Raw genomic sequence first — 1,078,641 nt, forward strand, 5'->3', positions numbered from 1 at the left:
CGCAGAGAAAAATGAAAAGCTCTGTCCCTTGTTACAGGTATTTTATATTATCAGTGGTGCCAATAAAGAAGGTGTGTGGGTGTCTGTGCACACATGCATGTATGTGTCTGTGTGTGTGCACACACGTATATGGGGGTGGAGTAGGAATCAAGCAAATCAACCTCATAGACCTGTTCCCTGTTTCTGGGGTCATATGTGGCTACAGTGGCTATGTTTCTGAACCACAGGCCAGGCCACATGTCCTGACAATTGCAATGGTTGTTAAGGGGATGATATTACAACAATGAAACTGATACCTGACCACGAGATACAGAGGCTGTTGCATAACAGTTCAGCAGATACACTGTAGTGTGCTTTGGAGACATTCTAAAGACCTCTGAGAGAGACAACATCTTGCCAAGAGTTGAGGCCTGAAACTTGACAGCTGCCCACAGCCCATTTAAGGGTTAGTGTTACTCAACACAATTTTAAAGACATTGTCATGGAGGATCTGATATTCTCAGAACATTCAAGAGAAATGTTATAGCCTAAAGCCAGAGGGGAAGTCTGAAACCATATCTTGTTTTAGGGGCTACTACAGAATTCATTAAATTAATAATGAAATCTATGTATGTACATACAAAATGTCATGGACAACTGAGCCAGCCCTACACATACACAAGATGTCAAAAAGATTACCTCCGGCCGGGCACAGTGGCTCATGCCTGTAATCCCAGCACTTTGGGAGGCCAAGCTGGGTGGAACACCTGAGGTCGGGAGTTTAAGTCCAGCCTGGTCAACATGGTGAAACCCTGTCTGTACTAAAAATACAAAAATTAACCAGGCGTGGTGACTTACGCCTGCAGTCCCAGCTACTCGGGAGGCTGAGGCACAAGAATCACTTGAACCCAGGAGGCAGAGGTTGCAGTGAGCTGAGATCACACCACTGCATACCAGCCTGGGCAACAGAGTGAGACTTGGTCTAACAAAAAAAAAAAAAGAGAAAAAAAAAAGAAAAGAAAAGATTACCTCCATTGAAAATACGGAGTGGAGATAGGAACCAATTTTGGGTTTGCATGACATTAATTCAACAAGCATGTATTACTTCCTACCTTTTAGCTCCCAGATACTTGGTACCAAGCCCAAAGAAGACTGGGCCTGGGACTGCAGTGACAGTAAGGTGGCAGATGTGTGTGGGATAATAAGTATGGTATGTTGTAGGGAGGGTTATAATACTGATGAGTGCAATGTGCTACAGAGTCTGGAAGATGAATTCTTGGGAGGGGTGGTGGTATTACTTTCTACTACTACGTAATAAATTACTACAATTTAGTAGCTTAAAGCAACAACAATGCATTATCTCACAGTTTCCATGTGTCATGGGTGCAGGTATGGCTGAACCGAGTCCTCTACTCAGGGTCTCACAAGCTGACAGTCAACCTCCAGGTTTCTTCCTGGAGGTTGAGGCCCTCCAGGAAGGCGTTTCTTCCTGGAGGTTGAGGCCCTCTTCCAGGCTCACGTGATTGTTGGTAGAATTTAGTTTCTTACATCTATATGATTGAGGCCTTTGTTTTCTTGGCAGATGTCACCAGGGGCCACTCTCAACTAGAGGCTTCCCTCAAGTCTTTGTCACATGGCCCCCTTCACAGATCCTCTTATAAGGTGGCAGCTTTCTTCTTCAAGACTAGCAGGAAATTCTCTTTGACTTCAGGGAGGATCCTAGTCCCTTTTTGTTTTCAGGGTTTTATTACTTATTTAATTTGAGATAGAGTTTCGCTCTTGTTGCCCAGGCTGGAGTGCAATGGCGTGATCTTGGCTCACTGAAACCTCCACCTCCTGGGTTCAAGTAATTCTCTCATGTCAGCCTCCTGAATAGCTGGGATTACAGGCATCCACCACCATGCCCAGCTAATCTTGTATTTTTAGTAGATACAGGGTTTTACCATGCTGGCCAGGCTGGTCTCAAACTCCTGACCTGAGGTGATCCACCTGCCTCGGACTCCCAAAGTGCTGGGATTACAGGCATGAGCCAGCATGCCTGGCTATTTATTTTTGAGACAGGGCTTCACACTGTCACCCAGACTGGAATGCAGTGATGCTATCACAGCTCACTGCAGCCTTGAACTCCTGGGCTCAGGCCATCCTCTTGCCTCAGCCTCCCAAGTTGCTGGGACTACAGGCACATGCCACCATGCCTGGCTAATTAAAACAATTTTTTCTTTGTAGAGATGGGAGTCTTGCTATGCTGCCCCAGCTGTTCTAAAACTCCTGGGCTCAAGAGGTCCTGTTGCCTCCCAAAATGCTGGGATTATAGGCATAAGCCATCATGCCTGGCCCCTAGTCTCTTTTTGAAGGACTCCTCTAATTAGGACAGACCTACCCAGAATAAACTCCCTTTTGATTAACCCAAAATCAGCTGATTAGGGACCTTAATTACATCTGCAAAATGATTTTTACCATAATCAAGGGAGTGACATCCCATCATATTCACAAATCCTGCCCACACTCAAGGAGAGGGGATTATGTAAGATGTGTACACCAGGAGACCGAAATCTTGGAGGCCATCTCAGAATTCTGCAAACCATGTGTGAGAGGGCGAGAGGAAAGGGAAGGGGAAAGTGCCAGGGTGGGTAACCTTTGAGCTGTGTACTGAAGAATGAATTTAAGTTCTCTAGGCTGCCAAGAAGGGAGACAAGTGGGTAGGGGAAAGGGAAGAGAGAAAAGAACATTATGGAAAGAGAGAAGGGGCCTGGTGCGGTGGCTCATGCCTGTAATCCCAGCACTGGAAGGCTGAGGCAGGTGGATCATCTGAGGTCAGGGGTTCGAGACCCCTCATGGCCAACATGGTGAAACCCTGTCTCTACTAAAAATACAAAAATTAGTCGGGCATGGTGGTGTGCGCCTATAATCCCAGCTACTAGGGAGGCTGAGGCAGGAGAATTGCTTGAACCCGGGAGGCAGAAGTTGCAGTGAGCCAAGATTGTGCCACTGCACTCCAGCCTGGGTGACAGGGAGAGACTCCATCTCAAAAAAAAAAAAAAAAAAGAAAGAAAGAAAGAGAGAAGGTCACGAACAAAGTTTCTTCATGAACAAAGGGCATGAAGAAACCTGTTCAGTAGCAGTGGAGCTATCCAGTGGGGCCAATGTTCAGTGGGGATAGTGAGATCAGAGTTTGAAAGCGGGTAGGGAGCACAGAAAAGGTGGACATAATACTAAGACAAAGTACTGTGTACTTTCAATAAGCTCTTGGTCTCAACTCTTGGTGACTGTACGAGGTAGGCCAAAGACGAAAACTGTCAAACGACAGAAATTTCACTTTGAAGTTCCCTCCACCCCATTTCTCCACCCCATCCTTCCCATCTCCTTTAGCAAAGTCCTTTCCTCAGAGATCTCCCTGACCCCACCCAACACAGCACCACAACCCTGTTGGTCTAGCAGGGCGAGTAGCCGCCCTGTCTCTGAACCCTTATGCCTAGACTTTGAAGGGGGAACAGATTCTTGCTTACTGAGTCAGCCTCAGCTGCTTCCTTTTTGTGCGTGAAGAAGCCAAAGAGTGAGCAGATTGGAGAGGACTAGAAGAAGTCAGAGATGCTGGTCAATGGACACAAAAATAAAGAGCTAAAGGAGAGGTTGAGAGAGGGAGAGCAATATCTAAGGGTATCTGGAATTTTTAGAGGGCTCAGAGCAGCTATAAGACTTGGAGGAGGGGGCCAGGCATGGTGGTTCATGCCTGTAATCCCAGCACTTTGGGAGGCCAAGGCGGGCAGATCACAAGGTCAGGAGTTTGAGAGCAGCCTGACCAACATGGTGAAACCCCGGTCTCTACTAAAAATACAAAACTAAAAATACAAACCACACCACTGCACTCCAGTCTGGCGACAGAGCAAGACTCTGTCTCAAAATAAATAAATAAAATAAAATAAAAATACAAAAATTAGCTGGGTGTGGCAGCACGCACCTGTAGTCCCAGCTACTTGGGAGGCTGAGGCAGGAGAATTGCTTGAACCTGGGAAGCGGAGGTTGCAGTGAGCCGAGATCACACCACTGCACTCCAGCCTCGGTGACAGAGCAAGACTCCATCTCAAAAAAAAAAAAGACTTGGAGGAGGGAAAAGGGAAGTTCAGAGTGTGGTTTTGCTTGCTGTCAGATCCTTTTTGTTGCTTTTCTCAACATTTAAATAAAAATGGGAATTGTTTTAAAAATTATTTTATTTTATTTTGAGATGGAGTTTCGCTCTTGTTGCCCAGGATGGAGTGCAGTGGCTCGATCTCGGCTAGCTGCAACCTCTGCCTCCTGGGTTCAAGTGATTCTCCTGCCTCAGCCTCCTGAGGAGCTGGCGTTACAGGCATGTGTTACCATGCCCAGGTCATTTTTTGTATTTTTAGTGGAGACGGGGTTTCACTATGTTGGCCAGGCTGGTCTGAAACTCCTGACTTTAGGTAATCCACCCATCTCGAACTCACAAAATGCTGGGATTACAGGTGTGAGCTACCACACCTGGCCATTAAAAATTAGATTTGTGTGTGTGTGTGTGTGTTTGTGTGCTTTCGCACATGCGTGTATGTTGTTTTGTTTTTTGAAAATGATACTGCACAGATTCTGGGCTGTATGGGAATCCAGGATTTATGTGGGTTACCTTAAAAGGAAAAGGATAAATTATGGATACCTCCATGTGAAATAGTTGAATATGTTACCACTCACTAAGGTATTTTTTTCCTTCTTAAATTTTTTTATTTTTCTTATTATTGTTATTTTCTTTTTGAGATGGAATCTTGCTCTGTCACCAGGCTGGAATGCAGTGGCGCCATCTCAGCTCACTGCAGTCTCCGACTCTCTGGATTAAGTGATTCTCCTGCCTCAGCCTCCTGAGTAGCTGGGATTACAGGTACATGCCACCACACCCGGCCAATTTTTGTATTTTTAGTAGAGATGGGGCTTCACCATGTTGGCCAGGCTGGTCTCGATCTTCTGACCTCGTGATCTGCCTGCCTCGGCCTCCCAAACTGCTGGGATTACTTTGAGCCACCGCGCCCGGCCCCCGCAATTTGTTTTTTGGTTTTTTTTTTTTTTTTTTTTTTTTTTTTTTGAGACAAGGTCTCACTGTGTCACCCAGTCAGGAGTGCAGTGGCACAGTCACTGCTCACTGCAGCCTCAACTTCTTGGACTCAAGTGACCCTCCTGCCTCAGCCTCCCAAGTAGTTGGGACTACAGGTGTGCACCACCATGCCTGGCTATTTTTGTATTTTTAGTAGAGATACGGTTTTGCCATGTTGCCCAGGCTTGTCTCAAGTTCCTGAGCCCAAGCGATTCACCTGCCTCAGCCTCACAAAGTGCTGGGATTACAGGCGTCAGCCACTGTGCCCGGCCCATATAAATTTTTATTTTATTTATTTATTTATGTATTATTATTATTATTTTGGAGAAAGGGTCTCACTCTGTCGCCCAGGCTGGAGTGCAGTGGTGTGATCTGGGCTCACTGCAACCTCCGCCTCCTCGGGTCACGCGATTCTGCTGCCTCAGCCTCCCGACTAGCTAGGATTACAGGTGCCCACCACCACGCCTGGCTAATGTTGTATTTTTATTAGAGACGGGGTTTCTCCATGTTGGTCAGGCTGGTCTCGAACTCCTGAACTCAGGTGATCCACCAGCGTTGGCCTCCCAAAGTGTGGGGATTACAGGCGTGAGCCATTGCACCTGGCCAAAAAACTTCTGTAGAGAGGCAGTCTCGCTCTGTCACCCAGAGGGCTGGGGTGCAGTAGTACGATTGCAGCTCACTGTAACCTTGAACTCCTGGGCTCAAGCAATCCTCCCACCTCAGTCTCCCAAATAGCTAGGACTATATGCCTGTGCCACCATGGCCAGCTTCTAAAGTATTTACTTCCGAGGGAAGTCCAAGGACATAAACTTCCCAAAATGAATGTGTCATAGTAGAATTTCAGAGGCCATAGTGTGGGATGATGGCTTTTTCCTGAAAACAAAACAAAACAAAACACAGTCTTGTCTCATTCCATCTAGTTTGTACCTATTTATCTGGTCTCTGGTTCCTGGGGTCAGCCATGCTTCCTCCTTTGAAATTTGTATCATATCTGGTATGTACTGACCAAAATAACTAACCTTTAACTGTGCATCTTTTGGGGGGAATATTATTCTGCCTTGTTTTCCCTCAAGCAGAAAAAGAACAAATCACCTGCTGCCTCAGGAGGACAGGATTTCTGCCAATCCCACATGTGAGCGGCGTTCATGGCTTCCAGGCAAAGTGGGGTCCTGGGGCCTGCAGAACATTCAGCCACATTCACCAGCCTGTCTCTCTTCCGGACCTCTTGGCACAAGCTTTTACTCTTCAGACTGTGTGTGTTTGGTTGAATCGAAATAAACACAGTAGGATTTTGTTTTAGTTTGTTGTTTGTTTTGCAGAACGAGGTCTTAGAGGGAGGACGTCCCAGGCAGAACGAGGTCTTAGAGGGAGGATGTCCCAGCCAAACTTGACCCCACATAGGCCAGAGAGAAGTGGTAGGGAGGGCAGCAAAAAGGAACTATGAAGTAAAATGGAGACTGGATGTGGGGACTGACTTCTTCCCCAAAAAGCCTGGAACATTCTTCTCAAAGCCCCATGCTGCCAAACTTCCCCGCCATTCCCTTGAAATGTTCTCCTCAGAGCAGGGCTCCACATGGCCCGCATGTACACCCATGCGTGCGCGTACCACACACACACGCATACACGCACACGGTTCTGTCTGGTAACAGATTGGGTCTGAAAAATCTGGCAGTCTGCGTGGCCGATGGCAGAGTGTCGAGCCTGTTCTCACTGTCTCCCTGGAGTCCCTGTGCAGACGCAGGTGCACGTCAGCGCCTGCTCTAATTTTATCCCTGGTTGATGGAGGAGACTAACTGAGCAGCAGGGAGGCTGCTATTTTGGGTCTCTCCGTGGCTCTGGGTTATATAAAGCCTATTGCTGTGACCTGCATTGCTTTGAGGCTGTGCCTCACTGTCTTGCGTCCTCTGTCACAATATGTCATCAGTTCAGACATTCACACACACACCCCTGGGTCTCTGGAGAATGAGAAAGGAGGTGTGTGCTGGAGGAGTGTGTGTGTGTGTGTGTGTGTGTGTGTTCCTGCAAGTTCCCTGAGGAATGAGGCCTACATATGCTACTGGGAGGGATATTGTACGTGAAGGAGGTTTGTTCTTGAAGGAAATGGAAAGATCTTTCTGATGGAGGCACGTGAGGGTATGTGCTTTGGGCTTTAGCACAGATTGTGTTTGTAAGCTGAGGTTGTGGGTCTGCTGTTGGCATGGCAATAAGAAAAACTTCTATTTCAGTAACTCTTTTCATTTTGATGGAACCCAGGGGTTGCATAAATCACACACAAACGGCTCTGCCTTTGAACGACAGGAAATTTTCATCTGGAATTAGGAGTAGCAGCTACATGAACAAACATGAGTGAGAATTTAGAGACGGGCTGATGGCAGACGATGGCGTTTCCTACATCACTGGGGAAATTTTTCACCTGGATATGTTGTCTTTCTGATTAAAAAACAAAATAAAACAAAACTTATGTTTCCTGCTATTGTGATTATTGTGTATTATGTTAAGATATGTGTTTTCTGAACAGGCATGGTGGCCCACACCTGTAATCCCAGCATGTTGGGAACCTGAGGTAGGAGAATTGCGTGAGCCCGGGAGTTTGACACCAGCCTGGGCAACATAGTGAGACCCCTGTCTCTTAAAAAAAAAAAAAGGATATGTGTTTTCTAGAGTTGGTCATATATGGTATCTAAATTATCTTTGTATTTCCCCATATTGAATGTGAATATTTTAGGTATAAATTTTGATAGGTGAACATATAATAGAATCCTAATATAACACAGCTCATTATTGTATGAATTTGAAAGTACTAGGTGTCTCGAAATATAAATTATTCACAGGGAACAAGCCTAACAGATCTCAGTGAGCTTAGCACACAGATATTCATCCTGTCCCCCCAATACCAGCCGGGAAAAGATGTCCCGTACTTGTTGAGCTACGTGTCTCCCAGATATAATCTCCCAGGGTATATTCTGGCTAACATGATGGAGCCCTTAAGGCATCACCAGGGGAATGAGGACTTGGCGTGGACACCTCCTGGCTCGTGGAGCCTGCCAGAATGTGAGGCCTGCGGCTGGGGCTCATCTTGCTGATTTGGGCTTCCCGTCACTGGCAGCTCCCACAGCAGGTGGCGTTCCCATAACTAGCAACTTCACTGAGCCACTGTTTCTTAGCTGCTCCTTGAAAGGCGTTGAAGACCCCTCTCTTCCACCGGCCAAAGCACTTCTAAGGGATTTTGGAGAGAAAAACTTGGGAGCTGTCCATGAAGAAAACAGAAGAATCTGGCAGCCGTTTCCATAGGGCTGAACAGGCGCCTTAGAGATTTCCAGTGAAGGGAGCAGCTAAGGGAAGAAGGAAACAGAAATGAACTAGAATCGAAGTCAGGGCTCGTAGGGGCTGGACGGTGAAATGAAGCTAGGAATGGGGAAAGTATAGATGAATCACTGCGTCGCTTATTAATAATTGATTTAGGCAGAATCTTGCTACTCATGCCCTCCCCCAACCATGGCTAGGGGCAGGAGCTCACCATTCTGGGTCTTTGGTGGTCTGCTTGTTGCCTTCCAATGCCCCTCCACTGTGCTGTCAGTGTCCTTTCTAAAACACAAATCCTGTGATCCCACTGGGTTAGCCTGTTCCGTGGCCCTTCGTTTCTCTCTCTAGAGAAAACCTAAATGCTTTAGCAGATAGACAAGGCCCTCTGCAACCTGGGACCTGCTTATTTCTCTGGATCAGCTCAAACTGCAATCCTCTCAACCCTTCACACCAGCCCTCTCCTCTTTCCACTCCTTGGCATCTTTTTTTTTTTTTTTTTTTTTAATACAGTGTCTCACTCTGTCACCCAAGCTGGGATGCAGTGTGTGATCTCGACTCACTGCAGCCTTGACCTCCTGGGTTCAAGGGATCCTCCCATCCTCCCACTTCAGCTTCCCCAGTAGCTGGAACCACAGGCATGTGCCACCATGCCCGGCTAGTTTTTCTACCTTTTTTTTTTTTTTTTTTTGTAGAGACGGGGTTTTGCCATATCGCCCAGGCCGGTCTTAACTCCTGGGCTCAAGTGATCCACGTGTCTCACCCTCCCAAATTGCTGGAATTATGGGCATGAGCCACTGAATCCTGCCCTTGGCACCTTAAAGCTAAATGTGCTGAACTCTCCCATCCTCTGTGTGTTAGCATGCACCATTCCATCTGCCTGGAATGCCCTTCCCCATCACTTTTTTTCCCCTGAAAAACTCCAAAGCTTCTTTCAGGCCTCAACTCAAGCAGGCCGTGTTAACCCCTCCACACCTGGATCAGGTGCCTTTCCACTCCATCTTTGCTCCCCCTTGCTGCAGTGCTTGAATGCTCTGCAATCTTTCCTGGGGTTCTACAAGACAAGACTTGTAGAGTCTTTTTTTTTGGAGACAGAGTCTCACTCCTTCACCTAGGCTCAGGTGCAGTGGCGCGATCTCGGCTTACTGCAACCTCCACCTCCTGGGTTCAAGCTATTCTCGTGTCTTAGCCTCCTGAGTAGCTGGGATTACAGGTGCATGCCATCACGCCCAACTAATTTTTTTTTTTTTTTTTTTAAGTAGAGATGGGGTTTTGTCATGTTGGCCAGGCTGGTCTCAAACTCCTGAACTCTAGTGATCCCTTGCCTCAGCCTCCCAAAGTGCTGGGATTACAGGCATGAGCCACCGCACCCAGCCAAGACTGCATTTCCTTACTGGGCCTACTGCTCAGCCTGCCCAATAAGTATTTGCCGAATGAATGAATTGGGGAAGAGGCCACATTTTTTAACTAAACCTTTCTCAAATGTTGTGAGGGATAGGGATTGTGGGAAATGACAGTGACATTGAAGAGGAAAGGCCAGGTCCTGGGAAGTCTGACCATGAGTAAAACCAGTGGGCCTGCAATCGTCTGTCTCCAAAGCCTCAAACAGTGGGGCATAGAACAGACCTGGCCTGTCCTGCCCACCGTTGTATCATGCAGGTAGCACTATTGAGTGGATTGAACCATTAGCAAGGTACCCATCCCACCATGGTGATCAACCACAATGGATCAGCATCTTTCCAGCATTTTTTCCCATCATCTATGGCAGGGCCTGCCTTTTCTGCACTCCCATGCCACCAAGCATCTGTGGGGTAAGAGTAGAGAATTTGTATACGGACCTCCGTGTCCTTCCTGGAGGACCACATGCCTCCATCTATGTCTTCCCCTTGGTCCCGCCAAGAAACTGCCAAGCCAGCTGTGATTCTACAATGACCATCAGAACCTTGCAGCTCCATTCCACCGGGCAGGTTGCCCCCTCTGCCCAGGCCACACCCTGGTGAGACTGGCCTTAGGGACCTGGGCACAGGAGAGGATTCAACAGGCTGAATGCCTAATACTTGACCGAATTAAACTGGGCCACCTTGGGTCAGGGAATTCAGCTCAGCAATTCTGGTGGTAACTGATATCAGTATTTTTGAGGAAATGGAGATAGGATTAAAAGAGACGTCATGCTATAAATCAGGTTCAAATGCACTGAGAGAGACTATTTAATTACATCCCTGATACTGCCTATGTATACAAAGCAATTTTTTATAAGACAGTTAATCACCATTTAATTCATCCATTTTAATATTTACATTTTCATTTATTAGGCTTCATTAAAGTAGGACCTAGCTTTTGTATACTCTGAAGGCATCACTGCTCAAAATATTTTCATTTAATACTGTGTCAAAAACTGCCTACTTATCTTGCAAAGATAGATCTGTGTGTGTGTGTGTGTGTGTGTGTGTGTGTGTGTGTGTGTGTATACATGGACTGCTGTCCTAAGTCCTTTGTCTCCTCTTCTCAGAGTCTGCCCCATGATAACAAAATAATAATGATGTTATTCCAGAATAAACTTGCAATGTGGGGGCTGGAAGTGGTGGCTCACACCTGTGGTCCCAGTACTTTGGGAGGCCGAAGTGGGTGGATCACTTGAGGCTGGGAGGTCCAGACCAGCCTGGCCAACATGGTGAAACCCCGTCTCTACTAACAGTACAAAAACAAAAATTAGCCAGGCATTGTGGTGCATGCCTGTAATCTGAGCTACTTAGGAGGCTGAGGCATGGGAATTGCTTAAACCCGGGAGGCAGAGGTTGCAGTGAGTGCAGATTGCACCACTGTACTCCAGCCTGGGTGACAGAGCAAGACTCTGTCTCAATGAATGAATGAATCAATCAATCAATAAACAAACTTGCAATGGGGAAGGTGGGTACATAACCGGCATTTTTGTGAAACTTTCAGAATTTTATTTTATTTATTTTATTTTATTTTTTTGAGTCTTGTTCTATGGCCCAGGCTGGAGTGCAGTGGCACAATCTTGGCACAATGCAACCTCTGCCTTCCGGCTTCAAGCCATTCTTCTGCCTCAGCCTCTCGAGTAGCTGGGACTACAGGCACCTGCCACCACGCTTGGCTAACTTTGGTATTTTTAGTAGAGACGGGGTTTCACCATGTTGGCCAGGCTGGTCTCGAACTCCTGGCCTCAAATGATCCACCCACCTTGGCCTCCCAAAGTGCTGGGATTACAGGAGTGAGCCACTGTGCCCGGCCAGCTTTCAGAATTTTAGACAGTGCCTTCTTAGGCTCATGGATCCTGACAGCCCGCTGTGACAGAGAGGGAGAAGGAGAGAGCCTGCGTGAACAGGAGCCTGAGGGACTAGAGAGGAAAGGAAGATGGCTGTTGGCACACTTGCAATTTTAGAACAGCTGCAGTGGTTAGAGTAGCTCCCCCTGAATGTGATGACGCTGGGCCACTTAGCGGAAAGGGAGAGAAGATTCTACAGCTAATGACAAGGAGGAGGGAGGACTCGCTATACTCAGTGGGTGGGTATTAAAGGGATTATGTGTATTAGGCAGTATTACCAGAAAGGCATGTGCTTTAACTGCCAAGAAACTATTAATGAATTGGAACGCCTTCCAGGGATGAGAACAAGTTAAAACAATATATTCTGTGCTCAACATGTACAATATTTCAAAATCAGTAGGACATTTGGCTTTATGGGACATGATGAGGGAGAAATTACAGAAGATCTCATATCATCATTTAATTTGGTCTCTTTTTAAAAGTCAAGTAACAGGGCTCTCCATAGTAAGGGTACTAGCTAACATTTATTGAATGTTGACTGCATGCTTATTGCTCATTTAAAGGTTCTATATCCAGGCTGGGCGTGGTGGCTCATGCCTGTAATCCCAGCACTTTGGGAAGCTAAGACAGGTGGATCACTTCAGGTCAGGAGTTCGAGACCAACCTGGCTAATACAGTGAAACTCCTCCTCTACTTAAAATACAAAAAGTAGCCAGGCATGGTGGCATGTGCCTGTAGTCCCAGCTATTTGGGAGGCTGAGGCATGAGAATCACTTGAACCCAGGAGGCAGAAGTCGCAGTAAGTTGAGATCGCATCACTGCACTCCAGCCTGGGCAACAGTGTGAGACTTGGTCTCAAAAAAGAAAAAAAAAAAAAGTTCTATATTCATCAACTCAGGTAACCCCACAACTCTATGAGGTAGGTACTCTTATAATGCCCATTTCACAGATGGGAAAATAAAGCCACAGAGAGATTAAGTAACATGCCAAGACCACACAGCTACTACGTGTTAGAGCTAGGATGATTTGAACCTAGGCTGGTTGACTCTAGATCCCAAACTTTTTATTTATTTATTTATTTATTTATTTATTTAAGACAGAGTTTCATTCTCATTGCCCAGGCTAGAGTGCAATAGTCTCACCACAACCGCCGCCTCCTGGGTTCAAGCGATTCTCCTGCCTCAGCCTCTCAAGTAGCTGGGATTACAGATGTCCGCCACCACGCCCAGCTAATTTTTGTATTTTTAGTAGAGATGGGGTTTCACCATCTTGGCCAGGCTGATCTTGAACTCCTGACCTCGTGATCCACCCACCTCAGCCTCCCAAAGTGCTGGGATTACCTAGATCCCAAACTTATAACCACCATTCTATACCACCTTTATAGTGGACCAGATGCTTTTTTTTTTTTTTTTTTTTTTTTTTTAAGATAGAGTCTTGCTCTGTTGCCCAGGCTGGAGCAGTGGCATGATCTCTGCTCACTGCAACCTCTGCCTCCTGGGTTCAAGTAATTCACCCTCCTCAGTCTCTCGAGTAGCTGGGACCACAGGTACGTGCCACCATGCCTGGCTAATTTCTGTATTTTTAGTAGAGATGGGGTTTCACCATGTTGGCCAGGCTGGTCTCAAACTCCTGGCCTCAAGCAACCCACCCACCTAGGCCTCCCAAAGTGCTGGGATTATAAGCGTGAGCCCCCATGCTTGGCCCAGATGCCCTTTTAAAACTGTCTACTGATGGTATGCAAGTTATTTGTTTTACTTCAGTGTATAAGAATGAAAAACTACGTAGAAATCCTATTTGAACATCAGCATGACATCATTAATAACAAATGCTTATGAATCCATGTCAGTTGTGTTCACCTTTAGGGCATAGGAGCCTCTCCACAGAGGACTCAGCATGAGTCTCATTTCTTGATGCCCCGCACCAAAGTGATTTTCAACAAGTGGTCTCTTTATCTATTCACTCAATAAATGTTTCTTGAGCACTTACTCTGTGCCAGCCATGCCAAGCACACTGTGCTAGGCTCTGGAAATATACTTGGGTCTAAGGCATAGTCTCTGCCCTCAAAGGGCATGTAACACATGGACATCTCTCAACCAATGACCAATAGGTTTAAAGCTCAATATCCTACGGCTGATGCCCACCTGTTTTCCATTTGTTACCTGCTTCAGACATGAGGGTTATTACTATTTGCTGGAGGCCTTAGGGAAAGCTCAACTCCCAAATGGATGGGCTGCCATCCTGAAAGTCATCTGTGTCCAGGAAAGTTTTCCTAGCCAAGAGTTCGATGTTCTTAACAGGAAAGTGACATTGAGTGATGTCAAAGATGACTGTCAGTTAAAACAGATGATTGTGAACAGAATGTGTAACATGAACTCATTGTGGTTTAAATATGTATATATATTTATGACTAAACATCTAATTGTAGGCAGTGTAGTCTGGTGGCTACAAATCTGGGTTCTAGAGTCAGATTATTTGGATTTTATTAGCTTTGCAACTTTAACACTTCTATGTCACACATTCAATGTGAAAACAGATGTAAAGTACTTACAGTGATGCCTGGAACACAGGAAGCTCTTTATAAACATTAGCGATTATTCTCATCAATATTATTACTCCCCAAAGCTACTTCTAAAACGTGGCTCCAGGGGAGAAGGCAGAGAAGACTTTACTTTTTTATTAGTGTTACTTACTTCTTGATTATTGGAATTTTAGAAACATGTATTACTTTTATAATTAAAAAACAACAAACCTTGATTAGGAGTATCCAGTGCAGAAAAATAAAAACAAACTAAACTGGCCGGGCGTGGTGACTCGAGCTTGTAATCCCAGCTACTTGGCAGGCTAAGGCAGGAGAATCGCTTGAACCTGGGAGGTGGAGGTTGCAGTGAGCCGAGATCGCGCCATTGCACTCCAGCCTGGGTGACAAGAACAAAACTCTGTCTCAAAAAAAAAAAACCAAAAACAAAAAAACAAAAACTAAACTAAACTAACCATTTATTTTGGCTCTCTGGAGGCTCCTACTGAAACATAATGAATCACCTGAAAGGTACATAAAAAGAATACCTCTCAGCCAGATGCAGGGGCTCACGCCTGCAATCCCAGCACTTTGGGAGGCCGAGGCAGGTGGATCACTTGAGTTCAGGAGTTTGAGACCAGCCTGGCCAACATGGTGAAACCCCATCTCTACTAAAAATACAAAAAATTAGCCGAGCATAGTGGCAGGTACCTGTAATCCCAGTTACTTGGGAGGCTGAGGCAGGAGAATCGCTTGAACCCAGGAGGTGGAGGTTGCAGGGAGCCGAGATCGTACCACTGCACTCCAGCCTGGGCAACATAGCAGGACTCCATCTCAAAAAAAAAAAAAAAAGTGTACCCCTTTTCACCCTCTCCCACCTGGTGCCTGTTTTTTAGGGAAAATTGACTTCAGGTAGGAAACTTAAAAACATTCTGGTCTAGTTTCTCTAGGGAGCAGCTTGTAGAATTATAAAGTACAAGGTAGGCTGCACCAGGCAAGGCTTCATCTAGGGCTCCAGGACCCCATCTCTGTTTATCTTTAAGTAGGGCTCTCCTCCACTGTCGGTGCAATTCTCAGGCTCCTCATGTAAGGTGGCTGATAGCAGCTCTAGGTCTGTATGTGGTCAGGTTCAAGTCTAGTGGGAAACAGCACATGCTTCTCTCTGGGCAATCCCAGCAAAGGTCTCATTGTGTTTCACTGGGGTAATGTGCCCACCTCTGAACCAATCACTGTAGCAGAGGAATTGAGCAGTGCTCTGATTGGCCAGGCCATCTATGGAGGGAGAGGTAGAGTCAACTGCACTTAATACACAGAGATTAGGAGTGGGGAAGGGTAATTTCCTAGATGAAAATAGGAATCCAGTTGCCAGAAGAAGCCTGAATGAGTGTTGGGTGGCAAAGCAAGAGTTCCAACACATCAATGAAGGAAAATGTGCAGTTTCAGGGGTGACCTGATGATGTTATATCTCCTCAATTGATTTGCTTTTCCAAAGCTTCCTTGTAGATACCTCTCACATACAGACCTACCCTGGGGTGGAGCAAAGAAATGGCAAACTTTCCTTATGCCTAGGCTAGGCATCTGTCCATCTCTGGGGTTGCCAGGACTAGTGACTTGGAATCAGGAGACTCACGCAGGGAAGAGAAGGTGAAAGCGAAAGATTGAATATACAGAAGGCCAGGCTTGAGGTGTCAGGAAACTATATCTGTCTCCTAGGAGTGGCAGATTTGTGAATGCCTCTCATATACACAAGACATAAGCCTGGAATCTCAATTGCCCTGGGGGCAGGCAGGTGAAGCAAATGAGTTCAGCAGGCTGCTGCACCAAACCCAAGACACGTGCCCACCTAACAGTGGCGTCTATAACCCACTATCGCTATTTTTCCACAGGAGAGTCTGTAAATCCAGAATGGATGTGTGTGCATGTGCACATGTGTGCAATCTCCCTGTTTTTATTCCTATTTTATTTTGGGGGGACAGGGTCTTGCTCTGTTGCACAGGCTGCAGTGCAATGGTGCAATCACAGCTCACTGCAGCCTTGACCCCCTGGGCTCAAGCAATCCTCCCACTTTAACCTCTCAAAAAGCTGGGACCACAGGCGTGTGCCACCACATCTGGCTAATTTTTTAATTTTTATTTTTTGTAGAGATGGGGGAGGTCTCCCTATTTTGCCCAGGCTGGTCTCAAAGTCCTGGGCTGGTCTTGATCTTCCTGCCTCAGCCTCCCAAAGTGTTGAGATTTCAGTGTGACTTAACATGCCTGGCTTCTCTGTTTTTAAATGTTGCCAACTGAAACAAATGTTAAAATACACTATGTGGTCAGGCTCGGTGGCTCGTGCCTGTTGCCCCAGCAACTCAGGAGGCTGAGGTGAGAGGATCACTTGAGTCTCAGAGCTCGAGGCTGCAGTAAGCCGTGGTCCTACCACTGCACGGACCTCCCCAGCCCCCAAGTTTGTGACATGTGATACAGCCATAAGCCACAGAGCCAATGGAAGACCCTTCTCAAGTAGTACAATATTAAATCTGTGTGCTAATCTATGCCCAAATCAACAATTACCCAATGACAGCCCACTGCCCAAAATTCAGCCCTTTAATCTACCCTATCTAACTAAAATCTGAAAAATACCATGTGGGCCATGAAAGGTGAGGGAACATCACTGTGAGAACTGTACTTTCATTTCCTGGCGGGGGTGTGGTTAAATTCACAACTTTGGTGTGATACTAACCGTCGGAGGGTTTTACATTCGATTTCCTGTTTCCTTTTCTTAATAAAGAAAGGAAAAGTGGGCCCCCGCAGCAACGGTAAGCTGAGTTCCATAGGAAGACACCACGGGGGTTCCAACTTGGCCACAAGCAAAAACAAAGCGTAACCCCGAAACCTGGTAAATAGCAATATGCAGAAAACTGTGGGCCATGTGGTTGTTTAGGGGTGTTTTGATCATCTTATGCAGCAATTTTCCACCTTAAAGTCATCAGACTAGTGGCTATGTCCTTTATTTTCAAGTTGCTGGAACCATTTCCCATGAGAGATTTAGAATATAATAACAGTGATGATAACTATGGTAGCTCTCATGTGCCAGGGACAGTGAGAGATGCCTCACATGTCTCTAATTCTGGGGTAAATGCTCCAAGAATGATTCCCATTTTACAGACGAGGAAACTGAGGTTTGGAGGAGTTAAGATAGTTTGTCCAAGTTACTTTAACTGACGGAGATGGGGTTTCATTCTTTCTTTCATCCATTAAATATTTATAGGTCGCCTATTTATTGGGCTAGACACTACAGAAAGATTGAGGGTTGAAGGCAGCTGAGCTCAGAATGAATCCCACTTGCTGAAAATAACTTCTGTGGAGAAGCCACATTTGGAATATTTATTTCGAGTTTTCTTCCTTTCTTTTTAGAGACAGGGTCTTGCTCTGTCGCACGGCAGTGATAAAATCATAGCTCACTGCAGCCTCAGACTCCTGGGCTTGAGTGATCCTCCTGCCTCCGCCTCCGCCTCCCAAAGTGCTGGGATTACAGGCATGAGCCACGGCATTCGTTTTCTTTTATTTCTTCAGACTTTAAAATTTGTATTGCATTTTATCTTTTCCTGTGGTGCTCCTCAGCAGGATCTAGACTGTTACTGAGCACAGTTCTATGCTGAGTGCTGGAAGGAATACAAAGCTGCATGAAGGCCGGGTGCAGTGGCTCACACCTGTAATCCCAGCACTTTGGGAGGCCGAGGGGGGTGGATCACCTGAGGTCAGGAGTTCGAGACCAGACTGGCCAACATGGTGAAACCCTGTCTCTACTAAAAATACACACAAAACAAACAAACAAAAATTAGCCGGATGTGGTGGTGGGTGCCTGTAATCCCAGCTACTTGGGAAGTTGAGGCAGGAGAATCGCTTGAACCCCGGGGAGGTGGAGGTTGCAGTGAGCTGAGATCGCGCCACTGCACTCCAGCCTGGGCGACAAGAGTGAGACTGCATCTCAAAAAAAAAAAAAAGGCTGTATGAAAAGCTGATCCTGACTTCTGGGGGCTTGTAATTTAGTTGGGGAGACAGAGCCTATGCAATAAAACATTTAAATAATAACACAAAATAATGCATAATTAAGTGCCAAAGTAAATGGTCCAGGTGAAAAAGTTCAGAGGGATGAGAGGCTACTTTAGGCTGACACAGGTGGGACACTGGAACAGAGGAGGCAGTCTTCGAGGGACAGGCAGAGTAAAGAAGACATGCTCAGTTGGTGTGTAGGAGAAAAGGAATAAAGCACAGTATAAATGAAAGTGTAGAAAGAGGAGGAATATGGTGTTGCAGTATGCTCTGGTGCATAAAGTCTCAGTTTCAGCAGTTACCTGGTCCTGGTTGTGAATCCAGCCTCAGCACTTTTCTACCTGAGTGGCCCTAGATCAATTATTTTACTTGTATTAAGCCTACAAAGATTGATACGATCCTTAATACAAGGTTGAAGTTTGTTTCCTGATCTGTAAAGTGGGCATAATGAATGAAAACATGCAAACAACGCAGTAGCTGGCATAGGGCCAGGCCTCAGTGGCAGCTACGGCTATTATGATGTCTTTGCAGGGGGGATCCCTTGCAGCTGTTCCACCTGAATAGTGGAGAGATGTGTGTGGCCACACTGAAACCTGAAACCATAACGTAAGAGCCCAAGGGAGACTGGAAACTCGACAGCCATGAACTAAAAGCAGCGTGTGTCAGCCGCAGAGTCGGATAACACAACCAAACCACAAATGTGCCTGCTGCTCAGGCTTTAAAGTTCTACAGCAGAGCGAGACCCACCGTGACTTACTTTGTGTGATGGAGTCAAACCACATTTTTTTCTTCTTTTTCTCATCAGACTTCACAGGAAATACACATCTTTGTTCAGATTTGAGATAAGGTACCCCTTCACCTTGACTCTCCTTTGCAGCATGAACTCACCATTAAGTTGCTCACTTTCTATCCTAGGCCCGTATCATCACCCACTTATATTTGGTAGGCATGTGGGTTTGTATTGCTCTTATGTTAGAGGTGGAATCAAAGCTTTATCTGTTAAGACATGGTTTGTAGTCAGACTGAGACGACAATCTAAAAAAAGGAGGTGAGAGTCTCCCGGAGGATACAGCCAAGGCGGGGTGGGTTCTGTTGAAGGTTGTTTATTTTGCCATCAGTAATCCCCTACAATGTTGTTGCTCAATAATTATTTTAGGTCTCATGACTTTCAACCTAACCTCTGCGCTCACAGAGAGAATCTATACTGAGGTGTTGACATGATTTCTTAGCAGCTGTTACAAATTAATAGCCTTGGCTCCCTTCCCATGTTGAACCATTAAAATTGTGAAAAAAATTGGCATTAAGGAATTTCCTAAAGACCCCTCACCCAGTCTAATGGGACCTCTGTTCCGTTCTAGGAGTGCCTATTCCTAGATTTCTTTTTTATTTCTTTTTATTTTTTCCTTTTAAGCCCAAAGCTCACCACCAGATCTCTTTAAAAAGGACTAACCTATGGGCCGGCGCAGTGGCTCACACCTGTAATCCCAGCACTTTGGGAGGCTGAGGTGGGTGAATCACCTGAGGCCATTAGCTGGAGGCCAGCCTGACCAACATGGAGAAACCCCATCTCTACTAAAAACACAAAAATTAGCCAGTCATGGTGGTGCACACCTGTTATCCCAGCTACTCGGGAGGCTGACACAGGAGAATGGCTTGAACCCAGGAGGTGGAGGTTGCAATGAGCTGAGATCATGCCACTGCACTCCAGCCTGGATGATAGAGCAAGACTCTATCTCAAAAAAAAAAAAAAAAAAAAAAAGGACTAACCTAAGAATTGATGGTAGGAGGGCATGGAAGGAGGAGTACAAGCAATAGCCCAGTAGGTTATAGCTTATAGCCAGTGTTCAATAAACTTATCTCAGAATCCTGAGAAGGAAAGAAGCAAATATATAATAAACTACCACCACGTTAATGCCTACTATTTGTCAAGCATTTGCCATACACACACCTTATCTTGTCCTCCCAACAACAGTATAAGGAAGGTAGTATTGGTGTGCCCATTTTGCAGAGAAGGAAACTGAGGCACAGAAAGATTAAATAATTCGGAAGATAGTTTGCAATGAGTAGCAGAGCAAGGATTTGAACCCAGGGAGTCGAGCTCCAGGGCTGGTGTTGTCAAATGCTACTAAGATATGTGTATTTTATCAGGAGGAGGCAGAGGGAGAGGAGGCACTGTAAAGAAATAGAAGGGTGTCTTGGGAGCTTCAGCTTTGGCCTATAGCACGATGCTATACCAGTCACAAACAGAACCCAAGCCCAGATGGACAAGGCCATATCCTGAAAATACCCAGAGGTAAGACAATCACAGTTTTGTACCTACTCTCTGTCCACATCCTTTGCTGTTCTTGTGGGGCCGGCCAGGTTCCAGCTGAGTTGTAAACTTGTAGTAGGGATCTAGCTAGCCTAAGGGATTAGTGGAGCCATCTCTGGCTCATTGAGCTCCAGAGTGGCCAGTGAGAGCCTGGGAGTCGGATCAGATGACACTTCTGGAGGCATAGGCTATGGTCCCAAGGGTCCCCAGTAATTGGACAAGGGACTTGGACCCCCAGCCTAATATGGAAGCATCTCAAGACCCTTCTCTGGTCCTGTGTCTTCACTGACCCTGGGGAAAGGGCCTCCATTTTGCTTTAGAGAGTTGAGCACAGTCTGGGAAGTCAGCCATTTCTGGATTTGACTCTCATTTATTGCTTGTGCTGAGTTGGGAAATTTAACTTCTCTATGCCTCTATTGCTGTTTTAAAAAATTAAAAATATAGAAGGCTGGACGCAGTGGCTCACACCTGTAATCCCAGCACTTTGGGAGGCCGAGGCGGGTGGATCACAAGGTCAAGAGACTGAGACCATGCTGGCCAACATGGTGAAACCCCGTCTCTACTAAAAATACAAAAAAATTAGCTGGATGTGGTGGCGGGCACCTGTAGTCCCAGCTACTTGGGAGGCTGAGGCAGGAGAATTGCTTGAACCGGGAGGTCGGGGTTGCAGTGAGCTGAGATTGCACCACTGCACTCCAGCCTGGTGACAGCGAGACTCAGGCTCAAAAAAAAAAAAAAAAAAAAAAGTGCTTCCATCTCTTCATCTGTCAAAGAGGATAGTATAAGAACCTACCTCATAGGGTTGTTTTAAGGACAAAGTAAACAAATTCGTATCAGTCACATAAAGCACACTTGGCACTCCGTAAATGTGGTAATGAACTACACCTTGCCTCCGTTTAAGAAGTCATTCTAACTGTCTCAAGCCCCACAATGCACATTATCTCATACAGGTAGGGAGTGGCCCCAGGAACAAAGCCTATGGCTTTGCCAGGCCCTGCAGCCATGTGCTCAGGCCTCTCTTGGAGAGGAAATGGTTTCATCATTCAGCTGTCTAGGTCATGGCCACTTTCTTCAGGGCAGGGCTCTCTGTGGCCTTGCCTGCTCGACATGCTTGGTTATGCCCAGCATGCCAGCCTGGCTCTGCCGGCCCCCAGCGTGAGAAGGAGCACAGAGAGGCATACGCCTGCCTGCCGGGAAGAACGCTCATTCATGACAGGTCCATAGTGTCACAATGCTTGTTCTTGCCCCTGGAGCAGGTGAGGAGCCCATGGATGCTAGTGCACTTCTGAAGACCCTTTCGTTGAACCGGCTGGATGACCATGACTGTGACCTTCAGCCAGGAAATCCCTGTACTCAAGGGAAGGCTACCCCAGGGTCCAGGGCAAGGGCAATGTTTAGGCTGGTAGAAAGGCCCTTTCTGGCTGGGTGCCGTGGCTCACACCTGTAATCCCAACATTTTGGGAGGCTAAGGCAGGCCATCGCTTTAGCCCAAGAGTTTGAGACCAGCCTGGGCAACATGGTGAAACCCCATCTCTACAAAAAATACAAAAATTGGCCTGGTGTGGTGGCTGGCACCTGTAGTCCCAGCTATTCAGGAAGATGAGGAGGGAGAATCACTTGAGCCTGGGAGGTCAAGGCTGCAGTGAGCTAGGATCAAGTCACTGCATTTCTGCCTGGGAAAGACAGCGAGACCTGTCTCAGAAAAAAGAAAGGCCCTTTCCAAAGTTGACTTGGGAGCCTCCGAAGGGAAGCGTAGAGATGACAGGGCGGGTCTGGGGGGCTGTGTCTCTGTCTGCTGTCTAAGGCATCTAGCCACCGGCACAGCAGGGCTTTCCAGGAACATCGCTACCATTCTGGTTCTGAGATGTGTTCCAGAGGTTCTGGTTCGCTTCATATGGGTTCCAGACTTCCTTTCATCGAATCCTAGCACTGTCATTTATCAGCTGTGTGACCTTTGGCAATCTCCTTAACCTCTCTGCCTCCATTTCTCATCTGTAAGAGGGGATGATAATAATCTACTCACCTACTCACCTCTTTATGTTGTTTTGAGGCTTAAACGAGTTTTTACAAAACTGCTCAGAACAATGCCTGGCATGTCGTAGCATAAATATTAACTGCTATTTTTCACATGCTAGAGATTTTAGTTCTGGACGGAGGCTCATCTAAGTAAGGTGGCAAATCCAGAGTTCTAGACTAAGTCTATTTGACCTTGAAGTCTATTTTCCTTGAAAGTTACTATCTTGTATAAAAAGAACCCCTACTTTGCATGCTTTAGGAGAAACCATATTATAACTTTGGGGACACCAGTCCTCCAAGGTACAGCACAGTTATCCGACCTCAGAATTTTTTTTTTTTTTTTTTTTGAGACGGAGTTTCGCTCTTGTTGCCCAGGCTGGAGTGCAATGGCATGATCTTGGCTCACCGCAAACTTCAACTCCTGGGTTCAAGTGATTCTCCTGCCTCAGCCTCCCGAGTAGCTGGGATTACAGGCATATTCCACCACACCCTGCTAATTTTGTGTTTTTAGTAGAGATGGGGTTTCTCCATGCTGGTCAGGCTGATCTCAAACTCCTGACCTCAGGTGATACACCCACCTTGGCCTCCCAAAGTGCTGGGATTACAGGCATGAGCTACTGTGCTTGGCCCAGAATTTTTTTTTTTTTTAACAAACAAGGTCTTGCTCTGTCTCCCCGTCTGGAGTGTAGTAGTATGATCATAACTCACTGCAGCCTAGACCTCCTGGGCTCAAATGGTCCTCCTGCCTCAGCCTCCCGAAGTGCTGGAATTACAGGTATAAGCCACCGTGCTTGGACAGATTTTTGTTTCAGAAGCAGGAATTAAGTGTCCATGGGTAGTAGGAACTCAGGATAATCCAGCCCAAATGGACTTGATCAACCGTCCCCTGATCCCGGATCTCAGGATGATGGCAGTCTAGGAAGCACGCCCTTTGACCTGAATCTGGATGACGTTAGTAATACAGGAATAGGTGAAATGCCAGCCACACCTGGCTGGCCCATAAAAAGGAAATACTTCCCACGCTTTGCTTTTGCACACCAAGGGCCCCCAGGTAAAGGCATCCAGGGTGCAAGCCGCCTGCTTTAATGCCTGGGTGTGGCTGCAGGAACAACCCAGTACAAACTGGAGTGAACCTGTTGCCCTCTTCCTTCCCTGCTGCCAAGCCAAACAGAACCCAGGGAACACAAATAGAATCATCACAGTAAACCGGTTGTTGGAGCCAGACACTGGGAGAACCCACTCCCTGGCACTGCCACCCCATTCGCGGGTCCAGACATGATGAAGTGCTCTGAGGGCTGAGGAAGGTGTGGCCCGTGGGCATTCCTGCCCAGCAAGAACCCCTGTGGCTTGTCTGTATTCACTGCCACCCACATGGGCCTCTCCAGGGTTGCTTGCCAAAGCCAGGAGGGAGAAGGGTCTCCCCTTCCTCCAAGCCCAGGATCACCGGGAAATGCCCTTCCCACCCACTGGACTTGACTAATGCTGCTTGTCAAGGAGGGAACTCTTCAGACACATAAAAATCCTAAAGGCAGCTGAGCTGAGGTTTGAAGGAATTCGTGCTAGACGTGCTTCCCTGCAGGGTCAGGCTTGGGGGAGGAGAGAGAAGAGGAAGAAGGAGCTGGTTGTAAGTGACAGCTGCAGATAAATCTGTGCAGAGCTCTCCAGGGAGCTGGTGAACTCAGGTAGTGCCCTCCCTAGCCTGGGGCAGGTCAGAGTCTCCCCAAACCGCCCAAACCTTTCTGCTGCGTGTGCTCTGGGGCATGTCTCTCTTTGCCTCCTTGGATCTTGGGCCAATGAGGAAATATAGGCTAGTCCCAGGAGGCAGGGATGGATTCGTGTTCTTTGTGGTGTCAGCACCTTTTCATGAAGCTCTAGCAGATCTCACAATCTTCTCTCCTTAAAAAAAAAAAAAAGTTTGGAAAAGGGGGCTAGAGTCTCCCCATGGAAAAGAAAGCTTGTGGAATGATCCAAGTGGAGGTTTTCCATGCATTCCACCGCATCGTTGGGGATGTCCTGGCTCTGTACTGCATTCTTGGGCAACTTATTTAACTACTTGAAGCTCAGTTTCTTCCTTTGTAAAAGTGGGCACATGAAGACCTAGTTCTCATGGATGTTAACGGGATAAAACAAGATAACATATAGAGTACTCTCAAGTATTCTACATAGTCCTAGCATATCAAAAGTATTAGATAAATCTTGCCTTTATTTTCTCCTTCTCATACACTGTGTGAGTGGCTTGCTGGGTCCTTGATTAGCCTGAAGAATTGAAAGAGAGACCTCAAGAGAGAATGGCAAAGTAAATACAACTATCTTATTCGAACTTAACTCTGAGTTTAAAGTAGGGAAATAAGAAAGACTGCTGTTCCACTTCTTTTCTAGATGACAAGATGGGTTATTTTTATTTTTTATTTTTGAGACAGAGTTTCGTTCTTGTTGCCCAAGCTGGACTGCAACGGCATGATCTCGGCTCACTGCAACCTCTGCCTCCCGGGTTCAAGCGATTCTCCTGCCACAGCCTCCTAAGTAGCTGGGATTACAGGCATGTGCCACCACACTTGGCTAATTTTGTATTTTTAGTAGAGACGGGGTTTCACCATGTTGGTCAGGCTGGTCTCGAACTCCTGTCCTCAGGTTATCCGCCTGCCTTGGCCTCCCAAAGTGCTGGGATTACAGGCATGAGCCACCGTGCCCGTTCCTGGCCTAAAATGGGTTATTTCTGTGCCTAGGGGTAAACTGCATCAATGCTTTTCCATCTGAAACAAAACACAAACCACTTCATTTCCATGTCAAAAACTGATTCAATCAAATCTACCCATAAATCAGGCTTTCCCATTAACCTGAATTTGAAGTTTCTCTCTTTTCCATCTGCTGTTATGTTCTAGGTAGAGTTTAGAAAAGAGAAGTCTAGCTTAACCATTCGTTGACAGAAAAAAGTAGAAATTGTCATTTCTTCCCTGAAAATATCAGAATTAGTAAATTGCTACCTTGCCCATAATCCTGTAATAAGCAGAATCTGCATTATGGTTGAATGAATTATAGCATGAATCTCAACTACTATCTGGGTTTTTATTTTTATTTTTATTTATTTATTTATTTTTGAGACCGAGTCTCACTCCATTGCCCAGGCTGGAGTACAGTGGCGCAATCTCGGCTCACTGCAACTCGGTCTCCCAGGTTCAAGTGATTCTCCTGCCTCAGCCTCTTAAGTAGCTGGGATTACAGGTGTGCGCCACCATGCCTGGATAAAATTTTTTGTATTTTTAGTAGAGACGGGTTTTCATCATGTTAGCCAGGCTGGTCTCGAACTCCTGACCTCAGGTGATCCACCCACTTCAGCCTTGCAAAGTGCTGGGATTATAGGCGTGAGCCACTGCGCCCGGCCAATATTTTTTTCTTTTTTCTTTTCTTCTTTTTATTACTTTTTTCTTTTTTCTTTTGTTTCTTTTTTTGAGTCAGAGTTTTACTCTGTTGCCCAGCCTGGAGGGCAGTGGTAGGATCTTGGCTCACTGCAATCTCTGCCTTCCAGGCTCAAGCAATTCTCCCACCTCAGCCTCCTGAGTAGCTGGGGCTACAGGCCTGCGCCACCACATCTGGCTAACTTTTGTATTTTTAGTAGAGATGGGGTTTCACCATGTTGGCCAGGCTGGTCTCGAACTCCTGGCTTCAAGTGATCCGCCTGCCTCGGCCTCCCAAAGTGATGGGATTACAGGCACCAGCCACTGCGCCTGGCCAGGGTTTTTTTTTTCCTGAAGTGCTGATGATGGCTTTGTTCCACTCACTGTGCCCTGCTTCCTCTGTTTGGAACTAGACAGCAGTTCCAATAAGCTACTGTCTTTTCTTAAGTAAGGACCAGACATGAAAAACACTATGGTGGGGATGAGTGGATAGGGCAAGGGTTTGGGGAGCAATGATCAACTGGGTAAAATCCTGGGGAGTGGCAATTGAGTGGGAAGGGAGTCAAAGAAAAAGTGTTTAGAGAAGGATGTCAGGGAAGTGAGTAATAGGTAGGTCAGAGGATGGAGCAAGGGAATGTTGAAAGGCAACGGATATGTTCTGTGGGCAGGTGGTAAAATATCTGAATGGGGGCCCAGGGAGGGCTACTATGGAGTAACAGGGAAGGGACCCTGAGGTGCTGATTTGTCAGAGATAGACAATGGGATTGGATATGTGTTGGTGGAGGAATGGAGAACGCCCAGGCCAACTCCGAATGCCATTCATTTTCATGAAATCCCTCTTTATGCCTCCACCATCTGCAACAGACTATGTGCTCACCCCAATGGCTTGCTTTTAATTCCGGCAAATAATATCCCCTCTGCTTTTCCCCAAATACAAAAGACACCATTTAAATTCAGCCAGGATGGAAGATCATGGTATTTGGAGAAAATTCAAAGTCTGGACTGCTCAGCTGTGCCTTATCATTCAAAAGTTACATTTTGTTCAGGTTGACTGGCTTCACATGGTCAGCTCAACTTTTTTTTTTTTTTTTTTTTTTTTTGAGACAGAGTCTTGCTCTGTTGCCCAGGCTGGAGTGTGCAGTGGCTCGATCTTGGCTCACTGCAACCCCCACCTCCTGGGTTCAAGTGATCCTCCTGCCTCAGCCTCCCGAGTAGGTGGGATTACAGGCACCTGCCACCACGCCTGGCTAATTTTTTTGTTTTTTGTTTTTATTAGAGGGGAGGTTTCGCCATGTTGCCCAGGGTGGTCCCGAACTCCAGACTTCAGGAGATCCACCTGCCTCAGCTTCCCAAAGTGCTGGGATTACAGGCCTGAGCCACCATGCCCGGCCCTCTCCTCTGTTTCTTGACCTGGTTTTGTTTACAATTTGTTGCTGCAATCTTCCTATAACTGTTTCCAGAGTTGCGTGAGGAAAAAGGAGGCTGGCACGCAGAGAGATTTCTCACACTCTGTTGGCTTGTGCAGTCGAGATGAAATTAAGCAACGTAGAAATTTAAGCTTCAGTTTTTATTGACTTAGGTTTTTCCAGGCCTTCCCATTTTTGAGTATCACAGTACTCAGGGATTTCTGAGTTTTCTCTCCCTTCGAGAGGAACTATTCTTGAATGGGATTATTAAGCACCCCTTCCTCAATTCTTCAACAAAGCTCCAAGGAATGAATGTCTCAAGTGCTGCTGCTTTTAACGTATAAAAGATAAATGCAAAGTTCCTTATGCTTCTCCTTTCTGGCAGAATTCTGGGGTTTACTCCAACAGTGGGAAAATTTCTAAGCTGGTTTTGCTCCTGTCTCATCAGCAAGGCAGTTTGGTCGGTGGCTGTTCTGTGGGCTGCTGTCTGGAGGAGACGGTCGGTCGGGGAGGTCACCCTGACAATTATGGTCAACTGAGGGTGGAGGGAGTGGTCTCGGTTTGGCCCTCAGTCTGGAGTCACAGGCAGCGCAGAGAGATGTTGGCTCAGGACCTGAGGCTGAGGCGTGCTGGGACAGCCTAGGGGGTGTCCTGGCTTTCCAGGGGCTGGGGAACCCTCTCTGGCCCGGAGGCTGGAGAAGCTGTTCCAGAATCGGTTCTGGCTCTACTGCTACTTCAGCACTTTCTAATTGCAGCTCCAAACAGCCGCAGCTGCAGTCATAGCAACAGGCCCCGCCCACCCGGCTTCGCTCCCGGCGTCCAGCACGTGACGGCAACGCCTGCGTCGCTCCCTCCGCCCCTGGCGCTAAGGGAGGCGGGGAGGTGTAGGGGGATGACGTTTACTCTGTCGTCTCCATGGATATAATGCATAGACGTCAACGTCGCCAGTGTTTAGTGTGTAACGTTCTTCCGTCTCCATGGGAACGTCAGGCGGCCAAACACCGGGCCCCAGCAACAGGCTTCTGATTGGCCCGAGGCTTCCAAAGGCGGAGTTTCGTCTCCCGCGCCCGCTCGACTGTGTTGCTGTTTTGGTTGTTGTCTCCCACTTGTTTATTTCTCTAACAGATCCTGGAGGCTGAGGTCTAGATCGGTCGCCAAGGATGTGATCCAGGAGAAAACGTGCTGCACGTGCAGCTTGCTCCTACCGATTACAGCCCAGCAGATGACATAGTTCCACTGTGCTCTAGTCCATTGTAGGAATCATGGCCCTCATGTCCAGCATCTGTCACAACCCAATATTTGGTGTTATAACCTCGGCTCCCACCCCCCAGCACATCTCAAGAAGTGCCGTTACCCTCTCAGCCACATCCCAGAAACTGTTGGTTTCACGGTTACTCTTGTTTATGCTTGAGAGCACTCGGAGGCCGGCATTCAGTGCTACCCCCTGCAGGATTTGGATACATTTCCCCGTCTGGTCCTAATTCTGTTGAATGACATCATTTATCCGTATTCCCACCCAGAGATGGGCAGATTTCTTGTAGCCTGAATAGATACCAAAGAATCCCAAAGGACCTGGGTGGGTACTTCTGTTTATGGGCTCATTGGATCTTATTATTTCCTCTCCGCCTGTTTTAATTCAAATCGAGGGGACCGTTTGATTTCTCCAATAGAAACAAAGAAATTGAGGACAGAGATGAACAGAGTATTACAGATCAAGAGCCCAGGTTTCTTGAAATCAAATACTAATATACTGATGGAGTTAAACATTCCAAGGTATGAATGTGTCCAGAAACAGTTTTAACCTTACCCTGGGTTTCCATCAGTGAAACCAAGTTAACATCTGGCAAAAGATAGCGATCTAGCCTCAGGGGTTTCAGTCAAGTTGTGCTTACAAGAATGCCTTAAAATCTGTAGTTATGGTGTCAAATATAATAAATCTTCACCAGCTCATGCACGTACAAGTCTGAAATGTTTCATAAAAGGTTTAGATGACCTGATAACATGTTTTTAAAAACCAGAGAGAGAGAGAGAGACTGATACAAACGTCAAGTTAAAAACAAGAAAGTAAAATTAGTTTCATTGATTGGGGTTGATAAGGAGAATATCTGTCTTCTATGCTTGCATCTTAGCCCACTACCTCCTTTCCTCTATCTCCTCTGGTGGATATCCTTGCTATGTGTCCTCGCCGCCGACTCTTTGGCTAGCCTCATAGTCTATAATTTCCTTCGGAGATGTGAGTGAAATTAAATGAAATTGAGAGCCTGTTTAATGCAAACAGGACCAAAGGGCACAGCTCTTTATCGTAATGAACTTCATTCTGATTAAGTCAGGGACTGCAAGTGCTTACTATTTACCCAGTAAATATATTAAATTGCTAGGCTAGTCTCCTTTCTGTCCTGACACTGCCAGGGAATATTTGAAAGTCTGATATAAGATCCTTTTTAGACCATCAAACATCCCTTTCTAATTCTATCATCTCGCTTTACATTTCCAGGAATATAGCATGTCTTGGTCTCTGAGAGCCAATATATCTGGGTTACACTGAAAGAGGGATAATGAGATAATATTTACGCTGTACATTGAAGATGACCTGAAAAGCTGGAAGAGGTGAATGAGGGCATTTTCTCAGTGTAGATGAAGAAGAGGGGAGGAAGGTGAAAGATGACAAAATATCTAAGTGCCTAGATTTGATTCTAGTATATGAACTGATTTTATGACTCTGTCCAAGGGCAGCATCAGTTATAACCTCCAAACTTCCATGTCCTTCTCCATTTCCCATTCTTAGTTCTTTTTTTTTTTTTTTTTTTTTTTTTTTTTTTTTTTTTTTTGAGACAGTTTCGCTCTGTCACCCAGGCTGGAGTGCAGTGACAGGATCTTGGCTCACTGCAACCTCCACCTCTCAGGTTGAAGTGATTCTCCTGCCTCAGCCTCCCAAGTAGCTGGGATTACAGGCACCTGCCACAACGTCTGGCTAATTTTTGTGTTTTTAGTAGAGACAGGTTTCGACATATTGGCCTAGCTAGTCTTGAACTCCTGATCTCAAGTGATCTGCCCACCTCGGCCTCCCAAAGTGCTGCTGGGATTACAGGCATGAGCCACCGTGCCTGGCCAGTTCTTTTTTTATTTCCTTCCTTCTTTTCCTTCTTTCCTGCCTTCCTGCCTGCCTTCTTTCTTTCTCCCTCCCTCCCTCCCTCCCTCCCTCCCTTCCTCCCTTCCTCCCTCCCTCCCTCCCTTCCTCCCTTCCTCCCTTCCTTCCTTCCTTCCTTCCTTCCTTACATCTCCCTCTCTCTCTCTCTCTCTCGATGGAATCTCACTCTGTCGCCCAGGCTGGAGTGCAATGGCGCAATCTCACCTCACTGCAACCTCCATCTCCCAGGTTCAAGCAATTCTCCTGCCTCAGCCTCCCAAGTAGCTGGGATTACAGGCACACACTACCACTCCTGGCTAATTTTTTGTGTTTTTAGTAGAGACAGGGTTTCACTGTATTCCCCAGGCTGGTCTTGAACTCCTGAGCTCAGGCAATCCACCTGCCTCAGCCTCCCAAAGTGCTAGGATTACAGATGTGAGCCACCACACCCGGCCAGGTCAAACAGTTTCTTTGTTTGACCCAAACATGGTCATGGGCCGTGGTGTGGGACCCAGGGAATTTTTAGTCTAGGAAATACCAGATAGATATCGTTTTGATAGTATCGTGAGAAGCAGTTTGTTTCATATATGCTTGCATGCACACACACATGCATATTCTTTTGCTGCCCTGTGTTTCGGCTGAGCCTCTCTGTTTAGATGACCAGATTCAACATAAGGACCATGATATCCTTCTATGTTGCTGACTTCCTTAAACCACAAGATGATTAATATCCTCAACCTATTTCCTCATCTATAAAATGGGTTCTGGCAAACTCACTGACCCCACACGTTTGCTTTAACTCAACAGGATTGCAATGATACAGTGATTATTAGTGGGTGGTATGGAAATACTAAATGCTGTATAAATGCCTGATTATTCTTTGTGGGTATATTTTCCCTCAACACCTCTCCATCTTAGTGCTGAGTGAAGCCTCCACTTGCCAGGTTTCCCTGGCAAAGAAGAGGCCTTGGCCCAGGCCAAGATGTGTAGGAGCCGTGACCTACCTGGCCTTTCAAGGTCCGGGTGCACACTATCCTCCTTTACATCTCAGTCATGATGGAATTCACTCTTCCACTCATGCTCTTCAAGTCTGGCTTTCCTCAGATATAAAAATGGAGATGTGGCCAGGTGCGGTGGCTCACGCCTGTGATCCCAGCACTTTGGGAGGCTGAGGCAGGTGGATCACCTAAGGTCAGGAGTTCAAAACCAGCCTGGCTAACATGGTGAAACCCCATTTCTACTAAAAATACAAAAAATTAGCCACGTGTGGTGGCGCATGCCTGTAATCCCAGCTACTCGGGAGGCTGAGGCAGGAGAATCGCATGAACCCAGGAGGTGGAGGTTGCAGTGAGCCAAGATTGTGCGATTGCACTCCAGCTTGGGCAAAAAGAGTGAAATTCCTTTAAAAAAAAAAAAAAAAAAAGGAGATGTTGCTACTTGGCCTCCTTACCTCTCAGGACTGTTAGGAGGGTCATACTAGGTCACGCTGTGGAAGGGCTTCAAAAACCATAAATCTGAGGGTATTTTAAAGTTTAAAAATGTTTTGCAAGATGAGGTGGCCTGTAAATGGAGCAGTGTCAAGGTCAAGTGTCAAGAGATGTAACTCATAGAGAGACTGGATAAATGCCCATCTATGTGATTTGATATGCCCTATGCCAAGGAATGCTCCCTCACTGTCCCTAAAATTCCATCATCAGCAATATATTTCTTTGGATTAAGCATTTGCCATTCCCTTTGGGTCTTACTCTTAAAAGACAAATTCTCTTGTGAGCAGTAGTCTCCTGAAATTTATTGTAAATTACATTACCAGATATGTTCCTCCCCGACAGGTGAGATGGCACCAGACAGGTGCACTGGGCTCTTGGGTAGGTCTGAGAAATGAGATGCTGGAATCCTAGAGATTATTCATTTTAGTCAAAGTCAACCCTCACGGTGTACCAGTTGCTGACACAGGACTCTCGGAACCCACCCAGCAGACCCATAGTTCCACTCACACATGATGGGGGAAACACTTCTCCCCATCCTCATCTAAAACCTCTGAAACACCACTGCAGTCATCCAGAGACTCCCATATACTACAGGGGCAAGCAAAGTTTTTTTTACATGTTTGGGAATTGACACAGGTTGCCAACTTTGAATTTAACCTAACAACAAGTACTACTTATTATCACTATCATTTCATAAATGAGAAGACATTTTAACACTAAAAAAGTCAAAAGGACATTATCTGGCCAGGTGCAGTGGTTCACACCTGTAATCCCAGCACTTTGGGAGGCTTAGGCCAGTAGACCTCATCTGAGGTCAGGAGTTCAAGACCAGCCTGGCCAACATGGAGAAACTCTGTCTTTACTAAAAACACAAAAAGTAGCCAGGTGTGGTGGTGTACGCCTGTAATCCCAGCTACTTGGGAGGCTGAGGCAGGAGAATTGCTTGAACGTGGGAGGCAGAGGTTGTAGTGAGTCAGTCAAGATCGCACCACTGCACTCCAGCCTGCACAACACAGCAAGGCTCTGTCTCAAAAAAAAAAAAAAAAAAAAAAAAAAGGACATTATTTAAAACTGAAGGACAGCCCTTTTAAATCAAAGACATGCAGCTTTATGCAAATTCCCTGCTTTGTCTTTATTTTTCCTATCTTCCTTGTACACTCCTGTTTCTTTTTCAGTATTTATGGGGTGGTGCTGACAGTGACAAAAGCAGATAGAGAAATCAAGGAGAGGTAAAAATTTAACTCAAGAATTAATGTTCCTGATAAGATGACCACTTCTCATACGATGCTTCTTTGGGTCACCAGTTTCTTTGTTAAAGGAGAATAACATAATCTCACCAGAATGGGTTCCGATATGGGGAATATAATACTTTGAGTAATTCTCTTGGAATAACTCCTACTCTGGGCAGATCAGTTTGTTTTCAGTGAGTCCATTCCTTGCTGGAACCATGCTGTACCAGCTGAACACTTCTGGTTTTACCTGGCGAGGTGGGATTATTGACTTCCCGAAGCCTGATCTAGCCGGATCAGATGGGGCAGAGTGGTAGGGACTGGCATGGTTCCTCCCAGAGGAGGGAACAAACCTGCCTTCCAGCTGGTGTCCCAGGTAGGTACAGGAGACACTGGCAAAGCCGGTTTAACCAGCGTCTTGGGCAAGATTTGGCCCATACTTTTTTCCTGCTTCCAGTGTCCCCTAGCAAAACTGGAAGTGTTCTATATGTTCTGTGGCTGTATGTGAACCCAATGCAACCAGCACAACATAGATAAATTTTTCTTCAAAGCCCAATGTCTCTAGAAGCTGAATCTATATTTTAATTCCAAGCAACATTAGCATAATTAAGGCCCATGAAATTGAGTTTCTCTCTTTTTTTGAGACAGAGTCTCATTCTGTTGCTCATGCTGGAGTACAACGCCTCAATCTTGGCTCACTGCTGACCTCGGCCTCCCAGGTTCAAGTGATTCTCCTGCCTCAGCCTCCCAAGTAGCTGAGACTACAAGCACGTACCATCATGCCCAGCTAATTTTTGTATTTTTAGTAGAGACGGGGTTTCACCATGTTGGTCAGCCTGGTCTCAAACTCCTGACCTCAGGTGATCCACCCGCCTTGGCCTCCCAAAGTGCTGGGATTACAGGCGTGAGCTACTGCACCTGGCCCTGAGTTTCTCTCTTATTAGTCATGCCCTGGTAGGTACTTAGGGAAATAAATTTACTTATGCAGGTCACCAGAGCACTATCAACTACACTGGGGAAATATTTAGCCCAATTATGTTGGTGTGGATTAGAAAATTATAAGATCATTATTTTAAAATTATATTGAATTGGCTGGGTGTGGTGGCTTATGCTTGTAATCTCAGTACTTTGGGAGGCTGAGGTGGGAAAATTTGCTTGAGCCCAGGAGTTTGAGATCAGCCTGGGCAACGTAGTGAGATCCCATCTCTACTAAAAAAAATATTATTGAACCTATTCAACCAAACTAGCAGAACAACATACCTACATCATCGAATTGTGGTGAATATTAAATAACATAACAAGGCTGGGTGCGGTGGCTGACACCTGTAATCCCAGCACTTTGGGAGACCGAGGCAGGAGGATTCCTTGAGGTCAGGAGTTTGAGACCAGCCTGGCCGACATGGTAAAACCCTGTCTCTACTAAAAAAAATACAAAAAGTAGGCCAGGTGTGGTGGCTCACACCAGTAATCCCAGCACTTCGGGAGGGCGAGGTGTGTGGACCACCTGAGGTTGAGAGTTCGAGACCAGCCTGACCAACATGGAAAAACCTTGTCTCTACTAAAAATACAAAATTAGCCAGGTGTGGTGGTGAGTGCCTGTAGTCCCAGCTACTCTGGAGGCTGAGGCAGGAGAATCGCTCGAACCCGGGAGGCAGAGGTTGCAGTGAGCTGAGATCGTGCCACTGCACTCCAGCCTTGGTGACAGAGTGAGACTCCATCTCAACAAAAGTAGCCAGGCATTGTGGTGGGCACCTGTAATCCCAGCTACTCAGGAGGCTGAGGCAGGAGAATCACTTGAACCTGGGAAGTGGAGGTTGCAGTGAGCTGAGATCGTGCCACTGCACTCCAGCCTGGGTGACAGAGTGAGACTCCGTCTCAAAACAAAACAACAACAAAAACATAATAATATTTGTAAAGCACTTAGCGTAATTCCTGAGCAAGCACTCAATAAATATTAGCTATCATTATTTCCCTTTATTCAAGAAGTATATTTTGAGCAGCTATTATATGTCAGATACTGTGTTAGGGGCTAGAGTGTCAGTGATGAGTAAAATAGGCAAGGTATCTGCCTTCCCGGAGTGGGGAGATAGACACTAAATGAATTCATTCAACAATTAACAGCTATTAGGATCAGGCTTCTCTAACTCCTTGGGGGTACATCAGTGAACAAAACAAAGATTCCTACTCTTGTGGAACTTAATTTTTAGAAATTAGCCCAAATGCTTTCTAAATAAATGTATTATTAGAAATGGTGGTAAGTGCTAATCATGAAAAGCCTAGGGTGGAATGAGGGCTTCTAAAAGGTTCCTAATTCAGTCTGGCTGCTGGGGAAAGTCCTTTATGTGGATGTGACATTTTAAGTTTGAGTTCTGGATAAAAAGTAGGCTGAACTGAGATGAAGAGTGGGAGGTGGAGGCAGAGAACATATGTATAATGCTAGTAGCTCATATTTAATTCCATGTTCCATGCCTTTTCACAAATGTTCTAGAGGCCAGGACTGCCAAAGATGAGAGGAGATTCCTGCATCCGAAGTTTGCAATCAGGCCGGGTGCAGTGGCTCATGCCTGTAATCCCAGCACTTTGGGAGGCGGAGGTGGAAGGATTGCTTGAGCCCCGGAGTTCAAGACCAGCCTGGGCAATATAGGGAGATCTTATCACTCTCTCTCCCCCAACCCCGCCTCTTTTTAAAAGACATTCCCAATCAGATTGAATTTAATCCTCAGCTCCAGGAGGCATGGCAGCAGCTGCCTAGTTTTTGCCTTCTCAGGAACCACTGACAGTTGGCAGTTGCCACCTCGGCTTCCCTTGGTCCCCATTACCTGGAACAATCAGTCCCAACTACGCTAGGAATGACCTCTCTGTAGCTAGGTGTGGTGGCCTGCGCCTGTAATCCCAGCTACTCAGGAGGCTGAGGCACAAATAATTGCTTGAACTTAAGAGGCAGAGGTTTCAGTGAGCCGAGATCACGCCACTGCACTCCAGCCTGGGTGACAGGGCGAGACTCCATCTCAAAAAAAAAAAAAAAAGGAAAAAAAAAAATGGAATCATCTCTCTGGGAATTGACTTCAGCTTCTTTTACTTGCCTTAGTAAGTGTCACCCCGGTGCCCCCAGAAATAAGCCAGTATACATTTGCTGCTGGATTTAAATAATCTAGGGTGGGCTGGATAATCAATCTTTGAGAGTTGAACTACCTTCTGAGCTACCAAAACATGCACATATCCTTTAGCCCACTTTTCCTTTGCTACTGAGTTTTCTCTCATTTAAGTTTTAATGCTCTTCTTATGTCATTTCCACCAGCAAGCTTTCATATTCCAGCTTAGAAATAGTTCACATAGTTCTGTGTAGACATAATATTTACGGGAACCAGAGATGGGTGGATTCTGATAGTGGCTTGTGGAATAGTCTCCAGTGCAGTCAAAATAACAAAGAATTTGAAAAACAAATGCTTTGAGAGTCTAGTTCTCCACAAACTTCTCAAATGTACCAGCTTAAATCCTGTATAAGGCTCACCAGAATCCAGGGAAGTGGGGCCTGGGGTGAGAAAGCCTTGGTTTGTTCACTGTGTGCTGTTTTACAGCACAAATTCTGAACTCTGTTTATTGTCAACAGCTCTCTAACAAAGGACACAATGGAATGTGCCTGTTTTCAAATTCCTGTAAAAAAGGGCCCTGGAAGACCTCCAAGCCTGGTGTTGGTGATTTACTTCACTATTTTTCAGTTATTTCACTTAAGACTCTAAGCTTTTGAGAGAGGTCTTATCAATCATCAACATTAGTGTGGAGCCACGTATAAGAAGGATCTAGATGGGCTGTAATTGAGGGAGAATAAAATACAACTGTCCATATCCTGTTGGAAGTGTAGGGACAGCTAGGGAGGAAAGTGAGCTGGGAGTAGCTGGGAACTTTTTACATTTAGTAGCACTGATCCAAAGATCTGGAGGGAGACGGAGATTGTTGTTGGTAAGTCAGACAGTAGGGTTTGAGGTGCACCTTGCAAGGACGGCTGATTTCAAAGGTGTAGGGGGATTGGCACTTATGGTTTTCAATACATAACCTTTGGGAAGCATTTCCTCTGCCCTGAATATCCTGCTCCTTGTTCTTTCATGGCTAGTTCCTTGCTATCATTTGCTTCTCATGGAAATTGTCACCTTCTTCTACTCAGTCCAAAGTAGCAACACACTTGTTCACAACATATTCTTCCATTTTAATTACTTGCCCAAGGCTGGGCACAGTGGCTCACACCTGTAATCCCAGCACTTTGGGAGGCCAACGTGGGCAGATCACTTGAGGTCAGGAGTTCGAGACCAGCCTGACCAACATGGTGAAACCCTGTCTCTACTAAAAATACCAGAATTAGCTGGGTTTGGTGGCGCACACCTATTGACCCAGCTACTCAGGAGGTGGAGGCACGAGAATTGCTTGAACTGGGGAAGCAGAGGTTGCAATGAACCAATATCGTGCCACTGCACTCCAGCCTGGGCGACAGAGCAAGACTCTGTCTCAAAAAAACAAAAAAACAACAAAAAAAAATTACCTGCCCAGCACTCACTTTTATCTATTTTTGTTTTCTTATTGATTCAATACTGGACTATTAGCTTCATGTTAGTAGGAAGTTTGTCTGTTTACTGTGGAGTCTAGTGACTGGCACGTAGTAGGTACTCAATAAAAGTGATGAATGAGTAGCAAGGGATAGGATAATTGACTTTGTACAATTTGAGTTAAGAAGGAATTACCTTTGCAGGGTCCATACAAAGTAACTGTAGGTAATTGGTTTTTTCTGACCCTTGTACGAGGTAATAATATTTTGAGGTATGTGAAAGTCGTTTCTTTCCTGGAAAGAATTGTGAAACCAATGGAGAAATAGAAAGCAGGCTAGAGATATCTGATAAGAATACAGCTGAATTAATCTCAAACTAGATGTGTGATATAAATGCCTCAGGGCTGCTCTTATCTAAATGTACAATCTAAAACATCTTAATCTGAAATTCCTCAGCTTTCTGCATTATTTTCTGGCCATTTTACCATATGGGCCAGAAATGGGTAAAAAATGTAGAAATTATGCCCTGGGGCTTGGAGCTGTCGTTTGGTGAAACCGTTGATTTCGCAGACCAATGAGTAGAGTGCTAGTTGAAGAACTTTTTTCCTTCTTTCATTCCCCAGCCTATTTCACAACCTCTCGCTTCCTTCTTTCCCAAATTCTAAGCTCAGACAGACATCAGCTGGATGAAGCCCCAGGTTCAAACAAACTTGCCTTGGATGTCAAAGTACTAGAAGCAAATGAACTCCCAGTTCCTCACCTGCTGTGAAGTTGCCCAGTCACCGCAAAGCAAACTCCAGGTGAAAGCAAAGATTCTTCACCCGCACAAACCCTCTGGGCAGCTAACCCATGATTTATTCCCAGCCACCTGATGAACCTGGAGAAACGAATAGAATGGTTCTGCCAAATGATTTAAATGAAGAATCCTGTGGGCCCAGCCCAGCCCAGCCCTCCATGCTAACCAATCTGAGGCTGGCAGGAGTGTGGTGTTCTGTTTATAGCTGCCAGATCAGCTCCTGTTGTAGGTTCTATATGCTGGCCTCAGCTGAGCCTGTGGTATGTGAGAACAGTTCTGTGCAATCCAAACAATTGACAAATACTGACCTGGCCCCAGCCACGTGCCCAGTCACTGCCGGGTTGCCCAAGAAACCAAGTAAGCACATTCTGGGGTGGGGGTGGGGGGCGTTCAAGAAAGAAATCAGAAAGCTGTATTCATTATTCTATTTACTGAGGGCTTAGTATTATGTCAGGCACTGATCTGGCAGTGGGGAGATAGCAGTGTCTCCTTCCCTCATGGAACTTACATCCGGGCATTATTTTAGCATACTTGTGAGTTTTCCTTATTTATTATTTATTTACTTACTTACTTATTGAGACAAGAGTTTCACTCTGTCGCCCAGGCTGGAGTGCAATGGTGCGATCTGAGCTCACTGCAACCCTGCCTCCTGGGTTCAAACGATTCTCCTGCCTCAGCCTCCCAAGTAGCTGGAATTATAGGTGACTGCCACCACGCTGGGCTAATTTTTTATATTTTTAGTAGAGACGGGGGTCTCACCATGTTGGCCAGGCTGATCTTGAACTCCTGGCCTCCAGTGATTCACCTCTCTCAGCCTCCCAAAGTGCTGGGATTACAGGCGTGAGCCACTGCACCCGGCTGAGTTTTACTTTTTTAAATAAAAATGTATTTTACAATGCAGTGTTGCTTTTGTTTTTAATTACTTGAAAGGACACCATTATCACTTCAGTATTAGGGCCATAAATGTCTACTGTGGCCCTGTGGCCAGCACTTTTAAACTAAAAATTGGTTAGATTTTTACTTTTATGCATAAATATTTTCTAAAAAGTTTCTTGGCCGGGTGTGGTGGCTCATGCCTGTAAAGCCAGCATTTTGGGAGGCTGAGGTGGGTGGATCACCTGAGGTCAGGAGTTCAAGAAAAACCTGGCCAACATGGTGAAACCCCGTCTCTATAAAAATACAAAAACTTAGCAGGGCATGGTGGTGTGCTCCTGTAATCCCAGCTACTTGGGAGGCTGAGGCAGGAGAATTGCTTGAACCCAGGAGACAGAGGTAGAAGTGAGCCAAGATCGCGCCATTGCACTCCAGCCTGGGTGACAGAGTGAGACTCTGACTTAAAAAAAAAATTCTTTTTGAATTAGGCTAAATTTGTATAAAAGAAGGGATCTGGGGTGTAACCAACCTTAGGTGAAGTTTCTCACTGTGCTAATCATTGTTTTGGGGTGGGGGGGCATCCCATACCATCTTGTTCAGTAGGTAGTGGAAACATTTACTACATTTGATCTTAGCCAAAAGGCCAAGAAGTGATTATGTGGAAACATTTAGACAGCAGGTATGATGGGTCTTTGTAGTTCTAAGGATGGGTATACCCCTTGGGTTTATAGGCATCTAAATTATGCCCGATAAGAAAATTGCTGACTAGGGGCTGTGCATGGTGGCTCACGCCTGTAATCCCAGCACTTTGGGAGGCCAAGGCAGGCGGATCACCTGAGGTCGGGAGTTCGAGACCAGCCTGACCAACATGGAGAAACCCTGTCTCTACTAAAAATACAAAATTAGGCTGGGTGCGGTGGCTCACGCCTGTAATCCCAGCACTTTGGGAGGCTGAGGCGTGTGGATCACCTGAGGTTAGGAGTTTGAGACCAGCTTGACCAACATAGTGAAACTCCGTCTCTACTAAAACTATAAAAAACTAGCCAGGCATAGTGGCGCATGTCTGTAATCCCAGCTACTTGGGAGGCTGAGACAGGATAATTGCTTGAGCCCAGGAGTCGGAGGTTGCAGTGAGCCACGCTCGTGCCACTGCACTCCAGCCTTGGCAACAGAGCAAGACTGTCTCAAAAAAAAAAAAAAAAAAAAAAAAAAATTAGCTGGGCATGGTGGCGCATGCCTATAATCCCAGCTACTTGGGAGGCTGAGGCAAGAGAATCGCTTGAACCGGGGAGGCAGAGGTTGCAGACTGCACTCCAGCCTGTGTGACAGAGTGGGACTCCGTCTCAAAAAAAAAAAAAAAAAAAAAAATTGCTGACTGGGATTTTGGTTTCCTAACCTGAGAAGGATACAGGTAATAAACCACCCATCAAAGCCCTCTGTCCAGAAAGGGAATCCATGCTGCCTTGTCCATCACAAGGACAATAACTGATGAACCTCTGTTTAACATTTATTCATAGGCCAGGTGCAGTGGCTCACGCCCAGAATCCCAATACTTTGGGAGGCCAAGGTAGGAGGATTGCTTGAGTCCAGGAGTTCGAGACCAGCCTGGACAATATAGTGAGACCCCATCTCTACAAATAATAAAAAAAAATTAGCCAGGCGTGATGGCCCATGCCTGTGGTCCCAACTACTCGGGAGGCTGAGGCAAGAGGATTATCTGGTTTGATTGCCTGGAGGTCGAGGCTGCAGTGAGCCACCGCATTCCAGCCTGGGTGACAGAGTGAGACCCTGTCTCAAAAAAGTAAATAAACAAAAATAAAAATATACATTTATTCTACAAGGATTTATTGAGTGCCTTGGTGTCAGGAAGCGTGGTACTGGGGATAGGTAACTGCTAAATAAGATGGATAAGGTCCCTGCTCTTGTGGAGCTTATGGACTAGTAGAAGATGGCAATGAAACAGTACATAAATAGACAGAGTAATGTAGTGATAAGTGCTAGATAGAAAAGAAAACCAGGTAACATGACAGAAAGTGACTGAAGGGCAAAGGGGGTTGCAACATTGAATGGGGAGGACAGGAGGGGCTTCCTGGAGAAGGTGACATTTGAGCAGATGTTGGTCAGGAGGAAGAGTCAACTTGTCAAGGTCTGTGAGGAAGAGGGAAGAGTGGGTACAGAGGCCCAGAGGCAGAGGCAGCTTGGCATATTTGAGGGAGAGAAAGGTCAATGGAACTGGAGTGGAGTGTGGGAAAATGGTTCAAGGTAAGGTTGGAAGGCGAGGCGGAGGCTGAAGCCTATGGACTGGGAATTTCCATAAGGAGTATAGATTTTTAGCTAAGTGTCATTCTGTAAACTGACCTCTAAACAGGCTTGGGGGGACAACAGTTCTGTTTGGTGTTCTGATTTAATTCAGAGCCCCCCTAGGTGGGACAGTAGACTCTGCTAGTGTATAATCTGTCCTTGTCCTAACTGATTACCTCACAGTCTGGGATGGGCCAGAATTTAAAGGTGGAATTCTTCAGAAGAGTCATTCTGGGAATTTCACCATCGATCTCTAACTCAGTACTCCAGAGTAATAAAACATCCGTGGAGAAATCAGACCTCACCTGGGAGTTACAATGGCAAGTTTTCTTGTAGAACACAATCATGTACTAAACTAAGACAAAAAGTTGTCACATCTGAGGATGAAATTATGAGTTCTAGATTAGAGGGCAGCCTAACTGAATTCCTACATAAGATTTTCCTGATTTGTTAAGATTTTCCTGATTTGGGAAAGGGGAATTTCTTTGGCATTACAATGGCCAAAGTCTCTCTTAAAGATCTGTCCTTTGTGGCCGAGTGGGGTGGCTCACACCTGTAATCCCAGCACTTTGGGAGGCCAAGTCTGGCGGATCACCTGAAGTCAAGAGTTTGAGACCAGTTTGGCCAACATGGTGAAACCCCATCTCTACTAAAAATACAAAACTTAGCCAGACATGGTGGTGGGCGCCTGTAATCCCAGCTACTTGGGAGGCTGAGGCATGAGAATTGCTTGAACCGGGGAGGCGGAGGTTACAGTGAGCCAAGATCATGCTGCTGCAATCCAGCCTGGGCGATAGTGTGAGACTCAGTCTCAAAAAAAAAAAAAAAAAAAAAAATCTGTCCCTTGCAACTTTTCAGTACAGGGAGAGAGAAAGAAAAAAAGATTTATCTTGTTGAGTAAGAATAAGGTCGTGGATGACATGGTGTGACCTCTGCTGAATATGTCTTAACACCTCGAATCACGTCATATGGCAGCTTCTTCTAGCCACTCCTGGCCCTGCCCATGGTGATTATGAGATTTTTCTTATTGGATGGGAGCCCTGCAGTTGAGGTTTCTTGGGGTGTGTTTTTGTCCTATAGGTTTAGTGACGTTGATGGGGTTCCTTTGGAATTCCAGCAGCTAAGTCCGCCAGAGCTGCAGAAGGTCAGCTCAGGACATCAGAGGAGCTGACAGCCTGGAGAAGCTGTGCTTATCTGCTGGCGGGGAGCTCTTGTTTCTAAAGCAAGATTCCGCAACACTGACAGAACCAGTGTCCCATACTGCTGGTGGCTGCAAAAGATGTTGCCGGCTTGGGCTACAGTGTGCCTGTCTTTGGCACTGCCACTGTTCCCCAGTTTCCTCAGCTCCAGATGGAGCGTGTCTCAGGGACCATACAGAGCTTTGTTTAAATGCTCACATTAGCAGAAGGACGGGGATCCCATTGAATCATCCTCTCCTGTCAAAAAGCCAAGAGTTGTTCAGAATGAAAAAACAGTTTTTCTCAAAGAGGCTAAATCTCTAGTACCAATTAGTTGCAGTGGTGGCATGTGTGGGGGGTGGTGTGGTACTGTTGTGCCTCCAGTGTTCTAAATAGCGGCAATCTTTTTGCTCACGGTCTGAGCCATAGAGTGAGTAACCTTGACCTCCTAAGACCCTTCACTGGGCTCATGTGTGTGTGAGTCCCACAAGAATTGTGGAATGCCTCTTTCTCTTGTTGGGTCCAGACATTTAGAATGAATAAATTAAAGGGTAGTGGTAACATGGTCATTGTCATTGCAGACAATGTGGTATTTATATATGGGCACTAACTGTCTTTCTCATGGGGCTCAGTAACAAGGGTAAGTTTGATCTTTCATCATGAACCACTGGGGTGTTCTTTATACACAGAGGCTGTATCAGCTGAAAATAGCCCAAACATCTTGTAATTTTGTCTTTCCCAATTTTTGCCTATTCATACCCCAGAATAAAAGAGCCTGTTCAGCCTTTCCAAAGATTTAAAGAACATTATCTATTTGCTTTCTAAGTACCCAAAAAGCACAACCATCTACATTCACCTTGCCTGGATGAGGACATGCATTCATTCATCTATTCAAGAGATATTTATTGCCAGACATGGTGGCTCACACCTGTCATCTCAGCACTTTGGGAGGCAGAGGTGGGAGGATCACTTGAGGCCAGGAGCTTGAGACTAACCTGGGCAACATAGCAAGACCCCATCTCTACAAAAAATAAAAAACTAGCTGGGCTTGCTGGTGTGTGCCTGTGGTCCTAGCTACTTGGAAGGCTGAGGTAGGGGCATTGAGCCCAGGAGTTCAAGGCTGCAGTGAGCTATTGAGCCCAGGAGTTCAAGGCTGCAGTGAGCTATAATCACACCAGTACACTCCAGCCTGGGTAACAAAGTGAGACCCTGTCTCAAAAAAAAAAAAAAAAAAAAAAAAAAAGACAAAAAGAAAAAGACAAAGGGATATTTATTGAACACCTACTATGCACCGGGCCCTGTGCTAGATCCTAAGTGAATATCAGCATATGAAAAAGACAAGTGAAAAGTTGCCAAACAAGTCTAAGTTGATTTGGGTATATGCATCTTCCTGACTTCTGGTCCCGTGCTTTGACCACAACCCTTCACCACTAGACCACACTTCCCCAAATAAACAACTACTTCTGCATGCTGGGGATGGGTTGTGTGCGGCAGCATTTACGTAGGCGGTATAGACAGCAGCCTTGCACTTAATGTTGCAACAACACCAGGCTAAACAATATGCACTGACTTCAAAAGTGTGGGTCAGGTCTCCTCCTTCAAGTGCCACAGAGAGAGTGTAAAATAGGAAAAGTCTATCAGATAAGGAAACACTGTGGAGGAAAAGTGAGGTTTTTTTTTTCAATTTGGGTTAACATTCAGATGTGGAATTCTGTCCTCCTTTTCACTTTTGGATCCCCAGATAGGAGGAACTCAGCACGTAGATAATCACAAACTACATACATTTTGGTTATATATGCTCAGACTTGTCCAGAACACGAAATCCCTGCCCTGTTGGAAGGCAGCGCTGTGCTCATGGAGGCACATGAGCACCTGTCTCAAAGTCACCCTGACCTCTGCAAACGGCAAAAATAATTTCACATGTTTGTTCTCATTTGTCTTTATTTTTAGGCTACCTTGTGTGAGCTCCACTTTTTAGAATGTGATTTTGCAGTTCTGAAATGGATACCAGGAGCAGATTGAGATGTGAGAATATGTTAGAGTGATCACAGGTTCGGATGTTAGTGGGGCAGGAGATGGAGTCTGAGATTGTATTGGCCTATACTGCGGCTTCTGGTTGAGCTCTTCCTTTGCCTGGATGATGCTCTGGCCTTACTCAATCCTTATCATTCCATTATCCAGAGAACAGAGGATCCGAGCCCCATCTTTGTATTGCAGTCACCTCCTCTGGGACCTGTTTCCAAGCCTTCTTCTGTGTTGCCTGGCACCCCTTTCTTACCTCTATCAAACCACTTACTGCTGCCCTGTAAGCTCTATTGACTTGTTGGTCTTCCTATGAGACTGGAATCTCTCTGAGGGTCGGGACAGGTCTACCCTCTTCATGACAGTGAGCACCAGCCTCCAGCCCAGTCAATAGTCTTTTGTTAAATAAATAAAACAATAAATGGACATATGGTTTGTCCTTCCCAGAGGATGGATTTATTAAGTCTCCAACTCTGGTCATAATGGTGCCAGAAAGGAAACAGTTAAGCTATTTGGAGGAAACAGGCTCACTCAAAGACCTTTCTTTTTTTTTAATTGGCAAAGGCAGGATAAGTGTATTTGAGATAAATCCTGGATATAAAATCTTGATACATCTTTCAGGTATTGACTGAATTACTTTAGACCTGAAAGGGAAGTAAATCAAATCATTCTAGGTTTTCTTTTCTTTTTCAGACAGAGTCTTGCTCTGTTGTCCAGGCTGGAGTGCGGTGGCATAATCTCAGCTCACTGGAACCTCTGCCTCCCGGGTTCAAGCGATTCTCCTGCCTCAGCCTCCTGAGTAGCTGGGACTACAGGCGTGCCTCACCACACCAGGCTAAGTTCTGTATTTTTAGTAGAGACAGGGTTTCACCATGATGGCTAGGCTGGTCTCGAACTCCTGGCCTCAAGTGATCCACCCACCTTGGGCTCCCAAAGTGCAGGAATTACAGGAGTGAGCCACCGCACCCAGTCAGGTTTCCTCTTAAGTGGCCCGAGATCTAGTTGTAAATGGCAGGCACGGCTAGACTCAGGAATTCAAAGCTTGACCTATTTTGTCTGAAGCTAATATTAATAATAAGAGAGATGTATTTGGCTTCATAACCCCTTTCCCTCCCGTCCCCCTCTTTCCTTCTGTAATCAAGGATAGAATTAGAAGTACCGAAGGCCGCAGAATTGCTTTAGGATTCAGAGCAGCTCCAAGGAATCTGTGTTTACGCATTATGTGTGTTTTTCCTTTTCCCTCTCTTTTTATGAGTGAGAAAGAAAAGCGCCTAAATTCCCACCAACATAAACCAATGACATACAATGATGAAATTCTGTTTTCACCTCTGCCTGTGACAGGGAATGCAAAAATAGCAAGTGGCCCAGTTCCACGAATCCCCGCCTCCTGCCCTCCCCGCTCCTGCCGGGTTGGATCTCTAAGAATGGAGGTTAGCGCACAGCCCCGCGCGGGCCGCTCAGCCCCCGGACCCGGCGGATGATGTCAGGCGACGGGAGCGGCCGCAGCCGGGCCGGGGAGGCCGCGGCCCAGGGGAGCTGGGAGGGAGGGCGGCCTCGCCAGGCGGACGGCGCGCCCGGCCGCGCGGCGTTGCCTGGAGACGGCCCTGGCGGCGCTGTGTTGCTGTAAACAGCCGCTTCCCTGTTACTATCTATAGCAGGATCTCCTGGCTCCCGGGCGCGGCGGCTGGAGGCAGGTCTGCGGTCCGGCTCACCGCGCGCCCCGAACTATCCCCCCGCCCGCCTCATCCTGCCTCGCCCCTCTCCAGGTGCTCACCGCGGGTCCCGACCCCCGGGCCCGAAGAGTGGGGAAGGGGAGACCGGGGCTGTGCGGGGACATGCGTCTTCGCACCCTGGAGGTGGCCGGCGCGCTGGGGCTGAGCCCGGGCAGCGTGACCCCGGCTGTCCTACGCAGCAGGGCAGGAGGCTGGGGGGCGTGGCACACTCTGGAGCACCTTGCCTCCCCAAAGCCCGGTGTTCCAGGACGTGGAGCCGCGCCTGGGGTCCCAGCGGTGGAGGTATTCCGCCTGGGCGCTGCTGGACACTGTCCTTCCAGCCCCTGTCCTCCCCTCTCCAAGTCCGCGCTGGAAAATCACCCGCTGCGGGCTCCCGTAAGCACAGCTTCCTGGCGGGACCGAACCAGCCCCCCAGTTCAGATTTTAGTTCCCCGCAGGAAGCACACCCCGCCTTGTCATCCCGAACTGACCACCCTGCCCACATAACCACACCCCGCACTCCCTACCCCCGGGGCCCAGCTCAGAACCGGGCAGACACCCCCTTCAAATGTCTTCGCACGTAGGTGTCGCACAGTGTTTATCTGCTGGTGTCTCAGGGATTTGACAGTTTCCTTAATATTCCCACACATGGCCGAGAAAAATAAATAAATAAATGCGCTGTCTTCCTTAAAGAAAAAATAAGTAAATAAATAAAGTACCCAGTATCGTAAAGTAGGTTATCGTATTCTGTTATTTTGGATCCACTTTCTGCTTCCAAACGCAGGAACAGTGCTAGCATTGCTCGAGCCCGGGAGGAGAGGGGTGAGGGTCTGCTTCCTCGTTTTGCACTGAATTAGGGCTAGAATTGGGGATGGGGGTAGGGACGCATTCCTTCGGGAGCCGAGGCTTAAGTCCTCGGGGCCGTGTACCCGAGGCCGTTTCTCCTATTCTTGAGCCTCAGAACTGTCTTCAGTTTCCGTACAAGGGTAAAGAGGCGCTCTCTGCCCCATCCCCCCCGACCTCGGGAACAAGGGTCCGCATTGAACCAGGTGCGAATGTTCTCTAGCATTCTGCGCCGTTCCCGCCTCCCCTCCCCCGGCCGCGGCCCCCGCCTCCCCCCGCGCTGCACCCTCGTTGTTGGCTGCAGCCCGCGAGCAGTTCCCGTCAATCCCTCCCCCTTACACAGGATGTCCATATTAGGACATCTGCGTCAGCAGGTTTCCACGGCCTTTCCCTGTAGCCCTGGGGGGAGCCATCCCCGAAGCCCCTCATCTTGAGGGTCCCACGAGACCCCTGAGACAGGAACTGCGAAATGCTCACGAGATTAGGACACGCGCCAAGGCACAGGCAGGGAGCTGCGAGCGCTGGGGAGGCAGCCACGCGGCGGCAGAGGCGCTCAGGCCCGCGCGCCACCCCTCTGGCGCCACCGTGGTTGAGCCCGTGACGTTTACACTCATTCATAAAACGCTTGTTATAAAAGCAGTGGCTGCGGCGCCTCGTACTCCAACCGCATCTGCAGCAAGCAGCCGAGAAGCCGAGACTGAGCCGGCGGCCGCGGCGCAGCGAACGAGCAGTGACCGCGCTCTTACCTAGCTCTGCTCCACAGCGCCCACCTGTCTCCGCCCCTCGGCCCCACGCCCGGCTTTGCCTAACAGCCACGATGATGTTCTCGGGCTTCAACGCAGACTACGAGGCGTCATCCTCGCGCTGCAGCAGCGCGTCCCCGGCCGGGGATAGCCTCTCCTACTACCACTCACCCGCCGATTCCTTCTCCAGCATGGGCTCGCCTGTCAACGCGCAGGTAAGGCTGGCTTCCCACCGCCGCGGGGCCGGGGGCTTGGGGTCGCTGAGGAGGAGACACCGGGCGGGACGCTCCAGGAGATGAGTAGGGGGCTCCCTTGTGCCTGGAGGGAGGCTGCAGTGGCCGGAGCGGTGCCGGCTCGGGGGCTCGGGACTTGGCTCTGAGCGCACGCAAGCTTGCCATAGTAAGAATTTGTTCCCCCTTCCGGAGGCAGGTTCGTTCTGAGCAACGTCTGGTTTGCATTCCAGGACGGATCTCTGACATTAGCTGGGGCAGACGTCTCCCAAGCACAGACCCGCTAACTAGAGCCTGGCTTCTCTGGGGAGGTGGCAGAAAGCGGCAATCCCCCCTCCCCCGGCAGCCTGGAGCAGGGAGGAGGGGTGAGGGAGGAGGGTGCAGCGGGCGGGTGTGTAAGGCAGTTTCATTGATAAAAAGCGAGTTCATTCTGGAGACTCCGGAGCGGCGCCTGCGTCAGCGCAGACGTCAGGGATATTTATAACAAACCCCCTTTCAAGCGAGTGATGCTGAAGGGATAACGGGAACGCAGCGGCAGGATGGAAGAGACAGACACTGCGCTGCGGAATGCCTGGGAGGAAAAGGGGGAGACCTTTCATCCAGGATGAGGGACATTTAAGATGAAACGTCCGTGGCAGGATCGTTTCTCTTCGCTACTGCATGCGGCACCGGCAACTCGCCCCACCTGTGTCCGGAATCTGCTCGCTCACGTCGGCTTTCCCCTTCTGTTTTGTTCTAGGACTTCTGCACGGACCTGGCCGTCTCCAGTGCCAACTTCATTCCCACGGTCACTGCCATCTCTACCAGTCCGGACCTGCAGTGGCTTGTGCAGCCGGCCCTCGTCTCCTCTGTGGCCCCATCGCAGACCAGAGCCCCTCACCCCTTCGGAGTCCCCACTCCCTCCGCTGGGGCTTACTCCAGGGCTGGCATTGTGAAGACCATGACAGGAAGCCGAGCGCAGAGCACTGGCAGGAGGGGTAAGGTGGAACAGGTGAGGAACTCTAGCCTACCCTTCCTGGGAAGGTGGGGGCTGGGTGGGAAGCGGCCCTGGAGGTGGAGGAGCACAGCAGAGAGGATTAAGCCCCTGACGGGGCTGGCTGCACATCCCTAACTGGGAACCCTGGCTCCAAGCCCATTCCATCCCAACTCAGACTCTGAGTCTCACCCTAAGAAGTACTCTCATAGTTTCTTCCCTAAGTTTCCTACCGCATGCTTTTAGACTGGGCTCTTCTTTGTTCTCTTGCTGAGGATCTTATTTTAAATGCAAGTCACACCTAGTCTGCAACTGCAGGTTAGAAATGGTTTCACAGTGGGATGCCAGGAAGTAGGGAAGCTGCAGGAGCCAGTTCTACTGGGGTGGGTGAATGGAGGTGATGGCAGACACTTTTACTGAATGTCGGTCTTTTTTTTTTTTGTGATTATCCTAGTTATCTCCAGAAGAAGAAGAGAAAAGGAGAATCCGAAGGGAAAGGAATAAGATGGCTGCAGCCAAATGCCGCAACCGGAGGAGGGAGCTGACTGATACACTCCAAGCGGTAGGTAGACTTTGCGGGTTGCTCCTTTTTAAAACTTAAGGGGAAAGTTGGAGATTGAGCATAAGGGCCCTTGAGTAAGACTGTTTCTTATGCTTTCCTTTCTCCCTCTGTATACAGGAGACAGACCAACTAGAAGATGAGAAGTCTGCTTTGCAGACCGAGATTGCCAACCTGCTGAAGGAGAAGGAAAAACTAGAATTCATCCTGGCAGCTCACCGACCTGCCTGCAAGATCCCTGATGACCTGGGCTTTCCAGAAGAGATGTCTGTGGCTTCCCTTGATCTGACTGGGGGCCTGCCAGAGGCTGCCACCCCAGAGTCTGAGGAGGCCTTCACCCTGCCTCTCCTCAATGACCCAGAGCCCAAGCCCTCAGTGGAGCCTGTCAAGAGCATCAGCAGCATGGAGCTGAAGGCTGAGCCCTTTGATGACTTCCTGTTCCCAGCATCATCCAGGCCCAGCGGCTCTGAGACAGCCCGCTCTGTACCAGACATGGACCTATCTGGGTCCTTCTATGCAGCAGACTGGGAGCCCCTGCACAGTGGCTCCCTGGGGATGGGGCCCATGGCCACAGAGCTGGAGCCCCTGTGCACTCCGGTGGTCACCTGTACTCCCAGCTGCACTGCTTACACGTCTTCCTTCGTCTTCACCTACCCCGAGGCTGACTCCTTCCCCAGCTGCGCAGCTGCCCACCGCAAGGGCAGCAGCAGCAATGAGCCCTCCTCTGACTCGCTCAGCTCACCCACGCTGCTGGCCCTGTGAGCGGGCAGGGAAGGGAGGCAGCCGGCACCCACAAGTGCCACTGCCCGAGCTGGTGCATTACAGAGAGGAGAAACACGTCTTCCCTAGAGGGTTCCTGTAGACCTAGGGAGGACCTTATCTGTGCGTGAAACACACCAGGCTGTGGGCCTCAAGGACTTGAAAGCATCCATGTGTGGACTCAAGTCCTTACCTCTTCCGGAGATGTAGCAAAACGCATGGAGTGTGTATTGTTCCCAGTGACACTTCAGAGAGCTGGTAGTTAGTAGCATGTTGAGCCAGGCCTGGGTCTGTGTCTCTTTTCTCTTTCTCCTTAGTCTTCTCATAGCATTAACTAATCTATTGGGTTCATTATTGGAATTAACCTGGTGCTGGATATTTTCAAATTGTATCTAGTGCAGCTGATTTTAACAATAACTACTGTGTTCCTGGCAATAGTGTGTTCTGATTAGAAATGACCAATATTAAACTAAGAAAAGATATGACTTTATTTTCTGGTAGATAGAAATAAATAGCTATATCCATGTACTGTAGTTTTTCTTCAACATCAATGTTCATTGTAATGTTACTGATCATGCATTGTTGAGGTGGTCTGAATGTTCTGACATTAACAGTTTTCCATGAAAACGTTTTATTGTGTTTTTAATTTATTTATTAAGATGGATTCTCAGATATTTATATTTTTATTTTATTTTTTTCTACCTTGAGGTCTTTTGACATGTGGAAAGTGAATTTGAATGAAAAATTTAAGCATTGTTTGCTTATTGTTCCAAGACATTGTCAATAAAAGCATTTAAGTTGAATGCGACCAACCCTGTGCTCTTTTCATTCTGGAAGTGTTGTAAGTTTCTGAAAGGTATTAGTGGAGACCAGTTTGTCAAGAAGGGTAGCTGCTGGAGGGGGACACACCCTCTGTCTGATCCCTTATCAAAGAGGACAGGGAAACTATAGAGCTGATTGTAGAATATTTTACAAATACATTCCTTCCATTGGAATGCTAAGATTTTACTGCTTCTGGGGAGGGGAAACTGCTGTGTAGCAGCTTTTGTGGGAATACATCTTTTCTGTTTCGGTACTCACGGGGAAATACTTAGTTTGTGCTAATATTACATTTAGATGTTTTGATCTTAAAGGAACCCTTTAAGCAAACAGAACCTAGCTTTGTAGAAACTATTTTAACTTTTTATTCCACAAAATCATGTGGAGGGTTATTCTACTTCAAAGATGAGCAAACTGAAGAATGGTTAGAATAAACAACTTTCTTGATATTCTGTTATTGGCATTAGAATCTTCCTGCTCGTTATATCCAGCAGGCTGAAATGCCTCTTGATACTTGGTTAAAAAAAAATTTTAGGCCAGGCGCGGTGGCTCATGCCTGTAATCCCGGCACTTTGGGAGGCCAAGGCAGGAGGATCACCTGAGGTCGGGAGTTCGAGACCAAGCCTGATCAACATGGAGAAACTGAAAATACAAAATTAGCCAGGTGTGGTGGCACATGCCTATAATCCTAGCTACTCAAGAGGCTGAGGCAGGAGAATCACTTGAACCAGGAGGCAGAGGTTGCAGTGAACTGAGATTGCACCATTGCACTCCAGCCTGGGCAACAAGATTGAAACTCTGTCTAAAAAAAAAAAGTTTTCAGTCCTTAACTCTAACATGTATACATGTTGTTGTACTCTTTTATTCTCGAAAAGAAAGGAGGGCTATTGCTCTAACTCTTATTAATAAATGCATTGTGGTTTCTGGTTTTTCTAATACCATATGCCCTTCATTCAGTTTATACTAGGGGGAAGAGGGAGAGAAAAAGTTGCTCAGAAATTGAAAGAGATCTCAAACAGCACAAATAATGGTTGATTGTTCTGTAAACAAAAAGTTACATAATAGTCCAAGAAGAAGTCAACATGACTCTGAACAAGCTTTAACTTAGAAACTTTATCGTCTTAAGGAAGAACGTGAACTTTGTCCGGGACATCTCTGGTAATGGGGCACTGACATGCATATGCACACGTACAAACCACAAGGAAAGGAGACTGCCCTCCTGGCCCTGCTCGCGAGTATCATGCAGGCACCATGCACTAGATTTTCACACATGCTGGGTGGAAGAAGAGCTTCAGCGCCAGTCTTCTAATGCTTTGGTGATAATGAAAATCACTGGGGCCTTATGGGGTGTCACATTCAGGCGAGTTAAAAGTTTTAATTCAAAATGACAGTTTTACAATCAACCATTTTTTGTGCTGTTTGAGATCTCTTTCAATTTCTGAGCAACTTTTTCTCTCCCTTTTCCCCCTAGTATAAACTGAATGAAGGGCATATGGTATTAGAGAAACCAGAAATCACAATGCATTTATTAATAAGGGAGAGAGCAACAGTCCTCCTTTCCTTTCGAGAATAAAAGAGTACAACAACATGTACACATGTTAGAGTTAAGGACTGAGGTTGATGTTCTTGTCTATGATATCTCTGCCCCTCCCATAAAAATGGACATTTAAAAGCAACTTGCTGCTCTTTAGATCACTCCTATATCACACACCACTTGGGGTGCTGTCTGCTAGTCCTGCAATGACAGTGGTCTTACGCTCCCTGTTTGCTGTTCAAAGGGTAAATATTTTATAGCCTTTAAATATACCTAAACTAAATACAGAATTAATATAACTAACAAACACCTGGTCTGAAATAACAAGGTGATCTACCCTGTAAGGAACCCAGCTGGTGGGCCAGGCGCAGTGGCTCACACCTGTAATCCCAGCATTTCGGGAGGCTGAGACTGGAGGATCAATTGAGTCCAGGAGTTTGAGACCAGCCTGGGCAACGTGGCAAAACCCAGTGTGCTTCTCTTGTCCCAGCTACGCTACTCAGGAGGCTGAGGTGGGAGGATGACTTGAGCCCAGGAGGGGGAGGTTGCAGTGAGCTGAGATTGCACCACTGTACTCCAGCCTGGGTGACACAGCAAAATCCTATCTCAGAAAAAAAAAGGAACCCAGCTAGCTCCCTTAGGTGTGCAATAATAACAACCAAAGAAAGAAGAGGAAGAAGATTTTCCAGATGAAGAAGGGTAGCTGGACCTTCGGACATTGACCTGCTCCTGGGAACTTCAATCATGGTCTCTGTCACCCCATGCTTACTCTAGAGGGTGAGCATCGCTTTCCCTTTGACAGCCTGGCCAAGGCCCAGACACAGACCCTTGCTCTAGCTTACCACACAGCCCAGTGGAGACCAGGCTGCTTCATCAAGATGGCGTTAAAGGTCCAGAAAGAGGAAATCGGAAGCCATCAGATCCCCAGGGTTGACACCCCACCAAGCTTCCTGCTGACCACTTTCATGGGCTTCAAAGAAGAAAGAAACTCCTACCTCCTTTCTCCAGCTAAATGGCTCCTTCCAAATCCCCTTTAACTCACTCAGGATTGGACAACTCTCATGGACTATTAACTCTGGGGAATTTTTTTTTTTTTTTTTTTTTTTTAGGCAGAGTCTTGCTCTGTTGCACAGGCTGGACTGCAGTGCTGCCATCTCGGCTCACTGCAACCTCTGCCTCCCGGCTTCAAGCGATTCTCCTGCCTCAGCCTCCTGAGTAGCTGGAATTACAGGCACCTGCCACCACTCCTGGCTAATTTTTGTATTTTTAGTAGACAGGGTTTCACCATGTTGGCCAGGCTGGCCTGGAACCCCCGACCTGAAGTGATCTCCCCGCCTTGGTCCCCAAAGTGCTGGGATCACAGATGTGAGCCACCACACCTGGCCTTCAACTTTCTTTTGAAAAAGCCTTTGTCGGATTCCTACCCACAAGATATGGCCTCATACTAATCTCAATAAAACAATTACCTGCCCGGCGCAGTGGCTCAAGCCTGTAATCCCAGCACTTTGGGAGGCCAAGGTGGGTGGAGCGAAACTTCACCTCAAAAAAAAAAAACTACCGGAGGGCACCACTATTCAACATTGATAAAGACATATACACATAATTGAAGGGGATGGAGGTAGAAGTCATTTCCTCATGGGGATTATGTCCAGTTTAGCTCACCAGGATCCCCAGACCTGGCTCAGTGCCTGGCACACAGTACAAGGTTAATTAATATTTTGCCCAGTGGATGAATAAGTTATGTGCTATTTCCATACACAGAAATATATTCCACACATATTCTTTAACTTCTCCTCTCCTGGTCCCTGTCAGCATATTAAGCAATGGGAATTTTACATCTTTTATGTCTGGCTGCAAAATATACCCCATTCCCATCCTTGCCTCCTGGGATTCCTTCACTGTCTTCCTGGATGACCTCGGCCAATTCAACTTCAAAGCTGCCATTGTGCTTCTGGCTCCAAATTAATTTTCGATGGGAAGAGGGAAGAGGAAAAATATTTATCTCTGTAGAATTGTGGATTGTAGATTGTGCATCATCTTTGCACATCACTGCATCTTGTGTAATTATCAAAATTAAAGGGTAGGATTTAACAATTTGTTCTAATAACAGTAATTTTGTATTAACAGCAATTCCCATGTGTGAATGAAAGTAAATCAATTATGCTATCTTTAATTAATGGACAAAAAAAATTGAGACACAGTAAAAGTTCTCAGATGATTATCTCAAGGTAACAATCTAAAGTTTCAATGTTTTTACAGTTGAAAAAAAGCTAAAACAAAATTAATCTCTAAATGGGGTATGAGTAGATGTATGAGACTTCCTCCAAACATAGAGTAACCAAACTCCTCACCAAAAAAAAAAAAAAAAAAAAGAGATATGTGCCTCACTGGAATGCTGAATAGCAGAGTGCTTTAAATTGTGCTGTTTCCTGTTAATATTAAAGAGTTGACTTTTAGGAAGTCTCAGTCGGGGACCTCTGTCTCTCTACTGAAGAGAAAGTTATTCTCCTTTCTCTTTCTTTTGCTTATTAAACCTCTGCCCCTAAACACCACTCCTCCACCAAAACAAACAAACAAAAAAATCGTTGACTCTTAATTCCTCTCCCACTCCATCTCTTTTCCTTCTTCCCTACAGGCACTCTGCTCACGAGCCTTCCTTCCACTCCTGGCCCATAGAACACGTGCTCCTGCAGCAGGCCTCTGCACTTGCAGTCCATCTGCCGGGGCCTCTTTCCCCAAGCTGGCTGCATCCTGTCATTTGGGACTCTCCTCAAAGGACATGTCCTCCAAGGGGCTTTCCCTGGTCATTCTATCTAGGGTGACTTCTGGACATACTTGCTCCCTAGGACTCTCTATTTAGTTATCCTGCTCTGTTTTTTCACAGCCTGTATCCCTACTTGCAATATCTAGTTTATGTGTTATTTTCCTTTTAAAAAATTGTCTGTCTCATTGAGTGCAGTGGCTCATGCCTGTAATCCCAGCACTTTGGGAGGCTGAGGTGGGCGGATCACCTGAGGTCAGGAGTTCAAGACCAGCCTGGCCAACATGGCAAAACCCTGTCTGTACTAAAAAATGCAAAAATTAGCCAGGGGTGGTGGTGCGCACCTGTAATCCCAGCTACTCGGGAGGCTGAGGCAGGAGAATCACTTGAACCCAGGAGGTGGCGGTTGGTGACAGAGCAAGACCCTGTGTCAAAAAAAAAAAAAAAAAGAAAAGAAAAAAAAATTGTCTCTTATTCCTAAACTGTAAGTTCCATGTGAGCAGGAACCTTTTCTGTCTTGATCACATCTGTATCTCTAGTGTCTGTTAGGCCCTCAAGTGCCTGTTGAATAAATGAAGATGAATGAGTGAATGAATGCAGATGAAAATTGCAAAAATATCGACAGGGACATAGCTAGAACTTGAAGTGAAGATGAATTGTATGCTTCACAGATTTTCAGGGTAGAAGAGTATGCTCATTTGTTTAAAAAATTGCTTTCAAGGATTCTACAATATTAAGATGAGGAGCCAGCTAGCTTGGGAAAGAATTTTAAGGGGTACAAAAAATACAAATAAACTGTAAGTCAGTGACACTTCTAGGCTAATTATAGGTTGAGAAATTGTTTCACCATTAAATGCAGAATGAATGCATATACAAATCTAGATATAATCATTTTCAAAGAAACAAATAAAATTATGTTTTTCACTCTTACTGATATAAAACTTTCAGACTATCACAAAAATCCATTTGAGTTCACTGGTTCTTAGCAATCAGTGTGCTAAATGGTAAAACCTATAATTTAGTCTGCATTAAAATAGAAGAACAAGGGTTAGCTACTATCATTATCATTATCAATATCAACATCATTATCATAATTATCATTTGCCAAGAATACATCCAGACCTGAGGAGAAGCAGGTAGAAATAGGGTACACTGAATCCTGAGGAATCAGTGCAGAGCCTCTGAAGGGGAATGGTTGGATAGATTTCCATTTCCTTTGCATGCAGGAGAAAGCAACAGAAACATAAACCAGTTCCGTTGCAACATAATTTATTTTCATGGTTCCACACATTCATTTTTGGACTAAACTAAGCAGCCTTTCCTTTGCCCAAGCATTGTTCAGTTGCTTAAGAGGACACAGAGCAGTAAGGGCTCTGGAGCCTGCCTGGCCTTATGGCCATCAGCTCTCTCTTTTCTTTTTTTGTTTGAGATGGAGTCTCACTCTGTTGTGCAGGCTGGCTCACTGCAACCTCTGCCTCCTGGGTTCAAGCGACTCTCCTGCCTCACTCCTGTCTCAGCCGCCAGAGTATCTGGGATTCCAGGCAACTGCTATCACGCCTGGCTAATTTTTGTATTTTTGTAGAGACAGGGTTTCACCATGTTGGCCAGGCTGGTCTCGAACTGCTGACCTCAGGTGATCCACCTGCCTCAGCCTCCCAAAGTGCTGGGATTACAGGCGTGAGCCACGGAGCACAGCAAGCTCTTCTTAATAAGCCCTTTTCCCTTTCAGCTCATGGTGACTGGGTTTGGTACAATCAGGTGACTGGGAGGTCTGAGAACACACAGGGATTTAATTGTTGGTTATGTTTGAAGCAGGCCCATATGAAGGGGCCGCTATTAAAGGGTCTAGACTGAGCAAAAGGCAACACCTTAGTCCTAAGAGTAAATGACCCAGGTTCCAGTTGCTGCCATGCTTACTTTGGGGAACAATTTTTGGTCAGATTTATGGAAGCAATGATTTGTTTTTAGGCTTTTTGTTATGAGGTGACATCACAGCTAAATTTATCAAAACAATAGAATACATTGATCTAAATTTGGGGAATTGGATCCAATGTATGTATGTATGTATGTATGTATGTATGTATGTATTAAGACAGTGTCTCATTTTGTCACCCATGCTGGAGTGCAGTGGCACAATCTCTGCTCACTGCAACCTCTGCCTCCTGGATTCAAGTGGTTCTCCTGTCTCAGCCTCCCGAGTAGCTGGGATTACAGGCACATGCCATCACCTGGCTAATTTTTGTAATTTTAGTAGAGATGGGGTTTTACCATGTTTCCCAGGCTGGTCTCGAACTTATGACCTCAAATGATCCGCCCACCTCGGGCTCCCAAAGTGCTGGGATTACAGGTGTGAGCCACCGCACCCAGGCAAGAATTGGATCTAATTTAGCACAGTGGTCCAAAGCGTAGACTTAACCCTGAATCCTCACTCCTAGACCTTGGGCAAGTTATTTAACCTCTCTGCTCCTTAGTTTCCCCTCCTGTAAGATGGGGATAATAATCGTATCCACTTCTTGGGGTTGTGAACATTAAATAAGTTGGTATGTATAGACTGAATATTATTCTGGGCACACAGAAGTATGATAGAAGGGTTAGCTGTTTTTGGCTAGGTAAGGTGACTCACGCCTATAATCCCAGCACTTTGGGAGGCGGAGGTGGGTGGATCACCCGAGGTCAGGAGTTCGAGACTGGCCCGGCCAACATGGTTAAACTCCATCTTTACCAAAAATACAAAAATTAGCCGGGCACGGTGGTGGGACCTGTAATCCTAGCTACTCAGGAGGCTGAGGCAGGAGAGTCACTTGAACCCTGGAGGTAGAGGTTGCAGTGAGCTGAGATGCTGCCACTGCACTCCAGCCTGGGTGACAAGAGCAAAACTCCATCTCAGAAAAAAAAAAAATAATAATAATAAGAGTTAACTGTTTTTATTATCTTTATAGTTTAGGGAGATGGGGGTCAGGGGAACAAATATGGGCTTCATTTCATTTAATTAAAAATTTTCTGGGTGTCTGCTATGTATCAGGTATTGAATTCAGCGTGAGGAAGAGACAATCCTGTCCTCAAAGAGCTCAAGTAAGGGACAAGACCGGTAAACACAAACCTTATAATACACTGTAACAATGGAAATTAACACCAGGTTTAGGAGTTGCATGGAAGAGGTAGTGACAAACTCTCTCTTGGGGAGTCTCTGAGGAAGGTGACCTCTCAGCTAGGCTTTGAAGGTGTATGGAGTTTGGTAGATGAGCAAGTGGCAGAGAGCTTCTAGGCCAAGGATTAGTACTGCAAGGGCACAGACTCATAAAACACCGAATTTGGTTTTGCTCAACTACAAAGTGTGTGAGGGGACAGTGAGGGGGAGATGACGAGGTGGAGATGTAAATTACAGAATATCACGTAAATGCATTTAATTTCACTTATATCAATATTGCAGCATCAAATAGATGGAGCTGAAGATCGGCCAAGAAGAGATCATTGTGGCCAGATCATGAAAAGCCTGGTGCTTACTTAGCTCAGTTATGTGTAGGCTGAACCAAGGCAGTGGTGGTGGGAATGGAGAGGGAATGAGAGGTAATTAGGGGGTCAGGACCTGGTGATTGAGTGGGTGGTAGAGGTGAGGGAGAGGGAGGAACCCAAGCTCACTGTCAGGTTTACCAGGCTTGAAACACGGGAGGCTTGTGGTTCTACCAATGGCTTTGTGACTATAGGAAGAGGAGCAGGTTTGGGGGGTAACAAGGTAAGTTCTATGTTGGACATGTTGAGTTTACAATGCCTGGGGAGTATCCAGGGGGAGATGTGGGCAGTTGGAACCACAACAGAGGTTCTATGATATGAGTTTATAGAGCTTGTCTGGAGGCAAATGGTTGGGATAGAACCTGGAGCCCTAAGGAAAATATTGATAATACCCAGTATTTCACATGTGCTTGTTCTCTGCCAGGTTGTGCTATGCACTTTACAGGCCATGCTAAATCAATGACTGATTTGCTAATCATTGTACCTCTAGCAACTGGCACATAATGGGCATACAATAATTATTTTGTTTAATAAACACTCTCATTTAGTCCATACAACAATCCCATGAGGCAGATATGATGAGTGTCGTCATTTTACAGATAAGGAAAACAATTTAGGAAAGGTTAAATAAGCTGACCAAGGTCACACAACTGGTAAGCAGCAGATCCGAGATTTGAATCCAGCTCTTTGTGACTCTAAAGCCCAAAGTGCTTAACTGCATTGCTAGAAAGTGAACATCTGCCCTTCAAGATGTGCTTATGTGACCTGGGGTGAGACTTCAGCCCCTCTGAGACAGTTTCCTATGCCAGATCAGGGGTGGGATTTGAAAATCTCTAAGCTGCCTTTCCATCTTCAAAACTCTGGTGACATCAGGAGACTGCTACGAAAATGCCCTAAAGTGCATACACCACATCATTCTTAGATGCTCGATGTTCTGGTAGCAACACTGTGGCAGGCTCTGCAGTTGACACTCCTTGCAATCCTCTCATGGAACCTTTTTAAGATAGGAGGCCTGAGCAGTGTGTACAGAGCCACAGAAGTGTACCAAGCATGGGGAGGTGGGAGCAGTCTGTTTTAGGGATAGGCAATGAGAATGTATTTGTGTTCTATTTCTGTACAACAGTTTACCACAAACTTAGCAGCTTAAAACAACACACATTTATTATCTCACAGTTTCTGCAAATCAGAAGTCCAGGTATAGCCAGATGCTTATCTAGCAAACTCCATCCATCTTCTGAATAGAACAGTATTGTGTTCAAGGTCTCGCAAGGGTGCAATCAAGGTGTCAGCTGAGCTGTGTTTTCAGCTGGATGCTTAAGTGGGGAAGAGTCCACCTCCAAGCTCACTCAGGTTGTTCACAGACTTTATTTCCTTGTGGCTGTGTTACTAAGAGCTCCGGTGTTTTGCTGGCTGTTGGCTGAAGGTTATCCTTCGGTTCTAGAGGCTGCCTTGTAAACTTCTTCAACATAGCTGCTCACATAATCAAGCCTGCAAGGAGAACCTCTCCAGCATGTCAGCAAGATGGGGCCATACACAGACAAAGACATCCCGTCACCTTTGCATTAAGAGGCAAGTCTCAGGTTCCACCTGCACTCAGATGGAGGGAATTACACAAAGGTATGGACATCAGGAAGCAGGAATTACTATGGGTCACCCTAGGATTTGTTATCCACAAGAGATCACATTATCTGCTTAGAATTTCAAACAAATAATAAAACCAAAAAAAGTTGGTCTGCCTTTTACCATTTTTCCTTATTTAAAACTTTATTCTTGATAAAGAAAAAATGAGAAAACCCCAAAACTTTCTTCTTTAATTGGCAACCTTCAAAAAAGATATTCACAACAGGACTCAGAGCAAGGGCAGAGATCCCCAAACAGATGGTTTTTCCTTAATTCCTCAGGCTGGAGCAGAGTTTAAACCGAGCTGGAATCACTCCGACTCTGGCCACAACCTAATCTCTACATCCTGGCCTCCATCATTGGCTGGAAGCTGATTTGCTTCGTCCAAGGGCCTAGTTTGAGGGCATTCATGGCTTCTGCAAGTTTGAGCATCACTTGCTCCTGGTGCTGGCAGTGCCACTCAGCCATGGACTGGAGCACCACTTGGTTTGGAGCTTGTACCAATAGGAGCTGTAAGCCACGACCTCGGTGAGGTCTGAAGACTCTAGAGCCTTCAGTTGGAGCATGGCCTTGCTCATCGGTTCGATGTAAGGGATTATGTATCCGGGTCTGTTGGGGGAAGGGGATGAGAGCTCCCAGGTAGGGCATCCAGGCCAGCACTGGTCACACTCAGGTCTTTGAGCAGTCTGCCTTTTAAATAAACACTATGAGCTGGCAATTCTAATGTTGTCAGTGACAAAGTACTTCTTCCTGAAAATATCTTTTGTTGTTTTAAGTTCTAAACATTTGCTGGGATTACTATTGAGTTTGAATAATGTAATACGTACCCTTCATTTTTAAAAATTACTTAAAAAACAGAGATAACACAGTGACTGTGAGGACTGAATTTGGGTTGCTTCTGTTCCATGTAACCATTTGGAGTTTTTGTGTTTCAAATTTAAAACTGTGAAGCAGTGTGATACAGTGCTTTGCCATGTTTTTATTTGACAAATGCACATTTTAGTTAATACATCAAATATTTTTACTAGATTTGAAAATTATCTTTAAAATAGATAATTCCTTTTGCTTATTTTATTTATTTTTAAAAGAGGGTCTCCCAGTGTCACTCAGGCTGGAGTGCAGTGACTGCAATCAAGGCTCACTGCAGCCTCGACTGCCCTGGCCCAAGATCTTCCCACCTCAGCCTCCCAAGTAGCTGGGATCACAGGTGTGTGCTATTATGCCCAGCTAATTTTTTTATTTTTATTTTTGTAGAGTCGGGGTCTCCCTATGTTGCCCAGGCTGGTCTAGAACTCCTAGGCTCAACTGATCCTCCTGCCTTGGCCTCCCAAAGTGCTGGGATTACAGGCGTGGACCACAGTGCCTGGCCCCTTTTGTTTATTTTAAATCTAAGGAAGACTCGAGAAAAAAACATTACATCAGTAGTATGATTTAGGAGTTGCACTACTAATACTAGGTAAGTTTCTCTTGTGCTGCCTGGAAATAAAAATAAACACTCAACACTAACTTGGGGCTCACAACATGCTTGACACTGTTCCAAACACACACACACACACACACTCATTTTAAAAGTCCTCATCTACTCTTAAAGGTAGGTCCTGTTAGTCTGGGACCCAGAGATCTGCTCAAGATCATCCAACTGGAGTGGCAGCGCTGAAATTTGAGTCCAGGCAGTGTGGCTTCAATGCCTGAACTCTTAGCCATTATAAAGGAAAAACAAAGCAAAATCAGTATCCCCAACAACCTTGCAGGCAGGGAGGCCCTCAGAAGGGACAGGAGAGGCCGGGCGCGGTAATCCCGGCACTTTGAGAGGCCGAGGTGGGCGGATCACCTGAGGTAAGGAGTTCGAGACCAACCTGGCCAACGTGGTGAAATTCTGTCTCTACTAAAAATGTAAAAAATTAGCCGGGTACGGTGACGCGCACCTGTAGTTCCAGCTACTTGGGAGCCTGAGGCGGGAGAATCGCTTGAACCCGGGAGGCGGAGGTTGCAGTGAGCCGAGATCGCGCCAGGGCACTCCAGCCTGGGCGATCGAGCGAGAGTCCATCTCAAAAAAAAAAAAAAAAAAAAAAAGGAAAAGAAAAAGTAGGGACAGGAGGGTTTCCTTCCGTTCCTGACCAGCCCTTGCTGGCCCCTGGGCAGAGGCAGCGCCGGCTTCCAGGAACCTCAGGGAGGGACGTTTGGGAGTGCTCTCTCAGCGTCCCCTTCACCGCCCTCTCTACACCCTTGCCGCGCTCCTGTCCTCGTCCGCCAGGCCAAAGTTTCTCCTGGCCCTTCCCAGCTTCCGGCCCTTCGCTCCAGGCCAGGTCGCAGGGCCAGGCGGTGCCAGGAGCTCGCGAATCCTCTGTTTACTGTTTGGTTTCCACGGTGACACGTAGGCGCCGTCAGCGACTCCCGTCACCGCCCCGCAGCGCGGTCCCCACCCGGCGCCGTGACGTCGGCCCTCCGCTTCCGCTCTGCCCATATTTGGCTCAGCCACTGCGCAGCCGGCCCGGGATAGGCTGAGGGCGGGACTCCCGCCGCGCCCCGCCCCCGGTTCCTGCCCCGCCCCCTGGAATGCTGGGCAGAGGCTCCGAGCCACGAGACCCCCGCCCCCTGCCCCGGGACCCACCTGGGCGGAGGCGAGGGCAGGGGCGCTGGGGGCCCAGAGAGAGGACGCCGCGATTGATGGATGAGCTGTTTCCAGCATTCCTGTGCGTCTGCTGGTTGAGGCTGCAGTCAAGATTTGGGGCTGTCTCGTTTGTTGTGGGTGGGTGATCTGGGATCACGATTTTCTCACTCTGTGCCCGGAAATCATGCCATCCCTCGCCCAACGCTGTATTTTATAGGCTTCAACTCAAAATTTTCCTTCATGGCGCAATGGAAAGCTTTGAAGACCGCGGTTCTGGGGTCAGCGTTGCCTCTCGGGGGATAAGTGACCTTGGGAAGGCCACTTGCCTTTTCCTGGCCTGATAAAATGAACCGTGGGAGTGGTCCATAATGGTTGCAGCCTTGTCATCAGACTTGTGAGGGACTTCCATCACCCACTAACCACCCCCTCCCCAGGACATAACTGGAATATCAGTGAATTTCTTTGAGCATGGACCCCTACAGTTCTGCCCCCTGTGGTGACTGGATTTGTGTGTCTCTGCACCTTGCTCCTATTAGGCGCTTAATGAACTTTAGTTAACTGATTATTGAATGAATAATACGAATCACGTTCATAAATCCGGACCCCTGCAATTCCTCTTCCAGGCCGGGGGGCGGGGGCGGGGAGGGTAGGGGATGGGGGAGAATATTGCGATGATTAATAATCGCGCGGCAGGGTTGCTGATGTAAAGCGATTTGCAGATCTAAAGGGCAATAAGCATTCCTGGGAGAAATCCAGCGAGATTCCAGAAGTCTCTGAGGGAGCCGTGGGTGTGTACCGCCGGGCCCGGAGGGCGGGGGTGGGGCAGGCAGTGCCGCAGTGGCCACTGCTGGGGAGCCGATTGCAATTGCGAGGAGAAGCGTGGGGTTAATCCTTCAAGACGCCTGTCGCCATCCTCCCACCCCCATTCCTGCCCCCTAGATTCCCCAGTTCCTCTGGCTGAAGGAGTGTGTGTTTTCTAGAGTTTCAGAGCTGGAAGGCACATCGGAGACTTAATCTAATTTAACCTATTTCGCCAACAGGGAAATTAAAGCTCAGAGAAGTTGGTTCAACCATCCAAACTTGCACAGCTAGTTAGAAACTGATAAAAGTCAGGATATCTAGCTTCAAATAGTGTTCCACATCGCCTAGGTGCTTCTAACTTCCTGTGCTTCAGAACCCTGTTGCCTGGCTCAGCTGGTGGGTTGTACATTTAGGCTAAATATTGACTTCAGGGCTCTTAAAGAATGCCATTGTCATGTCTGCTGCCACACGCAGCCCTCACCATGACACCAGGGCCTAGGGGGATGGCCAATAATTGTGTACTTCCTAAAGCCTCAAGCACTCCTCCTTAGAGGGCTGGAATGGTCACCCCTGTCCAGGGAACAGGAGTTGGCTGTTCTGAAACTAGTCTTCGTCTAGCAGTTGGTCACTTTTCACAGTTACCCAAGCCTTGCATTAAACTTTTCTCAGCCAAGACTACAGCAGGAGGCATGAGTAGCCCTAACCCTTTTCTGCTGTTTGGAAGTCTTCTCAAGGCACACGGAGGTTCCTTGCTGGGGGTGGGGAAGAGTGCCTCTTTAATGCTGCTCTCTTTGTCTTTCCCCTTTCAGTCTCACCCAACTTCCTCTTAACTGGGGGTGTTTCTTCTCTAACTTCTAGGCTGAAAATGAAGGCAACTCGGACTAAGAAGACGACTGCTTTCCAACTGCCCTCTGGCCCTGCAGCCCGCGGATTTGAGGAAGGAGCTGGGATCCTTCCCCTTGCTCCCTGGTTGTTCTCGGAGTTACAGCAGCCCCGCGGCAGCTCTGCCTCCTAGTGCACATGTGAGGCAGCGCGCCCTTCTCATCCAGAAGCCTCCTCGCGGTGCTGCCAGCAAGGGAGTTTTTCTGTATTCACTCCGGTGGAACAAGCGAAACTTGACAACCCCAAGCCAAACCAAAACACACGAGCCATTGTAGCCTTTTCTGTCTTTGGTTTCTTTCTGAGGATCTGGTCGATTTGGATGCAGAAAACATGCCTGTTGCTGCTGCGAAGTCTGCTCTTTCTCTTCCTGCTATCCGAACCCTGCCCCTCCTTTCAAATTCAGGTCAGGTGCGGTGGCTCACCCCTGTAACCCCAGCACTTTGGGAAGCTGAGGCAGACGGATCACTTGAGGTCAGGCGTTTGAGACCAGCCTGGCCAACATGTTGAAACCCTGTCTCTGCTCAAAATACAGAATTTAGCTGGGCAAGGTGGCAGATGCCTGTAATCCCAGCTACTTGGGAAGCTGAGGCAGGAGAATTACTTGAACCCGGGAGATGGAGGTTGCAGTGAGCTGATATCAGGCCACTGCTCTTCAGCTTGGGTGACAAAGTGAGACTGTCTCAAAAAAAAAAAAAGCCTATTTCAAATTCCACCCCTTACCTAAACACTTTTCCTGACTTTCCTTTCCTATGCGTCTTTTTTGTTTTTTATTTTTGAGCTGGAATCTCACTGTGTCACCCAGGCTGGAGTGCAGTGTCGCAATCTCCGCTCACTGCAACCTCCGCCTCCCGGGTTCAAGCAATTCTGCCTCAGCCTCCCGAGTAGCTGGGATTACAGCCACCCGCCACCATGCCCAGCTGATTTTTTGTATTTTTAGTAGAGATGGGGTTTCATCATGTTTGTCAGGCTGGTCTCGAACTCCTGATCTCAAGTGATCCACCCGCCTTGGCCTCCCAAAGTGCTGGGGTTACAGGCATGAGCCACTGCGTCCAGCCATCCTATACGTCTTTTGAAATATGGCTGTACACAGGTTCCGCACCCAGTGTGCACTTATATAGTGTGTTTCTTTATTGGGGTCCAAGTCTGTACGTCTTTTTTGTTCACAGACCCCAGGGTGCCCAGCACAGGGCTGGGGACACAAACTGCTCTCAATAAGCCCTTGTTTATTGAATTGATTGATTAGTTTCCACAGAAACAACCCTGAGCTTTTGCTTCGATAAACCTTCCTAAAGAACTCTTAGTTCTTTAGGGACTCTGGATAGTGATCTAATCAAATATGGCCTTGCACAATAAGTCGTTTCACAAAGCAATTTCACAAGAGAACAGTAACATCACCCAGAGTGGGATGAGGAAGTCTGAAATTTGAAGAGGACTCTCAGAAAGATGAGGAGAGTGGCGGTGGTGTAGACAGGTCAAAGGACAAAGACTTAGGAGAGATGGGCCTCTGCTTCCGGGATAGAAGATGCAGCTCTAAGGTTAACTTCATATCCAGACTCTACCACTTGCTGTGTGTCCCTGGACAAGTTTACTCTTCTCTCTGTGCCTCAGTTTTCTCATCTGTATAAAAAGGCTGGGCGTGGTGGCTCCTGCCTGTAATCCCAGCACTTTGGGGGGCCAAGGTGGGAAGATCACCAGAGGTCAGGAGCTCGAGACCAGCCTGGACAACATGGTGAAACCCCATCTCTACTATAAATACCAAAATCAGCCGCGTGTGGTGGCACGCGCCTGTAGTCCCAGCTACTCTGGAGGCTGAGGCAAGAGAATTGCTTGAACTCAGGAGGCAGAGGTCGAAGTGAGCCAAGATCGCATCACTGTAGTCCAGCCTGGGTGACTGAGCAGACTCTGTCTCTAAAAAAAAAAAGTATCCATCTCATAGTGATACAATGAGGGTGAATTAGTTGGTATTTGTAAAGTGCTAAAGCAGCATCTTGCACCTCATAAGTACCATGTAACTGTTTGTAAATGAATTTTCCAGCTTAGCTGTCTTGTTGATGGAATGGGGGTTGATTATATGTGCTCTTGGTTCCCTCTAGCAGTGACCTTTCAGGGCAGTGCATAAGCTTCGGGGTCAGGCAGGTCTGGGTTGACTCCTATCTCTGTCGGTAGTTGTGTGACTTTGCGCAGATAACTTCTCGGAACCTCAATGTTCTTATCTGTGAAATGGGAATAATTGTGTCTATTTCAAAAGACTGTTGTAGGTATTGCGTGTTTGTAATGTGCCTGGCACAGAAGGAGCGTAATAAAGAGAAACTATAGTTATTATTATGGACAAGAGGAGTCACATGTAAAGGAGAATAGCGTTTCCAAGGTCGTTGAAGTTTCCAGAAAGATTGAACATATCAAATAGCAACGAGACCAGCTCAACTTGTGGAGCTTGGTGGGAGGGTGGGCCTGGGTCTGCGCCAGGAGTAAATATCACCCCATTTGAGGAAACAGAAACGGTCCGACTTGCACATCAGCTCTAAGAACATTTTCTGCTCCAGGGCTGTGCTGAGGGCGTGGACCCACTGGGGCTGGATGCCAGGAGCTGGAGGCCTCTCCTGCTCTCCTTCCCAGGAGGGGAGACTTTAGTAGAGAGGGTGTGGGTGGGCCTTGGAAACCTCTTGTTGTGTGTGTGTGGGGTTTGGGGGAGTGTCAGAATGGCCCAGGGATATCTGGCCCTGGAACATGGACTCCCAGGCCTGGGGTGGCCTTCCTCATGGCAGAACTTGCCTTCATGGCTCCTCAAAGCTGCCATCCTTCACTCCAACTGAAGACTGACTGATTGCCTGCAATTATCTGAGGGGTGGGGGAAGGAGGGTTTTGGTAGTCTTGCAGCCGAATTAATCTTAATTCCCTTCAACTCCGTGTGTGGAAAAGTACTCAACGGAATATGCAAATGCTGCATGTATTCCTTCAGTTCTTTTTGAAAGGGGAAGGAGGGTTGCAAAATCAAACAGTGATAGGGTGTCGCAATCCCAAACGTGTGAGGAATTACTCTTAAGGTCCTCATACTTGACAGCTCCGGGCCCCCATGACACATGAGGAGTTTTGTGCTCCGAAACAGGCCAGGGCCAGGGTGTCTACCACTGTTACCACTAGCTGTGATTTGGGGATTCCAAACAGCCCCATCTTAGGAAAACCATCTTAGGAACTGGGGATCACAGAGGACTCTGCAAACCTCCTTCCAAACTCATATTTCCAGTGATGGCAACAGGGTGGGCCCTGAGTAACCCCTGCAGCAGAACTTGAAGGTTGAAGCTATCTTAAAAAAAAACAAAAACAAAAAAAATGTGGACCAGGCTTGGTGGCTCATCCCAGCACTGTGGGAGGCTGAGGTGGGAGGATCACTTGAGGCCAGGAGTTCAAGACCAACCTGGCCAGCATAGTGAGACACTATCTCTTAAAAAAAAAAAAAAAAAACCAAACCAAAACAAAAACCATAGCTTATGAAGAGTCATGAAGGTGCAAATATTGGCTGTTCCTGGGTGGGAGGGAATGTGTTTTTATTTTCTTCTTTTTGCTTGTCTGTTCTTTCTGATTGTCTTTTTTGGCAAGTACATATTGCTTTTGTAATAGGAAAAAAATATTTTCAGGCCAGGCGCGGTGGCTCAAGCCTGTAATCCCAGCACTTTGGGAGGCCAAGACAGGCAGATCACGAGGTCAGGAGATCGAGACCATCCTGGCTAACACAGTGAAACCCCGTCTCTACTAAAAAATACAAAAAACTACCTGGGCGAGGTGGTGGGCGCCTGTAGTCCCAGCTACTCGGGAGGCTGAGGCAGGAGAATGGTGTAAACCCGGGAGGCGGAGCTTGCAGTGAGCTGAGATCCGGACACTGCACTCCAGTCTGGGCGACAGGGCGAGACTCCGTCTCAAAAAAAAAAAAAAAAAAAAAAAAATTTTTCAAAACATTCTCAGCAGAGTAGTACGTTTGTTTTTAAAATAGATAACAACATAATAAATGGGAAGTTTCCAATACCTCTTCACTTGTTTTAAAAAAACTTTTCCCAAAAGAAATACATGCTCCTGGTAGAAACCTTTGAAAATTCAGATCCTTAAAAAATAGAGAAAATAAAAATTGACTGTAGTCCCATCACAGGAATAACCACTGTCAACATTTTTAATTCTACCTTTCCAATACACACACTAGTTGTATTTTTAATTTATTTTTTGGACAGGATATTGCTCTGTCACCCAGGCTGGAATAGTGCAGTGGCACCATCCTAGCTCACTGCACCCTTCAACTCCTGGGCTCAAGTGACCTTCCCACTTCAGCCTCCTGAGCAGCTGAGACTAGAAGCACATGCCACCACTCTGGGCTAATATTTTATTTTTTATAGAGATGGGGGGGGTCTCACTATGTTGGCCAGGCTGGTCTCAAACTCCTGGCCACAAGCGGTCCTCTTTGCATGTTAGTTTTATACTTCAATTTACATACTGTAGTTTTTGCAAAACAGGACCATGCTGTAATATTTGTAATTACAAGTATTGTAATTTTGCTGCTTCTACATGGTAGTTCATGGACATCAATTTTTTTTTACATGATCACTTTAATAGTCATGAGGCTGGGCGTGGTGGCTCACGCCTGTAATCCCAGCACTTTGGGAGGCCAAGGTGGGTGGATCATAAGGTCAGAAGTTTGAGACCAGCCTGGCCAACAGTGAAGCCCTGTCTCTACTAAAAACACAAAAAATTAGCCCGGCATGGTGGCAGGCACCTGTAATCCTAGCTACTTGGGAGGTTGAGGCAGGAGAATCGCTTGAACCTGGGAGGTGAAGGTGGCAGTGAGCTGAGATCCTGTCATTTGCACTCCAGCCCAGGTGACAGTGCGAGACTGTGTCTCAAAAACAAACAAACACAAACAAACAAACAAAAATAAGTTACATAGATTTCTAGTTCTAAATGACCCACAATTTAACCAACCCTATATCGTTGAACCTTTGAGTTGTTTCTAAATTCTGTGCTATTATAGAAATGCTGCCAGGACCTCTGTACACATCTAAGATGACTTTTTCAGAAGTGGGCCAAAGGGTGTGCACATTTTGAAGGCTTTCGAAATGCAGTCGTGCAGTCAGCATACTGTCAAACAGGACAATGTGCAGTCCCTGTTATCACACAGGAGGGCAGTCTTGGTTCAACCAGTTTCTAGCTGTGTAATCTTGAGAAAATTACTTACTCTCTCTACACTTCAATTTCCTCAAGTGTAAAACTGGAATGATAGTAGCTATTGGATAAGATTGCTGTGAGGGTTAAATGAAAAAAATGTGGAAAGTGATGCCGGGCCCAGCACATGGGGAGCTCTCAATGAATGCTGGTTGCGTCTAACTTAAAGAGTGTCTTCTTTTCAGGGGAAGAAGTTGGCTTGGAGATTGACATCTGATTTCCTGGAAAAGTTGGGAGCAGGTGGAGATGGTAAATGAGGCTGGGTGCAGTGGCTCATGCTGGTAATTCTAGCACTTTGGGAGACCGAGGCTGGTGGATCGCTTGAGTTCAGCAGTTCAAGACCAGCCTAGGCAACATGGCGAAACCCCATCTTTACAGAAAATACAAAAAAATTTAGCTTGGCATGGTGGCGTGCACCTGTAGTCCGAGCTACTTGAGAGGCTGAGCTGAGAGGATCAACTGAGCCTCGGAGTTTGAGGCTGCAGTGAGCCACAATCATGCCACTGCACTCCAGCCTGGGGGCAACAGAGTGAAATGCTGCCTCAAAAAAAAAAAAAAAAAAAAAAAAGAGGAAGATGCTGGGGAGGGCAAGCGAGAAGAGGATAAGCAATAGAGGAGCTGATAGTGACAGGGTGAAGAAAGGATTAGTAGTGGGGAGAGTAGGGGAGGATGGGAAGAGAATGGGAACTGGAAGGACAGAGGTGAGACATCCACATGGGCCATTTGGTGCAGGGTCCCCGGGAGGCAGAACCATGCACTAGTCACTTTGGGAACTGGGAGGCTACCACTCTCAGGTCTAGGTGAGCCTGTGTCCTCTGGTCCCTGGCCCCGTTGAGGCTGCCCCTTCCTGCCCTCCTCTCAGCCTCATCTTGCATCACTCCATGGCTGTCTTCTCTCAGTTCCTTGAGTGAGCATGTTCCTCTCTGTTGTGTGACCTTTGTACATTCTTTCCCCCCGCCAACCCCCCCCCACAGGAACTCTCCTCTTTCCTGGTTAACTCCCACGAATCCTTCAGATCTCTAGCTTGAAGCTGACTTCCTGGTCAGGCCTGGTGGCTCACCCCTGTAATCCCAGCACTTTGGGAGGCCGAGACAAGAGGATCACTTGAGCTGAGGAGTTCAAGACCAGCCTGGGCAACACAGTGAGACCTCATCTCTACAAAAAATAGACAAAATTATCTAGACGTGGTGGTGCACACCTGTGGTCCCAGCTAGTTGGGAGGCTGAGGTGGGAGGATTGCTTGAGGCTTGGAGGTGGAGGCTGCAATGAGCCATGATGGCACCACTTTACTCCAGCCTGGATGACAAAGCGAGACCTCAACTCTGAAAACAAAACAAAACGAAATCCTCACAAGACTTCTGAGGATTTCTCTGACCATTCCATGTAAAGCAGCCTGTCATGGCCCTCTCTCTGTACCTGCAGAGCAAGGTCAAGGTTTGTACTTATGTGTGATTGTGGGATTACACACACTTGGTGTCCCCACTAGTCTGAAAGCTCCATGAGGGCAGGAACAGGGTCTGATTTTTGCTCACAGTTGTATCCCTGATGCCCAGCACATAGTAACACTCAATAAGCATTTATCGAAATGGAAAAAGCCTATGCTTTTTTTTTTTTTTTTGAGACTGAGTCTTGCTCTGTCCCCCGGGCTGGAGTGCAGTGGTACCATCTTAGCTCACCGCCACCTCCACTTCCCTGGTTCAAGCGATTCTCCTGCCTCAGCCTCCTGAGTAGCTAGTATTACAGGAGCACGCTACCACATCTGGCTAATTGTTTTAATTTTTGTAAAGATAGGGTTTCACCATATTGCCCAGCCTGGTCTCAAACTCCCGACCACAAGTGATCCCTCTGTCTCCGCCTCCCAAAGTGCTGGGATTACAGGCATGAGCCACTGCGCCCGGACAAGCCTATGCATTTGTGACCAATGCAATGTTTTTACACCCTCTCCTATGGCTTCAGTTCCATCTTGATTGATGCTGGCTGCTTGGTTGAAGGAACAGGACATTTGGGGGCTTCGAGGGATGCCTTAGCCAGCTCCTTTCCTATGCTCTTTTCCCTTGAAGAAGCTTCCCTTTCTACGACTAGACACTTTCAACCAGTACTTCTCAAACTTTAATGTGTCTATAAATTACCCCGGGGATTTTCTTTTTTTTATTTTTATTTTTTATTTTTATTTTTTGAGACCAAGTCTCGCTCTGTTGCCCAGGCTGGAGTGCAGTGGCGTGATCTCGGCTCACTACAACCTCTGCCTCCCGGGTTCAAGCCATTCTCCTGCCTCAGCCTCCCAAGTATCTGGGATTACAGGCACACACCAGCATACCCGGCTGATTTTTGTATTTTTAGTAGAGACGAGGTTTCATCATGTTGACCAGGCTGTGTCTTGAACTCCTGACCAGTAGGAACTCCTGATCTGCCTGCCTCAGCCTCCCAAAGTGCTGGGATTACAGACCTGAGCCACCGCACCTGTCCTTCGACCGGGATCTTCTTAAGGCGCAAATTCTGATGCAGATCTCGGGTAGGATCGAGATTCTGCGGCTCTAACAAGCTTCCAGGTGAAGTCCATAATGCTAATTCCAGGACCAAGGCTTTCAGACTTTGGCATCTGTGATCACGCCAGTGTGATTTCCACGCTTTAGGCTGAGTCGATGCGCCCCCTCTTGACCACTGGAGGATATGACAATCTTCGACCGAGGGGATAGACACCGTGCCTGAACTGTAAAACACACAACGCTCTTTTTTTTTTTTTTTTTTTTCCCCAAGACGGAGTCTCACTCTGTTGCCCAGGCTGGAGTGCAGTGGCGCGATCTTGGCTCACTGCAAGCTCCACCTCCTGGGTTCACGCCATTCTCCTGCCTCAGCCTCCCGAGTAGCTGGGACTACAGGCGCCCGCCACCACGCCTGGCTAATTTTTTGTATTTTTAGTAGAGACGAGCCACCGCACCCGGCCTGAGTGTATTCTTAAGAATAAATTGGGGCGGGTGTGGTGGCTCACACCTGTAATCCCAGCACTTTGGGAGGCCGAGTCGGGCGGATCACGAGGTCAGGAGTTCAAGACCAGCTTGGCCAACATAGTGAAACCCTGTCTCTCCTAAAAACACAAAAATTAACCAGGTGTGGTGGCGGGTGCCTGTAATAACCAGCTACTCCAGAGGCTGGGGTAGAGAACCGCTTGAACCTGGGAGGCGGAGGTTGCAGTGAGCCAAGATGGCGCCATTGCACTCCAGCCTGAGTGACAAAGCAAGACTGTCTCAAAAAAGAAGAAAAAGAAAAAAAAAAAAAGAATAAATTTCCTGATTGGGCCTGGTGGCTGCGACTCTAAGTGTGTGCCACCACGTCTGGCTAATTTTTGTATTTTTTTGTACAGACATAGTTTTGTACAAAACCTTGTCTCCAGCTCCTGGGCTAAACACTCTGCCTTCCTTAGCCTCCCAAAGTGCTGGGACTACAGGTGTGAGCCACCGTGCCCAGGCCTTTTTTTTCCCCCCAATTTTTTATAAATTGTGGTAAAATACACAGAACATTTACCATCTTAACCATTTTTAAGTGTCCAGGTCAGTGGTATTAAATACATTCACAATGTCGTGAAGCTGTCACCACCATCCCACTATCTGTCTCTAGAACTCTATCTCCTAAAACTGAAACTCTGTACCCATTAAACAATAATTTCTTATTCTTCCCTCTCCCCAGCCCCTGGCACCCACCATTTTACTTTCTCTAGCTATGATTTTAAGGGACCTCATATAAGTGGAATCATATGGTGGGTATCCTTTTCTGAGTGCTTGTATCATGTAGTATAATGCCCTCAAGCTTCATTCAGGCTGCAGTGTGTGTTGGAATGTCTTTCCTTTTTAAGGCTGAATAATATTCCATTATACATATATGCCACGTTTTGCTTATCCATTCATCATTGATGGACATTTGGGTTGCTTCTACATTTCAGCTATTATGAATAATGCTGCCATGAACATGGGTGTACACATATCTCTTTGAGACCTGCTTTCAACTTTTGGGGGTATACACCCAGGGTGGAATTTTTGGGTCATATGGTAATTTTATTTTTAATTTTAAAAGAAACTCCCACACTGTTTTCCACAGCAGCTGTGCCATTTTACATTCTCACCAACAGTGCATAGAGTTCCAATTTCTCTACATCCTTGACAATGTTTGTTATTTTCTGTGTGTGTGTGGTTTTTTTTTTTTAAGAGAGCCTTGCTGTGTTGCCCAGGCTGGAGTGCAGTGTTATGCTCAGGGCTCACTGTAGCCTTGAATTCCTGGGCTTAAGCGACCCTCCCACTTCAGCCTCCCGAGTAGCTGGGACTATAAGCATGGACCACCACATAGGCTAATTTTAATTTAATTTAATTTATTTTCCTTTTTTTTTTTTTTTATAGAGATGGGGTCTCACTATGTTGCTTTGGCTGGTCTCAAATTCCTGGGCTCAAGCAATCCTCCTGCCTCAGCCTCCCAAAGTGTTGGGATTACAAGCATGAGCTACTGCACCTAGCTTGTGTGTGCGTGTGTGGTGTTTTTGTTTTTTGTTTTTGAAACGGAGTTTTGCTCTTGTTGCCCAGGCTAGAGTACAATGGCACGATCTTGGCTCACTGCAACCTCTGCCTCCCAGGTTCAAGCGATTCTCCTGCCTCAGCCTCCTGTGTAGCTGGGATTACAGGCATGCGCCACCACGCCCAGCTAATTTTGTATTTTTAGTAGAGATGGGGTTTCTCCATGTTGGTCAGGCTGGTCTCGAACTCCCAACTTCAGGTGATCCACTCACCTCGGCCTCCCAAAGTGCTGGGATTATAGGCGTGAGCCACTGTGCCCGGTCTTGTTTTTTTTTCAATAGTAGCCATCCCAATGGGTGTGAGGTGGCATCTCATTGTAGTTTTGATCTCCATTTCCCTAATGACTAGTGATGTTGAACATCTTTTGTGCTTATTTATTAGCCATTTATATATCTTCTTTGGAGAAATGTCTATTCAACTCTTTTGCCCATTTTTGAACTGGGTTGTTTGCTTTTTTTGTTGTTGAATTTTAGGAGTTCTTTACATATTCTGGATATTAATCCTTTATCAGCTATATGATTTGCAAATGTTTTATCTCATCTTATGGGTTGCCTTTTCACTCTGTTGCTGGTGTCTTTTCTTGCACAAAATTTAAAAATTTTCATGAAGTCTAATTTGTCTAGTTTTTCTTTTATTGCCTATGCAATAAAAGTGTCATATCCAAAAAGATCATTGCCAAATCTAATGTTGTGAAGCTTGTCTCCTGTGTTTTCTTCTGTGAGTTTTATAGCTTTAGGTCTTACATTTGGGTCTTTGATGCATTTTGAGTTAATCTTTGCATATGGTGTTAGGCAAGGGTCCAACTTCATTTACACGTGGATATCCAGTTTTCCCAGCACCATTTGTTGAAAAGACTGTCCTTTCCCCAATGAATGGTTTTGGCACCCTTGTCAAAAATCACTTGACAATTAATTGTCAAGTTAATTAATAATTATATTGATTAACAATTAATATAATTATAAAATTATATTTTATGACTGCATTGGTATAAAGAAAAATATATTAATACTATATATTAAAACTTTTTCTCAGGACGGGCGTGGTGGCTCACGCCTATAATCCCAATACTTTGGGAAGCCGAGGCGGGTGGATCACCTAAGGTCAGGAGTTTGGTCAGCCTGGCCAACATGGTGAAACCCTTTCTCTACTAAAAACACAAAAAATTAGCCGGGCATAGTGGTGGGCGTCTATAATCCCAGCTCCTCGGGAGGCTGAGGCATAAGAATCGCTTGAACCTGGGAGGAGGAGGCTGCCGTGAGCCAAGGAGATCACACCACTACACTCCAGCCTGGGGGATAGAAGGAGACTCTAACTGCAAAACAAAACAAAACAAAAACAAAATAAAACGAAACAACCAAAATTTTTTTCAATGTAAAAGTTAATTTTTTTCTTCTGATTTTCAAAAGAAATGAAAACATGTTTGTGTATTCCTAAACATACCCTGGGTCTCGGGCACGGTGCCTCCTGCGTGAGCCCTGCTCTCCACACGGTGGCAGGGTTCCATCTCTTTATGATATGCTCAAGATGATCCCAGATGCTTTGAGGACCATGTGCTTTTTAAGCAGGTGACCACATTGAACATGTTAACATGTATCCTGTGCTGAGTGTTTACTGTGTGCCAAGTGCTTCAAACTCATCATTTAAGTCAAAGAACAGCCCTATCAGGTAGGGACTACCCTCTACCCTCCATGAGCCAGCATATACAACGAGGTATATTTTTTCCAAATGCTTCCACACACTGTTTCTAAATGTATATTACAGTCCATAGTATCAGGGACACCAGGGGACCCTCCAGTGGGGTCTACAGGATCTTAGAGAATAGGGAAGCTGAGGGTGGGCTTTGGAGAAGAGTCATTACAGAGATGAAGTGGCAGGTGGCAGGGAAAGGTATTTGGGAAGTGCAGAGGTGACAATAAGAACGGCACATTTGGAGCGTCATGAGGAGACTTCCAAGATGGAGGAGACTTGAGGTCTGGAACCAGAGGGTGACCAGCAGGGTGGGTTTTGGAGAGTGAGAAACGTGGGCCCAATCTAATGTTCAGTGGAAGGTTCTTTGTCTCCGTAAACCCTAAAATCCAGCCGCAAATCATCAATAACATAGCAAAGTTTTAGCCACCTTCCCTGTCTCAATTCCTTCTTTGTCAAACAAGAGTCACGGTGCTTGCCCTGCAATCTCATACACTCAGTTCAAATGATTGTCAGCCCCAAGGGTGGGGGAGCCGGTGTCTGATTCAGGCTGTATTGCCAGGGCCTCAGCGCTCGGTACAGGTTTGGTGGAGGAATGGACGTCGTAGCGTACAATCCCAAAAGCTGCAGCCGCAAGAGGCAGCGTGGCTGGAGAAGGGTCCCGAGCCAGAAGAGGGCGCTCTTCAGCAAAACAAGGTGTGAAGGAAACCGCCAGGATGTTTCTGCAGGATGGCAGACGGACTTCACTTTAGGGTTTAGGATTTAGCAGGTCAAATCATTGCGTTCTTATAGCTAAACCTACCTCAGCTCTGGTTTCCTAACTAGAAAAAAGGACTAAAATGTAGTTTATTTCCTCTTTTAAAAAATTGTCCTCTTAATGCTGTAGGCACCTAAGACAGATGCAATTATTTTTACTTTGGAGAGGCTTAAAACCGACACTGACTTCCTATAGCTCATGATTCTGCAAATCAGGGATGAAGGCAGGACTTGGCTGGGAATTTTTCTGCTCATTATAGCAATGACTGAGATCCTCCGTGGTATTCAGCAGCAGGATGAACTGGTCTGGGGGGCTCTGAGATGGCTTCACTCACATGGCACAGAAGTAATTTTACATTGTGTGTGGTTATTTGACCAATGTCTGTCTCCCTTACTAGTCCAGAGGCTCCCAAAGGGCAGGGACTGTCTTGCCTATCATTTTATCCCTAGTGCCTAGCACAGTGCTGACCTTGCCTATCAAGGTCTTTCTTGCCTATCATTTTTATCCCTAGTGTCTAGCACAGTGCTGACCCATTAGGGTGTTTAGTAAATATGTGCTAAGTGACTCAATTATGTGATTTTTTTTTCTTTCTTTTTTTTTTTGAGACAGAGTCTTGCTCTGTCACCCAGGCTGGAGTGCAGTGGCCACATCTCAGCTCACTGCAAGCTCCGCCTCCCAGGTTTATGCCATTCTCCTGCCTCAGCCTCCCAAGTAGCTGGGACTACAGGCTCCCGCCACCACGCCCGGCTAATTTTTTTTTGTATTTTTAGTAGAGACGGGGTTTCACCGTGTTAGCCAGAATGGTCTTGATCTCCTGACCTCGTGATCCGCCTGTCTCGGCCTCCCAAAGTGCTGGGATTACAGGCTTGAGCCACCACGCCTGGCCTTTTTCTTTTTTTTTTTGAGATGCAGTTTCACTCTTGTTGCCCAGGCTGGAGTGCAATGGCGCGATCTCAGCTCACTGTAACCTCCACCTCCCGGATTCAAGCAATTCTCCTGCCTCAGCCTCCCGAGTAACTGGGATTACAGGCATGCTCCACCATGCCCAGCTAATTTTGTATTTTTAGTAGAGATGGGGTTTCTCCATGTTGGTCAGGCTGGTCTTGAACTCCCGACGTCATGTGATCTGCCCGCCTTGGCCTCCCAAAGTGCTGGGATTACAGGCAAGAGCTACTGTCCCTGGCAATGATGTGATCTCTCTTTCTTCCTTTCCTTTTCTTTCCCTTTCTTTCCCTTCCTTCCTTCCTTCCTTCCTTCCTTCCTTCCTTCCTTCCTTCCTTCCTTCCTTCCTTCCTTCCTTCCTTCCTCTCTCTCTCTCTCTCTCCCCCTCCCTCCCTCCTTCCTTCCTTTCCTTTCTTTTCTTTCCTTCTTTCCTTCTTTCTTTTTCTTTTTTTGGAGTTTTGCTCTTTTGCCTAGGCTGGAGTGAAGTGGTGTGATCTCAGCTCACTGCAACCTCTGTCCCCCCGGGGTTCAAGCGATTCTTCTGCCTCAGCCTCCCGAGTAACTGGGATTACAGGCGCCCACCGCCATGCCCGGCTAATTTTTGTATTTTTAGTAGAGATGGGATTTTGTCATATTGGCCAGGCTGGTCTCGAACTCCTGACCTCAGGTGATCCGCCCGCCTTAGCCTCCCACAGTGCTGGGATTACAGGCGTGAGCCACCGCACCCAGCCTATGATGCAGTTCTTATGAAAAGTGTTGGGATCATCAGAAACAAGGCATAGGTGAGAGTTGATGATAGTAGCTCAGTAAGTACGCAAATTGAGCTAAGCCCTTTATAACCTGGCTATGGGTATTATTTATCTCCATTTTACAGATGAGGAGCTGAGGCCGCTCTTACACAGCTTCAAAGGTTGATGCACAAGAAACATCTGTGTTTGTTTGTTTGTTTGTTTTTGAGAGTCAGAGTCTTGCTCTGTTGCCAAGGCTGGAGTGCTGGAGTGCAATGGCACAATCTTGGCTCACTGCAACCTCTGCCTCCTGAGTTCAAGCAATTCTCCTTCGTCAGCCTACTAAGTAGCTGGGACTACAGGTGCACACTGCCACATCCGGCTAATTTCTTTTGTATTTTAGTAGAGATGGGGTTTCACCATGTTGCCCAGGCTAGTCTTGAATTCCTGAGCTCAGGCAATCGTCTGCCTCGGCCTCCCAAAGTGCTAGGATTACAGGCATGAGTTACCGCACCAGGCCAGAAACATATTTTTTATATCTCAAAGCAGATGGCTGGGTGTGGTGGCTCACGCCTGTAATCCCAACACTTTGGGAGGCTGAGATGGGTGGATCCATTGACGACAGGAGTTTGAGACCAGCCTGGCCAACATCTCTACTAAAAATACAAAAATTAGCTGGGCGTGGTGGCGGGTGCCTGTAATCTCAGCTACTTGGGAGGCTGAGGCAGAAGGCGGAGGCCACAGTGGGCCGAGATCGCGCCATTGCACTCCAGCCTGGGCGACAGAGTGAAACAAAACAAAACAAAAATTTAAAGCACAGCAATAACTTGCTTGGTCCCTGATAGTCCTGAGGGTAAATTCAGGATTATTGGGGACCAAGTAAGTTATTAAAATTGATTATTTGGGAGATAAAAACCCGATGAAATAGCAGAAGGGTAGAAGCCATGTTTTCAAATGAGTCACAAACAATATTCTGGATTCTTGCTTCTACAGTTATCTGAATAAAAGCAGCAAAACCACCCCAAATTTGAGGTGAAAATTACTTGGATGTCTCTCGCCACACTCACCTAAGTTGTTCCTTAACATCCACATACTTGTTTGTTTTTCTTCCTGGATTTATTTATTTTTGATGTTTCTGCACACCTGGACTGCTCTCTGACATGGTGTGCTTCTTTTGTTTTATCAAATAACAGGCTGGTCTTTAGTCATAAGTGTGGCATTCTGGAACCCAGCATGGTTTAGTGATAGGGTTCTTGACTGAAGTTGGGTGTGCGGATTGGGGCATTTACCAGATTATCTGATGCTCAGTCTTCCTATGGGCTCTGCCTTGCCTAAAGGGCAAGTGTGTGTTCATCAAACAGGGCTCCTTTAGAACTTGTTACTGTGATGGGGGAAATACTCCAAAGTGCCAGGAAATCCTGCCCAGGCAGGGAGCGGGACTTCTCGGTATCCCAGGGTTTCGGATCTCAGCCCCCTGCAGCCAATTAGCAAAGTAGCTGCTTCAGACTGACAAGCAAAACAAAGCCCAACAAAAGCAGCTGGAGCCCAAACAAACAGACTTGGGTGAGGTTGGGAAGGGGAGTCAGGTCTGGCGTCATCCGGCTCCAGGCCAGGTTGTTGCCATGGTGACAGCCAGTCCGTTTACCAGCGGGCAGCAGAGCCAGCTTTCTGAGGGGGAAGCCCAAGGAGGGGAGGAGGAGGAGCAGGGGTGCCCCAGGGGAGCCTGCGCTTCTCCAAGTTACAGAAACCCACAGAGAAGGCTCGGCCACTTCCGGGGAGCAGTGCCTTCTCTCAGGAGCTGGGCAGGCACCCCAGGGGGCAGTGGGCTGGGAGAAGCGGGCCTCAGAGGGACGGAAGTGTACACTGAACAGGCAAAGAGGCCTCTGGGAAGGCTAGAAGGCTTTCTGGGCAGAACGGATTTGCAGCTGTGTTGGCTTTCTGGGCAAAAGATGAATTGAAGTAAATCACAGAGTGTTTTAAAATAAAAAACTCCCCTAAACCACACACACACACACACACACACACACACACACACACACACACACACAGAGACACACACACACCAATGGAGGAGAGAGAGGGCTTTGGGAACCTCAGAGGTGGAACACGGAAATGCCTTATATTCTTCTCCAGGAGTTCTTTTTTTTTTTTTCTCTACTCTGATGATGACAACTCAAGTAATTACCTGCAAGACAAGAAGAATGAACAACATTCAATGTAAAATGTTTGAAAACAACTGCTTTGCAGGGCTTGTCTATGAATGGTGTTCAGGTCCATGAAGGTGGGTTTAGGATATAGACACTCTTTCTGGCCAATGGGCAACATGAACCAAAACAAATGCGTGGAAGAAAGAATCTTGGCATCTTCAGAAATCTTGCTGCAAAAGTGTCTGTCACACAGAAGGGAAAATAGCTTATGATTCTACTCATATGAGCTTCCTAGAGTAGTCAAGTTTAAACAGACAGGAAGTAGAGGGGCTACTGCCAGAGGCCGAGGGGAGGGGAAAATGGGGATTGAGTAATGAGCATGAAGTTTCAGTTTGGGAAGATGAAACATTCTGGAGATGATGGTGATGACAGTTGCACAACAATGCGAATGTACTTCATGCCACTGAACTGTAGACTTTAAAACGTTCAAACAGTACACTTTGGTATGTATATTTTACCGTGATAAAAATAAACGTGTCTGTCAGTAAAGACTGTCTTCTCGTCACACCAGAAGATAGTGGTGTTGGCTTGAAGGCCAGCACCTAGGGCCCTTGGGTTCACCTCTTTGAACCTCAGCTGTGTCGTCCATCAAGTGGAACTTACACTATCTTCCTTACTGCCAATTGTGAAGAGTGGATATGAACGCATTTAGTGAACAGAAATGCACCATAAGAATGTAATTTTTTTTTTTTTAATTTGAGATGGGGCCTCCCAAAGTGTTGGGATTATAGGCATGAGCCACTGAGCCTGGCCAAGAATATAAAATGTGATTAAAGTATTATTTCAAAATTCATTGTTATGGTACCCAAATGCCAAGGGGCAAAAGGAAAGGAGAAAGGGAGAGTTTTGGAGGAAACTAAGGAAAGGATTATTTATATTTGGCATTCCGAGGAATTGGAAAATACCCAAATACCGTAGGAGAGTTGGAGAGAATTTTGGGCTCATGCTCAGGGGCCTGAAGGTAAGACCAACTTGGAATATCATGGCAATTTAAAATACTTCTCCCGTTTGCTCTGCCTAAATTGAGAAACAGGTTAAGCCCACCCATCAAGAGGAAATGAAACAAAATGAAATAATGTCAAAACATCACCTCTCAAATTTCATGAAGGGAAATGGTACAGTTACAACACAATGCTGGGTAGAAGCTTATGGGACCTGGAGTCTCCAGGCACGGGTAGAACCCAGGTTCACCACTAGAGAGTCCCATTAACTGTCAACGATTTATTCAAGGCTTTTCTTTTCTTTTCTTTTTTTTTCTGTTTAAAGAAATAAGCCATTGGCCGAGTGCAGTGGCTCACGCCTGTAATCCCAGAACCTTGGGAGGCTGAGGTAAGCAGATCACTTGAGGCCAGGAGTTCGAGACCAGCCTGGCCAACACGGTGAAACACTGTCTCTACTGAAAATACAAAAATTAGCTGGGCGTGGTGGCGGACGCCTGTAATCCCAGCTACTCGTGTGGCTGAGACAGGAGAATCACTTGAACCCGGGAGGCGGAGGTTGCAGTGAACTGAGATCACACCAGCCTGGGCAACAGAGTGAGACTCCGACTCAAATAAAATTAAATAAAATAAAGAAATAGGCCATTCATCACTACCATCACTTTTATCATTACAAAATGTTTTATTAGCATATATTAGCATGTGGCAAGCACCAATTTAAATGTGATACACATCTTATCTTTTCATTCCTTGCAAAGTGTAGCTTTTTTATAGATAGCAATATGAGACTCATGTTTACTGATTTGGTCTTTCTGGTTCTTTGTTTCCTGATTGATAAAACAAGAATAATGTTACAGCTAGAGAAGGTTAGCAGCTTGCCCCAAGTCACAAAGCTGATAAGCAGTAATGTCAGGATTTCAACCCAAGTCCATCTGACTCCAAAGTTCCACCTTTGAATGCTACACTGCATTGGAGGAAACGTTATTGCTAAGAAGCTTATGAAACAAAATTGCTAATGAATACTATGCTCTGAGAGCAATTAGAACGTGCAATTGGTAAATCGCCTTATCATGACATTGCATGATGTCACAATGACATGTGATGGGGAAGAACAATGAGCATCATGGCTGTCTATTAGCAGGGAGCTGGCTTTAAAATGGAATGAAACCACAAAGTGCACAAAGAACAGAGTATGAGGCCAGGCACAGTGGCTCACACCTATAATCCCAGCATTTTGGGAGGCCGAGGCAGATGGATCACTTGAGGTCAGGAGTTCAAGACCAGCCTGGCCAACATGGTGAAACCCTGTCTCTGCTAAAAATACAAAAATTAGCCAGGCATGGTGGTGCACGCCTATAGTCCCAATTCCTCAGGAGGCTGAGGCAGGAGAATCGTTTAAACTCAGGAGGCAGAGGTGGAGGGTGCAGTGAGTGAGCTGAGATCATGCCACTGCACTCTAGCCTGGGTGACAGCATGAGACTCCTTCTCAAAAAAAAAAAAAAAAAAAAATTGGGAAGCTGAGGCAGGCGGATCACGAGGTCAGGAGATGGAGACCATCCTGGCTAACACAGTGAAACCCTGTCTCTACTAAAAATACAAAAAAATTAGCCGGGCGTGGTGGCGGGCGCCTGTGGTCCCAGCTACTGGGGAGGCTGAGGCAGGAGAATGGTGTGAACCCGGGAGGTGGAGCTTGCAGTGAGCGGAGATCGCGCCACTGCACTCCAGCCTGGGTGACAGAGTGAGACTCCATCACACACACAAAAAAGAACAACTTATGTAACAATGCTTTGCTGTTTTATGTATGTGTGCTGTGTATGTTTTGTTGAGCACGTGCTGTATGCTTCATGTGTTGTGTGTGTATGTGCGTAACATGGGTGTTGTGTGTATGTGGTTGTGTAAGTGAAGGAGAGTTGCATGATGAGTGGCTTCTTCAATACTGAAGACTGTACATTCCCACAGCCAACACTTAGTGCTGCCTGTGAGCCAGGCATTTCGCTCAGTGTTTTACATATAATCCCTCACTCATCTCCACAACAACCTTGTGCAGTAGCTAGTAACAGTATTCTCATTTAGTGGACGAGGAAATGGAGGCTCAGAAGGATCAAGCATCTTGCCTTAGATCCCATAGATGGTACGAGGGGGGAGCTGGGATTTCAACCCAGGCAGACTGGCTTTTGTGTTGTGGTCTTTTCTTCATTTGTGCCCCTCTCGCCTTGTGAGAAATGATAGAATTATTCTCATTACATGATGGGAGAACCTGGGAACAATATGAGCATGTATTGGCTCAGACAGTAGTCTCAACTACACACTGGGGAAACACATGGAGGCAAACTCGTTTCATCAATTTGTCTCCTCTAAAACTTCTCCCTTTGCTGAATCCTACTTTTTTCCCCTCCCTTTCTACAGGTGTTGATCCCAACTGTATAACCCAAATGCTGTTCTCAGAGTCCACTTCCCAGTAACCGAAATTATGACCCAATAAATGTTAGCTACTATCATCATCATCATCTTCATCATCATCATCATCATCCAGAAGCATTGTAAATAATAGAAAAAGTAAGAGAAAGGGGGCAAAGGCAAGAGGTTTCCCTACTAACTGGGAGGGCTGATGATGTGGGCAATACAGAAAGTCTAGAACAAAGACCCCGTCTCTCTCTCTTTTTTTTTTTTTTTTTTTGAGCCAGGATCTCGCTTTGTCTCCCAGGCTGGAATGCAGTGGCACAATCACGGCTCACTGCAGCCTCGACCACCTGGGCTTAAGTGATCCTCCTGCTTCAGCCTGCTGAGTAGCTAGGATCACAGGCATGCACCACCACACCTGAATAATTAAATTTTTTTTTTTTTTTAGTACAGACGAGGTCTCCTTTTGTCACACAGTCTGGTCTCTAACTCCTGAGTTCAAGGGATCCTCCTGCCTTGGCCTCCCAAAGTACTGGGATTACAGGCGTGAGCCACTGCACCCAGACCCTGTGCCTTTTGAGGAGTGGGAAGAGTTATTAAATAGAGCAGAGGAGTCCTTCTCAAATCCCTGTCTCTAGTGACTTCTGTCTGGGTTGGACCTGATAGTTGTATCATTCTCTCCCTCTGCTATTAAGGGTACAATACATGGTTACACTTTTATCTTGCTATTCAATTTCCTGCTGTGGCTATTCTGGGAATTTGGCCAGCAACTTTCACATAGAAAGCTCAGCTTTAGCGCTGTGAGGAGTTGGTTGGGCAGAAAGGGACAGAGGTTCCTGGTTTTATAGTGACGTGGGGACAAGATTTAGCTTTCCCAAATCTGGGGAGACATCAACTCTGGTGTTCACAATCTGAACCTAAAGCCTGGCGAATCCAACCAGGACTTAGCACAGACCTTGTTCAGAGCTTTGCTAGAGGAGGAAGTCTATTTCTGCCCTCTGGCTTTTTACGCCAAAGGATGGTGACGCAGGAAAGCTGCCTGGCTGTGCTCTTTCTTTGGTGCTGGTGGATTTTAACTGAGCCCCACGAGTGTCACTGGAGGGCCCACCATGGACAAACTGTGTGTGTGTGTGTGTGAGAGAGAGAGAGAGAGAGAGAGAGCATAAAATAGAGAGATAAAAATGACAGGGTCTCCCCTGCCGTGTTCCTGAACAGCAGGCTGCGTGGCACCATGGAGCATGCATGAGATTTGGAGGCAGACAGACCAGTGCCCAGGCCTCGGTTGAATCCTAGTTCTGATACTGAAGAATGTGGTTTTATATTAGGGGTGATGTGAAAAGCTGTGAGGACCTATGGGTAGGAGATGGTAATTCTGGAAAAGAGGAGTGCCTTGTGTTTGTTGTGTTCTTGAAGAATATTTGCTTCTGCTCCAGAAAATGAGAAAAATTAAGTACAGAGGCAAGTAGCTTATGAGATAGATACAGAATAAGTGGAATTTCTGGGTTAAGTATAGATAAAATGATAAAAGAAATGGGAATGTTAGTTATAGACAGAGGAATAAAAAGACCAAGTCGGCTGGGCACAGTGGCTCACACCTGTAATCAAACACTTTGGGAGGCCAAGGTGGGTTGGTCACATGAGGCCAGGAGTTCGAGACCAGCCTGGCCAACAAGATGAAACCCCGTCTCTACTAAAAATACAAAAATTAGCCTGACGTGGTGGCACATGCCTGTAATCCCAGCTACTCGGGAGGCTGAGGCAGGAGGATCACTTTAACCCGGGCCGTGGAGGTTGCAGTGAGCTGAGATTATACCATTGCACTTTGGCCTGGGTGACAGAGCAAGACTGTTTCAGGAAAAAAAAAAAAAAAAAGACCAGGTAAACCCTAAATATCTATAAGGCATAGATCATGTCTTCTCTAGATCAAAGCAATGCCATTTCTACATTGCCCACCCAGTGGTGACACTCTTAATGTCCCAGAAACATAGGTAAGACCCATGGGTGCTCAGCAGGTTAGTTGGGGTGCTGTGGTGTGACCGGATGTAGCTGCCTCCGACTCCCCAGTAGAGCCAGTTTGTATGTTGACTCCACACACCTTTGTCCAGCAACTCCTTTTGCATGCCCTCAGTTTCCACCTTTGTAGGCACAGTGTCAGGTGGGAAGGCTGATGTGGCAGAGGGAGAACCAGACAGGAGAATGTTATATAACCAAGCATTCAGGTAGGTGATCGTTTCACCTGCTTGCAACTATCGTAGGTGTGTTCACCTGTTCTATGTTTTTGCCCTTGCTTCTTGCTGTGTGTTTGTTTATTTATTTATTTATTTATTTATTTATTTATTTATTTGAGATGGAGTGTTGCTCTGTCGCCCAGGCTGGAGTGCAGTGGTGCAATCTCGGCTCACTGTAAGCTCCGCCTCCCAGGTTCACGCCGTTCTCCTGCCTCAGCCTCCTGAGTAGCTGAGACTACAGGCATCTGCCACCACATCTGGCTAATTTTTTTTTTTTTTTTTGTATTTTTAGTAGAGACAGGGTTTCACCGTGTTAGCCAGGATGGTCCTGACCTCGTGATCCACCTGCCTGGGCTTCCCAAAGTGCTGGGATTACAGGTGTGAGCCCACCACGCCCAGCCTGCTGTGTGTTTAAAGTAGATTAAATAAGTACCTTAATTGGTCTTCAAGCCTTCTGTGACCTCTGGGGTAGCCTACCTGGAAGTGTAGATGGAGTCTACTACCATTGCTTCAAGGTAATTTTCCAAGGACAGGGGAGTCTTGGATCAGGCTTCCTGGGAGCAAAGCCAGAGCTAGGGATCCTCGTGCCAGTGGTTGATAAGGAAGCTCTCTCTGGAGAAGGTGGTCTGGAGGAGGTGGGTAAAACGAGATAGGCTGGGGGAAGAAGTGGACCAAGGATGAGGTTCAGCTGCAGAATAATCTCAGCCTGGTCCCACCTGGGAGCCCTGGGGGTATGGAAGGCACCATTTATTGGGGCTTCCTTGAGGCAAGAGGGCCAGCCTTTGTACTTTGTTTTAGGATATGGTAAAGGGAGTCTTGGTAGGACACCAGCAGCATCCCTTACAGGGGATTGGCCTGAACTGCCCTCTCAGGTAAGTTATAGGGGCAAGGGAGAGAAGCGAGAACATGGCTGGGAAAGTGGTGACATTAAGCACTGGAAAGGCAAGGTGCAATATAGCTTGGAGATGTCTGAAAGCAAGAGAAAGACCCATGAAAACCAAGTGTAAATTGAGAATAAATTTGCCACACTGATGGTATCAGTTAGGACCAGGCTAGGCCACACTGCAGTAACAAATGAGCCACCAAGTCCATTTCTTGTTCACACTATATGTCCATTGCAGACCAGCTGGGCCCTTTATGCAGTATTGGGAATCGGGGATCAAAGCTGACGGAAGCTGTCACTTGACAGAGCTTCCACTATTGCAGAGGTGGGGAAGAGGACACTGGCTCTTGAAGCATGCATTTTTTTTTTTCCTGGAAATGACATGGGTGTCACTGCTGTTCAAATTTCATTGGCCAATTCCATGGCCAGGAAGCCATAGGGAGCCACGGTGTGTTCTTGAACATGTGTGGGATTTGGAGCAGTGTGTAGGAAGCGTCAGATGACCATGGCATGTGCTGGGAGGAGCTGCTGGCAAGGAGAGTAGCTGGGACCGGTCTGTGCAGTAATACATTTGAAGCATCTTTCTCCTCTGAGGCCCTTGGGCAACTCTGGTAAGAAGGCTACTTATCAGGGTCTAGTTTTTGCAGCTATCAGCCTTGTTCTGAAGGAAAAGGAACCAGTTCCATGTCCTCAGGAGGGAAGCCTCACCAAGCCAGAACCGGGAGTTGGAAGAGTGGGGAGGGCTGCAGGGCTGAAGGCTCTCCCTCAGAGAACACCTCATAAAAAGTTCTGCATCTGATCTAGGCGGGCTGCAAAGGGCTGAATACTGCCAGAATTGTGCACACTGAGCTGGCTCCATGTTCGGGGTTACCTGATCTCTAAGTCATGCTGGACTTTGAAACCTCAGGCTTTTATTGGAGGTGCTATGACCACCTGGGCAGCTGCAGGCTGAAGATTCTTGGCATCAGGCAAACCCAGCCTCCAGTCAATGATCCTTCCTCAGTGTGGAGGTTTGATTGTCCATCAAAACCTCGAGGGCAGTAGTTCTTTAACTTCAGCATGCAAAAGACTGCCTGGAGTGCTTTCTAAAAGTGCAGACTTCTGAGACCTGTATCTGATTCACCCGGGGGTGGGGGAGTTTGCATTTTAAATAAGCACACAGGTAACTGGGAACAGGTGGTCCAAGGATCATGCTTGGGGACAGAGAAGGTTCATTATTTATTTATTCAAATGTAACAGCCCTATGAAGTAGGCAATATTATTTTCATTGTTATTCTCAATTTGCAGATAGATAAAATTAGGAGTAAAGAGATTAACTCAACTGCCCAAGGTCAGAGAGTTAGTAAATAACAGAGCTGGAATTCTAACCCACTGAATTACAGCCTGTGCTGTTATCTAAGATCTGGAGAAACAGCAATAGGGAAACTGGTAGGCTGCATATATCTGTGGGCTTACCACCTGACATTCCCCAATACAAGCCTCTATTTTAGCCATGCCAATGGTATCAGTTAGGACCAGGCTAAGCTATGCTGCAATAACAAATGAGCTACCAAGTTCATTTCTTGCTCACACTATATGTCCACTGCAGACCAGCAGGGGTCTTTATGCAGTATTGGCAATCAGGGATCTAGGCTGATGGAAGCTCTCTCTTGACATGAGCTCCCACTATTGCAGAGGTGGGGAAGAGGACACTGGCTCTTGAAGCATGCATTTTTTTCTGGAAATGACATGAGTGTCACTGCTGTTCAAATTTCACTGGCCAAGTAAGTTCCATGACCATGACTGAGTTAGTCAAGGTGTAGAAATGTAAACTTTTAAAACTTTATTATTTATTATTTATTATTATTTTTTATTTTTGAGACAGAGTCTTGCTCTGTCGCCCAGACTGGAGTACAGTGGCACGATCTCGGCTCACTGCAACCTCTGCCTCCCGGGCTCAAGCAATTCTCCTGCCTCAGCCTCCTGGGCAGCTGGGGTTACAGGCACCTGCCACCATGCCCAGCTAATATTTTTGTATTTTTAGTAGAGACGGGGTTTCACCATGTTGGCCAAGCTGGTCTCAAACTCTTGACCTCAAGTAATCTGTCTGCCTTGGCCTCCCAAAGTGCTGGGATTACAGGCGTGAGCCACCACACCCAGCCAGAATGTAAACATTAATATAGTTCTCCGTATCAACCAACTCATAAGACCCTGAGTGTATCTCATTCTCTCACGTCTCGGCACGTGCTATCCCATCTCTCTCAAATGTCCTGTCACTGCTTCTCAGCTAGGCTAACTCAACTGAGCATCTAATTCTACATCACCTGCCATCAGCACTGGGCAGCCTTTCCAAACCCGCCCAGGCTGGATTAGAGGCCCTTTCCTCCATCCCCCCAGAGGATCCTGGGCTTATTTCTACTACAGCATGTGTCATGTTGAATTGCAACTTTTAATTTCCTTGTCTGTCCTCCAAGCTCACTGGACTATGGGCTTCTGGGGATGGGAATACAGAGTGTCAGGCCTTGTGCCTCTAGCCCCTGGAAGGCAGGAGATGTACAGAAGCCTAGGAGCAGAATGACAGAGTCCTTAATAGCTGGATTCTGGACCTTGCAGGAGCTGTTCTCCTTTTCCTACAGGGGCAGGATGTCTAGGGGCTTTAGAAAATGGGGAAGAGGAAGGTGAGGATTCTGTGGCTTTAGGGTGAGCCAACTGCAGATGGAGGAAGAAAACTCCCCCGGCAGAAGGAGTGGGATTTTTCCAAAGCTTCATTGCCGCACCATGGAAAGACTTGTCCAAACCCTAGTTAGTCACTGCCCAGAGCCAGCTGTGTCACCATGGGGTGAACTTCAAGGGTCCAAGGAGAGGACATGCTGCAGCTGGGGGAAAATCTTGGCTGTCCTCAATTGGGAGTCCCGATACCCATTTAAGGTAATTGTTGGCAAAGGAGCAGGTGTTCATGGCTTCCTCAGAGGCAACCTTGCCTGAGTCCTGTCATGCCACAGCCTCTGTGTCCTTGGGAAGACTGTTTGGGGTCAAGAACGGGGGATCAAGTTCCGTTCAGCAGGGACATCTGACTCTGATGTGGGGGTTAGCTACTGGGTGCCCACACCTGGGGTAACCACAGAGGAGAGGCAAAGAGACCCAGAACTGTGCTTGGGACAGAAGTATGTGGGGCCTTGATCTGCATAGGGCAGGGCCCGTCACTGTCTAACTGGCTTCTGGAGGCTCTGTCTGTCCCCCACTCCCCACCTCACACCTGGGGCTTGGGATTGAACCATTTTTAGCTCTCAGGGTACCCCACGCCTCTCACTTTTGGACCTGTGTGTGCAGCAGCTCCAACACAACCCTTGGCCCCTTTGCTGCATTTTTTGCAAGAAATTTAACTCTTGAAGTGACTTCCTCTTTGTGGTGCAGCTTTTCCCAAAGTTTGAGGGAGGAGTTGTTCCAGGCCGGGGTTCCCAGCCTGGAACAGTGTAGTGCCCAGCACTCAGCTCTCTCTTTCCTTTCCCTCCTCCTCTTTCCCCACCCGGATTCCCTGGAGAGCTCTCTGTCCTCCTCCCTCCCTCAAGTAACGGAAGTTATTGTACTATGCGCAGTAATTTCCCCCTTCTTGTAAAGCCTCAGGGTCACCAGACACCCTGGACCTAGCAGTTCAGCATATGCCCAAATTCAAGGCCTTTTCTTGAAAAAGAACCTACTCTCTCTGAGTATCTCAGCTGCTGAGATAACATATTCTCTTTTTAAATTTTTATTTATTATTGTTGTTATTTGAGATGGAGTTTCGCTCTTATCCAGGCTGGAGTGCAGTGGTAAGATCTTAGCTCACTACAACCTGCGCCTTCTGGGTTCAAGTGATTCTCATGCCTCAGCCTCCCAAGTAGCTGGGATTACAGACATCTGCCACCACACATTGCTAATTTTGTATTTTTAGTAGAGACGGGTTTCACCATGTTGGTTAGGCTGGTCTCGAACTCCTGACCTCAGGGGATCTACCTACTTCAACCTCCCAAAGTGTTGGGATTGTAGGCATGAACCACCGCACCCGGCCCAGAGATAACATATTCTCTACTACATTATATGTTGTTTCCTTTGCCTGGACATCTGGTCCCATTTGGCCTGGCCCTTTGGTTTCAGCTGCCCTGACCCCTTTAAAGTTTACTCTACTGCACTATGTGATGTTTCCTTTGCCTGGACATCTGGTCCCATGTGCGCTGCCCCTTTGGTTTCAGCTACCCTGACCCCCTAAAGTTTAGGTTAGTGCCTTACTACTGTGCCCCAGAGCCCTCACCAGTGTACCTCTCAAGAGATGATAGTTAAATTTTCAAGAATTTTGCAAGCTGGTTGTTAAATTTAGCCATTATTAAACATTCAGCTAACAAACACTTAAAGCGCATCACTTCCTAATTACTTTACTGCATTTTCCTATCACTTACACTACTGAGATCATTTAGAGCCCTTGTATCCGTGTGGTGGAAGCACTATGTAACTTGTAGGATACTGTACATCTCTTTCCAAATTTGTGTTCAGTGGTAGCTTTTGGGAGTATTTACACCATGAAGACTGGCAAAGGCTATAAATCAGAGATTGATTTGTTGTTGCGTTGATTATCTAAACTTAAGGAAGTAGTGGAGAAAATGTTAATGATGCAGATTAAACTTACAAGTAGCTGTTACATTGTGAATAGCATGAAACAATTGAGGAAATATTCTTTCAGTTTCCAAAAACTATTATCCAATTCAGCAAAGAAACATTGACAAGTAAAGTTCTGACATTCGCTTAAATTTTGCTTTTGTCTTAACATAAATAATATCAAACAATATCCTGTTAGAACAATACCTGCTCGTAAATTGTAACGATAGCTTGTCCACCGACCAAATGTTTAGCGAAATTTGCATACTGTGAAAGTCAATTGATTGTGTGGAATTTACAATAAACCCTGTTGTCTATTTTGTGATTATTTATAAATTATATGCTATAATCCTTTAGGTCAGTAAAATCCATGAGCATATGGATGTACACAGGTATAGTGCTGGAGAGCTGGTTGTTAAACATTTACTAGCACACCACTGCCCAGAGTCTGCTGTTCTGTTTCCATCATGGAGCTTACCTGCTGTGCTCTAATGGCCTGTTTGTTGCCTGTGTCCTGCTCAGGGCTGTTGCTCTCTGTGGGGAGGGTCATCTGCAGCTCATCTTGTTCACCTGTGGATCCCCCAATCACTAGCACAGGGCCCAGTGCTCAGGAATTACTCAGTAAATCCCCATTGCATGGATATGCTAATACAAAATCCTCCAGGTCCAATGGGAAGGCCCCAATTCCTGCCCTCTGTCAGTCTGTGAAGCAGGGGTGGCCACTGAACCCTGGGGTCCTGTGTGATTGGCCCTAGAACGGGTAGCCAGCACAGGCTTTTCTTTATTTCTGCTCCTCTCTCCAGACCCAGGGAATGCCCTGGTGCTGAATGGGGCCTCCCAGCTGCGCTGTCCCACCTGCAACCTGAGGGCTGTGAGCCACTGAGAGTGTGAGAATTTAGCATGCTGAGTACACACAGGTAGTACAGGTAGGTAGGTGAGAATGGGATACAAGCCGGTACAGGGTCAAGCTGTATGCCCCTTGAGGGCAGGGGCAGATCTCACTACTGTCTATCCCCAGAACCTGTCTTGAGCATGGCCAACACAGCCCTGCAAGACCAGGCCCCCTTCCTTATCTGCTCCCCTCTTCTGACCTCACCTTCTCTCACTCCCACCCCTCCCTGCTCCAGCTGTCCTGGCTCATGGCTGTTCCTGCAGCAGGTCATGCATCCTCCCCTCAGGGCTTCTGCACCTACTATTCCTGTGCCTAGGCTGCTCTTCCCCAGAAATCTACATGGCCTGCTATTGAAGTCAGGTCTCTGTCCAAATCCCACCTGCTCAGCGAGGCCATCACCATCCAGCCCGCCCTGCCTTCCTCATCCTGGTTAATGTTTCCTTACAGCACTTTTCACGCTCTGTGGGATCAGGCACTTGTTTAGTTTCTGTCTCTTCCCATGAAATTGTAAATTCCATCACAGCAGGGATTCTTTCTGTTCTGTGCCTCACTCTATCCCCAGGATCTGGAACAATTTAAGTGGATGTATAGTCATCACTTAATGGGTGTCTGCTTACTCACAGCCTAAGAGAAGAAAGGATGTGTTGTCAGAGAAACTCGATACCAAATACAGCTCTTTGGTTCCCTAAATCTAATCTGATTCCGGTCTGTGTTCTTCCCTGGCTGGTAATCTGAAATCCCATATAGCTTTTCTGATTTTTCTGGAGTTAGCTCCCCAGCCCATTGGGAAGTGTCGCCTCTACTCCATGGGAGCCTGAAACTCCAGAACCATGGCCAGGTAGCACACGCAGGTAGCTCCACCAGGCAAGTCAGCAATCCAGGCAGCCCCTGAGGCTGAGGACACACATTGACTGGCCACACTTGGCCTGGAGAGGTGTTCTCTCTGACCTGCAGATGCCTTTATTTCATTAGGTTAGTTATTATACCAACCTAATATTTTATTAGCTTAGTTATTTTACCAACCTAATAAAATAAAGGCATCTGCAGGTCAGAGAGAACACCTCTTCAGTTATTTTAATAGCAAAAACTGCAATTACTTTTGTACCAATCTAATATTTTATTTATTTATTTATTATTTTTTTGAGTGAGGGTCTCACTCTGTCACCCAGGCTGGAGTGCAGTGATGTGATTTCAGCTCACTGCAACCTCTACCTCCCAGGTTCAAGCGATTCTCCTACCTTAGTCTCCCAAGTAGCTGGGATTACAGGTGCACACCACCACTCCTGGCTAAATTTTGTATTGTTTGGTAGAGATAGGGGTATCCCCATGTTGGCCAGGTTGGTCTCGAACTCCTGACCTCAAGTGATCCGCCTGTCTCAGCCTCCCAAAGTGCTGGGATTACAGGCATGAGGCACCGTGCCTGGCCCCAGCCTAATATTTTAAAAAGTAAACCAACATTCAGAAATCAAGACACCTCACAGAAAAGTCTAGAGGATCTGGCAACCATGGGCCTGCATCCTAGCATGGCACAATCGCTGAGCTGAGAACTAGCTCTGTTGTAGCCGGGGCTCTCCGATGTGCCGTGGTCCTCACTGCTCTTGAAACATTTGCTTCGGTGGTGCCCAAAATAAAGCACACATGTGGTAGCTTTTCTCTTCACTCCAGCCATGGGGCTTGAGCAAGGCTCTTAATTTCTCTGTCCACCTTCCTCTGCACAATGGAGCTTCCAGTGATCCCTGAGTCAGTGGCGGAGGATTGGACGAGAAAGTCCTTGGGAAACAGAAGGTACTCGGCTCCCTCCCCCGTGTACTGCTATTCCTCTTCCTCCTCTTTTACCCTGCTTCCCAGACCTGACTGCTTCTATCTGCGGAAGCTGCTTTCTAAACACCCTGTCCTATGCTCTTGGCCCAGCTGGGTCCTTGCTTAGCACCTGGCTCTGCTTTCTCAGGTGGGGAAGTGGGGAGAGCTGCTGGCAGCCACTTATTGCCGCTGCACCTGCTTCAGTGTGAGGTCTCCATTGGGGAACGATGCACATGTCGTGGTGGAAGGTGGTTGGGATGCAGAAGAGCTCTGAGTCCTAGCCAGGCTTGGCCTCTCAACAACTAGATGTGAGAGTTGAGTAACTGTCTCCCTCAGATGACCACCAGACAGATGGCTGCCACCAAAAATTCTTTGCTTTTTAACTCTAAGATCCTTGTTCTAGAACCAGGTGTCAGCAACTGCCAGCAAAGTCACTGGGTTTGCTCGGCTTTGCTGGGAAATAGCTACTTTTTCCCTCTTGGGGCTATTAAGCCAGTGTACCTTCTGAAAGGTTTTACACTTTTACTGCTTCTTTAAATAAAGCATTTCTCCCATTCCAAAATGAATTGAACTTCCAATAGATTTTCTAAGATTTTCTTTCTTTTGATTATAAAAGTAATTCATCCATGTTCGTTATAGAAAAATATGGGAACTGTATAAAGACACAAAAATAAATAAAACCTCCCATAATCACTGTATTTCTGTTTTCATCATTCCAGCTTTTTTTCAATCATATCTAACTATTTATCCATTCATTTCCATATCCATATATATTTTTCCACATACACCTGTTACGATCTTATTATACATGCTATTTTATTTTATTTTATTTTATTTATTTTATTTTATTTTGAGACAGTGTCTCACTCTGTTGCCCAGGCTGCAGTGCAGTGGCATGATCTTGGCTCACTGCAACCTCTGCCTCCGGGGTTCAAGCGATTCTCCTGCCTCAACTTCCCGGGTAGCTGGGAGTACAGGCATGTGCCACCACACCTGGCTAATTTTTGTATTTTTAGTAGGGAAAGGGTTTTACCATGTTGGCCAGGCTGTACACATGCTATTTTATAATACACAGCATAAGGCCTGGAAAATAGTAGGCAACGAACAAATATTGCCACTGCTAATGAGTGTCACTTACTAACACTTACAATGTGCCAGGCGTGATATTTAACCTTCATAACACTTCTGTGATATGAGAGATGTCCTATTGTTCATGTTTTATGGGTGAAAACTTTGAGGCTCAGAGAGGCTATGTTACTTGTCAAAAGTTCCCAGGGTAGTCAATGAGTGGACACATACCTATTCTTATATTTTTATATGAACAAAATACACATTTATTGGTTTAAAACTTAAAAAAAAACTTATTCAAAAATTGCTTTAAGGGCCAGGCGCAGTGGCTCATGCCTGTAATTCCCGCACTTTGGGAGGCCGAGGTAGGCGGCTTACCTGTGTTCAAGACTGGCCTGGCCAACATGGTGAAACCCCCTCTCTACTAAAAATACAAAAAAAAATTAGCCAGGTGTGGTGGTGGGCACCTGTAATCCCAGCTACTCAGGAGGCTGAGAAATGAGAATCGCTTGAACCCAGCAAGGCAGAGGTTGCAGTGAGCCCAGATCTTGCCTGGAGTGCCTGGGTAGCAGAGCGAGACTATGTCCCCCCCGCCAAAAAAAAAAATTGCTTTAAGGAGTGGTCTGCTGCCTACTCCACGTAAAATTTTGACTGAGGAAGATGTAAAAACATGTTCTGGTCTTGGAGGCAGGAAACCTGTGTTCTACAACTGACTAGTTATGTGATCTCAAGCTGGTAACCAGACCTCCTTGGCCCTCAGTTTTCTCCTCTATCAAATGAGATTTGTGTGAGGAGGGGAAGGGTCAGCACTGTGCTTGTCATATAGGAGTGTTTTACATGCACTGTCAAATAAATATTGCTGCCAATGGAAAGTGTCGAGAAACTGCGACAGCGCATAGCACAAAGCTTGCCTCCAAAGGCTCCTCCAAGGCACTTCATGGGGGCCACAGCAGTTATGACCTTGGTCAGTGGAGTTGCAGGAAGATTGCTTATTAATTTGTCTTTAAGGAATGGTTGATCTTTAGATGTGCCCAGCTCCTAAAATGTCACATTTCCATCTCCAAAATCTTTTTGGTTCAAATGAAAATTAGTGACAGGAAAATGAAAACACACAGGATACCCGAATTTAAACGAAATCGAGTTGTATTACAGTTACGGATCTCTCAGTTCCCCTCCTTCCCTGTTGGCGCGTTCACTTCACTGAGTGCCATGTTTTCCAAGTGTCAAGTGGCAGTAATCATATCTCCCTCCTAAAGACAGCGTGGAGGCTAAAAACAAGATATGTAAAGGTTTCAGCTCAGGCTCTCAGTCCTAAAAAATAAGACTCATTATGAGAGGGTATAGACGAGGTGGTCTAGAATGCAGGTTTTGAGGTAAGAGTTGGGTTAAAATCCTGGCTCTGCTGTCCACCAGCTTTACCACCTTGGGCATGTTATTTAGCCTCTCTGAGCCTACCTCGTGGGGTTTGTAAAGATTAAGTGGTGGGCCAGGCAGGGTGGCTCATGCCTGTAATCCCAGCACTTTGGGAGGCCAAGGCGGGTGGATCACGAGGTCAGGAGTTCAAGATCAGCCTGACCAACATGGTGAAAACCCATTTCTATTAAAAATACAAAAATTAGCCGGGCATGGTGGTGCACGCCTGTAGTGCCAGCTACTCAGGAGGCTGAGGCAGGAGAATTGCTTGAACTCGGGAGGCGGAGGTTGCAGTGAGCTGAGATAGCACTACTGCACTCCAGCCTGGGTGACAGAGCAAGACACCATCTCAAAAAAAAAAAAAAAAAAAAAAAAAAGGCCGGGTGAGGTGGCTCATGCCTGTAATCCCAGAACTTTGGGAAGCTGAGGCAGGCGGATCACGAGGTCAGGCGTTCGAGACCAGCCTAGCCAGCATGGTGAAACCCCATCTTTACTAAAAATACAAAAAAAAAAAAATTAGCTGGGCATGGTATCACGTGCCTGTAGTTGCAGCTACTCGGGAGGCTGAGGCAGGAGAATCTCACTTGAACCTGGGAGGCGGAGGTTGCAGTGAGATAAGATTGCCCCATTGCACGCCAGCCTGGGCAACAGAGAGAGACTCCAAAAAAAAAAAAAAAAAGATTAAGCAGTAATGTATGTATGTAGGGCCTGACACAGAGCAGGCATCCAACGTCCAATATTATAATGAGGCCCTCTTTGCCTTCTCTTAATCATGTCACTCTTTCACCTTTTTAACCTCTTGTAAAGCCTGAACGGCATAATGTGGTACTTGATTATCCACTGCCTTGTGCTATCCTCTTGTTTTTTGTCTCATGTGCTTAACTCTGTCTTTTTTTTGTGTGAGAAAACGAGAAAGACCCTTAAAGGCACCATTAGGGACACATGCTTCCTTGACATTCCTTCCAGGCACTCAGGTATGTGAATGCTCAATACATCTTTGCTGCCTTGAATTGCATCGGATTGATGGCTCTTTCCTGTCTGATTTCTCAAGGTTTCACCCAGATGGAGCTGGAACTCTTGGGGAAAATCGCAGCAGCCTGCCCCAGGTCCCCAGAGATCCAAGCTCTTGGCTTTGCTGAAAATGACAAATGGAGAAGCCGAATGGTCTGAGTGCCTCCACAGGCATCTGACAGCTAAGGAGAGGGGCCGTGTAGCCCCCTCCCATCCCCTCCCAGCCACCTGACTCGACAGCAGTGTCAGTGGCTTTATGGAACAGCTGTGGCCTTGAATGGCACCAGAGTTTAAAAGGCTTGCCTTATTTACTTAGCTGCTGTTTTAATGCCCAGTTCAGGTTCTACTGACGTCCCAATAGGTAATGGGGAGAAAAAGTTAAACAAACATGAAAAAAGTGAGGGAGCTGTAGAGTAAGAACTTGGCTGTGGATTTTCAGCTTTTGTACTGTATTTAGTTTCTCCAGCTGAGGATAAGTCATCAAAAAGCAGAACTTTCCACCCTCCAATTCCTCAATTCTAATAATTTACCACTAAAAGAGGGGCTAATTGACCCACTGAAGTGAAATAGTTGACCTTGGGTGTAGGGCGGAACTGAGGGGTGGGCTCACTAATTTGTACATAGTATAGTTTTATAATTCAAGGCTGTTTATGAGTATTGGGCTACTTTTAGAACCCAAATCTTTTTTTTTCCGTTTTTTTATTTTAGAGGTTAAGTCATTCATTTATTCATTTATTAAATATTTATTGAGCTAGAAGCTAGGTCCTGTGAATACAAAGTTTATCTGTTCATTTGGCAAACATCTGTTGGATACCCTACATACAGGCCCTGTAGCAGGGGCTGGGGGTACAGCTGTGAAGGAGAAAGAGACATGAACCCTCCCATCTCAGACCCGGTGAGGAATAAGAGGCAGATGAATGGCCTGTTATAATGTAGGGTGCAAAGTGCTCAGAGGGATCTCCTAGGGTGCTAAGAAAGTTCTTAGTAAGAACCCCAGAGCTAGACTTGGGAGTTCAGGAGGAAGCAGCAACTAAGCTAAGCCTGACATAAGCAGAAACTGCCCAGGTGAGGAGATAGACATTAGAGAGGTGGGAGGGAGAGTTGTTCCAGGCAGAGGAGAAAGCATGTGCTGGAGGAGACTGAGTTATGCTGTAGTAAAAGAAAAAGCTGCAAACTCTCAGTGGCTTAACGTGAAAAAAGTTTACTCTCACTCGCAGGAAGTCTGATGTGCATTCAGAGCCGCTGCCCTCCATGGGGTGATTCAGTGATCCAGGATGCTTTCGCCTCAAGACTCTATCATCTCAACATGTGGCTGGGGAGGAAGAGACAGAGAGAGAGACAGAGAGAAAGAGAGAGAGAGAGAGGGAGGCCGGGTGCGGTGGCTCACTCCTGTAATCCCAGCACTTTGGGAAACCGAAGCGGGCGGATCACTTGAGGTCAGGAGTTCGAGACCAGCCTGGACAACATGGGAAAACCCCATTTCTACTAAAAATACAAAAATTAGCCGGGCGTGGTAGCACATGCCTGTAATCCCAGCTACTCAGGAAACTGAGTGGGGAGAATTGCTTGAACCTGGGAGGCGGAGATTGCAGTGAGCCGAGATCATGCCACTGCACTCCAGATCGGGCGACAGAGTGAGACTCTGTGGAAAAAAAAAAGGAAAAGAAAAAAAAAGAGAGAGAGAGAGAGAGAGAGAGAGAATGATTTAGCCTTGGAGTGATCATACAACTTCTGCTCATGACCCATTGTCCAGAACCAGTGATGCAGTTTCTAGCTACAGGGCTAGGAATGCAGGGGAGCCCATGTGATATTTGGTGAGCAGTGCTGTCTATGCCACAGAAAGAGTAAGGCATGCTGGGAAACTACAAGTCCTTCCAAGTGGCTAGAGCTTATTTTGTGTGTGTGTGTGTGTGTGTGTGTGCGTGTGTGTGTTGGGGATTAGTAGGGAGGGTTGGAGAGAGAAATGATAAGGAGTGAGGTGAGTTGAGGTCAGTCACAAAGGGGCTTTGTAAGCCATGTTCAATGTTGAAGAATTTGAACTTTAGGGTGACATGGAATAATTTTATTAGGATATGATAGAATTATATTGGCATTTTAGAAAGATCAGGCTTTCATGTGGAGACTTGGGATGGAGGGGGCGAGATTGGAGAACATCGAAGAAGCTTTTGCAGTCATTAGGAGAGAGGCAACAGTGCCCTGAACAAGGAAGGGGCCGCAGGGATGAGGGAGGTGGGAACATTCAAGGCTGATGTAGGAAGTGAAATCAATAGCTGAAGTGCAGGAGAAGAAGGGTGAAGGGTAGACCTCGGATTTGTGGGTCGAGTGACGGAGTGGAGGGTTCTGTTTACCTGTTCAGGCATGGCAGGAGAAGTAAGTTTAGGGGAAAGACAAAGCGTTCATTTTTGGACACAGTGAATTTCAGGGGTCTGTAGAACACCCAAGGGGAGAAGTTCAGAAGGCATTTGGCTATAAGCATCTGGTGCTGGGGAGTGTGAGGCTGGTGATGTTGATTCGGGAGTCATGATCATATAGGTGGCATTTGAAGTCCTAATGATGGAAAGTTGAATGAAAAATTATCCCTGGGCCAGGCATGGTGGCTCATGCCTGTAATCCCAGGACTTTGGAAGGCCAAGGCAGAAGGACTGCATGAGTCCAGGAGTTCAGGACAAGCCTGGGTAGGATGGTGAGACCCTGTCTCTACAAAAAAATTTTTAAAATTAGCTGGATGTGGTGGCACGTGCATGTGGCTATTTAGGAAGCTGAAGCAGGAGGATCCCTTGAGCCCAGGAGTTTGAAGTGGCAGTGAGATATAATTGCATCACTGTACTCCAGCCTGGCCAACAGAGCGAGACCTCATCTCAAAAATAAATAAATAAATAAATAAATAAATAAATAAATAAATAAATACATATAAAAAATAAACTCCCTGCTCTTGAGTAGTTAAAAGGCAAGTGTGGGGCGGGGGCTAGGCATGCAAGCAATAATTGGGTTTCAAGGTGAACTGTATAACACGGAGGTATGTACAGGACTCAGTGGTGGCACAAGGCCTGGGAGGCTCAGAGAAAGCTTTGGAGAAGAGGGGCTGAAACTGAGTAAGAGCTTGGCCAGTGGTCTGGGGAAGGCCAGTCTATGTGGAGGGCACAGCAAGTGCAAAGGCATGGAGATGCCAAAGCAGCACTGCCCAGCCAAGAGGTCCTGTTTTCTGGGGCATTTCAGTGTGCTCATCTAAGGAAGAGGCAGCAGAGGCACTTGAGATCTTTGAGGAAATACTTGTCCAGCAACATCTGTGAGTGCATGTTGGATACCAATGGCCTAGCTTTGCACAGATGAAGGGTTTGTGATAAGGTGGCATTACAAAAGAAATTAAACATTTTATTTAATTATTATTTTTTGTTTGTTTTTGTTTTTTTGAGATGCAGTCTCACTCTGTCACCCAGGCTTGAGGGCAGTGGCATGATCTCTGCTCACTGCAACCTCTGCCTCCCGGGTTCAAGAGATCCTCTCACCTCAGCCTCCCAAGTAGCTGGGATTACAGGCACCCGCCACCATACCCAGCTAATTTTTCTATTTTTAGTAGAGACGGGGTTTTGCCATGGTGGCCAGGCTGGTCTCAAACTACCGACCTCAAGTGATCCACCCACCTCAACCTCCCAAAGTGCTGGGATTACAAGCATGAGTCACTTCACCTGGCCAAAATAAATAAATAAATAAATAAAATAAAAATAAACATTTTAAAAGTCATTTTAATCATTTTTTTCAAAGACATAAAAATGTAGAAAAAATAACGCAACAAATCCATATGTATTTATCACCCAGGTTCAATAATTTCTAACGTTTTGCCAATATTTGTTCATTAATTCATTTCTCCCTTTTTGGATGGCTGGGGAATTAATTTAACTTTATATTATGAAGGCAGTAGATAGAAGAGTATAATGAACCCTCATCTACTCATTACTTAGTCCCAAGAAATATTGACCTAAGGCCATTCCTTCCCTATCTATGCCCCATCTGCTTTATCCCCTCCCATATTACTTTGAAGCAAACTCATGACACCATATCATTTCACCTGGAAATATATCAAAGAACGTATCTCTAATAGATAAGGACTTTAAAAATACAACTGTAATATCATTGTCACCTGCAACAACATGAACACTCACTTATCAGGTGGTGCTTTGAAAACTCAGGGGAGGTGTTTGGTAAAGCCACAAAATCCTGAGATCCTGCATAAATGTTTCAGGAAGCAATTATGGATGTCCAGGTTGGTATAGATCCGATGTCTTCAACAAGACCGCACTGCATAAGCCAGGGTGACAGGGTGGAGAAGGAGCCAGAGTGAATTAGGGACAAGCAGGGTTGTGGTGTAGGAGGCTGGGTCAGAGTTTTAGCAGCCAAAAGAAGGGGATGCGGGGTGCAGAAGGAGCTTCCTCAGCCCCACTCAGTGCTCCAGCAGGCAGGAGGCAGTCGTCCAAAGGAGATAAAGCGAAGAAGGGATGGAGCAGGAAGGAGAGAGAGGTGTAAGGAGAAGGAGGTGTAAGGAGAGAGAGGAGCTGATATTGAGGAAGAAAATGAGGAAGAGGAGAGCAAATATGAATAATGACTGAGCACCTACGACCCACTAGATGTCAGGGGCACTGCTTCTGCCCCCCTCCAGATTTCCAGGAGAGGGGGTCCCCCAAACAAGCCTGACCTCTTGCTCATCCTCTCAGGGAGTTGCTCTATTGGTGGGTCGAGGTTAAGGATAGGCACTATATATGAATGTATAAACTGCTTTTTTTTTTTGAGACAGAGTTTCTCTCTTGTTGCCCAGGTTGGAGTGCAGTGGTGCGATCTCTCGGCTCACTGCAACCTCTGCCTCTCTGGTTCAAGCCGTTCTCCTGCCTCAGCCTTCTGAGTAGCTGGGATTACAGGCATGCGCCACTAGGACCGGATTATTATTATTATTATTATTATTATTATTATTATTTTTAGTAGAAACAGGGTTTCTCCATGTTGGTCAGGCTGGTCTCGAACTCCCAACTTCAGGTGATCTGCCTGCCTCGGCCTCCCAAAGTGCTGGGATTACAGGCGTGAGCCACCGCACCCAGCCCTATAACTGCTTTTATAAGGAAGGAGGGCCATGTGTCTTTGGCAGAAGAGGGGCAAGGTTCCAGCCCATGCCTTGAGAGCAACCTCCACCAGGGCCTTGGCAGAGCCAGGGTGACATCCACCAAAGCGAAGGAGGAGGAAGGCAGCAGAAATGAAGCGGGTGGTCTTCTCGCTGGAGGGGGGCAGAGAGGCAGCAGTCTCCCCGGAGGGTCTGGTGGCAAGCGCACCCCCAGCTCCCTCCAGCTTTATTTTTGGCAGGGCAGGAAATGTGAGTGTGTGTGGGTGACCGGAGGAGGAGGGGAGGTGGGGTAAGAGGGTCCCTGGATTTGGTAAATCTTCGGGGGTTGTGGGGGGCTTCCGGAGCCCCCGGGGTGCGGGTAGGGATGGGGACAGCCCCGGGCAGTGCCGGGCGCAGCTGTTGTGGGTACGGTCATGTCCAACTCCTTCCCAGCTGGAAGCGCTGGGGCGGATGGTATCACCAGTGAACAGGCAAACTTCAGGCCAGAGTGCCTTCCTCCAGGGCTTTAGGGGAAAAGGGCAGTGACGCCGTGGTGGTCGGTGCCCTGAATACCCCGAGGGACCAGGGCCCCTTGTTCTACATGAAGACCTGGGCCCGTGCCCTCCTGGGTTCTTCCAGTCGCATCTCAGCCAAGTACTGATGTAATAACTCAGTGGAAGCGCCCAGAGGAGAACAGGGTCGCCGTGGTTAGAGACGCTGTTCCCCTCAGCGCCTGACTCCCCTGTTACTTAGTTACTTAACCGCCCATCTGCTCATTTGACAAGCCCCGAGCGCACATTTGCAGAGCTTCCTTCCGGGACTTCGCGGCACGGATTGCAAGAGGCCCCTAGTCTGGCAAGGACTTGACTCAGGGAAATTCTTTCTGTCCTTTCTTACTAGAAAAGGCATAAATTGGAGGTGAGCCTCCTTGATTAGAATGGGCACAATGGCTGGTGGCCACGAGACCCAGAAGAGGTCACTGGCGGTGTTGGTTCCCAGACAGCAAGCCAATGTTGGTGACATTACAGTGTAAAGAGGCAGACTGAGTGAACCAGACCTGGGACTTGTCTTCATCTGCAAACGGTAATAACAGCGGTTACCCCCCAGAGCACTTCTGACATGCTGAACGCTGTTCCAAGCCCGGCTCTAATGCATCGAAAGCATGTTCTAAACATGCATTATCTAATAACGCTATTCCCGATTTTGCAGATGAAGAATCAGAGCCAGTAAGAGATGACATCACTTGGCCAAGGTCACATAGCTTCTGGGGCCAGGGTTCTGTTTTGCCTTTGCGAAGAACAGGGAACATGCGCTGCACTTTTCTAAAGTAGAAAAATGAGCTGATGTCAGGGATTCTTTTGAGAAAGCAAATTTCAGAGCTGTTGCTGAGATCACGACCCATTCAGCAAAATGTCCCAAACGCTGAATGCATTTCTGAGTCTCTGGTTTCACTTTGCAGCACTCGGCATAAGTGATGCTCACAATAATGACCTTCAGCCACCCAGGAAACGTTCATTTATATTTTGCAAGCTCTGTTTAATGGATGAAGGAGTAACAAGTTTTAAAAAATATTTTGATCAACACGGTGGCTCATGCCTGTAATCCCAGAACTTTGGGAGGCTGAGGCGGGTAGATCACTTGAGGTCAGGAGTTCAAGACAAGCCTGGCCAATATGGTGAAACCCCGTCTCTACTAAAAAACATAAAAATTAGCCGGGTGTGATGGCGAGTGCCTGTAGTCTCAGCTACTCGGGAGGCTGAGGCAGGAGAATTGCTTGAACCTGGGAGGTGGAGGTTGCAGTGAGCCGAGATTGCGCCACTGTACTCCAGCTTGGGTGACAGCGAGACTCCAATTCACAAAAAAAAAAAAAAAAAAAAAAAAAAAGATTTGATCTTTTTAATGATTTTAGTGATTTGATCAAAACCAAATCACTAAAGTTAAACACTTGAAAGAATTAACCCTGTCTTTGTAAAGTTTGGCTAACCCGGTAACTCATGCCAGGAACACTTAGCTTTAAAATTGTCCCCTCTGGAGGGGCTTTGCTCTTATGCCACAAGTATTGCTGCTGCGTCTGCGAAACAGGAAGGAGCAGCATCTCCCCATGATTTCCCTGACACATACCCCTAGAAGATGGTGGAGTCCACGTGGTGAAGTTCTCCTTCTTCCACTGGCCTAAGTCTGAAATTCCCCAAACGCCTGGAGGCTTGCAATGCTGGGCAGCCAGCAGTTTCCCCAGCAGTTGCCCTGGCATCTTGCCCCCTTTACACAAAGCAATCACTGTTGCAGAAAATGAGGGTCCTGTGATCATTTGGCACCACCCCCTGCCTGGCATTTGCGTGGGAGAAGGGACTTTCTTTCTCTCTGACAATAGATTCTGATCACAAACCAGGCCCCTTTCAGAGGAACAGCTCCCATGGAATGACTCTGCCCAGAGGTAAGAACTGAGGGACACAACAGAAGTGATTTCCCACTCCTCACCCTCATGGCCATCCATGCTCAGTCAGGCCCCTATCCTTGAATTTGTTTCAAACAGTGGCATATCTGGTCCCTGGCCAGTGGGACAGGCACCCTGTAGTTAGTGGTCTAGATTTCCAGCCTTACCTCAAAATGCAGGTGTAGGCCAGGTGCAGTGGCTCAAGCCTGTACTGTCAGCACTCTGGGAGGCCAAGGCAGGCAGACCACCTGAGGTTGGGAGTTGGAGATCAGCCTGGCCAATGTTTCTACTAAAAATACAAAAATTAGCTGGGCATGGTGGCATGTGCCTGTAATTCCAGCTACTCAGAAGGCTGAGGCAGGAGAATCTCTCGAACTCAGGAGGTGGAGGTTGCAGTGAGCCAAGATTGTGCCATTGCACTCCAGCCTGGGTGGCAGAATGAGACTCTGTCTTAAAAAAAAAAAAAGAAAAGCAGGTGTAGTGATCTTTTCTTACAGGTAACATTTCCTTGCTAAGAAATGAACACTGGTCCAATACTGTAACTAAACTACAGACTATGGATTTCTCCAGTTTTTCCACTAATGTCCTTTTCCTGTCCCAGGATATAATCCAGGGTACCATATTGCATTTACTTGTCATGTCTCTCCTCTCGCCTGTGAAAAGTTTCTTAGTTGTTCCTTATTTTTCATAACCTTGACATTTTCAGGCATTTTATTAAGTGCTTGTGTTTATCTAATGTTTTCTCATAATTAGACCAGGGTTATGGATTTTTTTAGAAGAAAAGTCCTTTTTTCTTTGCATGTCACAAGGAGGTACGTTATATCAACATGACTTATCAATGGTGAAGTTACCTTTGTTTACATGGTTAAGGTGGCTCTGCCAAGTTTCTCCACTATGAAGTTACTGTTTTTCCCTTCCTAAATTCTACTTATTAGAAGTGGGTCACTAAGTCTAGCCCATATTCAAAGGGAAGGAAATAAAACTCTACTTCCTGGAGAAGGGAGAATGTACATATGTATTTTGGAATTTAATCTATAAAGAAAATTTGTCTCAGGCCGGGTGTGGTGGCTCACACCTGTAATCCTAGCACTTTGGGAGGCCAAGATGGATGGGTCACTTGAGCCCAGGAATTCAAGACCAGCCTCAGCAACATGGCAAAACTCTGTCTCTACAATAAATACAAAACATTAGCTGGGTATAGTGGCACGCACCTGTAGTCCCAGCTATTTGGGAGGCTAAAGTGGGAGGATGGCTTGAGACGGGGAGGTCAAGGCTGCAGTGACCTGTGAGTTTGTCACTGCAAAGAAAAGAAAATTTGTAGAAAAGAAAATTTCTCTGTAGTTCATATATCAATTTATTTATCTTGGCATGGACTCATGGATATTTATTTTATTCTTTGGGTTATAAGAATCATCATGGTTATATATCATCCAATCCTTTCATTAGTTTGTTGCTCAAATTGTTCCAACCTTGCTTACTGGGAACTCCTGGTTCCTTTTGACATGCCCACATTAAAACAAAAATGATGCATAATGGACGTACATAGTTTTGGGGCCCCCATTTTTTTCCATTTCCTTACTTTCTGGCATTACAAGGTGCTCCAAACTTACCTTGTGTTTTCACTGCTTTAGCCCTAGAATCAGTGATTTCTCCAAGGAGCCCTGGTTCCCTTAATCAGAGAATGGTATTTAGAAACCATGTTTCTGAGTGTTGGGTGTGCTCATTGCTACTGGGGTGTCATTGCTTCTAGGCCCTCTCAGTGAACAGTTAGGAATATTTACATATATTTCGGTATATATGTATGTATACTAACCCATGAATATGTGCATATCTATATTTATTTGTGTATCTGTCTATCTGTATATATACTTTTAAAAAGAGTTTGTGCCAGGTGCAGTGGCTCACACCTGTAATCCCAGCATTTTGGGAGGCCAAGGTGGGTGGATCACCTGAGATCAGGAGTTTGAGACCAACCTGATCAACATGGTGAAACTCTGTCTCTACTAAAAATACAAAAAATTAGCCAGGCGTGGTGGTGCATGCCTGTAGTCCCAGCTACTCGGGAGGCTGAGGAGGAGAATCACTTGAACCCGGGAGGCAGAATTGCAGTGAGCTGAGATCGTGCCATTGCACTCCAGCCTGGGCAACAAGAGTGAAACTCTGTCTCAAAAAAAAAAAAAAAAAAAAAAAAAGAGTTTGTATTATCTCTAACTGGAATCCAACCCTGCAGGTTTCACTCTAACCTTCCCCCTTTTCTGATTGTCACTTTTTTCTCTAATGGTGAGAAACCTGACTCCCATATCTATAATTTATTTACATATTTGTTCAACCCTAGTATACATGTGAAGTAGTTTCAGAATCACCAATCTAGTTCCCTATGAAAAATAAATTTATCAACTAGAGTATAGTGTTTTTGCAGAGTTCTCTTTGCAGAGCTTTTTTTTTTTAGCTTTACAGATTCCAGTCAAACACATCATTTTCCATTGTGTGTGAAATTTGTGACAGTGAAATAAAAAAGAAAAAAAAAACCCATCATTTTCCAAAGTTACTTAGGTCAACTTCTTTTTTTTCCTTCTTGATGGGCACATCTTAATATTTCCAAAACATTTCTACATCTGGCTTATTTTATCATATCATTGTTGGATGGGGGAAGAAGAAACCATGATATGTGAAGATTGAACTGGTTGTCTCAGGTCACATGATCAGCTGGATCATGATTAGAACTACTTTGGGCTTTGCTGGACCACACCACCTTTCCTAGAGTTGCTGTTTTCTTGGTGGGTTTGGGCTGCAAAGCCAGCTGTTGCAGAGAATGTCTGGTGAAAGGAGAAGGTGAAGTATGGCTGGGAAGCTCTGTCTTTTTTGGTCAGGCAGAATTGTCAGATGTCAGTGGGAAGGAAGCTTAGAGATCTCATAGCTCAAGTCACTTTCCTTATGGATGGGGAAACTGAGTCCTAGAGAGGTGATGTACCTTGTCCAAGATGAACTAGTTGGTTAGAGCCATGGGTGGGAATAGGATTCAGGACTCTGTGCTCCCATATCTGTGATCTTCCCACTACACTGCATGGACTGCAGGGTCAAGGGGTTGCAGATTTGCAGAGAAAGACCCTTTGAAATTGTTTTGACAGGGCTGGGAGAATTTGCCATCATTTCCTAAACAGAGAGGTTCTTTCATACCTTAAGCATTCTGAAGTGGTCAGAGAGCTAATTAAGAAATGCCTGATGGGTCTGGAAATTTACTTCCCACATGTTGCAACAGTAATGATCTCATCTAAAAGTGGCGACTGAGGGATGCTGTGAATTCCAGAACTGCCATTTTTAAGCGTGTCATGTCCTCTCTTAGTTGTTACCCTCTAGCATCTGCAAAGCTGAGGATAGTAATGTCTATCCTGTTCAGGTCATGGAGTTATTTTAAGACTCCTTACTTAACTGTAAGAAAGGAATCAAAACTTTTTTCTTTCCTTTCTAACTGCTGGTTTCCTAATCTCCAGCATAGTACATAGAACACAGTAGGAATTCAATAAATATTTATTGGATGAATGAATGAAGAATCAAATGAAGTCCTTCAGGTAAAAGTACACTGTCATCTCTAAAGCACTATACAGATGTAAGGGACTGCTAATGGCATTAACTAACACTCTGAATTAGGGCAAGTTGCTTACCCTCTGTGGACTTCAGCGTCCCATCTGCCATACAAGATGCTCCAGGATCATCTTGCATTTTGGATTAAAGTTGATGATTTCTAAGGTCTCTTTCAGATCTGTAATTCTGTAATTGCAGTGTATACTTATTATCAAGAGTATCTGTGAGGATTTTCAGATTGGTTTAGGATATAAAAATATCACACGCCATCATGAACTAGAGCAGAGATAACATGCTAAATTCTTTTCGTGTGTGATTTCTAGTTGATTGGTAGTGGCTGCCTGGAATGCAATGTTAAGAAAAACTCTGAGGGTCAGTGGTATAGTGATGATTAGTGATTAGTGATGATTAGAATGATTGATTCGTGATGTCAGGGACACAGAATATCAGGTAGTTGCAAGTATGCCAAATATCTGCCATCTCCAACCTAGATGCCTAAAACAGTGTTGCCCTGGAATGTCTGGGAGCAATGTTACTATTATTATTTTCTTGATTTTGCATGATAATGAAGAGAGATTGCTTGGATGAAGCCAGGGTTTCTTAGAGGTAAACACAAAGCCCTGTAGACTTGTATTAAGACTTGTTACCCTTCTGCCTTTGATTGCCTCTCTCTTTTTTTTTTTTTTTTAATTTATCAGGCAAATAAAGATGAACATGTTCAACTGATTGATGAGAAGCACATCCAGGCCCAAGATTCCTTCTACTACTCTGGAACTCAAGCCGATACATGGCTTCTGTTCTTGAGGAAACTGAGAATGTAGAAGGATGCAAACATTCTAGACATAAACATGAACCTATTCACCCAATAAGTACATGTTGAACACCTACAGTATGCTAGGCAGGTCCAGGTAAATGGCTTGGCCCTGAAGACGTAGGTGATATTTTCAGGATAAAGATCTTCTCCCTTTCTCTTATTTCCTTAACACTGGTAGGCAAAACATTGAGTGAGCAGTATGTGTGGGTCCATGAGCTTTCTGAATATAACCATTATTTTCCCCAGTCTAGCCAAGTGATGAAGAAATAATAAGTTTTGGGTCTGATTCCCAGAATTCTTGATGGAAATATATAAAGAAATCTCCTAAATCTCTCGTTGCACATGGGGAAAGCCAGCCAGCCAAGGTGAGACCTTCGTGGGTCATTAGGTACCATTCTGTTTCTCATTGTACTTTTAAAACCCAAGGAGGCCATGAATGTGAGGATGTTCTCCTTCATCCCTGTTTACCCAGAAGTGTGGAGAGACCTCTGCGTGTTGGTTTGGGGGTTATGTGTATTGTTCCTCCCCATGCCGTTTCTTCATGACTGGCCAGAAATGTATCACAAATAGAGGACTGACATGACAACCCCTGCCCTTCTTCTTCTAGTGGGTCCTCCTTTGCCCTAGCGACACGGGCTTCCATTTACCTTCCCTCAGGACTGGTCTTTCTCCACTGTCCAGGCAGTTTCTGAAGAGACCGCACGACCTAACCGAGTGATTACTTCAGGACTTGAAATAGCTTTTTTCCTGTCCCAGATATGACACAGTCACTTCCTCAATAGAGCCATCACTCCAAGAGGAACAGGATGTCCTTGTAACGGAGCCAGGAAGGTCACATGATCAGACAGCCAGGGGCCTCCTGGGACCTCGTTTCCCCTTAAGCTGTTGGCAAGGACTTGTCTCTGAAAGTCTGTCTATGAGAGGCCCTGGCAAGCCATCCCGAAGCTACCCTCCTATAGAGTTTCAGTCCAGAGCAATTTCTGCAGGGAATAAATGTTTGATGAATGAACGACAAGCAGGGTGATTGGGGAGGATTTCTGTGGAATATCTTTGGTGATCACATAGAAATAAACCCAGCATGCACAGGCTTCCACACTAGGAGATCAGGGAATCCCTATGATCCCATTATCTTTGTCTTCAGTGGCACCCTTAAAGGAGGCCATAAAGTTTGGACAAGCAGCCCAGTTCGCTGATTGGGGAATCCCTTGGCATAGGCTGGAGCCAGCTAGAGTAGAGAGTGAGAAACAAGGAGGAAAGATTTTCCCTAGAATTCAGGGTCAGGCAAAAGAGAAAGATATTTATGAAGGCTGAAGGTCAGACCCAGCACCAACTCCAGACCCCCAGACCTCACAGACTCATGGTCAAGTTTTATTGGGAAGTGACTGAGCACTACAGGGGAAAATATGATTTAGGCATTTATGCAGGAGCAGGGTATGGAGAGCTGAGAAAAGTCTTCAAGAGGCCTAAAGAAGGGGAAAATTAGCTGAGTCAGAAGCCAACAAGAGGAACCTGAAGGAGAGGAAGTTGGTGTGTAGAGTCAGAGGGAGCCTCATGTTGGGAGAGAGAGTTGAGTATTTTTAAAATCTTTAATGTCTGGTGCCATGAAAGTCTTTAGGAGACATAAAGCAATTCTACATTTATTTAGTGAAACCTTCCAGTCAACTAAAAGTCACCTTTAGGGTAAATGGGAGAATCCCTTTTAAATTAAATTTAATTCAGTTTAAGACAAGGTTTCGTTCTGTCACCCAGGCTGGAGTGTAGTGGTGCCATCTCAGCTCAGTGCAACCTCTGCCTCCCAGACTCAAGCGATCCTCCTGCCTCAACCTCCTGAGTAGCTGGAGCTATAGGTGCAAGGGTCAGGTCACTACACTCAGCTAATTTTTAAATTTTTTTTGTAGAGACAAGGTCTCACTATGTGCCCAGGCTGTTCTTGAACCCTTGGGCTCAAGCAATCCTCCCAGCTCAGCCTCCCAGAGTGTTGGGATAGCAGGTGTGAGCCACCACGCCCAGCCAGAATCCCTAATCAGACTAGGAAAACCTTCCAGAATACCAGGAACCCAGAATACCAGGAATTTTCCATGGCCATCTGGTCTTACTGCTCAACCTCTTCTCTTTTCTCCAAGAGTACAATAGCAGATAAACGCCAAGGCTCCAGGGCCTTTGACCTATGGAAGAATTGAAGCTGGTCATCACACAGGTGAGGGTGCACAACTTCAGTTTATGTCTGGGACATGGAGAAAGCTCCCTGGCCAAATGGTGGACATCAGGGTTGCATTGGTTGGAGTGCCCATTTGCAGTCAATAGAGTTCGCTCTAGCAAGTTTAAGAAGGGGTTTATTTGGGGATATTGGGAAGATCACAGAATTGTCAGAAGAGCTGAAGGAACAAGCTCTAAGCCAAAATTGCATGAACAGTTCCTAGAGACACACTGCAGGATTGGGTTGGTAAGGAGCTGTTACCACTGCCAACCATGAACCATGGTTGTCTCTGCTGCAGGCAAAGAGCTGCCACTGCCAACTTCAGCCCCAGAAACCTGCTGCACTTGCTACCATCTGGGCCTGCACACCTTCTGTTTCCTCATGTAGCTCACTTCCAAATCAAAGTCTCATGTGGGTGCATCTAAGTGGCAAAACCTAAGCCACGTGTTTGTACCCGGCAGCAAGCAAAGCTGAGAAATGTCTACACACACACATATATGCAGAGAGACACAAATTCAATGTGAATATCCTTAACATGTGGAGAGATTATGCAAAGGCTTTTGGAAGTCAAGAATGACATATATCTACTACAAGAAGTTTGTGAACTGTGGCCTGAGATGCTCAGGCAAAAGTGGTCTGTGGAAAGTGCCCCACTGTGTGGGTGAAGTGATAAGAGTCCCTGGTGGACTTCCCTCAATAGCATTAAGCTCAGTTCATCTTAGGCAAAATGGAGAAGTAAGAAATGCTTGTGTTCTAGGTTCTTCACTCAACCAAGCAAAACTGTTATTACCATTTATTTATTTTTAAGATTCTTTCAAAAAGATTTGAGTCAACCATGGTATTGTTTTGCATATTTACAGTACTAGTCAATTCTGGGCATCATGAAAGACACAAATAGTTACACACATGGCTTCTGGTCTGGATGGGGAGCCATGAAAACACACTAATGCCATCATTATAAACATGCCAAGTCCTATATGATGAGCACCAAATGAATGGCATGGATAAGTGATCATGTTGCTCAGTGCAGAGCTGTGGTTTGGGGTAGTTAGGATGGCTTTTTGGAGGACGCAGGACCAGAGGTGGGTCTTGAACAATGGGTAGGATGCAGACAGACAGTGAAGAGGAAAAAGCAGTCCTAGGGGATAGAAATGAGGTGAGCAATGCCTGGAGCGGATGGAGGGTGTGACTATAAATGAGCTCCATAGGGGTGGACGGTCAATTCTAAGTCTAGAAGCAGTGCAGGGTTTGAATAGAAGAATTGTAGATGACAACAACAAAAACTTGAATTGGGACCATATTTTGGAGGATCTTGGTTGCCTCATGAATTAGTCAGGACTGTTTTAGTTTCAAGTGGTAGAAATCCAATTCAAATTTACTTAAGATAAAATGGAATTTATCATTGCATCTCATTAAAAAGCCCAAGGGCATAAGTATGACACATAGGTGGATCCATGTTCTCAAAAGATGTCATCAGGGCTCAGTCTCTCCTTCTCTCAGCTCTGGCTCATCTGCGTTGGTTTCATTTCCCAGGAGGCTTTCTCCATGTGGTGGTCCCTGACAACTCTAGGCTTACATCATCTCATTTCAGCAATCTCTTGCCAAATATTTCCAGAAGAATTCTCAGAATTCTTAGGACTGTGGCTGGTTGGTTGGCTCAGTCTGGGTCATGAACAACTATCCTCTAACCCTGCTGGAACTACAACCATGGCCAGAGGGATGTGGGCTTTCTCACTGACCAGGTCTGGGACATGGCCCAAGAGGTCAAGTTCACCTCCACCCCAACCATATGGAGGAATGGCCACTAGCAGATGCTGCCAGTACCCCATCCTTATCCCCTTGGTCCTTACCATTTCAGAGGATGCTGGCTTAATTTTCTACTGTTAACACCCTCATGTCTTTGCCTAAGGGCTTTCTCTCACCACCAGAGTCCACTCTGAACACATTCAAGAAAGGCCAGAAGTGCCAGGGAGTTAACACCTCCTAAGAGCAGTCCTTGGCCAATGGCTGATGGAGTTGGAGGATAAATATCCCAGTTTTTTTGTCTCGGGTGAGATGACTCTGTGACTCATGTTCCACAGTGTTTCTCAGAGTTGCCCAGTAGGATTAAGTTCCAGTTGCTCAGTGTGGTCACTTGAATGGTGATACACTTTGCATTGACTTCTTTCCTTCTCCATCTCACTTTCCTACTTCCCTACTGGTATTTCCTGGAATTTCCTCCCCAATAAACTCTCGCACTTGAAACTGTCTAAAGGTCTGCTTTTGGGGAATCCAAATTAAGATATTCCCCAATGGAAGACCAGATGCTATTGCCAGGATAAGGGAAAATGGATACTGGGTAGATAAAAACAATGGATATCAGCCTCTCTTGGTTAAAAGATTTGGGGTTTTGGCTGGGCATGGTGGCTCATGCCTGTAACCCCAGCACTTTGGGAGGCCGAGGCACGTGGATCACGAGGTCAGGAGTTCGAGACCAGCCTGACCAACATGGTGAAACCCCGTCTCACTAAAAATACAAAAAATTAGCTGGGCATGGTGGCATGTGCCTGAATCCCAGCTACTCAGAAGGCTGAGGCAGGAGAATCACTTGAACCCAGGAGGCAGAGGTTGCGGTGAGCTGAGATTGCGCTGCTGCACTCCAGCCTAGGTGACAGAGCAAGACTCTGTCTCAAAAAAAAAAAAAAAAAAAAGATTTGGGATTTTTATTTATTTTTGCCTAGGACTGTATTTGTCTGCCTCTTTCTAGAGATATTGAATGAGTCCATTGATGAGAAGGCCACAGCCTACTCACTGTGGTGGTCCCAGACCTGGTGCATAGCAGATGCTAAAACAGTGTTTGTTGTACTGAATTGAATTTTATAGTCAATGAAGAATTATTAAATAATTTTGTGAACTCAGAACTGGAAGAGTGTGTTTTGTTTGTTCACCAAGATTCTATAACCTGGTGGCAGTGTGGAGGATACATTGGGGAAGGGGAAGATAGAGAGACTCATTCAGAGGCAATCACAGTAGTTTAGGCTTGAGGTGATAAGAGTCGGGACCAGGTAGTGGATGCAGGAGTGTGAAGGAAAGGTCAGAGGGGTGAGACTGGGCATTGGTGGAATATGGGCAGGAGATAAGACCATGGCTTAATAAGGAGAATGATAATTTCTTCAGGAGTTGCTCATCTGGCCAGGACAGAGCATAGTTGCCCAGTTTCATATTGTTAGGGGATTTATAGAATTTCTACCATAGTTCTTCTTCTGAGGAGAGAGTGTGTGTATGTTGGCAGGGGGTAATAGCTGGAAAAGGAGTTATCTAAGGGCAAAAATTTATTAAGATCTGTGATGGTTAGTTGTATGTGTCAACTTGGCTGAGCTATGGGGTGCCCAGATATTTGGTAAACATTATTTCGGGTGTTTCTGTGAGGGTGTCTTTGGATATTTGAGGGTGTCTTTGGATAAGTCTTCTACATTGGATAAGTCTTCCACATTTCAGTCGATAACTGAGTAAAGCAGATAGTTTTCCCTAATGTGGGTGGGCTTCCTCCAGTCAATTGGAGGCCTGAATAGAACAAAAGGCTGACCCTCCTGGAAGAAGAGGAAATTCCTCTTATTGACAGTCTTTAAGCAGGAACATTGGTTTTTGGGTTTTTCCTTGCCTTTGGACTCAAACCGCAACATCAGCTCTTTCTGGGTCTTGAGCCTGCAGGCCCTCAGACTGGATCTACACTATCAGCTCTCCTGGGTCTCAAGACTGCCAACTGCAGCTCTTGGGACCTGGCAGTCTCCATAGTTGTATGAGCCAATTTCTTTCTTTCTTTCCTTTTTTTTGACAAGGTTTTGCTCTGTTGCCCAGACTAGAATGCAGTGATGTGTTCATGGCTCACTGTAGCCTCAACTTCCTGGGCTCAAGTGATCATCACACCTTAGTCTCCCAAGGACCTGGGACTAAAAGCATGCACCACTATGCCTGGTTAACTTTTAATTTTTTTGTAGAGACAGGGTCTCACTATGTTGCCAAGGCTGCCGATTACTCATAATAAGTCTCAATCTCTTTATAGCTACATCCTATTGGTTCTGTTTCTCTGGAGAATCCTGACAAACACATGCCTCATGGGTCCATGCCTCAGAGAGTGAGATTAGATGGTAGTTGTTCTTAGTCAATAACTGGGGAAACCCTTAACCAGAGGGATGGGATAACTGGTGCAGGGAGAGAACTTTTAAATGTGTCAAGATTCCAAATCAGGTACGTGTTCAGGGGAGAATGAGGGAGAAGTACAGATTGATTTAGAACTATGAAGGTGTTCATACCATTGCTGGGGGAGGTTGCATTTTATTATTGTTATTTTAATTTTTTTTGTAGAGACAGGGTCTTGCTGTGTTGCCCAGGTTGATTTCAAACTCCTGGCCTCAAGTGATTCTCCTGCCTCAGCTTCCCAAAGTGCTGGGATTACAGGCATGAGCCACCACAGCTGGCCTCTGTGTATTTTAAAGCCTGTACTCCACAACTAGCTGCTGTGGTTTGAACGTGTCCCCCAAAGCTCATGTGTTGGAAACTTAATCCCCAATGCAACAGTGTTGGGAGGTGGGGCCTAATAGGAGGTGATTATGTCATGAGGGCTCTGCCCTCCTGAATGGATTCATGCCTTATCATAGGATTGGATTAGTTATCATGGAGGTGGGTTCCTGATAAAAGGATAAGTTTGCTCCCTCCTTCTCTCTATCTTGCATGCTCACTTGTCCTTCCACCTTCTGCCATGGGATGATGTAGCATGAAGGCCCTTGCAAGATGCCGGCATCATGCTCATGGACTTCCCAACCTCCAGAACCATAAGCCAAATAAGCTTCTATTGTTTATACATTACCCAGTCTGTGATATTCTGTTTTAACATCAGAAAGTGGACTAAGACATATTACCTGTCAGATGGCATTAAAGGATCCAAAGTGGGTTTCTGCATTCTTTGGGAGATGTAAAAAGGAGTTTCAAAATTTCCCTAAACTAGCCCCCAGTACCCAAGGTGCCCTCTTCATTGCTGGGACTGAGTTTAACCAGGTGAGTTTCAACTTTTCTGTTTCTGAAGAGCCCATCCTCTGAGGAGCCTGAAGTCCTCTGAAATTCTGCGGAATCTTGTTGCAATTGTTTTTAGAGACTTTCACAGATGAACAGCAGCATCACCTCAACTCCACTCCTGGAGTTGACCCTGACCCCTGACAGCAGCATCCTCTTTTCAGCTTTTGTGATGCTTGGAGATGACATCTCAGAGCTCTGCTTGGGCAAGAGGTAGATGGATTTATTTAGGCCAAGTGTGGTGGTGGGTTGGCGTAGGCGATTTTGGTCTGTCTGTGTGCTCCATCCCATGTGGCCTTGACTCAGAGGTAGTTTGGCATCATATCAGTCAGAGGCTTTGGCTATAAGGGAAAAACAGAAATTATAGGAAGGCCATTAGGGGTTCATGGAGTTGATAAAGGTTAGAAAAGCAGGCTTGGAAAGTGGCCAGGAGTGAGGCACAAAGCACAAAGGTCTTTTATCTGGGTCAGCCTGACCCCAAATTGCTGCCCCTGCTCCTGGCTTCCAGAGCACTGTCCCCAGTGCCATCAGACATATTACCTCTTCCTCAAATGCCCCTGAACTGACCCTTTGCTTCGGTCACTCATTCCAGCCTCAAAATCCCTGGTAGGAGGGACTGATTAGCTGAGCCTAGGTCACGTGCCCAGGCCTGCTCAGCATGGCAGAGGTCAAAAAGAGAACTTCCTCACTTCCCTTCCATTTCTGGAGGTGGTTGGAGATGGGGAGGGACTGCATTTCTTCCATACCGCACAATGGAGAGTTGTCCCACATGATTAAGGGAGTTAATCCTGGACAATCAAAAACTCCTGATGGATTTCTCCTCTGAAGAGCATCTGGGGCATGTTTGATGTTGTACAGACAGCAGAACCTACCCACTTCTTCATTCATGGTGCCTAGTTGGAGATTGAGGAAACCAGGCACCACCATTAAAAATCCTCAGACCTCACCATGAAATACCTGATGGTTCTGGAGATAAGCATCTGCTGCCTGGGCCTCTTGGTAGCTGCCCTGGGGCTGGTATGGGGCTGGAGCAGATCCACAGCCAGATACTTTACAAGGTAACCAGAAGAGAGGCTAGAAACATGGAGATGCCAGCCTTCCCCACATGTCAGTCTGGGAGGAGCATGGCAGAGGATAATTCCAGGAGTTAACTGGCAAAGGAAGAGGCATGATTACTTATACTGGGGAGCCGAGACCATGCCCTGGGTGATACTCCCTGTTCCCCAATAACAAGCAATTAACATTTGTGTGAGGTTCTTATTTTTAAGGCACCTTCCTGTGTATTTGTCAAAGAAAAGGTTTTTTTTTGTGGTTTTTCTTTTCTTTTTTTTTTTTTTTTGTTTTTTGAGACAGAATCTCTCTCTGTCTCTCAGGCTGGAATGCAGTGGTACTGTCTCAGCTCACTGCAACCTCCATCTCCCAGGTTCAAGCGATTCTCCTGCCTCAGCCTCCTGAGTACCTGGGATTATAGGCACCCACCAGCATGCCTGGCTAAGTTTTGTATTTTTAGTAGAGACAGAGTTTTACCATGTTGGCCAGGCTGGTCTCAAACCCCTGACCTCAAATGATCTGCCCACCTTGGCCTCCCAAAGTGCTGGGATTACAGGCATAAGTGACCACATCCAGACAAGAAAAGGATTTTAAATGGTGAAATAATAATAAAGTAAATGTTTTCCTTAGGTTTGAATGAGGTCATACAAGATGGGATCTTCTTGAGGGCAGGGACCACTTTTTTACTTGCCTTTGCATCTCTGGTGTATAGCATAATAAGTGGTGGATGATGATAAGTACTCAGTAACTGTTTATTGGATGAATGAAGACTAGCAATTGTGTGACAGTCAATGTCATTAAGCTGATACTTAGGGGCAGGTTGAGCAGTTGTGGTTGGGCTAGTTGGTTGAGAGACGGCTGAAATGCTTTAAGATATGGGACTTACTGAGGGGTTAGGTCGCAGACTGAGCACTCCAGGCTGAGAGGTGATTGCTATGTGTTCACCAACCTCCATTTCCTTTTCCTTTTGGGCACATGGCTAGATTACATTTCCCAGCCTCTCCTGTAGTTTGGTGGGGGCATGTGACTCAGTTCTGACCAGTGGGATGCAGGTGAAAGTGCCATATACCACCTCTAGTCCTGGTTCCTAAAAGTGTCCCCTAAGATCCATCACTCTGGTCTTTCATCCGCTGGCTGTACACTGAGGATGCAGTGGGGGATTCCAGGCCTTAGGAGATGACAGATCCACCAGGGAAAGGGCTTGGGTCCCTGAATGACTATATGGAGCAGAGTTCCTCACCTTTGGTTTCTTATCAGTCTGTGACAGAAGTGAGAAATTAACCTGTATTGTGTTAAGCCACTGAGATTTTTGGTTGTCACAGAGTAGTCATTAACTACCCTACTACAGGACAACTCATTTTAATGTGGGGAGGCAGAGAGTGGAGCTAAGTATTGCTAGTTATGGCAGAGGCTTGGCTGCAATTTTCCTCCCCTAAGGTGAAAAAAAAAACCAGATGTGCTCACAGGCACAGATAAGTTAGGAGAGAGAGAACCAATTGTCAGGGAGGACTTGGGACCCTTCTAAGCTTGAAGGTTTTAAGGTGACAGGGATATATCCAAGTGGATGTTCTGTGGGCCAGACCTGAGATTTGGTTAGAATTTGTCATCAGAGAAGTGGTCACTGAAGCCATAAGAGAAATGGCCTACTTGAGGAAGAGCTTATGAAGGGAAAATGGTGTGGCATCCAGGACTGAGTCCTGGTGACTTTCCAGAGTTAGAAGATGGCAGGAGGGGGAGGAGGAGCTAGTGAAGGTGCCATCTGAACAGTAGGAGGAGATGCCTGTAGAGACATACCAGCCAAGGGTGGAAGAAGATTCCAGTAGGAGGTGGGGATCACATACAGAAGAGATTAGACTTCGGATATTGAAGAGACTCAGAAAGGACCTTCCTTCTCCAAGGACCAAGATGAATGGGGAGAAAAGTCCAGGTGAGGGTGGAAATAGGGAGGAGATAAGAGGAGAAACCAACCTTTTCTACCACATGATAGAGCTGCTGCCTTGTGATTGGCAGGTGATTGTATCATTGTAGCTGGGTGATCTTGCTTTGCTATGGCTGGAAACTGAGCTCTCCAGGCATTGCTTTGAGTGATTTGCACCAGGGGGTGGGGAATAGGGGAGTTGTTTTGGTATTCTGGTGTCTGGGGCCTGCGATAGGGGAGAGAGAAGAGCAAAGGAGGGGTTGCATGAGATCCCTGTGAGCAGAAAGGGGCCAGGACTCAGCTGAACTTGGGTATAATTGCATGACTTAGCTAAATTTGGGTATAACAGCGAATGTGACTTCATCTTGTATGCAGAATCTGGTGAGGTTGCACAAGTTAAACTCTGCATTTCCTTTGGTCGTATGGGTATATAACATAGGCAGGCTGTTCTACCAGAGACCCGCCATGTGGGTTTGGGTATACTTAGTTTTACTGAGCTGTACTTTATCTGTAAAATGGGCCTTAAATAATTCCTACCTCAAAGGACCATTGGTAGTATTCAATTCAGTAACATTCAATAGTGCATATAAAACACCTGGTGCAGAGTAAAAGACTCGGTGAAGGTAGCTCAGTCTTATTTTATAGCTTGACTTTAGGAGCTCTGACATTTTGCATAGAATTTTGCTTGTACAAAAAGCTTTCACATATGTTATATCAAATAATCCTTTGGCTCTGAGCTTTCATCCTTTCTTAAAATTCACACAGTAATGGGGACATGCTGATTTTAAAAATGAAGACATTCATAGTGGCTCCAAGTAATGTCTTCTAAGATCCAATTCAGTAGGAAAAAGAGCATCTCTTTCCCCACAGACCAAAGTTCAGGCCTGGCTGTCATTGGTTCAGATGGACTGTGATTCTATCCTCAAACCAATCGCTGCGGTGAGGAGAATGGAGTGTGTTGACTGGTTGGGTCCCAGGTTTGTGCTCCACTCTGGAGCCAGGAGAGGCCTCCATCTGAAGCTTTGGGAATGGGAGTGGGATTCCATGTTCTTTAGGGGAAATCAGGGAATCATTCCTGGAGATAGCATGAATGGAAGCTGGGTAGCAACAACAGCAGATATTTCTGAGTGTCAATGCTTGTCCGGAAGGATGGGGTCTCCATCAGGTTCTCCAATCATATGCTTTCCTGTTCCTTTAGTACAGAAATGTACCATGAACAGTCTTTAGATCTCAGCTTTGGGTAAGGGGTGTAAAATCTCACAGCTGCAGCTCCCTTGACATCAGAGAGCGTAAAAGGACAAGGTTCTAGTATACAGAGGGATAAAGGATGTGACCTGTGGTCTGTCACAAACATTTTTTTGAGGCAATTATGTGTGCCAGGCTCTGTGTTAAGTGCTTTTCTGGATGAGCCCATTTTATTATCCTCATGGCCAATGCCAAGGTAGGCATTGGCACTAATTTCCACATTGCAGGAGAGAAAACTGAGGCACACTCACAGAGGTTAAGAAATTTTGTTTGTAGAGGTGGGATTTTACCATATTGCCCAGGCTGGTCTTGAGCTCCTGCCTTCAAGCGATCCTCTCGCCTCAGCCTCCCAAAGTGCTGAGATTACAGGCAAGAACCTCTGTGCCCCAGGCATAGGTTAAGCAATTTTCCCACTCAAAGACACATGCCAGTAAGTGCCAGATCAAGAATTTGATCTGAATCATTTAATTTTTAGACTTCCAGACTGACAACCCAGGGGAAACTGAGGCAGCACTGGCTGTTGGGAAAGGAGCCACTCGGAAGCACACATGTAGGGGACTGCTATTGGTCTGAGGCAGCTGGAAACCATCTTTGATAAGCAGCCCTCAGGACAACCAGTGACTCCTTCGCAGAGGGGGAGGGAGGGGCTTCTGGGAAATTCATTCGAACCACACCAACTCTCTTTAAGGTGGAGATGGATAATGGCAACCCGCCCTCTCCTCCCTTCCCCATCACCTCCTGCTCTGTGTTAAGACACAGCCAGGCTTCCCAGTGAACCTCCTACTCAAATGAGCCCTCTCACCTCCGGAGGGGCTGGTGGCCGTTGCTCCATGGCATCCTTCAGGGAGGCCTTACCCGGCTCTCCGGCCTAGACGGTGGCCTCTCATCTCCTCGCCCTCCTTGATTATTTTCCCTTAGCATCTGACATACATTGTTTGTGTAATCTGCCTCTCTCAGTGGAATGGAAGCTCCGGAAGAACAGAATTTCACTTTGTTCAGAGTAGTATCCCTAGTGCCTGGAACAGTACTTGGTACCTAGTAAATACCAGTAAATATTTGTAGAATGCATGCCTGTTTCTCATCCATGTACTAACCAGGCCCGACGCTGCTTAGCTCAGGAGGCTGACGCAGGGGAATTGCTTGAACCAGGGAGGTGGAGGTTGCAGTGAGCCGAGATCGCACCACTGTACTCCAGCCTGGGCGACAGCAATACTCCATCTCAAAAAAAAAAAAAATGCATGCCTGTTTCCCAGGCACTGTGCAATTTTTGCCTATACATTATCTCACTGAATCCTCAAAGGCCTGTGGTTTGTCCACACTGGGTCCTCGAACCAATTTCGGGGGGTAGAGTGGAGGCCTGAGCTCCCCGCCTGCCCCCATTCTCCTAGCAGATGTAAGAAGTCCTAAGGAAAGACCCGCCAGGGTTAACAGGCTGTGAAATTCACAAAGCCAGGTGTTCAGGGGGTTTCACCCTGGCTGTTGTTAAGGGCACCATCTGACTGCGGCCGGTTCACACCTTCCTTAGTGTGTACGTCTTTGGGGGTACAGGACAATCACAGCTCCCAGGACCTTCTTTTCAGAAATTAGCAACACGCCAGAGGAGAGAATCTGGAGGATCTGGAGGGACATTGGGGTAGGGGATTTGAGGGCAGTGGGTGTGGGGAGAGGGCCTTTTTGGCCTCCTTTCCTCTCCTCCTCCATGCTTGCTCCTGGCCTCTACTGCCTCCGATTCAGAGGGAATGAGGGCTTCGACCTGGCCAGAAGTTGCCCCGGGGAGAACTAGGGTGCTATGCCCAGCTCTCAGGGAACGAGAGGCTCCTTTCCTTGGCCTTTTTAGATGACAAGAGGAACATTTCACTATGTCCCACCCCAAGAGCCAATATAGCCTAATGTAGCTAATACAAAATTACAAAGTTTTAAATATATCATATATAATGGTGATACATATGACATATTTAAAACTTTAGGGACAAACAGTAGCCTTGAGTGGCTAACATGATTTCCGGGATGACTTTCTGTGGTTCTGGAAAGGCAGCAACATTGACCTGCTATGGAATGCAGCCCCACTTCCCACCTCTCCTTCCCAATTTTGTCTGTAGTCTCCTTTTTTTTTTTTTTTTTTTGTGATGGGGTCTCACTCTGTCACCCAGGTTGGAGTGCGGTGGTGTGATCTCAGTTCACGGCAACCCCTGCCTTCCAGGCTCAAGTGATCCTCCTACCTCAGCCTCCACAAGTAGCTGGGACCACAGGCACATACCACCACGCCTGGTTAATTTTTTATCTTTTTGGTAGAGATGGGGTTTCACCCTATTGGCCAAGCTGGTCTTGAACTCCTGAGCTCAGGCGATCCACCCGCCTTGGCCTCCCAAAGTGCTGGGATTATAGGCGTGAGACACTGTGCCTGGCCCTACTGCAATTTCCTTTTCCCTTGCTTGATATTCCAATTCACTACTCATTTAAAATAAACTTCCTCTCACTCAAAGTCTACTTGCTTTTCAGTTGATTAACAAGCCTACAACAAATATGTGTTGAAGGCCTCCTGGATGTACAGCCAGGCCCACAACAGTGGGCCAGGCCGGCGAAGCCCCTGCCGTGTCAGAGCTGATAATCTAGGGGCAGAATCATTTCCCAAGCCCACAATGCAGACCTAGTGCTGTGTTCTTGGTGTATCCTGGTTTAACCTCTAGATGTATGTGGCAGAAACACATCCACAACTTGTTAGAATTATAAAAATGTAACACAACCATCCGGAGGCCCTCCTCCCCATCCATAGCACCCCACACAACTCTCCTCCCTTCCTATTTTATCCTGGAGATTGCATTTCTGTGCTATGAATACCAGTACTTAGGAGGGGCTTTTTTCTAACTGTTGTGTGGCCAAGAACTGCCACCAGCAAACATTCTCAGGGACTGCCCAGCACTCTCTGCTTCAAGTGGGTGGACGCTGAGGACAAATCCATCCTCACTCTCACGCCAGGCCTGCTATCTGGACCTCCAGGGGTACAGAGTGGGCAGGCAGGGACAGAGAGAATGACCAGCCTGTGACCCCCAGCTCCTCCTGCAGGGAGTGAACACTACTCTGTGGACTTGCTGTGTGGTTTGGACACACTCCCCGAGCTTTCTGCTTTTTGTTATGATACCATCGTCTATTTCCTCATAGTTTCGGGGTCTGGACCTCACTCTGTTTATACTCGGCATCACGAAGCCCGTGAGCTTGTGTATACAGGAGGCCACCAAATGTTTGGAAATAGAAGAGGGAGGTGAGAGTGTGCAGACATCTGCGTCCATGGGAAGTGGATTCTTCTCTCACCTAGGAAACAGGTAGGAGGTTCCCAGCCCTAGGACTGGTGCTCTAGGGCCTGCATGGACAAGATGACAGTGTAGAGTGACTCAGGACTGGTTGAGGGATGAAATCCTGGACATTCAGCCTGCAAGGGCCCTTTGATATAAATCTGGCCTGATCCTTCCCTTCCACAGAGTATTATGAAGTTCAGCATGGTGAGGTAACTTACCATTGGCCACACAGTCAGTGGAAGAGCTGGTCTGGAACTGAGGATGCCTGTGTCTTAATTCACTGTATTTTTATTTTATTTTATTATTTTACTTTATCATAGAGATGGGGTCTTGCTGTGCTGTCCACGCTGGTCTTGAACAATCCTGGCCTCAAGCAATCCTCCAGTCTAGGCCTACCAAAGTGCTGAGATTACAGGTGTGAGCCACCATACCTGGCCAACTCACTGCATTTCTATCCTCATTTTCTATTTAACCCATCAATAGTAATTTTGATTTTATACAAATACATGTCTACATTTTCTTTTCTTTTTTTTTTTTTTTAATTCTTTTTTTTGAGATGGAGTCTCGCTCTGTCACCCAGGCTGGAGTGCAGTGGCCGGATCTCGGCTCACAGCAAGCTCCGCCTCCCGGGTTCACGCCATTCTCCTGCCTTAGCCTCCCGAGTAGCTGGGACTACAGGCGCCCGCCACCTCGCCCGGCTAGTTTTTTGTATTTTTTAGTAGAGATGGGGTTTCACCGTGTTAGCCAGGATGGTCTCGATCTCCTGACCTCACGATCCACCCGTCTCGGCCTCCCAAAGTGCTGGGATTACAGGCTTGAGCCACCGCACCCGGCCACATGTCTACATTTTCATGATCAAAAGTACAAGCAATATTTTTAATAAAAGGCTTAAATATCCTAAATAATCTACAAAGAAAAGAATATAACTTTTTCCAATGCCTGTATCGTGTCTCCAGAGGGATCTTACAACCCGATGCTCCTGAGTACAAATCCCAGCATATAAACCCTGACCCTGTCCTACCGAATAGTACTTTAATACTTGAACCAACTCTCACACTTTGGAGTTCTTTGCAGGGTGTGTGTATACATCTTTGTGTGTGGTGTTTGCACATAGAGGCATTTTTGTTGTAATAATACTTGTTGCACCAATATTTCAAATGAATACAGAAGTGACCATTTTTGGGCCGGGCGCAATGGCTCACGCCTGTAATCCCAGCACTTTGGGAGGCTGAGGCGGGCAGATCACAAGGTCAGGAGATCGAGACCATCCTGGCTAACACGGTGAAACGCCGTCTCTACTAAAAATATAAAAAGTTAGCTGGGCGTGGTGGTGGGCGCCTGTAGCGCCAGCTACTCGGGAGGCTGAGGCAGGAGAATCGCTTTAACCTGGGAGGCAGAGCTTGTAGTGAGCTGATATTGCGCCACTACACTCCAGCCTGGGCCACAGACCGAGACTCTGTCTCAAAAAAAAAAAAAAAAAAAAAAAAAGTCGCCATTTTTGAAAGAATCTACCCCTCTTTAGAAGCCCAGGCATTAGGCATTGTCAGTGGGTGGTCAGTGTTCCCAGTTCTTGCTGTTTTGCATGTATAGGTGATGCTGGATAGGAAGAGCCTAGCTTTCTATACCAGAAGCTCAATAATAAAGTGGTTATTGGAACTGGGAAACATTTTCTCATAAAAATAATGCGATTGTACATGATGGCAGTGTGATTTAGTTAATCCTTGAAACTTGTTTAACTCCATGCATAGTTGAAATACTGCCCATTTGGACTTCATGCAAGTATGAAACCATCTTTTTCACCATCAGTGCTTAAATGAGAAAACTATAGAACTAAATAAGACATTGTAATGATCATGAATGCTGGTGGTAGGGGTGAACAGCTTTTATTAGAAGTGGAGGTAGGTGGTGACTTTGCGAGGATGAGATGAGATATTCTAAGGGCTTTGGATGGGGATGGTCCCAGATCTTGAGCGTGGTTCATTTGACTTTTACACTTTGGCTTTCTCTTTCTTCTCTTAGGCTTCATTAGCTCCACTGATAATCAGATGTGATTAGGGTTTGGGATTTTGCTCACCAATGGAATAGAGTGAAGGAAGAAAAAGGGAAACATTTTTCCTCTTGAGATCACTAGGTGTGAGTTGGAATAGAGCAGACAAAGAAACTGCCTGTGTATGGACTCAGGGATGCCCTAGGGTGAGATTATTTCTTGTGGGGAGGAGAAAGGAAGCGGGAGAGAGCTGATACACAGGCCCACACAGGCATCTTATGCCCAGTGGTCTGTGGGGGTCACTAATAGTGCGGAGCCCTGCACACTCCCTGTGTCTGATGAAAGCGAGAGTCACCTTGAATCAGCACGTCAATACCATTCCATCAGCCCAATCCCATGCCATCCCATGGAAGAAATATCCTGCCAGCCAGAAGGAAAGATCCGACTGCCCTGACATTTTTCCGGAAGCTGGACCCAGCCGGGCCCCAGAACAACTCCATGGAAATGAATCCCAGAATCCTTCAGGGCACCTGGGGGAGTGGGTAGGAAGGGAGGGACTTAGAAATTTTGAGTGAGGCCTGAGCTGCTCCACTTACCTGAAGGCAGTACTGGGTGACAGAGAGCTGTTCTTAGATGGGCCCACTAGGCCTCGAGAAGGAGAAAAGGAAAGAACTTGACATTACAAGTGTTCCCTGTAAGAGAAGAAAGGAGATGGTGGAGAAGAGGCGTGATCACCTCCCTGTACCACCCGCCAGTGACATTGACCCTACCCTGGCTTAGCTAAAGTTAAAGCAAATGGAGTGGTGGGGAACTGATATCACAAATGCTGTTTGTGGAGCAAACAGTAGGGAGGAAACAACCACAAACTCATTCATCGTGTTTGTGATGCTTATAAATACCTGGTTTAGGGAATTAAAGGTTGATGAAGATTATCTGGGGGTTTATACAGTCTATCCAGCCCCTTAGTTCTTAAAATTTATCATTGAATCACATCAGCTGTAGATCAGAACCATGTGGTTTCAGTCTTCTGTGGAGATGCTTTTAATCAGTTATGTGTGTATGTGTAAATACACACACACACACACACACATATATATATATACTTTTAAATAGAGACAAGGGTCTCTCTATATTGCTCAGACTGGTCTCCAACTCCTGAGCTCAGATGATCCACCCACCTTGGCCTGCCAAAGTGCTGGGATCATGAGCCACTGCACCAGGTCATGTTTTTGTTTGTTTGTTTGTTTGTTTGTTTTTTGTTTTGTTTTAATTGAGACAAGGTCTCACTCTGTTGCCCAGGCTGGAGTGCAGTGGTGCAATCACAGCTCGCTGCAGCTTCAACCTCCCTGAGCTCAGGTGATTCTCCCATCTCACCCCCGCCCAAGTAGCTGAGACCACAGGTGTGCACCTCCACGCCCAGCTAATTTTTATAGTTTTTGTAGAGATGGGGTTTCGCCATGTTGCGGAGGCTGGTCTTGAACTCCTGACCTCAAGTGATCTGCCCACCTTGGCCTCCCAAAGTGCTGGGATTACAGGCATGAGCCACTTCACCTGCCAAGAGATGTTTTAAGAGACAGAATTATGGGACTTCCTGTCATATTTATAGTTAGAGTGCTGTTTTCTTTATGGGGATCAATGGAAGAAATTTCTCTTTCTTCGTTCCAGGAATAGGTATGCTTCTCCTAAACACCTGGCTTTTAGTTTATGGACACTATAAGCCATACAACTGACCATGCCTCCTTTTTTTCTCTTTTTCGATCTACCCACTAGGAAGCTCATGTTTAAATCTGAAGTTATATCTTGAGCAAATGTACAACCCCTCACAACCTGCAGAGCCAAAATGTCACCCTTAGCATTTTCATTTTATTTTTTCTTTCTTGCTTCTCTTTTTCCTTTGTTTCATTTACCTATTGTTTTGATTTCATTATATTTCATATATATATACACATATATATTTTCTTTTTCTACTCTTTATTATTATTTTTTTTTAACTGAGAGATGGTCTCACTGTGTTGCCCAGGCTGGTCTTGAACTCCTGGGCTCAACTGATCCTTCTGCCTCAGCCTCCCAAAGTGCTGGGATTGCAGGCGTGAGCCACCACGCCCAGCCTATATTTCATATATTTTAAAAAGCCATCTTAAATTATTCGGGGAACAAGGTGGTTAAATAAATAAATACAAAGGTGGCAATGGGGCACTGGCTCACACAAACCCAGTTGCTGAATGTGGTTGGGTGGCTTTGAACAACAGGCTATTCATAAGTACAGGAAATTTGCAAGACCGATGTTAGAAACTCTGGAAGTACCTGCACTATTTATAGTTGCATTTTTAAACACATTCTTGAATCTGAGTGGTGAATATGTGCCATTCTCACTGGAAAGGTAATTATTAAATTCCTTAGTAGTCCATTTGGCCAAGGTATAGAAGTACCTCTATACTCAGGGGAACAAGCGGCTGGCAATTTCTTTCATCTAAGCAGAGCTGTTTTCTTTTTAAGGTTAATTCCACGTATGTACCCATTCAAAGATCAAAGTCCAAATACTTGATCAAAACCACTGATTTTGCAAATCCTCAGCCAGTCTTGGACTAGATTTGCAACCACCAAGTACTGAAGAAAGCAAAATGAAATCAAACCAGACCCTTACAAAACACATAGTGTATCAAACTTTTTTTTTTTCTCTCCTAGTTAGTACTCAATGCTGAACCCTGTTGCTCTTCAAATTATCCCTTTCTTCTTAACTGGGAAGAGAAACAATCAAAGGTTAGAAATGGCTTGAATGGGTCAAAGAAGGGTGTTTATTTTCTGAATTATCTCTCTCAGTCTAAACATTCTTTCCATTTCTCCCTCTGTCATCTGGTCTCAAGAGGGAATGGCTGCATGGTGATGAGCCTACCTTTTTGCAGATGTTACAAGTGTGGGGTAAAGCTCAGCGCTCTGGGGTGGGTAGAGCATAGGTGGGATTCGGAGCATAGGACATGATCCAGGGTTTTCCTGGAGCTGCTTCCCCACCGGACCAGCTGGAGGCCAAATTGGGAAGAGGGAGAAGAGAAAAAGATTGGTTCTGGTTCCTTCAGCCTTTATTTTATTTTATTTTATTTTATTTTTATTTTTTTAGATGGAGTCTCATTCTCATTCTGTTGCCCAGGCTGGAGTGCAATGGCGTGACCTCAGCTTATTGCAACCTCTGCCTCCTTGGTTCAAGTGATTCTCCTGCCTCAGCCTCCAGAGCAGCTGGGACTATCGGCATGCGCCATCACGCACGGCTCATTTTTGTATTTTTAGTAGAGACGGAGTTTCACCATGTTGGCGAGGCTAGTCTCAAACTCCTGACCTCAAGTGATCTACCTGCCTCAGCCTCCCACAGTGCTGGGATTATAAGCGTGAGCCACCATGTCCAGCTCCTTCAACCATCTTTTCCAATGAATCCTGACTCTCACCTGCTTAGACTCAAGGATGTCAAGATTTTCTGGCACACATTTTAACAGTGCAGAAAATCAGCCCAGGATATGAAGGGGAGTTTGAAAATCCAACTGTGTTCATAAAGAAAAGAGTTTGGGGGGGGAAATAAAACAAAAAACGACTTGTAACCTTCAAAAGAAAATCTGTCTGGTTTTCCCTGTATGAGATATTGATAGAATTAATACACATTTGTACACACTTGCCTTAAAAAATAGCCCCTCAGAAATGCACAGTGGTTCTCCCTGAGTGGTGGAATTCCAGAGGATTGTTTTTTGTTTCTCTTGTTTGGCTCTATGGTCTGCTTTTTTCTCAATAGATGCAAATAACAATATAGTTGGATGCTAAGTGGGAGTCACATTTTAAAGTCAGTGTGTAAAGAAGAAAATCACATCCAGTAAAATTACTTTTGAAGATAACTTCTCTACTAACATAGCATATACATGGCTTTATGTGTCACAAAGTAGTTGCCTTGCATTTAGGGGTCGAGATATATGAAAAATACACATTTTATATATTAAACCCCATTTAAAGGTGCCATAAGGTGCCAAAGTTTGTGGTAAATGAGACCAATTGGGGAAGCATCTGCCATCTTTTTTCCTCGGTCTTACTGTGGAGCCCACATTCACAGAGTGGAACGGCCCAAGGAAACATCTTCACTCTTCATATCATTTTCTCTCTTTCTCTCTCTTTTTCTAGGATGTAGGGTGGAGACTTGTCTTAATGCTGGGTTGCAAAGCCAGGCAATGGTTTTTGTTTTGTTTTGTTTTGTTTTTTTGGAGATGGAGTCTTGCTTTGTTGCTCAGGCTGGAGTGCAGTGCCACGATCTTGGCTCACTGCAGCCTCTGCCTCCCTAGCGTAAGCCTCCCCAGTAGCTTGGATTACAGGTGTGCCCCACCACGCCTGACTAGTTTTTGTATTCTTAGTAGAGATGGGGTTTCATTATGTTGGCCAGGCTGGTCTCGAACTCCTGACCTTAAGTGATGCACCCACCTCGGCCTCCCACAGTGCTGGGATTATAGGCCTGAGCCCCCACGCCGGGCCCCAGGCAATGTTTTAACTTACATTGCATGTTGCAGATCAGTAAAAATTAGCAATGTATTCTAAGGGTGAATTTATTCCCACTTCACTAAGACTAAGGAAGACTTAAGGCATGAGGAGGTAGGGATGGGGTTGGTCGGCCTTTCAGGAGGCCATGTGAGTGCCTGCCATGTTTGCTTGGCAATGCAGCCTGGAGGCTCTGGGCTGCTGTAGCAAGGCTCATCTGTAAGGATGATTCTGTTGCTTAACTATGGATCATTTTCCTCTGTGGGGTCCTGCTCTGGCTAGGTTGGGGTGAGTGGCAGGAGAAGAGATTAGTTGCAGGAATGGAGTGGAAATGCTTTTATTTATCCCTCTTCCTCACTCTCTCATCCTCAAATACACACAGGTCCCCATACGACTGGCATGTCCCTGAGAGGTGCCTGGGGTCCCAGACAGAGGGAGTATTCACCCACCACTCAACACAGACTTATTGAGAACCTATTATGTGTAAGGCACTGGGGATACGTATTGAATAATGTTCTATGACCAACCTTCATACTTATAAGTACAAACAGTGGTAAGTTCTCCAAGAGTAAAAGGCAGCATTCTATGAGACTCTATAACCAAGGTCCTAATTTGGGCCATTTTGGGGAGAGGGCTTTAAGAGAAGGGCTCTCTGAAGAGCTGCCATTGAGGGGCTGTGGGATGAGGGGGTGTTAGCCAGAATGAGTGTGGGAGGGCGCATCCCTCAGAGGGGAAAACATTTATTTCACTTCCAGCCCAGGAGACATGACCCCCTCCCTTGCCAAGAGCAGAGGAAGCCCTTCTTAGCTAAAAATAAGTTTGTTGAGCCTCTGGGGGAAATCCTGCCACTGCCCAGAGAAAGACCCCTAGAAAGGTGATTTTGTAGCTCTAACCCTCTGCACCCACCCCACAGGATGTGTGGGGCTGGTGGTCCCCACACTGCGGCTCCCGACCTTGCCAGCTAATTTCGCCTTCCTGAGAGTGTGTCTCCAGCACGGCTGGGCTCCCAAGCTGGGCGCCCGCCAGTCAGTCTGACCAGGGAAGGAACTATTTTGGGAATTTTTATGATGAAACAATATTTTTTTGGTAAACAAATGGAAGGCTGTTAAACAGGGTTGCTCACCCCTAGCTCCTGGTTCACCTTTCTCCAAGGGGAGCTCCTGTCACAGAGGTGGCACTATCCAGTGGGGAGAGTGTCCTCTGGGCTCCCCACCTCCATGCACACACCCCATCATTTCTCCCAGGATAAATAGCTATGGCTCCCCACGTCCTGCCTTGGACTCTTTTTTTTTTTTTTTTTTGGAGGCAGGGTCTTGCTGTGTCACTCAGGCTGGAGTGCAGTGGCACAATCTTGGCTCACTGCAGCCTTGACCTCCCTGGCTCAGGTGATCCTCCCACCTCAGCCTCACCAGTAGCTGGGACAACACGTGTGTGCCACCCATCTGGCTAATTTTTGTATTTTTTGTAGAGACAGGGTTTTGCTATGTTGTCCAGGCTGGTTTCAAACTCCCGGACTCAAGCCATCCACCTGCCTTGGCTTCCCAAAGGGCTGGGATTGCAGGGGTGAGCCACTATGCCCGGCTGCCTTGAAAACAAAACCCTTGGAGCAGTCTGGGGTTGTGGGAGGCTGGGTCCAGCCTGATTAGCTTCCTCAAGGCCTGAGATGGACCAGACTGAGAATGTTAGCATCGGAAGGGCCCTTAGAGAATATCTGCCACCGCTTACTGACCCCCTTCACAGGTGAGGGGACCAAGGCCCAGAGAGGGGAGACCAGTTTCCCAAGGTCATATAGCTTATCAGTTGCAAATGGGGTTGAAGCCTCAGATGTCAGACTCCTGGCCCTGTTCTCTTTCTTCAGAAATAACAAGCCAAGCTAGTGGTCAAGAAAAAGAAACAATAGATTCCAGTTTCAGTATTTTGTAGAGCATCTACAACTATACACTCAGAGCAAATCATGTCTGCTAAGTCTCTGAACAATGACCGCACTCTCAACCTCACCTGGAAGAAGGCTCTCCTTCTGGGGCTGGCCTGGCCTCTCCAGAGATGGCTGCCTTAGCCTACCTGTGCATTTGCCTCTGATTGGCTGCTGTGGAGACTGGGGCTGCGTTATCCAGGGCACCTCTCCTTGGTGCCAGGAGACCACCCCTGCCCAAGCCTCGTTCCTCCAGTGGTTTCATCACCTCTTGTTCTACCCAATGGCCCCCAACCATCCACAGCTGCCCAGGCCTGGTTTTCTCAGCTGGACCATGATCCTATTTTTATGTTTGCGCTCAGAGAACATGATTAATGCCCTCTACTGAAAACAAGATTGATGCATCACCTTCTCCTACGGATGGAGCAAAAGGGGCCGCTGTAAAAATACTAATAATAGCTACTTCTTATTGAGTCCCCACTGGGCCTTACAGACGTCTCATTTCATACTCACAGCAGCTCTGCGTGGCAGGGGTCATTTGTCCCACTTTACAAATGAAGTTACTGAGTGCCAGAGAAGTCCAAGTTCACACGATCAATGACTAAGTAGTAGCACTGGGATTCACCCAGCTCTGTCTGGATTGAATCCTACAGTTCTCCCCACCGGGCAGCCGCCAAGTATGAAACAAAGAGAATCTGGCCAGGAACATGTAGCAGCAGAAGGGACAAATGTGAGTTTCAACAGATTAAACATTAGGGTTAAAGGAAAGAGACAAACAGAACATGTCACCTGAGTTTTGAATCTTTTATGACTCTAGAGTCTTTCATTTTTGAGTGACAGAACCCAACTCAATTCAGCTCAAGTAAAAGAGAGCTTGTCTTTATATGTGTACCTGGGAAGTTCAGGGTTGCAGCTGGCTTTGGGAACAGCTGGATCCAGGGCACAGTCTTTCTCTTTCTCTTTCTGCTTGATTTCATTCTTCAGACAGGCTTTCTCTACATCATGGGATCATTGGTTGCTGGCAGCCCCAGACTCTCACCTCCCAGCAGAAAGGAGCCTGTTTTTTCCCACAAAACTTTGGTGAGAAAATTCCAGGAAAGACTCCGATTGGCTGGCTTAGGTCATGTGCCCATCTCCGAGAATTACCATGGCCAGGTGCATGGAGGACTCTGGGCCGGGGGAGGGGCATGTGCCACGTGGAATGTGCTCCCCAACGGGAAAATGAGCTTTGGTATCTGATGACGGGGAGAAAGGGTTCTGGAAAGACAGAAACAACAGATTCCTCTAGGCTGGGGGACTAGGAGAATGTTGGCACCACTGATGATCAGAGGGAGGAGATAGGAGGAATGGTTACTTAGTAATAATAATACTAATCATAACAACAGTCATAAGCAACGTGTATTACTTTACAGCTTACAAAGCCCTTTCACGTACCTTATTTAATCCTCATCCAATCTGGAAGGTAGGCAGAACAGAGGTTGTTACTGACCTCATTTTACAGATGAGGGGATAGGTTTGGAGAGGATAAAAGATGGGCTCATGGCTCATAGGTAGCAGGTCTGGGACTCAGATGGACTCACAGCCATGTTCTCTGAATCCAGGTACAGGAGAGAAGACAGGCTGAGCCTTTAATACCTGGTGTCCTCAAGGCAGGTGCTACTCTCAAGGTACCTGAGCAGGTCACTTTGGGGTCATTTAGCTGAGCGTGGTCCCTGGATAGGCTTTAAGTACTATGTGGACAGGGACCTTATCTGTCTTGTTCACTGCTCTACCTTAGTGCCAAGCAGGTGTGGGTGTCGGGACCAGAGCTGTAGGCAAGGACTGAGCCTTGGAGGGTGAGTGTGGGGAAAGAAAATGAGGAGGAGCCCAAAATGCAGCGTGGTTGGCCCAAGTTTTAGAGGACCTTTGCCAAATGCACTGCCAGCCTCGGCATCTGCTGGGCAGATCAAGCTGGCCATATAGGATCTATAGACTGAAACTCTCTGGTCAGTGCAACTGAACTGGGTTGGCACCAGATATGCCCTACTTTGTGGGTCCTGTCTTTGCTGTATCTGATTCTGCTTCTCTGGGTAGATGTACTATTTGCATTTTAATTAAATTCAAGTCAATCAAACTCCACTTTCTGAACACCAACTACATGCCAGGCATTGTGCTATGCTCCAGGGATATGGAGATAAGAAAGACACAATTTCTTCCATTCTAAGGGCAACTCATTCATTAAGCCTCATTTATTTCCCAGGTACTTACTGTGTTAAGCACTGGGTATACAAGATTGGGTGAAATTCTTATTCTAGGATGTATGGGATGACCCAGATTTATGCCCAGTGGATCCTAATACAAGGTGATAGTGATTTGATCTGCATATAAAAAAGTGTTTGGGGATTAGGGAGATAGAACGACTACTTTTTGTTTGGGAAACACAGGACACTCTTGAGAAAGAGGTGTTATCCGAGCTAGATTAGCAGAGCAAAGGAGAAAGGTAAGTGTGTTCACGGCCTGCTTAGATCGTGAAAGGAGAGCTGTTTGGAGTGGGGAGAGTTGGCGCACAGGGGGAGGTGGTGGGAAGGAGGCTAAGCTTAAAAATCAGTCAAGTGGTTTTCACTTTATCTTTTGATGCCCCGGTCCCTTGGAAGGGAAATCTTTGCCTGGTATAGGTGTCTGTGTTTTGCCATCCAGTCATCTGTTGGTTTCATGCTTTGTTCTACATGAAGCCTGTTGCTTTTTAAGATGTAAGCTCCCAGTGGGCAAGGTTAGTTTCCATGTTTTGTTGTTGTTGTTGTTGTTCTGAGCCCAGTACAACACGGATCTGAAGCGGGTTCCCTGCACTGCTGTGGTCCAGCTGTGTCAAAGGGAGATCACGGCTGCAAGTTCTACTGAGTGACTAGGAGCAGATGCTGGGACACTCAGAGGCTACTGAAACCAAGCACCTTGGGCTTCCTTATCGACCAGCTGTGGAGCTGTCATGACTTATGTGCTGGAGTGGGCTGGTTGTCCACCGATATCCATTTCCCCCTTCATTTGATAGCAGAACTCCAGAGTGGGAGCTGGACACAAGGCCACCCAACCTCCTTTGCTATTGGGTCTGTCCATGTGGCAATGTCCCAGCCACTGAGTGATCAGAAGAAATACACGTTTGAGTGCGGCCCAAAAAAGGAGTGTATGGCTGCTTCTCTTCCCGTTCCCCCTTCTTACTGGGGGGATGAGGACCACTGGGGAAGCCACCTTGGATGCAGCAATGGAAGCCCTGCGTTGAAGATGGTAGAGCCACCCTAATAGCCTGGACCACCTACCTGTGGGCTGGTGTATTTCTTTTTTTAAAACAATTTTTTTGGTAGAGATGGGGGTCTTTCTTTAGTGACCAGGCTGGTCTCAAATTCCTGGCCTCCAGTGATCCTCCTGTCTTGGCCTCCCAGAGTGCTGGGATTACAGGCGTGAGCCACCATGCCAGCCGGCTGGTGTATTTTAAGCCTCTTTCTTACAGCTTAGTCTGTACCAAAATCTGTTTAGTAGAAGGAAACTTAGATGACCAGTGCTTTGTTCTGCAGTCTCACAAAAGTCACCCTATTTTTCCAGGCCTCAGTTGCCACGTCTGTCAGATGGGAATATTAATAACTCTTTACTCTCTCCATGGGAAACTTCTAGGAGCTGCAGATGTGACTATGATTTGCAAAGTGTAGAGAGCAAGGTAAAGTGTGTGGGGAGCGTTTTCAGGGTGAGTGAGTGATAATCTCCCATCATAGTTTATCACTCAGCCATTTCCTCTTCAGGGGCTTTTGAGTAGCTCAGTTAAATGTCTGGTCTAGCTAATCAGAGCCAAGGTGGGCCCTGCGGTGGTTCACCATCTGCCCAGACACGATTCTCCCCAGCCTTTCAAGTGCTCAGAAAGCACAAAGTTTGTCTTGGCTGTAATGGGCCAGACCTAAGGAAGTGATCTGGGTCGAAAAGCTTTTACACAATTGTAATTAATGGAATGTGCTGAACCCAGTTGAACCTCATTAAAATGCCACTGCGGGTTGAGTCTTCATGTTTCATGTTCGTGATGTTTGAATGTTTAAATTCACATGAAAATGTAAGCAATGAGAAGCAATAACTGGCAGGGTCTGGGCCACTATTTTAGGCAGAAGGGTACCGATGGTGTCAGCAGTGTTGACAGAACACATTGACTCTGAAGGACGTGGTGGGGTCCCAGCTCAGGCAGGATCTGCACGTGGCTTGTGGATGTTTCCCACTCAGCTAAGCCACCATGAACAGGATTCGGCTTTTCTTATGCAACCCTGTCCTGTGCTTAACACACTCCTGGTTGATTTCTGATACATGAAGGATAGAGCCAGTGGGATCTGGGAAAGAGGGGCAAAGAGCAGTTTGAGAATGTCTTGGGGAAATTGAATGCAGAAGGAAAAAAAGGAAGGATGTTTGGGAAAGAAAGAAGACAATGTGTTGGAAGATTGGGAACAAATTTCTTAAATATCTCACAGTAGAAGAATAATAAATTATGGCCCAATTACTCATTCCATTCATTTAAAAACATACATTGTCTACTGTACACCAGGATCCAGTGTTCCTAGGTTCAGGGACAAAATCCTGGACTTCATCTTATGCACTATTTAAAATGATAGTTATGAAGCTTACACAACAACATGGAAAATGCTTATGATATAAATTTAGCAGAAGACACAAGGGTCAAATTTGTGTACACTGTGATGACAGACTGAAAAAAACAGATGCAGAGGAGAATGAAGTGAGAAACTGTGGCAAAAAGTAATGATTGATTGTGTTAGGGTGGTGGAGTTATGGGGCAACTTTTCTGAATTTCCCAAACGTTCAGTGCTATAGTCATATTGCATTCATAAGTCTAAAAAAAAAGTGTTGTTGTTGTTTTTTCTTAAATAAGGAGAGACATTATCCAACCAACTGACCCTCCCATATTAACGACCCTGCCACAGTAGCCTTTGAGAAGAACTTCGCAATGGAGAAGCCCCTTCTCCTGTGCCAACCCAATTGCTGACATTCTCCAGGTAGCAGGTCCCTGCTGCTGAGAGTCTCAATCATAGTAATAAAGTTTAGGAGGGGCCCAGAAAGTCAAAAGTGAATCCTGTTCTTGGTGATGGTAAGTTCAGCAGCAATCTGGTGGAAATGGAGAGGCCTCCAATCCAACGCAGTATGAGGGCTGGTATTTCCCCTGACTCTCAGAATCTGCGTGTCCATCTATTTGGGGTATGAGATGAAGGGCTTGGCCAGCTTCTTACCTTAGGAATGGATGCACCAGGCACTGCTGCCAGACCAAGGCTAAGACACTCACAGCTGTGCTTGATTCCCATGAAGTAAGCAACAGTTCTGTCTGCCTACTCCAAACAGACTTGTCCATGAATTTCCGATTAGCCTGCCTGGGGCATAACTCTAGGATGCATCTTTGGAATCAGACAGATCTGAATTTTTAAAAAATTTATAAACATTTAATTGAAGATCTGCATGCACATAGTTAGAAAAATAAATGGCACAGAAGGACTTACAGTTAAAAATAGGCCTCCATCCCACTCCTTGGATTCAATCTTGCCTCCTGGAGGCAGTAGCTTTTAACTATCTCAATTTCTGGTTATGCCAGTTTGCCTTCGTATCTCTAAGTAATATGATAATTCTTCTCTGTTCCAGTAGGTCAGTTGGGGACATTATCTATTGTCTCCCTGTCTTAGTCTGTTTTCTGCTGCTATAGCAGAATATCACAGACTATGTAATTGATAAAGGCTCAATCTGGCTCATGATTCTGAAGGCTGGGAAGTCCAAGATTGAGGGGTTGCATCTTCTTGCTGTGTCATAACATGGTAGAAGGCATCACATGGCAAGAGAGGGTAACAGACAGAGAGAAAAAAATGGGTTGAATTCATTCTTTTTTTTTTTTTTAAATCAAGAACCCACTCCCACGCTAATGGCATTAATGCATTCATGAGAGCTGAGCCCCCATGACATAATCATAATCTTTTTTTTTTTGAGATCAAGTCTCTCTTTGTTACCCAAGCTGGAGTGCAGTGGTGCGATTTTGGCTCACGGCAACCTCTGCCTCCCAGGTTCAAGCAATTCTCCTGCCTCAGCCTCCCAAGTTGCTGGGATTACAGGCGTGCACCACCACACCTGGCTAATTTTTGTATTTTTAGTAGAGACAGGGTTTCATTATGTTGGCCAGGCTGGTCTCAAACTCCTGACCTTGTGATCTGCCTATGTCAGCCTCCCAAAGTACTGGGATTAAAGGCATGAGCCACTGTGCCCAGCCTGCTAATCACCTCTTAAAGGTTCTGCCTCTCTATATTGTTACAATGGCAATTAAATGTTAATATGAGTTTTGGAAGGGACATTAAACCCATAGCAAGCAGGATTTAAGTCATCCATATACTCTGGTAGACACAGAGATGCACTACACAGACCCCTCTTCAAAAATGGGCTTGCTGCCCAGCAGCGGGGAGTGTGGTCAGCAGATGGCCATCAGCTGCTGGTTCTTTCAGGGTCTGCCTCCGCTGCACAGAGCTGCCTTGCCCAAGGTCATGCTCTTCCTGGGGCAGCCCATATCCAGTGACTAAGCAAGGTGAGGGTAGAAAGCCCAGGTTATTTTAGTTCAAACTTGGACACTTTAAGGGTCAATACTCACTTCAGTGCTCGGGGCAGGGTTGGTGAAGGTTTTGTTGGGTCTGCATCACAATTAGACTTCTCCATCTGCCCAACCTTCCTCCTTCCCCTTCTTTTCACAGTTGCTGATCCTAATACACATCATGTGTGCCAAACTCTCAGTACCTGCTCCCAAGGAACCCAACCTGCAACAATCACCTTTGTCCCTCTTCAAAATTTTCAGAATATATTAATTTGTATTGTGTCCAATTAACTAAACAGGGACTGCATTTCCCCAAGTTGCCTCCTCTGTGTGGTTCTAACTTAGGGTTAGCCATGAGGGAAGTTCATGCAAATTTGGAAGGCAGAAGTGAAGCAATAGCCATTTTTACTGTCTGAAGGTTGGTGCAGGCCAGGTGCTGTTGTAGTTAGCATGAGTGTCACCTTGCTGTCATGCTGCTTATGGCTCCTCCAGCTGTTCCCATTCTCCTTCACCTCCTCTGTGTCCTGGGCCAGATGCATCTGTAGTTCCATGATGGGAACACCAGCTTATCCAGAAGATCACCTACACCTGGAGAGTGAAGGCAGAGCAAGGAAGATGCAGATTTGTTTGTCCTTGTTGGTTTCAGGTCCTTGTGGGTTTCAGGTTGTCCTTTCCCTTCCCCACTCCCGTCTTTCTTCCCAGCTCTCAGTTCTGCTGACCTCAAGCCCAACACCAGACGCAGAGGCAATACTCATGTAGACTGTTTAGCCAGGTCCCATAACTGCCTAATGTCTAATCCTTACAGTAGCTCCCTTTTTCTTGAATCCTCACTGATACAGTCATTATTTCTAGTTCCTCTATCAGTAGCTTTGTTTCACCAGCTCCAAGTAGTACTTGGCTCCTTACCCTGTATGGTAAGGTATTAAAATCACCACCCTTGTCCTTTCCTCTCCTCCTCCTGTCTCATCTCTTCTATCAGCTATGGATTTTTACACTGTCAAGTGTGGTAACATTACATCCTGTCCCAAAACCATAGTGAGTTCTTCTCTTCATTGTCTATGGTCCTTTCTAAAAGTTGAAAACTATCAAACGGCACTTCAAGTAGAGTATTTTATGTGGATAAATGAGCACAATTTCTGGTAATGGGCTGTGATTATATATCCTTCCCTGCTCTCCCATACAAACATATGTCAAGGGCAGATGCCTCTGTCACTCAAAGGATGATATTCTTAGCCACCGGATCAAATAGACTTTCTTGTTTTATGTGCCCCCATTTGCTCAAATACATCTTACCTCTTACATTGCTTTGTTTTTGTACTGTGACTTTCTTGTTTAATGGTGTGTTTTTCCCAGAGTTTTTGATTACTTTCTTTTTTTCTGCTTGGGTAAAGAAAACTAGGTCTTTGCCATGATGCCCCAAGTATTGTTTAGCTTCTTACTCATTTCTTGTGTTGCTTGGAATCCATTCTATTCTTCTAGAAGATACTCTCCTTGAGACCCACTGCCATTTTATTGAACACCAATTTATTTTGAGGCTCACTAAACAGTTGTCACCCTGAAATTCCTTTTCACTGGAATCTTGGGTTAATTCTACCGTTTCATGTATTCTCACATCACCCTTTTGTTCCTTTGATGCTCACTCCAGTTTTGCTGGAGTGTGTTCTTGTTCAGCTTCTCCATGAGGCATGCGCAAGACATAGCTATCGCATACTTACAAGAGGACTTACCAGCTGTGCGACTTGGGCAAGTTCCTAATCTCTTTACTCTTCAACTTCCTCCACTGAAAAATGGGAATGATGTCACCTGGCTCATGGGGTACTGTGAAGATTATATTTGATAGCATTTGTAGAGTGCCTAGCCCTTGGTACTGAGTACATCTTGATTTATTTCCCTAATTGAGCCACTCTTCTGCTAAGAGATCTTAGAATGCTCCCATTGCAGCCTGGGCAATGTGGCAAAACCCCATCTCTACCAAAAACACAAAAATTAGCCAGGTGTGGTGGTGTGTGCCTGTAATCCCAGCTACTCGGGAGGCTGAGGCAGGAGAATCGCTTGAACCTGAGAGGTGGAGGTTGCAATGAGCCAAGACCGTGCCACTGCATCCCAGCCTGGGCAACACAGCAAGACCTGGTCTAATAATAATAATAATAACAATAGTAAAATAAAAAAGAATGCTCCCATTGCCTCTGGAATAAAGTCCAAATTCTTTGGCATGGCCCAAAGCCCTCCATAATTGGATCCCAATTGACCTTTCCCAATTTGTTTCCTATTACTTCAGGTACCTAGTGCCCTGCCAAACTTTTCGCCCAGCACATCTGTATCTGATTGTCCAGGCCTTGATTCTCTCTGTTTCTCATGCCTGGAAAAGCTTTCCCATAATATCTGTGTACCCAAACTCTATTTCCCTTCTCACCTGCTCCCTCCACGGTACACCCTTCTCTGATCTCCAGCTATGAGCACTTCCCATCTCTCCTCTGACTTTTATCCTCTCTACTGAGTATTTCAGTTGCTGCGGCCACAGACCTGGCCGCTTGCCTGTGGATGGACCAAACTCTTTCAATGCTTCTCTGCAGCTGGAGCAGCCACAGTGTTGAATGATTCTCTTTTTGCAGGCTGGGCTGAATCCAAGATGCCTTTAGGCAACGTTTTCAGAGGGCCAAAAAACTACTGCTTCCTTCCTCTCTTGCCTGTGCAGCTTTCCTCTCCCAGAAACAGCTCCCCACCCTTACCCCACACAGGGAAGTAAAGGAAAACTTTACTTTTAGGGAAGTCACCTACTTGGTGAGCTCTTACAACCACTGGGAAATGCTCTGCCATTGGGATTAAGTTAAAGGAACGAATTGCACACACTGCTGGTAGAGGTATCTCGTTAAGTATGATTTTTTCTTTTTCTTTCTGCCTCTCCTACTCTTTATAACTTTTTTTTTTTCTTTTTTGAGACAGAGTCTCACTCTGTCACCCAGGCTGGAAGCCTGGAGTGCAGTGGCACGATCTCTGCCTACTGTGACCTCTGCCTCCCCAGTTCAAGCAATTCTCCTGCCTCAGCCTCTGGAGTAGTTAGGACTACAGATGTGCGCCACCATGCCCGGCTAATTGTTGTATTTTTAATAGAAATGGAGTTTTGCTATGTTGGCCAGGCTGGTCTCGAACTCCTGACCTCAGGTGATCAACCTGCCTTGGGCTACCTAAGTGCTGGGATTACAGGCATGAGCCTCCACACTCGGCCCATATAACTTATTTTTAACACTAGCATTCATTCACTCGCTCACTCAGGTGTTTATTCACCCATTCTATCAGTGATTCTACAAACATATTACATGACTCTGGGGTGCCAGGCACTGTGGAGGGTTTGGGGACACAGAGAGGAAAGACATAATCCCTGCCCATGAGGAAATCACAACTAGCTTATATTGGCATACAGATCGCTTTTCAACCATGAGGTCCTGCTGAGAGCAGGAGGCAGGTGCCTCTGCGGCTCGAAAGAGCGAGTGGCTGGGTGTGTAGGTGGGAATGGTGTAGGAGGAGATTGACATGGTCCTGGAAGTCTGGTTGAAGAGGGCCCACAGAGCAGTGAGGTGCCTGAGACAGAATTTTCTCTGCCTCACAGTTTAGCCCTCAAGTATGATGGAGCCTGGTCAGCCACCAGGCTAGGCAGGAAGTTGGGAAGAGGGAAAAAGGGGAGATGATGCAGGCTCTGAATCCAGGGTTCTGCCCCATCACTGAAAGGACAATATTCTTAGCCATACTCTCTCCTAACCCAGGTAAGAACCTGGACAGCTCCTTGAACGTTATCTGAGAGGGAACCACCGGGAAAGAAAAATCCCTTAGCTCATCCAGATGCATTCCAAGTGATTTCTGTTCATTTTCAGGATGAGCATAGGAGTCATGGGAAAAGAAGGGTGGCCTATGCTTGTGCTCATCCCAGGCCCCTGGCTCTTCAGAGCCAAGCCAGCCCCAGCCACCCAGACCTGGATGGATGCAGAGGACTTCCAGCACTGGGGGTGCAGTGCTTGGAGTCTTGTGTTTCTGTGCAGACATTGCTGCCTATTAAAGACTGAGTTCCATCTGGTGGTCACATCCTGGACTGGCTGCCCCATGGCGGACAAAGCTCCTTTTGTAGCTAGTAGGATGAAGTGAAGGGGAAGCTGAGTTCTTAATGTGGCCAACCAACTTCCAGCCTCTATCAGTAAATTTCTCCCTGGACCTTTTCAAAATCAAGCACTGCCAATGCGACACTGTGGGGCTGAGGGGCTGTGGGTACTGCCTGAAGCCTGGCAGTGCCCACAGACTAGGTTCTCTTTATCCCTGGCCAGAGACAGCTCTGGAGTAAATCAAGGCAGGCTATGGGGTCTTGGACCCCTACCTTCTAATTAGACTTTTGTGCTGTCCAGGGAGCCCACCCACCCCCACGTTTTGGCAATGGAAGGGTCATCAGAGACAGCCAGTCCAACCCCTTTATTTCACTGGCGTGGGGGTGGGGAGGAGGAAGGGGAAGGATATTGGCCCCTGTTATCTACAGAGACAGTGGCTGCGCTGAGGCTAGACTCCAGACTTCCCCCTCCACATCCAGAGATCTTTTTCCTTACACCAGGCATGACTTTTCTTTCTGGAAATGTCATGCTTCAATAAAAGGACAAAAGGAAGGCAGCAATTAGCTCCACAGAGCCAGCTGATGATGGTGCAGCTTAAAACAAAGTGATCAGCCTGTAGGCCGGGGCCATCCTGGTGTGATGGCTAATATTGAGTGTCAACTTGGTTGGATTGAAGGATGCAGAGTATTGTCTCCAGTGTGTCTGTGAGGGTGTTGCCAAAGGAGGTTAACAGTTGAGGCAGTGGACTGGGAGAGGCAGACCCACCCTCAGTCTGGGTGGGCAACATCTAATCAGCTGCCAGCGTAGCTAGAACAAAGTAGGCAGAAGAAACGAGCAGACTTGCGGAGTCTTCTGGCCTTCATCTTTCTCCCACGCTGGATACTTTCTGCCCTCAAACATCAGACTCTAAGTTCTTTAGCTCTTGGACTTTGGGACTTACACCAGTGGTTTGCCAGGAGCTCATGGGCTTGGGACTTGGACTGACTTTCTTGCTCTTCAGCTTGCAGATGGCCTATTGTGGGTCTTATGATTACGTGAGTCAATACCCCTTAATAAATTCCTCTTCATATATACATCTTTCCTATTAGTTCTGTCCCTCTAGAGAACTCTGACTAATATACCTGGTTCTGCCCACCTTCCACCACAGGATTTGCTTGCATGTCATGCTGTCTTGCCCCCTTTCTCCTTAGCCAGGCTAAGATCAGAATCCAGATCAGAATCCAGAATCCAGATCAGAATCTGGAAACCCTGCATATTTGTGGTATAGAAACCCTTGCTAAGAGCTAGCTTGTGTAAGCCCAGGAACAATGCTGGGAGATATTACCCGACTTTATAGATAAGGGAAATGCAGAGAGATAATGTTACTTGCCAAAGATCACACAACCAGAAGGTAGTAGAGCTGCATCTCAAACTCATGTCTTCTGACTCTGAATTCTGTTCTTTTTCTTTTCTACCATGAAAAAAATGTGGAAAAATGCTTTGATAACTTTAAGGCCATACATGAAATAACATACTAATTATTACCACCACTGCTTCTACCTCCAGCACTGCCATTGCCATAGACACCATCACTATCACCATCACAACTGTTACTACCACCATCACCATCATCACCACCACCACCATCGACACCTATACCATAACTACCATCTCCACCATCATCAGCACCATTATCATCCCTATGCCACCACCACCACTGCCATTGCCAATGCCCGAGTGGATGAGGAGTGGAGCAACGAGGTGCCTGAGACAGAATTTTCTCCCCCAAATCCCCCATTATCACTATTGCTGCTAACACCATCAAAGCTAAAACTTGAGACTCTTTCTACACCTGAAGCCTCAACACGCTTATTAAAGTGCTAAGTGGCTAGAACAGATTCAGATAATCCAAGTTCTTGTTGCTCAAAGTGTGGTTCATGGACCAGCAGCATTAGCATCCCCTGGGAGCTTGTTAGAAAGGTAGAATCTTAGTCATTACCCCAGACCTACATAATTTCCATTTTAACAAGATATCCAAGTAGTTCACAGGCATGTTAAAGTCTGAGAAGCACCACTCTACAGCAGGCTTTGGAAAACTACAGGACTCCTAGAGGTGACAGTGGTAAGCTAGAGGCTCCTCTAGTGTGGCTTGTTTGCCCTGGCTGCCAATCCCCTCTCCTAGTCTTCTAGTAGAAGACAAAGAACAGCCCGAAGGAATGTTGCTTTGGTGTGCTCCAGATAGTGACTTTCAGGCCCTTTGGATAGATTAGGACTCAGAGGCCCACACAAAGAGAAACCGCCATGGGGCCCATGTCTTGACAGCTAGAAAGTGAGATGAGAAGCGTTCTGAGTCAGAGGTTAGGATGATGTTTGATATGGTTTGGATGTGTGTTCCCTCCAAATCTCATGTTGAAATGTAACCTGTAATGTTGGAGGTAGGCCTGGTGGAGGTGTTTGGGTCATGGGCATGGACCCCTTATGAATGGCTTGGGACCACCCCCATGATACTGGTGCTGCATGCGAGAGCTGGTTGTTTGAAAGAGCCTGGCAACTTCTCCCTCTTTCTCTTGCACTCCCTCTCATCATGTGATATGCCAGCTCCCTCTTCACCTTCCACCATGATTGTAAGCTCCCTGAGGTCTCATGAGAAGCCAAACAAATGCTGGCGTTTGCCTGTGTAGCCTGCAGAACCATGAGCCAAGCAAAACTCCTTTCTTTCTTTCTTTCTTTCTTTCTTTCTTTCTTTCTTTCTTTCTTTCTTTCTTTCTTTCTTTCTTTCTTTCTTTCTTTTCTTTCTTTTTCTTTCTCTTTCTTTCTTTCTTTCTTTTCTGTCTTTCTGTCTTTCTCTCTCTCTCTTTTTTTCTCTCCCTCTTTCTTTCTCTTTCTCTTTCTTTCTTTCTCTCCCCTTCCTTCCTTCCTTCCTTCCTTCCTTCCTTCCTTCCTTCCTTCCTTCCTTCCTTCCTTCCTTCCTTCCTTCCTTCCTTCCCTCCTTTCCTTCTTTCTCTCTTTTGAGATGGAATCTCACTCTGTCACCCAGGCTGGAGTGCAGTGGCAAGATCTCGGCTCACTGCAATCTCTGCCTCCCAGGTTCAAACAATTCTCGTGCCTCCGCTTCCCAAGTAGCTGGGATTACAGGTGCCCGCCACCATGCCAAGCTAATTTTTGTATTTTTAGTAGAGACAAGGTTTTACCATGTTGGTCAGGCTGGTCTCAAACTCCTGACCTTGGGTGATCTGCCTGCCTTGGCCTTCCAAAGTGCTAAGGATTACAGGTGTGAGCCACTGCACCCAGCCTCTTTTCTTTATAAATTACCCAGCCTGAGGTACTTCTTTATGGCAATGACAACAGACTAACAATGTTTTTGCTTTTCACCAGTGTCATACGTCTACACTATTCCCCCTGGATCTCAAATTTGAGAAGGAGTCAACTGAAGCTCCCCACCTCTGTTCTCTCTTCCACACGTGCCTGAGTGCAACTACAAAGATGGTGCAAGGACTGCTTGGGTGGGAACAAAAACTATCGAACTCGTTTTTAATGCAGTTGTAGTTACAAACAAAAACCTATTGGAAAGTGAAAACTGTCTTGTATCACAGCCAATATTCTGTTGCTAAGACACCAAAGGATAGCTTTGCGTGGACTAAGTCAATAAATCATTTCAGGGTCTTATGTGCATCGGGAAAGCAATACAGCCAAATGATTTAGAAGATAGTCAATGGAACCAGATATAGACCTAGATTCAAATATTAGCTCTGCCATGATGTATTGGCTTTGTGACCTGGAGAAAGTTACCAATTTGTATACCAGTTTCCTCGTCTGTAAAATGGGGACAATATTAGGGACATTAGGAGGATTAAATGAATTAATACATGTGAAGTACCTAGAAGAGTGCCTGTCACATGGTAAGAACTCAATATGTGTTATCTGTTTATTATTATTAGAACAACAAGTGAAAACAATAAGCATTTGCCAAGTGTGTTTGGGTGAGGCATCATACATATCAGGATCTTGGGAGATACAAGAGTTAAGAGGAATAAGACATGGGCCCTGCTCTTAAGGTCTTTTAGTATAGAAGACAGAAAATACTGCTATGGTTTGAATGTGTCCCCCAGAGTTTATGTGTTGGAAACCTAATCCCCAATGCAACAGTGTCGAGAGGTGAAACCTTTAAGAGGTGATTAAGTCATGAGGACTTTGCCTTCATAAATGTGTTAATACTGATCATAAAAGGGCTTGAGACTGTGAGTTCAATCTCTTGCTCTCTCTCACTCCCTTTTTGCCCTTCTGCCATGGGACGATGCAGTGAGAAGGCCCTCACCAGATGCCAGCCCCTCAGTCTTGGACTTCTCAGCCTCAGGAACAATGAGCCAATAAGTTCCTCTTTTTATAAATTACCCAGTCTCAGGTATAGCTGTGCAAAATATATTAAGACAGAAAACTGGTACTGAGAAGCAGGGTGTTGCTATAATAAATACCTAAAAATGTAGAAGCAGCTTTAGAAGTGCGTAATGAGTAGAGGCTGAAATAATTGGAAGGAGTGGTCTAGAAAAAGCCTAGATTGCCACGAATGGAGCTTTAAGGGTGATTCTCATGAAGGCTCAGAAGAGAAGAGCTGCAGGGAGAGCCTAGATATTCTTAGGGATTTTACTTAAGTGGTTGTGATCAGAATGTTGGTAGAAGTATGGACAATAAAGGCCATCCTGACGGGATCTCCGATGGAAATGAGGGACAAGGTGTTGGAAACTGGAGTAAAGGCCATTCTTGTTATACAGTTGAAAAAAAAAAATTAACTGAATTGTGTCAATGTCCTAGGACTTTGTGGAAGGCAGAAATTAAGAGCAATGAACTAGGATACCTGGCAGAAGAAATACCCAAACAGCAAAGTGTCCAGGGTGCTGCAGGGCTTCTTTTGGCTGCTTACAATAAAATGAGAGGGGGGAGAAATGCTTTAGACAGAATGCATAATTAAAAGGGCAACAGAATGGAAAGATTTGGGAAACTGTCAAACTGGCCATGTAAAGAATTAAAAAGTGTGTCTGGGAGAGAATACTAAGGATATGGCCAACAGGCCTTTTCTAAGGAGATTAATATGGGTAGAAGGAAGCCAGGTTCTATTCATCAAGACAGTGGGAGAATGACCCTGAAGGCATTTCAGAGCAGTGGCTGAGCCACATCTGGAGCTTCTTCTAAAGCTGCTTCTATATTTTTAGGTATTTGTTATAGCAACACCCTGCTTCTCAGTACTAGTTTTCTGTCTTAATATATTTTGTACGGCTATACCTGAGACTGGGTAATTTAAAATAAAGAGGAACTTGTTGGCTCATTGTTCCTGAGGCTGAGAAGTCTGAGACTGAGGGGCTGGCATCTGGTGAGGGCCTTCTCACTGCATCGTCCCATGGCAGAAGGGTGAGGAAGGGGTGAGAGAGAGCAAGGTACAACCTCGAGGGCAAGTTTTCCAAAGCATTTGCTACCCTGTACCACCTTGCGTCTCTGCTTCCCATACTCTGGTGCAGTGCCCAGCTGCTCCAGCTGTGAATCAAGTGACGGCCCCAGATGTGGCTCAACCACTGCTCCGAAAGATACAAACTGTAAACCCTGGTGGCAGCTGATTCTGCAGGTGTGCAGAATGCAAGAGGTGTGGGCCCATAGCAGTCTCCATCTAGACTTCAAAGGATGTTTTGGGCAGTATGAGGGCCCAGGCAGGGACTCGTTGCAGGGCGGAGCCACCACAGAGCCCTCCATTAGGGCAATGCTCAGTGAATCCTTAGGAGCAAGGCTGCTGGGGACATCAGGGCAATGCTCAGTGGAACTACACAGTGGGCAGGCCCTGAGATCCCAGAACTCTAGGGCCACTGACATACAGCTCCAGCCCACAAGACTCTGCCCTCACTAATCGTTAATCCTCACGATAACGGATTAACGCAGTTATCGTGGAGAGTGGGTTAGTTATTTCGGGAATGGATTTCTGATGAAAGTATGAGTTTCTCCCACTTCTCTCTCTGTCTCTCTGTCTCTCTCTCTCTCTCTCTCTCTCGCATATGTGCTCCTTTGCCTTTCTGCCTTCTGCCATGGGGTGATGCTTCATGAAGCTCCTTTGTGTAGTGCTGGACCCCTATTGATTCCAATAGGGATGGCACTTTGTCTGAGAGGCCAAAAAAAGGAAAGAAAAAAGGCCTGGAGCCAGCAAATGAGGGTTTACTGGCGGGGAGGGGGGGACTTACATATGGGGCAGTCCAGTGGTGGCAGGCTGGACAGGAAGGCTGCTGCAGTTTGTAGAAAGCATGCAGTTTGTATGGCATTTTCACTTAGCAACCTCCACCTAGCAACCTCCATCTGACCCAAAGCACAGGGCCTCAATCCCCTGTATGGCCTATGTTCCAAGGCATGGGCCGGAAGTTGAGATGTCCTCCTCAGATAAGGAGCAAATCTCTGCATTGGCCACTCCTGGATTCTTCAGCTCAGAACTCTGAACACACATTCTTCTTAGACCACAGGTCGTCTTCAGGTGATGCTTAAGTGACGTTATAGCTCTCAGGTGCGTCCACCATACACCTTGCCAGACGTAGGCCCCTTGATCTTGGACTTCCCAGACTCCAGAACTGTAAAATATAAGCCTGTGTTTCTTACAAATTGCCTAGTCTGTGGTATTCTGTTACAGCAGCACACAACAGGCTAGGACAAATTGTGACATGCCCAAAGTGAGGAATGCCACACAAGTGAGACCCATGAAGAACCTGGGCTTTGAGAAAGGGGGTTGGATTCCAGAAGGCAAAGAGCAGAAATCAAGATAGAACCTGAATATTCTGAGATCTCAGAGAAGGGAATATTATCTTGAGTAATTTGAGACAGTTGGAAAGTAAAGAGTTTTTTTTAGGTTAGAGGCCTGGTGCGTGTGTGTGTGTGTGTGTGCGTGCGCACACCCACTCACAAAAAGAAAGACCAACTTTTTTAAGAGAGGAGAGAAAGAAGCTTTTTCAGCACTCCCTAAGACCTCATTCCACTAGGCAGCTTCATTAATTCATTAGCACATGAGGTATGGCACCTTTATTTCAGCCATCCCAGCTCTCAGGGTAGCTGGGGGTATTCTGAGAGTCCAGCTTTTCTTGCTAGAGACAGAAAGAGCCAAGTGGAGATTTCCAGGTCACAGTAGCGCTGAGTACCTCTCCCTTTGGGAATGTACTGTGGCCCTGACCTCATGACACCGGAAGGAATCTGGCCCAAAGTCCATTGACGTGGAGGCTGATTTATCTATACATTTCTAAAGTGTCGCTGTTTTCTTAAGTAATAACTGAGAAAAGAAAAGACGACTACAGCCTGATTTAGAATATCTTTACTCAGCTATTTTGAGCCTGTGTGGTAAAACTTGAGCTTTTTGGAACTCCAAAAGGATGAGTTGTGCCAAAGGATTAAAAGGTTTAATCCTTGGGTGCTCAAACTTAAAGTTAAATCATTTTGATCAGCTTTAGAAAATGTATACATACTTCTTTGCTTTGTTTAGTAGAGTATTTGAAACGTGATTTAGCCTTTTCCTGATGAGTTAGTGTGCCTACTATAGTATTCTGTTGCCCTTATAATCTTGTATCTAGGATGCCTTGACCTCACACTACGTGGGTCCAGATGGCTGTGTATTTTGAATTTTGTATAATTTTACTGAAACACAAAACAATAGACTTCTGGATTCAACTCTAGCATGTAAAGAGCTCGGAAATTGTCATTTCTGTCCTTATAACAAGAAAAAAACCGGACAACTGAAAATCAGTGACTTTTTTTGGACCCATCAAAGAATTGAGGTTTCAGGATAAATCATTACCTTGCAATATGGAGAGACAGACAAATACAGAAAAACACCGCTCAGATGAGCTTATCCAGAGCAGAAGCTGCTGGAGCCATAAATTGGTAGGAATGCTTAAATGCTAATTTGACGAATCGCTGGAGGTTGAGTGTGGACCACCAGGAGAGTGAAAAAGTCTAGGAGGGCCACAACCTTAGGTACCACCCACACTCTTGAGGGCTTTACCTCCAGGAACTCCATCAGTTCTCACAATGAGAGCCAAGAGAGAGCTCCCTGTGGCTCTAGCAGGGGTAGAGGAAAAGCAACCATTTAAAAATCTACCCAGAATGTTCTCTATAACAAAGACCTACTCTTCAGGGGAGAAAACTTTCCCAGAGCCTTAGTCCCCCTGGGGGAAGGGTAGTTACCCAACTCCAGCTCCCTTTAGTCTTCCTGTCTCACCTAAAGGGATAAGGGAAGCTAAGAAACAGTTGTAAAGATCCCAGCCCTGGACAAAGGTCCACAAAAGGACTGAGATTAAATCCTATGATTATATAACATTTTTCCCTCCTCACATTATACCACCACATCAACAAGGCTCCGGTATAATAAGAGCAGATTACAGCTCAAAAAGCCACAAGCAGCAGCCTCTATTAAAGGAGGAGCTCTTAGGGAAGCCCAAAGACAATGGAGGAGACAAAAACAAGGACATCAGATACATTTGAAGCCTCTGGCACCCATAGCTAGGGCAAAACATTAAATATGGCCCAGCTCTTAGCCAGATTAACATAAAGCTTCATGCTAAATAATTTTTTTGTTGTTTTTGTTATGTTTTTGAGACAGAGTCTTGCTCTGTCACCCAGGCCAGAGTACAGTAGTGCCATCTCGGCTCACTGCAACCTCCACCTCCCGGATTCAAGCGATTCTCCTGCCTCAACCTCCCGAGTAGCTGGGACTACAGGCGCCTGCCACTATGCCTGGCTAATTTTTGTATTTTTAGTAGAGACGGGTTTCACCATGTTGGCCAGGCTGGTCTCAAACTCCTGATCTCAAGTAATTCACCTGTCTCGGCCTTCTAAAGTGTTAGGATTACAGATGTGAGCCACCGCACCTGGCCCGTATATATATATATAATTATTTTTATATATATATAAAATATATATTTTAATATAATTATATATAATTATTTATTAATATTTATATATTTATGTATAATTATATACATTTATATATAATTATATTATATATAAAAAATTTTATATATATATATATATACACAATTTTTTTTTTTAGAGTCAGGATCTCACTCTGTCACCCAGGCTGCAGTGCAGTGGCATGATCATAGCTCACTATAAACTTGGACTCCTGGCCTCAAGTGATCCTCCTGCCTTAGCCTCCCAAAGTGCTGGGATTACAGGCGTGTGCCACCACACCCAGTCATACTAAACACTTTTTAACTCAATTGCTATTACCCTATACATCATGGCCAGCTTTTGGTTTTTAAATTTTTTAATTTTTATAGGTACATAGTAGGTATATATATGTATAGAACATATGTGATATATTGATACAGGCATACAGTGTGTAATAACCACATTAGGGCAACTGGAGTATCCATCACCTCGAGCATTTATAATTTCTTTGTGTGAGGAACACTTCAACTCTACTCCTTTAGTTATTCTAACATACATAATTATTGTTGACTATAGCCACCCTGTTGTGCTATCAAACACTAGATCTTATTCATTCTATTTAACTATGTTTTTGCACCCATTAACCATCCTCACTTCCCCCACTCCCTGCTTCTGCTTTTCTCATCCTCTGGCAACTGTCATTCTACCCTATTTTCATGAGTTCGATTGGTTCCATTTTTAGCTCCCACGTATGAATGAGAACATGTGAAACTTGTCTTTCTGTACCTGACTTATTTCACTTAATGGAATGTCCTCCAGTTCCATCTGCGTTGTTGGAAATGGCAGGATTATGTTCTTTTTTATGGCTGAATAATGTTTCATTGTGTACATGCACCACATTTTCTTTATCCGTCTGTTGATGGAGACTTAGGTTGATTCCAAATCTTGGCACTGTGAATAGTGCTGCAATAAACATGGGAATGCAGATACCTCTTTGATATACTGATTTACTTTCTTTTGGGTATATACCCAAAAGTATATTAGGGATTGCTGTGGGATTGCTGGATCATATGGTAGCTCTATTTTTAGTTTTTTGAGGAAGCTTCATATTGTTCCCCATCAAGGCTATACTAATTTACATTCTCATCAACAGCATATGAGGGTTCCCCTTTCTCCACATCCTTGTCAGCATTCATTATTGTCTATCTTTTGGATAGAAGCCATTCTAACTGGGGTGAGATCATATCTCACTGTGGTTTTGTTTTGCATTTCTTGATGATTAATGATGTTGAGCATTTTTTCATATACCTGTTGGCCATTTGTATGTCTTATTTCGAGAAATGCCTATTCAGATCTTTTGCTTATTTTTAAATCAGATTATTAGATTTTTTCTTATTGAGTTGTTTGAGCTGTTTATATATTTTCTCTAAAATATTGTAAATATTTTCTCCCATTCTGTGCATTGCCTCTTCACTTTGTTGACTGTTTCTTTTGCTGTGCAGAAGCTTTTTAATTTGAAGTGACCCCATTTGTCCATTTTTGCTTTGGTTGCCTTTGTTGCAGGCTTTCAACAAAAAATTATAAGGCATGCTAAAGGTAATAAAAGTACAGTCTGAAAAGACAAAGTAAGCAGCAGAACCAGATTCAGATATGACACAGATTTTGGATTTATCATACAGGGGATTTAAAATAGCTGATATGTTAGGAACTTTACTGGAAAAAGCATACGACATGGTAGAGCAGATGGTAATGTAAGCAGAGAGCTGAAAACTCTAAGAAACTCTAAGAAAGAATTAAAAGGAAAAGCTAGAAATCAGAGACACTGCAACAGAAATGAAGAATGCCTTTGCTGGGCTCACTGGTAGAATGAATTGGCTGAAGGAAGAATCAGCAAACTTGAAGACAGGTTAATAGAAATTTCTCAAACTGAAATGTGAAGAGGGAAAAAAGAGAAACAAACAAAACAAAACAGAAACCCAAGAACTGTGGGATAACTTCAAGAGGTGTAACATACACATAATTGGAATGCCAGAAATTAAAGAAGATCACAGAGCAGAAGAAATATTTGAAGTAATAATGGTCAAGAATTGTCCAAATTAATGACAGACACCAAACCTCAGATCCAGGGAGCTCAGAGAACATCAAGCAGGATAGACATCAAAAATATCTACACTTAGCAGGATAAATATAAAAAATATGTACACTTAGGAAAATTGTATTCAAATTTCAGAAAACCAAAGACAAAGAGAAAAATCCTAAAAGAACCTGGAGAGGAAAGCCCCTTTACCTATAGACAGATAAAGATAATAACTACAGAGAATCTTTTGTCAAAAACCACGCAAGCAAGATGAGAGTGTAGTAAAATATTAACATGCTGGAGAAAGAACCCCCCACCAACCTAGAATTCTATATCCAGTGAAATTATTCTTCAAAAATAAAGAAGAAATAAAGACTTTTCAAACAAAACCAAGATATAATTGCCAGCAGATTGGCCCTGAAAGAAATTTTTATAAAAGTAATCCAAGGAGAAGTTTAGTGATACAAAATCAGATTCACATAAAGAAGGAAAGAACACTGGAGAAGAAATTAATGGAGGTAAAATAAAATTTTATTTTTTTGCTGGGCGCGGTGGCTCACGCCTGTAATCCCAGTACTTTGGGAGGCTGAGGTGAGTGGATCACGAGGTCAGGATTTCAAGACCTGCCTGACCAACATGGTGAAACCCCATCTCTACTAAAAATACAAAAATCAGCTGGGCATGGTGGCGTGCACCTGTAATCCCAGATACTCAGGAGGCCGAGGCAGGAGAATCGCTTGAACCTGGGAGGTGGAGGTTGCAGTGAGCCAAGATTATGCCACTGTATTCTAGCCTGAGCAACACAGTGAGACTCCATCTCAAACAAAAATTATTTTTATTCTTAATTGATCTAAAATATAACTGTTTAAAGCAAAATAATAAGTTTTTGGGTAAATTATAGTATATGAATAAGTGAAATGAATGACAGCAGTGTGATAAGGGACAAGAGGAGGAACTGGAGATTCTGTTATAAGGTACCTACAATACATGTGAATTAGTATAGTTTTATTTGAAGTAACTTAAATTAGTTGTAATTGTATATTGCAAATTCTAGGCTAACTACTAAAAGAAAGTTTAAAGGAAATATAATTGATATGCTAAAAGATAAAATAAAATGGAATCATATAAAATGCTCAACTAAATAATGCTCAGAGAAGGCAAGAAAAACAGGGAAGGAAGAAAAAGAAACAAAGAATAAGTACAATGAATACAAAACAGTTACAAACATGATAGATTTAACCCAACTATATCAATAATCACTTTAAATGTGAATGGTCTAAGTATACAAATTAAAAGACAGAGATTATCAGAGTGGCTAAGTAACACAAGACCCAGCTATATTTTGCTTATAAGAAACCCATCTTAAATATCATGATTCAGATAAGTTAAAAGTAAATGAATGGAGAAAGACACACCATGCTAACACTAAGAAGACAAAGCTGGAGTATTTCCATTAACTTCAGACAAAGCTGACTTTAGAAAATGAAAATTCTCAGGACTAAACAGAGTAATCACACATTGATAAAAGGGCCACTAGTCCAAAAGGACATAACAATCCATAATGTGTATGCACCTAACAACAGAGCATCAAAATGTGTGATGCAAAAATTGGCAGAATGGGATGGGCGCGATGGCTCATGCTTGTAATCCCAGCACATTGAGAGGCTGATGGGGGTGGATCGCCTGAGGTCAGGAGTTGGAGACTAGCCTGGCCAACATGGTGAAACCCCATTGCTACTAAAAATACCCAAATTAGCAGGGGTCGTGGCAGGTGCCTGTAATCCCAGCTACTCAGGAGGCTGAGGCAGGAGAATTGTTTGAACCCAGGTGGCGGAGGTGGAAGTGAAATGAGAACATGCCATTGCACTCCAGCCTGGGCAACAAGTAATATTCCATCTTTAAAAAAAAAAAAAATTGACGGAGCTGATGGGAGAGTTATACAAGGGCACTACTATAGTTGGAGGCTTCAACACCTCTCTTTCAGTGATTGATAGATCAAGCAGGGAGAAAATCAGTAAGGATAGAGTTGACCTGATCAGAATTACCAATCAACCTGATTTCATTGACATTTATAGAATACTCAAAGCAGCGAGAACAGAGTATACATTCTTCCCAAACTCACATGGAACATTCACCAAGACAGACCACATTCTGAGCCATAAAACACACCTTAACACACTTAATAGAAATCATACAACATATGTTCTCAGACCACAATGGAATTAAACTAAAGATCAGTAACGGAAAGGTGGCTGGAAAATCCAAAAATATTTAGAGATTTAACAACATACATTTAAATAACACAAGGGCCAAAAAAGTCTCAAGAGAAATTTAAAAATATTTAAATTAAATGAAAATGAAAATACAACTTATCAATGTATGTAGGATGCAGTGAAAGTAGAAATTTGAGGCCAATCTATAGCATTGAATTCATATATTAGAAAAGAGGACATATCAAAAATCAACAATCTAAGCTTTCACCTTGGAAACTAGAGTAAGAAGACCAATTTAAGTTTAAAGTAAGCAACAGAAAATAATAATAAAAATTATAGAAGTACAACAAATTTGAAAACAGGAGAACAATAGAGAAAATCAACAAAACCAAAAACTATTTCCTTGAAAAGATCAACGAAATTGATAAACCTCTACACATGCTAATCAAGAAAAAGGGAAGACACAAATTATCAATATCAGAGATGAAAGAGAGGCTATCACTACTGATCACAGGGACACTAAAAGGATAATAAAAGAATACTATGAACAACTTTATGCCCACAAATTTGATAACTATGATGAATGGATCAGTTCCTCAAAAGGCACAAACTACTAAAACTCACACAAGGAGAAAGAGATAGTCTGAATAGTTCATATCTATCAAAGAAATTGAATCAATAATTCATAATCTTCCAAGAAAGAAAGCACGAGGCCCAGATGATTTCACTGGTGAGTTTTACCAGACATTTAAGGAACATTTATTTCAGAAAATAGAAGCACAAAGAACATTTCCTAACTCATTCTGTGAGGCCAGCATTACCCTAAAACCAAAATCAGAAAAGATATTACAAGAAAGGAAAAGTAAAGACTATTATTTTTCATGTACATAAATTCAAAAATCCTCAAAAAAATTAACAAATCAAATAATGTATGCAAATAATTATAGAGAATGACCAAGTGGGATTTATTCCAGGAATGCAAGACTGTTTCAACATTTAAAAATCAATCAATGTAATTCACATCAACAAGATAAAGAAGAAAATCGCATAATTACATCAATTGATTCTAAAAAAGCATTTGACAAAATCCATCACCATTCATTATAAAAACTCTCAACAACTTGGGAATAGAGGATTCTTCCTCAACTTAATGAAGAACATCTATAAAAGGCCTCCAACCAACATCACACTTAACAGTGAGAAACTGGATGCTTTCTTCCTATGACTGGAATAAGGCAAGTATGTCCCCATCACCCCTCTTATTGATCACTGCACGGGGAGTCCTAGCTAGTATTATAACTAAAAAAGAAAAGAAAATGAGATAAAATATGTACAGCTTGGGAAGGAAGAACTAAAACTGTTTTTGTTCATAGATGACTTGATTGTGTAGAAAAAATGCAAAGAATTGACAAAAACAATAGCAAAAGCAAAACGACAGAAAACAAAACCAAAAAATAAGCCCATGAGAAACTTGGAATTACTTAGTAAGTGTAGCAAGGTTGCAGTCTACAAGGTCAATACATTACTTTTAATGGTAAAAACTGCAATTACTTTTGCACCAACCTAATACAGATGCCAACTGTTTTTCTATATACCAGCAATGAACAGTTGAAAATTTAAAAATATATATTTACAATAGCATAGAAAAAATGAAACACTTGGGTGTAAGTCTAGTAACATGTGCACAGAATCAATATGTGGAAACTGAAAGAAATCAAAGAAGATGTAAAAAATGGAGAGCTATTCTATGTTCATGGATCAGAAGACTCAATATTATTAAAATGTCAATCATTCTAACTTGATCGCTAGATTTGACATAATCCCAGGGAGCTATTTTGTGTATATCAACAAATTGATCCTAAAATGTATATGTAAAGGCAAAAGACCCACCCAAATTCCTGGCAACTACTTTGTTACTCTTCTTCAGTATTGCATTGGCTAATACTCACAATATCTGATTTCAAGACTTACTAGAAAGCTATAGTAATCAGGGCTGTGGTATCAATGAAAGAATAGACACATAGATCAATGGGATAGAATAAAAAGCTCTATTAGAAAAAAATCACACAAATATAGTCAAATTGTCTTTGGCAAAGGAGCAAAGGCAATGCAATGGAGAACTGACAGTCTTTTCAACAAACGGCACGGGAACAATTGGATGTCCGTAGGCAAAAAATGAATCCAGATACAGAACATACACCTTTCACAAAAATTAGCTCAAAATGGATCACAGACCTAAATGTGAAATGGAAAACTATAACACTTCTAGAAAGCTATTCTACGCTCATGGGTTAGAAGAAGAAAACACAAGAAAATCTAGGTGATGTTGGGTTTGGCAATAAAAGAAGAAAACAGAAAATTAATAAAAGGGCTAAAGATATGCATAGACATTTCAACAAAGAAGATATACAAATGGCAAATAAGCATATGAAAAGATGTGTAACATTATTTATCATTAGGGAATTGCAAATTAAAATAACAATGGGATACAACTACATAGTTATTACATAACTTATTGGAATGGCAAAAAACAAAACCTCAAAACAAAACAAAAACCTGACAATACCAAATACCGACAAAGATGTAGAGTAACAAGAGCTCTCATCACTGCTGGTGGAAATGGCAAAGACGCACAGCTACTTTGGGAGACAGTTTAGCAGCTTCTTACGAAGCTAAACATGGTATTACCATATGATCCAGCAGCTGCACTCATAGGTATTTAGCTGAATGAACTGAAAACATATGTCCATACAAAAGCTTACATGTGAATGTTTAGAGCAGCTTTATTCATAGTCACTAAATATGGGAAGGAACCAAGATGTCCTTCAGTGGTGAATGGATAAACAAACTGTGACATAGCGATACAATGGAATATGATCCAGCGATGAAAAGAAATGAACTATCAAGTAATGAAAAGACATGAAGGAAACTTACGTGCACATTGCTAAGTGGAAAAAGCCGGTGTGGAAAGGCTACATGGTGTATTATTCCAATTGTATGACATTCTGGAAAAGGCAAAAATATAGAGACAGTAAAAAGATCAGCGGTTGCCAGGGATTTGGATAGAGGGGAGAGGGTTGAATCGGTGAAGTACAGGTGATTTTTTTAGGGTGGTGGAACCATGCTGTATGATACTGTAATGGTGGATACATGACATTATACATTTGTCAAACTCCATAGAACTTTACAGCAAGAGTGAACATTAATGTGTGCAAACTTAATGTGTAGGAGGCCAGATATCATCATTCATCATCTGCAGCATGAAATGCAGATTGTGACAAGGGAATCTAACTATGTTATGAATTCATGAAACAATCTAAGTGAAGGGAATGGGAGAAAAAGGTGCTTACCTAAGTAATTTAGGAAATTAGTGGACTTAAGTGAGACTAAAAGCAAAGGGAACTGCACGTAAGTACCGTGCTATAGCTGAGAAAGTTGTTTACAAAGGAGGCACGTGTTTACAATTCTGACACTACTATACAAATACACATGAATTGAACAATTAAGTAAATTGATGGCAGATGATGGAAGCCAGGTTTCTCACTGTTGAAATGCAAGTTTGCAGATAAGCCAGGGATGAGGCTAGAATGATCCATGTGGTAATAGATCAGAGTTGAAGAACCTAAACCATTCACATAGATGCAGATTGTTACATATAGAAATATTTATTGGCCAGGCATGGTGGCTCACGCCTGCAATCCCAGTACTCATGCCTAAACCGTTCATACAGATGCAGATTGTTAAATATAGAAATATTTATAGACCGGGCATAGTGGCTCACACCTGTAATCCCAGTACTTTGGGAGGCTGAAGCGGGTGGATAGCTTTAGCCCAGGAGTTTGAGATCAGCCTGGGCAAAATGGTGAAACCTCATCTCTACTAAAAAAAAAAAAAAAAATTAGCCAGGTGTGGTAGCGTGCATCTGTAGTCCCAGCTACTTTGGAAGCTGAGGTGGGAGGATCACCTGAGCCCAGGAAGTCAAGGCTGCAGTGCAGTGAGCCATGATCATGCCACTGCACTCCAGCGTGGGTAACGGGAATAAGACCTTGTCCCCCTCCCCCCTCCAAAAAAAAGAAAAAAGAAAAATATTATAGATCTCTGTTTGTTCACAGGTTAGTATGCACACATATATTTCCTTGCTTTGCCAGCTGAGAGGCCCTAGATGCCATGACACCCTGGTAGCAATGATTACACTTAGTACCCAGATCTTAGTTTCTAACTATTCTCTAATAAAAGGAATCAGGGTCCCTTTAAGAAACGGCTGCTTCTAGGACCAGGGCAGAAAATATATGCAGTGAGCCGGAATGATTTTGTAGTGCCAAAAAGTAAGAAAGTACTTTAAGAAAACCCTCCACATTCGTGGAAGTCTGTCAAAAGATCACAGAAACCAACGAAAAGAGTTCCCGGCGACCAAAACTGGAACAATTTGAACAACAAAATACACACAATAGTATTGGATTATAACCCAAAGTACAAAATAAATATCCAGGAGTCTATACTGATATAAGTAGACAAGTCAATAAATAGAAAAGAGAGAAATCTCCCATGCAGAAGAATTGCAAATCACTTATGCGGATTCTCTGTCCTCAGGGAGGTAGAGCAAAGCTCCTCATTGTTTAAGGGTGGGCTGAGCATAGTGACTTTCCTCGGAAGAGTATTGCCTGGAGAGAGGGAGCCTGGGGAGACATGACAATTAAATGTGATGTGGCATCCAGGTTGGGAGCCCAGAACCTAAAAGAGATAGTAGGTAAAAACTAAGGAAACTGGGCAGGGCGCGGTGGCTCACGCCTGTAATCCCAGCACTTTGGGACACCGAGCTGGGAGGATTGCTTGAGCCCAGGAGTTTGAGACCAGCCTGGGCAATAAAGCGAGACCTCATCTCTGTACTAAAAACAAAACAAAAAATAAGATGAAAAAGAAAACTAAGAAAATCTGAGTAAAGTATGGATTTTAGTTAATTTAATATACAGATGACAATCATACATAGTTATAAAACTATATATATAACTATCTACTTGTATATATACATAACTATGTACATATAGGTGTATATTATTATTGAGTAATTTGTTTTCAGACTGCTGTCTGGGTGCTTCAGGTAGCTCCTCCCCACTTTGTAATCAATCTGCCTATCTAGAAATCAAGTTTGTTCAAATTGTGTGTAAAACAGGAATAAATAGGCACAAAGTGAGGGCCTGAAGTGTTCTCCTATAAATGATGTACATTAACACATGTCATTAACAAATGACAACATTTGTCTTTCATAGGACTTTTGCAGTTTAAGTCTTTATTCTCAGCTATGTAAACATTTAAAATAATCACAATTTATATTTATAAAGCATTTCTTGGTTTGGAAGTGCGTCTCATACATGATTTCATTGGCACCTCACAGCAATTCTGTCTGGTAGGCAGGGCAGGCATTTTAATCCTCATTTTCTAGACGGAGGCAGTGACATTGGGAGAGGATAATTGGGCAGCTCAGGTCATGGAGACCTGGAAAGTTGCCACGTGGCCGAGTTTCATACAGGTGAGATGCATCCATTTGCTTTTAAAAGAACTAAAGAGTCTGAAACAAAGTGACATTCTTTCGAATATCTGCGTGCAGTTTTTGGGGGGTTAGAGGCCTGTTTTGTTTTTGCTTTGGTCTTAGAAACACAGAGATTGGAGTACTGCTTGGAATAGGGAGGAAGGAGCTTGATTTCCCCTTCACCCTGTGAGACATCGGCAACTTCAGGGCTCTCTCTGGAGCAGACAGAAGAACCTTACTCAGTCTTAGGCCTAGAGAGAGCCAGCTTCCTCCTGATGCATAGCCGGCTTTAGCAGTTTGCTCTTCCTGGAGGCCTGAAACTGGTAGGCTAGGGGGTCGGAGCCAGCGAGTTGACCTCGAAGCCTCCGCAGAGGGTGTTGGGAGGGGGTACCTCCTCCCTTCTGCTCGGCTCACTCAACTAGAATCTGATGCTCTGACCAGGGTCCCCTTGTAGGAGCAGATCCCCTCACACCCCCAAGGGTAGCCAGGATCCTCAAAAACCCCTGGTGGATCCCTCTTTCAGAGCTTCCCTCCGGGGCTCCCTGCCCTGTCCCCATGGAGTCGTCTGTAAGAGCCCTGCTGCGTATCTCACAGAGGAGACCAACTGGGCCCTGGGATGGCTTGGGCACAGCAGATGGGTTGAGAACTAACTGGAATATTCACGATTTAGCATCCTCTGCAGAAGCAGTGGTTGCAGTATTAGAGAAGAAAGCCATGTGGCATTCTCATATTTAGTCTACTAATGAAAAACCTCCCCTCCGTGACACAGAAAACAGGATGGCAAAGGAGTCCCCGGGCTGTATCTGGCCCATTCCTGCGTATTGTTCGCCTTGCCATGGTTTTAAGACATTTTTAAAAGTAATTTTCTAGTATTTAAAAATCAACACATTTCACATAAAGGTGGGATAAAATCTAAGTTATCTATTATCTTAAAGCAGAGTGTCTGATAATAGGGCAAGACAACAACCAACTGTCATACCCAGCCTCCCCTTCTGCCCAGTTCTGTTATCTGCCTGCCTCTCATCGCACCTGAGTTCATGATCCCTACACTACAGGGCTTATAACCAGCAGGTGCTGCGGATGGGAGGTTGGGAGAGTTGAGGGTGTCCCTCAGGCAGCTGACAATGCGGCCTGCACTCTGGGTACACTCAGGCTGCCCCAGGGGAGTATTTAGACAGAGCGCAGGGTGAACCTGATGCCCATGTTCTGTGGTGCAGTGATGAGCAAATCCTTCCCTCCCCATCTTTTCTCACCACCGTGCTGTGAGAACTACATGCTGTTGACAGAATCAGAACCTCTCCAGATCACTGACTGAGGCTTTATGTACCTGGGGTAGCCTGTTGTTGCTTATTTTATTTTTTTGAGACAGAGTCTCACTCTGTCACCCAAACTGGAGTGCAGTGGCACTCACTGCAGCCTTGACCTCCCAGGCTCAAGTGATCTTCCCACCTCAGCTGCCTGAGCAGCTGAGCTACAGGCATGCACCACCATGCCTGGCTAATTTTTGTAGTTTTTGTAGAGATGGGGTTCGGCCATATTGCCCAGGCTGGTCTCCAACTCCTGAGCTCAAGCAATCCTCCCACCTCAGCCTCCCAAAGTGCTGGGATTACAGATATGAGCCACCGTGCCTAGCCTTATTTGATTTTTCACCTCTTGCTTGTTTTATACTGAGTTCTACTGCAGGAAGTCAGCAGCCCATCTTTCACTATCCCTCAGCAGGACAGGTCAGTATTATTACTTCTGATTCATAAAGTTGCCTCAGGTACCTGAGTGTCTAAATGAATCCCCAGCTGTTTAAGCCACTGGGTTAGGCAGAAGATGGTAAGAATTAAACGTATATGTTCAGCTTGGGCTCAGATTCGAAGTCCACTATCTACCAGCTGTGTGACTCTGGGTAAATTACTTACCATCTCTGGGTCTTAGGTCCACCAGTGTAAATGATGTAATTTGTGAAGAGAGCTAGGCATGGGGCTTGAAATGTAAGAATTACTTTATAAGAGTCAGTTAGTATGGTTTACTATTATATTTTATCATTACTTTAGGGCCCTAAAAGGCAGCTTCAATTTCTAAAAGATTTATCCAAGGAATTATAGAGTTTGGGCAGAGGAGAGGGTCCCAGAGTTGTGAATCTAGCTCTCTGATTTCTGCAGAAGAGGAACTGGAAGCCCAGTGAGGCGAAGTCAAGCCCTTTGTCTCCTTGCTCTTTCTGTCACACTGTGTTGGACTCTCGAAACTTCCCGAATGCTGAGTCAGCACCTGGGGATTAAAATGTTAATTTTCAACAAGAATCTGATTTTGCTCAGCTATAATTTTATAGACAGAGAAGCTTGGACCCAGCAATGAAGGCTGCGACTAGAACTATTCCAGACAGGAGTTTCCATGTAAGCAAGAGAAGGGCTCCTTTGTGTAGCATCTTTTTCCAAGCAGGACTGGGAACAGGGCTCCTGCACGGGAGTTTGGAGTTGGTCCCCCTGAGTGCTATAATTCACCCGGATCTCTGGTCAGTATCCTCTCAGAGGAGACCACTGGGGCTGTGAACATTCTAGAAAGGCCAGGGGGAGTTCTGGTCCCGGCGCCCTTTCCCCATGTTCCCGAGCATCCTAAGTTCTGTCTGCTGTTATTGCACATTTCTGTGCACCCTTCTCCCTTTGCTTTCAGGGTTGGTTCTCTTTCATTTCATATTGTTAGTTTCCTGGTACCTTTCCATTTCATTAATTCATTCAACAAATATTTATCGAGCCCCCACTCAGATGGGGCTCAGGATAAGACAGTAAACCAGCCAGACCTGGGTTTCACGCTGCTGGGGCTTACAGTCTGGTCAGGAGACAGATGTGAAACAGACAACACACAAAAGGTGTCTGATCACAAATGGTGAAACGTGGTCCAAAGGATAGAGTCAAGGAGTGGTGAGATCACAAAAGAAGGGTCTGGCTGGGGCTTGGGGTGTCACGAGGCCTCCCTGAGGCTGTGACATTTAAGCTGAGACATGAAGGAGCCAGTCATATGAAGGGGGAGTGGGGAGAAAAGGGTTCTGGGCAGAGGAACAGCATAAGGAAAGGCAGAAGGAACGTTGGAAAGCAGATGTCATGTGTGTGTGTGGCCGAGGGCTGTGCGTGAGCCTGAGTGGCAGGGACGGAGGGCAGGGAGGAACAGAGCTCACGCCTCAGAGGGGGAAGGTGATGTCACCCTTCCTGGGCTTCCCTGGGGACAGCAGAGCATCTGGGTACTTCCGGGGAGTAGAATCCAGTGGTTATGAGCCCAGACTGGAGGCAGATCTCCTGCAGTTGATTCCTAGCTGTGCCCTTAACTAACTGTGTGAGCTTGGTCACGTGATGCCTCAATTTCTAAATCTGTAAAATAGGAGCAATCACAATTTTACATCTGTAAAATAGTACTGTTGAGAGCACCGAATGAAGTAATGTGTTGGCTGTGATTAGGACAGATGATGGGGATGATGTCGATGCTGACCATGTCCTTTGGCATAAGGCACATCAGTGACTGCTCCCACGTTGTTGATGGATACTTCTGCTCCCCAACCAGCTCACAGGTAGCACAGGGAAGTCACCCAAAGAGGTGAGTCTCTGATAGCCTGTGTAAAGTATGTGACCTCGCCTCCTGGTTTGCAAGGTGAACACTTGCCCAGATTATCAGAACTTTGATGACCAAGAGATAGCCAGTTGGTTTGATATGGTGCCCTGAATGGAAGAGATACAAAGGAAGTGTTGGGCCAGGCATGATGGCTCATGCCCATAATCCCAGCACTTTGGGAGGATGAGGTAGGTGGATCACTTGAGCCCAGGAGCTCGAGATCAGCCTGGCCAATATGGCAAAACCCCGTCTCTACTAAAAACACAAAAAAATTAGCTGGACACGGTGGTGCATGCCTGTAATCCCAGCTCCTTGGGAGGCTGAGGCTTGAGAATTGCTTGAACCCAGGAGGCAGAGGTTGCAGTGAGCCAAGATAGCGCCACTGCATTCCCCACTCCAGCCTGGGTGACAGAGCGAGACTCTGTCTAAAAAATAAAAAAAAGAAAGAAAGAAAGTGCATGTACGAGTGTGTAGGCGGGGTGAGGTTGGGGGACTGAGAAGAGAAGCAGCTTGGTTTGCAGAGAGGAGAACGAAACAGACCTGCAGATTCAAAATGCAGAGATACTGCCTGGTTCCCAGTGACTTTCCAGTTCTTGGGCTTCTATTCTTGGAGAAACCCTGCTGGCCCTGGCTTCCATGGATATCCCAGGATTCTTCCATGAAGCTTTCTTTTTTTTTCTTTTTTTCTTTTTTTTTTTGAGACGGAGTCTTGCTCTGTCACCCAGGCTGGAGTGCTGTGGCCAGATCTCAGCTCACTGCAAGCTCCGCCTCCCGGGTTTACGCCATTCTCCTGCCTCAGCCTCCCAAGTAGCTGGGACTACAGGTGCCCGCCACCTCGCCCGGCTAGTTTTTTGTATTTTTTTAGTAGAGACAGGGTTTCACCGTGTGAGCCAGGATGGTCTCGATCTCCTGACCTCGTGATCCGCTCGTCTCGGCCTCCCAAAGTGCTGGGATTACAGGCGTGAGCCACTGCGCCCGGCTGAAGCTTTCTTTTGTATTGCCTGAACAAGTTCAAGATGGCTGCTGCTGACTAAGGCGTGGGTTAACACAGCCCTATCTGAAAATCTTCAGGGAGAACTGCACCCCAAGCAGGTGGACATTCTCCTTTTTCTCCTTCAGATCAATGGACAATGTGAAAGTGTATGCATTGTTGTATTTCTCCTGGAGGTTCAAATACAAAACCCCTCTCTGAGCCTTTCAAGAAGGCTTGGTATGGCTGAAATGTGGTTTTCTGCTGCTGATAAAAGTGATCACGTACCTGTGGGTGGTCTGGTGCCTTAGCTAGGTACTGCAGCCTGGATCCCAGAGACATGCCTTTCAGACTTCCTGAGCACCTCCTGCTTCCTGTTCTCATTCCTTCTGGGCTGACCCATGCTCTGTGCTGAGCTTTATACCTATTCTGGTTGCAGATAAGGTAATTTAGCAAATAAGGTGAGAGATTCCAGTGAGCAAAAGACAGACACACAGACAGAGCCACAGGCAAAGTTAGAGTCTGGACGCTGGTGGGTGAGTGTGAGCTCAGTTTCTAACCATCTCTCAGCTCTACGTGGCTCAGTAATCTGATATTATCAGTTCAGACAGAGGGGACAGGCCCAGGGAAGCAGTGTCCAATAGAAATATAGTGTGAGCCATAAATGTAACTTAAAATTTTCTGGTAGTAACATTTTAAAAAGTAAAAAGAATATGTTAACCCAATATAACTAAACTGTTATTATTTCAACATATAATTAACATAATTTTTTTTAAAGAGAGACAGTCTTGCTCTGTTGCCCAGGTTGGAGTGCAGTGGCGTGATCATAGCTCATTGCAGCCTTAACCTCCTGTGCTCTGTTGCCCAGGTTGGAGTGCAGTGGCGTGATCATAGCTCATTGCAGCCTTAACCTCCTGGCTTCAGGTGATCCTCCCACCTCAGTCTACCAAGTATCTTGGACTACAGGTACACATCACCGTGCCCAGCTAATTTTTTTTCTTTTAGAAATGGGATCTTGTTATGCTGCCCAACTTTTAAGAGATGAGCAAGACCTCATCTCTTAAAAAAAAAAAAAAAGAGAGAGATAGAAATGCATTTCTCTTATGTAAATGCTTAGGTAGGCCTTGAGGGTTACTAATATGGCTGTTTGTGCAATATTTAACGCAGGTTCCTTTTATCTTGTTGGTCTACCATGCATGGACTTTGTTTCCAAATTCCTCAACAGTCCAAGATGACTGCTCCGGCTCCAGCCAGTGCAACCACCTTCCAGCCTGCAGAAAAGGAAAAGGGAAGAAGGACATACTACCACCTTTTCATGGCACTTCCAAAAAGTTACACACATATTATTTTTGTTTACATCCATTAGTCAGGATTTAGTCACATGGCCCTATCTAGCTACAAGGGAGGCTGAGAAATGTACTCAATGTTCTAGGTGACCAAGTGGCTGGCTAAAATTCAGGGGTTCTGTGACTCAAGGAAGAAAACAGCGAGGAATCAACTGATAGTGTTAGTCTCAGAGACCAAGCCATGCTAATGAAATGCAGATTCACTGGTAAACCAGAAGGCCAAGTTATTCAAGAACAGTAAGACTATAATTGTCAGCCAGGTGAAAGTGCCTAAGTTGCCTGAGTTGGCTGACCATTTCAATCTCTTCCCAGTAGGCTAGTCTAAATGGTTAGAAGATTAATGGGTCAGACCATGATAGCCTGATGGATCCGTTTCCATTTCAGGACCTACAAACCTGCCAGGAGAACAAAAACATTCCTGCCAGGATGGGAGGGAGCCCTTTTTCTGGGATGATGCTAGAGATGCTTGGACAAACTTCTGGCCCCTCAACATTTCTTCACCTGAACTCATCGTAGCTTTATACATTACAATTCTGCTTATAGTTGTTACATTTTAGACGTTGGGAAGAGATTTTGAAGACACACCAGCTCTTCGTTGTGAACTTGGGATTTACTATTGTCCATCAGCAGTGTCCATCAAGTCATTAACTTGATAAACATGTATTGAGCACCTACTTTTTGCCAGGTATTGAATTATGCTGGGAGTAAATAAGAACCTGTCCTTAAGTTGACTGCAATATCTAAAGAATAGAGAAAGTGATGATGGGCAAGCATTTGAGAAATGAGTAGGCATTCACTGAGCAAGAGGAATGAAAAACCATCCCAGGTGAAGGGAAGGCATGTGCAAAGGCTTGGGAGACATCAAAGAACATGACATGTTTGGGAACAGAAAGTAGCTGGGTGGGGCTTGAGGAGATGCTGGAAGGGTGGCCTCTTGAGCATCCATTCTCTCTCAGTAACTACTCCATTTTCCTTGGGGTATCCACCCTCCCCACACTTCCCATATTTTTCGGAGGAAGTTGACTCCACCCTGGCCTAGTGTTGGGGTAAATAACCCCAGTATAGACTAATCAGCAAAATCCCTTCTTGCCTGCAGATGGGCAAATGACCCAATTCTGACCCGAGAGACCGGAGAAGACTTTGCTGGCAGCTTCAGGGAAAGAAGCTCTCTCCCTTTCTCCTTGTATACAGCATGGAGCATAGGTGTGAGAACAGGAATTGTGGCAGCCGTTTTGTCACTATGAGAAAAGCCTGCCTGAGCATGAAGACAACACCATGGAGGGCAGAGAGGACAACACCAGGAAGAAGAAGGGGTTCTGATGACATTGTGGTGCTATTGAGTCAAACCTACACTGAAGCCTCCTTGACCCCTCGGCTTTAGGCAGTTTGGGGCGGCCATGTGAAGGACCTTGGGGCTTAACTTTTATTCTGGGGCAATGGTAAACCATAGACAGCTTCAAGTAGGGAAGTGAGCCCATTGGACCTGAATTGTAGGAAGTTGTCTGCAGTGCTGAGTGCAAAGAACCTGGACCAAAGCCAGAAATGAGGACCTGAGCCAAGACAGGAGAAGAGGAAAGAGTCTGAGAGCCACTTGGGTGACAGAAGCCAGACTAACTGGATAAGAGGGCATGAGGAAGAGGGTGTGTGCTTTGGGAAAAAGACTAAAACTCTTAGCCTGACTGCACAAATGGAGAAACTCCCCTTCCCCCTTCTTCTGCCTCTACCACTGTCCCCCTGGGAAATCATCTCCACTGCAAAACCCTGTATTCTCCTCTTTTGTAGATTCATGCCTCTGACTACAATTCTTTATGGGCATGCCTGGTCCTTTGGAGCAGGGACCATGCCTCGTCATCTTCACATCCCCAGGGACTAGCCTGGCACACGGTTGGCACCGGGTCAAGGCTGACTTGGATTGAGTTCTCGCTGAGCTAGGCATGAGCTGCACCCTCCCCCTGCCCCCAGGGCTTAGTCATCTGTTTCATAAGCAGCTTCCAAAAGCTGCAGCCCCAGTACCCAGCTTCCTTGTTGTTGGCAGGTGTTGGCAGCCCTGAGTGCCAGAACACCAGGGAGCCAGCCACTGGGAACACGCTAGGGTGGTGAGCAGGAGCCAAGTAATCAGGGCTCATATACATTTATGAGAGGCGTGTGTGTGCTCCCCAGGAGAGCTGTAACGACACTCCCTTTCCAGGAAACACAAACCAGGCCTCCTTCCTTTCTTTTTTCTCACCTGTCCTGTCTTGTGGCCAGAAGCACATTCATTGGCTTTCCATGCTTCTAAAATAAATCAAATTGGGGGTCACACCCTCTTCCAAGCTACTTTAGGTTTGCTCCGTGGAAGCTTTAACCCCTTATCATCCCACCAGGACTGAAATGCTTGGGTTACAATTTACAAAAATATTAACCTTCTATGTCCTTTCAGAAGAAGTATCTCAGCTTTCCCGATGTCTGCTCCCCTGCCCTGGAATTTCTCCCTCTGCTTATAATTCATCCCAAGGATGTTGAGTTCTGTGTTTTGGGATGGTCAGGGGATATGTGGCATTGGGGGCAAATAGATTAACCTTTTACCAGCTTTCCAAAGCCCTTCCTCCTTGTTCTTTTTTGTTTTTGTTTTCGTTTTTTTGAGATGGAGTCTCACTCTGTCACCCGGGCTGGAGTGCAGCGGCACAATCTCAGCTCACTGCAACCTCCGCCTCCCGGGTTCAAGTGATTCTCCTGCCTCAGCCTCCTTAGTAGCTGGGACTACAGGCTCATGCCACCACGCCCAGGTAATTTTTGTATTTTTAGTAGAGTTGGGGTTTCGCCATGTTGGCCAGGCTGGTCTTGAACTCCTGACCTCATGATACACCCGCCTCGGCCTCCCAAAGTGCTGGGATTACAGGCATGAGCCACTGCACTCGGCCCCTCCTTGTTCTTTTTATCTCGGCCTCCTCTGGGGTTTGGGAAGTCCTCTTCTTTCTCTAACCCCAAGGTTTTCCTCATTACCGTTCCAAGATTTCAAGGTTTTCCTCTGGTCACTTTCATTATGGAAACTCCTGGTTCGCCGCTAGCCTGCCCTTCTCAGTGGGGCTCTGAAACTCAGCTCTCATCTGCCCCAGTGTTATGTTGTTTTTTTCCCTGTCGCTATGGCAGGGATTAAGACAGGAGCCAGGGAAGAAGGGCGGGGGGAGGAGAGTGAGCACAGAAAGGCAGAAGAACGATGGGAGAGAGCCTGATTGGAGGGTGTCAGAGCCGAAGGAAACTGACAGAAATGGGCTGAGTGTGTCAAGGGAAGGAAGAGGGATTTGTTTTTCATTGTTCTATTTTGGTTTTGGTTTTATAGTTTGGATTTGTTTCCAGAGGTAAAGAGAAATGTACTTAGTGCTGAATCTCCCCCACCATAGAGTCATGGCTAAATAAATCCCTCTCTCATCGTCAGTAATCCAGGGGCAATCTTTAGATCCCAGATGGAATAGGGAAAACTCTCAAAAAAAAGCTTCCAGTTATTCTCAATTCACTTTATGGACAAGCTTTCCCAGTCAGTGTGACAAAGTGACCCAGTACCGCTCTGAAACCAGGTAAGCCCTGCCCTTTGGAGATCCCCTCCCCGCCGGCCTCCCTTTGTCCCTGGGGCAAGGGGTCCTCAGGGCTGAGGGTGATGCCCAGACAGAGTCTATGCCCACACCTACCCCATCCAGACCATGCCCATACTTAGGACCCCAGAATCTCTGCCTGAATGGCCCAAGCCCACTTTCAGGTTCCGGGTGGGCCTGTTTCCATGGTCCATCCTCTCAAGGTAGCCTGTGCAGCCGGTAACCAAGGGATAGCTGCTTGGGGCTGGACTGTGGGCAGAACCCAGCGGTGTAGGCTGGTGTCAAGCACATGAACTTGGGAAGGGGCCCCGGCTGAGGGTCAGAACAAAGGGGAGGCAGGCCCTGAGTGGGGGCTGCCTCTTGTTATGCTGCTGCATTCTGGTCTGAAGAGTCTGAGGATTTTAAAGTCATACCTGCCTTCCAGAATGTTATGAAGGTTCATTTGTGAAGGCAGGAGAAGAAGATGTATTTTATTGAATAATTTGTTATCTTGACTTATAGCTTTTAAATATTTAGATACATGGTATGTGAATTGTTGCTTGAATTCTTGCCCTGGTCCCACAAACCTGTGATAAAATGAAGATTTGCGTGATGGAAATGACTCTATTTCCAAATCTCCTCTGCTCCGTGTTCCAGTCTTTCTCTGCCAAATGCCTTCATTTGAAAGCTTTCATCCTGCGTGAGTCCATAAATCAGCCTACCACAGAGCAGAAGAAATGGTATAGTGGTCATTTTGTGTTCTTAATTTATTTACATATATATGTAGGTGGTCTAGCTTCTGAACCCCCTTTCTGTGTTTGGGGAGTATCCCACTCACACACACACACTTTTCTGAGCCATGGTAGGGAACAGAGCTCACATCCCAGAACCCAAGGCAAACATTGCTAAGAACTTGTCTTGGCCAACACCACCAGTGGCTTCCCTGGATGTCCACTCTCCCCTTCTCCTTTAGTAAGAGAACCCTCAGTGTTTAGCTGGGCACATGGCTGCCTGGGCCAAAGACTACATTTCCCAGACTCTTTTCTGCCAGATGTCTCCAAGTGACCAAGTTTCAACCACTAAGACAGAAGTGATATGGGCAATTTCCAGGAAGTGGTTGTAAAGGGAGGGAGGGGGCCTGCTTCTTACCCTTTTTGCTTCCTGATGTCTGGAATGTGGACTTGATGGCAGGCTCTCAAGCAGCCATGTTGGTCCATAAGGCAGCGTGCAAAGGCGGTGCAGAAGGAGCTCCAGGGTGGTCTCGTTTCAGCTTTGTTTGCCTTCAAACTTTTTTACATAGAGAGAGAGAGAGAGAGAAAAAAAAAAAAAAACTCTTTCTTTATCTTTTTTTTTTTTGAGAAAGGGGTCTTGCTTTGTTGCCCAGGCTGGAGTGCAGTGGCATGATCATGAGTCATGGCAGCCTTGACCTCCCAGGCTCAAGTGATCCTCCCACCCCAGCCTCTTGAGTAGCTGGGACTACAGGCATGCACCACCACACCTGGCTAATTTTTGTATTTTTTGTAAAGATGGGGTCTTGCCATGTTGCCCAGGCTGATGTCAAGTGCCTGGGCTCAAATGATCCACCTGCCTTGGCCTCCCAGGGTGCTGGGATTACAGACGTGAGCTGCCATGCCTGGCCAAAAAATAAATTTCTATGTTGTTGAAGCCATAATTATTTTGAGTTTTCTATCAAAATAGATGGAATTCAAGCCTGAATAATACTTTTGTCTTCTCCGACTGTCTTGTAGCTAGGTCACAGCCTGTAACCAGGCTCCATGAAGGGCAGGCTCTCTGGTCCAGGCAGCCTTGGCAGTAGGCTCGAGACCTGGGCAGCAGTGGTTGCACCTGGTGTTCAGTACCAGGGATGTGTGTGAGGCAAGATGAGGTGCCCAGTGCTTGGTGGCAGTGGTGGCTCCTTACTGAGCTAGTTCTGCCATGTGATTTTGTGATTTTGGGTACTGATTTTGGCTGCATGGCCTCAACCCTGGTCCTCCAGTCCACCTGATGATTTTGTGAATTATCCAACATCCTGTTAATAAATTCCCATTCTGCTTACATCTGCCAGAGTTGGTCAGTAACCCAGTCTTAGCCCCTGTCAAAATACTTTTTAACAGTAAGATTTTACCAAGATAGTTGGTTTTGCCATTAGATTAGTCCATGGAATAATCTCAAGCTCAACATGAGGCATGAATTCCGTTCTCTGACGATGCTGTTGATGGGGGCAAAATTGGGTTCTTTGGAACATGCAGTGTCTCTTGGCATAGGGCTATGTGCCATATACGAGTCGAATCCATGATATTTTTGGGGGAATACCAACAACCAAAATTAAATACAAATTTAATTAAATGAATAAAAAATTAAATTAGAAGTACATTCAAAGGGTACAGCACTTCACTTGTTCAGAGGTGATTTATACGGCAACCCCAGCTATTTGGAACACTGCCAGGAACTAGAAAATGAGCAAAAATCAATACAACCCCCAAAACCAATGAACAGACAAACAACAACTCTCAAAGCAAAACAAAACAAAAAACACTATTCACAGCCAAAATAAATGCAACAGGATTCTCTCCCTAGATTTTATGTACTGATTCACAGGTGAGCCATCTTGATCCTCCTTCAGAGCCTGTTTACTCTTTGCATAGGCAAAGTTCGAGGAACAGTTTGGATGAGGAACGTCCCATTCCATAGCAGATTTGAATGTGGAGGGGAGAGGGGAAAGGCTGCAGTGGACTGACAGTCTACCAGGAATTAGAAGATGGGTGTTAACTTGTTTTAAACTCAGAGACAAAGCAGTCAGGAGAGCCTAGCGTCAGAACCAATTGGGTGTAACAGTATTGAGTCTGTGTTTTAGCCCAATACATGAATAGGGAAAGGGGTCATGAAAATCCTGCGCGTCATGAAAAGTGAGAAAAAGTAAACGACAGGACATTATCCAGTGCTGGTGAGCATGTGGAGCAATGAACAGTTCCCCAATCACTGGTAGAAGAATAATCACTTGAGAAACTGGTTTGGCAGCACCTTGGAGAGCTGAGCATGTGCGGAGTCCTTGATCCGGAGTTTCAATCCTAAATGTGTGTGCAGAGAGAAACTCGTGCAATGGTCACAGGAGACATGTACCAGAAAATTCATGACAGCACCGTTTGTAACAGTACTCAAACCCTCAGCTATCCACCAAACAGGAGAACAAATGGATGCATTGTGGTATGCTCTACAATGGGATATAATACAGCAGGAAAAATGAACACACTAAAGCTACACACAGCAACATGGGTGAATCTAGAAATACAACGTTCGGCCGGGCATGGTGGCTCATGCCTGTAATCCCAGGACTTCGGGAGGCAGAAGCAGGAGGATTGTCTGAGCCCAGGAGTTGGAGATGAGCCTGAGCAACATGATAAGACCCTGTCTCTACAAATAATTTAAGAAAGAGTTAGCTGAGCATGGCGGTGTGAGCCTGTGGTTCCAGCTACTTGGGAATCAGAGGCAGGAAGATCACCTGAACCCAGGAAGTCAGGGCTGCAGTGAGCTGTGATTGGGCCACTGCACTCCAGCCTGGGTGACAGAGTAAGATCCAGTCTCAAAAAAATAAATAAATAAAAGAAAATTAAAAACACAATGTTCAGCAAAAGGAACTAATCACAAATACAAAAATAGCATTTGATTTACATAAAATTCAAGAACAGGCAAAACAAATTATATTGTTTGGGGCTACATTCATGTGTGGTAAAGAGAAGCAAGGACATAATGTATAGTTTGCTGGAGTGTGGTTACTTCTAATAGAGAAGGAGGAGGCCTATCGGGTACTATTGTGATATTCTTTTTCTTCACTGGAGCATGGGTCTGTTGGTATTTTATTTATATTATTTATACTGTACATCCGTGTTTTATTCATGTATAAGATATATTTCACCAACTTTTTTTTTAAAAGAAGGAGAAAAAAACCAAGAGTCAAGTTCTGTTTAATGTACTCCATTTAAGAAGGCAAAATAGTGTTTAATAACATTAGAAATCTTTCCACCAAAAACAATAATCAGAAAAACCATTTTGGCACTTGGAGGGCTAAGTTTCAGTTTCTGGAAAGTTTATTTAAATGTGACTGTGTCTCAGCTGCTTTCTCATACAGTGGAGATACCAGAACCTGGAGTCTCATCTCTTTTCAAACAAATTTCCAAATTCTGAAAAAAAGAGAGAGGAGCCCTTATGGAAGCTCCGTGGTATGACACTGAGGACCTTCACCAGCCAACTCGAAGTCTGCACTTTGGCCTCCCTCCCTCTGGTTGCTTCCCCATTGGAGTCACCTGAGAGCTGGTTTGAAATGCAGATTCTCAGGCCCTACCCTGGATCTGCTGAATCAGAATCTGCACATTAATGAGATCCCTGGGGGCTCTGTCTTAGCCCCTTTAATGTTGCTTATCACAGAATACCTGAAACTTGTTAATTTATGAAGAAAAGACATTTGTTTTACAGGTATGAAGGCTGAGAAGTCTAAGGTCAAGGGGCTGCATCTGGTGAGGACCTTCTTGCTATTGGGGACTCTCTGCAGAGTCCTAAGGCAGCACAAGGCATCACATGGCAAGGGGGCTGAGTGTGCTACTCAGGCCTTTCTTCCTCTTCTCTCTCTCTTTTTTAAGACAGGATCTCATTTTGTTCCCCAGGCTGGTCTTGAATTCCTTGCCTGAAGCAGTTCTCCCACCTCAGCCTCCCAAGTAGCTAGGTTTACAGATGCTTGCCACTGTGCCTGCTTTTTCCTTCTCTTATAAAGCCACCAGTCCCATTCTCATGATAACCTACTAATCTATTAACCCATTATCCATTAAGTTATGAATAAATTAATACATTCATGAGGGCAGAGCCCTCATTACCCAATCACCTTTTAAAGGCCCCACCTTTCAATACTGCCACATACGGGAGTTTTGGAGGGGACAAGCATTCAAACCGTAGCATACTCTGAATGCACACTGAAGTGTGAGAAGCATTGCTTAAGACTAGACTATGACTAGGGACCAGATACTCAGTTCTTTTTTTTTTTAAAGTAGATTTAGGAAGTACAAGTGCAGTTTTATTATATTGATATATTGTATAGTGGTGAAATCTGGGCTTTTAGTGTAACCATCACCCAAACAGTGTCCATTGTACCCATTAGGTAATTTCTCATCTCTTGCCCTCCTCTCACCCTCCCATCTTGCCAAGTCTCTGGTGTCTATTATTCTACTTTCTATATCAATTTGTACATATTATTTAGCTCCCACTTACACGTGAGAACATATGGTATTTGGCTTTTTGTTTCTGGGTTATTTCACTTAAGATAATGGCCTCTAGTTTCATCCATGTTGCTGCAAAAGACATGATTTTATTTATTTTTTATGGCTGGGTAGTACTCCATGGAATACCACGTACAGATACATTTTATTTATCCAATCCTCCTCCACTGATGGACACTTAGAATGATTCCATGTCTTTGCTATTGTGAATAGTGCTGCAATGAACATATGAGTACAGGTGTCTTTTTCATATAATGCCTTTTTTAGTTTTTTCCTTTGTATATATACCCAGTGGTGGGATTGCTGGACTAAATGGTAGTTCTATTTTTAGTTTTTTCAGAAATCTCCATACTTTTTCCGTAGAGGTGGTACTAATTTACACTACCACCAACAGCATAAAAGCATCCCCCTTTCTCTGCACCTTTGCCAATATCTGTTGCTTTTTGGCTTTTAAAAATAATGAATAATGGCCATTTGACTGGTGTGAGATGGTGTCTCATTGTGACTTTAATTTGCATTTCTGTGATGATTAGTGATAAGCATTTCTTCATATGTTGTTGGCTGCTTGCAGACACTCAGTTCTTTATAATTTTAGGAAAACTGCCCTTTTGAACAGGCCCAAAGTGGACCCTCCTCGTACTGAGATCCGTGTCGCAGGGGATGGTGCTCAGGAAAAATCTAATGGATTGATTGATTCATTCATTCAATTAATGTTAGGATGAATCCTGTGAAATGGCCATTTTATAGGTCAAAAACAGCTGAATATTGTCAGTTTGACATGGTCTAGCTCTTATTATTTGTCAAGCTCCCATTATGTGTGAGGCACAAAGCTAGGTACTGGAGGTGGGGCAGGGAGCAAAACCAGCCTAGGCTCCTGCTCTTAAGGAGCTCACAGTTTACCATGGGAGACAGTCAATAATTTTTTTAAAAAAATCTAGCCGGGCGCGGTGGCTCACACCTGTAATCCCAGCACTTTGGGAGGCCCAGGTGGGCAGATCATGAGGTCAGGAGACTGAAACCATCCTAGCCAACACGGTGAAACCCCATCTCTACTAAAAATACAAAAAATTAGCAGGTGTGGTGGTGGGCGCCTGTAGTCCCAGCTACTCGGGAGGCTGAGGCAGGAGAACGGTGTGAACCCGGGAGGCAGAGTTTGCAGTGAGCTGAGATCGCGCCACTGCACTCCAGCCTGGCTGACAGAGCGAGACTCCGACTCAAAAAAAAAAAAAAAAAAATCTACACAAAGAATTCCAACTGTGGTAACAGCCACAGAGTGGAGATCCCTGGTGTACAGAGTGTCCATGAGTTGACGAATGTCCGGGTGAGTGGTAGTCAGAAAAGGTCTCCCTGAGGAAGTGCCTCCAGAACTGAAATCTGAAGGGTGAGGAGTTAGCCAGACTAAAGGGGATAGGGGTGAACAGTGAAGACTCAGAGGGAGAGAAATCTAGGCAGAGGGTGCAAAAGCCTCCCACAAGCAATTACGGAAGGCAAGGACCCCGTCTGGCTGCAGGGCCTGGCCTGTGGGGCCTGGGGTCTCTCCTCTCCCTGCTGGGAGGTAGCTGAGTTTGTCCATGACAGTGACCCCATAGTGCTCCAGGCCTTTCTGCTTCTCCTGCAACCTCTGTGTTAAAGAGGCTGCTGGTGCCTTGACTCCTCCCTGGGAAGGGATTAGCAGATCATGATTTAATGGCCCTACCAAGTGGTGGGGTCGGGGGGCCTAGGGGGCTGGTCTCAAATCTAGATCTCCCCCAAATTGACTGGGATTCTTCTTCCTAGCTCAGCATCCCCTGTGACTAGCAGCTACACTGGTTTTATAAGAGTCAACCCATTTTAGCTAGAGCAGCAGTCAATAGCTTTGTGGTATGGGCGGCCATACATCATTCATATTAAAACTGGCCACTGCCATGCCTGAGACATCCTGCTGAGACAGCAAGTCCTTTGTCAGCTGCCTTCTCTTTCCTTGACCCATTTTACTCGGCAGCGCTTCTGTCTTGGGAGTCCCAGGCCAGGGAGTGACTGACTGGGCAGCTGTCCTCCCTCTTCCCTGTCTCTGCCCTCTTTGGCGCCTCCTCTCGTTCTTTCTACTCTGAGTGTTCAGTGCTCTCAAGTTTTCTCAGCCTCCTCCATTGGGAGAAAGAAACACCAACAACTTATAATTGCATCCCTGCATTGGCTATTCAATTTGCTCCTCTTTCAGGCCCCTCTCTCCACCATTGTCTACTCCTGTAGCGGAACAGAGTTCTGATGAACACCCCGGCCCGGGCCCCAACTGTCAGAACCAACCCTGGTCCTTGGCTAGGGGTCCACAATAGCGTTCTTGGCTGGTCCTACCTTGAGGCCTTGAGATATTGTGTCAGACTTCGTACTAACAGCCATACGAGTTAAGTGTTATGGCCCCACTTTATAGACATGAGAACTGAGGTTCCTAGTCAAGGTCACATAGGAAAGACTCAGACCCAGACCCGTTGGACTTTAAACCTGAACTATAGTCTTCTGGGTAAAGGGGTTTCTCACCGTGTCCCCGAATCATTCCCTCATTCCCTACCTGCTTCCTACTCCCACCCCTGTCTACCACCATTTCCAAGGAGTCTGAAATTCCCCTATTAAGAGATTTCTTCCTTGAGGCTAAAAGTATTTTAATTTTCAAGAACCATTAGAATGCAAAAGCCCCTGGGATATAGAATCCCCTAAACTTTTATTTTCTAACACCAGAGTGGGGAGAGTTTAGTAGGCCAGTTCGACGGGAGGACATTGAGGGGACAGGACAGACAGGGGTAGAATGAAGGTGATTCACTGAGGACCCCTTCTCCCTGGTGCTTTGATGAGCCCAAGTTTAGCTTCCCACCTGATTCCCGGGGGCCCCACGGCTGATCATTTCCAGCGAGCTATTTTGAGAGAGCAATTATCCTGAGAGTGCCTTCAGCTCCGTCAAGTACAGTTTAATAAGGCTCCTGGGGAGCTGTGAGCTTCAAGTGCTGTGTGGAGTGGAAGAATGGGCAGGGCCACGTGCTCTCTTCTACCCACAGGACCCCAGCTTCTGTGGCTCTGAAAGCCAGGTACTCGGCAAGATAGGCCTGAGTAGTGGGAGGTGTGTGTGTGTGTGGCAGGGAAGGGAGGTTCAAATCCTACCAGCAGAACTGACCCCTGGTTGTCATGGCAACCCCTCCTTGAGCCAATCTCATGTTGGTCTGAGTGTTTTTGAAGACAAGCTGTAACTTCCCGGCTGACAGCGTTGATTTAGACTGGGTTGAGAGACCCTCTAGATTGAGGGACCACCCCATTACTGGCTTTGACACTGTAGGCTTCCAGGATTCAACCCCAGGAATCAACATTTTTATTTCTGACTCGACACGGAAGCCTCTTTGCTGACCTGCAGTAATAAATTCGTCCCTTTGATATTTCCCAAGCATCAGAGATACCTGACTCAGGGCCTGAAGGCAAGTGACAAACATCCTCTGTAGGTAGGAATTTATTCCATGAATTTCCCTTCACTGTCTCTCTTCCACCCTGCCTTGATGCTGAATCCACATGGACTACCCTATTTTCCTGCATATTTTCCATGATATAGGATGCAGGAATCATAATAACAACTAGGGAGTAGTTCATCAACCTGCCAGGCATTGTAATAAACACTCGACATGCCTAATTTATCCTCACTACAATCACAGAAGGTACACACAAGGACTCATTTCACACATGAGGGCACTGATGCTCATGGAAATGAAGTGGCTTGCCCAGGGTCACTGAGCTGGGCTGTGGTAGAACCTGGACTTGAGCCCAGCTTGTCTGATTGTTGAGCCTGGGCTGGAACCATGAGCATTCTGCCTTTCTGGCTGTGCAAGCAGAGCCACTCATACATGGTGAGATGGACAAACTTAGACATAGGAAATTTAAACAAGGCTCCGGGTGGTGGGGTCTTCCCCTTCACTGCCACTTCTGCATTGAATGACCTGGGAAGAAAACCAATTTGTTTAAATGTGAAGAGGCACCCCTTCCATAATTTAAGTATTTGGAATATATTTTTAAATTTTAATTAATTAATTTGGAGGCAGGGTCTTGCTCTGTTGCTCAGGCTGGAGTGCAGTTGCATGATTGTGGTCCACTGCATCCTCAACCTCCCTGGCCCAAGTGATCCTCCTGACTCAGCCTCCCAACTATCTGGGACCAAGGCACGTGCTGCCACACCCGGCTAACTTTTAAAAAGTTATTTGTAGAGATGAAGTCTTCCTGTGTTGCTGGTCTTGATCTCCTGGGTTCAAGTGATTCTCCTGCCTTGGCCTCCCAAAGTGCTGGGATTTTAGGTGTGAGCCACGAAGCCTGGTCTAAGTATGGGAATGAATATCAACCTGACACCTAAAAAGTTCACATTTTATTTAAAAGAGGAATGTAGTGATTTCCAGTCTTTTTAGACTTGCAATGCTCTGTTGCTTTTGTTGTTATTGCTGCTTGCTTTTTCTTTTGTTTTTGTAATATCCTTTCTGTAAAAGGACAGTTATCCATGATACGAATTCAATTTAAAAAGTATTTGCTTTAAAGTCTTCAATGAAACCCCTTAAGATAGCTGGAGATGCCTCCCAATCACAGTGATAACATCGTACCAAAAATAAGTGGCATGGGTTACCAGGTGCTAGAGACTGAATGTTCGTTTCCCCAAATTCACATGTTGAAATCCTAACCCCCAAAGTGATGGTATTAGGAAGTGGGGCCTTTGATAGGTGACTGGCTCATGAGGGCTCCGTCCTCATGAATAAGAATAATGCCCTTTTAAAAGAGACCCCAGCCGGGGCACGGTGGCTCACGCATATAATCCCAGCACTTTGGGAGGTCGAGGTGGGCAGATCACTTGAGGTCAGGAGTTTAAGACCAGCCTGGCCAATATGGCAGAGGTTGCAGTGAGACAAGATTGCACCACTGCACTCCAGCCTGGGCGACAGAGCGAGACTCTGTCTCAAAAAAAAAAAAAAAAAAGAAAGAGAGAGACCCTGGATGGAGAGCTCTCTCCTTCTTCCACCGTGTGAGGATACAGGGAGAAGATGGCCAACTCTGAGCCAGGAAGTGGGCTCTCACCAGACACCAAATCTGTTGGCACCTTGATCTTGGACTTCCCAGCCTCCAGAATGATGAGAAATACATTTCTGTTGTTAATAAGCCACTGAGTCCATCATATTCTGTTATGGCAGCCCGAACCGACTAACATACCAGGTGTGTCCACTTTGTGAAAATTCATTGAGCTGTACATTTGAGATTTGTATGCTTTTTGGTTCATATATTATACTTCAATTTGAAAATTGACTTAAATATTTAAAAAAATAAAAGAATGAGGGCTTTCTCTGAATGGTTGCAAATTAGAATGCAGGGGCCGGTGTTCCTGATCTCTGCTTTTTGGTGGAGCAGATGGGCACTGATCCTGGCCCTCATGTCGAGTTCTCAGGGTCCCTGTAGAATGATCTGGTGCTCCCTGCCATTTGCCGCTCAGGGGTTCACAATGTAAGGTTTGCACAGGGTTGAGTGTAAAGACCTCAGTGTGTGTGCATGTGCAGGAGAGAGGCCAGCCAGCAACTCTAACAGTGGTTGGGTTGTTTTTATTTGTATCTTGGCTCCAACAGAAACTGGGTGTGTAACCCTGGATGAGTTCCTTAACCATTCTGAACTCCAGTTTCCTCATTTGCAGAGTGAGGTTGATAACAAGGTCATATCAAAGAATTGCAGGAGAAGGGATTAACTAGGATGACATGTGTAAAAGGCTTAGCTCAGGACCTGGGATGCAGCAAACATGAAAATGATGTATGGAATCAGCATGCCTAGAGACGGACTCTGGTATCCAGTTTTTAACAAGGTCCATAGGTGATGCTGGTGCACAGCAAGGTTAAGAATTACATTAGTCTGGGTGCAGTGGTGCATGCGTGTAATCCCAGCACTTTGGGAGGCCGAAGTGGGCAGATCACTTGAGGTCAGCCGTTCAAGACCAGCCTGGCCAATATGGTGAGACCCTGTCTCTACTAAAAACACATAAATTAGCCAGGTGTGGTGGTGGGTGCCTGTAATCCCAGCTACTCGGGAGGCTGCGGCACGAGAATCACTTGAACCCAGAAGGTGGAGGTTGCAGTGAGCCAAGATCATGCCATAACACTCCAGCCTGGGCGATAGAGTGAGATTCAGTCTCAAAAACAACAACAACAACAACAACAACAACAACAAAAACACAAAACCAAATTACACTGACCTGGCCTCTGCCCCCACCATCGCACCGTGGAACATCTAAAATGTTAATTCTCTTCTCTCCTCTCACTGGTTAGAGCAGAGGTCAGAAGGGCCAGATGTTTGGAAAGGGAACATAGATGGCAGAGGAAGGTCATTCCTTCCTTCCTTCCTCCCCCACACGCTCACTGAATGTGTGCCAGGCACTGTGTGGGGGAAGGACAGACAGATGGCCAGGTGTGACTTCTATACCCAGGCACTAACTGCTTGCCAAGGAAATGGCCCCATCACATGCACTGTGCTGAAAGGCCATAGAACTCCTGGGCGTTGGCATCAGCTTTACCTCTGTGTTTCTGAGGCTTATTTTTCACATATGTAAAATGAGGGAAATGGATTGGATTGTTCTGCAGTCCTCTCATCCATGATATTCTATGACTTCCATAAGCACGCCCCTAAAAACACTGTACTGTAAAACTCAATGATCAGAAAATAAACAACTCAGTTAAAAAATGGGCAAAAGGCCTGAAGCTCACCAAAGAAGGTATATAGATGGCAAATAAGCATATAAAAAGATGCTCAACATCATATGCCATCAGGGAAATGATAATTAAAATAACATTGAGATACCATTACACACCTATTAGAATGGTCAAAATACAGAACACTGACAGCATCAAATGCTGGTAAGGACATGGAGCAACACGAACTCACCATTCATTGCTGGTGGGAATGCGAGATGATATAGTCACTTACTTTGGAAGATGATTTGGCAAGTTTTTGCAAAATTAAACCTATGATACAGCAATTGTGCTCCTTGGTATTTACCCAAAGGAACTGAAAACTTAGATCCACACAAAAACCTGCACACAGATGCTTATAGCAGCTTTCTTTACAATTACCAAAAACTCACAAGCAACCAAGATGTCCTTTAGTAGGTGAGTACATAAACAAACTGTGGTACATCCAGACAATGAACCACAGTTCTTTAGTGCTAAGAAATAGCATTCTTTAGTGCTAAGAAATAAATGAGGTATCAAGCCATGAAAAGACATAGAGGGGAGGCCAAGGCGGGCGGATCACGAGGTCAGGAGATCGAGACCATCTTGGCTAACATGGTGAAACCCCATCTCTACTAAAAATACAAAAAATTAGCTGGGCATGGTGGCGGGCACCTGTAGTCCCAGTTACTTGGGAGGCTGAGGGAGGAGAATGGCGTGAACCCGGGAGGCGGAGTTTGCAGTGAGCTGAGATCATGCCACTGCACTCCAGCCTGGGTGACAGAGCGAGACTCCATCTTAAAAAAAAAAAAAAGACATAGAGGAGCTGTAAGTGCATATTACTAAGTGACAAAAGCCAGTTTGTAAAGGCTACAAACTGTATAATTACAACTGCGTGACATTCTAGAAAAGGCAGTAAAAGGAGAAGTAAAAAGATCAGTGGTTGCCACCATTAGGAGAAAGGAAGGGATGAACTGGCAGAGAACAGAGGATTGTTTTTTGGCAATGAAACTATTCTGTATGATGCTACAGTGGTGGATACATGTCATTATACATTTGCCCAAACCCATAATGAACCCTAATGAAACTGTGAGCTTTGAGTGATGATGTGTTCATGTGGGTTCATCTGTTGTAACAAATGCACCACTGTGGTGGGGGATGTTGGTAATGGGGAGACAGGGGTATGTGGGAAATCTCTGTACCTTCCACTCAATTTTGATTTAAAATTGCTCTAAGAAACAATGTCAATTTAAAATACAACAAACGAGCAACAAAAAATGCTGTATTACGTTCAATCAAGAGCACAGGCTTTGGGGCTACACTTTCTGGGTTTGAGTCCTAGTTCTGACTTCCATCTAGCTGTGACCATCAACAAGTTAGCTAAATATTCTGTGCCTCAGTTTCCTCATCTGTAAAATAGGGATAATAATATTGCCTGCATTGCAAGTTTCTATGAAGATTACGTGAATTAATAAATCTAAAGCATGTAGCATAGTGCTAAGTGGTCAACCAGTATTAGCTACTATTTAACAAGTGAACCTTTTTAAGAGCTGATTTCAATAGACTGTCACTACCTTTTGGACAGAGTAATCCCTTGCACTCAGGATGGACAGTCAGACACCAGACAGGACTAATTCTCTCTGCTGTGTTGGGGTGGAAGACGTTTTTCAGAGTCAGAACTTTCAAATCTACCCATGTTCTGAGGCTCGGAGAAAATACCTCTTGATGGGCCTATGACAACAGACTAGGCAGGAAAAACAGTGATATACCCATGTCTTATTTGACTGAGTGCCTCGGTAGAGACCCCAATTCCCCTTCTTCTCTTAACCAGTCAAGCATTGTGCCACTTCTGATGTCACTCTGGGGAAGAAAGCTCAGTGCTAGATTAGGCCAAAATGGGTGTTCAGTCTTCAGGGGATCATATCATCAGGGAGTCACCTTCCCAGGGGCACCACTGCCTCTGAGAGATTAGTTGAGAACCCTTGATGAACTCTGATCTTCCGTTGCTTACTTTAAATGCATCTAATATTGATGGAACATTTTCCCAAATAGCTCTAATGCCATAATTGTGTTTGAGATTTATACATATGCATATCAATACAAGTAGTTTGCATGGTGATTTAGGATTTCTTTTTAAAGGACACATACTTTCTAGGCCTCAAGAACCTAAATTGAGATATGCTGTTTTCAGATAAAGAAAGAACCAGGTGTTAATGTAATTAAAGCAGGTATTACAGTCGACCTTGACCCAAAAGACCAAGAAGTCATCCTTGAATTAAGATTCATTTGGCCACAGCCTATAAAAACCCAAGGAGTGGCCGGGCACAGCAGCTCACACTTGTAATGCCAACACTTTGGGAGGCCGAGGTGGGTGGACCACCTGAGGTCAGGTGTTCAAGACCAGCTTGGCCAACATGGTGAAACCCATCTCTACCAAGAAGTACAAAACTTAGCTGGGCATGGTGGCATGTGACTGTAGTCCCAGCTACTCGGGAGGCTGAGGTGGGAGAACCCCTTGAACCTGGGAGGTGGAGGTTGCTGTGAGCCGAGATCATGCTACTGCACTCCAGCCTGGGCAACAGAGTGAGATCCTGTCTCAAAACAAAACAAAACAACAAACCCCAAGGAATGGATGTCTCCAAAAGGCAACTGCAAAGACTTCCTCTGATAGAAGGTCTAGTGGTATCATCTCACTTTCCACTGATAATAGTAACCCTTTCTTCTTGGAGAGGCCTAGTCCTAAAGGAGAAACCTCTAAGAACCAGAAACTAAGTTTTTACACGTGGACCTCAAAGAAGAAGTCTTTCTTCTTTGCTTTGCTTTATTCTTTTGGAAACCCTGTGAAAAAGGTAAGGAAGGGATTACCAACCAGTTAAGCAATGCTGGGAAATGCCTTTATTCAGTCCCTACCCAACCACATGCAGCCCTGGGGTTAGGTGCATCCATGTTTGATTTCATTTAGTCCTGACAGTGACCCTACACAGTAGGAACCACTACCTTCCCTTTACCAAAGGGGATAATGAGTCTCAGAGAAGAAGCAGTGGCCCTGGGATTTAAATCTAGCATTCTTTCCACCACCCCAGGCTGCCTATGTCATATGACTTTTATGGGTCTCATTTTCCTAGATGGAAAATTAAGGGTCCTGGTCAACACGGTGGAAAAAAAAAAAAAAGAAAAGAAAATTAGGGTGTTAGAATATGGAATGTCTAAGGCCAATGCTCATTCAAACTCCATGATTCTATAAATATTATTCTCTGCCATTAAAAAAAAATGGAATTGAAGCATAGAAATGATCTTTGTTTATAGAGTCACAGAAGAAGTCAAGTGTAGGTGAGTCGTGCTTACCCTATTTATGCCTAGTGTTCCATTATTGGAACACTAAGCTTATGGGAGTTATTTCTATTCTACTGCTCAAGGTCATCTCCAAGGTCTAATTTTTCACACACAAAAATGGCAACTTCCGGCATAAATGGGTTAAAACCAGGTCTCTGGGCTCCCTTCTCATTGAGCAATGGACAGTTGGGGAGGCTCCTGGTATTAGAGACAACACATCCTTCAGTGTCTTTGTTTATTTAGCATCCAGGCAGTCTTACTGCCAGCAGCTTGTCCCTTGAAAAAAGTTTCAGTCTCTCCTCCTAGGCAAGCAGCAGCCTGAGACTCCGAGCCAAGCTGCGTTTTAGGAGCCACCGTTGGACATCTTGCTAGGGGAGGGCCAAACCATAGCATCCAAGAGCTGCCTTCCTGAGCCCTTACTACGTGGTAAGCACTGTTCCAAGTGGGCAGGAACTCATTAAACCTTCATGACACTCCTATGGATTGGGTATTATCATGCACACTCCATTTTAATGATGATGAAATTGAGCATGGAGAGGTTAAGTAACTTGCCCAAGGCCACACAGCTAATAAGCTTCGGAGACAGGATGCACACAGAGGCAGTCTAGTCCCAGAGTCTATACTCCTTACCACTGTATTCTACTGCCTTGTACGATACATTTGTCTTAAAAGTCCAGACATGTGAAAACCTTGTAAATGGCCTGAGACACCAACAGGGCCAATGGGTCTGGAAGAATTATGGCTGGGCAGTGGAGTCTGAAGAGATCCCCTCTAGCTCTGAAACTCTGACCTGTGGGAAGAAAGAAACATAGAACAAATTTCTTTGCCCCAAAACAAGTTACTAACTTTTTTTTTTTTTTTTTTTTGAGACGGAGTCTCGCTCTGTCGCCCAGGCTGGAGTGCAGTGGCGCGATCTCGGCTCACTGCAAGCTCCGCCTCCCGGGTTTACGCCATTCTCCTGCCTCAGCCTCCCGAGCAGCTGGGACTACAGGCGCCAGCCACCTCGCCCGGCTAGCTTTTTGTATTTTTTTAGTAGAGACGGGGTTTCACCGTGTTAGCCAGGATGGTCTCGAACTCCTGACCTCGTGATCCGCCCGTCTCCGCCTCCCAAAGTGCTGGGATTACAGGCTTGAGCCACCGCGCCCGGCTTAAAGTTTATTTTTTGTGGAGACAGAGTCTTGGTATGTTGCCTAGGTCAGTCTCCAACTCCTGACCTCAAAATATCCTCCCACCTTGACTTCCCAAAGTGCTGGAGTTACAGGTGTGAGCCACTGTGCCAGGCCATGTAGGAAGAGCTTTTAAAAGGGTACCTGCCCCTGTGCCAGTGGAGTGGTATAGTCCCAGGGCACCAAGCTGATTTGATTAAGAGTTTCTGACAAATGGAGGAAGGCTGGTTCCAATGGTTTTTATTTATTTATTTTTAACTATTATTTTTTAATTTATCCTTTCAAGTTTCCAACGATCTAATGGTTTTTCTACCTGTCTCTTAACACCCCTCAAAACTCCCTTTTATGTTCACAATTATTGAGTTAATTCGCTAGTTATTCATCCACCTAAGGACTGGGCCAGTCTTCCTCATCATTTCATGATGCTGTGAGCCCTGCACATAGAAATAATCAAATATTTATTGAATGAATGAATGAATGATTGAAGGAAGGAATGAATAAAAATCCAACTCTGTGGTCTGAAATACACTCTTAGAGCTCTTGGGGAAGGATCGTACAGGGGAGGGCACAAACATAACAAGCTGGCATTTGAGGAAGTATTTGAAAGGAAAGGCAGGCTTTAAAAAGGAGGAAGGAGAGGATTAGGGAGGTGTATTTAAGAGATAGAGAAACGCTGGCGGGAGGAGGCGGGTGGGGGAATTGTGGGCACAAAACCTGAAAGGAAGCCTGTGAACCTGGCCAGGGCTACCAAAGAAGCCCTTGTCCCAAGGTCCCCCTCCAGAGGCCTTCTGACCTCCCTCGGCGCCCACCTCCCACCCCCAAACACCCCTGAGGCCAGCGCAGAGGTGTCTCCTCTTACAGGAGTGCATTCTGATTGCAAAATCGTATCCTCGTTTTTCAAGGAGAGGCGATTCCTCCAGTTCCAAGTGTGGGGGCCTTTTCTGGTCTATGGGGACCTATTCTGGTCTCTAGGGGTGAGTTTCCAGAAGCCCAGGTACTGAGCAGGCTGAGCTGCTCTCTAGAAGGTACACTTTGGCTGACTTAGGGCAGTGTGCTGAGACATGCAGGTGTCAAAACCTGGCCCGGATTGCCTGGAGCTGGAAGAGCCTTCCAAGAAGTGAAAATCCCACCCCTCCCCCGTCTAGGCCTACACAACAGCCCAGTCATAGGGGCCCCCTTGGCTCCTCCCCACACCACTCTCTACCACACCACCAAATTGTTGAGTGTAAGAGGAAACGCTACCTCCCGCAGAAAACCTAAGGGGACTTTTTTTCCCCTTCAATAAACATTTGCTGAAATAACTTTTTATTGGTGGTTGTTTTAAAATGCATAGCAGAAAAAGAGTCCTGAGAATTATTTCCACCATAACTTTTGTTCAGTGAGATCTGTGTCATCAGTGGGGACCTCAATTTCCTCACCTGTAAAATACGGCTTCTTCCTCGCTTTAATATTCTACAAGTTTGTGCTGCATAAGGTGTAACTGTTAATTACATCTCTGCTCAACAAGCATCTGTTCAACAAGTATTCTTTAAGTGCCAAGAGCCCAGACCGCTTTCAATATTATCAGCATTGAAATATTCAATATTTCAATTATTTCCTTACATTTTTATTTAAATAAATGCAATCACATATTTGGCATATCGAGTGTCAAACATAAGCTCAGCACATGGTAGGTGCTATAGAAGTTTAAAATTTTTTAAGATACTGTCCCTACTGATAACTTCAAGCATGTTGGAATGATAACGCATATGTGAAATAAGGAGAAAAATTTTAAATGGCATATGATTAGATGTTAGAAGGGAAATGCTAGTTAAGGTCAGAAGAGGGAGAAATCACTGTGGGTATGACCCATCTGTGAAGGTGTCATAGTAGGGGGCTTGAGTTGACTGAACCATAATATTGATGGTTATGATGGTGATGGTGGTGGTGGTGATGAACACAGCCCAATGTATTGCGCTTGTGGCAGATACTGATATGGTGCTTCATAAGATCATATTTAATCTTCATATAGACCCTCTAATGTAGGCACCATTATTGTCCTCATTTAACTGTTGAGGAAACTGAGGCCCAAACTTTTTTACTTTTTTTTTTTTTTTTGAGATGGAGTTTTGATCTTATTGCCCAGGCTGGAGTGCAATGGCGCGATCTTGTCCCACTGCAACCTTTGCCTCCTGGATTCAAGCTATTCTCCCGCCTCAGCCTCCCGAGTACCTGGGATTACAGGTGCCCACCACCATGTCCGGCTAATCTTTTTGGTATTTTTAGTAGAGATGGGGTTTCAGCATGTTGGTCAGGCAGGTCTCAAATTCCTGACCTCAGGTGATCCACCCACCCCGGCCTCCAAAAGTTCTGGGATTACAGGTATGAGCCACCACACCCAGCCCCAAATATTTTATGGAAGAATCTAACCAACTATACACCTTCTGGGAGTGGGAGGTGGGGATGAAGAAGAAGGAAAAAAGTGGAGAAGGGTCTTTGGTTTTCCTAGAAGCAGTGCTGTGTGAGTGCTAAGTGAAAATATCTTTGTAGTATAATATCTAATGCCTATATTTTCAGATTAAACCCTCTCTTAAAAATAACTTGAGGCCTCTTTAGACCGTACATTTTTATAGCTATAATGTACTCTTTCAGATCTGAGCAAATACAACAAACTCATCTCAGATCTTATCTCTGACAACCTGGTTTGACTTTCATGATAGTTGGGAAGCCTGTGTTAAAGGACAGGGGATTTGAGGAGACTTGCGGATTTTGCGATTGTGCCTTTCTTTCTTGATCTTCTGGGACACCTAGGTCTCCTAACTCCTTTACCTCCTAAGACTGAGTTCTAGACTAGCTTCTGTTTGTTTGTTTGTTTATTTATTTATTTACTTAAAGGACAAGGTCTTGCTTTGTAGCCCAGGCTGGAGTGCAGTGGTGCAATCATAGCTCACTGCAGCCTCAAACTCCTGGGCTCAGATGATCTTCCTGTCTCAGCTTCCCAAGTTGCTGCAACTACAGGTGTGTGCCACCACACCTGGCTTTTTTTTTTTTGAGACAGGGTCTCACTCTGTCATCCAGTCTGTAGTGCAGTGATACAATCTTGGTTCACTGTAACCTCTGCCTCCTGGGTTCAAGTGATTCACCCACCTCAGCCTCCCCAGAAGCTGGGACTACAGGTGTGCGGCATCATGCCCAGCTAATTTTTGTATTTTTTGGTAGAGCCAGGGTTTCACCATGTTGGCCAACCTAGTCTCAAACTCCTGACTTCAGGTGATCCACTTGCCTAGGCCTCCCAAAGTGCTGGAATTACAGGCGTGAGCCAGCGCTCCCAACCACGATGGGCTATTTTATTTTTATTTTTGTAGAAATGGAATCTCGCTATCTTGCCCAAGCATGCCTCGATTTCCTGGCCTCAAGTGATTCTCCCACCGTGGCCTCTCAAAGTGCTGGGGTTACAGGCATGACCCACTGGCCTCACTCATTCATTCATTTATTAACTCAAGACTTCTATGTTAATCACCTATGATTTAAAATTTAATATGACTAAAACATCATCTTTCATCTAAAAAAGTTTGATTAGGATTTACGATCCTGGTGTCAACTTCAGGAACCCCCTATGGATGGATGACCTGCACAATGACATCCTCAACCTGGGTCTTTTATCGTCTCTCCATGTGTTTTCAGGACATATTTTAAAACATAATATTCTGGAAGCAGAATGCATATGCATCATGTTTTCCCTAAATCACTCATGTCCTCATTTCCCCATTTTTTCATGAATATTATTCATCTTCTTGGGCCTCTAGTCTGTCATCATTTATGGGCAGGGATGATCTCTTCGTTTCTGCTTGGCCTCCTCAAATAGGGTGGCACGTGGTGCATGGCTCATAGCACACTTCAAGATTGTCTGACTAAGTCATTTAAATGACTAACTGAATTCTGAGCGGTGAGAAGGCATTCAGTACAGTTCTGTATTTAGTCTCGCAGAGGTTGGGTGGCATGTGATAGATGAGGCAAGAATAGCAAACCGATAAAATTCCACGGTGTCAGTTCAGCACTCCTTTATAAGCTTGACTTTGGGTCATTTTATTCATGTATTCTTCAGCATTCTTTTATTGAGCATTGTCAGAAAACTTGAGTCAAACTACCATAGCAAGAAAGAGAAAGGGGCTATATTAACTCCAGTACTGTGAAGTTCAAAGACCAATTCAGCATGTTTTCATGGCGTATTAGAGATTCAGGAACTCAAATGATAATCTCATGCCTATTTCTCTTTTTCCATGTCTTGGCTCTTTTTTTTTTTTTTTTTTTTTGAGACAGATTCTTGCTCTGTTGTCCAGGCTGGAGTGCTGTAGTGCAGTGGCACGATCTCTGCTCATTGCAAGCTCCGCCTCCCAGGTTCACGCCATTCTCCTGCCTCAGCCTCCCGAGTAGCTGGGACTACAGGTGCCCACCACTACGCCCAGCTAATTTTTTGTATTTTTAAGTAGAGATGGGGTTTCACTGTCTTAGCCAGGATGGTCTCCATCTCCTGACCCCCAGACCCACCCGCCTTGGCCTCCCAGAGTGCTGGTAATATAGGCGTGAGCCACCGCACCCGGCCAGGTTCTCTTTTACTCTCTGTGTTGGTTTCTTTCTCAGGCAGCCTTTTGTCACATGACAGAAAACATGGCCATCCACAGCCACAAACTACCTTCATACACTGGTGTTTTAAAGGAAAGGAACCCCTCTCTTCTTTGGTATTTAGATGTCAAATCTCAAGAAACACTCTAATTGGCCCTGTTTGAGTCATGTGCTCATCCCTGAACCAATCACTATGGCTTTGGATGTGGACTGCTCTAATTGGCCAATTCAGGTCGCACCCCTCACATCTGGATGGGGGCAATGAGGCCCCTCCAGGGCCACAGGGAAGAGGGAGAGAAGTGGTTCTCCAAAGAAAGGAATGCTGAGAACAACATACATCCACTATACTCCTCCTCTCCCTAATCCACCTGCCCCAGCTTTTTTTTTTTTTTTTTTTAAATAGAGATGGGGGTCTCACTGTATTGCCTGGGTTGCTTTTGAACTCCTGAGCTCAAACAATCCTCCTGCCTCAGCCTCCCAAAGTGCTAGGGTTACAGGTATAAGCCACCATACCTGGCCTTTTTTTGTTTGTTTTTTGGAGACAGGGTGGTCTCACTGTCACCTAGGTTGGAGTGCTGTGGAGTGGTCACAGCTCACTGTAACTTCAGACCTTCAGACTCCTGGGCTTAAGCCATCCTCCTGCCTCAGCTTCCCAAATAACTGGACTATAGGCACATGTCACCATGCCCCGTTGTTGTTGTTTTTTAAATTTTTTTTTTTTGTAGAGACAGGGTGTTGCTATGTTTCCTAGGGTGGCTTCCTACCTTGGCCAGCTAAAGTGCTAGATACAAGTATGAGCCACTACACTCAGCCTGCTCCAGCATTTTAACCAGAGAAGTTACCATTTCTTCATCCTCCCAAAACTGTATTGTGTTAGAAGATTAAAGAGAAGACACTAGGCTTTTCCAAGAGATGGTTGCATTTGTATGGGTGCTGATTTATTCTTAAATCTTTAGACATATTTTATAACATTCTCATTGGTGGTCATTGGAAGAGAAGCCTTCCCATTCCTAGCTCACAAGTTTTCTTCTCAAATATTTTAGCCTTGAATATTTATATAGACACATCTATATGTATGTATATTCATATATATGTAAATGTTTCAAAATGTTAAATTAGACATCCCCCCGCCCCCCTTCCCAAGTCACTACCACTCCAGGGAAGAGCTTGGGAGGCTTGTTTCTCCTGGTGGGTGTTTGATTGATTGAGGGAAGAGCAACAGGAAGAAATCACCATAAACAGGTTTATGTAATTTGCAGACTACAATAACAGCTAGTTTCAACTTCACGTTTGATTTCATGATACCATCCTGCTTTTCATTGTAAGAATTCTGCACGGCATAAGTTTTTGTTTCAAGCAGAGCAAAACATTTGCTTTTGAAAACTGTGTGATAACTCCATGGATCACCAGGGACATCTGAAAAACTGATATTGAGATTGACTTTATCTATACCAGGCTTGCAAAATCAAACGCTCCCAAGGGCTAGGCAGGTCGGGTGGAGACTGTGTCAAACTGGGTGTTTAAGTCCCATTTCAAGGGGCAGCTTCCAGTGGACTCCAGCCTATTGTTGCCATAAGGAAGTGCATGCCATGGAAGATATTAATTGTTTACTATTTTCTGGTTCCTTTCTCCTCCGTGGTCCATGGGAGGACTGAGCTTCCTTGCATCTTTGAAATTAAGAATGGCCATGTGACTTGCTTTGGCCAATGAAACATAAGCTAAAGTGATGTATGTCACTCCAGGAGGAAATATTTCACTGCTAGTGCTCGGCCCTCTCTACTTCTTTTTCTCTGCCCTGGTGGCCATGAATGCACTTGTTGATATGAAGGTATCAATACTGAGGCATCCCTGGAGAATCACTTCAATCCACAGTTGTCTTGTGTGAGTGGGAAGTAGCCTTTCTTTTGTTAAGCCAATGAGTTTGGGGGGATATTTGTTACTGCAGCAAAACCTAGCTTATCCTGACTATTACATATGCCCAATGTTGCCTGACTTTGATATTTTTAAAAGAGAAGTTTGAAATCTAGATTTTTTATATGAAATCTTTGCTATATTAAAACTTTTTTTTTCTACAATTATTTTTTTGAGATGGGGGTCTTACTATGTTGCCTAGGCTAGACTTGAACTCCTGGGCTCAAATGATCCTTCTGCTTCAGTCTCCTGAGTAGCTGGTACTACAGGTGAGCACCACCATGCCTGTCTTTTAAAAAAACAAATTTAAGGTTGAAGCCAGAAAAGCCAGATTTTCAGCCCTGCCAGCTACGGGTTTGCAATTTTGGTCTATAGAATTTGAGTAGAGACTGGAGCAGCAATCCTGTCTGAACTCCAACAGTGCTTATAGCCTGTGTTGCATCATTAGCGCTTAGCTACTCTTGGTCTTGCTATTCATTAGCTTGTAAATCATTTTTCCTAATTAGATGGGACGTAGGAACAGGTGAGAAATCATGTCTTAAAGTTTGTGTACCTTGAGGGTGCACAGATTTTCAGTAAATACTAGGATAAAGACTAGTTGACTGGCTGATTACTCAGAACTATCACTTTCTGCTTTGATTTTGGAGGAGCAGGTCTGGGGAATTCATTATTTTACCTCACCATTTCAGTTTTCCCCTCTTTGCAAAGAGCTTGGGATTCATCAATGTCCATTAAACTTTAAAATGAAATAGTCCACATAAGTCAGAGATGCAAACCCACTGTATTAATTAGGACTTTTCTAATTGCAAGTAATAGGAAACCCAAATTCAAACTGCCTTGGGTAAGACATAATTTACTGATTCCTATAGCTAAAACCTGCAGAGGTCAGGATAATGTCAGGCATGACTGAATTCAGGAACTCAGGCAATGTCATTGGAACTTGATCTGTCTTTCCCTCCGTGGCTTGGCTCTACTCTTCCTCCCATTAGCTTCACTCTCAGTAGATCACTTTCATGTGGTGGCTTCTGGAAGCTTCTCTTTCCAGCAGATCCACAAAATTCCCAGTCTTATGAGATTTACTTGGGATACGTGAGGATCTCTCAATCAGCCCATTGGCTAGGGCTGGGTGTGTTAATCAGGACTTTTCTAGTTCTGATAGGAAATTTAAATTCAAACTGCCTTAGGCTGAGTCACTTGTCTGTCCCTAAGAGCCAGCGGTAGATCAGCTCCATCCAGCATCCAATGTCTGCATAAAGGACCCAGTTTATGCCTCTCCCTCTAGCCACTCCCAGAGGCAGTGACTATGTAGAGGGGCCTAGTAGGGAGTATGTGACCAGAAGGGAGGCCTTGAAGCTGTGTTCTTATAGCATCCTATATGAAATTGAAAAACTCCATATCAAATAACAGAGAAGACCTAATGGAGATTATAGGTAGGTAGAGGGGACTAAAGACCTCCCAAGTCACCCCTTGGTGCCACCCCTGTAACATATTTAATTTGTGGGGGAAGCAAAGGCCCAGTAGGACTGCTGGTGGCCCAGCCACAGTCCAAAACAGGCCCTAGAGAGGACGAGCTCTAACCACACACCCTAATTATTGGTCCCTGCATACAGATCAGTTTATTTTATCCAGAGCCCCAGCCGAAGACACATCAAGTAGTATTGCCTCTGTTCTATGTTTTGTTCCATATAAACATCCAGACACAGGTCTCATGGGAGAAACATCATGAGGCAGTTTCACAGTCCCTGGCTTTGATCTTTACGCTGTAGTAAAGGTGTCATTGGCCTTTCTAGGGCGGAGAGTCATGCTCTTCCACAAGAGTGTCAAATTACTGCTCATTTTCCAATGTACAGTCTTTCAGGGTCTTGCTTTCCGCTTACCTGCCCACACCAATGCTGTGAGGGAGATTGCTAATGGCGAAGGTGAAAATGGTCAGGCAATGTCATTGGGACTTGGTCTGTCTCTCCTTCTATTAGCCCAATTCTTTTATCCAGCAAGATTTCACTGCACTGGGGAAATAAGGAGAATAAAGTCTCACGCACTCACTCACATGGGAGAGCCGTGCATGTTCGGGTTTGATCAATTGCACGCATCTGTCTCAAGTCTTGTTGTTTCTTTCACTCTGAGCATCTGCACTCCAAGAAGGCATGAACTTTTTTCTTTCACTTCCTTTCTTCTATGGGTGATGACCTGACATCACTCTCAGAAGGAGGCCGAAAGTCGCTGAGTATATAACTCATCACTCCTATCTGGCTTAGGCAGAAGGTAGGGGGCTCGATGGGTACCCAGGAGCATTGGAGGTAGGAGATGCCACCTAGGGAACCCCGTTCTACCTGAGGGCTCTGTGTCTCTGCCTTTGTAGACTGCAGGGCACCATGGATGTCACCTTCCCTCTGGAGTCCCCTTCACCATTTCCTCTCTAGGAGGATGGAAGGTGGGAGTGGGGTTGGCTATTGAAGCTGTAACGGGGAAGAAGGCCACTTGGGGTCTGCTGAGGGCTGGCTCTGCTCACTGCTGTGTCCGGAGTGGAAAGGAGAAGCCCGCTGGAGCAGGGCACAAGCCCAAGGGTCAAACTGTGCCAGCAGCAAAGCAAGCCGCGGTCTCAAGCTGCAGCCCTAGCGGAGGGCAGGCTGGTGCAGCGAGCCGCCTTGGGGCCTAAGGGCGCTGGCGGGGGCCGGTGGGTAGGGGTAGGAGTCCCCAGATGCCTTCATCTCAGCCCATCCTTCTCCACCGAAAAATAAAGCAGGCTGGCGAGATCGCCTCCTCACCCGCTCAGTCCTGAAGTGTCCAAGGATGAAACTGTGCTGAAATTGTCCCTGTCTCTCTCAGTTTGGGGGGAAGCGCCGGGATTGAGGCACATGGTTAACACAGGCTGTGCGTGAAGGGGCTTTTGACTTGTCCCCCGGCCCCGGCCTCTCGCTTCTCTCTCCCAGCGCCGCGGCTGCCTGGCGGGCACAAGCCGAGCGGCGGTGCGCGGGGGGTGCGCTTACATAACCGCTCGCCGCGTCCTGCTTTCTCGCGCGCTCCTGCACCATGGGGTGGCGGAGCCGGGGGACTGGATGGAACCCGGGCCGCCCCCGCGGGGAGAGGAGCGCAAGCGGCAGCGGGAGAAGGGCGCCCAAGGCGGCGGGGGAGGTTAAGGTCAGTGGGTGTGAAGCGCCGGCTCCACACCCCCTCCTCCTCGGTCCCCTCCTTCCCTTCCTCTCCGTCCCCCTCTGACGTCTGGAGCTGGCAGCTCGGCCGGTTCCGCATTCCCGACCCCTCCCCGCCGCCCAGGGGCCGCTATATAGCCGGGGCTGATGCAACCCGTCCCGCCGCCCGCCACAGCCTGCGGGAGGGACGCTCGGCGGCCGCGACGGGGGGCGCTGGCGGCAGCGGACGCTGCAGCGGCGGCGGGGCTGGCGCCGCGGCGGCTCCCGGGCCGGGACAGGCCTGGGCACCGGGCGGAGCTCCGCGGCCGGGCGGCAGCGGCGCGGAGCGGGCACGGCGCCTGCAGCCGGGCCCCGGCCCCGGGGGCGCCGCCTCCGCCCGCAGCTTCTGCACGGTGGGTGCGAGGGCGCGCGCTGGGGGGCGCTGGGCCGGGCCGGGCCGGGCCGGGCCGGGCGGGGCGGGGCGGGGCGGGGCGCGGCGCGGGCACCTGGGACGGCCGCCCCCGCGCGGGCGGAGCGCGAGGAGCCACAGCCCAGCTCCGCGGGGAGGCTCCCGCAGCCCAGGGACCCCGAGCTTTCCCTGCGCCGGGAGCTGCAGCCGGGCCCCTCCCGCGAGGCGCCCGGCAGCCCCAGGCTTCCTTTTGGTTCCCGCCCCGGGACGGGAGGCTCCGTCCGCTCCCTGGGCAGCCGGGGCGCTCCCTCCTTCTCCCTCCCGCGCTCTCCTCCCCTGTCCGTTTGCAGGGAGGTGCTCTCCTCGGGCAGCGGGGAAGGCGGGGTGAGTGGGGAGAAAACTGCCCGCGGGCTGTGCGGGTGGAGATGGAGGGTGAAGGGCCAGGGAGGTGCGGGGTTGGGGTGGGGGTTCGACTGTGGAGGGATGACAAGGACCTGCTGGCAGGGAGGAAGCGCGACTCCCGGAGGACCCGGACCTGGAGGAGAATATTGAGAAGGGCTCTGGATTTCCATCCAATGAAGGCACCTTCTCTCATGGCCATTGCTTTGGAGCTCTGGGCTGGGAAAGGATCTAGGGGTGGCCGGGGTCCCCTTTGGGCTCTCCTGTCTCCCACGCCAGGTTATATAAGGAGGCAAGCAGGCTCCTGTAGGTAACCAGCCTCTCCCTTGCCCAGCCCAGCTTAGAAGGCTCTCCTCTGCTCCTCCCCTCAAAGGAGGTTGTCGAGGGGTAGGGGTGCAGTTGGGGGTGGGAGAGTGTGGGGGTGGAGTGGGCCTTCCACCTGGACCCCTGGACCTTGGGATGGCAGAGCCAGGCTTTGCCTGGGTCAGTGGGAGGAGCAGGGAAGATGAGGAGGCTGGGGAAGATGGGGAGGTCCTGGCTCTTTTGCAGGGATGGAAAGGCTGGTGGAAGGAGAAATCAACCGACCCCCTTGGGTCATCTCCAGTTGCAAGATGTCCTGGCCCTTGCCTAGGGTGCTGCCCTCCCTATTGGAATCCAGGGCGTGGGGCTATGGCCCGACCACGTGTGCTTAGGGCAAATGTGCTCAGGTCTGTATCTCAGAAAGGGCTTGCAGCCTGCTTAGGCGTGTGTACCCAGGCTTAAATCTTGGTGGTCTCTCCCTAGGGTCTTAATTTGAGGAGCATCAGGAATTGGGAAGCTTTGAACCATGTTTGGGTACATTTGTACCCAAACGTCCTTTAAGCCCTTGATAGGAACTGCGTTCACATATCTCCCTTCCCCCCAACCTTCCTTCCCTGAGGGTTTTTAAAAAACACTTCCCATTGCTTTTACCTTTCCAGCAAATCTGGCTGCAGCTTGGATGGATGGCTTATCTTCCTTTGCAGGTTTCTAGGGGAGAGTTTAACCAGGTATCAGGTGTGAGCATGGCTCTGATTTTATATAAACGTGAGGATCCAGGCAGAGAAGCAAAATCTATTCTCATACCTCTGGGTGGTTAAGGTTTTGCCTTGTTTAGAGCAGGGAGGATGGATTTCTCAAAGACTCTTCTGTTCCCTTCTACTTTGGCTTTGGTTCAGAGCTGCAGGCAGCTCCAGAATCTTCCTGAAGAGCTGGGTGCTGTGCGATTTGAAGGGCTGCAGGGAGTCATGGGTGTGTAGACCTCTGGCTTTTCTCCTAGGTTGGCTGCAGTCACCTTCAAGGAGATGTGTTGCAAGGTGGTGATAATGCCCCATAGAAAGGGTTTGGATAAGGGTCTCCCCACTCACCCACTGCCTAACTTTTGCAGCTATTACCAGGGAATGCTCCTCCTGACTGCCTGGGTTTGTTGTCATCTCCCTACCTGTTTGCAGGATGTGTGGGCAGCTTTTCCAACCTGCAGAATCCCTGGCAGGAATGGGCTCTCTGGGCCTCGTTTGTAGTGGGGCTACTGGTGTTGCAATGGGCTGTCTCTCTCAGGGGAGAGTGTCTGTTTCCATCTCCCCTCTGGAAAGAAAGGGGCCAATGCCGACTCTAGGCCGGCCTGCTCTGTATTCATTCAGCCCCAGCTCAACTTGAGCAATCAGAGCCAGGGTTGAGGGCAAGCAACATTCTTTTCTGCCTTTCTGCTGCAGGATGCAGTTTGCTTTTTTTCCATGCGAATGAATTATGTTTGAAACCGAAATGGGAGGAAGAGAAAAATGGAGTGAGTGTGTATGGGTATGTGTGTGTGCATACCTATATAGGCAGGGGAGGGCAGCAGGCACATTATTTTTCCATTTTCCTTTAATTAAGGCTCTGTGGAGGTGTGTTTGAAAACAGAGGGTCTCCTATGCCTTTGAGGAGGGTGAGAACACTGTTTTGGCTGCATCCCGGGCCATATGCAGTGTATGGTGGCCAATGAAACCGGGCCTGGCTCGTTCTGTTGCTTGTCTTGGCAGTCGGTTCCGTGGCTTGTATTACCAACTCTGGAACTTAGGGACTGCCAAGCTCCATGTGCCTGTGTATGTGTGTGTGCGTGTGCATGTGTGTGCACACGCGTTCTTGTGTGTGTGTGTGTGGTTTGGCCTCTCGAAACTCAGCAGAGACAAATGCCTTAGTGACCCAGTCTTGGAATTTTCAGCCTGTGTTTCTTTGCGTATTGCTGGCTGTGGGAGGCCTGGCCAGAGCCCACCATTCTTAGTTGTTGTTGTTTTTTAGTCTATTTTCTTGCTGCAGCCCACGGGATTTGGTTGCGGAGCTCCATTTGCAAAGCTTCAGCTGGCCAATGGCATTTTTAAAAAAGAGACCAGGGCGGTTATCACACCTTGTGTGTGTGTCTGTGTTAGGTGTGGTACTGTTAACCCCTGCCAGCCACCAAGGACCAGAACTGGCGTGAAGCCGAAGGGGGAATAGAAAGCTCGTCCAGTAGCTGTACGCTCCCAGCTTCCTCTTGCTGCCTGGGTTAAAGATTCCTGGCAGAGATAACTTCATATGTATTTACTGAGCACCTACATTAGGCAGAGCACAAAGCTGTGTTATAGGCAAGGCCCTGGAAGCATTTCTCTGGTCTCCAGGGAAAACCAGGAGTTTCCTGGGGGTTGGTTCCAGGTTCTCCTATGGCTGGGATGGCTGTGCAGGGATCACGGCTGCCAGTGTTCAGTGGCTTCCCTTGAACCCAGCTACCCCTCCTTGTCTTCTTAGGAAGCAGTGCAGGGATGGAGTAGATTAAACGGCACAGGAGATGCTGGCTGTCTGCCTCGGGGCAGGAATGGAAACTAGTTCTTGATGGCACCTTGTTGCCAGTGTCTGTGCAGCCGTGTTCTGGCCTGCAGGGTGGAGGAGACCTTAGAGGAAACCGAGGCCAAGGGCAGGTGCTGGGCCCCATTTCTGCACCTTCTACCCAGCCCTGACCTGGCACCCTTTGTTTCTGTTCTTCAGTCAACTGCCAGGATGCAAGATGGTCCTGCCCCCTTGGGATTTAGAGCTGGAAAGTGGGAGAGCAGAGAATCCTCTGGGGAAAATCCTCTTCATGGCTGCAGGAAAGAGAGACTAGTCCAGAAGGGACCCTGAGGGGTCATCTGGCACTGGTGCCCCTCCAGGAAGGAAGGCCCTGGTGGCCACACTGACTTCACACTTACTATGTGCAGGCAGTGTTCCAGGTACTTTCCAAGTATTAACTAATTTAATCCTCTTGACAGTTATACAGGGCAAATAACATTGTTATTCTTACTTTACAGCTGAGGAAAGAGAGGCACAGAGAGGTTAGGGAACTTGCCCAAGGGCACACAGCCAGTAAGGGACAGATCTAGGATTCACACTCAGGTGATCTGGCTCCCAAACCGCCACTCTTAACCCCACCTTCTTCTTGGCCTGCAGAGCTGGGGACAGCCATCTGAAGAGAGCCTTTTGCTGCTCGCCTGCACTCTCAGTCTTGGAGCCCTCCCCGCATCATCTTGCTTCTCACCTTCTGGATCTCCTTGACTTTTGGAAGCTGCGTGACCTACGTCATTCAGATTCCAAGAGAGAGGTCATCCTGGGTGACTCCTTAGCTCCAAGAAGAGGCTTTATGGTTGATTCTCCAAGATTAATGGTAGCAGGTACTATGCGCCATGACCACTGGCCTGGCACTTTTCTAACCTTCTCTGTGGACTCCTGCCCTCTGCATCCTGCTCTCTTCTGGGAATCTTCCCAGGCTTTAGCTCCCAAGATCTCCCACTTCTCTTGTTGAGTCTCAATCGCCATTGCCCATGCCCTGCCCTCAACTGTAAACTCCCTCCCTCCTTGACTTATCACTCTCACCTCCACGTTCTCTTAGCACCAGGCCTTGAGCCTTAGGCCATCTGCACCCACGTGCATACCCATTCTTATTCCTCATGGCAGCCCAAGCCAGCTGCTGGCCTGGAGGGGAGCTTACCTTCTCAAAGAGGCCCAGGAGTTTTATAGCCTCCTTGAAACCTTTGTTTCTATGGACAGAAAGTTCATGATGCAGATGCTAAGTTTCTCTTAACCTCTTTTTATTTACCTGTCTTTGCCATTCTGGATGAAAATGCTGATTTTTGGGCACTTTCTAACAAGAATGGCCCTTATAAATTTGACTCATAAAACAAGACTGTTATTTATTTATAGACACTTCCATTAAAAAAGATTTAAGGACCGGGCATGGTGGCTCACGCCTGTAATCCCAGCACTTTGGGAGGCCGAGGCGGGCAGATCACCTGAGGTTGGGAGTTCAAGACCAGCCTGATCAACATGGAGAAACCCCGTCTCTACTAAAAAATTAGCCAGGCATGGTGGTGCAAGCCTGTAATCCCAGCTACTTGAGGCTGAGGCAGGAGAATCACTTGAACCCGAGAGGTGGAGGTTGTGGTGAGCCGAGATCATGCCATTGCACTCCAGCCTGGGCAACAAGAATGAAACTCTGTCTCAAAAAAAAAAAAAAGATTTAAGGCGTTAGGTTTGTGCAAAAGTAATCACGGTTTTTGCCATTAACCTAATATCTTACAGATTTACATACAAAAAAATGAGAGAAGAAAACCAGAGGAAAAAGCTTAATAAGTTACCTTTAGCTTTTCTTTTGGCTGAAATGATACTTCATATTAGTATCTCCCAGGAGGCTCTATTTCCTAGACTTGAAATGTTTTGTGGCTTTTCTTCTGCTTGTACAAGGCAGTGCCCTAACTGTGTGCCCACAGGCCACTGAGGAAGAGTAGAGACTACAGCTATCAGACCTTTTTTTTTTTTTTTTCAAGTTCTTTCCTCTTAGATCCATCTGGTCCCCATTTTCTTCAAGCTGGCTTTTGGGGAGCTGCATCATAATCTTAGGATCAACAACAGCTTAGGGTCTACTGTGACCTTCTGAACCTCATCTATCTGATTCATGCCTTGCTAGTCAGTCGCCATCTTGGATGTGTGCTTCACCCAGCTTTCCTTCACTGGCTGACTTCCAACTTATTCCTGGTCAGTGTCCCGCATTGCCAAAGTCTTCTTGGATTCCAGGCCTATATTTTGAGGCACAAGCCCCATTTCCCAGTGTTGGTGTTCTGCCAATGTATAGAGCTTGCTCCTTATTTATGCCCCCTAGTTACTCATGGAGACACCGAGGATGTTTATCTGCCTTTCAGACCTCCTGGGCCCTGAAGGGAAAAAACTCTGGGTTCTTCTCCTGAAGCTTTTAGTGCGTAGTTCTTCTTTTCCTACTAAATTGTTTCCGTATGGAACAACCAGTGTGGGAGATGATTTCACCTCTTGTCATCCTTCCTAAGTCTTCCTTGAAGTGGGTAAGTCCCTTCTGGATGTTATTGGTTCCTTGCCGCTGCCACCTCCACTGCCCCCCTCCCCCTTTTTATAGATCCTTAAATCACATCAAATTGTTTTATTTTTCAAATCACTAAAGTTGCCTTTCTGCCTTAGATTGTCAGCCAGCTCTTTGCAGTTAATGAGGATCCAATTATGAAAGGCAGCTGCTCAGCTCCTCCATCTTCTGTGCCCCCCTACCAGAGATGTTTAGGATGACTTCCGGCTGGTGAATGTCAGCTGCTGTGGTTGTCTCCTAGGAATGGCATGGCTGAGGGCTTTGTGGTTTGTATCTGAGCAGTTAGGGGGCTCTTTTATAGGGGGCGGAAAGATAGGGGACTTTTGCTTCTACAAAGGAAAGACTAGTGCCTCGTCTCCCGGGTGAGGCTTGTCACTGGGATGGATTCACAGGGGAACAGGAATGGCAAAATTTAGGGGGCCCCACTCCCAGAGGGTGGCCGCCCCTTCAGGGGGTTCCACAGTAGCAGAAAATTCGTTATATTTTGGGATCATTTGTTAGTGTCTCATTTCTACCATCTGTGTGAGAATAAACAGAAGTTGCAAACAGCCTATCATTCCCGGAACAGAATGGGGTCTGGCTTCCATCTCCCAGAGATGGAAGGTTTAGGCAGGGAAATACACAGAAGCCTCTGGAGTGTTTTTCTTGGGGTCTACTGTGGGAATGAATAACTTGGAGGTGAAATTACAGCCTGATAATGAGCATCTAAGCTTCCAGAGACGGATTCTTACCCCATTTGCTGAATTTTGCTCTGCTGTGAATTTGCTGTCATTTGTTCATTCATTTATTTACTTAGTTCTTACTTCAACAAGTATTATTGGTGACCTTTTCTGCGCCAGAAATGATGCTAAGCACTGGGGTCACCTGGGCGACAACCAGCCGTGACTGCTGCTTACCACCTGGAATCACCGCGCTGCTGGCCACATGGCCACATGGTTTGTTCCCGGCACAGTTTTGCTACAAGGAATAGGTCTTCCTGCTGGCTCCTTCCCTGTTCTCCTTAGAGGAGGCCAGGGGAGACATGTAGCTCATCTACAGTGCCCCGGAGCAGCCTCCTACGTGGCAGGCTGCGGCCCTCTCTGCATTGCAGGTTCCATTCCAGAGGGCTGAGAGAAGGCTCTCTTACTGCACTAGGCTCCAGTCCAGTTCAGAGTTTGGGGGAACAGAGGACATTGAACACCCACATGCAAGAGGTCTCAGGGGCTATTTCTATGTCTGGGCTGCCACACAGGCTACCATGGAGTTATTCAGGGAACTTCCTAAACCTGGATCTCCATGGGGGGTGGAGGGTCCTCTGTGCACGACAGTGACCCTCTACTATGGGCTGGTGTCTGAAAGCCCATCATGAGAAAGTCATTCCTTCTGCTGAAGGCATCATTACCTATTGGACCCCAGGAAGGGAAACAAAAAAGGCAGAGTGAGAAAGCTTTGGTCTAAAACCCTGGGACCAGGAGTCGAGCCGTGGCTCCAATCCTCTGCAGCTGTGTGACCTTGGGGAGGCCATTTAGCCTCTCTGAGCTTTAGTTTCCTCCTGTCAAAATGAGGATGTGGTTTAGATGAGCACAGGGCCTCCTTCAGCTCTAAGACTGTAATTCAATGTGATTGAGTCTCACACCTTTTTCCGATGGCCCAGGGACACTGGGTGAAGGAAGTAGAGAAAGGATGTGAGTGGGAAGGTGTGCTAAGAGGACCAGATGTGGGAAGTACAGTAGTTAGAGCACAGATAGAGGAGCCTGAGGATACCAAAGAAAAACTCTGGGGCAAGCCAGGGAGCTATGGGCAGAGGCTTTATGACCGATGCAGCAGGCATACTGAGGATGAAACGGCAGGTCCACTTCCCATTCCCAGGCACCTTGCTTTAGACACCTTGCTTTAGACAAAGGGATGGCCAGTGGAAACCTTTGTGCTTGAGGATACAAATTACTCACATACTTTTCCTCTTAGAGAAATAGAACTTATTGGGAAATAGACTCTGGACTTGGACAGGGAACCAAATTTCACCTTCGAAAGTGAAATGGAGATGGAGAATATGACTTGCACTTGTGGCCAAAACAGGTTCATGAATGCCCCTCTCTGGAATGATCTAGACCTGGGAAGTGGAATGGGGACAGGTGGTTGTCAAGGGTCACCCTCCAAGGCCACTCCTGCGGGAGACAGAGAGCCCAAGAACCGTGTGGCCATCTGAGTAGATTAACTGCCCAGCAGAGAAGCCTTGTCCGATGGACATCAGATCTTCCCTCTTCTGCCAAATACATCTCTCTCCATGGGAAGAGACAGGTAAAGATGGAAGGATAGGCCAAAGATTTTCCCTCAGGAGTGCTAAGCCAGTGAGGATTTTGATTTTATGGCCCTAGGCAGAAAGGTGAGAAGAGGGAGAAACGATTTCCTTTCCAGGACTAGAATCTAAGAGCAGTTTCGTACTAACATGCTACTTATAAGGCTGCTCCAAAGCTAAGACTGCACATCTGACCTCCATATTCCTAGGGCCTGCTGGCTCATAGTAGGTGGTCAGTAACTGGATGGATGGGTGGGTAGGAGGAGCCCTTCAAGGGACTGGCTTTATTGGCAGACCAGCTTTCTTCACTGCCATCTGTGCCTTGAAATGACCGTTTCTTCCCCATGAGCTTCCCCCAGTAAAGGGAAGAATTCCCTTGGTGTTGACCTGTCTAATTTACATCCTTCTTCCATGTCTGAATCTGTCTTCCCTCGTACACCTTTTTGGTCTGGCACAGCTGGAATATGTGTTTGCTCTGAGAATGAAGAGACCATGGAGGTAGCCAGGTGTGGTGGCTCACGCCTATGATCCCAGCACTTTGGGAGGCTGAGGTGGGTAGATCACTTGAGGCCAGGAGTTCAAGACCAGCCTGGCTAACATGAGGAAATCCTGTTTCTACTAAAAATACAAAAATTAGCTGGGTGTGGTGGCACGTGCCTGTAATTTCAGCTACTCGGGAGGCTGAGGCAGGAGAATTGAGGCGGAGGTTGCAGTGAGCCGAGATCGCGCCACTGCACTCCAGCCTGGGCAAAAAAAAAAAAAAAAAAGGGGGGGGAGGGCATGAGGGCATGGAGGAGTTTTCTGGTACTGGGTTTCACACGGAAAGCACATGCTAATTAATTCCACCTGCTTTGCCTCAGTCCCTTCCTCATAGATATCACACATACTCACCTTTAACTTAGCTTTGCTTCATCTCCTATTCACGGTGTCTTAACAAGTATGCAGAATAGGATGTGTGATTGGAGGGGAGGCACCATGCCAGACCAAAAATAGCTTCCTCTGAAACAGGTGTGAAGGTGCTTGAGGTTCCGCCGTTATAATTCACTCTCTTCAGAGACTGTATGCTGCCATTGAAATCCCAGCTCCACCAGTTTTAACTGTGTACAACCTTGAGCAAATTATCGTTCTAAGCTTGGCTACTTCCTCTGTGTAATGACCTCTGATCCAGCCTAATGGGACTGACTACAGGATTACTGTGGGGCCTGGCACAGAGCAAAGGCTGAATACATGTTGCCTATGACTGGGTCAAGCATTGCCTTCAAAATAAAAAAGGCAGACACTCCTGGCAGTGCCAAGGGTGACCTTGGTGTGAGTTAATTGAGCAACTTTTCCTCTGTAACAGGAAGGACTTTACGGCAGGAAGAGTAGCTGGGTGGGAAAGGGATTCAGGGGAACAGTGGTGAAAGAAGTGACAGTCCTGGCAAGACGAGGGGCTTGAGCCCTCCTGGAGCCCCTGACCTGGCTGACTGTCCTGCTCTTTTCCTGCCCACTCCAGGCTGGCCTGCCGCTCCTCCTGCTATGATGCCTGGGCAGATCCCGGACCCTTCGGTGACCGCAGGCTCCTTGCCAGGGCTTGGCCCCCTGACCGGACTCCCCAGCTCGGCCCTGACTGTGGAGGAGCTGAAATACGCTGACATCCGCAACCTCGGGGCCATGATTGCACCCTTGCACTTCCTGGAGGTGAAACTGGGCAAGAGGCCCCAGCCCGTGAAAAGTGAGGTGAGCGAGTCTTTTACCCCTGGCAGATTCCAGGTCTGGCCCTAAACCCACTGTGGGACCTTAACCTTGCTATTCAAAGTGGAGTCTGAGGACCAGTAGCATCCATACCACCCCGGGGTTATCAGAAATGCGGAATCCCAGGCCTCGCTCCAGGCTTCTGAATCAGAATCTGCATCTTAACAAGATCCCCCAGGGATTCGTGGACATGTTAACACTGGAGAAGCACTGGGCCAGGGGAGGATATTTAACCTGTCTCTGGTTCTCCGAGGGGCGGGGGAAGAGTGATAATAGTAACAGTAATGAACAGCAATATCTCGGCCATCTCTCTGGGGTGGTGGGTGGATCAGGGGAGATAATGGGAGCGGGAATGTGTACATGTTTTGAAAAGTAGACAAGAGAATGCCAATATTAGGTTAGCTTTTAAAATTATCATTAGTCACATCATAACCTCCACCCCTCTTGGCCCTTTCTGCAGCTGAACCAGGGAACTTGGAGGAAGAGCAGTGCGGCCTCCCTTCCCAAGCAGCTGCCAGAGCCGGGCATGGCCTCAGTCAGCCAGCAGTGTCCGCCTTAGATGGCACTTGCCCAGGACCCACACGTGGAGCACCCACATGTGGCATTTGCAAGGGACCCCTCCTCGGGTCCGTTGTACCTGCAGCTCTCATGAGCCCTTTCCTCAGGGCACTGGTGAACAGCAGCAGTCCCCGGCATGGCCGAGGATCTATGCAGGGCATGCCCCCGGCTACTTGCCCAGGGCTGGCCGTTTGTCTGAAGGCCTGCCCCCGCAAGGTTCCCAGCAGTGCCGTTTCTACAGAGGCCTGCCAGAGTAGCTGCCCCCTGGAAAGGAGGAGCCTGTGGTGGGAGGTGGGGAAGAGGCTGGGATGGGGAGGGCACAGAAAGCGGCTGAGCAGCTGGGAATAGCAGCTGTGCTTGGAGGGAGGGTTCACAGGCAAAGGTGAGCCTGGGGGGAGCTCGGGGGGCTGAAGTGCTGGAAGTGCTAGAGAGAGAGGGCTTTCTGCATGGAGAAGGGTGTCTGGGTAACCGCAGGGGAGAGCTGGGGATATTAGGCAACTATTTCTCAGCTCCCCTTCTCCTGACAGGTATCTAAAAACTGCAGAGGACTGTTGGGGGCTTGGCTGTGGTGGCAAACTGGCCATTTGCAGGCTGGACCTGGCTCTCAGATGTATTTTGTTTGGCCAGCTCAGTGTTTTAAAAGAAACGCGAACCCACATTTCACTTGAAAATTTTGATTAAAAAATTGGAAGATCTCGTCATACACTGCCCTGTTCTGGCATGGCAATGGTTCAGTGGGGGTGGACGGAGGTACTTTACTGTTTCCTCTTTCCAGTAGGCCACAGGCCCCTGCACCTCCCTGTTATTCTTGATCCTGCTTATATTGTTGGTTTTGCTTTTGCTACTACCATCTGTCTTCATTTACCTCTACTGCCTGGACCCTGTTAGCCGTTTGTGCTCAAGACACGTGGATGAGGTCCATCATAGGTGCCAACTAAAGACTGTGGATTACAAGATGTGAGTTGACTGTGATTATATTCTTCTGAATTGATCTTGAAAGCCAATGTGTTGTTGGAGCACTTCCCAGCTTATTTAGTGTTCTGTCTTCATGATGCAGGGTCCTTGTCTTTTGGCCCTCTGCTCCTCACCTTCCCAGGTCTGTAACTTGAGAGCATCTGTTTCTGGGTCATTCCACAGTAAAATTGCCATTTGGAGCCAATAGCTGAGCAGTTTCATGGGCACTAAGGCTGTGCATGGGGTTGATGAGGAGCCAGGTGTCTTAGGCAGAGGTGGCCAAGCTGAGATTCGCCTGGGGGGCTGAGTTACCACCTCTCTCCTCTGCAAAAGGCACTGGAGGAACTCTTCCCTTTTTTTTTTTTTTTTTTTTTTTGGAGAAGCCACTTTTATTTGGGTTGGGTATTTTTACATTTTACACCACCCCCAAATTGGTGGCATCTGCCCTGTACCCAACAGTGACATGCTGTCCTCACAGGCACCCACAGACGTGCACCATCCAGGCCGTGAAAATAACAAGCCGTTTTTAGGGCATATTTGCATGTCCTCTCCCTCGCTGTCAGACTGCAGTGTTGTGGGGGCGAAGAGGCAGATGGAGCAGCGAGATTGTACCGATGTAGAGGGATGCCAGCCCTGCACTGTGAACCCACCTCCAAATGCCTCCTAGGTCAGATCCCCAGGGGCTGGGAGAGCTAATTCTTAGAGTAACTAAAACCTAAAGGGGGGTGGGGAAAGAAACTTGCAACTGAAGAATCTATGGTCTAAAGATTTATTTGCATATGGCAAACTGCCTTGAGTGGATTTTCATATTGGCATTTTAGACTAGTAAAAATTTCTTGAATAATAATCAGATACTAGCTCATTAAGCATTTAATATGTCCCAGGACCTGCACAAAGTACTTAACATGCATGACTTCATTCATTCCTTATTCAGTCCTGGAGTCCAGGTTACCCCCATATTAGAGAAGAGTTTGAGGTCTAGGGAGGGAGTTCAGTCACTCAGGGTCACACTGCTGGGAAGTGATAGCACTGGGGCCCGGTGTGCCGCCATTACAGCCGGGTGTCACTTGTGCTGAGCTAAGTCCTAGTCATGGTACTAGGTCTCTTTGTAAAGTACCTCATTTACGCTGCACAAGTACCCTCTGAAGTAATTAGTGTTGTTATTGTTGTTGTTATATCCACATTACAGATGAGGTCAACAAGGCTGAGGCAGGTCCAAGGTCAGTAGCTGGGAAATGAGCTCAGGCAGTCTGTCTTGAGCCCACATGCTGTGTGGCCTCCCATGCCTCTAATACCCCTCCCAGACTTCTAACCAGAGCTCTGTTGAGCTGGGGAGGTTGGATGAACCTGGCCCCGGAATATTCGATCATTTTTATGACATTGCCCGGTGAGTGCTGAGCCCTTCAGTTCTGCAGCCTCATTGTCTCCTAGTCCCTAGAGAGAGAGAGAGAGAGAGAGAGAGAGAGAATGGGAGAGAGAGAGAGAGCCAGCTGAGCCGCCGTGCAGGCAGCTCTGTCAGAGGTGGTTCTTGGGCTGTTCGCCTTGCAGAGGCCAGCAGTCTCCTGGGCTGTATCCAAACGAACGGAGCAATTCAGTAAAAGAAAATGGGAGGAATTAAGTTCAATGACAGGTTTTGTGAATTATAAAGTGCTTTGTGCTGATGTCGTTATTATTACATGGTCAACACATGACGTTAAACTGTTTTGGTGCCAACTGCTTGCCTGCAGTCCGTTTGTTCAAGCCATATTTGTTAAGCATCTACTATGTGCTGAGCACTGCACCAGGCGCTGGGAACCGAACTGCAGATAAAAGAGTCAAAGCCTTGCATCTCTCGGCGCTATATATTGCAGTGAGGGCATCCAAAAGTAAGCAAATTAATACACAATATATAAGGTGAGTTCGTGGTCAGCACAATGAAGAAAAATTAAGCAGACCAAGGACATGGCAGTGGCAAGACTGCTCATTTTGATGATTGGCCAGGGACTCTGGGAACATCATTTCCTGGGTTGTGGAATTTTTAAAGCTGTTGCTTCTTTCTCCTTTCTTTTCTAGTATTCCCTTTCAGGACAGCTTTGCTCTCTGGCTTTCTCCAGAGCTTTCCTTCCTTGACTTTTCCTCTGTAGCCCCTCACAGCTGGACTCCTCCACCAACCAGTCCCTATTGGCCTGAAGATCTTGGCCCTTCCCAGGTCATCTCCCAGGGAGCTGTGGCTGTGGTGGTCACACCCTGCCTCTGGGTCTGGAATGCATTTTCAGTTGGGAGGGGAGGGAGGCCCGAAGCCCCACCCTTGCACACACACATACACACACCAGACACTTTCTAATCAACCTGCTAGACAGGACCCCTCACCCTCTGGCCACCTCTCCGTGCTCTAGAGGGAACTCAAGAGTTCAAGGGAGGCTAAACTGGATGACCTTTCAGGAAAGAGACTGCACACTGGCATTCCAGGGGCAGGCGTCGGCCTGCAGATGAATCTTGTTCACAGGGTGGTTTGCTTTTTCTTTCTTTTTTAACAAAATCACAGTGTGGTTTTCTTTTTTAAAAAATTGAATGAATTGCCATATTTAAAAGCCAGGAAATGTGGACTTTCTGGCTTCTTTTAAAAAACCAGAATATCTAGCCACTTAAAGCCACACCCTTAGACGCAACAAGAGGTTGGAGCTGAGGAGCAGATGCCTGCTGTATTTGTGTACAGCCTTGAGTTCACCGCAGTCCCCACTACTCACTGATGTCTTACCCCCAGCCCACTTCACACGGTCTGTGTTGCCAACCTGATTTTGAGTCTGTGTCCCATATTTATGTCCCACGGACCTTGCTTGTTGGTTTGAACATTATGAGCTGTGTCAACTTGGCAAGTCACTTAAACTTTCTATTCCTTGATCGCTCTACTTCCCAGTTCTTATCTTCAGCCATTGTTCATTAGATTTTGCTATTTCTGAATTTCATTGACTTCAGGCAGAAAAAAAGAAAATACAACAAAAATCAAACCAATCATTCCAAAATGTGACTGGTCATCAAAACACTTTGGGAAATTTCTTAAAAAATATAAATTTCCAGACCCCACCCCAGGCCCATGGAATCAGAATCTCCGAGGGTAGAGGCCTGGGAAGTTGTATAGCTAGTAGGCTCAGAGATGACTCAGCTACTTTTGGGAATGTGACTCTAAGTGGTTTCTTCCTGTCCTCAGGCTCTTCTGATCCTTATTAGGGAGCTTTCTGAGGGTGTCACCCTGAGGAATCGGTGTGTATGTATCATCAGCAACTGCCCTTTCCAACACAGGGCAGCTTCCTGTGTGTATTCCACACAGGGACTGGATCCGTGTCCTCATCATTTTCAGAGATGGAGAGGAGACTTAACTGTCTGTGAATTTCACATTGGTGACTTCCTGTCTTCTCCAGGGCCCCTGGATGAAGTGTGAATAGGAATCCATGGACCATAGAGCGGCCTTGGAAGCCGTGTTCACTCAGCCCCAGGTGGTCTTCCCAGACTTTGTTCATAACAGAGACCAAGACGTGCATCCATGTTTAGCCTGAGCAGAAAAAGTTGCCCCAAACCAGCTGATGTGCTGGGTAAATGTTGGCCTAAGCGCGCTTGTGTTTTTAGTGATTTGAAACGTAAAGGCAGCCCACTGACATTTTTTAGCAAGCTTTGCATAATTGGTTTTTAATTGTGGCTTTTGGAATAGCATTGGCCTTCTTCCCCCTGACTCAGATGCTTTTTTTGTCTCATACTTGTTTGGCAGAGAGGTCCAATCTGTCCTCTCTTGGAACAGAATCTCCCAACTCATCTTTGAAATCTGTAATTTCCACTTTAGTTCCGTTACTTTGTTAGCACATTTTCAAAAGCTGTTAGCTTAAAAAAAAATTTAAAGTTGAGGGAGAATGAGTGATAGTTAAAGGCAGCTATGAGTGTGTTTAACATTGGCCTCTGTGGTGTTTAGTCTTATTTGATACCATATCCAGAGCATTCACAAGGGTTCTGAGGCTTTTATTTAAAATCAGAAGTTGGTCACACCCAGTGTTATCCTAGCACAGGGTCCCTTAGAGAGGTGGTGGTGAGGATGTGGCTGGATCTCTACGTCCTTAGCAGAAATCAGACACCTCTGAAAAGCTCAGGAAGCCTTACGGCTTCTTAGGTTTTCTATTAATATCTTAAAGTGAGGATGATAATAATACCTACCTCTTAGTGTTGTTATGATTTTTTTTTTTTTTTTTTGAGACAGGTTCTCACTCTGTTGCCCAGGCTGGAGTGCAGTGGCACGATCTTGACTCACTGCAGCCTTGACCTCCTGAGCTCAAGCAATCCTCCCACCTCAGCCCCCTGAGTAGCTGGGACTGCAGGCACATGTCACCAGGCCTGGCTAATTTTTGTATTTTTTGTAGAGATGGGGGTTTCGCCATGTTGCCCAGGCTGTTTGTGGACTCCTGGGCTCGAGCGATCCTTCCATCTCAGCCTCCCAAAGTGCTGGGATTACAGGTGTGAGTCACCAAGCCCTGCTGTTGCTATGATAATGAAATGAACTAATGCTGCTAAAGGTTTCATATGATGCCTGGCACTTACTAAGACACAGATGTAAGGTAGGCTTGTGACTCACTTTTCAAATGTGTTGACCATGCAAGGTAGTTTTTATAATTGAATCAAAAACCTGTTTCATGGGCTTGTATTGACCTGAGGGTATTTTGCCCTTGGAAATGGTGGGTGGTCTGAGGTGTTGTGGGAGCAGGGCACATCCAGGCTTCCTAACCAGAGGGGCTGCTTCTGGGGCCTGGGAAGAGCTCTGGGCTTGGGTGCAAGTTCTTGGTTCAAAGTCTGGCTCTCTCACTCATTCCTAGCATAACCTTGGAAAAGTTAGCTCGTTTCCTCATCTGTAACAGGAGGAAATCCAAACTGCCCTTTCCAAAGTAGTGCAGCTTCCTGCACATACTCCACATGGCGACTGGATCCACGTCCTCATGATAGAGCTTCACCATGAAGATTAAATGAGATGCTGTGTGAAAGATGACCTTGACTGTAGTGCAGTATGTCCATAAATTACCTTTGTTAGAGACTGATTCCATGTGTAGTGAACTACCTATTCTGACAGCACTGGGCTTTCTAAAGTGTTAGCCTATGACCTGGGTTTCAGGGAAGCAAGCAGACTTTCCAGTTTCTGGTTGTTTATGCAGTTTAGATGCAGCTGGAGTTTTAGTTATCATCACAAACTATAAATGAGAAGGCTCTTCAAGCCTCTGTTTTCCCCTAAGCTGCCTTCTGTGACCCCTTATCTTGTTTCCTGTGGTGTTAATGTCATCGATGGATTCCCATCAACCATCAGCTTTTTTAGCAGCCTTAAGATGGGCTGTCAACCCTTCTGTCAATCCTGCCATCTTACTTTGATGTTTCCAGGTCCACTGGCAACATGGACTCAGAGTTGGGAAACTGAGTCCTCTCCTGGGGGAGGCTCATCTGACTGAACAACTGTGAAGCCATTTAAATCTTTCTTCCTTCTACTGTGCCCAAAAGGCACAAGGCAACCTGGCCTGAGGTTGGAGCATGGAGATCTAGAGGAACTTACGGATGGATTCAGGCAGGATGTGAAAGTGCTGGGAGTGAGGGCCTGGGCCTCCTCTGGGTTTAGCCACCCCTCGAGGTTGTGTACAACCTGCCATATGCTGGGGCTCATTGACTGTGCTCTGCTCTGTGACTGCAGGGTCCCCTTTCACTGAGCATAGTGCATGTGTATGCTCTGACAAACTTCTCTGTGGTTTGCCTCTGTAGTCCTCCCTACGCCCTACCAACTCCCCAACCCCCGCAAATAAAAACCCTTGCCTTTTTGGAGGCAATGTAGCAAAGCAGGACTGCTGCACTGGAATGGTTTGGCTCTGGAGAGTTCACTAGATGTTTGAAATTCAATTTCATACCTTGTAAAATTAGGGGGAACAGACCCCTACCTAGTACCTAGTACCATATCCATAAATTATCTCAAAATGGATCAAAGAACTAAATTTAAGAGTGAAAACTAGAAAACTCTTAGAAGACAACAGCCATAAATCTTTGTGACCTTGGATTAGGTAGTGGTTTCTTAGATTTTACGCCAAAAATAAAAGCAACAAAATAAAAAATAAATTGGACATCATCAAAATTAAAAACTTTGGTACTTCAAAGGAGACAAAGTAAAAAGACAATCCACAGAATGAGAGAAAATTTTTGCAAATCGTAGATCTAATGAGGGACTTGCATCTGGAATATATAAATAATGATTACATGTCAATAATAAGACAAATAACCCAGTAGAAAAATGGGCAAAGGATCTCAATATTCATTTCTCCAAAGAAAATATATAAATGGTGAATAAGCACATGAAAAAATACTCAACATCATAGCCATCAAGGAAATACAAGTCAAAACCATGATGAGATACTATTTTGCACCCACTGGGATGACTATAATGGAAAAAGATAATAACAGATATTGGTGAGAATGTGGAGAAGCTGTCGTCATGAACTGATTGTGGGAATGTAAAATGATGCAGCCACTTTGGAAAACAGTCTGGTGGTTCCTCAAAGGGCTAAACAGAGTTCCCATGCGATCCAGCAATTTCACTCCTACATATATACCCAACAGGAAGGAAAACATGTCCACACAAAAACGTACCTGAACGTTTATAGTGGCATTATTCACAATAGCTCCAAAGTGGAAGCAGCTCAAATGTCCATCAATTGGTACATGAATAAATAAAACATGGTCTATCTATACAATGGATTATTATTTAGCCATAGAAAGGAATGAAGAACTGATACATGCTGTAATATGGATGAACCTTGAAAATGTTATGCTGCGTAAAAGAAGCCAGCCACAAGAGACCACATACTGTGTGGTTCCATTTAGATGAAATGTCCAGAACAGGCAAATTCATAGAGACAGGAAGTAGAGCCAGTTGCCTAGGGGTGGGGAGATGGGAGGAGTGGGGAGTGATGCCCAAGGGATATGAGGTTTCTTTTGGGGGTGATGAAAATGTTCTCAAATTGATTTTTGTGATGGTTGCACAACTCTGGATATAATACAAGTTGGCGAATTGTACACTTTAATGGACAAATTGTATGGCATGTGTGAGTTTGATCCCAATAAAGCTCTTTTAAAAATGGAGAAGAAGAATATCTGCCTTACAGGGTTGTGGGGAGGCTGAAAAGGAATAATGTATGCAAATCCCCCAGTGTGTAGCAATGTTCCAGAATTAGTTGCTAGGGTTATTAAAATCCCCTTTTAGACCAGTGGCAGTGAAGAAGCCTTTTTTCCTTTTTATTGCTAGTATCTATCCAGGAGCAAGGAGAACAATCTGATAGGATTTAATATAGAACTAGGGAGGATATATGGTATAGAACAGCAGTTTCTAACTCTGACTACTGATTAGAATTCCCCGGAAAGTCTTTCAAAAATATTGATCCTGATTCAGTTGGTCTGAGTGGGGCTGGCAGGTGTTCTAACCTGTAGCCATTAGCTGAAAACCCTGGTAATTCAGGTAAGAAACCAGCCCAGGTCTTTGAAGGAACGAGGACATCTGTGTTCAGGTCAGAAGTCATACACAAGCAATGCACTTTATAGTTGCAAACTTCTTTTGTAGACATCGTCTCTGATCTGTTCCAACAACCCTATGAGGTAGTGTTATTGGTAGCATGAGTTGTTAGGGAGCTGAGTCTCAGAAGATTAAATCACTTGCCAGGGTCTTATTTTTAAAGCATAATTTTATCTATTATTTTAAAAAAACAAGATCCACACACATGCTCATACCTATTAGTTATCAGATCTAACACCTTGGAGAGCACTGCCAAGGTGACAGCTGGTGCCAGGTTAATCTATTTTACATAGACTTCCGAACAAAGCTCTTCCTGCTACTTCGCATTAACTGATGAGCATCTTGAGAGTGGAAAGCAAGCTGATGAGGCATTATCTATTATCTATCTATCTTTTTTTTTTTTTTTTGAGATAAGAGTCTCACTGTCACCCAGGCTGGAGTGCAGTGGTGTGATCTCGGCTCACTGCACTCCAGCCTGGGGTTCAAGTGATTCTCCTGCCTCAGCCTCCTGAATAGCTGGGATTACAGGTGTGCGCCACCATGCCTCGCTAATTTTTGTATTTTTAGTAGAGACGGGGTTTTGCCATGTTGCCCAGGCTGGTCTCGAACACCTGAGCTCAAAGTGATCCGCCCGCCTTGGCCTCCCAAAGTGCTGAGATTACAGGCGTGAGCCACTGCGCCCAGCCTATCTATCTATCTATCTAGCTAGCTAGCTATTACCTACCTACCATCTGTAACTAACTACTAATCTGAATGTGCAAGAAAAACAAAAGACAGGAATAATTTGGATACAAGATTATCAGAAACCTGCAAATATCCCAGATAACCTCTGAGTTAAAGGTTTTGCACCAGCCAAAACACATCTTTTTGTTCTCAATGAATGACTATAATAAGGATATGATGCAATTGTAAGCCCTTAAGTAAGCCCATAAGTAAAATATATACTGCCTTAACCTGTTGAGTATTTTGTGGTATCATTTGAACAAGATGTTTCTGTTGCTGAAACCAATGGATGCTACTTAAAGTGGGGTCAGCATCTGGGAGCTTGTTAGAAGTGCAGATTCTTGGGTCTTCACCTAAACATACTGAAGCACACTCTCTAAAGGGTGGGGCCCAGAAATCCGTGATGCAATAAGCCCCCCAGGGCATTCTGATGCTCTCTGCACATGCAGAGCATGTCTACATGGTCGCCCCTTCCAGCTCTGACTGGCAAAGATTCTGAGAATAAAGGATCTAAAACCACATTTTTCTCAACACCTATCTCAAGCTTCCTAGATGGGTCCACCTGCCATTGGATACTCATTAATGCTTATGGTCCCCTGAATCTGTGTAAGGCAGGGGTTGCCTTCTGAGTCAGCAAACACCTTAGCGTTTCCAAACCAGTTATTTCCATGTCTTGAGATGCTCAACATCGCCGTGTCTGTGCCCTAAGGGACTTCCCAATTAATTAAGCTGCCAAGCTTGTCAATAGGCTGGTTCCTTCATTGTTTTAGAAGAGAGAATCAGAGAAGCTGTTCTCATGCCAAAGGAGCCCTCATTTACTGCCGCTGACCCAGAGTTCTCAGCAGTTCTGGTCTGATAACTGAGCATCCACTCCGTAGCCCTGGCAATGGGGAGCTCTGTGTCCGACTCCATCTGCCTCAGTATGGCAAAGCCCTTCCATACCTCCTCTCTGCACCTAAATTGCATCCATCTCCTTAAATAAATCACTCTTGGTAAAACCCCTCTTCCATCCTCCGGGCCAGATATTCCTGGTTGTGAACTGTGTGGCCCTCTCACCTCGGTGGGGTTTATATTAGCTGGTGTTCAGTATTCTTGATGGAGAGTTTGCCTTTGCTGGGAGATTTGTCTGTTATCTGTGCCTTGTGCTTGAAAAGATTGGCTGAAATGCACGTTTTAGCCACACACCCTGCATACAGATTAAATGGAACTGCCTTGGTAGAGAATAATTAAGCCAAGGACCTTGTTTTTCACCTTCATGATGAAAGACAAATGACTTTCAAAGGCTTTAATAAGATGGCACTTGAAATGTTCTCCTACTTTGGCCAGCTCGGGACTTTCAGAACAGCCTTGTTCATAAATATTCTGTGCAACGACTGCATTTTCATTTAATTGTAGATAGAGTCATTTTGCAGGAGCTCTTGTCTCCATTTTTGACCCAGTGTAATCAAGGCATATTACACCATTTGTTGTTGTTAAAGAGTCAGTTTCAGCTGTATTATTAACTCTTTGAGAAGAAGACAGATTTTTCCCTACCAGATGCATTCTGCTTCTTACCAGTCTTTTGGGGGTGGTGAGGGTCTTGTGGGGGCCACCATTTCTCTCCTTTTCTTATCTTTTGAAGTGACTGTCAATTGGACAAGAAAACAGATTGATTGCCTAGTGGGAAATGAGACCCCACTAAATCATAAATATGAAATGGGCCTGAAATAGACATATTTCAGCAAAAGACATCCTTCCCCAAATAGCTCTTCTCCAGCAAAAGGATTTCCTAGCAATCATCATCTCTTTTCCTCTTCAGTGTTAGGTTTTCTGTCTGTGCCAAGGTGATTTTTCCTGCATCTCCTGGACTCGTTCTCACTTTTGTAGTAACAGTGTTTGCTCTTTCCTTAGCAAAACCGGCTGTAAATGGGTGTCACCCTGCCTAGCTGGCTTTCTCAGGCTTTGTTCCAAACACAATGCTGTCTTTTCTTAGCTGTGGAAATGGGACTGTTCTCCACTGGTTTTTGAGAGAATGGCCTTTTCCTATTCTGTTCATATAAACCAGCCTCACACCTCGGCGGCCTATTGTTTTTGGGGATCTGTTAATGCAGAAGAAGGTTTTTACTATGGACAAGGGGAGTTGGGAGGGCCGTGATCGGAGACATGCTGCATCTTGCTGAGATGTGAGGAGACCGAGGAGTCAGTTTGGAAGGATCCACCCGTGGGCTCTGATGCCCCACAAAGATTGTAGGGTGTCAGGCTTTCAGTTCATACAGAGGGTGTCCCCTGCCTCTTCCCAGAAAGCAGTAGCCTTCCAGTTGGTCCTGTCACTGTCTGACCCAGGACCTGGGCGCACTCATTTCCCTTCTCTGGCCTTGAGTTCCTGACCTGAGGTTGCAGCCAGGATCCAGGGTCTCTGGGTCTTCTCAGTTGCAGAATCTAAGGCTGGAGCTTAGTTTGCAGCCCTGCTCCCCACCGTTTCCTGTAGATGCTGTGCACACAGAGCAATGGCTTATCCACCCGCGCCCCCAGCCATGGGAGCCGAGTGACTCATGTTGGCAGGTGGAGCCATTGCCTCTGCCAGCTCTTGTTCAGAGCCTTCACCTGGTGGTTGGCTGAGCTGATTTGAGTGAGCACAGCGTCCAGTGTGTGGGTTTGTTCACAGGTGAATGTGCTTGATTACATCCTGGTGTTGGGGGCAGCTGAAGTGAAGTGGAAAGAGCCCTGGACTTGGAGTCAGGAGTTCTGGGTTCTTGCCCAGGTCACCAGCTCTGTGGATCAGGCCTCCCTTCCTCCCTAACCATGCAAGGTGCTGAGCACACAAAAAGTCAGTAAGATGCAGACTTTGCCCTTGTGGAACTCCCAGTTTAATGGAGGAGTCAGAAACAGAGAATAGAATATAATACAATAGGGGCCAGGATACGCTCAGAGCAGAGGGACACCTCCTCAGCCTACAGGGCATGAAAATCAGGGAGGGCTTCCTGTGGGAGGTGATGCTCCAGCTGCATGTACAGGAGACATGAGAAGTAAGCTAAGGGGACAGCAGGGCAAAGGCATGCAGGCCAGGGAAGCGTACGGTATGTAGCACCTCAGTGTTTCAGGAGCATAGAGTGGAACCCTGGGATCAACAGGTGGTAAGAACACAGCAGGTGGGGCCAAGTGTCAGCAACCTCATTTGACATAGGAGCTTGGGCCTCATCCTGAGGGTAAGGTGGACAGTAACTGGGTCAGATTTGCATTTTAGAAAGATTCCTTCTGATGGCTGGGGTGGAGGATGGTTGTGCAGGATCTGGAGGCCTCCTGGGGGCCTGGGGCAGTGGTCCAGGAGAGAGAGTGGGCCTGGAAAGTGACAGTGGGGGCGGATGGGGGGAGCAAATCTGAGGAAGATTTAAAATCTAGAATTGGATGGCTGGTGTGATCAAAATTGGAGATAACAAGAGGGATGGGGTTATGGCGAGGCTGGTAGTGAGCCCTCAGGGACATCCACATTGAGCCTCTGGTCCAGCAGGCACTTGGATATTTGGGTCTGCAAATCCAGATTTGGTTGGCATTAGTGTATGGGTGGTGGCCGAAACCATTGGGCAAATGAAAACAGAGACCCACAGGCCATGCATATCGAGTGAGGAGAGTAGCAGGCCAAGGATGGGACCTGGAAAACAGCCCCGAAGGGATAGGAAGAAGCAGGAGACTGGAAAGGCAAGGTCAGAGGATGGGCAGGTGTCGGGGAGTGGGTCCAGGGCATGGAAAATTCAGGAAAGAGGGATGATGCACAGTCAGGCAGAGCCTCCCAGGAGGATGGACTGAGCAGTGTCCTGTGGGCTGGTCTGTGAAGATCCAATCCCTGTCTTCAAGAGCAAGCCATTTCCTTGTCTAGGACTCAGTTTCCTCATCTGTAAAATCTAGGGGTTAGCCTTGGTGCTTCCAAGAGCCCCTGGCACTAAGAGTCTGTAAAAGCAGAAACTTCTCTTTTCTTTTTCTTGAGACAGAGTCTCGCTCTGTTGCCCGGGCTGGAGTGCAGTGGCACAATCATGGCTCACTGCGGTCTCAACATCCTGGGCTCAAGCAATCCTCCAGCCTCAGCCTCCTGAGTGGCTGGGACTACCGGTATACACCACTGTGCCCAGCTAAGAAACTTCTTATAAGAAGTTAGGGGGCACCCTTCCTACATCCCACCCCTTCTCCCCTCAAGCAGGCCTACGCTACCCTTGAAGGCTGGATGAATAAAAACCCAGAGAAGTCAGAGCTGGAAAGGACTTTGCAGAGATTTTAGTCCAGCCCACCGTGTGGAAGGTAGCCTGATGGAATGGAGTCAATCCCTGTCTTTTCCCAGCTCGGCAGCCTCGGGCAGACACTCCACCTCGCTGAGCCTCAGTTTTCTCACTTGTAAAATAAGGCCTCTGAGACCCACCTTGCAGGTGTGTTTGAAGGTTAGTGAGAACTGGGAGCTACTTGTGCTTATTAAAGATGAGCCCCAGGACCTGAGAGCTGACCTGATTGACTCGAGGTCACAGAGTAGGGCACTGTGGTGACCAGAGCCCAGGCTCCTGAGGACAAGTGCGCTAGGGTCAGCCACCTGCCGGAGGTCATGAACCCGCAGCCGTGGGCCAGTGCAGCCCGCAGATGTGTTTTGTTTGGCTCATGTGGTGTTCCTTTCAAAATGGAATTTGTTGCTGACATTCCAAATTGGGAGATTTTACTTTAAAAATTTATATATTTTTGAAAACTTGGAAGAATTAGCAGCACTGAGCCTGCATCCCACTGGGGTAGTGTCCCCTCCCATGGCAGGAGGGGTGGGCACCGCCCCATCCAGCCCTCCTCCCTCACTAATGGTGAGTTGCTTGCTTGACCCCTGAGGTGATGTGAGTTTGCAACCCCAGCCTTAGACTGACCATTTGTCTTGAATTTTCTCCTAAAGCCCTGCCCGCTGTTCACTGAAACAGCTCAGTATTTCACAGCTGAGGTCCAGACCTTGGCCACTGAGTAAGAAGGCCTGGCAAGAGATGATGGGAGAGACAGGAGGGCAGAGAGTTTCCAACAGCTCAGCCCCATGGGGGATGCTGGGAGGGCCTGGCCCCTGCAGGCTGCTGGGGGTCAGCAAGGGAGTTGGCTGAGAGCCCCTGGGGTTTCCTCATTCCTCCCTCCTGGGGTGGGAGGAGGCTGTGGGCCTAGCTGGCTGGGCAGGCCACGGTCTTGTCCCTGAACTGCCCTACTTTGTTGATGGGGGGTGGGGGAGTGGGGAAGGACCGCAGCCCCTGGCTCAGTGCAGCCCTGTTTATGTGGGGGAATGTCTGGTATGTTTGGTATTTGGGTGTTTACTTCCCAGGGTGCTCATGGGTCCCTGGTGTTGAAATGTGGCTCCTCCATACAGGGGGGCCCTGGTGGGCCTGGCTGGCTGTGCGTGGCTCGAGGCTAGATTTGGAGGCTGCGGGGCTGTTACTCCAGGTCTGCTCACTGACAGCTCAGCACGCCCAGAACCCCCCACCCTGCTCCTCCCTCTCCGCAGGTCTCCTTTCTGTGCCGCATTCTGCCCCGAGGCAGGCCAGTGTGCCGCTGCTGCAATAGCACCGCCTCCGCCTTGCCTGGGAAGGCAGGCAGGGAAGCTGGCATCATGGAACTCTTCCTGTGCTCCTGGCTCTGGGCTGGAACCCAGTCCCCATCACTACCATGTGTGGCAGGGCTCAGTACCTTCCTGTACCAGTGAGGAATGGAGGCTCAGAGAGGCCAAGTAACTTGCCTAGGAGCACACAGCTGGTCTACAGCAGAGCTTGTGGAGGAACTCAGGTCTTAAAGACCACCCCCCAGCCCCACCAACCAAAGCTCACACTGTCAACTCTGATGCCTCAAGTCTCAGATTAGCCTGGTTCTCTCTGCCCAGGCGACAATTCTTAGTATGAGACGGAGCCCTTCGGACCTGTGCTACTCTGGTTAGTGCTAGGGTTTTTTGGTTTTTCTTTTTTCTCTGTTTTCACTTATTACTTCCTTTCTTTGTCCATGTGAGAGTTTCTTATTTTCAGTGCCTTGGGTTGAGAATGTCATTTCTCTTTCTCATTCTGTCTCGTTGTGGGTCCTGCAAGCTGTATTTTTGAAAACGCTTATGAAAAGTCAGAATTCAAAATCACATCTGGGCTGCTGTTTGTCACTGCGGAAATGCCATGCCACCTGCAGACCGGGCGTGAGAAACACAGAAATGGGTGAGGGTTAGGCCGGAGAGGAGCTGGTGACGTCCCTTCCTTTAAACCGTGGAGCTTGAATGTTACACCTTCATGTAAACTGTGCAATAACGTTTTTTAAAACATGTTAAATACTTCTAACTCTAAGGGCAGTGACCACGCTTAGACCACCCACCCCTTGAAGAGCGGGATGTGCTCGGGCCCTGGGGCCCAAAGACCTGGATTCGAATCCTGAGCTGTCACTGAGCATCTACGCAGCTTTGATATTCGTAGTTTCCTCATCTGCAAAAGCAGGGAAGCTGATAGAGCCGTGCTGGGTGACTTACTGGGACAGCAAATTAAATGTAGTTAATTTAGTTAATAAACACCCATTCTGTGCCATGCTCAGCTCTGGTGGCTGAGTGATAGTGGTGAAGGTGATGATAGACTGAGATATTTATATAGATTAACTATGAATAGATTAACTAAGGTTTTCATGGGAAACTGACAGTGGGCAGGCAAACATGCATGTGAAAAAGGTAAGTGCTATTAGTGAACACACCTTGAAGGAAATACACAGGGAGATGGTAACAGGACAGGGCTTTCAGTTTAGGGTGGTCAGTAAAGAAGTCAAGAAGTGGCAGCAGAAGGAGCAGCAAGTGCAAACCCAGGGGACAGGGAAGAACTTGTTGTTTTGAGGGAGAGGAAGGAGGCCTGTTGTTGGGCGTTGAGGGGTAGAGGAGGGCGATGTAGTGGAAGGTTAGAGAGGCAGGAGGGGCCGGGTTTTCTCGGTTCTGTGGGTCACATGTGATGGAAGCTGTTGGAGGGTTGTAAGCAGAGGAGCTGACTTGTGTTTTAGCCAGGGAGAGCCCTTAGGAGCCATTGCAGTCTTACAGGGCAGAGGCGACGAGGGCTTGGACCAGGCTGGAGGCAGCAGGGATGGAGAATGTGGTGGACACCTTAGAGATGTATTTTGCAGGTGGAATCATTACGACGTGCTAAATGGCCTGTTTGAGTCCTTAACTGGCTCCAGGGCAAACTTGTCTGGGCACACAAATCTGCGTGCGCATGTACTGCATGCAGACCCTGATTCAGTAGGTCCCGGTGGCCTTCAAGACTGCATTTCTAACAAGTGCTCAGGTGAGGCTGATGGTGCTGTCGGTCAGCCACACTCCACAGTGCCTGACTCCTGGCAAACGTCCAGGAAGTGCTCACTGTGGGGATGACCCTGTGAATCCCTGTAGGAATCTCCCAAGTGCTGCTGTCATTGACTCCTGCCTGCAGGCCCTGACTGGGGCCAGGACTGGGGGTGGACTTATGTCAATCACAGAGATAGATTCACACACGGAACAGTCCTCTTTGCCCATCAGGTCCATTCCCGTTTTACCCTGCTCTGTGCCCCAGGTGGCCCATATCAATGGATGACATTACCCAGGAGTCCTTCCACTCTGGCTCCTGGTTGAACTTGGCCATTAAGAGGCTCCATCCCCCTTTCCCTCTCTTTGCCTGTTTCTTTGTCTCCCTGACCCCCTCTTGGAGCTGCGTGGTTGTTTCTCTCTTGCCACGTGGTCTGTGGTCTCTGCTCACCCTAAACTTCACAGCCCGATGTTCCTGCCTCTCCGGGCCTGTGACTGAAGTTGGTTGCCCGGCCCTGCATGACCCCTCAGTCCAGCACTCAGCATCTCCCAGACCAATTTAAAATTCCAGGACAGTGAGTACAGCTCGGCTCAGCCGCTCATGCCTCGTCCAGTCAGCTGTGGCAGGGACTTGAGAACAGCCTTGGAAAAGAATTTGGGGTATTCATTCCCCTGATCCCTCCCTGTTGGGCACCTGTTGGGCTGTGGCTGTGTTCCTCTACCAAAGAGCACAGCTCCTGTCTGGTGACCCTCTGCCGTGGCTAGGTGACAGCTCTCCCTGGGTTCCAATCATCTCTCCTGACCCTAGCCGCTTCAGGCCGGAAGTGTTAGTGACTCCACTGGAACTCCCGGGTTCCCTAAGCGCTGTCCACACCCTGTAAGTAGTTCCCTCACTAATCTCCTTTAAATAAACACCTGTTTCCTGCTGGGGGCCCCTAGTCCAGGGGCTTTGGTACCAACCGAGGTGACCCACCTCTGCCTTTTCTTAGCTGCTGCTCAAGGGCCCTTCCGCATCCAAGCTCTGCTGCTTTCTCAGCGGTTTTAGGAACATCGCTCCTGGGTGGGATTTCTCCCCTGATCACTAAGGACCATCTTCAGCTCCTCCATTAGCCCCTGGCATCACCTGACCTCCAAGGGTAGAAGCTTGGTGTCCCAGGCATCTTTCAGTGGCATGTGGCAGAAACCTTCTCAAACTCCCTTCAAGCCAAAGGAGGAATTTTCAGGACAGATTCACAGTCCCAGTGACAAGAAGCATAGTCAGTTCTTACCAGGGTGGCATCAAGAGGACCAAGACAGCATCTTTCTCTGTGTGTCTTCTGTCTGTCGACTGTCTGTTCCTCTGTCGGTACCGTTGGCTTCCGTCCACATCTCTGCATGTTTCTCTCCCTGTGGCGCTGCCTCTCTCTCTCTCTCTCCCCTTCTTCATGTCTGTGATCTGTGTTTCTCTGTCCCACTGTCTCTATGTCTGTCTACCTGTTTGTGGGGCACGCTCTGTCTCAGGGCCTGGTGAGGTGAGCAAGCCTGGGTGAGGTGCCTGGGGCATGGCATGCAGGAGGTGCTCCCTCTCTGGTGCTGACCCTGCACTTGCTTAAATGTGTGCCTTGGCCACCCCGCCTGCCTTTCCCTGCTCCAGGCCCGGCTCTTCTCTCCATTCCCCTTTCCCTCTCTTTGCCTGCTTCCTTGTCTCCCTGACCCCATCTTGGAGCTGCGTGGTTGTTTCTCTCTTGCTACGTGGTCTGTGGTCTCTGCTCACCCTAAACTTCACAGCCCGATGTTCCTGCCTCTCCGGGCCTGTGACTGAAGTTGGCTGCCCGGCCCTGCATGACCCCTCAGTCCAGCACTCAGCATCTCCCAGACCAATTTAAAATTCCAGGACAGTGAGTACAGCTCGGCTCAGCCGCTCGTGCCTCGTCCAGTCAGCTGTGGCAGGGACTTGAGAACAGGCTGTCTGAGGAGAGGTCTGGGTGAGGCGGGGCTGCTCCACACGAGGACCCTCATGGTCCTAAGTCCCCAGGTCTCTCCATCCAATGTGAAGTGTGGCGCAGCAGCACCCCTCACTGCCGGGATCCAGATGACCTTGCCCTTGGGCCTTCCTGGGAAACTACGGGAAAACAGAGCCAACGCTAAGTTTGCGAACAGGGAAAAGCATGCTCCCCTCCCACCCCCAGCCCGCATCTCATGGTTCTTTAAATGTATTGAGCTGCCTCCTTCTCAAACATCCTGGTTCTTCCAGCTGTATCTGCAGAAACAAATCATTGTCAGCCAGTTTGGGGTTCCGGGTTCAGATGTCAGAGCCGCGTGTGGTACAAATACTCTCTACCGTCTTTCTCCCACACATGGGCAAATGCTTTAGAGAATTCAAGAAGCACCAGGAAGGAGGAGGCAGCAGCCCTGACTCTGGGGACGAAGGAGTCCCAGGGAGGGCTGGGGAGAGTCTCCAAGTTAGCTGTGAGGCATGAAGGCAGAGGGGCTCTGCCAAACGCCTGTCTCATTTCTGGTAGGACCTTAACAGATGTTTTCTACATCTCTGGGCAGCTCTTAAATAGCAGCGTGAGGATTTAGGGGTGATGCAGCACAGTTTCAATGGGGAAGGTGTGAGGATGGGAGTTTGGGAACATCTTGCCTCATTGGGAGATACCAGCCAAGGTTGGGGGAATGGGTGCAGGAAAGGCCTGGGGCTGGGCTTGGAAGCTGGTGGTGGCTGTGGAACTGGGGGCTCTAGGCCTCAGCACATACCCTACATTTTTTCCTGGCCTGCTTAGGACTCATGCAGACTTGCCATAGCTATCAGGGGCCTGTGCCCCCAAATCTAAACTCTGCCTTCAGCCAGTGTGCTTCTAGGGAAGGCAGGCTCCAGTCTCCAAGCTTTGCTGGCCTACTATAAACAGAGAGAAGAGGCCACCCCAGCAGAGAAAGCTTCCGTGAGTGCTGGGGAAAAGGCCATGTAGATCCAAACACGGGTAATAAGTCACTTTGTAATGAAAGAACCCAAGCCTGTAGCATCTCTCTCCGGAATCCTGAATTCCAGTCATTCATCTGAGTGACATTTGTTGAGCCCCTCCTGAGTGCCATGCGCTGTACCAGGTGCCAGGGATGCTCAGGTCCCGTCCTCCAGGCTAGCAGGGAAAACAGGCACCCACACAAACCAAGGCTTGTGGTAGGATGCGATGGAGACTCCTACAGTGCTGTAGCAGCGCCAAAAAAGCAGCAGATTCTTTTTCTTTTTTAACTTTTATTTTAGGTTCAGGGGTACATGTGCAGATATGTTATATAGGTAAATTCGTGTCACAAGGGTTTGTTGTACAGATTATTTCATCACCCAGGTTCTAAGCCTAGTAGCCAATAGTTATTTTTTCTGATCCTCTCCCTCCTCCCAACTTCCACCCTCAAATAGGCCCCAGTGTGTGTTGTTCCCCCTTTGTGTCCATGTGTTGTCATCATTTAGCTCCCACTTATCAGTGAGAACATGCAATATTTGGTTTTCTGTTCCTGTAGTAGTGTGCTAAGGATAATAACCTGAGCTCCATACATATTCCCACAAAAGACATGATCCTGTTCCTTTTTATGGCTGCATAATATTCCATGGTATATATGTACCACATTTTCTTTATCCAATCTGTCATTGAGCATTCAGGTTGATTCCGTGTCTTTGCTATTGTGAATAGTGCTGCAATGAACATACACATGCATGTGTCTTTATGGTAGAACGATTTCTATTCCTTTGGGTATATACTCAGGAATGGGATTGCTGGGTTGAATGGTAGTTCTGTTTTTAGCTAAAAGCAGCTGATTCTATCTGGGGAGTCAAAGGACCCTTCCTGGAGGAGGTGATGTTTACTCTCGAGGTTGAGTAAGAGTTTAACCAAGTGGGAAAGGAAGGATATCTCACTCAAGGCTGAGAGGGCGTGGCTGCTTTGGAGAAGGGTGAGACATTTGGAGTAGAGGGTGATGCAGGAGGGGATGAATGTGACTGGAGAGGGGAGGAGGAGTGGCCCCTGACCTGGGCCTCAGCCTGGCCCAGTTGATCTCTTAAACTTTCTTCCAGCTCTGAATCTCTTTGCATTGCTGCTAAAGCAGCTTCCGTCTGCTTCTGACTTTCTGTGGAATAAGGCCATGTGCAGGGCGGGGGTAGGGAGTGAAGCCTTGGAGGACAGAGGTTGGTTGCTCAGGGGAGGACACAAGGTCCTGCAGTACCCAGGCTGCACTCATCACCTTGGCAGTTTGTGGGCAAACCCTCCTGGCCGAAGGGAGATTGCACCGCCAGCCACTTCCTCCAGTTCCTTCCCTCTGCCTGTCGTCACGGTTACCTTGGCCTTGTTGGGGGTGAGGTTAAGGTTGGGCGGAATCAATTTCAGCCAGGTTTCTATTTTCCCAGATACAGGTCAGCCAGAGGAGCTGTCACTTCTGGTTCAGTTTCAAAGAAGGCCAAGGGACTGGGAGGTGCTTGGGTGTGGCGGTGTTGACGAGGCGCCTCTGCAGCTGACTCCCAGGTGGGGTGGGAGTCGGGCAGGGAGAAGCTCAGAGGTGGTGAGGAGGCAGAAAGGGGGCTGCCCTGCCAAGGCCTGTGCTGATGGCCATGGTGCTGGTCTCGGGCCCAGGCACTCTGTCCTGAGCCCCCAGAGCATGCTGGGAGTGTGCAGAGAGAGGCTGTTTATTTTCCTGGCCTATAGCCCTTTGGGCTGAGACCTCGTTCCAGGCCTTGGGCTGCCAGAGTCACCCCCCGCACCCTTCTCCCTGGCTGGAGAAGTGAGAGAGTTGGCAAGCCCAGGGCAATCCAACGGCTTCTCTAATGGCCTATGACTCTGGGCTGTCCCCAGCCCAGCTGGTCCTGGGTGTCCTTCAGATTTTCCTGGTAGGTAATGTACAGCAGAGGTGCCACATCAAGTGCTCCTGACGGACTGGGGCTGTAAGGGCTGGTGGTCAGGAGCAGGATGGTTGAAACCACAGAAATCTGAGTTTGAATCCTGACTCTGCTATTTTCTAGTTGTATGGCCTTGGGCAAATTGAACTATTGAGCCTCAGTCTCACCATCTGTAAAATGGTACAGTAATAGTAACTTCCTCATAAGACTTTGATGGTGTGGATTAAAAGATATGTGTTTAAAGCATTTAGCAAAGTAGGCAACAAATGGCACCTCTTGTTATTATTACTAATGGAACAATAACAACAGCAACTTTGATTCGAAGTCTGTGCTAGTGGGCAGTGAGTCTCCTTCTCCCCATTCGAGGGGTCCTGTTTCATGCATAGTGAATTTCTTAACATGTCCTGAGGAAGAAGCAAGCCTGGAGACTCAGGAGGCCCCTTGCTTGTGCCCCAGGGTCATTCAGCTCTTCCACAGGTGGGCATCCTAGGCTGGGGAGACTGTTAGTGACAAGAGGAAATGGATCCCAGCATTTGGAAGGACCAAGAAAGGAATATTGGGTATGGAGGGGCAGGGAAGATCTTAAATCCCAACAGAAGGTAAGTGGAGAAGACAAAGATAGTCAAGGAGGTAGGAAGGGGTGGCAGTGGAATGTAGAACCTGTGTCCATGCCCAAGGCGTTTTTAAAGGAAGTGCTTGGGAACGACTGGCCTGGAAAATTGTACCCAGAGGGCTTGGGCTGGGCAAAAGAAAAGGCCGTCACCGCCCGTTGGGTGCCACCTCTATGTGAGTAGACTTGCCAGGCTCCTGGCCTCCTGAACTCCTCATCTGGCTTTAATCCTTTTCTCTGCTTTTGCATATTCTTCCCCCAGGATGCCCACCTGTGGGAGAGCTGAGGGACCCTGGGGACAGAAGCAAGGGGCCTCCTAAGTCTCTGGGCTTGCTTCTCCCTCAGGACATCTGAACCCAGATATCTGTCTTAGTCCATTTTGTGTTGCTATTACAGAATACCACCAACTGAGTAATTTATAAAGAAAAGAAATTTATTTCTCACAGTTCTGGACGTTGTGAAGTCCAACAGCAAGGTGCTGGTGTCTTGTGAGGGCCTTCTTGCTGCATCATCCTAGGGCAGAAGGTGGGAAAGCAAGAGAGTACAAGAGAGCAAGAAAGGACCAAATTTCCTTTTATAACAAACCCCCTTTTCTAATAACAACATTAATCCATTCATTAATATTGTTACTAATCACCTCTTAAAGGTGTCACCTCTCAACACTGTTGCATTGGGGATTAAGTTTCTAACACTTGAAGTTTGGGAGACACATTCAAACCATAGCAGAATCCCTTCCCTTTTTGGCCTCTGACTCCTCCCTGGGATGCTCTAAGAGGATCCTTGGACTGGCTGGGAGATACTTCCAATGCTCCAGGCAGTGGGCTGGCAGAAGTGATCACTTGTTCACTGCCGAGACATGGGTTGGAAAGGCGAAGTTGTCCCTCTGTCTGTGTGTCAGGAGAGAAGCTGTATTCCAAGCCTGCCTCAATGTCTAATCAGTGGCTCTGTGCCCTCACAGCTAGATGAGGAAGAGGAGCGAAGGAAAAGGCGCCGGGAGAAGAACAAAGTCGCAGCAGCCCGATGCCGGAACAAGAAGAAGGAGCGCACGGAGTTTCTGCAGCGGGTGAGCTGACTGGGTGGGTGGGGAGGTCTGCCATTCCTTGGAGTGAGCTTGTGTACTCTGGACCAGGACAGGCCATCAGATGTCTCTGTAGTCAATGAGCATCTGCTGGCAGCTGCCAAAGCAGCCTTGACCCCTCTGCTCTTTGCTACCTCCTGTTTCCTCTCCCATCTCTGAACTAAGACAACTAAGGGCAGCCTTCAGCAGTTCCTGCCCACACAACCCCTGGAAGCCCAAGAAGGAAGGAGGAGCCAAGTTCCCCTCCACTGAGGATAGACCCTTGGTGCTGATTGACCCAGATCGTCCAGGACTGCCACTCTCTATTTTGGTTCCCTGGTGGCTACCAAAGTTGTCTACCAAAGTTGGTGGCTACCAGTGAAGCTAGGTAGTAACATCCTGCATGTAGGCACTGGACACAGCCTCTGGCCTGGCTACTTATGCACAGAGAAAAGCTCCTTCCCTTAGCTGCAGGTGGCTTATCCAGCCCTGCATGCCATCTGGCCAGCCCCTCAGCTCCACTGAAGGTGACCTCCAAGCTCTTTGATGCTGCCTCTGGGAATCAGAGGTCAGCTCTGCATGCAGAGGTCAGCCAGGGGTTGCTTTTCCTCCTGGCCCTACCTGCCCTTTCATTTGGAATGTGCCAAGCAGGATGTTTGTTCTTTTTCTCTCGAGTCCTGCCTCTTAGAGCTTCCCTGCATCTCAGAAATGGTGGCTGGCAGTGAGGAAACATGACCAGAAAGCTAATCAGTCCAGGCCAGGAGTCTCTGGTCTTTCCACCCCTAATCATTGTTTCACTGCTGAATAATAATAATGATAATGTATAATAATAACAGAATGGGGCAGGTCCTATTCTGTAAATACACAGTAATTAACAATAGTTGCCACTATTTGTAAAGTTGGGTGCTGTGCTAAATGCTGTATGTACATCATCTCATTTTATTGGGATAATAACCATATGAAGTGGGTAACTTCATTATTCTCTTTCTACAGATAAGGAAACTAAGGAAGTGTGGGGGCTAAGTAATTTGTCCACATTTCTGCTATATTGGCATTCATTCATTCATTCATTCATTTGCTCTTTTGTTCATTAATTGATTCAACAGGTATTTTTAAGCATGTACTAAATGTGCATTCTTGTGTTGGGTACGTTGGGGGCACACAGGAAGGAGCAGACACAGTCCTCCTGTGGGAGCTGGAGAGACAAGGCTAGATTGGCCTGGTGTTCTTGGACTCTGGAGGGTCTGTGTGGATCTTCTCATACTTGCAACAAGCAGAGAGCTATTCTGTGGTCCTGGGTGTAGACGGCATGGGGCCATGTATCTACCTGCAGGCTGTGAGTGTCCAGGGCAGGGAATGGTTACTGTAGACAGGAGTTAGACTCCTGGATCTGGGAGCCCGTTGGAAGAGAGGGTGCTACAACATTGGGCTGGGAATCTTCAGGAAGTTTCTAAGACACGAGCCTTCAAGATGGATGAAGTGTCACATACCTCATTTCCAGCACCGAGTGCCTGCCATGAGCAGAGCTAGATGAGAAACAGCAGGGACTAGAGAAGCTTCGCGTGAGATCCCTGCCTTCAAGAGCTTGTCAGCCAATTGCTAGGCGAGATACGCCTGAGCGGACAGCATGTTAGTGACACACCAGTGCAATAAAGAGTTGGTGCCCAAGGAACGGCACTCACTGCCCTTCACATTCCAATAACACTAGCTGAGCACCTACGGTATGCCAGGCATTTCCCATGTTTTATTTAATCCTTATAACATTCCAGTGAGATAATATTATTTATCCCCATTTTAGAGACTGACCTGTAGCTCAGAGAGGTCAAGTTACTTGGCCAAGGTCACACTGCTAGCGAGTGGTGGGCTTGGATTTATTCATCCTTTGCTGATCCACTCATCCATTTAGTAGGTGTGTAGTGAGTGCCTGGGACACAGAGGGCAGGCAGGCGGTGTTGGTAGTGGGATGGGAGGCAGGAAACAAGGAATAGTGACGTGTGCCGAGCGTTGTGTCTGGCAAGCCCAGCGAGCTGTGAGAACACACAGCAAGGGCCCTGTCCTGGTCTAGGCTAAGGAAAGGCTGCTTCCATTCAGACATAAAAGAGGAGTAGGAGCAGTAAGATGGAGGCCCTAGGGGGTTATGAGGAATGGAAGGGCTCAAGCAAAGGCAAAAGGTGCTGTTTAAGGATGTGTTTAAGGCATTGAAAAGGATACCAGCTGGAGTTTAGAGTACCAAGCGGTGGGCAGGAGAGGCAGGCAGGGCCCAGATCCCTCATAATAAGGTGATGCTAGATGCTGGGTTGCCTGAGCCATGCCCAATCTGTGTCTGTTGTCCTGGCCTAATAATTAGTAGCCGCTTCCTTCACTCTCACAAGTACTGCACTAGGATGATGAATTATATGGTCATGGAGAGTCACTGAAGGGCTGCAGGAAGGGAGACGCATACCTTCAAAAGATCCCTCTGGCGGCAACGTGGGGCACAGATTGAGGTAGAAGGATCAGTTTTAGAAGTGTCGTGTTGTTCCAGTGAGAGAGAAGTGTGTGGCCTTGGGGTCTGGGAGGAGATTTGGGCAGCATTGTCTGGGCCCAAGCCTAGCCCTCCACTCACCCCTGTGTTCTCCTCCTCCTCCCCAGCCTTGGAAGCAGAGGTTGGGTGTGAAGTTCAAGGCATGAATGCAGGCGGCTGTGTTGACAGAGTCAGTGCCTGCAGACCTGGGGGGATTCTCTTGTAGTTTATTTTTAATAGGTAAAATACAAGGCTCAGAGATACATATATTAGCTGTTAATAAATATTAATTATTTTTGAAGTAAGGGTATATATACAGTTGGAACACATATCTACAGGCGGCCTTTCATAGCCAAGCATTCTGCATCTGTGATTTGACAAACAGCAGATCAAAAATATTCAGAAAAAAAAGCATCTGTACTGAACACATGCAGACTTTTTTCCTTGTCATTATTACCTAAACAACACAGCATAGCAGCTATTTACATAGCATTTACATCGTATTAGTCATTATAAGTAACCTAGAGATGATTTAAAGTATATGGGAGATATGTATAGGCGATATCCAAATAACACTCCATTTTATATAAGGAACTTGAGCATCCTCGGATTTTGGTATCCTCAGGGAGTCCTGGGACCAATTGCCCACGGCTACTGAGAGACAACTTGTATATATATATTAGAGGTAAAAAACCACCGTCCCACCCTTGACCCCTGGACACCCAGATCTACACCTGCAAGATTCTTACTGCATCTCAGAGTTTGCCTGCCTAGACTAGCCGAGCCCTGAACCCAGGGAAAGAGGCAGGCCTTGGGAGGGGTCAGGGCCACACCCCACAGGCCCTGGGGCTACCTCAGTACCTCCTCCAGTCTGCAGTCAGGAGCAGTGGCCCTTAGGCTTCTGCCTTGTATAATGCTGGCAGCTTCTCTCACAATGCTGTCCTAACCCAGGTTCTTTAGATGTTAGTAGCAATAATGCTATCTCACATTCCTCTGGTGCCCTCTGGTCTTCACAGCCACTCTCTCCTTGATGGTCACAGTGGCCCTGGGAGGAGGAAATGCAGTCCCATCCATTGATGAAGTTCAAGGTCACACAGTGGCCGAGTCAGGACGAGAACCTGGGGCTTCCTCTGTGCCCCACACAATATTCAGGTTGCCCAGACTCAAAAGAAATTAGGAAACTCGTTCGCAGAAGCGTAGCTAGCAAGTAGCAGAGTCAGGATTTTAATCCAGACAGGTCTTTCAGGCTCAAAGGGCATATCAGGCTGCTTCTCAGCTCTTACAGAAAGTTAGTGGAATTCTATTTTATGTGCCTTAGAATAGCTTTTTAAAAATATAGATTCAGACGATCTTTTGTTGTTGCTATTGCTGTTTTTGAGACAGAGTCTCACTTTGTCACCCAGGCTGGAGTTCAGTGGCACAGTCATAGCTCACCACAGCCTTGTACTCCCAGGCTCAAGTGATCCTCCCACCTCAGCCTCCTGAGTAGCTGGGACTACAGGCACACCACCACGCCTGGCTAATTTTCTGTTTTTTGTAGAGACGAGGTTTCCGTGTGTTGCCGAGGCTGGTCTTGAACTCCTGGACACAAGTGATCCTCCCACCTCGGCCTCCCAAAGTGCTGGGATTACAGGCGTGAGCCACCATGCCCAGCCAATTTAAACAATCTTAATGCTTAAAGTCCCCTGGGCCAATCATCATATTTTCTGGGAGGAAACTGAGGCCCAGAGAGAGGAAGTGATGTGGCCAAGGTCACACAGCCAGGATTAAAAGCCAGGACACACAGCTCTTCACCTTGTATTCTTTCTACTGCCTTTGCCGACCACAGTGTAGGAGGCAGAACCTTAACATGTACTAATTCTATTCTAAAATAACAAATGGTTTCATTTTCTCTGGGGCAATAAATATCTAACAGAAGGCAAAACAATAAACAAAAATGCAGCCGGAGGTACATGCTTCATAATTAATGCGAGAAAGATCTTCGCTTAGTTCCTTCATTAATTAGGAAAACAAATTAGGTAATTGCTGTTATAAAGTCACAAACCACTTCTACAATCATGGTTTTTAAAAAAAGATTCTTCTGAACTCAACTTATACTTACACAATAAATAAATATGTAGAGCCAACTAATAACTCTTTGAGTATGGAAGGCAGTAGAACTAAAAGGCAGTTAGCTACATCCTGGCCGGACACGGTGGCTCATGCCTGTAATCCCAGCACTTTGGGAGGCCGAGGCAGGCAGATCACTTGAGGCCAGATGTTCGAGACCAGCCTGGCCAACACAGTGAAACCCTGTCTCTACTAAATATATAAAAATTAGCCGGGCGTGGAGGCACATGCCTGTAATCCTAGCTTCTTGGGTGGCTGAGGCATGAGAATTGCTTGAACCTTGGAGGCAGAGGTTGCAGTGAGCCAAGATTTTGCCACTGCACTCCAGCCTGGGTGACAGAGCCAGACTCCGTCTCAAAAGAAAAAAAAGCAGTTAGTTACATTCTGACAGCCAGTCAGAATTTGGGATATTCCATGATGTACCCTAACATTTAAAACCCACAGAATATAATGTTCTTTGTATGATAGCTGCATGAGTGAAGCAAGTTACCCTACACTGCACTCATCTTTTTGTGTGATACAGACGATCCCATAGAGTTGGTTTGACACGTGGTAATTTATAGGAGGCAGATCTATGTGTGCAGTGCTATTGAATTCTGCCTGTCAGAGGCTTCCCCTTGCATGTCCAGTTTTAACTTCAAACTCACTGTACCCAAAACAAACTCCTCCTTTTCCTTCCCGCCACTTTCCAGAACAGCTCCCCTCTCAGGCTCCATTCCTCAGACCCTCCATCGGGTTCATAGTCAGCTCTCTGCCCTATCTCCTTCCTTCTCCAAATCCTGCCAGTCACCAAGATCTGCTGATTTTTATTTGAGACATCTTCCTTCTTTCCCTCTCTTTCTTCTTTATGCTATTCTCTTGCTTATAAGTTACAGTAAGCCTCTCTGTTTGGTTTACAAAGTGCTTTTCCCTGTGAGTTCATCTAATCCCCAAGAGCCTCACCTGGCTGCAAAAGAAATAACTGAGGCTCAGAGAAGTTAAGAAACTTGCTTCTAGACTCAGATTCTCAACCCACAAGCTTTCCAGAGCTACGGGCTGGCTCTCAACCCACCTTCTCAGCTTTCTACCCTACTATGTCCTAAAGCGAGCTGTGGTCACAGTGGAATAGTTTTCCCTTCTAAACCCATCCTAAGCTTTCCCATGCCTGGGTCTTTGTTCACTCAGGGTTCTCCACCCGCAAGTCCCTCCTTCCCCTTCTCAACCCAGCCTGAGTCAACCCATCTTTCATGCGCAAGGTCAGACCCGCTCTTTAGCCCTCTCTAAGGTCTTCTGAACCCTGGGTGGCTGATGGTCACACAGCAAGCTCTGCCTTGTTGCACAGATTGCTGCTTCCGCTTACGGTGGAAACGCCACAAGAGCCAGTTGGGGACTCATGGCCCTTGGATTCCCCGGGGCATTCACTGTACATAGCAGGGCCTCAGCAAACACTCACGGATGGGTGGGTTACCCTGACACTCCTTGAATCGGAGGCTCAGGAGAGTTTGAAGATGGAGCTAAGTCCTTGGGCTGGGGAGACCGTGATGGTCAGAGGGTTTGTAAGAAGTTCCCAAGGTCACCAGAGAGTCACCAGTGAGCAGGGGGCTGACACTGGCACCTAACTGCCCCAGCCTGAGGGTTCACAGGCTTCCATGGATTCACAGGGGGTCTCTCCTGGCCCTCCAAGATGCGCCTCTCTGGGAATTCTCCGAACAGAGGACCAGGCCAGCTTCCCAGTCACGTCCCAGCCTGTGGAACCAAAAACCACCAGAGCTGGTTTTTAATATTTTCCCCGAGCATTTTTTTTTTCCTTTAGTGAGGCTGTTTTCTCTCAGCGTCTGGTCACGAGGCCTGCCCGTCTCAGCAGTTCTGAGTTCCCAGGCACTCATGCTGCCGCCTCGGAGATGAGTACAAGGAACAGTTCGGTCAGACCGGCTGTGGGAGGAAGACGGCACCCTTGGAGGGAGAGGGTTGGGCCCACTGAGGGTTTTGGGGACCCTCTGGGGAGGCTGCTCCACCTGTGCCCTGCCAGGAGGACCGGCAGGCTTATGGGCTCACAGGCCCTCTGGTTGTCACATACGCAGTTGCAACTACTGCTTGCTCTTTGATACAGGTTGCTCAATCTCTGCACTATCACCATTTTGGACTAAATACTCCTGGGGCTGGCCTGTGCATTAAAGGGTGTTTAGAGCATCCCTGGCGTCTACCTGCTAGATGCTGGTAGCACAGCTCCCCCTGAGTTGTGATCATCAAAAATGTCTGCAGACATTGCCAAATGTCTCCTAGGAGGCAAAATCAGTCCTAGTTGAGAACCACTGGTCTGAAACTTTGCTGGTCCTCGAATAAATGTCAACTCTCAAAGTTTTTAGACATAATCCAAGAAAAATTATTCGGATGCCGTTTTACTGTTCAACTCCCCGAGCCTTGAATGGATATGCCCATCTCCCATCTACACTATGGACATGTAATCCTCGCCACCTCCCGAATCAAATCGTCAACCTTCCTTTCTTCCCCTGGAACCTCTCCAGCTGAGCTGGAAGTTCCCTGGAAATCTCACTCGAGGTCTATTGGAAACCTCATTTGGGATCCAGCAGGATGACTGCTGATTCCCTGTCTGTGGGGAAAGCTTCCAGATTATAGGGATAAGGAAGAGGCTATTGAAATAATTACAGACTAATAGCTAGGAAGCACATGTTTTAGAAGGAATAACATGACCACACTGCACTCACTCATCCCACCGGCCAAGATATCTCCCACATGTGTCTGTCACACATCAAAGCACATTGCCATTACACCGCCATCTGTGTCCCCCTTCAGGGACCCCCATGCTTGCTCCATAGACCTGCTCTAGGTCCACCTGGCCTCCTTTCTTTGCCCACCCTTTCTTTCTTGTGCAAAGGCCCTGAGGCAACAGAGTATTTGGCATATTTGAGCGATAGCAAGGCGGTCACTGAAGCTGGGGTGGATCGAGGGAGGGAAGAGAGGTGGGACGTGAGCCTGGCTGGCCCTAGAATATAACCTGAATGTAACGCCAGTGTCACCGCTGTGGCGGGCACTGCCTGCAGAAAGTCAGTTAGCCAGGGGCTCAGTAGCAGGGTCTGTGCTTCCTCCTGCAGAAGACAGGCCAATGCCAGCCCAGCATGCCCTGTGCCTAACCACAGAGCCAGTCCCCGTGAAACTCACAGCATGCTTCTGTGTTTGCACACAGGAATCGGAGCGGCTGGAACTCATGAACGCAGAGCTGAAGACCCAGATCGAGGAGCTGAAGCAGGAGCGGCAGCAGCTCATCCTGATGCTGAACCGACACCGCCCCACCTGCATCGTCCGGACCGACAGTGTCAAGACCCCTGAGTCAGAAGGCAACCCGCTGCTCGAGCAGCTCGAGAAGAAGTGACCATGGGCTGGGAGGAGGTGGAGGAGGAGGAAGAGGAGGAGGACAAGTGACGAAGAGGGAGGAGGAGGGGGGCCCCAGATGGCCCTTCCTTTGGTGCATGAAAAACTGTACAATGAGGTTCAGCACAGCCAGCATCAGCCGAGCTTTTTTGTGAAACTCAGATCAGCCACCCAGGGGGAAGAGCAGGCTGAGGAAACCCAGAGGGACCAAGCGCTGAGACCAAAGTTGACCCTCGGGTAGGGCTGTCCTGCCTGGGGCCCCACTTGAAGAAGGCAGGACAGAGGCACCGAGGCCAGGGAGACGCCCAGTGAGGCAGCCCTGGGCCCTCCTCCGGCCTCTTCACCAGGGCACCCACCCGAGGAACCTCCGAACAGCCAGGAAAAGCCATGAGTTGCAACCAAAATGAGGCTGAGGACAGAACTCAGAATGAAACTGCAACCCACCTGCCCCCAGCCCTGCCCCTCACCCTGATGCGAAGCTGGAGAGGGGCGTGCTGCAGGGCCCTGATGCCCCCACCCACCTCGGTCCAGCGCGGCCCTGCCCAGGAGGCGGCAGCCGGGCGCACCCTCGCCAGCCCTGCTGGAGTTTGCTGTGGGCACTGAGGCGCGGGCGCCCTTCCAAAGCACATACTCACCGAATGTTTACAGACTGGCTGTCCTGGCAGGGCTTTCAACTGCACATGTTTTTTATACTTTCCTTTTTTTTTTTTTTTTAATATTTTTTACAAAAAAAAGATTTTATACAAGCAATATATATATGGATTTCTATAATCACTCGATGTGATACAGTATAAATATGCTATGGTTTGTTTGTTATGAACAGATAGCCACCAGTTACGGCCGTTGTGTGTAACTCCTAAGTACTGTAGTCTCTGGGTGTCGGGGGTGGCCAGGGCGGGGGCGGGGTGCATTTCCATCCTTGTAAACCCTTCATAGTACTCAGTCCTGTATCGCTCAGTAAACATTGCTCTTACGTACACAGCCGCCTTGCGTGGTGTCTGCCTGGGGAATGGGTGCAAGGCCCTCTCAGAGTCAGAGACTGTTTGGCACCTCTGCTGTAGGCCCTTTTGCTCTCACGACAGCTCTCCTATTTCACAGATGAGGAAGCTAAGGCTCAGAGACATTAAGCCACCTGCAGTTACTATTCTGAGAGCAGTCCGTGTGTTCACTCACTCTGCAGGTGTTTTCTGAGGGCCTGTTTTGTGTGCCAGGCCCTGAGAATTCACTGGAGGATGAAACAGACCTGAGTCTTGCCCTCTTGGGGCCTTCAGTAAGGAGTGAATCCTGTGCTTGCTCCACACATTGTCTCATTTCGTCTTCATGGCAGCCTTGCCAGGGAGCAACACTTGTCCCCATTTCACAGATGGCGAATTAGAGGCCCAGGGATATTAAACTCGCAGCCACCATTTGTTGAAGACTTATTTTGTGACAAGCAGACATAGTCTCTTCCCTTCTCACAACAGCACAAAATAGGCATGATTCTTGCCGTTTTACAGACGATTTAACCGAGGCTCAGGGAAGGTAATCGACTTATCCAAGGTCACCCAGCTAGCAAGGGACAGAGCTGGTGTTTGAACTCTACCTCCAGAGGCCTGTGACTTTCCTCCTGTCACCAACCCACTATGATTGTCCTCGTGGTTTCTAGGAAGGCTGGATGGAGTTTCAGGTTGTCCCATGATCACAGAGTGAACCAGCTACTCTGGTCAATGTGTGCCTGACCCGGGGAAGGGTGTGGACGGCTTCCTCACCCCCTCACCCCCACAGCTGAATCCCTGCCACCCAGAGCCGGAGCAGCTCAGTGGCATTCACTCAGTGCCTGCTGTGTAGCTGGCACTCGGCAGTTCTCAAGGCATGCGTGAGGAAGGCGGGAGGTGTTTTTAGCTCCCTTGTATACTGAAGCTTGCAAAGGCTACAGTTTACCCAACTAAACTTGACTCCTGCATTCTAATCATGTGCTCTTTCTCCTCCATTGCTGGACTTAGGATAACTAGTTGCTGGTGATGACTCGTGTCAAGAACAGCAGTGAACCTGGGTTGCTTCCCAAATCGTGGACGAGACCTTCTGGGATGGGCAGAAGTGGAGAATGGTGATTGACACACCTGTGGTCCCTCCCTCGCTCACTCCTCAGTTTCTCTCCACTCAACACACTTGTTGTGGACTCCGCTGCACCCCGCCCTAGAAACAGGACCTGGTCCCCTCACTGTCAGCTGTGGCAGAGGGTTGTGGCAGCGGGTTGCCTTCTGACTCGGGGGTCTTGATGCTGTTGGTCCGGACGATGCAGGTGAGGCAGTTCTGTGTCAAGAACCCCTTGAGCTGTAATTCTTTGATATTTTTCAAGCGATGAGAAAAATGAAGTGGACTTACCAGGGCCCCTCCAGTGACCTAGTGGATGTTCTTGCAGGACTGCCACGTGCCACTGGCTGTGGCTCCCCTGGTCCTGTGCTTGGCCACCAGGAGCTGGCATCTCCAAAATACAGCCTCCTTAGCCTATTTGACAGCAGGTGCGCTGTCTTTCAAAGTCACCACACCAGTGACTTGTGCTGTGCGGAGCCTTCCTCACCAGGACCACTGGCCACTCCTGTGGCCAGAAGTCACAATTATAGGCTTCATTGCAAGAGCCAGCATTTGAGTTTGTTCTGGGCACCTGCCACTGTGCATGTGTGACCTCAGCTGCTTTGTGCAGCCTGGCTGGGAGGTAGGTACTAGCATCCCAACATTACAGATGAGAAAACTGAGGCACACAGAAGAGGTAACTTGCCCAAGGTCACAGGTGTTAGGTGGCAGAGCCAAGATGTTATTGCCAGTCTGACTTCAGGTGCATAAAACCTGAGACTGAGCCTCCCCATGAGAGGAAAAATGTGTTTGTGGTGTGACCTCAGTTGCCAGGGAGCTTGTGCAGGAAGCCGGGAGAGATGGCACAGACCCACCCGTGCTCACAGCGCATATCAAGCATTCCCAACCCTCAGGCAAACCATCTCCAAGGGTGTGTACAGAAAACACACTTAAAGGCAAACGGGTTCATGATGTAATCTATTGACTAGCTGTGAGCCTCATTTTTCTTATCTGTGAAGTGGGAACAGTAACAATCCAAGTCTTTCTATGGAGTTATCAGGATCAAAAGAGGAATGAATATACGAAGTGTTTTGTGAAATAAACTCCCCTAAAATGGTAATTATTTTGTCCTCTGTTAGCGTGGATAGTTGTTGATATTTACATAGTACAGTTATTTAAATATGTTTTATTCTCTAAAGATGGGCTGCCAAGTTTGTGTTCTGACCCTGTACGTGGTCCCTATGGTGTAACGAATGCCTGAGATCCCAGACTCCTGGATCTGTTCAGCTCCTGACTGGTCACAACTAGCCATGCTGGATGCATCATTCCCTCCCTGGGCCTCAATGTGCCCTCCTGCCAGGTGGTCATAAATAAGACCTGTGCCACCTCTGCCCAGGGTTCCTATGAGAATCAATCGAGTTGATGAATGCAACCATGGCCTGAGAAAGACAAGACACTTTAGCCATCAGATGGGCAGAAACAAGTATGTGTTGGTAAGAATATGGAGTAAAGGTTGGGAGGCTGAGGCGGGCGGATCACAGGGTCAGGAGATCGAGACCACCCTGGCTAACACAGTGAAACCCTGTCTCTACTAATAATACAAAAAATTAGCCGGGTGTGGTGGCACGCGCCTGTAGTCCCAGGTACTCGGGAGGCTGAGGCAGGAGAATCACTTGAACCCGGGAGGTGGAGGTTGCAGTGAGCCGAGATCGTGCCACTGCACTCCAGCCTGGGTGACAGAGCTAGACTCCATCTAAAAAAAAAAAAAAAAAATATATATATATATATATATATATATATATATATATATATATACACACACACACACACACACACACACACACAAAAGGATTAAAGGAAATTTACATATCCTGCCAGTAAGAAACTGTGCAAAGCAATTTGCAAATAACCAGTAACACTAAAGCTAAACACATCCTTTGACCTAGCAGTTTTCCTCCCTAATCTTGGAAGGAACTCTAGCACAGGGGCAAAAGGAAATGTGCGAGAATGTTCACTGATGCTTTGTTTGTATTTTTAAAAAAAGTTGACAACAACCAAATGACATAAGAACAAATAAATTGTGGTATTTTCCTAAAATTGAATATTACTCAGCAGGTAAAAAGAATGAACCAGAGTTGTATGTATCAATGTGGATAAATCTCAGAAACCTACTGTTGAGATGGAGGGTAGGGGAGTGAACTGCACGAGGATACCACTGATGTCATATTTCTAACTAAATGTATACGTTGATACTTTGTTGTTTATGGCTACACACAGATCTGGGTATAAAAGCCTGCACAAGAATGCTGTCAATATCACAATCAGTCATAGGGAGTGCTCTTGGGAGGGCTGGGGAGAGGAGGGAACTAGGGATCACGGCAAGGGTAAGTAGGACGCTGGATTTCAACTTCAACTCTACACATAACATTTCATTTGTTTTTTAAAAATCCCCATCAAATGTAGAATGACATTAGGATTTTTCAGAGGTGGGTGATGTATGCACAGATGAAGGCTGTCTTCTTCACACTCCTCTGTATGCTTGATATATTTTGCAATAAAAGAGAACAAGCCACAATACAAATAGATGGTTTTGTTTTTATTATTTCCTTAGCAAACGCAGGAAAATAAAAACAAATCTGAAATTACAATGGAATTGCAGCATATGCTGCAATTTGAATTTATGCAAATTTAATTATATGCCTGAAGAGAGAGCGAGACAGTTCAAAGGGTGGAAAGAGGTTAGCTGGTTGAGCCCTGGGGGAGGGTGCCCGGGGGTGAGGACACCTTAAGGAGTGTTGCTCTGCTCTGCACTCAGTGGATCCTGGTCCCTGCTCTCTACGGGAGGGGCAAGTAGGGCGTGTTCAAGGTTCGTCTGGACGATAGACTTCTTCCTTACCTGCTGACTTTTCAATCCAAGCCCTACTCGAAAGCCAACTGTACTGCGCCTGTAAGAGGAGCTGTGGACTGGACGGTGAGCAAAGGGGAAGCCTTTGAAGACAGAACCCAGTTTTGACAGGTATGTTCATTTTCTATTGCTGCCATAATAAACTATCACAGATTTAATCCCTTAAAACAACACAAATTTTGTCTTACAGTTCTGGATGTCCAAAGCCCAAAATGCTTCTTACTGGGCTAGAATCAAGGTGTCGGCAGGACTGCGTTCTTTTTGGAGGCTCTTGGGGAAAATCCACTTTCTTGCTTTTTCCAGGTTTTGGAGGCTGCCCGCATTCTACCTTCAAAGCCACCAATGGCCACACATCTTTCTCACCCACTGCTATGACACTGACTCCCTGCCTCCCTCTTCCCTCCCTCCTCCATCTTTTTTTGTTTGTTTGTGTTTTGAGACAGAGTTTTGCTCGTGTTGCCCAGGCTGGAGGACAATGGCACGATCTCAGCTCACTGCAAACTCCGCCTCCCGGGTTCAAGGGATTCTCCTGCCTCAGCCTCCCGAGTAGCTGGGATTACAGGTGCCCATCATCACACACAGCTAATTCTTTGTATTTTTAGTAGAGATGGGTTTTCACTATGTTGGCCAGACTGGTCTCGAACTCCTGACCTCAGGTGATCCACCCGCCTCGGGCTCCCAAAGTGCTGGGATTATAGGCATGAGCCACTGCGCCCAACCTTCCCTATGCCATCTTTTAAGGGCCATTGTGACCACATTGGGCCCACCCCGCTAATCCAGATAATCTCCTTATTTTAATGTGTGCTCATTAGCAACCCTAATTCTACCTGCAACCTTAATTCCCCCTGACCACGTGACATAGTCATAGGTTACAGGGATTAGAAGGTGGACATCTTTGAGAGGAGATTATTCTGCTCGCCACAGTGGGATATTCAGAATTGAAGGTTCTTAACTATTAGGTTGGTGCAAACGTAATTGTGGTTTTTGCCATTAGTTTTTAAAGCCAAAACAGCACGTCCGCCTCACCTAATTCTCCAGGTGGAGGATTTGTGACTCTCCTACTGCCCCACATTGTGTAATCCATGGGAGCTTTGATCTCCTTGACATTCCACAGAATCCTGCTCCCATTGCGTGGTGCATTGTGCTAATCAGACCCACAGGGCAGCAGCTGCAAGCGCTCCAGAGGCCCTAGTGGCACACGAGCACGAGATGCGGGCAAGGAGGCCTCATGAGGGTTCTGGGCCTGCCACGCTGAGGATGTTTACTTTTAATGGCAAAAACCGCAATTACGTTTGCACCAACCTAATATGACCCTTCTCACTACTAGGCAAGATAGACTATTTCCCATGTAAGTACCATGAGGATGGAGTCCCTGTGTGGTGCATCCCTAGTGCTTGTCACAGTGGTTGGCACATAGCAGAAGGTCAACACACACTATCCACAGACATACAATCTACAGACTTACACACAAACTCACAGATATGTGATATGATGGAGACACAAGCATAGTTACATGCACACCAAACAGACACACATGTAGATACACAAATACGTGTATTCACAGACACAAGCGGACACACATTAAATGCAAAGTAATGAGATTGATGCAGGTCCTATTCCTTTATATTACAGTTCTGAAATTCTGAAATGAGCTTGTTCATCATACCAGTGTATCTTTGTTCTTTGGAAATAGCTAGCTTATGGTTAATAAGGAGGTTAGGTAAGGTGGACATACTGTTTTGGCTTTAAAAACTAAATATTGTGAGAGACTGATTTTTTTTTTTTTTTTTTTAGATGAAGTCTCCCTCTGTCGCCCAGGCTGGAGTCCAGTGGCACGATCTTGGCTCACTGCAACCTCTGCCTCCTGGGTTCAAGAGATTCTCCTGCCTCAGCCTCCCGAGTAGCTGGGACTACAGCCGTGTGCCACCACGCCTGGCTAATTTTTGTATTTTTAGTAGAGACGGGGTTTCACCATATTGGCCAGGCTGGTCTCGAACTCCTGACCTCAGGTGAACTGCCTGCCTTGGCCTCCCAAAATGCTGGGATTACTGGCATGAGCCACCGTGCCTGGCCTGAGACTGATTTTTTTTTTTTGTTTAGCTCCTAAACCGACTCTGTGGGTGATTCCTAAAGAAGCAACTACTAATGCTTTGGAACATTCACAAAGTAATTACATGTTCGTGCCAGCCTCTACCTCTCTGAAGGAGGGTACGCCCCTGGGTGGTCACCTGTTCTGCTCCACTTAAAATCCTCTGACTCTGTTGCATGACCAGCTCTGAACAGGTGAGCAACTTTACACAGGTGTAACCTGACAAAGCCTCCCTACAGCTGCACACCCTGTACCTCCCACTTCCTGTCCTGGGGGGCCTCTGTGGCTGCCTCCTTGGCACTTGCCCATATGGAAACCTGGAAATTTGGGGAGTTAATGTCTGTAGGGCCTCCCTTGACTAATTGAGAGGCGGGAGGCAGAGACAGTGAATCAATGTTTTTCCCTTTTATTCTCCAGGTGGAGGATTTGTAACTCTCCTACTGCCCCACATTGTGTAATCCATGGGAGCTTTGATCTCCTTGACATTCCACAGAATCCTGCTCCCATTGCGTGGTGCATTGTGCTAATCAGACCCACAGGGCAGCAGCTGCAAGCGCTCCAGAGGCCCTAGTGGCACACGAGCACGAAATGCGGGCAAGGAGGCCTCATGAGGGTTCTGGGCCTGCCACGCTGAGGATGTTTACAGTGGTGCAGCGTCTGAGGCATTCTGAAGCATCTCATTCAAAATAAAGGGCAGGTTATTGCACTTTACTCCCTATCACTAAGAAAGAGGCACGGGCCCAGTGGACCTCTTTGGATTTTGGAAGCAGCATATTTACCACATTAAGGAGGAGTCCTTTTCAGTGCCTTGGAAAGCTGCCAGTGTTTTTTGTTTTGTTTTGTTTTGTTTTGTTTTCAGACAGGGTCTCACTCTGTTGCCCAGGCTGGAGTGCCGTGGTGTGGACCTGGCTCACAGCAGCCTCGACTTCCTGGGTTCAAGTAATCCTCCTGCCTCAGCCTTCTGAGCAGCTGCAACCACAGGTGGACACCATCACACCTGGCTGATATTTTTTGTAGAAACAGGGTCTTGCCATGTTGCCCAGGCTGGTCTTAAACTCCTGGGCTCCAGTGATCCCCCCCGCCTCAGCTTCCCAAAGTATTGGGGTTATAGGCATGAGCCACTGTGCCTGGCCAACCTGCCAGTTTTGAGTGGGGCCTAGAGCAAGGAAGGGCTCTGCAGATCCAGGCTTCCGTACAAACTGCTCTGCCACGCACGCCTTGTAACCTAGCAAACCCAGTAGAGCTAGAGGTATCCATGGTCCATAAGGTTGGCTATTTCAAATGCACAACTCACGATAAATTAAAATAAACTTTATATGTCATTTCCTACTTTGAAATGTACCCAATAAGGATCACCTTTACTTGCCCCAGATGAAAGTTCTAGCAACTTTTCTGCTTACTCTGTCTGCTTTTCTGCAGACAGTCCTCTGCCATACTAAGCACAATTTATTAATTAGAAGCTCCAGTCTAAGAGAGACTCAAAATCACAGGTTTTATTTAATGTTCGAATCTTCCCCCCATCCCCAGCTCAGGCCTGCAGCAGGCTGGTGGCCTGCAGTGGGGCAGGGAGAACCGACTGTCTCTTCTTTATTTCTTCCCTTGCCCATCTCCTCCTCTTTCCTTCTTCCCTTCCTCCCTCCCAAGCTGGCTGGCCAGTTTCTGACCCCTCCCAAGGATGGAGCAGGCGGTGAGAGCAGTGGCAAGGATGCAGGAATGGCCTCATGACATTGACCTGCTAGGATTCTGAGCTGGCTTTGGGTGCACTGGGCTTGGCATATATTCAAACTGATCCTTTCTTTCATAGGTGCTTTTGTGAGTTCTTTTGAGGCTTCTATCTTCAGGGACCTTTTTCCCGTATGTCCCAGGAGACTGCTCTCACTTCTAACATCTTGCTGGTACATCCCAGCATCCTCCACATGGCGCTACTAGACAGAACCCAAGACAGTCCAGGGCTGGCTTTGGGAAGCCCTTGGCATCCCATTTTCTGTACCTTGCCCAGAGACATGCAGGATATACAGACAGCCCAGCACAACCACTGCTTTACATGGTTCCATGGAAGTCTTCTCGCAGGGCTCCAGAAGAGGAGGCAGCAGCCCCTCCCTCCTGCCTGAAGGCAGGCAGGGACTCAGCACCGCAAGGGCTCTCTCAAAAAAAATTGCTCTACAAATGTCCCCCCAACCTTTGTACTTGGAGCCCTTCTTATCTCCTCAAACTGCGGAAGAGTCCAATCGTTTTGTAATAAGTTGTTTGAAATGTGTACAGTCTGCAGGTGGTGATCTGGCTTCACATCTAAGCCTTGATGTCTCCATCAAAACTTTAATTCTTGGCCAGGCCCTGTCGCTCACGCCTGTAATCCCAACACTTCGGGAGGCCGAGGTGGGTGGATCATTTGAGGTCAGGAGTTTGAAACCAGCCTGGCCAATATGGTGAAACCCTGCCTCTACAAAAAGTACAAAAGTTAGCTGGACATGGTGGCAGGCACCTATAGTCCCAGCTACTGGGGAGGCTGAGGCTGAGGCAGGAGAATCACTTGAACCTGCGGCGGTGGAGGTTGCAGTGAGCTGAGATAGCGCCACCGCACTCCAGCCTGAGCCACAGAGTGAGACTCTGTCTCAAAAAACAAACAAACAAAAAAGCCACAACACTTTAATTCTAATATCCTGATACATTGTTTTCTAGGCTAAAGGGTAGATGATGATTGTAAAGGTTTATGGGCTCATATTACCTGGCTGTGAAAAAGAAACTGCATAATTACAGCTAAGAGGATGGCTTCCCTGGGAACTAAGGGACAGGTACTAGTTTTTACTGAGTACCAACCATATGCTGGGTTCTCCTGAGGTGAGTCTTATATTAATATTTGTTGTTGAAGAAACTGAGGCTTAGATAAGAGACTTGTCCAGCATCACACAGCTGGCACCACTGGACTTAACTCAACTGAAAGTGAAAGTAACTGAGCCCCTTCCAGGCTGGAAGGCAAATATAGACCCAACAAAATCCCTGCCTTCAGGGAGGACACAGTCTCTCGGGGAGGAAGACAGGTCCCTGTGGTCAGTGCTGGACTGGGGCAGGTCTGGGGTGACAAGGAAGAGACTTCGACCTAAACTCGGGTAAATTTCCTTCTGAGGTGAAATAAAGCCCCACCCCAGCTGGGTGTATGTCGGGGTTTGGTGACCATCTTATTCTGTTCCCCCAAGGGTCGCTCTCATGCATGTCAACGTTTTCGTCTTTTGATGGCAGTCCGGGCCTCCCCCACCCCGACCCCAGTGGTCAGCTCAACAGCGCGTGAACCGCTTCCTTCTTGGCCATCTCACAGTTGCCTCTTTCAGGTGACCAAGAGGCCGTCACTGCAGTGGTGGCCTCATCCTCAGGGAGGCTCTTTTTTAATTTAATTTTTATTTTTTATTTTTTATTTTGAGACAGAGTCTCACTCCATTGCCCAGGCTGGAGTGCAGTGGTGCCATCTCCATTCACTGCAACCTCCGCCTCCTGGTTTCAAGTGATTCTCCTGCCTCAGCCTCAACCTCCCCAGTAGCTGGGACACCAGGCACTCACCGCTACGCCCGGCTAATTTTTGTATTTTTAGTAGAGATGGAATTTTGCCATGTTGGCCAGGCTTGTCTCGAACTGCTGACCTCAGGTATATGATATGACTGCCCTGGCCTCCCAAAGTGCTGGGATTACAGGCATGAGCCAGCGTGCCCAGCCACTGGGAGGCTTTTCTAGTTGGTGCCATTACACTCAATCCCAGCCTGACTGCCCTTCCTGAAAGCAGAAATCCTGAAAAGCTAGTCACAGGTTTTGCGGATTCAGCTCCCCCTAGCCCCCAAATCCTTCTCTTCCAGCCCTATTCACTGCAGTATTTATAGCCCAAATGTGAAAGGTATAATTATTCTCCTCTGACTTTCTTTTCTTGAAATAAAGACTTAGTCCACCCTTCTATTTGCATAACACCACCTGAGAAGAAATCTCCTCGGGGCCCGAGGACTTGAGCGTCTGAACTCACTGACTTTATGCAGAGTTTCTGAAAAAGCTCTGTTCCTCTTTGAAGGCACAGAAGAAACCAGAAGAGACTTCCCTCAAATGCATTCCCTTCAAGTAGCTGAAACCTTTGCATTTCTAAAGCAGCCTCTAGCCCAGGCTCCAGAGACACCCTTTCCCTCATTAGAAAGGAAGGGAACTGTGAGGGGAGTCCAAGGCCACAGTTCCTGGGGCTCATGAAACAGGCATGAGTGAAACATTCAGCTTCTTAGGGAAGGGCTTTTCGGGTCAATGCCTGGTCGAGTGGGCCAGACCCTGCTCTGTATCGGGTGCGTGGAGGGGTCGGCGGCCCCTGCAGTCAACCCCCATCCCTGACTGGGCTCCTCTACAAGGAGCAGATGATCCACGTGGGGCCTTAGAGTTTCTAGCCCTCCCACGCACAGGACTGCAGTTCTTTCATTCGGACTTGCCAAAAGCGGGATTTTCTTTCATCATAAACTGATAGATAAACAATGAGATTGACTAAATTAGTTACATAAATAGAAAAGCTGTTCACAAGTATAACACAGAGGTGTGGATTTCATTTTGCAGCCAATTCCTCCTTACTAGGAAATGTATGCTAGAAATCTAGCCAGCAGGGGTGGCTAAACTTAGAGAAGTCATTCCTGTTTACCTTCTTTTTTTAAATCTAAACATTTACTTGAAAAGCACAGAAGGGTTTTTAAAAATGACCTATAATCAAGAGAATGGAAAGAAAAGCCACAGACTGGAAGAAACTATTTGTAAAACACATATCTGATAAAGGTCTTATAACTAAAATATACAAAGAACTCTTACAACTCAACAATAAGAAACCAAACAACCCAATTAAAACATGGGCAGAAGATCTGAACTGACACCTCAAAGATACGCAAATGGCAGATAAGCACATGAAAAGATGCTCAACATCATATGCCATTAGGCAATTACAAATTAAAACAATGAACTACCTGCACACACCTATTAGAGTGGCTGAAATCCAAAACACAGAGAACACCAAATGATGGGCAGGATGTGGAGCAACAGGAACTCTCCTTCACTGCTGGTGCAAATGCAAAACTGGTGCAGACACTTTGGAAGACAGTTTAGCAATTTCTCACGAAGCCAAACCTACTCTTACCACATAATCTATCAAGCACATGTCTCGTTATTTACCCAAATGAACTGAAAACTTATGTTCACATAAAAGTTGATAGCAGCTTTTTTCATAATCACCCCAAATTGGAAGAAACCAACATGTCTTTCAATAGGTGAATGGATAAATTGATATATTCAAATGGTGGAATATTATTTAGCAGTAAAAAGAAATGAGCTGTCAATCCATGAAAAGACACGGAGGAACCTTAAATATATTTTGCTAAGTGAAGGAAGCCAGTCTGAAAATACTGCATGATTTCAACCATATGACATTCTGGAGAAGGCAAAGGAGGGAGATCATCTAAAGATCTATGGTTGCCAGGGCTGCAGGGAGGAGAGAGGGAGTAACAGGTGCAGCACAGGGGATTATTAGGGTGGTGAAACATTTCCATATGATACTGTAATGCTAGGTACATGACATTATGCATCTGTCAAAACCCATAGAACTATACAACCAAAGAATGATCCTTAATTTAAACTGTAGATTTTTGTTAATAACAATGTATCATTTTGGTTTATCAATTGTAATAAGTGTACTACACTAATGTAAGTTCTTAATAATAAGGGAAACTGTCAGGGAGGTGATACACAGGGTGAGGCAGTGTGGAGAAGAGGGAGTATATAGAAACTGTAACTATACTCAACTTTTCTGTGAAACTAAAAATTAAAGTCTATTGACCAGACACAGTGGCTCAGGCCTGTATCCCAGCACCTTGGGAGGCCAAGGAGAGTGGATCACTTGAGGTCAGGAGTTTGAGAGCAGCCTGGTCAACATGACAAAACCCCATCTCTATCAAAAATACAAAAATTAGGCATGGTGGTGGGAGCCTGTGGTCCCAGCTATTTGGGTATCTGAAGCACGAGAATCACTTGAATCTGGGAGGTGGAGGTTGCAGTGAGCCGAGATCATGCCACCGCACTTTAGCCTGGGTGACAGAGTGAGACTCCGCCTCAATAAATGAATAAATAAAGTCTACTAATTATTTTGGAAAGGCCTATGATCCCATTTCTTCTTTTTAATCACATGAAACAAGGTGGATACGCCTCTTGGGGGTTAGTAGCCTGCCACTGGTGCTCCCGGGCTGGGGCTGCACTCCTGAGGCTCTACTGTTCTGAGGTCTCAAGAGTGGCCCTGCTCCCAGGACTCCACTAGGAATTGCCCTGGTGGGGACTCTCCACAGCAGCCCCTTCCCTGTGTCATTTCTTTGCCTGGACCCTGAGGCTTTCTGAGGCATCCCTTGAAATCCAGGTGGAGGTAGCCCTGCCCCTGCAGCTCATCACAGCATGCCTGTGGAGTTAGCACCACATGTAAGCCGCCAAAGTTCGCCACTTGTGTCCTCTGGAGTGGTGGCTTCAGCCACACCTGAGCCCACCTGAGCCACAGCTGGGGCTACCAAGGAGCACCATGCCAGAATACAGATAACAGAGACTTGAGGAGGCCCTGGACTGGGATCCCCAGGGTCCCAAGTCCCACAGGGGGCCTGGGCCCCTCCCTTGATATTAATTTGCCCTCAGTGCCCTGACTGTGATGGGTGGGGCAGTCTCCGAGATCTCAGAAATGCTTTCAGGGTTATTCTTCCATCATCTTGGTGAACAGCATCATCCAGCTTCCTTCAATCTATACTAACCTGTTTATCAACAGATTAACAGATTTACTAATCTGTGGTCACTTGGCCACACCCTTGGCTTTCTCTCTTAACATGCTTTTTTATTCTTTACATGGCCAGGCTGAGAATTTTCCAAATCATTCGGCTTCCCTTTTAATTAAAAATTCTGTCTCTAAGCTGGGCGTGGGGGCACACGCCTATAATCCCGGCACTTTGGGAGGCCGAGACGGGCAGATCACAAGGTCAGGAGTTTGAGACCAGCCTGGCCAATACGGTGAAACCCCGTCTCTACTAAAAATACAAAAATTAGCCGGGCATGCGCACCTGTAGTCCCAGCTACTCAGGAGGCTGAGGCAGAATAATCACTTGAACCCAGGAGGCAGAGGTTGCAGTGAGCCAAGATCGTGCCACTACACTCCAGCCTGGGTGACAGAGGGAGATTCCGTTTAAAAAAAAAAATCCATCTTTAAATTATTTCTCTTCTCGCATGTTACCATGAACACTTAAGAGAAGCCATCCACACCCTGAACACTTTGCTTTGGTATTTCTTCTGCTAAATATGCTAGTTCATTGATCTTAAATTCTGCTTTCCACCAAGCAGTAGGACACAGATACAATTCAGTCAAGTTTTTGCTGCTTTATAACAAGGATAGCCTTTCCTCCAACTTCTGATAAGATATTTCTCGTTTTCATCTAAGACTTCATCAGATTGGCTTTTTCTAGAATACCAGCCTTCTGTTCACAACCATTTAGATAATCCCTAACACTGAGGCTGTCTCTACAATTTTCCTCTTCAGAGCTCTCATCGGAATCTCCCTTAACATTCTGGTCATGATAATACAGGCTTTTTCCAGCATGTGCCTGAAAACTATTCCAGCCTCTAAGCCTTAACCAGTTCCAAAGCCACTTCCATATTTCAAGATATTGGTTATAGCAACAGGCCTACTTCTCTGGTACCAATTTCTTAGTCTGTTTGTACCTCTACAACAGAATACTACAGACTTCGTAATTTATAAATAACAGAAATTTATTTCTCACATTTCTGGAGGTTGGAAAATCTAAGATCAAGTTGCTGGCAGGTTCAGTGTCTGGTGAGGGCCTGTCTCTGCTTCCAAGATGGCGACAGGTTCAGTGTCTGGTGAGGGCCTGTCTCTGCTTCCAAGATGGCGGCAGGTTCAGTGTCTGGTGAGGCCCTGTCTCTGCTTCCAAGATGGCGGCAGGTTCAGTGTCTGGTGAGGGCCTGTCTCTGCTTCCAAGATGGCGGCAGGTTCAGTGTCTGGTGAGGCCCTGTCTCTGCTTCCAAGATGGCGGCAGGTTCAGTGTCTGGTGAGGCCCTGTCTCTGCTTCCAAGATGGCGGCAGGTTCAGTGTCTGGTGAGGCCCTGTCTCTGCTTCCAAGATGACGCCTTGTTGCTCTGTCCACCAGAAGAGAGAAACACTGTGTCCTCACATGGTGGAAGGGACAGAGTGACTGGAAGGGGGGCAAACTCCCTCTATCACACCCTTCTGTGAGAGCATTTAATCCCATTCATGAGGGCAGAGCTCTCATGCCTCAATCACCTCCTAAAGGCCACACTTCTTAATACTGTTGCATAGGGGATTAAATTTCAACATGAATTTCGGAGAGGACAAAAACATTCAAACCGGAGCAGTAGACTTTCCAGCCCATTCTATTCCTTCACTTCACATACCCCACAACAAGGTAACCCTCATTTATGATTTAGGGTGCACACTTCTTTACACTTCTTTGTTTTTTCCCAATTTTCTACAAATACATCTAGATAGACACACACACACACACACACACACACACACACACACACACATACGGCATCACACATTTAAAAGAAATAAAGATGAAATCATGTTTTACCTCTTAGTTTGCAAATTACTCATTTCACTTACATTATAAACCTTTTCCCAGGCTATTTGTGTAGATCTAAACCTTTTTAAAAACCGGGACAACATAGTAAATCCCTGTCTCTATTTTTTAAAAAAAGAAAACCAGGGCTGCTTACATCCTGCGTGCACTAACAGTGGTCATTAGGCAGGGTTTGATTGCTAAAGAAGATTCACAGGATTCAAGTTGACAATGCTTACAAAACTACTGCTTATTGCAGCAAAAGTATTCATTTAATGCAGCAACAGCAGTTAAGTAAGACATCAAGGGATCCAGAGAGGCCAGGTGCAGGCTCCAATTGGTTCACCTCTGGAAGAGCCACGCAAGACATACCTTCTCTCTAGAGTCACCCGTGTGTCATGGAACACCTCAGAACTGGGAGGCCCAAGCTGGAGTTTCCACCAGGGTGTCATATACCCTGCTGCTCATGTAGGCATGTTCCTTGCTGTGTCACCAGTCCCAAAAGCACAGTCCTCCAGGGGTCTCACCAAGACCAGGAACAAATCATCAATCTCACTGTTATCAATACACAATGCTGAACAAAGTAAAAATAAAAATAAATACTGCTGATAAGCCCGTACAAACCACGTTGAAATCCCTCAGACTCATGGTTATGAAACAGCACTATTAATCGGTATCTTTAATGCCTCGACCAGGGCTCAGTGCTGTACAGGAATAGCTTTTATTTCGGTAAATCAGTCTATGTCAATTCCAGGCCTGCTGGAATTAACCCTTGCAACAACCATGGTTTATATGAACCATCCTGTGTTCAACCATTTCCATAATGATGTATGAGTCAGGGTTCTCCAGAGGAATGGAACCAATAAGAAATGTGTGTGTGTGTGTGTGTGTGTGTGTGTGTGTGTAGAAGTACTCCATGACTTATAATGGGGTTGTGTCATGATAAACCCATCATAAATGGAAAATATCTTAAGTCAAACTTTTGAGTTATATTTTCAATTTGCGATGGGTTTATATAGATATAACCCTGCCATAAGTCAAGGAGTGTAATGGATACATATCACTTTTGCAACTTCGTAAAGTAAAAAAATCATGAGTGAGTCCAGGTGTGGTGGCTCACACCTGTAATCCCAGCACTCTGTGAGGCTGAGGCTGGTGAATCACTTGAGGTCAGGAGTTCAAGACCAGCCTGGCCAGTATGGTGAAACCCTGTCTCTACCAGAAATACAAAAATTAGCTGGGCGTGGTGGTGCATGCCTGTAGTCCCAGCTACTCGGGAGGCTAAGGCAGGAGAACTGCTTGAACTCAGGAGGCAGAGGTTACAATCAGCCAAGATCACACCACTGCACTCCAGCCTGGGTGACAGAGCGAGACTCCATCTCAAAAAAAAAAACAAAATCATAAGTGGAAATATATAAATTTGCTTATATATTATGCAGTATATATGTAATATACATTTATATTTTATATATAATTTATATATTTATATTATATATAAACATATTTATAAACATACTCATATATATACATACATGCATGTATGTATACACATGTGTAAAGGTGTACATACCTAGAGACTCACTTCCAACAAATGGAATTCAGAAGAAGGGATGGCATATCACTTTCAAGATTCAGTTATAAAAAGACCAGCTCCAGTCTCGGGTGCTGTCACTCTCTTCTTGGGTCACTCAGTTTGTGGAGAGCCATGTCTCCAGCCGTCCTACAGAGAAGTTTGTGTGGTGGAGAACTGAAACTCCCTGCCAACAGTCATGTAAGTGACCTTGAGTGCAGACACTCCAGCCTCAGTCAAGTCTTCAGAGTCCACAGCCCCTGTCAATTGATTGACTACAGCTTCCTGAGGGACCGTGAGCCGGAACCATCCAGGTAAGTCACTCCTGAATTCCTGACTCTCAGGAATTCTCAAAAAGACTGGAAATAAACATACCAAAATATTAAACCAGGTTATTCCCGTCAGGTGAGATTATGAGGGACTTTCACTTGTTTATTTTGTGTGCATGTTTATTTCTATTTTCTGCTTTTTCTTTTTGAGACGGAGTCTCGCTCTGTTGCCCAGGCTGGAGTGCAGTGGCCGGATCTCAGCTCACTGCAAGCTCCGCCTCCCGGGTTTACGCCATTCTCCTGCCTCAGCCTCCCCAGTAGCTGGGACCACAGGCGCCCGCCACCTCGCCCGGCTAGTTTTTTCTATTTTTTTTTAGTAGAGACGGAGTTTCACCATGTTAGCCAGGATGGTCTTGATCTCCTGACCTCGTGATCCGCCTGTCTCGGCCTCCCAAAGTGCTGGGATTACAGGCTTGAGCCACCGCGCCCGGCCCCGCTTTTTCTAAGATGAAGCTATGTAGGTGATTTTGTAGCCAGAAAAGATAACCATTACAAAAACTAAAGTTCAAGTGGAAAAACAACCAACCAATATCTCGATGTGTGAGTAGCATGAAGTGGGCACATGGAGAGGAGCCAGTGGAGGAGCGCCTGGCCTGTTCTGGTGGAGGCTGCAGAGCCCTGGAGCGCCAGGGGTCCCCTTTGGGCTTGTTAGTCCCCCTACCCCAGAAAAAACAAACCTGGTCAGCTTCCTGGGGTGACTCATGAGGGGAGAATCCCTATGGTGCTTGATGTGGTCAGATCATTCTCTTGACCTGAACTTTTCCTCCTTCATGAATGGAAAACACCTGTCTGCTAGGAGCACCTCTTCCTCCTGACTCGCTGCCTCCTCCGTTGCACAGCCACCCACCAGGAACAAATCTTCATTTCAGTGTCTCAGACTCCGCATCCTCTGAGCCATTTGCCCCCCTCCTGGAACTGCTTCTTTCCCGCTTCAGCCTGCCAGGCTCTGGGCTGAGCATCCTAGCCAGAGGCTGTGGTTGAGTGTGGGTCCTAGGGTTCAAACCCTCATCTCCCTACCATTTCCTACGGTACGATTTTGGGCAAGTCATTGGACCACGTAGCCTTAGTTTCTTCATTAGTAAAATGGGATAAAACACTTCATGGCTGATGTCATGCATTTGAAGCAGCTAGAACAATGCATAGCATGCAGTAAGAGGACTGTAAATGTCACAGGTAGGAAATAAGGAAGACAGGCTCCCTGCCCTCATAGAGCTTACAGCTTAGTGGGGAAAGACAGACATTGAATGCATAAATACATACCAAAAGGAGACAAAAGCGGGTAGCACCCCGTGGCCTGGAAAGCAAGATTTATCAATGACGCTGTCTTCAGATGAAAAAACAGGAAAATCAGCCAGGTGCGGTAGTCATGCCTATAATTCTAGCACTTCGGGAGGCCGAGGCAGGTGGCTTGCTTGAGCCCAAGAGTTTGAGAACAGCCTGGGCAACATAGCGAGACCCTGTCTCCATTTTTTTAAAAAACAGAAAAGAGAAAGAGAAAATGCTCCAGGTCACACTCTGAGCTTAGTGGCGGAGCTGGAATTCCAACCTGATTTGTGTCACTCCAGGCCCTTGTACTCAAGGCCTCACGATTTGCAGGAGCCCCAGGAGCCCTAGGCACTCAGCCTGTGTGGGTTGCTTCCTCCTTCACGCGCATCTGTGTGAAGAGACCACCAAACACGCTTTGTGTGAGCAATAAAGCTTTTTTTGTGTGGGGCGGGGGCAAAAAAGCTTTTTATTTTCCCTCACATTCCAGCTCTTCACTTTTTCTAAGACCTTTTCCAACTCAGAGCAAAGGCCCAAGAAGTTGATTCACACCTGAGAAACAAGTTGGGAACTAGGCTGGTGCCCTCAGAGCCCGGTTCTAGACCAGTGGGACTCCCGGCGTGGGTGGAAGCACGTAGCAGTGACACAGCAGAGAAGGCCACAGAAGAGAGGCAGGAAGGAGCCCAAGACCAGCAGCCTGGGGCCACACAGAGCCAGCTCCTCTCCTCCGAGGTGAGCAGCTTGGTCAGCACAAGGCCTTCGTGGTTCCAGACACTAACACACTCCTCACCCATTCTAAGGCTCAGGGTAGCATTTCCGGCGCCCTCCTCTGAGCAGGATATGGGTGGCTGGCTGGAGGGTAGGATTCCTGGAACAGCACTAAAATACGGGCAGGTTCCTGCAGTCCTTTCTGTGGTCACCCTGGCTGTGATAAGGACCAGTTGTCCTGCAGAAGATCTTTTCAGTCCCTTCTGACTACCCAGGACTGTGGCCTGGAATGTCTGGGTCTTGTTGCTGTCTGGACTGTCTCCGAAGTTCAAGGTGGTCAGTAAGCTCATGACGTGAGACCCTCGCCACTTCCCTGTGACTGTCCCATTCCTGGGACACAGGGTCAGCTGGCCAAAAGATCTCAAAAAAGAGACCCAGTCCTGGGGGAGGTCAGGGCTGTGCAGGCCAGTCCTGTGGGTGAGGAGGAAGCTGCCAAGGCCCAGGCCGGAGAGGCCAAGGAGCAGCAGGATCAAAGTGGCACAGACCAGAGGTGGGTGGTGGGCCAGACACAGGTGCAGGTTGTGCCCTGCCTGGCAGTTGCCCATGGGGAGCAGAGGGGGCTGAGCCTCCGAAGAGAGCCCCTCCCGGCCGGGCGGAGGCCGGCGCCCCCACAATAAAGCTTTTTAATCACCTGGGTGCAGGTGAGCTGAGTCCGAAAAGAGAGTCAGCACAGGGAGATAGGGGTGGGGCAGTTTTACAGGATTTGGGTAGGTAGTGGAAAATTACAGTCAAAGAGGGTTGTTCTCTGGCCGGCAGGGGCGGGGGACACAAGGTGCTCAGTGGGGGAGCTTTTGAGCCAGGATGAGCCAGGAGAAGGAATTTCACAAGGTAGTATCATCAGTTAAGGCAGGAACAGACCATTTCACTTCTTTTGTGATTCTTCAGTTACTTCAGGCCATCTGGATGTATATGTGCAGGCTTGGGCTCAGAGGCCTGACATCCTCCATTAAAATAATAATAATAACAATGATATTTTAATTTCAATTTTATTTTATTTTTATTTTTTGAGACTGAGTCTCACTGTTAGCCAGTTTGGAGTGCAGTGGCACGATCCTGGCTCACTGCAACCTCTGCCTCCCAGGTTCAAGCGATTCTCCGGCCTCAGCCTCCGGAGTAGCTGGGATTACAGGTGAGCACCACCACACCCAGCTAATTTTGTATATTTAGTAGAGATGGGGTATCTCCATGTTAGCCAGGCTGATCTCGAACTCCCGACCTCAGATAATCCGCCCACCTCCATCTCCCAAAGTGCTAGGATTACAGGCGTGAGCCACTGCACCCAGCCAATAATGATATTTTTACAACTGCATTGCTATAAAGACAAATCTAATCAGGCTAGGTTGTCTTCATTTTTTCCCTTGTTTTAAAAGAAATTAAAACATTTTTATGGGCTTCTAAAAGTATTTTGGGCCCTAACCACTCTGCCTACAGGGCCTAATGAGTGAGTCCACACTGCTTATCACAGGGAGATGAATATGATACCATTCTTGCCCTCCCAGGAGCTTTCAGTACAGTGGGAGAGATATGAGCATGAAACAATTAATTTTGGTAACAATTCTAGTTTAGATGTATTGAATGCTTGCTCATCTCATTTAATTCTCTCAATAAGTTAAGAAGTAGTAAATAATGGCCAGGTGCGGTGGCTCACGCTTGTAATTCCAGCACTTTGGGAGGCCAAGGCAGGTAGATCACAAGGTCAGGAGTTCAAGACCAGACTGGCCAACATGGTGAAACCCTGTCTCTACTGCAAACACAAAAATTAGCCGGGCATGGTGGCGCATGCCAGTAGTCCTAGCTACTCAGGAGGCTGAGATAGGAGAATTGCTTGAACCCGGGAGGCAGAGGTTGCAGTGAGCCAAGATCATAACACTGCATTCCAGCCTGGGCGACAGAGTGAGACACCATCTCAGGGGAAAAAAAAGAAAAAGAATTAGTAAATAATGTGATTTTTCACTTGACAGGCAAGGAAACGGAGGCCCAAAGAGTTTACACTGCTTGCCTGTGGTCCTAAACCTATCAGGGATGGGGCAAAATTTATACCAAGGTCTACGTGACCCACAGGCCTGGATTCATTCCCTCCCTGCTGCACTGCCTCCCAATTGCAGTGTGGGAGGCAGAAGGAAATAACTGCTACAGGCCCAGGTGCAGTGGCTCATGTCTTTAACCCCGGTGCTTTGGGCAGCTAAGGAAGGAGGATCACTTGAGACCAGGAATTTGAGACCAGCCTGGGCAACATAGTGAGACCCCTATGTGTAAAAAAAATCAAAAAATTAGCCAGGTGTGCTGGTGCATGCCTGTAGTCCCAGCTACTCGGGAGGCTTGAGCCTGGGTGAGCCATGATTGTACCACTGCACTCCGGGCAACATAGTGAGATGCTGTCTCTACGAAAATTAAAAAAAAACATTAGCCAGGCACGGTGGCGCATGCCTGTGGTCCCAGCTACTTGGGAAGCTGAGGTGGGAGGATCACTTGAGCCAAGGAGGTTGAGGCTGCAGTGAGCTGTGATCACACCACTGCACTCTAGTCTGGGTGACAAGAGTGAGACCCTGTCTCAAAGTTAAAAAAAAAAAAAAAAAAAAAAATATATATATATATATATATATGTATATACATAAAATATATATATATGTATATACATAAAATATATATATATATATAAAACAAACAAAACCTGCCACAATAGAGGTCTGAGAAAGAAGCTCTGTATTAGTTCATTCTCACACTGCTGTAAAGATACTGCCTGAGACTGGGTAATTTATAAAGAAAGAGGTTTAACTGACCCACAGTTCCACATGGCTTGGGAGGCCTCAGGAAACTTACAATCATGGCAGAAGGCGAAGGGGAAGCCACGCACCTTCTTCACAAGGCAGCAGGAGAGAGAAGCATGAAGGAGGAACTTCCAAACACTTATGAAACCATCAAATCTCGTGAGAACTCACTCACTATCACGAGAACAGCATGGGGGAAACCAACCCCGTGATCCAATCATCTCTTTCCCTTGACATGTAGGGATCACATTTCGAGAGGAGATTTGGTTGGGACACAAAGCCAAACCATATCATGCTCCAACTTCATGATGAATTCTGATGGGTCAGCGTGAATGCCTGGGAGTGCCAAGTCTCAAGGAGACCTCACCTCTGAATATTACCTCTCTGCTGAGCACCCAGATGTCCCCCTCTGCTAAAAAGACCTCTTTCCTTTCCTACCCACTCACCCCAACTTGGCTAGGCTTGAGCATAATTGACAGATAGAGGTTAAGAAACACCATCTGAGGCCAGGCGCGGTGGCTCACACCGGTAATCCCAGCACTTTGGGAGGCCGAGGCAGGTGGATCACCTGAGGTCAGGAGTTCGAGACTAGCCTGGCCAGCATGGTGAACATGGTGAAACCCTGTCTCTACAAAAAATATAAAATTAGCCGGGCATGGTGCCACACACCTGTTATCTCTGCTACTTGGGAGGCTGAGGCAGGAGAATCACTTGAACCCAGGAGGCAGAGGTTGCAATGAGCCAAGATTGCACCATTGCACTCCAACCTGGGCAACAAGAGTGAAACTCCATCTAGAGGAAAGAAAGAAAGAACGAGAGAGAGAGAGGGAGGGAGGGAGGAAGGAAGGAAGGGAGAGAAGGGAGGGGAGAGAGAGAAAGAAAAAGAAAGAAAGAAAGAAAGAAAGAAAGAAAGAAAGAAAGAAAGAAAGAAAGAAAGAAAGAAAGAAAGAAAGAAAGAGAGAGAGAGAGAAAGAAAGAAAGGGAAAAAGAGAGAAAGAAAGGAAAGAAAGGAGGAAAAAAAGAAAAGGAAAGAAGGAAGGAATGGAGGGGAGAGAAAGAGGGGAAAGGAAAGAAAAAGAAAGAAACAGGAAAGAAAGAGAGAGAAAGAAAGAAAGAAAGAGAAAGGAAAAGAAAGAGAGAGAGAAAGGAGAGAAAGAGAGAAAGAGAGAAAGAGAAAGAGAGAAAGAAAGAAGGAAAGAAAGGAAGGGAGGGGAGAGAGAAAGGAAAAGAAAGAGAGAAAGAAAGAAAAAGAAAGAAAGAGGAAGGAAGGAAATGGAGGGGAGAGAGAGGAAAGAAAAGAAAAAGAAAGAAAGGAAAAGAAAGGAAAGAGAGAGAAAGAGAAAGAAAGGAAAGAAAGAAAAAGAAAGGAAGGAAGGAAGGAATGGAGGGGAGAGAGAGAAAGGAAAAGACAGAAAAGAAAGAAAGAAAGAAAGAAAAAGAAAGAAAGAAAGAGAAAGGAAGGAAGGAAGGAAGGGAAGGAAGGAAGGAAAGAAAGAGAAAAGACCATCTGAGCTATGAATGTGACCACAACACATTTAAGAGGGTGGAGACAACCCTCACTGGAATTATCTCATGGGCGCACCTGGGATGGAGAGTAGGGGTGGGTAGGAAGCCTGCCAAACTGCCTATGGGAGCCAATAAGGGTCACCCGAATAGGAGAGAATGCTGCCAATGGACTATATGTGTAGTTTCATATGTGTAAAATACATAAAACCTCCAATACATGTGGTTGGTTTTTGCCATAACTCTTGTGAGACTGGAAAAATATCATCTGTCATCATATGATTTAACCATTTGCTTAAAATCCTGTGGCAGCTCCTGGTGGGCTTCCCTGGTGTGGCATCCCTGCCCCGTCTTGCTCTGGCTCCTCTCATTCTCTGCTCCAGCCATACTGAACAGCTGACACTTCCTTCTAAATGGTTCCAACATTTTAGTCTTGGCTCTACCTTGGAATGCCCCGTGTTACGTGACTTGCCCAAGGACAAAATAAGGATGTAGTGGAGTTGATATTCAAAGCCGGATTTATCTCACTCCAAAGCAAGGACAAAGAATTCCCTTAGGAAATCAGTGGTGGCCCATCTACTTTTGTGGAGAAACAAGAGTTGCTTATAATTCTGGGTAATGAGATGTCCCCATCCCGTCACCTAGTCAACACCTGTGTCTCATTTAAAACTCAATTCAGGCATTGCTGCACTTTCAGTGGGGTTTTTTTTTTGTTTTTGTTTTTTCTTGTTTTTGTTTTTTCTTGTTTTTGTTTTTTAGGTTTGAAGCTCATTTAACAACGAGCAAAGGGGTTGCAGAGTAAGAACGCTGTTGTTTTTCTCTGGGAATAGGTGGCCACATCCAAAGACAAAGAAATGGTTTGAAGTCTTTGCATTGGAGAGAAAACGCCATGCCCATTGCTGCAGCCTGAATTCCCAATGAGTAGTGCCTCTGTCTGGGGTTAAAGGATGATGTACCCATGTGGAACCAGGAAGTGGTAACTCCTTAAACCCTGCCACTCTTTCACACCTTTGGTATGACTCATTTTGATGAAATTCAACGAACTCGGAGCACCTGCTCATGCAGCAGAATATTTTTGAGCTAGAAAGCTCCACGACTTCCTCTCCTTAAGACTGCAGAAAGCTTAGCCCCAGGCTATGGAGACAGCCAGCAGAATGACCACTGGCACCAGAGGACGCTGGTCTTGCCTGCCCACCCTTCACTGTGCTGGCCCCTCACCCCTGTGCTGGGTGCAGTAGGGACTGGTCCTCTAAGTCTCACTTGGGACTTGCCCAAGTGAGAGACACTTGGGCAAATAATATAGCCATATATGCATGCAGATATATATGGCTATACTTTTTTTTGCTGTTGGGTTTGTTGTTGTTGTTGTTGTTATTGTTTTGAGACAGAGTCTTGCTCTGTCATCCAGGCTGGAGTGCAATGGCGCAATCTTGGCTCACTGCAACCTCCACCTCCCAGGTGCAAGTGATTCTCTTGCCTCAGCCTCCTGAGTAGCTGGGATTACAGGCATGCACCACCACGCCCGGCTAATTTTTTGTATCTTTAGTAGAGACAGGGTTTCACCATGTTGACCAGGCTGCTCTCAAACTCCTGACCTCATGATCCGCCCACCTCGGCCTTCCAAAGTGCTGGGATTACAGGCGTGAGCCACCGCGTCCGGCCTGCTGACAGACCACCAATTCGTATATACTGACTGATGTCAGTTTCAGGAAATCAAAAAATATACGTATATGTATCAGTATCTAAATTTCCATCCATTTCTACATCTGTCCAGAAGGATATTCATTAAAATATTAACAGTAGTTCTCTCTGAATGGCAGGATTATAATAATTTGATTCACATATTTCCAGACCTTCCAAATTTTCCAAAGTTCCCGTGCATTAGTTACATGATCTGAAGAACAAGCCCAAAGCCCATTCTTTTTTAAATAACTGAGACTCCAAGTCTAGGGGATGCTCAGAGTGACGGACAAAGCCCTTCCTTGGAGGATGATTCTAGGAAGATCCTGGGGCGTCAGCCTTCTCTGGGCAGTGTCTTTGCTGCCCTCTCGTGGTCATTTGGAAGCTCGGCAAGTTCAAGTCCAGCCCCTTTCTTGTGGAGCAGGTTCTTCTTCAGGTTTGCTCTCTGAAGCCCAATTTCTTGGAACTGTTTAGTTTTGTTTCCTTTTTCTGAGATGGAGAATTCTTTTAAACTTAAAAAAAAGGGTCGGGCGCGGTGGCTTACGCCTGTAATCCCAGCACTTTGGGAGGCCAAGGCGGGCAGATCACAAGGTCAGGAGATCGAGACCATCCTGGCTAACACGGTGAAACCCCCGTCTCTACTAAAAATACAAAAAATTAGCCGGGCGTGGTGGCGGGCGCCTGTAGTCCCAGCTCCTTGGGAGGCTGAGGCAGGAGAATGGCGTGAACCCGGGAGGCGGAGCTTGCAGTGAGCCGAGATCGCGCCACTGCACTCCAGCCTGGGCGACAGAACGACACTCCATCTCGAAAGAAAAAAATAAATAAATTAATTAATTAAAAAAAAAACTGGAAAAAAAAAGTTTAAAAGAAAACTTCTAAATGAGGTGACTCCAGTGTAAGCCTCTTTAAAGATCTGATGGAAAAGTCATTCTTTTAAAAACCCAAACCCCTCAGCCTCCATTTCACAGCCAGAGACAGGTGAAGTGCCATTGCTGGAGGGGACGCAGGGTGTGCTCACCTGCTGACTTCTCACTATTGACTGAGGATGTCTTTGGTTTTGGTCAGCGTCATTACTGCCAAAGCCACCAGCACACCTGCCAAGATGCAAAGGATGGTGTTTCTCACGGAGTCAGTTGAGGCCGTCTGCTCCCTGCCCCTATAGAATCCCAAGAAGTCATGGCTGGTGCTGGAGCCCTCAACCCCAGAACACCTTGAGACTGTGTGGCTTTAACAATTTACGCCACCTCTCTGTTTCTTCATCTGCAGCATGAAATTGTAAACATGCCTGCCTAGATTTAAACTCTAGTTCCACCATGTACCAGCTGATAACCTTGGACACATTACCAACACCGCTGTGCCTCAGTTTCTTCATCTATAAAATTGGGGGGAAAGTAATGCCTAATTCATAGGGCTATGAGTAAGGAATTAATTAATACGTGTGAATAATTAGAATAGTGCCTGGAGTATAAATAGTTCTTAGTAAATGTTTATTATTATTGTTACTGTTACCAGTTACCAAAGCATATTATTAGATAAATGTCATTCTATGAATGCATACAGTTTGGAGTAAGGACTGTATTATTTGATACGCCTTTTGTATTAGGAACATCCTAGGTTCTATTTATTTAATACTCACTACAACCCTTCAAGGAAGATATTATTATCCTCATTTTACAAAAGAGGAAACTAGAATGCAAAGATATTAAATAACTTGCCCAAGATCACATAGCCAGGCAATATGGAGCCAGGGTTTGATCCCGTTATTTGCCTCAGAACCTTCATTCTTTCCTGTCCATTTGGTTGACTGCTACCTACTGAAGTTAGGTTAGTTAGTCTTTTTTTTCCAGACAGGGTCTCACTATGTTATCCAGGCTGGTCACACGCTCCTGGGCCCAAGTAATCCTCCCACCTCAGCCTCCCAAGTAGCTGGGAATACAGGCACAAGTCACCGCTTTTACTAATTTTTGTTCTGGCATACTTTATCTCCCACTCCTACTTGGCTATAAGTTAGGGTAACACCAGTTGCTGTAACAGATAAACTCCAAATCTCCATGGCTTTACAACAAACTTTATTTCTCATGCATGCAATAACTCCCCATTGGTGGACAGGTCTTCCACGTGGTGATTCAGGGATCCAGGCTCCTTTGGTCTTGTGGTTCTACTTTCCTCTGGGACTTTGGAGTCTTCTGCATTTAGCTAGTGAATGAGCAAAGAATATGGGCCAGGCCTGGAAGTGGTGCTTCTCATCTGTCCACATTCCATTAACTTAAAACTCAGTGGTGTAGTCACACCTCACTGCAAAGAAGGCTAGGAAATGTAGTCTTGTTCTGTGTCCAGGAGGCAGAGGAAACATGAGAGTTAGTCTCTGCCATGCCAGCCTATGTCTTATAGAGCTCTGCTGTCTTAATTTAAATTTTAGTTCCTCTGGGAAGAGATCCTGACTCCCTCAGGTCTGGATTGGACACCCCTCCTCTGTACTTCCTCCCTTCCTCTCTTGTGGCATTTATTGCATGGAAATACACACATATATATAGGAAATACACACACACACACACACACATATATATATATATATTTTTTTTTTTGAGACAGGGTCTCACTCTGTCACCAAGGCTGGAGTGCAGTGGCACAATCACGGCTCACTGCAGCCTCAACCTCCCAGGCTCAAGCGACCCTCACACCTCAGCCTCCCAAGTAGCTGGGACCACAGGCACGCACTACCATGCCCAGCTAATTTTTGTATTTTTTTGTAGAGACGTGGTTTCACCATGTTGCCAGGCTGGTCTCAAACTCCTGAGTTCAGGCAATCCTCCCACCTCGGCCTTCCAAAGTGCTAGGATTACAGGTGTGCACCATCGTGCCCGGCTAGAATTACAATTGCTTACTCATCTGTCTCCCCCATTAGACCGTGGGCTCTAGGGCAGGGGCTCCATCAGTTTTGGTCACTGATGAATTCCCAGCTGTGGCGTGGAGCCTGGCACAAGCTGGTGTTAAATAATTGTTCAATGGATGATGTCTGGGTTGATGGTTGAGGGGGCAGAGGAAGTGGCTACGAGTGGTCTCTTGGGCTCCACCAGAGTGGTGTGCTCCCCTCCTCCACTGTCAGTCAGTTTCAGAACCATGGGACAGCTCGTCCGGGAACGGGGCTGGAAAGCCCTCTGAGGTTGAGGTTGGGGCCTCTGTTCTTTAAGAGTGGAACTGAGACGTTGCATGTGGTCACAGGTTGTCTGCACCTCTGCACCTGGCACCAAGGAGGACCCCACACAGACGTCCCCTCCATCAGTGAATTCCAGCACATGTACCCTACAGAGCCTGGCTTTGAACTTAGGCAGCATAAATCACCACCAAAAAGATAAAGCGATAGATTGCACTTACTTATTTACGATTTAAGGCTTGTTCACTCCCCAAAATTTTTGCAGTAGCTTACAAAATGAACACAATGAGAAAGAAGCTTGAACAGAGGAGAAAAAACAGTCAAAGTGATATTAGATCATTGAAAATCTGATGGCTCCAGGAATAACAAGATAAGTGGTGTTTCATTTTTATTTTTTGTTTCTAAGTCTTTATTTTGGGACGAGTTTTAGTTTTTTATAGCTGATCTCTTTTTGTCCTCCTTTCCGCCCCTCACTGTCTCTGGGTAGCTGGCATTTGCAAGTCTTGGCATATAACTGAGATTAGGACTTGGCCTGTAGTCAGCTCTTGGCCTCTCTTTTTGGGGTTCCAAGCACCTCTTCAGACCCAACCCCTCAAGCTCATCTATTACTCCTTTTCCCTGATCCCCCTCCACAGCCTGATATTAAGATGACAGTTGGTCGGGCACAGCGGCTGATACCTGTAATCCCAGCATTTTGGGACGCTGAGGTGGGAGGATTGCTTGAGGCCTGGAGTTTGAGACCAGCCCAGGCAACATAGCAAGACTCACCCCCTCCCCATCTCTATCAAAAAATAAAAATAAAACATAGCAAGGTGTGGAGGCGCGAACTTGTGGTCCCAGCTACTCTGGAGACAGAGGCGGGAGGATCCCCTGAGCCCGGGAACTTGAGGCTGCAATGAGCTGTGATCGAGCCACTGCACTTCAGCCTGGGTGACAGAGTGAGACTGTCTCAAAAAAATAAAAATAACGAAAGAAAGATGAAGGTAATGTTCATGAACAAAACCATAGTTCTTATATACTGTGTATGAGAAACCTCATTTCACAAGGCAAGGAGATGGTACAGCATGGTGGTAGGGGCAAGAAATCCCAGCCTGGCACCTCCCGGCTGGCGAGCTTGGCAAGTTACTTCACGGCTCTGAGCCTCCATTGACTCATCTCGGAAATAAGATCATGGGACCCAGGTGATCTGAAAATGCCCTCCGAGGGGCAACATATGACATCAGGTGGACTTGAAAGAGGACAAGTGAATCAGGCCACTGCTCTCATTAGCAGCTTGGCGGTGGGGAGGGTCGCTAAGCCTGCGGGGAGAGGGAGGAAAGAGGGACGGCACCTGTGGGGCACCTGACTTGGGGCTCTTTGTGGAGAGGAGTCTAGGGCATGTCTCCTCTCATCATGCTTTGGGGGTAGCTGAATTTAGGGGCGGGGAGCCACCATTTCTCCCAGGGACCTCTCCCCTCTTTACACATGCTGATTACAGGGACCCTACAGATTGACTTCGGAATGGGTGACTGGGAGTCTTGTCTCTGGGCTCACGCCCCTGGAGAAAGGGAGGGTAAGATTCAGCTTGGGGCCTGGGCTGAAGTAAGCCTGGCCTGTGCCCCTAATGGGGCAGGGAATCTGAGGGAGGACTGAGGCGTCTATAGGCTGAGGTGCACCAGGCCTCAGTGAGATTTATATTCTAGAAACTTCTCTGGCCCCCACACAGGCCAATTCTGTGCTGATTCATAAAAGAGAAGAAGAAGAAGAAAAAAACACTCTAGGTTCCAAAGGAGCAAATTTGCAGTGAGTTTTACAAAGTCAATCTGAGCTGGAGAAGGGGTTTCCCCCAAACTCTCCCTGCACACCCAGCAATTCACTCAGAGCCTGGGAGCATGCTGGGAGGTGGGCTGGGAGGAGGCGGGGATGGAGAGTGGGGAGGGGGATTGGGGAGGGTGCTTGTCTTCTCCTAGGACATTTATCACCAGGCTGACAAGTCCATGACCCCCCCGCTTCTCACAGACTTTCGGCCATGTCACTCTGGGGCTGCAAAGTCCTGCTTGAAAGCAACTTCTCTACCCTGTAGTATAATGCATCAATGTACAAAAACAACAGAAATATTTACCAAGGGGAAAAACATCCCCGATAATCTTATCACCCCATCAGATGAACTGTTTTCATTTTTCTGGGCTTCCTTCCATCCCAATCTTCATAGTTGAATCATAAATCAACTACACTTATGGTATTAACTTTTTTTTTCTTTCCTAACATGGTGTGATATCGGGCGAGTTTCAGTTTCCTCATCTGTAAGATGGGACCCTCATAATACCTACCTCACAGAGTGGAGTGAGCCTCAAATGAGATTCTGATTGTAAAGCACTTGGCATGGGGCCTGGCACATAGTAGGTGCTCAATGAATGGTGGCTGCGATTATTGTTTCTGGAAATATCTCTCTGATTCTCATAAGTTCTGCACTATTAGAATTTTTCAACTCTTTACATTATTGTGATAAAGAAAGTTAGAACTATTGTACTTGCTTTAAAAGAAACCTGGTTATAGTGAAATATCTTATATGATTATCCATTAAAGGTTTACATCAGCAGATGTATAGGTGCCCTGTTATTCCACAACTAGGGGAGGCAGTCCCTGTCCATGTGGTCATTTTGGGGGTGGGGATGGGGCAAGGTGGTCTCATTACAGCTGAGACCTTTTCTTTCTTTTTTTTTTTTTGAGACACAGCCTCGCTCTGTCCCCCAGGCTGGAGTGCAGTGGCACGATCTCGGCTCACTGCAAGCTCCACCTCCCCGGTTCATGCCATTCTCCAGCTTCAGCCTCCAGAGTAGCTGGGATTACAGGCTCCCACCACAACGCCCGGCTAATTTTTTGTATTTTTAGTAGAGACGGGGTTTCACTGTGTTAGCCAGGATGGTCAGCTGAGACCTTTCCTGGCCTGAGTGGATGGTAGCAGGCCATGCTGATGTCACCTTTCTTCAAAGATGGGGAGATTCCACCACCCCATCTTCCCATCCCCATGATGCCCAAAGGGTCACTGGGAATCTCGGCTCAGTTGTCCTTTCATTGTGTGTCATGGGAGAAGCGACCTTTAGATGTTCGCACAGGTAAATCAACTGTTTTTTTGTGGTGCTGAAGGAAGGTGCTGGACCCTTCCTCTACCGTGCTGCAGAGAAGAGGTGGTGTTGGGGAATATTAAGTGGTGCATCTCTGCAGAGCTAAAAGGCTGAGCTGGAGCATGGGCCACCCGGGCATGTGTGGTTTTGCTGAGCTTCCATTCTCTGGCCAGTGAAATGAAGCCTGTGAACATGGCGGTCATGGAGCTAAGTGATTCTTGGCTTTGGGAAGGAAATTGGCGATGTCACTGGACATTTGCCCCAAAGACTTGTCACATGATGTGAGACCTCTTTGCCTCTGAGTCACATTCTGAGTCACAGGATACAGCCATATTAATGATGGCAGAGGCTGCCATTCACCAAGTGCGCCCAAGCCGTAAAGTCATGGAGTCCTCCAAACAGCTGGATGATGTATATACTGGTAATATCTTCATTTTTCAGGTGAGAAAATTAAGGTGCTGAAAGATCAAATAATTTGCCTAAAGGCACATGGTTCGCAAGGGGTGGAGCTGTGAGTCAATTCAGCCGGTCTGATGCTAGCTCCCCCCATCATTTTCGGAGGAGGGAAGTATCATAAAACTGTTGATTTCATTTAACAGAATTTTAAATGAAGTCTATGCGTAGATGAACATAAGAGATAGCTAAAATCTCAATGTGAAAGGATATCCTTTCATAGAGTTTCTGAGTTTCAAGGTCCTTCCAACTGCTGACACTTGACATTTGACACCTTGAGATTTTGTCCACAGAAAGTAGCAACATCATCCTTACACAAAGACCCAACTGCATGAGGTTGTAGTAGAACTGTGTTACAGTCACTGCGCAGTTCCGCGAGTTTCAAAATTAGTTTATTTTCTTTGTGTCAAATTTCAGTGCCATTTTCTTCCTCATCACCTCCTCCCCTCACTTTTTTCCCCTTCTCCTTTTTCTTTTTCCCCTCCCTCTTCCTCTTCTTCCTCTACCTCTTCTTTCCCTTTTCTTCTTCTTCTATAAATTATCAAACTATTTGAAAACACTTAGGACCTCTGCTCATTTATCTTCATACATTAAGGTAACAGAAATTGGCCAACTTCCAGTCCCACAGCAACCCTAAGGGTCACCTGATATTATTGATGGGATTTAGTCAACATCATAATTTCAAGTTTGGCAACCATATGGGTACCAGCAATAGAAGCTGCAGGCTTAAGTTTTCCAGAGTGGTAGAACTTGTTCCAGAATGCCAGTCAAGATCCCAAATGTAGGTAGAAAAACATAGATGTCACTTGGGTTGTCCAGAGCTGGCAAGTTTCCAAGTGTGCAAAATCACAGGAGGTGGGACATCCTCTGCTTTTGCAAAGCTTATAATACCACAGGAAGCAGCCAGAGAGTCCACTCTAGAACATTCTGCCAATGAGAAGATACTGCAGAGCATGGATAAGTCACCCTTTGAGAGCCCATGCTCCTAACCAATCTGCCATGTTGCATTTTCACCTTAAGCCATGATAAGACCATTGGAAATTAGGAAAGGAATCGTGTTGCCCCAACTTTTCATTCTGAAGAAGTTCTCAGGAGTTGGAGATAACATTTTCATAGACTCTTAAAGTTTTAAGGCTCTGTAAAGGCTTCCCTAGAGTAGATCAAGCATCCTCAGCCTACAGATGAGGCCACTGAGGCTGCACCAAAGGCATCTTCAGGGTCACACAGCTAGTTAGTGGCAAAGCCAGAGCCAGGTCCCTGGTGACTGATTCTCAGTTCCTGGTTCTCTCTGCCACACCACATCATGTCCCTCTCAACAACAAAGCTGGAGTGGTGAGAAAAGGCTTCACGGAGGAGGAGGAGGAGGAGGAGGAGGAATGTGATCTAGGCCTTGAGGGATGGGGTGTGGGTGGGCTCGAAGGAAGGGCCAGGCTCTCTAATGCTGCTTTAGTTTCCTTTGTGACATTCCCAAGGGATTGTTAGCTCCTTCAAGGTAAGAACGTCTCCAACCTTCTGCCCTATTGCAGAGTTCCCGGCATGAGGTGGACAAAAAACCCTAACTCTCTTCTCCAGGGAGTGAAACTCCTTGTTTTTAAGACATTTGCCAGAGCATCGGGCCCTGAATAGAAATTCAGCTTCTATTTTTCTGCTTCCTTCTTTACTTCCTACAGATGACACTTTTGAGAGAATGCTCTCAACTACAATCCCTCTGGTCCCTGTCTGTGAGAGCTGTTCAGCGCCCTCTGTAAGAATGAGCGCTGGCAGCCATGTTTGTAAGACCAACTCCTCACCCCCAGTGAGTGACCGAGCACAGGACTAGACTCTTGACTCAAAGTAGACTCATGAGAGCCCCTCTCCCAGTTTGGAATTTTGACTTTGAGGGGCTTCTCAGACTCCTCTGATGGCTTGGACTGAGGCAACGTGGGCTCGAGTTGCTGGGGGGTGTCCATCCTCAGACATGTGGGGAAGGCCCGCGCGCAGAGATGGAGGGAGATGAACAGAAGCAGGGAAGCTGCTGAGAAACCCTGAGAAGCCAGCCACCCTGGGCCTCTGGAGGGCCCTGCCCAGAGGAGGCCTTCAGCTCTTTTGAAGGCCTCTTTTCCAGTCACAGCAGAAGGACGGTCTGCTGCCTGGAACCTCACCATATTCTGATGTTATCGAGTTTCTGCAGAAGGAGCTCACTCAGCCTGTGCTGTGACAGAGCCACCAGGGGAAGTCCTTGGTTAGGCTTCGTGCTGGAGGAACCACAGTCCTGAGGGGGTGTAGGGGGAGTGTTGTTGAAGGGGAACTTTCTTCTCTTTCTTGAAGAGAGACTCTTGGCCTGGCAGTCACTATTTGGCTTATGCTCCAGAAGGAATGGGAGTCTGAAGAAGATGCTCCTTCTTTTCTGAAGCAGGTTTTAATCAGTGGTCTTCATGGCACCACGAATGGAAGAGAAGAGGCCTCCGTGGTAACTTCCCCTGCAGGCGTCGTGCTGGGTACCGAGGAGCAGAGGGACTAAGACGATGTTGTCTCCAGTTAGCGAGTGAGATGGACCTGTGAATAGAGTGGCAATGAGATGAAAACGCCATGCTAAGGGAATGCACAGGCAGTGAAGGGCTCCCAAGAACCTCCAACCTGGTGCATCAGAGAACGTTTCCCAGTGGGGATGGCAACTGAGTGCAGGCCTAAGGAACAACTAGGAGTTGGCTAGGCCAGAGGGGTAGGGGACAACCCAGAGGAAGCAGCAAGAATAGAAGAGCACTTTGGGAGGCCGAGGCAGGCGGATCACGAGGTCAGGAGATCAAGACCATCCTGGCTAACACAGTGAAACCCCGTCTCTATTAAAAATACAAAAAATTAGCCGGGTGTGGTAGCGGATGCCTGTGGTCCCAGCTACTCGGGAGGCTGAGGCAGGAGAATGGTGTGAACCAGGGAGGCGGAGTTTGCAGTGAGCCGAGATCGCACCACTGCACTCCAACCTGGGCGACAGAGTGAGACTCCACCTCAAAAAAAAAAAAAAAAAAGAATAGAAGAGCAGAGCTGAGAAAGACAATGGTGGGCGGGAGGTCCTGGACCAGTGACCGGAGCAGCTAAGCGTGAAGAGCAGCGAAGAGTGAAATGTCTCCAGCTTCTGGCTGGAAAGCTTACCAGAAAGAAGAGGGACCATATGAGGGAGTGGGGGCTTTGTCCTGCAGAGCTGCTATCTCCAATCCTCCTGGATTTTCCATTCCATCTGTTAAATTAAAATACTTTTTTTAATTTATAAATGTCATTAGAAATTATTTTGCACAGGGACCCATGGCCTGGGACACACTGCCTTAGCCCACCCCACCCCCTGTGAAATTTTTTAGCATGCCAAAATATTTGTACATATCTGTATATAATATAAATACAGGGCTGGCTGCGGTGGCTCACACTTGTAATCCCAGCACTTTGGGAGCCTGAAGCAGGCAGATCACTTGAGGTCAGGAGTTCGAGACCAGCCTGGCCAAAATAGTGAAACCCCATCTCTACTAAAAATACAGAAATTAGCTGGGCATGATGGTGCACACCCATAATCCCAGCTACTTGGGAGGTTGAGGCATGAGAATCGCTTGAACCCAGGAGGCAGAGATTGCAGTGAGCCGAGATGGCACCACTGCACTCCAGCCTGGACAACAGAGTGAGACTCCATGTCAAAAAAAACAAAGCATATGTATAATTGTTTACAAGGCAGTATACATATATTTATTTACAAAATAGATGTTTGTTCTTATACTAACTATTAAATATGATCATAGCTTAATTTCTTTAGTATTACTTTTGGATAAAAATAAGTAGACATAGAAATTCTGAAACAGGCTCTACAACCCACTGTACATATAAGAGAACTGCTCTATAGATGAGGTTGGGAGCCCCCCAGAGAGCCTGAGGACCATCCCTTTCCTCAGAATCAACGAGATGTGTAACTGTGGCTTGGTTTTTCAAAGCCACTGCTGGTTGCCTCTGTGCTGCGTGATTCAGAGCAAGAAACCTCAGTGGCAGGCCCAGGCTCTGTGTTGCCTTAGACTAAACATCTAGAAGCCCCTAGGCCTGGTGACCCGCAGTCTGAATTTCTGGATGTGCACAACACCATGACCGTGTGCTTTTCTCTTTTTTGTTTAAGTCAACTGGAACCTGGACTTTATGGTTTCAGGGCTGTCAACAGAAAATGTAGAATTCACGTAGCTGTGGTCTTGCTGTGAAACTTTTTGTGAGCTGAGCTTTCTGTCTGGACAATCTGTCCTGAACGCCATACACAGCAGAAAATGGTCGACCTTTGCCTGGGTCCAGAACATCCAGGCCAGCAAATGGTGGAGACGTCATGCTGAGTGGGGGATGTGGAGTTTTTCAACCACATCACAGGAACTTTCCAGGGGCTTGGGGCTCAGCTCTCGGTGTCATTAAGGTAGTTAGAGAATTGACTCTGATGTTGCTCTCTTTGTCTCCAGCTTGAGAGTAGGGACTGCTGGCAGCACTGGGACCTTATTTTGCCCTTGGGGCTGAGCTCTTCACAAAGGAGATGCCTAATGAGGCTTGAGGATGGCATCTCCCTGAGCTTTTTCGGAGGAATCCAGGAGCAGCGGTGACAACTAAATGGTAGCAGCAGTGACACCAACACAGCAGACATTTATGGAGTGGTGACCACGTGCTCAGGGCTAAGCGCTTTCTAGTCATCATCTCATTGAACTCTCTCAACAAAGTGTGTGGCTACTTTTATTACTTCCACTCCACAGATGACGCCCGAGCCTGGGAGAGGCTTACTTAGAATACCACAGTCATTGTAGAGCTGGGGTTGCCAGGAGTCCCGGGCCCCAGGCTCCAGTCGCTCTTCCCACCATAGGAGCTGGCAGGACTGGGCTTTGGAACCTCATCTCCTACCACCGTGTTTTTGGAAGTGTCTATTCTTTTAGGTTCTGCTAACCAAGCCAGGACTAAACCAAAAGGAGAACTCACAAAAGGGTAGCCTTAGGATGTTCACTCAAAACTGCAGGGCATACAATGGTGAGTAAGTAAATAGGTTTAAATGGTTTTTAAATTTTAAATTTAAAAAATAAATAAGGCTGGGCACGGTGGCTCACACCTGTAATCCCAGCACTTTGGGAGCCAGAGGCGGGCAGATCACTTGAGGTCAGGAGTTTGAGACCAGCCTGGCCGACATGGTGAAACCCTATCTCTACTAAAAATACAAAAATTGGCCAGGCGTGGTGACATGCGTCTGTAATCCCAGCTACTCAGGAGGCTGAGGCAGGAGAATTGCTTGAACCTGGGAGTTGGAGGCTGCAGAGAGCTGAGCTCATGCCACTGCACTCCAGCCTAAGTGACAGAGCAAGATTCTGTCTCAAAAAAATAAATAAATAAATAAAATTAAAAACAAAAAATTGTAGAGTATTATCTAAGCCTGGTCATTTTATGCTTTCCTGGCAGCACTTTCTGATCAGGAATAAGATGGGAGAGGCCAGATTGAATCAGTTTATCTGTTGGAAGGAGATAAAAGGAGAAAGTTTTTCCAAGCAGTCCCTAAGGGGCAGATTTTTTGTTGTTGCTATTGTTCTTAACTACTATAAAAATGGTTCATGTGTGTGGTAATAAAATTTCAAACAGTTACAAAGGGTACAGAAAACGTAAGTTTTCCACATCTATTGGCCTACCCCTAGATTCACTCATTAGAGGTAAACATGTAAAATCAGATCTAGGTTTTGTCCTCCTGTAGTTGTAGACAGAATTCTAAAATATGTTTATACTCCTCTCTCTTAGCTTATCTGCTTTAAACATTATTTGAAGACTCCTCTATACTTTGAATAGTGAGGAATTTAACTCAGTTATATTTCACCTCATGCTCCCCCTCCCAATTTTTATTTTTATATTTAGTCTATCGGAATCTTTGTAACTTTAAATAATATACTTACATCTCAATTTCTTGGCCCCTCACCTTTTACAGTACGTCTAGCTTACACAGTGTAAGTTCAGGAAAATATATAAGGCAGACTTCCTTCCACCTTGTAATGGACATGGTGGTGTGGTGCGCTGCCCAGAGCCCTTTCAGGACCAAGGCCTCGATTCCCCAACTTTGGGGAGTGCTGGCAGCTAACGGGTCTCAGGTGAGTCCCTCTCCAAGAATTGCTCCTGGCAGAAGGGAGATACCTGGAGATTATGTGAGAGATTATGCCACCTCCCAGAGGGCAGCCCATATCCAGTGACTGGTCAGTATGGGTTATGTGTTATAATGGCCTAGCCAGCCTATTGGCCTTAATGGAGCAACTTCGAAGGGCCATCTACCTCCTCCCAAACTTCTTGCAGCATCGATTGGGGTCTTGTATCTACTCACTCCTCCCCTGCCTGGTCTTGGTTCCTTCAACCTTCACAGGTGATGTTTCTGAGAATACTCTTTAATAACCCCCCTGTACCCAAGTCTTAGAGTTTCAGAGTCTGTTTTCTGGGGAACTTATAAATACCTTCTCTGTATCTCCTATTTCTATTTCTGATTTTGGTCAGCTAAACAATTAATTTAAATTTTTTTACTGTGAAATATTTCAAACATACAAACAAGAAAAGACAATAATAAAATTAAAACCAGAAGGAACACCACCATAAATAACATTATGTCATTTTTTATTCTACCATGACTTTATTATATTACTTTACCATAATTTCATCTTCCATGCTTTATTCAAAGATTGTTCCTAAGAATTGAAAACAGAAGACAGCAATTATAATATTTTCATTGTGTATTCTTTAGTGATAATCTAAATAGTGAGGTTCGACCTGCAGACAAGCAAATGTAATCCTATGCTATTCAAATTGAGCCGCCTAAAGAGAACTGTTGCAGGATCAAATGTCAAATGGATTTTTTTTTGCTGTTACAATCTACCATTTGCTTAAAATTGTATTACATTTTGGTTTGCTCCCTTTTCAAATTACAACTTTCTATGTAGATTTTTACTGGAGTCGCCTTTGTTTCATCTTGGTGACAAAATAACATAAACTTTTCCTACTATGATCATGTAGTGTTTTATCAACCATTTTTAAAATGTTTTTGGGAAAAAGCAACTCAAACAAAAAGTTGCCGTAATAGAACAGTGAGTTCTATTCTACAATGAGTTCACCAGTTCTAAATACACACACACATCGCTTCTCAGCCTTTTGGCTGAGATCAAGTGTAAATACACACACACACACCCCCCACACACACTTATATATTTATTTGTAAGCCATTAGAAAATAACTTGTAGAGAACATGACCTATCAGTCTTAAGTACTTCAGCGTACATCTCCTAAAGACAAGGACACAACCACGATGTCATTATCACACCTGAGGAATTTCACGATGATTTAATAATATCATCTAATATACTATCTATATATAACTTGTAGGTAACATGACACATCACTCTTAAATACTTCAGGGCACATCTAAAACTAATTCGTTCTGGTGAGGCGCGGTGGCTTACACCCGTAATCCTAGCACTTTGGGAGGCTGAGGCTGGCGGGTCACTTGAGGTCAGGAGTTCAAGACCAGCCTGGCCAACGTGGTGAAACCCTGTCTCTACTAAATATATGAAAATTGGCCAGGCGTGGTGGCAGGCACCTATAATCCCAGCTATTTTGGAGGCGGAGGCAGGAGAATTGCTTGAACCCAGGAGGTGGAGGTTGCAGTGAATTGAGATCTCACCACTGTACTCCAGTCCGGGTGACAGAGCGAGACTCTGGCTCAATAAATAAATAAAAATTAAATTAATTAGTTCTGTTTCTAATAGAACTAATTGGCCACATTCAAGGGCTCAATACCCACATGTGGCTAGTGGTTATCATGTTGGATGATGCAACTTGAGGCAGTACCCTGATGCCCACCTTCATTTCCGCTCCACTTTCTATTCCAGTCTTGGCACTTGCACATTATTAATTTTAGCCAAGGCTCTTTCCACCATGGTTTCTCTCTCACAATGGTTCTTTCATTTTCTCTTCCCCAGAAATTATTCAGGCTGTCTCCTGGTCTGCTCACATTTCTCCCTCCCATTATTAAGTGTTGCTATGAATCTGCTCTTCTCTGCATATCTACTCTGTCATCTCAATGGCACGTGAAGCACATGGGCTTAGTCTGTCTCGGATCAGAGATGTGGGGAGATTTTAAGAGTAACCTTTAGATAATAATATAATAGAATTAGAATTAGAAAACCCACTGGTGAGTCTATTTTCTCAGCCCTTAACTGTTTTTTTTTTTTTTTTTTTTTTTTTGATAGAGTCTCTCTCTATTGTGCAGTGGCAGGATCTCAGCACACTGCAACCTCTGCCTCCCAGGCTCAAGTGATCCTCCCATTTCAGCCTCCAGAGTAGCTGGGACTACAGGTGCACACCACCACTCCCAGCTAGCTTTTGTTTTTCTTTTCTTTTTTCTTTCTTTTTGGAGAGAGAGGGACTTGCCATGTTGCCCAGGCTGGTCTCAAACTCTTGAGATCAACCAATCCACCCGCGTTGGCCTCCCAAAGTGCTGGGATTACAGGCATGAGCCACCATGCCCAGCCAGTTCTTAACTTTTTAGTCCTACCATGTATCTAAATGGATCCAAAAAAGCTATCCCAACCAGTAGAATGAGAGAGGAATAATAACCTTTGTATCCTTCCAGATATATCCTTGAGGATAATAGTGTGCATAGAGAGGCTGTTGTATGCTTTATCCTGCCTACCTCCAGGGTGGCAATAAAAACAAAATGCCCCCTAAATCAATCGACAGCTATTTCAATACCACCAGATTCTGTTTAGAAATACATTGCTCAGATATATTTCATTTACATGAATTCTATGTTCAAAAGGATGGCGGCTCACAGGGAAATCTCATCCTTCCTTTCCTGAGTGGCAGTCAGTAAGGCTACATGGGACTAGCCCCTTATGTTGTCATCAAGATTCCCAAGGTAGTTTATGTCTACCATGGGGGAGACTAGATTGAAGGAATGTTGGAAAGGCTACAGAGGGGAGAATGGACGATGTAGGAACATGTGTGCCCAAACATGGAAACCATATGGAGTTAAGACAAATCACGTTCTATTTGCTGAGGAACCAGATTGATTAAAGACTTTCTTATGACATGAATTGGAAAATTGGACATATGTACACATGAGGCTGATGGAGAAAAAGATGGTTAATCTTGCAAAAGTCTATCAATTTTACTGAGCTATATAAACCCCAACCTGTCCATACTATTGCCATTCCCCTCTAACAGCCACATTCTTAAAATTGCTTGGAGATATTCTAAAATCTGGCTTTCTGTAGGTGTATAACAATTTATGGTCATTTCTATTATTACATTATATGTGTCTTAGTCCATTTTGTGCTGTTATAACAGAATACCTGACACTGGCTAGTTAATAATGAACAGAAATTTACTAGTATATAGTTCTGGAGGCTGGGAAGTCCAAGATCAAGGTGCTGGCATCTTGCCAGAACTTTCTTCCTGTGTCATCATGTAGCAGAAGGTGAAAGGGCAAGAGTACAAGAGAGCAAACTTACTCTCTCAAACCCTTTTTATGAAAGCATTAATCTATTTGTGAGGGCAGAGCCCTCATGACCTAAACCCTTCCCATTAGGCCCCACTTACTCATGCCAATAATGTTGGATTGGGAATTAAGTTTCCAGTACATGAATTCTGGGGGACACATTCAAACCATAGAAATTGTTTACTAGAGAAAACATGTATACTGTTTGTGTCATTGTTACCATTTCGATGTATAATCTGCCAATTAAATACATATGTGTTTTCTTAAGAAAAATGTGAACATGCTAAATACATTGTGTTCTAACTTGCTTTTAAATGTAATACATTTATATTATTTAGTTATTATATAGTATATTAATATATTAAATTATAATAATTTAATATATTATTAAATTCCGTTCATGTGCTAAACTGGATTTTTACTGATTGGCTAAAGAAGGCACATTTCAGCCAGGCATGGTGGTGCATGCCTGTAATCCCAGCACTTTGGGAGGCCAAGATGGGTGGATCTCTTGAGTCCATGAGTTCAAGACCAGCCTGGGCAACATGGTGAAACCCCATCTCTACAAAAAGTTTTTTAAAAAAATTAGCCATGTGTGGTGACATGCTCCTGCAGTTCCAGCTACTCAGGAGGCTGAGGTGGGAAGAACACTTGAGCAGAACTGAGTTGTGATCATGTCACTGCACTCCAGCCTGGGCAATAGAGCAAGACCTTGTCTCAAAAGATAAAAATAAAATAATACACATTTCTAACATTTTTTTAGTCTTCTAGAAATACATCAGAATCTCTAGTCTGCTGATGCCCCTTACTTCCATGATCAGTTTTATCCTGAGTCAATTCCTTACTGCACTTTTTTGCTGTCCTTTCAATGAGAATTGGGAAAGAGTGGGATATTTGGTGGTTCTCTCAGCCAGTCAATGTCAGGAAGCTTGCCTCTTTATATAGCAGCCTTTTTGTGTAATTATCTAATATTTTATTGCATATTGCTTTTTTCTTAGAATAGTAAAAACTAGAAAAGTGAAAGTGCTAATACTAATGATGTGAAATGCAGATCTTTCAACCTTATAACAACTGAGACAAAAAACGGGATTGATTGCATATGCTGAGAGCAGTAAATCTTTACTCATTGGATGTAAGTCAGTTTTCTGGGTATTCCATTGTGAAAGGAAAAATATAAAAATACATAAAGAATAAGATTGAAGTGCTAGGAACATATCAAAGATGTGCCTAAAAACCCAAAATTTATTCAACAATTGAATAAACAAATAAATTACGGTACATTCATTCACTGGAATGTCAACAGTAATCAGATATAATAAACTATGACTATACTCAGTAGAAAAAGGTACAGAGACAACCAATGGAGCAAAGATAATCAATGAAATCAAAAGATGGTTCTTTTACACAATCAATTAAATCCATAAGTAGAAAAATCTATAGAGACAGAGAGTAGATTAGTGGTTGCCTAGGGCTTGAGAGAATGGATAGATGAGATATTTTGGGAGGTGATGGCTAAGGGGTGCAGGGTTTATTTCTGGAGCAATGAAAACATTTTAAAATTGATTGTTGTGATGAATGCATAACTCTACGAATATGCTCAAGGCCATTATATTATACACTTTAAATGGGTGAATTATATAGTATATGAATTATACTTTTATTTTTTAAATAAAGTTATTTAAAAATGAAGGCAAAATTAAGACATCCCCAGATAAACAAAAGCTGAGAGAAATCATTACTAGATCTGCCTTGTGAGAGACACTGAAGAGAATCCTTCAGGCTGAAATGAAAGGACACTAGACGGTAACTTGAATCCACAAGAAGAAAAGAGGAGCACCAGTAAAGTTAACTACATGGGTAAATATACAAGACAATGTAAATGTATATTTTGTTTGTAACAATTTTTATTTCCAATCTGACTTAAGAGATAACTGCAAAAAGTAATAACTATAAATACGTGTTGATGGACATATAGTAAATAAAGTAGTAATTTTGTGACAATATTAGCACAAATGAAGAGAAGGAAAATGGAGTTATAAAGAAGCAAAGTTTTGTAATTATTGAAATTAATAATCTACAAATTTAAATTAAAGTTTGTATTCACCAGAACTATGTTATTCTAAACTGTTAATTGTAATCCCCAAGGCAACCAGTAGAAAAAACCTCAAAAAATGTGATAAAAGAAACGGCAAGTTAGCTAAAATAGTACACTAGAAAATATCTATGAGACACAAAAGCAGGCAGTAATGGAGGAATAGAGGCACAAAAAAGACATGACATGTAGAAAACAAGTAGCAAAATGGCTGATATAAATCTTACCCTGTCAGTAATTATATTAAATATAAATAGATTAAATACTCCAATCAAAAGACAGAGAGACTGGCAGAATGGATTGAAAGAAAAAACAACCAAAAGCTGTTTATAAGAAACATTTTAGATTCAAAGACATAAATTGGTTGTATGTAAGAGGATGGAAAAAACATATATGATGCAAACAGTATTTAAAAGAAAGCTGAAGTAGCTATGTTAACATCAGACAAAAATCAACAAATGTTACTACTGCAAAGAAGGACGTTTCACAATAATAAAAGGGTCAATCCATTAAGAAAACTTAACAATTATAAATACATATATGCAACTAACAATAGAGTCCTTAAAATAAATGAAGCAAAACCTCATAGAATTAAAGAGAGAAATAGACAATACACGAATAACAGTTGAGGCCGGGTGCAGTGGTTCATGCCTGTAATCCTAGCACTTAGGGAGGCCGAGTTGGGTGGATCACCTGAGGTCAGGAGCTTGAGACCAGCCTGGCCAACTTGGCAAAACCCCATCTCTACTAAAAATGCAAAAAACTAGCTGGGCCTGGTGGCAGGAGACTGTAATCCCAGCTACTCAGGAGGCTGAGGCAGGAGAATCCCTTGAACCTGGGGGGCGGGGGTTGCAGTGAACCGAGATCGCACCACTTCACTCCAGCCTGGGCGAAAGAGTAAAACTCCATCTCAAAATAATAATAATAATAATAGTTGAAGACTCTAATACCCCACTTTCATTAATAGATGGAATGACAGAAGATCAACAAGGAAATAGAAAACTTGAACCTAAATCAGACATTAATAGAATATTCCACTCAACAACAGCAAAACACACATTCTTCTCAAGTGCGTCATGAAACATTCCCCAGAAGAGACCATATGATAGTCTCAATAAAGTTATAAGGGTTGAAATCATACAAAGTATGTTCTCCAATCACAGTGGAATAAAATTAGAAATCAATAGGAGAAAATATGTGGGAAATTCAAAAGGATAGGGATATTTTTAAACCATTCCTAAAAAACCAATAGGTCAAAGAAGAAATCACAATGGAAATTAGAAAATACTTTGAAATTAATGAAAACAAAACACAATATACCAAAACTTATGGGGTGAAGCTAAAGAATGGCTCAGAGGGAAATTAATCACTGCATACAACTATGTTAGAAAAGAAGAAAAATCTCAAATCAATAACCTGATCTTCCACCTTAAGAAACTAGAAAAAGATCAAACTAACCCACGGGAAGCAGAAAGAATGGAATAATAAAGGTAAGACCAGAAGTAAGTGAAATAGAGAAGATAAAAGTAATAGAAAAAAATGAAATAAAAACTTGGTCTTTGAAAAAATTAACAAGTGTGAAAAACCTTTAGCTAGTCTGAAAAGAGAAAGAAGATTTGAATTACTAAAATAAAAAATAAAAGAAGGAAAATTACTGTTGACCTTACAGAAATAAAAAGAATTGTAAGTGAATACTATGAAAAGTTGTATGCAAATAAAGTGGATAATCTAGATGAGATAGACAAATTCCTAGAAAGACACAGCTACCAAAACTTAATCAAGAAGAAATAGAAAAGTCTGAATAGACTGAAAATAAATAAAGAGACTGAGTTAGTAATCAAAAAATTGTCACAAGGGAAAGCCTGGAACCAAATAGCTTTGCTAGTGAATTTTATCAAATGTTTAAGGAAGAATTAACATCGCTCCTTCTCAAACTCTTTCACAAAGTAGAAGTGGAGGGAACACTTTTCAATGTGTTCTATGCAGCCAGTATTACTCTGATACCAAAGCTAGAAAATAACACAAGAATACTACAGGCCAATGTCTCTTATGCATATAGATGCAAAATTCTGGACAAATTACTAGTAAATTGAATCCAACAACATATAAAAAGGAACATACATCATGATCAAGTGGGACCTATCTCAGAAAATAAGATTGATTCAACACATAAAAATCAATGTAAATATACCATATTAATACAATAAAGGATAATAATTACAGAATTATTTCAATATACACAGAAAAGGCATTTGACAAAATCTAACTGCTTTTTATTAAAAACCACTTGAAAAACTATGAGTAGAGGGGAAGTTTCCTAACAAAGAACATCTATGAAAAATCCACAACTAGTATCGTGCTTATTAGTGAAAGACTGATCAAAATCTTTCCCAGTAAGACCAAGAACAAGACAAGGATATCCACTCATACACCACTTGTATTTAACATTGTACTAGAAGTCCCAGCCAGGAAAATCAGGCAAGAAAAAGAGATAAAAGGCATCCATGTTGGAAAGAGAAAAGTAAAACTACCTCTATTTACAGATGAGATAATCTTGTATATAGGAAACCCTAAGGAATCCATCCCTCCCAAAAAAATATGTTTTTACATATTATTATATTCAATATGTATCTATTAGAGCTAAGAAACAAGTTCAACTAGGTTGCAAGATATAAGAGCAATATACAAAAACTACTTATATTGCTGTACACTGGCAATGAATAATACAAAAATGAAATTGAGGAAACAATTCTATTTATAATCAAAACAATTTATATCAAAAAGAATAAAATACTTAGGATGAAATTTAACCGAAGAAGCGCAACCCTTATACATCAAAAGTTGCAAACAAAGAAGACTAAAAAAAAGTGGGAGATATCTCTTGTGCATGGATTGGAAGACTTAATATTGTTAAGAACACAATGTTTCCCGAATTGCTCTACATAGTTGATGCAACTTGTATCATTTTCCAGCTGTCTTTTTGGCAGAAATTGGCAAGCTGATCTTATACAATTTATAGAGAAATTCAAAGGTTCTGAGTAGCCTAAGCAATCTTGAAAAAGAAGAATAGCGGCCAGGCGCAGTGGCTCAAGCCTGTAATCCCAGCCCTTTGGGAGGCCGAGTCGGGCGGATCACGAGGTCAGGAGATCGAGACCATCCTGGCTAACACAGTGAAACCCCGTCTCTACTAAAAAATACAAAAAACTAGCTGGGCAAGGTGGCAGGTGCCTGTAGTCCCAGCTACTCGGGAGGCTGAGGCAGGAGAATGGCGTAAACCCGGGAGGCAGAGCTTGTAGTGAGCTGAGATCCGGCCACTGCACTCCAGCCTGGGCGACAGAGTGAGACTCCGTCTCAAAAAAAAAAAAAAAAAAAAAAAAAAAAAAAAAAAAAGAATAAAGTCAAAGGACTCACACTTCCCAATTTTAAAAATTACTACAAGACAGTGTGGAACCAGCAGAGGTAGAGACATATATATCAATGAGAGAGATTTCAGAGCCCAAAAATAAATCTTCATATTTATAATCCATTGATTTTTGACAAGGGTGACAAAATTACTAATGAGGAAAAAATAGCCTTTCAATAAGTGGTGCTGGGACAACTGGATATCTACATGCAAAGGAATGAATTTGGACCCCTACCTCACACCATACAAAAATTAACTCAAAATAGATCAAAGACTTAAATGTATAGCATAAAACTATAAAACTCTTAGAAGAAAATGTCGATGTAAATCTTTGTAACCTTGGGTTAAGCAATAGTTCCTTAGATATGACCCCAAAAGAATAAGCAACTAAAGAATAAAAATAGATAACTTGGGCTTCATCAAAATTTAAAATGTTTTACAAATGATATTATCAAGAAAGAAAGTGAAAGATAACCACAGAAAATATTTGCAAATCATATACCTAACAAAGATCTAGTATCAAGAATATATAAACAACTCTTAAAACTCAACATTTAAAAAAATCCATTTTTAAAATGTGCAAAGGATTTGAATAGACCTTTCTCTACATATACTTGAATATATATTATGGGCAATAAGGATATGGAAAGAGTTTCAATATCATTAGTCATTAGGCAAATGCAAATCAAAACCACACTGAGATACAACTTCACAACCACTAGGTGATTATAATAAAAAAGATGAATAACAAGCATTAGTGAGAATGTGGAGAAATTGAAACCCTCAGATATTGCTAGTGGAAATGTAAAACAGGGCAACTGCTGTGGAAAACAGTCTGGTAGTTCCTCAACAGTTAAACATAGAGTGACATATGACCTAAAAGAGTTGAAAACATATGTCCACATAAAAACTTGTACACAAACTTTGTAGTAGCTTCATTTGTAAAAGTCAAAATATGGAAATAAACCAGATGTTCATCAACTGGTGACTGGACACAGTGTAGTATATCTATACAATGGAATGTTATTGGCCCATAGAAAAGAAGGGAGTACTGATACATGCTACAACATGATGAGCCTTAAAAGCATCATGCTAAATAAAAGAAGCCAGTCACAAAAGGACACATATTTTTTATATATATATATATATTTTTTGAGACAGAGTCTCGCTCTGTCACCCAGGCTGGAGTGCAATGGCATGATCTCAGCTCACTGCAAGCTCCACCTCCCAGGTTCATGCCATTCTCTGGCCTTAGCCTCCTGAGTAACTGGGACAGGCACCTGCCACCACGCCTGGCTAATTTTTTGTATTTTTAGTAAATACAGGGTTTCAGCATGTTAGCCAGGGAGGTTTTGATCTCCTGACCTCATGATCCGCCCGCCTCGGCCTCCCAAAGTACTGGGATTACAGGTGTGAGCCACCGTGCCTGACCATATTATTCTATTTATATAAAATAGCCAGAATGGGCAAATTCAGAGACAGAAAGTTTATTACTGCTTTTCAAGAGCTGAGGAGGAGAGGAATGGGGAATGATTGCTAACAGGAACAGAGGGGTTTTTTTTAGGGTGATAAAAATATTCTGAAATTAGATAGTGGTACAGGTTTTACAACTCTGTGAAACTCTGTACACTGAATTGTGTACTTTAAAAAGTTAAATTTCATGGTTTGTGAATTATATCTCAATTTTAAAATACACTGAAGAAGTATGAGCAAGTACAGTGTATCCCAGGAATGCAAGGTTGGTTTAACAATCAAAAATCAGTTACTGTAATTCATCATAATAATGGAATAAAGAAGAAAAACTATAAAATTATATCAGCACACTCAGAAAAGACCTTTGTTATTTTGTTAAATGACAAAATTCAGTACATATTCAGGATTAAGGCTCCCAACACATTAGAAATAAAATGGAATTTCCTTAACCTGACAAAAGAGCACCTACAAAAAAAACCTACAGCTTACATTATATTTAGTGATAAGAGACTGAATGCTTATCTCTTAAGATCAGGAACAAGGCAAGGATGTGTATTCTCAAAAACCTTCAACATTAAACTCTGCAAAAGGGCAAGTATGTCTGGGTGCAGTAGCTTATACCTGTAATCTCAGCACTTTGGGAGGCCAAGGTGGAGGGTCACTTGAAGCCAGGAGTTCAAGACCAGCCTGGGCAACACAGAGAGACTACATCTTTACAAAACATTATTTAAAAAATTAGCTGGGCATAGTGGCAGGCACCTGTAGTCCTAGCTACTCTGGAGGCTGAGGTAAGAGGATCACTTGAGCCTGGGAGCTTGAGGCTGCAGTGAGCTATAATTCCACCACTGTGCTCCAGTGCCCGGGGAACACAGTGAGAACTTGTCATACACACCAAAAAAAGAGGCAGATAGGTCAGAAAGGAAAAAGAAAAACTGTCTTTACTCACAAACAACATAATCATCTAAGAAAATCCTAAGGAATCTACATAAAAGCAACTCAAACTAACATAAATATTGCAAGGTTGCAAGAAGTCCCCCCAAAAGTGAAAGCATATGTCCCCCAAGAGATTCGACATGAATATTCACAGTCATTTTATTCAGAACAATCAAAACCCGGAAACAATGCCGTTGTCCAGCAACAGGTGAACAGATAACAAATTGCCCTTGGAGGAGGCATCTTTGGGCCTTGTAGCTGTAGAATCTTTACCCTGTGGAGCAAGAGAGGGTGGAGATGCAGGTGTGGGAAAGGTAGGAGATACTAACTCTGGCCTGGAGATGTCCAGCTGAAGAACAGAGGACACTTGATTGGGAGGTAGAGACTTGAGTTGCACAGCAAAGGAGGAATAAAGGTAACAGGGCTGTGAGATTTGGGAGCAGTAACAGAGAAAGCCTCAGAAGGGAAGGGGTAGAGAGGCACAGAAGCCATGAGAAGGGTGACTTTTGAGGGAAAACTGTAGAAAGAGGATTTTTTTTTTTTTTTTGAGACAGAGTTTCACTCTTGTTGTCCAGGCTGGAGTACAATGGCGCCATCTCAGCTCACTGAAACCTCTGCCTCCCAGGTTCAAGTGATTCCCCTGCCTCAGTCTCCCTAGCAGCTGGGATTACAGGTGCCAGCTGCCATGCCCGGCTAAATTTTGTATTTTTAATAGAGATGGGGTTTCACCATGTTGGCCAGGTTGGGCTTGAACTCCTGACCTCAGGTGATCCACCCACCTCAGCTTCCTGAAGTGCTGGGATTACAGGCATGAGCCAAGGCACCTGTCCAGAAAAAGAATTTTTATAGAAAGTTGGTATGTGATGTTATTCTCTTTTTTCCTTTCCTTTTCTTTTTTTTTTTTTTTTTTTTTTGAGACAGGGTCTCTCTTGTTACCCAGATAAGAGAGACTGCAGCAGCATGATAACGACTCACTGCAGCCTTCATCTCCCAGGCTCAAGCCATCCTTCCACCTCAGCCTCCAGAGTAACTGGAGTGGTGGTGGTGCACCACCACACCCAGCTATTTTTAAAAAAATTTTTTAGAGGTGGTCTTGAACGCCTAAGCTCAAGTGATCCTCCTGACTCAGCCTCACAAAGTGCTGGGATCATAGGTGTGCACCACCTCAACCGGCCTTATTCTCGTTTTTCAATGTTTCTATTGGATGAGACTCTATACTTGGATAAGTCCAGTTTTATATGGGTTACATAAAATAAATATAACGGCAGTAATAGCTAATAGCTAATATGCTTACTAGGCACTAATCATTGCACTAAGCAATTTAAATATATTCAATGGTATGAGGTGGCACCATTATATAGATGAGGAAACTGAGGCACAGAGTTTTAAGTGATTGTCCAAGATCACATGGTTATGAAGCGACAGAGCCAGAACATTTGATTTCATATTGAAACCCAAAGCTAAGAAGCTGTTTTCCTGTTCCTGCTTTCTTCCTTGACCATGCCTCTCTCTATGCTGTCAGGGTTGGGTAAGTAAGGGAAGGATGCTGAAAAGTCATTTGGTTCAGGCCTCACATTTTCAAAGCACTTAACTCCAGTGAGGCCATATATCCAGACTGAGATATTTAGCCGGGCCTGAGAGATGAGGCGATTTACCCAGCTTTTGAGTTACTTCCCATTTCTGGATGCTACCACCTCCAGAGACCCAGGAATTAAATACTCATATAAATTCCATCATTTTCTGGTTGTAGGATAAGTACATTACTTTTAAAACATACCATATTTTTTGTTAATCTTATTTTGATATATCTTCATCTTTAACCTGATGGGAAACTGAAAAATGGAGTGGCCTCTCTTTCAACCTTTGAGACGCCTCACTCCCTTTCCTACTGTCTGAAAGGTGCAGGAGGAGGAGGCCCTGCAGGAAGCAGCTCTGATGCCCACTCTGGCTGCTGCCAGTGGCTGGCTGGATGTGCCATCAGCATGGCCATACCCACAGGTTGAAGTAGGTCAACAATCGGGGGACTCAGAAGCTGCATGGAGCAAAGTGCATCTATCCGGAAATTTCTGAGCTTCAAGGGAGTTTATAAGGAAGCCACCAGGCCCAGACTGACCAAGAGAACAGGAGCTTTGGATGCAGCATGTTTTTTAACCCAGTGGTTCTCACCTGGGGTGATTGAGCGTCTCCTCCCGTAGGACATCTGGTAATTCTAGAGACTTTTTTTTAATTTTCACAACTGGGGGTTCTACCAGCATCTAGTGGGTGGAGACCAGAGAAGCTGCTAAACATCTTAAAATGCACAGGATGGCCCGCCGCAACAAAGAATTATCCGCCCAAAATATCAAGAGTGCCACAGTTGAGGAAACGGGTTCTAACCCTCTGGGGCTGGCGTTATGAAGGGCAGCCACACCCCTCCTAAGACGCTTCCTCCAAGGCTGTAAAGCCGGAGAGTGATGGACTGTAGGCCACTCCACCACGGGATTTCCCCTTCATCACCTGGCCACCCACTCTGGCCCCCTTACTGGAGGGCTCCGCCCTCAGGTAAATGTTTTCCCTACTTGTTTGGGAAACTTTGAGAAAAATCCCCTTTAGCCATCTTCTGAGCAGTGAAGATGTACCATATGTGCTTTTTCCACCAAAAAAACATTAAAGCGGCTAGGGGATTTTTATTATTTTAGCTCAAATAACAAAATAGTGGCGGCCAACTCCTTTAAAGGCGACTGTCAGCGGGGCGCTCAGATGGAACTCAGAAAAAAAAGAGAGTGAGTTTAGTATCAGTGGATCAGGGGAGTGGGGATAACCTGGGAATCCTGGTCTGGTGGGGCAGGCGACACAGACACAAGGCCTCCCCCCACCCCCAGCCTCGATCCCCCTCTGCGCGGGGCCCCTGGGGGCCTGAGGACATTTGCATGTACTCTCAGGAGATTCTCCTTTCTTCTCCCTGGGTTTCATCTTTAATAACTAGATGATGGGCTGTTGGGGAATGCAGGGCCAGCGCTCTAGGAAAGTGAAACTGCCTTGCAGAGGGAAAGCAACGCACTGTGGCCCCGAAAGACCCAGACCGCCAGCGGCCCGGGCAGCCGCCGAGGGCACCGGCTCACACTTCCTGCCTCTCACAAGCTCTTGCTTGGCATGCATTGGTGACTTGAACTGGGGGTTAACCCAAAAAGATCAAGTGCGAGCTCAAGGCGGATGATGAGAACAGATTCCGGGCTGGTTAACCTCAGAAAGCGGGAGTCCGTTGGTGCTAATGAGGCCAAGGGAGCCCGGCTCCTTTCTGCCCCCAGGCAGGTGAGAAAGAAAGAACGGAGACGAAAGAGGGCCCGCTGTGTCTGCCCCTCTTGGCCCGGAAGCCCAGCTCGACCCTGAGGCCACAAACTGCCCCCTACTGGAGAAAAGGCTGCAGGATTTCTCCTCCATGAAATCGCTGTGTCAGAGCCAGTTGGGGGCTTTTAAAAGACACCCATGCTCAGGCCCCCACCAGGCCACCTACATTGAAATATCTGAGGCTAAGTCCCAAACTAGAATTTCCTTCCTTCTTTCTGGCCTTGGGAGATTTTGCACCTCCTTCCAGGGAAGGAAGCCTGACTTCTGAAATGATTCTCACGAAAGAGAAGTGCTCCGTTCTGCAGTGAGCCAGACCAGAGGGGCCACACCACGGACTCCCAGGAGGCTTCTGCCTGCGTGGCTCTTCTGCTCTCGTTTCCTTAACGATTGGGCCAGAGCATCTCTGCTCTTGTGAAATATCAGGCAATTAGATTTCGAAGTCTTTGAAGTGGGCAGATTCACCAGGCGTTGGGCTGAAGTTTCTATTTGTCCTGGCACTGGGAATAGCAAAGGAACAGGGGGACTGAACTGGTAAGACTATAGCAGGTTTGTTGCACTTTTAAAAAACTTGTTTTCAATTACCTTAAGAACCCATTTATGTGCAGTATATCCTGCTACTGATTTTGAACAAGGATGATCCAATAGGCAGTGGTATTAAAACGCTGAAATAGAGGTTGACAAGTAGCTGCTTCCCTAAATCCTTGGAGTTTCCTCCTTTGGCACCACCCCTCTTCCCACCTCCCCAGGATCCAGCAACTAAAAGGTTATTTCCTTGGCACAGCAAGGGGTAGGGGCTGTGCTGAATGGTGGGAACCCATGCTACATGGGTTGTCAGCTGGGTCACCCCTAATTAGAAATCACTTCAGTCTACTCAGAAAGCAGCTTGCTGCAGGACTCTGCCGGCCGTATTTAGTTAAAGCAGTATAAGGTTTTTGTTTTTGTTTTTTAAGTTAAAAACTCATGTTGTGTTGCCTGTGTACCAGAGACTATTCTAAGAACTTTACAAACCTTAACTCATTTGATCCTTGTAACGACCCTATGATATTGGTGATATCCTCCTGTTTTCTAGGTTTGGAAAGAGGCACAGAGAGGTGAAGTCTCTTGCTGATATCTTCTAGACCACGCTGGCTGCAGGGTCTGTTGCTCCCAACCAGAGGAAATAGAACCATGAAAGAACAAGGTAGGGTTTTCTTTCTTCTGCCAAACTGAGATTCACAAAGTGGACTCTAGCGTTCTTCCTCTCTGCCATTCCCTGCCACCAAATTTACACCTGGGGAAACAGTGGCTCAGAGAGGAAAGGAGACCGTCCTACAATCTGAGAGTCAGTTGGGGGCAAAGCCAGGACCAAAATGCTGCCTCTCAACTCCCCCTCGACCTCATATCAGATTGCTTACATCCAGCTAAATGTCTCCCCAGAAATCAGTTGGGGAATATGATGATTTTAAGTCCATACATTCTTTATTTAATACTCCTCCCTCCAAAAGGTAGAGACTCATTTGCCTCCCCTCAAGTGTGGGCTGTACTCAGTGCCTCCCTTCTACTTTTTTTTTTTCTTTGTTTTTAAGTTAGGGTCTCGCTCTGTCACCCAGACTGGAGTGCAGTGGCTCAGTCTCAAATCACTGCAACCTCCACCTCCTGGGCTTAAGCGATTCTTCCACCTCAGCTCTGCCCAGCTAATTTTTTGTAGAGACAAGGTCTCACCATGTTGCCCAGGCTGGTCTCGAACTCCTGGACTCAAGCAATCCTCCTGCCTCCGGCCTCCCACGGTGCTAGAATTACAGGCATGAGCCATGCCACCCGCCCCTGCCTCCTTTTTAACGAGTAGAACAAAGATGGAGGACTAGGTCATAAAAGGCACTGCAACTCCTCTCTCTCTCTCTCTCTCTCTCTCTCTCTCTCTCTCTCTCTCTCTCACTCTCTCTCTCTCTCTCTCTTTCTCTTTCTTTCTTTCTCTGTCTCTTGTTGTTCACTCTCCGGGAAGCCAGTTGCCATGTTATGGGGAGGACACTCAGGCAGCCCCGTGGGGAGACTCGTGTGGGGAGGAACTGAGATGTCTCACCAACAGCCGTATGAGGGAGCCATCTTAGAAATGAATCTTCCAGCCTCAATCAAGTCTTCAGATGACCAGAGCCTCAGCTGATAACTTGGCTGCAGCCTCATGAGAGGCCCTGAGCCAGAACCACTCAGCCAAGGTGTTCCTAGATTCCTGCCTCTCAAAAACTGTGTGAGATAAATAGATGCTTATTGTTTAAAGTTGTTTAAGGTAATTCATTGTGTAGCAATAGATAACTAAAACAGGAGGCTCTACATCTACTCTTTTTTTTTTTCTTGGAAACAGAGTCTTGCTCTGTCACCCAGGCTGGAGTGCAGTGGGGCAATTTTGGCTCATTGCAACCTCCGCCTCCCTGGTTCAAGCAATTCTCATGCCTCAGCTTCCCAAGTAGCTGGGACTACAGGAGTGCGCCACCAAGCCCAGCTAATTATTTTGTACTTTTAGTAGAGACAGGGTTTCACCATGTTGGCCAGGCTGGTCTCAAAGTCCTGACCTCAAGTGATCTGCTTGCCTCGGCTTCCCAAAGCCCTAGGATTACAGGCGTGAGCCGACGCACCCAGCCTACCTTTACTCTTAAAATATCATAAATGCTCAGAGTCTTTTGAGGAGTCTTTTATCCCAAAGTAATCCAACTATATTTCTTTTAAAAATTTAGGGCAATTCAGGCATTTTAATGCATGTGACCCTACCCCTCCCACATTCTCCCACCCTTCATTATTTCAAACTGGAGAGGTCTTTTGAATTTTTTTCCTGAACATGTTTCTAGAAAGTTTATACCAAGTAAAACAGCTATATCCAAGTTCCTAGTAATTATTACAGCAATTACAAGAGTTCCAAGCATAATAAAGTAATCTAAGGGCAGGATGTTTGGAGGTATGGTTATTTCTTGGCGTTCTTCTAATGAGAGCCTGGAGCTGAGTAGCATCTTGGCAGCTGTTTACTGTTTGAATACGTTAGACTGCTCCCGACTCTGTCACTTGCTAGCTGTGTGACCTTGGGCAAATGATCAAACTCTCTGTGCCTTAATTGCATATAAATTTTAGAATCTAATTATAATACCTGCTCTGTGGAATCCTGGGGAAGACTAAAATGAGAGGTGGTAGAGCATGGTGCTTATGAGCATTGAACCAAATTGCCTGGAGTCCTAGCTCCAGTGACTTTTCTAGCTGTATAATCTTGGGAATGTTACCTAATCTCCTTGTGCCTCAATATTCCACATACATAAAATGAGGTGAGGTGGGGAAATGGTGCCTACCTCCTATGACTGTCATGAGAATTAAATGGACCCAATTCATATACTATTCCTGGTACACAGTAAGTAACATATGGCAAGGATGCTAGGTATAGTTGTGCAGGTTGTTCACTGTTCAAGGGCTCTGACCTGAGAGGTCAAGTGAGGGCTTGCCAGGCCATACACTTAGGTATGAGGTTGCCTCCTAGAGGTGGCACTGTTTTCTAATTTGTACCAGGCCCTATGTGAGCCAGCTGTCAGCATAAGGGTTTGTAGTATCCAGCAGCCACTACCTTAGCACTATCTTTAGGCTTTAGGCTGACGTTCACTGAGCACATGCCGGTTTTATTATAACTATTACTTGGTAGCTTCCTGGAGTTCTCCAGGATAACTTCAGTGGGATGCCTATATCCCAAACCTTGCCATTACCATTCAGATACTATGCTGAAAATCAAATAAAAAATATTAGCAAGGTAAAAAGTTTAAAATCCTGCAGGACAGTATTATATATTGCTTAGGCATAGATACAGATGTGGTTCAAGTATAGAAAAATGCATAAGAATGATAAACCCCACATCTGGATAATGGGTTACCTGGGTTGGGGAGGAAGTGGAATTAGGAAGGAATGAAAGAAGCTTCGGCTCTGTTCATAATTTATTTCTTAAGCTTAATGGTGGCTACATAAGTGTTTATTATTTTTTAATCTTAAATATTTAAAAATAATGTATAATTAGTACTATTAAGTAAGACCCATCTTTCTAGGTAAGAACTAATTTTGCATTTCTCTCCTCATTAGTCTCTGTTAAATATTAAATCAGTACATTGATGGGGAACCAAGCAATCATTCATTCAACAAGTGTTTACTTAGACCACTTGTAGAATTTATAATAACCTGTTGGTTATTTGACTATATTTTTTTCTTTCTGTGAGGGCAGAGTCTCTGTCTTATTCATATTTATGATTTCTGCTCCATAATAGGTGATAAATAAATGTAATTTAAACTGAATGAAACATAAATATGACTATTATTGTCCTGAAAGAGCTTTTAATACACTAGGGGTGAGAGATGAAATAAGATAATGCAGGTCATAAGTGCCATAAATGAAGAGAAAAAGGAATTCACTGTGCATCCATTCATCTGAAAACCATTTACTAGGCATCTATTAGGCACTGAGCATATGACTATAAACAAGAGAAACACAGACTTTGCTTTTTACGTGGCCCACTTCTCACCACTTTCATCACTGTCTAAGTGGCCTACGCTGCCAGCATCTTTTGTTTGGATGGTTGCAATAATCCAATACTGAAATCCTAACTCATCTCCCTACTTCCACTTTGCTCCCCTATAGTAAAATCTCAACTGTGTCCAGAGAGATGCTCTTAAAACCTAAGTCAGAGCATGTCACTCCTCTGCTTTTCCAACTCCAATGGCTTCTCATCTGTAGGAGATTGCAGAAATTGCCACAATTCTTTAAATTTTTCGTGTCAAGAAATGAAGTCTGTTTCTCAGCTCATTGAGTCTGAGCTGGCCTTGTGACTTTCCTTGGCCAATAGGATGTGGCAGGTTCTGAGTTCTGTGCTAGCTCTGAGCCTGGGTTCCATGGGGCTTCGAATGCTTCTGCTCCTACTCTTGGAATCCTGCCACTGTCAAATAAACATGCTCCAACCAGCCTGTTGGGGGATGAGAGACTATGTGGAGGAGAAATGCCCAAGGCAAGACCAAGCCAGACCAGTCAATTATCAGCCAACCTACCAGCTATCTGAGGACACATGACAGAGCCTAGCGCCTAGCTGAGATCAGCCTAGCCCAGCCTATCCCCAAAGAACCTTTCAGATGACCCACAGACTCAAGAGCTAAATAAATGGCTTGAGTCATCGAAGTTTCTGGTAGTTTGTTGGGTAGTGAACACGATACACTATCGCATTTAGACAAAAAGTCAAACTTCTTTTTATTAACTGTATCCCCAGTACTTAGTGCCTGGCACATCGTAGATGCACCATGAACATTTGTTGAATGTATTAATAAAGGTATAAGTGGTTTTAACATTCTATTGAGGGAAACAGGAAAAAGATAAATCAGTAAACTAATAAAATAAGTATAAAATTGGGTAAGTACTATGGGAGAACTGAACAGTAGCTGAGGTAGAGGGCAAGAATGAAGGTAGAAGGGAGACCCTCCATGGGCTCACCATGTCTTTCAGAATGAAAGCTAAAATCCTGATGGTAATCTCTAAGGCCCTCCCTGACCGGGCCATTACCTCACTGACCTCATCTGCTGCCACTTTTGCTGCCTCTGGGATCCAACTACCTGGCCCCCCTGCTGTTTTCCCACTACTCCAAGCACACTTCCACCTCAGGTCCTGGAATGTTCTTCCCTGAGACACTCACCATTCACTCCCTTTCTTCCTTCGAATCTCTGCTCAGGTATCCCCTCTTTGGGCAAGGCCCCTCTGACCACCCAGAATTCCCTAACCTCCAACCCTGCTTTATTTTCCTCCATAGGAAAGGAATTTTGTCTTGCTTAATTTAACCTTAGGACAATATTGTCTTAGCCTAGAAATTCAGCTCGTGGATACAAAAATCCTCTAGGAGCCATAACTTCCTGTCAATCCTAAAATTTAATAAGGCAAATGTTTGGCTTCGAGCCATACTGGGAATAAGGTAAGGCCTTTTGAAAAAGCCACGATGCCCAGGTGAGGGTTGAATTGCTCACTGAGAACTCTACGGATACGTTCATGGCAAAGCTGGGAATACCTACCTACACTTACCCTCTCGGTCATATACTTCAAAGTCTGCCGGGGCATTCTAATCCGTATTGTCATTTGCTTTGTGTCACATTCCTAGGAGGTAGGCAGGGCAGGTTTTACCATCCTCTGTTTACAGATGAAGATAATGAAGGTCACAGAGCTCAACTGGGCCACCCAGGGCCACAGACATATGAAGTGGTAGAACTAGAATTTAAATCTTGGTTGGTCTGACTCCAAGTGTAGTATTTGTTTAACTTTTTTTTTTTTTTTTTTTTTTTTTTACTGTTTCTCCATTCTGGGTTCTGACCTGGTGACCTTGAATCATAAAGATGCAGGGCCTGTCTCGAGCTGCTCTGTATAGAAGGCATCTTTTCTCTAAAGAGTGTGAGCTCCCTGCCAAACAGCAGAGGTGCTTCATGGGCTTTCAGAGCAGCCATTCTAGAGCCTCCTTCATTGCTTTCTGATCTCCCACAGCCCTGTGTTTGAGGGTCAGGAAAGGAGAATACCCTTGGATTGTTTTATCTCCTGACCACCCCGAGGCTGGCTGGACTATAAGAGGTGAGGAAAGACAAGATGGGTGAGCAGCTGCTTTCAGCTGAAAACCAGAAAGAAATCCCAGTCTTGTTGTTTTATTTTGGTTTAAAAAGTCGTGTGACAATGGAAACATTTTCCTGGTTGTCCTCTCCTCTCTGCCCATGTTGACAGAAGATGGACTTGCTAATTCTGGCTGGGGTTTTTCCCTGCCTGGGCTGTTTTTCTCTTTTATCTTCATCAATTGAAGAGGGCTGCTGTGTCTTTCAAACTGTCGGAAGGTATCTGTATTTTTTTTTCTTTCACATAATTCTGTAGGTCTTTTCCCAGATATGTATTTTTCTCTCTAACTTCTAACTTGCTGAAATTTCCGCCCATGTGACTTCCAGCGTGAGTTACCAGAAACCACAAGAGAGAGAGAGAGCGTGCAAGCCCCAAAGCGAGCGACATGTCCCTTTGGGGAGCAGTCCCTCTGCACCCCAGAGTGAGGAGGACGCAGGGGTCGGAGGTGGCTACAGGGCAGGCAGAGGAGGCACCTGTAGGGGGTGGTGGGCTGGTGGCCCAGGAGAAGTCAGGAAGGGAGCCCAGCTGGTGACAAGAGAGCCCAGAGGTGCCTGGGGCTGAGTGTGAGAGCCCGGAAGATTTCAGCCATGCCTCACAGCTCCGACAGCAGTGACTCCAGCTTCAGCCGCTCTCCTCCCCCTGGCAAACAGGTAGAGTCCCCCTTTTCCTCTCTCCTACCTTCTGATTCTCCTGGGGGATGGAAAGAGACCCAGGCTTCCTTGTCCTGCCCAGGGAGCTGGGGATGGAGGAAGTGGCTCGTGGCACGGGCACTCTGTTAGACCTAAGACATGGAATTTGCTACTAAGCTGTGCATATTGGCAGAGATCCTCCTCCTTCCACCTATTCTGCCAAAGTCCGTTTTTCTCTCCATTTTCCAAGGCTGCCTATCACCTCTGCCTCACTGAGGTTGCCACCCTAAAAAGCTTTCTAGGAAGCAAAGAGGGGGATGAACATCAAAGAACACAGAGAAAAGAGTCTACTGTTCTCCAAGGCTGTAGAAAAGTGAGAGGAGTTTTCAAGTGGGCTGCTGGCATACAGCTCAAATCCTAGATATGTAGTTTCCCAGGAGACAGCCAATAGGGAAAGAGAGAAAACGGGTCAGGGAAAAGTAAAAAAAAAAAAAAGAATAAGAGGAGGAGGAGGAGGAGGAGGAGGAAGAGGAGGAGGAGGAGAAACCCAGGCTAGCATAGAAGGATCTCTCTGCTGGGGCACTGCCTCTGTTGCTAGCACAGCCAGCAAGGGGCGATGCTAGAGGTCCAGCCAATACCTCTTTCCCTGTGGCTTCTGGACAGGAGCAAGGAAATGAATGAGGAGGTGGCTCTGGAAATTTGTTGGAAGACATTTGCTGGTAGTTCATCTTAGCCCTGGGGAAACCAGAGAGACTGAGATAGGGATGATGGGAGCATTTTGAGTCTAGATTGTGACTTCCAAGTCCAAAGGTTTTAGCTTGAGGATTACCAAAAAAGGAGTGCCCTGCCCATCTCACAGCTTCTAGGGTTTTGTTTTGCACCACACTCTTGACATCCCTTGCTATAGGAAGTCCTCCTCTTTCTCATCCAACATGTATCCGTGGGTTAAAATGTTCTCCACCTTCATCTTTTAAAAACTGCATTCTTTCCTTAGCACAGGTATCCAGGAGGGCTTTCAAAATGCTGAAGCCAAAATAAAAGTATATAAATATCGCATAGGGCATGTATCCTAAGCCTCTAGTAACGGAGCAGCAGGCTGGGATGAGTCTGGATGGAGACCTCTAGAAGGCACAGAATCCAGTCCTCTGCTCAAGATGGTATCAGAGTGGCTCTGACTGCCTGGAAGTTTGTACTCTTCTTAGGAAGGAAATTACTCATGGCTTCCATGGCAACTTGGTGCCCCATCCCCCTTAGAGGAAGAGCACTTCCTTCGTATCTATGCCAATGACCTCCTACCACAATGGCCTGAAAATTGGATATGTTGGTGAGCCCAGTACTCAGTAAGCCCAGAGCTTTGCCCTTGGATCTGTGCCCCTCTAGCCTGTGGGGGATGTGGGAGGGAACAGGGCATGAGTTGCCAAGACTCCTACACCTATGCTGCAGCATCTGGGGGGGAACTGGAGCTAACCTCTCTGCCCAGGCACAGGACATGCCCATCTCTGGGTGTAATTAGAGAACACCCAAAGATCCCCTTATCCTACCAAGCACCCATCTACTACCCATCACAGCCAGGTCACCTCCACCTTTAACGTTCTTTTTGGCATTGATGTGCCAGGCATTGTGTTGGGGCCATGGGGAATGTCGCAGTGGCTGAGCACAATGGAGGGAAAGAGGAGGCAGATCTCAGATGCGCCTCAGCTCAGGAATGCAGCAGAAGACCACATGGGGTGCAGTGGGGGAAGGGTCTTGGAAAGGCATCGGGCTCAGCACCAGAAGATGTAGCACTCTCAGATGACCGGCAGTCCTTGGGCACACTCTTAGAGCCTCAGTTTCCTCACATATAAAATGGAAATGATGATATCAACTTCACAGCATTAGGGAATTAAACAAGAGCATCTCTGAAAGAACACTTGCACAGAGGTTGGCATACAGTAGGCGCTCAACAAAGTTTGAGAAAAAGAAAACAGCTAAAAGAGCAGCAAGAAGAGGCTAAAGGCCAAAAAGTGAGAGGGCAAGGGTGGAGCAGCCCTACAGAGGAGAGGTGATAAAACACACTTCATCGCCTTAACCTTTTTTTTTTTTTTTTTTTTTTTTTTTTTTTGCCAAATACAGCTCTATTAAGGCCTCAAGTTCTCTTGCCTTTTTCCTGTAGCTTTTGGTCCAAAAAGTCAGAGACCTGGGGATGTGTAACCAGGCATGGAGAAGAGCTCTCCTTCGGGTGCAGGCTTTTGGTAAATAGGGGGATGGAGGGGTTGTGCAGAGACGAAGGCATGGAAGGATGGCTGGACGGATACCATACACCACCAGAGCCTGCTTTCGCTCAGAAGGGAGGAGCAGACCCGTGTAATCCTTTCTGTCTCTGCTTCCCAGGACTCATCTGATGATGTGAGAAGAGTTCAGAGGAGGGAGAAAAATCGTATTGCTGCCCAGAAGAGCCGACAGAGGCAGACACAGAAGGCCGACACCCTGCATCTGGTAAGTGTTCAGATCAGCCTTCATCCTTGTGAGCTTTAGGCTTTGCTCTCCACCATCTGGGAACCCTTGGACCATAGTTTTGATTCTGCTTGCATGGGGTTGTGTATGTGGGGCAGGTTAGTGGAGGGTGAGGGCTGTGGGGTGAGGTGGGGAAGGGAAGCTCTCCTGCGAGTGCTTTAAGAAGGCTCTGTAGGCCGGGCATGGTGGTTCACACCTGTAATCCACTTTGGGAGGCCAAGGTGGGTGGATCACCTAAGGTCAGGAGTTTGAGACCAGCCTGGCCAACATGGTGAAAGCATGTCTCTACTAAAAATACAAAAAATTAGCCAGGTGTGGTGATGCGTGCCTGTAATCCCAGCTACTCGGGAGGCTGAGGCAGGAAAATCACTTGAACAGGCAGAGGTTGCAGTGAGCCGAGATCGCACCATTACACTCAAGCCTGGGTGACAAGACTGAAACTTCGTCTCAAAAAAAAAACAGAAGGCTCTGTAGCAGGGAATGGGCCAGGAGGCTGAACAGAGAAATGGGCCTTTCTACCCCAGGAGGGCTCAAGGTGTAGGTGAGTTGAGTGTGGGAAGCCCAGAGGCCGAGCTGAAGGCAGAACCACTTGCTCAGGGATGGGGCAGCCAGAGAGTGCTCCATGGTGCTCCATCCTTCATGAGAAGGATGAAGAAAGGAGAAGGCAGAGCTGTACTGGGAAACAATTTAGAAGGTATCAAGTGCTTTGGGGGTGGCCCATTATCTCGCAGTGCAAGGACCACATGTAGTCGCATCCCTTGGCAGACACCCAAATGCCCCTGCATTTGACACAAGGAGGTCCACAGGGCACTGCACTGGATTCCTCTTTTCAGAGCATTATTAAAGTCTTATTTTGAAATTTCTGTCTTTAATGCTACCCCAAGGGGTCTATGAAACATTCTATTTCAAGTGCACTTATCTGGGATGATCACCATCCTAGTTGAGTTGCCTCTAGTTCCAAATTTTTCTAGAGAAAGCGTTGACGTCTGGCTTGAGCAGTCCGGGGCCTTGAGCAGTGCTGGACTGCAGTTCCACCAGTGGCTAGGGCCCTAGATGGTGTTTCTAGGTTCTGGCTGTGCCCCTCATAAAGTACTGCTTTCTCCTCATTGCTCATGCCTTACCACCTTACCTCTCTTCACTCTGCCCCCAGTATGGTTCTTGTTCAACCAACTCTTCACTAGTTCCTTTCTCTCCATCCCCTCATCCCCTTCCCTAGCAATTCTACCTTCCTACCCTTCCTCCAGAAACATTCCCTTACCTCTAAGAGCCTAGCAATTCCTTTCCATGGAAAAAGTGCAATTGGCACCAAAAATGAATAAGCTTGTATTTATTTGGAAGATTAGCATGATAATCAGCCAGTTAGAATAACTGTGTTAACCGTATCAAGAATAAGTAAGTAAGATGTAGTTTTAGGGGAAAGAATGCATCTTTTAGCTTTGTAAGAAACAGAGCAGACTGCACCAACAGCTCTGATTGGGTGCTTGCGTTTTATTTGAAATGTATTCAGCATACCCTCCATTGCACACTAACATCAAGTTCACAACTATTTGTTAACTTTTTGGAAAGAAAGAATGAACAGAAAGTCTGTACTAACTGTGCTCAACAGTCCGAACGTCAAGTTGTTGGTGGCTCTGCTGTTTGTATGTTCTCCGTGATTTCATTGTGTCCCCACATTCTGGTTTACCATCTTAAGCTTGAACATCTATGATCCTTACCTCTTTCTCTATCAGAGTCTAATTCTGATTCAGTATTCTTTAGAGCAAGCAAACAGACCAATCAAAATTTAAAAGGATAAAATCTTCCTTGTGTACAAGTAGACAGTGTCCTGAGACTGGCAAACTGCTGTAAGCTTTGTAAGTGTGTACTTGTTTTCTTAAGTGGAGAGTGAGTATAGTTCAGCAGCTTGGCAGTCAGAACAGGGATTGAATCCCAGCCCTGCTGCCTATCTGTGTGACAGAGATATTTTTGGCCTCCCTTGGGCTTGGTTTCCTTATCCAGAAAGTGGAAAATGACAGTAACTACCCTACACAGGTCGTGCATTTAAAGAGCCCAACACAATGCCTGTCATTCATAAATACACAAACATTTAAGTATAATAAAGGTAATAATAATTATTATAAGAAGCTAGATAAATAATCACAAATCATACACACATACACATTACATATATAAACATATATCCATTTTATGTATATTTAATCACAGAAGCTAACGGTTGAAAGGCTTTAAAGTTCAGACATAAGCTTGATGCTTCAGACTTCTCTGCTATACCTCCAGCCAATGGTCCCCTTGTATGTCTGGTCACTTCTAGGGTTAGAGATCTTCCTGTCTTCTAATTTATGAACAGAAGAGTCTTCCCTATGTTAAGCTGCACCCTGGCCTCCCTATAAATTCAACTTACTGGTCTTAATGCAACCCCTTGTGGACATATTAATGGGGTGACACAGATGTGTCTTTGCTGTGGCAAGGCTTTCAACACTGACTCAGCTCTCTCCCTCTCCAAGACAAAGGTCAGAGCCCAAAGAGTCAGCTCATCTAATTTTACAAGTCATGTGACATTAGGATAATCTCTAGAGCTTGAGAGTTCACAGAGCCCCAAGTCATATAATCAGTATATCCATAGCCACACCCCAGCCTCAGTCCCTAGGATGTTCCCATCTTCCCCACATCTGAACACAGATTCCTCCCCCACTGCTTTCTTTTGAACACTACAGCATCGTCTTTACCTTTTGCCTGATGAGTGGGTCACAGCAGAGTTGACGCAGCAAGCCTGCGGACTGCCGCCAATGCAACTTATGTTTCTTGGCTTCAGGTAGAAGCTTTTGGCAGTGTGTTCAATCTGCCACCATCAAATAGGAGGTTTAGCTGTGGTTTGAAATCTTCCTTTCCTCCGAGATGGCAATCACCCATCTTCTCCATCCATTATCCTCTTAATTATGTCTGAGATTCAGGTGAAAAGTCTTCTGGTTTACCACCAGTGTCAGGGTTCAGTGTGTGGTTTGCCCTTGACTTCTATCCATGCTTGGTTCCACATGCTGGGATTGTTCTCTGGCCCTCAGACATGGTCATAGGACTCGCCTACCAGTGCTTTACAGATGAGGGTTTGGGAACTACTGAGAGTACCATATCAAACAAGGACCACATTCCTATTAGGGTTCTAGCTTCGTATACACTGGGATGTTATCTTAGTTTCAACTGCTGTCACTATTATCAACCTTAAAATACTGAAACAATTATCTTGTTCCTCTAGTGAGAGTATGGGATGCTTACTATTCAACATTTCAGTATCTGTCCTATAAATAGCTGGCACCAAGACATTGTACACTGATTGCTTTAAAAATTGACAGAGTAGGGAGAGAGCCTCTTTTTATGATTGTGTTATAAATCCCTGGCCTTGACTATCTCTGACATAAAATGGATCAGGTGATTCCTTTCGTAATTGTGACATCAATGAACAATCTAATTCTGTTTTAATTCTCCTTTCGTTGAGCATCTCACGCAAGCACCCATTGCACTTAGTTCCTTTTCTCCTGCAGACAACTATAGGGTTCATTACATATAGTACAGGCGCTGATTAAAAATGAGAAAGGCATAACTTGACCAGTTAGTTTCTAAAAGATATCAATAGCTAATAAATGGATCTAAGATAATCAGCTGAAAAATTTTTTAAAATAATAAGAGAATGCAGTCAGCTTCTAAAATTAAAACAAATGTAATAACGTTCCTATATGCAAAACATAACCAATTAGGAAATTAATGGAAGGAAAGGTCCCGTTTATAATACCAATGACAGCAACAAATGGAAGGAAGGAATAATTTAACAAAAATTATGAAGAGTATCCTAAATGACTTTTAAAAGATTCAAATAATTGTAAAGATATACCTATGTAAAGTTAGCAATTTTCTTTAAATTAATTGATAAATTTAATGTGATTCCAATAAAAACCCAATAGGGTTTTCTGGGAGTTAGGCAAGAACTGGATTAGCTATTCTAAGTTTCCAGTGAAAAAAAATCATATGACAATTGCCAGGAAAATTCTGAAGAATAAGAGTAATGAAAAAAGATTAACTGACCAACATATTAAAGTGAAACACAAATACAGAAATCAAAACAATGTGGAAAAGACAGAACATTGAACAGGATAGAATATGGAAACAGACCCAAAAACAAATCCAGATTTTAAGACCCAAATACATATTTCAACTCCTAAGACACAAGTATAAATACAAAATGGGCTGGGCACGGTGGCTCACGCCTGTAATCTCAGCACTTTGGGAGGCTGAGGCTGGTGGATCACTTGAAGTCAGGAGTTCAAGGCCAGCCTGGTTAACATGGTGAAACCCTGTCTCTACTAAAAAATTTACAAAAATTAGCTGGGTATAGTGGCAGATGCCTGTAATCCCAGCTGCTCTGGAGGCTGAGACAGGAGAATCACTTGAATTTAGGAGGCAGAGGTTGCCGTGAGCCGAGATAGCACCACTGCACTCCAGCCTGGGTGACAGAGTGAGACTCCATTTCAAAATAAATAAATTAATTAATACAAAATGACCAGGATGGCATTTCAAACCAATAAGAGAAAGCTGAATTATTCAACAGAGTTGAGACAATTGGCTAATCACTTGGGGGGGGAGGGGAAGCTGAATCCTTCATTTCTTATACAACACACATACACACAGATTAAATGTTAAATTTTTTTTCAAAAAGGAAGCTAAAGAAACTTGAAAAGACAATTAACCATTAACAATCTATCTTGGAATGAATAATTATTTTCTAAATAAAACTTAAAACCCTGAAGCCGTAAAGGAAAAGATTGATATACATTAATTTTATTAATAAAAAGCAAAAGTTGCTATATAGATCAAAATACTGTATGCAAAATCGAAGGCAAATGACAAACTGAAGAAAAATATCTGTCTAACACATATGACCAAAAAAGGTATGTTTACTTACTATATGAGAGAGCTCTTATGAATAGGAAATGATTAACAACCCAAAAGAAAAATGAACAATGACTATGAATAGGTAATTTACAGAAAAGAGAACTAAGTGGCAAATAAATGTGTGAAAAGATGGTAGACCTTATTTAGTTAGGAAAATGCCAATTAAAGCAGCAGTGAGGCTGGCAAAGGTGAAACGTGTTTTTGATACAGTGTTGCCAAGGCAATGGAGAAGCAGGCACCATCACACACAGCTAGTAGTAGAGCCTGCATAACCCCGGCAGGGGGCAATTTGCCCACGTCCATCTAAATTGTAGGTGCACATACCCTGTGACTCAGCAATTTGACATCCAGGGGTGTATTCACAAACAAATCCATAGATCATACAGTTCTGTACATGTAAAGATAATCATTGCTGCATTGTTTCTTATAGGAAAGACTGAATACAAGCTAAAAAAAAAAAATTCATCAATAAAGGATTCAAGAAGTCATTGTCCTTTCTGTGGAATATCGTAGAGATGTGAAAATAATGAGTTACATCTGAATGTGCTAATCTGGAAAGATTATCAAGTTTCTGTACTTTTAAGTTAAAAAGGTATAAATATAGTCCATTGTTTGCTCCCATTAGTTTTTTAATTTAATGTTATTTATTTATTTGTTTGTTTGTTTGTTTTTAGAGACAGGGTCTCGCTATGTTGCCCAGGCTGATCTCGAACTCCTGAGCTCAAGCGATCTGCCCACGTTGGCCTCCCAAAGTGTTGGGATTACAGGTGTGAGCCACAGCGCCCAGCCCCTTCTGTGTTTTTAATAAAAAGAAAAAGGTACATATATGCATAAGTATAAATGCAAACATTTTCAAATAGATTATAAAACATTGTTAATGATATTTATTTCTGAAAAGTAGGACTAAAGATCTAAAGGAAGAGGGAGATACTTTGCATTCTTTACCTTTTATACAGTGTGGGATTTTTTATCATGTGCTTTTATCTTTGTAATATAGATATCAAAATTCTCAACATTGATCATTACCACACATGCATTAGGATGATTTCTTTTCTAATTCTGACATCAAATATTTAATAATCTTCCATCATGACATGGAAGAGTATTCAATCTTGACATTATCTTTTGAACATCATACATAAGTATCTCAGCCCTTGGGAGAACCAACTGTCGGTTGGGATTTGAGTGATTCTAAGGTCCACATACTATGTGATAAAAGATGGTGAATCCGTTTCCTTTGTGTAGCCATCCTGGTTGGTTGGTAGTGGCTATCTGGTGCTGTACAGCTGGAAGGATTTCAAGTCAAAGACCAGGATCAATGGAAAAGACAGCTGAGGTTAATTACGAAGCTTTGTTCATGAAAAGGCTAAAATTAGCAGAGTTGCCGGGAGCAGTGGCAAATAGCAGTGTTAGCCCTGAGCGGAGCTGTTGACAAGTCAAATCTGGCCTGGTGGATGGAGCTGAAAGCAAGTGAGAGTAACAGCCAAGTTTGAAAGCTCGAAATTTAGGTACTCTTTTAGAATGAAGTGGGCCAGGTGCTTCCCTGGGGCTGCCTCCTGAAGGAGTCTCACACCTGTTTAAGAAAAAAGAGAGGTTTACAGGTTCCAGGGCTGTGCTTTGTCATACGTGACAGAAAAGTAATGAGTAAAAATTATGCATTAAATGAAACTTTGAGCTAACACGGTGAGAAATACAGTATTTACAATTGGAGGAATATCAAGTAATGGAGGAAAAGATATTAGGGTAGCACTATTGTTCTTGGCCTTCTGAGGAGGCAGAGAAGGATGCTTACGGTCCTATATCACTCCTGGAATTATTTTGCTCTCTCTGGGAGACCATGCCATGAAGTTTGCTGGCACAGATAAGTCACAGGTCAGGAATGTTCAGGCTAGTTCCACCCTTAAAAAGTTCAATGTAGAATCAGTGAACTATTTATGGAAAGAGATGCGACCCTTCTGTCTCCATTGCTATGAAATTCTTTTAAGAAAAAACCATGTTAATTGAACAAATGACTACGTATTAACGACTGTGCTTTAAGTGCTCTCCCTGCAGCATCTCATTTAATCTGCATAAAAGCCGTATTTTATAATTCCTTGTACTAAGTAACTTGACGGAGATGACACAGCTTGGGACTAGGTCTGTCTGACTTCAGAACCCATTTTCCTAACCATTAAGTTTCACTGTCTCTTTATTCAAACTCTGATGCAGATGTATTCATCTTCCCTAACCTATATTTTCCTTGAATCTCTTCATGAATTTATTTTTTTGTTTTTTAAGCAACAGCCTCCAAAATCTACACTATCCCCCAGCCATCATCAGGCCTGGTCAAGAAAGTAAGGACATGTTTACTTTCAATACAGTATATCAATTGTACAATTGATATCATATATGTCATATATATAATGATATCGATATAGATAGGTACTATATATAGATAGGTATAATTGGCATATCAAATGATACAATATATCAACTGAAACCTTTTCTAACATCTTTCACAGGAATTACCTTTGACACAACAGAGTTTGAAGAAAAAATAATTTACAAAGATGTTTAGTTCATCATCTGTGAATAGTAAATACTTTTTCAATGCTATAAAACTTGACAGGTGGCTTACAATAGAAGATGAAGCATATTATGATATATTCATACAATAAAAAAATTATGCTGGCACTAAAAATGATTATGTAGATCTGTATTTATCAACATAGAGAGATGTCAGTGACATAGCATTAAGTGAAAAAGGCAAATTACAAAGAGCATGCAAAGTATAACCCTTTCATGTAAAATGTGTGGGTTTTGGGCATGGTTGCATGCATAAAGAGGTGTCTGGAAAGATAGTCTCCAAAATGCTAATAGCAGTTATGAGTAGTTGAGTTTGGGTAGTTCATCTTATTCTTGGTACTTTTCTCTCTTTTTTATTATAACGAATAGGTGCCATTTTAAAAATCAGAATTTAAAAAATTAGGCTATTTTAGGGAGGGAAAACACGTCAAGGAATCCACCACCCCTAACTGCTTGTCTTACTGATGACAGGTCAGTGTGGCTACTTTTGGGAGGCTTATTGGAAATTGGGAGTCCAGCTCCATGCTGGTCTTAATGCTGTAAAGAATGACTATTTGGGAGGCCGAGGTGGGTGGATCACGAGGTCAGGAGATCAAGACCATGCTGGCCAACACGGTGAAACCCGTCTCTATTAAAATGCAAAAAATTAGCTGGGCGTGGTGGCAGCGCCTGTAGTCCCAGCTATGCGGGAGGCTGAGGCAGGAAAAGGGCACGAACCTGGGAGGCGGAGCTTGCAGTGAGCTGAGATCCCGCCATTGCACTCCAGCCTGGGCAACAGAGTGAGACTCCATCTCAAAAAAAAAAGAATAACTGTCTACATAGAATGATGGTCCTAGGTCACAAACTGACAGCTGCCTGTTCAGCAGACGTCTTGATGGAGCTATTCTCAGCAGCACCCAGACTTCTTTCTCTTGAGCAGAATGGGAGAGTCTCCCCAGAGTGCCCCTGCGCAAGTTTCTCAGAGGTTTTCTTAGTCTCCTCTGTTGAACTCAGTCTAGTCCTCTGCTTCCTAGGAGGAGTGGGTTGGGTCCACAGTACAAAGTCGCCTTCAGACTGTGAGATATCTGTAGAGGGTTCCACCATGGGTTCACATGATGGCTTGTGGAGTGAATAACAATCCTAATAGTCATACTACCTTGTTGATAAAATTTCAGAATTAAGTGGGAACTCAGAGATCTTCTAGGGTGACCTGCCATGTTTCCAATGAGGAAACGGATGACACCCAAGAGCCCAAACCTCTTGCCTTCCCACCAGTCTGCTTTTGTTTCATGCCACTTTGCTGAACAGAGCTTTACTAGGCAGGTGTTTACATAAGGCCTTTTGCTAAGGTGGGCCAAGAAGCAGGCGATTAACCAGAACACTTGAACTGTCCAGGCACTCATCAGCTCCAAAACATACGGCTACACAACAAGAGACCAGAAAAAGAGTGAGTCTAAGCTTGACAGTGGCCGAAGTGGAAATGTTTCTTTGTTTAAAAGAGATTTTAAAGTTGCAATCCAAAATTTAAAAGGGCAGTGGCATATTGGGGAAAACATTTGCATCAAAATAAATAAATGAAGGTTTAATATTTATGCTACAGAAAGAAAATCTTATAAAGCAAAACATCAGGACTCCAACAGACAAGTGGGCAGAGGCTATGAACAGAAAGCTTACATAATATTTTTCCTACCAAAATGAAAATACCCTAATTTCCGATTCTGATTATGAAAACAATACACACTAAGGCAAGGTTTCTCAACCCCAGTGGAATTAACACTTTGAGTTCGATAATTCTTTGTTGTTGGGGGGTTGTCCTGTGCCTTGTAAAATATAAAATTTACCCACAAGATGCCAGTAGAACGCCCCCTCATCCTGCTTAGTTTGACAACCAAAAATATTTCCAGAACTTGCTAAATGTCCCTGAAAAGGCAAAATCAGTCCTAGTTAAGAATGCTACACTAAGGAGACAGACACATGGAAGGTTGTTCTTTCTCCTTAATACCTGACAACTTGTAACATTAACATGAAATTAAGAAGCCTTCATAAAGCCAACTGGCAACAAGTAAATTATTTAAAATTATAACACCTAAATGCCAGTGAGGCTGTAGCAAAATGGATAGAAGCATATGCTACTGGTGACATTGTATATTTGACATGACCCTTTTTCAGTAACACTTCTCAGGATTGGGAAGATTCCTTTGCCTCATTCATCTTGTTCCTAGGAATTTATCCAAGGAAATCATTGAACAGAGACAAAACCCAGTGTGCATCAAGATGTTCATCTCAGCATTATTTTTAATAGTGACAATTTGATAGCAACCAAGATGTCCAACATTAGAAGACCACTTTAAGTAAATTGTGGATCATCAATTTGATGATGTGGTCATTAAAATTTATGTTGACTATGTAGATGTGATAAAGTTATGACAGAAAGCAAAATACAAATTGTATGTGTACTGTGAATGGAATTTTGTAAAAATAAGTATGCATGTTTGTTCAAAAAGATGAGACAGCCAAGTGGGATGGTTCATGCCTGTAATCCCAACATATAGGGAGGCCAAGGCAGGAGGATGACTTGAGGCCAAGCTGGGCAACATAGTGAGATCCTGTCTCTATAAAAAAATAAAAATAATTAGCAGGGCATAGTAGCTTGCACCCAGCTACTCTGGAGGCTGAGGTGGGAGGATCGTTTGAGCCCAGGAGGTTGAGGCTGCAGTGAGCGCGGCACTCTGGACTGGGTGATAGAGTGAGACCCCATCTCAAAAAAAAAAAGGATGAGATCGCAATGTGTGTACATGAAAACAGCTGTGTTAAGGGACTAGGATCGTGGGTGTTTTTAACTTTTAAAAAATATTTTTAATGTAGTTATACTGTATTTTTTTATTTTTAAAGAAACAGAAGAAAATGGCCAGAGAGCTGAAGGAACTCTGGAGGACATCAAGTACAAGGACAGGGAGGATATTATTGAGCTCGAATTTGGGGATCAGGTTTTGTTAGGAGACCTTATAATTTATACCCCAAAAAGCAATACTTTGAGAGTGGAAGATGGAACTTGTAAATATTACACCAAGACAACAGGTGTACCAGTAAATGTCTGGTCACCCTAGACAGGGAAACCAAGAAACATGACATGGAGCTCTCATGAAAACTCAGAAGAAGTGAGAAAGTTCAGAGTCAAGCAGAGGCGACTGGGTTCCTATGACCAAAATGTGATTTCCTGCAACTGAGGACCCTGTAACTAAAATAGGGTACTCAGCTGGCATAAGAATATGTCTTATCATTAAGAGAGTAGTGTGACACAGAAAATTATAAAAAGCAAAGGCCGTATTATCAGTACTAGAGCTGAGATCAGCAGAAGTGATTCATCTACTCAACAAATATTTATCAGCCAGGTACAGTTTGTTCTAGGCACTGAGAATATTGCAGGGACAGGACAGATTGAGTCTCTGATTTCACGAACCTTATAGTCAGTTGGAAGTCAGGCTGGAAAACAAACAAATAAACACACTAATCACATGACGTGTAAAGTGCTTCAAAGAAGATGAAATCATGCAATGTGGAAGGTGTCTAAGGGAGGAGATTGGGGCAGCGATCAGGGGAGGCCTTCCTGAAGCCCTGGCGTTTGAGATCAAAGGTGAATCAAAGAGGAGATTGGAAAGATCTGGGAAGAGGGTGATCTCAGCCTAAAGAGCCTTGAGACCAAGCTTCGAGGCCAGGCAAAGGTCAGAAAAGTGCCTGGTAGGGTGGAGACCAAGTTCAAGACCATAAGGGAGTGAGGAGGAGCTCAGTAATAACAGCAATTGTGGGGCTGAGCACACTGGCTCACACCTGTAATCCCAGCACTTTGGGAGGCCAAGTTGGGTGGATTGTTTGAGGCCAGGAGCTCGAGACCAGCCTGAGCAACATAGCGAAACTCCATCTCTACAAAAAAAAATTTTTTTTAAATATCCAGGCATGCACCTGTTGGTCCCAGCTTCTTAGGGAGGCTGAGGCGGGAGGTTTGCTTGAGTCCAAGAGGTCGAGGTTGCAGCGAGCTGTGATAGCGCCACTGCACTCCAGCATGGGCAACAGGGCAAGATCCTGTCTATAAAATAAAATAAAATAAAATAAAATAAAATAAAATAAAAAAGGCAATTGTGCTGCTAGGAGCAGGAACTGGATGGGGCATGTGGTGGGGACCCAACTAATTCAAACCCTGTCTGGGGGGATTTCTCTGAACCTAAACTCTGATCATAAGGCGAGAATCAAGAGCACCTCACTGGGCTGTTTGACAGTTTAATTGAGAGGGCAAATGTAAGAACAAAGCAATATTGTCTTTTTTTTTTTTACACTGTTCCTTTGTTTAATGCAGAGAGTCCGGCCTTTTCCTAGAAATAATCGGATATGTTATCCTACATGAACACAGACATTCTTCTTTCTGGTTGCTTATAAACTCTTTAAGGATATCAATTGTTTCAGGGGGTTGGCCTTTCACAACTGGTCAAGTCTCCTTTGTTGGGTATGAATGGAGAGGGTAAAATTTGAACTACGGAAATGACATGACGAAGTTCTTAAAATGGTTGTAATTCTGCCACTCCCACCCTATTGGTTCAGTTTGGGGAATAAACGGAGGTTTGACTTAGGCCTTTTGAAAAAATGAATCTCTTGGATTCATTTGGAAGTATTCCAGAGTTACAAAGTAGAAGCTGTTAAAGTGTTTGAGTGGTATGTTAATCACTCTCTAGGAGTTCTCATGGATGTCACAAATTTACTCAGTTGACCCTTCTTCATAGGCACATCTCAGATTTTGGAAAATTATTCCAGATTATAAGTTGGCAGTCAAGCAACGTGATTTGATCGAAGACTTACTCTGTGGCAGGCACTGTCCTTGTCACTGAGGACAAAACAGTGAAGACAGTAATAGCTCCTGCCCTCACAGAGCTCAGCAATGTAAAGGGTAAGGAAACAGTTAAAGTTATAATTAATGAAACATGAATAGATCCCTGAGCTCTTGCCTTTCCATTATGTGAATGAACTGTGCTGGACTATTTAGAATTGTTTTCATCAATTTAAGAATATAATAGTAGTGTGCTTAAATGGATATTTTGTTTTAGAAAAATTTTTAAACTAGAAATAGTCTCCCAACTCTTTAAATTTTTAAATATTATACTATCAATGATAAAATAAATTAAAATATGTAAAAATATAGCACAAATGTAATAAAATCAAACGCTACATAGTTATGTCATATTATTATTATTTTGAGACAAAGTTTCACTCTTTCCCCAGGCTGGAGTGCAGTGGTGCAATCATGGCTCACTGCAGCCTCCACCTCCCAGGCACAAATGATCCTCCCACCTTGGCCTCCCAAAGAGCTGGGACTACAGATGTGTGCCACTGTGCTTAGCTAACTTTTAAATTTTTTGTAAAGATTGGATATCACTATGTTGCCCAGGCTGGTCTCAAACTTCTGGGCTCAAATGACCCTCCTGCCAAAGAAGCCTCCCAAAGTGCTAGGATTACAGCAACTGCACCTGGCCTTATGTTATTTTTAAAAGGAATCCACTATGAATATGATTTGCTGCACATTAGGCTCACTTAGGAAGTATTTTTAAAGTCTTGATGCTTGCAACCACTCCAGAACAATTAAATTGGAACCTCTGGGGGTCTGGCATCCAGGAATCCAGGCTGTTTAAGACTTTCGGGTGCTGGCAGTGTGCACAGCCAGGGTTGAGAATCAGAAGCAGTGCATTTGCAGCCTATCAGGTCTGTACCTGAATGTGTGGAGTGAGTAGAATGTGTGGAGTGAGCAGAATGTGTGGAGTGAGTGTGGGGCAATTATGTGGGTAAGTACCCAGATACTCTGTCAGATACAGTGGCCTGATGGCTTAAAACAAAACAAACTATTCAAACCCTTGCTTTGATGGCAGTTATTATTTGTTTTGTTGTTTGGTTTTGAACATTGATAACCTTGCTAGTGGTAACCTTTGGAACCTAAAGCATCAGTATCAGCCAAGATTGCATGCATTCAGAGACAAGTGATAGACCAGCCATCAAATACAGGAATCAACAAATCATGGCCTACTTTTCATGTAACAAGAAGTTCAAAAGTGGAGAGACCAGGCTACAGCAAGGAAGAACCAAGCTCCTTCTCTCTGAGCAGCCATCCTCAGTATGAGGCTTTCACTGTCTAGACTGTGAGATGGGTGCCAAGCCTCTGGGCATCAGTCTATGTTAAGGGAAGGAGGCCTTTGTCCTTATGAGCAGGCTGTGCCTTTTTAGTAGGAAAGGAAGCTCTGCCTCCCCCTCCTTCCCACCCATCAGGTACTTCTGCTTATGTATCTTTGGTCAGAGTTCTGTCACACAGCTACCCCTAGCTACAAGGTCAGCTGGATTTCTTTTGTTTTTTGTTTTTAGCAATTCTGTTCCCAGTTTTCCTAGAGGAAGGCAAGGGAGAAGGGGTTTGGGATGGACGCTGAATGAACCAACCTATAGTTATTTAGCATTTGAGGGCAATGAAATCATAGTCTTGAAAACCAAGGACCAGGCAATAGCCTTTTAACCCTGTGACTAGACAGGCCCCTGAGGGCATGGCTGATGTGGCCAAACATCTGTTAATGACAAAGTTGCTTATGGCCCTAGAGTTTCAGCTCTAAGATATGAAAGTGAAGTTTCCTCCAGAATCACACACGTGTATTATTCAGCGCAAAGATCTGTGGTTTGGTGATTCCTCTTCTCCTTTCATAAGGTGAGAGGCAGTAGTTGGGGTGGATTTCCCCAGGAATGGTGGGAGACGTGGGCCTAGATGCTCCCCCCGCTTGGGAAGAGTCATACTTTTCAGTCGGAAGCCTGCTCCAGGAATGGCAGGCTCCACCCTCTGCATGTGACGTACAGGGGCTGGTAACTGAGGGAGCCTGAACATATATCTGGGTGTGAGGGATAAACTTCGAACGCCACTTAAGTGTGGGTGGGAGCCAAAAGGTCACTCTGCCAATAAATGACTCCATGTCCTGTTGAGGAGAAAATACACAGGGACTATTTTCACCCTTCTGGAAATTGTGATTAGAAAATGCAAGGAGAAGGTCAAGACACTAAACTGGAGCTGACAGGGAGGAAGCCTCCGCCCTGCTCAGAGTGTCTGGAGAGTCCCGGCCAGAGCCCAGCTAGGAAATGCTAGCGTTGTCCTTGGTCTTCGCTCCTAATGGCTCCCTGTGGGTGAGGGAACTGCCTGGGGATTCCCCATTGTTGAAGCACTCTTTGAGTGACCCCCACCTAAGCCCCTCCAGCAGGGGATTTCCCAGAATGTTCCCACACCCCCAGGAAGTTTCTTCCTTAGCCACCCCCAAGCTGCTTGTGGTTCATGATAGAGGTAGGTGGCATCAAGTGACCCCACAGGTGAGGGATTTGCCTGAGGTGGGAAAAGAGGAAAGATAAAACTGGAAAGCCAACTGGGCTGAGGAGTTATCTCACAGGAGAGAACTGTCAAACAGTATAACGTTTAAACAGACTTTAAAGGCAAGAGAGGAGGGAGGGCACAGACTCTGAAGCCAGAGTGCCTCAATTCAAGCACCAGTGCTGCAACTTCCAAGCTGCATGACCGTGAGCCAGTTACTTAACTTCTCTGTTCCTCAGTTTTTCATCTTCTGTAAAACGGAGATAATATTATCTACCACACAAGTTTGTTGAAAATATCAAATGTAATGATAACCGTAAAATACTTAAAAGAGTGATTGGTACACGGAAGTATTCAATAAAAGTTATTGGCCAGGCATTGGTGGTTCACGCCTGTAATCCCAGAACTTTGGGAGGCTGAGGCGGGCATATCACTTGAGGTCAGAAGTTCAAAACCAGCCTGGCCAACATGGTGAAACCCTGTCTCTACTAGAAATACAAAAAATTAGCTGGGTGTGTTGGCAGGTACCTGTAACCCCAGCTACTCAGAAGACTGAGGTAGTGAGAATTGCTTGAACCAGGGAGGCAGAGGTTGCAGTGAGCTGAGATTGCACCACTGCACTCCCAATCAGGGCAACAGAGATTCTGTCTCAAAAAATAAATAAACAAATAAATGTTAGTTAAGTTAAGCTGGGCTATTTTTTTAAAAAAAAAATTTGGTTTCTATCCACCTTTCTCATATAAATTGAGCCAGGTTACACCTTAGACCTATTAGATCAGAATCAGGCATCAGGATTGCTAAAGCTCCCCAGGGGACCCCAGTGTGTGGATGGGGTGGAGAATCATTATTTTGGTCCAGTCTTTCTGTTTTAAAGTGAGGCAACTGGAGCTGAATAGGGAAATCGAGTCACTGAGGGTCAGACCCGGGCCCAAGCTCCCTATTCCCATTTGCTGCTGATGGAGCTCACCATGGTCAAGAGTTCAGGACCTGGCTCTGCATCTGGAGGAAGGTCTGGCCTCGAGTCAGCCCTTGTCCAGGGTATCTGGCCAGGTGGCCCCCTCTCCATGCAGCCCAGGAGGCAGACGGTCAGCTCTATGATTGGAAGAATGTGAGCGACTCAGGGATCTTGTGTTGTGTTGTGTGTGGGTCACCAAAACTGAGACCCAGCTTTCTCCTGGAAGACCACAGAGCAGCCAAGGCTTTTTTTTTTTTTTTTTTTTTTTTTTTTTGAGATAGAGTCTTGCTCGATTGCCCAGGCTGAACTGCAATGGTGCGATCCTGGCTCACTGCAACCTCCACCTCCCAGGTTCAAGTGATTCTCCTGCTTCAGCCTCCCCAGTTGGTGGGATTACAGGCATGTGCCACCACACCCGGCTAATTTTTATATTTTTTGTAGAGATAGGGTTTCACCATGCTGATCAGGCTGGTCTTGAACTCCTAACCTCAAGAGATCTGCCCACCTCAGCCTCCCACAGTGCTGGGATTGCAGGCGTGAGCCACTGCACCTGGCCAACTTTCTAGTGTTCTCAGGAGACCTTTGCCCACTCACGTCTCCAGTCTCTCGGGGGAAGCAGTCTGTGATAGAAGGAACACAGGGCCCCGAGCCAAGCCCTGCTCTGCCCCTCCCTGGCCAGCAATGAGTCTTTGCATCAAACACTCAAAGTTTCTGAACTTCTGAGAAAACAAGTGTCTTGAGGCGAATCCTACAGCACAGCTGCCACCAGTCTGTGGTCATTTTGGAGGGTATGTGGTGTAGGTTTGTCCCAGGGTCTCAGTTGTCCTCATCTGTAGAGTGGGGATAATAACAGCTGACCTTCCCTATCCCACACAGAGCGTTATTGTGAGGAGTCTGATGGACCTGGATGAATTCTGAATAGGAGAAAGATGGGTACGTGGATGCCCAAATGCAGGCTCACCCCCGCCCCTCTCTGTAGCAGAAGACATGCATATGGGAGAGGCTGCATTTCCTCCCCGCCTCACTGTGCTGTAGGTGTCCAGCCCTCCTTGTTAGGGAATGTCACTGTTGTACCTCTGGATAAACAGCTGCTCCCACGCCACCTTTGCCAGTTGTCCCTTCAGTTGGGTGAGCCCTTTCCAGGGCATGATGCCCCAAGGAGGGCCAGAGTGGACTGGGCAATAGCGGGGACATGGAGGGACAAGGCCCCAGATCAGCCACTTCCTCCTGCAAGGGAAGTCAAACTCTTTCTCTCACAAGTGTCAGGCTGGCTGCACAGTCCCTGGGCTGGCAGGGCGGGTTTCTTGGGGGCCCTGGCAGGAAGCAGTCTTGCTTCCCAAGGTAAAGACGAGTTTCTTATCACTGGCGGTGGTTTTTTGGTTAGAGGCAGCAGGCAGCGGTTACAGACTTTGCCTAGAGCAAGCCAGGGATCTGCAAGCCAGGGAGGGGGAGGCAGATGAGAGAGCTAGAGTGAGCTCAGCAGAGCTTGCTTAGGGAGGAAGGACCCGCTGTCACTTCCCGAAAGCTGGGCCAGCCTCTAGGCGGGGAGAAGGTCAGAGCGGCCCTCCCTTCTACCTCGGGGTTTGCCCAGGCTCTTCAGAGCACAGAATTTACAGTAAATGTTGTCACCAGTGGAAACTCTCAGAGGGGGCGAAGAAAAGGGCTAGAGGAAGGAGCCAGGACTCCCGGCCCCCAGTTCCCGTCTTACCAACACCCCCTAGTCTCATCATGTTGCTTTATCTTACCTTTCGGTAAAGAGGGGATGCCCTCCTTCTGGGATGTGCCAGGAAATACCCAAATGGTAAAATGAATGAGCCAGCCACACCTTGCAGAAGGCAGGGCTGTGAGTCCATCATCGTGTCTCTTGGTAACTCCTCTGCCCCGTTTTAGAGGGGCTTCCTTTGTACTGACCTTGGCACACTTTCTAGCTCAGAGTCCCATTCAAGAAATGCCAGGCTGAGGCTGAGCATGCGTGTGTCTGTCCTTCACAGATGCTGGAACCTGGCTTGATGAGCAAGGCTGTGGTTGTATATGCTTCTCTGCCATTTAAAAAAGACCACCAACCCCCCCGGCCAGGATGTGGGGTTTGAGATGATTGACAATATAACCAATTAACCTCGTTAGCTTACAGCTCATGCCCTTGATGGATTCATTAGGGCAAATTTGATTTTATTATTTTATTTTTTGAGAGAGGACCTCACTCCGTCACTGAGGCTGGAGTACAGTAGCACGATCATGGCTCACTGCAGCCTCCAACCCCTGGTGCTCCATGCTAATTTTCTTGTCTTTTTATTTTTGTAGATACTGGGTCTCAATAATGTTGCACAGGCTGGTCTTAAACTGCCGGGCTCTCAGGAAGTAGAGGTTGCAGTGAGCTGAGATCGCACCATTGCACTCCAGCCTGGGAGACACAGCGAGACTGTCTCAAAACATCAAAATAAAAAAACAAAAAACTGCTGGGCTCAAGCGATCCTTTCACCTCGGCCTCCCAAAGTGCTGGGATTATAGGTGTGAGCCACTGCACCCAGCCTATTTAGGGCAAATTTTAAATGTCAAGTTATCTTACATCTGCTCACCACCCACCCTATTTTTGAGTTACCTTCTTCGTGCCAGCAGATGATGTCATAAGTCTGTCAGTCAACAAACATCTGAGTTCATATTATGTGTCAGGCATCGAGCCAGGCATTAACAAATAGGCATTTAATAAGTGCTTGAATAATTAAAAGAAATTTAAAATAACATTTAACTAGTGCTTTCCAACTTGCCTGATCATTAGAATGACCTGTGGCACTACTTAAAAATCCAAATTTCCCTCCCTAGTAGTCTAGTGGCTAGGATTTAAAAAATAAAATTATTATTTTTTTTAATTCAGATCTGTGGCCAGGCATGGTGGCTCACGCCTGTAATCCCAGCACTTTGGAAGGCCAAGGTGGGCAGATCCCCTGAGGTCAGGAGTTCCAGACCAGCCTGGCCGACATGGTGAAATCTCGTCTATACTAAATATACAAAAACTAGCCAGGCATGGTGGCCCCCGCCTGCAATCCCAGCAACTTGGGAGACTGAGGCAGGAGAATTGCTTGAACCTGGGAGGCAGAGGTTGCAGTGAGCCAAGATCGCACTACTGCACTCCAACCTGGATGACAGAGTGAGACTCTGTCTCACAAAAAAAAAAAAAAAAAAAAAAATCAGATCTGCAGACTTCACTCCCTGAATCCCAAAACCACTGATTCACATTCCTAGATTTTAGGTTGGGCCTGAAATTCTATTCTTAACAAGCCTTCAAATTAATTCTCATGATATGGCAAGGGAAATACTGACCTAACCCAAATAGATCCAGAAAGGTAAGACCTGGTCTCCAAATATCAGGTTGCCTTTTGAACTGAAATGTTTTTTTATTTGCATCTCCAATGACATTTGCCTTTCCTCTGTGGTTACCAATACTTAGCAGAGAAAGTCTGTTTGGTTGAGTCGAATAATATAAATCTTAAAATTATAACGGAATTGCAATCTCCTGGGCTTTCTGAAGATGGGATTCCTTTTCAGTAAATGCTAATTACCAGATTGCAATTGTTGATTAATTAATGATGTGATCAGAAATCAGCACTTCTTAACAGGCATTTTTCTGATTAGCATGTATTTGATGGTTCCCCCAAGCAACAGGGAAAAGAGTGTCCGGGAAAAGAGAGAAGCTCACAGGCTTGGGACACCCCCAGAGTACTGTCGGGCTGCTCTCTGGTAGGCTGGACAGGGTGGAACAGAACTTTGTGGCAGACTTTGACCATTTGGTATTTATTTATTTTATTTTTATTTTTATTTTTGAGATGGAGTCTTGCTCTGTCACCTAGACTGGAGTGCAGTGGCATGATCTCGGCTCACTGCAGCCTCTGCCTCCTGGGTTCCAGCAATTCTCTTGCCTCAGTCTCCTGGGTAGCTGGGATTACAGGCGTGCGCCACCACGCCTGGCTGATTTTTTTTTTTTTTTTTTTTTGTATTTTTAGAGACAGGGTGTCACCATGTTGGCCAGGCTGGTCTCGAACTCCTAATTTCAGGTGATCCCCCTGCCCCCGCCTCCCAAAATGCTAGGATTACAGGCGTGAGCCACCACACCTAGCCCCATTTAGTATTTATAAAGACCCTGAGCATTCTAGAATCTGAGTGCAGTAGACAAGTATCCAGTGACTTTATTTGTAAGATGAAATGCAGACACTGGGAGCTTTTGGAGAACACGTGGCATAACAGAGTGGAAAAGAGTGAAACTGGTGTAAGACGTTCTCACGAACGACTTTCCATTTCCTTAGGCTCTGGCCTGCCAGTTGCTTTCCCTTGCTATATTCCCGCCACCTCCCACGCACAGACACCCTCACAGAGACCCTTGCATGCGTGCACGCAGAGGAGCACACTCACACACCCCTCTATCAGGTTGAACCAAGTGAAATTGCTTTTTTTGGGGCGGGGAGAGATGGAGTCTGGCTGTATTGCCTAGGCTGGAGTGAAGTGGCTGGATCTTGGCTCACTGCAACCTCCGCCTCTCTGGTTCAAGCAATTCTCCTGCTTCAGCCTCCCAAGTAGCTGGGACTACAGGTGCACCGCCACACCCAGCTAATTTCTGTTTTTGTGTTTTAGTAGAGATAGGATTTCACCATGTTGTGAGGCTGGTCTCTAACTCCTGAGCTGAGGCAATCCGACCTCCTCGGCCTCCCAGAGTGCTAGGATTACAGGCGTGAGCCACCGCCCCCGGCCTGAAATTGCTATTCCTATAGGTCACAACAGACAAATAGCAGCAGCTTCACATGGTTCAACCTCATATCTATGTGTACACACGCACACCCACCCATGTGCTTATGTAAATGCGTCCATACTCACCTACAAACATATATACACTTGTGCACACAGTCACACGTGCAGGAAAATTCTCTGGTGCCCTTCTCCATGACTGTGCTAGTGAACAACTAATCTGGCCCCTCCTGCGTCCCTCCGCACCCCACCCGCCTTGCCACCTTCCCCAACATTAACCTCCGGTGCTGATCCCCACCCCTACAGGAGAGCGAAGACCTGGAGAAACAGAACGCGGCTCTGCGCAAGGAGATCAAGCAGCTCACGGAGGAACTGAAGTACTTCACGTCGGTGCTGAACAGCCACGAGCCCCTGTGCTCCGTGCTAGCCGCCAGCACGCCCTCGCCCCCCGAGGTGGTGTACAGCGCCCACGCCTTCCACCAGCCTCATGTCAGCTCCCCACGCTTCCAGCCCTGAGCTTCCGATGCGGGGAGAACAGAGCCTCGGGAGGGGCACAAAGACTGTGGCAGCGCTGCGCCCATCCCGCAGAGGAACCTGTCGACCTGGAGACCCAGAGACAGAGGCCTGGACAAGGAGTGAACACGGGAACTGTCACGACTGGAAGGGCGTAAAGCCTCCCAGCAGTGCCGCAGCGTTTCGGGGGGCGTGTGCTGGACCCCACCACTGTGGGTTGCAGGCCCAATGCAGAAGAGTATCAAGCAAGATGCTCAAGTCCCATGGCACAGAGCAAGGCGGGCAGGGAAGGGTTATTTTTCTAAATAAATGCTTCAAAAGAAACTAGTCTGGCAAGGCAGTTTCTCTCTTTCACCCTGTCCCTTGACACTCTAAATTCTGCGATGTTGGGACCTTCTTTGTTTTTTGGACTCTAGTACCCTCAAAGAGCTCTAGGGACTCCACTAATAGCTCCTCTTTTCCATGGTTTGTTGAAGTACTTGGGAAGCTTTCAATTCCTTCCTCTAAATGTCTCCTTCTTCTTCTCCTTCTCCTTCTCCTTCTCCTTCTCCTTCTCCTTCTCCTCCTCCTCCTCCTCCTCCTCCTCCTCCTCCTTCTTCTTCTTCTTCTTCTTCTTCCTCTTCCTTCTCTTCCTCCTCTTCCTCCTCTTCCCTTCTCCTTCTCCTCCTCCTCCTCCTTCTTCTTCTTGACAGAATTTCTCAGCTCTTGGCTCAGGCTGCAGTGCAGTGGTGTGATCTCCGCTCACTGCAACCTCCGACTCCCAGGTTCAAGAGACCGTCTTGCTTCAGCTTCCCTAGCAGCTGAGACTACAGGCACGCACCATGGCGCCCAGCTAATTTTGTATTTTTAGTAAAGACAAGGTTTCACCATGTTGGCCAGGCTGGTCTCAAACTCTTGACCTGAAGTGATCCACCTGCCTGGGCCTCCAAAGTGCTGGGATTATAGGCATGAGCCACCGTGCCTGGCCTAGGTGTCTTCTGGATTGTCCTTCCGTGCTCCCCTCACTGTGACTTCCTGCGTTCCATTCTTCACTGCTTTCTAGCCCATGAGCGGGTTGTCCCCTAGTCCGGGAGAAGGCCCAGTGCAGGATGGCCTTGCCTGGTGAAGTGGTAAGTCAGGTTGACCTTCTCATCTCCCGCTCATGACTCCACTCACCCAGCCAGCTGGCTCTGGCCAGACAGCTAAGTCTCTGGGTACTGCAACCAGGCCCTGTGCTGGGCTGCCCTTCACATGAAAGGTGATGCCTTCCTAATGCTTTCAAGGGGCAACATGCAGCTTGGGTCCACAGGGACTTCTCTGAGAGTAGTCTACGTGTCCTGCTAAAGACTCCACCTCCCTTAGAAGGCGGTGACACAAAGCACAGGACTTGTCCTGTCCCTGCAGGGCTCCTCAGGCTGCCATTTGAGCGCTTTGAGGGCAACACATGGCTCAGGGAACACAGGGTCATCTTCAGTTTGGCAGAGCCTGAAACCAGCATGCTCCACCCACCTGCTCTTCAGAGATCCCCAGGCCAAGTGCCCGCTGACCTGCCTGACACAGCCTTACCCACACCACTGCCCATGAGCAATGGCTGCAGCAGTACCTGGCCACACACAGCCCCTGCTGAGCCAGCTGGAGACAAAAGCAACAGAGATCACTGTGCCAGGCACCCACCTGATTGAGCCCCTTCAGTAGCCACCCTCAGTCTCATCCATTTGTCCTTTAGAGGGACAGCCTCTGCCTGCTGCCTGCCCAGTGGCAGCCCTCATGGGGTGACAGGAGAAGGGAGGAGAAGGCCTGCTTCCCTGTGTCAGTGCCCCCTGAACCCACTGGCCAACCACTCTGGCCGGTTTGAGGCCAAGTTTCAACTCTAGACCTCCCCTGTGCATGTCTCTCCTGCCCCTCTCAGATGATGCCAGCGTTGGGCTATTGTGATTATTAAACGCCATAGAAGTTTGGAAGAGCTGCATCCCAGCAGGTGGTGGAGTCGAAGCCCCTCGGGAGGAGCCCAACCCAACAGCCTCTGATGGCACATTGCAATCTTTGGGGCTCTTACCAGGGAAACCGGTGCCCATGGATGCCTAGGGTATGGACACTGGGCTGAGCGCCATAATGCAGAGCCTGGGAAGACAGGCCAGAAGACCTTCCCTGAGTGCTGGCATTTCTCCCAGTGCAGAATCTTGCATTGTAACCTTTGGTCTCCCAACAAAACATGGCAAAACGGGCTCCCCTTTCAGTGCAGAGCCTCCATGTGGACTGGGCAGATGTGTCATGAGGAGGAGCTTTCTCAAGTTCCTTCAGAAATCAGGTTTTGGTAGCTAATGCTCTGTCTAGCTCTTTCCCACCCCTCTGTTAACGAGAGGAGCAAAGAAGTCAATCTTCACTTCAGACATTGCAGTCGCTAAATAGGATTCATTTTTCTTTCATAAAAATAATAATAATTATTATTATTATTTTTTGAGGCACGGTCTCACTCTGTCGCCTAGGCTGGAGTGCAGTGATGCAATCATGGCTCACTGCAGCCTTGACTACCCAGACTCAAGCCATCCTCCCACCTCAGCTTCCCAAGGTGTTGGGATTACAGGCATGAGCCATTGCGCCCGGCCTTCTTTCGCCATCTAAAGACACAGAACTTTGAGTCCAGCTTTCTTTGCCACTATCTCTGCCAGGGCCTGGCCTCTCGTGGGCAGGCTTTCTTCTGATCAGAGAGTTTTCTTTCCACCCATGCTCTAGCACTGTGATTTTCCCCCAGAAACCCCCACAGAAGGCACATGACCTGTGCCGGCATCTTCTGAATTACATTCAGTGCCAGAACTAGAAAAGCAGAGTTCACGTGCATGGTTCCCATCTCTCAGCAAGGACTTCTCTTCCCCTTTCATTCTCTACTTTCTACTGACCCCAGGCAGTTCCACTTCTCCTTTCTAGTCAGCCTGGTAGAAGTAGCAGACAGTTGAACCTGGGGCTAGTGCCAAGGCTGACTTCATGTCCATTCAGGGAAATTGGAGAGGCAGCCATGAATACAAATTTGAACATCTGTAGCTTTAACCTTGGATGTTTCACCAACCAGGCTGTGTCCCAGCCTTCTACTCATGACAGGGATGGCTCCCTCAGGCTGGTGGGCCAGTTGACCCATACTCAAATGCCTTCTACACAGGCAGGCACTGTGAAAGCATGGAATCCACTGGATGTAGGGCAGTTGGGAGTGGTGGAGAATGTGGCAAACTAAGGAGTGAGTGTGCAGTTCTCTCTCATGCTGCCATGCGAGAATTTAGGCCTAGGGTTGCCATATCTTCCAGTTTGTCAAGAAAAGCCAAAATCAGAATTTCTACATGAAACCTCTCAATTATTTTTTTCTTCCTTTCCCTTTCTTCATCCCTCTCTGCCTATTTTTTTTGTTTGTTTTTTCTTTTCTTTTCTTTTTTTTTTTTTTTTTTTGAGCCATAGGGTCTCATTATATTGCCCAGACTGATCTTGAACTCTTGGCCTCAAGTCATCCTCCCATTTCAGCCTCCCAAAATGTTGGGATTACAGGCATGAGCCCCCACATCCAGCCCATGTGTCTAAATACAAATACTTAAACGTTATAAATCAAGCTTACGAGTTGTTAACAAAACACATTCTCTTATTCTTCCTTGACAAGGATACTTTCATCACAACCTAAAAGGCCAGGTTTTAACTCAGAATTCTTAGACACTTCAAAATTTTATATGAATACAAGGTAGTGAGAAAGAAGCAGCAACCAGACTGCAGCTTGCTGCTTTCTTGCCCTCCCCTGGTTCTTCCTGTACTACAGCAGCCTCCAGTTCGTGCCGGCAGACATACCAGCCTAGAAGACCAGATTCCGTCCACATTCACTCCCACAGGACCCATCCCTTGAGTACAGAGATGCACATACCAGTGGTCTGGTCCACACTTGGGAAGAAGTATCCAGGAAAGAGTCTTCAGCTCCTGGAAGCCAGCCCAGGGCCAGTTACTCGGGAGATTCTGGTGACCTTGAAATGTGGAGCACAGTCTAAAGGGGGGCACAGCGTTCTAGATAGGTGTCTCCTTAGTTCTAAGGACTTTTTGCCCCATCAAAAGGAGGAATGCCAGTGCTGGTCCCTGTATTGTGGGGAGTTCAGAGCAGAGACCTCTTTTGTCCAGGTCTGAGGGTGGCACTGCAGAGACCTGCCCATTTGCAACTCTGATCTAGGTCAGCAATGTCTCCTGGAAAAGCCCAGGCTACAGGAAGGCCCTGTGTAGCAAGAAATGGACACAAGACAGCATTGTCAACATCTGTCACATTGAAATGAGGGTTCCTGGAGAATGTTAGCTTCCCCACCTGCCATCCTCTGCGTTTATCTCTTACTAGCAGTGTCATTCCCTGAGTGAGTGTCAGAGCGAATTACGAGAAAGCCAGATCTTCAGTCCTCAGGATGAGAAGTGTGGGTGGGGAGAGAAAGGGAGGCAAAGTCAACTCAAAGGTCACGAAGTTGCCGTCTGCTGGACCAAAACTTACCAGCAGTTTATTAATACCTCCAGCCGATGTTACAGTTGTGGCTTTACGGGAAAGGAGGTGAGACCACTGGATGCCCCACTTCTCTTGGGGACAGATAGGCTATCTCTATTTCTCTTCCTTCTTCCCCACGGGTTCAAAGCCCCAAAGCTGCTTGGGAATTCCAAGGGGGAAAAAGGGCTAGTGAACTAAGATCAACACCAACATAGTAAAGATTTAATACTCTTTTGTTTCTGTCGGAGGGGACCGGCATTTTAAGAGACACCTTGGAGCTCAAGGCTGTAGTGAGCTATGATTCCATCACTGCACTCCAACCTGGATGACAAAGCGAAACACAAAACACTGTCTGTCTCTAAAACAAAAAAGAGAGACGCCTAGGGGAAGTAACACTTGACCCAAAGGAAAGAGTTTTTGTGGTAGCATTTTAGGCTTTGTAGCAAGTGTGCAGAGGAGACACTTAATGGAATTCTTGCCATGAGAATGACATGTGACTGCCTCGTGTAGGTACCAGAGGAGTGTGGGAGATGGGGATAGGAGGGAAAGAGAGATGTAGTCCTTCTAAAACTCTTGTGGGTTTGTGGGTTTTTTTTTTTTTTTTTGACTGAGTCCTGCTCTGTTGCCCAAGCTGGAGTGCAGTGGTGCGATCTCGGCTCACTGCAACCTCTGCCTCCTGGATTCAAGCAATTCTCCTGTCTCGGCCTCCTGAGTTGCTGGGATTATAGGCATGTGCCACCATGTCCAGATAATTTTTTTTTTTTTTTAATGTAGAGATGGAGTTTCACCATATTGGTTAGGCTGGTCTTCAAAAATCTTGTTTTTTAACCACCCGATATGTGATTTAATTTAATCACTTCCAAGAAGATAAAATAAAAACCTGACCCTGGTTTGAATAATCAACTGGTAGGTAGAGATGAAGAGCCCCCTCTTAGAGGACTTCAATAGGAAAATTTGCACAAACACCTTTGCTATCCAGGAGGTTTCTCTGGCTTCCTCTGGAAGATTCCTGTACACAGATTGCTGAGTTTGTCATTGCACCTAGAAACCAAGGCTGGGAGGGGTAGCTGAGACTGATAATTGCCCTCCCAAAGCTATTCTTCCCTTTTTCCTTACTACAGAACTCTTGTTTTGTCTAAGATGGCAATGTGCCTAGAGAAACGATTGCATTTCCCAGATTCCTTTGATGTTTGGGATGGCCATATGGCACAGTTCTGGCCAAAGAGATATGCAAGAATTTGCTAGGTAAGACTTCTATGGAAAACTCTTTAAAAGGTGTGGCTGTCTCAGTTGGCACATACCTTTCTCCTCCTTTCTGTCTGCAAGGCAGATGTGATGTTAGAGGTGAAGCAACCTCGTACACAAAGGAGGAAGAGATTCTGGATCCCTGGTAATCCTGCAGACGTGTGAAGACGATAGAGCTCTGACTGGCCCACCTCTAGACTTCCTCTAAGTGAAAGTGGAAAAGGGTTTATTTGGTTCATCACCATGAGTTGGGTTTTCTAAGTGCAGCTTAACTCAATTCTGTCTAATGCAGGAGCCGGTGGGATAAACAACCAAATAAGGAATTTAAACAATTCCCCTAGCTCAGTGGTTCCTAACTGGGGGTGATCCTCCCCATTCCCCAAGATATTTGACAACGTCTGGAGATGTTTTTAGTTGTTACAGCTTGGGAGAGAGGTGCTAGTGACAGCTAGTGGGAAGAGGCCAGAAATGCTGTTGCTAAGCATGCTGCAATGCACAGGGCAGCCCCCACAAAGAATAATCCAGCCCAAAACATCAGTAGTCCAGAAGTGGAGCACCCCTGCAGCTGGCCCTGGTGCTTCTAGGGCACCAGCCCATCAGCCCACCAACCTACCCTGACATGCTTGTCCATCCCTCTCTCAGAAACAAACCCTGTGTATTGACCAGGCTGAAAAAGCCACGTCCTTCACGGTATCTTGCACTTTCCTTTCTCTAAGCCTTTGCTCATGCATCATTTCCTCTGCCTAAAATCTCCCTCTCATCTTTTCAGGTGGGGACCATGACTCTTCTTCTTTTTTTTTTTTTTTGTTTGAGATGGAGTCTTGCTCTTGTCACCCAGGCTGGAGTGCAGTGATGCAATCTCGGCTCTCGGCTTACTGCAACCTCCACCTCCTGGGTTCAAGTAATTCTCCTGCCTCAGCCTCCTGAGTAGCTGGGACTACAGGCACCCACCACCATACCCCACTAATTTTTGTATTTTTAGTAGAGATAGGGTTTCACCATGTTGGCCAGGTTGGTCTTGAACTCCTGAACTCAGGTGATCCAGCCGCCTCGGCCTCCCAAAATGCTGGGATTACAGGCGTGAGCCAGCACACCCAGCCGACTCTTCAATTTTAATCAGCCTTCCTAGTGATCTTAATATAAGTAGCATGAGAAGTATGACTTTATTATGCCACATTAGTTTCTTGAAATCCTACCCATTTTTCAAAATCCAACTGGAATGTAAGATGACTTTAGATGAGACTTAGAGAAAACTGATTTTACCTTAGTTGGTTCATCTTTGTTTTAATAAGTTTAATGGTTTTCTGTTTATTATAATGATAAACATATTCTTTTACAAATAAATTTAGTTCCACAAAGAGGTGAATTGATTTTTTTTTAAATATGCTAAAAACTGTAGTAGTTTAACAAACACCACTCTAGTTAATATAAACAGTATGTAAATATTTGCTTGTTTCCCACATTGGTGCTTTTTAAAAACTGACGCATAATGGTACATATACATGGGGTACAGAGCATTATTTCCATATATAAAATGTGTAAAGATCAAATCAGGGTAATTAGCATATCCATCATCTTAAAACTTTATCATTGCTTTGTGTTGGGAACATCCAAAATCCACTCTTTTTTTTTTTTTTGAGACGGAGTCTCGCTCTGTCGCCCAGGCTGGAGTGCAGTGGCCGGATCTCAGCTCACTGCAAGCTCCGCCTCCTGGGTTTACGCCATTCTCCTGCCTCAGCCTCCCGAGTAGCTGGGACTACAGGCGCCCGCCACCTCGCCCGGCTAGTTTTTTGTATTTTTTAGTAGAGACGGGGTTTCACCGTGTTAGCCAGGATGGTCTCGATCTGCTGACCTCGTGATCCGCCCGTCTCAGGATTACAGGCTTGAGCCACCGCGCCCGGCCCCAAAATCCACTCTTCTAGCTATTTGAAAAAATACAATAAGTTATTGTTAACTGTAGTCACCCGTCAGTGCTAAGACACTAGGACTTATTCCTCTCATTTAGCTGTAATTTGGTGTTCTTTAACCATCCTCTCTTTACTTCGCCCTCCTCTCTACCCTGCCTTTCCAGCCTCTAGTAACCACTATTCCACACTCTACTTCTATGAGATCAACTTCTTCAGCTTCTGCATACGAGTGAGAACATGTGGTGTTTACCTTTCTGTGTCTGGCTTATTTCACTTAACATAATGTCCTCCAGGCTCATCTATGTTGCTGCAAAGGACAGGATTTCATTCTTTTTTATGGCTAAATAATATCGCATTGCGTATATGCACCACATTTTTTCTGCTCATCTGCTGGTGGATGCTTGGGTTGATTCCATATCTTAGCTATTATGAATAGTGCTTTGCATTGTTGCTTTTTAATGTGCATGGAAAGTAAGGAATATAGGAGTGAAAGAGTTTGGAGGCAAAAGTTCAGACTGTGTTTTTCCTCTGCTCTCACACCACCCTGCAATCAACACATATGACCTCTGTAACCAAATGTGGAGAGTTTTCCCCATACACTAAGCAAGCAATCAGTTCTGCAGCAGACACCAGCCGAGTATCCTCCAATTCAGTTCTGACACCATCTGCCTGGAGATAACATCAGCTCCCACCAGTTGAGGGCTCAATCCCATAAGACTCCAACCAACTTCAGATGCCAGTCACAAGTCCAGGCATCCAGAACTTCTGGCCACTGGCTTCAAGTTAGATTCCCACGACCCTCTCTTTGGATTGGATAAATGTGCTGGAGTGGCTCAAAGAACTCAGAGAAACACTTACATGTACTGGCTTATAAACGATATTGCAAAAGATACAGATGAGATGCATAGGGTGAGGTATGGGGGAGGGGTGCAGAGCTTCCATGCCCTCCTTGGGTGTGTCATCCTCCAGGAATCTTCATGTGTTCAGCTATTCAGAAACTCCCCAAACCGTGTCCTCTTGAGACTTTTACAGAGACTTCATTGGAAAGCCATGATTGACAATCATGTAGAAATGCGATTGGACAAAAAGGATCCAATTACATGATCTAGTATTACATCACATGATGTAATACTAACAGGCTAAGTGGAGAAACCCAGCAAGACCTGTCTGTGCAGATTCTTTTTGGCCTCTCTGTGTAGCATTCCTTCCTTCAGGATATGCAGCAGGACTGCTTCTGAAATGAGGGTCTTATGACCACAATCAGAAAAGTGGAGGAAGATTAGAGTTCTGCTTTGCACTAGGGAAAGAAGGGAAAAGTCAAAGAGAGAAATTTTGTTTTCTAAGGCCTGCCTCTGAGGACTAAAGTGCCCGACATTATTAAAAAAAAAAAAAAAAAAAGACTGTAACAAGGTGTTATATCACAGAGATAAATAAGACCTCTGCGTTATCCAAATCCAAGATTAGCTGTACTCTTCTTTTGCTTAAGAAAATATATATTTAAATTAATAAAGCTTGGCAAATATAGAGTATAGATACTGAAGTTTGGAGGCCTACAAGCATTCATGAAATTTCATCTTTTCATTTTCTCAGTAAAGCATCTGTTTCAATCCATTTGGGTTGTTACAAAAAAAATACCTGAGATTGGGCAATTTATACATAAAAAAGGTTTATTTGGCTCTACGGTTCTGCTGGCTGGAAAAGATTGGGCATCTGGTGAGGGCCTCAGGGTGCTTCCACTTGTGGTGGAGGTGAAGGGGAGCATGTGTGTACAGAGATCACACAGTGCGAGAGGAAGCAAGAAAGAGCAAGATGGGAGGGGCTGGGATCTTTTTAACAACCAGCTCTTGTGGGAACTAATAGAGTGAGAACTCACTCAACCCCCACCCCAGGGAGAACATTAATCTATTCATGAGGGGTCTACCCCATGACCCAAACTCCTCCAATTAGCACCCCACCTCTGACTTTGGGATCAAACTTCAACATGAGGTTTGGTAGGGCAAACATCCAAGCTATACCAGCATCCATGTGTGGAAAGTTAAGAGCATCCTTTTTTTTTTTTTTTTTTTTTTTTTTTAGACATGGTCTTGTTCTGTCACCCAAGCTAGAGTGCGTGGCTCACTGCAGCCTCAACCTCCTGGGCTCAAGCAATCCTTCCACCTCAACCTCCTGGTAGCTGGGACTATCAGTGAGTGCCACCATGCCCGGCTAATTTTGTGTGTGTGTGTGTGTGTGTGTGTGTGTGTGTGTTTAAAATAGAGACAGGGTTTCACCATGTTGCTCAGTCTGGTCTTGAACTCCTGGACTCAAATGATCCGCCTGCCTCAGCCTCGCAAAGTGCTGGGATTACAGGTGTGAGTCACCCAGCCAAAAGCATCTTATCTTATTTCTCTATCTTGTGGCATGTGAAGATACTGATACTAAACTTTGCCAATCATCTCGCAACTTGCAGCCATACACATAGGTACCCATTCCTAGAGATCAGCTCTTCATATCTGGGCCATGGGAGCAGTGAAATTAGATTGTGAGTCACATTAGCACCACGTCAATCCTCTCCACCCCAACCTCTATTAGCACATCTTCTCTAAGTGAAGTCAGCATTATTCACATAAAATGTTATCCATTGACTACTGGTGCACAGTGTGATTGGGGTTTATGAGTTACTCAGGGTGATTATATGACGAAGACTCAATCCTTAGTGGGGGCACTGGAGACCTTGCACCCTCTGCCCTCCAGCTTACTTCATATCACCCTCTTTTCCTTTGCACTGGTATCTGTCCCTTTCCCAAATCTCCGTGTGCTCCCTACAGTCCAAGAGCCTTGCTCATTCTGTTCAGCCCTAACCAAAATGCTCTTACCCTTCTATTCATTCCTACCTTTTCTTCAGATATCAGCTTGGAGAAATTTTGCTTGATTCCCAGGCCAGATCAGAACCCCAATTTCAAATAGTTTCATAGCACCACATGCCCTTCCTTTATACCCATTAACACAGACTGAAAATTTACATTTATCTATGTGGTTATTTGGTTAACATTTGTCTCTGTGACTGGACCATCCGTTCTATAATGTCAGGGATTGCCTCTGTTTTGCTCACCTTTCATTCTCAGCCCCTTGCACAGTAGCTAAGAGCCTACCAAAGAGTAGAGATTCAATAAATATTCATTGGCTGACTGAATAAATGGATGGATGGATGGAACACAGTGCCTACCTTCTAGAAATGTAAAATCCAAGCCAATTATTATTCTGACAATGGAATACAAGTGACAAAATAAATATTTGGTCAACATATAAAAAGTAGGAATTGATCAGATATTTTAAGAACAGGAATCAAGGGAAGGGATGTATTCTTGTGAAGATGGTAGACATTGGGGATAGAGTCCCAGGCGGGGCTGGAGGAGGTTAGGGCAGTGAACTGTGTCTCCTCAGTCACAATGTTATCTAACTTTTAGTCTGTGTCTAGCTGTCACCTATTAGACAGAGGGAAAGACCAGGATCAAAATAAAAGCAAGCCGGAATCCTGCACAAGGCCCTGTAGAAATAGATTTGCCTCGGTCAACCCTCATGAGCCTATTTTCTATTACTCCAAGTCCTGCTTCCATGGTAATGAAAGCTGGTTGGCCTGCCTTGCTGGTGGTTCATGCCTCCACACCCTACAAACATGAACACAACCTATGTGCTGCTATAACTGAATACCACAGACTGAGTAATTTATAAAGAAAGGAAATGTATTTATCACAACTCTGGAGGCTGGACAGTCCAAGAGCATGGCACCAGTATCTGGCCAGGGTCATCCCATGGCAGAAGGATGGAAGGCAGAAGTGAGCACATGAGACAGAGAGGGAAGTAGACGAGACTCAACCTTTTTATCAAGAACCCACTCCTGCAACAACCAACTCATTCCTGTGATACTGGCGTTAATCTATTCATGAGAGTGGAACCCTCATGAGCTAATCACCTCTTAAAGGTCCTGCCTCTCAACACTGTTACAATGGCAATTAAATTTCAATATGAGTTTTGGAGGACACGTTCAAACTGAAGTGGCTCCAACCCCACATTTTCACTTGGCATTGCCCTAGTGGGCACTCTCTGAGGTGACTGTGCCCCTGAAGCAGATTTCTACTTGAGCTTCCAGGTGATCCATGACATCCCTTGAAATCTAAGCAGAGGAAGTCATGCTCTTGCATTTTGCATCCTTGCAGACTTAACACCAAATGTTTGCCATCAAGGCTTACCACCTATTCTTTCTGGAGCACCCAGGCTGCTTGAGCCACAGCGGGAAGGGCTGAGGGGCACTATGCTGAAATTCAAGGAGCAGAGACCTGAGGTGGCTCTGGGCAGTGAGCCTCTGGAGGGAACCTCAGACCCATCCGTCTAAACCATTCTGTCCTCTTAGAGTTCTGGGCCTGTGATATGGAGGCAGCCTTGAAGAGATATCTCTAAAATGTCTTTGGGGTTACTCTTTCATTGTTTTGATGAATAGCTCCTGGCTCTTTTCTACCCATAATTAATATCCTTAGCAAACAGTGGCTTGGCCACACCCTTAGTATTCTCCTGAACACATTTTCTCACTCTTTACATGGCCAAACTGCAAATTTTCCAAATCTTTATGCTTTGTTTCCCTTTTAATTCTAAATTGCAACTTTAAGTCATTCATTCATCTCTCATGTCACTACATGCTGTTAACAGTAGCCATGCAGCAGCCTAAATATTTTGCTGCTTAAATATCTCTTCTACCAGATATCCTGGTTCATTGCTTTTAAGTTCTACATTCCACAAAGCCCTCAGGCTTGGACACAATTCTGCCACAGTCTTTGCTATTTTATAACAAGGATGGCCTTTACTCCAGTTTCCAATACCTTGTTTCTCATTTCCATCTGAGACCTCATCAGAATGGCCTTTAGAGTCCAGATTTCCACAATCTAGTCACGAGCACTTAAGTAATCTGTAAGAAGATTCTAACTTTCCGTAGTTCTGGCGTCTTCTTCTGAGTCCTCAACAGAAAGTATCCTTAATGCCTCTTTCATGGCATTATGGGTTTTTCTGGTCCATGGCAGGCTTTTTTCTAGTCTGCTCCTCCCAACTCTTCCAGTCTCTACTCAAAGCCACTTTCAGGTATTTGTTGTAAATACTGCCCCAGCTCTCAGTACCAATTTTCTGTCTCGGTTCATTTCCTGCTGCTATAACAATACCTGACACTGGGAAATATATACATACTTAGAGACAGAAGGGAATATACATATATGTATATGAGCATACATATATACTCATATATATGTATATGAGCATACATATTTACTCATATATGTATATGAGTACATATATGCACTCATGTACTATGTACTGAGTATATATGTATATGAGTATATATGTATGCATACACATATATGTATATATATCTATATATGAGCATATAAGTATAAGAATATATATACACTCATATATGTATATATACTCATATGTACATATATACTCATATATGTATATATACTCATATATGTATATATACTCATATGTACATATATACTCATGTATGTATATATACTCATATGTACATATATATTCATGTATGTATATATACTCATATGTACATATATACTCATATGTACATATATATGCATATATACTCATATACACATATATACTCATATATGCTCATATATGCATATATGCTCATATATACTCATATAATCATATATACACTCATATATGAGTATACTCATTACTGAGTATATATGTATATGTGTGTGTATATATGTATACATACTCAGTACATGTACTGAGTATATATGTATATGAGTATATATGTATATGAGTATATATATATCTCTCTCCCTCTCTCTCTCTACATACATATGTGTGTGTATATCTGTCTCTACATATATATGTGTGTGTATATATATTTCTCTCTACATATATATCTATATATATATTTAAAAATATTTTTTAAAAATTTTTTTAGAGATGAAGTTTCACTACATTGCCCAGGCTAGTGTTGAACTCCTAACCTCAAGTGATCCTCCTGCCTCAGCCTCCTGAGTTGCTGGAATTACAGGCATGAATCACCATGCCCAGCTTGGGTAATTTATAAGGATAAAAAATTTATTTCTCATAGTTCTGGAGGCTGAGAAATCCAAGAGCATGGCCCCAGCATCTGGTAAGTGTTATTCCATGGCAGAAGGGTGGAAGGTGGAAGCAAGCACATAGAGACAGAGAGAGAAGTGAGCCAAACTCATCTTTTTTGTTGGAAACCCACTCCTAAGATAACAAACTCACTTCTGTGATAATGACATTAATCTAGGGACCCATTAATCTGTGAGGGCTCTGTCCTCATGACTGTATCACTTCTTAAAGGCTCTGCTTCTCAACTCTGTTACAATGGCAGTTAAATTTCAGCATGAGTTTTGGAGGAGACATTTAAACCACAGCAATCATTGAGAGAAGATGACAGAGACGAGATGTCTGCTTACATCATGCCCAAAACCCCCAGTGGTGACTCATGGTGGACAGTTAAATGGCTGTCCAGATAGGCCATTCACTAACCCATGAGTGAGGGCAGAGACTGTCTGTGTCTTGTTTACTGCTATATTCCTGGTGCCCAGCAGAGCAGATATGTAATCTTTACAGGTTTGATGAATGAATTAATTAATCATAAATATAAAGAATTCATTCATTCATATATTCTCAAGCCTTGTCTACTTCAGGTTGAGAATTTTGAGTCTGGACTGTGACTAAAGTTACCTGTGGCTCCCTCAAAGGTTTGTGTCTCATTGTTTATCTCCAGGGGGTGGGGGAACAAGGCCATAAAAGCCCTTATTGCCCAGGAAGGAGGACTGACTGGGATGATCTGGTGGCCTCAGGAAGGTCACTGCACTACTAGAATGGGGATCTAGTTCTGTTTGGGTCTGGGGCTGAAGGCAAAATGCCACTGAATTGTGACCTAGAGCTTAGATGCACCTGATTAGAGTGACCCACAGACACTTTTTTTTTGCCACCCAGAATCCATTTCTTCTCCTTCTCCTCCTCCTCCTCCTCTTCCTCCTCCTCTTCCTCCTTCTTCTTTGAGATAGAGTCTCGCTCTGTCACCCAGGCTAGAATGCAGTGGAGAAATCTCGGCTCACTGAAACCTCCACCTACCGGGTTCAAGTGATTCTTCTGCCTCAGCCTCCTGAGTAGCTGGGATTACAGGCACGTGCCACCACGCCTGGCTAATTTTTATATTTTTAGTAGAGACGGGGTTTCACCATGTTGGCCAGGCTGGTCTTGAACTCCTGACCTCAAGAGATCCACCTGCCTAGGCCTCTCAAATTGCTGGGAATACAGGTGTGAGCCACTGCGCTCGGGCTCTATTACTCCTTCTTCTGACAAAGCATCTGCATTTCCTTTCCATGTGTAGAGCTGTCAATCAAGGTGCCTTCTCTGCCTTATCTGGCTGAGGTACAACCATACGACCCAGACTGGGCCAATCAGACTCCTGGGAATCTGGCTTTAGAGCAGAGAAAAGAAAAGACCCAGAAGATGTTTGGAGCCCCTCTACTCTAACTGTGAAGCCATGACCAGAGAGAGAATTCCTGTGGTAGAGAATTGTCCTGGCTCCTGCCTCCTTCTGGGCCTTGTTCTCTGGGCTTCTTTTGAATTCTATGAGCCACACACATCCTTCCAACACATTCGTTTACTGCTGATGTCAACTAGAGTAAGCTTCTATTGTGAAACCAAAAATGGTGACTCATTGTACCTGGGTTTCCCAGAGAGGGGGCTGGGGGCAGGGCACTGCATCCTAATTCTCAGGGGCGAACAGGAGTAGACTGCTTTCTGAGAGGGTTCGAGGATGTCCTGTGCTCCACCAGAAACTGGGCATGCAGCCAGAGCCACACAAGCTTCTGGATTGCCCAACCTGGATACTACCCATTACTGCTTCTGGCAGGAACCCCAGGCTCTAATTTGAAAACCATCACTGGGAGTTGCAACTCAGCCTCCAGGCTTCACACCCCATCCTCTTCAGTCCATTCTATGCAGAGCTCAGCCAGCTAAAGGGCAGTATTCAAAATCCAGGCACTGGCAGTCAGAATGGGGTGGGAGCTGGAGCAGGGTGAAGGCATGGGGCTGCGTTGTTGCACAGAGGGACACTGGGGCAGGGGCTATCAATCAGCCAGATGGACGTATTTTAATATTTCAGCAACCTGTTCAACTGCACTGATGCACACCATCTGGCTATCAGCTTAGCACCTACGGGACTGTGGGGGCCTTAGAGGGAGGGACTCTCCAGCGTGTCCTTGTAACTCGGCTCGCCTCTCCCTCTTCTTCCCCACCTGTTTCTGCCTCGCCAGGGGTTTGCACAGGGCAGATGGTTAACATATATTTGTAAATAAAAATCCCAAGACAGAAGAAAGAAAATGAAGAAGAAGAGAATGGGTGCAAGGAGGGGAAGGAAGATTAAAAAGTTAGGTCTGTTCTAAAAAAGATCACACCATGGACCATTCCTCCTGCCTCCTCACTCCCCCCACCCCAAAGTGTTCACCTACATGCTCATTTAAAATAAGCATTAGGGGCAACCTTGAAAGAAAAAAAAGTGCAAAATAAAGGTGATATATGAAAGAGTGAGGGATCATCTTGCTGGAGCAGGGATGATAGTGGCTGCCACTTATTATCTCATTTTCTGTTCACTCTATTATTTTAGGAAAGATTATTATCCCCATTTTACAGATAAAGACTCCGAAGAGGCTAAATGGTTTGCCCAAGGTCACACAGCTAAACGTGGAGATGGGACTCAACCTCTCTTTGGCTGCTTGCAAAGCTGGGGCTATATATAGCAAGCTCAAGTGCACCTGGGGAACTCCCCAGATTCCAGGATTACAGCCAGGACCATCGGGACAGCAGTCCCGGGTTGGTGCTGCCACCTAGTGACAGAGAACTGCAGAGATCAACTTTCCTCCATCTCCTCCGTTCCCCCTCCTTCCTGCATCCTCCCTTCCCAGCTTGAGAGAGTCCAGAACCATGTGAGATCTACCCCTGGCAGGCAACCATCACTTGTTTGGGCAGAAGCTTGAATACAGAGAATTGACCTCTAGATTCAAGCTGGCGCCTCATCCAGCTTCCTCGCTCTACCCCAGGGCATAGCTCTGAAGAGATGTTTGGATGGGTGACCAGGAATGCAAATCTGCACAGATTTGGACATCGACCTGGTTTCCAAACACAAGCTCTGCAGATATTTTACTGTGAAGCTCCAGGTAGCAGTGAACAGGATGTTGACTACATCCTGTTTTAGGGCGAGAACTACGTTGTACCTGCACAGTCCCAATCACTGAATGCCTACTAGCTCCCCGGTAACATGTTAAACAGCAGCGTCTAATTTCCTTTTTGCCCTGTCTTTTTTCCTTTTATCTTAGGTTCAGGGGTACATGCACAGGCTTGTCACATAGTTAAATTACATGTCACAGGGGTTTGGTGTACAGATCATTTCATCACCACGGTAATACACGTAGTACCTAGTACCTGATAGGTAGTTTTTCAGTCTTCACCCTCCTCCCGCCCTCCACCCTCAAGTAGGCTCCAGTGGTCTGCTGTCTTGTCTTTGTGTCCTGAGCTCCCACTTACAAGTGAGAACATGCAGTATTTGTTTTTCCGTTTCTGTGTTAGTTTGCTCAGGGTAATGGTCTCCAGCTCCATCCATGTTGCTGCAAAGGACATGATCTTGTTCTTTTTTATGGCAGCATAGTATTCCATGGTATATATGTATCACATTTTCTTTATTCAGTCTATAGCTGATGGGCACTTAGATGGATTCCATCTCTTTGCTATTGTGAATACTGTCTAATTTCATCTGAAGCCCAAACACCAACACACATGACCCAAGCTCACTGAGCAGGGCCTTCAGCCCTGATGTTCGGTCTCCAAGCGCAGTGCCCTTCCTACTCCGCTGCCCTGTGCTGTGCCCCACCCCCCCCACAATTAAACTCACCCTGTGAAACCTTGTTTTTGTCAGCCTAGTCATCCAGACGTGATGACTCAAGGGTCGCTGTGGAACAGGCTGTCAGAGGAGGGCCTGTGTCAGCACAGTGGCTTTCTTGACCTTTATGGCAGCAGGGAGTTACCTCAGCCTAAACGTGTGGCTGCCAAGTGATTTCAGTCTCAACCGAAGCACAGACATGATCGATGGGCAGATAAGCAAAGCCATTCCTACTCCCTGAGCTTTCTACACCTCCTTCAGCAACTTCTCTCTTCTCCTAAGCCCAGGATCACCTGGAGCATGGAGCCAGGGATTACATTTTTTCATTCAGACCCGGCTCTCAGAGTCTTGTTGAAAATGGAGAATAAAGGGTCACCTCTAGAAGGCAAGGTGGGCTCACCAAATATGTGCCTCACTGTGCCCACAATTCACCTGGTAACGTCCCTGTCTAGTGCTGCATAATTTGTGTCAGGAAATCCACTTTAGTTACTCATAGTGATGAAACAAACACAACAGTCTGCTCTGCACCTAGCACAGCGTACATAATCAAGGCAGATACTAGGTGACAAGCTCGAAGTAAATTTTTAAATCTGAAATGTGTAGATTATCCATCTAAACCGTGATTTCTTTCATTTGGGGGGTCATCGGACTGCTTTGACGATCTGATGAAACTGGACTCCCCTGCCTTTATAAAACACATCTGTTTGTTTGTTATTATTATTATTATTATTTTTAGACAGACTTTCACTCTTATTGCCCAGGCTGGAGCACAATAGCATGATCTCAGCCCACTGCAACCTCCGCCTCTTAGGTTCAAGTGATTCTCCTGCCTCAGCTTCCCGAGTAGCTGGGATTACAAGCGTGTGCCACCACGCCTGGCTAATTTAATTTGTATTTTTAGTAGAAACAGGGTTTCCCCACGTTGGTCAGGCTGGTCTCAAACTCTTGACCTCAGGTGATCCACCCCCTTCGGCCTCCCAAAGTGCTGGGATTACAGGCGTGAGCCACCACACCCAACCAAAACACATGTGTATTAATCAGTTTGGATGACATGATTTCAGGGGTCTACAGGATCCTGAAACCCATTCATAGACCCTTAGATAAAAACTCTTCATCAGTCAACACAGCAGTCACCCAAGACTCAAGAAACAGAGCTGCTGGTAGCAAGCATGGCCCAGGACATCAGCATTGGATTGGCGCGCAGAGGCTCCCGGGTCGCCAGAGTGTGGTGAGCCAAGAGGGCCTCACACTCCCAGGAGAAAGCCTCCTCCACGAGAGGCAGAATCTTTGACTCAGCGGCCATTTCCATCCATCCACTCTGACACAATGTGTCATCAGTGTGAGCAGGAAGGAGTGGAGATGAAGGATGCAATGAGGTTCAGGAACCGGACAAAGATTTATGTTATGTACGTTACTTGATAACATTTTTTAAAAGGTTGAAAGCTTAATAGATCTTTCTAAATGATATACTCTAAAGATGTCCGTTTGGGCTGGGTGCAGTTGCTCACACCTATAATACTCACACTTTGAGAAGCCAAGGTGGGTGGATTGCTTCAGTCCAGGAATTGAAAACCAGCCTGGGCAACATAGAGAGGCTCTGTCTTTACAAAAAGAAAGTTAAAAAAATTAGCTGTATGTGGTGCATTCCTATAGTCCTAGCTACTCAGGAGGGTAAGTTGGGAGGATAACTTGAGCCCAGGAGTTCGAGGCTGCAGTGAGCTACGATGATACCACTGCCCTCCAGCACAGGTGACAGCAAGACCCTGCCTCTTTAATAAATGCTTTAAACGCTTCAACAACAAACAAATAAACAAAAATGTCTCTTTAATAAATGCTCTCATGCTAAAGTAGCCACGTCAAGTGCTCTCTGAGGGCTGCAAATGCAGGATTAGGCAAACCTGTGTGAGATGACTGGCGGCCAGGGAATATGATCCCAGGGCATATGAACCCTTCTGCCTGCTTTCCCAAAACAAATAACCTCTTTTATACTTTGACTGATGACTGAAATCCTATTCTTAGAACTTTGTTCCTATGATGTAAGGTATTTATCACCCACCAGGTGCTTGTGAGTGCCTTGGTTTGGATTCTAAGTTGAAATGAGCCCTATTCCTTTGCAGTTTTTAAGAATCAGCTTGCCTCCCCTGACGCTTCTCTGGCACCTGCTGTCCATTCCATTTGTTTATTGATTCATTCATTCAACAAAATGTATTGAGCACTCACTTGTGTGAGACACTCTGCTAGGGAGTAACCAAGGGGGGAAGAGGAAGGCAGACCCAGCACCTGCCCTCATGGAGCCTACAGTCTACCAGCAGAAACAAACACCAAAGAACAAATTATTCTATTTTTGTTTTTTAATTTATGGTAACAGAGTCTTACTCCGTCACCAGGCTGAAGTGCAGTGGTACCATCTTGGCTCACTGCAACCTCCACCTTTTGGGTTAAAGCAATTCTCCTGCCTCAGCCTCCCGAGTAGCTGGGATTACAGACGCGCACCACCATGTTTGGCTAATTGTTGTATTTTTAGTAAAGACAGGGTTTCACTATTTTAGCCAGGCTGGTCTTGAACTCCTGACCTCAAGTGATCCACCCACCTTTGCCTCCCAAAGTGCTGGGATTACAGTGTGAACCACTGCGCCCTAATTATTCTAATTAAGTAATGACAATTGTGGTAAGTGCCATGAAAAAGAAGCATCAGGAGCGCATACACCCAGAGCACCTGACCAATTTCAGCAAGAAAGTGACATTTCAACTGAACCTGGAGGAGGAGTGGAGTGAAGCAGATGAGGAAGGCGGGGAAGAGCATTCCAGGCAGAGGGAAAAGCATGTGCCCGGGGTGGCCCGCATGAAGCATGGAGGTTCTATCTCCTGGCCTGAGGAGCCTAGTGAGGTCCCCAAGTAACTAGAAAGATGGTCCTACCTCTTCTCAACGTCACCACCTCCAAAAGTTCCGGTGCTGTGTCCTACTTCAGGGAGGGATCCCCCATTTTTCACAGCTGGTCACACTGCAATCATCTGGCACAGCCCTACCCACCTACTTACCAGCACCCCCAGGCCTTTCCTCCAGCCTTTGCCAGGAAACCACAGCAGCCTCCTAACTGCCTCCTTGTCTACTCCACACGGCAGCCAGAGAGATTCCTTTACGGAGCAAGTCCGCCACATCACTCCTCTGCTTAAAACTCCTGCAGCGCTTCTGGAATCACTCAGTGTCCACATCCTCACCAGAGCCCACAAGACCCTACAAGATCTGACCCCCACTTACCTGTCTGACCCCTCCTCCCACCAGCCCCTGGCTCTGTCTCTCCACTCCAACCACACTGGCCTCCCTGCTGTGTCTGGCCACACCAAGCACATTCCTACCTCAGGGCCTTTGCACGTGCCGTTCCCTGTGCCTGGGACACTCTTGCCCCAGATACCCATTTCCTCCCCTCTGCTCAAATGTTTCTTCCCTAACCACCGTCTCACTCTTCATTGTGCTACCTTACATGGTATTATGACACTTGTTTTTCCATAGACTATCTTCTCCACAGGATTATAAACTTCAAGAGGTTCAGGACCTTGCCAAATTTCACCATTATATCCCCTGTGCTTAGAGCAGCACTTTCACATAGGGCTCAACAATATGTTTTTATTAACATTTATGTGTTTACTTTTGAGACAGGGTCTTGCTCTTTTGCTTAGGCTGGAGTGCAGTGGTGTGATCATGGCTCACTGCAGCCTCGACTTTCCAGGCTCAAGTGATCCTCCTATCTCAGGGTCCCAAGTAGCCAGGACCACAGGCACGTGCCACCATGCCTGGCTAATAAACAACCTGTTTAGTGAATCAATTAATGAATGGGTGTCACCACCCCCAGCACCACCCCACCCCCATCTCTGCCTCCTCCTCATCCCTCACTAACTTTAGCAAAGGGGACAGAGGGAATGCATGATGTCAAGACCCCCTAATTCTTTCTGGTGCCCCCAAACTTTCCCAACACACTGGTCAGGAGCAGATTTTCCTTCCTTCTTTCCCTTCCTTCCTTCCTTCCTTCCTTCCTTCCTTCCTTCCTTCCTTCCTTCCTTCCTTCTTTCCTTCTTCCCTTCCTTTCTCTCTCTCTTTCTCTTTCTTCCTTCCTTCCTTCCTTCTGCCTATCTTTTTCCTGCAGTAGGGAGCAGCCTTTTAATAGCCATGGAGATGGTGGGAACATGTCAGCTTCCAAAGGATGTGTGTGTCTGGGACACACAAGGAAACACCTTGCTTGGTACTGGGACCCAGGCACAGAGGTGACACTGAGTCCCGGCTTGTGTGCTACCAAGACTGTGGAGAGATGGAAACAGGTTATGTGAGTACTTTTGTGTGTGTTGTGGTTATCTGATTCACAGGCAGAGCTGAGCCATACCAGCAGATGAAATTAGGTGACACACAGCCGTTGCCATCGCGTGAGCTCAGTGGCTGTTTTCTGTCTGAGGTTATACCCACTCCTCCAGCTCAGCATCACCACCCACAGGCTACCACCACTGCTTCTGCTGCATCCATAAACTATCTGTACTGTTCTTTACTCAGCTTTCAAAATGGACTCATTTTTATGACTTGAATACCTGCATTTTAAAAGGAAACTAGGAGCTAAGGAAGACCAACAGACAGATGTGACAAGCAGGACAAACCTGGCCCCCAACAAAGGGCTGCATGCAGAGGTCGAAGGCAGAGGCCTGAAGGGAGAGGAAGGCAGGAGCCGCCCTCTGGGTGAGGGAGTCCAGGTCCCAAGGGGCTGAGCAGAGGGAAGGAGGAAGGGGGAGTAGGTGAGGTCCTAGGACCCTGGGAATCTCATGGGACTTCCAGGCCTGGGGAGAGTGGGAGTGGAGAGTGGGGTGAGGGAGCTAATCGTGACGTGCTTTTGGTGCGTGTGGGGTTCAGGTGAGGCTAGGATGTGACTGAGACAGAGGGCAGAACCTCAGGGCAGAGCCGGGGAACCAGAGGAGGTGTGGGGGAACAAAAGTGGGATGCAGTTTAGGGAAGGAGCACTGAGGAGTTGAGTACAGCGAGAGCCACAGCACAGAAAAGGGCCCTAAAGAGTGAAGCACTTCGGGAGGCCAAGGCGGGAAGATCCCTTGAGCCCAAGAGTTCAAGACCAGCCTGGGGAGCATAGTGACACCCCATCTCTACAAAAAATATTATAAAAATTAGCCTGGTGTGGTGACATGCGCCTGTCATCCCAACTACTTGGGGTGCTGAGCTGGGAGGATTGCTTGAGCCTGAGAGGCAAGGCTACAGTAAGCCTGGATGACTACCAGCCTGGGAGGCAGAGCAAGATTCTGTCTCAACAAGAGAAAAAAAAAAGAGTGAAGGGGAGCAGGGCTGGGGGCAGGCCCGTGACAAAGTGAAGACTCCGGTGGGTGAGGGTGTCGAGGAGAGACCGCACTGCGTGAGCCAGAAACAGGCTTGGAGGGAAAGGGAGTAAGGCAGGGAGTGGGTGCCGGTTGGGTTCCCACCACCCCAGGCAGGGCTGGCTGGGGACTGGACAGTGAGTATATTGGTCTCTGCTGGGCAGCATCTCTGTCACTCACATGCCACCTGCAGCCATCTATGTATACATTCCTGCTCTAAAGCAAGGAACACCAGTGCACCCAGGACTTCGGGGGTCAGAAAGACAAAAACATATTATACTATCCTACTGGGGAGATAGCGTTCCTGGGAGCCGTGGTAACTAAGAAGCATGTTAAGGAATGAAAAAAAACTCAAGGAAGACCAGAAAGGTAAACTGTCATACAGAGATCTGTAAAAGCAAGAAATAACAGTGAAGACACAAGGCTGGGTTTTGGATTTTAGAGTCATCTGCAGAATCATGTAGATTATTGTGCACAAGAAATTGAATGGACGCAGGAAGCCCTCGAAGGTGGTGGTGCTCCTGAGTCACGGCTCTGGCCGACGGGGTGGGCCTTATGCAGGTGGATGGGGCTTTATTCAGGTGGGCCTTATGCAGGTGGATGGGGCTTTATTCAGGTGCGCCTTATTCAGGTGGATGGGGCTTTCAGGCTTAGGGAGAGGTTAGGGAGTTAGGTTCTTTGTTTCTAAAGGCACGTGGGGCAGAGGAAGGCATTGATTGTTTATCTGCCTGGTTAGTTGCCCCTCTCCTTCCGGGAACGGCCTCTCCTTCACACCAGTATGGTTCCCCTTGGAGAGCTGCCCTGTTTTTATGCGGCCTTTGCCTCCACGGTCATAGTTGATGAGGCTGGGAATGGGCAACTGGGAGTTTGTATTTAAGACACAGAGGACAGCTTCTCTCGGGCAGCTGAAGCTGTCAGGAGGTGTAATGCCAGGGCTGCTGGCTGCCGTGTTTTCTGACAAGTGGAGAAACTAGCCTTGAGGAGAGAGAATATGCAAGCTGGCTTGCAGGGAACGTCGGAGAAGCCGAGCATCCTGAACATGTTCCAGTGCTTGGTTCTCTCTGCTCTTCTGCTGCTTGGCCGCCAACTCCTCTTGAGGTCTCTGAGAACCCCACCTCCCCTAGCCGCCGGTGGTCTTCAAACACACTGTCTCTGAGCTTAGGCTGGTGAAAGTTGGGCGTCTGTCATTTGCAATCAACTCAGCAGTGAAAAAGAAAGGTTATTGAAAAAAAAACCTGGGGTACAGTCAGCACTTTCGGTTTTCTCATCTGAGACACTAGAACACACTTTCAGGGACTACTTGGGGCCCAGGGAGGCTGATGGCCTCAGGGGGACTTCACACAACTACTGACTTAAGCTTAAAGGGAACCCATAACTAGCTGGGTTTTATTTTGGAATTGCTTCTTTATTTCTAATTCTTCTGTTCACAGAATTCAGGGGAACCCGAGCCAAGGCTGTCCTGCCTGTAGCCTTGAGGAGGCACCATGCCAAGGAGTGAAAGATGAGGTGAGGAACTCGGGACACCTTACTTTCCATAGAATTTGATGATTGGATTTTCATGGGAATTCACACTCTGAATTGGAAGTAGGTTCTCTGGCCTCTTGCTCTTGCAGTGACAGAGGTCACTGTAGGGAAGGGGTGGAAGGAAGAATAAAGGAATGGAGAGAAAGAGAAGAGCAGGAGGTGTGGGTACACAGTCACCTGTCCTTGACAGCCTCACTTCCCTCTGTGGAAGATCTCAAGGTGGAAGCTGGGATTCTCCCTCCAGATGGCAGCTCCATCTGCCCAGCTGGTCGCATCTAAAACCCAGGCAGGGCATTCTCCTGACCCCTCCCTCTCCATCCTCCTGCAATTCCAGTCTAGTCCACCCCCATCTATCCCTGCCCACTTCTCTCCATTGTCTTGCCATTGCCCTCGTTCAGTTCACAAATTCCATTCTCACCTGAGTGACCATAGCAGCCTCCTAAGAGGTCCATCCCCACCCAGACTGGATTTGCCACAAGCCCAGCTGGAGCAGTCTCTCCAGGACACAAATCTGACAGTGACCCTCATCTGCTTAAAACCTCCCAGTGGCTCCCCTTTGCTCCCAGGGTAAAGTTAACAAACAAAAACAGGAAAGCCCTCAATAAGGCCCACGCAATCTGGCTGCTGCCTCTCTCCAACCACGTTGGCTTTGCTTCTCACCCTCGCTCTGCTCCAGCCACACTGACTTTGTGGCTTAAAAGGGCCTTGTTCCCTCCTGGTTCAGGGCCTTTGCACATTCTGTTCTTTCTTCCTGGAAAGCCCTTCCCCTCTCTTTCACCAAGTTGAGTCTCACTTTTATTTTATTTTTATTTTTTGAGATGGAGTCTCACTCTGTCACCCAGGCTGGAGTGCAGTGGCACGCTCTTGGCTCACTGCAACCTCTGCCTCCCAGGTTCAAGTGATCCTCCTGCCTCAGCCTCCCAAGTCGCTGGGGCTACAGGCACCTGTCACCATGCACAGCTAATTTTTTTTTGTTATTTGTAGTAGTGACAGAGTTTCACCTTGTTGACCAGGCTGGTCTCGAACTCCCAGCCTCAGGTGATCCACCCCCTCGGCCTCCCAAAGTCCTGGGATTACAAGCATGAGCCGTAATTCTAACTTTTAAAAAAATATATTGCTTTAAGATCCCACTAATCTGTTCCATCTTTATAAATTCTTACAAATAGCCCTCACAGCACTTACAATTTTACTTATGTGTGTATGTGTTTGATTGATGTTTGTCCTCTCAAGGACACTGTGAGCTCCATGAAGGTAGGGAGGGACCACGTTTGTTTTGCTCACCCCTAGGATCCTCAGCACCTGCCACAGGGCCTGGCTAAGTCTTACCTATCCCTCAATATCCCGACCTAACATCTCTCTGAGAAGCCCCCGTGACTCTAAGTTTTGAGAGGCCCATGAACCAGCCTGGACCACACAGTTATCGTACCACCTGGCAATAATCTGCTCACATAACTGTTTCACCACTATTTTGTGGATTCTTGGAGGGCAAGAACCTCATCTTCGTTGAATTTGTTTCCTTTACACCCAGCACAGTGCCTGGCCTGCAGGAGATCAATGGCGGGTAAATGAATGACTCTGTTAAACAGACAGTCCCCTGGGCCTGGGTTTTATACCCTGTACCTCAAGGAGCTGGCTGAGATGACTTTGTGTTTCCTTTCTCTGACATTGCGGCTCCAGCATTGCATAACCCTGCCCAGCCAGCACCCCTCTGCTTTGTCATGCCATGTGCCTTTAACTGTTGCGGTGGCAATCAACAAATCTTGCTGCTACCACCGTTTCTCTATTCCATTATGCAAAGGGAGCCTCACACCTCTGGGCTTTCTATAGATTATGCAAAAAGCAAAGCCATTTTAATGTCTCCTTCCTCTTTGACTCATGTTTTTTAGTTAGCTCTTTCTCATATTTATGGGGCAACTTTTTTTTTTGGTTTTCTAATTATTAAGAAGCATGTAAAATATAGAACAGGTATGAAGAACAACACAGTGGTCACCCATGATCACACCCAAGGACGTGCAGCTGAGGATACAAAAGGTGACCCACGTACAGGGACCTTGTCTTTAGAGGAGGACTGATACCATCTGAGACCTTTCCAGATGTACTCATGTACTTCCAGGGAACTGAAAAGTCTATTTCAAACCGTGTGTCCCGGACAGAACCCAGCATCTACATGTCCAGCTGGGAGGCCTTTCTTCTAGACTCTCGCCTGAGAAAAATGGATCTTCTCCTTTGAATCCTCAGCAGCCCCTGAGCACATTCCGTTCTAGGACAGACTTGGAGACTCTGAGCTGGGAGGGCCCTGGAGGGGAAGAAATCTAGACTGTCCCATGGCACAGGAACGCCCTCCCAACTTTCCCACCCACGGGCTCTGAGGTGTGCCAGTGGGGTCCAAACACCACAGGGGACACATTCCAGAAAAGAGAAAGGAAGACACGATCCACCAAGGAGACACGAGCATCCGGAACAAGCCGGACATGTTTTTATTTCTTGGGAGGCCACCTAAGAGTAGGACTCATCTAGGAAGTGCAACCAAAAAGTCAATGCAGTCAGGCCTTCATTTTCCCTCTGTGGGCCAGACGCGACACTGGAGGTGGGGATTTGAAGATGAACAGACCATCATTCCTAAGCTTGAGGAGCGCACACTGAGTGGTTAACTTGAGGAGGTAAACAAACATGTATGAACCTGTGTGACAGGAGCTACCACAGAGCCGCACACGCAGGGAAGGAAGAAACCTCTGAATCACACTTCAGGCATGGGGGAAGGCTTCCTGGAAGAGGGGGCACTTGCCCTGCGTTGTGAAGCATGCTTGTGGGGGGCTGCAGGTGGCTCCACCTGTCTGGAGCAAAAGGTGGGGAGTGGACAGTGGGGAGTGGACAGTGGTGGGAGATGTGGCCAGAAGGACGTCACAAAGACCTCGTGCGCAGAGCTGAGGAGTGTGAGCCTTCCAAGGGTGCTTGCCTCTCGTGGCAGGTCCCCGGTTTCCTCAGCCTTAACCTCTTACCCTCTCTAGGTTTCCTTCCTTGTTTTGGTGACCACTGGAGGGTTCAAGGCAGAGAGTGACCTGAAGAGAACTGGAAAACCCTGTGAGGCAACATCCGGCTGAACTGGAAGGAGCGAGAACAATGAGGAGGCAGCTGTGGGATGGAAGTGAGAAGCCAGGAGAGACTACAGCAGGGTGGTGGCAGTGAGAAAGGACAGGAGGGAAGACTGTAAGGAAAGAAGCATCTGTGACACTGAGAGTGAGTGAAGGGAGATCTGGGGAATCCTCAGTCTTCAGGCTTGGCTCACTGGGAGCTAGTGGTGCGCTTCATCGACAGAGAGAACTCCAGAGAAGTAGACCTTGGCACAGGTCTTTGGATGATGGGACAGAAGTTGAGTTGTAAGTGGTAGGGATAAGACCCCACAGACTCTACAAGTATGAGAGACGTTAGGCGCAAAAAGAAGGCCAGGGAATGGTCAAACAAGACTAGGGTGTGGGGAATAAGTCCTCTGACCACACAGACAATTTCTCTGAGGTGACACCCTAATGGACTTTGGAGGACATAGCTCGGCTGAAGAGGCATCCCTGAGGTTCCAGGGTTGAAGTCTTGGATGTCCATCACAGCACCAACAGTATAAACTCTAGGACAAGTTGACCACACTTTGAGACATTGTCTATGGGCCCCAGTGAAGCAGCTGGAGCTCTGTTAAATTTGATTCCATTGTTTATTTTTAGGATTTTTTTTAAGTTCAAAAAAATGGTTGGCTGGGCGCTGTGGCTCACGCCTGTAATCCCAGCACTTTGGGAGGCTGAGGCAGGCTCTCAAAAGGTCAGGAGGTGGAGACTATCCTGGCTAATACGGTGAAACCCTGTCTCTACAACGAAATACAAAAAATTAGCCGGGCATGGTAGCACGCACCTATAGTCCCGTAGTCTCAGTTACTCGGCAGGCTGAGGCAGGAGAATCACTTGAACCTGGGAGGTGGAGGTTGCAATGAGCTGAGATCGCGCCACTGCACTCCAGCCTAGGTGACAGAGCAAGACTCCGTCTCAAAAAAAAAAAAAAAAAAAAAAGAAAAGAAAAAAAATTAGTTATACATAGTTCAAACAATAACATAACCATGTATAAAACATATCAGTTGTTTATCCCCCTTTCCTGGGCTCTGAAGGCAACTACTTCCAACTCTTCTCAATTCTTTTGGTACTTACCACCATAACTATAAGTGCAATGGGTATATTGACACTTCCAGACTTTTTCTGTGATAAGCATTTACATGCCATAGGCTTTTCAATATGGCAGACAAGTATCACACAATGGGAGTCTGGATTCCCTCCCCTCCAGGGTCTGCTCAGAGATTTTCCAAGTTTGTCCTTGAAGGGAAAGTGCTCCAGGGAATGCGCTTCTGCCAAAACCGTAGGGAAGAAGACCAGCTCTCCTTATTTTCAGTTTTTGGTTTTTGTTTCCACTTTTGATAGAGACAGGGCCTAGCTATGTTCCCCAGCCTGGTCTCGAACTCCTGAGCTCAAGCAATCCACCAGCCTCGGCATCCCAAAGGGCTGGGATTACAGGTGTGAGCCACAGTGCCCGGCCCCATTCTTCTTGTTTAACTGTTTACCCCACCCTCATCTCAACCCTGCACAGGTGCCCACTTCCCACTCCCCCATCCTGCTAACAGAGTTATATCATAGCTTTGGATACATTGACTTCCAGTGTTCACTTTATTGTGTTCATGCTATGCAAATCAAATCACTTAAGGTATATCGGTGTATCATGATTATCTTTTCCTGTTCCTCCATAGCTTTGTTTATTCTACTGGAGTTAGTAATGCTTCCTTTCCCCCATTTACTTAGTTGTATTTATGGTACTTATCATTAGCCCAACCCCTAATCTTCCCCCAATTGTGTAAACCTCTCAATATTTTCAAACATGATTCTTTGAGTGTGACCTTCTTGAAGAAATCTTTCTTGGAGTATTCGAAGCAGCTTCAGCCTGAGTATGCTGCTTTCTTCTTTTTTGGGGGGGGGGACAAAGTCTCGCTCTTGTCCCCCAGGCTGGAGTGCAATGGTGCGATCTTGGCTCACTGCAACCTCTGCCTCCCAGGTTCAAGCGATTCTCCTGCCTCAGCCCACCGAGTAGCTGGGATTACAGGTGCCTGCCACCATGCCTGGCACATTTTTGTATTTTTAGTAGAGATGGGGTTTCACCATGTTGGCCAGGCCCGTCTAGAACTCCTGACCTCAGGTGTTCCACCTGCCTCAGCCTCCCAAAGTGCTGGGATTACAGGTGTGAGCCACTGCACCCGGCCGAGTACGCTGCTTTCTATGCCTGGTAGATAGCTGTCTACCCAGGAGTTTCCTTTAGCTGGGTGATTCCCATTGCTTGCCTCTCGTGGTGGATTCCTGGTTTCCTCAGCCTTAACATCTTACCCTCTCTAGGTTTCTTTCCTTGTTTTGGTGGAGCACATCCTTCAGCAGCTTCCTGAGAGAGAAGATAAGGCAGTATCATTTTTTGTTTCATTCTCTTCTCAGACTGATTTTTTGGTAGTTTGGATATAGCATTCTAGGTAAGAAATGGTTTTCCTTCAGAAGGCATTGTTCCATCGATTTCCAGTTTCCAGGCTTGAGGCAACTGTGTTGACATTTTGCACCTTTTAACTTTTTCTGCTTTTTAAAAATCTCTAAAATCCTATTGGATCTCCTCTTTGTCTCCAGTTTTGTAAAATTCCATGGTGATGTGCAGTACAACTCTGTAGACATGTATTGAGAGTGTATGTTACATAGTTTATCTCACTAAACACTCCAAGATATACAAAGATATCCACAAGTCCTGAGACAGCTAGAAATCTGAGGGAAGTGTGGGAGATAAGGCAAACAGAATATTGATGAGCATGTAGTATTACACATACAAATTATGCATATAAGACTTGTAAGGGCAACGTCTTTACAGATTCCAAGTGTTGGTATTTTTAAGAAAGAATAATGCAGGCTCCTAACCTGATTCATTCTGTTAGAAATTTGGCCTTCCCGTGTACTCAACAAACTCCTTGCCTCTCATGTCTATAGCTCTGTTCGGCTAGTAGTAAGCTATCAATAAGAGGGTGATGTTTTGACTCTGAATCCAGGAGTTGCTGATAGCCTCCAGTGGGCTGACTTAACTACCATTCTGCAGGAGGCCACACCAGCAGTTCAATGCCTGAGGTTCGTTCCCTCAAGCTTCCTAAGGTGTCAGTTGGAATAGAGCCAGGAACCAGAAACCAGATCCCCCTTTCAGGAAGCAATCCCTAAAATGTATTTCTCCTTACCCTTCAAGGTGTACCTATATGTACTGATAGATAGAACATCATAAAGATAGATATGCTACATAGTAAGCTGCTCAATACATGTTTTTTCAATGGAAAGAATACGGAATATTTCTATGTAGTATCTACTCAATAGAGCTGACCCCAACACCCCATCCCCCACATTAGGAATCAGCCAAGAGTCATCCCTACCCTGGTGGCTCTCAGTGTATCATTATTATTATTGAAAACAGTTTATGCATATTAGCTTATTTAATTCTCATAGCAATTCTGAGGCAGATTTGTTTTGTTTTGTTTTGTTTTTGAGACAGAGTCGCGCTCTGTCTTTCAGGCTGAAATGCAGTGGTGCCATCTCGGCTCACTGCAACCTCTGTCTCCTGGGTTCAAGCGATTCTCCTGCCTCAGCCTCCCAAGTAGCTGAGATTACAGGCGTATGCCACCACGCCTGGTTAATTTTTGTATTTTTACTAGAGACAGGGTTTCACCATGTTGGCCAGGGTGGTCTTGAACTCCTGACCTCAAGTGATCCACCCACCTCGGCATCCCAAAGTGCTGGGATTACAAGTGTGAGCCACCGTGCCTGACTGGAGGCAGGTATTTTTAATCCTTATTTGTTAGATTCAGAAACTGAAGAATAGAGAGGTCAAGTGACTTGCTCAAGATCCCAAAGGTAAGAATGACAAAACAGAGCTTCAAGTCTAAGCAGACCCAACCCAGAGCTCACAACAGATCCAGCTCGTCCCACCACAAAAGCAGTTCCAAATCTCACTTGAATTCCAGGTTAGACCCCTTCGAATCTCTCACCAAGCCGAAGGGCTGCCCCAGAAGAGCTCATGGGAAAGGCCACGTGGAAAGAGCACCCATTTTATTGCTGCTTGTTCTGATGCTATTTCGCTATAGGACGCTGAGTAACACACCCGCCTCTCCAGGCCTCAGTTTCCTTATCTGTAAAATGAAGTTAAGAATATATACTGAAGAGTTTTGGCAGAGGCCCATGATGACCGAGGGAAAAGAAGCAGTGAGAGGTCTCAGAAGGCCTTCTAAGAGAACAGAGTTCTGTGCTCCCTGGAGAATGATGGGAAACACAGGAGGAATAGTGACAACACAAGATGTTAAATTACTGTAGAAATTCTTAGATGAGTCTGAACTCCCTCTTCAAATATTCCATTATAATCCAAGACTCTATAGTTTCTACCAAAAAGTAGGTGCCTTCAAGCAGGGAGTGATCGTTTGAATCTAGTTCTCTCCTGGGAATCAGTGGTTCTAACTTGGCTGCACGTTGGGATGACCAGCGGAGCTTGAGACATGCAGATGTTCAGGTCAGTGGAGCTTGAGACATGCAGATGTTCAGGTCAGTGGAGCTTGAGACATGCAGATGTTCAGGTCAGTGGAGCTTGAGACATGCAGATGTTCAGGTCGGTGGAGCTTGAGACATGCAGATGTTCAGGTCGGTGGAGCTTGAGACATGCAGATGTTCAGGTCGGTGGAGCTTGAGACATGCAGATGTTCAGGTCGGTGGAGCTTGAGACATGCAGATGTTCAGGTCGGTGGAGCTTGAGACATGCAGATGTTCAGGTCGGTGGAGCTTGAGACATGCAGATGTTCAGGTCGGTGGAGCTTGAGACATGCAGATGTTCAGGTCGGTGGAGCTTGAGACATGCAGATGTTCAGGTCGGTGGAGCTTAAGACATGCAGATGTTCAGGTCCACCCTCGGAGATCTCTATCGGGGGTGTTGCCCAAACACTTGGAATATTAAGAGTTTCTTCATATGATTCTAATGTGCAGACAAAATGCAGAGCCACCTCCCAGAGCTTCAAGTTACTCATTTTCTGGTCTGAAGTTTAACAAAGAAAAAAAAAAAAAAAAAAAAGGAAGCAGTGATGCCCAGTAGCCCTCAAAATTCACTGCAAACAAATGAATCTCCTGGGCGTCTTGTTAAAATGCAGCTTTCAATTCAGTGGGTCTAGGTTGGGCCTGGCATCCTTCTTGGTTCTTTTGTTGTTGTTTTGTTTTTTAAGACCTTAACACTGGAGGGGATTCTGCCCTTCTAAAAAGCTCCCACAGGGTGCCCACACTGCTATCCACAGACCGTGCCTGAATAGCTAGGCTACAGCTTGAATGATTATAGACTTGAATGAGAATTATGGCTCTTCTTACCAGCTGGGACCTTCAGGAAGAAGTTATTTCACTTCTTGGAGTCTCGGTTTTCTTATCTATAAAATGCAGGCCAGCAATAGCAACTTTATCACAGAATTCTTGTGATGCATAAATGAGATAGTGCATTCAATTTGTTTAGCACTGTACAACAAATGTTAGCTTTTTGCTAGGATAGCCAGCACTCACGGAATGCTTACTATGTGGCAGGAATTTTCTAAATGTGTTCATGTATTAACTCATTCAAGTCTCAAAACAACACGGTGAGGTAGGTACTATTATTTCATCATTCCCATTTACAGATGAAGAAACTGAAGCACAGAGAGGTGGAGTTCCTTGATCTACAGTGACACCTCGTTGTAGCTAAGCTGCTGTTTGAACTCAGGGAGAATTTGGGCTCCTTACCAGGATCCCTCGCCAAGAATAGGATCAGTGCAGCGAGTCGAGGGTTTGCCCTTTGAAATGGGCTGGGACCGGCAGGTGGCAGACTAGCGCTGCTTGAGGTCAAAGACCGCTTCCAAGACCAAGCCCGGAGCCAGCTCTGCGCTAAGCGTTCCATCACACAACCGCGGACAGCTTCTTCAAACTCCCCTTTCCCTCCCCGCCACCCTAGGGTCTTCGCCCAGAATCCATCAGGAAATAATAGCCCCACATAACAGGTTCAAATGTAACCTCCCCAAGACAAAACCACGTCCGCAGGGAAAGAAGCGAGTAAAGCGAGTTTTCTGCAACTGCCCTTTAACCCAGAAGCGCAACCAGCCCGGGAATCTACAAATCTTTCTTTAGTTCAGCAAGGGGCTGGGAGCCTAAGCCAAGGGGAAGAAAGTTAGGGAATCTCTCTTGAATTCCCCAGGACACTTAGGTGGCCCCCGGCTTTGGTGCACGCGCGCAGGGCATGCGGACAGGCACTGGGGATGCTCTATTTTGCGGATTACCTCGGAAAGGCGGATATTCTTGCAGGGTCCACTGACAGCGGGTGGCAAATGAATTTGAGGGACAGTGCAAGGGGTGGGGGTTAACCGGGCGGTTTCCATGGCGCCCGGGGCGTGGGGGAGGAATGCATCCCGCAAGCTGTGGCGAAACAACTGCGCTGCCCGGCGGACCGGGCTCGAGAAGGCAAGAGACACCGGGTGGGGGGTGGAGTTGTGGGGGGTGGAGGAAACCAGCCAGGACGGGGGCGGGGCGGTCACGTGTGCCCGACGGGGCGAGGCCCCAAGCTGGCCCCGGAGAGGACTCTGCGGGCGAAGTGGCTGCGCAAGGAGAGAACTTTTCCTGCACAAGGAACGCCTTGTGGGGAGACCCAAGGCAGGAGCGGTCCGGAGCCGGCTGCAGCGTGTGCGGCCGGCCTTGGGACAACGATCGCCGCGGGTGGGAACAGACAGCCCCAAGCAAAAGTGGGAGGAGGAGCTTGGGGGTGAGCACACGAAGCCCCACTTGAGGCTTTTACGCAGCCTTGAGTCTCTGTTTCTTCTGGAATAGGCAAGTGTTCTTTCAACTCTAAGAGACCAGCGGAAGCCACTATCCCTTAAGACTGCCGGAGTCCTCACCACTTCTCCGGGATTCCAGAGGAGACTGTGGTCATGGTGAATGAAGGTCCCAGCCAGGAAGAGCGCGATGACACCCCTGCGCCGGAGTCCGCACTCCAAGCGGACCCCAGCGTCTCGGTCCATCCCAGCGTCTCCATCAACCCCAGCGTCTCTGTCCACCCCAGCAGTTCGGCCCACCCCAGTGCCTTAGCCCAACCCAGTGGCTTGGCTCACCCCAGTAGCTCGGGCCCTGAGGACCTCAGCGTGATCAAGGTGAGCAGGCGCCGTTGGGCCGTGGTCCTGGTGTTTAGCTGCTACTCCATGTGCAACGCCTTTCAGTGGATCCAGTACGGCTCCATCAATAACATCTTCATGCACTTCTACGGTGTCAGTGCCTTTGCCATCGACTGGCTGTCCATGTGCTACATGCTGACCTACATCCCTCTTCTCCTGCCAGTGGCTTGGCTGCTGGAGAAGTTCGGCCTCCGCACCATTGCCCTCACCGGCTCGGCTCTCAACTGCCTGGGGGCCTGGGTGAAGCTGGGCAGCCTGAAGCCACACCTCTTTCCAGTCACTGTGGTGGGCCAGGTCATCTGCTCCGTGGCCCAGGTTTTCATCCTGGGCATGCCCTCCCGCATCGCTTCTGTCTGGTTTGGGGCTAATGAGGTTTCAACAGCCTGCTCGGTGGCTGTCTTTGGCAATCAGGTAGGTAGAAGAGTTTGTGAATGTTCCCAGGGGTGTGTGTTAGATTGCACCTAACTATTGGGTATGGGAGGCTGTAATTTGCTGATTGTCCAACAGTGTTTGTGACTCTGGGTGACAGTGACTGGGTGTGACAGGCAGTGATTGTGATGCTGTAAGAGAGGCGGGAAACAAAAGCAGGGGGACCTGCTCTTTCAGCTTTTCATCACAGTTGCTCTTGCCCCAGCCGAAAGCATGCTTCTAGAACATACTATACCTTTGCTGTGTCATTCCTGAACCTGTGTCAGTCCACCAACTTAGACCTGTAACTTCAGGAATGCTCTTCGCTCTCTGGCAGCAGCCCCTGGGCATCAGACTATTCTGGTGTCATCAGAACTTGGCAGTGTTTTCAGTTGGACCAACCAGCTTTCCTAGAGTGCAGTATCTCCTCTACTGCATAGAATTGCAAAGCCATGCCTGGTGGTGTTTGGCACTGTTTTTACCTTGTTTTATACACAGCTGAAGCCAGGACAGTGGGAACAGTGCTTTGTGCCAAACTCCTTGCCTGGGATTTGGAGCCAAGTCCAGCAGGATGGAGTAGAAATCTCACTCTGAATTTCCAAGGCCTAGAAAGGGTAGTTCATGTCTTAATCTTTTTCTCTTTCCTTCTTATTGGAAGGAGAAGCTCACATTCTTTGCATCTCAATGTGGTTATGATCCAGAAAGCTGGGCAGGTTGTAAACCTGAATGCCGTCTCCAAATACTCGAAACAAATATTTATGGGAATATTTAAAGCAAACGTCTTTCAGCCAGACCACTGCCTCCCAGTCTCACATCTTCCAAGCACGTACAGTCCTGGCTGTGTATTTAACAAAGGATTGGTAATCCTGTCTCACACGGTCCCTGTGAAGAGACCACTGAACAGGCTTTGTGTGAGCAACCAGGCTGTTTATTTCACCTGGGTGCAGGCAGGCTGAGTCTGAAAAAGGAGTCAGCAAAGGGTGGTGGATTACCATTAGTTCTTATAGGTCTTGGGATAGGCAGTGGAGTTAGGAGCAATGTTTTGTGGACAGGGAGTGGATCTCACAAAGTACATTCTCAAGGTTGGGAAGAATTACAAAGAACCTTCTTAAGGGTGGGGGAGATTACAAAGTACATTGATCAGTTAGGGTGGGGCAGAAACAAATTACAATAGTGGAATGTCATCGGTTAAGGCTATTTTCACTTTTGTGGATCTTCAGTTGCTTTAGGCGATCTGGATGTATATATGCAGGTCACAGGGGATATGATGGCTTAGCTTGGGCTCAGAGGCCTGACATTCCTGTCTTCTTATATTAATAAGAAAAGCAAAACAAAATAGTGAAGTGTTGGAGCAGCGAAAAATTTTGGGGGTAGTATGGAGAGATAATGGGCGATGTTTCTCAGGGCTGCTTCGAGTGGGATTAGGGGTGGCATGGGAACCTACAGTGGGAGAGATTCAACTGAAGAAAGGTTTTGGGGTAAAGGGTGATATTGTGGGGTTGTTAGAAGAAACATTGGTTGTATAGAATGATTGGTAATGGCCTGGATATGGTTTTGTATGAATTGAGAAACTAAATGGAAGACACAAGGTCCAAATAAGAGAAGGAGAAAAACAGGTATTAAAGGACTAAGAATTGGGAAGACCTAGGACATCTAATTAGAGAGTGTCCAAGAGGGTCCAAGGGGGTTAGCATAATTACTTGTTTGTTTGGCGAGTTTTGGGGCTTTATTCAAGACAGAGTCCTCTTTAAGTTTGAGGCTGAGCTTGGTGAGGTGTGTTTTTAAAAGACCATTAGTGCATTCTACCTTTCCTGAAGATTGAGGGGTATGAACGTTTCACTGAATACCAACAGCCTGAGAAACTGCTTGGGTGATTAGACTAGTAAAGGTCAGTCCATTATCAGACATTCCTGTCTTCTTATATTAATAAGAAAAGCAAAATGAAATAGTGAAGTGTTGGAGCAGTGAAAAATTTTGGGGGTGGTATGAAGAGACTGTATAGAGGTGGGAAGGCCAAACCTAGGAATTATGTCTGACAGAAGGGAATAAATAACTTCAGTGGTCTTCTCAGACCCTGTGGGAAAGGCCTCTACCCATCTAGTGAAAGTGTCTACCCAGACCAAGAGGTATTTTAGTTTCCTGACTCAGGGCATGTGACTAAAGTCAATTTGCCAGTCCTGGGTGGGGGCAAATCCCCAAGCTTGATGTGTAGGGAAGGGTGGGGGCCTGAACAATCCCTGAGGAGTAGTAGCATAGCAGATGGAACACTGAGAAGTGATTTCCTTGAGGATAGATTTCCACAATGGAAAGGAAATGAGAGGTTCTAAAAGGCGGGAATGTGCATGGAAGAGGTTATGCAAATGACGATAGAATAGAATGGGCCTGTGAGACTGGAAGGAGATATTTTCCTTGGTCCAAGAACCATTTGCCTTGTGTGGGAAGAGATTGATAGGTGGAAGTTTCAGTGTGAGAATAGGTGGAGTGACCCCTGAGAAGGAGAAAAACTGGCTGTGTACGACAGAAATTGGAATGCTAGCTGCTTCTTTAGCTACCTTATAAGCATAAGTGTTGCCCTGAGCCATGGGATCTGATGCCTTTTGGTGGCCCTTGCAGTGTATGACTCCAGCTTCCTTTGGAAGCAAAGCAGCCTTGATAAGAGTTTTTATTAAAGAGGCATTAATGATGGAGGGCCCTTGCGTAGTGAGGAAACCTCTTTCAGCCTATATAACGGCATGATATGGAAGGCATATTTAGAGTCAGTATAAATATTGATGCGTAGTCCTTTTTCAAGAGTGAGGGCCTGAGTCGAGGCAATGAGTTCGGCTTGCTGAGAGGTAGTGGAGGAGAGCAGGAGGTATATGTGTCAGGTGTGAGGAAGAAAATAGATTTTGGAAGTTATGAGAACTGTAGAGAGTGAGTTGAGCATAGTTTGTGATTTTGAGGGCCTCTAAAAGTATTATGGTGGTGGCAGTGGCCGCTGCAGAGACATGATGGCCAGCCTAAAACAGTAAGGTCAAGTTGTTTGGACAAAAAGGCTACAGGGCGCAATCCTGCTCTTGTGTAAGAATTTTGACCGCACAGCCCTGTACTTTGGCTGTGTGTAATGAAAAGGGTTGGGATAAGTTAGGGAGAGCTAGTGTGGGGGCAGCTTCTAGGGCTGTCTTTAAGGAACGGAAAGAGCAGTGGTGAAAGGATTTAGGATCTATAGGGTCAGATAGATTTGCTTTTGTGAGTTTATATAATGGTTTAATCAGGATGGTAAAACTAGGTATCCAAAGGCAGAAGTACAAAACCATGCCTAGGAAGGAAAGAAGTTGTTGTTTTGTAGAAGGTGTTGGGGTTTGGGAGATTAGCCAGACACGATCAGCAGGAAGAGCACGTTGTTTTCATGAAGAATTATGCCGAGATAGGTAACGGATGAGGAAGAAATTTGGGCTTGACTGAAGTAATGGGGGCTGTCTCTGAAGCCTTGTGGCAGTACAGATCAGGTAAGTTACTGAGGCTGATGGGTGTCAGGGTCAGTCCAAGTGAAAGCGAAGACAGGTTGGGATGAAGGGCGCAAAGGAATAGTAAAGGAAGCATGTTTGAGATCCAGAACAGAATAATGGGTTATGGAGGGGTTGTGGAGGGAGGCAGTGAGGATAGGAGAGTCTATGGCTTTGGCACCACGGAGTGGATAGCCCAGACAATTTGGTTGATAAGGTGCAGATCCTGAACAAACCTGAAAGGCTTGTCCAGTTTTTGGACAGGTAAAATGGGGGAATTTTAAGGAGAGTTTATAGACTTTAAAAGGCCATGCTGGTACAAGTGAGTGATAACAGGCTTTAATCCTTTTAAAGCATGCTGTGGGATGGGATACTAGCATTGAGCGGGGTAAAAGTGATTAGGTTTTAATGTGGGATAGTAATGGGCGTGTGATTGGTTGCCAGGGAGAGAGTAGAGGAATCCCATACTTGTGGGTTAAGGTGGAGGGATTCGAGAGGAGGACACGAAGGAGGCTTTGAACTGGGTAAAAGGGCGGGAATGAGGTGTGGCTGTAGCCTAGGAATAGTCGGGGAAGCAGATAATTTAGTTAAAATGCCTTGACCTAATAAGGGAGCTGGGCAGGTGGGGATAACTAAAAAGGAGTGCATAAAAGAATGTTGTCCAAGTTGGCACCAGAGTTGGGGAGTTTTAAGAGGTTTAGAAGCCTGGCCGTCAATACCCACAACAGTTACAAAGGCAAAGGAAACAGGCCCTTGAAAAGAAGGTAATGTGGAGTTGGTAGGCTTGGTATTGATTAAGAAGGGGACGGATTTACCCTCCACTGTAAGAGTTACCTGAAGCTCAGTATCTGTGATGGTCCAGGGGGCTTCTGAGGCGATTGGGCAGCGTCAGTCTTCAGCTGCTAAGCCGAGTAAATCTGGGAAGGAGTCGGCCAAAGAACATTGGGTTTGGGCTCCAGGGGCTTTAGGAGCAGCGGCGATGTGAGTCAGACAGTCTGACCTCCAGTGGGGGCCCGCACAGACAGGCCGTGGCTTAGGAGGAATCCAGGGCTGACAGCATTCTGAGGCCCAGTGGCCAGACTTCTGGCATTTGAAGCAAGGTCCATGAGGATGTTTTGAAGGAGCCCCTGGGAGCTGTGGCTTAGATGTTCTGAAGTTCTTGTATGCTAGAGATGTGGTTGTGGGTTGTCTTACAGCGGAGGCAAGTAGCTGTAACTCAGAAATGCGTTGCTGTCTGGCTACCTCCTCTCTATTATTGTACACCTTGAAGGCGAGGTTGATTAATTCCTGTTGTGGGGTTTGAGGACTAGATTCCAATTTTTGAAGCTTTTTTCTTTTTTTTTTTTTTTTTTTTTTTTTTTTTTTTTTTGGAGACGGAGTCTCACGCTGTTGCCCAGGCTGGAGTGCAGTGGCGCGATCTCGGCTCACTGCAAGCTCCGCCTCCCGGGTTCCCGCCATTCTCCTGCCTCAGCCTCCTGAGTAGCTGGGACTACAGGCGCCCGCCACCGCGCCCGGCTAATTTTTTGTATTTTTAGTAGAGACGGGGTTTCACTGTGGTCTCGATCTCCTGACCTTGTGATCCGGCCGCCTCGGCCTCCCAAAGTGCTGGGATTACAGGCTTGAGCCACCGCGCCCGGCCTTTGAAGCTTTTTTCTAATGTCAGGAGCTGACTGGCTGATAAAATGCATATTAAGAATAAGGCGGCCTTCTGGCCCCTCTGAGTCTAGGGCAGTAAAGCGTCTAAGGGTTGCTGCTAAGCGGGCCATGAATGGGGCTGGGTTTTTGTCTTTACCTTGGGTAGTTTCTTTAAGTTTGTCATAATTAACAGCTTTGTAAGCTGCGTTTTTAAGCCCTTCAACTAGGCAGGAAACCATGTAATCTCGCCTAGCTATACCTGGGGAATCTGCCTGATAGTTCCATTGAGGAATTGCTCTAATGCCCTCCTGGAGGTCTGGCTCATGAAGCCGGCGGTTATCAGTGTGAGACTGGGCTAGAGAAAAAACTCTTTCCCGTTCATCTGGGCAGAGGGTAGCAGTGAGGATTACATTTAAGTCACTCCAGGTTAAATTGTAGGACAGAGTTAGATATCGGAATTCCTGTATATGTTTAGTGGGGTCTGATGAGAAAGAGCCTAAATGCTGGCTGATTTGGGAGAGGTCTGATAGAGAAAAAGGCACATGGACCCTGACTATGCCTTTAGCTCCAGCCACCTCTCTAAGAGGAAATAGTTGGGCAGGTGGGGGAGGGCTAGTCGCGAAACAAAACTGTAAGCCAGACCAGGTGTGAGGAGCGGAGGTGATAGAAAGATTATAGGGTGGGGGAGCAGAGGCTGAGGAAGAATTGGGACCTGGCTCGGCCTGGTGAGAAGCAGCCTGGGAAGAAGGGGACAGGTCAGATGAGTCCGTAGAAAAGAAGGATTCAAATAACTCAGAGCTTGGGGTGGAGACTGAAGGAACAGACAGGAGAGAAAGAAGAAAGATTTGGGACGAGTCACATTAGGAGCAGAGATTAGGGAGGGACCAATGTGTAAAAGAATGCCTGGACATCAGGCACCTCAGACCATTTGCCCATTTTTTAGACAAAAATTATCCAGATCTTGTAGGATAGACAAATCGAAAGTGCCATTCTCTGGTCACTTGGAACTACTGTCGAGTTTGTATCGGGGCCAAGCGGTGTTGCAGAAGAAAATCAGGCGCTTAAGTTTTAGGTCAGATGTGAGTTGAAGAGGTTTTAAGTTCTTGAGTACACAGGCTAAGGGAGAAGAAGGAGGAATGGAGGGTGGAAGGTTGCCCATAGTGAAGGAGGCAAGCTTAAAGAGAAGGGTAGAAACACGGAGAAGGGGGTGGGAGCAGCCCTGGGCTGCAATGTGGGTGAGCAGCCAAAGCAGGAGTCCCCGCAATTGACTTGCTACCAAGGGAATGTGGGTGAATGACCAAGGCAGGCGTCCCCGCGGAGATCAGACACCAATGAAGTGTGGGTGAATAATCAGGCAGGCGTCCCCGCGTCCCCGCAATGATTAAACACCAAGGGAAGGCTGTCTTCCGGAGTCCGTGACCGGCGCCGGAGTTTTGGGTCCACGGATAAAATGTGTCTCCTTGGTCTCTACTGGAGAGGAAAAAGAACTAGAATTGGAAGGACAGGGAGATTGAAGGGTAGCCAGAGAGGCTGGAGAAGAGAGTGAAAAGACTGCTTACCCGATTTGAAATTGGTGAGATGCTCCTTGGGCTGGTTGGTCTGAGGACCCGAGGTTGTAGGTGGATCTCTTCACGGAGTGAGGGTGAGGACAGGGAACTGGTCTCCTGAAGGAGTCCCTCTGACCTGGGTCTTTGGCACCAAATGTTTCACGCGTCCGTGTGAAGAGACCACCGAACAGGCTTTGTGTGAGCAACAAGGCTGTTTATTTCACCTGGGTGCAGGCGGGCTGAGTCTGAAAAAGGAGCCAGCAAAGGGTGGTGGATTATCATTAGTTCTTATAGGATAGGCGGTGGAGTTAGGAGCAGTGGTTTGCGGACAGAGGGTGGATCTCACAAAGTACATTCTCAAGGTTGGGAAGAATTACAAAGAACCTTCTTAAGGGTGGGGGAGATTACAAAGTACATTGATCAGTTAGGGTGGGGCAGAAACAAATTACAATAGCGGAATGTCATCAGTTAAGGCTATTTTCACTTTTGTGGATCTTCAGTTGCTTCAGGCGATCTGGATGTATACCTGCAGGTCACAGGGGATATGATGGCTTAGCTTGGGCTCAGAGGCCTGACAAATCCCAGTTCTTCTCATTGGACTATTTTCTCCTATCTATTAATTTCATTTAGAAAATATAAACTTTCATTTGGAAATTTTTCATTTCAAACAGAAACTTTACAAAACTTCTCCAAAGGCAAATTTCCCTCTGTTCATCTTTACTACCAGGAAGGTAGTCACCTCACTTTGACCCTGACCGCACAGATCACTATAACCCTTATACTCCGGTAATTCTGACCTCTCTCTTCAAATGCTTCTTACATACTCCACAGGAGCACTACCTTCTGCTTGCATAAAATCCAACATTCTTCCTTTCGACAAGCATTTATCTAGCTTTTGCAAGACAGTGTGCTAGGGCGGCAAAGATAATCCTTGCCTTCGAAGAGATACTATACCAGGTTTTAAAAAATTGTACCAGGAGCCAAGATTCAGATTATATTAAAAAACAAACACACACACAACAACTAAGCAGATCATAGCAGAGAGGATTTATTTTCAGTTCTCCTTGGGGTTTTTAGCATTTTCTTTACCTAATTGCTATGGGAAGGGGTGAAGAAGGTAGAGGAAGCCAATATCTATTAAACACCTACTATTATGCAAGGTACTTTTCATCCATTATTTAACTTAATCCTTTCAACAACTCTGTGAAGTAGGTGAAATTGTCCCCATTGTTGCAGGAGAGGGAACTGAGATCCAGATAAATCTTGCAACTTTATCCAGAGTCCTATAGCTACTGAATAGTAAAAAAGAAATTTAAACCTAGTTCCACCTTCAAAGCCACTCGCAGTAGGTCAGTATTTCTTGTGGATCAAGCATATATGTAAAAAAAAAAAAAAGAAAGAAAGAAAAGGCAGATTCTGAGGATTTAATTTTTCCCCGTGTCTCCAGGGTTATTGGTGATAGTTTCCAGCAGTTTTGTGTAGACCGTGAGGGCTTAGCACTTGCCTTCTTTTTTGAAGTTGCTGCTAGAGGGCTGATACTGCCTCTTCTAACCTAGCACAGCCATTGTATTGTCAAGAAGGTGAGGGTGGAACCTCTAGCAGGAAGAAACCAGTGAATCCAGAGCTGGGGTGAGAGAGGGAAGATGAGCCTGGAGAATACAACTGAGGCCCTTCCCTTTTCTTGGTATGCTCTGACCAGTTGCCCCCAGTTAGTAACAGCCTGGAATTTTTAGCAACACTTGTAGCATTGTTTCACCGGAAAATGAGCTGTGTGGGCTTTTAAGTGATACCCACACATTGTTATCCTGCAAGGGTCAAAAGAAAACCTTGTTTCCTTGGTGGTACTGGATGAGACAGATGTAGATCTAAAAAAGATATTCGAGGTCAGTCCTAACCCAGGTGAGAGTCCTATAGGATGGAGGTTGTGAGGGGACTTCGCCAGGACCTCTGGGTAGCTCATAGCACAGTGCAATCTAGAAATAGAATAGGAGAGAATCAGTTTACTTTTAGAAGTGAGTACAGCCACTTTACAGAACCAGTTCTATAGAACCACAGCTGTCTGTCTAAAATAGCACTGTCTGATAGAAATATGACACAGACCACAAACGCAAGTCACATGTAACTACGTTTTCTAGTAGCCACATTAAAGATGTAAATTTGTTTTAAGTAAAAAGAAAAGGTGAAATTGGTTTCAGTAAATGCCTTAATTTGTTTTATGCTGCTGTCACAGAATACCACAGACTGGGTAATTTGTAATGACCAGAAATTTATTTAGCTTACAGTTTGAGAGGCTGGGCAGTCCAAGGCCAAGTGACCAGCATCTGGTGATGGCCTTCTTGCTGCGTCATAACATGGTGGATGGCATCTCATGTTTAAGAAAGTACAACGGAGGGCCAAACTGACTTTTATGACAAACCCACCCTCATTCTAATGACACTGATCCATTCATGAAGGTAGAGCCTTCGTGACCTCTTGAAGGTTTCATGTCTCAGTAGTGTTACATTGGGAGTTAGGTTTCCAACACATGAACTTTTGCTGTTGTTATTGTTTTTGTTTTGAGATAGAGTCTCATTCTATCCACCCAGGCTGGAGTTCACAGACAGGATCTTGGCTCACTGCAACCTCTGCTTCCCGGATTTAAGCAATTCTGCCTCAGCCTCCAGAGTAGCTGGCATTACAGGCACCTGTCACCATGCCCAGATAATTTTTGTATTTTTAGGAGAGATAGGGTTTCACCATGTTGGCCAGGATGGTCTTGAACTCCTGACCTCAACTGATCCCCCTGCCTCGGCCTCCCAAAGTGCTTGGATTACAGGCGTGAGCCACTGCACCTGGCCCCCCAACACATGAACTTTAAGGGACACATTCAAACCGTAGTATTCTCTCCTTGGCCCCCAGAATTTTATGTCCTTCTCATGGACAAAACACATTCATTCTATCTAAATAGCCCTGAAAGTCTGAATTTGTTCCAGAATCAACTCAAATGCCCAAATTCTAGAGTCTCACCTAAATCAAATATGAGGGAGACTCAAGGCACAGTTCATAATGAGACAAATTCCTCTCCACCTCTGCACCTGCGAAATTAACAAGAGCCAGTCGGGACAACATTTTTTTAAAAAAAGAAGCTGTGCATGGTTGCACATGCCTGCAGTCTGAGCTACACGGGAGGCTGAGGTACAAGGATCGCTTGAGCCCGGGAGGTCAAGACTACGGTGAACCGTGTGAACATGCCACTGCACTCCAGCCTGGGTGACAGAGAGAGAGAGAGACCCTGTTTCAAAAACACCTCCCCAAAACTAACAAGTTATATGCTTCCAAAATACAATGGTGGGACAGGGATAGGATAAACATTCACACGTACCAAAAAGGAGAAATAGGCAAGAAGAAAAGGGTAACTGGTCCCAAGTAAATCCAAAACTCAACAGGGAAAACAACATTACGCCTTAAAGCTAGAGAATAGTCTTCTTTGACTTTATGTCAAAGAAGGGCACACTGGGGAAGAGACTGGGCCCCCAAGGCCTCAGGCAGCCCTGCCCTAACAGCTTTGCTGGACTCAGTCCACCCAGCAGCTCTCACAGTTGGAGTCTCATGCCTGCAACTCTCTCAGTCCAGTGTTGCACACTGGACTACAGTTCTGGAGTCTTGGTGATAGCCACATTTCCATGGCTCCACTAGGCATTACCCTTGTGGGGGCTCTCTGCAGTGGCTGTGCCCCTAAAACAAGTCTCTGCCTGAGCCCGCAAGCTGTTCATGACATTCTCTGAAATCTAGATGGAAGCCACCATGGCCCCATAGCTCTTGCATTATATGCGCCTGCAGATTAGCACCATGCGGATGCCGCCAAAGTTTATAGTTTATACTTTCTAGAGAAGTAGATCAAGCCACACCTGGGACCACGTGAGCCATGGCTGGGGTAGCCAAGGAATGCTGTGCCAGAATGCAGGGAGCAGAGTTCCGAGGCAGCTCTGGATAGTGAATGCTGAGGTCCCATGGTGACTATTTGGAAACCTTGCTGTCTTAGTCGATTTTGTGTTGCCATAATAATGCCTGAGACTGAGTAATTAAGAAAAGAGATTTATTCAGCTCATGGTTCTGCAAAATGAAAAGTTCAAGGGCATGGCCCTGGCTTCTGGCAAGAGCTTCTGTGCTGTGTCCTAACATGCAGAGAAGGTCAAAGGGGAAGTGGATGCATGTGAAGAGTTATAACCTAGGGACATCCTAGCTTTATAACAACCCACTCTTTTAGGAACTAATCCATTCCCTTGAGAACAATCCAGTTTCATGAGAGTGACAACTCACTACTGTGAGGTCAGTACCAACCCATTCATGAGAGATCTGCCCACATGACCCAAACACTTCCTACCAGACACTACCTCCCAACACTGCTCTATTGAGAATCAAATTTCAACATGACTTTTCATGGGTATAGACTCTAATCATATCCAAACCATAGTATTCTGCTGTTAACCTCCAAAACTCATGTCCTTTCACATACGAAATACAGTCATTCAATCTCAATAGTCCCAAGAGTCTTAACTTGTTGATATGGTTTGGGTCTGTGTCCCCACCAAATCTCATGTTGAATTGCAGTCCCCAATATTGGAGGTTGGGCCTGGTGGGAGGTGATTGGCTCATGGGAGTAAAGTTCTCCTGAATGGTTTAGCACTGTCTCCTTGGCGCTACTCTCGTGATAGTGAGTTCTTATGAGATATGGTTGTTTAAAGAGTGCAGGACCTCCTCCCTCTGTCTCTCTTTTGCTCCTACTCTGTCCAGGTGATGTGTGTGCTTCCCCTTTGCCTTCTGCCATGATTGTAAGTTTCCTGAGGCCTCCCAGAACCCGAGCAGATGCCAGCATCATGCTTCCTATACAGCCTGCAGAACTGGGAGCAAATTAAACCTCTTTTCTTTATCAATTAGCCAGTCTCCAGTATTTCTTCATAGCAATGTGAGAATGGACTAATATACTTGTTTCAGCATCAACTCAAAAGTCCAAAGTCCAAAATTACATCTGAAACTCAAGGCACATTCTTTCCAGGTATGAGCTTATAAACTCTAAAACAAGTTGTTTACTTCTAATATACAATGGTTGCACAGGCATTGGGTAAAATTACCATTCAAACATAGGGTCTTGCTCTTTCACCCAGGCTGGACTGCTGTGGTGAGTTCTTGGCTCACTGCAATTTCTGCCACCTGGGCACAAGTGATCCTCATACCTCAACCTCCCAAGTAGCTGGGACCACAGGCCATGCCACCACACCCAACTAATTTTTGTCTTTTTTTGTAGAGATAGAGTTTCGCCGTGTTGCCCACAGTGGTCTCAAACTCCTGCACTCAAGTGATCCTACCACCTTGGCCTCTCAGAGTGCCTGGATTATAGGCATGAGCCACACCAAGCCCTGGCCAGCAGACTTTAAATCTTAAACCTCCAGAATAATCTCCTTTGGATTGATGTTTTGCATCCTGGGCACACTGGTGCCAGGAGTGGGTTCCCAATGCCTCAGGCATCCCTTTCCCCATGGCTTTGCTGGACATAGCCCAGATGACTGTGCTCACAGGTTGGAATCAAATGCCTGAAGCTTAGCCAGGCTGAGGTCACATGCCACCAGTGATTCTAGCATTTTGGGGTCCTTGCGGTGGCCCTGCCCTTGTAGCTCCACTAGGCATTGTCCTAGTGAAGACTCTGCAGAAGACTCCTGTGCTCTGGCCTCACATTTCTGCTTGACGTTGCCTTAGTAGAGGCTGTCTGTGGTGGCTCTCCCCCATGGCGGGTTTCTATCTAGGCTCCCAGGCTTTCTTTTTTCCTTTTTTTTTTTTTTTTTTTGACAAAGGGTTTCACTCTGTCACCCAGGCTGGAGTGCAGTGGTGTGATCACAGCTCACTGCAGCTTTGACCTCTGAGGCTCAATCGATCTTCCAGCCTCAGCCTCCCAAATAGCTAGGACTATAGGCATGCACCACTGCACCTGGTTAATTTTGTTTGTTTGTTTTGTTTTGTTTTGTTGAGATGAGGTCTTGCCATTTTGCCCAGGCTGCTCTTGAACTCCTGAACTCAAGTGATCCACCCACCTCAGCCTCCACATGAGTCACTGTGCTGGGCCTGCTCCCAGGCTTTTGATATATCATCTGAAATCTAGGTGGAAGCTGCTATGCCCACCACTCTTGAATTCCACATGCATGCACAATAGTACCGTGTGGACATGGATGCCACCAAGACCCACAGCTGGCACTCTGCAGAGCAGTGGTCCAAGCTGTACCTGGGGCTATTGGGCCATGGCTGCCCTGGCCAGAGCAGCTAGGAGAAGCATCTTGAGGTGGCTCAGGGCAGTGGTATCCCACCATTCTGTCCTCCTAGGCCTCTGGGTCTGTGATAGGAGGAATGGCCTTAGACCTTTGTAATACTTTCAGGGCCTTTTTTCCATTGTTCTGTTAGTACCTGGTTCCCTTCTATCAGAATTAATTTCTTTAGCAAAAGGTCTCTTGGCTGCACCCTTAGATTCCTCTTCTGAAAATGTTCTTTCATTCTCTACCACATGGCCAGGCTGCAAATTTTCTAAATTTTAATGCTCTGCTTCTTACACATTTCACCTTTAGGTCACTCCTTTGCTGTGTGTAAGCTGTCAAAGTAACCACATTGTGTCTTGAGCATTTTGCTGCTTAGAAATTTCTTCTGCCTAGGCCAGGCACAGTGGCTCATGCCTGTAATCCCAGCACTTTGGGAGGTCAAGATGGGCAGATCACCTGAGGTCAAAAGTTCAAGACTAGCCTGGCCAACATGGTGAAACTCCATCTTTAAAAAGGAAAAAAAAAAAAAAAAAAAGAAATTTCTTCTGCCAGATGCCCTGGGTTATCACTTATAAGTTTGGTCTTCCATAAAGCCCTAAGGCATGGACGTGATGCAGCCAAGTTCTTTGCTATGGCGTAACATGGGTGACCTTTGTTCTACTTTCCAAATACACACTACTTTCCTTCATCAGAATGGCCTTTACAGTGCATGTTTCTATCAGCATTTTGGTCATAACCATCTAACCAATCTCTGAGAAGTTCCAAACGTTCCCTCATCTTTTTGTCTTTTTCTGAGCCCTCATCAAAATTACTCTTAATGCCCTGTTCACAGCAATTTAGGTGTTTTCTAGCCTATTTCTTCAAACTCTTCCAACTTCTGCCCATTACCCAGTTCCAAAGCTGCTTCTACATTTTTATGTGTCTTTACGGATGACCCCACTCCTTGGTACAAATTGTCTGTCTTAGATCATTTTGTGTTGTTATAACAGAATACCTGAGACTGGGAGACTGGGTCATTTGTAAAGAAAAGGTTTATTTACCTCACTGTTCTGTAGGCTGGGACATTCAAGGGCATGCCTGCAGCCTGCCGGGGGTTGTAGCTTTCATGCTACATTATAACATGACTGAGAAGGTCAAAGGGCAAGTGGACACATGCAAAGAGGCAAAACCCACAGGATCTCTTGGCTTTAAAACAATCCACTATCATGGGAACTCATCTATTTCTGCAGGAACTAATCTCGTCTTGCGAGAGTGAGAACCTGCTTCCATGAGATCAGCTCATGGGGGATCCTCCCCCCAATGATCCAAATACCTCCCACTAAGCCTCACCTCCCAACACGACCCCCCTGGGGATCAAATTTCAACATAAGTTTAAGTGGGGACAAACTCAGATCATGTCCAAACCATAGCACTTGTCCTCAAGGCCCTAGCCTGCTTAGACAGTCTCTGAAATGTCTTCAGGGTTTTCCTCCCATTGTCTTGATGTATAGGCCTGGTTGCCTTCTGTCTGTACTAATTTTTTTTAGCAAATGATTGCTTGGTGTTTTTCTCCTACGGACACCTTTTCAGTCTACATGGCTAGCCTTCAGATTTCCCAAATCTTTCTGCTCTGCTTTCTTTTTCATTACAAATTCCATCTTTTAGTCATTTCTCTCCTCTCACGTTTTACTACATGTGCTTTAAAGTTGCAATACAGCTCCTTCAATGTTTTGCTTAGAAATTTCTTTTACCAGATATCCTACTTCATCACTCTTAAGTTCTGTCTTCCACAAATTCCTAAGACACTGACGCAATCCTGCCAAGTTCTCTGCGGTAGATAACAAGAATGGCTTTTACTCCAGTTTCCAATACCTTGTTCCTCATTTCCATCTGACACCTCATCAGAATGGTCTTTGCTGTCTGTAACTGTCTATATTTCTACCAATATTCTGATTAGGACCACTTCTGTAATCCCTGAGAAGCTTTAGGCTCTTCTTAAAGTTCTTTCTTCATCTGAGCCCTTGCCAGAATTGCCCTTAATACTCCATTCATGGCAGACTTTTCTCTCCTGATCCTCCAAATTCTTCCACCTTCTACCCCTTTCCAGTTCAAAAACCACTTCCACATTTTCAGGTATGTGTTATGGCATCAGACGACTTCATGGTGTCAATTTTCTGTCTTAGTCAGTTTTATGCTATTATCATAGAATATCACAGACTGGGTAATACGCATTGAACAGAAATTAATTTGGCTTATGGTTCTGGAGGCTGGGAACCCCATGATTGAGGGGCCGCATCTGGTGAGGGCCCTCTTGCTGCATCATAACACGGCAGGAGCCATCACATGGGTGTCAGAGAGAATGAGAGAGGACAAACTGACTTTTGTAACAAACCCAGTCTCATGATAATGAGTTCAGTCCTGCAATAATCACATTATCACCTTTCTTTTTCTTTTTTTCTTTTTTTTTTTAAGAGACAAGGTCTCACTCTGTCACCAGCTTGGAGTACAGTAGCATGATCACAGCTCACCTCAGCCCCAACCTCCTGGGCTCAAGTGATCCCCTTGCTTAGGCTCCAGAGTAGCTGGAACTATAGGCACACACCACCACACCTGGCTAATTTTTTACTTTTGATAGAGATGGGGTCTTGCTATGTTGTCCAGGCTGGTCTTGAACTTCTGGGCTCAAGCGATCCTCCCACCTGAGCCTCCCAAAGTGCTGGGTTTACAAGCATGAGCCACCATACCCAGCCACATTATCACCTCTTAAAGACCCTAGCTCTCAACACTGTTACACTGGGGATTAAGTCTTTAACACATGGATTCTGGGGGACACATTCAAACTGTAGTTATATGTAGGATTATACTTTATTTAGCCCAATGTACCCAAAATATCATTTCAACAAGTTGTCAATATAATAAAGTTAGTAATGTGCTATTTTACATTCATTCCTAAGTCTTTGGAAACTGATGTATATTTTATACTTATAGATGGCCACGTTTCCCAGTAAGCAATGGCCCCTGGGTTAACTAGTTGGATAAACATAACCAGCTGGATAGCCCAGGTCTAGAACAATGATAGTATTTCAGCAGTGGAAATCAGATCCTAGCAGATAAAGAAGGGCTCTAGAAAGTGACTCCAGCCTTGAGGAGGTTGTGTTTGCTGGACTGGCTGATCATATGGTATCACCCAGAGAGGCTGAGAATTTCTGAAGCTGACTTGGGAGTCACAGTCATAAAGTCTGTGGTCAGCCTAGTCTTGTTCCAAAGTCATGGCCACTTGGGTATGTTGCAGTCCAGCATTGTCATTTTGGATCTCATGATGTCAGAGGTCTTTCAAGGTCTGAGGGAAGTTTGCAGAGGTGAAGGGAAACCCTTTTGTTCACTTCTATTGATTGTTATAGCTATTGACAGCACACAGAGTGCTTGCTCACATGACTGTCTACTTTTTGTTTGTTTTTGTTTTTTTCACATGAAAGTTTTTAGTTTATTAATCTTCTCATGAGAAATCCACAATGGCCACAGATAACACCATTGCAGCACCTTTACTCTTTCAGCTTTTTGCCAGCACCAACACTGGCCTTTGCAGTCCCCCTGACTTTCCTCATTCTGCTCTTGCATTCCTCTCGCTGCTTTCTTGAGGTCTTTTTCTTCTCATACAGGCCATGTCTTGCAAGTCTATGTTTGGGTTCATTTTTCTTTGCATAATCCGGGGAATCATAAATCATGCCAAAGCCAGTTGTCTTGCCACCATCAAAATGAGTTTTGAATCCAAATACAAAGATGACATCCGGTGTGGTCTTGTACATTTTGGCTAGTTTTTCCCAAATTTCTGTCTTAGGCAACTGTTGCCTTCCGGGGATGAAGGATATCAATGACCATTTGTTTCCTCTGAAGTTGTCAGCTGGTCATGAACTTTCTAGTGCCAATAGTTATGTACCGTTCATGATGGTGGTCTATCCTCAGACAGCCAGGGAGGAAAAGCATGACTGTCTACTTTCTAGCCTCCTATTGTGCATTGGAGGAGAGTAGACAAGGGCTGGGAGCCGAGAACAAGGCTAGCAGTAACTGAAGGTAGACGGCGTAGGTCTGGGACCACCCTCTGAAATGGTTATGGGGGCCATCCAGGCCATATAAATGCTGAAGCAGGGCTAGTAAAAGTGACATTGGAGTGTGGTGGGGTCCCAGTGCATCCTATCTAAAGGCAGCAGTTGCTTCAGCTCCCACCAGTCATTGATATATACAAAGCATGACTCGGTGGTGTCAGATCTTCATTTTTTTTTTCTTTGAAGAGAAATCAGAAATCCAGATTTTTGTGTGAAACCTGTATTTTGTAATCATGATAAACTATAAATAATATTTACCATTTTAACCATTCATAAGTGTACAGCTCAGTGACATTAAATGCATTTGCAATGTTGTGTAAATATTACCACTATTTATACCCAAAACTTTTTCGTCATCGTCAATAAAAACTCTGCACTCATTAAGCAATAACTCCTCCTTTGTCCCCCCCACCCCCACATCCCCTGGTTACCTCTATTCTACTTTCTGCTCCTATACATTTGCCTAGTCTAGGATCCTAGTAAAAGTGGAATCATACTTGTCCTTCTGTATCTGGCTTGTGAAATCTGTTTTTTAAATACTGGTAACTAATGCATTTCATTTTTTAAAAATGTATTTTATGTCTTAAAACTGCATCAGATTAAATTGCCAGTTTGAAGGTCAGGCATGGTGGCATATGTCTGTAATCCCAGCACTTTGGGAGGCTGAGGCAGGAGGACTGCTTGAGCCCAGGAGTTTGAGACCAACCTGGGCAACATAGTGAGACCCCATCTCCACAAAAAATATGAAATTAGCTGGGCTTGGTGGAGCTCACCTGCAGTCCTCGCTACTCAGGAGGCTGAGGTGGGAGGATTGCTTTAGCTCAGGAGATTGAGGCTGCAGTGGGCTGCGATTATGCCACTGCACTCCAATCTGAACTACAGTGCAAGACCCATCTCAAAAAAAAAAAAAGAAAAGAAGTAGCAGCCAGTTTGAGACTTCTGGGAAAGGTTGCATGGAACTGAATTTCAGTTCTGCTTTCTCCTTCCTCGAAAAACTCTCACCAAACATGTGGGCAAGTGGAAACAATGTCAGAGGCTAGTGTCTCAGCTTGGGGGATTAGCCCAGAACTTCCAAAAGTGGTTGGTGATTTGCCTCATCCATGGGGCTAAATGAAAATACAGACGTCTGGGGCCCCACACAGACTTTCTTAACCAAACTATCTAGGAGAGGGGCCCAGCATCGGTATTCTATTTTTTTTTTTTTTTTTTTTGAGATAGAGTCTCACTCTGCTGCCAAGGCTGGAGTGCAGTGAGGCAATCTCGGCTCACTGCAACCTCCACTTCCCAAGTTCAAGTGATTCTCATGCCTCAACTTCCTGAGTCACTGGGATTACAGGTGCCCACTACCACATCTGGCTAATTTTTGTAGTTTTAGTAGAGATAGGGTTTCACTGTGTTGGCCAGGCTGGTCTCGAACTCGTGACCTCAGGTGATCTGCCCGTCTCAGCATCCCAAAGTGCTGGGATTGCACGCGTGAGCCACCACACCCAGCCAGCATTATATATCTTCAACTGGCCTCCCAAATGAGGCTCATGATCAGAAACTTTTTGAAACCACAAGGAGGAAAGAGCAGCATGCATGGGAAGACTGCCTGCTTGGAGCCATATTCTTCTCAGGGCTGATTTTTTTTTCTTTTTCTTTTTTTGTAGAGATGAGGTCTTGCTTCGTTGCCTAGGCTGGTCTCGAACTCCTGGCCTCAAGTGATTCTCCCACCTTGGCTTCCCACAGTGCTGGGATTACAGGTGTGAGCCACTGCACCCAGCTGGTTAGGATCGATTTATGATATGTTTGCTGTATGTTGGGTTCAGTGGGAAGTAGTGGGAGCTTGGGCCACTCACCCTTCAGACTGAGGGCAGAGGCTGGGCTGGGGCTTATGATTTTGATTCACCTAAGGTACTGAAAAAGTTCCTGAAAACCTTAGGGTTGGGGAGTTGAGGAGCCCTAATGGGATATGAGCTGAAACCATGCATATGCTCCACATCCTTTGGGTACTTTGACATTCAATCCAGTGCACTGGAAGAAGCTCAGATTGGCCTGGCTTCTGCCTTGGCTTTTTATTTTTTTTTTCTCTATAACCTAATCTTGAAAATGATTTTTCTTTAGAAAAGTGATTTTTCTTTAGAGACAGAGTCTTGCTCTGTTGCTCAGGCTGGAATGCAGTGGCACAATCTCAGCTCACTGCAGCCTCGAACTCCTGGGCTTAAGTGATCCTTGCCTCAGCATACAGAGTAGCTGGAACTACAGGTGTGTGCCACCATGCCTGGCTAGTTATTTTATTTTTTGTAGAATCTGGGTCTCACTATTTTGCACAGGCTAGTCTTGAACTCCTGGCCTCTAGCAATCCTCCTGCCTCTGCCTCCCACAGGGCTGGGATTATAGGCATGAGCTATCACTCAGGGCATGCCTTGGCTTTGTTGCCTTGCCAGGCATTGTTACAGTTGCTTGTTAATTTCACGGACTTAAGTCTAAGTCTTCGGTTTCCAATTTCCAGACCTCCGCTCCCTGCCTTTTCCTATTTAACCTGTCTCTTGTTACCTCCCAGCCTTGGCTCTGCTCTGACCACTCTGGCTCCATACTGTCTCCTTGGGATATACTCTTTGAGTCTAAGACTTAGGCAGTGGAGAGGAATGTCAGCAAGATGGTGGACTAGAAAGCTCCAGGCCCTCATTTTCCCACAGAAATGTTAACTAGGAAGTGGCTAAAATAACTTCTTTTGAGAAGCTATGGAAGTCAAAGATCTACAGCAACCAAGCCCACCCAACCAAGAAAAAGACACATTCAAAGCCATAGGAAATTTCATGACTTTTAAACTCACCTTTGCCCCATTTCCTCCCCCATGCTGTGCATCCAGTCCCCAGTTCTCCTCTGCAAAATGAATACATGGAATTTGCAACATTTTAACCTGCTTTAACTCAACTTCATTTTTATACACTGACAATGTACAACACCCCTCCCAAAAAATTAAGAAACAATTCAATTTACAATAGCATTAAAAAATAAAATACTTAGGAATAAACCAAGGATATAAAAGTCAAGTGTATTGGAAACTACAAAATGTTGCTGAAAGAAATTAAATAAGATATAAATAAATGGAAAGACTGCCTGTGTTTATGGATTGGAAGACTTCATGTTAAGATGTCAAAGCTACCTAAAGCGATATATAGATTTAATGTAATCCCTGTCAAAATCCCAGTAATGGTTTTCATAGAAATAGAAAAATCCTTACCCTAAAATTCATATGGAATTTCAGGGAACCCTGAATAGCCACAACAAACTCAAAAAAGAAGAACAGCATCGGAGATCTCACACTTTCTGATTTCAGAACTTACTACAAAGCTACAGTAATGAAGACAATGTTGTATTTGGCATAAAGACAGGTATATAGACCAATGAAATAGAGAGTCCAGATATCAACCCTTGGGTATATGGTCAAATGATTTTCAACAAGGGTGTCAAGACCATTCAATGAGGAGAAGACAGCCTTTTCAATAAGGGGTGCTGGGAAAACTGGATAACCATATGAAATTAGACCCTTGCGTTGTCAGAGACGTTGGAACAAGAGCGACTCTATCTTGAATAGGGACTGGGTAAAATGAGGCTGACACCTGCTGGGCTGCATTCCCAGGAGGTTAGGCATTCTAAGTTACAGGGTGAGATAGGAGGTTGGCACAAGGTACGGGTCACAAAGACCTTGCTGATAAAAGGATGCAGTAAGGAGGCCAGCCAAAACCACGAAAGCGAAAACGGTGATGAAACTGACCTCTGGTCATCCTCACTGCTCATTATACGCTAATTATAATGCATTAGCCTGTTAAAAGACACTCCCACCAGCACCATGACAGTTTACAAATGCCGTAGCAAATCAGGAAGTTACCCTATGTGGCCTAAAAAGGAAAGAAACCCTTAGTTCCTGGACTTGCCCACCCCTTTCCCAGAAAATTCATGAATAATCCACATCTTGTTTAGCATATAATCAAGAAGTAAGAATAAATATAAGCAGCTGAGCAGTCCATGCCACTGCTCTGCCTATGGAGTAGCCATTCTTTATTCCTTTACTTTCTTAATAAACTTGCTTTCACTTTATGGACTTCCCCCAAATTCTTCCTTGTGTAAGATCCAAGAAACCTCTATTGAGATCTGTATTGGAACCCCTTTCCAGTAACATCATTATACTATATACAAAAATTAACTCAAAAGTGGATCAAAGACTTAAACATAAAAGCTAAAACCATAAGACTCTTAGATGGAAACAGGGGAAATGCTTTACAATGTTAGTTCTGGCAAAGATTACTTGGATCTGATACCAAAAGCAGAGGTACTAAAAGAAAAGAAAACATTAAACTACATCAATGTCAAATGTTGATGCATCAAAAGATGCTATTAACAGACTAAAAAAGTCACCCATATTTGGGAGAAAATATTTGCAAATCATATATCTGATAAGGAATTAATTTCTAGAATGTATAAAGAACTCTTACAACTCAATCGCAAAAAAAACAAACAATCCAATTTAAAAATGAGCTAACAAATGTACAAATGGTCATAGCACCTAAAAAGATGCTCGACATTAGGGAAATACAAATCAAAACCACTGTCAGATACCATTTCACACCTATTTAGGATGGCTTTTATTTAAAAACAAAAGTGTTGGTAAGGATGTGAAGACATTGGAACTCTTTTGCACTGCTGGTGGGAATGTAAAATGGTGCAGCTGCTATGAAAACAACATGGAAGCACCTCAAAAAAATTAAAAATAAAGTTACCGTGTGATCCAGCAATTCCACTTCTAGGTAAAAAAATTGAAAGCAGGAACTTGAACAGATATTTGTATACTCATGTTTATAGCAGCATTATTCACAATAGGTAAAACATGGAACCAACCCAAGTGTCTGTGCTTCCAGATGAATAAATAAAATGTGGTGTATGTGTGTTTGTATGTATATCTAGGTACAACGAAATATATACATATATGTTGTTATATGCACTGAAATGTATAAAAACTTGTGGCCAACCAGCTGTGAATTGGGGGTTCCCATGATTCCTCTTCAGGTTTAATTTGCTATAACAGCTCACAGAACTCAGGAAAACACTTTACTCACATTTCCTAGTTTATTATACACTTTACTCACATTTCCTCGTTTATCATAAAGGATACAACTCATGAACAGCCAAATGGAAGAGACGCATAGGGCAGGAAATGGGGATGGGGGTTGTGGAGCTTCCAAGCCCTATGCTTCCACCCTCTCAGCACCTGGATGTGCTCACCAACCAGAAGCTCTCTGAAACTCTACTGTTCCAGAGATTTTATCCAGCACAGTCTCTAGCCCCCTCCCCTCCCCTCCCCTCCCTGGAGTGGGCAGGGGGATGGGATTGTACATTTCCAAGTTCTAATCCATGATCTTTCTGGTGACCAGCCCCCTCCTGAGGCTACCTAGGAGCGCTACCTATGTTGCCTCATTAGCATAAACTCCCTGGAGTGGGTAAAGGGATGGAGCTGTACATTTCCAAGTTCTAATCTCTGGTCTTTCTGGTGATCAGCCCCCTCCTGAGGCTATCTAGGAGCGCTCCCTACGTCACCTCATTAGCATAAACATTGGTGTCTTGGAAAGGGGCCCCTTAGGAAATGATGAGATATTCCTATCACTCAGGAAATTCCAAGAATTTTTGTAGCTCTGTACCAAGAACAGAGGACAAAGACCAAATAATATTTTTATTACACCACAGTTACCTGGAGTAGTCAAATTAATAGAAACAGAAGGTAGAATGGTGATTGTCAGAAGCTGAGGGAAGGAGAGAATGGGGAGTTACTGTTTAATGGGTACAGAGTTTCAGACTGGGAAGATGAAAAAAATTCTGGAAATGGATGGAGGTGATGGTTGCACAATAATATGAACGTACTTAGCGCTGCTGAACTATACAGTTAAAAATTGCTTAAAAATCAACAATTGTGTATATTTAACCACCACCATGTGAACAAAAGATACTTTGCTTTTGAGGTGTTCCCTTCTAGCTGGAATCCCTGCTCCCCTGCTGCCATTATCCACACCAGCCTTTATGCTCTGAAGAATGCATTCCCAAGCCTGTGTACTTGCTGGCTCTGTTCCACCACTGGCCTTTGTTTTCTGGTGGTTTGTCTATTTCTCCTTCTTCCTTATCCTTCCTCTTGTCCACCTCCCCTCCATTTCCACATCTTCTTCCTACTAAGTGGGAAACTTCCCAGAGGGCCAGGCATGGGCCGATGATAGGGACAGGAGGCAGAGAAATTCCAGGCAGAAAAGGGTGGGGTCCCTGGCGAGGGCCCCACCCTCAAGCCTGAAATCGCAGCCCAAAGTGAGACTTTACATCCCGGTTTTCCTGCTGGAATGTTGCCTCTTCCAAAACCACCCCTGGCCAACCCCCATCCTGTACCCTTAAAACCCTCAGGCTCCACTGACAGAGAGCAGAGAAGGAGAGAAGAAGTAGTCAGACATCAGAGAGAAGCAGCTTTACTTTAGAGGGATGGCTGGACAGCAGGACTTCAGAGAAGAGTCCAGCCGGGGACAGCCAGACCTCAGGGGAAGAACACCTTCCCACTCCATCTGCTTTCCAGCTCCCCTTCCCACTGAGAGCCACTTCTATCGGCGATAAAATCCTCTGCATTTACTATCCTTCAATTCATGTGTGCCATCTGATTTTTTCCTGGATGCCAGGCAAGAGCTCAGGATACACAAAGCTGTCACACTGGCTCTCTGCCCTCATGAAAAGGCAGAGGGTCCACTGAGCTGTTAAACACTTAAGCTAAAGGAGCGCAGTGTAACAAACACGCTCTGGAGCTTCGGGGGTCACAGGTACTCCCCCTAGATGCTGCCGCAGGACCCGCATGGAGTTTTTCTCCTGCTGGTGCCCAAAAGCGACCACTCCAGCTCCTGTACCCGCTTGCCTGGGTGCTCCCGCTCCCTCTAGGGGTTGAGAGCTGAGGGCTAAGTGAGGCACCCCTGTCATGAAGCCCACAAAGGGGTCAAGGAAAATTTCCTGTTTCATGACACATCTGTCCTGTGTCTCAGAGCAAGGCCCTGGGCATAACAGCTGCTTGCAGATGGATGGGCAAATGAACAGGTTTTCACTTCCTGAAAGAAATTAAGATGACCAATCAGTTAACTGAGAGTTCAGGTGGTTGGAGAAGATTCTCATGCCTGGGTTGTCTTCTTGATGTGACTTGTTCTTATTCCTTATGTGGAAAAAGCTACTGAATCCGTACTGTGTGCCTTGGACTGTGCCAGGCCGAGGGTATTAAGAATACTGTGGCTAGATCTGCTGTGTACCCTTTGACAAGTCTCATAACTTTCATAGGTTTGGGCTTCTTTGGTAAAATAGCATTCATACTTGCTACTGCAGAAGCTACAGGAAAGGATTAAATGAGACAATATGTGGATAGCATTTAGGTAATAGTTTCTCAGATAAGAAGTGCTAAGTGAGATCAGCTGTGATGGCACATGCCTGTAATCTCAGCACTGTGGGAGGCCAAGAGGGAGGATTGCTTAAGTCTAGGAGTTCAAGACCAGCCTGGGCAACATAGTAAGATCCCTGTCTCTACTTAAAAATACTAAATAAAGAACAGATGTTCTCAGTACCATCATCAGTAAAGGTAATCACCTCTGTCTTCTGTTGGCTCTGGATCTAGAAAGAGAGGCCAATACTGAAGCCTCTCCTAATATTACCGGACATTGCCCCAGTGTGGGTGCACTGTGGACAAGCAGGGCAGCTTCCTTAAGGTGAAGGTTGAGCTGATTCTTAATGAGTGAAGTGACCAGGAGTTGGTACACAGGGGAGGCTGGGCCATTCCAGGAAGTATCCCAGTAGTATCCTGATGGGGACTTGTCCCTTTTGAGAGCTACTTAAACTAAAAGCAATATGGGTGCAGGAAATTGGTGTAATATTCCCTGAGTGCGGTGATGAAGACTTTGGAGACTCTGGGGTGACGGAGATACTCACTGGGTCAACCCCTATGCCTGTGCACGAGACTTTAGTCTCACAAACCTAAGACTGAAGGAAGCGGGCGGGGATGAGGCGGGCGGGGGATGCCCAGGCTTATCAGGTGTTCACAGCTATTTTCCATCTCCTGGTTCTTGATCTTTTTCCAACAATGCTGTTAACAGGATGTCCTTCCCTTGACTTGAACTCCCCCCAAGGCTCAACATCAAACAGCCCTGTGTGGATTGCAGGATGTAGGTTGGAGTGCTATCAAGGATGATTAAAACAACAATAACAACAACCATAGGGTTAAGGTGATATCTGGTGTTTCCTCTTCTTTCTTTCTTGACCTCCTGACTTCTACCTAGCACCATTCCCAAGTTAACCCACTGGAATATCTCCCCTCCCTGGATTCTACAGAGCTAAGGGCCTTTTTCTTTAGTGAATCATTCATAGATGGGAGGGCACTCTGTAAGCTCTGGTGGCCCAGCCAGACAATTCTACTTTCTGACTTGATTACAGGCATCTTTCCTTTTTCATGCTGTGCAAAAACTTGAGCTCAGCCTCTCATCCCAACACAATTCAAGACGCAGCCTTGACCCAGCATGAGGGCAGATAACAGCAGCACCATCTGTGTTTGTAGAAGCGTGAGATAGGAGGTGAGGATAGATCTTACTTCCTTCCCAACTTCTTTGGGTTCAGCCTTGTGTCCGGAGCCTCAGGAGGGAGCAGTGTTTGCTTTGGATCCCCTCTGATTGCTTCTCCAGAGAGGAGTTGAACACAAGTCCTTTTCAGTTTCAGGAGGCTGCTTTTGATTGCATAGCCTTGCCGGCTCCCAAAGAGAGGGACACAGAAGCTGGAGCAAGCTTGAGGGCTGTTTTTCTCCTTTTATTCGTCTTCTCTCCTCTGGAAATTCCTGATTTCTGAACACAATGACTGGGTTGACATGGCTGGGTCTCCTTTGGTGGCTCTAGAGGTAGCTGTATGCAAGTCTATTTGCTGTGTCCATCTACTGGAAAACACAGTTGGTGAGCAGGCATGAGGCATCCATGGGTTTTTTTGTTTTGTTTTTTGAAACAGTGTCTCACTCTGTCGCCTGGGCTGGAGTGCAGTGGCATGATCACGGCTCACTGTAGCCTCAGCCTCCCCAGGCTCAGGTGATCCTCCCACCTCACCTCAGCCTTTCCAGTGGCTGGGACTACAGGCTCATGCCACCACGCCGGGCCAATTTTTGTATTTTTTTGTAGAGATGGAGTTTTGCCACGTTGCCCAGGCTGGTCTTGAACTTCTAGGCTCAAGTGATCTGCCCTCCTCTGTCTCCCAAAGTGCTGGGATTACAGACGTGATCCACCACCCTGATGAGGCATCCATGTTAAAGCATGGTTCATTCTCAGGGCTGTTTGTTTGGGGTAGTAGCTGCCTTTTGAGCAATCCAGGCCTCCTTAGACTTTTATCCCGGGCTTCCTGTTGGGTGCTGGATAGGTTTGTGGAGACACCCATTTGAGCACACCCAGGGATTCATTCCTTCTCTGCTGAGAAGCTAGACAGGAACACACCTCTCTCCCACCATTTGTGCCTAGGACACGTAGGGGAAGCCAGCAGCTGAGAATTCTCTTGATTTTCTTCCTCAGCATGGTGGAGATCAATTGCTTCTAAAGTGTGATCCATGGAGTCTCTAGCACCAGAACCACCTGGGTGTTCATCCAAAATGCAAATTCAGGGACTCATGCCTATAATCCCAGCCCTTTGGGAGGCCAAGGCAGGAGGATTGCTTGAGTCCAGGAGTTGGAAACCAGCCTGGGCAACATGGAAAAACCCCATCTTTATAAAAAATACAAAAAATTAGCCAGGCATGGTGGTGCATGCCTGTAGTACTAGCTACCCGGGAGACTGAGGTGGCAAGATCACCTGAGCCCAGGAGGTGGAGGTTGCAGTGAGCCAAGATCATGCCGCCTCACTTCAGCCTGAGGGACAGAGTGAGACCCTGTCTCGAGAAAAAATAAAATTAAAAAAATGATAATAAAAAGCAAATTCCTGGGCACCAGAGCAGACCCAAGGAATTAGCTCCTCTGGGTTGGGACCCAGGAATATGTATTTTTGATTCTCCTTCCAGGGATTCTGATGCCCACTGAAGTTTGAACACTCCTGGTATAGAAGCCATGGAAGCTGGACCCAGCAGCCATATTTGGGGCCTCCAGCAGGACACCTCTCCTCTTTGGGTATCGGCTTTGTTTTCTACAGCAAGAATGCCTGCCTCGCAGGGTTGCCATGAAAGCTAATGAGGCAACGTCTATGTGAAACAGCTCCTGGAACCAAGTAACCCCTCTGTAAACATTTACTGAATCCGCATCTATGTTTTCCCTCTCTACCAAACTCATGTTCTACGACATTCTAGTGTTAAAAAAGGTAAACTGAGGTGCAATTAATTGTTTTTTAAAGAGTTTATTTAAGCAAACAGTGATTCATGAATTGGCTGGCTCCAAACCAGAAGTGTTTCTGGATCACCTTGAGTCTCAGACCATGTCTTCTGGGGATATGATGCTGCTTGGTGCTTTTTTGAGACTCAGTAAGATTCCATGGGAAGAGAGCAGGGCTGGGAATGGAACCTCAGAAGTCTCAATGTTGATGATTAGCTCTGTGACTTCAAGTTGCTTCCACTCAGTTATGAAGTGGAGAAGACAGTTTGGCCCTGACAGGACTCTGTTTCCTCGTCTGGACTTTGGGCATCCTGCTCTTGATCTCACTGGGTGGTTTTGAGGCTCTGGTAATAGCCTCAAATGTTGGATGTGTAGGTGCCTTGCAAATGGTGAAATATTTTGCCAGTGTTGACTTTTAGTGCCCTTTCTTGAACTTAAAAAAAAAAAAAAAGGCTGGATGTGGTGGTTCCCACCTGCAATCCTGGCATTTAGGGAGGTTGAGGTGGGAAAATCACCTGATGCCGGGAGTTTAAGGCCAGCCCTTTGCAACATAGTGAGACTCCATCTCTACAAAAGCAGTTAAAAAGTTGGTTGGGTGTGGTGGCACATGCCTGTAGTTCTAGCTACTTGGGAGCTAGAAGGAATCACTTGCGCCCAGGAGTTTGACGTTACAGTGAGCGGTAATTGCAGCACTGCACTCTAGCCTGGGCAGCAGTGTGAGACCTCATCTAAAAAATTAAAAAATACTCTGGACTTGCCCTTTGACACTAGAATAAAAAGAGCTTCTCTAGACACACATCGTGTCCTGCCTGGATTAGGGGCCATGCCCTCCATGTAGAGGGCTCAGCACTCCTGCCTTTATACCAGCTCATGGTTCAGGATAAGCTCCATCATCCTTACTGTAGGAACCTCTCTCAGAGCTTCTCAGTTCCAAAGCATTCCTCTCATCGGCAAAGAAAGGAAGCTGCACTTGCTGATTTGATCCTCTTGAGCTGAGCTGTTTGGCAGCTCCAGGAATCCTGTGGAGCATTCTGGTTCTTTTTGATTCCAGGAAACTGACAGCTTGCTAGAGAAGGGCCTTTTGCCAAAGAGTGGCAAGATGCAACGTTTGAGTCTATAGGTGCCTAGGATGGTTCTTCTCTTCAGTGTAGGAAAATGGCTATGGTGGCATAGCACAGAACTGATTCGTCCCCACCCTCAGGAGATAGGCCTGCGAGTGAGAAGCTTTATCCTAAGGGCACGGTGGTCCTGGCCCTACCAAGTTTTCTCACAGCCCCTCACAGTTAGCAAGTGGCAGTGATCAATGGTAACAAATGGGGATCCGTAGGGCTTGGAGAGCCCTGGTAAAGATGTTAGAACCCTTAGGAAGATGTTGCGGTTTCCCTTCGACATGTTTTTCTCTCCAGAATTCCTGTCTCTCTCCTTACAGAGGAAGGTTCCTCATTGTCTTCCCTCTAGGTATGGCTACCCCTGCATTCTCATGCTACCTCACCAAAAGCCATGTCCTTTATTGGTGTGCCCCCATCCTGGACCAGATCTCTGTCCCTTGCAAATAACCCACACAATCACCTGGTCATCCCATCTTTGTCTCTGTTCTACAACAAGTTCTTTGAATTCTGCTCGTCCTGAATTGCACCCCCTCCAGCCAGCTTCCCTATGTCTTTCCAGTTGACAGCAAGCAATGTGACAAATGAAAGCCAGTAAAGAAGGCTGTCCTCCCCTTGGCCTGTCATTTTTTGTTTTTTGTTTTTTGTTTTTTGAAGACAATGCACCATAGCCTTTATTTTATTTATTGAACAAATATTATTGAGCATCTACTCTGTGCCAAACAACGAACATTTTCACAACTGGGGATGCAGCAATGAATGAGAAAGGGAAGGTCCCTGCTGGCAATAGCCCTCTGTTCTTGTAGAGTTCAGGTTGAAGGGAAGAGAGATTAGACTATAAGCCAGTCACAGCAGAGTGGCTAATGGTGCAAATGTCAGCCCAAGTAGGAGGGCAGGTGACTTTAGAGCAGGATATTAGGAGATGTTTTTAGGTAAGCAGGTCCCTGAGTAACTCCCTAAATAACAGGGCCACATCTAATGGTGCTGCAATCTCTCTCTTTCTCTCTCTCAGATGTTATAGATGTGAGTGACTAATAGTTTTCTTGGTGTAAGCTTTAGATTTCTTTTTCTTTCCAGCTGTCTGTCTGGGATCCTGAGGCAGGATTAGTTAACTTATGAAGTTGGCTTCTTCGGAAAAAGCTACATGGGTCCCATCCTATCTATTTCTTTAAGTGCAAGCTCCAGAGGAACTGGGTTTTGCCCATGGCAGTCCATGAAGCAGCAACTCTTCCAGGGCCTGCCAGCAAGTAATTGGCAGGGTTTCACCCCTGAAAAAAATCAGAATAGGAGAGCTATTACCAGAAAGTCCATTCAGATTTAGAAGGAAACATGGGAGGATTAGAAACATTGATCATCACGTGAGCACCCCTTTTAGGAATGACAACACGTTGCCTTGCAGACAAAGGAGACAATTATTCTCCTTTGGGCTGTTTTATCTCTGAAAGGTCAGGGAGTGGCACGTTTGAGTTGGGGGGATAGGAGGAGGGTTAGTGTTGAAGGAATGCACAAGACCGTAGAATCCTTCTGTTGGCTGTTGATTGCTGGTGTCTGGGACAGAGTTGGTGGGCAGTCAGTGCCAAAGCATTTGAATGGCGCTTTGCACATCGCCTACTTCAAATGTGAAAACTTTGGAGTAAGATTTGCATGATGTGATCTGATGTGATCTCAGCTGGCCGGGTGGTTTGAAAGACACCCACTCATTTTTCCTCCTTCCTAGCTGAGTCATGGGGAAGTTCTGTGACCACTGGCTGTCAGCACAGTCAGCTAGAGGGACGTTAGTGTATTGTAGCAACAGTGATTTGTTCTGCCACTGAAAGAAAAGGCAGTGGATTCTTCACTTCTCCACCCAAAGGAGACCTAGGCTGGCCCTTTGTGGAGTTCACCATGAGGACAACTCCAAGGGGAACACCCAGCCCTTAAAAGGGGGAGTGTGTGTGCCAGGAAGCTTCTGAGTTGATGATGATGGAAAGCAAGCATAAATACTGGGCTTAGCTAAAAAAATAAAATAAGGCCTTTGTCAGTGTTCCTTTTTTTTTTCTTTAATCAGAAAACTTTCCTTGTAAAACTCATTTCTTCCCCTAAACTTAGCAACTTCTCTGTTTACAGCCTAGGGTATCTCTGCTCTTCAGCTAACTTGCACCCTCAACCAAGATGAGGAGGAAACCCAACACCAAAGCAGTAGGTCAAGATCAAGGTATATTACATTATAAATCGGGTGAGAGTGAGCTCCTTGTCTTGCATCTTTCTCCTCCCTTCTGAGTAGGGTGCTTAGTATGCAGCAGGTGCTCAATAAATACTGAGTGTAAGTCTGAGGGTGAGAAGTTGATTGGTTTGCATTCCAATCCCCTCCATGCCTAATCTTGGGGCACCCCAAACGGGAGGTCTTCACTATGTAGGGGCTTCCTTGGGTCGTTTCATCTAGCATCTACTTGCTTTGGGTGGTTAAACTCCTACAATGCAGCAAACTGCTACTGTACCCAACTTGTTTACTGCAGAGCAGCCTGGAACGACTTGAGTGAGGTTTGAGCTGCAGAGTTCTAAGAGTCATTTCTTCATTCAGAAAATATTTCCTGAGTGCCGTCTCTGTTCTTGTGTCAGACGTGGTATGGGGAAGGGTCACATGAGCAAATGTGAGTCAATGTCCCTGTCCTCAAGGTACTAACAGTCTAGTTTGGGAGACAACACACTACACAGAAAGAAACAAAACTAAGCATGACGTAAGAACAAGAAACTCATCAAGTGTAACTGTGGCAAAGAAACCAAACTGTAGCTGGAGACACCTCTCACCCTTGCTTCCTCCAACAGCTACACATTTGGGGACATTTGAACTACAGAATGGAGCATATGATACTGGAGGGAGTGTTGGGTGTTTGAGGGCAGTCACTCTTCTGTGGCATTCACTTGTCCGTTGAGGGCTTTGGCATCAGATAGCCAAGGGTTTGAATCTCAGTTTTGCCAGGAGAAGCTGTTTTGACCTCGGGCAAATTACAGGGGCTTTCTCATCTGCAAAAACCAAATCAGAGGCCAGGTGCGGTGGCCCATGCCTGTAATCCTAGCACTTTGGGAGGCCCAGGCGGGTGAATTGCTTGAGCCCAAGAGTTTGACACCAGCCTGGGCAACATGGTGAATCCCCGTCTCTACTAAAAATACAAAAAAAAATTAGCCAGGCGTGGTGGCACACGTCTGTGGCCGCAGCTACTTGGGAGGCTGAGGTGAGAGGATTCCTTGAACCCGGGAAGTAGAGACTTCAGTGAGCTGAGAGCGTACCACTGTACCAGCCTGGGCAACAGAATGAGACCTTGTCTCAAAAAAAAAAACAAAACAAAACACCCCAAACCAGAGATGATGGTGCCAACTTCAGGGGGTAGTTGTGAGGGCATAGATGAAATATCATGTTAAAAAAACCCTTTAGCATGCTGTCTAGCACATAGCAGACACTCAGTACATATTCCCCTCCTTCCTCCTGGTTTGAATAACATTTAAGACCAGCACCTTTACCTAATGGATGAGAGTACAAACTAGTACAGATGGCCAGAGCTGGAAGTTCAGCCTCATCGCTTACTGTTATGTGACCTTGGGCAAGCTACTTAAATGCCAGTTTCCTCCACTTTAAAATAGAGATTAAGGGAGCACTCCTTCTATTCTATGGAGTGAAGTGTTGCCCCCCAAAGGAAAAAATTAACAATTAAAAAATAAAATGATTCAAAGAGTATATATATTTATAGAGTGCTTTGAGCACAGTGTATCAGCTCTCATCACTATTATTATCTTCCCTAGGGATCAATGATTGTAGGCTATCCTAATTTCAGTAGCTGCTGCTTCCTGCATTTCCCTAACCTCTTTCCTCAAAAGAACTGAGGGAATCCAGGAGTCAAGGCGGGAAAAGCTACCAGCATAACCACAGCTTTCAGGACAAACCCTGTGACTGGGGTGGGAGCTCTAAGGAAATCTGGAGTTGGACAGCTGTGACCCTACTCCCGAAGTTCTCAGAGATCTTAGCTTAGCCTTTAAATCCATAAACTCTCTTCATGAGTGATTTTCCACCAACTCAATGAGGTTGTTTAGATTGTCTTTGTCTCTGAAGGCCTGCCACCTCCTTAATCCCGAGTTGACCTTTTCAAAAGAAGTCTTGGATTTGGAGATTTCACAAATAACAGTCATATGAGCAGTCTTTGCCTGGACATTATCGGTTACCGTGGCATTTTCCTTGGAGCCGCCTGGCATTCCTGGGTGCTGGGGGCTCATTCTCATGATTAAGCTCAAGCTGTGGGTTCTTAGTTTTGCAGTGTCTCGCAGCCCCAGCAGCCACCTTGGACTCTCCTTGCTTCTTTTTGGGGCATCCATAGACTCAATCCCAAGACCCCGTGCTAAACTTCAACCACATGTCCCAAGGTAGCTTGCCTGGCAGAGTGCCTTCACTGTAGCCTGGTGTCTTCCACTTGGGATCTTGGAGTCCTTGTTTATGCTCCATGTTGCTAGGTCAGTTATTCACTAGCAGGTATAAACAAACATCTAAATGATGCTGGCCAAGGGGTAGAGAGCAGTATTTATAGCGACAGAATTATGGACTGGAGTGTGCTGACTTGCCTAAATAGTACCAGCTTTGTGGTCTGCACACAGCACGATGTGGGGATGGGCAATGAGTGTGGAAGTCACTTCCACATAATTCCTCAGGTGGACATCGTCCTGGGAGATGGAGCTTGTGTTAGTCCGTTTTGGATTGCTATAAAGGAATATCTGAGGCTGGGTGATATATAAAGAAAAGAGGTTTAATTGGCTCACGGTTCTGCAGGCTATACAGGAAGCACAGTGCCAGCATCTGCTTGGCTTCTGGCAGGGCCTCAGGAAGCTTCCAGTCATAGTGAAAGGCAATGGTGGAGCTAGGGTGTCACATGGCAAGAGCAGGAGCAAGAGAGAGTGAAGGGGAAGATGCCACACAGGTTTAAACAGCCAGATCTTAGGAGAACTCTTTATCACAAGGCAAGCACCAAGGGAATGGCACTAACTCATTCATGAGAAATCCGCCCCCATGACCCAATCACCTCCCACCAGGCCCCACCTCCAACACTGGAGATTACAATTCAACATGAGATTTCTTTTTCTTTTTTCTTTTTTTGAGATGGATTCTTGCTCTGTTGCCCAGGCTGGGGTGCAGTGGCGCATCTTGGCTCACTGCAATCTCTGCCTCCTGGGTTCAAGTGATTCTCCTGCCTCAGCCTCTTGAGTAGCTGGGATTACAGGTGCACACCACCATGCCCAGCTAAGTTTTGTATTTTTAGTAGAGATGGGATTTCACCAGGCTGGCCAGGCTGGTCTCAAACTCCTGATCTCAAGTGATCCACCCACCTTGGCCTCCCAAAGTGCTGGGATTATAGGCATGAGCCACCGCACCCAGCCTCAACATGAGCTTTAGAGGGGACAATATCCAAACCCATCATGCCCCTTTACATAGTAACACTTTCTCACAAGGTGTCTGTGCAGCTGAAGTTTTCCTCAGCTGTCCTACTCTGTGAACTTAACTTCAGATTAATCTTTAGGCCATAAAATCATTGCTAGTGTACAGAGAGGTATGTAGATATACACATTTACCTAATCACTGTATCATGTAAAACATCCTTTGGTGAGGACAGCATCATACTGAATGCTTTAAAATTGCTCATTTGGGTTAATGAGCTTGCAGTAATCCGATGTGTGGAAGTCTAGATTGAACACCAATGTATCTTTTATGAGGCTCTTATTTTAAAAGGATCCTCAACCATGCTTCTTAAAGTAGCAAACTTTCTCTGAGAACCTTGTCTAGACTTAAATTTCCAACCACATCTTTCCACAGTTCTGGGCTCACATGACAAATGTGCAGTGGCAATGGTGCTTTCCTGACATGCCAGTTAACTGTGGCTCATTCTTTCAACACCCATGTATTAAGTAAGCACCAGACTAGCAAGTTTCAGAAAAATGGCTGACAACCCAAAGATTAGAGGAAGTTAGGGCAAGGCAATCACACGTAGTGAGGATTGTCAAGGAAAGCTCTGTAAGAGAATTCACATGGTGATGGGCTCTGAAAGATTAAAAAGGGAATAACTTGGGATAAAGGTATAGATAGACAAGATGATGGAAAGGTTGGAATCATGACTTGTTCAATCTGGCTGGAATATAGGGGATTTATAGGGATACAGGAGAGAAGGGACAGGAAAGGAAGGTTGAAACTAGCAAAGACAGCTGTATTAGTCTGTTTTCACGCTGTGATAAAGAACTGCTTGAGACCAGGTAATTTATAAAGAAAAGAGGTTTAATTGATTCACTGTTCCAAATGGCTAGGGAGGCCTCAGGAAACTTACAATCATGGTGGAAAGGGAAACAGGCACATCTTACATGGTGGTAGGCAAGAGAGCAAGAGAGAGAGCGTGTGAAGGAGGAACTGTCAAACATTTCTATAACCATCAGGTCTTGTAAGAACTTACTACCATGAGAATACCATGGGAGAAACTGCCCCCGTGATCCAATCACCTCCCACCAGGCACCTCCCTTGGCACATGGGGATTACAATTCGAGATAAATTTAGGTGGGGACACAGAGCCAAACCAAATCAATGGCCAAGAACAGTGGCTGAGGGGTTTGCACCTGCTTCCTTCCTCTGAGAGGACTGACACCTTGAAGGTCTTTGAGCAGGGACGGTGGGGTCAATGCAATGCCGAGGACCATGATCTGAGTACATTGTGCAGGTTGGGCAAGAAGAGATCACAGTTGCCTGGGAGAAAGGCAGAAAGGGCCGAAGCAGGACAGGGCAGATTCAAGGAGAACTTTGCAGAAGGGTTTGGGAGGATCTGAGATGAAGTGCATATAAGAGGGCAGAGTCAAAGATGACTAAGATAATTGAGGAAGGACACGCAGATGGAGCCAGAGAAGGAAGTGAAGCAGAACCAGGGTAGGATGATGGTTTGTATGACTTCCCCAAATAAACCAAGTGCATCTTGGGAGTCCCAGTGGCCTCTGCTGACTGTCACCTTGCTGTGTGAGAGCGTGTGGGAAAGAGCCAACCTTGCAGACAGGGAGTGAACCTCAGCCTGATGAGCTAGATGGTATTTTCTTCCTCTTGTGGATTAGGAAACACACAGAGAGGTCAATTAACTTGTCAAGCTCTAGTAACTGGTAGAGTCGAGATTTGAATTGAGATCCTTCTGACCCCTGACACTGAGCCTTTAACCACTATATTAATATGATGTACTATATACATCATATATAACCTTTAACCACTATATTAATATGATGTATTATATGATATATTATATATATTATATATATAATATATATATAATATTTTTATATGTGTTTATTTTGTATATATTATATATATGTATATTTTTATTATTATTTGATACATGGCATTTTACATGTTTATGAAGTATGGGACATTTTTGACTCAGCACTAGGAAGATAGCTCCTGAGAGACCTGAAATCTAAGGGAACATGTCCAGCCATACCCAATGACTGTGCCCAAGGGAGAGGAATGAGCCAATTGGCTTGAGCAAATTGGGGCCCAGCCCTAGGGGTAGGCTTGCGTTTGTCTGAATAGCAGTGCACATTGGGAGAGGAATGAGTTTCGGTAGGCGAGAACCTGTTTATGGAGGTGGTTGTCTCCTAACAAGAGCAGGATCCACCTTGCCAGGGGCTTGGGTCAAGAGGATGAGGTGCCTGGGACCCAGCAAGAGGCTCAGATGGGGACTACCGGTTCTTTTTCTGTTCCATTTGGACTGAAGCCCTTACCACTGTGTGGACACAGAGCTCCTTGCCTTGCCTTTTGTGGAAGCTCTGGGATCCTCCCTGAATGGCCTGGCCATATTCTGGCCCCATGAATAGGTAGGATTTAGGAGGGCATCTGTGTGCTAGGGTTCTGATTCAATTGTGACTGAGGGCTTTGTGAATGGTGAATAGGGACAGTGGATGGTGGAAGCGGATAGGAAACAGTGGTTCCGTGGATCTCACAGCCTGCATAGCATGTGTGTTGTGTTGTGTAATGGGTTGGGTATGAAAATCTTACCCCAGGTGCAGCCTGATGATTTTCTGGTTTTATTCTTGCTCTGCCAAATGCAAGAGCTAGAATCACAAGTGACACATCATTCAAAGTATGGCTTCTCCCTGTCACCCAGGGCCCTCAGACCACATAGACATGTTTTTACCTGTGACATTTGCTCTGGAAATGCTCCTGATTACTGACATTGCAGTAGCATTTAGAGGTCACCTTTGAGTTTGCAGAAAGGGCAAAAATAAAATAGAAAATTAAAATTAAATATCCCAGGCTGCCTCTCCATCCTTTCATTCATCACATTTTTTGTTAAACGCCCTCTATTGGGATGAAGTAAACTATAGTTATAAAGCTTACCTCACTTTGGAACACTGTGTTGAAAACTCCAGCCTTGCTACCTAGAGCTGTGTGACCTTGGGCAAGTCAGTCAGCCTTCCTGCATCTCAGCCTCATCATCTGTAAAATTGGGACGATGTTAGACCTCTCTTTCTGAGGTTGTTATGAGGCTTGAGATACTCCACGTAAAGCTCCATACGTTTTACTATGATGAGTATTATCATGTGCCAGGCTCCAGAGAGATCAGTGTGAGCCCTGCCCTCATGGAGCTTGTAATCTGGTTGGGAAGACAGATGTTCATTAAATGATCATACAAATATAAAATTACCCCTGCAGGAAACCGAACTCATGTAAGGGATCAGAGCAACCTTCCTGAGGAAGCAGGATTTGCACTCAGACCTGAAGGATATCTGCATTGACTAGCTGAAACACAGCAGGGAGACATTCTAATCCAGGTAGGGGAGCCAGTGCAAACTCCCCGTGGTTACTTGAAAGACGGAAGGGAACTCAGTGTAGCAAAGTCCTGAGGAACAAGTTGATGACAAGAGTCAGACCATTAGGCAGAGCCCATGTGCAAAACCTTGTGGCTGTGCTTCGGATTTTTATCTCTAATTTAAAGCAAGGAGAAGTCACTGCAGGGTGTTAAGCAGGAGAGGTACATGATCTGATCACGTTTTCCAAAGATGGCTGGCTATCATGGAAAATAGCTAGGAGCAGAGCTGCATGGAAACTATTAGGAGGCATGAGCCACACTTTTCCAGAGGCCAGTGTCTCCTCAACTCCCTTGATGATGATGGGGATGCCTGCATATGAAAATACAGGTACTTAGTACCCATCTCAGACCTCAGGGATAACAACGGGGTTGGTACTGGTGATGTTTGTTAAGGGACAAGGTTGGGAAATACTGCTATAGAATAGGTAAAAATGAAGAGAGCCTAATTTTTGAAAAGTAAGTTCCAGAAGAGCTAAGACTGTGACTTGGTTTGACCATGAATTTTGTATTTTGCCCATGACTTTGTGTTTTGTTGAGAATGATAAAACTAGAACAAGTGCAGGGATGTAAGTCAACTCAAAACCAGTTAGCAGTGACATTCATTCATCTGCCTTCCCAAGGTGGGTCTCCAGGAAAGGTGCCAAACGCTCCGGGTGCAGCGTTCTCCCACATTTTAAATTAATGTTTCACTGATTCAGGCCCCAGGTCTCTGATTTGTACCCCAGAGGTTTCCTATCAAATGAATGACAACTCAAATGGGTGAAAATGTAGACTTCTGTGTTGACTAGTATCACACCAACATTTCATGGAAGGCAGCAAAGTGAGCCTGGGTTCTGACATAGACAGAACTGGCTTAGGAGCCCAGCTCCTCTGCTAGCTGCCTGTGTGACCCTGGACAGGGTGCTGAGCAGAAGGTTTTTGTTTTTTTTTTTTTCCTCTCTCTCTTTTTTGTTGTTACAAAGTTATTGGGGTTAGGCTGGGTGCAGTGGCTCACGCCTGTAATCCCAACAATTTGGGACGCTGAGGCAGGCAGATCACTTGAGGTCAGGAATTTGAGACCAGGCTGGCCAACATGGGGAAACCCTGTCTCTACTAAAAATACAAAAATTAGCCAGGCATGGTGGTGGGTGCCTGTAATCCCAACTACTTGGGAGGCTGAGGTAGGAGAATCACTTGAACCTGGGAGGCGGCGGAGGTTGCAGTGAACTGAGATCGTGCCACTGTGCTCCAGCCTGGGTGACAGAGTGAGACCCTGTCTCAAAAAATAATAATAATTAATGAAAAATAAAGTTATTGGGGTTAAATTAAAAGATGAATTTTTTTTTTTTTTTTTTTTTTTTTTTTGGAGACGGAGTCTCGCTCTGTCGCCCAGGCTGGAGTGCAGTGGCCGGATCTCAGCTCACTGCAAGTTCCGCCTCCCGGGTTCACGCCATTCTCCTGCCTCAGCCTCCCGAGTAGCTGGGACTACAGGCGCCCGCCACCTCGCCCGGCTAGTTTTTTGTATTTTTTAGTAGAGACGGGGTTTCACCGTGTTAGCCAGGATGGTCTCGATCTCCTGACCTCGTGATCCGCCCGTCTCGGCCTCCCAAAGTGCTGGGATTACAGGCGTGAGCCACCGCGCCCGGCCTAAAAGATGAATTGTATTACATATTCAGTGCATAGTAGATGCTCAAGATACACTAGGGTATCCTAGCCTCTCCTTACTTTCCCATACACATTTTTTTTTTCTTACCACTATGAGTACAATGTAGAAAGAACCTGGACCTTAATAGGGAGATGTGTCATTCCTAGCTTTGTGTAGACAGGATTTTCCACCAATGTTCATCTGCTCATCCATCCATCCATCCATCCATCCATCCATCCATCATAACTACGGGACAGACCTATAAACTTATAAACTAGGAACTAGAAATAGACTCTCCCTAAACACTGCTCTTAAGAAGCAGGACAAAAATATGTCTTGAAAAACAAAAGAGGAAGCAGCTTACATTCTAATCCTTATGTTTTGGTTTTCCACACTGGGCATAAATGTACCTCCATAGCCAATTTCCTTCTTGAGAAAGGTTACCATGAGACAGTGTTGCTGCCCAGCTGGGGTTACTGTAGGCCACTACTAGGGCCCACCCATCCACCCTGCTGCCTGGGGAAGGCTTAAGAGCTGGAGTTGGGGTGGAATAGCACTCCCTCAAGCTTAGTGTACAGATGGAATGAACAGAGTCCAGCTGCCCCAGAGGAGTAGGGCGTACAGTGTAACACCGGCTGGGAGGATTTCTTTATTGGGGCAGAAGATTAACTGGGAATTAAAGTATCCTGTGTTGGGACCTCAGAGCTTTGATTTTCCTTTGGAAATGAAAGAGTCACAGAACCTCAGATGGTGTCGTATCTTTCCTCACTCTTGCAAATGGGACCTTGGGAGATTCTACTTAACTTCCAGACCTCCAACTCCAAAGTACTTAGAAGGTCATATATGAGCTGGAGTGGGCCCAGCTTCCCAGCTATGAAGAAGGTTGTATTTGCCCCTCTGCTTGTGGCTGGTTTTTACCTTCAATTAAAGTCTTGAAGATGAGCAGTTGAGAAGCCTGACTCTGACAAACCAGTATGACCAAGGATCAGCTAAAGCTCCAAGGACACAAAAGAGGCCTCTCTTCTGCAGAAGCCTGCCTGCCTGGGCCTTTCTCAAGGCTTCTGGCCCAGGATGCACTGGCCAGAGAAGCCAGGAGATCTGCTTTCTCATTTCCACTCTGCGAGAACTCTGGGTGACCCTCAACAAGTCACAGAGCTCAATTAACCTCACCTGGCTTTTGTTTTCTCCTGTAATTATTGGGTTTGTAATTATAATAGAGGATTACAGATGAACTTTCAAACTGTAATATTCTATCATTTTAACCCACAAATATGGCCAGTTGTGTTATCTGTTGTATTTTTGTTTTAACATTTTTCCTGCTAATAGATTATTAAGCTCCTTGAAGGCAGGAACCCTGTACCTCTTGGTACTTCCTAAAATATCTGGCAGAGTACGTTTTAAAGATGCATTTGGTTAATTGATTACATATTGGTATGACGAGTTCTACACAGAAACTATGAGTGATCACTTTTGTGAATATTCCAGAACTGAGAACCACTACTAAACATCTTGAATGACTGTAACTGACATATTGAAAAACCCATCAAGGGGGTCAGCAGATTGGCAGCTGATGGATGATGTGAAAATGAGGAGCGAAAGCAAATTGTTTCTTTACCAATAGCTCTTTCAAGTACAACAAAGGAAAAATGAGACCTTACGACAAAGGAATTACTTATCTTCCTTCACTCTTGGAATTTGAAGCTTGCCTGAGTTCACAAGCTGTTTTCCCATTTCCGCCTCAATATTATGTGCAGCAGAAGGGCTTTTGCGAATTGTATCACAGCCAGTCAGTACTGAGGCCAAGTCTTTCTGACCTCAGAAACACTCAACTCATGTTATCGGTCAGGTCACTGGAGTTTGAATTCCAACCCAGATAAGAAATGGTTTAGCACTTTGGGAGGCCGAGGCAGGTGGATCACAAGGTGGAGAAATCGAGACCATCCTGGCCGACATGGTGAAACCCGTCTCTACTAAAAATACAAAAATTAGCCAGGCGTGGCGCACGCCTGTAGTCCCAGTTACTCGGGAGGCTGAAGCAGGAGAATTGCTTGAACCCAGGAGGCGGAGGTTGCAGTGAACCGAGATTGCACCACTGCACTCCAGCCTGGGTGACAGAGCGAGACTCCGTCTCAAAAAAAAAAAAAAAAAAGAAAAGAAAAGAAAAAGAAAGAAAGAAAAGAAAAAAAAGAAATGGTTTAATTTGTTGGGGGGGTGTGTGTGTGTTTACAGCCATTTTTTTAGGTGCCTATCTCCTGTGTGAATTTATGCAGTTATGTGTGACTTCACACTATAGATGCTTTAGAAGTTACTATGTTATTCACACAATAAACTGAAGCTTCCATGCTTGTAAATGTGATAACAGCTTTAGGCTTCCAACTCTTACTGAATGCAAGTTCTTGGGCTTGCAGGGTATAGAATTTCTCCCCAGCTGGGCTCTCAGCTCTGGGTTAACAGATTCAGTGAAACTAAAATTTGGAGTAGCACAAGGAAACAATGTTATTTTACTCTACTCCAGATATGGGAGTAGAGGAACCATCATTCATCAGTTTGCAGCTAGAGAAGAGCCAGCCTGCCTTGAGACCATCAATTACACATTCTTGTAACAGGCATTGATAGTGAGGGTGGTCAGAAGGATGTATAAGCCAAATTGTCAGTCAGAAGAAACATTTTCCTGGTGTTTTGAGGTGAGAAATAATCCCTGCATGGGTGTTAGGAAGGATTGGAAGTTGGGAATTAGATTTCTTATTAGGAATCTCTTTACATTTGTGTTGTCACCTCTTGGCCATTGATAACCGTGATTGGTTGTCTCTGTCTTATAGCTTGGAATTGCGATTGGGTTCTTGGTCCCTCCTGTTCTGGTACCCAACGTCGAAGACCGGGACAAGCTTGCCTACCACATCAGCATCATGTTCTATATAATAGGAGGTGTGGCCACTCTCCTCCTCATCCTTGTCTTCATTGGTAAGGTCATTAGTAGACAGATGGGGCAGCAGGGGGCAAAGGGGCAGGGAGACTCTGCTGACCTTGGTGGGACCCGTGTGAACATGCCCTGAAATACCATGGATATTTACAGAAACTGGAGTCTGGGCTTCTTATGGTCTTCAAATGTTTTAGCCTGGGTAGTTGTCCTGACACAATGCTAGTTGGTCCTATCCACTTTGTTAGTGGCTAAGAAAAAGTTTAATTGTCATTAACCAGTTCCCAGTCCTACCTCATCAGAAGTAATGGGTAGACTGCTAGTCCCCTTGATGAAATCCACTGAGCACTTAGGCCATCACAGGCACTGTACTGAGCATGCCTGATTTCATGTAGTCTTCAACAACCCTGTCAGTGAGGTACCACTATCAGTCCTATTTAACAAAGAGAAAAATGAGACTTAAGGGAAGTTATATCAACTATTCGAGATTAGATAGCTAGTAAGTGGCAGAGATGGGATTCAAGTCTAAGCTTGTCTATGTCCCTATTCTAAATTTCTGAAAAAACAAAACTGAAATTGATCCGTAAAACTAATAATCTCATAGATTAACCCGAAAATACTTGAGGATCATAGTTCTTTACTGCTTTTTAAAAATTTTTAAGAGTAATGTAGGCTTATTGTAGAAAAATCTAGAAAATACAAAAAAGTATAGAGAAAGGAATGACCATTAACTTGTCATTGTACAAGTTAATCCCAACCACGAACCTCAGATAACTACTGTTAATGTTTTATTTATTTATTTATTTATTTATTTATTTATTTTTGGAGATGGAGTCTTGCTCTGTCACCCAGGCTGGAATGCAGTGGCGCAACCTCAGCTCTCTGCAACCTCTGCCTCCTGGGTTCAAGCGATTCTCCGCCTCAGCCTCTTGAGTAGCTGAGATTACAGGCGGCTGTCACCATGCCCAGCTGATTTTTGTGTTTTTAGTAGAGACGGGGTTTCACCATGTTGGCCAGGCTGGTCTGGAGCTCCTGACCTCAAGTGATCCACCCGCCTCGGCCTCCCAAAGTGCTGGAATTACAGGCATGAGCCACCACGCCCGGCCACTACTGTTAATATTTTACATCCATGTGCATTTAATGATTGAGGTATTTGGTAAGATAAATTTACATCCCCTTTTCTCAGCTGGGTGATATTATATGGGCTATGATAAATTTAGAACCAGCAAGACAGAGGTTTTTATTTTCAGTTAGTCACCCGTCTAAAGGTTAACCAGCTTTCTTTCTAATACCTGGAAGTTCCACCTCACATGTTAAAGGTTTCATTCCTGCCTACTGACTCCACCTCCAGAGTCAAGCAGTTCTATAATTGGGTACCTCATTCAACCGTTCTCATTGCGTTGTTCCCCGCCAAGAATCCAGGATGAGAAAGGCTGTCTAATGGGTTTAAAAGCTGGCAGAATGTATTAGACAGAGACCTTGGTGTTCCTAGTAAGGTGAGAAGCAAGGGAGCTGTGGATGAGAGCAGGGAAGAATGATACAGCCATGGGCCTCTTAGCCAGACTTTGAGTTTCAAATTATATGTCCAGCTCCAAATTCTCAAGCAGATGAGGGCCTGGTCCTTTGCAGTTGAAAATCTGGAGGTAGGACATTTCTGTTTGGGCATTTTATTATCAAGCACAGATGGATAGTCGCTAATTGAGTAAAGACCTGAAAAATCTTATCTGAATTCTGGTTCGTGGTTGCCAAATCGTTAAGCCAACACCTGCTGATGTAAAGATAAGCAAACTTTTTGCCTTGCATTCTTTCCCCCGATTGAAGGGAAGGTGAAGAGGCAAGACAATTGATGAGAGGCTCCCAACTATAATATCCAGCACAGTTTCTATGGAAGGAGGAAGCAGGGCTCTGAAGTCTGTGCAAGGGCATTTTCTGGGTGGAGGGCCCCTTTGATCTGCCAGGAGAGTAAATTTCATTTCCACGCCTTCCTCTAAGTGGCGACAGTCTACTGACCTTTCAGGAACATTCTTTTGGGGTGTGGAGGAGGCCACAAGGTGCTTATTTGGAAATTTTTCTCTTTTTCTTTTGATACAGAGTCTCACTCTGTAGCCCAGGCTGGAGTACGTGGTGCAATCTTGGTGCACTGCAACCTTGCAACCTCCGCCTCCCAGGTTCAAGTGATTCTCCTGCCTCAGCCTCCCGAGTAGCTGGGACTACAGGTGTGTGCTACCACGCCTGGCTAATTTTTGTATTTTTAGTAGACAAAGTGTTTTAACATGCCTATTTTTAGTAGACACGATGTTTTACCATGTTGGCCAGGCTAGTCTTGAACTCCTGACCTCAAGAGATCCACGTGCCTTGGTCTCCCAAAGTGCTGGGATTATAGGAGTGAGCCACCACTCCTGGCCACTTATTCAGATTTAATAGGGGAACCACTTTAGCCAAACAACTAGTTAAACTGATCTGCCCTCTAGAAAATGGACTGGCCATCAATACAGTCAATGGAGAAGCATGTATTAATCTTCTTGTTTCTATCATGAGGCAAAGGTCTGATTCAGACTTTGAGAAACGAGGAATGGACCCTGGATTTTTTTTTTTTTTCCCTGCAGAAAAAGACCCCTTTCAGTTATTCAGGGAATATTTATCAGCTGCTGCATGCCATGCTCTGTGCTAAGCATGGGCAACATAGTCCCTTTCCCCTTGGGAGGAGCTGTGGCACTAAGCCATTAACTGGGCTCACCAATCCCAAAGCTTTAGCTTTGTGTTGCTAGTGTGTTTTTTCAGCTCTCTGTGGTATGTTATTTGCTGGTTATTATGAGTTTCCTTGATCTTTGAACACTGCCTGAGAGGTCCAATAATTTCAGCCTTCCAGAGGTCACTAAAAAAAAGTAATCAGGGCTGGGCGTGGTGGCTCATTCCTGTAATCCCAGCACTTTGGGAGGCAAAGGTGGGCGGATCAGTTGAGGTCAGGAGTTCAAGACCAGCCTAGCCCACATAGCGAAACCCCGTCTCTACTAAAAATACAAATATTAGCCAGGCATGGTGGTGGTGTATGCCTATGGTCCCAGCTACTCAGGAGGCTGAGGCACAAGAATCGCTTCAACCTGGGAGGTGGAGGCTGTAGTGAGTGAAGATCATGCCACTGCACTCCAGCCTGGGCAGCAGAGCGAGACTTCGTCTCAAAAAAAAAAAAAAAGAAAAGGAAAAAGTAATCAGGCCAGGTGCAGTGGCTCACGCCTGTAATCCCAGCACTTTGGGGGGCCGAGGCAGGCAAATTGCTTGAGCTCAGGAGTTTGAGACCAGCCCGGGCAACATGGCAAAGCCCCGACTCTATGAAAAACACACAAAATTATCCAGGTGTGGTGGCACATATGCCTGTAGTCTCAGCTACTCAGGGGGCTGAGATAGGAGAATGGCTTGAGCCCAGGAGGTGGAGGTTGCAGTGAGCCAAGATGGTGCCACTGCACTCCAGCCTGGGTGACAGAGCGAAAAGAAAAAGAAAAAGAAAAAAAAGTATAAAAGGACCATTCACTCAGCCTAACAATGAGAAGCAGCTTCAAGAAGAGGGCTGTTAAGGGTTTAATTGAAGAATTAATATTTCCTGTGGGAGTCTTAGCTCCTCTCAGATGATGGAGCAGCTTTCACTCATGTGGAACCAGCTCTGCTGGGGTGGGACCATGGGAAATTCCAGCCATCTCTGTTTTTTTCCTTTCAGTGTTCAAGGAGAAACCTAAATATCCCCCCAGCAGGGCCCAATCCCTGAGCTATGCCTTGACCTCTCCTGATGCCTCGTACTTAGGTTCCATCGCCCAGCTCTTCAAAAACCTCAACTTTGTGCTGCTTGTCATCACCTATGGTAAGGCGCCAATGTGTCTAGGAATGCATTAGAACTGGAAATGTTAGACAAGAGGCCTGATGTGTCTTCACATATTATTCTTTCCAAAGCCCAAATGTGCTTGGAAAGTTGTTGTCTAGGGTCAATCCAGAGGACCCAGCTATGCCCAAGGGCCTTTGCATGTGCTGTAAAGTCCACCTAGAAAATAATTTCTTCCCACGTCAGGTTATCTGACAAATGCCTGTTGGTCCTCCAAGTCTCATCTCAGTATCACTTTTGTAAAGCAGTAGTAGGTAAAACTTTCCCTCTCTTACCATGCTATTCCTTATACACCTTAACATCTGTCATTAAAAAAAAATTTTGCAGGTCTATTTCCCCATTAGACTGAACTCTCAAAGATTGTGGATTTATGTTTTTCATCTTTATAGTTCCTCAGCAGTGACTGTCCTCAAGTGACTATTTGAGTAGTTACTAAATTCATAAATTAGTTAATGCATGCATGCATATATGTGTCTTGCCACATCAGTCACTCCTCAACCAGTCCTCCCTCATCCTGTAATTGACTTCTATTTTATCTGATTGTACAACAACATCCCTCTTTCATTTCATTTGCTTGGCTCTTGGAAAGATAAATTGGAATCTTAATGCTAATGTGTTGGCTTTCTTTCCCAGCATGGTGTTTTCTGTATCTTCTTTCAAACCTGTAATAAGATCGTTGGATCGAACAAGGGCAAAGGCAGAGCCTCATGGCATTCCACTAAAGAGTGTCCTCCAGCTGAATGCCAGTCTATTAGTTAGTACCCTTAGTTCAAGCTGCTACATATCTACCCACCTTTATTGCTATTCAGCCTACATTTGGTCATTTAATCCACCAGTTAAAGTTTGATTAAAACCAAGAGTTAGCAAATGTGTGACGTGTACAGTAACCATATGAAACAAAGAAATGAAATTAGTTTGACATGACTTATTCTTAGTGAAACCCCAGTTGGCCACAGCTTCATGTTGCCTACAGACTCAAAAGCTATTGCTTTATAAAAACAACAGTGCTTACTCTGTGCCAGGTGCTTTTCATATCTGATTTTATTTAACTTCCAGTACACCTACGTGATGTTGGTACTAAAATTATCCCTATTTAACAGATGAGGAAACTAAACTCAGAGTGGTCAAATAACTAGCCCAAGGTCACACAACTTTCAAGTGGCAGGGCCAGAGTTCAAATACAAGTTCGTCTAACTCCAAAGCCTCATTCTTTTTTTTTTTTTTTTTTTTTGAGACAGAGTTTTCCTCTCGTTGCCCACGCTGGAGTATAGTGGTGCGATCTTGGCTCACTGCAGCCTCTGCCTCCCCTGCTCAAGCAATTCTTCTGCCTCAGCCTCCCGAGTAGCTGGGATTACAGGCATGCACCACCATGCCCGACTAATTTTTGTATTTTTAGTAGAGCTGGGGTTTTGTCATGTTGGCCAGGCTGGGGTCTCAAACTCCTGGCCTCAGGTGATCCGCCTGCCTCGGCCTCAAAAAGTACTGGGATTACAGGTGTGAGCCACTGCGCCCAGCCAAAATCTGCATTCTTAATGCCTGTTCTATAATTGCTGATGGTCCTTCCTAGAATTGTTCCAGAGTTTCATTTTAGGCTCATCAATACATTTTATATCAACTGAAGCGTTTATTTGCTGAGACACTAGATAAGAGGTGGCTTCATCCTGGTAGAGGGGCAATCCTGTTTTTCAGGCATACATAGAAATTAGGTGACCTTTCATCTGGAATAGCCATAGATGACCAGGTTCGTCTTCAAGATCTCGATCCTCCATTCCTCATTTCCTCCAGTTTCTCAATTCTCTGACTATGTCTCCCCATTCATCCGCAAAACAAAGACAAAGTTTCCAAAGCTTAGAGACGTCCAACTAAGGAAGTTACAGTTTCCCCATCACTGGGAAGTATTCAAGCATAGATGGGACTAACCACTTGGTGGGAATGTTGTAGGGGATCTCAGGCTGAAGATGGATAGTGAAACCAGATGGCCTTTGGGGGCCTTTGTAGACTCAGGATTCCGTGACTCTAAGAGCTTTTACTTTTGCTAGAGTTAGATATTGTGAGTGCATTGACCTCTGACAACCATAAACCTTGTTGCATCTAACAAGAGGGTATTTGAGGCCCACCTGGGATTCTAGGGCAGATGAGTACTTCATAAATATTTTCTGTGGCTGAAAATGGTGACAGTGGTGATAACTGGGCAGTGGTCCCATTCCAAAGGCTATGGTCCTCAGTGCTGGAGATTGTTGGTGTTAGGGCCAGGTCACTGACTCATGAGAACAAGAAACAGACAAAATGTACCAGGAACATTGTTACTCCTGGTTTTCAAGGGGCTCAAGCCTAGGCCATGCTGTGGGGAGCAAAGCTACTCCTCCTCCTTCCTCTCGCATGGCTGGTTGCTCACATGGTCTTTAATCTGACAGAGTAGTTTTAATCCTGTACTCCTGGACACTTTTCCTTATCTATTTGCTAAAATGATAACCCAGGAAATAAATAGGAAAGCACTTCTTGAATGGTGGAGTAAGGACCTTAGAAAATCCACTCCTCTATAAAAACAAGAACAATGGCAAAAAATGTCAAAATGAATTTTTTCAGAACTTTAAACAAATGACGTGCAACAATCCAAGCAGCGTTTATTCAAGAGAAATGGCTAAATATCAGTAAGAACAGTGGGCCTTGTGTTTTCGCTTGCCCTATTCCAATCCCCTTCTCCCAGGCTCTGCAGTAGCCTTGACTGCTACAGCCTTGCAGCCATGGGGCTGTGACATCCAGCAGCCTCATAGCCATGGAGCTGTGCAAACCAACTGCCTCATAGCCACTGGAGGGAGCAAAGTCGATTTGGCGCTCCACCCCTGAGAAGTACTATTTGACCTACCTAGCAGGTCCCCGGAAAAGCCCTGTTCATAGGACACGTTATTTGACCTGACTTGGAGTTTGCTCATGGGAAAAGCCCTATTGCCAGGGCATTTGTTGAAAACAATCAATGGCACTGCTTAACATTGCAGCTGCCTGCGGTGGGGATAAGAGTTGGGGTGAACAAGAGGCTGGCTGAAAATGTTGAAAGGAAACTCTGGAGAATGTGATGTCCATGTGGGGCTCTTTGCCAAAAAGAAAATGATTCTTAGACTTAATCACAGATTTGAAAAAAATTTTGATTGAAGAATCATGTTAATTGCTTTACATGTATTATCTCATTAAATTTTCAAAACTAACCCATGACATAAGCCCTTTGTTTCATTTTAGACATGAGGAAACTGAGGCTCTAGAGATTTAGTTTCTTGTCCATAGGGCAAGAGCTATAGGCACTTACTCCAACTGTTAATCTTTGCTTTCTTCTCCTACTGTGTTTGTTCCGAATTAAAACAAACAAAAACAAAAACAATTTTTTTTTTTTTAACAGAATCTTGCTCTGTCACCCAGGCTGGAGTGCAGTGGCATGATCTCAGCTCACTGCAACCTCCACCTTCCAGGTTTGAGCAATTCTCCTGACTCAGCCTCCCGAGTAGCTGGGATTACAGGTACCTGCCACCACACCCAGGGAATTTTTGTTTTTAGTAGAGACAGGGTTTCACCATGTGGGCCAGGCTGGTCTCAAACTCCTGACCTCAGGTGATCCGCCCGCCTTGGCCTCCCAACAAAAATAATTTTCTAAAATGCCCTCTGTCAATTCAACTAGATGCTTTGAAATCCTCCGGAATTACCCCAGTCCTCCTAATCCCCTTGCAGTTTCATATTGGGCTTTGAAGAATGAAATACTTCATACTTTTTACATTGTACATGTAGTGTTCATATTTAGCTCTGAATTATATGCATTTAAAGAGCATGTGGCTGGGAATTAAATAGGCAACAGCATTTCACAGGCACATATATTGGACATGCTTGGACATGTGTTGGGTTAAGAGCCTTGAGTGCTAGACTCGTAAGTTCAGAGCTGGCTCGTAAGAAATGGGAGGTCTGAGTTTTGGTGTCAGCTCTGCCAGTTACTGAGTGTACTACCTTCACCCATCTGTGCTGCCCATCCTTCATCTCTTTAATACTCTCCACCCCCACTAGAAAACAGTAATGACACTTACTTCCCATTAGAGTGTTCTGAATGGAAGTGAAAGCTTTTAATGCAGTTGAGAATAAAGACATGACATGCCTCCAGACTGCCAATCTGCCATTGCCAGACTACAATGCTATTGCATTGGTAAACTTACTGATTTCCAGCATTGCTTCTTTGGTCCAAACCAGATTTCACTAAGAGGAGGAGTAACTGTCCTGCAGCTGGTGGTATTGTATTTGCAGTGGCTTTCCAAGTGGTTCTCCAAGCCGATGAGTCAACTGCCCAGAGCTGAGGTGCAGCAATAATTGAAGGCCTTGGAGTAAATCGAGGGGGCAAGTGTTGCTGGCTTTTCCCTAGACTTCTGGCTACACTCTTAGAGGTAGGGTTGAGAGATAAAATAAAGATCATCCAGTTAATTTGAATTTCAGATAAACAACAAATACTTTTAATATAAATATGTCTTATGCAATATTTGTGGCATATTTAACTAAGGACTATTATTTATTACAAATGTATTTATTTGCTATTTTTTTTTTTTTGAAATCTGGCAATTCAGTTTAGAGGGGAAGAGATGCAGGGGTTGAGCTTGGGTTTGATGTTGCTGAAATATCACATCATTAAGAAACTGCCCGTAAAACACCCTCCCTCTCTCCTTCAACTTTGGCAATGCGGGAAGACTCAGGGAACCAGAAATTCCACGTGTCTGACAGTGTCTTTGGTGTGTTTCACAGTAGGGTGGGGTGGGGTGGGATGGAGAAGGGAACCTTCCTCTGGCTACCTTCTCTTTGTGTCTCTGAGTCTTGCATTCACATGGCCTCCTCTAATGTCTTATGATCAATGGCATGACAACTGCCCTGTTGAAAAGAATTGTTGAAAAGGCTTCTCTTCTAGAAAATGGCATACTCAAAGGGCATACTTTTTCCATAGTTATGCCCCAGCCTTGCCGCCAGCAAGATTATTCATGCTTCTGAATAAACTTCCAATGCCTCTGGCATCTGAACTCAAAGTCTTGACTTGTGTATCCCAAGGTTCACCTTCCCTTGGGGCTCTCAGTGCTTTATCATTGTTCCACCTACATGGGCCTAGGGAGGGGGCTTCATGCCCCCTCTAAAATCCTAGCTGAAGAGTGGGCATAAAATCCTTCTCCGGATTCCTGGGAGCTTTGTCAAGATCAGGCTGGCCCTTTAAAACAAGAACTAAAGGGAAATGCAGAATAACCAAAACCCAAAGATATGATCTGGGGTCAGTGTTTCCCAGACTTCCTTGGGGACAGGACCTCCTGGAGTGCTTGATTGAATGTGTACATAGATTTCTGGAAATTCAAATTCAGAAAGTCTGGTTTGGGGCCTAGGAATCTGCTTTCTCCCAGCATTCCAGATAATTCTGACTTGCAGCAGAGTTGAGAACCTCTGAGGTAGCTGTGTGATGGGTCTTGAAGCCCCTTCCCATCCCACTGCCTCCATGTTAACCCCACCACCTGGGAGCCTGGGTCTGGTCCCTGATCTTTTGCATCTTGAAGGCCATGTATTCTCAAATTCCAGACATTTTAACAAGTGCATTGGGGTTTGACTGTTGTAGTTGCTGAAGATGCAGATTCCTGGGCCCCATTCCAAGAGATTCTGATTCAGTAGGTCTATGGTAGGGCCTCAAAATCTGCATTTTTAAACTTTAAGGACTTCTAATGTCAGTAGTCACTGGAACACAGTTTGAATAAAACTGTTATTGGCTGGGCTTGGTAGCTCACACTTGTAATCTCAGCACTTTGGGTGGCCAAAGTGGGAGGATCGTTTGAGGCCAGGAATTCAAGACCAGCCTGGTAAACATAGTGAGACCCCAAAAATTTTTTTACAAAGAAAAACATTGTTTTTGACAAAGGAGAGAAAGAGACTCAGAATGATGACAGAGTCCTTTCTGCCTCTCTAAAGCCTGCCTTCTCAGTAAGTGGCACTTCTCCCAGGCGACTGATTCCAGGAATGACCAGGCCTTTCAGGGGAGATCACGTTTTCTCTTCCCTGGCCCAGCAGTCTCACCTTGCTGAGGATGATCAGACCTGAATAGAATGCAGTCACCTGTACTCCTATAAGAGGTACTCACACAGGAAGGAGCATGCATTTCATTCCTGCCTTTCTGTGTGGAATGCCAAACCCCTGTGTTTAGGCAGTAGAGTGGACTTGGTTAACCATGTCTGGCAACCTTTGACAATATGGTGAGGGACATCTAGACCAAAGATGGATTCAGAACACATGCATAAGCTCCTGATTCCTCTAAGGTGGGGCTGCAGAAACAGTGGAACAGATTGGCAGCCTTCCAGGATGAACCCCTGCTCTTCCTTCCCTCCCACCCCCCTTTAACCCCAGTTCAGTCTCCTGTCTGGCCTGGAGCAGGGATGGCTGTTGGTTAACCACACTGCTCTAGGGAGCCAGTGCTTCCACCTGGAGCACGATCAGAATCACCTGGGAGGCTTGTTCAAATGCAGATTGCCGGGGGCCTCACTCCCAGAGTTTCTGCTGCAGTAGGTCTGGGGTGGAACAGAGACCACACTTTGGAAACTATTTCACTAAACCACTGAGCCCCAGAAAAACCACTCAGCTGCAGCAGTATAGGTCAACTCATTCAGCACTCTGTTCTCCAGACCTTTATCAGGACCAGTGAAAGCATTGGTGTATATATACATATTTTTTTTGCTCCCAGTCCTTCTGGATAATTTCCTTCCTTTTTCTGTGGATTCTGCCCTCCTTGGCTCATCCCAGTTAGGAGAGCAACTGTTCCACCTGAAGCTAAGCCTGAGTTGGAACATTCCTCACCCTTTGCAGTGTCAGACTAGGGCAAGAGGCTTAGAGAGGAGCGGGAGGAATGAATGGGAAGAGGGGAGGAGACTGTTTTCTTTCTTCTCCTTCCCATACTCCGCCTCACTTGGCTTTTCAGGAATGTCTCCTTGTGGGACCTCTTGACTCAGAAATGGACTTTCTAAGTGGCTGAGTGTGTGCTATGAAGATTAGATGGGAATGCTGCTTGAATGAGATGTTGCTGAGAGCCTCATGATCATTGCAACCATCAGCCTGACAGTTGTAGTGACATGTGGGGACATGTCTGGGTTTATTGGCCCACTGTGGCTCTGTGCTGCTCAGGAGGCTGCATTGGGCCCAACCTTGTTGCATTCCTGGGGTAACCCACTGGGAGAGGCTGGGACATGAGGAAATTGTTCAGTGACCTGAGCTGAGAAAATCTGATTCAAGAGTCAGCTTTGTGAGGATGTAAAGCAGAGTGATTAAGAACTCTGGAGCCACACGGCCTGAGTTCAAATCCAGCTCCATCACTTAATAGCTGTGTGATTGCAAAACAAATTATTTCCCATTTTGCAAGAGAATTTGACCTTTGCTTAACTTTGTATCTTTTACCCCCTGCGAACCTGATAAAGGGAGTGTGTAACTACCTTTAGGCAACATTGCTTATGATAAAAATGTCCTCTGGTGATACAAATGGACAGGGAGACTTATTCATTCTTGTGGGAAGCCATTCTTTGTGCTTCCCTGAGTACAATGACTCTTTTCACTGGCCTGTCACTTATGGGACCCCTGGAAGCTACGCCTACAGAATTGTTGCAAGTAATGGTGGCGCCTGTGAGCATTAAGCTAGGGTGGTTGCCATACTCACCTTTCCTTGCATGTTAGCCATCATCAGAAAGAGAGTAGCTTCTGGAAGGCTGTGTGAACTGGGGTTCTATGGATTGGTTCCATCGAAGAGGAACTCCTGAGGCTACCCTGCCCACAAGCTGTGTCCTGACTTACACCCTCCCAAGTGAATCTAATATAGAGCGTGCCGGTGGTAGTCTGTGAGCCTCAATGTTTAGTTAACGTTAGAAAGACCCCCGGTGGGCATTATGGAGTGGTTGTATTTGTTGTTTTAACTGTGTGCGCATCTTTGTTATCTCTAAAATGGTGATGATAATGCTACCTACTTTCTAGGGTTGTTATAAAGTGTCTAATTCATAGGTATGTGCAGCTGCCATTGTCATCATCACCATCACCACCATTGAAAGGAGGCCAGGAGGCCTTTGCTCCTTTGGGTCAGTTCCAGTCTCAGCTACTCACTTGCTGTATGGCTTTGGGCAAATGACCTTATTGGCTAAAGATACAGCCTTTCACAGCATATTCTAGGTGCTCCTTTGGTGAATGAATTGGTAAAGTAGGAGAGTCAACTGAATGCTCTTTAGGGTCTCTTCTAGTTTCATGTAATAGATTTTGTGTGACATTGAATCAGCAAAGAAAGTTGGAGAAGGAATGGAGAAAGAGGAGAGAAACCACCTGCAGAGGGAGTGGTGTCAGAGGTCAGAGGTCTGGAGCAGCCTCAAGAAGGGGCAGGGTCATCAGGAGGAGGAGGAGGGTGTCCAGGAGTCCTACTGACCACCCCTTAGATCTACCCAATGCTTAAGAAGAATGTAGATGACTCTGCCCTGGGAGTAATACTCCACAGAGTCTATTTTCCAGGGCAAATTAAGGGGATCAGAGAGCAATAGTGTGTGGCTAAGGGAAGGTTAAATGGTTACTTTTGGTTGTTTTGAAGTATTTCTTTGAGAAAACTGCAGAGTAGCCTCAGACCTCCCTGGTGTTTTCTTCTCTGAGGATGCTGCTCAGAGTGGCAGTGGGATGAGGATTTCTGCCCACCCCCCAGATGCTGGGGGAGAAGTTAGCAATGGCCCGGAAGAAAGCTGACCCTAATGTTGTATTTCTCACTCCCTCCTTCAGGTCTGAATGCTGGTGCTTTTTATGCCTTGTCCACTCTGCTGAATCGCATGGTGATCTGGCACTACCCGGTAAGGGAGTTCCCTAAGCATGTTGGACCTCAAGATGATACAGTTTCTAAGTCTGTCTTGGCAGAACCTGGGATGACTTTTAAGTCTTCATTCCCCCCAGTTCTAGGTAGCGTGATATAGTGGTTTGCTTATGGGATTTGAAGGGAGATGGCCCTGGATCTCAACCCTAGTTTTGGCGGTACTAAGCTGTATGATGGCTTGACAGTGTGACAAGCTAGTTAGTGTTTCTGAGCTCTCTCTTTTTTTTTTTTTTTTTCTGCAAAAGAAGCATAATTACTTCTTGCAAGATTCTTTTTAGGATCAGAGAGTAAATAATGACACTTGTGTATATATACATAATTATATATGATACATGTATTTATTATACAGCATAGTGCCTGGCAACACTGTTGGCAAATATATGTAAAAAAAATTTCTGAATTTAAATGTTTCCAGAACCCACAAGGCCTGGGCTGGATGCTGGGAATGGAATACTGAGTGGCCTGGAGTCAGGAATAGGGAGATCCAACCTTCTTTTGAAAGGACTAGGCTCTCACACTTGCAGAAGTGGTAGCCTATGTGGCTAAGTGTTCTAGTTTTGGAGTTCAAAGGCCTGCGTTCAGATCCTAGCTCTGAACTTAACACATGCCTTGTGACCTTGGGCTAGTAGGTTAATCTCATTGTGCCTGTTTCTTCATCTGCAAAATGGAGAAGACTGACTCCTAACACTTATGATGGGGAATGGCGAGGAGTAAATGAGGAAACGATATAAAACCTTAGGCATGGTGCCTGGCTTATAGTAAGCACTCAAAAATATATAACGATTATCTTTCCATTCCTCTTGGCATTGATAGTTCAAAAAAACCTAAGAATGGAAATTTTAACATATATATTTTAATTTCCCCATCTGTGAAATGGAATTAACGACAGATAAGATAGAAGAGTTGCTGTGAGGTTTATGGTTTTTAAAAAATTTGCCTAAAAGTAGTTCTAAGAACAGATTTGGTTCATCCCTGTCACTCCAGCATCCAATATCATGCACACACAGTCAGGGTTATATTGTTGGGAGGAGTAGTTATTCTAGAATTTTCTCCCAGGCCATCTTCTTATAGGCCATCTTGTCCTGATACGTTCTGAATATTGACTCTGATGGAGCCTGAGTTACCTGCCTTTGTTCCTTCACCCCATGGTGACTGTTCTCTGTCCCGAGTCTTGTCCCATCGCCGGGTGATCTTTGGGGCTATGGTTTCCCCAGGGGGAAGAAGTGAATGCTGGAAGAATTGGCCTGACCATCGTCATTGCAGGAATGCTTGGGGCTGTGATCTCAGGAATCTGGCTGGATAGGTCCAAAACCTACAAGTAAGTGACTCATCCTCTTGGACTGAGAATTGGGGACCTGTTTTTTGAAATGACATATTCATAAGCAATGTGGCTCCAAGTCATTGTTTGGAGACCTGAGTGGCCAAGCAGGTCATTCAAGTTTGACTTCTCTGAGCCTCAGTTTCCTCATTTATCAAATGAAGGAAGCTATACCCTTCTTAAGATTCTATGGGGATCCCACAGATCCCATAGGATCCCCACAGGATCTTAAGAAGATGAGAGCTACTGGACCTGAAGGCCTAGCATAGTCCTCTTCCCCATCCCCACTCTCTAAGTAGCTTTGTGAAAGCGGTAGCGGAGGGAGAAATGAAAATGAATGGGAAAAAAACATCTCAGTAGTGGGAAGTGTTTGTGGAAACCCCAAAGAGTGGAGATGAGGAGGAGGTGATTTCACCGCCCTGTTCTCATGGCACCTTTTGGACTCCATGGGGTTAACCAAGGTGCTCTGAGCTTTCTCCAGTTTGCAGTGTATATTATCTTGCAATTATTTATACTTTGTTGATAAATATTGTAACATACTTTGTAACATAATATTTGGTAAATATTGTAACATAGAATGCCCAGTGCTTTTTTAAGAGCCTGGAGCTATATTAAAAGGTTTTATCAGGCTAGGCAGAGTGACTCACATCTGTAATCCCAGTGATTTGGGAGGCCGAGGCAGGCAGATTGCTTGAATCTAGGAGCTCAAAACCAGCCTGGGCAACATGCTGAAACTCCATCTTTACAAAAAATACAAAAACCAGCTAAGCATAATGGCACACACCTGAAGTCCCAGCTACTTGGGAGTCTGAGGTAGAAGGATCGCTGATCGCTTGACCCAGGAGGTGGAGGTTGTTGTGAACTGAGTTCACGCCACTGCACTCTAGCCTGGCTCAAAAAAAAAAAAAAAAAAATTAAAAGGTTTTAGTGAATGCCAGGCCACTACCCACCCCGTGGATGCCAAATCAGCAGAAGAATCTGCATTTGTGAAAAGCAGCCTGAGTTCCTCCATTCAGCAGCTGGCCTTGGAGAAAATGCTCTGGCGAACAGCAGCCCGACATCCTTCCCTTGTGATTTTCCAGTGCTGCCCATTCACTGGGTACTCAGTTAGCACTGGCTGGTGGGGCAGCTCCTGGGCTGTGTTGTACTGGGCAGAGCAGTGTCCCCGGCTGCTCTGTCAAGGCCTTCAAAGTTCCCTGTGTCTGCAGGCATCAGACAGTGGCTGACCTGTTCTCTGCCACACAAACCCGCTTCTGTGAGGCTCTGGTCAGACCAGGTCTCATTCTGGCTGCCCTCATCAAAGGCCAATTGAGACCATCCCTAGGGAGGTGGCGACGAGGAGCCTGGCTCGGCCTAATTACTGCTGGCGGGGCTTGGCCGCCGTCTCATCGCTGCCATCTGTTAGTTGCTTGCTGCAGCCGGATACAAGAGCAGTGAGGACTGGCCATCCCCAAACCACTGAATAGCAGTGTCCTTTTTTCCAGGGCTTGCTCTGTGGCAGGAGGAGGGAGGGATTGGAATGTTGGCTGGGCTGGGACGTGGGCAGCCAGATGATTCAGATGCATTAGAAAAGATAATGGGAGGACTGGGAAGGACACTTTCTCATCCCTCTTCAGAACCTGGAGGTCACCAGTTCCTAGCGTCACGTGATGTCTAAATCCAGTGGTCAGCACAAGATATTTTTCTCCCTGTGCCACTACCTAGGCAGAGAAAGGGCTACTTTCAGTGGGATGAGAGCTCTGTGATCCCATCATTTCAGAGCCAGTCCTTGCCACTCTAAGGCTCCCAGATTTGTCTAGTTTGGTTTGGAGGTTGGAAATTGGGTGGTGAGGTCTGTTTGTCTCAGGCTGGGACTACAAATAGTTTTTTCTAAACTGGTCAGTGGTTTAGGATGAAGCTATGGTTAAAGTTTCATCCTGGTGAGCTTTGTGGGATCATCGGGCAAGACTGGAGTCCATGACGTTGCTTTCTGCAGAGTTGGTGGGAAGAGGGTGAGGGAGGAGCGAGAAGGGAGGAGGAAGCTCCTCTACCCTTAGCAGCTGCTTTGAAGCACCAGGTGGGAGCAGCATCCTTTGGAGACTCTGACCTTGAGCTTTTCCAAAGATGTAACCACATAGTGCATCATTATTCCTGCATGCAGCAGCAGAAGGGACACAGGTTTCAAATCCAGTTCTGAGTTCACATCCCAGCTCTGCATTTGTTCAGCTGGTGACTCAGGACAAGTAACTTGAGTGGCCTGAGCTTCCGTTTCATTGGTAAAATGAGAAATTGTCAGATATTTCTTACAGGATTTTTGTAAAGGTTGAATTGAAATAATAAATGCATATGAAGTGCTTCACAGAATCTGGCACTCAAGAGATGGAGGGTTTAGTTTGACACAACTATAGTGTGCCGGTTGGTGCCTCCACCATGATTCTGACTTCAGGGATGATGTGTAAAGAAAAGCTTTAAAGCTTTCGGTTGGGCGTGGTGGCTCACACCTGTAATCCCAGCACTTTGGGAGGCCGAGGCGGGAGGATCACGAGGTCAGGAGATCGAGACCATCCTAGCTAACACGGTGAAACCCCGTCTCTATTAAACAAACTACAAAAAACATTAGCTGGGCTTGGTGGCAGGCGCCTGTAGTCCCAGCTACTCTGGAGGCTGAGGCAGGAGAATGGCGTGAACCCGGCAGGCGGAGCTTGCACTGAGCTGAGATTGCGCCACCGCACTCCAGCCTGGGCAACAGTGCAAGACTCCATCTCAAAAAAAAAAAAAAAAAAAAAAAAGAAAGAAAGAAAAGAAAAGCTTTAAAGCTTTCATCATCTGAGTCCTGATGTTCATGGTAGAGGGGCAGAGGGATGTGCAGTGCCTGTGCCCTGCCTTAGGTAGTGCAGGGAGAAGAATGCAGGTCGAATTGCAGGAGTTGGGGCTACAGCAGAGTCCTAGGTGGGCAACATGGGAAGAGAACTGCTGGAGGGGCACAGGAGGGGTGAGCCTGAAATAGAAATCAAGACTTGCTGATGGAACTCCTGAGGGGACCGACAGAGGGAAATGTAACAGGGAGTGGGTGAAGATAGGGAAGGTTTCTCACATTGAGTTTGGAAGTCAAGCACTCAGTTCAGGCCGAGAGCATATTCTCTCTTAGTTCCTGCTCTCTGAAGTGGAGTAGTTCAGACTCAACAGAAAAAGCTTTGCTGGGCCGGGCACAGTGGCTCACGCCTGTAATTTGAACACTTTGGGAGGCCAAGGCAGGCAGATCACCTGAGGTCGGGAGTTTGAGACCAGCCTGGCCAACATGGTGAAACCCCATCTCTACTAGAAATACAAAAAATTAGCCCGGCGTGGTGGCGCATGCCTGTAATCTCAGCTACTTGGGAGGCTGAGGCAGGAGAATCACTTGAACCCAGGAGGCGGAGGTTGCAGTGAGCTGAGATCACGCCACTGCACCCCAGCCTGGGTGACAAGAGCGAAACTCCATCTCAAAAAAAAAAAGAAAAGAAAAGAAAAAGAACTTGTAGGTGATAGAGAGCACTGACATGGTCATGGGTCTTGGGATAAAGCAGACGAACATAACTGGACAGCTTCTGGGGTAGTCCTAAACATGACTGCCACTTCATCATGGCTGATGTTTGTCCTGTTTTTTCTTTTTTCTGGTGAGGGATGGGAGAAGGACAAAGGGCTTTGCCCTTCCTGTCTGTCTAGGACATGACAAGTAAAGGGGCGGCTTGATATTGTTAAGTGGGTTCTACAGAAACAGAACAAAGATATCATAAGATGGCTTCATACTTTACTAGTCTTACTTATTTGTAGCATTGATTGTGATGTAATTAAATAATTTTTTTTGTGATCATTGTCTGTCAGTGTCCATCACCCTCATGGAGAGAAAGTTCTATGAAAGAAAATGTCCAAGAACAAGGCCAGGCCTGGCCTTGTAAGGCCTGTAATCCCAGCACTTCAGCAGGCCAAGGCAGGTGGAGCACTTGAGGTCAGGAGTTCGAGACCAGCCTGGCCAACATGGCAAAACACCGTCTCTATGAAAAATACAAAAATTAGCCGGGTGTGATGCGTATGACTGTCCCAGCTACTCAGCAGGCTGAGGCACAAGAATTGCTTGAGCCCAGGAGGTGGAGGTTGCAGTGAACTGTGATCACGCCACTGCACTCCAGCCTGGGCAACAGAGCAAGATACTATCTCTGAAAACAAAACAAAAAACAAAACAAAACTCCAAGAACGTAGCAGAGGGCTTGACATGCAGCAGATATCTAATAGATGCTTGTGGAATAAATGAATGAATGAGCCTATTAAAGTCAGAAGTGTTTGATTCAATTTCTTTGCCTCTACTTGTAGAGAGACAACCCTGGTAGTCTATATCATGACTCTGTTGGGCATGGTGGTGTACACATTTACCTTGAACCTGGGACACCTGTGGGTAGTGTTCATCACTGCTGGCACCATGGGGTAAGTTTCACCTCTGGCCTATTTATTAGAAGACACCAGGCCATGGCTCTTAGAGCTTCCAGCATCCTAGAATGCAATATTGATGCCTTTGCTGCCTTCTCACTGACTTCTGGCAATATGGACATGGTGCCCAGGGATCTTGGTAGTACTTGTAGTACTTCCAAAGGCAGCCTGGGCTGTCTGTTCTTTTGGGATGGAATGAAGCATGAAGCATACCCTTTACGACCTCTTGGAGGCTACAACCTGTTTAGAGTCTTTTTCAGCTTTGCCTGGACAACATGGGATTATGGAAAGTACACAGGGCTTGGAACCAGAGACTCTGGGTCCTGGTCTCAGTTTTGTTGCTGCCTACCTGTTAGACCATGGGCACAGCACTTAACCATTCTGAGCCTCAATTTCCTCATCTGGAAAGGAAGATAAGAGTGACCTGCCTTGTCGAGTTGTTGGAAAGATTGAGAACAATAATAGATATGAAGGCATCAAGAAGTGTGGTGCAAATGTAAGAAATTAAAGTTGCCGGGTGTGGTGGCTTCACGCCTGTAATCCCAGCATTTTGGGAGGCCAAGACAGGTGGATCACAAGGTCAGGAGTTTGAGACCAGCCTGGCCAATATGGTGACACATTGACTCTACTCAAAAATACAAAAATTAGCTGGGTGTGGTGGTGCACACCTGTAGTCCCAGCTACTTGGGAGGCTGAGGCAGGAGAATTGCTGGCACCCGGGAGGCAGAGGTTGCAGTGAGCCGAGATTGAGCCACTGCACTCCAGCCTGGGAGACAGAGCGAGACTCCGTCTCAAAAAAAAAAAAAAAAAAAAGAAATTAAAGTTGGAATTTTCTAGACCTGTTGTATGAGAAAACATAAGAAACAATACCTCTTTCACAGGAGTCTTTGTTCAGCTTTGCTTCCCAGTTATTTTCCTATGAGAGTATATATGAGAGAGAGAGAGAGAGAGAGAGAGAGAGAGAGTGTGTGTGTGTTTGTGTGTGTCTTTATGTGCATGTGAAAGAGAGAAAGAGGGAGAGAGCATACGCTGGCACTCAGTCCTCAGCTGGCTCCTCTCTGGATGGAAATAAGGAGGACTCTAAGCTCCTCCTTCCAGGTCCCAGAGGGCCATGGAAATGCTGCTCAATATCCAGGAACTTCCCACTACCAGCGCAGGGCCTGTGTACCCGGGACATAGTCACTCAGCTGAAGGTTGAACACACCAGGCATCCTTGCCCTTTCTGTAAATGCTGACTCTGGCTGTCACTGATGGCAAGATGGAGAAGCAGCAAGGGACCCCAGAGGCCTTCTGAGCACAAAGTCTCCCGGTGAACTTCTTCCTGGCCTTCAGGGGTGCCCCTCTCCTTGGTATGACCACTTACTTAGAGGATGCCCAGATCATTAGAGGGCCCAGTAATGTCTTGGTGGGAAGAAACAAAACAGCAAAGGGAGTCCTAAGGGAGGAGGTGGGCTCCCCATCCTTCTTGTGCTGGAAGTTCTTCATCCCCTTGTTTCTCTGGTCTGGACTTCAGCTTCTTTATGACTGGCTATCTCCCGCTGGGATTTGAGTTTGCCGTGGAGCTCACGTACCCAGAATCAGAAGGCATCTCCTCCGGTCTCCTCAACATATCTGCACAGGTAGAGCTTGTATTTCCTGTTTGTTTCCTGGCTGGGCTGGGATTGCATCATGGCAGCTCAGTTCTCCTCATGAGTTAGTTGACTGGGCCCTTGTTTCCTATCTTCTTTATGCCTTTCCAGGTATTTGGGATCATCTTTACCATCTCCCAGGGCCAGATTATTGACAACTATGGAACCAAGCCTGGGAACATCTTCCTGTGTCTGTTCCTTACTCTTGGAGCAGCCCTCACTGGTGAGTGGGAGCTTGAGGGCAAGATGAGGCTCAGGTTGGCAATTTGGCACCCTAGTGTCTCGATGGGGCAACAGATAGGGAGTACATATGTAGGGGGACAGATGGAAGGGTTTGTTGGGGAATCTGTTTGGGAGGCAGCACATTGTTTTGGTAGAAGGAGCATGGGTTTTGGAGGCAGAAGACTCATGTTGAAATCACAGACTGTGATACTGACTTCCATAGCTGTTGACCTTGGGCAAGTGGACTAACCTCTGGGAACCCCAGTTTTTAATCTGTAAAATGGGGATTGCTGTGATGATTAGAGCAATGTGTGCAAAGTCCCTGATCCATAAGTGAAGGCCACCGTCATTGTTGGCTTCTGCCTGTCAGGGACGGCAGCGATCCTCGGGCTGTCTCAAGTTGGCTGACGGTGCCCTCAGCCACCAGCTCTCTTGAATATCTGAAGTAAGTTCGGGATACCTGTGACCCTTAGGAAATGAAGGTTTCTTCTCTCGGATGAACGTGATAACTGTGTTTTTGTCTCTCTTCCTCCTCAATCTATCAACCTTAGCATTCATTAAGCCAGATCTCCGGAGACAGAAAGCAAACAAAGAAACTCCTGAGAATGTGAGTATGTGCGAGCTTTGTGGGGCTGAGGTCAGGGTCCAAGGCTTTTGATGAGGATGTGGCAACATAGGTGGGGCAAGGAGAACTCCCACAGGGACTGGTTTTATCATAGCTGGGAGACCAGTTCATCACTTACACATGACATCCTAAGACTTTCCTCAGTGGGCGTTTTTTTGGCATTGCTTTCTTACTACCCTTTCTCAGACTCTTCTCCCACTTCCTACCCTCATCCTGGAGCCCCCGGCCTCATCCCCAGAGTGTGTCACTGTTGTCACAGGCTGCTGAACAGCACCCCTGACTGGATCTTGAGCCAAGTCCTGAGGCTCTGGCTCCCCTGCTTTCAGCCTGGGGTCAGTGGCTGGGGAGGAAGGGAAAGCCTGGCTCTAACACTCTGTCATGGCAGTGGTGGCCCTAAGGCTGTGACTCTCCTGGCATATGACAACTCCTTAGGCAGGGCCATGGGGACGGAGCCGAAGAGTGGCCAGTAGGGGTCTGAAAGGACAAGTCAGGAAGCAGGAGCTGGTGTGGTAGGAGAGGAGAGGACCAGGAGTATGACCTAGAACAGAAAAGTGTTTTCCATCTGTTCTAACCAGCCGGGAACCACTTTAAACAAAATGTTAGGTATCAAATCTGAGTGATGATGAAAGGAATCTCAAATCTGAGAAAGAGTAAAGGTAAGATATGTCTTCAAAAATTTAAAAAAACTGATAGAGGTAATACATGCTCTTTGTAGAAGAAGTAAAAAATACATAAAAGTGTAGAAAATTTAAAAATCATCCTGTAATTGCATCATTTAGAGATGAGATGCCTTTTTTGCATTGATTGCTTCATATCTATATCCATTTACAATATATACATGGATATATGAATGTGTGTATATAAATGCATATTTTTTAACAAAAATAAAACTGCTTTTTTCACTTATTGCAAGCACTTTATCAGGCAGCTAGTCTCTTACAACATACTTTTTTTTTTTTTTTTTTTTTGAGACAGAGTCTTGCTCTGTCATCTAGGCTGGAGTGCAGTGGTGCAATCTCGGCTCACTGCAGTCTCTGCCTCCCAGGTTCAAGTGATTCTCATGCCTCAGCCTCCCAAGTAGCTGGGATTGCAGGTGCATGCCACCATGCCCAGCTAATGTTTGTATTTTCAGTAGAGACGGGGTTTCACCATGTTAGCCAGGCTGGTCTCAAACTCCTGACCTTAAATGACCCACCAGCCTTGGCCTCCCAAAGTGCTGGGATTACAGGAGTAAGCCACTGTACCTGGCCTACAATGTAATTTTAATGCCTGCATAGTGTTCCTTTATATAAATAAGCCATGATTTATTTAGCAATTTTCCTGTCTGTGGACATTAAGGTTGTTTTGAACTATTACAAATAATATTGTGATTAATATGTTGGAAGTTGAATCTTTGTGCATGTTCTCCAGTACCATATTTCCTGGAGAAATGGATGAATGGTCATGCCCATTTCAAAGACTTTGATATACGTTGCTAAACTGTCCTCTAGAAAGGTATTTTGAGTACTAGCAATTTCTATTGCTAGGCAGTCATATGAGTGCCAACACTGAGTATTTTTCATTTTGAAAAGTCTTTGCCAATTTTCTAAGGCAAGAGATATCTGTAAGGGATATTTTTAGTGTTTGAAGGATCTGTGTTGGCAGATAGATGATAATCTTTAGGTCTTTACTATTTGTCTTTTGCTATTACGTTCTAGAGTTGGCAGGCAGCAGCAGATAAGCATGTGGAAGAAGGAGCCTAGAACAGGAAATTCACTGGGGAGACAGGGAAGGCCTTTCAGCAGGAATGACATTCTTTAGTTCTGTCTCAGGGCCATAGTATGGCCACTGTGCAGATGGATTTTCACCCATCCTGTGTACAAGGGGACATGATGATTTGGTACACTGACTGGGCACAGTGGCTCATGCCTGTAATCCCAGTACTTTGGGAGGCCAAGGTGGGTGGATCACAAGGTCAGGAGTTTGAGACCAGCCTGGCCAACATGGTGAAATCCTATCTCTACTAAAAATACAAAAATTAGCCAGGCTCGTGTTGCACCCTTGTAATCCCAGCTACTCGGGAGGCAGAAGTTGCAATGAGCTGAGATTGCGCCACTGCACTCCACCCTGGGTGACAGAGCAAGACTCCATCTTGGGAAAAAAAAAAAAAAAAAAAAAGAGAGAGAAAGAGAGAAATGATTTGGTATACTTTGGTAAATATATGTATAGTGAGTCTGGGAAAAGGTGCGTGGTGAAAGATTTCGGTTTGGAATATGATGTGTTATGTCAAATGACATGAGGTTTTGCTGTTTACTTTATAACCTGTGTTTATGTTGGCAGACATAGGCAAACGAAGAAAATAAAAACCACCTATAATCCTGCTTCCCAGAGATAACCTAGTAGCATTTCCAGTGTTGTAGTCCGTGGACATACTTGTGTATATTTTGTTTTCTACTCTGCTTATTTACTTGTTAGTATAGCTTGATAACATTTCCACACTATTACATTATACCACAACCTCATGTCTACTGTATATTTCCATCTCACTCATTATTTCAGTTGTTCCACTATTTCATTGTTCTTGCAGCCAGCTCTTTGTGCACATGGACCAGGTTTGTTAATCAAGGTTACAATTGTTGGCTCAGTCTCTTTTGAGTGTGGGGTGCTGGAAATAGCGATGAGTAGGAATAAGAGCCTTAGGTTCCGATAAATGGTGCTCACCTGTCTTGTGTCCCTGGGTAATTCACTATGTGTCTGTAGACCTCCCTGCCACCTGTGGCAGCGTGGTATTATGGGGGATCAAAGTCATGCTGGGACTGACACCAGCAAGGAAGCCAGAGCCATCACAGAGCAGCCCTCCTCTGGAGCCGTGATATTACACACCCCATGGCAGCTGGTGTAACTCAGAGACCTGCAGACAAATTCATTGTCAGAGTCAGGTGAAGACTGGGCACACAGAAGATCTGGGCAGACCTGCTCTTTTTAATCAGTGAGATGTATAGTTTAGGGAAAAAGAGACAGGACTTCTGGGACAGGGTAATGATTGTCCTTGACTATGAACATCTTATTGTTTTGGGTTTCCATTTTTCTTCTAGCACATAGACAGTAGTTGCACTAACTTGTTTCCCGTTTGTGATTGTGATTTCAAGATGATGGCTTTGGAGGAGGCGGGTGTGGTGTGTGTGTGTGTGTGTGTGTGTGTGTGTGTGTGTCAGAGAGAGAGGGGAGACTAAGTGACTGAAATAGACTATTAGTTGCCTGAATGATGGCTCCTCATGGCTGAGGCTGACTTGATGCCAAGTGTTAGCAAGATTGAGAATGGGAAGGTTGGATTCTACAGCTGTTGCCATTGCCACAAACAGGCACTGAGACACTCCCTGGGGAAGAAAGCACCATTTGTCCACTTGACACTGGCTTCTGTCTTAGCCCTGTGCATGTCCTCTAGGCCTTGAGTAGTGTTGGCTGTGTGGTGCTGCACCTGTGCCCAAGGCCTTCTTGCGAATCAGAAGAACCTTTGAGGTCACAGACAAAGTACTTCTTAAAACAGTAGACAAAGGCCCAGGTTGGCAACATGTACCTAGAGGCCCCACAGGATAATTTCCAGGTCATGTTTAATTCCAAACCCACCTAAAAAGTATGACCTATAAGACTTTCCTGTAGATGATTCCTGTGCCATCCCTCCCCTAGAAAGCTAAAGCCATTGAGCTTACATATGCAATTATGCATACTGCCGTGGCATCTGCTTCATGTTCATTATGATAGTATTCCTCAGCTGGGCGTGGTGGCTCACGCCTGTAATCCCAGCACTTTGGGAGGCCAAAGCGAGTGGATCACCTGAGGTCAGGAGTTTGAGACCAGCCTGGCCAACATGGTGAAAACCTGTCTCTACTAAAAATACAAAAATTAGCTGGGCATGGTGGTGGGCACCTATAATCCCAGCTACTCGGGAGGCTGAGGCATGAGAATCACTTGAACCTGGGAGGCAGAGGTTGCAGTGAGCTGAGATTGCGCCACTGCACTCCAGCCTAGGCAGCAAAGTGAGACTCCATCTAAAAATGAAATGAAATGAAATGAAATGAAATGAAATGAAATAAATAAAATAAAGTAAAATAAAATGCCGGGCGCGGTAGCTCAAGCCTGTAATCCTAGCACTTTGGGAGGCCGAGACGGGCGGATCACGAGGTCAGGAGATCGAGACCATCCTGGCTAACACGGTGAAACCCCGTCTCTGCTAAAAAATACAAAAAAAAAAAAAACCTAACTGGGTGAGGTGGCAGGCGCCTGTAGTCCCAGCTACTCGGGAGGCTGAGGCAGGAGAATGGCGTAAACCCGGGAGGCGGAGCTTACAATGAGCTGAGATCCGGCCACTGCACTCCAGCCTGGGCCACAGAGCGAGACTCTGTCTCAAAAATAAATAAATAAATAAATAAAAATAAATAAATAAATAAATAAAATAAAATAAAATAAAAAAGTATTCCTTATCCTGGGGCTGCCTCCAAATGGGGGTTGTTGGAAATTCCGAGGGAATCGCAGACCTGGCACTTTGGACAGTGATTTGATGGTTAGTCGAGGTGAGTTTTCAGCTGTCAGAACGTGGAGGGAAAAGGGGCTTTGCTTCTGTTTCAGTCCTGAGAGTGAGCCTGGAAGAGTGGCACTCAGAGCTGGATCATTTGTGGTGGCCTCGGCATCATAGAAAGCTTGCCCTTTTTCCCTCTGATGAGCTCGTGATGTTGGGTGGTGTGTGTTTGTGGGGACATTTATGGCAGGGGCTGGTTGCTTCTTTTCTTGTTCCCTTTCTTGGCTCTCTGGGATGCTGAGTGGCCCCTGGCTCTTGTATTCTCCACTGATGAGTCATGGCCAGGCAGCTGCTTCAGCCAGGGTGGAGTCCTGTGCCTTTACCCACAGGACTGCCTGTTTGTTTTGCTTTGTAGAAACTCCAAGAGGAGGAGGAGGAGAGCAACACCAGCAAAGTGCCCACTGCTGTGTCAGAGGATCATCTCTGAGAGGAAGGTGGTGACAACTCAGGGAACATGAACACCCCACCTTTTTCTTCGGCACGGCTCTCACCGCCAGCACAAAGGGCTTCGCTAGAAATATTTTTGGAGGGAACCAGCGGGACTATTTGTGGCTTGGATGGCCTATTCCTCCTAGAACCCACGTAAGAGCTTGGATGATTTAGTTGGAGAAAATTGCACCTATCACCAAATGCCCGTTTGATTCCCACCTCCACCCCCTTTTAGGTTATGGGAGTTGGTGTTGGGACAGGGTGATGGAGAATTATTGGAGTCAATCCTAGCTTGGTCTCTCGCCTTCCTTCTTTTCCTCCATCCATCATGGACAATGCCTGCAAAATTTTCACAGGAGGAAAGCTTATTCAGGATATTAACTTGAACTTTCCAGTGTCCTAAGAGCCTCTCATGAAGCCCAATTCTAAGAAGTGGCAAGCTGCTGTGCCGGGGTGATCTCCTGGGTCATCGGACTGACTGCTCAAGTTCTGCGGGAGAGGAAGCACCACTAGAACAACTCCATCGGAACAGCTCCACCAGGACTTGTGGCCCTAAATTTTCCTGGCCTATCGGGGTCTGTCTCCAAACCCTCTTTCCTAAGAGCTGAGCAAACCAAACATCAATAAACTTGACAAAAGACTTTGTTGTGGCCATGATGGAGATACCTGTACGGGAGGGCTACCTACCTAGGTGTGATGGTGCTGGGGGCTACCTTCTATTTGTGGAGGCCCATATCTGGGAACTCTGGCAGCTTGAGTTGGGAATGGGAAGGTTCTTTTTTACAGAAGTACTTCCCCAGGGACTTCTGTGTGTCACAGTCACCTCTGATGCCTTTATCTCGATGCTGCATTGGGAATCTCAGCCATTAGCCCAAGTGCTTGTTTTATTCCAAGGCAGGGTAATCCCAGCCAACTTACTCTAACCTTTGCTGAAAACTAATCTTGATTCATTCCACTCTGACAAATCCAAAGCTGCTTCTGAGAGATAAGAGGGAAGGGGTAGAAGGAAAGGTACCCCTTGAAATGGGAATTGAGTCTGTTAGAATTAAAAGCTTATCTCATGTCTGCTGGGGACAGTATTTGCACCACCAACGCCTCTCCTCACCTGCTTTGAGCGATAATCTTTATCAGGTATTCTAAACTTAAAGGGATTCCCTTTAAACCAACTCAAGCTGACCTTTCTTATCTAGCCTGCTGTTTGGCTGTACTCATGGGCTTTGATAATATCTCCTAAAAATGAGATTTTGGTAATTTCTCCTATGCATTGGGCAACTGCCATCGTGACCACTATGCTGTCTTGCTCCATCCACTGCCCTGGCCTCAGCGTTATCAGGGCAGCCTGTGCTGGCTGCAGTACTGTGGTGCTTGGGCCACTGCCTGAGAGGAGCCAAGTGTGTGTGTGTGTGTGTGTGTTTGTACAGATTCGAGCAATGGATGCAAGGAACGTGCTGTATGTAATAGAATAAAGAAGTTCATGCTTTTGGCAGAAGTAGTGGGTCAGTGTGGAAGAGAGGTGAGGGTGTGCTTCACTTTTTGATAAAGAGAAAGATGTTTACTCATCAACCCTTCAAAAGGTATTAACACAATGTTTACCAAACCTATTGCTTTATTTGAAAAACATAATTTGTGTTTTCTGTTTGTAAGATCAGATGTTTCGAGGCAATAAAAACTTCTCAGAAAGTAGTCTGCCTTATCATTTGGTAGGGCAGAGATGGCTCTTAGAAGTCCCTCAAGACTGGACTGTCAGATATTCCTGAGGTCCCTGTCTCAGGTACGGGGAAGGGCTGGGCTGGGGCGGGGGAGGAGCTAGAGGAGCAGCAACTGTGGCCTTCCACAGGAGCATCTCACTGTTGCCAGACCTTACCATCTGGGAGGGATATTTTTTAAAGACAAGGCTGTAAAGGTTACTGTTTGCCTACATGGAGGGGCTGCAACTCAACATCCAGCACATGACCCTGACCTCTTTCCACCCTGTGTATGCGCTGGAATGTGAGTAACTGCGGATGAGAGAGTCCACTGTTGTTCCTGGCTCTGCCTCAAAGGGTGGTTGAAATGTTTGTTCTCTGATTACTTCAGCCATGCACCAGCTTGCTGTGGCTGGGGCCCACGGTTCGGTCCCAGCAGCTGCGGTCCTGCATTACCATTTTTCTTCCTAACTGTCCAACTTCCTGTTACTCATCCCTCCCCAGTTGTGATCCCCCTGTGCATGTTACTTGAATATGCTGCTACTATCTGTGTTCTGTACCTTTTTTCTCTAGAGAGTTGTACCGGGCCTATGGCATTCTAGCACCGTATCTATTAGCAATTCTTAGCTGAGGAACAATATTATGATTCTATTTTAAATGATCTAGGAAGGGACCCAAGCCTGGGCTGTTAAGAAATCTAATATCCATAGTGTCTGCTAAATACTCTAACTATACATCTCTTTAGATCCTTTGGGACCCTGCCTTTACTAATCTGGAATCACTTTTTTTCTTTGAGATGGTGTCTCATTCTGTTGCTAGGCTGGAGCGCAATGGTGCGATCTTGGCTCACTGCAACCTCCGCCTCCCTGGTTTGAGCCATTCTCCTGTCTCAGCCTCCCGAGTAGCTGGGACTACAGGCATGCGCCACCATGCCCAGATAATTTTTATATTTTTTGTAGAGACGGGTTTCACCATGTTGGCCAGGATGGTCTCGATCTCTTGACCTCATGATCCGCCCGCCTCAGCCTCCCAAAGTGCTGGGATTACAGATGTGAGCCACCACGCCCAGCCAGGGAAACACATTTCTATGACGCATGCTCAGAGGACCTAAATCATCCAATGGTTTCATTCACTCCTTTCATAAGAGGTCTTCATGTGGATCTGCGTTCAAACGTTAACTGTCATCGCTGCTTTTCTTACTGCCTCCTAACAATATAGCTGGCAAGTAAAGAAAAGATAGTTCTTACTACTGAGATTTTTTCTAGATACAGTGTTCTGGGCATATGAGGCCTGGAATTTCTGCAACTAACTTTGGTACCATAAAAGAGGTTAGCCTGAGGATGCCAGCACAGATAGGTAGTACTGAAAGAATCGTGAAGAAATCGAGCTAGTCTTGATCAAACCCTTCCTGAAGTTTATAATCTTGTAATTTTTCAGTTATATGAGCCAGTTATCTTTATTGTTTAAGCTAGTTTAAGGTAGGTTTTGTCCTTTCACCTAAAGAGCCTTAACTGATAAGAGAATTCCCAATGTATTTAAGTGTAAACATCAAGCTTCTTATCACACACTTACAAGCCCCCTGCCTCCCTTTCTGACCTTTTCTTTTACTTCCTAACTCTTCACCATACTGTGATTACAGAGATCTTACTCCTTAAAAAATACTATTTCTACCTTCCAGTTGCTGCTCCCTCTGCTCTAACAGCCTGCTCCATATCTTAAGACATTTGACTCCTGAGCATTCAAGTCTCAGCTCAAATCCCACCTCTTAGCCTGGGCAACATAGTGAGACCCCATCTCTTCCCACCCCCCAAAATATTAGCTGGGTATGGTGGTGCACACTTGTAGTCCCAGCTACTTGGGAAGCTGAGGCAGGAGGATCACTTGAGTCCAGGAAGTTGAGCTGCAGTGAGGTGTGATTGTGCCACTGCACTCCAGCCTGGGTGACAGAGTGAAACCCTGACTCTAAAAAACAAAAAAATCCCATCTCCCCAGGGAGGACTTTCTGATGATAATTTATGTTCCCCAATGCCCACCCTACATTCCTTCTTGACCAAAATACCTTGCGTTTGTCAGAGTTCTTATCACTGTTTGTAGTTCTTTATTCATGTGTTGGCTTGTTGATTCTGTTACCTTGACTACAATGTAAGGCCCACAGGGGAGGGGCATTGCTTGTGTCGTTCACTTCTCTTTCCCAAATGTCTGGCATGGAGAAGTACCCAACAAATATTTGCTGAAATAGCGATGGCCTTTCGGATACACACACTGCGTATGAGGGTCCAGCTGGGGGAGGCCCTCTGGGTAGGGTATAAGAGCAACTGTCCATTCCAGTGCATTCTCCTCGGGGTTTAGCTGTCTTCTTCCCATGTCATGCAGTTGTTTCATCTACGCTGCCTAGTTCTATTTTTTTGTCTCTGCTCTCTCAAGAATCTGTTTCTTCTTTAGGAGGAAACAAGAAAGGGCACTTAGTGTTTAGTTGTGAACGTAGAATCTTGAAGGTGCGAAAAAAGATTTGACTTCAAGAATACAAGAGGAGTGAGCAAATGACAATAAGGAGCTGGAGGCTGCCAGGCTGACCTGTGTCTTGAGCTGTCCTACTCACTATGGTGTATTCAATCAGGCATAAAGCTGTGATTCTCCTAGGGCTCAGAGAAGGCAGCCGTGCTCTTGTCTTAGCAGAGGTCAAAGTACAAGGACTGATCAGAGCAGAGGGTTTTTCTATTTATTACAAAAGTTGTTACACAAATACAGCTGACCAGAAGGTCTAAAAACAGCCCAGACTCTTCCAACCCTCATGCATCTGTAGACAGAGGGAGAGCCATGGTCTTGCTCACACACAGGGGAGCCCTTCTTAGAAGAACTGCCTGTCCCTTGGAAGGTTCAGAGTCTTGGGTCCAGCAGCAGAGAGGAGCCCAACCTGCGTGGACAACCCCTTGAGGCAGCCCTTGGTCACAGCTGCTCTGGGTGGGCAGCAGGTTTAAGTTTCATAGTTCACATGTTCCCACCACACAAGTCAAATCAAGGCATGAAAATAAAAGGGAAAAAGGGGAAGGCTGGAAATGGGAATCCTGGAAAGAGGTTGCAGGTGGGGGAAGGAGACACAGTGGGTTTCCGAGGAGCTGGCAATTTCTTGACTTGGATGGAGTTACATAGTATTCACTTTAAGATTATTCTTTAAATTGTACATACATGTTATATACTTTTCTGTATGCATATCTTTAAATTTTAAAAATTAAAAAAACAAAGAGGCTAAAAGTGAATAAAGGGGCTGACGATGGAACAGAAAAGAAGAAATTAAAGAGGAGAGATGATGAAGGAAGAAGATGGCCAAGGCGGAAGACAATAAAGTCCCGGAGGTGGTAATGCTGGCCTCAGTTTCTCTTCTTCTGTCTGGATACTGGTTCTACTTCTAGGTACCGGAGCCCGACTAGCATACCCAGGATGGAGAAACCTTAAATACAGAGGAAAGATTAGTGACTGACACAAATACAGCACCTTTTTTCCCTCTCTCCTGTGTCCACCCTCTGTACTAGCTCTCGAGCTGGGACAGTTCCTATAGGAGGTCTAGGGTGGTTGGATGCTTACTTGCCACCATCAGAGGCGCCAGGACACCAATTGTGGGAGCTGCAGTTCCATAGACAAACAACTCAGAGAGGAAATGCCCCAGGGCGAGGAGGAAGGTCCAGAGTGTGATGTGATAGAGCCTACAAGGAAGCAGACAGAAATGGGAACCAACGTTACTGTTTGTTCAGAACAGAGGAAAATTATCAGACTTGATACATACAAATAAGAACCCAGGATGTGATTCAGGCTTAAAAGAAAGGACACTTGTTCCTGAGGAAGACCTGGTTATTTGATCACACCAACATTCTCATCTAGGGCAAAACTGAAGGTTTCAACTGCTAAACTGAGAGGAGAATGGTTCGGGCACCCAGAATGAATGTCCAAGTCTCAGCAAAGTGGTGAACTCAGCTATAGTAAAGCAGAGCCTGAATTATGACAATCCCAGGCAGTGTAGACAACTTTGGATCCAGCACGCTTACATATTCTATTTATCCAAATTGGTTGACTCTGCAGTCTAATCCCATCTGGCAGGCATCTGGCCACGCACTTGTTGGTGTTTATATGATGGATGCCACAGAATGAATGGCCTCATGACGAGTAAGGAGCAAGGACACCTCTGCGGCTTTTAGATGCTCTTGAAATATACGTTGGTTACTTTGTGTTTTAGCCTAGAAAAGCAGTCACATTGAGGACATGGTGACAACCTCATGGGAAGAGAACTTGGTTTTCAGCTTTGACTATAAGGTAGAGAAGAGACAGGCTACTAGGTGACTGACCACTTTGGTTGCTGACATCTTTTTTTTAGGTATAAAATTTTTTTAAATTATGAAATACTTCAAACATACAAAAAATTTACCGAACACTGTAATGAACACCAATGCAACCAACACCCAGCTCCCTCAGATCTTAACCTCTTGAGACTTTGTTTCAGAGACTCTTTTCTAAGAAATACAAACTTACAGAGTAGAGTTAAAGCATCCTGTGTATCCTTATCCTGCTCTGAGCCTGTTCTCCTCATCCCCACAAGTAACTGGTATCTTACATTTGATTCGTATCTCTCCTGTGCATGTTTTTATACTCTTTTTTTTTTTTTTTTTTGAGGCAGACTCTTGCTCTGTCTCTCAGGCTGGAGTGCAGTGGCACAATCTCGGCTCACTGCAACCTCCACCTCTTGGGTTCAAGCAATTCTCCTGCCTCAGCCTCCCAGAGTAGTTGGGACTACAGGTGCATGCCATCACGCGCAGCTAATTTTTGTATTTTTAGTAGAGATGGGGTTTCGCCATGTTGGCCAGGCTGGTCTCAAACTCCCGGCCTCAAGTGATTGATCTGCCCACCTTGGCCTCCCAAAGTGCTGGGATTACAGGTGGGAGCCACCGTGCCTGGCCCATTTGGAAACAGGTATGTATGTGTGTTGACTTTCAGTCTCCAGTTAGGGAGGGAATAGGATCAGAATGCATATCAGAAGTGAATGGATCAAAGTCCTAGGCTAGAAAGGGCTGGAAACAGGAGTCAGCATTTGCAGCTGTCCTGTGTGGGCAGAAGGGAAGGGAAAGTAAATGGTAACTGAGATAAAGATGAGTCAGGGTTAGGCCAGGCATGGTGGCTCAAGCCTGTAATCCCAGCACTTTGGGAGCCGAGGTAGGCGGATCACGAGGTCAGGAGTTCGAGATCAGCCTGACCAACATGGTGAGACCCTGTCTCTACTAAAAATACAAAAATTAGCTGGGCGTGGAGGTGCGTGCCTGTAATCCCAGCTACTGGGGAGCCTGAGGCAGAAGAATGGCTTGAACTCAGGAGGTGGAGGCTGCAAGGAGCTGAGATTGTGCCACGGCACTCTAGCTTGGCTGACAGAGCAAGACTCTGTCTCAAAAAAAAAAAAAAAAAAAAAGATAGGTCTGGGTTGTCTTTGCTCACTTCAAAAGCACAACAAGCAAAAGAGATATCCCTTATACTCATCAGCAATTCTTCATCATGGTACAGGTCTTTAAAATGATTATTCAATCCTCCCTTCCTCTTAGTCACCCTGAGAGGTAGAACAGATATCTATTCTCATTTTATGGATGAAGAGGCCAAGGTGCAAGCAAGGTGAATAATGGACTTGCTACTGCAAAGCTAGTTACCAACAAAACTGCGGCCAGAACTAAACACACTGCTTCCAAAAGTATGTGTCAGTCTAGGACAAGTAAACTAGTTTCAAGTTTGGAAAAAAAAAATAATAAGGTTGAAGAGATCAAAGGGCTAATAGCACTGCTTCAAATCTCACGTAAATCAGTCTTTCTTTAAACTAATTGGATCTCTAATATTTAGATGCGCAAAATCAGGAATTAAAATCATGACCTCCAGGGCTGCTAAGAAGAGACTTAATCAAGATCATGTAGATAAAAGCTTGGCATAAGAAGAGGAGGTCAATAAATATTACCACCCCCTGTTTTCCCCAGATGCCAAGAGCCTGGATAAGACAGAAAAACATCTTAATGTGAAGCTGGCATTCTGATAGCCTCCCTTGGTGACCTGAACAAACTGTTTCCACCTAGATTGTGATGATGACTCTTGCTGGGAAGAAAGCTCGAGCCCCCTCCAGTGGCCAGAGCCGGTTACGGCTTCTGATTGCCTGCAATTGTTCCACCCTGGTCTGTTTGAATACCCAAGACAGGTAGAATTCAGGAGCCCTAGCCTCTCTTTCACCCTCACCTGCTGACGCTGCATACACATACAATGGTTTACTTGTGGGTTCCTCTTTTTTCATGGATCGTGATTTCTGTTCATTTCTGCTTCTTAAGGAGGAATGTGAGAAAGGTAAGTGTGGGTGGCTACTCTAAAAAGAGCACACCACTCTACTTCTTCAGTAGAAGAAAGGCTGATTCTTTCATAAAGAAGTGGAGGGGCACGATGCAGGCCACTGGATAATGGCCTGCCAGTTTGCTATGTCAGTTCCAGAGAATTTTCAGACTTTAATGAAGACCTGTTAGGTCTATCATGTTTTCTAGGCTTGGAGGGAATGTAACCTATGAGTATTTTGTTATCCACATTCTAAGCTAATGCATTAAAATGATTAACAGTTCCCATTACTCAAAGTAACAGGTATGCCTCACATCTGATTTCCAACAAAAGGATGCTAAAGCTCTTCCTTCCCTTACATACGTCTTGTTGTGAATATCAATGGCACAGAGGCAGCGAATCACCGATGAGAGCAGCGTCCAGATCCCAAAGGTCCGAGCTTGGAGGCCATTCACTGTGTAGCAGAAAAAAGCAAGAGTGTTGAGAAGGGGAGGTTTGGGGTTCCTTCCAAACTCCTCCTATTTCACTGGTGGTTCATGGGAGGTAGGGAGCTGGACCTGACCTCTCTGTGGCTGGCAGGATGGAGGTCCTGGTGGCAACATGGGAACTAGAAGGAATTCCAGAATGAGAACTTCTCAGATTCTCTTCGAATGTCTACAGTTGGAAGGCAAGTTCCAAGAGTGAAAACCCACAAAAAGCCCAGTTAGGCAAATAACTCCTAGATATAGTAATTTACCCCTTCTGTCCTGAAAGCCAAGACAATCTGGATCAGGACAGGTTTTGGGGAATGTTGTAGAGACTGATCTGGAAATACAAGATGCCCAGGAGGCCAGTAGACTTTCAAGGCTGATCCGGGAGAGAACTCAGAGATACTGGGGACCAATTTAGATGCCCACATATGGTCTTTAACATATGTGAGTGCTTGGGTCTCTTCCTGCATCCAGATCTATGTTGTTGGATGAACCAATACCAGGCTGGTTTCCTGTATGCATGGCAGTGGGACAAAGCACTGTTTCTTTGTTGCTTGCTGGGGGCACCCTGCTCTTGGTAGCTTTGTTCTGACATTGCTGTATTAAGTATCTTGCCCTGAAAGTATAGGTCATATTCCACCATAACAGTGGTTCTTGACTCTGGACATTTATTACAGTCAACTGAGGCAGTTTTATAAAATTACAAGGCCTGGGTACCAGACCAACTATATGTGTTCTCTGGAGGAGGGCCCCAGGCATAAGTATTTTCTAGAAACTCCCCGCTTGGGTGATTTCAATGCAAAACCATTGAGCTAAGGCATCCAGTGGCTCAGGGATGCCAAAACAGTGGAAGATACTTCCTTTGCTGGTCTACTGCCTGCTGAATCAGATAACTTTTAAGGGACAAAATTGACAACTGAAAGGTCTACTAATGTTTACTTGGGCTTTAAGGAGTTTTCCAGCCTTTGGAAAACCAGACGGCTCTCCCAAATTCAAAATACTGAAGACCATTAGATGGTAGTGAGAAAAGATTCCGTATGCCAACCAAATATCTAGCATTCGCCCTGGATAGCTACCTTCTATATAAACCAATTTGACAGCTTTACTTATGAGAAGACTGAGGACTTTTCTCTAGTTAAGAGTACTCAACCAGCCCTAACCCGATTAGGTATGAGCTGAAATTCTGTGGGACACTTTAGAGCACTGCCACGTTCAGAAGAGTACCATGAAGGCCCCTAGATCACAAGGGAGATGGCGGCTTCAACTTCTGTGCTGGCTGAACACACACACACACACACACACACACACACAAAGTTCTGCTCAGCTATATGCCCTTAAGTCACATGACCTCTGGACTTCTTTGCCTCAACTTTAAACTCAAAGGGCTAGACCAGATGACCTCTAAAAATCTGTGAATCTATATAGGGTTCCATGACCACCTGAGGGCAGCATTTGAAGGTGAAAAGATGGAATTATTCTGCTCACTTTCCCAGGTTCTTTACTCTCATTATATCTGAGCTTTGCTTAAAATGAGCCTTAGCCTACTTAATTTCATTTTATACTCAGACACTGCAGAAAAACGAGCTAGGTCAGAGCCTGAATCTGGGTTAGCTATAAATGTGACACAGAATTGTCATCTGCTGTGAAACAGTGCTGCAGCTTAAACTACCCCACACACCAGCGTGATGAAGTGCAAGCTGAAACGGACAAACACTCTCAGCAGAGAGGCTCAGGAAGCAGGAAAGGCTGCCATGGGCCTTCTTAAGTTTCATTTTGGGAGACCAACTGGAAGGGATTTTAAATATTTTCTCAGGGACTATGTCATGAGAAGACCTTGAATTAATAACTCTCCATCTGTAACATGGAATATGAGTCATGTAAGCCCTAACTTGATTCTGAAGAGGGCTTTGAGATATATGTAAAGCTTCTTTATGGCTTTCTAGTGAGGCATCACAGAGTCACCAGTAAGTCTATTTCCTCACTTGCCCTTATAATGCTTTTTTTTTTTTTTTTTTTTTAAAATACACGAATTGCCCAGGGTAGTGTAAAATGAATGAAAAGTATGCAGAGAAGCTTGGGGGAAAAAGGGTCAAGTGCTCACCAGAAAGTCTATTACTCCAGTGGCTGCCAAAGGCTAGCTAAGGCAGCATCACAATTATCTGGGAAGTTTTTTAGCAACTGGATTCCTGAGCTCCACCCAGGTTCAATAAATAGGTTTGGTGAGGGAAATGGGTACCTGTGTTTGTTGAAGTTTGCTAGGTTATTCTGATGTACAGCCTGGTTTGGGAACCAGAGCATAGGGCCAGTCCTACAAAGGATGCAGAAATTCTTTGATTTCTTACCAAGGTTTGGCTTGCCAGTGTACAGCTTTTCATAGAGAAAGGTGTGGTCTCGGAAGCTCTGCAGCGTGTTCCCCATGGCTATGATGGACACCATAACCAGCCAACTTCTTAACACATTCAGGAAACGGCTCATGACTCCCCTCAAATGTGGGAGGGCTTTTTGCCTTGGAAACAAAGGCAGAGGACATGAGACAATGAGGGCCAGTCTATGTTAACCATAAGCAGGAAGGGAGGAAGAATGAAGCAGGCCAAAAAAAGATATTTAGTCACACTAATAGTGGTGAATGAACAGTATACTTTGCAATAAGTGGCATAATACTTGTCTTTGTCTAAGCAATTTCTGCAAAATATTACCCTAAATCAGAGCTCCTTTTTCTGGGTTGGAATCAGTCCTCTATCTTTACTTCTATACCTTCACGTTTTCATGCCATTCCTTTGTAATGCAAGTAGCTCAAAGGTGATTATAACTATACTCACAGACACCTGCCAGGCTATTGATGACAGATTCTTCCAAGCCTATGGAACTTTATACATTTGAGTGGGACTTATGGTGTGAGGTCACTATTTACATCCCTAGGTTTTCTGGACTCTGGTTCTCAGGTATACCATGCTCCATAAACTAGAAGAACAATCTAAAAGTTAAAAATAAACTGCTGTGTGTTAACTCAAAATAAAATCCTAAGCCCACCACGGACTGAACAGAGGCCCTCTTGGCCTAGGGGAACCCAGAAAAATCCTAAAACTGAGCCCCTGGCCATGACGAGATGGGAGGTCTCACATGCCCTGCTATATCCCTTCCTTTTTCAGGTTTAGAGACAGCAACTTACCAGCATTAAAGTTAAAATAGAGATCATAAGAATGACAGAACAGATTCTTTGTGCAATAAGGTACCAAATTATAAACAAGACCTAAGGCCATGCCAGGCAAGGGTTAAGTCACACACTCCCACATTTAAAGAATAAAACTTATATTCTGCCACAAGGTTTTTTTTCTCCAGCAGCTAGACAAGCACTGGCTTGAGATAAGCAATATTAAAACAATTACAGCTCATCCAGCTCACAGAGGCTGACTACATGACCCCTATTCCACCAGCTATAACTACACCTTTGATTGGACAAGAGACTGATTTTAGTAACTTTCTCCAGATAAGACCACCAACCGTGGACTGCTCCTGGCCAGTTTAGCAAGATCACACACTTGAGTGTCTTGGTGTCCTGAAAAGACTTTTTGACGCATAGAGCCTAGGCGTGATAGACTTAAATGTTAGGTCTCTACTTCAAAGTGAACAGGGGTCATATGTGGTTACACATGATTGTTCAATATGCACGTGTCAGGACCACCTTCAGGAATATTCATAGTTCCTCCTGTAAGCTGTTGAACATGTATGTTTAGCCAACCTGTTCAGCATAAAGCTCTACCCCAAACCCTTCTCCTTCAAAGCACCTGTCTCTGATCTTAGTGGGAGGCACTCTTCCCTGTTGGGTGGCTGTAACCCTTTGCAAGAGATAAAGCCTCTTTTCTTTTTCCAAATTTATAAATTGTGCCTGTTTAAGTTAACGTGTGACTTTAGGACTAGTAAGAAAATTATATAGTGAAGGAAACAGCAATCTTGGTGTTGGGCTGCAAGATAATAATAGGTCACAGTTCACTTACACCATGAACTGTGCCAAGCACCTAACACATATTACCATTTAATCTTCACAATGAGGTAGGCAGGCACTATTAATATTTCCATCTTATAGATGAGGGTTGGAACGGAGAGGTTAAACAAGTTTCTTAAGGTCACACAGCAAAGTCAGCAGAGCTGAGATAAGAATCATGGTCTGTTGGACTGCTGCAGTGCTACCTCACTGTTTGAGACTACTTTAATGAAGTTCCCATTTTTTGATTAAGAAAAGCATACCATATCCTCTTCTGTCTTCAAGTTGTATAGAAAATACAATTAGATTACATACTTTTTATTTTTTAATTTATTATTATTATTATTATTTTGAGACAGGGTCTTGCTCTGTCACACAGGCTGGAGTGCAGTGGCGTGGTCATGGCTCATTGCAGCCTCGAAATCAAAGGCTTAAGTGATCTTCCCACCTCAACCTCTCCACTTGGGCTCAAGTGATCCACTCACCTTGGCCTCGCCTCCCAAAGTGCTGGGATTACAGGTGTGAGCTACAGCACCCAGACTTTTATTTTTTTAAGGCTTAGATCAACTCTTGTTGAGTAGTAATTTCAGTTAGTCTGATTTAAATAAAACCAAAATAGATAAATAATCTAATAATGGAATGGCTTTTTCCCATCCTCATCACTATTTTCTCAGTCTATGGTTTATCTGTTGTCAGGTTAACCTCTTGGGCCTGAAGTGGTAATAAACTAACAGGCTTTCTTTGTCACTTTGGCAATATAAATTTCGGTATTGTTCTATGCTACCCAGTGAGATAGATATTAAAGTCAGCAATGGTCCAAGACAGTGTGAAACACCCTCCCCCCCCCAAAAAAAAAAGCAATAAAGAGATCTAGAGAAGGAAGGGTGAATTGATGAACCCTTCAGGGAGAGCTGATCACAAAGGTGGTCTCTGTCAGAGACTGAGAGTCTACTGGATATCATAGGCCATTATCACTTGGGCCAAGATCCACCTATCCTCTTTATTTTCTCACCCTCTCTCAAGAGGAGACTCCTCCGGGGTTTAGAAAAGCTGCATGAATGCACCTCTCCACTTTTCTGCACAAGTACGCCTTCCATTTCACAGAAGCTCTTAGGAATCCCAACAGATAGCTGATGAGGACAGAACCTGAGTACTTCTGAATTGCTCTGCCAATTTCTCAACCTAATTTCCCTAAAGCTTTAGGGCCTCCTAGAGTGTATATAACATCTATTTCCAAATTTTGTCCTGGCCCTGGCCCAGCCCAGCCAAGCCCAACCCAGCCCAGCCCAGCATAGGTGTGCTGTTAAAACTTAATCAGGAGAGAGGGATTCTTATCTTGGCCCTACCACTTAGTAGCTGTGTGACCCTGGGCAAGTCATTTACACTTTTCAGTCTCGGTTTCCTCATCTGCAAAATGGAGATAGAAATATCAACCCGAAGGGTTATTGTAAGAATCATATGAGAAAAAGTGAAGGCTCTTTGTACAGTGCTAGGCTTATAGTGGCTGCTCATTCGCTCATCCATTCCTTCTTTCCTTGAATTCACCAGCCTTCTCCATCTTCCTAGCTCCCCCTTGTCATCGCCTCTCGAACCCTTTTCCCCCCAAAAGGTTGCCTTCCAGGTATCTTCCTTCCATCTCACCTCTATTTTTCCAGATTCTCCGATCCTCTCAATCAGAAGCAACACAGACACCTACATCCCTCTTCTCCCCCATATTCTCCTTACCTGGCGACCGGACCCCCAGCACAGCAGTGGCAGCAGCAGCCGCCGCAAACAAGCTCCCCCAGGACAGCTCCAGCCCGGAGTCCACCTGAGCCATTTGTCCCCACCCCCTCCCTCAGCCCTGCTCCAGGATTGGGTCGTTTCCTTTAGTCCTCTCTCTGATTGGCTGTCCTGGTTTTGCCCGAGCAGGAGATGGGGAGTGAACCCCTTTACTGCCAATCAGCGGTTGCCGCTGCCTAAGCCTCTCCCCAGGTACGCCGCTCACGCCGTAAACCCTCCTGTTGGACCTAGCGGAACTCCGGGTTTGGAGTCAACCTCTTAGGGGCGGAGAAAAAAACAGCGGAAAAAAAAAAAAAAGACTTTCTGCTGAGGGCAGGGCTCTGCGCCCGCGCTTCGCGGCGGTGACGACATTCGCCCGCGTCCGCAGCTGAGCGTTATCAGCGCCTGCGCAGTGGCTCCCAGCGGGCGGTTGCTTGTTGGTTGTTGTAGTAACCGGGGAAGCGCCGTCGGCGGCTGCCCTGAGCCTTGCTGGGGAAGGAAGAGGGAGGTAGGCGCAGAGCGCGGTCCACGCCTACTCGCCCCGAACCATGGGAAGATGAGACAGGTAAAAGCCTGCGCCAGCGCGCATCCCTACCCTAGGGAGGAGCGTTCCCGGGTCCAGGCTGCAGCTGGCCGCCGCACTTCCCGCTCAGAGCCGGGGAGTAGCTGTTGGCTTCCGGGCGCGCCGCGTTGATTCGCGGCAGCCGAGTGGTCCTGTCCTTTCCGGGGGGAGCATCTGCGGACCTCCGTGGAATTGGGGTGAGCTGGGGTTGGGGCTGAGAAGCAGATTCCTTTAGGGCGAGGAGTGTTCTTAGGCGAATGTCTTTAATCTTCCGATCGACCTGTTTCTCCCCGCTCTGCAGGCAGCCTAGGAAAGGTTGGCATCCCTTCCCGTTTAGAGGTTTTGTTTAAACTTAAAGGACTTCCCAACATTTTGGGAAAGATCAAGAAATCCCCCTTGAGAATCCCCTGAAGAAAGCCATTGAAGTCGTTAGACATTGCCCATTGCGCCGAAGATCATTATCGGGGTCGGTTTTTTTGTTTTTTGTCTGATTTACAGTCTCATCGTATTTATGAATGTATGGAAAAGTTAAGAAGGATTGACAGCAAGTAATTATCGCTGAGTAATGGGATTATGGTCATTTAAACATATTCCTTTTCTTTATTTGTAGTTCCTATTTCTTCTTCTGACACACAAAACGACCATGTACTTTTTACTTTGGAAAAAATATTTTAAGTTAGAAATGCAGTGTTGGAAATTTTCCAATTTTATTGTCTATTTGAGAGTCATATCAAAGTTTGTGATTTTTAGTAAGGAAGAATAATTTTTAAGAGTGGAAGGGCATTCCCCCCTCCCCCCCAACCATTTATATGGACCTTTGATTCAAGAGAATATATTCATCTTTCGGTTCATTGTTGAATTTATTTTACGGGAAACATGATGGCATCTTGTCAGAGTGCTTGTCATAGAGTCTAAATAAATATTTTCAAGGTTTTTTTTTTTTTTTGAGACGGAGTTTTCGCTCTTGTTGCCCAGGCTGGAGTGCAATGGCGCGATCTTGGCTTACTGCAACCTCCGCCTCCCGGGTTCAAGCGATTCTCCTGCCTAAGCCTCCCGAGTATCTGGGATTACAGGAATGAGCCAACACACCTGGCTAATTTTTTTTTTTTTTTTTTTTAGTAAAGATGGGGTTTCTCCATGTTGGTCAGGCCGGTCTCGAACTCCCAACCTGAGGTGATCCGCCCGCCTTGGCCTCCCAAAGTGCTGGGATTACAGGTGTGATCCACCCTGCCCGACCTGCAAGGGTCTTAAACCTTGAGTTTTTATTTATTTATTTTTAACCCAGGCCAGGTTTGTCTAGCAAGGAATATATGTTTTAGGGAATCAGTCACCTGCCTCAGACTGCCCTGAAAGTGAAGAGTCTATCCTTTTGGTGCATATTCGATTTAGTAAATAATGAGAAACTCAAACTTAGTAACAGCTCTTCAAATATATAGAGCACAGACAGTATGTTTGAAAAAAATCTTGACTTTTGTGGCATATCGAGGCACTGTTATGGAAGATAAACTTCTAGAGGTTGAGCACTATTGAGGAATATAGTCATTCTCATTACTTAGATTACCAGCAATAACCGATAAATAGACAACTGCATTGTGTTTCAGGTCAGTCGATCTGATCAAGTTGATTTCTTGCAGGAATTTGTGCCATCCAAATTAGGCTTGATCCAGTGAATCTGCTAGGAAAGGTCTCTGAGGCCCCCGTCTGCTGACTGCATGACAAACCCTAAAGGAAATGCCAGTCGTGATGGCCCGGGACCTGGAGGAAACAGCATCATCCTCAGAGGATGAGGAGGTCATAAGTCAAGAGTAAGTAATAGCAAGCCTGCTTTTGACCTGTGCTTTATACTCTTTTACTTGTATACTCTTATATACTCTTCTCTTTTACCTATATACTCTTTTATCTAGTGTCATTCCTTGGGGATTATCTAACTCCGGTTTTAGCTTCTATCCATAATGTCATTTAAGGTCTTGTTATTCAGTCCCAATCGGCTATGAGAAATGAGATAAGGCTCTCTTTCTGGGCTCATAAGCGAACATCAGCTCTAAATGTTGTGAAATGCAGGTAGTAGCTTTTGGTGAATGAACTCTTGCTCAGAGCTCCCAACATAGAAGATTTTGAAATGTTTCAGTATTGAAGAAAAGCATTTCCAAACTCTGTGACACTAGTTATGTTTGCTAATTTTCTCAAAAGTCTTTACAATGATAAAATGGTGGTAATATAGAGAGGTCAGGTAACTTACCATAGTAACTCTGAGACAGAATGTTAGAGTTCTATGGCCTGTGCTGCGTCAATTGAACTACATTGCTTTCCTGAGTTCTTTTAGTTAAGAGTCCAGTTTCATGATTAATGGATCATCACAATAAGAATGAATGATAATAGCCAGGCGTGTTGGCTTACGCCTATAATTCCAGTACTTTGGGTAGCCTAGGTGAGTGGATCACCTGAGGTCAGGAGTTCAAGACCATCCTGGCCAACATGGTGAAAGCCCATCTCTAGTAAAAAAACAAAAATTAGCTGGGTGTGGTGGTGGGTGTCTGTAATCTCAGCTACTCAGGAGGCTGAGGCAGGAGAATGGCTTGAACCCAGGAGGTGGAGGTTGCAGTGAGCTGAGATTGTACCACTGCATTCCAGCCCGGCTGACAAGAGCGAACCTCCATCTCAAAAAAAAAAAAAAAAGAATGATAATGATAAATATAGCTATTACAGATGATGATAAAGGCTTTATCTTATCTATATCTTACATATTTTTAAATCTGAAGGTGTTATTATTTACACTTTTTTAAATTCAGGAAATTTTTTTCACTTTTTTTTCACTTTTTTTAATCAGGAAATTTCCTCAGTGATGCATCAAGCGTAAGTGATGCATTGAGTTTTGGACTTAGCTTTTCTGGATTTTGATCACTTTGCTCTTTTGCCTCCTTTAATTATTACTTGACACAGAGTAAAGAGAGAATCTGGTTTAAAGGTAAAATTCATTTTTAAGATTCTCCCTGAGTCCTTTTGGATATGTGTGTACTGTGTAACCTGAAAAATAGAGATAATATCTCCCAGACTATTTTGTAGGGATCTGGTTAGACTCAAATAGAATAATGTATGTGAAATTACTTTGTAAGTGCCATACAAATGTAAGGCATCATTCTTATTGGTTTTAATATTGAATTTATGGTGGGCTTCTTAGAAGATAGAAGATTACTTGTTATTGTAATTTGAAGAAAATTGTTGAAGCATTAAGAAAGCTTTGAGGAAACATTTCTTATCAGTGTTAGGTCATAGAAACGAATAGAGATTTGAAAGTATATTTGGGTCATTCTTGTTCAGGATAATTAAAGGGATAATTCCCTCTGGTTACTTTGTCTTTTTCTGACTTTGCTTTCAGTGTGCTGCCTCTTACCCATTTCATAAAACTTTTAACTTCTGCTGCAAGTATCAGTCTTTCCCCTCTTTAAAGGTTGCTCTTTTACTCCATTACTGTCTCTCTTATTAGTGGGCTTACAGATTGGGCCTGACAAATGTTAGATTGAACTATGTGAAACTGCCATTTTGGTAGGTCAGAAACAGTCAAATACTGACGATTGCAGGTAGTTTGACCTAATATTATAGTAGGTACTTAGTAAATTCTTGCTGACTGAATAATGAAATGAAGGAATAAATGAAGGCTTTATACTTTACGTTACCTTAGATCAGAGTTGTCAACTTTTTTATGACATGGATTCCTTACCAGAATAATATTTTTAAGGCTTAAAATAAAATACATATCATTACAAAGAGTACTAATTACATTCAAATGCAGTTATTAAAACACATTTGTAACATAGTAATATGTGCTGTTTTACTAATACATTAAATAAGATCATTTAAAATCTGGGAAAGTTAAATTTTGTTTTCTAAAGACAACAACATGAAGACTGTTTTTGTTTAGTTTGTGTAAGATCAGTACACTGGGGGGGTGGTCTTTGATTAACAATTGTAGATGGGGGGTACTGGGAAGCAGCATAGATGTCTGGGCCACCAGTATGAGGTGTCATCATTTAGTGACTGAATGATTATTAGGAGGAGAGTTGCCCAATTGTTGTCCAGCCTCATCATGATAGAAAGACCATGATCACATGTGATCTAGGGGTGAGTCTTAAACTATTATAACTTAGAAGTAATGACAAATGTAATGTTTTGAGATATCTACAACACCTGTAATAAGGTATAAAAATACCTGTAATTGGCCAGGCGCAGTGGCTCACACCTGTAATCCCAGCACTTCGGGAGGCCGAGGTGGGCAGATCACTTGTAGTCAGGAGTTCAAGACCAGCCTAGCCAATATGGTGAAACCCTGTCTCTACTAATACAAAAATTACCCGGGTGTGGTTGCGAGCAGCTGTAATCCCAGCTACTTGGGAGGCTGAGGCAGGATAATCTCTTGAACCTGGGAGGCAGAGGTTGCAGTGAGCCAAGATCGTGCCACTGTGCTCCAGCCTGGAGGACAGAGTGAGATTCCGTCTCAAACAAAACAAAACAAAACAAAAAAATCCCTGTAATTTTAGATGACGTCAAAGGCACAGATAATGCTAATATTACCATGGTTCATTGCCTATATTCATAATTAAGAAATACTGAATTTCTAGTAAAAGTTAGTGAAAATAAAGGTATAATTTTCCCGCTTCTCCCATCCAAATTTATGGACCACTTCTTCCTTTCAGACTTCTAGTGTTAATTTTTAACAGTTAATCTTGTTTTATCAGCTTATGTCTTGTCTATCAGACACTTATTTTTTACATTAGGAAGCTTAAATCAATCTTGTTCACACCTGAAGCAGTAGGCGTACATTTTAAAAGTTGATTTAGAAGTTTGAAGGCCGTAAATCATCTGAAGATGTTGACTTGATCCAAAGATGTATATCCATGGACATCTGTTAGATCTACTCAGATCCCTAGGCTGTGTGAAAATATTAATTCCTTGCAATCCTGGACTTCAGGAATAGAAACTGTCCAGGCAGTCCTTGTTTTGCATGGTATTATTTCAAATAGAAAATGTAAAGAGGCTATTTTTCTATATTTTGCTTGGGGATCCCAAATACAACTCTGTATATAGATATAGAAACTTTCATATAAGAACGTGATGTAAGATTTCTTTGGTCACTGAAAAAATGTCAACTTTAATTGCTATTGTAAAAGGCAGTTAAAAGGATCATTAACAATCAATTATAAAGTGGGTGCTATAGGAGTTCAGAGAAGGAGGTATTGTAATGGGCTGAAGGAGCTGGGGAAGGCTGCCTGAAGGTGGTGAGACTTCAAGTAGGCCTTGGAGAGTGGGTTTAGATAAACAGAAGTGGGGAAGGCATTTCTAATAGGGGTAATGGTATGAAGACAGCCTGGAAGCAAGAATGCAAAAGCTGCTTACAGCTCCATCTTTGAGTTATGTAGGCTGGGTCCCAGGAGTGAATGACATCTATTTCTCATGAAATTATTCCCAGAAAACCAAAATGTTTTTAGGCTTTCAATAAAGTGAATCATAAAACTGATCTGCTTTGGTGATTGTTCAAATCCTGTGTTTTTCATGCCTATGAAAGTGAATTTTAATATATACCAGTTTCTGATGTGAATGAAAATGTGAAGTCCCAATTTTCAGTTTCCTAATCATTCTGAATTTTTTTCTTTTAGCGCCACTTGGTGGGAATATGTTTTTTATGACAATTTCGCATATTGCTTTAGTTTTTTTTTTTGTTTTTTTTTGTTTTTTTTTTTTTAGCTGACCTTACTGTTTACTCTCTCTTTTATCTTTCCATAGGTTGGAAGTGAAAAGATTTCTCTGTTAGAGACCTGGCTTTCTACAGATAGTACAGTTAGGGCCTGGGCTCTTCTCAGCTGTGTACCCATTAATTGTGTTCCCCTTGTCAGGCATTTTTAAATTGGAGCAGCAATCCATTGTTTGTAAATGCTAAGGCATAGTGGTGCCAGTTGGTAGCTAGTGCTAGATTGACAGAGAACTTTGGATAGTTTCCAGAGTTCCTGTCTGAGACTTTGTAGTTTAGGCTGCCTGTTTTTTTTCTCTACTTGCTGATTTAGAAATGTAGTGGAAAAATGAAGGTTGGAAGAGATCATAGGAATCGCCTGGCTTCATGCCCACATTTTACAGGTGTTAACGATGAAGAAGCAAGCAAGCCACGAAAAAATCCTTCTTGCTAAAAAAGGTACCCTATCAACACCGTTTCTCACAAGTGGGTACTGTTACCAAGTCAAAGAACAAGAACAATAAGCATCCACATGCCATTTCTAGAAAACGGGGAATGAACTAGGTGTGTTGTTCTTTGCTTTCTTCACTAGAAAGCAGTTGGCAGCTTGTCCCAAGTCTAAAGACTGCCTCACTTCTAAGATTGGGCACCTGACAAACTGTGCATTCAGAGTGTGAATCTTTTTATCTTTTTTTTTTTTTTTAATTGAGATGGAATCTTGCACTGTTGGCAGGTTGGAGTGCAGTGGCGTGATCTCGGCTCACTGCAACCTCCACCTCTCGGGTTCAACTGATTCTCCTGCCTCAGCCCCCTGAGTAGCTGGGACTACAGTCATATGCCACCACACCCAGCTAATTTTTGTATTTTTATTAGAGATGGGGTTTCACCATGTTGGCCAGGATGGTCTCGATCTCTTGACCTCGTGATCTGCCTGCCTCGGCCTCCCAAAGTGCTGGGATTATAGGCGTGAGCCACCGTGTCCAGCCCGAGTGTGGATCTTTTTAAAGTTGAATTGGGAGGGGCTGACTTGGCCCTGAGATTTGTGGTATGTCCTTTGTTAAGGGATGTGGTTATGTAAGTTTTTAAGAGTCGAGTGAATCTTGGCCAACTGGATTGCATTTAAGGAATTGATCAGTTTAAGTTCCCAAATAATTGAATTCAAGGTATTCAATATATAGAACTTTGCTGAAATGCGATTAGGGAAGCAAATAGTAGAAAGAATACAGATGTTGGGTTCAAATACCTCATCCCTTACTTAACCAGCTGTATGACCTTAGGCAGGTTACTTAACCTTGAGACAGTTTTTCTTCAGTTCATAGTATGGGCAAGGGGATTAAGTGACATGTGAAGCTCTTAGTTTAAATCCTGGCACATAGTAGGGACTCAGTTCATTAAATTTTATTTCTCTTCCTACCTCCCTGCCCTAATGAGGGTGAAGATTTTCCTAATCTGTGAGTAAATATTCATCAGCCTAAAATTAAGCTGAGATTTCCTGAGGATAGGGAAAAAGAATAAAGTCAGAAGTCTTTTTCTCCCCTGTGGTTTTATACTGGAGGAAAATATATGTTGTTCCATTTAGCATGGGTTTCCTTTAAAATACGTGATTTTAATTGGGATACTTGTATTCAGAGTTCCTAGTTCAGAATCTTAGGATGCATCATCAAATTGGCTTGAAAATGGACTATGGCATGTAAAAGGAGTATGTAAATTATTGTGAACTCATCAGTTAGGATTCTTGATGTGTGCAAAGGATTACAACATAATCCAAATGGTCGTAAGTAATAAAGAGAATATGTTCACTCATATTCAGGCATATCTTGATTCTGAAACTCCCACTTTAACGCCCAGGATCTCTTCCGTCAACCTCCCGCTGACTTTTTCCTTCACCAACAGCTACAAGCTCTTCCCTCAAGGTCACAAAATGGTTGTTGACATTCCAGACTTCTCACTCTTATCCTATACCATCAAGAGGAAGACAGGGTATCATCTGTAGCCATTACAGAAGAGAAAGAAACCATTGCTTTTTCAGAGTCTCAGAACATGTTTCCTTAAACTCATGGGCTCCAATTGGTTTATGTGCCTATCTCTGAACCACTAACTGTACTGAATGATGAAATATCTTGATTGGCTGAAACCAATCAAGGCCCATCCCTGGACCAGAAATAGAGTTAATTTTAAACACACAACTAAGAATGGGAGATGTGATTTCCCACAGGATATTTGGGATTTGTATTCAAGAAGGAAGGGGAAACTTGCTAAGCAACAAACCATAGTAATCTGCATCAGCAGTTAGTTCGGATTTTGAGCTGTAAATTAATGAAGGCTTTGTTGTCGTTATAGGGATCATCCATGCATCATGTGGACTGGAGGCTGTAGGAGAATTCCAGTTTTGGTATTCCATGCCGACGCTATTCTTACAAAGGACAACAATATTAGAGTAATTGGAGGTGGGTATAACCTCTCCCACGGAGGACGGAGCTGGGCATGGCCCGGACATCCTTGTCTGAAAGAAGTTGATATGACATATATATAGGGAAAGGGCCTTGGCCATGAGAAAAATCAATTGAGTTGTTATACTTCAAATATTATAATTTCTTAAATTGTTTTCTGCTTATGTTTTTCCTCTGATTTTTTTCCCCCAGAATAATGTGTACATGTGTTTGTTTTTTTTATTGTGGTAAAATACACATAACAAAATTTACCATTTTAACCATTTTAGAGTGTACAAGTCATTGTTTTTTAGTACATTCACAATGTTGTGCAGCCATCACCACTGTCTAGTTCCAGAACATTTTCATCATCCCCAAAGTACAGCAGATACCCATTAAGCAGGTATCCCCAGCCCCCATACCACCAGTCCCTGGCAACCACTCATCTATTTTCTATTTTTATAGATTCGCATATTCTAGATGTTTTATATAAATGGAGTCATGTGATATGTGGCCTTTTTTGGCGGGCTTCTTTTCACTTAGCATAATGTTTTCGAGATTCATCCATGTTGGAGTATATATCAGTCCTTCATTCCTTCTTATAGCTGAATAACATTCCATTGTATATGCTAATGAATGCATTCCAATGATACACCACATTTTGTTTATCCAGTCATCAGTTGATGTACATTTTTTTGTTTCCACCTTTTTTTAAAATTTTATTTTAAAAATTTATTTATTTTTTAGATACAGAGTCTCACTGTGTTGCCTATGTTGGTCTCAAACTCCTGGCCTTAAGCAAGCTGCCTTGGTTACATGCATGAGCCACTGTGCCTGGCCTGTTTCCACTTTTTGTCTGTTGTGACTTGTGCTGCTATGAATGTTCATGGAAAAGATGTTTGGACACCTATCTTCATTCTTTGGGGTATACCCAGGAATGGAATTGCTAGGTCATATGGTAATTCTGTGTTTAACTTACTCCGTGTCAAACTGTTTTCCATAGCAGCTGCACCGTTTTAATTCCCATCGACAATGTATAGGGGTTCCAGTTTCTCCACATCCTCACTAACATTTGTTATTTTCTGTTTCTTAGATTATAGCCATACCGGTGAATGTGATGTGGTATCTGGCTGTGGTTTTGATTTGCATTTCCTTAATGAGTAATGACATTGAATATCTTTTTATGTACTTTTTGGCCATTTCTGTATTTTCTTTGGAGAAAGGCCTATTCAAGTCCTTTGTACATTTTTAAAATTGGACTGTCTTTATTGTTGTTGAATTATAAGAGTTTTGTATGTAATGGATGTTAGACAACATATATATGTTACAAATATTCTTACTCTGTGAATTGTCTTTCACTCTCTTGTTAGTGCTCTTTCATGAGCGAAAGTTTTTTGTTTTGATGATACCCATTTTCTTTTGTTGCTTATATTCTTTGTGTCATATCTGAGAAACCATTGCCTAACCCAAGGTCATGATCCCTGTGCTTTTTTCTAAGAGTTTTTTAGTTTAAGCTCTTATAGTTAGGGCTAAATAGTCTTTGATCCATTTTGAGTTAATTTTTTAAGGTAGAGTTAGGTAAGGGTTCACCTTCATTCATTTGCATTTGGATATCCAGTTGTCTCAGCACAATTAGTTGAAGAGACTGTTCTTTTCCCCACTGAATGGTCTTGGCACTATTGTCGAAAGTCAGTAGACCACAGATGTATGGGTTTACTTATGGACTCTTAATATTTCATTGAACTATACATTTATCCTTATGCTAGTAACACACTCTTTTGATTACCCTACCTTTGTATTAAGTTTTGAAATTGGGATTGTAAGTCCTCTAATACAGTTCTTTTTCAAGATCTCTGGCCATTCAGGGTCCCTTGCAATTCCATATGAAGGTTAGAATCAACTTTTCCATTTCTTCAAAAATGGCTGTTGGAATGTTGATAGGGAGTGCATTGAATCTATAATCACTTCTGAGGGTGTTGCCATCTTAATGATGTTAAGTATTCTATGAACATGGGATGTCTTTCCAATTTTTGGGGCTTCTTTAATTTCTTTCATCACGGTTTTATAGTTTTCTGTGCACAAGTCTTGTACCCTCTTCGTTAAATTTATTCCTAAATATTTTGTTCTTTTTGATGTTATTGTAAATAGAATTGTTTTCTCAATTTCATTTTTGGGTTCTTCACTGCTAGTATATAGAAATACAACTGAGTTCTGTATATTGATCTTGTATCCTGAAACCTTGCTGCGCTCATTTATTAGCTCTAATAGTTTTTGTGTTTAGGTTTGTCTGCATATAATATGTTATCTGCACATAGAGAGAATTTTAGTTCTCTGTCCAACCTGGATGCCTTTTATTTCTTTTTCTTCCCTAATTATTCTGGCTAGAATTTCTAGTACAATGTTGAATAGAAAGAGGGCATCTTTGTCTTGTTTTTGATCATAGGAAGAAAGCTTTCTGTTTTCTATGCATATGATATTAGCTGTGGGTTTTTCGTAAATGTCCTTTGTCATGTTGAGAAGGTTTGCTTCTATTCCTAGTTTTTGTATGTTTTTATCATGAAAAGGTGTTAGTCAAATGCTTTTTCCACATCAACTGAAATGCTATTTCCCCCTTCATCCTGTTAATGTGGTACATTACATTGAGTGACTTTTTGTATTGAATCTCCCTTATATTCCTGAGATAAATCCCACTTTGTCAGAGTGTATAATTGCTAGTATTTTATTTTTATTTTTTTTTAAGATGGAGTCTTGCTCTGTCACCCACACTAGAGTGCAGTGGCGCAATCTCAGCTCACTGCAACCTCCACCTCCCGGGTTCAAGCAATTCTCTGCCTCAGCCTCCTGAGTAGCTGGGATTATAGGTGTGTGCCACCATGCCTGGGTATTTTTAGTAGAGATGAGGTTTCACCATGTTGGCCAGGCTGGTTTTGAACTCCTGACCTCATGATCCACTCGCCTCAGCCTCCCAAAGTGCTGAGATTATAGGCATGAGCCACTGCCCCTGGCCTAATTGCTAGTATTTTGTTGAACATTTATAGTTTTCTTCTGATGCCTTTGTCTGACTTTGGTATCATGGTAATGCTGGCCTCATAGAATGGGTTCCCTTCAACCTCTGCTTGTTGTAGGTCTATTCATGTTTTCTATTTCTTCTTGAGTCAGTTTTGGTAGTTTATGTGTTTCTAAGTATTTGTCCATTTCATTTAGCTTATCTAACTTGTTTGCATACAATTGTTCATAGTATTCTTTTATAATCCTTTTATTTTCTGTAAGGTCTGTAATAATGTTCCCACTTTCACTTATTTCAGTCTTTTCTCTTTTTTCCTTAGTCTAGCTAGAAGTTTGTCAATTTCATTGATCATTTTTATTTTTATTTTTTTAGCAACAAAGTCTCACTCTGTCACCCATGCTGGAGTGCAGTGGTGCAACGCTAGCTAACTGCAGCCTCAAACTTCTGGGCTCAAGTGGTCCTCCTGCCCCAGCCTCCTGAATAGCTAGGTCTGTGGGTGTACATCACCATGGCTAGCTAATTAAAAAAAAATAGCTTTTTGTAGAGATGGGGGTCTCACTATATTGCCCAGGCTGGTCTTGAACTCCTGGCCTCAAAGCAGTCCTCCCAGCTCAGTCTCCTAAAGTGTGGGGATTATAGGTATGAGAATTTGCACCTGGCTTTGTTGATAATTTTAAAGACCCAACCTTAAAAATCCACCTTTTGCTTTCTCTTGTCTTCTGCATTGTTTGTATATTATCAATTTCACTTCTCTCTGTGCCTCTTGGATTTTAAGCAGTGCTCTGAGCCCTGGTGTAGTCTGTAGCCATCTTCAAAGGTTATAATACTGTGGATCAGAACTGTCTTGTGGTGTAGTGGAAAGAGTGTACACTTGGGTTCTCAGCCATTGGTTCAAATCCCAGCTTTGGCACTTCTTAGCTGTGAGTTTTGGGCAAGTGACTTAGACTCTCTTAACCAGTTTCATTATTAGTAAAATCTTAACCAGTTTCATTATTAGTAAAACTATTAGTAAAACGGAGAGAATATTATATTGTGAGGATTACATGAGATCATTTAACGTCTGACACATAATAAGTGCTCAGGACTTGGGTTGCTTATTTTACTGATTGAATAAGATCTGTTCTACTAATAAATGACTTTTGTCTTGTCCCTTAATAGGTCAGGAGTTCAGAGGACTGTTAGCATTGCTTCTGGGATTTGAATCCTCCTTCCTCCCCAAGGATCCTTGTGTTCTAATCCCCTCAGCAAGTTGCTAGGTTACCATTTAAAGGGATGTGGTTCATTCATGTTCTCTGAAGGCTGAGTAACTGAAGACCTCTTGCTGAGAAACTCCCTCTAAATATGATTTGAGCCAAAATTTTAAAGGTGGATAAAAACAAATATTCCCCCCAAACATACTTCTTTTGGTCTGTTTGTCACATAAAGTAATTGATGTATTCTATGACAATAGGCAGACCCTTCTTTTTTAGAATACCTAACATTTATTGGAAAATAATATCCATCAATGTCATCTATTTAAGCAATTACTATTTTTTAGGATCCATAAGTCTTCTTCTTTACACATTCCTGTGACTAAAGAAAAAGCCACTAAACTTTTCTCAAATTCTGTGTTTTTGAGTTTTCTGTATCTTTCCTACTTCCTTGTGGCTTAATTTTCTTCAACTTCCTTAATGAAAATAACAATTTGAATGACTTTTACTAGTTGCTGCTTCAGTTTTCTGCATTGTTAAATACTCTCAGTCTGTAACTTTTTTTTTTCTTTTTGGCTCTCTTAAATAGCTGACACAGATCTGTTCAGATCATAAGCCTGTGGTTAAATCCCCCTGAGAAGTGTATCTGGGGCAATAGTTACCTTCTGTTGATCTCATCGTCTTAGATGCCAACTTTGTTTTTTCTCTTTATGACATGTTTCATTGAATTCACTATTAATGTTTTTGGTACAATATGATTTCTCATGTTTTATTTGTGAAATATTCCAGGAATGTGGCTTTTTTTTCATTATAACCTTGTTTTTTTCCCCAAATTGTGTGTACTTTAAATGTGTAAATGGGATTGTATTTTAGAGACAACATAGGTATTTTCAGCTTAAAGTAAACTTCTCTTAGAATGAAGCATTTGTTTTTGTAATTTGCTCCTGAATGTTTTTATTTAGTAAGTTTGTATTTGCATATACTAGCAATAGATGTATGATGCAAGCTATATATGTGATTTGAAATTTTCTAGTAGGAAATTCTTTTTAAAAGTAAAAGGAAACAGGTAGATGCAATTAATTTTAATATATTTTATTTAACCCAATATATTCCAGAATATTATCATTTCCACATTTACTCAATATAAATAAATAAGATATTTTATATCTAGTATATATTTTAACATAACAGAGCATCTCAATTTGCTGCAAAATTTTCATTGGAAATATTAGGTCTATATTTAGATTTTATAACTTTTATAGTTGAAAAAGTAAATTCATTTACTCAATTGTTTCTTTGCCCTCCCCACAGGCAAATTGTTTAAAATAGGATTTCCAGTAACTGAATCAAGTATTCATTCTTAAATTTAAATTAACTAAAGTTAAATAAAATTAAAAATTCAGTTCCTTTGTCCCACTAGTCACATTTCAAGTGCTATTAGTCACACATATTCGACAGCCCAGATATCCTAATCCTAATCCTAGGTAACCTAATTTTCTGATACTAGAGTACAGCTACACTATGTTGCCATTAAGGGAGTTATTTTTGTGTTGTACAAGTCAAAAATGTCAGCTTTATCTTTATCCTGATTTCCCATGCTATTTTTGTTTAAACCCTTTAAGGCGTTTCACTACTCTCTAGGTACTTGGCTGTGTTGACAGTTAGATTATTGGTTTGTTTTCATTTGCTCTGCTGTGGTCAGTCCTGGAACTTGCTAGGGGTCCTAGCACTTCAAGTTGCCTCTAGGGGCACATGTGAGTGGTTGGAGAAGAGGAAATGCTATGGTCTTTTCTGTGGTGGAACCGATGTGATGCTTGTTAAGAGGCTTAGAAATAGGGTATTTGGCAGTTTGCTAGTAGTCAAGGAGGACTGTGCTCTGCCTCATGTTTTGATACAGAAGAAAACATGGGATGAGGTGGTTCTTTCTTAGGCAGTTGGGCAGCTTCAGTTTACAGTTGCAATCTTCCATTTGACTTTTGTCATGGGAGAGAAAGCCTAGGCATGTTAGTCAGAGTTCCTGTTATGGGAGAGAAAGCCCAGGTACATGTTTGTCAGGGTGCTCCACAGAAATAGAACCAATAGGATACAAGGAGACCGGGAGGGGGAAGGGAGGAATGAATGTTGTTATAAGGTTATTGGTATATGTAATTTTGTAAGCTAAAAAGTCCCCTTATCTACCATCTGCAAGTTGGAGACCCTGGGAAGTTGGTGGTCCAGTTTGAAAGCCTATGAGTTAGAGACCCAGTGGTATAGATTCCACTCTGAGTCTGAATTCCTGAGAACCAGGGGTGTCGAGGGCAGAGAAGGTCTATGTCCCAGCTCAACCAGTCAGTCAGAGAGGGAGCTCAACCAATCACCCTTTTGATCTATTCTTGCCCTCAATGGATTAGATGATTCCCATTCACATTTGGGAGGGCAGTCTGCTTTATTCAGTCCCTGTATTTAAATGCTCATCTCTTCTGGAGATACCTTGACAGATACCTGTAAATAATGTTATCCAGGTATCTGGGCATCCTGTGGCCCAGTCAAGTTGACACATAAAAATAACCATCATTACCAGGTTTCTTAAGAGAAGCCCAGAAATCTAGATTTTTATATGAATTTTTCCAATTTTCAATGGCTAGCAACTAATTTAATTTTATTTTAAAGCGTCATGAGTGACAGACCACATCTGCAGACTGGGTCTGGTTCTTGGGTCACCAATTTATAACCTCTAGTCTAAAATATACTACCCACCAGCCTTATTGCACACAGAGGACTACCGGACACAGAGTATATAAGAACTGAAAATCTCCAGCAGTGATGTTTGCGTTCTGTCATTCCACCCTTCTTTTCTTGCACTACTCTTTTGGAGCATGTTCAATGTATCTGAGTTGGGTTAGAGTTAGGTGGTATGGATTAGAAGTGGCTTGTCACTGCTTACTTCTTATATACTGTAAGAATCAGATTTGCCACTGAGTGTGGTGGCAGTTGTATTTTTCTTTTATCTTAGGAGGAGTAGGAGAAATAATAATAATAGCATTTTACTTTTTTTTTTTTTTTCCTGAAACAGGGTCTTGCTCTGTCACCCATGCTGAAGTGCAGTGGCATGATTACAACTCACTAGTACAGCCTTGACCTCCTGGTCTCAAGCAACCCTCTTACCTCAGCCTCCTGAGTAGCAGGGACTAGAGACATACACCACCATGTCTGGCTAATTTTTTAAGTTATATTTTGTAGAGACAGGGTCTCTCCTATGTTGCTCAGGCTGGATTCAAATTGCTGGCCTCACGCAGCCCTCCCACCTTGGCCTCCCAAAGTGCTGGGATTACAGGCGTAAGCCACCATGCCTGGCCCATTTTAATTTTTTAATTTGCTATATAAAATATATCATTAATTATGTACAGTGCATATACTAATGACTTTTACTATGTATTTTTTTTACTATATGAAAATAATTTATGCTATGTAGAATAATTGTTTCATAGCTTTACATGTATTAACTGATTTAGTGCTTACAACTATCCTATGCAGTAACTACTGTTATTATCAATTCCATTTTACAGGTGAGGAAATTGATCATAGAGAAATTAAACAATTTATTGAAGGCTACAGGGAAGAAGCAGAACCAGGGTTTGAACCCTAGTTTGACTGTAGAGACATACTTATTCTCTTTCTCTCTCTCTCTCTTTTTTTTTTTTTTGAGACAGGGTCTCACTCTGTCACTCAGGCTGGAGTGCAGTGGCCTGATCATGACTCACTGCAGCCTCAACCTTTCAAGGCTCAGGTGATCCTCCTGCCTCAGCCTCCCGAGTAGCTGGGACTACAGGTGCACACCACCATGCCCGGCTAAATTTTGTATTTTTAATAGAGATGGAGTTTCACCATGTTTCCCAGGCCGGTCTCTCTCTCTTTTTTTAAGAGACAGGGTCTTGCTCTGCCACCTGGGCTGGAGTGCAATGGTGTGATCATAACTCACTGTAACTTTGAACTCTTGGGCTCAAGCAGTCCTCCTACCTCAGCCTCCTGAGTAGCTAAGACTACAGGTGCCCACCCCTCCACCTGGCTAATTAAAAAAAAATTTTTTTTGGTAGTGACAAGGTCTCGCTGTGTTGCCCTGGCTGATCTTGAACTCCTGGTCTCAAGCAGTCCTCCTGCTCTAGCCTCCCATCGTACTGGGATTACAGGCATGAGCCACCATGCCCAGATGTGTTATTATTCCCCCTTGTCTCTCATTCCCCATGTAACTGTTCTCTATTTTCTCACACACCTTACTGATCACCTCCCCTGTGGCTGGGCACTGAGGGGCAAGCACTGCAGAACATGCACAGCATTGGGTTCAGTCCTTATTTCTAGCAGTCACTGTGTGGCTGATATAATGCTTTGACTTTTCATGTGCAAAAATGATGTTAGTGATCATGGTTATCATAACGAGAGGACCGGATAGTTTTTCATTTTTGTACACATTTTATTTAGAAAAATTAAAAACCTTCAGACAAGTTACAAAAATAGTGCAATGAACGCATATAGTCTTTCCATAGAATCACCAATTACTTACATTTTGCCATATTTGCTTCTCTCTTTCTGAAGCATTTGAGAATTAGTAAAATATTGCATGCCCTAATACATTATTCAGCTTGTGACTCCTGAGAATAAGGGCATATTCTGTATAAGCACAATGATCTGTCACTGGCAAAATATTATCTAATCCATAGATCTAATCTATGCAGATTTCCCCATTGTTCCAATTTAGTCTTCTATAGTGGTTTTTTGTTTTTCTATTCAGGATCCAATCAAATATTACATTTTGTTGTTATATTTCTTTAGTCTACTGTACAGCCATTTCCTTGACTTTTTTTTTTTGTCATCCATGACATTGACATTTTTAAATATTCTAGACTGCTTGTTTTACAGATATCCTTAAATTTGATTATTATTCATGTTTGATGGTTCCTACATGTTTAAATTCAGATTTTTAAAAATCTGTAAGGAATATTGCTTAGTGAAACTGTATCACCCAGTGTATAACATTTGGAAGTATGTGATGCCATTATTTTGCAGTATTGGTGATGGCACATTTAATCATTTGGTTAAGACTGTGTTCACCAGATGGCTTCATTGTAAAGGTGCCTTTTCCCTTTGTTATAAGCATCCTCTGGTAAGATATTTTGAGATGTATGCGTGTCCTATTCCCTAATAGCCTCTCCCTATTGGTATCCACTGATTCTTGTTTGAATCATTTACTCTTATAGTTTTTGTAAAATGGTGATTTTTCATTTCTATCTTTCCTTCTACATTTATTAGCTGGATTCTCTGTAAATAATAGCTTTCTCTTGTGTGGTAGGCAGAATAATGGTCCCTTAAAGATGTCTACCTTCTAATTTCCAGAATTTGTGAATATGTTATCTTACATGGCATAGGGTGAATTAAGTTTGTAGATGGAATTAAAGTTCCTAATCAAATGACCTTAAGATAAGGAGATTATCCTGGACTATCCAACTGGGTCCAGTGTAATCACAAGAGTTTTTTAAAGTGAGAGAAGGAAGTAGAAGAGGCCAGAGTGTTGTGATGTGAAAAAAACTACACCCAACCATGGTTGACTTCAAAGATAGAGGAAGGGGACCATAAGCCACAAGGCAAGGAATGGAAAAGGGAAGGAAAGCCCACAGAAAGGAACACAGCTCTGCCAATTCCTTGGTTTTAGCCTGGTGAGACCTGTGTTCGACTTCTGATGTACAGAGCTGTAAGACAATAAATTTGCCTTACAACAACAAATGTGTCATAATTTGTCACAGCAGCGAAAGAAAACCCATATTCCCTCTCAACTCCTTATCAGTGTGAATACATGGATTCTTTTATAAGTACATTATAATCTATCTCTGTCACTATTCATTTTTATGTTCAAATTGTCTTAAACTTGGCCCTCGAGAGCCTTTTTAAGCTCTTATTGACATGTCCCTAATCAGTTTTTGAGTATTTCCCTTTTTTGACATTGGAAGATATTCTAAGCCTGTCTTGTTATTCCCATATGATTCTGCAGTGCTTCTTATAATGATACTGCAAAGACAAAGTAATAGTGACTGATCATTGGGATAACACTGTTACTTGACTTTGAAAGTTTGCCACAAGAATGAAAAGAATGAAGCGATTGACAGTTTAAATGTTAATCCTCCTGTGTCTGCTTTGCATGGTGTTCCTGCCAGTGCTGAGTAAGTAGCAGCAGAGATTTATGAATATCTTCACATAAACTTGAAAAAGAAATTGTTGTCTTTGACTGTAGAGGCTGAATATTGTTCTAGAGTCTGTCCATGAGTGTCTGTATCATTCAGAATTGTTCAATTCAGGAATCGTTCAATATGAGGTCCTCTAAAAAAATTCTTCTGCAGAATTCTTAGCTAACTTTTTACAGTTAGTAGTGGTGCATAGAAAGAGATCGAATTCAGTGGTCCAGAGTAAATATATTGAAATCTCACATGGTTTCAGACTTTCCTCTCCCATAGTGGTCACAAGCACAAACGCTTACTTGACCCTGGCAGGAAATGTGATTGAGTGAAGCAGGCCAGGTCCTGTGCTGAACTGAAGAGTATGGCCTGACCCAAATGGGGCAGTTGCAGTTCTCCAGCAGATTCTTGCCATTGGAGAGAAGAAACCCCAGGTTTCCAGGTTTTTTAAGAGAAGCCTAGAAATCTAGAGTTTTATATGAATTCTTTCCATTTCAGAAGCTAAGCAATGAATTCAATTTTGTTTTTAGAGCACCATGAGAAACAAACCAACCATGTCTACAGGCTGGATTTCATCCTTGGGCTACCAGTTTCTAACCGCTGGTCTAAGATGTACTGGTAATCAGCATTACAGGATACAGAGGGCTATCTAGAGCAGAGGTTTTTAACCTTTTTGGTACAATAGATCCCTTTGGCAGTCTGGAGAAGCCTATGGGCCTCTTCACAGAAGAATATTTTAAAATAGATTTTAAAAAAGTAAATAATTACAAAGGAAATACATTGTGTTGAAATACAGTGATGAAAATATTTTTTAAGAAATTGTGACATGTGCTTTTTTATTAGTGTATTAAATAACACAATCTAGTGAAGGTCTATTAACTACTATAATTTTTAAATACTATGAGAATAAGTGATATTTTGAGATAATTATAACTGTAAAATAATATTAAAATATCTGATGTCTGTCTGTTGGTGGCAGGGTCACAGATAATGTTAATACTTCCTGTTTTGTTGCTTAAAATCCTAATTGAAGCCATTGTTAAATTTCATCTAGAAACTAGTGAAAACCAAGGTGCGATTTTTTTCCCCATCCATGTCTAATGACCTCCAGTGAGTCTCATTTTAAGAACTCATGGTCCAAAATATGCTCAACTTATTTGTAATCGTTTTAATGGTAGCATGTAATGTTATTGAGTATAATTAAGCTACCATGTTACAGTTTATTTTTATTTTTACAATGAACTTTCCAGTTACTGAACTTGATTCTGGTTTTCTTTAGAACGTTATCATTTGTCTTATAAGATTGTACGAACGGACAGTCGCCTAGTACGCAGCATTCTGACAGCCCATGGATTTCATGAAGTAAGTTTATTTTTACTACCTCACCTGATCTGCTCATAAGCTGAAAATCCTAGCCACCTAACTGACTTTACCAGCTAACAGGGCTGGCTCTAGGAAGTACATGGGACCAATGCTTAGTGATGATCCATAACTCAGACTGAATTTCAGAGTGGCTTTACCAGTTTCTGCTTGCGATACATGGAAATGCGAAATGTTTCCAGATGATTTCAGAAAAATTTTTTTTCTTGCTTGTTCTTGGGCTTGGGCTAGGGGCACAGTTGCCCATAAGGAATTGTCTGATACCCAGTTAAGGTTCTTTGATTGCAGGCAACTGAAATGGACTTTGTTTAACTTGAAACGGCGGGTGGATCATGAGATCAGGAGATTGAGACCATCCTGGCCAACATGGTGAAACCCTGTCTCTACTAAAAATACAAAAATTAGCTGGGCGTGGTGACGTGCACCTGTAGTCCCAGCTACTCAGGAGCCTGAGGCAGGAGAATCGCTTGAACTTGGGAGGTGGAGGTTGCAGTGAGCTGAGATCACGCCACTGCACTCCAGCCTGGGTGACAGAGTGAGACTCTGTCTCAAAAAACAAACAAACAAACAAACAAAAAAAAACCAAAAGGGATTTTTCAGAATGGTGTGCAGAGGGGACCAGCAGAATCAGAGAAAAAGCTGAAAAGGCAGGCATTTGGAAGGAGAGAGACCAGGACAGCCCCAGGGATCTAGGAACAGGAATCTTGAGGATCATCTTCTCAAGGCACTGCCATGGACATGGCTGGACTCCATTCATTGTCCTTTTGCCTTTCCTTCCTCAAAAATCACATTCTAGAGATAGAATGATTGGCCTAGCTTGGGTTTGGATCCACTCCTTGTGGGAGGGGATGGGTGGGTGATTGGCAGGTTCTTGAAAATCAGGGAGTAAGTCATTCTCCAAAGAAAGTTGGAAGATTGGAATGTTAACATCGAAAAGGACAGGCGAAAAGGCTGAACAGACTTCCACCATAGATACTTTGTGACAATTGATAAACGTCTGGTTCCTCGCTTGAGATTTGTAAGAGACATTTTGAGGAAGTTCTTTTTTTAATATTTTTTTATTTTTAGAGACGGAGGCTCACTGAGTTACCCAGGCAGGGGAACAGTGGCATAATCGTAGCTCACTGTAGCCTTGAACTCCTGGGCTCAAGTGATTCTCCTGCCTCAGCCTCCCAAGTAGTTGGTACTACAGGTGCATGGCACCACTCCTGGCTAATTTAAAAAAATTTTTATTTTGTAGACACAGGGTCTTACTGTGTTGCTAGGCTAGTCTCAAACTCCTGAGCTCACGCGATCCTCCCACCTCGGCCTCCCAAAGTGCTGAGATTACAGGCATGAGCCACCACACTTGGCCATGAGGGAAGTTCTGATACCAGTTTGTATCCTGTCTTGTTGCTGTTTTATTTCTGGCACTTAACATGGTGCCTCATTGTTGAATTAATGGACAAAAGAATTTTAATGGATGAATGAGTGAATTCTAAGTTGGTGTACTCCTATAAGGTTTATCTCTGATCAGCACTTCATACTCAGTATCTGCAAGGATAAGGACAGCCTGAGAAAGAAATACAAGAATATTAAGAGACATCATGGACTTCTACAGAAGGGTTAATTTATTTTGGTTTCTGCATCTGGGATTTGCCCAACCCTCCTATTCTTTAAACTTGTTCTACGATGCACTGCTTTTGTCTCACTAGGCTCATGTACTAATTGGGCCACCCCCATGAGTACACTATGGATGAAAAAATCACTGTGGCTTTTTCTGCCATTGCTTTTCCTGGAGAAGGGGTATCTCTGATGTTTTTTTGCCTGTTGTCTTTCTGTCTGCCCTCAGGTTCACCCAAGCAGCACTGACTATAACCTAATGTGGACAGGATCCCACCTGAAACCCTTCTTACTGCGCACCCTCTCTGAAGCACAAAAAGTTAATCACTTTCCCAGGTAATACTCTTTGTAGCTGCTTTGCTTCATTTAAAGGTACGTGATGTTGGGGCATGTAGCCAGCAGAGGTAACTAATGTCCTTAAAGAAGAAGGAGAAGAAAATAAAGTAGAAGAAGACTTTTTTTTTTTTGAGACGAGTATCGCTCTGTCACCCAGGCTGGAGGGCAGTGGCATGATCTTGGCTCACTGCAGCCTCTGCCTCCTGAGTTCAAGCAATTCTCCTGCCTCAGCCTCCCCAGTAGCTGGGATTACAAGCTTGCGCCACCATGCCTGGCTAATATTGCATTTTTGGGAGAGACAAGGTTTCACCACATTGGCCAGGCTGGTCTCAAACTCCTGACCTCAAATGATCTGCCCACCTTGGCCTCCCAAAGTGCTAGGATTACAGGCATGAGCCACCACGCCCAGCCAGAAGTAATTTTTCTGTTACAGAACAGTACTCTGCAAATCAAACTGTTGTGTTCATATCCCTGAGCATGCGTGAACACTTTCTAAGGGCTATATAGACATGGATGGTTTTAAAGGAGATAGTTTCTGATTCTCTTTCCTAAAATTGAGCTGCTTGGGAGTACCTCATGATGGTGGGTTTGCCTTTCTTACTTCCCCTTCACAGTTACTGTTTTTTCACTTTTATTAAAGAATGGCTCACCTAGAATCTTAGTCTGGTATGTTGTCCTTAGGTGTAGAAATTTTCAGGGTTCCAAAGAAAGGTAGAAAAAAATTCGTGTCTAATTGAATTCTAGTAATAGCATAACAAATCCTTTTTGCATGATGGTAGTTTCTATTTCTTTGTTTTTAAAATAATTGAAGGATGATATAATCTAGCTATTAGCTGATCATTAAACATAATTTTAATGACTGATCATTTTGTGATTTTTGATGTATTATTAGGAAGGAGTTCACAGAATTGAGTGTCATTGGTGTTTGGATGAATTGTATACTACAATACTTGGAATGATAATCAGTTATGTATATATAAACAGTTATAGCCTTATGATCACAGGGAATTAAAAATATTATATTTCAATTCCTATGTGTAATTTTGCTGTAGAGAAGGTATGATATGATGTAAAAGACAAGTATTAAATATGTTAGGCTAACCTGTTGTTTGTGGGAAATGAAATGGAAGAATAACAAACAAGAGTGACTGAGGGTTAGTGTCTGTGTGGCGGTCTAAGGGAGGCTTTTCTGGTATGCTGGGAATGTTCTATACACAACCTGAGTGGCGGTTACACAGGTGTGTTCACTTTGTCAACATTCATCATGCCCTGCCTTGTACTTTGTATACTTTTCTGTACATATGTTAACTTCATTAAAAAGCATATTTTAAAAAGTGAGAATTTTACTGACAGAAAGCTTTTCCTTTAATGACATTTAAAAAATGAGGTATTGAATCTTTATGTTATTTAGGTTCCCTTCAGTATACTTAAAAGTGTGGTGTTGGCTGGGTGCAGCGGCTCGTGTCTGTGATCCCAGCACTTTGGGAGGCCGAGGCAGGCAGGTCGCTTGAGCCCCAGGAGTTGGAGACCAGCGTGGGCAACATGGCAAAACCGTGGCTCTAAAAAAAAAAAAATTTAGCTGGGCATGGTGGCATGTGCCTAGCAACTTGGGATGCTGAGGTGGGAGGATCACCTGAGTTTGGGGTGGTCAGGGCTTCAGTGAGCTATGATTGTGTCACTGCACTCCAGCCTGGGCAACACAGAGAAACCCTGTCTCAAAAAAAAAAAAAGAAAAAGAAAAAGAAAAAAAAAGATTGGTGTTATAATTTTGTCTTAATGTAATATTTATCATTCATCAGGTTCTTTGGAACAATTTAAATTTATGATGAAAAATCTTACATGTCAGCTTAAACATGCAAGAGGGTGTATAGTTTCCCCAAATTCTAGGATGTACCAAGCAAAGAAGTTTGAAAACCACTGATGTGGGGCATCTGTGGGAGAATGCATTCTTTTCTTTACCCTCTGGTTCAGTGTTTCTAATTCCCTAATGATAAGAATTACCTAGGGTACTTTTGCAAAATATGCATTCTCAGGTCCCATTGCAGATTCATGGAATTTACCATCTCCAGAGAAGGTGCATATTTAAGCACTTTCTAGGTACCTTACCTTTCCAGGTAAATATGTACCTGGAAAGCTATATATTTAAAAAACATTGAGGTAATTTGTAACAGGGAAGTTAGGAAATTACTGTTGTAGATTAAATCAGCAGTTAGTGTGGGTCCTGGACTGTCTGTATCAGAGTCTTCTGGGGTGTTTGTTTAAAATGCAGAATCCTGGGCTTCATCCCAGAATTTTGAGAGGTGAGACCTGGGTCTCACATGCATTTTTAAGGAAGTTCTCTAGGTGATTCTTATTATGTACACTAAAAATTGAGTGCCTCTGCTCTGGATTTCAGAAGAGGGCCATAGATAAGAAAGAAATGTTTGTGGTACCTAGATTTAACAAAGCAGTTTTTGAAATCATAGAAAGGAATTTGAACTGTGGAACAGGTTGAATAAGTTTTTAATGATTACTACAAAGGTTCTTAGTTGATTTTGAAGGAGTGGAACAAATCATAGACCAGTGAGTCCAGTCGAGGCTAACCAAAGTGCCTTTTCGAAGTACTGTACACAAGAATGTACCCCTGATATAATAGTAATTACTACCTTGGTTTTAAGGCACTAATTTTCCTGATTTTCTTTATAACTTTGCCTCTTCTATATCCATCACTCAATGATGTAGTTAAGTTCTCAATGGGGTTCCTAACCTGGGTCAAGACAAGTTAAGGCTTGTCTTGCGTCCCATCCAGGAGGGTCATTTCAGGCCTGTGGTGCTAGTGATGATATGAGTTCCACATAGTTACATGAGAGGTTGGACAGTTATTGCTATGGCAATAGATTTATCAATATGAATTAGATAACCATGTGTTTGATTTTCCTGGACAGTCTTTTTAAAAAAATATGCTAAATGCTTTTCCCCCTAAAAACAAATTAAGAAAACATCTCAGAAATTCTGATGTTTTAGTAGTTAATCTTTCTCAATTTACATTCTACTTAGAATTAACTCAGAATTTTTTTTGCCATGCTGTGTTTCTCAGAAGGTCACATCTGTAGATACCTGTGGTATAAAAACTTCCAGAATGCTTTGGTCTGGGAGCTTGCTTTTAGTTGGAGTACTGGTGTTTTTTTCACTATCTGATTAATCCAAATGTTTTTATACTATTAGAGAATCATGATTCCATTAAAGTAAAACACACAGGGTTCCTAAAATATTTTATAATGATTTGTAATAGTGAATAGTACAGACTTTGTTGAAGCTTTTGGAGCTAGAATTTCTTTCACAGGTTCGGTTTTTATAACCTGAAATTTTGGGTATATTTATCAATAGTCAAACTTTTTTTTTGTTGTTTACTTATATTTGAAATCTGTTTTAGAATAGATTTTTATACTTGTGAATCAATTTTTAAAAACCCATTTGAAATAAGGGTCATAGACCTAAAAATAAAACATAAACTGTAAAACTTATAGAAGAAAACAGAGTAGAGAAGACCTTTGCAACCTTGTGTTAGACAAAGGATTCCTAGATACAGCAATAGAAGCACAGTCATAAAAGGAAAAAATTGATAAATTTGACTTTTTAAAAATTAAAAATATCTGCTGTTTGAAAGACACTGTTAAGAAAATGAAAAAACAAGCTATGGACTGGAGAAAATATTTGCAGAACACGTAACTGATAAAGAATTTGTGTCCAGAATATATAACAAACTCTTAAAACTCAATCATAAGGAAACAAACAACTTTATTTTTCAAAATGGGTAAAATATCTGAATGGATGCCTCACCAAAGAAGATACAGGGATGGCAAATAAAAGATGCTTATGAAAAATGCTCAGTGGCATTAGTAATTAATGGAATACAAATTAAAACTATACGAAGTATCAATATATCCATTAGAATGGCTAAAAACAAAAACCAGAAGACACTGAGTGTGGGCCAGGATGCATGGCAACTGGAATACTTTTGCTGGCGGGAATGCACAGTGGTATAGCCACTCTGGATAACTGTGATCTTGTGAAATATGTAGTTAGTCTTCCTCGTGTTTCCTGACATATAATTCCTTGACTCCTTGGAATCTCCAGAGTGAGAAGTGTCCTTTTATATACTAATGACTTAACTGGTGCCTGGCTGTCCCTGGGTAGCTTCAGGATGGGAACTGGTTACAAGAAAAGACCAAGGTGTGATTAGAGATTTAGGACTTCCAGCCCACACCTCAGCCTCCAGGAAGGAAAGAGGGGCTGAAAGCTAAATTAGTCACCAGTGTCCAATCAATTATGCTTGTGTAATGAAGCTTTCGTAAAACCCCCAAAGGACTGGGTTTGGAGAGCTTCTGGGTAACAGAACACGTGGAGATTCTTGGCCAGTAGTGTGCCCGGAGAGCACATAGAGGTTCTGCGCCTCTTTTCTCATACCTCACCCTGTGCATCTCTTCCTCTATATCCTTTGTAATATCCCTTTTAATAAACCAGTAAACATAAGTGTTGCTCTCAGTTCTGTGAGCTGCTCTAACAAATTAATTGAACACAAAGAGGGAGTTGTAGGGACCCCTATTTATAGCCAGGTGGTTAGAAGCACAGGTAAAACAACTTGGGGCTTGCTATTGGCATTGGAAGTGGGAGGCAGTTTTGTGGGACTGAGCCTTCAACTTGTGGGAACTGACACTATCTCCAGGTAGGTAGGGTCAAAATTGAGTTGAATTAGAAGACACCCACTGCAAGATTGCTTGCTTTGTGTGTGGGGAAACCCCACACACATTTGGTGTCTACAGTGTTGAGTGATTATGTTGAATTGAAATTACAGAGTAGGAAAAACACTGATTTTTCCTCAGTATCTCAGAATATAGCAGGAGAAACGGAGCTTGTTTTTCCAATATCCTCAGAATCACATTTGGCAGTTTATTATAAAGTTTAACATATACTTATGTGGTGATTGTAAAATGTGTCCATAAATTCTTTGACATTGCTTTCTAAAGGTTGAGCTTAATTTTTCTGTTCTTGAGTGTCGACTACATTTAGTGAGTTGCCTCTAACTAGTGGAATATGACAGAAGTGACTGTCGCTTCTGAGACTAGATTGTAAAAGACATTACAGCTTCTTGCTCACTTTCTTGGATCACTTGATTTGGGAGAAACCAGTTATCACATCTTGAAGGCACTTGGCCTTATGAAAAGGTTCATGTGGGGAGGAACTGAGGCCTCCTGCAAGCAGGCAGCCCCATATGAGTGATGAGCCATCTGGAAGTTGGGTTTTCCATCTGCTCTTGAGCCTGATGACTGCAGTGCTGGCCAGTATCTTGACTGTAACCTCATAAAGGACCTTGGGACAGAACTATGTAGCTCTCTCACTCCCACATTCCTGGCCCCAGAAACTATGAGGTCATAAATATTTATCGTGATTTTAAGCTGCTGTATTTTAAGGTAATTTGTTGTACAACAATAAATAACTAAAACAACTTACTGAACAACGAAGTGGTCCCACTTCTAAAGAAATAAAAACTTACGTTTACAGTAAAACTTACAAAAACGTACATTCATATAAAAATCATATGGAAATGCTTTATAGCAACTTTGTTCATAATCTCCAAAAACTAAACAGTTCATAATCTCCAAAAACTAAACAGCCCAAATGCCTTCAACTGGTGAATGGATAACTGTGGTACATCTATACAGTGGATTACTACTGAGCAAGAAAAGGGACAGAATACTGATACATACAACAACAACGATAAATTTCAAATGGGTTGTGCTCCATGAAAGAAGCTAGTCTCAAAAGGATACACACTGTCCGATTCCACTTATTTGACTTTCTGGAAAAGGCAAAATTATAAGGACAGAAAACAAATGAATGTTTTCCCAGGGGCTGGAGGTGATTGGGAGGGTCCACTACAGGGGGACTTGAGGTAACTTTTTGGGATGTTGAAACTGTTGTTTATCTTGATTGTGGTGGTGATTACATAATTGTATGTGTTTGTCCAAACTCATAGAATTACACGTTAAAAAGGGCAAATTTTATGGTATGGAGATTTTATCTTAATGAAAAAAATCTGACCAAAAAACCCATTTGATAAAAATGATTAATAAGCCTTTGGATTAACAGTGATATGTTTAGGATATAATACTGTCTTCACTAACTGGTCTAAGACTGTGAACTCTTAACTCTTTAGAATGTGCACAGGAAAATTCTGAGTCATGGTTTACTGAATGGAATTACTTATTTGATTTTTTAGGTCTTATGAACTTACCCGGAAGGACCGACTGTACAAAAACATTATTCGAATGCAGCATACACATGGATTCAAGGCTTTTCACATCCTCCCCCAGACCTTCCTCCTGCCAGCTGAGTACGCGGAATTTTGTAGTAAGTGCTTGACAGAGAATGCCCCAGTCCCCAGCAACTGAACCTGGGGAATATTTACCCCAAAAGCCGCCTCAAGGTGTCAACCAATCAGGGCTTTCCAAATCCTTAGACAACTGTGACTCTTTAGTAAAACAGTTGCAGAGGTAACTTTAAAAACTATTTTTATTCTGATATGCTCGATAAACTTGTCAGTATTATTTTTGTAAGGACACGTTGGCATCATATAAGCATGCCCCTTACGTATTTTTGCTTGATGTCCCTTCTCTCTATTGATGACTTGGTGCCTATGTAAGGATTTTTTTTTGTTTTTTTTTAGAGAGACAGAGTCTCCCTCTATAGCCTAGGACCGCAGTGGCACGATCACGGCTCACTGCACTCTTTGCTTGCTGGGCTCAAGTGATCCCTCCTCCTCAGCCTCCCAAGTAGCTGGGAATACAGGCGTGCAGCACCAGGCTCAGCTAATTTTTAAATTTTTTGTAGAGATGGGATCTCGCTCTGTTACCCAGGCTGGTCTTGAACACCTGGGCTCAAAGAATCCTCCCCTCTTGGCTTCGCAAAACTCTGAGATGACAGGCATGATCCACCACACCTGGCCTGTGAGGATACTTTATATTCCTACATATGAATTATACATGCTTCCTTTTCAGTATCCCTTTTTCCCTTGCCATTTAAGAAACGTTCTTTCAGCCTCGATTTCTAGTCTTGTGTAATTTATGTTCTCTGGGAGTAGAGATATCACATATCTTTGGATGTTAGGGTTTGGAGCTACAAGTTAGTCACATTCTCTCCCCTTTGAGTTCAGACTAATAAAAAAAAATACACATGGGAGCCAAATAGGCATCTAAGTGTCAGCTGTATGGCTGGTAAAGTGATACAGAAACACATGGCCTGGATCCAGATCTAAAGTGGGCTTCTTATTTCTTTTGCATCATTATGAACTTACCCACCCAGGCCAGGCAGAGGCACTGGGCTGGTTTCAGGCTTTCCTCCACAGGGGCAGAGCCTGACTCACTAGGCTTAGTGCACAGAAGAGACATGAGTACAGATGAGATGTGAGGCAGGTCTCTTGTGAAAGTCCAAATTACAGTGGTAATAACTAATACTGAATGTTTCCTTTCTGGTAGGCACTCTTTTAAGTGGCACCTCTACTGTGGTAGTATTATAGATGAGGCGACTAAGGTACAGTTTGGTTAAGAAACTTTCCATGAGTTACGCAGTTTGCAAATGGTAGAGTTAGGGTTCAAACTGGCAGTTTGGCTTCAGAGGCCATGCTCTTCATCTCTTTGCTTCATTGCTAATGGCACTGGGCAGCGTGCATGCAGTGACCATTCCCCAGTAGCACCAGTGTGAGAGAAGTCACTTCTCCCATGAGGAACATCAGGTGAGACGCACAGAGAGGACAGTTTTCCTCCCAAGAAGTCCAAGAAAGAGACTATTTCTGTTTTATGGATAGACGAAGTAGCATGGGGAAAAGAGAGAGTTATCTCTAGACTTCCTGACTTTTGATTCTTTTAACCTGTTAGGCTTGCCAGTCTCTCTGGGTCACCTAGTGAATTGTTCCATATTTTGGCAGAGGAGACCAGCAGTTCATCAGGAACGCCTGCTTCACCATTTATCTAATAGCATTTGTTGCTCTGGCTGGGGCCATTGGTTGGCAATTCATTGTCTGCCCACAGATGGCTCTGCAGTGGGTCACATAGACCTCTAATTAAATGAATGAACTTTGAGCTTCAATGCACTCAAAGCTGCAAATTTGTAGTTAAGGAAATTTTTGCTATGTGACTTTAGCCAAGCTACTCCAACTTCTGCGCCTTAATGTCCGCATCTATAAAATGGGAGTATTGCTGGTGCTGACCTTATAATGTTGTCAAGATATTTAAGTAGGTTAATATGTGGAAAGCACTTGGGATGGTGCCTGATAGGGGTGGCTTGATAAATGTTTAATACTATTTCCTATTTCAGGCTATGTTTGTATTATTAGTAGTAGTTATGTTTACTAACTATATTAATACTATGTTTTTACTATGTTTTACTATTTTACTTTTAGTATGTTATGTTTAACTACTAACTAAAGTTGTAGTTATGTTATTAATAACTACTATTAATTAGTATTAGTTAAAATAATACTAATTAATAGTATTATGTTCTGGCCCTCTAGTGCTTGAGTGTGGGCAGTAGGAAGTTTTTTTGGAAGGAAAGGGACACCATAAACAGACTGGCCTTTAGAAAAATAACTATGTGAAATGAGTTGGCAGAAGCAGAGAGAAGAAAATGGTGATCTCTTTGAAGGTTACTGCAGTGATGTGGATAAAATGGATAGGTATGAGTAGAAAGAGTGCGAGAACAAACATGACTGCCTGTGTATGGGAAGTGAGGCAGGGGTCAAAGAGGCATCCTAAGGTTTGAGTATGAGAAGCTAGGAAGATCATTGGGTTTTTTACCAGGGAATGTAACCAGGAAGGCAAAGGAGGAGCTGTTAAAGGGGAAGAGGAATGTTACGTTTTGGACAAGGGATGGATTTGGATTTCGATGGGGCATCCAGGTAGTGTGTTTTGTAGGCGGTTGTAAGAGCAGCTTTGAGTTCTGGCCAGAGATGTAGTTTCTGGAAGCTACAGGTATGGAGATGGATGTGATTACTAAGGGAGAGAAAAAAAGAAGCAGCACCACAGAGAATCAGAGAGGAAAGGGAGATTGAAGAGGAACAAGGGAATGAGGTCTCAGAGGAGGCAGGAGAGGGTTAAATCAAGAACCCAAGTAGAAGGGTAGGCATTAGAAAGAGAAGTGGGCATGTGTCTCCTGAAAGAGGAGAAGGAATAAGACTAAGTTGATGACCCAGATAACATTTTAGATGGAGAGGAAAGCAGGTAAATAGGTTTGTTACAAATTCCTAGCCTTCTTGGTGAACAGGTTGATGAGGTCTTGTGCCAGGAGTGAGGGGCCTAGGAATGGGTGGGTGTCTAAAAAGGCAGAAAGCGGTTGAAATAGCCTCTGCAGGGCCTTTGAAAGAGAACTGATAAGGATTGGACATGAGGATTGCCTAAAAACACTAGAGACAACAGCCAAGGTGGTCTCGTGAATTTATAGCTTTTTGTTCTAATAAGAGAAAACCTGTAAAGATATAACCTAGAGACCAATCACTGTCTCCAGAGATGTGAAAGCCTGGGTACTCCCCAAACTATTCTCAGTAACTTGAGTGTAGGGGTTGGAATACATGGTACACTGGTCTATCTAGGCTCCTGGTGCCATCACTGCCAGTTACAGTATTTAGTAGAATAGAATTAGAGGTCTGTGACCCTGAAGACGCTGACTAAAGCTCTTTTGCCAACTCTAGCCATTCCCCTCAAGGGGACAGCTTTCTAAGCAGAAGGAAGAAAGAAGCAACAAAGAAGAAGATGGGGTGATACCAGTATCATAAAAGCAAAACTTTCCCCAGAATTGGGCTCTATGGCCATCTCTAGTTTTAAGAGAGACTGAGAAATGATTCTAACATGTGAATTTTCATGTCCACCAACTAATTACAGATGACTAGATTTCAAAGCAATGGGTAAATATGTAGAATTACAATTTTAGAGTTATAAGAGATCTTAGCAAATCAGGCTAAATTTTTAAAATCTCATTTTAAAGGTAAGACTAGATGATTTAAGCACATTACCTCTAGAGTCATATACTTGAAAAGCCAGAATTGCAACTCAGATCTTTCTACTCCAGGTTCATTGCTGTTTCTGTTAGACCAAGCCTGCTGCCACTGTAGGAACTGGAAAGCACTTGAAAGAACTGGGGAACCTGTTTAGTACATCTTCATCCTGAAACAGAGGCTCCTGAGCAAGTCTGCCTGGCCTTTGCCCCTGATTTTTCTTGCTTCCTACCCACATATTTAGAACCTGTAAAAGAGAACAATCCTTGTTCTGAAAATATCACAAATCAAGGAGAAAAGACTAGCATGAAAGACAAGTCTTTGATATTTACAATTTCAAGAACATTTAGGATTTCAGTCATAGTGAAGCACCAGAAGAAGCATTAACTTATTTTTTTGGGGGGACAGAGTCTCACTCTGTTGCCCAGGCTGGACTGCAATGGCTCGATCTCGGCTCACTGCAACCTCTGCTTCCTGGGTTCAAACAATTCTTCTGGTTCAACCTCCTGAGTAGCTGGGATAACAGACGTGCACCACCACACCTGGCTAATTTTTGTATTTTTAGTAGAGACGGGGTTTCACCATGTTGGCCAGACTGGTTTCAAACTCCTGACCTCAGGTGATCCACCCATCTGGGCCTCCCAAAGTGCTGGATTACAGGCGTGAGCCACCACACCCAGCCAAAAGCATTAACTTCTGATAAGCCTAGTTCACAAAGTAGAGGGTACTGTCTCCAGACAGCTTTGACCCCTTCCCTTCCCTTCCCTTCCCTTCCCTTCCCTTCCCTGCCCTGCCCTGCCCTGCCCTGCCCTGCCCTACCCTGCCCTACCCTGCGCTACCTTCCCTTCCCCTCTCCTTCTGTCCCCTCCCCTCCCCACCTTCCCTCCCGTTCCTCCCCAGGTTCTTGTTCTCTCACCCAGGCTGTAGTGCAATCCTAGCTCACTGTCTCCTCAAATTCCTGGGCTCAAGTAATCTGCCCACCTCAGCCTTAGAAGTAGCTGGGACCGCAGCCACGCACCACCATGCCTGGCTAATTTTTTTATTTTCCGTAGAAACAGTCTTGCTATGTTGGCCAGCCTGGTCTTGAACTCCTGGCCTCAAGGGATCCTCCTGCTGCAGCCTCCCAAAGTGCTGGGATTACAGTTGTGAGTGAGCCTGTTAATAACTAGCCTGGTCATTTTCTTAGACATTTCTATAGAACCTTGTACTTCCTTTTTATAACTCTCATTGTCTGTAATTACTTGTTCAATGTCTGTTTTCTCGGCTAGTCTAATCTTCATGATGGTAAAGACTGTATTTTTTATCACTGTGCGCCTCACACCTAGCAAACTGATAGACACAGATTAGATACTTAGAGGTATTGAATGAGTGACGTTTGGAAACTGTTGTTATTTTTTGTTTTGTTTTAATATTAATAGCTTCTTGCTCAGGCATTCTGTTCAGTCTGCTCAGTATCTGGGGAAAATGGCAAAGTGAAAAAAATGCATAAACTGAATACACATACATATATTCAGGCCTCACTTTATGGAAATTTATTTTTTTTGTCATATATAACTATAAATATGTCTTCTATAGCAGGACTTTAAAATTATATAAATTATACTTTTTGAAAGGTAATATATTCCCATGGTACAAAAGAAATTCCAAAACAATCATCAGTGAAAAGTCTCTTTTCTCCTCTTGTTCCTCAGTCATCCCGTTTTCCTCCCCAGAGATGATCAGCATTACTAGTTTTTTACATACTCTCTAGAGATATTCTTTGCATTTACTAGCAAATAACTTGTGTGTGTATATAAACAGATGGGCATATATAACATACATTGCCCTGCACTGTTTTTTTTTATTTGACAGGCTGTCTTCAAGATCATTCCATATCACTTCATTAATAACATTCTTATTTTGTGTGTCTGCTTAATATTCCATTGTGTAGATTCGATGTCTACAAACTATATCCCTTGAGTGAAATTGGTCTTCTGCCAGTTTTTGTGTGTCCCACAAGCTAAGGACCATTTTTAAATGGTTGGAAAGAAATCAAAAGAAGAATAAAATTTTGTGGTGTGTAGAAATCATATGAAATTCAGTGTTCATACATAAAATTTTATGTAAACAGCCACACCCCTTTGTTTACATATTGTTTGTGGCTACTTTCAAGCTACAACTGCAGACTTAGATAACTGCCACGGAAACTGCATGGCCTGCAAAGCCTAAAATATTTGTTCTCTGGCTTTTTACAAAAATAGTTTGCTGACCCTTCATACAGATGCATTGTAGTGTATTTAATTAATATTTTGCTGTTATAACACAGCATTGAAAATCTTATATATGCAGTATTTTACACATGTGTGAGTAGAACTAGAGGATATAGTTCTAGAAGTAGAATTGCTCACAGAGTTTTAAATTCTGTGCGGCACATTAAATTTTTTCTAATTCTGTTAATTCTGCATCAAGGGAAAAGGCAGAGGAATATGGGGGAGAGTGAACAAAAGATCTCTTTCTTTCTTCCTGCTGAAATGGTTTGTGGCATTGACAAAGTCAAGTTTGTTTGGGAGGCCTTGAAGAGACTGGCTCATGTCAGAGGGAGAGGAAAGAAAAGGAGACGAGTAGTTGCTGGCAAGTCATCTGGGAAAAGGAGCTGAGCCTAGAGAGCTCCTTCTGAAGGCCTGCCTGGTATAGGCCCAAATGCAGTGTAGAGGGAAGTGTGCAAAACTTCAGGACTCCAGTGTCTGAAAGTCTTGTTCTGATATTAGAGCCCTAGAAAAGGACTTGCCTCTTAATAACTCTAATCAGAGGAGCAGAAACTATAGGGAACTTTCTTAGGTTTATACTGTTGTATTCTAGATAAACTGGTACTGATATCTTGGCGCACAGCAACCTAGGCAATTTGGAAAAAGGAAGTCTTTGTGAGATCTGCTCAGAAACATTTGCATTTGCTTGATTTATTTCCCCACACTACCCTTTCTCTCCTCTTTCATTGAAGAAAAATACCAAAAAAAAATTCTCTCAGTTTTTACCTTTCAGCCCATCTCGCTTTGAAACAGTAACGACTGCTGCCACCTGACGTATTTCATCAAAAGTGGAAGAGGCACAGTTGGCACCAGTGCTCCCTCTCCAGTCTGGGATGTGAGAATCAGCAGCACTGAGAGCTCTAGCCTGCTTCTCTCCCCTGACTTCTGACACTACCTAAGTGGAAGACAGAGCTGCTTCTCCTCAGACCACTTGCAAGCCTCTGGGAGGCTTAGTGTCAGTTGTCTGCTTTCTCTTTTCATGATCCAAAGGGATTTAAAGTGTAAAGCTGAACCTGGGAAAGGAACAGGACACATCGTACCTTTTAATCGCTTGTAAATGATTGTCCTTCGTCTCCACTGGCACATTGCTTGATTTAAGGCAAATTTTTTTTTTTTTTTTTTTTTTTTTTATAAGCTTGGAGGAAATATTTAAGGAGAGTAGCTGTATTATAAGATCTAGATTTTGGCTTACATTGACACTGTTTGCCTGAGGTCCTCTATTTAACAGAGGTAGGAATTTCAAGGATTCATGATGGTTCTTTGTGACAATAATAGACTAACACCCAGATGTTTGCCTTCTTTTGTTTTCATCTTCTCATTCAAGAAAGAGGGGAGGCTGGGCATGGTGTCTTCTGCCTGTAATTCCAGCGCTTTGGGAGGCTGAGGTGGGAGAATCGCTTGAGGTCAGGATTTCAAGACCAGCCTGAGCAACATAGAGAACCCCCATCTCTACAAAAAGTTAAAAACAATCAGCTGGGCATGGTGGCCCATGCCTGTAGTCCCATTAACTCAGGAGGCCGAGGTGGAAGGACTGAGCCCCAGAGGTTGAGGCTGCAATAAGCTATGGAAGCACCACTGCACTCCAGCCTGGTCAACAGAGCAATACCCTGCCTTAAAAAAAAAAAAAAAAAAGAAAGAGGGGAAATAGTGGAAGAAATTATTATGGGAGTGGTTTTGCTGGCCTCTTTTCTCCTCCCTCCTTCCCTCCTTCTATTTTTATTTTTAAGGCAAGTCCAAAAATATAGGTAATTTTAGTTACTGCCCAACACGTAGAAATTTGTAATATTTTTGGGTTCCTGGAGTAGATAACCCTTGTTGAAAGTTGATATAATAAACTCAAGTTCATTCTTTTTCTTCGTTTCCTCCGTTTTTTATCTCCCAATATTTTGAGCAGATTCATATTCAAAGGACCGGGGACCTTGGATAGTAAAACCAGTGGCATCTTCTAGGGGGCGGGGCGTCTACCTGATCAACAATGTAAGTATGCAGCAGATGGCAGACCTCTTTCCTCACTTGTTCTTTCCTCCTTCACCCTTTGTACTGGTTGCTAATATAGTTCCATTTCATTAAGAGCGGGTGTGCTCTTCTTAAATCTGCATTCAGAAGTGAGTTGAGGGTAGGTATGAGTTGACTTGTTTGCCTTACTGGCAGGAATCTTCTGCACCAGCAGTTACTCCAGAGGTACCTTTTCTGCTTTGAGCATATTGTGATGTTAATTCCTACACACCAACTATTAATTGGTAGCATATGTGTTTAGAGTCTGTTGTGAGCAGAACTGTGGGTTCTGTTCTCAAGGTTATCAAACAAGTGAACCTCAATTTGGTATGGCTTCTTCGCTACTGCTGCTGCTTCTCCTTTCTCCTCCTTGCTTCCCTCTTTCTGCTCTTCTTCCTCTCATTTCTCCTCTTCTTTTTTCAAAAGCCATCATTATCTTGATTCTTTGCAAAATTCTCATTAAAAGTTGTCTTACATAGAATACATATACATGGTAAATAAAATCCCTACTGGTCTCACTCCCTAGACGTATAATAGTAGTTAGTAACTTTAGTTGATTTATGTTTCTTTCATTGACATTACATTGTATTTGTTAATTCCCAGTTTGGCATTTATTGCATTTACATCATGTCCCACCCTCCCTTGCACATTTGTTTGATTAGTTTTTATGTTTATGTTTTAAACATTTATAACAGAGTCTCTTCAGTAACTATGATTCAGTTTCTTTATTTTATCTGTAAGTTGAGTACAACATTTAAACTCAGTGGAAACAAACTGTTGAACTCTGGAAGGGGGAAATGTTAGGATGTTAGGATAGGTAGCTAGGCAGACATGAGCCGGGCATGAGAGGGCCCCCGCCACCACCAAGGAGTGTCAGGTTATCATCAGGTGATGGTCAGGCAGTTGTTAAACTGGTTTCTCTAAAATAATAATTGGTAGCAGCGTATGCCAGGGAAAGGCAGGCTCCTAACAATAGAAAACACCTGAAGCTAGTGATTAGCCATTTCCCAATAAGATCTCAGGAGTTGGACGGGTAGGCTCAAGCATGTGCAGTTAGAAGCAAAATGATGGAGTTTAACTGGTATATGACCTTCCTCTAGGAACCCTCGACTGGTAAGGCAAAAACACTTCAAATGAGCACGTGCACAACTGCAGCCAACACACTGCCCATGAGGCCCCTCTCAAGTGCTGGCAGGCCACTGCACATGCAGACAGCTTACCCCATGGAAAAATCAAGGGAGGAGAGATACAAACCCCGAGAAGCATGCCAATGTATAAAACCCCAAGTCTAAGGTCAAACAAGCACTTGGATCTCTCAAGTTGTCTGCTTGGCCCTCTTCCACGTGTACTTTACTTCCTTTCATTCCTGCTCTAAAACTTTTTAATAAATGTTCACTCCTGCTCTAAAACTTGGTCTCTCACTGTGCCTTATGCCCTTCAGACAAATTCTTTCCTGCAAGGAGGCAATAAGTAAGTTGCTGCAGAGCCATATGGATTTGCTGCTGCTGACATATTTTGGGATTCTGAAATTTAACCAGTGTTTAGGCCTGGACCTGTTTTTTATTCTTCCTCCTGGACATTTGGTAGGCACTTTCAGTCTGGAAACTAGTGTTTTTCTTTAAGGAAAGCTATCCTCTTATTTGTCTCTGCTTTTAGAACTCTTTTTTGAGACATTCTGGATCTTTCCTTCATGTTAACTTTTCTCTCATTTTTAATTATTTTCCCATCTTTATCTTCTAGATCACAGGTTGAAGTTTATCCATTTTATTATTCATTTATCTACTGTATTTTTATATTGGATATCACAGGTTGATTTCCAGAAACTCATATTCTGATTTGCTTTATTTTTATTTACAAATAACAACCTTTTGTTGCATAATGGATGCAGTTTGCCTGCCTGTCCTTCTGAGGATACCAATGGAAATTTTTGAAAAATTCTCTTCTGTCCTTGAATTTTACTGGGATTGTCTTTTCCCCTGCTATTGGATTTTCTCAGTTTTGATGATCCTTATGTGTTGGACCATATTTATGAACAAAAGACTAGACTGAATGAAACTGGCAGCTGGTCTGGGTTTCTACCATGGTTGTGTAGAACTCTTTTCCTAATATCTTCTCCCTGGAAGAGGCTGACTGTGAATTTTATGTAAGGGCAAAACATGTTGACTCTCAGGCTTTGCTTTATGTGGACGTGGTGAGGAGCACGCCCCTTCCACCTTGCCAAAATGGAGTGGGCCATATTGCGAACGTAGAAGAAGATTTAGGTGATTTCCCTCTTGGTCAGAGCTACCTTTCTTTTCCTTTTTGTGTGTATTGGGGATAAAGTGGCCTCAAGTTCCAGTCTCCTCTATCAGATTTCTATACCCACATGTCTACTGGCCTCACTGTTCTAAATGCTGTTTGTTAATTATCTGATTCTGATTCCTTGGCTGATCCCTGATCTTCATGTTTGTTGACTACAAGCTTGGAAATTTGCAGGAGCTTCCTTGAGAAGATCACTTTGATCTCTTTTGGACTTTTCTGGCTCCTTTTACTTTTTTCTAGCTTTAATATCATTTCATTCTTTTGAAAATATTCTTTCTATCCTTCCACTGGAACTCTGGAAGGGCAGGGGTAGGTAGATAAGTTGTATGTGGGACCAGAACCCCATCTTAAATTCCCCAGTTGTCTTTTCACATTGAGCTGTTTGCCATATGTGTAGAAACTTAACTTTCTGAGTGATCTTTCACATTGGAAAGTCCTTAAATTCAGGCTGGACTCAAAACGGTACCATAAACAATAATGGCCAGATCCTTCATGCCAAATAAATACAGGATCTGGTTTTGGTAGAGCAACTGCTATAGCCTCAGGCATTGGCTGCAACTTCTGTTACCTGGCCTAGGCCACTCTGGAGGCCTTTTACCCTGAGTCTCCTGTGACATAAGGTCATGGTCATATGCCTTGGCTCTGTCTCCTCTTGTCTCTGCTCTGACCTTGGTGATGAAGGCCCCTCTCCAACAGCTTTTCCTTCAGCTCTGTGCCAGGAGCTCCAGTGTTGTTTGAATCTCATAGACGGCACTAGTTTGGGTTTGGGTTTTAGCTGCCAAATGGAATTTGTTGAAAGTCAGCTATGGTACGAGTTTGCTTTTTATTTTCTTAGACATGACTCAAAAAGAATAGGATCTATTCCCAGCTCATCTGGGACTTTTTTCTTTTGGAATGCTCTTTTGCCCTAGTGATTTGTTATTTTAAAGCTAGCATCATAAAGGATAGAAAAGTTAAACTTTGCTTGGTGGAGCCGAGAACCCTGCGCCCTAACTCTTCCCTGGACGCCGAATCTCAACGGGGTGACATGTCTTTAGAGAATGTGTTTGGCAGGCTGTGTAAGAGCCTTTTTCTCCCTCCCACCTCTCCTTGGGCTGAATCCCTTGAGACCCCCTGCATAGATCAAAGTACTTGGCAGGACCTTTTGCCTTCCCCCTCCCTCTTTGTGAAGCTTTGGAATGAGTCTGATTCTTTTAGGTATTTAGTGGAAGTGCCAGACAGAAGCCTGGGAAGATGCCAGGAGGCATGAGGGGAGCTGGCAACATGCGGACATAATGGGAAAATACTCCCGTTTCACCCCGAAACTGGAATTTTACCACCTTTTACCCAGACCTGCAAACCATGTTGTTAATACTCTTCTCTCTGCTTACACAAAAGGCATAACCATCCCCTCTTTTCCATACCTGGATCCTTTCCCATGGAATATGTGACCCATTAGCCAACTGGATGAAGTAACTCTTTCCAAGGCTGCTGCCTGCTTTCCTTTTAGATTTGAGCAGGAGAGTGAGGAGAGGGAAGGCTGCGGCGAGGGTCTGGGGGCAGAACTAATGCGAGCGAGTGAGGGATTTAGGCAGTGGGGATGGAGTTGGTGTGAGGGCCAAATGGAAATATCTTCCCCTGTCTTCCCACTGGAGTGAGAGGGCCACTTATTAAAACTTCCCTATAGTAGTCATAACCTTTTGGAAACTCTCTACAAATAGCAACTTTTACCATTACGAGAACAGGATAAAGGACAGCAAAAGCATCACTTTTATGTAGCACTGAAAAGAGAAGTGTGGACCATAGATGGAAGCATCTCGGTTGGTTGACTAATGTGGTCTCATAAGGATGTGCTCTTTAACTCTAGAAATACAGCATAAAGGAACAGAGCTGTGTTTGCTCCACTCCTTCAGTAACCATGGCTAAAGGCCGTATTTTCCCAATTTAGTATATTCAGATCAAGGAGGGGAAAGAATGGATGTTTTCTGAATAAGGTATGAATTTGATTATGGAAGTCAAGTTGAGTCATCCTTGTCTCACACACGATCCATGGTAAATACAGTATTGATACATGCTCTGAGACTTGCATGTATTAGGAGAGTGTTAGGTCACTCCAGTCCCTCCTATATTTGTGAATATAATTCTGTACTCTCTTGTTTCTGTTTGCTTATATGTTTTTATCTTAGGTTTCCTCTGTTTTTCTCATTTCTCAACAAGTATTTCGGGAGTACCTACTGTGTTGTCACTCCTTAAAAGCTTTTGAGAAATTATCTTAATTATTATGTATCTCTTAATTTTCATAATACTGCTACTCAGTACTCTGAGTAGAATGGCATGTGGCAGGTCGTGATGAATGCTGTTGAACTGTGGGACTTTGTAATTAGAACCACATATATTCTGTTAAGTTTGCAGTAATCATAACTAATGTTTATTGAGCCTACCACTGTCCTTTCTAAACATAATCTCTTTTAATCCATATATGAACCCTATGAGGTAGTTAATATTTCCTTAGTAAGTGGTAGAGTCAAGGTTGTAACTCAGGTCCAGATGATGCCAGCATAGACACTCTTAATCCATACCATTCTGCTTTACGGTGACTTAATGGATACCTGAGCTTTAATCTTAAGGTCCAGTTAGAAAGACATGTTTCCAGCCAGGTGTGGTGGCTCACGCCTGTAATCCCAGCACTTTGGGAGGCCAAGGCGGGCAGATCACTTGAGGCCAGGAGTTTGAGACCAGCCTGGCCAACATGGTGAAGCCCTGTCTCTACTAAAAATAAAAAAATTAGCCGGGCGTGGTGGCATGTGCTTGTAATCTCAACTACTGGGGAGGCTGAGGCAGGAGAATTGCTTGAACCTGGGAGGCGGAGGTTGCAGTGAGCCGAAATCACGCCATTGGACACCAGCCTGGACCAAGAAGTGAGACACTGTCTCAGAAAAAGAAAGATGTGTTTCCAACTTTCCCAGCAATTCAGATTCCAGCTTTAACATACTTTGGGAGGCAGTTTGAGCTTTAAATTGAAATAATTTGAAATGAGTTCACTGGGGATTGATGAAAAGGAAACAGGCTTGAAGGTATCAAAAAGTTTTTCTTAGTTGCTCTTCAGTCTGTAACGCTATGCAAAGAAACTACACCCAAACCTTTCTTTTCTTCTGGGAGCCTACAGTTTAACTCCCAATGCAGATAGAAGTGAGGGATAAAGACAATAGAACACATAGTAAAGTTACCTAAATAATGTAAGGGTTTATGTTACGTGTAACTCAAAGGATAAATGTGTATCGTGAGCAAGGGAGGAGAGGAAATGGGCATGGGCATTAGATGTGTCATGGAATGATGACCACTATCAGCATATTCTCTGCTGTGGAGAAAAGTTGGGTGACTAGATATTTATTGTAGCCTATAGGTTCTACTCAGTAGGAAGACAGCTGTGATTGTTTGAGTATAGGTTTACAACATAGCCTGCAGCTGTACAGTGATTGCATCAATTCTCACTGAGCAGATTCAAAACGGAGATAATACTTATGAGAAGCTGATCAAGAAATGTAAGGGAATCAGGAAATGGTATGGGTGATGGAGTTCATTAGGGATGAATCAGTAATGATGTCATTGTGTTCCTGTGATGCGTGGAGATGGGTTGTGAAAGCTGTGTTCTGACTTTGAGATAGCAGCAGTGGGCAATGAGAGAGGAGTCTCATTCTGACTTCACAGCTGCTTATAGTGATTGTGTATAATGTTATAGGTCACAAAATTATCATATGAGAAACAGTAGTATTGAGGGTAGGAAATGCATTATTATAAAGACAAACTTTTGAATTTGGGGGCAATTAAATTTGAGAGCAGAATATTGGGAAGAGGTAAGAATAATGCCTAAAAGCAAAGCCTGTGAGGAAGACTGTCTGGATTCCATTGCTGCTCTATTGCTTATTAGCTCCGTGACTTTGAGCAGGTCCCTAACCCCCTCTGATTCTTTTTTCATCTATAAGATGTGGATGGTGATATACCTGCCTCATGGGGTTGGGTGAGGATTAAATGAAATAATCCTGTGAACAGACTCAGAACAGCACTTGGCACATCCACATGTTTAGTACATTTGTTAAATTTTGTTTCTGCAAATGTTGATGGTTATTTCTGTTGCCTTTACTGTAGCTATGATCAACCTAATTATTATCATTACCACTTCCCTTTTGGAGCCCTTTTGTCCTACATGAATTGTGACTTCCAGCTTTATCTAATCACACATGAAGGTGTTTTTTTTTTCTTTTCCCCCAAGATATTTTAATCTTGCTGTTTCCTTAATCTAGAATCCACAATAATTTCCTGCTTCCCACCATACTAAATATAAACTCTGTTTGCCAGGGGTTCATACCTATCCCTTTGCCAGTGGGGTCCCTCCCTCCTCATTGTTTAACCATGTCTTTCATAATTTCCCAGTTCGGTCTTTTAGCCCCAGGTCCATGAATCGGCCCACCCTCCTTTCTACTGGGCTTGATGTATGCCATCTTCCCATGATGGGCTCCTTTCTTCTCCACCATGTACTTCCCAGCCTTCGCCATTCATTTCTGCATCTGCTCTTCCAGGACAAGTCTTCCCTGACTGGTCCCACCTGATTGGTCTGCACTTTAACTTTGCAACCTGACATCTTATATTTATAGAAATGCTGCTTTGTGTTCTTTTACATTCTATATTTTGCTGTTCCTCTACCTAAATATTAAACTTTTCAGGGATAGGGATTTACTGAATCTTAAATCTGCCAGGCAGAGATTATATCTGTTATCTTCATCATGATATCCCCAGTGCAGTTTTTCAACAACTGTTTTTCATTGAAGAAATCTTTAAAAGATTGCATTCACTCTTTGCATACAGTTGCTTAGCAAATACCCTTAAGTGAATCAATTAAACACCTATCTCATTTTATGGAAGAAATGCTGGGATCCATTGTGGATCTGTAAATTCTCTAAACATCTTAATGAAAGCCTTCATTTAAGAATAGTAGTAGTAGTTTTAAATTTCTATTTTACTTTACAGTAGGGAGAAAGCAAGTTTTTATTTATTTTTAAAGTGGCTCTTATTTTCTTAGCATGTAACTATTTAATATCATGTATAGACACATCTTTAAAGCTATTTAGGCTGTATTTATTATGTGAGAGGTACTGTTTAAATTTATTTTTCCTGCATCATAATTGGATGCCTATAGTGTTATAGAAGTGATATTATATGGCCAACTGAATATATGGGTACCTTGGAGGAAACTTTAACCAGAATTTTAGTTTTCCATTTCTTTAAAGGTTAAGAACTTTGCTCCCTTATTGTAAATTAGGATTCCTGTGTATTTCTATTCTTTCATTCTTTCTGTTTACTCAATAGCCAAACCAGATTTCCCTGGAAGAAAACATTCTGGTCTCCCGTTATATTAACAACCCCCTGCTCATAGATGGTGAGTTGTGATTAGGCCCTTGACCAAATTGGGCCAGATCTTTGCTAAACTTTTTAAACTTTTCATAGCCTTCTCTAGTAAGTCTTTATTATACTGTTGTGAAATTCTTGACATGTGTGGCTCCAGAAAGACAGCAGGTTCCTTACCTATCTCTTGGGATTTATTTGAAGGTGAAATGAGACAATATAAGAGAAAGTGCTTTATAAGTTATATAGTAATTAATATATGTATGAAAATTATGCAGTAATATATATGAAAATGACATATACACATATACATTATATATACATTAGGGTTATATTAATGTATATATACATTATACTGTTTTTATTATGTACTATATACATAATATACTATCTATATGGTACCCTTATATAGTATAATTATTAGTTATCCTCCAAAGTCAAGGTATGTGGGCAGTGTGTGTTTCATGTGGAGAGGAGGAATGTTCTTTCTTTCACGTTTCTTGGTTTCGTTGTTTATTCTGTAACAGGAAACAAATGAACTTAGTTTTTTTTGTGTGTGAATACATACTTTTTTTTTTTAGATTTCAAGTTTGACGTGCGCCTCTATGTGCTGGTGACTTCCTATGATCCTCTTGTCATCTATCTGTATGAAGAAGGATTGGCTAGGTAAGAAGCTGTTTTGGGGTGTAGGGTTTGGGTGGGTATATTAAGAGTGGACCCATTAACAAGTTTATTAAATCAGATCATGCTATTTTCACTTGTCATTACTGCTTACAGATGCAACCCACCTCCTCAACTGCTGTGCTCTGTAACATCAAAGCCACTATGCCTAAAAAGAACTTCAGAAATTAGGCTTATTTGTCTGTAATCTCACTGCATGTCCACACATAAGGTGCGTAAACATCATCCCCAGCACTGATCCAGGATCATATGGTATTTTCCTGCAGTGACAATTGTTATGACGCCCCTAGGATATTAAGATAATTTGCCGTTGTTCTTCAGGATAGATGTAGAAAGAAAAATAAAATCCTACCTTTATTTGCCTATTATATGCCAGGCATTTATTTTCATCCTCGCAACAACCTTTTAGTTAATGCATTTTTGCAGTTGAGGAAACAGATTTAGAGGTGGGAGAAGTGGAATGGGGATTTGACCTCAAGGATCTGACTCCAGAGCTCAGAGCTCAGACTATTTCATATTTAGAAAGTATTAATTGAGTTTTTTTTTTTTTTTCTTAACATGCAAGGTGCTTTTTTTTTTTTTTTTTTTTTTTTTTTTTTTTTTTTTTGAGATGGAGTCTTGCTGTGTCACCCAGGCTGGAGTGCAGTGGCGCGATCTCAGCTCACTGCAAGCTCCGCCTCCCGGGTTCATGCCATTCTCATGCCTCAGCCTCCCAAGTAGCTGGGACTACAGGCGCCCGCCACGACGCCCAGCTAATTTTTTGTATTTTTAGTAGAGACGGGGTTTCACCATGTTAGCCAGGATGGTCTTGATCTCCTGACCTCATGATCTGCCCGCCTCGGCCTCCCAAAGTGCTGAGATTACAGTTGTGAGCCACCACACCTGGCCTGTTGAGGTGCTTTTTAAGTTTTAAGGTAATGTGACTTATGAGATTAAGTTCAAGTTGTTATATTTTGAAGTTTTGTTTCCTATAGCCACAGAATTTTATAGGTAATTGTTTTCATAAACCCTTTAAATTGTTTAAAATAAGTATGCAACTACTATGCTGTGTTCTTCTCCCCAACAAAACTGAATTTTTGTATTAGCCAGCTAGTTTGCCCTGAAGTTCTTTTCATGCGTAGTGCCTTTGATATAGAGCAGGGGTGTCCAATCTTTTGGCTTCCCTGGGCCACACTGGAGGAAGAATTGTCTTGGGCCACACGTAAAATACACTAACAATAGCTGATGAGCTTAAAAAAAATTGCAAAAAAACTCATAATATTTTAAGAAAGTTTATAAATTTGTGTTGGGCCACATTCAAAGCCGTCCTGGGCTGTATGCAGCCTGTGGGCCTCAGGTTGGACAAGCTTGTTACAAAGCATAGCAGTTTAGGAGGTGGTTTGCATCTGTGAGTGGTCACAACAAGCTAAAAAAGCCTGGTCTGTGTATGTTTCTGTATTTTAGAAAATACAATTGGAAGATGGGAAATACTATGGATAAAAGAAGACTACCTATTTATGTACAGGTGCTTTGACAAATATTATTGTACTCTGACAACTATTATTTTAGAATGGTCTTTTAATGATTTTAGAGACTTAGTTTTTTTGAAATGAATCAGTGAAAGTGGACTAACCAAACCTTCTCGCTGGTGGAGTTCTTTGTTCCATTCCCCTCTAGGTGGCAGTGACAGCATTTATAAATCCCGTCACATTCTTAACTGAGATTTTGAGTTTGAGCCCTGGGAACATTGGAGACTACCAAAACTCCCTAGTTCTGGCCTCTTGTTTCTTGAAAATTAAGAAAGGGAAGAACTGAAACATCTCCCAGTTATTAGATAAAGGGCTGAACCAGGCATCTGAACATGAGCTGACTACTAGCTCTAATCAGGTTTTTATAGGAAAGAAATTGTTGATAATGTTTGTAGACACATGTGCTCTCATGAAGGATCACTATACAAAATTAGGTATAAAAGCCTATTCCTGGCCAGGTGTGGTGGCTCACACCTGTAATCCTAGTACTTTGGGAGGCTGAGACGGGAGGATTGCCTGAGGCCAGGCGTTCAAGACCAGCTTGGTCAACATTGTGAGACCGCATCTCATGAAAAAAAAAAAAAAAAAAAAAAAGAAAGAAAAAAAGCCTATTCCTTATATTATTTAGAACAAAATGAAAGTAAAATACACTCCTAACTTCTCAGATATGCAAGGTGCTGAGGATTTTCAGCTTTATAATTTGAGACTTCTGAGCTTTCTCTCTTTTGTATTATAAGTTTCATCATTCTCCTTCCTCTGCTCATCCTCACCTTAACTTCTCTCCTGTGTCAAGTTTTAGAAACTGATTATGTCCTGCCAAAAATTGGACTTTGGGAATAGAGAAAAGAGATGGAAGTTGTGCTTCACTGTTTCTCAAGGATATCATACCAATATATTTTGCTTAATATTCCAAAGATATTGTCACCAACAATATTAACAGCCCTCTCTATGGGTGAAATTTGGCACAATTTTAAGACCTTTCGGGTTCAGAGCATAATGTGAGAACAACAGCACCAATGTTTATTATAGAATTTACTACAAATATGCAAGTGCTTTGGCTAACTGGTTGTGTGTTGGAAGTCAGAATCTACTGAATTAAGTATAACCCTTTTGCTTCCAGCAGAAACAAAAAATTTATATATATACATGTAGTCAATGGATGTTTTTTCTCAGGATAATTAGAAAAACAGCTTTTAAAAAACTCAGACCAAGTGGGCCAGAAAATAACATGAATTTTCGGGGCTTTGGTTAGGTTTACCTGAAAGTGTAGGTGAATAAAAAAGCTTTATCAAAGCTTTACAAAAGCATGACGCATGGCAATATGATGCGCTGCTTGCGAGAGTCCTGTGAGGGCACATTGTTCCGTGCAGTAATTTCAATGTGTCTAAGTTCTTGTGTCTTCACTTATTCTGTATCTTGACATTCACTTGCTTTGTTGTAACCCTCAGAGTCTGTTCAACTATGTCGATAGTCTATAGCATCTCTAGATCTGCAGCTTTTAGTTATCTTGGGCCACATGTATTTTATGTAGACATAACTGAAGACAATCAGTTTGGGATGAGATTACTGGGTTACATTGAGGCTTAACAAGAAAAACCATCATCTTTCCTAAAGAGATGGAACAGGAGGCAAATACAATTCACTTCCTTCTTTAGAAATGAATTCTCTTACACCCTGTCACTTCTGTTTTGGACCTCAAATTAATGCTAGGTGATAGAAAGATTAAGTTCATTTCACAAGACAGTTTTGTGATATCAGTTATTTTGTGTAAATTTTTTTACACAAAATTAAATTTGCGAAAACCCTAGTTTCTGTATAGGTGAGTGTTTTTAGTTGTCCTTATTGTTTTATTAACGTAAGAAGTGGGAGAACTCTGTTTTCTTATGTGTGGGTAAAATATTGAAGAAGTGTTGCAATTGTTCCCCCTGGTATTTGGGTGCAGCTTTTTGTGATTGTCGCAGTAGCCCTCAGAGGTCTCCTGTGCTTTTGAATTTTGCTTGCGTGTTGCTGTTTTGCACCACCAGGGGACACTCAGTTTCCACAGAGGGGTGCTGTGCTCTACCAAAATGGTGCAGATTCTTTTTCCCGTCAGGGGTGGAATCCCAAAAGATTTTGTCCTGGATTTTACAGCTTTAGGTGGATCCAGTATTGGGTTTAGATGATTTGACAGAGCCCTTTCTGAGATGAAGCTAACAGCCCGATTTTCACTGAAACAGGAAAAATAAAAAGTTCAAAAAAATTAAAACAAAATGGAGTTAAAAACCAAATGTGTTGCCAGAGACCCAAAGATAGGCAGCTCTAGCAACTTGGGGGGCATGTGAGTACCCATCCAGGGAGCTGAGTTCCACCCATGCGGCGGAGGTGGGAGGAGAGGACTCTGGGAAGGTCCTGGTTGGAACACCCTTTTTTCTGCCTCAGCCATATTATTCAGTGGAAATTCAGAAAAGACCCCAAAACATTTGTACTGCCTTTCCCTTTCTCCCCACCCCCAGTTCCTTCTTCAGTAGCCTTCCTTGCTAATTAACACTGGCTCCGCAGGGATATTTACCTTTTCTCTGCTGGATTCCTGTGGTTTTGAAAGAATTCAGGTACTTGCTGGTTGCCAAGGAATTCAGATTACCTCACAGGCTGCACACTGTCCAGAATCTGCCACAGCAGCAAGTAGGGGGAAGAGACACCAACAAGGGGGAGAAAACCCTTTCCAGTGCTCATTGTCACCGTCCCTGGAAGGCCCTTGCTGTTTGTGAAGTTTGAGTCATTTCTGGCTCTAAAGACAAGGGATCAGGCTGGTAATCCCCTCCCAGACGGCTCTGTAGGGCGCTGCCTAGTCACTGCAGCGCTTTGGCAGTCTCCCGGCTGCAGCTGGTTGACAGCAGATCAGAGAGCTCTTGGGCCTCTTGTTCTCTTCCATAAGATTTTTCTGGGTCAGGCCAGGATGAAACCCAGTGGCTCCTGGCAAGGCTGCCTGAGGTGCTGTCTCTTCATCATCCAGACCGCTCTGGCTCAAAATGCCTACACCTGTTGAAGGATAACTCATGTGCCACAGCGAGGGGCTCCTCGAGGCTGGCCTTCTCTTTTCTTTGTACATTTGTAGTGAATGTTTGTCAGGAAATACAACTACCAAAGAGGATGTTAAACTTCTACGTCTAGAATGCCTATGACTCTGACCATAAGAAGATATGGCATAAAAAAAAAAGCTTTTAAGAAAACAGCAGGACAGAAAAAAAAAAAAAGAATATGTGGGGTCATATTCTTAGAAGAACAGACTAGTTTTTGAATAGGGGAAGGGAGTTTAAAAGATCCCACTAACTCTCTGGTTTCCTTCTTGTTTTCGTTCCATATTGGTAAAGATCTTGGAGCAAGCAACTCCAGTGCAGTTTCAGTTAATGTTTGCCAAGTCCCTACCATATGCCAAACATTGAAATCTTTTCTCCATACAGACATTCAGACTTTTAGACAAATTATTACCATTGTCTTGATTCTCAGGGAGAAACATTAGAAAGCAAAAAGGAAATGTAACTTACGATTTAAAAATTTATTGTCAAAATAAAGATATTGTCAAAGACAATTCGTATTTGTTTGCAGTGTGGTTAAAAAAGGGGGAGGGGGTGGCAAATAGTTCTATATTCATCAATAGGCTGAGAAATAGTACCTAGGGTTTTGAATTTAGCAAAGAAAATAGGAACTCCCCTACTTTTTCTTAGCTTGAAGGTCAAGGCCTTAAAGGTCTGTCGTGAGAACTTTCCTCAATCTTGATCTCATTAAGAGGGAGATTCAAGACTGCATTGTGTAAATGTTGGCCTACATTAGGATGAGTGTAGTCATGTAGTCATGTGCTGTATAACAATGGGCAAGGAAGGACCACATATACTATGGTAGTCCCATAAGATTGTAATGGAGCTGAAAAATGTCTGTGGCCTAGTGACATTGTAACCTCATAACACAATGTATTACTTTTCCTATGTTTAGATACACAGATACTTACCATTGTGTTCCGGTTGCCTACAGTAGAGTATAGTACAATGCTATACAGGTTTGTAGCCTAGGAGCAAGAGACTATACTATCTATCTTAGGTGTGTAGTAGGCTATACCATCCAGGTTTGTGTCAGTACCCTCTATGATGTTCACACAACGATGAAATTGGCCTGTCAATGCATTTCTCAGAACATATCCCCATTGTTAAGTGACGAATGGTTGTATGGGCAAACGTGGTCATGGGGCACCTAGTAAAGAGTGCTCTTTTAGATTATTGTTAATAGAGAAATTGTGTTGAAACTTCAGACCTAAAGAAGGTGAAATTTTATACTATGTGATGGTCTAAATCAAAGGTCACTAACATAAATGCTCACAAGTACATTCACTGAAGGAAGAGTAGAGACTGGAGAATGGAGAGTACATGTCCCATCTAAAGGCATTTGCTACTTAGTGCCAGCAGCTGACACTGATATTGCCAGATCTGGTTTGTTAAGTGAGGCTTGAACATATAGATTTTTACTGTGAAACAAACCACTTTTTTACACTTTTAACTTTGAAACCATTTTGAACTTATAGAGCTGTAAGAGCTGTAAGAATTATATGACAAATTGCCTTTTACCCTATGTCTAGAGATCTCATTCCAATTCTGCCAGTTATCCTAAGAAATTTTTTTTTTTAAACTACAAAAGGATCCAATCAGGGATCACATGTTGTGTTTAGCCGTCAGGTCTCTTTAGTCTCCTTCAGTCTGAAACAGTTTCTTAGTCATTCTTTGACTTTCATGATCTCAGCATTTTTGAAGATTACAGGCCAATCATTTTGTGGATTGTCCCTCAATTTGGGCTTGTCTGATATTTTCTCATGAAGAGACCTAGGTAATGCATTTGGGGCCAGAATACCACAAAAGTGATACTAATTCTTGTCATTGCATTATATCTGATGGCACATGCTAGTCATTTAGTGGTGTTTGACCACTTGCTGTAGGTGATATCTACTAGATTCTTGCACTGTAAAGTTATTTGGTCTTACCCTTTGTAATTAGTAAGTATTTTATAGGGAGATGCTTTAAATCATGTAAAATTTCATTCTTCATCTCATTTCTCAGTTTTAAGAGAAATCTATTGATTTTTCTTGCCTTAATGAATTATTGCTATGGTAGTTGCCAAATGATGATTTTCTAATTCCATCATAACTTTTACTTTTATTTTTTGGCATTTTTCCGTAAGGAAGAGCTTTCTCTTCTCATTTATTTATTCATCTATTTATTTATACCAATGCAGACTCAAGCATTCCTATTTTATTTAATGGGTTATAATTCTTTACTATCATGATTTATTTTGATGCTCAAATTGTCCCAGATTTGGCCAATGGGAGACCTCTCAAGCTGGCTTTGTGTCCTTTTGACATGTCTTTATCATTCTTTGAGCACAAGGTAAAGTTTCAGGCTCATCTTGTTTTTTCTCTAGTCTAGCCCTGGAATCAACCATTTCTCCAAGGAGCACTGGTTGCTTTTTCATGGAGTATAGTATTTAGAAATCAATATCTGGGTGCTAAATATGCTCATTGTCCTGGGGCATTTCTGCTTTCAGATCCTGGCCATGAACAGAGTTAGGAAATTATGTATATATGTACATATACACATGTACATCTATATTTCTATATATGTCTCTAATGTATTGTTGAAAAACAGAAGTTTGTACTAGTACCCACAGTTCTAGTTCAAAACTACAGAGTTCCTTCTCATTTTTTGCTTTTCATATTTTAAAATCTCTTTTCCAACAGCAGGAAATCTGGCTCCCAGTATCTTTAATATATTTATTTATTTGCTCAATTCCTTTTTTTTGTGGCTAGTTTCCTGACCCCACTGGGCCACTGTCCCACTCAGATGCCGTTTTTATATGGATTTAGACCTCTATTTGGTGGCTACCCTGCTTAGAAAACCTCCTTCTGCTTCTGGCTGACTTCCCATCCTAGTCACCATCTTCCTTTTTTTTTTTTTTTTTTTTTTTAACACTCACCATCTTCCTCATGTGGGCCCTGGCTACCACTGGGTTGCAAGAAGGAAGGTCTGATTTTTATATGTTGTTCAGGTAATTAAAGTTTAAAAGAAAAAACAAAGCTTTTGTAGGTTAATCAGAACTTGACCAGTAGGTCAGATTCAAGACTAATGTGACCTCTGGTCTAGACAATAAAAAAGAAAATAGTGATCAGATGTTGATGATGGCTTATTTAATATGGATTTTAGTGATAGCTATAATCTTACTGGGGTAGGAGGAAAGATGAGCACACACACCTTTTCGCTACATAGTGTATGTTCCCCACTAGACTGAGGGAGATACGGAGTGGAGCACTTTCACCCTTCGGGGGAAATTTTCCTTTAAGCTTTTTTGTTTCACTTTAATTTTTGCTTCCTTCTGCTTCATACACTCAGTTTAGAATTCCACACTTTGATATTGGAAATCTTATCCTTGCTGGGGTTCAGAATAAAACACTCCAGTGAAAAGGAAGATTAGGAAGAAGAAACATGATTTTTTTTTTTTTTTAAGATGTGTAGCCCTCTTGAAGAAAATAATGTAGGAATGACAAATGTGTTGGTACCAGATTCCAGCTCACCACAGACTTTTGTCAGGCTTTTCATGTTGACCAAGTTAGATCAGGTACTTGTAGTAACTACAAGAGATGAAAAGCCTCTTTTTCTGAAGCAGAAGCTTTCCTCTCCTTCTAACTCATTATTCATTGGGGGGAGAGGATGGCAGGAGGGATGTCACCTTGAGGTAATGTCTGGCTGAGGCAGGCAGCCTCTGTGGGACCAGCACGGGGCCTCTTTGCATCTCACAAGAATTCAGAGAATGACTGTCTTCAACTTGCTTGGACAGTCTATCAGAGGAAGATTGGGATGCATAGGCAAGGCTTACTCACCAGGGCACTGGGGTGTGACATGGCTAGAAGTTAAGTGATAACAACTGGAAGTTGGAAGTTTCTAGAAAATCTGGGGTCCTTCTCAAGCATGGACGTAATAATACTCATCAAACTCTTGTCTTTTAGCCTAGTCATCATTTTCTTTGTCCACATCCTTTTTCCTAGCCTCATGTTTGTTTATTTTAGTTTTTTGGGTTTGGGTTTTTTTTCTTTTCACTTTTCTTTCTTTGGCTCTTGTATATTTCTGGTACAGGGAATTAGGGAGTGGAGATAGTGGGTGGATGAGAAGAAACAGAGAAGAGGAAAATTTTTTAATGCTGACCTTTAATGTGGTGAAAATTCATGTTGACTTCATAGTCTGAGTAAGCATATGTAAATAATTTGTAAGTCATATGAAAATAAACTTGTGGCCTTCCTTTTTTTTCACACACTTGGATATGCCTCTTGGGAAAACCACTCTAGTGAAGGGTGATATGGTTACAGTGGTATGTAAACAGGGGTTGATATTTACCATAACCATTCGCCTTGAGTGTCTTTTTGTTGATATTGAGCATCACTGGAAAGTTCTCTCTTTCCCTGGTTACTTCCTTCAGAGGCACATATATTTTATACTTTGGTCTTCTTTTGACAACAGTCCAGGATATCATATTGCTTCCCTGTTTTCAGCGGGCTCCATGTTTAATTCCTCTTTCTTTTGCCTTCATTCCAAATTCAGGACTAAGTCTCTTGCACTGTGCCCATATTTATGCTGTTTTGCTTTGTCTGCTGTTAATGCTCTCATTATCATTCTTTTTTAAATGAGTATTACGGATCAGTTCTATTCTTTCTATGGATGTGAGCTCTAAGCTGTATATAGCTCTGCTGTCCCTTTTTCTTTTTGCTTAATTTTTTTCATTGAATGCTGTAGTACCAGGCACTGTGTGGGCACTCAGTAAGTGTTTCTGTTGCCTAGGCTGGAGTGTAGTGGTGCGATCACAGCTCACTGCAGCCTCTGTCTCCTGGGCTCAAGCAGTCTTCTCGCCTTAGCTTCCCAAGTAGCTGGGACTACAGGTGCACACTACCACGCCTGCTTAATTTTTTAATTTTTCGTACAGATAGGTTCTTGCTCTGTTGCCTAGGCTGGTCTCAAACTCCTGGGCTCAAGCAGTCCTCCTGCTTCGGCCTCCCAAAGCGTTGAGACTACAGGCATGAGCCACCATGCCCAGCCAGTTGTTATTTCTTGACCAGCTAATGCTGTATCTTTCACAGTATCCTACACACAATTTCCCAGGTCCTAAATAGCTATATTTTCAATTTTCGTTCTTCCTATTGGTGTAATGTTCTATATAAGAGAAGCAGTGTCTTGTTGTGATTAAGTACATGGGTTTTGGAGTTGGTGTGATCTTGAACAAGTTATTTAATAGACCACATTTCATTTTCACATCTATTTTTCCACTTGGATAAAATATTATCTACTACTTCATAGGGTTGCTTTAAGGATTGAATGAAGTGCGACATTATAAAACACTTAGAATGGGAGTTAGCACTTCGTAGGCACTCGGTATTTGTTAGATAATGATATTACCTTCCTTTATTATTATCTCATTGATCCTCAGTTCCAGCCTGTATGTCCTTGAAACTCTGTTCCTGGCATTTAACCTGTTTCCCTTCTATCAGGTTTGCAACTGTGCGATATGATCAAGGAGCCAAGAACATACGGAACCAGTTCATGCATCTGACAAACTACAGTGTGAACAAGAAGAGTGGAGACTACGTCAGGTACTGGCTGTGTCTGAGCCAGAAGTCAGAGGTGTCAGTCTCAGATGCGGGTGTTGTAGAGGTGGAAAGGTAACATGTGGCACAGGAGGATAACGTTACATTAACGTCCATGTACCATTTATGGAAAACTGTTAGTCATATAACAGTGTTGAGGCATATCTCTTGCTGCTTCTCCATTGCCTCCCCAGTTAACAGTGTCACCTTTCTCTACCAAAATGTGCTTTCACAAGTTTTTCTTCCTCATTGCCTTCCCTCACTTGACTTAGGGATGGGAATTTAATAGGCATATGGAACGTTTTAGAAGTTAAGAAATGAGGTCATTTCAGCGCTTGGCAAACAATCAAAAGCTTAAAAAATGTCTGTACCCTTTGACCCTGCGGTTCCATTTCTAGGAACTTAACCTTAAGAAATAAAAGATGTACACGCAGGATCAGCGATAAGAATGTTCATTACTGTATATTTGTCGGTGGAAAAAGCAGATTATCAGATAGCACTTGCAACTTACGTTCTTGCTTGAATATGAGATATCTAAAGCTGCTTATTTTTGCTGAGCGGGGAGGAAGAAAAGACCAGAAGTAATACCGAAGTGTTAATGCAGCTTAACTATAGTGGGTAGGATTGTGAGTGGGTGATTTTTATTTTCTTCTCTGTGCTATTATGTATTTTCTAAATTTTTCTAAAATAAATACTTGTATGATCAAGAAAAAGAAAAGGAAAAAATTAAAGAAAGAAAGAAATGAGGCCATCTCAGCAAAGGATTCAGTGGAAGGGAATACCAGCCCAGCTGTGTGGAAATATTCTTTTTGCTCTGTTTTCTTTCATCCCGATCATTTTGCCAGAAAGTAGAAAAGTAGAAAAGAGACTCAAATAGTTACTTTCTACTCAGACTAAAAATAGGTTCTTAGCAGGTCCAAGGAAAGAAAGAAAGGAATCTGGAAGTGATAGAATAGTTGCTGAAGCTATATAGGTTTCGTCAAATGTCCTGTGAGCAGCGTTTGCATTAACTGAAGAGATCACACCTCCACTGTGAAAGATGAGCAAAGGCACAATTGGTGGAAAGTGGGATGCTGGTAGGGAGTGAGGGGACAGCTGCAAAACACAGGATCCAGATTGCAGGGCTTTTCCAATATTCACGGGAGGCTGTGCCATTTGCCACTCCGCTGCCATAGCAGTGGTATACCTTCCCACTCTTACTGTCACTCCAGTGCACTCTCCCTTCAGTGATACCTCAAAAAATATCAAGAAAAGCTATGTCTACTACCAAAGAGAAGGGAGCCTGCTTCAGATGCCAAAGCAATTCTGTATGGGATTATTTCACCAGCGTGCTGCAACAGACTAACTCACTCACCCATCCCAACTCAGTTCTGGTCTGAAAATGGCATCAGAGGTTGTTTTGTGTACTCAGGTGACATTCACCTCAAGGGTTAATTATCTGTTAATTTATTGTAACCATTCTTAGTTTACCTTCTTTCACACATTGCTCTCACTCTTTCTTGATGCATAATTGTTTGGTTAAAGAATTTGCTGCCTTCTTCCCACCCTCTTGAAAAAGGCAAACTATATGCATTTTCATTTCCATTGAAGAAATTGGTATGAAAGGATATATGACAAAAAGGACCAAGAAAAAGTGAGTAACTGGAAGTCAGCAAAGTGAATTTAAAAAAAAAAAAAAAAAATTAAAAAGACAAGAAGGCTGTTTGCAGAGAATCTTGTTGTTATTGCCAAGCCTAGTTACATATGTGACTTTATTAATTTGTTTTAGTTGTGATGATCCAGAAGTGGAGGACTATGGAAACAAATGGAGCATGAGTGCTATGCTTAGGTACCTGAAACAAGAAGGCAGAGATACAACCGGTGAGTACTGGGCCTTTTTCCTTCTTGACTTCTCTTCTTTGGATTACTTTATCATTGTCTCTTGCCAGGAATCATTCTCTATTGCTTTGATAGTGTTGCTGAGATGGGATGATTGTCCTTGGTGTTACTTTTTCCTGCAGTTGACAAGCTGGGGAACAGGTTTTCCATTACCCTCAAAATCCCTTTTCTTGTTTCTGGTGTGAAAGGCGTAACTTTTTCCTTTAATTCTTAGTGAATTTACCCTTCTTGAATGTTGAACTGCTGACTAAAATATGGTCAGCTTTTTATATAACAAATTGCCTGTCTCCATATTGGCCCCAAGTGTTGAGTTTTCTAAGTTAATCTCTCTCATTCATGTTGCTGAGCTGGAGAATGGGCACTGTTTGAGCACAGGGCTTCAAATCAAGATGGGCACAATTGCTGAGCCTTGAGCAGAATGGGAAACTGTGTGCCAAAAGAGACTGTCTCAGTTCACAAGGGAAAGGGTCATGGCAAAGTGTAAGAAAGGAAATGGGGCTCCTATTCCATTAGGTGTCTGTCTTTTGTCATAAGAGGCCACCTGAGGGTATCCCTTGGCACCTACATTCTTGACTGTGTTGATCTGTTCACAGATATGCCTGCCTCCATAGCACCCATTCAGAAGTCTGCCATATAGAGACTTTTTTGACTGAGCACGCATGCTTTTATAGTTACATTGTTATCTGGAATCCAGTTCCTAATCCATGTATTTTGGTATTGAGTCTGAAATTTAAAACTTTTTGTTCGCAGCATTGATGGCCCATGTAGAAGACCTGATCATTAAGACTATAATCTCTGCTGAACTAGCTATTGCTACTGCCTGTAAAACCTTTGTTCCTCATCGCAGCAGTTGTTTTGGTAAGGAGACTCGAGAAGCTTAACATGTTTGTGAAGAGGATCTTGGGAAGTTGGATGGGATTCTTGGGTAGAGAGGCTTAGTGATTCTGTAGCAGGAAGAGGTATGTGATGGACTTTTGTTTCTTTCTAAGCTCATGTAGCATATGAAGAGCCTACTAAGAGGCCAATAGTGAGCTTGGTCAGAAGTTCCCTGAGGAATAACTAGCTTTCTGTGTGGGAAGCAGGGATTGGAACGAACATGTTGGTCTTTCTGTCAGAGTGCAGTCAGAAAAAGTCTGCAACAGACTGTACAGGAATCCAACTCTAACAAATATATTCCAGAGCTCCTTGGCAGCCAGACTGGGAACAGTTCCAAGAAGCCCTGGCTGGTACCAGTATGTGCTTTCTCCCATTTTCCGATGACTCCTCCTTTTTGTTTGAGTCTTCTTTCTAGTGTGTTCCTCCCCCTCCTCTCTTTCTCCCATTTCTCTTCCACTTTCTTTTCTTCCTCTTTCTCTTCCCCTTCTCCTTCCCTTCCACTCCACCCCCAACTCCCTGACTGCACAGAGAAGGAATAAGCAGTTCACAGCTACAGGATCAGGAAATGTTACCTACTGACCCTAGCTGTGATGGTAGCACTGAGGGTTCCTATGTGAAAATGAATGGGTTTGTGATTGCCCATGTGAATGTCTTTAAAGTCACATAGGCTTTTGGCAGTGTTAGGCTTTGTTAGTAAAATACACTAGGGTCTTTGACGGGGAGGATGATTAAAGTGTGGTGTGGAGTGATACAGGTAGTAAGGATATGAGAGTCATGGCTTGCTTAGAAGGCAGAGCAACAGGGAAATAAAGAACATGGGTTTTAGAGCCTGACAGCCTTAGTTTGTAACTATATATATCCCTATCTAGTTTTGTGATTTTCAGCAAGTTACTCTAATCCTGTTTCCTCAGCTATAAAATGGCAGTAATGATGGTGTCTGCCTCCTGAGAGTACCATGAAGATCAAACGAGATGATGCACACAAAGCACTTGACACAATGTCTGGCCCTTACGTTGTACTCAATACAAATTATTTGTTATTTTTATAATTAGATGTCATAATTCTTGACCACTTTAGCAGATTATCATAACAGGCTATATTTGAGGGACACTTGAAGGGAATTGTTGAGATTGAGTAGAAGATGGTAGATAAATCAGGACCTAAAGTTATATGGGAAAACAAGAGGTTATAATATACTTTTTAAAATACATATCTGATCATGTCTTCTAAAATCCTTAAATGGTTCCCTAGGCTTAAATTGTATAATGGAAACTTGATATGACCTGAAAGCCTTCTAAGGTAACTCAGGTAACTCTTCTAGAATTCCATTTCCCCTCATATACCTTATAATCCAGCTGTGCTATACTATACTTCTAAGCACTCTGTGCTTTTGTGCCACTGTATGAGTTCTGCTGTTTGGCCTAAAAACTCTCCTTCTGTCTCTGCCTTGCACACTGCTATTTCTTTTCTAAGATTTAGTTCTCCATATTGCCTCCTCCCTCATGCTGTTCTTTTTTTTGAGACAAGGTCTTGCTCTGTTGCCCCGGGTGGAGTACTGTGGCATGATCACCGTTCACTGCAGCCTTCACCTCCTGGGCCCAAGTGATCCTCCCATCTTAGTCTCCCGAGTAGTTGGGACTATAGGCATGTGTTATCCTGCCTGGCTAATTTTTTAAAAAACTTTTTGTAGAAATGTGACCTCACTATGCATTATGCTTTTCTGTGCTTGTTTGATCATTCTTTTTTCCTATCACATCATGATGTTTTGTTTATACATACACTTCCTCAGCAGGGTCTGAGTTTATTTTCTTGAATTTATAATAGTGTCCTTTCTTCCCATTTCACTCTATTTCTGCCAAACCAGAGCTTTCAACATTTCTCTGGTCCCCTTTTTAAATTTTGTTTGTTTGTTTGTTTAGTTTTGTATTACAGACAGGGTCTCACTGTTGCCCAGACTAGAGTGCAATGACACAATCATATTTAGCTCACTGCAGCCTTGAACTCGTGGTCTCAAGTGATCCTCTTGCCTTGGCTTCCCCAAATACTGGGCTTACAGGCATGAGCTACCAAACCTGGTCCTTTTCTTGCTCACTACCTCTGCATCTGTTTTACCTTGTGTCTGAAATATCTTGTGTTACTTTACCTAATCAATTACGGACATTTTTCAAGACAAAGTCAAGTGTCACTTCTTTGGTGATTTTTTTTCTAATGCTCCCATAGTTAGCCTGCCTTGCCCCTATACCCCCAGCACTCTGTTTGTAACTCTACAATAGTATCTGTATGTTGTCTGGTAGTCATGTGTGTATTTGTCTCCTGTAGCCGACTGGAAACTGCTTGAGGACAGTAAGAATATCTCCGTCAGTTTTGCCCCCACCATGCATGTTAGCACTTTTTAAAAAAATTGAAACAGGATCTCACTATGTTGCCCAGTCTGGCCTTGAACTCCTGGGCTCAAAGGATCCACCTGCCTCAGCCTCCTTAGTAGCTAGGACTATAGGTGTGTACCACCATGCCCAGTTGCATGTCAGCATCTTTTGCTCTTAGAGGATGTTCAGGAAATGTTTCTTGAGTGAATGATTGGCACTTGCTTTAATTGCTTTTTTGGTGGCCTGACAGTAGACTTCCCAATGGATCTGGTTTGGTAATGGCCTAGAACTCTTAGAATTATTGTAGACTGTTTGAGGATGGGGTTGGGGGGTTGGGACTAGGAGCATAACTCCAACTTCCAAAACCTCATTAGATTTAAATAATAAATAAAGGTTTATTTTTCTACATCTACTTGGCTCTTATATGAGGGTAAATTTCTGATATCCCTTGTAAAAATCTTTGTTCTAACTAGTTAATTATAAAACCTTTTCTGAATGTTTCCTTTTTTTGGTTTGTTTGTTTTACAACTTGATTGCCTTTTGGAAGCTTGGGAGCTTCATTATTGAGCTTATTGGCAATAGAATGTTCGGACGTGAAAGAAGCTGTGACTTTCTCTGACTCAGTGAAATACCCCTTAAGTGCATTTCATCAGCCATGGGTCTCCTTTCTTCCTCCCTACTTGTGTTCAGCTTTAATAAACTGAATGCATCTGGAGTTTTTTAAGTTGTTGACTATCTTCTTGGCTTTTGTGGTTCTAATTCCACTTCCTGTCAGCCCTGGGATTTTGTGTGCTTCATTAACCTCATCCCATCAGATATGATTTTGTATACGTGTGTATGTTTGTATGAGTCTCTGCCTCCCACTGACTCCTAACTTCCCCTGGGGTTTAAGTTACAAGGAATAAGCTAGTTTTTTCCCATTTATTTTAGAGTAAACAGGAATTGAAAGCTTCCCAGAAGATTTTGGCTTAAACAGAGCATTGGTGCTTTTAGGGGAAACCAACAGACCAGACATGGGGTTCACTATATTCTTTTGGTGGTTGTTCCTGTCCTTCCATCTTATGAATCTCTGCCAGGGGCATTCCCTTACTATTTCAGTATTTGTATTCTACATTCTCTTTCCCATCCTACCACCTGTAATGTTCAACTATGTTTCCAGGTATCTTCAATATCCCATCCTATTTATTTATACATTCAATTTTTCTTCAGTTCCTGCTGTGGGCAAGTCATAGGTTAGCCTTTCAGCAGTGTATTACCATCAAGTTTGTTCCTCTCAAACCAAATTTTATATAGGATAAGATATATATATATCTCCATTGCACTATTAGTGTTTAAATGTGGACTTGAGAACCTATACAAACTACCTGAAACTTTGTCATTTAATGCTTTTTCCTGGATTTGCACATCTGGTAAGGACCTTAGATAATAATTAGTTCAGATGTACAAATTGAAACCCTGAGAAATGAACTCTTGTCCCAGGTTCTAGAGTTAGTGAGTGAAATAACTCAGGTCAAAATGACTCAGCTTGGATCTATGGGGCTTCAGAAGATGGGTTTTGGCAATCAGATAATCTTGATCTTAAGATTTTGATTTATAGAATTTTTTATGCCTCCCTCAATAAGACAGATTTTTTACAATCTAATTTTTGCTGCCTTCCAAGACTGTGAAAATATGGTACCATGTGAAATAATATGCTTAAACAGCAATCCTTTAAATATCCTTAGCAAATTGGCATTGTGAGATACAACTGGCTATGAGAATAGCTTTTTGACCAGTTGAGGAAAAACAGCCAAAAACAACAGGATGTTAGCTGTTCTTTAAAGATGTTGCTGCTGACAGTGGCTTTATCTCTGTGTATGAGCATGGCTGAAGTCATGGGTTGTGACCCAGGCCTGGGATCATGGGGACAAGTTGTGGGGCCACTTATAGAACTGATCAGCCTGGCCTTGTGATCAGAGCCCAGTGACATGTTTGCTCAGGACCAACCATGCCCCCAGTACACCTCTCTGTTGAACAATACCTGGTTTGGTTTTCTATTGCTACCATTCTTGACCATTTCACAGGGTAGCCTGAGGTTCTTATAGGGAGGGTGTCCATAAATAATTGGAGGAATGAAAGCAGGCAGTGTACATTCTCCAACAATGTAAACTACTTGGCCACCCACAGAAAAATAATGAGAGTCATCAGTTTCTTCACTTTTTGAAATAATCTCCTTTTTTGGTTTATCATATACCCCTGTTTAGATGGGAAAGGAAGTTTACTACAGAAGAAACTTATGTAGGAAGTATCTACTGTTTATCAAGCAAACATTGGTTATTTCCTTTAATTTAGTTTTCACTGGTTATTTCTTTTTAGTCTTCAGCAATTTTGATTGGTATTATCTGTGTTTTATAGACATGGAAAAAAGATTCAGAAAGGTTAAATAAGTTGTCCTAGGTCATGCAGCTAATAAATGGCAAAGCCAAATTTGGGAGCCAGGTCTCTCTGGCTCTTTCTCCACCCACATAAAGACATGTCCTTATGAGTCCGGCCACTTTTGGCATGCCCCATATCCTGGATTCTCCCTCTGCTCTGCCGTAACTGGATCTCAGGAAAGATGATATCATCCTTTCTAGCAGATCAGGCCTGGAAAGGACACTCCTTTTGCTCTAGTCCTAAATACTCCTTTCAAATTTACCTTTACATCTGGTAACCAGATAGCATATTGATTTCTTGGACTACCTAACAAATTTGCTGTGGGCATTTTCTTTTCATTTTCTTGTGGGTCTGCTTTTTTCTAAAATTCTCCTTCTGGACCCCATATAAAGACTTCCTCTTTAGCTTTTCAGTTTGAATCCAAAGCCAAGGTAAAAAGAATTTCCTTCATACAATAGCATTTCAGTGGCAGTGAGTTCTGGCTAATGTCAGCACTTTCCATTGCCTCAGGGACGACAGCTTCAGCTGGGACTTTTATTTCTGGGGAGAGTTAGTGGATTGATCCAAAATTAGTGGTGTGACATGTTTAGTAATCTATTAGGCCTTGGATGGATTATTATTTTCTTGAGAAAATGTTTTTTTCCCCCTCTCTCCCTAAACTATCTTTTATCAGGCTTTTTCTTAATACAGCTTTAATATGTAAAGTTCTTCCTAAGAACCTCTCTTTTTTTCTTTATGATTGGTGGCTTTATTATAAATATTTCAAGTCTTGTGATCAGGGTTATTTTGTGGGAAGTAGCTGCCAATTATTTTGTCTTTCTCAAAAACTATGCATTGTTTTTCACTTAAAATATATTTTTTTCATTCAGGATTTCTGAAGTATTTCCTATGTGCTAGTTATGGTGCAGGCTACTTGTAATACAGCAATGAATGAAACATGGACCCTGCCCTCAAGTGATAGGGAGGAGCAGACATGAAATGATAAATGACAGTACAAGTAGTATAAGTGACTCAGGTGCTCTAGGAATGTCTAAGAGTTACTAGCTATGCCTAGGGGATCCACAGAAAGCCATTTTTAACAGCAGGAATGTAATATACAACATACAGTGTCGTGACAGGATGTAATTTTTTTGAAATGGTAAGAAGTATGACTAGATGTAGTGTGCATAGAATGGGGGAGTAGGAGATAGGGTTATGGAGGTGGATTTGGGCCAGAATATAAAAAATTGACAAGTTTAAATTCATCTTGTAGCTAACAGACAGCCACTGGAAGTTTTTGAGCAGGGGAGCGATAGGATTATTATTATTTTTCTTCAACTTTTATCATAATTTGATCCAAAACTTAGGTGACAGAATTACAATAAAGGGATACAGTACAACGTTACTAGCAGTGACTGACTTAAAATCTTCTAGGAACCAAGCTGACGTCAGTGTCTATTGTTGGAACAATTCACTGCCTATCTCAATGTGAGTTAAGTTTGTTTTTTAAGAAAAGTATAATTCTGATGGCCTTGAAGAATGGCCTACAATTAGGAGAGGCAAGTGCTAGGGAAATGACTAAGGTGGTAAGAGGTGTGCTGTGATAATATATACTTACCATGGTGACACAGCAATCTCACTCATAGATATTTTCCCAGAAGAACTGAAACCATATGTTTTTACGAATACCTGTGTACAAATGTCTATAGCAGCCTTATTAATAATTGACAAAAAATGGAAACAATCCAAATGTCCATCAACTGTTGAATGGATAAATAAATTGTGGTATGTCCATATAATGGAATACTACTCAACTATAAAAAGGAATGAACTACATTATTGGTATGTGTAACAACATAGGTAAATCTCAAAAGCACAATGCTAAGTGAAAGAAGCCAGTCTCAAGAAACTACATATTACATTAATTTCATTTATTTAACTTTCTGGAAAAGGCAGAAAGCAGACAAAAATAAGATCAGTGGTTGCTGAGGGTGGGAGTGCGACTGGAGAGGGGCAAAAGGGAATGTTTGTTAAAATTGTCCTGTGTCCTATGGTGGTGGTAGACAACTGCATCTATTTGTCAAAACTCACCAAAATGTATACTTTAAAAGGGTGAATTTATTGTATGTAAATTAGACTTTGATAAATCTGCCTGAAAACAAAAAGCAATGATAGATGGATGAACCTCAGAAACATGGTAGATGAAAGAAACCAGACTCAAAAGAGTATATACCATATGATTCCATTTATGTGAAATTCTAGAATAAGCAAAACGAATCTGTGGTAAGAGAAATAAGACTAGTTGTTGTCAGGGATGGGGGAAACGGCAGGATACTTACCAGGAAGCAGCACAAGGGGTCCTTTTGGGGTGATGGAAACATTCTGTGTGGGCTGATAGGCATGTGGGTTACATGGATATGTCCAATTATCAAGACTTGTCAAGTTGTACGCTTAGATCTAACTCTTTCATCATATGTAAATTATTCCTCAAAAGGGAACAGAGAAGATTAAAGAGATTAAAGAGGAAGAAACTGGCTGGGCACAGTGGCTTGTGCCTGTAATTCCAGCACTTTGGAAGGCCAAGGAGGGTGGATCACCGAGGTCAGGAGTTTGAGACCTGCCTGGCCAACATGGTAAAACCCCATCTCTACTAAAAATACAAAAATTAGCCAGGCATGGTGGCAGGCGCCTGTAATGCCAGCTTCTTGGGAGGGTGAGGCAGGAGAATTGCTTGAACCTGGGAAGTAGAGATTGCAGTGAGCCGAGATCGCACCATTGCACTCTAGCCTGGGAGACAAGAGCAAAACTCCATCTCAGAAAAAAAAAAAAAAAAAAGAGAAAAAGAAACTAAAGAGAAAGATTAAAGACAAGAAAGAGTGATAGAGATTTGGTGATATCTTGTATTTGGGAGGTGGTAAGAGAGTGTTTCTAGTTTGAAGCCTGGTGGATGGGGTTACCATTCTCCATAATGAAGAATAATAACAAACCAAACAGTTTTGGGGAAAGAAAACAAGGGCTCTTTTGTTGAGTGTTGAATACCTATGGAATATCCTAGTGAAGATGTCCAAAAGGCAATTTGAATTATGAATTTGGTGTCCTGGAGACACTTGGTTAAAGATGTGATCATCATATTAATTGTGGCCATGAGAATACATGAGATTGCCTAAGGAGAAAAGTAGAATTGAGAAGGAAGGAGACCTAAGAGTGTCACCCTGAGCAAACTTACCATTGAATATCTGGGTAGAAGAGAAGGAAGGAAAGGAGGAGTGGAAAGAGGAGAATCAGAAGAGAGCAGTGTCCTGGAACCCAAGGGAGAAGAAAGCTCCAATAAGTTAGGGGTGGTCATCAGTTTCAGATGTTTGGGCTTAGCAATAGGGTAGTCTTTGGTGATCATACTGAGAATTATCAGTTATTAGAGAGGGAGCAGAAGCAAATTCTTGGGGCTGGGAATGAGTAGGTATTAAGAAGTTCAGACTGCTAAGTGTAGATTGCTTTTTCAAGGACCCATATTAAAGAGGTAGGGAGCTAAGTTTGCTTTAGTTTGGCTAGGGGCTGAAGGAAATATTTCTTACTAAGGACAATTGTCCTGGGGAAATGTTCCATAAGGCGTAGCAATAGTCCTTTGAAAACACTTGCTCTTCTGTCGTGATAAAGACAACACAGAAAGAGGAGCTCTCAGAACTGGAAAAGCCCAGCTAGCTCGCACCCATTCATGACAGGAAAGTTGGTGTATCTCATTGTGGATACTGAGTTTTTGAAATTCTTGTTACTGCTGCCAAAACACTCAACATTAAAAGATGAGGAAGTTGATTATGCTCAGCACAACCTACTCTTTACCTTTTAAAATCTTTAATGTCCATAGAAAATACCAAATACCAATAGTAAGTTTAAAAGGTTCTTATAAGGACTCTAGTAGCCTGCCGAGGACCCAAGTTATTTTTCTTAAGCTGAATTGATTGGGTTCAAAGAGGAAAACCTGATACAGAAGCTATCATTCCACCCCATTCCTCTCTCCTAATGCCAGCCTTTGAGGTGAGCTGGGTTTTGCACTATGTTATAATGCTGTCACATACCAATATGTATTTCTTCTCCAACTCTTAAATGATAGTAGGTCCAAGCCTGGTATGTGTACAGATGTAGTTAGATTCGAGGCTTGATTTTTTTAGTTTGGGTACCCTCTCCATAGAGGTTGTTTAGCAGTAACATGATTTAGTCATCCAAATGAAAATTAATTTAGCTTTGTGAAGGATGTTTTCTCTCTAGGTCATTTTTCCCCCCTCGTATTTCCCAGAATAGTGGTTCTCCGCCTGTCAACTGAGATTATTGGAATTTGCCTCTGATTTGGGGAAATGGTTAAGTAAACCTGTAGCTGCTTAATGCAAGATAATTAAATAGTGGGTTTCATTGATTGTTAATCTGATTCAAATTTGTCTTCATTTGTAGCTGATTCTGCAAACCTGATCAATATGTGCATCAATCATTATTTTCACCCTGTTCTTCTTACTATTAATAATATTACCACTTTATGAAACAGTTGAATCCTGTGCTTCAGCTTTTAAACAATGAAGAGAGTCCTCTTTTTCTTCAATCAAATGTTGTGTTCTCTCGCTTATATAAAATGTTAAAGTGGACTTGTAGATTTTGCAAGTAGATTTTTCCTTTTAAATGCCTTATTTAGTGCTATATCACAAATGATTTTTCTCAGGTTAAAGGGGCAATATTCTACAAGATTACTGAAGATTACATCGGCTATTCAGAAGAATGTATTAGCCGTTAAAAGCTATGAATTCTATGAAAAGAAGATAGGTGAAATAGCTTCCTTTTCTTTATATTTTAAACTATAGGTAATATATAAATTTTGTATAGTTACTTGAAGGTGATCCCATCTCAAACTCTTGTATAGTTTGTGATGATTTTTGCAAATTAAATGGAATCCCGTATAATTACTATGGAAGCCAATTCATTCATGGTAACTTTTCCCTAGAGGATTTAGAATATGCATGTCTAACTGAGTTCATACTGCCATATATATGTAAATAGCATCTAGATATTGACAAACAGTGATTAATAAAGAGGCTAAAGGAAACCAAAGGATGCTAACAAAATCTCAGAAAGAGAAATGATTTCTCCAAGTTCCACAGTGTAGAATCATGGGGACAACTAAGGTCTCTAGATTCCCATTCTAGGATTCTTTTTTTTTTTTTTTTCACCCAGGCTGGAGTGCAGTGGCGGGATCTTGGCTCATTTCAACCTCCGCCTTCCGGTTGTAAGCGATTCTCCTGCCTCAGCCTCCCGAGTAGCTGGGATTACAGGCGCCTGCCACTACGCCCAGCTAATTTTTGTATTTTTAGTAGAGACAGGGTTTCACCATGTTGGCCAGGGTGGTCTTGAACTCCTGACCTCATGATCTGCCCACCTCAGCCTACCAAAGTGCTGGGATTATAGGCATGAGCCACCATGCCCGGCCTTACTCTAGGATTCTTAATACATCATGTAACTTCAGACTTCCTGTGTTCTAGGAGACAGTTTTGGGAGCCATCTTTTTAGAGTCTATTTTTTTGTTTTCTGAGAGTATTGATAAATTTAAAAATCCTTCTTGAAGCAAGGAAATTTGTATCAGAATTAATTTCTGGAAAATACCTGGTTGTGTTCTGTGGGTGTGAGCTCAGGTCTGTGACCTCTGATCAAACAGTAAGGAAGGTAGTGTGGTAGTGTTTACTTCTAGAGAAAAAATATAAGCAGCGTTTTTGAGGGTCACAGGATGGGATGTTTAGGAGTGATGTTTTATATATATATATATATATATATATATATATATATATACACATACACATATACATACACATACACACACACACACAAAGGACTGTACCGTTATTTTTGTAGAGAAAGTCTCACTAATAATATGAAGGGTTCCAAAGTTAACCTCTCATCCCTGAACTTGTTAAATGAAACCAGGCATTGTGGAAAGAAAACTTGCTTCTGGGTCTTGCTTTCTCTTTGCAACAGTTGGGAAGGTAAAGAAAGAGAATCAATACAGAATCCAAAAACTTGATCTCTGGCTCCCACCCTTCTTAAATAATATCAGTGGTGCAAGATATCTTGTCGCACCTGTGCTCTGCCACCACTGGCTTTCTCTTTTCTTGTCTGTCCTTCGGTTCATGTTGGGCCAGTGTGTTTTATTTTCTGTCTTCAAAGGGAAATTGAAACTGTAGGAGAGGGGAAAGAATAAATACATTTAGATGTCTTCCTGACCTAGGTTGCAAAAGCCATATCTTGGTTTAAGAAAATGTGATGGAAGGATTCTAGAGAAATGCCTTCAGGAGAAGTTTCTGTTTTCAAACTTGGCAGAGAGGGGCTGGGGGGCGGGAAATTCAGAGCAGGCCTAAAGCAGCGTTGGTATTGGTTGTGCTTGTTTCATTCCTCCCCACCCACCCTTTTTTTTGTGCCCATAAGCACAGCAGAATCCTGCTTGTTAACTATTCTAGAGTCAGGTTGCTTTCTGTGTAGGATTTAGGAACATCAATAGACAGTGCATGATAAAAACAGTGGAATTTTATAGCATTGTTTTCTTATTCCTAGAGCTTGATTAATTTCTCTTGAACTTGAGAGATTCTTGAAAGATTCTCTGCTTCTACTTCTACTCACTACTTATACTTAGTGAGTTTCTAGGCCTGGGAGTTATGAGATTGAGTCTTCTAGATCTTTGTGTGGTTGTGGCATGGAAAATGATCTTGTATATTGTGTTGTGTTGTATTTCTAGAACTCTATGGCTTTGACGTGCTCATAGATGCTACTCTGAAGCCATGGTTGTTGGAAGTGAATCTCTCTCCTTCTTTGGCCTGGTAAGTCAGTTCCATCAACTAGAAAAGGACAAATCTTCAAGTAGTACTTAAAGCACTTTTTTTTTTTTTTTTGATCATTTCTTTTGGCACTAGAAGACTGTTTTTTTCCTAGTTATTAGATAGAGATAACCAGACGTTCTTAAATTAACTGGTTTATGGCATAATATCAAAGTGCATATGACAACCATGAATCTCTGTCTTCCTAGTCAATTTACAATTATATGATTCCTGTTTATTAGGTTTCTAAGGGATGATTCTTGCATTCAGTTTTATCCCTGTATTTTTTTAAACAGTAAGTCTTCTATTAAGGGTCAAGAAATACATAAGGTATTATATTTCCTTCATTACCAAAAGTTTTACAGGTTCAAATCCACATATACTATAAAGGTATAAACCTGGATCTAGGGCCATGTGGATAATATGTGGTCCTTTTACCCTGTCCCATGTTTAAAGTCATCCAAGTTTAAAGTCAAAAACTTCAAAACAACTTAAAATTTTTTTTTTTACTAACCTGTTGTTTACAAGAAGAAAATAAACGTATTTTTCAATACCAGGGAAGATTCTTATTATATTTGCAGCTACAGCCAGAATTTCTGTTCGCTGTACACTTCTCTAAACAGAGAACTCTAGAGATTTATGCCAAAGACCACCCAGCTGCTGCGTTTTTAAGGATGAGAGATATTGGCAAAATGCCAAGGAATCAAATAAAGACAGATTGACTACTTTTAGAGTGAGAGTTTGGCTTAACTTCCATAGTAAGGTGTAGAGCTAGATGTTACAGATGCTTCAGATGTTACGCAGCTTTCGTCAGGTCAGCCTTTTGCAGGTTGTCCAGTAAAGTATATTATACTATCCTTTAGAAGTTAGAAATCCCCAGAATGAGGCCCTGAGTAGCAGCCAGAGCAGTTTGGTTCGTGGAAGAACACCTCAGCACTGAAGCCACTGTGGCCATCACTGCCACAGGGAGGCCTCTTGCGTTTGGTCACTGTTGTTGTTATTTTCATGTGGGTTTCCCCCCATCTGGTGAGATTTTGGTATAACTTGTATTTTTTTTTTTTTTCCCCATATGCAAGCCTGCAAGCCTAAGAAGATTGTTTTAGAGCAGACAATAAAGACTTTAAAAAGTACCAATGTGGCTAGAGTTGCTTCTCTTGCATGTGAATGTGACTTGACTGTTGCAGCAGCAAAAAGTAATTTGAATGGTGGTGGGCACACTCATAAAAGAGCATACTGAAAATCTGAACCTCTGAAATCCACAGTTTTAACGAAGCAGTATTCTTGACTTGCGCAAAATTTGAATTGCACAAGACCTTCTGGTATAAAGAAAGTTGCGTGTTAGAGAATCAATGGATGGTGCTGCGTTTGCATTAGAGAGGACAAATTTAACACCAGGATTTCATTTCTCATATTTTTGCCCAGAATTTTTCCCCCACCCCAACCCATGGATTTTATGGGCTTTATATGTTGCTCTTCATTGACATTTGGAAACTTTGCTATATTGGGACCCATTAGAGGGCGGCTATTCTGTTAACCTTCACACTTATCAATTGCTCTTTTCTTTCTCTGTTCTGTTAGTGATGCACCTCTGGACCTAAAGATTAAAGCCAGTATGATTTCAGATATGTTCACTGTTGTAGGTGAGTAGTAGTATTTTCTGAACTGGACTCACATAAAAATTAACTAGAGCGTCCATTTTGTCAGACTCCGTAGGTTTTGGCAACTGGCAATTCCTAAGCCATGCTGAATGGTTTGTCTTAAAAAATTATATTTTCAGGGAAATGTTTTTATGTTTCTATGCCCTTTGGCTCCATCCTGTCCTGAGGCTGAACCACAACTAAGGCTGAGACTTGGGGCACAGGAATTAGGAGCTGAGGAAGAGAATTAGCAAAGATCTGGAGAAGGTGTATTTCTCTCCAAGCTGGGAAAGTAAAACCCACTGAAGAAGCCTTGTTACAAAGGAGACTGGCTATATTTCTGCTAGACAGTCTCTACTGGTCTCTATGTGATCCCTTCTGTAGTAGTTATAACCAAAGCAGCCCAAAGAAGAAATCTCATTTTAAGTAGATAAGCCAAAACTTTGAAGTGGAGATGGGCAGTCAGGTGGGTATTTTGTGGGCTTGTTGGTTTTTTTTTAGGTACTATAAAAAGAAAATAAAATAAATTTGAGATAAACTAGTACCTGATGTACCCACAAATGCTATAAAACTTAGCTACTCTATTTTCCCTGGATGAGAATCTGCTTCTTTTTAGGAAGTAAGTGAAATTAGCTGAAGTCCAATTTCCAAAGCCATAGATAATCTACAAAGCCCATTTTGAAAGTTGCCAATAGACCACCTTCTGCAGTTCCAGAAGTAGATCATGTAACAGGACAAGGCTGTTCACTTGCTTTCATAAAAATAACTTTATTTTCCAGTCATCATCCAGGTAGCCACTTTAAAGTAACTTGCTTTTATTAACAACTGTGTGTTTCAAAATGGTGATTTGCAGTTATTCTTAGGTTCATCAAAAATCTGCATCTCTTTCTCACTCAGAATCACATTTCAGCTACCCAACCAGCAAGGTTCATTCATCTGCATATCTCCCTTTTCTTGTCTCTAGTTATGGTGGTTCAGAGTTGAAGCAGAGTGCATGTGGGAGAATTGTGCATTATCCTCCTGAGGATAGATCTCTGATATTTATGACAGTGAAACTGAGTTTGTATATCTAAAGAAAAGGTGCAGCCAGACCTGCTAATTTCTTAGAAAATGGCAGGTTTTAATGTTGCCCATTCCCCATTCAGGATTTGTGTGCCAAGATCCTGCCCAGCGGGCATCAACCCGGCCAATTTATCCCACCTTTGAGTCTTCCAGGCGAAACCCTTTCCAGAAACCTCAGGTAAGCCAATTCTGCAGCAGGGAGCCTGAAGGAGGCTTACTGGGAAGTGGCAGCTGATGTAACTGAGGGAACGGAAGCACTGTGGGTATGAGGTCACTTAGAGCAGGAGAATTTGGGGATCACTCTAGACAGGAGGCAGTTATATTCATCTGTGACTAATAGCGTATGCTTTCAACATTTTCCAACAAACTTACTCCCTGTTTTTTGTTTTGTCTTTTCTCTTGGCTTCTTTTTTCATTATCTCCCTTTCTGTTTTTAAAAATCACCCTTTCTTCCACCTCAGATTGATATGCTCAGAAACAAGGCACAGAGAAGGAGCCTATTAATTCTTAGTCATTACTGCGTTCTTTCTGGTCTTCGGACTAGCTTTGTAAAGAAGATGCTTTCTTGAAATAGTATCTTCTCTACAAGTAATTCTCCTCAAAGGACCCTCCATGATCATGAGTTATTGATTGAGGATAAGTGAGGTAAAAGCCCAAAGAAACTTATACTTGTCTAAAATATCATTAATCAAGCATTGCTTCATTCTTTGTGTACTCTGCATTTTTGTTCCAGTTAAACCAATCAGCTAATCCTTTCATTTACTCATTCCATCATCTCGTCAGTCCCTGCCTGTTTTGACCCTGCTAATTTCCCACTTTTGTTTCTTGGCCTTTAACATTTCTTCTTATTTAAAAAAAAATCCACTTTGCTCTTCTATTCCCCTCTGGTTTGATTGCTTTGCCTGCTCAGACATTTTGGAAGTCTTTTCTTATTAAATCCATCATGACCTTTACTTTTCATTTTAACATTTATTTACCTCTTCTATACTACATGGTTTTGCATTCATTGATTTGTTGCTTTTAAATTGTTCTGTACTCTCCTGCCAGATTGTAGACTCTTTGAAGGCATAAGCAGCTTTTTCTTCCTACTCCCCATTTTCTCTTTCTTTTTCTTCTCCTCTCCTTTTATCTCTGCCCCAAATCCACCTTAACCCTTTACTCCTCACTTTTTTCCTCCCTTCTTCCACTCCCATTCCTCCTCTTGTTCCTTTTGCTAGCTAGTCTCATTTGGAGTAGTGCTATTTTCTGTTTGCCAAACTCATATGCTATTATTTATTCAGATAATTTTTTATTAGAACAGGGTTTTCAAACTCAAGTGCCTAGAGGGCCTGCAGGCAGGTAATATAAATGAGTAAATAGAGGCAGGTGTAAAACAGCTAAGAGTGATATGACTGAGGTAAACTGGAGCGGGCATACCTCATCTGAAAGGTGTGGCTGTTTTACTGATGTGCTCTAGCTAATTACTCTCATGCATAAGTGTGGGCCAGGTGTTATGAGATCTTCCTATTGTCAAGAGAAATCAGAAATGTTACTTTTAAATATTGGCAGCCACTTCATTAGAAACAATACTTTGCAGGCCAAGCATAACATGTCTTTGAGCTAGATTCAGTCTTTGCCTATCTATGACCCCATGCTGTAGAATTATTCCCTAATTAATGTTGGGATGTGGAACAGAGTGTACTGTATTTTAAAGGCTATTATCTTGGATTAGATATAAAATCACTTACCAGGGTTGTACTTGATCAGTGCATCATCACAGATCAAAAGGTTTTCTTTAATTTTTAATAAGGAAAAGTAGAGGATTAACCTAGGTATACTAGGAAAACTTAATTTAGGCAGTCACATTCCTTTGCAAATTGTTTCCTGCAGTATCTGTGGCAGGAACCACAGGATTATGTGTAAAGGATCATGAACATTTCTGTGCAGCTTTAACATAGTTTCTGCCAGGTTTCACTTCTAGAAGTAGTGTATTGCCAATCTTGGATGAATTGATCCCTTTTCTTAGTTTGCCTTTCAGCTTTATTGGCAACTCTTTGCAAACTCAAGAAAATCTATTCAATGTTTATTTTGCCAATTGGTAGGTAATGGCATGATTTCATCCATAAGCAGCCTACAGGACACTTATATAAAGCCTAAAGGAACTGTAGATTAGTTATGTGTACTGTGTGAAACCAGTTTGTCAGGTGGACTAGTTGACTTCAGGATCTTCAGTATCTGGCAGTAGGATTGTGCCCTCAGTGGTTAGAAGTTGAAGCTGGAATATATATGGCATAGGAGAAAGCAGTGTGAAAGATAATAAATGTTCTAACCTTCCAACTACAAAGTGTAGGGCTCTTGCTTTTAGTTTCTGCTTGGAGATTATTTTTTCCTTTTTTATATCATAGATCTATGAGATGGAAAATGTAGGCATATTAGGAGAAGATAAGGGTTTATTCCATTTTTCTGTGTTTTATAGCGTCCAGTATCTGCACAGTTTCAGTCATCAAAGGCCAAGCAGGTAAGTTCTAGATCTTTTGGAAACTTCATTCAAATTTTATTTTCATTCTCCAAATGGAAAGTTTTTTAGCGTTAGTTTTTCATGGTACATATTTTTATGTACCTATTTTTTTGCGCAGTTTATTAACAAAATAAATGAAAATAAATGCATAGAAGTCTTTTTGGTTATAGAATATAAGAGTAGAGGATACAGGAACTTAGGGATCCTCTTTTCCTGATAGTGATTATACCGAGATGGAGGCTGTTGAATTTAAATGATGAACAGGTGCTTAAAGGCATATCTATCACTTTGACCAAAATATTCCAGGAAGGAAAATTTCCAGTTCACAAATGAACTTCATTTTTTTTTTTCCAGACATTTTACGAAACATACTGTTGTCTATAGCTTAATACTGGAAATGTTTTCACATTGGGTGTTGGGTTGTATTTGCGTTCCTTAACAGGTGACATTTCAAATATGTAGTGATTTGCGGTTTATAAATCTTAGAAGCTCTGCCACAATAGTGTCTCAGATGCTACCTTTGAAATACAAACATCTTTCTTTCTGAATAATCAGCATTTGCTTTCTTTCTGTTTTTGTTAGCAGTGTTTGAGATTAACCATTGCTTTCTTCTGCACAGATTTTAAAAATTGTTTTTGAAGTAATAGGCTAGCAGTGGGGGTCCTGTGCCTGCTATTTGATGTTTTAGTATGAGGGATATAGATATTCTCATATATAAATATGTCACTGCAACTATTGTTTAGCAAAAAGCTCCAATATATTTATTTTGGCATTTGTACTCTCTGATGCAATTTCTGGTAAGCTTGAATGCTTGACTTGTAACTTTCTTAGCTACTGTTTCTGATAAAGTGATTTATATGGTTTATGTGAATCCACGAAATGAAAAATAACTTACTGGATGCCTTGTCTAATATTCAGTAACTGATTAATGTTGTTCTGTAGTATGAGTTTTGGTGCTTAGTTGGTAGAATTCGAAACTTTATAATATGTAGTATTTTATATTTAGTAAATACCTAAGTATGCTAGCTGCTCCCATGGCAAAAAACAACAAAATAAGGCTGTTGACTCCAAAGAGCTTATATTCTAAATATACCTGGAACTAATGTACTGAAAGGAGTACGTTAGGAAAGGAGTACTCTTTCATAGCCTGTGGCATTTGGCTCTAAAGAAGTGTTTTTGATATGTAATTCTAATTTATTTTTACTTGTTTATGTGAGACAGGGTGTCACTCCATCACCCAGGCTGGAGTGCAGTGACGCGGTCACAGCTCACTACAGCCTGGACTTCCTGGGCTCAGGTGATCCTCCCACCTCAGCCTCCTGAGTAGCTAGGACTATAGGTGCACACCACCACACCTGGCTAATTTTTTGTATTTTTGATAGAGATGAGGGTTTCGAGGGTTCCAAGTTAGTCTGGAACTCCTGAGCTCAAGCGATCTGCCCGCCTCAGCCCTCCCAAAGTGCTGGGATTGCAGACGTGAGCCACCATGCCCAGCTTTTGATATGTAATTCTAATCTTAATTTCTCATTATCAATTTTAATTCCATTACATCTAGTTGCATTGCTTGAATTCCCATAGGTTGTAATAGGCTTGTTGGAGAGCAAGACCTCTCTTTAATAGTGATGTATTTGAACACTTGCTTACACGACATCAAGCCTTTCTGGCTTTAATCAGCCAGCTTTATACAAGTTGAATTCTTTGACTTTTATTGTTCTTTGCAATGTTCTATTTTGTCATTGTCTTTCTGTTAACGAAGCACTCTTAACTTCACAGGTATTTTCATGGGAGTTAAGTAAAAAAAAAAGTCTCTGTTCTGACTTTTTTGACTCTGTTTTTGACTGTATCAAGCTTTCTTTTTCTGTTGCTGTCAGATTGTGAATTCTCTTAGTTTTTGCCCTTTTTCTGCCTTTTCCTTTTTAAACCATTATCTCTATATTTCTCCTTTCTCTTTAATGTCCATGGTTCAAATTTTCCACTCACCAGAAATTGTATTGCATGGTACTGTGGAAAGAATATGGACTTTTACAGTCAGATAGACCTGGATTCAAATTTTAGCTCTGCCAAAAACTAGCAATTAGACCTTTGGGCAAGTTCTCTTACCTCTCCGAGGCTCAATTCCCACATCTGTTATGTGGGGATAATAATATATACATGAAGTTCTGGTGAGAAAGAAATGATAAAATAGAGGTAAAATATTCAGGATAAGTGCTAGACATGTAGTTTTTACTAAGAAGATTTACTCCCCTTCACACTTTTGAGTCTTGATTTTCCCATTGTCACGATCTCTTGTTATTTTGATATTCACCTGTTTGTAGTCATGTTTTTCACATTTGCCATCCTCCACAAATGCTCTTTTGTTTGATTCACTGCTATTTATCTTACAGTTACACTGTTTTCAGTTTTTGTTGATGTGTTATATTCTGGCACTAACCCCCAACTGGAAATATAATTTAGAATAAAAATTGTATGAAATTTTCTCAAATGCTTCTCTAAAATCCAAAGACATTTAATATATTGCTATAGTTCCCCTTTTAAAAATCTTGTCCTAAAAATCAAACTTTTAAAGCATGTTTTAAAGTAAAGCATTCTCCATACTATTCTTCATAAGCCCATAATCCTCTAAATTATTAGGGATTTTTTGCTTTTAATATTTGTTCCATTATTTTACTAGGGATTCAAGTTAGATTTACCAGGCAGCAACCACCAGGAGCAAATTTCTTACATTTTTGAAAATTAGTACCTCATTTGGTTTTTTTCTAATCTGGTGCCTCCTCAGTTCTTCACAATTTTTCAGACATAATTATAAGTGGTTTTGGTAAGTTTTGTTTGTTTGTTTTTAAAGCCGATTTCCTTAATAACACAATGCATGTCTCTCAGATCTGCTGGCTTACATTTATTCCAAATTTCTAGATGTTGCATATCTCTTTTTATTTTATTTTTTACTGTTACACAAGCCTACTTACTTTCTCCCCTCCATCCGCCAGTTTCGAAGTATACCCTGATTATCAATATGTTTAAACCTTCTCTCAGAAACCATTTTTTTTTGGTCCATTTCCACTCAGATTTATTGATAATGTGGTCTTTTCCATTTGTTTTCTTTCATTTGATAGCATTCATTTTGCTTTTAAATTTGATTTTACATTTTGTTTTTTAGATGGTAAAATGTATCACATATAAATTGAGCTATTTCTAGTTCCTTTGCTTTTAATGAAGAATTCCAAACTTTGTAAAACTGCATTGGGAGATTTTTATTCTTTGCATGTGTTCTCTGTCAAGCAAATTTTATTTTTGCCCCTCAATTATGATATATTCTTAGGATATCTTGCCATTTTTCCCCATTCCACATTTTGTTAAGTTCTTCTCATCACTGGTACTTGCCAGCTTTTTTTAGGCTGAGTGTCATTTTCTGATTCAACATCTGTTTCTTACTTCTTTGATTGAGTGGAGACTGGTGGTTCCTTGTCTCAGTAATTTCACATTTTCAGCCAGTTGTTCCTTAGCAATGACGGTTAGATATGTAAGATTTCTTCTCTGGGAAGATTTCTGAATCGTAAGTTGTAGTATTGATAAATTTATCTTTGGTGCATGTTGCATGGCAGAATTCTTAACTTGACAGTAATTTGACAGTTTATAATTTATCTGAGCACTGGATATCTAAATCATGTATCTTTTAGCCAGAGGCAATGGTTCTCCTCTCTAAGTTCAGAGGACCCTTATTTCCTTAGTATATTCAGTCAACTCATGGAAATGTGTGGATTTATTATATCTACCACTCAGAGAATGTAGTTGATATGCCCAAAGGCAAAACTGCAGAAAGACTTGCATTTGGACTGTTTTGCCTTGTTTTTGATAGTCTTGATGGCCTTTCATATCAGTCTGATTCCTTTTTTTTTTTTTTTTTACCTTTGCTTTGTTTTTAATCTCCAAGTATGTCTCCTCAACACTCATAAGCGTTTATTTTCTTTTTTTCTGTCCTCCTTATCCTTTCTTCTTCTCTTCTCTCTTTCTCTGCCTTTTCTTTTATCTGTGTCTGTAATTCAGGTCACAGAATTATACACCTTTCTCAGAGTGCTTAAATACCCCAACTAGAAGCACAGACCTGAATTCCTACGTGCCTCTACCCGACCCCAAACAGTTCACAAATATGTACGCAGTAGCTAGACCTGGAATTGTAGGCTGTAACAAAGGAGTGGTTGTGAATGTATATGGGAGACAGCTCTTTGAAAGTGATTGGCAGAGAAGTTTTAAGAGTTTTGGGGTGCTAATTCATTGGTTAGAGAAACCACATTAGGTTAGTAGGAGAAGGTTGCCACATCATTATCTCAATTTCTAGAAGCCAGGAATATTAAAAAACCATTAAAAACAATATCCAGGAATTGGAGGTTCTCATTAGGTGTTATTCAATAGTGATTCGAACCCTGTTCTTTTAAATACAGCCAGGCATTTCTTAATCTGTTTAATAGTTAATAACTTTTTCTTTAAATACTTTTAATTAAACTTTGATATAGCTTTCAGTTTATTAACCGTCTAAGTAACATTCTTTCTGTTCTTAAATGCTTAATAAAAATACCTATTTTTATCATATCATTTACATGAATGCTTATTTCTTACACTCTCTTTACGTAATTTGAGATTTGAGGCCCTTAGATAGTGTCATGTAAGAAAGCTACTTAACTTTAGAGGACAACTGCCAGTGGCTTTATTGTTTTGTTTTTTTTTTTGTTTGTTTGTTTTTTGAGACAGAGTTTTGCTTTTGTCACCCAGGCTGGAGTGCAATGGGGCAGTCTTGGCTCACTGCAACCTCCGCCTCCAGGGTCCAAGCGATTCTCTTGCCTCAGCCTCTTACGTAGTTGAGACCACAGGCATGTGCCACCACGCCCAGCTAATTTTGTATTTTGAGTAGAGACGAGGTTTCACCATGTTGGCCATGATTGGTCTCGAACTCCTGAACTCAGGTGATCCACCCGTCTTGGCCTCCCAAAGTGCTGGGATTACAGGTGTGAGCCACAGCACTAGGCTTTGCCAGTGGCTTTATGATCAGAGAGGCTGTCATGCGTGAACTAGATAAGTATTTTTTGGCAAACAATAAATCTCGTGTGTGGTCACGAGAAAAGTCCTTAAACTATCCATTTAATATTTTTGGCTTTTCCAAATTGTACATTAAATAAGCATTCACACTTTTCAAAGATTTATAAACAGTGGTTATATTATTTATATTTGTTTCCTTCCTAAATCTTTCAACTTTCCCTTATAAACCCTCTCATTTTAACATCTACTGTTTAATGTATTCCCAGAGATTGAGTAAGTAAAAATATTTCCCGAAATCCTTCTGCAAAGTTTACTTCTAGCCGTGATTGATGTCAGCACTTTCACTTATTTGTTTGTTCAACCAATATTTCTTGATTGACTTCATGCCAAGTACAGTATATTGTTCTGGATGTTGAAGATACCACAGTAAAAGCCCCTGCACTTCACATGTTGCTTACATCTGTTGATTTCATGGTTTTCTTGATATAGGTATCCATCATGTAGTTGCTGATCAGAAAAGTTAGCTTTTATAACTCCCATGGTAGCTTTGGAGATTGGTTAGTTGGTCTCTCTTGTGTCCAAAGATAAAACCATCCATGGTTGGTTATTCGTGTACATGAATATATTAGTCTGCTCAGGCTGCCATAACAAAATACCATAGACTGGGTGGCTTAAACAACAGAAATTTATTTCTCACAGTCTGAAGGCTGAGAAATCCAAGATCAAGGTGGGGCAAGGTAGGCTTCATTCTAAGGCTTTTTTCTATTAGCTTGTAGGTCTCTATTTTGTTGTATGCTCACATGGCCTCTTCTTTGTACATACACTGGCTGGAGTTGCCCAGGCTGGAGTGCAGTGGCGTGATTTCAGCTGACTGCACGCTCCGCCTTCTGGGTTCACACCATTCTCCTGCCTCAGCCTCCCGAGTAGCTGGGACTACAGCCACCTGCCACCATGCCCAGCTAATTTTTTGTATTTTTAGTGGAGGCGGGGTTTCACCATGTTAGCTAGGGTGGTCTTGATCTCCTGACCTCGTGATCCGCCCACCTTGGCCTCCCAAATTACTGGGATTACAGGCATGAGCCACCGCGCCTGGCCACCATCTCATAAGGACACTAATCCCATTACACCAGGGCCCCACTCTCACGACTTCATCTGACTTTAATTACCTTCCAAAAGCCCCGTCTCCAAATGCTATCACATTGGAGGTTAGGACTTCAACATGAGAATTTTTGAGAGAAACCAACATTCAGTCCATAACAACGGGTGTTGCTAAAAAGGCCAAAAGTTAGTTACCAAAATGCCTTTGAATAGATATTCTACAAATAGAGAAAGACAAATAATACCTGGTGACAATGGGGCTGCCGCTCTCTGGTTGAAGTTACTTCTAAGAATCAGGAGGACAATTTGCACCCATAGTGGGCGAATTCTTTCTTACTCTTTCTACTTGGCAGATTTGTCTTATTTTTGTCTGTCACGTCATCTATTTCAATAATAGTGTATTATCATGCTTTTATGCTGACTTCCTTTTTTACCTTCCTATTTCTCCACTCGCATAAAATCAAAATCACTTAAAACTTGTGTTTTCAGATGACCTCCCTCATCATCATGTAGAAGCTAAAATAGCTGAGATCCTCTTCTGGGATCAGTGATGAACAGGGCCCATTTGGCTGCCTTCTTGGAGTACCCAGGGTAGTCACCCTTATTCCAGACCTCTTGAAGTCCAGCAACCACAGTGATAGCCTTTTGGCCACAGCTCTTTTCTGTGTCACTGATGACTCTCATCTCAATATTTCCCCCACAAATTGTAAAACATTTCACAGCCCAACTTTTTCATTTTAGATATAATAGATTGTTCCTTGGTTTTGTGTCTTATGTCTCAGTTTTCTTAATTCTTCATCTCCTGTGCTGAAAAGAGTATACTCACTGAAATAAATCACATTTATTTTTCTATTGAGATTTTTATTTTATTTATTTATTTATTTATTTATTTATTTTATTTATTTTTCTATTGGGATTTTATTGAGTATTGAGAAACTTCCATATCCTTGAAGTATTGGATGTACTCTAAAACCAAGGTTTGGGTTAAATACTAGCTTAGAAAGTCACGTAGACCTTATTCTTTCTTTCTTCTCTTTACTCTCTCAACCCATAGTGTTCTTTTACTATTCTGTTTTCTCCTCTTGCCTTTGAGTTTATTAGCTTTCATCTGTTTTCCGGGGTTCCAGGCTGAGATTAATTACAGGAAGTGGTCTGTGAATTTGAGCTTATATATCTTAGGAAAGATAATGAGGTTGAGGGAATGAACAGGATAATGAGGAATAATAAAAGCTTAAAAAATTGTTTTTACTATTTTCATTTTCTTCTCCTTAGCGTTCCCGTCCACTCTCTGCCAGTGATGCGGAAATGAAAAACCTCGTGGGCTCAGCCCGGGAGAAAGGGCCAGGGAAGTTGGGTGGTTCTGTGCTTGGTCTGTCAATGGAGGAGGTAAAGATAAGTTCATTTTAGGCTTTTGTGGGGTAACACAGGTTTTAGCAAAAAGTAGTGAGTGATTCATAATATTCATGACAAACTCATATCTTACATTGAAAAGAGAAAGATTCAAGATGGGAGAAATGTTTTCTTAGGGAAGAACATTTTAAATGGAATTAATTTCTCCCTTCATGCTGCTTTCACATTCTTGAGTCATAAGTATCTTCCTTTGTCCTATAGCCACATGGACTCCAGTTGTCAAAATAGGTACTCATTTTATCTTATTTTTCATCTAGATCAAAGTTTTACGGAGGGTGAAGGAGGAGAATGATCGGAGAGGTGGATTTATTCGCATATTTCCTACGTCTGAGACATGGGAAATATATGGGTGAGGTGACTACCTTTTTTTTTTTTATTCTTTACCTGAGGTCTATAGAATTAGATTAATTGTGATACACTGTCATCATTGCTCCCCCCAATGATGCTTTTCTTATTTTGTTTATTTATAATATTATTAATATTACCCAACCCAAGAACTAGATTATTGACAGTAATTTAATATACCTGTGTATTATTTCTCCCTTTTACTTCCCTGCCTCCCTCCTAAGTAGCTTCCTATCCCAGGGTCCGACACTGTCTTAAACTTTGTGTTTATCATTACTTTGATTTGAAAAAAAAATTGTTTTATCTGTATGTATGTCTAAGCAATATACTGTTTTATTGAGATCTAGTTTACATGCAGTAAAATGCATCTATTTTAAATGTACAATTTGAAGATGATTTTTGGCAACAGTAGGCACCAGTTTAACCACTGCTACCACCAAAATGAAGATATAAAATATTTCCATCACCCTCATAGCCCTCTTTATCCCCTTTTATATTCAATCCTCCACATGACCCCAGGCTTCAGACATTATGATCTGCCTTCTGTCATTACGGTTTTTCCACAGTTCCACATAAATGGAATCATACAGTATGTACTCTTTTGTATCTGGACTCTTTTGTTCAGCATAGTGTTTTTCATATTCATATGTGTTGGTTTATGAAGAATAGTTCATTCTTTATTATTATTATATACTATTTCATTGTTTGAATATACCAGAATTAGTTGAATATACCAGAATATACCACTCATCTATTGTAGAACGTTTGGGTTGTGTTCAGTTATGGTCTCTTTTGAAGAAAGCTGCTGTGACCATTCATGTACAATTCCCAGCACCTTTAAAATGTCTTTTTGTCATTTTCAGGCTTGCATTTTTCTGATGAGAAGCATACAGCAATTATTGTCTTTGTTCTTCTATGCATAATGTCTTTTTTTCTCAGTTTGCTTTTAGAATTATCTCTTTGTAACTGATTTCCTCTTTTCTTTTCTTTCTTTTTTCTTTTCTTTCTTTTTTTTTTTTTTTTTTTTGGAGACAGGGTCTCACTTTGTTGCCCAGACTGGAATGCAGTGGCACAATCTTGGCTTACTGCAACCTCGGCTTTCTGGGCTTCACTTCAAGCTATCCTGCCACCTCAGCCTGCCAGGTAGCTGGGACTACAGGTGCATGCCAATGTGCATGACTCATTTTTGTATTTTTTATAGAGATGGGGGTCTCCCCTTGTTGCCCAAGCTGGTCTTGAACTCCTGAGCTCAAGTGATCCATCTGCCTTGGCCTCCCAAAGTGCTGAGTTTATAGGTGCGAGACACTGTGCTTGGCCACAACTGATTTTCAGCAGTTTGATTATGATGTGCCTTGGTGTCATTTTCTTCATGTTTCTTGTGCTTGGGATTCATTGAGCTTCTTCATCTATGGGTTTATAGTTTTATTCAAATTTGGAAAACTTTTGGCCTTTATTTTTTCAAATATTTTTTTCTAATGTTCTCCTTTCCTGTCTTCTTTTGAGACTCTGGTTACATGTTGACTTAGTTTATATTTTACCACAAATCTGGCTGTGCTCATGTTTTTTCAGACATTTTTTTCTCTCTTTCTTTAGTTTGGGATGGTTTTGTATTTGTGTGTGTCTCTAAGGTCATTCATCATTTTGTCTGCAGTGCCTAATCCTCTATTAAGTGAAATTTTCATTTCAGATATTTTATTTTTCATCAGTTTTTGTGTCTCCTTTTTCTCTTTTTCGTTATATTCGTGATTTCCTTTACATTTTTGTTTACATGTTATAATACTTATAATAAATGTTTTAAAATATCTTTTTCTGTTATCTGTCATTTTGGGGTCTCTTTCTATTGACTGATTTTCATCATGTTTATGGGTTACATTTTTGTTTCTTCACATGTACAGTAATTTTTTTAATTGAATGCTAGACATTGCAAATGTTATATTGTTTAGTGTTTGGATTTTATTGTCTTCTTTAACCCCTTTTGTTTTTTTGTTTTTTTTTGGTCAGGCACTTAAGTTACTTGTAGATCAGCTTATCTTTTTCCGGTTTATTTTTAAACACTGTTATGGTTCGTTTATAGTAGCTTTTTGTCTAGACCCAGGTTAGCTCCTCCACTAAAGACTCTCTTGGGGTGTCTGTTAAATTACCCCCACGATCAGTGAGATCTTTTCATTCTGTCTGGTGGAAACTCAATTTGCAACCTCATGTGAACTCTGGGAATTATTCAGCTTACACCTTACCTTCTCCTTAATTTGTTCTTTATTCTGATAGTTGCACTTTACTCAGCCTTGTGGACTTTCACGCTATACCTAAGCAGATTTGTTTTCACCCGAAGATTCAAGGGGTCCCTCATGATGATTTTTGGATATCTTCTTCTGCACAACTTCTTCTCCAGGACGTTGCTTTGAACAGTCTAGCCACTCCCTAGAAATCTAATTTCTGTTATCTCTTTTCAGAGACAGTTATGCTCTATTTGCATTTCCTCTCTTTCTATATAGTCTGGAAATTGCCTTTAGGCAGAAATGTAGGGCAGTTGTACTTCGTGTATTTCCCTCTGTCAGAGATCACAGTCCTGTGCTGCCAGTTGTTTAATAAAAAATAGTTATTTTGAATAACTTGTAAACTTTTCTAGCTGTTTATGGTAGGAGAGCTTGTCCTGTAACAGTTATCCTCTCATGTATAGAAGCAGAATTCTATTGCTTTGTTTTAATCACTTTAAAACTTTTTCTTAAAAAAAAAAAAAAAAGACATGTTCTATGTACTCTTGCTTTTTTCATTCAGCATTTTATAATTCAGGTTCATGCTACATATATTTACAGTTCATTTTTTTCAGTGCTTTATTATATTTACTGTGTGTTTATATTGCTGTTAATTTTTCTGTTCTCCTATTGTTGAGGATTTGACTTATTTCTGGGCTTTTGCTCTTAAGGACAGCCGTGGTACAAATATTCTTGTATGTGTCTGCTGGGCATGTATCTAGGAGTGGAATTACTGGGACTTAAAATATATGAACCAGTAAGTGGCTTGGTGTTGCTCATTTCAGATCCCTTGCTGAAGTTTTTATATAGGCTCAGTGCCTTAAAACATGTGAATGTTCTGTTTTAAAAGATAATGCTTTAGGAAAAAAGGTAATGCTGAATTGTTTCCCAAAGTGACTGTGTAAACTATCAGCAATGTATGAGAGAGTCTCTTGATCCATATCTTCTCCAATTGCAATACTGTCGGACTTCTTAAGTTTTGTCCATCTAGTGGGAGTAAAATATCTTATTTTGGTCTTGATTTGCATTTCTATGATTGCTAATAAGGTTGAGACTCTTTGTACTTGTTTATAGGCAACACACTTTCTTCCTCTGGTGACTGCATTTTAACCTAGTTGGGATGTTCGTGGTTCTAAGTACAGAGGTAGAACTTAGAAGAATAAAAGAAAAAGCCATTTTATAAAATTTGCTTGTTTTGAAAACCTAGCTGTTCATAGAGAAATCATCCTTTTATCTTTTAAAATATGCTATTCATGTAGTTATACTTTATGAAGACCTAGGAATTCAACAGAAAAATATTACATGGGTTTTCTTGAAAATTATATATATATATATATGTATATATATATATATATAGAAATGTTTTTTTAAAAATTTGAATTTTTGCATTTCCTGGAAAGCATATATTTTAATTAATGAAAGGGGGACCCTTTACTTTTGAGTATTTCAAGATATAGGACCTTACTTTGAGTATCTTTTTCTATGGAATCAATTTCAAATAATCTTGGGGTCTCTTAAGGAAGTCCAACAATGATACCTTTCTTTACTAGGTTGGTTTTGAACCAGTTGAGAAATAAAACAAGGACTAAAATAGATGGAAACCAAAATACTTTATTTTTTACTGATAAAGTGTAGGTTGGGGGAATTGATTATAACTGTCTGCAAGCAAATGCACTTCCTGTTAAGCTTCAGAATTGGACAGACTTATATTCCTATTGTAAGCAAGGTTGGTCTGAGCCATGTATGGAGAGTGCTGACCCTATAGGAGCAGTAGAGGATATGTATTTCCTAAGGGGGGAGTAGCTCCCAAGAGAAAAAAGAGAGGTGCTCAGTACATCATTTTCTGTTTATTTTTCCTAAATTACCAATCACATTGGTAAGTTACTCTAACTCTCTTGGTGCATTCTGAGAAAAGAGGCTCAATTAATATTCATATTAATTGAACTGCCTTTACATAGAATGTGGCAGATATGTTTATCTACTAACAAATGTGCCATTTTATTAATACATATATATTATCAACAAATGTCTAGCGCTATGCTTAGTTCTTTGGCATATAAAATAAATATCAGGTGGGATCCCTGTCGGTTGACAGTTAACAGTATGTTTATGGAAAATTACTTACACATATAATAAGAATAGCTTTATTACTTTATTCTTAATAATGTTCTTAATAACGAGAATAGCTCATATTTGTATAGCTTTTTGTAATTTTAATGCCCTTTGTATACTTCATTGTTTCACTCACATTATAATGACAGGGAGGGACACTAAGGCTCAGTAAAACAATGTGACTTGTCCATAACCACACAGTGAGACTTGGGTCAGATATTCTGATCTAGATCCTCCTTTTTTCCTGCTGCATCATACAGCTTTCCTAGAACAAAAAGTTTGCTCTGTATGCACAGTTTATGACAGGTCCTCAGGCATACAGTAAAGACATGGTAGGGCATATCAGGGAAGGCTTTGTACAGCAGGGTCGACTTGACCTGCTTTTTGAAAGGTGTAGTACAGTAGAAAACTCCTTATCAGCAGAGGATTATCAGCAGAGGATACCTTCCAAGAGCCCCTGTGGATGCCTGAAACTGGACGGTACCAAACACTTGACCCTTAAGCAACGTGGGTTTGAAGTAAAATTATACATGGATTTTCTTCGAACTCTGCCACCCCGAGACAGCAACTAGATCTTCTTCCTCCTCCTTACGATTTTAATATATTTTATTTTCTCTAGCATACTTATTGTAAGAATACAGTATGTAATACATATAACATGCAAAGTGTGTGTTAATCCACTTTTTATGTTATCGTTAAGCCTTCTGGTAAACAGTAGGCTATTAGTAATTAACTTCTTGGGAAGCAAAAGTTATATGTGGATTTTTGACTCTGTGGCGGGGCCAGTGCCCCTAAACCTCTTGTTGTTCGAGGGTCAACTATATGTACTATGTTTTTTCCTATATATGTACCCATGATAAAGTTAAATTTATTAATTAGGCACAGGAAGATATTAACAGTAACTAATAATAAAATAGAGCAATTAAAACAATATTCTGTAATACAAGTTACGTGAATGTGGCCTCTCAAGTATCTTATTGTTCTGTACTTACCCTTCCTTTTGTGATGATGTGAGATGATACAGTGAGGTGAGATGAGGTGAAGTGAGGTGAATGCCATAGGCATTGTGATGTGGTGTTAGGCTACTGTTGACTTCCTGTATTCCTGAATGTGTGCACCCATCCCTTACTTGCAGTAAATGGCTTAGAGTCCCTCATTTCAGATCCCTTGCTGAAGTCTTTGTATTGGCCCAGTGCTTTCTCGCGTGACACACTGCTGTCACTTGTTCATGTCTTCCACTCCAAAATTTAATGTCTTTTCCACCTGAGCACTTATCATGCACTGTGGCCATCACTTTTGCAGTCTGAGGTGTGACAGCAAAACTAGCATGAATTTCTTTCGTCGTCTTCATGATATCATGGATAGAAAATTTGTTTTTATTTTAGCAGCTCCAGCGTATGATTTCTTTTTCCTTAAGTCAAGAACTTTTACCTTTTTCACCAAAAGGAAGTACTTTACAGTTCTATTTGGCATATGCAGATTGCCAGCATCACTACTCTTGTCTGTTGGGGCCATTATTAAGTAAAATAAGGATTCTTTGAACACAAGCACTGCTAAGTGATTCATGGGCCTGGAGTGTCTACAGTGCAGAGACGCTAGACAAAGGGATGATCCACGTTCCTGGTGGGAACGAGCAGAATGCATGAGATTTCATCACACTCCTCAGGACAGTGCATAATTTAAAATTTATGAGTTATCTCAGGAATTTTCCATGTAATATTTTCAGACTTTTGTTTACTGTGGGTAACTGAAACATGAAGGAGGACCACTGTATAGATGTAGAGGAGATATGGGGAGAAGGTATCCAGTCAGAGGCAAAAGATCAGTGGGAGCTATGAGAGTGTTACTGGAAAGGGGTCCCCATCCAGACCCCAAGAGAGGGTTCTTGGATCTTGTACAAGAAAGAATTCCGGTGAGTCCATATGGTAAAGTGAAAGTAAGTTTATTAAGAAAGTAAAGGAATAAAAGAATGACTGCTCCATAGGCAGAGCAGCCCAAGGGCTGCTGGTTGCCCATTTTTATGGTTATTTCTTGATTGTATGCTAAACAAGGGGTGGATTATTCATGCCTCCCCCTTTTAGACCATATAGGGTAACTTCCTGACATTGGCATGGCATTTGTAAACTGTCCTGGCGCGCCTGGGAGTGTAGCAGTGAGGACAACCAGAGTTCCTCTCAGTGCCGTCTTCGTTTTGGTGGGTTTTACCTGGCTTCTGTACTGCTCCCTGTTTTATCAGCAAGATGTTTATGAGCTGTATCATGTACGGACCTCCTGTCTCATCCTGTGACTTAGAATTCCTAACCATCTGGGAATGCAGCCCAGTAGGCCTCAGCCTCATTTTACCCAGCCCCTATTCAAGATGGAGTTACTCTAGTTCAAACGCCTCTGACAAGAGGATTCTAGGGAGACTTGGCTGACTCTACTGTAGGATCCATGTCAGGCAACTGTGTGGAGAGAGTGTGAATGAATTGATGTTACAGATGATCCAACTTTTGAAACTTTGGAAGAGAAAGTATTTGCCTTTAGCAGTAGACATCTAGGAGCCACTGAAAGCTCTTAAGTTAGGGAATAACATGATTGAAACAGTCTCTTATCTACGTTTTCAGGCCCTTTATGCGTCTCCTATTCCCAGTTTCATTTGACCTATATATAAATTTTTGTTAATTTTTCTTTTATCTTTCAGTATTATTTTCTGAATTTAGCATATTATCTATTAATCCAAGAAATGCTGGTTTTTCTTTCTGTTTTCTAAATTAAATCCTCTTTTTCCTTATTCTTTCTATTCTATTTGTTTCTGTTCTAGTGTCTTACAATTTAAATTTGAGCAACAGTCTTTTCCTTTGCCACTTTACAAACAGTATATTTCTTTAAAAACAGTATATAAGTACCCCTGTTACTTCTGTGCTTGATTCATGGTTTTATTTCTACATTTTCCTCTTGAACTAGCTTAAGAAATAACCGGTTTCTTTCTTTGCCTTTCAGGTCCTACCTCGAGCATAAGACCTCAATGAACTATATGCTGGCAACACGCCTCTTCCAGGACAGGTAGAGATTTGCTAAACTTTAAATTTAGGACTAGATCACAAGATTAAAAGAAAGTACATGTAAAAGAAGGAAAGAGACCTTATAAAAGTCTTTATGTAAAATCTCTGCTAGAAAAAAAGTCCTGTAGAAAGGATGATATAATGACTCATTTTCCCAGAATTTATCATGAACTCTCAGCACTTTGTAACATTTCCAAAAGACAAAAATTAAACTATAACGATCTTTGAGCAATTTTAACAGATGCCTTAAACTTTATTCTTCTTTAAGGAAGGCCTTTACTCAGTGCCATTATACTTTAGATGCAGTTTTAATAGACATGATTATTTGTTTTTCTAGACCAGAAGAGATTAGAATTATCAGATTGGAAAAAGTGGAGGGGAGGTAATTCATAAAGTAAATACACTGAAACTTTTATAAGAAATGACAACTGATAATCTCAATACAAGGGAAAATAGAAGGAAATGATGGAAAACAGACATTGGAATTTAAATAGCACAGCAATCAGGGCTGCTTAGTTCCACATACTTTTAGCCCCTGAGACATAACTGCATTGCACTATAGTTCATTAATTGATTATCAAAATAAGGCACCCTAGTTATTTAGAGAAACCTATATTATTTTGATGTAGGTTTCAAAAAAAATCCTTTTTTGAAGGATTCTTAAAATAGATACCCATATTTTAACCATGTGCAATTTCATGATCTAGTATCAGGAAATACATGGGATTTGCAATTTGTCTCTATAAATTTGTGGTAATTACGATTAAGTAATGTAGGTTCTAAAGAAAGAGATCTTTGGATTTATGTAGAAGACACAATCTCATTTCTTTGTATATATAAAACCTGTGGGTTTTTCCTCCCCTAAACTTTTACAAGGTTTCTTTTACCTTTAGAGTTTCGATACTTTACCAGGATGTGTTCCATTATTTTGGTTATGCAGTGAGTGCAGCCTTTCAGTCTTTCAGCTGTGGGAAGTACTTCCCTTATCCTTTCTTTTCTCTCCTTGTGGAATTCCTGTTAGATAAATTTTGGCTATAGCCTCCATATTTCTTTACTGTTTTTATACTTTTGGTTTTGCCTCTTAGCTTTAAATTCTTGGAGATTTCTTGGATTTTGTTTTCCAAAACTAAATTGGTCTTCATATCTATATCGTTATTTATTACCCGCACAGGATAGGGGTGTTTAATTTAGTTTTTTATTTTGGCAAGTGTGTTTTTAATATACAAGAACTATTTTTGCTTTTTGAATAGTTTTAGTATTTCATGGATGTAATGTCTTTTCAAATCTCTATTTTAGATGGTTTAAAGTTCCTTTCTGTTTTTTTGCATTATTTTAATTCTTATGGATTAGTTGTATTTATTCATCTTATTCTTTCTAGTTTTAACTTTTATATATCTGCAAATGTATGGTGATCTCTGTCCAGTCATATTTAGAAGTAATGAACTGTTTGCTTAAGACAGGTAGTTTGCTTCACAGATTATGTAGGTCTGTTTCTGAACTGACGTGGACCCTGCGCTTGAGGCTGGATCTTTCTATACTTGGGTTTCCCAGGAAGGGGAAGGAGGGCAGAGTAGGCATTGTGGGGACCACTACATTAGCCAAAATGAGGAAGCATCTGCCTAGGAGTAGCCAAAAATAAACAATTTGAGATATAATAATACATGTGCCTCTTTGTTAACATATTGAATAGTAAGACCTAGCAGCAGATCTGATACCTACCGTAATTTCAAAGAATGATAAATACTGACATTATTTCAAAATTGTTGTAATAATTCTAAAGTAATATGAAAATAGATGCATTATTTCTTTTGGTAATGAAGTCACATTAATCCACTACTGTGGATAGTTTCCTACATTTATATGGAGGAAATGCTAAATTTCAATTAGAGGATGTAAGTTTTTTTCTATCCAAGTTTGTATACTCCCTGCATTCTTTCTTCAGGCCCCAGTTAACAGCTCCTGCTTATGAAGCATTCTAAAAACTTTGATTAAAAAAAACATAATTTTTCCTGTTTAGCTAAGAAAAACCCTCATGATCTAAACATGCCTACCTTTTTAGCCTAATCATCACCTTTCCACACCAACTCATGGCCATTTCTACTTGCTCTTATATACATCCTTGTTCTTACAAACTCCCCTTCTTTTGGAATGGCCTTCATTCCATCCCTAAATTCTTCTAACTTTGTCCCTCCTCCTCTATCCTAGATTAGGAAGAGGTACTCCCAGCCCTTCTTTTATCCTAACTCAGTCTAATTTAGATTCCCAGATTGTATAATTGCCTATTGACTAATTTGTACTTTCCAGGTTGGCTCTTAAGAGTAGGTACTTTGTTATGTTCATCTTTGTCAGTATCAAGAACCTACCGCGTGGTAGGCACACACATGGAAACATGCACTGAAAACAATGAGATTGTGTTTGTAGCAAGTCCTCGTATCTTCCAATAAATCTATTCGCTTATCAATCTGAACTGATGTTTTCTTTCTTGCAAATCTAATTAATTTTGTTATTGTTAGAACTACTTTCAAACTAATTCTCTACTCATTTCTTTTAGGTTACTTTTGACTACCTTCCTTACCTTCTTGACTCCTCCCCAGCCTACCCACCCTGTCCTGGCAAACAGTATCTTACATACTGCCTTACACTATGGCAGTAGCTTTAATGCTGGCTTATGTCCTGTTCACCCCACCCCACCCCCACCCCCACCCAGAGTGAAGTGTTGGTACTTACTAAAAGCTGCCCAGGTAATGATAATGTAAAGTCATGATTGCCAATTACTGGAGAAAACCATTATCTGGGTGAAAAACTTAAAATCATTTTGAGACTTTCTGATGATTACCTGACAATATCAGGACATTAACATGGATAGAAAACATGGGAAAGGAAAGACAAAACATCTTGGTGAAGACTTACCTTTTCACTGGATTTTTCTTTACATGTCATCTACATTGCATTTGTCTCTACAAAAAAACCAATATCAAAACACGTTATGTGACTCTATATAATATTTTTGAAATGACAGAGTTTTAGAATGGGGAACAGATTAATGGGGCAGGATTTAAGAGGTATGGGTAGTTATAAAAGGGCAACATAGGGGATCTTTGTGGTGATGTAATCACTGAGTATCTTTTCTGTGGTGGGTAGATGAACCTACATAGGCAATAAAAGTGTACTGAATTAAAAACACATGTACATAAATGAGTACAGGTAAAACTGGGAACTTTTTTTTTTTTTTTTTTTTTTTTTGAGACAGTGTCTCACTCTGTTGCCCAGGCTGGAGTGCAGTGATGCAATCTTGGCTCACTGCAACCTCCTCCTTCCGGGTTCAAGCAATTCTCCTGCCTCAGCCTCCCAAGCAGCTGGGATTATGGGCTCATGACACCACACGCGGCTAATTTTTGCATTTTTTTAATAGAGGCAGGGTTTTGCCATGTTGGCCAAGCTGGTCTGGAACTCCTGGCCTCAAGCAATCCACTCACCTCGGCCTCCCAAAGTGCTAGAATTATAGGCGTGAGCCACTGTCCAGCCGGAAACTTTTTAAGAGTGTTAAATGAAAGGAACTTGAGAGTGTTTTAAAAGAAAAACAAAGCCCTATTTTAACATGAGTAGCACTCAATTTCTGTGGTTAGAGCCCAGCCCTAGTTTAGAGACAATGGAGAGTATCTTTTTTCAGTAGAGGTTTGTTGTTGTTGTTGTTTTGTTTTTTTGAGATGGAGTCTTGCTGTGTCGCCCAGGGTGGAGTGTAGTGGCACGATCTTGGCTCACTGCAACCTCCACCTCCCAGGTTCAAGTAATTCTCCTGCCTCAGCCTCCCAAGTAGCTGGGATTACAGGTGCACACCACCACGCCTGGCTAATTTTTTGTATTTTAGTAGAGACGGGGTTTCACCGTGTTGCCCAGGCTGGTCTCAAACTCCTGAGCTCAGGCAATCCCCCTGTTTTGGCCTCCCAAAGTGCTAGGATTACAGGTGTGAGCCAATGCGCCCAGCCTTTTAATACAGAATTTTTTTTTAATTGTGGAAAATATATTTCTGATGAGCATCCCTTTTGAACCCCGTGAGAATTGAACTTGGTTTCTTTTCCTAAAACAGTTCAATGAAAGTAGAAAGAGCACTGCAGTTTGATACCTAAGCCAGGGGCTCAGATGTAAGCCCTTTAAGCTCTGGCCATGGCAGGTCAAAAAAGTATCTTATCCTGCTCCTTTCTATAAATGGAGCTAATTAACAACCTTCTTCACAGGGTTGTTGTGATGAATAAGCAGTTTGCTTTGTAAATAGATAAACAAATACAAATAATTGTTACAATTTTTCTCTATAATTTGTTTGTCTTCTCTCTTGTTTTTTATTGATGTCCCTCCAGCTCACACCACTCTACTCTTTTATGAGAATGTTCTCAATTTATCTGTCTGCTTTTCTGCAAAGATGCCCTCCTTGGCCTAATTTCATTTTGAATTTCTGTATTAAAAATTTCTGGAGTACATGTGTGTGTGAACTCAAGAGAGACTATCTGAATAGCATTCTCTAACCCAGTTGTCCTTTCTGCTTCTGTAGGGGAAACCCAAGAAGAAGCTTACTGACAGGAAGAACACGGTAATTGCCTTTTAAAAGTTGAGAAATTCTTTCCATGTGCATAATATGTGACCGTGCACAGACTAAGCATAATACCTTATATAACCATTTTTAGTTTGGTTCAGCTCGAATAGTAACATAAAATTTTTTTCTATTGAAAAAGTGTTTTGTGGCCACTTTTTACAAACTAAGTTTGAGATTTACTTCACTATAACTACAGGTATATTATTCTAACTGAAGATGGTATTCTCGTTTAGCTGTGTAAGAGAATTAATGAGATTTTGAAACTACTGTCATGTTAGATTCAAGTAAGAGTTTATGTTTTGGCCTTGACATGCCAGAGGCACACAGCTCTGTGCCTCATGGTACAGAGGAGAACCTGTTTCTAGTTTGCCACAGAACTGAAAGTATACAAAACACCTGTGGACTTTCATTTAGGCAGAGAGCCCTTTAAAGCATAAATCTAATTTTTCTTTAAAGAAGGAATATATTATGATTGTCATTTAGTTAAGGGCAAACTGAGATAAATCAAGTTTGTAGCTTGTTTCCAAATAGAAAGTCACCCTTGGTATATAAGTTTTCTCTAGTTTTGAGTCGAGAAATATGCTTTGTATAACATACTGCTGTTAATTTGGAAATTGAGAAAAAAGAAAAAATCTTACACATTAAGAATATGTGAAGATCACTGAGTTCTGTTCTTCATTTTTTGGCACTCATTTTGTATTGCCATCAATAGGGATTTTGGGCTCTGTAAAGGTAAAAGCAAATGCAAGCTGGCATATGATAGACCATATGCTGGAGCATGAAACAAGTCCTAATATATTTAAAAGGATTAAAATGATATAGAATATGTTCTTTGGCCACAATAGAATTGAATATCAATAACAATAGAAAATCTTCACATACTTGGGGATTAAACAACATTTCTAAATAATTCATGGGTCAAAGAAGAAATGATGAGGAAAATTACAAAATACTTTGAACTGAATGGTAGTAAAAATATGTCAAGTTATGTGCACTACAGCTAAAGTAGTACTTTGGGGGAAATTATAAGTTTAAATGCTTACCTTAGAAACTGAGGACTGAGATCAGGGTTCTAATGTTTAAGAAACTGAAAAAAGCAGAGTAAGTAGAAGAAAGTAGTAGAAGTAAGTAGAAGAAAGGAAAGGCAGAAATCAAATATAAAACAAACAATAAAGAATATTAACAAAATCCAAAGTGTGTTCATTGATAAGGTAGCATAATTGATAAACCCTTAGGTAGACTGATCTAGAATAAAGAGAAAGGACAGTAATTACCAATATCATCAGATAGAAAGGAGAGGATTTCACTATAGATTCAACAGACATAAAGTGGATACTAAGGTGAGGAAAAAGGTTATTAAGGCAATATTATTAGCAACTTTATTCCATTACTTTGACAACTTAGATGAAATGAGAGTTCTTTGTGGTGGGGGGAATGTGGAGGCGAACACCCAAACTGATACCAGCTGAAGTAGAAATTTTGAAAAGCCCTGTATCTGTTGAGAAAATTGAATTTGTAATGAAAAACTTTCCTGTAGAGAAAACTCTGGGCTCTCTGGTTTCACTATTGAATTCTGTCAAGCATTTGAGGAATAATAGCACCAATCTTATACAGATTCTTTTAAGAATATAGGAAGGGACACTTCCCAGTTCATCTTATGATGCCAGCATGACTATGATGCCAAAACCTGACAAAGACATTAAAATAGAAGAAGCGAAAATTACAGGCTAATATCCTTCATGAACAAAGACACAAAATTTTTTAATATTTAGCAAATCTAATCTGCCAGTATAAAAACGATAATACATATGACTGAGATTTTCCCCAGTATTCCCCAGTATTGCTTAACGTTTGAAAATTAGTCATTGAAATTCACCATATTAATTACAGGGGAAAAACTAGATTTATCTTTTCATTAGATATCCCAAAAAAGCAACTGATGAAATTCAACACATATTTATGAGAAAAACTCAGCAAATCAGAAATAGAAGGAAACTTCTTTAATTTGATAAAGGACTTACATGAAAAACCTATTGCTATCATCATATTCAGTAAAATAGTGAAGGCTTTTTCTGTATGATTTGTAATAGGGCAAGATGTCCACCCATACCACTTTTATTCACATTGTACGTTAGTATAGTAAAGCAAGGCAGCAAAAAAGAAATGCACACAGATTGGAAAGGAGGAAGTAAAATGTCTATTTTTGGATGACATAATCAGGTTAGTAGAAAATCCTAAGGCATCTATAACTACAAGAACACAGAAGTGAACTTAGCAAGGTCTTAGGATACAAGATTGACATACTAAAATCAATTGTATCTTAATGTACTAGTAGTAAATAATTGGAAAATGAAATTTTAAAATATATTTACAACAGCATTTGAAAATATGAAATACTTAGGAATAAATTTAACAAAACATGTTTAATACCTATACAGTAAAAACTATTAAATAATACTGAAAGAAATTTAAAAAGACCTAAATAAATGGAGAGATATACCATATTTGTCGATTAGAAGAATTAATATAGTTAAAATAGCCATTTTCCTCAAAGTGATGTAAAGATCCAGTGCAGTCTCAATCATTATTCTGGTGGATTTTTTAAAAGAAATGGACCAACATTTAAAAATTTATATTCAAATACAAAGGACTCAGAATATCCAAAGTAATCTTGAAAAAGACTTAAAGTACTTGACCTAAATACTGTAATTGTACAGTATTCAAGATACTGGCAAACTGATCACATTGAAACAGAATAGAAAGCCCAGAAATAGACCCACATTTATATGGTCAAAGTAATCCAATGGTGAAAGGAAATTATTTTTTTAAAATGGGGATGGAACAACTGAATATCATATTTTAAAAAATGAACCCCAACCGCTGTCTTCCATAGAAATTAGAGATGATTCATAGATATAAAAACTATTACTATAAAACCTATTGAAGAAAACATAATATCTTTGTGACTTTGGGCTTGGCTGTTTTTAGACATGACACAGAAAGCAATAAAACACAAATAGTGTTATATTTTCTCAAGATTAAAAACTTTGTTATAAGATACTGTTAGGAAGATGATTTGGCAAGCCACTGACTGAGTGGAAATACGCATCAAACGTATCTGTCAAAGGATTGATATCTAGGAACTATCAAGAACTCCCACAACTCAATAATAAAAAGACCGTCCACCCAGTTACAAAAGGGTAAAATGTTTGAACAGACCCTTCAAAAGGAAGACATATGAGTAGCCAATATGCTCATGAAAATGCGCTTAACAACATTAGTTATTAGGGAATTACAAATTAAAACCACATTATACCACTGAACATCTAGCAGAATGGCTGATACTATACTGACAATACTAAATGTCGGTAAGGATGTGGAACTAACAGAACTGTGATAAATCGTCGTTGACAGCATAAACTGGTACAGGCACTCTAGGAAGCGACTGGCAGTTTGTTAGAAATACACAAATTTCACTTTGAGATCTACACAGAAGAAAAACGGCTTGTACAAACACGTTCATAGTAGCTTTATTCGTAATGCTCCAAAACAGGAAATAACATAGGTGTCCAACAAGAGAGCAGATAACTGTGGGTTATTCGGACAGTGACCTACTGCTCAGAAGTAAAATGGGATGAATACTGATACACACATGAGTGAATCTCAAAAGCATGCTGAATGAAAGAAGCCTTACACAAAACAGTTCATACTGTATGGTTTCATTTTTATGAAATTCTAGAACAGGCGAAACGAATACATGATGAAAAATTCACAACTGTGATTACCTTTAGGACGTTAGGGAAGGATTGAGTGGGAAGTGGCATGAGAACTTCTGAGGTGATAGTAATGTTAAGAGTTTAGGTTATAAAGCTCTAGGCATTTGTCAGAACTCATTAAGTGGACATTTAATATTTGGATATGTCACTGTACATAACTTTTAGCTTACCAAACACAGTTCTATAAAACAATTATTGAACTCTAGATAGTAATGATATGCATGTTGAAATGTTTAGGAGCAAAATGCAGTGATGTCTCTAACTTTGAATTGCTTTAAAAACTAGATAGATTGATGTATGAATGGAGGGATGTATGATTGAATATATACGTAACAAAACAAAATATAGTAAAATGTTAATTGTAGAAACTAGGTGGTAGGTAGGTATATGGTTGTTCATTGCATAATTCTTTAAACTTTTGTTTAAATATTTTTTAAAAAAAATGTTGAGGGCCGGGCGTGGTGGCTCACACCTGTAATCCCAGCACTTTGGGAGGCCGAGGCGGGTGGATCATGAGGTCAGGAGATCGAGACCATCCTGGCTAATACGGTGAAACCCCATCTCTACTAAAAATACAAAAAATTAGCCATGCGTGGTGGCACATGCCTGTAGTCCCAGCTACCCGGGAGGCTGAGGCAGGAGAATTGCTTGAACCCAGGAGGCAGAGGTTGCAGTGAGTCGAGATGGTGCCACTGCACTCCAGCCTGGGCGACAGAGAGAGACTCCGTCTCAAAAATAAATAAATAAATACATACATACATACATACATACATACATAAATAGTTGGAGAAAGTAAATGAGAAAGACGTAGCTAAAAGATAATCAACTCATTTTTAGGAAATTCAGTTGTTTATTAACCAATATTTATGGCAAGTCAGCTGTGTGCTGGACTATCTCATAAGCATCTAAGATACAGTGATATAAGACAAACATGGTCCTTGCCCTCATAGAACTATTATTCTGGCCTATCGGATTCATACTTTACCCAACATTCCCTGTCCTCCATCCCTTGTACTATTTAGGATTTATCTGTTTATCCAGGATCTCTTAGTTCCTAGTTGTTATTTTAAAGTATCTTTGGAGAAAGAGATTTGTAGTAGCTTCTCCATATCTCTGAGCTTTTAGCATTCATGTTTTCAAAAGTTTATTTTTTGAGTTTTTGTTGATAAAAAGAAATCTCTTTTTTTCCTAAAGAATGGAGTTCTTGACAATGTAGACAGTGTAATGTAGACAATATAAACTCTTGTTTTTATAATGAACAGTGCTTCATGAACGTAAACACTGGGCTTTAATTTATTAGGGTGTTGAATTAACTTCCACTCATTTAATTAGAATGACCTCAGACATTAAATTGTCTCCAACCACATTAAGTTTTTAAGAGACATGTCTTTGGAGAGAGAGTTTGTGTGTTTATGAGATAACGATGTCGGTGTTAAACTATGCCCATGTTTGTCCATACGGTTTTCAAATTTGACCAAGTTAAAAAAGAAATACAAAATTGACCAAGTTAGCCAGACATTATTAAATACATTGTTTAAATGATTTTATTTTTCTATCAGATTTATTTTATTTTCTTTATTATTGAAGTGGCTAAAAGTTTATTTCTATAGCTCTCTCTCTGTGTGTGTTTGTGTGTATGTGTGTGTGTTTGTGTGTGTGTGTGTTTGCTCTTTGAGACTCTGATAAAATACATTTGAACTATTTTTAAAGTTCGTTGATTTGCTTCCCATTTCTGCTCCCAGTGCCAGGACCTTCCTGTTTTTGGCTCTGTGTCCTACTCCGGAGACAAAGCCTCCAAAAGACTTACCATCCATTCCATCCACCCAGAAATCCCTATCAAAAAGGTCCTAAATAGACCAAATGACACAGCCTTTTTATTATACTCAGAGACTGAAAATTCCCAGAGGAGTTAGGATGATTTCTTGACCTCAAAGTGAACACACTTTGAGTTCTAGAGAGTTCAGAGCCAACCGATTCGATTTCGAGGTTGGGCGGAGAGAGTTGGCTACATGATTTCAGTCACTGATACAGATACTGCTTTTCTGACCTGGTGACCCAGAGCCCTCTCTTTGATGACTTGGTTATGGCTGTCTCTCCTGTATTTTGCTCAGTCCTTGTATAGATTGGGCCTCATATCAGTCACTCCCTGATTTGTGATTTGTCTTACTTTAATGCCTAATGTATCTGGTGCCAGCCCCCTTTCCACATCCCATTTCTCATTCTTGACCTGATGTATTTGGCCTTGTCCTATCTCTACTTCTTTCCCCTGTCTGTGCCTCTGACTCTAACTCCTGACCTGTACTTAATGCCTGTAAGGTCCCTGCCACCTTGCTTCACCTTCTCCTGTAGCTAATTAGGATCTTAAAGGAGGGTGGGTGCCTTGGCATTTCCTCATGTTGGGATGCTTGAGACTTGATAAGTCCCTAGGGCTTGGTAGTTTTTCACGAAGACACTTCTATGCGTCTCAGTCAACTCGGTGCTCCCTCGCATATTCACAGATCATCAGCCTTTCTTCCCCTCATCTGAACCTCTGCTAAATCTATATTGTTTAGATTTTATATACATTCAAAAGTATATTTATAAAATGCTGAGTAAGTTATAATGGATAGAAATGAAACAAACACCATTTGCCACCACTCAACTTAAGAATTAACATGTGGTCATTTTTAAGGTGTAAAGTATTTTAAGCATAAGGTGTTGGGTGGCACTTTATAATCCCTGCGGTAAAGTAATAATCAGTATCACTGAATACTTAAAGGTCTTAAACATTGTCTTTAGCCACATATCTTTTTCAGAATATTTAGTAAATTCAAATGGGTCACTAGTGAGGTTTTAACGTAGATTCTAGTGATCCTCTTTATCTGTCAAACTTTTAGAATTCACTTGAGTTACCATGTCCGGTGTGTCAGCATTACAGAATTCTGGCAAGCATAGCCTTGGAATGAAAGAGAACTTTCTGAAGGTCATAGCTACCATGTTGCTTTTCCCCTAGAATGACTGCCGATGGAGCGCCAGAATTGAAGATAGAGAGCCTGAATTCAAAGGCCAAGCTGCATGCTGCACTTTACGAGAGGAAGCTCCTGTCTCTGGAGGTGCGAAAACGTAGACGACGGAGTAGCAGATTGAGGGCAATGAGGCCAAAATACCCAGGTACCTGCTGGTGAGCTTTCACCAAACTCCCTTATCTGGATCCTGCCAGACTGAGTTAACCAGCTGCTTACTCAGTATTTTATGAGTCAGAATCTTCCTGATCACATACACCTTTTTTGTATAGTTTTTTTCTCTGAAACTTAATTTCCACAAAGTCTTAAGTTTTTAAACCTTCCACTCTATAATATTTGTATTGAAGACTATCTGAAACACATACATTTTGGCCTTTGCTCTTATGTCAGCATCATACAAATACCTGGTACTCTAGGAATAATATTAGCCTGAGTTTAATGGAATCCTGAGCATTGCTGTTCAGGTTTTTTGTAATTAGGTAAGTTCAGTTCCTTCTTTAACATTGCTGAATGGCATATTTCAGACAAAGTGAAATTTCTTTCTCTCCCAGCTTCTACAATGCTGTAGGTCTATTTGTAATTGACTGATATACTGATTTCCTTTTTTTTCTTCCCTTCCCTCCTTTGTTGAACATCTGTATCAGGCAGCATGTTAGTCACTGAGGTTTTGCTGGTAAATAAAAAAGATATGGTCTCTGTCCTCATAGAACTTACAAGGTGGTAGAGAAGGGCAATGAATAAACATAGGATACAAAGATATTCCCCTGTTCTTTATACCTCCATGAAGGGTGCTTTTTAAAAAAATCTCTTAACACACTGTAGAAATTACTAAGCCAAGGGTTTTTGGTTTTTTATTTATTTATTTTTATTTCTTGCCTTAAGTTATAAAAGAGCCATGATGAGAGTATGATGAAAAATATATACTTTAATGAAGATTATTAGTAGGTTTTAGAATATGTAAGATTAGGCCAGGCATGGTGCCTCATGCCTATAATCCCAGCACTTTAGGAGGCCGAGGTGGGTGGATCGCATGGGCCCAGGAGTTCGAGACCAGCCTAGGCAATCTGGCAAAATCCTGTCTCTATGAAAAATACAAAAATTAGCTGGGTATGGTCACATGTGCCTATAGTCCCAACTACTTGGAAGGCTGAGGTGGGAGGACTACTTGACCCCAGGACGTTGAGCTGTAATGAGCCGAGATCCTGCCACTGCCCTCCAGCCTGGGCAACAGAGTGAGAACCTGTCGCAAAAAATGATAATAAAAACAAAAATAAATAAGAGAATATATGAGATGAGAGAGTGACATGTGGTTGCTATTAATTCTGTGCCTTGTTTGTGGTTTGGTTTAGAAATGGGCTTTTACTAAAAAGAAAAAGGAAGGTATTGGGAGAGAGGAACATTTAATCCTTTTTTCAGCAACATTAGTGATTCTTCGCATTTAGTGATTACCCAACCAGCTGAAATGAATGTTAAAACTGAGACAGAGAGTGAAGAGGAGGAAGAAGTCGCATTAGACAATGAAGATGAAGAGCAGGAAGCTTCCCAGGAGGAGTCTGCAGGATTTCTTAGAGAAAATCAAGCCAAAGATACACCCTCATTGACAACTTTGGTAGAAAATACACCCAAAGAAAATTCCATGAAAGTTCGTGAATGGAGTAAAAAAGGTGAACGGTGCTGCAAACTTGAGACTCAGGAGCTGGAGCCTAAATTTAACCTGATGCAGGTTCTTCAAGATAACGGCAATCTTAGGTAAGTATCTTTTATAATTATATTAGTAAAACTGATAACAGCTAACTTGTACTGTGTACCAGGTACTATTTTAGTGGTTTTACAGTCATTTTTCATTTAATATTTACAGAAGTCCTATGAAATAATGACTGTGATTAGACTTTGCTATCATTAAGGAAACTGAGCCTTAGAGAGGTTAGGTAACTTGTCTAAAGTAGAGCTGTGATACAAACCTGGGTCTCATTGGTTGGGCATTTGTGTCAGTCACTGAGTATAAGGTAACTGAGACAAGGAGCTCAAGCAGCTCATGGTTTAGTATCAGAGACAGAGAGCTTAGGCCATGGCCCCACTACAAACAAAGTGGTCTTAGGACATAGAAAAAGAGTGATTAGTCTGGCGTGGCAGGGCTAGAAAGGCATTATAGAGGAGGGAAAATTGGAATCAGGCCTTGACTGATGAGTAGGGTTTCAGGAGCTTTGGGAAGTGATGGTTAAGTGTGGGGGTGCTAGGTAGAGGCAATAAACACGTAGAGGTGGCCAGGCGCGGTGTCTCACACCTGTAATCCCAGCACTTTGTGAGGCCGAGGCGGTTGGATCACCTAAGATCAGGAGTTCAAGACCAGTCTGACCAATATGGAGAAACCCCCGTCTCTACTAAAAATACAAAATTAGCCGGGCGTGGTGGCACATGCCTGTAGTCCCAGCTACTAGGGAGGATGAGGCAGGAGAATTGCTTGAACCCGGGAAGTGGAGTTTGCAGTGAGCCAAGATTGTGCCATTGCCTTCCAGCCTGGGCAACAAGAGTGAAACTCCATCTTATAAAAAAAAAAAAAAAAAAAAAAGACTTAGAGGTGTGATAATACAGTCATTAATTAAGTCCCTTGGTGAGTTTTTATTGAGCACCTGCCCTATGCCAAGAATTGTGCTAGGCCATTTCACATTACTATGGGGACCAAGATAGGCCTGGAGCTTACAGTCTAGTGGGGAAGACTGACAGTCACCAAAGAAACAAGGTCATTTCAGGTCATGAGAAATGCTGTCAGGACAATAAGATGGTGTAATGTTAGAATGTAATTGGGCAGAGTTACTTAATTGCAGTGATCTGGCATGAAGAGGTAACCTTTGAGGTAAGTCCTGAATGATGAGGAGTCAGTCCTGTGAATATTAGGAGGCAGAACATTCCCAGCAGAATAGCAAGTACAAAGGCCCAGACATCATAATGAGCTTGGTGTGTTTACAAAATACAGACTAGAAGAATTACATGGGGAGAAGAGCATGGTAAGAAATGAGACTAAAAAATTGGATATTGTTAAATTGTGAAGGGCTGTAAGAGGAGCCTGAGCTTTATTTTCTAGATGACTTTTAAGCAGATAAATGATATGATGAGATCTTGTTTTAGAAAGTAAATCGTGCTTGCATTGTGGGATAGTGAAACTAAAGGCGGGGGGGCGGGGTGGGGGGGCGGTGAGTAAGGGACTGTTAGAATTGTCCAGAGCCAGGAAGATGAAGGCCTTGATCAGAGTAATGGCTTTAGGAATGGAGAGAATGGGATGGACTTAGTAAAATTTGCAAAGTAAAATTGATGAGACTAAATTTTTCACATTTGGAAACTTGGTGGTGCCTTCGGTCAATATAAGGAACAGGAGTTGGTTTCATGATAAAAACAATGAGTTTGATTTAAGACGTAGTAAGGAAGTGTTCTGGGCTGATGTCCAATAGACAGGTGAAAATACGGCTTTGTTGGTCGAGGTTGAACAGGATTGTATAGTTGATAGGGAAAGTCTTCAGAATGGGCAAGATTGTTCACAAAGTTATTTGGTTCAGCAAGGATAAAAAAGAGAGAATTGAGCCCTGGGGAATACCACTGTTCAATGGGTAAGTCAGTAAAAAGATCAAGAAGTAGCAGTTAGAGCAATAGACATAACATCAGAAAGGAGTAGTATGGTAAAAGCTGCAGAATGAGCGTTTCAGGTCTGTAGAGCCTCAAACAGCCCAAGTTAGATGAATAGTGAAAAGAGACTTCTGGATTTGTGACCTAGGGCCAGCTGAGTAGGTGGAAGAGCAGTTGTGAGCAGAGAAAATAAGAAAGCAAGTGTGAAGTAACTTTCTAAGGGTTTGGCAGTGAAAGGAAGGTAAGAATGCATCAGGGAGACAGCCAGCTTAAAAAAATGGATTTTTTTTTTCTTTTGAGAAGAGGTTCTGGAGCTTGTTTATAGACTAAGAGGAAGGATTTGAGGATAAGAGGATTAGAAATGCAGAAATGGATATATTGGTAGAGAACAGTCCTAAAGGAAGGTGGGAAGAGGCCAGAGGAGGGAATATCTCTTCCTATAAGTCAGAAAGAAAGTGCTATGGGATGAATGAAGTTGATGGAAGTTTAAGAGCAAGAAATTTTAGGCATTTATGCATGATAGTCTTTATTTCTAAATTAGAGGCCAGTTCTTATACTGAAAGTCTGGATTGGAGTACCATGGGATAGAGTTAAGATTTGGAACGGTGTCATGGAGAATAAGAATAGTTCTGTCAGTGGAGAATACACTAAACTCAGTCAGAAGACCTGGGCTCTGTCTATTTTAGTGCTACCAACTTGCTGTGTGGTCATAGGCAAGTCAAAGAGCTTCTGTAGGCCTCAGTTTCCTTTTCTGTCAATCCAAGGTATGGAGTTAGACAAGTGTTTTTTCAAACTTCTTCCTAGAAGGAAAAAAGATTTCACTGAATTGAAAATAGAGCATTTGATAACCACTGGACTGTATTCTAAGGTCCTTTCCAGCAATAACATTCTGCTTAGTTGTTATAGAAATAAATGATTTCTTCACGAATCTTGTGGCTCTCACTTTGAATGAGTAAACTGTTAAAATTGCAGGGTGTGTTAGTGTCAATCAGTGGTTTTTAGACTGTGTTCCCTAAAGCTGCTCATTGTTCGGTGAAGTGTCTCAGAGGCTGCTTAGGGGTTTGGGGAAGGTCCACAGCCAGGGTTCAGAACTCTAAGCATTGCCTCATTGTTGCATATCTTATATACTGGGCATATACGTAACCTTTTGTTTTTTAAAATTGGTTTCTTTGGTGTAAATCATTCTGGTTTTCATTCTTTCATCTTTTTGGGGGGTTTGTTGCAAGTGACTAGCTGAACAATGTGTCCAATACCTTAGAGACAGTCTCAGAATTAACATTCGTGAGGTTTATAGAAATGGAAACCTCAATACTTGTTCATTTGCTTTGCAACAGTGATTCACAACAAAACAATGATTGAAGTCTCAACTTATGAGCAGTAATCCCCTTATTTAAAAGATCTTCAAGTTTTCGTATAAAGGGATTAATCAGTGGAATTGGATATTCTGCTACATTCGAAGGTGTCTGAAACATGGTATTTCTTGCTCATTATATTGTAGGTGAATTTATTGACCCAAACGGAGGATCTTTTAAATTTATTTTGACTTGAGAATAATTTGTTGTGGAAACAAAGCTTATAGGATTGGTTCAGGACAAAGTCGTATATGTTCTCTGGGTAAACAAGAGTATAATTATTGTCTTTGAGAAACAGTTGAAAATCTACATTTATGGCCAGGCATGGTGGCTCATGCCTGTAATCCCAGTACTTTGGAAGGCTGAGGTGGGTGGATCGCCTGAGTTTGAGACCAACCTGATCAACATAGTGAAACTCCATCTTTACTAAAATACAAAAATTAGCTGGGCATGGTAGTGAGCACCTGTCATCTCAGCTACTTGGGAGGCTGAGGCGGGAGAATCGCTTGAACGTGGGAGGCAGAGGTTGCAGTGAACCGAGATCACGCCACTGCACTCCACCCTGGGTGACAAGAGCAAAACTCTGTCTTAAAAAAAAAAAAAAAAGAAAATATAAATGTAAATGTATTATTTCAAAACCATATTATGCTCCCGTAAAAAGCATCCCTGCTAGTAACAAAGATCTAGCCTTATTCATAGTTCATATTCTGAAGCTCTTATGTATTAAGCTCTCAAAAGCAAATCTACTCCCCAGCCTGACTCCCTTGCCCTCCAATTCTCCAACACACATGTGGAAGCTAGACTGGAGCCCTCTTATGATTTCCAGCTTACTCTATCCAAATCCTACCTCCTAACCTTGTGAAAACAGTCAGTAGAAAGCATTCAGTGATATTGCATGGGCGAGGATTGTCAACAAAGTTTGTATTGGGCCCTAATCTTCAGTGATATTATTTTGGCTACAGTGTCAGAAGGCCAATCAGCTGAAGTAACCAAAATCTTGACTGAAAGAAAACAGATCTGCCATGAATAGCAGCTGAGGTGAAAATCATCAGTGTCTCTCTGGCACTTCTGTCTTCCAGACTATAGCTCGATCAGATTTCCTTGTTTCCAGCCTAGACTACCAGGCAGAAAATAGCTGGGTTCTTTAATAATATTGCTGAGGTGCTTTTCACAAGACTTGAGGGTTTCTTTTGCCCACTGAATATCTGGGCTTGTCCTGCCTGGCCCATCAGTTTATCTATGACAAACTCTGTTGGACCTCCCTCATTTGTTCTGGACTCCAGCCATTCCATCTTGTAGTTGAGAACAGTGTGGCCTTAAATTTGGCCTTAAGAGTTCCTTTATAGGATTTATCTATTTCCTGCTTTGGACACTTTTATATACTAGAAATATCAATTGCCATTGCAAAATCCACACTTTTGCACTAACTGATATGTTCTTAAGGACCTCCAAATGTAAAAAAAATTTCTCATTAATACAGTGGTTTTTGTGAAGATTCAGTACTCCTGTCTGTTCCCCCAAGAAAGTTGTTAAAAAGTTCAGAGAGGGTCAGGCACAGTGACTCAGGCCTGTATGTAATCCCAGCACTTTGGGAGGCCAAGACAGGTGGATCACTTGAGGCCAAGAGTTCGAGACCAGTTTGGCCAACATGGTGAAACCCCGTCTCTACTAAAAATACAAAAATGAGCTGAGTGTGGTGGTGTGCATCTATAATTCCAGCTCCTCAGGTGGCTGAGGCAGAAGAATCGCATGAATGCAGCAGGATAGAGGTTGCAATGAGCCGAGATTCCGCCACTACATTGCAGCCTGGGTGACAGAATGAGACCCTGTCTCAAAAAAAAAAAAAAAATTCCAAAGAGAAGGTTTGAGTAGGAAATTTAATTTTCTGTTCTTGTTGTTTTCCCTCATGCTAATAATGAGAAAATAAATAGGATTCTCCATCTCTGATTCTTTTAATAGGAAATTAAAAAAAAACCCTCACGTACTGCTTAGAAGGAATCATTATTCACAGGCTGTAAGATGGGTTTCATATTTCTTAGCCATCATAATAGAAGGATCCTCAGTCACTTTGAGAGAAGCAAGTACACATTTTGTAGGTTTACACTTCCAATGCATAACAGTATGTTGTTTTGGATTTCTATAGCAAAGTGCAGGCCCGAATAGCATTCTCTGCCTATCTCCAGCATGTTCAAATTCGCCTGATGAAAGACAGTGGAGGTCAGACGTTCAGTGCCAGTTGGGCTGCCAAAGAGGATGAACAGATGGTGAGGCTCTTCTTATTGGAACTTTTTTACTTTCCCTTTTTCTTTCTTCTTTCTGTTTTTTGTTTTGTTTTGTTTTGTTTTTTGTTTTTTTTTCTATTAAGGTAAAGTGCAATGTATTTTTCTGGTGAAAGAATTATTACATAAGAAAGTTTTTAGATTTCTTAATACTTCAACATGAAGCAAATCTTTGACCTGGAGCTATGTTCATTACACCACGTAGTGAAGGCATCAATGTATTTCATTTTGAAATTGAAATTGATGTCTTGTTGGATGTGAAGCCTTGTGCAAAGCCCTTTAAAAGAATAACAATTTACAGTCTTTTCTCAAGCAACCTCACATATTATTAACTCTGAGGTAGGCATTATTATCCCTATTTTACAGAAGAGCAAACAAAGACCTCGAGAAGCCAAAATTCCACAGGTTGTATGTGATGAAACTGGAACTTAAACACAGATGTACATTACTTGCTCCTCCATTGGTTTCATGCATCATAAAGCATTTATTTTCTGTCCTGAGGAGTCAAATTAACTCTTTGAAAGTCACCACCTTATTATAGGCCCTGTCAGAATGCACCATCCTCCAAGTTGGTATTTTTTACTTTACTAGTTGTGACCTCGTAAGATTCTTAGATTGCTAGAATCAAACTTGCATAATCATTTTTACTGTATATCAGTCATTTGAGCATTCCTGGGATTCAGTATTCTAGGACGGGTTTGTGTGTGTGAATCAGTATGATGGGGAGCTTTAAGCTGTTTGGTAAGGTCAGAGCTTATAGAAGAAGCCACAGCCCTTCAGTTTTGTTTTTTTTTTCAGACGGAGTCTCGCTCTGTTGCCCAGGCTGGAGTGCAGTGGTGCGATCTCAGCTCACTGCAACCTCTGCCTCCTGGGTTCAAGCTATTCTCCTGCCTCAGCATCCCGGATTCAAGCTATTTTCCTGCCTCAGCCTCCCAAGTAGCTGCACCACCAATCCTGGCTAATTTTGTATTTTTAGTAGTGATGGGGTTTCTCCATGTTGGTCAGGCTGGTCTCGAACTCCTGACCTTAGGGATCTACCCGCCTTGGCCTCCCAAAGTGCTGGGATTACAGGCATGAGCCACTGCACCCAGCCCCATATTCTTTTTAATAACAGGGATTTGTCACCAAAAGGAGAGGGGCCTTTGAGTCTGAGACAGCTGCATTCTTTGTTCCGCTCAGTGGGGACCTTACTGTAATTTTTAGTCCTCTGCATACAAAAGGCAAGTCTTTATGCCAGGCTTATTGTAAAAACATGTTGGTTATCCCAGAAAACAACTTATGAATTTAAAGTAGCCAATGGAACCCAGAGATAAAACCTTGTGTGTTGTGAATAATCCTTCAGCCATCAGTGGAAAATGTTAGCTCTGCTCTTTCCAAGTGGAAAATTGAAACTGTCTTTTTGAGAGTCAGTTCGTCTGCTCCACTGTGAAAAAAAATAATGTTTTAATATAACAGCTTAAACCACCCTATAGTAAAGACAGCAGAGTAGGACTATGAAATTCAACCCTCTGGTTATGAGGCTGTTTCATTTACGCTGGAGTGAACTGGCACCAAAGGACAATGAACCAGAATCAAATTCAAGAAGAAAAAATATAGTTTAAAAAAGAATAACCACGCAGATGCTGGCTTGGAATTCACACAGTATTTCTTTGGGGCTTTCTACAAGAATATTGGGGATCATCACTGTAAAACTTAATACCAGTTCTGTGAATTCTTTCTTAAAAATATATCTAGGCTGGGTGTGGTAGCTCGTGCCTGTAATCCCAGTACTTTGGGAGGCTGAGGCAGGTGGATCAGTTGAGGTCAGGAGTTCGAAACCAACATGGTGAAACTCCGTCTCTACTAAAACACAAAAAAATTAGCTGGGTGTGGTAGTGTGCACCTGTAGTCCCAGCTACTCGGGAGGCTGAGGCAGGGGAATCACTTGAACCTGGGAGGCGGAGGTGCAGTGAGCCTAGATCACACCACTGCACTTCAGCCTGGGTGACAGAGCAAGATTCCATCTCAAAAAAAAAAAAGAAGATATATGTGTGTGTGTGTGTGTGTGTGTGTGTGTGTATGTATGCATGTATATAAAGAGAGAGAGGGGGAGAGACAGAGCGTGCAAGCCCTAGTCTTGCTTTTGAGGAAGGTAGATGTAGAGTTGGCCTCTCTGCTCCAGCTTAGGTTAGAGATTCCTTATCTCATAACTCACAGAAGGCACCTCAACAGAACGTCCCCAGATCTATCATCTGAAGGCAGTTTTATTGTGGTTTTTGGACAACAACATCTTTAAGGCTTTTGGCCTTATAAAATCTCTCTTTGAAGCATTTATGATTTTATCAGTAATCTGATTGGTATCTGTTCAGATTTCAAAATCCTTTGCCTCCATCTTCAGTGAGATGTATTCTTTCTTTCCCTTAGTAACTTTCCACTGTGCCCTCCTTGACAACCCCCAATTCTAAAAGCTCCTTTATTCTTCAGGAAGAAAAAAAGCTATGACCTTTCAAACTACTGTGATAGTTCTTTCTTTGCCTTAATCACGACACTTTTAAAGTCATTAGTTTCTACTCTTCACGTGTATTTTTCATTACCCTTGCATTTTCTTAATGTCTTCTTGTACTCTCTTTATTAAAACTCTTTTCTTGAAATTATCCCTCAGTGGTCAGATCCAAGGCCTTGTCTTTGTAGTGGGCCTTTCCAGCTCCAGCCTCTTGGAAGCATTTGACATGGAACTCTTTCTTCAGTTGGCCTCCATGACACTATTTTCTCTTAATTTTCTTTTTTTCTTTTTTGAAATGGAATCTTGCTTTGTTGCCCAGGCTGGAGTGCAGTGGCGTGATCTTGGCTCAGTGCAACCTCCGCCTCCTGGGTTCAATTGATTCTCATACCTCAGCCTGCTGAGTAGCGGAGATTACAGGTGTGTGCCACCACATCCGGCTAATTTTTGTATTTTTCGTAGAAATGGGATTTTACCATGTTGGCCAGGCTGATCTCGAACTCCTGACCTCAAGTGATCTGCCCACCTCAGCTTCCCAAAGTGCTAGGATTACAGGTGTGAGCCACCATGCCCAGCCTATTTTCTCCTGGTTTTCTATGTTTCTGATGTTTCTAACCTGGTTTTTTTTTCCTGACTCTTCCTCATCTTTTCTATCTCTAAATATGAATATTTCTGTATTTTCTGTCTTCTCACCTTTGATACTTTCATCTGCTTCCACAGTTTTAGTTTCTACTACCTGTCTTGGAATGCTACCCTTCCCTAAATAGTACTATTAGTGTATGTACTATGGCACTTTTACAACTCCTACTGTATTACATAGTTATTTACATACATACTTGATTTAAATTTTCTGATTGCCAGCTTATTTAGGGAAGGGAATAAGTGTCTTTTGGTTTTGTTTTGTCTTTCTGTATCCTTTTTATATCTAACCTGTTTGTTCTGGGTCTTGTTTGTTGAAATGTGTAATATACATCTTCTTACATCTCTGTTATATAATCCCCTTGTAGCTTGTCTTCTGTTGCTTAGCACCATCCCTCCTTTTTTTTTCTCCCATGACTCTTTAATTTATAGGAGCTGGTTGTTCGTTTCCTCAAGCGAGCATCAAATAACCTCCAGCAGTCACTGAGGATGGTATTACCCAGCCGACGATTGGCACTTCTGGAACGCAGAAGAATCCTGGCCCACCAGCTGGGTGACTTTATCATTGTATACAACAAGGTAAGTCTTTTGTCTGTTAGTCTTGTGCTTTGGATTGCCATACACTGTCAGAAACAGACTGGCTAGAAGCCTCCATGCAACTGGATGGAGACCTTCTTCTGTTCTCTGGCATCACCATCCCTTGTGTATTACTGTTAGGGGAAGCAGGACCCCACACCTTAACCCAGCTGGTCTGAAAAACTATTAATTACTTCCGAAGGCCCAGTGGCCATAGATAATTCTTAATTCTTACCAAAAGGCAGATTCCATTTGAGCAGTTAGATGAATCCTAGGCTGTGTGAGTCTGCACGGTTGTTAGTGCCTGTAGAAAGTGGCAAATTGACCATTTGAGAACAAATTTGAGCTGTGGATTGAATACGATGACATATTCTTTCTTGAGCAAGTTATACTTTCATCTTTAAAACATTTTATACAGTTACAGAATTTTACAGTCAAGCCCAAGAGATATACTATTTAATTAGAATATTTTACAAAGCATTCTTCTATATCCCAGGATCTCAGAATGCATTAAAAATATGATTTTGGGTGTTTGGGTTTGGGAGGTTTGGTCAGTTTGCAGAAGGAAAAGCTGACAGAAATTTAAATGGCTTTTCTAAAGTTGCATGGAATTGTTAGTAGAATGTCAGTACACCAAACTCATAGACACAGTTTACTCCAGATCTGTTGAGAATTTTGTTATGTCTTATATAAGTGAAGAATTTATTCAATATGGAAGCTGGTATAAGAGTACCTTCCAAGATCTGTCTTTCCTAATTGGAACAAAATACTGTGTCTGTTGTCATATTGTTAAAGCTACAAGGGTGATCGTAGATATTACTAAGCTACTATAAAAAGCTCTTTAGTCAATGTGCTGTGTAAGTAGAAAGTAAAAACATGATTAAAATTTATATTCATTCTGCAACTTTTACTTGGGAATTTCACCGTGTTTTACAAAATCATGGCCAAAAGTAATATATCACATTTATAGGTAGCAAAAGTACATACAAGAATTAAATGTCTTTATTATAAGGACAGATTAACTCAAGGCTATTGAAAGTACATGATGAAGTGCATATTTATTAGGAGTCAGTTTTATCTTGTTGTTTTTCTGTGGGGTTTGGGCACTGGGTAGGAAACAGAACAAATGGCTGAAAAGAAATCAAAGAAGAAAGTTGAAGAAGAAGAGGAGGATGGGGTGAATATGGAAAACTTTCAAGAGTTCATCAGACAAGCAAGGTAGAAGACATTCTTGATTAATTAAAGCTGTCTTATTCCATCTTCCATACTGCTGATTGAATACCAGCATTCCTTTGTTTCTGACACATGGATGTGAATGAAATCACTCTTAAAGCTGGATACAGTGGCGCACCGCATTAGTCCTAGTTACTTGGGAGCCTGAGGCAGGAGGATTGCTTGAGCCCAGGAATTCAAGGCCAGCTTGGGCAACATAGTGAGACCCTGTCTCTAAATGAAGAAAAAAGAAATCATTCTCAGAAGGAGAAAACATTTTATAGACTTGGCCTCTCCATATCTTAGCCAATTATGTTGCTGTTTTCATGGCTTCAGTTATCAAAACATTACTGCTGGGTAGCAGGGCTGTAGTTCTAGACAGCCTTCACAGTACACATCTCTTGAAGTCACAAGAGAGCCCTTTGGAAAGTTGAAGTTAGAGGCATCTCATATTTACTGGGTCTGAATTTATCCCTGACCTACTCATGGAGTGGAAATGACCAAATTTTGCCTACATTGAATAGGTTGAGGAATTTGCAATTTCTCCACTCTGTGAGGGTTACACCTAATTTATATAAAATAGAACAAGTTCTTCATGCTTAGGGTTAGCCTTTAGAAATGGAAAATCTCAGTATTCATCTCTCTATCTTGATGAAAGTCAGCCAAGCCATTTTGTCCATTTATGTTGGCTTACAAAGGAAGAGATAACAAAGACACTCAATTTTAAATCTTGTAAAACTTACACTGGAGAATTTTTTTCTAAATAGAGAGATGTGCAAAACCATTAAAATAAAATAGGATAAAAAAACCATAAACCCCATTACTTAGGCTTCAACTGTCAAAGTCACAAATAGGGAGAAAATCAGTAGAAAATCTACCCTATGTTGATTTGTGAAGTTAAATGAGGTACGGGTAGGGGCTTATCAATCACCAGCATAATATGATCTTTGTTTAATACCTTTTTCAGACCTCACTATCATACGCTTTACAGCAAACAAATATATCATTTTGTAGGAGTCCATAATTGTATGATGTTACTTGTTGATATTTTTGAGTCTTAAGTAATATGATTGATAAAACAGGTATAGAAACAGTTTCTCTCATTAACATTATGAAAACAGAAAAGGATTAAAAAAAAAAGATAATTTTCAGGTTTATCCTAAGGATCTTCAAAATCCCTAAAATATATATTTAAAAAAACCCAGACTTTAAAAGAACACTATTTCCCAAGCAAGTCTAACTGGATACTAAAAATGAATTATATATACGGTTAACGAATTCTATAGATTTGGAGATAAAATGCATTGGAACATAATTACTTCTGAATGTGGATTGGGTGTTGATTTTTGGGAAATAATGTGGTAAAGTTCTTCTTTTATTAAGTTTGGTTTGAGTACACGGATGCTTTTCAGGGCTGGTAGATTCAAATACGTGCCGGAGTCAGACAGGAAAACATAAATTATGAAGTGGGCAAAGGATGAGACAGATATAAAGCAGCTTGTATTTTGACCAGCCATAACCTTTGCCTTTCAGTATTCTGTGAAGGGCCAAATAAAACACACTGACAGGCAGAGGTTTGCAACCTCAGCTGTAGATCTTTGATAGTTACTTGAGAAACTTTTCTTGTGGCATTTGGCTACTTTGGAGACTTTGGGGTTTACGCTGAGATTCATAAAGCTGGTTTCTAGGTTCTGGTTAGAGTGTGTTTTCTGAAGATGGGATATAGGTTCTCTGTGATAATGCAGGCATACTTCACTTAATAGCCACTTTTCTAGAACATAGCCAAGCTTCAAGGAAAAGAAAAGAAAAAGGCCATTGAGAAGCTGCTACAGATTAAAGTCCATGTGTGTGATATGTTCACTAGAAGAATCCACTGGCCCCTCATCTGTTTTCTTATACTTTCTATTTTGTGGCTATTCATAAAGAGCATATAATTTCAGTACTTTGAAGTGATTTAGAGATGATCTACCTTAGCCTCGTGCATTATATAGATGGTTAGGGAATTCTATGGTTATTGGTGGATTTCCTTATTTTTGACTTAGGCAATGAAAATGACAAGTGGCTCTTTAAGTGAAGATACTTCAGTTATCTAGAAGTGAACTGAACAAACTGTGAAGGGCCAGATAATAAACATTTCAGACTCCGTGGGCTGCATATGGTTGGTGGTGGTGGTGGTGGTGGTGGTGGTGGTTGTTCTTGTTGTAGTTGTTGTTTTGCATATTCTTTAAATGTATTTTTTAAAATTTTTGGCTGGGGGCCATAAAAACAAGTCGCTGGTCAGGTTTAGCCTACAGTGTGTAGTTGGTTGCTGCCTGTTCTCAAATGTGGCTGTCCAATAGAACTTTTTGTGGGTGACTACTGAACACTTGAAGTGTGGCTAGTTTATGGAAAAGAATCTTTAATTTAATTTAATTTGAATTTAAATAGTTACATATGACTGACTAGTGGCTACCATATTAGACAGTGTAGATCTAGAAAATTCACTGTGGAATGAATAAAACCTTATGCTTTAAATTTTTTAGATTGCTTTCATTTATATTTTATTTTAACCACCTATTAATAGGGAATTTTCAGCTTGTGCTTTTCATTTTTCCCTTTTCCAGCTTGCTCTGTTTTCATAATAAAATCTGGTGGAAAGATTTTCCAGAATAGCTTCCTGTCTGACCATACTTTTTCTCCTCATTTCAGTGAGGCTGAACTGGAGGAGGTGTTGACTTTTTATACCCAAAAGAACAAGTCTGCTAGTGTCTTCCTGGGGACTCACTCTAAAAGTTCTAAGAACAACAACAGTTATTCTGATAGTGGGGCAAAAGGTGGTAAGTATGCTGGTTAGTTAATGAAAAACAAGAACAAGTGAGGAAATGAGAAATGCAAAGGAGAATGAGGAATAATGTGTTGGCTAAGCACTAATAGTCTCCAAGGTAATGAGACTTTGTAGCATGGGGAGGGGGTGGAGAATGGGGGACAGTACTTTTGGTCCTAAAAGCAGAAGAGGGGCATGGTCTGATTTTTTTTTCATGGCAATTAACAACAGAGAGCTTTTCAAGAAAAGCTAATAATAGCTGGTATTTAGTGAACACTTATCTTTCTATCTGCTGGACATGGTCTTATTTTTTACTTCCCAAAACCACGTAGAGTGGGCACTACTACAAAACCTCTTTACAGATGAGAAACTAAGCTAAAAGAGACTCAGTAACTTGCCCAAGGCTATTCTTTTTCGTGCAGGGACAAGGAATTTGATCCATAGTCTGCCTGACTCAAAGTTTGTGCTCTTAATATTCTCTTCTATCTCTCTTAATGATTATTTCTGACTCTTGTCAAGTTTATTACTTTCTCTAACTTAACATCATTGGCATTTTGGACAGGAGAATTCTTTGTTGTGTCGGGCTGTTCCATACCTGGTGGGATATCTATTATACTTGGTTCCAAGCCTGACATGCCATTAGCTTTCCTCAGCTATTGTTATAATCCAGAAGGCCCCTACATGTTTCTAAAACTTGTTACTGCTGGGGAATTCCATGGTCGGGGATTTTGGAATTGAGTATGGATGTGGCTGTCTAGCTCACGTCACCATGATAAAAAAAAAAAAAAATAGCAGTGACATTCTGTTATAAACAAAGCTCTGTGCTTTAAATGTAGTTAACTTAAAACCTAGATGGAAGCCTAAGGCTTAGGTAATCAACCTACTGATTTTGTCAGTGTGCTAAGTACTAGATTCCAAGATGGAGACTTCTTCCCTGCTCTTAAGGTTATGATAACCTAATGTGGAAATAGCCAGGAAGATTGGTCATTTAAAATGTAGACTGAATTTTCCTAAAGAAACAGTGTTGATGTTTTAAAAACTGGTTTGGTTCCTAGGCCAATCCACATGAGCTTGTTTAACTGACTGTATAATTGAATTATTGTATTACTGGAAGTCCTGAATCCAGCCCTTTTCTTTGAGTTTTTCTAACGTCATTCACCTGTTCATTCATTCCTTCTATACTTCTTTTTTTACTTAGCACCTATTATGTGTTAGGCACTTTCATGGTTGCTAGAGATACAATGACCAGGACTGTCACAGTCTTTAACTTTATAAAGTTTATTGTCTGGTAGATAAAGTTGGGTGAGTGAATAGAAGAAGAAAGCTGGCAGAAGCTCTGAAAAGCTCCTTTAAGAGTTTTGGCTAAGGGAGACAAAGGAATTCTTGTAATAAGGTTGTAATAGAGAAAAGTGTGCTAATTTGGGGAGGTAGGGGCCTAGATGGACATTCATCTAGTAGCTTCTCCCCTGGCAGTAATGTGGAAGCCCTAACAGCATGTAGTGGCAATATCTTTTGTACTGATAGGTCATTCAAATTTCTAGGGTTTGTGTTTTAAGGGATTACCTTTACGTAAGATCCATACCTATGTAAACCTATTAAGGATAACTAGGAAACCTATTAAGGGTAGTAGGAAGGCTTCAGTCAAGGAAACAACATTATGACATTTGATAGTATAGTATCTGGACTCATTTCAAACATGAACAAACGAGTGTGTGACAGTGTTACCACTGCTATTGGCGACGGAGGGGAGAAAATTCATGTGTCTTTATTCTTTCACTCTGAAAGATGATGTATAAAATGGCCTTTCTTAAGTTTTTGTATGATTCTAGCCCTTGACAAAGATTTTGGAATATTTTTATATGTAATTAGCTTTGGCTATTCTGTTTCAAAATTCTGTAGTGGAGAAAAAATTAGTTATTAATGTCAAAATTGATTAGAGTGATACTATTATTGAATATACTGATCAGCCTATCTCCAGTAAAACTGAAGAGTTTAAGAGACAGAGCCATCGTAGTATCCAGGTATTACGCCAAGAAATAGTGGGACCGCTCTTGCTGTCTCGGGGTAGCTTCGCTGCTCCATACATATTATAACTTCTTGGATCCAGGGGCTACCACCAACCAACGTGATCTCTTAGAACCCTCCGTCTGAATTCCTGGCATAAGCATCTGACCGCCCTTATTATTATTATTATTTTTCCAGATAAGCCCTAGCTTGTTGGCTGTCTGTGGATGGCTGCCCTGGGTTTAGGTACCTTTCCCTCGTTCAGTTAACTGTAGCTGGGATTTGGAATAGCTGGGAATCATTTAATTGGTTGCCCACTCCATAGGGCTGTGGGTGTCTCCATCTTTGGAAAAATGTGATGAGATGTGCCATGTTTCCCAGCATTGATTAGCAGTTGTGTTATATTTTTGGAAATAAAATTATGTATAGAACAACGGACTTGCAATTGATTTTAGGAGAGTCCAAGCTCAGTATTTCTTATTTCAGATCACCCTGAGACTATAATGGAAGAAGCGAAAATGAAGCCGCCTAAACAGCAACAGGCAACAGAAATTCACTCTGATAAATTATCTCGTGAGTGATTTCAAACCTACCTAGATTTACTGCTCTCTGATAATTCCCTAAAAGAAGAAAATAGTCATCAGATATTAAATATTTCTAAAGCATGGAACATTACCTCAAAGAAATATTTTTTTTTGTTTTTCCTTTTCCCTTAGAATTTTCTCTTATCTATTGATAAGCTGTTTTCCTTCCAAAGACTTTTTCATTTTCTTAAGTTTAGAAATTCTGAGTTTAGAAATTCTAGTTTCTGAGTGAGAAATTAGAAAAAATTCTTTTTTCCTAGAAGCTTGAAGAGAAGGGGGAGAGGAATTAGCTGTTACTAGTGGAGACTTCATCTTGATGTCCTAACATGTGTAAAACATGCCTGCTCTGTTTCATAGTGGTAGTCCCAACTCCAGCTTTTAGAAAGGAATAAAAGTAAATTCCTATTTCTATTGCCAAGTTGTTTCTGGTAGGCAAAAATCATTAAGTTTATGATGAATACTCATTAAAGTCTGTATTTCATGATTCCTGTTTCATGCCAAGATTATTGTGATGTTTATGTTTTAAAAATATTTGTTTTATAGAGATTGTATGTTTGTTTTTTCTAAAATGATGTCTTGTTTTGTTTTTAATAGGATTTACCACTTCAGCAGAAAAAGAGGCAAAATTAGTTTATACCAATTCTTCGTCTGCTCCTTTCTCTGGTCCTACTGCTACTCTGCAGAAAATTCCCAACACCCATTTGTCATCTGTTACAACCTCAGACCTTTCTCCAGGGCCTGGCCACCATTCTTCTTTATCTCAAATTCCTTCAGCTATCCCCAGCATGCCTCACCAGCCAACAATTTTACTGAACACAGTCTCTGCCAGTGCTTCTCCCTCCCTACATCCTGGGACACAGAACATCCCAAGCCCTGCTGGCCTGCCTCGCTGTCGATCAGGAAGTCACACCATTGGCTCCTTTTCTTCCTTCCAAAGTGCTGCACACATCTATAGCCAGAAACTGTCTCGTCCCTCTTCAGCAAAGGCAGGTGAGTGAGAGAACGAAAGATGGTCCACAATGTGAGCTCCTCCCCAGCCCCAATAAAGAAAGAATGTGATCTCTTCCCTTTGCCTTTTTTTAAATTTTGAAATGGAAAGGGACACACACTGCATTGTTCTGATGTGACTAAAGAAGGCTTGCATTGCATCCAGTAGCATGCATTCATTGACGCAAGAGGAAACAGGACTTCTTTTAGGTACTGGAGATAAAGAGATGAATCTGACAAGGCTTCTGCTCACTAGGAGCCTACAGCCTAGTCAACAGATTTCCTGTTAACCATAGACCTATGAGTGTGCTCTGTGCATTCTCTGTGCTTCAAATAGTTATTCCCAACATCAGACAAGTTAGTTTTTAAGACAAGAATGACTTGAATAAATAACCAAAGAATTCTTAGAATAGGATTTATCATTTTAACTGAAATAGACCTATATTGTCAAATTTGTCCTTCTTTTTTTTTTTAATAACAGCTTTACTGAGATATAATTTACATTCCATCAAATTCACCCTTTTAAAGTGTACAATTCAGTGGGGGTTTTTTTATATATTCACAGACTTGTTCAACCAACACCACTATCTAATTTTAGAACATTTTCATCATCTCCAAAAGAAACCCCATACCTGTTAGCAGCCACTGTCTGTTTCTTCCTCCCCCTAGCCCCTGGAAACCACTGATCTACTTCTCTGTTTTTACAGATTTGTCTATTCTAGACATTTTTATATAAGTAAAATCATATAATAGGTGGTCTTTTGTGAATGGCCGCTTTCTATTCTGGACATTTTATATAAGTAAAGTCATAATAGGTGGTGTTTTGTGAATGGCTGCTTTCACTTAGCATAATGTTTTTCAGGTTCATCCGCGTTGTAGCATGAACTTCATTCCCTTTATGGCTGAATAATATTCCATTGTATGGATATACCACAATTTGTTTAGCCATTAGTCAGTTGACAGGCATTTGATTTGTTTATACCTTTTGGCCATTATGAATAATGCTGCTATGAACATTTGTTTGTAAGTTTTTGTGTGGACATATGTTTTTATTTCTCTTGAGTGTATAGCTAGAGTGGAATTGTTGGTTCGTATGAAAACTTATTGTATTTCCTCTTTTTGAGGAACTTGTAAACTGTTTTCCAAAGTGATTTTGCCCTTTTACTAACAGCAATGTTTGAGGGTTCCAGTTTCTCTGTGTCCTTGCCATTACTATGAGTGATCTCTGTTTTTGATTTTCACATCCTAATGGGTATGAAATAGTATCTCTTTTTTGTGGTCATGATTTGCATTTACCTAATGGCTAATGATGCTGAATATCTTTTCATTTGCTTATTGGGTATTTATATATCTTCTTTGGAGGAATGTCTTTTAAATTCTTTGCCCTTTCAGATATTGGTATGTTTTCATTTTTATTGTTGAATGTAAGTGTTCTTTATATACTCTGGATAAGAGCCCTTTGTCAGATAGGATTTAGAAATATTTTTTCCCTACTTGATGGTTACCTTTTTACTTTCTGGAAGCACAAAAAATTTTAGATTTTAATAATGTCCAATTTATCTGTTTTTTTCTATTGTCACTTGTGATTTTTAAAATCTTATCTGGAATACTATTGCCTAATCAAGTGACACAGAGATTTCCTCCTTTTTTTTTTTTTGAGACGGATTGTTGCTCTGCCGCCAGGCTGGAGTGCAGTGGCATGATCTCGGCTCACTGCAACCTCCGCCTCCAGGTTCAAGCAATTATCTTGCCTCAGCTTCCCGAGGAGCTGGAACTACAGGCACATGCCACCATGCTCAGTTAATTTTTGTAGTTTTTAGTAGAGGCGGGGTTTCACCATGTTGGCCAGGATGGTCTCGATCTCTTGACCTTGTGATCCGCCCACCTCGGCCTCCCCAGAGTGTTGAGATTGCAGGCATGAGCCACTGTGCCCAGCCCCAATTATGTTTTATAGTTTAGGCTCTTACATTTAGGTCTTTTGTCCATTTTGAGTTAATTTTTCTGTATGGTATGATGTAAGGGGTCTAACTTCATTCTTCTGCATGTGGATATTCAGTTATATCAACATCATTTGTGGAAAAGAGTATTGTTTCCCCATGGGATTGTCTTGGCACTCTTCTCAAAAATCAATTAATTATAAATGTAAAGGTTTATTTTTAAGGCCTCAGTTTTATTCCATTGACCTATAAGGCTGACTTTATGCCAATATCACGTTGTCTTTATTGCTACAGCATTAGAGTAAGTTTTGAAATCACCAAGGATGATTGTTCCAACTTCACTCTTCTTTTTCAAGATTGTTTAGGCTGTTCTGGATCCCTTGCATTTTCATATGAATTTTAGGATCAGCTTGTCAATTTCTTCAAGAAAAGGCAGATGGGATTTTGATAGGATTATTATCTGTGGATCAATGTGGGGAGTATCTTAACATCAGTCAAGATTTAAACACTAGTAATAGCTATGTTAAGGTGAGTTACAGCTAAGACATGTTTTATAAATAGCCAGTCTATATTTCTTAATACCTGATTTCAAATGAAATGGATATTTTAATAGACAGCTTGAGTCAGAGATATTAAATGGTCCGCTTTAATAAGTCATAAATATGACTATACACATTTGTATATATCTCTGCTAATTCTGGGTAATCATTGTTGTTGTGATTTAATTTTCTAAAATCAGTAATAATAATGATCAGTAATGTTCTGGTTTGAACTGTTTTTTCCCCATGTAAGAAATTCAGTAAGATCATTGTCTTCGGTGGCCTGTGTTATCAGAAAAACTTTTTCAAAACCCTCCCTTTTAATCCTTTCCAAGAAAAGGATAGGGAGCAAAAGAAGTTGGTCAGTTCATAAATATTTTCTGATATCTGTTGCAATTTCTTTTTTGACTCTTGGATTATTTATAAATATATTATTTAATTTTCAGGTAGTTGGGATTCTTTATTTTTATAATTGGTTTGTAGCTTATTTCCACTGTAGTCAGAGAACATTTTCTGAATGGATTAAACAGTAGTAGATGGCAATATACGGACAAAAAAATGTAATTTACAACAGCCTGTAATTGATTGGAGTTAAATTTTTCTGTGGTAATTGAATGCTTTGGGAATAAGAGTAAGATTTTATTTTACTATAGACTTTTTAAAGTTAAATATACAGCGTCAAATTTCAAAGGTCATCACTAAAAGAATAAAAGTATAAATTCTAATCTTATGGGGAGAAGAAAAATGAATTGCGGATAAAAAACATGCAGAAACTTAGGTATATGCAAGCAAGAAGCATAGAAAAAGCAAGATAAATAGAAATTTAAAACATAGTAAATTGGCCGGGCACAGTAGCTTACGCCTGTAATCCCAGCACTTTCAGAGGCCGAGATGGGCAGATCGCTTGAGGTCAGGAGTTCAAGACCAGCCTGGCCAACATGGTAAAACCCAACCTCTACTAAAAATACAAAAATCAGCCAGGCGTGGTGGCTCCGGCCTGTAGTCCCAGCTACTCAAGAGGTTGAGGCAAGAGAATCACTTGAACCCAGGAGGCAGAGGTTGCAGTGAGCCAAGATCACGCCAGTGTACTCCAGCCTAGGCAAGAGAGCAAGACTCTGTGTCCAACTACTAAAAACAAAACAAAAAACCTGGTAAATCAAGTCCAAATATATCAAGAATCAAATAAACATAAATAGGTTAAACTTGACAGATTTTTAAAGTTAAAGAAAAATCCAACTATATGCTGCTTACCAGAGGCACACCTAAGTTTAAGGACACAGAATGTTTAAAAGTAAAAAATTGAAGAAAGAAACACCAGATAAGTACCAACCAGAAGAAAGCTGGTATGGTTGCATTAATGCGTGCTAAAACAGGCTTGAAGATATAAAACTTTCTTACAGATAAGGAGTAACTACATAATGACCAAAAGTTCAGTTCAGTCAAAAGTTTAACAATTCTAAAAGTATCTGCAAATAATAAAATAGCCTCCAAATATGTAACACAAAAATGGAAACAACCACATGAAGAATGTATAAATCCACTGTCTTAGTGGGTGATTTCCACATACTTCTATTAATTATTAATACACTAAACAGATTTTTAAAATGCAGAAAGGATAAAGAGGATTTGAACAAGGAGATAAGTTTATTTATTTATAATATATAGGACTGTGCACCCAATAATTAGACAAAGCACCTCAAGCATACATGATATATTTATAAAAATCTGTCATATCCTACATCATAAACAAGAGAACAAATTGCAGAGACTTGGTATCACACAGCCACATTCTTTGTCCACACTGCAATTAAGTTGAAAGCCAGTAACAAAAAGATATAGAAGAAACCCCCATGTATTTCAAAATTTAAGAGTCAAAGAAGAAATCCGAATGGAAGTAAATTATTAAGTATTAGAACTGAATGATAATGAAAAGTTGTATGTCCAAATAAGTAGAGAGCAATGCAAATTAGTATTTGAAGGGAAATTTACTGGCTTAAATAATTATAGTTGGTGTGCACCTGTAGTCCCAGCTCCCTGGGAGGCTGAGGCAGGAGGATTCCTAGAGCACAGGAGTTTGAGACCAGTCTGGGCAACATAGCAAGATCCCATCTCTAAGAATAAATAAATAAATAAATAAATAAATAAAAACTTATATTTGAAAAGAAGACAGGCTGGAAATTAATGTGCTAAATGTCTGGTTTTAGACATTATAAAAACAACTATCATAAATCTAAAGGATAAAGAAATAATAAAGAAGACATGGGTAAATAATATAAGGAATAGAAAAGCAGACATAGAAAATATAAATACACCCAAAATGACAAAAATAATCTTGTTAACTTTATTCCAATAAAATTGAAAGCTTACATAAAATGGACCAAACTCATACAAACTATAACTTATGTAAAATTGACTCAAGAAGGTGAAGAAAATCTGAATAGTCCTAGAAGCATTAAAATAAGTGATACAGTAGTTGAAAGTCTTAAAGAAAACATAAGGCCTAGATTTATGGGTAAGTTCTAATCTTTCAAGAGGTAGATAATTTTAATATATTTAAAAAAACTCTTCTGGAGTGTGGAAAAAGAGATACTTTTCCTCAAGTTATTCTGTATGGCTAGTTTTATCTTAATAATAGAACCAGTTAAGGAAAGTATTAAAAAGGAAAATTACAGACTGGCTTTGTTTATGAACATAAATGCAAAAATTTGAATCAAAATAAAAGCCAATCAACTCTAGCAACATCTAAAAGAAATAGTACACCATGAGCAAGTTTATTCAAGGAATGTAAGAGGGGTTTAACGTTAGTAAACCTATAAATATCTTTCACCATATTAATATAATAGATTAAAGAAAAATCCATATTCTTCGTCATGGTACATGCAGAAAAAGATTTGATAAAATTCTGTACTCATTCATGATGATAACTCTCAGCTCATTAGGAAGAGGAGACTCCCTTAACCTGTAAAAGGGTATCTGCCAAAAACCTACTAGAGCTATCAGTCTAAATAAGGAAACGTTGAAAGCATTCTCTTTAACATTAAGAACAAGTAAGGATGCCCACTAATATTCCTTCTGTCCAGTGTTTTACTAGAGATCAGAACCAACATAGTAAGATAAGAAAAAGAAATTATAAGCATAAGGATCATCACTTCTTGGCCTTTTGGTTAAGATCAAGTGTAAGCATAAGCATCAAAAAAGAGGAAACAAAATTGTATAACTGCAGATAATATATTGTCTACATAGAAAACAAAATAATTACAGATACATTTTAGAAATAGTTATTTTAGCATAAGATTAATATTAAAAAGTTAATTGCTTTCAAAATTACTTGCCAGAAGTGATAGAAAACAATTTTTTTGATTGTAACAAAATGTAAATAGCATGTAATTTACCATTTGAACTATTTTAAGTTCAGTGGCATTCAGTACAGTCACATTATTTTACAGCCATCACCACCAATAAAAATGTTTTTAAAAATATCACTAATAATAGCATAAAAGCTGTGTCACCTAGGAATACATTTAGAAAAGAAAGGAAGTTTTATAAGACTACATTGAAAGACATAGATATTAGAGATTAACAAAAATTTAAATAAATAAATGAAAATTTAAATAATTGAATTTAAATAAATATACCACGTACATGCATAGGAAGACTCAATATCATCAAAGTTTCCATTTTCATCACATTAATCTCTGTATTCAATACATTTCCAACCAAAATCTCAATAAGTGTGTCATTGAATTTGGTAAGCCTATTCTAAAATGATAATAGAAAGGCGAAGAGCCAAGAATAGTGAGAACCTACTGAAAAAGAAAAACAAGGTGGAGGAGCACCTTATTAATATAAAGGTCTGATACTTAAGACAGTGTGGTATTGGCAAATGTGTAGACAGATTGACCAGTGGAACAGAATAGAAAGTTAGAAACAATCACACAGGAAGATGGAACTTTGATGTATGACAGAGATGGCATTGTAGATCAGAGGAAAGGGAGAGATTTCTCAATAAATGCTTCTGGGGTTGGTTGTTGGTTATCCCCACAGAGAAAGATGAAATTAGATCCCTGCCTCACACCATGTATAAAATCAATTTCAGATGTAAAACTTCCATAATGAAATAAAATAATAAAATAAAGGAAACCATCATTAAGAACTTATGGTATGGAGCAAAAGTAAAAACAAAAGCACAAGTCATATAAGTCAATAAGAAAAAGATAGCCCAATAGAAAAATGATACCAGAAAAGAGGTAACATGTTCAACATCATTATTAATCAGGTACATGAAGACTACAATGGGAATTATTAAGACACTTGACAATACTAAGTGTTGAAGAGGCTATAGATCAACAGGAATTTTCTTTCTTTTTTAAATTTGAGACAGGGTCTCACTCTGTTACCCATGCTGGAGTTTAGTGGTGCAATCATGGCTCACTGCCACCTTGACCTCCCAGGGCTTAAGCAATCCTCACACCAGTCTCCTGAGTAACTGGAACTCTAGGCCCATGTCCCACACCCAGCTAATTTTTTGTAGAGAAGAGATCTCACTTTGCTGCCTAGTCTGGTCTCAAACTTCTGTGCTGAAGTGGTCCTCCTGCCTCAGCCTCCCAAAGTGCCGGGATTACAGGTGTGAGCCACCGTTCCCGGCCCAGAGATGTTTTTCTTTTGTTTGTCGGAGTGTAAAAAAGTACCACTTTGGGGCCGGGTGTGGTGGCTCACACTTGTAATCCCAGCACTTTGAGAGGCCAAGGCAGACCGATCACAAGGTTGGGAGATTGAGACCATCCTGGCTAACACTGTGAAATCCCGTCTCTACTAAAAATAAAAAATAAAAAAATTAGCTGGGCATGGTGGCGGGCACCTGTAGTCCCAGCTACTTGAGAGACTGAGGCGGGAGAATGTCATGAACCCAGGAGGCAGAGCTTGCAGTGAGCCGAGATCACACCACTGCACTCCAGCTTGGGCGACAGAGCAAGACTCTGTCTCAAAAAAACAAAACAAAACAAAACAAAAAACCACTTTGGTATTACTACATAAACTTGAAAATTTACATACTTTGTGACCCAACAATTCCTCTCCTGGGCATATACAAGAGGAGCTCTTCTACATGTGTGCCAGCAGATGTATGCAAGAGTGTTTATGGCTGCATTGTTTATAATGGCAGTATGCTTGCAATAACCACAAGAGCCATTGATAGGGGAATAGAAAAATAAGTTGTGGTGTGTTTACAAAATGGAATGCCAGACAGGAAGGAAAATGAATGATTTTCAGCTATATTTAGCTAGGATAAATCTTGGAAGAGTAGTGTTGAATAACAGAGCAAGTCCCAGGAAATATCTATAGTAGGATACCATTTTTGTAGATCTCAAAGACAAGCAAAGTTTTCTGGTATTTTGTTTGTATATGTATATGCACACAAATATATTTGATAAAACTTTTTGTTTTTTAAAAAAAGAATGATTGATAAGGGGAGATTAGGAATGGGGAGGAACAAGCACATAGGTTAGTGCATATTGTTGAAAATGTAATTCCTAAGTTGGGTATTAAGCTCACAGGTGTTCATTACAATATGCTTATAACTATATATACAGCATTATAAATATTTTGTATGTACTAAATAATATAGTAAACATGAAAAAGTTATAGATTTAGAAAGTCAGTTGTATATGCAGAATGATCACTGTTATATTAGCGTTAATTTTAAAAAGACAGAAAGGAAATAGGTTATGTTATTTCTACTTTTCTGAGTTTAAAAATTTTTTTCAAAGAGGTGACTTTTACAATCAGGGAAAATGTGAACTTTTATTTTATTTTATTTTTAGAGACGGGTTCTCTTTCTGTCACACAGGCTGGAGTGCAGTGGCATGATCATAGTTCACTGTAACCTTGAACTGCTGGGCTTAAGCGATCCTCCTGCCTCAGCCTCCCAAGTAACTAGGACTACAAGCATGAGCCACTGTGCTCAGCTGAATCTTGATTTTAAGTAATTTTTTTGCCAGAATTTCAATGCTTAAATAATAGAATGCTGTGATATTACAGTTGAAAGAAGAAAATTTAAATCTGAAAGGGAAATCAGCCGTTTGAAAATACAAGGTTATTGTTATTTTTCTCATTATACTCCATTTTGCTTTTATCCCCGTTTCCCTTTTGAGCTTTCTATTATGGATGATTTGACAGTGGATGCCACAGACTGTTGACAAGTATAGTTACATAACAAGAAAAACAAATACGAATTATAATGAGTTTCAAAGATATATTTTTTATTCAGTAAGATTAGCAAATTCTAGGATTGGTTATTCCCCATTACATGTAATGAAAATTATTCTTTGTGAAACTTTCATTATAAGCAAAAACACATTAATAAATAATGCATGTGGCAGTTTGGTAATAGGAAGAGTTTCTAGGTTATGGTAACCATTTATTTTTGTGATCATTTGAAGATGGCTTATTTCTCCTATGTTATTAAAGATCCCTAGGGTTCAGTAAAGTATCTGTTGACCTGAGATTTCTGTCATTATCCTATTTTTTTTTCAGGGCTTTGTTTCCTAAATGAGTGAAAACTTTTCTCCGTTTTAGCAGGATCGTGCTATCTAAACAAGCATCATTCAGGAATAGCCAAAACACAAAAAGAGGGAGAAGATGCTTCTTTGCATAGCAAACGATACAACCAAAGTATGGTTACAGCTGAACTGCAGCGGCTAGCTGAGAAGCAGGCAGCGAGGCAGTATTCTCCATCCAGCCACATCAACCTCCTCACCCAGCAGGTACGGATGGTCTGGGGTGCCCAAGAGCTCTTTGGACCTGAGGATAGAATTAGTGACAGGGTACTTTGTCTTTCCCTGTCTTTACTATTCCCATATACTGATGCCTCTTGAATGAGTAATATTAATAGTTAGTTTCAAGCTAAAGGATCAAGTGTTTCCTCTTCAAATTTAAAGAAAATAACTTTCTGTTACAGGCATTGTGAAGTCAGTCAGTCTGCTACTGGATATGATGTACCTATTTCATGGATAAACAGACTTGAATGTTCATCTGTAAATATAATTTTAAAGGATCTTTAAAAATAAGTTCTTTTCTTTGGTAAAATTTTCCACTGAGTTCTAGTCTTATAAATCTTTTTACCAGAATTTTATAACATTACCCTTAAAAAAATTTTTTTTCTGTACTGCCTTTTATTTCATGATCTCAGGATGTTTTATGGGTAACTGATTAATTTCATATTTTATTATACCCTTATCCAATATAATATCATTCTCCCCATTTTACAGATGGGAGGACCTGAGGCTGAAAGAAGTTATGTGATCACGGTCATTCAACAAGCTGGGTGGATAGAAATAAATAACAGGATATTGTCCTTATGCTATATAGATATTAACAATCTTGCAACACAGTGAAGGTAGATGGCACTTTCAAGAGCTTTGTGAGTTCTCTTTGTCCTTCTTGCTGGTTATCCCTGTGGTGTTTAATTGAAGGAAAAGCCATATCTCTTATTCTTTAATGCTAAATGGCATCAAAGTCCTCTAAAGGAATTATCGTAATTTAACTCCACAGTTATATTTTGTTATGTTGCTGATGTGCCAAATTCCTTAATTGGTAGTAACTCTGTAGTGATAATCAAGTCTCGAAAAAAGTGAAGCTGAAAATTACTTTAAGTACATGCTAAAAGTAGGCAACACACTGCTCCCTGGTGGTACCCTACTTCTCTGTATAAAATTTAGGACCAAAACTAAAGCTAAGCGTCTCATGGACTTAGTTTTACTTCAGCCTCATCCCAGCATGTGAAGCAGTAATTATTGTCTTTCTCAAATCCTTAGTTGTTTGAAGGGAGTAAAGAAGTCCTAATGTGAAATAGGAAGCAAAGAACGCTACAAGAACAACGTTGATTCTTGGAGGGAGTTGGATAGTTAGATTTTAGTGACAGAATGATGGGAAGAGGGAATGGGATACCAAGATACGAGGGGAAGAAATTTTCCAATTAAGTGGCTATGAGACGGGAAAGGCCAGCGCTCTGCTACACTTTTATCATTGGGTCACTAACTAGATTATATGTTTCCAGTTTATAAATGGACAGCTAGGAGCACCAAGACATTCAGATTTTGTGATTGTAGTAAAAAAAAAAAACATAGTGCTTACCTATTTCTAGCTCCTATCGTTTGCTAGACTGCAAAGCCTACAAAGTGAAAAGATCCTAATCTTGTGGGAATCCAAGGTGACTGTATCCTGATTGGGAAGTCATCCCCCTTCAGTTCATTTTTTGTTGTCTATAAAGAACTTCAGTGCCAGTGAGTTAAAAGTCCAATAGACTGGTTTGTAGGGATATGAACTTGCCATTAGATGTCAGTGTTAACTTTTAGAGTCTTGGTAGTAGGGTGGTCAGTGCTTGGTACAGTACTGAGGGAGGTGCTGTAGGATGTAATAAGCAGGATGGAGTAGTGGAGATAGAGCTGGATTAGCCATCCACAGACTTGCCACTGACTCCTGTGTGATCTTGAGCAGTTCACTCCATTGTTATTCTGACACTGACTCCTGTATGATCTTTGACAGTTCATGCCACTGTTCTGCCACTGATTAGCTGTGTGATCTTGGATAGTTCACTCAACTCTTCTCCTGACACTGACTGGCTGTGTAATCTTGGACAGTTCACTCTACTCTTCTCCTGACACTGACAAGCTGTATGATCTTGGGCAATTCACTCCACTGTTCTCCTGCCACTGACTAGCTGTGTGATCTTGAGCAGTTCACTCAACTTCTCTTAACCTCAGGGTCTTCATTGATTTATGAGGAAAATACAACAGGGTCATGAGGATATTATGCAAAACCTGTAAATGCAATATATGTGGAAAATATTGTTATTTCAACCATAAAAGGCTTTCAGTAGTAAATGGCTTCTAATTTGGTTAGAAACAAGTTTTTAGATGAAGTGTACTTTTTAGTAGTTTTTCAAAAATTATTGTGGGTACATAGTAGATGTATATATTTATGGGGTGCATACGATTTTTTTGATTTCAGTAGGTTTTTTTGGGGAATCAGTGGTGTTTGGTTACATGGATAAACTCTTTAGTGGTGATTTCCAAGATTTTGGTGCACCTATCACCCAAGTAGTGTACACTGTAACCAATGTGCAGTCTTTTATTCCTCGCCCTCCTCCCACCCTTCCCCTCAGTTCCCAAAGTCCATTATATAATTCTTGTGCCTTTGTGTCCTCATAGCTTAGCTCCTACTTATAAGTGAGAACATATGATGTGTGGTTTTCCATTCCTGAGTTACCTCACTTAGAATAATGGGCTCCAGCTCCCTCCAGGTTGCTGAGAATACCATTATTTTGTTCCTTTTTATGAATGAGTAGTATTCCATGGTGTATATATATGTGTATATATACACATATATATATACACATATATATATACCACATTTTCTTTATCTACTCATTGATTGATAGACATTAGGCTGGTTCCATATTTTTGCAGTTGCAAATTGTGTTGCTATAAATATTCATGTGCAAGTATCTTTTTCATATAATGACTTCTTTTCCTCTGGGTGGATACCAGTAGTGGGATTACTGGATCAAATGGTAGATCTACTTTTAGTTCTTTAAGGAATCTCCATACTGTTTTCCATAATGGTTGTACTAGTTTACATTCCCACCAACAGTGTAAAAGGGTTCCCTTTTCACCACTTCCATGTCAGCATCTATTATTTTTTGATTTTTTTATGGCCATTCTTGCAGGAGTAAGGTAGTATTGCATTGTGATTTTGATTTGCATTTCCCTGATAATTAGTGATGTTGAACATTTTTTCATATGTTTGTTGGATATTTGTGTATCTTTTTTTGAGAACTGTCTATTCATGTCCTTAGCCTTTTTGATGGGATTGTTTTTTTCTTGCTGATTTTTTTTTTTTAGTTCCTTGTAGATTCTGGCTATTAGTCCTTTGTCGGATGCACAGTTTGTGAAGATTTTCTCCCACTGTGTGGGTTGTCTGTTTACTCTGCTGATTATTTCTTTTGCCTGCAGAAACTTTTTAGTTTAATTAAATTATATCTATTTATCTTTGTTTTTGTTGCATTTGCTTTTGGGTTCTTGGCCATGAGGTCTTTGCCTAAGCCAATGTCTAGAAGGGTTTTTCTGATGTTATCTTCTAGAACTTTTATGGTTTCAGGTCTTAGATTTAAGTCTTTCATCTATCTTGAGTTGATTTTTGTATAAGGTGAGAGATGAGGATCCAGTTTCATTCTTCTACATGTGGCTTGCCAGTTATCCCAGCACCATTTGTTGAATGGGGTGTCCTTTCCTCAGGTTATGTTTTTGTTTGCTTTGTCAAAGATCAGTTGGCTGTTAAGTATTTGACTTTATTTCTGGGTTCTCTATTCTGTTCTATTGGTCTATGTGCCTGTTTTTATGCAAGTACCATGCTGTTTTGGTAACTATATCCTTGTGGTATAGTTTGAATTTGGGTAATGTGATGCCTCTAGATTTGTTCTTTTTGCTTAGTCGTGTTTTGGCTATGCAGGCTCTTTTTTGTTCCATATGAATTTCAGGATTTTTTTTTCTAGTTCTGTGAAGAATGATGATGTATTAAATTGTTGAATTTGTAGATTGCTTTTGGCAGTGTGATCATTTTCACAATATTGATTCTACCCATCCATGAGCATGGGATGTGTTTCCATTTGTTTGTGTTATCTATGATTTTTTTCAGCAGTGTTTTGTAGTTTTCCTTGTAGAGGTCTTTCATGTCCTTGGTTAGGTATATTCCTAAGTATTTTATTTTATTTTTTGTAGCTGTTGTAAAAGGTGTTAAATTCTTTATTTGATTCTCAGCTTGGTGGCTGTTGGTGTATAGCAGTGCTACTGATTTGTGTACATTGATTTTGTATCCTGAAACTTTATTGAATTTATTAGATCTAGGAGCTTTTTGGATGAGCCTTTATGGTTTTCTAGGTATATGATCATATTGGCAAACAGCAACAGTTTGACTTCTTCTTTAATGATTTGAACGCCCTTTATTTCTCTTGTCTGATTGCTTTGGCTAGGACTTCTAGAACTATGTTGAATAGAAGTGGTGAAATGGGCATTCTTGTCTTGTTCCAGTTTTCAAGGGGAATATATTCAACTTTTCCACATTCGGTATAATGTTGGCTGTGGGTTTGTCATAGATGGCTTTTATTACCCTAAGGTATGTCCATTTTATGCCGATTTTGCTGAGGGTTTTAATCATGAAGGGGTGCTGGATTTTGTTGGATGCTTTTTCTGTGTCTATTGACATGACCGTGTGATTTTTGTCTTTGATTCTGTTTATGTGGTATATCACATTTATTGACTTGCGTATGTTAAACCATGCCTGCATCCCTGGTATGAAACCCACTTGATTATGGGGGATTATCTTTTTGATATTCTGTTGGATTAGGTTAGTGGCAGAAACCACAATTACTTGTGCACCAACCTAGAATTTTGTTTGGGATTTTTGCATCTATATTCATCAAACAGATTGGTCTGTAGTTTTCTTTTTTTGTTAATGTCCTTTCCTGATTTTGGTATTAGAGTGTTACTGGCTTTATAGAATTATTTAGGGAGGATTCTCTTTTTCTCTGACTTTTGGAATAGTTTCAATAAGATTCGTCTCAATTCTTCTTGAATGCCTGATGGAATTCAGCTGTGAATCCATCTGGTCCTGGGCTTTTTTTAATTGGCAATTTTTAAATTACCATTTCAATCTTGCTGCTTGTTATTATCTGTTCAGAGTTTCTATTTCTTCCTGGTTTAGTCTAGAAGGGTTGTATATTTCCAGGAATTTATCCATCTCCTCTAGGTTTTCTAGTCTGTGCACATAAAGGTGTTTATAGTAGCCTTGAGTGATCTTTTGTATGTCTGTGGTATTGGTTGTACTATCTCTTGTTTCATTTCTAATTGAGTTTATTTGGATCTTCTGTCTTCTTTTCTTGGTTAATCTTGCTAGTGGTCTATCAATTTTTTTTTTTTTTCAAAGAACCAGATTTTTGTTTCGTTTATCTTTTGTATTGGGTTTTTTTGTTTCAATTTTATTTAGTTATGCTTTGATCTTTGTTACTTGTTTTCTTCTGCTGGGTTTTGGTTTGGTTTGGTTTGTTCTTGTTACTCTAGTTCTCTGAGATGTGACCTTAGATTGTCTGTTTGAGCTGTTTCAGGCTTTTTGATGTAGGCATTTAATGCTATGAACTTTCCTCTTAGCACCACTTTTGCTGTGTCCCAGAGATTTTGATAGGTTGTGTCACTGTTATGATTCAGCTCAAGGAATTTTTACATTTCCATATTGATTTCATTATTGACCCAATGACCATTCAGGAGCAGATTATTTAATTTCCATGTACTTGCATGGTGTTGAGGCTTCCTTTTGGAGTTGATTTCCAATTTTATTCCACTGTGGTCTGAAAGAGTACTTGATGTAATTTTGATTGTCTTAAATTTGTTGAGACTCATTTTGTGGCCTATCTTATGGTCTGTCTTGGGGAATATTTCATGTGCTTAAGTTTATGTGAGTTTATGTGTTAGGTGAGTTTCTTGAACTTATATGTTAGTTGAGTTTCTTAAAGACAGCAAATTTTGTATCTTTTAAGGGGAACATTTAGGCCATTTACATTCAACATTATTATTGAGATGTGAGGCACTATTCTGTTCATCATGCTAGTTATTGCCTGAAGACCTGATGATTTTTGCATTGTGTTATTGTTTTATAGGCCCTGTAGGATTTATGCTTTATGGAGGTTCTATTTTGGTGTATTTTGAGGTTTTGTTTCAAGATTTAGAACTTTCTTTAGCAGTTTGTGTAGTGCTGCCTTGGTAGTGGCTAATTCTCTCAGCATTTGTTTGTCTGTCTGTAAAAGACTTTATCTTTCCTTCATTTAAGAAGCTTAGTTTCACTGGATACAAGATTCTTGGCTGATAATTGTTTTGTTTAAGGAGGCTAAACATAGGACCCCACTACCTTCTAGCTTTTAGGGTTTCTGCTGAGAAATCTGGTGTTAATCTAACAGGTTTTCCTTTATAGGTTACCTGATGCTTTTGCCTCATAGCTCTTAAGAGTCTTTCCTTTGTCTTGACTTTAGATAACCTGATGACTATGTGTCTAAGTGATGATCTTTTTGCGATGAATTGCCCAGGTGTTCTTTGAGCTTCTCCTATTTGGATGTCTAGATATTTGGCAAGGCCAGGGAAGTTCTCCTCAATTATTCCCCCAAAATAAATTTTCCAAACTTGGATTTCTCTTCTTCCTTGGGAACACCAGTTATTCTTAGGTTTGGTCGTTTAACATAATCCCAAACTTCTTAGAGGCTTTGTTCATTTTTGTGGATCCTTTTTCTTTGTCTTTGTGGATTGGGTTAATCAAAAGCCTTGTCTTCGAGCTCTGAAGTTCTTTCTTCTACTTTTTTGATTCTATTATTGAAACTTTCCAGTGTATTTTGCATCTTTTTAAGTGTGTCTTTTATTTCCAGAAGTTATGATTGTTTTTTATCGATGGTCTCTATTTCCCTGGAGATTTTTTTGTCCATATCTTGTATTATTATTGTTATTATTATTTAGTTTCTTTAAATTGGTTTCCACCTTTCCGTGGTGCCTCCTTAAGTAGCTAAATAATCGACCTTTTGAGTTCTTTTTCTGGCAATTTAGAAATTTCTTCTTTGGATCCATTGCTAGTGAGCTAGTATGATCTTTTGGGAGTGTTAAAGAACTTTGTCTTGTCATATTACCAGGATTGTTTTTCCAGTTCCTTCTCATCTGCGTAGTCTGTATCAGAGGATCTGGGTTCAAGGGCTGCTGTTCAGATTCTTTTGTCCCACTGTTTGGTTCCTTGATATGGTATTCTCCTTCTTCCCCTAGGGATGGGGCTTCCTGAGAGCCAAACTGCAGTGATTATTATTGCCCTTCTGGGTCTAGCCCCCCAACAGAGCTGCTGGGCTCTGGGCTGGTACTGGCAAGTTTCTGTGAAGAGTCCTGTGATGTGATCCATCTTCAGGTCTCTCAGCCATGGCTACCAGCACCTAATCTGGTGGAGGTAGCAGGGGAGTGAACACTGTGGACTCTGTGAGGATCCTTTGTTATAGTTTTGTTTCGTGAGCTGGTTTTCTTGAATGCTGGTTGTGGTAGTGGTTTTTTGGCCTCCAGCCAGGAGGTGGCGCTTTCAAGAGAGCATCAGCTGATAGAAGCTTGCCCTAAGGTTGCCTGGATAAGTATTCAAGTTTCTCAGGTGCTGGGCAGGACCATAGAGCTCCCAAGATATTGTGTCTTTTGTCTTTAGCTACCAGGATGGGTAGAGAAAGACCATCAGGTTGGGGCAGAGTTAGGCGTGCCTGAGCTCAGACTCTCCTTGGACAGGGCTTGCTGTGGCTGCTGTGGGGGATGGGGGTATGGTTCTCAGGCCCATGGAGTTACTTTCTCAGGGGGATTATGGCTGCCCCTGCTGCGTCATACAGGTCACCAGGGAAGTAGGGGAAAGCCAGCAGTGGCAGACCTCACCCATTTCCCATGCAGCCAACAAGGCCAATCTCCTGGGGTGCATAAGATATTTTGATATAGGCATATAGTGTGTGTTGATCATATCAGGATAAAGGTATCCATCACCTCAAGCATTTATCCTTTCTTTGTATTACAGACAATCCAGTTATACTCTTAGTTACTTTAAAATGTACGATAAATTATTGTTGACTGTAATCACCCTGTTGTGCTATCAAATACTAGATCTTATTCATGCTAACTATATTTTTGTACCCATTAACCATCCCCACTTCCCCCCACCCTCCGTACTTTGTTGTTGCAAAGCTCAATTATAGGTTGTTCAACCCTTTCCCTTCAGAGGAAGTGATTCCTTAATTTGGAATTTGCAAAATTCTGTCATTGATTATTCTTTTTCTGGTAAATAACTAATAGCATGTTATAATGGTTCAGTATAGATTCTGGTATATTTGTTTACCAACAGTTTCCCTTTTTCTCTAGTTATGTTTAAAAAGAAATTTACTTTAGTTTCTTACTCACTGAGTCAAGTGATACAATGTCTGTAGCTTTCTAGAAAGAGGTGGATTTCCAGTCAGAAAGTGGTGAGAGTTCTGCTCTTCTCTCTGGAGTTAGGGTGTGAAAACTTAAACTTAGCTGTTATGAGAAACAAGTTTGTGTCCAGTAATCACTTTAAATGTTTTTATTTTCTCTTACCTGTTTTCAGATTCTCGATTCCTGTTTTCTATTTGTGCTTTCTTTTCTTTGTTTTCCCTTTTCTAACAGGTTTAATTAGTATTTTCTCCCCTTTTAAAAATAAGATTTATTCTGGATATGTTTATTCATTCTATTTTATTGTTTTCTAATTCAGTGTTTTCTTGCCTTATCTTTACTAATTCCTTCTTTCTGCTTTCCTTAGCTTTGTTCTACTATTTTGGTATTTCTCCCCACCTTGAGTTAGATGCTTAATTTATTTTCATTCATTCTTGGTATTTTTTTTCACTATATAAAAGCTATGAATTTTTCTCCAAGCATTGATTTCATTATATTGCATAAATTCTGATATATCTTTAATTGGCTTTCTGGGCAAGGAGTTAAGAGATATTCTACTAACTAAGCAAAGTTGAATTTAAATTACTTGTGCTATTTTGGAAGATGAGTATAGACAATTGAAGTTGTTGGGTATTTCTGAAAAATCATTATATTTGGCCTATAATTTCAACTGCTTAGCCTATTAAAACTTTTAGTGGCATTTCCTGTAAAACTTTTTATTTCATTGTGTTTGTGTGTGCATGTGTATATGTATGTATTTAAAAAACATTTTGCTAGGCTCTTACGAGTCTTCTAGGTTTTGGTACTAAGCCATGGGAATGATATAACACATAGTCCTCAGCATGAAATAACTCATTCTCTTGTAATGGTAGCAGCTACATAAACAGATGATAATAATAACATGGAATATGCATGACAGAGATAGTCTGAGGGAATAACAACCACTGAAAGAGGCCCCAAACCCAGCTTGTGGGTGGGAGTGGGGAGAAAGCTGAACTAGCCTTCTTGGAAGAGATTATATCTAAACTGAATCTTAAAGGTAGGCAGGTAGATGGCAGAAGGGGAGAAACAGTTTACGGAATAAAAATTTGCTTGTGCATATGTAGGGAAACGAGAGACAGGCTAAGGATGTCACAGGATGGAGAGTCAGCAGAGACTAGCTAGGAATGAAGTTGAGCGAGAAGACAAGGGCTGGTTCATGGAGAGCTTTCATGCCCTGTGAAGGAACTTGTCCTTTGTTTCATAGATGATGGAGATCCTCTGAGACATAATTGCTTTGCCTTTTAGCTGGACCACTCAGGTAGCTTGAAGAGGATGGATTTGGAGGATGAGGCAGTGTCACTCCTTTTTCCTCCATGCTCGCTGGTGAAGATAATGAGGAACATTGAACTAGCCAAAGGTAAAGAAGCAAAGTATTGTAACAAGCCAAATATTTGATGATAAAATGTAGAGGGACTCAGAATTTACATTAGAGGTTAGATTCTTAAGAAATCTGTATGGCAAAAACAGAAGCTCATATCCTGTATAGTTACTAGTACTCTGCTGTGATTTAACTTTGTTTATAGCTTAAAACACATAAAAATATCGAACTCTCCCTGCCACGTGAGCAGCGGCCACTTCTGAAAATCTGTGCAAGCACGGGTATACTTGAAATAAAAAGAGATGAATGTTCTCAGCTACAACCATTCAACAAATAACTTACAAATCTGAGCAGAGAGCAGGTCAAATTTAATTCTTTCCCTTGGCCCAAGAGAAGCTGGTTATCTTTTGGAGATGAGATCTTTTGGAAATCTATGTGTATGTCCCTGAAGGCAGGGTTTTCTAGAAACATCTTGCACCTGGACTGGGGGCAGGAGAAGTGCTGTGGTGGCCAACAGGGTGCTGAGCTTCCCTGTGAAGTCTCACTATCTCTGCCTGACTCCATGCTGGAAGGGAGTGTAGTGCTCTGAAGAGATGTAGCCCTTTGTGGTTATTGCCATTAGTGAACAGAAGAATGTGGTGAATTAGCCCAGCTTTGTGGTGAGAAGTGGGAGGCAGGGAATCAGAGGGAGCGCTGGCCCTCTCCATGCAGGCAAGTGTGAGATTGCAGGACCCAGCTATCATTAGGAGCAACTCCAGCTCTTCCAGCCTGGGAGTTTAATCAAAGGGATAACAGCAGACCACCCAGGCGGGGTCTCCAGTGTGAACGAATGTGCTGTGTCAGTCTCTGCTCCCTAGCCAGCCAGTGCCCGGGATGTGGCCAGGCCTCCTGGAAATGTGCTGACAGATACAGAGAGGGGAGGAGATACTTTTTGCTCTTCACATTTTTCATTTAGATGGAGAGTGGGGAAAAAAAATCCGTTCCATTTCTTTCATTTTTCTTGCTCCTTACCCTGAGACTTCCTTGCCTGTTCCTAGAGAAAGAGAGATGCGGAGGTACATAACGCTTGGTTCACAGCAGTTAAACTCTTTCACTCTCTCTTTACAAAGGAAATCGTTATCATTTCTTCTGCTTCAGCAGCTACCACTGTAAGGGTGCACAGTGGACCTTGAGTGAATCTCAATTTCAGAAATTCCAAATGAAGAGAGACGTAGCTAAATCTTTGAAATGGTTACAAATGTTCTCTAGGATTGAGGCAGATGGCACCCAGTTTATCACAAGCTTCACCAATTGGCACTGGAAACTCTTTCTGCCTCCTTAGTTTATCTAGACACATTTGAACTTATGTACATTTGTGCTCAGATTTTGTGGTCGTTTGCTAACTCTAGTTCCTTTAGTTTCATATTCTTTCTTAGTAGAAAAAGTTGTTGTTCTTTGTAGCATATACAATATTCTTTCCCATTTCTAGAAGCAGAAAAAGGTAAATAGAAAAAGGCATAAGCCTTTTGAGTCAGCAAGACCTTGGATAAGTTGTCTAACCTCCCTGTGCCTTGATTTCCTCATCTGTAAAATGGGGTAGTTTTGGTATCAAGACCAATTCTTCTCTTGGCTACTTGTGCTTCTCTGTTCCAGGACCCGGCTCTAGTTGATCTGATCTAATTTACTAGCTTTTCTAGGTCTCAAGTCTTGAAGCTCTCATTTTCTTTAGTTCCTGGCCTACTGCATGATCTCTTGTTTTAAAATAGCCTTTGTTTTACTCTGCCACCCCTTCAAACTCATCTTCCTTGTACTGCCAAACTTCTTTTAAAATAACACCCCCTTGTTGGCTCTAGTCTGCCTCCTGCCCCTCCATCCCCGCACACTTGCTCTTGCAGTCTGACTTCATCTCTTACATTTGTCCATCTCTGTCTCAAAGGCCACTCATGACCTCAGAATTGCCAACTTCAGTCACTGTTTTTACTGTTCTTCCTTTAGCATGTGGCTATTATTAACTGCTTCTTAGGTGAAAATTTCCCTTAGCTTTTCTAACCCTTCAGTAATTCCTCTGAGAGATCATTCCTTCCTCCTGCTCTCCCTGAAAATTAGATTCCATTTTCAACAGGTTTTTCAGAACCACTGGCATATAGACCTTAGGTGTATAAAGTTGATCATAGCAGAGTAGCTCTGGTTGAAGAAGGTGGAGTGGCCCCTGGGCATCTGCTTCTCCCTGGTCTTTTGGGATCCTCCAGCATATCTCTGAATTCTAGACTGCAATCCTCAGAACTTTTTTTTCCATAGTTTCCCCTGGAGTAAAGTTCCTTTTCCTATGATTTCATCCTGGTACTTCTCTGTGGATTTCTCCCAAATATATACCTTTAGTTTGAGCCTCCTTGCTGAGAGTCAGGTCCAAATTTCCACCTGTGAGACATTTCCACCTAACTATATTGCACAACATTCAAAATACTTGATGTATTTTGAGCATATTTTGAAAATACTCAGAAAAGTCTTAAACATATTTAAAACTTATTTGCCTCTTTTTGTTCTGCTCTATATTAGTGACATTGCAATTCTTGGAATTCTAGAATCCCAGGGAATTTAGGAATGGAGCCGTTGGTTTATCAGTGCCTCTCTTCACTTCCTCATTCTATGTCCAGGCAGTTGTCAAGATTCTACAGTGTCTCTGATACCTATCCTGTTTTTCACTTTTCCATTTACTGTCCTGCTTAAGACCTTTATTATCTCTCGGATGGACAGCTGCAATTACCTTTTCAGTGGTTTCTTGGCCAGTTTCTTCCTGTTCACCTTAGTCTTTGCTTTGCTCTGAAAGATTCTTTTTTTTTTTTTTTTTTTTTTTGAGATGGAGTCTCACTCTGTTGCCCAGGCTGGAATGCTGTGGTGCACGATGTCAGCTCACTACAATCTCTGCCTCCCAGGTTCAAGTGATTCTTCTGCCTCAGCTGGGATTACAGATGCCTGCCACCATGCTGGGCTAATTTTTGTATTTTTAGTAGAGATGGAGTTTCACCATCTTGGCCAGAGTGGTTTCAAACTCCTGACCTCAAGTGATCCATCGACTTTGGCCTTTCAAAGTGCTGGGAATTCAGGTGTGAGCCACTGTGCCCGGCCATAATGGATTCTTTCATAAATCACAAGGCTCATCATGGTACTCTTCTGCTTAAGAATCTCAAGGGCCTTCCAGTTGTCTATAATGGGAAGCCCAGGCTATTAAATGTGATTCAAAGCCTTTATTTAGAATCTGGCTCCAGGCTACTTTTCCAGCCTGTCTCCCTCCTATCACACATGTTTTAGTGCAGCTCAACTAGAATTTCTGTTAGTCTCCGTTCCTTTTGCTATCTCCTCATGGAAAATGTTCCCCAGTCGCCATGTCTAATCTGGGCATCTGTCCAGACTCAGTGTAGATGCCACTTCACTCATATGCACACTATTTCACTCATCACACTAGATATGTCAAGATAGCTGTCTCTTTTAACAGACAGTGAACTCCTTGAGGGCAGTGTCCTTTGTTGCCTCAACACCTGACTCATTGGTAGTACTCCAAAAATGTGCTGATTCGACCGGAACACAAGGTAATTCATTGAGAACTGGATCATGTCCATTTTTTCACCAGTTTTTCCCCAGCTTGCTAGATATTAGTAGTATGCACTCACTATGTATTTTTTGAATAAATATGTAAATGAAGAACCCTCTGCTGCCTTAGCCAGAAGTCATCTTTCTATTCTCTGTGCTCTTTAAGTCCTTCATTACTTTTTATAACAGATCTATTATAATTATTTTGCATCTTTTCTTTCCTGTTTTGCACTAAACTACATGATGCAGTTCTTTCTAACGCATCACCTAGCGCAAGGCCTTGCACTTGGCAGTCATCACATGCTTGCTAAATTGAAAAGAATTTCTTTTTTACATTTTGTAGGTTTTTATATTTTCTTTAAAAACAATTGATGGCTGTGTGCAGTGGCTCACTCCTATAATCCCAGCACTTTGGGAGACCAAGGTGGGTGGATCACTTGAGCTCGGGAGTTCTAGGCCAGCCTGGGGAGCATGGCAAAACCCCAACTCCACACACACACAAAAAAAGACAAAAAGTAGCCGGGTGCGGTGGCATGTGCCTGTAGTCCCAGCTACTCTGGAGGCTGAAGTGGGAGGATCGATTGAGCCCAAGAGGTCAAAGCTGCAGTGCGCCATAACTGCACCACTGCACTCCAGCTTCGGCTACAAAGTAAGACCCTGCGTCAAAATTTTTTCATTGATGCGACCATACCTGCCCTTCATAATTAAGCAGTTGACATTAATCAGATGCTTACTTTGTACTAGGCACTGTGCCTAGGACTTTATATGCATTATCTCTTTAACCCTAATGAGGTGTAGGTACTTACTTTTTACCAATTAAGATGAAGAAATAGAAGCTGGTAGGATAAGTGACTCTGCTAATGTCACACAGATGGCAGGTTACTGTGCTAAGACTCAAACTCAGCTCTATCTGACTCTATATTCGTTACCTCAGTGTTTTCCTGCTTCTTTCGTTGTGAATAAGGACTCAAACCTCTCATTAGGTGAGAGTGACTGAACTTCAGCCTGTGAGCATGTTGTTCCATGATGTTGCTACAGAGTTGTAGCCAAGCCTATATTTGTTCCTGCTCAGAGAAACGAGGAGTTAAACTTTCTGTTTTCTTAATTTGAAATGCTTCTCCAGTTCTTGAAGCAGCTTGCAAAACATGTGGCTCTGTTGAGAATTATCAGTTATTTGTTGGGCAAACTCCTCATCAGATTATTTTATGGTATAGTCAACTGATTCTTTGAGCAGGCAAAACTCAGCCTTGTTAATCACTAGAGATGCAATAAGAATAGATCTACTTATGATGGCAGCAGCAACTCCCCTGTCAACACACAAAATCTACATGTATAAATTGGAAACACTACGAAGAGATTTGGCCATTTTGTCAGGTTTCCCAGGAATGTCTCTGGCAAATCTTGATCTGGAACTCTGTCTGGATTTTGGAACACTAAATGTCTATATGTATACATATATTATGGAAATGATGGCGCTCAACAGAAAGAGAAGATATGCCAAGAGAATTTAGTGCTGAGGTATTGGAACTGCAGAGATTTCCTGCTTTTCCTGACCCCCTTTAAACTATGATCAACATTTAACCCTTCTCTCCTGGTGATTGGAGTGTGAATTTCTTGAGGTTTATTTTATCAGCATCCAGGAGTTGAAGAAGGAATTGAATTGTTGCTAGTGATTTAATAAATGCTCGTGAAGTGCTTTTGGAGGACTGTTCAAAATGTAACTGTTTAAGAATAGTTCTTTTCATTTTTCTGATTGAATATATTCTCTAATATTTCTCCATTGGTGAAAATCTTGTAATTGGTGCAGATCTGGCCCTTTTGGTTTTCCTCTTCTTTTACCTTGAGTGAAACAGATCTTGGTCCACTGATATTTCCTATTCCAGGATTACCTTTTACTCTAGCAAAGCAGATGAAAACAAGTCAGGAGCGACTAGCCACAGCATTTTCCTGTTCCAGATCATTCAGAGCCCCATGGCTGCAGGAATCAAAGCTATGGCATGTGCAGCTGATCCAGTCATATTCTTTTTTTCTTATTTTTTAAAATTTTTATATAGAGATGAGGTCTCACTACGTTGCCCAGGCTGGTCTCGAACTCATGGGCTCAAGTGATCCTCCTGCCTTGGCCTCCCAAAGTGCTGGATTATAAGTGTGTGCCACCATGCCCAGCTGATCCAGTCAGATTTTGATATATCTATATAAGGATATATATAAAGAATATTATATATATTTTATATATATTAAAGAATATATATATATTCTTTATATATGAACACCACAGAGAACATTATTTTCAAATGACAGTGAGGTAGTTTTGAGGATAATATGAATGCACATTTAGACAAATTTATCCTTTTATCAGTAGAAGTGATTCTTAACCTTTTTGGATTCAGAAATCCTTTGGAGAATTGAATTAAAGCTTTGTTCCTCCTCCTGAAAAAAATGTACATTCAAACTTATAAATTTGCATTAATTTCTAAGGGTTCAAACACCCTCACCCTCAATCAGGCTCTGTCTTGATGCCCCATGAACTTATGGTCTCTAAGTTAAGATCTCCTGAAAATGTTTAGGTAGTATATAACCATTAATATCAACAATTTGGCCCAAACTCCAAATCCGTGAGTATCTTTGTTTTATACATTCTCTATGTATTTCCGTGATAGCCCCACATTAGGCTATAATCTCCATGAAGGCAAGGATTTGGGGGTTATTCATATATCACAGTGTTGCACATTTTGGGGGGTACATGTGATATTTAGATACATGTATACAATGTGTAATGATCAAGTCAGGGTAATTGGGATGTCCATTGCTTCAAAGATTTATCTTTTCTTTGTGTTGGGAACATTAACAAGTCTTCCCTTGTGACTATTTTGAGATATACAATAAATTGTTAACTGCAATTTTCCCACTGTACTTTCAAATACTAGAACTTATTCATTTTATCTAACTGTATTTTTGTATTCATGAATCTATATCTCTTTTCCCTCCCCTTCCTTTTTCCCTTCTCAGCTCTGATAACCATCATTCTACTCTCTATCTCTATGAAATCCACTCTTAGTTCCCACATATGAGTGAGAACATGCAATTTTTGTGTTTCTGTTCCTCACTTATTACATTTAACATAATGACCTCCAGTTCCACCCATGTTCTGCAAATGACAGAATTTCATTCTTTTTATGGCCGAGTTATATTCCTCTATGTATATATATGTCACTTTTTAAAAATCCATTCATCTGTTGATGGACGCTTAGGTTGATACCCGGCAGTGGGATTGCTAGATCATATGGTTGTTGTATTTTTAGCTCTTTGAGGAATCTCTATACTGTTTTCCATAATGACTGTGCTACTTGACTGTTTTTTGTCATTGTTTTATCCTCAATGCTCAAAAGAATGCCAAGCCCAGAGTAGGTGCCTGATAAATATTAGTTTGAATTAGTAAAATAATCTTAGGAAGCACCATTCCTAGACCTCCTCAGACAAGAATTATCTAAAATATTTCTGGACCTGCTATAATGAGGAAATTGAACGATGGCAAGACTATAAACTGCATGGGGAATGCTATGCTGCCAGTTACTCCCATGTTAAACTCTTATTAACTGAATCATCTTCTCTCTCTCTCTCTCTATCTCTCTTTGTTTTTCTTTTTGAGACAGGATCTTGCTCTGTCACCCAGGCTAGAGTGCCACCCAGGCTGGATTACAGTGGTGTGATTATGGCTCACTGCAGCCTTGAATTCCCAGGCACAAGTGATCCTCCTGCCTCAGCCTCCCAAGTAGCTAGGACTACAGGCATGCACCACCATGCCTAATTTTTTAAATTATATTTTGTAGAGATGGGGTCTCTTATGTTGCCCAGATTGGTCTTGAATTTTTGGCCTCAAGTGATCCTCCCACCTCAGCCCCTCAAAGCACTGGGATTACACACATGAGCCACTGCGCCTGACCCTAAATCTTTAGTGCTTAATTTTCTTCTCCATTTCGATAAATAAGATGCATGAAATTTGCAGACATCCTTAGTGAACCTAAGATTAGTTTGATTCCATTGCAAATGGTTTCTTAGGCCTTTGCAGTTTCAGTGCCATGAGGAAATAAATATACACATTGTGTGCACAAGGCACAACATCTGTATGTGAAAGCTGTTATTTTATCCATTTAAGATCAAGCAAAAATCATCTCTAAAATTATTCAGGGCACAGCAAGAGTAACACATCTTTCACTCTAGTCGCTGATCATTTTATTTCCCTGAATTCTAAAGCAGTCCCTCCCTTCCTTGTGGCCCAGGCAAAAAGAGGTAATTTGGAACTCCTAATTTCCTTGATAGCCTTGCAGAGACATTAACCACTTTTCTACTCAACTGGTGAAACTAGCTGCTAACTGGAGGCGGTGGGGGTGGGGGAGGTGAGAGGAAGTGGGGAGAGAGAGAGAGAAAGAGAGAGTGAGAGAGAGAGAGAGAGTGTGTGTGTGTGTGTTTGGGAGTAGAAGAGTCTTCAACCAAGGTTCTCATATAGCATGACTCTGTCAGAACCTGTGAGCAAGCTTACTGTTGTCTACTAGATCAAGGACAGAATCATTAGTCTGACATTCAAGGGCCTCCCCAAGCTGTTTATCTGTCTGTCCCTATCTTCTATCACTCGAAGCCTTTGCTGAATTAGACTACTTTCTCTCAGATGTTCTCCCTGCTTGTCTGTCTCTGCATTTTTACTTAGGATTTTTCTTTCCTCCTACCTATTATTTTAGGCCCAGCTCAGATGCCATTTTTTAATTTCTTTAGCTGTTCTTTTATGGCACTTACTACATTCTGGAGGTCTTAAATACTGCTTTTTGTCTAACAATCTTGTCTGACCTAGTAATTGTAAATTCCAACGTGGCTTAAGGGTAGGGAAGGGCCACGTTTTTATCTGCACATGCGTTAGCACTTTCCTCAAGGCTTTGCCTGTGATAGGCAATACGGCACTTATATCTTTGAGGTTTGGACTTCTTTAAGCATTCAGGACTGCCGCATTTTGAGGGCATGCAGCATTGATATAGCTAGGCTTGTCTTGAAACCCTCTTCATATACCAAAAGGTTATGTGTCTGGGTGGATGGTGGGTATATTCTAAGAATCAACAGGGAAGCTCCATCATATTTTAATTATAGTGCTGGCAGCAGCACGACTTTTAACAAACAGCAGTAACAAGCAGTAACACTTGGGCCGGCCAGCCACCGGAAATTGGCCTCTTTCTCTGGGTTTCTCCTACCCCCTTTTCAATCCATCACCTGTATTTATTCCTGCTATAATTTAAACACCTGTCTAGATGGTATGCCTGCAATGTGTCCCTACCCCACACATTCAGATATTTGCTCACCTGCCTTATTCGGAAGGTTGGCTCTAAAATAAACAGTGATTTGGTACTAAAGGAAAAACGCACTGAGGTCACCGTGGCAATGGACATGAAGCAGGGAATGGGAGTGGAACATCTGGATAAGCTGCTCCCGGAGAGTGGGAGCAGAGGAAGAGGAAAAGCAGGAAGGGGAGGAGGAGGAGGAGGAGAGCAAGGGGTGAAACATCTGCCAAGCAGGCCCCAAAGCTTAGGTGGAGGTAGGATCTTGTGACCAGATTTCTCACAGGCACTTATTCACTTAGCAGCAGCCAGCTAGAGAGAGGCAGGGGCAGAGACATATGGAACAAGTTGATTGTTTTTAGGCTTAAATTTCTTGGTTTTTGTTTTTTTTGTTTTTTGTTTTTTTGTTTTTACCACTATTTCTCAGGGCAGCATAGCAAGTAATCTTGGAATTTTCTGAAGTTTGTCCTAAGCTGTTTTGTCCACTTTTGCATTCTTGGCATATTTAATGATTACTCATTTTAATGTTTGAGCATCTGAACAACATTGAGAAATAGTAAAACCTTAAAGTTGCTAATGAAACTATTTTCCCTTCTCATTCCCCTTTGTTGTTTTGTAACTTCTGTTCACCCCATCAAAGGCATTTCTTCTGTTTCTTGGAAAATCCCCTGCCCCTGAGCTTTGTGGAGGAGAGGAAACATTGAATGGTTCCTTTTGCCTGTTCTCTCCTTTCCTTGTCTACCATTCCTGGTAACAAGTACTTCTCAAACTTTATAATGCAAGTAAGTTTCTCATGGATCTTGAAAATGCAAATTTTGGTTCAGTGCAGCTGGGGCTGGGGCTGGGGCTGGGGCTGGGCCGAGATGCTGGGGCTGGGGCTGGGACTGGGGCTGGGGCTGGGCTGAGGTTCTGCATTTGTAATATGCTCCTGGTAATGCAGGTGCTCTTGGTCCAGAGACCGAATTCTAAATCGCAAGGCTCAATGGTACAAGGCAGTGAGGTAACACAGTGATTTAAACTACAACACTGGGGCTGGGCGCGGTGGCTCACGCCTGTAATCCCAGCACTTTGGGAGGCCAGGGCAGGCAGATCACGAGGTCAGGAGATCGAGACCATCCTGGCTAACACGGTGAAACCCCGTCTCTACTGAAAATACAGAAAATTAGTTGGGCGTGGTGGCGCATGCCTGTAGTCCCAGCTACTCGGGAGGCTGAGGCAGGAGAATAGCGTGAGCCCAGGAGGTGGAGCTTGCAGTGTGCCGAGATTGCGCCACTGCACTCCAGCCTGGGCGACAGAGCGAGACTCCGTCTCAAAAAAAAACAAAAAACAAAAAACAAAAAAAAAACCTACAAGATTGGGAGAATTTTCATCAGGCCGACCAGGAATTGAATCCAGGGGCTGACACATAACAATTATTTGGTCTTGAGCAAGTTATTTGCTCTCTCAACCTCAGTTTCCCCATCTATCTGTCTTGAAGACTAAATAAGTTAATATACATAAAATATGCTTAGCTCATTTCCTGGAACAAGCTCTGTGTGTGTGTGTGTGTGTGTGTGTGTGTGTGTGTGTGTATTTGAGACAGGGTCTTGCTCTGTTATCCACGTTGGAGTGCAGTGGTGTGTTCTCAGCTCACTGCAGTCTCCACCTCCTGTGCTCAAGCAATCCTTCCCACCTCAGCCTCCCTAGTAGCTGGGACTAGAAGTGTGCACCACCACACTCAGCTAATTTTTATATTTTTAGTGGAGACGGGGTTTCACCATGTTGCCCAGACTGGTCTCGAACTCCTGGGCTCCAACAATCCACATGCCTTGGCCTCCCAAAGTGCTGGGATTACAAGTGTGAGCCACCGTGCCTGGCCCAAACTGTTTATTGAATTTAGCCGTCATTAGTATTAATATAGTTTTGTTGTTATTATTACTGTTGCTGTAGTGGATCTAAAATGTAGCATATTAAAACTGATTACAGTAGAACATTTTAAAGGTCCAAACATGGACTTATAAGCTTCTTACGTGTATATACTTGTGTTTTTCATGTAAAGATGTTGATTACCATTACCAGCAGGGCATGTTCTTCGAGTCATGGTTTCAATTTAAAAAAAAAAAAAAAAAAAAAAAACGCTATAGGTTTTAAACTATCTCCTGTCTGTTTTCCAGACCTGTTTGTGACCAATAACATGAATTCGCAGGTTGACGAGCCTAGATTTAATAGCATAGACACTAGTTATTAGCCCAGAGTAGCCAACTGGCCCAATGGCTATGACCTCCACTTTAATATCCATTTATACTAAACATGGTAAAGTGTGCACATTGTTTATTGATATTCCCCTATAAATTATTAAACCTCCTTTATTAAGTTTTTGGCACAACTAAAGCAGTAATTGGAGAAGCTGTTATCATAAAGACCTTTCTCACTGTAGTTTTTCTACAAGTTTCAAGATCATGTCTAATATAAAAGATCTGATGATCAAATCAGGGCAGGAAAGCAGAGGAGTCGGTGTGGGGCAGGAGTGAGTTCAGGAGTACAGGGAGTCTGGTTCCTTGTCTGAAGGCCTGACCTACGTTGCCCTTAGGATATGGGAAGAAGGACAAAGCATTTCAGAGAAACTAGTTGCCGGAAAAGTTACTACCATAATTTGCTACTATATCTTCCCTATCTTTTTTTTTTTTTTTTTTTGAAACAATCGTCTCGCTCTGTCACCAGGCTGGAGTGCAGTGGTGCGATCTCGGCTCTGTGCAGCCTCCACCTCCTGGGTTCAAGCGATTCTCCTGCCTCAGCCTCCCGAGTAGCTGGGACTACAGGCGCACGCCCAGCTAATCTTTGTGTTTTTAGTAGAGATGGCGTTTTGCCATGTTGGCCAGGATGGTCTCGATCTCTTGACCTTGTGATCCACCCGCCTCGTTCTCCCACAGTGCTGGGATTACAGGTGTGAGCCACCGAGCCCGGCCTCTTCTCTGCCTTTTAGTCAGCATATGCCCTTCTTCTCCCCCTTGTAGAAGCAGTAGGGGACAGAAATGGTAAGTCATGTATGGCCAGTGAGGCTTTCTTCCAAAGACTGGTCCACACTGGAGGGTGCAGCCTCCACAGACACTGGGATTTGCTCCTGACCTATGGAAAACAACTTTCTTTCCAAGAAAAGTATTTTTAGTCCTTTGGTGTAAAGACACAGTCCTGAGCTGTTTTCACTTATTGAATTCTATAACTAGGAAAGAAACACTATACTCTTGCTAAAAATGACCTTTTTTCTTTCAAAATTTTTAGGGAAAAAAAATCATAATTCATTTGTAGTTTCAAAATTATTAGGTACTTAGAACATTTTATAGCAAAACATTTTCCTTGGAATTTACGTTTCCAGTCTGATGACTTTCACCACTGTTCTCTAGTGTCTCATGATCAAAATCCTGCATTCAGATTTGTGTCTTCTCTCTTCAACAGTCCTGGTGCATCTTACTTTGAAATGCTTCTCAGAACCATTCTTTCCTTTCCCTTTCCCTTTCCCTTGCCCTTTCCCTTTCCCATTCCTTTCCTTGAGACAGAGTCTCGCTCTGTTGCCCAGGCTGGAGTGCAGTGGCGCGATCTCGGCTCACTGCAAGCTCTGCCTCCTGGGTTCATGCCACTCTTCTGCCTCAGCCTCCTGAGTAGCGCCACCACGCCTGGCTAATTTTTTTGTATTTTTAGTAGATTCGGGGTTTCACCATGTTAGCCAGGATGGTCTTGATCTAATCTTGTGGTTCACCCGCCTTGGCCTCCCAAAGTGCTGGGATTATAGGTGTGAGCCACCATGCCCGGCCCCATTCTTTCTTTTCTGATTCCACTACCACTGCCCAGGTTTTAAATACGTCTATATTTGCCATAACTACCTTAAAATAATTTTTTATTATAAAAGGTAATACATGCCCAGTTTAGAAAATCTGGAGAATAAAGATAAGGAAGAAAATCAGTCGTAATTCAGAAATAAATGCTACTTATAGTCTGGATTTTTATTTCTAGTCTTCAGGAGTGTCTGTTCACTTGTGTTTGTGTGTGTATGTGTTTAAAGAAATTTGGATCTACTCTATACAGTTTCATATTGTAATTTTTACTACCATGATTTTTTTTTACTTGAAATATTAGCATGTTCCTATATCATTATTATTATTATTATTATTTTTGAGACAGAGTTTCGCTCTGTCGCCCAGGTTCAAGTGCAGTGGCATGAACTCTTCTCACTGCAACCTCCGCCTCCCAGGTTCAAGCAATTCTCTTGCCTCAGCCTCCTGAATAGCTGGGACTACAGGTACCCGCCACTACACCTGGCTAATTATTGTTGTTATTATTATTATTATTATTTTTAGTAGAGACGTGGTTTCACCATGTTAGCCAGGCTGCTCTCGATCTCCTGACTTCGTGATACACCCACCTTAGCCTCCCAAAGTGTTGGAGTTACAGGCGTGAGCCACCGCACCCGGCCTGTTTTTCAAAAAACATTAATGCATATGTAATAATGTCTTACTTAGGGCAAAATTTATTTAACAATATTGTTAGCCATTTAGATCTCCTTTTTCAGTATTGAAAACAATGCCTGATTTTCAGTATTCACAGTATAGTGTAGTGAGTAAGAACATGGGCTTTGACAGTTGAAAAACTATGGTTCGAATTCTCGTTCTGCCATTTATTTCTAGGCCTCAATGCAATCATAGGCCTCACTTTCCTTCTTATAAAATTAGTATTATTATGGTACTTACCAACAGACTTGTGGCAATTTAAATGAGATGTGTGCAACGTACTCATTTACACATAGCTTGGCGCATAATGAGTTCTAATAAATATTGACTGCTATTATGATAGTCATCTGTCATTAATCATCTGCAATTGTTTTGTTGTTTAGTTCCCAGAAGCTAGATTGTAGTATCCAAGTGTACACATATTGTAATATATTTTAATAAGATATTGCCAATTGATTTCTAGGAAGATTCTACCAGTTTATAGTCACACAAGTAGTATAAGTACCTATTTTCACCCTTTGCCATTATTGGATACTATCTTTTTAAATATTGTATACCAACGTGATATGCAAAAATGGTGTCTTGTAACTTGCATTTCTTTGTAATTTGCATGTCTTTCTTATAATTTACATTTACCAGTAGAAATGATGACTAGTTTTACATGTTTAATTGGCTAATTGTATTCCTCCTTTGTACGTTGTGTATTGAAGTCCACGACTATTTTTCTCTTAACCATTTTTTTTCTTTCTAAATCAGTGGATTCTTCGTGCATTATAATAATTAATGTTATTTATAACTGAAATTTACTGAGCATTTAGAACATACAGATGAGGAAACAAGGGCAGAAAAACTAATTTACCTAGTTTCTTTGAACATTGTCTACTCAGTAGATTCTTGCTGTTTTGGTTACTTGTCTTTGTTTTCCATAGCACCCAGCACAGTCCAGTGCCCTGCACTTAGTAGGAGCAACATAAATGCTTGTTAACTTACATTGACACTGACCACCCTCACTTCTGCTCTTTGTGCACAGGAGCCATTCCTTCCTGGGTGCCTTTATCACAGCCACAGCTTCAGCTCAGAGGGGTCAGCATCTGTTGGTCTTGACTTGATTTTGCCTATATGTTGTTAATGATCCTTTTTAAAAACTCTGTAAAGTCAGGTCATTTCCCTCGCTTTATTTCTAGGTGACAAACTTGAATTTGGCCACTGGCATCATAAACAGAAGCAGTGCTTCAACTCCCCCCACCCTCCGACCCATCATCAGCCCTAGTGGCCCCACATGGTTGGTGCAGTCGGACCCTCAAGCTCCTGAGAATCACTCCAGCCCTCCCGGAAGCAGGTATGTGAAGGGCCCTGCAATGGCATTTGGGTAACGCAGGGATGGCCTTTGTCCCAAGCAAGCCATTCCCACCTTGAGTTCTGTATGGAGATAGCACTAAGGCATATGCCCTTTCTTCACCTGCCTCGATGCTCTGGCACCTAAGAGAGCTTCATTTTATTTGTAAGACAGTTTTCAGGCATATCAAATGAAAAGGATGTTTCTGAGATAGCTAAGACAATCACCTTGGGATAAAAGAGCAAGAATTTATACTGTGTGTAATCCTTGCTTATAGTCAACATTTTAATGTGCCAACTTTTGGCACTTTGTCCTTGTCTCTTAATTTTTTTTATATACCTTGTGTTTTTTATAGTTTTTTTATACTACATTGTGTTTCAGTAACTTTAGACTCTGTTCTTTTGAAGGACGTATTTGTTTTTTACTTTTTTATCTCGTGTCATATAATTGAACTCAAACAACCTCCCTGAACAATGCTTATTTGGGAAGTGGGAAGGAAATTTCCTTCATGCAGTTGAGAGATGTGGCTGTAGATAAAATCCAAGTAGCTTCTGGCCATAATGTAAGCAACTTCCAAATTAAAAAAGAAACCACTCTATTGAATTCTGGTCTTGCTGTGTGTTTTAATTACCCCTGTATAAAAAATAAAAACAAAAACAAAAACGTAAGAAATGGATTTCCAGCACATCTTGCTTTAGTGCCTATTAAGTATGGATTAAATTTAATACTTAATTAAATTCCTGAGTCGAATGAGCTAGAGAGAAATGTGACTGTTACAATGAAGTATTTTGACCAGCTGAGATATTGCTCCCTCCATTCAAAGAAGTTCTACCACAGGTGCCCAACCAAGCCCCCACACCCCGTGCCAGTACTTCCAGCCTCTGCCTTTTAGTATGCTGCTTTGCCCTGAGATTTGGAGGGGTTACTAAAGACTTGGGCATGGAGGAAATACCTAGTTATTGGTGGAGTATCTATTGGTGTTAGAATTATTAAGGAACTAATTTGGGAAGCAGAAGCTCTGCCCAGGAAGCAGCATAAATATAAGCACATTACATCATCCTGTGGTACAGTGTCTTTCATACCAGTGATCATTGTGGTCGGGGCGAAAAGAATCATCTGAACTGAGAATTATAAAGAGCCGAAGACCAAGAGGCAGGACTTTTTAAGGCAGAGCATCCTCCACACGGTTCTCTCCCCAGGAAAAGTCTGCTGTAAAACATCAATCGTAAACAAGAAATTCTGTTGATACCATAGAGCTTTATTTTCCATAAAAAAATTTTCAGATATTCCATTTTCATTTTAAATTCAGAGCCTTGTTTTTATGGAAGACATTTTCACTGCAATTTTGGATATAATGTCTGTATGACAAGGCTACAGGCATTGCTCCTACTGTAAACAAAATGTTAAAACCACACATTTTGGAAAAATTGAGTTTTAGCACTTTTTATGCTTGTAGATGGAATGAGGGAAAACATTTTAAATAAAAATTGTGGCTGGGTTTAGAGCTTTCTTTTGGTAGCGCTTGTTAATAGTGAGATGAAAGATGATGAGTTCGGTCAAGGATGTGCCAGGACCTAAGGTTCAGCACTGTGAGTGGCCTTCTCCCAGCCAGACTGCCCACGAGGCTGCAGTAATGCTCATGGTGCATTACACAATTGACTTCTGACCCATTCCAGCCAAAAAGCAACCCCCACAAAGTGCCCTGGTCTTTTCCTTTTCGAGTTCTTTTTACCCACAGCAGCCCTCTCTTTACCTCCTCCTCAAACACAGGAGCCAGTTTTCAGTCCCATTTCAGCTCAGGGTAGCCCTGGGACATTTTCCTCTGCCCCCAGGTGACCTCTGGTTGCCAGGACTGCCTGGAGCCTGAGCTTGAGAGTCCCAGTTCCACATGGAATTCCCAGAGGCACCCACCCTAAAGGAGCCCTGAGTGAATTCTCAGAGGTCTTTCCAGACTTGGCTGTGATGTAGGCCCCAGCCAGACCTGCAGCATACAACCTGCACAGCCCAATATCCTGGTTTCCATTTTTACCTGGTAAGTCACTGTTTTGTGGATATTTAGTCTCTTGTTGTTCCTCCTTTAGTCGTAAGGGTGACTAAGTTTAATGAATACAGGATTTGTAGCTTAGAGATCTGAGTTTTATTACTGGTTTTGACATTCAGTGACCCTAAGCTATTCATTTAATCTTTTTATTGGGTAAGCATACTTACATATAAAGTGGCCTGTTTTGAGAGCTTTTAGATTGCCTTTAAAGCACTTTGATCTCCCTGGAAGTAGGTGCTAGATAAATAAAAGGTACTCTGAATAGTTTTTCTACAGTAGCAACAGTGGATTCCAGTTTAGTTCTGATAATTCACTAAACTAGGGGCTGCCCTGTAAACTGTAATCAAATGTAAAGAGAATCCCATTCCTAGCTGTACTTTTCATCTCTGCATGTCAGAGAATTCACTGACTTGGTAGCCACAGGAATGAAAACTGGTGACTCACAAGAACTCTGCAAATAGTGTTATTTTTCATTTCCCTATGGTGTTGCTATTGTTCCCAATTTTATGGATCACACAAGTTTTCATCAAACGACCTTATTCTTCTCCCGCTGTTTTGAAATCACCCCAAATGTAGCCTCAGGGTTGTCGTCTCCCATTGGGTCAGTATAAGCTCAGCCCAGCTCCTCAAATCCCTTGGTTCCTTTGGTCTGTCTGGAGTCCTGTTCAGGCTTTGTTGTGGGAGAAGAAGGCAAAGAGCCCACGACTTGCCCAGACAGTCTGAGGCCTGGCCGTGTAGCCTGCAGTTCCCTAGACACTCTGGAGTTGGACTTGGCCAGCCATCCCTCTGTTGTTACTTTTCAGAGGTAATAAGTGAGATTAATTGCAGGCCATTCTCCAGAAGAGAAAGTAGTTAGAGCCAAATACAGTCACATGTTCAGAAGCCTGAGGTGTGCCTCCAAGCGAGGCCGACTTAGAATTCTACAGTAGGGACTCCAGGACGCAGGTACCAAGTGCTTATGACCCCTCTCTTTCTTAAAGTGATGTTTTCAGTTTCTAGGTGCTGATACGTGGGTATGTTAGCTTTTCTTCAGCCAATGAGAAAGATTAGGTTTTTCAAGCTGCCTTTTAATTATCCATTTTTTGGGCACATGGGGAGTCATTAAGAGCTGAAAATTGATGTGCAGAGCCATCTTGTCATTACTGCCAGCCTTCCATGGAACTGGACTACATCAGGGAGGATTTTCTAGGTGTGGAGCACTCAGTGGGTTCTTAGTGCGTTTTGCTTTGTGAGACATGGAAGGGTTACTGTAAAGTCTTGGCTGCTGCTTGGAATGATTTGGGAAGAACAGGGCCTCAGACAGCTTGGCAGGAACCTGAGGCCCTGTTTTTTTCCAGTCCAGCCCTTCCTTGTGGATCAAGCTGTCAGGGAATCCCACGAATGTCTGGCTCCTGCCCCTTTGTATGTTTTTCCAGTATTTGTCATTGAATTATTTTTATCCACCTCTGGCTTTTTCACACATGCATCCTGGGGATTTGTCTGTTCCTCGATATGAAAGGTAGGGGAATTTGCGGAAAGAGCACAGACATGAGTTTGTTCCTACTTTTTTGTGATAGGACAAGACATTGTGGGCATGGGCTCCTCCACCTGGCCAGCTCCCATTCTCTAGAGAACATCTGTATGAACTTGAAATGCCACCGAGGAATGGGAAATCTTGGGAAACTGGAACCATTTTCTATGTCACCCTGTCCTTCTGCCCTCTTATTCAACATTAGATTATAAATAGTTTGGTATTCTGCTTTGCATAAGTTTAAGGCACACATTTTTCAGAGATTCTGATTCTAGCTCAGTTAATAATACTTTCCTCCCTTCTTTTAGATTATTCTTAGAAATGATGCTGGAGATTCAGGTCTCTAACTTCTCATCTTTTCATTCTCAGTCAGTCCTCAGAAATACTGAATTTGTTAATTTCCTTTAAAAATATGTCCTATGCATTTTCTATATGTCAGGCATTGTGTTAGTTGCTGGGGAGGAGCAGTAAATAAAACAGAATAGTTTCCAATCTCAGAGTTTACTCTCCAGGGTATATATTCCATGTTCTCAGCACAGTGTTGGGTGCTGGGCCTAAAAGACTTTTAAAGACATAATGTTTGATCACTGAGAGGCTACTGTCTGGCAGGGAAAGGGAGTGTATACACATGAAACAGAGCAGTGGCAGGCGGCATATGACAAAGATCTGAATTTTATGGCATAGACGATTAGAAGAAAGGGTGTCAGGAAGGGCGTGTAAGGAGTCAGTCCTGTCCCAGATGAACCTTGAGGGTCGTATGCTCAGTGAAGCCAGCCAGTCACAAAAGGACAAATCCTGTATGAGTCCACTCATATGAAACATCTAAAGTAGTCAAAATCATAGAAACAGAAATTAGAAAGGTGGTTGCCAAGGGCTGGGGGAAGAGGGGAGGGGGAATTAGTATTTAATGGGTATAGAGTTTCAGTTGTGAAAGATGGAAATGTTCTAGAAATCTATCGCAGAATGATGTGAATGCACTTAACACTCCTGAACTATACATGTAAAAATGGTTAAGATGGTACATTTAAAATTATGTGTGTGTGTGTTTTTACTACAATCAAACAAAGAAGAGTATGTAAGGATTTAAGAGCGCCCCATAGTTCCACAAAAATTACTTAGTGGTCAAATGGCAAGGTTTTGTTTTTATCCTCTGCCTCTATTATAAGGGAATTATTCTGAACATAGTCCTTTAAATACTTCTCTTTCTTGAAAAGCATGTTACCTTTATAGGAGTTGGGCCCAGCAGCTTCTGTTAGGAAGATGGCACAGTATGGTGGGAAGAGAAGGGACTTTAGAGTCAGGCAGACCTTGGTTTGCCTTGTCCTTGGGCAAGTTGCTTAGCTTTTCTGAATCATAATTTCCCCATCTTTTTTTAAATGCACATAGTTAAACCAACCTCATTAAGTTGTTATAAGATTAAGAGTTGTGTATGTGAAAGTGGCCAGCATGGTTTTCACTTTTTACTTTTTTGGTGTAGGTTTCTTGATAACTCTCACTTCCCTTTCCAGAAAAGAAAGAAAGAAAGAAACTTAAAATTGAACTTGCTTGGGATATGGTATTGTTCACCACTTAGTTTAGTATCTAGTTTAGATCACAGTGGCCATCACCCCTGTGCAGTACGCTCCTGGAACTGGATAACAGAAATCTGGCCTTTCTAGCCGAGGATGGGAAGGCATCAGAGTGGGGCCAACAAGAGACTCTTCCTTTTTCTTTGACCCCTTGGTTGCAGGTCAGCTTCTTTCTACTCAGCAGGCCCTTTTTCTCTGCTGTCTCCTGAATGTTGAAATTTCCATTGCAGCTCGATGTTCCAGCCAGTAAACACTCATATTTTCCATCTATCCTGGGGGTCGAGCTTTGGGAGAGCTTTTCTCTGGAGCAGTTTGGAGCTTATAATTTTGTACTTTATCCTGTTATATAAACAATGCTTTCCAGCCAAAGAGCACAATCAAAGAGAAACTACTTTTTTGGGGGGACTAAAAAAAATTCATATTCAGAGTTCTGCAGAAGTGATACTTCACTCCTTATGCCTCTTTCTTCTCTTTCATAAAGTTTACCTCACCTTTCTCCTGAATCTTAACTATTCCTTCCCCTGAGGAAAACAATTTCTCCAGTACATGTATGATAAAGGCCTGTACTTCTATCTGAATTTTCTCTGCTCCTTTTCTCACCCAGCCAGACACATAACCTCTAAAGAGTTATACCCTGCGTCAGTTCAAGCTCTGTGACAGATTCTACAGTTCCTCCTTCACCGAGAGAGCTGAGTGCTGTCAGTGTGCCAAGAGCAAAAGTGATTGGCTTCTGCCTAATAAAGGAATGTTGGGAAGCTTAGCAAGTCCGTCAAAGCTAGCTGGCTGGACGTCATACCAGGGCCTAGGTAGCATAGGTTCAGGAACCTGGGGCCGAGTGTCAGGAGTGAAAAACGTGGATCTTTCTTATCCACAAGTCAGAATAAAGCATGGAATGCAGTGTTTGCAGTTTGCCAGTGTCAGTTTTTCTAGTTAAGTTTGCCTCTTTCACTCCACTCTGCACTGCTTTGAAGTATTAATGATGAACTAGCTTCTATTTCTTTAGGATATGCGCGCGTGCGCACACACACACATACACACACACACGAGTCTTTGTTAGAGGCAAAACCTGTGTGATTATACTTAACACTCCTGAACTGTACACATAAAAATGGTTATGATGGTACATTTTAAATTGTGTGTGTGTGTGTTTTTTTAACTACAACGTTGAAAAAGACTATGAAAGGATTTAAAAGAGAACCCCATAGTTTCACAAAAATTATTTACTGGTCAAATAATTATTTAACTGTTTATAATTTTGTAACTATACAAAATTGATGATTATTTTGGTTTTAAGAGGCCTGAATATGACAGAATTCCTTACACTAAGCTAAATGAGACTCCATTTTTAGAATTAGGAAATTATATGAGTTGCTTTATTTATAATTTAGTTTAATTCTCCTGGCATGGTTTGTCTATCAGCTTCTATCCCTTCAGGTTAACTGGTTTACCAGCTTTGAAAGAGCCTGGGAAGATCACAGGCGTGATGAAACACAGTCTTCTTTCTGACTCATGTAGAGGAACACTGATGATCCATGTTTAAAGCTTACCCAGTATTGACTCAACAAATTTAGAAGGAAAACCAGCCAGTTTTCCTGATCCTTTAACTAAAGATCTCATCCGACCCACCTGCCCTTCTCGCTGCTAAAAGACTCTTAGCGTATTACCTACCCAGTACAGCTAAGAAATCAATGCTCTTTTTTAGAAGGTCTCAGGAGTTAAGATGTTAATAAGAAAAAACTCCCTGTATCTATGTTTTCATAAAAGAAAACTATAGAACTATATATCTGCAAAGGAATAAAAGGCTTCTTTTTCCTGAAGCTGTTTTGTGGGACAAAGTTTTGGTATACGCTCTTGGTAACTAACTCTTAGTTCCCTTTTTTTGAAAGAGAGAAACAAAATTGTACTTGCTTGGTATATGGTATTTGCTACACCGGGACACAGTTTAGAGTCAACTGGCCAAATATCATGTACAGTAAAATAGAGTATTATAGCAGGGAAAGTAGTAATATGTAATCACAATACTAAGGTTGACATTATTTATTTATATTGTGAAGTAAGTACCCACTTATTAAAATTGTTATTATAAATCATTAAAATGCTCGTAAAGAAAGATAATTAGGAAAAGCCAAATTTTAAATGTTTATTTAAATATGGAGCCAACTGATCTTTGGGTGATGTGTCCTAACCTAGTGAGAGAGGCAGTGTATGAGAGTTCAGGGATTTGATATGTCACAACATACGGCAGGCCCAGGTGTTCATTATAAGTTACAAACTCTCGTCCTGCTTGGACCATCCTTATGCTTCAGAAGCAGTAAAGGGACAACTCATGGTTTTCATGAATTGTCAAGCTAAGATTCATATTAATTTCACTTCAAAACCAATACATATTTGACTTGGTTCTTTTTTTTTTTTTTTTTTTTTTTGAGACAAGGTCTCACTCTGTCACCAGGCTGAAGTACATGATCACAGCTCACAGCAGCCTCTGCCCCCTCAGGCTCAAGTGATTCTCCCTCAGCCTGCCAAGTAGCTGGGACTACATGTGTGCATCTCTATGCCCGGCTACTTTTTGTATTTTTTGTAGAGAGGGGATTTCACCATGTTTCCCAGACTGGTCTTGAACTCCCAGGCTAAAGCAATCCACCCGCCTCAGCCTCCCAAAGTGCTGGGATTACAGGCGTGAGCCACTGTGCCCAACCTGGCCTGGCTGATCTTAAAAATAAGTTTTACTGTCTTTGGTGAGAACGAAATATGGGTGCATCTCAATGATGTGACTATAATTTAAAAGGATTTAGATGGGAAAAGCAGGCTTTCTGGCATAGTAGCTAAGGCAGCCATAAAGAGATTAGTAAATTGGGTATACTTAAAGGCTAGGGGGAATCAAATCACAATTGACCCTTGAATAACTCAGGTTTGAGCTGCTCGAATCTACTTATATGTGGATTTTCTTCCATGTCTGCCACCCCTGAGACAGCAAGACAAACCCCTTCTCTTCCTCTTCCTTCTCGGCTTACTCAACATGAGGATGACAAGAATGAAGACCTTTATGATGATTCACTTCTGCTTAATGAATAGTAAATATATTTATCTTCCTTATGACTTTCTCAATAAATTTTTTATTCTCTAGCTTACTTTTTATTAAGAATACAGTATATAATACATATGTCATATACCATATGTGTTAATTACTGTTTATCCATAAGGCTTCTGGTCAACAACAGGCTATTAGTAGTTGAGTTTTTGTGGGGGGTCAGAAGTTGTACCTGAATTTTCTACTGTGCAGGGGTTGGCACCCCAACCCCTGTATTGTTCAAGGGTCAACTGTACATTCTTCTCAAACTGGATTGCATCAAGTAAAACTAAGTAAATGAAAGACCCTGCCTAATACTGTTGAATACTCTCAAATATCTTACTAGCTGCTTGAACTCAGTACTGACATTTGAAATATAAGCTTCAAAAAGAGTTTTGTTACCTTCTTCAACAAATACTTAGTCGGTTAAAATATGTTCAAAAGCAAGGGCGAAACTGGTAATAAGTAATGTTTCAGCTGGGAAATGGTTTCATCTGATAGTTGTTACAATAATGTTATCCTCAAAAAGTTAACATGTAAAATTACTGAATATCTCCTCAGTGTGAGAAGTTGGGCTCTGAAGGAGGTATTAGACAAGTCCCTGTCCTCAAGAAGGAAAATTACTAATCATAAAAGCTACTAGTGCAAGTACCATAAAGCAATATGTGCTTAATTATTGAATAGGAAGATGAAAACTCTTAAGTGGTGAGAGTTCTGAGGAGAAATTTATCACTCTGGCTGGAGAAGCTGGCAAAAACTTCATGGAAAAGAAAAGGTGTGAGTTGAATCTGGAAGGGTAGATGGGGCTTGGATAGGCCAACAGGCTGATATTCATCACTTAAGAGATAATTGCACATATATTTGGTGCTTGACACTATGTGAGAATCTGAGAGGATCAAAGAATTGTAATCCATACTCTTACTAAGTTAGAGTTGGCTGTTCAGCAGGGCAGTCTGGATAATACTGTCCTATATATTTATTTATTTATTTTCATGTAACACACAAAGTGAGTGATTTTAAAAGGGCATATGGGTTCAGATGAGTTCATAATTCAGAAAAGGTACTAAAGACTTGAGTGAAAAGGTAAGGCTCTGCAGAGGAAGGGTTTAAGGTAGCGTTTAAATTCAGTCCCAGGTGTATAGGCTACGGATAGGTTAAGGAATAGAAAGGAACGAAAAAGAAGATAACATGCAAGATGTTTAAGGTATTTTCAAGGGACAGTAAGTGGGAACCAGTCTGACTCAGACAGAGTGTTTCTGTCAGAAATAATGTATTAGTCAAAACACTTGGAGTTTCCAGTGATAGAAACTGAAATCAAGCTGGCATATCCGTAAAGGAGGTTTTTTACTTCATATAAAAGCCTAGAAGTTGGTGTGGGGGAGTTAGGAAGTATCATCAATCATTCTACTTTCTTCCAAGTTCACAACTAAATGAGATACAGTAGAAAAGTTAGAGAAATAGTGAGATACTGGCCGTATTGCTGATAAGGATAAATTGTTGGGAATATAGCATAATTAGGCTTCTACCTCTTAAGTCTAAGTCTTTCAAATTTGTTTTCTGTATTCTAAATATTTCCTATATTGACATTTTGGTCACTTGGGTAGTTAAAACAAATTTTTTCAAGAAGAAGGAAAAGGATCCAACACACCACAATGTGAAAAACAAAAACAAAAAAAATTGTGGCCTGATTTCCAAGGTGAACACCTGCATCTGGGCCCAGTCCAGTTTCTGCTTGTATTCTTCTTCATAAGTTCAGTGTCAGCCAACTCAGCAGATCCAAAGTAAGCCTATTACTATACAACATGGTGACTATAATTAGTAACAATGTGTTAAATACTTGAAAATCACTAAGAGAGTAGATTTTAACTCTTCTCAGCACACGCAAAAATATGTAAGTTAAAACATGTGTTAATTAGCTCAATTTAGCCATCCCACAATGTATAAATATTCCAAAACATCATGGTGTATACCATAAATATATAGTTTTTATTTTTTCATTAAAATAACTAATGAAAAATGAAAGATAGCATTTTGGAACCCAAATATATAAGCCTTGTATATTTTCCCATCACCACATCCTCACATTTGCAATTCTATAGCACTTATTCTATTTGTTTACTGTTTACTTTCTATCACTCTTTCACTTAAGTGTATGTTGTCTTATTCATTATTGTATCCCAGTGCCTTGGTAAACAGTGAGAACTTATTGATGTACAAATATTAAGTAAAAGCATGAATGAATGGATATCCTGTTCTCGCACAGGGCTCAGCTTATCCCAGTCTTCCTGCAACCTTCCCTGACGTCCCAAGTAGATCTTATTAGGATTTCTCATCGTTTTGCTCTTCATCTATTGGAATCATGCTCCTGAGAGATGTAATTCAAAAGAGGCTCTAAGTGTGTAATTTTAATTCCTAGAGAATGAATCTTTGTAGCCCTTTCTAGCACAGAGAACTGAACTCTAAAGAGAAAAGCCCTAGCCTCTGTCCATTGAGCTTAGAGCCCCTCCTTCCAACCTTTCTGTCCCTCTCTTTCGAGCACATACACCACACACTTCCCAAGTCACTAGGCCCTGTTGCTTCTCTTTTGGATCTTACTCGGTTCTTTATAGTTGTCCAAAGTAAAAAGTACTCTATAAGCACAAGGCCCTCCCTAATCTGGGGAGCAGAGGTAGGTAGGGTGTGGAAGAAAAGGAAATGGTAGAAAACCTTTCTTTTTCTTATCCTTTTCCCTACCCTGCCCAGCCCACAGGAGTCATAGGAGCCACTTCTGGAAGATGCTTGAGGGTAGAAGGGCATCTGCCATCTTTGACAGCTTAGTGTAGGATAGTGCTTTCTCTACCCCCAGCCTTTTCACATTTGTTGACTAATAAGTTGTAGTGTTTGCTGAGTTTGTGATTCTGTGATGTTCGGCTCATTTGGTGTTCTTTATAGTAGTCCTCTCTTCTCACTGTCCTTCACTGGACAGACTTTCTGACATCTCCAACCCGAGTGGTTAGTGTAGGGGTGGGGGTCGGGGGATAAATAACGTTAGGCCACCGTCTCCCAACTCCAGGATTGCAAGTTCTAATATCCTTTATATGTCTCTGCTGTGCCATTTACCATTCCTGTTTATATTATGGTTGTTTGTATGCTTGTCTTATGGCCTACATTAGATGGCAAGCTCTTTGAAGGCAGAGACCAAGTCTTACACATCTTTGTATCCTTACAGTGCCCTGCACAAAGTGCTCAGTGAATGTTTGGTGAATGAGTGACTAGACCAGTGTTGTCCAATATGGTAGCCATGAGCCACATGTGTATATTTAAGTTTTAATTAAAATTAAATAAAATGAAAATTTCAGTTTCTCAGTCATATAAGCCACAAGTCAAAAGCTCAAAATGAGCTTACATGGCTCATGGCTACCATATTGTACAGCGCAGGACTGAATAGTTGACCCGGAAGGTGTAATAAAGACCCAAACTTGGTTAGTGAAATAAAAAGTAAAAAGGAATGAGTTTCTAAGAAAGGTACATTGTTGATATCCTCTTAGGATCTTCTGTAGATCTTGAGCTTCTTTTGTTTAGATCTGGAGATTTACTACAGATGCTGTTCTTGAACTAATTTGTGATCCTGGAAGGGGAATATTCTAATGCCTTGGGAATCTCACAAGATCAGAGCTTCAGTGTAACTAGTATTTAACCTATCAGAGCTAGGCCAACTGAGAGGAAGGGGTTTTTAAAGCAGATCCCAGCATTATCTTTTTATTTTCTGAGATGTGTCCATGGCTAGATGTTGGGGGAGTCTTGCTTCTCTACCCTCCCTCCTCTACTGCCCACAGCCACCCCCACCCCCACCTGCCTGGCTGGAAGTTCTGACATGGCTTCTAGAGCTGCTCTAACTCTGGGGAACAGAGCCAAACATGCGGAAGTGGTTACGTGTACTAGCTCCCAGGGAAGCCGTGGCTAGCAGGGGGAGTGGGTGGGGTCCTGCCTGATGGCTTTTCTAGACGCCAAATCTTTGAAGTTTTGTTTTAGCAGCTGCCAGGTATGCTGTTTCAGCACTTTGCAGACTCTCCCTGTGTTCCCATATCACATTTTTTCTTTACTGTGTGTGCATAGTATACACAATGGAGCTTGGCTGTTGGTAGGGCAAATATAAAATTGTGGAGTAAGGAACTAAACACAGTCCTTTTGGCTTTTGGCTTTTTCTTTTTACTATAACTCTGCTATGAAATAGCCATTTTAATGCCCTGTTTTCAGCTCTGTCCCTTTCTGATCACCTGCCAAAGGAGGGGCACAGTCCTCTTCTATTTTGGGAACACAGTACAGTTTGAAAAACTGGAGGTCCTACCTTTCTGCGATAGATCGGGGTGTCACTCTTGAGGCTAGAACTTCTCCCTTTTTACAAAAGAATAGATGACACACACCCCCACCCCCACAGCAAGTAACCCGGATACTGCTGGTCTCAGAGTAAACTTCTTACTCGCCATTGGCTCCTTGGCATTGAGCACAATGTCAACAATAAATATTTGTTAAATGCACTTGCAGCTGCTATGCTGCAGTAGAAGGGCTGGGGAGGCAGAATACCCCTTTAAGGCCTAGCCGCTGTGCTTTCCCTGCCTTCTTGCTTAATAATCCCTTTCTCCCATCCAGTCTACAGTCACCTGAGGCCTTTTCCAACTGCCCCCAAATTTGCTGCTTCCTCTGAACTCCACTCTTGGAGTTTAGTGTACGTTCCCTTGTATAGTTAACTGTCTTTTCTTTCTTTCCTGAGATGCAAGCTACATTTTATTTCTGGACCAGGAATGGGAAGACCTAGGTGCCAGCTACAGGTCTTCCTGACTTGGGGCAAATCATCTGACAAAACCGAAGCCTAATTTTGCTATGTGGAAAGTGATGCCTGGATTGTCATGGGAATTCAGTGAGATCCCATAAGTGAACATGCTTTGTAAACTGTAAAGTATTACACTTGATTGGGTCTTTTCAGTATTAATAATACTCATCACTATAAAATAGTAATGTTTGTTTCTGCTGCTGATGTACACAGACTAATCTCTCCCAGGGTTGAGGTAAATCACCAGTTCAGTCTCACATTACTCAGTTAATTTGGCACAGGTTTAAAGCATTAAACGGTCCATTCCAGGCACTGTCTGTCATCGCTTCTCTTTCAGTCTGCAAGCTCCTCCTTTTGGAGCTGTGGGGTGGTTGTTTTCGTAAGTCTCCTTCTATCAGGCCCAGGCTGAGCTCTCTCTTTTAACCACCTCTGTTCTTAGGGCAGCAGGCTTGTCCATCAGGTTCCCAGTTTCAGTGGGAATTGCTGAACTGGTGGGCCAGTCTCCTCAGCGTGGCCACCTGCCTCTCTCAACTCTGCCCATCGGGAACACCAGGTGCCTTCCTCATTCTCCTCAGCCAAGCCCCATGCCCTTATCAGCATCTCAGCCTCTCTTCCTGCGTTCCTTTCACTGTCCTTGTTTCTGCCAGGCCATCCCCTAGCCTCCCTCTTTCATATCATTGCATCCTGCATTTTCTTTCTTTCTCTGAGCTCTGACCTTTCATCCAGAAAGGCTGTTTCATATTTTAAGACTCCGCTGTTTGGTGCATCTTCACACTCCTGTCACCCAGTCCCCAGCATCTGAAGGCAGCTCCTTCTCAGAGAAAAATAGGATAAATAAGCACTGCCATATTTTGGGACAATCATATGGCTTGAGAAGCTCCCGATTTTTTTTATTTAAAAATATCTAAGATCTCCTATTTAAGTGTTATGACCTAATGTTTGAAAGCATGTGGTTAAGAGGCAGACCAATTTGGATTCCTTCTTTTTTTAGCCACTCACTGGCTATTTTGCCTAGGACAAGTTCTTTGAACTTAATATTCTTATCTCTAACATGGAGAATAAATGCCTACTTCCTAGAGATGTTCTCAGGAGCAAATGAAAATTAAATGGCCTAAGAAAAGCACTTTTACTGTATATAATGCCTGCCATAGAGTAAGTGCCCAGTAAGTGGGAATCCATGTAAACATTTCTATGTCATCTACCCTTACCCGTACCCATACATTAGAAATGTTAAAAATGGAGACCCAGAGAAATTAAGTAGATTGTGCAAGTTCTCATGCTTACCTAGTGATAAAGTAAGGAGTGGAATCCAGGGCTTCTAGTTCTCTGCCTGATAAATTTTCCATTTGATCTCTCTGACTTCTCAAAGGGTTATTTGTTAGGGTTTCCTTTCTTTAGGTGAAGCATGTGATTATCCCAGATAGAGGCATGTTCATTTATTCATTCATTTTTCATTCAACAGACATTACATGACCATAATGTTACCAGGCTCTGAGTGTACAAAGACCGGTAATGATGAACTCACTGTCTCAATGGTTAGTCCAGTAGGGAAGAAATCATCATGGTGAAGAATAGTCACAGTACAAAAAACATGCTAGTAAAAGGGATGTGGGGCCTAGAAGAACAAGCTAAATCAGAGGAAAACCAGGATTGATTTTGCAGAGAGTGAATTATTGGTTTTTTACGAGATGAAAATGGCAGAGATCTGTGTAAAGGCAGGGAGGTATAGAAGAGTGTACCTGAAGTGCAGTATTATGGGAGCATCACATTCAAGTAGGGGAGTATATGGTTGAGGATACAGTAGGAAAGTTGTAAAGTTAAAGTGCTTGGTATACTATATTAAAGGGATTCTATCCTGTTATCAGCTCTTTTGATCAGTGTCAAATGAAGAAATCAAGGGAGTTTTTAAAAAACATTTCTGCATCTTTGTACCTATGCTTCCACTGTCTTTCCCCTTCCCTTTCCCATTCTTATTTGGCAAACACGTTTTACCGTTGTGAATGCAGCCCAGTTCTACCTCTTAGTCTGTATATTTTTTACTCCCTGCCATCCCAGGCAGTCTAAATACATACCTATGCCCAAAATTCGCAGACCAGACTTCCACCTGGGCAGTTCTTTAGCCTACTGCAAGAAGTCACATACCATCATTTAAAAAGAACTTTTTTATTCTATAGATGCATTAGATCAGGACGTTTTCCTTTAACCAGAACCACAACTCAGCATACTTACCATCATTAGAACTTGAGCTTTGGGCTGGACACAGTGGCTCACACCTGTAATCCCAGCACTGTGGGAAGCTGAAGCAGGAGAATCGCTTGAGCCCAGGAGTTTGAGACCAGCCTGGGCAATATAGTGAGACCCTCATCTCTACAAAAAATTTCAAAAATTAGCCAGGCATGGTAGCATGTGCCTGTAATTCCAGCTACTCAGGAGGCTGAGGTGGGAAGATTGCTTGAGCCCAGGAGGTTGAGGCTGCAGTGAGTCATGATTGTGTCACTTCACTCCAACCTGGGCAACAGAGTGAGACCCTGTCTCCAAAAAAAAGAATTTGAGCTTTGACTTCCTCTAGTAAGGTACCCTAGCACTAAGCTGGCCAAAAACCTGCTATGGCAGCAGTTGTCATTCTTTTTGTGTTTGCAACACACTTCCACATACTAGAACTTTGATCACCACGGTTGAAGGGACCAAAAGACGCAAGACAATACTCAACCCAGTGAATTCCACCTGGTGGAATCAAAATTAAAGTAGAGCATTGTCTCCCAGTGTCCATTAGGTATCTATAGTTATACTCCTCATTCGGTCATCCTTCAGGACCATGTGGCTGTTTGAGTATTGCTGTTTATTTACTGTCCTCACTAAACTCTAATATACTCACAGGACAAAGTTTCTTCAGATTGTAGTAAACACACAATCCCTATTTGGCACCAGGTTGACGTTATGCTTCTCTTCTTGCGTATTGCAAATGGACTGTGCTCCATACCATGTGACAGGAGCCAAACAGCTCAACATTTCATCTGACAAACAGAACCGTTATGTTGTATTAAAATATGTAGTTAAACCCACAGAATGGAGAAAATATTTGCAAACTAACCATCTGATAAGAGATTAATAATCAGAATATGTAAGGAATTCAAACAACTCTGTAGGAAAAAAACTAATAATCCAATTAAAAATAGGCAGAAGACCTGAACAGACATTTCTCAAAAGAAGGCATACAAATGGCAAACAGGTATATGAAAAATGCTCAGCATCATTGATCATCAGAGAAATGCAAATCAAAACTACAATGAGATACCATCTCATCCCAGTTAAAATGGCTTATATCCAAAAGACATGTAATGATGCTGGCGAGGATGTAGAGCATAGTGAAGCCTCCTGCATTGCTAGTTGGAATGTAATTAGTACAACCACTATGGAGAACAGTTTGGAGATTCCTCAAAAAACTGAAAATAGAGCTACCATACAACACAGCAGTCCCACTCCTAGGTATCTGCCCAGAAGAAGGGAAAGCAGTATATTGAAGAGATATGTGCACTCTCAAGTTTGTTGCCACACTGTTCACAATAGCTAAGATTTGGAAGCAACCTAAGTGTTCATCGTCAGATGAGTAGATAAAGAAAATGTGATACATATACATAGTTGAGTACTATTCAGTCACAAAAGGAATGAGATCCTGTCATTTGCAACAACATGATGGAACTGGAGGTCATTATGTTAAGTGAGATAACCAGGCACAGAAAGACAAACTTTGCATGTTCTCACTTATTTGTGGAAGCCAAAAATCAAAATAATTGAACTCATGAAGATAGAGAGTAGACTACTGGTTACCAGAGACTGGGAAAGGTAGAAGGAATTGGGGGTGACGGGGGGAAGTAGTGATGGTTAATGGATACAAAAAAAATAGTTAGAATGAGTAAGACCTAGTATTTGCTAGCACACCAAGGTGACTATAGTCAAAAATAATTTAATTGTACATTTTTAAGTAACTAAAAGAGTGTAATTGGATTGTATGTAACACAAAGGATAAATGCTTGGGGTGATGGATAGGTACTGCATTTACCCTGATGTGGTTATTACACATTGCATGCCTTTATCAAAATATCTCATACCACCCATAAGTATATACACCTGCTATGTATGCAAAAAAAATTAAAAATAAAAATAAAATATATGTAATCAAATGTATTTTACATACTGATCAAACTTTACACACTTGTGAAGTTTTCTCAGTACAGAAAAGTTGAAGCCTCTTTCCCAAAACTTGAATGAAGAGATGTGTTGTAATCCAGCAATAGACCATCATGGAAAATATGCCCTAAATTGTGGTGTGTTAGGATAGCAGGCCACTATGACATGATAATGCTTTAAAGCTGATTTTTTTCTTTTTACAATTTATCATTATAATTGCATTGGTTACCTATTGCAACAAAACAAATTAACATTTAGTGGCTTAAAATAATAAACATTTATTATCTCAGCTTCTGTAGGTTTCTGTAAGAACTGAGGAGCAGCTTAGCTGGGTGTTTCTGGCTCAGATTCTCTTATAACATTGCAGTTAAGATGTCAGCCAAGAGGGTTGCAGTTATCTGAAGGTTTAACTGGAGCTAGAGGATCCACTTCCATGATGTTTTTCACTCTCGTATGCGTAATGAGTTCATGCTGGCTGTCGGCAGGAGGCCTCAGTTTCTCACTACATGGACTTGTCCACGTGGACTTCTCCACCGGCTGCTTACGTGACCTCATGACATGGCAACTGGCTTCCCTCAGAATGAGTGATTCAACAGAGAGTAGGGTAGAAGCCACAATGTCTTTTATGACCTAGACTTGGAAATCACATATCATCATTTAAAAAATTATTATTTTAAAAACTGTGGTAAAACACAATATAAAATTTACCATCTTAACCATATTTAACCATTTGAACTGTACACAGTTCAGTAGCATTAAGTATATTCACATTGTGCAATCATCACCACCATCCATCTCCATAATTCTTTTCATCTTGATAAACTGAAACTCTATACCCATTAAGCAGTAACTCTACATTCTTTCCTCCACCCAACTCCTGGACACTACCGTTGTATTTTCTATCTATATGATTTTGACTACTCTAGGTACCTCTATTAGTAGAATCATAGAGTACTTATCTTGTTGTGACTGGCTTATTTCACTTAGTATAATATCCTCAGGGTTTATCTATGTTATAATGTGTCAGAATTTCCTTCCTTTTACAGGCTGAATAATATAAAATATTTCATTAAACACATATATATGTATGTGTGTATCTGGATATATATATGTGTGTGTATGTACGGGGGTGTGTGTGTATATATTTATACACACCCATACACACACACTACATTTTGTTTACTCATTCATCTATTGATAGACACTGGGTTTACTTCTGCTTTTTGGCTATTGTGAATAAACTGCTACAAACACGAGTGTACAAATATCTTTTCACCTCCCTGTTTTCAGTTCCTTAAGTATATGCCCAGAAGTTAAACTGCTGGATAGTATGTTAATTGTGCTTTTTAAAATTATTCACTTTATTTTTCCTATATAAAAGCACTACATGGTAGCCAGAGTTGGAGCCTGCATCCTTTGCACAGAGGCTCTGGTGCAGGTCTTTACTAGATGGCCAGTGAATTCCCAGTTGGGAGATTTGGTAAACAGTCATTCCAGAAGTAAGAGATCAGATAGCTAAAGATCTTGGAGGTGGCTTCAAAGGTAGCCTTGGCACAGCTGCACAGAGGGTAGTGCAACCCCTGGCTGAGGTGTAGCAGTCATGAGTACCAGTATAAGCAGCAGCTTTTTGAGTGCAGGACCTAAGATGTTGCCAGTGCCGTTGGGGGCGAGGGTGAGGCGCATCAGCACAGAGCTGCAGCAGCCAGTCACTTGTAGTGCAGAGTGTGGAGCTTGCTGATCTTGTTCCCTTGGATCCTTGCTGCATGTGGATGATGGAGAGCAGAGTGATAACCCCACAGATGTGGGGTGTGCCTCCTTGGAGCAATTATCCAGACTGATGTAACCATTGTAGTCCCTGATAGTAACAAGTGCCTTGAACCTGGTCCACTGGCCAGTGTGGGTCTGCTTTTGCCACAAGTGTAGTCTTCAAAACCTCACCTGTGAGAGGGTGTCCCCAGAAAAGTCAGTGATCTCAAATTACTTGATGGGCAGGGAGAAGAGAGAGATCTGCTCCAGGGACTTGATTTTCATGTTCTTGTCCAGGCAGCCCAGCATGCAGGTGGTGACACATTCCTTGTACTTGGTCTTGCTTCTGTGAGCTCTGTGGTATGGGCCCTGAGCACACCTGCAGTCTAGACCCTTCCAAAGCACTGTGTCATCTGCCATTTGAGATTTTGTCTTGGAGAAGAAGAGTAATTCTATTTTTAAGTTTTTGAGGAACAATCCTACTGTTTTCCATAGCTACAGCACCACTTCACATTCACGCCAGCAGTGCACAAGAGTTCCAGTTTTTCCACATCCTCAAAACTTGTTTTCTTTCTTTTTGATAGTAGCCATCTGTATTCGTTTGTTCTCACGCTGCTATGGAGAAATACCCAAGACTGGGTGATTTATAAAGAAAAGAGGTTTCATTGACTCACAGTTTCACATGGCTGGGGAGGCTTCAGGAAACTTACAATCATGACAGAAGGCACCTCTTCACAGAGCAGCAGGAGAGAGAATGAGTGCCAGTAGGGGAAATGCCAAATGCTTACAAAACCATCAGATCTCGTGAGAACTCACTATCGCGAGAACAGCGCTGGGGAAACCGTGCCCATTATTCGATTACTTCCCACTCCCACCAGTCCCTCCCACAACACGTGGGGATTATGGGGATTATAATTCAAGATGAGATTTGGGCAGGGGCACAACCAAATCATATCACCATCCTAATGGGTGTGATTTGGTATCTCACTATAGTTTTGATGTGTATTTCTCTAATGATTAGTAACGTTGAGCATCTTTTTGCATGCTTGTTGGCTATTTGTATATCTTCTTTGGAGAAATCTCTGTTTAAGTTTTTTGGCAATTTATTAATCAGGTTTTTTGTTATTGTTGAGCTTTAGGAGGTCTCTATATGTCCCATCTATTAAACCCTCAACGGATATATGATTTGTCAATATTTTCTCCCATTCCGTTGATTACCTTTTTACTCTTGACAGTGTAACCCTTGATACACAAAAGTTTTTAAGTTTGGTGAAGTCTAATTTGTCTATTTTGTTGTTGTTGTTGCCTGTGCCCTTGGTGTCGCATCCAAGAAATCATTGCCAAATCCAGTGTCATACAGCTTCTGCCACATGCGTTCTAAGAGTTTTAATAGTTTTAGCTTTTATGCTTGTGTCTTTCAGACAGAGTCTTTTTTTATATATATACTTTAAGTTCTGGGATACATGTGCAGAATGTGCAGGTTTGTTACATAGGTATACCTGTGCCATGGTGGTTTGCTGCACCCATCAACCTGTCATCTAGGTTTTAAGCCTTGCATGCATTAGGTATTTCTCCTAATGCTCTCCCTCCCCTTGCCCCCCACCCCCTGACAGGCCTGGATGTGTGATATTCCCCTCCCTGTGTTCTCATTGTTCACCTCCTACTTACGAGTGAGAACATGCGGTGTTTGGTTTTCTGTTCCTCAGACAGTCATTTTTGCAGTGTTCTATTGGTTTATACAGGCCAGCCCTATTCAGTGTGGAAGGGAACTATGCAAGGATGATAGAAATACTAGGGGGTATGGGGATCGTTGGGGGCCATCTCAAAGGCTGGTTCCCACAATAGTTCAGGACTATAGTTTTAAAAGTTAAGTAATTCTATAAGGTTTATAATGAAAATGGGAATCCCTTGCCTTTTCTCTTCCCAGTGCTACCCAACCTTAATTTCCATGCCCTAGAAATAATTGCTTTCAACTTTCTTGTAACTGCTTTTTCTGTTATTTACCTTCTGTGTTAATTCATTCTTGCATTGCTATAAAGAAATACCTGAGGCTGGGTAATTTATGAAGAAAAGAGGTTTTATTGACTCACAGTTCTGTAGGCCATACAGGAAGTGTGGTGCCAGTATTTGCTTCTGGTAAGGGCCTCAGAAGCTTCCAATCATGGCAGAAGGTGAAGGGGAGCAGGCATGTCCCATGGCAAGAGCAGGGGCAAGAAACGGGAGGTCCCAAACTCTTAAACAACCAGATTTCGTGTGAACGAACTGAGCAGGAGCTCACTCATCACCAAGGGGATGGTGCTAAGCCATTCCTGAGGGATCCACCCCCATCATCCAATCACCTCCCACCAGGCCCCACCACCAACACTGGGAATCACATTTCAACATGAGATTTGGAGAGGACAAACAGCCAAACCATATCACCTTCATAGTTCTAAATCATGTTTATTCTGCCATTTTTGGATTTTAGTTTTAGATATTATCTATTAACTTTCTGTCAGAAAAAGGAGATTTTGCACTCTTACTCTACACCCTTCACACCCACACAAACACACATACACACAGCATTCTTTCCTTCCTCCCATCCTTGCAGTAGACTTAGAATACAGTTTTTTATTAGATTTGTATTCACTGGTTTCATTACCGTGACTGTGGCTTTGGGAACTTTTGGGCCTCTTAGAGTCATTATTTCTTCTTTCCTATTTATTCCTTTCTTTGTCATCTGGTCTGACTTTCTGGGTGATTCCCTTGATAATTTTCCATATGATCTGTTTCCTGTTGTAAAGTTAAGAAAGGTTCTAATTTTTAGATTTCTTCCAGTTCAGGACAGTTTACATGGGGCTGTAAATCGGGGGATTGGGAAGGGATCTATATATTTACTTTTTTTTTATTTTCTATAGACTGAAATATTTATGTCCATACTTAAAAAAAAAAGTTGTACAAATGGTACACACATGTAGCCACATGATACAGTAGTCTAAAAAATACACATATGGGAAGATTAGGCGGCAAATAAAATCTTCTCAGAGGTAGCTATGCTTAAAAGGTTGGTTTGTATATTTTTTTCATGTATTTTTCTGTGATGTTTTTCTACCCTAATATGTCTCCATGTTTTTCAGTCTGTTCATATAAACTAACTTAAATATTTTTAACCACTATGTCGTTTTTCAAAGTATGAATGTACCATAGTTTATTTTTCCATTCCTCTATTAAGGAGCACTAAGCCGTATCCTGATGAGGCATCTGTAGAGAATTCCTTATACATAGATCTTTGTGCGTATGTGTATTTCTGTAGGATAAATTCCTAGAAGTGGAATTGTTGGATCAAATGTCCACTTTGAATTTTTATAGATACTGTCAAATTGGCATCTAAAAAGCCTATCCCAGTATATCTTCCAATCTGGAGTACAGAAACATGCTCTTTTTCCCACACCCTTGCCAGCATTACATACCATTGACCTTTCTGTCTATTCCTCTGGACTGTCGCTCTCCCACTTTTACTGCTGATGAAATGAGGAGCGGACCCTATCTTCAGATATATTACTTCAAGGGTGTTTTGTTTGGGGCAGGAGTACAGCTGAGAGGAGGCTGAGAAGCAGGAGGGTAAAGGGATCTCCGTGGGCTCTTTATTTTCTTAATGTTCCTTAAGACTAGAAGGAATCCCTGTGAGTCAAGTTCATCTTCCCTCCGTGCTGCTTAGGTCTCTTCTCTCCTGGTTTGTTTTTGATTGATTTTACCCAAGGAGCCTGATCCTCCCCCCTCCCTAAGTAATGAATAACCAGAGAAAGTTATAGAACCCAGCAAACTGAATGAAAAAAAGCTTAAGGAAAATATTAAAAAGGAAGAAAAGTGTTTGATGTACTTTTAATATAAAATGTGGAAAAAGTAGAAAATGGGTGGGGGTTGGGGAAAGGAGGGAGGCAAGAGATTATTCACGGTAATGGGAACCAAATGTTGGCTAGGAAAGCTGCAGTATTCTCACACTCTTCCTGTAAACCCAGCGGCTTTTCAAAGTGATAATAATCAAGGGCTGACAGCATAGGACACGCCTTAACCCTTCCATACCTGGACACTTCCTTTGAGTCAGCCTCAAAGGTGGTGTCCACTTTGAAGAAGTCCTGGTATATTTCAGTGCCCTTTTTGCCTCCATAGCAAAAAGAAGGAAGGTGGAGGCAAGTTTTGAACAGCAAAGCACCTGCTTGCTAAAACTCCTTTCAGTATGCCCGAATTTCTTTTCTGTGGACAGAGAGCAGCCTGCCTGACCAGTCCAGGTTTATATGATGATGTTTTCTCCCCTTGCTGTCCTGAGGGGAACTTGAAAGGACTTGAGAACCTCCTTGTGACAGATAAGATTCTCTCTCCATCAGTAATAATCCCATTTACTTGAAAACCCTCTAGTCTGAAGTCCTCCTAGATGCCAGTGTGGAAGTGCATGCACTTATTTGGCGGCTTAGACCTTTGTTTCTCTTGGAAGTCCACTCTTGCCCCTGTGGAACTGAAATTTAAATATACTGTTCAGAGTTGAGGAGCTCCCTGACCTTATAACTTCCAGCTGGTCAAGAACAGGTATATGCCTCTTGGCCTAACCATTCATCCAAAGAGGGAGAAGGAAAGGGGGTTACTAAATGAAGTTCCTGGTTCAGCTGGATCTTTACATCCATCTAGATTTAAACTTTGTTGAGACATCTTTAAAAGTTCATTTTACACAAGAAGAAAATGAAATCTTATTTTTTGTGTCAACTATTTCCCATTTCAGAGGAGCAGCCACCAAATGTAGGGCAATGGTAGCAGTAAGGCAGGCAGCACTGCAGAGCAGATGAGTGCTCAGATTCTGCAATTAGCTGTGCCTCAGTTGCCTCATCTGTAACATGAGGCAAGGTTAAAGTGAGATAAAGCACAGAAAGCATTTAGCGCAGTGCCTGGCGCCTCCTCTTCTTTTTCTTATCATTGTTCTCATGTGGCATACAGCTAAAATGGAAGCATCTCCTTTATTTGAAATGTTTTTAGAAGTCATCTTTGGGATGATTTTATAGTTTCTCATTTTATATTTAAATCTGTGATCTACTCTCAGTTAATTTTTGTATGAGGTATGAGATTTAGGTTGGGGTTCATTCTTTGTCTATGTATGTGCAATTGCTCCAACTTCATTTGTTAATAAACAAATGATTTAGAAAGGTTATTGTTCCTCCATTGTATTGGTTTTGCAACTTTGTCAGAAATCAGTTGAGCATATTTGTGTGGATCTTTGGATGACTTTAGTATTTCTAAAACAAAGGTCTGTAGTAATAATTGTTAGAAAATCTTTAGCAGGGGCTACTTTAAGTTATAATTTTCTGTTTCTCATTATAATTGTGGAGACATCGAGACTTAGGTTCAAAAGCAGCTCTTACCTTTATCCTGTATGTCCTTAGGCCTTAACCTAACCCTCAGTTTTCTCATGTGTAAGATGGGATAATACTTGTCTCAACAGGTTGCTATGAAGGCTAACAAAGATAAGGCATATAAGGAGCTTAGCTTGGAGTCTGGCATTTAGAAAGCCCTCACACTAATGATGGTAGTGGTGGTGAGACTTGGCTGTCCTTGTTCTTGGTCACTCTAAGCCACACTCACTCATGCCCTTTCCATTCCCCAAACCTTAATTTTTTTTTTAGCCTTTTCATTGCAGCTTCATCATAAGTGCATGAATGATTCCAGTTGAAGCTGTTGTGCAGTGCTTTGCCTAAATGGAAGTTTTGACCAGTAACATTTCTATTTCTGAATATGTGAGAGATCTGCATCTTACCAGCTTTCATTACAGCCTCTCTCCACCCTCCACACTCCTGCCATTTAGCCACATTGGCTTTCCTATTGTTCCCTGTTCTTTTACATACTATTCCTAATGCCTGGAATTTCCTTTCCAGTTGGCAAGTTACCAGTCATCTTTTGAGATGCAGATAAAATGTCATTTCTACTTGGAAGCCTTCCTTGATTTTTCTCCATAGTAAGTTGTTCCCTTCTCTTGTTTTCTAAAGCTAGTGTCCTGTTCCCAGCACAGTGACATACAGAGTTTGGGGAGTAGCAGTTTTTTTTTCTTTTTCTTAATTTAAAAAAGTGTACACATATTTTTAAACTACATAAATATATCCGTTATGTGTTGACGTTAATACTAAATGATAAAGATGAATAGTATAATCACAATGTACTGGTCAAGACTGGAATGAGACATACCAAAGGACTCCCCATGGCTGTAGAATGGCCCTGGGGGTGACTTTTTTCCTTCTTCTTTGCACTTTGTAGTACTTGCACATTTTGGTAGTCAGCAGGTTTTAATTTTTTTAATTTTTATATTGTTTGAAATGCTCTACAGCTTGATATTAGTTCAGAAGTATTTCTCCCTTTTTTTGAAGTACAAATCTGTGCTGTAAGTTGTGAAAGAGAGGAACAGGAGAAGGAAAAGGGAGCTTAACCACATTTATTGAGCGTCTGGTTTGTGCCAGATCCTGTGCTTTGTATGATTTGTCCTGAACACAGGGTTGTAATGTGGGTATTGTTATCCTCATGTATAAATGATGAAATTGTCTTACAGGTGATACCATTGGTCCATGGTCACACATGAGGTAACTGATGGCCCAAGAATTTGAGTCCAGGTCTTTCTGATGTGAAAGCTCACATTCTTTTCTCTACTTTAACTTTCCTACCTTTAGAGGGAGGAAAATCAATACCAGTCTTTCCACAATGGCATCCCAGACCAGCCTAGACCTATTTTTTTGATGGTAACCTACAAAGGACAGATGGAAATATTTCTGAAAAGAAACTGTCACTGGTGGATTATAAGAATCTTTCTGTGAACAAAAATGAAAAAAAAAATTACAGGGGTGCAGTAGAGTTCAGCATTACAAATGTCTTTACCCTAGTCTATGCATTTGTATAGTGTTTTACTTTTGTAAAACACCCCTTCCATAGAGAAGCTTTGTGTGTGGGCAGAAAACATCAGTAGCCTGAAGAGGCTAACTATCAATATATGACTTGTATAATATTTACAATTTAGATTGAATTTTGACTTGCTTTGTATGCCCACTCTCCTGAATAGAACTTATTTTTTCAAATAGATTTAAACCAACAGGTCAGGCAAGTAAGGATGGTTGTTTTAGATGGTGGGGAATTACATAAGGGAAATCTTATGACTCTAGGGGATAGAAATTGTGGATTTTTTGGTCCTGTTGGATTTTTACAATGGCCTAATCATACAGGTGTTGGTCAACACTTCTTGTAAATGTGATCTGTCATTTTAGCTATGGTTTAGAAAGCCTATGGTTTAATAGTTACAGTATTTTAGAGGGGAACCATGATGTCATGAAAGGATGTAAAGAATTAGAAGAGATAATGAAAGAGTTCTCTGTTGGCCTCCATGCCATTTATGGACTCGAAGTGTGAGGAATTAGTCCATAAGGCAGACATAGAGATGAATCATGCCTTTCTTCCTTGGCAAGTGTAATGTCTGAATGTAGAGCTTTAGAGGCAAAGAATTACATTGGATTCAGTTCCTGAAATACAAGTTCTGTATTTCTTTTTTTTTTTTTTTTTTTTTGAGAGGGTGTCTTGCTCTGTCACCCAGGCTGGAATACAGTGGTACAGTCTCGGCTCACTGCAGCCTTTGCCTCCTGGATTCAAGTGATTCTCCTGCCTCAGCCTCCCAAGGAGCTGGGATTACAGGTGCCCGCCACCACACCTGGCTAATTTTTGTGTTGGCCAGTCTGGTCTTGAACTCCTGACCTCAGGTGATCCACCCACCTCAGCCTTCCAAAATTCTGGGATTATAGGCGTGAGCCACCACGTCCAGCTGTATTTCTTTTTTTATCACATTAATATCAAAGCTGATTAGCTTCTTTATACCAAGAGGGTCCAGTTTGCCATAGAGGAATATGGACTTTCTCTTGGTTTGTGAGAAATTTGGATTATGTCCCATTGAACCTCAAAAACAAGATCATAAATAAGAAATAATAGTAACTAATAATAATTAAATGCTTTGTGTAGCTTAACTCATTTAATAACTAACATTTACTGTGTACCAGCAATTGTTCTAAAAGCTTTACATGTATTAACTGATTTAGTGCTCACAGCTACTCTGTAAGGTAAGTACTGTTATCATCCCCCTTTTACAGATGAAGAAACTAAGCACAGAGAAATGAAGTCACTTGCCCAAGATAACGCAGTTGATGAATGGCAATCAGGATCCATGCCCAAGCAATATGGTGGCAGAATTCATGCTCTTAACCACTCTGCCAGTGATTCTTTGTGTGTGTCAAAATCACCTGACAGGCTTGTTAACACACAGATTGCTGGGCCCGACCACAGAGTTTCTGATTCCAGTAGACCTGGAGTGAGGCTCCATTATTTTCCTTTTTAACAAGTTCCAAAATGTGGCTGCTGCTGTTGCTGGTGGTCTAGTAAGAGAAAGGTTTAATTATAAGTATACATTTTCTTTTCTTCCCTTTGGTGCTGTTTTTTTTAATCTCTTGTGATTTCTCCTGTATTTTCCCCATTTTATAAAAACATCTTTATTTATAAAGAAAGAAAACGGACAGGTGAAGAAGGTTTTAAAAAAAGGTGGAGTTTTTGGAGTTGTCTCCTATTTCCCTTGGCCAACTGAAGAAAGGGAGCAGAGGCGGGTTACTGGAGCCAGAAAACCTGTAGGCCTCACTGTTCCAAGTTGCCTGATATTTTGCGTCCTGGGGAAAAGAGAAGTGAAGGGAGCCTAACTGATGTGATGGGGCAGGAATTCTAAATTTGTGATACTTTGCAAGCTGTTTGTATGCACTAGGTTTGAACCCAGCTACAATTCAATGTAGAAGTTCTTGGAAACTGGCATGTCAGCTGCCCTAGACAATCTGCACATTAACTTCCACTCTAAAAACTTTTCCTGGCTTGCCTTTGCAGAGTGTGAAAGCTAGGTGATGGCGGTCCAGTTTTACAATAAAGGCCAGCTGTGCTTATGTGTGCTGATGTTACTGTCACAAAGACTTCTCCCTTGATTTGATAAAAATCCTGCTGAGCCGGACTCAGTCTTCATTGTTGAATGAACTGGTGTCAGGGAGTTCTCCTTTGGCTTTCTTAAAGGTCATTCTTTGCTCACTTCTTTTTTAGTTCACAGCTACATTTTTTAGGCTTCATGTGGTATGCTGGTTATGCCAAAATAAAGAACTGGATCAAAGACATTTCATGTTCATAAGACTAAGGACCAATCTGTCTTTCAGATCCAGACTGCTAATAGATAAAGGACCAGGGAGACTCTATCTCCGTAACCGGCTCACTCCCAGAATCCTAAGTTGCCTTCTACAACAGCGCTGTGAACTTAACCTTTTGAGAGGTTTGGTTTTTATATCCAGCTTAGTGTTCCATAAAGCTTGCTCCCAGGGTCTCTGCCAGATGTACTAAGAAATCCAGCTTTGTCCTTATTTCTTCCTCCTGGGGACCATTCCATTGATCATGGAGTGATAGGGGTGTGGAAACAGCAGAAGTCTGCTTCACATTCTGTATCCATTGTCAGGTCCAGCTGGCTGGAACCTCATTGTACTTTTAAAGGACAGACATATCAGCTTCTAGCTTTTTGACATGATACCTCAATGTATTCTTCCCAAATTTATGTAATTGTCACACAGTTATTTAATAAAATCAAAGGAAAGTTAGCCAAAACATCCCCTCCCCAGCATCTTCCCATCATCACTTCTGCTGCTTTTTCCTTTTCTGTATCTTTGCTTATTGAGGGGCTAATCAGAAGTCCTTCCTCAAGAGCTTGTAATTCTGTGTTTCAAATTAGATATTTTATTTGGATCCTACCCATATTCTTAATCTTTTTCATTGAGTCAACCTTATTCTGTCTGTTGAATTACTATATCCATGGAAGAGCAGTTCTTATGACGGCTAATTTCTGATTTATGTTTCTGGTGTTTGTGATCGTGATTCAGTACATGATTTAATGCACAAAGAAGGAGGTCGTACGCTGGCAAAAGAAGGAAGATATAGAAATAAGTTAGATGCCAAATATATAAACTGGTAATTGAGATGTCAATTTTAGGCCAAAATCTAATAGATTAACAAACCAATGAGTTGGCAGTCCTTAGAGAAGTAGAAGGGAATCATTTAGGCCCAGCGCTGATTCATGAAAAAAAGTAAGTTATGCTAGACTAACTTCATTTCCCTTCCAGGTAGAATTACTTTGGTAAGAGAAGAGCAGGGGACTACAAAGGAATTACTGTAACTAGGTTTCACCAAGGCATAATGAAATCTTGTGAGCACAAAAGAGAAATGTGAGTGTGGTAATACTGTCATTAAGAATATTTGGTAACTGGTTGGGTGTGGTGGCTCACACCTGTAATCCCAATACTGTGGCAGGCTGAGGCAGGTGGATCGCTTGAGCCCAGGAGTTTGAGACCACCCTGGGCAACAGGTTTGAGACCATCCTGTCTCTAACAAAAATACAAAAAATTAGCTGGGCGTGGTAGTGTGCACCTGTAGCCCCAGCTACTTGGGAAACTGAGGTGGGAGGATTGCTTGAGCCCAGGAGGCGGAGGTTGCAGTAAACCGAGATCATACCACTACACTCCAGCCTGAGTGACAGGTTCTCAAAAAATAAAAATAAAAAAAATTGGGGGCCAGGCACAGTGGCTCATGCCTGTAATCCCAGCACTTTGAGAGGCCGAGGTGGGCGGATCACCTGAGATCGGGAGTTCAAGACCAGCCTGACCAACATGGAGAAACCCCATCTCTACTAAAAATATAAAATTAGCTGGGCTTGGTGGCACATGCCTATAATCCCAGCTCCTAGGGAGGCTGAGGCAGGAGAATTGCTTGAACCTGGGAGGCAGAGGTTGCGGTGAGCTGCGATTGTGCCATTGCACTCCAGCTTGGGCAACAAGAGTGAAACTCCGTCTCAAAAAAACAAAAAAAAATTGTTAACTAAATGTGCAGCTGTACCCAAACCATACATCAAAGTTTGAGAATTAAGTTTCTGGGACTCTGTCATTGACTCATAGTTCCCAATGTTTATCAATGAATTTATTCATTCATGTTTATTTAGGTGCCTAGTATATGCTAGGCACTTAGGTACCTACGAGACATGTGAATCCTGTTTTAAGATGACATGAAGTAGGAATTCCGTGGAATAATGAATACTTGGGATGACAGGCAGGATTCATCGTGATTTAAACAGGCTAGAATAATGAATCTAATTCATGGAATTTAATTGGGAAAAACATAAAACCTTTCACGTGGGTTCAAAAATTCAAGTGTGGAGAAGACTTGAAGGGTTTAGGTTGACTTTAAATATAATAGAATTTAACAATAGAAGGATAGGTGCAGTGGCTCACACCTGTAATCCCAGCACTTTGGGAGGCTGAGGCAGGAGGATCCCTTGAGTCCAGGAGCTCAAGACCAGCCTGGGCAACAGAGTGAGACCTCATCTCTACAAGAAATAAAAAATTAGCCAGGTGTGTTAGCACACACCTGTAGTCCTAGCTACTCAGGAGGTGGAGGTAGCAGAGGGATTGCTTGAGCCTGGGAGTTAGAGGTTGCAGTGAGCCATGATTGTACCACTGCACTCAGCCTAAGTGACAGAGTGAGACCCTGTCTCAAAAAAAAAAAAAAAAAAAAGGTTAATGGAATAAGAACTGCCAAAACCACATATTATCTTGTGGGAAAATGTTCATAACTTATTGTCAGATGAAAAAAGCAGGTTATAAAGCATATAGTATGGAATCATTCTGTTTGTGCAAGGGAAATACAGAGGAAGAGTAGACATCAACATGCTGACAAAATGTAGCAGACATCTTTGGTTGTTGGATCACGGATGAATTTCTCTATGCCTTTTTCTTTCTCAGGTTTTAGGCATTGAGAATATAATGCTTTGATTCTTAAAAAATTGCTTTGGTTTTGTTTCATTTTGGAATGGTCAAAGGGTATGTGGCCGCTGCTGGTAATTTAGCCTTGGGGGAGGGAAGGAAGATTTGGTCATCTTTCTCATTCGTCAATGCTCACATCCAGTGCCTGAACCATTGCTCCTCTCTGGTAATCAGCATCATTAGTAAACCCCCACTTCCCCACAGGAGCCACTCTGCCCAAAATTAAAGCATTCTGCAGCGGGATTGGCGTGGAGCAGCAGGCTTCCACCATAGGAAAGTCCTCTCGGGCAGGGGCCACCGTGCAGCCGCTGTCTCTGGTGGGTGAGACTGGCAAGTGAACTTTACTCTCCTGCTCACACATCTGAGTGATTCTGGCATCTTTTTTTGGATCCAATAGTTTGGCTGCCCTCATTTATCACCCAGGTGATCCCACATAGACACAGAACTTGGTAAAGGCATTGTAAATACTGCTTTGAAGTAGTATACTTCTTTCTCAGAAGCAGCGCTTGTTGTTTAGTACCCTTGTTGGTTCCCCATGCCCCAAAAGCTTGGGTTCACTTTCCATGGGAAGAATGTTAATAATAGCTAGTATTTACTGAACGTTTATTATGCATGCCATGTGCTAAATGCTGCACATAGATGATCACGTTTAATTCTTACACCAACGCTATGAGAGATGGGATTAATTTTTATTCTCATTTCACAGCTGAGGAAACCAAGGCACAAAGAGGTTGAACATGTTGCTTCTAGTGGTAGAGCTAGGATCTGAACCTTGCAGGCTTGCGCTCTATCTCAGCCTTAGTCACTGTTTTGCTGCCTCCCCTTCTGAAGGTGGCCCTGTGCAGACCCGTGGTGTGGACCCAGGGTGCAAGGCCTCCTGAATTCTCACTATCTCAGTGCTTGCATTGGGTTTGATTCCTTCCCAGCACCCAAAACCTTAATCCTTTCCCAGGAGACTTTCATCCTCTCAAGTAAACAAATTATTTGGAAGTTTTTAAGTCCTTTCACCCTGTTCCCAAGCAAGGAGATCAGCTTGCACTTATAATTTCGTGTAGTTGTGGGCTTTTGACCTAGCGTCAAAAGTTCACATAGCTTTTCCAGACTGTTTCTGAGCTTTTCATTATCTCTGACACCATCCCTATTATACTTTAACTCTTCCCATAGAAGAACCATTTCCGTATAACTCCATAGGTTCAAAACAGGAAAGGCAGAAGAGAGTATACTCTTATCTCAAGGTGTAAACTCAAAGGTTTAAAAAAAATTAATTTCTTTAGTATCGTAATTTTTAGGGATCACTTAAAAATCTTGTTCTAACACATAAATTCTCTAAGAATCAAAGCACTTGTCACCATGAGTGTGAACTCTTGGCAGGTCCATCTAACTCAGTTAAATAATGTTAAGCACAGATTTCATTTGGCTAGCTATCAGTGTTCCCAGTCAGCGGTACTGACAGTTATTAACAGTTATAGTTCATTTATAATTTACCTTTTACATTAAGATTTCTTAGTAGACTATTTCAGTATGTATTAAGTTTATATCTAAATGCAATTCAACTTTCCTGTTTCATTAATGAAAGTAGTTATCATTCATTGAATGCATTTCATAAACAGATGTATTCTTTACAGAGCTGCCACTGTGCAATTTCAGTGCTAAATTTAACTATTATGACCCTTTGACTCTCTTCTAACTAAATTTGACTTTTAATGTCAATATATCATCAGGCTCACTTTCAGAGCCAACCATTCTTTCTGCCTTTCATCCATAGGACTCATTTACACCAAGGTTGCCACTGTGCTTGCATATCTCACTTCTTCAGACCTTCATGCCAGATTACTGGGTCATTCAGACTAACATGATTTTCATCACTAATATTAACATATAAGCTAGGACCCCTTGATTCTGCCTAACATCTCCTGGGCTTTAAACCCCTGTGTTAATGCCGCCTATTCTGGAGTCCTGCCATTCCTGACATTTTTTCACCTCCTCATTCTTCCTGTGGACTCACCTGACAAGTCACTGCTCTAGATCACGAGCTTTTTAAAAGCAGGAACTATGTGTTTTTCTTCTTGGTAGTCCATAAGCACCTAGGAACAGTGTCCAATAAATGTGGGTTGAATTGCAATGAAGTGAAATAACTACTTAGGCATGTATCTTTATATATGATTCCAGTATTGCAAAGTACACGAATAGATAAAGTTATTTTATAGCTAAAATCAGGAAATTATAAAAACAGGAATTAAGAGTTTTAATCAAAGATAAGTGAAAATGCTATAACTTTTTGTTTGCATGTTTGTCTAAAATTGAGGTATATTTATATAAACTAAAAAATACATCTATTTTAGCTGGGCTCAGTGGCTCATGCCTGTAATCCCAGCACTTTGGGAGACCGAGATGGGCAGATCACTTGAGATCAGGAGTTTGAGACCAGCCTGACCAACACAGTGAAACCCCATCTCTACTAAAAATACAAAAATTAGCTGGGCGTGGTGGCGCACACTTGTAATCCCATCTGCTCAGGAGGCTGAGGCATGAAAACCGCTTGAACCTGGAGGCGGAGGTTGCAGTGAACCAAGACCATGCCACTGCCCTCTAGCCTGGGTGACAGAGCAAGACTCCGTCTCTTAAAAAAAGAGAGAAAAAAAATCTATTTTAACTGTTCAATTTGATGAGTTTCAGCAATTTTATATATCTTTGTAACCACCATGCAACACAACATACAGAACATTTCCATCACGCTTCAGAATTCCCTTGTGTCTTTTTCCAGTCCGTACTGCCCCTCCCCGCTAGTAATCACTCTTCTGACTCCTCTCACTGTAGATTTGTTGTGCCTATTCATGAATGGAATCATACAATATTTGTTCTTTTGTGTTTGGCTTCTTTCATTTAATGCAGTGTTTTTGAGATTCATCTGTTTTGTTGCTTATATTAGCAGTTCATTCGTTTTTATTGAGCAATATTTCATTGTATGAATATACTACAATTTATTTCTCTAATGATAGGCATTAGGATTGGTTCCAGTTTTTGACTACTATACAAATTATAGTAGTCAAAAATTATATATACAAATTCCATGAAAATTCTTATGCAATTATTTTTAGCCACATTTTTATTTCTTTTGGGTCAATACCTAGAAGTAGAATTGTCCTGTTGTGTAAATATATGTTTAACTTCATAAGAAACTGACGCGTAGTTTTCTGAAACGATGGTATCATTTACACCCCCATCAGCAATGTATGAAAGTTCTAGTTCCTCTTCATGCTCACCAACATCTGATATTGTTGTCCAGTTGATTTTAGATGTAAGATGTTAGTTGCATTTCCCTGATGAGTACTGATGAGAACTTTTCATTTGCTTGTTAGCCATTCACATATTTTCTTATGTAAATTGTATGTTCCAATCTTTTACATGTTCTTAAATCTCATTATTTTTATTATTTAAATCAACAGTTACCAATGGTGCATTTTTATATTTATCACTAGAAATCTTTTGTCACATATACATACCTATATTGCAGATATTTTTCCTCAAAGGCATGTCTTGCTTATTCATTTTCTTTTTCTTAGTGATGTCTTTTGATGAGCAGAAATGTCTTGATTATGGTAGTTTCATAGTAGTCTTGAAATCAGGTGATGTAAGTCTTCTTTTTCAAGATTGTTTTGATTAATGTAGATTCTTTGGTTTTTCTACAATGTTAAAATCAACCTTTCCTGCCACCAGAGGTATGCTAGAAGGGAAAAAAAAGAAAAAAAATCAACGTGTCAGTTTCTTCAACAACAAAAACAAAGCCTGCCGGAATTTTTATTGTGATCGCATTTAATCTATAGATTAATTAGAGGGTAGTTTCCAGTTCTGGTAGTGGCTATGTCTTTATCTGATCAACCTACTTGATAAAATATAAAAAACAACTATTTAAAGGCACTGGAGGGTGAGCAAAAGCTGATTGATACTGGAGAGGAATCAACATTTGAAAGAAGGGAATTGCCAGGGGTGAGTTTTCTGGGTTTTTGTTTGTTTTCTGTTGTTGCCTTTTCACTTAAGGGCAAGTCATAGTTTGCATCACATGGAGCAGATAAAACTTGCCCCAGAATCTGCAGGCTAACTGACTTGATGAACCGGAGGATGGAGTTCAGGACAACCACATCTGCTGTACAGGGAGAGGGGAACTCTAGAAATGAGACATCTCCAGAAAAGGGAAGCCTAAATTCTAGGTAGAAAATTTTCCCAAATATCTGACTGACCCCTGACTAATGCATATGCAAGACATACTTCAAAGCATGCAGGTAACACAAAAAGAACTGATCTGAGCTGCAGCCCATTGAGGAGAAGAAAGAATTGCAATTTGAGTTTCTCCAGGTTAACCATCTACTTAAAACACATACACACACATTCTTTAGTGTGACGTAATACAATCCAGTCTCTACAGCATATCATTCACAATATCCAGGATACAATATGAAATTATTGACCTATCATCAGAATAAAAGATAATCAGTGAAGGCCAATCCTTAGAAGGCCCAGATGATAGAATTAACAGACAAGGATTTTAAAGTGACTGTTATAACTGTGCAAAAGGATGTAAAGGAAAATATGCTTTAATGAATGAAAAATACAAAATACTGACCAAGCGCAGTGGCTCACGCCTGTAATCCCAGCACTTTGAGAGGCCAAGGCAGGCTGATCACCTGAGGTCAGGAGTTCAAGACCAGCCTGGCCAACATGGCGAAACCCCATCTCTACTAAAAATACAAAAATTAGCCAAGTGTGCTGGCACATGCCTGTAATCCCAGCTACTCGGGATGCTGAGGCAGGAGAATTGCTTGAACCCAGGAGGCGGAGGTTGCAGTAAGCCGAGATCATGCCACTGCACTCCAGCCTCTGGAGTATAAGAGTGAGAATCTGTCTCAAAAACAATAATAATAATAATCAAGACAAGATTTCCAAATGGAAATTGTGAAACTGAGAAAAACAATATCTGAAATACAGAATAGACATTCTAACAATTTTGAGTCTTCCAGTGAGTCAACATGATATATCTTTGTACTTACATAGGGTTTTGTTTAATATGTTTCATTAATGTTTTATCAATTCAGTGTAGTGACCTTATGTATTTTCTGTTAGATTTGTTTTTAGGTATTTGATGTATTCTCATGATATTATAAGTTGTATTCCTTTTTTTTTTTTTTTTTTTTTTTTTTTTTTGAGACAGAGTCTCTGTCTGTTGCCCAGGCTGGAGTGCAGTGGCATGATCTCGGCTCACTGCAACCTCTGGCTCCCAGGTTCAAGTGATTCTCCTGCCTCAGCCTCCCGAGTAGCTGGGACTACAGGCGCCCGCCACCACTCCTGGCTAATTTTTGTATTTTTAGTAGAGATGTGGTTTCACCATATTGGCCAGGCTGGTGTCAAACTGTGACCTTGTGATCTGCCCACCTCAGCCTCCCAAAGTGCTGGGATTACAGGCGTGGGCCACTGTGCCCAGCCAAGTTGTATTGCTTTTTAAAATTTCATTTTCCAGTTGTGTATTTCTAGTATATAAAAATATGATTATGTATTTTGTTTATGGACCATGATGACTGCAACTTTGCTACATCTATTTATTAGTTCTAGCAGTATTTCTGTAAAGTTTATAAGGTTTTCTATGTAATCAATCATCTGTCAATGAATAATATCATTTTTTCCTTGCCTTAAACTGGCTAGGTCATCCATTACTGGTGGTGAATAGAAATGTTTTCTAGTTTACTAAGAGCGTCTGTCAGGAATGGGTGTTGAATTTTGTCAAATGCATTTCTTGTGTTAACAGTATTAATATATGACTTTTCTTCATTCTCTCAATGTGGTGAATTATATGATTGACTTTTTTTCTAATGTTACCCTTGCATTCCTATGGTAAATGCCACTTGGCCATGATATATTATCCTAGTGTGTTTGATTGGTTGGTTGATTAGATAGATAGATAGATAGATAGATAGATAGATAGATAGATAGATTTTATTAGTTGATATTGTGTTAAAGGTTTTTACGTATCTGTGTTCATCAGGCATATTGGTCTGAAAAGACCAAAAGAAAGTAATATTTTTTTGTACTATCTTTGTCAGATTTCTGTATTAGAGATATGCTAACCTCATAAAATGATTTGGGAAATTTTTTTTTTCTCTGCTCTTTTTTGAAAGAGTTTGTGAAAGGGTGGAATTATTTATTCTTGTTTGATAGAATTGTTTTTTTGGGGGGTGGGGGGGGTCTCACTTTGTCGCCCAGGCTGGAGAGCAGTGGCACAATCTCTGCTCATTGCAACCTCCGCCTCCCAAGTTCAAGCAATTCTCCTGCCTCAGCCTCCTGAGTAGCTGGGATTACAGGCACCAGCCACCACTCCCAGCTATTTTGGCATTTTTAGTAGAGATGGGGTTTCACCATGTTGGCCAGGCTGGTCTCGAACTCCTGAACTTAAGCGATTGGTGCACTTCGGCCTCCCAAAGTGCTAGGATTACAGGAGTGAGCCACCATGCCTGGCATAGAATTCATTTTGAAATCATCTGGGCTTAGAATTTTCCTTCTTTGTAAGAAAATCTTAAGGTTTTTAAAAAGGTTTGGTTACAAATTAAATTTTTAAAACATGTATTGTAGCAGGTCTGTGATTCTCAAAGTGCTGTGAGTGGACCTGGGGGCCATGGAGAGGTTGGGAGGAGTGGGGATCCTCAAGACCCTTTGAGGAACCCAATAGAGTCAAACATTTTCATAGTGATACTAAAACATTTCTACTTTTTTCACTGTGGTGACATTTGCACCAATGGTACAAAAACGATGGTGGGTTTTGTAAAAACTGCTCATGCCTTATTTAGCACAGATCCAGGCAGTGGCACCAAACTGTAGTAGTAGTCACTGTATTCTTGACCACCATAGCATTTTCACTTAAAAGAAATGCCAGTGCTACTTAAGAGTGTCCTTGATAAGCAGTAATAATTATTTTCTTAAACTCAACCCTGGAGTGTATATCTTCTTAATATTGTGTCTCACAAAATGAGATGTACACATAAAGCAGTCCGGCTGCGTAGTATGTGATAGTTGTCTCAAGGAAAGGCATTGTGATACTGGACTTGAAAGAACATCTGATAAAAGAAACTAGGGTTATTTGGATTTGGATAGTTGGCAGTCGTTTCGTTTCCTCAAAAGTAAGCAGTGAGCCTATCACTTCAAAGAATACAACTGATAGTATTTATTGTCAATGATAAAATTACAGCTTTTCAGGAAAAGTTTCACTTTTGGAAAACTTGCATCCACCACTGTGAGTCTGACATCTTCCTAATACTAGAAGATTTAAATATCTGTACATTTCCCAAAGTGCCACTGACTTGAACAGTCTTTCTTGTAAAGAAATAATTTCTCCCCAGAAAGCACCTCCTTCATGGCCTTATAGTTTTATCTCATCAGAAGCACCATTGGCATTTTAAGCAGCACACATTTTCTTAATACAAGACTATTCCTTTCATTTCTGGATATTTTAACACCCCGACCTCCACCTATTAAATGTCAGTGACACCTCCACCCCCATCACTGTGACGATTGAAAACACACTCACAGTTGCAAGCACCGTCAAAAAGAGCAGGGACATCCTTGTACGTGGTAGCTTGTGTTTGGCTGGACCTAGGTGGAGGAGGCTAGGAAAATGGACCGTGGAATCACCGTCTGTACAAGTATCACAGTCCTCTGCATATCTTTATGGATAGTGCAACTTCCTGTTGAGATTTGGCTTTACATTTTTCAGATTCCCTCCAAGTTCCCTAAAATCAGTATCCATTTAATGGAACAGAAATTAAACCAGAGGAAAAGTATAGCTCTTCAATGTTTATTGGCTGGAGGTTGCAGGTATGCTGCAGGAAGGGCACTTGTAGAGAAAAACGTTTCATCCTGCAGTGCCACAGCACAATATAGAAAGTAAGATAAAGTTCTAAATGGATAGACTGATAAGAGAATGTAGTGTTTAGAAAAACTTGCAATATTGTTGCCTATTCACTACATATGTAAAGGGGAAATGCAGCATAATTCACTTTGAATCAGATGTTAAGCACAGAGCCTTCCCACAGCTAATTCTCTTGGCTCTGTATACTCTGTTGTAGAAGTAAAGTAAATCAGTTAGAAGATATTTACAGGGCCTGTGTACAATATTATGTTTTAGCATTGAGCAAGGAAAAACACTAAATTTTGGAAAGAATGATTGAACCTCAAAATTTTTGATAGGAGTAGGAAACATTATTAGAAAAATAGAATTCGTTAGGGTTCAAGAATGGGATGGAATTTTGGATTGAAATGGAAAGTATGAGATGCCTAGAAAGGAATATTTAGATAGATAAACTTGGGCACTAGAAATCAAGGAAAGGCCAAGTTATAGTACACCTGGCCTCCGCTGTGTCAATCATTATAGCACTTGCATACTGCAAACCTCAAGGCTTGTGCTTTAAGTGTGAGATACCATGGGCTGAGTAACATCCACTGTAACTCAAAGCAAGCAAGTTTCTCGTGGCACTTATTACATTACACAGCTGAGCATTTCTGCCCCCACCCAGTGTTACACTGTAAAAATTCCTGCCTCTTTGCTAAAAGCCTCTACTTGCTTGAGAAACTTCCTTTTGTGATGTGTAGACTGGGCTTATGTTACTGATGAGATTAAAAACAGATTTCATTGTAAAAGTTTATGATGTTCCAGTCCATTCAATTTGTGTAGAGTTGGAGGAACACATCCCTTCTTATCCATAATTCCTTATTTGATCTTCTCTTGCCCACTGTCCTACCCCTTTATACATCCACAGACCCACACCTCATATTCATACACCTGCAAACCTGTCCATGATCATCCCCACAATAAAGGGGCCTGGTTACAGACTTCGATTTCTGATACACAAGAAGGCATTAAAGTGAATGTCTCTTGGGGATATTTGTTGTTAAAACAGCTTTTAGCAAATGAACCGATCTAGCCAGTGAGATGAATTCTGATGTAAGCTTCATAGTTATATAAATCCTGTAAAATTTATCACCGAATCTAGATTGCTTTCTGTAGCTAGAAACTTCTGTAACCAGCAAAGCAGGAACGAAAGCAGAATCACTGTTGATGGGCTTTCTGAACTTTAGTCCAGTTGTTGTAACTAATAGTTTCATTCTGGATTCAAAGCAGCACCTACCCTAATTGGTGTGGAAATCTCAAGGTTAGCTAGCTAAAGCAGTTTCTGCTTTTTCACCTGTTTCTTTCCTTTGTATTCATTTGTTCACCGGATCAGCCCACTCCTGCCTTGAACCTAGATACGTGGCAGCTCCCCCTTCCGTTCACAGCTCACTGTTCCTTTAGCTGAGCCAGTAGCTAGCTGTTCAGTAGTTTTGGGTGTTTTATCTTCAGTAAGCTTTTCTCTTCCCTCACTAATGAGAAAAGAGATAATAGGTTCCTCAGGCTCCTCCTTTCCTAACCATGTCATCCTGTTTTACTGTCACTCAGCACCCTGCTTTGTGAATAATGTTAACATTTCATTAATGTATTGAAGTATTTATTTATATTTGATCAGTGCTCACCATATTCCTCCATACCTCTAGAAGTCTCTTGGGAAAGATCATGCCCTTTTAACTGTCTGATAACATGCACACAGAGGCACTTCAAGAAGGATCACTGAAGATCAAATGTCACACTCAGAAAACGTAATAGATAAGCTCTGAGCTTTTTGGCGTGTTCCCCAAGAAGATTAGTAGATGGTATACAGTTGAGCAACTGAACTGTGGGAGCCAAACTGTGGGAGGAGATGAGTAAGGGATGTGACATATCAGAGGTGAGACTATGGGGTAGAAAGCCTTTCATCCACGGGCTTCAGAATACCGTTCGCAGACTTACCCTTAACGAGAGATTTGGAAATCTCTCTAAGAGAGTTGGGAAACCAAAGCAGAGGCCTGAAAAGACCAGGTTGTGAGAGAGGACACAGGCAACAGAGGAGCATGGACTTCTGAGCTTGGCAAACATTTCACTTTGCTCCCTCCCGCAGTGCTCTGTTGAGTCATCAGGACCCAGGCTATAAATAACCCCACGTGGCTTTTAGGCCAGGACTCAGGAAGGTCTGTGTAGCCTCACCCCAGGGTTGCTACACCTCTGTCATTGAAATGACTTTAATGACAAAGGAAAGAATAACACTGATTTAAATCACTATGAATACTTCTTTCAATTTAGGCAGCCTTTCTTTTTTCTAAGCCCCCTTAACCAGGGTTTGGAGCAAGGTTGTTCATTATGAAAGTCTTATGTTTCTTCTATGTACAATTTTCTTGTCACTGTACCTAAAAAGGAAAAGAAATACAGTGTAATTAAAGACAGTCCCAAGAAGAATAACCAAAAGTGTTAAGGAGATGGAAGGACTGACAGATAAGACTGTCCTCAAAAGAAATGAGACCTTTAGAAAATCATACTAAAATATATTTAGCATAAAATTTACCATTTTAACCATTTTTAAGTGTACAATTCAGTGGCATTTAGTACATTTATACTGTTTTGCAACTATTAGCCACCATCTGTCTCCAGAACTTTGTCATCATCCCAGACTGAAGCTCTGTACTCACTGAAAAATGACTTCCTATTCCCTAATTCCATAGCCCTCGATAATCACCATTCTACTTTCTGTCTCTAAAAGGTACCTATTCTAGGTACCTCACATAAGTGGCATCATATAATATTTGTTCTTTTGTGACTGACTCATTTCACTTAGCATCATATCTTCAAGGTTCTGTACATGTGCTGCAGCATATGGCAGAATTTCCTTACTCTTTAAACCTGAGTAATATTGTATGTAGATTCATCTGTTGATGGACATTTGGGTTGTTTTCACCTTTTGGCTATTTTGCACAATGCTGCCATGAACATTGGTGTACGGTTATTAGTTTTGATTTCAATTCTTTTCTGTATATATCTACAAGAAAAATTGCTGGATCATCTGGTTATTTTGGGTTTCACTCTTTGAGGAACCCCTAAAGTGTTTTCCACAGTAGCTGTACCATTTTACTTTCCCACCAGCATTGCACAAGGGTTCCAGTTTTTCCACATCCTCAGCAGCCCTTGTTGTCTTCAGGTGTTTTGTTTTAATAATAGCCAGCCAAATGGGAATGAAGTAGTATGAATGGGGTCTTTTCTACTGGGAAAAATGATCTGAGAGGGGAAATGTAGGAGGCTATAGTTGTAAAGACTTCTGCTAGGAACTACACAGACATGGTCACCAGAATCTAGAATTTGGGGCTGGGTGCAGTGGCTCACACCTGCAATCCAAGCACTTTGGGAGGCTCAGGTGGGCAGATTGCTTGAGCCCAGGAGTTCGAGACTAGTCAGGGCAATGTAGTGAAACCCCCCATCTCTACAAAAAAATACAAAAATTAGCCAGGCATGGTGGCATGCACCTAGAATCCCAGCTTCTCAGGAGGCTGAGGTGGGAGGATCACCTGAGCATGGGGAGGTTGAGGCTGCAGTGAGCTGTGATTTCACCACTGCACTCCATCCTGGGCTACAGATTGAGACCCTGTCTCTAAATAAATAAATAATTTGGGCAAGGAAGATAGTCAAAGTATTTAACAAATACTATAATATAGCATAGGTACTGATTATTGTGGCCTTTGCCTTCCTCAGGTGTACAGATTGTCAGCCTCAGTGGGGACCATATGAGGTAAATTTGGAATAATGAAAAAAAGTGTCTTGCCACACCATTTATGTTAGCCAGTGATAGGGACATAAGCTCAAATATAAACAGCTTCTAAAAAATATTTAGATATTTAACTGATGCGTGATTGAGAAAAAGCAAGAATTCTGTGCGATGAACCCTTTTCCTTTTGAAGTTGACGTTAGAGAAGATGATCATGCGTCTGTTCCTGCCTTACGTTAGCCCCCCATCCTGCATTGGAAGCTCTCTGGACTCTTCTCGTAGGTCTTCTGGCAATCACAGGGGAATGAAATTGCTATTGCAGTTGTTTTACATCCAGCAAATATTTATTGTACATTGACCATGTGCCAGGCCTTATGATACGTGCTAGGAAAAGAACAGAGTGCAAAACAAGGACCCTGTCCTTGTCATCATGGAGCTACGGTTTAGTGGGGGAGTCAGGTAATATTACACAAGTAGATTTGTAATTCCAAACTGTGCTTGGTTCTATACAGGAAAAATACCCGAGACATTTCTCTCCTTTCCTCCAGATTGTTCATACAACCACTCACTCTAAGAAACCTGCTTGCTTTTCTCTTCAGGAGCCTCCAGACAGGTGGGTTTGCCTGGGAAGGAGAGGTAGAAAACAACGTGTACAGCAAGGCTACAGGGGTGGTCCCCCAGCACAAGTATCACCCCACAGCAGGCAGCTATCAGCTCCATTTTGCCCTGCAGCAACTTGAACAACAAAAACTTCAGTCCCGGCAGCTCCTGGACCAGAGTCGAGCCCGGCACCAGGTAATTCAAGATAAGTCTTTTCCATGTGTTACTATCTTCCTGCTGTTGATTAAAAAAAAAAAAAAAAAAAGTGAATGAATGAGAAATGTAGGATTAGTTTTCCAACCCCGTGCCACCCTGGCTTGGACAGCTCATGGGGAGTCTACTCTTGGGGAAAAAATGTTCTGGAGCCATAACACTGGCTTTGCCTGAAAGTGATGCTTAACCAGTGTTTGACATGTGTTTTTTTTTTTTTTTTTTTTTCCATTTGAATGCTCCTATCCAAAAACCTCTATTGTGGTGTTTACCCTTTCTGTTGCATGATCTTAGTTTAGTAACCTCCCATGGGGTCTGATTCTAAGATACCTGAAAGCTAGCATTTTAAACATCTTTATTTCTAAGTGTTCTACTTTCTTGCCTTGATATACTTGGCATACATGTGTGATATTACTCATTATCTAACAAGATTTTCAAGGAATAAATAAGCTGTAAGTTCTTCTGGAAAATGGAAATGGACATATGTTAGCATGCAGGTCATCTGTAAATGATGGCTGTTCATTCAACAAATGTTTACTGTGTATGTATTGTGTACTAGGCACTGTTTAAACAGTGGGGCTATAAGGTGACTGTACACACAGAAATCCTCGCTGTTGTGGAACTTATGTGTAGGGAGATGTTGATTTGCTACTCATTGTCTATAAAATGCCAGAAACTCCCGAATGAGGGAGCTATATAAGTATATAGCACTAATATATTAGTATGGCCCCAATTGTAGAGAAAGGATGATCTCACCAAAACTTCAGGATTTAAATTTTTCTTGGTGACTCAGGATCATCATTAGAATAGTTACTATGGGCCGGGCGCGGTGGCTCACGCCTGTAATCCCAGCACTTTGGGAGGCCGAGACGGGGGAATCACAAGGTCAGGAAATCGAGACCATCCTGGCTAACAAGGAGAAACCCCGTCTCTACTAAAAATACAAAAATTAGCCGGGTGCAGTGGCGGGAGCCTGTAGTCCCAGCTACACGGGAGGCTGAGGCAGGAGAATGGCGTGAACCTGGGAGGCAGAGCTTGCAGTGAGTGGAGATTGCGCCACTGCACTCCAGCCTGGGCGACAGAGCGAGACTCCGTCTCAAAAAAAAAAAAAAAAAAAAAGAAGAGTTACTATGTTCTACAGTGGAGTTATTGGAATGAATTAGTACTGATTCTATAAGCTTTTCTGACATTTGGTTATGTGAAGAAATAACTTTTTATCAGTTTGATCTCCTGATCATTTTTTTCTTATAAAAATGTAGTACATAGTATGCATGAGTTTGTGCAAAATTATTATTTACTCAAAGACTAAAGCAGCATTTCCCAAAGGTTTTTTCCTCTAAGTAAAACAATTATTATTATATTCTGTCTTATCTTTTCAACTACCACCCATAATAAAATGTCATTTTATTATTTCAACATAGTTCATCACTTGATCATCTTTACCTGAGGTAGAGTACTCTGTACATTATGTTAATTCATCATAATTGAGAAATTGTAAGTGCCAGCGTTTGCAAAGTAGTTCTTTAGACCATTTTTACTGGAGAAAAATAAGATTTCTTAATCTGGAAAGCATAAGAGTATAGCATCTCATTGTAATCACCACATCACTTCCTGTCATGTAAAATTTTCTTCATTTTGAAAATCTTGGGGATAGCAGAAGCATTTAAGCCAGTTTACATTTTCACAATTCCAGATACAAATGTGTGTCTTCGTTGTTGTTATTGTTGTTGTTTTTTAATCTGCGTTCTTAAATTTCTGAAAGCTTTTTAAGCTTTAAACTCCCTGTCATTCAGAGTACTTGAGAATGCCAACTTAATCAGATACTGGATAGTGGAAGTATCACTGTATAGGCTGAGGATCAAAAAACTACTTATCAGGTCCTTGGCTCATTACCTGAGCGACAAAATAATTTGTGCACCAATCCCCTGCAACACGCTATTTACCTTTATAACAAACCTGACCATGTGTCCCTGAGCCTAAAAGTTAGAAAAAAAAATCTCTGGCTCTAATGAATCTGGACAGTTGATACCCTTTAAACCATGCTTCAGAACCTTGAAATGGAGGATGACTGGGGAAGGAGAGGCAGTTTTGTTGATTTTCACTTTTAGAAACTGCTTCATTTTTAAGTCTCTCTCATACTTTTGATTAGCTTCCAGCAACTCACATTCCTTTGAAAATTCAGAGTACTGTACTACTGTTCTTGTGTGGAATTTCTTTTCACTGAGGATTATACTGGTTTAGTTTCGCTGAATTATGAAGTATATAGAAATTATGTTTTTCAGAATCTGTCAGGATATCTGTTTTAGGGAGGAGGCAGAACTCCCAAGAAGGAAGTTCTCTCGTTCTCCTGGAGAGCAAACAGAAAATCATTCATTATAATTGTATATATGTGTATAACATTATTTTATTTCTTCTCCCCCACACCCCAAACCTGTTTTTCTAAACCACAGCTGATTTAGGGAAAAATGAGTAAGGGTGAAGTTTCTGGGACTATAGGAGAGAGCTAAAGTAACTAAATTCCATTAGCTTCAAGAGTTTATAAGTAATAAAATAACAAATAAGATATTAAATATTCTAACAGGAAGAATAAGTAGAAACTTAGAGTACTTTATTTCAGAGGGTACTTAGAATCATTCCACAGTGGAAGCAAAACCCTACTAGATTTTATGCCTTTGTAGCTTAGTTGTGCTGGATCTGACCGTTATAATTGTCACTGAATTGTTGATTGAAGCATGGTTTACATTCTCAGTATTCTGTATTTCTGTCCTTGGGTTACCCTTTAGATAGCAATGGTACTTTTCTAATGAACTCCTTGCACTTTGGATTCCTTTTTCTAAAGCGTAGGGAGCCTTTGGTATAACTAACAGTGTGATTAACTGCCTGTTTGAAAGCAGTGGATAGAATTGAAATCTGATTTACCTAACATTCATCCATAAAAGAGGCCTGTTTATGGAACAGGATGTTAAAGGAGGCCTTGTATTTATATTATATCATATTATATTATGTTTATGAACAGCACCTTTAACATAGTAATCTCCTATTAATGTCTGGGAAAAGTTCATGCAGCCTTTCTCTCATTGTATACATAGGAAGTTCTCCATTCTTTTTGCCCTCCAATCAGAACACTTAGATATCCAGCTTATTGAAGGTGTTAATTTCTGCTTAAACTCTGATTCAAGATGTGAGTTTGGAAATGGACATCTCTCAGTATTCATGGGGAATGAGCTTTGATCTTCATCTCAGTATAGCACTGCACTCATAAATCTAGCAGTTGTCATACACTTAATCCACCCCTGCAAAAGACTGATCCTGTGACATGGGAGTGAGAGAGGAAAGTCACCCAGAGCCAATGCCAGAAGTTTTCGGGAACAGAGATATAAGAAAATTGGTGTGATCCAGTCCATATGATAGAAGGCATAATAAACAGAATAAGACAAAATTGAGCTTTTACACCTTGATGGTAAAACCAGCAGTTTGAAAAACATTGTTTTAAGTCAGAGCAGAGGTCAGCAAACTTTTTCTGTAAATAGCCAGATAGTAAATATTTTAGGCCTTGCAGGCTATAGCATCTCTGTTGCAACTACTCAGCTCTGCCATGATAGAGTGAAAACAGCCATAAACAATATGTAAATGAATGAGTGTGGCTGTCTTTCAACAAAACTTTATGTACAAAAACAGGCAACAGCCTGTAGGTCCTAGTGTGCAGACCCCTAGACTAGAGTAACAGAACCATTTGAAGCGCTTGTTAAAACAATTGTTCCTCCATCCCATTTCTGATTCATTAGGTTTGGAATAACCTAATGAATAGGCAGAGTTCTCCCTTTTTGTTTTAATAATGGCCACCACTTAAGCACTTGCTGTGTTCCAAGCACTATTCCAGGTTCTCTGTACATGTTAACTCATTTAAAAATGAATTTCAGCACCAGGCGTGGCTGTAATCCCAGCACTTTGGGAGGCCGAGGCGGGTGGATCATGAGGTCAGGAGTTCGAGACCAGCCTGACCAATATGGTGAAACCCCGTCTCTACTAAAAATACAAAAATTAGCCGGGCATGGTAGCACATGCCTATAATCCCAGCTACTCAGGAGGCTGAGGCAGGAGAATCACTTGAACCCGGGAGGCGGAGGTTGCAGTGAGCCAAGATCGCGCCACTGCACTGCAGCCTGGATGACAGATTGAGACTCTGTCTCAAAAAAAAAAAAAAAAAAAAGAATTTCAGGATAGTTGCGGGAAGTACAGAATCTCAAGAGTTAGGAAAGGTCAAACAAATCTGTTACAGATTGATACAGCCCAATACATGTCTTCTGTCTAATTCCATCTTCCTTCTCCTGCTGGCTTCCTGCCCCTGAAGGAGAAGGCAAAAAAACCTTTTCTTTCAGCTGAGTCGGGGACTTTCTTGGGCAACAGTGACTACTGGTGACATCAGCATGAGTAGCTCTCCATGCTGGGGTCTGTGAGGAGGGCTGCACTGGCTGTGAGGCCCGACTGACCTGATTCTAATTGCAGACATTGAGCTGATGTTATTCTTGGCGCAGGACAGAGCGATTACTCAGTAGTTTCTGTTAAAGTGATCCTTTGTTAAACTTCTGCTCCCAACCCACTCCCTGCTTCCTTCCCTCCCACTCTCTTCTCTGCCTCATCCACAGTGAAAAGGAGCCCCAAAAGCAGAAAAATTAAGGACATTTTGACGGCCAACACAGAATTGCCGAAGTTTCCTTTAACAATAATGGGAGAAAGGAGAGATTTTAAATACATCTTAATTCTTCACTGGTTCCGGTCTTTTTCCAAACCCCTTCAATTTTTAGTAGACTTAATTTTCAACATTAGTAAATAACTCCAGGTAGGAGAAAACTGTGCATCCTAAGTTTCTCTCATCCTTCTGCCCCATCTGTTCTTTACTTCTCGCTCCCCACCATGCCCAAGTTTACCAAACTAATCTGGATTCAATAATCCTAGCAGAAACTAATGTTCCTATAACAGGCAGGACTGGGAGCAGCTCAGTGTTCACATCAAGAGGTCTTTCAGTTTGCTGGTAACATCTTGAGTGCAGTGTGTAACAAGCTTTTTGCTAATGCTATGTGTGTATATGTGCAATCCCACAGGTGTGGAAAGGATTCCCATGTAAACCGAACCGTGTCTTGTTATTTCGCTCTTAAAAGTTCATTGCATCTGTCTAAAAAAATTCTGCCTCCTCCTGCAGGAATGAATTCTGTTTCGCCAAGCCTTCAGCTGCTGTGTGTTTGTGTTGTGGAGGAGGGGAAAGAAAGAGAAATTCAGCAGGCACTCTGTCTTTTTCCAAGCATCCGGCAATAACATGCTAGCTCCTCAGTGTGGCACAAAGAGCAGGCGACCAGTCTAGCCATGCAGGAGGTGTCTTGATACATCTTTATAATAGTGTATCAGAGAGGAAGATTGGACTGGGGGCATGAGAGGGGAGGAGTGTGTGTGTGTGTGTGTGTGTGTGTGTGTGTGTGTAAGTTCCGGAGCATATTGACTCCAGAACTTAATGTCATAACCTATTGTTTCTTTGTTTTTTTGGTTGGTTGGTTGGTTCTTTTGTTCTATTTTATTTTTCCACTTGACTTTTAGCAGGAACTCATACTTAGTGTCTAGCTTTTAGTTATTATTGATTTTCCTAGGACCACTTGATTTAGTGGGTTTTGCCAAGCCAAACTGTTTCATTCTTATTTAATGAAAATACATAGAAAATACATGAAATAATACTGCATTCAGTTGTTTTGGAAATAGGCCACTCTTGACAGGCTTTGGAGTCAGATAACCCACAGCTTAAGTCTTGGCCCTATCTAGTCCATGACTCAGGTTATTCAAACTTTTAGAACCTCATTTCCCTTATCTCTAATTTGGAGATGATGATATATACCTGTGTGGTATCACGATTGTAGTTCTCAGGATGTGATATTGATATTCCCATATGTCAAGCACCAAAGTGGCCATTTTTTTTTTTGTATTATCTCAGTGGATCTTTACAAAAGCTGCCCTCTTATTAGCCTCATTTCACAGATGAAAAAGCATAGTATCATTTATGTAACTTTCTCAATGTCACATAAGTAATAACTGGTAGAACTGGGATTTGAACCCAGGTCTGTCAGCCTGCAGCATCCAAGCTCCTGGCTATTATGCTATATGCTGCCTCCTACTAATAAGGCATTCAATAAACAGCAACTATAAGTACTATTACATAAATTTTATCTTGCAATTTATACATTCAACAAGTACTTTTTTTTTTTTTTTTTTTTTGAAAAAAACAGAGTCTCACTCTGTTGCCCAGGCTGGAGTATAATGGCGCAATCTTGGCTCACTGCAGCCTCTGCCTCCCAGGTTCAAGCGATTCTCTCCTGCCTCAGCCTCCTGAGTAGCTAGGACTACAGGCTGCCACGCCAGGCTAATTTTTGTATTTTTAGTAGAGATGGGGTTTTCACCATAGTGGCCAGGCTAGTCTTGAACTCTTGACCTTGTGATCCACCCATCTCGGCCTCCCAAAGTGCTGGAATTACAGGCATGAGCCACCATACCTAGCCAACAAGTATTTATTGACTTCTATGAAACTATGTTTGAAAAGTTCTTCTCAGGTGTCTTCACTAGTCTCCTACTATTCATAAGCACCATCTCAAAAGAGAAGTTTTCCTGAACTTAGGCCTAGATGTTATCCCAATTACCTCAATTCTTAATGAAAGAAATATCTTACTAAGATGTTCTTGGGCTTGACAATCTTGGAAATGCCCATACTTTATCCTCCCTTGTACTTTTATTAAGTAATAGGATTAGCACCTAACAACCCATGTCAGTATCCTGACATTTGTTCTAGAGGTTTGGGTATTAGGAGCATTTGTATGGGTTGTTATTAATTCTGTGTTATTAATAATATAGGAATGAGTTTTCTAATTATTATTTTGTCCTTTCAACACTGTTACTGGTAATACTATTTTAATTTTATTTCTGTGATAGGTGTTTTTCAGAAGACCACCAGGAAACGTGACAGGTGTCTACAAATGTGACTACCACAGATGACATGTTAAACGCTTAATTCATACTATGCTTGCTTTTTCTTTTTCTTTTTTTTTTTTTTTTTGAGACAGAGTCTTGCTCTGTCACCCAGACTGGAGTGCAGTAGCGTGATCTCTGCTCACTGCAAGCTCTGCCTCCCCGGTTCATGCCATTCCCCTGCCTCAGCCTCCCCAGTAGCTGGGACTACAGGCGCCTGCCACCATGCCTGGCTAATTTTTTGTATTTTTAGTAGAGACGAGGTCTCACCGTGTTAGCCAGGATGGTCTCGATCTCCTGACCTCGTGATCCGCCCTCCTCATCCTCCCAAAGTGCTGGGATTACAGGCATGAGCCACTGCCTCCGGCCTATGCTTGCTTTTTCAATACCATATAAGTCTGGTCTTAGTGTATTGTTCAATACTGACTTTCGTTCATTGTGTTAAGTTATTACTGATCGTAACATAAGTCCCCTGGTTATCATCATGTTGCTTTCTAAGCTGCTGCTAGGGGAATATTCTTCTGGAATCTTAGAGGAAAAAGAACATACAGTGAATGCTTCCTGTGCACCAGATGTAGTCTTATCTCCATTCCACTGATGAGGAAATCCATGTTCAAAGAGTTTGAGTAACTTAGCCAAGATCACACAGCTGCCTAATTGTGGAGATAATATTCATACCAGGTCAGAGGACTTCCAAAGCCCCTTTCCACTCTACCGTCCTCCCCCACGACAGAATTGACTCTTCATTTTCTTTTTCGTTTACACACTTACCAGTCAGATAAGGCATTCCAGCATTATTGCTGCTGCACTGCTATATACTCTTGTATACACAAATCTGTAAAAAAAAAAAAAAAAAAAGGGTCAGTGTAATCAATTAAGATTCAGAACTCTGCTTGGTTGTGGGTGTGAAGAGGCAACTGTTCACATATTAACCGCTCAGGATTCATCTTGTTTGTTGTGCAATGTGATCCCGTGAATTTGCTGCAGCCGTCTGGTGACCAGTTTCGTTCTCTTCCCTCACTCCTTGGCCTGTGGTTGGTTTCTGTTTGTCTGTAGGTATATGAGGGACTCTCAGCAGTAACTTTGTGTGAGATGATGAAAGACTTCAATCCATCCATCTGAAATGGTGGCAGCCAGGGGAAAAGTACTTAATGAATACATGACAGTAAGGTCTGTGCAAGATATGCACAGTAGACCAACCATGTGAGATCCTGGGCCAAACAAAACAAATTATACATTTGAAGACAGAGACAAGTTAGATGTTTATAACCTCAAAGTTGTAAAGGAAACTTAGAGATTGCCTTTGACTAATTATTTCATTTTAGTAATCAGGACACGTAAGATACAGACACATTAGGAAAATGAGGCCCTGATATACAAATAATTTATTATAAGTACTAACAAATGAAAGATAAAACACACAATTGAAAATGAAGCAGAACTATCTTTCTTTAGCCAGTTGAGCTTTCTATCTGGGGTCATGGCTGATCCTTTGAGGTTGTCTTTCTGCATACTCACACTTCCACTTTAACAATAAGTGACAAACATTTGTTTACAGACAGTCATATTTTTTCAGCCTTTCCTTTCCTCCTCAAGAAAGAGAATGATCTTGGAGCAAGGTGAATGAAATTTATCCTTTATATACATCTGGTGGAAACTGGACACATTGCTAGGTTTCTTTAGAAAAGAGATGTGATTTAAATAAATTTGCTTTAGATATGTTTGCTTTAAAAGGGAATCAGTATAACATAAATAAGAAAGGCAGCATAGTATAGCGGGGTTCTTAAATCATACTCCATGGGTTTGAATCCCAGCTTACTACTCAGTACCTCTTCAATTATGAACAAATATCCTAACATGTTTTGTGCCTTGGTTTCTTCTTCTGTAAATGGTGATGATGAGGAGACACAGGTCATATGATTGGGAGGGATAAATGAGATAAGATAAAGCACTTAAAGCAATGCCAGACCCATGGTAAAAGGTCAATAAAAGGCCAATAAAAGGCCAGGTGTGGTGGCTCACACCTGCAATCCCAGCACTTTGGGAGGCTGAGACGGGCAAATCACCTGAGGTTGGGAGTTCAAGAACTGCCTGACCAACATGGAGAAACCCCGTCTCTACTAAAAATACAAAAAATTAGCCAGGCATGGTGGTGCATGCCTGTAATCCCAGCTACTCAGAAGGCCGAGGCAGGAGAATCACTTGAACGCGGGAGGCGGAGGTTGCAGTGAGCCAAGATTGCGGCCATTGCACTCCAGCCTGCACAACAAGGGCAAAACTCCATCTCAAAAAAAAAAAAGTCAAAAGTTTGTTGCTCTTATAATTGTGTATCACCTTTTTTTTTTTTCATTTAGGTAGAAAACATATAAATGTACCCTCTTAACAATTTTTATGTATACAGTATAGTATTGTTAACTGTATGCATACTGTACCACAGATCTCCAGAACTTTTTCATGTCGCATGACTGAAACCGTACTCGTTGAACAACTCCCTGTTTTCCTCTTTCCCATCCAGCCTCTGACAATCACCATTCTACTTTCTGTGAGTTTCACTACCTCATGCTAAGTGGAATGATTTTGTGATTAGGTTATTTTACTTAGCATAATGTCTTCAAGATTCACCCATGTATATGACAGGATTCCCTTCTTTTTTAAGGCTGAATAGCATTTCATTGTGTGTGTGTACACATATACATACCACGTTTTCTCTTTTTTTACTTTTTTATTTTTAATTTTTGTGGGTACTACATAACACATTTTCTTTTTCCATTCATTCGTTGATGGACGTTTAGGTTCCTTTTACATCTTGGCTATTGTGAATAATACATCAATGAACATGGATACGCAAATATCTCTTATGTATTATTTTTAACTGTAAATATACATAGCATTATGATTTCAACTTGGGGATTTTACTTAAACCTCCCATGCCAGAAACAAATTGATTAAAATGATATCAAAGAAAGTATCTTAGGAGAAGCTCAAGGCTCATTAAGTATTAATTAGCTACATTTTTAAAACTAATACTTGAACAATTAAATATGGTATGCAAATTAATTTGTTCAGAATTACTAGAGAGAGCTATGAGAAGAAAGAATAAAAAGAATGATTAATACTAGGATTAAATTTTTTTTTTTTTTAAGACGGAGTCTCACTGTGTTGCCCAGGCTGGAGTGCAGTGGCTCGATCTGGGCTCACTGCAAGCTCTGCCTCCCGAGTTCACACCATTCTCCTGCCTCAGCCTCCTGAGTAGTTGGGACTACAGGTGCGCGCCACCACGCCCAGCTATTTTTTTGTATTACTTAGTAGAGACGGGGTTTCACTGTGTTAGCCAGGATGGTCTCGATCTCCTGACCTCGTGATCCGCCCACCTCAGCCTCCCAAAGTGTTGGGATTACAGGTGTGGGCCACCACGCCTGGCCTAAATGGTTATTCTTTAGAATAATTTCTGTGTAGATTATTGACATGTTTGTCCAAAGGCATAAATATCTTACAAACGTAAAAAGGACAAGAAACAGCATTAGCATCAATTGTGAGCTAGCTTTTCATCCGGTGCAAGCTGTTTTTCTCATAGTAATCAAAGGAATGATAAGTAAATTGATTCCTTTCAAACATACTGATGAAATATAAATTGGTACAACCTTGCCTGAGAGCAATTTGGGAATATATATGAAAAAGTTTTGAAACAGAAGAATAAAGAGATTTCTGATCTAGCTATTTTACTTTAAGGAAATTATTTTAAGGAAATGATCCAGCATATGTGAAAAGGTATAGCTAACATGATGTTTATCACAACACTATTCTTAAAAAGCAAAATAAATTGGTAACAACCTGATTGTGTGTGTATATATATGCCTGTGTGTGTGTGCGTGCACACATACACATGGTGTTTCAAAATGGAAGTATAAGATTTTGGGGGTGCTTTTCTATTTGTGGAGAAAAAGAAAAAAATAAAAAGATATGGGGGGGCAATTTTTTTTTTTTTTGAGACAGAGTCTTACTCTGTCACCCAGGCTGGAGTGTAAGTGGTGTGATCTCGGCTCATTGAAAGCTCCGCCTCCCGGGTTCACACCATTCTCCTGCCTCAGCCTCCCGAGTAACCGGGACTACAGGTGCCCACTACAACGCCCGGCTAATTTTTTGTATTTTTAGTAGAAACAGGGTTTCACTGTGTTAGCCAGAATGGTCTTGATCTCCTGACCTCATGACCCACCTGCCTCAGCCTCCCAAAGTGCTGGGATTACAGGTGTGAGCCACCGTGCCCGGCCTATTTTTTTTTTTAACTCAAAAATCTATTGTGGGCCAGGTGTGGTGGCTCACGCCTGTAATCCCAGCACTTTGGGAGGCCAAGGCAGACGGATCACAAAGTCAGGAGTTTGAGACCATCCTGGCCAACACGGTGAAACCCCGTCTCTACTAAAAAAAATACAAAAATTAGCTGGGCATAGTGGCGCATGCCTGTAATCCCAGCTACTTGGGAGGCTGAGGCAGGAGAATTGTTTGAACCGGGAAGTCGGAGGTTGCAGTGAGCCGAGATCACGCCATTGCACTCCAGCCTGGTGACAGAGTGAGACTCCATCTCAAAAAAAAAAAAAAAAGAAGAATCATTGTGAACATATTTACATATTTCCATAGCTTCAAATATAGATGTACCTCAGTGTGTCAATTTATAGCATTGATGATTGGTTAAGTATAATAAACCATAGTAGGAAAAATGCCATTAAAAGCAGCAGTCTAGGTCTACCTTTATAGTTAGGGAAAAATGCTCAGAATAGGTATTTGAATGAAATAAAAATAGGCTCCAAAACATCAGGTGTCATATGATTCCATTTTTTGTCAGCACACAGAAAAACACACATACACATAGAAAATACATTTGTATATACATAGAAAAACATCTAAGTGTTAACAGGTTACTAACCTCTGAGAGCAGAATTATAAATCATTTTTAACACTTCTAATGAACATTTATTAAAGAAATTTGTTTCAAAAAGAAAAATGTCAGTCTGTCAGCCTTTGTATGTATGTGTGTGTGACCAAACAGTGCTGGGCATTGAAGGAGATACGAAAGAAATGTAAAGCAAAGCAGAATCTATGGTCATCTGAGTCTGAATTTGCATCAGAACATCAATCAGTGTCTGACTGGTTTTGCGGCTAGATGAAGGTGTGACTGCTAATGAGGGAAGGTCACCCATGTGATGTCTTAGGGCAATTTGGTTTCACTGGCTTTTGTGGTCATGAACTGCAGCCCTAGTCTTAGCCAGCTGTGTCATAGCTACACCATGCTGGTCATGTCACACACCAGTCCAAGCTCAATTTTGAGTATATTTGAATATCTAGTTGTAATTATCTTCATTGTTTCTTAAATATTGGCAAGTACAGTTAGTTTAGGGACTCTCTGAAGAATCACACTGATCTCAGTTGGTTAGTGAATAATAGTTTCGAAATTTTTCTGTCCAGGTAAGCATCTGTCTTTCTATCCTTAAGAGTAGGTCATTTGAGGTAGTAAGAACCTCCTTTCCTACTCACTAAAGGAGGGGGAGCTTCGTAATTGGTTTTAGAAATGAGAGGATATGTCGGAAGGCTTTCGACGTCTTTGACAGTTCCATGTCCTGTCTCAGGTATTTGTGTACTTGGTCTCTCTATATGAAGAGTAGCAACTTCTGGATTGCTGCCCCATTCCTACTGGGGTCATAGTACTGCTCAGTGCTTTATAACAGCACCAGAAAAGTTGCACTGTTTCTCTTGCTCAGCCCCCAGTCTTGTCCCAGCTGACAAACATTGTGAATGGAAGACAGCCAAGAACTCCATACAGTGTGAGACAAAGGCCTTTTGGAAGCTTACTTTTGCCAAAATAGAAACAGTTACTCTCATTCTCACCTTGGCCCCAAGGTTTTTACAGCATCACAGGGTTGCATAAAAGTCGGGGTGTGTTCTTTGCTCTGAACAGTCTTGGCCTGATTGTAGGAAGGTGAGTGATTAGTAACTTACATGCTCAAGAAAATGTACCATCTCAATAGTTTATCTTCCAGAGAGAAACAGACAATAAGTGTCTTTGTATATGTTATGGGAATTTTATTCAAATTGGGACACAATCTACTGTGGGGAGAAGACTGCATAGAAATATTTGCTCGTCTGAAATTAGAGTAAAAGGGTCACAAAGAGACATTAACCTACGCAAATAGAGAGTAGCATTTGCCTACTTTATCCCCCTTCTTTCTCAAAAAAATGAATTTACAGAATTATTTCACTACGAAGAGGCATCCAGCTCTGCTTTATCACCAAGAAGCCTGAGTGAAGGCTAAAAGGAGTGTTTTTCTGGAAGGAATTAAAAAAAAAATCCTCCCAGAATTTAATGTCTAAACACTATTATCTTTCTAGTAAGAGAGCCCAGATCTTGCTTCCCCGGAACCTTCCAAGTTGCAGTCTGTGTTCTGTCCATCAGAAATTTTCCCTTCCCACCCATGAGCACCCTTCTGTTGTGGGAGAAGGAGGGCCTTTCCAGTCTTTTGCCTGGGGCCAAGCCAACCCTCAAACTGTGGTTTTTCTCTGAGTCTTCTTGCTGTAGCATGGCTGTTTCCCACACCCAGCAAAGAAGCAAGAGTCATGTATATGCTGAGTGTATGTTGACTAGGTCTTGAGTGGAGGCCAGTGCTTACACAGCTTTCTCGTTCCCAGGACATTGACTAATGATAGTGCAGCTCCTATGCCTTTGTTGTTAATATTGTGTATCGAAACCTCATGTTTCTTACAAATTGTTAGAGAGAACTTCATATAATTCTTCTGCCCTTTTATGAATGAATATCAGGACAGAACAATTCACATGATGGAGCAATTCAGTTGGTGGGGCTGTAGGATTGGGGCCAGTACAGGGCTCTCGGGGTGCTGGAGAGGCTGATTTCTGCCGCTAGTTTACACACAACCATTTTATGTCTGCTTTTAACATTGCCTGAGTGTGTTCCTGGGTTTCTTCTTACCAGCTTTGATTGCTTTAATCCCATCCCACTTAGCCCTGGCTTTGGTGAAACACCTGGGGACTTGTCTACATTACCGACTCTTTGGAGTTTCAGATGGTATGCAATTATAATCATTTCATTATCCGTTCAGTGTATTACAGTATAATCACTAAACCACAAGTCACAACCTAGAGGCCTTTTACTGCATTTGGAAAGAGTATCTGCCTTCTGAGATGCAGTACATGTTTGTTGTATTGAGGCTTAGGCAAGCTTGAATCTGTGGTAGATGGAGAATTATTTCTAGTATCAGTTAAGATTCCGTTTGACTGCTTGTAACAGGACCCTCTCTCCCACCAGTAGTTTAATTAAGTTAGAGGGGCTTTTTTCCCACATAGTTAGAAATCTAGAAATAGGCTCTTGCAGACTTCATGGTGCCATCAGAAACCCATGCTCCTTCTGTCTTTATTCTCTGCAATCCTTAGCAAGTAACTTTCACCCTATGCCTGTCCACCTCTTGCTAGATATCCGTGTTCTAGGTGGGAAGAACAGGGAACATGGAAGGACACAAGATGTGCACCAGCTGAGTCCGCCCTTTAAAGAGCTTTCCCAAACACTTCTGTTTCCCCAAAACCAGAAACTTCTGTTTCCATCTCATTGTCCAGAACGTATATCATGTGTTATCCCTAGGTAAAAGAGAGATTTAGAAATATGTTTTCTTTAGCTGGGCAAACATTATGACCCAAACAAAATCAGAGTAGTAATATTAAGAAGAAAGGAAGAAGCGGTTGTATCCAGGCAAGTGGCAGTTTCCTAGGCAGTAAGTTCTTCTAAATTATTTTATTTTATTGTTTGAAGTGAAAACTAGTCTTAATAAAACATCAGTATCTAAGGTCCTACCACAGATTCTGCATTTAGGAAGGTGTGAAGTTATTTTTGTTGGAGATCTGCAGAAGGGCTAACATATTTTGTAGTTGAGTATGAGATGGACACAAACAACACCCTAGGCACTGTTCGAAGTCCAGAAAATGGTCCTTTTACAAGATTACATCTGAATTTAAATACACATTTACCTATTTTGTTGTGTAAGAATTTAGTTTTTGCTAAACAAGGATGAATAGTTGGGGTTGGGTTTTTTTGTTTGTTTGTTTGTTTGTTTTTTCCCATTTATTAAGCATCTTTGTACTAGTCACTGTAGGGGAAACTAAAATTAATCATATATAAATTCAGCCATTTCCAGTGTGAATCACCCAGAAGGGAGAAAAAGTACACACGTAAATGGCTATAATACACAGTCGAATGTACTGTGATGAGTCATACAAATACATTTTTCTAAGCATTCAGAAGAGGAAAAGATTATTTCTGCCAGAGAGAATTGAGTAAATATGATCTGGGGAGCCTAAACATATGTTTTCGTTTTAAGAATTTGCTTTCACAACTAGTGAGTGTCATAAGTCTGGAAAAATATGTTGAAGAAATGCATAAGCAACTACTATTCACCAAGGATTACTGATAGGTGGACTTCCCCGTCATTCCCTCCTTTAGTTTCTCAGTAGAACTGAGGTAGGTGAAAGTTTGGGAAGGAATGGAACATTTGTTGAGTGCCTGCTGTGTGCCTAGGTCTTTGCTTTATTTCAAGAAATTCTTATTGAATGCCTAGGCTAAGGTTACCTACATGATCTTCATTTGACTTCCAAAAATCCAAGGAAGTAATTTTTTTTTTAATTAAGCTCCTCATCTTCTAAAGGTGAAGTAATTTCAACAGCTTATGAGAAAGCTGAAGCTGAGAAGTTAACTTGAAAAGATCACCCACTTTTAAGTGACAAGGCCTACATTTGAGCTGAGGTACATTTGACCACAAGCTATGTCTTTTCCATTTACTCTGGGTCTCTCTGCCTTTCACTGATGACCTAATCTGCTTTTGTAGCCAGTGCTGAACAGTTAATTCCTTCTTTAGCCCAATCCAGTAGGAATCCTATACCCAGCTGGTTAAAACTTGGGTGTCACTTGGGTATCTTGATTTGTAGTTACAGATAATTTATTACCTCCTTAAATGTTATCGGAATTACTTCTTTTGTCTTTTGAACAGTTTACTTTTGTAATAAATAACTATATGCACATAGTATAAAATTCAAAAGATACAAATGATATACAGTAAAAAGTTAGTCTCCCTCCTACCTGGACCCCTAGCTAACCAATTCTCCCTGAAGGCTACCAGTTTTTTTGTGTATCCTTCTTGAATTGTTTTGTGCAGATACTAGGAGAGTGTGTGTGTACATACATATAGATAGATAGATATGGTGTGTATGTATTCTTTTTTAAAAAAATAGGAGCTCACTAAAACTGTTCTGAACCTGCTATTTTCACTCATTATTTCATTTGTATTTACGTGTTCCAGATTTGGGGGGAAAAATGATGAATTTGAAAAAATATAGTTGTCACCATGGCAACATTTATTGAATAGATGTTCTATTCAATGGCAGTTCCCTTACAACATTAAATATATAATTTAATAAAGAATATTTTGATTTCCAAGAGCTCTTAACTAACATTTTTTTTCCCCTCCTCTACTACTCACCCAGGGAATTTCTTTATGGATGGCTCAATGTAGAACTCTTCAGCCCTCACTCTGATTTTTGGTCTCTTCCCATCTTGAATGAGGCACTTTTCAAACACTCCTTACACCTAACCTCAATTATTAGGATGTAGTGGTGAAAATAGAAGCCTGGGGCAGCCTGTTCCTGTGTCCCTCTTTACTTCCAGTTGAGTTTCTCGCACAGATTTTAAGGCCCTCAAATATGGAAACAGGAACTGCAAAGAAAGGGTTTGTTGTAGACTCTGTCCCAGAAGGCTGCCTCCTGCCGGAAGCTTTGGTTGCTTGTCCTGAGGAGGCCTGCGTGAGCGGGGTCAGGGCTCCTTGATTCTCTTGGACCATCCGGAAACCTCCCCATGTGTACACGCTCAACAGTGCTTCCTTCCTGGCTTTGCCTGCGGCCTTGGATCTGTCTTTGTTCCTCTTCCCCCCCCACTTTTTTGAGACAGGGTCTCACTCTGTCACCAAGGCTGGAGTGCAGTGATGCTTCACCCATTGCAACCTCCACCTCCCTGGCTCAAAGGATTCTCCCACCTCAGCCTCTTGAGTTGCTGGGACTACAGGCGTGCGCCACCACGTGTAGCTAATTTTTGTATTTTTTGTAAAGACGGGGTTTTGCCATGTTGGCCATGCTGGTCTCGAACTCCTGACCTCAAGTGATCCACATGTCTCAGCCTCCCAAAGTGCTAGGATTACAGGCGTGAGCCACTGCACCTGGCTTTGTCTTTGTTGCTCTTCTGTGGATCAGAGATGGAGAAAAATTGTAGCTCTTCAGTTTCTCCCTCAGGTGGTTTACACAGGTTGGGGACATCTCAGTCAGATTGGTCCAATTGAAAGTGCTCAGACCCTTTAACTCTGAAATCTCTTTGTTCTTTGTCAAGCATTTCAGTCAAACACATTTACTCCACACAAGACCCCTGGACCCCCCTCTCATATCTACTTAGCCTAGGACCTTTGACACATTTTCCTGAAAATGAGACATTTTAAGTCATGCGTATAGAAGGGTTGGTTAACATTTTACTAAAGGTACCCAGTTCATCTTTTAAATCTGAAAAAATAAAATTCATAAAGGGCAAAAATAATACTAGCAAATTCTGTCTAGAAGATGAATATTTCCTAAGAGCATCTCATATTATTTCATCATGCCTCGCCATGAGTCCTTTACATGTTGTATGTACAAATGGAAATCAATTGCCAGAAATTTCTTTAATAAAAATTACTAGGTATTTTGTCAATGATGTTATTTTTCTCTTAATATTATTTCTCATTTAAAGTTTTTACAATGCATGTTGAAAGCAGTATTGAAAGACTAGTAACAAAATTGAGACACCAAAAGACTATTTTTAATGAGATAAGTTGTAAGAACTTTTTAAGCGTCTACTTGAAGGAAGTATACTTTTACATCCTAATTATATATGTTGGCATTTGTGATGTTTAGATGGTGATATTTAGGTCTTTATTTATTTATAGGCTTACCCTCTGAGCAAAAATATCCTTGTGTCGATTGTATTCATATAACAAACATTTGTATAGTAATTTTACTTTGAAAGTGCTTTCAAATGTAAAATCTTATGTTAATCTTTAGGTCAACAAAGTTTTTCTAGGCTAGAATTCTAAACTAGCCCTAAAGATTATAACCAGGCCTGGCTCATGGTTCCTGTGGCAGCCTCATCTTTCTGTATTTGTTCACCATGCCCTAGCCATGCTGACTCCTCCCCTTGCCTCCTGCCTGCAAACTTTCTAGAGGAGCTCAGAGTTTTGAAGTGGGCAAGAATCAAGTTAAGCTGCAAGACAGTTTTATTCTGTGCTCTATTTCTAGTACTTCACGCCTCGAAAGAGACATTATTTAAAAACGTGTTGAATTTAACAATTATGGAAACTGCAATGAGAGAGATCAAATGCTTTTCTAATTCACGCATGTGGGCCAACAGTTAGTGTCCCAGGTGCCCTGATTCCTAGCCCAGTGTACTTTCAACAAGACCATTTCAGCTCTCTGCTTCAAAATATTCCCCTTCTGTGAATCCAGAGCTGCACTGGCAACATTAGAGAAGTTTTTCCTTTAAAAAAAAAAAATAACAGTTTTCCTTTTCTTTTTGCCCCTTGACAGGATTACAGACTAGTTAATAAAGTAAATGGGTTGTGAAGGTGATGTCCATCGATCATTTTTTTTCCTTTTTTTTTTTTTTTTTTTTTGTAGGCGATCTTTGGCAGCCAGACACTACCTAACTCCAATTTATGGACAATGAATAATGGTGCAGATTGTAGAATTTCCAGTGCCACAGCTAGTGGCCAGAAGCCAACCACTCTGCCACAAAAAGCAGTACCACCTCCAAGTTCTTGCGCCTCCCTGGTCCCCAAACCCCCACCCAACCACAAACAAGTGCTCAGAAGGGCAACATCCCAGAGGGCTTCCAAGTAAGTTTTTTTCTGTTCAATTTCTACTGAGTTTTATCATTTCTAAGCTAACAGTACTCTTTATTTGTTACTCTTCAAGACCATTCGTACTGAAGTACTGGAAACAAGAACACCTGCTGGGAAATAAAGGCTAACCCTAGTTCTCAGTGCAGGCTACAGATTAGAATCTCCCGGGGAACTACTGAAACAAGCAGATGGCCACCACCCTGTGGGAGGGACAGGCCCTGCAGAATCAGATCTTTTCAATTTCATACAGAATTCAACACCCTGCTTCCCCTTGGTTTGTTCACTTTTAGATATTTGAATTGGAAGATATAGGATTGCGATTTCATCTAGGAGGATGATATAACCTTATTGACATTAGTCAGCAAGCTCTGTGTAGCAATGGTGTTTTTAATACCTTTTGCAGTCTACCTGTTTACACCAAAAGGACGTTTTCTTTCCTGAATCAAATTTTTGTACATCAAAATCCTTCACGCTACCTCCAGCCACTTTTTAGCCAGTGGACTAGAAATAGATTGGTGAAGAGCGTTGGTTCTAGCAGCACTTCTTCAGGTTAAACTTGGGGAACTTTCAGAGATGTCTGGAAGAGGCAGGCATTGCCTGCTGTGTTTTTGTGTAGTGGACATTTGTATATTTCTCTTGCTGTCATTGAGGCTCCTCATTCATTTGTCCTTCAGAAGATCAATGTTAGTTGTGAGAAGAATCCTAAAACATAGAAAAAGTCATTACTGTTTTTTCCTCCTTGGATGGTAAATCAAATTCTGGATTTAGGTAGAAAACAATCCCTTGTGGCTGTATTAATTATATTGCTGCCATTATTCATTTATCCAATAAATATTTATTCAGTGCCCACTAAGTACCAAGCCCTGTTCTGGGAAGAGCTGGCATTGTAATGACTGCAGAACTCTCTGGAGTAGTAGGAAGGGGCAGTAGAAAGGCTGCAGTTTGTGGTTGAATGCCAGTAGCAAAATAGAAAGGAAACTGTGTGTCTTCTCACCCTGGAAAGAGTAGAGTCAAATCCTTAGGTGTGCAGCCTCTGCAGCCAGACTGCCCGGATTCACATCCTCAGGCCACACTGTACTAATTTGACACCTTCTGCAAGTTACAAGTTACTTAATCTCTTAGTCTCAGCTTCCTCATGTTTCCATTTGTAAAAATAAAACAGTAAGAGTATCTACCTCCTAGGTCAGTTGCTAAATGTTAACAGAGTTAATATGTGTGAAGTACATAGAGTAAGGCCCAGCCTAGGTAAGAACTCAGTAAGCCTTGGTCACCATCATATGCATTCTAAAACCACACTCTCCTTCATAGATTTGGAAAGCCCATAGTTAACTGGGAAAATTTTTGAGCCAAATGTGAATGTTGAGTTTGCCAGTGTGCCCCTTGTGGATTCTGTGATTATTGCCAGTACCCTCAGAGGGCCCTTGGTGGCCTGTGTGGCTAGCTGGTGGAGAGGTGGGCCCAGGCAGCAGGGCTGGGCATTTGAAGACACTGCTTGCTGCTGCCCTGAACTCACTGCTGGCAGGAGAACTCCACAGCCTCCTGAGATGGAACTGCAGCTCTTTGGACAGACTTTGCTTTGCAGCATTTTTGTGGTTTCTTCTTTGTGACAGGCAAGAGTGTGGGAAAACCGGAAACAGCTCAACATCAAAAATGCACAGAAGGGGGGGAAAAAGCAGAGATTTCTTCAGAATTTAAGTAATATAATCCAGGTATCAAAAGGCATGCTGTGAGGCGTTGTTCCAGGAAATAGTTTCCAATTTGCCTTTAAAACTCTAGGACAAGTCTCTGAAGCTAAGTTAGTACTAATAAAGACTTTAACATTCTCTCACTTATGTGTAAAATGTACAGCATTGTAAGGACCCCAGTGTTTTCAGATATTCTTCTAACTTTTAGGAAAAAGAATAGCATGGCTTTTCATCTGAACAATGAAAAGCTCCCCCTATGAAGTATCCTGATAAAGTTTTTTAAACAAACAAACAAACTGTATTTTATATTAATTTTAGATTTACAGAAAAGTTGTAAGGGTAGTACAAAGAATTCCCACCTACCACTTACCCAGTGTTTTTTCCATTGTTAACATCTGACATTGCCGTGGTGCATTTGAGGAATGTACCATACTAGGAAACTGTCATTGGCACATTACTATGAACTAAACCCCATGCTTTATTTGGATTGATGAAGTAATTTTTTTAATCTAGAGAAAGTTCTCATGGCTCTCGAAATCAGGATCCTGAGTATCAGTTGATATATTCTCACTGTTCTAAAGTAATTCTTGTTCCTAGCCAGCATAGCAAGTTACTCAACGTCTCTGTGACTCAGTTTCCTATTAAAATGGGAATAGTAATAGTACCTGCCTCATAGGGTTATTAAGATAATTAAATGAATTGATGAATGTCAAGCACAAATACAGTGCCTGGTATGTAATACATGCTAAATCAGTGTTAGGTACTATTATGCTTAGTAGCAAGATGGCATTTCAAGAAATTTTCATGTAAATTTTTTACTTTCTTCCTACAAGATGTGTTGCTTCATTTGCTTGGATCTTACTGTGGCCTTTACTCTGGCTCAGTTCAGATTAATCAGGAACCCTCAGTTATGACTGGTGATACTGAGTCACACTCAGGAATGCCATAGTCGCCTCAAGAGACACAACTAATGAGAAGTTGTAATGAGCTTTGGACCATGCCAAGCTGTGTGTTTTTGGGTTGAACTTCAAACTTCTTCTAGCACAGAAGTTGGCATTAGACAAATATAGAAGCAATTTCCAAGACCATCAAAGTTTCCACATCCTAGAGGGTTGAGTTTTGAGTTTAGAGAAGAATAGAACATTAAAGATGGAATGTCACTTGGATTTTGGTGCAAAGGGAGTTGAGAATCAGAACAGTGGGGTCCTGTTTCTTTATGATAATACTCAAGTTGCTTTCCCTCTAAAGGTTTCATTTTCCCATCTGTAAAACAAAACCCAGTGTCCCTACTGAATAATTAACCAAAATGACTTGTTTTCTGTCTATTCCATTGAAAGCTTTTTTATGAGCACATTTGCTCTTTAATCCTGATGCTTTCAAGCCATTTTCCTCAGCCTCTCTTGTCCCAGCAGTTCTTTGTTGTCGTTCTCAAATTCATACACTTATATTTCATTTAGCTAAACCTCATTTGTCAGTTGTGAAGGGAATGATTTAGATTTTTTTTTTTTTTTACCATTTTCATAGTGCCAATAATCTTTCTTGATTTTCTTCTCCAATGTTTGCAACACTTCATAATTTAGTACCCGCTTCAGATCCTCCTTTCAAAACTATTTGTGGTATTTCTTCCAAGCAGTCAGCTGAACTGAGAAGGACGACAGCCTACACACAACTACATGCATCTGAACTGTCTCTTCCTTATAAATGACCTTTTTTCAGAGCCAGAATCATACTCTCCAGGAAATATGGAGAAAGAAACCTGAGGAGATTGAAGTTTGCCAGGCACAAGGGCAAAACTCAGACTGAATGAATTTGAAAGGGTGGGACCAAAGCTGTTGTAACCTGGGAGATTTCTCTGAAGAAAGAAAACTGTTGAAGAAGCACAGACTGAACTGCAGTACTCTTCCTTAAATAGCTGAGATGACCTTCTTTACCCAGGCCTTAGGTGATTCTCATCAGGGTGACCTGAGTGGAAGTTGATGGTAACTACTGTTCTGAGTCAGCACCCAGGACAGTGGTTGTTTGTTAAAGGCTGCTAGGGATTAGCAGGGAGGAAAGCCATCAGGACTGGGTAGCCTGGTAGCACCAAATCCCAATTAATGTTACCTGAACATTTGGTGAGGTCAGCCATATGGTAAAAGATGTTTAAGAGATTAATGTCAGAACAATATGAAAATAAATATCAGCTTAAAAATGTTATCTTTTTAACATGAGTCATTAAAGTGAGAAGATTTCAGGGCAAAGTAATTAGGGCTTAATAATTGTCCAAAAGTTCTTGAGGTGAGCATGTAAGATACCATATTGTGGGTTAACCATGTTCTGCCAGCCTTTTATTATGTGCAGTTTCAAGAAGCATAGTTGAATCTGTAACATATTCATCCTTAATGTAGGATTCTCTACATTATGCATTTCCAAGGTAGGTAATTATAAAATGTTTGTGGTAGAAGATAAAGGGATCTAGGCATAGTTGTGGGGATATGAGTACAACAAGGTACCCAGGTGGTCAGTGGCCGAGCTCAAACTGGAACTCATTTCACCCGCTGTGCTTACCTCAGACTCTTCCCCGTACATCACATATTTCAAAGGTCCCTGCCAATCTATTTATCTACATCTATCTGTACAGCAAATGGCAGATTAATTATCCTAAAATATTGCTTTTGAAGAAAATACAATGTATGCACTTAGGAACTCACTCACGCCTCTCTTTTTCCATACCAGTTTTACCACTTAAATGGAGGAAGAATTAATGCCACTCATATTAGAGGTGCTGGGGGAATTTCTGTTAGATGCAGCACAGGAAGACTGGATTGAAGATCAACATGGAGGGCTTTTGTATAGTATCTTCTGGGAGAGTGCAGTCTAGGAGATGAAAGGGAAACCTGGAATACCGCAGACAATAATATCCCCTCGCTCTGAGGGGCAGGGCCTGAGGGTAGAAAGGACGTGAGCGCCAGTCAGGAGCTCTGCCACTTAGACTGTCTGTCTTCTACTAACCCTCCTCATTTGGACCTCAGTGGTGCATTAGGAAGTCCTAGGGGTTGCTTTTGGTGTGGACAGTGACATCAGTCAGAGGCATGGGTGCTACAACCACACCTAATCAAAAGCTGCATGATTGTGTGTGTCTTAGTGGGGAGGAAAGCTACATGAGAGCCATGGAATGATGGGTCTTCCTTTGCTGATTCACATTGGCATAATTTTAATTAAAATCTGACTTCTCGTGCCTGCCTCCTGGGATGTTAAAATGGTTGTTGAAATGGTAATATAACTGCTGGATATTTCCCACCCCTCACTTCCCTCCTCCTTCACCTGAGTATGAAAACCCCTTTTTAAAAGATTTTGGCAGGAATTTATGCTAACCTCTGATAGAATCCATCCACATCAGTTTCTCCATAAATATAAGCCCTTGGCAGATTTAGACCTTCTTTAAGGATGAGCAAATACTGGAAAATCTTGGGGCCTGGGAATAGGTAGTATAGCTTAAAAGAAGGCTTCAGTTGGGCACGGTGACTCATGCCTGTAATCCCAGCACTTTGGGAGGCTGAGGCAGGCAGATCATGAGGTCAGGAGTTCGAGACCAGCCTGGCCAACATGGTAAAACCCCATCTCTGCTAAAAATACAAAAAATTAGCCGGGTGTGGTGGTGCGTGTCTGTAATCCCAGCTACTCAGGAGGCTGAGGCTGGAGAATCGCTTGAACCTGGGAGGCAGAGATTGCAGTGAGCCAAGATCACACCACTGCACTCCAGCCTGGGCAACAGAGAGAGACTCTGTCTCCAAAAAAAAAGAAGTCTTCATGGAGAAGATTCAGAGGCTTCTTACCTCTAGAATGAGTTTAAGCAAGAAATAATAACATTTTAGAAAATACCTAATGTGTATTCTTAACAAAATGTAAGAGTAGAGAGCATCTGTGTGGAGAACTAGACAAAGCTATCATATAGAAGGAGCAAGGGACCTGCAGTCAGGGAGGATTGCACAGAGATGAGAACTACCTAAGTGAAAAATTGGGCTGAAGACAGTAAATAGAAATTGGCCACTGCATAAACTGAATTTGCAAACTAAAAGACAAATGCCAAAAATTTGAGGAAGAAGTATACAAAGATGAAAATGATGAGAGAAAAGACAGATTTCAACCTAAAATAACAAATTACAAAAAGAGAATAGAAATAATAGTCAGTAGTTTAGGCAAATAAGACTCAACATAAGGACAAAAAGGTATTAGTTAATAAGAGTAAATCAATAGATATATAACTTTGTGCCCTACAGAGATCTTGTGGAATAGTTTTCTAAACTGGAATGTTTCAATTAAATCCTCAAAAAGTAGAAATCATACATGCCTCATTCTCAGACCACTTTCCAGTAAAATGAGATATTAAATATAAAGGCTGGGCGCAGTGGCTCATGCCTGTAATCCCAGCACTTTGGAAGGCCGAGGCAGGTGGGGATCACTGGAGGTGAGGAGTTCAGGTCTAGACCAACCAGGCCAACATGGCGAACCCCGTCTCTACCAAAATATACAAAAATTAGCCAGGCGTGGTGGCATGGCACCTGTGGTCCCAGCTACTCGAGAGGCTGAGGCACGAGAATCACTGAAGCCTGGGATGTGGAGATTGCAGTGAGCCAAGATTGCGCCACTGCACTCCAGCCTGGGCAAGAGAGCAAGACTCTTCAAAAAAAAGAAGGAAGGAAGGGAAGAAGCGAGGGAGGGAGGCAGGAAGTCAGGCAAAAATATACTCAAAGGTAATCTGTCAAGGAAGGGAAGGAGGGAGGGAGGGAGTCAAAGATGTACTCAAAGGTAAATTCATAATCTTCATCATTTTCATTACTAAAATACTGAAAGATGAAAAAGAAATTAACCAAGATACAAATGGTAAATTGGCTGGCTTCAGCTGATTGCCCGGTGTTGTTTTGGAAAGACCTGTGAGGACTTCCCTGAGTTCAGCAAAAAAGAGTGCTTTGATAGGTTAGTAGCATCTGCCACAGGCAGGGAAGATGCTGAGAGTGGTGAATAGGCCACATATTTGTCATAATTGAAGTAAGCTTTTATCACACGAAGTTAGAAAAGGAACCATAAAACAAAGCTAAGGAAAACAGACTTAAGGAAATTAAGAAGAAAAGTAATATAAAGTGAAAAGCAAGCAATAAAATTCGTGAAGTTCAAAATCTTATTTAGTTTGGGTCAGGGGAACCCAGAAGAAGAAAATAAACATACTTCTGCCAGAAAATAAGAGAAGTAAAAATAAGAGAAAGACTTTAAAAGTAGATATAGGAGAGACTGAAAAATTATGAGAACACTGTGCACACTATGTACAATTTTAAAAAGTAGATGAAAGATAATATTTTGAAAAATATCAAGTATAAATTGGTTGTTCTTGAAGAAAAAGAAGACTTAACTAGAACATAGAACAAGTGGAAATTTTCAAACTGTCTAAATTGGTTCTTCTTAAAGGAATACATGAGTAGGCCCAGGAAACAACTTTTAAAAATCATCTCCAAAGTAGTTCTTTAAACCATGTTTCTGGAATCTTTTTCCTTTTTTTGAGACAGAGTCTCGCCCTGTCACCCAGGCTGGAGTGCAGTGGCGCGGTCTCGGCTCACTGCAACCTCTGCCTCCCAGGTTCAAGCGATACCCCTGCTTCAGCCTCCTGAGTAGCTGGGGCTACAGGCGCCCGCCACCATGCCCAGCTAATTTTTTGTATTTTTAGTAGAGACGGGGTTTCACCATGTTGGCCAGGATGGTCTAGATTTCCTGACCTCATGATCTGTCCACCTCGGCCTCCCAAAGTGCTGGTATTACAGGCGTGAGCCACTGCACCCTGCCCATTTTTCTGAAATCTTTGAAGGCTTCCAGGTGCCCACAAGATAAAATTGAGAGTCCTGACTCTGACATTCAAGCCTTCTGCAATATGACCTCTCTCCTGTCTCCTGCCTTCTTCATACTCTATCACCGCTTTGCACAGACTGCTCCACATATGCTTCCCATTCTTTGTTCCTGCATACCCATGCCATCTCTGCAGAGTGCCCTTAGGCCTCTTGAACCTAAGTCCTGCCTTTCATTCAAGATTGGGTTTTAGTGTCTCGCCTTGGTGCATCCTTCCCAGCTGCCCCTTCCTCACCTCCTCAGCTGACTCTGCCATCTACCTCCTTATTTTATTTTTCCTTTTTTCATATGTTCTGCTTTCTGTAGCTCCCTCAAAGACAGATACCTTGTCTTCACCCTTTCATCACATATATATTGAATGTCTATTTTGCTCAACATTGCCCTAGACACCAGTGATAACACCAGTGGACAAGACAGATAAGATCTCTGCTTGCATGGTTTGTTTTTGAGAGGAGATAAGCTCATTCCCAGCGCCTGAGATAGCTTATATTCATAAGTTCTCAGCAAATGGCAGTGGTGATGGTGGAGATGGAAGTGGTGGAGGAGATAGTGATGGCAGTGGTGGTGGTGACATGGTATTCTATGTCAAGTCGTATGCATCAAGGATCACTAAATAACAATGATCTCATTATTGTAGAGTAGCGTATGGGAGGCAGTAGAGTACAGTTGTTAACAGCCTGGAATTTGAAATGAGATTCGGGTCCTGGTTTCTTGGCTTAATTAACTTTTCTAGAGATAACTCTAAGCTTCTGTTTCATTATCTATAAAATATTACTGATGTCTTGGAGTTGTTCTTAGGATTAAATGAGATAATGTGTTTCTCTGACATATATGGCGTCCAATGTCTGCTGGTCAGTGTAGTTGTATTCTGCAGCTGCTGCTGTTCCCTACTAAAAGAAATCACATTTGTGTTGTTGGTAGGTTGTTATTTGTAAGTGTGATTTGGTTCTGCTGGTGAGCCTGTGGAAATTGAAACATATTCTGATTTCCTGAACACTAATAACTCTAAAGACGATTGAAGGCAAAGGCTCAGTTTCAAACGAAAGAAAAAATTAGATTTGGAGTTACTGACTTCCAGTCCAGTTGGCTCCCAAAGTTCACAGTTTCACATCCACATCCCCCCTCTGCTGCAAACACATAGCTATGATGGATGAACATTTAAAGAAGAAAACCTACGGGACTTAGCTGTGCTTCAAAACAAGGCACATATCTCCTTGTCCCCAAAATGTACCAAAGTAAACGAGAATCAATGAATGAAGCTGAAGCTGTAGGCTTTCTGAAGCAGGCAGTGACAAGCTCCTGTGACATATTGGGACCTGAAAGTGCCCTACAAGAGGAGAACCTAAAGCCAGGCTCATTACTTGAAAATAATTGATTTTCAACATGGGACAGTTCCCCCCCACAAGAGACATTTGGCAATGTCTGGAGACATTTATACTTGTCGTAACGGGGGGAGTGCTACTGGAATCTAGTGGGTAGAGTCCACGGATCCTGCTGAGCATCGCAAAGCACAGAACAGTCTCCCACTACAAAGAATTATCCAGCCCAACATGTCCGTAGTGGCAAGGTTGAAAACCCTGCACTAAAGGATGCAGTGTGCTCTCCTAATGGGAAAGTAGTAAAACTGGCATGAAGCCACTAACTGAGGCTGTATCTTTATATGAGACTATGGGCCTACAGAGTCAGGAAGACAATGACATACCCTTTCAACTGTTCCTGTCTCAAAACTGCCTTTGGTTTCTAAATATCACTGAGGCAAGGGCCCCAAAATGCCACTATAATGCCTGGTTTGGGGCTGGTGCCAGGGGTCTGGGTGAAGGCAACTATATAATCTTCAGACAGGGAGGAATGAGCAAGCACAGAGGCAAGGGCAGGGAATGATTCCCATTCAGAATAAGCCTGCAAACCAAAATTCCAAAACACATGAAAAAATCTCATGTTAAGAAGGATTGCCAGGAAAATCAACAACTGGAACATGAATTCTTTACAGATAAATTAATACTTTAAAATAGTCAGACATGTTAGATTATGTGTCTTATAGGAGTATCTTGTGGAACATGACATGTGACTCTGATAGGAGTATCACAAAAAAGACCTAAGGGATAATTGGACAAGCAATGCTTTTAGAAAATAACAGAATTTTCCAGAATTGAAGAAGACATGAGTCCTCGGCTAAAAAATCCATTCATGTACCAAAATAAATGTACCTCTAGACACATCAGAGTAGCAAGAAACCAGAACATTAAGCGTAAAGAGAAGTCTAAATATTACCAGAGAGAAAATCTGCATAAATGACAAAGGAACACACAGTACCAGCATTCTTCTCCTCAGCAATAGGTGCTAGAAAACAATAGCCAATTACGTCAAAGTGTTGGTAATAAACTTTCAGTCTAGAATTTCATACATAGCTAAACTGGCATTCAAGAGTGAAGGCAGCTGGGCACAGTGGCTCACGCCTGTAATCCCAGCACATTGGGAGGTCAAAACAGGCAGATCACAAGGTCAGGAGATTGAGACCATCCTGGCTAACAGGTTGAAACCCCATCTCTACTAAAAATACAAAAATTAGCTGGGCAGGGTGGCAGAGCGCCTGTAGTCCCAGCCACTCAGGAGGCTGAGGCAGGATAATTGCTTGAACCTGGGAGGCAGAGTTTGCAGTAAGCCGAGATCGCGCCACTGCACTCCAGCCTGGGTGACAGAGCAAGACTCCATCTAAAAAAAAAAGTGAAGGCAAAATAAAAATGATTTGAGACATTCAAAGTCTAAGAGTATACCTGAAATTCAAACTAGGAAATAGTAAAGACTGTATAGAGATAGAAGTGAATCCAGAAGTATTAGGCAACAAGAAACAATAAAGTACAACAAATCTGTCTGTAAAATGTTGATAAATGGTAATGACTATAAAAATAATTATTGGTCTTTAAGAAGACAAAAACCATTTAGAGATAACAAAGACAAGATACAGGGATCTAGAGTGTTTAGTTGATAAGGGTCTGTGTCAACTTTGAGGTCAGGACAGAAATACTGAATGACTTTACACTTAGGAAAAAATAGCTAAATAAGATGTAGCCTGTAGTTTTCAAACCAACAGAGCAGGGAAAGGGAAATGTAGATACTTTATTAATTTAGTGGGAGGTAGGAAAATTAGAAGCAAAGGAGGCTGGGTGTGGTGGCTTACGCCTGTAATCCTAGCACTTTGGGAGGCCGAGGCAGGTGGATCACTTGAGGTTAGGGGTTCGAAACCAGCCTGGCCAACATGGTGAATCCCCGTCTCTACTAAAAATACAAAAATTAGCCAGGCGTTGTGTCACATGCCTGTAATCCCAGCTACTCGGGAGGCTGAGGCAGGAGAATCTCTTGAACCCAGGAGGCTGAGGTTGCAGTGAGCCAAATTTATGCATCACTGCACTCCAGCCTGTGCAACAGAGTGAGACTCTGTCTCAAAAAAAAGAAGCAAAGGAATAGGATGATAAATAGAAAACAAAAACTGAGATAATAGAAATGAGTCCAAATATGCACATAATCAAAATAAATGTTGACAGATTAAACTCTTCCATTAAAAAAGAGATGATCAAATTGCATCTTTTTAAAAAGTTGAGTTATTCACTACATAAAAGAGACATCCATAAAGTAAAATCTGAACAAAAAGTAGAAAATAAAAGGTGGGAAAAGATCAATTATGAAATACTAATCAGAAGGAAAACTGGTATAGCAATGTTAATATCAGATAAAATATAAGCAAAAATCACTAAGAGGAATAAAGAAAAGCCCTTGTATGCACTTAACATCATAAACTTATAGAAATCAAAAGCTGACAAAATTATAAGGAGAAACTAGCAAATCATTAATATTAGTGGGTAATTTATTTGAATTTACTTCTGTCAGTCACAAATAACTCAAAAATTACTGAGGACTTGAGTATTTGATATACAGAATTAACATTTTGCTTTAATAAGAGGCTTTTCATCTTTTTGAACCAGCACTTAAAATAAAAAATACATTTTAGGGGCACATGTTCTCAGGACTTCCTGAGGGCTGTGTCATAGGCGAAATGATCTAAAAAAAGAAAAAACATTTTATATACAACCCAGTAAAAATACCTATCTATATGTATGTGTATATGTGAAATTAAAATTTCACAAAATACTGTCTTCTATTTTTTAATGCTGATAGTGAGCCCCGAAATTCATTTTACAGCCCAATTATGAATCGTAGCTCACAGCCTGAAAAGCAGTTGCAGTTATGCATAGACTCCTGCACTCAATGGTATTCAAGTATATCTGGAATGTTTCTAAAAATTCGGCACATACTATGTCACAAATGAAGGCTCCATGCACTTCAAAATATCAATATCAAACGGTTCACACTCTTCAACCACAAAGTACTTAAGTTAGAAATAATAAAAAGAGGTTTTTTAAAAAAAACCATGTGTTGGAAATTTTAAAAAAATAGAGTACCTATTACTCATGCATTAAAGAGATAATCATAATGAAAATTATAAAATATTTTAAACTGTATGGCTATAAAAGTACTGCACATCAAATTTGTGGAATAACCAAAACTGCACTCAAAAATATAATGCATTTATTTAAAAGACAAGAAGGATTAAAAATAAGTGAGTTAATTGTTTAATTTGAAAAGCTATGAAAGGAGAACAGAATAAACTAATTAAAATACAGAAAGGGGCTGGGCGCAGTGGCTCATGCCTGTAATCCCAGCACTTTGGGAGGCCAAGGCGGGCAGATCACGAGGTCAGGAGATTGAGACCATCCTGGCTAACACGGTGAAACCCTGTCTCTATTAAAAATACAAAAAATTAGCCGGGCATGGTGGCGGGCACCTGTAGTCCCAGCTACTCGGAGGCTGAGGCAGGAGAATGGCATGAACCCGGAAGGCAGAGCTTGCAGTGAGCTGAGATGGTGCCACTGCACTCCAGCCTGGGTGACAGAGCAAGACTCCGTCTCAAAAATAAATAAATAAAATAAAATATAGAAAGGAAAAAAATACACAGAAATCTCCTAGAACAGTCGGGCACATGGCAGAACATGAGAGAACAGTGCCTCAAACTGTATCTGGCTCATGTAGGGGGTCATTAAATATGTGTTGAAGGAGCGAATGAAATTGACAAGTGATAGGATGGCCTCTGGAAAGACTAATGAATAAAAAGATAAAAGGGCCTACTCAGGAATCAAAAGGGGTATAACCAGAAACACAGGGGAATAGATAATATGCAGTATATTTATAAAATGGAGTCCTATGTGCCTTTACTGCACGAAAATTGACTTCACTAAATGTTTCATGATTTGGTTTTGGAACCTGACCCTAATTAATAATGTTCTAATTGTTATTTTCTAAGGATTAGCATTAACTTCAATTTCAGAATCATAATCCCTACACTGAGAGATAAAAGGAAGAGGCAGCATATACCTGTCTGTGTGTGTGTGTGAGTGTGTGTGTGGATATGTCGAAAGTTGCAGGATACTTAATCTATGAGTAAATGTTTGGTAGGAAAAGTCAGGGTATGTATTTTTTATTTTGTTTTGTTTCTTTTTCCTTGGGAATTGAAAGAGATTGGTTATCACTGTATTTTATAAAAACGATCAGGTTTGGGGGTGTTTTCAGGACCTTCACAGATGCAGCCATGTCTGTTTTGCCACAGCCCTGGCAAGGTCAGCATTTGTAGCTCTGCTCTTCCTGTAAAGTCTTGAGCATTTTCCTTTTGTGAGTCCTTTCTTCTACAGAAAGGTCATCTCTGATGTGGTGGCATGAGTCCAAGATAAACTTATACTAAACCATTGAAATAGAAAACTAGTACCCCTGTGTTGGGGATGTGGAAAGCCTTGAAAAGAACCCAAACAGAAATAATATAGCAGCAAACCACAGTCAACCTTGTGAAGTAATGAACAAAACAGACCTTAAAGAAAGCATATCACTTTCAGAAAAGTTTCCACTGATCAAAATAATGGGCAAAAGAAGAACAGAGGAAACCACAAATAAAGAAATGAAGATCCACAAGAAAGCATGTCAGAAACCTTACCAGCAAAAGGGATAGTGGGGATACTGCTCATTATAACCCTCCTGGACTGCGTTTTATATATATATATATATATGTGTGTGTGTGTGTGTGTGTGTGTATGTTATATAGTTTTATAGGCTGGCTATATGGTGTGGTCTTGATGCCAGTGGAATTCCTAGCCAGCCATTTGATTGACTTATATTCCTTAGAGACTTGTACTAGAAGAAATTTTTCAAAATAATTAATACAGGGAGTAATATCCCTAGAAGATGAAATACAGGCATTTCATCTTATAAGGATATTATTTGTTTTTAATGCATCATTGAACAACTTCTTTGAAAGGCTCGGGAGAGCTGTTCCCTCAGAGTAGGAATAATGCTCATGTGAGATGCTTTCTCAGACCTCAAACAAATGGCAGAGGCAAGATGAGTAGGTAGATGTGAAGCAAGTGAGTCAAATTCAGGGTTAGGAACTGTACATGTAATATTTAAGGAAACTCTATAGCTGCCAGCTGTGAACATGTCCCAAGGAAAGAGATTTTGCCTTCATAGAGAGGAGCATGCGACTATTCATTGAGTTCTTCAAATTCTTTTTTGCTACTATATGTGGTCACGTTTCTTATAGTTTTTCAGTGGCTAAATTAATCAGGCAGCCTACTCTGAAGCCGTTTTTGTTTTGTTTTGTTTTGTTTTTTTCTTCATTTTTTTTTATTTTGAGACGGGAGTTTCACTCTTGTCACCCAGGCTGGAGTGCAATGGCACAATCTTGGCTCACTGCAACCTCTGCCTCCTGGGTTCAGGCGATTCTCCTACCTCAGCCTCCCAAGTAACTGGTTTTACAGGCGTGAGCCACCACGCCTGGCTAGTTTTATATTTTTAATAGAGATGGGGTTTCACCATGTTGGCCAGGCTGGTCTCAAAACTCCTGACCTCAGGTCCACCTGCCTCAGCCTCCCAAAGTGCTAGGATTACAGGCGTGAGCCACCACACCTGATTTAAGCAGTTTTTAATAATCATTGACAGTTTATCCTCAGAGAGGAACCTAAATAAGACCATTACCACAGCTGAGATTGTAGTAAGTCTCTTACTCTCAACCTTTAACTACATCAAGCAGCTTCCCATCTCCCAGACAGTTGCGCCATTTCCAGGAAGAACAATTAGGGACTAGATATTCACATCTATCACTCTCCTCATGTTTGAACTCTAAATAACTTTTGTGTAATGTAAAGTTAATGGCACCTTTTTGTTCCATCTTTTCAGTATTTCTTACTGTCAAACTCTTGATACTGCTATAACTCCAGTTTTTCTAACTTCATCTTTAGCCACTTCTTTATATTCTGGTGTACTATGACCAGAGAACATCAGAGAATGAAGCTGTATCAAACACATAATTAACTTTATACATTCAGCTATTCAGAGAGAAATTGATTATAATTTCAATAAAGTAGGTGATTCCAGTTGATTTTACACTTAGGAAAAGATGGGAGAAATGTCACTCCAGTCGGTTGCAGTTCCCATGGGCCTTTCTAATAGAAAGAGCATCCTACTGCACTGTCACTCTCATGCTTAAAGATATATATTTTAGGCCAGGTGCAGTCACTTATATCTATAGTCCCCACACTTTGGGAGGCCAAGGCAGGCAAACCGTGTGAACCCAGGGCTTTGAGACCAGCCTGGGTGACATGACGAAACTCTGTCTCCGCAAAAAACACAGAAATTAGCCAGACATGGTGGGACTACTAAACCTGTAGGCCCAGCTACTTGGGAGGCTGAGGTAGGAGGATCACCTGAGCCCAGGAAGTTGAGGCTGCAGTGAGCTGTGATTGTGCCACTGCACTCCAGCCTGGGTGACAGAGTAAGACCCTATCTCAAAAAAATAAAAATACATAGTTTATACAACATGATCCCATAATACAAGCCTACTTTTCTAAATACAGACCTACTTCATTTGGTGCACAGTTGAGAAAATCATTCTGACACTGGCAGAAAAGTACATATTAGATTTATTAAGAGATAACATGTCAATCTCAAATGTGACATCTCTTCCTAAGGGATCTTAAGAATAATTTTTACTATGAGATTTTTGTCTTATAGGTTGCCAGTTAATTACCTTGTAACTTTAATAGCAAATTGCTGTTAACTTCCAGGTTCAGAATGCCTATGGCCATTCTTCTGTAGTTTAGCACTAATATTCCAGACTGATGTTGCAGTCAGTGAGTCATTCATTTTGATATTTCTGTATGTAGATAGACTTACAGTGAATGCAGAGAGTGTTAAGCAATGTTCCTAAGTAAAAATGACAATACTGCTAATAGTCAATGTATATTTAGTCCATGATATAACACCAGTCACTGCTTAGATGTGCTTTATATTCACCATCTTACTTAATCTTCAAAATCCTGTAAGGTAGGTCCTGTTATCCAGGTGTTACTCCCGACGTAACTCCCGATGTAAATATTTCCTAAAACATGTATTCCCAGGAAAGCAGCAAAGAATCATTGCAGGGGCAAGTGCAAATTGACATACAGGCTCTAGACAAGCTGTGTTTCAAAAGTTCTCATTTAGAGGAAGGTTGTCCAGAAGTTGGAATATATTTTCCCAAGGAAATGATGTTATCACAACAAAAGCATATTTACCCATAATGTGCCTAAAGTAGTAATAACAGACCTAAACCATTTTGTGCACCAGTGTTTCCATGGAAAAATTCACTCAAGAGTTTCCCCTTGGATTGCTGTGGACACATTTCTACATCACAGGGAGAATAGGGACTCTATGCTAGAAACAGTAGAATCATTAGAAATGTTCAAATTCTGAATCTGTGGTGGCCTCCAAGGCCTTTGATGGGAGTTTATGGGAGGGAGGAGGATGGAAGAGTGAGTGAAACTGGGAACCAGGGGCCATAGGGTTAGAGGATCTTGGGAAGGGAACAGGATAAAACCTAAGAAGGTGAAGGGTGGGTTGGGGGTTCCAGAGAGGAGAGGGAAAAGTTTCAAGAGTTTTAGGGACCCAGAATTCCTTGAGTCTAACCCCCCAGGGACTCTTCTAATCCCTCAGGCAGTTTTCTATTACTCACTACCAGTTTCTTCTACTGACCCAAAGATTTTGCCAGCTTCTTCCCCCCTCTTTTTTTTTTAACCACTAATACTTTGTGAAATTGAGACCAGCCCAGGGCTTTGCTCCACTCAGCTGCTCCTGAAGCAAGCACAGTGGCTCTAATGGTTTTTAACTTCTGTAAAGGAAAGAGCTTATCTTAGGCCCTCCAGAACTTTTTCACTTGGACATGAAAGAGCAGACATCAGCTACAGATGCTTTGGGAGAGTTTTCGGGTCCCATAAGGGGCTGAAATAAAATGCATGAGGATTTCAGATGTGGCTCTCCAAGGCCAAGGCTGATGGGAAAAGAGAGAAGCCTTCTGCTCCTTTCTCTCCTGCCTCTGTGGCTCCCTTGTCCTCAAAATGAAAGTGGAAAGGAGAGGGTAGGCCCCAAATTGCTTGCCAGAGGGGAGGGGCTACGAGACAGTGTGATCCTTGCGCCAGTGCTGGGCTAGAATCTTCTCAAGCGGCATGCCTCTTTCAGGGATGTAGGGACTATATGGGTACCTCAGACTCCACCTGACTCTCCAGGTGCACCTTATACCACTTTCCTCTTTACCTACTAGCCAGTGATGAGATGAATCACCTGGGCACCTGGGGCACTGTCCCCAGGCCCACCTGGAAAGCTGTGATTAACAAGTGACCCCAGGTCATTCCTGTCAAAGACGTTCAGCAAACACTGCCTATCCCCACCTCTATCCTATCCCCACCCCTATTCTATCCCCACCCCTATCCTATCCCCACCCCTATCCTATCCCTACCCCTATCCTATTCCCTTAGCTGGTCTTCAAAGGTTCCTAGGACATTCCAAGCCCCATTCTGCCTCAGAGCCATTATATATGCTATTTCCTCGTGAACCGCTCTTTCCTCTGCCTCCTCCTGGCTAATGCCTACCTCTCCTAACTTCATGACTCCCCTGAAATCTTATTTCCTCAGAAAGACCATCCTTGACCACTGTCCTCATCATCTCAACCAGGTTCCCCTGCCTCGTTCTCATAACACTGTGTGCTTTTTCTCTTTAGCACTTAGCACACAGTTTGTGTTTTATGTATTTGCTTTCATGTCTCTCCTCACTAGTACAGAACACAGGAAATGCTTAATAAATATTTCTTGTGTGAATGAATGACTGGAAAAATAGTTTCAGGAGAGAGATACTAACGGTTGGATTGGATGTTGCTCAACAAAAACAAAGAATTGAGTGTGTGAAAGCTTTGATCTCCCAGGTACAACTTTTACTCATCAACTAAAATCAAGGCAGGTGGACCCACAAAAATATTATATTATAAATATACAACAAAAATATTACAAATATTTCAACAGAATTTATAAATATGTGATGTGTGCAAAATACAGCAGCAGTGAATAAGACCAATACAGTCTCTCATTATGGAGCTTACATTCTAGCAAGGATGATGGATACTAAGCAACCAGTTACACAGTTTCATAAGTATAATTTTGAAAAATGCAAAGAAAGAATTAGAGCTGTAAGAGCCTATAACAGGGAGGCTTGACTTGGGCTGTAGGCAATCAGACCAGTTCTGGGATTTCTGAGACATGTGGCTCGGGAACCTCTGCCCAAAGAATCAAATATACTCTGTCGTATCTCTTGTCAAAGTTGGCACGAGGGGAGATGCTATGTACATTTCTCAATCTCGGGATTATTGACACCATGGAGTAGATAATTCTTTGGGGCATTTTCCTGTGTGCTGTGGGGTGCATAGCAGTATTCCTGGCCTCTGCCCGCTAGCTGTCAGTAGCACCCCACAGTTGTGATAACTGGAGATGTTTTGACATTGCCGGATGTCCCCGGTTGGCTCAGGGGACGCATCATCTCTCCCTCCCCACTTCCCCAGTTGAAAACCACTGTTCCACATGAGACTTGCGCTTTTTTAAAAATGTGTTTTCATGTGATTTATGTAAGTCAATGCCAGAAACATGATTTATTCATTCAATAAACAACTATTTATTGAGTACCAGTTATGTGTCAGGCACTATTCTAGGCACTGGAGACACAGCAATGATGAAAGCCCATGCTCTCGTGACGCTACATTTCAGTAGGAAGAAATTAACAATAAATCTCAAAATATATACTATTTCAGAAGTGTGGAGGTTGCTCATAGTTTTCTCTGATAAGGTGACATTTGAACAAAGCCTTGAAGGAAGCGAGGGAATGAGCCACAGGAGAAGCACCAAGAACAAGAAGCGAAGCCATCAGAGGGCCTGCGCCTAACCTCACCTTTCCGCCTGCAGGTCTGACCAAGCTCCTTTGTGTTTCAGAGGGTCCTCCGCAGATGCGCAGCTGAATGGACTCCAAAGCAGCCTTAACCCTGCAGCCTTTGTGCCCATCACCAGCTCCACAGGTTAGTGGGCACCAGCTCTTCTGAAGCTGGATAGGTGACAGGGAAGGTGTTGGGCTTGGCACATTCTCTCTTCTGCCTCCAAAGAGAGCCTGAGTTCAAAGAATGAAACATCCAGCCTCTTAAAGCATTGGCAAATGGGCATTTTTGTTACATGCTTCTTTAAAATAATCTTGGCAGCCTAAAATAGGCATTTTCTGGAACTAGCTTGGAGTAAATGAAACCTCACAGTCTTGTAAAATGCTATCAGATTTGCAGCATTTAATAAAAATGCCCCATATTGACTGGTATTTCACTGCTTATGTTGTATTTCCACATGTTTTATCTCTCACTTAATTCTCACACAGCCCTGTGAGTTTGATCTTATCCCCTCCACATGAGGAACAGGCTCAGAAAGTTGAGGGCTTGTTGAAAGTTGTGCGTGGATGCAGAACTGGAGCTCTGCTCTTTGATCTACGTGTTGTGCCAATGCCATGGTCTGTGGACAGGTTGTTACTGACAGCCTGAAGCCTCTCAGTGTAGGTGCATACAGATAACTTAGGCGGTGTTTGGTCCAGAGATAGTTTTCTATGAATAATAATTAATAAAAATGCACTGATAAGTCAGAAAATGGAAAGAAAAACCCTTCAATTCAATTGAACAAGTATTTATTATTGAGTATCTACTCTAGAGAAAATAACGTGGTGGGCACTGAGATGCACGCAGGGTGAGCAAGGCAGTCTGCTCTCAGGGAACTTAAAGACTCAAGGAGATAGAAAAGTCAGCAGGGAATGTGCTGCAAAGTGGGTATTATTGCATGCCTGAGACACACAGAGTAACAACAGACAACATTGACTGAGGATTTGCTATGTGTCAGACACAGTTCTGAATGCTTTATGTGTAATAACTCACTTGTTCACTGAACAGGCACATAATGTAGAAACTTTATTCCCCATTGACGGCTGAAGAAATAAAGGCACAGGCAGATTATAAAACTTGTCTAAAGTCTCACAACTAGTAAGCGGTGGGGCAGTATTTGAACCTGAGCAGTCGAGCCCAGATCTTTAGGGACTGGGTACAGCTTCCTAGAGGAAAAACATCGAAGCTGACACTGGAATGTGGATGAGTCAGCCAGGAGAGGGAAGGCATGGGCAGAAGGAGTTCTAGGAAGAGAGAACAGTGCAAGCAAAGACCTGGGGGGAGTGAAAACGGGCTGTGTTCCACAGGCTTCCACGGATCAGTGTGGCTGGGGACTGGGGCATGAGCAGGGAGTAGAAAGAGAAAAGGTTGCAAGGTAGTAGGGCCAGTTTATGTTTATGAGCCATGCAGGGAACTTGGTCATTGCCCTGACAGCAATAAGGAGCCATCGAGGAATTTTAAGCAGGAGGGGGCTGGGTGGTTAGGGGTCAGGGATTGACATCATACACCTTAAAATGATTATAAGATCTCTGGGAAGCTCAGGCCAGGTGCAGTGGCTCATGCCTATAATCCCAATGCTTGGGAAGGGCAAGGCAGGAGGATCTCTTGAGACCAGCCTGGGCAACAAAGTGAGACCCTATCTCTACCAAAAAAAAAAAAAGTTTTTTAATTAGCCAGGTGTGGTGGCACATGCCTGTAGTCCTAGCTACTCAAGAGGCTGAGCTGGAAGGATCACTTGAGCCCAGGAATTCAAGGCTGCAGTGAGTTGTGATCCTGCCACTGTACTCCAGCCTGGGTGACAGGGCAAGACCCTACCTCTAATTTAAAAAAAAAAAAGCAGCCAGTTACTTGACTACATCCTGGGGATAATTGTATGTATCTCATAGGCTTATAGTGAGGATTAAATGAAGAAGTATATAGGGAAGGTGCTATAACTACTGTAACTACACCCAGGCCACTACTACCTCACAACCCTCTCTCTTTCCACTCCCTGCTCCTGCCCCAGTCCCCAGCCACACTGATCCCTGGAAGTATGATAGGAGTATAAGGATTTGTTCTCCACTGAAAATTTTAGAGCCTGAATTCAAGAAGTACTTGATGGGTATCTACTCACCTCACTCCTCCAAATGAAAAAAGAAAAGAAAGAATTACTAGAACATGATAGTTACTATATTTTTAAGAAAGTAAACTTTCACCTGGGATTGTTACGGACTGCAAAGTAATGGCACAAGGGAATCATGGCCAAGTGTGAAGGATTTCTGTGAGATAACCTGTTAGAACTTCTCTCCCTTTGGCTCTTCATGTTTGCTTCAGCTGGAAAGATTCACAAACCCAAGGAGATCCCTGACTATACTTCATTTGTGTGTCTAATTGATAAATTAAGTGTTGAATTGAACTTTGCATGCACTCCAGCTAAGCCAGTTGGAAACTTGGGTGGTCAGGTGGGTCATACTTGCAGCATCTTGACCGTGAATTAGTGTTTACTGACTCTTGGTAAAGTTATTTAGAAGATTTTGTGGCACTCATACTGAACTTGGTGTCAGTATGAAACCACAGAGCAAGGAAAAGAAGTTGTATTTCTTGCTGGCTTCTCATAGTGACTTTTCCCTGCTGATTCTACCTTATGGTAACAAGCAGATCATTCTTCTTACATTGTTTAGGTAGTTTATTACTTACTGTTTTTGTCACCGAGAGACTCTGGGCCTCTGAACTTTTTGGGTTTGTTTCTACTCTGATTTTTCTAGTGTTCCTGATCCTTAGTTAAAGAAACACTGAGGTGCATGATATAGTAAGCTTCAGCCATTTTCCATACTTCCCAATGAACATTTTACTTTCACAGCATTAGTAACTGAATCTGTTACAGTTATTTGTACAACTAGTAAGTAACTGCCAGGCACACCAACGTTTGAACTGCAAATCATTTGTTTTCTATATTACAAGAAGATTTCAAGCCGTTCTAGGGGTTCAGAAGGATATCCTACAAAAAGGAGATTAGGTTGCTAGTAGCAGCATTTTTCTTTAAACCCACAAGAAAGAAGAATAACTCTCATAATAAGTCTAAAAGTTTACACCTCTGCCTGAGACCTGGTAAGTGTGTGCCTATGTAGGAATCCCTGAACCATCTTTGAAAGGCATTTAGCCCATCTGGTCCAGTTAATTCAATCCATTAAACATGATATTGAGTCCATGACTATAGCAGAAGTCTGTTTTCTCATTCTTTAACTCTTCCCGTAAGTCTTGTCAGCCAGGCTTTCGGCTCTGTGAGTGTTTCTCTAGCAGTCTGAATGAGATAGTGGTTCATCCTGGGGCACTGCTGAAAAACAACTCAGAGTCCTTTCCTGTTGATGGTGGCTTAATGGCATTCTTGGTATTATGAACATTAAATGAGATAGTGAATTGAAAGCTCCTAGCAGAGTGCCTGGAGTACTCCATGAATGTGGCTTTTCCTTGACTCTCCAACCTCAGGCTTTATATTCGTAGTTTGCTATGGAAGGGAAGGTTTAGAGTCAGCAAATATGGAAACTGGAGAAGGAAGCTGGAGTGAGAGCTCTTGGCCCAAAGCCAGAGTCATTGGCCTTCCTTCTTTATAACTGTGGTGTTCTTCTTGAGTTCTGAAGTGGTGATGGTAAACTAAAATAGCAGAGAGCAACAGATTAGATAACTGACATTTCTCTCATGCTGATTTGATAATGTAAACTACCATTACCGTAGGAGTCTGAAGCCACAGCAGCTGCCCTCATCCCTGCCCCTTAGCTTCTGCCTAAGCCTTTCCTGTTCTGGAGCCCAACCTCTCCCTCCTTTTATTTTTAAGCTCTTACTAGTCTGCAGTTGGTGGAAGGGACCTTACCACCTTTAGAAAATCAATGATGGATTTCATTTGCAAGCAGTGAGCAGTGTCCTTATTAAATGTTCTCTGTTTCTGGCCCTAGTAAAATGCACTATAGCTTTGTGCTTTTTGGATGGGGATGGAGCAACAGCACATCAGTGTGATTCTGACTGCCCACTTCATTGGATCCCTGAGACAAACAAGAGAAAGGAACATTATTATGTAGTAAACGCCGTGGAGCTAAAACCCTAAGGATCTAGATGTCACTTTAACTTTCAAGTGAAATTACTTGCCTGGCAGCTCTCAACAGAATGACCTATTTTCATGATCAGATTCTTGCTCTTTTCACCATGTGTTGTATAGTTTTTGGAGCTCCTGGGTGGATCTGGAGTATAATCGCATAAAACTGAAAATAAGGAGTGTCCTATCCCCCTGATTGCTCCCGAGATTTTCTCTCCAGAGCCAGAGGGGTAAGAATTTGGGTTGATCACCCACTTTTACACTGTTCGAAAGCAAAAGAGAGACTGTGAATTGGAATTTGGCAGGAAGTGGGGTGGCGGTATCTGGGGGGACAGTGATCCCCTTAACCTAGTTTTAGGTTTTACCTTGTGTCCTTTGGGCCAAAATCAAACGTAGTGTTAAATAGGGATTCTTTTTTCCATTTTTCAGGATCTTTGGACGCTCCCCAAGTTATTTTCGCCAGATCCAAACCCTTGCCCACACAATCTGGAGCCCTTGCTACAGTTATAGGACAGAGAAAATCAAAGTCGGTGAAGTCAGGGCCAATTTAAGGTAACAGTAAGAATAAGAGCATATTTTTATCATTTTCACTTGCTGACTTTATACTACAGCAAGAGACTTAGTAGCTACCAAAAGAAGGTCTAGCTTCTCAAAATGACAGTGAAGTTGGGGCTTTATAAACCAAAGCTTAGGAGGACGCTCCAAAACTGGGTCAAAGTTGAGCTCCGAACAGTTTGCTCCTATAATGGTCTACCAGCAGGTGGCGCTGTGGCAGTAAGAACTTTCTCAGAAACTATTACTGGAGGCTTTTGTTTTAAAATACGAGGATTTTGAGACAGTTCAAATAAAGAAACTAAAACCATAATTGAGTTATCACAAAGTATAACATAATATATGGGAAAACATGATATTTGAAGGTCAAGTTGCAGTAGTTGCAAAAGAGAATGGATATTTATTATTAAAGAAGGCTTTTAGACTAGAATTTATAAACTGGACTTTCAGATTATGGGAGGGAGGGAGGGAACACATTTTTTTTTCAAATTTTGGTGAGGTTGATGAATTGTGTTTTTGCTGAGTTACTTAAATAAACATATGCTATAATTAGCAGCAAAACAAACTATAAACCTCATCCTCCATCCAACTAAAAAAAGCTCACACATTGAAGGCATGGTCTAACTTAATTTTGTGAAGCTGTTTCCACACTTCACCAGCACTGCCATCAGTATTTTGTTCCCAGCCATGGCCTTCAAACTTTTCCAGAAAATTCTGAGAAACTTCAAGGCTTTGGTAATTCCTTTCCTCTTTGTTCTGCCCTGCACACTAAAGCATTAACAGCTCACCTGCCACGAGGCTAATACTCTTCTTACCTCTGGGGGAATATTTATTAACTTATTTGAGAAGCATTATTCATCAAAATACCCCAGGAGTGCAAAAGAGAGAGGAAAATTATTTACCCACCACAGGATTCATTTACATTGGATCAGCAAGCTGCAAATATCTTTCCCTAGCCCATCTAAACTCTTTCCAGAAAAGAATGAGAAGAGAGAAGGGAACACCAAATCCATGGCTTGGTCATCTACCAAAATGTACCGGAGACACTGAAAACAACCAGAGTTCTATTGGTAATTCTTAGCCAGTGGCCCTTTAATTCTGATACTAAGCAGCCTGTCCAATGATGAACAACTAATAAAATATAGAAGACTAAAGCAAGAAGGTCAGTATTTCCCTCAGGAGACTGGCAGCCAGAAGAACGAATGTGACATCAAGCTCCAAGCTAAACTGATGGCCTGCCAAGAAGTACTCATGTCCATCCGCTTCTAGGACTGTGATACTTGGACCTGCCACAGTTATAATATCACTTTCCTTGAACCTCGTTCATTAGTATCCTTTACAATCCACCCTGAACATTACATGGCAAAATGGGACGATCAGCAAAAGAAGCCTTGGGAAAGAGCCCATTTCTCAACATTTTGCTCTCTGTTGCAGATACAGCCCTGCTGAGCCTGAGCTGTGTATAAGCTAGGGATGGCTGATGCTATGCTTTGTGATTAACTGAGGCGATGAGACAGCATGTGTGTATGGATAAAGAGGACAGAGTGGGTCAGAGGGTCTCAGAAGTCCAGCTCCTATGGTGCACCGTCACTGCTGGGAAGCTGCAGAGGCAGGCCCACCAGCCTGGCATGTGGCCGATGGCAGTGGGCTGCATCTCTTGAGCAGAAGAATTAGGTCATTTACAAAGTGAGGAAGCAGAACCCCACAGGTCTCAGCCCATCACTGAAGCATGCTTTCTTTTTATTGCAAATGCAGGGTAGACAGCAGAGGTCCCTTCAACCATAATCACAAACGAATGTCATCACCAGCCATGACAGTCCTAGAACCTCTTCATATGTGGCTTTGGAAAGGCAGTCAGGTTAGAGAATTTGAGTTGTGTTTGCATTACATGTTTTATAAAACTGAGAAAAGCATCAGTTGTCCTTAATAGAGTAGAGGGAGCTATGCCGAAGGATATTAGGAACAAAGCCTGTGTATGACCCCTGTATGCTACCCAGGGCAAGTGTCATATTTACATATCTACATTGTTCTTTGTTTTCTCCGATTATGTATTTGTTCATCAGAGGGCTAATTATATTAACTATATTTTCTTATTTTCTATATTTTTTTGTTTGTTTGTTTGTTTGAGACAGGGTCTTGCTCTGTTGCACAAGTTGGAGTGCAGTGGTGTGGTCACGGCTCACTGCAACCTCCGCCTCTTGGGATCAAGCAATTCTCCCACCTCAGCCTCCTGACTAGCTGAGACTTCAGGCATGTGCCATGATGCCCAGCTAATTTTTCATATTTTTAGTAGAGATGGGGTTTTGCCATATTGCCCAGGCTGGTCTCGAACCCCTGGGCTCAAGCAATCCACCTGCCTTAGCCTCCCAAGGTACTGGTATTACAGGCGTGAACCACCACACCTGGCCATTTTCTATATTCTTAGTGCCCTGGCATTTGGGATCCTTGCAGACCCAGGGGAAAGAGTGCCTTTCACAGGGCTAGTTAATTCCTAAATGTAATAACAACTTGTCCATGAGCATACCTTTTATACGCAAACCAGCCAGTCCCAAGTACCTACTCTCAACCTCCTTATCAAACTTTCACACACCAACCCAAAATTTCCCCTGCCCTCAGTCATCTCAGGGCCAGGTACCAAGCAACTGGATACCATCCCTGTACCCCGAAGCCCCTGGAATTATCCAAACTAGCCAATCCAGCCAATCCAAAGCTGTTTAATTGCCCTGCCTTGCCTTTCCTGGTGGAAGCCCCAGCAAAGGTTCTGACCTAGGCTTTACCCCCACTGCTGTCTTCTGCCTCCAGACTGACTCTGATGAGTTCACTGTGACCCTGATTAGTGTGCAGTGACCCCTCCCTGGGAGCCGTCAGAATAAACAATACCTTCCTTCCGAGCCTTGTTTCTGTTTTCCTACTGTGGCCACACCAGCTTCACCATACCATGTCCAGCATGTACATTCTACGAACAAACATCAAGAGGACAAATACCTTTAACTTGTAATACCAGGAACCAGGAAGAAACATGAATTAGGTTTACATCACCCAGTTCTAAGCAACTGGGCATAGCACTTCATCCGTAGCCTGTATTACACAAGTGATGTTTTAACAGTATGTGTTTTGCTGGCATTGACCTGGCTGTAGCCACACAAGAAGGATGTGAATCCCTCTACATGGCAAAATCACCTGGCTGTCAGCCACTGAAGTGCATGCTTTCCTGTCCTGAGGCCTCTTGCATTTCATTTAGTAACTGTTTCTACATTCAGAAACAAAACTCAAGTATAGCTGAACAACGTGGTTGGAAGTGAGGAAGAAGGCAGCCTGGCTTTTAGTTTGGAGGAAAGAATAGGGGTCCTTCTAAGAATCCATCCAAAAGGGGTTCATTGGCCTTAAAGAAAACCAGAGAATTCCATTTCTGAAATGTATTAAGAAATAGGCTACGAAAGAAGATAACATCTGAAAATTGATATTTTTCTCTTGCTGAACTGGCAAAATCCCAAGAGAGGAGTGATGATTCTTCAGTTGTTAACAATTACTACTTTGTTATAAAGAGACACGGAAAGTACAGTGGCCCCTTTCTCAAATTACACTTACATTACAGAAGCACACACACCTCCTGGAAAAAAATGCCTGGCAGCCTGGATTGTTAGAGTTGTGCCTACCCCTGCATCTTGCTGCAGAGTTGTGTGGTCCTGTGTAATATCCATGCACTTTGGGCGGAAGATCTAGTCTATTCTTGCAGTCCTGAACTGGGCAAGTAACCAGCATAAGGCTGCCTTTCTTTCTGTGTTTATACATCTCACTCCAGGTTATCGATCTGTTCACTGTGAACCCACACCTTATAGCCACATACCTTTGCTTTACTGTCCTCATATCCTCAGGGCATAATTGCTCCTGAAAGTTCTAAAGAAAGAAAATGACATGCTAAGCCACACCTGTCTTTGGAAAAAGCAAGCTTTCCACACGGAAATATTTACACCTCTGCTTACCTGATCTGTGGAGTTTGAACCAGGTCCCAAAAAGTGTAGGTGGATAATGGCAGGGCTTAGAGAATGATGACTTGAAGTGTATTGCCCTGTTGGCATGATTTGTATTGGTTTTTTATCCTTTATTCTTTCAAATTGTGATTATAAAGAAAAGACTCAGATTCTCTTAAGTCCTCAAAATGAAGAGCATCACTAAAACACTAAAACTAAAACAGTGGTCTCTTCTACTCCTTTGTTCTCGTCTTTTGAACATGCAGGTATTTCCAGTTTGCACCATAGGTGTCAAGGGGCTCCCTTCTCTTAAAACTTGAATCCAGGTTATGCAGGGCTTTTTGTTGTTGTTGGGGCGTGGGTGGTGGTTTTTGTTTCTGTTTTTTTTTTTTTTTTTTTTTGAGTCAGAGTCTTGCTCTGTCACCCAGCCAGACTGGAGTGCAGTGGCGTGATCTCAGCTCACTGCAACTTCCACCTCCCAGGTTCAAGTGACTCTCGAGCCTTCACCTCCCGAGTAGCTGGGATTACCGGCATGCGCCACCATGCACGGCTCATTTTTTTGTATTTTTAGTAGAGACTGTGTTTCACCATGTTGGCCACGCTGGTCTCGAACTCCTGACCTCAAGTAATTTGCCCACCTCAGCCTCCCAAAGTGCTAGGATTACAGGTGTGAACCACCGCGCCGCGCCAGCCTGGTTATGCAGTTATTTGATACCAGAGAGGAGTAGCTTGAATGTGTGGACTTGCCTTAGCTATAATAAAACATAGCCTCTATCCCCATTATAAAACGGGGAAGAAGATAGAAAACCAACCTGATTTTAAGATGATGAGGTGAAGAAAAGGTCAGCTGCTTAGAAGCTGCTATAGTAGTATTATTTAGTTGGTTGGTGTTAGAAGAATCACTCTCTTTTTTAATATCTAATGGACTGAAAAGTGAGAGTGAGGTATTTTCCTTCCCCTTTTATTTATTTGTAATTTGTTTCCCAGGGAAATTAAGACTTGTAACAAGCCCAAGTGAAGATATTTTGGAATGTGACAAGAGAGTTTTTTAACTTATGCATGAGCTTCAAACTATATTAGGCAATGAATTATTGATAGTTTTTAATCAGATATTGGAATATGGAATTTTCAAAATCACAACTCAGAAAAATGACCACTCACAGGCCTTCCATTTTATATTTATTGATCCTTTTTAGTATTCTCCAAAATTAATCATCATTGTGCATGTGTGCAAGTATACTTATACTTCTCTTTCTGCAGAGGATTTGAGTGTCCACAAGAGCCTTCTGATGATCCAGAGGAGAGAGACCCTCAGTTTCCCTCTGGAAGGGAAGTTTTTGTGCATGAGCACAGGGAGGAATCAGCCTTGAGAGCCAGAGCTCATGAAAACCTGAAGCCTTGCTGAGAGAATCAGCAGCTCTACTGGCTGAACAGCAGCTCTGGTTAGCCCATCCCCATGGCCCGGTCATTTTCTGGCTCCTCCGCAGCCAGCTTCCATTGTTGTCTAGGCTGACAGCTCCGCCCTACTCATGATGTGACCTCTCTCTGTGGGATTGTTTCTCTCTCTCTCTCTTTTTTTTTCACATTCAGTTTTCAGAAGACAAAATCAGAATACTTCCCATTCATTCCTCCAGCAAAGTGCCCCTGGCGGGGGCAGAGCTCTCTCTCCCAGGCTTTAACTGACCTAAATAAAGTGGGTGGCAGCTGCCTTCCAGAGAGATGTCAGCCTGGTACTAGGGTAGTATGATTGTGTGATACAAAGCTGCCAGTGTATGCATGTGTGACCATTTCTTCAGATGGGATTGTAGTTAGGCAGGTACAGCATAGTCATTTCATGTCCAATATAGTGTCTTAAAATATAAAACGACATGCAATAAAATAACAAGATATAAAGAGAAAGTCAGGGCCAAAAAACAAGATAATTCCAATTTTTCAAATATCAGGCTAAATAAACTTATTGTCATTGAGGTGAAATTTGGTTCTAAGTCTCCTAATAGGCAGGGCAAACAGGGAAACATGATAAATTGGAGTATATAGTTCTCACAATCAAAAAGGAAGAAATGCTCCAGGGAAAGTCAAGATTTTTCCTAGTATTGATTCTAAAGGAAGTATTTTACATACTTTATATAGAAGACACCTAATAAAGTAGTAGTCAACTGCTAATGAACTATTAAAAAATAGTCAATAGTAGCTTCTCGGTCAACAAGCCAACAGAGCGCTGTGTTTCACATGCCTACTCCTTGGCATGGTGAACTATACAAAGATAAAATAGTATAGTACATGCCAATGAAGACAGTTTTGTGAGGGGACAAAAATAATATAGTCCAAGTCTCTTTGTGGTCTTCATAATCCAAGGGTAAGATAATGGTTATTTAGAGGATGGGGTGAATTGCATGTGTCTTAGGCAATCCTAAATATAACTTCTCTCAATTGATTGCTTGATAAGAACTAGTTGTGCTGTTAGGCAAGGATCCAGATACCTGGTCTTTTATCTTACTGTTTGAAGATGCATCTATTAATATATGCTTGGGAAAGCAGGTGGCAGAGGTAACATCTTCTGAAAGCTTTGGCAGCTAAGCAGTATTCTCTCTCTATCATGTGGCATGTTGATTGTCTGCTCCCCGATTCCCATACACAGTTTCCTCTGCCTAGGCACCATGTCCCCCCTTTTGCCCCCTCCCTCCCCAGTATGACTAATTCCTATTTGTCCTCAACCCCTTTTCTCCTGTCTAGCCCTGCCCTATGTTAATCTGATTTAGATGCTTTTGACTCTGCTCTTTAAAACTCTGTGATTACCTCTGTCATGGCTTTTACAACATTCTAGGATCTTTATGGTTACTTAACTGTTCCCTCTACTAAGCTTGGAATTTCCCGGAATGCAAGGATCAGGTCCAAGTGGACTCTGAAACTCTAGGGCCTAGCATAGTGCCCAGCCTGTAGTAGGGGCTTAAGAAGTCCCAATTAAGAAAACAACAACAAAAAATAATAGGGTGACAAAATAAATAACCAAAAATAAAAAGGAAATTCTGCTTGAATAGATGAATGAGTAAATTTTCATATTTCTGCCTTTGTTTATTCTTCTACTGACATTTGGAATACCTGCCTACATATGCAAATTCTTCCTGTTCTTAGGCCAAGCTCAGTGGCTCACACCTGTAATCTCAGTACTTTGGGAGGCCGAGGTTGGCAGATCACTAGAGGCCAGGAGGTCAAGACCCGCCTGGCCAACATAGCGAAACCCTGTCTCTACTAAAAATACAAAACTTAGCTGGGCGTGGTGGCACACATCTGTAGTACCAGCTACTCGGTGGCTGAGGCAGAAGAATTGCTTCAGTCCCGGGAGGCAGAGGTTACAGTGAGCCAAGATCGTGCCACTGCGCCGCTCTAGCCTGGGTGACAGAGGAAGACTGTCTAAAAGGCAAAAAAAAAAAAAAAAAAAAAATTATCTCCTAAGGATCCAGTTAAGTTTTTTGTTTTGTTTTGTTTTTGTTTTTGTTTTTGTTTTGAGATGAGTCTCGCTCTGTCACTCATTTATCTTGTCGTTTAAAAAATTCCTAGAGACCTACAATTTATATCACAAAGGTGTTGTCTTCTTTTATCACTGCTTGCTTTTTGGGTGAACTGTGTCTTCAATAAGACCATAAACTTTTTGAGAGCAGAATTAATATCTGTATGTTTCTTGAATCCCTAGTAACACCCAAAATGTTTCGTTACCTTGTATTGTAGACCCTAAAGAAAAGAACACATACATACGTAAAACTTTTCTGAAAAATGGTCCATTTCCTCTGTTCTCCTAGATTTAAGTAAAATGCCTAACCTCAGAAGATAAAATCTTCTAATGAAGATTTCATAAATAATGCATTTTATTATTAAACAATCTTCAAAATCAGAATAACCTTCTTTATAAATTACCTGGTGCTTCTATCCCATTTCTTGCAATATTGTAAAACTACTTCCTGTAAAATAATTAATGATTGATCACTGCTCTTTAGATAACAATATCTGCTGCACATTCACAACCTTACTATGACTTGTTACATTGTAGATTTCAGTATGAAGATGTTCCATTTTAGACCACATTCAAGAATCTCATTATAAGGGAACAAAGTTAAAATGAGATTGAGTTTATTTGGAAAACATTAGCTTTCAGCTTTTTTTTTCCCCCTCTATACCACCTAACTAACTGGAATTGTTTATTGCACAGATCAGATTTTTCTTTTGAATACTGAACGGTCTTTTGTATTATCTCTGAATTCACCATGAATTCTTTAGGTTCCTCTTAAGTTGTATAGTACCTGAAAGTGAACACCACACTCTAATATTAGAGATCTGACAGGTGTTGAGCGTTGTGTAAAATTTATCATCATGGTTCTGGAGTCATATGTTACACTTTAAATGTGCACAGTATTCCCAGAAACAAAACCGAAGTTCTCTCGACCCTTACTTGTTACCTTCCTGGCTTCCTTTTGCTTCACAGGGCCATGTAGCATTACCACTGCTGTTGTCAGAATACCTAAGTTTTGTAAGAATTCCAGATTGCAGGGTGGAAAGATCATAACTATGAAGTTAGACTGACCTGTGTGGGCTCTGTCACTGCCCAGTTGGCAACTTTAGGTAAATCACTTAACCTCTTTCAGCCTCAGTTTCCTCATCTATACAATAAGCATAAAAATATCAATCCTGCAGGATTGGGATATAAAGATTATAGATTGCCTCAACAGCAACAGCAAAAATTCCTGTATAAAAATGGGCTTGAATACACATTCAAAGAAGATATGCAGATAGCTAGTAGGCACATGGAAAGATGCTCAACATCCCTAATCATAAGAGAAATGCAAATCAAAACCCATGGTGAGGTACCACCTCACACCTTTAGGATGGCTACTATTAAAAAAGCAAAAAATAAGCCGGGCATGGTGGCTCCTGCCTGTAATCCTAGCACTTTGGGAGACCAAGGCAAGAGGATCACTTGAGGCCAGAAGTTCAAGGCCAACCTGGGCAACATAGTGAGACACTGTCTCTACAAACAATAAAAACAATTAGACAAGCATGGTTGCACACACCTGTAGTCCCAGCTACTTGGGAGACAGAGGCTGGATTGCCTAAGCCCAGAAATTCAAGACTACAGTGAGATGTGATTGGGCCGCTCTGCTCCAGCCTGGGTGACAGAGCAAGACTGTCTCAGGAAACAGAGAGATAGAGAGGGATGAGGGGAAGAGAGAGGGAGGGGAGAGGGAAGAAAGGAAGGAAGGAAGAAAGAAAGGATGGAAGGGAGGAAGGGAGGAAAAAAGGGAGGGAAGAAGGGAAGGGAGGAGCAAAAACTAACAAGTATTGGGGAAGATGTGGAGAAATTGGAACCCCGGTGTACTCTTGGGAATGTAAGATGGTGCAGCCACTATGAAAAACATTATGGTGGTTCCTCAAACAATTAAACATAGAATTACTGGCCAGGCACAGTGGCTCATGCCTGTAATCCCAGCACTTTGGGAGGCTGCGACAAGAGGATTACTTGAGGCCAGGAGTTCAAGACCAGCCTGGGCAACATAGTAAAGCCTTGGTTCTACAAAAAATAAAAAAGTAGCCAGGCACAGTGGTGCATGCTTATAGTTCTACCTCCTTGGGAGACTGAGCTGGGAGGATCACTTGAACTGGGAGGTCGAGGCTGCCATGATCCATGATCACACCAGCGCACTCCAGCCTGGGTGACAGAGCGAGACTCTGTCTCAAAAAAACAAAAAAAATTGAATTACCATATGATCCAGCAATTTCACTCTGTGTGCGTATGCCCAAAAGAATTGAAAGCAGACACAAAAACAGGTATTTGTATCCTCCTAACAGCATTATTCACAGTAATCAAAAGACAGAAGCATCCCCAGTGTCCGTCAGCAGATGAATGAGTCAACAAAATGTGGGTCTGTATATTCAATGAAATACTATTCAGCCTTCAAATCAAAGGAAATTCTGCAATAAGCTACAACATGGAACCTTCAGGACATTATGCTAAGTGAAATCAGCCAATCACAAAATGACAAGTACTGTATGATTCCACTAATACAAAGTATCTAAAATAGTCAGAATCGGAAAGGTAGAAAGTAGAATGGTGGTCAGCAGCGGGTGGGAAGAGAGGGAAATGGGACGTTTTTGTTTAATGGGCACAGAGTTGCAGTTTTACAGGATGTAGAATTCTGGAGATGGATGATGGGATGGTCGTGCAGCATGAATGCACTTAATGCCACTGAACTATACACTTACAATTGTTAGGATGGTAAAGTTTATGTTACATGTATTTTGCCACAATTTTTAAAGAAATATTATAGATTGTGTGTGTATTATACCCCAGATTAGGTGATTTTTTTTCTCGATTTTGCTTTTGAGGAAACTAAGGCGGAGAGAAGTTAAGTAGCTTGTCCAAGCCACGCAGTCAGTGATGGAGCTGAAATTCAAACCCAAACAGTTTTTTTCCAGAATCTGCTGAACTGCCTCTTCATCTGAAAACTCTGGGCCCCTCAAGGTGATTTCATTTTATCAGCTTCCTTTCCTAATGGAGCTGAGCGGCTGGTGATCAGGCCCCGAGGCCTCCGCCTCCCTGCAGTGTCTGGTTGTTATCTCAAATGGCTCATTAGGGGGATGCCTGGCAGTAGGGGGCATATGTAGTTTAGGCTGGCTGTCTCTTTATCCAGCGATTTAACTTTCCCTTATTTAGATGGAGCCAGGCGTGGAAAGGGAAAGATAAGGAGCAAGGTGAGCTTTCTGCCTCTGCTCCCCTGGGTGGTGGTGATGGTGGTGGTGGTGATAGTGGTGATCTTTCCCACATGCCCGAACCGCCTTTGAAGGGACAGCAGTTCTGATTGGCAGAGGAGACATGGATGTGGATGAAGCTCTGCAGCAGAGGGTGGAGCTGAAGTGGGGAGGTAGGAGGTGGGGGAAAAACGAGACGGCTTGGGAATCACCCCTGGATTAGTTAAGAGCACATTCCCTGCAGGTAACAGAAACTCAGAGAAATCAGTGGCAGGGTAAGTAAGGGATTTATTTTTCTCCCAAGTCAAGAAGTCTGGAGACAGGAGGTCCAGGGCTAGTGCTTCTCTTCAGAGACATAACTGAGGAGCCAGGCTGCTCTCTTTCTGCTCTACTAACTCTAATGCATTGGCTTTCATTTTGCTGGTCATAAGATGTTTCTGTTCCTACTGGCATTGTGTCCATGTTCCAGTGAGAAGAGGGGGAAGGGCAAAAGACAGATGCCAGCTCAATCTGTCCCCCTTTCAAAAACACTTTCTTGGAAGCCCAGCAGTTCTAACTACCATATCATTAGCCAGCACTGGCTCCCTTGCCTACTTCTCCTTAGCAACAGAGGTGTCTAGAGAGGTGGTCTTTTCGCTGGGCACATTGCCTTCCCAGTCAGATCTGGGCCCTTTTATTGAGGAAGAAGGGGGAATGGCTAATGATATACATCTACTGGTTTCAATCACAGCATGTTTCCTTTCCAGAGACTCCACCCCTGCTGGAGGGAGTTCGTCACACTTCTGCAGCCCCTCTACCACCAGCTTCTTGACTCCTCTAAATAGATATGTCATTCCTTGACCCAAATTTGCCCCAGTCCTGTCTGCTAGTACATGGGGTTGGGGGTCCCTGTTACCTTTCGGTTATAGTAACACATGAGAGCCGTCATGTTTCTGAAAGTGTTTAAAAGGTCACCAGAAATGAGGAAGATGGAAAAAATGAGCCATAGGGAAAAAAAGTACCCTATAAATACACTTACTAAAATTATAAATTTGCTCTAAGTACAATATAAATTTATGACATACCACATTCATTCACATAAATTATTTACTATTTGATTATCCTTCAGCTGAATAATGACTATGTATACTCTTAAATTATGGAGATTATTATTGTTATAACTTTAATTTTATTGTGATAGTAAATTCTGTTCACGAATGTTGTCTTCCTAAGATTTGCTCACAGTGCATGCAGCTGCTTCAAACACTGAGACAAGTTATTAATGATTCCTGTTCCTTTCAAAGAAAAGCTTCTGACCAGGTGCAGTGGCTCACACCTGTAATCTCAGCACTTTGGGAGGCTGAGGCAGGCGGATCAAGAGGTCAGGAGTTCAAGACCATCCTGGCCAACATGGTGAAACCCTGTCTCTACTAAAAATACAAAAATTAGCTAGGCGTGGTGGCGCATGCCTGTAATCCCAGCTACTCGGGAGGCTGAGGCAGGAGAATCACTTCAACCAGGGAGTCAGAGGTTGCAGTGAGCCGAGATCACGCCACTGCACTCCAGCCTGGCTCCAGAGCGAGACTATCTCAAAAAGAAAAGAAAAGCTTGCTTGTGCTCAGGTCTTTGCTGAGATTCCCCAAAAAGAATAGGACAGGGGCCTGGTAACTTGAAAAATTCAAAACAGAAGTTCACTCAGTAGGATTGAGTCATAATTTTAAAAAAAGGATTTTAATCTAATAGTAAGTATAAAGCTACAGTAACCAAAACAGTATGGATGGACTAGAATTAAATGTCCAGAAATAAACTCATATATCAAATGGTCAATTGATTATTCAGTGGACTAGTCTCTTCGACAACTATTCAGTGGTACCAAGACACTTCAGAGTCTCTTCAACAACTGGCACTTGAACAGTTGGTTATCCACGTGCAAAATAGTGAAGTTGTACCCCTGTTTCACATCTAAACAAATATTAACCAAAAATTGATTAAATGCCTACATGAAAGGGCTAAAACTATAAAATTCCTAGAAGAATACATAGGAATAAATCTTCACGTCCTTGGATTAGGCCACTGTTTCTTAGGTGTGATACCAAAAAGCACAAGCAACAACAAAATTAGGCAAGTTGGACCTCATCAAAATTTTTAAATTGTGTGCTTCATTGGATACCACCAAGAAATGTGATGGACAAGCTAGGTGTGGTGGTGCACACCTGTAATCCCAGCATTTTGGGAGGCCAAGACAGGCGGATCACTTGAGCTCAGGAGTATGAGACCAGCCTGGGCAACATGGCAAAATCCCATCTCTACTAAAAATACAAAAATTAGCCAGGCATTTTGGCTCACGCCTGTAAGTCCCAGCTACTGGGGAGGCAAAGGTGGGAGGAATGCTTGAGCCCAGGAAGTAGCGATTGCAGTGAGCTGAGATTGTGCCACTGCACTCCAGCCTAGGTGAGAGTGAGATGCTGTCTCAAAAACAACAACAAAACGAAATGTAAAAGACAGCCCACAGAGTGGCAGAAAAATATTTGTAAGTCATTTATATGGCAAGGGAGTTGTATCCAGAATATATACAGATCTCTTATAGCCCAACAATAAAAAACCAACCCAATTTTTTTTTTTAATTTAAGTTCTAGGGTACAAGTGCACAACGTGCAGGTTTGATACATAGGTATACATGTGCCATGTTGGTTTGCTGCACCCATCATATTTCTCCTAATGCTATTCCTTCCCCAGTCCCCCACCCCCCGACAGGTCCTGGTGTGTGACGTCTCCCCGCCACCGCCCCTCCGTGTCCAAGTGTTCTTATTGTTCAATTTCCACCTATGAGTCAGAACATGCAGTGTTTGGTTTTCTGTCTTTGTGATAGTTTGCTGAGAATGATGGTTTCCAGCTGCATCCATGTCCCTGCAAAGGACATGAACTCATCCTTTTTTATGGCTGTATAGTATTCCGTGGTGTAAATGTGCCACATTTTCTTAATCCAGTCTATCATTGATGGACATTTGGGTTGGTTTCAAGTCTTTGCTATTGCGAATAGTGTCGCAATAAACATACGCGTGCATGTGACTTTATAGTAGCATGATTTATAATCCTTTGGGTATATACCCAGTAATGGGATTGCTGGGTCAAATGGTAATTCTAGTTCTAGATCTTTGAGGAATCTCCACACTGTCTTCCATAATGGCTGAACTAATTTACACTCCTACCAGCAGTGTAAAAGTGTTCCTATTTCTCCACATCCTCTCCAGCATCTGTTGTTTCCTGACTTTTTAATGATTGCCATTCTAATTGATGTGAGATAGTATCTCAATGTGGTTTTGATTTGCATTTCTCTGATGACCAGTGATGATGAGCATTTTTTCATGTGTCTGTTGGCTGCATAAATGTCGTCTTTTGAGAAGTGTCTGTTCGTATCCTTTGCCCACTTTTTGATGGGGTTGTTTGTTTGTTCCTTATAAATTTGTTTGTGTTATTTGTAGATTCTGGATATTAGCCCTTTGTCAGATGGGTAGATTGCAAAAATTTTCTCCCATTCTGTAGGTTGCCTGTTCACTCTGATGATAGTTTCTTTTGCCATGCAGAAACTCTTTAGTTTAATTAGATCCCATTTGTCTATTTTGGCTTTTGTTGTCATTGCTTTTGGTGTTTTAGTCATGAAGTCCTTGCCCATGCCTGTGTCCTGAATGGTATTGCCTAGGTTTTCTTCTAGGGTTTTTATGGTTTTAAGTCTAACATTTAAGTCTTTAATCCATCTTGAATTAATTTCTGTATAAGATGTAAGGAAGGTATCCAGTTTCAGCTTTCTTCATATGGCTAGCTAGTTTTCCCAGCACCATTTATTAAAAAGGGAATCCTTTCCCTATTGCTTGTTTTTGTCAGGTTTGTCAAAGATCAGATGGTTGTAGATGTGTGGTGTTATTTCTGAGGCCTCTGTTCTGTTCCATTGGTCTATATATCAGTTTTGGTACCAGTACCATGCTGTTTTGGTTACTGTAGCCTTGTAGTATAGTTTGAAGTCAGGTGGCGTGATGCCTCCGGCTTTGTTCTTTTGGCTTAGGATTACCTTGTCAATGCGGGCTTTTTTTTTGGTTCCATATGAACTTTAAAGTAGTTTTTTCCAGTTCTGTAAAGAAGGTCATTGGTAGCTTGATGGGGATGGCATTGAATCTATAAATTACCTTGGGCAGTATGGCCATTTTCACTATATTGATTTTTCCTATCCATGAGCATGGAATGTTCTTCATTTGTTTGTATCCTCTTTTATTTCATTGAGCAGTGGTTTGTAGTTCTACTTGAAGAGGTCCTTCACATCGCTTATAAGTTGGATTCCTAGGTATTTTATTCTTTTTGTAGCAATTGTGAATAGGAGTTCACTCATGATTTGGCTCTCTGTTTGTTTGTTATTGGTGTATAAGAATGCTTGTGATTTTTGCACATTGATATTTTATCTGAGACTTGGTGAAATTGCTTATCAGCTTAAGGAGATTTTGGGCTGAGACGATGGGGTTTTCTAAATATACAATCATGTCATCTGCAAACAGGGACAATTTGACTTCCTCTTTTCCTAATTGAATACCCTTTATTTCTTTCTCTTGCCTGATTCCCCTGGCCAGAACTTCCAACACTGTTGAATAGGAGTGGTGAGAGAGGGCATCCTTGTCTTGTGCCAGTTTTCAAAGGGAATGCTTCCAGTTTTTGCCCATTCAGTATGATATTAGCTGTGAGTTTGTCATAAATAGCTCTTATTATTTTGAGATACATTCCATCAATACCGAATTTATTGAGAGTTTTTAGCATGAAGGGCTGTTGAATGTTATTGAAGGCCTTTTCTGCATCTATTGAGATAATCATGTGGTTTTTGTCTTTGGTTCTGTTTATGTGTGATGGATTACATTTATTGATTTGCGTATGTTGAACCGGCCTTGCATCCCAGGGATGAAGCCGACTTGATCATTGTGGATAAGCTTTTTGATGTGCTGCTGGATTCAGTTGCCAGTATTTTATTGAGAATTTTCGCATCGATGTTCATCAGGGATATTGATCTAAAATTCTCTTTTTTTGTTGTGTCTGTTGTGTCTCTGCCAGGCTTTGGTATCAGGATGATGCTGGGCTCATAAAATGAGTTAGGGAGGATTCCCTCTTTTTCTATTGATTGGAATAGTTTCAGAAGGAATGGTACCAGCTCCTCCTTGTACCTCCGGTAGAATTCGGCTGTGAATCCATCTGGTCCTGGACTGTTTTTGGTTGGTAGGCTATTAATTACAGCCTCAATTTCAGAGCCTGCTCTTGGTCTATTCAGAGATTCAACTTCTTCCTGGTTTAGTCTTGGGAGGGTGTAAGTGTCCAGGAATTTATCCATTTCTTCTAGATTTTCTAGTTTATTTGCATGGAGGTGTTTATAGTATTCTCTGATGGTAGTTTGTATTTCTGTGGGGTCAGTGGTGATATTCCCTTTATCATTTTTTATTGCATCTATTTGATTTTTCTCTCTTTTCTCCTTTATTAGTCTTGCTAGCAGTCTATTAATTTTGTTGATCTTTTCAAAAAAAAAAACAGCTCCTGGATTCACTGATTTTTTTGAAGGGTTATTTTGTGTCTCTATCTCCTTCAGTTCTGCTCTGATCTTAGTTATTTTCTTGCCTTTTACTAGCATTTGAATTTGTTTGCTTTGGTTCTCTAGTTCTTTTCATTGTGATGTTAGGGTGTCGATTTTATATCTTTCCTGCTTTCTCTTGTGGGCATTTAGTGCTATAAATTTCCCTCTACACACTGCTTTAAATGTGTCCCAGAGATTATGGTACGTTGTGTGTTAGTTCTCATTGGTTTCAAAGAACATCTTTATTTCTGCCTTCATTTCGTTATTTATCCAGTAGTCATTCAGGAGCAGGTTGTTCAGTTTCCATGTAGTTATGTGGTTTTGAGTGAGTTTCTTAATCTTGAGTTCTAATTTGATTGCACTGTGGTCTGAGAGACAGTTTGTTGTGATTTCTGTTATTTTACATTTGCTGAGGAGTGTTTTACTTCCAATTATGTGGTCAATTTTAGAATAAGTGTGATGTGGTGCTGAGAAGAATGTATATTCTGTTGATTTGGGGTGAAGAGTTCTGTAGATGTCTATTAGGTCTGCTTGGTGCAGAGTTGAGGTCAAGTCCTAGATGTCCTTGTTAACCTTCTGTCTCGTTGATCTTTCTAATATTGGCAATGGAGTGTTAAAGTCTCCCATTATTATTGTGTGGGAGTCTAAGTCTCTTAGTAGGTCTCTAAGGACTTGCTTTATGAATCTGGGTGCTCCTGTATTGGGTGCCTATATATTTAGGATAGTTAGCTCTTCTTGTTGAATTGATCCCTTTACCGTTATGTAGTGGCCTTCTTTGTCTCTTTGGATCTTTGTTGGTTTAAAGTCTGTTTTATCAGAGACTAGGATTGCAACCCCTGCTTTTTTTTTTCTTTCCATTTGCTTGGTAGATCTTCCTCCATCCCTTTATTTTGAGCCTATGCATGTCTCTGCACTTGAGGTGGGTTTCCTTAATACAGCACACTGATGGGTCTTGACTCTTTATCCAATTGGCCAGTCTGTGTCTTTTAATTGGGACATTTAGCCCATTTACATTTAAGGTTAATATTGTTATGTGTGAATTTGATCCTGTCATTATGTTGTTAGCTGGTTATTTTGCCTATTAATTGATGAAGTTTCTTCATAGCATCAATGGTCTTTACAGTTTGGCATGTTTTTGCAGTGGCTGGTACTGACAACCCAATTCTTTAAACAGGCAAAGGATTTGAATAGACATTTCTCCAAAAAAGATATACATATGGCGAATGAAAAGATGCATCATTAGTGAGATGCCACATCACACCCACTAGGATGCCTGTAAACAAAAGACAGGTAATAACAAGTGTTGGTGAGGAGGTGGAGAAATTGGAATCCTCGTACACTGCTGGTGGAAATGTAAAATGGTGCAGCTGGTTTAGAAAACAGTTTGGCAGTTCCTCGAACAGTTAAACATAGAGTTACCATATGACCTAACAATTCCACTCCTAAATATATGTTCAGGAGAAATGAAAACACATGTCCACATAAATGTTTGTACACGAGTGTTCATAGCAGCATTATTCATAATAGCCAAAATGTGGAAACAACCTAAATGTTAGCCAGAAAATGAAGTGATAAACAAAATGCAGTGTATATATACAGATTGCCTAGGACTGGGGCCAGCAGAGGCAGGGAAATGGAGAGTGACTGCTAATGGCATTGGGTTTCTTTTTGGAGTAATGAAAATGTTCTAAAATGAGATTGTGGTAATGCTTACCCCATTTTGTGTTTGTGTTTTGTTTTTGTTTTAATTTTTGTGGGTACATAGTAGGTGTATATATTTATGGGGTACATGAGACGCTTTGATATAGGCACGCAGTGTGAAATCAGCACATCATGGAGAATGGTGTATCCATCTTCTCAAGCATTTATTCTTTGAGTTACAAACAATCCAATTACACTATTTTAAAATGTACAATTAAGTTATTGTTAACTCTAACCACCCTATTGTGCTATCAAATAGTAGGTCTTATTCTTTCTATTTATTTTGTACCTATTAACCATCCCCCCGTTTTGTGTCTACAGTAAAAACCACTGAACTGTATACTTTAAATGAGTGAATTTTATTAGTATGTGAAATATAGCTCAATAAATCTGAAAGAATTAATAGTTAATATTTAGAAAGTAAGAATAAAAAAGCCCTTCAATGTAAGCAAATTGTATTCACATCTTAGATGGACAAATTGTTAATCAATAGTTATTTAGTGTGTCCTGTTCATTCATCCAACAAATAATTTGACTGCCTCCCGTGTGTGAAGTGTGCTCTAAGGTCTTAGGCGGAAAGATGTCTGGGCTCTGCTCTGCCCCTACTCTTCTATCCTCCCAGGGAAGGTGGTGTGCCTAGGGGACAGCAGCTGTCCCTGGGCCTGGCCTCACTCTCTTTTTCCCTGTTTGGAAAGGTGTCAGGCTCTCGGGTATTTCTGTTGCTTTCGTCAGCACAGAGCAAGGAGGACCTTGACTATAGTTTCATAGCCTTAAGCTTCACCTCATGCTTCAAATCCATGAAAGAGCAGCTGAGAATGGGGCTAGCTGTGCCACCAATTGCTTCTCTCCCATTGTTAATCCCTTTAATTCTGCTGTTCCTAGGCACCCCTCCCTGACACCATCCTGTTGCCCACTTGTGATGTGATTGAACAAGTGGTTTGGACTTTGAAAGGTGATTCTTAGAGATACCTCAAGTGACCCAGCCCCTGGCTTGCTGGGGTGCTCTTGGTGTTCGTTTCCATGGAGCACCAGAGATTGTCTGTAGGTGAACCCTTTCCAATCAAGCCCAACTCACAAAGGAGGTAACTGCTACTGTCCCCCTCTGAGATCCTGGCCTAGCCGCCAGGGTCATTAGGGAAAGCAGCATTTCATTGCTTAGTGAAGATAGTGAGAAAGTTCCCAGTTCTTTTTGGCTGATACAGAAGAGTTTATGTCCTGTCACCTGAGTTATTAAATTATGGCACAGCTAGTTCTGTGATGAATGAATGACAAAAACATATATATATATATATCACTGTATTTCTGCTTTGCTCTGTCATTTCCTGGTCAAAATGTTATCATTTTATTTATAAAATTCATCCATCTCTTTCACAAACCTCAGCTTGTATGGCAAAACACACAGACACGCACTGAGCCACTTTTCAGCCTATGTGTACTCTTTTCAGAGAATATTAGAATTAAACTAATTAGAATTCCTCCCTCCCTCCCTCCCCTGAGATTGATACATTTCTCAGTATTCTACGATGCTTATTACACTAAAAAATGACTACTTCCTAATGGCATGAGGACAGAGAAAGTGGCATGTGTGTTGGGGGTTAAAAGGAATATTCGAGCATTAACCTGCCTGGTGATCGCAGGCCATAAGGAAAGCCTCTTCTGTCCTGGGCCGTCCCCTTAGTTGTGGCAGGAAGGGGAGTAGCAGGAAATGGAATCTGCCCTGGTCATGGGATTTTTTGAAAGAAACAAAGCATGATCTGATGAAGAGCAGGTTAATCCTGCTATTTCATTTCCCTTGCAGAAAGGGTGGGGGCAGGATTGTGACATGAAGTATTTAGTTTCACATCTGTTCCAGGAATTATCATCGGCATAAATCCGTTTTTCTTTTAAGCATCGTAAAGCATCCCAGGGAGCTCCTCCTCCTGCCCACCCTCTCCACCCCCAGTTTATTTCATGGCCGCGGAGCAGCTGACAGACTTCCAGAGAGATCATCTTGTCATTGTATACAAGGAGGGAATCTCTGAGTCTTGGAAGTCAGAATTTCTGTGGATCAGTGGTATCAATTTTGTGTACTGCTTTCCATGAAGTGTTTAGAATAAAAATAATTAGCATAGCAGCAGTGTAGTATAGTGAAAAGAGCTCTCAATTTAAAATTAGAACTGGTTCTCATCTCAGCTTTGCTACCGTTTGTGTGAATTTGGGCAAGTCACCAAACCTCTTTGGTCTCAGGGTCCTCATCATTTCCCAAAATGTGTTCATAAAATACAAGTCTTCACAGTCAAATAAGTTTGACAAACGCTATTTACCCTGTGCCACTTCTTAGAGTTGTAATATATTAGCATATTAAAGACTCTGAAAAGTCTTTCAATAAAGATAGCTTTTTTTTTTTTTTTTGGTGGGGATGGAGTCTCGCTCTGTCACCCAGGCTGGAGTATGGTGGCACGATCTTGGCTCACTGCAACCTCTGCTTCCGGGGTTCAAGCAATTCTCTCTGCCTCAGACTCCCAAGTAGCTTGGACTACAGGCGCCCACTACCACACCTGGCTACTTTTTGTATTTTTAGTAGAGAGGGGGTTTTGCCATGTTGGCCAGGCTGGTCTTGAACTCCTGACCTCAGGTGATCTGTCTGCCTCGGCCTCGAAAAGTGCTGGGATTACAAGCATGAGCCACTGCACCTGGCCAATGATACCTATTTTTAACTCAGCATTTCTTAAGTTTATCTGACCCGGAACCATTTTTCCTATAATGCTGATCAGTATCTTGACACTTTGAAAAAGGAGGTTCAAGTCCAAAGTGCTGGTAATCTATATAATCTGTCATATGGCATGGTTACCAAACTCAGTTTAAAGTAACTTTTCAACCTTCAGATCTCATTATTGGGAAAAAGAAAAATAATTGTATATATGACAAGGAGACTTCTAATGTAAAAAACTGAACTTAAGCACCAAATCAATTATGCAGACCAATACAGACTTGTACCTAGAGTTGCGATGAAGTTTCTTCAACTTCTGCTTTCTATTCCCACCTTTCAGGTGTTTAGTGTTCTCCTGTGGCCTTGCTTGTTGGTCTGTTAATTATTCAATGCAAAATCTGAAATGTTCCAAAATCCAAAACTGTTTGAGTGCTAATGTGACACTCAAAGGAAATGCACATTGGAGCATTTTGGATTTTGGATTTTCAGATTAGGAATGTTCAACCAGTAAGTATAATGCAAATATTCTAAAATCTGAAAAAAATCAAAATCTGAAACACTTCTTGTCACAAGCATTTTGAATAAAGGGTACTCAGCCTGTATATATTATTAATTAAATATCTACTGAAGTTTCTTGCAGAGAACAAGAAATTCAAGGAACAAGTGGATCAGGATCAGGGGTCAAGTGGGAGATAAGTGAGGGGGGAAAATGCAAAAATAGAATTAGGCAAAGAAAGTACTTTTATGGTTCTGAGAGAAAGAAGTAATTTCACCTGGTACAAATACTGAAACTAAGATTAAATTCTAATACCAACTTTAGTCAAACAATCCTAACATCATTTAAAAGTCTGGCTATGATACATCTTTTGAGAAATCAGTAAGGGCAGTTTATTTAATCACTCAGCTTAGAGAACGATCGTCCATCTATTTCGAGTCTGGGTCTTTAACAACACTGAGTTTTTGGGATTGTTGGCTTTCTCTTTCTACCACTCTAGCTGTTCCTTCTTCCTGGTAAAGCTCCCCATCCTTGCTTACTTGTTAATTTTCATATTATTCTCTGAGATCCTGTCCTTGGTCTGCTCCCATCGTTTCAGCTGACCTCCATCTAGGACAATTCCAAACCTGTTCCTCCAGCCAAGACTGTCACATATGGCTTCAAAGATAGGTTGTGCCCAGCACAATTCTGGGGCACCATACACACCAAACATGAACATGAGTAGAGCACTTCTCCAGCTCACACTTCTTTTTGGATCCAAGTTCCCCAGCCACATCTAGACGTGTCTCCTGAAGGGGTCACAGGCATCTCAGAATGTAACACATCCAGAAATGACCTCATCATCCTCTCAGACACACCCCTCCTCTGGTCCCTCCTGTTCACCTTCATTAGAGGTAAAGCCAGAAACTGAGAGGCATGTGAGCTCCTCCCTCAGTCCGCATATTTGATTATCATTATTATACTTTTCCCTTTAAATATCCCTTAGTTAACAACTTAACAAGTCCAATGTCATTAATATCCACCGCCTTAATTCAGACACATAACGCTTTCTGTTTGAATTACTACATTGTTTTCCAGACTGATCGCTTCATCCTAAGTTGTATCCTGCCTTTATCCTCCACACTGCTCTTAAAGTGATCTTTTAGAAACAATTATGACTATGATGCTTCCCCACTAAAAAGTCTTCAGAAGCTCCGTTTAAAGTGCAAACTCCGTATGTGGGTTTTCAAAGCCAGTCATGGTTTGCTCTTTAAAGACCATTCCCCAGCCACTCCTTCAACACACAGGTTTAAATTCCAGTCATTCTAAATGACTTGCCACACTATCCCAAACTTCTATACCATTGCACAAGATGTTTCCTCTCCTAGAAATCCCTTCCCTTACTATCAACTCCTATAGCACCTTTCACCTTCCATTGTAATCGAATCTGCTAAAATGTTTTATTTTATTTTACTAATTAGCCTCTACCACTAGATTATTCAGTCCCAAAAGGATTGGGAATGATGTCATTCACCTCTGTATCACCAGTGCTTTTCATAGTACTGGGCATATGGTAGGTATTCAATACATAAATGTGGGATAAAAGATAAATTTCTACTGCTATTGTAAGGTTTAGCATTCAGTGAATAAGTGGCTGTACAGTGGTAAGATCAGCTATGCAATATTCATATCCTGTAAATTATGGATATTTTAATAACTACTTCTGTACTTTTTGTGTCCTTTGGACTTCTGAGAGGAAACAGAAACTCCATGCATCTTTGTAATCAACTTTTTTCCTGATATTCAGAGGCTATTCTACTTCATTCATCCAGAACTTTGGGGTTGGGAGGAACCAAAAAAGGGCCTACAATGGAGTACCTATCTTTAATAAGCTAAAGGTATTAACTTCACTATCCACTGATGTTAAAAAGATAAGGAGATTTTATACAAATCTTTTAGAATTGATTCAGTAGCAAACTAGGGTGTATAGGTCCGTACTTACGAATTCACCATTTTCACAATGGAGTGTTTTGCCGTTTGCCTCTACTTCTTATTCATCCCAACAGAGCCTCTATGGGGGGGAGAAAAGTAAAATAGAATGTTAACAGGCCATTTTATTATTATTTTAATGTTTTAACCCATGACTTCAAGGAAGAAAGATGTAAACAAATATGTAAGGTGAACTGCTATGGTAGAAAAACTCGGGACTTAACTTCTATTCTTATTCCTGGCACTTAGTAGCTGTGCACTCTGAAGCCAGTTAGTGTACCTCTCTAGACTGTTTTGTCACTGTAAAATGGAAATATGTTCATTTAGAAATATTTTAATGCCTGCTATGTGTCAGGTGCTTTGCTATGCACTCAAAATAGTTGCCGTATCTTCTTCATGAGGTTGTCGTAAAAGCTAGATAAGATACTGCCTGTGAGAGCATTGTTGGGTTGTTTTTTGTTTATTACTATCAAATGACACCTAGAAAGTCTCAATCTTCAGTCAGTGAAGTCTTGGTTACTTTAACAAAAAAGTACTGATTCATTTGTAGCAAAGTTTGAAGCAAAGAAATATTTGACTTTAGCCCCAGTTCACAGAAAAGTTCAAGTAGCCCCAATCTTCTTTGCCCAAGCATTCTAGTTAATACAGTTTTTTATTGATAGGTGAGGTTGTTATTATTGTCTACTGCTACATAACAAATTTTACCTGAAAACTTAACGGCTTAAAACAATAAATGTTTGGCTGGGCACAGTGGTTCATGCCTATAATCCCAGCACTTGGGAGGCCAAGACAGGAAGATTGTTTGAGCCCAGGAGTTCCAGACCAGCTTGGACAAGAGTGAGACCTCATCCCTACAAAAAAAAAAATTAAAAAATTAAGCGGGACGGGCGTGGTGGTGTGTGCCTGTAGTCCCAGCTACTGGAGAGACTGAGGCAGGAGGATTACTTGAACCCTGGAGGTCAAGGCCGCAGTGAGCAGATCATACTACGGCACTCCATTCTGGCCGATAGATTGAGACCCTATCTCAAAAAATAAACACACAGTTATTATCTCACAGTTCCCATGGATCAGACTTCCTAGGTTAACTGGGTATCTCTGGCTCAAGGTCTCTCATGAAGTCAGGCTGTCAGCTGGGAGCAGTGGTCTCATTGGAACAATAAACTGGTGGGATCTGCTTCCAAGTTGTGGTTGTTGGCAAGCTTCTTTCCACTTAAGCTTCTCTAAAGGCTGCTGTTATGGACTGAATTATGTCTACCTCAAAATTCATATGTTGAAGCCCTAACCCCCAATACCTCAGAATGTGACTGTATTTAGAGATAGCTCTTTTAAAGATGTGATTAAGTTAAAATGAGGCCATGCAGCAGGGCCCTGCTCCAGTGTGACTTCTTACAAGAGGAGGAAATATGGACACACAAGGAGACAGCAGGTATTTGCACACATAGAGGAAAGACCAGGCAAGGACACAGCAAGACTGCGGCCGTCTGCAAGCCAAGGAAGGAACCAAACCAGCCAGGACCTCCATCTTGGGCTTTGAGCCTCCACAACTGTGAGAAAATGAGTTCCTGTTCTTTCAGCCACTTAGTATGTGACATTTTGTTATGGCACCCCTAGCAAGCAAATACAGCTGACTTATCCCATAGTGGCTGGCCTCCCCTGAGCCAGCAAACCATGAGAGCATGAGAAAGCTCCCACGGCAGGAGCCACAATCTTTTTATAACTTAATCTTGGAAGTAACATCCCAGACTTTCTGCAGTATTCTCTTTGTTAGAAGTGATTCCAGTGCACACCCAAGGGGAGGCAATTACATAAGGGTGTGCCTTCCAGGAGGCCAAAGGAGCCACAGAGGTCATTAAAAGGCTGCCTGCCACACTAGTTTGGGGTTGCTTTTAAAGAAGTTAAGGTAAAGCATTAAGAGGTGGACAGATTGGCAACTTTTCCATGATACTGTAGATTCAACCTCACCAAATACATAAGCACTCCAACTAACCTACTCTGTAGGCTGTACTCTCATTCTGTGAACCTAAGATTGTTATGATCTGTAAGATAAAAACTTTTGACATTTAAGACGAGGTTTTCTGGGGGATGAAGAAGAACATTTTAATGGACTAGATTGAAGAGAAATGGTATTATCAATAAATGCTTAAGTCTAAGTTGAATGTGGTGCTTCTTATCCAGGGTTGCATACCAAGGGGAGGTGAGGGGAAGGAAGGAGGGATAAAGTTTATCATTAGTTAAAGAGCACAGTCAAACTATAATGTAATCTTATGTATGGAAAGTGAAAAAAAATTATAGCTTTCATAAACAGCAGAAGGTGAAACTGAAGGCAATCTTGGCTGATGGAGCATAGGTCATAAAAAGCTGAGAAACTGCTCTAATCATCCTTTCATTGTTAATGGACAAGAAGGGAGTAAACGAGACTGGGTTCCGGGTGGGCATGCAGTGCACCATAATACCCAAAGAGATTTTAAGAACATCCGGTAAAGAGTAAGAAAACAGTTAAGGGGCTGCATGCATTAGTTTGGGAGATAAATATGAAGTGGCAGTCATATTCTGGAGCCTTTAAGAACTAATAGGAAGAACTTTACAAGAGAAAGATTGGGGACTGTTGAACCCAAGCTTTCGTTCAAAGGATCCAGAGGACATCTGCTTTGTGGTGATAGTGAGCTGACATCTGATTCCTCAGTAAGTACACTGAGTTCCCAGTACCTTTAGCCTCTAAAATTAGTAGCATTGTCATCTTGATTGTCTTGTGTTTGTCTAACAATCAGAGTCTATGTGGCAAAGCTGTCATTATTCCCAACCAAGGTCAAACTTCTTTTCAGCAATAGCCCTCGTTGGTTTTGTGAATGATGCTAATATGAGGGGAAATTCTCCCTTTGCCTTTCAGAGAGCTCTAAGGAGCTGTCAGTGGTAATAACATCTCCACATATTCAGCTGCAATAATTTAGCCCCTGCTTCATTGGAACTGTCTCGGGTGAGCCTTTAAGAGAGGAAGAAGCTGTTTCCTGTTATCTCCAGTTGCACGATAACAAGATGACAGGCTGATTCTAGGGTCCATTTCAGTTTTCCGTACAACGAGCTGTGAAACTAGAGAGTGAGACGGATGGTGGGAGGATCCCACAAGACCCACACTAAAAAGATGTGTTGGGATTTGAATGTTTCTATGGATTACCTAAAGCGTTCTCTTGAAAGTAGATGTTTATGTTGATGTGGAACAATTTTTGAGAGATATTGTTAAGTAAACCTAACCCACTGTAGATTATGCTCCCCTTCATATAAAAGGGGGAGGAGGAATCTATGTTTGCATATGCATAGACAGTCCTGAGAAGAGTGAGCCACACACCTATGCAAACCAGTAACAGGCAGCTGCCTGCCTTTGAGATGGAGGCCCAAGAGTCTAGGGTTGAAGAAATACTTCTAACTCCATAATCTTTTGTATTGTTTGTTTGTTTGTTTGTTTTTTAAAAAAATCATGCCTAGATGACTTTTAAACCACACAAATAGGAACAGTATTTAAAAGAGAAAACCCTTGAAGAAATGACACTTAAGTTACTGCATATAGCCTTTAAATTCATGCTCTATTCTCTTAAATAGTAATTTGAGTTTTCTGATTCTCTCTCCTTTTTGTCATTATAGTTTGAAAAATCATGGTAGGACTAGCCGTTATGTATTGAGCACATGCTGTATCCCAGGTGCTAAAATTTTTTCATAGTTTTTTTTCACTTAATCATCACAACAATCATATGAGAAATATTTCTTACTGCCATGTTTTTACAGTGGAGACATATATTCCTTCTTTGGGTTTCCTTTAGAAAATAGAGAGTACTAAGATTAATTTTCTACCAAATGTCTATTACTTTGCTCTAGCAAAGATTAGAATGGCCCTTCTCCTGAGGGGTGCGTTGGATCAGTTCTACCTTCGAGTTTTTCTCCTCTTTCTCTGGCTTGTCTTAAAGTGTAGTCAGATCTTTCTTGCTCTCCCTCCCTCTCTGCTTCATGGTCTTCCCATCCATCTCTCTTCCTCACTTTGTATTTCTCATCACAGCTTCATTGACCTCTCTATTTCTTGCATTATATGGCCTTTTCCATGTGGCAAGATCAGATGGAAGGGTGTGGTTTGAGCATCTTCCATCTTATTCTTCCCAGCAGCGACCACAGAGTGAAGGAAGCATCTCTCTTTCTACTTTTATACATATATATAACTCCTGCCCGGGCGCAGTGGCTCACGCCTGTAATCCCAGCAATTTGGGAGGCCAAGGCGGGCAGATCACGAGGTCAGGAAATCGAGACCATCCTGGCTAACACAGTGAAACCCCATCTCCACTAAAAATACAAAAAAATTAGCTGGGTGTGGTGGCGGACACCTGTAGTCCCAGCTACTCGGAAGGCTGAGGCGGGAGAATGACGTGAACCCGGGAGGCGGAGCTGGCAGTGAGCAGATATCATGCCACTGCACTCCTGCCTGGGCGACAGAACGAGACTCTGTCTCAAAAAAAAAAAAAAAAAAAAAGTGTGTGTGTGTGTATGTGTGTGTATATGTATATAAATATATATATATATATATATATATAAATATATATATATATATATATATATATATATATATCTCAAAGAAGGACTGGGATTGGCTTGGCCTGGGTAATAAGACCACCTCTTGAAGTAATTGCTGTGGCCAAGGGGATTCAGGCTTTGGCCAGGCCTGGGATCATTTTGCATCAACTTTTGTGATCAAGAGGATATGGAATTAACATTTGTAGGCTGGCAGTAACAGCTTGGTTGGAATAGAAGAAGTGGGGAGCAGTTTCCCAAAGGAAGAGAGAGGGGCTGAAACCCTAAGCAGTTGGGAAGTATGACTAGGCAGACGAAAATAGTAAATTTCCCCACTTTCCACCCTTAGCTTCTTATACAAATGCAGAGTTAAATTATAAAACAATGCATGCAATAAGCACTTAATATAACACTGGAGCAGAATAAATGATAGATCAATATCCATAAGTATTTAACATCTTCAAAATTGTGGTGAAATATATGTAATATAAAATATGCTGCTTTAACCATTTTTAAGTGTATGGCATTAAGTATATTTACATTCTTTTTTCTTTTTTTTTTTCTTTTTTGAGACAGGGTCTCACTCTGTCACCAGATCGGAGTGCAGTGGTGCAATCTCAGCTGACTGCAACCTCCAACTCCCTGATTCAAGCAATTCTCCTGCCTCAGCCTCCCAATTAGCTGGGATCACAGGCACATGCCACCATGTCCAGCTAATTTTTTTTTTTTTTTTTTTGTATTTGTAGTAGAGACGGAGTTTCACCATGTTGGCCAGGATGGTCTTGAACCCCTGACCTCGTGATCTGCCCACGTGGCCTCCCAAAGTGCTGGGATTACAGGCATGAGCCACCGCGTCCGGCCCATTTACATTCTTATGTAATCAGCGCCACCATTCACCTCCGGAATTATTTTCTTCTTGCAGAACTGCAGCTCTGTACCCATTAAACAATAACTCGGCCGGGCGCGGTGGCTCAAGCCTGTAATCCCAGCACTTTGGGAGGCCGAGACGGGCGGATCAGGAGGTCAGGAGATCGAGACCATCCTGGCTAACACGATGAAACCCCGTCTCTACTAAAAAATACAAAAAACGGCCGGGCGCGGTGGCTCAAGCCTGTAATCCCAGCACTTTGGGAGGCCGAGACGGGCGGATCACGAGGTCAGGAGATCGAGACCATCCTGGCTAACACAGTGAAACCTCGTCTCTACTAAAAATACAAAAACTTAGCCGGGCGAGGTGGCAGGCGCCTGTAGTCCCAGCTACTCGGGAGGCTGAGGCAGGAGAATGGCGTGAACCCGGGAGGCGGAGCTTGCAGTGAGCTGAGATCCGGCCACTGCACTCCAGCCTAGGTGACAGAGCTAGACTCTGTCTCAAAAAAAAAAAAATACAAAAAACTAGCCAGGCGAGGTGGCGGGCGCCTGTAGTCCCAGCTACTCGGGAGGCTGAGGCAGGAGAATGGCGGGAACCCGGGAGGCAGAGCTTGCAGTGAGCTGAGATCCGGCCACAGCACTCCAGCCTGGGCGACAGAGCGAGACTCCATCTCAATAAAAATTAAAAAAAAAAAAAAAAAAAAAAAAAACTCCTCATTCCCTTTTGCCCCCAGCCCCTGGCAACCGCCATTCCACTTTCTGTCTCTATGAATATGACTACTCTAGGTACTTACTCATGTAAGTGGAATCGTACAGTATTGGTCCTTTTGTGACTGACTTATTTCACTTCGCATAGTGTTCTCCAGGTTCATCTGTGTTGTAACATACATCAGAATTCCCTTTTTAAAGGTTGAGTCATAATTTAATGTATGTGTACACCACATTATCCATTCATCCATCAGTGGACACTTGAGTTGCTTCCACCTTTAAATATTGTGAATAATGCTGCTGTGAACATGGGTGTGCAAATATATGTTTGTATCCCTGCTTTCATTTCATTTGGGTATATACACAGAAGTGGAATTGCTGGATTGTATGGTAATTCTGTTTTTAATTTTTTGAGGAACCACCATCCTGCTTTCCATAGCAGCTGTACAATTTTACACTCCCACCAACCGCGCACAAGGGTTTCTGTTTCTCCACATTCTCACTGACACTTATTATTTTTTTGGTTATTTTAAATGTTTATTTTATGTTTTGATAGTAGCCATCCTAGTGAGTGTGATGTGGTTTTAAATTAAACCTTGGTAACCAAGATAAAATAGTGCCATTTATAAAATTAGCATCATGGATGAGTAGGGCAGACAATACTGTTAGAATTTTCGAAGTCAAGTTTCGATGATGACTGAATGGTAAACTCAGCTAGGTTTTTCTCAAAAGAGAGGGAGAAGGCCAGGCGCGGTGGCTCAAGCCTGTAATCCTAGCACTTTGGGAGGCTGAGGCGGTCAGATCATGTGGTGAGGAGTTTGAGACCAGCCTGACCAACATGGTGAAACCCCATCTCTACTAAAAATGCAAAAATTAGCCGGGCGTGATGGCACGCACCTATAATCCCAGCTACTCAGGAGGCTGAGGCAGAAGAATTGCTTGATGCTTGAACCTGGGGGGTGGAGATTGCAGTGAGCTGAGATCATGCCATTGCACTCCAGCCTGGGTGACAGAGCGACACTCCATCTCAAAAAAAAAAGAGAGAGGGAGAAGTCGGAGCCAGAGGTAGAATGGAGCAATCATCTGTATAGGCATACTTGCTAAAGCTGCGAGGATACATTCTCCAAGGAAACGAGTTAAAGCATGAGCAGCAAGGTTCAAAGGATTGAGGAAAAGAAGCCAGTGGGACAGCCCATGGAGGCAGCCTTGAGAGACACCTGGGTATTTCAGAAACTTGGTGTCCCAGGATGGGCATGATCAGTGAGCTCAGATGCCAAGACAGATGACTTTATTTAAATTGCCTGGGAATAAAATTTTGTTCAATTGAAACGTTCTACATGAATAATAACCTGCAGTGCCCTTTATAATTTTCAGAATGCTTTCATATGGATTTCCTTATTTGGCCCTTATAGCAATCCAGTGAAGTACACAAGGATTTTATTCTCATATTACAGAGGAAGAAACTGAAGCACAGAGAGATTGCAATTTTCCTAAGGTTACTGCTGGTAAATCTCAGTTTCCCAAGATGATCAGTTTTGGGGAGGCTGAAGGCACAGTAGTTCAGAGATGCTTACAGCAGAGTCAGCGTGAGTGTCTTCCCCAGTAGGTGTGATGACAGTGCCCCAGAGGCTTGTCATCCCTAGCACATGAGATCTCATTCAGTACCTCCTGGAGACAATGTAGACTGGCCACTCTCAGCTTCCTGTGAACTAGTAAAGAGCTTGATCGCCTATACTCTAGAGCAGTGATTGTTAAACTATGAGTCATGACCTAGTGGTGGGTCATTCAATCAGTTTAGAGGGTCCAACCAGGCTCACAAGAGCTAGTGGAATGTGTCCCTTCCCAGCCCTGCCTTCAGTCACTTCGTGTTGGTTATTTGAACTCGATAGTGGTAGAAACTGGCCAACAACACAAAGTTGGGGCTGTCATTTGTTTTACCATAGAGAGCCTGTTAAACATTTTCTAGCACATCACTGGTCACAGTCATCATTCCCCTGCATCCCCACCCCAGTGCAGCAGAATGAAATAGAAAAATACCAGGGTCTACCTACAGTAAAAGTAAGTGTAAGTATTATGGGAATTTTATTTAAGTCATAAAGATGGTTGTGCGTTCAGTGACAGTGTAAGATGTATTTTTTACTGTGCATTGCAATCAGAAAAAAAGTTTGGAAGTCACTGTTGGTCACTGGTCTAGAGTCCCTTCATTTCATTTCATTTCATTTATTTTTTTAGACAGCTTTACTCTGTCATTCAGGCTGGAGTGCAGTGGCATGATGATAGCTCACTGCAGCCTCATACTCCGGGGCTCAAGCAATCCTCCTGCCTCAGCCCCTGAGTGGCTGGAACCACAGGTGTGCACCACCACATCCAGCTAATTAGTTTATTTTATTTTTAGTAGAGATAAGTTATCTCTATGTTGCCCAGGCTGGTTTCGAACTCCTTGGGCTCAAGCGATCCTCCTGCCTCAGTCTCCCAAAATGCTGGCATTATAGGTATGAGCCACTATGCCCAGCTGCATCATTTACTTCTTACCTTCCTGAGCACTAACTGAAAGTGCTGTTCTCCTAATCTTCAGGTAGAGAACTGGTATCCAGCACCCTCTTTGACTCATTAATGCTACATCTGCTAGAGGAGGAATGAGGCTGAATTTTTATCTGACTAGAAGCTATTCTAGAAGAGATGAAATCCACCCCCCCCCCACATCAATCTGTCTTTTAAACTCAAAGCTATATAAAAATCCATTCTAATGCCCCACCAAAGATTTTCTCCAGTGAGCAGAAAGCAAAAATCATTATCCTTAAATCCCAGAGGTTTGAGGCTTGTGAATAGCATAAATCAGTTTATAGCTCGTAGCATTGTTTTACTCTACCACTCTTCATTACCAGAGCTCCCTATAAAAAAATTAAGTCTTTTTAAGAAAGTAAAGAAACTCTTCATAAAATAAGTCACTCTCCTTTTAATAATTCAGTCATTTTTTTATAAATCTAGGTTTTATATGTTTATATAAAAATTCACCAGATATACTCAAGTAGGTTATGCTTCGAAACTAGCATGGTAGATACATCATAGAATTAGATCCCAAGAACTTTGATTTTAATCAGCCTTAAAATTTTTAAATTTTCATAAAAGGTTGGTTACTAAGTATTCTTATGCCAAAAAACCTCTGTCAAACATGTTAATCCGTCTTCCCTTAGGATACTTGCTATCTAAATGTAGTTGTGAAAAGAAACACTTTTCACTGAATGACATTTGAAAGTCATTCAGAGATTTATATCTCTGTATTCCATGATAAAATGTTATCATGCCCATCTGATGGGTTTATTGTAATAAAAAGATCCAGAATAAGGGGAACATGGTTTTTTACAGATTTTGTAAGAGTTAAATATATCTTCAGAAATGAGTTATGTGCATTTTTCTTAGAAGAATTAGGCTTGTTGTATTAATGACTATAATTCCTTATAGTAGAATTCCTTAAAATACCTTTTTATTAAAATTACTCAACACTCATTTGCGAATAGAAAGGAAATCTTCCCCCATGGATGGAAACTCGAGCTCTTGTTGGTTTTAGCATCTGAACTGAACCAGATGCCTGCACTGCTCATGAGAAATTAAAAAGGATTTCTGGGAGGGCATGAGGGCTTGGTGGTGCTGCTGTAGTCAGCAGCTCCCCAGTCCCATGTGGCTGCATTGCAGAGTTCCTTGGGCTGTCTTTGCTCTGAACAAACCCCTTGCAGCTGTGCCCGGCGCCTTTGTGACACCCAGGCAGGGTTTCATGAAATGGATCTGATGCTCTTGTGCCTGTGTTATTCATTCCTACATACTGGAGCTATGCCCAGGAAGGTGAGGGGCAGCAGGTTGGCGCACACGCCCCAGCTGTCCGTTTCTGCTAATGTCACTCAGGATATAAATAAATTGATTCATTCACTTCCTTTCTTATCAAACCAAAATGTTGCCAGAAGATACTACCAGAGCTGTCCAGATCAGTTGGAAAGGCCTTAGGGACAAATCTAAGAGGTAAACGTCTTTGCATTTAGGTAATATTTTAAATTAAGGTTTTAATTTTATTTTTCTTACTCACTTCAGACCTTGGAGGGAGAAAAATAACTTTGGTTATATATTCATAACATTTGAGGTCTGGGCCTTCTTTATTTGCCCCATTTTCCAGATGGTAATTTTTTCTTTTTACTGTATTTTTTTCTTTTTTCTGTTTTTTTTTTTTTTTTTTTTAGAGACAGGGTCTTGCTATGTTGCCCAGACTGGTTTTGAATCCTGAACTCCTGGGCTCACATGATTCTCCCTCCTTAGCCTCCTAAGCTGGGATTATAAGCATGCATCACCACACCTGCCTAGCTTAGGGCCTTCTTTATTGGCAGGGAATTCGTGATGAACTTTTTTTTTTTTAACTGAACTGGAAAAGCTATGAGTCATAGGATCTTATAAAAATGCGGTGGCTCACGCCTGTAATCCCAGCACTTTGAGAGGCTGAGGCGGGAAGATCACGAGGTCAGGAGATTGAGACTATCCTAACACGGTGAAACCCACCTCTACTAAAAATACAAAAAAATTAGCCAGGCATGGTGGCAGGGGCCTATAGTCCCAGCTACTCGGGAGGCTGAGTCAGGAGAATGGCGTGAACCAGGGAGGCGGAGCTTGCAGTGAGCCGAGATCATGCCTCTGCACTCCAGCCTGGGAGACATGGCGAGACTCTGTCTCAAAAAAAAAAAAAAAAAATGCGTATCCCTTACCTTCAGACAGCTGATGGGTGGTAGAAGCACTGGCCTGGAAGTACAGATTGCCACTTACCACATCAGGCCTTTTGTTGTTTGTAGAAGCCTACTTTGTATTGTTAGTTGGAAGTCTTTTGCCACCCATAAAATGCTGGGTGCCCTGGGTCATGTGAAAATTTGTAAGATGTTGTCTCAGCACTTAAGAGTCTAGCAGTGAAAATAAGCAATATATGCAAGACAAAGTCCCTCTCCATGTCCCTCCAAACAATAAAAGAAACAATGATTTAGATAGTTTAGGAGAGTCTATCCACCATTCCTCTCAGGTAACTTATGCTTCCAAATCAGCATGAGATGTGAATCTGCTCTTGGCTTCAACGGTTCATTCCTAGGTGATTCTCATAGTGCAGTTTACCTTGGCAAATGTTGATCACGATGTCTAAAAATGTTTGCGTTCTCTATGGGCCTAAACATAAGCCACTCATATTAGTTAGGTGCTAACGAAAGAACAGAAGGATGGAAGAATAAGTGTGTTTGTTGGACTCCCTGATAGTTGCCAAACTGACATGATGTATTTTACAGGTGCTTTAAGACTTTTTAGGGTAGTTCTGAATATATTTTATGTTTGTGTTGCTTGTTGACTTTAGGACTAACATAATAAGATATAACTTCATTTATTTCATAAATGCCAAGTGAGTGTATAAAGACAGTATTATCTGTAGACATTTGGCCAAAAAAAAGACAGAATTTCCAGGCCAAACCATTAAAGCAAAAATAAAGATAGATTAGCTTCAGTGGCTAGTATTTCAAAGTCCCACGAACAAAGGGGGTGTGGGGGATGTTGGGGAAAAGCTGGGCTATAGTCGTGGTCATAGAGGCAGTGAGGGGCAAATGCAGTAACATCGTTCTGTATACCTCTCCTGCTCTTATGACCCCATCACTGGATCACCAGGCAGGAGTGAGGATTGAAGTAGCTCTGTACCAGAATTATGGCAGCATGTAAGGGACAATAGGTAAATCTTAAGGTGACGAGCCTAGTAGGAGACCCTTCACGTAAAGATGGGACCCCGGGGTGCCAGCTCTAGTCTCCATGTGTAAGTCAACTAAAAATAAACCCTACCTCTCATCCACCCTTCAGCCCCTCAGGCATTGAAAGAAAATTGCCTATCTGGAAACTTGGTGCTAAGTGGAGTGGAGAAGGGAATCTCCCCTGGTAATTTATAACCACAGGCTGAACCCCTTGTTCACATTCTGGAGGTGGCCTGAAAAACTTCAGACTGAGAGTTCAAGGTGGTCCTAAGGCACCTAGCAGAATCAAATGCAGATTTTATCTGGAGGAATCCTCCTCCAACCCAAACCTCAAATAATTCTCACAGGTAAAGTTTTATGAGATCGGAGTTTAAAATCACAAAACAAAGAAACGTGGCACCCTGAGCAAAGCCAGCAAAGTAATAGATAACAGTGTTAGACTAAGATATTGAAATTGCCAAATCCTGCAAAATAAATTTTCTCTCATGTTTAGAGAAATTAAAAGAGAGAGTAAACCAAGAGATTAAAGTTATGACCAAGCAGATTTGAAATAGAACTAAGTAGCTCTTTTGGAATTGAAAAATAATAATAATTAAAGTTTAAAAATCAGTGGAGGGGCTTACCTGCAGATTTGACCCAGTTCACTGAAGAGAGATTTAATGAACTCAAAGATGTATTTAAAGAAGTGATCTGGGCACTTGTCTTTCAAGTTGCCTGCTTGACCGTCTTCCACATGTGCTTTCCTTCCTGCTCTAAAGCTTTTTAATACACTTTCACTCCTGCTCTACAACTTGCCTTGGTCTCTCCTTCTGCCTTATACCCCTCAGTCATATTCTTTCTTCTGAGGAGGCAAGTATTGAGGCTGTAGCAGACCCGTACGGATACGGATTCACTGCTACTAACGTATTTTGGTGCCCTGTGACTTGGATACCTTCCGCCAGTAACATACTTTGCTGTGTGACTCAAATACATTCCCTACTTGCCGTCAAGCTTCAGATGATCCTCAGTGAGGGATACCATCTTCTCAATATTCAGGAGTCACCCTTCTACAAAGGACCCCTAGACTGCCCATCAGTGGAACAAACAAAGGCACAGTCTTCCCCCTGTCTCCCTTGAGCCTGGCTGGATCCCACTTTCACCAATCCACGGAGCTACCCTGCCCTGACAGCTAGCAACAGGCCAAAACCCACAGAACAGCCAACTACCACCTCTCTGTCAGTGGAAAGCAGTTACAGAAGACTGACCTTCATCCATTTTCCCCAAAGAATTGGGATCTTGGACTCTTGAGTGGGGAAAGGTTACAGTAGGTAGTCGGACATGAGCAGGGCAAGAAAGGGCTCCAGCCCCACCCCTCCCACCGAAATCAGGAATGTCAGGTGACCATCAGGTGATGATTAGGCAGTTGTTAACTGTCTCTCTAAAATAATAATCAGTTGCAGTCAGCACCAGGGAAAGGCGGTCTCCTTATAGAGAGGAAGAACCTGAAACTGGTGATTAGTAGCTTTCTGGTAAGATCTCAGGAGTTGGGGGAGTGGGCTTGAGCATGTGCACTAAGACGCAAAATGGTAGCCTTTAACTGACATATGACCTCCTAAGGACATTCAGCTGGTAAGGGAAGAACACCTCAAGTGTGCATGTGTACAACTCCAGTAAACACACTGCGCATGCTCACCTCCCAAGTGCTAGCAGACAACTGCATCTGCATATGTGGACAGCCCACTCCAGGGGAAAAACCAGGGGAGAAGAGATGCAAGATGCCAGAAGTATGCCAGCATATAAAACCCCAAGTCAAAAGGTCAAACCTCATACTTGATCTCTCAAGTCACCTGCTTGACTCTCTTCCAAGTGTACTTTCCTTCTTTTTGTTCCTACTCTAAAGCTTTTATATATATATGATAATATTTATTACATATAATATATAATTGTATAATGTATATATTTTATAATATATATAATTTTTTGTTTTTTTGAGACGGAGTCTCACTCTGTCACCAGGCTGGAGTACAGTGGCACGATCTTGGCTCACTGCAACCTCTGCCCCCTAGGCTCAAGTGATTCTCCTGTCTCAGCCTCATGAGTAGCTGGGACTACAGGCGCATGCCACCACGCCCAGCTAATTTTTATATTTTTAGTAGAGACAGGGTTCCACCATGTTGGCCAGGATGATCTCGATCTCTTGACCTCATGATCTACCTGCCTCAGCCAAAGTGCTGGGATTACAGACATGAGCCACTGCACCTGGCCTTCTCAAGTTTTTTAATAAACATTCGCTTCTGCTCAAAAAAAAAATAAAAAATTGAAAAATGATCGGGAATGCAGCACAGAAAGAAAGAGGTGGAAAGCCAATTGAGAAGGCCTAGTAAATATCTAATTGGAGCTCTGGAAAGAAAAAATGGAAAGGGACAATATTTGAAGAGATAATGGCTGAAAATTTTCCAGAACTAGTGAAAGATACACATATTGCAGTGATTCACAAGAAATCCACACCTAGCCACATCATACTTTAGAGCAATAAGGTCAAAAGATGTTAAAGCACCTGGAGGGAGTGGAAGGATTACCAGAGCAATTCCAGTCTGATTGACAGTTAACTTCTCAGCAGCAAAGATGGAAACAAAAATACCGTGTAATGTTGCCACTGAGGAAAGGAAATACTTACTAAACCATAGATGTATTCTTTTTTTTTTTTTTTTTTTTTTTTTTTTTTTTTTTTTTTTTGAGACGGAGTCTCGCTCTGTCGCCCAGCCCAGGCTGGAGTGCAGTGGCGCGATCTCGGCTCACTGCAAGCTCCGCCTCCCGGGTTCACGCCATTCTCCTGCCTCAGCCTCCCGAGTAGCTGGGACTACAGGCACCCACAACCGCGCCCGGCTAATTTTTTGTAATTTTTAGTAGAGACGGGGTTTCACCGTGGTCTCGATCTCCTGACCTTGTGATCCGCCCGCCTCAGCCTCCCAAAGTGCTGGGATTACAGGCGTGAGCCACCGCGCCCGGCCCCATAGATGTATTCTAAGCAAAAATATCTTTCATGAATGAGGATGAAACACATTTTCCAACACATAACACCCAAAAGAGTTTGTCACTAGTAGACCTTTGCCAAGGAGTCTAAAGAATGTATTTCAGACAGAGGAAGGTATTATAATACCAGAAGAAAGGCCTGAAATGCAGGAGGAATTGGGGACAACATAATGAGCAACAAAATGATGATAATGTTCTTGTGAGGTTAAAAAGAAAATGAAAATATCCAAACCACCATATTATGTAAATCAAGGAGAGCAGATGGTTCAAAATTAAAGTCATCTAAGTTCATACTGTACAGTGAAAAGTTAAGGTTATTGATGAATGTTAGCTTTACATAGTTAACATATACAATTGTTAAATGAATAAAGTATTTAAAAAAAATAAAAAACTTCCAAAGTAGCAGAGAGAAAGTGGAATGAGATAAATCCACAAAGGAGAAAATGAAACATGGAAGAGGTAAAACAAATAGAAAGCACAGATTAAAACAGTACAAACAAATAAAAGCATTGGTCCTTTCCAAAATGTGAGTCGATTCAATGTTCCAGTGAAAGTCAAAGACTGATTCATGAATGCAACAAATATGGACCAAACATCTTCTGTGTGTTCAGCACTATTCTAGGCACTAGGCACAAGCCGTAGAGCAGTGAGCAAAACAGCCAAAAATCCCCAATAGGAGAGACAAACAACAGACCAAATAAGTAACACAAACAGTACATGAGATAGTGGGAAATGTTCTAGAGAGGAAAAAAAGAAAAAGCAGTGAAAGAAGGTAGAGAATGGGGAGGTAGTCAGAGAACATGGCCTTTGCAGTAAGAACTCAAGAAGAGGGAATAAGCCGGCAGATATGGATAGAAGGGAATTCCAGGTGGAGGGAACAGTGGGAGCACAAGCCTGGAGGGAGGGATGTGGCTGCTGTGATTGGGAAATTCAAGTGGAGCTGTCGTGTTGCATGAGAGAGCAGAGAAGAGTGAGAACAGATGAGGCTGAGAGATGACAAGGGGCCAGATCATGCAGGCCCTGGGGGCCAAGGAGAGGACTTGCACTTGTCTTCTGAGTGTAGTGGTAGCCATCAACGGGTTCTGAGCAGAGGATTTCACAGGATGGCTGTGGCTGCTACATCAGGCAGGGACAAGGTGGGAGCAGTGGAGGGAAGGGAAAATGGCCAACCAGAAATAGTTATATTGTCAGCCTGGAATTTTCTAAAAATCTACTTTTAGGCTATTAAAACAAGAAAATCTTAAACATAGGCATATAGAAAGGATGAAAGAAAAAGGTTGGAAAAAGATATATTGGGGAAATACCAACCAAAAGAAAGCTGATGTACCTGTATTGGGTGCATATATATTTAGGATAGTTAGCTCTTCCTGCTGAATTGATCCCTTTACCATTATGTAATGGCCATACGCAAATCAATAAACGTAATCCAGCATATAAACAGAACCAAAGACAAAAACCACATGATTATCTCAATAGATGCAGAAAAGGCCTTTGACAAAATTCAACAGCCCTTCATGCTAAAAACTCTCAATAAATTCGGTATTGATGGAATGTATCTCAAAATAATAAGAGCTATTTATGACAAACCCACAGCCAATATCATACTGAATGGGCAAAAACTGGAAGCATTCCCTTTGAATTCTAGCACAAGACAGGGATGCCCTCTCTCACCACTCCAATTCAACATAGTTATGGAAGTTCTGGCTAGGGCAATCAGGCAAGAGAAAGAAATAAAGGGTATTCAGTTAGGAAAAGAAGAAGTCAAATTGTCCCTGTTTGCAGATGACATGATTGTATAGTTAGAAAACCCCATTGTCTCAGCCCAGAATCTCCTTAAGCTGATAAGAAACTTCAGCAAAGTCTCAGGATACAAAATCAGTGTGCAAAAATCACAAGCATTCTTATACACCAACAACAGACAAACAGAGAGCCAAATCATGAATGAACTCCCATTCACAATAGCTTCAAAGAGAATAAAATACCTAGGAATCCAACTTACAAGGGATGTAAAGGACCTCTTCAAGGAGAACTACAAACCACTGCTCAGTGAAATAAAAGAGGACACAAACAAATGGAAGAACATACCATGCTCATGGATAGGAAGAATCAATATTGTGAAAATGGCCATACTGCCCAAGGTAATTTATAGATTCAATGCCATCCCCATTAAGCTACCAATGACTTTCTTCACAGAATTGGAAAAAACTGCTTTAAAGTTCATGTGGAACCAAAAAAGACCCTGCATTGCCAAGACAATCCTAAGCCAAAAGAACAAAGCTGGAGGCATCATGCTACCTGACTTCAAACTATACTACAAGGCTACAGTAACCAAAACAGCATGGTACTGGTACCAAAACAGAAATATAGACCAATGGAACAGAACAGAGCCCTCAGAAATAATACCACACATCTACAGCCATCTGATCTTTGACAAACCTGACAAAAACGAGAAATGGGGAAAGGATTCCCTATTTAATAAATGGCGCTGGGAAAATTGGCTAGCCATAAGTAGAAAACTGAAACTGGATCCCTTCCTTACTCCTTACACGAAAGTTAATTCAAGATGGATTAGAGACTTAAATGTTAGATCTAAAACCATAAAAACCCTAGAAGAAAACCTAGGTAATACCATTCATGACATAGGCATGGGCAAGGACTTCATATCTAAAACACCAAAAGCAATGGCAACAAAAGCCAAAATTGACAAATGGGATCTAATTAAACTAAAGAGCTTCTGCACAGTAAAAGAAACTACCATCAGAGTGAACAGGCAACCTACAGAATGGGAGAAAATTTTTGCAGTCTACTCATCTGACAAAGGGCTAATACCCAGAACCTATAAAGAACTCAATCAAATTTACAAGAAAAAAACAACCCCATCAAAAAGTGGGCAAAGGATATGAACAACACTTCTCAAAAGAAGACATGCATACAGCCAACAGACACATGAAAAAATGCTCATCGTCACTCACCGTCAGAGAAATGCAAATCAAAACCACGATGAGATACCATCTCACACCAGTTAGAATGGCAATCATTAAAAAGTCAAGAAACAACAGGTGCTGGAGAGGATGTGAAGAAATAGGAACACTTTTACACTGTTGGTGGGACTGTAAACTAGTTCAACCATTGTGGAAGACAGTGTGGCGATTCCTCAAGGATCTAGAACTAGAAATACCATTTGACCCAGCCATCCCATTACTGGGGATATACCCAAAGGATTTTAAGTCATGCTGCTATAAAGACACATGCACACGTATGTTTATTGCGGCACTATTCACAATAGCAAAGACTTGGAACCAACCCAAATGTCCATCAGTGACAGACTGAAATGTGGTACATATGCACCATGGAATACTATGCAGCCATAAAAAAGGATGAGTTCGTGTCGTTTGTAGGGACATGGATGCAGCTGGAAACCATCATTCTCAGCAAACTATCACAACAACAGAAAACCAAGTACCGCATGTTCTCACTCATAGGTGGGAACTGAACAATGAGATCACTTGGACACAGGAAGGGGATCATCACACACCAGGTCCTATTGTGGGAGGAGGAAGGAGGGATAGCATTAGGAGATATACCTAATGTAAATGATGCAGCACACCAACATGGCACATGTGTACATATGTAACAAACATACACGTTGTGCACATGTACCCTGGAACTTAAAGTATAATAAAAAAAAAAAAAAAGAAAGCTGATGTAGCTATATTTATCAGACAAAATAGATTTTCAGGCAAAAAGCATAACAAAAAATAAAGAGGGTCACTACATTATGGCTAAAGGTTCACCAAGAAAGTGCTCAACCTTTTCTTATTAACTTACTTTAGTATATTTAATTTTTTTTATTTAATAAATACATATGTATGAAAAGTACATTGGGCAAAAAATTAACAGAACCATAAGAAAAATAGGTAAATCTAGCTTTATATTGGAAGGTTTTAATCTAACTCAGTAATTGCTAGATTGAGCAGTCTGATAATAAGTAATGTTTCTGATAATAAGAAAATTTAAGAGGCTATGCATAGTGGTTCACACCCATAAACCTAGCACTTTGGGAGGCTGAGGCAGGAAGATCACTTGAGCCCAGGAGTTTGAGGCCAGCCTGGGCAACAAAGTGAGATCCTGTCTCTCCAAAATAATTGAAAAATTAGCTGGGCATGGTGGTGTGTGCCTGTGGTCCCAGCCACATGGGAGGCTGAGGCATGGGGCTCACTTGAGCCCAGGAGATTTAGGCTGCAGTGAGCTGTGTTCATGCCACTGCACTCCAGCCTGGGCAACAGAGAAAAACAAAATGGAAATTTTGTCTACATCATTAACAGGCTTGATCTCATAGGCATGTATAGAACATCACACTAAATAACTGCATAATGCACATTCTTTGCAAGCTTCTATGGGGGAGTTGCAGAAACTATGTAGTAGGCCTTAAATCACATTTCAAACACTATGTTCCTTGACCACCATGCAATAACAAAAAGATACTGGAAAAATCCTCGTATTTTTGGAAATTAAGAAAAGAGTTAACTAATTTAAAGATCGTAATTGGTGGGGCACAGTGGTTCACACCTTTGGAAGGCCAAGGCGGGTAGATCGCCTGAGGTCAGGAGTTTGAGACCAGCCTGGCCAACATGCTAAAACCGTGTCTCTACTAAAAATACAAAAATTAGCCAGGTGTGGTAGTGGGCACCTGTAATCCTAGCTACTCGGGAGGCTAAGGCAGAAGAATGGCTTGAACCTGAGAGGTGGAGGTTGCAGTGAGCTGAGATTGCGCCATTGCACTCCAGCCTGGGTGACAAGAGTGAAATTCCATCTCAAAAAAAAATAAGAATAATAGTAATAGTTTTAAAATGTTGTTTAATATAAAAAATTAAGAAATATAGATAAAGTAATACCTAAAGGAAAATTTATGATTGCAGTGAGAGAAGAGGAGGAGCTGAAAGTTAATGTGCCAAGTATCTGGTTTAAGTAGTTAAAAAAAAAGAAAAACAAAATAAGTCAAAAGAAAGTAAAAACAAAAAATGGTAATAAAGATCTAGAGGAAAATAAACATACAGTTGAGAGGAATGAGTTAGAGACATTATTATACATGCTTCGGAGATTAAACAGATTGCAGGAAGATATTGTGAATAACTTTATGATGATATGCTGATATATTTTTAGAACTTTGGTGAGATGAATACAATTTTAATATTTAACTTACAAATATTTACTCAAGGAGAAATACAAAATCCAAACATTCCTTTAATTATTATGGAAATTGAATCAAGAACAAAAATCTTCCCACAAATTAATTACTAGGCTTTTATGTTTTACTGGTGAGTCCTACCAAACATTCAAGGAACAAATATTTCAGTCTACAAACTATTCCAGAGTATAAGAAAAGAGGGAACACTTTCCAACTCTATTATCTTAATATCAAAACCTGGCAAGGACAGTCTACAGAAAACGTTTTAAAATTGCAAGACATTCTTAATTGTGGATAAAAATGCAAAAATTCAGGCCAGGGACAGTGGCTCATGCCTGTAATCCCAGCACTTTGGGAGGCTGAGCCAGGTGGATCATTTGAAGTCAAAAGTTCAAGACCAGCCTGGCCAACATGGTGAATCTCGTCTCTACTAAAAATACAAAAATTAGCCCGGCATGGTGGTGGGTGACTGTAATCCCAGCTACTTGGGAGACTGAGACTCTCTAAGAGAAACGCTTGAACCTGGGAGGTGGAGTTTGCAGTGAGCCGAGATCACACTTCCGTACTCCAGCCTGGGTGACAGAATGAGACTCTGTCTCAAAAAAAAAAAAAAAAAAAAAGGCAAAAAATTCCCAATAGAATAATAGCAACTTGAATCTAATAATGTTTAAAAAGTGAATGCATCATGACCAAGTTAGGTTTATCCCAGAGATTCAACAATTGTTCTTTTTGGTGTTTTGTTTTGTTTCGTTTTGTTTTTGAGACAGAGTCTTGCTCTGTCATCCAGGCTGGAGTGCAGTGGTGTCATCTCAGCTCACTGCAACCTCCGCCTCCCAGATTCAAGCAATAATCCTGCCTCAGCCTCCCAAGTAGCTGGGATTACAGGTGCGTACCAGCACACCCAACTAAGTTTTGTATTTTTAGTAGAGACGGGGCTTCACCACGTTAGCCAGGATTGTCTCAATCTTCTGATCTCGTGATCTACCTGCCTTGACCTCCCAAATTGCTGGGATTACAGGCGCGAGCCACTGTGCCTGGCCAACAGTTGTTTAATATTTGGAAATTGACATTAGTCTGAGTGGAGCAAGCGAACTGAGTGGTTGTGTAGTCACATCTCAGAAACTGGTTGCGCTGGCAGCATGGTTGGCCAACTGACTGAAGAGCAGATTGCAGAATTCAAAGAAGCTTTTTCACTATTTGACAAAGATGGTGATGGAACTATAACAACAAAGGAATTGGGAGCTGTAATGACGTCTCTTGGGCAGAATCCCACAGAAGCAGAGTTACAGGACATGATTAGTGAAGTAGATGCCCAATGGTAATGGCACAGTTGACTTCCGTGAATTTCTGACAATGATGGCAAGAAAAATAAAAGACACAGACAGTGAAGAAGAAATTAGAGAAACATTCAGTGTGTTTGAGAAGGATGGCAATGGCTCTATTAGTGCTGCAGAACTTCACCATGTGATGACAAACCTTGGAGAGAAGTTAACAGTTGAAGAAGTTGATGAAATTTTCAGGGAAGCAGATACTGATGGTAACAGTCAAGTAAACTAAGACGACTTTGTACAGATGATGTCAGCAAAGCGAAGACCTTGTACAAAATATGTTAAATTTCTTGTACAAAATTGTTACTTGCCTTTTTTTTGGTCACTTATCTGTGAAAGGTTTCTCCCTACTGCCAAAAAAAAAAATGCATGTATAGTAATTAGGACTTCATAAACATAAATAAATAAAACAATTACAATTTGAAAAGTAAAAATTGACTAAGGTAATTTATTCCAGTAACATATTAAAGGGGGAGAATATGCTTCTTGGATACAGAATTAGCATTTGTATCTTCATGACTTTTTTAAAAGTTCCTAGGATAGAAGGGAATTTTCATTACCTAATAATAAAACATCTCTACAAAATCCAGCAGTAAACATTATAATTTTAATTGGGATTCCTTGGAAGTATTCATTCCCTTAAGATGAGGAGCAAGACAAGGGAGCCCACCGTCACTTCCAGTCAGTGATGTAGTGGGAGGGACATCCTCGCCAGTAAAGTAAACCAAGACAAGGAAATTACATAGGATCAGAAAGGAGGAGGCAGATCTGTCATTATTCTCAGACAACATATTTGATTGTAAACCCAAAAAGAATGTTCAAATAGATTATTGGCTTTATCAGAGAATTTTCCAAAATCAATTGCATTTCTATATTTCTGCACCAACGGGTAGAGCATGTGATTACAGAAAAGGTACACTTTACAGAGCATTAAAGCACATGCCTAGGAATAAATTTAACAAAAGATGTAAGACCTGTGATTAAAATATACACACACACACACACACACACACACACACACCTTATCGAGAGACACTTTAAGAAATTAATGGAGAGGCCTACATGTTCGTGGATTAAAAGTTGCAGTTTGTGGCCTGGTGCAGTGACTCATGCCTGTAATCCACATACTTTGGGAGGCCAAGGGGGATTACCCAAACTCCCGAGGGGTTCAAGACCAGCCTGGGCAACATGGCAAAACCCATCTCTACTAAAAATGCAAAAAATTAGCTGGGCGTAGTGGTGCATGTCTGTAGTCCCAGCTTACTCAGGGGACTGAGGCACGAGAATTGCTTGAACCCAGGAGGTGGAAGTTGCAGTGAGCTGAGATCACACCGCTGTACTCCAGCCTGGACAACAGAGCCAGACTCTGTCTCCAAAAAAAAAAAAAAAAAAAGTTACAGTTTTGTAAAGATGTCAGTTTTCCCTAAAATTGATTTGTATATTTGAGAGAGTATTAGTTGTTTATTTTTGTTTTTTGAAATGTATATGAAAGAGAGAAGAATCCTTATACTCCTATAAAGAATGGGGATGCCAGTAGGGGGCTGTGTGTGACTTGTCTTAACCAGATTACAAGAATTAGCATCAAGCTAACATGCTTGAGAGAGTGTGATATTGACACCAAATAGAGAAACCTAAAACTAGTCTATATATAGGAAATAACTTACGACCAAGATGCATTGCAGTTAGAGGAGGAAAGGATAGACTTCAATAATAACGTTAGGACAATCAGTTATCGTGTAGGAAAAAATGGAATTAGATCTGTGCTTCGAACTGTACACAATTTCAGGTTGCATTAAAGACTTAAATATGAAAAGCAAAAATGTAAATCTTTTAGAATACATTAGAGGACCAGATCATTACAGTCACAGTAACAGGAAAGGGCTTCTCAAATCAAAACCAAAAAGTGCAAACCATAAAGGTAAAAACTGATACATTTGACTTGGTTAAAATTAAGAACTTCTAAGATGCCATGAAGATATTGTGGGAGGTTTTTTTTTTCCCCTTCGTTTCTTATTCATCAGAGATAGATTCTGAAGATAATGTTATCTTGAGTTTGCTTTGAAAATACTCCAGGAAAAAAATGTGAAGAGATGAAACAAATGGTAGGGCGTTGATCATTATCAAAGCTAGATGATGAGAACATGGAAGTGTATTATATTGTTTTATTTTTTTATGTATGTTTGAAATTTTTTATTTTAAAAACCTTTATCAGGGCCGGGTGCATTGACTCACACCTGTAATCCCAGCACTTTGGGTGACCAAGGAGGGAGGATCATATGAGTCCAGGAGTTCCAAACCCACCTGGACAACATAGGGAGGCCTTGTCTCTACAAAAATTTTAAAAATTAACCAAGCCTGGTGGCACATGCCTGAGGTCCCAGCTGCTCAGGAGACTGAGGTGGGAGGATCACTTGAGCCCAGGAGGTCGGGGCTGCAATAAGCTATGATTATGCCACTGCACTCCAGCCTGGACAACAGAGTTAAGACCCTGTCTCAAAAAAAAAAAGAAAGTTGTTTGTTTTTTGTGTGTGTTTTTTAAAATAATCCATCCTGTTTTTATGGTGACTGTCCTGGATTTTCTAGAAGTCTTCTAATATTTTTAAAAAACCGTATCTGGGCCAGGTGTGGTGGCTTGTACCCATAAACCCAGCACTTTGGCAGGCTGAGACAGCAGGCTCACTACTTGAGCCCAGGAGTTTTAGACCAGGCTGGGCAAAATAGGGAGATTCCATTGCTACAAAAAAAATAGAAAAAAAATTAGCTAGGCATGGTGGCACATGCTTGTGGTCCCAGGTACTCAGGAGGCTGAGGCCGGAGGATCGTTTGAGCCCAGGAGGTTGGGGCTGCAAGTAAGCCATGATCATGCCACTGCACTCCAGCTTGGGTGACAGAGCAAGACACTGTCTCGAAAATAAATAAATAAATAAATAAAAATAAATAAATAAATAACCTTTTCTGAAAAGATCACTTGTTAAGTACATGTCGAAATACAATCTAATTTTTTTCCTGAGTAGCACTTATAAATTAATAAATTACAAAACAATCTTCTTTAAAAAATACCAGGCAGGGCACAGTGGCTAACACTTGTAAAGTCAACACTTTGAGAGGCCAAGGTGGGAGGATTTCTTGAGCCTAGGAGCTCCAGACCAGGCTGGGCAACATGGCAAAACTCTGCCTCTGCAAAAAATGTAAAAAGTAGCCCAGGCATGGTGGCACATGCCTGTGGTCCCAGCTACTCAGGAGGCTGAGGTGGGAGGATTGCTTGAGCCCCTGAGGTTGAGGCTGTAGTGAGCCATGATTCTGCCACTGCACTCTAGCCTTGGCAACAAAGCAAAACCCTGTCTCAAAAAGCCATAGAGTGAAGACACAAGTCACAAACTGGGTGAAGATGATTGTAATACATAAAAAGCAAAAAGTTAGTATCCAGATATTTAAGCAAAGAACTTCTAAAATTAAATAAGCAGTTTCTTAGATATGACATCAAAAGCATAAGCAACAAAAGAAGAAAATAGACAAACTGGACATGCTCAAAAATTTAAAATTTCGTGCTTCAAAGGACACTATCAAGGAAGTAAAATAACAATCCATGAAATTGAGAAAATATTTACAAATCACGTATATGACCAGGGACTTGTATCTAAAATACATACAGAGCGCTTACAATTCAATATGACCCAGCCATCCCATTACTGGGTATATATACCCAAAGGATTATAAATCATGCTGCTATAAAGACACATGTACACGTATGTTTATTGCGGCACTATTCACAATAGCAAAGACTTGGAATCAACCCAAATGTCCATCAGTGACAGACTGGATTAAGAAAATGTGGCACATATACACCATGGAATACTATGCAGCCATAAAAAAGGATGAGTTTGTGTCCTTTGTAGGGACACGGATGCAGCTGGAAACCATCATTCTTAGCAAACTATCACAAGAACAGAAAACCAAACACTGCATGTTCTCATTCATAGGTGGGAACTGAACAATGAGATCACTTGGACTTGGGAAGGGGAACATCACACACCGGGGCCTATCATGGGGAGGGGGGAGGGGGGAGGGATTGCATTGGGAGTTATACCTGATGTAAATGACGAGTTGATAGGTGCTGACGAGTTGATGGGTGCAGCACAGCAACATGGCACAAGTATACATATGTAACAAACCTGCACGTTATGCACATGTACCCTAGAACTTAAAGTATAATAATAAAAATAAAATAAAATAAAAATAAAAATAAAAAAATAAAAAAGATGACTCAAGTTTAAAGATGAGCAAAGGAACTGAGCAGATGTTTTGCCAAAGAAGATATACCATGCTAAGAAGCATATAATATGATGCTAAATACCCTTAGACACTGGGGAAATAAAACCACAGTGGTCAGCAGCCACCAGCTTGGAGGATCACTTGAGCCGAACAGTTTGAGACCAGCTAGGGTAACACAACAAGACCCCATCTGTACCAAAAGAAGAAAAAGAAAAAATACAGCAGTGTATCACTTCATGCCCACGAGAATGGCTGTAACGGAAAAGAGACATTGGAAGCTTCATGCACTGTTGGGAGGGATGTAAAATGGTGCGACTGCTTTTGGAAATAGTTTGACGGTTCCTTAAACGGTTTACACAAAGAGTTGCCATATGACCCAGCAATTAATTCCACTTCCGTATCTATACCCAAGAGAAGTGAAAACATAGTTCAAATATTTGTACATCATTGTTTATAGAAGCATTATTAATAATAGCCAAGAGGTAGAAACAACCCTAATGTCCACAGCTGATGAGTGGATAAATGAAATGTGGTCTACACACAATGGAATATTATTCGGCCGTAAAAAAGGAGTAGTGATGCATGCTACAGCATAGATAACCCTTAAAAACATTATGCTAAGTGAAAGAAGCCCGTCACAAACAACCATTGCATGATTCCATTTATATGAAATGTCCAGAATAGGCAAATCTATAGAGACAGAAGGTAGACTAGACTAATGGTTGCCTATAGCTGAGGGATGAGAGATGTAGGGGGTGGTGGCGAAGAGGTATGGGGTTTATTCTTGGGGTCATGAAAATGTTCTAAGATTGACTGTGATGATGGACGCACAACTCTGAATATAATATACTAAAAACTGTTGAGTTGTACATGTTAAAGGAATGAATTGTACAATATGTGAATTATATCTCAAAACTGTTTTTTTAAAAAATCAATAACAATTCAATAGGAAAATAAGCAAAAGTCTTATCCACACATTTCATATAAGAAGAAACATGTATACACAATAGATACTTGAAAGGTGCTCAACCTCATTTCTAATCAGGAAAATGCTAATTAAGCCACAGTGGAATAGCATTGAATACTCACGATTCACAGAAATTGTAAACTGAGGCAATACTGCTTCTCCACATGTAGAGATGTGGAGAAGTGGGGATGCTCATGCACTGCCAGAGGGAGTGTAAATTGTATAATCACTTCGGAAAACATGATGGCATTAGAGAGTTGAAGATGCAAGTGTTTATGGCCCAGCAGTTCCCCTCCTAAGTGTATACCCAAAGAAATTCTACCAGTAGTATACTGACATCGCATATGTAATCACAGGAGCGTGACAAAATTCAAAGCCACATAAAACTCAACAGTATATTATATAGGGGTATAAAGATCATAAATCTGTTTTTTTTAAAGCAAACAAGGGAAGGATAAACACAAAATTCAGGAATGGTGAGAATGGGAAAGAACTGGGAGGGTCTAGCAGGGATGCAGGGTAATGGTAAAGTTCCTTTTCTTAAACCAGATGGTGGGCATATAGGTGTATGTTGGGATTGAGGGGTTGAGGAGAAGGCAAAGTATTATCTGACAATCTGACATTGAGGGAAAATTTAGAAAAACTCAAAAGCATACAGGGAAGAATTCTTTCATGCACTTTAAAAATGCTAATAATACACTGTGTTTCTAGAAAAGATGGACATATTTAGCATTTTTTAATTTGAAAAGCAAAAGATAAAATGTTTTTGTCCAAGAGAAAAAAGGAAAGAGAACACCACAGAAAAGAAACAGCAGTAGAACCGGGAGTATTTTAGGAAGGTTTCCAACAAAAGTGGTTACAATTAAGAGCTTTGCGACGGGGCGCGGTGGCTCACACCTGTAATCCCAGCACTTTGGGAGGCCGAGGCGGGCGGATCACGAGGTCAGGAGATCGAGACCATCCTGGCTAACACGGTGAAACCCCATCTCTACTAAAAACACAAAAAAACTAGCCGGGCGTGGTGGCGGGCGTCTGTAGTCCCAGCTACTCTGGAGACTGAGGCAGGAGAATGGCGTGAACCTAGGAGGCGGAGATTGCAGTGAGCCAAGATCGCGCCACAGCACTCCAGTCTGGGCGACAGAAGGAGACTCCGTCTCAAAAAAAATTAAGAGCCGCCGGGCGCGGTGGCTCACGCCTGTAATCCCAGCACTTTGGGAGGCCGAGGCGGGCAGATCACAAGGTCAGGAGATCGAGACCACGGTGAAACCCCGTCTCTACTAAAAATACAAAAAATTAGCCGGGCGCGGTTGTGGGCGCCTGTAGTCCCAGCTACTCGGGAGGCTGAGGCAGGAGAATGGCGTGAACCCGGGAGGCGGAGCTTGCAGTGAGCCGAGATCGTGCCACTGCACTCCAGCCTGGGCTGGGCGACAGAGCCAGACTCCGTCTCAAAAAAAAAAAAAAAAAAAAAAAAAAGCTTTGCACTTGGAGGCGAACTTCATTTATTTGGGCCACCACTTCTTGATTCTTCTGTGATGTTAGATAAACCAGACATTGCTGCCTGTAAGTAAAACCTCATGCTGTCATTTCATTCATTTCATGGTTGCCTTTCTCTTTTTCAGATCCTGCTCACACTAAAAGATGAACCACAAACACACAGAGAAACAACTTGTTCACCACTCCTGGGTGCGTGACTGAGGGTGAAGCATCCACCAGCACTTCAAGGGGTCCATAGTATTTTCTTTTGCTGCCTCAAAGTCCCCAAAGCCTTCAAGCGGAAGTGGCAGTAGATGGTTGCCAGTCATCCAATGCAGACTTTCAGTGGGACAACAGGAAAGCAGATCTTCTGGGTTTTGATGGAACTTGGCAGTGGGGACATTGAGCTGATGCATTATATACCCCATCAGAGCACACGTGTATCTTTTCCCCTCCCTTTGCCCCATGCCCCCAACCTGCTTAGGTCTACTCTGTCCCTTTACTGCTGCCGCACAGAGATGATATAAAAGAGGCTCTTTGGCTATTTGTATTTTGCTTCCTCTTCTTTTCCAGATTGCAGTATGAAGCTTCATTTTCTTTGTACAAGCTTAAAATTCCAACATCATCATCCACCAAAGTTGCTCCTCCCTTTTCGGAGGGTCTGGGGGAAGGAGGAGCATTGATCACAAGTTTCCTAGAGAGAGGAGACAAATTGGTGTACTGTTGGCAACAGGAGCCAGGCTAAAGGCACCCTTTGGAATTACTGATTTCAAAGATTAATAAAGTAATTCTATTTTTATTTTCTTTTTTTTTTTTTCCCCTTTACTAATTTCCCAACCATCAATGTTCACAAACAGGACTGAAGTAGAACCAGTTTGTTATTTTACTTTGTTGCTGGGCAATTTTTTAAACTTCCTTTTAGAAATGTGAGCTGTAAAGAGATGTTTTATTTTTACATTTCGTTTCAGCAGATGGTGGGTCCAGGCTATTCCCAGAGGCAGCTCCCGCACCTGGGGAGCGGGCATGTGCAGAGGTCTCCATTATCAGTCCTGGACAGGCAGGCTCCCTCACAGCGTGGGCCTCCAGTGGCTTGAGCCCTGCATCCAGTTGCACGTTGCATACCTCGCAGTTCACCGGAGTGATGCAGCACAGCCCCAGGGCTCTCCCCTCAAGCCTCCGCCGCCGTCTCTCTTCCTCCGCTTTCCTATGTCGTCTGTCTCTGGCTTCTGCTAGAGAAAAGGTTGAGAGGTGGCCGGCAGAGTTCACTGAAGGATTAACTTAGCTGCCCTGGGGAGTTATCGAGGGAGAACCCAGAGTCTGGGGCTTCTTCAACAGGGTCCTATAGACTCAACGTTGAAATCCAAAAAGAAAATTGACACCTGGCCAGGCGCGGTGGCCCACGCCTGTAATCCCAGCACTTTGGGAGGTTGAGGCGGGTGAATCACGAGGTCAGAGTTCGAGACTAGCCTGGCCAAGATGGTGAAACCTCATCTCTAATAAAAATACAAAAATTAACTGGGCGCAGTGGCAGGCGCCTGTAATCCCAGCTACCCGGGAGGCTGAGGCAGGAGAATTGCTTGAACCTGGGAGGCGGAGGTTGCAGTGAGCCGAGATTGCGCCACTGCACTCTAGGCTGGGTGACAGAGCAAGACTCCGTCTAAAAAGAAAAATGGACACCTAAAAGGACAGAAAAGGGACTTTATTGCCTTCTTAGTGAATGAAAACAAAGGTTTTGGCGCATGGATACATTTTGTTTGCTTGTGAAGGATGAAGTCTGTGGGTTTCAGGAAAGAAGTGAGAACGCATTCCAGATGTCCCCAGGACTGGAGAGTAGTTTCAGGACCACCTTAACTATTTGCTCGATTGTTAAGCAAATTAGATTGACAAGTTTCCTAGAGAGAGGAGACAAATTGGTGTACTGTTGACAATTTGAGCCAGGGTAAAGGCACCCTTTGGAATTACTGATTTCAAAGATTAATAAAGTAATTCTATTTTTATTTTCTTTTTTTTTAGGGGACAAATTAGAATTCCTCCATAGTCCCCTGTTGAGGTGTAGAATTGGAAAATAAGGGGTTTGGGAGGACTCACCACATGAATCTTGTGACAAGGGAAGAGTATGAGTCCAGTAAAAGAAATTTTAGGCTATAGTGCTTGAAATTGCCCTAGGTAACCAATCAGAATGAAGTCTTCAGCTGATTTGTTGCTGCACTTACCGTATGCTGATCAGGTGCTAAGACACCAGATCTCTCCCTTCATGTGTCCAAGTGCTTTCAAGTCATTTTTACTGGGACTGGACTTCACTTGGCAATAAACCAGATAGATCCTATGAGCTCTCCTCCAACGGAGGTGATATTTCCAACACCACTCTTTACCCTCCCCCTAAACAAGCGTCGATTTTTGAAGACAGACAGTGATTCAAGTTTCTGTAGCACCTGTCAGTAATGTGTAGAATGCGGGGGCTGACTCCCGACCCCTGTCCCTATTTGTGTCTGCTGCCTAACCTACAAGTAGAGCTCTGAAGAAAAAGACCATTTGGAATCGCACCACGTTCTATTTTCTTTGGAATACTCCAGGAAATGTATCTAGCTGCCCTGCTTCATTAGGATGAACCGCAGGCCAACGTTTTAGCGAGTGCTATAAAGGTGGATAAAAGAGGGTTTCATCTGGGGCCAGAAAAATTACTTCCCTTTTCTATATTGAAGCCTCAAGTAAGGACAAGTGATGTCAGGTATAATGCACCACTTCTCAAAATGTGTTAATAGTTTTGAGGTAACCTGGACCCTACTGCAGTCCTAAAGGTACCTCTAGAGCTGCAGCCTGAAACTGTACATTTTTAATAAACCCTTGGGGGTTATCATGCCCAGTGAATTTGAGAATGGACCTCAGATGAATAGACTGATGCTGGGACAGCAGCAGCCCGTGGCTGACAGGCTGAGCTTACTGCATCCCCTCTCTGTGCCCCCGGGCTCCCTGGAGCAAGACGGAATATAATCCCGTCAGCCAGGATTTCAGGACAGGGACATAGCCCTCTGAACGATGGTGGAAGTCAGTGGGTGCCACATGGGATGACGACTGAGAGAGAAACCCTTAGAATTGGCTGGGCGTGGGCAAAGCAGGGAAAAAAAGGTGCTGAACAAACTCACTTCAGTCTTGGAGAACTCCACAAGGAACAAGGGACACACACATGTATACACACACACACACAGGCACGAACACATCAGACACATCCTTCAGCCTGCACACTTCAGCTTCAGATGGAGTTTTCTTGTACTAGTGGCAAACTGATCTCACTAGAGGAATGTGTTTCTCAGGAGCTGCTAGATGGCCCCTTGCTCTGTGCCCGCTCACTGTGGACGTCCCTACCACAGTGGGATCCACGGCCTCACTCAGAAGAGAGCTATGGTTCCCAGATCCCTGAGAAGAGGGCCATAGTCTGAAAAGGGGTTCCTGGTTAGCTCTTTTAGGCTTAGCCTGATAACAGAATTCGCCTCATATTTTTACGCCATTTGCCATACACATTTTCTCTCATTCTCAACTGATATGGGTGGGGGGAGATTTTCAAAATTGGTGAGGTTGGTAATTTGTGGATAGACCGTGTTTCCATAGGCAAGGGTTCACACCAGGGGATTCTGCCCACAGGTATCTGGAGGTCAAATTCGTATGCTTTCTGCCAATCCGAGCCGCTGCCTCTGTCTCTGAGAATAATATACTCTGCAAGAAGGAAAGACGCACAAGCAATAGGGCAGTCTTCTCAGCTGGCGGAAGCGTGCCCCCGTGTAAGGGTGGTTGCGCTAAGCAATGCGTTTGGTGATTGAGAGAGTCTCTGCCCCAGATTCTGGTTACCTCGGATTAGTAGCCGTGGACATGGAATTAAAAAAAGGTTAATTGAAGGGTCTTTATCGAATCAGACATACACCTTAGAATAAGGCTTTTACTGTTCTAGAAACAATCTTCCAGAAGATGAAATCATCCAAGATTCCCCAAAAATATTTATTTATACAAAGATTTTGAGAGTAATATTCATATTTGTCTTTATACCTCAGTCTATGCGTCTGGGGCCAAGTCACTGTGTGGCACATGTGCAGCTTCCCCGAATGCCTCACATGTTGTAGCACCTGCTTCCAGGAAGACCAAATGAACATAGGGTCTTGGAGGGGAAGGGGGGAAGAACCCATAATGCCCCAAGGCTGCGTGGAACCACAATCCAGAAATGCGCACCCTGACCTGGAAGGCGTCTAACCAAGTGTCCGAGGGGAAATAGGATCGAGGGAGAGGGGAGAGGAGGGGCCCAGAGGGCAGACAGGAGAGGGTTGATTCCCACCCTTTGCTTCTGCATTCAGCATATCCAGACGGCCCGATATAGTCGAAGGCCTAGGAACTGCATGACCTGCATTTTCTCCCTGTAGTGACCCATGATGTTAATTGATGTAGAGGACAGTTTGCAAAAGTAATAGATTTACCCTTAATCCCAGACAGTATGAGATACAATTCTGGGACTTTGTCTTCGTAACCTGTCTTTTAAAAAAAAAAAAAAAAAAAATGCTTGCCTTGTATAACATAATCCAGATTCCCTAGAGCAGATTTGGTACAGCAATGAGCAAATCCAGCCTCAGATCTGAAGTGTCTTCCAGTCTGGCCCTGACCCGGCCATTCTCTGCCCTTCCTCCTCCCTTCAGGGTAGCCCAAATCCCATCGCCACACAACGTCTCGACTTGCCATCCCTTTCCTCTATCCCCATCCCCTCTGTCTGCATCACAGAAAGTCTGTGTGTTCTGAAGAGTTCAGCCTTCCTCTAACCAAACCCACACTTTCTTTACCACCATGATTCTCAGAGCCAGCAAGAAAGAAATGTTCCAAAAGGAAACCTCCATCTCAGCCATCTGCCCGGAGCCGAAGGTTGTGGGCTCCAGGCCTCTCGGTGAGGTTTGTTGCTTGTGTGTTTCCCGAGGAGCGGGCAGTCAGGCAGTGGCAGTTCTCTCTCCCCTCTCTCTGTCGCAGGTGGGGTCTCAGCTACATTTACAAGACTTCACCACCATGTTGGAGAGCTGCTCCACCTTGGGGGTCCTCCCAACATAGTACAGGATGGTCAGGGGCTCCAGGTCCTGGGGCACGCAGCAAGGCGAGGCAGATGCTTCGGGGTTCAGAGTGTTGTACAGTCCCAGCACCTGGGAAGGGACACGTCAGTGAGAGGTTGGAAGGTCAAGCCTCAGGCCTGGAACCCAGGAACTCCCCCAGTTCAAGGGCAGCCCCAGAGGCTGAGCAAGCGCTAGAATGGTCACGGGTGCTCTTTAAAAGGAACTGTTGGGGGCCGGGCGCAGTGGCTCACACCTGTAGTCCCAGGATTTGGGAGGCCGAACAGGCAGATCACTTGAGGTTAGGAGTTTGAGACCAGCCTGGCCAGCATGGTGAAACCCTATCTCTACTAAAAATACAAAAAAATTAGCCGGCTGTGGTGGCAGGCGCCTGTAATCCCAGCTACTTGGGAGGCTGAGGTGGGAGGATCACCTGAACCCAGGAAGCAGAGGTTGCAGTAAGCAGAAATAGTGCCACTGCACGCCAGCCTGAGTCACAGAGTGAGACTCCGTCTCAAAAAAAAAAAAAGAGGAACTGTTGGAACCTGGTTTGGGTGAGTGAGTAGTTGGGTAGCTGTTGTTCATCCGCAATGACAGAAGCAGAATAACTGCACTTGTTTGGGGTGATCAGTTGAAGCATATGACAGTTACTACACTGATAATGAATTATCTTGGCTTTTTTTTTTTTTTTTTTTTTTTTTTTTGAGTCAGTCTCACTCTGTCACCCAGGCTGGAGTGCAGTGGTGCAATCTTCACTGCAACTTCCACCTCCTGGGTTCAAGCGATTCTCCTGCCTCAGCCTCCCGAGTAGCTGGGATTACAAGTGCATGCCACCACACCCAGCTAATTTTTTACATTTTTGGTAGAGACGGGGTTTCACCATGTTGGCCAGGCTGGTCTCGAACTCCTGACCTTGGGATCCACCCGCCTTGGCCTCCCAAAGTGCTGGGATTACAGGCGTGAGCCACCGCGCCCGGCCATTCTTGGCTTTTAAGAAAACAACTCTTATATTGCTCATCCTAGATGGAACTGATCACTTCGGTGAGAAATGTTCTCACAAAACATTGCCTTGAGCCATTTAGTAAGTGCCAGAGTGTAGGGGCCCAGACAGGATGCAGAAATAATGAACTAGAAGGAAACATGCTTCACAAATTACTGCCCTATTTTTGATTCCCCTCGAGGGAAAGATAGACTAGTTTTAGGGGTTGTGGACTCCCGGCTATCTCACTTTCTGTTCCTAGAATTTCAAATTAGCTTCTTGTCCGTGCTTGTTGTTGTCTTTCAGAGTAAGTTTTCTACATTCGAGAGGCTGGAATGATCAGAGTTCTGGTAGAAGCCTTTCTGCTTCAGTGTTCCTTGCTAGCCACATGCACATATCTCTGACATAGGGCAACACGTGGCAGTTAATTAATTACTATGGTACAGACAGCTTTAGATAAAGCAAATTAAAAGGCTGGTTGAAACTATGGTAGGAATTTAAAAGGGCGGAATGTGACTGAGTAGAACTGAGTCAGGGTGCCAAGATCAGAACCTTCACCAGAGGGATTTTACTCACCCCAGATCATCATTCGCTCATTCAACATTCAATCCTTCACTCATTCTTTTTAACAAGTGACCTGATCGGTCAGCCCCAGTGCCTCAGATAGCATGAGCCTGCTCCATACCGTGCTGTGGGTGGTGTCTGCACTGCGGAGGTATGGGCAAGGGCCTGAGCAGAAGTTGGCATAGTAGCCCTTAGGTTCATGGACCCACTTCCAGCCCAGATCCTGTCGGAAGTCAATGTAGAGGGGGCGCACACAGCAGTTCTCCTCCAAGTTGCTACAACAAAAAACATTTATAGAAAATCAACTTAAAAAGAAACCAACAATAAAAGAAACTTCACAAATGCTCTCATATTCTCCCTTGGAGTCCTTTGATGCCATCATAGGTGGCTCCGGTCAGTGGAATCCCAGGTTCAAGGGCATGAGGCAGAAGAAACCAGAAAGGCACATTCATATGTTAAAGACCGGGATCCCAAGGATGTAAGAAACAGATAAATGCTGTATGAGGAAGAGTAAAGAGGCAAAGGTGGCCCTGCTCCCTTTTATATCACAAATCAAAGCAGAGCTATAAAGTGCTCCACATAAAACCAAGCACTAACTGTTACTAGCCAACTCAGCTTTGTTGAGGTTGGTTTTATTGTTACCCTCCTAATGTGCACCCAGCCAGAAATAAATTCTAAGTTTATGCAGCTTGTCTATAATAGTAGGTGACAGATGAGACTCAATCTAAAGGCCATTTAGCCAAATAAAGTATATCCTTCTATTAGAACCATGGTTCAACAGATCACCCAAATGTGATCTGGCCCTTCAATTCTGTTGCCTACAGAGATCCATTTGGCAATAATACCCCTTGCCAAGTGGTCATCCAGCCTCTGCTTTAATATCTGCTGAGACCTAGACTTGCTACTTCCAAAGACAGCTATTAGTCAAAATCTGGCTTCTTGTGGGTTCCAAGGGTGAACCATGGCAGACACTATTGGTTATCTCTTCAATAACCATTCCTAACCCCCTTCTCCCTTGCCACATCCCATTACAGAGTCTAAAACACCAGGTGTTCCTTTTCCTGGCCTCCCTTGTGAGTAGCAGTGGTCATGTGGCCCAATAATGACCCATCAGACAAGGAGAAGTATGCAGGGGGTAAGCGCAAGTTCTGGCAAAGATATTTGATTATTTATAAAAAAACAGATGGAAGAAAAAAGCTTCTGGCTCCCTCTTCCCTCGTTCCTTCTTGTCTTAAATGTGGACAAGATGCCTGAAGCCCCAGTAATCACTTGTGACCATAAGGAAAAGGATGAAAAGCCAACATACTAAACATGGCAGACTGGAGAGAGAGAAAAACTGAGCCTTCAGTGGCGTCATTAAGCAGCCAGCCCACCCTAAGCCTGCTGCTATCAGCCTCTTGTGAACAAGAAATCCACTATGATTTATGTCACTGGCCAAGAGCATTTGTTCCTAACTGATAGAGACGCATGGAACAAATAAATCTACACGCCAGCCTTCATGGCTGCAGGACAGTTGGCAGCAACTACCTTGCCTCTCCTATAGCTTGCTGTTGAGCTGTTCCCCCAGTTTCCCAAGCCCAACCATCCTCATAAGGCATGGTTTCCAGCTCTAAATATTTCCCAATTCATTCTCCCCAGCTTCATTCAGGCATCCTCTGAGGCCAAATGGACTCACTCATGCTCCTTTTACCTGCAGCACTTCCCCTCCTGGAACCTTTCATCCCCAAACCTCATCCTTGAAGCCTCTGCTCAAATTCCACACCCTTCTGAAGCCTTTCCTGTGTCCATAGGTAAACTTGTTGCTCCTAATTAAAGCACTTAATCCTTCGGAGCCTCTTATGGGCGTGATCATCTTCTCCCTTTTAGTAGTTGGCATGCATGCTTTATCCTCCCCTTATAAATGAGCAGTGAAACTGCTCCTAGATAAGAGAAGCTGGGTCTTTTCTACCTCTGTATTGTGGCTACCCAGTCATTTCTGAATTCGTTTGTTAATTTCTCTAGCTCTGATTTCCCGTTCAAATGGAGACCGTTCTATTTGCCGCCATCCAGTAGCATCCTTGGACCCTTCAGAGGGAACTGAGCCCTTCTTTCATGGAAACTCCTACATTAATCTCACACACACACCCTACAAATGCTTAAAACATGGAAATCATGGAGAGGCTTTGACCAAGCATCTCCAATCCACACTATTTTAGCAACACTCCTCTTCACAGAGTTTTCTTCATTTCCTTCAGCCAGCCCCTTCCAGAGCTAGCCTACAGAAAAATAGTGGGACCCCCAGGAAAACAAAGAGATCTGTCAGAGATTTTCAGTCTTCTTCCTGGAGATGTTTGTGAACAGCATCAGGGACCCTCTATTGCGTGTGGCTTGGCTCTGGGGCCTCCCCTGCAGTAGGCAGGCAGTAGATGTTGGTTCCCACATGGGCCCAGGCTCACCGGAAGCAGTAATTGGTGTCCAAGGCCCGCTTCTTCCTCTGACCCCCCTGGCCCGGGTTGTCGAGCCGGTGTGGGGGAATCATCATGAGGATTAGATGAGGGTTGTGGTGATCCTTCTGCTTCTTGAGGCGCCCCAGATCTCCACGGCCATGGTCATCCTCATTGTCCACGCCTGCGGAAGGGAAGGAAAGCGACAATCTCCTGTCTAAGGAGAGCAGAGCCCTTGGAGGCTGCCTCCTCCCCACGTCCCATCACTGCCCAGGAGGAGGAGTAGTGCAGTCTGAGAGGGAGGTGTGGGGGACAAGTGCAGCTTAATTCTGATGTCCAGCTGCAGGAAGGGGAAGAGCAGACGGAGGAGCCAGTATCAAAAGAACTCATCATTGTAAGGATGCCCACTGAAAGATGCCCCATGTTCAGATCCTCATACTCCTGTATAGAAATCTCCCAAGGGGCAGAAAGCCCTTGCTGAGATTCCTAGGAATCTTCATGGACCCATGAAGCAACCCTGTTACTAAGTGGGTGCCTACCACATACCTCCGGGTTGTCAGTTTGTTTGTTTGTTTGTTTGTTTGTTTGTTTGTTATTTTGAGACAGAGTCTTGATCTGTCAGTCAGGCTGCAGTGCAATGGCCCCATCTTGGCTCACTACAACCTCCGCCTCTGGAGTTCAAGAGATTCTCCTGCCTCAGCCTCCCAAGTAGCTGGGATTACAGGTGCATGCCACCATGCCTGGCTATTTTTGTATTTTTAGTAGAGACAGGGTTTCACCATGTTGGCCAGGCTGGTCTCCAACTCCTGACCTCAAGTGATCCACCTGCCTTGGCCTCCCAGAGTGCTGGGATTACAGGTGTGAGCCACCACGCCCAGCCCTGGGTTGTCACTTTAGATTTTAGACTTAGAATCTTGGGGTGTGAGTTTCCTCTTAAAATGTGAATGGATCAAGATAATGCAGAAGTCCTACCGAAAATTTAAGATGTCACAACTTAAGATGGCCTAGGAATGGGAGCCAAAGAAACAAGACTGTATAATTGTTAAAATTCACATTGCACTTACAGTCTTTGAAGTGTTTTCACTATAAAATTCAGATGAGATAATGAAGCATATAATAAATAGCTTAGCAAACAAGCTCTGGAAAGAAAACCTAAATTCATCAACCCATTTCTTCTGGAAAAAAAAAGGAAAAGATTGGAGACTGACTTAGAGTCTCAACTAAATGGAGATCAATTTCGTGAAGGACAGCTGCCAGCTGTTGTCCATCCTCACTGAGGACAGGAACATGAGGAATTAATGTACATAGCTACAGGAGGGGCTCAGATCTCAGGAAGGGGCACCAGATCTGTAAGATAAATGAGAGACCTGGATCACAAATCTCTTTTTCTGAAAATCTTTATAAACAAGATAAGGATTCACTGAAATGGGAAGGTTTCATCCTAAGCTGGCCTGTAAGTAAGGACTCTGAAGGTCCTCTGGGCTCTAAGGTTCTGTGATTACAGTGTCAAATCTTTGGCTTTAAAAAAAAGGCTCTAAAATAGAGCCCATGTGGGGTAAGATCACTGTCTAGCGCTGGGCCAAAAGAGGCCTACACCTTTTCCTAGACCAGCCTCTGACCTCAGGCATTCCGCAGTTACCCAAAATGGGAATATGAAAGGAAAAGAGAACCTTCCTAAACTCCAGAGATCATCAAGGCTGAGTTCCCTGCAAACATAATGGAAAACCAGAAATGACTCTCAACGACTTCACCATCTCTACCCAAACACCTGCGGACAAACACCCTGAGACTGGAAGCAATCATCCAAACCCAGAGGACCCTGGGCAAGGTCAGGCAGGCCCTGCACATCTGCAAAGCTCAGTCGTCTGGGCACTCATGTTCAGGACAGCCAAAGTTAATGTCTTTTAGGGAGGGGGAAGACAACTCCTATCTGTTGAGTATTTCTGGCTCAGTGTTCCTTATTCGTTATCTCATTTAATTGCCTGACAACCCTGTGAAAGAGGAACTCTTATCCCATTTCACTAGGCCCAGAGGCTAGAGGGCTTGCCTACACAGTTTCACCACTTACCAGACCATGTTGTCTTCCAGAGGCTAATGCATTCTCTAAGCTATAAGCTGAAAGCTACACTCATTGCTTTTGGGGCAAAGCAGAATGACTCAAGTACAAAATAGTTGGCTATCTCTCTGAAGGAGCTTGGTTTCTTTTCTTGAGGTCTGGTTAGGGTCTCCTGCACTATCCTGTCCCATTAACTCTCCGCGCCCCTGCCCCACTCACCCATCCTACCATACACATTCATTTTGTTACCTTTGAATTTGATTTCCATCACCTCGTGAATGTTTTCCAGGATATCTCCATTGGGCTGAAAGGTGTGACATGGACAGTGAATGCTGATTTCTAGACCTAAGTTGGACTCTGCAAAATAAGACAGAGTTCATGAGAAAAACGCCTCTGTGTGATGGGGAAGTGTACCCACCACCCACGCAAGGGTGAGCCAGGGCCTCTGCTCCTACAGGGACTCACAGGAACTGAGTTCTATTGAGGGTCACAGGAGACAGAAAGCGCCTCCAGAGCTCAGAGTGGACCTTCATGCGCACGTTGCCACATTCCAGGTATTCCTGTTATATTATGAATCACCAAATGGGGGCATACACTAGTGGCCATCATGAAACAGAAGTGGAATAATCGTTCCCTTTCAAAGGATGGCATTAAGAGAAAATTGTCACCTACCTACTTGGGGGCAAAAGGACACAGATACAGGAACGAAAGTAAAAACTCATGCCATCTACGTGGTTTCTGGGAGAGGAGATCGTTGAGCCAACCTACTGAGGAAGGATGAGGGCAAGAGACAGAGGGACTGGAAGAGACTAGGGACAGGGAGTAACTAAAGAGTCTCCGAGCACAGAGACCGTGATTCAAAAGGCCATAAATTCAAAGGGCCACAGGATGTAATGCTGGCCAAAAAATTCAAGTCAGGAACCAATGCTAGAGGCAAGGTCACTTGCAGACAGGAAGCAGAATCCATCTCAGTGGAAGATGCAAGCATTTCTACCAGGGCCATGATTGTGGGTCTAGACAAAGTGGCAGATTCTAGAAGAGATAAGATGAATATCATGGTTACACTGGGCCATATTTTCCCTAAGAAACAAGGACACAATGAGGTAAAAATTACTTGGACATTTCTTCTTTGGGAATCCTTGTTCACCATGATGGGAAGTTGGAATGTGGATTGCTCACCAAGACGAACAGCTTGGGAAGACAGTTGTGAACTTAGAAAACAGCACAGAGGAGATGATAGAGAACTATGGCTGAGGGTCCAGATGACATGAGCTTGGAGACAGTGAGCATGATAAAGCCTGGAGGTGCCAGGGTTTGGTGCCTGACATTCTGGTGCAAGAAGGGCAACTCCAGCCCATTCGCCTAGTAGTTGTGGGATCATGAGTTTTGGCAACCAAAATCAAGGAAGCAGGAACTGAGTAAATGAGGTTGAGTGAAGTGAAGGAAAAAGAAAGAAAATGGAAAGTCTGCACTGAGACAAGTAATTTTACATGGAAAACCAGGTAGGATCTGGTATCATGTCAAATCTGGTGGGTAAGACTTAATTTGGGAAGCTCTGTTGATCCTGGGGTAGCAGCCAGCTGTGACCAGGTGTAGAAGAAGTCATGGGGGACAGACCTCTCTGGATTCAGCATCAGCCTCTCAGTGAGTTGATTGATTTGCTGCTCCCTGAGGCCACATACCATGTGTGTGAGCATCTGGCCTTGAGGACAACCTGGAGTCTTCCTGAAATTGTGCCATCAGGGCAAACCCCAAAGAGTCCAACCTGGCCCAGCAGCCTTCTCATGGATGGAAGGATACAAGCCTACAAGCCTGGAGATTCCCATCAACATTAGGCTGGCTTGGACATCCCAGTCCTACTGGTTAAAACCCAGCCCCTTTCTTCCATAAACTCCAGAGCCTAACCAGATCCGCTCTACCCCAAGTCAGGGCAACCTCTGGGGCACACTGCCCCTGCTGAGCTTGAAGATCTCTATTCCAGCAGGTTCGCTTAGTGAGGGAAGGCAGACCAATAAAACAAGGCAGCTGAGACCCAGCTGGAGGAGAAGTGACTGGAGAGGGAAGTATGAGGAGTGCCCTCTCCCTGGGTTAAGGCAGCTGGAAGGAGGAGCCGGAGTAGCTGAAATGGGCTACCTAACAACACCGTGTACCTCCTGGTCAAGCTGGTTCAAGGTGGGCTGGAAGATACCCAGAGTGAGTTCTATGAATCTGTGAATTAGAAAGTCAAGGTGCAGACAGCTGTGTTGGGGAGAGCGAGGGTCCAGGGGGTAAGCACGAGAGGGTGGCCTGGCTTGGCCAACATGCTGTATCTAGATAGAGGACTTAGAGATGATAACAACAATCACCAAAATGCATGGAACTTTACTACATATCAAACACTGCTCTAAGACTTTACGGCCGGGCGCGGTGGCTCAAGCCTGTAATCCCAGCACTTTGGGAGGCCGAGATGGGTGGATCACGAGGTCAGGAGATCGAGACCATCCTGGCTAACATGGTGAAACCCCGTCTCTACTAAAAAATACAAAAAAAAAAAAAACTAGCCGGGCGCGGTGGCGGGCGCCTGTAGTCTCAGCTACTCCGGAGGCTGAGGCAGGAGAATGGCGTGAACCCGGGAGGCAGAGCTTGCAGTGAGCTGAGATCTGGCCACTGCACTCCAGCCTGGGCGGCACAGCGAGACTCCGTCTCAAAAAAAAAAGACTTTACAAGCACTAACTCATTTGATCTCTATAGTAATCCCATAGAGCAAGAACTGTTATCCCCCATGGTAAAGATGAGAACACTGAGGCTTAGGGAGATTAAACAGCTTGCCCAAGATATCCAACCAGTGGATAGCAGTGCCAGGATTCAGGCACTGACAGCTTGATGCCTGAGATCCCAAACTCTTGTTAGAGATAAGGAGGGGCAAAGAGGGGGCAACAGAGACCACCAAGGAAGATGCCCACACATTCACCAACATGCAAGATGGTTGTTTCCCAGTGTCCCACCTTTCCTGAGCCATGATGCTCCCTCCCCAGCCTGCTAGGGGAGACCTGGCCCTGTCTAGCTAGGTGCTGCAGACTATATGAGCAATAGCACAAGGGTATGAGACCTGGGTCCCCAGTGGCCCTGGTAGGCTCCAACCCACTCTGGGACCCAGAATGCAAGCTGGGTACCTGATGCACAAGGGCTCTCAGATGTTTGCTCAATGAATCCAAGACCACATGTGTGACTCAGTTTCCTCATCAATCCACACCACCAACTGCTCCAATTTGGAGTCCTTTGTTGCCTGGTTTGAAGCCATGAACTCCGACGAGACTCATGGGCTCTCTATAAGCACAAACCTGTGTGATGATTCCCCTGTAGGAAAGGTAGGCAGTATCTGCCTAAGTGGGAACTGAAGGTTCCAATGAAGAACTAACCTCAGAATTGGCAGCCGTGGGGATGGTGGGTGGGGGACCCATAGGTTTTATTACGAAATTATCTTTTTGATGTCTCAGGAGGATGGAAATCATTCTCAATGCAAACTTCTCATTGAGCTCTGCAGCTGTGAAAATAAGAACTCCTTCAAGTGCCCAGGGCTTCAAAGAAATCCAGGTGGAGCTGATCAAAATCAGACAGGGAAGTTAAGAGATTAATTTCCCCAGCCCCTCCTTTCTGTAGCCGTCTGAGTCAGAATTCCCAACAGAGCTGCTGTCGGCAGATCCACGTGGGTTGTCCTAGGCTCTTGCCTTCATGCTCAGTAGGAGGGACAGGATGGAATTCCTGGGTACCCTTGGGACTGGGGCAGGATCTCCAGCCCACCATCTGCCAACTCAGCCATCGGATAATTCCCCTTGGATGGGGAATTTTCTCATTTATGTGACCTGCCTGGGCTCCATGGGTACCAAGCAATGCAAACTCGATGCCTATGGAGTCCAGGCAGGTCACGTGAGAAAACCGAGCCAGCATGTGATGCTAAACAGGAACTGCCAGCCTCACTCTTGGGGAACAATAGGGAATAGTGAGGGCTGTGGGTACTGAGGATGCATACCCCATCTAAGGGGTGGCTGGTACTCGTCTGTGATGGATGGTTACCAGGAAATCTTCCAACTTTTCAAAAACAGCAAGAAGTCCAGGTTTTATGTGAAATCTCCTGACTTAAAACACCCAAAACTGTTGATGACTAGTCAAATTGAAAACAATATGCAGGCCAAATAGTTTGTAATCTCTGCCTTTGAGTTTTAACTCTTAGTTGGCTAAAATACCAAGGACCTAGAAGGATCCACCTGCCTCAGGGAGTCTGGGCATCAATATATGGATGGTCTGTGGCTTTATAGCAGCTGATGACAGGAGAAAACCCTGCCCAAGAGGGAGAGAAGGAACAGATGGGACTGCCATCTGTGACCCCAACCCACTGAGCATCAGACCAGGCAGTACCAGTCAAGGAAAGGGAAAGAAACATAGAGGATGGTGTCATGAGACACCAAAGTTCTCATCCAGACTGGACGACCTCGGTCAAGTCACTTAACTTCTCTCGGCCTGTTTCCTTATCTAAAATAAGAAAAGCTTACTCCTGTAAAACATGGTAAAAACCATGAAGTTCTCTCAAATGCATTTGATCCTTAAAACAACTCTATAAGGCATGCAGAGGAGGAACCATTGCCTTATTTTCCAGGTGAAGAAAGACAGTGCGTGGATAAGATATTTGGGACATGTGAAGTGTGTTACGCCTCTGGGATAGCTCTGCTTGCATGACCACCCGGCCTTTCAAACTTAACTGGCCGGAACAGAACACGTTCTTCTCCTAGGCCCCCCATTTCAATAAGTGATACCACCTGGATGTCGAAAAATTTAGGAGTCATCCAGAATGCTCTTGTGTCCTCACACCCTACACCTAATCAGCCTGCGCTACTTACTGGCTACCTTCAAAATACAGAATAAATCCATACAATCTTCATATCCACTGCTACCACCCTAGTCTCAGCCTATATTGCTCTCATCTGGGCTGCCACCATGGCTCCTAACTGGTTTTCCTGCCTCTTCCTTTGACCTCCTGGAAACTAGAGGGATCTTTTAAAGATGTCAATCGAATCACCACACCCAGTCCCTCCTCCTGGTAGCTGTGTGAGTCAGAATTCCCAGCAGAGCTGCTGTCAGCAGATCCACATGGCTCTCCTAGGCTCTTGACTTCACGCCCAGTAGAGGGACAGGAAGGAATACCTGGGTACCTTGAGTATCCCCATCTCTGGTTATAGCACTCCCACACTTCTCATCACCCACAGAATAAGTCCTGAAACCTCACCATGACCTGATGATGTTCTAAATTAAATTGGCTGGGCATGGTGGCTCACGTCTATAATCCCAGCACTTTGGGAAGCCAAAGCGGGTGGATCACTTGAGGTCAGGAGTTTGAGACCAGCCTGGCCAACATGGTGAAACCCCATCTTTACTAAAAATACAAAAAAAATTAGCTAGGTGTGGCAGCGTGTGCCTGTAGTCCCAGCTATTCAGGAGGCTGAGACATGAGAATCGCTTGAACCCAGATGGCGGAGGTGCAGTGAGCCGAGACTGCACCACTGCACTCCAGCTTAGGCAACAGAGTGAGACTCAGTCTCAAGAAATAATAATAATAATAATAATAATAATAATAATAAATTATATGGCCCCAGCAACCTCTCTGACCACCTCCCCTCCTCCTCCCTACCCCAGCTCAGCATGCTCCAGCCACACCAATCTGTTTGCTGCTGCTGCTCGAACAAATCAAGCTTATTTCCACTTGAGGGCCTGGGCCTCACTGTTGCCTTTGCTTAGCACATCCCTTATTCTGATCTTCATGGGCTGACGCCTTATCATTCAGATGTCAATGCATGAATTTCTTCATCACAGAGACCTTCCCTGGTGGACCCCACCCAATCATTATCACATTGCCCTCTTTCCATTTCTCATAGTTCCTATCCCTGTGGCTGCATCCCCAGGGCCTGGCTTACAGGGAGCACTTAATAAACATTAGTTGAGTGAATGAATGGAGAATACTCAGTGGCAAAGCTAGGGTTTGAACCCAGATCTCTGAGTCCCTTAATTCTGTCCTCTTCCCTCTGTTTCATGGAGGACTAAGGGACCTGAGGTTCATTCTGAAATGTTCATCCGAAGGGTCCACCTACCTCTTCTCAACAGCCACTCACGCACTGTGTCAGTGACATCAAAGGACAGCCACTCGGCAGTGCCCCGTGTGGGCAGATTCTTGCCACCGATATAGCGCTGTTTGGCAATGTGCTCATCCGGCCGAAGGATCTATAGGGCAGAGAAAGGAGTGAGTACTAGAGGCCATGACAGAGTGCCCCAGAAGATGTCACAGTGCAGAGCACAGGTGAGGGAGCAATAAGAAACCAGTGGTTCCTGAATGCCATGGCCCCCGAGCGCCTTAGCTAACTCTTAAGGTTTTAATGACAGACACTGATACAGAAACAAAGGCTCAGAGAAGCCAGGATTCAAACCCAGGTCTGCCAAACTCTGCACCCAGTGGTGCCCTGATATGGCAAAGGAACTGGCTTTCTCGTAGGTGTGGTTTCTGCTCCGAGAGAGGAGTTACCTGGAAGAGCTCGATCCTCTGCTCATTCCGCTTAGAGCTGGGGTTGGGCACTCGCAAGACCCGGAATTCTGCTCGGAACAGGTTGGTTCTATTTTTCTCCACTGAGGACACATTGAAGCGGAAAACCTTGGAGGTAATTCCTTTGGGGCAGACAGCCAGTTCGTCTAGGAGATAAAGCAGAGCAGAGGGCACAGCATGAGTGAGACATGCAGGAACAGTGTGCTGCCAACGGACAGGCACCAAGTGGCCACCGTCCTGCCTGCCACCTCCCTAGAGGCTTGAGGTCTCAGACCTCAAGGTGGAGATACGAGGAAGATTCTTGGTGGCCCTAGAATCACACACAGTCCTGAGCAAGGAGCAGTGTGGCCTCAGAGCTCCACGACATGGCACTAGAGACTGGCCAGTCAAATCTAATTGCCCCCTCCTCCCACTGCCTTAAAATCTCAGTTCTGGTAAGTTCTCCAACCTGTTTTTCCTACTTTTTGAGAAAATACTGATTCTACACTTTTGTTTGTTTTGTTTTGTTTTTTCTTCCTTTTTGTGGAGAACAGGGTCTTGCTATACTGCCCAGGCAGGTCTCGAACTCCTGGGCTCAAGCTATCCTTCTGCCTCTACCTCCCTGAGAGCTGGGATTACAGGCGTAAGCCACCGTGCCCGGCCTAAGAAAATACTGATTCTAGAAAGATATCAGCAACCTAGTAGTTTACATATCTTACAACTAGTTGATCTATTCCTGTGTTTGTTCATCTGGGCATCCATTCATTTATAAAAAATGTATTGAGCAGCTACTATATGCCAAGCATAGTGCTAACACTGGGAAGCAAAACGTGAACAGACACAACCCCTGCCTTCAAGGGGATTAAAATCCATTTATGCCTAGTGTTCCATTATTGGAATGCTAAGCATGTGGGAGTTATTTATATCCTACTGCTCAAGGTCATCGCCAAGGTCTGATTTCAAAATTCAAAAAATTGCAGCCTCAGGCTTATGGATTAATATCCAAGTGGGGGGTATTAATACATGGGCCCAAATAACAGGACTAGAGAGAAATAATAGGACAGAGTGCCCTGGAAGATGTCAAAATGCAGGAGCACAGGTGAGGGGAGTGACAGGAAACCAGTGATTTTCAGAGAAGTTCAGGGGTTGGTTGCTGCAGGAAATCAAAGGAGGGAAACGGCAGGGAGCACTTCATGGAAGAGGTGAAAACTGAGAGGATTTGAGGATGGGGAGGAACATGGAGTGACTGCTGGAAGCAAAGGCAGGGAAGGGAGGAAATGCAAATGAGTAAGAGGGACCCGAAGCAGCAGGTGGGAGCCAGGTAGAAAAGGGCAAGATGGTAGATTGGGGTCCACCTGTCAGACTAAAAGGTTAAATTTTAACCCATTAACAGTAGGGAGTCACTGAAAGTGTTTGAGCAGTGCAGTGACTTCTCAACCTCGTGTTTTAGACCCAATAAAGCCCGGCTTATATAGCAAAGAGCCCACATCATGAGCCTGGCGGAAACACAGGTGCTTCCTCCATTGGCTCCTTTCTCTTTCCTTGACAGCACGTGCTATGCCAGACGCTGTCACCTGCTGGCCTCTTCTTCCCTGTCCACAAGACATGGGCAGCCAATGCTCTTTCCCACCCCTCTGAGCCAGAGAAAGGAAAGAGCCTGTCTTTTCTCTGCCCCTGTACACTTGACAGCCTCAAGGTCTGAGCAGTATTCACACCCAGAGAAAAACTTTCTGCACAAATGGTAACAACAGCCCGAGGCTGAAATTCAAGCGCATAGACCCAGATTCCACACATAATGGACATGGCTGGAATGAGCTTATAATCACCCCGAGGGGTGGCTGAGGAAGTCACGGACAAGGCAGGAAGGATCAGAAGCCTGGAAACAAGCAAATGCGCTACTGATCTTCAGGAAAGGATGAGTGAGTGTTTCTGGAAATTGCCATCTGGTGGGCCTGACACTGGTTCTTAGAAAATTAATGGAACAGATGTTAGGAAAACAAATGTGTGAATGTTGTCTAATGAAGCCCTGATTAATAATTGGCGTTGAAAGAACAGATACTGTCAATGATTCCCTAAACCATTTCAGATAGAACCAAGGAGAGAAGTCAGTGATAGCTAAGTAATGTGTAAGTTTACAAGTTTGTAATAGTCTGAATGTGGATAAGCTACTTGCATTGGCAACCCTATCAAGGACAACAGAGCTAGGTCTTGAAGGAGCTGTTATCGATACGGCTTCAGTTACAATAGCACCTCCTGGCAGGATCGCTCGAGCTCGGGAGGTCCAGGCTGCAGTGAGCCGTGATTGTGCCACTGCACTCCAGCCTGGGCAACAGAAGGAGATTATGTTTCAAAATAATAATAATAATAAAGTAAATAAATAACACACCACCAGTGACTACAAAAGGAATAAAGGGTAAGTCAGTGCAACATGCACCTTGCTGTAAAAAGAAGGGAGACGGGGCAGCGCACAGTGGCTCACACCTGTAGTCCCAGCACTCTGGGAGGCCGAGGTGGGCGGATCACAACGTCAGGAGTTCGAGACCAGCCTGACCAACATGGTGAAACCCTGTCTCTACTAAAAATATGAAAATTAGCCAGGTGTGGTGGTGCGCGCCTGTAATCCCAGCTACTCAGGAGGCTGAGGCAGGAAAATCGCTTGAACCAAGGAGGCGGAGGTTGCAATGAGCTGAGATTGCACCACCGCACTCCAACCTGGGTGACAGAGGGAGACTCTGTCTCAAAAAACAAAGAAGGGAGATGGAAAATGGCACTTGCTGGTGAGGACAGTCACGGTGGGTCAAGGCAGTGGGAAGCCAGGGGATGGAGAAAGTTATGAGCTAGGAGAGTTCTCAGGACACCCTAGTGGCCGTCCTCTTTGGTTTCTTCCAGCCTATCAATCATAATCTGCTCCCCAAGATGAACTCCTCCTGAGGAGAATTTTAAGGTTTCAAAAAAGAGGTGGGAAAGGTCATTGTCTATTACCGGGATGTATAGATTTCCAATGAGTTAGAAGGTACATTAGGAGTCATGTAGTGCAACCCTCTTCAGAGGAAGAAATGGCTGTCCAGAGGGTCTCGGCCAGAGTCACTCAGAAGTTAGCTGACACAAGCAATTTGACGCTAGCAAGCAAAGCCTGGACATAATTGCTAGTGATTAAAAAAGAATTGGCACCAGGGCAACATGGTGAAACCCCGTCTCTACTAAAAATATAAAAATTAGCCAGGCATGATGGTGCATGCTTGTAATCCTAGCTACTCAGGAGGCTGAGGCAGGAGAATCGCTTGAACCTGGGATGTCGAGGTTGCAGTGAGCTGAGATTGCGTCACTGCACTCCAGCCTGGGCGACAGAGTGAGACTCCGTCTCAAAAAAAAGAAGAAGAAGAATTGGCAGCCAGGCATGGTGGCTCATGCCTGTAATCCCAGCCAGCACCTTGGGAGGCTGAGGTGGGTGGATTGCTTGAGCTCAGGTGTTCGAGACCAGCCTGGCCAACATGGTGAAACCCCATCTTTATAAAAAATACAAAAATTAGCTGGGCGTGTTGCAACATGTCCGTTATTTCAGCTACTTGGGAGGCTGAGGTGGGAGGATCACTTGAGCCCAGGAGTTCAAGATCAGCTTAGACAACATAGGGAGGACCTATCCCTATTATTTAAAATTAAAAATTTTAAAGGCTGGGAACAGTGGCTCATGCCTGTAATCCCAGCACTTTGGGAGGCCGAGGCAGGTGGATCACTGGAGGTCAGGAGTTCGAGAGCAACCTGGTCAACATGGTGAAACTCTGACTCTACTCCAAATACAAAAATTAGCAGGGCATGGTGGTGGGCACCTGTAACCCCAGCTACTCGGGAGGCTGAGGCACGAGAATTGCTTGAACCCAGAAGGCAGAAGGTACAGTGAGCCAAGATTGCACCAGTGCATTCCAGTCTGGGTGACAGAGTGAGACTCTGTCAAAAAAATTAAAATTAATTTAAAAAAAGAATTGCCTGGGAGATCAAAGAAAATGTAAATACAATCTTCTTGACAATCAAATTCACTGAAAAATGATGCTTTAAGTAATCTGTGGAATGAATCATAGTGTAAATAAATAAGCAAAATGTAATAGCACCATCTTATGTTTTCTCGAGTTTTTATTACTTCATGTGACCTTCTAACAACCCTTGAGAAGGAAAACATGTAAAATTTATCACTTGACAAATGAGAAAAATGAACCTCAAAAAGTTAAATGGCTTTCCCAAGGTCACATAACTAGAAGGTGGCGGAGGTGGGGTTTGAACTCAGGTCTTCTGAACACACCTCATTTATTGAAGCAGAGATTCTGGAAGCTAGGAGGGATCTGGGCGATCATCTGGTGAAGATGGTTTCATCACCAAAATATGGCAAGATTCCACTAAATGGGCCTAGAATGTCAACCTACGCCTCAGACAATGACCCACTGCAAACCAGTTTGTGGTTTTTAAGCCACGCCTCCGCAGAACACTAGCATTACTGAGAGCTGGACTAGGGGGTCCCACTATTACAAATTAAATCTTGAGCAACTTTTTCCATTGCACAGGAAAATGTGTATTGGTGAATGCCATTTTCTCTATCTTGTTTTACGGGGTAAAACATAAGCAAAGAATATTCACGTAGAGTATGCATGGAAAAACCAGGAAATAGCTGGCCATGTTTAGTTAACTGCCTTTTAAAATGTGTTCAGACACCTGGGCTGCTACGCGTGCCTTTGCTTGTATATATCATTTTTTGCTGGTTCCAGAGAAGGGACTATATTTATCAGTGTGGTTGTACTTCTCTACCCTGGCTGCACGTTAGAATCACCTGGAAAGCTTTAAAAACAAACGATGCCTGGACCCATTCCCCAGCAGTTCTGACTACACTGGAGTGAGTGGGGTCCACGGCATATTTTTTTAAGATCTCCAGATGATTCCAGTGTGCAGCCAGGGTTGAGAACCACAGACTATAATGTGCTGCAAAGGGCACCATGCTTCCAGATGTTCTGGAAGTTTGAGAAACCACTGCTTTAATGGTGTGTGTGAGCTTTCTATTGATTAACCTTTTTTTTTTTTTTTTTTTGTTTTTTGTTTTTTGTTTTTTTTTTTGAGACGGAGTCTCGCTCTGTCGCCCAGGCTGGAGTGCAGTGGCGCGATCTCGGCTCACTGCAAGCTCTGCCTCCCGGGTTCACGCCATTCTCCTGCCTCAGCCTCCCGAGTAGCTGGGACTACAGGCGCCCACAACCGCGCCCGGCTAATTTTTTGTATTTTTAGTAGAGACGGGGTTTCACCGTGGTCTCGATCTCCTGACCTTGTGATCCGCCTGCCTCGGCCTCCCAAAGTGCTGGGATTACAGGCGTGAGCCACCGCGCCCGGCCCTTGATTAACCTTTAAATAAATTAGACGTGTTGCTTCGCTGATGGAACACCTTTAAAAATTTTTAGTTAGAAGCCCATAAACATTTTAAGCCCATGTTAAAAATTGGAATACTTCACAGAAAGATCCAGATTTTCTTCTCTTCTGGGACATGGGAAGAACTAATCAAGCTGGACCCACAGTCCTCAATGCAAGACCCAGCAAGAGCTGAGGCTGGCTGCTGCTGCTTTGGCTGGGCACGTGGGCTCCAGGTCCCCTCCCTCTCCCTGTCTCACACACCTTACTTTCTTCCTGACCCCAAGACCAAGTGTCCTGGTGCAGTTTATCACGATGCCGTGGCTTTTCTTCCAGATCATTTGCATTTCCTGCCGGGTTTCTGTAGGCACTTGTGTTTGCCATCCCTCTAAGAAAAGGTTTTGCCCTAGTTCCCTGAGTCTTAAGCTTCAATGTGCTTAAGAATCCATAAGGAGCTTGTCAAAAACACAGATTCCCCAAGACTCCACCCCTCAAGATTCTGATTCTGTAAGGGTGGGTGGGACCAGGGAATCTACATTTACCTCCAGCTTCCTCTGGACCACACTTGGAGAAGTGCTGACCCCTACTGTGCAGAAGGCATTGGTCCTTGGGGCAAATGATTTTCAGAATAATTCTCAGAATAAACAAAATCTACACTTAGCAGCCAGAGAAGAAAGACTAAAATATCAAGTTTTCTCTTTGTTGAGAAACTCCGGATTTGCCGGTTGTCTTAGCGCTGCCCTTGGCTGAAAACAACAAGTCTCTGAACAGACACAGATAATTACAAGCCAGAAGATAAAACGACACCTACATTGGTGATATCTTTGTAAGAGGGATGGCAACATAAGTAAAAAAGCTGTGTCCTTTCCCATCACGTGGGGTCGGAGAAACTCTCTACTCCCTCCCCACAGTAAAATCCTGGAGAATTAGAAAACGGATTACAGAGTCTTGCCCATACTCCCCAGTAGAGGCTCTGCTGATTCATCCCAGATGGAATTATAAAATTCTTTCAGCTGAAAAGGAGTTTGGAAATCATCTCTGACTTTACAGCTGGGGAAACTGAGGCTCAGAGAGGTCTCTTTTATGTAGCTGCAGTTGCTTAACCTGCTTGAGACTCTTCTTTAAATAAAGAAAACTCTTTCATTAAATTAGGGAGAACATTTGTGGCATTTCTCCTGGGCAAAAAAAAAAATTGCAGAGCTAAGAAAGAACAAATCTGGTTATCTTTATGCAATCTGCCACCTGGGTTACTAAGATAGTAACTCCTGACCTCTCCTGTTTGGTCCAACATGTGATTCATTTATGTTACAAACCAAAGTTCTACTGAACCCTAAAGGTTAAAGGTAGCACTTACAACGTGTATTTTACGTATCCATGAGTGCTTAACTATATGTGTCCTGCAGGCAGAATGTCTAGGTTAGGGTCCCCACTCTTTTTGGACAAATTACTTAAGCGATCCAGGTCTCAGTTTCCTTATCCATAAAACAGGGAGATAAGTTTATTTAGGAAAAGGCCTTCCTCTCTGTTCTCACCTTGGTGCCCTTTCTCCTGCACCACTAAAAAGCATTTCCTCTTTCATTTTCCTCTCCAGGGACCTCCATCTCCTTGCCCTGGCTCCTACTGTCACTTTCCTTCGAATGCATGTTCACTGGGTCAGGGAGGTGGCCAGAAGTGAGGAAATATGGAAGAGAACGTGATCTCATGACCTCCCCGCAGAGGACCTGGCATCGAGACCCTGCTGTGCCCCACCACAGACCTGGTGTCACCTCCGTCTGCCCTCATGAGTTAAGGACAGGCTTCCTTCCCCCCACCCCCCGCCCCGACGCCTCGCAAGCCCCTGATGATGGCTCTCTGCTCCTGCTTAGCACCTGCCCACTGCCTTCTTTATAATTAGTGTGCCTTGTGTGTCTGCCTCTCTGGGGTGGGCTCAGCACCTGACCAGCTGCAGGGCGGGCCCAGGTCCGTCTGCTCAGCCTCCAAGTCACCTCCAACAGCTGCAGAGTCTGCCTGCTTCCGGTTTGCACCTGTGAGCCTCATAGCATTGCGTGTTGGCTCCTCCCCAGCATCCTGAACAGCATCCTGCTCGCTGTGCCAGGTTGCCCCAGGCCAGACTATTGCTCCATAGCCCCACAGCCACCCCCATCTGCTGCAGGTCTTGGTACTGCAGCCTGGAAGCTGCCCAGCATCTGTGGGGCCCTGCCCGGGATTTTCCCAAGGCCATCTGCGATTTGTGCCTTGAGTCTGCACAAAATCAATGTCCACTTGCACCCGCGTGGCCTTGCCTCCACGTGGCTCATTCATTCTCAGCTCAGGATTCCAGGCTGGGGGGGGGGGTCCTCGTGACTCAGGATCCCTCCTCCCTTGGACTCCTCCTGCTGACCCAGCCCATGAAGGTCTGAGTCCTGCCCTTTTGCCCTGGACTCTCCTCACACCTCTCCTGTCAGCCTCAGATTTCGACCTTCCTCTGATGCTTGTGGTCACTATCTCCTGTGTTGGTGGGTTCCCAGGGAGTTGGAGCCTTGGTTATCCAGCTGCTAGGTGCCTCTGGGAACTGTGGGCCTCTGAGTCAGCCCCACCCAGAGACCCTGGGCAAGGAGCACTAGCTCTGCCTCAGCCTCCAGCCTCCGCCCCCACACGGCAGCCACATCCTAAAGAAAGGCGCTCCAGGCAGCCACAGGAAGCCAGAGTGGGAACCCCTCGCCAGTAACCACAGGCTCCTCTGCCTGGCATGGAGCCGCGAACAGGGCCTTTGCACCTCCAGCCAGAGCTGGTCCACCCATCGGTACCCACTCCTGTTACTTCTCTCCAGCCAGGTTCCTTTCACCCCCTGCTGTGTGTTCTGCTGACCACCCTCCCCTGCCTGCCAGTTCCATCCCACACCCTCCACCCCTCTCCCAGCTGGGCCTGGGCTGAGGTAGTCAGGGCGGCGAGGACACCTGCTGGTAGGAAAAGCAAACAGAGCTGCTCCCGGAGTCTATGGCCCACGAGTGGCTCACATTCCTCTTTCCTGGGCTGTCAGTTTCTCAACATCTGCCAAATTTCTCTCTCTTGTATTGAGGTTTTTAAAATCCCCTTCAGTAAACACAGATGACTTCCACACGTGTACAAACACACACAGACATCTCACCCAGAAGCCGCCCGGCTCCTCCGTGCAGACGGAGCCTCCTGGGACAGCAGGCTCCCAGACATATCCCCCCCACACCGTGCACCCACTGCCACCCCTCCACCCGCTCTCCCGTGACACGCAGACACAAAGGGCGCCAGCCTCCCTACGCATCCAGAGCCAAAACCCGCTCTCCCCGTGCCCACCGGCCTGGAGGGCGCCCATTTTGAGCACATGAGTCTGTCTATGCACAAGACTGCATGTCGTCCTAAAGTACACGGCCCTGGGAACATTCGTGCATACCCTCTCCCCTCCACACACACAGCTCACGTGGGTCTCGTGGGTCACGTGGGTGGGGTAGACCAAAGGGCCCAGGCAGCAAGAGGCTGTCTCTTGCCTGGGCTTCAAGAAGCTTGACAGACATTAATTTGGGGCAGGTACTCTTCTTCCCAATAACTGGAAAAACTGAAACGGAGACGTGTCACAACGAGTTGTGAAAAGCAGGGAGAAGACCAAGGTCTCCACACTGAGAACTGTAAGGGCTCCTGACAGAGCCGGCCTTCCCCTTTATGGCACCCAGATGCTTACAGTTACTGATATGATCGCATGTGCAAGAATACATATGTTTCCCTGGACAGCACAATGTAATTCCAAATTAAAATCAGTCAAGGATGTGATGTGAGTTCAGCAAGCCGCTCAGCTCCAGGGCTCCTGGCCTCCCAGAAGCACCGGCTCTTAACAGAATGGCTCTATGTCCTTCCCCACCCACCTCCCCAGCCCCAACGGAGGAGCATCGCACCTCCTGAGCCTTGGTGCTAGTGAATCCTGGGGCACCCTGCTGTGTGGCCAGCACTAGGCCCCGCTCTGCAGAGCTCCCAGCTCCAGTTCAGACCCTCCAGAGCAGACACCCCAGCGAGAATTTGGACTTACTGTGCTCCGCCAGCCCCTGGATCATGTCGAATTTATGGATTTCTTTGGCATAGTATTCCGACTCGGTGTTTTCCTGGGTGCAGCCTTCCTCCCTCTCCCCATGCATCTCCTCCAGCAGCTCCCGGGTGCTGTTGTAAAGGGCCAGGACCTGATAGGGGACGTGGGTCATCACCGTTGGCTCAGGGGGGCTGGTGAGCCTGAGCTTGCTCAAGATCTGTCCCCTAATGGCTTCCACCCTCTTCTTCTTGATGTGGCCGAAGTCCAAGGTGGTGCAAGTGGACAGAGAGAGGCTGACCGAGGCAAAGTTCAGCAGGGCCAGGACCACCAGAGCCCTTTGCAAGTGCATCTTCATGTGTGAGCTGGGAAGAGAGGCCAGGGGGACGGCGAGGCCTGGAGAGGAAGAGACCCCAGCAGACGTGCAGAAGGAGGGAGGAAAACCAGGCGGCCTCCCCAGATCCCAAAGACTGAGGCTTGGCAAGAAGGTGCATGAACTCACTGCACTGCGAGAGCTTCAGGACTTCCAGGAAGCGCTGGCAACCCTGAGGACGAAGAAGCGGACTGTGTGCCTTGTAGTGCTGGGATTCTTGTCCATGTGTCTAAACAGGTTTTGCTGGGCTCTGACTCCCAGCAGGCCAGGTGGAGGGCAACCAGAGGGCTGGGAGGGGTGGCAAGGCAGCTGGGAGTGGGAAGGGAGCTGGAGTTTTTCCTTAGGTAAAAATAAATAGAGCGGATATCTGATATTGCCAAACGCCGCTTGGCGATGGGGAGAAAGTGGGTATTTTAAAGAAGGAGCAGAAGGACCATGGCTGGGTCCCAAAATCAAAATCCTTGCCTTGCCTTGAAGGAAAATAAGAAAAGAGAATGGAAAAGAAAAGGGGGAAAAAAAAGGTTAAAAAAAAAAAAAAGTCAGATCACCAGTGAGTAGGTGGGGAGAGGCAGGGCCGCGCAGTTGCTGGCCCAGCTAAAGGTGGGGGCAGTACAGGACACACTTGTCTCTCAGGCACTCCATTCATGCTTTCTCTTTTGTTTACACTTCCTCGGGGGCTTTCTAAATGACTTTGTTCACGCTGCCTCTCGTCTTCATTGGCTGGGGTGTGGGGTTATGTGCATTGGAAGGCAGGGAGGCAGGCCTCTGAGCGCAGCAGCCTCAATCATCCACTCAGACGCCCAGGGTCACCAGCACCTCGGCTTGTCTTCTGCCTCGGCCATTGCTTCTGTCCCCTGCTTCTCTTTAAAAAATAAAAAGGAGAAAAATAAAATAAAATAGAAGCCAGTTCACGGCACGCCTGCTCCGGAAAGCTGTTATTCCTTCTCTCGCACGCCTCTTCCCCTGTCTCTGCCTCTCTCGCTCATTCCCTTGGACTTGACTCTCTGCTTCCCTCCCTTTCTCTCTCTCCCTCTCCCTCTCGCTCCTCTCCCTCTCTCACACACACACATGCACACACACTGCTTTCTCTATTTCTCTCTGCTGAAATTTTATACCTCCCTCCCATGACGTCTCTGGCCTGGGGTGGGGGAGGGAGGGACCAGCGCACGCAGCCTCTTTTGCTGCACGATGTTAATGTTTTAAACAGGCACAGGAAAAGCCGAGCCCATTTGAAAAATACGTTGCGAGTCCTCTCGTTCGACGTGGTAGCTGAACTTTTTTTCCCCTCTTGGAATCACTCCTGCTACACGTTGGCTGTTTTTCTGGAAAGTTACTCCGATGAGCCCCCTCCCTCCATTTCCCCCAGCCCCAGCGCCCTCTCGCCAGCTGTCAGTCCGCGCCGTCCGCGGCCGGCGTCTACTCTCCCTCGTGGTCCCCCGGTCCCGGGGTCGCCCCCGGGCCAGGCCCGACCCGGGGCAGGGTCCGCAAAGGGCGCGGGACCCGGTAGGGGCGGCCGTGCCAGCCTCGCGGAGGGGACTCCCGGCCTGCGAGTCGGGTCGGAGGGTCAGCGTCCGCTCCGCGGCGATCCTGGCCCGATTCTTCATTGACAAGATCGGAGTCGGGAGGCGGGCAGAAGCCTGGAGATGCTCCAGGGGCAGTGAAAAATGGTGGCGTTTTCCGGAAGATCGAGGGTGCCCTCTGGCGAGGCGAGGCCGCCAGTGAAGGAGCTCGGCTCGTCGGGAGCCGGGGAGGCTCGGGGCCTGGGGCTGGGGGGCGGGAGAAGGGGCTGCGGTAGAGAGCGAGAAAAACAAGACCCGGGCCCCGAGGAATCGCCTCCCTCTCGGTCCCACGTGCGCACGAGCGCACCTCTCCCTCCCCAGCCGCTGCTCCGGAGCCGCTCTCGCAGAAATGTCATCCAGATGTTCAGCCTCCCTCCCCGCCGAGGGCTCCGCAGGGAGCTGCGCCAGCGAGCGCGAAGTCAGCAGTTGGCCCGAGCCCATTTCCCAGATGGGTGAGGGGAAGTCGGCTCTCTGCTTTCGCTCCTCTTCTCGGCCCGAACCTCTAGGCCTTTTCCCACGAGCAGCCGAGGGAGGGTAGGGCACGTGGCTCCCGGTAACCCGCAACACAGGGCTTGCATCTGAACTGAACTTTCCTGAGAGTGAGTGCCGCTCCCACCCCATCTCACTCCAGCCTTCCTGGACCCTTTCTGAGAGGTCTGACTTCCAGGCCACCAACTGAAGGGGCTGTTCACTGTATCCCAGCACAGCGGTGGGTCACTTTACGGATGAGGATACTGAGCCATGGAGATTTTTTTTTCTTTTTAAGCCCACACTGCTTGTGAGTGCTGGAGGCGATGTTTTACACAGGCTATCTAGTTTGGGTAGGCATTATTTTCATTTGCATAACCAATGAGGAAACCTAGGGGTAGAAACTTCCAAAGTAACTTGCCCAAGGTCACATAGTTATTAGGTGTCAGCTGTTGAGATTTGGACCCAAGACATTGCCAGAGTCTGTGGACTTAATTACTATGCTATACTGCCTCTGAAATTTGACAAAAAGTTTAATGTTTACTATACACCAGGCACTGTTCTAGTCTCCGTGAATAATATCAGTGAACAAAACAAAAGTCTTGCCTTCATGGAAATTTTATTTTAGAGGCAGGGGTGGGGCAGTGGAGGAGGCAATAAACTAAATAAATATGTAAATGATGTAGTAAGGTAAAAAGTGCTGGGCCAGGTGCAGTGGCTCACGCCTATAATCCCAGCATTTGGGGAGGCCCATGCGGGAGGACTGCTTGAACTCAGGAATTCGAGACGAGCCCCAGCAACACTGCGAAAACCAGTCTCTACAAAAAATAGAAAAATTAGCCCTGCATGTTGGCGCAGGCATCTACTTGGGAGGCTGAGGCAGGAGAATCACTTGAGCCAGGGAAGCAGAGTTTGCAGGGGGCCAAGATTGCACCACTGCACTCCAGCCTGGGCGACAGAGCAAGACCGTGTCTCAAACAAACAAATAAACAAACAAACAAACGTGGTATGGCAGAAAATCAAGCAGAGAAGGAGGATGGGGAGTGCCTAGGTTGGGGGATGTTGCAGTTTAAAATAGGGTGATAAGGAAAGGCCTTTGAGCAGACAGTTGCAAGATGGAAAGGAAAATTATTACAGTTATACTTTTTTGGACTCCACCTCTACCAAATCAGAGTCTCCAGAGATGGGGCCCTGGCATCTCTGTTTCTTTACAAACCTCACACGTGATTCAGGTGCTCAGCAAGGTCTGGAAGCCACTACAGCAGGGTACCTCTCTGCCCCGAGTGAGGACCATTTGCCTTCTGTTTTCAGCAAATTGGGGAAGAAGTGGGGGTGAAGGTCTGGAAACTGACTATAAGGTGATGGTGATATGCTGTGAGCTTATAAGAAATGGAAAAATCTAAAGATTAATCCCTTCTTCCTCATCTGGTGCCAAAGAAGAAGGGAACAAGGGATTCATTGGAGCCTATATTTCATCTATCTTGGATTTTTGGCAATGAATGTTTCTTCAGATTAAAAGCTAACAAAGTATTCTCACTGAGAAGCAAGTTAACAAAGGATCTTAGAGATAATCTCTAAAGTAATTACAAGGGAGGAAACTGATATCCGAAAAGGGCTCTGCTCTGGCTACACAGGTAGTTATCAGCAGAGCTAAGATGAGAACACAGCTCTTCTGACATCCAGGCCAGTGTTCCTGCTGTCACAGGCATGCTAACGCGCAGTCCTATCCAGTAACGTGTGATTGAACTGAGTAATTTACTGGGTATTTAAGAAATACTTGCATCTGGTTTTAGGGGTGCTACTGCCACTTCCAAATCCTTACTTTTAAACTGTAGCCATCCAGACGTTCCCCTCAACATAATACTGGGAATGTTGTTTGCTTTCAGGGCCATCAGCCCATCTCCTGTGGATCTCAGCCAACCAGTGCCAGAGACCTGGCCAGTGGTATTGACTTGGAGATCTCATATGAAGAGTCAATGAAGATGCAACTTAACTGCCCCATTAGGCTGGGAATTTGTGGTACCTCTCCCTCTGCCAGCCTAGGAGAATGGCTGGCACCCAGTAGTATGTGCTGGAGATAAATACTCCAGTAATGTCTGGTGTCAGGAGGACATCTGGCTCTGCTGCTTGGCACTTAGGTGATTTTCCTCAAGCCCCTTCTTTGTACCTCAGTGTCCTTTATTGTTGTGTTAGAGATACTACTGCTACTTACTTTGTGGGATTGTTGGGATTTAATGAGATATTGAATGTTTGTACTTTGGAAAGTTATTACTACTCAGCTATTTGATGTGTTGATTTGGCCTCTCTGTAAACCTCTTGAAGGCAGAGATTATGTATATTGCACTTTCCTTAATTCATGGTAAACCATTGATTACACCTGACTCCCTGTAAGCCTGTTTTCTCATCTGTCAAATGGAAACAATACCACTTACCTTGCTTCCCACACAAGGTTGTTATGCCCCTCACGTTAAGCCAATAACTGTGACGGCCTTCTGTACATTGCAAAGAGCTATACAAGTGGGAGGCATCAGTATAATTATTATTAGCAGTAGTAGTGCTTTGCACTTAATATATTGATGTATTTAAACAGAGCTACAAATGCAGACAGTTCCTAAAGACCAAATTATTTTACCGTCTCGCAGGAGCAGCTTTGGTGAGTTTTAATAACCGGAGGTTGCTTCCGGATGTGAAGCAAGGCAGGTTTAAGAAAGATTCGGTAGTTTGGAGGATGGCACACAGAATCCAGGAACGATGCTGCGGACCCTTTAAAAATTGGGATGGAGGGGCGGGGCTGTTAGCAGGGACGCGGCTGGACCAGTCGGTTTCCAGGAAGTGACGTCAGGCGGCCGCGGAGATGGAGGATTTGCTGGACTTGGACGAGGAGCTGCGCTACAGCTTGGCTACCTCCGTGAGGACCAATGCGGGGGCCTTGTGGGCCAGGATTTGGCGGGTGGGGAGGAGCGACCCCGCCGGCCCCAACTTCTCTGAGGCGACTCAGGGCGGCAGGCCTCGAGCCGCGCCTGGCGAGGCCCAGAAGGAGGCAGCTTACCGCCCCGCCCCCGGGCCACTGTGGGCTCCGCCGCTGCTGGCCTGGGGTTTGCTTTCTTTAAAATCCTCAAAAAGTGGAAAACACCCTGTCCCCGCCGGCCTCTAGGGCCGTGGGAAATTTCCGAGCCTTTCTCCGTTTTTTAGAGCCCCGAGTGCGAACTTCCCCAGAACAGATCGATCACAGGGTGATGGGGGGCCCCCGGCCGGGGTCGCACTCTCTCCCATCCTAGAGATTTTCCTTTGGGACACCTCATTCCAGAAGTTCCTGCAAAAGCCTCACTGTTTTATGCATGGAAGGGAGGCAGGCAGGGACTGTAATCTTCCCCGTAATCCCCGCGGGGAGGTGGGAATTACCTCAGTTACCTCAGTAGTTAAGGAAACCAAGATTTGTAACCGATTTGTAACGTGAGGGAGTGATTAGGTGCTCAGGCACTGAGGCCACATGGAGCATAGAGCTGTTGCCTGGGTTCAAAAAACACCTAAAAAACGATTTAACCTTTCCGAGCCTTGGTTTTCTTATGCCTAGAATGGAGGTGTTGCAGTGAAAAGGAAATGGAACAATACATGGGAAGCGTGTAACTCAGTGCTTGGCATATGTTATCACAGAAGAAGTCAGAAGAGGTTAGCTACTGCTGCCTCTGAGGCTGTGGTTTGCCCAGCGTTATAGTCAGTAAATAATGCAGCTTGATTCAAGACCCAAGTTCAGTGTTTATCTTCCTTCTTTGTAACCCCCATCAGGCCTTTTTATCATTAAAATTGCTTAGGATCGCACTTACTAAAAGATCGGGCCCCAGGGCAAGTCTTTAGTTTCTGCTGTGAGATCTCTAAGTGTTTTGAAGGTCACCAGGCCTTGCTGATACGTGAATGTTTTTTAGTACCTGGGGATGTGAATGTAGTTATTCATTCATTCAACAAATATTTATTGAGCCCCTACTGTGTATCAGGCAGTGTCCTAGGTGTTGGAGATACAGCAATGAATAAAGGAAAGTTCCTGCCCTCATGTGATTATGTTGCAGTGGGTGATGGCCAATAAATAGACTACATTTAACATACACAAAAATCAGGCAGTAAAGAAGTTTTTCTACCCTGTGCATCTATCTATACAGGGTCTTCAAAGAGTTTAAAACCTTGAAATACTTAAAAATTATTAGAGAAACCACCTGTGATCAGCATTTAGAGACAAGATCATTGAATTTTTGTTTTAGCACAACCACTATATTGCAGGATGCTGTATTCAGATACTCAATGCTATGAAAAATGGAAAAGGGCAACCATGGTGAAGGGATGGAATTGTCTGCCTTGAGAAGACTATAAGCTGCTTATTTTCAGAACGATTGTTTCCATCATCCTTGAAACCTAAATGACACTACAATTTGAAGTGTCAACACTGCCCAAGAGTTTTTACGAGCTCTCCTGTAACCCCTGTCAATTTAGTGGTGCAGTCAGTCCTTAGAACATCTTAAAACAAGTTTCAGCAGGATATAGTGGAAAGCACCCAGGAAACCCAGGATCTGAAATCAGAAGGCTTTGCTCCTAGGTTTATGTCAGTCACTTCATCACCTTCCTAGGCCTCAGTTTCCTCCTTTGTAAAATGACATCGGTCTCAGTTCCTGTCCATTATTGTGAGAATCAAAGGAAGCCACACTAAATGAGATCTAAAAGTGCTTATATTAATGCTGTATTTTTTAAACAAAGTAAAGCAAAAGTATAAATATTTCAGCACCCAAGAGTCTGACTAAATAGTTTTGTTTATGTGCTGGGAAGCCTTGGAGGCACAGAGTCTCCACTGGAGGGCCTTGGGAAACACCTGCAAATGGTTCATCTGATGGCCAGGAATATTGAAGTGCTCTGGTTTCCAAAGATAATGTCTCAAAATTCTTGTACTAGATTTCCTTTAATGTCTGTAAAGGCAAACCCAGTTACTGTATATATCAGAGCAAATGCTAACTGTTTTCCAGTTGCCATGGAATTTAGGAATTCTTTCCAAAAGCCTGTTTGATAATGATTTTCATGACAAGCTGCAGATTTGAAATTAAGCCTTCCTGAAATCCTGCGTAGGAACATGGGAGCCTTTACCACCTTCTTCTCTGACCTGTGGCATGAGGTCTCTGCCCATCCTAGAGGAATTTGTAACTGCATTTCTTTGGGTAGAAAATAGAATTTTCTTTTGCCATCTCTATAGCTGTTAAAAGAAAACCTTATCCAGCCTGGGCAACACAGGGAGACCCCATCTCTACAAAAAATAAAGTAAAATAAAGTATCCAGATGTGGTGGTGTATACCTGTGGTCCCAGCTACTCAGGAGGGCAAGGTAGGAGGATCACTTGAGCCTGGGAGGTGGAGACTGCAGTGAGCACTCCAGCCTGGGCAACAGAGTGAGAAATTAACCCTAAGTTTCCTATTTTCCTATCAAATAGAACTGACCTAAGGTGCTTGTTTTAAAGGGTTTAGGGGTTTACCTGGGCAAAAACATGCCCAGGTAACTCAAATCCCATTCTCCAATACATCATCATAAATCCAGTCCTTGCTTACCTTCCCAGGATTGTCTCTTTTTTTGTTTGTTTGTTTGTTTTTTTGAGATAGAGTCTAGCTCTGTCACCCAGGCTGGAGTTCAGTGGCACAGTTTTGACTCACTGCAACCTCCACCTCCCAGGTTCAAGCGATTCTCCTGCCTCAGCTTCCCGAGTAGCTGGGACTACAGGCGCATGCCACAATGTCAGGCTAATCTTTTGTGTTTTTAGTAGACACGAGGTTTCACCGTGTTAACCAGGCTGGTCTCGATCTCCTGACCTTGTGATCCGCCCGCTTCGGCCTCCCAAAGTGCTGGGATTACAGGCGTGAGCCACCGCGCCCGGCTGGATTGTCATCTCTGTAGTGGCCGAAATGACATTTGGGTCAGCAGTGCCTTCTGTCTCTCCTTACAGAGGGCCAAGGTGGGTCGCCGAGCTCAACGGGAGTCAGCGCAGGCCGAGAATCACCTCAATGGCAAGAATTCCTCTTTGACTCTGACTGGAGAGGTGGGTGCTAAAAAAAAAAAATCTGAAGAAAAGCTGTTTAAGAGTTAGTGATTCCTTAATGACCAAGGATTTGGTATTCCATATTTCTTCTCTTGAATGCCAACCCTTTCTCCTATCTTGATTTGGGAATTCCCTTCCTTGGCGTTTGTCTTGTAGCAGGAAATGAAAGAAGAACTTTTTTTCCTTGATGCCAGACTAGTTTCTGTGCATTTCCTTATATTCTTAATGTAGAACTTTTTATGTTAGCTGAAGCAAGGGACTGGGAAGTTTCAAAATCCAGTAGGATTCCAGGTTTTTATTTCTGCTGAATAAATGCCATTGAGGCAGACTGGTGACGTAAGGATGGATTACACAATTAGACATTTGCTCTCGGTGGTGACCTGCACTTTCTACAGTCTTCCGGCAGGAAGCAGATCATTTACTGGCCTTACTTTTCTGGAAACTTTTCTGAGTAGCCTGGAATTATGGGAAATGATCCAGTTTCTTTGTGGAGGGTGGGTAATTCTGATGAGCAATACTTTATACTGCCAGGGCACTACTTTTGGCAGCATACTCAGAGCCCCTTTTTACCTTCCCCCATTATATGTGAATTGTCTTTTTACATGTCTGTCTTCCTCACTGGACAGTGAGTTCCCAGACAGCAGGAAACCTAGCTTCTAGCTTGCTGGCCCATAGTAGGTTTGCCACAGATGAAGGAACCCATGCTGAGAAGCCTAATGGGTCAGGCAGGTGCGTGAGCAAATGAGCCGGATACCTGACATGGACACACTTCACTTACATATCACATAGGTAGGAATATTCTTTATTTTCATAGGAAATGCATTCTCCACCACTTTCTTAAGCTCTCCATGTGGCCATGTCCATTTATCTTTCATTTTCTCTCTTTAGAAGTGTGGGTATGGAGAATCGTTACTTTAAGATAACATCTGTGCTGGCCTAGAAAAACTAGCAGCTCACCCCTTGGCCTCATTGCCTGGAAGACACTAGGGGAGCAGGTTAGGGCAGCAGGACTGGGAACTGGAGGCCACATGCTCCCTCTAAAGGGACAGCCACTACTTAGCCAAAGCTGGTTGATGCTGTAGAGAATATAGGCCCAATATTGACAGATGTGATTCTTTGAGAGATGCTGGCAGTCTAAATTTTATGTGAAAGCAACAAATTTTTAGAGGTTAGCAACTGATTAAGAAAACCTAATCACCATAGGTACTGGATATTAAATCACCATATGGGCTGGATTTGGTCCAAGGATTGTCAGTGTGTAACTGTGGGCATGGCACCTCTGTTATGATACTTATTACATTGTATTCTAATTGTTTACAAGTCTGGTTCTCTCATAAGATATGAGCATCTGGAAGGCAGAGGTTGTGTCTTATCCTCATACCCTATTATCTGTCACAGTGCCTGGCAGAACAGGCATGCAATTGTTATTGCGCAGGATGAGGTGGAGTCAGGTAAATAGTGTGTGATGTACTTACACATTAGAAACTGAGTAGAAGTGTTATGGGGCCTGGGGCGGGGGGCTTGGGAGGTGCGGATAGTGGAGCATTGGAGGCACAGTTAGGAGAGGTGATATAAAGTAGGAATTTGGTGAAAGAAGATATACCAGACCCAACCCTGGATCTCAGGGAGCTTGAACTGCAGTGGTCTGTGCCTTTAAAGAGAAAATGAGGAAGCAAATGACTGAGCTGATGGAAGCTAGTTCTTGGCCTCTGGCATTTTACACTGTTCCACATGGGTCCAGGAGGATTCATTCCAACACCAGATCATTCATTTATTTACTCAACAACTATTTATTGAAGCACACAGTAAGTGCCAGGCACCATTTTGCAGGGTTGGCATATTTCAGTGAACAAAAGAGACAAGATCTCTTGCCATAATGGAATTTACATTCTCGTGATCATTGGCAACCAGGAAGACTAATTAAAAGTCTACTTAAGGTCAGGCACAGTGGCTGATGCTTGTAACCCCAGCACTTTAGGGAGCCAAGGCAGGAGGATTGTTTGAACCTAGGAGTTCAAGACCAGCCTGGGCAACATAGTGAGACCTTGTCTTTGCAAAAAATTTAAAAATTAGCTGGGTATGGGTGGCATGTGCCTGTAGCCCCAGCTACATGGGGCGCTGAGGCAGAAAAATTGCTTGAACCCAGGAGGCGGAGGTTGCAGTGAGTTGAGATCTTGCCATTGCACTCCAGCCTGGGCAACAATAGTGATGTATATATAAATATACAATGAACAACAAGAGTATATATATATTTATATATATATATATATAAATATTAAGAGTGTGTGTGTATATATATACACACATATATTTTAAAGTCTACTTAATTGTGAAGGAGGTTATAGCCACCTATGGTAGTTAGGTGAATGAGCCTGTGATGACCTGATTAGGCCTTGAAGCCTTATATGACCCCCATACCAAATCAGCTCCTGGGCTGGGGTCAGTGGGCCCTGCTTGCCTACCATTCACTTCCCCTTGGCTCCCAGGTGAGAATCATTGGTGTGAGAATATAACTCTGTAGTCACAGAGTGTGATGAACCCTTTCAGGGTTTCAGCCATTCAGTAATACCTACTTATTTCGAGGTTTACCCTTTTTTTTAAACTCTGTGCATTAACATTTTTCTGGGAGAACATGATGAAAAGTCATTCTGCTCTTCACCCAACTGTTGCCTCTGAAAGCAAGATGCCAGTTAGGATTCCAGGATCTCTTTCTCCTTGGGCTAATTGAGGTTTAAACAGTGTGGGCAGCCTCCCACGGGGCCAGATGCTCAGTGTGCTGTGTGGGACTTTTTGGCTGTTTCTTTCTAAAGTTAGATCCCAAGACTTGTGTGTATGCCCATTTACATTCCAATTCTATTACTTGATATATTTATTTTTGTCCTCTTGCTGACTATATTCTAGGATGAAGATATCCATGCAAACGTAAATATGGTACCTGGGAGTTGTCAGACATGCTGGAGTTACTTTAGACTTAAGTGGAAATTAGTTCAAACACATGGTTATTTTAAAGTGAGGTAGTGGAGTTGGGAGCTCTGGTGAAGGAAGCAGAAAGAACACAGGGCTTCGCACCAGAGGAGTGGGTGCTAATTGCCTGGATTGTGAGTAAGTCCATTAATCTCTCTAATTCTCCATTTCATTATCAGTCAGATAGTGATAGTAGTACCACCAGGTTGATATGGGGGCAAGTGAGATACGCATTGAGAAGCTTTTTAATAAACTGAAAAGCACTGTGCAAGCATTCATTCAATAAATTAGTGAATAAAGATGTATTGGGACAGCGCTTTGCTGCTTTTATTAAAGGGCAGCGAAGAAAGAACATGTCAGCCAGAGTCTCTTAGAACTGATTGGAAGTCTGTTCACAGGCTACTACTCAATTATCCATAGTTTGGCTAGTAGTTATCCAGAGCAGAGGGTTTTTTTTTTTTTTTTTTTTTTTTTTTTTTGAGGCAGGGTCTTGCTCTGTCTCCCAGGCTGGAATGCAGTGGCATGATCATGGCTCACTGCACCCTTGAACTCCCGGGCTCAAGCGATCCTCCAGTCACAGTCTCCTGAGTAGCTGGGACCACAGGCATGCACCACCAAGCCTGGCTAATTTTTTTTGTAGAGACAAAGTTGTTATGTTGCCCAGGCTGATCTCAAACTCCTGGCCTCAATTGATCCTCCCACCTTGGCCTCCCAATGTGCGGGGATTACAGGTGTGAGCCACTACGCCGAGCCTGGAGAAAAGTTTTTTTGCTTTCTAGTTGCAGTAGGCATTTCTTATGTAAAAGCACAGGCCTAGGAGTCATACTAGCCTGGGCCGAAATCCTGGCCCTGTCATACATTAGCTTCTATGATACTGAGTTAATCTTGGTAAGCCTCATTTTCCTGTTGGTGAAACAGGGATAATAATATTCCATACTTCATAGGATGGCTGGAAAGAAAAAGTGATAAAACCCTTAACTCAGTCTGACACACAAATGCTTAATATGTTGCCAGCCTTTATTATTTCTCTAGAACTTGGGCATTCTTTTTATTCCACCTTCTCTACTGAGGTTGAAAGCTGGTGGCCTTCAGGCTGAATTTGGTCTGTAGTCATGTTTTATTTGATCCATACAGGGTTAAGAATTTTAATATTTGGTTCGCATTTATCAATTAGGAAATGTAATATGGAAATTCAGATTTGGGGCTTCTCTTTAAAATCAGAAGCCTTGGCACAGTGAGAATGCCGGGTTGACATTCCCACATGGTGGCAATTGGCTGGAGCTGCAGCTGCTGAGAGCTGACATGCATCCATCCCTCTCCAGTTCACTGCTTAGTATGTTGATACACCTAGTCAGATTTACTCACATTAGATCTACCTGGCTCCCATTTCCATTTGAAGTTAAAACTCCTGTCTTTTAGGATGGATTGATTTTTCAATGGCCTCCTCTATCAATCAGTGTTGAATTTGGCTGCCTACAACAGAAACAACTCCAGTACTTAAACAGGAGCAATTTTTCTTTCACGTAGCAAAGAGTCCAGTGGAGGGCAGAGCAGAGTGGGTGCAGTCACTGGAGCATGTCCTGCATTACTCTAGCTCCTTCCAGCTTCCTGCTGTGCTATCTGGAGCTTGTGACTTTTGTTCTCATGGTTGCAAGATGGCTGGTCATTCTCCTGGAATCAGATATGCATTCTAGGTGGGAAGAGAGGGAATCATTGAAGAGTTCAAGGTGCATGCCAGTAAGAAGGGTGTACCCCTTCTTATCAGGAAAACAGTAGCCAGAAACCTCACTAAGGAGACCTCTAGTTGCATTTCATTGGTCAGAACTGGATCTTACAGCCACACTCTCAGTTTCAGAGGAGTTTTTCATGGGCACATTACCATACATAGCATCGGGGTTTCTTGGTGAGGGAGGTGAGGAGAATGGCTCTTGAGTAGGCAGTTCAGAAATGACATGTCAATTTAAAACAAATAGAAATTATAGAAAGGCCTCTTTTTTTTGTAGTCCTGGGTATGAAAAGAAAGAATTATTTTGGCTTAAAAAAATCTACATTCGTCTCCAGTTTTTAATTTGAAGTTGAGTGAAAAAATTGTATGCCCTAAGTTCCAGGATATCTGATTGAGTGGACTGTGTGAACTCTCTTCTTGATCTTTTCCTTCTGGTTGTCTCCATAACCACTTAGGACTCGGTGCCAGTAGGATGCCTGTGGTTCTGTCCAGGTAATTAAACTCTTCTTCCTGCTCTGAGAGAAGAGGAAAAGTCTTTTTATTTGCTTGGTCATTTGATACATTTCAAATCACTTAACTGTCTAATTTTAAAATTTACCGGAAAGATGAACTCTTTGTGTAATTTTACTAGTTTGGAGTAGATTGGAGTTGTGTCTACTTTTTTAGGGTTGTTGTGAAGATCAAATTAGGTAACACATGTAAAGTACTTAGCACGGTATCTGGCACACAGAAACCCAAGAAGAAATGGTAAGTACTAAGAAAGCTTATGACTGTACATTTTTTGGGTGGAGGTGGGGTGCACCTGTTGCAAATCAGGCTGGGATCACTAGAAGCATGGTTCAGCTAGCAGTTCCGGTTGGAATTGTAGGTATTGAGGATTTTGCTGGAAGATAGTTCTATGATGAGTGTCTACATGTCTGTGATGTATAACTTTCTCTGGGGAGGACAGGTCTGAGAGTTAAACCAGATTTCTCTGCCTGAGCCTTGGCCTTCTATTGATACAAACGATTGTGCCCTCACAGAACTCTTTCAAGGACAGACCCAGACGCTTTCTGCCAAAAAGTTACATTCTACCGAGTTTGGGCAGAAGTAATCTTTGGCAAAACCTCTCCAGGGCTAGCTCATCTTTTGGATGAGCATTTCTTGCTGGGATCTAGATCTCTTTTTGGCTTAGCTTTTATTTTGCAGATTGTCCTTTTAATAATCATCGTCATAGCTTACACTGGAACAGTTGCTAGCTATCTGTTCATTACATGCAGTGTCCTAGTTGAGCCTTATGGTAGCTCTTGAAGTAGGTACTCTTATCATCATATTGTACATGTGAGGACATGGAGATTTTGAGAGTCTGGGTAACTTGTCAGAAGCATTCAGCTAATCGGTGACTCTAGTTGAGTCTTTCTGACTCAAGTGCCTAACCTCTCCTACCTGCTAGATGGGAAGAAGAAAGACCTCTAAGTACAGAAGAGGGTTTTGGAGAGGGCAGAGAGACTCAGGGTCATTCCTTTGGGGTCTTTTGGAATGGGAGTAAGTTCTCACTTGATCACCCTTATTCGTTCAGTGGTCTAGAGAAGTGTTGGAGTCACAGCTGTTCCCTTTCTCTCCCCCCATCCCCTTGGTGTTCCTCCGAGGACGCAGAACTGAAAGTTAGCCAGATTCCCTCTTAGGAATCTGAGAAATGCTGCTGGGCTCATGTTCCCAAATTAGGCCAATTTCCTCATCCCCCAGCAGCCTCACTCGGCTGGAGCTCCCTTGGCACTTTGCATTACGTCTCTCGCCCTCCGCCTGTCCCCTTACTGGTCTGCCAGCCAGGCAGTTATTTTCAGCCCAATAGGGTTATCTGCTGACCCTTTTTGGTGACATTTTTCTTCTTTCTCACAAAAATAACTCTCCTGATTGGTCACATTTTCCAGCATTTTTCGTAGCCGCTTTCCAATCGGCTGGACTGAATGATGCTTCTGATAACGTTGCCGAAGAGGGATGCAGGGAATTTGATATGGAGTTGTTCATAAGGAATGTGTTTTCCACACTTCATATTTATGTCATGCTTGGCGTGCTTTGGTTTTGAACTCTCCCTTGGGGTGTGCAGATGTGCATCGCTGGCCCATCTCTGGGGCCGGCCGCTGTGTGGGAGGGAATGTCATCTCAGGGTAGAGCCTGCAATTGGAAATCAGCATCTTGAGGTTCTCCGCCAGCACTGGCTCTGGCTTTGTCAAAGGCTCTTCAAGTGCCCCAGGAAAACATGCCTTCTTGCTGGCTTCTGTGAGACCCAGAGTGCAAGTTGGTGGTCAAAGAGCACTTTAAGATTTTCCTACTCACCTATGGGGAGGGTTAGGTGAGAAATATGTGTCAAGAGCTTAGCCCAGTGCACCGTAAGTCCTCTCTTGTTGTCATTTTCTATGTAATCTGAGAAGTAGAAAAGATGATCGTTTTGTCTTTAATCCCAGCTCTGCCAGTTACTAGGTGTATATCCCAGGTGTGTTACTTAACCACTCTAAGCCAATTTCCTCATCTGTTGAATGGAGATGATAGTAGTATCTATCTCATTGGGTTGCTGGAGGGTTAAATAAAATATATAAAGCTCTTAAAGCAGTGCCCAACACCTGCTAACTTTTATTGTCCTTATCTGTATCACATGAGAATTAGAATGTATTATCAATTTATCCTAAATATCAGTTCTGTCCAAGATACAGAGATATTCATATTTCATAGACTAACAACTGGCCCTTATGGCAAAGAAACATTTGGGTGAGGAATCCTTTTGGTAAGAATTCTTTGTGCCACTAGAGACCCATTTTATTTGTCCCTTGTAGTAGCATTTCTGCCTGTGCTGTTGGCCAGTTGTTTGCTAACACCTTTCCATCAACAAAATCCAACTGTCTGTCTGGAGGTTGACAGTCTTTTCAAAGAATGATCCTTAATTGCCGACTTCTATCATTTTGTTGTTCTGGGGGCAGATGAGTAGAAAATGAAGAGGGCAGGAGTGACCTTGGTGACCTCAGTTACCTTGGAAAAAAGGAAATATTCATTCATTTATGTAACTTGATTGGAGCTTTCTGTGTGCCAGGTATTGTGCTTTGAACTTGGAATACAATGATTAACCAGACATGCTCCCTGTCTTCTAGAACTTTGACCTAGGGGCTTACAGAGAAGTGTCAGGTGGAGGTGATTACAGAAGATATGAGAGTACACACGTTGAGCCCATTTTATTCTCAGGGATATCCAAAAAGGTGATCCAGGAAGAAACCATGTTTGAGCTGAGACTTGAAGGATGAGTAGAAATTAGCCAAGAGAAGGGGGGGAAGAATATTCCAGGTAGAGGGAAGAGCACGAGCCGAGTTCTGGAGACGAGAGAGAGCATGGCGTGGTGGATTTGTTGGTGGAGCAGTTGACCATACAGGTGATAGAGGGGTGGTCATAAGTGACTTTGTATTTGAAACCAGCCCCTTTTGCCTTCCTTGATAAATGGACTAAGTGTTTGTAAACCAGCCCCTTTGCTTTTTCACAAATGACCCATATGAGGTCAACATTTCTAGTATGACACTGAAATAATTGGTAATGTTATGAGAGCTAAACAAGCTTTCAGTATTTTTAGCCTTGTCTTTTATTGCTGCATCTTCAGTGCAGCCACTATACCTTTCTCTATGTTTTTGTGTTTGCTGGTCAAGAAAAATCTCCGAGGTGTGCTCGAGGATTTCAGATTCTATGGTAACGTTGGAATTTGGTTTGACTCCTTTTTGGAGTAAATAGACCACTGGCTGTGTTCAGAAATCTTTTTTTGGTATGTGAAACTTTTCATGGGAATGATACCTTTGTTGTAATGAGAACTGACTTCTATTTAGGCAAAGTGCCCAGAGCAGAGACTTGTCAGGATCTATGGCTGTAAACAGAATTCTGTTAGAAAATAAAAGTGTTTGTTTGGGGGCGGGGGTTAGGAGGGAATTAGATAAATGATTTGAGCCACTATCATCCCCCCGGGCTTCAATAGTTGCCTCATGACTAGTGCCTCCTCTTATATTGCCACTGTCCTGCAATTTAGCTAGAGTGGTCTTGTAAAAATGTGTATCAGTCATTTCACAGTCAAACCCTTTAATGGATACCCATTGCACTTAAGATAAAAAACAAACAAACAAACAAACTCAAATTCTTAACTTAGCCCTGTGTGATCTGGGTCTTCTCTGCATGGCCAGCCTCATTTCACACCTGTCAGCTGTTGTAGTTGTGCTGGGCTCCTTACCATGCCTCTTTAGTTCCCTACTTCTTATAATGTCTAGTTCCCTAGAATACTTCCCTGAAATAGTAGAGTTTCATAGACTAGAATAGAAAGAATCATTCCCTAGAATATCTACCCCTAGTGTTTGTTGGGCTGACTACTCTCCTTATCCTTTGACTTGAGTATCACTCCTTCAAAAAATATTATTCTTTAAGTGAAGTGCCTTTATTATATGCTCTCGTTTCTTTTTTCACATTTTCCTTATCACTTCAATCACGGTTTGTAATCATATGTTTGTGTCCTTATTTAGTTTCATCTCCCTGACCAATTGCAAGCTGCAGAAGTGGCTGTTCTCCTCCCTGGAGACTGGCACTGTGTAGGTCCTTAATAAGTGCTGGTTAAATGAATCCTCAGGTGTGAGGAGTGGGGGATGATGTATTCAACCTGCAGGAAATGCCCGAGAGGCTTTAATGTGTGGGACTTGTGTATACTAGGCTGTGGGCTGGAGCTGGAGATTTGGAAGTCCTTAGCATTGAGGTGGTAAATGGAAGCCCAACACTCTAAGAGAGGGTTTTAGAGTAAGAGGAGAGGGCTTCTGATGGAAGTGGAGGAACAGACAGAAGCTGACAACCACTCATGTTTAGGAAACACACAGCCAAAAAACAACTTACCAGAAGAAATTGAGGGGCCGGGCGTGATGGCTCATGCCTGTAATCCCAGCACTTTGGGAGGCCAAGACGGGTGGATCACGGGGTCAGGAGATCGAGACCATCCTGGTTAACACAGTGAAACCCCATCTCTACTAAAAATACAAAAAATTAGCCAGGCGTGGTGGCGGGCGCCTGTAGTCCCAGCTACTCGGGAGGCTGAGGCAGGAGAATGGAATGAACCCAAGAGGCAGAGCTTGCAGTGAGCCGAGATCGCACCACTGCACTCCAGCCTGGGCGAAGAGCGAGACTCCATCTCAAAAAAAAAAAAAAAAAAATCGAGGAGTGGTGACCAGAGAGGAGAGGAGAAACCAAGCACCTGTAGTGTCCAGAAGCCAAGGTAAGTGAGAGTGTCATGAAGGACTGAGGGGTCAGCAGTGTTTGATGCTGCTGAGAGGGTCCAGGAAGGGAAGGCCTGAGCAGGTTCTATTGGGTTTAGCAATAGGGGTCCCTGCAATTTCAGGGAGCAGAGAGAAGGCCACATGCGCCTGGCACAATACACACTGAGTGGGGTCTCAGTAAATCCTTGTTGAAAGAATTCAGTGAATAGGCTATGACATGTACTCAGGGGCTCAAGCAATCCTCCCCTTCACTCTGCCGAGTAGCTGGAACTATAGGCATGCACCACCACACCAAGCTAATTTATTTTTATTTTTTGTAGAGACAAGGTCATGCTATGTTGCTCAGGATGATCCTGAACTCCTGGCTTCAAGCAGTCCTTCCACCTTGGCCTCCCAAAGCTCTGGGATTATAGGTGTGAGCCACCATGCCTGGTTCCGACATCTCTTTCTCTTTATTTTTTTCCTCTCTTTTATTGAGCTTCCTCTGTTTTTTCTCCACTGTTTCTCTTTTTCCTGCATCTCTTTTTGTTTGTCCTCTTAACCAGTGGTAACGAAGAACTCCGACCCCCACGCTCCATTTTGCTTTGCCCATTCATTTATATATATGTGTGTATATATTAACTTTTTTGTAGTGACACGATCTCACTGTGTTGCCCAGGCTGGTCTCAAACTCCTGGCCTTAAGTGATCCTCCTACCTCGGGCTCCCGAAGCGTTGCGATTACAGGCATGAGCCATCACACCTGGCACATTTATATATATTTTTATTTACATATTTATAAGTAGAATTTTATTCATTCACTTATTTATCCTACATTTAATATACACTTTCCAATACAAAAATATTTTAACAAGAAAACTTTGTATTCTAGTTGGGGAACCACATACCTGACCAACAATTATAATTCTGAGGTAGTATCTGAGATCAAGAACCCAGAAGGAGCACCTTACCCTGCCTGGAAGTTAGGGAAGGCTTTCTAAAAGAGGCAGCTCTTGAAGTGGGTTGACATGAACGAGTAGGAATTTGCTAATGAGCAAGGAGGGCAAAAAGCCATTTCTGGCGGCCTGCAAAGCCTGTTCTAAGGCGTGCCATTGCACAGGGGCCGCGGGCTTTTAGGGCACGGTAAAGCCATTTAATATATTGGGAACATAGGCCTGGCATTCCAAGTGGAGAAATAAGAGTTTGTTTTCTACGTTGTAGGGAGCCCACAAAGATTTTAAAGCAAAGAATGACGTGACCAACTTTGTTTTCTAGGAAGATGAATCTGGCAGCTACACTGGAGGATAGAGTGGGAGAGCTAGTTGGCAGGGAGATCGCTGGGAGGCGGTTGGAGCAGTCCTTCTGAGAGATGATGAAGGCATCAACCAAGGCAGCATTCCCAAACTTCTGGCATTTCCCCATCATTTTAACCGTTTTACATTTTTACAGTTACAATACATACCACTCACATTATTAACTTTTCTCTTTAAATCAACTTTCCTTTTATACTTAACTGCATTTATTTTTTAAAAAGTTTTCAATGAAATGATCATTTGTGGTATTTATATTTTTTCTTAGTGTACATAACATACATAATTGGCTATTTTTAAAAAGGTTCATCTATTTACCTTTTCCAGGCATCTCACCAGTGGCATATGTGCCTTACTTTGGGAAACAATAACAAAAACCTGGTGGAGGGGCCTAAAGAGGAGAGGTCAGTGACAAGAGACCTGTCTGAGGGCGGGCAGATAGGACATGGTAACAGATTGGCTGTTGGAAGTGGGAGAGAAGGAGAGTCTGGAGTTGAGCCCACATGTAGCTGAAAAGACTGAATGGATAATGACATTTTTGAGACTGAGAATTTAAGAGTGTTAGCAGTTGGTGAACAAGAAAGGATAATTACTTCAATTTGGGACATGCTGAATTTGAGTTGCCTTCAGGATTTTCAAAGAGGTCTGCCAAGTTGAAAATTTGGTATGGAGCTTAAGAGAGAAAGTTGGAAACTAGTGATAACAGATGTGGGGGCCATCAGCATACATTCTAGGGTCTCTATGAAGAACCTATAGCATGAACCCCTAATACCTTTTTGACACACAGACCCTTCATGATCTCCAAGTACAAACACATTTTCAGTAGAGAAGCGGTATGATTGGATTTGCATTTTAGAAAGAACACTTTGGCAACAATTGGATGGGAATGGATCCAGGTTTTGTGAGTCCTGAAGCTTATGCAATTTGGAGGCCTTCTTTAAGACAAACAATTCAAAATGATAGATTCAAAATCAGGTATAAAAGCAAATACTTACAATTGGAACAGAAGTCATAGCTGAGTTACTTGAGTCTTCAATATTCAGATGGCCTTTCTTCAGAGACCTTGTTAGGCAATTTACCAGAAATACTTACATAGAAATGCTTCCTGATTGGAACCTAGCTTCCCCTCGCTATCTAGAACTCTCTGTAACTCCCAGGGGCCCCTGCAGGCATGCAATACAGATTTGAGGTAGGTGAGACTGGAAGCAGGGAGACCAGGTAGGACCCTGCTGAGGGAAGGCAGATCATGAATTTGTTTAGCCTTAATTCGCATGGTTGTGCAAGTTTCTCCAACACCCCTGAGCAGGCTGGATCTTGACACAGTGGAAGCAAGTAGTTGGCTTGATGCAGGCTTTAGAGGATGTCTTATTCTGTTTTATGTTGCTCTAACAGAATGCCACAGAGTGGGTAATTTATGAACGACAGACATTTATTTTCTCGCACTTCTGGAAGCCAGGAAGTCCCAGATCAATGTGCTGGCATCTGGTGAGGGCCTTTTTGCTGAGTAATCCCATGGCAGAAGGTGGAATGGCAAGAGGGCATATGAGAGGGAAAGGCAAAAGGGGACTGAACTTGTCCTTCTATAAGGGACCCACTCTAGTGATAATGGCATTAATCCATTCATGAGGGCAGAAGCTTTCATGGCTTAACTACCTCTTAAAAATCCCACATCTTGGCTGGACATGGTGGCTCACGCCTTTTATCCCAACACTTTGGGAGGCTGAGGCAGGTGGATCACCTGAGGTCAGGAGTTCAAGACCAGCCTGACCAACATGGTGAAACCCCATCTCTACTAAAAATACAAAATTAGCCAGGTGTGGTGGTGCAGGCCTGTAATCCCAGTTACTCAGGAGGCTGAGACAGGAGAATCACTTGAACCCAGGAGGTGGAGGTTGCAGTGAGCCAAGATCGCGCACTTTGGCAACAAGGGCGAAACTCTGTCTCAAAAAAAAAAAAAAAAAAAAAAAAAAAAAAAAAAAATCCCACATCTGAATACTGTTACAATGGCAATTAAATTTCAACCCAAGTTTTGGGGGGGACATTCCAGCCATAGCAAGGGGAAGTGCAGTAAAAAGATAAGGGGGGGTGGCATGATGTCATAGACCTTGGGAATGAACTCGGTTGATAGGGAAAGAAATGACACCAAGAAGGAAGTTGTTAGATAAGGAGGGAAGGAGGGGACTGGATATTTCAGAAATGGAGCAGTTCCAGTTATGACTGGAGTTTCAAGAAGTAGCAAGGCCATTGGCATTTAAAGGGTCTGGGAACCACAAGGCTAAACATTAGAACTGTTCATGTGAACACTGACTTTGCTTAGAATAATGAGAATAGTTGTGGAGAGGGAGCCAAATGCCCAAATTTTTGGTCAGTGCGTGCTCAGGGCATTGTTAGTGACAGGAATGAAGAAGAGAGAGGTGGTATAGCTGAATGGTATGAGTTTTGAAAGAAGTGTTTCATAATAATTTGGAAGAGTAATGGTCTAGAGGAACTTTGGGGAGTGAAACAAGAGTATTGTCTTGGGACTTGGGTTTGTGGGGTTTTAAAGAATGAGCAGACTCTACTTGAAAGAGCCGCGAGAGCAATGAAGTCCATGGGGGAAGCCAGGATTTAGGAGAGGCAAGGAGATAGAGAGAGTGTGCTGTGAATATAGAATATCTAATCTGCTTAGAAACCATAAGGTTGTTATCAGAAAGCTTCACCGAAATCATTAGCTAGGCTAGATTTCCTCTTCTTATGTGACACGTCAATAATTACTAAGAAGGAGCAAAATGATAGTAAAATATTCTTTTAAATAATGATACTTTACAGGAAAAGGGTACTGACTAATGTTAAATGTCATTAGTGATAGGCTGAAACATTTCTGGTCACATGCCTTTACCCAGTATAATGGAGAGTTATGTCACTGTGTTTAGTCCATTGCTTTTATGTTCCATTTTAATTCCTCCATTGGCTTTTAGGTATAGTTTTTAATACTTTTTTTTTTTAAGTGGTTGCTCTAGGATTTAAAATATGCATCCTTATCACTGGTTACATAGAGTTAATATTATACCACGGTGGGGTGTGGTGGCTCACTCCTGTAATCCCAGCACTTTGGGAGGCCGAGGCAGGAGGATCATGAGGTCAGGAGTTCAGGACCAGCCTGGCCAACATAGTGAAACCCTGTCTCTACTAAAAATACAAAAATTAGCTGGACATGGTGACATGTGCCTGTAATCCCAGCTACACGGGAGGCTGAGGCAGGAGAATTGCTTGAACAGGGACCCAAGAGGCAGAGGTTGCAGTGAGCCAAGATCGTGCCACTGCCCTCCAGCCTGAGATATAGAGCGAGACTCCGTTTAAAAAAAAAAAAAAATTGTACCACTTCATATAAAATATGAGACCCTTGCAGCCATGTAAGTCCACTTGTCCCCCCAGTGCTTTGTGGTATTAATACCATATATTTTTAAACTATTTATATTAAGAACTCTGTAATACAGTTTGTCAGGTTTTTGTTTTGTTTTATTTTGTTTTGTTTATGAGACAGAGTCTCACTCTGTTGCCCAGGCTGGAGTGCCGTGGTGTGATCTTGGCTCACTGCAACCTCTGCCTCCCAGTTCAAGCGATTCTCCTGCCTCAGCCTCCCAAGTAGCAGGAATTAGAGGCGCCCGCCACCACACCCGGCTAATTTTTGCATTTTTAGTAGAGACAGGATTTCACCATGTTGGCCAGGCTGGTCTCAAACTCCTGACCTCAAGTGATCCACCTGCCTCAGCCTCCCAAAGTGCTGGGATTACAGGTGTGAGCCACCACCCCCAGCCCAGCTTGTCATTTTACTTTAAACAGTTGTCTGAGAGAAATTCTGCCTTTTTTGTTGTTCTTCATTTCTTCCAATGGATCCAAGTTTCCATCTGGGGGTGTCATTTCTCTTTAGCCTGAAGAACTTCCTTTAGCATTTCTGGTAGGACAGATTCGCCAAGAACAACTTCTCTATCTAGTTTATCTGAAATCTGAAAATGTTTTCATTTCATCCTCATTTTGAAGGATATTTTATATTGATATAGAATTCCAGATTGAGAGTTTTTTTTTCCTTTCAGCACTTTAAAAATTGCCATAACTTTGTCCTCTGGCCATTTTTCCCCCCGAGTGTTCCGTATGTAAGTCTTTTCTCCTCCCTCTGCCTGCTTTAAAGATTTTGTCTTTATCTTTGCTTTTTAGCACTTTGACTATGATGTGACTGTGTGTCATTTTCTTTGATTTTTTCTGTTTAGGATTTGCTAAGGTTTGCAGATCTCACAGTTGATACTTGTCACTCCAAATTTGGAAAGTCTTAGGCGATTACTTCTTCAAATATCTGTTCTGCCCTTTTTTCTCTTTCTTTGTGCCTAGGACTCTAGTTGCATACATGTTAGACTGTTTGATATTGTTCCATAAGTTTGTTCTATGTTTTTTGTTCCTTAAGCCTTATTAATTTTTTTCCCATCTTTTGTCCTTTGTTCTTCAGATTGGGTATTTTCTATTGGTCTGTCTTTAAGTTCACTGGTGATTTTTACTGTTTTGTTCCAACGGCTGTTAAGCCCAACTGATTTTTTTCATTTTAGATATTTTACTTTTAAATTAGAAATTTCCATTTATTTTTCCTCGTCTGTTTTTTTCCTACATAGCTTCTGTTTCTCTCCTAGATTTCCCATCTGTTCATTCATTATGGCCATCTTTTCCCATAAGTCCTTGAACATATATCTGCTTTTAAGCTCCTTATATAGCTGCTTTAAAGTTCTTGTCTGTTAATTCTAATATCTGGGGTCAGTTTTTATTGTCTACTTTTTCTTCTGAGTATGGGTCACATTTTCCTGCTTCTTCATATGTCTAGTAATTTTTGTTTGTACATAAGACATTGTAGATGAAAATTTACAGTAACTCTGGAATTACCTTCCTCTGAAAAGTATTTATTTTTGTTTTAGTAGGCAGTTAAACTATTTGTGGATCACCTTAAACTTGTGGGAACTTGGTTTTGGATTGTGTTAGGTTGGGTCTATTTTGGTTTTGCCCTTTGTTCTAGAGCAAATCCCATAGTCCTGGGACATGGTCTTTACTCCTAAGATGGCCCTTCTGGGATTTCAGTGAAAGACTCAATGTTTGTACCAAGCACGTCTAACTTTGTGGAACTCAAACTCCAGACTCTGCCTCCCTTGCAATGAAATTTCATCTCTACTCAGCTTTTTATTATCCTTTCAGCATTTGCTTTTCACTGGATTTCTTGGAGTCTCCTTCATGCATGTACAATTCAGGTATTGACTAAGAATTTTAGAGAAATTTGTGTACATATTTGGGGACTCCCTCCTTCTCAGGATTTTCCCCTATTTCTAGCAGCTCCAAGTTTTGTTTTTAAAGCCAATAAAATTGCAGCTTTCTGCTGGAGTTCCAGCTACCCAGTTGTTGTACAGACTGAGTGCACTCACACTCAGAGAATCTATTTGAGCATGGATTTTTACAGTCCAGTTCTTTTCTTTCAAGGATAAAATCTCCAGTGTCTGCCTGCTTTTGTTTCCTCTCCAGTATCTTCTAATAGTGGTTTTATACGTTTTGTCCAAAGTTACAATTATTATCTGTGTGAAGATTAGTTGAATACATACTACTTTCCCATTATGTACTAATTGCTTTTGGACTGTTTCAACATACACTGTTTTTTTCTTTTTTTCAGATGATATTATTGGTGAGAAAAGAATGAGAGGGGTTGTTGCAGAGACAGATTGTCCATTTTCCCTTGGTACTAATGACAGGGACGTTCTAATATATTAGCTATCGAGACAGAAAGTGTTCTGACATTAGAGGTGCAACTTGGAAGTAATGACCAGAAACATGGGTATGAGGGAGGCCCAGAGACCAGAGATAAGTCACCAGAATACAAGTGTTCGTCCATGCAGATGCTGTGCTGAGCACTAGGAAAGGTTAATCTAAAAAGGCCTCTAGAGTTAGAGAGGTTGGCAGCGTGCTATTTCAAGGGCGGGAGTGGGGAGGGTCTTTCTGTGTAGCCTCAAGCTGAGTAGCAAAATTTATGGGTTAAGTGACTGTTCCTAGGTCCTGCCTTTCCTGTTAAGCCATTTTCAGCTGGGGTGGTAGAGGAGCTGGCCTTCAGCCTTGCTCATTTGGGAAAGGGTGGGAAAAGAACCTGAGAAATTAACCTGGGGCTTGGACTGATAAGCTGAAAAAGAGACTGTAGTATGTTTTAACATTGGTGTATGCATAAGGAAGTTTTTATGCATACATAGGAGAAATCCAAGAACAATGTAGTAAGTTTTTCATAAACTAAATTTATTCCATCTAAAGGACCATTTCTTATCCTGGTTTGTGTCCTTTCTAATTTGGGGAGATTAGAAAGGTCCATTCTGTAATGAAATGATGGAGAGAAGAAATGGTTAAAAAAAATTCTTAACAAAATTAAAAGCTGTTAACCTGTACTGCCAGTCCACACAAACAGAAATTTGCTTTTTGAAATATTGACAGTTTATGAAATCCAGAAGTTTGGGAAACAGTTCTAGAAATTTAAAAAATATTTTTAAGGATTACTGGGGACACTGTTTTTTTGTTTGTTTGTTTGTTTTGTTTTGTTTTGAGACAGAGTCTCGCTCTGTTGCCTAGGCTGGAGTGCAGTGGTGGGATCACGGCTCACTGCAGCCTCTATCTCCTAGGCTCAAGCAATCCTCCTAGATCAGTGTCCTGAGTAGCTGGGGCTAAAGACATGCGCCACTATGCCAGGCTAATTTTTTCTATTTTTTGTAGAGATCAGGTCTCACTTTGTTGCCCAGGCTGGTCTTGAACTCCTGAGCTCAAGCAATCCTCCTGCTTTGACCTTCCAAAATTTTGGGATTACAGGTGTGAGCCATTGCGCCTGTCCTGGGGCTACTTTTCAGATGGTATATAGTAGGTATAGTGAAATGTTTACTAATTTGCTAGCCATGACCTTGCTCTGTGCTTATAGTGTCTTCTCCTTGGGCTCCCACAACTAAAGCAAAATTAAAAACTACAGCGTGAAACCTGCAGTGTCCCTGGTCTCACCACTGTGTGACACAGAGTGGGGAATGAAGCCAGGCATTTCTCTCTAGGTCTCACATGAGGTGGGCCGCCAGCCCATGGGTTAATGCTTCTCTCAAGCTGCCCTCACTTCTTTTCCATCATCACCTGTGAGGAGTCTTGTGAGAGATCAGGTTTCCTAAAGCATCAAGGTTACAGCATGCTTCTACTGCTCTCAACTTGCTCCAAGTCATTCCATCCTGGATTTGGTTGAGGTAGCAAGTCTTAGACTGTGCTTGTACAAAGTCACTAAGTCATGTGCCAGGAGGGGTTGCTTCTTAGAGTGTTGGGAATTTACACCTTCAATATTGTGCACATTTCTGGCTACACACATGCTGGGTTAATTTTAATAAATGGAAAGGAGTTAAGAGAATGACAGAAATGTATAGGTTTTGATTTCTGATGAATGTTGAAAAGAATGTTTATGTTGGCTGAATGGCAAAAAGTATGGGGAAATGGGGCATGTCTTTATAAGTGTCTGAAAGGTATATAGATCCAAGAAGAGGAAGGAGGGAGAGCTGATTTAGGATGACCCAAAAGGATATAATTGAGATTAAGAAGATGCCATCCAGGGTGGGAAAGTCCAGGGTGAATTTGAAGAATGACTTTCAGGGCTGAAATCTGTTCTCTCTGGATCAGCCTCTTCAGCAAACTACTGGCAGCCCTATCCCATGAGTCACTTAAATTGGGCAGTTTGATGACTCTGTATTGAGCTGTAGGATATGGCTCTTTTTCTTATAGGTTATGTGTGACTATTTGGGAAGTGCGACACCAGTAGAGCATTTGCCAACACCGTGGCTGTCCTGAGCATCACATTTACGTCTCAGTGAGCTACAGAACTGTGGTTTCCTCTTCTTGATTCGGGCAGCTTTAAAGGATATCTCTCTCTTCAGGGAAGCTCGAATAGATAATTGGATCCCTAGAATGAAATATATGCAAGGCCTCCCCCAAGTAAAAGGCCCTATAACATCTGGCCACCAAAAACTCCCATTGTCTCAACCCTAAGCATTGAAGATTTCTCTTCTGAAGTCTGCATTTTATTACTATCGTTATTATTTCTGAAAATAATATAACAGCCTCTATTATCACTATTTATTAGGAGTCTACTGTATGCCAGGGATTTTCTCCAGTGTCTATGGTAGACCTGCAAGGGACTCATGATCATTCTCATTTTACACATGAGGAAAAGGAGGCTCAGTGAAGATATGATGGGCCCAAGGCTGCCCAGCTAGAAAGAGACATTTCTAGAATTTGAACCTAGGACTGCCCCTCCTTCCTGCTCCCTCTTCCTTTCCTCCCCTGCCTCCCTCTCCCCACCTTTAAATGGCTTTTCCCCTTTGATTCCTTGTGGCAAAATCACATGTCCTTCTTGATTCAGTCCCTCCTTCTTCAAAGCCACTCCACTGTTAGTATGAGGAAAATATCTTGTAGCATGCAGTAAAGACACAGCTGTCTTCCAAGTGCGAAGATTTATACTGAATGCAGCCTAACACAGCTTGGCCCACTGTTCAAGCTGTTATTAATATGATTTTGGCATCACTTTTTAATTCTGACTTTGCCCTTAATGCTTCCCTCAATCTAATCCTTGACTTGCCTCGTTAAAGGGGTAAGGATTAGACCATGCTATTTTCTGGACCTCCTATCTTATTGAACATATTTGTATCATTGACAGGTACATCTTATCTTGAGCCCGGGAAATAAATGAAAGAAATGTGGTCCTTTCAGTTTGGTCTTGCCAGGTCTTACATTTGTATTATCAGTCTGGATGGCATGGATCTAGTCTCTCTTGTTGTTGGGTACTTTGTTTCAGCCCAGATTGGTTGTTTTCTATGGCGGTTCTGTCCTTTCAAGCCTGTTCTAGGTGGCATGCAACAACTAGCCACTAAGCAATCATGTATCATCTGCTTCATTGCAAAGCTCAGGTATCGGACACACCTGCATTTGAATCCTTGCCCTGTTATTTACAAATAGTATGATTTTTAGCTGAGTTAATCTCTAAGCCTCAGTTTCCTCATCAGTAAACTTAGTATGTAGTAGTACGTACTTCATCATATCATAAAATTCAGCAAATAATCCTCCTAAAGCTTTCATGTATGGTAAACCCTCAATAGACATTGGATATTATTATTTTATCATTAGCTTTGAATTCGTTAATATATTATTTCTAATTACCTAGCTTGGCTTATTCACCATCAGTCAAGTCCTTATGCTGACACATTCTCATTTCTCTCTGTAGCCTGTGTTCTCTCTGTTTTTGTCTGTGTCCCCTTCATGTCAGCTTAAATGGATAAGTGTTTGGTGTTGCCATTTACATCTGTTTTGCTTAGGTGCCTTCCTCCTAGGTACCTTCTTCCTAGGTACCTGAATTCAGTTTGCCACAATTCATACATCCATAGAATTACAGAATTTTGGAAGTGGGAGGAATCATTCTACCATGAAGAAAAACCCAGGATTGTGGACCTAGTCTGTGGGAGAGCAAGGACTAGAAGCCAGAAGCCAGATTACTTGGTGTCTCATCTATTGTATTTTTGTTTTTGTTTTTGTTTTTTTGAGACAGAGTCTTGCTGTGTCACCCAGGCTAGAGTGCAGTGATGCAGTCTTAGCTCACTGCAACCTCCACCTCCCGGGTTCCAGCGATTCTCATGCCTCAGCCTCCAGAGTAGCTGGGACTACAGGTGCATGCCACCATGCCTGGCCAATTTTTGTATTTTTAGTAGAGGCAGGGTTTCACCATGTTGGCCAGGCTGGTCTTGAACTCCTGACCTCAGGTGATCCTCCCACCTCAGCCTCCCAAAGTGCTGGGATTGCAGGCATGAGCCACCCTGCCCGGCCTCTAGTGTTCTTCTACCACATTGTTTTCTTCTCCAATTTCAGGTATACACAATTAAAATATATCCCACAGGAGGCTGGGGTGGGCAGGGAGGCACTTTTATCTAAAAGCACCTTCCTCCATCACCTGTAGTCATGGCAGGGATCTTGAGACCCTGTGTTTTGGGTGTAGAGTAGTTTTCTGGTCCCCAGCATGTTAGGAATTACCAACCATTAGGTGGAGAATGTCCCATTGTTTTTCACTGAGCACATGCATTGAGGAACAACCTCCATGCTGGTACCCTCCTCCATACCAACCCTGCCTTTTTTCTCTTTTGTTAAACCTCAACTTTATGCATCTAGTTTCTTTATTGTTTTAACTTTCCATTAAAATTAGAAACACCCAGAAAAGTAGAAAAGATTAGTATAATGAACAACATATATCCATCAACTAGATTCAACTGTTACTACCATTTTGCCATATTTACTTAAATTATAATTTATAAAATATTTAAAAATATAATGTATGTTTTATACATAATTTTTTGCTGAATTATTTCAAAGCAAATTATAGGCACCAAAGCATGTTACTTAGACACTTCAGCATATATCTAAAAAAAAAAGATAACTTTCCTAGAAAGCCACAAGTCTACACCTAACAGTATGAATAATTTCGTAACACCATCTATTACTCACTCCAAATTTATTTCCCACTGTTGTCTTCAAAGTATTTTTATAGCTCTTTTGTTCATACCAGAATCCAATCAAGAATCACACGATTAGTTTATTTCTCTTTGAATTTAGACTAGTCCCCTGACTCCCTCACTTTTACTTTTTTTTTTTTTTTTTTTAAATGATAGGGTCTCACTCTGTTGCCCAGGCTGGAGTGCAGTGGTGTGATCATAGCTCAGTGTAGCCTCAACCTCTTGGGCTCAAGCGATCTTCTCACCTTAGCCTCCTGAGTAGCTAGTATTACACCTGTACACCATCACACCCAGCTAATTATTATTATTATTAGTAGTAGTAGTAGTAGTAGCAGTAGTAGAGATGGGGTCTCACTTTGTTGCCCAGGCTGGTCTTGAACTTCTGGCCTCAAGTGATCCTTCTGCCTCAGCCTCCCAAAGTGTTGGGATTACAGGCATGAGCCACTGCACCTAGCCTACTCCTATCTTTTTAATGGCATTGACACTTTTGAAGAGATTAAGGCCAGTTCTTCTACCAGAGTTTCCCACATCCTGGGTTTGTTTGATTCTTTCTTCCAAGTGTCATTTTACTTATTACTTTCTCACCTGATTTCCAGTAGGCTGGAAATCAGACTGGAAGGCTTGATTAGATTCCAGTTGAATGGTTTAGGCAGGAAGTTTACCTGGGTGGTGTCGTGTGTTTCAAGTGGCAGCACATTACATCCCACTGTTAATGCTGCTAAGTTTGATCACTGAGTTAGGATAATGATAGATATCTCCATTGTTAAGGAATGTTTTTCTCCCCTGCAAGTAGCATGTAATATACGGGTTGATTCTTTGGCACTGTGAGAATGCCCAGTTGCCCACCAGTCAGTCTTGTACCTAATGGCTTTAGCATTCATTGATCATCAGCTTTCTTTCTTATACATAAAATAGACTTGGCATTTTTTTATGTCCATTTCAGCCTGAGAGAACTACGTTTATTCACAGGAGTTCAGTTCTAAGCTTGGGTGATCCATTACCTTCCATGACCTTAAATCTACTGTGGAGAAACTCATTTCTCTGAGGGATTAGTTGTCAGACCCAGGGTTGAGGCAGGAGGAAAAAACTGGCAGAGTTGGAACTGTGCGTGGAGGACAGATTGCAGGAGTAGATGCCAGCCCTGCAGCGTATGCACATACCGTATTACTGTCAGTCTTTTCACTCACCAAGCATATAAAGAACAACTTTCTTGGATCTTCTCTAAGATTGCTGGAGAAAGAAAGGGAAGTTTGCTTTTAGTCAGTAATCTAAGATTGAATGTGGGAGCTACATTGCTTCTAGAAGCTGGAAGATGGATATGTGCGAAGTTTGCAATTGATCTTGCTTAACTAAATATCTTTCTGTTGGAATGTATGCGTGTATTTAGACTGGCTTTTTGAAACAGGTTGCAGTTTGGACTTAGAACTCTTGGCCTGATTCATATTTTGGGGTTAGGGTGGAGTTTCTCCAGGACTTCTGAGAGTGTGTGAGAAGTTTCTAAACTCAGAAGGCTCCTTTTTTGGCACTGCAGCATCTTTTCTGTTTTGGCATCTTAAGAATCTGGGGGAACCATATAAAGATCAGAAACAAGTCTGGCCCTAAAGACTCCCTCTGACATGGTAATTCCAGTTATTGAATCCTAGCCCATTCGGATGAGACCATATAAAGAGGCCATTTCCTGAAATTCCCGCTCTCTGCCTCTCACAGGCTCCTTTTTGTAGAAAGCTGGTATTTCAGGACTGCAACTGCCAGTCACGTGCTTCCAACTCTTTACTCGCAGTCATTCCTGCCCCCTGTTTATTTTTGGAGAGAACACATTTTTGCTGCTTTTCAGGAGCTATGCAGGGTCCTGCCCCCTCCGTCCATCAGGCGGCAGCCCCAGCAGGCCGTGCTCATTTCCCACACTCGGAGACGTGACTCCAGCTTTTAAGAGAGAACACGAGAGATACACTGCCTAAGGACTACCGTCACTCGATCCTATTTCTGTCCCTCTTGGTGTTACATATTTTAAGACTCTTTCTTTTTTTAAAACAAGTTTAGGGAATGTTACCTGGCAGTAAGTCAGCCAAAATTGGAAATCATTTTTCCAGCTGTTGTCTTGGGGCTATGCCTCTGAATTTCAGGAGAGTAATTTAAAGAATAAACCAGAACTTTTGAATTCTAGGATCAGGCCTTCTCTTCTTTCTGGCTTTTAAGTTTATTTAGCTCTAATCCCTCTCTTCCATGTAGTTTTGTCCTCTCCTCCTTAACACAGGAATAGAAAATAGATTCTTCCAAAATGCCAACTCAAACAGATGTCTTCCCAAGTGCTTAATCAAGGAGGACTCTTGAGTTGATGGACTCTAGGAAAAAAATGCCACAACCGTCTTAGCCTGCCTGAAGGTTAAGTTTTTAGCTTCAATGATGGAGCAGGAGTAAATTCTTTTTCCTGTAAATGAGTAGGCCATTAGGTAGAGAACTCAGACTCACAACATTTGAAGAACAAAATAAATCGTGCGTTTGTGTCTTCCTCTGCTCTGTGGGAAGGACCCATGGTCCAAATGGAAAGATCTGTGAATAAAGGGCTTTAACTTCTCATCAGTCCAGGCAGGCACTGGAGCTCTGACAGTTGAGTTGGCGAGGACATTCACACCCCCGTAGGTTCCCCAGCATCTGATCTGTCACCTCCGGGAAGGGAAGGCCAGCAGTCCTGGCAGCTGGTCATAAAAGGAGCAACAGCAGTGGCTGGCCTAGGTGTGTGTCCAGTGTTTCAGATTGCCCTGGGGAGACAGCCGTGGGCTTTTTTTGAAATGAGGATAACTAGGTGTCTAGGTGTCTATGTGTCATGATACCTCTTAGGGAGAGCAGCCAAGTATTCAGGGACTGGACTGTATATGCAAAAGAAACCGACTAGACCTTTAAAATCACATTGCTGGGGAAAGGAGCAGCACCAAATCCAAGATTGCGACCAGCAGAATGCTGATGAAGGAGCTTGAAGAAATCCACAAATGTGGAATGAGAAACTTCGTAACATCCAGGTTTGAGGAAGCTAATTTCTTGACTTGGCAAGGGCTAATTTTTCCTGACAACCCTCCATATGATAAAGTGGCCTTCAGAATGGAAATCAGATTTCCAGCAGAGTACCTATTTAAACCACTGAAGACCACAGTTAAAACAAAGATCTATCACCTAAACAATGACAAAAAGGAGCAAGTCTGTTTGCCAGTAATTAGTGCTGGCAACTGGAAGCCAGCAACCAAAACTGACCAAGTAATCCAGGCTGTCATAGCACTCGTGAACAACCCCCAGCCCGAGCACCCATTTCAGGCTGACCTAGCTGAAGAGTACTCTAAGGACTGTAAAAAATTCTTTAAGAATGCTGAAGAGTTTACAAAGAAATATGAGGAAAAGCGACCCATGGACTAAAATCTGCTGCAGTTGATTCCAGCAAGTATGAGCAGAGACCCCAAGCAGTGCATTCAGGACTCTGTGGAAAATTGACACATGCTACCGCCTGGCATTCACTTGTGGCACTTACTAATTTTCCATAGTTTTCTTAATCCAAAGTAGTCAGGAAACCTATAAAGAAAAGATTAAAAATTTAAGATGTTCTAAAAAAAATCATATTGCTGCAAGCCGGTTGTCTGCTTACATTTCAGATTGTTTGTACTTAATTCAAACTGCCACATTATGATCAAGTTGCATCAGCTTCCACTCTACATTCATTGTAGAGTAATGAATGCTGAGGGGCTCAAACTCCCAAAAACATTTCCTGGGGACGCTTACAATATGATGGGCAAGTAACAACATTTTGCTACAGGAGAGTTATGTACCATCCCCAGTATCACTACACCCTTGGATCTGGTTGCTTCTGGAATGCTTTTTTCTTTACATTTCCAATCCAGGACAAGCCCCACTTTGCCCATAAAGTTTCCTTGATCTCTCCTTCTCCTCAGCACTCACCGAGTCTGTACAATTCTGTTTAGCTTTTAGACGTGTATTGTAAGCTTTATGCATGCTTATCAGAGCAGCCTTAATAATGCCCCAATAAAAACCACCAAGATGGCAAGAAAACAGCAAATTTTGATGTAACTGCCCCATGGCTGAGGGATTCCTCCTCAGCTTCATCTTTGGATCCTGGATGCAGCCTCTTCCTGGAACAATTCTGTGTCTCCATCACGGACGCCTAATTCTCACTTCCATTGTGGCCTCTTGGGTTTCAGATTAAGCCTGACATCCAATTATGTGGATTTTGTACAGGCCTGATACACTGAACTCTGCATCTTCTTGGTCTCATGGAACATTTGGGACAGGGATGATATCTTCTACTTTTTCTATTGCACCCAGTGCACATGGGACCAGTGCCGAGTTCCCCACATGGGCAACAAGGTTGATTTCTGGGGAAGAGCGTATAACTTGGTAATAGTTGTTAATTAAGTCCATCTCATCCAGACAGGGTATTTGTGTGTGCCCATAATAAGACTCATACTAGGGGGTGTTTACAACAACATTTCTAATCCTTGGACTCGGAGAACGAAATCATGTGTGTAAGGACTTCCCATCAGGAGATAGGCATCTCCCTCTAAATGCCCAAGCCTACTTTGCAGAGAGCTAAGGCTACCTGTCCCTCCTACTCTCCCCTCTGCTTCAGTGCTCTCTCCTGAGGTTGACCAGTGGGAGGCAAGCTAACTACCGTAGTCCTGACTCATTTTGCTCAGAGGATTTCTTTGCAATTTTTATTTTTCCGAGTGATCTCAATGTTTGGGTGGAGGAAATGAAAAGTAGCTTATACAGTTTTTATAATATTATATCAACTCCTAATGGCTTCAGTTATTAGTGAAAAAAATCCTTTGATTTTAGAAGTAGGTGTTAAACTGTATTGGCTTTGGAGAATTGACTTTTAGCTGGTGATCTCTTTGTTTTGAAGCTGCTGGTACCATTTTATAGTGGGAAGAAAATGAGAGGAAATGTGGCTTTGTGTTACCTCTAGGCAGAAGGGATTTTCACCCAATAGCCATGGCTTCCTTGGGTTTGTGGTTAAACAAGATAAAGATGATCATTTTGGTTTTTAGACTCTTAGGGAGCACTGTTAACCGTTTGATATCCATTAGTGAAGTGACAACTCAGGCCAGGCTCAAAGGAGCCATTTTAACCGGGGTAAGATGATATCTCAGTGTGGTTTTGGATTTGCATCTCTCTGATGATCAGTGATGTAGAACATTTTTTCATATACTTGGCCATTTGTGTGTCATCTTTTGAGATTCTTTTCAGATCCTTTGCCTGCTTTTTAATGGGGCTTTTTTGTTTTGTTTTGTTTTGTTTTTTGCTATTGAATTATTTGAGTTTCTTGCATATTCTGGATACTAGTTTCTTGTTGGATAGTTTGCAGGTATCTTCTCCTATAGTTTATCTTTTCACTGTGTTGATTGTTTCCTTTCCGGTGCAGAAGGTGTTAGTAGATTTTATAGTGCCAGGTCTTACATTTAAGTCTTTAATCCATTTTGATTTGATTTTTTATATGGTGAGAGATGGGGAAGGTCTAGTTTCATTCTTCTGCATATGGAAATCTGGTTTTGCCCGCACCACTTATTGAGGAGACTGTTCTTTCCCTAATATGTTCTTGGTGTCTTTTTAAAAAATCATTTGGCTAGAAATACATGGATTTATTCCTTGGTTCTCTATTCTCTTCCACTGATCTATTTATTTTTATACCAATATTATGATGTTTTGGTTATTATAGCTTTGTAGTATTAGATATTTTGAGGTCAAATAGTGTGATGCCTCCATCTTTGTTCTTTTTTGCCCAATGTTGCATTGGCTATTCAGGCCCTTTTGTGGTCTCATACAAATTTTAGGGTTATTTTTTCTGTTTCTGTGAAGAATGTCATGGATATTTTGAGAGAATTGTATTGAACCTATAGATTCCTTTGGGTAGTACAGTCATTCTAACAATATTAATTCTTCTGATCCATGAGCATGAGATGTCTATTTGTTTATGTCCTCTTCAATTTCTTTCATTAGTGTTTTGTAATTTTCGCTGTAGAAGTCTTTCACCTTCTTGGATAAATGTAATCCTAAGTATTTTTTTGTAGCTATTATAAATGGGATTGCTTTCCTGATTTATTTTTCAGCTAGTTTGTTATTGGTGTGTAGAAACACTACTGATTTTTGTATGTTGATTTCATATTCTGCAACTTTACTGAATTCACTTACTTATTCTAAGAATTTTTTGATGGAATCTTTAGGTTTTTGTATATATAAGATCATATCATCTGCAAAGAGGGACAGTTTCACTTCCTGTCTTCCAATTTGGATGACTTTTATTTGTTTCTCTTGCCTGATTACTCTGGCTAGAACTTCTAGGGCTATGTTAAATAAAAGTGGTGAAAGTGGATATCCTTGTCTTGTTCCAGTTCTTAGAGGAAAAATGTTCAGCTTTTCTCCGTTAAGTATTATGTTAGCTGTGGGTTTGTCATATGTGGCCTTTATTAAGTTGAGGCCTGATTTGTTCCTTCTATGCCTGATTTGCTGAGAATTTTTATTATGAAGGGATGTTCAATCATATCAAATGCTTTTTCTGCATCTATTGAGATGATAATATGATTTTTATCCCTCATTCTATTGGTATGATATATCAGATTTATTGATTTGCTTATGTTGAACCATGCTTGCATCCCTGGGATAAATCCCACTTGATCATGGTGTATTATCTTTTTGATGTGTTGTTGGATTCAGTTTGCTCATATTTTGTTGGGGATTTTTGCATCCTGTGTTCATCAGGGATGTTGGCCTATAGTTGTTGCTGTTGTGGTGGTTGTGTGCTTATCTGGTTTTGGTGTCAGAGTAATAGTGGCTTTGTAGAAGAGTTAGGAAGAATTTCCTCCCATTCAATTTTTGGGAATAGATTGAGAAAAATTGGTGTTATTTCTTTGTAAGTTTGGTATAATTCAGTAGTAAAGCTATGTAGTCTTGGGCTTTTCTTTGTTGGGAAGCTTTTTATTACTGATTCAATCTCATTACTTGTTAGTGGTCTGTTCAGGTTTTCTATTTCTTCCTGGTTCAATTTTGGTAGGTTGTACGTGTCCAGGAATTTATCCATTTCCCGTAGGTTTTCCAATTTATTAGCATATACTTGTTCATAGTAGTCTCTTATAATCCTTTGTATTTCTGTGGTATCAGTTGTAATGTCTCTTTTCTCATTTCTGATTTTATTTATTTGGGTCTTCTCTCTTTCTTGGTTGGTCTAGCTCACAGTTTGCTAATTTTGTTTATCTTTTCAAAAAGCCATCTTTTGTTTCATTGATCCTTTGTATTTTTTTAAGTCTCTATTTTGTTTAGTTCTATTCTGATCTTTATTATTTCTTTCCTTCTAGTGATTTGGGGTTTGACTGGTTCTTGCATTTCTAGTTCCCTGAGGTGTGTTGTTAGCTTGTTCATTCAGAATCTTTCCTTTTTTTTGGATGTAGGTTTTCATTGCTATACCTCCCTGTTGGCTGTGCTTTTGCTGTATCCCGTAGGTTTTGGTATGTTGTGTTTCTGTTTTCATTTGTTTCAAGAAATTTTTAAATTTTCTTCTTAATTTCTTCATTGATCCAATGGTTGTTCAGGAGCATGATGTTTAATTTCTGTGTATTTGTACAGTTTCCATGATTCCTCTTATTATTGATTTCTAGTTTTATTCCATTGTCATCTGAAAGATACTTGATATGATTTTGGTTTTTAAAAATTTCTTGACATTTGTTTTGTGGCCTAACATATGGTCTGTCCTGGAGAATGTTCCATGTGCTGATGAGAAGAATGTGTGTTTTGCGGCTATTGGATGAAATGTTTAGTAAATGTCTATTAATTTCATTTGGTTTAAAGTGCAGTTTAAATTCCCAGTTTTCTTTATTGGTTTTCTGTCTAGATGATCTGTCCAGTGCTGGGAGAGTTAGATGTTGAAATCACCAACTATTACTATATTGGAGTCTATTTAGATCTAATAATATTTGCTTTTCATTATCTGGAGGCTCTAGTGTTGGGTGCGTATATATTTAGAATTGTTATATTGATCACCTTATCATTATAGAATGACCTTCTTTATAGTTTTTGACTTAAAATCTGTGTTATCTCATGTAACTCGTGTAAGTGTAGCTTCTTCTGCTTGCTTTTGGTTTTTATTTGCGGGAATTTTTTTTCCATCCCTTCACTTTTAGTCTATGTGTGTCTTTATAAGTGAAGTACGTTTCTTATAAACAGCAAATATTGATGCTTTTTAATTCATTCAGCCAGTTTAGTGAGGAGTTTAATCCATTTTATTTCTGCCATTTTATTAATTGTTTACTGGTTGTTTTATATATCCTTTGTTCCTTAACTTCCTTTCTTAATTTTTATCATTGCAGTTTGATGGTTTTCTGAAGTGGTAATGTTTGAATTCTTTCTCTTTCCCATTTGTGTATCTGTTCTACTAGTGAGTTTTATACTCTCTTGTGTTTTCATGATGGTATATAGTATTCTTTCACTTCTAGATATGTAGGACTCCCTTAATAATTTATTGAAGGACTAGTCAGTGGTGATTAATTCCCTTGTTTTTGCTTATCTGGGAAGGACTTTATTTCTCCTTCATTTTTGAATAATAGCGTTGCTGGGCATAGTAATCATAGCTGACATTTTTTTTCTTTTCAGCACTTTGAATATATCATCACAATCTCTCCTGTCCCATAAGGTTTCTGCTGGGAATTCCCTTATGTGCAACTTGACACTTTCCTCCTGCCTTTGTTTGAATTTTATTTTTGTCTTTGACTTGACATTTTGATTATAATGTGCCTTGGAGAAGATCTTTTTGAGGTGAATCTATTTTAAGACCTTTGAGCTTCCTGTATCTGAATATCTATATCCCTTTCAAGACTTGGGAAGTTTTCAGCTATTATTGCATTAATAGATTTTCAATACCTTTGCCCATCTCTTCTCCTGAGACTTCAAAAATTTTAATACTTGTTTTCTTTATGGTATTGCATATGTCAAGTAGGCTTTCTTTATTCTTTTTTCTTTTTTGTCTAACTGAGTTATTTCATAAGACCTGTCCTCAAGTTCTGAAATTCTTTTTCTCTTGCCTGGTCTAGTTTATTGTTGAAGCTCTTGATTGTATTTTTTCTTGCTTTCATTGACTTCAGTTCCAGGATTTCTGTTTGGTTCTTTTTTATGATGGCTATCTCTTTATTGACTTTCCCATTCAGATCATGAATCATTTTTCTGATTTCTTTGTACCTTTTTTTTTTTTTTGAGATGGAGTCTCGCCCTGTTGCCAGGCTGGAGTGCAGTGGTGTGATCTCAGCTCACTGCAACCTCCGACTTCCTGGTTCAAGCGATTCTCCTGCCTCAGCCTCCCGAGTAGATAGGATTACAGACATGTGCCACCACACCCAGCTAATTTCTGTATTTTTAGTAGAGACAGGGTTTCACCATGTTGGCCCGGGTGGTCTCAATCTCCTGACCTTGTGATCCACCTGTTTCGGCCTCCCAAAATGCTGAGATTATAGGCGTGAGCCACCGCAACTGGCCTTCTTTGTACTCTTTTATCTGTGTTCTCTCATATCTCACTGAGTTTCTTTAATATCATTGTTTTGAATTCTTTTTCATCCATTTCATGTATTTTCTTTTCATTGGAATCTGTTACTGGAGAATTATTGTGTTCCTTTAAAGGTGTCATGTTTCCTTACTTTTTCATGTTTCTTGTGTTCTTACATTGATATCTGTGTATCTGGTGTAATAGTTGCATCTTCCAGTCTTATGGATTGACTTCCATAGGAAAAGACTTTTTCCTATAGATGTATCTATAGTGTTGGTTAGGTGGGGTGCTTTGGCTTTGATTCTGGGTGGGTGCGGTCATGTAGTTTTTATATATCTTCAGCTGTAATCAGCATCAGTGGGTATCAATGGGTTCTTTAGTGGCTTACGCTATAGCTGTTATTAGAGGCTGTGACAAGGCTTTGCTGCAAATGGGGATACCAAGTGGGCTTGTACTTAGGCACTGGTGGTGGGGGTGGAAAGCCAAGTATGCTAGTCCCTGGGGCCCCCAGGTGGTGTGCATGGGCTCTGGTGATGGTGGATCTGGGCAGGTCAGTCCTTAGGCCTCCAGTGCCTTGCTCAGGTGCCAGGGGTGGCAGTGATGGGCCAGGTGAGCCAGTCCCCAGGTCCCCAGGTAGTGCATATGGGTGGGTGGTGTCTGCAAGCTGGGTAGACTGGTCATCAGGCTTTTGGGAGACATATATGGACACTGGTGGCAGGCAGGGTAGGCCTATTCCCAGGCCCCCAGACCATGCGTGGGTGGCAGATAGGGCAGAACAGTCCTTTGGACCCCAGAAAATGTGCACCAGTGGTGATGGGCAGGCTGGATCCATCCTAGGCCCCTGGGTCGTGTGTGTGCTGGCAGTGGTGGCAGTGAGTGGGGTCAGCCTATCCTCAGGCCCCTAGATGGCATACATAGGTGCTAGTTGTTGGTGGGGGCAAGTCAATCCCCAAGTCTCTTAGACACTGTACTCGGTCACTGGCAGCAGTGGCAGGGGTTGGGGTCGGCCTCTTGAGTAGATTTTTAATCCACCCACCACTTTAGTTTATGTCTTCTAAGCAAGTCTCACTCTTACATCTTTATTTTATTACTTTTTGGTTTATAAAAGCAGAAGAAAAAAGGAAAATTAAAATTGCCTATAATGGAGTCCCCTGTCAGTCATGTACATATAACTCATTAACACTAGATAGTATATGTTGATAATCATTTTAAAAAATGCATCAAAAGCATATACTTACTGTTTGGTAACATGTTTTTGAAAATTAAAATGTATCGAACTTTCTTATATCATTGGGTTTTTTTTTAATAACATGACTTTTTGTTACTTGCATAGTATTTTCATGTGTATTTTACCATTTACTTAATTCCTTATTGCTAGCAATTTTGGTTGTTTCTAGCTATTCACTACTCAAAAATAACATTATATTCCTCTCTGATTTTTTCCTTGGGATCAATTTCTGGGATTAGAATTGCTAGGTTAAAAAGTGTGAGCATTTTTCCATCAGTGACAGACTGGATTAAGAAAATGTGGCACATATACACCATGAAACAATATGCAACCATAAAAAAGGATGAGTTCGTGTCCTTTCTGGGGACATGGATGCAGCTGGAAACCACCATTCTCAGCAAACTATCGCAAGAACAGAAAACCAAATACTGCATGTTCTCACTCATAGGTGGGAATTGAACAATGAGAACACTTGGACACTTAAAGTATAATAAAGTATAGAACTTAAAGTATAATAAAATAAATAAATAAATAAATATTTCCATGATAAAAAAAAAAAGTATGAGCATTTTTAAGGCTTTTAATAAACATCACCAGATAGCCCTCCAGAAACATGGTACCAATTTATAACTCACCAGGAGGGTAGGAAGGAACCCAGATTTTCATAGTAAGTTAGAAAGATCACTGTATTTTTATTCAGAAGGTAGGCCGAATATTGGTTGGTGTAGGTGAGCTTACCCCCAGCCATTGTGGTGCTTAAACACAAATGTTGGTCGGGCACAGTGGGTCACGCCTGTAATCCCAGCACTTTGGGAGGCCCAGGCGGTTGGATCACTTGAGGTCAGGAGTTTGAGACCAGCCTGGCCAACATGGTGAAACCCTGTGTCTACTAAAAATACAAAAATTAGCTCTGTGTGGTGGTGCGTGCTTGTAATCCCAGCTACTCAGGAGGCTGAGACAGGAGAGTTGCTTCAACCCAGGAGGCGGAAGTTCCAGTGAGCTGAGGTCACGCCACTGCACTGCAGCCTGGGTGACAGAGCGAGATTTCATCTCAAAAAATAGAAAATAAAAAATAAAATAAAATAAATGCAAATGTTGAGTGAATGTGTTTTTTGACTTCTCTTTCCTTGTAGACTTCCTCTCCTAAATTACCTCGCTGCCGAGAGGGAGGCTGGGCAGGTGATTCCGTGAAGGTTTCGAAGTGAGTACTAGCAGCTCATAAGAGTGGGGGTGGGGGTGGACACGGCTGGGGGGACTTTGCTCCTGTGTTGTTTTATTTTTTACAATAGCTTTATTGAGAAAAAATTTACATACCATACAATTCACCCACTTAAAATGTACAATTTAATCGTTCTTAATATATTCACAGAGTTGTGCAACCATTGCCACAATCAATTTTACAACATTTTTATCACCTCCCCACCAAAAGAAACCCTGTATCTATTAGCAGCACTTCCCATGTCCCCCCAACCTCCCTAGATCTAGGTGGTTACCAGTCAACTTTCTCTCTCTCTGATTTGCATATTCTGGACATTTCTTGTAAGTAGAATCTATATTATGTGGTCCTTTATGGCTGGCTTCTCTCACTTGTCATAATGTTTTCAAAGTTTATTCGTGTTGTAACATTCTGTGTTCTTAATTTTCTAAACATAATGGAATTGCCTGTTGTAACTGCTGATGAACTCTGCAGTATGTCCTCCCCTGACATCTATCAGTCATCATTCATAAAGGGAAACAATACAGATGTCCCATCACCCTGCCTAGTTGATATCTTGTGTTTACTGTAAGCTGGCATGAATATTGATTCCATAACCATAACTAACATTATCTCATCAGCCTCTCCAGAGCTCCTGGAAAGGCTGGGAAACCTGATGTCACAGTGCATGTGGCAGCACTTTATAAACTGCATAGGGCTCACAGTGTGGGACTGTAGATGCAGATGCCATTCTCTCTGAGCTGGATGATGTTGAGCAAGATGTTTACCATGGCTGAGCCCCTGGATGGACACACTGATGTTCCCTACAGGGCGATTCAAAGACTAAAGGAAATTACATATGTAACAGGAATGTTGCTGTTGTGTTTAGCCCTCCCAGCCTTTCCACAGCTTAGACCAGAAGCTGATCCCTGTGGTTCCATATTGAGAGGTGGCAGAGTGTGGTGAGAGCCACAGGTACTGGAGCCAGCTGCCTAGCTTTGAATCCTAACTATCTCATTTATTATCTAAGAGACCCCAAGCCAGTAATTTAACATCTCTGGTCTCCATTTCTGCATCTCTACAATGGGGTTAAAAATAGTTCTTACTTGAAAGGATCATTGTGAGGATTAAATGAATTCATATGTGTAAAATATTTAGAAGAGAGAGAAGCATTTAGGAAGCACTTGTAGATGTTGGCTATTATGATGATGATGATGACTCTTATCCCCATTCTGTCCTCATAGATAGGCTTCGACCATATTCTTCTCACAGGCATTCTGGCAGGTGGTGATGTTTATGAGTTGCAGGAGCTTTGGGATCTTTATGGTGCCATAAATGCTTCATATGAAGGGTCTGTTTGGGAGAAGTAATTGCAGATCAAGAAAAGCAATCGTTATTTTGAATATCAGGAATCTTCTTTAATTGTGAACTACATTAAAGCCTTAAGCATAGGAATGTCAGCTTTCCAAAGCTGTAGTATCAGAAGTATTTTCTAAACCTTATGTTGGTAAGAATTAGCCAGGGGTGTTCAAGAGAGAGAATACAGTCACAGATTCTTAGTTTCTGTTTCTGGTTGGGACAGTAAAACCCCTTCTTCATTCCTCTTTTCCACTTACCACTAGAGACAGAAACTAAAACCATGGATTCAGGCTGCTAAAAGCCTAAAATAAAACAAAGCAGAACAACAACAAAATAAGGCAGGTTGGACAAGTTTGAATTAGACATAATCAATGAATGAGATCCCCTTGGATTTCTGCCAGCATCTGGGAATGCACATGACCTAGAGTAGAAATCTCTGCAAGATCTTCATCCATCCAGGATGAGCATCCACATCTCAGGGATGGTTTCAGAATTACCTTGTTTCAAATAAGGAGAAAGTATTCCTCAAACTTCTTCCTACCACATACTCTCTTGCATTTCTTCCATGCTCAAACTGGCAGAATTTTCATGCTAAGGTGTGGTAATTATGTCATCTCTTGTTTTACTCGTAGGAAGCAACATCACAGTCAGGTTAAAACCATGGGTATCTGATTCAGACATACCAGGGTTTGAATTCAGGTTTCAGCATTTAACTGGCTGTGTAAACTTGGAGAAGTTACTTAACCCTGTAAAGTAGCAATAATAACACCTATTGCCAAGAATTGTTCTGAGTCTTGAACACACAGGAAGAGTACTCAGCATAAAGCTAGTACCTAGCTTGTTGCTGCAATTAAGTTATGAATAACAACAGTGCATAAGGAGTAAAGTAATAAGGCAGGTCTCTCTACGTTTTATGGTTCTAAAACATAAAAGTGTTAGGTAACATGTGCTCTGTAAATGGCATCTATAGTAGGATGGTGCTGGCTGTCACCTTCAGCCACATTTGTTAGTCTCTGTAGCTGTCAGCACCTTCCAGATGCTTTAAACAGGCTTTGATTACAGTTAGTCTTTGTGATTCTTGAAGTTTGATTCATTGCTTACATATAGTTAATCTAGGCCAGCCTGACAGAGAATATGATAGTAAGACCAAGACATTTTGCTAGCCTTTACCTTTGGTCGCATTTTATGGATGAAGTAAGTGGAGTCATAGATGCCTGTAAGTCAGAAGGAGCAAGTGCTTAATGTCTTTTAGTTCAGTTCAGAGTCCAGTTCTAAAGACTGGATTACAAATCATTTCATTACTTAATCTCTTGCACTAAGTCTTAGATGAAAGATAAAAATATATATATACCAGTGGGATGGCCAGTTATCAAATTTAACTACTTAAGATATACACGGGAATAGTTTCTCAAAGAATAGTCATTATTCTAGTTTAGAATTTACTTGAGCAGTTGTTGCCTTCAAAATGGCACTACCTTGAAAGAGCTCTATGAGAACTACAAACCACTGTTCAAAGAAGTCAGAGATGATGCAAACAAATGGAGAAACAGTCCATGCTTATGGACAGGAAGACTCAATATTGTTAAAATAACCATACTGGCAAAAGCAATTTATAGATTCAATGCTATTTCTATTAAACTACCATTGACATTCTTCACAGAACTTTTCTAGAAAAAACTATTTTAAAATTTATATGGAACAGAAAAGGGCCCAAATAGCCAAGGCAATCCTAAGCAAACAAAAGCAAAAACACCTGGAGGCATCACACTACACAACTTCAAACTATACCACAGGGCTACAGTAACCAAAACAGCATGGTACTGTACAAAAAGAGACACATAGACCAATAGAACAGAATAGAGAACTCAGAAATAAGACCGCATACCTGCAACTATCTTCAACAAACCTGACAAAAAAAGCAATGGGGGAAGGATTCCTTATTCAATAAATGGTGTTGAGATAACTGGCTAGTCATATGCAGAAGATTGAAACTGGACCCTTTCTTTACACCATGTACAAAAATTAACTCAATATGCATAAAAGACTAAATGTAAAACCCAAAAATACAAAAACTCTGGAAGACAACCTAGGCAATACCATTCCGGACATAGGATCGGGCAAAGATTTCATGATGAAGACACCAAAAGCAATCACAACAAAATCAAAAATTGACAAATGGCATCTGATTAAAGTAAAGCACTTCTGCACAGCAAAGGAAACTGTCAACAGAGTGAGCAGACAACCTAGAGAATGGGAGAAACTTTTGCAAACTATGCATCTGACAAAAGTGTAGTATCTAGCATCTATAAGGAACTTAAATTTACAAGAAAAAAACCAACCCCATTAAAGGATGAATAAACACTTTCTAAAAGAAAGACATACATGCAGCCAGCAAGCTCAAAATCACTGATCATTAGAGAAATGCAAATCAAAACCACAATGAGATACCATCTTACACCAGTCAGAATGGCAGTTATTAAAAAGTCAAAAAAATATGGCCAGGCACGGTGGCTCACGCCTGTAATCCCAGCACTTTGGGAGGCCAAGGTGGGCAAATCACCTGAGGTCGGGAGTTTGAGACCAGCCTGACCAACAGGGAGAATCCCCCATCTCTACTAAAAATACAAAATTAGCTGGGCGTGGTGACTCATGCCTGTAATCCCAGCTACTCAGGAGGCTGAGGCAAAAGAATTGCTTGAACCTGGAAGGCAGAGGTTGCAGTGAGCCCAGATTGTGCCATTGCACTCCAGCCTGGGCAACAAGAGTGAAACTCTAATAATAATAATAATAATAATAATAACAACAACAACAACAACAACAGATGCTGGTGAGGTTGCAGAGAAAAAGGAACGATTGTACAGTGTTGGCATGAGTGTAAATTAGTTCAGTCATTGTGGAAGACAGTGTGGTGATTCTTCAAAGACCTAGAGACAGAAATACCATTTGACCAGCAATCCCATTACTGGGTATATACCCAAAATAATATATCATTTTGTTATAAAGACACATGCATGTGTATGTTCATTGCAGCATTATTTGCAATAGCAAAGACATGGAATCAACCTTAATGCCCATCAATGGTAGACTGGATAAAGAAAATGTTGTACATATACATCATGGAATAGTATGTAGCCATAAAAAAGAACAAGATCATGTCCTTTGCAGGAACATGGATAGAGCTGCAGGCCACTATCCTTAGCAAACTAGTGTAGGAACAGAAAACCAGACACTGTATGTTCTCACTTGTAAGTGGAAGCTAAATGATGAGAACACATGGACACAGAGAGGAGAACAACACACACTGGGGCCTATTGAAAGGTGGAGGGTGGGAAATTGGAAAGGATCAGGAAAAATAACTACTGGGTACCACGCTTAATGCCAGGGTGATGAAATAATTTGTACAACAAACCCCTGTGACACAAGTTTACCTATATAACAAACCTGCACATGTACCCCTGAACTTAAAAGTTAAATTAAAAAAAAATCACTATTGAAAATATTTACTTCCGTTTTTTGCCACCCTCTCCTTCCACTTTTTTCTCCCTCCCCATTCCCCAACATCCCCCAGTACACTCTTTTTCCTGAACCTGAAAATAAGTTGTAGATGTCATGACATTTCACCCCTAAATACTTTAGCATGCATCTCTCAAGATTAATGACATTCTCTACAGTTTCACAGTATCACTCATATCTAAGACATTTCATAGTGGTTTAATAATATTTAATATATAGTTTATATTTCAATACCCCCCTTTATTCCCCCAGATGTCTCTTATAACTCCAGGATCCAATCAGAGCTCAAATACTGCATTTCATAGTTGTCTTTTTAGTCTCTTTATCTAAACTAGTCCTCACCCTTCCCCATTCCCCACCAAGACATTGACTTTTATGAGGAACCCAGGCCAGTTGTGTTGTTGAATGTCTCACATTCTGGGTTTCTCTAATTGATTCTTCATGGTAAGATTCAAGTTAAAGATTGTGGACCAGAACAGGTGATCACATGTCCTTCTTAGCTCATCAAATTAGGAGGCATGTGACATCAGCTGATCCCTTGGTTGGTGTTACTAAGTTTTATCACTTGGTCTAGGTGGTGATCTCTAGATCTCTCCATTGCAAAGGTTCTTTTTTTCCTTTATAAATAATTAGTAATTGTTTGGGGTACCACTTTGAATCCTGTTCACCCACACCCTTTCACCCAGTTTTAGCATCCATTAATGATCCTTGCCGGAATCAGTTATTATATCGGGGATTGCAAAATGTTAACTTTCTAATTCTACCATTCTATATTAATTGCTTGGAGTTTTTTTTATGAAGAAGAATTTCCTTTTCTCCTTTTTTCTTTTTCTATTGCTTTCTCTCTTTAAAATCATGGACTCATGGATTTTTTAAAAAACTGTTTTATTTTAGATTCAGGAGATACATGTGCAGGTTTGTTACAAGGGTATATTGTATGATGCTGAGGTTTGAACCTCTATTGATCCTGTCACTCAGATAGTGAATACAGTACCCAATAGGAAGCTTTTCAGTCCTCTCCCGCAGCCCCTTTTGGAGTCCCCAGTGTCTGTTGTTCCCAGCTCTATGTTTATATGTGCCCAGGATTTAGCTCCTACTTATAAGTGAAACCTCCAATATTTGGTTTTCTGTTTCTGCATTCGTTTGTTTAGGATAATGGCCTCCAGCTGTATCCATATTGCTGCAAAGGATGTGATTTCATTCTTTTAAATGGTTACATAGTATTCTATGTGATATATATATATCTCACATTTTCTTTATCCAGTCCACCATTGATGGACACCTAGGTTGATTCCATGTCTTTCCTGTTGTGAACAGTGCTGCGATGAATATATGTTTGCATGTGTCTTTTTGATAGAATGATTTATTTTCCTTTGGGTATGTATATACCACCCAGTAATGGGATTGCTGGGTCAAATGGTAGTTCTATTTTTAGTTCTTCGAGAAATCTCCAGACTGCTTTCTACAGTGGCTAAACTAATTTACATTCCCACCAACAGCGTGTAAGCATTCCTTTTTCTCAGAAGCCTCACCAACATCTGTTATTTTTTGACTTTTTTAACAATAGCCATTCTGACAGGTTTGAGATGGTATCTCATTGTGGCTTCAATTTGCATTTCTCTGATAGTGATGTTAAGCATTTATTCATATGTTTGTTGGCTGCTTGTATGTCGTCTTCTGAGAAGTATCTGTTCATAGCCTTTGCCCACTTTTTAATGGGATTATTTGTTTTTTCCTTGTTGATTTGTTTAAGTTCCTATTCTGGATATTAATCCTTTGTCAGATGCATAGTTTGCAAAAATGTTCTCCCATTCTGTAGGTTGTTTGTTTACCCTGTTGATAGTTTCTCTTGCTGTGCAGAAGCTCGTTAATTTAATTAGATCCCACTTGTCCATTTTTCCTTTTGTCACAGTTGTTTTTGAGGACTTCGTCATAAATTCTTTGCCAAAGCTGACATCCAGAAGGGTATTTCCTAAGCTTTCTTCTAGGATTTTTATAGTTTTGAAGTCTTACACTTAAGTCTTGGATCCATCTTTAGCTAATTTTTCTTATATAGTGATAAGAAAGGGTCCAGTTTCATTCCTTTACATATGGTTAGCTAGTTTTCCCAGCGCCATTTATTGAATAGGATGTCCTTTCCCTGTTGCTTATTTTTGTCAACTTAGCCACAGATTGGTTGGTTGAAGGTATGCTGTTCTAGTTCTAGGTTTTCTACTCTGTTTTAGATTATTTATTTATTTATTTATTTTTGAGACAGGATCTTTCTCTTTCTCTGTTGCCCAGGCTGGAGTGCAATGGTGCAATCATAGTTCACTGTAACCTCAGACTCCTGGGCTCAAGTGATCCTCCTGCTTCAGCCTCCCCAGTAGCTAGGAGTGCAGGCATGTACCACAATGCCTGGCTAATTTTTTTAAATTCTTATTTTTGTAGAGCTGTGGTCTCACTGTGTTGCCAAGGCTGGTCTCAAACTCCTGGCAGTCTTCCTACTTCGGCCTCCCAAAGTGCTGAGATTATAGCCATGAACTACTGCACCCAACTGGATTCATGGATTTGTATTGTTCATTGTGTTATAACTCATTTCCATCATCCCTTTTTTTTTTCTATAATACTTACGTTTATTAGTGCTCAGATTGTCCCATTTTTGGCCAGGGAGAACTTCGGGATGGCTCTTATGCCTTTGTGCTGTATTAGTATTTGAGTACTTGCTTTTCAGTGCAGCAAGATATTCCAGAGTAATTTTGTTCAGTCCAGGAGTCAGCTGCTTCTCCAAAGAGGCCTGGGTCCTTTTGGTGGAGAATAGTTATAGAATTCAAGATCTATGGGCACACTGCATTGCTATTGGATATCTTTGCTTCTAGGCTCTTTTAGTAGGTAGAACTAGTAAACACATTAAAAAAAATACGCTCTATCCTGTAACACACATAAAATAGTTTTACAGTTACTATACTAATGTCATTATCAAAAACAAACTCCTAGGTAAAGCTCAAGATTTCTTGTGGTTCTTTTTGTCCTTAGACTATATCACACTAGGCCGGGTGCGGTGGCTCACGCCTGTAATCCCAGCACTTTGGGAGGCCGAGGCAGGAAGATCACGAGGTCAGGAGATCGAGACCATCATGGCTAATAAGGTGAAACCCCGTCTTTACTAAAAATACAAAAATTAGCCCAGTGGCGGGCGCCTGTAGTCCCAGCTACTCAGGAGGCTGAGGCAAGAGAACGGCATGAACTCGGGAGGCGGAGCTTGCAGTGAGCCGAGATTGCGCCACTGCACTCCAGCCTGGGCAACAGAGCGAGACTCCATCTCAAAAAAAAGAAAAAAAAAATAAAAGAATATATCACACTAAGGTTCAGGATACTGTTTTCAGAAGTTATTTGAATTATTTCTCATATAGGTTAAGATATCAATTTAATACACAATTACATTCACTTGTTTCTGTGTTCAATTTTAAGGTTGTTGAAAATCCTTTTTATTTAATTTACTCTTGAATGTGTAGAACATTTACACCAATGAAGAGTTAAAATTGTACAGAAAGATATACTCAGTGATGTCTCACTCCCATCCTTATCATCCCTCCACCTCATTCCCATCCATCCCTTATAGGTAGTTGCTTTATTAGTTTCTGGTTTATCTTTCCTATACTTCTTTTTGGAAAAGTAAACATACATATATATATAATTATATATACATATATAAACATTATATAATTTAATAATATACATATATAAATTATATATGTATATATGTTTTTATATTTCTCCTCCTTTGTTTCTATATCCTAGGTATCGGTGAACTATGGCCCACAGGCCAGCTGCCTATTTTTATAAAGTTTTATTGGAATATAGCCATGCTCTTTCATTTTAAAAATTGAGATTGCTGATCCATGTGGAATTTATTTTGGTGTATGGGTTTACTTTTTTCTAAATGGCTATTGTCCCAGCACCGTTTATTTAAAAATCCATCTTTCTCTAGTGATTTGAGAAGCCACCTTTATTGTATTCTAAATCTTTGTATGTATCCGAGTCTGTTTTTGGATGCGTTATTCTGTGCTAGTGGTCTCTCTATTCTTATGCTATTATGTACCATGCTGTTTTCCTTATAGACCATAACAGTCATTTTTAGTGTTAAGGAAAACAAGAAGGTGATGCAGAAATGCTGGTCTCATCTATTAATGTGAATCTTATGGAGGAGCTTTGTTTTCCTAAATTATTAGGGGATTTTAGTACTTGTCATATCTGGAATTTATTTTGAAATAAGAAAATAAGACAAATCCTGTCTGCTTCTTAGAGAACAAAAGATTATCACAAGTATTCATTCCTCAGTGAAAATATTAAAGATTTTTCCAGATCAAATCCATTTCCTCTTGGAGAGAGAAGCTTTTCCTTGTCACGTATTACTTTCCGAGGTATTCACTTGCTTGACTTTTCAGTCTGTGGCCTGGTTCTGACCCCTCGAAATGTTGGAGTGCCCCGGGCTCTTCTCTAACCTCCTCTCTTCTCTGTCAACACTCACTTTCTGCATGATCTCAACCTGGTCTCAGGTTTGACTGTCGTCTACGCAGTGATGACTCCAGAATTTATGTTTATATTTCCAGCCCAGTTCTCCTTCTGGACAGCCATTTGCCTGCTTGATGTTTTCAACGGGAATATGAAACACAAACCTGACACATCCAAATTAGTCTTCTTAATTTCAACCCCTTCTACCCCCTCCCCTAATTGTGTCTCCAAAGTCTTCCCTAGATCTCGGTAAGTGGTGACTCTATCTTCCTAATTGCTCAGATTGTAAACTTTGGAATTATCCTGGCCTCCTCTCTTTATATCACCCTATTCAGTCTGCCAGCAAACCCTGTTAAGTCTACTGTTGAAATACATCTGTTGTCTGAACTGCCAGCCCCTGACCGCAGCCATCATTTCTTGCACTGGCTCAAGTAAGAACTTCCTGACGAGGCTCCTTCTGTGTTATCTCTGCATAACCAGTGTGACTCTTTCAAAACATAGGTGCAAACCTTTTACTTGTATACTCAGAACCCTGCCGTATCATGCCACCCAGTCAAAGTAAAACCCAAAGTCCTTACCATGGCTTACAAGGTCCTACCTGACCTCACTTTACATAAAGTAGCACCCCTCATCACTCTGTGGTCCCCATTGCCTGCTTTATTTACTGCCACCTGACATATCCGCATGCATGCATACATAATCTCTTTTTCTATCTGCTACAATGTAAGCTCCACGAGAGGAGACACACTCTCTTATTTACATACCCCCAGTCTCTTTAACAGTGCCTAGTCCATAATAAGCACTTGGTGACTATTCAACATACGAATGATCAGATCAGTATTTTTTAAATTAATTATTTTTTATTATACTTTAAGTTCTAGGGTACATGTATATACCATGGAATACTATGCAGTCATAAAAAGGGATGAGTTCATGTCCTTTGTAGGTACATGGATGCAGCTGGAAACCATCATTCTCAGCAAACTATCGCAAGAACAGAAATCCAAACACTGCATATTCTCACTCATAGGCGGGAATTGAACAGTGAGAACACCTGGACACAGGAAGGGGAACATCACACACTGGGGCCTGTTGTGGGGTAGGGGGAGGAGGGGAGGGATAGCATTAGCAGATCAGTATTTTTAAATGGTCACTTTGCTTTCAGTGTGGAAGGTGGAGAGCTGAAAGGCTGGAAGACCTGTTGGGAAGTAATAATCTGCATGAAAGATAAGAGCCTAAACCAGGGCTGTGGTGTGAGGATGGAAAGGAAAGATGATGTGGAGACATTTTGGAGGTAGAGTTAATAGAAATGCCAGTGGTTGGATGTGGGGCAGAGCGGGGAGTTGAAGGTCACTGCAAGGAGCGCCACTTAGGTGTCTGGTTGGGTAATGGTGCTATAAGCGAGGGAAGGCAGGAGAGACCAGATTTAGGGGCTGATGGTGGGACATGTGGGTAATTTCCACAACTCAAGCGTCCAGAAGGGAGGTCAAAAAACAGATGCACTTTGAGTCATCTACAAAAACAGGAGAAGACAAGGACAGATCCTTGGATTTGGCTGTTTGGAGGTTACAAGGGGCCTTCGAGAAAGTGGTTGCAGTGATTTGCTTTGGAGCCCAAGCCAGATTGCAGTAGATTGAAGGGGAAGTGGGACATGAGGAACTGGCCAGTAACATAGGATACTATGAAAAAAGGAAAGGGATGGAACAGTATTTGGAAGAAGAGTCTAGATTAAGAATCATGTCTGTAATATTTGAGGAAAGAGTAATTAGAAATTAAGTAGGGGGTTAATTGATGTGGCAGGATCCTGGAAGGATAGGATAAGACCTTCTAGAAGAGATTGATTGACCTTGGACAGGAGGAGGGAAGGTGGATAGTTTTCCTCCAAAACAGACGGAGCTTGGAAAGGATGGGTAAGTTATTCAGGATGGTTGAGGGGAATGGGGAATTTAGAGAATTTCCTTTTGGTTTGGCTTCTCTTTTTTTTTTTCCGTTTTTCAAAGTGGGAAGACAGACTGTTGAGCTTGTTGAGGCAAAGTAGAGTGGCATCTTGAAGTAGAACAGATTTAAAACAGAAAAAGAGGCTGATGAGGGGTAAGAGAGGCAACTTTTGAGCTGCTTTGAGGACCTACCTCATTAAGGTTGGAAACATGAGCTCCTACTATTTGCTGGATACTTTAGTGAGTACCAGAGTGGAAGATATACTTCCTGTCCTGCAAGAGCTCGAATTCTAATTTAGGAGACATTTTCACCCACAAAAATCAGGAATAGCAAAAGGAGCATATTGGCAGAAGGTGCACATTGTAAGTGAGGCACAAATGAATGAGTAACACTGGTGATGTGACATCAGAAGAGAGAGTAATCATTATGGTCAGGGAGTGTCTTACAGAGGAGATAGGAGTCAAGCTGGATGAATTTTGATGGTCAGAACAGGATCATGAAGAAGGCATTTTGGTTTAAGATTTGGTGTTGTGGGAGTGATAGTAACTTTATTGTCAGTCTAGTTACAGCAGAGGATTGACCCCGGAAAATAGCATATTCACCTGAAATTCTTTTTGGATGATAATAACAATGGCACTGTGCTAGTTACTTGTCTTAATTTGGCTGCTATAACAAGTTACCATATATGGGGAGGTTTAAACAACAAACATTTATTTCTCATGATTCTGGAGGCTGGAAATCTGAGATCAGGGTACCATCATGGTTGGGTTCTTGTGAGAGCCGTTTTCCTAGTTATGTCCTTAATTGTCTTTCCTTGGTATGTGCACATAAGGAGTGAGATTTTATGTTTCTTTCTCGTCCCCATCATGAGGGCTCCAATCTCATAATCTCATCTAAACCTAATCAGCTCTGAAAGTCCCACCTCCAAACACCATCACATTGGGGATTAGGATTTCAACATAAGAATTTTGGAGAGACACAAATATTCAGTCCATGGCAGCACCTTCTATGTGCATTACACCAACTCTGTTGGGTAGATCTGTTCAATAAGGTAGGTATCCCTGCGCAAAGAAGGTAGGAGGAAAGTGTCACCAGTGAGAAGTAGAAGGGCTGTTTATGAATCTGATTGAGGAGCTCAGAGCTAAGGAATACAAGTTTCTGGGATACCTTGGCTTTATTGGCATAACACTGCCCAGGCTAGAGAGCAGAACATGTGTCAGCCACCTCACTGGTTAGAGATGTTGGGTGCCAGGGCTCAATTGCTCGTCCCTGAGCCACAGAGAGGGCTAAGCTCAGGAATGGCGTGGGGCCTGGGACCACTACCAGTCCCTTCCCCTTGGCGCAGAGTCATAGCTATGCCAGAGACTCCGTCTTGGAGCTGTCCTTGGCTCTGAAGTTGCCCGAGGTGGGACACTTACGATGGGTCACTGACTTGGCCATGGGGAATAGAGCTGAAGAGAGAAAGCCAGCTTGGTAAAGAGAAGGAAAGGTAGTTTGATTAAGTTTTGTCTCAAAGTGTCTGTTTTTGGGTTTGTCCCTGCATTGATCTGCAAGGGAATGAGGCAAGTAATGGCCCCTCAGGGACTTTCAGGACTTTGCTCTCAATGTCAGCCGTCATTTTCAATCACCCTCTCCCTCCCAGCCATTAATTTTGGCCCAGGATCATGGGGACTTGTCCATCTATCACTCCTAATTGACACTAAATGATCTGTCAGTTTATTGATGAACGGCAGGAGTGGAATTGTCACAATATATTTTACTTTCTAACAACTCCTCCTGACAATTTTACCTTGTCCATCTCACTCTCCTCACATAAATCTCCATTGGCCGCTCATTCCTTCTCATGGGCTGTTCTGGTGCCAGCCACTTCCACACCATCTGCACGCATCAAGGACATCAAGATGGCGGTAGAACTGCTGTGTGCTGGTCCCAAGGTTATCCCCCTTCCCTCCTCCTTCTCTCTTTCTCTCTCTCTCTCTTTTTTTAATAGCATAGATGTTCCAAGAATACTAAAGGGCTTCTGTCCTCTCCCTCTATGTCATTGCCATACCAGAATCTTTTTGCTTCCCTTTAGCAGCAAATAGTTAACTCCTATTAGGCTAAAAAGTGTGAAAAGCAAAAACTCATGGAGCCAGAGGGCTCCTAGATCTGTAAGCACAGTTACAAACATATGTTCTGTCCTCTTCAACCAGCTCTGTTATAGGCTGTCCATCCCCATAGAAGTCAATTTCCTAGAAAGGTGTCACAGAGAGAAGGTTAGCTGGAGCTGCCCAGCTGGTGTGCCATATGCTGCACTGTGGGTGCTGGTGTGCCGTGATGTGGGCACTCCCTGCCTGTGGTGTAGACCTAGCCAAGGCCCTTAGGCTGGTCACCTGTGGCCACGAGAAGTCTCCATCCGTCCACCCCAGTTAGCCATTTATGTGTTATTTTTAACTGTTTCATGTCTTGAAAAAGCCAGGGAAGTACTATGTCAGACATATATAAGGGCACACAGTTATTTAGTCTCAAGAAGATATACCTATGGATGTGAACATGCTTTATCCTGTACGAGGCCAAGGATGAGTAGAAAAGCTTAACAATATGTAAATAATGCAATTGATTCCCTCCCTCATACCTTTCCTGCTGCTGCTGGAGATCATTTTTATTAAAGGACTGTTTTGGTTTATTAACCATCATGACATTAGCATACATATCAAAATTAATAATTCCTTAATGTCATCTGATATCCACATCATGTTGAGTTACTTCCATTGTCTCAAAAATGTGTTTTATGGGTGGATTGTAAAAAGGACAAATCAAGGTCCATATATTGTATTTAGTCTTCCTTCTTTCCTTCCTTCCTTTTTTTTCATTTGTTCATTCCTTGGTTCTTCTGTTCTTTCATTCTTTCTTTCTTTCTTTCTTTTTTTTTTTTTGATGGAGTCTCACTCTGTTGCCCAGCCTGGAATGCAGTGGTGCAATCTCGGCTCACTGCAGTCTCCGCCTCCCAGGTTCAAGCAGTTCTCCCACCTCAGCCTCCCAAGTAGCTGAGACTACAGGTGCGTGCCACCACACCTGGCTAATTTTTGTATTTTTAGTAGAGGCAGGGTTTTGCCATGTTGGCCAAGCTGATCTTGAACTCCTGACCTCAGGTGGTCCTCCTATCTCGGCCTCCCAAAGTGTTGGGATTACAGGCGTGAGCCACCGTGCCTGGCCTAGTTGTTATATTGCTATAGTCTCTCTTTTATTCTGCAACAATCACCACCCCCCCATTTTTTTTCCCAATGCCATTGATCCTCTCTTCCTCCCTCCCTCCCTCCCTCCCTCCCTCCCTCCCTCCTTCTTTTTTAGAAACAGGGTCTTGCTCTGTTACTCAGGCTAGAGAGTGCAGTGGCATGATCATAGCTCACTGCAACCTTGAACTCCTAGGCTTGAGTGATCCTCCTGCCTCAGCTTCCCAATTAGCTAGGACAGGTGCATGCCACCATGCCGGGCTAAATTTTTAAAAATTTTTTGTAGAGAGAAGGTCTTGCTCTGTTGCCCAGGTGGCCATGATGATTTCCTGTTTTAAAGAAGCTTGACCTGTAGAATTTCCCACATTCTGGATTTGGTCTGTTGCTTCCTAGTCAGGGTGTTTAACTTGTCTCTTTGTCTCTCATGTTCCCTGTTAAACTGATATTTAGGTGTAGCTCTAACTGGGAGTTCCATTTAGGCCCAGTTTTGGCAGGAATACTTTGTAGGTGATGCCGTGTACATCCCACTGTATTGCCTTGAAGGCACAGGTATGAGAAGGCATAGGTGTCTGGTCATTCCACTTTCAGCCTGTGATTGACCAGTGGGGGAAGGGCTGTGTGAGTCTCCATTTTAGACCCCTCATCAGACTCCCCTCTCAAGATTGTAGCATCCATTGATGATAGTTGCTAGAGCCATGATTTCATTAAAAGTTGTCAAGTGATGACTGTCTAATTTCCATTTATTAACAGAAATTCTTCTGTGATGAAGTCTCACCAGCTACTTGGCTGCTTGAAATACATTTTATACTTATAACCCTACCTTTTTGTCTTAGTATTTTTATTTTAAAAAATTTCAAACCTATAGAAAAGTTGCAGTAGTAGTACAGCAAACACCCATGCACATTTTTACCTTGAACAACCAGTTGTTAATATTTGCCTAAATGTGACTTTTCCCTCATTCTCTGTTTTTTAAATATCTTTTTTTATTGAACTAAGAGCTGCAGCTGCCTTTGCATTTGCATTACTATTAATAGTAACAAACAAGTAGTTACTATGCAAGAGATGTTTGTCTATTTTGTTTGCATCTGGGTCTATAGGGCTTGGTACACATAGGTGCTCTGTACATATTTGATCAATGAGTAAATTTGGGGCATTTCTTACAGAGCTCTGATAATTGAAAAGGGTGTCCCTGGTATGACCAGGCAGCTCTGATTTCCAGTAAAGTAAAAGGACTTAATCCTTGACCTTCAGATTTTCATTGGTAAACACAATTTTGCTCATTTGGTTTTCAAGAAACACAAAACAAAATTGGAAGTATTGAGAATTGATTTTTCCCTTGCTACCCTCGGCCACAAAGAACCCAGAATCAGTATGGCATGACCGGAGTCCTGGGCGACGTGGGTGAACAGTTGTTTGGTTCTTAACTAAGTCAGTCAGGTACCAGAAATGAGCGTCCAACATTGGGTAAAATCAGATGGGGCTGTTGTATGTGAGATGGCTGAGAAGGGAAGGTCTTAGGGAGCTAATTGTGCTCCCATTCCCAGTGGCTGTGCCTAGAGTTTAGGGACTATGTCCCTATTTCTGTGGTTTTGGGAGATGCTTGTGTGAACTCTCTGCTTGGATCTCTGTCTCAATTTCACCGTCATGCATTTTGCTCTGCATAGATGCTTTTCTTTCACGTGCCTTCCGAGATACGGTCAGTTTAGAAAGGATGGCTTTAGGACCATGCGACATCACATCTTTGTAATGTACATCTTAGATTTGTTTATTCTAGGTAGGCTCCCCAAAGTGTAATTTTTTGCTTTGCTCTCAGAGCCTGGATATAGAGGAAGAGCTAGGTAAGTTTTTATTTTCATGAACTTAGAGAATCCAGTTATTTTGAAAAATTGGGATTCAGTTGCATTGTTTATGACAGGAAATCTTAGATGTTCAGCAAGATATGATGAGATGAACAACCCCCACACTGTGTACATTGAAATAACTAGTGAAAAATAAGTATCCTCGTTGAAGTAGGGAAAAGTGTGAGATGTGTCACACTCGTTCTATCCTTAGGCCTTTCCTGTCTTCACACATTTGTATTATTTTGGTAGGTTTCATTTGTTCTGGTAGCTGGTGGGTGGAGAGGAATGAGAATAATGGATGGGTCATGGTGGAACAGCTCATCTGTGGAGCATGTTCCCTGTTAAACTGATAGTTAGACCTAGCTCTAACTGGTAGTTCCATTCGGGCCCGGTGTCCTTTCCTACTCAGCCCCTAAAGTGTGTACAGTGAGGTGGGTACTTCCTGAAAGTCACTATTCGTGGGCACAGATGTAAAGGTAAGCATTTGTTCATTCTGTGGACCCTTGTCCCGTATAGGCACCCGGGTATGATGTTAGGCACAACCCCTTTTTGTAATGGTATATTGCTTTTTTTTTTTTTTGAGACAGGGTCTCACTCTGTTGCCCAGGTTGGAGGGTGGGGATGCAATCATAGTTCATTGTAACCTCAAACTCCTGGGCTCAAGCTGTCCTCCTCCTCAGCCTCCTCAGTAGCTGGGACTACAGGTACTCCTGAGTAGTTGGGACTACAGGCGTGCGCCACCACACTCACCACATTTTTACATTTTTTGTAGAGATAAAGTCTTGCTATGTCACCGAGGCTGGTTTTGAACCCCTGATCTCTCGCAATCCTCCTGCCTTGGCCTCCCAAAGTGCTGGGATTACAGGGGTGAGTCATTGTGCCTGGCCTGCCTTTTTGTGGAGTGAAGTGTCTTTGACCTTAAAGCTCAAATGTAACGAAGTTGAGAAAGGTGGATCATTTCAAGAGGGCTGGAAGAGAAAGAAAGGGAGTGGGATGTGGAGACAGTATACATTTTTAGATTTTAGCCTTTGTATAACATCATGTCTTCTTTTGAGACATTAGAAGTCCTGGTGAATTTTATTTATTTATTTTTAAAATAAAAATAAACATAGTTTAGAATTCAAAAGATATGAAAGAGTGGGATGTGAAACCTGAGTCTTTCTCTCCCTTCCTGACTTTCTCAGGCACCCAGTTTCCTCTCCTGGAGGCAACCACTTTTAACCAGTTTTTTTCGTGTTTCTCTCCAAAGGTACTCTGTGCAGGTTAATATATTTTCCTCACCCACCTACCGACACAAATGGGAACATATACATTCTGCACTTTTAAAAAAATCTCTAACAATATTTATTGCTGATCTTTCTGAATCTCGGTACGGAGTAGAAGAGCTTCTTTTCTTTTTTAGAAACAGGGTCTCACTCTGTCACCCAGGCTGGAATGAAGTGGCGTGATCATGGCTCACTGAAGCCTTGACCTCCCAACCTCAAGAAATCCTCCCATTTCAGCTCTTGAGTAGTTGGAACTGCAGGTGTGTGCCACCACACCCAGCTAATTTTTTATTTTTTTTTGGAGACAGGGTCTCACTATGTTGCCTAGGCTGTTTTTGAACTCCTGGGCTCAAGCCATCCTCCCACCTTGGCCTCCCAAAGTGCTGGAATTATAGTGTGAGTCACTGTACCTGTACCTGGCTGAACAGCCTTATTTATTTATTTATTTTTTTGAGACAGAGTCTCGCTCTGTCACCCAGGCTGGAGTGCAGTGGCGCGATCTCCTCTCACTGCAAGCTCCGCCTCCTGGGTTCACACCATTCTTCTGCCTCAGCCTCCCAAGTAGCTGGGACTACAGGCGCCTGCCACCACGCCTGGCTAATTTTTTGTATTTTTAGTAGAGACGGGGTTTCACTGTGTTAGCCAGGATGGTCTCGATCTCCTGAACTCGTGATTCGCCCACCTCGGCCTCCCAAAGTGCTGGGATTACAGGCATGAGCCACCGCACCTGGCCTAACAGTCTTATTTTTAAGGGCTACAGAGTACTCCAAAATTTCCTGTTTCAATGAAAGTAATGATAGGCAGGCAATACATGTGATATCTTCCCAGACTGAAGAAACCAGACTTCTATTGTTTATTCATGTGATAGGCATAACATCACCCTTGGAAAGTATTGTGAAGGCTTTAGACATGGTACACATAGATCCCATAGGCTAGGGAAGAGGTATGAAGGTGCATCAGCCTTTTTCTCATTGAGGATTTGGGTGAGCACTTTCATGCACTTCTACTTGCACTGATACAGTGACATTTGGCACAGAGCAAGCAGAGATGTTCTAGGTTATGTTCATTGCAGTTTAAGGCCTCAGATGGCTAGTGACTAGTGTCACAAAGCCCATTTACTTAGGCAAATGACTAAGCATGAAATCATTGGACTCTTGCACTTCTGTCGAGTGCTTCCCATTCAAAGGGGACCGCAGTGTATCCCCACAAGCCCTGCTGCAGCAGCATTTGGATACTTCGCTTCCCACTCTGAAAAGCGGAGCAGTCCTCCTGACAAGTGACCCCAGTCAGTTCCCTCCCTGGAGCAGAGGGGAGCACCCGATGCCCTAGGGAGGTGGCTGGAGAACAGGCGGGGACTCGAGATGAACTTGCTGCCTGTGCATGTGTGCCAGGGAAAGGACAGCTGAGACCCTGAGGCCACACATTGTACAAGGGCTGTACCTCTAAGGGCCCGAGTCAGCAGAACTGTTTCCCAACTGCCTGTGGGCTGGCCTTGCAGGGAAGGCTGCCAAAAGATGGCCAAGTGCAGGCACAAGGCTTACCTCCCGGAGAGCCTGCTCCCAGCTTCCTCTCTGGCCTTCAGCTTTTCTTAAGTGAAGCTACCTTTGACCTTTGTTGTAATTAAAATGAAGAGTGTTCTAGAATGGGTTCTCAGGATGTCCTGTGAAGGCTTTGACTTTTGGCCCTTTACAGTTTCTAGTTTTGTAGAAATGAAAATGCTCTGGTGACTAGAGCAGGTCAGTTATTGGAGCCAAGAGTAGTAGTGTAAAGTTAGAGGGTCTTAGAGGGTCAGGAAAGAAATGAGTGGTCCACAGAAGTGTCCCTTAAATGATAACAGCCAAAAGCACAGTCACCTGTGGAATATTCCTTTGATTTTTTGGACTGGCACAAAATGGAGGGCTTGCAAGAGTAGAAAGTTAGAGCCAGTCTCATCCAATGTCCTGTCGAATTCTAGTGTTTCTATTAAGGGCTTGCCGAGGTCTACTTGGACCCCTCCAGCTGGGGAACTTGGTAGAAACAGCCCCACTGATTCTGTTTTTAATAAAGTCCTTTTTAGTTGTACAAGCAAACTGATAGCTCTTTAATGATGTAAAAATTCAAACAAGACAGATAAAGCTAAATGTGCCTAAAACTGTTTACTCTGATCCTAGCCATCTCTCTAGAAGTAATTACTGGAATAGTTTGTTGGTATCTTTTACACACTTCAATACATGTATGTACAAAAGTCAGTTTTTTTTTTTTTAAGTAAACAGATCACATTAAGTGCATTCTGCACCTTACATTCTTTTTTGTCTTTGCAGTAAGTACATCCTAGAGATGTTTTAATACACATGGATTTACCGCAGTTTTCTTACTGCTCCGTGATAATCCCGTGGTACGGATGCACTATTCCCCTGTTGGTGGACATTTAGGTTCGTTCTTTCTTTTTTTGCCATTATCTATCCCCTGAGTTTTTTTTAGACAGCTCTAGACTTTAGGAAATTTGCAGCTTCATCCTCAGAAAACAGATTCTGGCTTCCAGGAATGTGCTGCAGAACCCGTTTGTGGATAGCCCACATCTTGTCCGGTCCTTGTATTGTATGGACGAGGACACACACACACACATACACACACGTACACACATTATTTATTGTGACTTCTTTTGCTGGCCACTGTGCTAAACGCAGTTATCTTTTTCCTCAAAACAACTCCATTATTATCCCTGCTTGCAGATAAGGAAACTGACATTCACAAAGTTAAGTAACTTGCTCAGAGTCACACAGCTAGTGAGTAGCCAGCCAGAATTTGGACCCAGGTAAGTCTGATTGTAGGGATCTTGGTCTTATTCTCAGTGCTTTGCTGCCTTCTGTTTTTATGCCCCTTGACACCTGATACAGCATCTTTGCCCATGGTAGAGCCTCAGCAGATATTCTGTGAGGGCTATTTTGACAAGAAACCAACATGTTCAGCTTGTGAGAATAATAGCAAGGAATGCGTGCATGACCTAAGCCCTTCCCAGCTTCCTTGGCCTTGCTCTCTGCAGAGCTGTGCTCCAGCCAGCTGCCTGACCCACCAGAAGAAGGTGAGTGCAGAGGATGCAGCCTGTGCTTAGGGGTACTGGCCAAGGCCCTGCCAGCCCTGCCATTAAAAGGCTTAATTAGGCTAGTCATTAAGTTCAATTAAGCATTGGAAATGATTGTCCCTTCTAACCCTGCTGTGCCCTCTAAGAACTGGATCCATTCCCAGGCAGCCCACTCAGGAGCCAGGTTCTAGTTACAGGTGCACCTGTAAAACTGCTTCTGGTTTTGGGGCCTGTGATGCTATGGCAGACTAGGGCAGAGTAGCCCAGAGCGAGGCACTCCAAGTACATGTTAAATTGGGTTACGTTTCTGCCTTTGAGGCCATTTCCTAAGTTTGTTTCTGAGCCACCTTCTCTTATTGGGTCACCTTTTCTCCAGGTGTCATTAGGAGTCAGGACATCTGCCTGTGCAGTGGGCACAGAGCAGAGCCCTGGGCTGGGGTGGGAGGAAGAGAGGTGTAGTGTAGCAGCCCCATGCAACCAGCCCAGTGCCCTTGGCCTCTGTCTCTTCAGCCTTACACACAAGAGATCTCAAAGGCCCTCTCCAACTCCAAAAGGATGTGAACATACTTTCTAGAAAAGCCATCTGAAACATACTTTCTAGATGGCTTGCTTGAAACAAGTCCTTTTAGTTTCTGAGTTATTATATTACCTTGAAACAAAACAATTGACAAGCATTGAGGCGAGGCCAGGGGCCAGGTGAGTAGGGGCATGAATGAACCACCACAGTGTGTTTAGGATGAGCACACCAGGCTTTGCAGAGGGGAGTAGAAGGGTAGGTGGGCAGGGTAGAGAAGAGCTCCTTTGCAGGGCATGGAACTCCAGGCAGGCCCTCCTTTTTTAGGAAATAGGAGCCACTGCGGTGTTGACAGTGCATGACTGGTGGTGCAAGGTATCACACTTTTTTTTTTTTTTGAGATGGAGCCTCGCTCTGTCGCCCAGGCTGGAGTGCAGTGGTGTGATCTTGGCTTACTGCAGCCACTGCCTCCCACACTTCTGAATGCCTTTTTGACATGGGACAACCTTGGGGTACTTGCAGATGTAAAAAGAAATCTGTTTCTCCCAATGTAGAGTCCTCTTGGCATAATGTGGAAACTGTTTTCTCCTACTATACCCTCAGTGCTCCACTTCTGACACCAGATGTATAGAAGTTTTTCTTCATACACTAGCCAGTTCTGCAGTGGACACTAGCTGGCTGTTCTGCAGTTTTACTCAATTCTGATGCTATCTGCCTGGAGTTAACATCAGATCTTGCAGGTTCAGAGCTGAGTCCCACAAGACTGTCCCACATTTCCGGTGCCAGGTGCAAGCCCTGGGTGGTTTTACCTGTGCTTCTGAACCACTGGCTGTAAATCAAGCGTTCCTATGACCCCCTCTCCGGCTTGATTAATTTGCTAGAGTAGCTCACAGCTCAGGGAAACAAACACTTTACTTACTATCACCAATTTATTACAAAGCATATTTTATTTCTCTTTTTTGTTTTGTTTTGTTTTGTTTTGAGACAGAGTCTTAGTCACCTAGGCTTGAATGCAGTGGCGCTATCTCGGCTCACTGTAATCTCCACCTTCTGCCCTATGTGCCTCAGCCTCCTGAGTAGCTGGGATTACAGGCATGTACCACCACGCCCAGCTAATTTTTGTATTTTTAATAGAGACCCAGTTTCACCATGTTGACCAGGCTGGTCTCGAACTCCTGGCCTCAAGTGATCCACCTGCCTCGGCCTCCCAAAGTGCTGGAATTACAGGCGTGAGCCACCATGCCAGGCCACAAAGCATATTTTAAAGGATCCAGATGAAGAGCTATATAGGGCAAGGTTTGGAAGGGACCCAGTTGTAGGAGCTTCTGTTCCCATGGAGCTGAAGTCTGCCACCCTCCCATCAGGTGAATACATTCTTCTTCTCCAGCCCAGAAGCTCTCAGAACCTAGTCATTTTGGGTGTTTATGGAAGCATCATTATGTATGCACAATTGATTAAATCATTGGTCATTGGTGATCAAATCAACCTTCAGCCCATCTCCTCTCCTGAGTTCAGGGAGTGGGTTCCCCTGGCAACCAGCCTCCCTCCTGAGACCATCCAGGAGTCCCCCCATCCATCTATCTCCCATCAGTCATTCATTAGCATACAAAAAGACGTATCACTTTGGAGATTCCAAGGGTTTTAGGAGCTGTGTGCCAGGAAACCAAATATTTACAGTTGGCCTTTAGAACTGAGAAAGTCCACTTGTAGGAGGATTTTCTTCTGCCTCCACCACCCCTGAGACAGCAAGCCCAACCCCTCCTCCTCCTTCTCCTCCTCCTGATCCACTTCCAGTTAATGAGTAGTAAATATATTTTTCTTCCTTCTGATTTTCCTCTAGCTTACTTTATTGTAATACAGTATATAGCACATATAACATACAAAATATGTATTAATTGACTATGTTACTAGTGAGATTTCCAGTCAACGGTGGGCTGTATGTGGTTAAGTGAAACTTCAACTGTATGGGGGGTCAGTGCCCTAACACCCACATTGTTCAAGGGTCATCTGTATTTAGATGAAGACCAAATATATATTTCTTATTATAAATCACAGTAACACACTCTTCTTAAGGGCTCACTCATCCTCATTCTTTATAGCAAGAGTTCTCTTTTCAGGCTACAGTTGTGGAGAGGGTGTGCTCATCTTTGTCCCCTGGGTTTGCCACCTTTTTCTCTAGCAGATACTGACGATGTCTCTCACATCCTTAGAATTCTGCTCCTCCTGCATCCATTTCAAATCATCACTTTCTCTTCTGAAACCATATATGAAGTTGAACTAATTATAATTATGTGAGGTTGCTTTTTCCATAGGATTTGTATTCCTTCCTGACTAGAATGAGTTCTCATTTGTGATGTGCTATAGTAATTGGAGTTAAAAATCTGCGGTCAACAGAAAATCCCATTAACAGAAGCTTAAACAGAAAGGAGTTTGTCTCGCAAAAGCAGAGGTCCAGGGCTTAGCGGCCCAGGGCTATAGGCACCCCCAGAGCCAGGAGGGATTGGAGCTCTTTCCCTTCCTGCCCCCTCATCCTTAGCATGCGGGCCTTTGTCGCCATGCTCATGCCTCCTGGTTGTGGGATGGCTGCTATACTGCCGAGCCTCACCTCTGTTTTCCAGGCAGAAAAAAGAGTGATGTGAAAGTGACAGTGAAGGGCTCTTTCTTAGCAAGAATTTGTTTTTTGGAGGTGAGGGAGAAGAATGTGCTGCATCTTTCTCCCGGGACTACCCCTCAGCCCCAGAGAAGCAGGGAAACAGATTTTTAGTTGGGTCATTGTCACCCCAAACAAAACTGGTATTTGAATCAAGATGGGGGAGATGACTTTGGGTGGGTGCCAGGCTATTTTCTGTGGTCTGACCCCATCGAGCTGAGTTTCAGAAGTCACTGGATGAGGCTGCCCTACTATAAAGACTGTGTCGTGTGATGGGGAGGGTTAGGTGTGTAGGTAGCGCAGAAACCATTTCATCTCATTCTAGAAGCTTCCCAGAGGTGGAGAATCCTTCAGAAAGATATGAAAGCCAGAGAAAGTTGCTTTTTAGACAGGATTAAACAGAAGTGACTAAAAGGGAACCAAGAGGCAGAACAAGTAAAGTAGGAGATGCAAAAAAATGAGAGGGCTACCTGCTGACAAACTGAGAGGTAAATTAATCGTGTTGTGGTAAGCAGTGGCCAGCTGGTGGGGAGGCTTCGTGAGCGGGACAAAATGTTTCTCGTGTGGGGCTGGGGGTCTGTAGATGGGGTCAACAGGTCAAGTGGTGAGGGCAGGCTGCTGGACTTGCCACTGAGGGTGGCCTGGACAAGTTCAGCAAGGGAGGCAGAAATATGTGCAAGCAGGGGAAGTGGTGGGTCCCTAGAAGCAAAAAGCATGAAGCCACTCCCCTGGGCACACCCAGCCAGCACCCATCTCAGGGGTGGGGATCAGTTACAGGATCGAGGAGGAGAAAGACGTCTCAAGCAAGGACAAGCAGCACAGGGAAGAGACTGGATGAGAACCACCACCACAATAATGATGGTGGTAGCAACAGCCACTGTTCACCGAGCACTTCCTGTGTGCCAAGTTCTATGCAAAATGCTTTGCCTGAATTAACTTACTTGATTTTTAGAACAACATTGTGAAGTAGAATTTGATATTATCACCAGCTTGGCAGAGTTTAAAGTGACTTGCCCAAGAGCATGCAGCTAATGAATGATGAAACTTTGTTCTAAAGCCAGAACCTATGAAACTTTGTTCTGCACCTATAGCCAATTTCTGCTGCTATAACAAAGTACCATAGTCTGGGTAGTCTATAAATAATGGAAACGTATGTCTCACCGTTCTGGAGTCTGGGAAGTCTGAGATGAAGGCACTAGCAGATTCAGTGTCTGGTGAGGGCTACTGTATACTTCCAAGATGCCTTGTTGCTATGGACTCACCTGGTAGAAGGCAGAAGGGCAACAGGGACTAGCTACCCACCAGCCCTTCTATAAGGGACTAATCCCATCCCTGAGGGTGGAGTCCTCATGGCCTTGTCACCTCCTGAATACTGTTGCATTGGGGATTAAGTTTCAACATCAATTTTGGAGGGGCCACAAATATTCAAACCATAGCACCCTCTGACCCTGGAGCCCATGTTCAGAACCACTGGCTTCAAGCTAGTTGTTTAAATTGGGGCCCGAGATTAGAGCTCAGCACCTATACCTTGGCTGGCCTGATTCTGAGTAATCGAGCCTGCGGTTCTTGGAGTCCTCTCTGACTTGAGGAATAGGAAGGTTGGTTTCTGAGTTCCCTCTGTTTGGAGGGTTTAGCAGGTCTAGGTAGCTATCCTCTTTCCAACTGCTTGGAGAGAAAGGAAATAAAGAAGTCATATTAAGCAGGAAGAAAACAAATGGAAATGTTAAGAACAGGTTAACTGTTTAGGAGAGGAGTATAAAGGGGAAGTAATATTTCTATGTGCAATCCGGAAAGTTGTAGCAGGTCCGACAACAGCCAAGAAAAAGAGAGACAGACCAAGGAGGAAAATGCCTTAAATTCTTAAGTAGGAAGAGAGTTTGGGTCAACTTTGTTTTGCCTAAAAGTAATTGAAAAAGGGAAGAGGCAGGCCTGCTCACCCGCCTACCTTCCTCCCTCTGTTCCTTCCCTCCCTACCCCCCCGCTTTTTTTTTTTTGTCATTGCAGTTTCCAAACCTGCACACTACACTGTCTTGATTGAGATTTTTAGGGCTGGATAAACCAGTTGCAAGGAAGGGGCTGTGTGGGGGTTGTCAGAATGGAGAGCAGTATTAATGGGGAACAGATGTGGGTGGGGGCCAGGATCAAGGGGAGGCAGGGTTGGTGATCATTCACAGAGCTGGGGAGAGACCTGAGAAGCTATGGAGTCTGGCCCCTTCCATTTGGAGATGGAGAAAATGAGAACTAGGGAGGTTAAGTGACGCTGAGTTATAGAATCTCAGAGTTAGAAAGGCCCTTAAATGTCACCTTGCCCCACTGCCCAAGGTCGTACAGCTAATTAGTATAATAGAATATGCCTCTCATTCTGCAGCCATGCCCATTCTCAAACCTTGAGCACTGCATGCATTTATCTCAAGTTCACGAAAAGGCCATGCACTATACTATTTGTGCAAGAGTGAGTCTGTTAGAATAAAATTCTCTTTACTGCTACCCTCTGGGACCCTCACAGAATTGAGATGTTGATCGTATGAAGCAATCTTATAGAACAAAAAAACTTCCAAGGAAAAAAGTTGTGTCCCCCGAGCCAGCCAGTCTCTGCTAAGGGGGACCTGCTGCTTTGCAGAGTGAGCAGCTGAAAGCCAGGAGGGAATGATTAGAGATGCCAACCATTGGTTAAAATTCTCCGAACATAAATGATCTCCTTGTTCTCCCTTTGATGGATTTGGTCTCTCAAAAATAAAATGCATCTGTGAACATCACACCTACTTCTTTCCTTTTCTTTTGAGTCCTGTATGGAGAAGTACCGGAAAGCAATTTAAATATAGATGAAACAGGTTGGGCACACATAGGTATAAATATGCATAGGAAATGGAGGCCCCTCACATCATCTGAGTTTGTTCTGCTCTAGTGGGTCGGTCAGAGATTTTACTTTTTGACCCATGCTGCCCCCACCAGAGCTGAATACCAGAGCCACACTAGTTTCTCCAGGTTTCACAGCGCCCATTGTAAAAGAGCCACGTGTTGAAGTGGCAGGGTGCTCTTGGTTCCTATTTACCAGGGATTCACCGGGGTGGGCCCTGAGCCTCCCAGGAGGCTGCCACACATGGTCCTGTGCTCCCCCAGTGGCTCGCATGCCGGCAACCAGAGCTGAGGCACCTTCTCTTCATGTACCTCATCGCTTGGGTGAGTCTCAGTGTATTTATGGGATTTCGGGGGGACCACAGGATGTAAAAGAAGAACAGAAGCAGAGAAGATGGTGGGTTAGTTACCAGAAGGAAATCTTTACAGGTTTCCCTGTTATAGAGCAGAAACTTCTGTACAGGAAAAGTAACAGACCCACTCCAACAATTAAACATAAATTGAAATAAAGGTTTCCAGAAGCACTGAGAAGTTTGTCCCTTGACTTGTGGTACACGGTTTCTACTTGTCTCAGTTACCACATGCCATCTCGTTTATCTCCATCCTCCATCCTAGTAGCTCTGTTTTCCCAAGATTGGTGTCTAGTCCCAAAGTTACTCTTTTCCACTAGCTTTCAGTTCCTCTGATCATGCCAATGGAAAAGTCTCCATTTACAGCCAGTCTTTCTCTAACACTTCTCTAACCCTGCTAATCTTCCCTTTTAATACAAAATAGGCCGTGGGCTCTTGGATTTTTAACAAACAGCAATGTCTAGCTAATCAAGTTTGTAGTTTTTTAAAAAGCTGTGTTGTTTTTTACAATTATTTCCCTATGGCTGGTGATGATAGCTTTCCATTGAGGATAGAGAGTTTTCTTTTTAAAAAAAAAATTATTAAAACCAAGAAATCAATTTAAAGAAAATACTAAGTAGTTGCAGAAAGTACATAGCTGTAGCAAAATTGGTGAAGGTGGTACTTGGAAATGGCAGGCATTTGGGGAACACTCATACAGCAGTTCTTCGTGGCTGCTTCTCCCCACCTCCAACCCCCTTCTTTCTCCCAGTGGGAAGAGTAACAACTTCTTCCACTTAACTGCTCTGTGCTGCTTTTGTACTGCAGGATACAGGGTAAGTTGCATAATATTAGGTCATTGAGGTCTCTATATGTGGTCATAAGTAACTTGAAGGGGGAAAGCAGAGAACCCAGGGAAAATTAATATCCAGCCCCAGAATCCCTCCTGATCCCTGATCAATGTCAGTGTATATATTTATAGAGTTGACACCAGTAATACCATCTTATTTGGTCTTAATGCTTACCCACCCAGCCCTGATGCCATTCTCATCTCCAGCCACCATCTTATCCGTATTTCAGCCGCGCCGTGTCCCCTGCTGTTTTCCAAACACCTCGGCCCCTGCATGCCTCTGACCTCTGTTCAAGTGGTTTCCCTCCTGCAGCTTTTCTGCCCATTGCAAGCCTCCTCATCTCTCCACTGGCAAGGCCTCCAGGAAGCCTCCCCAGATCCCCAGCTAGAATGGCTGGTTCCCTCTTTAGTGCTCCTGTGACAGTTTGCTTATACCTTCCTTACTTGTCCTAGCAAATCTGGGGCTCAGTAGAATGAGGGATTGGGAACCTCAGTTTCCAGGTCCGGCACTGCATCCACTGGCTTTGAGCCTTCATTAGATCTCTTTGAGGACTCCTGGTCTCCACTTCTTCATCTAGTAGCTGACAGTTTGGATGTGGTGGGAGTCTTCTGTTTGTTTTCTTTGTGTTTCTTTTTGTTTTGTTTTTTGTTTGTTTGTTTGTTTAAAGAGATGAGGTCTCGCTGTGTTGCTTAGGCTGGTTTTGAACTCCTGGGCTGAAGTGATTCTCCCACCTTAGCCTCTTGAGTAGCTGGGATTACAGGTGCACGCCACCGTACCCATCTGCTGGTGAGTCTTTTTGGCCTTACAGTATGTAAGTTTATGGAGGTGTTAGTGTTATTTCTGTAATGTTCTTCTCTCCCGCCGGATTGTAAAATTTGAGCAAACGATCCCCAATTCCAAACACCTCTCACTTGTTCCTAGCAGATGATTAGTGATCCAGTGACGGTTTCCTGAATAAAAAAATGTTCATTTGAGATGCCTAAAACCTCTAGAGTTCTAAACTCTGCTGCCTTTTCTTGATAGCAGGCATATTACATTTTATATGTTCCCATAACTGTAGCTAATCAAAGCGTTTCTGTGTATTTCAACCTTTTTTCATACATTTAGTTTGAAGCAAAACAAAGCTGTCATATTTAACCTAACCAGCAGGGGGCAACCTTCTCCCAGGAATCGCATTGTGATTCACTAGGCCTTGGCAGTCTATAGACAGGACATGGGCATGAGTTTTTCTCTCTCTACCAGACATCTTAGTGATGAACTGTGCTGGCAGGAACTAAATATCATCTAGCATGACCTAAAACCTCAGAGTGCCAAAATTTGGGTGTTAGGGAACACCTGCCTGTTTTCAAAAGAAGGAAGAAAATATGGTACCTACTGGCATATAGTGGATGCTAAACACATGAGTGGCAAGAACTAGGAACTGAGGGGAAGTGGGGTGGTGACTTCAGCTTTCAGGGGAGATTTAAATGAGGAGAAATCTATTGGACAAGGAAAACTTCAGTTCATGAGAAATATCTAGCTTTTAATGCGTATTGCAGGTGTGGGGGCAGCTTAGAGCAGAGGGACCCCAATTATCCAGTGTACTGCTTGGGATTGAATGAGCAGTGTAGCCAAGATGACAATGGCAGATTTCTCCTTTCCTCACATTTGGGTTTTCACTGCAAAGGCTCATTTGGCGGTTCACACATTTATAAAGTAGAGCCTTGGTTCTGGATTTGCTGGTGACATTAGATGATCCGGGAATATTGCCTTCTCTCTCTCATGCCTTGGTAAAATTTACCTCAATGAGATTTGGAGGCAGCTGTGAGATTTTTCTTGGACATTTAAAAATAATGAGGGTAGAAAACCTTGCAAGAAAATGGCATTTTGATTTTTTCTTTCCAGAGGAGGAAATTTTAACTTGACATTTTAAAAACATAAAGTAGCTTTGGCATCAATGTAGTTGGTATCTCTTTCCTGCTCTTCCCTTGGCCAGTTTTTCTTCATGCATTTGACCCCTGGCTGCAGTTTCTTCTCTTTTGAAATGGAACCATGCAGGTGCCTTCCTATGGCTTTGGCGTTTCTCTCACCTGCAACAAGTTATAGTCAGAACCATTCATCCAAACCCTTCACATTCCTCCCCAGGTCAGAGTGATCCGTGAGGGATGGGCTCGCATAGGGCCTTCCCCGGGCACAGGCAAGGCTCCAGGTGCTTGGCACTTGGGTCTATTTTAAGCCTGTTCTGCCTTGCAGCAGGGAGGTGGGTCTAGGGTCTAGTATGTGCTGTGGATATTAAGAGACTTCAAGGACACTTCCCCCCATTTATCCCGGTTATGTCCCCTGCTAAAATAGGTTAACGGTGTCTAATTAACCACTGAACATTGTCATGCTGCATAAAGATAGCATCCTGGCTGTTCTCTGAGCCGTGGTACTTTATCTCCATTTAGATCTCTGCAGTATTCCATTAAACTCGAGAGAAACATTTTAACTGAGATGATGTCTACATTAGGGCTGCCTTTTACCCTTCAGCACATAACCCATGTAGCAGCAGTTAAGGCCTCTTCTCTCTGGTGAAGAAAATCCAGGTTGTTTCATGGTCTCTTCCCCAGAAGTTCATGGGGTCCCTGCAGTTGGGGGTCATAACTACCTGCTAGTCCCACTTGATCATGATGGCCAGATCAGGCCCCCTGATGCAGCAGGGAGGAGACAGACCCCGCAGGCAGGAATAAAACTATGAGGATCCAAGATTCCGCTGTGGTCCCACGTGGCTGAAGTCACAGATGTGCCACTGGAATCCACCTTGTGCTCAGCTGCCCAAATCACACCATTGAATGTCAGTGTGGACTCCAAAATGCCAAAGAAAGGGATTACATTTGAGCAAAAGAAATTCAAAAAGGGAGGAATATGGAAATAAAAGTGACTTAGCTAGACAGGATTTCTTTTTGCCATGATGCACACTGTTGCATTTTAAATATAACAAATCACAGAACAATGAAGCCAAAATTAACTACCAGATCATCAGGAATGACAAAGCTACAGCCGTACTATAAGTTGAAAGGATGTCCCTGTCCTGAAAATATTAGTTGGATTTGAAGCAGAGGAGCATTTCCCATGCTGTAGAAATGCCTGCATGTCTCCATGGTATAAGGGCTGGGAACTGAGCTTTGGAGTCAGAAACTCTGCTTGCATTCTGGCCCTACCACTTTCTAGGTAGGTGACCTTAGGCAAGTTACTTACCTCTCTGAGCTCCTCACCTGTAAAACAGAGAGAATAAAATAAGGTACTATGATACTGAAATAAGATAATGTATACTGTATAGGATGTATGTGATTATATAATTGTATAATAGTATTATAAATAATATAATGACAGTGGCTGGTGCCTAACAAGCTGGGTAGATGTTGACTGTTGTTGTCAGTCGTCATCCTTCTTAGGGCAGGTTTGTGGGGGAAGGGGCAGCATAAAGGAAGGGTGGGCCGGGGCCTGGAACTGGGCTTTCTTTCCCCTGAGAGTTGACAGTGGGTGTGCTGAGCCAGGCAGGAGAGGCTCAGTGTGGGTCAGAGAGAAGCTGGGATGAAGACCAGGAAGGGACTGGGTGAGAGTGGAGCTGAGAACTGGGCTTTAAATGCAGGTCACATCAGCAAGACAACCCCCTTCACCTTCACATCCTCTACCTGAGAAGCCAAGCTTCTGAGTCCTTGGCAGCTTCGTGGCTGAGCATTGTAGGCAATTTGGAAAGGGCCATCAGCCCGCTGTGATGTGGGGAGGGGGAGCTGGTGTGTCTTTCCTCCCTCACCCTGCTCCACAAGGCGGAGGTGACAGAGAACGTTTGCTGTCACTGTCCCGGGTTAAAACTTCATTCTGCGAAATGGCCAAAGCAATCAGTGAGTGATGGAGTAGCTCTTAAAAAGAAACCTGGCATTTAATTAACTTTCCAAAGTGCTGGTTCAGCAACCTCTGTGTATTACATTTTGAATATTGAACAAGCATCTCTAATCGGATCTAGATTGCTCTGGGCCTGGTGTGGTGGAGAACATCTGCTTAGTTTTCATGAACACCACGGACTCAGGCGTGAATTTCGGGATCACTCAGGAACAGAGACTTCACCTAGTGGACCATTCAGGCCCCTTGCTATTTCTTCCTCCTCGCATCCTTTAGGTCAAGTCCATGTTCATTAACACTTCTGTTAGAAGAAAGTAGGCAACTCAGGAGGAGAAGGCAAATAAGTTTCAGTTTTGCTGCTTAGCAACTGGAGTATTCAGCTGAATGTCTCAAGGCTTAGGGCAAGGAGTCTCATCTACGTGACTAGGTCCCATTTCTAGAAGTTACTACCTCAGAGGGATGAGGAGTAAGCCCAGCCCATGTACACTGAAAAAGCTTCCGGGGGTGAGTCTTGCGCACCACTGTTGAAGAACGACTAATTTAAAAGATTCTCTCCAGCTTCCAATTCGCTGTCTATACCATATCGTGCCTTCCATTAGGAGAGAAAATCAAGAAGGGACCGTCTACACAGTAAATCCAAGCAGATGTCTGGGTGCCTTAGGGATATTAGATAATCAACTGGTATCTTCCTTTGAAAAGACTTGAGGCAAAGTGTTTGGAATCTAGGGTGAAAGTCGGGAGACATGGATTCTAGTTTCAGCCTCATCACTAACTAGCTCTGTGATTTGGGTGAAGCCCACAGCCGCAGTGCCCAGCGTCCCTCTCTGTGTTTAAAATTGTTCTGCTGAAACCTGCTTTTCCTCTTCTCCAGAACTCAGCCGAGGTAGTGTTTGTAGATGTGAATGTCTCTGAAGAGGACTGAAAAGTGCTCTGTGTGAGGTGATCCTGCTGGAATTATGATTTGCCAGGTTCCCCAAATTTCTAATAGCCACTTTTGGGGGAAAAGGCATGGGGGCCCTGAGTGCAGAAATAAACCGGCAGCCCAAGGCTATGCTGATCTCAGCTCTGCAGACAGCCTGCCAGGGGGCTGGGACCAGGCCACACAAGCCTCATTGACAGCCTCAGTTTCCTCAGAAGTTGGGAATGAAGTGTCTGTGAAGAGGTGCTCCAGAACCCATAATTCTTTACCTCAGCCTCTGTCCCCACACAGTCTGGGAGGCAGAACTTCCATATCAGATTCTTCTCTGATTACCTACCCTGTGGACTGTGGTAGACTACTGTGTTTTAGGTTCTTGTTTGTTTGCTTGCTTGTTTGTTTTTAACCTGTCACCAGTAGTTTAAAAATACACTCAGGGCTGAGCACAGTGGCCCATGCCTGAATCCCAGTGCTTTGGGAGGCAAAAGCAGAATTGCTTGAGGTCAGGAGTTTAAGAACAACCTGGACAACATAGTGAGACCCTGTTTCTACAAAAAAATAGAAAAAAAAAATTAGCCAGGGACAGTGGCACGCACTTGTAGAGGTGGGAAGGATAACATGAGCCCAGGAGTTTGAGGCTGCAGTGAGCCATGATCCCAACACTGCACTCCACTCTGGGCCACAGAACGAGACCCTGTCTCTAAAAAAAAAAAAAAAAGTAAATTAATTAAAAATATACTTCATGATTGGGTATGGGTACACATAAAACAGGAAACAAAACGTTTATATAATACCTATCCTTACTATTTTCAGCACACTGCGTTTTCTGTGCTATTAAAAAAGAAAGATGAAAGAAAAATTTTAAAAGGAAAGGAATGCTGGTGGTGAGCCACAAAACTGGTTTCATGGCTCAGTAGTGGGTCATGACCTGAAGTTTAAAAAACATGGTGCTAGATTCTGTGTCTTTTGCTGGGCTGCTTGTCGCTACACTCCCCTGAGGTGCCTTTGAGGACCAGGCAGATAAAGTAAATCTGTGAAGTGGGGTTTTATTTCAGAATGGCACCTTCAGTCATATTCCTGAGATACATACACAAATTATTTGCATATTCGCATTTCTATAAAGAAATATACTCTGCCAGTTTTCCTAAAACACGCTCCCCACTTTGTCTTTTTGCCTCCTCACATTTGATAGCTGCATAGCTACAGGACGCACTTTGCCAGCCTCCTCACTCCTATTGGAAAACCAGCAGCGCAGATGACGTAATTGAGGACTAGTCCTGGACCCCCAGTGTTTGGGAGCAATGCGGGGTCGGGGGAGCTCAGGTTCATCCACTGCACGTCCAGTATTGCCAGGCCGAAAAGTTAAACTAAAAAGTTAGAGTTTAGAAATTTGGATTTGTATACAAAATTTCCCCATTTTGGCAATGAATTTACATTAAAACAGAACAAAACAAAAAATAGACAGCAGTATGGTTTAGACCAAACTCATCTGCAGGCTAGGTAAGGCTGGGAAGTGGCCAGTGTTCCGTCTGTGACCCAGATCAGAGGCAGGGTGCACCATCCCACTCAGTGCGCTCCCAGAACCTGTTATTTCTGGCAGAGAGTGAGAGAGAGAGAGAGAGAGAATGAGAGAGAAGACGCCACCTGAGGGCATCCCTGCTGCCCGTCCTTGAGGACTCCATTTGATTTTTCTCCTTCCTCTGTCGGGAGAGTCCTTGGGCTCCCCCTAGAGCGAGAGAGAGCAGGATGTGGGCTCAGCAGCAATTAAGCTGAATATTAAACTCATCCCCCTTTTGGATGTTGAGTGGATAAATGGCAGTTATTCAGCCTCCCCCCAAAGATTAGCATTATCATTATTGTTTCCTTCAGACAGAATCGCAGCTGGTTTTGCCACCGCACATTGTGTAGGGAAGGAATGATTCGGTCATAACTCCTGAGGGTAATTGGAGACGAATATGTCTTATGTACACAACAAAGGCGCCAGCCTTTCTTCATAGCCTCTTTAATCCAAGGATTCTTCTCTTATCCCTGTTTTCATCCAAGCACGTCTACCCTTGGTGACATTAGCTGTGTCATTCGGACAGTGGGGGTATAGAGTTTAACTTCATGAGGACAATTAGAGGCATTGGTCCTCGGGAACGGCGTGAACTAGGAAGACAGCTTCTATCCTCCCACACAGACAGAAGGTGGCTTTGGTGGCTACTGGGTGCTCTTCCTTTAGGATTCCGTTGACTTAGAACAGGCGTTGGAAGCCTATAGCCTCCAGCAACACCAGGCTGGGGATGCCCTGGGCACCCTGCAGTGGTTTCCCCATGGTGCCTCCCACTACCCATTCTGTTCCCCCCTGCCCTCCTAACCCTCATTGCTGAGTCTCCTTTATCTCTCTTTAAGGGTCAGAAACTGCAGCCTGGGAGATTCCCTTAGAGTTGTTATACCCTGTTCTTCCAGCTTGACCTACCCATTCTCCCACCTCACTTCAGCCGTCATTCTTTCTTTTTAAAAATAGTACAGTTGATAGAGTAAATTCCATGGAAAGCAGTCTATTTAAACTTTGACTGACTTTAAAAAATCATTTTTAATTTTTAAATTTTATATTATTAATTTTTTTTTTTTTTTTTTTTTTTTGAGACGGAGTCTCACTCTGTCACCAGGCTGGAGTGAAATGGCGCGATCTTGGCTCACCACAATCTCCACCTTCCGTGTTCAAGTGATTCTCCTGTCTCAGCCTCTGAGTAGCTGGGATTACAGGTGCCCACCACCATACCCAGCTGATTTTTGTATTTTTAGTAGAGATGGGGTTTCACCATGTTGACCAGGCTGGTCTCGAACTCCTGACCTCAAATGATCCACCTGCTTTGGCCTCCCAAAGTATTAGGATTACAGGCATGAGCCATTGTGCCTGGCTGAAATTTTTATTTTTTAATTGACCAAAAAAAAAAAAAAAAAAAGAATGTAGAATTCTGCTTTTGGCAGGGGGAGTTATTTGCGTTTTGCAGGAATTGCTGATTGGCTCCAAGAAACCAGTTCTTGCTGGCGAGGCTGGTGGCCCACCCTGTCAAGGTCTACATCCTGCCTCCAGGCCATTTGCCATCCTTTGCTGTTGCTCATCATGGTGCTAGATTTCTGACTTAAAATAACTCATTTAAAACAAACAAATAAAAAATCCACAATAACAGAATTGTGGAAGTTTTCAGACATACCAAAATGTAATCGCCATGTACCCAATGTTCAACTTTAATAATCATCAACATTTCGCCAGTCTTATTAGAAAACTTCAGATCAGTGTTTCTCAGAGTGTGAGTAGTGACACACTTAGATTAGAATTTTAAAATGCATATTCCTGGGCTCCCCCCAACCCACCCAGACCAGCTGATTCAGAACTCTCCCTGCCAGGCCCACCAATCTGCATATCTGACAGGCTCGGTGGATGGTTCTTATGCACACTGACATGTGAGAACCATGTGAGAACATGTGAGAACCGTAGGTACGTGTGTGTCAGCTAGGCCCTGGCACTACTCACCCACCATCACTCAGAAGGTCCTCTCGTCCTTCGTGTGAAGGGCACAGAAAAGCAGTTCTGAAGCCTGAAGCCTGAACTGCGAGGCAAGGGCATCCCTTTTTGCTCATTGGAAGCTGCAAGTGCTGACAGCTAATAGCACCAAATAAGACCCAGGGTCTCAGTCCTAAGAAAGCACTCTATAAACCAGTCAGTTTATTGCTGAAAGAAAAGAGGGCACTGAATCATCTGTATCTATTTGAATTTTAAGCCACTCGCTCAACCTGCACTTAAACTCTCAGCAATTCAATTTGGAGTGAGGCTGATATAAAGCTGTAAGAAGGCACTACAGCATCTTTGGTTCTCTCATGCTGGCTGTGGGGCTTGTCTCTAAAGAGAACTGCAGACAGATAAAGCACTTGAGATATACTAATTTTCGTCCACTTTTGAAACATTCCTCAAGATACTACCCTGGTGCATCAGACTAGTGGGCTCTTAAAAACCTTGTCTTTTTTTTTTTTTTTTTTCAGGTTTAGGAGGAAGGCTTCTGAAGAAATAGAAGAGTACGTTTCCAGTATTCTTATTCTTATGGTATCCTATGTTCATCTTGGTCAACAGTGTGGTCTTGGTGGTCATGACCTGTTCCACCTATGTTGAACACAGTGTTAGAAGTCTGGGGCTAGAATTATTTTTGCCTGCTGAATCCAAGGTTTGGTTAATCCCGCTTCCTCAACTGAAGGTCTGGACCCTTTCATTGATGCCCATGTCCTATCTCCCACTGTGTGGTTTTTAGAATTATACGTCCAGGTATCAGGGTACTGGCCCATGCCTTCTGCATTATTGATATAGATGGGCAGAAGCAACACCAGCTTCTAAGCCTTGCCTTCTCATAAGACTTATATCAGAAACGAAGGAAGTTTTCTAGATAAAGGTGGCTGTGAAGGCAGCGCCCCCAGTTTCCCACTGCTGGGGATGGAAGGAGCATTCATGTCATAGCGTTTGTGATGCTGTCCTCTGGAATAGTGCATTGCACAGCCTGCGCAGCCACACACGGCACACCCAGTGGCCTAATTAGGTTTGACCAAGTTGACAGAGAAAAGCAGGTCCAGGGACATTTTCATCTAGGAGAAAGAAAGGATACAATCAACATTTGGGATGTTCCTTTCTGTGTTTGAAACTCATTTTCTGCTCTCCTTTTCTTCTTTTTTGGGGGGCAGTTTTCGCCTCAGACCGCAGAGCCTGAATGGATCAGATTATGGAGGAGGTAAGAGGCCCTTGAAGGAAGTCAAAAGGTCTTCTAGAGAGGCCCCAGAACATTTCCTGAGCTACAGCTGAGGCACTGTTGACTGCAGCATTCCTGAAGACATTTGCAGTGGTCTCCTGACGCACGCTGACGCACATCTCCATGCCTTGTTGAATGCTGCCGCCTCTACCCGCAGTATCTCTCCCTTCTTTATCTGCTAACCCTGCTTATCCTTCCAAAGGTCAGCCAAAGCATCACCTCCCGTGAAACGTCTTCTCTTCCCATCCCACTCCCTCTCTGACCGGATGTTCTTTCTCCATGCTCCTCTAACCTCCTTGGCAAACCAACATTGTAATTACATGGCTAATACTTACTAGGTGTTGACCATATGCCAAGCACTGTCCTGCCAGTTTACACATGTTAAAGCATTTTCTCTCACCACAACCCCATAGTACTACTATTATCCGCATTTTACAGTTATGGAAACCAAGGCATGGAGAGGTTAAGTAAGTTGCCCAGAGTTGCTAAGTGAGTAGAGCCAGGATTTGAGTACAGTTAGGAGGTATTGTGCTTTAACTCTTTGTTGCCTTGATTGTTTTCCCACCAGACCTCTAAGCTTCTTGATGCAGATAACACATGTTCTTTATCTTTGCACCTCCAGTAGTTAGTTAATGACTAGCTATATAAATGCAGGGAAAACAGCACTAAAAAGGCAAGTAGCTGTGGCACAGTGGAAGCCTGTGTTCAAATATCAGGAGAAAAGATGAGGTTTGTGTGTGTCTCTAAAATCAAACCTTCTAGGGAGGAGATTATGCAGGGGATCCAAATTATTATTATTATTATTGTTATTATTATTATTATTTTTTGAGACAGAGTCTCGCTCTGTTGCCAGGCTGGAGTGCAGTGGTGCAATCTCGGCTCACTGCAACCTCCGCCTCCCAGGTTCAAGTGATTCTTCTGCCTCAGCCTCCCGAGTAACTGGGGTTGCAGGTGCATGCCACCACCCCCAGCTAATTTTTTGTATTTTTAGTAGAGATGGGGTTTCACCATGTTGGCCAGGCTGGTCTCTAACACCTGACCTCAAGTGATCCTCCCACGTCGGCCTCCCAAAGTGCTGGGATTACAGCCATGAGCCACAGCACCCGGCCCCAAATTGTCAAAGCCTTTTTTTTTTAGACACACTTATTTATAATTTTCACACTCCTTGTTTGTTTGTGTAGATCCTAGTTTCTATCTGGTATCAGTTTCCTTCAGCCTGAAAAACTTTATCATTATTTTGTAGAACAGGTCATCTGGCAAGAAATTCTGTCTGCATTATTTGTCTGAAAATGTCATCCTCAACTTTTTACCAGACATGGAATTCTAGGCTGACAATTTTTTTTTTTAGCTTTTTAAATAGTTATTTTATTGTCTTTGGCTTTCTTTGTTCCCTCCTTCCCTTCCTCCCTCCCTTCCTTCCTTCCTTCTTTCCTTTTCCTCCTCTCCCCTCCCCTCCCCTCTGTTTTCTTTCTTTTTTTTTGAGAGAGGATCTCACTCCATCATCCAGGCTGGAGTGCAGTGCTACGATTTTGGCCCACTGCAACCTCCACCTCCCGTGTTTAAGTAATTCTCCTGCCTCAGCCTCCTGAGTAGCTGGGACTACAGTTGTGCGCCACCACACCCGGCTAATTTTTGTATTTTTAGTAGAGACAGAGTTTCACCATGTTGGCCAGTCTGGTCTCAAGCTCCTGACCTCAAGTGATCCCCCCGCCTGTAATAGGCGTGAGCCACCTCGCCTGGCCTACATCGTTTCTGATGAGAAGACAGTTGTTATTCTTGTCTTTGTTCCCCTGTATGTAATATATCTTTCCCCCATCTGCTTTTAAGATTTCTTCTCCTTTATCAGTTATTTTCAGCAATTTGGTCATGATGTGCCTTGGTGTGGTTTTCTTTGTGTTTATCCTACTTTAACGTCTTGAGTCTGTGGATTTATGGTTTTCATCAGATTCAGAAAATGTTAGCCAATATTTCTTTAAATATATTTTTCTTCCCTCCTACTCCTTCTAATTACGAGTTTGCATGTCCACACAATTGTCTCCACAGGTCACTGAGGCTTGGTGTTTTTTATTTTCAGTCTACTTTTTTCCTCAGTGCTTCAGCTTGGATCGTTTCTATTGCTATGTAACTGGTCTTGTCCTCTACAGTGTCTGGTCTGCTGTTAAGCCTATCTAGTGAATTGTTATTTCACCTATTTTTTTCAGTTCTAGAAGCTCCATTTGGTCCCCTTTTATGTATCTTCCATTAATCTTCTCATTCTGTGTACATTTTCTTTCATCCTTGATAGTAACATTTATATAGACTGAGTATCCCTTAATCCAAAATGCTTAAGACCAGAAGTGTTTCGGATTTCAGATTTTTTTCAGATTATGGCATATTTGCATTATGCTTATCTAGTTGAGCATCCCAAATTCCAAACTCCAAAATCTGAAATGCTCCAGTGTACATTTCCTTTGGGCATCATGTCAGTGCTCAAAAAGTTTTGGATTTTAGAGCATTTTAGATTCTCAGATTAGGGATACTCAGCCTGTACTAGCTCTTTTCATGTTCTTTTGCTGCTAATTCCATATATCTGTCTTTTCTGAGCCTGTTTCTATAACTGATTTTTCTTCTGGTTACAAGTCATATTTTTCTGCTTCTTTACATGATTCATAGGTTTTGATTGGATGCTGGACATTGTGAATATCATTATGTTGAGACTCAATCTTGTCTTCCTTTCAAGACTGACATACAGACACTCTTCAACTTACAGTCTGGATAAACCCATTGTGAGTTGAAAATATTGTAACATAAATCAAAATATCATAATCCATAATCCCCTCTCAAGTCAAGGACCGCACTGAACATGTGTTGCTTTTGCACCATCATAAAGTTGAAAATGCGTTAAGTTAGTCAGATGCGGTGGTTCATGCCTGTAATCCCAGCACTTTGGGAGGCCGAGGCGGGTGGATCACCTGGGGTCAGGAGTTCGAGGCCAGCCTGCCCAACATGGCGAAACCCCATTGCTACTAAAATTAGCTGGGGGTGGTGGCGGGCACCTGTAATCCCAGCTACTCGGGAGGCTGAGACAGGAAAATCACTTGAACCTGGGAGGTGGAGGTTGCAGTGAGGCAGAGGTTGCACTCCAGCCTTGGCAACAGAGTGAGACCCCATCTCAAAAAAAAAAAGAAAAAAAAAAAAAAGAAAGAAAATGCATTAAGTCAAACCATTGTAAATTGTGGAACATCTATATTTGTTTTGGTAAGCAGTTAATGTATTTTCTTAAATCAATTTGAGCATTTTGAGAATTGTTTCAAAGCTTCATTAGGGCAGGTCTAGAGTTAGCCCTAAACACTGATGCCTGGTTGTTCAATAAGATCTCTGTACTCTAGCTGAGTGGAGCTGAGCCTCCTCCAGTTCTGTATAAGTGCTGGAGATTGTTCAGCTCAACCTTTTCAGTAGTAATTGAAATATCATAATGCAACCTGCGGCCATACCACCCTGAATGCGCCAGATCTCGTCTGAAATATCATAATGCGTAACCCCCTCTAAGTCGAGGTTGTGCTCAAGTCTGCTCAGGCTTGTGGAGTTTCACCTTACAGAGACACAGCTTAGTATCCAGTCGGTCTGGACTTCTGGAGCTTTTCCTCTCCATAGCTCCCCAGTCTTTCAGACTTTGCTTCTAAAATTCCAGCCACTTAAGCCCCACTAAACTTCAGTCTCCCTTCAACTCCATGAGACCTTCATGCTACGTGTGGGGCTTCCCCACACTGTGCCAAAGTCCAGGAATGACTTCTAGTGAGCTAGGGCTTACTTCATCTGTTTTCCTGCTCTCAGGAATCAGAGTCTTAGGCTGCTTATTAGCCAGTGTCTGGAAACAGTAGTACCATGTATTTTTCCTCCAATTTTCTAGTTGTTTGTGGCAAAAGGGCAAGTCTAGTACCACATACTCTCTCATGGTTGGAAATGGAGTCTTAAAGCCTTTTTTTTGGAACACCTTTGTATGTGACTGCATACAAAGAGAATTCAGTCTGTAAAACTTAGGTAATTGTCTGATAATCACAAGACTAGGGAAAGGATCAAAAAGAACATCTATGAAATATTCTGGGATGGTGGCTAAAATGTATAATCCCAGGCCGTGCACTAATCAGAAGCTAGAGCTGGGGAATCTGCATGAATTTAAGTAAGCTCCCCAGATGAATATTTGACAACTCTGTAGGGACTGAGGACCAGCGAAGGCAGGAGTCCTGTGAAAAAGTACTTCTGCCTCATCTCATTCCGAGCAGGGATTGGGGGATGGTGAAGGTGGAAGAGTCGTTATTAGAGGTCAGAACACTCCACGCTCTAAGATTTAGTAAGACCATACTCTCATTGTTCTCCAGCCTTTTTCTTTGCTTTCCAGTATCTCTTCATGACAGATCGTCCTCCTTAGCACTACCTACTAACTTCCTTTTAGACTTCTCCACCCACTAATAATTCTCAATGACTATATTAAATATGAGATCTTGCATTTCTGTTCTCAGAGTCTGTTTTCCCAGATATGTACCTAAGATGTCTTTTGCCAGTACTAAATTGTCAGCTCAGAGATTGGTGGCTGCTGGCCACACTTGCGATCTGTCTGTCCTTGCAGACTGCTTCTTCAGCCATTGGTTACATAGGACAGTAAGGTGACCATCCAAGAGGATATACCCAAGGACGGAAGGAGGCAGAGTGTCTGCCAGACATGAGCAAAGCCAGTAGGTGGTGAAGGAGCAGTGTGCATGGAAATTGTAATGATAGAGCAACGATTCTAGAGCCTATGGTTTGAACCGGCATGAGGGAGAGTGGTAATGAAGGCTTGGTTTGAACCGGCATGAGGAAGAGTGGTAATGAAGGCTGGTTATTTGTAGTGTGGGGATCTGGCCCGTCTTAAAGGTGTGTAGAAGTGAGTATAGGGCAAGTTGTTTCCTGCAGGACGTCTTCTTTAGACAGTTTCAGTCCCCAGTTGCTCATGTTTTGTATTTGTTCAAAGCACCAAGAGACTTGTGTTTTAAGTAAGAAAGCATTAAACTCAGGAAAAAGGATTTTAGAGTTCTTTGGCAGAAACTTCTAAATGGAAACACAAGAAAACAAATTGATAATCTATAGAATTATCTGGACTTGTACTCTTCTGCAGGCTTTTCTCCACCCTACCTTGAACCTGTTCCCAACTCCCTTGAAAGGACTTCTGAAATTCTACTTTCTCTACTTTTTTCATCATGGAAATACTAAATTTCAAGGAGTAGCTGCTAAATGTTATAGCAGAATCCTCTGAGCGCTAAAGTTTACACCTGTTATAAATACACGGAATTAGAAAGTTGTACTGGCCGCCATTGGGGCATCATCACTTTAGGATCAAGTTGTTGCACCTTTAAGGAACTCTAGGACATCTTGTCCAGACCTGTTCTTTGTCATGTTAAGAAAATGAAGTGTAGAGATTATCATATAAAATAACAGGACTCAGAGAGAGAAACTCTGGTCCTCTGACTTCCAGGACACTCTGCTGTCATGCCCCAGTGTCCACCAACATCACCGTCATCATCATTTACTACCAAACACTTACCATATGCCGGCTACATTTTCTCCTTAAAACAAATCAGTAGGAAAGTTTTGAAAAATCAACTTTACTAAGGCATGATTTATATACAATAAACAATATCCTTATTAAAGTGTACCATTTAGGTTTTCACGGATGTATATACCTGTGAAACCCCTGCCACAAGATAGAACATTCCCATCCCCTAGAAGTTCCTCCATGTGCCTTCCAGTCCATCCTTCCTCTCTCTCCCTTGGCCTCAGACAACTACTGATGTGTTGTTCATGCTATAGAGTAGCTTGCAGTTTCTAGAATTTTATATAAATGGAAGCATAAATATTTACTCTTTTGCATCTGGCTTTTTTTTCCACTCGGTGTAATGATTTTGAGATTCATCTAAGCTGTTGCATACATCATTAACCTATGTATTTTCATTGCTGAATAGTATTCCATTGTATGGACATACCACAGTATGTTCGGTTGTTGATAGGCATTTAGATTATTTACTATCCCCATTTTATTTATTATTTATTTTAAAACATTTTAAGAGATGGGATCTATGTTGCCCAGGCTGGCCTCAAACTCCTGGGCTCAAGCAGTCCTCCCACCTCAGTTTCCCACAGTGCTGGACTACAGGCATATGCCACCGTGCCCAGCTCATTAACCCCATTTTAAAGCAGACTAAGGGAAAGAAAGGAAACCTTACCTAAGGTCACACAACTAATAAATGGCAGCACCATGGTTTGAATATGGATCTTGACCTCAGGGCCCTTGTTCTTAGCCTACAGGCTCTAACAAATGGTACAACTCTCAGATACACTGGCGTCTCCTTCCACAGGTAGGTATATTAATGTCAGCTTCCAGATTTGTAATATAGAGTGCCTAGAATGATTGATGGGCTGCTTAATAAAATTTCATTAAGGAAAGAAAGAAGAAAGATACCTATTTTGAAGAATACCTCTAGTGTTTTTTCCTCCTTCATAAACTTGATATGTGAAATTTGCAATTTGGCCTTTATTTTGGCCCTGGAGGTTTGAAGCATGAAACCCTTTCTTGTCAGAGAGCACTCCTGCTTTTACCCTCCAGGAGGGATGCCTCTTCTCCAACATAAATCTGTTTTCCATGCAGTTATGCTTGAGTCCTTTAATGGAAAATCAGTTCATATGTTACACTTCACACTTGACTTAGTCCATTTCACTGTATATGAATGTTTAGAATCCATTATGCAGTAGAAATCATATGTTACATATAACTAGTTTCTAGAATTATCTTTGCTCAGAGAATTACTTGGTTGGCTAGTGAAGGCTGCTCCTTTGAACTTAGAATATCCAGTGGGTGGGAAAACTCCGGAATGATTTCCCTGAATCATCCATGGATGTCCATTCAGCAATGACATTAAGCAGATCTTTGGGCACCTGTAAGGAAACATAGTGGTTCCTAATAAAATCACATCCAGGCTCTTTGAGGTGGTCTGTGCAAGGAACGCTATCACTTAGGAAGGGGCTGATCACTTTCTTACACTTGTAGGGACACGTGATTGGTGACCAGTTCCAAAGGATGAGGTGTGAATATTAGAGAATAGACATGAGGATCCAAGGTCAGGGCCCCTTCCCAGTAGACAGTCTCCTTTCACCACCAGCCTTGGAGATTAGATTTTAGTGAGGAAAGCCAGCAGCTTTTCATCAAATGCCTCCTGTGGCCTGTATTGCTCTAGATGCAAGAGTTAATGATGAATGAGACAGTCCTTGCCCTTCAGGAGCTTCTGATCCAGTAAGGAAATGCCATTCCTTCTCTTCCTTTCAGTCTTTTATAGATAACTTTCAGGAGACATGTCTCTCTCTATGTATATTTCTCAACATTCAGCCTCCCTTGCTTCATCCATGGTATGTGTTGCTTATTCTTTCCTTGGGAAGATGCACGCTGTCTTCCAGACCTCTGATGCCTAGGGATGGAAGACAAGCATTTTCTCCATCCATTCATGCTTTAGCCTTTCTAAAAGAGAGAAGAGAAAAATAGAAGAGAGGCCAGGTACAGTGGCTCACGCCTGTAATCTCAGCACTTTGGGAGGCTGAGGTGGGTGGATCACCTGAGGTCAGGAGTTTGAGACCAACCTGGCCAACATGGTGAAATCTTGTCTCTACTAAAAATTTAAAAAATTAGTCTTGTGTGGTGGTGCACACCTGTAATCCAAGCTACTCGGGAGGCTGAGGCAGGAAAATCACTTGAACCCGGGAGGTGGAGGTTGCAGTGAGCCGAGGTTACACTACTGCACTCACCACTGCACTCCAGCCTGGGAGACAGAGTGAGACTCCGTCTCAAAAAAAAAAAAAAAGAAGAAAAAAGGAGCTTTGAAGATTATGTGTGTTTTCAGAATGAGAAATGGAGAGTGAGTGACATTAGAGGTGGCTTTGGGATCTATTGCTTAACAAGAATGTACTACATGGGGACTATTTGCAAACCATGACCAGGCTACCAGCTCAGACTCCGCTAGAAGCCAGGCAAATAATGTAAACCCGTGAAACAGAAAAGTGTAAAATAAAGGATGGTGGGGCCTGTGGTGAACCCAGAGAGGAGATGGCTGGTATAGCTTAAAAGTTTTTGATTTCATGTTTTTAAAAAATGACAGAAATAATTTTTAAAAACACTTTGTAAACAGAACAAAATGTATCTGCAAGTTGGATTAGACCTTTAGGAGCTGATTTGCAAATCCTTCACCAGACCTTGTGAGGTCACTGCTCTGAAGGAGCACAAAACTTTGTTGGGGGGACAAGGCATAAAAGGTAAACGGCACTGCGAAAGTTCCATAGCTAAGACAACAGGTGAGTGGGTAGGAAAGGCAGCAAATGGTCATTCCTGTGTTCGTGGTTTACATTACTAATGGCCATGAGTTCAGAAGAGGAACTGGTCCCTGAGGGCTGAGAGCACTTCAGGAGAAAGGAAGAGTGTGTGCTGGGTCCTGAAGGATGGATAAGAGTTGACTAGCTAGGCCGGTACCGTGGCTCATGCCTGTAATCCCAGCACTTTAGGAGGCCGAGACGGGCAGATCACGAGGTCAGGAGATCGAGACCATCCTGGCTAACGTGGTGAAACCCCATCTCTACTAAAAATACAAAAAAATTAGCCTGGCATGACGGGTGCCTGTAGTCCCAGCTACTCGAGAGGCTGAGGGAGGGGAATGGCGTGAACCTGGGGGTTGGAGCTTGCAGTGAGCCGAGATCATGCCACTGCATTCCAGCCTGGGCAACAGAGCGAGACTTGTCTCAAAAAAAAAAAAGAAAAGAAAAGAAAAGAAAAGAAAGAGTTGACCAGCTAGAGAAGAATGCAAAAGGCCTTCCAAGGAAAGATGTCTGGCGTAAGAGACTCCACATGGAGAACGAATGAGGAATTCATAGTACCCAGAAGAGAAGCTGATTCTGCAGAGATAGGTTTTGATTCTGGTCCTTTCCCAACTATAGATACTCATCCTTCCCACATAGACTGCCTTTGATTAAGTTATGAAGATTGCCACTCACCTGATTTGCTGATTCTAGGTGGAATTACCCATAACTATAGCTGACACAATGCTTCAGGGAAGGGGGGATTCATGATTCAGGAGAATAGCTAGAGAATGATGGACAGCCAGAGTCCCAAATGATCTCACGGTCCCCAAATTGTAGGATGGCAAAACTGCTCTGTCTTACTGAGATGACCATCCTTCTGTGGCATAATCATCCATTCTTGCTCTTGGATTCAAGTTTACCAGCTTGCCCTAAGGCCTTTAGACTTCTTCTGTCATGGAAAGTTGTATGGTGTTAGAGAAAGAACATCAGACCTGGAGTAGGCTTGAACTCAGTCTCTACAAGTGACTTTGGGCAAGTCATGAGTTCATTTATTTATTCGTTCATTTACAACCCCTTGTTGAATATTTCTGAGTGTGATTGTGATGCATGGGGCTAAGCATGGGGATGCGATGATGATCCGAACTTCATTGTCCTTGCCCTCATCCAGTTTACAATCTATTCAGGAAAACAGGGCTTAAACAAATAGTCACACAGCAAAATAAGAAAGGACAAACTGCAACTGAGTCCCCTGAAGAACGAGTGCACTAGGTGCTGTGAGAGAAATACCTGAGACTGGGCAATTTGTAAAGAAAAAGATGCTCAACTGGCTCATGGTTCTGCAGGCTGTACAGGAAGCACAGCACCATCTGCTTCTGGGGAGCCCTCAGGAAGCTTCCACTCACGGCAGAAGGCAAAGGGGGAGCAGGCACGTCATGTGGCGAAAGCAGGAGCAAGAGAGAGAGGGCGGGGAGGCGCCACATACTTTTAAACAACCATAACTCGTTCACTGTCTCGAGGACAGCACCAAGGGAGTGGAGACTTGATTTGGACTGGGGGATGAGGGAAAGCCACTCTGGAGAAATGACTTTTAAACTTCAACTTGAGGGCAGAGTAGAGTTGTCAGAAATGGAGGGTGTGAAGTCAGGGGCCAGGGAGGAGACTCCTAGAGAGGAGGGGAGAGGAGACAGCAAGTGCAAAGTTATGTCCCCTCTCTAAACTCTTCCAGGCCTTTGTAGTCTCTTCCAGCTCTATAGCCCAATTCTCAGGAAGTCAACTCTGGACAGAAAGTGAGACTGAACATGGGCATTAAGAAGCACACTGACAGGAGCAAAGAAATTATCGTTTAAAAAAGATGAAGAACGTTCAGGTGGAATAACCTCTGAATATGCAATTAGATATGGACTCAACTTTCAAAAGTTCATCTCAGAGCTAAATTCAAGTTACAAAAGAATTTGTGAGCTCCAAAATATGTCCTTAAACAGTAGAAAGTCTCTGAAAACAGGAGCCGAAGAAAGGGACTCAGTCTTGTGTTTAACCATTGCCCTTTAGCAGAGCCCAAGACTGAGTGGAGTTGTAGCTCCCTCTCGGGAACCTGGGCGTGCCTCGCCCCCGCTGGAGAGGGCCGTGCTCCTTTGCATCCTGAGGTCCAGTTTTGGCAGAATTGAATACCTCAAAACCTTAGGAATAATAAATCCTTCTGGCTAACCAAAAAGTGTTTAAGTCCTAAACACTTGTCCTAAAGGACAAGCTGGGTTGAGCCACTTCTAGCCAGGGGTGATTGAAGACTTAATTCTGCAAGTGTAGCGATCTGGATGATCTGAAAGTGCTGAGATTAAGGGTAATTGCTCAATTTTCCATCCATGTCAACAGGGAAAACAGGTAAAAGTGGCTGAACACAGCCAGGCAATAAGGCTGGAAGAGATGTGAGATGCTAGACTGTCAATGGAATTAGAAAAATGCTATCTGTAGACGACTGTCGTCCCACCGTCTCTGCCTCTTCCCGTTCATCTGTCTCTGGGCTTTCTAACTCTCTTTTGGACTCTCTCATTTTTTGCTTAATTTTTTCACCATATCCTTCATCCCTTCTTCTTCAAACAGCAGAGTCACTCTGAGCCGAAACAGCTTTGTCACAGAAAGAAAGTAGAAAGAACTCTTTAAGAACTGATCAGTGGAAACCCTGATGCTTCAACTCCACTCTCACTTAGTAAGAACATTTCATTATGTTGGCATTGCTTCCTTAGGCTTCATATAGCATATGAGACTTCCTAGGTGTCTCATCCTAAACCTGGTTCCTTGGCCTCCCTAATTTTAAAAAAATGATTGTAACTACTTGATATCATTGGGATATGTGTCCCTGCCCAAATCTCAAGTTGAATTGTAATCCCCAGTATTGGAGGTGGGGCCTGGTGGGAGGTGACTGGATTATGGGGCTGGCTTTCACATGAATGGTTTGGCACCATCCCCTTGGCACTGTCCTCATGCTAGTGAGTGAGTTCAGGTTGTTTAAGTGCGTGGTGCCTCCCCATCCCTCCCTCTTGCTCTTGCTTTCTCCATGTGACGTGTCTGCTCCCCCTTCACTTTCTGCCATTATTGGAAGCTTCCTGAGGCCTCCCCAGAAGCAGAGGCCACTATGTTTCCTACACAGCCTGTAGAACCATGAGCCAATTAAACCTCTTTTCTTTATAAATTACCCAGTTTCAAGTATTTTTTTATAGCAATGCAAAAATGACCTAACACACTACTTCTGATGTTTTATCAAATAACACTCCTTAAACTCAATTTGTTTTCCTAAGTTCAGAGTTACTAGGACTAGACATTAAGGTCTTTCTCAGTCTCCCTAACCTTCCCTAACACATGGGCGTGTAGGAACTCCACATCCATAGGGGGAACGGGGACCGGGTGAGGTGGATTGGTGCTTACTGGTCGAAGGACTAAGCTGCCCTCTCTTTTGTCTCAGTGCTTTGTTAGATGTTGGTCTGTTTACAAGATATCGAGTAAGAAATTTGAAAAATCATTCTTTTCGGAAATAATATTGGTAATTAATGTTTGTGTTTACCATGAGCCAGGCATTATGCCGACTGCTCTACCTGCCGTACTTCAGTTAATCCTCATACTTCTAAGGAGACACAGTGATTATCACCATCTTACAGAGGAAGAAACCAAACTTTGTGAAGTTAAAAAACTCATCGAGGTCACGTGGCTAATAAGCAGTGATGTGCTCTCCAGGTGCGGGGAGAGGTCCTGATTGGTAGTGTGTGCCAAGTCTGTGGTGTAAATACTCCCACCATGATTGAATTCCAGCTCCCAGCATGACATCACTGATTCCGGAGGTGGGAAGAGATGGGCAGCAGCACCGTCACATGGTCTTTACTTCCTCTGTACAGGTACACAATAGGCACGCATAGCCCCAAGAGCACAGATAATAGGAACATGTAGTAAAATTCAAGAAGTGGTGAGTTTCGAATATTTATTACCTTTCTTTTTAATATAATCTACTTAGTTATAAGAATGTATAATTTCATCTTTAATGATGTTTCTGTTTGACAACCTGCAGGCAAAATTCCTAAGAATTTAGCAAGTGGCTCTTTGGGGCCGGTGCGAGCTGCTCCAGCATACCACAGCTGGGAAGTGGTGGCGCTGGGACTCGGACGTGGTCTTTGTGTCTCCTAACCCCCCTGCTCACAGCCCTACTTATGGAGGAAGCCTGTCTCCACCCATTTTCCAGCCGCCTGTTGCACATTGGCTCCCCCATCCTGATCCTCAGCTTTACTTCTTGGCCATGTCCTCAGTTCTATTGCTCCTATCATTGTCAAGTCTTGTCTACAGCAGGGCCTGGGCTGGATAGAGACAAACACAAGAGACCAGGTCTTTAAAGCTCTCGTGACATGAAGCAGAATCTTCAGGTTTGACTATTCCTGTCTTTTTTCCGTCAAATCCATGGAGATTACTTTTACATGATGAGTTCAAGAGTGCCTGTGCTAAATCCTTCAGAGGGGAGAACCTATTTTAGGGCTGGAGGAGTTTCACTGGGCTTGTACAGATTGCAGTGTGAGTATTGGAGAGTTGGAGAGGTTTGGTGAGAACTGAAATTCCACAGAGCACCACTGGGCCATGAGTCTTGATCAGACCTCCTGTGGCATTGGCAGGGCTAGGCCAGAGTCCCTAATTGTGCCCTGAAATGTCTTGGTCACACAAGACTTCCCGAACATACCATCACAAACATCCCTGCTCAAAACACAGTTGACAGTAGTAATATCTCTGGGGTTCCATTTTCCTTGTTATTTGAGCAGCTTGCTTGCATGCATCTGAAGAGGTAGAATGTGAAGAATGAAAACGGAAGTCTTGTGATGTGCACGCGTGCATGTTTTAAACGAAGCAGGTTGTATTAACCTTCCTCCAGGAACACAGAGAGAAAGCTCTGTCAGCATTCTGTCATGCTATAGTCTGTTAGGGGGATCGTGATTAATAGCAAATCATCCAGCATTGAGCACTGACAAAAGTAAAAGAGTATCATTATCTCTTCGGGGAGATATAATGGTATCTCCCCGAAATCATTATCAAGATCAGGGTTTGTATGCTATACCTCCTTGGATTCTGTCCTCGTTTAATACAGAAGACAGGATCAGGATAGGACAAAGCCAATCCCATTTAGTTTTGTGTGATTGTCCCAGAGGTAACTGTACGTGGCGTTTCAGCTTTCAAGAACAGGCACGAGCACTTCTCCACCTCCACACAGTTGTGACAGGAGCGGCTGAATGAGGATGCGAGCAGGAGAGCGGCCTTAGATTGATGACGACCACTGCCCAGGGAGATCTTAGACTGCTTTGATTTTTATTTGACCCGAAAAAAAAGAGAGGCTCAGTATTCTAGGGTGTCTGTTTCCAGTGACAGGAACTATATAAAGAAAAGGCACCATGTTCTCTGCAATGGAAAAAGATAGGTGTAGTTGTAGAATTGCTCCCAGTAGTCTTTGTAACCCAGAACACAGCAGGTTGTGGCCTGGGATGACTGGTGACTGTCTGTGCTCTCCTGAATAGAAGGCTGTGGTTCATTTCTCTGTTTGAAGGCTGGCAGCTAGCTGTTGCCTAGGTGAGATGGGAAGGGACAAGCATGTTTGTGCATCTGAGGTCGGACTTAGGATGTCACTTGGCCCTCAGTTGGAGAAGTCTTTTCCTTCTGACACATCACATATGAGATAAGTTTCTAAAGGAGGACTTGAGGCAGCAAAACCTACATAGGGCAGAAATCTGGGGAAGAGATAATAGGGAATCCTCTGACCCTTGCAAGAGGCAAACTTCATGGCCAAGTGACGCATCTTCCTTTTGTGCTTTAGGTTCTGTCAGTTTTCTGAACATTCAGAGATGTCCAGTGTGTGTGCGCACATGTGCACACATCTCTCTGTGTGTGTACTTGTCTATATACACACGCAGGAGGACACCAATGTGATTCCTGAGTCCACAAGTGTGGTTGACGGACTAGGTTTACCTAAAAGACCCTTTAAGAGAAAGCTCTTGAAAGATGATTACAGAATTGAGACACCATCATTTAAAAGTGCCCGAGGCGAACTCCTTTGAAAATTGCAGCAGCGGAGGGACAGAGAAAGAGCCCCACCGCCCTTGATTGTTGCGCTACTCCCTCAGGACCCGTTCTCCCCCTCCCCCTCTGTTTCTCATCTGATAAGAGAGTGAGCAGCAGTAAGACTCCTCATCTGTCTTATGAAAATTCGATTCCGAGTGGCTGTGATCAAAACCAGCTGGCTGTCACCAGCAGTGGCCTTGCGCAGAGGGAGCCGCTCAGAAGCGTTCTGTATGTGGGGGTGTCACGAGTGGCACCGATCAAAGGAGCACTTTTTTAATAAATATATATAAGGAAAAATACAAAACCTAAGGATTTAGAATAAAAGCAGTGTAGTTTGTCTTGTTTTTCTCAGTGTAACATGAAGAGGATGAAATAGAATCAGATATGCCTGGTTTCTAATGTTCTTCCACTGGCGGTTCTGAGAAGGTGCTCTCTGTCACATTAATACCAGATCACTCATCTTGGGCCTTATTGAAGAGAGTGGAGAGTTCCTCGGCTTCCATTCCTTCTAGCCACTTTATTTCTTCATCACGTTTAAAGTCCTTTACCCCTCCTTGTCCTTAACACATCTCCACAGATGAAAGCTGGGGCCTGCACGAGGCTCTGAGAGAGCTACTGCAGGACTCGGTTCTTCGTTTCCTTCAATGGACAGTAACCAGTGGGGCAGTACTCCCTAAAGGTCACCCGGGCAGATGGCCCCAGGGTCCTCTTCAGAATGGGGTCATTTGAGACTGCTGGGCTCTTCCCTATAGAGTCCCCTCAGGGCCCTGCCTGACTCTCAGGCCTGCAAGGCTGAGTCCCGGCTGCCGCCACCTTGCATTGCCAATACTGATTCTTGTATAACCTTCAGTGGACCTGGGTGGGATGATAGGAACATTGCTGTCTGAGAGGAGACACTCGTGGCTCCTTCAGAAAAATGCTAACATCCCTCTGTGGGTAACATGAGGTCCAGCCAGGTCGACATGCTTACAAACCCCCTTCTCTGCTGAAGATACGGCCAGATCCCAACTGTGCTGAGGCCTGGCCGACCTCAGAAACCAAACTCAGTCCAAACCTCCCTCCGCAACCCATTGTCAGCCAAGAGAGCCGTCACGGCTTGGGGGTCTGTGAGGAGCAATCATCTATTTTGATCTTCCTCCTCTTAAGGTCTGTGATCCTTTTATCCCAGCAGTATCAGGAGAGATTCAGTTTGGAGGAGCACGGAGGCATTTCAACGTATGGGCACCCCAAACTGGCACTGCAGAACAGGGCCTCCTCTCCCTGCCTCCCCATCGCACGCCTCCTCAGGGACCTGCTCGTGCATGGCTCCTGACCACACGCCCCGCTGTGTCTGCAGGGCCAGCACATGCTGCGTGCGGTCAGTCCTGGTCCACAGCTTTTGCAGCGTGGCTCCGTAGCCACTGTCGCAGTTTTCAGACTCTTTCTCTCCTACCTGCCAGTAACGAGCACAGCCCTGGACCCAGCTCTAATCAGGTGAAATCACAAGGGACACGTCTTCATAACGCAGACCTGCCAGAGACCTGAGACGTGTCTGTGCCCCTTGTCCCCTGATTCGAGGAGTGCAGGGGACCGCGCGGGAGCTCCTCTGAGACTGCCTCTTTCCCTCGTTCCTTCGGGTGTTTGAAGCCTGTTGCCTCCTGCTTTCCCTTTTCTTTTCCCTTTTAAAAAATTCTCAATTTTTTCACTTAGAAAAAAAATTATTTATACGATTGAGATCCACTAATTAAAGCCATTTTCTGGTATTTGGTTACTGGAGCGTTTGATGTCTCTCTGACAAGACCATGAAATGCACGGAGTGTCCACAGGGACAGAATTTGCTGAACACGGCTCTTTGTAAATGAGGGGACATAGTGTCGCAGCAGCTCATGAATATGAAACGCCCATGATGCCACCTCAGTGGACTTGGGAACACAGATGAATCCTGTCATGTGCTAAATGAGACCAATTTCTTTCACTTAACTTCATCTTCAATCAGACCTTCTTCCATTTGCCTGTTTAAAATTCCCCATACGTGATGCAGAAGGTAACAGCATTCAGTAAAACAAAGTTCTGCAGCTGCAGAGAAAAACTATAATGATCTCTGGTTTTAAGTTGTCATCTCCTAAAAACATGGGCATTGTTTTCTTCCACTGGAGAGTTCTGAGTGTCTGGTGACTTTGGACATAGAATCAGGGGTTTGTCTGGACTGCTCTTACTGGGGTGTCCTTAAGCAGCATGTCCAGATCGCTTTCATGTGGATTGGTTGTTGAACTTGGCTGGGTGTGGTGGATGTGAGCCCTGAACAGCCTGTGAGTGCTCTGCAGTGGCCAGGGCACTGAGTGGGAAAGAAGTCTGGGAAGAGATTGCGTGTAACCACACAGAGCATTTGCCTTTGGAAGCTCATTGAGTAAATGAAGTGAGCGGGGTGGTGTCATCATTAAGCACCCTAAGGAAGCTGGAAAGCTAAGCCAACCATGTGTATCATTTGCTCAGATGTCAAGGTGAGAAAGTGCTGGAGTACAGAAGAGACTCTGTAATTCTATAGAAGCCCTTCTGAACAAGACCAGGGAATCCTACTCAGAAATCCCCAACCAAGAAAATTAGCAGAGTAGACCCTAAAGGGTTACTGAGAGAAGAAGCTCCCTGCCTGAAACATCTCTGCCTGGGTGGGACCCAGGGGCCAGACTGGGGTGTCTCCTTTGTTCTCTCCTTCCTGCTGGAGTTAGATTTATACTCCAGGTGAAGAGCTGGGTAGTGCTTGGGGTATACTCATTGCAAGCTAAGTCCAATCTGAGAAGTCACTTTCTGTTCTAGCGGTACCCAAACAGGCAAACAACAGCTGGATCTGAACGTCTTGTGCATGCTATCACAAAACGCATCACAGAGATTTGGGGCTGGCTTCATTGGAAGAGGCAGGTAGGCTTTTGACTGTCAGGCCACGGGAACTGAAAAGGATCCTTCTGGGACTCTGCTAGGTAATTAGCATTTTAGTGTGCACATGTGATGATATTATCCATAATGAATGTATTTCAGGGCAAATGGCAGTTGCCCTCACATCCAACAGCTCACATCTTTGAAACCAGTTGTAATTGATCTATTGGTGTTCCATAAGTTTCTATTTATTTAGGCAGCACCCATTTATTTCTGTGGTATCATCTGCTGAACGATTTATTGGGTAGATGTGTTGGGTGTCGGCAGACTAGTGTTCTAGTATCAAAATGGGTTTCCCATTTGGCGATCTCTCTTTTTCAAATAGATCTGTACGGCTGTTGCTGTGCATTCATAAGCCTCTGTTGGGTGCTTCCAGAATGTGGAGATTGGTGAAGAGCAGTGTGACCCAGCCTCAGGATGGACGCCAAATGGACCATATTGGACCAAGTTTGAATGACTCTTCCTCTGAAACTTTGTCTCCACGCATCCATTGTTTCTTAGATATGCACAAGCGTTTCCCAGGGGGCCTTGCAGCTCTGAAGGAAGCCAAAGCCTTTGCTATGATGTTATCAAATCCAGGAAGTAGCCAAGGATTACTCTTTGTTCTTGTGAGATGAATCCTACTCAGGCAGCTTTAGGACTCAGTAGCAACTCTAATTGGAACAATGTAGAGAAGTAGAGAAGGTTGACATGGCTCTTCCGTGTGTGTCACTTCCTGACCTGAGGAGCATCTGTTGAATGCAGTTCTATTCAGTTGTTCCTAATTCTTCCAGTCCTTGGAATGCACAGATGCTGGGTTGTGGCTTTGCTTTCAGCTAGTTCATCATCCAGGGGACAGACTTGGGGCAAATTTCATGGACTCTACCTCCTGCAAGGTAATGAGAGCTACCCCGTGGCCACGAATAAAGTATTATGGAAGGATAAAGTAGGAAGCTCTTATTTCTGCTTGTTAGATTCAGAAGTGATCCACTAAGGAAGGAACATGCATTTTCTATCCTGCTTAGTCCCTCTGGGTTTTCCCCCATCATGCCTTGGAAGGGGTCTGGCGTAGCCCAGCCACAACGTCCCGCCTTCCGTTTCTCCAGTGTTGCCAGTTACTTCTCACCGCCGAGCACCTTTGCACATGTTCCCCGCCTAGCCGAATCCTGCTTCTCCTTCAGCTTCAGCTGCCCTGTCCTCAATGCAGAAATACCTTCCTTCTTTAACTCCTCAACCCTAACCCTACTAACCCTAAGTTTCACAGGACATTAAGTGAAAGCTGTCTTGAACATGGGCAGCTGTCTCACCCTTTCACTATAGGAGGAGGGGTCTTTGAAGGCATTTCACTTTTGAGAAGAAAGCCTGTGTGGGGCGTGGCAGGGCTCAGGCATCACAGCCACATTGAAGTCCATTACTCATAGTTTCACCCCATGCAAGCTGCTTAATCTTGCTTAGCCTCAGTGTTCTCTTCTGAAAAATGGTCATCACTGGCAGGAGAAAATGAAGGTGGAGCCATATAGTTTCTCTACATATGTAATATTATAATATCGGTTAAGTCCATAAGAATAGTTATTGACTATTATATACTGATCACAGTGCTAGTATTGTATAAAGATCATTGCATTTAATACTTACAGCAACTGACTGGGTGGGCGTGAGTCTGATCTTCATTTTATTGATGAAGAAATTGAGGCATAGAGAGAAAAAGTCACACAACTAGTAGGTGGTGGAGCCAGGGTTTGGAGCAGACCCTCCTTCCTCCAGAGCCTGCCTCTTCACCACGGAGCAGGAGTTCTACATAGCACGCCCCGACCTCATTGCAGCTGTTCATGTTCTTCTCGGTATTAGCAAAATTGAAGAAAAGGAAATAAAGTAAACATAATTTTTGGATTTTTTAAAATGGTGGTTGCTTTTCAATAGTACCAGAACTGAGTCCTGTCTTCCTCGTATTGTCTCTGTTAAAATCGTGTGTTTTGCATGTCAGACTTTACAACCTGAATCAGGATGCATCCCCAGTCCGCCTTTGCAGGTCGTCACTGTCTCTTACTGGAGGCAGGCCAGATCACTGCTCAGAGGTAATTTTGTGAAGAAGCTGGTTTCTTAAGGCTGTTTTCTTTTTTTCTGTGTTCATTCGTGGTATATGTGAGAGTAGGGGAGTGGGGAGGAGGGAAAGAGATAAAGAGAAAAAAAATTCCCCAGAACATGTTATGTGCTCATGAGCACTTGCCTGTGATTGTAAATCAGAAACTGTAAAATTCTGAGGTTCTTTGAAGTTTGCCCAAAACCTGCTCTGCAGACACCTGTTCTGCTGGGGGCCGGAGTTGGATAGCCTGCCTCTGCTGCGATGGCTCAAGCTGTCACCGCACAAGAATGTTCCAGCTTGCCTTGGCCTGGCTGTCATCGCTGGCTCTGTCCCACTCAGGCGGTTCACCGAGTTCTGCTGGGCACCAGGCTTCCAATTAGAGAGAAATCCCACTGTGTGGCCAGCCCCACCAGCGCCGCTCTGAGTGGCCCCTTTGCCAAGGCCTGAGCTGACCTCTGATCTGTCACAGATGGGCCAGCCCCACACACTTTGTGCACATTTGGAGGAGGGGGTTGGGGAGGAAGAGGGACGCCTGTGGGGAGTGAGAGTGGACATCTGGCAGAAGTGCAATTCCTCAGAGCCCCAAGACGCTGGGCAGAGTTGACAGGACCCAAATGCTAAAGTTGTGGAGGGAAAGGGGAGTTTGGGAAGACCCTGTCCTGAGCCCTAAACTCAGCACGGGGCATTTTCTTACCAACTTCTGAATATTCATCTCAGGCTGGACTCTGCACCCGAGGAGAGCCAGGCGCACTCCAAAACTGTCACGCTGCCGATGGTGCATGGCACAGCCAGCTTCCTCCCTGTCCCTCCGCAGGGCCTGTGCAGTCTCACCAGCCTGGGGCACAGCATTCTCAGCAGCCTGCACAATGGACTGTATTAATCACACAGAACGGGAGGGAAAAAGAAAGCTAAATTTCTATTAGCATAAGAAATAGAATCTTAGAGCATTCCATCTCCAACTCTCTAGCAGAATAGAGAGAGATAATCTAAGCTCCGAACAGCTTCTTTCTAGATATAAGACTTGCTGAATGTGGTTCATTATTTGGGGGGTGGTGAATGTATCTCTTCTTTATTTTCCCTATCAGCAATTTCTTTTTATTTTTATCCCTTTTCACACTTTTTATCCCTTGTTTTCGCTGCCTGTCTCTTTCTGTCTCTGTCTCTCCCTTGCATGCTCTCTTTTTCCAGGTACAACACCTGTGCCTCCACAGTCGGAAGTCATAATAAAGACACCAGGCTTGGAACTGACATTTCCATCCTCTGGCATTGCTTGACTAGAGTGATCGAAAAGTCTAAATCATGAATTGCCTGAAAGTGGCAAAAGGGTCTTCTCAGCTGTTCTTGAAACGATTTTGCACCTCTTGTAAAGCTAAGATTGAATTCAATCCATGAAAGCAGAATGAAAGATGTCTCCACCAGTCTCTCTTTGGGATTTTTCCTTCTTCCCGTGTTTATAGTTGCTTTGGGAATTCCAGGACTGTCTCGCCCCACCAGGCCTTTTTCCTTGCACCATCTCTCTCTTCTCCCCCACCCCTGACTGTTTAAAACAAAATCTCTTAACCAGTCAGTGATACTCATTTGGAGAAGGAAATGTTTCTTTAGGGTGTTAGGTTGACCCAAGAGAACATGGACGATTTTTGGTCACTTAAGCAAGTTGCCACAGTTAAGGGATGGACTGGTTTCCCAGTTTCTCTATTTGCATGATTTTGTTGGACTGGTGAAAGAAATGGCCTCGTGCCTCCTCTTACATTGTCTGGAGAGTTCAGAGATGGAAAATCTTGAGACAACAAGAAAAGCATGATCGTAGAATCAGCATCACTGATTACATTAGATCTGGTGAATGGAGACCTGGATCCCAGGGAGTCAGCCTATGTCATTAGGTGGAAGACGCCCTTGAGATGCAGGCTGAGGGCCCTGATGGTTGCACTCCGGGGCTAATGCACATAGAGATCTGGGTCATGAGGAGTGGCACTCACTGCGACATCCGCTTTGTGGCACTACACATTCTCAATTCCTCTGTCCCTGACCATGCCAGGCTCACTTGTCAGTTCCTCTTCTTTCCTCTCCTCTAATAAGCCCTTTGTTACATTTATTTCTTTACATTTCTCCTTGGAGATCCACTATAGTGGCTCCTATCCTGTCACATGCATCAGGATCACCAAGGAACGCCTGGGAAAAAAAATCCGGATGCTTGAGCCTTACCCAGGAGGTTCTACCTCAGCAGGTTCTGGAGTGAGGCCTGGGATTCAGGCATCACTGAAACACCACCTTTGATCCTCCCCCGGTTTGTATCTGAGTGTCCTTCCTACCCCAGCCCACAGCCCCATGGCTGGTGTGTTGAAGGGGAATGAGTAAGAAGTGGAGAAGCAGGCACAATCCCTGTGAGTTCTGCAGACAGTGTTGCTTCTGCCTCTCCTTGCAGATATTCCTATCATTCCGGATCTGGAGGAAGTACAGGAAGAAGACTTTGTTTTGCAAGTGGCAGCCCCTCCCAGGTAGGTTAAATCAGATATGATTGGGGAAGCAAAGAACATGTATTTAATACACTCCAGATATCATCTACAGTGGACCTTTGACGCCCCCAATGTCAATCTGGATCTTTCTGGTATTGGACTCCATCCAGGGTTCCCATTTTGTTAAGACATTTTATTCCCATTCTGGTCATCCCCAGCTGTGTACAAGGCTCTGGGGACAGTGGCCCAGCAGCACTCCTGGAATGGGTCCTGCCTGGGGTTCCCTCCTCTCGCTCTCTCTTTCCTTCAGCATCCAGATAAAGCGGGTGATGACCTACCGTGACCTGGACAATGACCTCATGAAGTACTCAGCCATTCAGACGTTGGTGAGTGGAACAACTTCTGCATAGAGAGGCGGGCCCCAAGCAACGGGCTCCAATCTGTAGAGATTTCTCAGTTCCTCCCAAGCTGTACAGCACCTCCACCAGTCCCTGAGGCTGGCTGCCTGGTACCCATACCTCTGCTGCAGGTTTTATCCTTGTTCATCTCACAGCAACCCTGGACCCAACATATTCCAGTGTTTCTCAGTGCCAGGCTCCCACCTGGCTGCCCCCTTGGCACCTGATGGCACCCCACTTCCCTCTGTCCCTGTGGACATGCTGCTGTCACGCTCTGCCCTCCTGGTATGGTCCTTTGCCCCAAATCACGCCCAGCATGTAGGAAGCATAGCCTTCCCTCATTGCTCAGTGGGCATGTGGTTTATTCATGATTTTACTCTCTTGTGAAGGCATTCCTGCAGGTCTCAGTTTGGGAAGTTCTGATACACAAAAACTGATCCTGATTTTGTGAGAAAGAGTTTCCTGAAAGCCCTCAAGGTCCTCAGGCTGACCTTTTTTGTTTGCATTCACAGGATGGAGAGATCGACCTGAAACTCCTCACCAAAGTGCTGGCGCCAGAGCATGAAGTCCGGGAGGTACAGTGGTGGCAGCAGTTCCCCGATCTCTCAGCTCTGGCATTCCCATAACCAGCCGACTCCCGGGCTGGCCTGTGCCTCCCTGAGGCCTGGATGGGAGGGAGGAGTCAGCTAAAGTTGAGGGAAAAGGCCTTTCTTTGTCTTACCCAGCGAAACCCTTCTTGGCAGGATGACGTCGGCTGGGACTGGGACCATCTGTTCACTGAGGTGTCCTCAGAGGTCCTCACTGAGTGGGACCCACTGCAGACGGAGAAGGAGGACCCTGCGGGGCAGGCCAGGCACACCTGAGCCCATCACCCATGCTCTAGACATGAAGAAATGCAGTGAGCTGAAAGCTAAAGAAGCTTGCAAGCAGCTCTGAATTTTTACCTGGAATATTTTGTAATAAAAATATTTATATTCAGTCAACCACATTGGATAATTCAATTGCAATAAATTGCTTTATTCTGTGCCATCTCCTCCATTTCTTTCCAGTCCCTTCTTGGAAAAATGTATCACAAGTGAAGGAGAACTTTGTTGTTGTTGTTGTTGTTGTTGTTGTTGAGACAGAGTCTCGCTTTGTCGCCCAGACTGGAGTGCAGTGGCCAGATCTCAGCTCACTGCAAGCTCCGCCTCCCGGGTTCACGCCATTCTCCTGCCTCAGCCTCCCGAGTAGCTGGGACTACAGGCGCCCGCCACCTTGCCCGGCTAGGTTTTTGTATTTTTTAGTAGAGACGGGTTTCACCATGTTAGCCAGGATGGTCTCGATTTCCTGACCTCGTGATCCGCCCGTCTCGGCCTCCCAAAGTGCTGGGATTACAGGCTTGAGCCACCGCGCCCGGCCTAGGAGAACTTTTAAACCAGCTGATAGGAACTCGAAACTCGCGGCCTTGTTGTGGAGCATGTGGAAGAGTTTGATTCAGGAGGAGAAGGAGTGGGTACTCCTGCTGAAAGGTATTCACTTCTCAGGAGGTTGCAGACAGTTGCCCGCTGGGGTTCTGGGGCGGGGCCTCCCTTCCCATGGGTGCTCTGGACCCTTTGTTTGTGACCTTAGTGATGCAGCACTGCCACCTGCATCATAGGCTTCCAGGCAGCTGCAGCAGCAGGAGGAAGCCGCGGGACGGATAAGGAGACCCATTCTTCACTTGCATCAGGGTTTGGTGGCTGTTGTGAAACATTCTCCTTTCTCCCCTCTTCCTGCAACCCATGCCTTGAGCTCCAAAAGCTTCTACAGGTTCCCAGAGCCTCATTTCTGATTCTCATGGGAAGGGGCCAGCCAGCAGCCCTGAGAATTCCATGGAAGCCCTCTCTTACAGAGCCTGGGCCTCCCTTCTCCTTATCGTTTCAGGTACGTGGCAGCCATCTCCACTGCTGCAAGTATTATAACCGCCTGGTTCCAAGATGTGCTGAGATCAGGAGCAGAGTCCCACCCTTCTCCTGCACAGAGATGTCTTTTGTTTTTGTTTTTCTCTTTTCCTCCCTGAGACTTTATCTGAGGACAGAGCCCCTTCACTGCCTGCTTCTCTTGGATGGGGCTTTGGGTTAGGCTGGCAGCAGCTAACTAAGGCCCACTCCCCAGCCATAGGGAGTGCTGAGTGCTCCTCTTATCCTGCCTGGAAAGCTCTTCATTAAAATTCAGAAAAACAAAGAGGCTCAACACATCAAAAACCCACTGGGGGGTTATTTTTGTGTGACTACGGTGCCCTTCCCCGGCGAGCCACATGGCTCCGGAACAGGCAGAGTGAACGCTTGTCTGTTAATTATAAACTCGGGGATTTAGTGGCTTTAGGGTTCCATTTCCTCCTTTTCCAGAGTCACACTTTTAGCCCAGGCAGCCCCTCTTTGGAATAATTCCCATGGCCACTGAAAAGTTTCTATCCAGGCTAGTTTTGCTTGAGTCTACATCATTCTGAAACCCAAAGGAGAAAGGCTGTATTTCTACTCCCTTAATTACTGGAAATCCAACTGCCTCAGGACTCTGATAACCTTGGAGGTCTCCAGCCAACCTGAGCAAGTGGCTAGGGGCTGACTTCCTTTCTCCCTTTCTTTTACAACAACAGCAGCAACGAGATCTAACATGGAGCTCTCACTGCATGCCAGGTGCTGGGCTCAGCACATAGGAATGATCAGGTTTCATCCTCACAGCCTCCCAGTGAAGCAGATGCTGTGGTTATCCCATTTTACAGATGAGGAAACTGAGGCTGAGCGAGGTTAAGAGATCGCCCAAGATTATCCAGCTGAGTGGCGGAGCTGGAATTCCAAGTTCTGATGCCACAGCACCTTAACACCTGTGTTTCTGTTACCCCTGCTGCCTTCAGCTTGGGAAAGTAATCCAGTTTATAGCAGACAGAATTACAAGTTCATCGGGAGAAAGAAGTCCACAGCCACCCCCCTCCCCAGCCCCAACTCTTGTCTGTGGAGTGACCACAGAGCATTGGGCTTCTGTCAGTCCCCTCTTGTGAAGCCTGGCAGCATGGGTGAGCTCAAGAGTCCTGGCCCCAGGGCGGTGAGACCTGGGTAGGAGTAGCTCCGTGTTGAGCAAATTGAGCTCAGACAAATCAGGTCCAGGCCACATGTGACTGAGTCTCCCTTCACTTGTCCTGTGCCCTGGCCATGTCCTGTCTGGGCGTTTTCCTTTTCCCAGCATTTGCATATCATATCTTCAGGGTGCCAGAGAAATGGGATGTTCCAGAATCTACGACCCCCCCAGTTCTCATCTGACATGGAAAATACCTGCCTTAGGTTACATCCAACGGTGTCATATACTTGACTTCAGAGAGCCTTTCAGGAAGGTGGCCCAAGAGGGCAATGACAGAATCAGCAAGCATCCACAGGTAGCAGCAATATGGTTTTGTGCAGGTATGGGGGAGCATGAAGTGAAGAAATGCTGCCATTTCTCTGCCATACATGGCTTGTTAACCAGTTCCTTACCAGTTTCTCCTAGACTGGCTCAAGTCACCTCTGAGCAGGCTTGGGTAGCCCAGCTGGTCTCTGACAAAATCTCCCCTGGTGTCTTTGGCATTGGATGGTCACTGCAGAGATGCCGTTCATAGGCTGGGCTGTGACGGGGAAGTTCATTACTTTGTGAAATAATTGATTACCACTTCCTTCAGGCCATGCTCCGGTCTAGGCACTCCAGATACAGAACTAGACAGGTGAAACTCCCTTGCCTTATAGAGCTTACATTCTGGAAGGGGAGATGGACAAATAAAGTAAAATAGATAGTGTCTCAGGTGGTAAGAAATACTATAGAGAAAAATGAAGCTGGCACAGGGAAGGGAGTGCTGGGGAGGGGTGTTGTGATTTTTTAGTAGGGCAATCAGGGGAGGCCTCCCTGAGAAGGGAGCATTTGGGCACACACCTGACCAGGTGAAGGAAGGAGTGAGACTGGTGCCCAGGGAACAGCGCTCTCAGTAGCAGGAACAGTATTTGCAAAAACCTGGAGGAAGGCATGTGCCTGACCTGTTGGAGGAAGTCAAGGTGCCCGGGGTGGGGGTAACAAGGAAAGAGAAGATTCTCTGGCTCACTCTGCCCAAGGCCCGGCTTGTCACAGAAAAGGCCTCTGGGTGTCTGGGGTCCCCTCCCTCCTGTGATGACAGCATTCTCAGGCTTCCTTGGGCTTGACAGGCAGACTATGGAAAACCTTCCTCAAACTATTGCATGGCCTCTTCATGCCTTGGCCTGGAAGAGGCGGAACTATTGATGCTGCATTGCAGGAGAGGAGAGCAATGAGCTCTGTCTGTCAGAGACCAGAGGTTAGGAGTCTGCTGCCAGCTCCCCGCCAGGAAGGAGGGTGTGCCCACTGCACCAGGCAGTCAGAGAGGCACTATAAGGCCCCTGCACAGAGTGCTCCCTGGGAACTCGGCTCCCAGTGAAGAGCTCAAGCCAGAAATTCATCCAGGCAGGCCAGCAGCTGAAGCTTAGGTCATCTCTATCCTTGACTGGTGACTCATCTTTGCTAAACCCCAGGACAGTCCAGACGGGCTTTTATAACTACATGCTCCCATTGGAAAGTGATGCCACCACCTGTTCAGTGTTGCTTGATCAAAATGTGTTACTTGAACAAATCAAGGTCTTCCTGCTTAGTAGGTAAGGGTGCTTCTGGGCTCATTGCTGCCAGAGACCTGCATGCAAGGTGCTGTTTACTGCAGAGAGATATGGAAGCGTAGACTCTGCCTTGCTTGACCAAGCAGCACCATGCTTTTCTCCTTGAGGTCAAAGAGTCAATGGGGAAAAGGGTAGGTAGAGAGAATAGGAGTAAGCAACAGTGGCAAAGAGCACAGGTTCTAGAATCAGGCAGAATGGGGCTCCAGTCCCAGCTCTGCCATGTAGCTGTGGGCCCTGGAGCAAGCTGCTTTCCCTTTCTGATCCTGTTTTCTTTTCTTTCTTTCTTTCTTTTTTTTTTTTTTTTTGAGACGGAGTCTTGCTCTGTCGCCCAGGCTGGAGTGCAGTGGCCGGATCTCAGCTCACTGCAAGCTCTGCCTCCCAGGTTTACGCCATTCTCCTGCCTCAGCCTCCCAAGTAGCTGGGACTACAGGTGCCCGCCACCCCGCCTGGCTAGTTTTTTGTATTTTTTTAGTAGAAATGGGGTTTCACCATGTTAGCCAGGATGGTCTCGATCTCCTGACCTCGTGATCCGCCCGTCTCGGCCTCCCAAAGTGCTGGGATTACAGGCTTGATCTGATCCTGTTTTCTAATCTGGAAAATGGGATGATATTAGTATTGTCTTGTTGGGATTGTGGCCCCCAGTAAAAGCCAACTGCTGTCGCTGGATTTGAGAACTGGATAAGATCGAAAAGTTAACATAGGAAAAGTGACAGTTTATGGCAACAGTGTCTGCAGTTTGCTAGGGGGTATCACCTTCATCTCCCCTCATGAATCACTTCTCAGCCATGGATGGAAAGATGGCTTGGCATCAGGTTCTGTTTTGTTTTGTTTTGTTATTTGTAACAGCTTTATTTAGATAAAATTTGTGTGCCACAAAATTAAAAGTATACAACTGAAGGTGTACAATTTAGTGATTTTTAGGAAATGTATGGGTTTCTGCAGCCATCACCATAATCCTATTCTAGAACATTTTCCTCATCCTACAGAATTCCCTTGTGTCCATTTACAGTTAATTCCTGCTGTCATCCGCAGCCCTGGGCAACTGCTCTCTGGCCCCATTAGTTTGCTGATTCTGGACAGTCCCGAGTAGCTGGGATTACAGGCGTGTGCCACCACGCCCAGCTAATTTTTGTATTTTTAGTAGAGACAGGATTTCACCATATTGGCCAGGCTGGTCTCGAACTCCTGAGCTCAAGTGATCCACCTGCCTCGACCCCACAAAGTGCTGGGATTACAGGCGTGAGCACCGCGCCTGGCTGCACAGATGTTTTCATTCCGCCTCGGTGGAGTCCTAGGAATTAAACTGCTGGGTCATATGGTATGTTTACGTTTAACTTTTAAGAAACTGCCAAACTGTTTTTCAGGGCCTCGGTTCTTTAGGATATCAGGGTTAAGTACTTTTTTCTTGTTTCCTGTTCCTAATTTTTCCAAACGTTGCTGTTGAGTTTGTGGGAGGCACATTCTCCTGATTCCTCCCTCCCTGCCTTCTTCCTATCATTGAGTTTATCTCTGCTTTGAGAACATAGGCCTCATCTGTCTCTATTCCCCACTAGCCTGTAAGCTCTTCCAGTCTAAGCTGGGTGTTGACTGCGTTTCTATCCAACTGCATGCCTATTCCAGGAGTTCAAAGTCAAATAAAGCACACTCCTGACCTCGAGAAACTCACAAGCTAGCAAAGAAATAGTGTGTGAGTGAAAGAGCCCACATGATCTGCAAAATACAGATGGGAGGAGAGAGAGAGGAATACTTCGCCCACCAAGAAATAACAGAGGTGGGGCTGATTTGCTTAGAGCAAAGGCCACTTGTTCTTGTAAAGTTTTACTGGAACACAGCCATGCATGTTTATGTGCTCATTTGTTTACAAAAACTCACTTGTCTATGGCTGCCTTTATGCTACAAGGGGCAGAACTTAGTTGTGACAGAGATCGTCCGGCCTGCAAAGCCTAAAATATTAGCTCTCTGCCGCTTTGCAGAAAAATGTTGCCAACCCGTCCTTAGAGGAAAGAATGAAGATGAGAAATAACAAAACTGCGTGCTCGCAAAGTTCAGCTGCTTGTCTCTATCCAGGAAATTCATTGCAGCAGGAGTGATTTGAGTTAAACATAAGGAAAGACTAGAAGGGTGGGGAGATTCTGGCCCCTAACAGAGAGACAACCTTTCTTTAAGAAAAGGAAACGAGCACTCATCAGTTCCAGGAACAGGGACATACTCTATCTGGAGACACAAAGCTGGAAAGGGGGACATCTGGGCTCCTTCTTGGCCCTTTGATTCTACTTGGGATGTGGGGGTGAGGAAGTCTCTAGGAGCCAAATGCCTTTGGCAGCGGGCTCAGGATAATGAAGAGAAGGCCCAGTGGAGGGGGTGTTAGAAGCAAGGGAAGGGGAAAACTTTGATTTTTTTCTCTTGGCGAGGCAGAAATCGGAAAGCAAGGGTGGTGGGAGCAGAACGAGGAAGAAGCCGCTCCTCTGTGGCTGTGCCGGAGTGAATTAATTCACGGCATATGTTTCCAGCATCTGTCGTGGTGACCTGGACTGGAGGGGTCAGTGAGAGAGGGGACCATGCCAGGACTGAGCATTAGCCCAGAATTCCCGGGCTGCAGGGGCTCTTGGCTCCCACCGAACGCTGGCTGGCCAGCCCACCCAGGAACAGCTGCTGCAGCTGCAGCCACCAGCGCTGCCTCGGGGAGGAGGGAGAGCATCCCCTTCCCATGCTCCCCACAAGAAAACACCTGGCTGAGGAGGGGCTGGGAGAAGACCAGAAAGAATCCTGCAAAACGCTGTCTCTTCCAGACCTTTAGCGGCGGTAGATTCCGACCAGCAGCCACACGTCCTGCCAGCAGACTGGAGGTGTGTCCCCAAAGCGACAGCACAGGAGGGGCGAGAGAGCCACAGCCCTGAATGGAGAATGAACGAGAATTTGGGGACTTCCTCTTAAGTGCCAGTCCCAGAATTTCCCTGGAGGCTATGTGGGCTGCGTGGGGCTGAAGTGTCCCTTGTGAGTTGACGGTCGACCTAGAGGAAGCAAGGCAGGCGGGTGTGGTGGCTGAGAATGGGGATGGTGCCAGGTTCACATCTCTGCTCCTCCACATCGCAGCTGTACGACCTGGGGTATGTTCTCATAACTCCTTGAGCCTCAGTTTTTTTTGTTTTGTTTTTGTTTTTTTTTTTGAGACCGAGTCTGGCTCTGTCGCCCAGGCTGGAGTGCAGTGGCCGGATCTCAGCTCACTGCAAGCTCCGCCTCCCGGGTTTTTTACGCCATTCTCCTGCCTCAGCCTCCCGAGTAGCTGGGACTACAGGCGCCCACCACCTCGCCCAGCTAGTTTTTTTGTTTTTTTTTGTATTTTTTAGTAGAGACGGGGTTTCACCGTATTAGCCAGGATGGTCTCGATCTCCTGACCTCGTGATCCGCCCGTCTCGGCCTCCCAAAGTGCTGGGATTACAGGCTTGAGCCACCGCGCCCGACTGAGCCTCAGTTTTCTCATCTGTGGAGTGATGCTGAAAATCATTCCTGAATCACAGGGCTCTTGTGATGATTAAATGAGCTGATACTTGCTGAGCTGATGCTCATTAAGCATCTGGCACAAAGTGAGCACTCAATGAAGATGAGTTCTGATAGCACTGAATGGGCAGGCAGTGGTCACTTGTTGTGCCTGACCATAAAGCACAGGCCATTAGGCCCTGACCGGAGCCGAGTGGACATCTACCCCAAGGTCACAAACTGGAGGCCATAGGCTGATGTTGACTCACAGGACGTGTTGGGTTTGGCTTATGCACTATTTTTAATTGTTTTGTTAATTATCAACTTTTAAAACTGAAAGGTTTAGACTTCCAGCTTCCCTTGGAAAATAACCGCTTGCTCCCAAAGTTCGGCTGCTTATTTCTATCCAGAAAATTAATTGCAGCTTCCAGCTTCTTTTAGAAAATGGGAGGATCAGCCAGCCATGGTGGCTCATGCCTGTAATCCCAGCACTTTGGGAGGCTGAGGTGGGCAGTTCACGAGGTCAGGAGTTCGAGACCATCCTGGCTAACACGGTGAAACCCCATTTCTACTAAAATACAAAAAATTAGCCAGGCGTGGTGGCATGCGCCTGTAGTTCCAGCTACTCGGGAGTCTGAGGCAGAAGAATTGCTTGAACCCGGGTGATGGAGGTTGTGGTGAGCTAAGATCACGCCACTGCACTCCAGCCTGGGCTACAGAGTGAAACTCCATCTCAAAAAAAAAAAAAAAAAAAGAAAAGAAAAAAATGAAAAAAGAGCAAGAAAATGGGAGAATCTGGTCACTGTGGAGCTGTCGTTCTTACAGCAGCTACGGACTGGAGCTGAGAAGCAACAGCTTTTAATGAGTAGCAGTTGAGAAGCCCACACACTTCCACAGACACATTCCTGCCTGGTCACTGCAGGCATTCACTTTAAGACCCCTGCCCAGCCCTCTCATTTTGCCAGTGAGGATTCTGTCCCCCAATGACACTTATCCAACCAAGGTCATGTTCCTGAGCCTGGAGCGTGGTTACTAACAAAAGCCAGCATCCTTTGTCAGTAACCAGGGCCCTTGCCTGCCATCTCACCTCACATCATGTAAGCTGTGGAGAAGGCCCAGTTTCCCTACCACGGGTTCTCCTCCTCTGATCAGCCTAACTCTGTGTCTGGCACACATCGAACAAGAGTTAAAGTAGAGTCCTAGGCTATTTGCAGGACCAGTAACAGGACCCTTTGCCAGGTGTCCCATGCTCAGCAGTCACAGGGAAAGGTGGGAGGTTTGCCTTTTTCCTTCTCTGGCCTTTGCAGGTGTAGGCATTATAAAAAGGCCTCGGGGGCCACCTAGCAGCCAGCAGCATCTCTACACAGGCCGCTCCGTGTCCAGGCTGAGACCGTGTGCTTCCCAGCCTGTGACTAAACATGGCGGTGGTACAAGGGCTCACCATTTCTGGCCAGCACAGGATTTTCTGCTGTAATCTTTGCACCGCGCTCCCCACTGGGAGGCCGGAACTTTCTCCGAGCTGTGCTGCTGTCTGAGACACTTGCCCTCCAGTCCTCCTTCCTGCTGTCTCCCCTTTCTCAGGCCTCAGACCCTCATCACCACCAGAAGGCTTTTCCTGCTCCTCCTCCTTGCCCTCCCCCTTGATCTTTCCCAGAAATAACCTCAGTAAATCTCCTGCACTTCCAACTCCACGTTGGTGTCTGCTTCCCAGATGAGCCAAACGGAGAGCTGGTGGTGGCGCAGCTAGGCTCAGGGGGCAACGACTCCTGGCCAGGGCTGAGAAGACACAGCCTGTTACAGGGATAGGGAGCGGGCTCGCCTCCAAAGCCAGATGGCTCGTGAACCCTAGTGTGTGGGTGAGATTCAGGTCAGGGATCCCTGGTAGCGGGGCTGGTAGCAGATCCCTCTCTCATTCAGGTAAGCGCCAACGTGGAATCCAATCCACCTGAGAAGGCCTAAAACGGAGGCACTGGAAGCCCCTCAGGGGCACTCAGCGAGAGTTTGGCCTCCTCTCAGCAGGAGCAGAAGGCAGCTTGGTGTCTTCTTGCCGAGGTAGGGCACGGACAGCCTCTGTTGGTGGCTTTATGGGCAGAGAACAAGGGATATCGTGACATACCAGGCCTGCCAGGAGACAGGAGGTTCCTGCCCTCTAGAGTGACACCTGTTGCCTCTCAGGATCTGGGGGTCACCTCTGGATGTCGGAGAAGAGAGGTAGAAGCAGTTGCACCCCAGACCTCGCCGGGGCAGGTGCCGGGAAGCAAAGCCACCTCTCTGATATGGCAGAACGGGGCGGGGCATGCTCTGATGGCAGAGCAGAGGCTACTGTGGGTTTTGTGAAGGGGCTGGCTTGTTCTGAGAGGAGAGGAAGCACAGCTCCCCACCATCCCTAAGGCACAAGGCCCTCCAACGTGGTCTTGCAGTTTTAAGGACAAAGGCAGTAGAACACAGGTTGAACAGGAAGGTGCCTCTCTGGGTGGAGATTGAGGCTACGTAGATGGGGGAGATGGCACTTAGTAGGAGAACTAAGCAAAGGGGGAAAAAATTATTTAGCTCTTTAGGGAACAGAAATTAACCAACCTGGGGAAGTGGAGCAGGGCAAGGATTGACTTCAAAGGAACTGGAGAGGAAGTTGCTGGGGGTGGGGACTAGGGGGCGGAAATGTTCCATATCTTGATTGTGGTGGCAGTCATATGTCCGTTTGTTGTATTTGAAAAACTCATTAAACTTTAAGCTTTAAAAAAAGATGATTTTGTTGTTGTTGAGATAGAGTTTTGCTCCGTTACCCAGGCCGAAGTGCAATGGCACGATCTCGGTTCGCTGCAACCTCCAGCTTCTGAGTTCCTCCTGCCTCGGCCTCCCAAGTAGCTGGGATTATACTTGTGTGTGAACCACGTCCGGCTAATTTTTGTATTTTTAGTAGAGATGGGGTTTTGCCATGTTGGCCAGGCTGGTCTTCAACTCCTGGCATCAAGTGATCCGCCCCGCCCACCTCGGCCTCCCAGAGTGCTGGGATTACTTTTTTGCACACAGCCAATAAAGGATTTTTTTTTTTTTTTTTTTTTTTTTGAGACGGAGTCTTGCTCTGTCACCCGGGCTGGAGTACAGTGGTGTGATCTTGGCTCACTGCAAGCTCCGCCTCTCAGGTTCACGTCATTCTCCTGCCTCAGCCTCCCGAGTACCTGGGACCACAGGCACCTGCCACTGCACCCGGCTAATTTTTTAAAAATTTTTTTTATTTTTTATTTTTTATTTTTTTTATTTTTAGTAGAGACGGGGTTTCACCGTGTTAGCCAGGATGGTCTCGATATCCTGACCTTGTGATCCACCTGCCTCGGCCTCCCAAAGTGCTGGGATTACAGGCATGAGCCGCCACGCCCGGCCAGGATGATTTTTATTGTATGTGATTTATACCCCCAATGAACCAGACTAAAAAGATTTTTAGCCCTCACCATCTCAGGTGGGTGAGTTGGGGAGCTCCTGTTTGTCCCCCACCGTCTCTGGCATTTTGCAGCATCCCCCAACGCCCTGAGAGCTAGGTCAGGAGGCAGAGGAGCCTCCGATGCCCCCTCAAGGAGTGCCCCTCAGCCAAGACCCCAGGCCAGGGCGCTGTGCAGGCTCAGAGCTAGCCTTTCAATTTCATCTTCAGTTTTGTTTTCTGTGATTACATTTGGAAAGGAAAGTCTAGCAGATTTGACTATTGGAGAGAGCAGATGGTCCAATTTGAAGTAAAACACAGGCATTTGGGAGCTGTTTTTGACATTCTTGTAGAAGTGCAGGTTTGTTGAGCCCAGATTAGGGAGGACACAGGGAACCTTGAGGACCCAAGGCTCTTTAAACAGTGCATCGCCCTGAGAGAACCGGATGTGCCATCTTTTGCATTGCAATCGTATTTTTGACCTGGAGGATACAAGAACTTTTGATGCCAGATCTTTTTTTTAAAAAAAAAATATACCTCTTTAAAAGGTCACACAATCCGATTTTTCAAATATCATCTTTATTTAAATGACTAATGCATATTCACTGAATTTAAAGCTAGATATTTAAATGTCTTAAAAATCCCTTTTCACTCTGCTCTGCCCCCACCCATTCCACAGCCCTTCCCAGAGGTGAGCAGAGTGTGCCCTTCAGATAATTCAGGGCGCTGATGTACAGATAGGTGGTCAAATAGAGGCCCAGAGCTTGGTTTTCTTTATGTAATTGGGGCCATTCTGTATGTGTGGCCTGTAACTTGCTTTTTCCTCTTGCCAGCACACCTTGCAGAACTTTCCCATTGGTGCCTCTCTCCATGTTCTGTCAGGGCCTCTCTCCTCGTTCTGTCGGGGCCTCTCTCCTCGTTCTGTCGGTGACTCTCTCCTCGTTCTGTCGGTGACTCTCTCCTCGTTCTGTCAGGGCCTCTCTCCTCGTTCTGTCGGGGCCTCTCTCCTCGTTCTGTCGGGGCCTCTCTCCTCGTTCTGTCGGTGACTCTCTCCTCGTTCTGTCGGGGCCTCTCCCTCGTTCTGTCGGGGCCTCTCTCCTCGTTCTGTCGGTGACTCTCTCCTCGTTCTGTCAGGGCCTCTCTCCATGTTCTGTCCGGGCCTCTCTCCATGTTCTGTCGGGGCCTCTCTCCATGTTCTGTCGGAGCCTCTCTCCATGTTCTGTCGGGGCCTCTCTCCATGTTCTGTCGGGGCCTGTCGGGGCCTCTCTCCTCGTCCTGTCAGAGCCTCTCTCCATGTTCTGTCGGGGCCTCTCTCCTCGTTCTGTCAGAGCCTCTCTCCTCGTTCTGTCAGAACCTCTCTCCTCGTTCTGTCAGGGCCTCTCTCCTCGTTCTGTCAGAGCCTCTCTCCATGTTCTGTCGGGGCCTCTCTCCATGTTCTGTCGGGGCCTCTCTCCTCGTTCTGTCAGAACCTCTCTCCTCGTTCTGTCAGGGCCTCTCTCCTCGTTCTGTCAGGGCCTCTCTCCATGTTCTGTCGGGGCCTCTCTCCATGTTCTGTCAGAGCCTCTCTCCTCGTTCTGTCAGGGCCTCTCTCCTCGTTCTGTCAGAGCCTCTCTCCTCGTTCTGTCAGAGCCTCTCTCCATGTTCTGTCGGGGCCTCTCTCCTCGTTCTGTCAGAGCCTCTCTCCATGTTCTGTCGGGGCCTCTCTCCTCGTTCTGTCAGGGCCTCTCTCCTCGTTCTGTCAGGGCCTCTCTCCTCGTTCTGTCGGGGCCTCTCTCCTCGTTCTGTCGGGGCCTCTGTCCTCGTTCTGTCAGAGCCTCTCTCCATGTTCTGTCGGGGCCTCTCTCCATGTTCTGTCGGTGACTCTCTCCTCGTTCTGTCAGGGCCTCTGTCCTCGTTCTGTCGGTGACTCTCTCCTCGTTCTGTCAGGGCCTCTCCCTCGTTCTGTCAGGGCCTCTCTCCTCGTTCTGTCAGTGACTCTCTCCTCTCACCTAACACGGTGCCTGGCCACAGAGCACTTCTCAATATGCGTTAAAGCTCATTATTTACCTAGAGGGCTTTGCACGTGGTTAAGACCAAGAGTAAAGTCCCTGCAGTGCCCTTGTTAGCTGTGTCTTTGTTCATGTTACTAACTTCCAATAATGGTAATAACTAACATTTCTGAAGCTCTTACCGGTTGTCAGGCAATGTGCAAAATGCTTTCTGTACATTATCCCACTCAGTCTTCTCAGTTGTGAGGTGGGTACTGCAATCATGCCCATTTCAGAGAGAAGAGAAACTGAGGCTTAAGCCCAGGCCTTTCTTATTCTATCCTTAAGAAGCACCAGATGAGTGAGTAGTGTCCATCCTGTTTTGTGTTTCTGTTGGTGATCTGCTGGATCTTCCTCCTGACTTGGGGTGCAGCAAAGTTCTGTCCCTCCTCTGGGGTGTCCCTCAGTAAGGAACACATGTCCATGGTCAATGCCAGGTGACTCTGCCCCTTGGAAGCTCTGCGCATTGACTTGGCATAATGGGAGCACTGAACCCAGGGAGTCTCACCTCGCACCAAGGACATCAGGTTTTCCTTCTGACCATGTTTAAGTGGGTCACTAAGTGGTTTTCCTTGACTCTAAAGGCAAAGTGGCAACACCTGCCAGGAAGGGTTTCTCAGAGGTAGCCACCTGGCCCTGGTCCACCTGCATCTGAAGCACCTGCAGGGCTTATTAAACGTACAGGTTCCTGGGCCCCCTGACCTACTGGGTTAGAGTCTGAGGGCAGGAAAAACCTGAGACTATGCATTTTAAATAAGCACCTTCCCAAAGCCCTACCCCATTCGAGAACCTTTGTCTAAGGCAGAGAGGCTGCGGACTGCTGGCTCACAGTAAAAACAAGAAGACCTCTGCTACTTTGAAAGATCTGGAAATGCCAAGCCTACTTTCCCTCATGGCACTGACTGGAGACCCTGGGACAGGGCTTACGCTGTCTCTCCAGCTACCCCATTCCCTGCCTGTCCTCTTCCCATGGTTTCTGTCGACATTTTGAGTTTGTGACCACTGGTCAAAGGAGATGGTAATGGTAATGTCTGTCAGCGCCAATGCCAGGTGACCAGGGCTTGACAAGCGAGGCCAATTCTGGGGCACGCCTCCTCCCTGTATGCAGGTGGCACTTTTGCCCTCCTTTGTAGAGCTCACGTAGGAGGCACATGTTCACCCCTCCCCACCCTCCTACTGTCTGTCCTTTAGCAGCTGCTGCCACATGTACTTTCTGAATGATCTGGACATGAAATACACCTGTGCTGCAAGTGGAAGACCCTCCCTGGCGTAAGATCAGTGTTTCTCAAAGCAGTTTACAGACCACCTGCACCAGATCCCCTAAGGGGAGCTTACAAAATACAGATGCCTGTCTTCCACCCTAGACCTAGGGAATCAGAATCTCTGGGGTGGGGCCTGGGAATCTGCATTTTGAACACAGGCCCACAGGTGATTTTCATGCACCTGTTGGGACCGAGAGGCCCCTGGTCTTCTGGAGAAGAGAGAGTGAATGTAGGTTCATTGAGGCCCTGGTCAAATAGGCCTCCTGGGACTTCGGCCTCTCTGAAGGAAGAGGGCCCTTTCCTCTGCCTGGCCAGAGCCTCTCCCACACGGTTCCCCGCTGTGCCCCAGGGCAGCAGGCACCCAGGGCTCAGCTCTTTATCAGATTTCATCTCCTGTCACTTTCAGAACCAACTCATTATTCCTTTATTATTCCCATTCTCCTGTTTATCATTATTAATAATCACTCCAGACAGGCCAGGGTGCTGACAGCTCCCCCTTGTCCATTCTTTTTGTCTGTTTTAATCCTGCCTGCTTATCTGGCACTGACCTGATCTTTTCCCCATTTAATTAAGCAGTGCTGGTAAGTCCACTATGGCCCATGTGGAGACGGGGCTGATCAGCTCTCCTGATAGGCAGAGGAGAGATGGCCACCCCGCAGGAGGGGCACGAGGGAGTGGGCAGGAGTCCCCGGAGCAGCCACATTGGGTCCAGAGGCCTGGGGAGCCAGGGGTGGCTGATAACCAGTACCCATTGAAAAGCAATGCTTCTCAAACCTCAGTAAGTTCCAGAATCACCAGGAGGGCCTACTAAAGCCCAGATGACTGGGCCTCACCCTCAGTGCTTCTAATTCAGCAGGTTCAGCTGGGGAGCGGCCAGGAATCTACATTCCTAATAAACACCCAGCTGGTGCTGCTACTGTCGGTGCAAGGACCACATTGTCTCTGCATTCGTGGGCCGACCTTGGCCTAGTGACGGACACTGGCCAGGCCAAAGGGGGTCTTGTTCTGATTGGATTAAAGAAGACACCTCAGCAGAGGAAACTGATTGCAGTCTTCAGGGACTGAGCCAGGGCTGCTCAGGACTAGAAAGGGAAGGGAGGGATTCAACATATGGCTTTGAGAGACAACCTGGTCTTAGTGATGCTAGGGGCAGTGAAAGAGAGAAAGTCAAGATGCCTGCATGGTTTCAAGCAGCTGGAAATATGGTGGTGCTTGACAGAGATAAGTACCAAGGGAATCCAAGGGTGTGATGCAGGGATACACTGAGGTTGGCGCAAGCTACATAATCTGCCCGACCCAGTGAAAAATGAAAATGCAAGGCCCCTTGTTCAAAAGTGATTAAGAATTTGAAGTCATAGGCAACAGAGCATGAAACCAAGCACAGGGCCCTTCTAAGTACATGCTGTCTGCCCTGGCTGAGATTCAGGCAATAGCAAGAGAGCCACAGAACAGACCACCACCTTGGCAGCCTGTCCATCACTCTGCCATCTCTCTTTTTTTTTTTTTTTTGAGACCAAATCTTGCCTCTGTCACCCAGGCTACAGTACAATGGCGTGATCTCAGCTCACTGCAACCTCTGCCTCCCAGGTTCAAGCGATTTTCCTGCCTCAGCCTCTTGAGTAGCTGGGATTACAGACGTGCACCACTACGCCTGGCTAATTTTTTGTATTTTTAGTAGAGATGGGGTTTCACCATGTTGACCAAGCTGGTCTTGAACTTCTGACCTTGTGATCTGCCCACCTTGGCCTCTCAAAGTGCTGAGATTACAGGAGTGAGACACTGCCCGGTTTCACTCTGCCGCCTCTTGTGTCATTGGAATGTCCATTTCTGATGTCATAAGAGACAAAATGGAAAGTCATGGGGCTCAAGAGTCATCACTCAGAGTCTTATAGCGGAAGTGCTGCAAATAGGAAAACATAATGGGTAAAATCCTCAGAGGAGCTGCTGGCACGATCCAGGGACGGGTACCATGGTCATCACTCACACAAAGTCAACCACCTTCGGGAGAACAGAATCAGACTCTGTGAATGGAGGTTTATTTCTTTAAACTACCATTTACTGTGCATTTACTCTGTTCCAGACACTGCACAAAGCCCTTTAATAGAGCACTTCATCCTTGCAAAAGCCCTGTGAAGTGTGTATTACTTTCCCCCTTGTGCAGGTGAGGAAACTGAGGCAGAGAGAAGCACAGTAACTTGCCTAGTGAGTGAGAAAACCAACGCATTAAGCCCAAGCATGTATCTGGAGCTGGGAAATGCTGTCTGGGCCGGGATGTCAGTAGAAAGGACCAGAGAGTTCCAGGCTGACCCAGATGGGGGCGCCATGGGATGGGAGCTGTGTGCCTGTGCACCTGGGTGCTGCAGGAAAATGTGGAGAAACCCAAGTGCCAGCCAAAGATGGAAGGATTTATAGCAATTAAAATGTTTTGCCTGGGAGCTGTTTGGAGCCTCTTTTTTTTTTTTTTTTTTTTTTGAAGCGAGAGTTTTCTGACTCCAAGGTGTTAACAGGCCATCTAAATGGTTTTGTTTTTTAATTGCAGCAAATGACTGCACAGCCATTAGATTTTGCCTCTCTGCAGTTGTTTCTGAGCCCTTTCAGGCTTCCTCCTCCTATTTATTCTGTTTAATTCAGTCAGGTAGCTCCAGGGCAATGGAGATCAATACCTCTCTTTGATAGAAAAGAGTCAGGTTTGAAACCTAGAGATAAAACTGACACATTTTGTATAAATTTAATTAAAAATGCACCTTTAGTGGCTTGTTGCCAGCACAAAGCCGAGTGTCTATCTCTCTATCTGCCTCTCTCCTCCCCTTTCTCTCTCCCTCTCTCTCTTCCTTGGCTTCTCCCCTTTCTCTTTTTCTTGTTCCTAATAGGGAGATCTCTATATCTGCCTCACTATAGTCTCGTTTCCTGAGTTTAGACCTGAAACTTCTGTGCTGAGGGACGATAAGGGAAGTGTGTGAAATCCTCAGCAGATCCGCTCTGGCCTCCTTGTTCCAAAGTAAGCCGGGGAGAGAGAGAAGAAGGGGGCAAGATGAGGGGAGCAGAAGGCCTAGTCATGGCTTTGCTTTTCTTTTAAAATGCTTTTTCTTTTGACCCCACTGCCTGGAGGAACAGGGGCTCCCCCGGCCTGGGGCCCACAGCGCCATGGCTTCCTGGATGCTTTCCTACCTACCTGCCACTGCAGCCGCACGCGTCTCCAGGAGCCCTCAGCGGGGTGCAGCAACAGAGCCCGGGGGGTGCAGCAACCGCCAGCCCCTCTCTCCGGTAACCCCAGGGCTGCTGCACACATTTGTCTTGTGTTTTACAATCCGCCCCTTCACCTCCTTCCCTGCTGTCTCTCCCCCTTTCACTCTTCTCTATCCCATTTGGCTTTCCTCATTTTTCACTTGAGTGGGTTTCCTATCCCCGACTCCGCTCCGGCCTCACTCTGCTCAACACCAATAAAACACACTCAACACAGGTAGAACAAGGTGCCCGAGCTCGGCGTGACAAATGGCTTGCCCGGCCCTTGCTAAGCGCGGCTGTAAATTGCCCCTCCCGTTGGCCTGGTGTGGCCAGGGGCTGTGCTCAGCAGCCCCTCCATGGGGGTGAGGGGGCCAGCAGCAGGCCTTAGACCTAGCATTTGGCCAGCCCCCAAGGCCTCTCCCAAGGTCCTGGCATCCAGGAGGGAGTGAGGTGGCTGGGTGGGAGGCGAGGGGCACCTGTGGTTTTGGCTGGAGCAGCTGGGCTATCTTCATTGATCGGGCCATAACTCTAGCAGCTAACATTTCCTGCACACCACCATGTGCCAGGCACTGTGCTGAGGCTCCACAGCACATGTGATTTAATCCTCACAGCAGCCTGTGAGGTGTAGGCACCGTGACTACTCCTGTTTCACAGATGACAACCCTGAGGAAGGCTTAACAAGGTCACATAACTTGCCAAGGTCATCTGACCACTAAGTGGCAGGCTGAGTCTACGGCGGACCTCCCGGACCTTCAAATTTGGGCTTTGCATCTCATACCCTGTGTGGGTGGCACCAGGCTGGGCACAATGGGAAGCAAGATGTCAGCTCCATGCTCCAGATGGGCATGGTGTTGATTTCCTTCTCTACTTCATGAAGCTGCTCCTGCCTTTGTCCCCACAGCCCGTGGACAAGGGGAAGACGCTTGCGGCTCCTGCTCCCCAGAACAAGTGATCAGAAGTGAGGATCACTTGTTCCTCTTGCTTTTTTTGCCTCTCTGGGAACAGCCAGGGTGCCCCAACTTGGAAAAGGAGCAGGACAGGGGCTTGTCTCATTCTGTCACTAGGGGAGTCCCGGGGATTTGTGTTTTGTGGGATGGAGAGCCCAGGGCTTGCGAGTCTGTAACCTGGTCCCCATGGGCATCTGGTAATATGGTAATGGGCATGTTCGAGCTTCTCATCTTCTGCTTTGGGTGTCTTTAATCGCTGCCAATGAAAGTTCAGACTGGAGAGGAAAACAGCCCGAGCTGGGGCTGCTGGGCTTCCTCTCTCTGCCTTCTTTCTCGCTGGTAATTACAAACACCAGGCGCTTTGTGTCTAAAATGGCCAGGATAATTGAAACGGAATTTGGAATCAGGGCCCCGCAGGCAACACTTGTTGAAAGAAGAAATAAAGATCGGTTGGGTCACGTCTTTTGTAATTTGCGTTTAATAATCATACCAGGAGGTACGCACAAAGGGAGAGGTGGCATGTGAGCCAGCTCCCAGCCTGCCCGCACCCTCCCTGGGTCTGCTGGGGAGGGAAGAAGGAACATGTGAGGGGCGGGCAGGGGCGGGTAGAGGGAGGACGCACACAAGTTGGAGAAAGTTATCTCCACGTGGCAGGGGCAGGAGAGGGGGTGTGGGCTGGGGTGGGCCAAGTTGCTAGCTGAGATGAAGGTGATGTGAACAACCTTCGTGTTGGGCGCCCTCACCCCCTGTGCTCTGCACACCTGCTACTTGTCTCCATGCACATACCCCATGGGAGCTGAGGGTGACTGTGGTGTGAGGCGGCAGGAGCCCAGGAGATAGATGCCGTGATTTCAGACGTGCTACAGAGAGACTCTCTGGATCAAGAGTTTGGAGCACTGCCACTACTCAGTAATGCCGGCCCCAGAGCTAGGGTGGAGGGGGGCTGCCCTGCAGGGTGTAGCTGCAGCTTCCAGGCTGTGGGCGTGCGTGCTTTCATAGGCGCTCCATGGGAGCCCTGCAGCCTACTATTCCCCAGAATCACTGATACTCATGTTTGGGTCCTTAAGGAGTGTGCCACTTTTACACAAACACACCCCCACTCTCCCGCCGACCCCCTGCACTAAGTGCACCTAGAGTCGCACTCTCTCAACCACCGAAAACATTCCCCTCCTTCGCTTAGGATGCTGCCCCTTTCTGTCTGCAAGACCCCATGGAACTGAGATCTCAAGGGCTCCCCCGACACATCATCACAGGGTGGGGGCTGTCTTGGAGGTGGAGAGATGGTGTTACAGGCTGAATTGCGTCCCCTCCCCCGTAATTCACATTGTTGATGCTCTAACCCCCAGTACCCCAGAATGTGACTATATTTGGAGACAGGGCCTTTAAAGAGGTAATTAAGTTAAAATGAGGTCATGGAGATGGGCCCTCATCCAATCTGACTGATGTCCTTATAAGAAGAGGAAATTCGCATACCCAAAGAGACACGAGGGCCGCGTGTACACAGAGGAAAGACCGTGTGAGGACACGAAGAGAAGGCGGCCATCTGCAAGCCAAGAGAGGTCTCAGGAGAAACCAGCCCTGTCAACACCTTGATCTTGGACCTCTAGCCTTCAGAGCTGTGAGAAAATACGTATCTGTTGTTAAGGGACCCATCTGTGGTGCTTTGTTAGGGCAGCCCTAGCAAACTAGTACAGAGAATGAGAGTCAGGGAGACACTGGCCTGGGATGCCTCTTGCTCTGCAAGCCCTTCCCTCTCTTGTCTGGACATGCATAATGTGTGCTTGAAATGCACCAAAGAGAGGGACCCTAGCTGCTTCCCTTCCTGGTGGGGCCAGAGCCTGAATGACCCGGGGAAGGGAACTCGCATGCTGGTCTTTACCCGTGGCTCTTTCTCCAAGGCCCAGGGCTGCCCACCACTGCGCCCTGGTCATGGGGTGCTCACAGCCTTGTGATGCCCATCTTCCATCTCTTCCTTCCATTCTTAAGCCTCTTCCCCTTTCACCATTGATGAGAAAAAGTGTCCTGCCTTGGTGACACAAGAGGGCTCTCAGTCCTTGCAGAAGCCAGAATCCTGGCAACCAGGGACCTGGAATCTGGGAACCATCCAGTCAGGAATATTTCTGAACAAAGAACTATAGAAAGGGGGCATGAATGAAGAGCTTTTCAAAGTCTGGATGTCTGGTGTGCACAGTGTGACTTCCTCCCTACCTAAGGCCTTGGCACAGGGCACACACCCCTTTCAGGGCAAGGCCTATGGTCACAGGATTCCAGGTGGCTGGTGGAGAACGCCGCTTCTGGGCTTTTGTAGGTGGATGGCTTAGACCATCAGAGGAGCAGACTCTGGGGAGCAGAGGTACCCCCAGGCTGGGGACAGAGGAGAAGCACAGCAGCAGAGGATGGAAAGGGGATAAACAAAGTCCTGGACTTTTCAGCTTGCAAGGGCTATGTGGGTTGGGGCGGGATGGGTGCAGGGGGCAGGCAGCAGGCAGGGAAATCATGAGCTGCTAACATTCCAGAGAACTGCCTCTGCTGCCAAGAGCTGATGGATATGCTCTCAAATCTTTTCATTTTAGTTCCTCCATGCTAGTGTGGGAGGAAGGGGAAGTAGATGGTGGTATCTCCACCGTACAGAGAGAAAATGGGGTTTAGAGAGGTTAAGTTCTTGCTCACAAATGCACAGCTTAAAAGTGGCAGAGCTGTAACCCAGGACTTCTAGACTCTCCATCCAAGCCTTTCCTTCTAGAACAGGGGCTGGCAAACTACAGCCCATGGGCCAAATCTGGCCCACTGCCCATCTTCATGTGGCCTGCGAGCTGAGAAAGGCTCACATTTTTCAATGATTGGGGAAAAAAAATCAAAAAATAATATTTCATGACAAGTGAAATTACATGACATTCACATTTCATAGTAGAGCTTTATTGGCACACAGCCTCACCCATTGGTTTAACCTTTGGTCCGTGGGCTTTTGTGTCACAACGGCAGAGCTGAGCAGTCATGACAGAGACTGCAGAATCCTCAATACCTAAATATGCCTTTTCTGGGCTTTCATAGAAAGTATTTACCAACCTCTGCTTTAGGGTCACATAACTTGAGAGATGGAACAGATCTCAGGCACCATCCAGTCTGAAAATCTCAATTCTCTCCCATTCTATCCATCTATTTCCCCCAAAAAGCAATTAGACCCATTGCATCTAAACAGCTCCATTCCTAGGTTACCCTCAGATCCCCGCCCCCCGCCCAGCCTCCTCCCTGTCCTGCACTGCTCTCTGGAAGCTGAGCTCACAGCAGCCTGCCCTGGGGCTGGGATGAAAGACTTTGTACCTCTACATCTTTGCTCTGTTGTTGTCTGTTCCTGCGGCTCTTATGGGGCTCCTGTGGCACCAAGCCACCCATGTCCTCGGGCTTGGAAGCCCACAGCCTGCAGGAGGCACCCATACCAGGGCCCAGAGGTGACCACTACCTGGGTGATTGGAGCAGGACGTGGTGAAACTTGGGGGTGTGCCCTGGGGTCACACTGTTTTGGTGAAAGCAGGTTCAAGTCCTGGCTCTGGGTAACTGCTGACTTGGGTGAGTCACTTCAACATTCTGTGCCTCAGTTTTCTCACTTGGAAAATGACTGAAATAATAGCCCCTACCCCATGGGATTGTGTGAGCATGAAACAGGTCAATGCATGTAAAGTGCTTAGAGAGGCACCTGGCGCACAGCATGTGCTCTATGAGTGACGATCATCATGATGACGATGGTAAGGATGATGACTATTATTAAAAGTCCTATTCTAGCCAGCTTATTGTTTCAGGCCTACTGAGCAGAAGCAGGGGTTTTTACTGGACCTCCCTGCACAGAGATCCCAAGTGCCCAAGGGCCTTCATGGGACCATCAGCTGCCAAAAAAAATTTTATAAGTCTGAGTCTTAGCCTGAGATTTTGTGCCAAATTTCCCCTGGAATCTGTGTCTGGGCTGAGGGTCAGGGGGATCAGAAGGTCAAGGCCACAGGCTAAGTGCTCTCTGTCTGGGGAAAGAGGTGTCATGAAAAATAAGGGCAAGATGGCAGCGAAAATGAGTGAACTGTCAACGCACTTGAATCCTGTGAATACAACAGTGAGCTAAGAAAGCAAGTTGCAAAAGAAGATAAACCACGTGGTGGCCATTTACACAGAAACATGAAACATGCCAGACAATTCCGTGTATTGTTTAGGATACATTCCTATATGGTAAAAGTCTAAAGAAATGTACAGGAATGGGCCAGGCATGGTGGCTCACACCTGTAATCCCAGCACTTTGGGAGGCTAAGGTGGGCAGATCACTTGAGGTTAGGAGTTCGAGACCAACCTGGCCAACATAGTGAAACCCCATCTCTACTAAAATTAAAAAATTAGCCAGGTGTGATAGCGGGCACCTGTAATCCCAGCTATTCAGAAGGCTGAGGCAGGAGAATCACTTGAACCCAGAAGGCGGAGATTGCCGCAAGCCGAGATCACGTCACTGCACTCCAGCCTGGGTGACAGAGCGAGACTATGTCTCAAATAAATAAATAAATAAATAAAAATTAAAAAATTAAAAAAAGAACTCTACAGGGATGATGAACACTGAATTCGTGAATTCGGGGTAGTGCCTTCCCCAGGTGGAGGCGAGGGGCCTGACCTGGAGAGGGACACACAAGGTCCTTCACCTGAATTTGGGGAAAGAATGTATTCTGGAGGGTGAATGTGTGAGTCCTTCATATTATTCTAGAAATCTTTGTATAGGTCTTAAGTATTTTATAATAGAAATATTTTTGATGTAGGCAAGGCTAATTTTGTAAACCTAATAGACTTTGGAGGCAGGGGTCTCAAAATTGTACCAAGAAGCCCCAAAGATGGACCAGTAGAGATGAACGCATCGTGGTGGACAGTGTGCCCTGTGGCATGCAGGCACTGCCTGACGCTCCAGACCCTCATGCACATCCCCCCTGCCCCACACCCGCTCACCTGCTCCTCTCCTGCCCTCCTCCCCGGCGCCTAGCAGTCCTTCCCCATCTGCTTGCTGTGTTGTTCCTGGCTCGGTAATATGTCCTCTCTGGGCTGTGGCATGGGCAGAGGCTCTGGTCCCCCCTCCCTGGTGAGGCAGAGAGGCTTAGGAACATGTGTTTCTGGGAGGCAGACACCAGCTGGTTGGGGAGACATTTGCATATTCCACTGAGCCCCCCAGAGCCAAGCCAGGGTTGGGAGGAGGAGGCTGCAGCAGGACAGAGGGAGAGGGAAGGCTCTGGTCAGCTAGGGGTCAGATGGAACAGATTTCAGATTGGAGAGACAGATGGTTAAAGCAGAGAAGAGGGAGGGGAGCGAATCGTGACTCCTATGTGAAGGAAGTCATTCGAGAGCCCTAAAATATCTTGTGTCTTTGCAGAGATTTGCGGTTATCAAAACATTTTCCTCTTTGACTTGTTTCCTCTTCGTAGTCCTGTGAAGGAGGTATGACCATCAGCCCCATTTTACAGATGAGGAAGCTGAGACTCAGACCGCAGAGCTAGTGCATGGGGAAGTCTCTGGACTCCTGGTCCAGGAGTGTTCCTTTCACTCCACCTCAGAGCCAGCTGCAATTGCTGTCTCCACGTGCCTTTCTCACACTCTTCTGTCAGCCCATTCCAGTGGCGTTTCTGACCCCACCATACCATTGAAACTGCTCTCCTCTAGGTCACTAGTGATCCCCTTGATGCCAAGTCCAATGGTCACTTCTCTGTTTCCACCTTATCTTGCTTCTCTGCAGCATTTGTTGTTGTTGTTGTTGTCGTCTGAGACAGGGTCTCGTTCTGTCACGCAGGCTGCAGTGCAGGGGTGCAATCTTGGCTCACTGCAGCCTTGAACTCCTGGGCCCAAGTGATCTTCCCACCTCACCCTCCCAGATAGCTGTGACCATAGGCACATGCCGCCACACCCAGCTAATTCTCTGTAGCATTTGACACAGGTGACCACTGACCTCCCCTTCTTCCTGAAATGGCCTTCACCTTGGTTTCCATGACAACCCCCGCTGTGGTTTCCCTCCCTCTCCTTGATTGCTCCTCTGCAGGCTCTGCTCCCTGTCTGAATGCTGGGATGCCCAGGGTTCAGACCGTAGCTCTCTCTTCTCCCTCCTCTCTCTGTACATCAACCTGAACCTCTCCCGGTCCAGTCCTGGCACTTCCAATACCATCTATACCGAAGAATCCCAAATCTATTTCTGCAGGGCTGCTCTCACCTTGGGCTGCCCTACATGGTGGTCAAGAGCATAGCCTCTGAATCTCAGCTCTGCCATTTATCAGTTATGTGACTTCAGATAACCTTTCTCTGTCTCATTCTTGCCATCTATGAAATGGGGATGATAAAGTCCCTACTCTGTAGGGTTTTTAGGAAGATTAAATGAGATGGAAAGGGCTTAGGACATTGCCTGGCACATCATAAGCAATCAAGAAATACAAGACATTGTTGCTTGACATCTGTTTCTCCGACATGCCAAGCATCTTCCCACCCCAGGGCCTTTGCACTGGCCCATTCCTTTATCTGGAATGTTATTCTCTTGACTTTCCTAAGGCCCACTTTTTTTCCTTCAGATTCCCTGACCACCCAGGCTACAACAGTCACCCAGTCACTCACTGTCACCTCATTCTATTAAAAACTTTTGTATAACACCTATTGTTACTGAATATTTTTCTTTTTATGTATTAGTTGACTCCCCCAGTAGAATATAATCCTCATAAGAACAGGGATCTTTGTCTGTTCTGTTCACTCCATCTCCCTGTCCCTGGAAGTGCATATGGTAGGTGCTAGATACAAATTTGTTGCATGAATGAACAGTAGCTTAAGCTTCCAGCCTGGGAATGGCCTGACATATGCCTCATTCACTGGCGTCCTGGTCATTGTCAACTGGGGAGGAAGATGTTTCCAACTGAGAAATCACTCAGAAGACATTTTGTCGTGTTTTCAAGCTCCAGAAATGTTAGAGGTCTCATCAATTGCCTCCCTTCCCTTCCCAAAATACGATCACAGCAACCACCCTCTTCCCTGACTTGACCAGCCCAAGAGAATCCTCCCTGTTGCTCCACAGGGGTTGGGCAGCTGATTTCAGCATGCCCGGCACTGTGAAAGGCCCCAAAGAGACCTAGAAGTACTGTAAGATTTAGTCTCCACTCTAGAAGACCCTACAAATCAGAACCAGAGTTAGGGCAAGGGAAAGATCAAGGCCAAGCTTGTAGAGGACATTCAGGGCTGCAGAAATCCCAACAGAGTGGCAAGAGTTGCAGAGGAAAGAGCCTGGTCACCTCCAGGTCAGAATGCCCTTCTCAGGGTATGGCCCCCTAGAATGGGGGAGGGGGAGCTGCCCATGAAAGACCTCCTCCAGGTCCCACTGCACCTCACCTCAGATCTCTGGCCTGCCTCTCTGACCTCCAGGGCCAAGAATGATGACTGGGCAATGGTAATCTGGGAGGCTGGCACCTGGTCCCGTGCTGGCTGGCCCTTCAATGCACAGAACCATCCTCCTCACCTAGGGGCCAGGGCCATGCTCAGGCTTTGTCTTTAATCAGGGCCCTGCTCCCTTTGTAGACAAAGTGTTTCCCAGATCTTCCCAGAAAGTATGGATTGCAAACACTTGATCCCATCCTCTGTGTGTTAGGGCACCCAGGCTGGCCAGATGCAGGCCTGGCTTTTGATCTGGAAGCTCTGCTCCTGAGCACGGAAGGGATCTGGTGTTCCCGCCCACCATGGCAGGGAAATGGCTTCAGAGAATGGTCATGAAGAGAGTGACCTGGGAAGGGGATACCAGAGCTGGGAGCCACAGGATCCAGAGCAGGTGGCTGCGAAAGAAGGTAGTCTGGGTGTGGGAGCAGACCACCCCACAAGCCCATGCACCAACATGCACAGAGGTAGGACAGTGAGATCCTTCTGGGATGAACGAGCACGACCATTTCGGTGCTTGCTAATGTGCTGTTGCCCCTGCTCCTTCCATCTCCAGGCGGCTGCAGCAGCTCCAGCTCTAAATCCTCAGATCCACTGGGAAGAACCTCGTTTTCAGGATTTCCGCAAATAGACTCATTGTGTTCTATTGGCTCCTACTGGGCCATGTGCCTATTGAAGAACCAATCACTGGGTCCAGGGTGATGGATGCCAGGGTTAGCATCAGTGAGCCTAGATGAACTACTCAGAGCTGGAGTTGGTGCCCTCCATGTACAGAGCCTGAGAGTGAGGGAGGGCTATGTTTCCTAGAGGAGAACTGGGGTACAGATATCACAATCTGTATCTCGGAGTCTTGACGTGAGACTCCAAGGAGACCCTGAAAAGCCTAGAAAGGGAAGCAGAGGCTCAGAGAATTTCCACTATCCTAGTCCCCTGGCTTGTTGGAGGCAGCGCCTGGACTCCAGGCTGTTTCCCACACCTCTTGGTGCACGGGTCACCCTGCTCTCCCTGACCCTGCACTTCTCCCAGTTCCCATGCCGCTTTGCCCCACCTTGCTTTGGCTTTGCTCACTTTGCGTTTCTGAAGCAGAGGCCCATTGGCGTCTCTCTGCAGGGCATCCCTCACCAGAGGTCACCTTTGTCTGTGTGTGTAGTCAGGAGGGTAGAAATGAGGCTGCTCAAATGGGTGTCAGGACCCCAGGTGTCTCCTCATGTGGGGTTCAGGTGAGAGCCAAGGGGGCTGAGCTGTTCCCTTCTTATGAGTCACATCAGACCAAGCATCTGAGCTTGCCTGGGTGCAGGTGGCAGGGTTCCTGTGGTCTCGGGGCAGCCTGGCCATCCCAGGAGCTCTACTTAACACTTCCCAGCTTCCTCCTGAGCCAGCTGCAGTGGCAAGGAGCAGGTTTGAGGGCAGGAGCCCCCAATTTCCACCTACTAGTTCCTAAGCCAACTCTGTGTGACCTGTGTTGGATCAGGGCTCACCTCCCTCCTGGGGTGGTCTTACTCAGCATTCTCTTTCTCCCAATCCCATTGACCACCTACTGTGCCTGCCAAGCCCTTTCCTGCCACAGGGACTTTGCACTTCCCTCGGCCTGAAGGCACTGCCCCTGATCTTCACAGGCACCTTTAGTTGGAGCACAGATCTTGCCACCTCAGAGAGAGATTCTCTGACCTCTTAATTTAAATGAGTCACCTCCCAGCTCCAACTCCTTACCCTTTATTTTGTCATCATGGTTGTCTCCTCATGGCACCTACCATGACTGTAATTACCCTTTGTTTACTTGGCTATTGTCTACTCATTACTAAAGCCCTGAGAGCACAAGAACTGAAGTCCTTTCTGTCCTGCCCTCTCTTGTATTCCCAGCCCCTAGAATTGTGTCTGGCACATACTAGGTGCTCAATAAGTATCTGTTCGAGGAGTGAACTGAAAAGGCTTAGAAGATAGAGTTATTGTTCTACTTTATAGATAAGGACGTCAGTGAGAATAACAGATTTACAATGACTTCATAAGTAGGAAATAGTTATGCCAGGGACGCTACCCCAGGTCTCTGGACTAGAAATCTGTACCCTCACTGTCATAGTCCATTTGTGTTGCTATAAAAGAATACCTGAGACTGGGTAATTTATTAGAAAAAGAGGTTTCCCTTGACTGAAGCAGTGATCAAAGAGAAAGAAAAAAAAGATGTTTATTTGGCTCACAGTTCTGCAGGCTGTAAAGGCAGGATGGTGTCAGGATCTCCTCTGGTGAGGGCCTCAGGCTGCTTCCACTCATGGCGGAAGGGGAAGGGGAGCCAGTGTGTGCAGAGATGGAGGAAGCAAGAGAGAAAGGGGAGAGAAGCCAGGCTCTTTTTTTTTTTAACAACCAGCTGTCCTTGGGGGAGCTCTGGCAAGAAATGTTATGGAGAACCAGCACCAATCCATTCATGAGGGACTCACCCTGATTAACCAAACACCTCCCATTAGCCCCAGCTCCAACACTGGGGTCCGATTTCAACATGAGCTTTTGAGAGGACAAATGGCATGCACTCTGTCCAGGCTCTGTGCAGTTACATGACCTGAGGCCAGACACCCTGTGAGTACCTTGATGTGGGGTCAGCAGGCCCAGCCTCACAATCAGGTGGGAGTGGGGGTACCCAGTAAAGGCAGAAAAGGGGAAATTCCATTTGGGGTCGAAGGGCATGAGTGGCTAGGGATATCCCGTGCTTCTCGGTGGATTTGGAAACCCCGGAGTCTCTGCATTGCATTTTTCTAGGAGGAAATAAAAAGCATGTGTTGGGGAGTGCAAACCTCCTTTAAGATGAAAACTACAGCAGTGAGCACATTCCACTGCGTGTGTTCATAAGAGCCTCCTCACTATGCAGGCAGGGTGGTGAGTGCCCCAGTTCACGCCTATTGCAGCCCCACTCCAGGCCCGGGGCAGCCTGCCTAGCTCAGCCCTGCACGAAGAGGGCCTCAGCAGTTTCCTGGAGCCCTAGCAACACTCGAGAATGTGCACCGTGTAACCAGATTGTCCTGTTTTCACCAGCCCCTTCTAGCCTACGTTACGCAACCACAAGGTAAAAGTAGAATCAACTTAGACTAACTTTTTTATCCCTTTCACTTCCCAAAGGTTGGAAAAGTCCCTGTCCCCAGCCCCAGCCTCTTTCCAGTGCCCTTCCCTAACACCCCACAGCAACCCCACTTAAGCCCAGACACCTCATTTGCTTCACCTGTGTTCCCCACTGCCCTTGAAATTGAATCTTGGCATGTGTCCTGGCTGCAGCCTTGGGGAGGTGGGCTAAGTCTTGATGGAGAGATCACTAGTGGCTAGGGACTGATGGACTCTCCCTTTTCTTGGTAGGTGAAGGAGAAAGAAAGGCCAAGTATCTCTTGGGCTGCCTCCAGCATCATAGGATTCAGAGCATAGGGTTGTACCTGCACAGACCAAACGCAAGACTTTTAAGGGCACAAGGACCCAGCCCACCAGGGAAAGCCCAGCCCAAGGTCACAAACACAAAGTTCAAGGCAACCAGCTGTCCTGGCCCTGCCTTGGCCTGAACCTAACTGGAAAAGCCCTGTTCGGAGCCCAAATGCCTGGGTACTAAGTCAGTCTTTCCGTTTAACTAACTGTGTGGCCTTGGGCTGGTATCCACTTAGCTGCCCTGAAAGCTAAGTGAATATAGTCTAAGTAATATACATTTGTGAATAATTTTGCTGCAGTGAGAATTGGTACCGAGCTAATGCATGTGAATGAGCTCAGAAGCCTATCCAGTGCTGTGAAGCGGAGAGTGGGCTGGACCGCCACCTTTCACAGCCAGTGGGTTGGGTTTCACCAGGCACAGGGTGGCCTGTGGCCTTAGTGTGTGCAGCAGGCATTCCAGCCGTTCACCCATAACCCTCTCCCTTTCCTGGCATGTGGGAAGATAGTCTTTCTCCAGTCCCTCGAAGTTAGGCAGGTCCTGTGATTAGTTCTGGCTGGTGGGTTGTGGGCAGAAGTGCTCAGGTGGCTTCCAGGCTGGTGTCTTTATTTGCTGATGTGAGGCCCTCCAGCCCTGCTCCTCGATAGCCGACCATCACAGACTTGTGGTCAAGACAGAGTGCTATCAGCTGGGGGTCTCTGAGTAACCATAGTGAACAGACCCTCCTTGCATTGGCCTTGGGGCCTGAACATAAATGAATGGTGACTGTTGTAAACCACTGAGATTTGGAGGCTGTTTGTTACGACAGCACCACTTAGCCTAACCTAACTGATGCAGTGCTCCAACAGCAAAGTTCTTCAACTTTGGGGTTCAGGGAACAACTGCCTGAGAATCTCCTGGAGCCTTGTTAAAACGCAGATTCTGGCCAGGCACAGTGGCTCATGCCTGTAATCCCTGCACTTTGAGAGGCCAGGGCAGACCGATCTTTTGAGGTCAGGAGTTCGAGACCAGCCTGGCCAACATGGTGAAACCCCATTTCTACTAAAAACAAAAATGAACCAGGCGTGGTGGTGGGTGCTTGCAATCCCAGCTACCTGGGAGGCTGAGGCAGGAGATTCACTTGTAGTGAGCCAAGATTGCACCACTGCACTCCAGCCTGGACAACAGAGCGAGACTCAGTCTCAAAAAATGCAGATTCCCGGGTCCCACCCTAGCTGCCACCGAGTCAGAATGGCCAGGGGTGAAGCCCTGGGATCTGCAATTCTAAAAATAATAACATTAATGATGGCAGTGACTGCTGCCATCACGCCCAGCTGTGTGGCTGGAGCTGCACACTCCATGGAGCTGGTGGGAACCTCACTCCTTCCGAGTTGGGACGGGAGGTCCCTGTGGTGCTGCAGCCGCCCAAACCGCTGCTGCAGAGCAGGCAGGAGCCCCGCCCTCCTGGGTGGGGCTACAGCTGCCCAAACTGTAGCTGTGGATCCGAGCCTCTGTGTGCTCTTTGGGGAGCCGGGAACAGGCAGGATCTGCCTTGCTGGGTGCAGTAGTGGTGGCTGCAGACCTGGGTTTCCTGCTCCAGGAAGCAGGCAGGGGCCAGGGACAAGTGGGAGCCCTGCCCCTTCCAAGTTGGTGGGGCGGGAGCTCCAGGGCCCAGCTGTGGCCGCCCTCCCAGATGCAGGACCCAGGTGTACCCTGGGGGCCCCAGGAAGGACTCTCCCAATCCCTGCAGGCTCGGGGATGACTTTTCCTGCTGCCTGGCCTCTCTCCACTCCTGGCCCCTGCTCCAATCTTGGAGCAGGGGTTGGGGCCAAGCCTGGGTGGCCATGAATGGCAGCGGGAGGCAGATTGATTCCTGGGTGGAAGGAGATGGGTCCCCAGTAAGGCCCCACCTTCAGGCCAGGGAGGGCCTGAAGACTGGGGGCTGGGCTGCCAACGTCCTGTGGACTGGAGTAGGGGCTCGTGGTGCCTCTTCTGGCCCACTCATGGCTGTCAGTGGACCAACTGGAACATGCTTCCTCCCCTCTGAGGTCCATAAAAGCCCTGGGCTCAGCCAGCGCAGGGCAGGGGATGGCCAGAGGATGGAGAGAGCAGAGAGATGACGGGATGGGTTGGCCAGCTGCAGAGAGGGGTACCCTCCCCAGTGAGAGCTGCGGGGACAACCCACCAGCAGAGAGGAGCTACCCTCTCTGCTGGGAGCTTCAGAGGCCTTCAGAAACATCCAAATGACTTGCCTGCAGAGTGGAGCCACCCTCTCCAGAGCCTTCTCTCTGCTAAGAGCTGAACACTTGATTGGACAACCTGCCCATAGAGAGGAGCTACCCACTCCTCTGAGCTGTTCTAACACTGCATAAAACTCTCCTTCTTCACCCTTCGCTTGTCTGCGTAGCACCTCATTCTTCCTGGACACAGGACAAGAACTCAGGCAAAGGCATCACAGCCACAGAGGTTTCCTGTCAGAAAAATCGACACCCCAGATATCCCATAGCATTAATATATCTTCAGAGGCAGCAGGCATAGACTGCAGGCCTTGAGAGGGTGGGGGCCTCGGCTCCCTCTTCCTCATCTACTTCCTTTGGAATATTGCAGCAGGCCTGCTCTGTGGTCTAGCATGGGCTCTTCAGGGGCTCACTTCCTGAGAGACCCCTGCTCCAAGTGACAGTCACAGTACTCTATCCCTCGCTCCTGCCTCCTCATCTCTGCCACCTCGTGATGCAGCACGTCCCCTGGGCCTGGGGCTGGGGGAAGGGCTCACAGAGTGGTCTTAGAGCAAGAGCGATAGAAACCCTGCATGATGGATTGAAGGAGACGAGACCATTCCTGGCTGATGGCTGACGTGCATCGGCAGTGACAGGCGACGATGTTTGTGCTCTGAACCTGCAATCTCAGTTAATGGGAAAGATTGAGGGGTTCGGAATGAGACACGTCGTGTGCTGCAGCCCCATGGGCAGAGATGCTGCTGGCAGAGAATAGCACAGCTTCCTTGCTTCCCGAGGGAGGGGCTGCGGGACACATTCCCGCCCCGGTCCCTGGGCAGGTACGCAGATGCCTATGGCTTGTTGGGAGCTGGCTTTCCCCAGGAGGTTTTGGGTGTTCCCTGGCTGTCTGGGATCATGTAGGAGGCCCAGACTGGGGAGCTGCGGGAGAGGGCAGCAAGAGAGTCTTTCTTTGGGGGGCATCCTGAGTGGCTGCTCTCCCAGCACCTCCCACAAGGGGCTGCAGTGCCCAAATGAGCTGGGGTCCTTCCACTCTTATTCTTGTTCTATCCCCAAGGGAGCTTTAGGTGTCTTCCAGAGAGTAGCCTGAGGGAGGAGACAGCAAAAAATGCAAGCAAAAGCTTAGAATCCGAAACTCAGCTCATATGCTGCCAGCGCTGCTTTTGGTTTGGAAGCCATACTGCCCTGGGTTTGAATGCCAATACTCCCAACACGGTCATTTCCTGCCTGTGTGATCTTCGACAACCAATTCTACCTCTCTGGGTCTGTTTTGTCGGTTGTGAAATAGGAAGGAAAGAAAACCACTTCCTGGGAATGTTGTACTAAGGACTGATAGAAACAAGTGGGAAAGCCGTACTTCTCAAACCTCACCATGCAAGCGAATCAACAGGGATCTTGTAAAAATGCAGATTCTGACTCAACAGGTCTTGGGTGGAGCCTGAGGTCCTGCATTTCTAATGAGCTCCCAGGTGATGTTGACGCTGCTGGTCCGTGAATCTCAATTCTAGCAACAAAGAATGTATGAGACCATAGCAGGTACCTGGTTCATAGTGGGTACTCAGCAGGCAGTGCCTTTAGTTATTATTATCATGGTCGTTAATGCAACGTAGGTGAGACCATCTCTTTCTTGACCAAGGCCCATATCCTCCTTCAAAAACTGTGTCATTCAAGGTTTCCCAGTAAGCCGCCGGAACACAAATATTGGAAGGGCCCAAAGTGGGGGCCATCACAGATGGCCCAGTGGCCAAACGGTCCACTGGACATCTCTAGAAGCAGACATTGCTCCCACTGAACCAATGGGCCCAGTTGTTTGGGCTCTCATCTGGGAAGCTGGGATGGCAGTGGTGTTGCCCAGCCACTTCACCACTCCATCCATCACAGCTGCCCGAAGGTACAACAGAGGTCACTAGAGTCCCTATCCCTCATCCCAAAAGGAGTCACTTGCTCTCCTATTTTCTCATGGGAGGGAACCCTAGGGGATCAGGAGCAAGCTCCTCCAGCAGCAGCGGAAGCAGCACGGCTCATGATTACCATCTTGAGACCTTGGGCAACTCGTGAACTCTTTCAGGGCCTCAGTTTCCTCAACTGTAAAGTGGGGCAACACTCTACCACCCTAATGTTGTGAGCATGAAATGAGATAATGGACATAAAATCTTTCTCACACTGTGTGCGCCAACCGTGCATCATTTTATGATTATTAGAGTGTCTCCACAGCGTGTCTCCTGCCTCCTCATCACCTAGCCACAAAGGCTGGTGCTGGAGCCACCTGAGCTGTGATGGAACTGTGTGTTTGAGCTGGTCCTGCGCTGACTTGGAGCTGAGAGCTTCATGTGGTTTGGGGTCAAGTGTAGCAGCAGTACAAAGCCAGAGGAACCAGAGCTGTGGCTCATGAGAAGGGTGAGCCCCTCCTGAGAAATTGTGGGGAAGGGAGAAGGAGGGAAGAAGAAGAAGAGGACAAGGGGAATGGTGAATGCAGTTCCATCTTCCGTCGCAGGCGTGGGTATGGGGAGTCTGGGGAGAGCCCAGAGTGCTGGGTAAGGCTGCAGGGTGTGTGGTGGCTGCAGCAGAGTTGCAGAGGGGTGTTGGGGCCTTGTCATTCAGATCGCTCACCCCAGCATCTCTAAAACCCTCTCTGGGGACACTTCCTGGAGGCCTGTTTCAAACCCCTTCCTTCTATTTGCTCATGTGCAGGTGCAATGGGTGAACTCAGTCCCTTCAGGAAACAGCCTGCTTATGAATCAGCAAATGCCTCAGTGGAAGAGCAAATCCAAACGTCCGGCTCGCCCCTCTGTGCTTCCTTTTGTTCTGGGGCCTTGACCCTTCCAGTCCTTGCTCCTATAGTAGCTCTCTGCTGCCTTCAAGTGGGTGTTGCTTTTTTTTGTTTTGTTTTCAGGTTTTCTTTTCTTTTTTTTTTAACTTTGACAAAATACACAACATAAAATTTATCATCTTACCCATTTTTAAATGTACAATTCAGTTATATCAAGTATATTCACATTGTTGTACAACCAATCTCCAGAACTTTTTCATCTTGCGAAACAGAAACTCTGTAAATTTGACTATTGTACATATCTCACATAAATCAAATAATACAGTATTGTATTTATCTTTTTGTGACTGGCTTATTTCACTTAGCCCAATATCCTCACATTTTATCCATGCTGCATATTTTCTGGTTTTAGATCCAGCTTTACTAGTTGCTCCTGGAGGCTGGGTTGGCCAGATACAAACTAGTGATCATAGATGGAAGCAGAAGTCCAGCCCCGATGGTCAGGTAGGCGTGGGACGAGCTCCCCTGCCATTGTGTCCATCACATGCTAGGAGGTCAGTGTGAGAGCATCCCTCCCACTCAACAGCTTCAGTTTTAAGCAGTAATTTCCAAGAATACCAGGCTAGTGAACTCAACAGGTTGCAGGCTATAGGTTGGGTTCATGAGGTCAAGTTCATGCATTTGCTACCTCCAAGGATAGTGTGATGTACTGATGGGGAACTTGGGCTCTAGGGTCAGATGGCCTGGGTGTGAATCCTGGTGCTATTAATTACTCTCTATGTGGCCTTAGGCAAAGTGCCTGCTTGCCTGAGCTCCTTTATAAAGTGGAAATTGTAATAGGGCTGATATGAGCATTAGATGACATGACCTCTTTAAAGAACATAGCCCAGGTTTGGCACAGAGCAAGTGCTTAGTGACAGCTTGAGATCAGAGATTTTATTAGCATTTCATGGGTCAAAAACCTCCTCTCCCTGGCTTCTGATGTTGCCTAGCATGGACTGAGATGAGCAAGATGTGCTTTGGGGTTGTTCTCCAGCTAGTCCAGTGTTTTTCAATTTTTATATATTTTTAAGCAGTGGCACCCTTTGGTAAATTCTTTTTGCACAGCTCCAGTGTTGGGTTGGAAAAGGAGAGCTGCACAACTGGGGAGCAAGGAGCCCAGACCTGTCCCCATTGCATATGCATGCACACATACACACACACACATGCATGCACACACACACGCACACGCATGTGCATGCACAGCACACACACACTCTGCCTCTTCAGACAGGAATTCTGAAAAACTCTGGGTTCCATGGAGGGAGCTGGAAACCCTTGCCCTGTGGGAGGCCCCTCCTCATGGAGAGTCCTGAAGAATCTCTGGCTCCCTGTGAACAAGGAAACGCCACGTGTGGACACAATTCACTGGGCTCCAGGAAGGCAAGGTAGGGCCTCTGCCTGAAGACGCCTCAACATCATCATGGGCAGGCTGGGCAGCCAGAGGCCTGAATCGAAGCCAAAAGGAAAGTGGGCCATGGGTCCCCCATGTTCCTTTGTCTTGAGTCCTCACAAAACACCTTTCTTCACTTCCAGAGAGGAAACACACCTTCAAAAGCAGGTCTCTGACGGTGAGTCTCAGGTCACCTGCCAGAGCTGAGGACAGTGTGTTTGTTTCTAGTGTCGTGACGAAGCCAGCCAGATAAAGGGGTTTGTCAGATGTGGGTGGATGAACGTGCATGTGCCTGTGCAGGTAGCTGTGGGCATTGTGTGTCTGTGTGCACGTCTGTGCATGTGTGTGTGTGCAGCTGTGCATGTGTATATCCATGCATTGTGTGCATGTCTACATGTGTATGTGTTTATGTGTATATGTGTTTATCTCTGTGCATGAGTATGTGTGTTTGTGTGTGAATCTCAGACTTCTCAGAAAGGCCCTCCCACTTCATCATGTTCCCCTGCAAGACTTTTTGGGAATTCACTGATTCACCCACTCATCCATTTGTACCTTCCTTCCATAGACTAAATTAGGAATCATGAAATGATGAATTGTAATTTTGTTAAATGCCATGGTGCCTTGAGACCATATAATGGGGGCACCTAATTGCCCATCATTTTATGATGTCACAAGCACATGAGGTCTCTAGGGACTGTGTCTCCCAGATCGCCAATACCGTCGACTGCATCGTCACCTTGTTCCTGGCACTTTCCTGGGCACCTCTGCCTGTGCTCTCTGAGTTCTAGGCCCTTGCCCTCACACACACCTGCCTGCATTTATGCATATAACCTATGGCACTGGGCCACCCTCGAGGGCATGGCAGCACGAGGGGCCTTGCTCCTCTTCCTGCTTTTTTGCCACATCAGGCATACATGAGTCCCATCAGAGCATTCCTAGGTCAACTCCAGATGTGTGTGTGTGTGTGTGTGTGTGTGTCTGGATAGGTGTGTATATACCTCGTGGATATGGGTAGGTATGTTCTTGGTCTGAGGTCTGGGGGGGATACTGAGGTCCTTCTGGGGAGCAGTGTGAGCAACTCCAGGTGTGTGGGTATGTCTCTGAGCATGCCCTGGGCCTCGACTCATTCTCAGCCCATCCCTAGAAGCCCCCACTGTGTTGTCCTGCCAGTAATTACAGCAGATAAACTGCTCCAGTTGAGGGCTGCTGTCCCCGGCTGGCTGCCAGCCTTGCGGCCCCAGGCTGCGCCGTGGGAGTCCATTCATTTTAATAAGAGGTACACCCTGTGTTATTAAGAAGAGTGTTTATTACTGTCGCCACGCACTGACAGCAACTTCCATCATCGTTAAACGGCAGATGCGGGGAGAGTAGGGGGGCTGCGCACTGCAGCTTTGCAGAGGCACAGGCCCAGCTGGTGAGGCTGGGGAGGGAGGAGCAGTCTCTCTCCCTCTCTTACCCCAGGACTGCCTGGCACCCCCTTTCCCAGACAGAATGGAGCTTCTGCTGAGCCTGACCCTGTTTGGGGTGGGGATTGGGGCCAGCAAAGGGATGCAGGAGGGGACTCTGCTTGGCATCTGCGTGCTGCCCCAGAGAGGGCAAGGGACTCCAGAGTTGGAGCTTGCTTCCCTGGGCCTGCTGACCCTACTCCTCCTGATGTCACCAAAGGCAGGCCAGACTTTCATTCTGCCTGGAATGTTCTGTCCTCCGTAGGGATCTCGCAGTTTCAGCTCAATCTAAAGTAGCGCCACGCCTGCCCCAACCAGCCTTGGGTTGGTCGAGGTTGCAGTGAGCTGAACTGAGATCACACCATTGCACTCCAGCCTGGGTGACAAAGTGAGACCCTGTCTCGAAAAAAAAAAAAAAAAATCAAGCCCAAACCTGGGTGGTGGGCTCCCTTCCCCTCGCTAGGGCACATGTGGATGCCAACCAGCCAAGGCTGATGGGTTCTTTCCATCCCACTGAGGAACGCTCCATGACAAGGGTGCCACTCCGGGCTCATTCGCTGCTCTGTCCCAAGCACAGAAAACAGGATCTGCTGCGCAAAGGCATCTCACGGACCTGTGTTCAACCACTGGATAAATGAAGCCCCTTTGACCTTACCCTTCCTGTTGTCTTTCAGGATGTCTGGGTGTGGATTGGGTTTATATACATTAAGGACAAGTGTTGTAGAGTAGAAGAAACAACAGAGGATCTCAAACTTTCTCAGTTCTTAGCATTGTGGTAATTTTTTCATGGTGCCGTAAGTTTAAAGAAACTCCTGGCCGGGGGCAGTGGCTCACATCTGTAATCCCAGCACTTTGGGAGGCCAAGGTGGGAGGATTGCTTGGACTGGGGAGGTGGAGGCTGCAGTGAGCTAGGATTATGTCGCTGCAACTCCAGCCTGGGCGACAGAGCAAGACCCTGTCTCAAAAAGAAAATAAGATAAATGCCTGAACATTATTATTATTATTATTTTAAGTAACTAGGTCCAAACAACTTAAGTATTCATAACAACGAATTAGCCCTTTGAAAAAACAGCATCCACATTTGCCCCAGAGAGGGGAAGGGACCCCACCACCCAGGTTTGGGTTTGATTTTTTTTTTTTTTTTTTTGAGACAGGGTCTCACTTTGTTGCCCAGGCTGGAGTGCAGTGCTGTGATCTCAGCTTGGCTCACTGCAACCTCAACCTCCCAGGCTCAAGTGATCCTCCTACCTCAGCCTCCCGAGTAGCTGGGACTACAGGCATGTGCCACCATACCCAGCTAATTTTTGTATTTTTAGTAGAGACAGAGTTTCTCCATGTTGCCCAGGCTGGTCTTGAACTCCTGGGCTCAAGCGATCCACCCACTTCGGCCTCACAGAGTGCTGGGATTACAGGCATGAGCAGCTGCGCTCAACTGAGCTTGATTTTTTTAAAAAAATTTAATTTAATTTAATTTAATTTTTTTTTTTTTTTTTGATACGGAGTCTCCCTCTGTCACCCAGGTTGGAGTGCAGTGGTGTGATCTCAGCTCACTGAAAGCTCTGCCTCCCGGGTTCATGCCATTCTTTTTCCTCAGCCTCCTGAGTAGCTGGGACTACAGCCGCCTGCCTCCACTAATTTTTTTTGTGTTTTTAGGAGAATCTGTTGAGACACAACCTCTCAGATTGGACACTGCCACCTCATTTTGGGTTCCATGTTGATTTTCATTACAACAGCCACCAGAAAACCACCTTCTCGAAGATATGGTATCACTGAAAAAAAAATATAGCAAGATCTAATATTAACTTGTGAACTACCTTGAGTTAGTAGTGCCTGTGGTATTCAATGACTGTTGAGTATTGCTGTGTTTGCCTGGAAAATTTAAAACATCCTAAGTACCTCTGTGTGTGTGCTGCAGTGCCCAGGGGCACCTTGGTACCTAGTTTGGAAACCATAGTGGTAGAAGGCCTGGTTCCAGTCCCTGTTTTTTGTTAGCTTGTTGACATATTTATTTATGTAGGAAACACTTTAATAGCACTGATTCTGCGCCAGGCCTTGTTCTGAGAGCTGTACAAGCATTAACTCATTTGATCATCATAACAACCTCCTGAGACAAGTACTACTCTGTGATGGTTAATTTCATGTGTCAACTTGGCAAGGCTATGGTACCCAGTTGTTTGGTCAAGCACCAGTCTGGATGTTGCTGTGAAGCTATGTATTAAGATGTGGTTGACATGTAAATCAGTGGACTCTGAGTAACTCAGATTGCTGTCTCTAATGTGGATGAATCTCATCCAATCAGGTGAAGGCCTTAAGACTGGGGTTTCCTGAAGAAGAAACTCTCAAAACTGCAATGTAGAAATCCTGCCTGAGTTTTCAGCCTGCTGCCCTGCAGAATTCAGACTCAAGACAGCAACATCAACTCCTACCTGAAACTCCAACTTGCTAATCTGCCCTACAGATTTCAGACTTGCCAACCCCCACAATTGTGTGAGTTAATTCCTTAAAATCAATAAAAATCTCTCTCTCTCTCTCCTTTCTCTCTCTCTCTCTCTCTCTGTCTCTCTCTCTCCCCGTAGATATAGATATAGATAGTTCCTGTTGTTTCTGTTTCTCTAAAGAATCCCCACCTGACTAATACATATTATTATCCTCATTTCTAGGTAAAGACAATGTTCAACTCTAACTAGCAGTGTGGCCTTGGACAAGACTTTTTCTCTTTAGGCCTCTGTTTTACCATGGCCAAATGTGGGCCTTAGGTAAGATGAATTCAAGGTTACTTGCAGGGCTAACATCTGCTTCCTCAGTCCTGGAGCTCGGCTAGCCTTTGCTGGGTCTCCGACCAAGACTGCAATCTTGCCAAGGATGCTGCAGTGGGCCTTGCATGTTGGCCATCTAGCAGCCATTCCCAGCCCATTTCTCCCTTGCCACCACTTACAAATTGGCCTAGATACTGTCATTTCTAGCCACCCAAGTAATTAGGGGAAGTTGTGTGAACTTCTTCTGGCCAATGATATATTAGCTAATGATGCAAGTCTACTGGGGGTTTCTAGAAAAGATATTTTGTTTCCCAACAGAAAAGTTTAGAAAGAAGAATTCACTGGTTCTGATCTTTCCCCTTTCTTTGTGCCTCAAGGAAGGCCATGAGGCTTAGACCTGCAGCAGTTGGCTTGTGACTATGGGGCACAAACCAGCTGCTTAGGATGGCAAAACAGAAACAAGCACAAAAGTCCTTGACATATGCTTGAACTGCCAAACCAACCCTAAGACCTGCTGCCTCTGCACTTCTTGGTATTCAGGCTGCACAAATCCTTATGGTTGAGCCACCATGGCTAAGTCCGTGTTACTCGTACTTGTTACTTGCAAGTAAGTCACAGTATTGTAAACTGATACCAGGCCCTTCAAATACTGCTAGAGACCAAGGCTCAGCTTGGTGAGTGATCTAGGGAAGGGTCCTGACTGGGGAATGTTGCTTTCGGCCTTAAGAGAACTGAATTTACTCATTTTGATTGAGTCATGACTTTGACCCCAAAGAGAGAGCCACTAATACTATGATTTTCCAAATTCCCAATAGGTGGTGCCACATATTCTTGATCAGTAAGATTGATGCTCCCCAGGCAGTTTCAGAACAGTGTGCTTATCAAATAGATGGCTTTGGAGCTCATAGAAAAGTATGTGGGTCAAAGGGGCCTGCATTGCTCATCCCAGCCAAGCCTCACTTTCCTGTTTCGGAAGATTGATAAGGGGAATGTCAGAGACTTCACATTCTTATATTTCAGAGTGTTTGATAAAACCTATCATAATGGGCTTGGGGCCTCATACGGAAACGTGGGTTAAATAATAACAGTTTCAGTTCACAGCTCTTTATTTATTTATTTATTTATTTTTGAGATGGAGTCTCGCTCTGTCACCCAGGCTGGAGTGCAGTGGCATGATCTTGGCTCACTGCAAGCTCCGCCTCCCGGGTTCACACCATTCTCCTGCCTCAGCCTCCCGAGTAGCTGGGACTACAGGCGCCCGCCACCACGCCGGCTAATTTTTGTATTTTTAGTAGAGACGGGGTTTCACTGTGTTGGCCAGGATGGTCTCGATCCCCTGACCTCGTGATCCACCTGCCTTGGCCTCCCAAAGTGCTGGGATTACAGGCGTGAGCCACCGTGCCCGGCCTCAGTTCACAGCTCTTGATCTATCAAGTCCCAGTTTGTTTACCAAATGTTTTCATATCACTTGCTATGTGCAAGGCCTAAGAGCTTTACAAATATTAACTCATTTAATTGTCACGTCCATCTTATGAGATAGGTGCTATTATTATTCTCACTAAAGAGGGCTGATCATTGGATTGATGTAAGCCTAGATGAAGTGTCTAGAGGCAAGCCACAGGACTCTGCTCTTAACCCTGTTCTGTTCAACCCATTTTTAAAATCAAAGACTTGGGGCTGGGTATAGTGGCTCACACCTGTAAACCCAGCACTCTGGGAGGCCGAGGCCGGTGGATCACCTGAGGTCAAGAGCTTGAGACCAACCTGGCCAACATGGTAAAATCCTGACTCTACTAAAAATACAAAAATTAGCTGGGCATGATGGTGCGCGCCTGTAATCCCAGATTTCCCGGAGCTGAGGCAGGAGAATCGCTTGAACCGAGGAGGCAGGGGTTGCAGTGAGCCAAGATTGCTCCACTGCACTCTGGACTGGGTGACAGAGTGAGACTCTGCCTCAAAACTAAAATAAAATAAATAAAATAAAAGACTTGGATAGGAAGCATCTGGCATTTTGACCACAATTTTAGGACTGCCAAAGCTGTCCTGTGTTAGATGATTCCAGTGGGCCGGAATGAGGCAGCTGAAACCATCAAGCTGAAATTGAATAGGGTTACATACAAAGCCATTCATCCTTGCTTAAAAAACCCTACCGTAAAAACACAGAAAAGGAGATAGTGGCTAACTGCAGCCCACAGGAAGGAAGACATGGGTGTGTTAGTTGCCTGTGGATTCAGGGAGTCAAAGCTTCAGTGTAGTCACATCATATCAAATGGGACACCTGTTTCTGTGATGAAATGGGGTGCCCGGGTGTGGAGTGGGTAGACCCAGCCCCCAGTCTTTGCTGTTGACAGCACACATGAGATATTGGGTTCCAGTATCTGAACTACACTTCACAGAGAAAGACTAACACATTAGAGAATGGTCAGAAAGAATCGCCAGGATGGGACAGGCCTCAAAGCCATGGGAACTACAATGGGCAGTGGTCGTTTTGGCTCGAACCCCATTCCCCTTTGTTCTGGAAATAGCTGTATGATTTCCCTTAGGAGATCCACTCCGGCCCTCTTCCCATGTCATATAAGTGTGGTCAATCCCAGAGGTTGGACATATGACCCAGGCCTGGCTACTCAGAGACTTGTGACTCCCTGGCCACAGGGATTGGTTCAGGGGTAGACACGTAACCTAAGGCAAGCCAAAGAGAGCCCTACCCGTGGCTTCCGCTGGATTTACTGGGAAACAGGAGTTCTCTTCCTGCTGTGTTTGGTGAGCTGGCAGGATTGAGGCTGGGTCTCCCAGGGCTACCACATTAGGAGTGCCTGCCTGAGAATAGGGTCAATGCAGAGGAGGGCAGGGACCAAGAAAGGGGAGCAGGTTTCTGAAAAAGTTGTTTATACCCTTGCATGCCACAGTCCCTAACTCTGGATTTTCCTGGTTTCATGAGCACTAAGTTCCTTTTTTGAGTTGGCTTTTGGCCCCTGTGACTCTGACTGGCACAGCAGCTGAGCCTGTCTGGTCCGACAAAAGGGCTTCAAATTCTTAGAAGCGAAGTGACTTGCACAGGATGAGACTTGTCCGTGTGGATTCCAAGAGCCAGTGGTAACAGAGATGGAACCTCATGGATTGGGCTCTAGAGAGGTGAGAAAGAGTTTTCTAAGAAAAGAGCACTGGCAGGTGCTGCAACACCCCGTATTGAGGTTATCATGAAGGTCACTTGTGTGTATGGTAGAGAATGGGACCCTACGGTCCTTGAACTCTGAGTTATGATGATTCAGCTGTAAGTTTGCAGCTAGGTGTGGTGGGGAACATGATTCCCTAGACTGTTCTGGTGGAAAGAGACAGATCTAGAATCAGAATCTCTGGGTTCTATCCCTTTCTTTCACTAGCCAGCTCCATGGGCTAAAGCAAGTCAGTTAACCCTTCAGACTCACACTCTCCCTCTGCCCAGGTTAGGGGAGTGCTGTCTGCTGGGGGTTATTGTGAGACTCAAAAGTAGTAAAAGCTGTAAATGGTTTGAGGAAGTTAATGTATGGGCAGACAGATGTTAGAGGCTGGCAAGAGGGAGTGAGGTGGAAAAGGAGATGCAAGAAGAATGAAGGCCTGAGTGGGACGACCCAGAAGTCAGACCTGGGCTTCAGGGACTTTCTTGGGGTCACGCTTCTTGTGGAGAAGAGGTGAGTGATGTCAATGACTAGAGCTTGGAGGGAAGGTGAGATGGCAGGTATCTGTGGAGAACGGATTGTTGAAAACTTGCCCTGTCTGAAGGTCTGCTCATTCTAATCTGATAAAACCTTTGCAGATCAAATACAGACAGACACTTGTGGGGCTATGTTTGGCTTATGGGCCCTAGTTTGCACCTCCTAAGCTAGACTCAGGGAGTAGGTAAAGAAGCACTTGGAAGCCTGCTGGTGTCTTGCAAACGAGTGTGTTTAAGGATAATCAACTCATGCCAACTCAAGGGTACACCCACAGAGGGGGATATGACTGCCCAGGCCAGGGTTCCAGGCCAACAACATTCCATTCTTTGCACCTTGGTGGAGACAGGTCTCTTCATCGTAATAGTGAAGCTTAGAGAAAGGCCCCGATGAGTGCTGCACACAACCTGTGACATCATCCTCATCAGTGCCCTCTGTCCAGCTGGCTTCTCACCATGTAGGAAGCATCACACCCATGCCTGGTTCTCCTGCCCTGTCTCCTACTTGGAAGAAGTTCCTGATTGAGCTCTTCAGAGAACCCCATCCAAGGAGGGGCTAGGCCAGGATTGCTTTGCATAAGGCTGGTTCTCCTTCCTTCCCTCCCCTCTGTGATACAATAAAGCCGCCTAGGAGCCAGCATCTGTGGTCCTGCTGCCCTTCCCCATTCCACCCTCCCCAGGGACATTGGAGTGGACGTGACATTGGAACTCCTGTAGAGGCTGCCGGCTTTGGCAAGGTTGATTGGGACCCACATGTCAGCCTGGGCCACTTCCTCATCACCGTAACTCTGCGCCAAATAACAAGACCACGGGAATCTGCTAGCACAGGCCTGGGGAACGCACTCCATTACTCTCTTTTATTCTCTCGGGAGATTTATGTGGCCTATCTCCCTTCCCTTTGTCCACCTGCGAGGCCCTATAAGTCATGTCTCGGGGCTGACAGGTCACAGGGCCCGTGCTGCTGCTCTGTCAGAGTGAGTGATGCTGAGGGGTGATTAAAAGAGAGGAAGGGTGAGAGGTCAGCAGCAGACGGCATGATGGGAGTTTGGGATGTAATTATCACTCCTGTGACATACTGCTGGGCTGTTCTCCCCCTTCTTATAATAGATATACACACTTGGGTGCAGCTCAGAGAGAGGAGGAGGGCAGTGATGCCGAGAGGTGCCGAGGACCTGCTGGAATGGGCTTTGTGTACTGGGCGTCACAGGTGAAGTTAGAGCACCAAGGGACCCAGCAGCATCTGTGGCCTCACTGGAGAGCAGCACCCTCCATACAATGAGATGTTCCCCAAAGCCCTCTGCACAAAGCCTGCGACACAGGAAGCACAGGTTACTGCTGTTACTGTTAATTATCAATTAGATCTGAGGGAGATTATTGGGGAAGACAGAGATGAGGCAAGCTCAAGAGGTAGCTGGGTGGGGTAGATGGGTCACACCTCTCTGAGTTTACACTGTCATGTAGTTTCCTCCCACAGTGAATCAGAACTGACCTATGACTTGTAGCCAAAGTGAGATTGTGCAAGGTCTGAAGGTGGTGCCTAGGTCTGAAGAAACCTTACAACTTCTGCTTTCTTTCTTGGAGTTCTAAGCCTCCATATAAAGAGGTCTGGGTCATCCTGCTGGAGAAGTCATGTGGCGAGAAAAGACCTGGAGGATGAAAGACTGCAAGGAAAGAGGAGTCCCAGTGTTCCAGCCATCCCAAGGGAAGGGGGCAGGCATGAAAACGAGGACACTGGGGATCTTCAAGCCCAAATTGTAAGCCACACACTAAGTCCAGTTAAGCTGCATGGAGCAGAGATGAGCCATCCCAGCTGAGCCCTGCCCTGCCTTGCCAACCCACAGAATCATATGCAATAAAATGGCGGTTGTTGTAAACCATGTGTTTTGGGAAGGTTTGCTATGCAGTAACGGATTTCTCCTATCTGTGGTCCCTAGACCCATTCCTCCCTCTGTTCTTTGCCTCCTGCTAGTGTCCAGGGCTAGGACTCCTTTCTGGAGTAGATGTACCTGTACAAAATAGAATTCCTGCCTAGGGGTGTACCAAGGATAAGTTGGGGGTTAATGGCCTACCCTGACTGCAGGCATTTAGAACTTACAGTAACAAAATATTTTTTCAGGAAGGAGAATTTTATCACTGGCATAGTTTAGAATTACTAGCAAATGGTAATAATAAAAAGCAGACTTTCAGTTAGTACTATAATTTTTTTAAGTTCCTTAAGGCAATGGACCCACTTATTGCCAGATCCTGGGGCAAATGGTGCTCACTGCTTCACCCTTGGGACACCACTGTTCCTAGTTCTTCCTCATGACCATATGAGCTTTGAGAAGAGAGAATTGGGAAGATGCCAAATCTGAAAGTGGCCCCAAAGTCCAAGGCAAGAAAGACAGTAAGGGTTTTGGGGGCCCCTATTCTATGCAGGGCTTTTGCAGGCATTGTTGCTTTTAATCCTCAAGGAGACCCTGCCTGCATTTTAACCAAGGAAGACAGGGAGGCTTGCCTGAGTTTACAGAGCAATGAAGTGGTGGAGCTGGGGTGCAGACACAAGGCTTTTGGACTCTGGACTCCATGACTAGCAAGGATGGAGGGAAGTATGTCCCAAAGGCTGGGACATGCTGTACAAGGCTGGGGTTATGATGGCCTCTTCCTGGTGCTTTTCTGAAGCAGCTAAGAGGTTTATCCCACTTTTCACAGTTACCACAAAATGTGAAATCTGGCTCCCCTCCCCTCCCTTTTAACAACACATAGTGCAGTGATTAAATGGTGCTGAATGACCTGAGTTAAAATCCTAGGTCTGCCTGTATGGTTGTGTGACCTTAGACTAGTTTTTCAACCTTTTTTTGCCCCAGTTTCTTTTTCCATAAAGTGGGATTAACAAGAGTATTTATTGCATCAGAACTGATGGGGGACTCAAATGAATCAATATACATAAAGAACATAGATGCTGGCATATATCTGTAGTTACCTACAAATATGAATATCCACTACGGTGGGCACTTGAAAACTTTACAAATACTGTATTAGTCTCTGCTCATGCTAATAGAATCATACCCAAGACTGAGTAATTTATAAAGGAAAGAGGTTTAATTGAGTCACAGTTCCAAATGGCTTAGGAGGCCTCACAATCACGGTGGAAGGTGAATGACGAACAAAGTCACATCCTACAGGGTGGCAGGCAAGAGAGCATGTGCAGGGGAGCTCCCCTTTATAAAACCATCAGATCTTGTGAGACTTACTCACTATCATGAGGACAGCAAGAGAAAGACACGCCTCCATGAATCAATTACCTCCCACCGGGTCCCTCCCAAAACATATGATCTACAATTCAAGATGAGATTTGGGTGGGGACATAGCCAAACTGTATCAAATACTAACTCATTTAATTTTTCCGATGAGCCTATGAGGTGGCTACTATTATCATCCTCATTCAATAGAAGGGGAGCCAGCACTCATAAAGGTTAATGACTCCCACAGTGTCACACAGTTAGAAAGTGGCAAGACCAAGATTCAAACCCAAGTACACCTGCCCCCCAGACATGGCTTAACATCTACACAGGGTTGTGCTCAGTAAATGCCAGCTGTTATAATTTTACACAGTTTCCCTGAATAAACTCCAGGGGTTGCTCTGTCTCTCTCCACTTTTCTTCCATGGGAATTACACTAGGGACCCCTTTGCATAAGTAATCACAGGAGAAGAAAAAGGAGAAAAGTTAAAGTGGGCACCATTTTCCACCCATCAAGTAAGTAAAATTTAAAAAGTATGATATCATCAAGTATTGTCAAGAGTGTGAGGAAGTAGTACTTTCATACGTTGCTGGTGGTACTGTAAACTGTAAATCTTCTTTGAAGGGATTGTTTGGAAGGACAATTAAAGTTAAAACCATGTATTCCTATGATCCAACAATGTCACTTATGGGTGTCTATCCTAGAGAACCACATGCACAAGCACACAAGACAACACAGATATTTTTATTGCTATCATAGTTGCCACTGCACTGTGATGTGATAGCAATAAACCAGGAACAGCCTAAGTCTATTAATAGGGATAGCTTAGCCTCAAATGGAGCAAAAACCATGTAGTGGTAAACAGAATTCTGAACGAAGAAAGTCAGTTGCAGGCCAGGTGCGGTGGCTCACGCCAGTAATCCCAGCACTTTGGGAGGCTGAGGAGGGAAGATCACTTGAGGTAAGGAGTTTGAGACTAGCCTAGCCAACATGACAAAATCCTGTCTCTACTGAAAATATAAAAATTAGCTGGGTGTGGTGGCACACACCTGTAATCCCAGCTACTTGGGAAGCTGAGGCAGGAGAATTGCTTGAACCCAGGAGGCAGACGTTGCAGTCACTGCACTCTAGCCTGGGCAACAGAGCGAAACTCCGTCTCAAAAAAAAAAAAAAAAAAAAAAAAAAGAAAGTCAAACAACACATAGAAAGTCATTTACATAAGAATGAAATGACACTGCAGCACAATAATATGTCTTTCCCTAAAGGGTATGCACATATGTATGTAAGGACATAGAAAAACCATTGGAAGTTTACGCACCAACTTGCTCACAGCGATAACCTCTGGGAGAACAGGAGGAAACCAAGACTTAAGGTTTGTCAAACATTCTCGTTTACGTTTTATTTTTTAAATGATAATTTATTTTACTATTACTTTTATAATTAAATTTTAATATTAAAATGGGAAAAATCAATCAGGGACTGTCGTTTTCTATAGCATAGACCTCAAAATTAGACAAGCCTGATGTCTTAGCCCATTTGGGCTACCATAACAGAATGCCATGGCCTGGGTGCCTTAAACACCAGACATTTATTTCTCAAAGTGCTGTAGGATAAGGCCCAGATCAAGGCATCAGCATCTGTCTGGTGAGGGCCTTCGTGCTGTGTCCTCACATGGTAGAAGGCGGATGGGCAGGGCAAGAGAGAAACCAACTCCCTTCACCAAGCCTCTTTATAAAGGCGGCTAATCCCCTTGACAAGGCAGGAGCCCTTCTGGCCTAATCACTCCTTAAAGGCCCCACCAGTTAATGATGTCACATTGGCAACACCTGAATTTTGGAGGAGACACATTCAAACTGTAACAAAGAGGATGACCCTAACCAAGGTTCCCTCCCTTCTGTTTTTCTATCTGTGCCCAGGAAAACTCCAGCAGTTTTTCAAGGAGGTAGGGAACCCAAAGGGCAGGAATTTGGGTTCCTCTCAGCAGCTCCAAGGCAGATAGGCCTGGAGTCAGAACTGGAGTGTGTGTGGGTTGGCAGTAGAGAATGTGCTCTGTTGAGGTGAGAGCTTTATTCCCAGCACAGTGTGAGGCTCAGTGAAAGTGGGAAGGAGTGAACAAGGGTCTGCAGGGAGAGAGAGTGGTCACACAATCCACGCATGTTAGTGCTGCAGAGGCCATGTGGCACAACAAGGAGAGCACAGAGTATTTCCACCACAGAACTTTTCTTTCAAATAAAATCCTGCAGAGAAGCCCAGTGAATGACACAGACACAGGTGGAACAACTGAGGCTGCCCACTCCACCTCCTAGAGACCCTCATCAGTGACCCCTGAAGCATCTCGAGAGAACCCTCTGACAGCAGCATGGCTAAAATCCCTCCTCTCACTCAACAGTGTACTTTCCAGAAGCCTAGAAAAGAATAGCTCTTTATCCAAGGAACTCTCCCCCGTTCCCACCAGCCTTCTGGGTCCTTCATGGCCTGAGAAGTTTTGCTCATATCTCACCCAGGTCTTCCTCTGACAAGATTTTGACCCTCAAAAGCCTCACCTGGACACTGGACACTTCTGGGTTGTTGGAACTGCTCTGTATCTTGATCTGAGTGGTGGTTGCACAAGTTTATTCTACAATGTACAGAGCAGTGCTGGATCCAGCTCACCCTGGCTCTCATCCACTCACATCTCTTCTAAACTCTGCATTTGGTGAGGCCATGTTGAGGTTCGGAATCAGCCATGATGGGAGTACCTACACCATGGAAATGGGCAAATGTTACATTTGGGGCTTTCTCCCCCTGAAAGAGCCAGTTAAACATTTACCAGCACACTGCTGAGTATACACATATATAATTATTCATTAAGCTGTGCACCGATATTTGCATACTTTTCTGCATGCATATCGTACCTCAATAAAAAGATCTGGGATCTCCAGACTGCAAGGTCCATGGCTGCAACCTAAAATTATTTATCGTCTGCCTTCTTTCCCTCAGTTCTGGGAGAGCAGGGGCCTCATCTGCCTCATTCACTACCCAATAATTAGCAATTGCATGAAAAAGGAATATCTGTGATGCGAGGACCATCCTAAAGGTGTGTTCATTCATGACATGCTTAGGTTTGTGCTGCTGAGGGCCTAGGCTGCCCATGGGGGTGCCCACCATTGGTGCCTCTGCAGCCTAGAGCTGTAAGGTTGGCATAGCTTCTTATCCCCACTAAACTTCCATATTTGGAGAACACCAGTTCCTTTTTCAGTCTCTACCACCTGAAATTCTATCCATCACCCCCCACCCACAAAATAGAGAGAATTAACTACTGTTCCCTCTCAAACTCTTCACCTGTTTCTCTATAGAGCACTTAGCCATGTTTAATAGAGTTAGGAGGTCATGTCTGTTTCCCCTGTAAGACTAGAGGTTGTTTAAGAAGGATCATGTTTTATTCATCCCTGCATGGATGGGACTGTGGGGCTTACATCCATCAGACCCTGAACAGAGGTCTGTGGAAAGAGTGAAATGGGCTTCAAGAGTAGCAGGTGGGCTGCGTATAGTGAATCACGCCTGTAATTCCAGCAGTTTGGGAGACTGAGGTGAGGTCAAGGTCAAAGCTCGTTTGAGCCTGGGAGGTCAAGGTTAGGCTGCAGTGAGGTTGCAGCACTGAATTCCAGCTTGGGCCACAGAGCAGAATCCTGTCTGAAAAAGAGAGAGAGTAGCAAGCAAGAGTAAGTTTGGAGGAAGAATAAACTGCCCCACTGACAAGGTCACACATTGTTGAAACAAGAGTGACCCTCCAGAAACAGGCCAGGCCAGTGTGCTTCAGGTTATGGACTTGCTTGGTGGTGGTGGCCAAGCAGCCTTTTGAACTCTTCTCCACTTCTGGGGCCCTACTACTCCAAAGCAGAGGATATGTGTGTGACTAGTGAGCACAAGATCAGAAGCCACTTCACCACCGAGCTCAGACCTGAAGGATTTAGCTCACATCTGGTCTAAGTCTCCTTCCCAGAAGAAGTTTTATTCTTAAACATCTCCCTGGCATGCGGGAAGCAATTAGAGGTGCTAGAAATGTTTTACATCTTGATTCAAGTGATGGCCACAGAGTGTGTATGTAAAACACCATTGAACTGTACACATAAGAATTGTGCATTTTGTGTGGGTTATACCTCAATGAACAAGTGTTCCCTGGTGTTGAGGAAGGCACTAGCTCAATGAACATCGTTGAGGAAGGCACTAGCCCCGTGAACATCCCTCTGGCTCCTGCAGGGGATCCTGTGCAGGCAGCCAGCAGAGACTGAAGTTGCTCAGAGGCTAGGCTACCCATGAGAGAGAAGAGAAAGAAAAACCATCCAGGGATTCCAGGGAAGACAAGGATGCCTGGGCTTTTGGGAAACAGGGAGGGTCAGGCCGGAGGAAGGTGTTGGCATTGAGGAAGCCCTGGGGAATGTAGAGGGTGGAAGGGAGCCTTGCTTGCCCGTGGGTGGGCTGGGTGGGAGCGCTGACCATGGCGCCTCGGAGGAGGGAGGGGGTGGGCTGGGGAGGGGGAAGACAGCGTGACTGCGTCTGATCTACAGTGACGAGTACCAATGTTAACTGTCACCTCTCATCTCCAAACTAAATCACACCTGGAATTGGAGGAGCCGAGGAGCTGATAGAGTCAGCCTCGCAGAGGCGACAAGTCAATCAGCACGGAGATGCCCGCTGGGCCGGGCGCCTCCATTCATTCTGGGATTTACGCTTGTCAGGCTGCCGCCTCGGGTGGGCAAGAGGAGGGGTGGGCAGGAGGCCGGTCTCACTTCAGCTCCACTTAAAATGGGATGACAAGCGGCTCCTCCCCAGAGGCACCACAGGCTGGGCCCATCACTCTTGATGTCCCTCCACTTCTCTCTGTCCTGTGGGTCATTCCCCCAGGTCAGTGGACTTCAGGCTCGAGGAGTTGGAAGAAGCCCAGAGGTCAGCAGACAGGGACAGATTGGTGGTCTCTCGGGGCAAGGAGTATTGGCTGTTTGAGAAACCTTTGTCTGAGAGCTTGACAAGAATTCTTTCCTGGTCCCCAGGTCATCTGTTTGGGAGGGAGCAGTGGGGCTTTGTGCAAAAGGAAGGATGGAGTCAAACTACTTTGACTATCAGTACTATCGGTGGTCAGATGAAATGGAAAAGATTGTTGCTTTTTCTTTCATTCATTTCTTTGCTCATTCAACAGATGGCATTCAGTCGGGCTGTAATAGAGTGCTGGGGGTTTAGCAGCACTGAGCCTCCACATCCTGAAAAGAGGGAGAATTAAAGCAATTAGAACATCTCAGGTTGCCATCTGCCACTGTCTTAGAATTAGTGAATGAAACTGCAGCTCCCCCATCACTTTCCATCACTGACCACACCATCGTAATCCTCTGCACAGTCATTTATAAAGTGCTTTTTCACCTATAAACATAACTGTGCTAAGTGTTGTGCCAAGGAAAATGCCTAGAGATATAAATTCCAGATGGAGAAAAGCATATTGAGGTCCCATTGCTGTTTGAACATCTATTTTATTTTTGTCACCATGAAAGTAAGAAAACTTCATTCCAGAAAATATGGAGCAATAGAGGGGGGGAAAATCCCCTAAATACAAAGTTAATATTTTGATGTGCTTCCTTCTTGACTTTTCTCCTATATCTCTTTAACTTATTTTCTCAAAAGCCCCGAGCCCAGACCATGTACTATGTCAGTGAATGTGGGGTCAGGGTGGAAACCTCATTTTTCTCCTCTGACCCCCATTCAGAGTGGCCCCTGAGGCCTCGACTTCATTCTGCCTGGTGCCTGGACACAGCAATGGTGATACAGGCATTCGGTAGGCTGATCTCTTAATCCAGATTGGTGTAGTCATTTGAAACTGAACGCAGCTCCTTTTTATGTCGCCTGCTTCTCAGCATTAACTTCTCTTTGATGTAATTTTTGCTTCCGATGCTCTCTCCCTTCATGGGTTAGATTAGTGTGAAATTGGCCTGGCTCCTCTAGAGACTGCAGTGTTAAGCTTCGAATACTTGGTCCTTATTGGAAATCCTTAACCCACATCAGGGGAGAAAAGTGGCAGTATTACTTGGGAATGAGAGTGTGTGTGTGTGTGTGTGTGTGTGTGTGTGTGTGTGTGTGTGCGCGCGCGCTCATGCGCCTGAGTGTGCATGTGCTTACGAACACATGTGTGCAAGGATGGGTGTAGACTAAGAAGGACAGAAGTACACTGGCAAGGGAAAGGTGGGGAAGGGGAGGTCGAGATTGTTCTCCATTTATTGAGTGCTGAGAATCTGCTCATCTTAATCGTAGGAGGAAGAGGTAGGAATCGGTCTTAGGGAACTTGAAAACGTGATAATAAGGGTAGAAATCCTGTTTAATTTGCTGGCTCTCTGGGTGGAGCTGTCCAAAAGTCTTGGTGCTGAAGGGAAGAAAGAAAGGTGCCAGTGCTGGAGAAAGTAACAGGGCTGTTACATAACCTAACCTACTTCGCTGGGGTTATGTCTGCCTCTATGGGTGTGGCACCTGGTTCAGATGTGACCTTCAGTTGCACGCAAGACCTGGTTACCAACATTCTGAGAGGACTGGCAGGAGCCACCAGTCCTGCTCTTATTTCTTGTTATTTGGGACAAGAAATTTGACTTGGGACAAAGAATGGCAACTAATTAGGCCAGACGGCTGGAGGGAGGTACTCAACTGCAGGGGAGACTCACCTGGACAGGTGACCCAGGAGAGGATTTCCTTCCACTTTTAAGGTATAACTGGGGGACCTCCTCCTATGAGCGATTCTGATCAGTCCAGAAGGAAGAGACTGCCAGAGCTGTTCATAGAGGATATAATTGCCAAACTGTATGACCACTGGAATGTTCTCAGCAAACTTCAGACTCCCCATTCAAAAACAGTTTACCTCCAAATATTTCAAGCTTGTTACCAGCCAACCTATACTTTCTCCCCGCAATCCCCATCCAACTTTCTCTGCTCCACTAGCCTTAGCCTTTTCTTTTTTTTCTTTCTTTTTTTTTTTTGGAGACGGAGTCTTGGTCTGTCGCCCAGACTGGAGTGCAGTGGCCGGATCTCAGCTCACTGCAAGCTCCGCCTCCCGGGTTCACGCCATTCTCCTGCCTCAGCCTCCCGAGTAGCTGGGACTACAGGCGCCCGCCGCCTCGCCCGGCTAGTTTTTTGTATTTTTTAGTAGAGACGGGGTTTCACTGGGTTAGCCAGGATGGTCTCGATCTCCTGACCTCGTGATCCGCCGGTCTCGGCCTCCCAAAGTGCTGGGATTACAGGCTTGAGCCACCGCGCCCGGCCAGCCTTTTCTTGTATTCTCAGCTTCTGCCTCAGTTTCTTTTCTTTCCCACAATGCCCCTTTTTCCAGCCTCAGCCATCCGTTACCCCCAGACACCATATATCTGTGACCTTTCTTTCCTTTGCTCTGTTCTCTGTTCATTTTTCCGCACCTGGGTCTTCCACTTTGCCCCCTTCTTCCCCTAGCTTTGTTCCACTCGCCCCACTGGGGTGCCCCAGCCCAGCCTCTGCCTGTGGAAGGGCCTTGGCCCACCATGGCTTAGCCTTGTGCCTCCTTGTGCATGGGCCCTCCTCTCCCCTTCTTGAGTCCGCAAATCACTTCTCCCAGTGTCAGCCAGCAAATTGGTTTATCCTCCCCCCAACCCGGCTTTCATTACCTTGCCGAAATGAAGCGATATCTCCTCGGCGGAGGCTTCCCGTCCGTGCCGCCGCTGGCATAATAAATGAAGACAAAGTGCCAGCGGCATAGACCATCTCTCCCACCACACCACCGTCCGCTGCCAGCTTCATTATTCGCTTAAGTTGCCGGAGAGAATTACTTAACCCTGACCCGTGTATTAGGGGCCTGTATTAATGCCGCGACAGGCGCCTCTTACGGCAGAGAACAATTTATTAGTGCCGAAACAGGCTGCTTTTCTCTGTCATTTTTCCAATCTGAGCTTTGAACACACATCATTAAACTTGTCTGACTCTCTCCCCTTCTCCATCATTCCTTTTTCATTTTTTTTAAAACAGAAAGCACCGTAAAGAATGGAGATTGTTCTGAAAATCTCCAAGTGCCTCTCCCGCTCTTTTCTCTCCCTCTTTTCCCTTTCTTTCTTTCTTTCTTTTCTTCTTTCCCAGTTATTCCCAGGCCTCCTTTTGGTCTTGATGTCTCTGCTGGTGGCTCTCCTATTTTTGGAGTCTGGATATATTCGGAGGGAACATTTGGTTCTTGGAGGAGAATTCAGTTGTCCTTTGGGTGTGAGGTTTGGGGACAGGATAACCACAGCCCCCTTCCCTTGAGTCCCACACCAGCTCTCTCTCCCTCATATTCCTCTGCTTCTGTCTCTTTTGTGCCTCTAGCTGGGAGCATCTTACTTTGAAAATGGACATTGGGAAGCATTCTGGGAGCTAGAAGAGCCGGGTGTGAAGAAGAACTGGGCATGGTTTCCGTTTGTCTTGGAGAATGTCTCAGGTCCACAATTGGGAGAGGAGGTCAGGAGGATTTGGAAGCACCTAAAGATGGCCCTTTAGTATCTGGAGCACCCTGAGCCCAGGTGCAGTGTCTGGCCACATCCCAGGAAGCTGGCCATGCTGCTGTGGCTATGCCACTACAGGGCCACCTAACAGAGTGTCAGTTTCCCCAACAGAGTGTCAGTTTCCAGGAGTCCTCATCTCTGGCTCACATGTGGTTTTGTCTCAGCACCTGAGCTCAACCTGTGGCTTCCCCATTCTCCTTGGCGCCTGATCTTGGCTCTTCTGCCCCGGTATATGCCTTTGTCTCTAGCACCTGCTGCTGCCCAGAGACATTCATAGCCATTCTCTGATGTAGTGCTTGCCACTCTCCCTTGTGACCATCTCCTGCCCTTTGTACTAGGGACACATATGGCCAGTGTCTCAGTTTGTGTTTCCCTGAAAGCAGAACTGAGCAGATTTCGGTACAGATAGTTTGAGAGGTGACACCAGGTAGCAGGAGTGAGGGTGGGGTAAGTGAGATACACTGATACAGCTGCCAGTGAAACAGTGGGCTCCCAAGAGAGCTGCTGCAGGCAGTGGGGCTCGACTCCACCAGGCCCTCTGAGCTGGACACAGAAAGGCCCCCAGAATTATCCTTCCAGGGTATTTATTCACAGACGTCTGTCCCCGATTGGCTCAGGGGGCATAAGTGCACCCAGACTTCCGCACCGTGCTTGGGGTGTGTGTGTGGAAGGGGCTGTGTTGGAGGGCTGAGCACCTTCTCCTTGGAGAAGTTCCTGGGGCAGAAAGCTTGAGAGAAATATGAGGTCTTGCTTGAGGTGAATTGGGTTGGAACATGTTCCCATGGCACCGACCAGCATAGCTACAGCTGAAATCACAAGTGGGTGGGGAGGATGTGAGGTGGGTACCAACAACATCCACTCTTGGTACCATCCCACGTGCCCATCTCCTCTCACTGTGTCTTCCCTCTCAATCCCCAACCGCCCCCAGCGGTTCTGAGCTCTGCAGCCCCAGCCTGACCGAGCTGCACACACAAAGGATATCACAGACCAGGCAGGGACATAAACAAGTGAGGTAGGATGGGGGCAGTAAACAGGAACTGGTGGGGACTGGTAAATCAGGGAGTACAATCACATAATTCAAATAAACACACTGAGCCAGAGGTGGTGGCCCACGCACGTAGTTCCAGTTCCTCAGGAGGCTGAGGCAGGAGGATGACTTGAGCCCAGGAGGAGTTTGAGTCCAATCTGGGCAACACAGGGAGACCCCATTTCTAACAAATCAATCAATCAATCAATCAAATTAATTACTTTTAAAAACCGCACATGCAGTCTCTTAGACAAACATATTTAGGGTCTAGAAAATTTGACCTGGAGGAGAAGTGACTTTTGCGAAGTTTTCACTCACTTTTTTGCCTTCTTCCCAACTCTAGCTGCTAGTGTTGGGGACTGTTTGAAAGTGAGTCCTGGGGAGAGGGGCTGAGAAGGGGCAGGAAAGCCCATCTACAAGATCAGTGGCTTTTCCCCCAACCCAACCCTTCCCAAATTCCCACAGCCTCCAGATCCCTGCAACCCTCCCTCCTGCTTAGCTCAATAGCTCTTGAAAGTTCTCTAATCACCTCTCTGCTTCCTGCATTAATGAGCCTCTCATCTCACTGATGGCAATCAGAATATTTGCTTATGAAAGGGACACGGTTAATAACACGATTGCTCCCCTCCGCCTCCTTCCTTCCTCTCCTTCCCCCTCCCCTTCCCTCGCCCTCCGCACAATTCTCTCAATTAACGATAGGCAGAAATTAATTTTTCCCCTCGATCGAAACAATTGCAGGGAAGCGGATTGCCAGCGTGGCTTCAGATAGGGACGGCTCCCAGCAGAGTCAAGAGAAAGGAGCGAGATGCGGGAGATAAGCAGGCTCTATCTGCAGGCACAGGACAGAGTAATACAAATGTTATCCTTAGAAATGTACTTAAAGAGGATATGTTTATAATTCGGAGGGGATTTTCGGGGGCTCTCCTGCCCTCCCTCCCTCTCCAGGGCACTCCACTCAACTCACTTCTGCATAGCAGAACCCAGAGTTTGTTGGGAATTTTGATCCTGTTGCCTCGAAATGAGTGGCGTGGGCCTGTGGTGAGAAGGGATATCAGGTTATGCAGGGGGTCTTGGCTATGGTCTGGGCCCAGGGCTCAGACCACCATTGATAGGGCTCTCTTTGTGGCCAAGTGCCAAACACCAGGTGTCAGGTCTGACTGTTGTGTGGGCTTTCCAGGTGAGGGCCTGGCTTTTCTGCCATCTTTACCACCCCTTCAGCACCAGCCTGCACTCCTGGCATGGGCCTCCCTCCCAGCCCACTCCACCATCCAGGTAGAGAAGCAGAGTCCTGTGTGGAAGCCAAGATTGTATCCCAGCAAAGTGGGCTTAAGAACGCAGACTCTGAAGCCCGAAAGCCTGAGTTTGAATCGCAGCTCTGCTGCTTCACAGCTCTGTGATCACAGGCAAGTTGCTAAACCTCTCTGTGTCTTGGTTTCCTCATCAGTAAAACAGGAGCCACATCTACCGAGCAGGGTTGTTATGAGGATTCAGTGCTTAGAACAGTATCTGCCATGCAGCAAGGGCAAATGCTATTTAAACGTCTGGCAAACATAGACAGACAGACAGACAGATAGATAGATAGATAGATAGATAGATAGATAGATAGAGTCTCACTCTGTCACCTAGGCTGGAGTGCGGTGGCACGATCTCAGCTTACTGCAACCTCTGCCTCCTGGTTGGAGCGATTTTCCTGCCTCAGCCTCCTGAGTAGCTGGGATTACAGGTGCCTGCCACCGCCCCCGGTTAATTTTTTTGTAGTTTTAGTAGAAAGGGATTTTCACCATCTGGGCCAGGCTTGTCTTGAACTCCCGACCTCGTGATCCACCTGCCTCGGCCTCCCAAAGTGTTGGGATTACAGGTGTGAGCCTATTTTTTTTTTTTTTCCTTTTTAAAAAAGTCTGTACTCTTGTGGTAGTCAGAAATGTGTTGATCCATTGATTCCACAAACATTTACTGTACACCGGTCCTAGGGAGGATATAGACGTTTTAAAGATTTGGTAGTCTCTACACTTGACTTATAAGCCACCATAGCATGGGCAGAATTCGCCGTAATCACAGTGTGTGAAGAGCGCTATGGGATTTTAGGGAGATTCAGCCCGGACAATCAGGGTTGGCTTCACGGAGGAGGTGGTATCTGAGCTGAGCTTTGATGGATAAGTCAGGTTTCGGGGAAAGGTTGCTGCTGAGTAGGGGGCAGGAAGAACGACCTATCTAGTTGTAACGCCAACAGGTCAGGGGGGAAAGTTGGAGAATGGGGTGGGGGGAGGAAGAATTAGAGGCGCCCCTTCCATCATCGCCACCCTTCTGTGTTCACCCACCCCCGCTCCGTCCCAACTCTCCCTTCCTCTCCACATCCAGGAAAGATTAACTTCTCTCGGTGCGAGAAAGTTATCATTAGCCAAGAATTAAAAGAGTGATTAATGATGCGCCCTTACCCCCCCCCCCGCCCCCTCCCCAAGGCCTTATCTGGTGGCGGTGAGCTGGACAATGCGGAGGGGTGGGAGGGGGAAGCGAGGGCGAGGGAGAAAATGGAAAACAATAAATATTAAGTGCAAGAAAAAAGGGAGCGCAGCGCCGTTCCCACTTGTTAGATTGAAGGCGCCTCTCCAGAGGGGGGAAGGCTCCAAATTGCTAATTAGTGCCTGTGAAAAGGCCTGGCTCTGATATGCGCGCTGCTGAAAGGCCGGCGTTAATGAAGCCGCGGCGCGCCCGCTTCCCTTTGACTGGCCTTCATCCCTCCTCCGCGCCCCGGGCCGGCCCGAACAATGCGGCGGGGAGCGCAGGCTCCCCCAGGCCTCGCCGGGACGGCCCGGGCAGCGCGCGCGGGGGGCGGCGCGGCGCCGGCGAAATGTGGAGGGGGAGATAAGGCAGAGCGCAGGGAAGAGGCTTACTCCCAGGGGCCCAGGGAAAATTTGCAGTTATTATGAAGGAGATGAGACAGATTAAAAGCCCTTGTGTTCGCCGCTTTGCCCCTTTATTTAGTGGCTTCATCTACGAGATGAAAGAAGTTGGAAATGACTTTCTCTGCTTTGCGCGGCAAAAAGCTTCTTGGCACATTTCTTGACTTTATTCCTTCTTTTGTTTCTCTCTTTCTTGCCTTTAACCCCTGAAAGGCTTCACTGTTCGGCCACAGGTACTTAAGGCTGGGAGGCAGGCACTGGCAGGGGCCTTTGCCGGTCTTTGGCTTTTGTCTCCGAGGTCAATGGCTGAGGCAGGCGGGTGGTGAGCTTGCCCTTCTTGGAGGGCTCCAAGAGGAGGTTGGATGACCCATTTTCCAGATGGGTTGGAGGCTCCTGGAATGCCCTGGGCCCGTCCCTAGAGGGAGGTAGAGCGCTGTGCTTGAAAGCACAGGGACTCCAGAGCCACATCACCTGGGTTCAAAGCTACCCCTTTGGTAAGATCTTGGGCAAGACATTTAACTTCGCGGTGCCTCAGTTTCCCATCTGTAAAATGGGGAAGATGATAATAATTCTAATACCCACTTCACAGGTGGAGTAGACACTATGTGAATGTCCCTGATTTTTCATGCTTCTCTGTATCTACGCCCCTTGCTACTGCCTTTCCATACTGACTCTGGGCTTGGCCACTTGACTTGCTTTGGCCAATGTCAGTTACAAGGTTGATTCAAGCAGAGACTTGAAGTGCCGTGTGTTTCTGCCTCCTCTCTTAGAATCCTACAACGGTTATGAGAATATACTAGGGCTGCCCTCTGGTCATGAGAAAATGACTATGCCATGTATCTCAGGTATGTGGGAGACATGAGGAAGAGAGTTAAGTGGTCCCAGACTAGGACATCCTAGAACATCCAGGCCCCAGCTGACTGCAGATGCAAGAGCAAGCCCAGCTAAGATCAGCCAAGCCTAGGCCAGATAAGCAGAACTTCCCAGCCAGTATATGAACTTACGAGAAGTCATAAGTGAGCGCTGTTTTAAGCAACTAAATTTTAGGGTGACTTGTTATGCAACATTAAATTGATGCTAAAAATCAGGCATTGCTATAAACCAAACCAAAACCAAATCAACTCTAACACATATAGTACTAGCTTTGGGATTAGAAAGCAAGTAGAGGCTAGAAAAGATGATAAAGAAACTGGCTAGGCGCAGGGGCCCACGCCTGTAATCCCAATACTTTGAGAGGCCGAGGTGGGGGGATTGCTTGAGGCCAGGAGTTTGAGACCGGCCTGGACAACATAGTGAGACCCCACCTTTAAAATAAATAAAAAATTAGCCAGCCAGGCACAATGGTATACACCTGTAGTCCCAGCTACTCTACTCAGGAGGCTGAGGTGGGAGGATCTCTTCAGCCCAGGAGGTCAAGGCTGCAGTGAACTGTGATCATGCCACTCATAGAGTGAGACCCTGTCTCAGAAAGAAAAGAAAGAAAGAAAGAAAGAAAGAAAGAAAGAAAGAAAGAAAGAAAGAAAAGAAGGAAAGAAGAAAGAAAGAAAGGAAGGGAGGAAGGAAGGAAGGAAAACTACTATAGTAGGCTAGAAAAGAAGGTGACCCTTATTATGTCTAACAAAATAATAGGCAAAACTGTTGTCTGTGGTAATTCAGAAGATAGAATTACTCAATGAACTTGTGGATTTGAGCAATGAGATTTTCAGGTAGAAGGCTGAAAGGATCAAACGGCTCTTACTAACTGAATTTGATAAGGTACTAGGAGAAAGATGAGCTGAAGAAGAAAAATGACCAGTTCGTTAACATAATTTAGAGGGAATATAAAAGGCCCAGAACTTGCTGAATTGGACCAATTTCCCAATCTTTATCCCCAGTTGTTCTAGCCAGTAAAAGACTCTCAATGTACTACAAGACCTAGTACTTTCACTTTAGGCATTAATAGAATAACAGGGACTGTGTTTACCCTCTCACCTAAACAATTAAAGGAATACAAAAATTTCCAACATCCTACAAGGAAAATTAATAATATATGGAAAACAATAAAAATTATGAGACACAGAGAAGCAGGAAAATACACTTATACAGAAAAATCAATCAATAAAACAGACCCAGAAATCACACAGATGACAGAACTAGTAGTCAAGATTAGCAGTCTATTAGTAGGAACAGTAGATGATTGACTTGCAGAAAATTAAATTATAGCAATTATAACTATATTTTATATGTTTAATAAGGTAGAAAAATCCATGAGCATACTAAGGAGAGACAGGGAAGATATAAAAAAGCTCCAAATCCTGGGCACGGTGGCTCCTGCCTATAATCCCAGCACTTTGGGAGGCTGAGGTGGGTGGATCATCTGAGGTCAGGAGTTCAATATCAGCCTGACCAACATGGAGAAACTCTGTCTCTACTAAAAATACAAAATTAGCCTGGCTTGGTGGCACTTGCCTATAATCCCAGCTACTCGGGAGACTGAGGCAGGAGAATCACTTGAACTGGGGAGGTGGAGGTTGTGGTGAGCCGAGATCATGCCATTGCACTCCAGCCTGGGCAACAAGAGTGAAACTCTATCTCAAAAAAAAAGCTCCAAATCTACCTTCTATATGAATACAATGTCTGAGATGGAAAAATGTATTGGATGTGATAAATAACAGGTTATATACTGTGGAACAAAAGGCTGGTGATTTTGATTTTGAAGATACAGCAGTATAAACTATCTAAAATGAAATAGAGAGAAAGAAAAATCCCTAAAAAACCAAAAAGAAAAAAAAAAAAGACAATAAGGAAGGAAGGAAAGAAGCAAGGAAGGGCAGATGAACAACTTAAAGTGACCTAATATATGTGGAATTGGAGTTCCAGAAGCACAGCCATACATTGGAGATATTGTGGTTTCAGTTCCAGACGACTGCAATGAAATTGATATTTCAGTAGAGTCACATAGCTTTTTTGATCTCTCTGTGCATATAAATGTTTGTTTGCTTGATTGTTTTTGTTTCGTTTTATTTGTTTTTTTGAGACAGGGTCTCGCTCTGTCTCTGAGACTGGAGTGCAGTGGCAGGGTCACAGCTCAGTCTCAGCCTCCCGGGCTCAAGAGATCCTCCCACCTCAGCCTCCTGAGTAGCTAAGGCCACAGGCATGTACCAGCATGCCTGGCTAATATTTCTGTTTTGTAGCGGCAGGGTTTCACCATGTTGCGCATGCTGGTCTTGAACTCCTGAGCTCAATCTGCTCACCTCAGCCTACCAAAGTGCTGGGATTAAAGGCGTGAGCCACTGTGCCTGGCCATGCATATAAAAGTTTTGTTGGCTGGGCACCTTGGCTAAAAAAGTTTTGTTTACACTATAGTGTAGTCTATTAAGTTTGCAACAGCATTATTTAAAGATGCAATGTACATACCTTAATTATAAAATATTTTATTGCTGCTGGGTGTGGTGGGGCATGCCTAAAATCCCAGCTACTCAGGAGGCTAAGACAGGAGGATCACTTGAACCCAGGAGTTTGAGTCCAGCCTGGGCAACATAGTGAGACCTTGTCTCAGAAAAATACCACAAAACCTTTACTGCTAAAATGATTATCTGAACCTTCAGCAAGTTGTAATCTTTTTGCTAGGGGAGGGTCTTGCCTCAATGTTGATGGCTGCTGACTGATCAGAGTGAGGGTTCCTGAAGACTGGGGTGGCTGTGGCAATTTCTTAAAATAAGGTAACAATGAAGTTTACCACATCAATTAACTTGTCCTTTCACAAAAAATTTCTCTGCAGGAGGTGATGCTATTTGATAGCATTTTACCCACAGCAGAACTTCTTTCAAAATTGGAGTCAAAATTCTCAAGCCCTGCCATTACTTTATCAACTGAGTTTATGTAATATTCTAAATCCTTCATTGCCATCTCAAAAATGTTATCAGCATTATGTAATATTCTAAATCCTTCATTGTCATCTCAAAAATGTTATCAGCATCATTACCAGTAGTAGATTCTATCTCAAGAAACCACTTTCTTTGCTCATCCATAAGAAGCAACTTCTCACCCATTCATGTTTTCTCATGAGATTGCGGCAATTCTGTCACACTTTCAGGCTAGTTCTCTTGCTATTTTCACCACATCTGCAATTACTTCCTCTGTTGAAGTCTTGAACCACTCAAAGTCATCTATGAGGGTTGGAATAAAATTCTTCCAAACTCCTGTTAATGTTGATATTTTTACCTCCCCCCATGAATCACAAATGTTCTTAATGGCATCTAGAATGATGAATCATTTCCAGAAGGTCTTCAATTGACTTTGCCCAGATCCATCAGAGGAATTACTATCTAAGGCAGTTATAGCCTTATAAAATATGCTACTTAGATAATAATACTTGAATGTTACTTGAAATCACTTCTTAATCTATGGGCTGCAGGATAGATGTTGTGTTAGCAGGCATGTAAACAACATTGATCTTCTTGTATATGTCCGTCAATGCTCTTGGTTGATCAGGTGCATTGTCAGAGCAGAACAATAGTATTTTAAAAGGATTTTTAAAAATCTGAGCAGTAGGTCTCAACAGTTGGCTTAAAATATTCAATAAACCATGCTATAAAATAGATGTGCTATCATCTAGGCTTTGCTGTTCCACATGTAGAGCACATGCAGAGTAGATTTAGCATAATTCTTAAGGGCCCTAGGATTTTTAGAATGGTATATGAGCATTGGCTTCCATTGAAAGTCAACAGCTGCATTAGCCCCTCATGAGAGAGTCAGCCTGTCTTTTGAAGTTCTGAAGCCAGGGATTGATTTCTCTCTAGCTATGAAAGTCCTTAATGGCATCTTCTTCCAATAGAAGGCTGTTTTATAACATTGAGTATCTATTATTTAGCACCACCTTCATCAATTATCTCAGCTAGATCTTCTGAATAACTTGCTGCTCTAGATCAGTACTCACTGTTTCACCTTGCATTTTTACATTCTAGAGATGGCTTCTTTACCTAAACCTCATGAACCTACCTCTGTTGGCTTCCAGCTTTTCTTTTGCAGTATCCTCACCTCTCTCAGCCTTCAGAGAGTTGAAGAGAGTCAGGGCCTTGCTCTAGATTTGACTTTGTCTTAAAGGAATGTTATGGCTAGTTTGATCTTCTAGGCAGAACACTAAAACCTTCTCCCTATCAGCAATAAAACTGTTTTGCTTTCTTATCATTCGTTTGCTCACCAGAGTAGCACTTTTAATTTCCTTCAAGAACTTTTCCTTTGCATTCAAAAAGTGGCTGTTTGGTGCAAGAGGCCTGGCTTTCATTTTGTCTTGGCTTTTGACATGCCTTCCACACTAAACTTAATCATTTCCAGCTTTTGATTTAAGGTGAGAGCTGTATGACTCTTCCTTTCACTTGAACACTTAGAGACCATTGTAAGATAATTAATTGGCCAAATTTCAATATTGTTGTGTCTGTGAGAATAGGGAGGTGTATTAGTCAGTTCTCACATTGCTATAAAGAAATACCTGAGACTGGGTAATTTATAAAGAAAAGAGATTTAATTGGCCCATGATTCTGCAGGCTGTGCAGGAAGCAAGGCGGCTTCTGCTTCTGGGGAGTCCTCAGGAAGCATCCAATGGTGGAAGGCAAAGGGGGAGGGAGGCACTTCACATGGCTGGAGCAGAAGGAAGAGGGAGAAAGAGAGGGGCAGGGGAGGGAGGTACTATACACTTTAAAATAACCAGATTTCATGAGAACTCACTATCATGACAACAGCTCCAAAAGGGATGGTGTTAAATCATGAGAAACTGCCCCCATGATCCAATCACCCCAAGTAGGGCTCACTTTCAACATTGAGGATTACAAATGAACATGAGCTTGGGTAGAGAACCAGATACAGACCATATCAGGAAGCTTGAGAAAGGGGAGAGAGAAGGGGAAATGGCCAGTCAGTGGAGCAGTCAGAACCGAAACATTTATTGATTAAATTTGTCATCTTACATGGTCACAACTCATGGTGTCTCAAAACAGTTATAATAGTTACACCAAAGACCACTGATCAAAGATCACCACAACAGATGTAATAATGAAACATTTGCAGTATAGTGAGAATCACCAAAATGTGACACAGAGACATAAAGTGAGCACATGCTGTTGGAAAAGCAGTGCTGATAGACTTGCTCAATACAGGGTTTACAGGGTTGCCACAAACCTTCAATTTGTTTAAAAAAAAAAAAAAAGAGTGAAGCACAATAAAACGAGGTATGCCCATACATAAAAAGTGGGAGAAGAAAAATATTTTAAGAAATAATAGCAAAAAGTATGAAAGCTATAAACCCACAGATTAAAAAGCTCAATGATTCCAAGGACAAGAATCATAATGAAACATTATGAAAATGACAACACACATTATAAACAAATTGCTTGAAGCTAGTGATAAAGAGGAATTCGTTTTTTTTTTTCTTTTGAGATGGAGTCTTGCTCTGTCACCCAGGCTGGAGTGCAATGGTGCAATCTTGGCTCACTGCAACCTCCACTTCCTGGGTTCAAGCAATTCTCCTGTCTCAGCCTTCCAAGTAGCTGGGATTACAAGCATGTGCCACCATGCTCAGCTAATTTTCATATTTTTAATAGAGATGGGGCTTCACCATGTTGGTTAGGCTGGTCTTGAACTCTTGACCTCAGGTGATCCACCCGCCTCGGCCTCCCAAAGTGTTGGGGTTACAGGCGTGAGCCACCATGTCTGGCCAAAGAGGAAATCTTAACAGCAGCAAGAGTACAAAGACAATATGTATAGAGCAACAAAGATAAGAAGAAAAACAGGCTTAATCTTTGTAATAATATGAGCCGGAAGACAGCAGAGCAACATCTTTAAAGTGCAGTCACATGTTGCTTAACAATAGGGACAGATTCTGAGAAATGCATCATTAGGTGATTTTGTTATACAAACATCATAGAATATAGTAATACAAGCCTAGGTGGTATAGCCTGCAACACATCGACGTATAGCCTCTCCTCCTAGGCTGAAAACGTGTATAACATGTTACTGTGCTGTAGGCAGTTGTAACAAAATGGTGTTTGTGTATCTAACCATGTCCAAATACAGAAAAAATACAATAAAAATGCAGTATTATAATCTTATGAAACCACCATTGTATATGCAGTCCATCGTTGACCAAAACGTCATTATGTAGCATATGACTGTCCTGAAAGAAAAACATTGTCAACATAGAATTCTATACCCAGCAAAGACGTCTTTCAAAAATGAAGACAATTATAAAGACTTTATAAGAAACCAAAGCTGACAGAATCATCACAAATGTACAAGAACTATATGAAACGTTAAAAAAAATTTCAGACAGAAGGAAAATCATACCAAATAGATATCAGAAGATAACAAAACAATGAAAAGCACCAAAAGTGGTATTTATGAAACTATAAAATATATTTTCTTTAAAAAAAATCTCTTTCAGTAATAATTGACTGTTTAAGAAATATAAATGTATTGCAGGATTTCTGTCATATGTAAAAGCAAAACATGAAAACTGGTGGCGTTCAGGACACACTACTCCAAAGTATAGCACTTTTGCTATAGAAGAAATAGCAGAAACAGGCCATAGAAACTAACAAGAATTTATCTCACTTCCTTTCCCCTGTGGTGGGCCATAAACCCAAGTTGACCTTCCCTGAAAATAGGTCATAGGACCCTCATTCCAGAGGCATTCTCCCTATACCCGGAGAAAAAGAATGTCCTTATCCTCAAAGATGCAAAGACACCAAAAAGAATCTGAATAAATGGGCTTTGCTAAGTTTCCCCCAGTTTAGTACCATTAGATCATATCCTTTTGTCTCCAGTCATACATCTGAATGACTGTCCATAAAAATACAGTTTTCCCTGTTTTGTGAGGTCTTCATTTCTGAATGCTCTCGTGTCAGGTAAAACTTATCTCAAATACATTTGTATGCTTTGCTTTTGTTAATCTGTCCTTTATCATAGGTGCCATAGCCACAAATGTCAAAATGGTTATTGACAAGATTAAATGAAATACTGAATCTAGTCTTCAGCATGATTCTTGGCCTACAGTAAGATTTTAGTAAATGTTACTTCAACAAAACCCCCAAATTCAACAGAGTTGAGGAGGGTAAGTGAGAGAGAATGAGAGGCACGGCAAGGGAGGAGTTGGCGAACCTCTGTCCACTGCCACCTGCTCCTTGGCTGCTGCCGTGGGTCCCAGCACAGCCCCTCACTGTCCTCTCTCTTGATGTGCTTTATAAGAGATGTGTTTCTGTTATCACTGCTGCCAAGGAGTGCTCAGCATCTCTCCATCCCTGCATTCCTGCCTCCAGGGAAGGCTCCGAAGAAGGCACCAGGAGTATCAGGGGTAGGGGAAGAGGGCAAGTTGCCAGGTGTCACTCATTTTCCAAGTAAATGCTAACACTTCCTGTCCTCCTTGGTGGACACTGTTTCTGTTAGTAACATCTCTCCAGTGGCTGCTGGTAAAACTTTCTGGAAAGATTCCAGGATGTCTTGGACCTGTTCAGAGAAAATCTGAGCCAGGAAAAGGGGAAAAGAGAAATAAATTATGGAGAGAGGATGAGGAATCCATTCATTCATCAAATGTTTATTGAGCACCTACTATGTGACAGGCACTGTTGTAGGTTCCAGGGGGATACAACGGTGAAAGGACAAATACCATCCTTATTCTTATGAAACTTACGTCCTGGTGGGAGGCAACAGAGTACAAACAAATAAGTACCAAATAATAAGTGCCATAAGGGAAATATACAAGGTGCTATGGTTTAAATGAGTCCTTTCCAAAATTCAGGTGTTAGAACTTAATGGCCCATGCGATTTTATTAAGAAGTGGACTCTTTAAGAGGTGATTAGGTCATGCGGGCTTCTCCCCTCATGAATGGAATTAAGGCTCAGATAAAAGAGGTTTTACAGAGTGTTGGCTCACTTGCCCTTCTGCCTTTCATCATGTGAGGACACAACATTCCTCCCTTCCAAAGGATGCAGCAACAGGGAACCATCTTGGAAGGAAAGAGTGAACCTCATCAGACCACCAAACCTGCCAGCGCCTTGATCTTGGATTTCCTAGACTCCAGAAACTATGAGAAAATAAATTTTTATTCTTTATAAATCACCCAGTCTATGGTATTTTGTTATAGCTGCACAAAATGGATGATGGGATAGAAAGTACTTTAGATCATATTAGAAAAGGCCTCTCTGTGGAGGTGATATTTTAGCCAAGGCCTCAATGATGCTCTCAGGTGCAGGACAGCATATCAAGGCCCTGGGGAAAGTGGAAAAAGAGGATGGTGGTTTGGTACTGTGGGCACAGGGAAGAGAGTCAAGACCAGAGGCAGGCAGGGCCCACATCACACCTGGTTGTGCAGGCCATGGTGAGGACTTTAGTTTTATTATAAGTGCAGGGAATGTAATCAATCAGCAGTGGAAGATTTTCATTTATTATTAATTATTTGTTTAAAAAATATATTGGGCTGGTCACAGTGGCTCATGCCTGTAATCCTAGCACTTTGGGAGCTGAGGTGGGTGAATCTCTTAAACCCAGGAGTTTGAGACCAGCCTGGGTAACATGGTGAAACCCCGTCTCTACAAAAAGTACAAAATGGTCAAGTTTGGTGGCTCACGCCTATAATCCCACCACTGTGGGAGGCCAACGTGGGCAGATCACTTGAGGTCAGGAGTTCGAGACCAGCCTGACCAATATGCAAAACCCTGTCTCTACTGAAAAATACAAAAATTAGCTGGGTGTGGTGGTGTGTGCCTGTAATCCCAGCTACTAGGGAGGCTGAGGCACGAGAATCGCTTGAACCCAGGAGGCGGAGGTTGCGGTGAGCCGAGATAGCGCCACTGCACTCCAGCCTGGGTGACAGAATGAGACTCTGTCTCAAAACAAACAAACAAACAACAACCCCCAAACAAGTAAACAAACAAAAAGTACAAAAATTAACCGGGCATGGTGGTGCATACCTGTAGTCCCAGCAACTCAGGAGGCTGCGGTGAGAGGATGACCTGAGCCCAGAGAAGTCGAGGCTGCAGTGAGCCATGATCATGCCACTGCACTCCAGCCTGGGTGACAGAGTGAGACCCTATCTCAAAATATATATACACATTTTTGTGGGGAGGAAAGAGGAGAGAAGTCTGTTATTTCCTTCCATGTGCAGATTCTTTTTCAGCTGGGAATTTCCTCATTTGACTACGTTTGATGGTCAAAAAAGGGAAACTTTTGTTGACTACTCCCCTCTTTTCAGTAACTACTAATACTTTTGGAGCAGTTAATTTGTGTTGGGCTGTATACTAAATGCTTTACATTCATTATTTCATTTCGTCTCCAACCAAGAGACAGGTATGTACAAATATTGTCTCCATATGGCAGATGGGGAAGCAGAGGCTCAAAGAGGTGAAGCTGCTAGCTCTGGACACAGTCAGGCAGCTAGGGCTTCACCCTTCACCTCCTTCCCCCTCCTCCACTGCTGCCTGCTTGCAGCCTGCTCAAACCTTATTACCATCAGTGACCTCCTCAGTTGCCAAGTGTGGTGGCCTTTCCTTAGAACTGTTCATCCTCAAACTTCCTTTTGTTCTTCATTTTCTTAAGGCTCTCTCTCCTCTGGCTTTTAGACACAGGTTCTCTTCAGATGCTCTCAGTCTCTTTGGAGCTATCCTCTTCTTCCCCAACAGGCCACTTCTCTCGCCACCCTCTTTCATTATGTGATTCTGCCCATGGATTCCACCATCCCATGAAGGTGCAAGTTTCATTACAATTTTCTCATGGGACTGAGACAAACACTTCTAATGTCCCTGACCCAGCATTTAGTAAACAAGTATTCATTTAATTTTTAATCAACAATAACTATGGAGCACCTACCATGTGTAAAGCACTGTGCTAGGCACTGATGAGAATACAATGAATAGGACAGGGTCTTCAGGGCAAAGCAAAAAGGGCTTTGGTTTTGTTCACACAATTATATACGTATAAGCATAGGGCAAGGCATACTGTAGATGCTTAGTAAATATTTGTTGAATGAGTGACTTAGTTGGGGAGGCAAACTTGCACATAACTGGCTCTAGTTCAGGTTGAATGAAGAGAGTGCGTTCATAAAGGTACTGGCAAGTACTGAGCGTGAGAGCCAAAGGAGTGGGCAAGCAAGGGTAAGTGTCTTTATTGAGGTGACATTGGAATTGAGCGTTTAAATCACCCCAGATCCCAAGGGTGTTCAAGAACTAGCAAGTAATATGGTGTGCTCAAGCATGTTGCAGGAGGTAGTGGAAGATGGATGAAGTGACACGATTAAAATTGTGTTTTAGGAAACTCACTGTGGTGCCTGTGTAGAGGATGACATTTTGGGGGGACAGACTGCAAGTGGGAAGACCAGTAAGGCAGCAGCTGCTGCATCATCCAGAAGAGTGGCTGCCTGCCCAGATGAGGCCAATGGCAGAGCAAAAACCAGTGAGGGAGGATGGATGCAAGACTACTGCAGGAGTGCAATCTACGAGGCTTAGCACTTTACTAGATAAAGGGGTAAAAGAAAGAAACAAGAACTAAAAATGGGTTTGAAGCTTCTCACCTGGGTAACTGCATGATGGTGGTGATATTTCCCAAAGAGTGAACAGTGGAGAAGGGGCAGGTTTGACAGAAACTATGGAAGAGGCTGGACAAGATGGCTCACACCTGTAATCCCAGCACTCTAGGAGGCTGAGGCAGGAGGATCACTTGATGGTAGGAGTTCGAGACCAGCCTGGGCAACATAGTGGAGACCCTATCTCTCTACTAAACATTTAAAAATTAGCTGGGCATGGTGGTGTGTGCCTGTAGTCCCAGCTACTTAGGGTGCTGAGGTGGGAGGATTACTTGAGCACAGGAGGTCAAGGCTGCAGTGAGGTAATGATCATGTCACGGTGTTCCGTCCATAGGTGTATCATCTTTTACTTAACTAATCCCTGTTGTAGAATTTCTGACTTTTTCTAGTTTCCTCAGTCCTCCCTCAGAAATGCTGTAGAGAATAATTTAACCTGTATTTAACATTTTTGAGACCATTTCCTTTTTTTTTTTGAGATAGTGTCTCACTCTGTCTTCCATTTCACAGAGACCCTGTCTGGAAAAAAAAAAAAAAAAAAAAAAAAAGGAATGGAGAGAGGGAAGAAAGGAAGAAACTATGGAAGAAACTAAGCTTTATTTTTATTTTTGGCATTTTATTTTATTTATTCATTCATTTATTTTTGACATAGGGTTTCACTCCTGTCACTAGGCTGGAGTGGAACAGCATGCTCTCAGCTCACTACAACCTCTGCCTCCCGGACTAAAGTGATCCTCCTGCCTCAGTCTTCCCAGTAGCTGGGATTACAGGCACATGCCACCACACCTGCCTAATTTTTTGTATTTTTAGTAAAGACAGGGTTTCACCATGTTGGCCAGGCTAGTCTCAACTCCTGAACTCAAGTGATCCACCTGCCTCAGCCTCCCAAAGTGCTGGGATTACAGGCGTGAGCCACTATACCTGGCCTATTTTGACATTTTAAATTGGAAATGCTGGTGAGGTGAACAAGTGGAGATATCTAGTAGAAAGATGAAAATATAAGTTGGATTTCAAGAAACTTGGGAGCTTTCAGTGCTGATGCAGGCAACCAACACTGTGGGAACAGATGTGATTTGTGGGAGAGAATTTTCACTCATGCAGAAAAGAGGCCTGATGGCCGTGGACACCTGTTGAACATTTCCGTATTTCTGTCCTGTGGGAGTCACAAATTCAGCATGTCCAAAATGGAATTAATCATCTTTCCACTAAACTCGTTTATCTTCTTGACTTCTCTAGCTATGCAGATGGCACTGACCATTGTCTTAGTTGCCCTAGCTCGAAACCTCAACTATCTTTGTCTCCTACATTGACTTTTTTTCACCTATAGAAAATTCTGAAAATCCACAAAAAAACAACAGATAGGAGATATAATCATTAATAATGAAATCATTTCTGATATTGTGTAGTAAATTCTTCTGGTCATATTCCTATGCGAGTATAGATTTAATTTCCTTTGTACGGGAATCATACTCCACATTTTCAGAGTAATCTTTTTATTGAAGTATAACAGTCATGCAGAAATGTACACAATCATAAGTCGATGGCTTTTCATGTCATTAAATATTCTTTTGCAACATCAATTTTAAAAAGTTGCAAGGTATTTCACCCACTGACGTACCATAATTTAGTTAACTAACCCCTATTGTGGAACTTCTGGCTTTTTCTAGTTTCCTCATCTCTCCCTCAGAAATGCTACAGAGATGATTTACCTATGTTTGACATTTTTTTGCCCATTTCCAATTTTTCCTTAGAATACAGTTCTTCGGAGCAAAATTTCTGGGTCCAAGGTATGTGCATATTTTTAAATAAACTTTTTATTTTAGGATAGTTTTAGGTTTAGAGAAAAATTATAAAGATACTACAGTTTCTGTATAATCCACACCATTTCCCCTATTATTCACTTTTTTTTTTTTTTTTTGTGATGGAGTCTTGCTCTGTTGCCCAGGCTGGAGTGCAGTGGCTTGATCTCTGCTCACTGCAACCTCTGCCTCCTGGACTCAGGCGATTCTCTTGCCTTAGCCTCCCGAGTAGGGACTGGGACTACAGGCGTGTGCCACCATGCCCAGCTAATTTTTTGTATTTTTAGTAGAGACAGGGTTTCACCATGTTGGCCAGGATGGTCTCGAACTCCTGACCTCAGGTGATCTGCCCACCTCAACCTCCCAAAGTGCTGGGATTACAGGTGTGAGCCACCGCACCCGGCTATTCACTCTTACAGAAGTATAACACACGTCACGATTGCAACCAAAATTGATACATTATTATTATTATTTTGAGACGGAGTTTTGCTCTCATGACCCAGGCTGGAGTGCAATAGTGGGATCTCGGCTCACTGCAACTTCTGCCTCCAGAGTTCAAGCGATTCTCCTGCCTCAGTCTCCTGAGTAGCTGGGATTACAGGCACGCACCACCATGCCCGTGTAATTTTTGCATTTTTAGCAGAGACGGGTTTTCATCATGTTAGCCAAGATGGTCTCAATCCCCCGACCTCAGGTGATCTGCCCGACTTGGCCTCCCAAAGTGCTGGGTTTACAGGCATGAGCCGCCTCGCCCGGCCCGATAACGTTATTATTAACTAAAGTTGATACTTTATCCAGATTTCCTTAGTTTTTACCTAATGTTCTTTTTTTAATTGCAGTGTCACACCCAGGATACCGTATTACATTGTCATGCCTCCTCAGGCTTCTCCTGGCTCTGAGTTTCTTATACTTCCCTTACCTTTGCTGATCTTAACAATTTTGAAGAATACTGGTCATGTACTCTGCAGAATGTCCCTCAATTAGGGTTTGTCTGATTTGTTTCTTATAATTAGACTGGGTTATGAGATTTGTTAGGAAAGTAGCATAAAGTGCCATTCTCATCATATATCAGTCCACATACTATCAACATGATTTAGCACATAGTCTTGATCACCTGGCTGAATTACTGTTTGCCAGGTTTCCCCACTGTAAAATCACTCATTTTCCCCTTTACAGATGTTGTACTTTTGGGAAGGAAGTCACTATGCACAGCCCACATTTAAGGAGGTGGAAGTGATGCTCCAGGATGGCTGTCTACATAAGTTATTTGAGATTCTTCTGTGGGGGATTTATCTCTTCTTCCTCATTCGTTAATTTATTCAATCACTTATTTATATCGGTATGGGCTCATGAATATTTCTTTTATACTTTGAGTTATAATCCAATATCACTTGTTTTATTGCTCAAGGCAATTTGTAATGTTCTGAGTAACTCAGTGAAGAACCACCCCTCCCAATGTTTGTACCAGCTCACAGGGTAGACGTCATTAAGATCCTTTTCTCTTCAACTTCATAGGCCCATTAAAAAGGTCAGAAAGCAAGGGGGAAGCTGACACCCCTGCCTAGCGCCCAATTTCTGGACGCCCCTAAGGAAGATGAGGCCAGCATGCAGGGGTCTTTCCCCACATGGGCACCTCAACCCGTGAAACGCCCTTTCCCGGCCAGACCTTACTCAGCACCCCTCCTTGTCCCCTGCCCCATCTTCTGGCTTCCTGTGGCTCCGCCCACCACGGGGCGGAAGTGGGTGTGGCCACGGGCGGAAGCAATGGGTCAGGGGCCCAATCTTGCAGCCAGCCCCTCCCACTCGCCGCCGCCCCACCCCTCCGGCCCAGACCGGAAATGAGGTCAGAGAGGGAAGCCCTGGCGGTGAGAGTCGGCCCAAAAAGCGGCGGCCGTTGGAGGTGGCTGCGGCAGCTGGTGAGGGGGAGGAGTGGTTTTAGTGTTGGGGTCCTGGGGGCTAGTACCAGAGGGGATCGGAGCGCCAAGCCGCGGCTGAGCGGCTAAGGGCGTCTTGGGGCTGCGGCAGCTGGCCGGAGGGTGAGGGTGGTGGGGTCTTGCTTTTCAGGGCCCTTGTCCCCATCCCTGGGGATGTGGGTCGGGCCGTCTTCGGGGCCACAGCCCCCTCTTCCTCTTTCTTCTTTCTGCCTCTCTGGGGCTGGCGGCAGCGTGAGGGCTTGGTGTCCCGAGCCATGGTCGCCCCAGCCCTCAGGGACGGGCCGGGGCGAGGTGGAGAGTCCTTCGAAACACAGTTTTTCTCACATATGTGGCCGTGTTGCGACCCCCGATCCCGGAGGGAGCTCAGTCGCCACGACTTGCATTTTTTCAGTTTCTGCCCTAGAAGAGCCGACCCCCGCCCCTGGTGAGCCCAAATGAGAAGTTGCCTCCTGCCTCTCCCACCTCCTACTCCGCCCCTCACTTCCACCCTGCTCCTGTTTCTCTTCTTACTTGCTGTCCACCAGCTGCCCTACCCGTTCCTTCCTGTGCGTGACTCAGCCTCATCTCTACCCGGGTGCGTGCCTGGACGCCGGGTCCTCTCGAGAGTGTGCACCCGCGACTGGAGATGGGGGGAGCCCTAGGGTTCTTCTGTCACCCACTGTTCGAATTACAGGCTTTGAGGCAGGAAAGGATTCTGCACAAGCATTCGACTACCAGTTGTTTGGTGACTTCGTTCCGTGTTCAAGTTTGTGCTATTCTGCCTGAGGTTTTTATTTGTTATTATTATTATTTTTTTGTATTTTAGTTGCCTGAGTTTTTAAAGCAGTAATTCTTTATTAGGGAAGTAGATTTAGGCATGCTGTTCCCACTTGTTTCTTTATTTTGGTCTTAGGGACAGTTGTCTCCCAAACCTCAATCATGGCATTTTAATCCACTTTTTTTTTTTTTTTCCATTTTTTCCCCTTCTTTTCACAGCTGTTAATAAATCACTTCTTAATGCTTAAAAGAACTTGGTCTTGTTTAAATGTATGTGCCTTTGGACACTTTGAGAAGCTTCGTTTGTATGGTAGTTTTGGAAGTAGGTGTCACCATTGCTCCTACAGGTGTGGCAGATAAGCCCCAGGACTGTTTTCCTGTCTTTAAATTCATTGGCATAGGCACAGCGTGAAAACAGGTTTTAGAAAACCCTTTGCAAAGTGAAAACTGAATGAATGGGAATATGGTGAGAGAGCGGCACCACATAGAATTTTAACATGATATTGAAATACTTTGGGCATAGAGGCAAGGGAAAAGTGCTAAAAGTTTAATGTGTATTTAATTAGCTGCTATACAAATTAAACATTTCCCCTTAAGAGGGAATTTTGAAGATTGTTCCTACTACTCTCATTTGTTGAAATGTTTGCCTCTGAAGTGACTCCTGAAGTGTGATGTTTGGTTTGAGGATAAACAGAAAAATAAGAAATTTTGGAAAGCAGTTCAGCCAGAAATCTTAGAAACTTCACCCTATCCCTGTCATTTCAGCTGCTGTTGTATCCTATTTTTGTGTGATTGTGTGGCACTGAAGCACATAACTAGGACGGACATTCGGACATTTATTTTCTGAAGAGTAGGAGAGGGGCTTAAAAATTGTTAATTATTCAAAAATATATGACCTACTGTATAAGGTTCTATACCTGGTAGCTTCCAGGTGGTAGTTGGTACCAGAATGGGTGCAAACTTAGTCTCTTCTCCATTCTGACTTCAAACCTGGCCACTACAATTTCTTGGATCATGAAAACTGCATTCTTCCTTAAAGGGTATCACTAAGTTGTCTTTCTGTTTCTTTCTGCCATGGTCATTGTCAGCAGTGACCCCAGGCCAAAGAACAGTTTTTCATTCATTCTCAATACCTCGATGAGACCGTGTCCTGCTCTGTGTTTCTGCAACTCTAGTGTGATTTTGAAGTTGTATGTTTTTCTACTCCTGTCTAGTGAGACAGTCTCTAATCTTTCTGGATCTCATCATTAGGTAATTCAGTGACAAGTTTAACTGGGGAAAAGTGAGAAGGATCTAGTCCCCCGAATTTGTTTTGGGTCCTGTCCCAGTTGTCATCTGGTGAGTAGGTTTTTGTGCTTAAGAATATGTTGACTTCAGGCGTTTAACAAGGGACAAAACATCTATTTTTAGTGGCTTTAGGAAGTGGTAGGAACAGAATCTAAGTGTAGCCAGATGAAAGGTGACTTATTTCATTTAGACAGGCAGTACTGTGGACTACCATGATCTGTTTCATCAAATTATTCCGAAACAACAGATCCTTTTCAGGCTTTCTTTTTCTTTTTCTTTTCTTTCCCCCCCCCCCACCCCCCGCCAAACTTCCTTTTGGCAGATGTGGCCTCATGGATGAGCTGGTACACGACTTAGCCTCAGCCTTGGAGCAGACATCTGAGCAGAATAAGCTTGGTGAGCTGTGGGAGGAGATGGCCCTGAGCCCCCGGCAGCAGAGGAGGCAGCTTCGGAAACGCCGAGGTCGGAAGCGTCGTTCTGACTTCACTCACCTGGCAGAGCATACCTGCTGCTACAGCGAGGCCTCTGAGTCAAGTCTGGATGAGGCCACTAAGGACTGTCGAGAAGTGGCTCCCGTGACCAATTTTAGTGACTCTGATGACACAATGGTGGCCAAACGACACCCAGCTCTCAATGCCATTGTTAAGAGTAAGCAGCATTCTTGGCATGAATCTGACTCCTTTACTGAAAATGCACCTTGTCGACCACTCAGGCGCAGGCGGAAGGTGAAGCGAGTGACATCAGAGGTGGCTGCTAGCCTTCAGCAGAAACTGAAGGTGTCAGATTGGAGCTATGAGAGAGGCTGCAGGTTCAAATCTGCTAAGAAGCAGCGTCTGTCCCGCTGGAAGGAGAATACTCCCTGGACCTCATCAGGCCACGGATTGTGTGAATCAGCAGAAAACAGGACTTTCCTAAGCAAAGCAGGAAGGAAAGAAAGGATGGAGTGTGAAACAGATGAACAAAAACAGGGCTCTGATGAGAACATGTCAGAATGGTGAGATCTCCCTTACTAAGTCAAAGATTTTCCTGGTTAATGTTTCCCAAAGTACACATCCGCAGTCTTAGTGGGTTCACCTTCTTTCAAACCAGCCACTGTGGTATTGACTTTGAAGACTTCCTTGAATCAGTCAGTAGTTTAGCTTTTTAAGGTACCATTCAAGTGTCTATTTCCCTCTGTCAGGAAGGCTGTAGAAACACAGTTGTTTGTAAAAACTGTTTAAAACGTGTACCTCAAATGCACAGCTAATAATTTTAAAAAACAATTTGTTGCTTATTATGCCATGTAGTTTGTACATAAATATTGTTTTTTAGAACTCAGGTCTCAGCAGAGGCTGGTGTGTGTGTGTGTGTGTGCGCGTGTGCGTGTGTGTGCATGTGTGTGTGAGAAAGAGAAAATGTTAGCACCAGGCATATGGAGTTTATAAATGTTCCGTTATGTTGCCTGTCCTCATTAAGAATCATGGCTTTAGATACTTTTTGGCTATAATTTTGTTTTCTGCTACTCGTGGTTTGACTATATTGAATTTATTTTTTTATGGCTGACATTCAAATTGTCTGAACACATGGTGGGCTTTGAAAATAACAGTACCAAGTCCCATTAGTCTTACATCAGATGTGATCAAGCCAGAAAAATTTGTCTCTAATGGGTACGTGTTTAGAAATGTAAGTGTAGTTTTGGTGACATTTTTTAGCTTTTACATCTCAGATAGTCCTAGGAACATTGATACCCCCCAGCTTGATACTTTAATGTTATTAATCTTAATCTGTGATTATCTTTTACTTAATAGCGAGGATGCCATTGGTGTTTTGGATGGGACAGTTCTTTATGGTGCATTGCAGAATATTTAGCATCTCTGCATTGTTCACACCCCCTTTTCATTGTATCAACCCAAAAGCCTCCAGGGGTGATCCCTAGGTGGATCGAGTACTCCCTGTTGAGAACCAGTGTATTCTATTATTGTTAATATTAGTTGACATTTATTAAGCACTTAACTATGGGCCAGGCACTGTACTATGGACTTAACATATACTCTTATTTAATGTTTACAATTCCACTATATGGTGGATACCACTATTTGTATTTATAGAAGGGAAGCTGAGGTTATAAGAGCTTAGATAATTTGCCTAAGGTCACCCAGTGCCAAAACGGGGAATCAAGCCTGATTCCAAAGCTCATTCGTAACCACCACGTTCTGCTGCCCTTTGAGTTGTTCTGTCTCAATTTAACTTTCCCAGCTGTAGAACAGATGACCTTTCTGAAGTTTATCTTAAAAACAAAGACATTAATCTTAGGAACTCTGAGGTGAGGCTGTGTCAGTAACAGGAAAAGCTGCTTAGGTCTGTTTACCTGTACCTTTCATGGATGGTTTTTAATCCAGCTTTTAAACTTTTTCTTATTAACTTTATATTTGCCAGTCTGCAGACTATATTGAGATAGGCTCATATTTTGACTTTCCTAATTTTCCTCTAATGCCTCCTTCCTTCTAAGGTCTATTTACAGAATTTATATGTATATATTTGGATTATAAAGGTATTTATTTTCCTCATCAGACTATTTTTAATCAAACAAGAAATGCTTAGTCAACTTGTAGCCTTTCACACTATTGAAACCCTCTACTGAGATATTCAAGTTTGTTTTAATACTGAGCATATATACCAAATAGAATTCTTCTTAGTATTGAGAATGGTGATTTTAACAGTAGCCTTTTGGGATAGTAGCTTTGTGTATGTTTCTTCCCCATAATTTCTTATTAAACTACGACATAACTGTATGTGAAAGAGAGACTGTTAACTCTGTCTGCTCTGAGATAACAGCTCAAGTGTGGCTCCAGATGCAGAGCCTATAATCTAGCATGAGATGCTTCACTCTTTTCTGTTCCTTCTTACTCCAGACACATCTATTGCACATTCTAGTCAGGATGTAATAATATAAATTCTCGTTACCTGAGAGTCTGGATAAAATTAAGTGGATGGGAATTCTTGTGAAATTCTTCCTCTTTTCAAATTGAGGAGACCTGATTCACCCATTTGGGCTATTACCCTGGCCCCTCACTTGAGAGTTCTTTCAATATGTAGATGCTAAAGGGCTTGTAGCTGTGAAGGAATAATGGGCGGAGTGGTGGCACACATGGCATGAGGAAAGTTCTTTAAAATCTTCTAGTTATTTAGGAGTTCTAAATTCCCCTTGACTTGTCTCGATTCATCTGTAGTTACAAACATAAGTGCTTTGTATTTTTTTCCCCTAAATCCATTCTGTGGGAGAGGGGGTGATTCTTACTCTTTGACCGCATGTGGTGTTCAGCCTCTCTTCAAGAGGAGAGTGGAACTAAAATCTCCCTTAATTGTTAGGCACACCTTTAAAAAGGGCTAGCATTAGAGTGTAAGTAGATAATAGCTTATGATTTGGATATTATACTGTCTTGGTCAGTTTGTTAATTCTGTCAATAATTTTCTACTTTTTTGTTTCCCCTGCATTTTTAAAAGAAATACTTTCAAGAATCTTCTTGGTTACCCTTTCATAAATCTACTTGGATGTGCCACTGTTCACATACAGATCAAAATGTAGAATTTTACTTTTTAGCAGTGATATTGAGGGTTGTCAGAGTAATGATCCACGTTGTAAGATTATTAAGATGAAGTTGATTGTTAAGTTTAGCTTAGCCTGGTCAATGGTAGAGTTTTTGGGTTTTTTTTTAAAGCATGTTTTAGGTGTTTTGGATTTGAAAATGTATGTCTCAATCAGCCTATTTCTAATTTCCTTAAACTCACTGTTTGTGAACTAAACATGGAGTAGTTATAGACTTCATCAATATTTGTTTGCTTTTCTGTTTCTGGTCTTCCTTTAATATTACACCAGCCAATCCCTCACAAGTTTTGAGGAACTAAAAATGGTTATGGTATAATAGTTTTTTCCTGCTTGCATAGAGATCAAACTTATTTTAATATTTTTCTGTGTATGTGTATTTATGAGTATTCTAAAGTAGAACAATTACTGTAAAATTATTTTCTACTGATCTTTATTTAAATTGTCTATATAGCAGCTATTAATAGCTATTAGCTATTAGGTGACTGTAGCCTAATTTTGCTCTATTCTTTACTAACACATCATTTGTTTGTTCCCCTTGAATATAGTATAGCTTCTTTTTTTTTCATAAGTGAATTGGTTGGGTGATGGCCAGAAGTCACATTCAGGAGCCTTCCTAAGGTGATGTATTAGAGGCTGATCTCACAGGAAAGAAAAGATTCTCCTCTCTTGGAAGGCAAGTGACAGAGATAGAGTGCTAAACCTACCCCCTCCTTCTCCAGCCCAGGCTGACCTTCTGCGGCCCCTTGGTGCCTCTTGTTTTCTTATTTTTATAGAAAATCAATATCCCTTCTGACACAAACAATAGCTCAGAAGCAAGAATAAATGGGAGAAAGCTGAGATCTCTGTCCATCACCTCTCACTTTAACTCCCCCAAACTCTTTAATTATGAGTGTGCTTTGCTCCAGGTGTTTGTGACAGTGAAATTGCTAAATGAGGACCGTTTTAACCAAAGATTGGGTGATCAATAACACTCTATAGCAGTAGCTTGTTGGATCAATAGCATTCATTATTTCATGGTTAAGGTAAGTAGCCTCCTTTGCAAGTGGAGGTCATTAATCAGGGGTTCCTGGAGCTGTGTAAAAGAATATGTATGGTAGGTGGGGGTGTTCTGATTTCTATTCTGTAAGTAGGGATGCTGACCAAGAGTGTATTTACTATTGTTGCAGTTGGTAGTATTGCATGTGAGATTCTCGAATCTAGCATAGTGTGCTTATATGGATATATTCACAGTTCTGCTAGTATCCTTAGGGACAACTGAAAAACACACCTTGGGAGGTAGATATGATACTATTGTACTTGAAGGTCTATGTCTTGAAAGAAACATCCATCTCTTGAAAGAGTCTACCTCTTAAAAGAAATATTGGGATTATTCCATGTGGCTCCACAGGACAGAACTCAGGAATAGAAAGTACAGAGTGTTAAATGTTGCTGCGGATAAAAAATAGCATTCTAAAAATTAGGACTCTGTAAAAATGAAGCGAATTGTTTCACCATGTAATACGTAATGACTTCTAGATAAGTCGGGGGGATTCAAACATGGGCTTTCTGACTGCTTACTTAGTTGCTGTGGAGTTGAGAGGGTTGAACGGAAGACTTCTGAAATCCCTTGTAACACTGAGATGCCGTGATTCTTTTCAGTCATAGTCTACCTCCCAACATTGTAACATCTTAACTGGTAAGTAGCCTCAACTGCCCACTTGAATTCTTGTGGTTTCCACTGGCAGTCATCTTCAAAGATTCGTTCTTTCTCTGAACTTTTAGAATGATATTCCCTTTTCTCTTATTTTGCAGAATTTGTTCGAAGGCCTCTTGGTATTTGCCAGCAAGGGTGCATAGATTACCATTGGTCCCATTCTCTACTCCCATGGACATAGTTAACATGCCATTCTCAGATCTACAACTGGCCAAGAGAATATGCAGAGCCCCTAGCCCAGTGCTCCCAGTGCTACTGGGAAGCTTTTATCTCATACAGCTATGCTGGGCTGAGATAGGATCATCCAACCCTCACTGCCTGATTCCGACCCCATTCCAGGAGTGTGCCATAAATGAAGGTGTAGAAAACACAACAGTCCCCAGAATGTACTATCTCCAGAATGCACTTCTCTACCCATGTCAACTGGAATCTTTATTCTTGAAGACTGTGCTTTCTAGGACTCAATACCCTATAATTGCTTCTTACCCTCAAACACAGATACACACAGAAAACACTAAGCTTCCCTATCTAAGTGTATTCTGGGAGTTAGAGCCACCAAATAGAAACTGAAAGTTACTTAGGCCAGGTGTGATGGCTCACGCCTGTAATCCCAGCACTTTGGGAAGCCGAGGCGGGTGGATCACAAGGTCAGAAGATCAAGACCATCCTGGCTAACATGGTGAAACTCCGACTCTACTAAAAATACAAAAAAGTTAGCCGGGTGTGGTGGTGGGCGCCTGTAATCCCAGCTGCTCGAGAGGCTCAGGCAGGAGAATGGTGTGAACCTGGGAGGTGGAGCTTGCAATGAGCCAAGATCACGCCACTGCCCTGGAGCCTGGGTGACAGAGTGAGACTCCATCTCAAAAAAAAAAAAAAAAAAAACCAGAAACTGAAAGATACTCAATGGGAAGAGAAGGATGGAACCACACCCTGCCTCAAACTGTAGCTGCCTGATTTTCTGACTGAAACTGGCCTTGCATTTCTGAACCTCAAGGTGACTGTAGAGAAAGGATGCAGAGGCTTGCTATCTACCTTCAGGGCAGGCCCAGCACTTCTCATGTGGGCCTCCATTTCATTGTCGAGTGCAGTTCTATCAGCCTTGTAGTTTGAGGAAACCTTGGCAATAGGCCATCTGTATTCTCTATTGCTACAGAAAAAAATCGCCGTAGAACTTAGTAGCTCTGAAGAGGCCAAATCTGTGAGTGTGTAAATATTCCCAAGGAAGAAACTAAAGTGCTGGAGAAGAAGAAGATACAACTGAAGAGAAAAAAGTGTTCTTGAGTTGAAAAATGAAGTCTAGGCTGGGCGCGGTGGCTCAAGCCTGTAATCCCAGCACTTTGGGAGGCCGAGACGGGTGGATCACGAGGTCAGGAGATCGAGACCATCCCAACATGGGCTAACATGGTGAAACCCTGTCTCCACTAAAAAATACAAAAAACTAGCTGGGCGAGGTGGTGGGCGCCGGTAGTCCCAGCTACTCGGGAGGCTGAGGCAGGAGAATGGCATAAACCCGGGAGGCGGAGCTTGCAGTGAGCTGAGATCCGGCCACTGCACTCCAGCCTGGGCGACAGAGCAAGACTCCGTCTCAAAAAAAAAAAAAAAAGAAAAGAAAAATGAAGTCTAAAGTTTAGAAGAGAAAATTAATGAGAAGATACCTCTACTGAAATGGATCTTTTTAAAAAGTATTTTATTTTAGTTTTTCTTTTTTTCACATATGCTCAGGACTAAGGAAAGAAAACTCTTAAAAGGGATTGAAGCCTTGGTGCAGTGGCTCAGACCTGTATTCCTAACACTTTGGGACGCTGAGGCAGGAGGATCCCTTGAGCCCAGGAGTTCAAGACTGCACTGAGCTATGATTACAACACTGCACTCCAGAGCTTGGTTGGCAGAGAGGGATACTGTCTCTTAAAAAAAAAGTTGGGGGTGGGACATGAAAATAAAACTGACATTCATCCCTACAATAGTAAGTGTTAAGGGCTACATTTGCCCATAGAGTTTTGAGAGGGAAAAAGTGACTCACTTCACCTTGCATTTTATATACAGTAAAGGTATATTTTATATGGAAAGGCAGCAGAAAGACATTCTTAGATATGCAGGCCCCAGAATCCATGCTCTTTAAAAATTTACTCTGAGAAGACGTTTCATCTACCTGAAGGTGAATAACTGTTAGCTCTAAGAAAAGGGATGTCTTGAGGCACAGCCCCCAGCTCAATAGCAGAGTCCTGAGGAAAATTGTATCTCTGGAAAGTGTACCTGATTGTACTGGTCGCAGTATCGAACCTGTCAACCTGGGGAGGTTGCTGCCTTTCATGTCACCGTCTGAATGAAACTGAAAAACAAATTCTTCTATTATATATTCTTATTACTTATAGGAATAATTTCGGAACTGATGTGCGATATTTCTCTGAATAACCTCTCCCTCAGTCTTGTGTACTACTAGATTCAGAAGTCTGATTACAAAGGGTTACAATGTGCCACCTCTACCCTGGAAAATAATAGAGCAAAAATACCTTTGGGCAGTAGATTTAAGAGTGACTTTTTCCCACGTTTTTCTAAATTCTGAAACAACTTTTATTTTTGTTAAGCGCATTATTATTTACTAAGAAAAGTTTTTTAGAAATGATGTAAGCCATAAACTGTATTTTAAGATGTCTATTAATTAGATGCAAAAAACACCTCTTATTAAGCTACTTGGTTAATAAGCTCTTAAATGGGGAGAAACAAACCCAGATGGTAACTTATTAATACCAACTTTTGATTACAGGTGATAAAGTAATTCTGTAGCTCCTTATTATAATAGGAACAGGTATAAGTTACTCTTTCAGTTCTCACTTTATAGTCTTCTGTGGTTAGGAGTATGAAAGAATTAGCAAGCTCTCAGATCAGAGGATGTGCCTTGCTTTTTTCTGCCCCCTGCTCCCCCTGGCAATAGTGGGAATTCAGAGCGGGGGTTTGTTTTGTTGAAACTAGAAGCTACTGTTTAGGAAGAAGGGAATTAGTTTCAAAGATTCTGTATTATCTGTTGCTGCAGAAAAATTTGCCCACAACTTATTAGCTCTAGGCTGGGCGCAGTGGCTCATGCTTGTTATCCCAGCACTTTGGGAGGCTTAGGCGGGTGAATCACCTAAGATCAGGAGTTTGAGACCAGCCTGACCACTATGGTGAAACCTTGTTTCTACTAAAAATATGAAAATTAGCCAGGCGTGGTAGCATAGTCCTGTAATCTTAGCTACTCGGGAGACTGAGACAGGAGAATTGCCTGAACCTGGGAGGTGGAGGTTGCAGTAAGCCAAGATCACGCCACTGCACTCCACCCTGGGCGACAGAGGGAGACTCCATCTCAAAAAAAATAAACAAACAAAAAAAATTACTAGCGCTAAACAATGAACATTTTATCACTTGGAATCTGAGAGTGACTTAGCTGGATGTTTCTAGTTGAGTCTTCTTACGAGGTTATAGTCTAACTGTCGGCAGGGACCTCAGTTCTGTCAAGGCTCTACTAGGGCCGAAGGATTTGCTTCCAAGCTCACTCACATGGCTGTTGGCAGAGCTCATTTCCTCATAAAGCTGTTGGACTTAGAGTCTCAGTCCCTTTTCACATGGGCCCCTCCGCATGCCCATCAGCGTCCTCAGGACATGATAGTTGGCTTCCCCTTGAGTAAGTGATCTGAGAGGGATGAGGAGAGTCAGAAAGAGAGCCCACAGTGAAAGCCACGGTCTTGTGTAACCTAATCTCAGAAGTGGCAACCTATTGCTTCTGCTGTGTGTGATCAGTTATACAGACCAGACCTGGTGCAGTGTGAGAAGTACTACACCGGGGTGTGCATTAATAGGAGGTTGGGTAATTGGGAGTCATCTTGGGAGTCTGGTTACCACAGATGACTACTGGCCTGAAACATTTTTTTCCTAGTCTTGTGTGATGCTAAAGTCAGGAATAGTATTCTGAGACTCTGCTATTTCCCCTGAACTCATTAAGAGAATGTTTTTACTTTGATTTCAAAGGAAGAGCATTCAGGAACCATAAAGGCAAGTGAGGTATGGGTCCCTGAGAATATGTTTTGGTGTATTTTATGTCAGCATGCCGAAAATGAGTGTTAATTGAATTCAAGATACAGCATTAAGAAGGAAAGCTTCTTTCCAAAGTGAGTTTATAATTAGTTTTCTTAGGGTTCAGCATATATGATGTATTATTTGCTGATAAGGGATAGTAGTCAAGGCACAGCTGCAGTTTCAGCTGTGCCTGAAAGTTTTAAGTAGCTAAAAGCAAACGAATACTTCTTCCTTAGCTCAGTTAATCTGTTTGCATCTTCAGGAGAATGAAAAGTCCTGGAATTCAGAGGTATCTTCTGAATAGGGAAACATTTGATTGACTTTAGTAAATGAGATGAGTATCTGTGCTTTCTGTGTTGTAGTGGCCATTCAGTGAACACATGGGCTTTAGACATACACTGCCCTGGCTCTGATGCTTACTTGCTGTGCGATCTTGGATAACTTGTATACTTTCTCTAAGCCCCTTTCCATATGTAACATGAGGTTGATGTATTTACCTTGTAGAGTTTGGGGGTAGAAGAAGAATAATTAGTATAAAGTGCTTAGTATATTACCTGGCCTGCAGTCGAACTCAGTGAATGATATTTTTGGTATCGTTAATAGTAGCCTTCTATATTAATAATTTTCTGAATAAACTCAGTTCAAGTAGCAAACCCCTTCCTGAGGCACTTGTAGATCTTGGCTGAGAGTAGTGCCTCCTCTCTTTTGGATGAAACCCAGTGCAGGAAAAATAATAGATTTCATAGGCCATATTTGTTTTTCCATTTAAAATGAAAATAGGTTTGCATCTGATAAAATTTAGAGTACTGTTCTAATGAGAAGATTGTCAGTGAGGAAATTACTACTATTAACCTCTAAAATAATACTTAGACACAGACTTGGTGCCCTAGAAGTAGCTTTCTAATCTTTCATCCTTTGCATTTGTGTATTGCTTTAGAGTTCACAAAGCAGGGTCACATACCTCATACTGTCACATCCTTAATAATCCATCCACATTTTACATGTAGGGAAATAGGACTAAAGAGTTGAAGTGACATGCCACAAGGCTGTATAAGGGCAGGCAACAGAGGTGTCTAGAACAAGTTCATTCCATTTACGTAACATTTACTGAATGTCTGATATGTGCCAGGCGCTATGCTAGGCATTGGGGACATTGAGATGAGCAAGATATTTTTTTTTCTCTGGATCCATGGATCATTCTCTTCTATGGTTACAGGATCTTCTTTCTGCCCCGATTAGGCAAGGAAGGGTGAACTGTATGACTCGTGAGTAATTTCAGTTCTACCAGTTTGTCTGAAGGTCCGGCTGCCTTCTGATTGTTTCTGGATCTGGAGGCTTCAGATCATTTGAGGCCCTGGCCCAGCCATGGCAAGGAAGTGGTATTGTTGCTTCTATGGGATGTTGACTGCTGCATCCAGCTAACGTGCACAGGCTCCTCTCTTCTCAAGTAGTTTCCCTAAACGGGACGGCCTACCTCTTCCAGCCCTCTGCTTTGTTCATCACCGTGGATCAGGGTTCGCAACTTAGGCACTACTGGCATTTTGGGCCAGATAATTCTCTGTTGTGGGGCTGTGCTGTGCATTGCAGGATGTTGAGCAGCATCCCTGGCCTCCGCCCACTAAATGTCAGTAGTTCACCAACTCCTCCTCCTCTGCTTCAAGTCATGAGTATCAAAAATGTTTTTGGATATTGCCAAATTGGGAGAGGGGCTGCAAAATTGTCTCTAGTTGAGAACCATAGTTTTTGATGTTTCTGGTACTGAGATTGGGTTTTTACTTTATTGACTCTGCTTTTACCAATAAGTATGAGTTTCAAATTATAGAACATAATGCAACCAAAACACTGATCTATAGATAGAATGTAAAAATATAAAAAATATAGAATAAAAAGCTATTGATCTACAGTTTTAAAACTAAGAATTTTTGCTAGTTTGAAAACCATACCCTTTAATTGCACCTTGAAAGGCAAACAGTTCATCTTCAGAACTTGAAAAGAAAAGCAGTTAAGATGAAAGCATTTTCAAGTCAGTACCAAGTTTACAGTGTTAACAGTGGACAAGAGGGCTCCATAGTGTTTTATTAGGCTCGATTCCTATGATAATATACTTGTCAGAAAGTAGATGCCATGCCCAGTCATCTGGCTTACCTAGGGTGCCTCTGTTTTCAAAGACTCTCTGGTGGGAAGGTTAGATAGAGAGATGTGTGAAAAAACAAGGAAAGCAAAATGTTACTTGCAGAATCTAAGTGATGAAAAATTTCCTAGTAAAACGTTGAGAGCAAAAACCTTTGGAGCTGCATGTTAAGATGACTTTCTTTACACTGTTATTTCACTTGGATGTGGTTCAGTTGCTTTTCTAGCAATGTTATAATAATTGGGTAATATAGTTGGAGGCCCAGCTTATATTAAGTACATAAGAAAATGAAATGAAAGAATCTATAAAGAAATAGAGTTTGGGCTGGGTACAGTGGCTCAGCACTTTGAGAGGCCGTGGCGGGCGGATCACGAGGTCAGGAGTTCGTGACCAGCCTGACCAACATGGTGAAACCCCGTTTCTACTAAAAACACAAAAATTAGTTGGGTGTGGTTGTGCGCTCTTGTAATCCCAGCTACTCGGGAGGCTGAGGCAGGAGAATTGCTTGAACCTGCGTGGTGGAGGTTGCAGTGAGCCGAGATCATACCACTGCACTCCAGCCTGGGCAACAAGCGCGAAACTTCATCTCCAAAAAAAAAAAAAAAGAAGAAATAGGGTTTGTTCCACCATGGCACACGTATACCTATGTAACAAACCTGCACATTCTGCACATGTATCCCAGAACTTTAAAAAAAAAGATAGGGTTTGTTTGTTGACTATTTCTGTGACAGATCTTTTGCGTCTGATATTCAGGGACAAGCTTGAGTAAGGAAAGCATTGCTCCTTAATTTAATTGGCATTTTAAAGATTTAGTGTTGGAAGGGTGTTTGGAAATGTTGCAAAATACAAAATGTTTTCAGATTTTTGATCCAGGAATATAGATTGGGATTTTGCCAAGCCTATGTTTTCTATAGCATGGTGAAAATGCTTCTTCCTCGCTTTGGTTTCTTGCATCTTCTAGAGTAGGTGAAAAAAATTTTTTGACTAACTTGGAAGGAAATACTCCCAATCAAGGAAATAGCTAATACTGTAGAGGATTGAGAAGTTTTTCTTGAACCAGAAAAATCAAATTTAGAAGCGCACCATCAGAAGAAACAGAATCAACTGTGAGCAATAGCTCAGAAAATGAAACAGATTGGGCAGAATTTCATGGGACAAAAGCTATATTTCAGTGAGTTCAAATGAAGTTTGTTTTTATATTTTTGTTTTTAACTTTAGTTCCTTTTTTCAGAATGAGTTTTGTGTATCTGCTCAATATGAAGGAGGACAGTAAATTCAGAAAACAAGTTTTGCCATTTTTTTTTCTTGTTCATGGATTTTTGTTTACTTCTTTGTAAATGGGGGAAAACTTTAAAGATGCTAGACGTCTTAAAATTACATAGCTTCATTGGAGACTGATAGTTGGCAATATTTAAGAATAAAATTGTTTGGTAAATTTGTAAATTTGTGTTGTTGAATATATCAAACTAGGTTGAGATTATGTCTTTGAGCTTTAATAGCTTTCTAGTCCTTAACTAACAAAGTGACTTTAGATTTTTTTTAGTACTTTAAAATATAAGTGAAAATTTTAGAATTCTCCTCTTATATTTCTTTTGTTTGGGGAGGAAAATAAAATTTTGTACCTTCCCAATGAAATTTACGTATCTGATTGGCTAATAGGTTGGAGTGAAATCAGGGAAGCTTGAAAACCATAATAAGCGTACGGTGCTTATTGACTGGAGCTGATGAGTTCTCTTGTGTTTTACTCTTTTTACAGTGAAACCAGCAGTGTGTGTAGCAGCAGTGACACTGGGCTCTTTACCAATGATGAAGGGCGACAAGGTAATGTTGATCCCAGCTTTGGGACATTGGTTCCGTGTTTATGGAAATGTTTGAATAATCATAGGAGTGACTCATGGAGAACATGGTGACTGTCTATGGCAGTGGTTCTTAAACTTTAAGGCATATGAGAGCCACCTAGGGAACTGTTAAAACCGCACAGTCCTGAGCTCCTAGAAATAAATAGGTCTAGAGTTGGCCCCTGGAATCTGCATTTTTCACAAGCACCTGAACTGATTCTTATGCCGGTAGATCAGACATTGGGAATCGTTGGTCTAGGTGGTCAATGTGTCGAGCCTGGGACATTGGGAAGTTTCTTTTTATTAGAATCAAGAAATAGCTTCATGTGTTACTGTCTTTTTTTAGGTGTTAAGACATTATTTTCATATAGAGAAAATCTTGTCACTTTTATAGCCTTATTTATAATGATTATAGTGTTCTAGGTGAATATATTGTATAAAACATCATCTTCCTCAAAGTAAAACTCCTGGAGTATAGAGTCCTGTGAATAAGGCTGGTGTATGTTAATTACCAGTTCTTTATTTTTACTACCTAAACACTAATTTAAAACTTTGCCTGTATATCAGGGTATTTTAGAAAATGTTTGTCCTCTAGACTTGTGTGGGGCCACATGCCAATAAAAATTTTATATAGCCTTTTTGGACTGTGGTTTTCTTAATCTAAATAGGGGACTTAGGGATTTCTAAAGTCCCTTCTAGCTCCAAAGTCCAATAATTTTTCTCCATGGGTTAAGCAATTAAAGGACTGACGTAGTGGCTACATGTCTAGGTTGATCCAGGTAGCTTCCCCAGTAACTGAAGGGATACTGGGGCTGTGAGACTTAGCATCCAAGTCCTGATTTTTGGAGAAGGACTGTGGGGACAGCATCTTGTTCATGCCTCAAAGTTGTAGGCATAAGGCAGTTTATCCTCCTGGAGTTGTTGAGCTTCCTACTGTAATGGAGGTTGTTGTGAGTACATTTCTGTCTTTTAGATTCTGAGGGAATTAGGTGTCATTAGAGATTATGTGTATGTGTGTACAGGTAGGCTCTTTTGATTTTATTATCTCATACCAGGAAAGTCTGATGTCTTTCCATGAATGAGTTACCAGTATTTGCTCTTTTTCTTTGCTTTTCTACAGTTCTAGGAATATCAAAATGCACCTCTTAAAGGTTATGATGCATAATTATAGAGATGGAAGAAAGTGTGGACCTGTTACAGCAGATTAAGTTTTTGGGCCTTTGGAAAGCCTTTTCACTGATAAGGATTCCTTAGTTTATCATGAGAGATTATAGAATATTCTGTAGACCCAACTTTCCTCTCTTTCTCTGCTTCAGCTTCACACATTCTGGTGACATTGATGCTTAGCATTCTCAGTGTAAAGCTATGGAATTTCTTGCCTCTGTGCCTTTGTTTATGCTGGTCTTTCTGCCTGAAATCTCATCCTCATCTTCCTTGAATGAGTGGTCATCTACCAAGACACAGTTTTCCTTTTGCCCCTGCAAGAGCATATTTATGAACTATATCAGGTGGTCTTCTTGGTTTCAATTTCTTGTTGGAGTTGGCCTATAGGAGGCATCAACAGAAGACCGAAGGGAGGGAGGTGAATGATACTGGATATATTAGTCAAGTATTTATTGTGGTAATGCTGCTTAACAGCCCCCAAATTTTAGTGGCTTATCACAGTTTACCACACTAATTTTTTGCTTTGGGGTTGTGGGTTGCCTATGGTTCCACTGATCTCGTCTGGGCTCCACTGGTCTCCAGGCTTCAAGTTAGGTTTACATCTTCTCAGTGTATTGTATTTTGGGACCTAGGGTGGAGGAGCAATGGTGATAGGCAGCATGGACTTCCTGTGGCAGAGGATGTAAATGCCTGGTGACCAGGCTAGACCACGTGTACATATTTAAAACCTTTGCTTGAATCATGTCTGTTAATTTTCTACTATGTAAAGCAAGTCATATGACCAAGCCCAGTGTCAGTAGGATGAGGAAGTGTGCTCTTCCTAAAAGGGAAGGTACTGTGGAATCCAATGACAAAGAGCAAAAGGCATGGATGAATGATTCTATTATAGAGAGGACTTGGAAACGCTAATGCAGTCTACCACATTAGATTATTGCTTTCCCTGATACCCTTTCTGTTGGATTGCTGGTTGGCAGTGGTTATGTTCCTCTGCTGAGGGCCACCACTCTTGTTTGGCAGACTTCTTTTATAACTGCAGTTCTTTGGACTCTGATAACCATTCTTTCCCTTGCCACTCCAGGTCTAGGAATGGTAAGGGCCTCCTGCTGTGCTGGCTCTACCTGATGTGCTTCACCATCCCTTGTGGGGTTTCTTGTTAGTACTGTCTACACCTTTGTGAATAGTCACTTCATTACATCTCTGCAATGACCCCATTTAAATGTGCCATGTGTTTGCTGAGGGGATTCTGGCCAATAGCCCTTTCTCCTTTGTTCTCTGTGGCTCCTTGTATTATACTTACTGTTTCTTTTAGTACTCACTAGATAATGTTATTGTTTGTAGGTACACGTCTTTTCCCTTGAAGCTTTTCAAGGCAGGAGTTACTATGTGCAACTGCAGTACCTAGCATGTTCCTGGCATATAGTAAATGCTTAATAAATAATTATTGATAATCCAATTAAAGGGAAAACTCTCCTTTTTTTCCCCCAAACAAAATCATACATAGATTCTCAGACTGTAAAACAACTAAGCCTATTTGGTTTAAAGCAAAATTCTAGAGGAGCCAGAGGTCAGGAACCTGATCCATCCAGCTTCTTGCTTATTCCCTGGCAGTACTCTTTTAAGGAGCTCCTCTGTCAGGCATCTTAGTGAACCCTGATTGAAGACTACTGGTCTACATGATCTCACAATGTTCCTTCTAGTTCAGAGAGTCCCTTTTTGTGTTATTAAAAATCTTGAATGAATGCTTGAGAACCAAAAAAAATCCATTATAGTTTGCCATTTGTCATCAGAAAACATGGCCTAATTAAATATACTATTTCAATAAATGTCCTGAGGAATGCTTATGAATAAGAAAAGAATTAATATATTGAAGTACAGAGAAACTAATTATTATGCACTAATGCCTGTCTTCAGTTCATCTATGTATCTGATTTCGTGAGATGCTTTTAGAATAGTGATTCTCAAAACATGGTCCCCAGGCCAGCTTAGCATCATGAAGGAACTTGTTAGAAATACACAATTTTGGTCTTGCCTAGGCTATAATCAGAAACTCTGGAGTTAGGTCTCAGCGGTCCATGTTTTAACAAGCCCTTCTGGTGCTTCTCATGCATGCTCAAAGTTGAGAACTACTGTATCAGAGAGACAGCTGTTTGTGGTGTGTTTTCATAAGGGAACACTTTGAGTAACTTTCTTAGTTGTAATATCTGCTGCTTTTTACCAGAATGCAGTTTTCATTGCCCATTTTGGAGATCTCCACAGTGATTTAAGAGTTACTATCCTGGGTGTTAATGACCCATGAATCTCATACTTCATGGGATTGACATGTTCTGAGCAACTTCTCTGGAATCCAGTGTACATTAGAGAATGACTACATTGTGAACTCTTTTAGATATTCTTGTAATAGTTTCCTTCAACTTTGCTATTTTGAAAGGAGTATGGTGTGGCAGACATAAAATTATCTATTCTTTGTTGGCAGGAATAAACTCTAGTGGAAACTGAGATACTATCATTGCAGCCAGTAGAGAGAAGTTTGTACCAACAGTCTGGATATATGGATCTGGTTGTGACTTTGCTGTTAATTAACAATATGGTCTTGGGAAAATGGTATAACTTATTGAAAAGTCTTAGGGAATTATGTTATTTGTTGCTGTGGTTTTTTGTTTTTTTCCCCAGTAGCTTGGATTGCTAGTGTCAAGATGATTTCTGTCCCATTAATGAGATACCAAGGATAAAATGAAGTATAGACGTATATTCTTTATTCACCTTTTATGAGAGAGGCAAATATAGCAAGAAATCCCTCAGGAATAGCTAGCTTTGAATTGAGAAACATTTATGGGCTTTGAACTCCCAAGTTTATACCACTGAGAATGGTATAAGGGAGGCAGTTTGTTTTTGTAATGAAGATCTCAGGCTTCTGAGTTAGTCAGGCTTTGGGTTCAGATCCTGGCTTCGTTGTTTACTAAATTGACCTTGACTTCTCTAGGCATTAGTTGCCTTGTTTGTAAGTTGGAGTTAGTGTAGGGCTTGAAAGAGATGGCATATTTACAGATTTTTAGCATGGATCCTGGTAGGTTGTAAGGGCCTAGTAAGTGGTAGCTTTATTTATTTATTTTTAACTGTTAAAGCAGTCCAGTTTAACACAGTATGACATTTATGTGAAATCAGGTTGACGTTTCAGTTTTCATTGCAATATGAATCGAGAAGAACCAGAACAATTTCTTTTTAGTGTGCCTTGATTTATTTAAAAGTATAATCAGCCTGTAATTCCAGCACTTTGGGAGGCTGAGGTGGGAGGATTGCTTGAGCCCAGGAGTTCAAGACCAGCCTGGGCAACATAAGGAGACCCAGTTTCTACAAAGAATTAAAAAAAAAAAAAAAAAAAAAAGGCTGGGTGCGGTGGCTCATGCCTGTAATCCCAGCACTTTGGGAGGCTGAGGCAGGCAGATCAGTTGAGGTCAGGAGTCCAAGACCAGCCTGGCCAACATGGCAAAAACCCCATCTCTACTAAAAAATAAAAAAATTAGCCGGGCGTGGTGGCGGCGCCTGTAATGCCAGCTACTCAGGAGGCTGAGTCAGGGAGAATTGCTTGAACTCGGGAGGGGAGGCAGAGCTGAGGGGAGCAGTGAGCTGAGATCATGCCACTGCACTCCAGCCTAGGCAACAGAGCAAGAATTCATCTTAAAAATAATAATAATAATAATAATAATAATAACCAGGCGTAGTGGCATGAGCCTGTGGTTCCAGCCACTTGGGAGGCTGAGGTGGTAGGATTGCCTGAACATGTGATTATGCCACTGCATTCCAGCCTGGGTGACAGAGCAAGACTCTGTCTCAAAAAGGAAAAAAAAAGGATGATCAAAACTATAGCACTAAGAAATCATCCCTCTCATTTGTTTTTCTCAGACCTAGTTTAAAATTCTAGCTTATGATATGATCTCTTTACTTTAGGTGACGATGAGCAGAGTGATTGGTTCTATGAAGGAGAATGTGTCCCAGGATTCACTGTTGCTAATCTTCTGCCCAAGTGGGCTCCTGATCATTGTTCTGAAGTAGAAAGAATGGATTCTGGATTGGATAAATTTTCAGATTCCACATTCCTTTTACCTTCTCGGCCAGCTCAAAGAGGTGAGTTCTGAGGAGACCAAGAACTTAATGCTTTTATGGTTCTCCTTGGGCAGAGCAATCATCTCCTAGCAAGCATACTCATGTCTTCAGTCACACATTAACTATCTGAATTTTGGAGCTAGCTCAGGGATTTTCTAGAGGATTCAAAGTAAGTCTCAAAGCTTAAGGTTCTCTCCATTCCTTCCTAAACTAATCCATGGAAACTCTTGGGACATATATATTAGCAGGGTATTCCTTCAGCTTGCCATTGCCGTTTGTGCCAGATTTAGTGACAGCTGCTTATCCTGATGTGAAACTGATAGGTTATTGAGTATCGGGTTTTGGAAGAGAACAGATTTCAATAAGAACATTCATCTACACATTCTTATTTTCAGTAAGAGTATTCACATATAATGGTGTTTTAAAAATGGATGCTTTTAAAATAATTTAAGTAGTTCTATTTTAATGACCCTATTATTGGGGACTTTAACACAAATATGTTTCCTTTTCCCTTTGCTTTTTCTTCAATTATGATGTAGCAAAGTGGGTGGAAAGAACCTAGGACAGAGAGATGGAAATGTGGTGTTAATACTCTGGTACTGTCTACCAAGCTCTGTGATAGTCGCTTCATTTTCTTGGGATGACAGGGTCATCACTTAAGATATGTGACATTGGACAAAACCATTTATTTTAGCTCTATAAATTTATGATTCTAGGGTTCCCAGTAACCCATAATCAACCAGTTAATCAGTTGTCAAGAATTTGTTGAACATCGGTTGGTGATCACAATCACACTATGAGATGTAAACTCGTATTATGTAGGATTTTGTCATGGTGAATTTTTTTTGTCATGGTGAACCAGCGGTTGGTTCTTGGTAAGGACTGGCTGAGGCACACATTGCTTTATTGAACATTTTGATGAACATTTCTAAAAGTTTCTAATGGACCATTTAAAATATATACAGATAAGCAAGAATAGTAAGAAACTTAAAATGGCCTATAATGTCATATCCAGAGACAATCTCATTAATAACATTTTGGTGTGGGTTTCCTCTAGTTGTTCTTTCCTTGTGTAGAACACATGCAGCAGTGAGAAAAATTGGGTTATCTGATGCGTGCTATTTTCCCCATTATGTCATGAATTAGAATGTTTTTGACATAGAAACTAACATTTAATTTTAAGTTAAAAATTGTTAATAGTACCTTATGTTTGTGTGGTGTTTTCAGTTTATAAAGTCCCTTCTATTTGCTATTCATTGGGTCTTCAAAACAGCCCAGTAAGGTAGGACTGAGTGATTATCCCTCTTTTATAGATGGAGGATGCCTAGGTCAAAGGTAAATGGCATGCCTGTGATCATACTGCTAGTGACAAAGACCTGGGAATAATAAATCCTCGGCAGATAACTCTGTGATACGAGTTTAAAGGTCAATCTAGTAAGATCCTGGGGGTAAAGCCTTCACTGTTCTAGAAACATAGGATTGCATTTGGATTTTCTGCATTCGGTATTTGAGGCCTTCCTTCTTTTTTTAGGGTATCATGCTCGCTTGAATCGTCTGCCTGGAGCTGCAGCTCGGTGCCTCAGAAAGGGGCGAAGAAGGCTGGTTGGGAAGGTGATACCTCTCACAGTTTGCTGGGCTCAGTGGGGAGATAATATTCCCTATGGGAGTTGTGTACCCTGTTAACAATCAGAGGTGCTACAGAACTCCCTGAAGTTAATGGAGCCAACTGGAATGTGTTGGGAGTTTACAAGAGTGAACATTATGTAGAATGTGAATGGATATACAAATAAAAGATGAAACGTAATTCATACAGAAGTTCTGACAAAGCAAACACTGTCATTACAGTGTCTGTTGCCTATAAACCTACAAGCCTGAGCTGTGCCTTCTGTAACTTTTGATTAATGTTATGTTATTATTGTGTAAGTTAAAATATTCTTGGCTTCTTTATGACTCCTCTTGAATTCATGAATGCATCTTTGTTCTTTCCTAACTTTGGTCTTTCATCCTAGAATTCATAAAAAAGAAAAAAAAAAAAACTGTTACTGAGTTTCAAGAGCCCCTCAGCCATGAGGGAGAACTATCTGCTGTTTATTCAGTTCTGCCTTTGCCAGGGATGATGCCAGGGACTCAACTCATTTAATCCTTCCAGCAACCTTGTAGAAAAAGGGCAAGCCCCTTCAGCAGATGAGGAAAACTTAGGTTCGAAGAAGTTAAGGAATGTCTGATGTTACCCAGATAGGAATGGTGGAATAGAGATTTGAACCCAGGTCTACTTTTGTCTTTTTACATTTTTATTGAATTTTATTTTTTACTCTACTTTGAGATTGAGAAATAAATTAAGACAGGGGCTCATCCTCATTCAGAGAAGATGGTAGTGGGCAAAGAATAAGGAAAGGAGTGGCATTGAAGCATTAATTTGTTTGTTCTTGGTAAGAACAAACTTGGTAAGTTACAAGTTGTAACTTGGTAAGCATTTAGAATGCCTGTTAGGTGGCACAATGTGTGCCACAGTCTGGCTTCCCTTAAGGGGATACTGTTTTATAGCCTGACTAGGGAACAGTTTTCTGAAGTTTTAGGCATGCAAAAAAAATGAGGCTGTTTATTTCCAGACGAGCCCAGGATACTTATTTCTTTTTATCTTTCAATTTGAGTTCAAATCTTTTTTCTTTTCTTGAGACGAAATCTCGCTCTGTGACCTAGGCTGGAATGCAGTGGTGTTATCTCGGCTCACTGTAACTTCCCACCTCCCAGGTTCAAGCGATTCTCCTGCCTCAGCCTCCCCAGTAGCTGGGATTACAGGCACCCACCACCTTGCCTGGCTAATTTTTTTGTAATTTTAGTACAGACAACATTTTACCATGTTGGCCAGGCTGGTCTCGAACCCCTGACCTCAGGTGATCCACCTGCCTCGGCCTCCCAAAGTGCTGGGATTACAGGCATGAGCCACCGTGCCCGGCCTCAAGTTCAAATCTTGAATTAGAAGACATTTGATTATTGGAAGACTGATACCTTTCGAATTACTCATTTTACAGACAAAGCGCTGCTTTTGCTGCTCCGGGAGCTTACTGTTAACAGGGATAGCTAGCAGAATAGCAGCACATGGGGTGGAGGAAGGAGAGGATTTTACTTTTATTGTTTAGGCTTGACAGATAATGTTCCCCCTGCCACCTATGTTACTTTCTTTCAGCTCTTATAAAATGAGAGCCATCCACGTCCATGGAGGCAAGTCACTTTGTCTTGAAGGTTTCCCTTTAGTTTGCCTGGAAGGGAATGAGAGCCTATTGGATGTGCCTTTAATGATGTCAAATGAGTAGGATAATATTTACTTGTTTAATTCATCTTCATCACCTCACAGCGATATTTATCATTTCTAGCAGAGGTCACCGCTCTGCCCCCTTCTTCCCTCCCCCATCTCGCTTCTGGTTTTCTAAATTGTCATCGTAAATAATGAGTTTCATTCACAGCTCCCTGCCAGTGAGCTGCTAATTACACAAAGTACTGCTTGTAATTTACACAGTAATAAACTGTAAATTTAAACATTACGGCACTTTAAGTTAATAATTTTTCTGCTGTAACAAATAGCTCATTTTTCAACCATCTTTTCCCTTGGCCCCCCTACCATGTCTGTGTCTGTGACCAGGAGGCATAGCTATAAGAAATGCAGAATGTGAAGAAGATAGTATATGAAAACTTCTCATTTAACTCCACTACTGCCCGGACTCTGACCTCAGGGTAATTTTTCTATAGCCAGTTCAGCTGAAATGTGTAGCCTGATGTTTAGGACAGTCCACACATATAGATGAATACAGATAATAACATTTGTCCAGACACAAATGTGTTTAAAGAACAGCCTTGACATTCTTGACAGTCACGCCCGTGACTTGTGTTATCTCAACACAACAGCTACTCAGATGTGTGTTGGTATGCTTTCCCAGGTGCCATGGTAGGTAAGCATTGGGAATGTACTCAAATGAAGAGTGAATTGCCGTTTTCCAATTTTTTGGAAATGGTTGATTTCTGAACTATTTGTAGTGTTATGGGTAAGCTTTTATACTAATGATGTTGAGAACCCTGAATTTAGGAATCAGTTTTATACAAATTTCTATTTTTATTTCTTGAGATGATGTTTGAGGGACAAAGTACAGAGTAACAATTTTTGCAAGTCACAAAACTCTTTTGATGTATTTATATTTAGTCAGCAGAGACTTTTACCAGTGAGGATTTAGTAACGTCCCAGGATGAAGGCTGTTGGAACTATAATCACATAGCTCTAGGGAGCTTGGTGTGCTGCCCTGTTAAAAATTGGCTACTGTTGAATTTTCTAAAAAGGATTTTTACTCCTATATACTGCAGTAGTTCCAGGAGGTATAGTACTTATTAAAATACCATATATGGTGAATAGTGTCTATAAAGTGTTGATAAAGACTTTTGGATCACTGGAGAATAATAAATGTAGGGTAACATGTAATACTTTTAAGATGAATTCCAATAAAAAGAAATATAGTTGCTGTTTTATTTTAAGATTGATTTTTAACATGTGCCTTTTGAGGTTGCCTTAGCTGGCACAATTATGGGAAAGGTTGATATTGTACTTTATATGTTTGTTTCTGTGGTTGGATGATACTCTTGTCTGCCTTGTCTTTTTAGGAGACCAGCATAAACACTTTGGGGACTGAGAGGATAAGCCATATCATTAGTGACCCTCGGCAGAAAGAGTAAGTGCTTACGTATTTACTGGCTGTGCTAGTCTGCTCCTTGGAGGAGGAGGCGGAGGGGAGTTTTATGGAGCAACTTAGAAATCAGGCTTCAGAGCTCAAAGAGATCTTAAAGATTTGTACTTTATAACAGTTAAAGATGGCAACATCCTAAACCTGTGACAGTGATTTTCTTTTCCTTTCTAGACTAGTTTCATTGTATTGTTTTTTTTATACCTGCAGATGCTGCATTAGTAGCCTCCAGTAAAGATGTTTATTTTAAACTAATTTTTCTGTCTCTAAATTTTTTTTCCAAAATGGATGATTGCCTCTATCCTCCTATATTCTCTTCCCATTTTTAGACCTTTTCATAGGGAAATGTCTTTTTTTTTTGAGACAGGGTCTGGCTCTGTCACCCAGGCTGGAGTGCAGTGGTGGAGTCATGGCTCACTGCAACCTATGCCTCCTAGGCTCAAGCAATCCTCCCACTTTGGCCTCCTGAATAGTTGGGACTACAGGCATGTGCCACTGCGCCTATCTAATTTTTGTATTTTTTGTAGAGACAGGGTTTTGCCGTGTTGTTCAGGCTGGTCTTGAACTCCTGGGCTCAAGCGATTTGCACACCTTGGCCTCCCAAAGTGTTGGGATTACAGATGTGAGCCACTGCGCCCAACCTGTGAAATATCTTGTTCTAGTTACTGTGGTGAGTGCTGTAGGAAGCCTGTATGTAGCTACAGGAAAATAATTCTGCAAATTCTCGTGACAGCCTTGTCCCCTAAAATGGTTGGTTCTTTCATATATCTTGTATGCATCACGGTCAGTACCCAGTTATGATCCTGTACACATCCAACCCGGGCTAATTTTAACATAGAAAATAAAGATGTGGGTGTGGTTTATGCCCTTGTTGAGTTGAGGCTTCTGTTGTCACTGCACAACTGAGAGAGTATTGGTGTCACACTGTAATCTTGGGTTTATTTCTATTGTCCAGTCTTTTACATTCCATTACAAGGCTTTTTCCTTTGAAGAGGTTTTGTTTTTTTTTTTTTTCCAGAACCTTCACATGCATTTAATGTCTTCTCCTCTGATTGCATCTTTTTTCTATTCCCTGCTTTGTCTTTACTTCATTATTCCAACATCTTATCTTCTTCTCCCTTCTGTAATTTTCCTATCACTTCTTTTATTGTTTTCTTTCCTGTTATTCTCTCCCTCTCTTTAGTTTCTGGTTACCATCAGCTGGGAAAAGAGAACGAAATCAGGTAAGATCATTTTTCTTTGTCATCTTTATTTTATCATTTGGTTTCCTTTTCTTTAGAAAGAATAAAGCGTTGGCTTCTGATTTTCCTCACATTTCTGCTTGTGCACATGAGGTAAGGTTTCCTCTTTCTTGTTATTTTGATTTTCTTGGAGAACTGTTTTCTAAGAGTAACCAATACTTACTGGTAAAAACTGCAGCTATTTCCTCTTTGTAGGTTCAACTGTGATCATTAGTTTCTTGTAGCATATATTTCATAGGAATCCTGTTTTTATTTTAGTTTTGAACTTTGCAGTAAGAAAGCGGAATGAATCTCATTTGCATATGGTTTAGTTCAACATGAGAATCCTGCGTTGAGAAGTACTATGTTGAAGCCTAAACGTATGAAGCAGAAGGTAGAGCTGCTCTGGGTGAAGTGGGGTCAAAGCCTTAGAGCAGTGGTCCCCAACCTTATGGCACCAGGGACAAGTTTTGTGGAAGACAGTTTTTCTATGGACCCGGGTTGGGGGCATGGTGAGGAGGGTGGTTTCGGGATGATTCAAGTGCATTACATTTATTGTGCACTATATTTCTATTATTATTACATTATAATATATAATGAAATAATTATACAACTGACCATAATGTAGAATCAATGGGAGCCCTTAGCTTGTGTTCCTGCAACTAGACAGTCCCATCTGGGGGTGATGGGAAACAATGACAGATCATCAGGCATTAGGCTTTCATAAGGAGTCCACAACCTAGGTCCCTTGCTTGCTCAGTTCACAGTAGGGTTTGTACTCCTATAAGAATCTAATGTGGCTGTTGATCTGACAGGAGGTAGAGCTCAGGCGGTAATGCCAGTGATGGGAAGCAGCTGCTTGCTGACAGCTCACCTCCTGCTGTGCGGCCCTGGGGTTGGGGACCCCTGCCGTAGAGCCTCTCCTTCTTAGTCTTTTCCCTAGCAACCCCCTGAGGGGGGCCCTTGGCATATTTAGGCCCATGTGGAGGGCTCACAATTTAAAAATTAATTCATAGTAGTTATCGATATGTTTCTTTATGTGTGAAGCTTTGTGATTTTTTTTTGGAGGATTGCTTTATCTTGGTGATTAGTTGTAAAATAGATGAACACTGACAGGTGAAAAGTTGTAGTCTTCCTGTTTGTCGTGTTTTTTTTTTTAACGACTTAGTAGCTTATTGAGTTGATACACATGATCCACATTTTAGACTTGGAATCTTCATTATGAATCTGCTGTTTCAAAATGAACTAGAGTGGTAGAAGACTTAACTGGTGTATGTGTATGAGATGATTTTAGATGGCATGTGGACACACAATTTTTAAGTTATGTATTACAGTTTACATTGGAAAAGATGTAATTATTATATCAAGCTTGTTATTTCACAGAAATGTAGTAAGGACAAAGCTGAGCAAAAATAATTGATATGAGGAAAAATAATAAGTAAACAGTAGTACAGGTTTTAGGCAGCTAAGGAAAATCATGAAGGTGGTATGTGAGAGACTGCAGTTTGGGGAACACTAAGCTAGAGCACTAATCATGTTTGCATCAGAGGATCTAAAGGCAGAAGAGGACCTGTGGCAGTCACCTGGTCCAGATCTGTTATTTGCAAATGATGAACCGGAGATCTATAAGATTCATACTATTTGCCCAAAGTCATACAGCTAGTAGAACCAAGATTGGAACCTCTGTGGCAGATAGAACAGTTGCTTAGTTTGTATTCTCATAAAACACGTTTGAAGTTATCATTCCAGGGTCTTCCAGTCTTTGTATGTCACAAGGTATTAAGTTCTAAACTTTTTGGAGAGGACTATTGGTTGTGGAAAAAGTCCAAAGAAAGCTAGCAAACATAAAGTGAGGGATCTCATTTGATCCTCACTGCCACATTTTGAAGTCAAATAGATGTTTTTGCAGATGAGAAACTGAAATTATACTCTAAAAGCAATATGGTAGTAATGAAAGTAAAATAGGTAGGGCAGGCCTGGCGCAGTGGCTCACGCCTGTAAGCCCAGCACTTTGGGAGGCTGAGGCAGGTGGATCACCTGAGGTGAGGGGTTCGAGACCAGCCTGGCCAACATGGCGAAACTCTGTCTCTGCTAAAAATACAATAACAACAACAACAACAAAAATTAGCAAGGCGTGGTGGTGGGTGCCTGTAATGTCACCTACTTGGGCGACTAAGACAGGAGAATTGCTTGAACTCGGGAGGTGGAGGCTGCTGTGAGCTGAGTTCATACCACTGCACTCCAGCCTGGGTGATAGAGCGACGACTGTCTGTCTCAAAAAAAAAAAAAAAAAAAAAAAAAAATTAGGTAAGACAGATAGTGATATATTCATTTAACAGATGAGGATAGTAAAGCTCAGAGGTTATGTAATTTTTGACACCCAGTACATCAGTGGTAGATTGGAACTAAAAGGTGTTCTAATTCTTAGTCTAGTTCTCTTTCCACAATGTGATGCTGCTGTTATGTGCCAACCAGTCAGTTATTCTTGGAAACATTTGCCAGGATAAGGAAATGAAAAGGTAATTTCATGCTAATCTTGGGAACAAGGGCTGATACATAGTTGATAATCAGCAGGCACAAGTTCCTGTTACATCATGTGGAAAAAACTGTCTTCTGCCATTTAAGTGACTACTGTATATCAGAAGTTTTTGAAAAAGTGTTGTTTAATAAGGATTAGGGTTTTTTTTTTTTTTTTGACATGCTAGATCAGGTTGGGTACATTCACAGGCACACTATTAAATATGCGTGACTTTACTGAACAGTGCCTGTGTTTGACAAAAGAGTTGGACAGTCAAAGGGGAAAAGTAATCAAAGTGTAGGTTACCCTTTAGGATCAGGTCCGTTTCTTGTAAGCCTTACTAAAATAGTCTTATTCATTCCTGCAGTTCAATCCCCTGTCTCCCCTTTACTCACTGGACGTTCTTGCCGATGCTTCTCACCGAAGATGTTCACCAGCACACTGCTCTGCCAGGTAATTGTCTTTTAGTAGCTGTTATTTGCTTCTGGACAATACTATATTCCTTTCTGTTACTCCTGAAATTATAAAATATGTTTGTGTACAGTATCCCATTTGATCCTGACAATCCTCCTAATCCATAGGAATCTTTTGAGGTGGATAGATGTTTTACAGATATAGAAACTGAGGCAGAGCAGTGAAGTATCTTTCCTGTGGTCCAAGGCTAGTATGTGATTAAGTCTCAACTTTGACCTAGGTCTTCTGGCTCATATTTCATTTTATTTCCGCTGCTAAAATCCCCATCTTCAAAGAACATTATTAATGTTCCTTGCCATGACCCTGTAAAACCCTGCATAATCTGACTTCTTCCTGCATGTACAGCCTCCTTTCGTATAATTTTCTCCCTCTGTCCGGGAGAGATCCAGCAGTACCAGGGAGTTCTGTTTTGTTCTTCAAAAATTGCAGCAGTCCTTTCCTGCCTCTGAACGTTTGCTCTTTTTCCCTTTGACTGGAAAACTGTCTTTGAGCTGCTGCTTGTCTCAGCTCAGGTGCCACCTCGTCAAGGAGGACCACTCAGACCATCCCGTCTTAAGGGGCCACCTCCAGCACTTCCTGCTCATTATCTGTTTGTTTCCTTTATTGCTCTATCACAGTCTGAAATGAATTTGCTTATTAGTTTATTTTAGTGGGTTTGGTTTTTCTTTTTCTTTTTTTTCTTTTTCACTTTATCCTTCAGTCTTTCCCACGAGAATATAAGCTTCCGAGTACTGGGATGTTGTCTGGTTCCTGATAACTCCCTAACACAGTATCTGGGACTTGTTAGGCATTAATATATATTAGTCAAATGAATGACTCCTTACAAATATAACTTCTTTTAGGTGACGTGGGAAGTAAATATGGTTTTAATGGTAGCAGCCCCTACAGGGCTGTTATGCAGAAAAGAGTAGCTAATAGGCTGGACCCTAGAAGTTTTATTGTTTCTGGTGGCACAAAGAATTTCTTTCCAAGGTTCTGATAACTGTTTTTTTCCCTAATAAGTTCTTAAATGGTTATGTTCATAGTTTTTGAGGTGCAGGCTGCACAAAGAAGTTACTCTTTTGTGGATACAGTTAGAACTTCTACTGTGGGCTATAATAATAAATTTTGCATCATAACCTACTGCGAGATCTTTCTACTGAAATATTGGTATTTCTGTACAGAATGTCTTTTGAAAAGAGAGACCATCACAAATGGTGTTATTAAGAATGTGGAACCAGCCTAGGCTATAACATTGTGAGACCTTGTTTCTACAGAAAATTTTTTAAAAAATCAGTTGTGTCTGGTGACGTATACCTGTAGTCTCAGCTACTTGGGAGGCTGAGGTGGGATCGCTTGAGCTCAGGAGGTCAAGGTTTTAGTGAGCTGTGATGATGCCACTGCACTCTAGCCTGGATGACAGAGTGAGACCCTGTCTCAAAAAAAAAAAAAAAAAAAAGAATGTGGAAAATTGTGGAGTGATATAAACTATTAGTAGTAAGGCGTTTCCTTCAGTAGCATGATGTTTATTCATCATTAATTCATTCAGCGTTTGCTGGGATCCTGCTGTGAGCCAGCCTCTTTGTTTAGAAACCACCCTCAAGGAGCTTATGTTCTCATGGGAAAGTCAGGTATGGAAGTTGACAATTACAATAAAGGTTTGAAAAAGCACAGAGGAGGGGCCCCTAACTTCGAGGCTCAGGGAGATCTTTTTAGAGGTTGTGCTCAAGCTGTCAGAGAAGACAACAAGATTTTAATCCATAGGAAAACAGTCCTTCAGCTGTTTGTCTTAATACCAAATAAAATGATGTCTGTGTATACTGTTTGGGAAAATGATTTGAGTAGCATGATACCATGTCAGAATGCTGAAAGTGGATTACTTTCCCTCCTGACTTTACCTGTGCTACCTAGAGCTGTGCTGTGCTGAGATCAGTATTCGTACTTTTGTTAGGCTTCCTGTTTCTTTTAAAAGCCTTATCCTGGGGCTGGACTAGGCATTAGCTTCTTGTTTCTTTGTGTATCTCATTATCTGTATCACTGTCTTCACTCTCTTGCCTGGCAGTGTTTGTGGCTGAACTTGGAAACCTAAGGAAGTCTCTACTGTGCTTCTATGTACTCAGCCTTAGGGTAATATTGCTTATTGTTTTGGACCATTGCTGAAAGCAAAGGAGAGAGAATGTGGATAATCATACATCCTCTTTGTCCTTACTTCTAGACATCATACCCAGGGCAATAGATACCAAGTGGGTTGCATACATGAAGGTTTTTTGGGACAGGGGAGGTACATTTTTAAACTTATATTTATTGATAGCTGATCCTTCAATTTTTTTTTTTGTTTTAAATTGTACATTTGTGTCTAGTAGCATGTATTTATATTTTATGTGTATGTACTACACATATCATCTTTTTTCAGATTTTTTACTCTTGAGGGTGCACAGCAATAAAACTTGGCAACCACTGCTCCATAGGAAATGATCAGCGCAAGTGACTTCTATGCAATGTTTAGAAAATGTGAATGATGACATACTGAGCTCTCAGGGCAACTGGTCACTCCTTTGTAATAGTTCCTCCCCAGCAGGGGGTTAGTGAGGATGGAACCGTTTAGGTCCAGTGTGGCAGACTGATGAGACTGGATTCAGAACCAGGCAGTAGGCTTTGCAAAGAGTGGATCATTTAGCAAAAGCCTGGCACCAAGGAGGAGTGTGAAGGAGTAAGTGGCGGAAGAAGCAGGTGAAAGACTATACTAAAAACTGTTTCGAATGGAAATTGTATCTTTTTTCTGTCCCATTTTATTTGTAGTAGGGAAACATTTATTTGAAAGCATCTGGACAGCATTGGAAATTTCACATGCATCATTAGCATGGGGTGTGTGTGTGTGTGTGTGTGTGTGTGGCGACTATGTTATCATTAGTGGTATAATTTTATTTTGCAAAGAGAAGTGTTTCCTGTTTTATCACAGCTTTCCCCGAGGAGGGCTGGTGTATTAATTTGCTGTATTGCCTCCTGGCTGTTCCCAGGCTGTTTTTCCTCTTCATCATGGAATTTTTAATGGCCCTATTGCCTCTTGGGAAGCATGTGAGGAAGAGTTCCTCAGGGAGTGCTTCCCTTTTTTCACATGCCTATAATTACTCTCCTTTAAGAGCACAAAGAGTTCGATAATCATGCCTGAACTATGAAGGTTCCCTCCTGTCAGGTTACTGAGCTGAGGCTGCTTCTTCAACAGTTTCCTCCCTGCTAGAACCGTATGCCTTTCTGGTTCTCAGAATAGGTGGGGGCAGGTGGCATTGGGAGGATGGCGCATGACCTAAAATCCTCTCTTGTTTAGTATTTCATTGCTATAAACAAATAAATAATTGGACCATAATCTTAAAGTAACATTTTATTGATGTATCGTTTTAATACAGCCCAGATGACAGGTGCAGTGGATGGGAGGGTTTGTGGTCTTTGTACCATCTAATAGATTTATGGATTTCGGGAATACCACTCTGGAAATAGTTAACTTGGTGGTTTTCAACCCTGGCTGCAAGTTGGAATCACTTAAGAAGCTTTAAGAAAATATATCCATGCTGGGCCCTACTTCCAGAGATTCTGATTTAATTGGTCTGGAATGAGGCCTAGACATTGGCATTATTTTAAAGCTCCCTAGGTGATTAATGTGCAGCCAGGGTTAAGAACTGTTGTCCTAAATGCATATGGGTTTGTGACTGGTGCTTTGTAATTTGCTTAATAGGGGCTCCCATTTCATAATTGGCACGAACTCTGTGCTTTGGTATGGTATGCACCATTCCTTATGGGAGGTAGACCCCTGGACTTCTTTTAGTTTTGGAGAACCTACTGCAGGTAAAGAAGAGTGTTAGTATCTGCACAGTGCCCAGCACATAGTTCTTAATAAATGGGGGGGCAGAGTTTTGTCAGGTGGCTGTATGGATAGTTGGATTGTTGGCTGGCCGTGTGGGTGAAATCCATAAACCAACTGTTTTGGTTTGGTTGTTTTGGTTGCTAGTATTGGGATTTGCTGTTAAAGGTGTAATACTTGGTAGTGGTGTTAAGAATTGCTGCTGCTCAAACAGCAGATGGTGTGATTGGCGTTCTGGTAGAGGCAGTGGTATTGTTAAGGGCACAGTCACAAACTTGTAATAAGGAGACTAGTGCTGCAAGCAGTTTTTCCCAAAATGAGAGATTTGTTGATTGTGAAGGATAGCTTTTCTTACTGTTATTACCAAAGAAAATGATAAGTAGGATTTTCAATTGCTACATACAGGTCAGTTGCATCTGTGTGATGCATAAGTCACCAGTTGCAGTTTTTGAGTGCAAAAACTTTTCATGGCAGTGTTTTAGTTTTCTCCAACTCAAAGGAAAGGTCAACTTGTAATGACCTTTCCTTTATTTTGGAAGATAATTTGGTCATGCATTACCATTTTAATTTATTCTTTCTTTAAGCTCTGAAATAGCAAAGTACTGATATCTTCTTTTCATATAGGTCAGCTTCCTTTGTAAATAAACTATTTTTTCTTTGGGAAATCTTATTTTTAGTTGCAGTAAGGATGGCAGATATAAGCCTGGTATGCAAATATTATACATGTTTCTTAATGAATGGATGAAAAGTTTCATAACTTCTACTTTCTTCATAGACCATTGGCATAGGTGGTAGGAGATTAAGAGTGTGGATATTAGTGTCAGGCAGACCTGGGTGAGAATCCTGGCTTCACCCAGGCAAATGACTTAATCTTCCCATACCTCAATTTCTACATCTTTAAAATGGAAATATCAATACTTTTTAAATTGGTTGAGTGGGGATCAAAATGAAATAATATATGTAAATATTTAGCATCCTGGTAAATTTTTGTTATGTAGTTACTGCCCTACCCCGTCCTTAGGATAACTGCAATTTTAAAAACTTTGAGTTGGCTTCCAGAGTCATTTGCTAATTAGATGTAATACAGATTCTTGAGGTGCTTAAATGGCCTCAAATGGTCTATAAGAGGAGGCATTTGGACAGAGTTGGGGTTAAAAAAAAAAGACAGAGAGACCTTCCTGCCCATTAGAGAGTTGAAATAGGATAGGCTGAGCTCATTTGTAATTCATTTTATGTGTTCACAAACGTTATGATCTACATATCAGAGTTGTGTGCCCAGCTGGCTGTGCCACTTGACAAGGAGTTTCAAAGAGTAAGAAGAAGACTCACTTCATGCTATTAATTTTGACCTTTGGAGCCATAATAAACAGCCTGAGGTTTTACCTCAGGGCTTGGGGGAAGGAACCTTTTATTAGTCCTGTATCTGTTGATGCTGTGAAGTACAGTGTTGCTTTCTCACCTCTTTAGTGCCTTAGTTTGGGCCATGTATGAAGCAATGTTTCTGCTGTGGTATTGTCTATAAGGCTGCCCAAGCCTATTGGAACTGCCCATTGTATAGTACACAGTTCTTGAATCTTTTGTCCTCTATTGGAGGGTCTCATTGACAGTGGCTGTCAGCTGGCTGGCATCTTACTGCCTAAGTGGAATGATGAAAGCATTTTCTCTGTCTCTCTGTTTTTCCATTGTGACATACCCATCTTTCCAACTGATGTGAAATGATTCGACTCTTATGGGTGGCATGAAACAGCTTCATGATATGCCTACTTTAGCCCCGCTAAGGGAATTAGATTAGGGAGAATTTTCAGGTGCCGGTGAGCAGTTTGTCACAGACTACTGAGGGTTAGATTTAAGTGAAAACCATTAGTGGAATTGCTAGGATCACTTCCTGTTAGATAAGCCTCCTCTGTTTCCTATGATAATTGTGAAGTGGTTTTTTTTTTTTTTTTTTTTTTTTCCTTCCTAGCTGCTCCTAGTGCCATAGGCCTAGATCTTTTCCCAGGTGCAAATCTGTGAAAATATTTCCCGTTCTGACTGCTTAATAAATGTCAGTAAACCCTAAAGGTAAAATCGCATGTGAGAAAGGAGTCGCACATTTAATCTAGGGATTAAATCCCTAGATTTAATCCTCCTTTTTCTCCTTTTACCCTAGCACTTACTTGTTCTCTGATTACAACTCAGTGTCTCGGAGTATTAATTCTTTCTTTAGAAATTGGCCTTCCTACTATGTTGTGAGCTCCTGGGGACAGGACTTCAGCTCAGTCATCTTTTATCTCCCTCTGCACATCCAGCATAGTATGTTACATTGGGTAGGCCTCCATAAATTTTTGTTAAAAATAATTGAGGTGAACAGATTAGTAATTAAGGAGAATAATTGGAATATATGATATATATGACCTTTGGTCCCTAGAAACATCAAATTTTTTCCTGGTGTTACTTGTTTGTGTTAAAGAAAAAGTATAGAAAACAAATACCCTTTTTACATTGAAATTTATTAACTTTCTAATTTTTAATTTTTGTGGGTACATAGTAGGTGTATATACTTACGGGGTACAAGAGACGGTTTGATATAGGCATGTAATGCATGATAATTACATCATGGAGAATGGGATATCCATCCCCTCAAGCATTTATCCTTTGTGTTACAAACAAACCGATTTTACTCTTTTATTTTAAAACGTACAGTTAGATTATTATTGACTATAGCCACCCTGTTGTGCTATCAAATAGTAGATCTTATTCATTCTTTCAATTTTTTTTGTACATGTTAACCATCCGCATTCCCCACCATCCTCGTTACCCTTCCCAGCCTCTGGTAACCATCCTTCTACTCTCTATCTCCATTAGCTCAATTGTTTTGATTTTTAGATCCCACAAATAAGTGAGAACATGTAATTTTTGACTTTCTGTGCCTGGTCTTAACTTATTATAATTATCTCCATTTTCATCCATGTTGTTGCAAATAACAGGATCTCATTCTTTTTTATGGCTGAATAGTGCTGCATTGTGTATATGCACCACATTTTCTTTATCCATTCATCAGTTGATGGACACTTAGGTTGCTTCCAAATATTGGCTATTGTGAACAGGGCTGCAGCAAACTTGTGGGTACAGATATCTCTTTGATATACTGATTTCCTTTCTTTTGGGTATTTACCCAGTAATGGGATTGCTGGATCATAAAATAGAGTCAAAAAAGACTCTATTTTTAGTTTTTTTGAGGAACCTCCAAACTGTTCTCCATAGTGGTTGTACTAATTTACATTCCCACCAACAGTGTACGAAGGTTACCTTTTCACCACATCCTCACCAGCATTATTAGTTGTATTTTGGATGTAAGCCAATTTAACTGGGGTGAGATGATATCTCATTGTAGTTTTGATTTGCATTTCTCTGATGATCAGTGATATTGAGCACCTTTTCATATGCCTGTTTGCCACTCATATGCCATGTCTTTTGAGAACTATCTGTTCAAATCTTTTGCTCATTTTTTGATTGGATTATTAGATTTGTTTTCTATAGAGTTGTTTGAGCTGCTTATATATTCTCATTATTAACACTTGGCCGGGCGCGGTGGCTCAAGCCTGTAATCCCAGCACTTTGGGAGGCCGAGACGGGCGGATCACGAGGTCAGGAGATCGAGACCATCCTGGCTAACACAATGAAACCCCGTCTCTACTAAAAATACAAAAAAATTAGCCGGGTGAGGTGGCAGGCGCCTGTAGTCCCAGCTACTCGGGAGGCTGAGGCAGGAGAATGGCGTAAACCCGGGAGGCGGAGCTTGCAGTGAGCCGAGATAGCGCCACTGCACTCCAGCCTGGGCGACAGAGCGAGACTCCGTCTCAAAAAAAAAAAAAAAAATTAACACTTTGTCAGATGGGTAGTTTGCAGGTATTTTCTCCCATTCTGTGGGTTGTCTATTCACTTTGTTGATTGTTTCCTTTGCTGTGCAGAAGATTTTTTAACTCAATGTGATCACATTTGTCCATTTTTGGCTTGGTTGCTGTGATTGTGGGATATTACTAAAAAAATTTTTGCCCAGACCAATGTCCTGGAGATTTTTCCCAGTGTTTTCTTATAGTAGTTTCATAGTTTGAGATTTCAGATTTAAGTCTTTAATCTACTTGATTTGATTTTGTATATGCTGAGAGATAGGGGATCTAGTTTCATTCTTCTGCATATGGATATCCAGTTTTCCCTGCACCATTTATTGAAGAGACTGTCTTTTCCCCAGTGTATGTTCTTGGCACCTTTGTTGAAAATGAGTTCACTCTGCATGTGTGGATTTGTTTCTGGGTTCTCTGTTCTGTTCCATTGGTCTGTGTGTCTGTTTTTATGCCAGTACAATGCTATTTCAGTTACTATAGCTCTGTAGGATAATTTGAAGCTAGGTAATGTGGTTCCTTCAGTTTTGTTCTTTTTGTTTAGGATAGCTTTGGCTCTTCTGGGTCTCTTGTGGTTCCATATAAATTTTAGGATTCCTTTTTCTGTTTCTGTGAAGAATGTCATTGGTATTTTGATAGGAATTGCATTGAATCTGCAGATTGGTTTGGGTAGTATGGACATTTTAATAGTATTGATTCTTTCAATCCATGAACATGGAGTATCTTTCCATTTTTTTGGTGTCTTCAATTTTTTTATCCATGTTTTATATGTTCATTATAGAGATCTTTTACTTCTTTAAGTTAATTCCTAGGTATTTAATTTTATTTGTGGCTACTATAAATGGGGTTAATTTTTAAATTTCCTTTTCAGATTGTTCACTCTTGGCATATAGAAATGCTACTGTTTTTTTGTATCTTGCAACTTTACTGAACTTGTTTATCACTACTAATAGTTTTGTGGTACAGTCTTTAGGTTTTTCCAAATATAAATTCGTATCATCTACAAACAAGGATACTTTGACTTCTTCCTTTTCAGTTTGGATGCCCTTTAGTTCTTTCTCTTGTCTAATTACTCTAGCTAGGACTTTCAGTCCTAAATTGAGTAACAGTGGTGAAGGCGGGCATCCTTACCATGTTCCTAATCTTAGAAGAGAGGCTTTCAGTTTTTCCCCATTCAGTATGATACTAGCTGTGGGCCTGTCATGTATGACTTTTATTATGTTGAGGTATGTTCCTTCCATACCCAGTTTTTTGAGGATTTTTATTCTATATAAAAAAAACGAACTTTTCATTAACTTTAAAAATGAGTGATTTTTGAAGGTGAACTATTCCTTAAACTAGCTTGCCATTGGCAGACAGACTGTTTCTCTCCATAGGAGTGACTCTAAACATCTTTGTTCCAAATCTAAAGCAGTCACTTCAGTTATTTTTTTGCCAACATTGGTTCTATTAACATGCATGTATTTCTCAAAGTATTTTTTTTTCCCTAAAAGTACATTCCTGCCCCAAGGACATAGTGATCTGCCCAGTTTCCTAAGTAACACTGCAGTTTTAACAACTCACCTGATCTTTCAGTTACCTGCAGTAAAAAAGAAAACAGAAATGTTGTGTTTATGCTTGGATAGAAAGAATCCTCTTTCCATTAATTGTTAATCTTCAGCATTCACCTTCACACAAATTTAGTGACTTTTTCTGGGATAAGAATTTTTTTAAAAAGAGTGTACTTTTTGCTTTTAGTGCTCTTTCTTCCAACTCTGCCCTGGCAAATGCCACCACAGTGGGGAAACTGTCACACTCTTAGGGGAAGTACTGATCCCACACTTAACACTGTGAAAGAAGCATATGCCCCAGGTTTTACTGGCCTGAGTGAAGATTGTCCCTGAGGCCCTGATCAGATGAAACAGAAAAGGCATAGCCTGTCTTTTCTCTAATTGCGTATATACTGGGGAATAGTATTTTTATCTAAGTGTATATTAATTTAATCATTCTATTATTCTTTAGGTTGAATAGTTAGACCTGCATTATTGACTAGGTTGACTCTGGGAATTTGGTAGATTTTTCAACTCAGTAATTTTCAAAGTAGGTAGGTGCTTATCAGAATTACCCAGGGAAAAATTTAAGTATGTTACTGATTCTCCTCCCACTCCTGCCCAGCCTACTAAATTAGGATCTTGATAGGGACATGTGTATTTAGTAAAAGCTCCTTATATAATTCTGATAACCATTTGCCACTCCAGTTGAGAATTAAGTTTTAACTTGGTGGAGACTTTAACTTAATACTTAGCCTTTTATACACTATGCCTAATTGAAAGATCACTTCCCCTAACATATTACATGGTTTGCAACCCGAGAACAACCATATACTACTCTTGAAAAATAGTTTTGAAATATCTCATTAATCTTTTACCCTTTCTACTTGCCGGAAGGGTCTCTGTGTTGGTGAGAAAGAGAAGCTTAGACTCTTTTTATCCTTTTTGTTACCGCATTTGTGCTTTTGTCCCTCTTTTAGTTTCCATTTTGAGAGTAAACAGTGATGCTTTCAAAGTAAAATAACACACATTAAATAAATAACACGTTAAAAAGAAAAGGAGCCAAGTGGTTGTTAAGTACCCCTAAATGAAAATGGGGTTGGAGAGGTGGTCAACCTCTTTATTTTTCCTTCCCTTCTTTAATTTTTTATGTCTGCAACCCTTGATGATCTGGAATTATTTGGAGATAAACAAAAAACTGGAACTACCTCTTCGATAGGAAGCCGAAGCTGTAGCAGTTGCCTTACCCACATGCTAAGGTTCCCCAAAATAATACAGGCAGCCCTGCCAGCCCCACACATAGTAGTATTCTTTACTCCTGAGCAGGGCTGTGCTAATATTCTGGACGTGCCATGCTGCATGACAGCTTCTGTTTCCTGCCTCTGAATCCTCTTGCTCTAAGCACCCAGCTTCCTTCTTCTTTTCCCCAGGCTTGTTCTTTTTTTTTAGTTCTTCTTTTTAAAATTTTATTTTATTTTAAAAAACTGACACATAATGGTTGTACGTATTTATGGGGTATACAGTGGCATTTCAATACATACAATATGTAGTGATTAAATCAGGGTCATTAGCATATACATCTGCTCAAAACATTTATCATTTCTTTTTGTTAGAAGCATTCAATATCCTCCTAGCTATTTGAAACTGTGTAATATATAATTGTTAACTATAGTCACCCTACAGTACTGTAGAATGCTAGAATTTATTCCTCCTATCTAGCTCTAAGTTTATATCTTTTAATAAATCCTTTTCTATCCCTCCCTTCCCATACCCCAGCCGGAGGTATCCTCTGTTCTACTTTTTACTTCTATGAGATCAACTTTTTTAAGCTTCCACTTATGAGTGAGAACTGATGGTGTTTAACTTTCTGTTCCTGGCTTGTTTTCACTTAACCTAATGTCCTCTGGTTCCATCCATGTGGCTGTGAATGACAGGATTTACTCTTTTTTTTTTTTTTTTTTTCAATGCCTGAATAGTATTCCATTGTGTAGCAGGCTTGTTCTGGGTCCTCTTCCTTCTTTGTCCTCTAGGGTTCTTTCCAAGTGGATGGGGCTTTCACATAGAAAAATAGATTTTCCCAAGCTGTAAACTCTAGCAGTACTAATGTTCACTTAAAATCAAGACAGAAGCAAAATGTCTTACTGTCCTATTATAACAGTTTGATCGTTTCTCTTCTTCCCTCCCCAAATCTTGTCTAGGAAGGGACATAGAGAAAAATGTCCTCGTATACTGACTGCTAAGACATGATGTTATTCTACCTCCTATGAAATAGCTCTCCAACCTCGAAATGTGTCGTAAGAGAAATGTTTTAAGAGGGAAGGATCATTTAAATTGAGTTTTAAAAATGAACATACCTTCTCTTTATTGATACCCTTGTTTCTTTGTTATTCATATTCTGTAATCTGAAAAGCTGCACAGCTGCAGGTAGAACTTGACTATAAGATCCATCAAGGCAGAGATTGTCACTTGTTTATCACTATATTCCTAGTGTTTAGTACAGTGCTTGGCAAGAGTAGGTGCTCAGTAAAAATTTAGTGAACAATGAAAGAAGCAACAAAACTGCTTAGTAGAAAGGAAATAGTCCACAAAAGTACATTACTTTTACAATAAAATAATTCACTTAACAAACTTCATTACTTGATTTCTTTTTTTTTTTTTTTGGAGACGGAGTCTCGCTCTGCCGCCCAGGCTGGAGTGCAGTGGCCGGATCTCAGCTCACTGCAAGCTCCGCCTCCCGGGTTTACGCCATTCTCCTGCCTCAGCCTCCCCAGTAGCTGGGACTACAGGCGCCCGCCACCTCGCCCGGCTAGTTTTTTGTATTTTTTAGTAGAGACGGGGTTTCACCATGTTAGCCAGGATGGTCTCGATCTCCCGCCCTCGTGATCCGCCCGTCTCGGCCTCCCAAAGTGCTGGGATTACAGGCTTGAGCCACCGCGCCCGGCCCATTACTTGATTTCTTAGAAAGTCTTCAGTTCTTTCCTGTTGTAACCAGAGGAATTTACAAAATCTGAAGTATTTAGGATATTCAAGACAACAGTTAGAGGTGGGAATGGGGTGGTAGAAGTAGACCATTTACCACAGAGAGAAGTAATATGCTGGAGGCATAACAGTCAAGGATCAATTAATGTAGAGACAATTGACCTGAAGGCTAAACAATATCGCCTAGAGGAGCAGGGTGGTGGAAGGACCACCTGAGCCACTGAACCCCCAATAACACCCTAAGATGTTGCAGTGTAATAACCTGTGTGCGTAATAATAGGTAAGTAATACTTATTCGCAGTTTGCTAAAGTAAATAAGCATTTCCATTAAAAGTTGTTAAAAACTTAAACATTGTAGTGCATAAATTTTTTTTTTACTTCCAAAATGACACTATCATTCCTTGAAAGTGTGAGATAAGTAGTAATGACTAGATCCATAAAAGAGTTGATAATATGGGCCTTTTCCCATGTTACTGACATATGTCAAGTATGCAAAATGGTGAAAATGATGGATGGGGGCAAATAAAAGGCAGTATTTGTGTAGCTCAAGTTGATACTCCAAGAATTAATATCTTAATATACTTCTTGAGTACTTATGCTTCTCATTTTGCGTCTGTCTCATGAAACTCAGCATATTGTAAACTGTGATCTTGAAGAAGCAATGTTTTTAATTAACTTTTTATTGAAGGATAAACATACAGGGAAGAGTACAAAGAAATATACACTCAATGAATAGTCACAAAGTTACAGTCAAGTAACAAGCATCCAGATGAAGAAAAAGAGCATTATCAGAAGAACCCCAGAAGCTCCCTGTGCTTCTTTCTCTGCCTGTCTTCCCCCTCGCCACTGCTGTAGAGCGCCACCATCCTGATGTCTAACAGTAACACGGTTTAGCTTGAAGCAATGGTGTCAACATTTTTTCTGAAAAGCTTTGGAGGTTCCTTTAATGAGCTTCAGATAAAGAGGAAAGAAGCATGACTATACATGACTATGTTAGCCTTTGTTTGACTTTGTTTCTCCTTCTGAATCATGCCTAAGGATAAGGATGATTGAATAAGATCAGAGTGCTTGGATAGTCTCAGTTTGGGTCTGTACTCAAGTCCCATGTTTGTGGAAAAGATGGATGCTGTATGTGTTCCACATTTCTGTTTTGAGGAGAAACACAATTTTGTCATGTCAACTTTATTTTCTGCTTGTGTCTGGACTTCAAAGGGAATTACTACCACTCCATTCAGACTGAAGTCCTGTCTACCTTTGATGTTGTCCTCTATGTTAATTTGTTATTAAATCAGCATGCTCCCTAGACTTATTCCCAGGATAAGGTATGAAAAAGGAAGTGTTTTCTCTACTTTACACATTTATAATTAGCTATTTAGAATTAACTATTTGGGCTTTCAGAATTAATTATTCATGAGGTATTTGACTTAATTTTCTGTACAGGACAGAGTGATCAATAAAAGGTGCTTTGGATGGAATTTTCCAAACCACTGGCTTTGTATTATAAATCTCAGCCTGTAACATTCTTCACATTCCTAGTTTCTTAGGATTTTAATCAAATTCTTATGTTTTCCTATTTATAAATTGAATTGACTCTTAAGCTTTTGCTATTTAGAGAATTGAAAGTGTGTGTGTGTGTGCGTGTGTGTATGCGCGCACATGCATGCATGCACCCCTTTGAACTGTGCACGTTATTTTGGGGGCTTTCTGAGTCAAAAAATTTGTCCATTCACCAGCTGTCTTGTTGCCTTGCTAACCAGGTTTTCTTAGGTTTGTCTGAGGTTCCAGTTTTAAAACTACTAAGGGTCTTGATCCTTAGCTGGGACTACTGATTAGGAGTTTATCTGGTATAATTTTATATGTTATTTACTTTGGCTAGTTTTTTTAAATTGTAAAATGTACATAATATAAAATTTACTATTTTAACCACTTTTAAGTGTTCATTCAGTTGGCCATTTGATTTTTAGAACTTTTATTCATTCATAGCAGTTTTAATCAACAGCTGATGAGGATCGCCAGTGTGCCTTGAGCCAAGGTTGGTAGATCATTGGAAAATTATCAAAGAAGTGTAAATAAAGTTTGTTCTCAAGATCCCTGTTCTTAATCTCAAAGAGATTAAGCCTTCTTGTTTCATCAGAGAAGCAAGATATATGCACACCAGTTAAACATTGCTTCATGGTAGATGAGGCCCCAAATGTTCAAGGGAACACTTTGTGTAAAGATGAGACTCATTTTGGTCTTTAATCAGGGGCAGGATCTGTCTAGTTTGAGAGGGACAAAATCTTTACATACATAAAGATTTTTTTTAGTGCTTTCCACATGGCCAGGCCCTGAGCTGAATACTTTGTAACATACGTAAAGATTTTTATATTACTTCTTAATTTGCATACAGTACAATACATTCTTGGGGAACAGTGGTGAACTAAAATAGCATACCAGCTAGTTCAGTGTTAAGCCCATTGTCTTTCACAGAATCATTTGCTTTTAAAATAAGCTGAATATTCAGATGAAGGAACATATTGTCACATAATTAATATTTTTATTTTCTTTTTTTGCCTGTAAAATAAAAAACATAATTAGTATTTTTAAAAGTCACAGAAGCCAAACTTACTTAACTTGTGATGTAGACAGTATTAAAAATTCAGATTTACATGGCAGGAGGTTAAACTTCCTATTAAAATTCTGTGCAAATATCTGTGTTCTTGCAGCATTAAACTTTTCAATATATTACCTCTTGGGAGTAAGTATTTCATTAGTGAGTTTAGAACAATTGTGGTTATAGTTTTTATGAAAAATAATTGTATAAAAATAAACATGTAATGCAACACATATTTATTGAAATTAATCTTGAATGCCTCCTACACTGAAATCAGGTAAAAAGTTTAGAATGGGTGTGTATTGTGGATAAAGAGTGAGTTATTATTAATTCTGAATAATGTTGTCCCAATGCTTAATGGCAAAAGACGGTGCCCATTTTATTTATGTCTGTAATGGGTTAAGGATTTAAACTGGGCTACATGTAATGTCTTACAATAAGAATTAAAAAGTTCAAACCTTTTTCCTCTTCTTACATCTGCAGACAGGCAAATGTACATTGGGGACCACCATGTTCACGTGACATCAAGAGGAAGCGGAAACCAGTGGCCACAGCATCTTTGTCTAGCCCCAGTGCAGGTGATTACATGCAGTTATCATTCATTGAGCATGTACCGTGTGTCAGGCACTAAATTATGTATTTCGTATACCTTTTCATGTAATGTTTGTGATAGTGTAGATCATTTTATTCCCACTTTACATGGGAAAACTGAGACTACAAGAAATAATTAGCCTGGTTCTCGCTGACTCTGAAGTCTATGCTTTTTCGCTGTTACATGACTATCTAGAGTTTGAAACCCTGTATTCCACTATCAGCAATCTCCAGTCATCTGAGCTTTTGTTTTAGCACAGACAGGAAATTAGGTCCATGTTAATGAAAGTCCAGGTGAGGTGGCAGTTCAATCAGCAGTCAGGCAGTCACACGGGGTTATTTACTTTCTTATTTTGCATATGGTACAGTACATTCTCACTGCTTTTATAAGTGGAATGCTAATATTTTATTGGTCATGACATTCCTAATTAAAAACTTTTTTAGGCTAAAACTTTTCAGGTTTTTTTTTTTTTTTTTTTTTTTTTTTTTTTTTTTTTAACAAAACTAACACTAATTGGTAGAAGCCAAAATAGTGCTTATCTTTGGTGGGGGGTGGGGCTGGCAGTGACCAAGAGAGGGCACAAGGAAACCTTCTGGGCTGTTGGCAGTGCTCCATATGATGAATTTGGTGGGGTGTATGGCTGCTTACATAGGTAGAATCTGGAGCTGTGCACTTAGGATTGATGTCCTTCACTGTGTGTATGTTATCCTTCAATGGAAAAAAGGGGAGAGTTATGTATTTATTAATATTTCTGTGAGAAAACTGGATATTGAATATGTCATTAAATATTTTATTTTCTTTAGAAAATGCTACCTATTATATAGATCAGAGCAGTTGATAGCTGAATAGAGAGTAAACCTCAGACAGATGGGGAGGGAGCCCTATCCTCTACCTTGACTTAGTAAGTTTTGGTGAACTGTGAAATTGTCCTCTTTGAGCTTCTGTTTGTGGTATCTGCTTGATGGTGGTTCATACTGGACAGTCTTCATCACAGGTCTGATGATTATAGTACCTTTTTTTTTTTTTAGTGCTTTCCACATGGCCAGGCCCTGAGCTGAACACTTTTTAAACATTATTTCACCTAATCTTTGCAACAGCCTTGTAAGGTAGACGCTGTTTTTATTCCCAATTTACACATGAGAAAACCAAGGCTTAAATCACTTTCCTGAGGCCACATGGTTGATAAATTGCAGAGCCAAGATCAGACCAGTTTCCCTGTGACTCTAGAGCTGTCCCTCTCGAGCACTGCAGGTGTTCTTCTTTTTATATACAATAGGATCAAGTCCAGACTATGACCCCGCATCAAAACTCAGATCCTCATTCAGTCTATGGTATTGGAAGCATTAAAAGAAAACCACCCCTCTTTTATCTTTTTGTTCTTTTTTTTTTTTCTCCTTAATATCTAGCTTCTGGTTTTAGCTTTTAATTGTTTATAAGAGAGGAACGAACCATTGGGAAGAGTTTAAAATCCTCATTCCATATTCAGGTTGGGAAATGTACGTGTGTAGGGGTGGGTATTAAACAAGACTTGAGCATTAAACATTTCCCCTCCTGAGCCCAGCTCCTCTTCTCTCACTTGTTGACTAAGCCCTGCTTCACTGAGCATTTTCTTTTTTTTCTACCCACAACCTGAGTGCCCCATGGAGGTGAAGGACATAGCCTGAGTCTGTGCCATCAGTCAGTAGAACAAATGGGCTTGCTCTGCCTAACATCGGGCCATCTCGGATTCCACCTCTTTTATGGGAATGAGTGATGAAGAGAGGTGCGTTCCGCTTTGCCGCTGTATTAATACACATCAGGGGCCAGCTCCTGGCACTAAATCACGCTACTGCATACATCTGTTATCGGACTCTTCACCAGTGTGATGAACAAGACTGCAGATAGAGGCTTCCTTGTGTCATTCTTTATAGGATTTTCCTAAAAGAATAAATAGCTCAGATCTCTGCCAACACTCTCCCCTGTCACTGTGATGAATTCAGCTTCTTTCTTAAACATGCAGCCACAAATCTTTTCCCTTTTTTCCCCTCCCCCACTGGTAGAAAGTTTTGAGTTGAAATTGACTGAATTTAAAGATATTAATAAGGGTAGAGAGGTGAAGAGCAGGAAGAAACAGTATGTCTTCCTTGTCTTTTTGTACTAATAGTAACAAAAGGCCAAGGAAAAAGACCATAAATGACCATAGGGTTGTTAAATAGACCCATTTTGAAAGTGTAGCACCTTTATTTTCTTTGTATCTTCATTCTCCCCTCCTTATGGCTTTCTAGCCTGCAAGTGTCTACTGCACAGAACTCCATCCTGGATCTTAGTGAGCAAGCATGCTAACCTGCTTCTGAGACTTGATACACCAGAACAGGGATTTTCCTGCAAGTGTCTCCCTCTTGCTGAAGTGAACTAGCTGAATATGCTCTTAAAGAATGTACTCAGAAAAGAAAAAAAATGGATTATCTTCTCCAAAATTTGAGACTAAGTAGCTGTAAAAAACGTAATAAACCCAGATGAAAACCAGACTTCGTTTTCTTGAAATGATTTTCTTCATCAGAATGGTAGATCAGAGCCATCGGCATGCAGATTCCAATCCTTCAAAAAGTAAACACATGGCTTTTGATAAAGCGGGATTGAGGTGATCAGAAATTCTGTTGAGAACCCAGCTATTTGTGTGAGTATATTTTAGCTATCCCCAAAACTTTTTCTGACCTTTCTCTTTCTGGGATAGGATATGTGTGCTTAGAGTATCATTCAGAAGGATACCGAATAGTTAATCTGCTAATTAGTTACATCAGGTTTCAAATACTAGGTCAGTGACATAAGAGAGAGAAAGAGAGAGAGAGATTTGAATTGTCAAATGGATTGTCAGATGCATTCACAAGAGCAGGACTGCGTATCTGTTTTGCTCACTACTGTACCCCTAGCATCTAAATGAATACCTAGCCCGTGGAACAAACCCACTAGTTATTTGTTGTAAGAATAAATTATTAGAATCTTAAAGGTGAAACAGAGTGATTCCTGATGTACTCTAACCACATGGTTGGATTCAGTAGTTCCATTTTAGGATGTCCCTTTTCTCGGGAGTCATAGGGCAAATTCTTACTGCCCACTGTCTCTTTTTAAAGTTTAAATGTTTTTTAAAATTAAACATGTTTCTTAGTAAATATTGAATGGGTATAAAAGAACGTTTATAGCAGATATGTAAGGAGTAAAGAAAATACAGCAAATATCCATGTACCTACCGTTCACTTAAAGAAAAAGTTAAAATTTTCTTTTTTCAAAAGTTAAAATCTTCTTTAAAAATCTTCTCCCTGCTCTCCTCAGAGGTAAAAGTTATTCTGATTGTTTTTTATCGTTTGTCATTCTTTTGTTTTTTTTCAAGTAGTTTTAGCAGACATATGTATCTTCAAGCAATATATTGTCTAGTTTTGTGTTTTTGAACCCTTGTATATGGAATCAAAGTATGTCATATTTTATGTTGCAGCTTTCACCCGGTTCTGTTTTTGAGATTCAGTCATGCTTTGTCCTGCCAAAATCTATTTTTCAGCTGCCATGTATATAGTATTCCATTGTATGAATATGATTAATATACCGTAATTAAATGCTCTTGATGGACATTTGGACCGTATTCCTGTTTTATGCTATTATGGAAAATACTGCACTGTTCTCTGAGAGAACAAGTGCAAACATTCTTTGAGGCCACTTCCCGCTCATTAGGATGGCTGTATCAAAAACAGAGAGCATCAGGTGTTGGTGAGGATGTGGAGAAATTGGAACCCTTGTGCAGTACTTGTGGGAAGGTAAAATTGTGCATTGCTGTGGAAAACAGTATGTAAAAAAAATTCCTCAAAAAATTAAACATAAAACTACCATATGATCCAGCAATTCTGTTTCTGTGCATATACCCAAAAGAATGAAAAGCAGAGACTCAAAATAGATTTTTGCACACCTCTGTTTACAGCAACATTATTTGCAATCGTCAAGATGGAAACAACTCACATGTCCATTGCTGGATGAACAAAATGTGCTGTATACATACAATGGAATATTATGTAGCTTGAAAGGCTTTCTTATTCAGAATGAAACTGCTACATGCTACAAATTGTATGAAGACATTTGCTAAGTGAAATAAGTGAGACATAAAAGGAGAAATATTGTATGATTCCACTTTTATAAGCTGCCTAGAATAGTCAAATTCATAGAAACAGAAAGACAAATAGTGGTTGCCAGGGGCCAAAGGAAGAGGGAAATGGGGAGAGTTATTGTTTAATGGGTACGAAGTTTCCATTTGAGATGATGAAAAAGTCCTGGTGATAAATAGTTGTGATAGTTACACAGCAGTATGAATGTACTTAATGCAACTGAACTGTACACTTAAAAATGGGTAAGATAGCAAATTTTATGTGTATTTTACTGTAGTAAAAAATAGCAACAACAACAAAAAAAGTTTTTCTAGGGTAGTGCTTTTTTCACTGCAGTTTGGTGACCATGTAGGTATAGTTTCTTGAAATTTATTACCAGTTAAATATGAGTGAGTATGTGTGCCTGAGTTTGTTGTGAGTGCGTGTGTGTATGAGAGAAAAAAAGAGAGAGAGAGATTTGAGTTGTCAAATGTATTTCCTGCTGCTCTGGTGAAGTTCCAAAATGTTTGAAAGCTTTTGCCCTCAAGAAACTCTTGTATCTAGAGTAACAGCTTTCAAGATATTTTTACATTAGCCCACAATAAGAAATTCATGTTTGAATATGTGTGTTGGTTGCACATGTAAATCTGAAATAAATCCTGGGTGCGTGCTGATACTTTCTATTTTTTTCACTGAGAAAAAAAAGTAATGGTCATGACCCACTAAATTGATTTTGTGACCCGAAATTTGAAAATTACTGTTCTAGGTTACATTTCTGGGAGTGGAATTATTGGGTGACAGGGTAAAATCCAAACTTTCCTAGGTTTTGCCATATTTTAGTATATATTTGTTCTTAGCAGAGTGAGTGGAGATGATGGTTTGTGCCACTCCGCTCAGGGGCATTTGGAAATGTGAAGTAAATGTTTGTTTGTCACAATGACTGGGGAATGTTCCTGGCATTCAGCAGATAGGATCCAGATCGGTGAGTGTTCTGAAGTATACAGGACAGCTCTGCACAAGCCATGTCTCCTGTCCAGAATGTCTTTAGTGATCTTATGGAAAAATATTGGGCCTGATTGTGCTCTTTTTCTGCCATTTTCCTTGTTGTATGGTATATATTTATTGGTAACACTGCCCTGTCGGAGGAATGGGTTGTGGCAGGAAGAACGTGGGGTTTAGAGTCCAGTATCTGTGTTTGAATCTTGATATTTAACCAGCTCTGTTTTATCCCTGAACAATTTATCTGATCTCTCTATACCTCAGTTCCCTGATCTAGAAAGTGGAGATCACTATGAGTCATCTCTACGAGTATCTATGAGTAAGGGTTTGTATTAACAATTAAGATCATGAGTATTCATTGTTTAAGCAATAGGCACAGAAGTACTTTATAAGTGATTTTTACTACATTATGAATGCGTGCTCCTGAATTTATTTATTTGCTCAATTGAACCCATTTTCTCAGATTAGGAAATACTATCTTACTTAAATCTTGTCTTTACTTTTTTGTAGAGAAAAAAGAGGTACCTTATGTGGCCACTTAGGTTACTAGGACATGAAGTATAAGGATTAAGAAAATTTTGTTTCTAAGTGTCTCTCATTCTAATTTGTCTTGTTCTAATTTATCTCCCCTTGATGTTTTTGCTCCTCTCTATTGTAACCTTACTAGTTCACATGGATGCAGTGGAGCCAACCACACCAGCATCACAAGCCCCCAAATCACCCAGCTCTGAGTGGTTGGTCAGGACCTCTGCAGCAGAGAAAGCCACAGATGCAACTACTGCTACATTTTTTAAAATGCCACAAGAAAAGAGCCCTGGATACAGCTAGAGAGCAAGACTTCACCCTCCAGGAGCTGACTGGGTGTTGCTGAAGCAAATGTTGGACTTTGTGTTAGATAGTCTTGCATATCTTAATCGACATTCCCAGTCCTTTCACCACCAGAACCAACTCCTCTTTCAGACACAGCAGTGGACTCTTTCTCTCAGAAGATCATGTTGTGGGAGTCTTTTTTTTTTTTTTTTAATAGTAAAATATTGAGGCAACAATTTTTTACAAAAAGGTCATCCTCTGCTCTATTTGTTACCTTGTTATTGCTGTCTCAACATTTACTACAGCTCCATTTACAGAGCTGTTGCTTTTTTGCAGTTGTCTTTGTTCTTGAAAAACCAGTAACTGCTTCTGCATACGTTTTGTGTAGAGCTTTTAATATCATTTGAGGAAGTTCCAAATTTGTAGCCAGTTCCAAACAAATTTAAATACTGAGTTGAGGCCTGTATGGAATTGTTTGCAGGAGATAAGGCTTGCCTTTGAGCCTACTCTTGATTTCACGCAGAGTGCCAATAAGATAAATCAACGAGGTTCTCATTTTGGAGCCTCAAAAGAGACACCAGCAACTGGGCCTTGAGAACTTCCATTTTTTTGCAGATTGTCTGCAGAAACTCAGACAGCTCATCAGCAGCAGCAGCTGTATTGTATTTTACCTCATCTTCAGAGTTTATGTTCTACTGAAAGAGGACGCGTGTATACATGCACACGCACACACACAGCTTGGTGTAATGGTGAAGATGGTTTAGGTGTACAGCAAATTTAAAATAGTCAGTGAATTGTGTCTTACTACTTCATGTCCCAGTGTAAGCCTTTATGTCCTAAGCAGAACTTTATTGTTAGTATTATAGGTTAATAACCTGCAGCAGAAATTCATACTCTATTATAATAATGGCTTCTTGGGGCCATGCTTTGGGGAGGTAAAATGTCTTTTTGACATGCCTTTATATTTGGCGTGTTTATGATGGCTCAGCTGCATGTGGAGTTATATATACAGTCGTGCCTGAAGTTGGATGCTACTTTGACAAAATGAGAAATAAGTGATGGCCTGGAGCTGCTGGAGAGAAGCCACGCTTTCTAAAAAGTATTATCAAGAGTGTCTGTCATTCATTCAGGGGCCTGGCTGACAGAAGGGCTTTTTTTTAATACCAATGAGTGCATTTACTCTGAAACACACAGAAGCTCTTGGTGAATTGCTCCCTGCTCTGGTCACATTGTAGAGGGACTCCCACTCATGCAGCTGCTTATTTTCTGTCTTAAATAGGTGCTGGATGGGGCAGCACCTCCTTCCCCCAAAGTGCGATTGCCCCTGTTTCCCATACAAAGTGTAATGATGGGTTGCTTTATCATACTCCCTTTTACAATTATAGTCCTTATCAATGGAAACTCCAGATTTCTTTATCAGTGAAGTGGGGAGGTGGGTGGGCATGAATCTAATTGGAAAAGGGGGTTTGAAGCTAAGTTTACATGGCACTTTAAGACTGAGAACATGTCAATTGTTCATAATCAGGAATATGGTAGAGGGAGAGCAGGTGGAGACGATGGGACGGGAAAGTGCTGAAACCGGCCCAGCATGCCTCTGAGTCGCCCTTGGTTCTCATGCAGCAGTGTGTGTGCTCACAGGGGTGTTCCACCCTTGGTTCTCATGTCATGCAGCAGTGTGGGAGAGTGCTGAAGCCGGCCCAGCATGCCTCTGAGTTGCCTCTGGTTCTCATGCAGCAGTATGTGTGCTTAACAGGAGTGGAGATGATGGGATGGGAGAATGCTGAAACTGGCCCAGCAGACCTCTGAGTCACCCGTGGCTCTCTTGCAGCAGTGTGTGTGCTTACAGGGATTTCCCAGGCTGCACTTCCCTTCCCTGTGGGCTGCACCCACAGAAGTATAGAAAGTATGTCTGTTGAATATAAATTGGTACCACTGAATTGTTTTAGTGATGAGGTTAGATTTTGTTGTCATGTGCATTGTCACCATAGTGACCCGTGGCATATATTTTTAACATACTTGGTTGGGTTTGAGAGAAATCTGTGGACATAATTTTTTGTTTGTGTCAAGCTGTATGACTCATGCAGTGATTGGTCCCATGATCATGGCCTATTAGTGAAAACCTCCAAAGGTCAGGGGGCCAAGGTGTTCCCACATTTTTTCTATATAACTTGTTGCCTGATAGTCCACTTTTCTACCTATCATTAAAAATAATTTTTATATACAACATTATTTACATTTCAAACATCTCTACAAAGTCATGCCATTTTAAGGAGACGAAAACAGTCACAGAATTGAGTGACTTGCTCCAAATCACAGAACTAAGCCAGGACTAGAATCCCAGACTTTCAGATTTTCTCTGCCCTGGGTTATAATCTCTTGTTTTTCAGTGATAGACCTGAGTCAGTCTGAGATGCTTATTTATGAAACAGTATACCGTGAATATTTATTATCTTCTTGGGCATGCTTTTCTACCCATTTTGAATACTTTCAACAGGGATTACCCAAGAATGCAACATCTACCTGTAATAAATGGGGAGAAAGTTAGTTGCCTGAGAGAATAGAATATTAAGCACACAAATACTTTCCAACACAGGGTTGTAAATTGTGCTCCTCATTTTAAGGTGCTGTATGTGCATGTTTAAGGATTATTAATCAATGTATTCTGCTTGCTTTCTGTATTAACCCGTTTCAGAGGATAGCCTTAGAAATGAGTGTATTTTGAATCTTAAAACTTAAAGTTTCTTTATATGCGGCACAGTGTATAATGTCATAAATTAAGAAAAATCTATTATCTTTCAAAGAAATTACCTAGTTTCAAAAATCAGGTTTTGTAATCAGTGTTGAAAAACTCTGAAACACGACTTACTTTGAGGATGATCCTTGAGCTCATGTATTTGACCTGCTCAAAAGTAATAACTAAAGCTGAGTTAAACAGTTTTTATTTATTTCAGGGTTCTGATTTTTCCCAGCTGGCTACACGATGGCCTATCTGAATCCTAATTTTGTGTGTTTTCCACGATGGGCAGAAGTCAAAACATTATCTGCTTCTGTGAGGATCATTAATAAAAAGTTGGTTTTAATTACGAGTTTAAGGGAATTTTAGTTTTTTTTCAGATGCAGTATTTGAAAGGAACAAAACTCTCGTGTTGCCTTTTGTTGTTGTTGTTGTTGTTTCCTAGAGACAGGTTCTTGATCTGTCACTCAGGCTAGAGTGCAGTGATGTGTTCATAGCTCACTGTAACCTTGACCTCATAAGCTCAAGCCATCCTCCTGCCTCAGCCTCCTGAGTTGTGAGAACTACAGAAGTGTGCCACCACGCCTGGCTATTTTTTAAAGTTTTTGTAGAGATGGGGTCTTGCTCTGTTGCCTATGCTGGTCTTGAACTTCTAACCTCAAGCAATCTTCCTGCCTCGGCCTTCCTAAGTGTTGTAGTAATAGGTGTGAGCCACCATGCCCAGCCTTGTGTTGCCTCTTGGTAAGAACTAATAAAAGGAAATTAGTAGCTTGTTTACCTGGTACCGGATTTGGAGGGGGCTGGGTATAGTTTTTACTGAGTGGTATGTGATTGGAAAATAGGCCACATTAGCCTTGAGTTGTTTAGAAATCAAATGAGATTCGAAATTTTAGAGGACATTGCTGGGCTATGAAATAGGCTACTAACAAGGCTATTTTTGTAGCAAAATGGCCAAAAGCTGAAATAAATCTTCTTAGTCTGTGATGCTTGTAGAGCATCCTTTGTTAAGTAAAGCACAACACCTAGGACAAGTAACTAAACTAGTTATGACTTCCAAATAGATTGATAGAGCCTTGCATTTTGGAGTTAGAGACACTGTAGCTGTATCTATATACCTGTAATATAGCCTGGAAAGTTCTGTTGCTGCAGAGTTATCATTAAAGTCACTTGGAATTGAAGAAGATACGGAGTGTTGAGACAAAGGAACTAGGCTGGCACAGTCATTGCTGATGCGATGGGTTCTCCACTTTGGCTCCAGGCGTAGGCTCCTTGTGGTGATGCATGATTCATTTCCGGTCTTTGTTTCATTTTGGCTTCATTACTGTGGTTCTGAGCCACACAGGTTTCTCCCCCTGGGGAGAAGACTGTAAAAACCTCAGCATTAGCAGCTGTGTTCAGTGCCCTGTATGTCTTGTGAAGCTTATCTGAGCTGGACTGAGAGCAGAGTGGCTCACTCTCGCAGCTGTGGATGCAGTCTAGTTGGAGGCATGGCTTGGAGGACGTCATGGTTCATGCGATGGTTGGAGGGATGGTAAAAGCAGTTAGCTCTTGTCAGCTGCTTCCCTCTGCTAGTGCTTGAGCTGCCAATTTTATTTGTCAGTGTTTCCTTATCTCCCACTCCTGTTGTGAAAGGTCACAGAGTTACTGTCACTGGCAACAATTTCTCCCCTTAGAAGAAGTCTGGTACAGAGGGAAAGGGTGAGGAAAATGGTGAATTCCATCACTCAGAACTAAATGCAAGTGGCACAGAGATGCTTTCTCCTGTGTTAATGTCTCCAAAAGATGAACATCAAATGCCCAGAAACAGCAACATCAAAAAGAAGGAAGATGAGAAGTATTGTTGAAGAGTATGGACTATAGGGTTTTTAACAAGTCCAGCAAGACAAACTTATGGCTGAAAGAAGACATTTTTCTATCACTGTAAGTAGACATCATAAATGCTTGGTAAAATTGCCAGATTTAGGAAATAAAAAATTTTTCAAGTACAGTATTGAAGAATGGGGGCACATCCTGAAGACATTCAGCAAAGAAGCAATCTTGGCAAGGTGGAGAAGTGGGAAGCAACGTGGAGAGAAAGGGAGCTGCCCAGCAGGAATTCTCAGCGTGTGGTCCCTAGGCCAACAACACCAGCACACCTTGCCCACACCAGACCTGCTGAATCAGAAACTGCCAGCGCAAGGCCCAGCAGTCTTTCAGTAAGCCCTCCAGGGGGCTCTGGTGCATGCTCAAGTTTGAGAACCATAGACTTTGACACAGTTAAAAAGATGTTTTAATGGACTGGTCTCCTTCTAAGCTCTGAGATGCTCTCATATTCCCTCCATAAGTAAAGAGATTTTTTTTTTGTATAATTCTTTGCAGAAACTGTTAATGTCTTTATTTCTCATATTTTTTTTCCCTTGCAAGCTCCTGAAAGATCTTTTTGAAAAATTGACAAAGGATGCTATCAAAGGCTATGTTTAGATGGTTGGAAATAACCTTGAAAATGGATAAAGCCTGGGTGTGGTGACTCACGCCCATAATCCCAACACTTTGGGAGGCCAGGGCAGGAGGATTGCTTTATCGCAGGATGTGAAGACCAGCCTATGCAGCATAGTGAGACCTTGTCTCTACAAAAACTTTTAAAAATTAGCTGGCTGTGGTGGTGCATGCCTGTGGTCCCAGCTGCTTGGGAGGCAGAGGCAAGAGGATCACTCGGGCCCAGGAGGTTGAGGGTGCCGTGAGCCATGATCTGGCCACTGCACTCCAGCCAGGGTGACAGAGCGAGATCCTGTATCAAAAAATGAATAATCAAATAAAAATGGATAAAAATGTAACAATGAGTTGTTAGTCTATGAATGATAGTCATTTTTCACAATTGGCAGTAAAAATGTGATTTGTGTAAGGTATGAGTTTACCACATTTGTTCATAAGATCTTAGTTTCAAGGGAAAGTATCATGTATTTTCCAGCATGATAATGATGAATCATTTAAAGTATGGCTCATAAAAATGAAAAAAAAAATATTGGAAGAAAAAACCACCTTGGGTACATAGGTGTGTAATAAATAGCTGTTGAGTTATTGATAATCTCTTGCTAGGATTGAATCTCAGTACATCAGAGCATGTAAAAATCAATTTTCTGTGATCCCACTTAATCACACCGTGTTGTCTTTTTTTAGATTTCAGCTAGCGATTCTGCAGGGGTTGGAGACCAATAGCAATCTCATGCTTTGTTGTTGTTGTTATTGTCCGACTCGTGGATTCAGCATTTCAGAATATGGTACTCTAATCTTAAGGCTTTGGAAAAAAAAAAAACCGTGGCCATTTTTTCTTTATATTTTACTTGTGTTAATTGGGCTGGGTCCTAACTGGTTGCCAGAGCCCAGAAATCCAGGTTCTGTCTTTTCAGGGAATATGCATAGCTAAAGAGTTCATTGTGTTTGCAAAGGTACACTAGGAGTTCTCATTTCCTCAGATGCTTATGTGTGTAGGCTGTTAAGCTCTCATTTCAATTTTTGCAGTCTTTTAAAACACCACACAATTTTTCTTTTCCATCTTAAAGACCGGTTAAAACTACCTCTGGCCACAAATGTTAGTGTTACTAGATATTATCAAGGTGTGAGACTAAAAAGTTAGAAGGCTTTAAGATGTAAATTATATAAGTTAATGTTTTCTTTCTCAGAAAGTTCTGACCCTTGCTGACCCCTCATTCAAATGTTTTTAATTGAAAGGGGTAAGAAAATATCAGAGAACTTAAAGATGGCCTTCATGACTTTGACTCAAAATCAACACATTTCATTATGTATAGGTCCTACACCTTGCTTCCTCAAGCGGGCCATGAAAAAAAATCTCATGACCATGCAAACTGATGCCACCCCAAAACCATGGTAACGATTTGAATTGCTCTCAATATTGATCTCAAACTCCCTCCTGTTGTCAGCAGCTACTGCAAACTGGCTATTATAAACCCTTTCTACCCCCACCTTCTCTCAATCTCAGCAGTTAATCTCAGCCCTCCCCCACCACGTAACAGCCTCAGGCAGAACTTCCCACTTAGACACCCTCACACACACCCTTCCTTACCTTCTTGCCCGTGCCTGTCCTGCCCAAGACGAATCCCTTTTCCTGTGCCCTAAGCCCTCTCCCTTGATAAATGACTTGATCTAGATACAGCCTCACACTCCTGGCACATACAGCTTTGCATTTAAACATGTTCAGATAGTCCTGCTTCAAACAAAAATACCTTTCCTCAACCCTTTGAAAGCCTAACTACCACTAAAGTATACTGCCCTTATCTGCACTCTGTCCATTCTGCAGTCCACTGAGGCAGTAGTTTTTAACCCTGGCTGCATGTTAGCATCACCTGGGAAGCTTTAAAACGTCCTAATTCTGGACTGGACCACAGACCCATTAAGTCAGCATGGGGAGGTGGGACGGGTTTCAGTCTTTAAAAAGAAGTGTAGCTGAGGCTGAGAACCACCGCTCTAAAACCTGGCTGCTACCCTTGCTACCATGAAAACTGGTCTTGCTGGATTCACCAGTGACTTCTACTGTCAAAATGTAGCCCATAGGTTGATTTTTATGATACTGATGCTATATAACCACTTCCTTCTTTGGAACGCTCCCTTTCCTGACCCTGCTTTCCTGATTTTTCTCCCACTTCTTTGCTCTTTCTCAGTTTCTCTGGGTTGTTTGGTAGGTCAGTCTAGCACAGACTGGATGCCGGTCTCTGCCACCACCTCCGTTACTTAAATGAACACCTGTGTGCCAGTGAGTTCCTTTGCCATACCACCTTAATGCACCAACTTAAAAGCACAGATTAGAGGGGAGCGTTCACATTCACTAATCACTGCAGGCTTCTAGGAAAGCATACTAAAGGATTCTGGTCCTTCTCTTACCTCCCTTGTTCCTCCTCCAAGCCCAGTGAGGTAGGAGGAATTGCTGATTAGATTAGTGAGATTCTAAGGTGGATCACTCCTGTTTACTTATGAGTTGCTGTTTGTGAAAAGATGACCTGGACTGTGCTCCCTCTTCTGCTTTCTCCTCTTCGGCGTCTTGGCCTGGTGAGGGGGCCTGTGCCCAAAAGAGGCTCCTCCACCTAATGCTGTCTTCAATCTGTGGCTTTCTGCTGCTGGTTAAGACTTTTAATTGGGCTGCCTCATCCCTTTTTGACCTTGAGCTTCATGTTGATCTTTATCAAGGAACTTTTTATTGGGGCATCACCACTAGCCCTATGAATACAGTGAAATTTGATTTCCCAGTCTACTGTTACCATTGCATGCTGCCACTGGAACTGGATATATGGGTTCCACTTTCATCAGAAGTGATGCTGTGTGTTCCTGATGTCTTTGACTCGCTAGTTTCTGATTCAAAATATGGGGTAGGTGGATCTGATTAGTAGTCATATGCCTGTGTCCTGGCTAGGAAGTCAGAATGAGGTTATCTGGAAAGTTGAGCTTCCTCACATGTGGGAAGGTACTTCAGATGCTGGACAGCCAATAAGAATAACAAAGGTCCACCAGAGCCATTGCCCCATTCAACAAACATTTACTGAACACTGATTAAGCCAAGTGCTCCTCAGGGACCTCTTAGGGAAGAGGATAACTGCCCTAAAGCAGGATACCCCTGGGCCCCTTAGATATACTATCCTTGAGACTATTAGGCCCCTGTCCAGAATACCTAATAATAATGATGGCAAATATGTACTTAGTGGTCTGCCATTTGGAAACAACATCTCACTTATTCAACAACTCTAAGGGTAGGTACTTTTGTCTCCATTTTAAAACAATGAAATACAGTTATAGACAAACTTGCTCAAGTCACATATCTATTAAGCATCAGTGAAGGTTCAGATTCAAGTCTGTTTGATGTTAAAGAGTGTCTGTTCCCAACCAATACCTCTGCTGCCTCTTTTGACAAACTGAACTGTCAGAGGGCATGTACGTATGCATAAGCTGTGGGCCACTGGGCCCTGGGCCAGTGTCTGATGAGACCTCTATTGACTTGTTTCTCTTGGGCTGTTTCTCTACCAGGCCACTGAATGGGCTCATCCCTTCTCTGTGCATACATCATTGAATGGAGATAGCTGGTTTCTGTGACATCCTCTTATAACAACCTAGTTTTGTTCTTGAGAGTGACCAGAGCGAGAGAAAAGTCAATTAAATCTTGCAGATCTTGCAAACCTATGGCAATAAAAAGGTATTGTCCTTTGTGTACCAAGGCACAACTGATTCCTAAGTGAGGAAGATACGTGTTATGAGATCGTAATGTTAGTGATAGACTTTTCAACACCTTGGTAAACATTTCTTTGACTGTTAGCAAAAGCTGCCTTAACAGTCTTGGCTTTTAGAAATGTCCCTTTATTCAGTAGATGTGTATAGAACACATTTTATGCCAAGCACTCTGCTAGGAGCTGGGTATACAGAGAAGGAAGGCATTCCTGCTGTCATGATGTTCATGGTCTTCTGAGGAAGAGACAAGAAAAGCAAGTATTAGAATGACAGGGTATTTTGGCAGCAAGGAAGAGGGCACTTTAACTCAAACTGGGCAGTGGAAGAGTTAAAAAAAAAAACACGGAATGAAATCCTGAAGGATGAGCAGGAGTTAAGAAGAGTGGATCAAGCCCTCCAAGGGTAAGAGCATGGTTTGTTCAGAGCACTGCAAGTGTTTTCGTATGGCCCACATGTAAAGCTTGTAGAGGAACAGAGAGAGGAAGGCAGGAGACAGGAAGTGAAGGGTCCTGTGTATACTGGCTTACTTGTTGAGTTGGAGAACTATTGCAGTATTCCTCTGCTAAGCTCAGGGTGTATTCATGGAAACCCTACTGCAACTGGCCCATTGTGCATACAAAGCTGGAACTGAGATGTGAACAGGTTTGCATTGCCTTGGTCACCTTCCGTTGGAAATATAGCTAGGCCCACTTATTGGTAGGAGCTACTGACATGTTAAAACTAGGTTAAACTGAATTGGAAGTAATGCTTTATTTGGAATCATGGCTGACTGATTCCATTACATGTTCTAGCATGATACCAGTCTGAGGTTATTCCCCTTGAACCACCGACTTAGTAGAGTTTAATGCACAATGTGATGATCTTAGTTCCTTGTACTGTTCTTCAGCGATGAAGTTGTTCAACTGCCAGTTAAGTTTTTTGGGCTTTGTTTCTCAGTAGTGACGGTAAATTTGTGTTGATCTGTTTACCCCTTTTGGACTGAACACCTTAGCAATCTTTGATATTTTAAGCTTACAGAAAGTGCCCATGGGATAAAACCAATCTACTGGCTCACACTAAGTTCTGATCCCATGATTTTGGTCTCATTAATACCGTGCTATAAATAAAGTTAGCTAAACCTTTTGAAACTGCATAAAAGTGAAATAATTGTGAGTTTTGGGCCAACATTTTTCCTGAACAGCTTCTGACTGACCAGCATTTTAAATTAGGTGATATAGTCTAGCTTTTGTACATAGAAATAAGAAAGTGACTTTTATGTTCCATTATTAAAATAGTATAGGGAGGAGAGGTAAATATACTAATTTTTCATTGCTCATACTAGAGAAGGTATATTGACTAATGAAATAGAGGATTATGGGGATCATATGAAAATATGATTAAAGAGATTATCACTAGAAGAAGAATTCAGACTGCTAATTATGAGAAAAAACATGTATACACAACCAAACAAATCACAAAAATGAAAGATTTCTAAAACAATAGAATAGGAACAAATGTACCTGTCATATTAATAAAAGTAAACTTAGCCATAGATAAAAGGCAAAAATGGCAGCAAACACTAATTTCATGTTATAAGATTCAGAAAGGTTGAGCAAAAGTAAACCAAGCAAACACAAGTAAGAAAATGAGTTGTAGTCTGCATATCAGGCAAGGTTGAACTTAGGGAAAAAGAATTGAAAGAAAAATAGGCCGGGCGTGGTGGCTCACGCCTGTAATCCCAGCACTTTGGGAGGCCGAGGTGGGCGGATCACAAGGTCAGGAGATCGAGACCATGGTGAAACCCCGTCTCTACTAAAAATAGAAAAAATTAGCCGGGCGCAGGGGCGGGCGCCTGTAGTCCCAGCTACTCGGGAGGCTGAGGCAGGAGAATGACGTGAACCCGGGAGGCGGAGCTTGCAGTGAGCCGAGATTGCGCCACTGCACTCTAGCCTGGGCGACAGAGCGAGACTCCGTCTCAAAAAAAAAAAAAAAAAAAAAAAGAAAAGAAAAATAAAAACACTACATAATGCTAAAGGGTGTGACTCACAAGATATAATGTTTCTCAATATCTGTACCAAATAATGGAAAACCATTTATGTATTGGAAGCCATGGGAGACACAGGAAGAAACTGAAATGCAGTGTTAGTCAGATATTTTAATTCAGTTCTGTCAGTTCATGACAAATCAATGGATAAAACCTAGGACATGGGATGATTTAAATAAGATACATAAGATCTAGTTGATACATACTAGACTTTACCCTAAAAATGGCAACTACACTTTAAAGTACCCATAAAACATTTCCCCATTTGACTGTGTATTAGAGCATACAGAAAACACAAGTTTCAGAACAGAGAAAAGGAACAACAGATGGCATTTGCTGATAAAAATGTAATAAACTTAGAATTTGAGGATAAGTGGTCAGAAAAAAAAAGAATGCAATAAATTAAAGCCAGAAAACACTGCTCATATGCAATCTAAAATGTTTTTGAGCTCTTCAACTATTCTTGGGTTGATTAGGAAATGCAAAGCATTGAAAAGCATTTCATGTCTAGACTATAAATTTGTTCCTCTGAGATACACATAAAACAGTGCTCAGAGGAAAATTCATTGCCCTAAAATTTGTATATTAAAAACTAAGATAAATGTTGTATAACTCAAAATATTAGGAAAAGGCATCTTTTAAAAGCAGACTAAAAGAATCCAGAAAAATTAATTAGAAAAATGGGGAAACAGAATTAAACAGCTAATTTTTAAAATATGCAGTAAAATATGTAACATTTTAGCCACCATTACAAGAGAAGACAAACACAAAATAAAAATTACCAGATAATATATAAGAGCCATAAAATATACTTTGCTCAACTATACGCAAACAATTAAAAAACTTGGATTAAATGGATAATTTTCTAGGAAGGTATAATTTGCCAAAAAATGACATCAAAAGAAATCTAATATAACAATTGTCGTAGAAGAAATGAAGTAAGTATTTCAATTAGCATGACTAAGTATTTTTAAAGACCCTACCAATGAAAACAAAGAAATGCATTTGGAGGATTAACAAAAACTTTTTATAACACCAATTTTTAATTTTACATTTTAAAGCATGACATGGAATTTATTGAAAAGACATGTATTTTATAGAATCCAAGCAAAAGCTGACCAGCCAGAGATAAAGTGAGACCAACTCAGGGAATGTGAGCAGTGGTGATTTATTCCCTCTGGTGTTCCATGTTAGCCTGACACAGAGCTCCCTTTCCACATTCTCAGGGGCTCTTGATCCAAAACCTTTAAAAAAAAAAAAAAATTAGACTTAACAGAAAAGCTGCAAAAATAGATTTCCTGTGTGTCCTCTCAGCTTCTCCTAATGTTAACTTACATACCAATGGTACAATTATTGAAACTAGGAAATTAACATTGACACAATCCTATTAACTACATACTTTATTTGAATTATAGCAGTTTTCCCAGTAATGTTGTTTTTCTGGTTTGGTATTCAATCCAGGATCCATATGTACTTGGGTCTTTCTGGGTTTTCTATTCTATTCCACTGGTCTACTTGTGCATGGTACCACACTGTTTTAATTATAGAGACTTTATAGTATGTTTTAATGACTGGCAAGGCTAGTCCCCCTTATAATTTTTCCTATTTGTTGTGCTTCTGGCTATTCAAACATGTTTGTTTTTCCATATGAACTTTAGTATCAACTTGTCTAAATTCATTTTTTAAGGTACATTGGTATTTTATTGATATTATATGATATTAACTGATTTAGGGAGAACTAACATCTTTAAAATGTGGAGTCATCCTATCCAAGAACAGAGGATGTATTTCCATTTATTCAAGTCTATTTTGTGCCTTTTCAGCAGTGTTTTAAAATTATCCTTGTGTAGGTTTTGTGCGTTTCTGGCTAAGCTTATCCCTAAGTATTTAATTTATTTGCTAGTAAGTGAGATTTCCTCTGCCATTATGTCTTCTAACTGGTTATTGCTCTATATATAAAAGCTACCGATTTTGTATGCTAATGTATCTTGCTGCCTTATTTTTTTTTTTTTAAATAAACAACAGAAATTTATTTCTTACAGTTTCACAGTCTGGGAAGTCCAAGATCAAGGTGCTGGCTGATTCAGTGTCTGGTGAGAGCCTGCCTTCTGGTTCATAGATGTCACCTTCTAGTTGTGTCCTCACATGGTGAAGGGGACTAGTTAGCTCTCTGGGGTCTCTTGTATAAGGGCATAAATCCCAATCAGTGGGGCTCCACCCTCCTAATCTAATGACCTCCCAAAGGCCCTGTCTCCAATACCAACACTTTGGGGATTAGGATTTCCACCTGTTTTCGGGGGACACAAACATTTATGCCATAGCAGTCAGTAGCAAACTCTTTTTGTTTTGCAGCCAAAGGTCAGTCAATTTTTATCTTCTTAGCTTAGTATAATCTAAGCCCTAAAGCCATGAAATGCATGGAAAAGATTTTTTTTTCTTTTTCTAACTTTTATTTTAGATTTGAGGGGTACACGTGCAGGTTTGTTACCTGGGTATATTGCGTGATGCTGAGGTACTGAGCATCCTTACAGAATTCTTTTACTTTTGAAGTTAGTTTTATCATTGCTCCTCTAGAAAAACAAACAAACACAAAAAAACAAAAATTGTTTCTAAATACCCAGAAGAATGATGAGAAATGAAAAAAATCTATAGAAGTAAAAAATGACATGAAAGCTTAAACCTAGGAAAGCAAGTAAGACAAAACTTTCCTGACTTTGGCCCTGGGTGAAGGAAAAGTTGTTTCTCTCCTACCAACCTAAAAATGTTGAACAAGTTGTCCCTTATATAGAGGGTTGGGGCTCAAATTTGTACTACTTGTATGGTGCAGAATACTGCATGAGGAAATTTAATTTACCGTAGACCCAAGCCAATTGTAACCCCAGGTAACTACTAGAAGCAACCACAGATTCTCTCTGGAGGAATGAACCTTCAATCCAGTTATCAAAGAACTCTCACAGATAAAGTTATGAATATAAACAACTTAAGCCAATAAATTTGAAAGCTTAGACAAAATTCCTAGAGAAAATAATTTCTCAAAACTCATTCAGGGGAAATAGAAAATGTGATTAGTTCTGTAACATTAAACAAATTTAGTAAGTAGTTTAAAATCTGGGCCTGTGTACTCTGCAAAAAGATGTTATGGGACCCCCAAAATGCCATCAATTTTTTTTTCTGGAGCTTGACACATTGATTGTAAAGTTCATTTAGAAGAACAAATACACAAGAGCAGCCCAAGGAAACCCTTTTAAGAGAGCACTTGGTAGGAGGAGGGCTAGTCCCACTACGTATTAAAACAAAGTCTCAACTCTGAAAGTGTGGTAGAGGTGCATGCATAGGTCAATGGAACAATATAGAAAATTCTGAAACAGGCCCAATTGCATATGACAATTCAGGATACAATAAAGGTGGTGCCCTAAGTCAGTAGGGGGGAAAGATGGATTATAAAAATGAATGGTGTTGAGATAATTGGATATAGTTTAGTGGCTACATATAAATATATAACCATACAGGAAAAAGTGGATCTGTTTCTCACACTATGCCAGGATAATTTTCAAATTGAAGAGAGATTTAATTGTACAATTTAAACTATACAACTACTAGAAAAAAAAAAAAAAGATGAATTCCTCTGTGACAGGGGTCAGCAAGCTACATAGCCTGTAGGCCAAATCTGACTGACCCAAGGCCTAGTTTTGGGCTGCTGCAAGCTAAGAATGGTGTTTTGCTTTGTTTTTTCTTCCACCTTTAAAGTGTTCAATAACAAAAAGAGGAGATCTTAGAACAGAGACTTTATGTGGTCGCAAACTCTAAAATATTCACTATCCAAACTTTTATTTAAAAAAGACTATGGACCCTTGCTTTGTAACCTGGGTTAGCTATTGCATAATAATGCCACTGAACTCAGCTGGGGTATATCTGCTCTAAGTGTCTCTCATCTCCTTGGACCAGTACAAAAATACACTCCACTCCTTTGGTAGAAGGGAATGTAAATCCACATGGCAAAGGATGGGGATATAGGGAACTGAAAAGTTTTGGAACCAATAATATACTCTTCCACACTAAATACTACTAAAAATTCAGATGCAATAAGAGATATATTTGACTGTTTTAAAAAAATCTTGTATGCATATACACAGTAAGCAAACTAAAATACAAGTGATAACCCAGAAACATGGTTGCAACTTACATCACAGATTAAAGGCTAATCCTTCTAATTTATAAATAACATAAAAATAGAGAATTTCCTGTAGACCACTGTGGAAGAGATATGAGCAGACGGTTCACTGAAAAAAATGCAAATGTCTCTCAAACATATGAAAAGATGCTCAACTTTCCATATAGTCAATTGATTTTCACAGCAACCTAATTAGTAGATATTCTTATCATCCCCATTTAAGAGACAAAGAAACTGAGTCATAAAGTTGTGAAGGATTATGCTTGAACACAAAAACCAAGAAGTAATGGTGCCGGGATTTGAACCCAGTCAGGCTGGCTCTAGATGAAAGACTAATTCACCATGACTAAATAAGGCTTATTTCAGGAATTCAAGGATCATTTAATATTAGGAATAGCTGGATGTTTCCTTAATATGATAAAATATATTTATCTCAATCCAAAGCCTGCGTTGTGCTTAATTGAGAATACCAGAAGCAATTTCATTAAAGTCAGGAACAAGAAAAAGATGTCCACTAATTAGCACTATTATTTAAAAATGTTCTGTAGGACGTAGGCGAAACAATTAGACAAGTGAAAGAAAGATACAGAAATTAGAAGAGAAAATTGTAATTTTCAGATGATACTGAGTTTTTTACTTAGAAACTAAAGACTAACCAGACCTTGCAAAATAAGAATAAATTAATTTTCAGAAATCAATAGCTTTTATAGATACAATGTCTAATGTCAAGCTCTAAGGGAAGAAAAGACCCATTTTATAACAGCACAAAACATAAATGATAACATAGGAATAAACACAAGACATATTATTTGTAGAAAAGGTTAAAATGCTAATGAGAGATGAAACAAGGCCCAAACAAATGGGAAGATATACCACGTTCTCGCATAGAAATACACAGCATCATAAAGATATAACTTCTCTCAATTTACAAATCTAATGTGATCTTCAATAAAAATATCAATAGAATTGAAAAAAATTACATAAATTGATTCTAAAGTTCATATTCAAAACCAATAGTGATAGAGGGAGACTACTAGATATTAAAATGTTTACATCTACAGCAATTAAAACAGTGGTAGTAATTTGTGAGTAGTCATACAGATGAGTGGAACAGAACAGTTCAGAAATAGATCTAAATACAAGAATTGAGAAGATGATAAAGGTGGCTTTTCAATCAGTGGAAAAAAGATTAGTCAGCAAATGGGGTGGGAACTACTAGGTAGGGCTCTGTTGAAAAAAATTAAGTTGGATCTATACTTCACCTCTTATACCAGGACAAATTACAGACAGTCTGAAGATTTAAACATTAAAAAAATACTTCTAAAAGTAGAAAAAAAAAGAGAAAAGTTATTTTATAACCTAAGAGTGGGGAAGGCCTTTCTAAGTATGACACAAAACCCAGAAGCCATAAAAGAAAAGACTGCTAGATTAGACTTCATAGACATAAAAAATTTCATTGTGACAGTAGCACCATAAGCAAATGCAAATGAGAACCTGGGCAAGAAATGTGTAACTCTGCCAAGATGAGGGACTAAGTTATCTAAAACAGAAAGAGTCCCTATCAATAAAAAAGAAAACAGAATAGCAATCCAATATAAAAATGGGCAAAGGAGATTAACAGAGACGTTTAATAGAAGAGAAAATACAAATGACTTTAAAGCATATGAAAATGCTTAATAATAGAAGCTTTTCACCTACCAAAAATACTAAAGTGTGTTAACACACTATAATGGCAAGTGTGTAGTTAGATTGTCTCATACATTGTATAAACTAGTGCAAACTATAAAGGGTTGACACTATCTTATTAAAATTACAAAGGTACATTACATTTTTAAACCCATCAATCCTAGGAATTTGCCCTACAGAGAGAATTGTATCTATACATGCAAAATAACGTGTGTCAACATAAAAATGTATAGAAAGATGAATCTCTAAGTAAAAAGGTTTTATTGGGGAATAATACACAAGATGTGGGATTGCAAACCAGGTCATACATACAGACCAAGGTGTCCTCCAGTATGTACAGAGGAAAGGAAAATGTTAGGGTTTTATTGGGGAAACAGGAGGTTATACAAGTTGTTTTGAAAGAAAGTCATTGGGGATAGTGTCTTTTGGGAGCTGGCAAGTGGTGATTTGTCAGTGGCCGCAGTTGTTGGCTGAAATTTGTAATCTTAAAATTATATTTTGTTCGATTGGCCTTGCATATGAGTCAGTGTGTTGGGCAAGTGTTCTTACAAAAGTGATTAGCTGTCCTGCTGTCTTTGTGTGACTTAAATGGTAAGCTTTGATTCGCTTCTGTTATCAGGCAAATCGTGCACAAAATCCCTCCTTTCATAGCCTTCCCTGGCTCCATTTTGTCAGGGTTTGACACAAGTGACTCCATTTTGCATGAGCAAAATTAACCATTAGAATTCACTAGAGGTTAGTCAGGTTCAGTCCTCACACAAGGAAGGCGATTACAAAAGGCTTTAATACCAAGAGGTTGGTCATTTGAGGTCATCTTAATGACCTCATTATTAGAGGTTAGAGGCTGCCTAACACATGGGTAAATATTTTAAAAACCTAACTATATCTGGCTTTCAAGAGGCATACTTTGAGTGTTAAGAGAAAGATTGAAAGTAAAAGGACGATAAAAACACACCAACCAAAAAAGGCTGATATAGCTATACAAATATCAGTTGAGATAAATGTAAGTCAAGAAGCATTACTAAGGACACAGAGGAACATTTCATAGAGATAAAAAGATAAATTTACCAGAAAGATGTAGTTTGTATTTTAATGCAACTAATAATATAGCTTCAAAATATAGAAAACAAAATTACAGACCTAGAAGTACCTGATAGTACAAGTAGTCATTAATAATATGGACGATTACAACAAAATGAATAATAAATTTACCCTAACTGATGTCTGTAGAATACTATAACCAGCAGTGTCAGAAGAGGTATTCTTTCCAAGTACCCACGGAATTTTTACCAAAATTTATCATATGCTGGTCTTTAAGTCCCAACGAATTCCAAAGGGTAAATCATCTAAAATATGTTCTCTGACCAAAGTAAAATTACTCTAAAAATCAATTTTTTAAAAACCCCAGAAAAGCCTGAAATATTTAGAAATTAAGCATTATACTTCTAAATAACTGACAGTTCAAAAATAAATTACAATAGATGTTAGACAGTATTTTGAACTAGGGCAATTTTTAAATGACATCAAAACTTGCATTAAAAAGTCTAAAGGCAGTCTCAAAAAGTATAAAAAGGATAGCAACAAACCCAGAGATTGGTTCTCTGAAAAGACTAATAATATTGATAAACCCCTAGCAAGACTGATCTAAAAAAAAAAAAAGAAAATGAGAACATAAGTCCCAGGCTGGGATAAAATGTTTACAAAAGACACATCTGACAAAGGACTGTCATCCAAACTGTAAAAAGAACTCTTAAAACTCAACAATAAGAAAAAAAAAAAAAAAAAAGCACTTAATTAAAAAGTGGACAAAAGATCTGAACAGATACCTCACCAAAGAAGATATACAGATGGAAAATAAGCATATGAAAAGATGCTCATCATATGTCATTAGGGAACTGCAGAATAAAATAATGAGATATCATGACATACCTATTACAATGGTGATTTTCCAAAACACTGACAACACTGAATGCTGGTGAGCACATGGAGCAACAGGAACGCTAATGGGAATTAGCTAATGGGTATGAAAAATGGCACAGCTTATGATGAAAGACAGTTTGGCAGTTTCTTGCAAAACTAAGCATACTCTTACCAGACAATCTAGCAACCATGCTTCCTGGTATTTATCCAAATGAGCTGAACACTTATGTCCACAGAAAGACTGCAGACAGATGTTTGTAGCAGACTTATTTGTAATTGCCCATGATGTCTTTCAGCAGGTAAATGGATAAACAATCTGGTACATACAGACAATGGAATATTATTTTTAACTCTGAAAAGAAATGATCTATCAAGCCATGAAAAGACATAGAGGAAATTTAAATGCATATTGCTAAGTGAAAGAAGCCAATCTGAAAAGGAGACATACAGTATGATTTCATCTATATGAAAAGGCAAAATTACAGGGACAGTAAAAAGATGAATTGTTGCCAAGGGTTAGAGGGGAAGGAGAGATGAATAAGCAGAGCACAGAAGATTTTTAGGGCAGTGAAAATACTTTGTATGATACTATAATAATGGCTAAATGCCATTATACATTTATCAAAACCCATAGAATGTACAACACTAATAGTGAACGTTAGTGTATCAACTATGGACTTTGGATGATAAAGATGTGTCACTGTGTTATGATAATGTATTGATTGTAACAAATGTATCACTCTGGTGAGGAAGGCTCTGCATGTGTGGGGGAAAAAGGTATATGGGAACTCTCTGTACCTTCTGCTCAATTTAGCTGTGAATCTAAAACTACTCTAAACTCTATTTTAAAAATAGAAAAAAGGCACAAATTACCAATATAAAACCCTAGAAAAAGCCCGAGGTTTTTAAAAACCCCAAATCTTCGTATTCTAAGAATATAATATGAAGAACTTTATGTCAGCAAATCAGAAAATCCACATGAAATGGAATTTCTAGGAAAATACAATTTACCAGCTCATGAGTAAATAGAAGGCTGGGCATGGTGGCTTATGCCTGTAATCCCAGCTCTTTGGGAAGCCAAAGTGGGGGGCTCATTTAAGTCCAGGAGTTCAAGACCAGCCTGGCCAACATGTGAAACCCCATCTCTACTAAAAATACAAATAATTAGCTGAGCGTGGTGGCGTGCACCTGTGATCCCAGCTACTCAGGAGGCTGAGGTGGGAGAATCACCTGAGCCCGGGAGGTCGAGGCTGCAATGAGCTGAGATGCTGCCACTGCACTCCAGCCTGGGCAACCAGAGTAAGACCCTGTAACAACAACAACAACAACAACAACAACAACAACAACCACCCAAAAGAATAAATAGAAAATTTGAATTGTCTATATCTATTTAAGAAGTTGAATCTGGGCTGGGCACAGTGGCCCACACTTGTAATCCCAGCACTTTGGGAGGCTGAGGCAGGTGGATCACTTAAGGTCAGGAGCTTGAGACCAGATACAAAAATTAGCTGGTCGTGGTGGCATGCTCCTGTAATCCTAGCTACTCAGGAGGCTGAGGCATGAGAATCGCTTGAACCTGGGAGGTGAAGATTGAAGTGAGCCGAGATCACACCACTGCACTCCAGCCTGGATGACAGAGTGAGACTGTGTTTCAGAAAAAAAAGAAAAAAAAAAAAAAGTTGAATCTGTAACTATAACTTTCCCATAAACAAATCCCCAGTCCAGATTTTTGCTTCACCAGCAAATTCTTTTAAACATTTAAAGAATTGACACTAGTCTTATACAAACTGTTTGAAATAATAGAAAAAGAAACATAATTCCCGATTCACTTTGAGGCTACCATAATTTTAATACCAAAGGGTGGCAGGTTCATTACAAGAAAGGAAAATTATAGGTCACTATATCAAATGAACATACTTATAAATATTTTAAAGAAAATATTAGAAAGTAAAGTTAAGTGAATTATTTATTTTAGAAATGCAAGATTTTGGCTTAACATCACAAAATCAGTGTTTTCAACCCATTCAACTGGATTTATTTTTGACAAACTACCTGGGACAACTGGATATCCACATGCAAAATAATGAAGTTGGATCTCTCTTTATACAATATGCATAATTAACTCAAAACATATCAAAGACCTACATGTAAGAGCTAAAACTAGAAAACATTGAGAAGAAAACAAACGCATAAATCTTCATGACCTTGGATGAGGTAATGGTTTATTAGATATGACACCACACACACAGGCAATTGAAAAAAAAATAGATAAGTAAGACTTTGTCAAAATTTAAAATTTTGTCCTTCAAAAAGACACTGTCAAGAAGATGAAACGATGACCACAGAATGGGAGAAAATATTTGCAAATCATATATCAGATAAGGGTCTGATATCCAGAATATATAAAGAACTCTTATGACTCAACAACCAAAAGGTAAACAATCCAATTTAAAAATGGGCAAAAAGACTTGAGTAAGCATTTCTCCAAAGAAGATGTATGCATGGCCAACAAGCACATGAAAAGATGCTCAATATCATTAGTCACTGAAGAAATACTAAAACTACAAGATGCCACTTTACGCCCACTTCTAGACAGTTAAAAACTTATGTACTCCCCAAAGCTTGTACACAAATGTTCATTATAGCTTTATTTACAATAGACTAAAAGTGAAAACCACCCAAGTACCTATCAACTGATGAATGGTAAACAAAATGTAGTGTATCTGTACAATAAAACATCATTCTGCCATGAAAAGTACTGAAGTACTGATTCATGTGGCAACATGGATTAACTTTGAGAATATTATGCTAGTTGAAAACCGCCAGACACAAAAGGCCATATTCCACTCACATGAAATGTTCAGAATAGGCAAATCCATAGAGATAGATATTGGAGACAGACAGTAGATTAGTAGCTGCCAAGGGGAAAAGGGAAATGGGGAAGGACTGCTAGTAGGTATGAGGTTTCTTTCTGGAGTGATGAAAATGTTCTGGAGTTATATGATGGTAATAGTTCACAACTTTGTGAATATACTAAAAACCACTGAATTGTACTCTTTAAAATTATGATTTTTAAGATATATGAATTATGTTTCCATTTAAATATTAGTGTATTTCACTATATTAGCATCATAAGGCAGAAAACATATCTCAATAGAATGATGCAGAAAAAGCATTTGATAAAATCAAATACATATTCATAGTTAACACTTAACACACTAGGACTGGAAGGAAACATCTTTAAATTGGTAAAGATCATCAGTAAAAATCTTACAGGAAATATCATAGTTAATAGTGAAATATTAAAAGCTTTCACCCTGAGATTAGGAATATTTCCGAATACTATTTCTATTAAACATTGTACTAGAGATCTTAACCATTGCAATAAGGCAAGGAAAAAAAGTTACAGACTGCAAAGCATATGATTGTTTATGTAGAACATTCAAAAGAATCTATGGTCAACAAATTTATTAGAAATAAGTAAATTTAGCAAGGCTACTGGGTTCAAGTTTACTATACAAGAATCAAGGATATTTTTATATATCTGCAATATTCAGTTCAAAAATGAAATTTAAAAATATTTACAATAGCATCAAAGACATAAACTGATAATAAATCTAATGAAAGAGAGAAAATAATCTTTATATGGAAAGCATTACAGAGGAAAAATAAATAAGATCTAAATAAATGGAGAGATCTGCTGTGTTCATGAATTGAAAGCCTCAGTATTGTAAAGATGTCAGTTATTTTCAGACTGGTCTACAGAGTTAATGCAATTCCAGTCCAAATCACAGCAGATTTCTTGGGGGAAATTAAGCTGATTCTGAAACATATGGAAACATTAGAGACCAAGAATAGAGAAGAGTGTTTAAAGAACACAGCTGGAAGACACACTGCTAGCTATCAAGACTTCTTATAAAGTTACAGTAATTAATACCATGTGGTATTGGTGCAAGAATAAACAAATAAAACAGTGAAACAGAACAGAGTCTAGAAGCTGATCCAAACACGTAGTCACTTAACTAAGGACAAAGGTAATGATGTAGTGCAGCAAGGAATGGGTGAGCTGTTCGATATATGGTGCTGACTTAGTTGGATGTTCACAGGTAATATACATCTTGATCCCTGTTTTCACAGCTTGAAAAAAACCAAGTCCATATAGATTGCATCATAAAGATCAAAGTATAAAAAAGTAAAGATTATGGTTAAAAAAAGGAAAGTATCTTCATTTACTTGAAGTAGGTAAAGATTTAAAAAATAAAATACCAAAAGCACTATCTAGGAAGAGAAAGAAAATGATTACTATAATTATTGAATTATATTAAAGTTGAAATGTTCTATATATCAAAAGACCCCATTAGTAAAAAAGCAAGCCATAAAAAAGGAGATTATACCTGTAACACAAATATTTGACAAAGACTTGCATTCAGAATCTATTTTTAAAAGTACTACAAATCAATTAAAACAAACAGATGATCCAGTGAAATTATGGGCAAATGGCTTGAAGAAAACATCACAAAAGAGAATATCCGAATGGCCAATAGACACATCAAAAAGTGCTTAAATGTCATTAGTCATCCATGAAATGCAAATGAAAACTCAATGCGATATTACTACACATTCAACAGAAAGTCTAAATTTAAAAAGATAACGCCAACTACTAAGTAAGGATATGGAACAGTGAACACCCTCATAAACTACTGTCAGGGAGTAAATTTGTACAACCACTTTGGAAAGTTATTTGACAATGTTCATTAAAGCTGAATATACACAAACCCAATCTACCAGAAATTCCACTGTGAAGTACAAACCGCATAGAAATATACATATACATCCATATATGCATCAAAACATATGTACACAACAGTGCTACATATAACAGTGGAAACTGGAAATGATACCAGTACCCATCAATAGGGTAATGAATTCCTAAGTGGTGGTATATTCATAGAACAGAACACTGTACAGAAATGAGGATTAACAAACTGTACGCAGCAACATGTATGAATCTCGGAATTACAGTGTTGAGCAAAAGAAGTCAAAGATGAGAATGCATTATATGATTCCATTTATACAGGGTTGAGAAGATGCAAAACGGAACTTTGCTGTTACAAATCAGGATTGTGCTTGCTGTAGATGTGAGTAGTCACTGGAGGGAGAAGAAGGGCCTGTGGAAATTGTGGTCATGTTCTGTCTTTGTTTAGAGGATGTGTTCTTGCTGTATCCCGAGTCTATCATGAAAGAGTGAATGCATGGCCTGGTTTTGACAGCAAGCGTAACATCTAGCATATGAGGGAATACCAATCCCCTACAAACCTCAGAAATTAAAGTTCACTGAAGACTCGTGAATGAATTAATGATGCTATAAAAAGGGCTCATGGGTGTGGGTTCACCTCCTTCCACCATCTGCTGTGTGAGGATGCAGCAAGAAGGTTCTCATCAGATTCTGATGCCTTGATCTTGGACTTCCCAGCCCCCAGAACTGTGAAAAGTAAACTTCTCTTATTTGTAAATTATCCAGTCTCAGGTGTTCTGTTACAGCAGTACGAAATAAACTAAGACAGTTCTCTTTGTAAAAGAGAGTGTACATGGAGCTGTACACTTATGATTGTGCATTTTTCTCGAAGCGTATTTTATTCAATGAAACAAGGCAAATGAAAGCCCAAAAAAGTGTATGAGCATGGAAAGGTGTTTTTGAGTGTAAGCGGATATCTGAGAGCTGAGGGGAGGGCATGTGCAGTCCCAGCTCCCCTTTAAGCCCAGAGCCTCAGCAGGAAGTATTACACAGAGTCCTTCCCTCCTGGACTGTCCGCGAGCTCCAACCCTCCTGCAGTTTGGGGATCCTTGAGGGCCCATGGCATTTTCTTTTCAAATAGGCTATCAGGCCATGTATATTCTCCACATTGTTTGAAAAGAAACTTCCACAGCATCAGACACATTGGGATTCTGACCCTGAGTCTTTTGGCCAGTATCTGTTCTGATTAGGATACTCACCCTCCTATACCATATCACTGGTGTGGGACTAAGTGCTTGCCAGTGTTTGTTTCTCCCTCTTCTCCTAACCTCAAAAGACCTGAGCCCCTCACTGGCCAGTGTGGGGTGGAGGAAAGACCCCAGGCCGCAGGGAAATGAGACTAATGGTGTACCAGAGTCCAGGGGAGAGTGACTCAGGCAGGAATGACTGTGACCAGTCGATGGGGTAGAACCCAAAGTGTGAAGTTGATTCCCTGTGGAGAGACGAATCCAGGGATGTGCAGCAACACTGTGTAGGATGTTTGCAACCCACAGCTTCAGTGGCAGCATCCTTGCAGGTTATTTGTGAATTGCATAACCGAAATGAATCATGTTCCTGTGAAGACACATGCTTTTAGTTTAAGATATTAAACAGTAGCTCCTGTGAGTAACACAGATATAATCGTATACATTTACGAATGCATTGGATAAAGTAGTACTTACAAGAACTCCAGTAGAATTGATATCCACACTGCATCGGTATGTAAAACATGAGTTGCCCAATTCCCCCAACAGGCAGAAAACAGACTCCTTGGCTCAGCCCCATGAGTCTGTACCACAGGAACCCTACATAGAATCAGAGTTGGAAAAGCCTGTTGCAGTTCACCTGGTTCAGCCTTTCCCAGGCAGAGGGCTCAGTCCCTGATTCCTGTCCCCAGGGAGCAAGGAAAGCAGGGAAAACCACTATTCATTTCTCCCAGCGCAACTCCTACGTGAAAGGGAAAAAGCAGTGAACAACCTGGAGCTTTCCAGAAGCAACACTGCAAAATAAACTAAGCAGCACAAAATAAACTAACACAGTTTCTGGATCTGTGTGGCTACAGCGCTGATGAGGTTAAATGCTAACAAGATGCCTTGTCTGGAACCAAAGGGTGAGCATAGCTTTAAGTATCTGGATATTATTGTTTTGCATCCCCATTTAAAAGATAATAAAGTGGTGGTGTTTCCTCTTTACCCTGAAACCCCAGAAGGAACAAAAATTCCCCTTTCTGTTACATACAAGATTCATGAGAGTTTTGTTTTGAATGTTGGATTCTTTTGGGGGAGGGGGAACATAAATACTTGGTGTTTGATGTGTGTGTGTGTATGTGTGCGTGCGCACGTGTGTGTGGGCGTGTGTGTACACAAAGAAAGAGGTTGCTTTCTCCCTCTCACTTCCCTGCATTACAAGTCTTTGCCTCTTGCTCTGAACTTGTAACTTTCCTCATTGTGCCAGGGGGCAGGCAGTTTCTAGGTTGTCGGTTTTCCAAGGTCGTCCTTTGAGATTAGTGTTCTGTGGGTTGCATCTGTAATAAGTCAGACAAGGGTTTCTTCAGCTGACTTAGTAGACTCTTCCCTTCTGATCTGATGCTGCTGAGGAAGTCCCAGCACAGCTCGTAGACTGTTTTGTTGCTATACATTCCTAAAAGAAAACAAAAGCAGAGTTTAATCATTTTTGGTGCCCACTCCTCATCTGTCTCCTCCCTCTGTGTCCTTCGATGACTGTGAGAGGAGGTGACAGTGTCTGGTAGCGTTGGTGGGGAGAGAAACAGTGGCCTGTGGGTTGGAGCTCAGAGAAAGAGGTTATCCTAGGATGAAATATCAAACCATATCACATTGATTTTCCCTTTGGGGGGCCCGGATATCACATCCTTCCATTTCCCTCTAGTCCCTGCCCGCCATCGACAGGGAAGCATTAACAGGGAATAATCAATGACGCCTTGTCCTGAAAATAAAAGGCTTGTCATGTCTCTCCATTTGGTGGAATGGATGTGGGACCAGGGGTCATGTGGCTGCTTCCATCTGTCTCCTGACAGAGGCACTGACTCAGACGTGCTTTCCATCCACAGGGCTGCAGCCCACAGCCAGGTGACTGCAAACTCTCTGTGGGCATCAAGAAAAACAAGACTTTAATTTCTTTGAACCCCTGTGTCAGGAGCTTGGCTGATGATGAAATATGGCAGCTTAGGAGTGGTGTGAGTGAACTTTAATTTCTGAGTTTTGTAAAGGATTGATATTCCCTCTTATGCTAGATACTGCTCATGCTGTCGAACCAGGCCATGCATTCACTGTTTCATGATAGAATCAGAAATTCAGAATTGACAGGGACTTTGCTCTGCGGTCCAGCCCCATTCCCCATCTGATATATGAGTTCACTACAACTTTCCTGGTAAACCCAATGATTGTCTGAACATCACTGCTGCCTCCTATAATTGCTCATCTGTTTGTCAGAAAGCTCAACTCTTAGCAAGTGTTTTCTTATACTTTACCAAAATCTATTTTCTGGTGTTTTTCTCGCAGTAGTCCCTCCACATGTTAACACGGGCCCTGGAAACAGAGGTGCGTTCTCCCAAGAAGCTGCCCTCTATGGCCCTGCGTAAGTGTCAATAAGGTGGCTCGCTTGCCTTATTTCCAGCAATAACCCCGATTTTCTTTGGAGAATCTGCCTTCCTCCACTCTCATGTCATGAGGTTTAATGACATCTCTCTCCCTCCTTTCTCCAAGCTCCATAGGTAGGCACAATTTCTAAAGCTACGCAGTGGGACTCACTGTCCTGAACTTTCAATCTTGATTTGGTGGTAGAAGGACAGCCCCCCTGCCCTGAGACAACACTCAGAGGCATGTATTCCAGCAAGAGTGCCCTGACAAGACAGTTCTGGCCACCCTTGCCTGGACCCTCCACCTTCCCATCAGTGTTATGAATTCTCCAGTCTTTTCCCAGGTAAGTCCAGTTTCCCTTCAATGTATGAGAGTTATAGTCTATTGCCTATAGCAATATAACTCTCAATGTAAAACAAAGTGCAGGTTTCAACAGTAACCAGGCTCTGAGGCCGGCCCGCCTTGACTCACATTAGCCTCACTGACACAGCTCTCCTCGTTTCCTGGTGGGCACCTCATGCTTCAACCATCCATTAAGGGACAGCCTAGCCTTGTGGCTGACACAAGGGGAGTAAGAAGACCTTTGCTGAAATACAGATGGACCACATCCAAGAGTCTAATGTGGCAAAGACAGAAATGATGTCAATTGGATGTAGCGTGTGTGTGTTGTAAATGAACCCATGCAGCATCACTGTGATCACCATTTTGTTTTCTAGATGCTCAGAGGTTATTTAGGATCTGAGATTCTTGCTTGGCAGTCATGAGTAGCTCCTGTATTTGCAGAATGAATTCTCGGTGGGACCTTTGGTGAGTCTAACTTGGGCCTCAACTTCCTCAACTGTAAAATGGATGGAATAATTTTATCGATCCCACTGATCATACCTGCAAGCCTCTGGGTGGGACCTTACCACTTGTGGTCACATTGATCCTCTACACTTTGGCCCAACTATACTTGTTTGTTGGGAAGAACAAACAAGAATTTGTGTAAAAATACCTAGTAAAATGCAGTGCTTTATGTCTAGGCTGTAGTTTGTTATAAGAGCACCAACCCTCATCTTCTAAAATCTTCTGTTCTCTTGGTTGCCTCCAAGATCACTGACAATTTACCAGTCCCATTTTCAAGGGTTATCAGCATCTGGAAAGCAATTCATCGAGGTAAGCAGCTTTAATTCATTAGCATGGCTAGAGAGCAGGAGCACTTTTTATCACCTCTCCTCTTGGAGCTTTAATTCCCTCACCAACATTTGTATTACCCATTTCATGGTAAAAGACTTTATTTGACAGAAACGACAAGTAAATTAAGGGTGGAGGGCTTCTGCCTTCTTTCTGATAATCACTACTGATCCTAAATAGTGGCCTGTGTTATCTTTTTTTATACTTGCCCTAAACTTAACTTTAAAAAGCAGGAGCCATTTGTGATGCCCTGGGCTCTTTTTGCAAGTCTCAACTCATTGCTGGCTTCGGACTTCTGACACTCTTTAACCAAAAGTCAGCTTATTTATTAATTCACATTCCACTCTGCCAATAACAGAAGCCCATGAGAATAAAGGCAATATTTAGGAAAGTGTTTTGGGCATGGTATCAACTCAAAACCCCCTTGCCTGATTCAAGGAATGAAGCCCTCACTGTTGGTACTGACCAGGGAGTGATTCAAAGGGTTTGCCAGGCTGAAGCCCCCCATTATCGACTCACATCATCCGTCATCATGACCCTCTCTTTCCTAGAGCTGCCTGGCGCCCGGCTCAGGGCTTCATGTGACCTTCTGTGTAGGCCCTCGCTTTCTGTTTCTTCTTCCGACCCTTTATATTTGTCCTTCCCCCTTTTTAGTGGTGCCCATCAGAGTTCCTTCTGCAGCTGCCTAGATTTCTTTACATCCCATCTCCCTTTCTTTCCTTTTGGTGACATTTTTAGTGACAGAGTCAGATTTGAGGTTTTGAGGAGTTCCTAGTCATGAACCATCTTTCTTTATGCTATGGAATCGCCCCTAGTATGGCTAAAATTAGAAACTACAGACACACACACAGACACACAGACACACACAGACACACACACACACACACACACTCCTCTGGTTATCAAACTAAGCTACGTGTATCAGCATATTGTAGACCATTTGAAAAATATACAGAAGTAGAAAATGCAAAAATAAAATCATATGTATTACCACCCCCAAACAGATACTCATTTGCATTTTGTTATAATTTCTGTGGATGTTATTCTACATGTGTTTTGAATTCTACATGTATATAGTAATGATACTATGCCTCCAACATTTTGTGTTTGATGTGTTATATAGCCATCCTCCCACATAAATATATATATAACAGGGTCTCACTTTGTCACCCAGGATAGAGTGCAGTGGGGCAAACACATCTCACTACAGCCTCAACCTCCCAGGTCAAGCAATCTTCCTGCTTCAGCCCCCCAAGTAGCTGGGACTATAGGCGTGTGCCACCACCCTAGGCTAATTTTTGTATTTTTTGTAGCAATGGGGTCTCATAATGTTGCCTAGGCTGGTCTCGAACTCTTGGCCTCAAGCGATCCTCCTTCCTCAGCCTCCCAAAATGCTGAGATTACAGGCATGAGCCACCGCACCAGGCTTTCATGTTAGTATATATTTTTATAAGTGCTATATTTAATGGCTGTATCAAACACACAGTGTTCCTTTTATTGAACATTGCAGTTGTTCCCAGGCCTTTTTTTTTTTTTTGAGACAGAGTCTTACTCTGCCACCCAGGCTGGAGTGCAATGGTGCGATCTCAGCTCACGGCAACCTCTGCCTCTCGGGTTCAAGCAATTCTCCTGCCTCAGCCTCATGAGTAGTTTGGATTACAGGTGCCCGCCACTGCCCCCGGCCCTTTTTTCTTTTATAAATAACTCTGCTCGAAGTTAGCGGGAGCACAGTGCACAAGACCACCCTCACTTCTGACACCAATTGCAAGTCCGGGGGTGTTCCAAAAACCATTGTGGGCTTTGATAATTCACTAGAAAGACTCACAGAACTCACTGATAGCTGTTGTACTCACAGTTATGGGTTATTACAGCTAAAGGGCACACATTAAAATCAGCCAAGGAAAGAGGTGCAATTGGCAGAGTCCAGGAAGGTTGCAGGCATGGAGTTTCCAGTTGTCCTTTACCCACGGAGTGCTGGGCAGTGTCATTTTCCAGCACTGATGTGTAACAATGCACACAGAATATTGGCAACCAGGGAAGCTCACTCGAGTCTTGGCATCCTGAGATTTTGTGGGGGCTCCACAGTTGACTGCCCGTGCAGCTGATCTTTAGTCTCCAGCCTCTCCAGAGGTAAAATGGATACTGCATGGCCCAATGTCCCCATCATAAATCACTGTGAAACTGTCCAGTGGCCAAGGCCCCAGGCAAACAAAGGCACTCTTATCAGGCAGGACATGCCAAGGGCCCAAAGCTCACCTTCCTGCAGCAGAGAACAAAGGCCAGACTGCTTTTTGGGTAAGGTGGATTCTTTACTACACAGCCTATGACAAATATCTTTGTGCAGAAGCATTTTCCATTTGGAGGGTTAATTTTTAGTGTATCATCGGAAGTGGAATTATTGGAGCAAAGGACATAAATATTTTAAAGATCGTTGATTCATATTGCCAAGATGCTTCCCAAGACTAGACCAATTTGTCTTCCATTCCTCTCCACTCCCACCCAGCAGGTATCAGAGCATCCGTTTTATCACTCCCTCACGTGCAATGGGCATTGCCATTTTTTAAAAAATTCTAGCAATTTGATAGATACAAAGGGGTGGTTTCAAATAATTTTCATTTGCATTTCTGATTACAAATGAGGGCAAATACTTGCCCATCTTTAAAGATTTTCTTGTGGAGAATCTTGAACACCCATAAAAGCTGATAGAATAGTTTGATGAATTCCCACATGCCCATCATCCCAGCTCCACAACCATCGATCAGCTCCTGGGAATTCTACCTCATCTGTAGCCCCACTTTCTTCTCCCACTGTCATAGTGTTTTTGAAGAAAATCTCCTGGACACATCATTTTATTTGTAATATTTCAGTATGAATTTCTGAAAGATACGGACTCTTCATTAAACATTCACAAACACAATGATCATACTTTAAAAATTAATGATAAGTCCTTAATGTCATCATAGACCCAGTTAGTATTTAAATTTCCAATTGTTTCGTAAATAACAGGGTTTTTTTTTTTACATTAAAAACAATTAGGGTCCAGGCCAGGTGTTGTGGCTCATGTCTGTAATCACACCACTTTGGGAGGCCAAGGCAGGAGGATCACTTGAGGACAGGAGTTTGAGACTAGTCTAGGTAACATAGCAAGACCTCCTCTCTACAAAAATAAGAAAAAGGAAAAGTTAGCCAGGCACAGTGGACACACCTGCGGTCCTAGGTACTTAGGAGGCTGAGGCAGGAGGATCACTTGAACCCAGGAATTTGAGGCTGCAATGAGCTCTGATTGTGCCACTGCACTCCAACCTGGGCAACAGAGCAAGAACCTGTCTCTAAAAAATAAAAAATAAATTAGGATCCCAATGAGGACCAGATATTGAGATTCATGGAGATTCATAGATATGTCTTTTAATGTAATAGATGTCCTTAATTCTTTAATCTATGGTTTCTTTCTCTGTCTCTTTCTCTCCAGCTGCTTTCGTGTAAGACATGGCTTAATGTTCACTGTTGTACCTCTGGTGCCTAAAACAGCAGGTGTGGCAGACAGATTTCAAGATGTCCCATGATTGCTGCCTCTTGGAGTCTACAGCTTTGTGTAATCCCCTTCCCTTGGCTGTGGCTTGCTTCTGGCCAATAGGATGTGGCAAAGGTGATGAGATGTCATGCCCATGGTTATGTTACAGAGGAGTCTGTCTTGTTATCACTCTCTCTTTCTCCCTCTCCCTGTTGCTGGCTTTGAAGGAACAAGCTTCCATGAAATAAATGACCATGTTGGAGAAGCCCATGTGGCAAGGAACTGTCAGCAGTCTCTAAGAGCTGAGGGTAGACTTCAGCAAGAAACTGAAACCCTCAGTCTGACGGCCACAAGGAAATAAATTCTGCCAACAACCTGAAGAAGCTTGGAGCAGAACTTTCATCAGTTGAGCCTCTGATGAGATTGCAGCCCCAGCTGTCACCTGGATAGCAGCTGGTAAAACCCTTCAGCAGAGAAGCCAGCCAAGCTGTGTGTAAACTTCTGACCTGCAGAAACTATAGATAATGAGTGTGTGTTATTTAGAACTGCTAAGTTTGTGGTGGGTAGTTAAGCAGCACAGAAAATGAATAAAGTAGGCAGGAAGTGATGGCTCATGCCTGTAATCCCAGCACTTTGGGAGGCCGAGGCTGGCAGATCACCTGAGGTCGGGAGTTCGAGACCAGCCTGGCCAACATGGAGAAACTGCATCTCTACTGAAAATACAAAATTAGCAGGGTGTGGTGGTGCATGCCTGTAATCCCAGCTACTTGGGAGGCTGAGGCAGGAGAAATGCTTGAACCCCGGGAGGTGGAAGTTACGGTGAGCCAAGATCGCACCATTGCACTCCAGCCTGGGCAACGAGAGTGAAACTCCATCTCAAAAAAGAAAAAAAAAAAGAAAAAGAAAAGAAAAAAAAAAATGAATACAGTAGACATTCACTAAACTATATTGAATTGAATGACTGATATGGTTTGGCTGTGTCCCTACCCAAATCTCACCTCGAATTGTAATAATTTCCATGTGTTAAGGGTGGGGCCAGGTGGAGATAATTGAATCATGGGGACAGTTTTCCCCATACTATTTTTGTGGTAGACTTAACTCGAATAAGTCTCATGAGATCTGATGGTTTTACAAATGGGAGTTCACCTGGACAAGCTCTCTTGCCTGCTGCCATGTAAGACATGCCTTTGCTTCTCCTTTGCTTTCTGCCATGATTGTGAGTCTTCCCCAGCCATGTGGAACTGTGAATCCATTAAATCTCTTTTTCTTTATAATTACCCAGTCTTGGGTATGTTTTTATTAACAGTGTGAAAATGGACTAATATAACGACCAAACGTGAAGGCTAGTTAAGACCGGATCAGACACTGTGCTTTTAGCTGAATGAGTCCTCTGGTCATTGACCAGATGGTTGAACTTCACTATCCTTTGCTTCTGAGGTGGTTTTGTGACCCACGTCAGCACTAGTTGAGGTGGTCAGGCCCTCCTTCCAGCCAGGCTGATTGTGGCATTCTCTGACAATTACTTCACTTCCTCTTACCTTCCCCCATGATCTCCTTGCAGCCTGCCCACACTAGCCTTAGGGTGATTTTCTGGAGAGGCAAGCGTCTTCATGTGAGACCCGCCAAAGGGTGTATACCTTCTCAACAGACCCTGCAGTTTCTTCTCCAATGTGGACAACGCTGAGTATATGATCTTTGGGTGTCTGTCTGCACTTTCTTTGCCCTGTGAATATTTCTGTTTATGGTGTAATTTACTTTCTCCTCTCCACATAGCTTCTCCAGTCTGATTTCTGAATGGTTGTAAATTGCTCCCAACAAAAAGCTTTAGAACATAAGCATTCAGCCTTGAGCTGAGCCTATGTGGTCACTGTGCAGATCCGTCCACCCTGGGACCCTCCCTTTTGCCCCCCGCCCCATGCAGGGACAGTTTTCCCTTTTTGTCTCCATGGCCCATGGCTCTGTTCTCTCTCTCTAGTGTTCTCTCTGTCACCTCTCCTTTCCTAGCCTGGGTGTTTGAAAACAATCATTGTCAGAATATGACATTTAATCTGTTTTCATTTTTTATTCTAAAAAGAGGAAGTGAAGACTAGCAGTAAGATGCAGATGACTAATAAAAGAATTCCTCACAGCTGTTCAGGGATATATATTCTTTCTGCAGCGGAGCAAGACAGATTCCCATCACAGCTCGGGGACTTGTTCCTTGAAGCCCCTCATCTGTCATGCTCCGGGGATGAAGGGGGCAGTGGAGAAATGTCATTATGGATGTAACTGGACTCAGAAGTGACTGGTCAAGGTTGGCACTGCAGTCCTGATGGAGCTGCTTATGGAAGTTTTCCTGGGAGGCACTGCTGGCTGGTGGAAAGGGCAGCTCCAAACAGCCCGTGCTTGTGGTTGATTCCCAGGTTCTGTCCAACCAGACCACCTTAGAGCTGAAATAAGTCCCTCCAACATAGCTATCCAAGGAAAATACCCTTCTACCCATTCCAAACCAGATAGGAAATCAAACCAAGTATTTTCTCAGATTTTGCACCAGACCTGAACAGGTGCTCTAATCATCTGCTCTAATGCCACTGGCCCATCTCCCTGGGAACTCTGAGCAGAGTGGAACCAGGGTGGTCTGGATCTGTACCTGGTGCATTACACCAACAGGGAGGAATGCTTGGATCTGCAGTGCCTGCATCAGGCTGACCAATCCTGTATGGATATTGACTTAGTCTCAAAGGGAGAAGGCTAAGGAAGACAGAGATCAGCCGATCTATAAGATACAGATTCTACTGGGTGCTGTGGCTCACGTCTGTAATCCTAGTACTTTGGGAGGCCGAGGTAGGTAGATCACCTGAGGTCAGGAGTTTGAGACCAGCCTGGCCAATGTGGTGAAATCCTGTCTTTACTAAAAATACAAAAATTAGCCAGCTGTGGTGGTGGGCACCTGTAATCCCAGTTACTCGGGAGGGTGAAGCAGGGGAATCTCTTGAACCCGAGAGGTGGAGATTGCAGTGAGCTGAGATTGCACTGCTGCACTCCAACCTGGGCGACAGAGCGAAACTCCGTCTTGAAAAAAAATAGAAAAAAGACACAAATTCCTTCTCCATACTCCCTTTTCCTAACCCCAGGAAACAACTTGAGCAAAGAGCTTTTCAGCCACTAATAGTTGTCCTTCCCCTTTCTGCTCCTGCCTTCAGGCTCGCCCATCCACCTTCCACCAGAGGCAAAGAAGCTGCCTCGCGCCCACTGCCCACAGCATCGGCCAGCCCCCTTGGGCTTCTCCACCTAACTGGACCCATGGCTGTCATGCCTTGACTGCCCTTCCTCCCAGGTTTCGAGTTTGCTTGGGGAGAGAGCCTTTCTCTTTTCTCCCCCACTTTTAAATGTATTTCCTTATTGTCAGCCTCATTCCTAAAAGGATTTGAAATATCTGACAAAAACAAAAACAGTGCAGCAAAGGAGGACACCCAGGCAGGGGAAATAAAGGCAGGAAACATGAGGCAAAGCCATGTGAGGCTCTCATACCAAAGGCTGATTGATGTTCACTTGCTAATTTGAGTCTGCGTTTTCTGGAAGAAGGAAACATAATCAACAATTCCCTTCACAGTGTTCCCTTCACGAGATAAAAGCAAACGAGCTGTTTGGGAGAAAGTTCTGAAGTGCCAGATGCATCTCTAGTGGGATGTTTATCCTTTTAAGGATGTGAGCAACACCCTCAGTCATGAAGAGTTTCATGAGCCATACAATTATTAAAAATTTTTAACTTTCTTATTAAGATTCCTGTGAAGATCACTGGCATTTGAATTCTGATTGTCTTTAGAAAGACTGTGTGTCTCATGAAATCGTGTTTGAAAATACACTGTATTTTATCATTTTTCTTCCTCCTCCTTCTCCTATTTCTCTACTCTGTCTCTCCCCTTTCCCATTCTCTTCCTTACCCTTCTTTCTTTTTTTCTGAGACAGGGACTCACTGTGTCACCCAGGCTGGAATGCAGTGGTGCTCACTGCAGCCTCTACCTCCCAGGTTCAAGTGATCCATCTCAGCCTCCCAAGTAGCTGGGACTATAGGAGTGTGCCACCATGCCCGGCTAATTTTTGTATTTTTTGTACAGATGGGGTTTCACCATGTTGCCCAGGCTGGTCTCGAACTCATGGGCTCAACAGATCTGCCTGCCTTGGCCTCCCAAAGAGCTGGGATTACAGGCATGAGCCACTGTGCCCAGCCCTTACCCTTCTTGAAAGGACACTAGACATTTTCCACTCTCAGGGGTCAGGGGGTTTGGGCTTTGGTACTTAACCTATGAATGGTTGTCTATGCCATTCATTGTGCTATGTGTGTCCTGTGTCCTGATCTCTCTGTGCAGTTTCTGTGCTGGTGTGTTTATGCATGAACAATAATAAGTGAAAGTATCCAGCCCAGCTACTTCACTGAGTCATTATTAAATTACATGCAATGAGCTGTGTGTAGGACTTTTTTTTTTGAAGCAGTGTTTCTCAAACTCAAGCATATTTTAGAAAAGTTTGTTAAAACACAGATTGCTGGGCCTCACCCTGGAGCTGCTGATTTCGTAGTTCCAGGTGGGACTGAGAATTTACATTTCTAACAGGGTTCTAGGTGGTGCTGTCGCTGTTGGTCTCGGTATCATTGAGAACCACTGTTCTAAAGAAACTTCCTTTCCTTTCCCTTAAACCATCCTAGGTTGGACAACCAGTTGTAGTCCATTTGGGAGTTCCCATCTCATTAAAAACTGAGAACATCCTGAGCCAGGCAAAGATGCTCTTTGTACTTTTAGTTTCATTCTGAACCCAAGCCAGAAATCTACCTAAGCAACTCACATGGGAGTCAAGAGGAAGCAAATATTTAGACTTTACGAGCATGTGCATTCTATACTGACCAGTGTTGAATTTTTCCATGATTTTCATTTGGGCAAAATACTTTGTGTGACAGTCAACCAGGTGGTACCTCTCAGATGCCTGATAATGTTCTGAAAATTAGAGAGATAAACATTATCCTTGTGTGACAAATACAGGTATGTCAGTACAGGCTGGCTGAAGATCTGATTTGCTGGGCGAAAGCTCCTTTCCCAACTCTTTCACCTTGAAACTAAAAGTTCTTGCTAGTGAGCGTCCATTTTGGCCAGAGTGTGGCTACATCACCAACCCAAAAGTGTTTAGGGAGGACAGGGAACAAGATCTCATAGCTGCGTAATACCAGGCATTCCCAGAAGTGTTTTGCCACCTTTGCTGGTATGTCTTCTGTGGCTCTACACGTGCCAGGTAAGTTGAGAGCAGAAAATCAGTATCCACCTGTTGTGGTTTTAAAATATGTTCACATAAAAAGTTGAAAGCATTCCCCCTGAGAACTGGAACAAGAGAAGGAGGCCCGCTTTCTATTCAACATAGTGCTGGAAGTCCTAGCCAGAGCAATCAGACAAGAGAAAGAAATAAAGGGCATCCAAATTGGAACACAGGAAGTCAAACTGTTGCTGTCCGCCAATGATACGATCATATACCTAAAAAACCCTAAAGACTCATCCAAAAAGCTCTTAGATCTGATAAATGAATTCAGTAAAGTCTCAGGATACAAAATCAATGTATACAAATCAGTAGCACTGCTATACACCAACAATGACGAAGCTGAGAACCAAGTTAAGAACGCAATCTCTTTTTATGACAGCTGCAAAAAATTAAAATACTTAGGAACTTATATATATATTTTTAATTTTTAATATGTATTGTGCCACTGCACTCCAGCCTGGGCAAGAGAACGAGACTCTGCTGAGACAGAGTTGAGACTCTGTTGAGACACTGCTGGAGTGCAGTGGCACAATCTCAGCTCACTGCAACCTCCACCTCCTGGATTCAAGTGATTCTCATGCCTCAGCCTCCTGAGTAGCTGGACTACAGGCATGCGCCACCACACCTGGCTAATTTTTGTATTTTTAGTAAAGACTAGGTTTCACCATGTTGCCCCGGCTGGTCTCAAACTCGTGACCTCAAGTGATCTGCCTGCTTCAGCCTCCCAAAGTGTTGGGATTACAGGCGTGAGCCACCACACCCAGCCCCTCATTTAGGAATATGCTTAACCAAGGAAGTGAAAGATCTCTACAAGGAAAACTATGACACACTGAAATCACAGATGATATAAACAAATGGAAATACATCCCATGCTCATGGATGAGCAGAATCAATATTGTGAAAATGACTACACTGTCCAAAGCAATCTATGGATTCGATACAATTCCCATCAAAATAATATCATCATTCTTCACAGAACTAGATAAAACAATTCTAAAATTCATATGGAACAAAAAAAGAGCCTGCATAGCCAAAGTAATACTAAGGAAAAAGAACAAATCTGGAGGCATCATACTACCTGATGTGAAATTATACTACAAGGCTATAGTTACCAAAACAGCATGGTGCTGGAATAAAAATAGGCATATAGACAAATGGAACAGAATAGAGAGCCCAGAAATAAAGCCAAATACTTATCTACAACGGATCTTTGACAAAGCATACAAAAACATACACTGGGGAAAGGACACCCTATTCAATAAAGGGTGCTGGGAAAACGGGCAAGCCACATGTAGAAGAATGAAACTGGATTCCCATCTCTCACCTTATAGAAAAATCAACTCAGGATGGATCAAAGACTTAAATCTAAGACCCGAGACCATAAAAATTCTAGGTTATAACATCAGAAAAACTCTTTTGGACATTGGCTTAGGCAAAAAATTCATGGCTAACCCCCTAAAAGCAAGTGCAACAAAAATTAAAAATAAATAAATGGGACCAAACTAAGCTAAAAAGCTTGTGCACAGCAAAAGAAATAATTAGCAGTGTAAATGAACAACACACAGAGTGGGAGAAAATATTCACAAACTATTAATCCGAAAAAGGACTAGTATCTGAAATCTACAACGAACTCAAATCACCAAAACCCCTCCCAAATCATCCCATCAAAAAGTGGGCAAAGGACATGAATACATTTCTCAAAAGAAGATATACAAACAGCCAACAACTATATGAAAAAATGTTCAACATCACTCTTCACTAGGGAGATGAGAATTAAAACCACAATGAGATACCACCTTACTCCTACAAGAATGACCATAATTAAAAAGTCAAAAAACAATAGATGTTGTCATGGATGTGGCAAAAAGGGAATACTTTTAAACTGCTGGTGGGAATGTAAATTAGTACAACTACTATCGAAAATAGTGTGGAGCTTCCTTAAAGAACTAAAAGTAGATCTAGCATTCAATTCAGCCATCCCACTACTGAGTATATACCCAAAGGAAAATAAGTCATTATATGAAAAAGACACATGCACAGGCGTGTTTATAGCAAGCAAAATTTGCAATTTCAAAGGTAAGGAACCAGCCTAAGTGCCCATCAACCAAGGAGTGGATAAAGAAAATGCAGTATATATACACTATGGAATACTACTCAGACATAAAAAGGAATGAAATGATGTCTTTTGCAGCAACTTGGATGGAGCTGGAGGCCATTATTCTAAGTGAATTAACTCAGGAATGGAAAACCAAATATTGTGTGTTCTCACTTATAAGTGAGAGCTAAACTATGAGAATGCAAAGGCATAAGAATGATATAATGATATATATATATAATGATATAACTTTGGGGACTTGAGGGGGAAGGTTGGAACGGGGTGAGGGATAAAAGACTACATATTGGGTATAGTGTACACTGCTCTGGTGACAGGTGCACTAAAATCTCAGAAATCACCACTAACCACTAACCATGGTTATCTAGACCATGTAACCAAAGTCTATACAAATTAAAACCATGAGATATCACCTCACATCTGTTAGGATGGCTATTACCAAAATGATAATTATCAATATGAACCCCTGCACACTGCTGGTGGGAATGTAAATTAGTACAGCCATTATGGAAAACAGTATGAAAGTTTCTCAAACACTTAAAAATAGAATTACCATATGATCCAGCAGTCTCACTACTGGGTATATATTCACAGGAAATGGAGTCAATATGTTGAAGAGATATCTGCACTCTCATGTTTACCGCAGCACTATTCATAATAGCCAAAGTACGGACTTAACCTAAGTGTCTATCAAAGGATTAATGGATGAAGAAAATGTGGCATATATACACAATGAAATACCATTCAGCCATACAAAAGAAAGAAATCTTGTCACTTGCAACAACATGGATGAACTTGGAGGATATTATGTTAAGTGAAATAAGCCAGGCACAGAAAGACAAATACCACACAAACTTATTCATCTGTAGAATCTAGGTGGATTGCTTTCATGAAAATATGGAGTAGAATGGTGGTTACCAGGGGCTGGGGTGGTTGTGGGCTGGTGGGAGTTGAGGAAGAAAAAAGGTATGTTCACAAATTATTTGATATTACTCCTTTTGAAAGGTGGTACTTAGTTTCCTATCCCTTGAGTGTAGGTTCTACTGAGTCTCTCTTATAATGAACAGAATATGGCAGAAGTCATATTTTACCCAAAATTTGATCACTTCTGAAGGGAAGTCATAAAAGGCATTGTAGTTTCCTCTTTTTCCACTTCCTGGTATCACTCACTCCGGAGGAAACATCTGCCATGTTGCGAGGAAGATCAAGCAACCAAGGCAGGGCGCAGTGGCTCATGCCTGTAATCCTGGCACTTTGGGAGGCTGAGGCAGGTAGATCACCTGAGGTCAGGAGTTCGAGACCAGCCTGCCCAACCTGGTGAAACCCCATCTCTACTAAAAATACAAAAATTAGCTGGGCGTGGTGGCAGGTGCCTGTAATCCCAGCTACTCAGGAGGCTGAGGCAGGAGAATTGCTTGAACCCAGGAGGCAGAGGTTGCAGTGAGCTGAGACTGTGCACTCTAGCCCAGACAACATGAGCAAAACTTCGTCTCAGAAAATAAAATAAAATAAAATAAAGATCAAGCAACCCTATGGTGAGACTCATGTGGCAAGGATCTACCAGCAGCCCTAGAGTGAGCCACCTCGGAATCGGATCATTCAGTCCCAGTCATATCTGCAAAACTGGAAAACACCTTCACTACAATCTCATGAAAGACCATGAGACAGAATGGCCCAAGTAAGTGACTCCCGAATTCTTGACCCATAGAAACTTTGAGATAATAAAAGTTTGTTATTTTAAGTCACTAAGTTGGGATAATTTGTTACACGGTAATTGATAACTAATACGTTACAATAAAACAAACCTTTATACCACCACTGCTAAGTCTCTGTTCATGCGACATTCCTTCTAAGAAGCTTTCAGTCATTTTAGTACCTCAAATTAAGTGCTTACTCTACAGTTAAGTCCGCAAGATGCTCCTACATATAACCCTGAACAGACCCAACTGGACTAGTATTTGCTGTGCCCTGAACCCCAGTCAGACTTCCACACCTTGGCCAGCCAGCCTGAAATTATACCCCAAGTCCCATCTCCACCTTATAAAATCCTTGCATCCTCCAGGTCCTGTCCCCAAAGCCACCTTCTCCGTGACATCATTTTTGAGTCTCTCAGTCAGATGTTCCCCTCTTCATCCAAACCCACATTATACTTTGTATGCCTGCTTGTTGCTCACCCAATCGCCCTTCCCCTTTTGCTTCTTTATGGCAGAGCTCTGGTTTAGTTTGAGTCAGGTCAAATCCTGTTTAGTTCAAGTCATTCATAGTGGCCCCAATTCCCTTGGCAATGACTGGTGCAGGAGTGGTCATGTGATATATTTCTGGCCAATGACTTATGAAATGTCTGCTAGACAAGAGCATAGCATTCTGGGAAAGGCTTTTAGAAAGATATTATGGAAGAAAGAGTACTGCTGAATATTATCTGCATAGATATGATTTTTAGAATCATGGAAGCCACCTTCTAAATCAAAGGGAGCCCAAGGATGGGTGGATGGATGAGCAGAAGATAGAAAGAACCAGAGTTCTTGGCCAGGTGCTGTGGCTCACACCTGTAATCTCAGCACTTTGGAGACCGAGGCGAGTGGATCATGAGGTCAGGAGTTTGAGACCAGCCTGGCCAACATGGTGAAACCCCATCTCTATTTAAAAAAATATATATATAAATTAGCTGGGCGTGGTGGCACATGCCTGTAATCCCAGCTACTCAGGAGGCTGAGGCAGGAGAATCACTTGAACTCGGGAGGAGGAGGTTGCAGTGAGCTGAGACTGCACCACTGTACTCCAGCCTGGGCGATAGAGCGAGACTCCATCTCAAAAAAAAGAACCAGAGTTCTTTGTGATTTTGTTGGACCATGAATTAGTCAATCCTGTTATTGCCCTGGACTTCACAGTATGTGAAGCCCTTTCTTAGCTGTTCTAGATTAAGCCAGTTAAGTTGATTTTGCGTTACTTGAAGCTGAAAGGCTTCTAATTCGCTAAAAACCCTAGTGATAGTTTTTAGATTCATTAAAGTTATCCTCGTGCTCATTTTTCTTTGTATCCAGTTATAATCTGAAGGATAGTGATTGTATTTTGATTGAAGTAAGTTGTACATACTGAAAAATACGTAACCTTCGAGTTTTGGTTTGGTGAATGTTCACAAAGCAGCACAAATATATAAATAGCACCCAGATCAAGAAATAGAACATTACCAGCACACAAAAGCCATTCTTCTACCTGCCCTGCTTTTAGTCACTATCCCCTTCCAAGGGTAACCACTCTCAGTACTTATAAAGACATAGATCAGGTTTGCCTGTTTTTAAACTTCATGCTAATGGAACCACCACGGCGTGTACTCTTTTGGTCTGGCTTCTTTAGCTCATTATCATGTCTGTGAGATTCGCCCAGTCTGTTGTATGTGTCTGTAATTTGCTCATTCTCATTGAGACACACTCTTCTATTGCATAAATATACCACAATTAGATGTTCTGTCTAACGTTGATGAACTGTTTGTTTCCAGTTTGGGGCTATTACAAATAGTGTTGCTAGGAATGCTCTTGTGCATTCTTTTGGTGAGTTTATGTACACAGAGCAAGGGGCTGGATTGATGGGTCATAGGCTAGGCATTTGTTCAGTTTTGGTATGCATATTGCCAAATGATTTTTCAGGTGTTGCCTTTTTATTCATCTTTGTATTTCTACACACACACCCTCACAATTCTTACCCTCTTGTCTCTTTTTACCCTAAGAAAATACTTTGCACATAGTGAGTACTTGACAAAGGATGTAACAAAGAGTGTACATATATACACATGTATATGTGTTTGTAAATGCATGCATGTATGTATGCACATATATAAATAAATCCCTGTGTTGTGTATAATAGCTCAAATATAACAACAACCCTAGTCAACAATCAAACAGGCTATGCTTGGGTTTAAAGGTGTGAAGTTGGTAGGGGAATGGCTGGGGACCTCCATTCCCATCTGAGATTTGGCTCATCTGCAGGTGAATTTCAGTTGCCTTTGGTCTGAATTCTGGAAGTTGCTCCAACTTACGTCTTTCTTGTGGTAGTTGACAAAATAGAAGCAGGCCTTTGTAAGGAAAGGGTGTTACTGAAGAAAGAGATCATCCTTCTTCATGGAGAATGGGGGAGAGATGAGCCTGTTAGAATGCTTGGTGCAGAGAACAAGACTTTTGGAGAGAGGATTGTCCAGTACAACTGCCAGGCTAAGGCTCTTAGATTCAATATTGATTTTCTTAGATCATTTAGTTTTCAACAAACTACCTTTTCCTGCACGCTTTTTCCTCATTCAACCTTTAGAAGGGACTTGGGCTGCACATGATATGGGCGCAGCTCTTCTGTGAACCATCTCACAAGACTGGAACAACTTTCAGAATTTCTATAAAAGAAAACATTACAGTATTGGGGATTTTTTTTAATCACAGGAGGACTCTAAAATGTGTACTGCAATTTTCTTTAATCTTGATTGACTTCATGGGAAAATTTGATGCCACCAAGAAATATATAATTTCCCACAGATGTTATATCTCTGCCATTAAATGTTGATGTCCCAGAACCCCGTGTGTTTGTGGAAAGGTCTAGAATCCATGACTTTGGCTAATCACCTACTGTTCACAGTTTCTAATGGAAAAAAAGAGCTCAGTGATTGCAATCCAGGGTCTCTGTATAAGGAAATTTTGTGTGTGTGTGTGTGTGTGTGTGTGTGTGTGTGTGTGTGTGTGTGTGTGTGTGTTGAGGGTGATGGTGATGAGAGGGTCATGAATATATCTTTTACCATGAGGGGTGTGAATGATTACCATTTGAATAGCAAAAATACAGGTCTTTAAGTCAAGTAATTGGAGAAATGCTTAGAAATCCTACCACGCAGATCTGCAAGTAGGCATCAGAAGACATTACAGGATTCATAACAAACTAAGTTGATATTTTTGAAGCCAAACCAACAGTAACTCACAATTCAAAGGGAAAAATGACAATGATTGAAAACCTGACTGACTCTAAGACACTGGTGCACTGTTCTTTTGGAAAGCTGGGGGAATCCTGCCTTTGAGCAAGCACGTTCAGGAGTGGCTGTGCCTTTTGACAAAGGACTGCACAGATGCCAGATGGCTTTGGAGACCCCAGAGTAGAAGTTCCTAGTGAACTCTGGGAATGTGCTAATGCAAGCTTATGAATATAGATTTCAGTAATCCTTAACCTTCTCAGGAGGTTACTAGCATGAACCTCTTAGTCATATGGAAGAAAAAAAAAGTCCTTGTAGTTGCTCATCATTTGCCCTGAAAAACCAAGAAAGGACTCATGCTACTTCTTGGCCCAAACAGACAGTCAACACAGCTCAACAGTAGGACATTGAGAAATAGAGTCCCTCACTAATAGAATGTCATGAGTCAAGCTCCTAATGCCTTCAGTGCAAATGTTTCAATCTTCCTGCAGGTCTTGGGATGGATGGGATGAGTTAATAGGGCATGCCCTGGAGGAGTAACCACAGAATGAAGTACTAGTCTTGGCAATACAGAGCCCCAAGTAATAGCCGCTGAGGGGGTTTAGTTGAGAGGAGGGTGTGCAGTGATCAATTGCTATGTGGTATATGACATATGTTATGGTGGGGGATGATGGTGGGTGTTGGAGGTAGCCTGGGTTGGGCAGGTCAGCCCATTGTCTGATTATTTCTAGTCTTTTCTTTGATCACGAAATGATTTTTAATCATATCTTGTGACTGATTTCCACTTAATTTTCAGATAATTTCCTTAAAAAAGTAATGAGTAAGCCAGGAATTGACTTATAGCTGAAGTCAGTTTCTATGTATGTTGTGTGGTTCCAAATATATATTTCAAAGCTCTGTGTGATATACAGAACCATAGAGAGATCAGAAAACATACAAAGAATAGATCTTGTCATTTGTGAATTTGGTGAATTAGACCATTTGAATCACCACTTGAAGGTTTGCTGTCCTGCAAGTCTTATGTATTTCTCAAAATAAAGGAGGTCTTCAGACACCCAGGTGTCCAACTACCTCCCATTTTCAGCCAGCTAATGTATTTTGTACTAATCTGCACTTTGCCTTTCTTAGTCCTCAATAGCTAAGCCTTACTCTAACCAGATTCTCAGTTGATTATTTTTTAAACGAGTGTTTCTCTGCTTGTGAAGGTTGCGTATAAAGATCGTTACACATCCTGAGCTCCTGTAGGATATCAAAGGACAGAATGCTCACCATGAAAATACTAAATAGGATAGAGGCATGAGGAAAGCATAAGAACACACACCTTTGTAGTTGTGTTTTTCTGCTGGAAGCTGCAGATCAGTCTTCGTTTTGTGGAATATTTTTACAAATGTGTTTATTGACTGAGTTTTAGAAAGGTAGGTGTACCTGTGGCTTGTTCTATGTTAGCTACTGGTAGCTTTAGGATTTCCTGCCTAATGCGTTAACTTGGTCACGGACTTGTCATGCCGAGTGAGCAATAAAAGCATCGGAATCTGAAGAGATGCCTAGTGTATGGGAAACTCTATGATTGACTTGTTGACATGTCTAGTTTGGTCTTGAAATAAAAATGAACAAATTTAGAACAGCGGCTTTATTTCTGTGGTGTTCTACCAAACTCTGATTTTTAGCATTCCAACCTCTTATAATGGCATTCAAAGTTGCCAAATACCTCACAATTATTCCTTCTACCCCATATAAATGGATCTTTTAAACAAAGCCACTTTCTAGGCTGGCAGAAGGACTTGGGAACTTTGCTATAATTACTTCTCTAAGGACTTCTGTCCTCCCAAATGCCCTGGGATGTTCCAAAGCTTGATGGAAGATATACTTGGTAAGATTGAAGAGTCTGCTGGGAAAGGCAGATGGGAATGAGAATGTTTAGAGTTGGAGAAAGAAGGTGGCAAATTGAGTAGAGGATGCAGCTGCCACGGTGACTGGAGTCAAGTCCTTGGAAAACTGGAGAACAACTGTAGCTCAGAGAGTCAGGGCCAAGGAACTGATGGGTCTGGAAGCAGAGAGGACTCTCAGACTAAGGCCCCTGGTAAAAGGCTTCCCCTTACTCTCCGCACGCTTATTTCGTCTGTCCAATGGGAAGGGTGCCTTTGGAATGCAGGGAAAGGGAGGAGCCGCAATTATGCAATCAGAGCCAGTGTCTCCTCCTGAAGGCCTTTTCCACCCGAAGGAAGGCGGCTCCCAAGACCTGCTTTTGGAGCTCACTGTTCTAGAGCTGGTGACACTTGGAAAAGGGGGAAGGAAGGGGAGGGGACATCACCATTTCCATTTTCACTCAAATATCCTAATATCATATCTCTTCCTGTCATCTGAGTGACTTCTGTTTTGGTAAAGTGTGTTTGTTCACAGAAGGTCTTTACCTTTGTGCTTTAAAAAAAAATTTTTTTTGAGATGGAGTCTTGCTCTGTCGCCCAGACTGGAATGCAATGGCATGATCTCGGCTCACTGCAATCTCCATCTCCTGGGTTCAAGCAATTCTCCTGCCTCAGCCTCCTGAGTAGCTGGGACTACAGGCGCCCACCACCACGCATGGCTAAATTTTGTATTTTCAGTAGAGATGGGGTTTCACCACGTTGGCCAGGCTGGTCTCGAACTCCTGATCTCAAGTAATCTGCCCCCCTCGGCCTCCCAAAGTGCTGGGATTACAGGCGTGAGCCACCGTGCCTAGCCACCTTTGTGCTTCTTGCAGATGGAGCTTTCTACTTGTTTCTGACCACACTATTTACTGGCAAAGAATCCAAGAAAGTTGATGAATTAATTAGTGTTATTGACTTCCTAAAAGGGTGAGCAGTTCATCTTCCAGAGTTCGGTAATTTTCTAAAGTGAGAGGGCAGGGTTTGTGCACATAGAGATGTGCATATAGAATGAACTTTCAAATGTAGAGGCTGTAACACACACTGGGACCATTTATTAAAAAATCAAATAGATTTTCATTTATATTTGTCATATATTCAATCAAGGCTGGAAAATGGCTGATGACTGCTCAGTTAGGCAAGTGCTAGTCCCAGTTCCAGACCCAATGTTCTGGTGGGTTTCTAAGGGATCTGAGACAACGAAACACACAAACAACCCAGAACTACACATCGCTTTAGCTAACAGGTTGAATTGTGTCTCTTCTTTTCCCTCCAGCCTGCCTACCCCAAGCAATGCCTCTCAACTCTTCAACTGAAGGCATTAACAATAACATGAACACATTTTGGCCTCATTTCTCTCCCTATTTTGATCTATTCTTAAGTGGATATTCTAGGGAGTAAGGAAATAGCCAAAAGCAAAAAATCATGGGTGCTTTCCGGAGAGGAAGAGATCCTTGGAAACCTAGTAAGGGTGCCTTTCATATTGGGAGTAGTCATCTGTACTTGGGCAATGTGGACTAATCCCTCACCTCCCTCCTTTCTCTGCAAACCCAACTGCACCCCACAGACTGACTGACTGTGGGTCATCTTAAAGTAGAAATTATGAGTGGAGAGGGGAGAGCCCACTGGTGCACATAGCTAGTTTTGACCTTGTTTGCTTCTGGTGTGTGTGTTTGTGTGTGTGCACCTTCATGTGTATTTCTTTATTCTCTTTGCATGTACCTCTAATTGATCTTGAAAAGAAGGGACAGTTAAAGAAGACGTTAAGGTGAAATGAAGCCGTAACTGCAGCTGGAGACTTTTATTAAGTGTGGCAAAGTTCCCTGGGCTGCGCTGAAATTGTTTATTGATTTTGGTATGGCTGGGTGCTCGGGAGTAATCGCCCAGAATGCCACTAGAGAGAGCGTCTTGTTAGCTCACGCTCAGCATCGCCTCAACCCAGCCGTTCACTCTGGAGCTTGCCTCTTTAACCTGTAAATAAATACCCCTGGTTAACTCCTGAGGTGCCTCTGCCTGGGACCAGCGCTGCTTCTGACCTGAATGTGCTCACCCCTAGCAGCATTTAAAGACTCAAGGGGTTTAATTTCTTCCATTAGAAAGAGATGTCTCGAGGGGGAGCAAAAACAGGGTTAGGTTTGAGATGAAAGATGTGTATCATTTTCCATCTTGAATGTGTGTTTGGTTTGTTTTTCTCATTTCCCTTTCGGTAGCAAGGTTGGAAGTTTGAAGAAACAAAGTAAATTGAGACTGTTTTCAATGGTGTTTTCAGTATCTCATCCCTGTATCTTTCCTTGTGTGTTTTTAATCAGTGTCATGCCTTTGCCCATGTCTGGGTCTTCCTGGCTTTCCCACTGCTGTAACTAAACTTTCTCTGGGGTTGCAATAGGGGCAGAGGTGAACCTGGGAACTGATCTTGTGTCTGCAGCCAGTGCTGCTCTCCAGCAAGTGATCCTGTGTTGGGGTAGCTGCATGGGGAAGATGGGGTGTGCACACAGTCAAGCTCAATAGGAGGTGGGAAGAGAAGCCTGGCTCCAGGATCATCTGAGGGAAGAATTGAGTTGTAGGAAGACAGCCAAGAAGTTTGGGTCAGCTGAAAAAAGGCTGGTTTAACCTGGGGCATTCTACTTCAAAGGTAGGTAAGATTGGTATCTACTGGGGTCCCCAGGTTGACTCTGGAAGAGTCACATTCCTAAAGTTATTTTGCTTCAGAATTAGGGTTGCCAGTGATGGGGAGCTGACCGTCATTTGCTTTGTGGACTTTATTCCACATCATCCAATGAAATGCCCTCATGGTTGTTTTACTCTTTACCTTTTGAGATCCTTCTGCAATTCCCAGGCATCATTCTTTTCAAGCTTCATGACCATGCTGCTGTCAGGCTTCTCACAATGCGGTACAATATCACTCCAAAACTACAGATCTACAAGGCACCTGGGGCCAAGGTCTTACATTGGAGTCCCAGGGAACTAGTAGCTGCTTGAAAATCACATTTCTATGAAGCGTCCCTCTAATTGTCCTTAAACAATCCCGCTAGAGATGCTGATATCATGTCCTTTCCAAGTCCCTCTGTATTTGTCTCTTCACCCTATCTTATGTAGTGACTATTTTCTCCTGAAATCAAGCATTAGCGTATTTCCTCTTTTCATTCTGATCACAGTGAGTTTTTCCCGTGAGTGACACAAGAATCAGAGACACTTTGGAGAGTACTGCATTCCGAATATTTCTACAACTTCCCACCTCCCTCACCCTGAGTATTGTATCAGCCTTGCCCAGTGTCTTAGGGAATGACTCTATTGCCAGGAAACGGAGCGAAGATGAAAGACAAAGCCATAGAATCCTTGGGTTTTATCTCAAATTGCTATAGATTGTGCCTTGGCATTGCTTTTTCATGCCTCGTCTTAGCTTCCAATAAGAGAGTTTGTATTTGTTTCTCATCCAACTGGTCATTGTTGGTCAAAGCTAAGGAGCAAGTAGTTCTCAAGATGAAATGGATGGTAAGTTAACTTTATGATGAATGGCATTGCCCTGAAATCTCAGTAGAACCAAATTAGTTCTAAACCTAAGATGGTATCTTCACCTCAAAAACTTCTCAAGAGAATGACTTTTTGGCTAAACAGTAGGGTTTGGACAGCCTTTGGGCCAAATTTGACTGGTATAGACTTGATTTGTATAGGTGTTTGACTTTTGTAGGTAATATTATTAAGAGTGATCATAATATCTTCTCCTATGGAAAGTAGCACATATCTCAGGGAAAATTTTTGCATCAGGCAGACATGTATTCCAATCTCAATACCATCCTTGAACCTGATCTGGACCAAGTTTATTTAACCCTTATGAGTTAAACCTTCCTTATGTAAAATGAGGTTGTGAGAATTTACTAAGATCCTATAGACCATGGATCAGCAAACTTTTCTGTAACAGCCAGATAGTAAATATTTAAGGCTTCGCAGATCATATTTTCCCTTGTCACCACAACTCAACTCTACCATTGTAGCAAAACAGCCATAGATAAATGCGTAAATAAATGGGCATGACTGAGTTCCAATAAAAGTTTATTTACAAAACAGCCAGTGGTTGGATTTGGTTGCAGTTGGATACAGCTGACCCCTACTATAGATGAAGGATTTGGCAAATGAGTGGACTTTCCTGGCTCTAAACATAGAGAGCTACAACTTTAATGGACTGAAGTTCTTAATTTTAATGAAGTACCTACCTCTTCCTTGATCATAGGATCGCTGGCTAACACTTAGACTATATTCAGCAAACTGGTTTGGCCAGTATGAAAAACTAAGTTTTAAACATCTTCTAAAAGCTTGTACTGGGTGTTGATCCTAAGATGCAAATCCATTCTATCTTCCTAATTTTTCCTTTTTTTCCCTAAGCTTGTCTGTTGCAGACCTCATTCGGACCCTCCCTCCCACAGTCTCTAATTTGGGGTTGGGACACTTCACTCTTCCATTGCCTCCCTGGCCCATGTCTTTTAGAGAATTTTAAATTCCTGTTATAATTTCTCAGTCTGTTGCCTCCACTGGAAAGAGTTATTTTTGACCTACCCTGACCCCGTCTTGAACAACAATAAAATGGGGATTGGGAGAAACGTGACACAAATCAATAGGTTATCCTAACAGACGTGATTTTTGAGGCTGTTTTTTCTTGGACATTCGCAGCAGTAACAAAGATAAATAGTGACTCTGTTACATTGCCATCTGAGCAGTAGGTGGCTCAGCAGATCACTGCGTGGCCTCTAGTCTGGGTGGCCAGGAGGTTTGAGCAGGATGAGAAGCAGAGAAGAGCCAGGAATCTGGCCACGAGGATAGAAAAGGAGAAGGCTCAAGGACAGCCGGTGCCTCTGTTTCTGTTGATGGTTGTTGATAACACACGGGGTACCTTCGTGCTACTCAGTTGGCTCTGCTCACTCACCCACTTTCTCACTTATCCTTATCCCCTTAGTCTACATGCATTCAATAAGCATATAGTGAGCACCTGCTGTATATAGGGCACTGGCATGGTAAGAGAACCTGGGCATTAGTAGTGGCTCTAGTGTTTCCTTTGCCAGGTTTTGAGCAAAATGTGAGAAGTGATTGAGAATTGAGAATTGATTGCTATGGCTGATTTGAGGACCCTGGGGGAAGAGAGGGGAAAGTAACTCAATGGTTTCCTCTTCCATCTTCCCAGGGACACCAGCTGGCTGGAGAGTGGTAAAGAGCAGATGTAAGAGATGCAGGGAACTCCACTCTCTCCTCCTTGAGTTCTTGTGGTAGTTGTGGTGAAAGTGGTACTACTGGTGGTGGTAGTACTAATGGAGGTGATACTAGTAATGATGGTACTCTTAGTGATAGTACTAGTAGTGGTGGTACTAATAATGATGATAGTAATAGCTAACAAAAATATTGATTGATTACCATATACAAAGTATATTCTAGCTGTATTACTTCTGTTACCTCATTTAATTCTCACAGCCCCATGAGGCAGGTATGGTTATCATTCCCATTTTATGCAAGAAGAAAAGAAGGCTGAGAGAGTTTAAGTCACTTGCTACCACATGACTAGATTGGGGCAGAGCTGGGTCAGGCTCATCATGGCATTGATTTCATTGTGTCATGAATGCCTGTTTTCTTTTCTCTTTTTTCCCCAAAAAGCTCTTAACTGGTCGATGGCATACACCATAATTTTTGTTGATTTTAAAAATATTATAAAGTATAGCACATATACATTATTAAAAGAAAAACTTCATCTGGGCTGGATTAAATTTAAAGGAGTTTAATTGAGCAACGAATGATTTGTGATTCGGGTAGCCCCCAGAATCACAGCAGATTCAGAGAGACTCCAGGGATGCCTCCTGGTCAGAACAAATTTATAGATCAAAATAAGGGAAGTGACGTACAGAAATCAGATGTGAGGTACAGAAACAGCTGGATTGGTTACAGGTTGGCATTTGCCTTATTTGGACACAGTTTGAACACTCAGCAGTGTATGAGTGGTTGAAGTATGGCTGCTGGGATTGGCCAAGACTCAGCTGTTGTTACAGGTGCATACTCCTAAATTAGGTTTTCAATCCTGTCTACCTATTAAGTTAGGTTGCGGTTCATCCACAAGGACTCAAATATAGAAGTACGGAGTCCTTCTCAGGCCATTTTTAGTTTACTTTAACATCATAAAACTGCACATACAGTATAAAGTGCAGTGGATTATTATACAACAAAACACCTGTGTATTCATTACCCAGACATTGCCAGCATTCCAGAAAATTCTCCCAGATCCCCTGTCAATTCTTATCCCTCTTCTTCCCTTCCAGGAACAGCTCCCATGAACTCTAGCCCTACAGTTAGTTCTATCTATTGCTTAGATTTGTGAGATTTATCCATGCGTGACATGTAGCTGTAATTTGTGTATTTTCATTTTGGTATATGATATACTTTGGATGTGTGTATAATATTTTAACAATATTATAAAGTATAGCACATATACATTATTAAAAGAAAAACTTCATCTGGGCTGGATTAAATTTAAAGGAGTTTAATTGAGCAATGAATGATTCAAATCTCATATTGAAATATAATCCACAATATTGGAGGTGGAGCCTGATGGGAGGTGGTTGGATCATGAGGGTGTTTCTCATAAATGGTTTGGCACCATCCCTTTGGCACTGATCTCATGATAATGCGTAAGTTCTTGTAAGATCTGGTGGTTTAAAAGTTTGTAGCACCTTCCCACTCACTCTCTTGCTCCTGCTTTTGCCATGTGACATGCATGCTCCCCCTTCACCTTCCGCCATGACTGTAAGGTTCCTGAGGCTTCCCCAGAAGCCAAGCAGATGGCCAGTATCATGCTTTCTGTACAGCCTGTGGAACCATGAGCCAGTTAAACCTCTTTTCTTTATAAATTACCCGGTTTCAGGTGTTTCTTTATAGTAATGCAAGAATGGCCTAATCCAGTATAGCACTCCATCGTGGGAGCATACCAAATGTATTTATGCAATCTATCGTTGACGGACATTCGGGTAATCTTTCGCTTTTGTTTATTATGAAGAGTACTACTATCAACATTGTTTTCCATGTCTCTTGGTCTTCCTGTACACATAGTTCTTTCTCTTGGAGAGAAACCTAGGAGTGGTCTTTCTGGGTCAAAGTATATTTCTATGTTTTATAATTTACCTTCCCACAAGAAGCGTCTGACATTAACTGTTTCTTCACAGCTCACTGACACTGGGGATTGACAGATTTTTAAGGTAATTCATTCTGACCTTAATTTGCATCTCCCCAATTAGTAATGAGGTCAACATTTTCATATGTCTACTGGCTCTTTGGAATCTCCTTTTTGAAGTGCCAATTCAAATCTCTTGCCCATTTTTATGTGTGTGTTTGCCTTTAAAAAAAAACAACTAATCTTTGGGAGTTATGTATTCCGAACACAAATCCTATGCTGGTTATGTGTTTGTCAAATAATCTTCTCTTATTATGTTGCTTGCTTTTGATTCTCTTGATAGTGTCTTTTGATGGACTGAAATTCTTAATTTTAATGAAGTTAAATTTATCTATCTCTTCCTTTATGGGCAGTGCTTTTGCCTTATCTTCTAGAAGCTTTATTGTTCTGTTTTTCTTTATAGATCTATAGTCCACTAGGAATTGATTTTTGTATATGGCATAAGGTAGGGATCATCTTATTTTCTTTTTACCTTTCTTATTGATATTGAGTTGACCCTGCACCATTTATTCAGAAGACCATCCTTATCCCACTGCTCTACAATGTCACTTTTGTTGTAAATTAATAGGCCATATATGTGTGGGTCTGTTTCTGGACTCTCTTGTTCCATTGGTCTATTTGCTTGTCCTTGTGACAATTCCATAATATCTTAATTGCTGTGGAAATCCACTTGAGTCTTACTTTAATTTCTTAATTGCATCTTCCATGCCTACCACAGTGCTTGGCACATAATATATGCAAATACTTATTGGATGAAAGGATGAAAGGGCCTCTAGTACTGGTTTCTGTGGATTTGCCATCGTGGAAGGCTCTGAGAGGGTAGAAAGAAGGTGACTTTATTCCTCTCCCAGGATGGAGGCTGGGCTTGGAGGGTGCTTTGGACCTACCAGTGTTTTGCTGGGATCGTAAGATCTGAATGTCTGCATAAGGCAAAAGGCCATGGGGGTTAGTGGAACTGGGAAGCTGTGACAGAGATGGATGTTAGAGGTGGGACAGCAGTGGTGGAGTGGGTTAGCTGGATCCCCTTCACAATGATGATGGCATCCAGCTGTGATCCAGCTGTGTTCCTTGGGGGAGGGGCAGAGAACATTAATAAACTAAAGCTGTCACCAAATCTAACCTCAAAGCCTCCCATCAGCCTCCCCAACACCCACTGAGACTGCTCCTTTGCTCGGAAGGAGGACCTTGTCTCAAGTAGACTGGTGGGTCATCTCCTCCCCATCTCCCAGTGGGAACCTGATAGGAATCCAATGTTTCAGAGATGGTTTCCCTGACTTTGCTCTCTCCCCATCTCTGGAGGCAGCTAAGCTTCCTTAAACACCACCTTCAAGTTGTGACTCCCTTGCCCCAAGACCAACAATGAATTCTTGTCCTTTACAATATACATTTCAAACTCCCCAGTGTGGACTTGAGAAGACTTTCCATAATTTGGCCCTTCAACGTTTATCCAGTATTCCTTTTCTCTCTCAGCCACTCTCTGGCTGGGTCAGTTGGCTTAGTTATCCTATTTCCCACCTGGGTCGTTCCTTCTACTTAGATGCCTTTATCTTCTCTACTGATTTGTTAAAGCCCAGCCTGGGTTTTACCCCCACTCACCTGCCACGAAGCCCTGTCTGACTACTTCAGCACTCTATTCTCTCCCATCTCCGAAACCCTTGGTGTATTCCTATCCAACATTGAAAAGTGGCCATTTATAGTTCTCCTATAGATTGCAGGAAAAGAAAGCGTATTAGTCAAGTGTCCTTTGGTAGCTGTGTTAGTTACTAGCTGCCATAGCAAATTACCACAGACTGGGTGGTTTAAGCAACAGAAATTTATTTTGTCACAGTACTGGAGGCTAAAAGTCCAAGATCAAGGCATTGGTGGGTTTGGTTTCTTCTGAGGCCTCCTTAGCTTGCATACGGCTGCCTTCTCACTGCGTCCTTGCATTGTATATTTGTGCAACTCTCTGCTGTGTGTGCATCTAATTTCCTCTCTTTATAAGGACACCAGTCAGATTGGATTAGGGCACACCCTAATAGCCTATGTCAACAACCTCATCCCCTCCTTAAAGGACCTATCTCCAAATACAGTCACGTTCCGTGTACTGGACATTAGGGCTTTAACACGTGAATTTGTTGAGGAAGAGGGACACACATTTTAGCTCATAACAGTAGCCATCTCACAGTGAAAAAAGCCAATGAGAAAATGTATCACCTCTGGCATCTGAAAAGTGGGAGTTGATCAAATTGTTACAGCTGATTCCAGGTATCCCAAGTTGTCTAGGGCCTTGCTCTCTCCCTCCCTCAGCCCCATTTTCTTCAATGTTGAAATCATTCTAAGAAAGCTCCCCTTCCATTGTTGTGGCAAGATAGCTGCCACAGCTCTTGGCTCATATTTCAGCCACAGGGCTGCTCCAGGGAACAGGAGGCTTCTATCCCAATGGTACCAGGAAAAGTTCTAAGGCCAATTCTCATTGGCACAGACTTGGTCAAGTGCTCATCACTGAACCAATCACTGAGATTCTACTGGGCCTGATTTGGCTAAGCCATCCTTCCACCTTAGAGGAAAAGTAGAGTCACCTAATCAGACCACATTGACCAAGAGGGGGGCAGTGGTCCCCCACAGAAAAGCCAAGGCATTGTCATAGAAAGAGGACAGGATGCAGGACAAGGAAAACAAGAAATATTCATTCCAGCTACTTTCCAAGTGCATCATGCTGATCCACACTTAGCCCCAAGAGGTAGGTTTTATTATTTTCATTTTATTATTTCCTTGAAGCGGGCAATAAAGAAATGGTGTCTCAAGGAGGGCATGTCAAGTCAAGTAGCTGGTAAGTTGAGATCTCAATTTGAGTACTGATCTGACTGCAAAAGTCACATCCTTTCCGCCACTATACTGTCTCTCTCAGCGTCTTCCATGAAGGGATTCAGCTGCTGGCATCCTCAACAACTGGCACAGCTGCAGGAAATCACAAGAGCTCCATCTGTTATAGGGCTAGAGGCTGATTATAGTTGATTGTGCCTAGGACATGCTGCAGGGTATGTTAAGCTTCGGGGGCTGAGGCTAGGGAGGCAGGTAAGGCTCAGGCTTGAGGGCAGAGGCTGTGTCAACAGGGATTCTGGGAGGAGGCAGCAAAGGGCACGGGAGGAAGAAAGGGAGATGGATGTAGAGATGGCAGTTCGGTAGATGTAGCAGGTGCAGTTCACTTCCCACTGCGTAGCCTGGGTGTATGTGGCTCTCCTGGGGGACTCTCTTGCTATCTCCCATTTCTCCCTTCCAAGACTGGAGTTTCACTGTATGAGTGAAGGCAGGTCCACCTGGCTCCTTCCAATCTTCTCTTTGTTCCTCTTCTTTGCAGATATCTTTCCAGACTTCCAAACACTAAAAACATTAAATTCAGAGATTGCTCAGCTCATTGTAGTAGAGTGGAGTGACTAAGAGAACAGCCTGGAGGTGGTCTGCCTAGCTGTCCACTTAGCTGCTGTGTGGCCTTGGGCAGTTATTTAACCTCTCTGGTCTTCGGTTTCTTTATGTGTAAGATGGAGCTAAACAGAGATTGACCTCATAGAACTGAGATAATCTACCAAAAGGTGTCAGGACAGTGCCCTACACACTGTATATGCTCAAAAATTAAAAATGTCAGGCATTATTGATTGACTCAAGGCTGAAGAGCCTGGCTGGACAAGGGCTGCCCAGCTCAGAGCAAAGACACTGGTGAACAGAGGTGAGCTCACTTTTTGTTTGGGGATGTTCCATATGCTCGATTCCGAGAGATGGTATTCTGAGGGCGAGTTTCTGGGGCCGGTAGGTCAAGGGTTACTTCTGAGTTTGCTTTCCTTGAAGCGGGCTTAGAAAAGGCTTCTCAGAAGAAGTGAGTCATAAGAATGATTTTAAGAAAGGGAAATTGCTGATTAATAGGGTGGCATGAAACTTCAAAAGCTGACCTCCATAAAAATTTAACTAGTAAAAATGGAGTAGTTTTACATCCCCTTATATTAATTGAGGGCTTCTTTGGCATAGAAACCTACATCCATTGATAACCCCAAATGCACCTTTGATTTCCGAATGCATTTATATATATTTTTTGGCAGTAGATTTACTTCCTAACCATGTTTATAGCTTAAATTAATATGGAAATTAACCCTGAAACCCCAGACCATTTCAAAGCACTGGATTTTACAGACCTCAACCTAGTTTAAAATAAACTTTGAAAATGTGAACTGCATTAAAAAGAAGCTGATAGTATTAATTTAATTTCATCTCCATTAAAATATCAGGAATGATTTATTGAGTTTTTAAAAGAAAAAAAGCATAGGCTCTGTTATGGGCAGGTGCCACTTATAGATACAGGTTATTTGAATAAAAATAATGCTTTTGTCAGATGCTAGCTTACTGCTGGATCCCAGCTGGGAATAAAGTTCTGTGGGTTTCACTGTAATGATAATCTCTATGAACACATATCTTTATGCAGAAACATTTCATACCTTTAGCAAGAGCGTTCTACCTACCAGGTTTTCTCACGTTCCAGATTTAGGGATGTGGGGAAGCGTCACATAATAAGCTTCAAACCATTTTTACTATGGATATGAATTTGTTCACTCACAAACAATTGTTGCATAGCCACTCTGTGCCATGCACGGCATTACGTGTTTAATGAAAATAGTGGGTTAAGAGAGCAGACAGTCCCTGCCTTTGTAGTTAGTTAGTAGCCTAGTGAATCACCTGAGGTCAGGCCCAGAGGCTCATGCCTGTAATTCCAGCACTTTGGGAGGGTGAGGTGGGCGGATCATGAGGTCAGGAGATCGAGACCCGCCTGGCCAACATGGTGAAACCCCGTCTCTACTGAAAATACAAAAATTAGCTGGGCATGGTGGCAGACACCTATAGTCCCAGCTACTCGGGAGGCTGAGGCAGGAGAATCACTTGAACCCGGGAGGTAGAGGTTGCAGTGAGCCAAGATTGCGCCACTGCACTCCACCCTGGTGACAGAGTGAGACTCTGTCCCCCCGCCCCCAAAAAAAATCACTTGGGCCGGGAGCTCACGCCTATAATCCCAACACTTTAGGAAGCTGAGGCAAGAGGATCACTTGAACCCAGTAGTTAAAAACCAGCCTGGGCAACATAGTGAGACCTTGTCTCTACAAAAAAAAAATCCCAAAATTAGCCTGGCCTGGTGGCATGCACCTGTAGTCCCAGCTACCTGGGAGGCTGAGGATCGCCTGTACCCTGGAAGTCAAGCTGCAGTGAGCTGCAATTGCCTCACTGCACTCCAGCCTGGGCAACAGAGCGAGACCCTGTCTCAAAAAAAAAAAAAATCACTTGGGATAACTACCTGAGAGATAATATGGAAGGGGACATTTAAGGGTCTGGGGAGGCCTCTCCAAGGAACTGACATTGAGCCTGAGATACAAAGAAAGGTGAGGACTTTACCTATTCACTTTTACACAAAGGTAATGCATAGGCACCTCCACGTCACTTTACATATGTCTGTCACTTTGTGCAAACAGCACACAGTTTGCAAGAATCTTTATCATACCATGTGGCTTGCTCAGGTTAGGGGGTTGAATGTAGGGACTTTTGGCACTTACTTTGTATGCCCTCTCCCCAACATCCCTCCCACCCCCTGAACTGGTAGATGAGGAAGCCACAGAGAGGCTGTCCCCTGGTCCTGGTCACACACCTGGTTAAGTAGCACAGCTGGGATCTGAAGGTCTCTGCCTCAATGCTTGTGTTTTTTCTCTTATCCTACACTACAAGGCCTCTTAGAAAAGAGCTCTCCTCCCCCCAACCCCAGCAACCGCACTTACATTCCAAGGGCTTCATCGAGTGCTTCTCTGCAGGCAGTTGGAATTTCAGCTGCCTTCTTCAGTTTAGGCCAAAACAAATAGGTCTTTCTCTTTCCTGGAGGGATGCGCTGGACCAGAAGACCTGAGTTAGTTTTTTCACCCTTTGGGGCTGCCTCTGTGGTGCGTGGTCCTGACAGATGGACAGTTGAAATGGAACAACTGTAACCAAAGCCCGGGAGTTCCTGTGGTTTCTTTAGTCCCTTTCTTCTCAGCTAGAAGCCTGCAGAGATAACTCTATCAATTCTATCCCCAGGTGGGGATGGGTGACAAAGCTGGAAGCTGAGGATAACTGGATTTGCTGGGGGCAGAGAGCAGGTCTGGGGAGTGCCAGGTGTCACCTGTAGGGCTGCCACACCTTGGCGGGGATTGGGGGTAGGGGGGACATGGAGAGACGGGTGGCATTCTAAACCCCAGAGAAGAGCAGCTTCCAGTCTTTATTCAGTTTTTCTTTTTAACTGACATTAAAGAAAAAGTTCAGGTGTAATTATGTACAGTCAAATGCACAGATCTTAGGTTCAGCGCAATGGATTGTAGCAATGTATACACCTATGAAATTGCCACCCAACAAGACACAGGACACTTTCATAGCTCCAGAAAGTTCTTTTTGTTCCTGTTTCTAATCATTCCCCTGCCTCCACTGCGCTGAGACAATGCTCACTGTGTTCTGACTTCTACCATCCTAGGTTAGCTTTGTCTGGTCTTAGATTTTATGTAAATGGAATCGTACACTATTTACGTTTTGGGTCTGGCTTCTATCACTCACCTAATGTTTATGGGAGTCATCCAATTTGTTGCATGTGTCCAGTAGTTTGTTCTTTTTATTGTTGAATGGAATTCCATTGTATGGATACACCACCATTTCCTTATCCAGTTTTAGTTGGTGAACATTTGGGTAGTTTCTGGTTTGAGGCTGCTATGAACATTTGTATCAGAGTCCTTCATAGACATGTGTTTTCCATTTATCTTGGGAAATACCTAGGAGCGGAATTGTTGGTCATAGAGAAGTAGAGAAGTTGTGTTTTATGTGCCTTCATTCTAACTTATATCAGAAAGAGGAGCAGCAGAGAGATGGAGCCTCATCTGAGGGTGGCTTTGCTGTCTTATATGATAAGCCTCAGTGGCATCCAGTGGTGTCTGATGGGCCGATTTGGAGTTATATTCCTGCCTACTTTTGGAATGAGCAGGAAGGGTCAAAAATGGACTCTTTAACTTCCTTAATGATGACCAAGTGCTCCCTTTCCCTAAGATGTCACCCCATGGGGAATTCCCCATGATGGTGGGCAGACACTCTCTACCTCCAAGAAGGCATCAGTGGGATTTCCCATATTGGGATGGTAACAGGAAGGGGATTATATGTTGGAGAGTCAACAAAGTGACAATCCCACTACTTAAGTCAGTTTTGAGGAATGAAAGATGTCTAACTTATTGACAGGAGACCTCATCACTTCGTAAACCTAGCCTCAAAAATGCAGGAGCCTATTAAGCCAAATCTTCTCTCAAGGTGATAGAGGGACAAAGACTCTCAGAGCAGGGCACAATGCTTCAGCCTCTTCCACTTTGATATTTGGAAAAATAGCCATTCATTGTTATTTTTTAAAAAATGCAGAATCACCCAAAGGGATACCATTTGAGTTCTGGGAGAGCTGCCTGCCGACTTCACAAAGATATATTCCTCTCATTAACAACTGTTAGCGTAGCATCGTGCAACGCTCCTGAGAAACTGCAGACATAGTAATGACCATGTGGCAGCCAACGCTGATTGGAAGATGCTCCTGGGGAGAGATGAAGTTTGGATTTACAGCATCAGCATGGAGGAGTTGCAAGCACTGGTGTTGACAGCCGCACTGGCACCTGATACTAAATGTGGGAAAGGGATGGCGTTCCAGAAATAAAGCAAAAACACCAGGCAATGGATGCATAGTGACTGAGTTTTGGGAAAGGCATAAATGCCAAGGAGAATAGGTTGTGGGTTTTATGTCGGCGTGAGGCTATGGTGGGGTGGAAGTATGAGTGCTGGGTGAGTGAGTATCATTGTATCAGATCCTGGAGAAGGGTCAGCCTTGCGTGGCATGGAGAGGCAGGTGCTCATGTGGTTGGGCATTACGCCTGGCACAACACCTATGTCAACCCATTTAACCTTCACAACAACTGGGCGTAGTAGGTATTGTTGTTTCCATTACACACATATGAAGAAATTGAGGTTCAGAGAGGCCCTTTAATTGCATTGTGGTCTGATTCAGGTGTGGGGTTTATGGCTAGAAGTTCTAAAGCAAGCCTTAAAACACTGCTACACCTTTTAGATCTGGATTTGGAGGAAGGGAAGATTATTCTAAAATGCAGTGGCAGACAGAGGACAAGAGACTCTCATCACCGCTGCATCTAGATGACTCTTTATGGTCATTAGCATCTCCCAGGGCCCTCAGCGAGTAGGTTCTCAAGGCAGGTCTTCCCTGATAGCAAGAGGTGGCATGAAGCCTCCTCCACCACATGCTGGCTGCTCCTGTACAGGTGGTCTGGCTGCTGCTGGCTAAGGACAGGCAGAGGAGGGAGGATGGAGGAAGGTGAGGGCTGGTAGGTGCTCAAGTCACCCAGGCCAAACAGTGGCAGCAGGAGCAGCAGAGAGGCCTGCATTTCGGTGGTGCCCCAGGCTGCACTCCTATTTTTACTTTAGGGGCTGTGAGCAGAGAAGATCCTTCCACCTCACTCTTCCCATTTTACATGTGCCCTGAAGAAATATCCTACCCAGAGGCTAGAATATATATCTCCAACTATCTAGAAGATGCCCATAATTATTTGGTTAATAGCCACCTCCACCACTGAACTTCTGCAACTTGCCTCTGATGAAGCTGTTCCAATAATCGTTCATTTCTTCACCCATTCTTTTGCTCCACCAGTATTTACTAAGCAGCTGCTATGCCATGTACCAGACACTGTGCTGCTCCTGTAGTATGGCAGGCAGACACAGTCCCTGCCCTCAAGAAGCTTACAGTCTGGTGGAAAGACAGACAGTTCTCTTCTGCAGCTCCCTGTCTGCCCCTGCCCCAGCACCCATGCTGGTCTCTCCCAGAGCTTACATCCCCTAGGTCCTCCCTGCAGGCCAGACACTATGATGCCAAATGCAGGCTGCTCATCAAAGACTCCATTGAGAGTTGGTCGCTGTGTGGGGAAAGCAGCAGTGTTGGCCCTGAACCTGACCTGAGGAGGCACGGCTACTGTCAGTTCTGTTTCGACAGCCCTTGACCGCAGGTGTCTGTCATCTCCCCCATTCTATCCCCTCCAACCACCCCAACGTTTTCTGCCAGCCTCAAAGTGTCACTTTCATTTGGAAGGCACAGAGGAAGCTAGGTGGTGAGAGGAACCTGTCATCACTCTGCTTGTTGACCAGGGTGGGGGCCAGAGGACAAGTGGCATCTGTGCTGGGACATCCTAGGAGCCTGAAGCTGCTGCTGAAAGCAGCTGGGACCCCAGGTGCCTCTGCTGCAATCCCTCTTCTCCCTGCCTGTGCCTTTAAAGAGGGTAGTTTTCTTCCATGGACCCATCATTGGCATTCAACTTCTCAGTGTCTCACTTGGTGGAAACCATAATATTTCCCTAGGTAGGGGCAGAGTGAGGAGTGGAAGGGAATGTCCTAGCTAAGGGTTTGAACTGCTGGAGACTGACTTTAAGGGATGAGGAAGGGAGTGAACAAAAGGTAGTGAGTTGAGGCTCTGGGGTCAGACCAGGGCTGAAATCCTAACTATGACCCAGCAATTAACTGCTAGGTGTATACCGAAGAGAAATGAAAACTTCTGTCCACACAAAGACATGTATGCAAATGTTCATGGCAGCGTTATTCATAATAGCCAAAAAGTGGAAATAACCCAAATGTCCATCAGCTGATGAATGCATAAATACAATGTGGTATGTCCATACAATGGACTACTATGTACCCATAAACAGGAACGAAGTACAGATACCTGCTACAACATGGATGAACTTCAAAACTTTATGAACTAAGTGAAAGGAGTCAGATACAAACCATGCAGATACATGTTGCATGCTTCCATTTATATGAGATATCCAAAAAGGCAAATCTGTAGATACATTTATTAGTCCATTCTTAAATCGCTATAAAGAAATATATGAGACTGTGTAATTTATAAAGAAAAGAGGTTTAATTGGTTCACGGCTCTGCAGGCTGTATAGGAAGTGTAGTGAGTTCTGGGGAGGCCTCAGGAAACTTTCAGTCATGGTTGAAGGCAAAGGCGAAGCAGGAGGAAGAGACAGAGAAGGGGCAGGTGCCATAAACTTTTAAATGACCAGATCTCGTAACAACTCACTCGCTATCAAGAGAACAGCACCCAAGGGAAATTCACCCCCATGATCCAATCACCTCCCATCAGACCCCACTTTCAACGCTGGGGATTACAATTCAACATAAAATTTCGATAGGACACAGATCCAAACCATATCCATACAGAAAGTAGATTAGTGGCTGCCTGGGGCTAGAGAAGGAGGACAAGGAGAGACTACAATTGGACAGATGATCTTTTTAAGAGGATGGGAATGTTCTAGAACTGGATGGTGGCAAGAGTTGCACAGCTTTGTAAACTCACTAAAAATCATTGGAATACATTTACAATGGCTACATTTTATGATGTGTAAATTATACCTCAATAAAGCTATTTTTAAAATCTCAATTATACCACCTGCTGGCTGGCAGGCTTTGGGAAGTCACTTAACTATTGAGTCTGTTTCTTCATCTATAAAATGGGGAGAATGACACCTATTTCAAAGGCTCACTGTGAGAATTAGGGGCCTGATTCACAGTGAGCACTCAAGAAATGTAAATGGTAGCAGCTGGCAGTCGTTACTGCTACTCCTGTCTTTTTGTTTGTTTTTGTTTTTGTGGTAGTAGAAGTGTCTTGATTTAGAAAGAGAGGAGAGGGCTGGGCGCGGTGGCTCAAGCCTGTAATCCCAGCACTTTGGGAGGCTGAGGCGGGTGGATCACCTAAGGTCAGGAGTTTGAAATCGGCCTGGCTAACACGGTGAAACCTCGTCTCTACTAAAAATACAAAAATTAGCTGGGTGTGGTGGTGAGTGCCTGTAATCCCAGTTACTCGAGAGGCTGAGGCAGGAGAATCGCTTGAACCTGGGAGGCTGAGGTTGCAGTGAGCTGAGATCGTGCCATTGCACTCTACAAAGCAAGACTCAGTCAGGAAAGAAAGAAAGAAAGAAGGAAAGGAAGGAAGGAAGGAAGGAAGGAAGGAGGAAGGAGGGAGGGAGGGAGGGAGAGAGGGAGGGAAGGAAGGAAGGAAAAGAGAGAGAGAGAGAGATACCAAGAGATATGGAGCACCTTAGCCAGCAGGAAAATTGCAGGGTTTGAGGGTTTTTGAGACGTTAACTTCACTCCTTGTACCAGTTGCATGGTTTTATTCTGTTTGTTTTTTTGAGACAGTCTTGCCCTGTTGCGCAGGTGGGAGTGCAGTGGCACAATCTTGGCTCACTGCAACCTCCACCTCCTGGATTCAAGCAATTCTGGTGCCTCAGCCTCCCGAGTAGCTGGGACCATAGGTATGCACCACCATGGCGGGCTAATTTTTGTATTTTTAAATAGAGATGGAGGTCTCACTACGTTGCTCAGGTTGGTCTCAAACTCCTGAGCTCAAGCCATCCTCCCGCCTCGGCCTCCCAAAGTGCTGAGATTACAGGTGTGAGCCACCACGTCTGGCCCAGGTTCATGTTTTTAATGGTCTGCCTCCACAATACATTCCTGAATGTTCTCTCTGAATGCCAAGGATTCTGGTTAAAACAAACAAAACTTCCCGCCAGTCAGAGGCATAATGGAGACGTGGGGCTTCTACAGATATTTATAGCCAAGAGGAGTTGAATTATGCTGGAGAGAAAGTGAGAGAAAACTTAGGGTCCACGCAGTGCCCAGTGCCCCTACTTTCTTTCTTCTTATTCCAGCTCTTCATTTTTATTCCCCAATCCTGAAATGTAGTTGGGATTTACTATGAGCCAGCGGGGGCTGAAAGGGCCCACTTTACCTCCGGGCTCTGCGTTCCTCTGGACGAGCTACATTCCCAGGAAACTGCTCCCCTCCTGGAGACAACAGGGTTTTCAGCAGGCCCAGGTCTGCGTCCATTCAGCCTAACAACCCCAGGGGAAATGTAAATGGTAGCAGTTGGCGGTCTTTACAAATAGTTTCAACAAAATCCGCAGGGTTCATTCTCTTTAAGTTCCTGAGACCTCACGCTCCTCCTGCACTGATCCTCGTGGCCTAGAGAACACAGCAAGCTGATTGGCCAGACCTGGTCACATGTCCTGGCAGGCGGGGGAGGGGGGATGTGGGGGGGATGTGGGGGGGATGTGGGGGACAGAGTTGGGGGGGTCAGCCCCACTTTACCAACATTGATAGAAAAGAGAAGATCTCTCAAGGAAAATTAGAGCTTCTTACCAGAGGAAGAGAGAATAACCGTCTGGCAGATAAATCCCAGATGTCCACTCTAACCGTCCACCTCGGAACCTCCACCTTCCTGTGCTCGCCTTGGAGGAATTCTGGAACTGTTGTTGGAGGAACACCTCTGTTTTCTAGAGGTCCCACAGCGGTCCTTCTGTTCATGCGGAGTACAGGCCAGCAGCTTCATTTTCCTAAGAGAATGTTAATTCCGTTTCTCCTCTGGCTCGTTTTCAAAGCCGTGTTTCCACACTTAATGAAAACACAATATCAGTATTACAAATTCTTGCTAGGGAATATAACCCCAAAGATGTAACTGGCCAACTCATAAGAATTTTTATTTCAAAAAGTAATTCACATGGAGGACCGTACGGAGCGTTTACACCCGGATAGTTCCCCTGGATATTCCAGCGTGCACTCGAAGCCAAGCCGGAACCACCGAAAGCCATGTGCTCTCACTATACAACTTTGCTCCCGTAGACAACTATTTTGGGAAAATATCCTTGGCTTTTATGGAGATATATTATACAAAGCAGTTGTATTGGTTAGAATATTCCAGGCCATGATGCAACAACAAATAAACCTTCAATCTCAGGGGTTAAACACAGTTGGCTTAAACACAGAGGTTTAAGTTAAACACAAGGGTTAAACACAGGTTGACTTCGTGTTCACCTCACAGTGCAATGTGAGTCGGTGGGGTGTCTCCTCCACAAGAGACCCAGAGACCCAGTCTGCTCCCTGCTGGCACACAGCTGTCTCAGAGTGTTTTTCTTTCATTCCTGAGGATGACAGGGATTTGAGGGCAAATGAACAAAATTCCTTGGTACACCCCATTCATGGGAATTCAGCGACATGATCCCAACCTGTCTAAAAGGGAGTCTGAGAATTGTGTTCTCCTGAGTGCCTAAGAAGAGAGAACAGGATGGCAGACTCACAGCGTTGGCTCTGCCACATTGGTTGTAGGAAATACACAAGTATGTTTATTATCTGAAGCCTGTTGAGACGCAGGATCAACTGTGGCAAACTGAAATACACGCATTTATTGTCATCCCTTCCCCACAGCAGCTAAAGTATGATAAATGGATTTTCAAAAGGCACAGGCCCATAAGGATAAAGAAAATGAAAAGAAGACGATAGCAATTAAGTATTAGAAATGAAAAGGAAATGATAGCAATTAAATATTGGAAGTTGGAAACCAAATAAACAAGTGTTGCTGACCTGGCCAACCAAGGAAAGCTAAAGCTGAAATCTGGAGTGGGGTGGAGGTAGGGGTGTGAGGGAGTGATAGAGGAACCCCAAAGCAGGTTACAGGAGGTTCTGGGACCCCAGCAAGGCTGAGATATTAGAGGCACCAGGTCCCTTGAAAATGAGAGGATAGGCACAGTGGCTCATGCCTGTAATCCCAGCACTTTGGGAGACTAAGGTGGGCGGATCATTTGAGCCCAGGAATTTGAGAACAGCCTGGGCAACATGACAAAACCCCATCTCTACAAAAATACAAAAATTAGCTGGATGTGGAGGCACATGCCTGTAGTCCCAGCTACTCAGGGAGCTGAGGGAGAAGGATCACTTGTGCCTGGAAAGCGCAGGTTGCAGTGAGCTGAGATAGTGCCACTGCACTCCAGCGAGACCTTGTCTCAAAGAAGAAAAGAGAATAAGCGAAGCGAAGAGAAGAGAAACAAGCTAGATGGGACTAAAATTAAAAGGACAGGTTTAAATTCAGAAAAGTAGCTGTTAGAAGCCCTATACCCTCATTTCTCCCTCTCCACAATGCGGGCTACTGATTTCCCCTCCTCTACCATAGGGAAGGAAAGAGGTTTGTTTTCTGGAGAAACTGAGCCAGAAAGGCTCTGGACTCTTGATTCTAGACACGGCTGAAGGAAGGGATTCCATATTGAAGACAGGAGCATTAAGTGAGTTTCTACACTGAAAATCAGTTCCTTTATTCCTTTCCCCACTTGGCTCCTGGAGCTCCAGCAGTTAGATTTACGTAAGTCAAGTTGGAGAATGAAGACTCCTCCCTGAGGAAACCGGTGAAACCAAAAGACCTACAAGAACTTGGGACTTGCCTTACCTATGGTGTCCACTTGATGAGACCTCAGGAGAAATTTCTGACCTTAGTTGGGCTTCTATGGAACAGCTGAGCTTAGGAACATTGTGAATCTTGTAAGGAAGGGAATTTCCTTCTTTGCTTTGTTTCTGGGAAACGTAACTCCAAATTCTCTGCCCACCTCGAGCAGTTATATGGGAATTCACTTATGTATTTCTGGGCACTCAATGTATTCCTGACTTTCCTGTGCTACTTCATTTTAGTTTCACCCTGATTCCCATCCATTGATCCACCCACTCACTCACTCACTCATTCAACAAACATGAGTGGATTCAGTGTGGTGCCAGACAATAGGCTCAGTGTTGGGGACCCAGGGACTAATGCTCGTGGACCTTAAACACACTGCCACTGTAGGCAATACAAATTTTCTCAATACAAATTGTATTGAGAAATTGCAATTTCTTTGAGAAATCCATTTTGGAAGCATGTGTGGGTGACGATTGTTATAAATAACTACCTATATAAAGACTAGAGCTGATCTAATATACCTGGAACAGAGAACAGAGGCACTGAAATGTTTTCTGCAGCAGCAAAGCAGGAGGGACTTAGTTTAATGGGTGCATGCTAGCATCTCCAAACCAGTGGTAAAACCCCAGTGTTGTCTATTGCATCTGCCACCATGGGTGGTTAGGCATGGAGGGGGGACTGGGTGGGGGAGGATCCTGGGAAATTGTACCTTCTCATGGAGGGACCTCAGCCCTCAAGGAATTGAAATAAGAGAGAGACAAAGAAATGAGCTCCTACTCTTGTCTCTCAGATGTCGCTCTAAAGCATCTTTACTTTGGATTATGCTCTTCGGTGCCTGAGTCACCCTGCAAGGCCACGGCATTACAGAAAATCACCAACAGTTTCAGAAACACCAGTGTGAGTCCAGTTAGTGCTTCTCTCTGATCTTTAGTATATGTGCTGCTGAAGCGAGCCCATCCCTGATCTTTAAAATGATCTCAGATCTCTAATATGAAGGGGGGGGTCTCAATGCCTAGATCTGCCCACCATCACCCCTCGCTGGCTGGGAGAGGCTGGGGTGTGCAGAATACAGGTGACCTGTCCCTGGGAGGTCCATGCTCCATGGTCCAGATGGGGCTGAGGATGCTTCATCCCAGGGCAATGTTAGCAGGACGGCAGCCCACGCCTTGGCTTCAGTAGGGCATTCTACGTTAAGGCATGTGCACGCACATGCTCACATGTGTGCACACGCTTACAGGGAAGTTAATAGAGATCTACAGCCCTCGTTACCATTTGCTTTCATAAATAAATATATTAAATTGGGAAGCCAGATTTATTTCTGGCAATAGCTTCCAGGCGATACCTCCCCCTCTTATTCACAGTTCCCGAAGCGAGCCCAGCCTCTCCCACCCCACCCCCAGGCGTGACTTTCTCTCTTAAAATTTTATTTTTAATTTGTTGTGATGAATGAGTGACACCTCTGACAGCTGATTCGCGGAGATTAATAGAAACGACACAATATTTACGTCGGCGCTACGAACAATTATCCTGCCATCTATCTCTGAGATTATCTTCCTGATTGAAAACTACTCATCCGTGTAATCGGAATTATTTGGAATTAGAAGGGAATTTATAGCCCCCCTAGAGCACGCTCTCTCCCCTTGAGTCTACACCTCGGTCTCCATCTTTCTCTTGTTTCTCCTCTGGGCCTCTGGCTTTCTCTTCCATCCTGGTGATGGGCAGAGAAAAATCTTTTCCTCCTGGAGGGGACCACTGGTCACTCAGGACAGTGGGCATCTCTTTAGGGTGGCCTGGGAGTCCATGATATGGATCTAGAAATAGTGGTTTTTGGGAAGGAGGATCTTAGTGGTGTCATAAGAATTAGGGGTCAGCGAGGCCAGCTCCTGAGCTCAAGATAGATGAATATGATCTGAAGAAAAGGGTTTAATACAAAGGTGGAGAAGAAAGGTGACTTTGGAAAGCACTTGGTGTCAGACTGTGACAACTGTAAGAAATCTAAAGGAGCAGGATGGGATTCCCATGATGGTGTTGAGGTTGCTCTATTTCTGTTAAGACTGTCTTAGTTGGCTCAGGCTGCCATAACAAATACTATAGACTAGGGGGCTTAAATACATTTCTCTACAGTGCTGGAGGCTGGGAGTCGGAGATCAGAGTGCTAGCATGGTTGGGTTCTGGGGAGGGCCTCCTCCTCCTGGCTTGCACATAGCTGCTCTCTCATGTCCTCACCTGGGGGAGAGAGAGAGAGAGAGAGACAGAGAGAGAGAGAGAGAGAAACAGAGAGACACACAGAGAGACACACAGAGAGAGAAAGGCAGAGAGAGAGGAGGGTGGAGAGAGAGAGCGGGACAGAAAGAGAGAGACAGAGAGAGAGAGGAAGAGAGAGAGTCAGAGAGACACACAGAGAGAGAGGGAGAGAGAGGGAGTGAGACAGACAGAGAGAAAGAGAGAGAGGGAGAGAGACAGACAGAGAGACACAGTCAGAGAAAGAGAGACACAGTCAGAGAAAGAGAGATAGAGAGACACACACAGAGGGACAGAGAGAGGCACACAGAGAGAGGCAGAGAGAGAGGGGGTTAGTGGAGAGAGGGGGGGTTAGTGGAGAGAGAGAGAGGGACAGAGAGAGAGAGGAAGAGAGAGAGACAGAGAGACACAGAGAGAGGGAGAGAGAGGGAGGGAGACAGAGAGAGAAAGAGAGAGACAGAGAGAGGAAGTGGACAGAGAGAGAAAGAGAAAGGCAGAGAGAGGGAGAGAGAGATAAGGAGAGGGAAAGAGACAGAGAGAGAGTAAGAGACAGAGACAGAGAGAGGGAGACAGAGAGGGAGTGAGACAGACAGAAAGAGAGACAGAAGGGACACACACCCACACACATGCACAGAGAGAGACAGACAGACAGAGAGATCTTGTATCTCTTCTTCTAAGGGCACTAATCCCATCAGGAAGGCTCCACCCTCATGACTTAGTGACCTTCCAAAGATACCATCTCCAAATATCATCCTTCTGGAGCTTAGGGGTCCAACACAAGAATTCTAGGGGGACAAACATGCAGTCTATCACAGGCATAATGATGTAAAAAGCTGGAGAGGGTGAGTCAGACAGGTTGGAGGCTGGACACCATTAAGGCTCACATATGGGTTGTAATGATGGGGAGGGGAGGCTGAGCAATAGCGTGTGCCGCTCTGGAGAAGCCTGAGAGCCTGTTTCTCACACCAGGGAGGCTGGAGGGTGAGGGTCAGAGTGAGAGTGAATGGAGATTCTAGGAGTACATGCTCTATTTTCCGTTCTCTGCCTTGTCCCTGCCTGTTAGCCCGGTGGATTCAAGGTTGGGCTCTGAGTCAGACAGACCTCAATTGACTCCCCGTTCTGCCACTCCAAAACTGTGTGACCCCAGGCAAGTTTCTTAACCTCTCTGAGCTTCCTCTTTTTTTGTCAATAAATTGCAATTTATAATCATCCTTGTTGGAGTGTGCACAGTCTGTGTATTGAGGATGGCAATAGTACCTACTTTACAAGGATGTGTGTGGATTAAATGAGATCATGTGAGTAGGGTACTTTGTGCAGCTCCCTCTACGTAGGAGGGACTCAATATACATAGATGCTACAGATGAGATCAGCCTAAACCCTGGGCCCTTTAGGAGACAAAGGCCTGGACTCCTGGAACAGCCCTGGCCTGCCAGATTCCTTTCCCCACTTTTCGCGTCACACATCCTCATGACCTGTCCGCCTGCATCTCCTCCCGCTTCCAGCTCAACCTTCCCCCTCTCTCTTTGTGGTACTGGAATATTTTCTGCAGTAGCAAACCAGTCTGGGACTTAGTTTAGTGGGTGCGTGCCAGGATCTCAAAATCATCTTTGTTATTTCTCCCCTCCTGTAAAGACTCGTAATTGAGGATGTATTGAACACATCCTCTTCCCTGGCATGTTCCAAGTTCTTTACCTGAATTCGTGTATTTAATCCACACACTATCTCTGGAGGCTAATTGCTATTAAGTATTAACATTCCCATTTTACAGATGGGGAAACTGAGGCACTGGGAGGTGAGATAACTTGCCAAAGTCACATGATTGGTGTGGTTGTCAGCCTCTAAGCTGCCCTTAAGATCCTTGCCTCTGGTATTCACATCCACATACAGTTCCTGCTTCCTGTGTGTGGGCTGTGGTCAGTGACTTGCTTCTAATGGATAGAATAGATCAAAGTGCGGCATGTCACTTCTGAGATTAGGGCAAAAGCCCGCGACATTTGTCTCGCTCATACTCTCTCTCCCTAGCTCCTTTAGATTGTTTGCTCTGATGAAGGGACCTGCCGTATCAGTTGTCCTCTGGAGAGGCCTCAAGAAACTGAAGGCAGCCTGCCATCAACAGCCCATGAGGAACTGAATCCTGCCACCAACCACGTGAGTGAGTTTGGAAGTCTGAGATGACTGCAACCCTGGGCCACACCTTGGCTGTAGCCTTGTGAGAGATGCTAAGCCAGAGGACCTAGCTCAGCTAGTCCCAGATTCCCGGAGCCACAGGGCCCCAGGGTTTGGGTTGATCTCATCTGCAGCATCTATGTATATTGAGACCCTCCTATGTAGAGGGAACTGCACAAACTACCCTACTCGCATGATCTCATTTAATCCACACACATCCCTGTAAAGTAGGTGCTATCGCTACCGTCAATACACAGACTGTGCACACTCTAACAAAGAGTCTTGTCTTAAACCGCTGGGTTTGGGATAATTTCTGATGCAGCAATAGATAATCAGTGCAACAGGTAATAGCCCAGCCAGGATTTAGACCTAGGCGGTTGGACTCCAGTGCTGGTGCTCTTGGTCATGTTGCTGTATGATGGATGGGGAGGCCTTTGGGATTGAGCCACTCCAGTTCTCAGGTCATATTTGAGAGGGACAAGTGAGCTTGCATGGCTTTTTCAGACAGATTCAAGCTGAGATTAAAGAAAGTAGTGTCTTGGTCAAGAGAGTTTTTGTTGTTGTTGTTATTTGTTTTTTTTTTTTTTTTTTTTTTTGAGGTGGAGTCTCCCTCTGTTGTCCGGGCTGGAGTGCAGTGGTGCAATCTTGACTCACTGCAACCTCCGCCTCCCAGGTTCAAGCAATTCTTCTGCCTCAGCCTCCCGAGTAACTGGGATTATAAGTGCCCACCACCATACCTGGATTCTTTATTTATTTATTTATTTATTCATTTAAGTAGAGATGAGGTTTCACCATGTTGGCCAGGCTGGTCTCAAACTCCTCACCTCCAGGGATCCAAGTGATCCACCCACCTTGGCCTCCCAAAGTGCCGGGATTACAGGCCTTGGTCAATAGAGATTAGTACATACCATTTGGAAAATGTCACTTCTCCTTTGAGATTCACGTAGCCCTGTCCAAGAGAAACATGAGTATGTTGTTTGGGTCTAGAGGAGCTTTATTCTGTAGGTGGCTGGTAGGTGGAGAGCGAGCTCTTCTTTTGTAGGAAACGTGGTGTCATCAGGGGAGTCTTGGGCCCAGAACAGATAACAGTAATCCCCAATAGTGTTCTCAAGAAATGCTGCCAAGTCAAGGCAGCCCCACGTGGTACATAACATGGCCCTGCCTCAGGGGCTGGAAGGACTTCATCTCCAACAGGGTCATAATCTTCGTGCTATCACTAACATTGGAAACAAATGGGACCAATCTGGATTTATTCATGTGCTCTTTAAACAGTGGAATTCTGCTATGGCTCTCCAGGAAATGGCGACATCATAAATTTGTCATTAGGACATTATTCCTCCTTTTTAATAAATAACTTTCTTTAGTTTCTCAAGAGTTGGCCAACTCTCTCAGAGGAAGACTGTGGAACCCTTAGAATTCAGTGGAGTTCAGGGCCCATCCTTGAATAATGAGGGAAATCAACATTCAGGCCAATGTAGTGCATTTGTTATAAGGGCAGGACCCACGTGGGGCAACAAAGAAGACAAATGTTATGTTCAAATCATAGAAAGCACCATCTGAGTAGAAGGGTAAGATGCCTTGATACTTGAGAAAATATTACCACTTTCAAGCTGGGTGTAGACTGCGTTATCTGCCTCCTACAATTAATATCTTTGGGGGAGCTCTGTGCCTCCTTTAAAAGGCCGGTAGATGAAGTAGCTGGCCTCCCTGTGGCTTATGCAGATTTAGCTACTGAAGAGTAGCTAAATCTGGAAGGATCCACATCTACCACAGGGCCCAGTCTCTTTTACCTCCCAGCTGTCGTTTAAAAGTTGGGTGAATTTATTTATTTTTTTTTTTTCTGAGACAACGTCTCACTCTGTTGCCCAGGTTTGAGTGCAGTGGTATAATCATAGCTCACCATAACCTCCAGTTCCTGGGCTTTAGCCTCCTAAGTAGCTGGATCTACAGGTGCACACCACCATGCCCAGCTAATTAAAAAATTTTTTTCTAGAGGTAGAGTCTCACTATGTTGCCTAGGTTGGTCTCAAATTCCTGGGCTCAAGTGATCCTCCTGCCTTAGCCTGCAGAGTAGCTGGGACTACAGACATGCACCACCGCATTCAAGGAAGTTGGGTGGATTTGAGTATCACTGACCATCTGGTCAGGGCCTGATCTTTTGCTCTGTAATGATTGGCTCAGACTGGGGGCATTGCCTGGGCACAGGAAGGATACAGCCAGAGAGAAAGAACTCTTACTGCATTGGAGGTGTTTCCCAAGTGAGGTGGAGAACATTTCTGAGAAATAGTCTGAGAAGGAAGAGACCCAGGGACTTCAAAGGGAAGCACATTCACCTTCAGCCCCTTATACTGCAATTTCATTTAAAAATTGCCCGACCCCTGACTAAACACAATTTCCCAGACCTGGACTTAGGAGATAGAAAGGAGAAGCTGGTAAGACAAGGGTTAGACTGTCCAAGGCGTATCACCAGCTCCATTGTTGTCTGGTTGCAAGCAACAGAAACTGACTGAGCTGACTTAAGCAAAACTGGAATGTATTGGAAGGGTGGCAGAGCTCACAGAAAGGGCCAAGCCTCAAGCCTCATAAAGGAGCCAAGGCAGCTTAAGATGTGGGGATGCTTGGCTGTTTTCAGCCTTTGGGTATCCAACTTTACACTCACCACCTAAGGAGAGATTGGCCCAGGATGAGTCATGTGATTAGCGGTACCTCCAAGGTTGCAAGTAATGGGTGTGGGACCGCTCGCCAGAGCAAAACTGGAGAGAAGTTATCAGACAAAGGGTATGCTAGACAAACAATAACAATAGAATATCTACCAACTACAACCAATCTGTCTCTCTCTCACCGAAATCTTCACATTTGTCTAAAAAGTTAATATCAGGCAAAGACAGCTTTCTTTCCATTGATCCTAAGCTCATCCGACAGAAATGAGACCATCATTCCTTCATCGTGGATAAGCCTCTTTTCCTTCTCAGTCTCCCGTCAGCACCCAAGACCCCATTCCAACTGCCAGTGTCCAGTGTGTGTCCTGGAGACATAAGCAGCACCCCGGGAGAAGCTGCCAGGGAGGAGGAGCATGCAGAATTGTGTGTACACTTGCCCCTTTCTTAGGAGCTTCCCTGGATGCAAATAGATGATTCTACAGAGGACCAGGGCAGGGCCCAGGGACAGCAGCTGAACCTTATTTAAAAGCGACAGTGAGATGTCTGTATTTGTTTGGGAGTGTGACGTGCCGGGGCAGGGGGCACTGCGGTGAGGTGTGTGCTATTCTGATGGGGCCTGGGAGTGGAACAGACCAGGCCATTGGTGCCTCATGTGCTACAAGCCTAGGAGCATGAACTTGCCTAGCCTCAGGCAGTGCCTGGTGCTGGAGGAGCCAACTCGAAGTGCGTCCTGGGAGAGCAACCTCTTCATAAGAGCAGCCGTAGGGGGCATGCAGAAAGTCATCAGGGTAACCAGCCTTAATAAAGGTAGAAGATGAGATTGGAGAGGGGTGGGTGGGAGCAAGGGGGAGTCAGAAGGAAGGAAATGATTGCAGGAGAAACAGATGCAATTGAGCAAGACTCCTGGAGATGGATTTCCCTGCCTTGGTCCAAACTCAAATCCCTGTGCTCAGATTAATTAGCAAGGAAATATTTTCCTGTCTGCAGAACAAGGCTGCTGGATTGCCAGTGGGACAGGAGGGTGGGCAGTCTATCAAATAACTACTAATTAGGTTACTTCCCACTGCTGTTGACATGCTGGGGACATGTTCCTGAGCCAAAATAAAAGGGGGAGGAGGGGAAAAGAACAGAGGCAGAGATAGAGGAATAGACCAGGATCCTCTCTTTTCATTTTAGAAAATTGTTGGCTGGGATTGGGGAAGAAGAACTGGATCCAAACAGGAAGACAATAGAAGAGAAGCAATGTGCTGGTTGGTAGACAGCCCAGGGCCGAGACCTGTATTTGTGCTTGTATTTTATTGTTTTCTACAAATAATAGGAAAACATGAGCAGTGGTGGGACGGGTGCAGATGGGGTAGGCATCTGGATGATGCTAATGATGATGGTGGGTGTTTATTGAGTGTTTACTTTCTGCCAGGCTCTTCCTAAGCACTTCATTGATCCATTCGCTCAACAAGCATGGGACAGGAGGTTAGGTGATTCACACACATTTGCATCATTTATTCTCACAACTGTGGGGAAGGCCATGGAGGCTTTTTTATAGATAAATAACTTGGGGCTCAGAGAGGTTTCGTAAGTTGCCCATGGTCACACAGCAGGTAAGAAGTGGTGGAACTGAGTTTTGAACCAAGGTCTGCCTGACTCCAGCCTCGCTACCGTTCACCACTACTCCATGGATAATGCACATTCGACCATACGCATTCTCTTCTTTCTTATTACTTTGCCTGTTTCCTAGTTCTACCCTGAAGTTCTCAAGGCATATTCTTTACTAAGTCACATGCAGGAGTCTAACTGTATGGCACGAGGGGCACCATCATTTTCCCTGAGGTCTGAGATTTTGAGGTCTGGTAGTGACCTTGAGAGGGCATCATCTTGTTCTCTGTCTTTAGCCAGAACTGAATTTGAACCATGTCAAACTAATGAGTATCCATCGTATTTGTAGACACCCCTCAAAGGAGAGTTGTACAGCCTATTCCACTGACACCCTGACCAGGTCATCTCCATTGTGCCCAGGTGGAGCTGGCCTTTTTCCTTACATTCTGTCTTCACTGGAGACCAGGCAGGTGAATCAGCTGGGTGTGAAGTGGCCTTCAGCCATGTCCTCTCCTGGGGAATCCATCCCCATCCTTCCACCCTTTCCTTGTAATCGGAGTTGAACCAATGGTGCCCGTGGCTCTCTGGGATGAATCTCTGTCTTGGTGAGTCCTGTTCTTCAGTGACATTTATTTTTGCTTTCCTCATGTCCCCTCTTGCAATGCTCATCCTGTTGTTACAGTAGCTATTTGTAGCCTATGCACCAGCCTGTGTGTTCTTGGGGCCAAGGACTGTGTCCTCTGCTCCTTCCTGTCCCCTATACTGCATATTGTACCAGGAACCTAGTGGTGAGTGTCCCATGCATGTTTGCTGAATGAGGGAGTGAATGTCTGAAAGACGTTTCATGGCTTGCATTCCAGCCTGCCCCTAAATGTTTCCCTAATTTCTTTTTTTTTTTTTTGAGACGGAGTCTCGCTCTGTCGCCCAGGCTGGAGTGCAGTGGCCGGATCTCAGCTCACTGCAAGCTCTGCCTCCCGGGTTTACTCCATTCTCGTCTCAGCCTCCCGAGTAGCTGGGACTAGAGACGCCCGCCACCTCGCCCGGCTAGTTTTTTTGTATTTTTTAGTAGAGACGGGGTTTCACCATGTTAACCAGGATGGTCTTGATCTCCTGACCTCGTGATCCGCCCGTCTCGGCCTCCCAAAGTGCTGGGATTACAGGCTTGAGCCACCGCGCCCGGCCATGTTTCCCTAATTTCTAATGCTGACACTAGACACCCCACTGAAGGACTAGGGTGTCTAACTATTCCACGCTAAGTATGGGCGAAAGAGGACAGTTTGACCAAGATGCTCTTTTACCCTTGTGTATCAAAGTTCCCTCTGATCATTAAATGAGCAGAGACTTTACACGGAAGGTGTCGCTACTGCTACAGATGGAGGTCAGAATTAAGGTACTGCTGCTCAGACCTTTGAAAGCCAGACCCAAGCCTGAGGTCTTGGGGATGGGGATGCCAAGGGATGGGATGGTGAGATACACCAGAGTGGCTGGGAGTGAAAGAGTGTCCCGGAAAACCTGCTTCCTCAGAGCCGATCCTGTGTGAGCAGAAGAAATCTATCCACAGAGGGGTGAGATCGCAGAGCAAGTGGGTTACCTAAAAATAGCAGTGCTGGTTTCCCACAGTTAGAGATGGGTCCTCTGCCATTCATCTCAATTGCTTTGTGCAAGTTTGCTTATTTATTGAGAGTGAGAGAAAAGGATCAAACCATTCATCCAAAGATGGAAATCTGCAACCTCTTCTACAATGATCAGCCAGACAGGTGAGCTGAGTGAGAAGTCCCTGAAGTCTCAGAGGCCTAGGGCTGGCCAGGAGAGTGGGGTGGGCATGCTTAGGAGCTCCCTGCAGCTTGCCCTGACTTCACGGCAGAGTTGACAGTGGGCTGAACCTTATCCCCATCATGGGGACTTTTGCAGGGGAGGCAGACCTGTGTGTACATGTGAGGGTACGCAGACATATATGAACGTCTAGCTCTCTGAGGGAAGAGATGAGATGCATAAATCGCCTAACCCAGCACAATAGGTGCACACAATAGGTGCCTAGTAAATGTTAATTAGGGAGTCAAGTAGGTGGAAGTTGAGGTCAGGGCAGGAGGAGGCAGGGATAGAGGAACATAATGTAAAGTAGCCAGAATATTTTTGATGAAAGGTATGGATTTTGGAGTTAGGAAAGCCTAGGTTGAAATCCCAGCTCCACCACTTGCTAATATGGTAACCTCAGGCAAGTTACTTAACCTCTCAGAGTATCGGAGTCTTCACCTATAAATTTTGAGAATGGTGTGATATCTCATAGTGTTACTAGGATCATTAAGTAAAATAATATGTTTAGAGTACCTGTACAAGCCCAGGGTTCAATAAATTGTAGCCATTTTTCTTTTTATCATCATTTATTATGGTGGACAATGAGGTTCCTCAGTTTATTAACAGCTAGAATCTTACTTTTAAAAAAGAGCCCAAATTAGCCTGGGCGTGGTGGCTCATGCCTGTAATCCCAGCAGTTTGGGAGGCCGAGGTGGGCGGATTGCTTGAGGCCAGGAGTTCGAGACCAGCCTGGGCAACATAGCGAGATCCCATCTCTAAAAAGAAAAAAAAAAAAGAACCCAAGTTGGAAATACTTGCAAGTCATATATCTAATCTGATAAGGGGTTAATATACAGAATATAGAGATAACTCAGAAAACCCAACAACAACAAAACAAGCCATTCAATTAAAAAATGGGCAAAAGACTTGAATAGGCATTTCTCCAAAGGAGATATAAATGGCCAACAAACACATGAAAAGGTGTTCAACAACACTAATCATTAGGGAAATGCAAATCAAAACTACAATGAGATACCACTCATACCTGTCGGTATTAGGATGGCTACTACCATTGTCAGTGGGGATGTAAATGATATAGTCACTCTGGAAAACAGTATGGCAATTCCTCAAACCATTAAAAATATAATTACCATATGATCCAGCAACTCTACTTCTGGGTATGTACCCAAAATAATTGAAAGCAGGGTCTCAAAGAGATCTTTGTACACCCATGTTCTTTCTTCACAATAGCCAGAATGAGGAAGCAACTCACCCATTGTCCATTGTCCATTGATAGATGAATGGATATGCAAAATATGGTGTATATATATATATATATATACGCACACACAATGGAATATTATTCAGCCTTTAAAAATGAAATTCTAACATACGTAACAATATGGATAAATCTCAAGGATGTTATTTTTGGTGAAATAAGCAAGTCACAAAAAGACAAATATTATATGATTCTATTTATATGAAGTACTTAAAGTAGTCAAACTCATTGAGCAGAAAACAGAATGATGATCCAGGGAATGCGGGGAGAGGAAAATGGGGCATTTTTGTTTAATGGGCACAGAGTTTCAGTTTTATAAAATAAAAAGAATTATGAAGATGAATGGTGGTGATGTTTGTACAATATTGTGAATGTACTTAATACCACTGATGTGTAGTTTAAAATGGATTAAGATGTTAAACTTTACATGCATTTTATCACAACAAAAAAAATTGGAAAAGCACTAAAATCAAAGATACTGATTTCCCCCAATTGATCCATAGATTTAATGCAATCCCAATGAAAATATCAGTAGGTTTTTAAAAAACTGAAATGGACAAACATATTCTAAAATTTATATTGAAACGCAAAGACCTCCTAATAGCCAAAACAATTTTGAAAAAATACAAAGTTGGAAGATTTATACTACCAGACTTCAGGAGATACTAGAAAGCTACAGCAATAAAGTATTGGCGTAGGGATAGGCATATTAATGAATGGAATAGAATGGAGAGTTCAAATGTAGATCCATAGACATGTATGGTCAGTTGCTTTTCTACGAAACTACTGAGGTTTACTATGAGGAAAGGATAGTCTTTTCAACAAATGATGCTGAAACAGTTGGCTATCCATTTGGAAGAAACCCCAAAGACCCCCAAAAACAAAAAGGCTTAATTCTTCTTACTTCACACCACACACAGAATTCAACTCAAAATGGATCATAGACCTTGGGACAAGTAATACCATGTGTCAACTTGACTGGGTCACAGGTGCCCATACATTTGGTGAAACATCATTCTGAGTGTTTCTGTGCAGGTGTTTTTGGATGGAATTAATATTTAACTTGGTAGGCTGGAAAAAGCCAAGTGCGCTCCCTAATGTGGATGGATCTCGTCTAATAAGTTGAAAGACTGACTAGAACAAAAAGGCTGACACTCCTTTGAGTAAGAGAGGATTCCTCCTGCCTGATGGCATTTGAGCTGGGCCATCAACTTTTTCCTGCCTTTGGACTTGAACTAAAACATTGGCTCTTCCTGGGTCTTGAGCCTGCATTGGAACTATACCATCAGCTTTCCTGATTCTCAGGCCTTTGGACTTGGCTGGAACTATACTGTCAGCTCTACTGGTTCTCCAGCTTGCCGACTCACCCTGCAGATCTTGTGACTTGTCAGTCTCCATCATCATGTGAGCCAATTCATTATAATAAATATCTTTTCATATCTCTATATATCTCCTGATGAATCTGTTTCTCTGGAGAACTCTAATTAAAAAACCCTTAAACTTTTGTTCATTGAAGGACACTGTAGCAGGCTGAATAATGGCCTCCCACAGATGTCCATATCCTAATCCTGGGACTGTGCATATATAACCTTACATGGTAACACACTCTTCAGATGTGATCAAATTAAGGATCTTGAGATAGGGAGATTTTCCTGGATTACCCAAGTGGGCCCAGTGTAATTACAAGGGTCCTTTTAAGGGGGGTGGGAGAAGGGTCAGAGTAGATGTGATGACAGAAGCAGAGGTTGGAATGATGCAGGGCCACCAGCCAAAAAAATGCGGAAAGCCTCTAGAAGCTAGAAAAGGCAAGGAAATGAATTTTCCCCTTGAGTCTCCAGAAGGAACATTGTCCTGCCAACACCTAATTTTAGCTCCATGAAATTGACTTCTGACCTCCAGAACTATGAAATAGTACATTTGTGTTGCTTTTAGTCAGTAAATTTGTGGCGATTTGTCACAGCATCAATAGGAAACAAATACAGATGCTATTAAGAAAATGAAAACTCAAGCCATGTCTTGCAAGAAAACTCACACACTCACATACACACACACACATTCACACACTCACACACACTCTCACACACTCAACACACTACACACACATTCACACACACTCACACACTCTCACACACACATACACACACACCCTGACTTTTACCAAGAATACATAAAGTCTTACCGTTCAATAAGAAAAACAACTTGATTTAAAAATGGACAAAATATTTGAACAGACAAAAAAGATATACAAATGGCTGATAGGCACACAATAAAGCATATCATTAATTGTTAGGAAAATGCAGGTTAAAACCACAAGATCCTACCACATACCCATTAGAACAGCTAAAATTGAAAAGATTGCTAATGCCAAGTACTGATGAGGATTTAGAACAATTAAAACTTGCATACATCACTGGTGGGAATGCAAAATGGTCAACCACTTTGGAAAATTGTTAGCTAGTTTCTTATAAAGTTAAACATACGTTTACTATACAACCCAGAATTCCACTTTTATTTACTCAAGATAAATCAGCACATATGTCCATGCAAAGATTTGTACAAAAGTGTTTATAGCAACTTTACTTGTGATAGTTGAAAACCAGAAACAATCCCAAATGTCCACCAACCAGTGGTAATTGTTACTATGATATGACAATATCTTGGAATAACACTCCACAATAAAAAGGACTGAACTACAGACACACAACAGCATAAATGAATCTCAAAAGCATTACACTAAATGAATTAAGTTGGACCAGAAAAGTATATACTCTATGATTATAGTTATATAAAATTCCAGGAAAGGCAAAACTAGAATATCACAAAGTGGTTGTCTGGGGCCAGGAGTAGATCTGGGCAAAGGGGCAGGAAGGAGCTTTTTGGGGGTGAAGGGAGCATTCCATATCTTGATTGTGTGATAAGCTAGGTGTTAATATTTTAGAGGACCACATGATCTCTGTTGCAACTACTTAATTTTGTCACTGTAGCATGAAAGGAGCCATAAACAATATGTAAACAAATGGGTATAGCTGGATTTGTCTCACGGGCTATAGTTTGCTGATCCCTGGTCTAGATCCATCAAGCCGTACTCTTAGAATGGATGCATTTTACTGTATGTAAATTATGCCTTAATACAGTTGACAAAAATAACAAAAAATCAAAAGTAATACGTAGCTATTTTTGAAGTTAATTTTTTGGAAATCTGCATACAGAAAATGTACAAAGCACATGTACATAGCTTGATGAATTTTAATTTTAGCATTCTGGTAGATGTGGAATAGTATCTCATTGTGGTCAATTTGTACTTCGCTGATGACAACTCACATTGAGCATCTTTTTCTGTGCTTATTGGCCATCTGAATTTTTTTTGGTGTGTGAAATGCCTATTTAAGTCTTTTTCTTGTTTTAAAATTTGGTTGGTTATATTTTTTCCTTACTGATTTGTGTGAATTCTTCATCTACTCTGGATATAAGTCTCTGTCAGAGATGAGTTTTGCCAATATATTCTTCCAATCTGTGATTGCTTTTTTACTCTCTTATGGGTGTCTTTTGATAAACAGAAGCACTATTTTTAATGCCAATTTATCAATATTTTTCTTTACGTGAGTGCTTCCATGACCCATTTAAGACATCTTTGCTTACCCAAAGATAATTGAAATATTTCTCTATGTTTACTTGAAAGAGCTTTACTTTTTACCTTTCACATTTAGTTTTTCAATCTGGAAATGGGTTCTGTGAATGAATATCCAATGGACCCATTTCCATATATTGAAAAGGCAACTGTTTCCCACTTCACTGCAGGGACACAATTATGATAAGTCAAATAACCCTATGTGTGTGGTTCTGTTTCTCTATTCTGCTCCATTGGTCTAGTTCTCTGTCTTTGCACCAACAACATACTGTTTGAATTAGAACTTTATACATTCTTACCATCTGCTGTAAAGTTCTCAAGTTTTGTTTTTCTACTTCAAGATTACCTGTTTTATATTGAGCCTTTGGATTTCCATACAAATTTTAGAATCAGATTGTTAATTTCTCTAAAAAACTGCTGGGGATCTGATTGGGACTGCATTAAATATATAGATCAATTCATGAACAATTTACCTCTTTACAATATTGAGTCTTATAATTCATGAACATTGTATATCCTCTCACTTATTTGGGATTTATTTTCTCTCAGTAACTTTTCATAATTTTTATGTAAGAATTTTTGTGCATCTTTTGTTATATATATATTTTTAGGTATGAGATTTCTAAAATGCTATTGTAAATTGTATCTTTTTTAAAATTATATTTTCTAATTGTTTGGTTCTGGTATGTAGGGGTATAATTGGTTTTTGTGTTTTAACTTATATCCAGGGCTTTTACTAAGTTCACTTATTAATTGTAATCATTTATTTATTATTTTACAAATTTTCCACATAACTATGCTGCCTGCAAATAGTGACTATTTTATTTCCTCATTTCTAATTCTTAAACTTTTAATTTCTTTTCTTTGCCTAACTTCTCTGGCTAGCTTCTCAGCACAATGTTCAACAGAAGTGATATTTGTGAATATTTGTGTCTCATTCTCAATTTCATGAGGAAAGGGGAAATGGGGGAAAAGAAGGCTTTTAATAATTTACAACTATTGTGAAAGTGAGGTTTATTGTGGGTTTTTCATAAATAGCCTTTTTTAAAATAATGAAGTTCTAATTTATTCTTAGTTTGCTAAGAGTTGTTTTAAAATCATGGGTAACAAATTCTATCAACATTTTTTCTGCATCTGTTAAAATAACCACGTTTCTGTCTTTTCTGCAAATATAGTGAATTATATTGATTTTTGAATGATTAAAAAAAACCTTGGTTTCCTATAATAACCCTAAGTAGTTGTGACATATTTTCCTTTTTATATAACAACTCTGGGTTTGATTGGCTAGTATTTCATTTTTATATAACTCTAGGTTTGATTGGCTAGCATTTATATTTGTGAGGGATATGGACCTATATTTTTTCCTTTTCTGTAATTTCCTTATCATATTTTATATCTGATTACACTGGCCAGATTATACTCCCTACAAATAATAAGTTGGGAAATGTTCTCTCTTCTATTCTCCGGAAGTTTGAGTACAATTGGTGCCATTTTTTCCCCTAAATGTTTGGAAGCATTCACCAATGAAACCGTCTGAGATGTAAACTATAGATTTAAATATTTTAATATATAAAGAGAACGATTCAGATTTTCTGTTTTTTCATATGTCCAAGATTTTTAAAGAAATTTGTTCAGTAATATTTTTTAACTATACCCACACAAAGTTATGATAGTCTCCTATCTTCTTTTTAAGTTTGTAGGCTCTGCAACTGTGTTTCTCTTTTCATTCCCATGTATTAGTCTTTTCTGAGAACGTATTTTCACCTTGTTGTTTTCCTCTTATATACATTTATTTTCTATTTAAATGATTTCTACTCTAATATCCATTATTTCCTTCCCTTCCCCTTCAATATATTGAATATATATTCAATATAATTGAAGAGTATATTCTATTCAATATAATATTGAAGATTATATTCTATTCAATATTCTTTTAGACTTATCCATACATATGTCCTTTTCATTTTTCATAATGATTTCCTGTATTTTTATGTTCACATATGGGATCATTTTTGTCTTGCCTGAGAAGAGCTATCTTTAGTATTCCTTTTAATGTGGGTCCAGCCACAATGGAATATTTATTTTTGTTTCTCTGAAAATGTCGTTACGTTACTTTTACTTTTGAAGTATGTTTTCACTGAGTATTCCAGGTTGGCTTTCTTTTCTTTAAGCACTTTAAAGATGCCATTTCTTGCCTTCTGGTTTCCATCATTTACGTTCTGAAGTCAGCTGTCAGACTTCTTGTTGCTCTTTTTAGGGAGATGCATTTTTTTTTTTTATTATTTTTACTATGGCTGCTTTTAAGATTCCTTTGTCTTTAATTTTCAGACGTTTTACTAGGATGTGCTTGGATGTGATTTCTTCTGTATTTATCCTTCTCGGGGTTTGCAGTGCTTCTTGAATATTTGGTTTGATGTCGTTCATCAATTTTGAAAATCCCAGGTCTTTATTTCTTTATTGCTTCCACGAAGCATGTATCTTCTCCACTTCTAGGACTCTAGAGACACATATCTGAGAACTTTTCACCATTTCTCCTAAAACTTTGCTCTCTTTTTGTATTTTGCATGTTTTTTTCTTTGTGTTTTAGTCTGATTTTTTCCAATGGATCTATCTACCAGTAAAATAATCCTTTCTTCATTTTTGTCTATTATGCTGTTAAATCCAGGTATTGAGTTCTTAATTCATTATTGTATTATTCAATGGTAGAATTAATAAATTCCAATTCTGAGATGAACTTCCCCACCTTTTCAATTATTTTCTGGAAGATTTTCATTATATTTATTTAAAAGTTCATGCCTAGTAATGCAAATATCTCTGTTGTCAGCAGCTCTGTTTCTATTGACTTTGTCCTCTTTTGTATGCCAGAAGAGTTTATGGAACGCCAGATTTGCATAAGGACAGTCATAGAGGGAGTGATCAAATGTTATCTCCCTCCAGAAAGGGTTCACTCTTTCCTCTGGAAGGCAGGTAGAGCAGGGCAGACCACCTCAGTGCAATCAAGGATTAAGATGATTCAAAGTGGGTTTAGACTTATTAAGGATTGTCCTACCCTTGATGTCCCTTCCTCTCAGCGTGTAGTCTTCCAAAGTTTCTAACAGGGAGCTTGAGATGTTTTCAAGCTCAATGTTCCACTGTTTTGAAAGCTCTTTGATACCCTCCAACAGTTTTGTGTTTTATCCAGCTTTTCTGTTTATTCTTGGTGGAAACATTGGTCGAATACAAGCTACTCTATTATAATGAGAAGCATAATATAACCGATATATATATATTTTTGAGACCGGATCTCACTCTGTTGCCCAGGCTGGAATGCAGTGATGTGATCATGGCTCACTGCAACCTCAGCTTCTTGGGCTCAAGTGATTCTCCTGCCTCAGCCTCCCAGGTAAGTGGGACTACAGGAATGGGGCCACCTTACGCCCAGCTAATGTTTGACTTTTTTTTTTTTTTTTTTTTTTGTAGAGACAGGATCTTGCCTTGCTGCCCAGGCTGGTCTCAAATTCCTGGGCTCAAGCGATCCTCCTGCCTCAGCCTCCCAAAGTGCTGTGATTACATGCATGAGCCAGTGCATCTGGCCCAATATTCTTTTTTAGAATCTCTAGAACTGTCATTTAGGTTCTGAGCCAGGATTAGAATTCATACATTTTCCAAGCAATATTTATTGAATTTCTACTATGCTTCAGACATTGTTTAGGGGCCAGGGATATAGTAATAAATAGAAAGCAAAAATGTGGTGTTTATATCGCAGTGGGAGAGATAGACAATTAGCAAAATAATTAAGTAAAATATATAGTGTGTTACAAAATGAAAAGTGTTAGGGAAAATAAGAAAGAGAAATAGAAATGTTTAGGGGAATGAGTTATAATTCTGCATAGGATATGCAGGTAAAGTCTCACTGGGAATGTCTCATATGTATGAAGGCCTGATGGAGGTGAGTGAACAAGTTACGTGGGTATCTGGGGAAGAACATTCTAGGCATAGGGAACAGTAAATGCAAAAGCCATCAGGCAGGGACACAGCCGGTGTGTTGAAGGAAGAACAATGAGGCCAGTGTGGCTGCAGCAGGTGCATGATGACAGCATGGTAGAAGATCGGTCAGAGAGTGCCGGACACGATGGCTCACACCTGTAACCCCAGCAGTTTGGGAGGCTGAGGCTTGAGATCAGGATCACTTGAGGTCAGGAGTTTGCACTCCAGCCTGGGTGACAGAATGAGACTCTATCTTCCTGTCTCAAAAAAAAAAAAAAAAGATAAGTCAGAGAGGAAATGGGGACAATATATGGAGGACCTTGGAGCTTCTTGAAAGGACATTAGCTTTTAGTCTACATGAGATGGGAAGCCCTTGGAGGGTTTGAAGCACAGCAGTGACATGACCAACTTCCAATTTAGCAGGTTCGTTCTGGTCTCTATATGGTGACTAGAAAGAGGGAGGACAATGGCGGAAGCAAGGGGCCTCGTTAGAAGGCAGTAATCTAGGTAGGAAAGAGTTTGTACCAGGGTGTAAAAGAGGAAGTGCTAGGATTGGATATGGGATGAGAATGAGGAGAGTTAAAGATACTCCAAGGGTTTTGGCCTGAGCAACTGGAAGACTGAAAAACCGTTGACTAAGATGAGAACAGCAGGTTTCTCAGAGGCACGAATGGGGATAGCAGAAGCTCAAACTTGGACATAATTTGAAATGTTTATTAGACATTCAAATGGAATCAGATGACTGGATATAAAAATATGAAATTTGAGGAAGAGAACTGGGCTGGGAATGTAAATTTAGGAGCCTCAGCCAATAGCAAGGATTTAAAGCTACAACCCCTGAGGAGATGGCCAGAGGAATACATGTAGGTAGAGAAGAGGTAAGGCTCAGGACTGATCTCCAGGCTTCTCCAGCTCTTAGAGGTTCAGGAAATGAGGAGAAACCAGCAAAGGAGATTAGGAAGGAGCCTCCAGAGCTGGAGCAGGAGAATGAGAAGAGCATGGTATCCAGTAAGGAGTGATCAGCTATGGCACATGTGTTGCAGAGAGGCTCAATTAGGTTAGGATGGGCAACTGACCACTGGATTTAGTGATGTGGAGGCCGTGGGTGTTCTGATAACAGCTGTTTGGTGTCATGGTCGGAAGGAAGGCCTGTTATGTACAGGAGATTGTCAGAAGAGAAATTGGAGACAGTGAGTATGGTCAACTCTTCCAAGAAGTTTTGCAATAGAGTAGACAAAGAAGAGGGGGTGGAAACTGCGTTGGAAAGAGAGGTCAGAACTTTATAAAACTGGAGAAATAGGCCAGGCATGGTGGCTCATGCCTGCAATCTCAACGTTTTGGGAGGTTGAGGTTGGAGGATGACTTGAGGCCAGGAGTTTGAGACTAGTTGGGCAGCATAGTGAGATGCCATCTCTACAAAAAAATCTAAAAATTAGCCAAGTGTGGTAGTGCACACCTGTAATTCCAGTTACTCGGGAGGTCAGCGAGCAAGTTATGTGAGTGGGAGGATTGCTTGACCCCAGGTGTTCAAGGCTGCACTGAGCCATGATAACACCACTGCACTCCAGCCTGGCCAACAGAGTGAGACCCTGTCCCCTCCCACCACCCCTTGCAAAACAAAAACAAAAACAAATAAACAATAAAAAAATACTGAGGGAATAACAGCATGTTTGCTATGATGATTGAGATGGTATAAGAAGGGAGAAATCAGTGATGCAGAGAGAAGGGGAGAATTACTTGAGAATGACTTTGGTTGGGCAAGGGGTAACGGGGGATCCAGTGCACACATAGGGGTTGTCTCAGTCGGGCACATAAACAGTTCAACAGTAGCCACATGGTGTAAGCCAAAGGCAGCTTTAGACCACACATTTCCAAGAAGAGGCTAAGGTTTCCGACCTGTCCATCTTATGACTTTATATTTTTCCTGTACTTCACAGTTAGAGAGTTGGCTCCTCTAACAAAAACTCAGCTAAAGGGGGAAAAACGTGCCAAGAGAAGGGGGCACCTTCAGAAACAGAAGGTGTTTCTCTCCTGCCCTTGCATTTGGTCCAGGCTGTTTCCTAGGAACTACAATACAAGGTGGCTTGAGGGGAGACAAAGGTCTGTGGGTATGACTCAGCCCTGAAGGTCAGGCTGGCGCTTGAGCTCACTGCAGGGAGGGAAACCCCATCTTTGCCTTGGTTGAGGGTGTTATTATCCATCAGAGTCCCAGGCCTGAAATCTCACAGCCGAGGTGTTCGAGGAGTTTGAAAAGAATGAGGATTAGCTACTTCCCTACAACCTCCTACAATCATGTTATAAAAGGAGCAAGTCACAGACCAAACTATGTCCTTGTAGAGAAATTTATGAACTAACCTTCTACTGGCAGGCAAGCAGAAAACAGTCACACAACCTGTTTTAGAGGCTCAGGGAAGTCCCGCCTTTCTGTCCTTTTAGGTACTCCAAGTGTACTTTGCTTGGAGGGTCCATTCAGGCAAACACCAAGATTCCAGAGGTGGAATTCTTAGTACCGCATAGCCCACTGGCCACCAGAATTTTCTAGAATTCGCTGCTGGCTGGTTATTGAACCGTGTGGGGTTCTGGCTTCGAGCCTCACCCCAGTGAGTAAAGCCCACAGATCCCACTGGATTCTTACACTCTGAGCATGCAAGGGAGAGTAGTTTCAAAACATTTTAGCTAGCCCAGGTATTGTCTTAGTTTCGTTTCCCCCTAAGCAGACCCTAAGACAAACCCTTCGGTACAGATGTTCTATTTGGGAAATGATTTCAGGAAGCACAGTAAGGAAGTAGGAAAAGTAAAACAGGGGAGAGAGAAAAGACAGCAAAAGGTGTGCTAAGGAGCATGTTACTGCTACGGGCAGCTGGGCCTGAGGATACAGCAAACTTCAGTCTTTTCACCAAAGGACCGGGAGCCTGGGGCATTCTACTAATGACTCACATGCCCATTGGCTGAGGATTCCTCCCGGGACATTAACCCTCGTGGTGGTACCTCCTTTGGGCAGAGCAAGTTCCAGTAGCAGCAGAGAAAACACGCAGAAAAGAGAAGAGACACCGGTGTTTGGGGGGACATGGTTAGGCTGTCGCACCACCCTGGCCAACATTTCACCCTGGCGAAACCCAGTCTCTACATAAATATATAAAAAATTAGCTAGGCATGGTGGCTCGAGCCTATAGTCCCAACTACCTGGGAGGCTGAGGTGGGAGAATCGCCTGAGCCGGGGAAGTTGAGGCTGCAGTGAGCTGTGACGATGCCACTGCACTCCAGTCTGGGTGACAGAGTGAGACCCTGTCTCAGAAAAATTTAAAGAAAGAAAAGCTCACTTGAGAACTCCCCTCAATGATAGTTTACAAACCTTTAATTTACCAATCAAAATCAGTCTCTGACTTTCACCATGCTGCTTAACCATGTGTTGTTCATGGATCTAGACACAAATAGGAGATGCCCCAACCACGGGCCTCCCCACTAATTACCAACCCTGGCCCTGCACTATGCATTCCTGATGGGAGTCCCGGCAGCCACTGGGTTACAGCTTAACCTGAATGGCACACACAGAACATCACGCTTACATGCTGAGGTGTGTTGAGGTAAATTAAAGACACATAAACAGGTGGGCTGTTAAGTAAGGCTGCTCTGAGGGGACCACAAAGCTGACCACAAAGGCTGCTCTGAGGGGACCACAAAGCACCTGCCAGGCAAGGTCCAGGCAAGGTGGAGCATCTGAGGCCCAATGACTAGTTCCTGCCACTTCCTCCCCCTCCCACTCCTTCTCTGTCCATCCCCAGGGCCTTTTATGCTTTTAAAATATCTACCTGGAAAATGCTGTTACCCATCTCTATGCCTGGCAATCTCCTCTACAGCCCTCAAAACCCAACTCAAATACCCCACCTCCTCATACATTCTCCTCCAACTCCAGTCAAATCCTGCATCACCCAAGGAATTTGGTCCTACCTCTGCCTTAGCACTTACTGTACTGTACATATTTTGCCTTTTATGTATTTGCCTTCTTAGGAACAGTGAGAGTAGTTTATTCATCTCTGAATCCCTGGTCCTTAGCTCAATGCCTGGCTCACAGCAGATGCTCAATAAACACTTATTCAATGAATGGTATCTGTGAGGTGGTCAAGGAAGGGGAGTTATCAGGAGAACGGGCCAGGGCTCACTCTTCTTCCTGAATCACCTATTAATACCAAATCGTCACACTCCCAGCCCAAAGCCTCCTCCCAGAAATACAAGGAAGGGAACCACTAATATCTGAGGTGGAGAGACTTCCTTCACCATGCTGAGCACAAAGGCAGCGCTTGTGGGCTATGCTATGGAGGAGGTTCTGCCCTTTCCTGCTCTGTGGTTTAATGTGTAACTTGTCACCTTCCCTGAATGTCAATTTCTTCTATTTGCCTGTAACATTTTCACCTTGGTTGGTCTCCTTGGTTACAATGTGAAGTTCCAGGCCCAGGCCAGACCTGCCACCAGCCTACCCACCTCTGGATCCATAGTGACTGACAAAGGCTTTGACACCGTGGTCTCTGGCCCCAGGAGACTGACCCAGACTTCCCAAATCTGCCAAACACTCTCCGAATCACTCCCGTCCCAGGGCTGGCTAGTGGCTGAGCTCTTAGGAGCCTCAGTTACTCCTGGAGGGTAAGATCCTGGAGGGCATGAGTCTGCCCTGTGCCTCCCACAGAGCCCTGCACCTTGGAGAGGCTCAACACGTATTTGTGGAATTCAGTGGAATTATTGTCCCTTCTTTGCTACAGTTCCTTCATTTGAAGATTCTATTTCTGCCTCCTAGAAGAGTTCACACTAACCTACAAGCTCTCCCTTCTTCCCTTTTTCCCTCCCTACTTTCCTTCCTTCCTTTTTTTTTTTTTTTCTGAGACAGAGTTTTGCTCTTGTTGCCCAGGCTGAAGTGCAATGGCGCTATCTCGGCTCACTGCAACCTCCACCTCCTGGGTTCAAGCAATTCTCCAGCCTCAGCCTCCCAAGTAGCTGGGATTACAGTTGCCCACCACC

At 43.5% G+C, this 1,078,641-nt stretch overlaps 9 protein-coding genes, 1 long non-coding RNA gene and 4 pseudogenes across 89 annotated transcripts; 10 read left to right on the plus strand and 4 right to left on the minus strand.

Moving 5' to 3' along the window:
- The first annotated feature begins 4,289 nt into the window (after positions 1-4,289).
- LOC144330372 (uncharacterized) lies at positions 4,290-6,260 on the plus strand. The gene is made up of 3 exons (XR_013396461.1): positions 4,290-4,418; positions 4,744-4,864; positions 6,151-6,260. It is a non-coding gene; the product is annotated as an uncharacterized LOC144330372 (long non-coding RNA).
- Positions 6,261-48,259: 41,999 nt separating this feature from the next.
- FOS (Fos proto-oncogene, AP-1 transcription factor subunit) lies at positions 48,260-50,709 on the plus strand. Its single transcript, NM_001098399.1, is given in 4 exon segments — positions 48,260-48,400; positions 49,155-49,406; positions 49,843-49,950; positions 50,068-50,709. Coding segments are annotated over 4 exon segments (1,143 nt in total).
- A 147,472-nt stretch (positions 50,710-198,181) lies between these two features.
- JDP2 (Jun dimerization protein 2) lies at positions 198,182-241,302 on the plus strand. Of its 5 annotated transcripts, none has more exons than XM_028851699.2 (4): positions 198,182-198,278; positions 208,523-208,746; positions 232,242-232,346; positions 240,137-241,302. In XM_028851699.2, the coding sequence occupies exons 2-4, from the start codon at positions 208,546-208,548 to the stop codon at positions 240,320-240,322; spliced, it is 492 nt and encodes a 163-aa protein (XP_028707532.1). In that variant the 5' UTR covers positions 198,182-198,278; positions 208,523-208,545; the 3' UTR covers positions 240,323-241,302. The 5 variants fall into 5 exon arrangements, with proteins under 5 accessions (XP_028707532.1, XP_014999636.1, XP_028707533.1 ...); XM_015144150.3 differs by lacking the exon at positions 198,182-198,278 and adding an exon at positions 198,413-198,565; XM_028851700.2 differs by lacking the exon at positions 198,182-198,278 and adding an exon at positions 198,738-198,968.
- An 18,301-nt stretch (positions 241,303-259,603) lies between these two features.
- On the minus strand, positions 259,604-260,523 carry LOC702515 (insulin-like growth factor-binding protein 3 receptor pseudogene; annotated as a pseudogene). Its single transcript, XR_012240.5, has one exon. The product of XR_012240.5 is annotated as an insulin-like growth factor-binding protein 3 receptor pseudogene (transcript).
- A 39,766-nt stretch (positions 260,524-300,289) lies between these two features.
- On the plus strand, positions 300,290-324,395 carry BATF (basic leucine zipper ATF-like transcription factor). Its single transcript, NM_001266082.1, is given in 3 exon segments — positions 300,290-300,573; positions 302,923-303,027; positions 323,898-324,395. Coding segments are annotated over 3 exon segments (378 nt in total). The 5' UTR covers positions 300,290-300,510; the 3' UTR covers positions 324,108-324,395.
- A 33,713-nt stretch (positions 324,396-358,108) lies between these two features.
- On the plus strand, positions 358,109-427,700 carry FLVCR2 (FLVCR heme transporter 2). 6 transcript variants are annotated; one of them, XM_015144154.3, is made up of 11 exons: positions 358,172-359,212; positions 386,303-386,595; positions 401,005-401,146; positions 404,815-404,955; positions 413,755-413,822; positions 415,057-415,160; positions 419,490-419,600; positions 421,117-421,222; positions 421,343-421,454; positions 422,005-422,060; positions 426,989-427,700. In XM_015144154.3, the coding sequence occupies exons 2-11, from the start codon at positions 386,542-386,544 to the stop codon at positions 427,058-427,060; spliced, it is 966 nt and encodes a 321-aa protein (XP_014999640.1). In that variant the 5' UTR covers positions 358,172-359,212; positions 386,303-386,541; the 3' UTR covers positions 427,061-427,700. The 6 variants fall into 6 exon arrangements, with proteins under 6 accessions (XP_028707534.1, XP_077797655.1, XP_014999638.1 ...); XM_015144152.3 differs by lacking the exon at positions 386,303-386,595 and having other exon boundaries at positions 358,135-359,212; XM_028851702.2 differs by lacking the exon at positions 386,303-386,595 and having other exon boundaries at positions 358,172-358,780.
- Positions 375,534-376,221, minus strand: LOC114679603 (small ribosomal subunit protein eS24 pseudogene; annotated as a pseudogene).
- A 3,741-nt stretch (positions 427,701-431,441) lies between the features above and the next one.
- Positions 431,442-441,673, minus strand: ERG28 (ergosterol biosynthesis 28 homolog). Its single transcript, NM_001194135.3, is given in 5 exon segments — positions 431,442-432,195; positions 432,330-432,448; positions 435,450-435,540; positions 437,899-438,062; positions 441,264-441,673. Coding segments are annotated over 4 exon segments (423 nt in total). The 5' UTR covers positions 438,032-438,062; positions 441,264-441,673; the 3' UTR covers positions 431,442-432,115.
- Positions 441,674-441,696: 23 nt separating this feature from the next.
- On the plus strand, positions 441,697-732,655 carry TTLL5 (tubulin tyrosine ligase like 5). 50 transcript variants are annotated; one of them, XM_015144156.3, is made up of 35 exons: positions 441,697-442,058; positions 443,496-443,666; positions 449,924-450,030; positions 461,689-461,771; positions 463,621-463,727; positions 469,987-470,117; positions 477,931-478,013; positions 485,676-485,745; positions 486,293-486,377; positions 496,452-496,553; positions 498,316-498,407; positions 499,176-499,283; positions 510,825-510,906; positions 512,482-512,543; positions 513,686-513,780; positions 516,058-516,099; positions 523,498-523,611; positions 523,893-523,984; positions 531,327-531,389; positions 535,935-535,973; positions 542,745-542,902; positions 544,197-544,503; positions 549,868-549,988; positions 553,554-553,700; positions 554,812-554,915; positions 557,598-557,725; positions 560,203-560,289; positions 560,895-561,290; positions 570,337-570,524; positions 594,685-594,839; positions 637,881-638,076; positions 656,837-657,054; positions 676,004-676,086; positions 680,477-680,599; positions 732,003-732,655. In XM_015144156.3, exons 2-34 carry the CDS (start codon positions 443,593-443,595, stop codon positions 680,596-680,598), a joined length of 4,041 nt encoding a protein of 1,346 aa, XP_014999642.1. In that variant the 5' UTR covers positions 441,697-442,058; positions 443,496-443,592; the 3' UTR covers position 680,599; positions 732,003-732,655. The 50 variants fall into 50 exon arrangements, 48 of the variants coding, with proteins under 48 accessions (XP_014999642.1, XP_077797618.1, XP_014999641.1 ...); XM_077941492.1 differs by having other exon boundaries at positions 570,340-570,524; XM_015144155.3 differs by having other exon boundaries at positions 441,697-441,864.
- Positions 724,829-725,649, plus strand: LOC106999494 (calmodulin-alpha pseudogene; annotated as a pseudogene).
- A 3,112-nt stretch (positions 732,656-735,767) lies between the features above and the next one.
- TGFB3 (transforming growth factor beta 3) lies at positions 735,768-760,881 on the minus strand. 3 transcript variants are annotated; one of them, XM_015144130.3, is made up of 8 exons: positions 760,389-760,881; positions 758,907-760,135; positions 749,498-749,661; positions 749,070-749,199; positions 743,200-743,307; positions 740,907-741,078; positions 738,593-738,746; positions 735,768-737,021 (listed from the first exon to the last, which is right to left on the minus strand). In XM_015144130.3, the coding sequence occupies exons 2-8, from the start codon at positions 759,256-759,258 to the stop codon at positions 736,863-736,865; spliced, it is 1,239 nt and encodes a 412-aa protein (XP_014999616.1). In that variant the 5' UTR covers positions 759,259-760,135; positions 760,389-760,881; the 3' UTR covers positions 735,768-736,862.
- A 3,248-nt stretch (positions 760,882-764,129) lies between these two features.
- Positions 764,130-861,825, plus strand: IFT43 (intraflagellar transport 43). The gene is made up of 9 exons (XM_002805123.4): positions 764,130-764,208; positions 767,272-767,364; positions 801,047-801,114; positions 837,795-837,827; positions 838,482-838,528; positions 860,368-860,440; positions 860,709-860,784; positions 861,309-861,371; positions 861,540-861,825. The coding sequence occupies exons 1-9, from the start codon at positions 764,155-764,157 to the stop codon at positions 861,657-861,659; spliced, it is 627 nt and encodes a 208-aa protein (XP_002805169.2). The 5' UTR covers positions 764,130-764,154; the 3' UTR covers positions 861,660-861,825.
- LOC144329671 (ubiquitin-conjugating enzyme E2 L3 pseudogene) lies at positions 792,078-792,564 on the plus strand (annotated as a pseudogene). Its single transcript, XR_013395287.1, has one exon. The product of XR_013395287.1 is annotated as a ubiquitin-conjugating enzyme E2 L3 pseudogene (transcript).
- A 73,926-nt stretch (positions 861,826-935,751) lies between the features above and the next one.
- On the plus strand, positions 935,752-1,011,044 carry GPATCH2L (G-patch domain containing 2 like). Of its 18 annotated transcripts, none has more exons than XR_013396466.1 (11): positions 935,752-935,838; positions 938,222-938,893; positions 951,116-951,180; positions 956,307-956,483; positions 957,994-958,073; positions 961,110-961,177; positions 962,469-962,523; positions 965,295-965,380; positions 980,702-980,796; positions 983,350-983,466; positions 986,583-992,269. XR_013396466.1 is itself a non-coding variant. In XM_077941533.1 (11 exons), exons 2-11 carry the CDS (start codon positions 938,232-938,234, stop codon positions 1,010,600-1,010,602), a joined length of 1,383 nt encoding a protein of 460 aa, XP_077797659.1. In that variant the 5' UTR covers positions 935,752-935,838; positions 938,222-938,231; the 3' UTR covers positions 1,010,603-1,011,044. The 18 variants fall into 18 exon arrangements, 13 of the variants coding, with proteins under 13 accessions (XP_077797659.1, XP_077797658.1, XP_077797660.1 ...); XR_013396465.1 differs by having other exon boundaries at positions 983,075-983,466; positions 986,583-988,126; XR_013396467.1 differs by lacking the exon at positions 962,469-962,523 and adding an exon at positions 962,373-962,412 and having other exon boundaries at positions 986,583-987,828.
- Positions 1,011,045-1,078,641: the final 67,597 nt, after the last annotated feature.

Source organism: Macaca mulatta, chromosome 7 (genome assembly GCF_049350105.2).
Source record: "Macaca mulatta isolate MMU2019108-1 chromosome 7, T2T-MMU8v2.0, whole genome shotgun sequence".
NCBI classification, from domain to species: Eukaryota; Metazoa; Chordata; class Mammalia; order Primates; family Cercopithecidae; genus Macaca; species Macaca mulatta.

Excerpts from the sequence above, each read along its gene's own strand:
- JDP2 (XM_028851699.2), top strand. The coding sequence starts at position 208,546 with ATGATGCCTGGGCAGATCCCGGACCCTTCGGTGACCGCAGGCTCCTTG. Across the intron at positions 208,747-232,241 it reads CCCAGCCCGTGAAAAGTGAG|CTAGATGAGGAAGAGGAGCG; the intron begins GTGAGCGAGTCT and ends GTGCCCTCACAG. Across the intron at positions 232,347-240,136 it reads GCACGGAGTTTCTGCAGCGG|GAATCGGAGCGGCTGGAACT; the intron begins GTGAGCTGACTG and ends GTTTGCACACAG.
- IFT43 (XM_002805123.4), top strand. The coding sequence starts at position 764,155 with ATGGAGGATTTGCTGGACTTGGACGAGGAGCTGCGCTACAGCTTGGCT. Across the intron at positions 764,209-767,271 it reads GCTACAGCTTGGCTACCTCC|AGGGCCAAGGTGGGTCGCCG; the intron begins GTGAGGACCAAT and ends CTCTCCTTACAG. Across the intron at positions 860,441-860,708 it reads CAAGTGGCAGCCCCTCCCAG|CATCCAGATAAAGCGGGTGA; the intron begins GTAGGTTAAATC and ends TCTTTCCTTCAG.
- GPATCH2L (XM_077941530.1), top strand. The coding sequence starts at position 938,232 with ATGGATGAGCTGGTACACGACTTAGCCTCAGCCTTGGAGCAGACATCT. Across the intron at positions 938,894-951,115 it reads GATGAGAACATGTCAGAATG|TGAAACCAGCAGTGTGTGTA; the intron begins GTGAGATCTCCC and ends CTCTTTTTACAG. Across the intron at positions 962,524-965,294 it reads TTTCTGCTTGTGCACATGAG|TTCAATCCCCTGTCTCCCCT; the intron begins GTAAGGTTTCCT and ends TCATTCCTGCAG.
- TTLL5 (XM_015144156.3), top strand. The coding sequence starts at position 443,593 with ATGCCAGTCGTGATGGCCCGGGACCTGGAGGAAACAGCATCATCCTCA. Across the intron at positions 450,031-461,688 it reads CAATATTAGAGTAATTGGAG|AACGTTATCATTTGTCTTAT; the intron begins GTGGGTATAACC and ends GGTTTTCTTTAG. Across the intron at positions 496,554-498,315 it reads AAGAGTGGAGACTACGTCAG|TTGTGATGATCCAGAAGTGG; the intron begins GTACTGGCTGTG and ends AATTTGTTTTAG.
- TGFB3 (XM_015144130.3), bottom strand. The coding sequence starts at position 759,258 with ATGAAGATGCACTTGCAAAGGGCTCTGGTGGTCCTGGCCCTGCTGAAC. Across the intron at positions 749,662-758,906 it reads CCAGGGGCTGGCGGAGCACA|ACGAACTGGCTGTCTGCCCC; the intron begins GTAAGTCCAAAT and ends TTTATCTCCTAG. Across the intron at positions 743,308-749,069 it reads TGAGTGGCTGTTGAGAAGAG|AGTCCAACTTAGGTCTAGAA; the intron begins GTAGGTGGACCC and ends CTTATTTTGCAG.
- FLVCR2 (XM_015144152.3), top strand. The coding sequence starts at position 358,562 with ATGGTGAATGAAGGTCCCAGCCAGGAAGAGCGCGATGACACCCCTGCG. Across the intron at positions 401,147-404,814 it reads CCTCATCCTTGTCTTCATTG|TGTTCAAGGAGAAACCTAAA; the intron begins GTAAGGTCATTA and ends TTTTCCTTTCAG. Across the intron at positions 422,061-426,988 it reads ACAAAGAAACTCCTGAGAAT|AAACTCCAAGAGGAGGAGGA; the intron begins GTGAGTATGTGC and ends TTTGCTTTGTAG.